The 1,153,433-nt window shown below is 43.9% G+C and overlaps 2 protein-coding genes and 1 pseudogene across 2 annotated transcripts; 2 read left to right on the top strand and 1 right to left on the bottom strand.

Annotated features, from left to right (window-relative positions):
• Positions 1-74,605: 74,605 nt before the first annotated feature.
• On the top strand, positions 74,606-754,720 carry PGM5 (phosphoglucomutase 5). The gene is made up of 11 exons (XM_085632981.1): positions 74,606-75,487; positions 226,704-226,866; positions 263,927-264,073; positions 291,544-291,669; positions 301,896-302,086; positions 307,662-307,816; positions 467,849-467,964; positions 517,304-517,439; positions 540,566-540,749; positions 670,922-671,056; positions 754,229-754,720. Exons 1-11 carry the CDS (start codon positions 75,230-75,232, stop codon positions 754,316-754,318), a joined length of 1,701 nt encoding a protein of 566 aa, XP_085489107.1. The 5' UTR covers positions 74,606-75,229; the 3' UTR covers positions 754,319-754,720.
• Positions 340,042-340,458, top strand: LOC146865994 (large ribosomal subunit protein eL34 pseudogene; annotated as a pseudogene).
• Positions 754,721-860,494: 105,774 nt separating the features above from the next.
• Positions 860,495-863,658, bottom strand: TMEM252 (transmembrane protein 252). Its single transcript, XM_085640790.1, has 2 exons — positions 863,348-863,658; positions 860,495-861,893 (listed from the first exon to the last, which is right to left on the bottom strand). Exons 1-2 carry the CDS (start codon positions 863,626-863,628, stop codon positions 861,611-861,613), a joined length of 564 nt encoding a protein of 187 aa, XP_085496916.1. The 5' UTR covers positions 863,629-863,658; the 3' UTR covers positions 860,495-861,610.
• Positions 863,659-1,153,433: the final 289,775 nt, after the last annotated feature.

A 1,153,433-nucleotide genomic window follows, 5' to 3' on the forward strand; every position in this document is an offset into this window, starting at 1 on the left:
GAACTTATTTAGAAATGGGGAATCTACGGCTCTTGCTGGAGTGCTAGTTCTCGTTTGTGTGTTAAAGACGTTAATTTGAAAACAGAAGAATATATCTGGAGTACGGGATGCGGTCAAGAGATATGGTAATTAAAAGCCATTAGAAATAATTCCAGGGAGGCAGATTGTCACATTTTCGCAAACATTTGAAGCACCAACGGATTGTATGACAAACGGTTACCTTTTCTTTTTGGATAATCACAACAGCGCGCGGCTGCTCTGTTTTCAAAGGGGAAGCTTTGACGTCTGACATCTCACGGACAATCGAAACGTAAGCGTGCCGACGTTGGAAGCGTGAAGACGTGACTGGTAGTAGCGTGTTGACGCAAACGTCGGCCATATTTGTGGATGTGCATTGTTACCAGGGGAACCACCTCTTCCGTAATGAAATAGACGATTCACTACGCGCTCATCGTACTTCCACATAGAGGAGAGATTGACATTCAGTAAGCGATATGGATTGAGTTAAGATACCGTTTTTTTTTTAGTTTTAAAAAAAAAAACTTTGTTAACTTCACAGCAAGGAACCATCAATCGTCGGAAAAAAAAAAGTAACATATTGGTGTTGGGATATTGGGTAATAGAGAGATAGAGAGAAAGGAAACATTAGAGGTATTACAACAAGTTATAGATATAGTAATACAAATTGTGGGCAACTCACTGTAACACTAAAATATGGAAAACGTTAACGTAATAGCACCACCCTTATTCCTTCAACAACCTGGTGATCCTCCCATAGAGTGGGAGGAATGGATAGAAATATTCGAAAATTATATTGAGGCATTAAATGGTAAGGACTTTAGTGCTTCAAGGAAAAAGGCCTTATTATTAAGTACGTTAGGAAAAGAGGGTCAACATGCATTTAAATTTTTACCTGTTGGTGTTGATGCGGAAGGAAGGGTGATATCAAATGTTTACTTAGAAGCAAAAGAAAGACTAAGAAAACAATATGCTAAAGAAAGAAACATAGTGATGTGTAGGCACAAATTTTATACGCAACCACAGAGGCATGATGAAACTATTGATCAATTTGTAACACGCCTACGTGAATTGTCTCTAGATTGTCAGTTTGGAGGCATGAGGGAAGAGATGATCAGGGACCAATTTATTGTGCAATGTTGCAACAAAAAAATGCAGGAAAGATTATGGGCTGCAAGGAATCCTACACTCACAAATGCTATTGATATAGCTAAAGTAGTGGAGCAATCAGATTTGTGTATGAAGGAAATGGAAAAGAAAGAGAATACCACAGCCGTAACATGCATAGGTAAAGATGAAGTAGCAGCATTGGGCTCTAGCAAGAGTACGGAAAGTAATGAAAGGAGGGGAGCATCTGGTAAAAAATATGGCAATAATCCTAGTATGAATCCAGAAAATAATAGGACACATGAAAGAATGTGTACTAGGTGCGGTAGTACATACCACACGGCTGACTATAAAAGATGTTATGTCATTGACAAAGAGTGCAAGAAATGTGGTCGCAAAGGTCATTTTTACAAGATGTGTAAAACGTACAAACCTAAGATATCAATAGTACAAAGTGAGGTAGGAAATATAACGTTGTTGTGTGAGGTTGAGGGTGTGAACACAATTTTGTGTGTAGATGATGAAAATATAACAGACCCAGTAGGAAGAAGAGTAAGACCCAAGGCTATGTTTTTAATACATGGAAAAGAAGTAGAATTAATCGTTGATTCGGGGTCGTTTTGGACAATCATTCCTCGTATATTGTTCAAACAGAATTGGCCGAATGAAAAGTTACTCCCTAGGGATATCAATCCGGGAGGGTACCAAGGGGAGAAAATAGATATCATTGGATATATGGTTGTGGACATTTCTTTCCATGATAGATGTGTAAAGGGTAAGGTATATGTGGCACATAGTGGTCCACCAATATTGGGATGGGCACACCAGTACGATCTACACATAATTATAAATCCAAGGGCTGTAAATCAGGTGATGGTGGTTGATAAAATCACAACAGACACAATTGTAGAGGGAATGAGCAATGTGTTTTCAGATGAAATTGGCGAACTCAAGGGTTACGTTCATAAGATTGTACTTAAACCTAATGCAATACCAATGCAGCATAAGGTCAGGAAAGTTCCCATTGTTGCTACAGAGGAGGTCAAACGAATTCTGTGTGAGATGGTGGAACAAGGTATAATAGAACAAATTGAGACTTCAAGTTGGATTTCACTTGTTGTTATCACGGGCAAACCTGATGGCAGTTACAGGTTCTGTGTGGACTTGCGCACACTCAACCAAAACATTGTGGTTGATAATTATCCATTACCAAATATAAACAAACTTATCTTATCCTTGAAAGGGGGAAAATATTTTTCAAAACTGGACCTACGCAGTGCGTATCATCAGATTAAGTTGCATACAGAGTCAAAGCCACTGACGGCATTCATTACTACTGAAGGCATATTTCAGTTCACTAGAATGCCGTTCGGTTTGGCGTCTGCTGCTGGAGTGTTTCAGCGAATGATGGGTGCAGTTTTGAAGAACATAAAGAATGTTGTTTATTTTCAGGATGATGTCTTAGTATTTGGGGACACGAAGGAATGCCATGATCTTGTTTTAAAAGAAGTGCTATGTAAAATGGATAATGCAGGTCTAACACTTAAAAAAGAGAAGTGTAAATTTGCTGTAGAAGAGATAGAGTATCTAGGTTATACCTTATCTAGTGAAGGCGTTAAACCAAAACGCAATCTTTTGGAGGCTATAAGGAAGGTTCCACCACCCTCAGATAAGGATCAACTTAGATCATTTTTAGGACTCATAGAGTACTATGCAAAATGTGTACATAACTTTGCAGAAAAAACAGAAAAGATTAAAATACTCCTCAGGAAGGGATTCAAATTTGTGTGGGACATAGAACAACACGAGACTTTTGAAAAGATTAAAAAGGAAATTTGTGAGGCAGGGATTTTGACTCCATTTGACACTAAATTAAGGTCGATTCTTACTGTAGATGCTAGTGCAGTAGGTATAGGAGCTGTATTAGCACAAGTTCACACATCTGGCCTTAAGACTGTAGCATTTGCTTCGAGGTCTCTTACCAATTCTGAGAGGAATTACTCAGTGATTGAAAGAGAAGCTTTGGCGGCAGCATGGGGAGCTGAGTATTTTCGCATGTACCTATGGGGCTTTCAGTTCACCTTACAGACGGATCACAAACCTCTGATTAAGATCTTATCCCCTGGTGGGGCAGGCAAAGGGTCAGCAAGATTGGCTAGACTGGCAGCTCGTTTACAAGAGTACTTGTACAAAGTTGAGTATATTGCGGGATGGAAGAATTGTCAAGCTGATGGTTTGTCTAGATTACCATTACCATGGGATGAGGTAGATAAAATGAGAGTGGAAGCATTTCAATGTGAAGGTGCAGTTGCAACAGTGGACGAGTTGGTGGAGCTGTGTGGTGGAGCAATAGATAGGGACCGGTGGAATGTGAATGTGTTAAAGGATGATGTTCTCCAAGCGGTTAAAGAGTTAATCGTTAAGGGGAGTAGAAGGGAGAGTACTCTTCCGATGAGTGTGAGACCTTTCCTGAAAGTTTTGGAGGAATTATCTATATTTGATAAAGAAGGAAATATTATTATGAAAGATGATAAATTCATACCTCCACAGGATTTGAGGTTTACTCTGTTTAAATTGGCTCATGAAGGTCATATGGGCCAAACTCTCACAAAGAAAAGGTTAAGGGAACACTTTTGGTGGCCTGCAATGGACCAACAGGTTTCTGATTGGGTTGAGAGATGCGTTGTATGTGTAGAGAGTGAAAAAAGATTAAAGGTAGGTAACCAATGTGACCTAGGCAAAATTGATGTTCCTGATTTACCTTGGCATACTGTATGCTTAGATTTTATTGGTCCGTTTGTTGGATTAAGTCAAGAATTGAGATTTGGAGTGGTCATAATTGATGTGATGTCTAAGTGGTTAATTGTTGAATTTGTAAAAGAGATCACCACAAAAAGTACTATCAAATTCTTATCTAGCATTTTTAAAGAAGAAGGATACCCGGTTAAGTTAATCACTGATAATGGTACACAGCTAACTTCTGCAGAGATGACATCATATTTAAAATCGTGTGGGATAGTACACACAAGAACATTTTTTTACAACCCACAATGCAATGGTGTCGTGGAGAGGACAAATCGCATGGTGAAGGGGGTCATTCAGGTGGCAATAATAAATAGGAGAGATGTGAAGGCTATGGTCAATAATTTGGTGTGGGCTTATCACACAACAGTTAACACTGTGTCTGGAAAGGTCCCGTTTGTTGTCATGAGAGGGCGTCCTGCCAGTACCAAATTAATTCCAGCATGGATGAAAGAGTGCATTGGTTTGGCCAGTTTAAACTATGACAAATTAGAGGATTGTAAATCATCTTCACTTGGTACATCTATAAGGCCCAATGATTGGGTTAAAGTCAAACCGGGACGTATTGGAGCTGGATTTACAAAATTTCGTGGCCCGTATAAGGTAAAAAATGTACATAGTAGGCATGTTACATTATATAATGGGGAGAATTGGAACTTAAGGAGGGTTGCTCTGTACAAAAGAAACATCAGTTTGGATAAGGATGTTGAATTTAAGCGAGTTAGTGATCTCAACCCTTATCTTCTTATCAGTGACAAAGAGATATGTGATAATCAACCCTCTGTTGTCACGGAAGATCGAGGTGATGCTATCAATAATAGAGCTTTATCACAGAGATCTAGATGCCCACCAAGGTATCTACAAGATTATGTATGTGGTGACAAGTAAATATGGGTTTTGTGAGTTATAATTATTAAGTCTACATTTTACTGTTATTGAAAGAAGAGAAAAAGGGAAGAGGATATGTTATGTTTGGTACTTGCTACAATATGTTATTTATGTTATGGTGCTTTAAATGCAGGATTCTACTTTGTGTTCTAGTGTTGCTATGGGACGCATCAGAGCTGTGTTCCTAGACTCTCAGTTGTATGCTGGCTATTATGGGGATACCAACGTTATTTCTGCGCTCTGAATAAAGTATCTACTTTGTGAAACATCAACCTTGTATTGAGATCAATATTGGATTACAACAGTGTCCTCATGGTCTAGAGTACAGAGGTATCTTTCCTCTTCGATCTTTCGAGTAACCTGGGCGAGGCTCAATCCCCACAAATTGGTTACATGAATTCTGGCACCCGAGTTCTCAAGGCTTGACACTCAGAATCTGAATTTCAGCCTGTAAAAGACGATCTGGCATGGTGGATGGAGTCAGAAAATCTGATGCCTGGAGTTCTTCTAGGTCCTCCAGCTCTGGTGATAATCATGCTGGATGCCAGCTTTTTAGGTTGGGGGACATAGTTGGAGTCACTACAGGTGCACGGGTTCTGGTCTCTCAGGGAAGCACAGAGGTCATCGAACTGGAGGGATTTTGAAGCAGTGAGACGAGATCTTCTGTTTTCGAATTCCAAGTGAAGAGGAAAGCTGTATTGAATCGGACAGACAACATGACTGCCAAAGTTTGGATAAACAGGCAAGGGGTGACAAGATCCAAGTAACTGAAGAAAATCGCTCACAATATTTTGTTCCCGGGCACAGGGCTCCCTGATATCTCTGACAGCAATTCATATACAGAGAGGTGCCAATATGGCATCAGATTCTCAGCAGGGAAATTCCATCCTTCCAATACTTTTCCATGAGCCCAGACATATTCAGTCTCTTGAATTGTTGCTGGGGTCTGGCAGTGCTGCAATTTTTTTCCCTCGGCACTCAACGCCAATGCTATGAGGTTTTATAAAAAGGAAAGGGACAATCAAGTTTGGGCATTAGATGCACTGTTGTGCCAGAAGCCAAAGTGTATGTTGTATGTTTTACCTCCATTTCCCCTCATCAGATCCTTTCTAGTGAGAAGAGAGTAAGCTCATGTGGTTTTGATTGCCCATCACTCACCCCTGTCCAATTGGTTCCCTCTCTTAATGATCATGAAAGTGTCTTCAAAATCGAAGCTTCCAATGATTCCGTCCACTCTGGACTTCCTAGTCTTAAGGATGGACAGCCTAAAGAAGCTCAACCTGACTGCTTGGAGGTTGAAATAGAGGGTTAAAAGTACAGGAAGTACCAGAAGTGCTAATAGTTACTTTGCAAGCTTCGAGGAACTTGTCAACTTTGAGATCGTACAATAGGCACTGGGGATCTTTTTTATGCTGGTGTGAGAGAAGGTACTTGGATCCTACCTCTGTCAGTTTAATTCCGATCATGGAGTTTTTGCATGAAGGGTCATGTTAGGAAATAACTGTGCCTACCCTTAGGGTGCAATGGGCAGCGATCCAGGCCTTCAGAGGTCCCTAGACGAATCTGACAGATGAGGACGGTTTTGTTTCTAGTCTCTTGAAAGGTTCATTGAATGCTTGCCCTGGACCCTTTAAGACCTACATGGGATTTGAATGTCATTTTGGAAGCGTTAACAAAAACACCTCTTGAACCTAACTTCTGTATTGACTGAGATTCAATTTCTTGCCCTCAAAATGTTCTTTCTGGTGGCAATCTTTCTGGCAAGGAGGTTAGGGGATTTAGAAGCATTGTCCTGTAAATTTCCATTTTGCAGAATCTTCCAGTTTTTGTTCCGGCGTGTTCCTTTGATTCAAAGATAAATCCTACCTTTCACAAGGACCAGGAGGTGTGTGGCTGCCAGATTTTTTTCATTTTTCCTTCTTAGTATGAGGAATGGAGGATGCATTCTTTAGATGTCAGGAGAGCTCTCCTCACCCACTTACAGACAGTTCAGAATTTAAGGAGGGTGGAGTCTGTAATTGTTAACTTTGGTCTGCAAAACGAAGATACCAGCAACTTCTACTTTATGCAGATGGATCAGATCCCTGATTGGAAAAGCATATGAGGTTGAAGGTCAAGTTCCTCCATTAGGAATTCAAGGGAGGTGGGACTCGTAGCTTGCATCTAATGTAGCGAGTTACAAGGGGCTTTAATATCTGAATTCACATTAATGAAGTCTTTGGTTACAGAGTTGAATCCTCTATGAGGGAATAGAGGAGGGTTGAGTTTCTGTTTCAGTAAAAGCCTGGATTTGTTATTCATACACCATCAGTTGTCCGGTGTTGTTGGCTTGCTAAATCTCATTTGTGATGAATTCAAGCAAGGGAAGGATTTATGGGTAATGCTCCAATTACTTACCGCTAATTGCATTACTCTGAGTCCTAGTCCCTCTCTTTAATTCATACCACTTCCCACCTTCCCATTGAGGAACAACTGACTATTGTGTGTTGGTTGTGAGCTTTGTTATGGACAGGAAGAGTTGCGAGGTAAGAGGCTTTTATAGTCGGAAATATAGTGTGATGGCTGCCTGAGGGAGGCTTTATTTGTGCTGAATTCAAGCGAAGGAATAGGACTCCATGTAATGCAATTTCTGGTAAGTAATTGGCGCATTCCTGGGCACTAGAATGATAAATGCTTGCCCCCGCCCCCATTCTTGGGGAGGCAGCTGTGCATGTTCGCACAAGTATAAGGAATATACAGGCACTAAACACTTGATCGTACACTAGATCTTGAGCAGGGTACATTACAGTATCAAACACCAAATCCTGAAAACGCCCTGACTGTCAATATCAGACATTCTCTGCAAGCAACTTCTTCAGTTGTATAATGAAACCAGCTCTGCCTAACAAACAGTTCCAATTGTAGTTTCAGTTTTACAAGTAACCCATTTAATATATGATGGATTGAAAAATAAAAACATACATGAGTGCTTGCCGTAGTCTGAAAACACAATGACTTCCTGAAAAATCCTGGTGCTGAAGTAAGATAAAACGAATCGCCCAAGACTCTTAAACTTGCCGCAATTTTTAATCTGCAGAAGGTTGTGTGTTCAATTATAGTTCAGCTCTAATGTATTTACTACAATGCTTAGAAATTGTTCATGTACTCCAAACTTTCAAATAGTGATGCCCACCATGCCACATCCTCAAACTGACCTACAATCATCACATTGCAACCCCTGTGTTTCATCATTCAGCATACATCGGCTGGATTCCCCAATTCAGCACTCTTAGCACATGCTTGCACAGGTAATGTTCACGCTCCCTGTCAGCCAATCAACAAGTAATCACAAAATTAACAGAGTCAATATATATATATATATATATATATATATATATATATATATATATATTTGAATGTTCTAATGAAGGAGTGATTGAATCTTTGTATGATAGTCCTGGTGCTTTCTCTGAGTCCAGTTAATAACCATACTCAATGTTTCCATCCAGAGCTGGATAAGCCCTAAAGTGAACTTAAGTTTCTCTGATAGCAACAACCAAGCTCTACCAATGCAGGGCATTAAGTCCATGTTTTAATCATTGTTACTTATATCAATATCAATATTTGACATTGATATGGCAGAATTCTGCTACTTATGTGGCTTCGTGACACCTAACTTTGCATGTTTTTATTGCAGGCTTGAAGATGTATGCACAGATGCAAGTGAGTATAGTGAGCTTATTAGGGGAGATGTTTGTTTAATGCGTAATGTTGTAAGTGGTGCTTCAATTCATAATTCATAATTATTGACAATACACTTAAGTTTACGAATTTTTGGAAAAACGTGAAATCTGTGTGATCATTCCGAGAATTATTACAGCCCCGCATGGCTTAACAAATAGATTTCAGTTCCAAAAGCAGTCTTTTAGGTCGAGCCTAGGTAGTTTATGCGCTGCTCTGTGAGGCAGGCTGTATCTACAATATGGGCTTGAAACCCCGCAATTGGTTCCTCTTTTTCTCCTTCGTAAATGATGGCTTTTGATTGGTTAAATAGCTTACTAGTCCCTCCGTATGGGCTTTTGTAGCCTCCCATAGGGATTGCCCCTGTTACATGTGCTCTTCTTTTTACAGTTATTTATGATTCTCTATGAGCAATATTTCTTTTTTGTGGCTTATCTTCTCTTGTTTGTTTTTGTGGCTTCTACTGTGTTTGCAGTCTCAGTTTGTTGCCAGTGCAGCACCTTCACCCGTCTCAGCAACCCACACCCACCAACCCATTGAGGTCACTGCTTACCAGCTGAAGATTAGAATAAAAAGGCATGTAAAGGGGAAAGCACAGGGCTAATATATAATATTCCATAGCACTGCACCAGCCACCATATAAAGCAAAGCCCTGGGGCAGTTGCATCCGAGCCCTGACTGTGCAGACACTGGTATCTCCAGATGTAATCACAGGGAGGGAGGACCCGGTGGCCTGTTGCTGCTGCCAGAATTCTCTGTAGCAGCAACTTCCCTCTTCCTCCTCCGTCTCTCTCTCTCTCTCCTGTCCTTCTCAGCCCTCCTCCTTCTTCCTGGCATCCAATGGGAATGTATTATTGTACAGCTCCTGCACTGGTATCCAATGAGAGTGTATGGTTGGACAGCTCAGCATTAGTCTGTCTCCACAAGCACGTATCGTTCTGGCTCAAGTCCATGTTCCACATCCATTCTATGTAAAACAGACAGAGTGCAGGCATATAAATTGAGTCCGCGCGCGCTCGCCGCTCCCTTGTACAGGGAGGTCCCTAGCTCATGCCATACTGAACAAGGAGCACTGAGGCAAAACGGAAGAATGCTATGCTGAGCTAAGTAGCTGTTAAAATACATATTGCAAAGAAAGAAAACTATTTCTTGTGCGTGGAAGTCCCCGGTAGTGGCAGACTCCAGCGAGTTGGGGAGACATTGAGAAAGGGACGAGCTCCACGTCTGGCTTCTCCCAGAAGGCTTTGCCACCGCCGCCAATCAATATTGGATATTTGGTCAAACCTCTCTACCATGATTTCTAATTACCTCACTGGGATTTTATCTCTTCTGCGTTGCTTAAGCTTGGAAGCAAGGGAGAGGTAATCGGATATTTGAGGTCTTTTGCCCGGGGCGGAAGGCAAGATTTGCTACCTTAAATATTTAATGGTGAAGCGGAAATTCATATGTTCCAGAATTGCTTCATGGACACTGCAGGGTTCAAGACATGATGAAATAATCTCGGAGCATGAAGTATCCTGTTTTTTCAGACAAGCCAAAACCGAAAACACATCTGAACAGAAAGGATCTACAGTGCTGCGTACAGTATCCTATGCACGACTGTGTCCTGAAGTTTCTAAACGGAGAAGCTGAGCTATACGTCTTTGTACTTTGTGACTGTGTCCGCATAAGGTTACCTGGTCTCTGGAGGAGGACACTCGGTTGTTGGGTGTCAGAAGTTCTTCATTGCGCTTCTTGCGAGGTGGCTGCTGCGATCTCTCGCGGCAGAGAGGTGGAAGACTACACCCCCCAGAAGCCCCTGCAGCGGCCCCGCCCCAAACAAGCACGCTTCCACGCCCGGAGGCGTTCTTAAGCGTCAGGCTCCCTCGGTGGAGCGGGAGTCTCATTTTTTGCAGTGACTGTGTCCGCATAAGGTTACCTGGTCTCTGGAGGAGGACACTCGGTTGTTGGATGTCAGAAGTTCTTCGTTGCGCTTCTTGCGAGGTGGCTGCTGCGATCTCTCGTGGCAGAGAGGTGGAAGACTACACCCCCCAGAAGCCCCTGCAGCGGCCCCGTCCCAAACAAGCACGCTTCCGCGCCCGGAGGCGCTCTTAAGCGTCAGGCTCCCTCGGTGGAGCGGGAGTCTTATTTTTTGCAGTGACTGTGTCCGCAGAGGGTACCTGGTCTCTGGAGGAGGACACTCGGTTGTTGGGTGTCAGAAGTTCTTCGTGGCCCTCAGAGGCTAGAAGAGACTGGGCTGGGCCAGAAATCCTGCTCCCACGAAGCTGCTAGCTGGAATACGGGCACACACAGTGAGATCTGAGACATTATATTGTATATGGGAGTTTGAATTTGGTTGTAATAGTTTTTAAATGTGCAATTTCACCAGTTGATGGTGTAATTATTAGTACAATTCTGTAGCTTTATTCTGGGTTGTTTTCTCCTACCAACATGTCGAAACAGAAGGCCCCTTCTGGGCCACGCACTATGGATAATTATTTGGTGCAGGTGGTGAGCAAAATAAATACTGAAAGGCGGCAGTCATTAGGGATAGGCAGCTCTCCACCGCCGGTAACCCTTACTCAGGGCCCGCCAGTTTCTATAGTATTGGATGAGAATAGTCGATTCAATATCACTAATGTAGATGTTTTAGCTGAGGGACTACCCGATCTTGAGCAGACTTCCCCCATTTCAGTGGATCTAGATAATTGCACTGATAAGGTAGTACAATGTTCCCCTACCCCAATAGCGCGGGTAGTTAGAACGTGTAGGAAAACTCAAAATAAAAAGGGGGGAACACGAATTACAAGGAAACGGGTAGCCTCACCATTAAAATATTCTGAAATAGACGTGGCTGCGAAGTCTAACGATGTTAGTTTAGACGGTGATGTGACAAAGCACATAGAGGATATTATTGATTTAAAGATCAGAGGCATTATACACCCACTTGTGTCAAAAATTGAAGCATTAACGGCAGAAGTTGCTAGATTGGGCGGACTTCTTAAAAAGGCCATGGAAGAACCAGGAAGAGTAATTACTGCCACAACTAATAGTAAATGTAATACTCAGGAAGTTCTCTCTATTAAGGCTACAGGCAGTAAAGAGAATGTTATAGTTAACCCCATAGTTAACCCCATATCCCCTGAAGTGCCAATTTGTAGTGGCAGTCAGGATGCAACTGTTAACAAAAACAATGAGGGTTGGGAAGAAATAAATAGAGGGCACGTTACTAACCTCCCACCCGGTAGTGTTAACAAATGTACCACCGCTAGAAAGCAGGGGACATCAAGAGACACATGACTCTTTAAAAAATAAATGTTTATCCTGGTTGAATAGACAATGTGGTTTTCCGCTAAATTTTTCTGACCAAGTCTTGACTACCAGGAGAGTTAAATGGATAGGGAGTTCCAGGAAAAGCTCAAAGGGGGATTGTGTGATTGTAAACTTTAAATATCCACAACATGTTGCCACTGTCCTCCTAAGAGCTGCATCTCTTCCAACCTTTGATGCCAATGTATGCGTTCGATCATTAGGTTTCTTTTATAGTCACCTTAATATTAATCAACGCGAGAATAGTGGAATTATTACCCACCCGGTTACCCATAGACCTCATTTTGGTATCCCAACTCAAAATAGATTTCATGCCCTTAGCTCCCTGGACTCTAATGACTGACTTATACAAGAGAGAGAGATGTACTCAGGGAGGACTAAAGGATTTGGTGTAGACGACCGTGCTGACAACATTATACTTACGGCCACACCATCCACGCCCCCTTTGACTAAAGTAGAGATTGTTGGTGAGGGTCTTGTGGATCAATGTAATCTGGGGCAATCTATTGGGGGGGACACTGTCACTGAACATGTTATTGGCCCTGTAACTAGGAATGCTACCAGAATAGGCACATGTGCCAGATTGGTTTGCTGGAACGTGGCCGGTTTAAAATGCAAGGGTAGAGATCCAGGCTGGGAAACTTTTATTAATAAGTATGACATCATATGTTTCCAAGAAACCTGGTGTAAAGGAGACGTTGATTATGAGGGATTTGTGTCATATAACCTACCAGCACGGGGAGAGGGTCCTGGCAGAGCCAAGGGGGGTTTACTTATACTTATATCGGTTCACCGCCGAATATCGGTGAAAAAGTATATACCGGTAGGTGATCTTGTTCAGATACTCTGGATCTCTGAAAGTAAAGGCCGTAATATCCTTCTGATCAATTATTACAATAATATCTTCGATAGCACCAGGGGTAAAATAGCAATAGATCTGGCCAACACCATTGATATTTTGAGTTCGGAATCTAACGCCGTATTCGATATTATTTGGTGTGGGGATTTTAACACTACGTTGTGTGAACTGCGACCCTTAAAGGTATGTGGGGTTACTAATAACACGGGATGGGACGTTCCGCACTTTGGCCATGACACTTATGGGGAAACCTTGAATAAATTAATGGGATGTCATGACCTGGAAATACTGGATTGCTGCAAGGATGGAAACGGCTTGCCCATCCCTACCTTTAAAAACTGGCGTTCTAATTCGGTGATTGACCATGTGATAGTATCTTCTAGTATTGTCGACTGTTTTGCCCCACTGGAAATTGAAATATCGGCCACAAGTGATCACAACTGTATTATCGTGACCACGACTTTGTGGGAGGACGATGATGTAGAGGTGGGGACAACAATTGATAACATAGAAGTTCACCGGGTTAACGGGGTAGGACTTAGGTGGGTAGGGGAAAAAGCTTCAGAATTGACCACATCTATAATAAAGGGGAATTTGGTAGACATTGTTTTTATTTTAGAAAATAGATTCGACCATGAGCGGGTCTTATCTTCTTTTAAAGATATCAATACTGCCATTGATGCTAAGTTTACCAGACGTAATAAGGGTTGCTTAAGAAATGGACCTGGCTGGTTTGACCACACCTGTTCGGCAGCTCTGACTAGCCTCAAGCTGGCTTTAGCAATGAAGCCCAGGGATAAAAACTTAGTAATAAATCTTAGGATAGACTACAAAAACGCTATTAAATTTAGAAAGGGGGTTCTACAGCAGCAAGCCTGGGATTCACTTAACCAAGCTGCAGAACTATCTAACTGCACATTATTTTGGACAACAGTTAACTCACCATTCCTTAAAGAGGCCAATGTACCCGAATTAACATCAAATGTGTCAAGTGAAGGATGGATTACCCACTTTTCGACAATTTTTGACTCTAGTAAAACTGTTGATGCTGGTTCATCTAGTTGGCCTATTTTGCCACTTGATATCACAGTGGAAGAGGTCGAAAGTGGGATTCGGGCGAGTAAGGGCGGGAAGGCTCAAGGCCCGGATGGGGTCCCGATCGACGTCTATAAAGCCGCGCTTCTGTTTGTGCTGTGCCCCCTGTAACCTGGGGGGAGTCTATTATTGTCCCAATTTATAAAAAAGGAAGCAGGTCTGATGCAAAGAATTACCGTCCTGTTTCCTTATTGGACTCCTCTATAAAGGTTATGAGTAGAGTTATGCTTGTGAGACTGGAAGAATGGGTGGAACAGGACGGTATTCTGGCAGACAGCCAGTATGGTTTTAGGAAAGGAAGGGGTACGCTTGATCAATGTGTCAATTTAGAACTGTTGATCGGGAAGTACAGTGATGCAAAACCGGGCCTTATGTACATGTGTTTCGCTGATTTAAGTAGCGCTTTCGACATGGTTGACCACTCAATTTTGTGGCCAACCTTGTTGAAACTGGGAGCTCCAGAGGGTATAATATTTTTTCTTGCCAGGTTGTATGAAAAATTAAAAACCTGTGTACGTTTTGGCAGGAAGGGAGAATGTACCCCAAACTTTAGTGTCAAACGTGGTATAAGGCAGGGTTGTGTTTTAGCTCCTCTTTTATTTATTTTATTTATTAATGGAATTGATGCTATTCTAAAGGAAGTTAACACAGATGCTCCTATAATCAATGGTGTTTCAGTGCCGGTGTTATTATACGCCGATGACGCTGTTTTTTTATCCAGAACGTCTGTAGGATTGCAGCGGTTGATGGACAGTTTTGCTTCCTTTATTAAGGATAGGAAACTAGTTATTAATAAAGGAAAAACGTACACCATGATTTGTGGTTCCAAGAATTTGAAACAGACTATGAAAGGGTATTTTATTGACAATGTAAAGGTGCAACAAGTGGATAAATTCTGTTATTTAGGTATTACTTTTTCTAATGATAAGAAGTGGACTTATGAATTTAATAATATACGCAACAAAATGGCTAGAAATGCCCACGGCATCTTTAGATTTGACACTAAAATTGGGGACCGGAGGACCGGGGACATGCTTAAAATTTACCAGGCCAGATGTGTAACAATTGCACTATATGGGGCAGGAATTTGGGGCTATTGTTGCGCCCATAGTTTGCAGCTGGAAGAAAACCTTTTTCTTAAAAAACTTCTATGCTTGCCCGCATCGGCCTCCAATGTTTTGAGTCACCAAGAATTATCTGTCTATTACTTACTTTGTCAATCAATCAATCAATCAAGAACCACTTTATTCGATTAGTTAAAATCATAAAAGTGTACAATTCAATAATCAACAATTTTAAAACATGTCATCATTTACATAATTAAAAAAGAAAATTAAATAATCCTGGTGATACAAATTTATAAAAATCAATTGGTTTCCTCCAAGGTGGCCAATCTAGACCTCCTTAGCCTAATAGAAGCAACTAGAAAACTGGCTACACAGAACATAGTTGTAGGCGATTCCATTAATTGTAAAAACATTAGAGCAGGTTTAACTTGGACAAAAGCTCCCTCTCTCAGAATAGGAAAGATAAACCTTTTCCTAGCTTCAAGGTACAAAGGGCAAAAAAACATAAAGTGCATTGTATCTTGGACAGAAAAATCGTCACAACTACATGGGACCCCATCTCAAGGCTTAAACTATTACTTACTTGACTTTTTATCCCTCAGGCCTTTGATGACCTGGCGGTCTATTTGGCTGAAGGATGAGAAGTCTTTTACAAGGTCTATTATCCAGGACTGCTTGCGATTAGATAAATGTGTAGCAATACCCCGGATTAAATATATTATTGTATGTTTTTCAGATATTTTTAACCTGAACATTGTAAATGATCCCAAAGCAGTTCTACTGATCTCCAAAGTTGAGTTAAAAAGGGTTTTTCTGGCCTTTGCTGAGAGAAAGAGGGCTGTTGCCGCTGGAACTCTGTCCACTGTCATGTTTTATAACAGATACTTATCTACGGATGGATTTCCTGTCTATTTAACTTTGGTCACAAGACCATCGCATAAATTTGTGTTAACAAGACTCAGATTCGGAATGGTGCACCATTTGGTGGCACATCCGACAATGAAAAAACATCCATCTGGGCCTTGTAGATGTGACAGGATTTCCACGCAAAGCACATTGCACTTTATGTTGTTTTGTAAATTGTATTCTAATTATCGTGTTGCCTTCTTGAAACCTATGTTTGTTAAATATGGAATACGTACAGTCGAGCATGCAATGAAATTGATATTTAATTTGCAATCTGCGGATATTTGTTTTTATACTGCAACTTTTTTAAACAAATGCATCAATTCCAGGAAAAGTATGTGTTTTTAACTAATTGGATAAATGCTCCTATTTTAAACAGTTTTAATTAATTTATCGTGATTTTAATGTATTGTCATGTCTACTATAATTTGCCCTTGTTTTCCCTTCTTACGTTTGTATATTGTGCTTTTATGGTCATTAATTTGTACCGAATAAAGCTTAATTGAATTGAATTGAGTCAATCTGGATCCAGTGCTGTAGCTGCTTCTCTGGTCTCATCTGTAATTTCACCATTGTAAGTCCTTCAGACAATGCTAAAAGTGCCTTCTCTGTTCCAGTCGGTAACTCGTTTCAAAGTTCTCTAGTCAGTGCTGTTAGTTGCTTCTCTGGTCTTGTTGGTAATTCCTCCATTCTAAGTGCTCTAGGTAGTGCTGCAGCTGCTTCTCTGGTTCCAGTGGTAGTTCCTCCTCCTTAGTCCTCTAGACAGTGCTGCTAGGTGCTTCTCTGGTCCCAGTGGTAATTCCTCATTCTCTGTCCTCTAGGCAGTGTTGCATCTGCTTCTCTGGTCCCAGTGGTAATTCCTCATTCTTAGTACTCTAAACAGTGCTGCTTACTGCTTCCCTGGTCCCAGTGGTAATTCCTCATTCTAAGTCCTCCAGACAGTGCTGCTAGCTGCTTCTCTGGTCCTGTCTGCAATTCTTCCATTCTAAGTCCTCTAGGCAGTGCTGCAGCTGTGTCTCTGTTCTCAGTGGTAGTTCCACATTCTCAATCCTCTAGACTGTGCTTCTAGCTGCTCTCTGGTAATTCCTTATTATTAGTCTTCTAGACAGTGCTGCAGCTGCCTGGTTTCAGTGGAAATTCCTCACTATAAGTCCTCTAGACAGTGCTGCTAGCTGCTACTCTGGTCCCATAGGTAATTAATCATTCTAAGTCCTCTAGGCAGTGCTGCAGCTGTGTCTCTGTTCACAGTGGTAATTCCTCATTCTTAGTCCTCTAAGCAGTGCTGCTAGCTGCTTCTCTGGTCCCGTTGGTAATTCCTCATTTTAAGTTCTCTAGACAGTGCTGCAGCTGTTACTCTGGTCCCGTCTGTAAATCTTTATTCTACGTCTGCTAGACAGTGTTGCTCGTTGTTTCTCTGGTCCTATAAATAATTCCTCATTCTATGTCCTCTAGGAAGTGCTGCTAGCTGCTTCTCTGGTCTCATCGGTAATTCCTCATTCTAATTCCTCGAGACAGTTTTGCAGCTGCTTCTCTGGTCCCATTGGTAATTCCCTTATTTTAATTCCTCTGTGCAGTGTTGCAGCTGTGCCTGTGTTCCCAGTGGTAATTCCTCATTCTTAGTCCTCTGGTCAGTGCTTCTAGCTGCTTCTCTGGTCCTGTATGTAATTCCTCATTCTTAGTCCTCTAGACAGAGCTGCTAGTTGCTTCTCTGGTCCCATAAGTAACTCCCCCATTCTAGATCCTCTAGGCAGTGCTGCAGATGTGCCTTTGATCACACTGGTAATTCCTCATTCTTAGTCCTCTAAGAAGTACTTCTAGCTGCTTCTCTGGTCCAGTCGGTAATTCCTCATTGTAAGTCTTCTAGACAGTGCTGCTAGCTGCTTCTCTGGTCTCATCAGTAACTTCTCATTGTCGGTCCTCTAGACAATACTGCAGCTGCTTCTCTGGTCCTGCCGGTAATGCCCATATTTTAAGTCCTCTAGGCAGGGCTGCAGCTGCTTCTTTGGTCCTGTCAGTAATTCCTCATTTTAAGTCCTCATTTTAAGTCTTTTAGGTACTGTTAGCTGCTTTTCTCTGTCGGTCTGTTGGTAATTCCTCATTTTAAGTCCTCCAGACAGTGCTACTACCTGCTTCTCTGGTCTCATCGGTAATTTCTCATTCTAAATCCTCTAGACATTGCTTCAGCTGCTTCTCCGGCCCAGTAGTAATTCCTCATTCTAAGTCCTCTAGACAGTGTTGCAGCTGTGCTTCTGTTCCCAGTGGCAATTCCGCATTCTTAGTCCTCTAGACAGTGCTGCTAGTTGCTTCTCTTTTCAGTAACTCCCCATTCTAAGTCCTCTAGGTAGGGCTGTAGCTGTGTCTCTGTTCACAGTGGTAATTCCTCATTCTAAGTCCTCCCAACAGTGCTGCTTGCTGCTTCTCTGGTCTCATCATTATTTCCCCCATTCTAAGTCTTCCAGACAGTACTAATAGCTGCTTGTTTGGTTCTGTGGTAATTCCTCATTCTGAGTCGTCCAGATAGTACTGCAGTTGTGCCTCTGCTCCCAGTGGTAATTCCTCATTTCCAGTCCTCTGGACAGTGTTGCTAGCTGCTTCTCTGGTCCCTTCAGTAACTTCACCATTCTAAGTCCTCTAGGCAGTGCTGCAGCTGTGTCTCTGTTCCCTGTGGTAATTCCTCATTCTTAGTCCCCTAGACAGTGCTGCTATCTGTTTATCTGGTCCCATCAGTAACTCCTCCATTCTAATTCCTCTGGGCAGTGCTGCATCTGTGTCTCTGTTCCCAGTGGTAATTCCTCATTCTTAGTCCTCTAGGCAGTTCTGCTAGCTGCTTCTCCGGTCCCATCAGTAACTCCCCCACTCTAGGCAGTGCTGCTGCTGTGTCTCTTGTTCCCAGTGGTAATTCCCCATTCGGAGTCCTCTAAACAGTGCTGCAAATGTGTCTCTGTTCATACATCCACTACACTCCAAAAAAAAACCACATAGGTAAAACACATTGTCATTTACAATGCCAGTAGCTCTAACTCTCACAAATGTGAGACCAATTGATATGCAAATTCTCGTTGTATGAGATATTTTAAAAATTCATGGTGTTGACACTGGATGGAGAACTTCAGGGCATATCATAATGGGCTACGTCAGTTCAGAGCAGAGCAGAGTACTTGTTTTTATATGCCTGCAGTGTCTAAAGTGAATCCACTTAATCTGATATTTCCCCAAGTTACCATATTATTTCAGACAGCGCATCTCTGAAACTGAAAGAATCAAACCCCCCTAACTGTTTGAAATCTATACTGTCTAAAACATAAGCTTTAACTTGGAGAAAAATCGGGCTAAATGAATTCACTCTGCACGCTTCAAGCGCACAAAAACAGAAATCCTCTTTGCACCTCGAGAATGTGTGCCTGTGTAGCATGCATGTAGCCCATGTGTGGCAGTAGACCTCTGTGTGCATATGAGACTGAGTACTAAAATAAGTGGAATCCATTTTGGAGACACCTGGTTTACCACGGCACAAGGTGGAGAAGTAGGAAAGCTTTGCCAGACAGTGGAAATATATTTCCAGCATTCCAATGGTTGGAGGGTAGAGGCGCTGGTGGTATAGTGATGAGAATAGAGAGGACTGCCTTTAGAAATTCCGTGTAGACGTTGTTAGCAAGGGTTACTATTTAGATTCTTCTGTGCACTGCCATTTGGTAGATGACAGGGGTAAAGTGTGGGCCTGCAATTTCTATTGTTCAAAGTAAGGAAGTTTCTAGGTCGGGCCTGTCCTTTTGTCTATTCCTGATTACTACTTCAGAGAGGCTGATGAAGCCAAGAGTAGAAACCTCACACTTCATTGTGTTGTGCACATGTTGTTGGTGGTCTAGAGACAGTCCCGGTGCTACCTGCTATGAGAAACATCACTTACCACAAAGGCTGCTTGAAGAGCAGCCTGATAAGGACATATGAAATTAATCAACTCCAAATTGGCTCTTACATTGGAGGCAGTTTGAAACTCTAAATATCCCAATTGGGTCTGGTTCCAAGCTCTTTGATCAAGGGAAGAGTGCTCCATAGAGTACTCGAAGGACTGCTGTGTGACCAGGGCCGGTGTCTGCCTGACAGCCAGACTCCTAGAGGTGAAAGGACATCACCTGAAGTCTATAATTTCTGCTGGAGGAGCTGAGGTTTGACCTAATTTCACCCAATGCTCAGACGTCTGCCTGCCTGCTAAGGGAGGAAAAGAGTGTGCCTGACTTTGCAAGGGGAGAGAGTGTCATGGTGGAGAAGCCCAGCATTATCTTAGCCCGAGGAACACCCAGAGAAAGTAATCTGACCAACAGAGCATATTCAGGAGTGAGCAGTGTTACATAGGGTCTCACAGTTTCTCAGCAATTCCAGGCAAGAACCACAAAAGTCTACATACAGCAGCACATCAGCTTAATGCAAGCTGCATCTACCTTGCAGTGTCTTGGCCCAGGTGGGGGCCAGATTTACCTTGTATTGTATATCAGGACCTATGTCTGAGCTGCATCTACCTTGCTGTGTGTCGGCCCAGGTCAAGGCTACTTCTCCCATGCCATTTGTACTGGCTCAGGTTGGGCTGCAAGTGCCTCAACATGTGCATTGACTCAAGTCGAGGCTGCAGTGTCAGTGACGAGCATCCACATCAGCCCAGAAATGGACTCTGACTGCCAAGAGATCCCGCACAATGATGTAAGGGTCTGCCAAGCGACACCAGACCATGCATGGTGACTGGGCTCAGGCAAGCCACTTCCGACTCCTTCATTGGGCGCCACGGAAAGTGCATGCAATCATGTGGGCCTCTGCCAGCAGCGAGACAGAGCTGCTGAGCTCTTGCTGAAGGAGGCATGAAGGCCTAAAGACTGATTTCCTATCCACTATGACACTAGGATAAGAACCTGAGTAAACAGTGACTGATTTTATATTAGACTTAAGGGGAAATGTAATCTTCCCCTGAAACTCATTCTTTCTTCTTCAAAAGTGTTGCTGGTGGACTGATCCAACTAGGGTTGCCTGGGTGGGAGAAAACATGAAGAAGGACCACTCTCTATGCTTTATTGAGAATTGCTGCTTAATTTTAAAGAACTACCTTTTTTCAAAAGACATGCACTGAAAGTAAATTGAGATTATAGTGTCAGTTGGTTGATTATTGAGTTCCGGGCCCATTCCCCACACACTTCTCTCCAGAAAAGCCTGTCACTGCTCACCCTCGCTACCCTGAGAGTGAAGTTCGGAAAGGATTGTACTTGTCCCAGTTTGCAGAGCCATAGTAAGATGGACCCCAGGACACCAGTGGTAGGTAAACAACATCAGACCCCTCAGTGGGCCCTATTGCCCCATATGACGAATACCCCCACCAAACAGGGTGTGACAGTGGGTCTGTAATGTGAAGGTAGGAGGATGTCCGTGCCGCAAGTGCAATGGAGCCCAAAATGTTATCTGGGACATGCTTTTTTCCTTAAAATGGATAATAGCCACATCCTCTGCTCACTAAATGTTGATTACCTAGTTATCATGGACTATACAGCTATTGGACTTTGGCGCAAACTAATTGGGCTTAGCAAATACTTTAACAAAAACAGCTTTACAATTAACGCAGATAATACTAAGACAGTGTGATCTTTTGCGTTAAGCCCATTCAGCTTGCCAATACCAAGATAGAGCAGGTGAATTCTTACCTGAAAATCTGTGCGGGGGTGGCCACTTTTCTTCCTTAAAAAATAAACTACAACCCAAAATTGAATGTGCTTCTGCAATTTGACTCTCACTTGGGGGCCTATCTCCCGAGCTGCTCTTAAATGCTTACAATGGAAGTAAATGAGATTCATTCACTTTTTGAAGGTCTGCAAAGAGCAAAACAGGATCTCTTAAATATATTGGGAGTATCTGATGAAGAAAAATAGTTTATTTGCCACCCAGGTAAAAATATTGAAAACCCTTCTTGCTGGTGGGCAGGCAAGCTTGTTCTTAATATGTCAATTGCATCCCTGAAGTCTGCCTTAAGAGAACATGTCACTGAAATCAACAGGACACAAGAATAAAATTACTTTAGTAAAAAAAAAGAATCAATTGCGAGCATTCTTCTCAGGCTTGGACATAATGAAGCATTCCTCTATATGTCTAAATTACTAGAAAGAGGGAAATGCGATCAACTATTTTGATTAATCGGCGTAGCAGTTTAAAGGGTTGATGGCAGTGATTAAGACGGTAGCAGTCTAGTTGTTGTTCCCAAAGACTGCCTCCATCGCCTGGAAGGGCATCCATACATTGTAACACTCTCTGGCCAGAGAGCTTAAATAAACGGGCGGAGGTTGCACGGGACTTCCAGCCCATACCACAGCCCATGAGTGTGTGTGTGTCCTTATTCCCCCGGGACCCACAGCTCAAGATAATTGCAGCCATAGCGAAACTACACACTGGTGACGAGGGTGGGCGCCCCTGTCCGTCGCATGCTGCCTGCCTACCTCTGTGAGCAGCCGACCGGCAACATCGTCAGGGCGCAGGTTCTCCAAGCTGAAGGCTGCCGTGGTCCCGCTGCATCCTGCAGCACAGTCGGAGCCACATGTGAGCGGTGAAGTGTGCCGGCCGCGTCTATCATCTGCAGCGCCACCTATGGTATCGCCCAGCTGCCTTTTGAAGCATCGCCCGCTAGTGTCCCCACAGCGCATCAACGCCCGTGCACAGCGCTAACTTGACATCGCGCAGACGCGCACATCGTCTTGCCCGGCACTCTGGCCCTCCCGCTCTACTCCACGGAGCGACGCCTCACCACCTGCTGGTGGCAGTGAGTTATTGCATGCTGTTGTCGCGCTGAGACAATTGCTTTAACGTTGTGTAAGGATTTAATGTGCACGTGTCCTGTAGCTTACGAACTGGGTTTCCTTGCCCACTGATCCCTGCCCAACACTTCCTGGTATCTGTGAAGGGGAAGTTTCCTGGATAGGAAAAGGTGCAGGGTCTCACCCTGACATATTTCCAGGCCTGTGAGGGGGAAGTGTCCTGGTTTGCTGCAGCACGCTGACGTCATCCAAACCTGAAAAGAGCAGAGGCCTCTGAGGAAGCCTGCGAAGCCCAACGTGCAACGCCTTTCAACTAGGGAGGACGTCATCTGTCCCTGCCAGAGGTTTTGCTGCATTAACACCACCGAGGCATCACCATGTCAGTCCCCGCTGTGGCAGCCAGGCCCGTGGCCCAACAAAACGCACCTCCTGCACAGCAAATGGCACAGCCCACATCACAACATGCGCAGATTACGGCGCTGCCCCGTTCAGCGAGCTCATTGATGCAGCAAAAGCATCACCGAGGTGGACAGTTTGGATTGGCAGGCTCAACAACTATTTAACCCCACTTGTGAGATGGACAGCGCAGTAAAAAGGTCGCTGTTGCTTCATTTTGGAGGGGAAGAAATATACAAACTGTGCACACCTCCCAGACACCGGTGCTCCTACCGATTATGACGCAGCAGTCAGGGCATTAAATGCCCATTTTGACCCACAACTTAACCCAGATTACGAGCGTTTCAAACTCTGTCAAGCGCGTCAGAGAGAGGGCGAGACCATGGACGCTTTCCACGCTCGGCTGCGAGAATTGGCCAGTACCTGCACAGACGACGACCAGAATAAGGAAGTAAGAGCCCAAGCAATCCAAGGGTGCCGCAACAAACATCTTCGGACCCTCATACTGCAACAACCAGTAATCACCCTGGAAGACATTCTTATCCTAGCAAGGTCGTACAAACTTTCTGATGCCAGAGCTACAGTCATGGACGCCGTGCTTTCCCAGCAAGCAGAAAAGCCAGTAACAATAAAGACTGAACGAACGGATGCAATACGAACCCCATCCAGAGGTGCCCGAGGACGATGGCCGACCAGAAACCCGTGAGGGTCACGCTGTGGCTACTGCAGTAATCAAGAGCATCCACCCGAGAAATGCCCTGCACAAGGTTGGACATGCTCTAAATGTGGCATCCCCAATCACTATGCAAGCGTCTGCAGAGGAGGGGCCCAAAGCAGAGGAGCTCGAGGAAGACGTCCGCCGTCCAAGACAGTATGACAGTTGTCGCTCGATGAAGCAGACAAGTCTAAAGGAGTGAAAACTCCAGCCAACCAGAGGCAGTACCTAGAAGACTCATCCACAGATGACGAGGCTGAAGCCTACATGATATCCTTTGCAAGTGATCTAAAAAGAAGACGGAGACCACAACCGACATGCGCCATCGAAATTGCAGGAACACTAGTGACGGCTCTAATTGACACAGGAGCGTCCGTAAATGTACTGGGCTGCCAGCAGTACAAACAACTAAAGCCGAAGCCTGTGTTAACCCTGTCGAACGTAAAGATCCTGACATACGGAAGCCAGAAGCCACTACCCCTCAAAGGGAAAATGATGGTGCAAGTTAAGTCGGACACTCATGAGGTCACCACGACGTTCCACGTCATAGACCGAGAAGCAGACATCTTAGTGAGCAGCCACATGGCAGAAGATCTGGGGCTGGTGACATTTGCCAACGTGGTCAAGACCCTACAGGCCGACGATATACTCGAGCTGTTCCCACAACTCTTCAAAGGCCTTGGATGAATGTGAAGAAACCCTGTGAAGTTACACATTGACAAGGCTGTGAAACCGGTTGCCCTACGACACCATTGCATACCTTTTCATCTCAGGCCACTCGTCGAGCAAGAGCTGCCTGCAGAACCTAGAGCAGCAGGGAGTGATCGAAAAGGTCACAGGACCGACGCCCTGGGTGTCGCCCATGGTCATAGCCGAGAAACCGAAACAGCCAGGGAAGATACGTCTCTGCATCGACATGCGCGTGCCGAATCAAGCAATAAAGCGGGAGAGACACCTTACCCCAACGGTCAACGACATACTAGCTGATCTAAACGGATCCCGATGGTTTTCCAAGCTCTACCTCAAGGCAGGGTACCACCAGCTGAAGCTGGCAGAGAAAAGCAGGTATATCACGACCTTCTCAACTCACCTGGGGCTACGCTGCTACAAAAGGCTAAATTTCGGCATATCTTCGGCAGCAGAAATCTTTCGAAATGCAGTCTGGGAAATGCTATCTGGGCTCCAGGGAGTCCTCAACGTCAGTGACGATATACTCATTCACTCAGCAACCCTTGAAGAGCACAATCATCATCTCAGAGCCACTTTGCAATGCTTAGTTGACCATGGTGTGACACTCCACGGGGATAAATGTCAATTCTTCCAAAAGTCCATTGAGTTCTTTGGCTACGTATTCAGCCAAGATGGAGTGCAGGTGGACCCCAGGAAGTAGCAAGCCATTCAGCAAGCATCAGCACCCAGCACAGCATCAGAAGTTCGGAGCTTTTTGGGCATGGCCACATACTGTGGACGGTTCATACCGAACCTGGCTATGGTGCCTGAACCTTTAAGAGCCCTCGCTAAGAAGGATGCAGCGTGGCAATGGGGAAAAGAAGAGGAAGAAGCATTCCAAAAGGTGAAGTCGACCCTGCGGAGCAAAACCATCATGACCTATTTTGACACTACATGACGTACGGAAGTAGTAGTGGACGCTAGACCCGTGGGATTAGGAGCACGCCTCGCCCAAGAAGTAGAGCCAGGGAAGTGGGTTCCCCTTGCCTTTGCAAGTAAAGCACTCACACCAACCGAAGCTCGTTACTCCCAAATTGAACGAGAGGCGCTAGCCATCAAGTGGGCTTGTAACCACTTTCATCTCTACATTTGCGGACACTCTTTCAAAGTTGTAACTGACCACCAGCCACTACTTCCGCTATTCAGAGGCACCGCTCCGCATCCACCTCCCAGGATCGAAAGGTGGGCAATACAGCTACAACATTACCAAATGGACATAGAGTACAGACCCGGAGCCAAGAACCCAGCTGACTTCCTGTCTAGGCACCCGTTAGACGTACTCCCAGGAAGTACCAGACAAGAACAACGTACCGAAGAATATGTATGCATGCTGTCTCAATGGGCCTGTCCACAAGCCCTCACAGTAGAAGAGATAAAGACGGAAACGGACAATGACGCGGTACTTCAAAAAGTACTAGAAGCCATATGCAGTGGGTCATGGGAAGGTTTCCTCGAAGGTATCACAGGATGGAACGAACCAGACCGAATCCGGCTGGGGAAGATGTGGCGAGTCCACGACGAACTGAGCACTTGTGATAGTGGCGTTGTATTACGACGGTCACGTATCGTCATCCCGGTAGGCCTCAGGAACGAGCAACAGTTCTAGCGCACAAAGGCCATCAAGGTACAGTGAGAATGAAGTCACGAATGCGAGAGAAGGTGTGGTTCCCTGGCTTAGAAGCAGCTGTGGACACCGTTGTGAGAAATCGGCGGGCCTGCCAGCTCACCAGCTACCCAGAAGTACCAGCACCGGTAATACCAGAAGATCCAGCACCCTCCCCGTGGTCGTGGGTGAGCCTAGATTTCGGGAGCTTCCCAGATGGAAGAGTCACCGCTGTCCTAGTCGACAGTTACACAAAGTATGCTATTGTAGAGGTCATACAGTCCACATCATTCAACCCTCTGCAGTCAGTGCTCGAGAAAGCGTTTGCTCTCTTCGGACTGCCTCAAGTCGTAAAAACTGACAATGGACCTCCGTTCCAAGGAGGAGAGTTTAAAGAGCTGCTAACGCAACTAGGAATCAAATATCACCGCATCACTCCACAATGGCCTCAAGTCAATGGTGAAGTGGAATGTTTTATGCGAACACTAAATAAAATCCTTCGTATATCGGTAGCCGAACAATCTGAGACTGAAATGGCGCTTCACAGATTCTTGCGAGAATATCGCAGTACCCCACACTGCACTACACAACGGTCGCTGTGGGCACAAATGCTAGCCGGTCCCCGGCGAGATACCATTCCAGTGGCCAATAACTGGAAACCTGAGCCATACAATCCAGTTGATACACAAATTCGACGAAGAGCCACTAACAACAAAGCAAGCAGCCGGAGAAGAGCACGGCCGAGAGTCATAGCGCCTGGATGCACCGTCCTAGTGCGTCACTGTCGCAGCGGAGGGAAATTCCGCACAGCATATGAGCCTGGACTGTGGACAGTACTAAACATCAACGGAACATCCCTCACCGCTAAGAAAGGAGGAGAGATCATCACCCGGAACATCTCCTGGTTTAAACAAGTACAACTGGACGATGCCGATCTGGAACACCCCGGCAGACTAGAGGATGAGGACCCTCCAAGCGGCAGTCTGCCACCGCGATCCGACAGCACTCAAGGCCCAGTTCCCGAAACTGTCACTCCAGCCACGGATAGTGGACAACTCAATGTCATGGAAACACCGCCAGCAGAATGATAAGTCATGAGATGCGCAATGCCGGTACACCCTAAGGCCAAACCCTAGGCCGAGCCAGAGACTGGCAGACTTTGTATGTTGTTTCGTCGTTGACATCTCCGTTGAACACTGATTTGGGATGGGATGTAGCAGTCTAGTTGTTGTTCCCAAAGACTGCCTCCATCGCCCGGAAAGGCATCCATACATTGTAACACTCTCTGGCCAGGCGTGGCCAGAGAGCTTAAATAAGCGGGCGGAGGTCGCACAGGACTTCCGACCCATACCACAGCCCATGAGTGTGTGTGTGTCCTTATTCCCCCGGACCCACAGGCCAAAATAATTGCAGCCATAGCGAAACTCCACAAAGACGAATGGCGGAACTTGTGTGTACACTCAGGATAAACTTTGATGCTAGGCATCTGGTTGTGGGTTGTATATTATTTTTAGCTCAGTGAAAACAAACATTGCACGGTCTTTTTTAAAAAGATGGGGTCGGAATGCTTTGATGGTAATATATGAAAAGCAATCTACAGATGTGGGGATAGCAGTAGCACTTTTTAAAAATTGTACAGAAAATTAAGCGTCTTTCCTGATTTTACTTAATTTTAAGGCTCGCATTGTGATTTTATTGATTGTGTATTTCGTGTTTCTGTAAGACCGTTTCTAAAACAATGGTTCTCGGTCTGAATACAGGGCTTTCTTTTGCAGGAAAAGGGAGAAAATTTTATTGGCAACCCCGATTTTAATCCAAGGAGCCAAGAATTATATTTGCCCGGAAACTAGGGGGCATATTATCAAGACAGGCGATAAAATTATCGCCGCTTTAGCAGCAGAAAACTGCCGCTAAAACGGCGATAATGGGCTTGATAATATGCTCCATGGAATTCCAATTGAAGCCCATGTTAGATGTGAAGGACATCTAACCTGAGCTTCAATTGGAATTCCATAGAGCATATTATCAAGCCCATTATCGCCGTTTTAGCAGCAGTTTTCTGCCACTAAAGCGGCGATAATTGTATCGCCGGTCTTGATAATATGCCCCTAGGGGTCGGGGAGGAGATTTTAAATCCAGAGTTATGTGCTCAAAGGGTCTCAAGGTGTACTGGGTTTAATGAAAAACGGCGTCTTTGTTCCACATGTTTATCCACCTTCATGGAGAATGTTTTAATCGGATTTTCTTTTTTACATTGATTAGTCAGTTTCCTTGAACCATTTTGAAGGAGTGTCTTTTTTCTCGAAATGACATTGTAATTAAATGTTTTTTAAATATTTCATAACGTTTTCCCCTAAATATTTTCAAATTGTGCCTGCTTAACGTCTCCTATCACTTGTTTAATACAATCACGGCCATTTCAATTATGAGATTGTGTGGCCGTAATGGCATTTTTCGCATAATAATAGATTTTCTTCAGGTGCCATTCAATCCATCATCTGATGTATAATCTTCACATATTAATCAAGCAAAAATAGTTTCCAGCTCAAATGTCTCAAAATTTACTAAAAAGGTAGCAATACGTGTTGCTGAGCAGTGGAAACCCCTTTGCAAACCTTGACTGGTCACCTTTCTATTGCTTATTGCTATATGTGAGTGTTAAACATGTAGTATTAAGGTGCAAGCAATGCCCATTCAGTGTTATCAAGTGTAAAGATTGCAAAATAATGAAGTAGTACTAACATAAAATGTGCAGCTTTGGGCCACATAATTTTCCTTTTCGTGCTGCATAATTTACTCAATTCTGCCACCTAATTCCAGTGACTCTAATTACAATGAAGTATTTAAATTAGTGATGAGAGTAACTTGCGCGTTTCATTGGAGCGCTATCATGTGGATTTAACTAAGAATTCCACGAGATTACACATAATTGTGTGAGAAGAGAAGTTCTGTGATTAGCTCGCGCTCGCAAAATGTGCTCTTGATGTAGGATTTTCACCCAAGTTATTCCCGGCATCTAGAGCTATTTTCTTGCAGTAAAATGCACCCTCATGTCCAAAATAGACATGAAGATGCATTTTGTGCTGTGAAAAGAGCTAAACGTGGCAAAACATAAATAGAGAGCGTGAGCAACTGCTCACGCTCGCTAAATGCGCTCTTGAAAATGGACGCAAGGATGCATTTTGCGCTAAGAAGAAGCGCTATGTGGAGCAGAACACGAATAGCGGGGCATATCAACAAGGGCTTTATCTCTGCTTTTTTGGCTTTAAAAGCCAAAAAAGCAGAGATAAAACTAGCACCCTATCAACAACAGGGTGCTAACACGCAAATTTGCATGTTAGCACCCTTTTACTCTACGCTTCCCCTTGCATCTCTAATGAGATGCAAAGGGGGCGTTCCAGAGTAAAATAATAGGAGAAATGTCGTTAAGCGACATTTCTCCTATTATCAAGAATGTCGCTAACCCTGTTAGAGACAAACAAAGCAGCGCTAACCGCGGTTAACGCTGCTTTTTAACGTCTGCTAATTTTCAGACATAGCCATGATATCCTATGGAAGGAGGATATCATGGCTAAGTTTGCCTGTCCCTATCAACAAGGTAACGTGTGATTATCCCTGGGTTTCCAGCGATAATCTCACGTTAGCCTGTTAGCGTGTAGATTTTTATCGCTATTGAGATAAGCGTTGCTAATAGCACGCTATCTCAGCGATAAAAATTCACGGTAGCCGGCGATAATTATCCAAGCGCTAAGTGCGCCTTGCGATAATTATCGCCGGTTGTTGTTGATATGCCCCAGCAAGCGCTATTCCGACCATGCATAATTTAAATGTGAGGTGGCTGAATCGAATGCTGAAATTTCGTCAGGTTAGCTGTCATTGCCCAAGAAAAGCAGCAGAGATGGCAGCACATCACAGAACTGCTGCTTTGAGAGCAGTAGTTTAACTGATCTCAAAACCATCTTCACGAAATCCACACAATAGTGTGGAACCACCATGAGCTGTGTACTGTGCTGGCACAGAAGAGGCTATGCTTCTTTTGGCATATTCAGCACATAGATTAACGTGAAAAATCTCAGAGTTAATGAACATATTAATAATTGGGGGGAGTTGGCCTGACGGCAAGGGTGGTGGACCTCAAATCTGGGGAACCGGGTTCAAGTCTCGGCAAAGACGCGCAAAATCCTGTGATTCTGCAAAAATCACGTAATCTCCTGTGCCTAACATAGTAATCATTTTGATGCCCCGCATCAGACAGAGCCACTACCAAGTATTACTTTTATTGTTATTATTATTCACTTCACAACCTAGAATGCACCCCTCCTCCTTCTTATGGTTACTGCGCATATTCAAGGTGATGTAATTGAACTTCATGTGGTAATGAAGATTACTGGAAAGTAGTAGGTTCATTGCTAAAACATCAATCCTCCTCATCACATTAATGACTTGTGAGAATATGCCAGAAATAAATATGCACCAAATTTCAATCATATGCTGCCATAATAAATAAAAAATTACATTTTTAAGAATTACTTAATTGCTGATTTTAATACAAAGCACCAACATTTTCACAATTGTTAGAAAATAAATGCAACTGATAATGAGAAAAACAAATACACAGGGGCTCATCTACAAGCCCCTTGCGCCACGATGAGTCACTTTCTGTGACGCACCACGGGCACAACCTCCTGCCCCATATTTACAAGGGCACGTAAAGCCACCCTGCGTGGCTTTTCTTGGTTTTGTAAATATGTACCCCTTCGCGTGCAACACTTTGCTCTAAAGGGGCATGACATGGATGTTGCTGTGGGTGTTCCCACACAACACCCATATATTCTGCAGCATTTCCAGGTTTACGAAAATTCGTAAACCTGGAAATGTGTGAGAATGCTACATCACCCCAGGGGTGGCATAGTGATGCGCAATGATGAGAAATGTTTATATTTCTCCTTGTTTTTTCCTCTTTCTAGGGGTGCTGAATTCTGCAGCACACATAAGAAGAGGAAAACACCTCTTTTTTTATTTTTTTTGTGCAGGAAGGTACCCCTTACTGCTTAGAAACAATCTCCCCAGCCTTGCATCATGGCGCAAGAGTGCCTGCGTGGTGCAAGGCAGCCGATTGTGCGCCAATGCAGGGGAATACACAGGGATGCGTCATATTGTTGTAAATATGACGCTTCCATGTGCTTTAAAAGTGCAGCAGTGTGGTGCAGCCAAAGAGCTTGCGGTGCCGCGCTGCAGCACTTTCTTGTTGATAAGGCCCCCAGTATCTTGCCCAGTGGTTCCTGACCCACCCTTCTCCTACTACTCTGCTGCGTTCTCCCTCCTCCCACATCTGCAGTCAATCCTAGAATCCACACTCTACCTCTCTCCTATGCTCACTCATACCCTCACTGATCTGCCGGCAACAAAATGGAGTTACCCTAAATGTTCCCCAGCCTCTCACCCCAGCATCGTCTACAAGCCCATATTTCCAATCCACTCTAATCCTTTCTTCCTGATCCCTCTACCTCCTCCTCATCTTTCAACCCTTCCTCTTTTGACCTAAAACTATCCCATCAACTTGACAGACCATCACATAATCCTATTCAACCTTTCCATCCTGTTGGCACTGAAAACTAGTGTTCCACAAAAGACTTATTAGGCATCCGACTATTCAAGAAATTGCAACTGTCTTCCATTTGCTCTCCATTATATTCCTCCTTAATCACAAACCTGACAAAAACAGCATAACAATTCTACCTCGGACAACTGTTCTAGACAACTTGTTTTCTCATTAAATCAATGGCAGCCACTGAGCCACTTAGGAAATACTGGTTGGTGCCTGACACCTGAAGGAATATAACAAGTGAAATAGAAGAATTCTTGGAAGACTCTTGGAGCAAAAAAGAAGCAATTGCACCCATGCAACATTCCGACATCTTTACAGCCATCATCAAGAAGGTGAAACGATTTCACTACTTAGGCCACATCTCAGAAGCCTCTTGCCTATAAAGAGAATGACTTCATATAGAGAAATTTGAAGCCTGCATGTATTTGCTGAAATATGAATTTCTTTCAGGAAGTATGGAGCTGTCTAGCTGTCCAATTTCTGAGTAAAGTAAAAGACGTCTAACTTACAAAAAAAAGTTAAGGTCGGCTCCTTTTCAATCTCTTAACCTCTGAAGACGTTATCAGTAACAGGAAAGCCGGTGTCTCAACTGAAACCCCCCTGGCCAATGCATGGCTTGTATTAGGACATTGTCTTCAAAAGCTTTGCTGCCATCCTGGCACAGCCGCTGTCAACCACTTCTTGGTTACTGGAGCTTTCACAAGTGAACTCAATGTGACATACATACGAATCATTCTAAAAGAAATGTGGCATTGATGCTGCAACTTCTTCCAACTATAGACCAGTATCTTATGGCCAGGTCATAGGTGAACTCATTGGAAGATCTGTTTTCAGTCAAGTATCTGTATTCAGTGAAGAAATATTCTATGTTTGGACTGTAAAACCGCATACCTCCCTGGCCATGTTACCGCAGCAACATTATTTGTAACATTGGATGTTATCAAAACTACATTTGATACAATTGAGAAGTAGTACTTCTCCTTCTTCAACTTGCAGTGACTTTGATATGGTTCATCACTGCAAGCTCCTACATAGACTTGATGACATAAGAGTAAATGGAATTTCCCTTAAATGACAGACCTCTCATCATTCAATTTCCTCTCTTCTCCTAGGCATTATTCAAACCCATATCCTGCACACCCCAGCACTCAAGCTTTTTTTCTACTCTTGTTCACTGTTTACCTTTGCTCTACCTCAGCTCCTCTTCTCATTTAACTTCATTTATGACAATGCCGGTGATAGGTAGATCATACTGAAGCTTAAAAGACCACCCCTTGAATCTAAGGACCTAAAACACTGAAATGTGAGTTTGCCACAAATGAGCTATCACCTTTTAACCACATGCTGCCAAGTGATAGGGCCTTCATCATTCTCCTCAGCCAAAAGTAGGGTTTATGGGTGATTATGGACTATCTTTTCTCAAAATAATCAAGCTACAGCGCCCTAAACACATTACTACCTTTACTAGGCCAATGGGCAAACCTTGAAGCACATCTACTAATGCTTACAAATTTAATGAGAACTGGGAATGCAGATGTCAGAAAGTCCCTCGTACTATTAATCCGGACTCTTACCTCACGAAGCATCATATCCTTACACTTGCAGCTTGAAATTAGAAACACTGTCTTCAAAGAAATGTGCTATGCTGGTCGAGCAATACACACGTGATTTGGCCATCCCTCCTTCAACAGAAACTCCAGGCCTATCAACAAACAAGACCATTGCATTCCAGGCAGCCCCCCATTTGTCCAAACCCTTCTGAAAGTCAGAAGCTGATTCTCTGTCTGAATGATCAACTTCTGGAATTTGATTCCAGTATGAATAAGAAGAATCAACAATCCCCTTGAATTCTGGGCAGAGCTACATCCTGGATCTTTACTTATACCAAACCAGAAGACACAGATGACCAACTAATTATGTTGGAATTTAGGTATGCACAAATGCATCTATTCTCTCACTGTCCGCAGTACCCATGCGTATGTGCACCGATGCACACCGCAGATACTTGAAGCATTTCTTTCAACCTCATGCTGGTCATCCAACACCTCTCAGATAGGACATACTGCAGCCGTCCAACCATACACCTCGAAATAGTGCTTATAAAAGTGATGCGATTTGAAGTACTTGACCTCAGCAGAGAGGATGAAATGCTTTCCAAATTCTGCAATTCAATGACTACTGCCTATGATCTTGTACTTTCCCTTTGTGTGCCAGGAAGCTTGCAGTGCTCTAGCTCATGCTGCACTTATTCTGAGTGGGGCAGATATAGTGTCATGAGATACGCCTGGTCTGCGTGTCATTTTCCGAGCGTGGTTTGGTGCTTCCCCGGCAGCGAGGAGAGGACGAGTGAGGGGAAGGAACGAAGGAGATGGCAGAGGGCATGTCTGTGTCTCAAGCCTGCTGCAATGTTCTTTACGTCATATCTGAGGATTCAATAAGGCATTTTCTATAGTGGAAGCCATAAGAAAAGCATAAAGAAATAAAAGCTTATGGATGGATGACATGTAAATCAGTGTCATCTTAAGGATTTTGGGAGCCCTTGGCAAGAAATGTTTGAGTGCCCCTGTTCAGAACAACTTTTAATTGTTTTACCGATTTTGTGCTAATTCAAGCCCCATAATGCCAAAAAATATTGAATTATATGTCAAAGGATGAGATATAGAAATAGACAGAAGCAAGGCAGAGTAAAAAATAATTTTCACTGGGCCCCTACAAAGGTGGGGGTCCTGGCAATTAGCCACTTTAATGAAACTGCAGTAATGGAATGCACACCGTCTGTTCTTTAAATTCCGTGTTTGTCAAAAACGTCCTCCAAGCGTGCGTGCGTAACTGATATAGTGCCTTGCCCTGGTGGCACTTAGAACATAGCAAACCAAACGGGGCGCCATTTACGCCCCAGACCAGTCGCACAGCAAGACCCCAATGCTTTAAATTGATCCTTATTTTACCAAATGTTCATCCATTTTAATTCAGCAATTCTTTTCCAGCTCAACTCCACTTCATCCACTCTTTGGAGAATCATGTAATTTTCCAAGTTTCTAATGTTTTTGATGAGACCATCCGGACTTCTTGTCAAAAACACGATAGACACATGTTTCATCCCAGGCGCGTTCTTTATTAAAAAACCCAATGCATTTCGGACTCCGCGAGTCCTTCGTCAGGGGTAACTATGAATAAAACATACTGTGAATTAATGATGTGCTTAATACATTTGTTAAATCAAAACCCTGCTAGCAACAATAAATGACATGTCCTCTGAAAATCATTTTACATAATAAACAAGCAAAGACATAAAAAAACCGAAAGCATCCCCCTTATAATCATCCCCTTATGAACACCCCCTTCTACTCGGTAAAGCTTCTTATCTAGCTACCAACTGGTTGTAAGAAAACCCCCTTCAGAAGTGACCAGTCAGCAAAAACCATTCAAAGAAATCGTTGAAACAGCCTCTATATAAAACGAACTGTTACTGCACCATCAGTTATTGAATTATCTGTTCATATTCTCCCCCCTCCTCCGTAAAGCGAAGCGCCCTTGAGATCCCTCCCGTACTTCGCATTCCTGAATTTACTCTGATCAAACAAACCGAAGCTAATGATCATACATAAGCGTGTTATTCTCGTACCTGCCTGGGGATATTGCCAATCTACCATCCATTTCTGGAACGAAAATATCAACCCTCCCGAGAAACGCTCGGTTTTTAAACCTCGCGCGCAAATGCAAGTCCCTCCCCGTTACGCACGTGTTCTCCTTCATTACCTGATCAGGACTGTTACCATAGGTGCTAATAACAAGAAAACTTCAGTTACCAGGGTGCTTTGTTGTAGGATACTCGCAATCACTGAATCCCCATTAACTGCTTGTTAATTAAAAAATCCTTCTCAATGCGTGCATAAACATTCTAAAATAGCTATTGTCGGGTATAACATTATCTTTGCATTGACACAACAATAAATAACGGACCCCCAATTTATAAGAACAAGATGTAGTAGCCTGTTAGTGGATAAAGCTTCCAAGTCCTTTTTATCTTGTCATACTTTCGCGTATCGGGTGCAGACCATAATTTAGGGCAAAAATACATGGTTAATGAAACTGCAGTAATGGAATGCACACCGTCTGTTCTTTAAATTCCGTGTTTGTCAAAAACGTCCTCCAAGCGTGCGTGCGTAACTGATATAGTGCCTTGCCCTGGTGGCACTTAGAACATAGCAAACCAAACGGGGCGCCATTTACGCCCCAGACCAGTCGCACAGCAAGACCCCAATGCTTTAAATTGATCCTTATTTTACCAAATGTTCATCCATTTTAATTCAGCAATTCTTTTCCAGCTCAACTCCACTTCATCCACTCTTTGGAGAATCATGTAATTTTCCAAGTTTCTAATGTTTTTGATGAGACCATCCGGACTTCTTGTCAAAAACACGATAGACACATGTTTCATCCCAGGCGCGTTCTTTATTAAAAAACCCAATGCATTTCGGACTCCGCGAGTCCTTCGTCAGGGGTAACTATGAATAAAACATACTGTGAATTAATGATGTGCTTAATACATTTGTTAAATCAAAACCCTGCTAGCAACAATAAATGACATGTCCTCTGAAAATCATTTTACATAATAAACAAGCAAAGACATAAAAAAACCGAAAGCATCCCCCTTATAATCATCCCCTTATGAACACCCCCTTCTACTCGGTAAAGCTTCTTATCTAGCTACCAACTGGTTGTAAGAAAACCCCCTTCAGAAGTGACCAATCAGCAAAAACCATTCAAAGAAATCGTTGAAACAGCCTCTATATAAAACGAACTGTTACTGCACCATCAGTTATTGAATTATCTGTTCATATTCTCCCCCCTCCTCCGTAAAGCGAAGCGCCCTTGAGATCCCTCCCGTACTTCGCATTCCTGAATTTACTCTGATCAAACAAACCGAAGCTAATGATCATACATAAGCGTGTTATTCTCGTACCTGCCTGGGGATATTGCCAATCTACCATCCATTTCTGGAACGAAAATATCAACCCTCCCGAGAAACGCTCGGTTTTTAAACCTCGCGCGCAAATGCAAGTCCCTCCCCGTTACGCACGTGTTCTCCTTCATTACCTGATCAGGACTGTTACCATAGGTGCTAATAACAAGAAAACTTCAGTTACCAGGGTGCTTTGTTGTAGGATACTCGCAATCACTGAATCCCCATTAACTGCTTGTTAATTAAAAAATCCTTCTCAATGCGTGCATAAACATTCTAAAATAGCTATTGTCGGGTATAACATTATCTTTGCATTGACACAACAATAAATAACGGACCCCCAATTTATAAGAACAAGATGTAGTAGCCTGTTAGTGGATAAAGCTTCCAAGTCCTTTTTATCTTGTCATACTTTCGCGTATCGGGTGCAGACCATAATTTAGGGCAAAAATACATGGTTAATGAAACTGCAGTAATGGAATGCACACCGTCTGTTCTTTAAATTCCGTGTTTGTCAAAAACGTCCTCCAAGCGTGCGTGCGTAACTGATATAGTGCCTTGCCCTGGTGGCACTTAGAACATAGCAAACCAAACGGGGCGCCATTTACGCCCCAGACCAGTCGCACAGCAAGACCCCAATGCTTTAAATTGATCCTTATTTTACCAAATGTTCATCCATTTTAATTCAGCAATTCTTTTCCAGCTCAACTCCACTTCATCCACTCTTTGGAGAATCATGTAATTTTCCAAGTTTCTAATGTTTTTGATGAGACCATCCGGACTTCTTGTCAAAAACACGATAGACACATGTTTCATCCCAGGCGCGTTCTTTATTAAAAAACCCAATGCATTTCGGACTCCGCGAGTCCTTCGTCAGGGGTAACTATGAATAAAACATACTGTGAATTAATGATGTGCTTAATACATTTGTTAAATCAAAACCCTGCTAGCAACAATAAATGACATGTCCTCTGAAAATCATTTTACATAATAAACAAGCAAAGACATAAAAAAACCGAAAGCATCCCCCTTATAATCATCCCCTTATGAACACCCCCTTCTACTCGGTAAAGCTTCTTATCTAGCTACCAACTGGTTGTAAGAAAACCCCCTTCAGAAGTGACCAATCAGCAAAAACCATTCAAAGAAATCGTTGAAACAGCCTCTATATAAAACGAACTGTTACTGCACCATCAGTTATTGAATTATCTGTTCATATTCTCCCCCCTCCTCCGTAAAGCGAAGCGCCCTTGAGATCCCTCCCGTACTTCGCATTCCTGAATTTACTCTGATCAAACAAACCGAAGCTAATGATCATACATAAGCGTGTTATTCTCGTACCTGCCTGGGGATATTGCCAATCTACCATCCATTTCTGGAACGAAAATATCAACCCTCCCGAGAAACGCTCGGTTTTTAAACCTCGCGCGCAAATGCAAGTCCCTCCCCGTTACGCACGTGTTCTCCTTCATTACCTGATCAGGACTGTTACCATAGGTGCTAATAACAAGAAAACTTCAGTTACCAGGGTGCTTTGTTGTAGGATACTCGCAATCACTGAATCCCCATTAACTGCTTGTTAATTAAAAAATCCTTCTCAATGCGTGCATAAACATTCTAAAATAGCTATTGTCGGGTATAACATTATCTTTGCATTGACACAACAATAAATAACGGACCCCCAATTTATAAGAACAAGATGTAGTAGCCTGTTAGTGGATAAAGCTTCCAAGTCCTTTTTATCTTGTCATACTTTCGCGTATCGGGTGCAGACCATAATTTAGGGCAAAAATACATGGTTAATGAAACTGCAGTAATGGAATGCACACCGTCTGTTCTTTAAATTCCGTGTTTGTCAAAAACGTCCTCCAAGCGTGCGTGCGTAACTGATATAGTGCCTTGCCCTGGTGGCACTTAGAACATGGCAAACCAAACGGGGCGCCATTTACGCCCCAGACCAGTCGCACAGCAAGACCCCAATGCTTTAAATTGATCCTTATTTTACCAAATGTTCATCCATTTTAATTCAGCAATTCTTTTCCAGCTCAACTCCACTTCATCCACTCTTTGGAGAATCATGTAATTTTCCAAGTTTCTAATGTTTTTGATGAGACCATCCGGACTTCTTGTCAAAAACACGATAGACACATGTTTCATCCCAGGCGCGTTCTTTATTAAAAAACCCAATGCATTTCGGACTCCGCGAGTCCTTCGTCAGGGGTAACTATGAATAAAACATACTGTGAATTAATGATGTGCTTAATACATTTGTTAAATCAAAACCCTGCTAGCAACAATAAATGACATGTCCTCTGAAAATCATTTTACATAATAAACAAGCAAAGACATAAAAAAACCGAAAGCATCCCCCTTATAATCATCCCCTTATGAACACCCCCTTCTACTCGGTAAAGCTTCTTATCTAGCTACCAACTGGTTGTAAGAAAACCCCCTTCAGAAGTGACCAATCAGCAAAAACCATTCAAAGAAATCGTTGAAACAGCCTCTATATAAAACGAACTGTTACTGCACCATCAGTTATTGAATTATCTGTTCATATTCTCCCCCCTCCTCCGTAAAGCGAAGCGCCCTTGAGATCCCTCCCGTACTTCGCATTCCTGAATTTACTCTGATCAAACAAACCGAAGCTAATGATCATACATAAGCGTGTTATTCTCGTACCCGCCTGATTATAAGGGGGATGCTTTCGGTTTTTTTATGTCTTTGCTTGTTTATTATGTAAAATGATTTTCAGAGGACATGTCATTTATTGTTGCTAGCAGGGTTTTGATTTAACAAATGTATTAAGCACATCATTAATTCACAGTATGTTTTATTCATAGTTACCCCTGACGAAGGACTCGCGGAGTCCGAAATGCATTGGGTTTTTTAATAAAGAACGCGCCTGGGATGAAACATGTGTCTATCGTGTTTTTGACAAGAAGTCCGGATGGTCTCATCAAAAACATTAGAAACTTGGAAAATTACATGATTCTCCAAAGAGTGGATGAAGTGGAGTTGAGCTGGAAAAGAATTGCTGAATTAAAATGGATGAACATTTGGTAAAATAAGGATCAATTTAAAGCATTGGGGTCTTGCTGTGCGACTGGTCTGGGGCGTAAATGGCGCCCCGTTTGGTTTGCTATGTTCTAAGTGCCACCAGGGCAAGGCACTATATCAGTTACGCACGCACGCTTGGAGGACGTTTTTGACAAACACGGAATTTAAAGAACAGACGGTGTGCATTCCATTACTGCAGTTTCATTAACCATGTATTTTTGCCCTAAATTATGGTCTGCACCCGATACGCGAAAGTATGACAAGATAAAAAGGACTTGGAAGCTTTATCCACTAACAGGCTACTACATCTTGTTCTTATAAATTGGGGGTCCGTTATTTATTGTTGTGTCAATGCAAAGATAATGTTATACCCGACAATAGCTATTTTAGAATGTTTATGCACGCATTGAGAAGGATTTTTTAATTAACAAGCAGTTAATGGGGATTCAGTGATTGCGAGTATCCTACAACAAAGCACCCTGGTAACTGAAGTTTTCTTGTTATTAGCACCTATGGTAACAGTCCTGATCAGGTAATGAAGGAGAACACGTGCGTAACGGGGAGGGACTTGCATTTGCGCGCGAGGTTTAAAAACCGAGCGTTTCTCGGGAGGGTTGATATTTTCGTTCCAGAAATGGATGGTAGATTGGCAATATCCCCAGGCAGGTACGAGAATAACACGCTTATGTATGATCATTAGCTTCGGTTTGTTTGATCAGAGTAAATTCAGGAATGCGAAGTACGGGAGGGATCTCAAGGGCGCTTCGCTTTACGGAGGAGGGGGGAGAATATGAACAGATAATTCAATAACTGATGGTGCAGTAACAGTTCGTTTTATATAGAGGCTGTTTCAACGATTTCTTTGAATGGTTTTTGCTGATTGGTCACTTCTGAAGGGGGTTTTCTTACAACCAGTTGGTAGCTAGATAAGAAGCTTTACCGAGTAGAAGGGGGTGTTCATAAGGGGATGATTATAAGGGGGATGCTTTCGGTTTTTTTATGTCTTTGCTTGTTTATTATGTAAAATGATTTTCAGAGGACATGTCATTTATTGTTGCTAGCAGGGTTTTGATTTAACAAATGTATTAAGCACATCATTAATTCACAGTATGTTTTATTCATAGTTACCCCTGACGAAGGACTCGCGGAGTCCGAAATGCATTGGGTTTTTTAATAAAGAACGCGCCTGGGATGAAACATGTGTCTATCGTGTTTTTGACAAGAAGTCCGGATGGTCTCATCAAAAACATTAGAAACTTGGAAAATTACATGATTCTCCAAAGAGTGGATGAAGTGGAGTTGAGCTGGAAAAGAATTGCTGAATTAAAATGGATGAACATTTGGTAAAATAAGGATCAATTTAAAGCATTGGGGTCTTGCTGTGCGACTGGTCTGGGGCGTAAATGGCGCCCCGTTTGGTTTGCTATGTTCTAAGTGCCACCAGGGCAAGGCACTATATCAGTTACGCACGCACGCTTGGAGGACGTTTTTGACAAACACGGAATTTAAAGAACAGACGGTGTGCATTCCATTACTGCAGTTTCATTAACCATGTATTTTTGCCCTAAATTATGGTCTGCACCCGATACGCGAAAGTATGACAAGATAAAAAGGACTTGGAAGCTTTATCCACTAACAGGCTACTACATCTTGTTCTTATAAATTGGGGGTCCGTTATTTATTGTTGTGTCAATGCAAAGATAATGTTATACCCGACAATAGCTATTTTAGAATGTTTATGCACGCATTGAGAAGGATTTTTTAATTAACAAGCAGTTAATGGGGATTCAGTGATTGCGAGTATCCTACAACAAAGCACCCTGGTAACTGAAGTTTTCTTGTTATTAGCACCTATGGTAACAGTCCTGATCAGGTAATGAAGGAGAACACGTGCGTAACGGGGAGGGACTTGCATTTGCGCGCGAGGTTTAAAAACCGAGCGTTTCTCGGGAGGGTTGATATTTTCGTTCCAGAAATGGATGGTAGATTGGCAATATCCCCAGGCAGGTACGAGAATAACACGCTTATGTATGATCATTAGCTTCGGTTTGTTTGATCAGAGTAAATTCAGGAATGCGAAGTACGGGAGGGATCTCAAGGGCGCTTCGCTTTACGGAGGAGGGGGGAGAATATGAACAGATAATTCAATAACTGATGGTGCAGTAACAGTTCGTTTTATATAGAGGCTGTTTCAACGATTTCTTTGAATGGTTTTTGCTGATTGGTCACTTCTGAAGGGGGTTTTCTTACAACCAGTTGGTAGCTAGATAAGAAGCTTTACCGAGTAGAAGGGGGTGTTCATAAGGGGATGATTATAAGGGGGATGCTTTCGGTTTTTTTATGTCTTTGCTTGTTTATTATGTAAAATGATTTTCAGAGGACATGTCATTTATTGTTGCTAGCAGGGTTTTGATTTAACAAATGTATTAAGCACATCATTAATTCACAGTATGTTTTATTCATAGTTACCCCTGACGAAGGACTCGCGGAGTCCGAAATGCATTGGGTTTTTTAATAAAGAACGCGCCTGGGATGAAACATGTGTCTATCGTGTTTTTGACAAGAAGTCCGGATGGTCTCATCAAAAACATTAGAAACTTGGAAAATTACATGATTCTCCAAAGAGTGGATGAAGTGGAGTTGAGCTGGAAAAGAATTGCTGAATTAAAATGGATGAACATTTGGTAAAATAAGGATCAATTTAAAGCATTGGGGTCTTGCTGTGCGACTGGTCTGGGGCGTAAATGGCGCCCCGTTTGGTTTGCTATGTTCTAAGTGCCACCAGGGCAAGGCACTATATCAGTTACGCACGCACGCTTGGAGGACGTTTTTGACAAACACGGAATTTAAAGAACAGACGGTGTGCATTCCATTACTGCAGTTTCATTAACCATGTATTTTTGCCCTAAATTATGGTCTGCACCCGATACGCGAAAGTATGACAAGATAAAAAGGACTTGGAAGCTTTATCCACTAACAGGCTACTACATCTTGTTCTTATAAATTGGGGGTCCGTTATTTATTGTTGTGTCAATGCAAAGATAATGTTATACCCGACAATAGCTATTTTAGAATGTTTATGCACGCATTGAGAAGGATTTTTTAATTAACAAGCAGTTAATGGGGATTCAGTGATTGCGAGTATCCTACAACAAAGCACCCTGGTAACTGAAGTTTTCTTGTTATTAGCACCTATGGTAACAGTCCTGATCAGGTAATGAAGGAGAACACGTGCGTAACGGGGAGGGACTTGCATTTGCGCGCGAGGTTTAAAAACCGAGCGTTTCTCGGGAGGGTTGATATTTTCGTTCCAGAAATGGATGGTAGATTGGCAATATCCCCAGGCAGGTACGAGAATAACACGCTTATGTATGATCATTAGCTTCGGTTTGTTTGATCAGAGTAAATTCAGGAATGCGAAGTACGGGAGGGATCTCAAGGGCGCTTCGCTTTACGGAGGAGGGGGGAGAATATGAACAGATAATTCAATAACTGATGGTGCAGTAACAGTTCGTTTTATATAGAGGCTGTTTCAACGATTTCTTTGAATGGTTTTTGCTGATTGGTCACTTCTGAAGGGGGTTTTCTTACAACCAGTTGGTAGCTAGATAAGAAGCTTTACCGAGTAGAAGGGGGTGTTCATAAGGGGATGATTATAAGGGGGATGCTTTCGGTTTTTTTATGTCTTTGCTTGTTTATTATGTAAAATGATTTTCAGAGGACATGTCATTTATTGTTGCTAGCAGGGTTTTGATTTAACAAATGTATTAAGCACATCATTAATTCACAGTATGTTTTATTCATAGTTACCCCTGACGAAGGACTCGCGGAGTCCGAAATGCATTGGGTTTTTTAATAAAGAACGCGCCTGGGATGAAACATGTGTCTATCGTGTTTTTGACAAGAAGTCCGGATGGTCTCATCAAAAACATTAGAAACTTGGAAAATTACATGATTCTCCAAAGAGTGGATGAAGTGGAGTTGAGCTGGAAAAGAATTGCTGAATTAAAATGGATGAACATTTGGTAAAATAAGGATCAATTTAAAGCATTGGGGTCTTGCTGTGCGACTGGTCTGGGGCGTAAATGGCGCCCCGTTTGGTTTGCTATTAGCCACTTTACCCATGCCTTAAAACATCTCGGATTCGAATGTTGATGTATGTGGAGTGGTCTTTAACTGTTTGGACCTCGCAATCCACCATCCTTCCAGAAGACATGAATTCATACTGAAAATCTGTTTTAGCATCATGTCGTCCTCTGATGAAGACAAGCCAGTTGCCAAGCTTGTAGCAAGTACCTATCACTTCTCTGATGTATATAACCTGCTGCCACTGCATCAATGTGGCTCCTCGGTCAATGTCTTTGAGTGCTACTGTTGCAGGGATTCTGCTCATGCACAGAACTATGCACAGGAAACCAGGACCTTAGTGAATTGCGGTGTACCAAAAACTCACCTCAGCACCCAGAACCCCTATACGACTAGCATCAGTGTCTCATTCGTTCTCTGTATCATCCCAAAGCTACCAATGATTAGACAACCCAGAACACGCGACTTAGAGTACTCTCAGGAATGGTGGGAATCAGAAACACCTTTTCGTTATTATTCTCATATCAGTCCACAACAAGAGTAATCAGAGACACAGTAAAGTTTAAAATGTTTATTTTTAACTATGTGCCCTAATGAGCAGTACTTTGGCTAACATAAGCAGACAAATGATTAAAAACAAAAGCATCAACATTGTTACAATACCATAGAAAATGAAGGGAGAAATCATAATACAAATGATAGTGGAAAACAACCACCTTCCCTTCAAAAGTAAGCTAGTATTATAAAACTAATAGTAGGTCTCTAGGTTTGAATGGGGAACCCCATACCGTAAATATCAGCTTAGGTGAATAACATCACAGGATCAGCTCTGCTCTGTGTCTGGAAAAGGTTTTCTCCAAGTGTCTGAATCATGCATGCAAATGCAATATTAAAGGCACCCGAGTTTCAGATATTTGCAGCTGTGTGCGTGTTATGGCTAGAGCATGGGCCGATCAACATGAATTCAAAAGCATACATTGTTATTTGACCTTGACGGCTTCTGCACACAGTGTTCAGACTAAGGTCGCGGTGCACGTCTAGGGATGTGAACAACAGACCGTTTTCATGTGAAGAAAAAAGCAAGCAAGCAGTTTTTCTTGTAATAACAGCTACCTGCAGTGTGCAAGAGCAGCAAAGGTGGCAAGATTGCGTTTTACATCTAAGCCGCTTATGCTAACATAGCAATGTGTGTACATGGAACTCCGTCTCCACTACACCCTCCGTTGAACGGACCACGAACAAAATAGGGAAGCAAAGTAGGAACGCAGAGTTCAAGTTCGATTGAGACAGAACCAAGGTCTTGCATTGCCAATCCATATAACTGATAGTGACAGTTCTAAAACGTGTTCGAAAAAGCAAAAAATCTTGCAGAGGCTTGACAGAGCGTAATGTGGAGTAAAAAAGAAAACATTTAAAAAACTTCGGTTTGGACTTGCGGAAGAAGGACAGCTTCCAATTTAATCCATCAACGTGTAGGCACAGTAAGTAGCAACTGCCTCCAAGAGGAAGTCATTATAATGTTCTGTAAAAGATTCTGCCATCCAGTCAAGTAAAGTAAATGAACATACATGTTCTTCGATAACTGGGGCCTCTAGCACAATCAGAGGACAACTTGCGTGTATTTCAAGATAACTTCTCGCCCAGAAGTCATAAGCTGCCGCATATATATCCCAATTCCCTAGAACTCCATGTGCTGCTCCACAGGCCATAATCCCGATGCCAGAACAGTCCAACTCATGAGCCACTAAGGGACTCATTAGTCGATCATAATCCGGGGCAGGAGACGCCGAGTTCGACAAGCACAAATCCAGAGCCCATTCTAATGGACAATCTAGGCAATGGAAAACAGGTTGCACGCAAGTAAAGTAGGAGAACCAGAAGAATAATCCATAGGCTACGCTTAAAGTGGCCAGTGGTAATGTTCCATAGTATTCTAGCATCCGGTTACGCAGTTGAAGCAGCCGGGGCAGGCTGTCGTGTGATACATATCGTGCAGCCATTGCGCAGCAAGCAGACCAACAGGAGCACACCAGCAGTGAGGGCAATAATCAACGGAAGCCCGCCGAAGACGCTGGAAAAAATAGAATGAAAAAAGGCCGGTATCACACCAAATATTGTTTAGAAGGAGGTCACGAGGCCGGAGCCCACAACTTTGAAACAAATGCACTAAGCCCGTTGTTGACGAGGCATTGAATATAGTATGAATCAGTGCACCGAAATGAAGGGGGAGATCTGTATTTAAAAGCGCATGCACCTCAGTGCGGGTGTTTGCTACGTGAAGGACAAATGCGACTTCTTTTTGAGACAATAGAGCCCTTATTCTGCTCATCTTGTTGAACTCTGCTTTCAAGGTTGGGATGGAAGGCCAGATGGATACATCCAGTCTCCCATGCGGGGGTAGGAAAAGGACATTTTTACAGCAGACTACGCGTTGTGAGACAGTTACAATGTATGGAATTCCCACTAGCATCCCGCAGCATGCCTCATTATTTAAAAGCAAATAACTACCGTTAGCTAATAATGTAAAAGTGGGCGTAATTGCTGGCACAGGATTTCCTTTCAGAATGCAAGCTAAATTCCGTGTCTGAACGTTGCAGGCGCCATGCAATTGGATGTGCCTACAGACTACTGAGTGATCAGGTGTGGAAGTGCATTCCTCGCCTTTTAAATAAACTTCTCTACCCTCTCTCATGCACCTGTATGTAAATGGGAGTGACCAAACTTCTTGCACGAAAGCAGTACCCAACAGTTCAAATATGTCTAGGGCATAATGTTTCATACATGAACTGAACTTAAACAATGGAAATGGCAAGGTGATTAAACCGTGGATAAGCCACACAGCTGAGTTCAATTCGGCCACAGAGAAAGGGAAAGGTTCCAACTTTTCAATTTGCAATAATGAGTATGTTGCATCTTTCATGGACATGAATTAGATTAAACGGCAGGAATAAAGATGATGTATTCATGTAGTCCCAGGGAACTTTCCCAGCTTTCAATGTTTGCAAAGTCCATGCAAACTGCATTATAGAACGCAATTGATTTTGACCATGGTATAAAACAGAGATATCATCCTGTACAATATCCACAACAGATGAAACAATATTATCTGACGTGTAAATTCTGGAAGAAAGGGTGTTAATGCTATTATCGATGACAGCTAGCACTTTTTCTAAATTGGCTTGATCAATAGCTCTTAATCTGGAAGCAGCCTCAATTTGAGACAATTTCCAAACCTCGTTATAAATAGCATACACCCATCTTTTGGACCTACCACCCACAGGACCCATTACACAATTATTCAAATCAGCTTTGTCATCTAATTTTGATAAATGAAGTTTAACAGATGTCAAGGTGGAATGTTGCAGCCAGTTCTGACATAACTTCCCTACAGAATAGGTAGTAACCAAATGGGAAGATTCAAATCGGGGGTCCACTCGAATCTGTGTATAGCCAGGGAATAGACCCAGGAAAAGATGTTGACAGGAATCTGAGCTCTTCTGCCATATCAACCATCCCTCAGGATCTAATTCGGAGATGTTGATGGAGGTATTAGTAATAACAGACTGCAAAGCATCAACGGACAGAGCTGTGTAATTATCCCATCTGGGATAAGCGCCCAGTTCAGGAATAGAGGGGGAATTCATCTTTTTAGAAGTAGCCAATCCAAAGCAGGTGGTTTGAAAAATGGTAGAATTAAAAAACAAAATGTGGTTTGGGATAAGGCAAGCACGATGCAGAGCTTCTGTACCTTGTACCTGCCATGCTTTTGAACCCCAAACAGATTTAAGTTCAATGGTATCCTTCCACAGCTCATAGCCCCCTATAGCCAATTCATCCCTAAAGGACTTGGAATACAATAATTTAGTGTGGGTCAGCCTAACTTTGGAAGCTGACTCAGCAGCCACTTTAAAATAAAAGGCTTCAGGTTCAGATACACTGAAATCAGTAAAATATGTAAATTTGTTCACAAGAGTTTTGGAGCTGCCTTCAATGGGTGTTGGGCTAATGTTCCCATTGTGTATAATTAACAACATTTCTATATGTGTTTGCGTTATGGAGGAAATGATTGCCATAGTGTTGGTAGCAAAACAACTCTCCATAATTAGCTGTGTCTAAATACAAATCTTCAGCATCAAAAGCAGCATAATATTTCAAATCAGAAAAAAGAGCCTCTACGGCTTGGACATCCCAATCATTAGAGTGGATGTTCTGTTTAACAACATCTCCCATTGAAACACGAAGTACATTGGGGACTTTAATCACCTCTGTGGGACAATGAATTTGAAATTTAACAGCATCCCATACAATTCCATCTAACACAGGCCAGGCAGTAATATTCACAAAAATCGGGTCCCTTTTCATGATGAGCGATGAGGAGTGGGGGGCCAAAGTTCCATCAATTGATCTAATTGTAGATCTTTCGGTGAGATAGTGTCCATTTACTAGACGAAAAAATACAACCACAAATCCAATGGACATAAACAAAAAAACAGTTATGAGCACCAGCCAAATGTAAGTCCAAGGGGGAATTAAAAAATGTCTTTTAAACCAAGCAGCAAAAATAGAAATTTTCGATGGGGCATTGGAAGTCATAGAGTTAGTGTCAAATAAAAAACGAGACTGGTCAACTGCACTTGACTGTAAACCAGGCAACGACACATCTGTGGGATAAGTATTCTCAGTATCTTCAACTGGACCACAAGCAGGTGGAGGCAACAAAGGATTAGTAACTGTATGCATCTCGATGGCAATGTCAGGCCTGTTGGTAGTTGCCGGAGCCAAAACAGAATTTCATAGCATTGCTGGACAAGAGACCGCTGGAGTCATACTAAGAAGAATCAGCCATTCGCTGTAGTTTGACATTGTCAATGGAGATGTACGTGTTATCCTTGCGACCAGGAAGTGGAGGTAAAATGGCTGTTCTCATACCCTGCACGCCAAGCACTGGAACCGGAGCACGATAAGAGGGGCTGAACTCCTTCTTGTTCTCCACCTTCTCACGGACCAGGTCACCAACTCGAGGTAGCCGTCCGACTACCGGAATCTGAAGCGCAGCATCAGTTGTGGAGGGCAAGTGTTCCTTTGCAAGACTGTCACTGGTCTCTTGTAGATTCTGTAATACAGCACAGTGATCATCTACGTCAAATTGTGCGGCTGACGCCGCCATGTCTAGACCATCAAGGTCCGGGACAAACATCTTTATGCCAAAGAGCATTTCGTATGGGGTTCGCCCACCCAGCGACCGTCTAGGGAGATTATTAAGTGCACGTTGAACGCTAGACAGATGGGCCAACAAGTTCCTAAAACTCTAGCTGTCAGGGATTGTTTTAAGTCACTGTTCATTCGCTCCACAACACTATTGGCTTCAGGCCGGTATGGAGACGAAAATTTGACTTGGACCCCCAAAGATCTCATGGCTTCTTTGTACGCCTTAGAGGCGAACGCATGACCTTGGTCAGAATGAAGGGTACCACATGTGAAAATTCCCACAAAGACACGCAAATCCCTGATGACAGTTCGAGCATCAGCACTCCGTTGTGGCCAGACCCAAAGAAAACGTGTGCACGAATCCACTGCAACTAAGATGTACTTATATGCAGTATCAGAGGAGAAAGGACCGCAGTGATCTAAATAAACGCACCCAAGTGGTTTATTAGATATGTACAACTAAGTTTGTGGTGGACGCGCAGCAGTCGAAGGCTTAATCTGCTGGCAGATGTCACAATTAAGAGCATAAGCTCGAGTCTGTTTATACAACCCGCGCCACCAGTAACGTTGTTGTAAGAGAGTAACAGTCGCTGAAACGCCGGCATGTGCAGAAGCCATACCTTCGTGAGCCGCTGTTATCAAGGAAAGTCTGCAGTCTGCGTTGGGAATCAAACTGTCACCAACGTCGTTAATTCTTACATAGGGAACTTTATCAGGACTTAAGTGATAAGAGAATTTGGAAGGGAGACCTCTAGGGTAAATACTTCCCTTCTCTGTTGCAGCAATAGCTGCCAAGATGTCATCATCAATCTTACTTTTGGATCTTGTAACTACTGCTACTAGATATGTTGTCACTGCTGTTTTCGCTGCTTCGTCAGCTAAGCTGTTTCCGACTGCGTGGACACCAACTCGCTGGTGCCCAAGAGTATGAATTACATTCACGAGAGGCAGATGCTGTTTAAGTTCTGCGACTCGAACACAGTAAAAAGAGTCACTCACTATAAGAGTAGTAACTCGAGGATCAGCAAATTCAAGTGCAAGCACCAGAGCACGTAGCTGTGCCAACTGGGCGGTGCGGGTACAATCACCTAATGACTGCGTGTGCACGACATCAGATTTGAATTCACCATTCCCGAAAGTACCAGCCACTATTGCGCAGGCTGCTGAATAAGCATGCTTAGATTCCGTCGCCGGTTGCGCCGAACTGTCAGTATAAATGACACAATGGTAATCCTCAAGCGGGCGCAAAGACAGAGGAGCTGGATGAACAAATTCATACTGCATGTACTCTTGAGTCTGCAATGAGGCATCAAAGATGTAGGTGACATCTGGCGATATCAAAGAAGTAGCCCATTGTATCCAACGTGGATGCAAAGCTTTGGAATTAGGTACACTGGCTTTCGTTACCGCCTCTAGGGCAGGATACAGTGTGACAACCAACAAGCGTTTCCCGTGTGACAGCGCTCTTTCCTTCAGAATCGGCATCTGCATTGCAGTCAAAACTTTTTCGACACTGGAAAAGCGCATTTCAGCCGAAGTGTACAAGTGTGATTTGTAAGCAATGGGGACTGTGTCGCCCTCATTGAACGTTAAGTACGTGAAACCCACTGCTCCAGGCACAATTCTTATTAACAGGTTAGTGTGGTTATCACGCGTCAGTAAGTATTTCAAAGCAAGAAGATCAGCCTGCAAAGACTGCAAGATAGCTGAGTGTTCCGGCAGCCAGCTCGATTTGGAAAAAGTTGGTTGTACCAAGGCATATAGCGGCTTGATACGCTGGGCATAATCGGGAATGTAAGTACGCCCGAAATTTAAAAAACCCAATAAAGATTGTAGTATCTTCAGAGTTGTCGGAGCACGCAAACATGCACACTTCTCCAGGAAGTGAGGTGCTAATCCTCTGCCTTTGTTGTTGAGTTCATAGCCCAAAAACAACACTGTCTACTCTGCAATGTGTGATTTTGCAAAGCTGAACTTGTAACCAAAGTACGCAAACATGACAATGATGTGGTCAACGTGACACAGATGCGGCCATAATTCTTCGTCTGTGAGATAGATATCATCAACATACGAGTACGCATCAGGGTCAATGCTCTCCAACAGAGAGACAACACGAGCGGCAAAGACGCCTGGACTGTTTTTGTAGGCCATGGCTAATCTTTTAAACTGTTTTTGTTTGCCGCCAGAAGTAGAGGCTGTCCATTGACTACTAATAGAGGACAGATTATGGCTATAAAATCCATTGGAGATGTCAAGTGTGGTCTTAAACCTTTTTCTCACGAGACTATCAACGAGGGCAGAACTGTGGGTATTCTGTACAGCACAGGTGCGACAATGAGAGTTCAAATGCCGGTAATCAAAAACTAGTCAGTACGACCCATCAGGTTTAGTTACAGTGAATAGAGGATTATTCATGGGTGACACATGAGCAGAATCCCTGCAACTTGGCACCCCACGTTGGGTGCCATGTTGTAGGGATTCTGCTCATGCACAGAACTATGCACAGGGAACCAGGACCTCAGTGAAGTGCGGTGTACCAAAAACTCACCTCAGTACCCAGAACCCCTATCCAACTAGCATCAGTGTCTCATTCGTTCTCCGTATCATCTCGAAGCTATCAATGATTAGACAACCCAGAACAAGCGACTTAGAGTACTCTCAGGAATGGTGGGAATCAGAAACACCTTTTCGTTATTATTCTCATATCAGTCCAAAACAAGAATAGTCAGAGACACGGTAAAGTTTAAAATGTTTATTTTTAACTACGTGCCCTAAGGAGCAGTACTTTGGCTAACATAAGCAGACACATGATTAAAAACAAAACCATCAGCATTGTTACAAAACTATAGAAAATGAAGGGAGAAATCAACCATCCTCCCTTCACAAGTAAGCTAGTATTATAAAACTAATAGAAGGTCTCTAGGTTTGAATGGGGAACCCCATGCCGTAAATATCAGCTTAGGTGAATCACATCACAGGACCAGCTCTGCTCTGTATCTGGAAAAGGTTTTCTCCAAGTGTCTGAATCATGCATGCAATGCAATATTAAAGGCACCCGAGTTTCAGATATTTGCAGCTGTGTGCGTGTTATGGCTAGAGCGTGGGCCGATCAACATGAATTCAAAAGCATACATTGTTATTTGACCTTGACGGCTTCTGCACACAGTGTTCAGACTAAGGTCGCGATGCACGTCTAGGGATGTGAACAACAGACCGTTCTCATGTGAAGAAAAAAGCAAGCAAGCAGTTTTTCTTGTAATAACAGCTACCTGCAGTGTCGTGTGCAAAAGCAGCAAAAGTGGCAAGATGGCGTTTTACATCTAAGCCGCTTATGCTAACATAGCAATGTGTGTACATGGAACTCCGTCTCCACAACACTACTTTGGCTTTCAGCCTGACAGATAGGTAAGAAAAGTCAAAGTCAACATTTATGTAGGTACACTGGGGGCTGAAAATGACTAAAGCCTCCTTGGTCTCCTTACTTATACACTAGGTGGGCCCTGACACCAGATGCATTACTATTCAATTTAATGAAAGTGAATTAGACTCCTATGCCAAGCTTGACAATAGCTTAACTTACTCTCTATAAAAAAGTAAAAAGTTTTGTCTCCTGTTCAGAAGCCTGGTAAACCATTGAGTCATCGGTCACTCATTTTAAATAGGTTTATCACCACTGCGATTTTCCTAACAACAATGTTGAGAAACCCATCATGTGGCAAACTGCTGCCGGACGTGAATCCCTGCTTTTTGTCTAAAACTACTGCAGACGTCACGTAAGCGAGATGATATAGTAATATTGGTGAGAACTTCACCACAGCAGAATTTCAGGCAGAGGTTGTGAACTAACATAAATCAGACACTGGTGTCGAAGAATCGTCCACATAAATGGTCTATGCTTAAGTAAGTGTGAATCTGAACGCCTATTTTCTGTTTTCTGCACTCCAGAACTTGCCCATCCTTGCAGCGCAAGTGTCAAAGCTGTGGTAATGGCGGCCATATTAAAATCTTTTGCGGGAGCTAAAAGAACCAGAGTCAATACAAAGCTTCATCCTCTCTAGTTCCCAAAAGAAGAACCATGGAAAAGTCTGAGTGCGCGCAGACATATATTCGAGAAGTGGTGACTCATATAAGTTCATCATCCAAATCTACATTGACAATACTCGTCAAGATCTGCCAAAGTATTTTTTCTTGATCAGAGAAAATGCTGTCACTGGCAATGATGATGTCATAGCAGGGCCTTCACATTGACATAAGTGGAACACGTTCCATTTCTGTTGACCCCGGGGTCACCAAGAGAGTCATGGTGGACACTGTATTTGCATATCTATGCAAAAAGCCTCCACTAGCATCAATACTTATGGCTCGAGAAAGCTGATCAAATGTATAGGCCAGGTCTGTACTAGACTCACACATAACTCTTGAAGGAGCCAGGTTCCACGTTCTATATCTACTCTGAAACCCCAGGCCGATGACTCTTTGTCAGTATGAAAGTGTGGAGGGGAGAAAAGTTGTTAGGAAATCAATTGTACAGTTCCAATGAACTATGACTCTGAAGAATCACAGACTTCCAATTAGATTTGGTTTGTTTATTACAAAGCCAAGAACAGTTGGACATACAAGCACCTCAAGATGAGGGTGTAGAAATACATTGGAACTAATATAAAGTTGGACCTACAGGTGAAGTTAAGGCGGTGCAGCATGCACAGGATAATCAGTTCGAGAATCAGAATACAAAAGATCACAGCACAAACGTCGGGATTCCCCTTCATTGGAGGTTCATAGTTAGAAAGCATTAGTCAGTCCCTACACTATCACTAGCATAATATCCCTACTTAGCTTTTCTCAAGGCAAGGTCCATAAAGGTGTCAGCGTGTGAAGTCTTCCTAAGAAGTCTCTTCACATTAGATGGGTCAAGTAGCATAAAGCTACAGATCTCCTTCTAAGATACTCTCTCTCTCAAGGCAAGGCTGAAGTCCCTGGACACTGTCCCTAACTTTGATACTTCACTTTCGCAGGTAGTATCCCAAGATGCATTGTGGCATCACACCATCCAGTCAAGCCACCTCCTCATAGGTAGTTTTCCACACGGCAGCAATGCTCCCATGCCTTGGCAAGATGACCTTGATTTCCAGGCTTACTTCGATGAGGAAGTACAACAGTTCTTTATTATAAGTATAGACGTTCAATGTATCCTCTACTCCCTAAGCCTAATTCCAAAAACAAAGGCATTGTTCTAGCTAACAAGGATGAATTTTCCACCTGCAACAGAAACGTGAGAAAGAACAAATCCAGCATTCACATGAAATTTACTAGTAAGTCTAATGCAAGAGCTTCCAGGGGAAAAATACAATTCAGGCCTACCGAAATTGGTCAACATAAGAAATTGCAGAAGGCCTCATGAAATTACACATATAAAATGAACATTATTACTGAGCACATCTAAATTAACACATTACAAAAGCAAATCAATTGTGTGAGTACTTGTCAGCGACATGTATGAATTCTGCACGTTAATGTTTTTGACTAACCATACGTAGTTTCAATGTTAATTTCTTCACATTTACATTGAAAATATACCTAGCACATCAACGTTCACGTTGTTACAGTTCACGTTCTTATGGCCTAAGTTAATACAATAAAGGATTATATGTAGGTGCGGACTACCCATAATTATAATGCACCCCTACAAATAAAAGAGCAAAATTTGCGCTCTAACACTGCTGAAAGCATTATTGTCAAGATAGAAGCGACTGTTGGCGTGGGATTACTGCCGAGTTTCAAATCAGCAGTAAAGATGGAGTTTCTCCAGGTTATGTACCAGCTTTTTATAGCAATGACAGAAGGACGAATCATTGATGTGGAGCAAATATTTCCAGGAACTGTTGCAAGGAATTTTCAAACTCAGAGGCAGACACATTAATCTCCAGACAGACTTTACAATTCTGCTGGTTGCCCAGCATCTTTATTAGACATAAAACAACAAATAGAAGAGAAACTCAACACCCTTCTGCAAGAGATTCTTGAGCCTGTTAAAGGGCTCAGGCCACGAGTATCCTTCATTGTTCCTGTAACAATCTTTATCTGTGAACTTGGCTATCCATCATGAAAGACCTATGGCACCTCTAAACCAGGACATTTTTAACCAATGCAACAGAGCAACATCTTCTCTAACGTGGACATAAATAAGGGCTATCCCAAATTGAACTGAAGATTCAAGGTATATCACGTGTGCAAAAACTGTGGTGTATGCAGAAAAGTCCCTTCTTTTTGTATTTCTTTGCGTGCCGTAGTTTTTCAGAAGAAAGCCTGTTGAGTCATACAAGGTATTCCAAACTGTTTAAGTACAGTGACAACATACTGGTATTTGGCAGTTCCAGAGAAGAAGACGGGGAAGTGTTCATCAAAGATCTCTCAACCACTACGAGCAGCTAATCTGACCATCAGCAAATACAAATGTTGCTTTGGGAAAACATTTTTGAAATTCTGTAGTCACGTCTTCTCATGCCAAAGTGTATGCTCTGATCCAGAAAAGTTTGCTGCTCTCACCTCTGGCCCTGGTTTTATCTGCTTCATGGTACTTTCAGAGGATGGCAAGCAACTGTGCTCGTTACATCCCTGAGTTAGCCCCAATCAGTGCACCCTTCAAAGAGCTCACAAGAAGGATACATGCTGCAAATGTGCACAGGACTCCTAATCTGAAGTTTAAACAATTTGAGCAATATCACATCTGAAGAGGCATAGCTTATTATGATCCATTTCTTCACACTGATGTTCTAGTAGAAGGACGTCCTGTGGGCCTGGGTGCATTCCCAGAACAGAAAGATGTGGATCTTGAAGCTGCTTATCAGATAATAGCATGTGCCAGTTTCAGGTTCAGCAAACCTGAACAGGCATACTCACAGATAGAGAAAAAGAGCCTAGCCGTTGTGTGGACATGTGAGCATTTTCATCTTTTCTTGTATTGTAAACAATTTGCATTCTTTACAGAGCATCAGGCCTCATGTGGAACTAAACCATCTGTCATAGAAGAATATCTGGGCCACATTGCAAGCAAACGCTGCCTTGTGTTCTAAGCAAAAGGGCTCTTATACAAGCATCATTCAATGACCCTACATTACAGGCGGTGGAAGACACATTAAAAGTCAAAGTTGTAGAGATTTAGAACACACTCAAAGTTTACACATTCACAGCTGCGTAAAATGTCATAAAATCTCTGAAACGCACACTAGTAAAACATAAAAATGTACTCATCTTGTTGTTCTCTGCTCTCTCCAAAACCAAGTAGCAAGAGTTGGCGCAACGAGGCCATTGAGGAATCATAGTTAACAAAGTGCCTTTTGCACCATAAGGTCTGGTTTCCCATTCTCGATGATCTTGTAGAGAAGATAGTTGGGAAATGGTCTATGTCAGGCAATATGTGGAGAAGTGGCTTGAAGTCACTGCAGATGGCATCATAACCTATGAGTGTTTGGGAGAAATTGACAATTTAATTTTTAGAGCTCTCCATATATGTCAACACCTACTCATAGTGATGGCTGAATGCTCAGATAATTCCTTGAATTAATTACTGTTCCCAACACAACAGTAGAGCCAACCATACTTGCATTTAACTTCTCAGATTTAAACATAAAAAATAATTCCTCTCTTTCCCCAATAAATGGCATAGTGGAAAGATTTATGACAACCTTAAATAGAGCTGCTCAAATGTACAATACCACAAAGGTCTCAAAGGCCTCACTCTCAGAGACACTCTGCCAAACCTGCATGACAACAGAGACAGATCTGAGAGGGTCAGGGATGTCTCACCTGCAGAGTTAATGTTTGGAAGAAAAATTAAGTCCTCATCTTCTTTAAAAAAAATACTTGTTATTGATGCAAGGGAGATAAACATCATTCATTAATAAATAACAATCATTATAACTTTACAAGTTAACACATAGGTGTTCATATTGTTGGTGTAATAACCCTTTTGAAAGACATAAAACATGTATCTGCCATCTGAATTGAGGATTATATACATATGAAAATTTCACAAAAAGTCACTCTAAACATGTCAATCTTTAATCATTAAATGTCAGAAAGCCTTAAACTTCAGCCATGACCCTACCCCTCTAGTTTTTGCCAAAGCTTTTTCTCTCTCTCGAAACTCTCCACCATAATAGCCCACCATTCAGCTGTACTACTAGGTTTTGGAGAAGTCCAGGCCCTTGAGATAGCAAGCCTTACAGTAACTAAGATAATAGCAATAAAATCCCTTCGTACCTGATTAAAATCTACCTTATACCCAAGCTTGATGTCTCTTATTGTAAATGCTATATCTAGATAAAGGCGAGTTTTACAAATATATTTAATTCCCTGCCAGAATATCAACAACAAAGTGCATGTAGCAAACATATGTATAATATTAGCAGTGTATTGTCCACATTTTGGACAGTTCACCTTATTTTTAAAATATTGTCCACCTTGCACTCCCCAACTAGCTATTTTTTCTGGGGTATAGTATAGCATACAGATAGTACTGAACTGCTGAAGTTTTAAATTAATTGAGCATACTGCCTCCTTAGTATTGTGAATGCATCAGTCACTGCTGTAGGGAGAATCTCCATTTCCAGCGCCCTACTACATTTTGAGGCTAATTGTATGCATGGGTCAGTTCTATCCTGAGATAGATATTGGTATGCTATACAAATTGTATGCCTCAGAGGTATCTTCATTAAACAAGTTAGTATATCATATGTCATTACAGATTTAACCCCCTGTGATCTCCAAAAATAGTCCCTAATTTGTAGGTATTTATAGTAATACTGGCGTGGGAGTTCGAACATTTTTTGTAAGTTTTGAAAGGTTCTAAAGCCATCACAATCATAAAGATGTCCCAGTTTTTCAACCCCCATTTCAGCCCACCCCTTTGAGACGCTGTCATCAAATATCCCAGGCAGCAGTAGATTATCCCAAAGGGGGAACCCATCATGATATACTGGGAGAGAATACCCAGCACAGATTTCTTGGCAAATATTAGCCAGGCCCCTAAGTGTCTTAAAACGGACCCGCTTAAAGTAATTCGGGTCATGTATCCGATAGAGAAACCTATGGCTATCATGCTCTAGTAATAACTGGTGGCTAAAGTCTTGACCCCCACTGGATAGTAAACTATGCAAGTGACCCATAAAGGCTACCCAATAATATAATTTAAAATCGGAAAGTTGGAGACCCCCTGACTATATGGGTATTTTATAAACGTAATAGCCCGGCGTGCTCGTTTATAGCCCCAAATAAAGCTGCCTATCACTCCTTCTAATTAGTTACTTTTCAAGGTATAGAACGGAATAGATATAACCATTTAGGGAGTATTGTCATTTTAATAATATTGCACCTCCCAATTATACTTATTCCAGATTCTTAACTTCTTGGTGACATCTTGTAGCAAATTATCATAATTCAGCCTTAATATGTGTTTGATCTGTGGTGTAACCCGGATTCCTAAGTAAGACGCCTCAAGACATCTCCCAGCTATAGATAGACATATCTGGTTCAAAGTTCAAGAGCACCTGGGTTTTATTGGAGTTCAACTTATACCCAGAAAAAGAACCAAAAGCTTCTGCTTCATGTGAAATTATTTCTAAAGAGGCTGCCGGGTCTGTTGTAAAAATGGCAATATTATCTGTTTAAGCAGTTACTTTAAATCCGTGAATTTCTTATCGGAAGGGTAGAATATCTTGGTTGGCAAGTAATATCCGTATAAAAGGTTCAATCTAAAGCGCAAATAAAAGAGGGGAAAGAGGACAACCCTGACGGGTGCCTCTATATATGCAGAAGAATGTAGATTGAATACCTGCGTTGCACAGCTTGGCCTGAGGCATACGATAAAGAGCTTATGTCCACATAAACAATCCGCCCATAATTCCAAATGAAATCAAAGTATGCCATAAACAGCTCCATGCTACCCGATCAAAAGCCTTTTCGCCGTTTAGAAGTATCATGGCTAAGTTACTGCCGGAATGTTTAGCATAATCAAATGCCATTATGGACGTATTAGTATGTTCCGTAGTACCTCGGCCTATATAAAACCATGTTGTTGATCCAATAACAAACCTGGCATTAGAGGGGCCAATTGAGTAGCCAATACTTTCGCATATATTTTCGCATCAGCGTTAATAAGAAAGATCGGGCGGTACAAACCACATCCTTCTGGTGGTTTACCTTTTTTTTGCAAAGAATACGACATTTATAGTATCCCAAGTTAATGGACTATCCCAGTACCGCCGATCTCCTGTATGAACTTGGTTCATTGTGGCACCATAACATATTTAAAAACTTTATAAAATTCACTGGGAATAGAACCTTCCTCTGATGCCTTGCCTGATGGAAGCGAAGTCAGAGCAGCGCAAATTTCCTCTGATGAAACTTCTTTAGACAACTGACTAATAGCATCATCTTGTAGCAGCGGAAGCACTGCCTTTTCTAAATAGTCATCCTGCTCCTCTATATGTATTGGATCGGATTGCGCATAGAGAGTTTCATAAAATACTTTAAATTGTTCAAGTATCATATAAGGTTCAGTGTGAAATGTATTATCCACACCCTTAACAACTTTTATTAAATTTTTGACTTTTTGATCAGCCACTTGGTATGCGAGTATCTTCCCCACCTGTTCACCATATTCATATTGAGCAGCCCGGTTCCTATTGTACCAGGCTGCAACCCTCTCTTGTAATATCCCCATATCGATGCACATGCTTCAATAATATCAGTATATAGCTGTATTTGTCTAGGGTCATTTTGTCTAATAGCTGTAGCGTGACATAATTCTAAATTAGCGAGCTTAAGGCATATAGTTTTAAGAGCTGTAGCTTTAGTTTTATTATCTTGTAATATATACTGCTGTGTGATGCCCCTAATATATGCCTTCATTGAATCCCATACAATAACAAAGGTGCTCATGTTTAAATTATTCTGAATAATCTCTGCTAGTAACTTCTCCATGTGCATAATATATTCATTGTTAGTTAGTAGATGAGTGAAAGAGAAAGAGAGTCTACATGTATTTACCAACTGTATTTCAAAACAAAACACGATCGGATTATGGTCTGTTATTTTTGGACATACCTCAATCATACCAAGATGGAGTATAGTATCACTAGCCCAAATCAAGTCTATCCTGGAGTATTGCCTATGGGGGCATGAGTAGTATGTATAGCCCGGGATATTTGGATGAAGAGTTCTCCATGCGTCTTTTATATCATGCAAACGAGCTAATTCTAAAATGGATGCCCATCTCTTCGGCATCCTGGTAAATGTTTGCCGACTAGTAGAGTCCATTGAGTAGTTCATGACACAATTCAAATCTCCCATAACTATTAAAGCCCCTTGCCATTCTAATAATGTTACCGTTAAAAAATCAAAAACCTCGGGGTCATCAGCATTTGGCCCATCAACTGCGACTAACATGATTTTCGTGCTGTGGATTTCCAGCTGGGCAATTGCCCATCTCCCCCTTTGATCTGCCAATACTCTATGTAGTTTAAATGTGAGTGTTTTGTTAACTAAAATAGCAGTTCTTCTAATCAAGACATTCTGAGAAGTGCATACTATTGTTTGATATCTTAACAGGTCAAGCAACCCCCTGTCCTTCTAGGCCAAATGGGTTTCAGTTAAGCACTTAAAATGAGTTTTATACATATCTATTTCCTCTCGGACCAATTGTTGCTTTCATCCATCATTTAATCCAGAGACATTCCAACATAAACATTTAAGAAAAACCATAATATCACCTTCTTTGACCATATACCATTGGTTGTTAGAGAAACTGATACTATCCACTAAATTATCCTAAAAAATATTATCTCTAGCTGTAATAAGAACTTCTATAAGCTGATTTCTGTTTACAGCTTTTTGCGTTTCTATTTTCTTATCCCCCTTGCTTTTCTCACCGTGGCCCCACCCCCAACCCTCCCATAACCCACCCAATATTGGTGCGCGGAGTCCTATAATCAACAAAAATGAAGTCAGCAGAAACAGGAGGATAGAAGGCAAAACGTCAGGGGAAAACCATGCCAGGGTTGTCAGCTCCAATATGGGTCCTCTCAGTCATGGGTGAACAATTGTTCCATGTGCCACATCCCATGTTGTGTTTCTGATTCGTTTTGGGGAAAGAACAACATGATGGGTATCTCATAATAATTCAACATTTGACAAAGATAATCAGTTTCTGCTTTGTAAAATGGAAACATTTTCTCAAGAGCCTCTAACCCACATGAACGGCTACATTATGGCGAGAAGCACAGACGTTTCTCTCATACACACACAAGAGGCACACCACAGGCAGAAAAGGAAATGTTTCTTTCTGCACACGGCAATTGTGTGGAACAGCAGTGCCTGCTTCCCTCACAGAAACGCCAAAGTACAGCAATCAGATGTGCTAGCTTCATTAGACATACAGAGGAGGACAATGCAGAATCTTGATTTGATGCACAGGCAATTGAAATCATAGCAGTATAGGCAGTGCTGGAAAGTAATGGGATCCCATAGGATAACATTGGGTTACCTTATTACATATAATAGGTGCTAACTGTCAATTGGGAGAAAGTAGGAATATCGAGTTTGGTGTCTAAAGAAATTCTATTTAAAACCCTGTTAATGGTAAATGCGGATTTTAAGTCACAGTTGTGAAATGCCACTATTTGAAAGTTGACATTTTCTTGCCCTAACCATTTGGAGCCTTCAACCTGTATCCTGGGTCACATGACTAGACGTAGCTGGCAGTTGATCTTTGTGTATTGCTTCCAGACAGTGAGATAAGGGAAGAATAGATGTTGGCAGAATGGGCCATTACTGACTTGATGAGGGGAAGTAGCTGTTAACTACCACACTTACACTCACAAAGTTTGACACTAGTCTTGTGTGACCCAGACAAGCTTGGGTCAGGGCAGGGAGGCATGAAATTCCAAGCAGTTCTCTGGGTGGAAGCAATCAGAACGTCCTCCTACTTCAAAGTTGGCACCATGCATAAATAATAGACCCTCAGACCCAACTCTTCAGTACAGCTATGGAGCTGTGGAACACTCAGCAGGACTGCTGTGCTGCTCTGCAACAAGGGCTGCTAATCTGTTGCCCTGCTGCCTGAGAAGGACTGGACCTGCATCTTGAACCCAGGACCACCAGAGTGACTCCAAGAGCTAGTTGGCTGGCCTCCTGATCGGAACCTAAGGGACAGAAAAGACTCCAACAACCTAGAAGTCAGCACCTAGACTGTCTGCATTGAGTCCTACCCCCCAAGTGGTGCCACCCCAGTCCTGGACCCTTGGAAGGGGGCCTGTTGGTGCTCTGCCCACCCTGTTGTGGTCCTGTGAGCCGGACCGATGCAGCGAGAAGCATCTCCTAGCAGCCTCATTGGAACCGTTGCTGCATGACACATCCCTGATGAAGGACTCCACATCGCAGCACCACAGCCTCCTCAGAGCCACCACTGCATGATGCATTCTCGATGCCAGCCTTCGCATCGCATGCAGGACACTGATAACAGCCCCACAGCTTCTTCAGAGCTGCTGCTGTGAGACGCATCCTCGACGCAGGCCTTCACATCGGAAGCCCCTTGTCGACAGCATCCTCGATGATGATGCAGGACTCCCCATCGCTGCCCGTTAGCTTCCTCGGAATTGCCGCTGCTTGACGCATCCTGACATGGGAACTCGCAACGCTCCAAAACCAGGATTTAAGGTACTTTGTTCAGCGGTTCTAACTTGGTCCCTATATCTGGCCTGTACTCCATTGCCATCGGACGGATATTGTTACTTTGTCCCAGTCCGGTGCGACCAGATAACCACATTTAGCACTTCGTGCTTTAAGACACTATTCTCACTTAATTCTTTGAAATTGCATATCTCCATTTCTACTGATTAGGTTTTTACCATTTTGGGTGCAAATAATTTATTTCATTTTACTCTATTTATCTACTCTCATGTAGGATTTTTAGTTTGTTGTGTTTTCACTTTATTACTGTTTCTTGTGCTGCATAAATACATTACACATTGCCTCTAAGGCCTGACTGCTTTGTGCCAAGCTACCAGAGGGTAAAGCACAGGTTAATTTGGGGTTTGCTTGTGTTCCACCCTGACAGGGATTGTGGTTGCTGCGGGGGAAGGGTTTCACTCCCTTTAACTAGTAACCTAATTTCCTACTACCCAGTATTAGACAAGCAAATAGTATGGGGATAGATATGTATTTGTGTGGAAACAAAGAACAATAAAATAATATTGGTGAAGGTTAAAGGTTAAGTGACAGTTGTACTGTCAAGCCAGGCCTAAAACTCCATGACTGCCCTCCTACCATCTGCGCTGCTGTCAGAGAAAAACAACACATATTATACAGTTATCTAAGATACCTTAATAGTATTTCAGTGTCATGTGTGTGCCCCCCAAAGTTTACGCTTAGGTAACAGGATAGATATACAAATTGATCACAGATGGAGGGCAAGCACTTTTTTGTGAAAAATACACAACTTCTGCCCAATCACAACATGTACTCCTGGCTCCCAACCGGATGCTCACATACTTGTCTGGCGCAGTCAAGCCAGATAATAAAAATAGTGGAGAGCAAATATTTCTGTTCTAGAAAATGAAGAGCTATTACCTTCTGATTCTGTCAGACAGATGTCTTTGTTCTGTGTAGCATGAAAACGGCATAGATGAGTTGAGGAAAGTAAGATCCCATTATTGCCGAGTGATTCACTAACCTCATTCAGGGCAAGGTATCGTGCCAGAAATTAATGGGCAAAAGTCATATACAAAGAGCTCCAGGCTTTTTATGACTGTAAACTAGAATGTTTCATTGACCTATACAAATGGGTGTTTATTCTTTATGAACAAAGACACTGGCACTGCATTATCTTCAGCAGTCACTTGAATTGTGTGTTGCAAACATGTGATGACATTGTACCAAGTAGAAGTAGGCCGCAATGTACTTGGCAGCACTGGCTGGGTTATATCACACAGTGGAATTCATTTCAACATCATCTTTAGCATTTCAGAATTTAATGTGCTAAGTGGCACATTCCTGGTAGTAAAAAAGCTCTGAGAGTTTGTTTGCAGGTTTTTTTGAATTGTAGTATTTGTATAGCCTTACTACCCCTATGTGGGGGCCCCGAAGTTCTTATCCATATGGATAGAAACATACTCTGTTTAGGGTATGTGGTTGGGAGGGTGTTCTTTTGTTTTGAACCTCTATGGAAAGTGTTGTCATGTGATGTATGATAACCACCCAGGTGTGGTTATCATGTTATGGGACGCAGCGCCTGGCCTTTTGATGGGTGAGGGTATGTGAGAGATGGACGCACAAATTATAATTATAACATGATCTAATCAGCTTACCTACAGGGGCAGTGGGATGCTATGTGCCAGTACGCCAGAAAGGGTGGTTATTAGTGATGGGCCAGTAATCCATATAGCAATATGCACTCGTCAGATGCTGCTAAATTAGTAAAACCATTTGAAAAGGGCAAGAATGCTAATTGGTGACAAAAGCAGTAGCTATGCACCATTTAATTTTGTGTATTTATTTTATACTGTCTACTGCTGAACAAATACACCCCATGAAGGAGGAGGAAGGATGCGGAAGAGTAATAAAGGCTGGCAACCTGAGCAGAAACTAGACAAACTTTAAAGGGCCCACATTGAACCTACAAATGCTAGGCCAAAAGAAGCCAACATTTGAATAAAGGTTCACTCACCAAGTCCCTCTTAGAAGTTCAAGGGAAAACGAGCCACAGTCGATTGAGTCCTAGTCAGGTCGTAGCTCAGACCCCAGCTAAGTGGGTTTAGCCTGCACATGTGCGGGTGCGACATGAAGCGCTTGGTAGGTTTCTGCCTTGAACACGTGAGAGTGAATTGGCTTGCCATTACCTTGCTGTTCTCATCTCTCCATGCTTGCCTAATACTTTTTGTGGATCCCAGAGACCTTTGAGAATTTCATCCCAGGACAACTCTCATTTTCATTATTAGTAGTGAATTACATTTTAGGGTAGAAAACAAACGATGAAGTGAAAGGTGACTTACCCCGATTCCATGATTTTGTCAAGGACAGTAGCATGGCACCGATTTGGAAGCTCTCAATTTGCTCAATCTTAGCCCATCTCTTCTCTCTCTAATATATTAAATAGTTTGCAGGAATGTTTTAGCATGGATAATAGTCTGTCTATATGAGCTGGTACATGTTGAAAAGATGAGCTAAAAGATGGACTGGGCAACCCGATTCCCAGAGGTTTCCACAGTTCCAACGGGCCTATTTGCAAAGGTAAATATACACATGTAGATTTGTTCATGTATTTGGTGCTATGCCTAGGTGTAAGTCTGAACTTTTCTGCTATTCAGAATTTCCAATTGAAGATATAAACCTAAGTGTAGACTTGCATCTCTCCACTCCCTCAATACAGGCAGTAAAGACATCTAAGACTCAATTTACAAGTGTTAAATTACAGCTAGTACCTTTTCACACATAGGTGGAGACATCCTTCACTGTAGCGGAGATCTCGCTATAGCAAAGCATGAAGAAAAGTAAAGAAGTTTTTTTTTAAGTGTTATAAATATTTTAATGTTAAATATATTTGTTAAATAATTTAAAATAATTTGTTTGAACCTTAAACGAATAAAATCAAATGCTACATCACATGAACTCTTGAAAATAAATGTTTACTAAATAATTAAACAATTAATTATATGAATTTATTTTATAAATACTAATTTCTAAACAAAAAATCCCATCCTCACTAGCATTTTTTTAATTAACATTTAGTACATTTAATACAAATGTAAGTGTTTAATTAATCTAAATTACTTATTAAAATGTAATAACAGTTTAAAATGTAATTACAATATTTTTTATTGTAAAGGGAACTATTCATTTTTGAAATAATAAGATATTTAATTATTCATTTGTATTATTGTTTAACACAATTTATATATAGGGTTCCAGGTAGGGTTGGATGCAGTGCTTAATTTGTAACCATTCACGTGCCAGGGCCCTTCTCAGAAAGCCACTGCAGCCTGCACCCATACTCTGCCAGTGCTGGCAATGGCAGTACCAACATAACACCTAACCATCGCACTCCTACAAGCGTGACAATTCAGACTATTTCAGGCCACACAAAGCTTTAATAGTGGCATGAGAGGCTGGTAGTGCTCATTTTCAAAGTATATTCACTTAATAAACACGGTTGTTGTGCGCATCTCCAAATTAAAAAGACAGCTCCACCATGTGGTGGTCTGTCACTAGAGCCTGTGCTGACAATTAAGTGCTGGTGCTGAGCACCAGAACCCACAGACAAAAATTAAGCACTGGCTGGAGGGTATCATTGTAGTCCACAGCTGTAATACTAGGGTGGTAAAAGAATTTTGTCATTTTTCAGTTTGGCGTGGATAGCACTGGCTAACCCAATGCTTCAAGACTTTGCTCCAAAAATAGCAAACGGCTTTGTTGCTTTTCCATCTTGGCATGGAGAGCACTGTCTTACTCCTATGCTTCAAAACTCTTCTAGAGAAACAGACATTTGAGGTGGGCAGATTTAGAGGTTTGATGGGGTTGTAGATGCGCTCCAGCAAGAACAGCTCTCCACCTAAACTTACTTTGTTTTGTGTTTTACAGCTGTGCAGCTATATATTCATATATATGTTTTGTTTTGCAACATTGTCGTCCTTCACGACCTGTGACATGGCGGCACAAAACTCCTCATACGCTGACCTCCATGAGTATTAATATTTTTATGATTTTCTAACTTTTTTGCATAATTCCAAAAGTAACTTCATTTAAAGTGCAAGATCCCCCAGCCGACGTGTTTCGACTTCCGCCTGCTACTGGGCCTCAAGTTACATCACTGTGAGACTTAGCAACCCTTTTTAAATGTCCGTTTGCTCTTTTCATGCCCAGTTGAGTGCTGGAACGTCAACTCTTCTGCCAGCGTGACTCGTTTTCTCCTCCATAACACATAATACCATTTTACTTACTTCACACCCCACTGTTTCATTTTTCCATTGAGCATATAGACATAATCATTGTGTTAACATTCCTGTTCATTATGAAAGCTCGCACAGTGTTGTTTAATGTAGGTACCCTGGTGTGAAACTTTTCAATGTGTGTTCCTTCTTTTTCTTAAAGTGACTTGTGCTTGACTAGTCCTAATTATTTTGCTTCTTCCAATCATTATGTTCTCTTTCCTATTAATCTTTCTGATTAATGTATTGCACATAATATGCTGGGGCAGAACCCAATAAGGTTATTTATGGTACAAAGGTGAAAAACTGGACTTATACACTTCACTAATAAGATATAATTTTTTATACTTCTTTATAAAGTGACATGTGCTACAGTACTCATCAATGTTTTCAGTAAAGTGCTACATGTTTTTACAGATCAAGGTATTACATATATAGTAGCAGCACCCAATGAGTTACTTGTACTTACAATGGGTAAGAGGGATGGCTTACTAAATTCATTGATGAAATATAATATTGCCCTATTCTCCATAAGTGTCATGGCCTACAGAACTTGTTTGAATGTATTCATTTTATATATTTATCAAGCTATTGCAGATGCTCTGGTATTATGGCCCTCTATAAAGTACAAGTGCCTACTTATGCTCTGATGGGTCCAATAAAGTGCCACTGCATACACTGGTCGGATCATTTTCCCCAAGTTACAGTCACTTCAAAAGTTGGAGGTCCCCCACATTAGTGAAATATCTTATCAATCTCTCCCCATAACCTAATATGATGATCCTCAATAAGGTGCTAGTGCCTATGCATGATGTAATAATTTAAATAAAGTGTTAGTGCATACACTGATCATAAAAATTCTCTCAATTATAATCATTTCAAATGTCCACATTACGAGTCCCACACTTCATAAAAAATCATCTTATAGGGGATATCATCTTTCCACACCATAATCTATGAGTAAAATATATACTTTTCATGATAATTAATGTGATCACAACAATATTTAATTTTCATATTTTATGCCCCCACTCCGAGTTCTCTCTAGGACTTCAGTCCCCAATTTCTATGTATAAACTTTTCTTTGCATAATGGGATTCATTATATGTCAAGAAGAGTAAATCCTCTTCAACCAAATTACTCTTGATTATGAAAGATGCATAGAGCTCAGCATCTGTGTTATGGCTTTTCTGGACCTCTGTGCCCATCGAGATGATCAATTTAGACTCCTCTCTTCTCAATTCCCTCTCTCTGTTCCCTCCTCTTACATGTTTTGGCATGCGTTTAATACCAAAATATTCAAATTTTTTCAGGGATCAATTATGTTCTCATTCAAAGTGTTTAAGCCATGGAGTTGCTCCTATCTCCATTTCTAGTGCCTCCCACACGTTGTAATAGTCGTAGTTTCAGTTTATTGATTGTACTACCCACAAAATATTTGTTGCAGCTGCATTTCAATGTGTATACTACAAACTCAGTTTCGCATGTAATTCTTCCCGGTATGGTCCTTTCTCCATCCAGTGTTGTGTACATTTTTCGATTGATTCCAAACTGACATGCTCTGCAAGAACCACATTTTCTAAAAACCCTTGTTGGCCAATTCCTATCTCCAATTGGTTCCAAATGACTTCTTGTTAGGATATCCTCCAAGGATTTGGTTTTCTCAGAGGTTATCCTAGGACTTTGGTTCACCTCATCTTTTATTAGATTCTCTTTCCGCAAAATGTGCCTGTTTTTCTGTAATGTTCTCCTTTTGGTGGACTGTCCTGAATTGTATTCCAAAAAGAGTCTTTTCATTTTGTCCTTCCTTGATTCCTTCTTTTTTTAATAGAGTGCCTGCACTCTAGTTTTCCTTCTAACTCTCTCTTCAGCATCTCACAGCAGTCTCATGGGAAACTCCCGTTGGACAAACCTCTCTGTCATCATTTTCATTTCATTTTCAAATTGTTCTTCCGTTGAGCAAATTATTTAAGCTCGCAGCATTTGGCTGTATGGAATACTCCGCTTCAAAGCCAATGGATGCCCACTGTTGGCATGTAAGATGGAGTTAGTGGCTGTTGCCTTTCTATGGATGGTGGAGACCAAACCCTGCTTTCCCACATCCACATTGACATCCAGGAATTCACCTAGTGTCTTGCTAATTGTTGTGGTGAATTTGATGTTAACATCATTGTTCTTTAGTATTTGGATAAAATCCTCCAGTAATGATATCTCTCCATCCCACAGGATGAATAAGTTGTCTATGAAACGACACCAGAGCATGACCATTTTCATATAGATGTTATTTTCCTCAATACATGCCACCTCCTTCTCCCACCACCCCACAAATAAATTTGCGTAGGTGGGGTGAAGGAGGTGCCCATTGCCGTGCCCTGTCATTGGAGGTAAAATTGTCCTTTAAAAAAGAACACATTGTGAGTAAGGCCATACTCCAACATATCAATCACCATTTGGGTGTGCTCCAAGAACTAAATGGGTCTGTCCCTCATTACGTATTTGCATGCCGAGATGCCGTCTTCATGACTGATAGATTTATAAATAGAGATTACATCAAGATTCAGCATAACATACTCTGTTTTTCATAGTATGCCATCCAGTTTTTGTAAAAAAATCAGTTGAGTCCTTTAGATATGAGGGTGACAATGTAACATAAGGTTGTAAGAATAAATCAATAAATGTGAGCAGTTTTCTAATAATGAGCCTATGGCGCTCACCATGGGGCTACCAGTGGAACTTCTATAGTGTAATGGACTTTCAGTGGGAAATAGAAAGTGGCTACTCTGGCATATTCTGTTTTCAAATATTTATACTTCTCCCATTCCAATAGAATTTTTCATGCCATGTTTGGAGTTTTACATGGAATTCTTTTTCCATTTCCTTCAGGGGATTGCATGAGAGACGTTGGCAATGGACAATGTTATTAAGTTGTCTCCTAGCCTCCCTCAAATATAGTTCTCGGTCCATTAAAACAATATTTCCTCCCTTATCGGATGGTTTTATGATAAGGTAGGGATCTTTCTTCAGTGCCATAATATCCTGCCAATATCTAAAAGAGTAGTTCCCCCGATCCTTTTGATTGCTCCATTTATGTCTCAATTTATTCAAATCATCAATGCTTGATTCATAAAACAAATCAATTTTATTGCCGGAAGTAACTGTGGGCAAAATTTTGATTTTGTTTTACATCCACTTGGGTCTGGTTCATCCGTGATGGAGCCCATCTGATTCAATTTTTCAGTGTTAGTCATAGTTCTCTCATAAGTGTTTTCCATGAGTCTTACTACTTCTCTGGTTTGTTCTTCCACTACCCTGTTTTTCTGCTGTGACATGATCTCTGATTTCAGAGCTGATCCATTCACCAGATTTCCAATAGATCCAATATATCACTTAATTTAAAGGAGGATGATTTCTGTTCCTGAGTTTTCCCAGTTGTATCTCTCTTTGGTCTCACTGAAAGTATGCATGTAATTTTAACTTTCTAGTGTATTTATACAACTCTATTTGTGTATCAGTAAAATCGGGAGCTGCTGTGGGGCAACAGGTGAGTGCTAGATTTAAAATCCTTTCCTGATTGGGGCTGAGCTGGGTTTTTCATAAGTTGATCATTGCATATTTCATGCTCAATAAATGATTCCTTTCAATTTTTAACCTCTCGAAGCTTGTTGTTAAGTTCTCCCTCTGCCCTTTCCTTTGCCTTTTGCACCTCCTTGTTCTGATGCGACTTGTTCTTTTGGTTTCATGTTCATTGGTTTCCTCCCACTTGTCGCATCGACATCCATAGTAATCGTAGTTACCAGAGACAATCCAATTGTTCTGCAGAAGCTTCATCCGCACTTGATCCCGCCTCCAAACTCATTTCACTTTTCTGGGTCTTTCACCACAGGGTCTTTCCACTTTCTCTTTCATTCTCAGATAATCAAACCTTTTCACGAAAGTGAATATTCGACCATGTTGGTAATCCAGCCTGTCTCTAGTGAATTTCCATGCTTTTCTTCCCGTGATCTCAGCCTCATAATTCTGTCCGTTCTTTTCCATCTTCATCGGCAGATTCTTAATTAGTGGATCCTTTATCTGCATTTCTAACTCCTTTATGAACCGATCAATAATGGCTGTCTGCTGTTCCATCTTTATCTTGGCATTTTTAATCAGGGTATGCATTAACTTAATGGAACATTCACCCGTATTTTCACACCATTCTAGAATTAGGTCTTTAAGTGTAGTGTCCAGCTCTGTTCACAAGATAGATGGGATTGTGGAAAAAACACAACCACTAATCTGAGTATGATTGGGGAACAACACACCCAATAATCACTGAAAAATTAATCTAAAGTGAATAATGTAGGCTTGCGCACAGGCACTCCACAAGTGAGAGTGATTAATCACGCAGTATGATACTGGCACATACAGTGACAGTCCAAAAACTGTTCTCTATTTTCAGGTTGGACACCAAAAAAGAAGATAAGAACCAGACTAAGGGTAAGTATATACCTGCCCGTTTTAGGTGCAGATTTCTGCACATCATCCTTAAAAATAGGTAGAACCTCAAAACACAAGGGAGGAATATTCATTCGCCCTGATGAAAGTCCAGGACCCAGTAGGACCAAATTCTAAGGGCTGAAACATGATGGCTTTAGGGTTATAGGACCATAATATCCTCATTACCCTATTTCCCCTTCTTTTTTAATATCCCCAGTAACTCCACGAATAAAGGGATACTTTGGAGTTAAAGAAGGATTTTTAAGCTTTAAGTACCCTGGTCTACTTTTTCTAAGTGCCCCCTGAAATATGTTTGAGCCCACCCTGACCATTAGGATTCAGGGTGAACCCGATGATGAAGCATGACACTACTAGAGTGCGTGAGGGTTATATAACAAAAAGGATTGTTTTCCTTTCCCACCCTTAACCGGACGGTGTACCACCTGAGGAGAGTAGTGCGCTATGTATCATACACGTACAAGGCGGGATACTTTATGTTTGACTAGTATTAAGTAGGGAGGACGTATCCCTCCAGCACCTCTTCCAGCCAGTGGAAGAACCTCTTCACCCTCCTTAATTGGGAGAGGGTTTTCCACCATTCTCCAGGTCAAAATGTGTCAACTTTAAGTGTAGTGACCTAAAATATAAGAAGACATATCTGTTGTGAGGGGTGCAAGCACCAACTCACACAGGCTGCAATGGCAGGCTTGTAGTCACAGTTTAAGTGGTATCTCATGGGTGGCACAATAAATGCTGCAGCCCATGGGAGACCCCTGGTGTACCTATGCCCTGGGTACCTTAGTAATATATACAAGGGACTGAAAAGGGTACACCAGTGTCCAATTGTGAATGTACAGAAGTACTCACAAGGAGAAGATGGACAGAGCGCTGAATCGTTTCAGACACTCACCCCCAGTCACAGATCTGGGTTGAATCCATCGTCATTCTTTAGCTTACTTCGCCACCTCAGTTCAGACCCAGCTATATGCAAATCAGTCTTGACCCAGTGCCTCATGGGAACAGTCCAGCCCGAACTGCCAAGCCAGGCCTTCCTTGAACCTGAAACAAGCATCCTGGGACCGGTTTCTGGGTAACACCCTTCATCAGCCAGGCTAGCTTGAATCCAGTGGCAAAGTGAGCTAGCTTGAATCCAGTGGCAAAGTGAGCAACGGTCCCACGTCTGGGCATACCCTGCCAACTTAGGGCGAATAAAACAAACACAAGGAAATGATGGACAGCGCGCTGAAGCTTTTCAGACACTCACCCCCAGTCACAGATCCGGGTTGAATCATCATCATTTAGCTCACCTCACCACCTCAGTTCAGACCTAGCTATATGCAAATCAGTCTTGACCCTGTACTTCATGGGAACAGTCCAGACCGAACTGCCAAGCCAAGTCTTCCCTGAACCAGAAACAAGCATCCTGGGATCGGTGTCTGGGTAACACCCTTCATCAGGCAGGCTAGCTTGAATCCAGTGGCAAAGTGAGCAAGGGTCCCACCACTGGGCATACCCTGCCAACTTAGGGCCAACAAAGCAAACACAAGGAGATGATGGACAGAGCGCTGAAACTTTTCAGACACTCACCCCCAGTCACAGATCTGGGTTGAATCCATCATCATTTTTTAGCTCACTTCGCCTCCTCAGTTCATACCCAGATATATGCAAATCAGTCTTGACCCTGTGCCTCATGGGAACAGCCCAGACCAAACTGCCAAGTCAGGTCTTCGCTGAACCAGAAACAAGCATCCTGGGACCGGTTTCTGGGTAACACCCTTCATCAGCCAGGCTAGCTTGAATCCAGTGTCAAAGTGAGCTAGCTTGAATCCAGTGGCAAAGTGAGCAAGGGTCCCATGTCTGGGCATACCCTGCCAACTTAGGGCGAATAAAACAAACACAAGGAAATGATGGACAGCGCGCTGAAGCTTTTCAGACACTCACCCCCAGTCACAGATCCAGGTTGAATCATCATCATTTAGCTCACCTCACCACCTAAGTTCAGACCTAGCTATATGCAAATCAGTCTTGACCCTGTACCTCATGGGAACAGTCCAGACCGAACTGCCAAGCCAAGTCTTCCCTGAACCAGAAACAAGCATCCTGGGATCGGTGTCTGGGTAACACCCTTCATCAGGCAGGCTAGCTTGAATCCAGTGGCAAAGTGAGCAAGGGTCCCACCACTGGGCATACCCTGCCAACTTAGGGCCAACAAAGCAAACACAAGGAGATGATGGACAGAGCGCTGAAACTTTTCAGACACTCACCCCCAGTCACAGATCTGGGTTGAATCCATCATCATTTTTTAGCTCACTTCGCCTCCTCAGTTCATACCCAGATATATGCAAATCAGTCTTGACCCTGTGCCTCATGGGAACAGCCCAGACCAAACTGCCAAGTCAGGTCTTTGCTGAACCAGAAACAAGCATCCTGGGACCGGTTTCTGGGTAACACCCTTCATCAGCCAGGCTAGCTTGAATCCAGTGGCAAAGTGAGCAAGGGTCCCACGTCTGGGCATACCCTGCCAATTTAGGGCGAACAAAGCAAAACCAGGGTCAATTTAGGGAGTGAGCACAGTGATTGGGGTCCTGATTAGTAGGATCCCTGTCAGACTAGTAAAAAACATAATGACACCAAGCAAATTATGGGGGTAACTGTAAAAGCAAATCCTCCTTTCCTACAGGAAGCATGCACTTTTAAGGGTCGAGCTCCAGGCGCTTTTGTTTTATTTGTGTTTAATGTGGAAGTCAACCATATCTTCCAGAACACAGGCAGGGGGTGTGGAGTCCGTAGAGAGGTAATGCCAGCTCGTAATAGCATAATGTAAAATAGTGTGCAAGTGGAAAGCAGTAGCCATACAAATTGGTTTCATTGGCAAGGAATGGAAAAACCTGGATTATCTAATTTCTCCAGGAGCCTTTGTTGCAGATGAGTAAATACATTCCTGCTATGTGACTAATAAACCGTACAACTCACCTTGGTGTACTTGGTAAAAGAGCAGGGCCTCATTCTTTTTTTAGTAAAGTAAAATTCACATTTTGAGAATGAGTTATTTGCAGTACTGCTCTGCTGTGTCAAAGGAGAACGACTGACAGCATTTGATATCAGAGAACAAGTGCTTAATGCACACAAAACAGCATCAGATTACACATCTCTGGCAGCGCAGGACAACAATTCACAGCCTCTCTTCGGCAGGGCTATTTTTGGGCCGCACCGCTGTCAGTGGCAGAGGGGGCCCGGCTCTGCGCCCGTTCTGGCAGCCTCCTGCCCCCTTGTTCGAAGGCTCGCATTTGTTTAGGAGCGAGGGCCCGCTGCCCGCTTACCGGGGAGGGGGCATGGCGGGGTGGTAACTCGGCAGGGAAGGCAGCCTGCACACAGGGAAACTCCCACAGCTGAGGGGAAGGGAGTGTCTAGAGGAGTTTGACAGTCCGGGGAGCTTCGGCAGCCTAGAGGACATGAAAACGCACTTCGCCTCAACATTACGATAACTTCCCCTCAGCGCCTGTTCAAAGAGCTTGGGTTGTTTCAGTTACTACACTCACTATTCGTAGGATAATATTTTACAACATTGCATTGGTGTGAGAGGGAAGACCTTCAGAGACTGTGTGGGGTCACTCGAGTGCCAGGGACAGAGGAACTATTAAAAACATTTTTCTGTGGCTTCGGGACATCAGAAGTGCCGCCGCCCTCAGAGGACTAAACTTGCTTAATCGCTGGGAGCCTTGCACAGGCTTGGGACGAGCCCGGCAGCGGCAAGACCGCTTTCCTCAGAGCAAAGAGGGGCAGCAGGGCAGCGCAAGTCGGCGAGCCCCCCGCAGGAGGCAGGCGCAGGAAGGCACCCGAGCCTCGCCATGGAAGGCACCCCCATCCCTGTGCTGACCGTGCCCACCGTGCCCTTCGAGGACCAGAAGCCGGGCGCCGGGGGGCTGCGGCAGCCGGTCGCCCTCTTCGAGGGCCGCAGGAACTACCTGCAGAACTACATCCAGTGCGTGCTGTCCTCCATCGACCTGCGCGACCGCCAGGGCTGCACCATGGTGGTCGGCGGAGACGGCAGGTATCTGGGCAGGGCGGCCACCGAGACCGTGGTGCAGATGGCGGCGGCCAACGGGGTGAGAACCTGGGAAGCGAGGCTAAGGTGGGGCGGGCAGGGGGTGTGACGTTTTGATAGTGTTTGTTGAAAAATTGGAGGGGGGGGGGGGGGAGAGAGAAAGTGGGACTGAGTTCGAGGGGAAGGGCTTGATGATAACACTGAAATAATAACCCGTTTTGTATTTGGCGCTGAATACCACACTTCTGTAGTTTCAAAGCGCTGTAGAACAGATGTAATTATTGCCCAGTTTATGTACTCAATTTACCAACCTCGGCAGGATGGAAGTCTGAGTCTGCTTTGCTGGGAGTCAAACTCATGTTGGTGAATGTTTAGATCCCTTCAGAAGTGAATGTAGTTGCTCTGTTTCGTGCTGTGCTATAGGTTTGCCAAGAGCTTTTTCCCATAGCAGTCAACAGATGTGATATGTTTTAGGGGTGTGCTGCAGATATGCTGGGGCGGTGATCCAATTGATATCCACAGTAGTGATCAATTTTTCTATCCATTGAAGTGAATGCTGGGGCTCTGTTTTGGGGTATGGTGTAATTCTGCTTTGCAGCGGAACCCCACTGAAGTCGGTAGAAGTGATGCCTATGGGGAGAATTAGACAGATTTGTTGGGAGGGTAATCCCACGGAAGTCAATGGATTTGATCCATTTTTGGGAGAGGGATAAAGGTTTCTCTAGAGGATAGCACCCATCTAAGCCAATTGAGGTGAGCCATTCTTAGGAATGTGCTAAAAGTTTGTTGCTACAGTTATGTCACCGTGATGAATTTAGGTGATCTGTTTTAGGGTGGGGGTGTGACTTTGCTGGGAAAGGGATCTCACTGAAGTGAACTTAAGTGATTTATGCCAGGAGAAGGATGCATCTTTGCTGGAGATAGAGATGATCCCGCTGAAGCTGATATTGATGTTTCATTTTTGGGAGTGGGGGTGATCTCATTGAAGTTAATACAGGTGATGCATTGTTTCAGTGTGTGATGTAGGCTTCCCAGGTAGGCGATCTCAGTGAATTTGATGAAGGTGATCTATCTTTAGAAGCATAATGCAGAGTTTCAGGCATCGCAAACCCATTGAAGTTGATAAAAGCGATCTATCGTTAGAGGTGTAGTGCAGGGTTTCGGGAGTAGTGATCCACTTGAAGTCCATTGAAATTATGCCTTTTGGGCCGTGTGATGCAGGTCTGCTGAGTCTTTAATCCCATTGAATTCTAGGTGGGTGTGCCTTGTTGTGTGAGGATCTTAGAGGGTTTCCTAGACCTTGTCCTAGGATTTAAATCCCATAGTTTCCTTCTATGAGCAGGAGTGACTTAGTCCTGAAAATTCGTGAGTTATTCAGAAGTCAAGAGTAAATCACACCCAGGCATAGAAAAATCTTAGTGAATCATGGCTCACTGAGGGCGAGTCCAGAACAATTTCTAGCAACACTCACAATTTCAGTATGACCATATATAATAAAACGCATCTACTAATTGTAGAGTAAGACTTGTGTTTTTGTAGGCAACATACATTTAAATATTTCTTAGCAAGTTTTTGTGAGCTGTTGAAGTATTCTCTGCTACAATGTCAGTCAATGTGTAAATACAGTTTAGCCTCTTGTTGCTCTAAAATCTCACTTGTGGACTTTTCCTAATGATGCTGTGTTGCATAACTATAATAGTGTTTGGATACTACACAGCCACCCTATTAGGAGTGCAAGAACAGATTTTGAGATGCAGAATTATCACTTTTTAGGTCTCGCTGAGCCAGCGCACGCGCTGCATTGTGATACATTTAGTTAGTGGCTTTTCAAAGTGCTACCACAATCGTTTCTTGGCCTCAAGCTTTCGTTCACGAGCGCGTGCACGCGCTCAGCCGCCATGTGGATTTCTTGGCTCATTAAGCCTTGCTCTCCCAAGTGCCTCGCTTTGCCCCTCCCCCACCCAGAGCGCGTCCCTGCCATCACTTTCGCTTTCTCTGTGTGAAAGTTTTTAAAGATAAGCAATGAAGAGAATTGTTGCTGATTGTAAAAAGGGGCTCCTATTACCAGATAAAGTTTCACATTTTAATTAACGCGAACACACCCGGGCGGCCTCAAGATCTGGGAGGTAAACAATGCTAGATCCACAAACGAAGGAGCCATTTTTACAGTAAGCAAACTAAGGATGGGGCCTGTGTAAACAGGCATTGTTTAGGGGGACAGATTAACATTTTGCATACAGTGTTAACTCCCTGAAAACACATTAAGGGATTAACACCTCTGATTTGTGAAATTGAAGGGTGTTAGGAGGAACAATAGACTGACAGCTTTGTGTAAACGGCAGCGATTCACAGCACAAAGGGCCTGTTAAACTGCTAAAAATGAAGAACTACATGGAACACTGGACTCTCAGACACTCTCTCACAGACTCTCAGACACTCTCTCACAGACACTCTCTCACAGACCCTCACAGACACTCTATCACAGACTCTCACAGACACTCTCTCACAGACTATCACAGGCACTCTCTCACAGACTCTCACAGACACTCTCTCACAGACACTCTCTCACAAACACTCTCTCACAGACTCTCACAGACTCTCACAGACACTCTCACAGACTCTCTCACAGACACTCTCTCACAGAAAGTCTCTCACAGACACTCTCTCACAGACACTCTCTCACAGACACTCTCTCACAGACACTCTCTGACAGACACTCTCTCACAGACTCTCACAGACACTCTCTCACAGACTCTGACACTCTCAGACTCACAGACACTCTCTCACAGACCCTCACAGACACTCTCTCACAGACTCTCACAGACACGCCCTCACAGACTCTTACAGACACTCTATCACAGACACTCTCACAGACACTCTCTCACAGACACTCTCTCACAGACTCTCACAGACATTCTCTCACAGACACTCTCTCACAGACTCTCACAGAAATTCTCTCAGATGCACAGAAACTTTCTCACAGACACTCTCTCACAGACTCTCATAGACACTCTTACAGACTCTCACATACACTCTCTCACAGACACTCTCTCACAGACACTCTCTCACAGACACTTTCTCACAGACACTCTCTCACAGACTCTCACAGACTCACTCACAGACTCTCACAGGCACTCTCTCACAGACTCTCACAGACAATCTCTCACAGAATCTCACAGACGCTCTCTCACAGGCTCTCAAAACACTCTCTCACAGACACTCTCTCACAGATGCTCTCTCACAGACTCTCACAGACACTCTCTCACAGACTCTCACAGACACTCTCACAGACTCTCTCACAGACACTCTCTCACAGACAGTCTCTCACAGACACTCTCTCACAGACTCTCACAGACACTCTCACAGACACTCTCACTGGCACTCTCTCTCAGACACACTCTCACACTCTCTCACAGACACTCACTCACAGACACTCTCTCACAGACTCTCACAGACACTGTCTCACAGACTCTCTCACAGACTCTCTCACAGACACTCTCTCACAGACACTCTCTCACAGACTCTCACAGACACTCTCACATACACTCTCTCACAGACTCTCACAGACACTCTCACAGACTCTCACAGACACTCTCTCACAGACTCTCACAGACACTCTCACAGACACTCTCTCACAGACTCTCACAGAAACTCTCTCACAGACACTCTCAGACTCTCACAGACACTCTCTCACAGTCTCTCACAGACACCCTCTCACAGACACTCTCTCAACTCACACTCTCTCACAGACACTCTCTTACAGACTCACAGACACTCTCCCACAGACTCTCAAAGACACTCTATCACAGACAATCTCTCACAGACACTCTCTCACAGACTCTCACAGACTCTCACAGACACTCTCTCACAGACATACTCACAGAGTCTCTCACAGACACACTCTCACAGAGCCTCTCTCACAGACACTCTGACACTCTCTCACAGACACTCACAGACACTCTCTCACAGACACTCACAGACTCTCACATACACTCTCTCACAGACACTCTCTCACAGACACTCTCCCAGACAGACTCTCACAGACTCTCACAGACACTCTCTCACAGACTCTCACACACACTCTCTCACAGACTCACACACACTCTCTCACAGACACTCTCTAACAGACTCTCACAGACACTCTCTCACAGACACTCACAGACTCTCACATACACTCTCTCACAGACACTCTCTCACAGACTCTCACAGACACTCTCTCACAGACTCTCACATACACTCTCTCACTCCCACTCACAGACTCCCTCTCACAGACTCCCTCTCCCGCTCTCTCTCTCACTGACTGACTCACTCTCACTGACTTACTCACTCTCTGTCTCTGACTGGATCTCTCTCTCTCTCACTGACTGACTCTCTCTCACTGACTGACTCTCTCTCACTGACTCTCTCTCACTGACTCAGCGCCACCACAGCATCACTCAGCAACACCACAGCATCACTCAGCAACACCACAGCATCACTCATGGCCAACACAGTATCACTCGCGGCCAACACAGCATCACTCAACACCAACACAGCATCACTCAGCACCACCACAGCATCACTCAGTACTACCACAGCATCACTCAGGGCGACAACAATATCACTCAGCGCCACTACAGCATCACTTTGCACCACCACAACATCACTCAACACAACATCAGTATCACTCAGCATCACCTTTGCAATAGTACACCACCACATCATCATCACTCAGCAAGACCTAAGTATCATTCAGCATCACCTCAGCATCGTCTCAGCACCAGTCACCACCGCCACTACCACCTCAACATCACTCAACACCACCTCAGCCTGCTCTCGGAATCTGCCATCTGTTGATTCTCCCCTTGCGTCTGGCCTCTGCTAGGGTTATAATACAGGTACTAGTTCACAACCTTCAACCTCCAATTATTTATGCCCCCTCAAAAAAAACTTTAACAAGCATTGCAAGAACAAAAGAAAAATGAGGAAATGTTTTATTGTACATACCTTTTTTAATATGGTCGTTCTGTTGGACATAATGCCTTCTTGGTCATATATAAGGTAACAAAAATGCTTCTGGCACTTTTTTATTACAACTTTTCAGCATGCTGCACAGCAGTCACACTTCTCTACAGCACAATTTGAACACATTGGCAAAGTCAATAGCTCTGCCTAAACACTTATGAGGCCCCAAAGGCGAGACCTATTGGCTATGCCAATGTTTGTTTAAATATATTGTTTATGTTAACTACTTTAGAAAGTGATTTTGCATGATGTATTCCACTGCAGATTGCCACTTTTTAGGTATTACTTACCAGACAGTAAAGCTGTTTGGATGGGGAATAACTATTGTGGGCTTACAGTGGGCTTACCACTGCTTGGCTTTATTGTTGCTCTCATTTGCCAGCTTCATATTTGATGGCATCAAAAACAAGGTGATGGATGGAATGCTTGAAATATTCTCAGACATTGACAGCCCCGTAAAGCTGCATCCCAAAGCAGTGTTTTTCACCCACTGTGCCACCTCAGTTTGGACCCAGCCTTATGCAAATCAGTCTTGACCCTGCTCCAGTAGGAACAATCCTGCCAGAACTGCCAGGCCATGTCCTTCCTTAACCGGAACACCAGCCATCCAGGACTGGGTTTGCCCTTATTAGGGCACATTACTCGGGTATAGCTTGGTTCCAGTGGCACAGTGAACATGAGACACATATATGGACATACCTGTTACACTTAAGGCATACAAATCAAAGTGATGGATGGAATGCTTCAATTAATGTCACACACTGGCAATTTCCCAGTATTGCATCCCAGTCCATTGTGATTTTGCACACCATGCCACATCAGTTTGGACCCAGCCACATGCAAATCATTTTGGACCCTGCACCAATGGGAACAGCCCAGCCTGAACTGCCAGGTCAGCTCTTTCCTGAACCGGGACACATTACAATCAATGACTGTTTTCACCCTTATTAGATTTCATAAGCCAGGCTTCTTATTCAGTGGCATTCCGTGTCCCATATTGGCCATCTTTTGTTTGTCCCACCCCTGGAGCATACCCTCATTACCACCCCCTCGCATTGTCTGACTTCTTTCATTCCATTGCTAACTTTTAGGGAACTTTTTTTTCTTTTTGGTTAAGCACTCCATAAGAATACATGTATTTTCCAAATGTCTCCCTACTGTGCTCCACTGTCTTCCAAACACCCAGATCCTCCACGTTCTGTGTTGCCCACTCTCATTCATGTTCTTCTCCTCTCTCCCATGCTCTGTGTTGCTCTATCCTTTATGCTCTTTTCCCTCCATCTCAAGTTGCTCTCATCTTCGGTTGCTTCTCCCCCACCCCCATGTTGTCCTTACTCTCTCTGCGCTTCTCCCCCGCCCACTTGTTGCTCTCTCCCCCGTGCACCGCTTTTTCCCTCCTCCCACACCTTCACCTTTCACTAGTTATTCCATTGCACCTTCAAACCACAGCCTTTTTTGTATTTAATTTGTGTTTTTGCACAAAAAGTATTCATTTTAATGTAGTGATCCAAGTGGTGTCTAGCGTCTTGAATCGATAAATTAAAAAAATCAAAGCAAATGATGCTCATGTCATTCTGCTTCCTTGCGTTTACAATGTGACCCATGCACATCCATGTGCTTTTTCATGCATGTGCACACTAGCGGAATGACTCAACCACAAGCAGTGGTTGCATAATTTGCATCATTGCACCTTGTTTTTTTTTCTTTGTTTGTTGATGCCCCATGATATAATAAAAATAATTTAGCTTTTTCCTCAACACTGTGTAGCAGGGGTCTTGGGAGGTACTGGTAGCTTTACGGTATTCTGGAAGTCGCTCCCTGAAGTGCAGCCCAGAACAGTACGTAATTAAGAGGGTCTATCCCTATTAAAGAAGGCAAAGTGGCACATCTCTGTATCCTTTGGAGTGGCCGCAGGACAAACTGATAGATAGGCCACAAACTTATACACAAACATTCAGTGTGAGAGCCTGCAGTTCTTGCAACATGACTATCAGTCTTCACTCTTAATTTAGCAAAGCCACATGGAGAATGGTTACTTTGGAAGCCACACTCTAGCAGTCCCACCATACATGTGAAAAGTGGGCAGTGGCGTAGCTAGATCATTGGCCGCCCGTGGTGGTCCCTGCGTTTGCTGTCCAGCGGCCGCATGGACGAGCGGGGGGATGGCAATTGCCGTCCCCCTGTATGCCACTGAAAGTGGGTCATAAAATAAGTGACAATAACAGCCAGAGTGGAGTCACTAAAATGTGTGACTGCTGGAGACATAGTTGAAGTGTGTGAGAACTGTGCATTAGCAGTCCTGTATGAAAAGAGAGCAGAGGCTGGATTGATACTGGAAACAGTTAACAATCTTGTTTGTTTCAGATGGTGGGAGGGGAGTGTGCCTGTATTTACTTGCATTAGTTTAAATGTTTTTGTGTACATATATGTGCAGTATCATGTATGTGTTGTCTTTTAGGCTGGCATCATGTCTCTCCTGTGAAGACTCTCGCCCTGGAAACAGTTCCTTGTGTCAGGGAACACCAAATGTACCCAGTGCCTCCACTATAAAGGTTTAATATCGGGCACAATTATAACTATTCCTGAAATAATGTTGGCACTGGCATAATAAGGGTAATTCTTGTCATGTATTAGGCATCCCTGGACCATATTAGCAGCTATCCATGCCATACTTTGAGAATGATTGGCCTAATGGTAGCCATGCACAAAAATAATCATGACCATCCTTCTATTATTAATATCCATAACTGAGAAAATTGTGGGCTAGACATAAAGGTGGGCACTCTTGGGATAATGTAGGAATCTTTGGCAATATGATGGGCATCCAGAGCATGTGATGGCAATACCTTAGTAGTTGGGGCAGAATCTGTCACTTTAATGCATTTGTAATAGAGAAATCACAACCTGACATGTGGGTACCATGCATGAAAACTTGTTTTTGAAGAAAACATTGAGTTTTTTTCCACAACAAGATTTACTATGAGTGTGTTAACTCACAATAGAAAGTGAGTATCTAAAGTGAGAGGTGGAAAGAGAGAGTGACTGAAGCAAGGAAACAAGTGGAAGGGAAAAAGAGTAAATGTCGATGCAGGGGAGACAGAGAAATAGGAAAAGATAGAGAGGGAGACAGCAGGAGAGATAGAAAAATAGAGATAGATAAAAAGGGAGAAGGTGAAATAGTGCAAGTCTGTGAGAAATTATGAATTTCTCTTTAACCATAAACTTAGATTATTAGCGTCATACTCCCAATTACTTTATGTTTCTGACCAGCTTTAATGATATTTATTACAGTTAGGGATGTATAGAGGACAAGTGGCAGTGGAAAAGTATATATGAGAAAATAGAAGAAGGCACATGAACTAGAAAAATGGATGTGTGAATAGAAGGATATTGTTACACGGTAAGAGGCTTCCACGTTGTTGAAAGGGGCAGCAAAAGGTGCTAAAGGTTTAAGATTGAGAATAGGAAAAAGTTGAATCAAGATAAAAGAGCTGGGACGATACCATCTGGGACGACATTATTATTGCAGCCAGAACAAAAGATTACTCTTCCTTTTGGAGAATAATAGCACATGGCCATAAAAAGGGTAGGACCGACACAGGCCACTATTTGGACCCCAACTCCTGGAAAAATCACTTCTCTGCTTTTTATGCAAAGACAGAAGAATCATGTGTAAATGCCATTTCATTTTATGTAATCTCTCCTCATGATCGACCAGAGGCTAGCCTTTAATCTAGTATTTAAGAGAGTATATTAGTAATAGACTCTATTAAATCAGAAAAGGCACCAGGACCAGACAAAACACCGGGGTATCTCCTCCAACATGACTTGGAAATATGGGTGCCAAATGTTAATCTTTTAAGCAACTCAGTAGCTTCAGGGGCCCCTATTCCTGAATCTTGAAAGGGTGCAGAAATCGTCCCTATCCACAAGAAGCAATAATAGGCTATAAGCTATAAGCTTAATAGATACCCTCCAAAAGGTTTACGCGAAACAGCCACTGAAGAAACGAAATGATTGGATAGTGGAGAAATATATCCTTTCACCATATCAGGCGGGCTTCTGGGCGAAGACGAGCACAGTCGACTACGTTTTTAGATTGTCATGTATAGCCTGGAAATACTCTAAAAACTTGGGGGCATATTATCAAGGACAGCGTTAAAATGATCTGGTTTGAACATGGGCTTCTATTGGAATTCTCTGCGGCATATTATCAAGCCCATTATCGCCGCTTTAGCAGCAGTTTCCTGCCGCTAAAGCGGCGAAACTTTTAACGCCGTCCTTGATAATATGCCCCTAAGTGCTGGACACTTGTACGTCGCATTTATCGATCTGTAGTTCGCATTTTGACTTGCTACCAAGAGATCTCCTCTGGGAATCCTTACAACAGCAGGGAGTACCATAGGAGATCCTGAAACAGATAGTCAGGCTCCATCAGGATAATTTTGCTAAAGTGCGATGGGGACTGGGGGGTGAACTGACAGAGGCTATCACAGTTAGGAGGAGAGAAAGACAGGGTTTTGTCTTAGCCCCCACCCTCTTCTTATTGTACTTGAATGATTTAATTCAACATTTACAAAATTGTATCTATGATTCACCTAGGTTAGGTGGGGATCATTAAGGGGACTGATGTTTGCAGACAACACGATCCTGCTGTCCCAGACCCCTAGAGGATTACAAATATTGCTAGACAGTTTTAGTTGTTATTGCAATAAATCCAAGCAAGATTAAATAGATGGCTATTAGACCACACACACGTTTTAAAAATCAAATAGTACTACAGCACACACCACTTGAGCATATAACCAATTTTAATTATTTGGGCATGACAATAGATGCAAAATTATCCTGGAAACCCCACATAAATAAGGCCAAGACAGTCCTGCTCCAAAATGCCTTGCCAATTGTCAACAAGCATTGGCAAAGCCAACAGGTCTCACTTTAACAAGAGTTAGAGCTATTTAAAAATAAAAAAAATTCATGGACTAGAGTGCCCATTTGAAAACATCTGTTCAGCATATATAATGATTTGTAAGCTAAATATGTTATATGTTTTAGCACTTGTTCCAATTTCAATTCCTCAAGGTTTTCCCCCGGTGCAAAAATATGCTAGCAATAAATACATTTGACACATTCCCTATTACACAAGCACAACTGTGATTTGCCATGTTTTGCACTAGTGCAAAGTTTCTGTAGTATGGGGGCCCACGGATTACGATTTATTCTTGCAGTTTGCAAAGCCTGCGACGAGTTCTGGTCAGACATTCGCTTGAAAGATTTCTATTGTATGTGCTTATTTTCGTTGGTATCTAAGTTTTAGTTTATGCTGCATCACCGGAAGTAACGAGAGGCACGGCTCACAAGCCTGGTTGAGAGCTCCTTGTGAGGCAAGTAAATAGTCTGTTGTGGCCGCACAAAGGGCTGAAAGGAGGAGAAAACAAAAGTGACCGGCTTGCCTTTTAACGGCAATACCTCCTTTTCTTTTCACGCCGACCTGTCGACAAGATTCGGGCTTTTCCAACTGCGATGTTATAGGACGTTGTTCATGTTAAAATGGCAGAAGAAGCCAGCCTGTAATCAAGCCGCCCAAAAGTCTCACGAACAGCACGAGCTGGCTTTGTTAGGAGCGATTTTCTAGAAATGCTGCAAGGGATTTCAGCAAAAAAATTAGATTAATTGCTATATGCTTCGGTGGGGCAGCCGCTGCATAAGAAGACTTTTCATAGGTTGTTTTTGTTTGCGGTACGCATATCACAGGAATGCTAAGAATGCTCTGCTGTAAAAAAACACATGTAAAACGAGTTTGTACTATTTTGCTGTTTGTATAATAGTGATTAGAGAATACCAATGAAACCCCAATACATGTTATCTAAGGGGTTAACACTACAACAAACGAGACTTGGATTTTGTGTATATACCGCCTTTTTAGGTCTCGCCTGAGACAGCGCTTTAGCGCTGTTCTGGCGAGACTTATAGTAGGCACTTTTGGAAGTGGAAACGAGTGCATTTCAGGCCGCCAACTACAGTGCATGTGCTCCTGGCGCGCGCACCATTTGGCAGACTGAAAGCATTCGTTTTCTTTCACTTTCGCGGCTGCACGGCCGCCCGCGAAAAGTGCTCACCATTTGCCAGCCTGCATTGCCTCTCTCCCCTACCCCCTCCCTTATCCTCTCTTTTATCACACTCTGTAGTGTTCCAAAGAATGTAAACAGGACCCCGCTTCCCGGAGCCTAATTGAAGTCATGCCGATTTTTAGAGCACTACTTCAAATAGCTGTTAGCAAAATATGTTAAAGCATGGCTTGCCGCAGTTACGGACCTCTTCATTCCCAAACTTAACTCCAACCCCTCCCTCTCTTACACTCGCTAACTCCCACACAGCTCAACATTACAACGTTGCCTGGTGATGGACTTATTTTCCATGGTTAATGTCCCCGAGCCCATGCTTTCAACATTCTCTGATGATGGATTTCCTTTCCAATGTTAATGTCTCCGAGCCCATGATGTGCGAGTCTCGCAACTCCACATTTCAACGTTCACCGAGCAGGCCCTTATCTCCCCACCCTGCCAGTCTGTGGCTGCACCCTGAAGCCCCGCGCCACAGAGTGATCCCCGAACGCGGATATTAATCATGCTAACGACCCCCTCTTTAATCTGAAAGGCGACCCGTCCCAGCCTCCACCTTCTATGTTTCTTCCCTCAGCCACTTCTGAGTTGCGCTCCTTGTTCGCTAATTACATTTCTTTCTTTGCTGATGACTTCTAATAGGCTCGGACGGGAATAATTATGCGGAGACATTTCATGGCCTGCCGGATCAGGAATTCCCAGTGAGTTAGTGACAGGCCTTTCAGTCGCCGGCAGCCTTCCCCCGGCACCGAACAAGGCCCGAGCAGCGGCCCCAGGGGAGCCCAGCCTGCTCCCACTGTCACTCACACCCCGGCCTCCTCCTCTGCAGCACCCCCACCCCTCCACTCCCCTTCGCTCCTTTTCTCTTCACACCCACCCACCCACTCACTCCCCTCCTCCGAATTCCGCCGCCACCCCCTCCTTCACGCAGCCGATTCTACCCCTTCCCGCCCCCTTCTCGCTGCTGGCAGTCGCTGCGGGGGACCTCCAGCCCTCCACACAGAATGAGCTTCTCTTGAAGGGCAGCTATCGACGCCCCTTGATCTCTGATCCCCAAACAAGTTACTTTTTTTTTTATTTTTACAACCGCAGTAGTTTGGTCTGGCCTGTTTTGACTGTATCCCCACTGTCTTTCACATTAGGTCGCCTCCGCATTTTATCCTTCCTGGCCCACCACTGACCGCACACCCACCAGGTTAGCCCCGCCCTTTCGTCCATGTGTGGTCTCGTGCGGCACTCTTTCATGTTAATGAAAGTTTTATCACACTCGGTGTGCATCTCAAGGGAGGCCAACGATTGTTTAAATTGTCATGTAAGCCCCTTTCATGTGAACCTGTAGCACTCCGAGTAGGGACAGCATCGGGGGCCAGGTTCCTGCCCAGACCAGCCCTCTCATCGGAGCAAGCTCATCCCCTGCAGCCCCACCCCCAGTGAAAACATCGGGTGTCTGCTCTATGTGAACACGTAGAATATAATAATTTCCTAGTGGTAAAGCAATAAGAGTCCTCTCCTGAAGTGTGGCATTTGCTTTCCAGGTACTTTAGATAGTAGTACCGTAGGAGTTTGATAACCACTCATTTCCCTGACCTGGTCCAGGTGCTGCAGTGGTATTGGTAGCTGGTTAATGGCCAGACTAACAGTGGCAGAAACGGGGAGAGGCCGTTATATTGACATGGAGAGAAAGGGAGAAAATTGAGGTAGGCAGACATAAACAAGCATTTGCAATGCAATAGGTCTCGCATTTATACGAGTTTGAGCTATTAGCATTGTAAATGACAGTGCCTTTTATTTATGTTTTTAAAAAAACAAACTTAAATAAAAAGCATTGTCATTTACAATGCCAATAGCTCAAGCTCGTATAAATGCGAGACCTATTGCATTGCAAATGCTTGTTTTTGCTTATAATTCATTTTACTGGTGTCGAGAGATTTAAAATATGATAGCTTGGCCTGTTAAGAAACCTTAACAAGCGCTGAAACACAAACGCTGCCCCACAGCCTCGAAAGTGAAACAGTACTGGGCTACTGAGCTAACAAGTGGGAGGGGTGGGGGAGTGCGAGAAAACACACAGCGATTCAGTTGCGGGAGCGAGCAAACATATGTTGCCATAGCTCGCTCCCGCAAGGGAATCGCCACACGTGCACACATTGCCATTGAAAGCAATGCAATGTGTGCACGTTTTTGGCTGAAAAGCCGAAGCGATTTCTATAGGTCTTTTTCCTATGCTGCGCATTCATGCTGCGCATTCGTGCTGCGCATTCGCGCTGCCTAGGCGAGACCTAAAAAGCAACAAGCCACTAATACCAAGGCAATTTCCCTGGCATTATAGGTATATAGATGCAGCGCTCAAACAGCATCTCTTTATGGGCCGAACTATGGGGTTGCGAGAATCACAGCCAAGTGGTTAACCGGTCTAGTAACCAGGAAAGAATCTAAATGCACTTTATGCTCGTAAGACGCTGAGGAAGATATTTCACACATTTTTTTTTTTTGTCCCGAATATTTTAATTCCAGAAGAAAATGGATAAAACCACTTTGTTTGTGTTCAGGGAGGAGGGAGTTTCACTGGGCCTTAAGAATATTAAAACAAGCATTGGCATAGCCAATAGGTCTCACCTTTGGGACCTTATAAGTGTTTAGCTATGCAACAGTTAATGTTGCACCAAGGATATTGTGCTGCATAATTAAATACTTTTTAAGTCCCAAAGGCGAGACCTATTGGCTATGCCAATGCTTGTTTAAGTGTTGCGGGGGATTCAGGATGTGCAGCAGCACCCAAGTACTGATTTAGAAAATTAAACGTATATCTCTTAGGTCATAGATTGCATGATAGGATACAAGACCTGGTGAGACTGTTTAGCTATTTTCAAGCATTCCTGGAACTTGAACTTGATATTGTTGAACTTGGGAGTTCAAGTATCCCAGGCGGTTGGTCCTATACATGTATTATGTGGCCTGAAGTGGTAAAAAAGACTAATATATGTATAATGCGTTTTTGAATACAAATGCTTCATTGACAACTGTGTGGATGAACAATGTAATAATACTTATTGATAGGGAATATATTTAAATGTGATTACTGAATCCATTGGTTTCAAGGGTGAATCTTGGTATGTGATTATGACATGGCATTTTAATGTGGTGACCCCTTGACAAAGCCAAGGATGTGAGTTGACTTAGGGTCGAGTAAATTAGTGTAGTTAAAGGTGGTTTCCAGGAAGGGTGCCATTAGGGAGGGCAGTAGAGTGAGCTGAGAGGGCTCCATGCAGCATAGAAAGGCTCTCATTCAAAGACATTGATCCTAAACAGGTAGATATTAATATTTACGATCAGAGGGGTACCATTATTATCACTAATGCCCCTGTAAGCAGCTGCAATTTATGGGCCCTTTGTCATCTAGCCCTTCCTTATAGGAATAAAGAGACTGGTGGATTATACGCAGAGGGTGCAGCCATTGCAGTAAGAGCCCTGCAAGGGGGTGATATCCTGAGTAAGACCTCGATGAAGAAGCATTGCCTGTGGGAGGCAAAGGGTTAGTGGGGAGGTGAATAACGCGCTGGGTCGAAATGCGGGTAAAGATGGGAAGCCAGGGCTCACTTCTAGAAGGCTGCCTCCTTTGTGGCTTTGAGACAGAGGAGAGTCTGCTTTCAGTTTCTGGCTTTGGGAAGGATGGGCTCCAATGTTGCTTTCTAGTTTCTGACCATCATCATTGTTGAGGGGAAGGTGGGGTTTCTTCCAATGCGAGCAGGCGAGTAAGTCCGAATCCTTTTTCACTTTTTGCAGTCAGGCACCCAAAATGAAAGCCTAGTGAAGATGTCATCCATTTTATGAGAGGAAACGGTTAACGTGGGCGAGAACCGGGCCAAGATGGAGGGGGACTGGGGATGTGCGAGGGTAGGCCAGGTAATGAGAACTATCAATCTACTTCATCACAAGTGGTTACCAAAAGTCATAACATGTCGTCCCAAGGGCTCCTCAAGATGAAATATCGCTCAGAGATCCGAGCGCTCAGGGGGACGGCCAGCCCAAGCAGGAGTTACGACAGCAGTGGGGAAGGGGGAGCACGTTTTCAACAAAGTAGGTGCAGTTGTTTGGGAGCAGCCCTCAGAGTGAGGTCATGGGGCACTACAGCCAAGGCACACAATAATCCAGGGAGATATAACTGACTGTTCAACAGTGCCGGAGAGAGCAAGTTTGTTCACAGTATTTCAAGGGGAGGGGAGTGCAGCTATGGTGGCTGCATTTGTATAGCACTGCAGCGCGGGCAGAGAAAGCTGGCGTCAGCTATGCAGGCAACGATACTGTCATGTTGCAGTATGGGCAGAAAGAGCAGCGAGTGCACAGAAATTAATTAAAATAAAAGCGTACCATGGGAGATGAGGTGTCAACATGCCAAGTCCGGGCGGAAGGCAGCTCCAAGCCGCTGCAGCGTCGGGGGAGCAGGAGGTGAGCCCGCGAGTGGTGCACACGCACTTTGGAGAGCAGTCTTCACTTTTCAAGCACTGCACTCATGCTTGTGGCATGCCGCTGCTCGCTCCCGCAAGGTGGATGCCGCCACAAACACGAGTGCAATGCTTGAAAAGTGAAGAGTGATGGCTAAAGATCCTCCTAGGGCAGCGCATGTGCACTGCCTAGGCGAGACCTAAACAGATAGTTCACAATTGATTGTATTTGGAGTTAGCCATTTTTTAAGTGCTGTGAACTATTCACGGATAAAGAAAGGCCTAAAATTTTAATTCCTATAAATGATAGCAGTCATTCAATTGACAATCACTTGAAGATTTAAAGGTAAAATATAGAATTTTGGCCTCTCATCAATGGATACAAACATCTTTTAACGACAAATGTTAATGATTTTTTAGGCTGGTTTTAATTTTAATAAAATTATCGTGATTGTTTCCCATCAAATATAGGTTTTAAAATATCCTATTTATTGATCGTATGAATGTGCTTCCTTTGAACCTATTTATTTCTAAGATTCGTATATATTTTTTTAAAGTTATAAATGTATCATAGAGAAATATTGTATTTTATTGTAACAATGTGCTTTTATGTTTCTTTTGTACCGAAATAAAGTTCTCTGATGAATCAAGATAAATACAGTGAGCTCGAAGGCTAGAGGTTTTGGGCTCACATGCAATAACTATAAACATGTCACAGAAAGACACTGTGATTCATTACAGAAGATGAAACTGAACATTTTAGTTGAAAGTTGAAGTCAAATGAGAATCCAATCTCCCAAAATGAGGGACTGCTGAAAAGTATAAAGTATAAAATCATGAGTGAACATAAAGGGTAGGTAGATGTTTACCAAGGGAAAAATAGGTCATTGGACGAGAGCTCTTATCAGTGGAAAGAAGGTCTCTGATGAAGGAAGAAGCAACATCACAGTTTAATGAGGGGCAAATCATGAGCATGAAGCTCTTCCAACACCGCTACCTACTGAATCATTCCCTAGTACCCATTACGCAATCACTGCCACTGAAGAGGCACACTTCAGAAGGGGCTGGTGTGGAACTAATCTGGGGTGATAGGACATTATGTGGAGTACTGCACTCACTCATCATCTGCTTTCATCAACAACCCAGGGTGCACATCCATGCACTGGATTTGTCTACATCCAGTCTCAGCTGTCCATTCGGGGCCAATACTGCCTACATGGCAGAAGTCAATATTTCCGGCCTCCCATTCATGTGAAGTAGCCGTAGCGTAGGTCACACACCTTCTCTTACGGAACTGCAACTTTGTATTGTAGTGCCCACTTTCTTCAGGATCTAAAACTGACTTTGACTGCAGTTTCCAGTGACTCATCTGTAGTAAATTATCCTATATCTTTTTAACTGTCATCTTTCTTATGTCATTTATGAAATAGTTTGGTTTCTTTACTAGACATGTAAATATATGCTTTTGAAATTATACAATCAGATTTCCATCATTCTTAAATTATTTTGATTTGAGACTCAAAAGCAATACAGAAAGACATTTTTACAAACAAGTTACTTAAAATCAATTTTGAAAAAAAAAATATTTATAAGGGCAAGGCTTCCTGGACTTCTGGTGTGGTATGTCTCAGAGGAACTCTAGTATGACCCCCATGCTGAAGCAAGTATGGATGGGGAAATAATTTTCAGGGCAGCATTTCTCACAACCCTAGTTGCCAAAACCAATGGAGCTCGGCCCACTTGGCCCGGCACCAGGGCTCATGGCTGTAAGGTGCCACAGTGTGCCGTTCACAGGCTACCAGTGCTTAATTTGTGCAGGTGCTTTCCGGTGCTCAGGACTGGCACTTAATTGCCAGCACCGGGGCTTATAACTGTCTGCCACATGGTAGCGGTGTCTGCCAATTTAGGTACGAGCACAACAACTTCTGCTTATTATTTCAATTTCAATTTCCAATAATTAGTATTTGCCTCCAAAGCCATTCTTATAGTTTTGGGGGCCTGTAATAGTATGAATTGTCACACTTTTAAGAGTGTGATGATTAATAGTGTGTTGGTGCTACCATTTGCAGTGCTGCTAGGGGCAACGGATGGTGCAAGGTTTAGTGTCCTTCTGTCGAGAGCCCCGGCACTACGTTTTTGACAAATTAAGCACTGCAGGCTACACTTAATTTAACAGGGTTGCTCAATTTGTAAGTAATAGGCTTTGGGTCAGCCCGTTGATTACCATTGGTTGGCTCTCTTGTCAATCTCATTTGAATGCATCTTATTCTAAGGCTTTCCTTCCTCGGCTTTCCGTCCTCTTTTTGTGCTAGTCCCTCCTCAGAGCATAGCTACTTTACCATCCTTCTGATTGGATGACTTGTATATTTCCCGGACTCACATCAGGGAGCTACTTTTTCTTTTGTTTTTAGCACTCTGTGGAAGTGTGTGCGTTTTCTTGCTCCATTTCTTTCTGTTTTAGCACTCAATAGAACCATGTGTGTTTTTTTTATCTTGCTTCTGTGATCAACTTTGCCCTAGCTTACCTCCCTGCTCTCCATGTTGCCCCTTCCCCAGAAGCTCTTTCATTACTTATCATCAGGCACTCCTCATTCCTGCTTGCAATTTTTATTTATTATTTCATGCAAACAACCCCACTACTCCCGCTAATTACTTCCTTTCGAACACCCAAATGTTACTCCACCCATCCGTTCCTTTTGCTTTTTTTCATGTTTTTTTTTCTTCTGGGGGCAGCTTGGCATGTGCAATTTGCCCGACTGCTCGAAAAATGTGCTTATGAGCACTTTTGAAATATTGTTCAATTCACTGCTACAAAATAGGTTTCCGCAATCTTGGAACGGTAAACTAAACTAAAATCAGAATAGCTCTACGTCTTGAGACAAGCATGTGCATTTGTGGTGAAGCATGCAAGCATGCATGATTACTCTGTTGCCACTTTCATAGCCACAAGAGTGAAAGAGTTGAATGATTATGTTAGATTTTTTTGGGGGGTTTATATTTTGTGCACTTATAATGGCAGTTAATATGCCGTTTTACAGTTAATTCTGCATATGTAGGCTCAATTAGTATGATTAAAGTTGAATCAATTTTTATAAAATAAGTTGAAGTGTGTTTATGAATGTGTTTTATTAGTACCACATCTTAGACAAGATGGATGCCGTCTCAGTCACTCACTCCTGCTTTATCTCTTGCATTCATCTTCTCTCCAAAGGCTCCACAGTGCACTTTAAGGTGACGTATAGTAGTTTATTTCCACTGTTATGAATACATAGCTTTCGATGAACTTTGCCTGTTCCCTATGACTTGAAACATTATCAGGGTCCTTTTCATGCCTTTCAGTGTGGATACTAGTCAATTCATTTGCTGAAAGTTTCATTGTGGAAATGGTTCTTTTTAGTTAGAATATCTCAAGATGATATTAGCATGAAGGGTGCTCAATAAATTTTTTAGAATGCTTATGTACTTATGTGTTACAGTAATTACTTGTAATTTTCTTGTGCTCTAATTTGCCAAAGAAGTGATACTTTTAATCAAACCATGATGATTTTACAGTTTGTCGATTTGTTATGAAAGAATTGTGTATAAGAACCTCTTGATTTTGGGGGGAGCCAGAAGACGTTTCTGTTCTACTTGGGATGCTGTACGACTTTCTTTTTATTTTGCTCCTCATTTTGGGACTTAGAAGCTTTCTGATTTTGCATACTCTGTTCAATGGTACACCTGAAAGCCTTTATGGCAATCTCTGTACTGCTTATTTGACAATTTTGTAATGAAACCCTTTAACTTTTTAATGAAGGTAGTACTCAGTTATTGAGTGCACCCCATTACTTATTTGAACTGTCTTTTCTCTACTGTTTGACTGGGGGGGGGGGGGTGCCTTAACGTGCAATTTAATCTGTGCAAGAACTAAATGAGGTAAAAATTTGTGGTGTCTAAACTTTGGGGTGCCCAAATTTTGGAGTACAGTTTTGCTCCCACATGTCCTGGTAGCAGAGGATGGTTGCACATTAGAGAGCACCTCCTTATGCCACGAGACCCCTTTTAGGTTTTCTTTTGGTCCTTTACCCCATCCCGAAAGACAGTCGATAATCCACGGAATGCCCTGTACTGAAATTTTGTTGACAAGTCTGATTTGCAGTGCTGTTACTGGATGATTTGGAGTGTAAGTAGAAATAGGCCCATATGTGTCTGTGAGTTGTGAGCCTTGTGCCCTGTTTGTGATGTGTTACTGAAGTACGAGTTTGTGAGATTAATTTTTTATGTTGCATGCAAAGTGTTTGTGTGTGCGATGCTGATACTGGGGCCGGTTGGTAGTTTGATCACTGTTTTGATGTTGCAGTATGATTATTTGTGAATTTCTTATATAAAGAATTTGTTTTATTATCGGTTGTTGGGTTATCAGATTTGTTGAAATCCAAGAACTCAAGATATTATGTTTTACTTGTCTGCATAAGGTAGTGTGTAGTACGAGGAGCCACATGCATACTTGTAGACTTTTCTGAATCAACAAGTTCTCCATCTCAGGGTTGTGTGTATAACTTGGGTTGGTCTACCGTGCTCCTTTGTGTACAGGAGTGAGAGCATAAACCAGGGTGGATTACCGTTGGATGCAAATCTCTCTGGTGTGAATTGTGTTTTAAAACTGTACCAGGAAGGATGGAGTTCTTTGTTCTTGCCTCCTATGATTGTGAGATTTGCTCTACCTTAATTTGCTGGTCTTCTTTTTAGGTTCAGCGGACAAAAAATGTTTTCTCTGTAAATCGATTTAGAAAGGTTGTACAGTTGTTTTCCTTGTTCACTGAGAAGTTACGCTGTGATTATCTGGTCAGCCTGGGAACTACTCTAGGATTGGTAAAACATCACCACAGATCTGGGCTGTTATTGTTTGGTTACTGACAGAGCCACACTGTGATAGGTTGACCTTTGACAGAGCCGCTCTGGCACTGGTTATTGTTGACTTGTTGTTTTGTGTTGTTTTTTAGATTGATTTGAGCTAAAATAATGGGTGCTGATGGAACTGATAACTTACATTGGTTTTTATACATGTAAATGGATTTCTGAATTACATTATTATATTGCTTCTGATAAAAACATATAGTTTCCTTTAGAAGACACCCTTAACATTAGAAAGCTAGATTTCCCGAGAGAAACAATGAATGAAAGAAAGTCGTTGCCTAGGCCCACATAGTTTGAGGCATTAAACAAATAGGATTGTATGGCCACCGAGGAGGAAAGAAAAAAAATGACAAAGCAAGTTAAGGGTTCATTTACACTGTGGTTGAACAGCAAATGGGATCAGCAGGAGATATGTTGGGGGCAGGATATGATGTAGGGTGTGAGGGTCTTCCTTCAATAATTAAAGAAACTGAGGACAAAAAGAAAAAAACTGAGGAAAAAGAGCATGATACCGATGACGAGGATAATATTGACCTTTTGAATTCTAGATCCCCACCATATACTAACAGTGCACGGAGAACTGGTCCACGTCCTAGACTGGCCTGGGTGGAGCTCGCAGAATTTCACTCCATGGAATTCCGCAGAGTTGCTGAAAAACTCCGCCAAATTCCAAGGAGTTCTAGGAGTGGGTGGTGTATTGCTCGGCCACCCTTAATGAAGTCCCCTTGTATGCTGAGAGTAGTTGGGGCCAAGAACCGCTATTGTTACCACAAGTAAGTCCCCCAAAGTGGGATGCTGACAATTCGTCGGAGGCCCTCCCTCTTTTTCAACCACTATGCAAAGAGGCCTCCTGGTGCACTACTGGTTGAGGGTCGTTGGGGGCCAAGAACCCCTGATGTTGCCACAAGTAAGTCCTCCATATTGGGATTGCTGAGATGTTGTCAAAGGCCCCACCCTCTTTCTTAACTACTCCAGAAAGGGGCCTCCTCGTGCAGTACTGATTGGGGAATTAAGTCATCTTTGCTGCTGAGGGCCGTTGGGGGCCAAAAACCCTATAGTTGCCATAGATAATCCCCTCACAGCGGGATTGCTGAGATGTTGGCGGAGGCCCTCTCCCCTTTCTCAACCACTCTGCAACACTACTGGTTGGGTGATGAAGTCCCTTTGGCTGCTGAGAGTCGCTGGGGGCCAAGAACCCCTTTGTTGCAACAAGTAAGACCTCCACAGCGGGTTTCCTGGAACCTTGTCGGAGGCCCGCCCCTTTTCTCAACCACTCCTGATGCACTACTAGTTAGGGGGATGAAGTCCCCTTGGCTGCTGAGGGTCATTGAGGGCCAAGCACCTCTATTGTTGCCACAAGTAAGTCCCCCACAGCAGGTTTGCTGAGATTAGAGGTGAGCGTGCGGGTAAACTCCACTCCGCCAGCCAGTTGGCAGAGTTTTTGACGAACTCCACGTTCCAAGCAGAGTACAGAGCGGTAAAACTCTGCAAACTCCACCAGCGGAGCGGAGTTTACTGCCAACCCCTAGTCCTAGTAGGGCTCCCAATATGAGTACAGAAGAAGACAGCACAGGTGTGCAGAGACAAAGAACAACCACAGATGTGGTTCTTGTTTCAATACAGAATTCCCCACCTAAAATTGCAGTTACAACGGTGCCGAGTACTAGCAGAGATACACTTGCTGCTTCCCAAACTCAAAGTGATCCAGTTGTTACTAAAGTCGTGGTAGAATAGACTTCCAAAGAGAGAACTATTAATGTTGGTCTTTTAAAAAAAGTTATTTGGGGAAATGTTACACGGGACAATTGATTTAAATAGACAGTTGATACACCATGTTGATGAAATGAGGTATTTGATCAAAGAAGCAGCCAGATGGGCAAATGAAGCACATGATGAATTAGAGGAATTGGACAATGAGTGTGAAGCTAATATCAGTAAGATGAAGAATGCGAGGAAAATATATAAAATGCATTTAACGCATGACGAAATCAAAGAATTGGGGTTGATGGCTTTGAGGGCTCAAATTGAGGATTCATTGAAAAGACAAGGGAAAGAATTGATTTGAAGAAATTCAATAAAAGGTGGAAGAGAGGGACAATGAGCAAAAAAGGTGAAAGAATCAGAAAGCAAGGCAATGAGATTGGCTTGTGATTTTGAAGTGGGAATGGGAACAATATTGGAGTTTCCATTAAGAGAAGTACATTACGGAACTCTAGTACATGTGCTGTGAAGAACCATAATTTTGATGCTTTTGCTGAGAAAATTAAAGCCCTCAATGGCGCATTTGCACCTAAACATGTCAGTGACATGCAATTCTTTGTAGGGATGGCAAGGTGCTGCTCTACATAAATCAAAGACTATGCCACCAGCAGCCACCTACTACAAGAACTCACAAAACAAGGACGCTCATTTGAGTGAATGCAAGAGTGAGAACAAACATTCCAAAGCTCGGCAATGCCATCAGTATGTCATACTTTGAATGTAAACTAGATTCAGAACTTACTGTTGACATCAGCCCAGTGGGACTAGGTACCATACTAACCCAACACAAGAAATTAGCAGAACTCAGACATGTCATAGCACAGGCCAGTCAGATCCTCAGAGACACAGAAAAAGCATATTCACAACTCAAAAAGGAAAGCTTGGCTGTTGTGTGGGCCTGTGATCACTATCACATCTTTGTTTACGGGAAGCACTTCACCATAAAGACAGGCTGCCGGACACTTGTAACAGTGTTAGGAAATCCTAAAGAAAAAGGCCTCCATGCATCAAGAGGTGGGGAATCTGCCTATAATAGTACACATACTCCATAATCCACAAACCTGTAAAGGAGAGAAAGCCAGTTGACTACATGTCCCAACACCCACGTTCAACTCAGCAAAACGAAACATCCATAGCCGAAGAACACATACATTTTATCACTGACCAAGCTACATCACCATCCGTACCGATTTAAGCGATAAGAGATCACATGCTCAATAGTCCGACATCAAAAGAAGTAAAAACGCAAACTGAATAGTACAGGTGGTGCACCTCAAGACATGCCACAGAAACCAACAGACAAGAACTAAACACATTTTGACATGTAAAAAATGAATTCTACATCACTGAGTGCAGCCTCCTACGCAGAGATGAACGCCTCACAACCACAAAAGAACTATGCCAAACAATGGTAGAGCTGGCACATAAAGGACACCATGGAATGTTAAGTGAATACTTCCATAATGTTTATGGTTGTCCAAAATTAGTGGACAAAACACTGCAAAACTGTGCTTCATACCAAGTAGTCAGTGGGAAGTCATCCACTCTCCCACTGCAAATGCCACTACTTCCTGTACGAGCTAGGCAGAACATTGCAGCTTCCACATTTGGCCCCCTAAAATCCAGCAAGCACATGATTGGCATGAGGGGTGAGTAATCATGCTTTCCAATAGCCAAATCACTGACGTCAACCAGCACATGAGCAGCCATCCTTGTGCCAGATGATATATTTGAAGCAAAGGGAATATTGAAACTATCCAAACTGACAATGCACCTGAATTTCAAACACTGCCAAACCACAGCCTTGTGGACACAAGCAAATTGAATTGTGGAGAGGTTCATGTCAACCATTAAGAAGGCACTTCAACGAACTGAATTAAACCATAGGCCTGTTCTGCAGACCCTCAATACTATCCTAAGAGCATAATGAAACACCTCACACAACTCCACCAGACAATTCCTGGCAACACTAATACTGGGATGAGAAATTTAGGAGGGTGATTGCGTACAAACCAAAACATGCAGGTCGTCATACAGTTCTACCCTGAGCCAATGCAAGACACAGCCCAGAAGGACTCAATAACAGCAATGAAAGCAAATATACCAAAAACAACCCAGAAGATCTCCCACTTCAAGACATGTTATGAAGTCTCTGATGAACAATCCCTGTAGAAGCCAGTGTGAAAAGCCCAAACCATTCCACTCCAGCGGACAGCACAGATCCGTCATGACGAACGCGGAGGGCCCTCAAGAAGCACACGAGACCCATTGAAGTGATGTAGGTCACAAGATAAAATTATTTTTGGGTTATACCTCCGTGCCTTACACCATCATAGGACAGCGACCACACTTATTTCTTTTCCAGTGCGAAGAAAGATGGAATGGAGTCAACCAAAGACACTGACTCTAATAGGTCAGCTCTCCAGCTGACCATGGGACACCCCAGCTTGGGACAGGAAATGCTGGGGACAAGTATTGAAGTGCAGTGGAGATGAGGGAACAAAAGGGGACAAGGGGAAGCAGCATTAATACCGGAACGACTGAGCTGCCTAATGCATATGTTCCTGAACTGCCAATAATGAAAAGAAGGCACACATACCTGACCTCACTGACATCGTCCTTACAGTGCTACGACACTATAGATTCCTTGGCTTATGCTTCGATGTCAGGACTCAGACACTCTTTCTCTACACTTTCTATGAAAAAATTGAATCACAGCGCTACTAGAAATATGCATGGGACATGTGTAAAGTGACCACCGGAGTATACATACTTCACTTGTGCCAAAAAGCTGGCTTGGTCACACAAATATGCATGTCATCTAAAATCCCTGCAACATGTAGCATTATAAATTGTATATTGAGTCTCCTGCCAAACCTTTCCCATAACCTGATTTCTTCTGTCATATTACAAACATAACTACACAGAGTTTGATCTTAAATTTGATAGTGGAAACTTACTTGAAAGCCATTATCTCCAGCATTTCCTTAGTACAAAAAAATCTAGTTATTTCATCACACTATTTAGACATTCAACTCAACTTGTGTATGTGTGTGTTTGTAGCACTAATATATCTATAGGAATATCAAATTGACTTTTCAATCCTTAGACTTTATACATTTGCAAAGAGCTACTGAATATGAGAAGTCCTAAGTAAAAGAAAGTAAAGTGGAAAAGGCTGCACGATTTGGATAGGAATGTTAAGAACGGCTTTGGAGAGTACTTTCCCTCCTTCCAACCAGTGCAGTGTGTGTGTATATATATATATATATATATATATATATATATATATATATATATATATATATATATATATATATATATATATATATATATATATATACATATATATATATTCACTGAAAAAACCATAGGTTTCACACATGTTATAGTTAGCGGAAATTTTACTGATAAAAAACCAATGAAATTGCCCCGTTATAGTTAGTGCTGGCAACTATAACTCACGCGACCGCAATCCTCTGCTGATGCTAATACTGTATTTAGACACTTATTTGCCCATGTCTTCTTCCATACATTTTTAGCTATACATATATTACAAATATTTTTTTTTATAAAGACACATATGTCATCAGCAGAAGATTGCGGTCGCGTGAGTTATAGTTGCCAGCACTAACTATAACGGGGCAATTTCATTGGTTTTTTATCAGTAAAATTTCTGCTAACTATAACATGTGTGAAACCTATGGTTTTTTCAGTGAATTTGCAAGGTTTTTTAAATGCTAATTCCTAACTATAACGTGTGTGAAACCTATGGTTTTTTCAGTGAATTTGTACGGTTTTTTAAATGCTAAGTTACTTTACGCCATTCGAGGCGTGCGCGCCCACTTAACGCAGTTCGTTCCGTGCACGGTTTTTATCAACTTTAATAAGCCCTGTACGTTTGGTGGCCTTCGGCCACCAAAAGCACAGGGGGTGGGGTCAATGTGGATATTTTTTTTTTTATTTCGATTTTATAATTTCATGTTGCCAAAATTTAGTTTTTTTTCTGATGTGATAAGCACTGTACATTTGGTGGCCTGCGGCCACCAAAAGCACAGGGGGTGGGGTAAGTGTGGATAGTGTTTTTTTTATTTCTATTTTTTAACCGTACGCGTACGGTAAGCGTACGGTAAGCGTACTCGGCGAAATTGCCGAAAAAAAAATAAAACCGTTTTTGCTCTTGGGGGATGTTTGGGGACTCCCTCAACATGACTATGTGGGAGGGAGTTGTCAAAACAGCCCCGTAACATGTTTTTTGGCATCATGTTTGATAAATAACACTCAGTGCGAGAGACAAAATGGCGGACGCCGCTTCCTGGTTTCGGCCGATTCGAATGTTTACTAAGATCTAAGAGCCAATCAGAATCGCGCTCGCGCACGCCACCGTACGCGTACGGTAAGCGTACGGTAAGCGTACCGTAAGCGGGCTCAGATATATATATTGATTTAAAGGCTATTTTCTCAGAATCTACTGAACAGATTTACACCAAACCTACAAAAGGCACTTCCTTGACCTAGGGACTACCTCTCTGCCAAATTTCTAGTAATTCTGTTCAGCCGTTCGGGCTGTAGCTCTGTCTAAAGGTCCTATGGAAAAATGCATGGGAAAAACGCGTTTTGGGACCCCCCTTTTATCTCAGCCCCCGCTTGACGAATCCCCCCGAGACTTTCAGGGTAGGAGCTGAGCGTAGCGCCCCACCTATTTTGAGAAATTCGCGAGGATTCATCAACCGGCGCCAAAGTTATTCAAAATAGAATGTTGCGGATTTCCTATGGAAAAGGGGTCCTAACTATAACTACCTACTGGCGACTGCCAGTAGGTAATATATATATATATATATATATATATATACATATATATATATATATATATATATATATATATATATATATATATATATATATATATATATATATATATATATATAAAGAACACCTACTCTCGAAAATAAACTTGGACTCCAGAGTTGCGTGCAGATTCTTTTAATATCCAAGTGCAAAAATGACGCGTTTCACCTTTATGGCTTGTTCACGCTCGAAGATGCAACACACCACCATGTTTAAATACATTAGTTCATTAAAAGACGGACTTTCATGTAACAGCAGGTTAGAAGTTACTGAAGCGGCCATCTTGTAAGGTTCTATCTGTGCAGTTGTTTCATTCAAATAATAACATGCTAATACAGTTTCAACTAAATACATGATCACACAATTGAAATAATTCATTATAATGGTATTTACAAAAAGTCATGTCAAATCATGTAAAGTAACGCCCAAGTGGGCGTAAACACACAGTAATTAACCATTCACTATCGGATAGCCTCTCATAGAGTAGGTAACTGCTCGTCATTGCTTACATATGATTGTGTAACCATTCAAAATTCAATATATGCCATGATAAAGCTAAAATGAGTGTATCTAAATTAACGTGAATTGCATTGTTGTCCAATCACCCAAGTGGGTTTTAACAGAACAGTCCCAGCTCACATCAAGCGTAAATACCAAATTCCCAATGGAACCCTTATGTGTTTTCTTCTATTGGGAAAACACGGTACTTCAATATGCGTTCTCGCCAGACTTATCAAGTATCCTAAGGCACGGCACCACCAATAAAATGCCTCCCTTTGTCAACGCAATAAAGTTACTCCTATAGTGCCCAAGTGGGCTTAAGGCAAAAATTGATCAAAAACAAAACATAATATTGAATCCAGATATGTGTAAGCAGATCCTAGACATTAGATACATGTAATCATTACATTAAAAGTGACTTCCTTCCTCAATGTTCATGTGACACCGTCTGAAATATAAACAAATATATAATTTAAAATTCTGAATTGGGTTTCAAAACAGCATAAGCTAAAACATCATTGTGCTTTTATTCATGCAGATGTACAGCTAATTCCTCGCTCATAAATCGGCAATTATTGGCAGAGTGCGCTGTTTGTTTCAAAACGCTGCGGCTTCCCTCAGATGAAGGTCAAAGATGACCGAAATGCATAAGGAAATGCCATGGAAATAAATGCTTCTAATTACCGGAAAGAGTGCGGCTCATTTCTTTCTTTAGTAGAGAGGCTTGGTTGATATATTCACGGCGTGGTCCAGCCGAGAGCAACGCACCGCCTTCAAAGAGCGCCAAATACTACTCGAAAACGGACCGTATTTGTGGATGTGGAAAACACAGAGAGTAGTTGGTGCCACCAAGGACTGGACTTTGGTTTGGACCCCAACATTGCCAAAAATAAATGAATGGGGATTCCGGTGCAGGTAAAGGCAAAATGAATTTCCTATAACATCGCCCGTTGCAGGGCAATAACTTTGGAAGCACACAGCGAACTACATGGTCCACCATGCCTGTAATCCCGCCTAATGTGGCGCCCACCAGGGGGCAATAACTTTATAAATCGGCAATTATTGGCAGAGTGCGCTGTTTGTTTCAAAACGCTACGGCTTCCCTCAGATGAAGGTCAAAGATGACCGAAATGCATAAGGAAATGCCATGGAAATAAATGCTTCTAATTACCGGAAAGAGTGCGGCTCATTTCTTTCTTTAGTAGAGAGGCTTGGTTGATATATTCACGGCGTGGTCCAGCCGAGAGCAACGCACCGCCTTCAAAGAGCGCCAAATACTACTCGAAAACGGACCGTATTTGTGGATGTGGAAAACACAGAGAGTAGTTGGTGCCACCAAGGACTGGACTTTGGTTTGGACCCCAACATTGCCAAAAATAAATGAATGGGGATTCCGGTGCAGGTAAAGGCAAAATGAATTTCCTATAACATCGCCCGTTGCAGGGCAATAACTTTGGAAGCACACAGCGAACTACATGGTCCAGCATGCCTGTAATCCCGCCTAATGTGGCGCCCACCAGGGGGCAATAACTTTATAAATCGGCAATTATTGGTGGTGCCGTGCCTTAGGATACTTGATAAGTCTGGCGAGAACGCATATTGAAGTACCGTGTTTTCCCAATAGAAGAAAACACATAAGGGTTCCATTGGGAATTTGGTATTTACGCTTGATGTGAGCTGGGACTGTTCTGTTAAAACCCACTTGGGTGATTGGACAACAATGCAATTCACGTTAATTTAGATACACTCATTTTAGCTTTATCATGGCATATATTGAATTTTGAATGGTTACACAATCATATGTAAGCAATGACGAGCAGTTACCTACTCTATGAGAGGCTATCCGATAGTGAATGGTTAATTACTGTGTGTTTACGCCCACTTGGGCGTTACTTTACATGATTTGACATGACTTTTTGTAAATACCATTATAATGAATTATTTCAATTGTGTGATCATGTATTTAGTTGAAACTGTATTAGCATGTTATTATTTGAATGAAACAACTGCACAGATACAACCTTACAAGATGGCCGCTTCAGTAACTTCTAACCTGCTGTTACGTGAAAGTCCGTCTTTTAATGAACTAATGTATTTAAACATGGTGGTGTGTTGCATCTTCGAGCGTGAACAAGCCGTAAAGGTGAAACGCGTCGTTTTTGCACTTGGATATTAAAAGAATCTGCACGCAACTCTGGAGTCCGAGTTTATTTTCGTTACGGCGAGAGTAGGTGTTCTTTAAATTATTAGGAAATCCGGTTTCCTGTCTCGGACCGCCCGCTGACTAATCGATCCCATTACCGGATCTTGTGGCTTGATATATATATATATATATATATATATATATATATATATATATATATATATATATATATATATATATATATATATATACACTTATGTGTATATATACACATATATATATATATGTATATATATATATAACCCCCTCCCTTGCCAGGCACAACAGCGCTCACAAGAGCGGATTTCTGACTCCACAAGCGGTACTTACCGGAACATTGAATCATGGTAGTTGCAGTCCCCAACACCAGACTGCAGCTGCATCCGATCAATTGGAGCCAGCAGACCTCCTACAAATGGGAGGGCCTTAGCATTTCAAGGGATGAGGCAAAATGGAATCTCTGACTGCAAGCGGCATCTGAGGAAGGCATACACAAGCCGAAATGCATCATGCCGAGCTTTTGTCATTAAAGGAACTTCCAAACGTATCCCCGCTGTGTCCTCTGGTTACTTGTAAGGAGTGATCGATTTTTGGATATATATATATATATATATATATATATATATATATATATATATATATATATATATATATATATATATATATATATATATATATATATATATATATATATATTATCTACTGGCGGTCGCCAGTAGATAGTTATAGTTAGGACCGTGTTTCCATAGGAAATCCGCAACATTCTATTTGGAATAACTTTTGCGTCGATTCCTCGCTAAATTTTCAAAATAGGTGGGGCGCTCCGCTCCGCTCCTTCCCTGAAAGTCTCGGGTGAATTCGTCAAGCGGGGGCTGAGAAAAAGGGGGGGTCCCAAAACGCGTTTTCCCCATGCATTTTCCCATAGGACCTTTAGTCCGTGCTACAGCCCGAACGGCTGAACAGAAAACCTTGAAATTTGGCAGAGAGGTAGTCCTCAGGTCAGGGATGTGCCTTTTGCAGGTCTGGTGTAAATCTGTTCAGTATTTTATGAGAAAATAGCATTTAAAATCATATATATATCTATAGGCGCGCACCGTGCGCGTACGGTAAGCGCACCCTGCCGTGCGCGAGCGCAATTCTGATTGGTTGTTAGATCTTAGTAAAAATTCGAATCGGTCAAAACCAGGAAGTGTCGGCCGCCATTTTGTCTCTCGCAGTCCGAGGGAGGTGAAAAATAAAGGTGGAGAATAGGCCTGGGCGGCAAATTCCGTTCCGCTCGCGGAATTTGCGGAATTTGGGTAATTTCGCGTTCCGCGGAGAACGCGAAATTGCCCAAAATTCTGCTTTCCGCGACTTCGCGAAATTTTTGCTTGTTGCGTTCTCAAAATGCGTGTTCGCGAGATATTTCTCCCCGAGCAAGCAAACAGCGATTGCGAACAGGAAAAAAGCATCGCGAACAAGCAATTCCGCGTGTTCGCAAAATTTCTGCGTGTTCACGGAGATTTTTTACCGTTTCGCGGAAATTTGCGTAACGCGATTATGCAAATTCCGCCCACCCCTAGTGGAGAACATGAAAAGGGGGCAGGGTGGACAGTTCTTGACTCCCTAGCCATTGTCAGGGGGTCCCCAAAGGACCCCCAAGGGCCATAAATGTTTTTAATATTTTTACGAAAAATCGTGGAGTGCGCTTACCGTGCGCGCACGGTAGAAACGGGAAAATTACGCGAACGGCGTAACGTGGGCGCACGGTGCGCGAAGTGCACCATGCGACCACAGAGCGCGCACGGTGCGCGAAGCACACCGTGCGCGCACGGTACACGCACGGTGAAAAACCTTAAATAAAATAAAAAATACATAACTTAGCATTTAAAAAACCGTACAAATTCACTGAAAAAACCATAGGTTTCACACATGTTATAGTTAGGAATTAGCATTTAAAAAACCTTGCAAATTCACTTAAAAAACCATAGGTTTCACACATGTTATAGTTAGCTGCACATTTCCCTCGTAAAAAAACAATGAAATTCCCCCCGTTATAGTTAGTAAAGGGAGCTATAACTCACGCGACCGCAATCCACTGATGATGACGTCAGATATTACATCACTGATGACATATGTGTCTTTCTGTAAAATAAATATTTATTAAATATGTAGAGCTAAAGGTTAAAGGAAATAAAAATAGGTAAATAAGTGAATAAATACAGTGATGTAATATCTGACGTCATCAGCAGTGGATTGCGGTCGCGTGAGTTATAGTTCCCTTTACTAACTATAACGGGGGAATTTCATTGTTTTTTTACGAGGGAAATGTGCAGCTAACTATAACATGTGTGAAACCTATGGTTTTTTAAGTGAATATATATATATATATTAAAAAGAACTCCTTCACACTCCAAAAGAGTCCTGTCATTTTTTCAATCTGGATTTTTGAAAGCGTGCCAGTAAGTATTAAAATTTTCAGTTCATTTCGGTAAAAATGAAAGCAGCACTCCACGATTTTCTTTTAACAAGCTGGCGTCATGGTAGACAACTTGATTTCCAGCCTGCTACGGGCGTGCTGTTTAATGTTGCAATAATGCAGCACACACACGCTGTCAGTTTGTTAGATCTTTCTTCAGCGCTTGAGTCCTCTGTTCTTGCCCACGTTGGTCACCACTCACGCTCGCCTTCACTGTTGATTGACAGTGCCCTGCTCTGAAGTCCTCCGCACATAGGGTACATACACAGAAATCCGGCTTCGGTGTGAGGAGCCTGTACATCTCGCGACGAGCACCTCCAGCCTCTCCCTTTAGGCATGCCGCAATGCTGGGTATGGGGGCTGAGAGTTTGCTTACTACACTTTTCACTTTTCTCACGGTCTGCCTCTCAACTCCTGAAAGCAGGTGGTGCACTTGCTGGCCCTACCGCTGAAGCTTTTTCACACAAAAAATACTCCAATAAACCAACAGAATGGTCAGGGATGATACTATATTGTTCGTGTTGACGAACAAAGAGCAAAAGAGGGAAACAAGGGTGGTGCCTCTCTAGTGAAAGGTTGTGCTAAGCAAAACCTTGTGTAAAGGAGAGAAAGTTTCTTGTTTTAGTTACCCTCACACACCCTAGTGGTGTCATGCTTCATCATCGGCTCACCCCGACCCCTGTAAGTCGGGGTGGGCTCGACCACAGTGTTGGGAGCTCTTTTGAGAGATGAAGACAGGGGGGGGGGTAAAGATAAAATACCTCAGGCAGACCCCCGGTTTCCCTTTATTATTGGGTCTGTCTGGGTCAGTAAAAAATCTAAAAACGGGTCTTAGTGGAGTATTATGGTCCTAAGACCCTAGTGCCGACATGTTTCAGTCCAGAGTGGCCAGTAAAGGTCCCGGACTTTCTTCAGGGCAGAATGTCAACCCCTATGTGAGGGCTCTAATGGAAAAAGGGGGGTTCCCTATACTTTCTGTGAGGCGAGGGCAGAGTAGCTACTCCTCGCGGTATGTTTGATGTATGTGTATCTGTAAAATGCCAGTCTCCATGAATTGCGGGAGGGCTGCGCGATTCACACAGGACCGGAGCGATAATGTGGGTAGTCTTCAATTGAAGATCATACCCAGCATGTCAACCTGTTGTGGTTCCAGTCCTGTCACTCAAGGGAGGGTGGGGCCAAGAACGTTAGCTTCTTTCAAAGCTGTTTACAACCAGAGACATGTTTCAACAATAAAAATACCTTTTTCAATCTGGATTTTTGAAAGCGTGCCAGTAAGTATTAAAATGTTCTGTTCATTTTGGTAAAAAAGAAAGCAGCACTCCACGAATTTCTTTTAGTAAGCTGGCGTCCTGGTAGACAACTTGAGATATATATATATGTGTGTGTGTGTATATATATATTCACTGAAAAAACCATAGGTTTCACACACGTTATAGTTAGGAATTAGCATTTAAAAAACCTTGCAAATTCACTTAAAAAACCATAGGTTTCACACATGTTATAGTTAGGTGGACATTTCACTCGTAAAAAACCAATGAAATTCCCCCGTTATAGTTAGTTCAGATAACTATAACTCGCGCGACCGCAATCCACTGCTGATGACGTCACATATTACATCACTCATGACATGGTCAGTGGCATCACTCATGACATCACTGATGACATCATCCTTTTGATAGAGTGGCGGTCGCGTGAGTTATAGTTATCTGAACTAACTATAACGGGGGAATTTCATTGGTTTTTTATGAGTGAAATGTCCACCTAACTATAACGTGTGAAACCTATGGTTTTTTAAGTGAATTTGCAAGGTTTTTTAAATGCTAATTCCTAACTATAACGTGTGTGAAACCTATGGTTCTTTCAGTGAATTTGTACGGTTTTTTAAATGCTAAGTTATGTATTTATTATTATATTTTTTATATATTTATTTTACAATAAACTACGTATTAAATTTTTTTTTTTTTTTTGGTTTTTCACCGTGCGCGCGATTTTTTTTAGAAAAATTATTTAAAAAATTCTGCCTTCGGGGTCTTTCAGGGACTCCCTGACAAAGGCTAGGGGGTCAGGAACTCTCTACCCTGCCCCCTTTTCACGTTCGCCACCTTCCTTTTTCACTCTTGCACTCAAAACAAACAAAATGGCAGCCGACACTTCCTGATTTCGACCGATTCGAACGTTGACTGACATGTAACCACCAATCAGAATTACGCTCGCGCACGTTAGGGTGCGCGCACGGTGCGCACATGGTGCGCGGCTATAGATATTTATGTACTTTAACTGCAATTTTCTCAGGAACTACTGAACAGATTGACTCCATATATGCAAAAGGCACATCCCTGACCTGAGGACTACCTCTTTGCCAAATTTCAAGTAATTCTGTTCCGCCGTCCGGGCTGGACCTTCGACTAAAGGTCCTATGGGAAAATGCATGGGGAAAATGCGTTTTGGGACCCCCCTTTTTTCTCAGCCCCCGCTTGACGAATCCCCCCGAGACTTTCAGGGTAGGAGCTGAGCGGAGCGCCCCATCAGTTTTTAAAATTTCGCGAGGATTCGTCAACCGGCGCCAAAGTTATTCAAAATAGAATTTTGAGATTTCCTATGGAAACACGGTCCTAACTATAACTAGAATGTTGCGGATTTCCTATGGAAACGTGGTCCTAACTATAACTACCTACTGGCGACCGCCAGTAGATAATATATATATATATATATATATCTATATATATATACATATATATATATATTACCTACTGGCGGTCGCCAGTAGGTAGTTATAGTTAGGACCACGTTTCCATAGGAAATCCGCAACATTCTATTTTGAATAACTTTGGCGCCGGTCGACGAATCCTCGCAAATTTTTCAAAATAGGTGGGGCGCTACGCTCCGCTCCTTCCCTGAAAGTCTCGGGGGGATTCGTCAAGCGGGGGCTGAGATAAAAGGGGGGTCCCAAAACGCGTTTTTCCCATGCATTTTTCCATAGGACCTTTAGACAGGGCTACAGCCCGAACGGCTGAACAGAATTACTAGAAATTTGGCAGAGAGGTAGTCCTCAGGTCAAGGAAGTGCCTTTTGTAGGTTTGGTGTAAATCTGTTCAGTAGATTCTGAGAAAATAGCCTTTAAATCAATATATATATCTGAGCCAGCTTACGGTGCGCTTACGGTACGCTTACCATACGCGTACGGTGGCGTGCGCGATTCTGATTGGCTCTTAGATCTTAGTAAACATTCGAATCTGCCGAAACCAGGAAGCGGCGGCCGCCATTTTCTCTCTCGCACTGAGAGTGATGTTTAAAATATAAAGCACAAAAACATGTAAAGGGGCTGTTTAGACAGCTCCCACACACATAGCAATGTTGAGGGAGTCCCCCAAGATCCCCCAAGGGCAAAAACGGAATTTTTATTTTATCGCTAATTTCGCCGATTACGCTTACCGTACGCGTACGGTAAAAAATTATAAAAAAAAAAAAATTATCCACACTCTCCCCACCCCGTGTGCAAATGGTGCCCGAAGGGCACCATTTGTGCATGGCTTATAACATATACGAAAAATTAAAATATTACCTTTCAAAACGAAGTGCATCATATGTCCTCCATGTGCGCACGGTGCGCGAAGCGCATCGTGCGTACATGGCCCATCTAGCGTAACGTGGGCACGCGGTGCGCGTAGCGCACCGCGTGGCCACCGTGCGTGCACGGCACTAACTGCGTAAAGTGGGCGCGCCGTGTGCGAAGCGCACCGCGCGCGCACGGAACGAACTGCGTTAAGTGGGCGCGCACGCCACGAATGGCGTAAAGTAACTTAGCATTTAAAAAACCGTACAAATTCACTGAAAAAACCATAGGTTTCACACACGTTATAGTTAGGAATTAGCATTTAAAAAACCTTGCAAATTCACTGAAAAAACCATAGGTTTCACACATGTTATAGTTAGCGGAAATTTTACTGATAAAAAACCAATGAAATTCCCCCGTTATAGTTAGTGCAGGCAACTATAACTCACGCGACCGCAATCTTCTGCTGATGACATATGTGTCTTTATGAAAAAAAAATATTTGTAATATATGTATAGCTAAAAATGTATGGAAGAAGACATGGGCAAATAGGTGTCTAAATACAGTATTAGCATCAGCAGAAGAATGCGGTCGCGTGAGTTATAGTTGCCTGCACTAACTATAACGGGGGATTTTCATTGGTTTTTTATCAGTAAAATTTCCGCTAACTATAACATGTGTGAAACCTATGGTTTTTTCAGTGAATTTGCAAGGTTTTTTAAATGCTAATTCCTAACTATAACGTGTGTGAAACCTATGGTTTTTTCAGTGAATATATATATATACATATATATATATATATTCACTGAAAAAACCATAGGTTTCACACATGTTATAGTTAGCGGAAATTTTACTGATAAAAAACCAATGAAATTCCCCCGTTATAGTTAGTGCAGCACCGCGCGCCCACTTTACGCAGTTAGTGCCGTGCACGCACGGTGGGCACGGGGTGCGCTACGCGCACCGTGCGCACATGGAGGACATATGATGCACTTCGTTTTGAAAGGTAATATTTTAATTTTTCGTATATGTTATAAGCCATGCACAAATGGTGCCCTTCGGGCACCATTTGCACACGGGGTGGAGAGAGTGTGGATAATTTTTTTTTTTATTATTATTTTTTTAAATATTTTAGTTTAACTCATCTTTAATAAGCCATGCACAATTGGTGCCCTTCGGGCACCAATTGCACACGGGGTGGGGAGAGTGTGGATAATTTTTTTTTTTTTTTAATTTTTTACCGTACGCGTACGGTAAGCGTAATCGGCGAAATTAGCGAAAAAATAAAAATTCCGTTTTTGCCCTTGGGGGATCTTGGGGGACTCCCTCAACATTGCTATGTGTGTGGGAGCTGTCTAAACAGCCCCTTTACATGTTTTTGTGCTTTATATTTTAAACATCACTCTCAGTGCGAGAGAGAAAATGGCGGCCGCCGCTTCCTGGTTTCGGCCGATTCGAATGTTTACTAAGATCTAAGAGCCAATCAGAATCGCGCTCGCGCACGCCACCGTACGCGTACGGTAAGCGTACCGTAAGCGCACCGTAAGCTGGCTCAGATATATATATTGATTTAAAGGCTATTTTCTCAGAATCTACTGAACAGATTTACACCAAACCTACAAAAGGCACTTCCTTGACCTGAGGACTACCTCTCTGCCAAATTTCTAGTAATTCTGTTCAGCCGTTCGGGCTGTAGCCCTGTCTAAAGGTCCTATGGAAAAATGCATGGGAAAAACGCGTTTTGGGACCCCCCTTTTATCTCAGCCCCCGCTTGACGAATCCCCCCGAGACTTTCAGGGAAGGAGCGGAGCGTAGCGCCCCACCTATTTTGAAAAATTTGCGAGGATTCGTCGACCGGCGCCAAAGTTATTCAAAATAGAATGTTGCGGATTTCCTATGGAAACGTGGTCCTAACTATAACTACCTACTGTTGACCGCCAGTAGGTAATATATATATATATATACATACATACATATATACATATATATATATATATATATATATATATATATATATATATATATATATATATATATATATTCACTGAAAAAACCATAGGTTTCACACATGTTATAGTTAGCGGAAATTTTACTGATAAAAAACCAATGAAATTGCCCCGTTATAGTTAGTGCTGGCAACTATAACTCACGCGACCGCAATCCTCTGCTGATGCTAATACTGTATTTAGACACTTATTTGCCCATGTCTTCTTCCATACATTTTTAGCTATACATATATTACAAATATTTTTTTTTATAAAGACACATATGTCATCAGCAGAAGATTGCGGTCGCGTGAGTTATAGTTGCCTGCACTAACTATAACGGAGGAATTTCATTGGTTTTTTATCAGTAAAATTTCCGCTAACTATAACGTGTGTGAAACCTATGGTTTTTTCAGTGAATTTGTACGGTTTTTTAAATGCTAAGTTACTTTACGCCATTCGTGGCGTGCGCGCCCACTTAACGCAGTTCGTTCCGTGCGCGCACGATGCGCTTCGTGCACCGTGCGCGCACAGTGAGCACGCGGTGCGCTTCGCGCACCGCGCGCCCACTTTACGCAGTTAGTGCCGTGCACGCACGGTGGGCACGGGGTGCGCTACGCGCACCGCGTGCCCACATTACGCTAGATGGGCCATGTACGCACGATGCGCTTCGCGCACCGTGCGCACATGGAGGACATCTGATGCACTTCGTTTTGAAAGGTAATATTTTAATTTTTCGTATATGTTGTAAGCCATGCACAAATGGTGCCCTTCGGGCACCATTTGCACACGGGGTGGAGAGAGTGTGGATAATTTTTTTTTTTATTATTATTTTTTTAAATATTTTAGTTTAACTCATCTTTAATAAGCAATGCACAATTGGTGCCCTTCGGGCACCAATTGCACACGGGGTGGGGAGAGTGTGGATAATTTTTTTTTTTTTTTAATTTTTTACCGTACGCGTACGGTAAGCGTAATCGGCGAAATTAGCGAAAAAATAAAAATTCCGTTTTTGCCCTTGGGGGATCTTGGGGGACTCCCTCAACATTGCTATGTGTGTGGGAGCTGTCTAAACAGCCCCTTTACATGTTTTTGTGCTTTATATTTTAAACATCACTCTCAGTGCGAGAGAGAAAATGGCGGCCGCCGCTTCCTGGTTTCGGCCGATTCGAATGTTTACTAAGATCTAAGAGCCAATCAGAATCGCGCTCACGCACGCCACCGTACGCGTACGGTAAGCGTACCGTAAGCGCACCGTAAGCTGGCTCAGATATATATATTGATTTAAAGGCTATTTTCTCAGAATCTACTGAACAGATTTACACCAAACCTACAAAAGGCACTTCCTTGACCTGAGGACTACCTCTCTGCCAAATTTCTAGTAATTCTGTTCAGCCGTTCGGGCTGTAGCCCTGTCTAAAGGTCCTATGGAAAAATGCATGGGAAAAACGCGTTTTGGGACCCCCCTTTTATCTCAGCCCCCGCTTGACGAATCCCCCCGAGACTTTCAGGGAAGGAGCGGAGCGTAGCGCCCCACCTATTTTGAAAAATTCGCAAGGATTCGTCGACCGGCGCCAAAGTTATTCAAAATAGAATGTTGCGGATTTCCTATGGAAACGTGGTCCTAACTATAACTACCTACTGGCGACCGCCATTTCATTGGTTTTTTATCAGTAAAATTTCTGCTAACTATAACATGTGTGAAACCTATGTTTTTTTCAGTGAATTTGCAAGGTTTTTTAAATGCTAATTCCTAACTATAACGTGTGTGAAACCTATGGTTTTTTCAGTGAATTTGTACGGTTTTTTAAATGCTAAGTTACTTTACGCCATTCGAGGCGTGCGCGCCCACTTAACGCAGTGCGTACCGTGCACGGTTTTTATCAACTTTAATAAGCCCTGTACATTTGGTGGCCTTCGGCCACCAAAAGCACAGGGGGTGGGGTCAATGTGGATAGTGTTTTTTTTATTTCGATTTTATAATTTCATGTTGCCAAAATATAGTTTTTTTACTGATGTAATAAGCCCTGTACATTTGGTGGCCTACGGCCACCAAATGCACAGGGGGTGGGGTAAGTGTGGATCGTGTTTTTTTTATTTCTAATTTTTTACCGTACGCTTACGGTAAGCGTACTGTAAGCGTACTCGGCAAAATTGCCGAAAAAAAAATAAAACCGTTTTTGCTCTTGGGGGATGTTTGGGGACTCCCTCAACATGACTATGTGGGAGGGAGTTGTCAAAACAGCCCCGTAACATGTTTTTGGGCATCATGTTTGATAAATAACACTCAGTGCGAGAGACAAAATGGCGGACGCCGCTTCCTGGTTTCGGCCGATTCGAATGTTTACTAAGATCTAAGAGCCAATCAGAATCGCGCTCGCGCACGCCACCGTACGCGTACGGTAAGCGTACGGTAAGCGTACCGTAAGCGGGCTCAGATATATATATTGATTTAAAGGCTATTTTCTCAGAATCTACTGAACAGATTTACACCAAACCTACAAAAGGCACTTCCTTGACATAGGGACTACCTCTCTGCCAAATTTCTAGTAATTCTGTTCAGCCGTTCGGGCTGTAGCTCTGTCTAAAGGTCCTATGGAAAAATGCATGGGAAAAACGCGTTTTGGGACCCCCCTTTTATCTCAGCCCCCGCTTGACGAATCCCCCCGAGACTTTCAGGGTAGGAGCTGAGCGTAGCGCCCCACCTATTTTGAGAAATTCGCGAGGATTCATCGACCGGCGCCAAAGTTATTCAAAATAGAATGTTGCGGATTTCCTATGGAAAAGGGGTCCTAACTATAACTACCTACTGGCGACCGCCAGTAGGTAATATATATATATATATCAATATAAAAAAGCAGGGGACCTCTGAGCCCAGAAGTCAATTGAAAACGCACTCTCTCGGAATCTGCTGATTTTAGGTTGCATTTATTCCATATTCACAAACAAAACAAAGCTATGCCCAACGCGTTTCGGTTCTCCACTCGAACCTTGACCATGGGTCAGCAAGAGCAATCAGGCAAGCCCACTAGGGCATTATTTTGGGATATTCTGTGTCTAATGAAATAATAATGTATTTATAGGAAATACAGCATACATTGCGTATTTGCGCAACGTAAAGCAATAGTATTAGGTGAATTACATCAATTTTAAAGACTCAAATTCCGCTTTGTCTGCTCTTGCATTAATTTTATGTTTTAAAAGAACTACGAGTCTGTTCTCCATTGCACTAAACTTTGTTGGTGAACAAGCCTGCTGGTTCAGGCGAAACGCGTCCGACATTGCCGAAGATTCAAATCTAATGTGGATTGTCAAGACGTGGCGTCGTCATTCCTTTTCTGAGTGAGGAGTGTGTTTACATATTTACGGACCCAGCTTGCGAGGTCTGCCTGATGACGCACCCGCTGATTAGGAGTGCGGCGGCTGTTTGCAAGCTTTGTGGCAGTATTGGTTTGCCGCCGCCCCCCCTTCATGTGAACAACTCTTTCTACGACCGAACGAGGCAATTAACCTGTGTGGGACAGTCCGGACGAGTCGGAGGACCCGCGGAAGCACCGTAACCCCAGGTGAGCGGTCCTAAAGATACTTGAAGGGAAGCGGGAAAGCTAGCGTATATAAATTGTATCCGCGTTTACAAAGATAAGCAGACGCTGGCGGTTCTTGACGGAAGTCAGATTTCAGATTTTATCATGTCGGCTGCAGAGATGAAAGAAAGAGAGGAAGCAGCCTTAACAATTTTTGATGATACCAAACAAGTCATGAAAAAAGGCACAAAGAATAAGGGTGGCTTGGTGGATAATGACAAAGTATCTGACGTGATGGCAAGACTCAAACGCTTAGAAAAGCTTAAACGTGGAGAATTATCAAAATGGTGGGAAGCAAAGTCCCTGCAAAGATATCTGGAAGTCAAAAGAATTCCAAGAGGGTTAAGAATCTTGGTGGCCCCAACTTACGAAGATCCAAACCCCAACATGCTAGCCGAGTGAGCAGAAAATAATCAAGAATCTTCACGCAGAATGCTTGCGATATTAATAAAATACGCAGATATAGACCGCATTAAAATAATGGAAGAAATTGGACAAATAATGGCAATGTTAGATAAAGAATTAGATCAAGAGTTAATAACGAAATATAAGAAAGACATGATGGAGCAGTTGCGTAAACTAGAGATAACGATTAAGGAACGGAAAGCTGAAAAATGTATGCGAGATAAAGGCGATTATGAAAAGGGACAAATTTACACGTTCGCCGAGAAATTCGAGAATGTCCGCAGGCAAAAATTTAATCCTGAATTTGGAATGACAGGTGATGTGCAATCGGGCCTTAGCAGTCTTCTAAGCTCAGAGGTGGAAACATCGGCAGATGAAGGGGCAAGCAGAAGTATGGGCAAAATTCCTTCCGTTATAGAGGAGTTTGGTTTTTTACAAGACGAACGGAGATTCAACCTCCGACCAAGAACCATGACAAACTACGGAGGATCAAGAAGGGGAAGAGGCAGAGGAAACAAAGACGGAAAGGGGCCAAACAACGCCAATGCAGATGGGAAGAGCAAGAAAAAGTAAATGAGGAAACACAAAGTGTGAATCAATCAGCAGTGATTAACTTAACGTCTATCCCCTTATCTGAAAAAGAACAAAAGATTTTACAATTGGGACTGTCTTTTTGCCCACCACAAGAATTCAATTATGTGTCAACGAGAATTGACACATTTAAATATACACGAATGTTAAAGTTAAAAAAACACTTTGCGTCAAACCCTGGGAGATACAAAGCAACAGGAGTGCATAACAATGTGGTTTTGCAAGAAGAACTAAGCAATTTACAGGTGCATGATATGGATTTGATGGTTGATTTGGAACAAATGGGATCGAGTAGCACCAACGATGAGAACACGACATCAGATGATGGACATATAACCCCAGAAGAGATTGCAATGGAACAAGGGATCAATATTGGTGAAAGTGAGACCACGAACTTTCGGCCACGCTCAAAGTTTATTCCCATGTCTGCAAGAGACTCAATAGATGTCTTCAATGAATTGGTAGTGAATGACTTAAAAAATTTGGAGAAATGTACTGGCACAAGATATAAAAAATGGTCACAACAGCAGAAAGAGTGTATGGATCTTATTAAAAACTGTTCACAAATGATGATTGTATTGTTCAAAATGCTGACAAAGGTGGCAATATAGTTCTGTGGGGTAGACAGAAATACCTGGATGAAGCATATAAACAACTGAATAATAGTGTAGTGAAGATCGTTATCTACATATGTACAATGCTAAGTTAGCACAACCGCGTTAGATGTTAGAAAGCCATCTTGCCGCTTTTGCTGCTTTTGCACACGACACTGTAGTCACATGTTATTAAATTGAGAAATGCTTACTCGACTTTGCTTCACATGAGTACTGTCTGTTGTTAACATCCCAAAGAGTGAGCAGCGACCTTGGTCTGTACACAGTGTAAAAGAAACAGTCTGGGTCGCTAGACGGTGCATATTGTTGAGTTCAGGTTGATCGGCCCACTAGTTTAGCCATAACACGCACGCAGCTGCAAATACCTGAAAGTCGAGTGCTTTTAATATTGCAGTGTTACATGTTTTCATTACATTGGGAAGAAGAGCGTTCCTAGGAGCAGAGCATAGCTGATCCTGTGATGTGAACTCTCTGAGCTGATCTTTACGGTATGGGGTTCCCCATTCAAGCCTAGAGACCTTTTATTAGTCTAATAATACTATTAGTGTGTTAGAGAATGGAAGGTGGCTTAGATCCACTGTCATTTTAGTATGATTGCTCCTTTCATTTTCTATGGTATTGTAACTATGCTGATGGTTTTGATTTTAATCGTTTGTCTGCTAATGTTAGCCAAACTGCTGCATCTTAGGACACAAGGTTTATAAAACAAACTCTTTGAACTTTTACCGTGTCTCTGTTTATTCTGTTGTGGACTGGTACGAGAATAATTACGAAAAGGTATTTCTGATTCCCACCATTCCTGAGAAATATACTAAGTCGCTTGTTCTGGGTTGTCTATACATTGGGACCTCCGAGCTAAACCTCGGATAACGAATGGGACACTGATGCTGGCCGGATAAGGGGTTCTGGGTTCTGAGGTGAGTTTTTGGTACACCGCAATTCACTGAGGGCCTGGGTTCCTGCGCATAGTTCTGCGCATAAGCAGAATCCCTGCAACAATAGAGTGAATTATGTCAGAGTTCCCTCCAATACCATGATAGCGAGGCATCAGCTTTACAATACACAATTACAACAATGGTATGAACAGAGTTTGTTAACGCGTGAGGAGTTTTTATATTTAAAGATCAACAACCCAATAGTACCAGTTTTTTACCTAATACCCAAGGTGCATAAGGATTTAAACAATCCGCCAGGTAGGCCAATTATTTCGGCAATCGGTAGTGCCTTGGAGAATACCTCCAAATTCATTGACTCCTTTCTATGCCGGATGGTAAAACTTTTACCCTCCTTTATACAAGATACGGGTGACTTTTTGAAAAACATTTATGACTTACCGTGGGAAAAAGATATGTTTCTAATGACTATTGATGTCACAACACTCTACACGAGCATTAGGCATGAAGATGGTCTGAATGCCATCAAAAATTTTTAGGCACACGTCCAATAACTTTATGGTCACATACACAAATGTTGATCACAATGATAGGTACCTGTTTAAAGAATAATTTTTTTCTTTTTAATGGGGAACTGTTTCATCAGCTGTGTGGTACTGCAATGGGCACCTGCTTCACCCCCAGCTATGTGAATTTGCATATGGGCTGGTGGGAGGAGCAGGTGATCCGGAATGAGTACCAGGAGGAATGGCATAATAACATCCCCCATTGGAGTCGGTATATAGACGACTTATTTGTTGTCTGGAAAGGTTCTGAATCAGCAGCCAGGCATTTTGTAAAACAATTGCAATCAAATAATCTGAATCTGAAGTTCACAAATACCATCAGTGATAAAGAAGTACATTTTCTTGACCTTACAGTGTATGTAAAAAATGCTAAGTTGCATACCAAAATCTATCGTAAACCGACGGCAGGAAACACGTTGCTTCACGCAACTAGTTTTCACCCTCACAATTTGATCAGAAGCATCCCCTATGGGGAATATTTGAGAACTGTGCGTTACTGCAGTGAGCCTGAAGTAAGGGAGACTGAATTGGTAAATCTACACTCCCGCTTCAAATCCCGAGGTTACAGGGAAGAATGTATTCAAACAGCTGTTCATAAGGTCAAGGACAAAACAAGGGAAGATATTTTATTCAAACAAGTTGGGTCCAGCAAGAAAGCCAAGAACAGGGAAGTGGGATCAAATGAGTGTAGAATGATAACAACTTACAATAAACAACATGGTCAAGTAAGAAATATTTTGGCGAGACACTGGCATTTGATCCGGAATGACCCTGTGTTAAGCAAGATAGTATCGGCTAGACCTTTAATAACCTTCCGAAGAGCAAGATCCTTCAAACAAATGCTTGTGAGCAATATGGCACCCAAACCCATAGCTGCACGTCCTAAATTGTCTTGGTTGCAATGAAAGAGTGGTTTTATCAAGTGTACTAAGTGCAAAGGGTGTCATCATGGCAAAAATACAACCAAGTATGTAACAGGTTGTTCTCAAATTGAAAAAAACATCAAAGGGCAATTTGATTGCAAAACGGATTTTGCTGTATATGTACTGAGCTGTCCGTGTAATTCATTATACGTGGGCAGCACAATTCTCCCAGTCCATAAAAGAATTTTGCGGCATCTTCGAGCCATTAAAAACGGGGACAAAGCATACCCTGTGGCTCGGCATTTTGCAAAATACCATGACAACACGGCATTAGGCTTCACATACTTTGTCATTGATGCGATTGCTCCAAATATCAGAGGGGGTGATAAGGAAAAAAACCTAAGAAAACTAGAGTCCCGCTATATTTTGGAACTTAACAGCAGAGCCCCGTCAGGCCTTAACATGGAAGAGGACCTGTTTACACATCTGTAAGCGACTAAGATAAGGTATCAATATAAACTAGTTGATTGTGAATAACTATTGATATGATTGCTGCTATTTCTTTATAATCTCTTTTTAATATATGATTGTTTAATTTAATTGTTTTTTTAGTTTTACACGGGTGTCACTCTTTTTATATTGAACGAGACAAGTTCATATTTGTTATAAGAGGTTGAAAAAATATTTGTAATGCATGCCCACTAGGGCTTAACGAGGTAAACGTCAGCAAGAGCAATCAGGCAAGCCCACTAGGGCATTATTTTGGGATATTCTGTGTCTAATGAAATAATAATGTATTTATAGGAAATACAGCATACATTGCGTATTTGCGCAACGTAAAGCAATAGTATTAGGTGAATTACATCAATTTTACTGACTCAAATTCCGCTTTGTCTGCTCTTGCATTAATTTTAAGTTTTAAAAGAACTACGAGTCTGTTCTCCATTGCACTAAATTTGTAGTTTATCATGTGACTTGTCATTTGCACAGCTTTAAAATTGTGTTTTTTTGACAAAACTTTGTTGGTGAACAAGCCTGCTGGTTCAGGCGAAACGCGTCCGACATTGCCGAGGATTAAAATCTAATGTGGATTGTCAAGACGTGGCGTCGTCATTCCTTTTCTGAGTGAGGAGTGTGTTTATATATATATATATTCACTGAAAAAACCATAGGTTTCACACAAGTTATAGTTAGCTGTACATTTCACTCGTAAAAAACCAATGAAATTCCCCCGTTATAGTTAGTGCAGGCAACTATAACTCACGCGACCGCAATCCTTTGCTGATGCTAATACTGTATTTAGACACTTATTTGCCCATGTCTTCTTCCATTAAATTTTAGCTATACATATATTACAAATATTTTTTTTTCATAAAGACACATATGTCATCAGCAGAGGATTTTTTTCAGTATATATACTGAAAAAAAGAAAGGTTACAGGGACGTTATAGTTAGGTTCAGATTTTACCCACACAAAACAATAGAATTTCAGCAGTTATAGTTACCTGAGCTGTCTATAACGTAACCCCCCCCCCCCCACGATGCAGTGCTTATGACCTTACAAATTCACTCACTCATGAAATGGTCAGTGATGTTACAGATGAAATCTCAAATAACATCACTAATGACATCATTTAGTTAGTGTGAGTGTTTCGCAAAAGCTTTTGACACTGAAAGAGGTATACTGAGCTACTGTATAATTTAAATTACTATTCTTTCTGCACTACTAATGAGTGTTAGTATTTCTAACATATATCATCTGAACTATAATCCTGTTTTAAAAGCGAGAGTAAAACATGCGAGTAAACTAGCCTTTACACTGACACATGTCACCTGCTCACCTGCTGATGTATGTGTATGGTTGTGCTTTGTGACAGTCTAAGCTGTTCATTAAGACTTTGCTCCATATTGATGGCCGAGTATAGTTGTGTTTTACGACATACTGACCACTTTGCTTAGACCTCTCTCCTTTGTGATGAATGAGTGTAATAGTAGTTTTCAAAAAATGCATCTGTTCACTAAGGCCTCTCTCTAGGGTGATGGCTCAGTGTGGTAATGGTTTGCAACAGACTGACCTCTCTTCTGACACCCTTCTCTAGGATGAAGAATAATTTCACTATTGGTTTGTGACACAGTGGCCTATCTGCTAGGACCGATCTACTGGGTGCGTTTTGTAGTGGTTTGTGTAAAACTGACGTCTGCACTGAAACCTCTTTAAAGGTTGACAAATGGTGTTGGTCTGGTTTGCTGTAGACTAGCCTGTATGATTAGATGTCTTACTTTGGTCATTAATGTTTAGAGTAGTGGTTTAGAAGAGACATAGCTATCTGCTGAGAACTATCTCCTGGGTAATAAGTGAGTATAATATTTAATAGGGTTACAGTGACCTCTTTGCTGTACGTCACTCACCTGTCTCCTTTTCTTATTGAAATGTTTTAAAAACATTTTATGAAGTACATTAAAGTTTACTTTGCTAGATGATGTCATCAGTAAAGTCATTTGAGATGTAATGAGTGATGTCACTGACCATGTCATGAGTGATGTAATAGGTGAGGTCATAAGTAAGGGATTGCGGGGGTCGTAAGTTATACTTAGTTCAGGGAACTATAACTACTGAATTTCTATGTTTTTGTGTATAAAATCTGAACCTAACTATAATGTCCCTGTAACCTTTGTGTTTTTTCAGTGAAGTTCTAAGTTTTTTTTAATTCTATTAAATTTTGGGGGGGGCGTTTAACTGTTTTTTTAAATATAAATTGTATTCCAATATGACCCATAAGTTCAATTTACTAATATACATATTTTACACGTTTATTAATACATTTTACTCACACATTCATTCTTATTATATATTTTAAAACAAAAAATCAAAAATTAAGGTAAGCTAATGTAAGTAGTCATTCTATAAATGCAAAGTGCCAAGTCTTTCTTTTATGAACATTAATTTTATGGATCTGCAGATCCGTCATGAATCGTCAGACAAAGAAGGGGTCTGCTGGTTATATTGCACACATTGAATAGTAAAACAATAACACATTTCATACAAACATATGCTATTGCATTTTCTATAAGTATATCAGTGCCTGTGAGTGGGTGTGTGAGTGGCTGTGTGAGTGATTGTATTGGTGTGTTAGTGGCTATATGGATGTGTGAGTGACGGTGTGGGTGTGTAAGTGGGTGTGGGAGTGGCTGTGTGGTTGTGTTATTGGCTGTGTGGGTTGTGAGTGGTTTTGTGGGTATGTGAGAGGGTTTTTGAGTGTGTGTGTCTGAGTGTCTGTGTGGGTCTATGAGTGGATCTCCTAGTAGTTTTGTAGGTCTGTGAGAGGGTGTGTAAGTGTTTGTATGGTGTGTGAGTGGGTGTGTGGGTGGTTGTGTGGGTGTGTAAGTGGGTGTGTGAGAGGGTGAGTAGGTGTGTGGATCTGGGAGTGAGTTTGGGTATTTTTTTAGTTGAGGAGCACACAGAGGATCACGCTGAGCACTGCAGTGAATACGTAGATCCTCGTGCACCAAAAGAAACAATTTTTGGATGATTTCTTGCCCATGAGGGGTCCTCACATACCCTTCCTTCAGTTCCATGGGATCAGGGTACCTCTACCCCTACTCCTTCTATCACTTTTAAATGTAATTTTTCCCTCTGGGAACTGAGTCTCGATGCACAAAATAGTGGCCACAAAATTCCTCTCAGGTTGCGGCCGGCCAATTACAGCATTGCTGGTGCATGTGGATCCACGGGTCCCCCCCATGTCCGGTGAGGGGGATCTGCATCTCTAGATATACATAAATCTTTTTACTCCAAAACTACTGAACAGATTTACACCAAATTACAAAAAGCACTCTTACCTGACCAAGATCTAGCTTTCTGACAAATTTGGTGTAATTACTTTTAGTGGTTCGGGCTGTAGTTGTCTAAAATCCCTAGGGGAAAATGCATTGGGAAAATGCATTTTGGGACGCCCCTTTATCTTAACCCCTGCTTGACAGATCACCCTGAAACTTTCCAGACAGCAGCTGAAGAGACTGGCAAACTATTTGTGAACATTTCGTAATGATTAGTCAAACAGCGCATAAGTTATTAAGAAGACAAAAACCGCTCTTCCTATGGAAACTATGTCATAACTATAACAATCTGCTGGCTACCGCCACTAGGTGATATATGCAGATATATATAGATTATACAACACTGAATAATCCACATCAGACAGAGTACAAATTCAAATAGAAGGTGGGCAAACATCATAGGGGACCAGATGTCAAGTAGCGCAACTCAGCAAGACAACTTGCTGTGCAGCGCTGCATTACGGAGAGAGCAGGAATGTACCATATCTACCGTGATGTGGTGCATTCCTGCTCTCTCCCTGTGCTGGCGCACTTAGTGCCGCCTAGCACCAATGCAGGCAACACTTACGCCATCGTGCAAGGAGGCATGCGTTATACATTTGATTGTTTTTGGGCAGGAAATGAAATCTTCCTGCACAAAAACCATCCTTAGAGGCAGTTTCCTCTTTCTACGTGTGCTGCAGAATGCAGCACACGTAGAAAGAGGAAATAACGAGGAGAAATGATCCTCTGCTGGGATGGCTTACAATTTTGACACAATCCCAGTTTAATTGCTCTTAGTAAGATTGCGTCACAAACCATGGGCGGATTCATGGGTACGCACATGCTGCACCGATGGAACGTCTTTCCGATGCAGAATAACGCAAGGCAGTGATTTGCGCAAACTTGCATTACTCTGGATTTACTAAGCCACATAGAGCCACGCAAGGTGGTTTTGAGTGGCTCAGTAAATCTAACTTAAGGGCTTGTGTTGCCTTGCGCCACTTTGAATTGATAGACACATCTCAAGTTGCATGGTGTCAAAGAGTTATTTTTTTCAGAGGTAAAGTAGTGGTTTTATCACTCTGTAAGAGTCCTTTTAAAGGCGGCTGAGACGAAGCTCGGGCCACGAGTGTTTTGCGAATGCCCAAAGTACAAGAGGGCTTGTGAAATACAGGATCACTGCAAAATTCACAGTGCCTGTTTGACACGCTGTCGAGCTGGTATGAAAAACCTTGGCTGACAACGGTCACAAATAGTTCATTGCAAGTGTGCTGATAAGGTGAATGGAGTCCTGTTGCCCTGAAGAAATTGCCGTAAGAATAAGGCAATGAAACATGTCGGCTTACTGGCTTTCTGTCTGTTAAAATACAGCACTTTTTATCTTTGAATTGACCCATGAGCTAAGAATAAAATGATGGTGGCCATGGCTCTCTATCAATTTTAATTCGGGACTATGGTGTGTGATGTTCACATATTTTCAACTTTTTGATTTTTTTCTGGTTGATTTACCCAGTTTTTCTTTTAGCAAGGTAGCAACCTATGATGAGAAACGTGGCAGTACTGGTGATGATCTAACCAGTGTCAGCCCGCTGTGGTGTTGCGCACGTGAGGTGCTATGCACATATTTTCTTACTGATATTCACGGTGTGGGTTGTACATCCCTGTGATTAAACTGCTTTTTTCACATATTGATTTTTTTTAACAGAGTGACTGCTACATTGGTTCAGGGTTCTTGCAATTCTTTTAAATCAGTACAGACTCTGGTAAATTGGGAATCCACCTCACAAGTCTAGATGGTGGGGGGTGGTTTTGAAGAAGTTAATTTGATACTTCTCAATTCCTTCTTTACACAGTGCATAAAGTAGTTCTGTACTAAATAGATTGGGTCTTTTTTGTTGGAAAACTGATTTGAGTGGGGGATGACCCAGTCTTGTACTTTTCCCCTTCAGCTCCTTTTTGTTATGTCCTTTTAATGGAAACCTGTTAAAAGGCGGTCTTTACTAGATACATTCTGATTGCGTAATACTAAAAATCTACTTTTTTAACGCGCTATAAACACATAAACTTTGAATCTGTTTAGACATTTAGCAGCAGCCTGTCAACTACTGTGTGTTTATCTTATAATGTACGTAATACATTTTTTTAAACTGTGGCTGCCAATCTTATACTGTGTGTAATATATTTTTAAATCTATTGTTTAGCTCATTCGCAGTGCTTTCTGTTAAAGGCTGATAGCATTGCACATATACTTGCAACTAGTGTTAGGATGTGCACTAACCAGTGAATGCCCTGGTAACACACAAAAACCTCTTAAGTTATCACATTACTCAACTGAGCTTTACTACCAGAACAATGCTTTTCTCTCAGATTAATTTAATTGGCATTTATTTTAAAACTAAGATGCGTACCATATATTTTATATGCAGTTTAGTGTTCCTTGCCAGATGCCACAAATATAATTTCCGAGGGGTGACCGAGGGCGGAGCCTCAGCCGGCAACTTGCAACCAGCTCTTTAAGGCTGTCTCTGGCAGGTTCAGATTGGCTCCGTGCTGCAGTGTCGTAGCACCTCCGTGTGGATCAGAGTGCACCGGGCAGGGAACCAACATCATACTGACTAGCTCCTGTGCAATTAGACTCTACTGCATAGGTGCAAACCAGTCCCATTGTGGCCAAAGTGACATCACCTGCACTGCACAATGAACTGAGAAGGGCGGCATATGCTGCTGGTGCATAGCGTACAGAAGACACAGCAACAGACTTATATTGAGGCCTGGCTGCTCTTCATTTCATAGAACCGGGGCATGCTGCATGTACATTGTGGGCTTCTGCCCACCCATAAGCTTGCCATTGGCTGATACCATTGTCGCTCCATTTACGTGCTCCCCATTTGTCAAGGGTATGCAAACATCATGTCTCTTTCATTGTTTAGCCCTCCTCGAGAACACAGGCCAACCACCACTAAACATAGGCAGCAGACATTACCCTGCTTGGACTACTTTTTCCTCCTCTCCCGAAACCGCCATTAACATTAGGTCGATACTGCTAGCTGGCAGCACAGTCTGCCCTACCCCTCGGCTAAGCAGTATCATAATCTGATTGACTGCTTGTCTCACACCGGCATCCAACACTCCCTCATCGACGGCAACCTAAACATTGTTTCCTTTTACATTAGGTTCTGTGAACATACATCGGTGCATGAAGTTACATTTAAACCTATGTTGACATGCACCATATTTTTCCTTCTGCCAACCAAAGAGCCCCGAGCCCCAGCCTCTTCCCAAAACCATGGCTAGAAAACATTATTTTATCTGCAGAACATAAACAGAAGATGCAATAGCAGAGAGTCAGGGGTGCCAGGTTACTCTGCCCCAGCGCCCTCTGAGCAGCGACGCCAGAAGACGTGCCATCTCAGGCTGCTGGGTCTATGCCACAACTGAGAACTTTGCACATGAACTTGCAGAGAACGCAGCACATGTTTCATCTTCTCTTCTGTGGCAGTCTACACAGACCACGAACGCAACCTGGGATTCATCCTGGACTCCTCCCTCTCCATGACCAGGCAAGTCAACAACGTCTCCTCGGCGTGCTTCAACATCCTACGCATGCTACGGAAGATCTTCTGGTGGATCCCCACCGAGACCAGGAGGACCGTCACCCAGGCCCTCGTCACTAGCCGACTGGACTACGGCAACGCCCTCTACGCCGGTACCACCGCCAAGCTCCAGAAGAGACTCCAGCGGATCCAGAACGCCTCGGCCAGACTCATCCTCGACATCCCACGAACCAGCCCCATCTCCGGACATCTGAGAGACCTACACTGGCTCCCCGTCAACAAAAGAATCACCTTCCGCCTCCTCACCCACGCACACAAAGCCCTACACGACCAAGGCCCGAGCTACCTCAACAACCGAATCAACTTCTACGCTCCCAAACGCCACCTCCGATCAGCCAACCACGCCCTCGCCGCCGTCCCCCGCATCCGAAGAGCGACTACAGGAGGAAGGTCCTTCTCCTACCTGGCCGCCAAGACCTGGAACTCCCTCCCGACCGACCTGCGCCTGACCCAAGACCACCTCTCCTTCAGGAAGAAGCTGAAGACCTGGCTGTTCGAGCAGTAGCGGCACCCCCCTCCCCCCAGCGCCTTGAGACCCTACGGGTGAGTAGTGCGCTCTATAAATGTCTTTGATTGATTGATTGATATGGTTGTAATAAAGGGTTAGGTGGCATTCTGAAAGCCCGGCAACGCACCAGTATCGGTAAGGTGGTATTCTGGCAGCCTGGCAAAGTACTGCATGTAACTACTCATAAGCAGCTGCATACTTTTGTACAAAGCGTCTATTTCATTCAATCACCTTGTGTAGCCTTGCACAGCTGGAAGAACAGGGAGGCATACAAATAGTGTGCAGTGTGGAGCAAGGTTGAGTTATGCCAATAAAGCCACAGTTAGTAACGCAAAAGCTGCTTTTTTCTGAGAAAATGTTGACATCCTCAAACTAGACTAAAGCCATCTTCTTTTCAGTCAAAGATAAACCCAGAACTGTAACTCTGCTCAGAATCTCAAGATTTCTAAGGAGAAGTGCAATGCCTTTGCAGATATTTTAATTGCGTACATTTCTGCCCTTTCATTGGCTGTCAAACATTGTTTGAGGCTGCCTTCCATAGCGCTTTTATTATAGTGCATAACTTTCCGAAGTGAAAGGCTAGGTCAATTGTGTCATTCCAGTTGGGCAACGGGGTTTCCAATGGAATGCCCCATGTTTCACCCTTCTTTCGTGGACCGGCATTGCCATGCCCCAGCCCGGCAGACTGGCACAAGATCACAAGAGCGCGCCCTGAACACGTTCAAGGGAGAGTAGCAGATGGTATCTGCCTAAACTTCAGTTCTGCCCATGTGAATTAGCAGCATCGTGCTTAAGTCCAGCACCAGGGAGACAAGCACTAGCCACGGCAAAGTGAAAGTGAGCACATAAGAACAACAGCGGCTGTGGTCAGGATGGGCACAATCATTGCTAGAAGGTGTCCTGGGCAAAAGAAGACTTTGTCCCCATGGTAGGGGGTGAAAACTACCAGCTCCAACTCTTTGCTAGTGTAATGTGCTCAAGTGAAACATGGCCAATCTTGTGCACCCCCCATCTCCACACTGCATTAATAATTTGCACGTCCTTTTCTTTGGAATAAACAGTGGGCTGTGACAAAGCTGCTGATTACTGCTGAAGCCCCCTCTGAGACTGATCAATTGCTGTATTTCACTCTCTGCCTTTCAGTCTTTTGCACTTTCATTGTCTCGTTCTTTTTTTTTTTTTTTTTTGAAACCGTTTATTGCAATCTCAAATATATACAGGTATGGGCCTACAACCTTCCGGCCGGCCGCTAAAGTGACGATAACAAATGACATACATACAATGAGGTACTTAGCTTTACATAGACACTAAGGCAGGAGGTATCCACAACGCGGGCCATATGGCTCTGAGCCCACAATACGGTTTCATTTTATACAACACAACAACATAAATAAACACACACCCGCAAGGCAACCCACGATCGAAAGTGGCAGCACGTGCTCCTCAAATGGGGGACCCCAAACCATCCACTGAAAACACCCGAGAGGGGAAGGGAAACAGGTCCGGGACTGGGAGAATACTGTGCTCGGAACTGAGGGAGGGAGTAAACTAGGGGGATGGAGCTGGTGAAGCGGGAGGCAACAACGGCGGCTCGCAGATATCCCCGCGGTAGGCGTTCCAGGGGCCCCATATCTTCACCCATGCCCCAGGCTTACCCCGCGCCACATACACCACCTTTTCTCGGAACATGCACCAATCCATGTGTTCTTTCCAGGCCGACACCGCCGGGGACCTCTGGGATCCCCACAGCTGTGCAACGTCTCGTTTAGCCACCATATAGCCCAGAGTCACCCATCGCGTCTGCGGAACCGAGTAATCGGTCGGTTCCCACACATTCAGCAAACATCTCCTCGCTTCAGGCAACAGCGCGACATGCGTAACCGCTCGCAGGACCTCATGCACACCACGCCAGAATCGCTCCACCCTCGGGCATTCCCACAAAATGTGCAAAAAAGTCGCTGACGCACCACACCCACGCTTACACAATCCGTCCTCGGCATAGCCCATACGCAGAAGCCTTGGCCCCGTCATGTACACCCGGTGGAGTATCTTAAGCTGGACGAAACGAAGGCGAGCCGGGATGGCCACCTCCTTCGGAGAGGCCACCGCGGAAATCCAGTCCTCGTCGTCCAACTCCAGCCCATCGGCAACCCAGGCCTCGCGGAGGCCAGTCAGTAAGCCCGAGCGATCATTTATCAGTTTCTTGTAAATGAGGGAGATCGTGCTGTCCGGAACATGGCCATCTAGCACTCGATCCTCCAGGGGGGAGGACTCCGGGATGGAGGCCACGTCTGGGAAGACGGAGCCCAGCGCGTGACGGACCTGCAGGTACCGAAAGTATTCACTGCCCCGCAGCTGAAACTCCGCCTGCAACGTCTCGAATGTTTTAAATCCTCCCCTCGTCCAGAGATCCCCCACTGTACTGATGCCTATAGTGTCCCACTGCTCAAAGCCCTTCGAGGTCCACAGAGAGCCCAACCTCTCAGACGCATACAGCGGTGACGCCCGGGTCAAACGGTCCTTCCAGCCCATAGCTGCATTAGCCGCGTGCCAAACTCGCACCATGACACGCGTGGGTCCCGTCAAGCGGGAATCGGGCACACTAGCGTAGAGCGCTCGGTTGTAGTCGCCACCGGGCAGGAGCATCTTGTCCATTTCAAATGCCGGGTTTAGGGCGGGCCCATAGAGGCCCTGATTAATTGCAGCTAACTGGGAGGCCCAGTAATACCGTTTAATATCCGGGAGGGCAATCCCTCCGTCGTACCACGGGAGCGTCAACTTTGCCAAGGCTATACGCGGCCTCCCATCCCAGAACAGGCGGCGCTGTAAACCTTCCACTTCACGGAAGTAGCGCGCTGCGACCAAGTCCATAGTGTTCTGGAGAGCGTACAGGAAGCGCGGCAGTGACATCATCTTGAACAACGCCGCCCGGCCGAGCGGCGAAAGTGGCAAGCGCCTCCAGCGCGCAACATCCTCTTTCAAGCGCTGGAGGGGGGGAAGCAAATTTCGCTCGTAGCGGGCCACCGGGTCCAGCGTAATGTAGACACCCAAGTATCGAAATCCCTCCGAGGCAATCTGGATCGGACAGCCCCGCGGGAGGAGAGGAGCCTCCCCGGAAAGCACATAGACACAGGATTTGGCCCAGTTGATGACAAGGCCTGAATTGCGGCCAAAAGCGTGCAGAACATCGACCAGGACAATCAGTGATTTGCGCGGGGAGGCTAAGTACAAAAGGATGTCGTCTGCATAGAGAGACACGCGGTCCTCATACTCAGGGGTCCAACGGAGACCTCGGATAGAAGGGTGCCACCGCAGCCACTCCGCCAGGGGTTCCAAGGCCAGTGCGAACAGGAGCGGCGACAGGGGGCAACCCTGTCGCGTGCCCCGTCCCAGCACGAATGGGGCCGAGACTCGACCATTCACCACCACCTGCGCAAGCGGGTCCGAGTACAACAATTTGACCCAGCTGATGAAACCCGGCCCAAAGCCAAATTTCGCCAGCATCGCCCAGATGTACGGCTACTCGAGTGTGTCGAACGCCATAGTGGCGTCCAAAGACGCCAAGATGGCCGGCTCCCGCACGAACGGAACACGCGCTAGCATGCCGTGCAGGCGTCGCAGATTAAGAGCCGTATTGCGATGGGGGATAAAGCCGGACTGGTCTTGGTGGACCAGGTCGCCCACCACGCCGACCAGCCGGTTGGCGAGCACCTTGGCGAGGATTTTAGGTTCCGCATTCAAAAGCGAGATAGGCCGATAGGATGTGACTCGATCTCGAGGTCTCCCCTCCTTGTGGATGACCACGATGGTAGCCAGACGCTGGTCCGGCAGGAGGGAGCCCCGCGAGTGGGCCGCAAGGAACATTGCGCGGAGGTGGGGTGCCAGTACATCCGGTCGCAACTTGTATAACTCGATAGGAATGCCGTTTGGGCCCATGGCCTTGCCAGAAGCGACCGAGCGGATGGCGAGGGCGATTTCGTCCGAGGTGGGGGCGGCATCCAGCAACTCCCTGTCCTCCACAGAAAGGGAGGGGAGCGCGATGTCACGCAGCAGGGCATGGGAATCCTCCTCCGAGCAGGGAGAAACCGGGGAATATACCTCGCGGAAATAATCCGCGAAGCAAGAAACAATGCCTTCCGGCTCAATGACACGCACGCCATCCGTCCTCTCAATCAGCGGGACCACACGACTCGCTCTCTCCTTCTTATCCAACCACGCAATCAACTTGCCCGCCTTATCACCCACATCATACAATCGCCCCTGTTGCTCTCTGCTGAGGCCCCTGGCCGCCTCCGTGACGAGGGCCCTATAGGCCGCCTGCTTAAGGTGCAGAACGTGGAGCGAAGCGTCAGTCACCCCACTCCCCAAATCACCCTCCAATTCAGTAATTTCGGCCTCCACCCGGGTCACCTCCTCCTGTGCGCGCCTCCGGGCATGGGAAATAAAGGAGAGGGCCTCCCCTCTCAGCACTGTCTTGAAAGCCTCCCACAGGGAGATAGCCGACAGGACTGACCCCACATTCTCCTCGAAATACCGTTGCAAGGATTTAATCAAGTCAGCGCGAATAGTGGGGTCGCACAGGTACCAAGCGTTGATTGGAGCTACCCTGCCCTCCCCCCTCGGGAAGACACCAAAGTGCAACAGGAGCGGGGAGTGATCTGAAATGCCCCTCGCCAAATGGCGCACCTCCCCCACCCTCCCGGCCTAGGCCGCAGGGACAAGGATATGATCAAGCCGCGAAAGGCTACCATGGGCACCCGAATGGAAGGTGTACTGCAGCTGAGTGGGATGCTTTAAACGCCAGCAGTCCACCAATCCCAGTGTGTCCAAAAGGCCCGACAGCCACGCCTGTGCCCGGGGGAGGTCCCTAGGGGGATAACGATCCATAGTCCCAGAAACCACCGCGTTGAAGTCCCCCCCAACCACCAGAAGCCCCCCCGGAAGGTCAAGAAGGAGGCGTCCCAGGTCAGCAAAGGTGGTGGACTGTAACCCCGGTGGGACGTACACTGAGACAAAGACGACTACTTTGCCCTCCATTCTCCCCACCAAAACAGTGTAGCGTCCCCTCTCATCATGGCGCACCTCGTCTATTTCTAGCGGGAGCGAGGTCTTGACCATAATGCCCACCCCTCGTGAGCCTGACGTAAAGCCCGAGTGGGCCACCAAACGATAACCACGTCGATTCATGGCACAAAAGGAGTTACCAATAAGGTGTGTCTCCTGCAGAAAGACCACATCAGGCGAAATCCGTTTCAGATACTGCAGGACCACACCCCGCTTAATCCTATCCCCCAGCCCGTTAACGTTCCAGGACAACAAAGTCAGGTCCCTACCCCCCATCACATACAGAAGCCATCATTTGTCCCCCCGAGAGCAACTCAAAAACACCAGTACAATAAAGGGTTTGCCTTGCGGTAGAAACGAACCACACCCCACCCCAACCCACCCATCCCAACAGAACTCCCCCCACCCTGCACCCCTGCATGAGCCCAAACAGCCCCCCCAAAGTGCAGTGTGCCTGTCGCCCCATAGAAAGAAAACTAACTAGTCCCCCAGAGGAGGAGGGAGATCCCCCAAGAGACCCCGCACGACCTCCACAGGAGGGGAACTTACCCTAACAGTCAATGGTGACAATAACACAGCCCGGAGCAAGGCCTACCATTAGTCCCTTAGTCCTGATCCGGCGGGCCCTCCCCACCAACCGCTCCCCCCCCCGCCCCCCCGGCCCCGATCTCCGGGCAAAGTGTCCAGCCAGTCCCCGGCCGCCTCGGGACGATCAAAAAAGTGCGTGCGGCCATCTACCTCCACCCTCAGCTTAGCTGGAAAAAGCATCGGATATTTGAGATTCAGGTCTCGTAGGCGACGTTTGACACCCAGAAAGCTCAGTCTCTGCTTTTGGACCGCCGGGGTAAAGTCAGGATAGAAATTGATATCCATGTTGTCAAGTCTGACTGGCCCTTGGAGCCTAGAAGTCTGCAGGATAGCGTCTCTGTCCCTAAAATTGAAGATCCGGGCGATGAGAGGCCTCGGAGGGGCGCCGATCTTAGGCCTACCCCCGGGGACCCTATGGGCCCGTTCCACTGCAAAGAATTTGCTCAGCCCCCGAGGCTGTAGGTGGGTGAGGACCAGGTCCTCCACGAACAGATCCGCTGCCTCCGCCTCTCGTCCCTCCGGCACCCCGATAATGCGGACGTTGTTTCTCCGGGCCCGACCCTCGGAATCCTCCAGTCGACGATTCATCAGGGCGCTCGCCTGGCCAAGCCTGCGCACCTCCTGTTGGAGGGCCGCCACGTCAGTTGTGAGGCCCGAGGTAGAGTGGGCCAAAGAATCGACCCGGTCATTTGTTTTAGACAGATCGGCTCTCACGAGGCCCACGTCCACGAGGACCGAGTCGATCTTCTGCGCCAGAGTGTCAAAGCGCTGGTCCACCGAGGCCTTCATCTCGGCGATGGCGCCCATGACGTCCCGGAGGGTCAGGTCCGTGGGCGGAACAGGAGCATCAGTCGGGTCCGTGGGGGACCTACGCAGCACCTCTGGAGATCCCTTCTGGAGGGTGTAGCGGTCCATGTTATTGGACTGTTGGGCCGTGCCACGACGGGTCGACTTCACCTTGGCCCGGTCGCCATCTTGTTTTGTGGCCATGGTCGCAATCCCCAAATCGAGCCAATCTCCTCAGAAAGGGGGCAGACAATCCCGTTCAAGGGCTCCGGGGGGGGCGACCTCCGCTCCTCAGGACGGATCGCAGCCGGCGGGCCGGCAGGGCAGCCCAACGAGGCCACAGCACCGCACCCCGCCCCGCAACCCAACCTCGCCTGGCAGCAAGGAGGGCGCAAAAGCGAAAGTGAAAGTGCGGGGCACGCGAGCCACCCAGCCTCGCCCGCCGCTGTTGTTCACTTTGTGTCCGGATCGCCCCACAACTCCAGTACGGGGGGCCGGCGTGGAGAAGGCCGCAAACCTCAATCGATGCTCCCGCCGGTGTCCGAGGTCCGATTTAAAAACGGAAAACGGGCGTCACCTCTGCTCGGGCTCACAAATACAGTCCCCTCATCTGGGACAGGATTCTGTCAGGATTTATGCAGGAGGTCGCGGAGGTCCTCGGGAGCCTCGCACCTACGCGGCCATCTTGGTTGCGCGCTAGGCTCCTCCTCCATTGTCTCGTTCTTACTGTTAGTGAATAGGTATATTCATTTACTCCCTGTCACTCTTTTTTTTTTACTCTCTTGCTCTAGAATTACTGGCCTGACTTTCCAGGCACTGTCTGCTGATTTTACTCGTTGCCTTTCACTTTTCTCTTTCTGTTCATCATCCTTTGCATCTCTGTCACCATCCCTCCGTCCCTGTATCTTTGTCTTTAGATGTTCCTGTCCTCTGCTGCACTATCATATCTTTTTTTTTCTACGAAGTCTGGCACCCTAGCTTCCCCCTGGAACATTTCTCCAAATCCACTCAGCTCAGTTTTTTGCTTGGAAACGCCCTCTTAGTAGCTGTACGCGCTATACAATTCACACACAAACTCATTCATTTATTTATTCATTCATTCATTCGGTTGTGTTCTCTGGGTCAGATCACATGTGTTGACACCATGGGCTCACCTCATTGGAAAGACAATGTTACGTTTTGCTTCTCTTTTCTCTGATCTCTCAGACAATAAAATCGCACATTTGAAAACTCAGGCAAAATAACTCTGAAATTCATCACATTCACTAATATTGAGAAACCACGGCCCAGTCTTATCATCAAAAGCAACTCCTTCGAGCTGGAAAGATGGCTCAGCGAGTTAATGTTCCCTGCAGACAAATGATCTGAGCTGCTGTTCAGGAACCCTCACACCACAAGCTTACTCTTATGAGGTTGGTAAATTGTGGGCAATCAGATTGGGTTAGATTAACACGTCATCTAAAGCGTTTACAAAAGACGCACATGTGGTATGGGGTGCTATGTAAAAATGTTGTTATTCACACATGGAATTCCCCAAAATTCACAAACCATGTGTTCTAACACTACTTCCTCATTCTTAGCTTTCTCAGTGAAAAATAAATATTTCACCTTGTTTTCTGGCCTGGTATACGCTGCGCTTCCTCTCTCTGACCAGGTATGTGGCCTGAGAGCCAGGTTTGGATTGAACACAGGTGGGGGTTGCATCAGGAAGGCTTACAGTTCTGGAATTTAGTGGTCACTAGAAACCGCGAACATCTCACCCATGGACAAGAAATATGTGGCTACCCACGTGTGTAGTTTAGTTCATTTTTCTGTAGGCATATCACCTTTCTCCATTCGGCAGATAGTGAAGACTGCGGAGTAGCCTTGGCAGATATTTTCTTTTCTTTTGGAATTAGCGTCCTGTGGCTTTGATTCAGTTGCACTGGCAAATGTTGGGCGCTAATCCATTTGTTTACTTATAGCTAGGTCAGACTGTCATTATTCCCTCTATGGTGGGATAGACGTGGATCCTTGTACGGTGTCATCTTACACAATAAAGGGCAGTGTCTACGCTGTAACATTTCTTTAAAAGGATCTCTCCTTCATTTACATTTTTAACAAGTAATGGGAAAGCCAATAGGTCTGGGGTTAGCAAACTGGTGCAATGGTTACTTTTTTTTTTATTGCACGCAGATGGCACTAGAATAAAATAGAAAACATACTGCCGCCTAAACGTGGTGCCAATATATTTGCAATAACAATGTTTTGTTTTTAAAAATTAACTAGTCCGATTTTATTTTAACACAACTTTTATTCATGCTTTCCAGTAGCCATGTGTACTTATAACACATATACATAATTTTTATTTTTAATGCACATAACAGGCAAATATGGTGGTTATTGCTGGAAAGAAAAGGTTTTGAATACTGTAATCTGAAGATATAGTTTTAACACATAAGGATAATTAAAATCAGAATAGAAATCACATAAATAAAAAATAGAAAGAAAAATAAAGCATTGGCAAAGTAATGTATTGGACCTCCATCCCCAGTGGTGAAGTGCATTTCTTTTTAGGCATTTGAACACATTGTGACGGGAACTTGGCAGCACTTGGGCATGGATCCTAAGCATGGTACTGCAACTGCAGAAGCAAGCATGGCATTACTCATAAAGCAAGGACAACATGGCTGCTGGAGGAGAGAATGTGACATGGTAAATGCTGAACAATGCTCCATGGGAGTATATCTGCTGCATGAAGAGTGTGTTACCCCATTCAACCTGTAGGAAGGAATGCAGACGCCTAGCCAATGCTGGAAAGAACCTGACAGTATGTTAGCTTCAGAAAAATTGGAGCAGCATGCCTGCTACAGGCAGTCAGAGCCCGGAGACAGTATGCACCAATGCAATGTAATTGTCCCTTTTTCAGGGACAAACACATAATTCCATCTTTTGTACATAATTCCATCTTTTGTAAACACGAATCCTTTACAAATCTGATTTACGGGATTCGTTGTCCCTGTGACCAATTGTACATAGGAAAAACGAGCTAAGAAATCAGAATAAGGGTCTCTCAACACAAATCGCGGATCAACAAAAATGTCCAATCTGCTCCATTGGTAAATCATTGGATAGCCCATAATCATTCAATAAAAGATCTAAAGTGGACAGTGATTTCGAAAGTGGAACAGGGCTTAAGAGGAGGAGATCTAGAGACCAAACTATCAAGAAGAGAATCTATGTTAATAGTAAAATTTAACACAGCTACTAATGGATTAAATGAGCTCTCAGAACTCTATAATTTGAGATAATTCCTGCCAGACTACAAATACCAGTTTCCCATTAGAGCAAATTTTGCATTTCTCACATCCATCCACTCAATTGAAGATTAGAATCTGTATTGTTTACATTTAGAGGGACGAAATTGAATAATAAAGTTTTTCAAATCCATTCAATATTTTTTGCATTGGGCGTTTGCCGTCCAATGCGAATTTAACCGTTTAGCTTCAAAAACGAATATTCATATGTTTGAGGGAAGCGATGTACAGATATGAACTGGAAAGGCAAAGAACTCGTATTGTTCCGCTTTTCATTCTTCATCTATTTTTGTGTGATGGACTGTTGCCCAAAACAAAAAGAACTACAATTCCCATGAGGTGATAACAACGAGATACCACGCAACGTTTAAAATGAACGTGAAGAGACGCGCACATAGCGGCGTACGACAATGAACGTGATGAGACGCGCACATAGCGGCGCCTGACACTTCGAATTACAACGAATAAAACAAATGATGACGAAATTATCAAGGTACGTTGAAATGTACAAGTCAAACTAGTCACAGTCCCAATTTCGACTAGAAAGCATTTGGCGTAAAACTGTGCCCGCTTTCATATCTTTTAAGTGGGCAATAATGTGTCGAATCAGCGGAAGCAAGTCGAAGTACAGCTCAAAGTGAGAAGAGCGTTGTCCATCGCCGAATCAACGAAGGTACACGTTTCATCCATAAGTTTTACTAAACATCGTAGAACTTAGCAAAAAAACCAAAGAAATGGATTTAAGCCTTTGTTTGTATTCCTCTTCTTCTTCTTTTATAGCTCCAGTTGGAAATAAGACCGCACCTTCCATTTAGAAAAACGGACCATACAAAGAAAACGATCTAATCTGTACGAATAACGATCGAAGTAAGTGATGGCATCATATTCCTTACAAAACTTTTTTAGAAGCAATTAATTTGGACGTATATAACAACAAGTTCTTTCTTTCCCTCTTCTTAGACAATAAAAATAATAAAAGACACGTTTTAGCCCTCATAAGAGACACATATAATGTAAGCATTTAACGTTAGCATTTGAGTGCTTGTGGGACTTTATTAGGATTTAAAATCTGACTTTGGTCTTTTCTTTGTCTTTGTGATTGTGTCCTTTCATTTCATTTTTTTTTTCATTTCATTTTTCAATCTTTATTTCGACCATTTGGTCATAAAAGATACACATACGTTAAAATCACAAAAATTCTGTCACATTTGATAAAACATCAGTGCGTGATTTAAAAATCCATTTCAAACATTATTAACAATGTTAAAAATAGAGCAATCTACAGACTACCCAGCATTTTTTAAAAGACGATTACGCGTATGCCATACATTTGTAAAAAATTTGGCAAGCGCAAAAACAATTGGGCCGGAAGCATCACATTTTAAAATCCTGTACATAGGTATATATTCCCTGCCACCCAAGTTCTTAATCAGAGGCAGCAGCCAGTACTTTCTGGCTGCCTTATATGCTGGGCAGAAAAAGATCACATGTAAGTCATTTTCCTCTTTGTCAGCGCAGAGGGGGCAATACTTAGTGGAAGGGACTTGCGACCAGGTGCTAGAAAAGGAGCGCAAATGCAATGTACCGTATCTCCACTGGAGAAATAACTTTCTAGTGAGTACGGGATATATGGGATCAAAAGCCTTTTCAAGTGCATAGAGATCCTTATTTTGCAGGAATTTAGAAGAAAGGGACCCCTCTGTCTGGGTAGCTAAAGCCCATACCCTTTTGTGTTCATGATACAGATTCGCCAAAAATCTCTTAGAGATTCTAGGTGCTGTATCTGCTGGTTTAGTCCACAGTTCGGGGAGCCCCAGATCTGTGCAGGTTGACTGGATATTTTGGACCCAGGGGATACTGAGCGCCTTGGGGTGTTTTAATAGTTCGACCAGTTCCGCCCTATTGTCGGCGAGATCGTCGCTGCTCCAAAGCCTGCGCCAGAAGGCAATGGGTCTTAGACTTATCTCGTCGGCGAGAGGCCGTAGCCCTAGATCAAGCCTCAAAGGGAGAAGTGGGGTGCTAGAAGGAAGTGCGGTAATTTGTCTTATGAATCTGTTTTCCGTGGATGACAGATTCCGACATGGGGTATGGCCCCACAGTTCAGCCCCATACAGGATCGCCCCCCTGGCCTGTGCTTTATATATCTGAATTAGGGCCCCCAATGGGCGATAGGTCGAACCGGTCATCATCCGGGAGATACCCCCGGTAATTTGTACTAGTTTAAGGTTAGCCCTGGTTTGATGAGTCCCCCAGGTCATATTTTCGTTGAGTGTCACGCCGAGATATTCAAACGTGGCTACTCTTTCCAGCCGTGCTGCTCCCAGCAGGGGATTCGGGCGCTGTTTGGGGCTTGGATTCAATACCATATATTTGGTTTTTGTGGCATTGATTTCCAGTCCTCTGTCCTGACAGAAGGCCACAAAGGCATCAAGTATCCTTTGGATGCCCATGGGAGTTTTAGATACCAACAGTGTGTCGTCCGCAAACATTATTGCGGGCACACTGTTGCCATTTAGTTTGGGGGCATCTGTGTAGTCGGTGGCGTTCAGATGAACGATTACCCCGTTGACGAAGAGGCAAAACAGGGTCGGCGCCAGCACACAGCCCTGTCTTACCCCTCTGCCCACGGGGAATCTATCAGTCAGCTCCCCCGACCTCCCACACCTCACCTGGGCATAGTTGTTATGGTGCAGCCTCTGCAAGGTCAATAAGATGTCTGGTGGTACGCCCATCCCTGCCAGAATGACCCAGAGTTTTCCCCTGGGCACGAGGTCGAAGGCGGCTCGTAGGTCCACGAAAATCGTGTACAAACTGCCACCCTCGAACCTCACTGTCTTCCAGTACACCAGGTTCAATCTAAAGACCTGGTCCACAGTCGATACCCCTTTCCTAAAACCTGCCTGGTATGGACTGAGGGCGCCTGCCTCCTCAATCCATTCCTGAAGCCTATTCAGGAGAACCCTGCCGAACAACTTCTGCGCTACATCTATCAGGCTGATCGGTCTGTAGTTGGCTGGGAGGAGGGGGGATCCCTTTTTGAAAATCGGGACCACCTCAGCCCCCAGCCAGGTACTAGGGATTTCCATCCCACCGAGGATACCATTAAAAAGAGCAGCGAGGTAGGGCGCCCAGACGGTGGGCTCCTGCTTGTACAGGTCTCCCGGTAGCCCATCCAGCCCAGGGGCCTTCCCCGAAGCCAGGCCTGAAATGGCAGCAGTGACCTCACTCAGTGTTATTTGGTCCACCTGAGAGCCCTGCCTTTCTGGTTCAATTGACACAGGAAGTTCTCCGGACTCAGCGCTGTATAAGGACTGGAAGTGGGCCTGCCACACTCCAGGAGCTATGTTAGGCTCCACTGCCGAATGTAAACTCCCTGATCCCCCGTTCACCATTCTCCAGAACAGGCGTTGATCTTGCACTGCTAGGGCCTTAGTGAGTTCTTCCCACTGGTTTTCCTCCCATTCTATTTTAGCCTGGGCGAGAAGTTTCTTATAGGCTTGCCTATATTGCTTAAGGCGTTTCCCTCCTTTATCCTCCTTTATTACTCCGAGGAGTTCTGTTTTGGCCCGTCTACAGGCCACATTGTACCATTGGGTTTTGCCTTGGCACCTCTCTCTTAGCTTTCGTACCTTACATGTGAAGTGGGGTGCCGCAACTTTTATAAGTTCCTTGTGGGCATCAGACAATTTGCTCCTTATGTCTATTTTTCTTGCTACACTATCAAGGTCCCCAACAATTTCCAGGATAGGGGTAATCTCTGCATAGAGCAGTGGGAGTTTGTCCTTTTTTGTGACCAGATGCTCCCACCTAATTCTTCTCCTACTGTTGTCTATAAGGAGCGTGGGGTGGTTCCCTTCTTCCTGGGTCACTAAGCCCTGAGGTGCTGGATGAACAAGATCTAACTCGAGGGCATTATGGTCACTATCCAACCTATCTATTACCCTAAAATCCTGTATAGTTGACCACCTCGCTAGTTGGACCAGAATGTAGTCCAAGTGTGACTCTCTTCCCCGGCGGTTGTAGGTATTTTTGCCTGGTGTGTCCGATTTAACTCTCCCATTACACGCTCTAAGTCCATACCTTAAGGTAAGAGCAGTGATTTGCAACGCTAATGGGGTCCAAGCTTTCGGAGATGGAACATCAACCCCTGGTACTGCCCACCTAGCTTCTTCATCTGATAAAAACCCTTCCTGAAGGCCGGGGAGTGGCTCAAAGTGAGAATTAAAATCCCCACCCACCACATAGTATGAATCAGTCGACAGTTCAGATAAAAAGTTCGAGAGTTCATTAAAAGTCGGTGATTCTTTTGCCTTTCCCATCGGCCTTGAATAGATGTTAACCAACAAGAGGTTTGCTTTGTTTGGCCATGTTAATGAGACCACCAGGATGTCATCAGAGTTACATGGGAGCCGTGATGCCACACAGCCCAGATGGACAGCAACCCATATCACAAGGCCCCCTGAAGGGCGGCCTTTGCCTTCCCACCTAGCTGGAATAAAGAATGATATGTAGCCTTGGTGTCCATGGTCCTCTCTAGCCCAGGTTTCCTGGAACATGCATATGTCGCCAGTTTCTATATACTTTTCCCAAGTCGGCTCTTCCAATTTGTTTGCTAATCCCGCGATGTTCCAGGAGATTATCCTCAGATGTTCAGAAGTGGGAGGTGTCAAAACGCAAGGGTTGGAAGAGGTAGGTCCTGGCTCCTCTTGTGTTGCAAAGCCTGGAGCGAGAGCAGCGTAAGTTTCATATGGCACCATGGCTCCCCTCTCCCCCTCACCAACAGGGAGGGGAACCAAAGTTATCCCCTCGGCAGCAACTACTCCATCAGTGGCTAGGTGAGAGAATTTGATTCTGCCATGATCTATGGCAGGTGGGTCATTCAATAGGCCAACACTTGGGCCGGAGGACAAAGTGAAATGCTCCAACGACCCACGAGAACCCAAAACCCCTGACGCTGTCTTACAGGCAGTAAGTCAATCAACCCCATCCAAGCCGTCCAGACAGTTGAAGCGATTGAAATCGCAAAAAGGTGTATCCGGTGGTTGAAAATACAGGGGTTGTACAGAGCCTTTGTGATTACGTCTATGTTCCACCCTTGTCCAGTCATCGTATATTGGGGCCTGACGCTTAGGAATCGGGGGAAAGAAAAAAGATACTGGGAGGGTCTGTATGGTGGAGTCCAGGGAACGGTTCATTCCTCTGCAAATATGTCGAACCGTGCCTGGATCCTTAAAGGTTACCATGATACAGTCCCCCACTATAGTTTTCCTGGTCTTCCCTAGCCATGGGACCCTTCTCACCATAATGATTTCGTTATTATACTGGGGAGGCAAAGGTCGGTTCCAATTGAGCCATTTGATTACCTTTTTCTTAAGTGACTGGTAATCCTCGTTTTCCCCTGATCTTAAGTGAGGGGCACCCGCTAGAACCACCATTAATCTGTTGGCCTCAGGTGGAAGGTCTGGCCTCCGGGGTCTGGGAGTTGGACAAACGGGCGTGAGTGGGGGAACATTGACCTGGCCTTGATGCATTCCAGAGGACTCTATTTGTGAGCTATGTGAGATTAAAGCCGCATGATGAGTAGGTCTGGGGCTTTGGTTGTTGTGCCGTGCCTGAATTTGAATGGCCATAGGGGGTTGCAGAGGGGGAGCAGATGGCATGCTTCTGGGGGGGGCTCTATTGGCATTAATTGCGGCATCTTCTTTGGAAGGTTCCTCAGCCGGGGGAGGGATTTCCACTAACTTTGTCTGCTTACTTACTAGAGTGCTCAGGGTGGTAAGAGAAGTTTCTAGTAAGGAGAGCCTAATCTCGACCTTTTTTAAGCTGTCGGTGATGGGCTGTAGAAGGGAGCGGAGTAGGAATTCAATGTTCCCCTTAGCAGAGAGTGGATTATTTGGATTTGGCGTAGTACCCTCTTGTGCTTTGGTGGTGGCAGTGGTTCCGGTGTTTGAGAGCTTAGAAGGAGGCACTATCTCCGTGTGCTTCCCCGGTAGAGCAATATTTGGCCGTTTCTTGCCAAAATCCAGATGGGATATTTTGGGTTTCCCCCGTCCCCCCGTTGATTTCCGAGCACGTTTACTGGGTGGGGGCCTATGTAACTCCACCACTACGTTTATTTTGGGCTTACTCTTATTGGCCAATTGGATAGGTGGAATTTGGGTTACCAGGTTGACGGGGGAATGAGAGGTCTCTGGGGGGACTGGCTCTATGTTTTGTACAAGCGCTATCCCTGGGGTGGGGGGGATTTCCCTTAATAGGACAGGGAAGTCCTCTAGTATCGAAATATTTAGACTGCTGGATAGCACGCCTCCCTCTTGAGTGGTGGGGAAGGGGCTGATGTCGATCAAGGGCCTGTTTTTTATAGATTCAATGGAGCGCCTGCGGTCCGCCCTGCGTTTCTCAAGTGAACCGTCCATGTCCGCCTCACCTTTATTGGGTTTGAAATAGTTATCCAAAGTCCCGGAGCTGGAGGCTCCATCCCTTGAGGGGGTTTCCCGGTGTGTAGGCGAGGGCATTTCCTTGGTTATGGCACGGGCAGGAATCAAGAGAGAGGGCCCAGCCCGGCCTCCTTCGGCCACTGACGGCCTAGGACGGTCCCGCCCTTGTCCCGGGCTTCTCCCGACGCCCTCCCGCGCGCTCCCGCACCGCGGGAGAACTGGCCTCCAGATATGGTAATCACTGACTAGGGGGGGGAGGGGTCGGGGAGAGCAGCCCAGGTGGTCACAATCAGGCAGGCGGGTGCTCCTGGGAAACAGAGTCCCAGCACCCGCGCTCGCAGCCCCGCCTCGCTCAGTCCACTCCGCCTTGCACGTCCCTCAGCAGTGGCCCCCGGTGTTGGTCAAACTCCCCTTGCGATGCGGGACCCGCGGAGCAGTACGTCCCGCTGGGCAATCCAGGCACAAAAGTTTATAAAGGCTCGAGGGCGGGGGGGAGGGGTCGGGGAGAGCAGCCCAGGTGGTCACAATCAGGCAGGCGGGTGCTCCTGGGAAACAGAGTCCCAGCACCCGCGCTCGCAGCCCCGCCTCGCTCAGTCCACTCCGCCTTGCACATCCCTCAGCAGTGGCCCCCGGTGTTGGTCAAACTCCCCTTGCGATGCGGGACCCGCGGAGCGGGTACCGCGAGGGGTGGAGGAGAAAGGTGATCAGCCAGAAAGGTAATCTGCAAGGTCCCAAATACAGCGTCCGTTCTGCAGTACGTCCTTTCAGACTTAGACAACTACTGGGTTTTAGATCGGCTGATCTATCCATCGCCTTACTGAGGTAAATAAATTTATGACTAATGGTTGTTGTTGCATTTAGAGAATTTGGGTATCTAGCAATACTGAAAAAGTTTTTTGTATTTTAGCTTACAGGTCCTGACGAGAGCCCCGCTATTGGAAGGGGCTTGAAACGCGTAGACCTTGGTTTTTGGCCATAAGAACTACAAACTAATTTGAAAGTATCAAAAACAGTGATAACTCTGTTTAGTACTTTTCTATGGCCGTTTTGTAATAATTTTTAGAATTGGTCAATTGTAGATTTTGAAAGATGAGAGCATGTTTGTGTTGGACTGTTTAGTTTGATGTGGGTAGTGAATAAGTGAAGATTTGAAATGAATGGTTAGAATGGATGGAGTTTGTTAAGAATGTGAATGCAATTCATACAAGTTCGCAGTCAAATTTTTGTATAGTTTTTGAGGTTTTGACAAATCACTAAATTGATGGTGTAAAAAAGAATTTTAAAAATGTATTGATTAAATAGACGGAAATAGTGGTCTAACGGTTCATGTTGTTTCTACTCAATATGTACCTTTGCAATTAGATGCGAACAGAAAGAAAAGTATCAGTATTGGTATTGTTGTTGTTATATCAGAATGGAGGCTTTTCCTTACTGATTAGAGCCCAAACCCAGTTTTGGTGTAGCCCTTTTTCAGTGGCACTATGATATTCTTATCTTTTTACATCAAATCAAGGTAATGTTTGATCTACTGCCCCCCGGTGCCTGGACTCCTGTTCACTTAATATCTCTTGGAGCAATTCATGGTCAGAATGTAGTGCCTGGCTGTTAGACCTGGCTTGTCCAGCGGGTTTATCCCCAGACTTTTTGACCTTCTGTTTCTGACCTGTTTTTGTTGGTTTTATGACTCTGGGCACTTTACCACTGCTGATCAGTGCTAAAGTGCATATGCTCTCCCTGTAAATTGTTATGAAGGATTGGTGATTCCATGATTGGCAAATTTGATTTACTGGTAAGTCCCTAGTACAGTGCAAGGTGTGTGCCCAGAGCCTGCAAATGCTGCTAGTGGACCTGCAGCACTGATTGTGCCACCCACATGAGCAGCCCGCAAATGCAACTCAGACCTGCCACCTCAGTGTCTGTGCGCAGTTTGGTACTGCCATGTCGACCTAGCAAGTACACCCACTTGCCTGGCCCTAACCTTCCCTTTTCTTGCATGTGAGTCACCCCTAAGGTAGGCCCAAGGTACCCCTGTGGGCAGGGTGCAGTGTATGTGAAAGGTAGGACATGCCCTGATGTGTGTGGCATGTCCTGATAGTGAACTACTGCCAATTTAGTTTTTTCACTATTGAAAGGCTATCTGTCCCATAGGATAGAATGGGAGTTTATTTATAAAATCTTATAGATACAACGTCCCATTGGGACAAGATAGAATGATGGAATTTAGTATGCCTGAACTCAGAATATAAAAATGCATCTTTTAGTATCCTGGCAATCTGATGCCATTTGTTGTCTGGAGGTGCATGTTGCTGCATCTCTGTGATTGTCACCATATTTGGGCCTGTGATCAGCTAACACAGAAGAGACTATTATTAATTAAGCAGCCTATTTATTAAAAAATCGCGCAGCTCAGCATGTACCCTTGCTGCACTGCGTGATAGGGAAAGGGCATGACAATGCTGTATTTAACATTATACAACACATTCCTGTGTTTTCCCTGTGCTGGCTCACAATGTGCTGCTTAGCGCCAACACAGGCACACTTGCACCATGGTGCAAGGGTGTCTGCGCTGTAAGCAGGATTGTTTTTGGCCAGGGAGGCACACCTTCCTGCACAAAAATAATACTACAATACTACAAAGTAATGTTTATGTTTATGTTTATGTTTTTGAAATTTTTATTGTGCGCAAATACCCTAGGGTGTCTCGGCGCATACAGAACTTCCTAAAGACAGAGGCATCTGAAGGGATCACTGGTTGAATAACCAAGTTTTCAAGAGCTTGCGGAAAATGGTAAGGGTAGGGGAAGTTTTTATGACCAATGGGAGGGAATTCCACAGCCTGGGAGTTGCTACCAGGAAGCGTCTGTCTCCCCATGTGGAGATTCTGGTACGTGGTATCGGGAGCATGTGCGTGGAGGCTGATCGTAAAGTTCTTATAGGGACATAGATTTGGAAAGCGTCCTTCAGGAACTTAGGTCCTGATTCATGAATGGCTTTATAGGCAATACATAAAGCCTTGAACTTTATACGGCTCTTTACTCTCAGCCAGTGCAGATGGTATATGGCAGAAGAAGTGGGATGACGAAATGGAACGTCGAGCAGTAATCTTGCTGCCGCGTTCTGTACAGATTGCAGCTTGGCTAAGACCTGCTCCTGAGCATTGAGAAAGAGACCGTTGCCATAGTCCATTTTTGAAAAAACAAGGGTGGTGATTAAGGTTTTTACTGCAGTCGAGGGGAGATATGGCAACAACTTCTTAATTTTTCTCAACATGAAGAAGGATGATGTCGCCACTGCATTGACGTGATGCTTAAAAGAAAGTTTGTTGTCGAACAGGATACCGAGATTCCTGACCTTGGTTACTGGAGTGGGGGGGGCCCATCTCACTGGGCCACCAGGTTGAAGACCACTCGGGAGAAAGCTTACCAAAGGTTAGCACCTCGGTCTTATCCGAGTTCAATTTTAAACTGTTATCTGCCATCCACGAGCTGATGGCCATCATTCCTTCCTGAAAATTATCAGCGACTGCGGGACCATCTTTGTGAACAGACAACACCAATTGGGTGTCGTCAGCATAGGTGGTTAACAGCAAGCTGTGAGCTTTTATAACCCTCGCCAAATCCGCCACATATATATTAAATAATGTGGGGCTTAGCGAGGATCCCTGAGGGACCCCGCAGGGGAGAGAGAAAGTGGGTGAGTAGAAATTACCCAGTTTCACTGCTTGAGTTCGGTTGGCCAGAAACGAAGCAATGAGATCTTTTGCACGATGAGTTACACCAATGGATGCGACACGGTCGACCAAGATGGAGTGGTCGACCGTGTCGAAGGCGGCGGACAGATCAAGGAGCACCAAAACCGCCGCCCCCCCCTGATCCATGATGGTCCTGATCTCATCAGAAGCCTTTATCAAGGCCGTTTCCGTGCCATGATATTTCCTGAACCCAAATTGAGTATCATCTAAAAGATTGTGATGGTCAATGAACTCGGAGACTTGCAAGTTCATAGCTGACTCGAAGATTTTGGCCGGGAATGGTAGACAGGCGATAGGCCTATAACTGGCTGAATCAGTAGGATCCAGAGACGGTTTTTTCAAAAGAGGTTTAATAACTGCCTCTTTCCAGACTTCTGGATAGACACCTGCTTGAAAGATGGAGTTACAGAGGTCCGTTAAGGGAGGTGCTATAACCTCAGTGAGAGTGTTCAATATCACGGAGGGGCAAGGGTCCAAAGGGGAGCCAGATTTAATAGAAGTGACCAACCTGCTAATGTGTTCAGTTGAAACCGGGAGAAAATTGGTGAACTTGGGCGAGTAAGGAGGGGGATCAGGAGCAACAGAGCAAGCGGGGAGGGAGAATGATGAGTAGATCTTGGCGACTTTAGTAAAAAAGAAGGTGGCCAACGCATTGCACAGAACTTGAGAAGGTTCCGTCAGAGGGCCTGTAGGAGGAGAAATGAAGATATTTCTCCTTGTTACGCCTCACCTGGGGAGGATAAGCATTTTGACACATTACCAGGTCTACCAGTAATGGTAAATCTGGGAATGCATCAAAATCCATGGGTGGATGTGTGGGAACACCCATGTTCACCTATGGAATGGCTTCCCAGGGCAGAGTAGTACAACTCAGCGATTTGCGCTGTGTTGCGTAGCTCTAGGAATATCAAGACACGCAAGGTGGCCTTGCGTGGCTTAATAAATTTAACATAAGATTTGTGTTGCTCTTGAGCCGGTTTGCATAGCACAAAGGCAACCCAACTCTTAAATAAATATGCCCCTAAGTGTCTTATGCCCGGCTTATATAGAAATGAATGTATAAAGTTTGCAATATGTGTGGTCAGTTTGTTTGTGAAATGTCCATTTGCCTGCAGGACAAAGGACCCCAAAGTCTCTTGTGCTTGCAGTCACAACCCCTCCATTTGTAAACCTCCTTCTCTGCTCTAGTACAATAGTCCATTCCTCTCTAGACCACTTCGGTATGGTGGGTGGAGAGACGGGGGATGCCTTTCTCCAGTACTTTGCAATGTCTCTCTTTGCTGCCAGGAAATCGACTCCATTCAGACTTTTCTGTGCACAAACGTCTATTCAGCCCTCTATTATACCCGGTAATGCTACTTTGGGATCCATAACTGTAGGAGTATGTGTAATGTTTGCTAGAGTACTTTGAATCTCTTGTCATTATTGCTCAAAGGTAGGGCATGTCTAGACCATATGAAAAAGGATCCATTATGGTCACCACATCTTGTGCACTCTGAATTTCATGCCCTTCCCATTATCCATGGTCTATCAGGGCTGTAGTTAATCCAATGGGAATAGTGGAATTGGACCACCCAAGCTTCCATCCTGGCCTCCTGCCACTCATCATCATCCATTTCACCAATATCCCTTTCCCATGCCTTTCGTGCCCTCTGTAGGGAGTCTGGGGCGTTTAGCAGGAGAGATCTGTATGAGCTCGATATTCCCTTCCTGCCTAGGGTTTCCATAGTGATTTTTACTTTGAGTGGTTTTTACTCTGGCGTCACTTTGAGAGCCAACTGCTATGTTTCTAAGGTGTGGCGTAGTTGAAGGTATTAAAAAACAATTAGGATTTATGTAGCTGGAACTCTACACCCTGTTGAAGGATGGATATAACATGATCACCTCCTAGTGGACCACTGTTGCTTTTTTCGTGTAGATCCCAGTCAGACCTGGGTTCTGACCTGGCCCCCTCTGTCCTCCCTGCGTCGATGCTCCACCTTGAGCAGGATTGGGAGCTCTTCTCCACCCACCCCCAGACCTTGTGCGAGTGAAAGAAGACTAGAGCTTTTTCCTTAGATTCAAACTTTAACTTAGCTGTTTACAGAAGCATCACAATGAGGTTTTGTTTAACTTCTTCAAAGGTTTTCCGCTGTCTCTGCACCATCCTAGTGTCATCGGGGAAAATTAGGATCTTGTGCGAGTCATACTTGGCTTCTCTGATTTCTCACATTGTGTGGAGGATAAGGTCTCTGCCCCTGTAATTTAAAAATCGGGCAGTGTTGGATCTGGGAAGAGCCCCAGGCAGGGGCTTCTGCTAATAAGCACGGAGTTCATGTCCAATCAAAAGGCAACAATCCTTGTCACCATTTCACCTGCAGAGATCTGCAATTTATGAAATGTTTGGCAAAGGGTTGTAACTGTGTCATTCAGAGTGTATATGCAGGTCTCCACCTTGGAAAATCTGCACCCTCCCCTACAGAATTTTGTTTCAAGGCCAGGCATGTGGATAAGATAACGTGAGGAAAAGTGTAAAACTATGATAGTCTGGTCAAAAATCAAAAAGTGTATATCATTAGCATGCAGAACCGTTTCACCTTAGTACAATATCAGTGTATTGAGAAGTATTTGTTTTAAAGTTATAGTTTTCAAACATGAATTTAGAAAGTTTCATTCTCTCCCTCCTCCCACCCCACCGACAACAAAGTAAGTAGTGAACTAAGGGGCAAGTCAATTCTCATGTGAACTCTTTGGGTGGCCTGGGTTTATATTTTACATGAACAACATTATGGTTTATTAAATTAAACACAAGACAAAGGTTTGTGCAGCACACATCCTGAAGTCATGTATTTCGAGACCGTCATATGTGATAATGAAAAAGGAGGGAGAGTGAAATACAACAATTTGTTTCGGATCACGCAATTTAGTTAAGTGGAGTCTGGATTACTCCCAAGTTTTTGGTTTCACATGGTGCAATTCAGATAGTAGTTGTATATGCCTTTCTTCCCATACACCCACCTTATTACTAATCCCCCAAGCCTCGACCGTCACCCTACTGGCATCAATGCGGCCCTCCATCAAATCACTGACCAAACTTTGTTGCCCCCTGGAAAATGTTTGCGAGTACCCATGTACTTTCATGAACTCCTTCACACTCTTTTCATGTCTCATGTTTCCATTTCTGCTATACTTTTAGGTCTAACGAGGAATAGCTTCAACTCTTCCCACAGTTCTTCATGCCTCTACCCCCTGTATAGTCATGCAAATAGATATGCTCAGACACCTATCCATTCATCTATCCTGGCACATGAAATGGTACATTGTCCTATACTCCTACACATTCATCCATCCAGCCATCACCCCAGTCATACCTTCATACCTTCACATGTGTGTGCATATGCATCTCTGAATGTGTACTTGAATACATGCACACACACACAAACACACACAGACACACAAAAGTGACTTTCAATTGATATAACAAAACAAATACACTCAAATGACCCGTATTAGCTGTAGTAATGTTTGTCATATATTCAGTCCCATAGAAAGCGAGGCCTAGTTCCTCCCCAAAAAGCAGCAAGAGAAAAACACCTAAAACCAAATTTCATGGCAAACTATATTGGCCTGTGTGTTATTGCCATGGGAGTGGTATTCACTACCCAGTGCTCTGTCTATTTACTACCCAATGCTCTGTCTATTTACTACCCAGTGCTCTGTCTATTTGGTCACCAATGACTCTGAAACTTCCAGTCTTCAGACCCCAGGGAGGCATCAAAACTGCATTAATGGACATTAGATATGAAGTTCTCACCACCAGGGACAGTGGTCAAAGATGCTCCTTGATTCTTCTAAGCCTGTCTCCTGCCTTCGTCATAAGTGACCAAAGCACTCACATTCCCCGACTGCAGACCACATTGAGGCTGAGAGATGTTGTACTCCAATGATTTAGAACATTTGTCTCAAACTGCATGTAGCATGTAAAACGCATTCCTTTCGTGTCAAAACTCCCATGTGACATGCCATGCACCTCCAGCGTTTTTTTCTCACTGGCTTGCCTCAAAAACTACATGGATCCCCATGCATCATTCTGCAACACCTACAATTGGCTATCATATTATTGGCTGTGGCTTCCAAATACATTAATATTCTGAAAGAATTAGAAAATAAAAGTGAAGGGAATGATTGCCTCGAACACGTGCAAAAATGGATGACAGATAATTGGCTTTGCATGAATGGTGCAAAACTTGACATACTGGAAATCCTGAAACTCTTGCTACTATCTGGCCTCTTTGCCCCGAATTCCCTCCAATTTAGTCTTCGCCTTTATGAGAGGTTGATGCTGGTGTACTGACAGACTTTTTATCCTTACCTATATTTTTTAATTAGCCTGTTAATGGCATTGCTTGTTACTACTGCGTTTGAAAGGACAAGTAATAGCACGTAATAAAAAGGTGTCTATGCCTACCCCTTCGTTGAACCCACTCTGAGCCTCATTACAGAGGGATCACCGGTGCACTCACTCAGATAGGCCTGGATACTGGGGCCATACAATACACAACACAGTAGAGTTTTCCTCTGTTCATTGAAGTGAAGACTTCACTTTTCTGAAGCTCGCGCAGGCTGATCTCTTCCAAGGCTGCCCGGGGGCCACACAGTGGCCCCTCAACAGGGCGGCCGCCTTAGTGCCACAGGAAGGGACTGGAGTCGGCCTCCTAGTTTCCCTGGGCGTGGGACCAGGGGGACTCCCGGCCGGCCACTTCCGGTAGTGGGAGGGGGGGGGACAGGGGTACATATACTGTCCCCCGCCCACTGAGCAGCCTCTTGTCCGCTGCAACCTGGCACTAACTTCTGACAGCTGGAGCCCAGCTCTGAGTCCCTGCCATAGATGGTCGTTTTTGCACACGGCTCATTATTTCACACGGGGAATAAAGCCTGGTGATGTATCAAGCGGGGGTCTGTGGCGTGTCAGGTTTCACTCACCTCTGTGCTGTGGAAGGACAGTGAACGCTAATGAGCTGTCTTGTGGAGTCAGCACGAGTGTGCGGCTGGACAGTGTGGGGGTTGTTCTGTGCACTGTATCCTCTCACTCCTGCTGCAGCTTGGCAGCTGGGGTTTATGTGACAGCAGCAGTGTTAGTATCCACTGGGGACTACAACTCTTTCCAAAACAGATGTATGTGCAGAAATGGATCCTTAAAAGGACATACCCTGGTGTGAATTGACATTTTTAGACATAATTATTTATGATTCATCAAAATGTAAGGAACATTCACTCCATCCAGAGTTACCTTGCACAAAGAGAACATGATGTATTATTTACAAAATAAAAGCGTTAATTACTTTGTGCCACTCAAGGTTCCTTTGCTGGAAAAAGGGCTCGTACTTGCTGGCAGCAAAGTATTCATAAAAACACAAATGATCAGTTAAGAGAGATGAGGTACTCGTTCGAAGAACAGCCAAGTCTTGGAACGTGAAAGTTATACTGCATTAGAGGAATAACATATCAGTGGATGAATATATTCATCAAGAGTAACATTCACCCTCCGCATAGTATGTGTGATGGGACCGAACGTAGACCCTTTTTAGGGGTGGGGGTGATCTTTGATGCTTCAGCACCACAATAAGGATGTTTGGAGCACCGGACAATACATATTTTGGACCCCCTGTTCAGAATTTAAATAAATTACCCATTTTAAACGTATTCAAGCCCTAGTGATGCCAAACATTCTCTTCTTGTGCTTGGATCTAGATTGTTTTGTCTTGCTATAGTAATATTTTACTGAGAATTCAGTGTCCAACAAGCCAGTTCCTTCTAGTGTAGGAAAGATACATTAAGAGTTATGTGGCCGATTTGTTTGTGGATTAGTGCAGAGTCAAAAAATATGAGGTGAGCAGAGCTCTTCAAATTCGAACTTTAATTGGTGGAGATTCGTAATCACAAATATATCACAGAGAGAAGAAAATTTAGAGCGAAATAGAGGAATGTCTGTACAACAAGAGGTGAGGTAAAGAGAAATGTAGGGCCTGGTTCACGGAGGTAAACTTACACTTTTTGCAAATTTACGATTGTTTTCGATTCACAAAGGTATTTTACTAGTATCTTTACCACTATGCAGTCTCCTCACTTACAAAGATAGGACAGTACTATGTTTTCATGTGTGGAGAGTTCTCAGTAATCAAGATACTACTAGTAAAATACTTTTGTGAATAAGAAACAATTGTAAACTTACTCAGAAGTGTAAGTTTACCTTTTTGAATCAGGCCCTAAATTTCTAAAGTAGAAAGAGAGAGGAGTTAAAGAGAAGTCGAGGCATAGAGAGGTGAGGTATAGAGATGCAAAGTACAGTGAGAGTAGCAAGGCAGAAAGAGAAGCAAAATACGATGAGGTATAGAAAGACCTGTCAGGTAAAAAGAGTAGTGAGGAAAACGGAGAGGTAGAAAGAGAGGGGTGAAGAGTAGAAAGGGTTGAGGAGTAGAGAGAAAAGAGTGGAAGTAGTTGACCCGCTCAAAGTAGAGAAAGAGAGGTGAAGTTAACGAAGAGCTGGTGGGACAGGATGAGAATGAGAGAGAAAGCTGTGAGGTAGAATGAGAGGCAGAAACAGAGGTGAGGTAGAGTTACAAAGAGATTGCTAGAGTGAGGTGAGATAGAAGCATGTGGAGAGTGATATGAGAGAGGGAGAGGAATTGGAAGTTATAAAGAAAAAGACTAGAGGTAGAGACAGAGAGGCAGGCCCAGATTTACTGCTGCTTTACACAGGGGTTGTGTCACTTTTGTGATGCAAACACAGCATAGAGTGTTAAGGTGGGATTTACTATCCAAAGCAAACCAAGATGTGGGTTGGATGGTAGCCCCAAGTAACTCAAAGTTGTGCTATGCACTATTTTGCTATACTTTGTGTCAAGGGGGCTTCTATGGGTGATGCATGGGCATTCCCATAAAACCACCCTTGGGTATTGATGCAAATCCCTATCTACTAACAATTGTAGCGTAGACAGGCATTTGTGTCAAAACCTTATGCCTCCTCGAGGAAGGCGTAATGAGGAGAAAGGTATTAATTTCATCTAATTTTTCAACTTTGCGTGCGCTCTGCATTGTAAGGAACACACACAAAGTGAAGAAAGTATTAAAGGACAGTTTATCTACTAGAAGGGTCACTTTCCTGTGCAAAGCCCATGCTTTAGAGAACTATACACCCTTGCACTATGGCACAAGAGTGTTTTTTGGTTGGCGCATAGCAGACAAAAGTGTGCCAGGTCTGGGTGAGAGAAAAACACCATATCTAGTAGAAATGACACATTTTGTCTCTCTTGCTTTGATGCTAGGCAGCGCAGCAACTTTGGTTGCTGTGCTGCCTTGTGTCAAATATTAGTAAATCTGTGCCTTAGTGAGTAAGTAGTAAGATGGTGAGGCAGAGGTAGAGCGAGGGGAGGTGAAGTAGTGAATGAATGGTGAGGTCGACTGATTGGTGCCATTGAGAGAAAAGTATGGTAGAGAGGCATGAGGCAGTAAGGGAAATATGATGATAGGTATATGTATTGAGAGATCACGTAGATGAGGTAGAGAAAGTTCGGAGAGAGAGAACAGCAGGTGCATAGAGATGTAGAGATACAGTGAGGCAAGTAGAGAAGGGTGAGATAGAAGAGGTGAGGTAATGAGAGAGAGAGAAGATGGAAAATCCTATTTTAATATAATTGCCACCAGCTGCCTGAGAGTGCAAGGGTTAACATTGGGAAGACCAGGCATGCCAGGCTATCAAATGAAAAATTATCATGTTTTCAATGGGCGCAAGGTCGCGGCCCTTGGCAATTGCCCACTTTTCACATGCTTAAAAGTTCTGAAATGTATATAGCTTCTCAAACAACACCTAGCCTTGTGATGATTGTTAACATGGAACGGATCTTACGGGAATTGGAAACATGGACTGAGAGGTCTCGTGTGCAATCAGAATAAGTGGCCAGTAGCACTATCCATTCGTAAACTGTACCTCCAACAAACTAGACAACATACATTGTACACTGATTTTATTCCATCGATGTTTGTGTCATCTTTTTCTGTGTTCCTGGTATCTTCAGTGGTTTACTCCAACTCAGAAGTTTGATGTGTTTTCACTGTGAATGCTAATTTTGAATTGATGATGCCAATAAGATTCACACTACGTCTTCAAACCACCACTAGGTTGGAATCAAAATCAGCTTCAGTGCAGTTTGGTATCTGCTTCGGCAACAGGGTGTATGCAGTGACCAAAAAAAAAAAGAATTAAAAACCAAGCCACCAGATTGCTTAAATCTTTAGACTAAAAATGACTGAATTAATCCAGTTCTGAAATCTCACCAATGGCTCCTTTTCTCCCGTATTCAAGGCTCTGTGTATTATAATCAAGGCCTATCAGAGTGTACGGCTGGATCACCTCCTCAAACTATGCCCATCTCGATTCCTCCCACTCACATGCAGCAACTCATGCCAATTTCAATCAAAAACAGCAACAAACTATAGTTCAGGCATTATTATTAACAACTCCTTGGACACACAACAATAAAGTTTTCTCTTTCTTGGACACCTTCATGAAGAACCTGCAAATGGTATTGTTGAGGAAATCCCTCCCCAAACAATAAGCTATTCAGAGAGCAACCCCCTCGTCTTGAGGGACTGGGACATCAACCAGAAAACCTTTTACCACAAAGGCTCTTTTCCGAACCCAGCTCTCCTTAGTTTGAGGATATCTTCCTGTGAAAACCTCGTTGACCAATGAAGTGGCAGGTACGGGAGAAGATGAAACTGTATAAAACACAGAATTATATTAAGTTCAATACAAATAAGCATGTACATGCCTGCAGTGATCTTATTACACATACTATTGCACGTTTTAAAAAAACTCCCTGCAGAGTGCTGATTACTTTACCTGATGTCAGTACATTAGATTATGATGGTTGTCATATTTAGATGCTATTGAAAGAAAGCTGCAGGGTGCCTAGTTTCTCGTTCTTCAGTACAAGGGATGGGGCCGACTGGCATGTGCTATGGATGCTGTGTTTGCATCTTGGTGTGATTCTGTGTGGGTGGGTGCCTTCTAATGTATATCGTGTTTGGTTAGTGATTGGATGAGCAGATGCCTATGGTTTGCTTGTGGTATGTAGTTGGTAGAGGTAAATGATATAACCTTGGACAACTAAACTTGTGGTGTGTTTTAGTTGTCGTAAAAGGTCAGATATTCCTTTCATTACATGTAAGTGTTAGTTTCCAGCCATGAATATGTTCAGCTGATAAATATGCCCAGGGGCAAGTTGGTCTTGTAGTTTATGCTCAATAGCATTAGTATGAGAGATGGTAATTATTCCTCTATGAAAGTGTGCACACACCTGCAGATGTGATCAGGTTGGCTATCACAGCCCAAATGCTCCAGAGTAGCACCCATTTTCAAGGTCACGATGCACCACAGGCATACTAGGAAATGTCTGTTGTCTCTGTGTGCCATGGGTTACAGCTGTCCTGGGATTAGAAACGTCATCTTAAGGGCCTCATGCAGCACGAATGTCCATGTACCAGCTCCTTCCCTTCATCTTTCATGACAAGTACAGCAGTGCATCTAGCCAACATTGTACTCAACGTTGCACGCATCTCCAACACAGAAGCCCTCAAGGATGTTCTTTCCTTCTCTGGTACCACTGGCTGCACTAGTAAAATTAAGCATGCACAGGTTCTCTTCCCTGGTCTCCACAAAACCAAACATCATTGAATCCTAAATATGTATGTAAGTGACGGCAACAGTATGTTAGGTTATAGGTTATTCATAGTGAAGGAGGATTACCCTGTGTTTGGAGTGACTACATTTCTAAAATTCAACCATGGGCTCTGTAACAGGAAAAGATAAGTCCACATTCTTCAAAATAAAAATGCTTTAGCTTTTTGAAACTTTGAATAGATGCAATTCTTACACTAGAGTTGAGTAAACCCCAAAGCCTATCTTGTGGAGCAGGGTGAACCTTCCCAACACTTGCTTTGTTTTTATACTCATGGCAAGCATCACATTTGCTGAACATTAGTTTTAACAAAATATAACCATCATATTTACAGTTTCAGAAATGTCTTCATTATTCAAGTAGGGTTTTGTCTCCCTTGCTTCCCTTCAGTCTTTATCCATCTAAGTTCAATATGCACTACAATAAATGTTTATATCGGGAATTTCCCATGATTTCATGTTTCACCCAGTTTTTTGCTGTGTTGGGACATAAGAGGCCTTATTACTGGTAAACACCCAAAATATCGATTCCAAAATATCGACTGCCCAGAATATCGAAGTTAAAATATAGAGTGGACAGAATATCGACTCATCAAAATATAGATAGGTCAGAATATCGAAATTGGGGTACAAAATATCGATTACCAAAATATAGACCTTAAAAATTTCGAATACCATAATATCGAATTTTAAAATCTAGATTACCATAATATCGAATTTTTTTTTGTGTTATGTATGGTAGTATATGTGTTAAAATGATGTATTATTTTTGTAATGTATGTTTAATTTATTTCAACAAATGAATGTTATGTAATTTAATTATTGCGTAATTTAATTCCGTAGCGGGTTGTGGGTTTATAGGGGAATAGGGTGGGAAGTAATTTAATTATGGTTAATTAAATGTTAATTATATTTATATGTTTTGATAATTAATTAATTGATAATTAATTATGAATTGGTAATTTATTTTTATTAATTGGTAATTAATTTATATTAATTGATTAATTGATAATTATGTTAATTGTATTTGTTATTAATAGGAGCGGGTTGTGGGTTTGTAGGGGAATTGGGCGGGAAGTAAATTAATTGTAATAAAGTAAATAATTAATTTTTTATTGATGTGTATTGATAATTAATTGATAATGAATTAATAATTGGTAATTAATTTGTATTAATGGGTAAATAATTTGTATGAATTGCTAAATAATTTTTATTATTTGCAAAATATTTTTATTAATTGATTAATTGATAATAATGTTAATTGTATTTTTTATTATTGGGAGTGGGTTGTGGGTTTATAGGGGAATTGGGTGGGAAGTAAATTAATTGTAATAAAGTAAATATAATTTTTTTTATTTATGTGTATTGATAATTGATAATTAATTTGTAATTGGTAATTAATTATTATTAATTGGTAATACATTTTTATCAATTGACAATTCATATTTTTAAATGGTAATTAATTGTTATTAATTGGTCATTATTTTTAATTAACTTTTTATCGGTATTGATAATTAATGTCATCTTATTTTTAATTTAAATTATTACTTTCCCTACTTTTGCACTCTCAGGAGTGGGAATAGTATTTTTTACCCTCTGCTATCCAACTCTTTCCCTACTGGTGCACTCATTGGAGTGGGAATAGTAATTTTTACCCTCCTGCTATCCAACGCTTTCCCTACTGTTGCACTCTTTGGAGTGGGAATAGCAATTTTTACCCTCCCGCTATCCAACGCTTTCCCTACTGTTGCACTCACTGGAGTGGGAATAGTAATTTTTACCCCTGCGCTATCCAACGTTTTCCCTAGTGTTGCACTCTCTGGAGTGGGAATAGTAATTGTTACCCTCCCGCTATCCAACGCTTTCCCTACTGTTGCACTCTCTGGAGTGGGAATAGTAATTTTTACCTCTACGCTATCCAACACTTTCCCTACTGTTGCACTCTCTGGAGTGGGAATAGTAATTTTTACCCCTACGCTATCCAACCCTTTCCCTGCTGTTGCACTCATTGGAGTGGGGATAGTAATTTTTACCCTCCTGCTATCCAACGCTTTCCCTACTGTTGCACTCTTTGGAGTGGGAATAGCAATTTTTACCCTCCCGCTATCCAACGCTTTCCCTACTGTTGCACTCACTGGAGTGGGAATAGTAATTTTTACCTCTACGCTATCCAACGCTTTTCCTACTGTTGCACTGTTTGGAGTTGGAATAGTAATTTTTACCCCTACGCTATCCAACACTTTCCCTACTGTTGCACTCTCTGGAGTGGGAATAGTAATTGTTACCCTCCCCCTATCCAACGCTTTCCCTACTGTTGCACTCACTGGAGTGGGAATAGTAATTTTTACCCCTGTGCTATCCAACGCTTTCCCTAGTGTTGCACTCTCTGGAGTGGGAATAGTAATTGTTACCCTCCCGCTATCCAACGCTTTCCCTACTGTTGCACTCTCTGGAGTGGGAATAGTAATTTTTACCTCTACGCTATCCAACGCTTTCCCTACTGTTGCACTGTTTGGAGTTGGAATAGTAATTTTTACCCCTACACTATCCAACGTTTTCCCTACTGTTGCACTCACTGGAGTGGGAATAGTCATTTTTACCCCTACGCTATCCAACGCTTTCCCTACTGTTGCACTCGCTGGAGTGGGAATAGTAATTTTTACGCTCTCAGTATCCAACAAAATCTCGACTTTTTTAAATTACTTATATTATGTTTACATTTTAAGCTTTTTTATATTATATTATGTATGTTTTATTTAATTGTTTTTAATATTTAATTAATTTTATATTATTTTTAATACATTTAAAAAATTCGATATTTTGGCTAACTATATTTTGACAGTCTATATTTTGGAATCGATATTTTAGTACTTACCTGTTTGTAGATAGGGAGTCGATATTCTGTCCCTCGATATTTTGGTGTCGATTTTTTGTATAGTCGATATTTTGTCCCTCGATATTTAGTCACTGAACCCATATTACTGACCCAATGCACTGCCCTGGTCTGTGCTGTGGTTTACCCTTAACTGGCTGTACTTGGCGCAGACTGGGCCAGCGTTCCCAGTTACAGAAAATGTGATGTACTCAGTGCAGACATAAACTTGTGCCTGTTGTAGGAAGTGCATATTAGTAAAAGGCGCTCAGGCAGTTTGAAGCTGCCGTTCCACTTTTCCTTGCATCCACGGATGTAGCCACATTATGAGGGAGAGATTTCCCAGAGGTGGGTGCATTGTGCAACTGAACCTACATACCGGAGGATTCCTGGGGGTGCTTTGGACCCCTATGCCCTCCTCCTATATGAGAACCTGGGGAGGGGAGAGTGCAGTGACTGTGTTACCTTATAAGTGGCTCACAATCACTGTACCTCGTGATAGCTTCCTTGCCTCTGCACACATATTCGTAATAAAGCTTGGGTGGAAGGGCAAGCACTACCCGATGTGCAAAGACCATGCCGCCATGCAAATAAATGAACCCTGTTGTGACTGCACTGGTGTATATGTGTGCCAGGGGAATCCGTATTACAGTTTGGGCAGCACAGGTGTCTGCCCCACGTCTGTAATATCAAAGTGCCCCAGGAGCACAAAACACTGATGCCAGTGACCAGAGCACTGTGTGTGATACAGCCCGAAAGATTCGTGATTTGTTTTCTGTGTGTCTCTGAGGCCTGCTGTAGAAGACTGACAGGCATGTCTACTTTTTATATTAAACACAAACGCCCTTGGTATGTGTTGTAATAAGGATGTCTCGTAGTCCATGTATATTAAGCAGGTAGATTTATTCAGGATAGATGTTATCATGTAGAGCCACCAGGAGCAGCCTTCGTGCTGCTCAGCCCATCCTCCAACTGACTCTCTTACTCACCAACATTCCACAGCCACCTTGCAACAAACTCAAATAAGCAAGAACGTATGAACTGCACAGCACAAAAACAAAAATTCTCCCAAAAAAACAGAAACTGAACATTATGACTGCAAATGGACAAGCGCCCAAACACCATGTACACAGAATAAGCACTAAGAAAACCCCTGCGAAACTTGCAAAGAGGAAAAAAAACTGGGTAAAAACAAAAAAAACAACAATCAAGGATTGAACCTCTGACAATACGATATCATTAAAATAATTATGACCAAAGGAGGGCAAAGCAAGACATTGAAAAATAAGGAGAAATAGCAACACTGAGAACGAACATATGAAACACTCCGGTGAGCGACCTCTCACCCGAGACCCTTCTTGAGTCCGCCGAACCACAACTAAACTAATAATAATGATTAAAAAAACTTTTTGCATAGTCATAGTCTTATAGTGTACTAGGACACTATCACTGTACTGCACTGTGGATCATATTGCTTCAAAAATTGCAGGCGGGAGGCAGTAAACAAAGTATACAGTACCTTTAGTCCCTATCAGTGTACTGCACTGTGGATCATGTTGCTTCAAAAAGTTGCAGGCGGGAGACAGTAAACAAAATAAACAGTACCTTTGGTCCCTCTGGAAAACCCCTCTGGAAACAAAACAATGTAGAAAAAGAGGAAAGAAACAGTGATTTCTGATGAAAATTGCATGGCTCAGGAACTACGGAGATCCGGAGCTTGAGATTTGCAGGTAATAGCAATATGGCGGCACGCAAATTGACGGAGATCCGGGTGGTTCGTGCAGAACAACGTGTAAGCTGCAGGACACTGCGCGAGCTGAAAGCAGGGCTCGCGCTAGAGACCACGGACGGCGGTTGAAGACAGGCGGGTCAATGGATTTGAAAGTATTTTTTTTTTCAAAACAGGCGGATGAAATAATAGTATAGTAAGGGGTAAGCAAATACCTGAGTAGCACAACCCGCACCAGTCCACACCACATGCTTAGTCGGGTGGAAAAACTCATCCTCCTCGCAAATTGCTCTTCCCACACGGACTCGGGAAAAATACTCTTCCAAGAATGCACCTTCAAAGTTGCTCTTCCCACAGAGTGAGGAAACTCCTGCAGCTTAACACCATTCATGACACAGACTCCGGGGAGTCCTCCCACTAGATGTTCCCCTTGACACGGACACCGGGGACTTTAGAGATTCCACCGATTTGTTGCTCATCATGACATGGACAGCAGGGACCCCCCCCCACGTGTTCTTCCTCGTGACAAGGACTCTGGAGGCTCCTCTTCCTAGTAGCACCCTGAACAAGGGCTCTGGGGACTCCTCTCACTAGTCGACACTCCCAGCACATGCTGTGGGCAGGGAGCACAGTGGACACAGCACAGTGGCCCGCATCTATACGCAGTGCTGGAGACACGATCCAAGTTGTAATGGAGACTAAGCAGGATGACCCAAATAGCGGCTGCAGCAGACCAGCAAAAGGTCAAAAGAGGGACAGCTTGAAACACTGCAGCTCCACTCCACAGACACAGACACAGCAGGAACTGGCACGCCTGGGTTGGGGCCAACCGATCTTAAGGTCACTGGTGGGCCTCAGGGTTGCCAGCTTGCTGTACAAGAGATGCTTCTTCAAGTTCTTCTTCTTTAATTTCCAGTTACTTTAGGCTTCATAGTTATGGTCCCTTCAGGTAGCACACGCAGGTTCTTTACAGTAAAATCGTCGCCAAAATTTGTTGTAATAAGGATGTCTCATAGTCCATGTATATTAAGCAGGACATCATGTAAAGCCCCACCAGGAGCAGCCTTCCTGCTGCTCAGCCCATCCTCCAACTGACTCTCTCACTCACCAACATTCCACAGCCACCTCTCACACCAACATTCCACACCACTGTCACACTGGCTGAGCAGCAGGTATAACAGTATGGCACACACATCCAACCCTTTTTAATAGGTTTCAGGGTCCACTTCATCTATATCAAAGATAGTGGTGTCTCTAGTGTACATCTAAAAAGACATCCCTGTGTGTGTGTGTACTATAAAAAAGAGAACAGAGAAAGGTCCGGTGCCGAGGGGCATATAGAGTGCAGCTATAAAACACCCTAAGAAGAAAACATAGGGAGTGCCTCATGTAAGCCACAACCAGGGAGTGATTGGTAGGTTCTCGACAATTTGCTCACTATATCATCATTGGCACCTCTCCTCTGTAGGGGAAGGAACCCACACCGAAACAAGTTTGGACGAATGTTGTGTGTGTGTTGTAATTTATCTACTTGTATTGTGTAAACAACACATCTCAACAACCCCCCCTGGGGTCCCCTAAGAGGGAGGAGAAGCTTCTTCCTCACAAGAAAAAGTTAAAAATGAGTTGTGAAGGCACTAAGCATTTGTCTTTATTACAATGCCCACACTCATGGTTAAAAACACAGTGCCATGCTTGGACAATATGAAGTAGAATGGCCGACATGTTTCATTGCCAATACATATTTCCTGGCAATTGCTTCAGGGCAGGAGGACCTCGTGTCACCCATACGTGCACCGGACCTGTATTTTTAGGGAAAATAAAAGGAGAACAGACCACATGAAGACAGACAGATTTCATACGTGGTACACAATGCCTGCACCCCATGGTTAGTCAGAATAGTTACCAGGTGGCCACCAGGTGAGTGCCTACCAGAAGAACATAGGAAAAGAACCTGGAATGTTTTCAAAGAGACTTTTTTGCAATACTGTCTGTTAAGCTTGCAACATAGAAGATATACATTCAGCTATGCTTCATCTCAGTCTCTACTTCAGAATATCAAGCCATCAGGTGATATCTATATCGTTCACACTCCGATACATATCACTGTGATCCAGAATGTTGAATATAGCACCCCTATTTTTGTTAATGGCTGTGGAGCGTCGCCCCACTGCTCAGCGCGAGTAAATGAAAATAAAATGATAATAAAACAATTTTATTATCATTTTATTTTTCATTCCCGACTGAGTAAGCTGATGCCGCGAGCGTAGGGCGGGGTGGACCATCCTCCATGGACAGCAGGATGAACGAGTGGCGGGCATTGTAAGTGCACATGTTGGTTTGGCCGGCTGTCGTAGGACTGTCAAACCGACATAAGCACTTAGATTTCTCCAACTCAGCTGTGTTGTACAGCCGGGTGGAGAAAATGCACAGACTCCCTGTGCCTGAGTGAGCATTAAACCAGCCCACTCAGGCCAATTCCGGTGTTGCTTTAATGCTGGGTAATAGCATGAGAGCAGTGTCTGGATTTGGTGGGGAGTCTAGGAGCCTGTGCTGTGTGTAGAGGTGAACCAAGACGGACGGTAGTGGAACTAGGAGCGGCAGCAGCAGGTAGTGTTTTTTATTTATTCATTATTTTCCCCCGCGCTGCCTCACCACTTTCTGTTGCCAGCAGCCGTCACTGCAGGCAGTCATAATGTGATTCTAAAAGATTTGTTCACTTTACCCTCTTATGCTAGTTTAATTTACGTTTATGTTAAGTGGTCCTAAAACTGTTGCTAGTGCATAGTCCTGTAGTATCAGTGGTAGGCCCTGTGTGATGCACCAACGGGTTTGAGACCCGTTTGCCCATGCTAAAAACCTGTGGCCAATGTACAAACACTATTTTGCGAGTCGCAAAAAAGTGTTTAGCGACTCGCTATTAGGAAGGGGTGTGCCCTAATAGCGACTGCAAAGCCATGTACCAATGTTTTGTGACCGCAATTGCGGTCGCAAAACACTCACAAATTACCACCCTCTTCAAAGGGGTGGTAATGGAGTCGCAAATGGGAAGGAATCCCCATGGTACCCCTTCCCCTTTGTGACTGGTTGTAAAAATATTTTTTAAGGGCAGGCAGTGGTCCACTACCTGCCCTTAAAAAATGAAACGAAAACATTTTTTTTTTTAATGCATTCCGTTTTCCTCTAAGGAAAACAGGCTGCATTTTTTTTAAACGTGCTTTATTGAAAAGCAGTCCCAGACATGGAGGTCTGCTGAGCCCAGCAGGCCACACTCACTGGGTGGGTCAGCCATTCCCAATGGTGTCACAAATTGCAAGTGGCTCATTAATTTTCATGAGCCTCGCATTTTGCGACCCAATGGGAATCGCTAACAGTGTCTCTGACACTGTTGTACATTCTAAATTGCGACTCGCAATCGAACACAACTTGCGAGTCCCAATTGAGGGTGGTCGTACATCTAGCCCTAAATGCGGAAAATGAATAGTTGAATTAGGATCAGGACTATAGTCCTCAAGCTCACGAGGCTGAACACGTGATATAGTCCATAACCAAAGAGCTCTGTAGTAAATAGTGTAGAAATTGAATATTGTGCAGCTCAGAAGTCATATGGAAAAATAACATAATGTACAGAAGTGTAACAGGAATCCATATAACTTGACCAGAAAGAGAGGGGTGAAGGACTACAGAGCTAGGCAAATATTATTTACCTACATTTATGTCTCCCATATTTCACTGAAGTTACTTTGATTTAAGAGGAGGTAGTTCAGACTTATTTTTTGTTCTTATCGAGTGGCAGAGTAGCAAAAATGTGAGTGACAGTGTGGGTAGGCCCATCACTTATATTACATGTTGATTTTGTGTGTATTCCACACAAATTAGTAAATATGATCATGATAAAACACAAGATACGATCCATAAGGCAATACCCTTAAGTGTAAAGAACTGCATTTTTGGTGATCAGCAGTGTGGTATCCTGGTTACCTGTTTCTAGGTAACTGGATGCTACATGCTCTAGAGTGTTGAGAGATAAGGTCAGTTACTGCTGGCCGAGCTGGAGTGCGGTTGTACCTGTCTGTTATCGTATAATAAACTCTTCTTATACTCATCCTGCATCTGTGGTTCCTACAATTTGGCGACGATTTGGGAACGAATCACACCACTCCTCCACTTAAGAACAGGCAGAGTAAGAAAATTAAAGGAGGAGTCAGCGCGCCTTCAACTCTGTACACCGAGGGAAAACAAGAAAGAAACGGACTTACCGGTGAGAGTTGCGGTCTCTTCTTTCACAGAATGTTCTGGTTCCTTATTACTTGATTTTGGAGAGTTCTTAAGGTACGGAGCGATTTGGGGGCTTATGCAATCGTTGGTGAGCGCGAGACAGTCGCACGAGTCGTGACTGTTGACTCAAGCGCTTGAGAAATCCAACGCGTGCAAATACTGATGTGTGCCAACAGAAGGATCACAGACCTAGCGACGTGACGTCAGCGCGTATTTACGTGACGTGCCGCCATTTTGAGTCTTTTTTTGTACATTTATTCAGTGCAAGAGATACGGTGACACGCACACCAGAGTGTTTATGTGCGTCAATTAGGAAGCATTCCAGAAGCAATTATTCAATCGTATGCATACCAGAAGCGTTATTACACGGTCAAGTGTCTTTAATAGCAGCATTATCTCCTGTAACAATTATTTGAACACTGTTATGCACTGAGAGTGTCATACATGGTGAGTGGCACACGCAGCTATTGCTGGATCAGTTAGTTACCACAGAAGAGCTTTTTATTGTTACATGGTGAGTCGCAGTACCACAGGAGAACTTTCATGAAATAAGCTTATAAATGGCTTCTTGTTCTGTTTCACTTTTAATAAGAAGTTATACAGCTGAAGGTTTTCTCCGCAAGTAGATACAATTTACAGTCTGGTGTGATTCAAAGATGAGTACATCAAACTTTGGACTCACAGCTCCTGTTCCATTCTTGACACACCCGGGAGAACCCATTTTAAAGTGGCCAGAATGGAAGGATTATTTTCTTAATTACATTTCTGCTGTAGAAGAAAATAAAGTGAGGATGAATATTCACCTTCCAGGAAAACAAAAATACTTTTACATAATTTGTGTCCTGAAGGCTTAAGTGTGTATTATCAGATGGAAAAAAAGGTTAGAGCTATTAGCACTAGGGGTGGGCGGAATTTGCGAAATCCACTTTCGCAAATTATCGCGAAAATGTAAAAAATGATCGCAAACACGCGGAAATATCGCGAAGATGCGGAAGTTTTTTTCCCGCATGTTCGCGAGATTTTCTGCATGGTTGTGGCTCGCCAACTTACCCATGTGGTTGCTCGCGGGCGCGGCCATCTTGTTTTCAGTTGTCTCGCGGTGCATGATCGCGAGAAGAAAGACGTGATCGCGCGACGCATGACGTCACTGCGGGCGCGATCTGTCGCGAGACAGCGCAAATGGCTAAAAACAATACAACATCTCATGGAGAACGCGACCGGATCAAGAAAACTTGTTGGCGAACGCAGGGATTCAGGTAAGGCAATCGCGCGCGCGCGAGAATGTATTATTTTACAGCGCGAGCAAGAACCAAATTATCGCTAAGCTGCGGAATGCGGAAATTTTGACATTTTCGCGCTTTCCGCGGAACGCGAAAATGTCAAATTATCGCAATTTCCGCGAACGGAACGAAATTTTCGCCCAGGCCTAATTAGCACTGATGTATTTTTAGAAGTTCTAGAAGACTTGGACCTACATTATCATCCAACTGTATGTGTTGGAATAGACAGATACACCTTTATCCAAAGGAAACAAGAAAGTGTAGAGAATTACGTTGCAGCTTTGAAAAAGTTAGCTATCACATGCAAATTTGGGAATTTGCATAATGATTTCATCAGAGATCAACTAGTCATGCATTCATCTAATTCTGGTATCCAAGATAAACTTTGGGTAGTTGGTGAGGCACCTTTATCAGAGGCTGCTTTGATAAAGAAAGCAGAGATGTCAAAAAGGTGCGCCGAAGCTGCTTTAAAAAAAGAAAGTGAAGTGGTAGGAAAAGTGTCCAATGTTCCAAAATGGGAGAATAAAAACCCTGATAAGTCTAATCTCAAAGATTCGAATAAACCTAAAGTAACACAGAATGACAAGAGTCAAGGAGATAGGGTACCCACTTGTTACAGATGCGGCAATAAAGGTCATTATGCGAAAGATAAGAATTGTCCTGCATGGAAATCTAAGTGCACATTTTGTGGATCCACTGCTCATTTTGCAAAAATGTGCAGAAGGAGATTAAATAGACTAGGTCACAAACAAGTTATGTGTGTATGGGATAACGGTAGTGAAGATATTGAAGCAGAAGATTCATTAAATGAGGATGGTGTGTTGTGTATTGATGGTGAAAAGTGTTTTGACAACATAGTTTTAGGAGTAGGGTCAGACTCTCAAAAGAAACCTCGTTGTGACATAATTATTGATAGTGTATAAATTCTAATTGTTGCAGACTCAGGCTCCCCGTACACCATCATTCAAAAAAATTTATGGGAAGAAAAATGTGTTAATACCCTTAATAAGGAGTTGCAACCTACTGATATTCACCCTGTAACATTTACCGGTGGAAAAATCTCTCTGGTTGGTTTTACTGTTGTAAACTTTAAATTCAAGGACAGATCTGCAATGGGAAAACTGTATGTAGCTGAGAAAGGTCCCTCAGTTTTGGGGTGGAGGGACCAAGGAGCCTTAGGAATCATACTTGACCCTAATAAGAGTGACCAAGTCTTATTACTGGAGGATAAAAAACAGGTTTTGATTGATTCTCTTAAGAAAATATTTCCAAATGTATTTTCGGGTAATGTTGGCAAACTGAACAACTTTGTACATAAAATCATTTTAAAAGAAGAGCCTAATCCAGTTTGTCATAACGCTAGGAATATTCCTTTAGCAGTAAGAGATGGTGTAATGGCTGAGCTTGACTCCTTGGAACAAAAAGGAATAATTGAGCCAGTGGAATGTGCTGAGTGGTTGGCCCTATTGGCCGTCGCAAGGAAATCTGATGGTCATCTTCGTCTATGCATTGACCTGGGAGACCTTAATAAAAACATCATTGTGGATATGTTTCCACTTCCAAGAATAGATGAATTATTAGCTCAGTCACAAGGTATAAAATGGTTTTCAACAATTGATTTGACCTCAGCCTATCACCAGGTTCTATTAAATCCTGAAAGTAGGAACCTGACTGCATTTATTACCCCATTTGGTTGCTATAGATTTGTACACATGCCTTTTGGGTTAGCGTCAGCCACTGCGGGTTTTCAGAGGCTGATGTATAAAATCTTTAAGGGCACCAAGGGAGTAACTTATTTTCAGGATGATATCCTGGTTATGGGTCGAGATAAAATGGAACACGACAAACAGTTAGAATTGGTGTTGAGCAAACTTTCTGAATGTGGGTTGACAGCTGAATTGAGAAAATGCTAATTTGCTATGAATTCTGTTACATATCTAGGTCATGAGGTTGGGGGAGAAGGTATTTCACCAAAAAATAATGTAATTAAAAACATAAAGGAAGCTCCATCCCCGACTTCAAAAGAGGATCTTAGATCCTTTTTAGGGTTAACAGAGTTTTATTCTAAATTTGTTAATAATTTTGCCTCAAACTCACAATTTCAGGGATTTACTGAAAGTCAAGCAAGAATTTAGATGGAATCCTGAATTACAAAAAGACTTTGATACTATTAAGAATGAGTTATGTTGTGCTCTTCCTTTGCAGGGATTCAATCCTCTCGCCCACAGCATCATAACCACGTATGCAAGTGGTAAAGGGTTAGGGGCTGTACTTACACAAATGAATGATTTAGGTGAGGAGTGTACAGTGGCTTTTGCATCCAGATCATTAACTTCTTCTGAAAACAATTTTTCTGTAATTGAAAAAGAGATGTTAGCCACTGTTTGGGCTACAGAAAAGTCAGACAATATATTTGGGGTGCAAGATTTACCATCCGCACGGATCATAAGCCATTACTGAAGGTTCTTACTACTGAAGGATTCATGAAAGCCACATCTAGAATTGCTAGGATGACCTTAAGTCTTTATATATGATGTGGTTTACTTACCTGGTAAGAAAAATCAAGTAGCGGATTTTTTGAGCAGAGATCCTTTATCTCATTCTGTCAGTAATGAGAATGAATGGGACAAGTTCAGTATAGCATGCATTTCTGATTCTAATTTTGCAGATTGGGATGAAGGTGGTGTAGCAATTATTCATGAAGCAGATCCTAACGCTATTTCTAAAGTTGAGTGGAGAGAGGAATATACTAAGGACACTGTTCTTCAGGTTATTAAGGAATTTATTATTAATGGTTTGCCTTGTAAGAAAGACATTTTATCTCACCACAGGAGTTTTGGGGATATTAGAGATTAACTTTCTGTTGATGATAATGATGTGATTTTGAGAGGAGATAGATCAGTAGTACCTGAAACATTAAGGAGAAAAATTCTTGATATTTGTAACAGTGGACATCTTGGCATTGTGAAACTTGAAAAAAGAGTAAAACTTTGGTACTGGTGGCCGAATATGGACAAAGATATTGAAGGTATCGTGAAATCATGTTGTGTTTGTTCGAACTCTGATATATCACAATTGTTATTCAGATCATCTTTAGGTGAGAGGAATATTCCAAATGGTCCTTGGGAAGAGTTCAGTGTGGATTTGTTAGGTTCTCTGTCTGATACAGATGGGAAACCGTGGTATCTGTTTGTTACTGTAGATCATTTTTCAAAATGGCCTGAAGTGGTTTTGATTGAAAACATTGAAAGCAGTACCATCATTGATTGTTTGGAGAGTTTGTTTTTAAGAGAAGGAATCCCCAAAGTCATTTTAAGTGACAATGTTACTCAATGTTGTGCAGGGAAGTTCAATTGTTTCTTGACTAGGAATGGTATTAAAGGAAAAAAGACACCCATTTATCATCCAGCCAGAAATGGGACCGTAGAATGATTCAATAGAGTGAGAATGGGTAGTATTCAAGCTTCAATTAGTGTTAGTAAGGATTGGAAGAAAGAATTGTTCAAAACCATTTGGGCATTCAGGATTACACCCACAGGAAGTGGTTACAGTCCATTCAGAATCTTTTACAAAAGATAACGTGGCTTGGAACAAAAAAGGATTTGTAGCAAGTGGTCACCTGCTGTTGTAATATCTAATTTGAAAAAACTACAGGAAAAGTGTAAAACCCAGTATGATCAGAAACACAATACGGAAGATGTGTTTCTTAAGAAAGGTGATTGGGTAAGAGTAAAATTTGCACATAAAATAAAGAAAGATAGTAGCAACGTTTCCAATCCTCTAAGAGTAATTGATGTGTATTCTAAATCAGACAAATTAAGTGATTGTAAAGTGTGGCATTTTGACAGGATATCAAGGTGCAACAAAGTTTTGAATTGGGGCAGTATTCATGAGAACAAAATCAGTCCTTCCACCAATTGGTTGTGGGATGAGGTTATTAACTCAAATACTGCAAGAAGTACTCAAGGTACTTCATCCTCAAATACTCAAAATGGAATATCTTTCACCTGCCGATATTGCAGATCGTCATGTTATTAATTCTGCTGCTTCTTCCTCAAGAAGTAGACAAATTGTTCTAACTAAGAAATTTAAAGATTTTGTAATGTAACTTGGTTTTGTTTCGTTTTGATCTGTGTAAAAGAGTGGGTGGTTAGATATTGTTTATTGCATAATGCATTGTTTATTATTGCTTGCATTGCTCATTATTAATGTTGCATTGCTTATTATTAATGTTGCATTGCTTATTATTAATGCATTTCTTTCTGTTAGTTTCATTTTCTCACTTATGTATTCTGTATTATGATTATTGTGTATCCCCTCTTTATAATTGTTATAACCTTATCATTTTTCTTCTGTTTATTATATTCTGTTAAAGAGGGAGGATGTGGTACTGCATTTTTGGTGATCAGCAGTGTGGTGTCCTGGTTACCTGTTTCTAGGTAACTGGATGCTACCTGTTCTAGAGTGTTGAGAGATAAGGTCAGTTACTGCTGGCCGAGCTGGAGTGTGGGTGTACCTGCCTGTTATCATATAATAAACTCTTCTTATACTCATCCTGCATCTCTGGTTCCTACAAGCAGTCATCACCCAAAAGTGCTGGATGAAAGAAATCCACATTTGAAGATAGAATGCACAATAATACAATATTAATTCATTTCCTGAAAGAATAAACATAAGGATAAGCTTTTGTGTTTTGGGGAAGCCAGTGCTGCAGCGAAGGGGCGTGTTCAGCAAATAGTTTGCAACCTATCATCTGGCAGCGGTATAAGGGATTAATCAGCAAATTTGGCTGGGATAAAAATGATTTACTTGGAACATAACACATACTTTTCTAGCAAGGTATGACACAGAAAGGCCACAGTCATTATCTCCATTTAAACTGGAAGCTAATGTAAAGAAGGTATTTGACTAGAGACTGAATCACCTTGAGAAAGGCCAAAAACCAGTTCTTTAATCTTGAATAAGTATCCCTAAACAACACCTCTCATTTTGAAATTCATGCTAATATTAGATTACCGCCAATAATCCAGGATTAGAAATAAAAGGGATCCTTTGTCAGCATGATTAGTGATATCAACACAGAATTTGAGACCGGTGGATTAACCTGAAATGCTCTAATTGTCTGGGGTGTTAAATACCAACTCTGGTACTCTTGGAAACTCTGAGAACAAGATCAAAAACGTCAAATCAACTAGTTGCAAGAGCTCAGTCAGGACAGGCTGGACACATAACACAGGCTGAAGAATTAAAACAGCAATCCAGTGTAGTAAATGGATACAGGAATTATATTCTTTATCCACAACAGAGAAATACGCATTTAAATGCCTAAGGGGTACTGTTTAGTAGTGTGTACTGTAGGCCTAGATAAGATTAAAGGGAGCCAATGGTCAATGGCCTCAACCACCCTTTCCTTTTGTAGTCTGTTAATCAGCCCAACCTGAAACTAATGTTTCCCATAACCCATTAGGGTGATTTAAGTTTGATCAAGGGCAGTACTTGGTGGGAGTTAACTGTTGATTGTGCATCTGTCTTTAAGGGCTACATGAATACAAATATATTTAAAAAAGAGTTTAAGTCGTGAGTATACACTATACCAACAACACGACCACCTAAGTAAACAAGAGGCAGATCATGGATCACTTTGCTGGCTAGCCTGCTCATGAATCTTCTTCTTCTCTAGGTTCAGCATGAAGATAGAGTTCCCATTAGGCAGTGCACTGCAGTTGTTCTCTGTTTTAGTTTGAACACTAAGAGAATGAAATATATTTGTTGAATGGGTTTAATTAAGGCATAGGTAAATCACAGGGAGTGGATAGCAATGGCTGGGTTGGGACACCAGTATATATCAGTAATCAAGATGATTGGACTGGAAGATGGTGGTTTGTTCATGGCCACCGAGTAGGTATAATAACATGTCAACAAGACTGGCACCCAGAAATAGAAAATACACCTCTTAAACCATACCTCTAATCACACAGAGCAGATGAAGCTGGCAAACCCAACCCTCTTGAGAAAACATTTCTTCACCATTTCACTATCCATCTGTCCATCCGTCCATCCATCCATCCTTTCACCCTTTCCAATAAACATCCATCCTTTCACCGATACACCCATCAGTATATGCATGAATCCATCCATCTGTCCTTTCACCCATCCAAACTTTTACTGTTCCCTATCAGTCCATTTTTCTGTCTTGATATCTATTCACCCTTTCATTTATCGACCCTTTCTCTCTATGACCCATTCTTCCAGCTTCTAATTATTCTTCCTTTCAAATTTCATCCTTTTACCCTCCCATCTATCTATCTATCTATCCGTTCATCCTTCCTTTGACTCCATCTATTATTTCACCCTTCCATTCTTTGATTTTTTTCACCCTTCCTTCCTTTCTCCTTTTCATCCTATATTTCACCTTTTCTTCAATTCATTTTATATTTCCTTCCCTCCACCCTTCCTTCCTCCTCTTATTTCTTTCTTCATTCCATCTACTTATCTTTTTCTCTAATTTATTCCTTTTTCTTTCTTATGTTTCTCTCTCATGTTCACTTACTTGTTTTGCCTCCCTGTGTTTTTGCTTACTGTTATTGTGTCTCATTCTTTGTTTCCTTCATTGTGCATGTTAGCTGACCACACTCCTCTTTCGTGGTATTCCATATCAGTGTTACTTATGAGCATTGTGTTTGCAGACCTACAAACACAATAAGCCCAAGTACCAATAAATAATGTTTTAGTGAGACCCAGATCACAATCCCATTGGTCTTGTGGTACCCCATGTTAAGAGCTATATTGTGGGGATTTCACTACATCGCTGAACTTTGAAAACTGTAACAAATACCATCAGTCACTCATAAAAAGTATTTTAGGATAGATTGAGTGATTATGCAGACACAAGAAATGGGATCCTCCTGCTCCCCAGTAACAATCCTTCGGAAAATAATATAACGTCCTTGCAAAAATACCAGTTAATGTATTTGCCACTACATATTCTTCTTATATCTCAGAAATGGACCAGTGAGTGAAGTAAAATCTTCCCTGTGGTTTTTAAAGTAGGACTGCAGGCAGAAGAGAGGGATACATGGCATGAAAACCTTTTTTCTGAGTACTTATGCACGAAAATTAAAGCACATGGACCACATTAGAAAACAGATTTAACCATACTTGTAGAAACACAGGTGGTCTTTTCTTTTCCTCATTTTTGTTAAGCTCACAGAAGAGAAATATTTTAAGTCCCAGGAGTCTAACCATTGTTGTACAAGAGTCGATTTTCTGAAAAATATGTTAAACATAGAGAAATCTCATTGAAACTGGACTATTTTCATTTGTGATCAAATAAGCAGCTGGTGGTATCAAAGCTACACTTAGGTGCCAATTACGATCCTGTAAAAACCGGGTACGAACCGTCGGACGGAGGCTTTTTTCCGTCCGACCCGTACCCGGTTGTAATACTTTACAAACATGAAAGTACGATTCGCACGGAAACACCATTTCCGTACGAGTCGTACAAAACACCGACCGAAGAAAAGATACATACAAATGTGATCCGGGGAAAGCGCCGACGTGACGTCGGGACGCTCTCAGGCAGCGTTTCACGAACCAGGAAGTACGATTCGAACCGACAGCGGTCCGGACGGCAATATTTTTACGGCACCCAAAAAGTGCCGGAAAAGCGAAGTACGCCGCGATGCGAGTGGAATTGGGGGCCCGGTACGCGCCGTACCCCCCCCAGCCCCCGTGAGTACGCCCCGACCCCCCCCAGCCCCCATGTATGTACGCGCCATGGACGTTGTGTTTTTGCCAGCTTTCAGGTGCTGGCCAAGTGACACGCCCTCTCGGTCTGGAGGAACGCGCCTGACCTGCAACTTTTGTGGTAGTATTCGATACAGCACGTACCCCCCCGGTGTGTGATTCCCATTTGGAGGCAACTGACACAAGGGGAGAGAGGAGGCAAATTGCGTTTGCCTGAGAAGAGGGACAAAGAACGGACTTACCTGCAATCCGGCTACTGCGGCGTGGGACTACCGTCCAGCAACGTTTGGAGGCATCACTTGCTGCTTTGGTAACCCTCTCACTGTAGAGGTTCCAACGGGGGGACTCAGTTGCCCAGCATGCATTGGTGTTGCAGGCAGCGCGAGGTGCCTTACACCTGTGAGGCAAAGGAGGGGCAAGTGACCACGTGAGTAGGAGTGGCCACAGTCTTCTACATCGACATAAGGGACCCCCAGGAACAGCGAGGCAGCTGAAACGGGCACTGATGAGGCCATCAAAGGCTGAAACGCGTCTGCCCAGCGTTTCAGGGACATTGCATTACCAGCGCAGAAAATCAATAAAGCCGCTGTTTTTCCCCCGGAGCTGTGTCACACTCTTTTTTGAGTTAAAGGGAGGCTGGACGTTATATATATATATATATATATATATATATATTTATTTATTTATTTATATATTAACAACAGGTTCCCAAAGGAAATTGGAACGCACACCACAGCAGCTGTTCAGAAGAACTTTATTTGGGGGATGACACAACTTGCGGGTACAGTACTTTCCACGCCGACCGGTTTCGAAGCCTTCTGCTCCTTCTTCACGGGCGTTTGCTGAAGCGCTGCAGTTTAAAGCGTCACGTGGCATACTTTTAAACCTTTGGCCTAATTAGGCATTTCCGTTAGGTATCATTTAACTCCCTCTAGTGGGTTGCATGCTGGTTTTTGTAGTGCGCTATATTTTTACCCTCTGGTGGGTTCTGCATCGTTCCGTGGTGTGCGTTCCAATTTCCTTTGGGAACCTGTTGTATCTGGTGGGCTAGTTGGTCATTCTGAGAAAGTATATTTTGTAATGTAATGTATAATGTAATGTATAATGTAATTAAAAAAATAAAATATCTAAAAATAAATAGTTTAAAAAATGTAGTAAATCAGTATCAAAAAAATCAGTATAACAATTAATACATTAAAAATTGTCATTTACAAAACCTTTGAAATTAACTGAAAAAACCAAAGGTTACAGGGGCGTTATAGTTAGGAATTGGCATTTAAAAAACCTTAGAAATTCACTGAAAAAACCATAGGTTTCAGGGGTGTTATAGTTAGCTGGACATTTCCCTTGTACAAAACCCTAGAAATTCCCCTGTTATAGTTAGTTCAGCTAACTATAACTCGCGCCCCCGCAATGCACTGCTGATGACGTCACATATTACATCACTCATGACATGGTCAGTGACATCACTCATGACATTTCACGGTGATTCGTCAAGCGGGGGCCAAGACAAAAGGGGGGTCCCAAAAAGCATTTTCCCCATGCATTTTTCCATAGGACCTGTTAACGCAGCTACAGCCCGAACTGCTAAACGGAATTACACCAAATTTGGCAAAGAGGTAGTCCTCAGTTCAGACTCATGCCTTTTGCTTAAATGGTGTAAATCCGTTCAGTAGTTCCTGAGAAAATTAGAGTTAAAAAGATAGATATATCTGGGCGGAGCCTAACCACACATCTCATCGTGAGATCTAATTGGCTTTCAGTACTTCATCCAAGAAGTGTTGGCAGCCATATTGGGACCAATATACATGATAGCACCTCATTAAAAAGCATTGCAGTTAATAGAAGGTTTTAAGACTTTAGTTACATTATAAATCATTTGTTGATGGTACCATACTCATTTTAGGAATTGTGGTGTGTTCTAAGGTGATTTTACCGTGTGAAAAAGCTTTCTGCTGTGATATCATGAATCATGTTTCAGAGAACACTATTTTCTCATGCTTTTCCCACAGAGGTTTGGAAGGTGATCTATAAGCTAAACTGAGAGCATATTTTCTGTAAATTCACATTATCTTTCTCAGTCATGTGAGAATGAAGTCTGACATTCTCAGTAAAACATGTACATCCAACAAGGGCAGAGACTGTCAGTTAATTCCTTTGTGTTCTACTGCAGCTTCCCAGAGTGTTCTAAAGAACAACTAGAGCGCTAACAGTCCTACTTCTGACAAACGTATTGCACACCTGAAGCCATCTTGATTGGAATAAAGTGGTAACTCTTAAAACATTTAATTTAAAAAGGAACAAAATGAGGGGGTTCATTTTGCCATAGAAAGTATGATTAGTGCTGCAGAAAGAAAAATTAGGGCACATTTTGACTTCTCAAATCCTCTTCTATTTCATAAAAAAATTCTGACATGCAGACTGAAACATGCACTTTGAATACCAGCAGCAGACTTCCCTGGTGAGCAGTTGCTTTACTACAGTGATCTAATGAGCAACTAGAGTGCTAACATTCAGAATGTATGGCAAATGTGTGACACATCTGAATGCCTTCTTGATGGAACCAAAGTAAAAAACTGAAAGTATTTCCTACTGAGGAGACTGCAGTAAATGAGGAAATTAGGAAACTTCATAACCAATAAATCTCCCAAGATGGCCACCAGAGACAAAAGAGCCCAAATGTAGCCCAAATATCACCCAGATGTAGCCCAAGTATAGCCCAATGACAGAATGTCCCAGAGTGTTCTTAAGAACAACTAGAGCGCTTACTACCCATGTTTGTATAAATAAACGACAAGGGTGTCTACTTGGAGAGTACCCACCGGCGGGGTTGCCGGGATTAGGCACGGTAGGGCGTCAGACACGTCAGAGCTTCACTAGCGGTGTAAATACATTCCACTTGGATTCATTGTATGCATAGTCGCCTTTTAATGAATATCACGCAAATCGTCATGGTGATAGGTACATACGGTTTGTCCAGCATGTCCTAGGTGTTTCTATAAATATATTTGTTAAAAAAATAATAAAAAACAAAGGCCGGCCCGGGGGATGGGGTCCCCGGGGCCATAAGTGGCCTGAGGAGGGGGGCAACGCAGCCCCTCTCCTAAAGAATAAAAAAAAAAAAAGGCCATGACCCGGGGGTTGGGGTCCCCGGGGCCGATTAAGGCCTTGGGAGGGCCAAATTTATTTTTTTCGACAAAACAAATTAGAGTGCAGGCCCTGGGGGATGGGGTCCCCAGGGCCAATAAATTAGAAAAAGAAGGGGGGCCACACAGCCCTCCTTCTTAAAAAAATAAAATAAAAAAAAGACCGGCATCATGCCGGAGGCCACGCCCCCTCCTTGCAGCACTCTGCAAACGCGCCCCCTGGCCAGTTGTAAGTTGGGGAATTACTCCCCTTCAATACTGAGGGTCCCTGAGGGCCAACTAGCCCAACAGGTATCTCCAGTATGCGCCAGGGAGCTGCGTTGTAGACAGGTGTTCTGAGGCGACGCCCCTTTTTACACCTCTATGCAACGCAGCTCTGTGGCGCTTACTGGAGGTACCTAGTGGGCTAGTTTGGCCCTAGGGACCCTTAGGATTCAAGGGGACTTAATCTCTCAACTTAGGACGGCCACAGAGTGCGTTTACACAGTGGTTAAGGGAGGGGACGGGGCCTGAGGTGACGTGTGCAAACACGCCCTGTGGCGCGTTTTAAGCTGGGGGAAAAATTCCCTTTCAATCCTGAGGGACCCTGGGGGCCAGCTAGCCCTCCAGGTGCTTCCAGTAAGCGCCACTGCTCTGCGTTGCAGAGAGGTGGTACAGGCCGTTCCCCTTTTTACACCTCTCTGCAATGACAATTACTGGACGCACCTAGTGGGCTATTTTGCCTCTAAGGACGCTCAGGATTCAAGGGGACTTAATCTCCCAACTTAAAAAACGGCCACAGGACGTGTTTACACAGTGGGGAAGGGAGGGGACGGGCCTGAGGTGACGTGTGCAAACACGCCCTATGGCGTGTTTTAAGTTGGGGAAATAATTCCCCTTCAATCCTGAGGGCCCCTGGGGGCTAACTAGCCCACCAAGTGCTTCCAGTAAGCGCCACTGAGCTGCGTTGCAGAGAGGTTGTCCAGGCCGTGCCACTTTTACACCTCTCTGCAACGCAGATCTGTGGCGCTTACTGGAGGTACCTAGTGGGCTAGTTGCACCCTAGGGACCCTCAGGATTCAAATGAACTTACTCTCCCAACTAAAAACGGCCACAGGGCGTGTTTACACAGTGGTGAAGGGAGGGGACGGGGCCTGAGTTAACGTGTGCAAACACGCCCTGTGGTGCGTTTAAAGTTGGGGAAATAATTCCCCTTCAATCCTGAGGGACCCTGGGGGCCAACTAGCCCACCAGGTGCTTCCAGTAAGTGCCACTGCTTTAATCCCCTGCCCTATTATATACTAGGGGCTTACAGAGGAGGTCATGCTAATCACAGGGGGACCCCAACGCATAGTGTTCCCTAGTGTATGTAGGTGTTTTCACTGTATTCTGAGTGTCTTTTAACATAGCACTGGCTCTAGGACTGGTTAGTCAGACTCAGTTACCACCAGTAACCGTCTGAAAAAGTTGAGGGTACAGGATGGTTTTGCAACAAGGCTTCTTTCTGCTCTTCTGTTTGTTCTTTCTGCACGTTAACCTTCTTCCTGCACTTTTCTTCGTCTTTGAGGACTTCTGTTGCTTCTTTCTGCATCTCTTTTATTTCTTTCTGTGCGTTTTTTCTTCTTTCTTCACATGTCCTATCTCTGTAGGCATAGTTAGAAATTAGCATTTAAAAAACCTTTGAAATTCACTGAAAAAACCATAGGTTTCAGGCATGTTATAGTTAGGAATTAGCATTTAAAAAACCTTAGAAATTCACTGAAAAAAACATAGGTTTCAGGGGCGTTATAGTTAGCTGGACCTTTCACTGGTACAAAACCATTGAAATTCCCCCGTTATAGTTAGTTCAGCTAACTATAACTTGCGCGCCCGCAATGCACTGCTGATGACGTCACATATCACATCACTCATGACATGGTCAGTGACATCACTCATGACATCACTCATGACATCTCAAATGACATCACTGATGACATCACTGATGACATCATCCTTGTGATAGAGTGGCAGACCTCCTCTCCCCCTAATATAACCTTTGATACACACATTCAAAAATAGAAACAAAAATTTTCAAAACAATGGACATACCAATACCAGTTACAACAACCTATTCAGTAATTCTAAGATCCACATACACTCATTCACCAACAGTCCTATACAGTCACTCATACATGTACTCACTCATCATATGTACTTATACAGCTATACATCCTGTTACACAACACCACTCATCCATAGAGTTACTCACACACATAGACACTCATGCTAATAAAGAATCAAACATCCATTTACTTGCATATACAGTTATACACACACCACCACACTTACTTCTACAGAAACTTACACATACTTAGTCTTTTAAACAATCACTTATAGAAACACATACTTATTCATATAGGAACTCTTTCAATCTCTCACTCTCACATATACTCACTTATATACACCAATAGTCGCATATACTAGTTTAAAACATATGTAGTTACTCATAAAGACACTATTGAGACAGTCATTCAATTACTAACACACCCATGCACACACTCACGCACCCATACAGTCCTGCACACATGCTGTCTTCAACACATACAAACAGTGAGTCACTCATTCATACACCTATGCACTACGTAATACCCCCCACCAAACCATACAGACACTCAGACACTCATACTGATACTCAAAAAACCAACTAATAACCTATATAGACACTCATGTAGCTACTCACCAACCCATGCAGCCACTTATACACAAAGTGAGAGACTGATACAGATATTTACATATTTAAACATTACTCACTAAGCCATGTATTCACTAAGATACACTTAATCAGTCAGTTATACAATCAATTTTTCAAAAACAAATCATCCATTTAGACACTTATACCCATTTATTCTTCCATCGACCTTGAGATATACATATATAAAACATATGCAATTTTCAGAAAAACACACATTCACTGGATGTTGTCATCAGTGATGTCATCAGTGATGTCATTTGAGATGTCATCCGTGATGTCATGAGTGATGTCACTGACCAGAAAAAAACACAGGTTTCAGGGACGGTATAGTTAGAAATGAGCATTTAAAAAACCTTAGAAATTCACTGAAAAAACCACAGGGTTCAGGGATGTTATAGTTAGTTGGACATTTCACTCGTACAAAACCAGAGGAATTTGGCCGTTATAGTTAGCTAACTATAACTCGCGCCCCCGCAATGCACTGCTGATGACGTCACATATTACATCACTCATGACATGGGCAGTGACATCACTGATGACATCATCCATGTGATAATCCGATGCACCTCCTCACACGCTGATATAACCTTTGATACACCCACTCTAAAATAAAGACTGCCATTTTCGAAACCATAGACACACCAATACCAGTTACTACATACCCACTCACTGATTCCTAGTTCTACACACACATCCACTCATTCACCCATACAGTCACTCATACATGCAGTCACTCATCAATATAGTACTATCATATGAACTCATACACCTATACAGATACTCACACACCACCACTCACCCATAGAGTTACTCACACACCTACTCAGTCATGCAAAGAATCAATCACACTCCCATTTACTCACACATACAGTTATACAGAATGTTAGGCCTACCAAATATAAAACAGCAATCCTAAGCATATCACTGTTGTAAGTCTGACCAAGTTTGTGAAGGTATGCATGCGTGTCTCTGCTTTTGCCTAGTGACATAAAAATAAATATACAAATACTTGAATACCTGTGTTTCAAACAGCATACGCTGTATATTTGTGTACAAAAAGGTAGAACCAAGAGAAGTACATTAAGAAGCAACAGATGTGTAGAAAGAGGCAAGAGGGGTGTAGAAAAAAGTAAGAGAGATGCAGAAAAAAGCAAGAGAAGTGCACAACGAACCAACTGAGGTGAAGAAAGAGACCAGAGGGGTGCAGAAAGAGGAAAGAGAAGTGCAGAAAGAGGCAGAGATGCATAAAGAGTGAAAAAGGGTGAAGAAAGAGGCTAGAGGGGTGCAGAAAGAGTCAAGTGGGTGCATAAAGAGGTAGCAGAGGTGTAGAAGGAGGCAGGAGAACTACACAAAGAGGCAAGAGAGTTGCAGAAACAGACAAAAGAGGTGCAGAAAGAGGGAACAGGTGTGCAGACAAAGGCAACAGAATTGCAGAAAGAGGGAAGAGGGGTGCAGAAAGAGAGGCCAGAGAGGTTCAGAAAAAAGCAAGAGCAGTGTAGGAAGAAGCAATAGAGGTGCAGAAAGAGGCAAGAGGGTGCAGAAAGAGGAGAGAGAAGTGCAGGAAGAAGCAAAAGAGGTGCAGAAAGAGGCAAGAGGGCTGCAGAAAGAGGCAAGAGCAGTGCAGAAAGAACCAAGAGATGTGCAGAAATAGGCAAGAGAAGTGCATAAAGACGCAAGAGATGTGCAGAAAACGGGAAGAAGGGTGCAGGAAAAAGCAAGAGAAGTGCAGAAAGAGGCAATTGAGGTGCAGACAGAGGCAAGACAACTGCAGAAATACATAAGAGCCCCCCTCCCAACATGTAAATAGCCCGTGGAGGTGCTGGTCCCCAGGGCCGGGGGGTCGCAACGGACCCCAGCACTTCATTCATCTATGCCCTGCAGAGGTGGTGATCCCTGGGGCAGTGTGGGGGGACTCGAGAGGTTTCCCTGCCTCACTGGTATGGACAGGGAAACCTGTGTTTGCGCTCATTTGGAGGGAGTAATTTCAAAACTCCACCAGGCGGAAGTAAACACCAAGTCTGCCTTCAGCAGACAGGAGCATGACAAATGCCCCCACCCGCTAGGAGTGGACTTTTAATCTGTTTCCCTGCCTGCAATGAAGTGGGCTGGGAAACAGATGAAAAGATTGCTCCCACCTGAAGGGAGCAGCATCTTTAGCTGTTCCCTGGGGGTGGGAGCATTGCCAGCTGGTGCCACAGGGATGTTTGGCCTCCCCCCTGGCCCCAAACATAGTGTAGCGGGAGCCGTGGGTGGGCACCAGGACACCCACCCTTTGTTGCATTACCCCCAGGGGATGGCAGGGGCATGAGTTATAGTTAGCTTCAGGCTAAAGTTATAGTTTCTTGACATAACTATAACTAAAACTGCTGAATTTCTACCATTTTATGTGTGCTAAATCTGAATCTAACTTAACATCTCTGTAACTATATATATATATATATATATATATATATATATATATATATATATATATATATTTATATATATATTTATATATATATATATGTATATATATATATATGCTCTTCAAATCAAGCTGCAAGTGTATGGTTTTGTCTTTGCAAGATTTTTGTTATGCCAGTGCCATATTTCCATTGTTTAAAACTGTGAAGCAAAGTAATACAAATCATTGCGTAGCAGTAAGTTAAGCCTCAATGATTGAGGATACTTTAAGAAAATATTATGCTATTACAAAATACATTGAGCAACCTTTGTCAAAATTGTAATTCAGTGTCCATATTATGCCCATTTGATACAGCTCTGAATAATAATGTCCATCTTATCTGTTCAATATAAGAAAATGATGTCCCTAAATGTTCCGTTATGTTTTTTTCTTGTAGAGGGCCACTGATTCTCCCAACTGAGTCTCTTTCACATCTGCAAACTATGAAACTATGAAGAATATTGTTATACGGTTTATAGGACTTATACCTACATTGTTAGTCCTGGACCAAAAGTATAGAATCTGTTTTCACCACCTGCACTTCAAATGCTGCATTTGCTACATTGTGGGCATTTAAAAAGCAACCTAGGTGGATGGCAAATAAACAGATCACTAAGTGACAGGATTTTACTGAACGGAATAAATGTTGCCCGGTTTAACATTCCACACAAGTCTACATTCTCAATGAATATGTATAGGTTTACAATAATTTGAACCTAGTCTGCTTCCGGCACTGTGTGGAATACTAATTCACATTACAGGTGCTGTCATTCAGTCCTATAGACTTCTGGCCTCTGATGTGTTGCTCATCTTCATTCAATAGCAGGTGCTGAGCACTGGAAACCACTGGTTCAAATTAAACACTGGTCACAGCATTTCCCCCACACAGAGTGAATAATGTCGCTACTTTTTATAAAATGGGTCAACCTGTTGTAAAGAAATCTACAGCATACAAAGCACATTGTTTCCTTCATATACTGACTGATCAATTCAGTGTTATAAAAACACAATCAACGTAGTTATAAAAGTAGAATCAAAAAATAATACACTTAACTACATCTGCTCTGCATGGAACACATGATGACAGCATTACATCATTTGCATACATGTGCTCATCATTGACACAAGCAGAGAAAATTATAGGCAAACATATTAATTCAACAAAGCGTCAGGTTGTAACTTATGTATAAGTAACATAACATACGTATTCATAGCTGTGTGAATCCATCAACAGAAAAATGCATTTGAACGCCCTGCAATCCAATGAAAGAGAACTTTCATTTGTACTTTCGATTTTGAAGTTAAGGTAAGGTAAGGTAAGCTAAATTGTATTGTTTAGTTAATTAAATCTATAACAATATTAAAAGTACAAACCAGATGCTGAAAACAAAGAACAAAAAAGCTTAATAGACACTTCATCAAATGTTAGTTTGTTATATCAAACTAATCCAATTAATATACTTAAACTAAAAACGAAACACAAAAACTTAAGATACGTTAAAGCATGATCAGGATATCATCTGAAGGCGAATTGAGTGTGCAAAATTAGCAAACAAAATCGACTACATCGTTCTTTGATAGAACCACATCTAGGTGATGGTACAGTGTGCAAAATGAGCAAGGTAATGCTCTAACTTCAATTCTTAAAAGTCATAAAATACATAATGCTCGATAGATGTATCAAACAAGCATCAGTCTTATGTTGAAATTTAAAATATAAAGATACTTAATATAAAAACTGTTTCAACTTGCAAAATGAGCAAGATAATTCCATACTTCGTAGTGCTGGCTTCTATCCTAAATTAATACCTAACAAGTGCTTCACCGCATGATTGATGCAATATACCAAATGAACAAAGATACTCATATATTGGTCATTAATGGCATAAAGTGCAATATGCTGTCCAGTGATTTCATGCCAGCTTTATTCTTATCTTAAAACATAAAACTTGATCTAAAAAACATTTTCAATGTGCAAAATTAAATATAATTGAGATAGTAGTTTAGAAATCTTTTTGCCCCAGGATAGCTTGTTCAGATAAGTTGAATTCCAGGCAAATTTGTGAAGATGGGGTGGGATCCGGCAGCTGAAATAGTCTTCTGTATCACACTGCGCCTTGTCAAGCCAGGGATTTTTAAGAACAAACTAACTCTCCTCTGCCATTTGTCTTATTCATGACTCATCATAAAAACCGTTTGACAAAGTACGTTTTACATAAGTCATTCGCCCTTACAAATTAGTACACCAGAAACCATATGGTATCTTCCAACAACACTATGATTGTGACTATTAGCTTGTTTATTGTCATTACATGGCAACAACGGAAGCCCTGTTAGCCATCTCCAAACCACAAGCAGGCACATGAAGCTCTCATACATACTAGACATGCAGATTCTCATTAAGACATTTATGGGTGATTGTTGAATGCCATTCGCAATTCAGAAAATGTGTTCTTAAGAAGGGCTTGTCATCATAAATGTGTTTGCCACACGTTGCACATGATGATTGGTTTATGCTATGTACGGCAAAGATGGCATGCTGTTCTTACTGGCCTTTGGAGCAAAGACGTATTGCAAAGGGCAAACCCGTGCAATAGGCCGCATTTTACAACATATAGCTGTGTTTTAGAAACGTTTTCACAACTGCTTTTCATTTTATTAACTACTTGTAACTGAAAATCCAAATATCTACCTTGATCACATCTCAGCCCAGAGCTGCTACTGTGCTTGTAGCAACTGGGGGCTCGTCCTCTCAAATTTTCTAAGGACTACAGTTCCCAGAAGGCTGTTTCCACACTTGGGTGCATCATTTTGAAAGGAGGCTGCAGAGCACAGAATTTGGGTGTCCTTTTGTATAGAAGTCCTCAGTGGGTTTCATCTGCTCATTTTTACTGTGATGCATATCAGACATTGCATGATTGGGGAAAATGTAATAAATAGCGTGTCCACAACCTGCTTTTCAAATAAAGTATGAATCCCACCAATTATTATGCAATGTTTCACAACTACCACTCAATTACCATGCAGAAAACAGTCTTCAGCAGATGTCCTTTCAAGATAGTATTTGGACAAAGGTCAACCCTTGTATGAAGAATAGCTGACAACATTTGAATATGTGACCAAATATGGCATCTAATTTCCTTTGATCTAAACTTAATATTCTTGCTAAGTACACATGATTTGTACTGTCCTTTTTCATGCATCTGCACTGTTCCCACATGTGAATAATTGTGTACTCTTTGCATTTCACATTTTACTTTTTTTTAAACGTTTGTTGCAGCTATAACCCACCACAGGATTTTGTGTTAAAAACACAATTTGCTAATAATTTGTCAAACATATTTGATTGTGTGAATAGTAACATAAAGTGCTAAAAAATATGTACACCATCTCTTGTTGATTTACAAACATTTTACTGTTTGCAATGCCAGAGAATGTATTTCCACTAGAGAACCTGCAGATGATACCCATGTAAACACTACATCTGCTAGTGTTTTCTTCACACATCTTTACTTGTTGTGCAGTTACAATGTCAGATTTAGCGATTTGTCTTACATCTTCATCTTAGTTTGGTTTAAGGTCATCTATCTTTTATAAGTGTTTCATTCAATCGGTCTAACAAATTGCTTGTCTTGTTGATAGGTACCAATCAGTTTGTAGTGCTTTTCTGTTTTTTGAGCTGTTGTGTTGTACTCCGAACTAGGTACAACTTAGTCTTCAATTTCAAGATGTAAGACATTGCAACTCACTGACTGTTTCACTAGTAATTTTTTCATTGAATTCTCATTTTTTGCTACTGGAAATTCACAAGTAGGTCTAAATTAGCACACACATATAACATTACCCCGTGCAAAACATCCAGTTATATAAGTTCCTCTAGCACTGCACAGATACTATGAAGTATAAAAATACAATGGCGTAATGTGCAAAAGCCACAAACGATCAAGTACATGTGTGCCACTTGTAGCCAATTTGCGTAACTTTCTTGGTTTTCAAGCTGCCTACAGGATATGTGAATACTGTTAATATATATATATTTATGACATATATTTATATATATTTTTGACAAATATTAATTATTAAATAGTCAAAATCAAAAAGTTAGACCTACAATAGAGGGAGTAAACATTAAAGATTAGGGGGAAATCGTCAAGGGGACAATTATGAAACAGCCTTTTCTATTTTACTTTGTGTAACACCTATTTTAGAAATTCAGCTTAATTCCTCCCATTAGTTTTCATGGTCCAGTTTCTCCATCATAGATAAGCTGGTGGGAATTTGGCCCATAGAAGTTTTAATTATGGGGTTACTTGCTTTGAACCCCGCATTCCATTGAGTAAAATATGAGATAACAAGAGAAATATTTATTAAGGTTTGTTGAAATGCAACAAGAGAAACTAACTTAATAAATAATCACTGAAGGGTGCGGATAAGAATTATTTTTCTAGTCACTGCTTCCTTTTACAGTCTAGTGGTGTTGAAAAGATGGGGTGCACTTCCTGGAGAGGTGAGGAAGCGAGCACAACCGCATGTCAGCTTGGAGGCAAAAGCCATATTTTAAAGACCATTCTGTGTCTCCTGAGGTGTCTTCTCCTTTAGCCAATGAATGCACTGGCTTTAGTTCTACTCTAATGAAATTTAACATGTGCCTGTGGACACCCTTCCAGACTGCTTGAACATAAAAGACTTATTCTAACAATTACCTGTGTTTGTGATCTCATATAGAGGCAACTAGCATTAGCAGCTCCTGCACATAGTTTGCCCTCTGGTACCCTTGGCACTTCCTCATGATCTCAGGGGTATGGAAGACAGTGGCAGAAAGAGAAAATGAACAGGATCCAAGAGGACTGTTACCAGCCCTCATCGACTATATGATGGAAGTCACCCAGCATGTGCCAGGATGATTCCCATCATTTGTAAAGTCTAGATCACATTCAGATGATCATCCTTCGTAGGATTGTCTTAAACAGAGGCGGCTGGCACAGCTTAGTGGTGGGGTGGTGGGGTGGGGGAGTCGACAGATGACGGGATAGGTAAAATTAAAATAAAAAAATAATAAAACCACTTACCTTGCACTCGCTGTTTTTGTACATCCTCTCCCAGGGGCAGAATGTGCCAAAGCCTTTTTAAGTAGGTGAATATCAGCAAACGTGCATGTTTCTGAATTGTCACAGCCATTTGAGAGGCTCATTTCTCTCCTGAATATGGTTGGAGAAACTCTTGTCAAGGACAGCAATAAGTCCCTATCTGGGGCAGTAATGAAAATAGCCACCTCCAAATTTGTTGGGAATTAAGAGGAGGGATTTTCTCCACACACGTTGATGGCACATTTATGAATGCTCAAATCTGTACTTTCTACAGCTGTACATGCAAACATTCTTTTTCATGTGTGTAACATGGAATGTACAAAGAACTACTTCTGGGAATCTGCAACAACTGCAGCTTCCACAGGTAAAAAAGATCATGAATTTACAACAAAAGCATGAGAGGCAATTTTTAATGCCCTCAAGAGTGATCTGTTTGTTGGGAACTTTACATTAGCTCCAAGAGAAGGGATTTAAAAAGAATGACTTCATGGCTGATTTAGAGTTTGGCAGACAGAGTTTACTCTATCAGGACGGCAGAGGACATTACATCCACCATCTGGAGGGACCTCTGCAAGCTAAACTTTGAGATATCCCCCGGCTCTACAGACATCTTTCTACATTGACAAGGACCAATGTCATGATGAGTCCTGTCAGTGTAGGAAAAGTTTAATTTACAGTACCATCAGCCAGTACAGCCTCCCACTTTTGGCGTTTGTTTTTGAAAAACAAAAAATAATGCCCCCACATCCTGGAGGTTTTCTCCCAGAGTGTGGGAATCATTTGTTTTTTTCCTGTTCCTCATTACCTGTTTTTTCTTGGTGGCGACGGGCAGGAAATGAGGCATTACTCGCTGTCATCAACGAGTGTCCGCCCTAAATAAGGTGGATGGTGTAATTCCCTTTTTCCAATGGCCCCTACTCTGTTGGGCTGTGGAAGGAAGTATTTGTTAGTGGAGCTGACGAGGGCTTCGACAATGGAGTACTTACAGTACGCCTGTCATTAAATGAGGTGGATGGACCGAAGTTTGGGGGCCTGGTGCTCCATCTGCCAAACGCTACCTCGGGCCCTAAATAGTTTCCAAAATCCCATGATTCTGCCTAAATTTTATAGACATCCAGTTAAATCTGTGAAAACTTAGTAGTTTATACATCGGCGTTATTGGGGATGAATATTAGTCTAAAATTAATTCACTTTCTCAGAAATTCTTGCTAAGGGTGATGGTAACCAATGCCATTTTCAAGGGTTCTGTTATTATGTATTACTGACCTAATTCTTCTTTATTCTTCCATTGACAGGGAATCTACAACAACATTTCCGAAATGTTTTAATAGAACTCTGCTAGAAAGCCATCTGTTTATGTAAGGTCAATTTTGTTTACCAGTTTTTAGTTGCCACTTGAACTCCTTTTTTAGGTCTCAGCTACAGGCAGCAGTTGGCTGGAGATCTGTTGTTTCCAATACATCGCATACAGTGAACCATTGCTGAGCCTTTTGCATTTGATTGGATAGTTTTTATATTTATTTCACTTACCGGCTCCTGATTCAATGGCTTTCATCACTATTCCTATGTTTATCCCACCCATGAGTCTTTCAATCTAGCAGTGTCTTGATTGGTTGATGTGTTCACCAACTTGTGATGTCAGACCTTGTATTGCAGTTGATATTAGGAACTATTTTGTTTCCCTGACCCCTCTTTCCCCTCTTTTTGTAACCAAGTGTCCTCTCTTTTAAACCTCCCTGCATTCCCCACATCCCACCCAGTGACCTCCACCCCCTCAATCCAATTATAATTGTCCGCTACCCATGGCTCTATCAGCGTGCAGGGGGCTTGAAATGTTGTGTTTTTACCATTCCAAGATGGCAGCCAATGCATGCGCATGTGCATGCATACTCGGTGGGCATCTTCAAATTAATGTTTTATCTTAACAGGTTCCTTTCATAGATGGCTTGTGCTAGGATCTACTGTGGCCTTCTTTGAACGGTGTTTCTTTGAATATCACAAAAAGGTTTTCAAAGACAGCCACTGTGTGTACACACACACATATGTGGTGTTCATCTTTGAATGCATTTTTCCTTCAACTTGCAAGTGTGTAGACAAGAGTGAGGAGTAAAAGATAGGACTGTCCTATCCTTTTATGTGTTGAGTTCTCCACCCCTAATACAGAGTTTCTACAGTCGTAAAATTATTGGTAATAAAACTAAACTCGTAGTTTGTGAATATCAAAAAAAATAGTTACCTTGCACAAAAACAGGTTTACCATTGCGACTCCAGTCGTCAGCATGCTTAAGGTATATTTTTACACTGCGGGGCCTTCATTACTCATAAATATGAGCATCAGATGCACCAAGGTACTAGATCTATTGACTTTTTATTCATTTAAAAAATGTTTATCACAAATGCATATCCCACCTGAAGAGGCTATGGGCTGTCCCTCTGGAAAATGGTAATTGGAAGGCATGGGTAGACAAAAGAGTAATGGTGACAGGTGCGGTGAGGGGTATGGTGAGAGAGGCAGCCTGTCTGAAGAGGCTAGAGGTACATTAGAGATAAGAGAGGAGAGATTGAGGGTTTAATGTACCTGTTTAATGCCATCAGCGATAATGTTCTGCTCTGTTAATTGAAGGCTGAATACACATCGCACTTCACTGAATTGATGCTGCTGATGTATGTCTTGAAGCGCTTTAAGTGAAATGTTACTGTTTTGTTTACAATGTTGAAAACAATAACATAGTTTTTAAAACATAATATTCTGATCAACATTGAATCTGCTTGTACAGTGCAAAAAGTATATGAGGGATAAAGTACCCACGCCATACATGACAAGTTTATTGCAAGTCACAGAGGAGTTCCATAAGCACATAGAGGAATGAGGCTGACTTTCAATTTTCTCAATCTGTGCGGCAGGGTATACTTTATCCCATATAATACATGGTCACACTATCTCCTTTCCCACAAAAAACTTGGTGTGTAGCTCTTTTGTATGAAAAAGAGAGTGTGTTTGCATATATGAAGACTAAAAACAGAACCTCTAGTGCAAAATTAAACACACCAAAAACCTGTTAGATATTTGTTTCAAAAAGATATTAGAAATAGTTCAATACAAGTCGTTTAAAAAAAAAAAAAAGCTGCGGTAGCTTTGAATGTTTAGAAACATGCAGAAAGATTTTAACTCTTCTATAATTATCTAAGGAGTGCAAAAAATATACATGTTCTGCTTTTCATTGTAAGCAGGAAAAATAGCCCTGAAGAAAAAAGCAACATTGTATTTTTGTTGCTTTGAACAGCCACTCCGTAACCTGACCTGCCTTTATTTCACATTCACAAAGGGACCTTTCCATTTTGAGAATGGGTTACCACCTCCTTTGTGGTGTCAGTAAAATATCAATGTTTTGCAACTGGAATTCAGTCACAGAATGTTGATATGTTATATACCAATTTGGTATTTGAAAGGGATGCCTACAATATGCCCCTTATTGGTATCTATTCAGAATCCTATTTTAGGAGTCAGAAAAACTTTTCTTACTCCTAAAATGGGATTAGCAGAAAGGGAAAAAGCATTTTAAGTGTTGCAAACATTGAATCAGAGTGTTTGCAACTTTTAAAATGCTTAGTACCTCTGGCCCTAAATGTTTTGTGTACTATTTTGGTAATCTATTCATAACCAGGGTTATTTTCTCTGCTGGGCAGTGACGGCATTGTGATACACAGTGAATGTGACACCAAAGGGCTTAGCATAGAGGATAAGTGAGGATATGATTGGTTTATATTTGTCTGTGGGTGAGCTCGACATTTCAGAAGGAGTTCCTGAATGCGTGCCTATGATTGCTTACACTGGATAATTCAGCTATGTGAGTCAGCATTTATTAAAGGTACTCCAAACCCCTCGAATGTTCTTCAGTCTCTCACTTAATTTAAGGAGAGGTATTATAATTCCATAGGACACCTCTGGAGATGAGCTAAATAAGTAGATGTTTTTCACCCTTGTTGTTTTAAATGAAAGTATTATTAGTCCATGCTCTGTGTTAGACCGGGCATCTTTGGCATGTTTTTCTCCTGTCTTTTTGATTTTTACCTCCTGTTTTTGACTGTGTGCTGCATTTCGTTTTTGCTGGTTTTAGAACTCTGGGCACTTTACCACTGTTGTTCAGTGCTAAAGTGCAAGTGATCCCTGTGTAAACTGTGATTATGATTGTTTCTCCATGATTGGCATATTTGATTTACTGGTAAGTCCCTAGTAAAGTGCACTGTGTGTGCCCAGGGCCTGTAAGTTAAATGCTACTAGTGGGCCTGCAGCACTGATTGTGCCACCCACATGAGTAGCCCTGCAAACGTCTCAGGCCTGCCACTGCAGTGTCTATAAATGCAGTTTTTAAACTGCCATGTCGACCTGACAAGGGCACCCAATCGCCAGTCCCAAACCTTCCCTTTTTCTACATGTAAGGCACCCCAAAGACAGGCCCAAAGTAGCCCAATGGGCAGGGTGCACTGTATTTAAAAGGAAATGTACTGTTATGTTTTACATGTCCTGATAGTGAAGCACAATTTCGTTTTTCATTATTGCAAGGATTGCCTCTCCCATAGGTTATCATTGGAGCGGCCTTGTAACCTCTTACAAGTGTAACTTTCATTTGGGAAGAGATTAAGATTTGGAGATTGGGGTCCCTGAACTTACAGACATCTTTTAGTGAAGTTGGTTTTTGGATTGCATGCTTGAAAAGGCCACTTTTAGAAAGTGGGCATTTTCTTGATGTACCATTCTGTGCCTCTGCCTGCCTGTGGAATACACGTATGGTTTATACTGATAATTGGACTGTTTGTGCATTCACTCTAGACAGTCACACAAAGGGAGCTGAGGTGTGCCCTCCATATCCCGATGGCCCATTATCAGGCTGATGGGTCTTCCTGAGCTAGAGTGGTGTGAGGAGTTGCCACTGACACCTGAATAGGGCTGTTCCTGTCCTCACACAAAGCTGTCTCTACCCCCCTGTAGTGTGTCTGGAGCCAGGTTGGGTAAAAGCAGGGTCTGGAGCTGTGACACCATAACTTCAAAACACTTCTGGACTAAGAGGAGATTCTGCCCAGAAGAACAGCTGGAGAAGGTGTAGGAGGGTAACTCCTACTCTGCTTGTTGCTGTGCTGGGCTACTGCTTGCTGCTTCTGTCTTGGAGAGTGAAAGGACTGGACTTTGTTGTCATCATCCTGCTTACCAAGGTTCTCCAGGGCTTATCTGTGCTTGTCTCCTGTTAAGAAGTCTCAGGGCCATCAAAGACTTAACCTGAAGCCCCGGACCTCCTCTGCTGGGAGTTCTGACCTGCCAAGTGGTGCCAGTTCCAGTTTTGGGCAATCGGAGGTGGCTTCTGCTGAAAGAAGAGAAGAAAATCCATGCACCGGTCTTCAGCGCCTGTTTTTTTCACCGCAAGCTTTCCGTGCGGTTGAAAAACCAACACATTGCCGCTGCGCGGCAAAAGAATCGACGCAGCTCCTGTCATGCGGCTCCAAGGTCGCAACAGCCCGAGTCCCGAGCACCATGTCTCCGGCGTCCGAGACTCCCACTCCAACTCCGACGGGGCCCTGCTGTGCAGCTGAAGATTAGATGCATCACCTGTGCACAGCTAGGAAAATCAATGCAGCACCTATTTCGCTGCCACGGTATCGACCCCTGCGCATCCGGATTTTCTACGCATCGCACCTGTGCGCCAAGTTCTTCATTGATGTTGCCCAGCAGTAAGGAACTGAGGCCGCTTGTCTGGACATCGACTCATCACCTCCCCTCACAGTAATGAACCATGCATCTCTTCCCCTGACAGTAAGGAACCAACGCATCATCTCCCATGTGCTGCAATAAGGAACCGATGCATCACCTCACCTGGGAGTAAGGAACTGATGCATCTCTTTGTTTTCCAGCACCTCACCTCCCCTGTGCCTGTTTTCTTCATTAACTTTCATTACATCACATACACTTTGTGCTAAAAGTGACGCATTCATAGTTTTCTATGACTGAACTATTTTAAACCTTTTAAAAGTGATACCTTTGCTGATGTATGTTGGATTTTTGTCGTTTTGGTCTTGTTTTACTTAGATAAATATTGGTTATTTATCTAAACTGGAGTGGTGTATTTTTGTGGTGTTTTCACTGTATTAATGTGCGTTTATGTACAAATGCTTTACACATTGCACCTGAGAAAAGTCTGACAGTTCGTGCCAAGCCACCCGGGGAGGGGTGGGGGGGGGGAGGAGGAGTTATCTTAGGTGTGCAACTCCCTTTCCCTTGACGAGAGAGAAGGGTCTCTACATGGACAGGGTGCAAGCCACTGCCAGCTAGAGACCCCCATTTCTAACACTCTGGGAGCAGACTGTTGCCTTCAGCCAACATACTGTTTGCTAGAACATTGTACTCCCTTGTGAAAGGCTAACTAGTAGTGTAAAACAGACCTTTCCTGGTACTCCTCCCCACAAATGTGGTGAGGTTCTGTAAAATGACTGCTATCCACAATTTAGCTGTTCACATTTCAGCATTGAGGCTTCTGTAAGGACAACCCAACATGCAGAAAGGCCACATGCCACCCTTAACCTTCTGAGTGATGGAATCCTCAGACAGCACCGATGCTCCAAGGAACTTACATATCATTCCAAAAAGATAACTAATATTTCATTTTGTGACCGGTCTGGTTCTTATCATTTTGTGGACATCAAATTTCTATTTTAACTTTTGAGTCAATTATGTTCACAAAATGAAGTGTTTCGGCATTATGGTAACCATGTGATTATTTGTGGTAGATGTAGAGGTCTATGCTGCTCTACATTTCCTTTCATTTTGACCTCACCAGGCCCCTACTTTTTGTCACAATTATTCATTAACTAAAAACATTGTAAAGCCAATTTTCACGATCATGCTGGTATTGACATGCTGCACACTGAAAAATGTCATGGAAAGAATACACTATATAATATTATAACATAATATAATGTATATATTACACGCAGCCACAGTTGCTGTGGAGCGCTTTATTTAACTGGGGTGATGTTACTTGAGTGCTCATATGGCGGTTTCACCCTTTTTATGGATCTCCAGGCACTTCTGGATTATACAGGAGGGGCAACAGATGCTCCCAGGGACCCCTTCTGTAGTACATATTGCACTGATGCACATTTGGCACCTGTGCAATTTCGACAGGTGTTGTCACATTTCATCAGAGGCAAAGCCACAAGCAAGTGAGCAAACACATTCGCCATTGTACCAACACCAAATCATGGATATGCATCCAGGTGCAACGAGGATCTTGAAAGACGCACTAAAGGTGCACTATCTAGAAGGTGGGCGCAGGTAGGATACACCTAAGTATACATTTTTAGGAGCAGGCTCAGCAGGTCCAAGCAAGGACGTCATTTCGGGGTCACCAGGGATTGCAGCTGTGACCCCTGACTTGCCCCTTGCTCCCCGGCACTGCTTTTGCAACCCCTGGACTCACGGGTGGCAAAATCAGGGCCTGGAACACACAGGGGCTGCACTTCATAATGGGCGCTGTTTGGAGCTCCACTTGCCTGGTTTCTGTTAATTTATGTACAAATAGTCAATAATATTATTCGCTATTGGTGTAATACAAATTGGAGTACATTAGCTGGAATATAACCCCATCTTATTTTATTTTGAAGGTTTTATATAGCGCGAACATGACCCTTGCGGGTATCAGAGCGCTTTACAGGGAAGATAGTTGAACAAAAGAACATGGTCAGTCATAATTATGTCCTACGATACAAACAACCGTTATGAGAGATACATACATTGCTCATGTGAATTTAGTCATTAGAAGAGATTTTACTTCTTTTTTGAAGGAGGCAGTAGAGGGATTCAGTCTGGTTTCTTGGGGCAATGCATTCCATATCCTTGGAGCAATTGCAGAGAAGGCACGGTTGTATGTTTGTTTTTTTGGCAAATGGTTGTGGTTTCAGAAGAAGGTTACTGGAGCTCCTGGATGACCTGTTGCCACATGCACAGGTTTTTGGGCCAGATAACTCGGAGTGTTGTGATGTAGGGCTTTGCGCATCATACAGGTGATTTTTAGTTGAATTCTAGCTTCAAAAGGTAGCCAGTTAAGAGCTCTAAGGTCAGGGGAAATGTGGCAGTTTCTTTTGGAGATTGTGATGAGTCTGGCTGCTGCGTTGATTGATGCTTTTAGAGGGGCCGTCGTAGATCTGGCGAGTCCTCAGAGAGTAGCACTCCCATATTCACGTCTTGGGATTGCTAGTGCTTGAACTGCCAGTTTGAAGTCGTTTGCGGGAAGGAAGGGTTTTAATTTTCTCAAGGTGTTCATCTGAAAGTTCGCTCCTTTTGTTGTGGCACTAATGTGTTTCTGCATGTTTAGATTTCTGTCAAGAGTTATCCCCAGCGATTTCGCTGAGTCGATAATAAGAGGTTGGCAGTTGAGTGCTGTTAGATGTTTAAGCCATTCTTGAATGATGGTAGATTGGTTGGGTGGAGCGATTAGGAGGAATTCAGTTTAGAGGGAGTTTAGTTTCAGGTGGTTTTCGGCCAGCCAAGTCTGAGATTTTTGTAGTGTTAAGTTGAGAGATTTGATGTCCTCCAGAGAATTGATCTTGAAATATAGTTGTGTATCTTCTGCGTACATGTGATAATGGATGTTTGAGAGATGAGAATTTTGGTGAGCGGTTCCATGATGAGGTTGAAAAGTGTAGGTGAGAGGGATGAGCCCTGCGGGACGCCTAACGTCACTGGGATGGCCATGGACAAAGATTGATTAACTTTGAATCTTTGGGTTATGTTTTGGAGGAAAGAGGTGAACCAATTTAGTACTGACCCTGATAAGCTCATTCTATGTTTCAGGAGGTCTAGCAAATTGCCATGTTTGACGGTGTCAATGGCCGAAGATAGGTCGAGCAGGATTAGCAAACAAGCTTCGTTTTGGTCAAGGGTTTTTAGTGAGTCATCTACTATGTGGGTCATGGCCGTTTCAGTACTGTGCCCTGCACGAAAGCCGGATTGGTATTGGTTGAGCAGGTTGAAATGGTCTATGTGGTTGACCAGCTGCTAGTGTACACATTTTCTAAGAGTTTAGCCAGAATTGGGATGTTGGAGATCGGCGGTAATTATTTATGTCCACAAGGTCAGCTGTTGGCTTCTTTAGGATGGGGGCTTCTTTAGGATGGGGGCCACCTGCCCAGATTTAAGGATTTATGGAATGATTCCTTGAAGTAAAGAGGTATTGATAATCTTAGTCCATAGTAGCAGTAGCAGCGGTATGAAGTCTTTTAGGTAATTTGTGTGAAGAGTGTCTGTGAAGTAGTTGGAGGGGTTAAAAGCCATGAGGGCCTTTAATATTGCATCTTCACTATATGTTTTGAAGGAGGACCATGCAGTGTTATTTTTGAGGGTGAACTTAGGTGTGCATCTGATTGGGGTTGCTGGAGGGGGAGATGAAGTGTCCATGTGAGTGTCAGTATGAGTTAGTAGGGCGTTAAGCAGGTCCATCTTTATGTTTTCTTATCTGGAATCTAAGGTAAGTAAAAAATGCTGTTAAATATATGTTGTATGCATGTTTGCAGGTGAGAGTGTGTCTATGTGCGTTAGAGTGTGTGAATGTGCTAGTATGTGTAAGCATGTGTGTGAGTGAGTCAAATAAAGGTCAAATGGCGTGCAATGTCACTTCCACTACCCCTGGCATTTTGGTGAATTGACTTCCAAGGGTCTTCGCATGCATCCCATACAGGGAGTGGGTACAGTTACACATTGCACCCGCTCGCAAGGGAGTCTTGCACCCCACTCCCATCCAAAGGCAGGTTTGGACCTCCACTAACGAAAGACAGACAGTCGGTGCCAGAACTGCTATTCAGAGAGCACATTTTTATGTAATCAGACCCATAGTTGCAGTATGTACTGGAGCAGTACCAGCTCTTGAATACCCTCTGAATTTCCCTAACTACACCCTGAACCCGGAGTCCCCGTCCCAGACCCCTTAAACCAGTGCTACAGAGTTATGTGACTGAAACTTCTTTGAAGAATGTATTTTTTCAGTGGGTAACTAAGTATTCAGTAGCTCAGTTGTCATTTGGTGTGAGTCGCCGTAAACGGTCTGCAAACAGATGCAGTAATTTGGGTGAATGGTGTTCCTTGGACAAAATAATGACTTTTATGTGGGTTCTCACCTTCTTGCAAGATAGACATCTGTTTTCATACTAACTCCCTTTAAACTGTACCCAGAGTTTACACTGTATGCGGTACTTGCTTGAATTAACAACAAACCTGTATGCCCAGTGTTGTATAGCCTGCGATGTGTGGAGGTGTGCTTCAAGCTTGTGAATGGCTATTACAAAAGTCGTGAACAGGAGAAACAATTTCACATTGTCTTTTTTTAATATCCTCCATTTTAATGTGCAGAAAGTGTAAAAATAATAACTTGTTTGGCCATGTCATATACAATAGAGCCACTGTCTCTTAAGGTGTGTGACTTGTGAATTGTTGCTGCTCTGCCTCTTCATGTTGTGACATGCAAGGGAGTAGCCAGAAAATGAAAATACACCCATTTCTAACCAAAGCAAATGCAATGAAGCAAGTTATCAAGACCCTCCTAAAAAGAGCTCTCTTGTCGCTTAAATCCAACCATCTATCCATTCATCCTTCCATCCACCTGCTGATATTCATAATTTCACCTTTACATTCTGTCATCCATTCTTTCTTTCTTCTATCATTTAGCCTTTCACCATTCCATCCGCCCATCTCTAGCTAAACCTATTCATCCATCTCTAATGCTATCCATCCATCGATTTAGCCATCCATCCACTTTTCCACTCATCGATCTCTTCATCCACCCTCTCACTCATCCAGCTATCCTTTCAGTCAGTCATTCATCCATCATCCATCCTTTCACTCCATCTATCCATCCACCGTTTCACTCCATTCACCCACCCTTTCACTCATCCTTGAACTCTTCCACCCATCCACTCATCCATCCATCGATTTTCCTTTCCACTCATCCATCCATTCATTTTCCCTTCCACTCATCCATCCATCAATGCTTTCACTCATCCCTCCTTTTTACTCACCCAGCCACTCTTTCACTCATAAATTCATCTTTTTACCCATCTTCCCTCCCTTTCACTCATCTATTCTTTCACTCATCCATCCATCTACCATTTCATCCATCTATCCAGCCACCCTCCCTTTCACTCATCCATCCATCCTTTCACTCATCTATTCATCCTTTCACTCATTCATCCATTCACTATTTCAGTCTATCCATCTTTTCACTCACCCATCCATTCACTCTCACTTTTACTCATCCCATTCATCCTTCCTTTCACTCATCCATCATCCATCCTCTCATCATCATTATCAACCCTCCCTTTAACTCAGCCAATCATCGTTTCATGCACTCACTCATCCATCCATCCTCTCATCATCCTTCCACTCTTTCCACTCATCCATCCATCCGTCAATTCACCCTCCCTTTCACTCATCCAACCATTTTTTCACTCATCCATCTATGTATCTATCTATCCCTCCACCATCCTTTTCACTCACTCAACCATCCATTCATTTACTTGGCCATCCCTACATCCCCCTTTCTCTCATCCATTCATCCTTTCACTCACACATCCACCATCAATCCTTTCGCTCACTCATTCACTTATGTCTGTCAAGTTGCAGACAGAAGAGGCCCATCAAGATTTCCACCCCCAGCTGTAGCTGCTAAAGTTGAGGGTTCATGACCCCCAGCTCCATTATTTCACTCACCCATTCATCCTTGCACTCATACATCTATCTATCCTTTCATCCATCCACCATCCCTTTCATCCATCCATCCATCCATCCAACCTGTCTTATCATCCATCCACCCTTTCACTCACTCATCCATCCATCCACCCTTTCATCCATCCTCCACCCTCCCTTTCACTAATACATCCATTCTTTCACTCATCCATCCTTACATTCATACTTTCACTCATTCATTCACCCATCTATCTACCCATTCACTGTTTCACTCACCTGTCCACCCTTTCACGTTATCTACGACTCTTTTTATGCCAAGTTACAAACAGAAGAGGCCCATCAATAATTCCATACCCTTTGTAGCTGCTACAGCGGGGAATTGACAAAGCATCAGGCATGGGTTAACCCCTTCCCCGCTCATGACGGAGCCGCTCCGTCATGAGCCACGGTTGCCGTGTGCTCATGACGGAACGGTTACGTCATGTCACGGCCGTTGGCGGCCGCTCCGCCTACGCGGCGCTGTTTCCCCGCCTGTGCGGGGGGACAACGCAAATGGGCGGAGTCATAACGGAACCGTTCCGTCATGAGCACAGCTCAACCGTGGCTCATGACGGAGCGGCTCCGTCATGAGCACAGCACCACCGCGCTGCCCCCCCGCACCCCCCAGCGCCGCGGCGGAATTCCCGCCGCGGCGAAAGGGTTAAATGCCTTAAATTAACTTCATAGCGTCATCTCTGTGGTTATTCGGTTCAATGACAGTCAGTTCTATGTTATGATGAGACTAAGAAGCCTGTAAAACTATTTTTGTTGATTTAGAATTATTCTCAATGTGTGTGCTGCCTGGAGGTCTCTGAGAATACAGTGAACTTACATCTATGATATTCCTAAAATCTCATGAGACATGCTTCTGACAGATCTCTAGACGGATGGTAATAAGTGAGCAATCCTTCATTGAAAGTTGCTACACTATGCAATTTATGATTTGAAAATATAAGCCCTGCCTCACCAAGCATTGTATTTGTTTCATTAACTACCTTCCATGGACATTTCTTGCCCAACAACCTTGCTTAAAAACATACTAAATACGAATTTCGTTGCGTGCACTGCATCGCATTTGGGGATGCAGTGCACGCAACAAAATGTGTTTTATTAATTTATATGTTAACTTACCTGTAAACCTCCGTAATCCATAGTTTACTACCCCCCACCATGCCCCTCCCCCTCCCCACATCACCGCCCTGCAGTTACTCTTACTACCGACCGCTGCTGGCAACGTAGTTTTTTTCCACTCGCAATCGCAAATGGTAAGTTCACAATCGCGAACGGTAAGTTCACAAGCGCGAGCTGCTGCTCGGGTAGAATTTCTACCCAAGCTGCAGGAATATCAGCACAAACTGCAGTTCGCACTGCACTGTGCCACTCGTGGAACTTTGCAGAGCTTTTTTTGTAACTTCGCGGAGTACCGCATAGCAAAATTCCATGAACTCCGCCCAGGCCTAGTCTGAGACACAGTTGCCTGACTCTTGGAATCTCGGAAAGCAGTCAAGGCCGCTAAGAAAAATGGGTTGGTAAGATCAAGAGCTTTCCGACATGAATCTGCTGTCTGAGCCAATCGACAGCAGTGGGATAGAGTTGCTCTTCAACCATGTCCATTCAGCAGGCATGATCATGAAGCAGTGGAGAACTATGCCACGGCTGATGGGTTTTCCAATCCAAGATTCTATCCCTTATAATCCTGGCAAGTGTGAGTTCCTTTTCTTTCACATGGGAAAGGCTACATTCTCCACATGCCTGAGGTCATTACTCAAAATAATTAAAACTGAATGAAATCGTCCTCTGTGACATTTCCCTCTGTTCCCACACTTGCTTTTCCCACACACATAAACAGGGCCCTCATAGCCACGTAGTCTGTCCATTTCTCATCGTGAAATCAGACTCTGTATGGTTTGCATCTTTTTGTGCATACTTTCCTACTGAAAGTGTAGCAATGGACAATATTTAATTAAATTCCTTAAAGGAACACTGTATGAAAAGTTTAAATCTCAGATCTTTTCAGAGACAATAACGTACTGTCATAGTTCTGTCTATCAGCAATGCCCACTAGCAATCTGGCAGCATTATTGCTATGACGCCCCGAGCAGCGTCTGGAAACAAAGGTCTTTGCGATCCAGGGGAAATATGGTGGCAAATTGATGGAAGGGTACCAACAGGAGTAGATCCTGTGGCCTAGTATCATTCCAGATGCAAAGCTCGCCAGGCCCGACAAAGACAGGTTTGACAGATTGATAGCTATTTCCTGATATGTGGGTGGTGGTGCATGGCCCAGTCTTAGTTGGTGTGGTGGTTAATTCTGATAAGGAATGACACTCCTCCAAATAGATAGACAACCCACAGCAGTCAATGTTTAACTTCTTAGCAGGACAATGGGTGTTATGCTACACAAGATTGAACAAACACAGGTCTAAGATGTTCCTAGGTGTCCAGGGCTGCACATGTGCTACACTGAATGGATCAGCATGTCTCTACCCTTTATTGACAGGCGTGGGTATCCAGATCACATGCTGTTCATGAAAGGGATTGTGGATTTAATTGTTTTCCATGAATGAGGTCTACCCACTATGTGCAGGTTGTAAACTCATGCTGATTAAGTTCCAATTTTTGTACATGCCTGTCACTACTGCTGGTTGGATTATTTTGTGAGGCCCTCAGGTTGGCCCAGCCAGGGTCAGCAATGTCCATGGCACAGCACCAAGAAGATGATTAAATATGACTGTCCAAAGGAAGTATGAGCCATAACAAGGTTTCTGGAAAGATCACTAATAGCGGAGTGGTCCGAACAATGGCACCAGAATCATTCTTGTGCACCCCAGCAGTCTTCGTGTGAGTCACTTTGAAAGCGGGGAGAAAATGAGGCTCCTTTCTACCTCTGGGGGGGGGGTGCTATCTGCCAGTATGGCTCGGGGCTTCCGCCTAGCGGGGGATGCTCAATGCGCACATGTCAAGCCCAAGCTCTTTCTGGCCATGGCAGGTGGCAGATGGCCAATTTACAGATGTGGTTGACCCTCTCTTATTACCAGGTACCACTACCTGGTTGCCTGGTCCGCAAGGCTGGGTTGAGGGTTTGAAGGTTTGTGCGGGCTTGCCCCTGTGTCCTGATGGCCTAACTGTGAAACTGCTTGCCTCCGCTGCCATGGGAGCTGCTCATCTGCCTGGTGCTGCAGGTGGGGCTCTTGGGCCGAGAGTCTGGAAATTCTTTGTTTTAATCCTGGAGGCCGACTCCCAGAGGGGATCAAATGAAAGCCTCTTTGACCAGCTGACGTTTTATTTTTTCAGATTACATTGTGCTTTCATCTATAAACACAACTTTCAAAGGTGTGTGATATTTCAATTTTCTTGAAGTAAAACTTCTACCCTGGAACTCCCTACGTCAGTAGAACAAAGCTACTAGGTGATCTTCCGGTCCATATCATAGATTGAAACCTGTATAGGCAGTTAAATGAAAGTAAATTCTCTGCTCTGTTGAGAACGCTTATTTAAGAGTCCCTTATTCAGGGTACAGCAAAGGAAGTAAAGTAAATAATCTTCAAAAACAAAAGTGTCTTGATCCTGTAACTGATGTGCATTTTTAAGCACCTACAGAACTGCAATGAAGGACATTCTAGCTGATTCTACTTGTATCTTAAATCTGGTCATTGATGTCTAACTGTGACATGAGTTTCTCCATGACACCAGACACTAGGGTCCCTCCCATCTTCAGAAGTATAACAACGGATGTGGTCCTATTCACCCCGACAGTGCTGCCTCTGATAGAACAATAAAATCATGGCATTCCCAAAATTCATACTTATTTTTTCTGCTACCTGTTCCACTTCTTTCATCATGTTGCCTAGGCCTATGCCTTTAAACATACTGAATTCATGCTTGCATGTATTTGAACATTTCGGGGCGCATGCATCAAAGGTTTTTGCGAGCGCAAATGGTGCGATTCACAAAAATTGGCCGTTTGCGCCCGCAAAAAGGCCTTTTGCGATGCATTAAAGTGTTAGGCACTCTTAATTTAAGAAATCCCAATTCTCAATTTAAGAAATCGCAATTTATTGCGATTTCTTAAATTGCGATTGCATTTAAGGAATCGCAATTTGCGATTCCTTAAATGCAATGCTAGAAACACTTAGAAATAGCGAATTCGCTATTTGGGGCCGCAAAATCCAGAGAAATTACTCTGGTCTGTATTTTGCAAAAACCTTGAAAAATGCACTAAAGTGCATTTTTCAAGGTTTCAGGTTACACACACACATGCCCTTGGGGCATGTGTGTGCGCAACATGGGTGAACATCACAATTTCAAGGGTGCAACAGGTGTCATTTTGAAACCTTTGCACCCTTGAAATTGCATGCGCTATTTGCGAGTGACTATTGGTACTCACAAATTGCGCATGCAATTTACCATTCATTCCTATCGGCCTGCAGGCCCATAAGAATGAATGGGATGCCATTCCTTAATTGCGAGTCGCAATTTACGAGTCGCAATTAAGGAATGTTTAGGAATCGCTATTTTAATACCGATTCCTACATGCATAGGCTTTTGAGAGTCCGTAATTCGCGATTCCTTAATAATAGCAATTAAGGACTCGCAAAAGCTTTTCTTGATGCATGTGCCTGTTCATGCTTAATGTGGAAACCAAGGTACAAAGCAAGGTTTGTATTCAGCTTTTCTTGCTTCTTTAGCTTAACTTCTCCGGTGTGGGTTCCTCTTTTAAGACAGCATATAAAACACAATGGATGAAGATGATTGAGGACTTATTGGTAAGTATGTGTGGACGAACGAAGATTAAAAGTAACATGGACTCTCTTACTTCATAGGGAGGACTGCCTTTTATAGCCTTATTCATAGTGTTGGTTCATGCTGCATCCAGAAATTCTGTGAGGCAGCCACACTTTTTCTTATGCTGCCCTGCTAACGAGCACAGAAGGCCAATATTTCTGCACTAACCTCTTCATTAGGCAAAGTCTATTTTACTTATTTGTTTTTGTTTATTTACTGAGGGGGTTTGAAAAGCACTTCTCACCACCCATAGGTGGCCTTAAGACTTCAGGGTGTAGGAACATGTGAACTTTAGCAGGTTGCAAGATAGTACCTTATACATCCTGGAGATGGGAAACATAGTCCATCTGCTAAAGATGAGTTATGTCAGTGATGTAAGCCAATGCACATGCCCCATAAAATGAAAAAGCTTTAGAATAGAGTATACCCAGGAGAGCATGGATGGAGAAGACATGCCAGCCTTAGGTATCTCAGAACCAGTTGAGAAGGAATGTCATAAAAACGAATTAGATGACCCACATGCCAAGGAGAATAGGTGAGTCTTCATGCATTGTCTTAATTTGTTAAAATAATTTTCCAATTTCCAATGTAGTGGTAAGTCATTTCACAAGGAGGATCTCTGAAAAAGAAAAATTCAGCCACTAAGGTCCAGATTTAATAATATTTAATATTTTGTAATATTTACAAAGCAACGCAAGGAGTGATTTGTGCCGCCTTGCGTGACTTGGTAAAGGAATGTAGCACAAAGTAGCAGCTTGCACTGCTCCGGGTTGCATTTCAGAGTGGTAGGCATTCCATGGGTTAGCAATTAGCATGGGCATTTCCAGGTATCCACCCATAGAATTTGGTACACTCCCAGATTTACTGAAATTAGTAAACCTGGGATTGTGGCAAAATGGTACGCCACACAGATCATGGTGTAATGAGGAGAAATATGTTTATTTCTCCTCGCTAATTCCTCTTTCCATGTGTTCGGCTTTTTTCAGCACACCTAGAAAGAGGAAATTGCCAGTTATGATTGTTTTGGTGCAGGAAGGTGTTGCTTCCTGCGCCAAAACAATCCTGGCCCAAATGCAAGCACCCTTGCATCACAGTGCTAGGGTGCTTGTGTTGGTGTTAGACAACATACAGTACGCCAGCCAGGAGGGAGCAGAAGTGTGCCATATTTTAGTAGCTATGGCGCATTTCTGCTCTGTTCATTTCTTGCAATGCAGTGTAGCAAGTTTGCTTGCTGCTTTGCGTTGCATGAAAGATTAGCAAATATAGACCTCCAACTCTTGGATCTAGTTAGTTAAGTTATTAAGAGACATCTGTTGATGCACTTGCAGCTTCGGGTCAGTAGGTCAGGCATGACATTTTCTGTTCGGTAGTTTGTCTTATGCACTAAACAGTGATTCCCAGATTTACTAAGGGATTGTGTCGCTGTTGCGTCATGCAAGGCGACCCAAGGCCTTAAATCAGATGTACTAGGCCACGCAGAGCCACCTTGTGTGGCTTTGCACGACATAGTAATTTGGAGTCACACAAGGTAGTGCAAGTCCAGTGCTTAATTTCTCAAAAAAACAAAAAAGTGCAAGGGCTCTCATCAGGAGGCCACAGCAGCTTGCACCACACATTGCCCCTGCCATGCTGCCAATGATAGTAACAACTACTAACCATCACACTCCTACAAATGTGGCAATTCAGAAAATTCCAGGCCCTCAAAGTTATAAGAATGGGCTGAGCGGCAGGTAAAAGTAATTTGTAAGTTCAAGAATAGGTTTATTTAAGAAAGTCAACAAGGCAATAATAACAATACTTCGCACAAATAATCATTCACCATTGCACAAGTATAAAGGATAAAAATCAAATAAAACAATGTATGCAATGCAACTGAGTAATAAAGAGAGCAGAGTAAGTAAAATGATACAATCAAAATACATTAACTTGGTTCAAGATAATCTTAAACTAGTACTACTTCTTGAGAAATATACAGTCGAGAACATGTTACTAAAGAATTATATTAAAACAGAATCATAGTCAAACTTTAGGAAGTCAAGGAGGCTTAGTAACTTCCTGTATTGAGGGTGAAGTTGAAGAAGAACTTCTCGCACTATCGTCTAAGAATTGTGTGATGGGACACCAGAGTTGTAAGAGCTTGTTAGCAAGAGATATGGGGTGTACAAGTGTTGTATCCAATCGATGATTATGGCAAACAGCATACCACCATGCTAGGTAGGACAATTTGGAGGCGTCTTTCCAATTTATTGTTACCTGCTGAAAGGCTGCCGCTAGTAATAAGTCAATAACTCGTAATTTGGATTGATCCCTCTCCCAGTCTGGTGTCAAATTACCTAAGAAGAGATTTATAAAGGAAAGGGGAGCTGTAGTGTTAAAAATTGTATTGATTTGAAGCAAGACCTGTTCCCAAAATTTAAAAACGTGTGGACATGTAAATAACATTTGTTTCAGATCGGCATTGCCTTGAGAGCATGTCCAGCAAGTACTAGGACTTGTGGTGTGCATCATGTGTAGGTGAGCAGGGGTGAAAAATAATCTGTTATATAAGAAAAAAAGAGTCTGTGTTGTGCTGGCTGCTCTAGATGATTTCCTGATTTTCCTCTAAATTTTGTTCCACAGGGATATAGGCCAATCCACCTCCAAATCCGTTTCCCAGGAGAGTTCCAATTTTGTTTTGTTCCGATTTGCATGGTCCATTAAACGAGAATAAATGGTAGAAGCTTTAGGGTTTATCCGCAAGAAAGTATGCCACAGAAGATGAGATTGGGAAGCGAGAGAGGGTGTATTTGAAAATGTAGTATATACGTCAAGCACTGCTTTTCTTAGAGCTGAAAATGTATGTTGAAATTAAGAAGGTAAATGATACAGGGACTGTAATTGTGTAAATTGAATAGGCAAACCTTGATCAAATAATTGATGAACCCAAAGTAAATCCTTACTTCTCCAGACTTTCCAGTATATAGGTTTTCTATTGATAAGGTTTTGTTTATTGTGCCAGATTGTGGATTTGAAAAGGGCATTCAAGTCATGCGCAGGTAAATGGGATTTGGTAGCTAATAACTTACAGGAATGTTTAATTACTGGGGTAGAAAGCATTTGTGGCTTATGAGTGAATGATAGATATTCTTGGAATTAAAAAGGGGCTATAAATGAAGACTCAAGGTCAAACCATAAAGGTTTGCCAGTTGGTTGATTGTTAACCCAATTCGATAGTTGTTTCAAATGAAAGGCTTTGTGATAATTAGAGAAATGAGGAAAGTTTACGCCGCCTTCTGTTTTTGGCCTTGTTAACTTCTGCAACGCCATTCTTTGTTTTTTAGCATTCCATAAAAAGGATAACAAAATGATGATGATCTTGTGAAAGAACTTAGCTGGGATGGGTATTGGTATATTGGATAAGATATATAAAATTATAGGAGTGAGCATCATCTTAATTGTGTCTAAATGACCCCACTAAGAAAGGTAAAGGGGGTGCCATTTTGCAGTCAAAGGTTTGAGTTTATCAGTACATGTGTCTATATTTAGAGAGATAGATGACTTTATAGAGGGAGAAAACCATATACCAACATATTTAATGTGCTTTGGGTTCCAAGTGAAATTAGAGGTTTTAAAGTTGTCCTTAACGATATATTTGGTAAAGGGTAGTATCTCATACTTTCCTCTATTCAGTTTGTAACCCCATACCAATCCATAGGCTTCGACTTCTCCCATAAATGCTGTGAGTAAAGACTGTGGCTGAGAGAGAAATACTAAAATATCATCAGCGTATGCTGATAATTTAATTTGCTGGGAGCTAGAAACAAACCCTGTTATATCCTGATTCTGTCAGATTCTAGACAGAAAAGATTCTAAAGCTAAATTAAAAAGAAAAGGGGATAAAGGGCAACCCTGGCATACTCCACGTTGAAGACTAAAGTAAGGAGAAATGAGGCCATTAGTAGATATGGCAGCTTTGGGTTCAGAATAAAGTAAAGCAATTAACAAAGTGATTTTCGGTCCAAAACCGAACCAATTGAGGGCGTGGAACATAAATGGCGAAGACACCCTGTTGAATGCTTTTTACGTATCCAAAGCAATTGCTGCTAATGAGTCTGGAAAATGTGACGATTTAGACAGGATGTCAAAGAATAAGCGTGTGTTGTCAGTAATATTGCGACCCGTGACAAAACCTGATTGGTCTTTGCCAAGTAGATGTGGAAGATGGGGTTCTAATCTTAGGGCTAAGGCTTTTGAAAACATTTTGTAATCCACATTTACTAGGGATATAGGCCTATAATTCTTACAAAAACGTAAGTCTTTATCATCTTTTGGTATCAAACATATCAGAGCTTCGGAAAAGGAGCCTGTGGAATGTATAAATGTGGCCGAAGTAATTTGGAAAAGTGTCAATAAAATTCCACTGTAAAGCCATCTGGACCTGGGGCCTTATCCTTTTTAAGAATGTGCAGAGCATTTAGCAATTCTTTTTGTATGATGTCATTTTCTAAAAGATCAAAATTCATTTGGGGGTTGGTTTGTTTTTGAATTGTAAAAAAATACTGGGATATATTCTCATTTGAAGAAGCGATTTCTGGAGCATAAAGAGATTTATAAAAGTTGACAAATTCTTGGAGTATTTCAGGGTCTTTGTAATGTGGTTGCTGGCTATCATCTATAATAGACTCAATATGAAGTTTATGTTGCGTAATCTTTAGATAATTAGGTAGTAGTATGCCTGACTTATTCTGGCCACCATAGTATTTCGCAGAGGATTTTAATAAATAGTGGGAGGCTTGTTCGGTGGAAGTTTCATTGAAGGCAATCTTAGCAATGATAAGCTCCTTAAGACATTATTTTGACTTGGAGGTATAAAAGTAATGCTCAAGTTTCTTCATTTTAGTGAGAAGAGCATTATTTAGCATATGTGATGTTTTGCGTTTATTTGACATAAATCGGATGATGAAATCACGAGCAGAAGCCTTGAAGGCGTCCCATACTGTATGAAAGGAAACATCATTTGTTTGGTTTATACGAAAATATTAATGGAAGAAGGAAGTAAAAGAGGTATTGAATTTAGGGTCAAGAAGTAGGGAGTTGTAAAAACGCCATCTCTGGGTGTGTGGATTTATGCAAAATATCTCATTGAATTGAAACGGGAGCATGGTCTGATATGAGAATAGGGCCAATATCAGCTGAGCATAGGGATTGGGATACATTGTGTGAGATGAAAATATGGTCTATTCTAGATTGTGTTTGATGTAGGGGTAGAAAAAAGAGTATTCTCGTGTAGACGGATTATACAATCCCCATGCATCCAATAAATTCCTTTGTTTGATAGCTCTCAAAAAAGCTTTGTGGGATGTGTTTGGAATGAAGGGGGATTTAGAGTTCCTATTGATTACAATCTCCTGCTAAAAGGAAATTTTCCAAAGGATATTTTAACAATAGTTGGGAGATGTGTGACCAAAACAGGGCATCACCATTGGTAGGCGCATAGATGTTAAGTAAGGACAAGGTTTTTTTTCCCAACATTAGGTTAGTGAAAATCCATCTGCCACTTGTGAATGATTTTTGAGAAATAAGTTTAGCATTCAACGCTTTGTGGCAAAGAGTTATCACACTATTCCTCTTACCGTCTCCGGGCGAGAAGAAGACTTCACCCACCCATTGTCTTTTGAGTTTTAGTGATTCGTTTTCTGTGAGATGTGATTCTTGTATTAACACAGTATCAGCATTAAGCTTAGAAAGGTGGGATAAAACTCTTTGTCTTTTGATGGAGGAATTTAAGCCTCTAACATTCCATGTGACAATTTTCAGAAACATATATACAATGAAATTACTGGAATATGAAGTGAACCATTACAATTCTGCAAATTGTGAAAGGTAACATTTGTAGAAAACACAACAATGAGAACTGTAAAAACCATACAAACAATCTTAAAAGTAAGTACGAAGATAAGAAACATAAAAACCGTTTGAGAGAAAATTAAGAAAGAGGGAGGATAAGGATAAGAGTATAAAAAAAGAGATAGATGAGGAGATGATACACAGGGAAAGGAGGGAGAGGTAATACAAGAAAGAAAGTAAGTACTATGAAAAACAGTAGAAATAAAGAGGTCATATCTAGATGAAACTCAAAAACAATGGGGGGGTGGGGGGATGAGGCCCCATGGAACGATGACGTGTCCAGACTACACGAGGTAAGGCAGGGGGACTTTTAGGATGGAAATAAAACAAATAGGATGTACATTTTGAACACATTGAGACGGAACCTGTGAAAAGAAAGAATGATTAGTACTGCCAAACGTAATACGAAAAAACGTATTATGAAGACATAGAATGCATATTAACAACCTGAAATTATAATGTTGGTTAAGACAAACAAACGAAGATGTTTCTTCAGAATGTAACCATTGTGTCTCCAAAAGAAATGATACAATAAATTACGTTAGGTAACATAAGGAAGTTCATTTAAAACGAGCATTGGAAGTGTCCATCTGATCTGGACATTTAGCGTTGAGGAAGCTTCTTAGCTTTGTTGGATCTTCGTATGGCATGATATTGTTATTGAAAGTAACCTTGAACAAACAAGGATGAAATAATCCAAACCTAGCTCCAATGGAGCGTAACCGGCCTCATGTTAAGGAATTCTCTGCGGCGATCCGCCGTTAGTTTAGCATAATCTTGTGAGAAAAAGAGTTGGCTGCCTCAGAATTAAATCCGTTTTATGAGCTTGGCTGCTTGTAAGACTTTGAGGAGATCTGTATATTCCAAAAAGTATAATATGAAACCTCTTGGTTTCCTTGTGCTTGAGGAGGCTGAATGCGCCGGGCCCAGTCGATGAGCACGTTGAATATTAAGAGTAGTACCTTCAGGCAAGTTGAGCACTGTTGGCAGGAAATTTTGGAAGAAAGAAATGTGGTCAGGCCCCTCTGAACCTTCTGCCAGACCATATATACGAAGGTTGTTTCTCCTGTTCCTATTTTCGAGATTTTCAACCTGCTTTTGTAGGGCCGTGGCTTGAGATTGAAGAGCTTCAGTTTTGACAAGAGATGAGTTCAGCGTCTCGACGCTATACTCGACGTTAGTTTTTCCCAACCATCTGTAAGGAATTGGATTTTAGAGTTTGTCTCTTCAACAAATGGTCGTAGGGCACGAATCTCCTCCAAAAGAAATTCCATAGACACTGACGAAGACTGCTTCGGTGGAGACGGTGGGTCTTTTTTCTGCCACTTGGTTGTTACTTTGGTAGCTGCCAAAGAAACATTAGCAAGAGACAAAGAAGCCATTTTGGTTGATGAATTCAAGGGAATTTCCATCTGGGCGGAGCAAGCTCGAAATTTTGAATGCACAAGAAACGTACGCTTTGAAGTAGCTTGCAAGGAAAATACTTTTTTCAGTCGACCCATATAAGTATGGTGAGTCAATGGCAATATTGATAATGAAGCAAAATATACCTGAGACACTTAGTAAGGAAATACTATGACATAGAATATGCAATTGGTATTCACAGGATCATATAAATATCTAGAACATAAGAAGAGTAACACTCATTCCTTTAGGATTTGAACAAAGAAGCACCAGCAGAATAACAAATCATCATATAGAGCAATTTAAACATTTAGAATAACATTGCCGGAGATCTGTGTTGGAAGCAGAGTGTGTTTAAGAAACACATGAGTTAAAGAGAGGTAGTACCATGCTGCCAAGGTTAGAAACACCAAAAAATGAACTTAACATGTGGTATATTTGAAAAAGAGCCGCCCCACGCAGCTACTCATGGCATAAGAGGAAAAATTAGAAGCAAGCTGTAAAAGTAGGTTACATGATAGTGACAATTTTTCTCAGGTCCTGAAATGACAATAAGAAAACGACCGCCAAACCAGTCACAGAGAGATTAGAAGATAGGTACTGAGGCACGGCCTGAAAATGATGAGAAGTATTGAGATTTGTCCTCTGTTGTGAAAAGGAGACTTGAGGTAAAATCCGTTCCCCTCAGGTCGCTTATGCCGTGAAATTTGCCATAGAGAAGTTAGAAAATACCAGATTAAGGTATGTCTTGAAATTGCTAAAAAATAATAAAATTTGCTTTTCCTTGCAGGAATGAAACTTGAGGCGGGCGCTGAAGTGAGCGCGCGGTGAAGGCAAATTCCATCAGGTTGCAGTCAGCATTAAGATGTCGGCCGTTGAGCCGGTTATAAAGAAATTAGGAAATATGAAGCTGAAGCGCGTCTCGAAAAAAGTTGAAACTCACATCACCTTATGGGGTGGAGGCTCCGACGTCCATGTATGGTAAATTAACCAGGTCAATCCGCAGAATGCATGAGGAATTCCTTTCGTCCTCCCGCCGTCCTCAGCCGAGTCACGAAAACGCCGCCATCTTCCTTGGGCGCTAACCACGCCCCCCCCCCCCCTTCCCCCCCCCCCCCCGGTAAAAGTCATTTTTAATGTGTAGTGAATTAATAATCAAGTGTTGTTGTGGCCATCTCTAAATTAGCCAGTGGCAGATTATTACAAGCACCAGTGTTGACAATAAAGTGCCAGTGCCGAGCACCGGAAACCACCGGCTCAAATTAAACACTGTGCAAGTTGCTGCCTTGCATTTCTCTAAGCTCGGAAGACAACCCATGGGTGGAGCATGTGTCCCTTATTGCACAAAAAAAACCCTGTCTGTAACAAAAGGCACACTTGCAGCATGGACAAGGATGCCTGTGTTTTCTCTCGGCTGTTTCTATTCAAACGTTTACACTGGATGCTCCTTAGTGGTTGCTAAGTCCGCTTCATAGCAGAGGGAAGACCACTGGCTGCAGCAAGTGAAGGGGCCCTTCCTCTCAGCGCACAGAAATGCCAAAACCTAAACTCAAATCATTATATTTTTTAAACCCTTTCTCACATTTAACATGTAAGAAGATGCATGTGTGATGCTGAGACTAAAAAATTACTTCTATAACTTTAAACTAACCTGTGTATAAAAGTTATGCGTCACTTTAAAAAACACTTAAACACACAAGAACAACTCTTTAAGACTGTTTTAAGCCGTGACAATGATTATCAACTGATGCAGTTATTTAGGAGAAAAAAATATAGAATTATTTATTTTAATTATTCATAGTAATGTGGAGGTGAAAAACTAAAATTGTTAATTAATCTGTTGTAAGAAAAGCCTGATCTTTCCTAAGAAAAATCTTGCCTGCAGAAAGCGGAATTTTTATAGTCAATTGTCTGTCTCCTACAGGCAAATAGTGTCAAAAATATGTAAGTTTGCTTCTTGACCATTTTTTACCTTCCTCTACTGCTGAGATGTGGATAAAATAAGAATGAGATCATCAGAGTTCTTCGTTGTAGCAATTGCTGCACGCACAACAAGCATTGCCAGAGCCTTAAGATCGAATTTTAATGTTCTACTGTCGGTTAGCATAGGCATGCACAAATCTGCGTGTGTGCATGTGTTAATGCCAGACCTTCGCCAATACTAATTATATATTATTATATCTTTCCATGTGTGAGGGCAGAGTTCGCCTCACTCCCCCGCCCACCCACAATATAAGTTATATTCAAAGCAGGAAACAAAATATAATATTGCACTGTAGAAATCAAGCTTTCTTTCGGTGAACTGGAGCAAGTTACAGTTTGACCACAATGTAATTTTTATATAAAAGAATTACAGTACAGATATACCACTAGCATAATGCATTGCAAAATAGCACTGTGATTTAGCATGCCTAAATTACGAGTAGTACCATGAAAAGTGATGCAACAAGGTCCCTCGTGCATTGCAAGAGGTGAAGCATACACCAACTGGTCCATAGCAGAAGGTGAAAGAGCAATACTCCCCTGGGGAAGGAACTGAAGACTACTCAATGTGTATATTAAAGTATCGGCAACAGTTGTTTCTGTTGGTCCTGCATCGCATCTCTGTTAGGGGTAAACACAGAGTTTGGTAAGATGGTGTTTGTGCATTCATACACAGCTGCACCAGGTTGGAACTGTTAGACCGGAAAAGTGCCACAAGGGGCTTGTAAATCTGCACCAGAAGTCTTTACTATGGGTCTATACAGAGTGGTGGGGTTACCTTGGTATTCCTGACTAATTTATGTGACATTGCGGGTGACAGTTCGTCCAACATCTGGATGACACCCACACCTCGTACGACAGGTCATCTGTTTGAATTATGAACATCTCAATAATCCGCGAGCACATTTTCCAAATAACAATGTGTTTTTAGTCTGTGTAGAAGTAGCAACATCATTATAATTAAGTATCACGATTCACTGGTACAAAATTCACAACTGTTTTTACAAATCAATAAAAACAATCACTATCAAACGAAAGAAGATGGAGTTGGAAAAGTAAAGGCTGCTCTTGGTGGGTGACTTAAAAATGACAATTTGGTTTATGCTCGGTAAAGGAAAGCAGTCCTAGAGAGGAATTACCATATGAACCCTATGGGAAAGTTCAGTAACATTAATGGAAAAAAAAAAGAGGAACCCCTTCAAACCAAAGGAATAGAGTACTACGCAGTAGTAAAGAACGGAATCCTTTGGGCAGTATTGTATTCTCTAGATTATTATTATTCTTTTAACTCTCTCATTCACCCCACAATCTTCTCATACCATTCCACACGGTAACATGCACAAGAAGTTTTAGCCATATATTTCCCACAGATAATCTCAACACCTATGGTACTAGGAAAATAGAAATCGATTTATTGATAAAAATATCTCATTAAAAACACAGTGTTAAAAAAGACAATTGGCATAATCCATAAACATTCTGTTACAAATTTCAATGAAAATACAAAAATCGGATTTGTTTGCAACATAATTGCAAAAAAGAGAGTACATAACCTAGACACACACACTATGGTGCCAATTACGATCCTGTAAAAACTGGGTACGAACCGTCGGACGGAGGCTTTTTTCCGTCCGACTCGTACCCGGTTGTAAAACTTTACAAACATGCAAGTACGATTCGCACGGAAACACCATTTCCGTACGAGTCGTACAAAACACCGACCGACGAAAAGATAAATACAAATGTGATCCGGGGAAAGCGCCGACGTGACGTCGGGACGCTCTCAGGCAGCGTTTCACGAACCAGGAAGTACGATTCGAACCGACAGCGGTCCGGACGGCAATATTTTTACGGCACCCAAAAAGTGCCGGAAAAGCGAAGTACGCCGCGATGCGTGTGGAATTGGGGGCCCGGTACGTGCCGTACCCCCCCCCCAGCCCCCGTGAGTATGCGCCGTACCCCCCCAGCCCCCGTGAGTATGCGCCATACCCCCCCAGCCCCCGTGAGTACGCGCCGACCCCCCCGTGTACGTACGGTGCGTACCCCCGTGTATGTACGGTGCGTACCCCCCGTGTACGTACGAGTCGTACCCACGTGTATGTACGGTGCGTACCCCCAGCGCTACACAGGGGCTGGGGGGGTACGGCGCGTATGCGGGCACATGTCTCCATGGTTGCAATGGGAGTTCGGTGCGGACGGTGTTTTTTCCATAGGGTTGTGACATCGGACGCACGGGATGGATCGTACTTGCGCGGTCGGACTTCACTTTTCACGTTTGTACGGTAAATCGTCCGGGGAGGTGTCGGACACATTTTCCGACCCGAGGACGTGTGGGGAATTATTCCCAATGCGACTCGTATGGGCTTTTTACCATGCGAATCGTGATTGCCAGTTTGTACAGCACTTGTACGATTCGTACGGTAAAAAGACCGGATACGAGTCGGACGGGCAATTTTTTTAACGGATCGTGATCGGCACCTATGTCATTAATAGTATACACATCCGTGATCGACCAAATTCATGGGCGTGGAGCCTGGTACTGTTGAATTTGTTTAGTGCTCGTTGGCTGCAGCCCTTGCACAGATTGTGTTGAAATCAAAGCATCGATGCGTTTCGATGGGTGTCCTATATCACCATCTTTCTCAAGACAAAGAATGCGACTCTCTTAAACATAAAAGATTATTTTTGACTCGAACAGTTAAAACCACCTGTGTCATAGAACACAAATATCAATAAGTAACCCTAAGCGGCATAGTGGTACAGACTATTAAATAACTACATACCTATAAATATTGTAAGTTAAAGCACTAATATTGGCAATGCCTTGATAACTCTCTATATAAATTCATACAAGTACATCATCTTATCCTAGAATGTATATACACCATATATAGTCTCAGCTACTGTATACTTCACATGTCTTAATGATATTCAAACTCGTCAGACAAAGGCTATCACATACAGAGAGCATAACTCCCACTACAATTATCTCTAGGTATATAAACTATACACTCACATCACTCTCGTTCAATTTCTCTTATAGACCATGCGTGTGCTGGTTAAGAAAATCACACAGATGATTTCTCTCACACCCCAGTTGCATAATATTACAACAGAGCTCTCACCTATCATAGGCGAGAAAAGCCATTCCAGATGTGATGGACAGGTCAGTCGCTAATGTAGGGGGTAGTTGCCTCCTATGTTCTATGTAGGCTTTTCTTAATATGTCTGTATATAATAGATAATATAGTTGTAGTAATACTAGAAGTTTTTAGCATAAAATTGTCCAAACAAAGGGCAGTTGAATCTCACCTTCAAATCACCGAGGTTTGCCCCCACAGATAAATTGGCACTGGGTGGGTGTCCCAAAGGCATCCAACACTCAAGGCCAGTTAGAGATTAAAATTCTGTTAGACACATATTGTATACACGTATTACCCGCCTATTAATTATGGCAGATTACTACATAGAATGACAGAGAAATAAGCTCACGATTTTACCTTATTGTACATACGGTATCAAATGTAAACTCCAGCCTTCTCAAAAACAAAGGTCTCCATGAACAAATGTGTAGCGTGTCAGAGTTCCCTTTTCTAATTAGGGTCTGAAAGATGATAAAAAATACATGGCGAGTTGAATTATTTGTTCATCTTTTCTCCTACTGAAGTTCAACGTATCCCTAATTCTAAGGACAAAGCTTCTATTTAGAGACTCCCCGACAGTAGAGCCAAGTACTCATTTTACATCTATATAAAAACTCTAGTTCATTTGATTATAACCACGACTACAAGATTCTCTCCTAATATTTATGCAACGCAGTCTATGGAACAGTTTATGGAGCAATCTCTCCGGTCACACGCTGTATATATACAGCCCAAAGATAGTGTTATAGAGGTAGGCATCCTTAAAGATATCCCACTCGTTCGGCAATTTGATTGTTCTAATATTCTTGCCTCCTGTTACTGTTGTAGAAACAGAGAACAAATATATCTACGCTAGCGCTTTCGAAGTCATTGTCCCTGATCACTTACTTCAATCGGTGCACGCTCCTGCGTGGTATCGTGTCAGCCTGTATTGGTAATAGAGTGATGAGAACGTGTCCCTACGAGTATCTATATATACGAGTCAATCGTGGGATAGCACCTGGATTTAATCAGTACGGCGGCTTCTGTCTCACACACGCCGTTCCTATTAGAGCAGTCGGATCAATCCTACAGGAAGAAGATCTTGGGGGTGGAAACATTGATTTTATAATGAGTTGTATCAGCATGGTACTGAAAAATAACCTCTTTCTATACAAGAAGGATCTGTACCAACAAATAAAGGGGACCAGCATGAGCGCGACTTGCGCCCCAAGTCTGGCCTGCCTCTACATCAGCAAATTTGAGCAAGTTCATGTGTTCAACGAGTTAGCCCCTTTCTTTGAGAATATAATTCACTGGTACCGCTTCATAGATGACGGTGCCAGTGACCAATTGGAAGAATTTATTTCCTGGTTAAACCTAGGAGATACTAACCTTAGATTTACCTCCCAATGGAGCAGTTCCCACATACATTTTTTTAGATATTTGTATTAAGAACGAGGACAACAGACTGGCAGTAGAATTGTATAGTAAACCAACAGACAAAAATACTCTGCTACAATATAAAAGCCACCACCCTAAAGCCCAGAAAGATAATATCCCCTTTGGGGAATTCCTGCGTCTTCGCAGGAATTGCACCACCATTAGTGACTTCTGTGCACACTCTGAGGGTCTTATAAAGAAACTTAGCGAAAGGGGCTACCCAAAAAAACTAATAAAAAACTCATTTAAACGAGCCAGATTCTGTGACCGAGAGTCTATGCTTGATTTTACCAAAAAGAAAGAAAAGAATAAAACCGCAGAGAAGATAGTGTTTGTAAGTACATTTTCACAAGTGAGTAACCAAATAAAGAATATAATAAATAGAAATTAGAAGATCATCAATGAATATAGAGAAGTACCACTGGAGAAACCTATGTTTGCCTTTAAGCGCAACAAAAATGTACGCAACTCATTGGTGCATACATACAAGGATGAGAATATTCAAACCACTATGTTCCAGACTAAAGCAATGGGCAACAGTAAATGTGGGTCCTGCTCAGTCTGTGAACAATGTACAGTAGCCAAGAAGATTGAACACAAAGGTCTAACCTTTGCATCAAGAGAACTTACTAATTGCAGAACTAAAAACGTAGTTTACTTCCTAGTTTGCCCATGTAGCTTAGGCTACGTGGGCGAAACAATTCGTGAACTACGTGCCAGATTAGTCGAACACAAGTCCGCTATACACAGCAATAAAGAGAATGCACCATTGACCGCACATTTCCTTCAGCAAAATCACAAATGTGAAGATTTCAAATGGTTCATATTGGAACGAATCAAGTATAACAGGCGAGGAGGAAACATAGAAAAAACAGAAAAATGAGGGAACAATGGTACATGTGCAAATTGGGTACCATCAACAAAGGTTTAAATTCGAGAGAAGACTGGATGTCCCTCATTGTATAGATAGATCCTTGTGAATATAGCGTGAATAGTTTGCAGTTGATGAATCTGCATTTAGTAGTATTTTAGCTCCTTTCATTTGTGATATATGCATCAATTCTAACTTGCCAAGTCCTAAATAAAGTTCCTGTTTATTTTGAGGGCTCTTTATTATGCCTTTAAAGTAATAATAGGAGGCCAATAGAGGTCCATAGGCCAACAGTTTAACCACGCCATATACAAGCCTCCCTTTTGAGTTGAATGGGTATTATCCCTCCTTCTCTGCTATCCAGTATTATGGATCAACCTAGGCCGAGAATTATTGGATCACATTACCTACAGAGTCCAATATAGCCGGCAGGGAGAGCCATCTTGGATGTTAATAGGAGACATGTCCTTGGGAACATATCCCCCTCTTCCTTTCTTTTTCCTAATTTAGGAATAACTAAGTGTGCTCCGATAGTATTGGGAGTTTGTTTATACCCACATTGATTTTTAGTAGTAATACTCTACCTATCAAGCCCTGCTTTTAGTGCTTACTAACAATGAGCTACGCTGTTTTCATTGATATAACATGTTCCAATATGGCGCATGCATTCTGCAGAAGGAAGGAAGGAATTCCACCTTCATTTCCTGTGTTTGTTGAATCCCGGAAGGTATTTCGATCCGGAAGCAATAGGAACGGCGTGTGTGAGTCAGAAGCCGCCTTTTTTTTTGTTGAAACATTTTTTTATTATTTTCCAAATCAACAATTACTATTCATTACACAACGAGGTTCCGAGTCCAAAAGGAGTACCGTCCCTCCTAACCCCAACTCGTTCCCACCTCTCCCCACCCCCGTGTCAGTGTGCCCCTGTCCCCTACCTCTCCCCGGATGTGCCCCCCTTTCCAAGGAAATCATGTACGGACGCTCAATCCCTCTCTGTGCAAGCAGATCGTCCCTCTTGTCCAGGCCTCTGGTAGGTGTCCCGGGACCTCCCTCGTTCCCATATCATCTCATTCCCCAGTCCCCCTCTCCTCTTGTCTATCCGCCGTGCTCCCTTCGTCCCCTACCTCAGATATTAACCCCTGGAGTTTCACCACCAACGCTTCCCATGCCCTGGCCGTCGCTAACGCTTTCTCATCATCTCTTCTAAGAGCCAACTGCACCCGGAGCGTACCCTCCACCCCCGCCCATCTCACTAACGCTGTCCTCCACCGCAAAAAGCTAGGCCCCCCCCCCGAGATTTCCAGTGCATGGTCAATTCTCTCTTGGCCAATATCAACCCCAGGTCATAGAACTTGCTAGTGACCTTCGTACGCCGGGTGTGTGGAAACCATAGCAACAAGCAAGCCCCCATCTCTGGGGTAATAGAGCGGTCTGTCACCTGATTCAAGCAGTCCACTACCTCAGCCCAATAGTCTCCCAGCTTCAAGCAGGCCCAAAACATGTGGCGAAAATCTGCCCTCTCTCCCCCACACCGCGGACATGGAGAGTGTGCCCCTCCGAAATATTGCAAGACCTTGGCCGGCGTCAGATACGCCCTATGCAGCGTGAAAAACTGAACCAACTGGAACCGTGCGTTCCGCGTTCCCTTCCAGGCCCTCCGCACTAGCGTGGACCATGTGGTCTCAGGAATCGCCTTCCGAGGTCCGCTTCCCACTTTTCCCTCAGAGCGGCCAGAGGCTGCAAGCCCTCCGGCGACAATCGTCGATATAGGCAAGTAATGGCCTTGGTCGTCCCCGCCGCCATCATGACATATTGGCAACCCGCTGCAGTCGGCGGTTCCGACAGCCCCATTTTCCAGTGCTTCTGGAGGCTCGCCACCAAGGCCGCATGAAGCAAAAAGTCTCCCTGCGGGAGCCCGTAAGCATTCTGCAGGTCCTGGAAGGACAATAACACTCCGTCCCGGAATAGGTCTCCTACCATCTGTACTCCCAGCTCCTCCCAAGTCGCTAGCCCGGACCAATCACCCCCATGCGGGAGCGCTGTGCACATCCCTAGGGGGATTTCCGGGGCGTACGGGCGGACTATGGCTGCCCGCCTCTGACACCTATTCCAACACTGCCAGAGGGTACGCTCCTCCAGGGTTAGCTGAGTTAAGTCCAGTCGCTGCTGGAGAACCGTAAAGGCCAGCACATGCCGTGGGATCAACCTGTCCTGCGGGCCCTCCGGGCCTCTATACTCTCGGGCCACCGCCTGCGTGAGCCACTGAAGCTGGGCCGCCAAATAGTACCATTCAAAATCAGGGGCTGCCAGGCCCCCCTCCGCTCGGGGCCGCCGCAATGTGGCCAGCGCCACCCGTCGCCTCCCCGAACCCCAAATGAAGCCTGTCAAAAGTGCCCGTAGTCGCGCGAAATACGACGCCGGGATCCATACAGGAAGTGTGCGGAAAAAATAGAGAAGGCGTGGCAGCACCACCATTTTCAGCAACGCCACCCTCCCGGCACACGAGAGCAGGAGTGTACTCCAAAACCCCATACTACCCCGCAGACCACGAAGTGCCCTGCCAACATTCCCCTTCAACAAATCTGCCTGGGTATGATAAATGTTAACCCCCAGGTAGCGCAAACAGCTGCCTTCCCACCGGATTCGTCCCCCCCGTCTGCGGTGTCCTGCCGCCCTGTGACAGCGGGAACAAACACGTCTTACCCCAATTGACCTTCAGTCCAGACATACGACCGAACTCCTTCAACAGGGCGACCGCTCCACTTAACGCCTCAGTCGCGTCCCTCAAAAACATCAGCAGGTCGTCTGCATACAGGGAGATATAGTGGGCGTCCCCCCTCAGAGCGACTCCGGAATAAGCACATCCCCGTCGGGCGTGTGCTGCCAGAGGTTCAACCGCCAGCGCAAACAACAAGGGGGATAGGGAACAGCCCTGCCTCGTTCCCCTCCACACTCGGTAGGAGGCCGAGATAGTAGCCCCCGTCTTCACCCGGGCCGTGGCACCGCTATATAGCAAGGTGGTCCAACGTACAAAGTCCTCCCCCAAGCCGAACTCCCGCAGCACTCGATACAGATATGGCCATTCCACACTATCAAAGGCCTTTTCTAAGTCGACCGACAGTGTGCAGGCCTCCGGGTATTCATCTCGGTCCAGTTCCATCACCCGCAGCAGGTCAGAAGCCGCCTTACTGATTAAATCCAGGTGCTATCCCACAATTGACTCATATATATATATACACTGGTAGGGACACGCTCTCATCACTCTAGTACCAATACAGGCTGAGACGATACCACGCAAGAGCATGTACCGATTGAAGTAAGTGATCACGGACAGTGACTTGGCAAGGGATAGCGTAGATATATTTGTTCTCTGTTTCTACAACTGTAACTGGAGGCAAGAATATTAGAACAATCAAATTGCCGAACGAGTGGGATATCTTTAAGGATGCCTACCTCTATAACGCTACCTTTGGGCTGTATATATACAGCGTGTGACCGGAGAGATTGCTCCATAAATTGTTCCATAGACTGACTTGCATAAATATTAGGAGAGAATCTTGTAATCGTGGTTATAATCAAATAAACTAGAGTTTTTATATAGATGTAAAATGAGTATTTGGTTCTACTGTCGGGGAGTCTCTGAATAGAAGCTATGTCCTTAGAATTAGGGATATGTTGAACTTCAGTAGGAGAAAAGACGAACAAATAATTCAACTCGCCATGTATTTTTTATCATCTTTCAGCCCTAATTAGAAAAGGGAACTCTGACATGCTACACGTTTGTTCATGGAGACCGTTATTACGGCTGTATTTTTTTTAGAAGACTGGAGTTTACATTTGATACCGCAGTAACGTACAATAAGGTAAAATTGTGAGCTTATTTCTCTGTCATTCTATGTAGTAACCTGCCATAATTAATAGGCGGGTAATACGTGTATATAATATGTGTCTTACAGAATTTTAATCTCTAACTGGGCTTGAGTGTTGGATGCCTTTGGGCCACCCACCCAGTGCCAATTTATATGTGGGGTCAAACCTCGGTGATTTGAAGGTGAGATTCAACTGCCCTCTACCCTTTGTTCGAACAATTTTATGCTAAAGATTTCTAGTATTACTACAACTAAATCATCCATTATTTACAGACATATTCAAGAAAAGCCTAAATAGAACATAGGAGGCAACTACCCCCTACATTAGCGACTGACCTGTCCAGCACATCTGGAATGGCTTTTCTCGCCTATGATAGGTGAGAGCTCTGTTGTAATATTATGCAACTGGGGTGTGAGAGAAATCATCTGTGCGATTTTCTTAACCAGCACACGCATGGTCTAAAAGAGAAATTGAACAAGACTGATGTGAGTGTATAGTTTGTAAGAAGAGTGCCATATATACCTAGAGATAATTGTAGTGGGAGTTATGCTCTCTGTATGTGATAGCCTTTGTCTGACAAGTTTGAATATCATTAAGACATGTGAAGTATACAGTAGCTGAGACTATATATGGTGCATATACATTCTAGTAAAAGATGATGTGCTTGTAGGAATTTCTATAGAGAGTTACCAAGGCATTGCCAACATTAGTGTTTTAACTTACAATATTTATAGGTATGTAGTTATTTATTAGTCTGTACTACTATGCCGCTTAGGGTTACTTATTGATAATTGTGTTCTATCACACAGGTGGTTTTAACTGTTTGAGCAAAAAAATCTTTTATGTTTAAGAGAGTCGCATTCTTTGTCTTGAGAAAGATGGTGATATAAGACTCCCATCGAAACGCGTCGACGCTTTGACTTCAACAGAAGCTCACACCAGCCCCTACCCGACCCCCTCTCACAGTGCCAGGAGAGTATGCACTGCTTTTCCCACAGCTTTAGAGCCTGCCCTGCTTCCCCCCCAAACATCCTCCTACCCCCAGACCATACACTGCGACTCACTGTGGCAACCTGCTCACATTTACCACCTCCTGGAACCAGGTGGTAAATTTAATGGAAAGGTCCATTGAATCTGGAAAACCCCAGGTTCGAAAGGCTGTCCCCCGTTTCCTCGAACTTTAACTCATGGTACCCAGTATTACAGATGAAGATATTGCTTGAATTCAGTGTCTCCAACACCAGTATCCCCAACCCGTCATTTCAGCCATCTTATAATTAGGGTTACTGTGTAGGCTCATTCCAGGACTAGGTCAGATTTTTAGAACTATGGCTTTGCTAAAGCTAAAAAAGCAGCAGCTACTCGCATTGTGAAGGGGCAAAGGGCTTTCATGGAGTAGTATTTAGTAGAAGACTGCATCCACCACATTGCAGCCACAGTTTCTCTTTAGAAGGCTTGGGAATTGATGACATATATACATGTGCAGCTATGTCTCTGATATACCTTTTATATTGTTTCCTGTATACTGAGCAGTTTTAACTTAGAGTGTTATGTGAATTAGATATAGTCCCCGCAGCTATTAGTATGTATGGTCTGTCTTGACAGAGCAGCTGTCACCAGACAATTATGCGAGTATCACCAAGAGAGGGGCTTTGGCTCCACCCACATGTTGGGAGCCAGGAATACCTGTTTTAAAGGGCAGAATATGTGTGCTTCTACAAAAAAGTGCCTGTCCTTCACACAGCTGTAATCATTATGTTTATTTACCCAGATAACTGGATAATTTATGGTGTTTCTCTCAGGCAGCAGCACAGATGGGAAGAGGGCAATCAAAGCACATGGATTTTTAAGAGTGGCTTGACAGTGCATTCATAAGCCAGACTATAGACATCTATTAGGGAGACCAATAGGGCAGTTGTTAAGAAGTTCAGACAACTCTGTGAGCATGTGATATTAATAGATTAAAGGAAACAGAGCCTAATCTATTTTGTTTACTAATTTAGATTGGCCGGCTGGTCATTGGCCAGAATGGAATCTTATCCACTCCTGCAGTTTCGTGTATCATCAGAAAAATCAAAGCTATTGGTGGAATTATTCTAACAGCAAGTCACCTTCCTGGAGGGCCAGGAGGCTATTTCGGAGTCAAATTTAATGTCGCCAGTGGAGGTAGGTGTACTTACAGTTATTTTGTTCGCAGAATTTTAAAAACAGTTATTTGGTTGAGCATGTAGATTACAAGAGTGGACCTTTAATAGATTGTCTTATAGATGTTCCATGAATTAGTTTAGTATGTATTCTACATCAAAAAGTCAGAAACACTGCTACCAATAGGGCCATTGATAAGAATGTTTCCACCATTGATCCTACAGCTGGTGGTTATAGAGGTAATTTGGCTCCACCTTATTAGGAACCTTCAGGTGATTTATATTACTTTCCTATGTCCCCTGCTGTGGGTACCACCACTCAATAAGACAGTGAAAGCAACAAGCATATTCATTGCATGCAAGGGCATGTCAGAGCCACAGAGCACTGCTGAGCCAGAGTCCTTGGGTCACTCAAACGAGAACATAGCGGTGAGTCTAGTTCCTGATGTTAGCTACTTGAATTTAGAACAGTGTTTTGCACCTGGAATAAAAATAGCCTGTGATTTTCATAGTCTCACTCACGATGTGCCTGCAATTTTCCAGGATTGAATCTTTACAGATCTATATAATTGAGCTGCTGCTGCTTTGATTGAATATTAAACATATGAGTGCTCTGTATTTCTTTCAATGCTTAGAACTACCACCTGTACTGCTGCAGGTTTTGCCATCATCTTTCACCCCTCTTATCACTCACCATGTAAGAGATAGACTGATTCTTCCTTGGTTGCTCACTTCAAGTCATATTTAAAGCACTGCTGTTCCACTGAGGACACTAAGGCGGTGTTTCCTAAACTGTGGGTCAGATTCCAAGCCGATTTTTGGTGGTTCAGAAGTCAGAGCAATAAACAAACATGCCTTTAAATTCTGTGTTTATCTAGTTTTGTTTGCCATGCTTCAAAGACTTCCTGGAGTACAGGGAGTGAGAAAGGAAAGTAGGGTGTTGGTTTTTGCAATGTACAACAAAATGTAAATATCTTTAAATGAACTGTTTTTTTATTGAGCAGTTAGGAAAGCAAATATGAAGCACGTTTTGTAATTCTCAAGTGTGCCTGAAAAAACGATTTTAATAGGATGAAAACAATCAAGACACTTTATTTGGTGATGCACAAATGATAAATACTCGCAGAAAGCCAAATTCCACACACTATCGTTTGAGTGCTTTATAGTTTCATCAGTAAAACTGTATTTCTATGCAAAGTTAGGGACCATTTCAATGGAAAATGTGCTGTCTGTAAATGACAATGCTTTACCACACGAGGATTTAGTTACATAAAAAATCTCCATTCCTCATTTCCATTAAATTTAGGTGGGTTGCAAAAAGTGTGGGTCTAAAAAACACACACTGCATTAAGAGATCAAATATGTTAGCAGCCCTGTCCGAGTCTACATAGAACTGGGAATTGTTACATGGAGAATCTGGATGTGGAGGTGTTTTAACTCGATCTCGATCACTGTTCTGTAGTGTAGTTCCTATTTCCCTAATAGGCTCTGCGCATTGGAATAATATACCCTATAGATTTGGCATAGTACTGAGGTCAGTATGCCCCTATCGAGTATATTAAACTTAAATAATTTGTACCAGCTAACTCAGAGGCCACTAGGAACTCCTTGTAAACAAGAAGGGAGTAGTTTCTGGCAACCGCATAAACATGACAACTTTGTTTCCCTTTAGAATCGTAACACTCTCAGAATCGTGGAAACAATAGATAACAATTTCACTCAGCTAATCGTGCATGCTTAGTTTCTTCAGAGTTTACACAGAAAGAATAGACGGGCGTTGCAATAAGACGATTTATTGACCAGTCTTGTTTCTCTTGTAAGAGATATGAGCTGTTATAATCACAAGACAGTATGCAAGATATATTATGTACAGCGTAAGCAGTAGAAAGAAATAATACTGCGCTAGCGTTATCTTTTAGCTATGACACATATATTCATATACATAAATAACATAAGCTAAAAATGCGAGTACTCATGAGATGCTTCTCTAACTAGTTCTACCGCAGTGTACCTAACCTAAGTGTAGTACTATGTAAGAAGTAGGTGCTGTATTCTATAGTATGGAGGGCTATAGTATGGTATGCTAAGTTTAGTATGCCAAGAGTCCCTCTAGGTTCTAGGCAGCTCCATACCTTGTGAATGAGAGAGGTGGGAATCCCTTTCCGGGTCTCGAACTCTAACACCCCGTAAAGGGAGTCAGAACACTGGAAGCTGGATTCTCTGCGAGCAGGGATGACAGCGTCTCTTGTCAGTGCGTTAGCCTGGGATACAGGCTCCTCTAAAGTCGAGGTCTCCTCTTACTTGCTTGGGCAAGGGAAGTTATATTTATACCTGGTAGGTGCATTGGAATGTTAGCATTGACGTAAAGTCGGGCAGAGGAAGACGTCAGGAATGAACCCTTAAGGAATAGCGGTTTATGCATAATAAATGAGTTCTTGGAGAAATCAATAATCCTGGGCTAGGGAAACTCCCAAGAGCTTAAGGGTCTGGTTTCTAAGAACTCGTTGTGACGTTGGGGTGGACGGATGTAGGTGACCATGCCTGTATTTGGATAGCATGGCTAATGCTTAAATAAGGACTGGCATCTTATGTCTATATAAGGGCAATGCAAATTGTGCCTATATAAGGACATATTTCATGAAAACCTATATACGGACACCTAAAACGGAATACAACACCCACTCCACTTTCGAATGAACGATAATACTAAATGCTAAACATAAAATGCTAAACATTAAACTGAGTACCACAAGTTGCTAAAAACATTTGTAAAAGCATACTAAAAGAAGTCTATTAAAAACATGGTACTAAATGAAATTGGGGTAAATAAGGTGACAATGTGTCCCTGAAAGTATTCAAAGAAGTCTGTTCTATATGAATAGTTCTACTGTCAGCAGATTGATTTGCCATGTATTTTCAAATTTAGAAAAAAATCAGTTTTAGGAAGAGTTCCAAGTTCTGTTCTGTTATGAAAATATGGAGGCCAAATTCATTGCTTTTCTGGTACACTGTGAGCCGAATCAAAGTCAGTGTATGGGTCTGGTGAAAACATGAAATCATCTACTCTTGTAGACAAAAGATCATCTACTGATGTCGGTGATAGTTGGAACACATTGTTTAGAAGGTTAACTGCACAGAGATGTGAAGCATCGCCTTCAGAATGGGATGCCGCAGCAATGTTCTTGTCCGTTACCTGTATGTCTGTTGATCCATCTCGTACCTCAGCAGCAGCAGGAAGCGTCTGTGAGATCTCAACGAATGCCATCATCAGGATTGGTAGCCTCTGGGGACAACACAGAGCATGGGCCGTTATCGGGTCCAGCAGAGTATCGATATCCGTTGGCATGACTGATGGGAGTGTTAGACATATGTCTAGCCCGCAATCTTCACCACAAAGCAGGCAGCGTAGAACAGGTAAGATGCAATCTTGCCAGATTGGTCAAAATGACAGAAACCATGTTGTATTAAGTTCCCGTAGACGAGGTATGCCCAAAAGTTGCACTATGCGCTCATGGAACTTCCGTTCTAGGAGAGCTTTCTCCAAGTTTCTGGGAGTGACGCCGGTGGATAGGCTTGCCATAGCGTAGCAGTAGGAATAAAAACAGGATTCCTGCAAAGAGTGCTAGAACTAATAGCAGACCACCAAACACACAATGTACGAAGTTCGGAATGATTCCGAGGACTGCCTGAAAAGGTGTTAGCAGTCCTGAACATATGTTCTTAAATACATGTACAACCCCGCTGGTATCAGACATGTTTAAGATACGTCCCATCATTTCTACGAAATGTATAGGGCAGTTTGTACGAATTAGAGCCTGTATCTCAGCCGAAGTCCTTGCAATTTGTAGATCATAGGTTTCTTTGGCCGAGGTCAAAGGCACGGTCTGTTGCAAAAGCATGGCTTTCATTCTGCTTAAAGTATCAAAACGTATAAAAGAAACATTCAATGAAGGCCATAGAGGCAACTCCCTGACTGTGTCTATTTGGGGGAACAATACCTGCATACAACAAGTAACCCTGGAGCTAACCGTTACCAGATATGGGATTCCTGGCAACATGCCACAGCAACCTTGATCATTCAACATGAGGTAACTCCAGTTAGAAAGTTGGCCAAATGTTGGATTAATCACAGCAGCTGGTGCACCCTGTAGGTGGCAGGACAAGTTTGCCTCAGAACCATTACAAGCCCTGTGTAAAGAAATGTCCTGACATATGAGAAATCCGCTCAGTGCATTTTCACAGTGTGTACCGCTTAGAAACACTTCACGATCCCCCCTCCAACATCTGGCATCGTAAGGTAAATCCCAGGATGTCTTAATGTATTCTTTACTCAACTTTTCATATTTGCCTGCTTGCATTTGTTTGAGGCAATACTGAAAATGAAAAGTAGTGACACTCAGAGTTATTTTGCCATGGATAAGCCATTCTGTATTTTTTGCTACCGTAAATGGTAATTTTTCCAGATTTTCAATGCTCAGCACTGTATACTTTGCTCCCCTTTGTGTCATTTCAATCTGTTTATCTGTGAGATTGTATTCTGAAAACAGAGACGATGTGTTGATAAAATGCCAAGGCACATAGCCTGCACGCAAGGATTGCAGCGTCCAGCCTAATAACATAATAGAACGTAACTGAGATTGGCCTTGTTGTAACATGGCTAAATCTTGTTCCAGTATGTCAATAGCAGAGGATACAATGTTGTCCAGTGAATATATTCTGGATGACAAAGTTGTTAACCCATTGTCGACCACAGTGAGCGATTTCTCTAAGTTAATACGTTCAAGCTCACGTATTCTTTCTGCGGCCTCTGCCTGTGAAACCTTCCATATTTCATAATAAGCAGCATAAATGCCGGCATATATGAAACGTTTTTGACGCAGTTTTCTCGGTCCTAGCAAGAAATCCCTAATGTCTGCGTCTTCTTTATGTAAAGATAAGTGTTATTTCACATCCTCGAGTGTAGATCACTGTAGCCAGTCGAGGCACAATTTTCCAGCACTGTATGTTGTTACTACCCCAGGATGCTGTCGTTGAACATAACGTAGGTCTGGCCTATGGATAGTAAAGCCCTGTATTCTATTCAGGAATCTTTCTTGACAGATATTTGTGTCTGTGGGCCAGAGCAACCATTTTTCCCAATCAGGATCTGATCTGTTGGTTTGTAGTATTGTGTCTACTGTGACCGCTCCCTGTGTAGTGTCATAACTTGCAGGTGTTGGTACAAAAGGTGTGTTCATGTCTTTGATCTTGGCTAATCCAAGGCAAGACGTTTGTTGCACAGTGTCATTCAAAAACATTATTTGCTGAGGGATGATATAGGCTCTAAACAAAGCTTCTATCCCCTGCACTTGCCAATCTTTTGAACCCCAGACAGATTTTGTGTCGATTGTGTCTTTCCAAAAGTCAAATCCTTGTCTAGGCAGTTGGGCAATAAAGGCTGCAGAATAAATATGTTTTGTATTAGTTAACATATTTTTCTGTCCTGTTGTGTTCACATTCTTATAGAAAAATGTTTCTGGATCAGATATATTGCACCCTGAAAAATATTGAAACTTATTTGTTAATGTTTTTTAACTACCCTTTGGTGGTGTAGGACAATGTTCCCATTCGTTAAACATAAATACATTTCTAGGTGTTGCAGATCTATGCAAGAAATGATGACCATAGTGGTTGTAACAAAAAAGCTGTTCGTAGTCTGATGAACCTTCTAAGTTTTCATTGTTAGAGAACGCAGCAGACATTTCTAGATCAGACATCATGTTATTAACAGTCTCAAAGTCCCAATCACCAGAATAGGTACAGGAGGTCATAAAGTCACTTAATGAAATTTTAAATAAATGTGGAATCTTCAGAAGTTCCGTTGGGCCGAGTATGTCAAAATCGTTTTTTTCACAAACTATACCATCCTGTATAGGAACTGCGGTGATGTTTACTGCTGACAGATCTCTTGCTTCATAATGGGAAGATTGGTGTGGTTTTAAAAGTAAGTTCACATTTTCACTTTCAGTATCCATATGAATATATCTGCCATTCATAAGCACGCTAAGAGTCATTACCAAAGCTAGCCAAGGCAGAAAGCAAAATATTCCAGAAATAATCCATAGTTCAATCCATGGTGAAACCAGATAAGTGTCTTTCAGAAAAGAAAAAAATTCTTGTACTTGTTGTTTGAAAGTTTTTAGGGCTGGCGTCGTTCCAGGCTCACTTGGATCTTCAGAAAACGTATCAAAGTTAATGAAGTAGCCAGAAGCATTTCGGTCAATTGTTGGAATTGCAACAGGATTCGTCAAAAATGCTGGAACCAGTTGATCACGTGTTACGTTTGTGTAGACAGGTGTATCTGGACGAACTGTTACTTGAGTTTCAAGAGGGATGCGTTCCATAGCATTGTTACTTAGTCCTTCATCTCTTACTGCTGAATTCTCGAAATGGTTATGAGTCTTTCAGTCTGAACCTCTTGGATAGTAGCGAGAGGAGGGCGTCTGCTACTAGGTCGGAGTCCATGAGGCCTACTATGTAGTATCGGACACATAGTGTGGTTTGATGAGGTCGATTGGCACAAATCTTTTCTCCTTTTTTCCAGCAAGGGGCAGCAGAAGTACTGTTCTTGTTCCGTGGATGGCTAAGACAGGTACTGGATGTCTGTAAGACGGTCCAAATTCCTTCTTGTCCGCAATCTTCTCTCTGACCAGATCTCCAACTTTTGGGATCCAGACAGGCCTTGCTGGGACTGCCGGTTTTTCCCCAGTGGTGGCTGGCTTCAGGAACACCTTGCTTTGTTTCGCTCTTAGTTCATCTAGATCCTGTAAAACAGCCAAACGATCTTTGAGATCAAAGGGTTTATTTTCCATCACTGTGCCTTTATATTCGAGATCAGGAACCCATATTCTTGTCCCAAATACGACCTCATATGGAGTGACCCCCCTAGAGAACTTCTTGGCAAATTATTTAATGAGCGTTGGACCCCATAAAGATGTTTGACCCACCCATCACCCGAACCTAATACTCTAGCTGTTATAGACTGCTTGAGGCCCGGTTTTTCCTTTTCACAACAGAATTTCCCTCAGGATGAAACTGAGAGGAGTACAGCAATGCTACGCCCAAACTGGTCATGTCTTCTTTGTAAGCCCGAGAGCTAAACACAGGGCCCTGGTCAGAATGTAGTGTGCCAATTGCGTATGTGCCGATAAAGACTCGCAAATCTTTTATAACAGTTCGAGCGTCAGCCGAGCGCTGAGTCCACATCCATAGGAACCTTGAGTTAGTGTTTGTGGAAATGCATTTGTCATAACGGACGCCTGCGCTTAGATAGTCTAATGCTGTCTAACAGTGGTATCTGTACTGGGCAGGCTACTTCGTATTCTGGTGTCCGATGGCGTTCTGGATTACGCTGTCTATTGTAGTCTCTGAAGTCGTTGATGAAGATGTGAATCAGTGTATTCATTCCAGGCCACCAGTACATCTCTTTTATTGTTAATATTGTTTTAGAGATCCCCTGATGTGACAGACCCTCCCCCAGATGTGCTTCATAAATAAAAGCTGCTCTACATTCCATGTTTGGAATTACCCTATCCCCCACTCCAGAGATTAGAGCAAAAGAAATGTTGTTCGCATCAATTACATAAGAGTACTTGAGTGGAAATTTCTTTGGTAATGCTGCACCACTGTCTTTGCTTGAAGCATTGACAGCCAACAATATCTCACTGTCTATTCTCGTTTTTGAATGAGTGATCGCAGCTAAGGAAGCTGTTTGTACAGCTCCCTTTGCGGCTTCATCAGCCAATGAATTCCTACAACGTGAACGCCATCACATTGATGACTCAGCGTGTGTATCACGTGAGCTTCTGGTAGTTCGTTTCTCAACTGAACTACTTGTTTCCAAAGCGTTTTATGCTTTATTGTGCCACCTTTTGCATCTTTGAATTCATTTTGAAGCCAATTCTGTAAATATTCATTATATGACTGGACACAGTAAAAGGAATCGCACACTATAAGTGTGGGGAATTCACGATCTCTATTTTCAAGTGCCAGTTTAAATGCTTGTAGTTCAGCTCGCTGAGCTGTACAATCTCCTAGAGATTGAGTTTTTGTGACCACTGGTCTGAAGATACCATAGCATGCGACCTTTAACGATTGTGCACGCTTCACTGTAAGCTTGCTTACTCCCTGTAGCAGGTTGTGCTGATCCGTCAGTATAAATTATAAATTCGTACTGATCGAGAGGCAGAATTTCAGTGGGCAGAGGACATTCATGTTCATATTGCAGGAACGCTTGTGTTTTTAAATCAGGATCAAAAACATATTCAACATCTGTTGCAGCAAGAGAATTAACCAATTGTATCCATCTAGGATGTAAAGCTTTTTCATTTGGAATGCTCACTTTTGTAACCGCCTCTAAGGCTGGTACTGGAGTCACGACAATAATGTGTTTCCCCTGAGCTAGAGCTCTTTCTATTGCTACAGCGGTTTGAACTGCTGTCAGGATCTTTTCTGTTGAAGTGAAGCGCATTTCTGCTTGTGTATACAAATGTGATTTGTATTCTATTGGTCTTTTTTCACCCTCATTAAATGTTAAATAGGTGAATCTGCATTGACCCAAAATTATTCGGATCACTAAATTGCTTTTATTTACGCTTGTTTGTAAATTATTTCTTGCTAACATGTTAGCTTGGAGTGAACGCAGGATGTCTGTGTGTTCCGGTGTCCAATGTTTTGTTGAAATTCAGGTTTGATTAATTCGTAGAGAGGTTTAACCCTTTCTGCATAATTTAGAATGTAAGTTCTTCCAAAATTTAAGAAACCCAAGATGGATTGTAAATTTTTCAGTGTTTTTTGGAGGTTGGAGCAGCGCACAATTTTCTAAAAAGCTAGCTGCCAGGCTCTTACCTTCACTTGAAAGCTGATATCCTAGAAAAAGGACATTGAGATGGGCAATTCTGGATTTTTTAAAGTTGAATTTATAGCCCTTAGAGGCGAAGCCCAGTATAATGGTATTCACCCTGTTCTAGTGCCTAGCTAGGTCATCGTCTGTCAGATAGATGTCATCGACATATGACAATGCCTCGTTATCATAAATTTGTAGTAACTCTGTTACCCTTGCTGAGAATAACCCCACGCTGTTTTTGAACCCTTGTGGGAGTCTACAAAATTGACGCTGGGTCCCCATTATTGAGAAAGCTGTTAAGTACCTTCTTTCAGGTGCTATATTTTGACAAAAGAAACCATTTGAAATGTCCAATGTGGTTTTATATTTTTTACGCACAATGTTATTCATTAATGCTGTACTATGTGCATTTTGCACTGCAAATGTTTTGGAACAAGTGTTCAAGTGTCTGTAATCCAAAACTAGACAATATGTATTGTCTGGTTTGGATACAGGAAACAAAGGATTGTTCATTGAGGAGGTGCATGTTTCAATCACCCCTTGGTATTCGAATTGATCTAAGATCTCCCTGACCTGTTTTTTAGCTTCTTGCTTTATTGGGTACTGCCTTTGTGCAGTAGTTTGATTTTTTAGCTGTATTTTGTGGTGAGTTGAGTCCTTATCCCATCCTACATGATTTTTGTATAATGCTAGGGCCTGGGCTACTGCCCATTTCCTGGCATAAGTATACTTCAGGTGAATTCGAATATGGTTGGAGAAAGGCTGGCATAATGATGTCCTCGCTATGTGGGCAATCCCTAACCAAATTTGGTGGCCTGTTCTGTTCTGCTAGAAGTATATCATAACCCCTTGAAAGTTTCTCCCAAAAGAGTGCTTTCACTTTTCTTGGTATGTCTCCCTCCATTCGGAGTGTTATCTCATATCACTTTTCTGGAGTACTAACCCTGGTGTCTACAGTCTCTACTGTGATGTACTCATTCAAGTCCACTATCTCCAGAAGTTCCTTCAGGTTCTGGTGAGCTATTGTTACTTCTGCTGCACTGTCCAGCATTGTCTGAGCCCATTTTCATTTCTTGAGCTGTGTTCTCAGTATTCTCGGAATGTCTGATCTTCAGACATGCTACCTTCTTTTTTGTAAATTGAGGTTTTGATTTATTTTTCTGAACGGGTTGATCGTCTTTGGACTTCACGCGTTCTTCTTTGTGATCTGACCATCCTCTTCTTTCTGATGTCTGTGACGATATTTGAAAGGTACTAGAGGAACGTGTATCAGTATCCTGATACCTGTCAGATTTTCTTAAAGTATCCATATTTCTGAGGTTATACCTCCTTTCAGAAGGCTCCTTTTGAGGAGGCCTTCCTCCGGATTGAGAACGTGTCTCTTTTGGATTTTGTTTATGAGTTTCCCACTTCTTTTTAGAAGATGTAGGATTTTGAATATTAGAGTCCTTCTCAGGACCTTCAGAAAGTTTTGGCTTCAAAGGTTTTCCACCCAAATTGTCTCTGCCTAATTCTGCATAAGATTTTTCTATTATTCTGGGTAGTACATGTTGATGTTCTGTTACATCAAATTCCCTTAAGCGTTGGCGGATCGCCACTGATGCTGCCTCCCCTCTAATATTAGATAATATTATTGTTGAGACCTGGTTGAAGTTTTTCAGTAATTTCATACCTAAATTCACAGCAGGCTCTGCACTGTGTTCGTTTTGAATTTGTTTCAAGACATCTGGTATTGCTGCAATTGACGGAACACCATGTGTTTTAGTATAGATGGCAGCAAAGACTGTGCCCCAAGTGGTGCAGGGTTCCAGTTGTGGTGTGATCCCCATTGGTAAACAGATTTTTAGAATTCTGTATTTCTCATAATGGCTAGTATTAGGAAATACTGCTTTGATTTAAGTAATTTTTTGAGCTATCCAGAATGGAATTTGTTCTAAGGGTGGACGTAGTGGGGCTACGTGAAGCAGCGCGTAGTGTGCCCAAATCTACGCACACTACGTGCTTCGCGTAGCCCCCACTACGCGCCACCCGCCTCCGGCCTGCCCTCCCGCCTCCCGCCTGCCCTCCTTTTAAATCAAACCTGCATTTTAAAATAAATACCAAGTAAAGAAACTTACCTGGAGCGCCGCGTCTCCAGGGCTCCCTCTTCATTATTTCCGACGTCTTCTAACAAATGCGCATGCGCGGACGCCCGCGCATGCGCATTTCTTTTGAGAAATGCGCATGCGCGGGCGTCCGCGCATGCGCATTTGTTAGAAGACGTCGGAAACAATGAAGAGGGAGCCCTGGAGACGCGGCGCTCCAGGTAAGTTTCTTTACTTGGTATTTATTTTAAAATGCAGGTTTGATTTAAAAGGCGGGAGGCGGGTGGCGGCGGCAGGCAGCTACGCTTCGCCCTGGGTGTGCGTAGCGCTAGCCTGCTTCGCCTACTTCGAAAACTGCGAAGCAGGCAGCGCTACGTACACTACGTGGGCGAAGCGTAGTGTCTCGCCCAGGGTTAATTTGTTCACGTTTTGTGGGCATTTTACCCATGACTGCGTGTAAAGTCTGTGGAGTAATTTTTAGTGTATACCCTTGTTGAGGGGTTTGATTTGGAATGGTTATTGGTGGTTGGACTGTGAAAGTCCGCATGACATATTGGACTAATTGTCTGTAACTTTTTTTTAACTCTTGTAGTTGAGTAAGTAATTCCTCGTCTGACATCACTTCGATATCAGGATGAGGTGTGTAGCCGCCTAAAATCGGCCATGTTGCTCCTGGTCTACCTAGTGGACCAAGCCTGGTAATATTTTAGTGATGTTTTAGGGCGCCTTTAAACCAGAGATTATGCTCCTGGTATGTGAGTGGAATTTCAATATCCTCGAAAGGAATATATTCCTCAGGTGGTTCATCTTCTTTAAAGAAGTGAAATACTTTTGTTACTGGATTTGATTCTGGGAATACAATCCATGAAAAGAATACCTCTGTCTGAAAGGATTTGTGTGCCTCTATCACGAAAACTGCTCTACCACCTCTTGGTGTTAGGCCATGTTTTATAAATTTTAGAGTGATGGCTCTCCTTAAGTTTGGAGGGATGTTTATAACACCCTCATCGGTTTCATTTAACCCTGTAAAATTAAAAGCTGTTACGACTGGATCAGTCTCAGCATTATCCCCGTTCCGGGACATTGTTTTTGAAAGAATGTAGAACAAGTTTCAACAAAACAAAGATACGGTGCACAATATTTTGGAACACTGTATCCTTCAACGTTGAACAAACCAAATAGCTAATATATAGGATTTTTGTCCTATTCAGCTTTGGCGGATACTTAACCCTACCCACTCCAGATGTCTTATGGAGTGTGTGAGTAGGGGTCTCTGAGAAAAGCACGACTGAGTTACTCAGTATCTAGAGTTAAATTAGTGCCTTACCAAACGTTGGGCGCCATGTAGTGTAGTTCCTATTTCCCTAATAGGCTCTGCGCATTGGAATAATATACCCTATAGATTTGGCATAGGACTGAGGTCAGTATGCCCCTATCGAGTATATTAAACTTAATTAATTTGTACCAGCTAACTTATAGGCCACTAAAAACTCCTTGTAAACAAGAAGGGAGTAGTTTCTGGCAACCGCATAAACATGACAACTTTGTATCCCTTTAGAATCGGAACACTCTCAAAATCGTGGAAACAATAGATAACAGTTTAACTCAGCTAATCGTGCATGCTTAGTTTCTTCAGAGTTTACACAGACAGAATAGACGGGCATTTCAATAAAAGGATTTATTGAACAGTCTTTTTTTTTGTGGAAGAGATATGAGCTGTTATAATCACAAGACAGTATGAGCGATATATTATGTACAGAGTAAGCAGTAGAAAGAAATAATACTGCGCTAGCATTATCTTTTAGCTATGACACATATATTCATATACATAAATAACATAGGCTAAAAATGTGAGTACTCATGAAATGCTTCTCTAACTAGTTCTACCCCAGTGTACCAAACCTAAGTGTAGTACTATGTAAGAAGTAGGTGCTGTATTCCATAGTATGGGAGGCTATAGTATGGTATGCTAAGTTTAGTATGCCAAGAGTCCCTCTAGGTTCTAGTCAGCTCCATACCTTGAGAATGAGAGAGGTGGGAATATCTTTCCAGGTCTTGAACTCTAACACCCCGTGAAGGGAGTCAGAACCCTGGAAGCTGGATTCTCTGCGAGCAGGGATGACAGCGTCTCTTGTCAGTGCGTCAGGCCGGGACACGGGCTCCTCTAAAGTCGAGCTCTCCTCTTACTTGCTTGGGCAAGGGAAGGTATATCTATACCTGGTAAGTGCCTTGGAATGTTAGCATTGACGTAAAGTCGGGCAGAGGAAGACGTCAGGAATGAACCCTTAAGGAATAGCGGTTCATGCATATTAAATGAATTATTGGAGAAATCAATAATCCTGGGCTAGGGAAACTCCCAAGAACCTCATGGTCTGGTTTCTAAGAACTCGTTGTGATGTTGGGGTGGATGGATGTAGGTGACCATGCCTGTATTTGGATAGCATGGCTCATGCCTAAATAAGGACTGGGATCTTATGCCTATATTAGGGCAATGCGAATTGTGCCTATATAAGGACATGTTTCATGAAAACCGATATACGGACACCTAAAGCTGAATACAACAGTTCTGTGGGTCTTCTTATGTATCAAGGGATGGAAGTGCAGGGTGTAGCACCCATAGTGGCACAGGTGTTTTTTTGTGGTGGTGATAACTGAGGTTTGGTGGAGTTGGTTCATGAGAATGCTGTTGATGTGCCCTGGGTGTGGCTCTTGCAGTGCAGAAAGATGTGAGGTTGAGGGGATAGCTTCTTGACCACCTACATCATTTGCTGTAAGGTGTTCATTAAGGTGATTATGACCTGCATCATAGGACATTCTCTTGCATCTGGGATCATAGGGGTGCTCGAATTCCCGTCCATAACCCTTTGATGGAGGACCTTACAGAGCACCATTTTCATAACCTTGCATGTAGTGGCAATGATCTTTGGTGTCTTTTCCTTGTGGTGGCCTCCCATAATCCTTTCCCTCAAACTGTGCATTGAACATCCAGCTAAGTAGGGTGATAACCCATATTCATGGCTTGATTGATGACATTCATCTCCAACTCTAAGTGCTGTATGTGGATTGTCAAATGAGTTGAGAACTTCAGTGGCATATGCGAATAAGAGATTGGAACCTTCGTTGAGGAAGGAAGGTAATGCTAGATGTCATCGACGGGCCACTGATGAAATTATAGACGGTATCACCATCAGTGTTGTATAAAGTGGTGCAGTGCTTTCATGGTTAACATGGTCGATGTGGTAGTGATCAAGGAGTTTCTTTGGAGTGGAGGAGTTGTCTTCCGGATCATTGTTGATGGGGCTTTCTTGATGAATATGGGAATGGCTGTCAGTGAGGTGGCTGAGGTCCTGGCAAGTAATGTAGCCACCAGCAATGAAATTGACATTGTCCTTTGTGGGGTTGCTAACAGTAGGCTTCCTGTCAAAGACAATTTAAGTGGGAGCACTGACTGCTCAGGTTATCTGTATTTTGCCTTGTGCACAGGTTCATCCTCAGACTTTCTCAAGGCATTCTCTGCAGAAGGTTTGGATTGCCCTTCTTAGAGAGGAAGGTGGGATATTTTCTGATGAACTTAATTCTGAGAACTAAACATGTTTCTTTTTTAAGCTGCTTTCATGGTAGTGCTTAGAGGAGCACTTTGCGTGGAATCATTCTCAGACGAGCTGTTGTCCTAATTAGAGGGGATAATCCTCTTTATTTTGAGGAGCTATAAAGCCGGCCTCCTTTTTCTGTCCTTCAGAGTTCTCGAAGAAAACGCCTTGCAGATGTCTCAACAAGACACTTATGGGACAGATATAGAAATGAAATACCTTGTAAGTGCATATCAATTCCATTGATATGACTCGGTCTGCAGGTTGAGCAAGATTTTAAGAGCGATCTCTTTCCTTTATCTGCCATGATCACAGCTGGAAATGTCTCCAAGGGATGAAACTATATCAAGGAAATTACCCTGAATCAACAAAAAGTTGGTTGAAACTGAAACTGGAACTGACTGTAGTCCAGGAAAAATCAGGTAGATGACAAAATGAAGAAAGAAATTACATTTAAGGTATCAAAGAGTCGAGGTGTTACAGGGAGTCCCTCGCAGATTACATGGTAGAAATCTGTGCAGTGGTGGCCTCTATGGGGAGTGGAGAGCCTGGCACTTCCCCTTTATTGACTGAAGTTTCATTGTTTGAAATGTGGATGTGCTAATAAACAAACACTGTTGTTGGGCCTAAAGCTATTTTAACCTCATCTACTGAAACTTTAAAATTCTTGGGATTCCCAGCCTGATGGTAGATAATGATTCAGGCATGTCAGCCTTTGAAGGTTATCAGATCATTGGGCACCTGGACACCTAGCTTGCCACTTGCCGCATGTCTCCAGTTCCTGATTGTTTCAACCTGATCCAGTTGCTACCTTTTGATGAAGTGACACTGCAGCTGCCTGGGTTTTTCTGCCCTTTTTTTTCCACCCACCATTCTTACCGCAAACAGAAGAAGTCCTGCCCACCCAAGGACCTACTTAATGCAGACTGCAGCACAACCTCATCAGTATGTACCTGGACACCAATATAGCCACTTGCCAGTAGGCTCCAGCTCCTGCTTGTTACAGCCTGATCCAGTTGCCACCTTTTGACCAAGTGACACCGCTGCTTGCCAGATTTTTCCCAATCACCATTCTTCCTGCTAACAGAAGCCCCGCCCACCCCAGGACCTACTTAATGTAGGCCACAGACTGACTGCACAGCAGACGCATGCAGCACACATGTGCAACAGGCGCGCTGCTGGTGTGCAAAGGCATGTCTGTCTGCACCCGTCCATGCCTGGAACACGCAAAGTGGCAGGAACCCTGGACCCATGACCAGCCAACACAACACTACAATCACAGCTGCCACCGAAGTCAACAAATGCTGCCGCTACTCCTCTGCCACCTCAACAATACACACTGGCAAACACACTGCTTCTACGCATCCCACAGTACCATAGTAGGACCTTTCCACTGCACACAGTGTGGTTTCACATGCAACACCTCAGACGCTGAAACCACCACCTCTACTGTCCGCCATGCTCTGTGGGAAACACTCCATCAAAATCTGGAACCTCCTCAACAGCAACACTCCCTACCTTCTCTCCCTGACCAAAGCATGGCTTGAACCGGCCTCTAACTCAGACATCACCACAGTCATCCCACCCGCCTACAAAATCATAAACCAGGACCGAACCCACAAACCAGGCGGAAGACTCATGATCATCTACAAAACACAATTAACTGCACCACCACCACTGACTCGGACACCAACCTCATGGAACACTTACACTTCAAAATACGAATGGACTTCAACGCCACCCTTAAGGATCCACCAGGCCCGAGCATAATTCTGGAACTACAGTCCAGACTTCCTCACACCCCTGTAAATCAGATCAACCAACTACATCCTCCCCAGGGACCTCAATTTCCACCTGGAAGACACCATAGACCTTAACTCCATGACCCTCCTTAACAGCCTTAGCAACATCAGACTCACCCAGCTCATCCAAGGACCATCCCATACAGCAGGGCACACCGATGACCCTATTTTCTCCTCCAACAACAGGATCACCACCACCCACACAACCCCCTCACATGGCCCGACCACTACATCATACATTTTAAGATACCCACGCATGAAGCCAACCCACCAGAAAAATCCTAAGCACCCTCAAGACACTGGGGCAACACCCACCCAGCCACAATGGGAATCTCAATGTCAACATCAAGCTCTTCAATAAATGGCTTTCCAACTGTGCCAACTACACTGCCCTCACGAGAAACAGTACCTACAGAAACAACAAATGACCCAGCTGGTACATCAACAACCTCAAGGAGTCTAAGCGCCACTGCAAACAACTTGAGAGAAAATGGAGACTCGACAAAAACACCACCGCAAGATCCACATACAAAGCCGCTCTCAACCTCTACCACCAACAACTACGAATAGCAAAGAAAAAGGCTCTAAGTTTCAGACTCAAAGCCAATTCCAAGAAAGGCAAAGAACTCTTCACCATTGTCAAGAAGTTCTCCAATCCCGAAGCTGCCAACAACGACATTATCCTCATCTCAAGGACTCTGCAACCTCTTTGAACAGAAGATTGCCAAGATCCAAAACACATTTGACCCAGAGCATACCGATACAAACTCCCCTGGCCAGCCGGACATCTCCTTCCTCGCCAAACAGCAGCTAAGCAACTGGAAGCCCCTCTCAAACGCACAAACCCCCACCCTGATGAATATCATCCATTCAGGAGCCCCCTAAGATCCACGCCCCCATTTCATATGCAACTTTGGAAGAACCATCATCTCCCCCGCGTTCACCGCTCTCATTAACACCTTCATAACCACTGCCGCCTTCCCGCCTTGCTGGAAAAATGCAGAATTCAATGCCCCATTGAAGAAACCAACAGCGGACCCCAGCACCCTTAGATGCTACAGGCCCATCTCGTTTTTTCCTTTTCCAGGTAAAGTAAGTGAGAAAGCCACCCATACCCAATTTGCAGATCTCTTAGAACTCCATCAACTCCTAGACAGTTCTCAATCAGGCTTTCACACAATCACGGCAGAGAGAGCCCTCATTGGGGCCACCGATGACATAAGAAACATCCTCGACCATGGAGAAATAGCTGCACTCATCCTCCTCTGCCTCTCAGAAGCTTTCAACACGGTCTGCCGCAAGTTACTCATCAGAAAGCTTCAGCATGTGGGTATCTGTAGACTGGTCCTCAAGTGGATATCCTCCTTCCTCACTGACAGAACTCAATGAGTTAGATTTCCCACCTACACTTCAGAACCCAAGAAACTCATCTGCAGAGTCCTTCAAAAATCATTGCTAAGCCCAACACTCTTCAACGTCTACATGACACCCCTCACAGACATCGTCAAAGCCCACAGCATCAACATAGTATCCTAAATCAATGACACACAACTCATCCTCTCCCTTGCTGACTCAACCAGCACTGCCAAAGCAAACTTCACTACCCTACTCAGTGCCTGGATACCCTCACGGATAATTAGCCGAACCCTACATATTCACAAAACATAACACAACATCATCACTGGTGGAGAATGATTCAAACATGTCAGCTTTTGAAGGTTATTAACACTGCAACTCTGGAGTTACAGGTAAATAGTAAGGGCCAGATGTAGAAATGCTGTCGCCAAAAACTGGTTCTCATTTGTGCACCGATTTTGACCAACTACATTGGTATTTTACATACTGACCTACAGATTAATAGGTCGGTTCAGGAAATACAGAATAATAGTGGGTCACACGTCAATCTACCTCCTCAACCTACTTCATGAATAATAATGAGGTAGGTCACAAATTAACACCTTCTGCTTTTCAGTATCACCACAGGGATGGCCGCCTCTGTCGGTCAGCATGCAACCCTGTCTGTGATTGCTTTTAAATAAAGAAATCTATGTTTTCAATGCAGCTAATTTTCCTTCCATTTGCGAATAGGTTACCACCTCTTTTGTGGTATCAATAAAATACTAATGTTTTGTAACCAAATTTTGGTTGTAAATATGAATACATATCATAAGGAATAGGGATGTCCTACACATGCTCCTTCAAATACCAATTTGGTATTGCTACCTACATCCACCTAATGATTTAGAAAACCTTTTCTAAATTGTTGAATGGATTTATTACATTTGAAAAGGTTTTTAGTGTCCACAAACCCTCTGATTTACTGAATCAGAAGTTTGCGAATGCTAAAACCCTTTGTACACCTTGCCCCAAATTATTTATCTTGATAAATGGAAATGGGTAAGATAAAGAAAGATAACTTTTGGAAATATGCATGTTGACCCACACTGTCAAACCATGAAAATATGCTCCAGATAAGTATTCCAGAGGAGAAATAGAAATACAAAATGATTTAACACATTTTTTGAAAGAAAATACCTTTAAAACCTGATATCAATTTTACTGCAATATACACATTACAATCTGCCTATGATTTCGGTATTTTAGCTAATGTTTTGGCATTCATGGAAGTGATAAGGGCTATGATGGAAAGCTCATGAAAATCACCGATATTTGAGCATAGGCCAAAACATATAGTACATATTTTTTGGTAGTGGAAATTCCACGGTTTACGATTATGGTTAAGGTGCAAAATAAAAGCAAAATACACTTTTTCTTTTTTTTCTCCAATACGAAAATAGTTTTCTATATAGAGAAACGTCAATACCTTCATACGTGAAATAAATGGGTGTGTTAAGGAATTGTTCATGCCCGAATGTTTCACGGCAATTGCTCAATTCTTATAATTGTGCTCCTACAAGGGGTAATTATGAAACTACCATGGATTTAGACAAAAATTAAGGATAAAATCAGGAAACTTTGCTTCTGCACGTTTTACACATTCATTGGTGTGAAATCAACTATGCCGAGAAGTGGTATTGCTGTATTTTATCATACGAGAATGCCAATTTTATGAAAAAAGTAAAACTGTGTTTAATATATGAAAAATCACTTTACGCGCATTTAGCACAATTTTTCTCATCTTGCGAACATCTCTAAATGAGGGACTAAGGGTAGGTGCCCAAATGATTTCCTCATAAAGTTTTGACTTTGAATGTGTTCACCACTTTCTCAAAGGCTTCCCTCTAACACTTCTCTGGGAATGTATAAGACTGCGAAAAATCCTTACTGTAAACAAGCTTTCTGCACCTCATAGGATCATCATTAATTCAATCCCCACCATGCTTGATGACTATAATAGCAACATCACAGACCTCACAGAAAGGTCTCTTGGTATTCATGGCCCGCATTCTAAGCATCCAATGGACAAACATATATGGCAGCCCTTGCAACGTTGTATGGGCTTTGTGATGTATGTCAACGGTGTGATCTATCAGATCATGGCTGTACCTTTTTGTCTAGACTCCATAGAACCTTTGCCGAGATTGACCACTTTTTGCCCCAATAGCTCATCTGAGCAGAGTGATGGACGCAAGCACATATGCCTGTTACTTGCCAGATCATGCCCCTCTGGTAGTCACAATATTATGCCTCTTTGCCTGGTGGTCGACATAAGAATAGTGTTGGAAAGCCTTAGGGGACGAGATTGAATAATACCTGCAAACAAATACAGCTTATGTTGACTCCCACTGTGGGAGACGTTTAAGGTCCTGGCGAAGGGTACAGGACTGGGATTTACATTCAAATGCAAATACGAAACACAGGATAAGCTCTCTAGTTCTGAAGAAGTCCTAGAGTCTGAAGTGATATACTACAAAGAAGAATCAGACGAGAACCTCAATTACCAGCAGTGCTTGATGGATGAACCCAAGCATGTGTGGCTTGCTTCCCAAAGCAGAATCTATAAGCAAGAAGAAAAAGCAAACTCACAAACTTCTACATTGGCTGAGCTGGAAAGGGGAAGAGAGCAGACACAGAGGTAGTATATTGGATGAGGAAATAAACTCACTGATAAGCTCCTGGGCTGTTGTGTGGGAGTATGCTTAGACCAGGCAACAACCCTATAGCCTAGAGCAGGGAGTATCTGAGGCGTTTATCTCCACATTCAGGCATTCCCCCCTCCTACCAGCCAAGCTCCTGCAGGCCGAACAAGACATCCTAGATAGCTAATGGAATTAACTATCGGAATCCATTGCCTTGTTCCCAACATGGAGCCCTGGGTCCTTATGGTCTGTCAGGTGAACTATATAAGTGTTATTCCAGTATTCTGACAAACCTCTTAGTAGAGACACTCATTACAAGAATAGAAAGGAAACTTTGCAAAGAGTGAGTCGAAGCATTTATAACCGCCCATTCTCATACTAGGCAAGCCTGCAATAAATTAGAGTCCTATTGGCAAATCTCACTGAGAAATGTTGAAATCAAGGTTTTGGCAAAAAGCACTTGCACTTAGTCTCTTAATGGTCACACAAGACCTAGGGCATTGAGACCAAAGTGGGTTTATGCCACTGTGATCCGCAGGCCACAATTTATTTATTTATTTATTTATTTATTTATTTATCTCACTTGTAAAGCGCTCTGTCACCTAGCAGGCATCCTGGCGCTGACATTCAGAGTGCACAATTTGTGGGTATACCCTGGGAGTTGACAACAAATCTAGACTTTGGGGAACAGCCAAGTTTTTAATCTCTTCCTAAAGGGGAGAAGATCCCTAACTTGTCTCAATTCCAGTGGAAGTTCATTCCATAATCTGGCAGCTGATACACCAAAGGCTCTGCCACCTGATTTTACTTTCTTGACTCTCTGTATTTTCACCAGTCTGGCTGAAGAGGAACGCAAGCTTCTCCCTGGTATATACCATTCAAACTTTCTCTGCATGGAAACAGGTCCAGTCCCATGCCGGGCCTTGAACACTAAGCAGCGAGATTTTAACTGGATTCTTTGTCTTATCGGGAGCCAATGCAGCTCTGCCAAAGCCGATGGGGAGAAGGAACCTCTAGTCCATCCTGAGGCTAGCTTGGCTGCTGTTGATGAATCCTCTGAATTCTATCTAAAAGATATTTCGGGGACTCAAGCAGCAGCGCGTTGCAGTAATTTACTCTGCTTAATATAGTACTTTGTACTACTAGCGATCGAGCATGGGAAGGCAGCAGGGGAAAAATCTTCCGCAGAGTTCGAATAATGGCAAAACAGCTTCCCACCATTTTGTTAACCTGAGCCTCCAACGTTAGTTTGTTATTAAACATAACGTCCAGGTTCCGAACCTTCTCCACCGGCCGCAGTGCAGTCGGTGTATCTAAGGGCCAGAAATTTCCAGGCAACACAGAAGGAACCTTCCCCACTGAGCAATAAAGGACCTCGGTCTTTCCAGCATTAAATTGCAATGAGTTTTCCCTCAACCAATGAGCCGTAGCCCGCAGGCAGCCATGAAACATTTCCAGAGATGTCGACTGATCTCCCTCTAAGGAGAGAATCAGTTGTGTGTCATCGGCATAATTTACGATGTTAATGTTATGCGCCTTTATGACCGCAATCAGGGATTTCATGTAAATATTAAATAAAATTGGGCTAATTGCAGAGCCCTGAGGCACGCCATGCGTGATGTTGGTAAAGGCAGATTGGTAAGGGGGAGGGCCACCACTTGTCTCCTTTCTGAAAGAAAGGATTGAAACCAGCTCAAAGCAAGGCCAGTCACCCCTACCTCCCTCAGCCTCCTCAGCAGGATGGCATGGTTGACCGTATCGAATGCGACAGACAGGTCAAGCAGAATAAGAACTGCTGCTTGACCTCTGTCTGCCCTCATCCGAAGCTCATCCATCACATTCACCAATGCCGTCTCAGTGCCATGAGCAGGCTGGAAGCCAAATTGTACATCCTCTAAGATTTAATTAATTTCCAGATGTTTTGAAAGATAGCTTCCAACCACTCTTTCTACAATTTTGGCAGGAAAAGGCAAAAGGGAAATGGGCCTATAGTTATTGGGGCTGGCAGGGTCCAGCGTGGACTTCTTTAAAAGGGGTGTCACCAGTGCCTGTTTCCAGTGGAACAGGACCACTCCACTAAGAAGAGACTAATTACAGATTAGCCGAAGTGTAGGGAACAACTCTGCTTCAAACTCTTTCTAAATATTCTGTGGCAGAGGGTCCAAAGGTGATCCAGAAGAAATACCTAGAGCCACCCTGCCAAAATCCTCTACTGACAGTGTCACAAACTCAGTTAGATTATTGATAGACTGACTCTCTGAGCCTCTGGTTGTGGCATAAGTACCACTCATAGAACTGCCACTGAGACCATTGATTTCTATAAGTTCTGACTCAGGTTGCCAAGGATCCCCACCAAGGTCATCAACGATAGTTTTAATTTTGTCATTGAAAAACCTTGCCAGACTATCACATAAGTCTTGGGAGGGAGGTATCTGATTCTTTGTGCAGTCGGACTGATTAAATTATTCAAAATATTAAAAATGCTTCTAGATCTATTAGGAGCATTCAGGATAGTCTTGGAAAAATAATATGCTTGGGCCATATTTATTTATTTCTTATAGCACACAATTCTCCTCCACCTGCTTATCTAGCGAAAAGCAGTCCTCCAAATGAAACACAGGGCCGACCCTCTCTTTCTTAAGAGGGCCTTCCAGTCCCTGCTAACAGTTGCTCACGATACTGGCTACCTGAATGTTGTAGCTAGGATTATCTACTAGAAATTTAATCAAAAAATGATCGGACCAGTCCATAGGCAAAATATCCACAATATTAAGGACTTGATCCCCTGAGAAAATTAAATCAAGTGTATGTCCTCCCTTATGTGTTTCCTTGGCCACCCGCTGGTATAGGCCAAGGCCTTCGCATGACTGGAGGACATTGTTGTAGCCAAAATCAATTCCATTCAACCAAAGATTAAAATCCCCCAAAATCACTAATCCAGTGTGAGTAGCAGCCATGTTAGTAATGGTCTCCATCAGGGATTGCTGCTTAATCAACACTGACAGAACCGATTAGGGAACAGATCCTCCTCATTCAGTTTCAGTGGGAATTCACTCTTGGTAGTGTCTATATGGTCAGCCTTCTTAAGATGAACTTTGGCCTGAACTTCATCTCTTTTGTCTGTTTAATAAAGAGCAGACCCAATGCTGCAGTTAGGATAAATGGTGTGCTGTTGGATCGTTTCTTCATATGGAGTGGCATACTGCATCCATGCCTGCTGTCACCGCTGCTTTGTGAACTGGCAATTGGGCAGTTAAGCTCTAAGAAGATCATTGACTTCTGTTGGTGTTTGAACTTGGAGGATAAGGTCTACAATATGCTGATGAACTCCTAATGTACGTCTGTCCTAGCTGTTTGACTGCATGTCCAGCAATTGCTAAATGAGTTTGATGCACACTCAAACCTTATAGTAAATTTGACAATTCAAATATATATTCTGTTCACCAGGCCACAGATGGTTATGTTTCGATGAAGAGTTCGTCCATTGGGTTGTCATCCTGTTGTTTTAGATACTTGGGTGTAAACATCGCTAGCAAGAAACATCACTGCTGTGATTGAAGGCGTGAAGGACAAGCTCCATTGGAACCCCCTGTCCTTATCCCTGAAGGGGAGGGAGGCACTTGCTAAAATTATGGTACTGCCTAAGGCTCTGTACATATTGAAACCCTTTCCATATAAGATTTCAGTCTCATCTCCATTCTGGTGACACTTTCATAGAATAACAGCACACGTACAGAGTCTATGGCAAAGTGCTATAAGTTAATGTTTGACGAGGTTTGGAAATGGCAGACTTTCTTTCTTACTTCCATGCCGCATACCTTATAGTCGTTAATAACTGGATTTATGCCTCAAGCTGAGACCCAGCTTTTAGCTTGAAACAGTGGGCCATTGGCAGTAACTCCTCAGTCCACTTGTTGAATAGTAGATGCTCACCCTAAGACCTTCTGCCAGCAACTAAAGTAGTACCCAAGGTATGGAGAGATGTGTTGCCTTACATGCATAGGATGTAATAATTGATTGAGGAGACCCTGTTGTAGGAGAGTGCTAGGCACTCTGAGGCTGCGTCTATACAGGGTTTTGATTGCTGGAACAGATTGGGCACCACAATCCTGGTTGAAATGGTGGTGCACAATGTCATGAAGTAATTTATCTACCACCAGGATGAGTTTACGCTCATCCAAACACAATTCTACTGAGACCTTCAGAATCGACATGTGCTTACCCCATACCTTTCCAAATTAGACAACCTGTCTGATCAGACCCCAGAGAAGGCACAACTCACGATGGCCACATTACCAGTGTAAAAGAAAATCTCTAGAGTATACAAGACATTAGCCATTAATACACTGACATGTTCCACAAATTTCCAGACAATCATGGGAAGGTGATATTGGTCCCCTGTAAAAAAGAAACAAGCATGGCGATCCACCCATATGGCTCCAAGGGAAATTGTGATTTCTTCTATATACCGGCTTATTCAATTCAAGTACCTGCACCGCATATACAATAATAGAAAAATATCCATGCAGTGTGGACCTGTACACAATCAATGGGTTTTGGATGGCAGTTGAGAGAGTGCCTCGAGATACCTTTCACCACCCACCACTCTAACCCCTTAGATGGCTCTTCTGAATATCATGGATGATGTTGAGGCAGCCTTTATGCGAAAGTGTTGCTTTGATTGGTTCTAGTGATAGCCATATGGGACATAGCACAGAACTGGAGACAATTGGAAGCATTGGACACTAGTAAGTAGGTAGCAAGTATACAAAACTATCCATATATGCTGCTTGCAGATGCCCCCAGACGTTTCAGAGAATTTAGGAACAGTGGGAACAGTAATTTGGGATTGGCAAAATGGACGAGGGTCATTACCCTTGATCTAGGGAGAGAAATTCCATTCTGAACACATAGTTAAATGCTTCCTCCTCAGTGCTTAATTTGAGCTGGTGGTTTCCAGTGCTCAGCACCAGCACTTAATTGTCAACACCAGCACTTATGACAGTCTGCCACATGGTGGCGATGTTTGTCTAATTTAGAGATGAGCACAACAATATTGTTTGGTATTAAAATATGCATTGAGAACGACTAATATCTGGCACCAAAGCCATTCTTATAGCTTTGGTGGCCTAGAACAGTCTGAATAGTCATACTTGAAAAAGTGTGATGGTTAGAAGTTGTGTAGGTAATGTCATAGGCAGTGCTGGCCGGGGCAACAGGTGGTGCACACTGCAGCGGCAGCCCGGCAAGAGCCCTGGCGCTTATTTATTTGCAAATTAAGTACTGCCTCCTATAAACTACTGTGTGCATCACTGTGTAACTAAAAGTTCTATTGTGTCGCTTTTTTATTTAACTGCTGTATGCTTTATGGAAAATGCCAATATAAATATTATATTATAAGAAAAAGTCTTAGAAAAATACAACATACTTTCAGGTTTTCTGTGTTTGTAAGTTTCATTTGGGGGAACATAAATATCCACATATCTTGATTCTCTGACTTAGGGTCTGTCATTTGCGCTAGTTTGCGGCATTTTTTTAAGAACCGAAGGGCAACATAGATATACTAAAACATTTTCTGACACTTTCTAGGATGTTAAATCATTTATATATTTAGGACCTCATTTACAAAAAAATCGGTGCAGGGCAGCGCTGCAAGTCTTTTTGCTGTGCTGCCCTAAGCCAATTTGAAAGGGTAGAAACCATATTTACGAGACACTGTGCATTCCTGTCCTTTCGCACTGCGCTGGTGCCATTTTGGCTGCCTTGATCCAACGCAGGCACCCTTGTACCATGGTGCAAAGGTGTTTGCGTTGTTGGCATGATTATTTTTGTGCAGGAAGTGCAGCCGCGGTCCGTGCAGGTAACATCTGTGGGGCGGTGGGGCCATGAAAGGGGGTATTCTGAGAGACGATGCCGAGGGAAAATTAATTATTTATTTAATTTTCCTTCTGCATCGTCCCTCGGAATACCCCCTTACACAGCCCCACCGCCCCACCGCTGTTCCCTGCACGGACCGCGTCCGAGGAAGGGACATCTTCCTGCACAAAAACAATCACAAGAGGTGTTTTCCTCGTTCTATGTGTGCTACAGAAAACAGCACACATGGAAAGAGGAAAAATGAGGATAAATAAAACATTTCTCCTCGTTTTGCCTGCTTTGAGGAGGCGTAACGTGTTGGTGCTGCCCCAGGTTTACATCCGTTTGTAAATCTGGGGCAGTGTCAAAACCCATGGATGTTTCGTGGGAACACCCACCGCAATGCCCATGGAACGCCTCCTTGACGCAGATGAAGGCAAAGCAGCGCTTTGCGCTGCCTTGCCTTACACAATATCTATGAGGCCATGCAGAGCCCCGCAGGGCAGCTTTGCGTTGTCTCATAGATATGATTGAGAGGCGTGCGCCACCAGAGAATCAAAAAAAGTGGCACTCCGGCGGCGCAGGCCTCTTGTAAAGGAGTTTCTCTGTGTATGGTTTGTCACTCTGTTAAGCAGAATATCCGAAATTTCCGTTTTATAAGTTATTACAGATAATTTTCTGTTCCTGTGCAGAAACCGCAGAAAAACTGAGGACAAAAGTTACTAGCTGAAAGCCACTCGTGTGGTCTTCGTAAGAAAGACCTTGTGTTAAAAGGTCCTCGTTGGTGTACTCCTGCGGGCGCAGTCTAGTTGTATGAAGAATAAGGGGGAGGGGCAGGGAAGGCGTTTCCTGTCCGTCTGCAGGAACTCACTGTACACTGGGGTGACAGGCAGACTGGACCCAGGGGTCACCGCTGTTACTGTAATCCACCTTCTGTTTGGCTGAAAGGCTAGGTTGCTATGGTGAAGTGTGTTTGTTTTTGCCGTGTCATGTATGCTCTGGCCGTTAGACCCACAGTAACTTGGCCAGTTATCAGGGAGCGTATTGGAGAGAAGTCTTAGAGTTCTGGAGTGAGGTCATTATTTACAAATGAGATATTAGGAAGATTTCCAAGGGGGTCATTGCTAAAATAGATAACACGGGGAAAGGAAGGCCTTGGCATTAACGGGAATGAAGTTACTGCACAAACCAAGGGAAACAACACCAGCAGCAATGCAATACAAGAGAGAGTAAAAAAGAAAAAAAAACAGTGTACGAACGACTAAAAACAGTACAGCAAAATCGTGCATCGAAATGCAACGCTGGTGACCAATTAAGAAATGTCCTAAGTATTGTATCACCGAACCTGGTACTGCATCAGGCAGTAGATGGCTCGATGCGTTTTTTTTTTATCTTTGCACATACACGTCTAGAACAGAACTATTTTACTTACTGTACATCGAAGGCCACCAGAATGTGTGTGTAAATTTATCAATAGTATGTTAGTGCGTCTGACCAGGTTTTAGGCTCTCTTAAGAGGGTTTAAACTACTGTTAATTTCCCTCACCTTAATCATGAGCCTAAGCTAACACCTGTCAGCAGGTCGGCAGTAAAGCTAGAACCAACCGCCCCCTGATGTCACCCAAAACAGAAAATAAATGCATACGGTGCCTCCGACTCACCAAGACTTTGCTGTGAGCTACTTTTGTAGTTCCGGATTGCTCCTGAATTCCAGGAGTAATCTACGACCCCTGGCTCACTACTGGAATTCAAGAGTAAACCAGCTGTATTACAAGAGTATGGGCCAGTACGACCATAGTAAATTGCGACTCGCAATTTGCGCTCGATTGCGAGTCGCAAATTGCGAGTCGCAATTTACTATGTATTACAGTGTAAGAGACACTGATTACGATTTCCAATGGGGTCGCAAAATGCGAGGCTCAATAATATTAAAGAGGAACTCGCATTTTGCGACCGTATTGGCAATGGCTGGCCCTCCCAGGGATGGTGGCCTTCTGGGCTCAGCAGGCCTCCATGTCTGGGACTGCTTTTAAATAAAGCAGTTTTTTTTTAATGCAGCCCATTTATCTTAAAGGAAAACAGGATGCATTTAAAAAAATAAAAATGAAACGTTTTCGTTTCATTTTTTAAGGGCAGGCAGTGGTCCCCGGGACCACTGCCTGCCCTTAAAAAATATTTTCACATGCATTCGCAAAGGGGAAGGCGTCCCCTGGGGCCCCCTTCCCATTTGCGATTGCATTACCACCTACTTGAAGTAGGTGGTAATTTGCGAGTGTTTTGCTACCGCAATTGCGGTCGCAAAACATTCATGCATGCCTCATGAGTCGCTATCAGGAAGGGAACGCCCCTTCCTAATAGCGAGTTGCAAAACCTATTTTGGGAGTCGCTAATTGATTAGCGACTCGCAAAATAGGTTTTGTACATGGGCCTAAGGTTTTTAGCGTGCGCAAACCGGTCTAAAACCCGTTTGCGCATGCTAAAAACCGTCGTACATCTGGCCCGAAGTCACATCCACCTCACAGAAAAATCTTTGTGAGTACTCACTGTCTCTTTCTGCGTCTGTGATTACCAGTAAGCTTACCATGTAGGCAAACAGTGGTAAGTTTCATCATTCTAAGCATTTTTCCTGGCTGAGCCCATGCCAGCATTTCTTAACTGGTGTCAGTATTATGTTGTGAACATTAAGTTAACTGAGATTACATTCTTCACAGATGCATTGTACAAATGTTTATTACTCGTCATGCATTTTATATAACATTCCATTTGCTTTCTATTTTGTAATATGAACTTCTGATAACGAGTACTAGGCATGGCTGGTATTTCAACAGAGCGGAGTAAGACCTCAAGGCGCCACCCATTGGCAGTGGGAAAATTATATATATATTATTTATAATTTTAAGATGAATGGTGAGTGCTCCAGTGGGGAAAATCTATTTTGTCTACAACGCTGCAAATGATTGCATTGTTTGAACAGCTAGATGTATTTAATTTACAATTGATGGATTATGTAACAATTACAACAGTGGAAAGGCCCAGTCGTGAATCCTATGCTCACTGTGCATCTGGAACTAAGCTATACCCCGCTGATGAGCCCTAACAAATGTGAAACCGGTCTTGGGGTGCTTGTGTTCTGGTTCAGCAAGGAGCAGGTCCGGCTGTTCAGGCTGGACTCTTCCTATTAGACTGATTTGTATATGGCTGGGTCTGAACTGAGGTGGCTAAGTGAACTAAAGAACGATGATGGATTCAACACATATCTGTGACTGTGGGTGAGTGTCTGAAAAGTTTCAATGCTCCATCCATCATCTCTTTGTGTCTGCTTTGTTCGCCCTAAGTTGGCAGGGTATGCAGAGACAGGGGTCCCTTGCTCACTTTGCCACTGGATTCAAGCTAGCCTGGCTGATGAGGTGTGTTACCCTGAAACAGGACCCAGGATGCTTGTTTCTGAGTTCGGGCTGGACTGTTCCCATGAGGAACAGGGTCAAGACTGATCTGCATATGGCGGGGTCTGAACTGGGGTGGCGAAGTGAGCTAAAGAACAATGATGGATGCAACCCAAATCTATGACTGGGGATGAGTGTCTGAAAAGTTTCAGTGCTCCGTCCAATCATCTCATTGTGTTTCCAATTAAAGCAGGGTCAAGACTGATTTCCATATGGCTGGGTCCAAACTAAGGTGGCATTGTGGCAAAGGAGAGACGGGTTGGAATGCTACCCCAATCGATTGCCAGTGGTTTGACAAATTGCAGCATACCTCCCATCACATTTTGTGTATTTGACAAATCCAACAAAACATGAATGCTGATAATGCATAATATGGACAATGCTAATTTGAAGAGGTATTTGTAGATGGTGCCCTTGGCACTCATTTTTGGGGACTGGCACTTATATTTAATCATCACACTTTAACCCAGCGAGATAAAAACACGAAAGGGGGAAAGAAGAAGGGAGAGAAACAACAGTGGAAAAGAAAAAAAACATGGAAGAAAAAGAACTGAGGGAGTGAGATAATGAGACAGGGAGGTCTGCTGGTGGATTAAAGAGCAAAATGTTGAATCTAGATTCCACAGCCTTGGTATTCAGTACCCTCAACTTTCAAGAGAACCAGCCACAGGCTCATGAGTAAAACTTTTGACCAGCAGCGACCTGTGCAGGTAACAGCGATGGGCCGGGTGGGGGGGTGGGGGGAAGGTGGATTTCAATGGACGATGACGAGTGAAAATTAATTATTTATTTAATTTTCGCTTGACATCGTCACTCGAAATCCCTCCCACACGGCCCAACCGCTGTTACCTGCACGGACCGCGGCTGCTTTTTACCCCCAACACTTATTCTTTTACAAAGTAGGCACTGAATATAGGAATATGAACATGTTAAACCATTTTTAAAAGTACCTGAAAGACTCTCATTACAGAAAAGGATCACCTTAAAACCAATATAGAAGCTGCATCCAAAATATATATACCTCAATACAATATATCTTATTTTGCTAACAACAGACACACAGAAATGCACTTAAATAATTCACATCTTTCACTAGTTGAAGCAAACCCAAAAGGTGGCTAACCTCCCTCCAGTCTATTTCCTTGCCATATTAGTCTTCCACATCCCACAAAGGGACACATTCTTACATTTCAATAGCATCTGCAAATATATAGCATGTATTATGTCACATCTTGATTGTTTTGCTTTATCTCTCGTGTTACAAGGTCTGGCCATGACGAATGTATATACATATGTATCTAGGCTTTCTTGGTGCACATCTGGTTCACACATATGTGCTTTTGTTCACTGTACAGTTTACTAACGGTTCGTCCGAACTGCCACAGGACTTATCCCTAGTCTTTATCATTACAGAAAAGAATTCTAGAGCATACCACCTTTTATAAATAGGCTAATTCTATTTTTTTCTAGTACACAACAACATTCAAATATCTGTAAATGAACTGTACTGCCGATCAAATCAATACATTGGGTGATGATATTTCCACACATTATTGTTTGTGCACTGTATACTTTCATCAGTAAACCTGTATGTGAGTTCAAATGTAATGGTCATTTCAGTTGACGATTTGTTGTCTGTAATGGCAGTACGTTACTATACCATGCATACTCCACGTTACCCCACTCCAGTCTACTCTGCACCACTCCACAATGTGTCACAGCACTCTTTTCTGCACCACTCCACTCTACTCTATGCTAATGCACTCTTCCCCACACTTCTCTATTATGCACCACTGTACTCTTCGCTACTACACTCTACACCACATGTGTCACTCCACTCTTTGCCACCCTACTCTGCAACACTGCACTCTATGCCACTGCACTCTATGTCAATGCACTCTACACCACTTTACTCAAAACCAATGCATTCTACGCCAATATACTCTGCACCAAATCTCTCTACGCCACTATAATCTACGCCACTGCACTCAACACCACTCTATTCTACTCTGAGTCACTGCACTTTATGCCACTCTATTCCACTCTGTGCCGTTGTACTCTACACCACTGCTCTCTATGCCACTCTACGCTGCGCCACTGCAATCTATGCCAGTATACTCTGCACCACTGCACTGTATGCCAATGTACTCCACACCACTCTACTATATACCACTGCACTCTATCATAGTATGCTCTGCAACACTACACTGTCTGCCACTCTACTTTATGTCACTCTAAGCCACTGAACTCTATGCCACTACACACTATGTCACTGCACTCGAAGCCGCTCTAATCTACTCTGCACCACTGCACTCTAGGACACTCTACTCTATACCACTCTATGCCGCTTCATTCTACTCTGAAACAATCTACTCTGCGACTGCAGTCTACTCCACTCTATTGTACTCTGTGCCTCTCCACACCATGACTGCACTCTACGCCTAAGCTAATGCACTCCACACCACTTTACTTAAAACCAATATATTCTACACCACTGCACTTTATGCCAGTCTACTCTGCACCACTGCACGCCACTATAGTCTGCACTATATCACTGCACTCTTCGTCACTCTCCTCCACACCATTGCACTCTACGTCACTTTACTCTGTACCACTGGATGCCACTGCACTCTACACCAATACACTCGATGCCACCGTACTCTACACCACTGCACTGTATGACACACTACTCTGCAGCACTGCACTTTCTGCTACTGAACTCTCTGCCACTGAACTCTCTGCCACTCTACACTGCACCACTCTACTCTGTGCCACTCTACTCTGCTCCATTCTACTCTGCATCACTGTACTCTGTACCACTGCACTCTTCTCGGTACTACTCTGCATCACTATTCTGCACTCTACACCAATGAACTCTACGCCACTCTGATATACTGTGCACCACTACACTCTGCGCCACTTCACTCTACACCTCTCTGCCTTACTGTGCACCCCTCTACTCTCTGACTGTGCACTCTAGCCTACTCTACTATACACCACTGCACTCTACACAACTCCATGCCACTCCACTCTGCAACACTCTATGTCACTACTCTATACAACTCCACTCTACCCTGCGCCACTCCACTCTACGCCACCTCACTCTATTCTGAAACAATCTGTCACTGCACTTTATGCCACTGTACTCTACACCACTCTACACCACTCTGCGCCACTCCACTCTACACCACTCCAATCATGCTGCTCTACTCTACTCGATGCCAATCTACTCTACACCACTGCAATCTACGCTCTACACCACTACACTATGAGTCTATGCCACTGCACTCTACATTGCACCACTGTACTCTATCCTCCACTCCACTTCCCTCTACTCTGAAACAATCTGCTCTACGCCTCAGCACTCTATGCCACTGCACTCTAAACCACTCTGCACCAACTCACTCTAAGCCACTGCGCTCTTGGCTGCACCACTCTACACCACTGCACTCTACGCTATGCCACTCTAACCTAAACTACTACAGGCTACGCCAATTTACTCTACACCTGGGTGCACTTGCCAGGTCTAAATGGCATTTTAAAACTACACTCACAGACACTGCAGTGGAAAGTCTGATACGTGTTTGCAGGGCTACTCATGTTGGTGGCACAATTAGTGCTGCAGGCCCACTAGTAGCATTTGATTTACAGGCCCTCGGCACACCTGGTGGACTATACTAGGATGTATTAGTAAATCAAATATACCAATCGTGGATAAAGCAATCACCAATACAATTTACGTAGGAAGTACTTGCACTCTAGCACTGGTCAGCAGTGTTAAAGTGCCCGGAGTCCTAAAATCCAGCAAAAACGAAATGCAGTACACAGTCAAATACAGAAGGTCAGAAGCAAAACGACAGGGAAAATCATGCCAAAGATGCCAGGTCTAACAAGAATATACAAGAATGATTTTCATATGAGTGGTCCCTAACTAACCTGGCCCAGTGAGCCAAAAAATGCAACACTGAATGCAGGCCCTCAGAATTTACCAGTGGCAGCGGTTATTTGGAGCATTCAACTCATCATCTTTCTGTTTTTCTCTGTGTTTACAGCTCTGTTCCCCATCATATTAGAAGTTTTAGAGGTAGCCTTTGTCACTTCTGTAGTTTCTGCTGTTGTGGCTGCTGTTATTGTTCCTTTTGACCCTGGGGTGGTAACAATTGTGATCAAAGACATTCTCTATCCCTCAGTGACAGCAGGTGTTCCTGTTATTTTCCCCGATACTGTGGCTATTGGGATCATTGCTGTGTTTCTGTACTGGTGGCTGTAATTGTAGCAACTGGGGTTGCTGTTGTTGTGACTGTTGTTGGTGCTACCATTTTCAATGCTGTGGTACAAGATGTGGTTGCTGCTGAGGTCCCTGCTCAAATTGCAGTTTTTGTTGCTGCTGTAGTCCATGATGTTGTGACAGCTGTTGGTGTTGCTCTGATCTCTGCTGTGGTGAAAGCTGTTGCTGCTTCCATGATTCCTGTTATGATGGCAATGGTGGTCCATGCTGTACTTTCAGCTGTGTTGGATAATGTTGTCTCTACTGTGGTCCCTGCGGTGCTTACAAGGTCCAACTATTCTACTGATACTGCAACAGTGGTGCGTGTGGGCCCTGCTGTGGTTAGAGCTGTGGCCATTGCTCTGGTCTATGCTGGCATGACTTCCGTGGACCCTGCTGCTATTACAGCTGTGGTCTCTGCTGTGGTACCTGCTGTCCTGACAGCTGTTTTTGCTGCTATGGCAACTGATGTTGCTGCTTTGGCCGCAGCTTCGAGTGTAGCTGTTGCTGATGCTATGGTTCCTGCTATTGTGGAAGCTGTGCTTCCAATTATGTCTACTGTGGTTACAGTTGTACTCACTGTTGATGGCCCTGCCTTACTTGTAGCTTCTGTTACTGCTGTTCTCCCAGCCATGGTAGCAGGCGTGGTCACTGCTGTAGGTCCTGGCTTGATTACAGAAGTGTTTGCTGCTATGTCCCTGCTGTGGTTACAGTTGTGGTTGCTACTCTAAGGCGCAGTTGAATCTATGCTTGGCCGGTCAGCAACAGATCAACAGGTATTATCTCTCCACAACTGACTATAGAGTGCAGATATCCTGGATTCCAGTCTGGTTCAATCACGAGTTTTATTTTGATTCAGTTGCTACTTTCATCTGTTCTGTGTGCTAGTGCTTGCTGACGTCCCTTTGTGCTGTTTCGTGTCGTCTTAGGCATTCTCTTTGGATTGTTACTGTCTCAAATGATGCATTTTTGTGTCTCTTCGTAGTTTTTGAGTGTTAAGAGCATGTTGTGTTGAAGTTTTGTCTGTTATAAGGATCAGCATTGTCTTGCTTTCCGAGGTTAGTTTAATCTTAAAAAGAGCTAATGTGGATCAGTGGTAATTCCTGTTCTTCTAATGAGCAGCGGAATTAATTAAACAATGTCTATATTTAGTGCCTTCTATTGCGCATCTCTGGCTATTATTATTGAGCATTTAAACAGATGTACACGGCACATTTGTTGTGTCTTCATGTATGAGATCATTTGGTGTTTTGTAATTCTTTGTCAAATGCAGTGTTTCTCACATGTCATATTGAAGTGTGTGTGTGGTGTGTGTGTGTGTGTGTGTCCGTGTGTAAACACACCAGACTAAAATGTATTTTACTTCTTAAAAGGAACCTCTCAGATATATAATTTTTTTGGGTGGACTCGCTTCTCTTTTCTGGTACATCCATTTGTGGGAGCACCCCAAGTCTAACTATTACTTGGAGATGGAAACTGACAGACCATACCAACGTAATCCCCCTGATCTAATTAGTGGCCCACATGAAATTTCTTTGAACTTGGTGTACAGAGGAGGTTTACACATAATTAGGGAACAAGCCTGACTCTAACTTTGATTGATTCATTTATTTATGTTGTAGAATGATGGTCGCATAGCTTGAATGAATTGATAAAAGACAATCAGCTTCCAAGTACTTGTCATCAATATAAATTGAATAACACACTTGGGAGTAGATTTTCAAACATTTTGCACTGGGTTAGCATCATGAAAGTGGTGCTAACCAGCACAATATGTTTTTTTACCAATTTTCTTTCCAGTGCAAAACTTGTTTAGTGTTGGAAAGTACCCTACAAGTAATGCAAGTCAGCGTGAAACTTTACTTTGCATTACTTAGCACCAAGGGGGGCGTTACGTGGGTGGTACATGGGCGTTCCCATGCAACCACCCATGCCTTTTGATGCAAAACCTTATCTATAAACAATTGTAGACAGGGTTTAGCACACATACAAAGTGGGAAAAGCTTTTAAACTTGTCTAGGCATGGTATTTTGTACAGGAAGGGTACTCTGCCTGTAGAAAACCTATTCTAGACTCACGCACACAGCCTAGTGCTATGGCACTAAGGTGTGTACCTGGTGCACGGCAGAGGAAATCAGCGCCGGTGCCAGGGAGAGGGGAGGAGAGAGCCATATCTCTGTACATAGCGCTCTCCTGCTCCCTCCCTGTCATGCAACGCAGTGCAGCCTCGCGGAGGGCTACACTACTTTACGTGATTTTTTTGAAAATCTGGCCCTATATTTTAGGGTTTCAGATATTCCAGTGGACATCTCCAAAGTCAAACGTTTCTTCCACAAGAGCTGTGACTTGTGCTGTTATTTCAAGACTCTTTGTTAGGACGGTAATTATAGATTTCATGATGAATGACAACTTTCATAAGTAGCTCCCCATTTTCAGTAGGGGGTTTCTTAGAAAACAGTATAAACTTCCCATATATTCCCTAATGCACACTCACATATCTGCATGTTTTGTGTTTAATAAGCACTCTAATTAATACGGTTACATAATTACTATTTTCTGCAAAGAGCATTCATATTAGTGTGAGATGAAATAATGACGCTACCTTCTAAGATGAAAAACCGTTTCACATCCAAAGCTGGCAGCTACTACTGCATGTACATTTGTGTTTTCCTGCAACATATATATTGTGTACTTTTAAACAGAATCACAATGTGACTTGAAAATGCACAAACTTAACTACAATATCTCCTGTCTTCATTCAATAGGGCTTTTTAGTTTAAGTTAAAAAAACAATTGGTCTGGATCAGCAGCGGCCTATACGTTGATAGACTACATTTGCACGTTGTATTACTCTGTATCAATTTGTGTACAATACGCCTGTCTGTAATCTATTGAGCAAAGCATCCTTTTCCTTCCGATGTTAACATATCAGTAATTAATATGCATTTGACAGCTCTTTTAATGCAAAATTATTTTTATTCTATATTTCTACACAAACATTGAAGAGAAGGCAAATTAATGTATTTTTACTTTAGATATTAATTAGCATGTCATTTACTTGTTTTACTTTAACTAATTGCCATGTACTATAAATGATTATTTTTTTTATCTTTCAGGCCCCGCCTCCGATGCAGTTGCTGATAAGATTTTTCAGATCAGCAAAACACTTGAAGAATATGCCATCTGTCCTGATCTCAGAATTGACCTGTCCCGGCTAGGACGACAAGACTTTGATTTGGAGAACAAATTCAAGCCCTTCCGAGGTGGGACATTCATTTTTCAGTGTATTATTGGAGGCACAGGGTTGAGACTGCCTTTGAAACAGCTGTAAAGTTTGGCACAAAATGCACATGCCAAATGAATAAAACCCAAACCCACCATAAGCATGTTTATGAAATGGACATAGAGGGGCCTCACAAAGACATTGCGGAGTATGTGAAGGTGTACTCCGGTAGTATTCTTTTATGTAGTGCTACATGTGACTTGGTCTCAAATCTCAAATCATCTAAAATGAGAATAAAATGGGAATTTTCCGAGTCTCTTCATTTACAGTTAGTTTAAATAGAAAGGACACTGCCCTCTGTGTTTTTCACCAATAGGTGATTGTTTTGGGGCCAATTAAAGATAGAATGTAAGAGTATGTAAAAACGTACCCCTGAATTGGTATTTTCCGTACTTATAAATGGTTTTGCAAATTGTCTCCATTCTGTTTGCTTCAGAGACCAATGGAAATCCAAATTCAAAATCAAAGGTCATTTTGCTGCATTTCAACTTCATTTGTAAAGTTGGAGCACATCAAAAGTAAAATGTAGGTCTCAGTCGAGTTTGCATACAAGAGTTTATACTTTTTATGAAAATCCACATTTACAGTTTAGTTTATTCACCGCCAGCAAGTTACAAGTATAGGTAGGTTCAAAGTAAGACACTCCATGGGACCTCCTGGAATTATTAGATAAGCCGTCATCTGAGACACTACAGTTGTCACTAGAGAGCCACCCCTGGGATAGACAACTCATGGTACATCCATTTCGAACGTTCCACAACAAGAGGTGAAGCATTTGTACATAACTCAGACATGTTGGGGACTCACAAACAGTATATTACTCCCATTTTTCACCAACCAACAGCAGACAAAGATGTACAATACTGTGCAATCCACAATCAGGAGAAACACAAAGCAAAAATCGCCAAGAATCAATAACACAGCATAAGAAGCTCAACTAACATAAGCCACCCTTTGCTTGTACTGTATTATGGCACTTGGAAGGATGAAAGCTCGAGTTGAGCCGGCAAGATTCAAACCTGTGACCATGATGTCCAATACAAATCCTCTGCATTTGATCCATTAGTCTAGATTCAACTACCATACAACACAACATACCCAATCAGTGACCACTATTGTCACTGACATCACTGTATCCTTCAATGCTATTTACTGCTGCAATTATCAAACAAATCACTCAACTCAGGTGTAGTCAATGGCTCATAACACTCCCACACTGGGCATGAGTGTAAAGTATGAAATGCTAAAACTTCCCTCTTACAATATAGGCTGAATATTTCAATGCCTTTCATGAAAATGATTGGCCTTTACTTCTTTTCAGAGCACTCCAAACAAAATCACACAGCAAGATGCACAGGAAAGGCACAGGAGCAGAAGGATATCAAACTCAGCGTTACTTTGTACAAATGTACAATTCTTGCTTTGGTCCAACACTATAAAATAAAACAAGTATTTATTTGTGAACACGTGTGTAATTGAAACTGTTTTCTGTCCTACTTCTTATAGCAGCACAGCGGATAAACACCGGCTCAGTCACTCCTCTATACATAACATTAGTGCCCTTCTCCTCACTCTGTGCATAAGAGCTCCTTCAGTCACTACATTAGTGCCCCAGGGGTAACCACTAACAGTATTTTCCTAATGAAAACGCATAAGATCTTTATCAAGAGTCCCCGTTAAAGTTAACAACATTGTTATTGCTTAGATGTCATTATCCCTGGTGTTATTGTTGGGCATCAGGAGACGCACCGAACAGCTGGTGCCATGAGATGGATCTGTTTAAATAAAAAGAACCCATAAGAAGCTGGTTACAGCCGGTGGACTGCTCCACACAGAAAAAATACCTTTGGTAGAATTGTAGATCCATGTGACATGTCCTCCTCTAGCGCTCAGCAGCAGTGTCTCTTTCTTCACATCCCTCTTAACAGGGCCGGCATTAGGGCAGTGTGACCGGTGTGGCTGCAATATTTTATGATAGGAGAGATATGGGACACTTTTGCAGGTAGTAGTGAGAGAATCCGAGGAGGTGGCCATGGGGGGCACCAAAAGTGATTTTCCCGCCAGGCGCCACCAGCGCTAAAGCTGGTCTTGCCTCTTAAGACAGGCAGTGTCCCACCCTACACATGCAGTTTTATTCACATCAGGGCACTTCTCCCCAGGCACCCTATTGACTCTATGCCCCTTATTGCCTGAAGAGATACAATGATATAGAGGTTTGCCCTAATAATCCCACTAACACCTGGGCTAAGGGTAAAGAAAACAAGTAACTGGTATATTGTGAGAACAAATAGTATCACAACTACGACCGTGAAAATATACATTGATCACTGGTACCATATATAACTTTACACAACGTCACTTATTTGGACTTAATTACAAGCAAAAACCAATCATCCTGGTTTATTATATCTGGTGAACACGACTCCTCATGCTACAGTGACCTCCAGTGACGAACGGCAATGCAATGCCAGGCCTGCTGTTCGCGCTACAGTGACGACCATCTGCATTGCTCTCCCTGTTCCTTGTTGTTACCTCCACTGATATCTGGATTCTTCGTGCCGGGCTTTGAGAAGGTAACTTTTTCAGTGGGACTAATCTGGTCCATGTATCCAGCCTACACTCCATCGTGGTCGGCCTGAACTTGTGACTTTGTCCCAGTCTAGCATAATCAGATGATCCCTAGTGGCATATCCTCAGACACATACCTTCTTTGTGCTTTTAGACGCTATACTTACCTAAAACTTAGAAAATCGCATATCTCCGGTTCTACTGATTGGATTTTTATTATTCTGGTATCATTTTATTCATTAACTTTTACTCAATATTTCTAAAAGGTTGTGGGATTTTGCTTGTTTTGTGTTGTCACATTATTACTGTTGGTGTGCTGCATAAATACTTTACACATTGCCTAAAATGTAAGCCTGGCTGCTGTTGGTCCAAGCTACCAGAAAGTTAAGCACTGGGTAATTTAGTGATTTTTGTGGTTCACCTTGACATGGATTGTAGTTGTTGATTAAGAAATGTGTCTACACCCCTCAACCAAAAATCGAATTTCTTACAATGACCCTCAGGACCCTATGCAAACACAAGGAGATGATGGATGGAGCGCTGAAACTTTTCAGACACTCACCACCAGTCACTGGTCTGGGTTCAATCCATCACCATTCTTTAGCTCACTTTGCCACCCCAGTTCAGACCCAGCCATATGCAAATCAGTTTTGACCCTGTGCCTCATGGGAACAGTCCAGACCGAACTGCCAAGCCAGATCTTCCCTGGACAGGAAAAAAGCATCCTGGGACCGGTTTTGGGGTAACACTCCTCATCAGCCAGGCTAGCTTGAATCCACTGGCAAAGTGAACAAGGGATCCACATCTGGGCATACCCTGCCAACTTAGGGTGAACAAAGCAAACACAACGAGATGATGGACGGAGCGCTGAAACTTTTCAGACACTCACCCCCAGTCACAGATATGGGTTTAATCCATCATCGTTCTTTAGCTCATTTCGCAATCCCAGTTCAGACCCAGCCATATGCAAATCAGTCTTGACCCTGTGCCTCATGGGAACAGTCCAGACCAAACTGCCAAGCCAGGTCTTCACTGGACTGGAAACAAGCATCCTGGGATCGGTTTCGGGGTAACACCCCTCATCAGCCAGGCTAGCTTGAATCCAGTGGCGAAGTGAGCAAGGGACCCACGTCTGGGCATACCCTGACAACATAGGGCAAACAAAGCGAACACAAGGTATGTTTGCATCCGGACACTATGCCCATAGCCTTGCTCTGGAGTGAACCCTATGCCACGCATCATTAGAAGGATGAATTAGCAAGAAACCGGCCCAAAATAACTAGGAACCCCTTGCTAAGGCCTCCCACCTAAAAAAGACCTCTTCTCCATTATTCAAATCATAACTTTACTGTTTTTTACTGACAGCAACTCATGCAACTTTAAAGGCTGAATCTGTATCAGAGATTATGTGTAGACTAATATCCACCCATTTTTTAGGAAAACAGCAACTCTGGCTTGTTTTCCACGTAGTGCTCTATCTTGTCTTGGAGGAGCTCTGAGCATGCAGTAGCACCTCGTAACATTGCTGTTCATCTGGCTTACTCTGGGAAGTCCATTATAAATAGTGCCTAAAGTGCACATATTGCATGAAAAGTAAAATGCTAAATGTGGGATGCAGTGTATATTTACACCACCCGCAGATATGAAAAAAATATGTCTGCCAGAAGCACCACTGTGCTCTGGTGGGGTTGTATCTTAAATGTACTGCAATAACTAACGGCAGGTAACAATGCAGGAAAAGTCTATTGGTATATATTTATAAGTCACCCCTAAAGTGTGCTTTGTAAGCCCACAGTACAGGGTACGTAGACAAAAATAGGGAACACTACATATTAGGTTTGGTGTGCCCTCACAGAGAAGTAAATTTAACTAGATCACTGTGTTGATCTAGTTAAATATTTCCCTAATAGAACTAGCTAGGATTAAAATCTTTATTTTCCAACACTTCTTAGGAAAGGGCTAAAATGATTCTAGCTTATTTCCTGCTTAATGGAGAAATCAGATTTTTGGCAACTTAAACATAAATGTAACTTGCTAAAAATGTACTTTAGACGGTTTTGGCCAGAACTGGCTTAAATCAAGTTCTGCCCCGCATCACACCTGCTGAGCTTGAATACGCATCCTTGGCTGGGAGAGTTAAATAACATGGCTCATAAAATAATGGACTGTCTCTAAGCCCAGGAAATGCCACTGGGTGTGACTGCTAACAATTTAGCAGGAATTAGCAATCTGGGATTGGGGAGGAACAATTGACAGATCAAAGGCAACTTTAGCACTACCTCTTTTGTCTTGAAGATGCCAGCGAATGTTTCTCCTATTCCTGTTTCAAATTCTGCCACCTATCGCACCACCAGAGCTAGAATACACATAATTGGCTGGGTACAGTTAATGGTTCTGGCTCAGAGGACAATGGCTTGCCTCTAGGCCAAGGAAAAGCCAATGAGTTTTAAATGCTGATCACTTAGCAGGTATTGGCTATTTGGACCAGATAGAAACAGTTGACAGAACAAAGGGCAGCTTTTGCACTATCTCTTTTAACTTGGAGATGCCAAGGAGGCCTTCTCGTATTCATCCCCAGGACACTCCTAGATAGTTAGGTTCCAGCCCCATTAAAGGGGAAAATCACTTTTGACCCGATCAGGTAGGGGATTGCCAAGAAGATGAAGACAGGCCTGGCAGGTGGCAGCAAGCAATGGAAATGTAAAGCAAAGAGAAAGTGCTGCGTAAGAAGTGGGAGAACTGGGAGAAATTAGTTAGGATTGGGTGGTAGATTTTCTCCAATCATCGACTATTTCTGTTAATAAATCTGGCACCTCAACCACCACCTCCTCAGAACTTTCTTGGCCTTGGAAAGACTCTATCTGAATAAAAAGGCCCTGGTGGGAGAAGACTGCTGACTTGTGACCCCTGAGTCCTCCTGGATTAATAGGACTCACAAAAGAACTCAATGACTCCTGAATCCTGCTGGCACCCAGTGCCTTATGGTGCCTCCAAGGGTCAAGTGATTGGCCTCCTTTTTTCTTGCTTCAAGCACATAAAAAGGATTTCTGATTCCAAGAGTGCCCAGATACCTAAAAGGACTAGACCTCTGACAGGAGAGAGACCTGTTCTGCAGACGCCTGCCCTGAGAAGCTAGCTGCTGCAGGACTGACCAGAATAAACTTTCCCAGCAGTTGGAGACTGTGTTTGAAGGTAAAATCTTTGACAGGGACAACCCACTTGGTGTATTCAACTTCTACTCCATTGTGATTGGTGTGAAATTGTGCTAGTTGTTTTTCTATAGTGCTTGACTTTGACTTTGTCTAGGTGCTTTTTGCCTTAAAACTTTAAAAAATCATAATTTTGGTTTCCCTTATCCCACTTTGATACCTTGGTGTTGCCGGTGCAGCCTAAACTTAGCAAGTACTTCTATGGGGGTTTGCCTGCTGCTTGTGCCATTGTTACCAGAGGCTGAGCCGAGATTCTTTCAGAACCGTGCTTTCATCAAATAAGAGTGGGTTTATCGAATTGCTAGGTGTAGCCCTTCCAAAGGTAATAACCCTATTTCTGACATATACCTTTTCATTTTTGATGATTTATTTCTAAATTGTTTAATATATCTCCTCAGGCCAAAAGAGCTGTTTTAGAGTGTTGCTTCCCTCAACATAATCAATCATGACCAGGGAGACTATTTAGAGGATGTGGGTGAGAGGGTATGATGTAAAGAAAAGGCAAATAGGCAAAGAAGATTGCAAGTTTTCATATGTGTGAGAGCAATAGTGACTGAGGAGGGTCATTTATAATTTGGTGGGCGGCCCACCAGCCAGCTTGATCATTGGAGGCCGTGACCTACATGCTTCTCTGGCAGAGAACTACCTGTCATATTTATATATCCTCACCAGCCTGGTTGGATCTCTTTTCTAAAAGTGTATCCACATGTGCAGCAGAAGCACCTTTGTCACTGTTAAGGTAGAGCAGGCAGTCATGCTTTTTCAGTTTGCTTTTCTTTTTTAGAAACAAACCCAAAGGTACATATATGTTGCTTGAAAATCTCAATGGACTTGTGCTTGGAAGTCTCTGGTTGTTTTTCCTCCCTGTGCATGCAATGCCTCCAATGGTGAACTCAGGCAAGTGAAGCCAGTGGTGACAGCCCCTCCCTAAAAAGCTATCTAAATGGGACGACACAACCATCACTATGACCAGGTGGGCCTCTGGTGGTGAGGCCAGCTGCTCAACAGTTGAAATTAACTGAAACACCTGAAGCTCCACTGGTGAAAATCCAGCAGCTGCCCCATCTCTAAATTTGAAGGGGAAACCACTCGGGTCTGTGACTGGACACCTGCTATTTCTTGCTGGAATCAAGCTAAACCCAACTGATAAGCTCTAAGAAGGGTGAAACTGGTCTTAGGTTGGTTGTGCTCTGGTTCAAGGAGGAAGTGGCATAGCAGTTGGGCTGGACAGTACCTAATGGAGTAGGGTCGAGACTAATTTGCATAGGACTGGTTCCAAACTAAGGTGTCATGGAGTGCAAAATAACGATGGACTAAGATTAGCCCGAGTGATTACCAGTGGCTGAGATTAATTTGAGAATTCCATCCATCACCTTTTTGCATACTTCAGTGCGATGCCCTAATAAGGGTGAAACCGGTCTCCGGTTGCTTGTGTTCTGGTTCAGAGATGACCCGGCCGGGCAGTTCGGGCTGGACTATTCATATAGCAGCAGGGTCAAGACTGATTTGCATATAGCTGGGTTCAAACTGAAGTTGTATGGTGTGCAAAATAACTGGGATGTAAACCATGTGATTGCCAGTGGCTGAGAATAATTTGAGAATTCCATCTGTCACATAATTATATACTTCAGTGACACTCTAGGTGGTATGGATATGCACACTGCACAAAGAAACCAAGCTATACCTGACTGATGACCTGTAGTTAGGCTGAAACTGGTCTATTGCTTGTTTTGTTCCAGTTCAGGGAGGACTGGGCCTGGCAGTTTTGTCTGGACTGTTTCTATTGGAGCAGGGGCAAGACTGATTTGAATATGTCTTGGTCCAAATTGGGGAAGAATGATGGGCAAAGTAAAAATGGGCTTGGATGCCGCCCTGAGAGATTACCAGTGGCTGAGATTAATTGAGTATTCCATCCATCACTTTTTTATATACTTCATTGAAACTAGAAACAAGGCCTCCTCTAGTAAGAGGCTAAAGATGAACGGATTAACAGTAGTAGATGTTTCTGCTAAATGGAGCACATTCCATATGGTGGTCACAATCAATTATGATTCTTCTTCTTTTGACTATTATAAAGCGCGAATAGCTACCTCAAACAGAGTTGTCCCGGTGCTATAGCAGTAGGCGGCATGCGAAAATGACAAGACAAACGCAGACCCCAAGAACACTAACCTAGGCTAAAGAGCCAAGTTTTTACAGATTTCCTGAATAATGGCTCTGATTCAATTTGGTGAATATTGTTTGGCAGAGAGTTCCACAGCTTAGTAGCCCCCACTGTGAAGGATCTACCTCCTAAGCGAGCTTTGGCAAATCGTGAAGTAGATAACAAGTTTTCAGAATTAGACCTCAATGAACGGTTCTGTTTATATGGACATAGCCGTAGTTTAAGGTAACTAGGACATTTACCATGAATTGTCTGAAATGCCAAGGTCAAAGCCTTAAACTCGATCCTTCTTGCTACCGGTAGCCAGTGGAGCTGTTTGATATGCAGAGAGATATGATGACAAAATGGTACACGTCTAATCAGTCTCACAGCCACAATCTGTACCATCTGCAATCTTCTGACTAGGTACACAGGCAGACCCAGGTAAAGGCTGTTTGCGTAGTCCAGCCTAGAAGTCACCGTGGCATGGACTATGACTCTGCGACCATCCTCCGGCAGCAAATGTAAACATTTTCTCCGATTTCTCAATTTGCTGAAACAAGAGGCTGTCACCTGCCAAATTTGAGCAAAAAAAGAAAGATCTGCTTCCCACTTCACTCCCAAGTTTTTTGCCATAGTTGCAGGGGTGGGAGGCGGGTCCATTTCAGCCGTCGGCCACCAAATATCAGCTGCTGGTGGCAAATCCTTGCCGAAGAACAACACTTCTGTTTTCTCAGCATTAAGTTTGAGTTTATTGTTATTCATCCAATGGGCGATGTCTTTCAGACATCCCTTAAAACTCTTGGAGTCTTCCGTCTAGTCTTTGAAGGAAAACACCAGCTGTGTATCGTTGGCGTATGATATCGCCTTCACTCCCCAGTAAGCTATGAGTGAGAACAGAGGGGCCAAATATAAATTAAAAAGAAGCGGTCTCAAAGCAGACCAGAGGTACTCCACACCAAAGAAGTTTGGGTTCTGATTGATAGGGTTGCTAAGTTACCTTCTGCATGCGGTTTTTAAGAAATGACTTCAGCTAGGTAAGTACCACTCTCCCGATTCCGACGGCCTGGAGTGTCTGTGCCAGAATTTGATGGTCCACTGTGTCGAATGCTGCGGATAAATCCAGGAGCACCAGCATCGCGGATGCTCCTGTATCCACCGACATTCTCACCGACTCTGCCACCTCTAATAGTGCCGTCTCTGTACTGAAGCCAGTCCGAAAGCCGTATTGAGTATCATGCAGAATTTCATGACTCTCAATAAAATTGGCCATTGTCACTGGACCATTTGTTCCAGCATTTTTGCTGGTGCTGGTAATAACGAAATTGGTTGGTACTTATTTAATTCCTCTGGATCCCATTAGGTTTTTTTCTGAGGGGGAGGGGTACGGCATGTTTCCATGTATCAGGGAAAATGCCAGAAGCCTGAGATGTAATCCATATATGATCCAGCACATGGATAAGCGAGTGAGCCAGCTCTTTTCACAATTTAGGAGGGCATGGGTTCTCTGGGGATCCTGACTTACATCTCTGGATCTCTGCCAGTGATTCCTGCCGAGAGATGGAAAGGAAATCCCAATTTATTTTACTTGTTTCTAAGGGGGTGGGCAGTGGCTAAGTAGTGTGGCTGGCCACAAACTTGAAGTCTTGTTCCGATGTCTTTCACTTTAGTAACTGAATGACATCCTCTCTAATGAACGTGAAATATTAATATTCCAAATATCTTCTATAAGAAATAGTTTTTCCATTTCGTTTTTATTTTTAATCTCTGTCACCATTTAAATAAAACAATTTCAGATGTTAAAACTAAAAGCACGTAATAGGGAGGTTCACAAAACAAACCTATTAGCGGAAATAAGTATAAAAGAATTGAGACAAAAGGCAAGTGTCTTCAGATAGTTGAAGCTAGAGCGGGCTTCTGTGTGACAGTATATCCCCCCACCATTGCAAAGACAACTATAAAACAAAACAATTGAACATAAATGTTTTTAACTAACTCACTTGCACTGAAATACAAGTCCTTCACAGTTAAGATCCAATTAACAAGATATTTTTCTCTTCTATGCATGCTGTATCTGTGCATGAGCACATATACAGGGAACTTTCTCATGCACATAACATGTTGCATGTGCACAAGCGGCTTTGCACTTACGCATTTCACACGGTTCCAAAGTTTATGACTCTGAGCTGTGCCTGGGTGTCACTGGGGCTGATCTGTACACATCAATCGTGTACAGATGGATTGAATATATTTGCAGGTAGCGCACTTCCCTCTACCAACGGCAGCTTTAACCTGTCCTACTTAGGGCTTTAAGTGGGTTGAAAAAACTGGGGGTCTCTCAAAGGGGTATGGGCGATGTAATTAGGGCGTGGCTTAAAACAAGTAAGCTAAAAACCTGGGCTTAGCATAGTGTGCCGCCCGACTGGTAAATTACTGCTTCTGTCATTGCACCCAGATATGTAATACAACAAGTTACATTGCACCTACAACAAACAAGGACTATTGGCTTTGCCAATGGTTGTTAGTTGCATGAGATAAATAAGCAACAACTATGGCTTCGTTATGTAGAATATTGAAAATGGCTCCGTTCTGAAATGATGAGACTTTGAAAGAACTTTAACGAGTCTCTTCGAAGTTACATCAAAGGCAGTGAAGGGTGGTACTGCTGCAGAGCTTTAAAAAAATCACGCTGACGGTGAGGGACAAAATGGAGAGCCTGATAGGGACCCGTCTCAGCACCTGCTTTTTAGAACTGCTGGTGCTGAGCACCGGCAGGACCCGGCCCACTTAAAGCCCTGGTCCTACTACACTTGAAGGAATGCACAGTGCATGCAGAGAATATCTTTGTCGCCTGTCTGCTTGCGTTGCAGGCTCTTGTACGCAACTGCTCTGGCTAGGTATAAGGCCTGGTGCGCAGGAGTTCATTTTGCTTCTAATTTAGGCGTAGAAAGGAAATAATTTACATTTCATTGGGTTACAAGGTCATTCCTGAGACTCGGGGCCTAGATCAGAGTGCTGGTACCTTCCAGTCTTCAGTAGGAGAGTACCACCCCAGACCACAACACTGCAGCAGGACAGTGGCGCTCCTGCGAGGCACGTGACACAGGCCCACCAGCCCCGCTCTCGGCCACAGCCAACTCATGACAGGAGGAGGGAAGCTACACCTGACCGCTCCTGCAAACCACCCACTGCTGTGATCTCCGATCGCAATGAGGAATGCCCCTTGATATCTGCCTCATGGTGCAATGACAAGATGTGGTGGTTTACATTTACTAATCTCCCAAATGAGCTAATCCTTATGTTGTGAAAGTTTTATAGGTTCATGATGTTTAAAATGATTGCAGAGCTGACATTGATGTACGAGGTAACATTGTTTACAGCATTGTGTTTCATTCCGCAATCATGTGCTAAGACCTGTATTCCGCTTTGAACGGTCGCACACTATTCTCTCATTAATTCAAATATTTATTTTCTAATTACGTCATGAACTTTATGCACATCTTCAGAAGTGACCCAGTATCGAACATTTCCCGTGTTTAGCTGTTAGCGAGGGAGGTCATTCCATGTCCGGGGACATTATGATGAACGGAGAGTGCCCAGCCCATGACCCTGGGGTATGTTCTCCACAAGGGCACACTCACCTCCGTTAGCAGCGGGAGTGGCTTCGTATATGGGACTGGATAAGATCCCAGAGAGCAGCAGAAAACATAATACAGCTTTCCCATACCCATACACAAATGTTAGGGGTTTTATTCCTGTTAGTATTTCTAATAATTTCCTGGACTAATGTTTTATTTTTATTTGCATACTTACCTGCCATAATTTATACTCTAGATCAGAGGTCTTCAAACTGGGGGGCGGGCCCCCCAGGGGGGCCTCAAGTGATCCCAGGGGGGGCGCCAGGCTCTGGCCAGAAGAAACATTGGGGCAGATTTATGAGCCCCTTGCGCCACTTTTGCGTCACTTTTAACATGGGAAAAGTGACGCAAAAGTGGCGCAAGGGGCTCATAAATCTGCCCCATTATGCTTTGTTTTCAGCCGAAAAAAATGAGCGGCAGTAAGCACGTCTGTAATGGGCCATCAGTACCATCCTTTGTCATTTAAATCCTGGCTGGGAGAAGGTGTCAAAAGGGAAAGGACTCCAAGTTTCCTCCAAAACCCCCACCACCATTTCAAATAATCACACTGTGGATACTTTTAAGGCCTGCCTCACCAGAATAGAATGTTTGGAAAACATGTATTGTTTGCATTTCTAAAACAGTGGCAGAACTTAGCTGCAGTGTTTAAATAAGTCTAGACATATTTAAACATTGCATGTTTAATAGCATAATTGTGAAAAATTTTGAGGGGGAGGGGGAGCCCGGCGATTTTTTTTTTCAACACTTGGGGTGGGGGGGCGCAGAATAAAAAAGTTTGAAGACCACTGCTCTAGATTAAGGTACTTGAAACATGTCTAATAATCATTGTCGCAGCATTCTGTGGCGAACCCAAGTGTATAAGTTACCCTGCCTTTACTGATCTGTTGTCGGCGATTTACCCCAAGGTATTTTAGTGAGACCCCTAACTGTTTAACTAAATCTATGGACCTGCAAGCAATCCACATGGCCCGAGGCTCATGGGAAATCTGATCTGGATGTGTGGCGGAAACACAAAATTCCTTTTATCTCACAAAACCACAAATTATGTCACAATTGCATGGCTTACACTAGAATGTTGAAAGATCCAACCCCTTCTATGGTGAACCTCCCACTGAGGACTCCTTGCTCCTCATGAAGAACCTCTGGTCCACTGCAGTGGATGAAGAGAGGGGCTCTTGCCATACACTGTGGAAGTCAAAGGGCTACTGGCTCTACCATGGACTGTAGAGTAAATCTATGTAGGTGTCGAAAACTGATGTGGGACGGCCTAGCTGCTCTGATCACATATTGCCTGTTTTATAAGTATTACTTATGCACTACCAGAGGCGCAACTAGAGCCAAATTTCGGTGGGGGCGGCTAAGAAAAAAGTTCGGGGGGGGCTGAATCTTTAAGCAATAGGCAGAGTGGAGCTGCAGGGGCACTTAGAAGGGGTGAAACAACAGCAAGGCCTCATTAACATGCAAATGGTCTTTTAAAGACCTGTGAAGTGCTCGGGTGCGGCTGTGTGTGTGCCCGGGAAGCTGTCTCATCCCGGGCTGCCACACACGATGGGGGGGGGGGCTGAAGCCCTTTGAGTCCAATGGTTGTTGCGCGCCAGTGCACTACACCGTCTGATTCATCAGCACCAATTAGGTGGACAATGATCTTTTAATAAATATCTGACTGTCATACATGTATTGAATGGATTAGCGAACTTTACCATGGTAATATATGGCCTTGACCAAAAAAAGGATAGCTGGTTGTTGGAAGGTAGAACACTCTTGCGGCATCGGTTGGCGGAAGTGACGAAGTGACGAAGCTCGTGAGCATGCACGAAGTTCTTGAGCAGGTTGGAGCAGCGGGCGGTGAGCGGCCCAGAGTAAAAATGAACAGGGTTGAAAATCAATGGGAAAGCCCCCTGAAAACCCCACAGCCACAAGAGTGTGGGGTTCTTGTCCCACATTGCGCCCATCCCGCTCTGTCCGAAACCTGGGAGACAGTGAGGTGCCAACAGGTAGGCAGTGGGACAGCGCCGGCCGCCTCCGCGAGGTCGGTTGGTGCCGCAGCTCTGGCCCCCGGTGCTAGCTGGTGCGGCTTGTGAGTTGGTGTGGTTGCGTTGGCTTGCCTTGTTTTGTCTTGCCCGGGAGCTGCACTCCTCGTGCTACCTGCAGTTATGCAATCCCCCATCCCGTGCTTTTCCGGCGTAGAATGTGGTGGGGTAGAGGCAGGGGAGAGGCCGAGCTGGACGACAAGAGCAGCAAAGAGCTGCAAGGAGCTTCTGAGTTCTGGAGCATACCTGGTGCTGCACACCCGATATGACTGAGTTCTACCCCATATATTACTTCCAAACTTACAGCAATTATTCTTTAACACAGTCCGGACTCCCCAGTTACCAGCCTGTAAAAAAAATATTTTAGAAGGAATACCGAAATCATCAGACACAGTAGCAGAAACAGTAGCAGCTTGGAGCTGCGGAGAGCGCTGTGGGATTGGAGTGTGTGGATTGAAGCAGCGGAGCGGCAGCAATAGTGGTAAGTGGTGTGGTGTATGCCCTATCCCCTGCTCTGCCGCCGCATGCGAGTCGGTGTGGGCTGCCCCAAACCATCTGTTTCTGCTTCTCCACCGGCCTCTCCCTTTGCTATTCCACCTGCAGTAGCTGCGTTTAGCAGTAATAAAGCAATCAAGTCTGCCATCTGCCACGCGTCATCACTATCCCTTTGCAGTAACCTGTGTGGACTGTCCCCAATCCCTCTGTTTCTGCTTCTCCACCAGTCTCTCCCTGTGCTATTCCACCTGCATCACTATCCCTTTGCAGTAACCTCACCAATCATCACTATTTCTTTGCAGCAACAACGCCTGCTATTACTATCACTCTGTTCGCCACCTCAATATTCATCTGGAAGTAACTGCATTTAGCAAGTACCAACCGTGCAACTACTATCTCTCTGCATGATCCACTTCTATCTCTCTGCATGTTAAGAGGCTAAGGCAGCAAGAGCAAGGGGCAGTAAGGAAGAAGTAACGGAGATTAGTCCATTCAAAGTAAGGGAATAAATAAATAAATAACAATGAGGTCGAGAAGAATTCGTAAACAAGTGACACATAAAGTGCAAAAAAAAGTTACCAGGAAGCCTAAGGAGGGTCTAGAAACATCGACATAAATAGTACAAGCATCAACAAGTACATTAATTTTGCCAATATATTTGTTATTTGGTAAAGTGTCACGAGTAAAACATTTACCTTACTAAAGGATCCAACCACAGTTATTTACTCAGAAACAGGTGATACAGAGGGTCTACCGAACCCATTGAGACCACAAAAGAGATCAACAACTAAAATCCAGGATTCCAACATCAAAAAAATACAAAATATCAGTCAAAATATGGAAAAGGACCCGACAATTAGCAGTCGGTTACTAATTCATGCGCAAGTACATGCGTCCGACTGTTCACACTCCACTCCAAAATTAGTATTAAAAGAGGGATCACTTAAAGCATTGTCAAAAGACTAAGATCCTCAACGCGATGCCTTTGACATTACCTAGGGCCCAATTGAGGAATCCAATAAATCATGGGAGGTGGTTACACCTTACTGTGACAGGAAACCTATTGTCCAGGCCTCCCCTGCCGGAGTTTCGGTCAGCAGCAGGAGGCCAGACCCATGTCTGTGGCTGCAGCATCCATTTTGTGATGCCAGGGCTCTTTTAAGCTGGTACCGGGTATACCGGTGCTGTCATGTGTCTCCTGCTAGAAGGGTGGGATCATACTTCCACACCAGTTACTGGTGTGGGGGTATGATTCCAAGGTGTTTGACACCTAACACGACATGTTTCCGTGCAGCCAGTCCAAAGTTAGCATTTACCGTTTGGGTATAATGCACTTAAGAGTATATGGTCAGGCTGCACCACTGACAACCCCGGAGGAAGGATTCTGAAGGCTGCAGATGGGCTCAGCTAACCCTCTCACATATAACCAAGCATCCTGCCTTCAGGATTGATAAGGCCTGCCATAGGGGTGGCTGATAGGTTTCTATGTGCAGTGATAGGTGAGATATAGTGAACCTATATCTCTGTAAGGGGTGCATGTACCACTTTACCCAGGCTGCAGTAGCAGACCTGTGGTGTCATTTTGGTGGGCTTCCCAGGGGTGGCATAATACATGCTTCAGCCCCTGGTAGGCCTCTGGGGTACCTATGCCCTGGGTACATAGTATACCATATACTAGGGACTTATAAGGGCACTCCAGAATCCAATATGTGGTGTAACTAAAGTACATGGAATCAATTTAGAGAGGAATGAACTAGGCTGGGGTCCTGAATAGCAGGGCCCCAGCCAGACTGAAGTTGAAAAACAGTGTTACAGCAGCAAAAAGTGGGGGTAACCATAAGAGGCAGATCCTACTCTCCTACACAACCCCCCCAAAGCAGGGACATTAAACTAACCTTGACCAGTTGAGTCTTCATGTTCTAAGTGGAAATATCTGGAGAGCCCATCTGCATTGGCATGGTTACTCCCAGGTCTATGTTCCACTGTATAGTCCATCCCCTGTAGGTAAATGTACCACCTTAAAAGTTTGAGGTTTTTACCCTTCATCTGTTTTAGCCTTAAGAGGGGCTTATGGTCTGTCTGAACAATGAAGTGAGTACCAAACAAGTATGGCCTCAACTTCTTCAGAGCCCAAACCACAGCAAAGGCCTCCCTCTCAATGGCTGACCAATGTTTCTCTCTGGGGGTCAGCCTTCTACTTATGAAAGCTACTGGCTGATCCTGACCTTCATCATTCAACTGTCAAAGTACAGCCCTTACCCCCAACTCAGATGCATCTGTTTGCACAATGAACTTTTTGGAGTAATCAGGACTTTGCAGAATGGGAGCAGTGCACATGGCCTGCTTCAGGTCATCAAATGCCTTTTGACAGCTAACTCTCCACTGAACCTTTTTGGGCACTTTCTTAGCGGTTAAGTCATTCAGGGGTGTCACTATTGATCCATACCCCTTGACAAATCTTCTGTAATACCGAGTCAGGCCTAAGAAGGCTCTCAGCTGAGTCTGGGTAGTGGGAGCAACCCAGTCCATTATGGTCTGGATTTTGCTCTGCAATGGTTGAACCTGGCCTCCACCTACAAGGTGGCCCAGGTACACAACCTGACTCTGCCCTATCTGGCACTTAGTAGCCTTGATAGTTAGGCCTGCTTTTTGCAGGGCCTCCAAAACATTCCTCAGGTGGACCAGGTGATCCTCCCAGGTGGAGCGCTAAAGACAGCAATATCATCAAGATATGCTACACTATAGTCTTCCAGGCCTGGAAGGACTTGATTCACCAACCTTTGGAAAGTGGCAGGTGCATTTTTCAAACCAAAGGGCTTTACCACAAATTGATAGTGCCCACTAGGGGTAGAAAATGCTGTCTTTGGCTTTGCAGCATCAGCTAGTCTGATCTGCCAGTAGCCAGCTGTCAAGTCAAATGTGCTTAGAAATCTGGTTGAGGCCAAAGTATCTATTAGCTCATCTGCCCTTGGGATGGGATGGGCATCAGTCCTAGTGACTGCATTGAGACCCCTGTAGTCCAAACAAAACCTCATCCCTCTCGTGCCATCTTTGGTGTGAGGTTTAGGCACAAGGACTACTTGATAATCCCAAGGGCTATCTGAGGGTTCAATGACTCTCAAATCCAACATCTTTTGGACTTCTGTCCTTATACAGTCCCTGACATGATCAGGTTGCCTGTAGATCTTATTCTTCACAGGCATACTGTCCCCAGTGTCCACTTCATGAGTGCACCAGGTGGTCTGACTTGGAGTCAGAAAAAACATATGTCTAAACTGGCTGAGAAGTTGTCTGCAGTTTGTTGCTGTACAGTGAGGCTGACTGCCAAGGCTACACCCTCTACTGATCAATCATCAGGGTTTTGAGAGAGCAGGTCAGGAAGTGGGTCACTTTCTTCCTCCTGTCCCTCATCAGTAGCCATAAGCAAGCCCATGTCTGCCCTGTCCACATATGGTTTTACTCTGTTGACATGAAGTACCCTATGGGAACTCCTAGGGGTTGAAAGGACTACCAAGTAGGTGACCTCCCCTCTCTGTTCAACAATTGTATGGGGGACACTCCATTTGTCCTGGAGGGCTGCTGGGGCCACAGGCTCCAACACCCACACTTTCTGCCCTGGCTGGTAAACAGTCAGCACAGCCTTTTGGTCATGCCAGGCCTTTTGCAATTCCTGGCTAGCCTCAAGGTTTTTAGTTGCCTTTGTCATATACTCAGCCATCCTGGAGCGGAGACCAAGTACATAGTCCACTATGTCCTGTTTAGGGGATTTGAGAGGTAACTCCCATCCCTCCTTCACCAGACACAAAGGACCCCTAACAGGATGGCCAAACAAAAGTTCAAAAGGGCTGTAACTAACCCCCTTTTGTGGCACCTCCCTGTAGGCTAACAAAAGGCAGGGCAAAAGGATGTCCCATCTGCGCCTAAGCTTTACTGGGAGACCTTTGATCATGCCCTTTAAGGTTTTGTTGAATCTTTCAACTAAACCATTGCATTGTGGGTGATAGGGTGTGGTGAATTTATAATTCACTCCACACTCATTCCACATTGCAGTCAAGTAACTTGACATGAAGTTTGCACCCCTGTCAGATACTACCTCCTTAGGAGAACCCACTCTTGAAAATACACCCAAGAGGGCTCCTGCCACCACAGGTGCTGTAGTGATCTTAAGTGGAGTGGCCTCTGGGTACCTAGTGGCATGGTCCACCACCACCAGGATAAATTTGTGCCCAGATGCTGTTTGAGGATCCATGGGACCAACAATGTCAATCCCTACCCTCTCAAAGGGAACCCCCATCACAGGTAGTGGTATCAGGGGGGCCTTTGTGTTTCCACCTGCCTTGCCACTGGCTTGGCAGGTCACACATGAGTGACACAACTCCTTAGTGTCTTCAGACATGTGGGGCCAGTGAAAGTGAGGGACAATTCTGTCCCAAGTCTTGTTCTGGCCCAGGTGCCCTGCTAAGGGAATATCATGGGCTAGTGTCAGTAAGAAGCCCCTAAACTTCAGAGGTATGACCAACCTCCTGGAAGCACCGGGCTTGGGGTCTCTACACTCTGAATAAAGGAGTCCATCATCCCAATAGATTTTATGGGTGCCACTATCATTCCCAGCAGCCTCATCAGCAGCTTGCTTTCTGAGGGGTTCAAGAGAGGAGCAGATTTTCTGCTCCTGGCTCAGATCTGCCCTGGAAGGGTCCCCTGTCCCCAAGAACTCAACCTGGTCAGGCTCAAGCTCCTTTGGGACAATTCCTTCTTCAGGTTCAAGATCATCTCCTGTGCCCGGACGCACCCTGACGGCAAGGATCCACAAATCTGTGGTTTTGGTGCATGTACCACACGGCTAAATAGCTGGGACAGACGTAGTGAATTGCACACCCTAGAATGGTTGTATGCAGTACATACTGAACAGCTAAATACGACTGGTTCAGTATTACACTTTTGATTTATTCACATGTTTTTTAACGTATTTGCACTTATTCCATGCAGTAGCTGAATACAACTGACCCTGAAGAAGGCTGCAACACTATCTAGGTCCCTTTGGCTGAAACATGTTGGTCTAGCGATCTACACATTTTGTCTCTAATGTTGGCAATTGTTTTGCCAGCTCCTCACTGCTTTTAATCCTGACACGGGTAGCCGAATAAAGTTAATATAGCTAACCCTGTATCCAGTTTTAACTCTCACATCACAGCACTGCACTCCTTTTACGCACACACTAAGCTCACATAGGGGTTTAGTACACCCCACCTGACTCAATAAAAAGATCCCTGAGCTCCTCCCTCATAGAGAAGGGGTTGTAGCCTACGCAAAGACTAGGTCTTTCGCGTGAGGAGGCACCCCTATGATGAAGCATGACACCTCTGGTGTGTGAGGGGAATCGTCCTGAAAAGGGAAACCCCTTGTCTGCCACAACAGATTATATCCAAACAGTTTATTAACCTCCTTTGAATCCGGACCCGTGGCTCTTTTCTTGTGTGATATCAAGATCATCTCCCTCAGGAGGCTGATCTGTATTCTGAGTCAGGGGGGAAGGCACTGCCTTAACCCTACTGCTCCTTCTCTTGGGAGGCACCTGGTCCATTCTTCCAGACTCCAGGGCCTGTCCAGTGTTGGACATTTTGGCCTGTGACCTAGTCACAACAAAGACATGAGCAGGGATCCCTAGCATTTCTGCATGTTTCCTGAGCTCCACTTCAGCCCAAGCTGAAGTTTCCAGATCATTGCCAAGCAAGCATTCAACAGGTAGGTCTGCACTTACCACAACCTTCTTAAGGCCAGTTACCCCTCCCCAGGAGAAGTTAACAACTGCCAGAGAATGGTCTGTTCTGACATTGCTAGCATTGGTCACTTAGTACAATTATAATCTGCCCAAGATCCACAAGATCTTCTATCACCATTGTGAGGCTTGCTCCTATGTCCCTGAATGCCAAAGCCTCTTTTCCATTAATCAAAGGCTGCTGTCTGTATTTGCCCAAGTGACTGGGACTCACAAAGGAGGACATATCCATGCCCCCATCACAGATCAGGACAGCCTGAGTTGGAACTCTGACTAGGCCAGAGTCCATCTCAGAACCCAGGGTTAACCCTACTACACCCTTATTCTGAATATTACCACCACCAATTGTAGCTGTACTAGGGGGAACAGTTGCCTTAGGGGCAATGGTGGATGGAGTTGAGTCTTTGGACTTGGTGCAATCACTTGTCCAGTGAGTCTTTTGCACCATGGTTTCTTTTGGCCTTTTCCTTTATTAGATTGGGATTCACCCCCTGAAGAAGATTTTTGGGGACCTTGTGAAGACTTCTGGTCTTTACCCTTCTCCCCACCCTTGTCCGAGTTCTTAGGATCTTGCTTCTTCTGGTCACCACCTTGGTTCTGAACCTTCTGCCTTCTGACCCATTTGTCTGCCTTTTTCCCAATTCTTGGGGAGAAGTCAGATCAGAGTCCACCAGGTACTGGTGCAACAGATGGTTTTGACAATTATTAAGGATCTGCTCCCTCATAATTAAATTGTACAATCCTTGAAAGTCATGCACCTTGCTGCCAAGTAACCAACCCTCCAGAGCCTTAGTAGCACAATCTACAAAGTCCACCCAGTCTTGATTTTGTGCCCTTTGGGTATCTCTGAACTTTAACCTATATTGTTCAGTGTTTAGGCCAAACCCTTCAATCAATGCACTTTTCAGACTGGTATAATCATCAGCATACTCTTCTCTAACAGTGAGGAGCTTATCTCTACCTTTGTCTGCAAAGGGGAGCCATAAGATTGCTTTGAACTTTACAGGCCCTTTGCAGTGCAGTGATCCATTTGCGGATGTCATACCCACTCTGGTAGAGAGGGACAGTCTTATTTAGGTTTCTATGGCTATGAGACCTCTCCCTATCACTAAGGATGTTGCTGCCGCCATGAGACTCTAGTCCCATCTTTTTTCTAGCTCCGTAGAGCTCTAGGGGCTCCCTTTCTAGGTCTATATGTTGCTTTTTGATTTTAAGCTGGGCTTCCTCATACTTCAGCTGTCTCTCTCTCCTCCCCTGGGAGGTTTCCCTCCTATGTCCCTATTGATGAACCAGAATAGTTAGACTCCACTGAGGGAGATCTAGACCTTCTAGGCCCACTCCCAACTCTTCCAGAAGGGACAAAGAGGGGACCATTTTGGCCCTCCCCCCTCATCTTCCAGGGGGGCTGGATTGTCCAGGTCATGATAATTATCATCTTCCTGGTAAGTATTAGAGGTCTGGTCATGGGGAATTGCACCCCTAGGCCCTTCCTCATCTGCTGCCCCACCCACTCTGCCTACCCTTTCAGACCCTATAGGTCTTCTGAGATCATCCAGCCTGAGTACTTCTATGAGGTGTTGGGTGGTTGGAGTTTTTCCTGTCTTCAGTCTCCTAGTACTGCATAATGCTCTCAATTCCAAGAATGGGAGGTTATCATACTTGGAGGGAAGAAGCCCATTGGCTTCTGGCAGGGACACACTGGTTCCTGGCCTTGAAGACATTACTAGTGAGGTGTGGTGTATTGTACTATTTACTCCGTTGTGGCCTACTAAAACTCTCTTGTGTTGTATAAAAGGTGTGCTAGGCCCTTAACACACAACTCTTAGTGGTTTTCAGTTAGTCACTCAATTGAGATTATCTGGTAAAACAATAGCAAGCTGGAATCCCATACGCTGCACACCATTGTGAGAAGTTGGCCTGGTGCATGCTGTCCACTAGTTATAGTGGACACCCTGCACCAGTCCAAACAACCTCTTATTGATGATAGGTTAAAGACAACCTTTATTGAAAGCTATCCTAGTGGTAGCTATGGAGAGCAGCCTTCAGGCTGAGTCTTGAAGGAATGTAAAGCAGCTTGTTTTACCAGTCTATAATCTCTTGAATGGCTAAATGAAAGGCAACCACACCGGGTATATATATAAAATATATGTATTTATTTCTAAACACACCCTACTAGTCTCTTTATGAGGCTAGAGGTTCAAGCACATAAGTTACACTTCAAATGTTACAGTAAAATAGCACAACTACATGTCAGGCCCTAGGGCCGAGCCAAACCATGTACTAAAATAGGGGTATAAGAACCACGACTTAACTAGACACAAGTCCTAGAGCCTGTAGAATCGCTGGGACCACAAGGAACCACCCAAGGTAGTGACACAGGGGTCCCACGGGGGCTGTGTGCAGTGTGAGAACACAGCCGCGAGCTCCCGTTAGCTTCTATGGGGAAAGTCGCGGTTAGATTTTTAAGGATTAGGAACACTAAGAGATGAGCTAGGACCAAACCCTTTTGGACTTAGGAAGTTCTAGGGTCAACACCCACGGGAGCACCGGAGTACTCAAGTTACCTCACCCAGGGAAACCGGGTGCATAGGTGTCAAATGGTGTTGGGTCGCGTCGTCGTTTTCAATGGAAGCTGGCAAAGAAGTGCTGCTGCCGGGAAGATGTGAAGTGTCCGAAAAGATCCAAGCCTAGATCGAGGATGAGAAGAACCTGAAAGCAGAGGGGACAGAGTCTGGGTCACTAGCTAGTGACCAGGGGCACGATAGACGAATGCCCACCAATGTCGGGTGGTTTCAGGTGAAGAAGGTGAAGCTTGACTCTTCAGCCACGAGGACCAGGAGGCATCGAGGATGACCAGGAGCTGGATTTGAGTTGTCCCACAAAGGATGTCAAGTGCTGCAGCATCGGTCCCCGGATAGGACACAACAAGCCTTGGCAACAGCAACCCACGCAGAAAGGAGAAAGATGCTTCGGTGCAGATCAGCAAAGTCTGAGGGACTCACCACGCGGTGGGGAGTCAGGGCACGTCTGGAGCAACCAGGGAAGCCCAAGGAAAATCAGAGTTGCCTTCACAGGGACCCATCAGTCAACAGACCAGGGATCACGAAGGAGCCTCAAGCTGAAATGCACGAAGCGGGCTCACGGAACACTCGTGGAGTGTAGGCCCACAATCTTCAGTGCAAAAGGTGCTCGGGCTTGGGCTACACGTAACCCAAAGCACAACTTCAAGAAACGTCGAGAAGCCAATGCACTTGCAAATGTGCACGGTGACCAGGAGTTCTGGGTCCACATTACTCACGAGTGCTGTGGGTCTCAGCATTGCTGGGGGCTCGTGTTGGCCTCTGAGAAGTTTAGAAATCCTCTTCCTGGGCTGCAGATACTTCAGAGTCCGTTGGGAGCTTCGGAGATGCAGACCGGCAATTGCTTCATTGGAGCCTGCCAAGCAGGGAAATCACTCCTTGACCCCAAGGGAGATTTCTTCCATCCTCTAATCTTGAGTAGAGCATTGAAGTTCCAGGATTCAGTAGTAGAGTTTTGTCCAGGGATATCTAAAGTCCTGTTGCCAGGGGTTCCTTACTTATACTTAAGAAAGGGGTTGGACTAACTCAGGGGACCCACCCATGGGAGGGTTTGGAAAGAGGGGTGGCTACACCCATTTCCTTTGTCCAGTTTTGTGCCAGAGCAGGGGCTGGTAGCCCCTGAACCGGTTTGAGCTGGACTATGCACAGGGACACCAAATGTGCCCCCAGTGCAGAACTTCAAAGCACTCTCAGAGTGCTCCCACCCAGCCCCAATACACATCAGCCTGTCTGGGAGGTGGTTACACCTTCCTGTGACAGGAAACCTATTGTCCAGGCCTCCCCTGCCGGAGTTTCGGTCAGCAGCAGGAGGCCAGACCTGTGTCTGTGGCTGCAGCATCCATTTTGTGATGCCAGGGCTCTTTTAAGTTGGTACCGGGTATACCGGTGCTGTCATGTCTCTCCCTCTCGAAGGGTGGAATCATACTCCCACATCAGTTAGGGGTACAATACCATACCAGTGGGGGTATGATTCCAAGGTATATGACACCAAACACGACATGTTTCCGTGCAATCAGTCCAAAGTTAGCATTTACAGTTTGGTTATAATGCACTTAAGAGTATATTGTCAGGCTGCACTACTGACAACCGTGGAGGATGGATTGTGAAGGCTGCAGAGGGGCTCAGCTCATGCCTGGGCACCCTCTCACATATAACCAAGCACCCAGCCTTCAGGATTGATAAGGCCTGCAGTGATCGGTGAGATATAGTGAACCTATATTTCTGTAAGGGGTGCATGCACCACCTTACCCAGGCTGCAGTAGCAGACCTGTGGTGTCATTTTGGAGGGCTTCCCAGGGGTGGCATAATACATGCTTCAGCCCCTGGTAGGCCTCTGGGGTACCTATGCCCTGGGTACATAGTATACCATATACTAGGGACTTATAAGGGCACCCCAGAATCCAATCTGTGGTGTACCTAAAGTACATGGAATCAATTTAGAGAGGGAGCAGCTAGGCTGGGGTCCTGAGTAGCAGGACCTCAGCCAGACTAAAGTCGAGAAACAGTGTTACAGCAGGAAAAAGTGGGGGTAACCATAAGAGGCTGATCCTACTCTCCTACTACACACTCCTTCTCCATTCCATATTTCTGCTACCCTTAGTCCTCACTAAGATCTGCTAGCACTTTGCTTCTGGTTTCTATCATTTTGGGCCTCAGGTGTCAGCAGTGCAATCATCTAGTTTTTATAGCAGCAGCACCCTTTTGCAAGCACCTTCATACATGACCTTTGTTCTATCCATTTGAGTTTAGGTCTTTATACATGACAGAATGCAGAACATGCTGAAAAAGTCAATTTCTCTGGCATCCAAAGGATGGGGGTGGGGGGTTAAAGTCATCACAAATTAACTTCGGTAGTTTATTTTTATTTATTTGAGGTATTTGTAGAGCGCAGCATTCATCCCAAGGGATATCAAGGCGCTTAATGAGAAAGGGCTGCTGAGGTTTGGACCGGGGGTTTATTATTTGGGGAAGAGATGAGTTTTGAGTTTTTGCCTGAATACAAGGAGGTTCGTGGTGTGTCTCAGATCCGCCGGTAGTTCATTCCAGCGTTTGGCCGCCAAATGCGAGAAGGCTCGTCCTCCTGTTCTTGTTTTGTAGATACGCCTGGGTTTTGCTAGGGCTGAATTAGTGGATCTTAAGTTTCGGTTTGGAATGTAAAATTCAATTTTCCCTTGCAGGATAGTAGGGCCTGTTTTATGGAGGGTTTTGTGCGCATGACAGAGTAGTTTGAATGTGGCGCGCTGGCGCATCGGCAGCCAGTGGAGTTGTTTTAAGCATGCCGATGCTGAGTCCCTTTTGCCTTTGTTACATACCAGCTTGGCAGCCTGGTTTTGCAGGACCTGGAGGCGAGAGAACAACTGCTCGTTCATTCCTTCGAATAGAGCATTGCCGTAATCCAGGCGGCTAACTAGGAGGGCCTGTGTGATTGTGCGACGACAGTCCAGTGGGATCCATTTGAAGATCTTGGCGAGGAGTTTCAGGATTGCAAATCCCTTACCCCAAAGTGTGCGTACGTGGTCCTTCATGGATAGTGCGTCATCCATCATGACACCCAGATTCCTGGCGTGTTGTTTCGGGGCGGGGGCTGTCCCTAGAGCCGGTGGCCACCAAGAATCATTCCATGATAGTTTAGCTCCTCCGAACAGTAGAATTTCGGATTTTCCGGCGTTGAGCTTAAGACAGTGATTACGCATCCAGTCGGCCATTTCGGAGAGGCAACTGTGGAGTTTATTTTTAGTTGTTTCTAATTTCTCCGATCTTTCATCCAAGGTCACCATCAGCTGCGTGTCGTCGGCATATGAGCAAATGCCGATGCCCCACTTTCTCCCGATGTCGGCCAGAGATGATAGTTGCTTCCACTCTCTTGAAATTCCTGGGCAAGAGCTGCACTAGAGATTGTGTTCCCAGTTCAATGTCCTGTTCCAGGAGCGGCCACTCGTATTGCAAAGTGGTGAGGCGGGGGAAGAGAAAAAACACACGCAAAAAAACCAGAAGTATAAATAAAGAAAATAATAATTACGTGCTTCAACAGCCACCGCTTTGCTCCCGATCCTCCCGTCCCGTCTAGGAACTGTTGCACACTGCGCAGGCTTCCAGCTCCCAATCCCAGTTGTGCTCACATGTTAGGAATAGAATTCCCAGCATGTGTGCAGCGCTGGGATTTGTCTGAGTGCCTTGGTTCGGCGCTGAGACATGGACTGAGAGCCTGTGTTGGTTTCTCCACCCAACAGTACAACACAGCTTGGGTGAAGAAAGGCTAAGTGCGCATGATGGATTGGCCGGCCCTAGAGGGCCGGCCAAACCGTCATGCACACTTGGCAGCGCCCACCGCTCCCCGTTCCTCCCTGGTGCTGCAGCTGCAGCATCAGTATGGAAGGCTACACCCCTCCCTCGGCTCACAGACTGCAGGGCTAAAAATAGAAAATGATAATAATAATGTTTTAGTATAATTTTATTTTTGTCCTTTGCCTCTGCTGGCTTTCAGCAGAGGGGGCGATGTTCCTCCGCCATAATGAAGGATCCGCCCCAGTCCTGGTCATGCCCAAAGTCATAATCTTTTAAAACATAATACATTCTTTGCTATTTTACAACAGGTTGGCAGCAGTATTTCTTGACTATAGGCTCTCACTTGTATATTTTATACATTTGAATCAACTGCATTTGTATTGCCTATTTGACCTATTCACTGAAAAATACAGTTACTGCTAGGAAATGATTGCTCAGTTTGGAAGAACCGGAAGCCAGAACTGCATATTGGAAGCTGTATAAGACATAATCCTCAGTGCTTCACAGTTTGGCCCTTTTCTATCTTGCTTGCATTCTGTCTCGAAATGGATGGGATAGACTCAAAGATGTATGCTTGTGAAACACAGAGAACATAAGTTTGAATTCCATATAAAGCCTTCATGACATGTCAATAGGTAAACAAGCACTTGCAGCATCTAGTCAACATTCACTTATTGCTTGTAGATCTGCTTTCGGTAGATCACGTAACGTAAACCAATCAATTTCTCTGAATGATTTGGGGAATGGGCTACTTGGTAACACGTATTCATAATTGGTTGCATTTCTCTACCATCACCATTTAACAGGCCGTTAACATGATATCGAGGTAAAGAAAACTAAGCAAATCATTTCCCATCACTTTTCAAAACCTTCCGCTTCAAAACTTTAGAAAGTGATTAGTTACAGGTAGTTAGTTCAAGGCAGTGAGTTTCATTTGCCATCAAAAACGTGGCCATTCTAGTTTACTATCAGCACTCTTCCTTGTAAAGCCTCGGGTGTGACATGTAGGATGGTACTTAACTTACAGTATTAATTTATCAAATGTTTAGAGCCCTTCCAATGAACGTAAGTATATATTTTTTAATAAACTGAAAGAAAAAGTGAAATGTCCAACTGTAAATCCATCCCTCTATAACACCAGTCCCATTTTTACACTAATTTACATCTCACTGCTGTTTGCTCCAGTGTGGGGTTTTGTGTAAACGACATTCACTTTCTTTTGACAGTGGAAATTGTGGACTCGGTAGAAGTGTATCTCAATCTGCTTCGAGGTCTGTTTGACTTCAGTGAAATCAAAGGACTTCTGGCGGGACCCGACCAGCTGAAAATCAAGATAGATGCCATGCATGGAGGTAAGACATTGGAGCCTCTATGAATCATTGATCACCATAGAAAGATGGGAAAATCCTATGAAAGCATGGCTTACAGGCACATGTATGATCGTATGTCTGGTTGGAATGGAGAAAACATGGCTTAGTCACACCGTATGTAACATTCCTGTTTATATCTTCAATGCAAGAAATTGGTTTGGATCAAAGAATGAAAGTAGATAGTTAAGATTTCAAGTCATGCACATTAGAGTGTCTTAGCGGTGTTTCTGTATATCAGGAGGATAGGGCATTCAAAGTGCTATCTTCTTTATATCTGTTTGGAAAATATTCTTAAGAGACTATGCTGTGAGTTCAGTGTAAGGGAAGAATGACTGCTAATATGCTTAAACTGCACTGGACGTGGAAAAACACTTTAATTGCTAGCTATGCCTGGACCTAACAATTGTGAGAGAATGCCAAAAGGAAGCAATATTTAGATTCTTCAAATACTTGCTCTACGTTGTATAAATGCGGCTTATTCAGCCAGGCACACACAAACATAACACATCAAAGACCGGGAATGCATACCCCTGGGTGTGTTCTGATGAATTCGTAAACTCTTTTAAAGTTCAGTCGTTTTATTAGATTTTGACAAAAGTGCAAACAATAAACACAGAGAGAACAGAAAAACATCCAAATTAGAAAAAAACTGAAACAATTAATCTAATTCAGAAAAAGTTTCAGGCATATGCAGTATTTACCAAATGATGTCAGATTAGTGTAATTTGAATCAGTATTGAGTTTCCCGGTCCGATATTGGAGTATAAGAGGAAAAATAACACAGTGGAAGGACAGTTAAGAAGATGATAAAGCAGCAATATGTCTAAAGAAGAAAGTAACGTAAAACATGTAAATTGTGATTTTCATAAAGCACCTATAATTGAAAGAGATTTATAACAGCATATGCTTAGATACAGCTGGTAGAGACAGTGGGCGGGGTGCATGTTCGTTTGTGTCAAGGTGCTTATATTTTCTGCCTGTTGCAAACCAATTAATCCCTAATGGCACTTGTGCTATATAACATTGTACAGTGTTGTACTGATATACTTTCCGTGCTCCTGGTGAAGCAGAACTATGCCCACCAGATATGCACTGAAATCTTATGTGCAGATTTCCAGTTACATAGGTTTGCCCTAAGACCTAAAGTTAACATGAGGTCAAGTAAATGGAAGCCAGAGGTAGGCATGTTCTCCATAGTAGCGGCTCCTTGACATATCATTATAAAACTGAGACATAGTTACATTTGAAAACTAGCTGCACAAAAGGAAGTAAAACATCTCCAGAATTCTTACAGAAGGGGCGATGAGTCTGTGTGATATATCACCTACTTATTTATTGCCATTCCAACTGAGATTAAAAGGGATACGGTGTAGTTTGTGTAGTGTGTCTCACCTTCAGTTTGTGCTAGTGCAGGGCTGACATTAACTTTCAATTCCAGTTCCAAAATCGAAGGCTCACTCTTTCAAGGCAAGTGCCACACCTTTTTTGTGCCCTTCCTCCTCCACTTCGCCGAAGTGGTGGACTTAAGTTTAAATATAGTTGGGCAAAGAAGTCTATACAACCTAGAGACAAAAGAGCAGATTTATCAAGGATTTACAACAGTGCAAATTCATGATAAGTGATGCAAACCTGTGCAAAGTCTTGATAAAGTTTTGCTATCTGGACCAAAACCTTTTTTTTTTGCACTGGAGACTAATGCAAACTAACACAAATAGCACTTTGCACAGTTTTGTGTTGCTCAGTGTCAAGGGAATGTCCCATCAATGTACAGAGCCGTTCCCACGGTACCACCCATTTTAGACGCAAAGCCCTATCGAATAAAATTGGTAGACAAGGTTATGTGCCCAAACAAAATGCCTCCTTAAGGAAGGTGTTAACAAGAAGAAATATTTCAATTTCTTCTAACTTTTCACACATTGCATATGTGTGGCACTATATTATGTGTGAAAGGTTTTACATTTAGTCTAAGCATAGTATTTTGGAAAGAAGGATGTCCTTCCAACACAAAACCTATATTAGACATCACAAACACACAAACCTTTGCACCATTTGTGTACCAGCACTGGTGGAGACAGCAGTAGTACCATGTCTTAGTAGATATGGCTATGTAATGCTTTCTCCCTCAACAAAACGCCGCTCAGCAACTTTCGTTGTTGTGTTGCATTGCTCTAAAATAATAATAAAGCTGCCTTCAAGCATCCTATCGTGGTTCACAAATCCTACATGCCAAGTTTGAGAATCGGGAAGTTGTAGAACTCAGCTCGATCAAGCTTAAATTTGTTTTGAAGAAAGTGGATGTGCACAGGTGCACAGGTCTTTCAACCAAATTATAACTCAATGTATACCCAGTGGAGCCATGTTTCTTCATTTCTATGTTTAGTTTTCCAGTTCTGTGCTGTAGTTTACAGGCAAAATGGGTCAGGTCCGTAGGCGTCCCCCATAAAGTGTTGAGCTTTGATTTTATGAGTTTAACAATACTTATGGGAGGTTTTCTAAAAGAAAGCATTCCACAGGGGTCGAAGTGATTATTTAGGAAGACACCTAAGGCCACCTTGCCTGTGCAGAAACACAATCTGGTATGGCATGAAACCTGCCAGGTTAACAAAGCTCCCTCACCAGTCAATCAATCAATCAGTCAGGGAATTGTAAGCGCGCTACTCACCCGTGAGGGTCTCAAGGCGCTGAGGGGGGAGGGGGTCTGCAGATCTGTTTAGCCGAAGAACCAGGTCTTGTGGGTCTTCCTGAAGGTGTTCAGTGAGGGGGTGCATCAGATGTCTGCCGGTAGCTCGTTCCAGGTCTTGGCTGCAATGTGAGAGAAGGATCTTCCGCCTGCTCTGGCTCTGTTAATGTGCGGTGTTTCGGCCAGTGCGAGGTTGGGCTGAGCAATATTTTGCTCAGGCAGAGTTTTGTCATAGAAATAAGGGGTTTCTTACCACTCTATGGAACCTTTGTATTTAACTCATCCAATTTCCTAAGTAAATCTAAGGAATATAGATTGGGAAGCATGCTAATAAGATTGTTGATGACTGTAGTGATCATCATCTTTTTCGTTTACACTGTTCATCGAAACGTTAAGAATTCCATGGTCAGCTATCAGTAGGTGTGATATTTTATTTAGGGTTGTTTGTTTGGTATATCTTGTTGTTATGTTTAAGTCATCATTGAACCAAATGTCTAGATATTTTATTAAATTGGGTTGACAGCACAAACCAGTATCTTAAATTTCCTCTGTTGCCCCAAAAACATTAAGGGGTCTAACTTGCGATTTGCCTTTGTTCAGCCTGGAGCCAAAAGCAGAGTACTGAGCAGTTGTTTTGATAAAAGCCGAGATATTAGTTCTAGATTCTCCAGAAAATACTAATATATCATCAGCACATGCTGCTGCCTCATGTGTCAAATTTTCCTCCAGTAATGTTGGGGTTTGCATCTGATCGATTGTTAGTGGTTCTATCGCTAGCAGATAGAACAATGGAGAGTGGGGAAACCCTGTCTCGTTCCTTGTTTTAGTGGAAAGTTTGAGGGATCGCACAACATGTTCTGACTTTGGCAACAGGCGAGGAATATAGCCCAATTGATGTATGGATAACGTTATCAATTAATTCAACATTTGCATAGAACTGATCATAGGAAAGTCCATGAGATTTTACTGAAGGCCTTTTCGGCACCTAAGGCTCTATCACCCAAGCACTCTTGGGAGATGTGGAATGTTTAGAATTCTCAAGAATGTGGCAAAACAGCCTTTGCGTTATCACTGGAGAATCTGTTCTACAGAACTCCTTTTAGGGATGTGTGTATAATTTTGGGGAGGATATTTTCCCATCTTTTTGCTAAGACCTTGGCATGTATTCTACAGACTAGGTTGAGTAGCAATGTCTTTCATAGTTTTTGGTCAGACCAATTTTTGCTTCCTTTAGGAATAACTACTACCAACATTTCCACTGTTGAACCTTGAAGCCCACCCAGATTTAGTGAACTGTGAGGAAAGTGTCTACACGGGGCAGTTTGGAGTCAGCCTCATATAAACTGGGGCTTGTAAATAACAAACGAAAAAAGAACAGAATTTTTTTTATAGTTCTGTTACTTTTAATAAATAGTGATAAGCCAGTCAAAAAGTAAATGGTGTAATTAGCAGATACATTTTCAAAACAAGCAGTCAATTTGTTGCTGCTCCTTTAGCATTCAATTCTGATCAATTCTTAAATCCGGATTACCCATTTCAGAAAATAATGATGGATTGGCCACTTTCTGACTCTTTTAGGCTAACACTGGTGCTTAATGTGTGTGGGTGGTTGCAGATGGTGGCCACAGACACTCTTTATTTTAGAACCAGGATTTACATTTTTCATTAACAGACCTACACACAGAACCTGAGAAGAAGCGCTGAAAATGGAGAGCAAAGAAGAAAGATAAAGATAGAAAAACTAAAGTCAGAAAATATGGAAAAAAAATAACCGTTGGGAGTGTCATAAAAAGACAGAAAATATAGGGTGGTGTGGTGGAAAAAAAGGCATGAGGTGGAATCATGTCTAGGCAGCCTTGCTGTTCAGCAACCCGGCATTTGCCAGAATCAGTGGCCAGCTCCTAAGGAAAATTTCTGGCACCTGCACAAATTGAGTACTGACTTACAGTATGAGAAACATATGTTTATCTTTCTTTTATCATGCATACTGCAGAAATCAATTGCTTCTAGGAGCTCAAGCATAGAGTCATTATACATGGCGAGACTAATCAATCAATCTATGATTTGCAGAGCATGAGTTATCACCCGGTTAGGTATCCTGGCACTTCCAGGTCCAGGTGGGCTTATTCGAACTCCCAGGTCTTGAGTGGCTTTTGGATGGGGTGGTGATTTATTATTTCTATTATATTTTTAACTTGATCGTTAAAAACTATCATTTTAAGTGACTGTCACGCATGCATAATCAATATTCCTGGACATTTGGTCGGATCCTGGTAATCCTTCCCATTGCAACGGTATGATCGCAATCTCCCTTTATTGGTATTAAAATACGAATGTATGATGAACCCTGCCAGTCAGAAAAAAATTAGACCGCTCCTACCACTTTAAGGCTGATTGCAATGTCTCATGCTAGCTTTGCCGGGTGCTTGATCCCATTCTGCTGACAATCGGCATTGCAGAGATGTCGCCCGCATTCTGCTACTATCAGCATGTGAAGTTGATTCATATTGAGCCCTGCCCACTAGTTCTCAACACACCTCTATTGTTTGCACAGAAATGTCTTGGTGGCAGGGATAGGGCTGGTTTAGTCATCTGGACTTTGCAACTCAAGTCGGCCCTGTAGGAGAGGATCCTTTTGCTCACTTGTAGTATTATATTGTATGATGCATTTGTAGGGGGCTTACTACCACTATGTGGGGTTTGAAAGCACTTAGCCACAAGAATAGCAATCTATACTATATAGGGAGTGTGGTTATAGGTGTGCTGTCTTTCATTTTAGCCTTTATGGGAAGTGCATGATCAGGGCCGAACTGGGAAACCCAAAGCAGCCCTGGCAATTTTGTCGGCCCAGACCCCGGGGAAGGAAGGGGAGGTGCAAGTGTGAAGCACTGCTGCTTTTGTTACTGGGGGAAGATATTGCAGCACCTCTGCAAAATCGTCCCCCAGTAACAAAAATGGCCCCCACCGCTGCAAAAGCGACCCCCACCCTTCCAGTCTCCCGGAGAAATGCCTGATACCCGCTACTGCCGGTCCGGCCCTGTGCATGGTGACCATCAAGGAGCAGTTATTGTGTTATGAGACGCAGTACCTGTTGCTGTGATGGGCGATAGTATGTAATTGATGTGTAAATTACTATTTTAATAAAGACTAGATATACAGGCAGCTACTCAGCACTAGTCTAGCCAGAGGAACAGCAGTATGCTGTGTGTACATATACAAGAAGCATTTGCAATGCAATATGTCTCGCATTTACGAGAGTTTAAGCTATTGTCATTTACAATGGCAATAGTTCAAACTCTTGTAAATGTGAGACTTATTTCATTTCAAAGAAGCAGCTGCCATTGTCCTGGGCTGCTTAAAAGTGAATGCACACATTGGGAGGAAAGCATGTTGTGCCTGCAGTAAGAGAAACTCATTAAAGAAAATAGAGCTTACAAACTAAATAAGATATGCTGTGTCGCAAAAGAAGCAAAAGGGCCAGTCGCCATGGGAGGTTACAAATGCAGACAAGGCGATACCAAGGAGGGACTAACAAGCCTAATAATGACTCGGAAGCCAGCGTTTACAAAGGACAATGACACAAGCTAATTACAAATCTGGGCGGAGAGTGGGTGGGGCTTCAAAGCCATACTCCACTACTGCATGCCTCACAGCAGCACATGAGCTGCCCAGACTTGACCTAAAAATGCTTAAAGGCTTAAAATGTAGGAATATTCAAAGGGGGAACTATTAAATTGTCAACTGATAGAGAAAGACAGAAACTGGAGTATGGTAGAAGGGAGAGAATTAGGAAGAGACAGTGGTTAGAGACTAGGAGAGAAAAAAGTGGAAGTAGGTGGAAAACTTGAAGAGCTATGGAGAGAAAAGAAGATGAAAATAATAGTGTTATTGCTGGAGGTTAAATAGACTCTGAACTATGATGGTGAGCAAATGAGAAGAATAAAGATGGAGGACAAAGGGAATCTAATGAGAAGTAAATTATGTCAAAGGTGCCGATGAAGGTTGAAGACAGCATGGGACAGAGATGAGAGTTCAAGATATGCAGGTTGCAAAAAACGGATGAGAATAATATATTTGAGGTGGATGGGAAACTAGGAAAGATAGCAGTGGATGACAAAGAGGCCTGACAAAATAAAAGTGGTAGAATTGGTGTTTAGAGGCAAATCTTAAGCGATAAGAAAACAAATTAATGATGTAGATGTACAGGCAAAAAACAGAAGAGACTAAGGAAAGAGTACAACTGGTGGCATAACAGGGCAAGAGTGGTAAGTTTGAAGATCAACATAAAACAGGAAGAAATCGATGTAACAGAGGACTGACGCGGAGGTAAAAGAGAAACTAGAGAGCAAGACAGGGCAATAAAGTAGAACTGGCAAAGTTAAAAGCAATTATGATAGTGGAAGATGTGGAGATGAGACGAAGAGTAAGAAATAAGGTAATGAGAAAACAGCAGCGAAAGTTGGAGGAAGACGGAGGCAGACATGTTGGTTCAAAAGTCAGTGGTACTGACAGTGAAAGAAGAAGAGATGGAATGAAAGGTAAAGTGGTGAAACAGTGAGAAGGAGAGATAGACATGAGAGGGGCACTGGATGGAAGCAAGAAATTTGAGTGATGTAGATGTACAGGCAAAAACATGAAAAGATTATGGAAAGACTGATGCTGCTGGGCACAAGAGACTGAGGGTGTTGCGAACAGCAAAAGAGACAACAATTGCCACAAATCGGATTATAGATGAACAGGAGTGACTTCAAAGTGGCAAAGAGCAGAGGAGCTGTCTCTTCTCACATATAACAGAAGCAAAAGCCCACAATACTACCTCCTTACCCGAGACTGCAGATCTGCAAGTGCGGGAGGAAGTGCTCTTTTCACAAGAGGGAGAGAATACTTCACAACTCATTCACAAAGAGGGCGCAGAACTGAAAATGTCAGAGGAGCTCTCTTTTGTCACAATCAGCAGGGACACTGTGGCACACATTCATTAACAAGACGCCGCAGAGCTTCAAACACCCAAAGAAATGCCTTTTACACACTAACTAGAGACAGCTAGGGCACAATTTAACTCATGCTCTAGAGACTGCAGAGCTTCAGACACCATGGTCTTTTGCACTCTCAGAAGAGACTGCTAGAGCACCATTTAACCCCTTCTTAAGAGACGGCATGCTTCAATCACCGAAGGAACTGCATTTTGCACACTAACTAGAGATGGCTAGGGAACCATTTAACCCATCCTATAGGGACTGCAGAGCTTCAGACACCATAGGAACTGTCCTTTACACAATCAGAAGAGACTGCTAGAGCACCATTTAACCCATTCTTAAGAGACAGCAGAACTTAAGCACCACAGGAACCTTGTTTTAAACAATTAGCAGAGACTGCCAGGACACCATTTACCCCATTCTCTAGAGACTGCAGAGCTTCAGACGCCATAGGAACTTTCTTTTACACAATCAGAAGAGACTAATAGGGCACCATTTACCCCATTCTCTAGGGACTGCAGAGCTTCAGACGCTATAGGAACTGTGTTTTACACAATCAGAAGAGACTGCTAGAGCACCACTTACCCCATTCTCTAGAGACTGCAGAGCTTCAGACACCATAGGAACTGTCTTTTATACAATCAGAAGAGACTGCTAGGGCACCATTTACCCCATTCTCTAGAGACTGCAGAGCTTCAGATGCCATAGGAACTGTGTTTTACATAATCAGGAGAGACTGCTAGGGCACCGTTTAACCCCTTCTTAAGAGACTTCAGAACGTAAGCACCACAGGATCTGGGTTTTAAACAATTAGCAGAGACTGCCAGGACACCCTTTACCCCATTCTCTAGAGACTGCAGAGCTTCAGACGCCATAGGAACTGTCTTTTACACAATCAGAAGAGACTGCTATGGCACCATTTACCCCATTCTTTAGAGACTACAGAGCTTCAGATGCCATAGGAACTGTGTTTTACACAATCAGAAGAGACTGCTAGGGCACCGTTTAACCCCTTCTTAAGAGACTTCAGAACGTAAGCACCACAGGAACTGTGTTTTACACAATCAGAAGAGACTGCTAGGGCACCATTTAACCCCTTCTTAAGAGACTGCAGAGCTTCAGGCACCAGGGTCTTTTGCACAATGAGAAGAGACTGCTAGGGCACCGTTTAACCCCTTCTTAAGAAACTGCAGAAGTTCAGACACCACTGGAACTGTGTTTTACACAATCAGCAGAGACTGCCTAGGGCACCATTTTACACACTCATCCACAAGACACTGCACGCCAAAGGAACTGTTCTGTCCCACAAGAAACACAGACTGCTGGGAAACTCACGCATTCACAAGAGACTCCGCAGCTTCGAACACCAGAATATCCAGCCCTTTCCTGGCATAGCAGAGACCTCTAGACTGCGCCTCACCATTGTAAGAGAGACTGCAACGCCTGGAGCTCAGCGCCTCAAATAGTGGCCGTCGGGGAAGCCGGTCCACACTGTGGAAGATGGATGTGACAAAGGCCCGATGTGGCGGTAAAAGAGAAACTGGAGAGCAAGACAGGCCGATAAAGTAAAACTTGTAAAGGTAAAAGTAGGATAGTAGAAAATGTGGAGATGATAGTAAGAGTAAGACCAGTGGTTTGCGCGCACCACAGAGGAGCGGGGGCGAGGGAGCGCGGCAGCGAGGCGAATGCGCGCTGCTGCGCGTAATAGACACCGATGGAAATGGGTGGAGCAAAGGCGGGACATGCGCCCGCCTTTACCCAATTGCGTGCCTTATTTTTTTTAAAAAAACACGCTAAAGACAATTGCAGCTGGCGACAGCAAAACCACACGCACTAGCGTGTGGTTAGCTTTCAGGACCCCCTACATGAGGTCTCGCGCTGTGCGAGCAGTGTTATGCACTGCAACGCTAGGCGTGAGACCTAAAAAAGGGGGTTAAGCGCAGAAGGCCCAGTAAGCAAGCATAGATGGTTTTTAGTGAATAAAACGATGCCAAAGGCAAGGAGCAAGAATGTGAATTGGTGACAAGAGCAGTTTTCACGAATCGTTTGTATTTTTTTAATACAAGGATACTGCCAACAATCTGAACATTTTTGGGATTTTTTAATTAAGAATTCAGACCTATCAGCAAAAAACTAGAACTGTCAAATGATTACAAATCAAAAGATCTTACAGCTTGCTAAAATATTTAGTTATTCATTTTTTGCTCCAGAGAACACACTGCTCCTACACCTTTGCTTTCTTGGTGTTCGAAAATATTTCACTTTGGTCAGCCTTTCAGATGAAGGTGACATGATATAAATGAATTCATGGAAATAATTCACAATAACTAAATAGTTAAGATTATGTCATAGGCCATTGAGAAGAGAAGTATTTTCACAAAGCTACATAATCTACCGGGGTCTGAGGGAAAGAGCTAGCTTCATGTCTAGTTGTGAGTGATCATGTGCTTTATTTGTACCCAAAGACCACCCTGCTGATGCATGAAATTCACAACAATTCCAAAAGCTAGGAAAGGCGTAAACCTTTGTAAATGACTATTTTTTTTCCTTAGTGATGGGGCCCTATGTACGGCGGGTCCTCTGCGATGAGCTAGGAGCCCCTGCCAATTCTGCCCTGAACTGTGTTCCACTGGAGGATTTTGGCGGGCAGCAACCCGATCCAAACTTGACATACGCCACAACGCTGCTGGACGCTATGAAAGGAGGAGAGTACGGGTTTGGAGCTGCTTTCGATGCTGACGGTGTAAGTCTTCTGTACATGTTTTTAATTCATTACATCACCAGTAGGTCACTTTTTCCCATATTAAAAATGACGCGCAGACGGCACAAGGGGCATGTAAATAAGCTCCATAAGTGTGCATAGCCTAATACCCATGTGTAACCTTTACTCCACTTTTCTTTTTTAGCCAGTGATTCAAAGAACAAGTATACACTATAGTTTGTGTGAGTTTCTACTCACATTTAAAAAACGAGTTTATTGTGAAGAGTTCTTTAATAAACACCTTTGTGGATGGTGTGCTTTAATGGCAATTTGCATTCTGAATTATTATCGCCAGTTCTTCCCTCATAAACCTATTGGGGCTAGATATTGCAGTGCAATGATCACATCGGGTGTGAAAATTACAGCCTCCACCATTCATAAGAATTGTGGAGGGATAAAAAAGAAATGTTGCTGTACGAAATTGGCATATTAGTGGCAGAGGAGGCAAAGGCACCTCAATTAATAGTCACAATCCTTGTCAACATGAATCATGAAAGTCACTAAATAAACCTATGCTCAACCCTCTGGCAGATATGGCATAGAACAGCCAGGCTAAATCTAGAGGCAATGTGTAAAGTATTTATGCGGTACTCAAACAGTAATAAAGTGAAACACCACAAAAAAGCCCAACCAATTTGAAACAATAGAGAATATTTTAATAAATACAATGACATCAAAACGTTAAAAATCCAATAAGTAGAAAAGAGTTATGAATTTTTACAGTTTGGGTTTAAAAATAGCGCCAAAAAGCCCTAAGCATTAAACGGCAGGCAACTGATTGCGTTGGATCGTCACAAAGGTAAGATTTAAGGTTGACCATGATGGAACGCGCCTGGGATTATAGGACCAGGTCACAAAGTTTGTCCTGGTCAAAAAGTTACCTTCTCACTCAGATACCTTTATGGAGCTAGAAAGGCTTCAGCAGGGACAGGCAGCTGAATGGATCCGAGGAAGGACTCGATGGGGAGCCCTGCACGAGGTCTCAAAGTCGATCAGAGGCTGCTTGGCAGCGGGCCCAGTGAAGCCATCGATAAAGGTGGTTAGGGTTGCTTGGATGCTGCTTGGTGTGAAGTCTGGGGTAGGCCTTGATCGAGTGCTGCTCAGTGTAAAGTCAGTAGAAGCTTTCAGTTAGGCAGGGAGGAGTGCACTCAGACCAAAGCAAAGGGTCCAGGACCTTGGGGACAGTACTTTTGGGGAGGACTCATTGCCACAGAGAGGCCAACAGAAGGACCCAGGTCAGGTCTGTTTGGGACTGGTCAGCTGGCAAACAGGAAAAGGCCTCTGGAAGCTTGTTGCAGCCCTTTAGTTTGAACAGGAGGCCAGCCAACAGAACCTTGCAGTCACTTCTTTGGGTCAAGGCAAGCAGGTGCAGTCTTCCTTCGGGTACTTCAGACATTAGGGCAGTCCTTCTTATTCTTTTCACGCCCTGGATTGTTCTGAGCAGGGTATTGGGGATGTCACATTTATGCCGGCCTGTGGGTGGGGCAACCATTGGCTACACCCTAGCCAGTGAGGGGAGAGTTCCCAGATTCGAACCTACCTACACACTTTATAGCACGCCCGGGACACACCCAGAGATGTGGCTATAATAATGGACAAACCCTCCCTTGTGGTAACTCCAAACCAGTTCTCAAGTAGCTCCCTCTCTCACTGGGTTTGGAGCAAAGTTGACTAGAGGGACAGAGGAAGGGGGCAGGCCTGGTGTCAAGTTCATCTGCTTGTGATGGTAGACCCTCTGGAAGTGCAATTAGTCCTGGGGCACATCACCTAGGCTATCCTGTCAAGGGAAGTGAAACACCTCCCCACACCCAAGCCCATTGTCCACTGTCTGGTATCAATCCACATCTCGCCACAGGAGAGCCATCAGCAGTCACTTGATGGTTGAATACTGGCAGAAAGACCTCCAGATATTTAGTAAGGGAAAGGTAACTTTTCTAAAAGTACCTTTTATAACATAGTTAGTCAAAATTCGATTTCACCATTCAATGGAGTTTTGAAAAACCTGCTTAATAGCTGTATGTCCATGTTCTTTGATGAGTTATTGAATTATACTTTTAGCTGCTTCCAACCCGAAAATATCATTATATGGTGTTCTAAAGCAATCCGGTGTTTCCTTATGGAGCAGCTAACCATGTCACAGTGAAAAAGCACTTTTGGCGCCTTTTTATCATCAGGACATGAATAACATTAATTTATACATGCCCTACTTTTAAATGCCGTGCACCCTGCCTTATCGAGCAACAAAGCACACCATAGGAATAACTTCCAAATATTTAAACGAGAGATTAAGGCCTAGCAAAAGGGTGATTTTTACAGGTCGAATTGGCAGTTAAAAAACTGCACAGTGACAGGCCTTGGAGACATGCTTTACAGTGCTACTGTATGCTATATCATGTAGATTTGTAGAGCGCACTATCACCTGGGAGGAGGCAAAGAAAACAAGAATAAGTAGGAATCAATACTTTTGGAGCAACAAAATATGCTAGATTCAATTTCGCAATCCCATTTTACGGGATATCTGAGTGACAAAACAGAAGTGATAGAAGACTGCTTATTTGCAATGGGAATATCTAGCTATTCAGTTGCTTTTTAAAGATGTTTACTTTTGCCTCTTTGAAATTATCTTTTTTTTATATATAATGTTTGATTTTCAAGTCTGGTGGCTGTCTGAAGTAATTACTTGTATCTGTGACCCAGGCCTTGTTCCAATCTCTTCCCCTTTGATCATCGGTCTTAGTATCTTAAAGTACCCTTGTACATGCAGAGTCCAGATCGCGGAAAAGAGACAGACATGGTGAGAGGGGAGAGGGCAGGAAATGTCTATAACATTGTAGAGCAGAGGTACGGATGCTGAAGCATGAGAACTGTTAGAAATGGGGGGTTCTAGTTGGCAATGGCTGGCGCCAATGACCAAATAGGGACCCTTGCTTCTAAGTCAGAGTAAGGGGGCTACACCCTTTGAATACTAAATCTAAACTAAAGACCGGGCTCTCTTTTAAGGTGATATGACACACTTCCTTGGCTTGGAGTGTGTCCTATGGCTGAAAATCTCCAAGAAGTTTCTGTGCTACAAACATTCAATATGGTGGCTGAGACATGGCTTCTATGAGCAGAGGCCCTTGGAGGCCATGAGTCCTTTCCTTCTCTTCTTACCCCTGCTCTCTGAAGAATAAATGAATTTTAAAGACTTTCTTCAAACTACCTCCCAACCCACATACATGCACATGCTGTCACAAAATCTAACTTGCTCCATGAGACTGAATCGAGCTGTCAGGAAAGCCTAATACCCAGGGCCCAATCCACAAAAAAAGTTGTGCTTCTGCACCTCCAGGGTAAACACCTTCACATGGGTACATAATTTTGCCTATTCCAATTCACAAAACTTTCTGGAAGTACACCTGGAAAGCTGCACTAGTCGAAGTTTTCTAGGCATCCTTCGGGAAAGCTTTTGTGAATTCCTGTTTTTGCTTGTGTGCTGGTGTGTCTGCAGTCAAATCTGTACAAAGGGTACAATTACACCCGCAGAAATATCAATGCTTTCATTCATGTTTTTACCACAAGGAAAATGTATTTCCTAATGGAGAAGCCCCTTACCCTACACTCACACAATCTTTGCGGTATTCCATTAACCCTTCTGTCCTTTGTCCGTGTCATGGTGGGAAAGAGTCATTTGGAAGTTTATAAATGGCCACAGACTCATATGTTTTGTGGGTTCACAAACTTTCAAGACCAAACATTCCTTGAAATGACCACTCCCAACAACTTGTGTGGAATTCATTCTCAGTTAGTATTATGCTGTTGTAAGGTAACATTATGCAAAAGGAACAGGATTTGTGGCTGCGAGGTCAACGTTTGTTAATTCCTTGCAGTCATAAATCCTGCCATTTGTGCTTGTAAAGCAGTTTTACTGGAGCAAATGGCTTTGTGAATCGAGCTCTCAGTGTTTACATGAGCGCACAACACTGACTGGCCTCACCCCCTCGGTCCTTGGCAGGACATTATGTTTAATGGGCCTTCCTAATTGAAGGCAAACATTTTGTTTAATCATTTCCTTTTATAATTAAACTCCCTTTTACCTACACAGCCATGTGAACTCCCCTGAAAGCAGCTGACTGAAAATAATTGAAGTAATGGTATTTCTCTCATACGGTCTGAGAAAGAAAAGAAAGCAAAAATGGAATTTTACATTTTGGACTGTAGAGGTAGAAACTGATTTTTGAACATGGACTGATTTCCAATAGCCACCACAACGACCACCACACCAGAAAGAATAATTCTGTGAAAAAACGATGCTACACTTTATGAGAGAAAGCTGCAGTATGGCTGCAAGCCTTGCCATTAAAAAGGTTAATTAAATTATGTTTTCCATGGCGGAGACAACCTCTTTAATTTCTCCACTTGGTGGCGGATCAATTAATAAAAACTTAAGTTAAATTGCAATATCTCATTTAGAAGTAAAGTTTACCTCTCAGTACCAGCCAACTCCCTTCTCAGAATATATACGGCCAGGGCCAGGCACAGAGCGGTGTTATCGAGCAAAAGTGTTAATATTGTAAACACAGTGCACATGGTTCTGGAGCTTTTTATCAGGCCTCAGAGACAATATACAGTTAAATTCACAAAGCCATGGATGCAACCTAGCTGTGCAAATTTAAAAAGTTTACTTGTTAATTAAGTGCTAGGTAAAATTACAGTGCTAAGGGATAATTTACTTGGGCCTAAATCTGCCCATAAAGCCAGGGAGTCGGTGGTCAAGGGTGGTAATACATTGCAAAGTTGGTGAGCACCCACAAACTTGTTGTTTTTCCACAAGCATTTTCCTGGCCTATTCCTGCCCTGGATACAGTGTGATGGAGAATGTGTTTGTCCACAGGGAAAACTATTTGCACCGTGGACAAAAAAAGTTACGATTTTTTTTTAAATCCACTTTTGTGAAGCATTTGCATATTCGGAAATGTGCTTTGTGTACATAAGAACGCATGTGAGTACTCCTGGAATGCTACAATAGTTGATTTTTCTTAATGAGGCCCATATATGATCAAGCTATTGACTAATGATGAATCATCCTCAACAGCCTGACTCACACTTAAAACTGTGCAAAATAAGCCCCTCCTAAAAATTAAGGGGCAGATTTATGAGCCCCTTGCGCCACTTTTGCGTCACTTTTAACATGGGAAAAGTGACACAAAAGTGGCGCAAGGGGCTCATAAATCTGCCCCTAAATGTTTACACTGCTGACTTTGCCAGGTGCTGTCGCCTCACTCATCCATCTTTCCATTGCAAGCTAAAACTAGTAGGCAGTTGTCAGATTTAATTTTTCAACATTGTATATGGTCATAGTCTAAAACTCTAAGGTAACACTCTACAGATTAATACCATTTTTGAGTTTTTTAGGTGTTTAAGATTGAGTACCGGAAAAATATTTATTAAAAAGAAGCAAGCTGCTTTTCCACCCCTTTGCTGGCTAAAATGTCAAGAAAATAAAAGTATCTTTCAAATGCAATGCCTTGACAAGGAAAATTAAGGTTTACACCTCTTTCTCTCTGCTCTTTTTCAGGATCGGTACATGATTGTGGGGCAGAATGGTTTCTTCGTGAACCCGTCGGATTCGTTGGCGATCATTGCTGCTAATATGCCCTGCGTGCCCTACTTCCGGCAGATGGCCGTCCGGGGCTTCGGCAGGAGTATGTGCACGAGCACAGCACTCGACAAGTACGTACCTTCCCGCCATGCTTTTGGCGGCCTCTGCCGCTTAACCATGAAAATATCATGCAGGGCACTCACATGACGTGAAGTACGTGACGTGTTATCAAAAAGTGGATGCACGTTAGTTTAGCACTGAGCTTTCACAATGCTTTGTGTTTGCGGCACGGGGTGAGCTATAACTAGTGCTGTGGCTGTGGTGATTGTGGAGCAGGTCTGTGGCAGGCTGGCTGGTAGCTTCAACAGTCTTGGAGGAGGATATAAATATATACAGTGATTGAATGGAAAGTATTTCTTCACGAAGAGTTTCTTGTGACGTGTAAGGAGCTCTGTTTCTGAAGAGCTGCATAAACCAAGTGTCAAATGAGTCGAAGATCGTTTGCAGTGCAAATGTGCAAATAAGGAATTTCTTGCTTGCAAGGGTATATAACCTGCTGCCTATATATCTATGGCTGTCCGTTAGTAATTTGTAATGTGGTGTGTGTGAGGGTCATCTGACCTAGGGTGTGCGCTGTAGCTAGCATGCAGGCCTAATTGCTATCAGGCCACGTGGTGGTGAGGGCAGCGCAAATAACATGACACCACAACCGATGTACAGGTCTGGGCCGGAAGTCCCGAGCGACCTCCGCCCGTTTATTTATAGTCTCTCTGGCCACGCCTGGCCAGAGAGTGTTACATTGTGTGTATGTGCTTCCTGGGGTCGTGTGATCTCTCAACGATTAGACCGTTACATCCCATTCCAAATCAGTTCTTTTCTTTCCGGCCCATCTGCGCACTCCACGCAAACTCGGTGAGCTGGCTGTTCGGCTGTGGATTGGGACGCAGGTAATATCTGTGTCGCACTGTCCCCATTCCCCTGGTCGGTCTGCCAGTTCCTGATTCACCTGTTGGCTCTGGCGTGTTGTTCTCCTCCGTTCCCCTCGGGGCTGGGAACTTGGTTGCAGATCTTCAGGGCAACAGATGCTTGAGTCATTGACAGCCATGTTGGTACTTGGGACTCTTTCTGACCTCAGGAGATCGTGTTATGTCTCCGGAACTTCTTTGAACCAGGAGATGTTTCTGGTTACTACTTCGCCGTTCCGTTCCACCGTCACTGCCGTGCCTCTGACATCCTGCACCAACCATGACCCTTCTTCATAGTGTGTTCGGAACTTTCCTCCTTGTCTTCGGTTTCTTATCAGAACTCTGCACCCTGGCCTCAGAGTCCGACTCTTCGCTCCTCTCCGTTGGCTAGCTCTGACGTTGGTCATGGTTCGTCGGCGCTGAGTCGCTGACACGTCATATGGCACTGGCTCCCACTTGTCAGACACCGGAAAACTGTCTCGCCGAGGTCCGGCCAACATTAGCGATCACGGGGTTCTCTGAGTTGTGCAGTGCGGCGTGCTGCGATACTCGCACAGGAACTTCTGCAGCTCGACGTCTGGGTCAGCTTGTTCCACTATGGCTATGCGCAGGATCATATTTGTTGTTCTCATAAACCTCTCCGCCTCACCGTTGGCTTGAGGCCATTGAGGGGTTATGCGGTGGTGTTTTATTCCAAGCCTCGCTAGGAACTCTTTGAACTCACTCCCCTGGAAGGAGGGTCCATTATCAGTTTTGATAGATTGGGGCAGTCCAAATAGTGCAAATACTTTCAGGAGAGCCGGGGCTAGATGATTGAATGCCGTGGATGGTAGTATTTCCACACATGGGTATTTCGAATAGCTATCTACAAGCACCACAGTGACCCTCCCGTCTGGGAAGCTCCCAAAGTCTAGACTCACTCTCGCCCAAGGGGCAGGTGCAGGGTCTTCTGTGATTATTGGGGCTGGTGCTTCGGCAGTTCCAGTCAATTGGCATGCTCGGCAGTTTATGACTATCCGGTCTACGGCCTCCTCTAGCCCGGGGAACCACAGCTTTTCCCGCAACCGGGATTTCATTCTACCGGCACCTTGGTGGCCTTCATGTGCCAGGATAGTGATTCTGTCTTGTAAGCTTTGTGGGATGACGATCTTCGATCCCCTCAGTAAGATGCCGCTCTCCGTTGTACTGAGCTCGTCTCGCACTCTCCATATTTTCCCGAGACGTGTCCTTTCTGTTTCGTTCCAGCCTTGGACATTCTGGAGAAAACCATCCCACGTTCCTGTCCTTATGGTGTCTACCGTCCGTTTGAGGACCATGTCTGAAGTCATGTGTGCACCAACTTCTTCACAGGAAACTGCCTGGGGACACGCCCACTGGGACACCATGTTCACAAAGTCTTCGGTTCTCCGTTCTTGTGTCGCATCCGCACCTTCCTGTTGACTTGGGTGGCGAGACAAGAAGTCCGCTGGGTTTTTGGCGCCTGGGCGGTAGGCCAGTTCCATTTGGTTCTGTTGAAGTTGTATCGCCCACCTTTCAATCCGCGGTGGGGGATGTGGGGCTGTTCCTCGGAACAGGGGTAGTAGTGGTTGGTGGTCTGTCACCACTCGAAACGGGTGTCCACTGATGTATAAGTGGAAATGGTTGCATGCCCACTTGATGGCGAGAGCTTCTCGCTCAATTTGTGAGTACCTGGCTTCAGTCGCAGTGAGTGCCTTGCTGGCGAATGCTAGCGGTACCCAGGTTCCTGGTTCTATCTCTTGTGTCAGCACCGCTCCCAGTCCCACCGGACTGGCATCCACGATCAATTCTGTCTGCCGATTGGTGTCGAAGTACGCCATCGTTGTGCTGGCCAGCAGAGCTGTCTTGATTTTCTGGAAGGCCTCCTCTTCTTTCCTGGACCATTGCCACCCGGCGTCTTTCTTCGTTAGCTGACGCAGAGGTTCAGCTATTGTTGCGAGATTCGGGATAAACCTCCCACAGTATGTGGCTATGCCCATAAAACTTCATACTTCGTAGGCAGTGTTTGGTGCTGGCGCTAGCTGGATTGCTTCCGACTTTTTCGGGTCTACCTTCACTCCCTCTGGACCAAACACGTAGCCGAAAAACTCAATGGACCGCTGAAAGAACTGGCACTTCTCTTTATGCAGTGTTACCCCATGTTCGGCCAACCGTTTCAATGTTGCCTTTAGTCGGCGGTGGTGTTCCTCCAGTGTGGCCGAGTGTATTAGAATGTCGTCACTCACATTCATGAATCCTTGCAGCACTGTTAGTACTTCCTTTACGGCGTTTTGGAATATTTCCGCGGCAGATGATATGCCAAAGTTCAATCTCCGGTATCTCTTCAGGCCCAAGTGTGTTGAGAATGTGGTGATATACCTGCTGTCCTTATCTAGTTTCAGCTGATGGTATCCAGCATTCAAGTCTAGTTTAGAAAACCATTGTGTGCCGTTCAAATCGACTAAGATATCATCGACTGTGGGTGTCAAATGTCGTTCTCTCTTAATAGCTTGATTGGGCATTCTCAAATCAATGCATATTCGGATCTTCCCTGGTTGGCGAAGTTTCTCTGCAATTACCATTGGTGACACCCACGGAATCGGATCTGACACCTTCTCTATTACCCCTTGTTGTTCAAGCTTGGCCAGTTCTTGCTCGACTAGTGGACGCAAATGGAAGGGTATTCTCCTGTGTCGTAGGGCTATTGGTTTTATAGGCGTGTCAATATGTAGCTTGACGGGAGGCCTTTTGATCGTGCCTAGTCCTTGAAACAGTTGTGAAAACTGTGTTAGGATGTCTTCCGTTTGTGTTGTCTTCACGGCGTTGGCGAACGTGACTAATGACAGGTCTTCTGCCGTGTGGCTCCCGAGCAAAATGTCTGCTTCTTTGTCTACCACATGGAATGTGGTAGTGACTTCTCGGCCTTCTGACTGCACAGTCACTGTTATTTTCCCCTTCAGCGGGAGCGGCACCTGGCTCCCATACATAAGGATTTTTACTTTGGACGGCGTTAGCTGTGGTTTCGACTTGAGTGCTCTGTAGTGTTGAGACCCCATGACACTCACGGATGCCCCTGTGTCTATTAGGGCGGTGACCTGTGTCCCTGCGATTGAGACTTCACATGTTGGATGAGGGCGACGTTGTCTTTTCAGGTCATTCACAAACGACACAAAATGGCACTCTTCGTCCTCGGACGAGGAGTTTTCCACGTACCGTGTATGCCCCGATCCAGCGCATTGGGATGCCGTCTGCGCCGGTTCATCTAGCGACAACTGCTTCACTTGCCTGTACGGCGCCTTCCTTCCTGCAGCGCCTCTCGGCCGTGATCCCCCTCTGCATACGCTTGCAAAATGGTTAGGAGTGCCGCATTTGGTGCATGTTCTCCCCCTCGCCGGACAGCTCTCTTGGGGGTGTTCTTCCTTTCCACAGTATCCACACTGTGATCTCCGAGATGTTCTGGTGGGCCACCTTCCTCAAGCCCCACGCGACATCGTGCGGAGTGCGTCGGCTCTCTCTGTCTTGACGGTAACTGTCGGTTCTGCGGCAGTGTGAAGGGCCGCCTCCATCGCAGACACGCGAACATCAGACAGCTCGTGGGACCTGGCTAGGATGAGTATGTCTTCTAATGCGATGCGAGGTTGGCGGAGTATGAGAGTCCGTAAGGTTTTATTTCGACACCCCTGGATTAACTGAGCCCGGGCTTCCTTCACGGGGTCATCCTCCGTACATGTGCTAGCCAACTCTAGAAGCCGGGCATGGAAAGTGTCCATCGACTCCCCTTCCCGCTGCCGTGCCTGTCGCAATTTGAACCTCTCATAATCAGGGTTTAGCTGAGGATCAAAGTGTGCGTTTAGCGCTCTGACCGCAGCGTCGTAGTCTGTTGCTGGCCCAGTGTTCGGTAAGTGTGCAAACAGTTTGTAAATTTCATCCCCTGCAAAGTGTAGTAGCAATGATCTTTTAACTTTATCATCGGTTTCCCGTGTCGCGATGAAGTAGTTGTCGAGGCGACCCAGCCATACCTTCCACCTCGGGGACGCCGTCGCAGGGTCGATCAACTCACTGAAAGGAGGCAGGGCGCTTACTTGGGAGTGCGTTGGTGTTATTACAGGCGCAGGGGCCACCGGTTGACTGCTCGTGCCTGCCGCCTGGTCCACCATTGTAGCTGCCCACCAGTACGTTCCTCTCGGCCCAGCGCCTTGAACAGACCTGCGGCCGCGCAGTAGGGCGCTCTTCGCCGTGGGAGAGGTAAGACCTGATGTGGGTGTCCAGCCACGTGGGCGCGCTGCTTAGAACTCGTGGGGGAAGTCACCAACCAATGTTGCCTCCCACGTGCCGAGGGCTCCTCATCTGGGGGTGCATCAGGAGTTGGGCAAAAGTAGGCACTCTGCTTGTGCCAATGCTTGTTGGGTTTGTCCCTCTTTCATGGGGAGGCGCTCCACCTCTCCAGAGACGGTGGGGCCACACGCGGGATACACGAGGCGAGGGGGGCGTCAGTCACAAGCTCTGACGTGGCGCGCATGAACGGTAGGTAATGCGCGTGCCAGCGTTGCTCCTCACCGTCTTACAGCTGCTGCCTCCATTCGCGCGTGACTTGCGCCGCCTGCTCCTGATGGAGCGCGAAGTCGCTCTCAGCAAGCGCAGCCGCGCTCTAGCTCCGCGCTGTCAGTCCACGGGCCCAAGGACAGCAACCCAGTTCAGCCGAGGACCGGCTCCTGCACCACCAGGGTAAGCGATCGCCGCTGTAGTCGACCTTCCTCCCCCGGGAGCCGCCTGCTCATGGGGACGCGTTGGAACGGGTGAGGCCCACCCTCGTTGCCAGTGTGAGGGTCATCTGACCTAGGGTGTGCGCTGTAGCTAGCATGCAGGCCTAATTGCTATCAGGCCACGTGGTGGTGAGGGCAGCGCAAATAACATGACACCACAACCGATGTACAGGTCTGGGCCGGAAGTCCCGAGCGACCTCCGCCCGTTTATTTATAGTCTCTCTGGCCACGCCTGGCCAGAGAGTGTTACATTGTGTGTATGTGCTTCCTGGGGTCGTGTGATCTCTCAACGACTAGACCGTTACATCCCATCCCAAATCAGTTCTTTTCTTTCCGGCCCATCTGCGCACTCCACGCAAACTCGGTGAGCTGGCTGTTCGGCTGTGGATTGGGACGCAGGTTATATCTGTGTCGCACTGTCCCCATTCCCCTGGTCGGTCTGCCAGTTCCTGATTCACCTGTTGGCTCTGGCGTGTTGTTCTCCTCCGTTCCCCTCGGGGCTGGGAACTTGGTTGCAGATCTTCAGGGCAACAGATGCTTGAGTCATTGACAGCCATGTCGGTACTTGGGGCTCTTTCTGACCTCAGGAGATCGTGTTCTGTCTCCGGAACTTCTTTGAACCAGGAGATGTTTCTGGTTACTACTTCGCCGTTCCGTTCCACCGTCACTGCCGTGCCTCTGACATCCTGCACCAACCATGACCCTTCTTCATAGTGTGTTCGGAACTTTCCTCCTTGTCTTCGGTTTCTTATCAGAACTCTGCACCCTGGCCTCAGAGTCCGACTCTTCGCTCCTCTCCGTTGGCTAGCTCTGACGTTGGTCATGGTTCGTCGGCGCTGAGTCGCTGACACGTCATATGGCACTGGCTCCCACTTGTCAGACACCGGAAAACTGTCTCGCCGAGGTCCGGCCAACATTAGCGATCACGGGGTTCTCTGAGTCGTGCAGTGCGGCGTGCTGCGATACTCGCGCAGGAACTTCTGCAGCTCGACGTCTGGGTCAGCTTGTTCCACTATGGCTATGCGCAGGATCATATTTGTTGTTCTCATAAACCTCTCCGCCTCACCGTTGGCTTGAGGCCATTGAGGGGTTATGCGGTGGTGTGTTATTCCAAGCCTCGCTAGGAACTCTTTGAACTCACTCCCCTGGAAGGGGGGTCCATTATCAGTTTTGATAGATTGGGGCAGTTCAAATAGTGCAAATACTTTCAGGAGAGCCGGGGCTAGATGATTGAACGCCGTGGATGGTAGTATTTCCACACATGGGTATTTCGAATAGCTATCTACAAGCACCGCAGTGACCCTCCCGTCTGGGAAGCTCCCAAAGTCTAGACTCACTCTCGCCCAAGGGGCAGGTGCAGGGTCTTCTGTGATTATTGGGGCTGGTGCTTCGGCAGTTCCAGTCAATTGGCATGCTCGGCAGTTTATGACTATCCGGTCTACGGCCTCCTCTAGCCCGGGGAACCACAGCTTTTCCCGCAACCGGGATTTCATTCTACCGGCACCTTGGTGGCCTTCATGTGCCAGGATAGTGATTCTGTCTTGTAAGCTTTGTGGGATGACGATCTTCGATCCCCTCAGTAAGATGCCGCTCTCCGTTGTACTGAGCTCGTCTCGCACTCTCCATATTTTCCCGAGACGTGTCCTTTCTGTTTCGTTCCAGCCTTGGACGTTCTGGAGAAAACCATCCCACGTTCCTGTCCTTATGGTGTCTACCGTCCGTTTGAGGACCATGTCTGAAGTCATGTGTGCACCAACTTCTTCACAGGAAACTGCCTGGGGACACGCCCACTGGGACACCATGTTCACAAAGTCTTCGGTTCTCCGTTCTTGTGTCGCATCCGCACCTTCCTGTTGACTTGGGTGGCGAGACAAGAAGTCCGCTGGGTTTTTGGCACCTGGGCGGTAGGCCAGTTCCATTTGGTTCTGTTGAAGTTGTATCGCCCACCTTTCAATCCGCGGTGGGGGATGTGGGGTTGTTCCTCGGAACAGGGGTAGTAGTGGTTGGTGGTCTGTCACCACTCGAAACGGGTGTCCACTGATGTATAAGTGGAAATGGTTGCATGCCCACTTGATGGCGAGAGCTTCTCGCTCAATTTGTGAGTACCTGGCTTCAGTCGCAGTGAGTGCCTTGCTGGCGAATGCTAGCGGTACCCAGGTTCCTGGTTCTATCTCTTGTGTCAGCACCGCTCCCAGTCCCACCGGACTGGCATCCACGATCAATTCTGTCTGCCGATTGGTGTCGAAGTACGCCATCGTTGTGCTGGCCAGCAGAGCTGTCTTGATTTTCTGGAAGGCCTCCTCTTCTTTCCTGGACCATTGCCACCCGGCGTCTTTCTTCGTTAGCTGACGCAGAGGTTCAGCTATTGTTGCGAGATTCGGGATAAACCCCCCACAGTATGTGGCTATGCCCATAAAACTTCATACTTCGTAGGCAGTGTTTGGTGCTGGCGCTAGCTGGATTGCTTCCGACTTTTTCGGGTCTACCTTCACTCCCTCTGGACCAAACACGTAGCCGAAAAACTCAATGGACCGCTGAAAGAACTGGCACTTCTCTTTATGCAGTGTTACCCCATGTTCGGCCAACCGTTTCAATGTTGCCTTTAGTCGGCGGTGGTGTTCCTCCAGTGTGGCCGAGTGTATTAGAATGTCGTCACTCACATTCATGAATCCTTGCAGCACTGTTAGTACTTCCTTTACGGCGTTTTGGAATATTTCCGCGGCAGATGATATGCCAAAGTTCAATCTCCGGTATCTCCTCAGGCCCAAGTGTGTTGAGAATGTGGTGATATACCTGCTGTCCTTATCTAGTTTCAGCTGATGGTATCCAGCATTCAAGTCTAGTTTAGAAAACCATTGTGTGCCGTTCAAATCGGCTAAGATATCATCGACTGTGGGTGTCAAATGTCGTTCTCTCTTAATAGCTTGATTGGGCATTCTCAAATCAATGCATATTCGGATCTTCCCTGGTTGGCGAAGTTTCTCTGCAATTACCATTGGTGACACCCACGGAATCGGACCTGACACCTTCTCTATTACCCCTTGTTGTTCAAGCTTGGCCAGTTCTTGCTCGACTAGTGGACGCAAATGGAAGGGTATTCTCCTGTGTCGTAGGGCTATTGGTTTTATAGGCGTGTCAATATGTAGCTTGACGGGAGGCCTTTTGATCGTGCCTAGTCCTTGAAACAGTTGTGAAAACTGTGTTAGGATGTCTTCCGTTTGTGTTGTCTTCACGGCGTTGGCGAACGTGACTAATGACAGGTCTTCTGCCGTGTGGCTCCCGAGCAAAATGTCTGCTTCTTTGTCTACCACATGGAATGTGGTAGTGACTTCTCGGCCTTCTGACTGCACAGTCACTGTTATTTTCCCCTTCAGCGGGAGCGGCACCTGGCTCCCATACATAAGGATTTTTACTTTGGACGGCGTTAGCTGTGGTTTCGACTTGAGTGCTCTGTAGTGTTGAGACCCCATGACACTCACGGATGCCCCTGTGTCTATTAGGGCGTTGACCTGTGTCCCTGCGATTGAGACTTCACATGTTGGATGAGGGCGACGTTGTCTTTTCAGGTCATTCACAAACGACACAAAATGGCACTCTTCGTCCTCGGACGAGGAGTTTTCCACGTACCGTGTATGCCCCGATCCAGCGCATTGGGATGCCGTCTGCGCCGGTTTATCTAGCGACAACTGCTTCACTTGCCTGTACGGCGCCTTCCTTCCTGCAGCGCCTCTCGGCCGTGATCCCCCTCTGCATACGCTTGCAAAATGGTTAGGAGTGCCGCATTTGGTGCATGTTCTCCCCCTCGCCGGACAGCTCTCTTGGGGGTGTTTTTCCTTTCCACAGTATCCACACTGTGATCTCCGAGATGTTCTGGTGGGCCACCTTCCTCAAGCCCCACGCGACATCGTGCGGAGTGCGTCGGCTCTCTCTGTCTTGACGGTAACTGTCGGTTCTGCGGCAGTGTGAAGGGCCGCCTCCATCGCAGACACGCGAACATCAGACAGCTCGTGGGACCTGGCTAGGATGAGTATGTCTTCTAATGCGATGCGAGGTTGGCGGAGTATGAGAGTCCGTAAGGTTTTATTTCGACACCCCTGGATTAACTGAGCCCGGGCTTCCTTCACGGGGTCATCCTCCGTACATGTGCTAGCCAACTCTAGAAGCCGGGCATGGAAAGTGTCCATCGACTCCCCTTCCCGCTGCCGTGCCTGTCGCAATTTGAACCTCTCATAATCAGGGTTTAGCTGAGGATCAAAGTGTGCGTTTAGCGCTCTGACCGCAGCGTCGTAGTCTGTTGCTGGCCCAGTGTTCGGTAAGTGTGCAAACAGTTTGTAAATTTCATCCCCTGCAAAGTGTAGTAGCAATGATCTTTTAACTTTATCATCGGTTTCCCTTGTCGCGATGAAGTAGTTGTCGAGGCGACCCAGCCATACCTTCCACCTCGGGGACGCCGTCGCAGGGTCGATCAACTCACTGAAAGGAGGCAGGGCGCTTACTTGGGAGTGCGTTGGTGTTATTACAGGCGCAGGGGCCACCGGTTGACTGCTCGTGCCTGCCGCCTGGTCCACCATTGTAGCTGCCCACCAGTACGTTCCTCTCGGCCCAGCGCCTTGAACAGACCTGCGGCCGCGCAGTAGGGCGCTCTTCGCCGTGGGAGAGGTAAGACCTGATGTGGGTGTCCAGCCACGTGGGCGCGCTGCTTAGAACTCGTGGGGGAAGTCACCAACCAATGTTGCCTCCCACGTGCCGAGGGCTCCTCATCTGGGGGTGCATCGGGAGTTGGGCAAAAGTAGGCACTCTGCTTGTGCCAATGCTTGTTGGGTTTGTCCAGAGATGGTGGGGCCACACGCGGGATACACGAGGCGAGGGGGGCGTTAGTCACAAGCTCTGACGTGGCGCGCATGAACGGGAGGTAATGCGCGTGCCAGCGTTGCTCCTCACCGTCTTACAGCTGCTGCCTCCATTCGCGCGTGACTTGCACCGCCTGCTCCTGATGGAGCGCGAAGTCGCTCTCAGCAAGCGCAGCCGCGCTCTAGCTCCGCGCTGTCAGTCCACGGGCCCAAGGACAGCAACCCAGTTCAGCCGAGGACCGGCTCCTGCACCACCAGGGTAAGCGATCGCCGCTGTAGTCGACCTTCCTCCCCCGGGAGCCGCCTGCTCATGGGGACGCGTTGGAACGGGTGAGGCCCACCCTCGTTGCCAGTGCGAGGGTCATCTGACCTAGGGTGTGCGCTGTAGCTAGCATGCAGGCCTAATTGCTATCAGGCCACGTGGTGGTGAGGGCAGCGCAAATAACATGACACCACAACCGATGTACAGGTCTGGGCCGAAAGTCCCGAGCGACCTCCGCCCGTTTATTTATAGTCTCTCTGGCCACGCCTGGCCAGAGAGTGTTACATTGTGTGTATGTGCTTCCTGGGGTCGTGTTATCTCTCAACGACTAGACCGTTACAGTGTGCATTTAAAAATTATTTTGTAAACGTGTGCTGCTCTGCTTCCTCAAAGACATTTTTTTGAGAGTTTGGGAGGCCTTTTTTTTCTCCTTATTGTGCTTTCTTTCTTTGAGGAATTAATGACCTGCATATTTGTCTACTGACCGTTTGGTTCTTTTTCTTTGTTCATATGACGCTTGGGCTACTTGGTTTGTCGGAGACATGATGGGAATTGAAGAGACAGTTGTTGCCACTAGCCTTACATTAACTGCAGTCTCAGATAATCTACAATAACAATCTAGTACTACCCGAGGATTCCCCTCTGGCCTCATCTGCTATGAGGGTGGTGTCCTTGTTTGTCTTTGTGTTTGTATTTACTGAGAGGACGGACGCTCCTCTTCCAGAAATGATTTACTTAGTGCCAGAGGTGACAGCTAACAATAGGTGTTGTTGGGGTTGTTACATAAAAGTAACTTTGAAATGATGAGTTGTAGGTGGTGGGGCACACTACAAAAAGATGCAAAACGTTTACAGCATCCTTACATAACGTGCATATTTACATACATGCACGTCAAAGGGGGAGAACATGAACTGAGGGAATGGGGGAGGGGCAATGGTGTTTTAGAGACTAGAAAAGGAGGGTTCTCCAGTGTGCATCTGAACTGAGAAAGTGGGCGTCTCAGTGCTGACTAGGGAGGGAGTTGCATAATAGGGGGTCTAACAGGAAACCATTCTGGAGCAGAGTGTGTAGCAGTGAATTCTTTGTTGCGTTATTCTAAAAAGTCCATTTGTAGGCAGAGACCCCGGTTTTACTGTCAGCCATTACATGTAGCTAAGTAGCTCAAAGGGAGGTCTTCATCTTTGGCAGCAACAGGAGACACTTTTTATCTGGCCTGCGTTTCCAGCCTGTAGAAAAAGTCACAAACCCTGTTGTTATATTTGACTTGTGTAAATCACATTTGTAGTCTAGATTATTGCAGTAGTTATGAACTGTTATTTCAGCTCGGGAAACTGACGCCTAGTCATCCACTGGTGTCATAAAAACATTGAGCACACTGCACAGTGGGCTTCTTTAAGCCCCCCTGTGCCAGCCAAAAGATCCAAAAAGCAACTGTCAGGGTAGTTATTGACCGTAAGAAAATGATTATGTCACTCAATCCTGCAGTGTATTGAATTTGCTGCCTGTCTCACTTTTTAATGCCTCAGCTATCTGGTGCTCTTATCTCTTTCCAGGGTTACATCCGTATCTTCCTTGGCATGACCAATCAAGCAGTTAGAAAGCTCTTTCATAAGTGCCCAAGTTCCACCTCAACTCTTGTTTTGAATGCACCCCCTGTATAAAGACCCTCACTCTGTTGAACTTCCATCTTTTGGACAGCAGGCCCTGTCCCTCACCGACCACCTTTAGACAAAAAGCTCAGACAATTCTATTAGGTTAGGCAGACTCAAGGACTGGTGGCAAGTGACCCATAAATGCTGCCAGTCAGTCAAGTGTCCCAAGCTGCAGCTAAGACCTGTTTGAATAGTGGAGATTGGATATGGGCCAGTACTTGCAGAGACCTTTATGGCTAATTGTTGGCTTCTCCTGAAGTGGGATGGTAATCTCTGGCTTCAAAGCAAGGGGAGCTGAAGTAAGGCATACATCTATCTCTTATATCAGAGTACAGCGTGGCCCTGCTGCCCATGATTAACGTTGCTCAGTCTACATCCAATGGGAAGTTCTTTCTGGGTATGGCTTGAAGAACATGAGGTTCTGATCATGGGATCAACACTGTGGTGTGAAAGGTCTTACAGATATTGCAGACTCATCTTTATTAGGGTGGTTGTTAGGGGCTGGTCCTTATCACAGCTCTCTTGCTATAAAAAATAGATTGTATATCTTAACAGTGCTTATGAGTAGCAGCGCTTGTTCATCGATGATGCTGCTTTATGTTATCATGGTAAATGTGATGAAGTAAAGTAATTCTCTAATTTAAAGTGCCACCTGAAATTGTTTTCAAATTATACTTGGGAAAGGGATATTTCTAAATAAGTCCGGGATAATGTCACATGCCCACAATTGCAGCGAGAGAGACCATAGAGAGCGACAGCAGTGCTGTTAGACCTTAGGGAAAATTGATATCTTGAAACCTATATGCTGATCTATCTGTTGTTTAGCCAGAATATTTCATAAGGGAATTTTTAAGATTGTGCACGAACAATGTATCTCATGAAAGGTTTAGGTTGTAAGGTCGACCGTATTTTTTGGGAATAATGTGTTTAAACAATACTTAGATGAGGTTATGTTTGAATGATAAAGCAGAGTTTGTGGCACAATAAATGTTGCTGATGTTTCCTTGGGTTCAATACAACTAAAAACCAAAGAATATTTTGATTGAAAAGGTGTGTGTTTCTCATCATCTTGCAGCAGAACTCAGTAAAAGACTCAGTGAAGATGGGTTAGTGTTGACTGTTCTCAATAATTCACTAATAAAGGTACTTAATGAGAACACTCTCCAGAATTTAGCAGATTGCCTGTGTGAGGAAAAAAGTTCATTCTTTGCAATATGTATGCTGGTATTTCCTCAACACATTACCAACATGTATGCCTTATTTGTCAGGGTGTAACACACTGTCCTACTCATTATAGCAATTTAGTGCATCATCTCTGATTCCTTGGTAATACTGTAATTTCCTAAAGGATGTGTAGTTATGTTTTTCCTGTATTCTGTGTGTTCCGCTGTCTCCTTCATTGTATATTTGATTTCCCTGTTTTCTCATTACCACAATATGCAGTGAATATTTGAACTGTTTTTGTGTGCCAGCCTACGTATGGCGCTCTGAGGCCTGCCAGATGTGATTCATGCTTTATGAAACAACCAGAATAAATAAATAAATACATGAATAAATAAACAAACATTCAATAAACATGCAAATAAATCCATAAACCCTCCTCCCCCAAAAGCTTATAATTTTGTACGGAATAAAACAAACGTTTGTCATCATCCAGTTCAGCATTTTTAGAAGAGGCTAATGCCGACTAATAGCCATCAAGAGATGGGAGTAGGCTCATTGGTTTGGGTTGTCAGACTGAGGTCATCATTTACAGTTTGGTGGAAATAGACAACTTCTTTAAACCCCCGCCTCATATAGAGGTTTCCAGCCACCAAGCCCCAACTGGCCTTACCTTTGGAAGCTGAGGACCCAGCTGGTCACCCAGCACAGGCCACTGGACCATTGTTTTGATATTCCTGCCCTCTCTAAGGAAGGGCATTCTAACGCATTATTTTCTGAAGGTGACCAACAAATAAGGCAGGAAATATGATGACTGGCGCCCATGCAGAGAGAGACATCTCCCCGTGCATTAGGCCCATTGATTGCTTTGTGTTCCACAAACAAACCACAACTTTAGAAGCTTGTGTGTGAAATACCACATGCGCTGGCTGGCTTTGCACTTTTGCTGAAAGGCTCCTGCTGCATGAGCGGAATCAAATTAATCAAAATGGCTGCCATCAAGCCTGCTGAGATCACTAAATGCAGCAGAGCAGGCGGTCCTCCTGTGGGAGTGCAGGAGCGGGGACTCCACTGCACCCGCAGCCTGGCGGGCCATCTGTGGAACTCACACAGAGGCCATGTAGGCATCTCCATTCTTAAATGAACACCTCACAAGTATTAACTCAGCAAATCATAGAATAACTGTCAAATTACTGATCAATAAAGATAAGAAGACGGCAAGACCACCCTCAACACATAGATCTGACAAAATAAAACCCCCTGTAAATGGATACTTGGATAGCGCACTACTCACCCGGGTCTCAAGGCGCTTGTACGAATACCGCTGTGGAACCCATCCTGGCTTTCCCTGTGAGGCGTCCACTCCTGGGCACCCCCAAGATGGAGGCCAGGCATCCTTAGCATTGTGGGGGCCGTTGTGGAGAATAAGCAAGCTATTGCCCAGAGTTGCAGAGTGGGACTCCATGATTGGAATGGCACCGAGGCGAGAATTATCAGGTCCGTGGAATTTTTGAGCCCAAGACCCGCCGAGGCGGGGAATTGAACCCTGGTCCCGGGCTAGACCTCTGCATCAGGGTCTGCCGCTCTAATCATTGAGCCACACTTCTCCCTGGACAGCAGCTTCACCAGTGACAGTAATAGTGTCACATTCCTTGAGTAGGGTACATTTTTATGTTTGCCCTAGTACAATGGTATAACCCATCAAACCTTTGCCGCTTGTCACACGGAATGGTTTAAGGTGAAGTTAATCATAGTAAGCTCTTAGGTTACCAGTACAAGCCACAGGCATGGCTCAAATTACGCATAGGATGGCAAATACCCTTGGATCAACCACGCAGAGACACTACAAGCATCTCTGTATCACACAGGATTCATATTCACATTTGCCTCAATGCACACTTTGTCCTTCTATGCAAAGGGTGCTCTAGTCACCCTTCATCTCTTTCCTGATGCATGAAGAAATCCTTTACTGGTCTCCATGGCACACCCAACTCCTCAGGTTTCATGATTCCTACTTACCCCCGAAGATGTCCCAAATTGTCATTTAATCAGGCCACCTGAGCTTCATCAGACTGTCACCATGTGCTTGACATTGACAGCTTCACAAATACCAGGAAGCAATTGAGCGAAGTACAAGCTGAGGAATTATGTTCTCTAATAAATAAACTTAATAAAGATATGTCTTACTGCGCCCGACATTGCTTGTTTCTTTTACTGTTTATGCTGATGTGGACTGCTCCTTCATCAAAGGGTCTTAGATTTTCATGCTTGAACCTGCTGTAGCCCAGGGACACTGGGGTGTCTGTATTAATGATTGTAAATCAATCTACAGCCACACTAAAGAAGTTCAGGATCAATAACGAGGCAGCAGTGCGTGTGCTGTTGGGTTATGGCTATTCCAGAGTTTGCCACACGCGGTACCCACAGTGATCAGCGAGAAGCATGTGTCAATACACTACACAGGAGCAATGAGAATTCCATTCATGGGAGCTGCCTTACATTCACAGAACAATAAGTAATGCTACTGCAAACATGACCACTGCCTGTTTCTTTTCACACCGGAAGAAACCATAAATGCAAAGACCTTACACAGCTGTGCTCCAGCAAATAAGGGAAAGGGCACAATGTGTCAGTCAGTCTTTAGAAAATAATCAGTGGGAAGTTCCTGACAAGTTCTCGATGGACAGAACAAGGAAAGAACGTGAACTGTGTGCTTACAGTTCTGGTTCAACGTTTATCCAAGTAGTTTAAACAACCTAAATGTTTACCTGCTCCCCCTCCACCCTGGCTGTTAGGAGCAGTAGGCCACGTTGCACAGATAACATCTTCTTGGTAGGAGGTGCAGCTCAAACATAAGGTGCTGACTCAGTGGCGGCTCCTCTGTTATAGCGGCGGAGCATCGCCCCTCTGCTGGAACTAGCAGACGAATGTAAAATAAAATGATAAAGCAGTTATAAACCTGCTTTATTAAAGCAGTTATAAAACTGCTTTATTATCATTTTATTTTACTCCCGCAGCTGAGTCTTGAGGGTGGGGGCATCAGGAGCAGGTGGCGTGGTGGGCTCGGCACACTGCCAGTGCGCATGTCAGTTTGGTCCCGCTGTCCACGGCCAGTCACACCGACATGCACACTTGGATATCTCCAGGCTATTTCTTGGAAATATCGGTAGGCTCAGGAGCACAGGTCAGTCCAATCCCCATGCTTCCCTCATTCTGGGTAATACCAGCATGAGAGGAGCGTCTGAATTGGGGCATGGGAGTCTGGGAGCCTGTGTGAGCATCGGAGCTGAAGAGTCGGCGAGGCAGCGGACGTCAGGCTGCAGGTAAATTTTGTTTGTTTTTATTTTTTATACCCAATCCCACGCTGCCCCACCAATGTCCCCTGCCTGCGGCCTCTACTGAGTGCTGTCAGTGCTGTAAGCAGAATGGAAAAGGTTGGAGGCCTGTAAAAGGGTACTGGCCTGAGGAGAACCTTTGACAAGAGGTATGACCTGTGTTCTCAAGGCGTGGCCTAGTTCAGGTGAACTTGAAACCTGTGCTTGACAATTTCATGAACAGAGCCCTCCTTCACACATGGCCCGGTTTGTGTCAATATATTCACCTTTATACAGCACCCTTATCCTAGGCCGTTAGCAATAATACTTTTGACAAGGTGCAAATCCAAACAGTGCGAAACATTCACATATTGGCATTTACAGTCTGGTTTCTTGATTGCAGCCCTAGGAGTGCAGGTGTGTTTACAGGTTCTTTTTCTGTGCTGCAGTATGCTGCTGTTGATCACTTGTGCCATTAATGAGACTTGAGAGAAATGACCAAGCGGCAGCATCTCTAGATTAGATGTATATGAATGATGTACATAAAAAAGTGTCACTGGGAAGTGATATCCAGGCGACAGCAGGCACTGTTGCAGTCATGGAATGTGCAGAAGGGCTAGTTCATATTAATTTGTTTCTATAATAGCATAAAAAGCATGTGCCAGTAATGGGAAAAGTACACAAGAAGTACTGTCAGTAAACCTGCACATCATCGCTACCCTAATGTACAATGTTCCGCCTTCCTTGAGGATTTGTGTCGTAAGAGGACCCCTGCTGTGTCACGTGTCGTTGAATCTCAGATTCTAAGTTTGTCAGGGTAGGCATGTCTGTTCTCTACTTCTTGTTCGTTATGCGTATAGTAGTTATTTTTCACATTGTATGCAGCTGTTTCTATGAAACCTTTTGTATGTTGCCAGTGCCACAAGGCTGCAGCACAGGCAGTCGGGCTTGCTTTACACGTCACTGTACCAGCAGGCTGGAAGTCAGTGTTCACAGCAGGTTTTCCATGGGGTATGACCGGAGGGACCCTGATTTCCTTCAGTCCAGACCCATTATCCGTCTGTTTTACATTTTCCCGACTCTGCAATATTTTCTGGTGTGCACAGTCTGTGGGGTTCCTGGTCGGACTGGGACAGAAAATGTACCCGGGTACCACATTGAAAGTGCCCCCCACTGGAAATTTAGGTAGCTAAGGAAGTTTCCCACATTTGTTTTAAACTTGTAAAGACGCTGAATATGTGCTTTGGAAGGTATGGGAGTGATGTACCGGCAGCGCAAGGGGTTTGTAAATAAGCCCCTGCATGCATTTGTGTTTGCTGCAGGCAATGTTTGTGGTAATATCTGGGAAATCAAGAGTAAAACCCGGCCACCAGACCATAAAACAGGCCCACAAACAGCCAAAAATCAACTCTTACACTGATCTGTGACATCAGCCCTGCGGGCACTGCAAGATGGCCATATAGGCCAGTCCGACCCTGGAGGGGTTCCCCTCTCTGGCTGCGTGGGACCTTTGGAAATTGTCGAACCAAAAGGGTGATTGAGTGTAGGTAGGGTTGGGGTTACTGTAGATATGTATATGTGGGTGGATGTGCACATTTGTGTCTTTGTGTATCTATCGGTGCATGCGTGGCTATGCACTCTTGTGTCTAAATCGGCAATTTACTGTGGAAGTGCGTTTGCGACTGCAGCTACGAGCGCAGATTCGATACTGTGAAACGAACAAATATGGGAAGGGTGCAGTGAAATTACATTGTATTGTCACCAGCTGTACAGTCTCCCTTTTCCTGTTACTCTGGGGCACGCCTAAAGCTCATCAGGGCGGACTGGGACAGGAAACGGGCCAAGAGATCACAATAAAAGTGGTCTGCATTAGTAAATTAGAATGCCTATGTTTGCAAACTTATAAAAGATGTGCTGTATAAGTATTTTGCAAGGTATGGAAGACTGCAGAGAAATGAGTTAGTTGCTGCAGACGATATTTGTTTTACTATCAGGAAAATCAAAATTAAAACCAGCCCAGCAAACCATAAAACAGGCCTACAAACAGCCAATAAACTGTCTACACACGGGCCTGTCGGTCCATTCCGTCCTGCACTGCCTGACTGCCCATGGGCCTCCCGACCCTGCTGCTCATCTCTGTACCCTTTGCTTTCGCTTCTGCCAACCCTCATCCCTTTCTTTCTACCCCTTCGTTCTTACAATTCCATTCTGTTCTCACCTATCACTGCCCCCTGCGCCCCTTTCTGCTTGTGATTCCATAGTGCCAATATCGCCTACTCACCCAACCCGCAAAACACAACAATCTCATCATAAAGAAACACACAAGACACAATAATTGTTGGAGAAAACATTGCTGCAGGTTTATTTCGTACAAGAAATATGCCAACATGGTGGGTCAAATTACGGGAGATCCAAGGGCAGGCAGACCCTACACTGCCCTGCCCACCTAGTGAGCCAAATTGCACCGTGGCCTAACCAATCGGTGCTAACCATTTTGCGGGGATTTCCCCCTTACATCCTGTGGACCACCCATCCACCCATTTGCTCACGCCCCTTGAGGGGGCGGAGCGTATCCAGGCAAGCCCCCGGTCGCTCAGGTTTACAACCGCCCAAAGGACTAACGGGGCGCCATTGTTCCTTCAGGGTCCTGCCGTAAGGACTTCCTGGGGTTGTTTGGCATTTGCACCCTTCTTGTGCTCCTGAAGCAGGTACCCCTATGTACCCTTCAGCCTCTGGATCGCCCTGTAACTCTGCCATAGTTCTGGGTGTAGCACCCGGTTGGTTTTAATTTCAGTCGTTTTATAATTGCTGCATGTTGTTCCTGCGATTTATTTCCCATATGTGTAATTTTCCTAACTGCTCTTCACACAGAATTATGCTGGGGGTACACGATTCAAAATGGGATCCACTTTACCTTGAGCCCCATGCTCAGATTTAAAATGGGCTCCTCTACCTTTAGCCAGCCCTGGCCTGATGCGTCATGTGGCAATGAGAACAAAGTTGAAGTGTAAACACAATAGCGGATGGTGAAGACCTTCAGGGGATTGTCCCTTCTTACCGACTTGTAGTTCATTATCTAATACCTTTACCCTTAAACTTCCAGGACTAGAAATCATACACATTCTGAGTGTAGCTTGCAAGAACGTAACCTGCGCTCAAATAAGTGTCTCGGGGACTACTTCAAAACTTCAAATTATAGGACGATTTGTTTAGTTCATTTAGAGGTGAGGCACTCAAAGTGCAGACTGACCCAATAGAGGTTTCAATAATTACGTGACCTGGAAGGGTGTCCCATTACAGTGGCCATACATTTTGATAATTCCAGGCTGAGATACTGAGGGCCTTATTAATGAGCCCCTGTATACACATTTATGCCTCCGTTGTGTCACTGTTTGTGATGCTGCGGCAGCGTAAATAATGCACCACGTTGCACCATATTTACAAAGTGACGCATCAAGGCAGATGCATCATTTTGTAAACCCCTGTGCTACATTATACCTACACCAGGTATAATGTATGCAGGGTGGGCATTCCCCCGCATCAAAGTCTCGTAGAAGTGGCACATTGAAATCTATAAGATTTTAGTGCGCCACTTGTAGGACACCATTGCTTCAAAACCTTACATCTGCCTCGTGGCAGGCAAAAGGGTGACGCAGGCCCTTTCACATGGGGTTTTTAGTAATGAGGAGGTAGACAATCTAAATCAAAGGAGACTAAAATTATTAAAAATCCTTTTTCTTTACACATCCATTTTTTAGAAATCCAACAGTGCAGCCAAATTCAAGAGCCCTGATGAGAGTCCCTTTATTGAATATTTGAGACTTGAAACGCGTCGGCTTATGGTGACAAAGGATAGAAACACTGAGGAATTAGGAATTAATTTTGTCTAGATATAGTGAAAAAGGTCTATGTACTAGATAGTAAATTACCCCATGTGTTCCTTGATATTTTCTTATCTGAAATTTTGATGCATATAACATTTTGAGATTGAAAACCATCATATATTGGATGTTCACTTGTTTAGTAATGTCTTTTTCACATTTATGTTTTTCCACATTGTGTATTTAATATGCATATTTGTTGTTTAAAGTTTATTAATGCAACACCACAAATGTACTTTTTGTATATAGACTAATTTGTCCCAATTTGATGTTTTGAGTATACATTTAAAACCCCCAAAAACTCAAATAAAAGGTATGCAATATAATAGCGGTGCAAGCGAAACTTAACGGTTTGTCCCAGCGTAAAGTAAAAGACACTTTATAGTAATAAAACAGGTTCAGGCTTTTCTTTTTGTTACACACTTTCTAAAAGTGTCATTTTCAAACACACAATTTAAAAACAAACTTTACTAAAATATGTGTTTTTAAATTCTGAGTTCAGGGAAACTAAACTCCAAATCAATTCCCAATTAAAAGTTACACTTGTATGGTGTTACAAGGTAGCTCCAATAATAACCTATGGGAGAGATAGCTTTTCAATAGTAAAAATCGAAATGCACAGTATTTCACTATTAGGACATGTAAAACACACAATTAGATGTCCTACCTTTCACATACACTGCACCCTGCCAATGCGCCTACCTTGGGCCTACCTTAGAGGCGACTTACATGTAAGAAAAGGGAAAATTAGGGTCTGGCAGGTGGGTGCACTTGCCAGGTCAACATGACAGTTAACAACTGCGCACGTAGACACTGCAGTGGCAGGTCTGAAACACATTTGAAAGGCTACTTATGTGGGTGGCACAGTCAGTGCTGCAGGCCCACCAGTAGCATATGATTTACAGGCCTTGGGCACACACAGTAAACTTTACTAGGGACTTACCAGTAACTCAAACATGCCAATCATGGAAAAACCTATCACCAATACACATTTATACAGAGAGCATATGCAGTTTAGCACTGATTAGCAGTGGCAAAGTGCCCAAAGTCCTAAAGTCAACAAAAAAGGGTCAGAAAAATAGGTGGCAAAAGGCAAAAAGTCTGGGGATAAACCTGCAAAAAGGGCCAGGTCCAACAAAAAGAAAATTAACGAGAAATATCAAGGGTATTTTTTCCCACTGGAATTTCAGCCATGCAACTGGTTTCAAAGGTGCAGGTGCAGGGTTTTCTCAACATTAACACATTGATCACACTCTCTTACTAACCTGTCTGACACCCTGTCCATACCTGGCCACCAAAAACACATTCTGATAAGCCTCTTCCTAGCCAACATGCCAATATATTCCTCACGAGCCAGACGCAAAATCACTTTTTGCATACCAACCAGAGGAACACACGTGCTTTCTCTGAATAATAATAATACACCTTCCACGTCCAATTCTCCTGCAACATTCCAAAATGGTAATAACTCTAGATAAATCATCTCCTTCCTAGGCCAACCTTCAATCACACAGTACCTTACGTGGTGCCATAACGTATCTCTCGTTTCACTCTCTGCCTACTTTTCCTCCATAATGGCATCAAAAGTCTCAGCAACTACATCTTTTATAGTACCTCTCCTGGTCATTTCACTCACACTTACATACATCATATCCTCCAACCGGGAAGGAAGCCTTGATAAGCAATCACTCAATATGTTGCACTTTCCAGGAACAAATTCAGCTTTAAAACAATGCTCTTATAGCCTGGAAGTTAATCTGGCAGTGGCGTTCCACCTCCCCCCCATCAGGTGATAAGATGTTCACCAGCGGTTTGTGATCCATCCATAATGTGAGTCAACTTCCCCACATGTGATTTCTGAGATGTTCAATACCCCACGCATACGCCAACAGCTCTTTTTCAATCATCATATACATCCTCTCAGTATCATTTAAGATCCTGGATGAAAAAGCTACATTCCACTCTTCTTTACCACACCTCTGGTATAAAACCAACACAATACATTCTGGTATCCACATTAATGAATCATTCATTGTTTAAACGGAAAGGCTTCAAAATAGGTGCGTCCACAATATCTTTCTTAACACACTGAACTGTCTGTTGTTGTTTTGCAGACCACACAAATTCCACATTTGTTCTTGTCAATCTCCTCAAAGGTTTCCTTTTGGTGGCACAATTCCTAATGGGTTTGCTATAATACTAACACAACCCTGTAAATAAGAGGAGTTGAACTTTATTTTTTGGTGATGATAGCATCTACAAAAGATTTCTTGGGCACTACTCGATTACTAGACAAAGAATGGCCTAAATAATCCACTGAATTGTGGAAGAATTTGCGTTTGGAGCTCTTGCAACTCAGACCATGTTTTGCCCGCCTTCTACATACAAATGCATCACAAAATTGCTCACAGTCTGAAAATATGGAACATCGTCCTTTGGAACACTGATGCCACAGAATCTAAATCAAATGGCATCCTTTGGAATTGATATAGTCCCTGTGGTCTAAGGAATGCAGTTAAATATTTCGAGTCTTCTGTAAGTTCAACCTGGTGGTAGGCAGATCTTAAATCTAATGTGAGAAATATTTTAGCACCTTCAAGCAGACACACGACTTCATTGATATCAGGTAAGGGGTGGCAATCTACTACAATATTAGCATTTAATGCTTTCAAATCCACACACAATCTTACTTTGTGATCCGTTTTGTGTGCCAAAACTATGGGACACACCCATTCAGATGACTCAATCTTCCCAATTATGCCTTAATCCACCATTTCATTCAACATATTCTTCTTATCTTACAATAATTGGTACCCCCTTAGCTTTTTTTAAAAGACACCACACCTTTCTTGATTTTAATTCTATGAGAAAAGTCAGTCAGCTTCTCTAAAGTGTAATTTAATACTTTTGGAAATGTCTTAATTACGTACGATTCTTCACTCACATCCGTAATAACTGACACTGGTTTTTTACTTCCGGGATTGAAAATTTTACTCAATTTCGAATGATCCATCCATCCTAATCCATTGACTCCTTTTCCAGCCACATACAATTTTATGTTACCACTCCTACCTATAAATTCAATCTTGACCCATTCAAAACCAATCATATGAATAGAGGTACCATCAAAACTTTCAGCAAGTATATCAGAACTTCGTAGTTTCTTAAGATCCAAAACATTTTCAAACTTCTCCATAAAGTAGTTCTTCGTGATGATGGTCCAGGGTGAGCCAGATTCAGCCATAAGCTCCAATTCAATGCCCAAGATCACAACTTTACATTTGGAGGCTTCCTGATTAGGAAAGTCTCTTCTCCAACACAGGACTCATTGACCGACAGTACAATATCGTCACTCTCTATTTCCCACATTCACATTCACACTTGGAATCCTCATTGCTAGCAATACTTGAAACGTTCCCTCTCTGTGGTGTAACATGTTTTTACATACTAACACTCACGGGCAAAATGACCCACACATCCAAACTTCTTACACTCCTTGCCTATTGCAAGACATCGTGCAAACAAAGCAATATGATTATTACTACAGCATCTGTAACATTTGCCAACCTTCTCCACTTTCTTCCCAGAGGTCCCATTATTGTAGCAAGCATTGTTCACACTACACACATCAGTTTTAATCACAGTACACACTTCTTCAGGACTGTTGACATTTACACTCTAATTATTTATCAAAGACATCCATTTTTGTGATTGATCTAATTCCTTAGCAGTGGCAATGTCATCCTGCAATTTGGGATCACCCAGGACCCATAAATGTTCCAGTATTTATGTTTTACTTTTGACATGTACAATTATATGATCCCTAATCATCTCATCTGTCATCGGACCAAAATTGCATGTCATATAAAGAGCCCTAAATGCAGTGAAAAATTCATTAAAAGATTCCCCTTCCATCTGTGCATGAGTATAACATTGAAATCTATTCAATGCAGCGCTCATAGTGGGTTTAAACCAACACTCCGTCCTCAATAGTGCCTCCTCATAAGCATCAATATCTCCTTGACCTTCCAATGTTATAACTATTGGTAAATTTCTGAATCCAACTTGACCCTCAGACCATAAACAATGGAGCCAAATATTCTTCCTTCCACCTTGTCCATGGAATGGGAGGGTCTCCCTTATTCTGTAAACATTTCAGAGGAGGCTCAAACTGCATGATGTATATTTAACTTCCCAAAGAAATAGAGGAAAAAATACCTTCAGAGTCCAGGCACACAGATAAATATGAGTCAAAGACAATCAGATGGAATAGCAATAGCCCAACAACAAGTGTAAAATGATGTCCAGTGGACATATTCCCCAGAAGAGCAATCCGTTTTTTTGTAAACAAGAAGCAGGAAATATTGTCCAGTGAACACGACAATAAGACCACTTTTGAATTTTTATTCCTCCTTCTCCTGACAACCAATAGAACAGTTTGTAGTTTCCACCAATCAGAGCGTGTGATACACTTGAGCTGGCCATCCAATGAAAATGCACACTGGCACGCTCCACACAGGATGTGTAATGCACGAGCTGGTCCCTCTGTGCTCCTGAGTGTGCTCCAGGTGACACTCTTAAAAACGCTCCCCTTGCCAATCAAAACTGTGTGATGAAGCCGGTAACTCCGTGCTCTCATGTGACCCCAAAACTCCCAAAGGTGGGAAAGAAAAGTAAGCCAGTCTGCAGAAGAAGAAGTAGTTCATAAACTGTTATCACCAAAAGGTTCCTTTGAAGCATAAACAGGCAACCATAGTCACACGTTGAAATTGAAAATGAGTCCATTAATACAGATAGTATCGTTCCAGTGCTGCTGTGATGACAGTTACACCTCTGCAACTCATCCCCAATTCGGCCAGGCATTCAAAAGAGAAATGAATCTAAACATTCTACCTTGTAATAGGGAACCGTTGAGACATTTCCTCAGTTGAACATAAACAATACACGGACCACATAACTAATTGTAGATAAACTCATTACAACACTATCCTTTCTCTTCCTGAATCACTGTTGCTCAACTTTACCTATCTACTTTGGGCCTCATTAAAAGGCCCTCTGTAGATCTGTTGGGGCTAGCCCCATTGGAATTATGAGTCCTTGGGGACCCCAATAGGGCTGTTGCATTTACGCAGAGAATCGGCCTGGTAAAAGCAGATGGGGGTCTTCAAGTGAAGTATCATGAGAAAATGAGGAACTTTGAGGAATTGGGATCATAATTATCAATTCCCTCGATAGTTCCTCATTGTCCGGAGGACTTTAACAGTGACACTGGTAATCACCCAGTAATCCTGCCACTCCCCAGAGGAACAGGTAGTCCAAGTATCAGTAACTCCGGGTTGCAAATGCCAGCCGCATTACTGTGGCACTCAGACCTTAGGACGCGTACTAGAAATGTTCTGTTCCTTTCACAGTACTATGCAGCCTCACATACCATTTTCTGGTTGGCCTTTCATACTGCATGGGGGTTCAGCATAACAAGATGGAAATAAAACACTGGAGGCAGCATCTGGTTTAATTGAGATGCTTGGATGAACTCCCAAAACAAAAGAGTGCAAAAGGACACTTTAATCATGTTTTGCAGGACGTTAATTGGGACAACGTGTTTGACTTTAAAGAAGAGAAATATACCAGTGTACTTATATCATTGAAATCCATCAAATGCTGCACATAGCGTGATCAGACTGTAAAAAACACTGAAACAAAAGCAAGACCAAAAGGTATCTGCCAGCTGTGATGTTATGTGGGAAATATGTACATTTAATTTGATAAATAATTCAATGATGATAGATTTGCAATCATAGTGATTAATATACAGGAGAAAAGACATAAAAATGAAACAAACAATACCTCGGTTTCAGAAACAAGCATTGACAAAGTGAATCATTTTGGTAAATGTATGTTGAAAAGTTCTTCTCAAACATCACTACCATTGGAGAACAGATACAGGGGAGTCAGCAGCAATGTATTATTCCCTTATACACAGGGCAGGTACAATAAGGAGAGCAACAATGCATGTGTTTTTTAAAGACAGAACAATGCTTAATACCGTTAGCAAGTGGGGACACTTCCGAAAAACACAGAGGGCAAGTTCAGCACAGAAAGCAGTCGGTGGACTGATCCACACACACCCAGAGGAGGCATACTACATCATAGGTAACAGAAGACCAATGTTCCCTCATGCAGAACAGTGTAAATCACAGGCTTCATCTCAGCATAAAGGCATGGCTAAGCATCCAATAGTATATGTTTTGGACATACATTCTTGCTTTAAACTCTTGGCATTGGTTTATAATTGTAACTCAAGTGGTGTGTTTTTGGTTGTTTACAATCAATATTTGTCATAATTCATATCCTAATGTGTTATGAAGTGTTATGGAAGTGTCTAAAGGTCTTGCTGAACCAATAGGCGGTGTCTGGTTTATTTTGGGCTGCCGCTGATGCCTGGCAGGTTATTTTGACTGAGTGCGTTAACTGAAAGTAGGAGCTGGGCTGAGGAGCCAGCCACAGGTCCCATTGGTCTGCATTAGCTGGATGCAAGGAGTTCTGTTTAACACATGAATTTTCAACATACATGTTGTTTATATCTGGGAAATAAATGTATGAAAAGCATAGACCACCTTCCTACTGGCATTGAGTAACCTCATGCTGAAGCGAAGCAGCTTACTTTTCCCAAGTCATAGCACCAGTGGGTATTGGTTTTGGATCTGGTTGATCAAGCTGCCGAGATTCGCAAGTGGAGTAAACACTTCACTGTGACCTTCTTCCCTTCAATCGACAGCCTCATGTCCGCTGATCCTTCTAGAATAACCACCATGTACCTATGAAGCAAATCTGCCCTCACATCATGGCTTTCCTCAGCTCCCATAGTTGAGCGGGCCCCTGTGGGCTCTATCTACTAATATGTACATTCAAACAACAGATCAGTCGCAAGGAGAAATAATGAGATGCTCAGAAAACTCCTCTTTATTCTGTCAGTTTTTAAAATATCTCCAGTTCTGATCTTTCCATTGCCTGACTGGTCATGTGGCTTTGGCACGGAGGATGTCTTTTGGTCATGTAATGGGTATGGTTGTGATACCGAATTTGAAAACATTTGGGCCACATGTATCAACATTTGTAATAGCGATTACTTAATTGCGATCTTCTGTGAATCGCTATTAGGTAAACACTATTACAAATGTATGAAACTCAGAGTTTCATTTAGCGATTCCTAGGGCGTCACAAATCGACCAACTTCATTAATAATAATGAGGTAGGTCGCTATTTGCGCCCCTCTAGGAATTGCTAAAATCAGGAGGATCGTGGCCTGCTGGGGTCAGCAGACCACCATGTCCGTGATTGCTTGTAAATAATGCAATAATTTTTTTTTAAAATGCAGACCGTTTTTCTTAAAGGAAAATGGGTTGTGTTTAAAAAACAAAAATGAAAAGTTTTCTTTTCATTTTTTATGAGCAAGCAGTGGTACATGGGGCCACTGCCTGCTCTTAAAAAACATTTATGCCACGTTCCCAATTGAGAATGGGTGACCACCAATTTGAAGTTGGTGGTAAAATGCAAATGTTTTGGGACCGCATTCATGGTCATAAAACATTCATACATACTGCTGCGATTCTCTTTTTGGAAGGGTCACCCTAAACACGCCCCTTCCAAATACCGAATAGCTAACCCATTTTGTGATTCAGTAACAGGTTACTGAATCGCAAAATCAACCCCTCATTATATTTGCCATAGAGAGATAGAACTGACCTATTTGAGTGAGCTTATTTGCACAAGACCTATGATGTTGTGGTTGTCTGTCTGGCAGTCAGAGGCACCGTCGCTCACAAAAGATATAATTGTCAATTCCTTGGCATGTGATAAAGGATTACTAATACACTGGTTAGCTTATGTTAAGAAAGCACTAGGGAGCATTGGTGGTGGTCATGCCTTTTCAGATTCCACCTCATGTTTAGATCTGGATAAGAAATGGGTGTGCTCTTTACTGTTGGCAGAGCTAGAGGAGGCCAGGATGAAGCTGAATCTTTAAAACCAATGTTTGCAAACTACATGAGGGTAAGTGATGAAGCCAGGACTATGAAAAATTATATGTGGAAGCCCAGGAGTAACTGAGATGGCTCTTTATTATTTTGCTGTAGTGCTGACACACCTAAAAACTTATTATGCTTCCCAGCTGGGTTTCAACACAACCGTGATCTAAGGACATGCCCGTGTAATGGTACCTCAAAACAAACTATGGTGCACTTTTTGTTTTTCTGCAACCTTTATGTGCTTTTTGCCAAACTGTTTTTAGTCACCTCGCTGAAGGCAAGACATTTTAGACATTGTAGCAGAGCCTATGATTTTCTTAAACAACTTGAGGATGAAAAGTCTTGTGTGTGTGTGTGTGTGTGTGGGTGTGTGTGTGTGTCTGGGTGTGTGTCTGTGTGTGTGTGTGTGTGTGTTTGGAGCTCTCAGGAATCAACTTGAGGATGAAAAGTCTTGTGTGTGTGTGTGTGTGTGTGTGTGGGTGTGTGTGTGTGTCTGTGTGTGTGGGTGTGCGTGTGTGTGTGTGTTTGGGGCTCTATGCTTTTTTTATAACTTGAGTGTCTTATTTAAGGTTATGCTTTGGATTGGAGATTTTATACTGTTGTATGTGGTTTTATCAGGTCAACTGCTTGTTTTGCACCAGAATTAAAAAAAAAATGATTATTGGATTTTACTGTATTATCCTGATCGATCGTTTTGCTGTCTATGTGCTTTCATGGCTGTTCGCAGTCAAATAAAGAAATAACTTTTTTCATTGACGGTGGTATTAATTACATTCTGAAGGCATATTCTGGTTGCCATTATACCTATTTTAGGAAGCAATACTTCATTAATGTTTCAGTGTATGCATCGTTTGTAACAATCATGAGATGCCCACAAAAAAATAAAATAATAATTGTTCCCCATATTCCTCCTGGCAAGTTCTTTGCCTACTATAGAAGATACAAAGTTGGACAGACAGTGAGCAATGGAGTAGATAGAATACTGACAAAATGGGTGGCAAGAGTACAGAGTGGAAGCAGTAGAACCTCATGCTAGTCTAGACTAATCTGATTTGTGATCCAGGTCAACTAATTTTTAGCCATGTGCCTGCAAACTACATCAGTACTTATGCAAACTTGCATTATACGCACATGTTTTTTCTGGCTGTATCATGCAACGCAGGGCAGCTTGCAATGGTGTTGTGCTGCAATTTGAGAACTTGAGAGAGCATAACTGTGTCATACCTTCAAAGAAATGGCACAGCTCTGGTTTCTTCATGCACTGGTACACTTTGTGCAATAGTGCCAGGGTGTATGCAGTGTGGTCTGCACAGTTTTTGTTCAGTCAGGAGGCCCCATTTCTGCCTGGAAACTAAGCTTTAGGCTATTACTTCTATGTTTGTGTGCAATGAGGGAAAAGGAGGAAAAGTAAAAGATTTTCCTCCTCATTCTGCCAGCCTCAGGTAGCCTCAGGATTTTGGTATAAATCCATGTGTACAAGTCTTTAATTATATGGATTTGCCTCAAAATCCATGGGTGGGTGCACAAGAAGGCCCATGCACCACACATGTAACACGTCACAGACGCAAAGTGATGCAAGGCAGCGCATTCTGCTCCGTTGCATTTCTTTTTGATACAAACCAATAGCGATCACCATTGGCATTGGTTTGTAAATGCCAAACAGGATTTTGTGCCGGGTCTGGGTTCTAAAAGTAACATAAATTCGACAAAAAACCTTTGTAAATCTGGGCCCCAATGCTTTATTAAATTGTGAACTAGAAGTAGCATTTTTCACACTCTGCTTCACTTTTACTAACACAGTGTCAAGCTTTGCAATGTGTGTAAATTATAAACTGCAAACAATTTCCCTAAAATGTATTTCCTTTAATTGCAAACGTGCTTTTTGGTCCTTTGGCAGCAAGGTTAAGAAAGAAGTGAATGCACTATAGATGGAGGCTGACCTATCTCTAACAACCATGCAGTATACGTCTGTAATATTACCCTGCAGCTAAAATAATCTGAAGTGCGTTTAAGGATTAAATTAGACGCGCCTTGTTCAGATGCTGCGCGGCTGCCAGGGTATTTCATGCTCATCAAGTGAGCGCTCTACCACTTCGTTAATGCCACGGTAAATCAGTCTTTAACTTCAGCATCCAGGGCAGTCATTGTAGGCCAGAGTACATTTACAGAACATCCTATACGTTTAGAAGGAATATTTTATTTTATGTTCCTAGTGTGCTACTTAGTAGGAGAGGGGATGCAGGAACACATTTTTCGCTAATGATAAGAACACACAGTGATGCTTCATAAAACTCTTGATGTGGACATTGCAAAAATAATAATTTCTTATAATTTTTTATTTCGTTTTTGTTTTGCTTTTAACATAGACAGAAACACATCAGAAACCTATGCCACCTATGTGAATTTAAATCAAATTAAACTAATTCCCCATACTATCTCAATATATATTTCCTCTCTTCTTGTCGTGGACACCATGGGCCGGATTCACAGAACTAACTTAAGACAAAATCCTAAACTTACTACCATTTTCGTATTCACAGAAGGCACTTATTAATTTTGGTATTCACAGAAGACACTTACTCACTTCGGTATTCACAGAAGTTAGGAGTCCTAACTTTAGGACTCCTAAATGCCTTCTGTGAATACCGAAAGTCTTAAAATTAGGATTTTTCTCAGTTTAGGAGTCCTAAAGGTAGGAGTCCTAACTATACTACTACTAAACTGAGAAAAATCCTAATTTTAAGGCTTTCGGTATTCACAGAAGGCATTTAGGAGTCCTAAAGTTAGGAGTCCTAACTTTACTACTACTAAATTGAGAAAAATCCTAATTTTAAGACTTTCTGTATTCACAGAAGGCATTTAGGAGCCCTAAAGTTAGGAGTCCTAACTATACTACTACTAAACTGAGAAAAATCCTAATTTTAAGACTTTCGGTATTCACAGAAGGCATTTAGGAGTCCTAAAGTTAGGAGTTCTAACTTTACTACTAATAAACTGAGAAAAATCCTAATTTTAAGACTTTCGGTATTCACAGAAGGCATTTAGGAGTCCTAAAGTTAGGACTCCTAACTTCTGTGAATACCGAAATGAGTAAGTGCCTTCTGTGAATACCAAAATGGTAGTAAGTTTAGGATTTTGTCTTATGTTAGTTCTGTGAATCGGGCCCACTGTCTCCAGTCATGTGCTTTTTTTTTCAAATCGTTGTTATCAAGTTATTAGTTCTACTAGGCAGGAGTAGCTCGTGTCAGGGAAAAGAGGTGGGCGGGGTGTGTGGGTGGTGGATGGGGGATGGCAGAGAAAATAAAAAGAACCTACCTGCTGCCCTCCAGCATAGTGCTCTTCTGCTCCTTTCCACTGAAGGCACAGGCTCCCAGACTGCCCTGCGGTCAATCATGAAGCTGCTCTCATGAATGGGAGCAGCTTCAGGATTGGCCTGAGCACCGTGAATTTGCACTCCCAGACAGACTGAGAGCCTGCACTTGCTCTTCCGGCTACGGCTGCTGCAGGTTGAAAAATGGTTCAACGTTTGACATACCGCCGTAGGCTGTCCCACAACACCACCTCAAACAAAACCAGACTATCCCGAACTCCAGGTAGCAGGATTGTCTATCTGTACACCAAGAAGGTTGGCAAAGTCCCAAAGTCGGCATGTGGTATATGCCCAGGTAGACTCCGTGGTATCCGTGCTGTTCGACCTAAAGTGCTAATGCGACTGTCCAAGACTAAGAAGCATGTCAGCAGAGTCTATGGCGGGTCCATGTGTGCAAAATGTGTACGCGACAGGATCAAACATGCTTTTATAATTGAAGAGCAGAAGATCGTTGTCAAGGTGTTGAAGGCACAAGCACAGTCCCAGAAAACCAAATAAACATTTATACGATCCAGATAAAGATAAATAACTTGCTCTTTCCAACCCGAAAATGGTTGAAAAGAGTTTACAATATGAACAAGGGGTAGTGGTGGCATAAGAAGTCGCAACTCAGAACAAGAATTATTTTTTGGTCTGGGTAACGTAATATTATTTTGGGTTCTATACAACACAAGTCTTGGTGCTAATCGAGGTAACAGGATACCCCACTACCCAGGGTGTTATTGAAAGAAAATCTAACCATATTCCCATGCTAAAGCTAAATTTAACAGTTGTACCTCTGCACTCTCATTATTTATCTTTTCATTTATACTCGTATTCTGAGCATACATTTCAGGCAACTCAAATCACAGGAGAAAACAAATTGTTGAATTAGAGATTGCATGAATTTAATGGTTCGGACCATTGCATATAAGTGCGTTCTTTGATTAAACATTTGTTGTAAACATTTATACATGAAGGAACAGCATAGCCTGGAGATGAAGTAAAAAACACATAATAGCCGAGAGGGCTTCAGTCCGCCTGACGAGTTGGCCGTCCTGAGACGACCGTCAAAACCGTCATGCGCACTGATAAGTGCCCACCACTCCCCCTCCAGTACTGTCACCCCCTGGCCCCACCCCCAAGACTCGGCACACAGTCACTTAGAAGTAAATAAAACAATAATAAAATGGGTTTTAAACCCGATTTATTATCATTTTATTTTTCACGTTTTTGAGGGTGCTGGCAGGGGTGTGACGCTAATCTGCCATCAGCAACAATGGATGCCTATCTTGGCAGTTCTAGGGACCTCCATCTAGCAGTAACCGTACCGTTTGTAAATAGGCTGTGTTTTTTGTGGTCTCATGGTGCTTGGAGATGAGTAGTTTGACTGTGAGTCAATGATGTGTGTCAGTTCGTGATGTTGACATCAAGAGGTATTGATCCTTCCTGAGATGTACAGTCAGCAGAAATAATCCGATTAGTGGAAACACACCAGGCAATGCCTACTTAAGCTTCCCTTGTTCACTGGCGTGAAGTTATAGAGTCACTGAATTTGTTTAAAAAACTCACAAGAGGAAATCCCCATGTGGTTACCTGACATGCAGTCCCCCACCATCCAGTAATTTTTACATTTTACCTGTGACAGCATGCATGCCCAGTCTGCAAAATCTTTTGTTAAAACAGGCCTAGAGCCTGCCCATTACTTACCAATACTTACCATTGGTTGGCTTTCGCGTCACTCTAGTTTCTTTGCTACCTATTGGTCACGTCTCCTGTTTCCTCCTGGCTGCTTGCATCCTCCTGTTTTCTCCCGGGGCTTGTGTCCTTGCCATGGAGTGTGACTTAGCACATCTTCCTGTTTGTGGCTAGTGTCTTTCCACTGGCTGCATGCTCCTTCAGGTACTTTTTCTAAACTTTTTGCCATGCACTCTTTAAACTCTTAAAGAGTTGCATGGCACTGTATGGTTGTCCCCCAACGTCCCCGCACTCTTCCCGCTGTCTGTTGTTACTTCTCACTCTTCCTCCCCTGCAGCTCCCTCGTGATGCTACCCCACATGCCCTCCTCTCGCTGTTCATTGTTGCTCCCTCCCTCCTCCAACTCACTTTCCTATGATCGCTTGCCCCCTAACCCACTGACCGGTGCTGCAGCACACATGGAAAGTGGAAAAAACGAGGAGAAATAAACATATTGCTCCTCGTTACGCCTGCGTATCTTTTTGGCGCACTCCCAGGTTTACAAGGTCTTGTAAATCTGGGAATGCATCAAAAACCATAGCAGTCGGGTGGGAACACCCACGCAACACCCATGAAATGTCTTATCAGGGCAGAGTAACACAATGCTGTGATTTGTGCTGTGTTGCATTACTCCATATTTTTAGAGCCAATCAAAGCCACACAAAGTGGCTTTGTGTGGCTTCAAAAATATGACTTAAGGTTTGCATCGCTCCTGCACCACAGTGTGTGGTGCAAGAGCAACACAACTCGAGTCATATGTATGGCTCTGGCTCTCTAGTCATCATACAAGTCTCTTCTGGAATGAGCAAATACAGGGGCAAGCAAAGGCCACTGGTCCAACCAACATAGATTGTATTTCATGTTTGGTGCTAAGGGACAGGGGCAAAATAACAGACCCAGATATTCATGACCATCGCATCAACCAGCTACAAATGTATTAAATACAATTATTGCACATAATTATTTAGCATAAATCACTTTTTTGAAATAATACTTGATGTGGAGAGCCCAAACGTTTTAGAAATTTGCCACATGAGTAGAAGAACAACAATATAAGCTTTCTAGAGGAAGGAATGTTAGGCGAACGTCTTCAAATCCAGTTTCTTAGGCACTCAACCAACAAGTGTTCACAAGCAGACATGAAAAGTTACCAGGGATTGCTTGTGCCTTGAGTGGGGTGTTGATGTGCAGCTGTTGGTAGCAGGTGGTCGGCATAACAGGAAGCACAAACATCAATGGTGTAAATCTCCTTGGCATTTTGGGTCAGAAAGTGACACAGTCTGCAGATGACTGCAGATGACATTTGCAATAAACACACATGAGCATATGTTTGTGCATATGTGAGGCAGCTTGTGTTTAACAGAAATGCAAATAGGGTCTGAGTTCTTATTTACTTAGCAACACAGGAAATACAAGCGGGTGGGTGTAGTTGGGGACTTTTAGTATTAGCGCAAGGGTGTTCTGTACTGAGTGTCAGCTGCTCTCAGGCCAGAGGGTGTTTGCTAAATTTTCAGATAGACAGCGCTAATGATGTACACGCTATGCATGCTTTCATGCCAGCATCGCCAACTTTCTTTTCTACACTCTCAAATGCTTTATAGCCAGAAAGGCACTTCTTTTTTTGTTGTCTTTTTAAAACAATTATTTAGTAGGGGTGTTTAAGATCTTTCGACCCGCCCACAGTTTTTACTTTAGTGAGCACGTGTTTGCCTCACCATGTCTTTGCACTGTAAGGATTTTATAAATATGTTTTTTGTAACCTTCTTTTTTTAGACAAGTAGGAAAAATTAATGGCCATGTCTGTTCAGCTCCCAATGCTCATGTCCAGCAGACAGGAGTATGGGAGAAAAGCAGAGGAGGAAATGATCTCATGGGTCACAGTGATCAGCCCTCTATTGAAGTGCAGGACCCTTGGCCATACAAATGCACTCCTTTCTAACCTGTTATCATGAAGTGTTTTAGTGATGAACTTCTAGCCACCTAATCTTGGAGTCTATTTTACTTGTTAACTACTGGATGCTTAGAATTTTGTTATATATATTTATTTATATTGGAGTTTATAGTGCATTCAAAAACAGACGCACTGTAACGTGGAAAGGGTAGACCACACGTGTGTTTTTGAATTTGTTTCTGGAGGATATGGACATACTGTTTCACGTGTGTTGGAAGTAGGAAAACAGTGCTTGTGTCCTCCATTCACAAGGCACCGGCCTCCTTTCATTAAAATCTGGGGAACTTTGATGTTGGTGTATTCAGTCACCAAGTTATGAACTGAATGTACTCGTTCAAGTGATTGTGGTGCATTAGACCGATGGCCTTGTCCCGATGAGACCTGTCAATCCACCAACGTCGACAGCCCACCCTTGGTTGAACTATGATTTTCTCTTACTGGAAAAACATGTGAAATTCATAATAGAATCCATTCTGTCTAAACTATATCAACCCTGGGTGCTCTTCAGTGTTTTACATGATTTTGTACATATGTGTTTGCGCTTTCCTAACCGCTGCATCATCTGCACTAATTTCACTTTATTGCACCAGAAAATTTGGCATCAAAAGACAATTCTGCAAACCAGACAAAAAGAGGCTTGGAACATTCTTTGAGTCAATCATTGTATGACTGTCATCACATTGACACTAATCTGTTGATTGTTTTCATTACCTTTCACCTACTACATATACTGTACGTCTCATGGTATCCTTAACACATTAGGTATCCTTACCTGCACAGAAAACATCATACTCTTGTAGATTATCAGAAAATGTTTATTTCTAATTGTTAAAAGCACTAGAACAGTCAGTAAAGTTAATACCCTTAGGGTTATATTTATGACCCGGTTTTGTCGCTCTCGCACCACGCAACGTGGTGCAAGAGCGAGGCAAACCTTAAGTCATGTTTTTTAAGCCACGCAATGCCACTTTGTGTGGCTTTGAATGGCTTAAAAAATATGGAGTAATACAACACACCGCAAATCGGAGTGTCACATTACTCTGCGCCAGGGAGTCGTTCCTTGGGGGTTGTGTGAGTGTTACCACACTACTCCCATAGTTTTTGAAGCAGTCCCAGATTTACCAAACCTGGTAAGCCGGTGAATGTGCCTGTAGGACTTGGCCCTTTTTGGCTAAAGTCCCTAAACTTTTTGCTTTCCCCCTAGACCTTTTTTCTGACATGGTGTTGCCAACTTAGATGCTTTGGACACTTTGCTACTGCTAAACAGTGTCAAAGTGTGGTGTTCCTTGTATAAAGTAATGGTAATTGATTGTCCATGATTGTTATGTTTGCTTTACTAGTAAAGTCCTTAGTACAGTGCACTATGTGTGCCAGGGCTGGTAATGCAAATGCTACTAGTGGGCCTGCAGCACTAATTGTGCCACTCACACAAGTAGCCTTAAAAAGGGAACTCAGGCCTGCCATGGCAGGGCCTACACGCAGTTTGTTAAACTGCCATGTTGTTCTGTCACTCACTTGCCAGACCTTACCTTTCCCTTTCTAGGCACAACAGACACCCTTATGGTAGGTCGAGGGTACTCCCTGGACAGGGTGCAGTGCATGTGAAAGGTAGGACATGTACTAAGGTGTGTGTCATGTCCTGAGAATGAAATAATCTCCATTTTCGTTTTTCACTGTTGAAAGGCCATCTTGCCCATAGGCCAGAATGGGAAGGCTGTGTAATTTGTTTTCCAGCCTATCTTCCCAAAGGCTTAAGATGGAAAGGTGATGTTTAGTATGCCTGAACTCACAATGTAATAACACATCTTTTTATGTAGGTGGTTTTTGCATTGTGTGTTCAGAAGCCACTCTTTTAGAAGTGGCTGAGTTTTTGTGCTCTGACATTTCTGTGTGTCTCTGCCTGGCTGTGGATTGACTGTCTGGATTTGAAAGCGATAGGATCTGGGAAATGTTTTGACCCAGGGGAGGAGGTGAGACAGCAACAGGCTGACCTGCATCTGGAGTGTAGGGGGAGGAGAAGCCCCTAGAGGTGAAGAGGCCTGGGTTGCTGCTATAAAGTAATTGGCTAGTCTCCTGCTGAGTGATTGAGAATCCAGGTCCCCAATAATCAAAGGAAGAAAGGTGTCACTGGCAGGGAGGCATCCAGAACTGATTTGAACAGGGGTCAGTGCCCCCTGAAACACAAAAACTTCAAAGCCATTAAGGGGTATAACTATGAGAGCTGAAGCCCCTGATCTTTGGAGAATGGCTTGATCAAGTGTGAACAAGACTGGAGCTACTTCGTGGTCAAGAGGACCTTTGCCAAGGAAGAAACAACTGAAGAGACTGAAGGATAAGACTGACCCTTGCTTTGTGATCTGGGGCTGGCCTGCAGTTTGCTGTTTCAACCAATGAAAGGCTAAAGGGACTTTGCTGTGTGCTGTGTCCCCATGCTTGAAGGACTTTGCTGTGTGCTGTGTCCTGAAGTAACGTATCCCCAAGGGCCTGAGGTGAGCTGACTCCCTGTTCGGAAACACTGGGACACAAACGTTTCCAGGAGAGTCTCAGCGGCGCTGTGTGAGCGTGCCTGTTGCAGTCTGAGACACTCGTAAGAACTGACCTGTGATCGTGGGCGCCTGAAGTCCAAGTGAGTCTCAGCGACGCTGTGTGCGTGTGCTTTGTGCAGCCTGAGACCTTCATGAGGATTGGCCTGTGATCGTGGGCACCTGGGGTCCAAGCAAGGATCAGCGACATGGTGTGCATGTGCTTTGTGCAGTCTGAACACCTTTGTGAGGATTGTCCAGTGATCGTGTGCACCGGAATCCAAGTGAGTCTCATCGCCGCTGTGGGCAGGTGCATTATGCACCGGGAGACCTTTGTGAGGATTTGCCTTGTTATCGTGTGCACCAGAATCCAAGTGAGCCTCATTGACGCTGTGTGCATATGTGTTGTGCACCGTGAGACCTTCGTGAGGATTTGCTTTGTTATCGTGTGCACCGGAATCCAAAGTGAGTCTCACCGCCGCTGTGTGCGGGTGCGTTGTGCACCAAGAGACCTTCATGAGGATTTGCCTTGTTATCGTGTGCACCGGAGTAAAGTGAGTCTCAGCGACGCTGTGCACGTGATCTTCGTGCAGCCTGCAACCTGTGTGTGGAGTGCCCAGTGATCATGCACCCGGAGGGAAGGAAGACTCAGCAACGCTGTGTGCGTGTGCTTTGTGGCAACCTGAGATCTTCGTAACTGAAGCAGCCCAGACCAGCAGTCCTGGAGGAGCTGAGTTGCCAGCCCGAGCCGCCGTTGCCATTTCACAAAGCTGCATTTTGAGGCCCAGCCGCTGGACGAGGAGAGGAGAGTGAGTTTGTGCCCCCCAGATAACGTGTGTCGACTCCTGGGGCAGGGCGCGGACTCGTAGGGAGACGCTCTCGGCCTCTCTCTCGTGTTGACAGTTTGAGCCTCTGCTTCGGCTCGTATCGCGGCCCGTATTGCCAAGGGAGTGGCGGTACAGGAGCCGGAGTGCGAAGCTGCACTTTGGGATTACATCGTACTGTGTTGGGGGCAACTGTGAGAGGTTGACTGAAAGTCAGAAGGAGAGGGAAAGAGACCGCCTAAGGCCCGGTGATCGGGCCTGAATGTACTACGTAGTATTCCATTTCTGCAGAACGGAGTACCTTACTGTCGTATTACACATTGCATTATTTCTGCATAACGGAGTACCTGATTAGAGCATTACACATTGCATTATTCCTGCATAATGAACTACCTGATTAGTGTATGACGCATGGCATTTTTATCTGCATAACAAACTACCTGATGTCGTATGACGCATTGCCTTGTTTCTGCATAACGAACTACCTGATTTAGCGTATAGCGCATTGCATTATTCCTGCATGACGAATTGCCTGATTAGTGTATACGCATTGCCTTATTTTTACAGAACGACATATCTGGTGGTTGTATTACGCATTGCATTATTTTACCTTACAAAGTGCCTGATTGTTGCATTACGCATTGCATTCTTTTCATTGCAGAGTGCCTGATTGCTACGTTACGCATTACAGTATTTTTACATTGCAAAAGTGCCTGATTCTAGCATTACAAACTTTATGACATGATATTAGGAGTACAGGAGAATGTTTAGAAGTGCTCATTGACATCGCCAGAACTTACAAGGGCTGGGTGGCCTAACAACCGGCCATGAGAAATATTACACAACCTCATATGTTGGTTTTATATTGTGTGGTCTTAATCGTATATCTTTTTACATAAGGTTTATACTCGTTTTATAAAACTTGTGTGGAGTCTATTTGTGGTGTCATCATTGGATTATTGTGAGCGTGGTTGCAAATACTTTACACATTTGTCTTGAAGATAAGCCTGGCTGCTCGTGCCAAGCTACCGAGGGGGTGAACGGGGCTATCTAAGAAGGTGACCTTCCTTTCCCTGACGTTGGAATGCGGGTCCCTACTTGGCCTAAGGGACCTACCTCAGCCAACCAGGGATCCCAGGTCTAACAGTGCCAAAAAGATACACCTCCCCAGAAGAGGCATAACGAGGAGAAATATTATTATTTCTCCTTGTTTTTTCCTCTTTCTATGTGTCCTGCATTCTGTAGCACACATAGAAAGAGGAAAAGCCTCTCAGGATTGTTTTTGTGCAAAAAAGATTCCCTTCTTACACAAAAGCAATCCTGCCTACAACACAGGCACCTTTGTATCATGTTTCAAGAGTGCCTGCTTTGGCGCTCGACTGCCAAAATGGCGCAAGGGAATGTGCCATATTGGATAAATACGGCAAGATGACTTGCTGCTCTGCCTTGCACCATAATTTTCCTAAATATGCCCTGGAGTGTACAAAACTTAGTTCGGCCGTTTCTTGTCTTTGTTACAGCATTTTTCTGCTGATGACATGTCTTGGTTTAGTGGAGTTCAAGCAGTCCATCGATCAAGGATCCGGCAAAACCACCTGTGCAGTTCACTTGCAAGTGTGCTATTGCTGACTTTGAAACTCATGATCTGGACAGAGTTTTTGCAGCTAGGGGTTCATGGCTAGCTCCTATTGCAGAGAGCCAAATGCAGCCTTGATCGTCTTTACGCTCTGTGTAACTCCTGGAGAACGTGTAGCAGCCAGTGTAAATCTCTGTATCAGACCCAGGAGAGCAACCATAGTTTTTGTGTATGCCAACTCGGACTACTCAGCCAAAACATCCCATAGCTCCAGAGAAACAGTTCTTGGCTTGTGAATGCACCCTTGCTGTGTGGTCTGCTTTGTTTGCCTTTGCAGCTGGACTATGCTTCCATGAGATAGTTGGAAAAACTGAGGAACCTTCTTAAATGAGATAGTTGGAAAAACTGAGGGACCTTCTTAAACTGTGCCCTTCGCCTCTTTTGGAAAAGGGAGCACTATGGACACTGCTGTGCATCTTAAATACTTCCTGAGCTAGATCCACTCATGCCAAGGTGACAAAATGTGAGTCCTCTGCAATCTCTTATGGGCACAGGGTTCTCTCTGTGGGAGAAGCCTCCAAAAAGCTCACACCCCAGTAAACAGTCAGGTCCTAAAGTGGAGGACTCCACCAATATCAACCAATATTGTCACCAAATTCACCACCGTCATCACCACAATCCTATATCAACCTCAGCCTACTCATGCTACCAATGACTGATTACCTCTTCCCAGAGCTAACTAGTCATCGGTAATCCCAGCACATCAATATGTTGAGGCTTTGTCTGTACCGCTCATTATGCTTCAACAATCTCTCACTATCATGGTTTCCATTTTCTCATCTCATCTCAGCTTTGTATGTAGTAGGATCAGTGGGTAGAGCTCTGAGCACAGATTGTCTCTAACAGTGGCTATTTTCCCCTCCACGTGTTTTGATATTCATTCAAAGTAGGTATGTATTTCAAATTCTTGTGAGCTTGGAGCTGCTGAGCAAAGATTCTTGTCTGTTTTGAGTGTCTTGTTGCCAGTGGATATAATTAACATTTACAAATGCTCATTGGTTGGTTATACTTGTGACAAATGTATGACGTTACAACGCATACATTTACAACGCATCCCTTTACAACACAGTTTTTACATCGCAACATCCTTTACAACGCACACATTTACATTGCATACCACTAGAGCGATTTTTTTAAACTACACTTACAAAGCATTCCATTATATCGCATTACAACTTTACAACGCATACCATTACGTTGCATTTAAGGTAAGTGTTGGATAGTGTAGTGGTAAAAATTACTATTCTAACTCCAGGGGGTGCAACAGTAGGGTAAGTGTTGGATAGTGTAGGGGTAAAAATTACTATTCTAACTCCATGGGGGTGCAACAGTAGGGTAAGTGTTGGATAGTGTAGGGGTAAAATGTACTATTCTAACTCCAGGGGGTGCAACAGTAGGGTAAGTGTTGGATAGTGTAGGGGTACTATGCGTTGTAATGGTATGCGTTGTAATGACATGAAATGTAATGCCTGCGTTGTAGTGACATGCGATGTAGTGTCATGCATTGTAGTGACATGCAATGTAATGGATGCATTGTCGTGACATGCGTTGTAAAGGATGTTGCGATGTAATGACTGCGTTGTAAATCTAGTCCGATGTTATGACTGCGTTGTAAAGGTTGTTTACCACTTGTGACAAAGGGATCATCCAGAATCATGGCAGTCATGTTTCCTGTGCTTGTCCAGATGCGTTCCACGTGAGGATAAGCACTCAAGACAGGTAATGACCTTCATTCAGGACCTCTGAGTTCTAAAATATTTACAACTACTTAGGAGTGACACATAGAAAGCTAATGCTGATGTGGGCACAATAGAATGGAATATGGAATTACTTCCTGTTCCCTCTCAAGTGAGTAAGTAAAGGACTGCATTCAGCAAGATGTTAGTATATCAAACCCTGTGCCATGTTACGATGGGTGTTGCCAGAGGTGATAGGAGTATGGCCAATCCAGACCATGGAACCACGCCTGAAGCTGGAATCAAAAACCACCATGTAGCAGAAAAAGAAAGTGATCCCAAAATATATAAAATGCAAAAAATACACTGATAGCAACAGCAATGCCATCACTTTTAACATCACACGGGGGACATTGTTCTTGCGTGTAAGAAATAAATCAGGAAAACTGACATTATGTAGTACACAATGTGCCAGAGGGTCACAAGAATCAGTGAAAGCATGGACATTGCTATATTAAACTCTTTTATCGTTATATGGAAGGTGATATAAGTAATAAACAAAAAAACTGACCATCAGTTTTCAACAGCCATCTTGTTTTCATGTCTGTATCTTTGTTGCGGAATGCCACAGGGGCAGCACCACTGCAAACTAGAGACACGTTTTTCGAAGTTGATTTTTGCAAATATGAGGAAAGTTATCTAGCGCTCAAAACATGAAAAACCAATTGATATAGTGCTGAACCTTCTATTTAAGCCTGTTTTTCACACCCGTACATGATATTGCCAACACGATACATTACTGTGATTTAGAGACATTTCTCTCATTTAGGTTTGATTGAGCATTTACAACGCATGTTTGTATCATTCTGTTCCTCCTGTTCCAACTGTCTCGCTTTTACTTCTCTTTTGCTCTTCTCTCTCCTCCTCCCCTTACATTAAACTCACCCCTTTCCTTGCTAGTCTCTTCTTCATCCTCTCTTTTTCATATGTCTCAGTTCTTTCCTTTATCTTTACTGCCCTTCAATCTCCCTCTCACTGCAAACCTTGTCTTCTACTCCTGGGGTAGAAAATTAATTTATATACAATCTAATATTGTGTGTGAGTTAAGACTTGCGTTTCCTTGAACTCTCATCTGTTAATCCTCGGAGCAGATTTTGCTACAACTGTTATTGCTATATGTCCTTCCATATTTCCACCTGCTGACTAATATCCCACACAGCACCTCAAAACCTTGCACCACGATTAATCCCACCATTTTAAAATGACTATTCTCCCTTGAGCCTGTGATGTAATAATTACTACCCCCTCCATGTGATCGGCTTCCCCATCTGTATTCTGAAGTTAATGCTTCAATATTCTTGTATACGAGTCTCAAAATGTTTACTGGTCTAACATGTCTGTGAACTCTCATGAACATCTACCTTAATTCCTGTTACTAATGTTTTCTCATTCCTAATCCTTGTAATGCGCTCTGATGTCCACGTCCACTTAGACTATATTTTACACTAAATAAAAACTGAAATAAATAAATTATGCTTGCGAGTGCAAGTAAGAGTATGTACCAAAAGAAATTAATTTAGGTATGTGTGTGCACCTATCTCTCATGAATCCGCATCATGCCCTATCCTAGTTCATTTTAATATGGAATGGGGTGACAACCCCATATAAATAATATATTTTTCCCATAAGTCACACTGCAAAACAAACTGAAGCATATAGCAAATCAAATAGGAAGCTAGAATGCAAACTGAGGTTTTTAATTTTAAAGCTGTAATTTAGCCTCCATACCACATTTTCACCATAAAAAATAACTAATGCCAATCCACAGCCTTTAACGTATAATGAAGTAGTTGAGGACCTATTGGAAATTCACACAATACAGGGTGTACTGGCTGAATCCACTCTTTTTGTAAGTGGCCAGTATTTCCATGTTGAGATTCAAGTTCTGTAAAACACATCACTTTAATTCCTTGATAGCAAATAAGGCTGTTTTCATGCCTGTGGTGTGTGTGCAGTGGGGTAAGAGGGTGGAAGGCATTTGCTGTTCCCCTTATGCTACCTTTAGGCTGTAGGTGGGAGTCAGTGCAATAGCCGTCTGCTGCCTGTGCCAAAGTCAGGGCTCAGTGTCTCTAAGACATGAATTATTGGGTCTAAACTTTGAGTGGATAATTCAGACACTTGAGGCATCAGAATTCTAAGACTGCCCCAGAGTTATATCCCCCAGTGGTAAGATATATTTCTTGCTAGTATATAGACAGAGTTCTTCTTTTTCTTTTGGAGGTTATCTGTCTATAACTTTTTTTTTAGGTTGGGCCTCTGAGACCTGTTGTATACACTTTGAGGGCTTACATCCTGCTCATTGCTTTTTATTTGTCACTTAGATTGTCCATCCAAAATGCTTGGTTGCTAGTGGTGAATCCTTCCTCTTTGTCCCTCCTTTTTAGTAGGGGTGGGCGGAATTTGCGAAATTAACTTTCCCACATTATCGCGAAAAAGTTTAAAATTATCGCAAACAAGCGGAAATATCGCGAAGATGCGGAAGTTTTTTTCCCGCATGTTCGCGAGATTTTCTGCATGGTTGCGGGTCGCCAACTTACCCATGTGGTTGCTTGCGGGCGCGGCCATCTTGTTTTGAGTTGTCTCGCGGTGCATGATCGCGAGAAGAAAGACGTGATCGCGCGACGCATGACGTCACTGCGGGCACGAACTGTCGCGAGACAGCGCAAATGGCTAAAAACAATACAACATCTCATGGAGAACGCGACCGGATCAAGAAAACTTGTCGGCGAACGCAGGGATTCAGGTAAGGCGATCGCGCACGCGCGAGAATGTATTATTTTACAGCGCCGCGAGCAAGAAACAAATTATCGCCAAGCTGCGGAAACCGGAAATTTTGACATTTTCGCGCTCTCCGCGGAACGCGAAAATGTCAAATTATCGCAATTTCCGCGAACGGAACAAAATTTTCGCCCAGGCCTACTTTTTAGGTAGAGCCTCCAAGACCTGTTGAATGCACCTTATGGGCATACATCCCACCCATTGCTTTTAATTTGTTACTTGCATTGTCCTTTCAAAATGCTTGCTTGCTAGTGGTGAATCCTTTCCCTTTGTCCCTGCTTTCTGTATTTTGTTTCCTCCCATGGAGCAGGGACCAAGTACTGTATCTTTACCAACTTGCAAATAGTAACCTTCAAGTGCTTATATTGAAGAGAGGCAAAAATGCTTTGACTTTAATCAACTTCTATAACGCCACATCTAGCCAAGGGGAGTGTAACATTTTATCATTGAAGGAAATGTTGAAAGAAGGAACAGACCTATTACCTTGCAAAATATTGATTGCAGGTGACTTTAACGCACATCCGTGCGGTAACCCAAGAGATACCCCAATGGGATCCCTTGGGTGTAACAACATGGATGGTTTTCACTTTGACCACACTAGACGCGGTTCCCTCCTCAATGATTTACTCAATGAATATAACTTGTTTGTAGCCATGTCTTTGGTGTCAGAATCCAAAGTCTTTGATGTTCCGACCTTTAAAGGGTCACGTTATGGGTCTTTTATTGACCATATATTATTATCTGCTGACCTTGCAAACCAGATCTCCTGCTTTACTATTCACATGAATATTTACAGTGATCATAACCCCATTTCTATCAATTTGAATGGTGGTATATTTGAATTACGTAAACAATGTAAAGACAGGGGAATTCTACAATGTATAAACGGTAAACGTCGTTTGAAATGGCATAGGGTAAATCAAGAAAACTTTTATAATGATATTAATAAGTTATGTGGTGAGGAATTAGCGACCTGTGCCTTAACTTCTATGTCTCCAAAGGAAACTTTAGTCACTTTTGAAGGTGTAGCGTTAATAGTAAGCTCTATGTTACTGGTTCCAGCAAATGGGCAAGTTGATAGTCACCCTAAATGGTTTGATCATGCATGTTCTGTCGCAAATAGAAATTTAAGGATGGCGTTAAAAAACGAACCTAGAGATCTAGGTGAAATTAGGATCCTCCGCTATATCTATAAAAAAGCATTAGAAAAGCGGAAAAAGGAAATTAAGGTCAGTACTTGGGAGTCCCTACTTGACCCAGCTGTCCTGGGAAATAGCAGCAAATTTTGGGAGATTGTCAACAAACCTTTGTTTGACAACCCAAATGACACTGCAATAGGCACAAATATCCCAGAGGCAGATTGGGTGTCTCATTTTAGTGCAATTTTTAAAAGTCATGATCAACTTTCAGATCATGAACTCTTAATTTTAGAGGAGAAGCCACCCTGTTTCTCAATTAACGAAGTAGAAAAGGCAATCCAAGGTTTAACTAGCAATAAGGCACCTGGTCCGGATGGCCTCCCTCCGGATCTTTTTAAATCTGGTATTCAGTTATGGGCTCCTATCCTCACAAATGTAATAAATGCAGCTGTAATATCTGGGTGCCCAAAATCCTGGGGACAATCAACTATTGTCCCCGTGTTTAAAAAGGGTGATCGTGGCAGCCCGACATGCTACAGACCAATATCCTTAATCAACTCCGTAGCAAAAGTGGTTGGGGGTGTACTTTTGAACAGACTTACAACATGGGCAAAAGAGAAAAATATTTTATCTTCAATACAATATGGTTTCAGACCAGGCCACTCAACAGTGACCCAGTGTCTGAACCTGTATTTAATTGTAAGTAAATACACTTTGGCCCGCCACGGAACCATACACATGGCCTTTATGGACCTATCGTCCGCATTTGACTGTGTGGATAGAGGTAAATTATGGGACATTATGTTGAAAATGGGCATTGATCAGAACTTAGTTTATGTTCTGATCGATTTGCACTCAGACACAAGAGCCAACGTCCGTTACTCACAAGACCTGAAGGTGACAGGGGACATTAGAATTAATAGGGGCGTCCGTCAAGGATGTATCTTAGCACCATTTCTCTTCAATTTGTACATAAATGAGTTGGAGGACTGTTTGTTGAGAACAGGTGCAGATTACCCCTACGTAGGTAAAAAAGGTATCCCAGTCTTACTCTATGCGGATGATGCTGTCCTTATTTCAAGGACCGCAATTGGTCTCCAGAAACTTCTAAATTCTTTTTATGAATTTATGGAGTCTAGAGGCTTAAGTATCAATAATTCAAAGTCCTACACTATGAAAATGGGCCAGGGGTCAGGTAAACACAATTCTTTTCATACTAACGGGGAAAGAATTCCAAACTCCAAAACCTTCTCATACCTCGGGGTCCTTCTCGACGACCAACTAGAGTGGGGCCCAGCTATTGCTAAAAAAAAGGGCGAAGTAATACGTGTCAATGCAGCAATACTTGGCTTTGCTAGAAAAATGGGCAATAGTCCGGTGGCCGCTTTGCTCAAACTATATCAAGCCAAAAGTGTTGCCATCGCCTGCTATGGCAGTGAGATATGGGGTTACTGCCAAACACGAGCCCTGGAGGTTACAGAAAACAATTTTTTAAAGAAGGTATTGAGGCTGCCAAGGGGCACCGGAAATTTCTCGGTACACGAGGAATTAGGCGTATCATTCCTAAGTGACAGAATAGCAGCAAATCCCCTGTTATGTTGGCTGAACTCCTGGCTAAATGATGATATACCTCTCACTCATGCTATACTAGAAGAAGCTCTAATTTGGGACGGTAGGTTTAAGGTTCCATGGCTAAGGTATATTAACGACCGCCTCACTGAAATGGGGCGACCGGATTTGTTCTCATCCCCAAATTCCATAACTAAAGCTGATATAATTTTTGTGAAAAAGACATTCATGTCCACTAGGTATCTCGCCCGGGAGGAGGGCGAGTTGACGAAAGATAGTGTAAGGAAACACGCCCTACTTAAGACATGTTTTCAAATGGAACCATATCTATCCTGGCCTATGTCAGGGTATGAACGTTATCTCTTGATAAGGTTCCGTTTTGATTTATTTCATCTCCTGTTGGCAGTACCAAAAGGAGCCCATCGAGGCCAAGTGTTACCTGCTTGCGGCTGCGACGGGAAGTCTCCGCAAGATTTGGCACACTTTTTATTTGTTTGTCCTTATTACCTAGTACCTCGGAGATTGTATTTGAAGCCTTGCTTAAAGGATTTACAATTTACCCAAATTAAACCAGCACTTTATTACCTCCAACTCCTGAATTGTGATTATACCTTGTTTATATGCAGTTTTCTGAAACTTGCTATCACCTTCAGGAAGAGCATGGAAGGTTAATTATGCTGCTACTATTGCTGTATTTTTATTCTTTTTTAACTCTGTATAATTATTTATATTTTTAACTTGTTGTATCATATGTGTTATCCTGGTTTTAGAATATCCTTGGGTATTATCTTGCGTTTTATTGATGAAATGGATGGTTTCTCTTTAAATGAAAGGAATATGTTATGTCTGTATGTTTTAAAATGTACTTTTATGGATGTATTGTATTACATTCGAATAAAGATATATACTACTATACTACTACTACTTTCCCTTTGTCCCTGCTTTCTGTATTTTGTTTCCTCCCATGGAGCAGGGACCAAGTACTGTATCTTTATGCTTTGATTGTTTATCTGCTCGTTTGGGGGTATTTTTTTTTCTTTGTTGCCTGTTTGTGTTGCTGTGTACCTCTGTTCAGCTTCGGCACCTGTAGCTGCTTGCGTTTGAATGCAGCATTCGTCCCTCCCACCTTCTCCCATGTTGCTGCATGCCTGCCACCACCTACCCCCACATCACTGTTTGTTTTTTTACATTATCTTTACAATGCTGTCCTACAGGTTTCCGTGGAGCGCATGAAGCATTGCAGACCCTCCCACTTCCCCTTGTGCCTGGTGCTCCTGTCTCCATCCCTCACCCCTCTTGCCATGTTACTTGTTTAGTTATAGGGAGTTCTAGCTGGTGCGGGGCACGGTGACATCACTATACAGCAATGCACTGATGCCACCACACTACACCCCCAGCAACCGGAGAGACTGAAATATGTGCCGCTTGCAGAGCATTCTAGTTGTTCTAAGGTGTGGAGCTGCCACCTTATTTTGATGCACCAATGCTTCTGTACCATGCACAGAACAACTGCATAGGGTGAAATACTGGCCACCAAACTCAGTTGGCTGTTCATCGGTGGCAGACAGGGCACTAATAATCTTCTTGAGGAAGTAAGTGGGATTACGGGAGCATTCAGCTACATGGGTTCAGGCACATTGAAATCCCAAAAGGATAATGCCAACTGACATACAGTATACTTGCTATTTCTGTGAGCACAGAAGGACATTTTCTTTTCTCTTAGAAGTGGCATCTATGTGAGGCATTTAAGGCTGTCTGAGTTAAATTCTGGTAGCCTTGTTTCCAAGTCTGCTGAGCTTGCGTCTCACCCAACCTCCGTCCGGAGCCCTACTGCAAAAACAATAAACTAAAGCACTGGAGCTGCCTGTAAAGTTTTTTAAATTTCCATTGCAAACCTGCTGTAACAAGGCACTGTGTCTTCCCTTCTTAGCACTGCAGGGAAAGCTGCATGCACGTTTGGCGCTCACATTTCTATTGTGCTTTTTTAAGGGGGCTGGTTCTGTTTCTCATAGTAATAGCGGTGTATTGCTTCTGGCTGCGGACAGGGCATGTTTACACAAGGGTTAATATCAGCGCTCCGGAGATGCATCTTAACTCTGCATGTAAACATCGCTGCCATCAGGTACAGAGAATTCAAACAGCTCCTCAAATGGGCTTCTATCCTGACCTGCCGCACACTTATTATCATACAGGGCCACGCATAACTCTAGCAATGTGCCTCAGTTCTGATTCCTGACAAGCCACACCCTCTGCTATTTCAGTACTAGGGTAGGCATAGCTCTGTCAATGTACCTCATTTCTGAGCCACCGCATCCTCTGCTATTTCAGTTCTGGGTCGAGCATAGCTCCAGAAATGTACCTCAATTCTTGACATGCCATACACTCTACTATTTTTATTTAAGGGGCGCACATGCCATCCCCTCCCATTTCAGTTCTGGGGCGCTCACAACTCTGTCAATGTACCTCAGTCCTGAACTGTTGCACGCTCTGCTTTTTTTGTACTGATCCACATGCAGCCCCACATCAATTGAGACCTGCCTCAGCCTCGGCTCCTATAGTACTGGAATACCACAGCTATACCAACGTGTCTCAATGCGGACTTGCCACACCCTCTGCTATACAATATGGGGAACACTTAGTTCAGCCGATGTATCGCAATCGGGACTAGCATACCATCTGTTGTTACAGTACCAGACATACGCCGCTGTGCCAAAGTACCTCAATACAGACCTAATACACCCTCTGCTATCACACTAAGGGTGCACACTCCGCTCTTCCAGTGTACACCAATCCTGACCTGCTGCACTGCAAACTACTACATAATTGGGGTATACTTAGCTCTGGAAATGCACCTCTATCCAAACTTGTCGTACCCCCAACTCTCACAAACACACATTCTCTCTCCCCTCCGTTCTGCCTTGTGGCTCTCCATTTAACTCAGGGTGACACACATACAGCTCCCCCATTGCACCTCAGTCATAAGTTGCAGCTGTTTCACTACTCACTCACATAGACACACCTCCTAATGTGTGCAGATCTTGACACATCTCCCCCGCTCAAATCATATTTGTCAAACACTGAACACCGAGAAAAAGGCAACACAGCACGCGCAAATCCAAACTCTGTTAACATCTGCAACACAATAAAATGCAGATCGTCAATACAAACACCGCAACAAAAGCATATATATAAGAGGCATCGCACTATAAAGGCGAGACCTATTGGCTTTGCGAATGCGTGTCTGGCATTCTCAGAGGATAACGTCTTGAAAACGAAGACAACTACTATTCAAAGAATTGAAATGCTAGAAAAAAAATCTGATGAATTGCTTGACTAAATTCTTACATGAATCGTTCGAATTGAATGCTGAGAAACTATTACTAATGCCAGGGCCCTATGAACGAGTTCCAAATGGCTATTATGCCTATGTTTGAAACTATTAAATGCAACTTCAGATGTCATAACGCGGCCTGCAGAAGAGATAGATCCAAATTTTAATATTTGTTTTGGACCTTAAGGCAACACATTCTGGATCGAGGTTTTCATAGGAATTGGATTGTTCTTCCTAATTTATTAAAAATGCTATTCCTGATAATATTAAAACAATATGATGCCATGCAGAGTCTCTGATCGGGCCAAAAGAAATTACATAAACTTGCAACACTAGAGAAATCTGTATTGCCATAGGAATGACTGTGTAAATATGACTCTACTGTGTGACCATGAAGCATTAAATGCAGGATTATATACTTATTATGACTGTATGCATGTTTATTATTTTTCTGAATGTACATCATGAAACAAACTTTCTAAACTCTCTTTTAGCATCTCCATCCTCTGTTTTCCCTATTCTGTTAGTGTTTTTCACTTCTCATTTTATAAACAAGCTCTTGCATAGCAAGTTGGTGAGATGGTTACATTGGCTTCACAGGCAGATGATAGCCTTTGAAAGTGGTGGGGCGAGCGAAGTCCCCCACAGCTTCCCTGAAAAACAAGCTAAACAAGCTAAACAACCCCTTCCTCCAAAAACCAAAAACAAACCAACCGCTCCCTCCAGAATCCCAAAATAAAACAAAACCACTAACATGCACAAACTTATATGCATTACACATTTCTAATAAATAAAATACAATAAAATTCTACTTTCCCATGGGATGCATGTCCTCATCAGTGTTCTTCTGTAGTCTGATGCACGAAGAGCTCACCTAACCAATCCAGACACTGCTCTCATGCTGTTAACCAGAATGAGAGAAGTGCAAGGATTAGATGGAGCAGGTTGGCTGAATACTCCTTCAGGCCCTGAAGGCCTGTGCTTGTTCTCTAACTAGCTGTCTAAGGCGACTAGGACATGTTACATTGCATACTAAATTACCCTTAGCACCCCAAAACCCATACCTACCCTGAACCCTAAAATTACCCATACACCCCAAAACCCAAATCCACCCTAAACCGTATACTTACCATATACTTACATGTATAACACATATGCCTTTACCATTCATGCCTTTACAACGGAAATCGTTGTAAAGGCATTCGTGGTAAGCGGATATGCGTTGTAATGCCATGTGTTGTAATGGCATTACGATGTAATTGTACTTGCATTGTGATGCATGCATTGTGAAAGCATGCATTGTAGTAAATGCGTTGTAATGGCTGTTTACCATCTACGACAGCTGAGTTGGAAAGCTGCAAAGTGCGGATGTTAGGCTGGCTGTCGTAAGACAGCCAGCCAAACTGACATGCACACTTTGGAGTGTCCTGCCAAGCCTCTGCTTCAGTCCTCTATGCTGCCAATTGACAGGAGAGGGCATGCCCCGTATTTCTCCCAGCTCACAGGCTGGCTGGCGGCTGCAACTCGCCTCAGTAAAAAATAAAATGGCAATGAAATCATTTCATTGACATTTTATTTTTTACACTTAGGCAGGGTAGGACTGGCTGTAGCGGGCACCAGGCATTTCCTGGGTGGGCCGCCAAGGTGGGGGCCGGTTTTGGGCCCCTGGAGGGCCGTTTTTGTTACTGGGGGCTGGCAATTTCGTCCCCCTGTGACAAAAGCAGCCGAAACCGGCCCCAGCAAACAGCTCGGCCGCACCCACCCTGCCCCCCAGGGGGGCCGGCCGAGCAGTTTGCCAGGGCATGTTTCGGTTCCCAGTCCGGCCCTGCACTTAGGGCCTAATTACAATGAAGTCTGCCCGAGATCGTTTTGGTACTGGGACCAACCGACCTCCTGTCGGCAGTCCCGACCGACCAATTAGGATGCGACCGAACACTGTTCGGTTGCACTCCTATTCTTTACAATGAGAGCATGCATTTCGACCAGAATACATGCTCTCATTGTAAAACGGCAAGGTGCAGTTCATCCCTGCACCCCGTGGCAGGCACGGGGTGCAGGGATCAACTCCTCGGCCTCAAACTGGAGGCCGTGCACCCATGGGGGCCCTGCTGGGGGCCCCCAAAGTCGACTTGCTACAGCCTTTCTGTGTCAGAAAGACCAGCGCAGAAAGGCTGTAGGAATCCGACATTGTTATCCCTCGGGCAGAAAGAGCGGCCTTTGGGATTACTGAAGTCATTCCGATTGGCGGACGGGCTCTCTGCGCCCGTCGGAAGCCAGTCTTAATGACCGGTAGGATACCTTTCCAACCCACACCATCCTAATGGGTCGGTCGGAAAGCAATCCGACCAGCTGATTATGATGCGGTAGGAATGGCTCCAACTGGCAGTTGGAGCCATATCCTACTGCATCGTAATCAGCCCCTTAGTGTAGCTCACAGCGGGCGGGGTACAATGCCACCCTCATTAAAAAAAACACCACTGATTGTTTTTTACTTTTCATTGAAACGATTTGCCACAAAAACAAGACGTAAACATAGAATACATGCCACCACCTATATGTGGTGGCCATTTGCTAGCACTAACAATTTTAAATAAAACATTATCATATGTAAGTTAAAATAGACCAGTGCCGGTGCTTCCCTTTATGTTTTACTTCATATAACAGGAAAAAATTATATTTATTGGTGTAAAGTCATGGCACTATTAACTGTGAATTACTGTAACCTGAAACATTGGATGACACAAAAGGAGAGAAAATCGATAAAGAATCTTAAAAAATTGACCAAGTGAAATATTTAACTCTGACAGTGTGGCCCTGTCAGGCTAAATTACGTCACTCAATGTGCAAGAAACCAAATGGCTGAAGTGGGCTGTCCCATTGCCCGATGCAGTCTGTTGTCGTGGGCAGTAGTAGAATATGAATGACAGTGGAACAGACAAGGTAAAGAATAATTAGGACCCAAATGCCCCTCTGCATACACATATATAGGCAGGGCTTTGAGTGGGATGAAAAAAATGGGGGATCTCTCAAAGAGGCGTGGTCAATGTAATTAAGGCCGTGGCTTAAAAACACATAAGCTAAAAATCTGTGTTTAGCACAGTGTGCCGCCCGACTTGTATTTTGCTGTTCCTGTCATTGCGTCCAGATATATGATACAACAAGTAACATCATACCTACAACAAGTCAGGACTATTGGCTTGGTCAATGGTTGCTAGTTGCATAAGATAAATAAACAGCAACTATGGCTATTATATAATATTTTAAAAGCTTCCACTTAGCCCTGGTGACACTACGACAATGTTGCTGCTACTGAGTTTCAAAAAGAGAAGGGAAATCCAGAGAGAAAATAACTCTCTTTGAAGGATTTCCCTTCCTCGACAACGCTCACATCAATGTGCCAGCGGTCACTGCAGTCCGGGGGAAAAAAAACTGACCGCCTGTGCCAGGGCACAAAACAGAGCCCGATAGAGACCCGTTTCAAGGCCCTCTTTAAAAAACTGCTGGTGCTCAGACCCGGTGAGCCCCGGCCCACTTAAAGCCCTGTGTATACCACCGATATTAAACAAAAGATAGCGGTTTGTATAATTCGAGAAGGAGAAGTCTTATGGTTAAGGTCTGTTTATGATTAATAGTATGGTCTATAGTGTAGGTGTAAGGCTATAGAGGGGTATGCATTTAAACCACCACTATCCTTCGTTATTTTAAGGTTCGTCCTTTACAGATAAAATAATGTAGAACTTCCTACTGCATACTGATGAAACATAGCGCCACTGAGGCATAACTAAACAGAAGAAGACAGAATGGGTAAAATCCGTATAGTGACATAAGATCTCAATGCTCAAAGTTCCAATCATAATGTTGAAACTGGCTCTAGGAAGAAGTCTAGAGCAAGCACCCTCTTTCTCAGCATGTAAATGTGAGGGAAGGTGGCACGTGGAGGCCCAAACAGCCTATCAGAGTGCTGCCAGCAGGGACAAGGGCAACATCTCTTCTGCTGCAAACTCGCACTGACAATATTTTCGAGTACCTAAGAATATTTTTTCATCGTATTGAAGCTCCGTATTTGAAAGGAAAGGGGGGCTGTAGAAACTGACACAAACGAAGACGGGAATGTAGAGAAAAAGAGCAAAGAGGAGAAACCCCGGAAGGAGAGAGAAAAGATCAAAAAAGTGCAGCAGAACTGGAAAATGAGAACAGAAATTAAAGAAATGGGAAAAAAAACAAGCATTGGCATAGCCAATAGGTCTCGCCTTTGGGACCTTATAAGTGTTTAGCCATGCAATAGTTTATGTTGTTGCACCAAGGATATTGGACTGCATAACTAAATACTTATAAGGTCCCAAAAGCATGACCTATTGGCGATGCTAATGGTTGTTTCGACTACCAAGGTTACTCAGCCCACGCCACCCGTGACTTTTCTCTGATTTGATGCAAAGGAGTTTATGGTGTGTGTATTAATAATGCGTGTTTTAATTGGACACCGGATGCTTATAATGTATAGTGGGGGTACTTTATCAATTATACCTTACAAAGAGAGAAGATAGCTTTGCTCCCTACGCATATCTGTATAAACCTCCAAGGGCAAAGGGGTTGAAATACCTGTAAAACTAGACTAGAATTGTATTAAGACATTGGAAGACAGTGTAAATGCAGTACAGCAGAAACCTTCCAAATGGGTAAATTCAAGACTGGGCTAGAGCGGTTCATCATGGGGAGAATGCTGCTGTTAAAAATATTATGTTACCAAGGCATAGATGTATTACATGCTGTACCCATGATAACTGCAGCCACGGTGTTAAAGAGTCTTGTTATCTACTCACTCATTTAATCTGGACCCTTAAGAAACTTAGAACCACACAACAAAACCAATGCATCATTTTGGAGATTTAGGAGACATCGCATTTAAAAAATATATATATTGGAGTACAGTTGAAACCAATTACATCCTGGTAGGTTAAAGTGTAATGAGATATGCATACCATGACGTTGAAGAAAAGTAGATGTATTTTACTCATACGTCATTTGATAAACATGTTGGTGTTTGAGTCACTTCCTGTGGCGGTTTGAACACTAAGGTCACTCTCGGCGTCCTGGGATAAGCAAGATGGAGCTCCCATCCTATTCCAAGCTGCTAACCTTGGTGCAACAGCCCTTCAAGACCCTTATGTGCATCCATAATAGACAGCATGGAATCAAATGAAAACTTTCACTTTCAGGGTTGGATGTAATTTCATAACAGTCTTTTCAACTCAGTATATTTTCTATTAAATCACCCAAATAAAAGCAACGTTACCACATTTTCTAGTCGGACTCCATCAACGTACCCAGGCATCCCATTTTGCTACAGTCGAAGGATATTACCTTTGTTTTATTTGTGTGTATTTCTATTTCCGGTGCATTCCTCCTATGGTAGTGCAGTAGCCTGCTAGAGCTCTGATTGTGCCAACTACTGCCTCGTCAAGGTGACCATGTCTTCTATATATTACAGTGCGATAATGTGTTAACACCCAACATTTGGGAAGAGGCAACTACCCCACATTTCTTAAGTAAGCATCAAAATCCGAGATGTATACGCTAACATGGAGGGGCGCAAATCACAGCCCCACATTACGTTTTAGCTCCATACAAAATCCTTTTACTGCCAGCTTTCAAAAGTACGGATTAAACTAGTCCAGGTTCTAAATCGTACCTGGAGCTCTGGCCATTAATAAACTATGTATATTTCCAACGGAGCTTTAAAAAGAGAAGGGCTTCAACAGCACTAGAGATGTGGTAACCGAGAGCTGATATTGTTGCTGTACATGATGTAGTTTGCAAACACGATGTCCATGCCCCTACTGCGAAAACGATTCTAAGTTGTTCGAGCGGCACTATTTGTTTTGCTTCATCGAACGTTCAAAATAGCTTCATTCCAAAGTTTTGCATTTAAAATATTTTCAGACCTGCTGCTGTAACGCTGACAGGTCTATACGACGCATTGATTCGGGTACTGGCATGAACACAGCTGTTTGTTGTAGTAGTGCGTTTTTACTGCGTGCAACCTAGACCGCAAACATTTCAATTACATGTTATGGTTTGCTCATAGTTATGTTATTTGGAATCTGGTAGTTCCGTGACTGTAATGCCCCATTTTGCGATGGAATACCTACCATGATTATTTTAGAGTTTGTACGTTTACATCTGGAGAGACAATTAAATCATTCATGTGGCTCTACAACACTTTCATAAAAAGGTGTAGCGAACCAAACACACTACTCTAGTAAGGTTATCAATTGGCCTTACCAGACAATGTAATATGGTTTTTAAACACCTCGAAATTATTTTTGAAAAGGTATTTAAAAAATGACATGTCGTGTACTTCCCCTGCCACCTAAAATGACATTTGTTCTTGCACACAACACAATGTTTTCCATTCTGAGTGTTGACTCTGAAAACGTTCTTGCGCCAAAATAAGTTAGTCATTTTTGAATAATCGCGTAACCCGTTATTACAGCCTCAACATAGTGCAGCCCAGTACCATAGGAAAGCCCTGGCATCCCCCTGGACCCTTGGCTGCGGTCTTTTAACGTAAGCCTCTAGGTGAGGGGTAATCTATTGACAGGTGTCTCCAGACTCCTCTCCGTGATGCACTACTGAAGGCAGCCAAGTCTCACAGACCCCTGTTAAGTTTTAGCCCTTTCGCGAGCCTTTGGCTCCATTTCCCTAGTGCAGCCTGATATATGGTGTTTGGTGTCAGCCTATGACAGGAGTCCTGGGCTCCACTATAGTAGTGCTACTGAGCGCAGGAAATGGATATCAACAAGTGTCTGAGCAGCTGCTAATGCCCGGCCCTCCTTCATGTGCCCCTCCTCTCTTTCATTCACCCACACCCCGTCGCTCACACAGGCCTCGGTGGGTGCTCCCGGGAGCACCGCTGTGCATCTGCATGGCACAGAAGCTTCCCCCCTAAAGAGAGATGTGGTGGTTAGGTTTTCCGCTGCTTCATTACTCGCTGCCTTGAAGCATGACGCTCTCCAGGCTCACGGTACTGTGTGTTGCACCCCCTGCGGCTTGTGATGCCCCTAATTAAGGCACACTTACTCTGCCAGACAATGTTCTTTAGTCCGCGGTCGGCCATCGCTTCCCCTGCCCCAGGAGCCATGTTTCCAACTGCAGCCACGCCTTCCGTGATGTCACACAGCTGCCAGCCAATCTCACATCCTAATGTCTAAACAGTCCTCTGTGACATCAGAGGGTCACCCCGGGGCTTCCCCAGGGTCAGAGTTGTGCAGCGCACAAAAGTTTGCAGATAATCTGCTTTATGAGTAAAAAGTGGTAAATCAGTAGCTTCAAAGAGAGAGTCAGTGCTGAATCAGGATCTTACAGCTGAGCCGGCAAAAACAAACAGCATGTAAATCATCCAACAAATGTCATGAAACAATATGATAAAGATTCTTTAAATCGCAAAAATAACATTTTTCAAAATTTCGGAGTTTCTAAAAAAACAAGCCCGTGAGTGGTGTGCGCGCGCGCTAAAAGAAAAACATGCTTTCAAAAGCCTCGGCAAAAGTGAAAGCGTTTTCATTGCGGGAGCGAGCGGCGCCAGGGGCGATAATTGACAACACATGGCGAAAAAGCTCACTCTCACAAGGGATGTGCCAGACGTGCATGCGTTGCCATTGGAAGCAATGCAACGCGTGCACGTTTTGCCCTCAAAGCTGTGCCAATTACTAAAGGTCTATTTCCTATGCAGCGCATGCGCGCTGCGTAGGCATGACCTAAAAAGCGCAAAAAGACAACTGAAAAAGGGAGGAAAATAACATGATGTCAAGGATTTTGTGAGGACAGTACTCATGTATAACAAAGGCTGAATATGCCCACAAGGGCCGGTTTCAGCACTGGTGGTGCCCGATACGAAGACCACATTTGCCGCCCCTACCCCCCATGCCCAATGACCGCCTCCTCGGGTTCTCTCACTACCACAGAGCACAAGTGCTTCTTATCTCTCCAATCATAAGATATTATAAATACAGCACCCCCCCGAGGTCAACGCCCCCCTCCACAGGTCAGAGCCCAAGGCGACCGCATATGCAAAAGAGAGGTATGAAGCATACCAGATCAGTGGAGCCCTCTATTGACCAGCACCTAAGCTGCTATCCCTTCTGTATTTATGTCCCTATGTAGTTGCTAGGGGTGAGTGTGCACACTGGATCGCACCCACTGATACAATGCAAGTCCAAACCGACCTAATAATTTCAAGCCAGAAGCACAGGTGCACCACACATTAAGAGAATGGGAAGGACAATAATATAATTTATTCCCCACGTCAAAGTTATTCAAAAAAGTTCATTTTTATTCAAAAAGTTTATACTAGTTATCTCATTTTAAAACACAGAATTGTGAATACAGTCTGTTCTTGACAACACAGCCGACGCGTTTCGTCCTTGAAGCGGACTTCTTCAGGGCTGTTTGAACACAAACACATAAATATCCATAAGCATATATATAAAAATACATATAAAAAAAACATATATATACAACCCAAACCTTTATGTGCTACAAACTACTTGAGTATCATTTTTTGTAAGTTTCTGTGAATTTTCTTACATGTGTGTCATCTTATTGCTGGTTACATAACTTGTTCCTAAAATCCTAAATATTTTCATTACATGTGATTCCTCTTGTCTGCTTACAACATATACAGCGCTATATTGTTGTTTTTAACAGTAATTTAATATCCAAGTTTTAAAACAAATCAAACGAAGAGAAATCATGTATACACTGAACAAAATGGGGGTAAGGAGAAAGAATCATGTTCAACATTACCCCGAGTAAAAGAAAGAGGATAGAGGCAGGAAAAATAGCAGCACTCGTTATACAGGAGAATCCCAATCACATATATAAGGTCTCAGGCGTTGCCATACCCAGGCTATGGATCATAAACAACTTCAAATCTAAATGATGGAAGAATGGAATAACTAATTCCTGAAAACTCATCTTTGTTTTAAAAAGAAACGTAAGCATTTAATGATACCCACCATGTAATAAGGTGCACGAGTTATTCAAATCTATTCTGCATGGAAAGGAGCAGTACCAAGCCAGAAATACCCGTTGCGAAATTCCCCGGTTTCTTATATATGCCGAAATTGTCTACAAATTAAGAGATGACAATGATAATCAGCATTTAGAAAGGCTAAATGTGGATGCTACCCTATATTATTTAAATAGCAGCCCTAAAGTCATATACTTACATATAAGCGTAATATTCTTATACGATCACCATAAAATTTAAAAAGGATGACCGTGTCACATCATTCCAAGTGCTTTCAAGTATATTCTTGTTGTGTGAAACTATAACAGTCTCAACAGTCTATGGCAAGAAATAAGTGGTTTGTAAAACAATCCTATGATAGTATAACACAAAAGTCTCATTGTACCGTTAAGTCACCACCTAATAATTCTATGTGTGAGCCAGCTCATAGAAACTAGTGCCCAAGCAAACCCAGTCTCCCCTAGGGCTTGGGTATCTGGCTCGTAGTTTACATATTAGACCCCCATAAAGGTAACAAAGCAGGAGAAACACAGGTACCGCTCTTCAACTATCATATAAGTAAACTCTCATGGCAGTTAAGAGCATACAGCGTGAACAAAGGAGTATATTCCATGTCACTAACAAATATACCCCTGATTTCTATGGGGCACTGGGATTCAGGGGTTGTACAGCTCCTAGTCCCTTTTGTATGGCTTACAGAATAGGAATATATAATCCAGCCTACAAACAGGTGTCATATCCATGTTTCTTAAAAACTACTCTATAATGCAAATACGAAAGAGTCAAGCAATGGGACAGCTTCCAAACCCTCTACTACTACACCTAAGAACTTAAGTTAAGTTTTAATTCCAAAACTACTTTCGTAGTGAAACCTACCAGAATGCGGCTGTGACGAACTCCCGACGATCCCGATAATAACGGCTGGCGGGCAGCAGGAAGTGTAGAGAACAAGTGAAAAGCCAAGTGGGATTCCTATGCCTTAAATATACGCGGTAATTGGCGACTATGGATAACACCTGAAATGAATCATGGCCAGCACCGTGAGCGTCCCCAAGTCTTTTATGAGAGACGTTTTCCAATAGAGCGGCCATTTTTGAGCGGTGTATTGACGCGGCAATACTATTGTAAATAATTTATCGATTGACCTGACTACAGCATCAAGGTATACAATATGAGCTAGAAGTAATTCATATTTCTATATTTAGCTTTCTGCTTAAGAAAGAAATGAAACTAAAAAACCGGTCGCTATCCCCGGGGGAGATGGCATATATGGCAGCCATCTTAGAACAGGCAGGACTGAACCAGAACGGTCGTTTTTTTCTAAATCAAGCCGATTTAGGCTGCTAGTCAATGCACGTCATATAACGCCAATAACTATACGTTACGGGCACTTTTACTCTTGAGGGCAATATATGAACATTAGAAAGTGTGTTATGTTAGTTTGTTTAAAAATATATAATCATATAACGCCAATGAATATAAGTGGCGGGCAATTTAACTCTAGAGGTAAAATAAGTAAACATTGTAAAGTGTGCTATATCTATATGTGTCAATTTATGTAGTCCTAGGTCCATAGCAAAAGAGTATGCCATATTTGTGCTGATGAGAAAATAATGGCAGGAATGATACCCTAAAGACCAATATTATTACTAATTGGGCATTTAAGGGTGCCATATTGGCATATATGCCCATGGTATGGCAAAGCATGTGACAAGATAATGCATATGAATCCAAGCCAGGGGATTAATTACAATAAAGTTCCCAGATAGGACCTGGTAAAAACAGAGAAAGAAAAGTAACAAAAGGGAAACCATAAGAGGAGAGGATGGGCAGGGGTTCCAATTTTTGTTACCCAGTGTATCCAAAGTAAGCAAGTATATACAATCCACATTGATCATTTTCAGCAAGGAACTTAGCAAAACATATACCAGTAATAAATGAATATGTACAGTCCACCTTAATCATTTTCAGCATAAACTTTTAGCAAAACATTTGCCAGTGATACATGAATTTATACTGTCCACATTATTCTTGTTCATCAAGAGCCTCAGTGAATCAATGTTCATAAACAATAGGTACAGGGATCACATTATCCTAGCTGAGACTAACACAATGGCTAAAGAAAGTAATGCATCTCGTCATCGCTGTTATGTCCCAGTTCTACACACTTGAGTCTACATATCCATGCAGCTTCATTTTTTCTAAGGGCCAATTCCCTGTCACCTCCCCTTGGGTGAATCGGGATATGGTCTATTCCTATGAACCAAAGATCCTCCATATTCCCATGATTTTCCTGCATATGGTATGTCAGAGGGTATCTAAGGTCTCCCTTACGAAGTGCCCGTAAGTGCTCCTGTATTCTTGTTTTTAGCGGCCTCTTGGTGCTGCCCACGTAGATCTTATTACATGGGCAGCCCAGAATGTAGGTCACAAATGTCGATTTGCAGTTAATCATGTGATTAATCTCATATGTTCGATTGGTGTTATGACAAAATGTCTTAGTCTTGTTTTTGCCTAACCTACATACATTGCACTCATTGCATGTATAGAAGCCCTTTGTCATGGAGGGTAGCCAAGTCTGAGGTTTAGGGGTCGTAACATAGCTTGGACACAGCTTGTTACGTAAGTTTTGCCCTCTTCTATAGGTCACTCTTGGTTTTTCAGGGATTATCCCTTGTAAACTCGGGATATCCTTCAATAAGTGCCAATTTTTGCGTAAAACATTATAGGTTCTGCTACTATTGTTGTTAAACTGTGTATTGAAGGAGATTCGGGGTTTATCCTCTTTTTTTGTTGGCTTTGATTTCAGCGTATCGGCCCTAGGTACCTTCATCACCCTTCTGTGTGCCTTATCCAGTATTGCCTTTGGATAGCCTCTACTGAGAAAACGTTGTTCTGTTTCACTGATGTTTTGGAGGAAGGTGCTTTCCAAACTACAGTTGCGCCGCATCCGGATCATTTCCCCATAGGGGATATTGTTTACAACATGATTCGGATGTGCGCTTAGAAAGTGTAATGTACTATTACATGCAGTCTTTTTCCTGTGAGTGCGACTCTGAATTTGATTGTCATGGACATAAAAAGTAACATCAAGGAAATTAATAGTTTCCCTGCTGTACTCAATCGTGAATTTTACGTTGAATGGATTGTCATTTAGGTAGACATAATATTCCAGAAGATCCGGGGCAGGTCCATCCCATAACATGATGATGTCATCGATGTACCTGCCCCAGAAAATGACATGCTCCATCCACTTCGCAGCATGGCATGCCCCCGCTAAAACCAGCCCATAAAGAGCCCGGCATAAGCGGGGGCAAATCTAAAGCCCATGGCCGTCCCCTGGATCTGATGGAACCACTCAGAGTCGTGCAAAAAAAGTTTTTTGATAGGATGATCTCCGTCATCTCCAGGAGAACCTCATTATGCAAGTAACGATCCGCTGTTCTTTGACCTAGAAAGTATTGTAGTGCCTGGATCCCAAATTCTTTTTTAATGCACGTATATAGGCTAGTCACATCAAGTGTGATGAACATAAGGCGACCGCACCAGTCGCACTACCCTAAAGCCGGCGCTGATGCCCATCTGTACATATCCAGGGTGCTTTGCAGTTCGATAAACTTATAAAGGTTCTCCACCTGTGGCTTTATAGTCTTGAGATAGAGACACCCTATTGCATACATTCTTAATGCAATCTCATAAAAAGGCCTTAATATGAGTGTCCTATAAAATAGGACTATTACTGCCTGGGGAATTACCATGAAAGTGAGGTTTGTTTTTCCTCAAGTGTGGATTTATTGCATCATTAAGTTTTTGGAGTCAGAATGAGATTTGTAGAAACCTGTTTCTACCTGTTGTTGGAACGATGACGCGGTGCAATGATGGAGGGATGGAATATAAAAAAGGTTGTTATTTAGATGAGGGGGGAGTCTGTTGGCTTGGGCCTTAGGAGCTAGAAGGTGCTCTGAGGAGGGATCCTGTTGTAACCCTGTTTTTTTTGCAGTTTTATATAGTGCAAACGCGACACAATGGAATTAGATCGCTTTACATGAGCATCAGTTACATTACAAAAGATCACTTTATTTATTTTTTTGCCACGGGGAGAATAAAGGCCTAATTTCCTAATCTTTCAAACGCAGTGCAGCAAGGCAACTTGTTGTGCTGTGTTGCATGAAAGGGAGAGAGTAGAAATCCTCCATGACACACTTCTGCTCTCGTCTAGCACTGGCGCACTGTGTGCTGCCTAGCACCAACGCAGGCAACTTGCACCACGGTGCAAGAGTGCCTGCATTACAAGAAAACTTGTTTTTGTACAGCAAAGGACACCTTCCTGCACAAAAATAATTCCTCGAGGAACTTTCCTCTTTCTAGGTGTGCTGCAGAATGCAGCACATATGAAAAGAGGAAATAATGAGGAACAAAAACTCTGAGCGGCGTAGGAATTTCATACAATCCCACATTTACATATCTTTGTAAATCTGGGATTGCATGAAACCCGTGAGTGATGCAGGGAAATTCCCATGCTCCACTCATGGAACGCCTCCCAGAATGAAATGTAATGCAATGCAGTGCAAGCCGCTGCGTTTCTTTACAAATCCATGCAAGGCTGCTTAAATCACCTCTGGCGCTGCTTTTTCGATGGTGGGAGCATGAAAGATCGCGTCCCACTAAACGTGTTTGAAGATACCCTACTATCTGGAATACTAACCTACTATTGTTCAACTTACCACAGTGAACATCCTTGCGTCGCTTTGGACTGGACGAGTGATACACATTAAGTGTATTTTAAACTTCATCAATTTGAGGCCGGCGGGTCTCTTCACCATCTGCGCAGTTAAGAAACCATACATCCAATCGCAGTACGGTTGTTTATTGCCCTGAGGAAGCCCTATTCAGGGTGAAACATGTAGGTTGCATCGGCACTTCGTTGTCTTGAATCGATCAACCATTAAAAAAACTTGATTGACGTCATTGAAGAGTCCGGAGCGATCTTGTCCTTTTGTAGCATTTATGCTGTTATACTTCTGTGTTGCCTCTCTGTTCTTTCTTTTTTGCATCATAGTTGATAAGTCTATAGGCAGTGGACCTTGGAGGTGGGCAACAAAAACTCTGCGTCTTATATAAAAAGAGTGTACAATAGGTTAGTGCAGCGTTAACTATCCCTTGCTGCCTTTTTTCTCCTTTTTAGTAAATATTTAATAGCATTTTGTGTTGTGGCTGCGCTACAAAAGTGGCGTAACCATGACAAAAAATGTTAGTAAAACTGGCTCTAAATGATTTTGCCAGAATTACAGGATGAAGAGCCGAAACTGAGAATCGAACCTGTTTCCCCAGTTCCAAAGTCGCCAGTTCTTGCCGTAAAGCGACATCCTCGCCCTGTTACAGTAATAATGTGATAAAACCACCAGTTTTCCTCTGTTCGAAACTGGAAAACTAGGAATATTGCATTTTCCCTGTATAAATGTCTCCTTGTGAAAATTGTTAAGAGGAAAATCGCCAGGTCAGTGTGTCTGGGCACCAACTCCTGTGCGCTCGAATCGGAGTTGCTGCAATTATGTAAGCTATGAAATACGTCGAGTAGACACAATGAGGGTCATTGTGTCTAATTACATACCAATGTATAAATATTACGTTCACACCTTTGGCCAAAACCCCATTCTAAATGTACTTGAAGGAAATTGCAATATTAACAGCAGGAAATCCAGCAATTTTTCTTGGTTTTTCACCTCTGACTGTCTCATTCTTGGCAGTCTAGAGTCTGCTGAATAGATGTTTTGTTTTTGCACCGTGTTTTCTCCATAATATATCTGGAGAAAATGCCCCAAGGCACTAATGCATATTCAGGCAGAGCAATGGTGATGTCTACAGCTAAAGCGTTTAGAAATAAGCATTGGCAAAATCAATAATGCTGGCAAACAACAAAAAATAGAAGAAAAAAAATGAGTGACCCACCAGCCAATTATCCTTCTTTACTGGTGTGATCACAGTCCAAAACACTGAATACTATCTTCTGTTTATTGAAGAAGGTTACGTAGTTGAAGACATTTTTCCTCTACAACCTAATGAGGATTTTTCTTAAACTTTGCAATGTTTGTGAACGTTCTGGATTTTAGAACAAACAGGCAGCAAGAGGAAACATCCATTAAATGTAGATTTTATGGGTGGCAGATACCACAAAGATCACTGACAGAATATTGGAGCCAAAAATATTGTGTGGACAGAGTATTGTGTCGAAAATATCGAGAAGATAAGTGCAAATAGGTAACTATAGATTTACTATTCTTAACTCCACATCTAGGTACCTTGAAGGTATATATGTTGTCAAGGTACATGTATGTGGATTTATATATAGTAAAACTTTACTTACTTATAGAAATTTACCTTCACAATATTTTGTCCTCGATATTCTTGACACAATATTTTGTCCCACTATATATTTTTGGTTCCGATATTCTGTCTAAACAACGTCACCTCAAAGTTCATGAAGGGTTTTCGTAATGTAGAGTAGCAGTAGTTAGTGAGAACTAAGTCATATGTCTATCTACTCCACACTCGAATGTACATGCCTTTTAAAATCAACATGAGATTTTTCTTAGGTTTGGCTTTGGTCAAGTCACTTTGATTTTACTAAACTTCTAGGTATAATATACTCATAGGGGCTTTCAGCCAGCCTGTTTTATCCATTGGTCTGTTATTGTGTCAGTCACATTTGTCTTCTGCCCATTACAGGATACAGCAGAGGGGAAAGGTTCAGCCCGCTGCAGTCCTTGGTTGCCTGTATTGTGAGTGACAGCATTCTGTTTGTTCACAAGGAGCACTTCCACACACAAAGGAGGTACATTCAGTTTCAGGGAATACTACGGCAAAAAATATTTTTGCCTTTAGCCAATGTTTTATAGAGGCGGGCCTGTCAGCTTTATCAACAATAAAGTTTTGCAAAAACCATGACAAAACAAAACAATCACTGATAAAGCCGAAACGCTGTCATTGAGTGCCAGACCTATTGGGTTTGCTGATGCTTGTTTCTTTTTCAGTTCACTTACTTGTATTCTATGTGTTGCTTTCGATTAACTTTCCCCCCAGGTCATTACCAGAAAGGGCCTGTTATCGCAATTGTTTTCTGTGACGTTTTCTGAGAAAAGGTTCTTTTTTTCCCTTCCTGTTTGAATTATTCTTGGCAAGCTGCAATTTGTTTCCTTTCTTGTGCTCAAGCTGAAAGAACAAAATAGGAAATATCAAGGAAAATGTGATAATCAGTGTAAGCAATTCCAATGGGGGACCACAGTTAGTTAGGCATGGAAAAAAATGTGTTTTTCCATTTTTCTTCAGTCATTTCACCTTTCATAACTGAGTCCGATTGTGGTCTAGCGAATAGACGGGTGAAGTGCAAGTTCACGAGGGCAACTCGCAGAAGATACAGAAGAGGAAACACATGGAACTGTTTTATACACTGGGCGTGTATTTGTGCAGTTAATTTTGAACAAGGAGCCAACGAGGAGGCGTGCAGCTCACTGTGTGGTAATACTGTAAAAGTTACAAAATAATGCATAGTCACTGCAGTAATAGGGTGAGTCCATCTTCCCCATGTGCCATTAGGGCCAATGGACTGGCTACACGGTGCAGGCCTCCAGTCCTACAGACTTCCAGCCCCGACAGATCTGTTGATGTTTGGGGACAGACGGGTGGTCTCTGGCTGCCAGAATCTATATACCATCCCGCTCCCGCAGTAATAACAAGCAGTGAAACCCAGTCTCTTAGGAAGGCACTTGGCTCCAACAAATTGTGCTTATGTCCATTAAAGGAGTTCCCTTGCCTGTACGAAGTGTTCTGGATTGTTCTGGTGATGTAAGGTTAGATTAAGAGAAAATTAGGGCTGATGTTTTTATTTATATATATATATATATATTTGTTTATTTCTTTGGGTGTTTGGAAAAGCACTCAGATGGCCCCATGGCCACCCCCTGTCACACCAAATGCTAGCAACAGAGGTGTGATCTTCCAATAAGGGTAGCCCGGGCTAGCAGCTGCTTCTTGTTTGATGCCCCAGACACCTACCTGCCTACTCCTTAAGGTAACAGCAGCAAGATAAAGTATATAGTTATAAATACCATGTGTAATTTCTGCCTATGCCCTTTTCTCTCAGCAGTTGAGGGGCTATGTGTGGGGAAACTAGTCAGTCCTTTGATTTCATTGGTCCCACTGAGAGTGCTTAACAATACTTCACTTTTGCTACCTCTGGCAGTTTGTTAAAATCACAGCTGATCCTTGGGGTTTGGCCTATTTTAAAAATCACTGGCCTCGCCAAAATGCCTTGGAATGAGGTCATCCACCAGTTATTGAATCCAAGAATGTGGTCCATGACAGACAGCCAAGCGTTAGATCTGGTATGAGTGCAGAACAAATGTAAATTATGACATTGGGCCTTATTTAGAGTTTGGCGAATGAAACACTCTTTTTTTTTTTTTTAAATGAAAATTCTTTATTGTTTCAGTTAATAAAAACCATACAATATCGAAAATACTTGTATCCTCTGTATCTTATTTTTTTTTAGCAAAAGATTTCATAAGAAAGGTAAAAAAGTGATTTAATGCGCAAGTATACAGTGTTGCTGACTTTCTGACTAAGAACAAAACATAAAATCCTTTTAAAACCTATCTAACCTATTAAAACCAAAATACATGGTCCAATTTATATTTGCCAAAAAAACGGGCTTCCATTGCTACTTATTTCAGTCCCAATATTGGAGTCAGTATTACAGTTCCTATTACCGCTTCATATTTGTTCTTGGCTGATGGACTTAACTTTTTTTTTTTTATACTTACAAAACACTACCCAATCATGGTGAGTTTGTTGTCCATTTTCATTATTATCTGTTCGTACCGTAACAAACATTTCATCACCTTACGGTTTAAATGGGGATCCGTTGCATCCAAACCCTTTATTTTTGAACCAATACTTGTTCAAAGCATGATAGATATCCTGTCAACTGTCTTACGAGTGTCTTACAAGTGCTGTAGGCAATAATGCACTTGTAATACGAAAGGAGGAACATTCACCATGTCTGTGATGGTATCTCATCTGTCAAATTCTATATAAGCCCATTATCTGCTTTCATCCCTCCATGTTGGACATTCAAAACTTTTGATCTAACTTGACATAAGGGCCTTTGACACAGTAGATCGCAAGACACTGCTGAACAACTTTGAAAAATGTTTGCACGAGACCTCTTCCTCAGATCATCTTCCCTTGTGGATTACAAGTCAAGTCAAGAAAAACTTTATTTCGGAGAATCTCCATAAAAGTACATAAAATGAATATAAAAAACATTTAAGAACAATAGATAAAAATGGTTAAAAGTTGGTGCAGCCGCACGGCTAGATACCTGGTAGTTACATAAAATCATGTGCCTTTTAACACAGTACAAAACGAATCATGGTGACATTTTTAAGTACCGCTTCCGTTTGTGCCATAAAGCCCCCAGAAATTTTGCCACAGCAAACACAATGTGTACAGCCATTTCGCTCTTAAGAATTCTAAAGGCTTCGTGGCATCTGGTAAAACCCAGATTCCTGCAAACGGGAATGATCCATTTTCTGCGCGCCTTAGTATAGCCCGTACAGAAGAATATAAGATGCAGCTCGGTTTCATCGCTTGCTCTACATGCCGGGCAAATACTGGGTGTCGACACAGACCAAAGGCTAGTGAGAGCACGAATTGGCAAGGACCCGTGCCTCCATTGCAAATAAAGCTTCCTGATTATTGCAGGGTAAACATTGTCAAGGGCTAGTTCAAAGCTATATGTAGTCTTCATGTGAAGGAATTGGTGTGTTAAAGACCCTAAAGATTTTGAAGGTCGAAGTGAAGGAGCCTTGGAATCATAATACAGTTTGGTAAGAGCTTTTTTTGGAAGCTTGGAACAAGCGTTCCAAGGGTCGTTCCAAAGTGCATCTAGACCTAGGCTCACCAAACTATTCCTTACAAACTTAAGCCAGGCAATGTTCCCCGAATTTGGGAAGCCAAGAACTTCCTGTAAACCCTGTCTATAATGAATCAGTTCAGGCACCGTCCATAATCTACGCCAATAGATCACGGGGCGAAGCGCCAACTCTTCCTCCAGGGGTCTAATGCCTAGGTCAAGTCTTAGAGGCACTAGGGGTGTACTCGGAGGAAGAGCTACTAGACACATAAGGAATCTGTTCTCCTCCTTTCCCAGGCTATCCAAGACTTTGTGACCCCATAGTTCGCTACCGTATGTGACTGCTCCTCTGGCTTGTACCCTATAAATATGAAGGGGTGGGCCTATAGGCTTAAGGGTCGACCTATTCTTCCCTATCATCCTTAGTATTCCACTGGTATGTTGCACTAATTTCATCCTGGCTTTCTCCTGGTGTGGACCCCACCCCAATTCCTCATTGAGGGTAACACCAAGATATTCAAAGGTGTTTACTCGTTCAAGTATGTTGTTCCCTATACGTGGGATGCGGTGGAACCTGGGTGGCGGATTGAAGGCCATAAATTTAGTCTTTAGAGTATTGATCTCCAATCCATGCTCCCTACAGAAGTCCCCAAATCCATCCAACACACGCTGGATTCCCATCGGTGACTTGGAGAGAAGGAGGGTGTCGTCCGCAAACATAATTGCCGGAACCCTCCTTCCCGCCAACTTCGGGACATCCGAATTGGGGACCCCGTTGAGGTGATCAATAACGCCGTTGACAAAGAGGCAGAACAGGGTTGGTGCGAGTACGCACCCCTGTCTTACCCCTCTGTCAACGGGAAACTTATTTGACAGTGCTCCATGTCTACCACACCTCACACGAGCATAGGTGTTTGTGTGGAGGCGGATGATCATGGTCAAAAGATCAGCTGGCACCCCAACATTCGCCAGCACTTCCCAGAGCTTACCGCGTGGAACCAGGTCAAAGGCTGCCCTTAAGTCCACAAATACAGTATAGAGACTGCCACCCTCCAGCTGTATTGTTTTCCAGTATAGAAGGGACAGCCTAAAGACCTGGTCTATGGTGGAGGTCTTCTGACGAAAACCAGCCTGAAAGGGGCTCAGGATGTCCCTCTCTTCGATCAAGTCCAAGAGTCGATCCAGCAGAAGCCTCGCGAAAAGCTTCTGTGGGACGTCTATCAGACTGATCGGTCTGTAATTAGCAGGGAGCAGAGGTGAGCCCCTTTTAAAAATGGGCACAATCTCCGCCCCGAGCCAAGTTGGAGGGACCGCCATCCCATGGATGATGGCATTAAACAATACCAAGAGGTATGGTGCCCAAATTTTTACCTCATGCTTTAAGAGGTCACCTGGGAGCTTGTCAAGGCCTGGCGCTTTTCCTGTGGAAAGGCGAGTGATTGCCATTTCCAATTCCTCCAAGTTAAAATCTTCCATCTCAGAGGAATTATCAATGATTAGGGCGACTGGGGTCCCGGCCTGGATTCCTATTTGGTCTAGCCCAGTCCTACTATAAAGCGATGTGAAGTGTTCCTCCCAAACTTCGGGCGCAATATTGCCCTCTATAGCCATGACAGGTTCGGCTGAGCCATGTTTGACTATATGCCAAAATTTCCTTGAGTCTCTGGTTTTAAGTGCAGTTGTAATTTCTGCCCAATTCTCCCAGTCCCAGTCGATTTTAGCGTTTTCAAGGAGGAGCTTGTAAGCAACCCTCTTTTCCCTAATTACCGAGGGGGCCTCCTTGTTTTTAAACGCTCGGAGGAGGTCTTTCTTAGCTCCCCTGCAACTGGCATTGAACCATGAGGCTCTTTCTCTCCTCACTTTCCTGTCCCGGACCACAGGGTTCAATACCTCGGCTAGGTTATCACAGAGGGTCTGGTGAATGTCCTCAAGGGGGAAACAACCATCTTGCGAGGGCAATTGAGAGAGGAGACTTTCCACTTTTTCAAGGGCTAATGCCACTTGCTCATATATGCTCCTTATGCAAGTCGGTTTCTCTAGCAGTTTGTCCCACCTTATTCTTCGCCTATTACTGGATAAGGTGAGACTGGGGACAGATAGTCTGTTTCCTAGAACAGCACCATTTAGAAAACCGTCAGCGGCTAGTGAAAGGATTAGGGGATTGTGGTCGCTGTCTGACCTAGGGACTATTTTAAAATCTAGAACCAGTTTCCAATCCTGGAGTTTGATCATTATATAATCTATCCGGGACTCCTGGCCTGGTCTGTTAAAAGTTGGTTGCGGCGGAATGTCCCCTTGGAACCTACCATTGCATGCTCTAAGTGAATTTGCCAGAGACAGTGTTAAAACTTGCAGTAGGAGAGGTGATGATGACCTAGCTGGTGGTCCTACAATGCTTGGGATTTCCCAGAGATCATCCTCCTCACTACTAATCCCATCTAGGTGAATCGGGAATGGTTCAAACTGGATGTTAAAGTCCCCTCCAACCAGTAGTGTTTCTGAACCAATGAGAGAATCAAGAAAAATCACTAAGTCCTCCATTGTCCTTGAGGTGGCCGCGATTCCGACCGGTCTAGAGTATATATTTACCAAGGTCAGGCCCATCCCAGTGGGCCAACGCAAGACCACACACAGGATGTCGGATGAGTTTGTTTCTACCATCTCAGCCATACAGCCTAGATGGCAAGCGATCCATATTGATAAACCTCCAGACGGGCGTCCCTTCCCACCCCATCTGGCTGGGACGTTGAAAGTTGCGAACCCAGGGTAACAATGGTTTTCTCTGGCCCACGTCTCTTGGAACATGCATATGTCATATTCTTTGATAAAGGTTTCCCAGTCACTATTATCCAACTTATTAGGTAACCCAGCCACGTTCCATGATAGTATTTCCAATGACCTCGTAGCCCTACGTGCGGTCGTTGCAGTCTCATACAGAGTGCTTTCTACCGGCCTTAAAAGGGCACAATCCCCCACATCATCTCGTACCTTAGGTAAGGAACCCTGTGTCAGATTGATCTGTCTTGACAAACAACCACCCTGCGCCTTTACCGCTGTTTCATCTGCGACTGCCGGAGCATATTCATGGGGCGCTATATGAGTCTCAGGTAGGGGCAGGGGTAGCCCAGGAGTGGTAGAATATTGTGGGCAAATAATCTGCAGCTTGGGAATCGGATCCGTGTCCTCAGCCTGGTATACCAGGGTGCTAAGCCCGTGGTCAAGAAAACTCCTATGTCAGTCGCAATCCTCGGCTCCTGATAAGGCCCCGAATCTGTTTGCGACTTCAAGGGGAGTGAATGGTGGCCCATGGTTCACCTTCCATGGGCCATATCTGTGACTCCCAGGGAGCATCGTAACCCATTCTGATGCGTTTCCGTAAGTCGCAGATGTGGATGCATAGATATTACAATTTTTAGCAGGGGGAACAGAGATTGCAGAAAATGTGTGGGGGTGTGTCGACATTTGTACTGGGGCCCTGGGATGCACATTGTAAGAGACTACAGGTCTTGGGTAAAAGTATGACAATTCACGGGGATTTATGGACCCACAGGTATTACCCAAAGGGTAGTCTAAGATGTAGTTGACTGCTCTGGGGTCTCTGAAGTTGATAATAATTACATCCCCCTCGAGATCCTTGGTTCTACGCCCTAACCAAGTGAGTCTCCGGACATGCAGTATCTCCCCATTGATGTTAAAAGGGAGGGGTCTGTTTGACCTAAGCCAGTGCATGGTTTTATTTTTGAGTTCGTAGAAGCCTTCAGTTTTGCCCTTTTCCAGAGGCGGGACTTCTGTAAGCACTACCACATATGGAACCGCCTCTGGGGGTAGATCGACTAGGTGGCCAGGTCGGTCTCTTGCCCTAGCTAAGTGCTGATTCCCACCCCTCTCATTTGGAATCGTATCTGTGATGGAGTTTGTTGCTTCCTTTATTTGTTCGCCCACATCGCTTTGTCCATGGTGTTGATGAGCTATGGTGTGAGAGGACTTGGTCCTGTGCTGGCAATTAGAGCTACCCATGTCGTTTTTCCTGGTGTAAGTAGGAGGTGGAGCTGATTCTACAGGAGGGGGCAAAACTGGGTGAACAGGATCTTTACGTGACCCCGAATGTTTTATAATTAAAGATTCTAGGTCCCCTAGGCGTTGCTCTATATTTTTTAATCGTTCGATGATGGGTAGAACAGATGACCTTATCAATTGCTCAATGCCCTCGAGGTATGGTGGCATCGGACCTAGATTGGGTAGGGGCAACGGAGGACAAGTCAGATCAGAAGGGGGGGATGCCAAAGAGGTAGAAGGTGTTATGGCCTTGGCGTGTGTTATTGGTAACGTGGGTGGAACCTTTGTCCGAGATGTTATACCTGGAATTTGGATGGGTCCTTTGCCAAAGTCAGTGTGATTAATCTTATCTTTTGGGATATCACCTAGCCTCTTTCTTCTTTTGGAGGGAGGGGGCCTTGGAGCTTTGGGCAACAGCACCCTCCCCACCTTCTTGCTAGAGGCCTTAGCCTTAGGTTGAGAGGGAATAGTGACAATGTCAGTTCCCTTAATAAAAATATTAGAACTGGAAGGGAGCAGATCAGTTGTACCAAGCGAACAAATAAGGTTGTCAAATGTAGGATCAATGGTTCTAAGCAACACAGGGACATTATCAATAGCTATTGCCTCCTGCGTAAGAGTAGGAGAACTATTGTGAGTCGGAGTTGTAGGAGACATATTATCCAATGGTATCCTATTTATAATACACTCTATAGAGCGACGTCGCTCAGCCCTTCGTTCAGCGAGCGTGGTCTCCTTGACCGAGGCCGCAGCAACCTTTTTGAAATAGTCGACCAGTGTACCTTTGGTTGGGGTACCATTTGTTATGGGTGCATTAATAGGTACAGTCTCGGCCATGGTAATGCTAACAATGTCAAACACACAACTCACGGTTGCTGGAAAGTGCAGGGGATTCCCCCGGTCCGGTCTCCTCGTGACTCTGAGGGCCTCAGAGGGCCCGCTCTTTGCCCGGTCTTCACTCCGGGATGAGCTCCGCGTGCGTACCGCTAGCGCGTTCAGGAATAGGCCACGTTATAATCCAATATGCTGGCAGGGAGGAGCCGGGAAGAGGATTCAGGTGTGGCGGGCGGCTCGACGCCGGGCTACCTGGTCCTCGCAGTCCCGGAAGGGTGCGCTGCTCCGATGCGTGCGATTGTCCCTCTGTAGCTGGGAAACGACCTCTCTGACGAAACACCAAGCAGGAGGTGAGTGACTGCACCAGTGGCGCCTGCGAGCGGCTCCCGCGAAGCGGGGGCCGCGAGGCGTGATGAACGCTGGCAGGGAGGAGCCAGGAAGAGGATTCAGGTGTGGCGGGCGGCTCGACGCCGGGCTACCTGGTCCTCGCAGTCCCGGAAGGGTGCGCTGCTCCGATGCGTGCGATTGTCCCTCTGTAGCTGGGAAACGACCTCTCTGACGAAACACCAAGCAGGAGGTGAGTGATGTAAACAGATGATTTTCAGATCCGCATCCTCGTGAGAGACCTTTCAAACTAGAACTATAATAACTTGTTTGGAAAAAATTCCTGGGCGCCGCAAGCCTTTTAGCTGCGTTGCCCTGCGTCAAAAGTACAGGGAAGGAATGTGCCGTGTATACAAGATATGGCACATTCCTGGCCTTTCTGCTAGCACGGGTGCATAAACTGCAGTCGAGTGCCAACACAGGCACCCTTGCACCATGGCGCAAAGAAATGTAAGTACAACAGATTTCTGTGTTGTTGTCAGGATTGTTTTTGTGCAGGAAGGGATACCTTTCTGCACAAAAACAATCAAAGGAGGGGCTTTTCTCATTCTATTTGTGCTGCAGAATTCAGCACACGTGGAAAGAGGAAAAAACTAGCAGAAATGCAAACTTTTCAACTTGTTACGCCTCCTTTGGGAAGGCATTCGTTTTATTTCTGTCCCAGATTTACGCTATTTTGTAAATCTGGGGCAGTGCCAAAAAGCTATGGGTGTTGCGTGGGAACAGCCACAGCAACACCCCTGGAATGCCCCTTCCATGCAAAGTAAGGCAGTGCCTTACACCATAATAACAAAGTAATGAAAAGCCTCCCAGGGTGGCTTTGCGTGGCCTTGTAAATATGGGCTGACACGCTGCACCTCTGGAGCATCACAAAAGTGGTGACGCTCTGGTGGCATAAAAGTGCCATGGGGCATTGTAACTATTCTCCCCCAGTATTAGTTGAATGAGCACTATCGTCATTGAATGGAACAAAAACTACAATTTGTATAACTGGCACTACCCTGATAAGCCTACCAGATCTCATCAGTCATCAAAGTTCTCAATCATCATTTGATGATGCTAAGAAGGTTCCTGCACCTTCTCCAGTTAAAACACCATATTAAACTTGCCTGGGCCCGAATTACCAATTAGGTGCACCGTCCTTATTTGTGCAGCAGCAAACCCTGAACTGCTTGCACACGGCCAGCCCAGGACAGTGCAACCGATTATACTAAAAAAAGATGCTGTCCTCAGCGCAGGTGCAAACTCAGACAGTTCGTGCCCATGCTGAGGAGGACTCTTTAGTGAAAGATTGGTCCATGGTTTGAAACAGAAGCCCCATCGTTCACTAGAGGCTGACCAGTCTCTTACTAAAGAGGGAGAAGGGCATCTCCCTGTAGGTGAGTGTGAGGAGTTACTGCACCTGCCTGCAGGATGATGATTGGAGGGTCCCTCTGACCCTTTTCCACCCTTGCGATAGGCACTCTCAGCCTGTGCCCTGACAGTATGCCACCTAATTTCTGGCACTCAGTTAGCGAGCCTCTAGACTTCATTGCCATTGTGCCCGCATCTCTATCATGCGATGACAAAGTGTTCCCTAATGTGTATAAGGCACCCCCCACCATATGTGTGCACCAGCACTATCCATATCATAAAAAGAGCTTTACAACCATCAGATCCTCCATGTATAATGCTATAGTGCTATAGTGTCCCAGGGGCATAACACATGATTGCAAATGCCCGTTGTGCCCCCAGGGCATTTCTATATATAGTGGTCTCTGGATGTTGCTTGACCGCTGCAACATAATTTACTCACACACACACAAGAAAGATATTCTCAAATTATAGATGTTGCAAATTCATTCTGGTAGACCGTGCATCAACTTGAAGAGTTCTGATCGCGTTACCTATCAATTGCCCCCTGAATGACATTCAAACACATTTACAAGACGTCCAGAACATAAAACTTTGGGTCATATCCAGTAGCAACAACGGATCAAAAAGACTAAATCTGATTACTCAAAGCATATTGGCTCAGAAAACATAGGAAAAATGAACAGTCGGAACCCTAAGAAACCAGCCATGGCATTCTCTTCACCTGGACTAGAAAAAGCCAATCAAATGTACCATAATTTTTAAGAAATATGAAAACAAACCTTTGAGAGAGGCCTTCTCTGCATTACTTATTGCTACAGGGACCACGCTTCCTTCTAATTAGAACCCAAGGTCTCATTAATGACAGTACTTTCTATGTGAAGCCCATCAAAGAGTACTCACCAGAGACCATCCTAGCCGGGCAGATGTTCGTGTAGTACAGACACATAAAACATGCGCTCAGCTCTGCTCTGAGCCAGCACACCTTTTCATAATAAGACCACAGGCTAAATTTGACCTTGGCATCACACAGCTCATCTATTTAAAAATGACATATATTAAGAAGATGCTGGTGGTTTTGTCACCAAAACATGAAGTGTGCTGTTCCTAGGCTTTTATAATGTTGGGAAGCTGAAGCAACAAGCTGCCTGTGGAATATTCGATTGTGAGCCAGGGGAAGTGAGGAACTGGTGCTCACAAACAGATTGCTACTACTCACTGTTTCTGAGCACTGTAATCTGCTGCACAAAACGTAACCTGGAGAAATCCCGAGTTCAGTGTATTCTCTTTAGACAGTGCAAGCGCATGAAAGGAGTTGCACAGCTGTGCCCTTCGAGAACGCCTGCATTTTTGATGCAGCACCACAGCTTGGAAACCGGAAGAGGAAACCCCTGCTTCCTGTTTCCTAGGCATGCTGTCAGTGGCTCGTGCGCTGGCTCTAAGAATTTCCAAGTGGTGCATACGGGCTTTAGATAGTGTGAAGACTTAGAAACAGGCACACAGCTGTGCTCTGAGGCAGTGCAGCTGGGCATGACATGGTCCCAGGTCTGTTACCCCAGGGGCAAAGCAGCGGGGAGCGCCCTTTCTAATTTTATCCCATTTATTGCAAGGACCCTGGGACATATCCTGGTTTGGAAACTATCACCCATGTCTATAAAACCCCAGTAAGGCACTCTCATAGGAGTAAGGATATAGACACAACAAATATACCATAACACAACTGTATCATTTGTTTATAACTTTGAAAGTATTAAATCTGTTTCAAAACATTGCTTGCTGCATCGCAGGCATACACTATCCTCTGATAATCACCTCAGCTGCAAATAAAGGAAGTGACCTGACAAGAGACATTTATAAATATATATCTCTCATTTTCTTTATTGCAGAAATATATTGTCATATATGTCAGTGAGACCTGAGTAGCACACTCAAGGCAATAGTTAACAAAAATATTCAAATTGCATTGTATAAATATGTTCACAAACATAGATATAAGCATTTACATTTTTAGGATAACCACATTTGATGTACTTACAAGATACGGGATAGAAGATAATTACACATGCATTTCTATCTTGAAAATCGTTCACTGGTCTGACCCTCCTGTGGCCATCTTGGACGTCCCTGCCCGGATTAGAGAGTTCTATTTTTTGTCCCGCCCACACGTTGTCGCCCTCCAAGGGCTCACGAGCCCACGCAGCCACGTTAATAGGCGGTTAGGCCGCATGAAAGTGATCCGGGAAGGGTACGGCGTTCAGTTGTTCATAGCTCACCGAGCCAAATAGCTCCAAGCAAGCTTTAAGCCCGCGCGTGCCAGAGAGCAGGATGTGACGTCATTCTTTTCAATGCGGCTTTGTCTGTGCCATCAGGCGGACTCATTGCTGATATAATACACGTGTGCGACAAAAATGTGCGGATCCCAGCCAAGAAACGTTAGGATCCAGGAAATGGTTAATATCATTCGGTGATGTGCCCTCCGACATGATATTTCGCTGTGCAAGAGTTTTTTTTTTAAATGTTGTGGTTCAGTTGTCTGCTGCAGCCCATTGGCAGATATTCTAAAGGAATTAGGTAAATACCGAAATAATTCGGGAGCATTGGTGCTCTCCTTGTGTGCGCTTCAAAACTTTAGGCCCAGTTAAAAAAAAGTCAGCATGAGTCTATGCTTTTTCCTAAAATTGTAGAAATTTTATTTTCGGGGACTTCATGGAGGAAGTTGTAGTTTCCTCAAAGTAGGTCTGGAGTTATTTTTTTAGTTTCAAGTGAAAAGTTATTTTTGTTATGTTAATGTAACATCTGTATGTTTTACGCAAGAATACACACTCCAAAATGGGGGAATTGCAGGTTAAAACTTCTTTTTTGCCTTTTCCGTGGGAAAAATATTATATTTATAGTGAAACCCTTTTCCCACCAATGTTGATAGTGTTCCTTACCCACTCCCATCCTGGATACAAATTTACTCCAGCCCATGACATGAGTAAATCTCCATTACGCACAGTGAGAATGTATCAAACAAACGTCGTTGAATTCCCACAATCTTGCAAGCTTGTAGGTGTTCACTTACTTTCCTGAACAATCCCGGTCTAGTGTACCCACTCCTCAACCCTTTAAATAGATTTGTGCACACACAAAATTATGTGTGAGTAAATTGCTTTGTGTATACTAATTGTGAGTTTTCAACATGAAACAATGCATGCGCGCATCTAAGTCCAACTTAAATGAGCAATTGGCTTAGTGAGTCGGACTCTGCAGTCGTTAAGTAACTATTAAATCGTTGATTGTGCATACCGAAAAAGAGTAAACATACACAAAAGTGTAAGTTAATCATTGCGACTCAGGCCCTTTGTTCCTGTCCTTCAGTTTGCATTTTAATTTTAGAATTCAGCTCATGTCACTTGTGAAAATGCCATTTTCACGAATGCACAAAGAAACCAATTTTATTGAGAAGGACTGGCGGAAGGAGGACACCTAATCCAGGTATTTACTCACTGTGATGCATCCCACCAACTGGTGTATCCTTAGCACCGGGGCAGGCGCACATGACTCAAATGTTCATAACACATGCAGGTCAGTATCGAAGGGCTTCAATGGTGCCTTGGCTAACATCTACTACTGATATACTAGCCTGCGGCTACAATCTGTACAACACTTGTTTTTTTGTCTGCAATACATTTGGGGGAATATTTACCATGGTGCTCTTTTAAGGTCACCATAACAATACTGGACTGCAAAGTAAAGGAAAGTAGATCTGCCCTTTCCATCTGGATTAGATCCCTGGTGTTCCAGATTGGCCTCTGTCCAATCCAATATGGCCTCTAGCATCCAATGAATATGAGGCAACCATGCACATGCCTGGTCCTTCTTATCAACTGTAGTTTCAGCCATGCAGGCGTGTACTGCTCAGGCCTTAACTAAGAAGTGTGTGGGCCCTGTTGTTAAATCTTGGACCAGGACATTCTCCCATTGTGCAAATGGACTGCTTTGTTTAGCCAGACGCTTGAAATCTGCTCTAAAGCTAAAACTAACATTTGTATCTTTTTTGAGTGCTCCCATATTTTGTTTTTATAATTGCAGTGCGTAACCTAAGGACCCTGCAGGAGATATGCATGGATATTAATACCAGGAAATAATTGCATTCGCCTTTTGGGCCCCACACATTGAGATGTGCGATGTGGAAATAAAATTCGAAATCATTTTTAATAAAACCTTTCAGTGCAGCGATAACCTGTGATTTAGCACTTGTGCTGGTAGCAACTTATTTTTCATGTCTCCAGCCTCCTGTAGCAAAAAAGAAAACATGGACAAAAATACTTACAAATATACACACATACAGATGCTTTGGGTTTACCCTCATCATTCATTAGTCTGTTCAGTTGTCACTCACACATTTTATTTCCTCCCACCACAGCATACAGCATTGGGCAGTGGACCAGCCTACTTCATCCATTGGCTCACGTTTGAACTCTGAGTGATGGCACTTTGCCTGTCACTGGAGCATATTATGCACCTAGGGATAATTGTACTTCAGTGCTGGGCCACGTGAGCCAATATTCTACCACTGATAGGTCTGTTTGACCAATACGTTATCAGTGGTATGGCTGGTGTGCCAATAGTTTACCAAAGCTTCTATCTTTTTATTCATTATCCCTTGTTTTCTGTTTTATTTCATCCTTCTTTGCTTAAACTGTGTTGTCAGGTTAAAGCAATTCAAGCCATTGCTATACATGTTCTTTGCACCAGAAAGAATTATATTTTCCTGTGATGCGCTTTAAAACTAAAAATGGTGTCTATACCTGTTCTTAGTACACCTGCTTCATGGAAGCCCCCAAATTATTCTATTAAATCTATTAATTATACAGAAGTTATTTAAAAGAATGAACATTATGATTGCAGTTGCGTGGCTGCCACATTAGGTGGGAGCATGGTTTCATGGTTTGTGACATATGCTGTCAGTAAAAACGTTGTAACCATTGCACCAGTTTATTAAGGCCAGAGTTTTAGATGCTGCCTCCAACTTTGTTATCCGTCTCCAAAACCATAGTCGTGAAAATTGCTGAATCCTACATCCTGCTAAGGCAGCTATCTGGCCCTAAGGCCTTTATATCAAACAGCACATTGCAGGCTCTGTTAGCATTCATGTCAAAGTACCACCCATAGCAGATGTCAAAATTCAGCCATAATTGAACATTCAGAAACGTAATGCACCTACTTAAGTTATCTTACTGCTCTGATGGATGATGTGGCCTTAAGACCAGTTGCCAACAATTCAGCTACTCTGGCAAAACTACCAGTATATCTTTAGCATTTCACCTTTCTTTGGCAGGACCCTGTTCTTTAAAGAGACAGTATCTAAAAGGACACACTTGAAAGTTTTTGAGGAGTATTCGAGAAATACTGCACTGTCAAGCTGCATATGTAAGCCCCTAGTAATGTCGTGGTTTGTTTGCAGTTTTTCTATTGGTCACATAAGTACATATTTCATCTTAAAAAACAAATATACTAACACCTAACTTGCTACCACAGCCTTGCAATGTTGCAGCACTGCATCTACCACATGCTTACTCCCTAACACACATAGGGCAAAACATGCGCATAAAGTGAAAGTGAAAAAACCCCAAACAGAAATGCAAGAAGCATTCATCACCACGTCTACTGATGTTGATCTTCTGAAACTTTAATACATAGGAAAAATATATATTTTCTGATCATTTCTTTTCAATAATATCTCTTTTCTTTCTCTTCCTATTTTACTGACCAGCCGCTGCTAAATATTTTCAATACAGAAGGTCATTTATTCTAATAACGTATCCCAATCAAAAATATTGCTATAACAATGAGTTTTGTGGAAAGCAGTCCCACACTATTGAGGTTGACAATAATCACATTGTTTCCACTGTGACTATTATTGAGAGAGACAATCCGCTTTCACCAGGTCTTTATTTGAAATAAATTGTCACTGCTGACTCTCATTGTGTAAAATATCAAACAATGGAAATAGGAGTTTATTCTCATTTCTTGTCATTGTTTTATTCTTTTTTTTCCGGAGGTTTATATAGCACGAACTTGACCCGAAAGTGTCACATCGCTTTACATGAGCACCAGTTACGTTACACAAGGATACATTCATTTTTTGTTAGGCACCGGGAGATTTAGGGGCACATGTATCAAGCTAATTAACGGTCACAAACAGGCCAATTCGCAGAATCGGCACCTTTGCGACCGGTAATTAGCCATTTGGGATGCATCAAGCCCAAAGCCATTCGCAAAATAGGTAATCGCAAATTTTGCGATTACCTATTTTGTGAATGGAGTTAGGGAATCGAAATATGCGATTCCCTAAATGCAATTCAATAAGCAATCTGAGATTGCGACTTTGCATTAAGGAATCGCAAATTACCATCAACTTCAAGTTGGTGGTAATTTGCGATTCCTTAGAAAAATGCAAAATATTGCATTTTTCTAAGTGCCATGTGGCACACACACATGCCCTCGGGGCATGTGCGTGCGCCACATGTACCCACATGCCAATTTGGGGGTGCATCAGGGTGGCCTTTTGGCCCCCTAGCACCCTTGAAATTGCATTCGCAATTTGCGATTACCTATTTGGTAAACGCAAATTGCGGGTGCTTTCCCATTCATTACCTGAATGGGAAAGTATTCCCTATGAGTGAATCGCAATTTGTGATTCGCTAATAGGAAATGTGTAGGAATCGCAATTTTTTTAGCGAAACCTACATGCACAGGCAATTACGATTTCTTAATAGTGATTCCTTAATAAACGCTATTAAGGAATCACAAATGCTTACCTTGATGCATGCGCCCATAAGTGATTCACAGGATGTTGAGTGTCATTGCCGAGACTCGAACCCGGTTCTCCAGATTTGAGATCGACCGCCCCAGCTTGTTAGGCCACTTCCTCTCCCCATCGAATTTATTCCCTTGACTAAAATTACTTAAAAGTTAGGAAACAGATTAATATCATCTTAATGTATTGGAAAATGTAGCAACTGTTCAGAGAATAATAGGCAAAGACATCAAAAGGAATAGTAATGGGAGGTACATGATGTGTTTTGGATGCCACAGGAGGGTATCCATGACACTTCAGCATAGCAAACGTGTGTCATTGCTCAGGGTTCCAAAAAATGTTTGACATTCTCTTTTCCTGCAGCTTTATTCTTACATTTGGTTAGCATATGAATTTGAGAAATTAGAAAGAATTCAGGTGCAGAAGGAGATTGAGTGTGTCTACTGGTTAAGTGGCAAGGAGACTCCGAGTAGCTGTTGTCTTGTTTTGATTTCTGGTTTTTATTATTCGGTTTTCTCCTTTGTGGTAGTCAGTTCCATTATACACATTTTCATCAGTATAATTTTACAGAAAAGTTCCATTCTGATATTTGTACATTGATAGTATGTTGGATACAGTCGACGTGTTTCGCCCCCTATGTGACTATGTAGTCTGGGGCTTTTTCAAGGCTTGTCAAATACACTTCAGTTCATGTAAGTCCTTTTCCTTTGGCATTCAAATAATCAAATTCATACAGGTCCTTACAGTTCTGACAAAATTCTCCATCATGGGTTGAATCCCTGCGTGTAATGCTTCCTTCAGTGTTCTAACAGGAAGAGAGTACTGGACCTTGACTCGCATTGAAACTCCTGGTAATCAGTGACGGTTCTGCAAATAAACGTCTTCCTCTGCAGCAACCTATATGTCAAATTATTTTGGGTATTGCTTCCCCATGTTGCAACTGCATTTTACTCATGTACTTAATTGTAGGAAATTTGTTAGCATTTGAGGGTGGGAACTACCTGCAAATGTGTAGTGAACAGCCACATCCTTGTGAGTTTGAGTGTGACCTCAAACCCACCTCCTGGAGTCCGCGTGTAAATCAGAGTACATCACAATCTTTTCAGGGATATAAATACTATGATACAATAAAAAAAAACATAGGAGCAGATTTACTCCCAAAGGAAATTCAACCATATTGGAAGAATTTACATGTTAGAAAATCCCATTTGCACTTACCAAAACACACTGTTCCTAACTGAGTAAATCAAGAATCAGGAATTCTGGAATTAAAATCTGTGGGTGTGATATTGAACTATAAGTAGACACTGAGGAGGGTCGCCCCACTGGCAGAGGCAGCAGCTAAAAAATAAAAATATATTTGAATATTGTATTATTTTTAAGCAGCTGGCTCAGTGAGCGTGTGCAGGGAGGGATGGGGCTGGGGTATGGGAGGGGGAAGGAGGAGTCATATGTGCACTCTCTGAGTGTGCATTTGTGTTTAGCCGGCCGTCTCAGGCACTCAGGTTTCTCTGGCTGAATTGAGCAGCCGGGCTGGAGAAACCCCACAGACTCCCTGACCTGAGCGGAGCGTCTTTTCAGCCCGCTCAGGCCAATCCCCGCACTGCAGCACGGGAATTGGACAGTGAGTCTGATGCAGCCCCAGTGCCTGCTGGGGCACGGAAGAGGAAACACCCAACGCGATGTGGGACACAGTTGGCAACTTAAAGTAAGTTTTTTCTTTTTTATTATACTTCCCTACTCCACGCTTGCCCTCCAATGTGCACCCCCTCCCCCGCCCAACTACCTTTTATATGTGGCGGCCACCACTGCAACCGTCACAAATGCAGATGGATGCAAATCATAGAAGAATACATACTTGACTAGTGCATAATTTGAGCCAGTGGCTGCTGGTGGGGCCCACGCACTAATTTTTTTAGGACCTTCACTTGTATCTCCTCATCAGACTTTGACCCAGAGCAAGAGAGAGAAAAAAAGCGAATGGAGTAAAGGAAGACAAAGAGAAACACAGAAAAATAGACACAAAGAGAGAAAGTATCGCTATGGAAAAAGCATGGTCGAGCGGACCTGAACCACTGAGGCTCCGGGCCGAGGACATGGGAAAAGTCACCTAACAGTACGAGTGGAGGAGAATCCCTGACATGAGCAATGCTTAGAGACGTTGGAGATAAAGGAGGTGGCAAGAACTCACCGGGGAGCTGGCGAAAAGGAACTGGAATACGGAAGCCCGGGGTGCAACGGGAAGGCCCCGAGGAGGGAAGCAGCCAGTGGAACACCACAGAGCCATGCTGAGAACTGGCCCTAGCAGTGGCGGCAGGACACCGGAGGCACCTGAAAATGGGCGAGCCTCCCCTCCAGGAGGACGGATGAGAGCTTCCAATCTGCATGAGAGGTGCAACAGATCGGGATCACTTCTGGCTCCTTGAGCCCTGAAGGCCCAGGCTGGAGAAATGGCAGCTGTTGCACTGAGGGGAACATTGAGGAACCCCCGGTCCTGGGGGAGCCTGCGGGGAAACACGTGGAGGCCGGTGCCTGTCTTCAAGATGGCGGCAGTGTGAGCTACGGTTAGCTTCGACATCTCGCAGGTACCGGCGGGGCTAACAGAGACTAAGAAGCTACCAGAGGGGCAAATGGTGGTTTAGCAAGAAGCTCACACAGGGCGATGATGGCATCTGGGGGCCCCGTGGGTGGGGGGATCCCTGCGCCTCTGGGTGCCTGACTTCAACATGGGTGCCCTCCTCTATCCACAAGATGGAGCCCAGCATGACCTCAAGATCAGCCCGGGGATCCAGCGTGCTGCTTCCCATACCACAATCCGGCCTTCTACCCCTATGGACATCTCCAACTCGGGGATCCCTCCAGACCCAAGACCACCACCCTTAAGTGCAACACCACCTGAACACCTGGCTGAACAATGGCAAGAATTTCCTGCTCTGTAAATATGTAATATATAATTGTCTAAGCTTAATCGCTGTTAAAATGTAATCCTGAGTGAATTTGCTATTTTTATATATATAAAACTCTAACCACTAGTATATGTAGTAGACCTTTGTACTTACTACCATTCTTATGTGATTTTAGAGTTAATCTGTTTGTATCTCTTCCTTGATATTTGCAATTTTTTTTCTGTTTGTATCTCTTATGTAAGTCATGTAATCCAAAGTCCTTATGTAACACAACTGGTTCTTTTGTAAAGCGCTCTGACACCTTCAGGTAATGTTCGCGCTGTATAATATCGCATTAAATAAAACAAATTTAAAAAAAGAACTCACAAGAGCGAAATAAATTGGAAGGGAGTGCTTGGTGGTGGAAGAAAGAGACATGTAGTGAAATCAAGCCTACACAGCCTTAGCGTCAAAACTGTTGAGGCGTCTGCTTGTTGTGGGAACTATGTTTTGTTTGGATGCACAAGGAAAAAGGAAAACTTATAAATGCAGTGCATCAAATTTGAAAAGTGCTCTAGGGAGTACTTAAAATGAAAATACTTTTGTGTGAAAAACAATACTAAAGTCAACACTGCCATGCTGGAACTGACTCCCCTCTGGTTTGCCAATAAAGAGTGCTGTCAGTGCTGATTCAAAGTGGAGCAGTTGGTATTGTTCAGCTGCAGCAAGTCTATTCTAAAAACAGGCTTTGTGCTTTATAGCAAGGCCTGCATAGTTTATGAGACAGATGTGTTCAGTGTTAAGTTGTAAACGGGTTTCCTCTTAGGGCAATTGGACAACATGTTCAAATGGAAAGTGTTCCTCGTAAGAACAACACCTGATGATTCTTGGACATCATGGAGCATATGAAAGATAATTAGACACAGTGGTTGCTTTGAAGAGCAAAAGCAACAGATTGATGCAAAGTTAATTAGATTAGCATGTGACCATATTATGAAGCAAACATATCCCACCAACATTTTTTTACATTTTTTACATCAACTCACAGAAAGTGCATAAAAATGCAGTGTAGACCTCAACAAAGTGTGTTGGCCTCAAGGAGAGAGTCTACAATTGTTACAATATCAACCTGATATAGAGTTTCTTGCACTAGATGGTAGCATCCTCGCTCTCTAGCTCACTATCAAGGCCACTGGAATTATGTTGCAAGGGTTAACTAAACTATTTGACATTGCTGACTAAATTTTGCAACAAGAACAGGAAATTTATGTGGCATAATGCGCCTCATTCTGCGGCAGTGGTATTTCTCTATTTTCTCATCTTAATACACATGAATACAATCTGCGCAAAATCCAACTTCATAACACTAATTTAACACATGAATACAGCAATCATCACCTGAAAGGTGACCAGTCAAATGCTTCAAAGGGTCTTCCACAGTGTGCTTTCGCAAATTGCACTTCTGATTAGTAACTTTTGATCCATTTGAACTGCAAACAAAATTATTTTTTGTTGAAGTCTCAAAATTATGTAGCACATTGTGAATTATGTAGCAAGAACAGTAAATCCATAATTATATTTAAAGCCTGGGGCTACAGAAAGAGAAACACAAAATTCCAATGTCCCTTCTTACTACATATTGTGAGAATGGCCAAAGTTTGCCAACACACAAAGCACAGAAATAAAAACACTGGGCCACAGAAATCGTGTATGCAGTCGTGGCCGTTATGACTCACGGACGAGAGGTCAGGAGGAGGTGCGGGGGGAGGGGGTCGCGCAGACGGAGGGTTACTTTAAAAAAAAAAAGTGAAGTTAACTCACCTTTGCCGGCCCGTCCTGCGTCCTCGGTCTGCGTCGTCCCCTGTAGAATAGGATGCAGCCGCAGGCAGCCTTCCTCTCCTCACCTAAGCCAATCACAACGCTGCATAGGCCTTACTGGGGGTACCAGGAGGGCATCTTGGCCCCCAAAGTCCCTCAGGAGTAAAGTGGACTTCATACCCCAACCCGTAGTGTGCCAGGAGGTGCATTTGCAGAGTGGTGGAGAATGGGATTGTGGCCTCCGAAGACCTCTTAGCAATCCCACTGTGTGGGACTTACTGGAGGTAACAGGAGAGGTAGTTCGCCCCCAAGAACAACCTTGGGGGCAAACTGTTCCTCCTATTACCTCCAGCAAGTCCCACACAGCAGTATTGGTAAGTTCTCATAGCAGGCCTCGCTCCCTTTGCCCACCAGTCTGCAAACACACTCCCTGGCGTGCTCTTGGATGGGGATTAAATTCCCCTTTGCTGCTGCGGGTCCTTAGGGGCCAACTAGCCTACCTGATACCTCCAGTAAGCCCCAGATAGTGGGATTGCTGAGAGGTGCACACAGGCCATGTCCCCTTTCTCCACCACTCTGCAAACACACCCCCTGGTGCGCTCTTGGTTGGCGGATGAAGTCCTCTTGCCTCCTGAGGGTCCCTGGGGAGCAACTAGCCCTCCTGTTATGTCTAGTAAGCCCCACACAGCTGGATTGCTGAGAGTGGTCCAAGGCCACGCCCTCTTTTTACAACACTCTGCAAGCGCACCTCTTGGGGCACTGCTGATCGGGAGATGAAGTCGACTTCAGTCCTGAGGTCCTCAGGACACAAGAGGATCTCATCACCCCACCAGCAGTGCGCCAAGAGGCGCATTTGCAGAGTGATGTAAAAAGGGGCGTGGCCTAGGACCACCTCTCAGCAATCCCCTGTGTGGGGCTTACTGGAGGTACCTAGTGGGCTAGTTGGCACCTAAGGACCCGTAGGATTCAAGCAGACTTAATCCCCCAACCCAGAATGTGCCAGGAGGGGCGTTTGCAGAGTGGTGCAGGGATGGGGCGAGATGTCGGCTTCTGTTTGTGGAAGGGGAGCTATGTGGCTCCCCTTCCCCTAATACTTTTTGGGCCCTGAGGACCCCATCCCCCAGGACCTGACCCTATTTTTAATTTAAATAAATGTTCAAAATATTTTATGGGAGGGGGCTGCGTGGCCCCCCTTTCCTGGGCCACTTTTGGCCCTGGGGACCCTATCCTCTGGGGCATGGACAGTCTTTTTTTTTTGTGGGAGGCCGCGTGGCCCCCCTCCTGAGGCCAATTATGGCTCCGGGGACCACATCCCCCGAGGCCAGCCTTACATTTAAAAAATAAATAAATAAAAAGGGAGAGGGCTGAGTGGCCCCCCTCCCAGGCCATTTTTGGCTCTATGTACCCCATCCCCTGGGACACGGCCTCACTGTTGGGGACCACAGGGGGAGCCCCAAGGCCCCCGCGGTCCCTGCCAGCTCCCTGCCTCCTGCGGGAGCTGGCATTGCTTTTGGGCAAAGGGAGCTGCTGACATGCAGCTTCCTTTTCCCAAAATCAATCTGCTTTGCTTCACTGAAGCAAGAGGAAGTTTCCGTCCCCAGGGCCAAGGAGGGCTCCACGAGGGGAGCCACACGGCCCCCTCTCCAACAGATTTAAAGCCCTGGGGAGGTGGTGGCCCCCAGGGCTGGGGGTCCACTACAGACCCCCGTATTTAATTTAGTCAATGCCCCGGTGAGGTAGCGGTCCCCAGGGCAGCATGGGGGTCAGGAGCCCCCCCATGCATTTTTTAAAATAAGCCCTGGAAGGTGGCGGTCCTTGGGGCTGCATGGGGGGGCTGCGTGCCCCCTGCACATTATTGATAAAGCCCCAGGGTGATGGCAGTCCCCAAGGCTGCGGGGGCCCCCGCATTCTAATTCAATATTGCCCCTGGGACCTGGCTTGCCCGGGGGCTTAAAAGAAACGAAGTGCGGGAGACTGGGCTTCGTTTTTTTTTTTTGGCAGGAATCGCGCACCCTACGCGAATCCCACGAAAATATTTTAAAAAATGCATTTTTTGGAAGGGACCCCCTGACCAGGCCTAGGGAGTCAGGGAGTTTTTACCCTGCCCCCTTTTCTTGTTTTTTTAATGTTTTTCTCACCTTTTTGCTTGTGACTCAGTTCAACCGAGTCTCAAGTTTCCATGTGTGCTGTACAAGGCAGCACACATGGAAACAGCAAAAACAAGAAGAAAAAAACATTTCTCCTCGTTTCGCCTGTTTAAGACCAGGTTTTCCCTGGCCTTAATTTTGGCACTGCCTCCTATTTACGCTGCCCTTAGAAATAGCGTGGGAGCAGCATCAAAATCAATGAGTGTTGCAGTGGAACGCCCACTACAACACCCATTGCCCTCCCCATTCATGTTAAACACAGCATGAAAGGGTGCCTTATTTACAAGGCAGAATTAAGCCACGTTAAATGGCTTAATGCTACCTTGTAAATAAGGCAAGGCCCCTATCGCCATTACAGCATCATTAAAATTGACATTGTGTTGGCAATAGGAGCTTGTAAATATGCCCCTAAGTGTTTTTCCCAGAATCACAGGATGTTTGAGTCTCACTCCAAACACGAACATGGTTCCCCAGCTTTAAAGTCGGCTGCTCTAGCTTTTAAGCCACTTCATCTCGTTTGGATTAGTTGGCGATTTAAAGGGGCTGGCAGTTTACAATACTAGACGAGCTGACTGGTACTAGCAGAAAAAACTTGGACCATCTTGGCTCTGCAGAAGTAGAATGCATTTCTAGCTTCAATTACCTTGGAGTCCGGTTTAGCGACTTTTGTAATCTTCGATATCACTTGGCCAGGCTTGAAAAAGAGGGTTTGTCACTAACATTAGCTTTCAGGTGATTTTGTGCAAAACTTTGCAGTCATCCATGGCTCAGGCGTTACAGGTTATTTCTTCCAAATTGTTACCATCAACAACTCTCAGAATTGAGAATTTCCCTGGAAAAATCGCAAAATGGTTCAACCTAATTGTACATTTGGGTCTTTGAGGAGTAATTTCGGTTTCGCGCAGAATAAATCGGAATCTGTTCTAAGGCAAGATCTAGGGTTTGACGGTCATTGCAGTAAGTTTGCATTCAAAGCAAAAGCAGCTCTGAGTGAATCTTTGAATAGTCTCCTTAGATCTTTCTTTTCAGAACAACTGGGGAGGGGTTCTTATCCATGACAGATCCATTAAGTGGTGCATAAACATCTCCTGTGGTTCGGTTCATTTTGGGAAGATTGTGTCACCTTTCCCTCAGGTAACACGATTGTTGATCTATAATGGTCACAGTTACGAAGCATCAGGCTGCTTAGTCTGCAATTTAAGGTAGGAGATGGTCTGTGATAATCAAAGGAGGCATTGATGTTTTCTTTTTTTTTTAAAAACCTACTTTATTGATTTTCTCAATGGACAACGCTTCGTACAATTCTTATTACTTAAGGTTGACAGTTAACCCTGCAGGGATAAAGCATAAGTGAGCGTCTCCGTGCATTTAAAAACAGTAAAATCCATGAGCTAATGTGACATTGTATATACTAGTACGCACTCAATGGAGTGTGTCATATTCAGGCAGATATGCTAAAAAATACATGAAAACCGCTGAACTACCCTTGGCCCTCCTACCCACCATCCCTCCTGGCACACCCCAAAATTGGCCTGAGTGGGCCCAGGTTACAGCGCTGTTGAAATGGTATCTTCATGCTAAGTCATTTGGAATGTGTGCGATTCCCCACGACGGCCGTGCCCATTGTAGGCATAAGGTCGCCAGCTACAATATCGATTTTAGGGTGGGTTAGCACCTTGTATGTGTTATAGTGTTAAGGAGTCTGTGACTTTAAGAGTTTCCAGCATTAAGTCCCACTCATGGAGATAGGTATTTTCAGTAGACCCCTGTACTCTTCCCTGTGATTAACTGCACTTTTTGCTCTTCATCTTATCAGCTCTTCATGTCAACTATGTACTGTTGGGGGTAAGGCCGACTTCCACCTCATATTTATGGAGCAATTCGCGATAAGTAAGGCTGAGTCTGCAAACCAGAGCTGTACTTTCTGTGTCTTAGAGCTACGGTGTAACCCCAATATGTATGGTTCTGCTGTGTCCCAGTTAGGGATCCCTGTCACTGTTTCTATTACGTTTGCAACCTTGGCCCAGAAGAAGGTCAGGCACGGGCAAGCCCACCTCATGTGTAGGAGGTCAGCGTCGTGTGTGTGACATTTTGGGCAGTGCGCCTGTGCCGTCGGGTGCATTTGGTTTAATCTGTGTGGCATGAGATAGGCCCTATGGATTATCATGTCCTGCATGAATTTAAATTTATCATTATGGGACACCCTCGTGGGATATTCCAGGAGAGAGACCCAATCCTTGTCTGATAGGTCCTTGCCAAGATCTCTAGCCCACTTTTCTCTATGCGCCAAGAGGGGGATCGCTGCATGCGAACTGACGCCTCTATAAAGCCATCTAATCAGGTGACGACCATCACCAATTAGGTATAAAGTATGAACCAGCTCATGAGGAGGAGGCTTCACCCCATTCGGGGCCCAGTGCTCCTTAACATACTTAGTTATAGTTGTGTGTAAGATGAAAAGGGATCATGCTCCCGAGCAAAATTCTCGTGATCTAACAGCATACCATCCATAAACAGCGAATCCTACTGTGGTCACACCTTCCCTTTCCCAGTTATGTATGCTCCGTCTGGTTACTAACCCTGTAGGCATGGGGATCCCTAGCAATGCGGTATTAGGAGCATATGCGAACCCCTGGCTTGTATATTGTAATGCTATTCTCCAGTAGGTTAGGGCTATTCGAAGTAGCAAGGGGGCTGCAGGTGGGATCCTGCCTTGGGGTAGTAGTAGGGCATGGAGAGTGATTCGGACCAAGGATTGTGGTGTACATCCCAGCTCATGTAGTTTACGTCCTGCCAGCCGGTACGCGAGCGATTGCAGCTGACTTACAAAACAGTATGTGTGGAAGTCCGACACCCCCATGCCCCCTCTGTCCATTCCGAGCTGCAGCTTTGTCAGTCTCACCCTTTTCCGGCCCTTCCCTTGAAAAAATACAGCAATCGTGGAAGCATAGCCATCTTAAAGATGGGGATTCTGCCCACCACTGAGATGGGCAGTGATGTCCAAAATGTTATTTGGGTGCCCTCAGAAGGTTGCCGTCTAGGAAGTCTTGTGGGGCCCTGTATATTTGAAAGTCCAAGTATTTAAAGGTAATTGTCGCGACCGGAAGAGTAAGACGCCCAAATCTAATAACTTCTGGGTGTACCTCGGGGTGGAAGAAGAACGCATAAGATTTGGTCTCATTTATGGTAAGGCCCGATATTTGTCCAAACTGCTTAAATATGCGCGGTATAGGCTCAAGGTTGTCTTTTAGATCACAGATATAAAGGATAAGATCGTCAGCGTATGCTGGTAATACATGTGTAGTGTTACCGAAGCAAATACCTCTTCCCGCTGTCTCTTTCTGGAGTTTTATTTCTGGGGGTTCAAGCGCCAGCACAAACAGGAGTGGCGATAGAGGACAGCCCTGTTGTGTGCCTCTGCATACTGGATAGGGTTGCGATATGTGCACATCTGTGCGGGCTCTTGCTCTAGGTGCCTTGTAGACAAGTTTAACCCATCTCACATATGCAGGGGGGATACCGAACTTGAGTACGAGCAGCATATATTCCCAACTAAGGATATCAACGGCCTGGCGCAAATCTAGGGCGATGCACCCGGCTCCTAAATGGTCCTCTGGGGTGGCCTCCAGGATGTGGTAGAGACGCCTGATATTCAGGGAGGTGCTTCAGGCTGGGACAAAGCCAAATTGATCCGTGTGTATAAGTTGTGGCAGGAAATGTAGTAGACGACGGGCTAAAATTTGACTTAGGATCTTGTTATCATTATTTAACAGTGACAACGGTCGGTATCCCAAAATGTCTGAGGGATCCCTGCCGGGCTTGGGAAGAGAAGTAACTAGGGCCTGCATTGTGGTAGGGGAGAGGTTACCAGATTCTAGGGCAGTGTAGTGTAGGCGCTCTAGGTGAGGAACATTAGTTCATAAAATTCTGCCAGTTGGCCATATAATTCTGGTGTTTTGTTGCGTGGAAAGTCCCTTATAGCTTCTTTAATCTCGTTTTTATAGATTGGGCCAGCTAAGTCTTTTTGGTCCACCTGGGATAACTGGGGACAGTAAAGATGACACAGGAAAGATTCTATTGTGTCCTCACGTACCCCCTCGGGAGCCTCATACAGTGCCTTGTAGTATTCGCAAAAGGCTAAGTATATTTCTATTTGTGTGTTCACTGTTGTACCACTGGGAGAGACTACTTTGTGTATAGGGGTGGAGGGTGGTGCATCGCATAGGAGTCATGCAAGGAGAGAGTCCGATTTGTCCACATCAGCATGCCTCAGCTGTGTGTAGGATTGATGATCTATTATACGTAGGCGCTCTTGTAGATCTGCGTGTGTTATACATGCTTCTTGCAGAGCTTCTGCTTTAGCGGAATCAGTGACAGTTTCCTGCTCTAACTTATTCACCTTGTTTTCTACTTCTACGTCTTTGTGAATCACTTGTCTGGCCCCTACAGTTGCACTGTTAGCTGTACCCCTCACTACAGTCTTAAATGCTTCCCATTCTATGAGTCGCGAGGACGCCGTATCAGTATTTTAGGCAAAATAGTTGGTGATGGATGTGGCCATAGTGTTACGAAAGACCGCATCTTTCAGCCTCATTGGTTGCAGCTACCAGGTAGGGACTGCTGTATGGACCCTACCCCATGACAGAGTTACCCCTAAGGGGTTGTGATCGGAAAAGGTCTTTCCAAGTACGTGGTGTGTGTGTAATGGGCCGTGAGGGTAAGGGAGCATAATACCCTATCTAGTCTCATGTGAAGCATGTGGGGCGGGGAGTAGAATGAGTATTCACGGCAGTTTGCGTTTTTGAGGCGCCAAACGTCCACCAGTGATCGACCCACAGCCCATCCACAGAGGGCATCCGCCTGCTTGATGGCAGTCGTTCCTTGTAGTGGGGGATTAGAGTGGTATAAGCGTATGTCAATGACTGCATTGTAGTCCCCCCTAATAGCCATGGATAATCCACACAGTCCGTTAGCACTACATTTAGGCTTTCTAAGAATTTATCCTGATCATAGTTCAGGGCATATATGCTACCTATAACTATGTGTGTGCCATCTAGTGTGCCATGGATCAAGACATATCTACCATTTACGTCTATGCGCTGCTCTGGGGCAACAAATGGGATTCAGTTTCTGACCCAGATAGCGGCCTCCCTCGCAAAAGCAGAATAAAATGTTGTATTGAACACCTGCCCTCTCCATTTTCTTCGTAGTGTGGTAGCCACAGAATCAGTGAGATGTGTCTCCTGCATGAAGGCAGACAGCACTTTTCTTCTATTGAATTGGGCATATATTCTCTGCCGTTTGCGCGCCGAGCCCATGCCCCTGACATTCCATGTGACTATCGTATACTTCCCCGATGTAGCCATAGGTATGTGTATATTGCTCTATGTGTTACCACCTTGTGTGGGTGGAGTCCTCCACGCATTATGATGGGGGTGAGCCAGGTAAACAACATCCCATGTTACAACATAATACTAGATCCAACCATTGAACAGTGCTGGACCAAACAAATAACCAACTCTGTGAACAGTTCAACTGGAATCGTCTTGCATTCGTATTGGGGGATGTGGTTACTATGCCTTGCCGATCTCTTGTGATTTTGGGTTGCAGTATGGGTGACCTGACCATGGCGGATTATGAAGTGTATGTAGTGTTGGGAGGCGGGTAGTTCGCCGAGGTCTGCGGCTCGTGTACAGCAACACAATGTAGAGACTATCTTGATTCCCAGGTTGGGGAGTTATCCCAAATATTAGTTCACTGTTTGTGGGGTGATGGAAGGGAATAAAGCAAGACTATTTTCTGAGTTTGATTGCATATTAGTGTCTTCCAAGGACTCTGCTAAAGAGAGAGGATCTTGGTCCCTAAACGCCGCCCCAGTGAGGAGTGCTGCCTTCCGGCTTTCCAGAACTTGTTCAGGGTATGGACTTTTGGCCGTGGATTTGCGATTTGGTTTGTTGTGGTGCGTTCACCCATTCAGTGCTGCTTGTGAACCGTGGTTTGTACTCTATGTTAACCTCTCTGACATGTGAGAAGGTAATGTCACTTCCAACCAGTCAGCAACCGCCTCTCGACTTTCAAAGAATTATGACGTTTGCTCATACATGAGTTTTAAGCGGGTGGGGGACAGTAAGAGGTATTTGAGGTTCAGGGTGCTAAGTTTTTTTCTTTACTTCTTGATATGAGACCCTCAGTCATTGAACCGTGATTGTTAAGTCCAGGTATAATGAAATTCGTTGGGTTTCATGCATGATGGGTAACTTATCTCTGGCATTATGGAGCAACGTGCCCCGGTCCTTATAATTAAGTATCCGGGCAATCATTGGGCGAGGTGGTGTTCCTGCAATTAGCTTTCTCGTGGGAATCCTGTGTGCTCTTTCAACACAGAAGAGTTCAGTCAGACCTTCTGAAGCCACCTTCTCTCTTAGCCATTGTTCTATGAATCGTGTTGAATTGGGCCCGTCACATCGTTCCGGCAGACCAACTATGCGCACATTATTTCTTTGTGACCGTCCCTCTGCATCTTCGACTCTGTCCTGTAGGCTGGACACCTGGCTTTGTAGTTGTGCTATTAGGCCTGATGAATACAAGCCCCAGCTAGGCCCGCAAGAGACAAGGGTTCGCTCTTCTGTAACGAAATCTATAAGGAAGTTGGCACGGAAACTGCAAAGTACAAAAACAACGTTTATTAACCCTTAAGGGTGGTCCTACAATCCACACAACACTCTTCAGTATTGCAAGGAGTAGCACAAAGAACTTGCATACACAGTCCCCTTTTATACACAGCAAAGGGGCTCATGAGTGGGTGGATACCACAGAGTTGAAGAACATTACCATTTAGGGTCATTCTCGATACCGAATCAATACATGGGCGGAGCTAACACACTCCTTGGGCCCGCGAAAACACATGGTCAAGCAAAGCTAATTATAACAGATGTGGTCAAGTCTGGGCATGCGCCAGACGGACAAGGGAGAGCTATTTATAACTGTTGCTAGGCAGATTACAAGAGCAACTAACACAGAGGTCGGACTCTCCTCGTGGTGAACACATGGCAGCATGTCAATACAAAATGGAGTCCGGACTTCGGCCAACATAATGGGGAAAACACGATAAAAGGGAAACACTAATGTTTTCAGTAAATGCTTAATCACATTCTGCCTTAATTTACAACAGACGACCCTTTCAGCATTTACTGAAGACATCTGGCCTCCAAGAATAATCATCGTATATGTCAATTATCATCATTCCTTTAACCTCTTCAGCTAGACCCTTCTGGCGGGCAACATTGGCAATAGCTTTCTTATCTGGAATGCAGAATGAAATGCATACGGAACAGCACAATGGTCCACATTGAATACACATACAGAGAAAGAACAGAATTGCTATAATAATGCAGAGACCAGTTAAGACCTTCCATCCCCAGGCAGTAACCAACGCCCAAAACCATCCAGAAAAGGACCAAGTGCCGTTTTCTGTGTGGATTTCAGCTGCTATTTTATGCAGCTTATTAATGGCGTTATAAACGGATGGCGTATGATCAGGAATGAACACACAGCAGCTACTTCCAATAATTTTACAGGCTCCTCCTCGATCAGCTAGCATTACATCCAATACCATACGGTTCTGCAATGCAACAATTCTGGTAATCTGTAATTCTTCCGTAAGATTCCCAAGAGCAGCAGCAGTCTGATTAGTCACAGCTTCTACCACTCTTGTCAATCTTCGGATCTTCCTACTATTTAAAGCGGCTCCAACAAAAAAGAACAATCCTAAGTTAAAATCAATATACTGTTGCAAACTGGTATCTGTCTGATCCACCTCATCAATTGATAGAGTACGTTTATATCTATTTACAGTCACATTATTCAACAGTTTTAAATCCTTATGATATGACGCGGGTGCTAAAAATACAGGAGGTAATAGGAATGATACATAGCATACCCCAGACCACCCAGCCGGCAAACGGTAATAACCTTTATTTCCACATACAAAGTAGGTATTATGGGATGCTAGGAAGGTGCTGTTATTTAACCCATCAATGTTTAACACAGTTATACAATCACTGACACCAACAGGGATAAAACCCACACTCTGGACACACAGGTCCGCTTGGGCTTGTGCTACTTGAATTACAAATTTATCCTTCCCCACAGTGTCTCTGGTGTTCGTGAAGATATAGGGGATGGATTCATTGTCCGGTCGGTACTCTTCCCATTCCCAAATTGTCCCATTCGCTTGTGGATATCCGTTCTTGTCCTGATGGCATTCTTTATTAAGTCTGAAAAGCAATCGTCCCACTGTCGGTTTTCGAGTGGCAAACAACAGAGTGTACCATGCTCTACAGGAGCCATTGTGAGAGAAAGGAAGTGGTATGAATGGCGTACCTCCTTTCTTCTGATGGGCTGGCATCATCCCACATATCCAACAGTTCGTAGCATTTGTAGCAACGTGGGTGTGATGCAGCATCTGAATGAAAGTGTTATTCGAATAGGATTGCCGATGCTTCAACTCTTGGTATGGCAATGTGTAAAAGTAGTGCTCCGCAGGCACTGGAGTCGTCAACACAAGCGTCTTTCGAGCAGGAGTTGCCTCCTCCACAAACCATGTGGTTATACCAACGATGGCTACTGTTAGCATGAACCCCAACGCACAAAGAATTTTCTTCTTCTCCATGTCAAAGGAAACAATACCCTAATATCTTCCTGAAACTAAAAGTCTGTCAGAACTCTTCCCCTTGGGCAGCGGTTGATTTCTTCACCAGCGGGCCAAGACGGGTGTCGCTACACTAATGCAGGGCTGATCCCCCCCCCTTGCCTCATTGGCTCTCCGTTTCACTAACCCAAGGGCCGTTCTGACAGTATGTCCCGGTACTAGAACCCTCACTTCCTTGGTCGCAGATGATATCGCCTTCCTCCAGAAGTCGTATGGTCCAGAAAAAGCTCCTCAGTGTCGTTTGGCTCTGCAGCACGGCCTGTCTCTGCTGCTAGGATGTCTCGTTGATCGGTCAGCACGGCAGACTCCACCAATCCAGGCGGTACCTTTCGACAGTGCAAGGAATGGATCCAATTCTTCCTGTTCGAGACTCGCACTGCCGTCCTCGTTGCAAGAAGGACTTGCTCAGGTCCGACCCATCTCGGCTCCAAACTGTTCGTTCTGTCGAAGACCTTCAGCATGACATGATCCCCAGGCCGGAGACCATGTCCTTCACCGGTAGACCGATCAGGGAGCGCCTCTCGGACCTGTTGATGAATGGAAACCAAGTTATCCGTTAACTGTGCCAGATAATCACTCATCATCACACAAGGTACATCATACACAGCCTTAGGCCTTGGTGGACCCCAAATATTCATTGGGCGTCCAAATACAATCTCATAGGGTGTAAGGCCGGTTCGAGAGTGTGGCACCGACCTAATTGACAATAACGCCAGTGGCAAGGCGTCTGGCCAAGTCAAAGATGTTGAAGCTTGAATTTTGGCAATCTTAAGCTTCAGTGTACCATTATACTTCTCGACTAGTCCTGCAGACTGAGGGTGGAACACGGCGTGGAACTTCTGGGTGATGCCTAGGCCCTTCAAGACATACTTTATAACATCTGCTACAAAGTGAGGGCCATTATCACTCCACAGAAGTCTACAGACGCCGTATCGGGGGAAAAACTCTTTCAGCAATAGCTTCGCTGTAGTCATTGCAGTATTGTCTTTCGCAGGGTACGCCTCAACCCATTTACTGAAGGCGCAAACCACTACTAGAACATACTTCAAATTGTTACAGCGCTCAAGCTGGATGTAATCCATCTGCAGAACCTCAAAGGGTGCAGTGGGTGTCGCAAATCCTCCTGCTGGAGTTCGCGTACCTTTCCCTGGGTTATACTTCAGACAGATCATACAGGTCTGCACCACCCTCTTTGCTGTGCTAGCAATCTCTGGATGCTCCCAGACTTGGGTAAGCAATTTCACAATTGCGGAAGCTCCAACATGTGCTAGCCCATGTGCCATCTGAACCATAGGTTGTACGAAAGCCGTGGGTAACTTCCATCTATCCATCTGCTTATTTCTCCAGCAACCCTCGTCATCCAGTTCTCCTTCGCTAACCCATTGTTCCCGCTCTTTGTCAGAAGCGGTCTTTTGTATTTCTCGCACTTGCTCCTTCGCATCATGCCATCTCTCCACCTGTGACTTCACTACATACATGGCAGTAGTATCGGGCTGCATCGCAGTCTCCCGTGCTACTCGATCCGCTAACGCATTTCCTTCTCCAACCTTATCAACCACTTTCCTATGGGCACTACACTTAACAATGGCAATTTTCTTTGGGTATGTCAATGCAGTTAAAAGGTTGTGAACTAACTCCCCATGCATTATCTGTACCCCATGTGACGTTAGAAACCCTCTCTCCTTCCAGAGTAGGCCGAAATCGTGCGCTACTCCGAAGGCATAGCGGCTGTCTGTGTAAACATTCACACACAATCCTGTACTGAGCTCACACGCTCGTGTTAACGCTATCAGTTCCGCTGCTTGAGCTGATTTCTGTGGTATGCGTGCTGTCTCCACTATCGTCTGTAACGTGGTAATTGCATACGCTGCTGAAGTCGTACCATCTGGTAGCTTCAGGCATGATCCATCCACCCACAACTCTCCATCTACATCTGAAAAGGGCGTATCCTGGAGATCAATACGACCCTTTGTTTGTTCCTCAGTCACAAGAATACAATCATGCGCTTTCTGTGCCTCAGGCTGGGTCTCGGGGTATGGCAACAATGTGGCCGGGTTTAATGTCACGCACCTTTTTAACGTAATGTGAGGAGCTAAAAGCGTCAACTCATATCCCGTTAAACGGGCACTGGTCAAATGCTGCGTCTTTGTTTGATTAAGCAGGGCATCAACAGCGTGGGGAACTAACACCAACAGTTTATGGGACAATACAATTCCTTCACTCTGACGTATTGACACAGCTGTCGCCGCAACCGAGCGAAAACACCCTGGTAATGCTCGGGCGACAGGATCAAGCACAGCCGAAAAGTATGCACAAGGGCGCTGCTTATCGCCGTGCATCTGCACTAAGACTGATAATGCACATCCATCTTTCTCATGCACATACAACGAAAAGGGTTTTGCATAATCAGGGGTCCCTAACACTGGTGCTGAACAAAGGGCCTGTCGTAGTTGCTGAAAAGCAGCATCACACTCATCTGACCAGGGGATCGGGATGGGCGTGTCTTTTGTCAAGAGCGCTAGTAATGGCTTAGCTATGTGTGAAAACCCCAATATCCACTGTCTACAAAAAGAAACAAGACCCAAAAATGCACGCACATCCTTCTGCGTGGATGGCCTTGGTGTGTCCAAAATTACTTGGATACGATCTGGTGTGAGTGCACGCCCCTCCTTAGACAAAAGGTGACCCAAATAAGTCACCTTTGGTCTACAGAATTGCAATTTCTTCCTAGAGACCTTATGATTGTGGGATGCTAAAAAGGAAAGTAAGGCTATCGTACTTTTCTCGCACAACTCCAGGGTGTCAGCCGCCAACAGGATGTCATCGACATATTGAATGAGGGCGACCCCCTCGAGCAAGGCAAAGGAATCCAACTGTCGCTTCAAAGCCTGACTATAAATACTAGGGCTTTCTGTATAGCCTTGGGGAATTCTACAAAAACGATAAGATCTATTGTTTAATGTGAACCCAAAAAGAAATCGGCTATCAGGGTGAATGGGAATAGAAAAGAAGGCATTTTTCAAATCAATCACTGAGAACACGGTCGCCGTAGGCGGGACCAAGGTAAGCAACGTCGTGATATCGGAAACCACCGGATACTGAGGTATCACGATCTTGTTCACCTCCCTCAAATCAATTATGAACCGATAGACCTTTGCATCCGTATCCTTTTTCAGAATAGGGAGAATCGGACTGTTACAGATATTATAGGGAACTTCTTCCACTACTCCTACTGCGATCAAATCTTGCACAATCTGTATGAGAGCCTCCTCGCCCTCCTGGGAAATACGATACTGTGGGAGGCGCGGTAGTACCGCCCCCTCCTGGACACTAATGTGGACCGGAGGAATCACCATTTGTCCGACATCTGTGTCCGATGTCGCCCATAAAGTTTGGGGGAGGGTAGCCAACAACGCATCCTCTGAGATCGTACACATCCGCCCAGATCGGGGGTAGTTGTCATTTAAAATCACCCGCACACCCTCAGGGGAACAGCGAATTGTAGCCCTAAAATGCTTTAACATATCAAGGCCCATAATGTTATCCGGTGTGTACGGAGCGAGCAGAAACGGACAAGGCGCAGAAAAACCATCAACTTTAAATGCAAGGGGCTGTGAAAGAGGGCTGCGGGAGAGTGTACCGTCAAACCCTACCGATGTAACTATTGAGCCGGATGGGGGAGCCCCCGGAACCAAGTACCTAGACAATGCACCACGTGTCGCTCCTGTATCCACTAGGAACTGATCAGTAGAACCTAAAACCTCAGCCGATACATAAGGACCCGTCTGATCGACCGGCACCTCAACTGATTCGGACCCCCATCCTACGCATTCCTATGCATGCTGAGAATCGTGATATCCCAATCGATCGCTGTCCGATACATGATACTGGTGCTGGCGATCGAAAACATTTGAGCTATCTCGGTGCTGTCCAGCAGTATCGAAACGGACATTATCGTTGGAATTCCCTCTAAAGTTCGAGAAGCCCCCTCTACCTCTCGGCCCACCCGGCGTGTGCCCCTGACGCGAAGCACGCAACGCTGGGCAATCCCTGGCCCAATGGCCCAACTGCTTGCAATACGCACACTGGTTCCTATTCAAATCAGATCGGCCCGAAGGGGGACCATAAGATCCACCCCTTCCTCTATTATTATTACCCCGGCGGGGCGGGCCATATACTTGTGCTAACATCACTTTGGTTTTAAGATCTTTCGATTTCTTCTCCTCCTGGCCCTTCGCCTCGTGCTCCTGACGCTCATAATACTGGGCAATGGTCAGAAGGGCCGTCGGTGTCGCGGAGGACCAAGAACTCTCACTCGCTTTTAACCGGGCCGCAACTGCCGGCAACAGATTAGCCACATATTTGTCCGCGAAAAGGTGGCGGCCCGTGTCGTCAGTAAGCGACTGGCCACTAAAATCATGGAACGTTTCCTCAAAACGCGTAAAGAAGTCCGCGACTGACTCGTCAACTTTCTGTTTACATGCAGCTAACATATTCCAGTCAATCTTTTTAGGGGGGATAATCGTCTTCAACTTAGTCACAATAGCCGCAGGGAGATCTAGAATATTCTGGGGTGGTTTCTGTGCGGGCTTCCGTTCCCTATCCTCATCCTCAAGGTCAGACCACCGACCCTTGAAGGCCACCACATCATCTACCTTCCGGACAGAGCGCCACGTATCCGGCGGTAGGATAAGGCCAAAGAACAGGTCTATATCCGCCAAGGTCATAATGCAAGAGTTCAAGGCCCCCTCGACTTCTTCATAGAAGGCCGCTGGATTCTTGCGGGGGTCAGGCAATGCATTCTTTAATGCCATAACATCGGCCCTATGCCATGGAGTATAAACCCAATTATATACAAAATATCCCCTTGCATCGGCGGAGTTAACATCCGAGCTAGTCCCCGCTCCCTTAGGAGGAACATACAAAGGCGCCGCCTCTCGCATTGGTTTAGCATGCACTATGTCATCCTTATCTGACTGGGAGGCGGATGGGTGGCCCCCTGCCGCAGACGAATCCGACCGCTTCTCCTCCTCCGCTCGTTGGCGGGCTGTCTCTCGAAGGGCCAGCACCTCGTCCCGCAAGGCGAACAGCCGCCGAGCCGCCTCAGGAGCCTTAGAGGGAGAAAAAACACCATTACGTATTGCTCTGGCATCCGAAGACACTTCGTCAGGCTCAAAAATATGAGAATATTTTCGGAAAGCATTAATCACTTCATCTGCGAAATGACCCAGAAAATACACTTTATCTCTCTCCTGCCATGGCCCCCAAGTTTGAAATAATTCCTCCATGGATACCTTGCCTTTAAGCGCACGGAAGGAAATTTGCCGAAGCTCAGCCATTTGCTCGGCCGGCAGCATGGACCGTGTGTCTACCTTACCCGAAGCCGGGTCAGAATCTTGCGGCCGCGGAGCGGATGCGCCAACATAAGGGGGCGGAGAGCGATCTAGCAAATAAAAATCGTCATCAGGATTATTAAGGACAGGATAAAGCGGCTGGCGAACAACATATTGACCCGAAACTTGTAGCCTACGCTCTTTCTCTTGTCTATCCGCCTGCTCTTTGTCCTCCCGACACTTTGCTTCTTGCGCTCGCACATGATCATTCTTTCGCTGCTCTTTATCAAACAGCGCTTTCTCACGTTTCTCTCGCTCACGCACTTCCTTCACCCATAATCGCACACACTCAAACATATCCTGACGAGCACGTCGCTTACACATACACTGCTCCACATACTCAATCTTACGTATATCAAACGATCCATACAAAGGCCATCGCAACTCAGGATCCTTCCTAGTATATTTCCTCCATAACGTGCTGTACATTATGGAAGAAAGACCATGCTTCACGTACATATCCCTATTAGGAGTCCCCTCTGGGGGAGCTGGAGCAGATTCCTCGAGGTTCAACCGGTTCCCAAGACAGCAGCACCACTTACGAAGTGCGCTAAAAGCAGGCATGCTAGGAATAATGCAAAATATGCAGTATTATCAAGAAAAATGGCACTTAATCGTTGCGCCGTTCAAAGTTTACACAGCTCCGGAGAAATTTCTCCACATTACCTGCCTATATGTGTTGCAACGCATATATTTTCACAAAGACAAATTCAAAATATGACTAGTCACCATCAATCAAACTCAAATAGCCAGACCAGGCTTCAAAACTCGGAGCAAGTACCGTACAACGGTTCTTACCAATCAAGAGTCCAGGTTCCAACTGCCAAGCTCCACAATCGCCCAAACGGCTCTCACGGCAGGACCGACAGAAGAGGTCTCAGTCGATGACCGGCGCCACCCAGATGGTCAGCTCGGAAGGGAAGGAAGAAAAACCTCGGGATGCCAAGGCTAAGACGCCGCTGGCAGTGATCACGTCCCTGGCCAAACTCCTCACCTTCGTCGCGACCAATCCTTCGAGCATCCGAGTCGCCGATGAGCCCCACGTGACGGGCGCCAATTGATGAATACAAGCCCCAGCTAGGCCCGCAAGAGACAAGGGTTCGCTCTTCTGTAACGAAATCTATAAGGAAGTTGGCACGGAAACTGCAAAGTACAAAAACAACGTTTATTAACCCTTAAGGGTGGTCCTACAATCCACACAACACTCTTCAGTATTGCAAGGAGTAGCACAAAGAACTTGCATACACAGTCCCCTTTTATACACAGCAAAGGGGCTCATGAGTGGGTGGATACCACAGAGTTGAAGAACATTACCATTTAGGGTCATTCTCGATACCGAATCAATACATGGGCGGAGCTAACACACTCCTTGGGCCCGCGAAAACACATGGTCAAGCAAAGCTAATTATAACAGATGTGGTCAAGTCTGGGCATGCGCCAGACGGACAAGGGAGAGCTATTTATAACTGTTGCTAGGCAGATTACAAGAGCAACTAACACAGAGGTCGGACTCTCCTCGTGGTGAACACATGGCAGCATGTCAATACAAAATGGAGTCCGGACTTCGGCCAACATAATGGGGAAAACACGATAAAAGGGAAACACTAATGTTTTCAGTAAATGCTTAATCACATTCTGCCTTAATTTACAACAGGCCTGCGTGGTCTTTGTGTTGTAGAAGCATTTCTATTATGAGTAATTTGCTACTTTTCACTGTGGTAGCCAACTTGTCATGGTCTGCTTTGAGTAGCGTAAAGCCAGTTGTTAGTGATCCTATTTGCTGCTCTATTGCTTTCCATGATTCCCGGACCTCCTGCAATATAAGGTCAAGTTTGTCCAGAGCAGCCTCCATATTTGTTGGTGGAATACTGCCTGTTATAGGTAGCGGGGTAGCATTTTTGTTTTCCTCTCAATGCGTAGTACCAGTAGAGACTAGCTCTGATTGTTTCCCCTTCGTGCACCCCATAGTGTGCTGCTCAACACATCTGGCACCCGTTGTAGTTAGTTGGAACAACGGGCCAGTGGGGCTCCCTCAGGGGAGTACCTCTGTGTGAGGCCTTTATTGTTTTCCAGCGACTTCTTGGGCAAGACAGTGCAGAGCCAAGCACAGTGCCGGCCCGAGGAAGCTTAAATCTTCACGTCTCACCTGTAATATCATGTTGTGAGGCACTATCATACGGCATATCAATGGAGGGTCGCACAAACTGGGACAGGTGGAAAAGAGAGCCCGGGGTCGCCCCAGTTTTTGGCGTGTCTTCTTGCGCAGCTCGGAGGCAGGTCGCAGGTCACTCCTGCCCTGGGGCCAAGGGAGGACCACCTCCTCGGCCCAGTTGCACTGGACTGATGAGAAGGGAGGCTGTGCCACAGCCAGTTCCAACAGAGCAGGCCCAACCACGATTCAGGTATGGTGCTGTACCGATCAGTACGTACGGCCCGCGTCGCACCCCCGAGGGGTTGAGCTGCAGATACAGCACAGGCAGATCTATTGACTTGTGTGTATGGAAGGAAGGGGGTGCCAGCTAGGCCGCATCCCCGTCACGGCCCATGATGTAGGACACATGCGCCAGCCCCGGATCTCCCCAGCACACCAAGCACCAGGCAGTGCACAGGCCAGCAAGCGGCAGAGCCCGCAGCGGAGCACACCGATGCAGCCGCAATGCTCTCACTTCCATGCAGCTGCGCAGTGTGTCGACACTGTTGTGTGCCCTGCCGTGCCTGCAGGTCGTCTCTGGGCTCCCCGGGTCGCAGGCCCATGGGCCCACGGGACCTCGGGCCACCTCAGCAATTCTAGCCCGCCAGGTGCCATGCGCTCACAGCGTGGTCGCAGTCAGCCGCCCTCACTGCATGTAGCACATCATTTTATGGAGCCTGGCGAAGTGCCTACACCGCAGACAGCCTCCTGCATTGTGCCTCTAGGTTGTAGGACAGAGTGATGCTGCGAATGTTCCCACCACACCGCCGATTACTTCAGGATTATCTGGTCCGGTCCTGGTGCTCTGCTACAGCGCGTCCGCCATGTTCAGCGGTTAGCCACATCCCCCCAAATGAGGCGTTGATGCTTATTTTATGCCTTCGTTGAGCCTTGAATGTAGCAAGAAAATACTGATGGCACACCCTCTTTATTCAGGTGGGATCTGCACTTGCAAAGAAATAGATATATTCAGTTTGAAGAGTATTTATCTACAAGCTTAAGAACTGTAGTTCATTTTTGGATATTGTGGTAATGAGGTTAACTGCAATAACACTTGTCTTTCTCTTATTGTTTCAATGCATGATAGCTTTAGTCTCGAAGGGTTTGATGAAGAGTACCTACAGTACCTAGAGGCAGTGCTTAATTTGTGCTGGTGGTTGCAAGTGGGTTGAACACACACATTTTTGCGGTGGCAAGACTTCTTTTTAATAGGATAGGATAGGATGAATTTTATAAAGCGCACTAAAACCAAAAGGTGTCAAGGCGCTGAGTGAAACAGAAGAAAGACTAGCAACAACCAGCTAAGAGGCATAGAGCCAGGTCTTCAGAAGCTTCCTGAAGGCCTGGAGAGAGTCACCCATGGTGATAGAAGGGGGCAAAGTATTCCAGAGTTTAGCGGCCGCCACTGAGAATGAGCGGCCACCCCATTTGGACCTACGGAATCTGGGAGAGACAAGTTTTTTATGAGTAGAGGATCACAAGGCTCTGCCTGGAATGTACCATTGGAACAAGGTTTTGAGATGTGGTGAGCCTTTGCTATGCATAGCTTTGTACACCATGTTCAGAGCCTTGAAGGAGATGCGCTTCCTGATCGGAAGCCAGTGCAAGGCACAAATTCCTTCCCTGGCGGACTGGTGTTTCGGGATGTTAAGAGTAAGTCTTGCTGCAGCGTTTTGCACCACCTGAAGCTTGTTCAGCGAACCTATGCTGGCATTGAGGTATAATGCATTGCAGTAGTCTAACTGGGAGGTAACTAGTGCAATGATGGTGGGCCGATGTAGCTCCGAGGGAAGGTACAGCAGCACTTTCTTCAAAGTTTTAAGAATATAAAAGCAAGTACTAACTGTGCGGTTCACCTGAGCGTCAAAAGACAGGCCCTCATCAAAGAGGACTGCCAGTCTTTTAGCCATTTTTACTGGAACAGGAAGGGGACCGCAGATTGCGGGCCACCAGGCTGCAGACCAAATAGAGGTTTGAGGGCCGAAGACCAAAACTTTGGTTTTGTCCGTATTGATTTTAAGAGAGTTGTCCTTCATCCAGCGTATTATACTGGACATACAATGATTTAATTTTAGGGCAACCAGCTGCAAATCATTGGAGATGGAAATTATGATTTGCGTGTCATTCTCAGACTTTGACGCATAGCTAAAGAGAGAACAGCAGAAGAGGGAAGAAGAAGGAGGAAGAGAAAGACATGAAAAGAGTGACAAAGAGAAAAGGCATGGATGAAAAAATTTGAATGCGTGAGATGGAGATATGAAGTGGGTGGCGGACGAAAGAGGCATAAAGTGGAATTAAGAGTAGACTGCATTTGTAAGCGACAGCCCCAGCATTCAGCAGCATTGATGGTGGGCTCCTGGGAGAAATGTTGGCCCACTGAACGTAGTATTTTACCAAGAGAGATCAACCATCAGGAGAGTCACAAACTGTAAATAAGATTGAAAATAACCTTCAGAAACTGGAGTTTACCTTGTAAAATAAGCTACAAGTGTCTTCGACTGAGTTTAACGCCTTCATGGGTCCTGATTTTACCTGTGAGTTTTCTTGTTGCACATATCCGTCCTCATTAAATCTGCCAGAACAACAATACCCACCAGCTACAGCCAGGGCACAAGTCCTAAAAAACATAAGTTAGGAAACTAACCAAGTTAGGCAATATACAACTAACATCATGGCATGTGACTTCACAGCTCATGACATAATGATGCATGAAATCGACCTTGATATCACAGGAAGTGACTTCACAGGAAGTGGCACCAAAATCCATGACCTCATGGAAGTGACATCACAGGAAATGGCATCAGATCTTAAGACCTCACACATATGCTTTGCAGGTCTATCATGAGTACATTGCGTTGGGGTTTTGCCAAAAGAGTGATGCAACCCAAACACAAATTTATACATTTGTTTTTTTGGAACTCTGCCTCAAAGAAATTGGCAACAAGGAGAAATGTGGCAGTAAATCTGCTCTGCTTAATCCATTGCACAATCTTCATTTTAAAATATTTTATGGGGTTAAGGCACCTGCTGCAGAGATCTTTGTGTGCCCAGTGAATCTCAGAGAATAACATTAATGGCAAGATAACTCTTGAGGTTAAAGCATTTGCTAGAGAGATCTGTGCTTTGTCTAGTTACAGTTTTGAATAAAAATAGCATTTAGGGTTAATGTATCTCCTGCATAGCACGTCATGTAAAATGTAGATGACAGATTTTTATTTTAAAAAGTTAGGTAAGTGGGTTATTGATTTAAACATGGAGATCCTTTGGTACTTGTAGTTCATCAATTGTAATCTTAATATAGCACAGTGAGCTATGAAAGACGTGACTCCTGCATCTTGTCACCCTTACTGTCTTATGTAACACATCCCGTACATTGATTTACACATGTTATGTGTTATTGGCTATTTCTAAAGCGCACATTCACGGGGGAGGACTCTTGGCGCTAGGTACTGATATATCGTAAAGCCCTTGTTACTGATAAGCCTGATTAAATAGCCAGGCCTTCAGGAGTTGCCTAAATTTAGTGTAGTGGGATGACTGCCTAATTTCCAAGGGGAGTGTGTTCCATGCTCGAGGGGCCATGACAGAGAATCTACAACCTCCAATCCTGTGTTTGGTATAGGTGGGAGTGATCAGGTAGTAGAGGGAGCTGGATCTCAGTTCTCTTGTCGGACTGTATTTTACAATCTGTTCTTTCACAAAACCCGGGCAGCTCATATGTAATGCCATGAACGCCATGCAGCATACCTTGAACCTGGATCTTTGCGCAATAGGCAGCCAGTAAAGGTCCTTAGTCACCCACGAGATGGAGCCCCCTCTGGGTAGGTGAACTATCAGCCTGGTGGCCTGGTTCTGAGTTAGCTGAAGCTTACGCTAGAGGGATTTCGGGATAGTCCAGATAGAGAGAATTTGCGTAATCAATTCTGGACATAACCAAGGCCATGATAACTTGGACCAGGGCTTCCCTCGTGGGGAACTTTCTGATCTTTTTTTTATCCGACTCAGTTGCAGAAAAAATGGCAGAAGTCACTGCACTGACCTGTTGTTTATATGAGAGATCCTCTTCGATGATCACCCCCAAGCTTTTTACTGCTTTTTTAGGTCTCGCCTGAGCTATCACGTAAGCGATACTCTGCGAGACATTTAGTAAGGGGCTTTTGAAAGTGCTCCCAAAGGCTGCAGGCGGATCAGGTACAGGGCATGTGTGCCGGGCACGCGCACCATTTGTCAGCCTGCGTGATCACTTTCACAGCCGCTTTGATGATCTCAGTGAGCCACGCGGCCACTGAGAACATCAATGCGGCTGCAAAAGTGCACACCATTTGCCAGCCTGCGTGCCTCTCTCCGCCTTAGTGCGTGCGACGTGCCCTACCCCCTCCCTTATCCCACTTCCTGCGTGTTTTGAGTGGAGACTCCTGCTTTTTAAGCTAATATTTCTCTAAATTCCCCTACTAGGTGTTGTCAGATGTTGTCAGATGTTGGCACGTATGCCACTCATCCCTCCCCCTTTCTTAATTCTTCTGCCGGCCTCACGTGACCGGTGGTGCCCTTTTTCTCACATACCATTATTGTGCTGCCCCCCCACTCTACTCTGGTATCCGTCCTTCCAACGGGTTCGGGGGATTCCCCTCCTCTAGCGGGACCAGGGGGCGTGGCTCTTATCACGCAGTCGATGACGATAGTGCTACCAACTGGTGCCTTCCCGCTGATGCAGCGCTGCGTTCAGCCGCTTCGGGCGCTAGAAGCAACGAGGACATCTGCGCTCCTTACAAGACCGACCCCTTGCTGGGACACAGGTCAGCGACTTAGCCGTACAATTAAATGCATTGAAGGCAAAAAGCTTAAACCTTTAAACCTCGACGCTTTTGCTTTCTGGCAGTTAGAAGAGCTGTCTCGTCTCATTATTTATTTTGGGGTTTGAACTAGACACACCACCCATGTTTATTAAGAGGATTGTGAGAGACACATGATTGGTTTTCTGTCAAAACGTTTTTTAATACACACAACCACACACACAACCACACAACCACAACCACACACACAACCACACACACAACCACACGCACACACACAACCACACAACCACACACACACACAACCACAAGCACACACACAAGCACACACACAAGCACACACAACACACACAAACACAACACACACAAACACAACACACACAACCACACACACAACCACAATCACACACCCAACCGCACACAGCCACACACACAACCACACACAACTACACCCACAAACACACACAACCACACACACACACAACCACACACACAACCACACATACAACCACGCATACAACCACACACATACAACCACACACACACAACCACACACAACCACACACACAACCACACACACATAAATACACATAACCACACACACAACCACACACACACAACCACACACAACCACACACAACCGCAATTACACACACAACCACACACACACACACAACCACACACACACAACCACACACAACCACACACACAACCATACACACAACCACACACAACCAGACACACAACCACAAACACAACACACACAAAAACAACACACACAACCCCACACGCAACCACACACACAACCACACACACACAACCACACACACACAACCAAACACACAACCACACACACCACCACACACACACAACCACACACACAACCACACAGCCACACACACAACCACACACACACAACCACACACACAACCACAACCACACAAACAACCACAACCACACACACACACAACCACACACACACACACGCACACACACAACCACAAACAGTTTTTTGGGCTGTCAGCATAAATACGCTCTCACCAAACACGATGAACACCTCGGGAAAGTTTGGGAAGACACCCCCAACTTTGAAACCACTTGCTGTTGCAGAGTGTGTGCTGTACACATGGCAATACCTTGACACAGCGGACTGTTGCAAGGAATGCTTTGAGCCTCGGAGGCTGACAGACCTCAGTCTGTGCATTAGTTCACCCCGTCTTGGCGGTGCATGAAAACAGGGTGCCCACTGTCCAGCATGAAGTGAGACATTGTGATTGGGGCTGGAGATGCTATTTAGCAATCTGCTTAGAACATTGTGTTTCATTTATGGCATTAAACATAAAGGAGCACTGGCAACGCTGATAAAATGGATTTCATAGTAGTGACTAAAACTTTAAAAAAGCCTGCATTACTGAAACAAGCATTTGCAATCAATAGGTCTCACATTTGCAAAAGTTTAAACTATTGGCATTGTTCATGACAATGCCTTTTTTTTAATCTATTTTATAAAACAAACACATAAATAAATGCCATTATCATTTACAATGCCAATAGCTAGTGTTGCATTATTATTAGCAATTCCAACTGCTCACACTTTTATAATGCGAGACCTATTGCATTGCAAATGCTTGTTTGGAGTGGAGTGATGGGAGCTCATCTCGCTTGGCCACCAGTTCTATTGTTGGTGAGGACTATCTTGGTTTTATCCGAGTTTAGTTTCAGATGATTCTCGTTCATCCAACCCCGGATGAACCGCGTGGAGTTTTGAAAATGCTGCCTGGCTAGGACACATGCCATGTAAAGCGATGTAAAGCGCTGTAAAGCGCTTTACATTGCTTGTAAAGTGATATAAAGCGCTCTGACACAAGCATTGGGATGAGTAGCGCTATAAAAGAAATAAAACAAAATAGTGGTATTTCAGTTGTTATTTGTGTAAACGGTCCGGACAGGCCAACACATCTTATATTCTCACAGTGCATGTATATACAGGGGCTGAACAAAGAGAAACTCAAGCCTTTCTTAAGTACTTGTTAAGTAACACCAAGCTGTGTGCCTTTGTTTTCCCTACATTGCATTTGAACTTTGGTGTTATGCTCCAGATAGCTCCCAGCGAACATAAACTCGAACAATAGGAGGCCTAATGGCCCCTTTACTTCATCCTTTGGTTTGTGCCCAGCTGGAATTTAAAATAACAAAGCCCCCTCGTCGGACATTGCTGCTGAATGTGTCCTGGTGTCTGAAAATTACACCGGGGCGAGTGCAGCATATTTTAGTGCGGCGCAACTTCTTGACAAGGTAGACTGCGTCCACCCTTTGAAAAGAGTGGGCGGACGCCGTCTACCCACGTGTACCCTCTGACTTGTGCCCTGGCTACAGCTGACTGCTGTCAATGGCGCCCTGCACACTCCTTTTGGCCAGGCCTGGCAGCTACATCTAGCTGTCTCGTTCTTTGGTTAAACAGTAGAAAAGCCGCGATAGCAGACAAATGTCGTGTGCTGTCTAATGACAGTGGGCCTGAAGAGGCATACACTGGGGCCGTCATCTCACGCAGAGCCTCGGGTCGCATACCGCGGGAGCAGCTCCAAATACCGGGCTCTGTTTCCGACTCTTCCCAGCGCGCGCATCTTATCTAGCACACGCTAATGTCCTGGTTATCTGTGCCCCGTCAGGCTTCGAATTCCATTGCTTCCCACTCCATAAATACAGGGAAAGCAGCGCTCGTGCAACACTTGCCCATATAAGGGCCAGCCTTTGTTTGCTTCTGCTCTGATTTCTATGTGTACACACGAGACCTTTTAAGGGCAAGCAGTGCTGGCTGAGTGAGGGTTTCCAAGTGAGAGCATCCCTTGCTGCAGCTGCAGACTTCTTAGAGTGTCAGGGTTGCGAACCTAAATTAAAAAAAAAACGCACCACACAGTACAAAGATCCCATGGTGTAACTGGCTTCTCCAAGGGCTCATATTTTCCAATGTAGAAAAAAATATATATATCTACTTTCCCGTTTTTGTGTGTGTGTTTTTTTTGCGATGAGCAAGCTAAACCCATAATTCATTGAATAAGAACGATGTTTTAAATCCTGTGTAATACTATTATGCGGTACTTATGTTAACTGCAATCTTCACAAGCAGGTTTTTCATTGATTTATGCATTTGCCCACAAGAAAGTGTAATATTAAAACTTACAAGAACTATTATGCATTTATGAGATGAGTCGGCGCTAATAGCGTTTTCTAGGTCTACGCATACACTGTTGCTTGCGAGACATTTTGTTTACTTAAAGTCTGCCCATTCCTTACCATTGGTTGGCTTCATCATCACTCTCATTCCTTGCTCCTCTTTGGTCAGCGCATTCCAGCTTCACTGCCCCTTTCTGTGTTTATCCATTTCTTGGAACATGGTCCAAATACTGCTTCCTTTCCCAATATCTTTTCACTACTCTAAGGTGACCAGATTTGATAAAAAACAAAAACTGGGACATGCTGCAAAAATAGAAGAAGGACTGCAATTTTATATCAACCACGCACCACAGAATGACAGCACTCATCAGCATAGAAACACAGAATGGGTGCTAAGAAAATACATTAAATGCTATTTTTAAACACAGTATTATTATACCTGTTAATTAAAATGCTTTCTTATAACATCTGCTAACTAACCCTACTTTGGAACACAATAAAATGTGCCTCACACTGTTTTCAGTCGTCTCTCTCTAAATACCTGGACCCAAGACAAATTTGACAAACTCTGGTGGTACAGTTGGTGAAAACCCAGGACTGTGCGACCAAATCCAGGAGGTCTGGCCACCCTAAACTAGTTGCACTTTCAAAGTGACTTTTTTTTAATTTTAGTTGCAACACTCCATAACAGTGCTTGTGCTTTCTCAAGTTGTTGCTCCCCTAACCCTGCCTGTGTTGTTTTGCTTTGCCCCATCCTCCCTTACCACCATTCATGTTGCTTTGCTTTCACCCTCCCTTACCGCCACCTATGTTACTTTGCCTCCATCTTCCCTGCCCGCTGTATGTGTTGCTTTGCTCCCACGCACTCTTCCTGCCATCGTTGTTGCTTTGCCCTACCCTCCTTTCCTGCCATATGTGTCCTTTGGCTCCACTCTCCCTCCCTGCCATCCGTGTTACTTGGAACCCACCCTCCCTGCCCCCAGGACCCGGCATAAAAAAGCATTAAGATGTGAGCCCCTCTGGCTGTGTTATTGTTTTTTGTCACCTCTCGCACCCACCCTCCGTGTTGCCTTCTTCCCCTCTCTGTGAGTTGACTGCTGACCTGCCCTCCCTCTCGCCAGCAAAAAACCTGCAATCTTATCAACCTTTCAATGGAACAGTGTGTCTCTGCACTCTCTGTGAAGACAGGATTGAGTGTTGTGCTTCAGTCCGTCGGACAGTGGGAATCTGAGAAAGTGTACACTCTTCAGAGGAGACTGCACACTCCTGCACCTATCTCAGCATAGACCTGAAAATTGTTGCCAAGATGGAAATCTCAATTGACAAGTTGATGCACCAAATTAAGTTGCAATCAGTGAAGGTGGTCACTTTTGAGACAATAAGTAAAGTTAAAACGAGATCTATACCTGTGGACATTTAACAATGCGTCAGAAGTAGGGGTGGGCGGAATTTGCGTAATCGCGTTACGCAAATCTCCGCGAAACAGTAAAAAATCTCCGCGAACACGCAGAAATTCCGCGAACACGCGGAATTGCTTGCTCGCGATACTTTTTTCCTGTTCGCGATCGCTGTTTGCGTGCTCGGGGTGAAATATCTCGCGAACACGCATATTGAGAACGCGAACAAGCAAAAAATTTCGCGAAGTCGCGGAACGCAGATTTTTGGGCAATTTCGCGTTCTCCGCGGAACGCGAAATTACCCAAATTCCGCAAATTCCGCGAACGGAACGGAATTTACCGCCCAGGCCTAGTCAGAAGTTCATTCTAAGCCTAGTGTTAACCCAAACTTGTTAAACAACTAGTCTTTAGGAAGAAAGCTGGCTTTTCTATTGCTGTAGGTTAATTTTTAATCCTTCATAACATCCATCAAGCAGATGGGTTCAATGCATGGCCACCCCTTGATGGTTTGGAAGTTGCCTTATTGACATCATGCCACTCTTTCCAGCTTTAGGTCCTGGCTGCCCAGTCGCACCGGCCCTGACCGTCACCTGTGGTCTGAGGCTCCTCTGAACTCTGAGCAGTTCATCGAGCAGATGGGTGGTAAGAGGAAGAAATCGTAAAGGAAGAGCCATGTACTCAGCTTGCAGTAACAGGCAGCAGGAGATGAATACCAAAGAGCTCAGCTTTATAGCTGGGCCGGGCTGTACGGGGTATAGCCTCTGCAAGAGATTCCAGGGAGTGCGCTGGGCTAGCAACACCATATTTCCTGGTGACGTACCCAATTCTCTTACCACACAATACATCCACACACTGATTGGCTGATGGGCTAGGTTTAAACACGCGTTGGCAAAAGCAATAGGTCTTGTTTATGTAAGAGCTATTGGCTTTGTCAATGTGCTTTTTTTAATAATGTTATACAGAAGCACAGCTGCTGTGCATCTTAGCTGAAACTAAAACAAAACAAAAACATGTATCTTTGCCAATAATTGTTTGTGATGGAATGTGGTATTACCGCATTTTGATAAAGCAGTACCTCTGCATTCCACTTAATAAGCAGAATTTCCAGTTATGAGAATATTGCACATTTACTTCTTCAAATACCGCAAAGGAGGATCTTAACAGACTGACAGAGTCTTCTGGCTGGAAGATGCATTATTTTGTTTTTTTTCCTTTATGGGAGCTTTTCATCCTTGGCTAATTTGAATGAGGGGTAGAGGAATGAACCTGGTTTTTGAACACACTGTTTAAATATGGTTGAAGCTTATAAGGCTAGAAAAGATCTAATCTGAGGGATGTGGACATAATTGTTATTGTATCCACAACCTATTGGTGATTGGTGAATAGTGATTTAGATTGGTAATTAGAAAATGTGCCTCACAGGGGCCATTGGTGATTGCTGATTGGTGGTTAGAAAATGTGGCTTATAGAGGTTCTGGGATAACAGAATAATCACTCTCTTGATTCTACCAAGATTAGATGCTCGATGCTGTGTAGCCGCTTTGGTTCTGACAGGATTTTAATCCTCCTAAATCCCATCCACTTGCACTCCCAGAACACTTCTTTTGCTATTGGTGGAACACAGTTTTGCCAAGGTTTTATAACTGAGTCAGAGGAGATTGCATTATGATCCAATCCATTAAATACAACCAGACTCCTCATTGGCATTCTCTGTCCTTTTGCCATAGATTTCTCTGGTGCTGCACACTCATCTCCGCTTAAAGACTCAAGATCTTCAAAACGGTTTAAAGGAGATGTTAGCCAGGCAACAAGGCCATCACGTGACAACTTCTGGACTTAACTATGCCCAAGCAATGTTATTTATTTACAAATTATTCAAAGAACCTTTTGCTTAGCACCTCAAACTATTTCACTAACAAGTCATAAGCTTCCGCCAGCTCATCTGGTGATTCATTTCTGAGGCATGAATCCCTTACAGCCTCATGCAACTGGAAGACATCCAATTGCACTCCTTGCCATCTTCTCACTAGGTTTCTCAGTCCCACAGAGCCAATAATTCCATTTGTGATATTTGGTCACAGACACCTAAAAAAGTATAGTCAGAGGCTGCTGTGATTCTGATAAAGCTGCAGTCCCTGAGTCTGTGAGAGGTGCCACACAGGACCCTCAAAATCCAGCTGAGCACATACCAGGTCTCCTGAAGCTGCAGAAACATGATTCAGTTTTTGCCTGCTCCAAATCCAGATTCATCTTAGACTTTAGGTGGGGAAGGGAAAAATCCTTTATCCCGCATGCGTTGCTCCGCGTGCCATTACCCTGCATTTTTCACACCTCAAAATCTTTTAAAACGCAGGGCTTTACACCACAAACTATTACAATGCATTCCCTAACTGGTGGAGTTAGAATAGAAAATTGTGTTGTAATGGGGAATACGTTGGAATGGGGAATGCGTTGTCAGGCCCTGCGTTGTAAAAGATTTTGCGGTGTAAAATCTGCGGGTTAATGGCACACGGAGTAAAAATGTGCGGGGTAAAGTGTCCTATTCGGTGGAAAATTACAGTTGCATAACTCTATTGGCTGTTAGGTAGTGCCATTTTTGCCCTTTACCTCATAGGCCTTGAACGTCTATTCACTAGCAAAGAGGATCTTTCCCCAACTTCTGCTGATGGTGGCTAGGCTAAAATCTCAAATTCTGGTGTGATGGTGTTTGCTGATCTGCTGTTTCGATGAATATGTTTAAAAGTGAGTGGCAACTTCTTCATCCATGGATTGTGTATCAAAGCAAGTGGTTTTGACTATGTGGCTTGTCTTTAAATGTGCAGATTTGTTTTATTCACAGCTCATGGGAGTAATAAACTGGGCCATTCGTTGCAGGCAAGACATCTTTTTGTAAAAAAAAGTGCAATGATAAATTCATATTGGGTGGTTTAATTGGTTGAGGGCGGTTTACCATAAATGAAACGAAAAGGTTGCATAATTTAAAAAGCAGTAATTTGTTATAATTGTCCTGTTTTTACATTATCCAAAAGATACTGTTTTGAATTAACAAAACTGATGAGGCTGAAATATCAATAAAAGAAGATTGCTCACGGTGCTGTAGTACAACAGCAACTTGTCTTATTACTGCTGGTTGAGACTTTGGAGATGAAGCGGTATATACTAATCCAGTATACCACTTCTGAATACGAACTTCTTAAACTTTCTACTTCTTCTAATCTTAAATCCCTGTAGTCGTTTTCTGGAAACTACTAGCCCATCGGATCAGAATTCCTTCCCATTGCTTAGAAAGGAGAGCATGTCAGCTTTTGGGGTGGCATTCCCAAGTAGCTCTTGGGATTATCCGTGAATGCAGTCGCTTCAGTTTACCAACAATTGATGCGTGAGAAAAATGCTGCAGATCACAAGAGGACTTTACATTTAGTAAGTGACTGGATGTTTGAATAAACTGCGGTGAACACCATTTCTCACTATGGATGCTAAAGATGGCTTTAACACTAAAAGTAAAACTTACAAATAGTTATGGTGAGTTACTGTACTGGAAAAACCTAAATAGTTGACTCATGATAGAGAGTTATTTCAGAAGTGCCATGGGTCTGCTTCTGGTTACTGGGAAGGAGCTGCCACACTTCAGCCATGAAGACAAAATGCAGCTACAAACAATAAATCAACATCCAGTCAAATACTTGCATCTATATGAAAAAGAAGTATTTTATTTCTAACTACACATGAAAAGGAATAATGATGCTCATATGCAATTACACACTCCCCTGGAGGTTGGGCTCTAGTAGTTGTCAGGCAGATAAATCCCTGTCCCACCTTCTATGAGTGTTCAGGGTTATTCTCCATTCACTGGTGGCCGCATCCCTGTAATGCGTATTAATAGGCTATACTCAAGAGTTCCCCTCGGCCTCTTTAGTTATTAGCAAAAATGCCTATGGTGCTGCAGCACCGTTAGTAGCGAGTCCATCGAGGCCCCATAGGCCCAGTTCCGGTCTTATATGTAGCAGGAATGTGGAAGTGTTCAGTGGTGCAGTGAGTGGCCTCTCTTCGGGCACTCCTGAGTCCAGATCCTGTTCGGTGAAGATGGTCCAAGGTCAGCTCACATGGCAGCACCCAGCTGGCGCAGGCTCTCTACTCCAGGCAGTGCTGCTGCTTGTTTAGCGCTCAAAGCGGCTCTCGCTCGGCCAACATAAGTTAAGTTACTCTTTCCCTAATGGAGGGGTGTGGGAGGGATTCTCTGGCTGCCGAATGGCGCTCCGACGAGGGTGTGCTATCTTCGACAGTGTCTTGCTATCCTTGTGAAGCGGTCAGTGGTGGTTGGAGGGCTTGACCAGCAATGCACAGCAGTAAAATCCTTGCCTGGGCCATGACCCGAACACTTGCCACAAGAGTACCAGCAGCTCCTCCTGGCTTTCGGGGTTGCAACGTTGCTCACAATTGAGCAAAGACCCTTCAGGTGCAATCACTCTCACTACAGCCGGCCTTCCTGGCATACAGGGTAGGCGATCTTTGCAAACACAAGTCTCACACTCCTTGCCCAAATAAGTTCAACAGCTGCCCCTCTGGCATGTAGGGTACCTGCAGCATGGTGATGCAGGCCTGGCGCTTCCTGCACATTGCTCATCACATGGCTGAAATCACAGTGGTCCTCTCTTGGTAAACAGGGGTCGCCGAACTGTTCCTGCACACAGGCAATGACCCGAGTGGTGCTCAGCCGTTCTCGTCACACGTCGCTCAGGTAGTCCTCTTCATAAGGAGCCCAACCGTACCTTGTTCCCTCTAACACTCTCCTCTTCCTCACAGAGCACACTGGTCTAGGCTATCAAGCAGGCGCTGGTGCTGCAGGCTCCCGGGCAGGTGATCTTGTTTTTTCATTGGGTAATGTGCCCTCACTCAGCAGGGAGTCTGGCAGGACTTTTCCCCCAGTCCTGGTCACAGGCAGAAGTCTTGCAGAACTTCCTCTTTTCACACAGCCCATCTGACTACTAGGCAGATGACAAAGTTTTGGGTCTCAACGTTCCCTTCTTGTAGGCCATTCCAAGCCACCAAAATGTAATTTAGAGCCTTTGACGGTTTGTGTAGGGGTTCTACTTCTTTTGAAGTGGAAACTTCTCGCTTTCTTTCTTCCTGATGAAAGACTGTCTGTAACAGCAGGGAAGACTCTGAAAGCAGTGCTTAATTTGAGCCGGTGGTTTCCGGTACTCGTCACCGGAACTCACTTGCCAGCACCAGTGCTTATGACAGTCTGCCACATGGTGGTGCTGTCTGCCTAATTTAGGTATGAGCACAGCAACAGCTGTTAATTGATTCAATTTACATTTACAATGACTAATACCTGCCTCCCAAGCCATTCCTATAACGTTTGGGACCTGGAACAGTATGAATTGTCAAACTTGTAACAGTAGTTGTGTTCGCACTTTCATTAGCAGAGCTGGCAGGTGCACCAGATGGTACAAGCTGTAGTGTCCTCCTGACAAGGGCCCTGGCACTAATGTTGTTTTACAAAGTAAGCACTGCTCTGAAGCAGATTGTCCCGCAATAGAATTGATTGGAGTGACCAGAGTTCACACCTGGATGTCAGCCACAATGATATGTTAATTAAATTGTTAGACCCTGATTCCCAGTCCTACTCTTTATGTTTCCCGTATCAGCCCCATCTCCTATCCTGAGATGTGTCCAGGCTCTTTCCTTTTGATCTATCACTGAATCAAAGTGCAGCCTTTTGAAGTGTGAAGGTAGTCTCTTCCTCCTTTCCTCCAATGTGTGTCCCACCCAACTCACAGTAATGCAGCAATGCACAAATCTATCTGGGGGATTCCTCCCTTCCTCTTTGTTAAAACCGGCGGTCTCGTTGGCAGAGGTATACACTTCTGACAAATAGGGACCCACCTTCTCTAGTCAGGGCAAGGGGATTACACACTCAGATAACCCCTGCTCACCCCCTTGGTAGCTTGGCAGAGCAGACAGGCTTATCTCAGAGGCAGTGTGTTAAGCAGTTATGACCACATACAGTAATAAAGTGAATACACTACAAATGGACACAACACAGGAGTTCTTATAAAAATAGTATTTTTATATAAGGCTTAGCACAAGACCAAATACCGACAAAAATATACCACAATCTTAATAAATACTCTTTGGAAGGAAAAATAATAGTTCAGGTAAAGTTTCTTCTTAGGAAATAGTTCTTTAGCAACAAAAGTAAGTATTCTTCTGAAAACACAGTTCTTGGCAACAATGTGACCCCCACAGGAGTCACACGACGTCGAATTTACGATATTCCCAAGGTTCGGCGTCGACCGCGAGGAGCGCTACGTCGAGCCTGGAGTTGCAACAGACCCCACAAACATAGTACCTTTGGAAATGAAGAAAACGATGATCCACGGCGTCGAGATGTCGGCGTCGAGGTCGGCGTCGATCGTGCCTCGGATTCGGGTTGATCCGCAGCTGCGTCGAGAGGTGTCGGGCCGGAGCAGCGCTCACGGCGTCGAGAAGGGCGTCGCGTCGATGCGATCAGCAGCGGCGTCGAGACGGGGCCGCTTTGAGCTGGAGCCGAACTCACTACTCACTGGCATCGCTACTGGCGTCGATCGGGCCCGGCGTCCGGCGTCGAAGGCTCGGAACACTGGAGCTGTTACTCACTATGTCGAGCTGGATTCGGCGGCATCGGCGACGTCGAGACTGCAGATTTCCCCTGTGCACTGGAAATAACACTTTCCAGCAACCAGCAATTCAGTAGAGGGTGAAGTCCTTTGGTCCTGTGACTTCAACAGGAGGCTGGCACTCTTCCAGCCCTTGGAGATTTTCTAGCAAGCTTTTGAGAGTACACACCAAGTTCCTCTCTCCTTGTTCCTTGGCAAAAATAAAGAAGCAGCTTCAGGTTCCCCCCAGCAAACAGCACACTGGCAGAAGGGGGAGGCAAGTCCTTGGATCAGCAGGCTTCTTGCCCTTGGTAGAGGTTTCCTTGTCAGAAGTGATCTAAGTTCTTTGGTTCAAGGGTCCTTCTTTTATACCCCTTTTCTGCTTTGTTCCCTTTGTCCAAGCAGGGAAATTCCCCCCATCCTAGGTTTGTTGTGGGTGTTGCCAGGCCAAGGCACCTGGCCTATTCACTGAGCAGGGCAGGGTCATCAGCCGCCCAGCAGGAGGTGGAGCCAGTATTGTCACTGGCAGGGGCAGGGCTATCAGTCGCCCGGCAGGAGGTGGAGCCAGCATTGTGTCAGGCAGGGCAGGCTATCAGGGACTACTCTTCCCCCACTCTAAGTGTAGATGCCATATTCACCCCACACTGACTCATTCAGACCTCTGGAGCCACCCAGCCCCTGACACACACACCAAACCAGCAGAGACCGGTGGATAGTTGGACAAGAAAATAGCCACTTTCTAAAAGGGCTATTTTCAAACACAGAATTTAAAAACCATCCATCCTAAAGGGTGTGTTATTAAATTCTGAGTTCAGGGATACTAAACTCGACCTGCTACCATGCTCCCTGAGTCAGATAGATTATAATGGAGTTAATAATCAGTCTGCTCATTCTGGCCTAAGGGAGGCAGGTAGCCCTTAAATAGTGAAAAACGAAAATGGCTGTAATTCACTATTAGGTCATGCCACACACATCAGGGCATGACCTACCTTTTACCCACAATGCACCCAGCCCTAGGGCCTGCCATATAGGTGTCTTAAATGTGGCAAAGTGAAGGTTTTAGAGACTGGCAAGTAGGTTTCCTTGCCAAGTCGACATGGCAGTCAGGGACTGCACGCAGGCTCTGCGGTGGCAGGCCTGGGACACATTTTAGAAGCTGCTTCTGTGGGTGGCACAACCAGTGCTGCAAGCCCACCAGCAGCAGTTAACTTACATGCCCTTGGCACACGCGGTGCACTAGACTAGGGTCTGAACAGTAAGCCAACCAAGCCAATCATGGTAACACCAATCAATGTATCAATTTAACATAGGGAGCACTTGCACTGATCAGCAGTGGCACAGTGCCCAAAGCAATATTCCAGCAAAAACATCGTAAACAGTGGAGGCCAACAGAAAAAAATGGAGGAGAGACTCATGCCAATGATGCCAGGTCTAACACTCGTGTCTTCACCAGCAAGGCCTGGGCTTTTAAAATGGAACCCAGGGTCCTCCAGGTAATGTGCCATTGCAGGCACACTTAGTGAGTGTACATTCAAAGCACACTTACCGTGCAGCACTGTTACCTCCATGCATTTTACCATTACAAGTACACATGCATTCAGCGCACACATTCAGTCTGCGTGCACTGTTCAGAACTGAAGCTTTTGTATACTGTACCAGGGTGTGCTATCGGCAAACACTCATTGCAAGCACACACATTCACCATCGGCGCGTCGCAGACACTTCACCCTTCATGTATTGAACTTCACGCAAGCACACATACACCCAGCACATGTTTTCATTGTGCACACACTGCACATCATTACATCTTTCTTGTCGTTTTCCTCGCAGGCATAAATACACTCAGCAAATGCACTGATCCTACATGTAATGCACAGTACTGCTCTCCTCCGCGTGTTCCCCCTCCCGTGCTCCCCCACCCGCCCCACTATCTCTTAATTGTGTCGGCTGCCATGTCTCTCCTCTCCTCCTTCTATGTTGATACTTAATGCAGAGATACAGAGGGTTCCACTTTGTTGATAATGTTTTAAAGACAGAGTGGGAGAATCCGGTCCAAGTGGAGTACCCAGTGCAATGCTGTTTTTCTAAATCTAAATAGAGACTTTCATTCATTCAGTTAAGTTATTTTAGCAACCTCGACAGCAGGAAAATTACATTTAAACTCAAAATGTTTGAACTTTTGATGCAGAGTATGAAATTGCCCTTAGGCGGATGGCTTCAATCCAAGGTTATATATATTTGGAAAGCAGTCTAGTATTCAGCCATTTCTAGGATGATAATTCAGCCCTGATGTTACTTTTGTTTGCATCCTGATAAAGCACATTAAAAAAAAATGCTTTTAAAAACATAAAAAGCAGAGCGCGTTATCCTTAAGTTGTTTAAGTTGTTAACAGAAATTGTTAAAATTATGAATTAGTCTGTTGTGGTTTATTTTACTGAAGATATCACATTACAGGTTGTTCCCGAGATGGGACTGCAGTGAGGCAAACACCATGATTCTATATTGGCAGCTAATGAAGATAACAAGGCATTTAAGCAAACACAAAAACTTTTCTTATTCTTAGTTTGGACCGGTTTGAACTAGTTTCAATTTAACAGAGAGAGAACTGATCCACAGCTCCACAGTCACCTCTTTCTATTAATGACGATAGCAAAACTATAGACCTTGTGCTGCTCATACAACACTTACTGTAAGCTCTTCAGCACACAGCAAATACTAAAAGTAGCCCATCTCTCATTGGCCAACAGCCATGCCCAGTAACCAATGATATTTTAGCCATGTTTTTGTAGTGGTATTTATATAGCACAAATCTAGCTTGGAAGCAACTGAACTCAGTACTTTACTTGGGGAAGTGAGAGATGATCTACAAGATCATTTACATCAAGTGGGGATTGCACAAATAGAATTCACTCATTACATTTTTCTAGTTGAAACAAGAGCCGAGGGCAGGATTCCCACCTGGGTCCTAAGGTTTCATAGTTGGCAGTTCGAGCCATAAGTACTCCTTACTTATAGACTCATGTAGAGTTTTGCCGGTGGAATATCTGGGGCATATTTACAAGGGGATAATGCCACCGGAACATCATGTTTTGTGATGTTCTGGTGACGCTATGCCCTGCACCACATTTACAAAGTGGTATAAGCCACTTTTTGTGGCTTAGCACCGCTTTGTAAATATGATACCCTTTCACACAGGTATCTGTCTAAAAGGGGGTTGCAATGGGCGTTACTGTGGGCATTCCACCGCAACACCCATTGCTTTTTGATGCTTCCCCAGATTTACAAGGAGGTGTAAAGCTGAGGTAGCGTGAAAAACGAATGCCATGCAATAGCAGGCATTAAAATGGCACAACAAAGAGAAATACTTTCATTTCTCCTAGTTTTTGCTTTTTCAATGTGGGCTGTATTTTGCAGCACACATGGAAAGAGCAAAATGCCTTTAATGATTATTTATGTGCAGGAAGGTGTCCCTTCTTGCAAATAAACAATCATTAAATAATGGCAATTTGCTGCTTCCATGCGTAGACGTAACAAATCACCTTTATTGATTGTTTATGTGCAGGAAGGGACATCTTTCTGCACATTAACAATCATTACCTGCAACACATGTACCCTTGCACTATGGTGGAAGGGTGGCTTCGTTTGTATTAGGCAACTAGTTTTAACACCAGCACTCGGGAAAACACAGGGGTGCTCCGTATTGTTGTAAATACCTGCATTTTGGAAATGTCGAAGCGCAGCGCTACCAATTTTGGTGCCGCTCTGCATTCCGACATTTTCTTGTACGTATGCCCCACTATCTGTCGGTTTGGTGATGGTATATCCTCTACCCTACTGGTGGTGGAAATTCTGCCACGTTTTGTGTTCCTTTCCATGGCAGTAGAAGTTTCACTCTGAAAGTTACTGTACTCTATGTGAGGAGCAAGTTTGGGTGGCAAAAGTCTGGCAGAATTTTCCACCAATTCATATACTGGGTGGTGGAATATTCACCAACAATGTGGGTACTTGAAACATACCTCCAAAGTAAGGGCACATTGAGAGTGGCCACAAACCTTGTTTCCCTCAAATGCTGATGTTGTTTCCCAGCAGATAAGAGGCACAATATTTGCCTTCCTGTGAAAGTCCATTGCTGTCTTATGTAGTGAGAACTCTGCTAAACAGAAGTTAAGCCTGCTGGTAGGCTGCTCCATCGTTGTGATGAGCATTGCTATTTTATGTTTTTAAACTTGATTTGCGCCTCAACCAGTACTATTTTATTTGCACTAACTTTACCTTACTGCTGTTGGTTCCTTCCCTGGTCTGCCGCGGCACCTTAAGCCTATTCAGTGGAGGGAAGCTGAGCTTCTCCTGCTAACCCACTTCCTGTTGGTTAGCGGGCTTGTGTTGCGGGGCGGCCAGAAATTCCTGCTGGGTGAACAAACTCACAGCGGATAGCCTGCTAGTAGGCTGGTCAATCCATGTGAGGAGCATTGATATTTTATGTTCATTAAATGTGATTTGCACCACAACACTACTGTTTTATTTTTCAATAACTTTACCTTACTGCTGTTGGCTCCTTCCCTGGTCCGCCGCAGAGGCCTTTAACCAATTGAGCGGAAGGCAGTTGACCTTTCCCTGCTGGCCCACTTCTGGTCAGTTAGCGGGCTAGTGTTGCAGTGGGGGAACAGCTATAAATACCTGATGGATAAACAGACGTGCAGCAGTTCGCCTGCTGGTAGGATGCTCCCTTCGTGTGATGAGCAGTGCTATTTTGTGTTTTTAAACTTGATTTGCACCGCACCCAGTAGTGTTTTATTTGCACTAACTGTACCTTACTGCTGTTTGCTCCTTTCCTGGTCCACCGTGGCGCCTTTAGATGATTGAGCGAAGGGAAGTTGAGATTCTCCTGCTGACACACTTCCTGTCAGTTAGTGGGATAGTAGTGTTGCGGGAAGGAATGGCCATAAATTCCTGATGTGTGAACGGACATGCAGTTGATGCAAGCAACGGGTGCACTGAAGGCGCGCCAAAGGCAAGCCCAGCTGTGCCTGCACTCCGCCATGTGCCTGAACCCCTGCCATTGTTACTGGGGAGAAGGCCTCCAAACTCACTTACTTCAGAGAAAAGCATTTAAGTATACGAAATCATGGCAAATCTATCCGGTTGCCACTCCACCATTGCTTTTAGTGAGCTTCACTACATTAGTATTAGCAATTGCCCTTTGTGTAACTTTCAGGTTACCTCCTTGATGCCGACCAGAAGTATAGCCCACAAATCTCTCACGATCCCTCTTCGCAAAAAATTGAGAGCTCTTCAAATTACCAGTCATCTGGGGTTTCTTATTAATGCCAGATCTCTGGTCAAAAATAAAGTAGAGGCTGCAGAGTATATTGTCCCATTGGCCGGACTGGTTCTTTGTGACAGAGACCTGAGCAAAGGAGTCATTTGGTCTTGACTTGGCAGATGACATCTCTCCAAGGTACACCGTTACTCCACTTGACAGAACTAGTCGAGCAGGGGGAGGGCTGTCAGTTATGCACAAAATTACATATACATGCTTCATGGAACCTTTCCACAACTCGACCCACTGTGAAGCATTATACTTCTCTTTAAAACTACGGCCTACTCAATCATTTACAGGGATCCTAGTTTACAGGCCTCCTGGCTCTAGGTCTGCGTTTATTTCTGAGTTTTCTCACCTAATAGGACCCTATTTAGGCAAACACAACATTACTCTTCTGGGGGACTTCAATTTCCATTTGGAAAATTAGATATGCAAGAACTCTCTGGCCTTCAAAGACACGATGACATGCTGCAGTTTTCAGTAATAAGTAATGAGACCTACTCATGAAGCAGGCCATGGGTGGCATCTTCTCCAATGACCTTCATCTTAGGGCCGATCAGCCTCTTCCCCTCACCTGGTCTGATCATTATGCTGTTCCCTTTTCTTTCACCTGGCCCATCACATAGGATTCTGTTCTGGGTGGAAATAATAGGATGCTTAACAGAAATTTGAAAGGGCTTAATGAAGAATCTTTATCCTAGGCCTTGAACAACTGTAAGTGGACAGACTGTGATGACACAGAATTAGCAGCCATGGAAATCTCCTCTTGACTTCAGCCATTAATTCTGTGGCCCCATTGAAGGAAACCTATATCAGGAGGAAGACACCTACTTCTCTGTGGTTTTCCGAGAGACTTTTATTGTTTAGGCAGCCTGTCGTCATCAAGAACGAGCTTGGCAGAAGTGCTACGACTCTCATTAAAAGGGGCAGCTATAAGGCAATGTTTGCAGAATATAAAGTGTCCGTTAAGCAAGAGAAATCTCTTTGATGTAACATCAAGCTTGCATCACCTATATGTATAAAATAAAAGCCAACACAGCCCCGAGGTACCTTTGCTCACTGGTAAACACATATATTCCATCCAGGAACCTCAGATCAGCCACCCAGGGCCGTTTCAGAATTCCAAAATTTAAACGCACTCGCATGGGAGGCAAATCCTTTGCTTACTTAGGCCCGTCTCACTGGAATTCTCTCCCTATTTCATTGAGAAATGAGCCTAACTATTTCAGTTTTCGAAAGCTGTTAAAAACCTGGTTATTCGATAAATAAAAATAATACCTTCTCTCTCCACCTGCAACAGCTAAATGTGCCGGGAAACCCTTTTGGGTAGCCGATGCGCAGTACAAATGCAAAAAATAAATAAAATAAATAAATAAAATAAACATCAGCTAAATCATCAAGAGATCTCTTTACGTTAATTAATCTTTCATTTGCACCCTCAGCTTCCTCCAGTGTAGAGGGTTCCCAGGCCTTTTGCAATCACATGGCAAACGTTTTGCACGGTAGAAATTTTGACATTTAGAAAGATCTTGACAGTCTGAATTCTGAGACATCCACTCCCGCCCAACTGGACAGTTATGCTGAGTCAGGTCTATCAGAGACTATGATTACCAGAGAGAACCCTGTTGCTCTCCTGTTCAGTTTTACTCCTTTTACTTACGCACTGACAGAGTCAGATCTCCTCAGCATGAAATCAGGTTCCTCACTTGAACCTTGCTCACCCAAAGTTATGCAGCTGGGAGCTAATGTTGGGTATTTTTCCCCATTATACAAGAATTCTGAATAAGGCTATTTCTTCTGTCTTCTACCCCCAATTCTGGAAAAAAGCTGTTGTGAAACCTCTTCTCAAAAAGCCCAATCTGGACCGTCCTGATTTGAAAAACTATCGGCGATATCCTTGCTGCCTTGACTCACCAGAAATGTGGCGAATTTGAGACCAGCTGATGACTCACATGGAACAACATCAATTGCTGGATGTCTCAGTTCGGATTCAGGAGAAACCGTGGGACTGAGACTTCATTGGTATTAGCGGTCAATAATATCCATTTCTTGGTGGATGCAGGGCAGGCTGCCGAACTGATCCTTTTGGATCGATACACAGCCTTTGATACCATCTCTCCTGATCTGCTTGTTGCTCAGCTGAAGGAAATGGGGTCACAGATTTAGCACTGAAGCTCGTAGCATCCTTTCTGAGTGATAGGCCTCAGACAGTTATTGTAGATCAGTTTTGGTAAGAGTCCGAAACTCTGCCATGTGGGTTCCTCAGGGCTCCTCCCTTAGCCCTACATTATGTAACTTATTATATGTCTCCTCACTGGTGAAACTTATAAGGTCTTTTGGGCTTCAGGTTTTGTGCTATGCTAACAACACACAAATAATTGTGTATGTCACTAAGGAAACAGAGACAAAAGCTACCAATTTGAAAAACTGCATGCATGCAGGGGCCATATGGATGGGAAAAACTACCTTAAACTTAACAGAGACAAGACTGAGGTCTTGATCTTTGGTAGCCAACCATCCATATGGAACCATTTGTGGTGGCCGGATATGCTGGGTAAATTACCCATCCCTAAAGACTCTGCAAAGAACCTTGGAGTTCTGGTTGACAACAATCTATCCTTCGATCTTCAGGTTAACCGGATGGTTTCAACCTCTTTTTGGGCAATCAAGACTCTTAGGAAAGTGTTTCTATGTATTTTCTTCCCAGCATGTAAGCAAGTGACTTTGGCATTGGTTACATCCAGGTTGGATTATTGTAATGTACTGTATCTGGATATTAATAAGACTGTCATATCCAAACGGCAGCTTGTCTAAAATGCGGCTGAAAGATTGATTCTTGATGTTCCCAAATTTCAATCAGCATCTGCAGGGATTTGGAAACTGCATTGTCTGCCAGTAAATAAATGAATCATCTTTATGACTCTATGCATTGGACATTAAGCACTTCATTATACGGGCCTGATGCCATTAAAAGTTTGTTCCAACCAGAAAATTGCGATCTGCAGGGAAAAATGTCTTGATTATTCCTTAGTACCGAAAGGCTAGTTGGGGAGGCAGAGCCTTTTCCATGCCCGCATCTAAGCTTTGCAATTCCCTTCCTTATTCCATCCCCAGTTTGCAAGCTCACGTTCCTTTTTGTAAGGCCTTAAAAGCATGGCCTTTTACTGTCTAGCTGATTTCCGGTGCCGGAGTTTGTGTAATTCTTCCTCCTTTCTCCTTCCTAAGACTAACCGCTATCAGCACCTTGACGCCTTTGGGCATTTGGTGCATTTTACAAATTGATTTTCATTTCTCCTTTAATTTCAAACATGGCACCAGATCCAGCACTGCTGATGGGGTGGCAGACCCACTGCTGCCTTTGGTGGAGTTGGTACCTCAACATGGCAGACTAAAAAGGAGCGCTAGAGCACTCTCCACCAGCTGGCTGTCCACATCTCAGCCAACTTCCAAATAGGTAGGATCCGCTGCCTGAGTCGTGGACAGGAGAGCCATCATTTTTGGTCCATCCTCCATTACAGCCCCTCTCTAAAACACTCTGTTCATTCTTGGAATGAAGCAGTCAGGGGCTGCTTCTCCGTTTGAGTGGAGGAGCGTCGCCCCACAAAGAAAAACCCCAGGCCAGAGATGAAAAATAAAATGGTAATACATTTTATTTATGACCATTTCAATTTTCAGCAACCAACCCGCCCCGCACTGGGTGACAGGACGGGGCTGGGCCAGTGCTGCCGAGTGGCAGCAGGGAGCTGTGCTCTTTCAAATGCGCATGTATCTTTGGCCTGCCATCTTGCGACGGCCAGTCAGCCATACGCAATTTAAACTTCTCTAACCTAGCTGTCTTAGACAGCTGGGTTAGATAAAGCACAGCCTCCAGTGCTCTTGAGAGCAATGAGTGAGGCCGCTCCCTCTAATCCTGGTGCTGCTCTCATGCTAATGAGAGCAGCGCCAGGATTGGTTAGGGAAGTTGGCTGGGTACCGTGTAGGAGCCTGTCTTCAGAGAAGACCGAAGGAGGAGGACAGTGCGCAGGAAGTTAAGTGTATTATTTTTTTGTGTGTCCCCCTGCCACGCCACCCTCGATACATGCCAGCCACCACTGGGAACACATGGCTAGGTGACATGGCAGTCTGCCATTGTAAACACTGAGCTCACAGAGGTCCTCATTACGTCTGGTGCAGGGAGTGTTAATTCTGCACCTCCAGAGTTAAGGATACTGGGGATCCCATTAACTCAGAGGGTGCAGAATTAAAATGGTTTACAGATTGAACTCTGAGAATCCCCTGAGTAATGAGGAATTCGCTAAGTCTGACTTCAATTCTCTCAATAATTCCTCATATTCCCCCTTGGAGATCGCTGTGATGTTTCCATGGACCTCTACTTTTCTAAGGAGTCAGTAACTCTGTTATTGGCCCCATCAAGATTTGGGGCAGCCTGTGATGAGATGCAGAATGTCGCGCTTCTGAGTCTGCGGCACATAATACAAAAACATAAACTTGTTTGTCCTTTTTTTTCACAGGCTCGGAAATGCAAGGACAGGCTGGATATTTTGCACTTACAATTGTAATTGTTGTATAGAAAATATCTTATTATTGGTAGACGAGTTTTCCTGGCAGAGGGACTCAGATTTCGGAATATTAATGTGTACATTGTGTTCTGCATGTAACAGACGATTACAATGATTTACGCTAATGCACCATTGGGTAAGAGACTGGTTTTAAGTAACTCACTTCACTCACTGCATACACAGAGGCAGGTGCACTTCCGCTCAGATTTTGTGATTATGAAAAAAAAGAACGCCGTTGTGCATCATTATATGGTCTCAGTGTTTCTTGGACTAAATGATCGTTGAACATTTTTTAACTTTTAAGGAATGACACGCAGCACAAGCAAAAGGATTGTCACACTTGTATCATGTAACAGTAGTCACCAGGTGATGTTACACTTAAGAATATGTGTTTGACATTACCACGTAACATATCCCCCAAATGAACCTACATTTCTGTCACCCACAGTCTCTGACCAGCAACTAAATAAAAACAAAATATACAGTCTCAAACTCTGTTGTCGTAAGTATATGTGATCTCATGGGCTTTTGCACGACCTTCTGTTTGCTGTCACCAGCAACGGATTGAGTCATAGCAGATTAATTAACGCTGCAGTATTTGCCACATGTTGACAGCCTGGGGCATCACACCTGAGCTAAGCCTTCGCAGGATAAATAGATTTCCAGCAGACACTCTGGCTCACTAGCAGCTGATTAGCGTCTCCAGCCCCTGACCACTCAGCACCAATAAGGAAGATAAAACACCATGTCAGACTCTCTCCCTCCTCACACAAAAAAAGTTGCAGCCATCACAATAGCCAGGAAAGGATCAGGGTCCCACGCTCTTACGAGCCCTCCTTCCCCTCACAGCAGAGCCCACTTCTGTATAACTGAAAATATGAAAAAATGTCCCATTATTTTAAAAACTTAGGGCCATGTATATCATGAATTTTACTGTTCGTAAACGGCCCAATTCGCAGAGTCGGGCCGTTTCTGACCGGTAAAATGCATTTTGGTATGTATGAGTTCCAATTTGTGATTCTGTAACATGTTTCCGAATCGCAGTTTGGAATTGCGAATACATACCGATTTGATATTAGGAAGGAGCATGTTTAGGGTGTACATTCCTAATACCAAATCGCAGCGGTAAGTAGAAATGGGTTGCTACCAAAATGCGGTCGCCAAGCATTCACATTTTACCACCTACTTCAAGTAGGTGGTAACCCATTCGCAAATGGTAAAGGGTCCCAAGGAACTCCTACTCCTTGTTTATATGTTCGTAAAAAATGTTTTTTAAGAGCAGGCAGTGGCCCCACAGACCACTGCCTACTCTTGAAAAATAAAATTAAAACTTACTGGCTGCTGTTGAAAAATGAACGGAAAGCTTTTTCTTTTTTAAACGCAACCCGTTTTGCTTTAAGGAAAACGGGCTGCATTCAAAACCAATTATTGCTTTATTTGAAAGCAATCACAGAAGTGGTGGTCTTCTGACCCCAGCATGTCAGCATCCCTGTGATTTTAGCGTTTCTTAATGGGTCGCAAACTGCGACCTGCCTCATTAATATTAATGAGGTAGGTCGATTTGCAACCCAGTTGGAAACGCTAAATGAAACTCATGGAGTTTCATACATTCAAAAAGGGATTAACTAGTGGTGATTTGCTGAGAGTCGCAATTAGGTCATCGCTATTTGAAATAATGATACATGTGGCCCTTACCGGTGTTGGTTTTTTCATCTTCTTTACATCTTAGAATCTGAATGATAGTGATGAGTGTGGAATAGTAAAAGCACTCAAATTCGTTCACAGGCTGATTGATCCTATCAAGTGGTTGTCAGGGACCTTTCCAAAAAACGAAGGAATTTCTGGAAGAAGTGAGCTGCCAAGATATCACTCAGTCAGAGGAGGAAAAGAACACAATAGGGAAGCAGAGCACAAGGTGGCGAAATAAGTCTTCACTCAAAGGACATTCACTTGAAAGGCCATTCGGCTTATGGAATGACTGATGTGCCAGATAAACTCTTTGCAAATATGGCGCTGGCTATGAGTCGCCTTGAGCAGTATCCACTGGAAGGAACCATTCTGGGAAACAAATAATGTTCTGGTGCCTCAGGGGCCGAAATGATTGGGTCCTCAAACTCCAGATCTGATCAGCCCAGGCCCATAGACACCAGACCTGGAGATTTCAGAGCAGCTGATGTGCCCGTCCCCGCCCAGGCGCCAACGTCACTTGGGGGAGCAGAAAACGCTCCCCACAGCTGGGGCAGTAGGAGGACGATAACCATTTAGTTGGGGAAAGCTTTCTCTTCTTCCCCCAACTGAATGAGAAGGAAATCTATCCCCCCCCCCCCAGCCCACCACCCCCACAGCTGAGAAAAAAAAGCCCCTGCAGCATTTGCTACCTGTTCCGCACAGGTAGTAATGGCTTTCAGAGTTGGGCCCATTAACCCCCCCACCCCCCCCTCCCGAAGGAGGAAGAACTTGCAGTATAGCAAAATTAGGCACAGGCATCTCCCCTTGGTGGTAATATGAAAGGCATAATGAGTGCAACAGGGAGATGTGGGGCACAGCACTCTGGAGCTTGACAAAGTGAAAGTGAACCTGCATTACAGATCTTGAATTACAATTTTCATAAACGTCCTTGCAAAGGGAGGGTCTGCGTGGATTGTAACTTCTGGTACGTTATAAAACTAAAAATAATACTAGCCCTAGACAAGAAGCCTGGACAAGAAGCCAGGTTGAGATCTGTGCCACAAATTCTGGCTATGGCCTGGGAGCTGGTAAGTTGGAAACAGCAAGGACAGACAACTTAATAGTTTTGTTAAACAAGGAGCAAAAGAGGAATATCACTTAGAAGGAAAAAAGGGAACATAGACAACAATAATCAGAAAGAAAACAAATACAGCGCATTGGAAAACTAGTAACAAAGGCAGCTGGAATAAGAAGATGTCACAGTAGGAAACTGTGAACTAAAGAAGCAAGGCTAGTAAAGCAATGGCTGGAAAAATGGAATCCACTGGAAGCAGTGGAAGCTTAAGGAAAAAGAGTGAACTGAAAAACAGCACTAACTCCGGAAAGAAAGTATGCTAAAGAGTACCTGTTCAGGATAAAGGATTGCAGTAGCACGAGTGCTGACAAAAAGGGTAGCTTTCAGTACAAAATCAACCCATGACAGAAGGCACACACACACTTGCACTATGGTGGAAGAGTTTTTAATTTGGAGCTCGTCCTCTCTCTATCTTTGACGCAACGCAGCAACTTTGGTTGCTGTGCTACTTTGCACCAAAGTTCCCAAATCTACACCTCTGATTCCAGAATTTGTTTAGGCCAGACTGGCTTAATGTCCCAGGTTTTTATACTATTTCAATAATTTGCTGCACTGTATGCTTACATTCATTAGTTAGAGAGCACCAGTGCTACCCCAGCCAGTGCTTAATTTAAGCTGGTGGTTTCCGGTCCACTGAATTTTTAACACCGGCGCTTGTGACATTCTGCCACATGATGGCATTGATGGGAACATTTAGAGATGAGCACAACAACAGTTGCTTATTAGTTCAATATGCATTAAAATAATGAATACCTGCCGGCCAAGCCATTCTATTAGCTTTGGGGGCCTGTTTTAGTTAGAATTGTGATACTTATAGGAGTGTGATATAGTGAGTAGTTGTGTTGTTGCAGTTAAGGGCAGCGCTGACAGGGGCAGTAGGTGTTGCAAGCTACAGTTGCCTTCTGACGAAGACCCTGGCACTTACCTTTTTAATTTTGTTACAAATTAAGCACTGGCCCCAAGCCCGATCACCGTGAATACTGAAGGCTTACCCTCTGTGTGTGTAGGGGCCGTGGTGCTGTCTCCAACCTCACTACAAGCACTACTGGTTCCCTAGATAACCACCGGACGATGTGCCGTTGTTGTAGCTGGAGATGGATTGTGTCGCCTCTTGGTTGTTGCTCCTTCTCGGTGTAAACCCTCCTTCTTCTCAGTGTAAACCCATGCACTGTCTGACAACCCAAATACCAACTTTCTGCTGGTGTGGCCCGTGCAGGTAAGAGCGGTGAGGCGCGGGGTTGGGGTGGGGAGGAGTCGACAAACAACGATGAGGGAAACTTAAATTAAAAATAAATAAAACCACTTACCTTGCGCTCGCCGCATCGCCGACTCAGCGATGCAGCGAGCGCAAGGTAAGTGGTTTTCTTTTTTTAAATATAAGTTTCCCTCATCATCGTCTGTCAACTCCCCACTCACCCTGCCCCACCGCCCCATTGCTCTTACTTGCCCGGGCCGCACCTGGTTTGCTGTCCAGTGTACTGATCCAGATGTGCACAATACTGGAAACAAAGGTAACGGCTTAAGGAGGCTGACCAATCCCTGTTTTCTGTATGTGCTATGTGGGCTGAACCAACATGTGACTGACACTCCAACTGAGAATGGCCTAAGACAACTGCACCTAAGCCCCTCCATGAATATGCATTAAAATGGGTTTAGGTGTTATATTTTGTGATTACAAATGCCTGATAAAAAGCTAATGTTGTCAGGCCAGACCTAAAAATAGCTTGACCTGCTGCCAAAGGTTAGAAGCAGATTTAGCTTTGGACTCCAGGATAGTCTGCATCTTATAGATATGTTAGCCCGGTGGCCCATTGAGGTTTCAGTCAACATGTTCCACTCAAGGATACCTACACTTGAAGTCTGTTCCATGATGTCTGTTTAGACTAGACCCATAGCACTGTTCTGCTGTGCTGCTTCTTTGGTGTTTAGTTTGCTTGGACAGATACTGTAAACCTAGATGAATCCATGGCTGGTGCTGTGCTGAGGAATGTATATATTTATCATGGCAATTCGTACTCTCTCATCGCAGATCATATGGAACAGAATTAGTTAAAAGGCATTCATTATCTTGGAGCAGCCAGCACATTGTCTTTGCCTTGCAAGGTATTTGATGTCTATGTGGAGGCTAAGACAGAAAAAGGTGTCCTCGTACTGCTGTTGTCCATTGAAAGATTTACCATATTTTATTCTGGTTTTTATTATAATATATTCAGTCAGACTTTTCCTATGTGCATGTATTTCTATCTTCTTTTTAATGTATTTCTGCTTTTATGTATTTATGTTACTTTTTATGGCCTTTGCGGCCGAAATAAAGATAATGATTGATTGTTTGGAGTAGAAGCATTTTCCTTCAAGTTAGCTCAGAAACACTGATGGTAGACTCCTGAGAATCTCATGGGTTGTACAATACTGTATGCATGCACGCAGATTGGTTATTTGTGATGCAAAGTAGACCTCGCAAAGCCAATAAACACACAAGAGCACACGTGCGTGCATACCCACATCACACGCACACCCACATCACGTACAGTTGGCCTGTGGCTGCGTCTACAGCATCTGGAGTATGTTATAATCCCTAACTGATCTATGAATGTGCAAGAGGTTCTCAGTGAGGGTTGCTCCCGACATCTTGTCCTCCTCGCTAGTCGTTGATCACGTCCAGTCCAGTGCATTATTATGCAAAACTCGGCAGGATTCACCATCATCCCCTAGCTGTGCTCATCAGCATCTACAGCCTCTTCTTGCACCTGCAGACACATGCAACTCATCTTAAGCAATGCAGAATCACCCCCACCCAGAGTCATCCACTTGATGCAACCTGGGGTGGTTACATGGCAGCAAGCACACCCAGTTTACCTTTCTCTTGTCTCCTTCCCTTGTTGTTTAAGGTGTGCAATGGCAGTCCAGGTGAGGCTGCTCTTGTCTTTCTCTGATTCTACACTCCCATTGGTTAAGACTGCCTGATTCACAATGGCTTGATGACATTAGGCAGTGCATAGAGGAAGAAGGCATGATTTCTATCAGTAACCACATTAGGACAAAAACATGATTTCAGTTTTCAGGGAAACTGTTTCAAGGAAACACTTGATTTTGACACTAAAGTCCTAATTTAGTCAGGCATCCAGTACAGCTAAGACAGCAGCATACTTCCCTCCTCACCTGCTCCTGTGCCCTCTACGTCTTTGGCAGAACACTCTCTGTGTCTGTACATCTAGCTCAGCTTCCTTTTTACTAAACAGTTCGCTCATTTATAATACCTAAAGGAAGGAAAGCACAAAGGTCCACTGTTGTCTGAATCAGATTTCCCATTCTGTGGTATTTTTACATTCTTGTTTATCTCCGCGCCTTCAAATTCCTCGAACTGTTGTAAGGGACCACAGAGACGATGGCTCTAGTGCTCCCCCAGAAGTGCCATTGGCTGTTCCAGTGTTAACCCCACTTGAGTTCGTGGTGGGACACCGCTGTAAATGAGGAAACTACTGGATGGAGGAAGTGGTTATAGAGTTTAAGGGTACGGCAAGACTGAATCCTAGGCGCGATGCCCCAATGTAATGCTATAGTCCCGCATAAATTAGAAACTCCTAAGTGTCTGCTTGAAGAGAATCTGTCCTGGGACCAACTAGTCGCTTATCTGTCTGAGGGCTGTCCAGATGAAGACCTGTGCGATATCCAAACGTGTCGACAGAGCTCTCCAATTAATATCTAACCAGTAAAGGAGAAGGTCTGATGAGTGACTGCAGCTTGAGCAGGCTACACAGTGTTTATCAGCCTGCTAAGTACACTTCATTGCACCAACCAGGGTTGCTTTAAAACAAAGCCACTCCTTTCTTCATTGCCAGAATTTTCTGGTCCACCTGACATGGAGTAAACATGTGGCATGCCACCTGCCTGGCCTTGCTCCTGGGAGTTGTGCCACACTTGAGGTCTTCCCAGACTACGCCCCATCGATCAGTGGTCCAGCAAGTGGACACATTGTGTGGCAGATACGGAGCTCAATGATAGGCCCGTGAGTTTCATTTGTCACTATTTGATCCACACAGGCATATTGGAAGGGTCTCCTTTCTGTGTATTGAAAGGAGTTTCCAAACTCGACGTTTCATATCTTGAAACCTTTTAGCACTTATTTACTGTCCAGCGGTGGGTGTGCAGACACAGCATTAACTTTATCTGTGACAAATTGCCCACACTTAGAAGTTTCGGAAGTCTAGGACAACAAATACCCCAATAGCCATGGCCCCACTTCCAGCACATACTCCACAGAAAAATTGGACTTTGGCCTTACTAAATTTGTACTTTGTGATTCGATCAGGAGCGGTGCCAGATAATAGAATCAGAAAAGTAAATCGATACCTCTTTAAATAAGTGGATTAGAATGGATTTAAAGTCTCCAAAATGGCTGCCAGATGGTAAAAGTTTTAATAAATTGCCTGTCTTTAATAAAGAGCTCTTTCTAACCTAGGTAAACACCCTCTTCAGCACTGCAAATATGATGGAAAGCAATAAATGGCATACTTCCTGTTTTTGTATGTCATTTCCTGTTTCCTCACAGTTCACATGCAATTTTACCGGGCAGTAAAATCACACATGGCAAAAATGCAATGCAGTAAAATCACTTGTGGTAAACATCATTGCAGCGGGATCTGAAAAAGTATCATAATCCAGTAATTTAATTGGGCCTGCAGATGAGTTCAGCCTCAAGTAACAGTACAATCGGGTGCAATTTTACCACACCCGTTTTAGTGCCGATTTGTTTATCAGCGTCTACTGTTAGGAGTCTCTAGCCCAAAGAGTGACAGTCAGACAACACTGCAGAAAAATGTTACTGAAGTATGTCAACCATGGCCATCAGTTCAAATGCTTTTTTTTTGGTTTTGGGTCCCTCTACCAATTCAATCCCAGTGTGGCACTGGAATTTATCAATCTCTACTGATGAAGACCGACATGTTGGTCCAGCAGTCTACAGCATCTACCAAAAGTAAGGTTCAAGGAAACCCTATCACCCTAGGGGGGGCTAAATTATATTCACTGGTTCCTGTAGAATTTGAAATAAATGTATGTTTATTAGAGTTTAATATTGAATTATTGAACACTGACGTGGTTCTCAAATCAACCCAATTAAGCCTCCCTATGGACCATAGGGGGTTTAAGAAGACTTAAACCACGTGTATGATCAGATTTGGTTACCTGTAATTGTAACCTGAACTTCTTTCTTCAAAACTTTCAGCACTCTAGATAGATCCTAATACTGCATCTGGCTCAATCTTCGCCACTTTCCATGAACGTGGCTCTGACTGCTTTACCAAGCTATCAAGGAGACAAAAATGCTTTAGAGTCCCACCTCACTTCTTAGACTAGCGTCACAGCATTCTATTACATCAAGAACTCACACACTACCACCTTTGATACTGTCCTAGGCTTCCTAAAACATTAGAATCCGTGAAAAGGTCTGACAAGTATCACTCTTTAAAATTATAGTGGGTCTTTTGTAGAGTATTACCTCATACTTATTTATGGACTCCGAAAGGTTCTCCAATCTATAGGAGGTGGTAATAGCTTCCAAAACTAAAGACTCTCTAATGTCAGGACAAACATTGTTGCCACAGTGTGATTCTCGATAATTTCAATTGTGACATCATCTTTAAGCAACTAAGAGATACCTCCTGGGATACGATAAAATTCTTATAATCACATAGATACACAAAGGTAAACACAAATTAAAAGTATGGCACTAGGGGATAAAACAATGACATGTTCGCAGAACGAGAAAAGCTTGAAATAGCTTGCTAGGTCAAACCCTACTCCATTCTTTGTTCCTAATGTAGTTTGCATGTGTCAATGGCTGTTGAAAGGTGGGAGGGACTCTCACTGTGGCTTGGCCACTGACACAAGGAAGGAGAGGGCACTCAATGTTTATGAGACAATATGGCTTTTGCATTTCAAAGCAATGTATGCCGGCCTCCATTACCTCACTAATGTTGCCCAATGGCTCTGGACCAAGAGGCATTTTCGGATTTACCCCATTCCTTTCACCTATTAGATGAACAAGAATTACTTGTACATCAACCTAAAACTCACGAAACCTACACAGACATAATTATGATCATTATTGTGATTAATATTGCACCTTCCAAATCCACAACTGTAAAACTAATGTTGTTGTCTTCTAACAGTTGTTCATTATGAATATTTATGACATAAGCAAAGTGCTTATTAAAGTTCTGCTCTACACTTGCTGCATTGGAAGTGATGACAGAAGTCAAGAACAGTACCAAGCTTGTCTCCTTAGTTATTTCTTATCTTTCATGATAGAGGGGTGACTGCAACTTTGTAATATGCATAGATTATATGAAAAATGAATGCAGGCAAATCATCTCCCATATTCATTTTATTCTTTGTCACTCCAAGAAGGTAGGCTCATGCACTCTTCTGATGCTGCACATATTTCAACTTCTCAGGAATTTGCTGTTAGACCAGTGGTACTGGCAGTCAGGGATGCTTCAATTCTTGTCAATTTGACTTCATAATAGTTCCTCATTTTAATGCCATTAACCCCCTTTTCTCTCTCATTATCATCTCTGGTTATAACAGATGTTGTTTTTTTGTTTTTTTCCCTAGTCTATACTACTCTCATTCACCTTTTTTCTTTACTTCTTGCCTCAAACCTTCAGCCCCCATGATATTGCCCGGTTTTCCTGCCTTGGGGGTCCCTAGGCTTACAGGCCTGGGAAGATGTCTTTAACCTTTTCTGAACTTAAACATAGTTCTAGGTTAGGTATAATCATGAGATCTTACGTTTTACGTTTCCAACACATTTCACTCCAACCATGTAACCAAAGGCTCCAAATTTGTGATCCTCTTAAAGACCTCAGGTAGGTGTCCATTTTCAAAATATATGCTACCGAATTCAACCACTCAGCAGTGGTAGGAGCGACCTTTAATACCCCTTTCCTGCAGGTCTCCTTCCTTGCCAGCAGAATCAAATAGAACACAATTTAGTATCCATTTATTAAGCTTCACAGGTAGGTCTGCTTTGCCAAAAAGTATGAATCCATAGCTTATCTTAATTTCTACTCTGATTTTCTGATTGATGATTCTGCGTAGTTCCTCCCAGAACTGCTGAATCTCTGGACACTCCATTAAGAGATGAATGTCATTGGCATTTTCTAGGCCACACTTTGAACAGGTTAGTGGATTAATTTGCCCCACATTGGAACGTTTATTTGTGGACCGAAAAGCTCTATATAGAGAAAAAAGATGATTCCTTCTCAGGTATGCAGGTTTTACTGTAAAGTAATCGCATAGATATTTGCCATATGTCTTGCGTCTGTAGCTGGGGCAAGCTTCTTTCCCATAGGTCCTCTGGAAGTACGAAGTCTCCATCCACACTGTCCAAAATCATCCAATACCAGCAGGAAAATTCTCTCTTTCTCTTTTTTTCCTTCTGTAACTTTTCTTCAAGCTCATTTGGGTACCCCTCCTTCCCTCTCCCTCAACCTTTTAGCTGCCAGATCTTGAAGACTGTGATTTTACCCTGGGTTGCCCTTTGTATGTCTTCATCTGGGATAAACTCCCCATCCTGCAATAACTGCCCCCATCGGTATATCCTCTCTGATAGCGGTTACCAACGTGTCCCCCAGGCATTCAAGTGTTCCAGGGTGCTTTGTTGCCCTCCGTATCTGTGCTCATAAACAAGCCATTGCTCGTAGCACTTTCTGCCTTCCTTTTTTTGTACACTTTTACATCCCCATACTTGCACAGGAAATGAGATTCACCCCCTCTAGCGTCCTTTAACTTAGCCTTAAACGGTCTACCTCTTGCCACAGTTTCTTTGAGTAGAAATTTACATTTCTTCAGCTGAAAAGCCATGGGGTACACCTGGAAATTGTGCAACACAATCCTTCCCTTCTTTTGCCTCCTTTGGAGTTTCTTCCAGGAAATACGCAGACCCTTTGATGCCCAGATGAATGAATCAATCATGTCCTGGAGCCTCCATAGCCACTCTTCTTTACATGCAGAAGGATTGAGTTAAAGAGGAGGGTGAATTTTGGCAACATGGTAATTTTTTATCAAATTGACCCTGCCAGAGATCATTTAAGACAAGTGGGGCCAGCTAGACAAGAGAAAATGTACCTCCTTTATCACATTTTTGAAGTTAAGCTCAGGTATTCTATCCACATCCTGTGTAATTTTAATACCAAGATATTTAATCTGTTTCTTGACTCCCGAGTACCCCCCCCCCCAGGTCTTGACCATAATCTCTGTCTTGGAGGCATTTGCTGCACATCCCAATACCACCCCAAAGTCCCGGACCAACTGTTCTATTACTGGCAATGATGATTGTAGGTCTGCTGTAAATACCATCAGATGATCAGCATATAGGGAGATCTTTTTTCCATGTGTCGTACTTAAATGGAATTATCTTTTCCTCACTACGTTTCCTTGCCAGTGGTTCAATATACAGCTCGAAGACCAGGTGGAAATGGGATACTCTGCCTCGTCCCTCTTATGACTTAGAACTCCAATGTTGGACCTCCATTTATAGGAATTTTGGCTGAGGGGGTGGAGTATATTCGCTGGATCACCTTTCAAAAGTTTTCTCCTATATTTTTACATTTTATGACTACATTCAGGCAGGACCAGTTTAAACTATCGAACGCCTTAGTAGCATCTAGTGTAACAACGGTTAAAGGGATCACAAAAGTAGTGGTGAGATTGATAACGCAAATTAGCTCATGGGTCAATTCTTTGAGGAATCTGCCCTTCATAAAGCCCTTCTGATCCCTATGCACCAGTATCCCCGCCATCAGACTCAACCAGTTGGCCAGGACGTTATTGAATACTTTATAGTCAATGTTTAAAAGTGATTGGGGCCTATGTGACTCACAAAGCGTGGGTTTTTTCCCCAGTTTTAAAATTAGGGAGACCACAGCCTCTCCACATGATTGTGGGAGTGGAGCACCATTTCATATTATTCCACCAGTTTTGTCAAGAAGGGGATTATTGCCTCACCTAAGGCCCTATAGAACTCGTTTGAGAAGCTGTTTGACCCGCTGTTTTCCCTCTCTTACTCAGATTAACTGTCTACCTAACCTCTTCCAGTCTTATCTTTTAGTCCAGCTAGGCTCTATGGTGTTCCGTCAATTTATTGAGTGTGTCACCCGCGAGTCACTCACCCACCATTTCCTCTGCCACTGTTAAGGTTTCTGAGTGCAGCTCTGTGAAAAAGTTAAGAAAAGCTTTTTCAATATCTTGGGTGCATGAGGAAGTTAATCCTGTCGCCTCATCCCTTATTTCATGCACTACAATCCTGGCCTGATCGGTTCTTCTTTTCCAAGCAAGCAATTTTCCTGCACTCTCACCGTACTCAAAATGGGCCTACTTGCTTGCCTCCCACCATGCCTTAACCCGGGCCTTCAATATTAACCAGAGTTGTTCTCTCTTTGCTAACATTTCTTTCTCCAGTGACCTTTTTTCTTCAGGTGTGTCCTGCTGGGCTAAGTGCTGGCTTTCTACCTGACCCAGATACTCCTCCAGTGCCTTGACTTGTCTTCTGTATTCCTTATTTTTCTGGGCTAAGATGCTAATCAGCCTCCCCCTTATAAACGCCTCTAGGTAGAGGGGCTGAACCAACATTTAAGGTCAATAATTCATTGGTTTCGACTCATAATTGTTCTATAACTTCGGGGTCTACTAACAGGGACCTAGCAAATGTCCACCTTTTAGGTTTCTGCTGTGTGGTAAATTCCATTTCTAAGAGGACTATTTCATGGTCAGAGAGGTTGTCATTTACATGGTTGACCCTTCTAACGTACTCACAGATGGCCCGATCTAATAGTATAGAATTTATCCTTATTTTTTATAATGGAAAGTGTATCCTCGATTTCTCCCTGATCTCAACCTCCATATGTCCTACAGTCTCAGATGGCTCATCATATGATTTGAATATACCTGCATGTTAGGGTACATTCTAGCCTTACTATTATTAGATCTATCCAAAATGTTGTCCATAATTGTACTAAAGTCTCCAGCCATGATGATTGGGTCAGAGAAGGACATTTTAATTTCTGGGAGACTGCATTTAAGGAGCCTATATTCTCCACATTAGGCCCATAGTATCCCACCAATGTGTATCTTTTGCCATATAATTGTAAATTGGCAATAGACCATCTGCCCAACCTATCCGTCTTGCTCTCTATTATGGTTGGCTCGAGTTTCTGTTTTAGCAGAATTGCTACCCCTCTCACATTGCAATTCTGGTCTGTGCATACAATATCTTAAACCCATTTTTGTTTGTCAAATAGCTATAAGCACTCCTTCCTGGGTAAGGTGGGTCTCTTGCAATATCATAATATGGGCCTCTGAGGCTTTTAAGTGTTGCAACAATGTATTATGTCGCCTACCCATCGTAAACTTATTGACGTTCCATGAAAGAATTTGGAACGTTACTAATATATTCTCAGTGCTGGGATTTGCCTATCCTCGTTCCATAAAAACGCCGGGCTGCATCTCAAAAGGTATCTTAAAAGGTTTCTGAGGACATTTCTTTATTTCTCCTTAAGCTCCCCACCCAGTGCTCAACCTTTCTCCTACGCCACACCCTCCTTGGATAACCCTCCTTTGCTTCTTTATGGCTTGTTCCAGCCGTTTTTGGGTGCTTGTGATGGGACTCCTCAAAATAGAGCGGAATCATCAAACTACACAATAATTGAAAAGTGTCTGCAGAACACCTTTGGTTCTTGTCTCTACGTGTGCTAGTCTTCCTATGTCGTGTTTCCCCCCTTCATTGCCTCAATCAGCCTGTCTGCTTCATGTGGTCCCTCAAGTTGTGCATTTTATTTTTGTGCATTACTTTCAAAGTAGCAGTTGAGCTGTGGCGCCTAAGGTCCTGAAATCCTCTATTCGTTTCCCTAGATCCGATTGTTTTTTAAGGTGGTGCGTGAAATGCCTGACCTGATCTCGAAGGTGAACCCGCAACATTTTAAAGATTTCTGATTCAATGCGCCGGCCATGATCTGCTCTTTTGTCGTGTATGTCAGGAAATTCACCAAGAACTTCCTTGGCTTGGTCCTACCAGGGTGTCTCCTGAATGGGTCTCTGTGTATTCATTGAATGGCCCTTGCAAGAGTGAACTCTGGGATCTCTGACAGACGTACTGATTTAATTAAGGATAAAAGACGATGGGCTGCGGAAGGTACATTTTTCCACGTGCTCTGGGAATGCCCATACATTCAGTCCTACTGGGGAGTAATCTTCTCCACACTCACAAAGGTGTGCGGGAAAAACATAGCCAGCTCCCCACGACTTTGCTTGCTCAATGTTTAGGAGGCCACCGATTTGACCTAGACCGAGCGCACGTGGGCCTCACTGATATTTGCCCTGGCCAAGAGAAATATAGCCCAGATATGGGGGACTGGGGTTTGCCCACCTATCGGAAATGGTCCAATGACATGGACAATGCGATGATTGCAGAGAAAGACGTATTTAAACACAGTGATTGCCCTAAGAAATGGGACCACAAATGGGCTAAATGGAATGTGTCATGTGGCGGTCTCTGTGTATCCCCAACCGAGGAACTACGTAGGGCTGGGATGGACACCGATTTTGAAACGATTTAAAGTTGTATGGGGATTGTATATGATCTGTGCTCAATGATTACTTGATATGTCACCACTGTATTTTGCTATCGTGTGGCCTCACTGCCTTCCACTGTAACATCACAACTGTTAAATAAAAAATAACAATAAAAAAAAAAAAAAGATGCCACAAAGAACACAAAGAAGCTGACTCAGTGCAGAAAACACCATCATGATACAGCCCCAGGAGCACGGATCTTCCCTACTCCAGCCTCTGCTCTCAAGGGTTGTGACTGTTAAACAAACACTCCAAGTGACACAGCAACATTCTGTGTGGCAATATTCCCATCCTCGAGCAGGGATGCAGAACAGGGGGAGAGTAACAACTAACACCATGTTATCTCATCAGTCACTTTATAAGATGTGGAATCCTACAATGCAAACCTGTCACTTTCATGTGTGCTGCTTTATGCAGCACACATGAAAGTGTCAGAATTGCATTTTTTTTAAAGGTTTGTTTATGTACAGGAAGGGACACCTTCCTGTACATAAATAAATCATGGCATTTTGCTTTTTCCATGTGTGCTGCACAAGGCAGCACACATGAAAAAAGCAAAAACAAGGAGAAATTATGCATTTCTCCTCGTTTCGCCAACTTAAGACAAGGGTTTTCTTGGTCTTAATTTTGGTGCTGCCTCCTATGTACGCCACCCTTGTACATAGGGGGCAGCATCCAATACAATGGGTGTTGCCGTGGAACGCCCACCACAACACCCACTGCACGCCCCTTTCACGCTAACCATAGCATGAAAGGGTGCCTTATGTACAAGGCAGTGTTAAGCCACGTTAAGTGGCTTAACATTGCCTTGTACATAAGGCAAGGCCCCTATCGCCACCCGTGGCGATAGGGGCTTGTACATATGCCCCATATTTTCATGAATAAATGATGTTGATGAATTATAATTTTTATAAGGAATCCAATATGCAAATAATGAATTAAAATTATGTTCGAAACAAGTTCAAAATAATGAACAGAGGTGTGTTTTATATCATATTTTAGTTATGCCTCATTTTGTGGAGAGCTCGATTTTGGATAACATGGATGCTGTTCTGATTCTGCATTGCTTTTTTCACTCCTCCACTTCCCCCTCTCATCTCTTCCACCTGCACTTCTTCTTTCCTCATAGTCTCCTCAGAGCAAAGACTAACCGATGTCCTAGTATTCATTTATTGTGAATGAACTTCTTTGTGTTCCCAATGCTACTTTCTCTCAAGGTCCTTCTATTGTAGTTGTTTTGCTGGACCTAGCACGTTTCATTTGATGTCTATTTCTTTGTGTAAATGTTTCATATTATGTTGAACTTCCTGTGACAATGTGATACAGAAGATGCTTGATTTTTTCTTAAATATGGCATAGTGTTAAAAACCTACATGTGATGTGTTAAACACTGATTTGCTCAGAAAGAAACTGCAGTTTTCTCTCATTTGTTATGCAAGACTTGTGAATAAGAACTCCTTATTTTGTGAATGAGCAAGAGAGTTTTCCTCTACTTCCTACAGTATGGGATGCTGTCTGATTTCTTAATGATTTCGCTGTTCATTTGGAACTTAGGGGCTAATTACGAGTCTTGCGGTCCATAGACCGCCAGACTCGCGGACCTTGGCGGTCTTCCAACTGCCCTATTACAACCAGGGTGGTCTGGCCACCTAGGGACCTCCGCTACGCTAGGGCTCTGAGATCCCTGGCGGTGGCGGTCTTGAGGCTGCAATATTCTTGGCAGGCCCACCATGGTCTCGCCAAGCATATTTCCCCCCATTTCAGTTTTCATGTCAGTTTGTGGTGGAGAGGAAACAAAGCGGCCCTACAGGGACCCTTGTTGCCTCAGGGCTTGGGGATGCATACAGTGGGGCTCATGTTGTGCCCCCCCATGTACATGCGCCCCAGTACCAAGCTTCTGCCTGGCCTAGCCTCAAAGAAGCTGAGGTAAATCTTTCTCAAGACAGCATTTCACTAGATTTGCTCTGAATAATTATGCTGCACAGAAATAAATGGCTTAAAACTGCAGTAAAAATTAGGCTCCGGATTTGTCTTGGTGACTGTGCTGGTCAACCTCATATGTTTGTTAGACTGAAGGGAATCCATTTTAGGGCTGTTGGTTATGTTTATTTGTATTAGGGCCACAGAAAGAAGGTTAGCCATCTTTGTTGAAAACTAAAGCTCTAGCTTATCCAAGGAAAGGGACAGAATCACTCCAGCTGAATTATTGTGGTCGATTTGCCCAATTCACAGATTTGCACATAGTCACAATATCAAGTCTAGATTTTCTATACCTAACTCCATACATGAACCTTGGTGGTACATGTATCTTAATGATCCATAGTTATTTGGACTTGTAAATATCTAGAGACAGAAATATCGGTAAAAACATTGTGAAACAAAAATATTGTGATGCAGAAATATTGTCTAGAATATCTGTTTTTCAGGTCATTAAAATCGTTGTTAAGAATATTGTTTTTGTTAATATCGTTTTCAATAATATAGTTGCGAATAATATAAATGTTGTGCTTTTGTTCATATATTAATTTTATCTTACTATTTTTTGTAAAATTCTTACAAACTTTTTAAACATAGTTTGTAATTTTAAGTGATTTAGGGCCTGATTATGAGTGTGGTGGTCCATCAGACCGCCAAACTCGCGGAGGCATGGCAGGAACCATGGCACTGGTGGCTCACCGCCGCATTACGGTTGCGGCAGTCCCACCGCTGCAGGACCATCGCAACCACCAGGGATCCATGATCCCTTGGCAGTGGTGTGGAGGTCTAGTCCAGCAATATGCTGCAGCACCACCGAGCATATTATGAGTTTCCTCACAGGCACAGTTTTCATGGCGACGAGCCCGCCGTGAAAACTGTGGCGATAAGGAAACTAAGGGGGACCTATAGGGCCCCCTGTTGCCTCAGTGCCAGGTGCCTGTCTGCATGCACCTCCAGTTCCTGCACGGCATGGACTTCACTGTCCATGACGTGCAGGAACGTGCTTTGGCGCTCCCATTGCAGTGTCTTTCTAATAGGCACCGCTATGGGACCACCAAAGCACCGCCTTCCAGACCACAAACTAACTCGTAATCTGGTGATCGGTGTGCAGATGGGTTTTGCAGTGTGGGAGCTGGGCGGTTGCATGGCGGCCTGCTACCACACCGCCAAACTCGTAATCAGGCCGTTAGAATTTTTTCTTTTTTGCTAATAGTAATTTATAGTGTTGTTGTGGGTTATTCGATTGGTAGAGGGATATGGTGGGAAGTTCATTAAGTAATAATGAACTATTCATTCTCATTAGGTAATAATTAACTATTGTTTTTTAATTGAAAAGTAATTATTACACTGTTTATGATTTTGTAATTTGGTTAATTTTTGTTCAATTTTCCTAATATAAATGTGTATAATATTGTATGTTAGGTAATAATGTTTATATTTAAAGTTTTATATTTTTTTCTAAATTAATAGGGTTATTGAAATATGTAATGTGTTTGAAGTGAAATAGTTTCCCTACTGTTGCTTATACTGGAGTGGGAATAGTAAAGGAAACTCCTTTGCATCCCAATGCTTTCCCTAATACAACACAGATTGGAGTGGGAATAGTAAATCTTACCCGTCCAAAGTCCAACGTTTTCCCTACTGTTGCACAGACTGGAATGGGAATAGTAAATCTTACCCCTCTGAAGTCTGATGCTTTTCTCACTGTTGAACAGACTGAAGTGGGAATAGCAAATGTACTCCTCCATAGTCCAATGCTTTCCCTATTGTTTCACAGACTGGAGTTTGATTGGTAAATTTAACTCCTCTGAAGTCCAACGACTCCAACACTTTCCCTACTGTTGCTGAGACCGGAGTAGGAATAGTAAATTTAACCCCTCCAGTCCAATGATTTCCATACTGTTGCACAGACTGGAGTGAGAATAGTAAATCTTACCCACCCGAAGTTCAATGCTTTCCCTTTTGTTGCACAGACTGGAATGGGAATAGTAAATCTTACCCCTCGGAAGTCTGATGCCTTTCTCACTGTTGAACAGACTGAAGTGGGAATAGCAAATTTACTCCTCCATAGTCCAATGCTTTCCCTATTGTTGCACAGGCTGGAGTTTGATTGGTAAATTTAACTCCTCTGAAGTCCAACGCTTTCCCTACTGTTGCACAAAATAGACTGAGGATAGTCAATTTAACCTCTCCGAACTCCAACACTTTCCCTACTGTTGCTGAGACTGGAGTAGGAATAGTAAATTTAACCCCTCCAGTCCAACGATTTCCATACTGTTGCACAGACTGGAGTGAGAATAGTAAATCTTACCCACCCGAAGTTCAATGCTTTCCCTTCTGTTGCACATACTGGAGTGGGACTAGTAAATGTAACCCCTCCGAAGTACAACACTTTCCCTACTGTTGCACAGACTAGAATGGGATTAGTAAATTTAACCTCTCTGGAGTCCAACGTTTTTCCTACTGTTTGTAGTGGGAATAATATATTTAACTCCTTTGAAGTCCTACACTTTTTCCACTGTTGCATAAACGTAAGTGGGAATAGTATATCTATTATTCCCAGTCTCTAATACATTTCCTAATGTTGGTTAAATATATTTTTTATTAATATTTGTTTATAATTTATAGTATTTATTTATATTTGTATTTGTTTTTAAATGTTGATCATATTTGTTGTCCATGTCTTGTTCTGTTTTTAATTTTTATTTTATTTTATTTGTTTGATAATTTAATCATTGTTTTGGAATTGTATTGTTAATATTTCTTCTGCTTCATGTAAATGTAAATACATATATATATATATATATATATATATATATATATATATATATATTTATACATTTATGTAGATATAATGTGACTTTTATAGTAGTAAATTTAAAGAATTAAACAAAGATATAATGTAAAATATATATTTTTAATAATTGTGTTACATTATATATATGTGCGTATATATATTGTTTGAGATTGTTGTACTTACCATTATAAGGATAGGGAAACAATATTTTTGAAAATTATATTTTAGTCAAAATATTTGTGTTACATGATATTGTTGGTTCCTATATTGTGTCAGTGATCCAGTACGTTGATGTGGAGTTAGGAATTGTAAATCTACCCTTCCCTATATGTACTTACCTTTCGATATTTTGTCCCTCGATATTCTGTGATCAATATTCTTGTACCATAATATTGTTGGTGTACATAATCAGTAGTATAACCGGTGCTGTCACTCTTTGGTCATGGTTGAGCTGCAATTTTCCACAAAGGAGGTGAAGGTTATTGTTATTCCATGAGAAAATATACACCTAAAACAAATAAAGTCCGTACAAAAATACCTAAAACATTTCAACCTGTTAAAATGCTGAATCCAGCCAAGCTAATTTCCCCAAGATTGCACTACATTACATTACTGTTCTATCTGCAGTACCGGCATGTATGGAGTCACGCACTTGCTAGATGGACTAAAAGAAAGTCCATATTTTTGTTGATAGATTTATTTGGATGGTTGCTATTTTTTACCGTCTATGGGGCATATTTATAAAGGTATTTTGGATCTAAACTTACAAAAATGTTAAAAATGCCTCCATTTACGCCTATGAGTAAATCGCAACAAAAATAAAAAACTGTGGTTTTGCACTGTGCGCTCCATTCTCCTGGTGCCTCATTCTATGCTATGTAGATGGACGCACGCAGAGAATAGGAGCATATGATGTTCCAAGGAGTATGCCGCTGTTAATCTATGTGATCTGCAAAAAGTAATCAATGTTCTTGAGTGTACTTTTATGAGTAGAGGTATACTACTTTTTGGTGGAATTGGCGCATATATTTCTTTAGAATATAAATAAATAAATCTTTCCAAAAAAATAATATGTTTAAATATGTATTCAATATATTGCCACAAACCTCTCCCTTGTCTAAGGAGACAAGATCATAAATCAGCAAAACTATGGTGCTTCACTTATGAGTGATGATCAGAACTTTTTTTATAGGTCTGATCCACAAATACTTTTAAATCCTCAACTATACAGGTTCTCCTATGCACATGTAGATTTATGAGTTATTGAGAATTCAGAAACATTCCCTGTAGTGTGCCTGGAAAGCTGCATGGGTCGCAAATTTCCAAATTTTCTACTGGGAATGCCATGTAATCTTTGCTATCTTTCCACTGCGGAACTGTGTGTTTTTTTTCACAGAGTAAATTATTACCAGTGGAGGCATCCTATCCTCTACATTCCCTTGAAGTCCCTCCAACTTCATGGGTGTCCCGTTCCCTTTACCAGAATTGAGGACAAGTAAGTTGAGCCCTTTTCTGGAATAAATCTCCAACCCATTTCAGTCTTGGAAAAGATTTCAGAGGAGTTTGTGAAAGTAAACAAACTTGCGAGTTTGTGACATTTAAATGCTCTCAAGACAATCTATGCATTGATTCGCCATTTTCCCACACCTTTGGTGGGATTTTATGTATAGTGTGTAGTGGTAGCATATATTTGTAAAATAATAAAATCATTTACACCTGCCAGGTATCCTTTTGTGGCTATGTTACAATTGTAAATTTAGAGACATGAACAGCAGCCATGATGCAGAACAACATGTCTAGAAAAAAATCCAATAGCTCTCTTGCAAACGAGAACTATTGGCTTTGTCAGTGCTTGTTAGTACTTATAAGTCACCACTAAGATGTGTCCTAAATGCCCAAAGGGCAGAGTGCATGGTATTTAAAAAGTAGGACATATATATTTAAGGTAATATTTACTTGTCCTGACAATGGAAAACCTCCAACGTCGTTTTTCACCATGGCAAGGCTGGCTCTCACAAAGGTTAACACTGGTTCTCAAGTCAGAGATCTGCCATTAGGCCAGCTGCTCCCAAAGATCCTTTATTCTTTGATGGGAGTCACTTTGCACCTTTTAATGGAGCTGGTAAAATCTAATTACTGTCACGAAATTAGAGAATCCTGGAAGAAGCAGTTTGAGGACTGTCCAAGCTTCAGGAACACATGAAGAACTTTTTAAAGAAATATCTTTGGGAAATATTTTCTAAAAATCAATTGAAAAGATTTTTGACAAACATGCAAATATGATTTCTGTATCCCTTTATTTAGTCATATTATGAAGGTAGACAGCAGACCACATAGAAATGCTGCTCCAGCATATTCTGTAAAATTGGTCTTTTGAATCATGTTACTTTAGAAACATGCTAATTCCATATTCAGCATACCCCAGTTGTATACATTATGCACCCACATATTGTGGGTTCCAAAGCACCCCTTATTTTTGACTTAGTTAATGTTAAACCGGATTACCAACAAGTCAAAAAGGTTTGTGTTGACATGTACTGGCTGCAGTTTTTAGGCAAAGCAGTTCAGGGCTGCCACTGCAGACCTGAAGCCATAATGTATATTCATAAGGTATATCCTCTACCTCCACTCTCTGACTCATCCCAAACACCATTCTTCTACTGTAAACCCCAAAATAAGCCTCTCTAGACTCTTTCCTCTTCTACCCCTCATTGAATCATCTCAAACCTCTTTTACTATTGAGATCTCCCAAACAAGCCTTTCTAAACCCTTCTCTCTGACTCTTCCCCCTCCACGTTCCCTTTACTCATCTCACACCTCCTGTTGATTTCCAAATAAACACTTTCAAGACCATCCCCTCTTCTATCTATCCACTATACTTTTCAATCCAACTAAAAGACTCACATGTCCACCACTCAAATTGATTTCATATTTCCCTATACTTATCCTTTTTTGGTTCCGGAGTAGTGTAATACTCGCCAAAAAGCACTTCAACACCTCATCAGGGGTTGCAAGCGCTATATAAATTCAAACTCTTCCCTCCTCTATTCTTTTTCAATGCAAATATCAAACTTAAATGTCCCCCGCTCAAATTAATTTCATACTTCCCTATACTAATTCACCACTCACTCCTTGTGGGTTCCTGAGTAGCGTGCTACTCGCCAAAAAGCACTTCAATGCCTCGTCAGCACTATATGAATGCAATTACAATTACAATTGCAAAAAACAAAGACTTACTGATGTAAATTGCTTTGTGAAGAAGACCCTAGGTATTTAAGGATGTTTGGGGCGTTCAGAGGGCCACTTAATAAGTACAACCCTTAGCAGAATGTTGGGTTGCTGGCACACTCGGATATAAAAAAATACTTTCCATGCTTTGGCAGCTTTTAGGTTGCTTTCAGCAAAGTGAACATTTAATGTTATGCCATTAACTACCCTGCTCACTTTTGATGGTACACATATGCCAATAAACCTCTTGTACACATTTTACCTTGGTCACCCGCAGCCAAACATAGAGAGAGGCGCCTACTGTCTACACTACTGCTTTATTTAAAAACAAAGATGAAACTAGGAAAATCAGGGAACAAGCTGGTCCAACCTAAGGCTGTTTTCAAAACATGGCTTTATATGTACAGTTCACAAAGGGATGCTTTCTTGCTCTATTCTCTTAATAGCACCATATTAAGCTTAGGGATCTTGAAGAGACGTCTCAGGTACTGAAAGGTTAGGGATCCAATTAGCAAGGATAATGTTTTGGGGTGCCCTCCCCAGCTCAGGTATATTTGAAAGGTTGCTAAAAACACTATTTTTGTAAGGTTTTCTGCTGCGGACCTCTGTACTGTAGATTTTATGGCGCACCATTTTTCTTTCTTTAGCTGGTGGGCTTTATCTTTGATTACGAGTTTGGTGGTGTTGCTGCAGGCTGCCACACCAGCACCCCACTGCCACACTACCAAACTCGTCTGCACACCACCTGCCAAATTACAAGTTCATTCGTGGTCTGGCGGGCAATACTTTGGTGGTCCCACAGCCGTGCCTTTCAAAGGCTAATATCAGAGCCTTAGAAAGGCACCACAGTGGAAGTGCCAAAGCACTTTCCTTCATGGCATGGACTGCATGCCGTCCATGTCATGCAGGAACCGAGAGTGCATACTGACAGCGGGGCACAACATGTGCCCCCTCTGCATGCACCCCAGGCCCTGAGGCAACAGAGGGCTCTGTAGGGCCCTATTATTTCCCTAACCGCCACACTCTTCATGAAAACTGTGGCGATGATGGAAACTCGTAATATACTTGGTGGTGTCGCTATGGCACCACCTGCATATTGCGGCCTTAGACAGCTGAACAACTGCCACAGGATCAAGGATCCCCAGCGGTTGCAGCGGTCCTATGGACCGTCATAGTCATAATAAGGCCCAAAGTAGGTCTACTGTTGATTGCTGGATGAGTCCTAGAACTATGCAATATGTTGGGTATCTGAATCTTGGACCTTAAATATTTTGGAAATGAGCTGACTAATTCTACTTGTTGTCCAGTGTATTCCTCTTGATTTATCGCTCTGTCCTCCATTACCACCCAAAATAAATTAATAGCCGAGATTCCTAGTTGGAATTATCGTAAAGCTCGAAACACCCGCACCTCCAACACTCGCCCCGTATGAAGCACTCTATGAATCAACATTGTGCCATTCATGGACTAAGAATGAAGCAGCCGCTTCATTGTTCAGCCAAACGTGCTGCGGGAACCCATCAGGGATATGAGACACTATTCAAATGCTACACTACATTACTATGTGATACAATGATGCTACAAACACAGTGGACACTGAAGAGTAAAGACTTTCAGAGCATATATTCTAATGTTGTAAAGCGATAATGGAGCAAGTCTGTTGCGTTTGACTTGGCTTAAAACCAGGCTAGTGAGCAAAACCAGCTTAGTAATCAGCCGGTACACGTCATTCCAACTGCAGCTTGTTCAAGGGAGGCTCACCTCCCATGACCCTGAGGAAAGACTGCTAATCTTATCCTGAATGCCGCTACCAGGCACATGAAGCAGTATTAATGCTATGGTGAGCATGCTCCGCGTTCTATTTTCATTTTTCCATTTATTTTATTCTGTATCTTCCTTGCATCCAGAATTAGTTTATTTTTATGCACTCTGATAAGGGTCAACAAAAAGGATATTAGAACAATTACAAGGCTGAAAGATCTTGGAGCAAGAGAGACAAATGCTAGAGGACAGCCATTCTTTGTGAATTCAATTGTATATTGATAGTGAGATCCTAGTGAAAAATGAGATGTGAAGTTCGAGTCGGAGCAAGGATCAAGAGCATGTTTCTAAGAAATCCCTAGTAACTTAGGTTGCTGTTCTGTGTTGCTTGAATGAATAGTCAATTTGCCCCTTTGTCTCTACTGTAACGGATTGCATTGAACAGCATTTACTCTGCATCGCACTACGCAGTGCATGCAGTAGAACAGCGGCATAAGTGCTGCCTCCTCTTTGTGTGAAGCTGCTATACTCTGCAAAGAATCAGTGCTGCTATGGGCAGTATTGAAATGCCCCAGGAGAGCCCATAATCGATTCTATGTCAGGACCGGGGGCGAGGATTACCCTGTTCTCTTATCACTTTATTTAATAGCTGCCACATAAAACAACACATCAAACTTCTTTTTTCTTGAACCATAAGGAAAAGGAAAAAGAACTACAACAATCCATGTCCATAATAGAATTGAAACTTTCCTTCATGTTAGCTTTGAAATTATATATTCAACACCAATGTGCGGCCCCATGGCCAAAGAAGTGCTTAGATGAATACATACCGTTTTCATTTATATAGCGCTTTGAATGAAGCACTGTGCATCATTGCTATGGTACAATAAAAATGTAAGCTTCAAAGATAGTTATACATTTATTTTGAGGAAGATGCATATGGTGATACCTTTTAAGCTTATTTAGAAATATTATATGATCCTGTATGAAAGGGAAACTCTTTTCAAGGCATATGGATACAACACATGAATTCATCGCTTATCTTTTATTTTAAGATGCTGGCTAGCATCCACATTCTATTTTAAGATTTTAGTATGCTTTGCTCTTCCCACAATTTAGCATTTATGATACCAAATGCTTTACAAAAGGCGCCTGCAGGTCTATCAAACCCTTCGCAAGATCTATCATAGCAAACAATATGGCAATCAACACTTATTGCTAAGCAAGTAAATCAATGTAATATCGCATATCACTCCAATTTATATAAATATAGAGAATTTAAGAAAACTTTCTCGGTGCACCTAACATTATATTTATCACAATCCTGGCCCGTGAATAGGGCAATATCCATGATGAAACTTCAAAGAACATATATGTATCTAAGCCTTGCATTAATCAAATTTATTTGGATCTTTTCCTGAATTTACTTTCTATTTTCCCATATTCAGCTCATACCCAATAATCAAAATTACAATAATTGTTCAAAGCAAAAATGCGTGTTTCATATTGCATATGGAAGTATCATGTAATGTTGGCGGTTTCATATCTGGTAACTCAGTGTACATTTCTCTGTTTCCATAGTCTGTTGTGTATGTCTTAGTAGTTCTCAGCACCATTTGTAACATCACCAGTCAATCTGACCATTAAGCAGCATCTTTGGGTTGAGCATTTACAATCATTTTATCCAAAATGCCTAACACTATGACAGCATTTTTCTCACGTTTCCCCATGTTCAAATAATTGACTGCATCCAAGAATTTGAAATCAAATTATATTAATGGCCTGATACAACAAATTAACATGCACTGCCACCTGTGCTTTGGGATTCTTCACCATAATCGCGAGCAGCATTGGTGAAAAAGGGAGGACAACAAGGACTGAAAAAACCCAAGAGTCAGTACACAATAGTGTGGAGGGACTAAAAAGTCCCAAATAACTAGTGGCACTACATTTCCAGAGTACAGATCATAGCATTAATCAAAATTGCACCTACTGCTGTGTGAAATGCCTGTTCCCAACCTAATTGCTACACTGTGAGGAATGTTTGTCATGGCTTATGATTAGAAATATGCTCTTTCCTTATAACTTAATGTGTTTATTTTCTCTGGACACTTACGTGTTATGATTATGTGCAAACACAATAAATACACGATTATGCAAAATAATATGTTCCTGAGATCTGATGACGATCCTATTGTTTCACTGAGCATGAGCAACATAATACATGTGCCATCCAATATGTTTTTCAAAATTACAGTGAAGGCTATATCTCCTTGAGATGTAATGAATATTCTTTTACCTAGATTTCCGAACCAGTGAATATGCCAGTTGTTCTGTGTGTAATGCCAACGACTATCCTCATTGTTACTATCCATGTGAATATGGCAGTCATTGGACTTCCTGTTATTCTGTATGTGCCCAAAACTAGGTCCATCATTTGCATCGTCATGCAAATATATTCATGCTTCATTAGATCAACTATGGCCAGAGAAAATCAGCGCCCTATGGCCTCCTGTTGAAGTCCTCAAAGCTACATATCCCATGACTTTGAGCAATGTCGTTCATGCATGTGTAGAGTGAACAGACGACACATAGCCAAGGAGGGGATACTTAGGTTGGTACATCCCACACATTTGCTTCCCATATGGGACAAAGAGAAAGTCTGCTATGCTAGCAGGTGCCACAGAGTTTGTGACTGATTAGAACCATACACTGGAGCTATGCAGTCCGTCTATGCATCTTCTCAGACTACCTGTGACCTAAGGCATTCAACTTAACAAGGGCTAGAAAATCACTGTTCATACAGTCAACTGGCCTTCCATGGCTCACCGTTTGCACAATAAATTCTGGGAGTGGTGAAGTCAGCAACCCCGACAATGTGTTGATAGAGCTCCCAGGTATGCTCGTACGAGCACCCTTATGCAACAGTTAAATATTTATGTCATAATGCTGATTAGTGGTTTGGTCTTGAATGTTCAATTATGCATCAATAAAACAATATCTTAATGATTCAAACTTCCCTGCCTAGAGCTCTATGTAATATCTTACCTTTTTGCTGGTTTCAGATTTTGCACCCGCAGCAGTAAGTCATGCTTCTCTTGATTTCATTTTCAGGGTAGCAAAGTCAATGAAAATCCCCGTCTATGAAACCCCAGCTGGATGGAGGTTCATTGCAAACCTCATGGACTCTGGGAGATGTTCCCTTTGTGGTGAAGAGAGCTTTGGAGCAGGTAATACAATATGTCACAATATAGACCATTCATGATATCAGTTCCTTGAAATGAGAAAGCGCTCATTGCATGGACTTGCGACAGGATGTCATTTATCGCAGAAGGCACCAATGAGACACAGGGAGGAGGAGCCTTGTTCCCGCTAGGCTTGCTCCTAGGTCCTAAAGCCTTCAGGTTCAAAACTGTGTGAAAAATACTTGCGTCAGTGAAAATATGGCTGTTTACCACACTTGTCAGATAGATCTGTTTTTTAAGTGTACATTTTATTCTTCACATCTAGGCTTGTTTTCTTCTGCTCTTTTTAATATTTGTGGTATAACACTGAATTTCTTGCTAAGTTCTGCCATGTCGTCGTGAAGTTCGTGATTTGTCAGTGGACAATTTGCTCTCTGTGCCCTAAACACCAGTCATTTCACGATTGTCTCAGCCGTCATGAGTCTATGAAGTTGAACTAGAGTGTACATATTTTGCTCTTTTCCGATTCCATCAAAAATGTTTAATATATAGTAGGTGTAACGTATTTCATTCTCCCATAAACATTACATGGCATCGCAATCTCTTTTTCTTAAGAATTAAAGTGCTTGTTGTTAATTGACTCTATATTTTTATTGCAATAAAAAGTTCACTACGTTTCAATTTATGTAAACTTTTAGACAGTCGTACAATTTTTAATCCTTCGTTTGTCTTCCCTCTTACACCCTCTGAATACAAAACAGTATTGTAGGATATGGTCAAAAAATGCTTTTGTGGCCTGCCGAGTAAGACAGACTTAATTGAATATACTGAATATGAAAAATAACTGTGACATTACAATCTTGAGTTTTTAGGTGGGTTTGTTGCAAGTCTGGTCTATGTGCGGCGAACCACTTTGTAATATGTAGACAGATTTTTCAGCACCTCCTCTTTCTTTGTCTTTGCTTGCTATTATTCTCTCACAACAAATCAAAGAAAAAACATACTAGTCAGCGAGACCATCATTCAACTATAACATTACTTTAGCAATTGTTTTTTTTTCTCAATATATATATATATAAAGACTCAAAAAGCTAAGGCTTTTCCATTAAACTCTTAGGGGCATATTCTCAAGAACGTGTGATAACTATCGCAAAAGTAACTTAACGCAACGTACAACATCGCAGTCAAATTTACGCTGTGTTAACCAAGTATTCACAACACGGCGGTACCATGCGATAGTCACCAGATAACGCGCCAAATGGCCGCATTAAAATCAATGCCATGCCGCAAAAATAAAAAACATTAACGCCTAAAAAGCTGAGATGAGGCCAAGCACGATACAAAAGCTGCGAAAACCAGCGGCAGGCCTGCAAATCCCACACGCCTGGCGGGAAAATGCACCATAAAAGCAGAACAAGAAAAACACACCAGGAACAATCCAAAGTGCGCAGCAACATGGATGCACCCTGACCGAGCGCAGAGGCCAACGCGAGCCCCACAAGCCCCACAGACCACCAGCAAGGTACAACAGGTCGGGGAAGGCTAGGGAGAAGAGGGAGAGGAAGACGGGGTGCAGTCCACAGGAAAACAAGACCAGCGTCAAGGAGGTGACAGAACAATACCATCAGCTGACCCACAATCAGATTACCTGGAATGCAAAGCAAAAACCAAAGGAAATGATGGACGGAGTGTTGAACATTGCAAGCACTCACCCCCAGTCAACTGATCTGGGTTTAATCCATCACCGTTCTTTAGCCCACTCTACCACCCCAGTTCAGACATGGCCATATGCAAATCAGTCTGACCCTGTGCCTCATGGGAACAGCCCAGCCCGAACTGCCAAGCCATGTCTTCCCTGGACCGGAAACAAGCTTCCTAGGACCGGTTTCTGGCATTTAAGCCGTCTTCAGCCAGGCTTGCTTGAATCCAGTGGCAAAGTGAGCAAGGGACTCACGTCTGAGCATACCCTGCCAACTTATGGCAAACAAAGCAAAAACCAAAGGAAATGATGGACGGAGTGTTGAACATTACAAGCACTCACCCCCAGGGAGTGCTTGCAATGTTCAACACTCCGTCCATCATTTCCTTTGGGGGGTGAGTGCTTGCAATGTTCAACACTCCGTCCATCATTTCCTTTGGTTTTTGCTTTGTTTGCCATAAGTTGGCAGGGTATGCTCAGACGTGAGTCCCTTGCTCACTTTGCCACTGGATTCAAGCAAGCCTGGCTGAAGACGGCTGAAATGCCAGAAACCGGTCCTAGGAAGCTTGTTTCCGGTCCAGGGAAGACATGGCTTGGCAGTTCGGGCTGGACTGTTCCCATGAGGCACAGGGTCAGACTGATTTGCATATGGCCATGTCTGAACTGGGGTGGCAGAGTGGGCTAAAGAACGGTGATGGATTAAACCCAGATCAGTTGACTGGGGGTGAGTGCTTGCAATGTTCAACACTCCGTCCATCATTTCCTTTGGTTTTGCTTTGTTCGCCATAAGTTGGCAGGGTATGCTCAGACGTGAGTCCCTTGCTCACTTTGCCACTGGATTCAAGCAAGCCTGGCTGAAGACGGCTGAAATGCCAGAAACCGGTCCTAGGAAGCTTGTTTCCGGTCCAGGGAAGACATGGCTTGGCAGTTCGGGCTGGACTGTTCCCATGAGGCACAGGGTCAGACTGATTTGCATATGGCCATGTCTGAACTGGGGTGGCAGAGTGGGCTAAAGAACGGTGATGGATTAAACCCAGATCAGTTGACTGGGGGTGAGTGCTTGCAATGTTCAACACTCCGTCCATCATTTCCTTTGGTTTTGCTTTGTTCGCCATAAGTTGGCAGGGTATGCTCAGACGTGAGTCCCTTGCTCACTTTGCCACTGGATTCAAGCAAGCCTGGCTGAAGACGGCTGAAATGCCAGAAACCGGTCCTAGGAAGCTTGTTTCCGGTCCAGGGAAGACATGGCTTGGCAGTTCGGGCTGGACTGTTCCCATGAGGCACAAGGTCAGACTGATTTGCATATGGCCATGTCTGAACTGGGGTGGCAGAGTGGGCTAAAGAACGGTGATGGATTAAACCCAGATCAGTTGACTGGGGGTGAGTGCTTGCAATGTTCAACACTCCGTCCATCATTTCCTTTGGTTTTGCTTTGTTCGCCATAAGTTGCCAGGGTATGCTCAGACGTGAGTCCCTTGCTCACTTTGCCACTGGATTCAAGCAAGCCTGGCTGAAGACGGCTGAAATGCCAGAAACCGGTCCTAGGAAGCTTGTTTCCGGTCCAGGGAAGACATGGCTTGGCAGTTCGGGCTGGACTGTTCCCATGAGGCACAGGGTCAGACTGATTTGCATATGGCCATGTCTGAACTGGGGTGGCAGAGTGGGCTAAAGAACGGTGATGGATTAAACCCAGATCAGTTGACTGGGGGTGAGTGCTTGCAATGTTCAACACTCCGTCCATCATTTCCTTTGGTTTTGCTTTGTTCGCCATAAGTTGGCAGGGTATGCTCAGACGTGAGTCCCTTGCTCACTTTGCCACTGGATTCAAGCAAGCCTGGCTGAAGACGGCTGAAATGCCAGAAACCGGTCCTAGGAAGCTTGTTTCCGGTCCAGGGAAGACATGGCTTGGCAGTTCGGGCTGGACTGTTCCCATGAGGCACAGGGTCAGACTGATTTGCATATGGCCATGTCTGAACTGGGGTGGCAGAGTGGGCTAAAGAACGGTGATGGATTAAACCCAGATCAGTTGACTGGGGGTGAGTGCTTGCAATGTTCAACACTCCGTCCATCATTTCCTTTGGTTTTGCTTTGTTCGCCATAAGTTGGCAGGGTATGCTCAGACGTGAGTCCCTTGCTCACTTTGCCACTGGATTCAAGCAAGCCTGGCTGAAGACGGCTGAAATGCCAGAAACCGGTCCTAGGAAGCTTGTTTCCGGTCCAGGGAAGACATGGCTTGGCAGTTCGGGCTGGACTGTTCCCATGAGGCACAGGGTCAGACTGATTTGCATATGGCCATGTCTGAACTGGGGTGGCAGAGTGGGCTAAAGAACGGTGATGGATTAAACCCAGATCAGTTGACTGGGGGTGAGTGCTTGCAATGTTCAACACTCCGTCCATCATTTCCTTTGGTTTTGCTTTGTTCGCCATAAGTTGGCAGGGTATGCTCAGACGTGAGTCCCTTGCTCACTTTGCCACTGGATTCAAGCAAGCCTGGCTGAAGACGGCTGAAATGCCAGAAACCGGTCCTAGGAAGCTTGTTTCCGGTCCAGGGAAGACATGGCTTGGCAGTTCGGGCTGGACTGTTCCCATGAGGCACAGGGTCAGACTGATTTGCATATGGCCATGTCTGAACTGGGGTGGCAGAGTGGGCTAAAGAACGGTGATGGATTAAACCCAGATCAGTTGACTGGGGGTGAGTGCTTGCAATGTTCAACACTCCGTCCATCATTTCCTTTGGTTTTCCTTACCTGGAATGCAGCCAGAGTGTCGAGGAGGCCAATGGAGGAGGCCAAGAGGTGCTGGCATGACGTGAAAACCTAAACCAGGCACCAAGACGCTGCCAACAGGAAGGCAGCAACAGCGATAAAAGGTGTGAGTTCTGCGCCACAGGAGGAGCCGGAGGAAATGGTGCAGGGAGGTGAGAGTACAGATACAGCTCCAGAGGACCTGACACAACAACAACAGGGTGAGTAACGACCAGGGACTGGGAGATGGGGGGGAGATGGGCACAATGGCACACATGCACAAGTGAGTTGAGCACACTGCACACCCACAATGACCCAAGGTCATCTCCCCCATCCCCGTGGAACACTGCAGTACACACACATAGCAATCACAGCACATCCCATGACAATGTGGCACAAAGTGCAACACCGACACTGCAGAACAGGGGAAACAACAGGGTCCACCCATGCGCAGAAACAGGCCAATCACATTGGACAGAGCAGGGATCTGTGAGATGCATATTTGCGGGTACAACCTCACATCAGTCATGTAGTCCAAATGTACACTGTCCCAACTCAAATTGCCAGCACCGCCCAAACAGTCACAAGGTACATTGTCACACAGTCTGCATGCTCATAAGAACAATTCGCCAACATAAATGTCAACACAATGTCAACATGCAACACCCCTTCACATTACTGAGGAGCAAACAACACTTCCAGCAGGTCAGACCAGACAACCCATCAGTGATGCCAGAGACGACCACCACACCTTCGACCCCAACGCCCTACAACAGCCCCTGGACATCCCACGCAACCCACCACCAGGACCAGGGCAGACAAGCTACTTAGAGGAGAACCCAGCCCCTGCACAGACCACACAGCAGGAAGCACCCACCAGCACAGCAGGCTCACAACACTTCACCGACCTACACATGGCACCCCAATGCCTGGTGTAATAACGCCAAAAGGAGGTGGCCCAACAGGTGCGGGTGTGGTCCGAACCCTTGGACGGTGAACTAGAACACATACGTGGGTGTCCAATACCCTTCAGGGACCACCCACACCCCACAAAGGAGACCCACACTGTCATAGAGACACATGCAAATACACATTCCCAGTACAGAACCACGCCCAGGGGCATGCACATATCAGTCACACACCCACGTTGGCACTGCATACGACGGTCCAGTCCACTCCCCTTACGAATTGAGTGGGTGACGACAAAGCTACATGTTCAAGCTCCAACCCACTGCCTGCGGTGACATGTCTGCGTCCGATGTACACAGCACAATGTAATGTCCTAGGGCCCATGGCCCTCATGCATACAACAAGACCACAGGGACACACGTAGATATTATGTTGAACTGGCTACGGGCATGTGCGTCCGACACCTTTATTGGTAGGGCCACATGTACAGTGACGCCTCTGCTGGTTGTGTGTGGGGTGAGTGCAAGCCAGCCAAAGGGAGTTGTTGGTGCTGGCAACACATACAACAGTGAACACAATGAATACTGAAACAGACAACACAAGCATTACAGGGAAAACTGCGGAGCATCATGGAGGTAGCCAGAGCAAGTCCAGAGGTCACACAATGAGCATACAGAAGTGTCCATGAGTTGCAGTGCGCTGAGTTTGGGGCACCAGAGCAGACCGTGCCCATGTGAAGAAAATGCCAAGGATTGGGTCCCTTCGGGACAGTCTTGATGCAGCTGCAGTGGGGGGGTGTCGCACCTGCATCATCTTCCTCATCGTCGTCCCAGGTCTCCCACACTGCCTGAGGTAACATTGCTGCGTGAACTGTCCACAGCAAATACCAAAAACAGTAATGGACGATGATTCATGGTGCACAGAGCCAGTGGCACCTGGAGTGCAGAACAGGGGATCAGGCAGAAGATGGCATCCATGACAGGTGTGATCAACTCTGATAGTTTGGCAGTAAGACACTTCTGACTCTGGCACCTGTTGTTTGGAGTTGGTCCTGGCGGTGGTGGCGTGTGCCTCCTGCGGTGATGTGACATCAGGGCCGGTGAGGACTCAATTTGATGTGTGAGCCATGGTGTGCCGCATTTTAGGCCGGAGGCAGCGGACAGTGCAGGGCCATAGACACATGGCGTCGATGATCCCAAGGCCATCGCCTCAGAGGCCATCCAACATCTCAGAAGAAGGGGTCCCTGACCAGCACAGAGTTAGGGGCCCCGGATGCACTGCGGCCGGCACAGGCACACCACCACGGGACGGTGACTTGTGATGCAGTGAGATAGTGGCACATGAAGTGCTTAGCGGGTCCTCGTCGATGTTCAAGGTGGACCTGGAAGAGGCTTGCAGGGGACAGTGGAAGGTGTCCTCCAGGGCATGATGCAGAGGGTGGAAGCTGTACGGAAGCAGCAAATGAAGGAGTGGAATGCCACGGCATTGTTTGAGCCACAAAGTCAGTATCATCATCATGATGGTGACGACAACCCCAAGGCCATGGACTCAGTCGCCACCAAAGTCCAACCAGGAAGTGTCTATGGGTCTCGGGGAACAGACTTATTGGCCCTGGGGCTGAAAGGGGATGCCGTCTGCGTTGAGGCCTGTCCAATAACATCAAGTCTGCCATAAATTAATCAAGGCTGAATTCAAATTGTGTGCAGCAAACTCCACCGCAGTGAAGGCCTGAGGCAGCGGTCAGAGCGGGCCAGACACGGTTCAGCGCACTCCTCCTGGAACTCTAACACACAACGTTGACATTACGTTTGGGGGTGACTTGTGGTTGACGGAGGCCAAAGCACCAGATCCAGTGTTCAGTCAGCGACAATGACGTCTCCTGCCTGGTACGGACTGGATCGGCCGACGGCATAGTCATCAAGGGCCCACAGACATGTGTGGTTGGGAGACCAGGCACAAACTTGGTGTCATCACATCGAAGGGAGTACAGTGAAGTGAACTCTTCATAAACGTGCGTACTCGGACAATGTATGATCAAGACTCAGTTCCAAATGTATGACCTACTTGACAGTAGTGAAGGCCAGAGGCGCTAGTAGAGTATGTCAACGAGAAAGGACTAAAGCATGCCTGTGTCGTGGAGGCCGTGATGGTCTGAGGAGGCTGCCAGGGTCGAGGGCTTTGGGCTTGGATCTTGCACCGGCACGTGGTGGGCCCTTCTTGACACACACCGGTGTCAGAAGGTGATCAGTGTGGGTGGGATGTGTGGGGGCAGGTCTGACGGGTTCGGGGTCCAGCGGCCCGGGGTATAGCAGGCGCACAGGATCGCAGGCAACTCCGCTCACGAGGACGGCGTCGGCCTCATGGTGGAGTGAGAAGCGCTGCCCTTGCAGAGACGTTGGGCATTCTGGAAGAGGACCACGTCCAGGGCTACGTGCTTTTTATTCACACCCCTACGCTGGCCTGGCGTACTCTGGGCCATCCCACTCCGCTCATGCTTACGGAGGGGACGTAACTGGCAACATTTCTGCGAACTAGCCCACTGGCTGGGGTGACATGGTTGCGTCCACTGTCCACTGCATGCCATACACCAGAGGTGTGTGTCGCCATGGATATGGCTGTGTTCTGCATACTGCGGTCTGTCCAGCACATCTCCGTCACTCTTGGCATTGTGTACTTTCCCAATCATGGTTCTCCTGCCTCCTTCACACATGCCAGGTTCCCACCTCTCCCCACATTCAACTTTTGTGTGGCTGAGGTCCCATGCCGTTGATGGCTCATGTGCACGGCTTGCCCAGGTTACCATTGAAAGTTGTTCTGTTGTGTCTGGTGGGTGGGAATGTTGTTTTGCATGTTGGTTTTGATTTTGTGACGTGTGCATTGCCAGAGTTGTGAGTTGCATGGTTGTGGAGTTGAGGTGTGTGGGGAATTCATTTGGAACTTGCCAAGGGGCTGTGCATTTCCCTTGGTGCCATCCTGGTAGCGCTGGTTGCTGATGGACTGTCGGAGGATGAAGGAATCATGCACACTGGCTGGGTATTTGGCGACGACGTAGGTGGAGATTCCACGGTGTTCGGATGTTGTCTGCACATTGATGTAAGAAGTGTGCTTTCTGTTGGGGTGATTGTGTGCTGTGTCACCAGGGGGCACAGGTAGGACATGTGTGCTGTGGATTGCCCCCAACATGTTTGTGCTTCCGGCTATGGCGTATGGTCCTTGCCTGGTCTCCAGCTGTTCCTGCGCATGGTGGTGGACGTATAGGTACTGGTCATACCAGGCTGATGGTGGCATCCAGGACAGGTGTGAGGGACTTGGATATGGCTGGCTGTGTGACTCCTCCGACTCTGGCGGGTGTTGGTGGGGGGGTACCATAGGCCAAAAGGTGCATGGCAGTCAGCAGCTTTGTGTGGGGTGGGATGTTGGTTGTCTGCTGTGTTGTTGCCGTCAGCCTGTTGGGCGATGATGGTCAGGATGCGTCGGATGGTTGTCCTTTTAAACCTGTAGTGGGCAATGGCATCCTCTGATGTTGAGTCTGTGAGGCTGATGCGTTTCCTGTGGGTCTGTCTTTGTCCGTGCTGCCTCTCTGGTGGTCCGGGGGAGGGGAGTTCGGGGGGGGTTGTGGTCCTGGGTGTAGTGGCGGTGTGTGTTGTTGCCCTTTTGGGGCTCTGGGCTGCATGTTCAGTTGCTCGGGGGCATCTGTTGTTCTTCATGTTTGGCTTTGAACTGTGCTCCCTTGGCTGCTGCCGGTTGTCATCCGACTTTACACCAGGTCAGAGCAGGTGTAAGTTTCCTGCTGCTAACGCGCCTTATCGCATGTTTTATGATCTTATCGCCAATGTGGCTGGTCATTGAGAATGTTGCGTAGTGGTGTTGTCGAAGCTTTTTGCATGGGAATGCCTACTCTGTATCTCATTAACGATAGTTGCCGGGGTCATCTGTGGCGATGTTTTTTGTGGATGCTATCGCCGGAAAACTGGTGCTATGAGCTGGTAGCACCAGCTTGTGAATGGGGTGATGAATTTATCGTGACTTTGGCTGCGCTAATGTGGCGTTAACTCGGAGATAGCTCCTTGAGAATATGGCCCTTAAGTTAAAGGTAGTATTGTAGTGTTGTGTTCGCTAGGCCCACATGCTACTAAAATAAGTCACAAAAACACATGAAGTCTACTTGGTTAACTGGCCACGAGCACATGCACTTGGGCCTTTTTACTGTCAGGCTCATGTCACTCGTGACGCCTGTGTGGAATGGGTGTGGGTTGTAAGTGTGTCCAGCCATTAAGGGAGTCACTGGTAGAACAAGTGCCTGCTGAGACACTAGAATGTATCCAGCAGGACACTACATTCCTCCCAAACTTTATTGAAAAACAAAATAAACACCAGTCCAACCTGTGGGGTTCAAAAGCAATCAAATAAACACCACAGGGTCCATCAGCCTCTAGAATCATGCAGCACGAAGTCAGCAGACATAGGTCTGATGACTCGGACTGCAGCAGGACAGCTTCGCTTGCATGCATAATTTAACCTGAGTGGTTCAGGACACAATGGCAGGCTAGGAGACGTCAGCCGCACTCCAGCAGCATACCAGTGGAAACCTGTCCTTTGGTCTGAAGTTGCTTCGCTTCACTGACATTGAGGATGATCTGTGGTGGGTACTTTCAGTTCATAATACAGGGTGCGTCATGAGCATGGTTGGAGTCCATGTGGAAGGTTCACAAAGGTGTTACTTGATCGACTGAAGTCTCTGTTTGACGACCTTGCCGTATCCTGTAGTCCGTTGGTGGGGCAATATCAAGTCCAACTCTCCCGCCTGGGGGAGGCCCCTTGTCTGGGTTGCCACCAGACTGCTTGTGGGCCGCAGTGGGGCTGCGTGTGTGCCTACGTGAGGACAGCTGCAAGACCACTGAGGAGCCAGTGGTTAGTCACTCGCACAAACCTCAGGGATGGATGGGTCTTGGTCAAGACATGCTCTGGCTACTGGAATTCGGATGTAAGCCAGGTTAGCGGGTAGTCTGGTACTTCTTGTCAGCTGGTACGGCAATGGCATAGGACTCCAGTCCACATGTTCAGTAGTCTAGGGATGGTAGTGTTTGACGCACTTGACAAGGACTGGTGTGATGTCATTGCCAGCCATGTGGTGGATCTGGACAACATTTGGTGACGACTTGCCGTGTTGGTTGCAGGCCTTCGTTCTTGAGTCAATCATGGGAAGTGGGGGTTGCTTGGCGCTTCCATTTCCTTTGGGGAGGTATATGCATCCTTGTGCTTGGATTTCTTGGGTTACCGAGCCATCGGTGACAGTGACGTGATAGACATGCTGAGAAGCGTGAAGCAGAGACTCTGTTCACACATGCTTGCAGCTTACTCTCGGTCTCCGGCTGGGCGGTCGCCACTTAGTTCTCGTGTTGTGTCACCTAGTTAGTTTTCTGTTTGCATGTCTGGATGCACTCCTTCAGTAGCTCTATTTTTCTTCAGCTTAAGGTCTGGCCTCCCACAACTTTCCCTCCTGAACTTCATCGGTTGTCAGATTGCTAGTGTAGACCAGCCGGTCACACTTCCATATCTTCTGCTGGGTGCGTGGTCATGCACATGGCAATGATGATGTGGTTGCCATTATACCTGGACGACAAGTAGTAATGATTCACTTTGAGTAAGGATGATTAGGGTGATATCGCAGCCACGTGTTTTTTGCTGGTGCCGCTCTTCTCCCATGGCATCTGTGGTTGCGAGCAGGGATGCCATCTTACTCAAACAGCCGCTTCTCAGGAACTGACGGTCACACTGAGAAACGTAGGGGTAGAGACGCGGGTTGCACTTGCTGGCGGATTACATGTGGCTCTCCCATTGAGCTGTCTCCATGGACGTCGCTCTGCCTTGGTGGCTGTCTTGTGTCTGCGGGTGTACACTTGGCTGGTAGTGGTACGAGTCCTCGTATGTCTCCCCTTGTTATTCTCTCCAGTGCACCTATGTTCGTCCTGTTCTTAATAGTGATGAGATTGTTACTCTTCTTTTCAGTTCTTCCTTTACGTGCAACTGGTCAACAGGGCCTATCAACATTCAATGGTTTCTGGACCATGCAGGCGAGACTTCCGTCGCTCTTCTCTTTTCTCCCTCCTGTGTGCTGGGTGGCATCCAGCCACTTGTCTTTTGTGTTTCCTCATCAGGGAACTTCGTGAATCTCCTACTGTGGGTGTTCCCTCTTCTGGGATTGGCATCCATGGGCAGTAGGGAGCTGTGGTGTTAGCTTGTCACTTGGAGTGTGGGACTCTCCTCTTGTCTGTATTGATGTGGCTTTCTGCCACCTTCTCTTCTCCTTGCTGTGGTGGGGGCTTTCCACTTGGAGTGTGCGACACTGCTCCTGCCTGTATTGGGACTCTGGCAACATCATCTTGAGGCAGTGTGGGGGAGGACACTCTTCTCTTCTTTCATGATGTGGCATCATGCCATATTCTCTTACCCGTGTTGATGCGGTGGCAGCTTGCCACTTGGTGATGTGAGGCTCTCCTGCTTGTAATGGGCCGATGAGCGATGTAGTCTTACGGCAGTGTTGAGGCACTCTGTTGATTGTCTCAGGCCCACTGCGGGGCGGTGTTGGTGCAGTGGAGATGTAGAGTCTCCCCTCCTGCATTTGGACCATGCTAGTCCTTTACTCCCCTCTCTACTCAAGGGGAATGCTGGATGCCTGGCAGGCAACCAGGCTCTCTGTAAACGACCTAGTCTCTTGGATGGTGCTGTAGCCTTGCTTCCTGTATGCTTGCCTTGCTTTCCTTGTGAAGGTGGCAGATAGCTGCTAGGTGCATGCATGACACTCTTCACTCGAGGCATGTACAACAACACTCTTCTCACCCTCCTTAAACTTTCCTCACACCGCTGGGGAACCTCATTCAGCACAGCAGGTACCTGGGTCTAGTGGTGCAGAATGGCGCAGCTCATTGTGGAGGCATTGCTGGCTCTCCCTTTATGATGGGCAGCAAGTCTCTTTTTGAAGTCCTAGCCCCGTCGGGGATGCTTCAGCAGGCCACTGAAGCAGGGTATGGTTTGCATATAGCATCTTCTGCGAACTGGGGCACGATGCTCTAAAATAACCACCAGGTGGTGCCACATGCACTTCAGCACGGCAGCTTTGCTGACTTTGCAGGCCCATGCTACTCCCTACAGGAGCTGCAATCTCTTTCATTATTCTTTAGGTATGCAGCTCACTTGGGTGTGTAGGGCACTGTGGATCCTCTCTGCCAGTCTCTTGCTGTCAATGCCTGGGGCGCAGGAGTGGGGCACTGTACACATTTATGAATGCAGGACAACTTTAAATGTTAATTATTGCACTGGGGCCCCTTCCTTGTGTGTCATTTATTTTCTGCTGGGCATGGGATACGGTGCAGTGCAATGGGCTGGCAGTAGGTGGCGCTGCAGTCACCTGTAGGTTCAGGCTAGGCCAGTATTGGCAACAGGAAAACACCTGGGATGAAGGCAGGAAGCACATGGCCTATGTTCTACGATTTGGTGTCCGCTGGGGCCTCCCACATGGTGTGTGTTTGTGCTGTACTGCATAGAGAGGGATCGCTGGATTATTACCGACCCTCCTCTGTGCCAGGTGGCAGGGTGCAAGCCTTTCTCTTCATCTGGCCTGTGATGCAATGCTGCAAGCCAACGGTAGGGGTGCTGCAGCTACCTCATACGTGCCATGGCAGTGTTTGGCAAGCTCTCTCTTATGCAGCGAGTACTGCGGACGGCTACTGGCAGGAAGGCCGTGCACCAGAGTGCTTCTCGCCAAGCCAGGCCTCCGTGTTACTCTTGTTCACCGCAGGTGAGGGTGCAGAGGTGAGTGCTGACTGTTGCGCTGCTCCTCTGTTGCGTGCAGTCAGGGTTGCCTCTGCTGCGGCTCTTTCTTCATTGGCTCCTTCCCCCCATGTGGCGGGCTCCACGGGACCCTGGAGATGCAGGATGCAGGAAGCGCTCCTTGCAGGGCCACAACACTTCTGTGTTCCGGCACTGGCAGCCCCTTCTCCTGAACCGAGTGAGTGACAATGGGGCAGTGGAACGTTCCAGCAATGCGGCTGCTCTGCATTCTCTTCACGCTCTGGTCCCTCACGCTTGGGGCACCGCTTAGGCCGTCATCCTTCTGGTCAAATGTGCCGCTTCCCCTCACGGCACTTCCCCGCCGGGCCAAGAGGTGACAGGTGGCGTCAGCAGTCACCTCTGCAGGCAGCAGTCATACCTTACTAGCGCACCGGCTTTCAGGAGGTGTCAGTGTGCAGTCGCCTCACCCTCCTTTTCCTCCTGGGGCAGATGGCAGCTGGCGGAGTCAATGACGGGTGCTTCTGCAGGTACGGGGCACTACGAGTACCAGAAATGTCTCTGGCAGTGTGAGCGACTCTTACTTGTTACATGCACTCGCTCTGCTCACTTCGTCTGCTTCAGTGTTGGTGCAGTTTTCTTTCTGCCCAGATGGGCACTGTTGGAGCGGGGAAGGCTTCTCGCCTCTTGCAGGAGGGTTGGCAGTGAGAAAGTTCCTCAAGCGCAGTGGTAGCTGAAACTCTTTCCCCCTTTGAATTGTTCCTTGAACGTATGCTGCAGGGCTGGTTTGCATTATGGCTACAGGGGCATTAACATGTTGGTGGCTGCAGGGGCTTCACCGGAGGGCGCTGGTATATGCACTGGGTGGCCCTCTTCTCACTCATCGTCAGTCGATAACACACTGGCAGTAGGAGCGGGAGCAAGCCTTTCTGCTCAGACCCGCTCCTCGCTACTGTAGTGTTGTGGGCCCAAGGCCCACATGCTACTAAAATAAGTCACACAGACACATGAAGTCTACTTGGTTAACTGGCCATGAGCACGTGCACTTGGGTCTTTTTATTGTCAGGCTCACTTCACTCGTGATGCCTGTGTGGCATGGATGTGGGGTGTAAGTGTGTCCAGCCCTTGAAGGAGTGGCTGGTAAAACAAGTGCCTGCTGAGACACTAGAACGTGTTCCACGGGACACTACAGTATTGATACATCAGATTGGTCGCACACTGCTACACCTACCAGGTACTAGACCGCATACTTGCACGCACTCTTGAGCATAGGTGTATCCGCCGACGCTGACCTTCAGGGACCATTTTCATTGGGGGAACACGACTGGTAGGTGTAGCAGTGTGCGACCAATCTGATGTAACTTTATATTCAGGCTCCCTTGAGCCGGTGGAGTCGACGGACTCATGGTTACGCACCTGCGCGCTAAGAGAGGTACTAGACCTGATTATGTTTTTAGCAGCTTACACAGCAACCCCACTCTCATTTTCCTACTCCCTGCTGACGAGAGGCAACTACCTCGAAACACGTGTCCAGGGATGGCACACGCCACGCATACTTGCACGCACTCTTGAGCATAGGTGTATCCGCCGACGCTGACCTTCAGGGACCATTTTCATTGGGGGAACACGACTGGTAGGTGTAGCAGTGTGCGACCAATCTGATGTAACTACAGTATTGATACCTGAAGAATTTCAAGTACACACTATTCAGCCAGTCGTCAGGAGACCTATTTTCCTTGTTTTGACTAGGGCGGAAGACGGCCTGGCTATACAACTGCTTGGTATGCAACTATGTTCATCCGAGGTGGAAGTAATGTGGCATGGAGCACATAAAAGAGCTATTAAATAAATATATGAAATACCAACTGATTTACAAAGGTAATCTTTCACTTTTGTGTAAGTTTACTCTTTTTTGGCTTTCACAAACTACGAGATTAATTTTACTTATAAAGACTCTAAAGTCGTAAAATTACTATTAGTAAAATGTATCTCGTAGTTGAGAGTGCCAAAAATGTTACCTTTGTGAATTAGGCCCTGAGTGTCTTCATTTTGTCTCAGCATTCATCTTACAAACAGCAGCAAAAGTGTGGCAGGGCAACATAATTAAATACTAAACAAACTAAATATTAATTAGATGATGTAACAACGGACAACGAAGACGTCAGTGACATCAAGATGCGCGGTAAAACCATCTCCAGTTGGCCACGATCAAGCGTCTCAGCTGTTTTGTTATTTCTTCAAATGATCACATTTTATATGATTTTGCAGCTGTGTTATGATGAGCAGAGGACACAGCGGCTCTTTAGCATTTCAAAGGCACATTTGCACTGTCCGCTAATGTAAACCGGCTGTGGGGCCTTTCACTAGCGTGCAGCTCTCTTTCATAGCAGGCGTGTTTCGTGGCGCACGCTCTTAAATAAAGCTCTCCTTTTGCTTTATAAGGGCAGAAGGCTTCGAGACGCTCTCGCACGCTCGGCTCCTCAGATTTGCTTTTCTGGCAATCATTTCACAGAGCTGAACAGCTGCTTTAAAGCGTTTGTAGGGAGAGAAACGTTTTTGGCATTACCTTCTTTAGTTTGCTGTCTTAAACCTTAACGCTTAAAAACATGATTTTCCATTCCACCATTCAGAAGACAGCGGCAAGATCATGAGTGGATGAATGCTTTAGGCGCACGTGGCTGATGGCGGAATTTCCCATGGTCCCACATATTTTAATTAATTAAAAAATAATTCAAATATGGTGCAGCAAGAAAGAAAAGAGCAAAACGAAAAGCAAAACTGTGTTGGTTATAACATTCAAACAAATCTCCCGTCAGTCTTGATATTTGGCTTTTTTCCCAGCTGAGAAGCCTGAAGGCCGACAATCAGAACCCTGGGCCCCATTCACAGAACTAACTTAAGACAAAATCCTAAACTTACTACCATTTTGGAATTCACAGAAGGCACTTACTCATTTTGGTATTCACAGAAGGCACTTACTCATTTCGGTATTCTCAGAAGTTAGGAGTCCTAACTTTAGGACTCCTAAATGCCTTCTGTGAATACCGAAAGTCTTAAAATTAGGATTTTTCTCAATTTAGTGGTAGTAAAGTTAGGACTCCTAACTTTAGGACTCCTAAATGCCTTCTGTGACCACCGAAAGCCTTAAAATTAGGATTTTTCTCAGTTTAGTTGTAGTAAAGTTAGGAGTCCTAACTTTACTACCACTAAATTGAGAATAATCCTAATTTTAAGACTTTCGGTATTCACAGAAGGCATTTAGGAGTCCTAAAGTTAGGAGTCCTAACTTTACTACCACTAAATTGAGAAGAATCCTAATTTTAAGACTTTCGGTATTCACAGAAGGCATTTAGGAGTCCTAAAGTTAGGACTACTAACTTCTGTGAATACCGAAATGAGTAAGTGTCTTCTGTGAATACGGAAATGGTAGTAAGTTTAGGATTTTGTCTTAAATTAGTTCTGTGAATCGGGCCCCCTGTATTCTAGATGGCTCCTCGCCATTCAACATGTGCTGCTAGGACGCTGGATGTCATACATGGTTTTGCTGTGCAATTGCATGATTGTTTTTGGGGGAGCAGGAAAGTCACTTATGTCCTATGCTTGCCAAATGGTGTCAGTATAACCAGAGGAAGGTCCCCCCAAGGTAAGCTTCAACCTCTCTCAGCCCAAGAGGATGAAGGCTACTCAAACTGCACCTGCATGTTTGTGTTTATGATGCTGAGATGCTTGTGTTCATATTCTCAACCCAGTATGAACACCATACATCTGGGCATGATGAGCTGTCTCTTTAATGTTGTCCCAGGTCTAGTTGGTTTCTACTTCTTGGCATGTTGATCTAAAGGGACCACCACACTTGGGTTGTTTGCTCTGCTGGTATTTGAACTTTTGCTTTATTCGTGACTGAATATCTACCATCTCTGCTTATGGCTATATTCTATGCCTCTTCTATTCTAACTCCTTTGTGTATGAATCTAGGCTCAATTATTATCCTGACTCTACATAGGAACTTGTTGGGTTGGAGAAAAGCCTTCTCCGTTTCTCTGGAGAACGCGTGCCCTGCCTTCAGTTCATCCTTGCAAGTTTTGCAGATTTGTGACCCTCAACAGAGCACGCATGACAACAATGTGAGTGGGCTGAAGGCTTTTCAGTGACAGACTGCAACCCAGAGCAGGCCTCTGTGGTCTGGAAGGGCTCAGCATGTGCACCCTTCTTATTTAGCTTGACTATCACCTCTCACCGAACGGCGAAGGACTGATAGTGGTGGCATCCCGAAGACTGAAGTGGCAGGACAGACCCTTTACCTTTTTACTTGACTGGCCATCCTGTACTTTGAAATCAATCTGTTCTGGGCAATTGATTTCTTTAACCATCCACGAGGGACTAGGATGTTTCAAGTGTATACCTTACTGCTGTCTATGGAGGATGTATGTGGAGTATGTGTGACCTATGTGGCCATACCCATAATGGAATCCATCATTTTTATCATACATCCAAATGGTACCTAATATGAAAGATTGGAGAGAGCCATCCAGGACATTCCAGGGTTCCTTTTCAGTGATTTAGACTTTTAGATGTGGAGGAGATAGCAGCCCCCCTTGAAGCTGGCACATTATTCACTGAAAGTGGGGGCAACCCCCACAGGTTAACAAGTAGTTAAGTGGGGGAGACTACCTCTCTTTTGTACCCTTGCTTTCTGCCTCCCATGGAGGTAGCACCCTGCACCCCACCTTTCTGCTAGCACCTGACAATAAAGACAATGGCTTTACCAGCCTTTGTGGAATAAGCAAAACACAGGAAGTGCCTAGAACCGGTCTCAGAGCTGACATTTGAAATATTGCTATGCTGTATGAAACTTTAATATGAAGATGGAACAGAAACTTCCAGATAGTGTACCAAGATTTATTTTCCAGGAAGAGGGGGTCTTCACACCAGTGGTGACCAAGAAACTTTCTAGCTTCCAAGCCAACTCCCCTTGCGAGGCCAGTGATCTGAGCCAGTGCACCCAGGTCCAGTAGTTGCAGGCCGCAGCAGTGTTGGCAATGCCAGGACAAGGACAGTGAGTGCCATCCTTATTCGGTGGTCCATGCTTGGTGCACACCACGCCAAGCAGCTACTGACCTGTGGCGGATAACACCAGTGTACCCGGCTCTGCCTAAGTTAAAACAGATAAGGTACAGTGTCACCAGGGACTCTATCGTACAAAGGGGAGGAGAGAGGAAAGAAAAAACATTCAACAAGGGATAGAAAAGGTGAAAGCATTGGCTCAGGTCAGAATGGCCTTCCCATGGACAATCAGTGTTCTTCACTCCCAAGGGAAGAACCCCAGAAACCGTTCAGGACTTTTTGGACTAAAATTGTCCCACTCAAATAGCCTAGGTTGTATCTCCCACCAGGGTCAATCATATTACAGAAGCATAATTTAATGATTGCTGAACTCTGCTATATATGAACAGTATTGAGGTGTAAGAGACTAATAAAGCATTTTTTTTTTTAAAGAGAAGCATTGCCTGGCCTCATTCGGCACTATTGAGGAACGTGAATTACACTTGTGAGTACATCTACGTATGTAATTTGCTCTTACACTTTTGAGTAACTTTACTACTTTCAGCTAGTCAAAAAATCTGAGTGTAAAGGAACACAAAAAGTGTAACTTAGATGTCTCCCCCATGAAAAGGGGGGTGGAGACTAAAAACGCTTACCTGCACCGGTCGCCACTGTCTAGCACCACACACGGCCAACCCCTTGGTATGGCAACGCCCTTCCATATAAAATAATGGAGATAAGAACTCAAACTATAGGAAGTAATGTTAAAATAAATTAAAAAAGTTAAAATAGTTAAAAATATAAATAGATATATTTCAATACTGAAAATTATTTGAAAAAATAGTATATCCTTTTAATGAAGTTATAACATATTTCAACAACTTTTTTGTATTTAAATACTATGGTAAAAATACATTTCATTAAAATGTAATTGAACTTCTTTTAATACATTCTATACATCACTTGTAATAATTATTAATATGTTTTGTCTTTAGGTGGGAATTTATTGTTTAGTTTAAACTTCTGAAAAACAATTTTAATTTAATTTATTATATTTAGATTAGTTTAATATCAAATTCAAAATTAAGCTAATAGTGCTATATTATAAAATAGTTCTATATTTAAAATAAATATATAAAATAAATGTACAATAATATTTATCATAGCATACTTACAATTCTTTTTATTCGAGATTAATAAATGTTTTAATTGTTCCTATACTTTCCCATGCAGAGATCTCCAGCTCAAATTCAGTCTCCCTATGGCATGGTTCATATTATTTATATAGTGTATGTATCAGAGTAGCCCTAAAGGCAAATACAGAGGAGAATTAATAATACAACATAATTTTGCAGAGTCTGGATTTCACCGATTTCTTTAACTGTTTGAGTCTCAGAAGTAGTTCACGTCAAGTGGTAACAAGTTCCAAGGGTTGGATTCCTTGACACTAAACTTACGATCTCCAAGTTTGCACTTATGTTTTTAGGAATGGACATAGTATCTTATTTGCTGAGCTTATTTCTCTATTTCATCAATGATGTTTTATCCTTGACTGTGTGTATTTATTTTTGGTCCTCAGTTCCAGATCCTATTCTGCTGCTGCTACAATAAGAATCATTCTTTGTTTGCTACAAATGGACTACTTCCATATAAGAACTTTGGAAGGCTGAGAGCTCCATTGAAGACAATGCATGGCTCCGGACTAATATAGACCTTCTCTCTTTTTAGTTTAACAATTTCTACCCTCAGTGGGTGGAATGTTTAATAGCCTTATAGCCCTTGTGCCTCAAGCTAAACCAGTTGTGAAAAGGTCCTCCCCTCTTAATGACCATCACCTGTGGTTCAGGCCCGTAGCTTTTTTTCAGGACATTTAACAACCAGTGTATCCCTCTGCAGTGGGATACAAGGCTATATTATAAATAGAGCTTCCAGTTTTATGGTATTTATTTTTTTGACATTTCGGTCTGTATTTATCCATATTTTTAGTTTTTGCTGATTTTATCCGTATCTATCCATATTTATTTAGGGTTTTGTGAAAGAATTAAGCTGGATCTAGTATATTTCCACATTTAATCAATAAACTCATTTTAATCACCGACAGGTTTCAATGATGTGAACATCCACAGATGAAAAATCAATGCACTTACATGAAAACATGCACATTTTAGTATCAACATTGTGCACATCTTCTGCTTCTTATGCCTCATTACTAAAATTTCTTTCTGTTTTAACCCTATTACCTATCAATCCGCTCAGGTATTGGCCTGGTAATCATGACTAACAGCATTTAGAATAACTCAAAAACAACCTAATTTCTGCTTTTATGCACATTTAAAAATAAATCGTTTTCTGTCTGTATTTATCTGTAAAATTCAGAAATAACGGAAAACAGGAAGCCTTAATTATAAATATAATTTTCTACCTTCACTTAAACCAGACCATACATCCTTCACAAAAAATGTCAGGCAGTTTGAAAATATCTTTTTGTGCTTACACCTTCGCTTTCAAGCTCATAGTTGAAATACCACACAAACGTTCAGAGTACAGCTTTGATATACACATTCTACCATTTCCCTATGCACCGCAACAAGTGCAGGCAGTCAGAGCCATCTGCACTATTTTGGATATATTGATTCCAGGGGATGTCCCATAAACCTTCTTTCTATACTGTGATAGTAACCTTCTTTTATAGGGCTCGCCTACTAGACATCACAAGTTGTCTGGTGCAAAAGACGTACTGTTACCTTGCAGTCGACTTACAGCCCACCCATTTCTCACAATGGTTGGCTATATTGTCACTTTTATTCATTTACCTCTTATTCAGTGGCTAGTATTTGTCCCTCCCCTGGAGCAGTGCCACTTTATGATCCTTTTTGATTGGCTGACTTGTAACCTTCCACTCTACACATTCAAAGGAACTATGTTTTTCCTTTTTCATTCAGCACTCCATGAGAGTGCATGTGTTTTCTACCTCTCATCTTCATGTGCTACACCCTACCCTCCTCAAATGGATTTCAGAGTTCTTTTTGTTTTATCTCTAAGACACTTTATATAAAAGTACAAGCTATGACACAGAAAGGCTTTTATGGCTTTTAAGGAAGGGCCATCTGCTGCACTGACTGAGCTGGCATCTGAGGCAGAAGATGTACTTCGATTTACTCTTCTCCTGGAGAACCATAAATCTCCTGCCTGGGCTGTTATAGAGGTCAAATGGTCGAATCCCATGCGAAGTAAACATTTTCACTTACATTCTGACATTCCCTTGTTCTTTTGAACTCTTGTTCAGAGTCTCCTAAGTAAAAATTATTTGAAATATAAACCATGCCATATAAAGAGAGAAAATATTGAATTCAATGTACAGTTTTGCTATACCTTATGTTATGTGTTTTCTTTTCCACCAGTATTTTGAAATATTTTTTCTTTGACCTTTATTAAACAATACTTTACAGACAAACATTGACAAAGCCAACACTGCACTCGCATTAGAAATGTGAGACCTATTGGCTTTGCCAATACCTGTTTTAAATATTGAGCTATCATTCAAAGTTTTTACACTTGACTTTCAGCCAGACACCCAGTTGTATATGTATTACATATAAAAAGAAGTTCCTCCACCATCATCTGGTATATCATTTCCATTATTTATTTTACTCTTACAATTTTACATAAATGAGGATATGTAATGAATAATAACTGAGATGAAATAAATAAAGAAACTGACTGCTTAAAACATCACGAACGTTTCTTGTATCAAAAACATGTTATTACTAGGGGTGGGTGGTTAACTCCGCTCCGCTGGCGGAGTTTGCAGAGATTTGCCACCTCCGCTCTTGGAGCGTGGAGTTTGGCATAAACTCCGTCCACCGCTGGCAGAGAGGAGTTTACCAGCGCGCTCAGCGCTCAAAGCATGTAACGTGCGTTGAATTCAAATCATGTGTTGTGATTTGAACTTTGTTTGAAGCCAGTCGCTGTCTGTGTGGGGGTCAGGATTTTTTTTTGAGAGGTGAGGGACATTCTCTGTACCTTGGTCTTGGAGGCTGTAATGACTGGAGGGGTGAGGTTTTGCAGAGCGTGCACTGAGGGGAAGGAAGGAAAACGATACAGGATCAGGTCACACATGCCCCCCTTCGGGGACCGGAAGCTGCCCTACTCCCAGCTGTTTTCCATTATCCCTGAAGATCGAAGTCCTAAAGGACGAACCCAGCACCTTACACAACTTAAAGTATAGTGATACTGTCAGCAGTGAGACCCCAACCCGCGAAGAGTAGCCTGGGGCCCGGACCCACATCAGTAGGCAGGAATAGTGAGGAGCCTGCAGGTAGGGGTATTGATAGAGGTTTTGCGGGAAGGGGAGGTGGTTTACAAACTGTCTAATACCGGTATGTGCACCACATAGACATGACGCGCTTGGCTCGAGTGCAGTCAGGGATACGTTAATTTGCCTTTTCTTGATGCATAATTCAGTCAACCCTACCTCATAATTTGGTCCAACTCCTGTTGCGTAAATTCACTTGCCTTAGCATTACGCTGTAGGATGAATTGACGAATGAGGGAGGAAGCATGTGCTTTTACCTGGACCAGAAAACCTTAGAACAGCTGATGAAAGGGTTGATGTCACACATTGCCCTGGAGCTCTCGTCACTCTCCTTCGAGGTTTCCATGTGGTATGCATAGACAGAGAGCACAATGCCCACGACTCCTAACAGAAGCCTGAGCTTGAGGTGCATAGTGTGCCTTCCCGGGGACGATGACGTGCTGCTGTCTCGGATGCGGATTGTGTGCCAGTGTAAGAGTGTGTGGCTTGCTTCCTGCTCAACTCATTTGCCTGCTCCTCACTCAAGCCTCCTTACTCAATGTCAGATACGCCATCATAAGCCTAAATACGTGTTGGCAATGTCATATACGGGGGGCATGTCCTGAGTGTGGACTTTACAAAGTGTTGAACGGGCCTGCTTGAGAGGGGCCAAGTATGGCATGAGCTGAGTTCCAGTACACATTCAGTGCACAATACACATTTAATTTACTGCGAACGGCACTCCTGTTCATTAAACACAAGTGCTGCTCTTCCTACGGTCCACCCTAAACACTTCTCACCTTGGACCGGGCGGCATTCCGCCAAAGGCGGATCTCCACGGAATCTCACAGAGTATTTTCATAACTCAATGGAATTCCGTGGACTAGAACTCTGTGAGTTCCTCCCACCCTAGTTATTAGATTTCTATCCCCCAAAAAATGACGCTGGCTCCCAAGTAATTTTGCCAAAGAGAGCTTTGTTTTTGAGTACTAAAACTGATCTGTAAAGTATAAAAAACACAAAATAAAGAACAAGGACAATCTTTCATATTTTGACCTTGCAACCCTCATCCATTCACGTTCTAGGATCTTCCTAGCAATAATTATTGCAATAAATTTTAGCCTTAGAATTAAGATGGAACTTTCAAATCTACTTCCAGCACATTTAAACGGCTGCATTTATAAAGTCATGCTTAATTGTCTTTTTCAGACATAAACAATTTGGGACAAGAATTTTTCCAGTGTACATTAGGTTGCAAACATGTGGCTATGATCAACTGCTTGTACCCCTACAAAAATGGCAAGCCAACAAGGTTTTTAAGCTCCAGTTGAAAAGTCCCTTTAGAATGTAAGAGAAATTAAGGATATTTTGGTAATGTTGTAATATCAAATCAGCTGCCAAAACAACTCTGTGCATCATTTAGAAAGGCATATCAAAATATAAGTGCAGATTGTACCAGACAAAATGGCTAAGTGAGTTAAATGCTGCTTTGATATTGAGGTTACAGGACTGGATCCTGCCAAGGACACCTCAGCCTTCTATACTTCGTAGGTTGGTGAACTGAATACTATTACATTGCATATAAGTAACTGCACAAAAACAACGAGAGAGGAAGGGAACACAACACGACTACTCCCCTCAAGGGAAAATCTCAAAAAACAACAAAGTCCGTGTGGTTTAGGCACAACCTCTTAGGGTCACAGGAGCACGAGTCTGCTGACTCAGAACAACAGAGTGAACAGAGTGAATCTGGTCTTCTAATTTTTGACCCTCACTCTTTGTTTTAATCTTTCCAATTAGCAAAACAAATAAAACTGCTTTTTTGACTCAATTGGAAATTTTTAAATTCACTGTCACCTCACACAAACCCCGCTCCGCAGTAACCTGGCGTTGCAGCACACTGGGATGGCATTCGGCCATACCCGGTGGAGCCCGATGATGAAGCATGTCACCAGCCAGGTTGGTGAGTGAGGGCTTTATACGAAACCTATTTTGGTTTAGTTCTCCTTAAACAACATAAAGTGTTGTTCTAAGTCAGCAGACTCGTGCTCCTGTGACCCTAAGAGGTTGTGCCTAAACCACACGGACTTTGTTGTTTTTTGATATAAGTAACTGCAACATGTTATTTTGCAGTGCTTATAAATGGCAAAAGTGTGTTATGAAGCACCACATAAAAGAAATGTATTATTATTGTTTTTATTACCTTAAAACTTCTCGATTTGTCAGAGATCCAGTTGAGATTTTTCAGCACTTGTGACATGAAGTTTAAACATTACAGTGAATCTGGATTTTGTGCATGCATTGAGAGCAAGAAATACAAAATGTGGTTGACAGTTCTATGAATTGTAGAAACCTGTTGCCTGATGGATTGTATATACTTTCCAAAAGGCTTTCTTTGAAATGCTTTACAGGCCTGAGAATGATACTAGCCGGTCCACTCTCAACACCACTGTGAAAGATATCTAGAAAATACATGCTATTCTATTGAAGTGTACATTGGAACTATCCCAAAAAATGTAACCCCTCAATAACATTTGGCCAGACTCTAATCAAAATGGCAGCAGTATTCAACTTAAGGGTTAGAAATGTTTAAATATAGCCAATTTAGGCCCTAGCAGTAATGCCCAAGCTCCGGATTTCAAAGGCAGTCATAGTAGAAACAAACTGGATAAACACCCACTTTTTTGCAGACCTATGTGTAGTAGTCCCCCTAGATTCTAGGTAGGTTCTTAACCGGATATAGTTTGATGTGCTCGTGCTACATATTTCCCTTGTCATTTCAAAATGTTATGTTGTTGTAACTAAATAAAGCAATAAAAAAATAGTTTTGCAGAAAGGCTTAGGAGGGGATTACTTCATATATTCTCAATTACAGGTGAATTAATATTTCAGACAATCCCAATTATAGATGAAAGAAGCAACATAGAAAACCTATGTGCGATGTAAACTGACATGAATAGTCAGATTGAAAAGGTTAATTCTACATAGCAGAGAAAGAGAGAGGTGCCATTTTTTAAAAAAAATAGACAAAGTACATTGTCATTGACCAGGGGAGGAGGTAAATGACTGGGGACTGGTTTTGGTTGGATCCTGCCTGAACGCTATTTGTTTTATCTGTTTTTTTTGGATTACACTGGATTACATTTGGTGTTTTTATGGGCGGTTTCCTTGCCCATTTGCCATCAATACTGACATTACCCCTTAGTTTTTGGTTGGGGTGAGACTCAATTCCCCAGCAAGATGCACACCCACTAGAAGTACTAGCGCACACACACTAGAAACACTAGAAGTGCTAACAGCAGGTAGCAGGATGCCCTGGTCCGTCATACCCCGGGCTCCCCCCTTGATTCCATTAGTCCAAAAGGATAGGGAGAAAGAAAGCATTAGAAGGGGAAGCTGCCCATCAATCAGCACTCTCTAAGAGGAAGCCATCCTTGAGCGCAACCCCTACCAACCAGCCACCCCAGCCATTGTTGACAGACAAAGCAACAACAAGCACTGACTCCAGCCATTCTCTTGGCTCTGCTCTTATATCCACCACCCCCCCTAGTACTTCACCCACAATTAATAGCCCCTCCGTTAATCAAAAACGAAATTCTAAGTGGACAACTCGTTCGACGTCAACCATAAAAACAGTTGCCAAACCTACACTAGCCACTCAACATAATCTCTCTCATGAGAGGTCTGTCTAGTGTGATGTTGTGCCCAATTTCTCCTTCCTACCAGAAAAATAAGTGTTTTCCTCTTCTCACAGTTCTGACAGCATGGTTAGCACTATGAATTCTGCCTGCAAAAATGAGGGCATATTTTAAAAGCTGAACTTGCTCCCTTCCTTTGCCGACTGGATTTGATTGAGAAAAAATTAGAGGGCGTTATCAAAAATCAGTTGCCATCCATGGTGGGTAGCTTGTCACCTTCAGCTTTAGATGTAGTGCAATCAAAAGACTCAGTGCCTCAGCTAAGTGATTCCACTCTGCTTCATCACCAATCATGTTGTACTCCAGAAGTTGCTCATGACCAAGCAAAAATGACCAGTCAGGATGTGCAAATCCATGGTCGCATAGTAAGGTTAACCCAGTAAGCCAAACTGGAAGGTCGATCAATCGTTATCCACAGCTTTCCCCGGAATGTACGCCCTACTTAATCGTTTTAAAAGACATCCCACTTCTACCACCACAGTCCAGTGAAGATTCACTGACCTTAAAAAACAAATCAACCCATTGGCTTAATATAAATTCAGGATGGGCAAAGGATCTATCACAGGAAGTGTTGTATTTAAGGAGGGCTCCATGGATAGACATACATTCTAAGGACCAGAGATCAGTGAGTTACCGTTAAAGCACTTACACAAGATACTCTCCCCATCGAATGGTATTAAAGCCCTTCCTTCAGGTTACTTTTATAGACCAGGACATTTTTTTAATGGCCCCATGACCTCGAATTTGACAGTGGCTCGAAACAATTATTTTAAACAGCGGCAGGACAATGTTCCCACTCAGAATTCTTTTGAAATGCATTTCCACCTGGATGGACAAGATTGACTGACTGAATATGAACGTAATGAGTGGTGCTCCAGAAAAGCTATCAAGAGCAAGGTTAAATTGCCCAAGCCAGTTGAGGCACCAGTGGCAATAGCTTCTGTGTCTCCCTATAATGTGCAAAGTGCTTTTCTGAATGCCTTGCCTCAGCAGTCGACTTTGCAAGATATCCAGCCAGAATCAGTCATTGATTGCCCCCTGGGAGGTCAATCGCAAGTCAGCAGTCCTTACTGTTTCACTAAGGGCCCTATTCTGAGTTTGGCGGTATCTACCTAGTCAGTTGGTTCAAACTCTATACGTTCATCCCACATTGAGACAGAGATCATAAGGTAGTGAATCCTGGATCTAGTTGGCCCTCTCCTGAATGTTGGCCAACCATCTTTGTCAGAAATGGACCTACTGTTGCATACACGAGTCCATTTGATGTGACATAGAGTGCTAATTGGAAGGCTGCTGTTGAACATGAAACAAACAAATCAGTACTAAGGGATGGAATACCCCAACTCTCGTCTCCTTCTACTGTGACCAAATCAAGACCATATAAGAGCTCAATAGAGACATTCATGTCTTCCCCGATAATAATCATACATTTCCACTTGATTGAGCTGATAAAGCACCACAGCGTAGATAAAGTTTCTGATTCTGAATTTCTAGGTCTAGGTCTTAAATACACATTAAATCAATCCAGACTAATTCCATCCAACATTTAAATTTTTAATCCAACTATATTCGGTGTATTTAAACCCCATATTATTACTATTCTTTTTCAAAATATTTCCTTTCTCTTAATTTTATTGATCCAGCATTTTAGCTTGTTTGTTACTGTTTTTAATCTTGCTATATGCATACAAATTTTTAGATCCTTAGTTCCACATTAGGCATTGACTGGACTGCACTGCAACCGTAAGAACTATGATACGGTCTACACATCTACTATTGGTCCTACAAGACACCAGCTGTACTCAGTGAACTTGTCTTGTATTTAATGTTTATATTGTATTGTATTATATCCATTGTTGTTTTTTGGAATAAAATTTCTGAAATAAATATTTTAAACTGAACGAATACAGCATAGGTCATAATCATGCATCACTCTTAACAATATGTCAGTATGTTAGGGTGCAGATAATAGAATATGGCAATAGAGGCCTTCCTTACACCCAAGTAACATGCATTGTTGTACATGGACCTCTTGCAGAGCAAAGGGAAAAGATGTGAGAAGGAAATGTGGTTCTTAAACAAACCAAATTGCAAAAGCAAGGACTAGCCGTTGCAGCACAAGAATACAGATATGAAGATAGTATTCTGTGGTAGCGGGCAACTAATATGAAGATCTCACTACGGATGTTACTAATATTCGTGGGAGGAATTGTGCCAGCCGCTGTGTGAGAAACTTGTTGTGGTGATAATCGTTCAGACCTTGGTCAGGTTATGTCTGAACCGCACAAAACCTAGACCATCATCCCTCTTTGGGACTTGATGGAACACCTGTAGCCGAAAGCACAGGAACCTCAGGCAGTGGACAGCATTCACCACTTTGTCACCCAGAATTCAAACAGTAAGAGATGCAAAACAACACCACACAGCATAGGGACAACATGGTGAGAGCCCCACAAACTAGAGGAAACTGTGTATAGTGACAATGTTAGAGACCAAAGTACTTAGTTGTAAAATCATCATGATTACAACAAAGATATTATTTACTTTCTGCAGTAACCAATTTTACTTGCATTAGGTAGTGATACTTTTTTTTATATTCATTTATAATCTGCAAAAAAATAAGAAATCATAATGCAAAACTCTACAGGCAAAGATTTGACAATTTACATAAGTCAGAATGTCACAATGACAAGAAAACGTATTTCCTGTGATTTCCTATTCTAAGCAGTGTCCTGCCTTTCTTTTACTCTGTATTTTTAGCTGGGACTGCAGTTAACTGATTCTTCACTATTTTTAGGTCTCGCTGAGCCCAGCACTTGCGCTGGCTCGAAGAGACATTTTGTATGTGGGAATTTCAAAGTGCTGCTGGCTGGCCTAACCCTTGCGTTCACGCGATCGTGCACGCGCGCAGCCGGCCGCCAGCAGCACTTTGAAAACTCGTGTGTCATCGCGATCACTTTCGCTTTCAGAGCGATCGCGATCACGATGATGCACGCGCACACACAACTCCCGCTTCTCCCCCACCACATATTGCGTCTCCAGCCGCTCGCGCGCGGCCAACGCTTGTTTTTCTTGATTTAAGTTTACCAGCTGTAGCCTGTAGTACGCCTTGACCTGCCCGGAGGCGTTAGCCATATTCTAATGCGGTCACTTGGAGATGCACGCGCAGGTGGGCCTAGAATTAGTGCCCGTTTCTCACCGTGTCACTTTCAGTGACCTGCACTCGGATCGGTCAGATTAGCTGTTCACCACAGCTCCCCCGAAAGGCCACTTTCTCACAGTTGGCGACTCGTGATTTAAGTGGAGAAAAGCCATTTTTTATCCCCAGATGCAGACGCCTTCTTCAGCACTGCGGACCCCCAGCAACCTTCCGCTCCGCAGCGGATCAATGCGGGCAGCGCTCTTTGATGGACTTTCGGCCCTGTGATCTCCCGGCCCTGGGGGTTTAAGGATGAGCATATCAATTCAGGCCCACTGAACTGCATTTCCATTGCGGAGGGTCACCTCCCCTTCCTTTGTCTGCACAAATCCAGCCCGCCCCTTTTTGTCACCCTTCTTTCATGCTTTGTTGGGCAAACACAAAGCAGGCTTTGTCTGCCGCTCAGCTTTTTCTAAAGCTGGGCATAAAACAGTTTAAAGTGCTGTAAAAGTGGTTGTACCTGAGAGCACCTATGGGGTCAGCGCCAATTGAGAACAGATTAACCTATTTTCTATCATTTGTGGAGAACACGTGCAGAAATGTGAGCTGCCGTGTGTTCCTACTGTTGCACTTGTTCGTTTATGGAGCCTTTTTGGGAGTGATAGGAGCTGCCCAGACCCCAGCCAGCATATAACCGGTAAACCCATACTGGAAGCACGTTTATACCGTTGCTGGCAGTGTCATGGCCCGCTGAGTTCAATCTTATAAAGCAAGAGAAGTTTGCAGACCAGTGCCTGGAGTCATCGATTGGACCCGCGTGCTGACACTGGTTGACTCCTGCGGAAGTGACATGTTTGCTGTCAGAGAGATTGGACGTATCAAGTTTATCTTGTGCAAGGGGATGAATATCTAATGAACAACTAACGATATTGTGTATATTACTATGTTTACAACATTCAACATATGAGTGCTCAGTGCTGTTTCACAAAAACACCGGGTTACTTAAACATGAATTACAAAATTACAACTTTGGGTATCGGGTATGTTTTTTGTGATCTGCGACTAACGAGTAGAGTATCTGATCATACGTGTGCACATATGTGTAATATGAATAGTGACCTATGTCCATTTCCCTAGCCCTATATGTATACATATTGTGTGAACTGTTGTGTCATGCTCACATGCAATCTTTGCACTTTTGTGAATCTTGCTTAATGTACCTTGGTCCAATTCACAAAAGTACCACAGGAAAACCACAATTTTACTCATGTGTGCTTACATCATGCCTTTCACAAATTCGATAACTATTTGTGTAGTAGCAGTGGGAGGCTGAGACTGGTACAAAGTTCCTGTATGGTGCATATTTATTTGTGAACACTGACATGCATGGCGTGCGTTTGTGCGAGCAGAATGTGAAGCTAAATTGCATTTGCAATGTAGAATGTTTTTATTTCTGGACAGGGACACTAATTTTCCCAGTGGAGAGGTCCAGTCTGTACCGCCATCCAATCTAAAGCACCCACTCCTACCCAGAAAACGGACAGAAATAACTGCATGACGTGTTCATGGTGAAACCCCTCCTCAAAATGTTTGTGATTGCTCAAAAACTTGCAAGCTGGGCAGTCTTCAACAACTAATGCCCCCTTTTAAGACATTACTAGCGCACCTAGGTGTCATTGATTGCACTCAGATATCTTTGTGAGTCAGGCCTCTAGAAATAAACCTTCCTCCACAAACTCACCTCACTGGCTCCTTCTGATTATGAAATCCTCATGCACCCCTTTCCACATTTCCTAAACTCAAATTGCCAAATCTTGGTGACCTCCGCCACCCTATCTTCGTTCTTTTAATAATGTTTCATTTGTTTAACATTAATGTTTATTCTTGTTTGATTAAAATCATACAGGTGTGTTACAAAAAGAATAAAAATACGTGCATAGTTTGTAATAAATTAGTATGCTTGAAAGCGGCGCCCTAGCTCTGTATATAAATCCGTAGTGTAACTGGGTACTCGGGGCCTGCATTACAGTCAATATTTAAATGAGGTGTTTCCAAGTTCTAACTACTGATGCTCTCTCCCTGTCTGTCGATGCCCACTGAAGGTCTCGCATTTGCGAGAGTTTGAGCTGTTGGCATTGTAAGTGACAATGCCTTTTATTTACGTGTAGGTTTTTAAAACATAAATAAAAGGCATTGGCATTTACAATGCCAATAGCTTAAACTCTCGCAAATGCGAGACCTATTGCATTGCAAATGCTTGTTATACTTGCAAATGTATCCTACCCCATAAACCTTTTCATGCCGGGGACTATAGTAAAGAAAATTATATCATTGAAATCTTATGTTCGGAGTAAAAAGCAAGATGAACGTGTTTTATCGTAACACTTGCACATTTTGGTTTGGGAAAATGCAGCAAACTTTGAATAGGATCTTCTGGAAGTCTAGACTGTAAAATAAATAGCATTAGACTCTAGGAAAAACGACATAGCACTCCAAATTGGAACCTACATTTAAACCTTCTGTTGTTGACAGAAAACACAATGTGACCAATTCACAAAGAAATGTGAAAATCCACTCTTGTACGTTTACAAGAGTGAGCCTGGGTAGCTGAGACAGTCACAGGCTCCCAGGAGTACTCCTGGAAAACCTTTGCAAATTGCCTTTATCGCTGGTTTGAAGGTATGTTTTGCATACATAACTAAACAATGGAGTGCAGTTCAACATGTTAAAATGTTTTGCACTTACAGCTTTTTTTCTACAGGGGAAAAACAATTCCCCTACAGTCCTCCGATTCTGGGGGTATTCATTCTAGATTCCCAACATAGAAACTGTTTTGCCCATTTCCAGGGTGGGAATGAGCAAAGAAAAATGTGGCAATATCCACAAATTCACAGGTTTGGTGGTAGCCACAAAGTTTAGAGGACATTCCAATCCTGGAACACCCACTTCCACATAGTATCATAGCATTCAGAAGTATTGTTGCATGTCAGTTTAGAAATCAACGTTTCTTAAAATATAAAACAAGAATGTATATGTGCCAGTCATGGTATTTGCATGTGTAAGCTTAGCTTGCACAGGTAAAAGGGCACAGTGTTTCACTTTAATAGAAGAAAAGTGACAGGGGAAAACTATAAATGCATTTCTATTTAAACTAATTTGCCTTTACAATGACAGATATAATAGTCTTTTTGTTGACATGAATGTAGAATTTGGCCAACACGTAGGCTTTGATCCCGAGAGTTCCATAAAGTGTACATGGAAGTGATGGACAAACCAGTAAAATTGTATTGAGAACTCTGTGTAATAGCAGCATCAATTTATGAAAGTTATACTTTAGTTCTAAGTTAGACTTATGGTCTAAACTTAGACAAAAACTCTAACTTTAGTAGTAGTAAATTTAGACTTTAGGTCTGAGTTAGACTTTTGGTCTAAACTTAGACCAAAAGTCAAACTTTAGTAGTAGTAGAGCTAGACTTTCTTTTGGTCTAAGCTTAGACCAAAAGTCTAACTTTAGTAGCAGTAAAGTTAGACTTTAGGTCTAAACTTCGACTTCAGGTCTAAACTTCGACTTTTGGTCTAAGTTTACCTTTGTGAATCAGGCCCCTTGTGTACAGCCAATACGTGTCAACCACTGTTTATTTACTGTAGGGCGCAGACATTCAGGGCCCGATTCACAGAATTAACTTAAGACAAAATCCTAAACTTACTACTTTTGGTGTTCACAGAATGCACTTACTACTTTTGGTATTCACAGAATGCACTGACTACTTTTGGTATTCACAGAATGGATTTACGACTACTAACTTTACGTCCGCACTCGGGCCGGAAATTCTGGCCAGTGGCGGAGATTTAGCCACTGCCAAAATCTCCATCTCCGGGCCGGAAGCCCCGCCTCCGGGCCGGAAGCTCCGCCTCCAGGCCGGAATTTCCGGCCGGAGTGCGGACGTAAAGTTAGTAGTCGTAAATCCATTTTGTGAATACCAAAAGTAGTAAGTGCATTCTGTGAATACCAAAAGTAGTAAGTTTAGGATTTTGTCTTAAGTTAATTCTGTGAATCGGGCCCTCAGCTCAGACGAAGTCACCAACAACCACACCTAACACCACTTTATCTTTGGTGCTCACTGTGCATCAACCCAGGTTTGGGTAGAAATATTATGCACATACCTTCTCATCCACAGCAGTTTAAGCTGTTGTCACGCAACTATCATTATAAATGTAAATGCAATGGGTTTAGTTCACACAGGTTTACAAAACATGCGAACATGTTTGCTGTAGGGTTACTCTGATGTTTGGAGCCAATTTGCTACTTTTTCGGTAAATCCTAGAGTAGTCAAAGAAAGCTATGACAGCTGTAGAGGTCTGCATATGAAACTGTAACTGGTGTAATTTGAAATATATAAATTAAATGCAAATCTGCATTTGCAGTTCTAACTTTTATTTTCTTTCTTCATGAGGTACTTACTTTACCTCATTTATACCACCTTCTCATACATGCCCTCCAGTTTTTAGGGTGTTCCCTCCCAATTCCCACCCCGAAAGAACAGTTAGTGCTGTGCTTGCCAAGAGGAAAGCTTTGTGGAGTTCCAGCAAGAGAGCTGCCTACAAATCATTGGCTAGCTTTCATAGCCATATCATTCTCACTGGAGAAATAGATTACATTTCTTTATAAGCAAAACCTAATCTGAACCCCAACTAACATCTGTTCCATCCAGTGCAGCTTTAGATTCTGTTGACCAGCAGTGGTATCCAGTTTGAAATCATTTTTTGTTGATTGTCCTGTGTTCGATCTAAGAAAATTTGGACAAGAGGTAAGTATTTACAATTACAACTATATTTGTGGCTCCTTATTTCTCTGTACTATCACTTTTTTAAGGACATCTATTTAACCTTTTGGTCATTTACATTGGTAGGCTGCATAGGCACTGAGATAGATTAATCAAAAGAGATGCATGTCCCATCCTCCAGGCTCTCTGTCTTCCTGACACATTTAGAGATGGGGGACTTCTCTGTTTCTGAATATGGAGTCTTAACCTCCTTTGGAATCAAAAATACCTCTTAGCAGCCTACCTGCTGGAGACCCACTGGTTACATGGCCTCAACCACCCCAAACCTATTTTGGGTGGGGGCCTAACACTGTATTTCTTCTGTCTAGGACCCAGTCAGTGCCATAGATGGGAATGAAAAATGTTAGGGACACTGATTGAACAATGACCTGCTTTGGTTGTTTGTCTACAAACAACAAAAATTGATGGCCTGTTAAGTAGCGGCTGCTCTCACGGCAGAGTGGAGGGCGGGGGAGGGGTGTGAGGTGGGAGCATGGACGGACCCCAAAAATAAATTTAAAAAAAGACCTTCTCTTCTCCTCGCCAATAGCCACTCTTCTCCTTTCTGTTGAGGCTCCCAGACTCCCCTGCAGCCAATCTCAGCACTTCTCTCATGCTGGTAACAACATAGGAGAAACACTGGGATTGGTCTGACTGGGCTTGTTTTCTGCTCCAAAGGTGACCAGGAGCCTACTCCTGCTATTTATTCTCTCTACCCGGCAATGCAGCTCGCGTTGGGAAGAGGACAGTGCGTGTGGCGGTTTGGCAGTCCTGAGACAAACCATGCAGTGCCACCCCTCCTCCTGTGAATGCCCCCCACACCCCCGGCAATGGCCCGCCCACTAGACGCAGCAGAATAGGAAAAATAAAACGATAATAACTATGTTTTATTATCGTTTTATTTTCCACATTTTGAGGCCGCTGGCAGGGGGAGCAATGCTGCTCTACCATGGAGGAAGAGCCGCCACTGGGCCAGTTTGCCATGTGAGAATGGCATTGTGGGCTCGTGACGCATTGAGAAATTTTGCAGAAAATGAGTCTCCTAATATAGTTTAGTCCCAAAAGTGACTTTTGATGTCAGTCACAACCTTCTTTCATTAGCTCTAGGACTCAAGGGTGGACAATATCAAATATTATTTTTGTGATTTTGTAATATTGGCCCCTGTGCGAGCCAATGACCACTGAAGCCAGCAAGGATACAATTTTATGGCTATTTATTTTTGAATGAACTCAAGATAGTCAAGTTCGATCATAACAGGATTCTCTTTTCCATATTTGAATATCCAGCGCTGATCCATGTATATAGAGTCCTGTTATTCTACTTGTTTCCCAGTCACCAAATCCCCCAGTCCATTTGCATCATCTTAACCCACAAGTATCTTCACTTATGCTCCCTCTGCAAAAGAGACAAAGAGCAATCTCTTCAGGACAGGGTGTATCATTATTAGAACCATTACCAACGCCTACACCTTCTGTGATTCTGCTGCAAGGATCTCCAGTGCTCATTCTCCCTTCACCCCATCGTTTGTGCTAATGTCCATTTACTTCATGACTTTCACTCCATTCCATACATGCTCTCTGGAGTATTTAAATCACATCCCAATGTGCCTTAGGTTCCTCCTCCCTTCCCCTGTCACTTGCCTGTGTTAGCGGCTCCTAATGGAGCCCAGAACTCAGCGTCTTCATTCCTGGGCCACCTAAGCTGTTGTGTGGTCCCAGTCTAGCTTCCCAGGGCTCTAGTCTATACTGTTTCCTTCAGTGATGCTGGCAGGCTGCCTCTTGATCCATCCCCCTGACTTATGAATCCCAACTCTGCTCATTGGTCCATCTCCTCCAGTTCCCGAATCTCAAGTTTCACTCTTGGCCTCTTATTGTCTTCTTCACCTCAGTTGTGCTTCTGCATCATCCTCTTCTCCTTCACCCCGCACCATGCTGACTCCTCCTTTTCACCTGACTACCTGGAATTAGTTTTTTTGTTGTTTCCAGCATCATCCTTGTTTGCCTCCTTTGTCTCCTTCCATAGTCCTATTTCTCTCTCACTGTCCTCCACACTGCCAGAGCCTAAACATATTTGTACTTGCTAGTGCACCTTTGCCACTGTACAGTGGGACAATTCTCCTATCTTTTCAGATACTTAGATAGCTTCACTTCCATCTTCTGGAGTTGAACCTGCTCATAATCCTGCCTTTCACCTTCTCTAGTGCCAAAGGTACTTAATCAGGTGTGAAGGGGCCATCCTATGAATATTGCACTGATGCCACTGTAAATGTCCATTGATGCTTCAGCCAACCGATGTACGAAAAATATGTTTTTGGACTGGTAGTCAGGACATATCTCATTTTGCATTTGTCAAGCAATGCAATTGTTAGTGCAAAATGACACCAGCATCAGTGTCATCTACGTAATACAGAAATGGAAGTGCATCATTTATTGCCACAAGCTATTAAGGGGCATATGCATCAACATTAGCATTTGCGATTCCTTATTAGCGAAAAATAAGGAATCGCTAATAAGGAATAGCAAAAGGCTATGCATGTAGGAATCGCTATTCAAATAGCGATTCCTTAACATTCCTTATTACCGAATCGGTAATACCGAATCGGTAATAAGGAATACCTACCCATTCATTCCTATGGGCTTGGAGGCCCATAGGAATGAATGTAAAGCCATTCTGTATTAGCGATTCGGTATTACCGAATCGCTAATAGCTGGAGCACTTTCAAGGGTGCCAGGGTGTCAAAAGGACACCCTGTTGCACCCCTGAAAATGATATGTGCACATATGTTGCACACACACATGCTCTAAGGGCATGTGTGTGCGCAACATGACACTTTGAAAAATGCACAAAAGTGCATTTTTCAAAGTTTTTGCAAATTACCATGCAGTTCATCTTCATGGTAATTTGCTCCCCTTATTAGCGAAATCGCTAATTTTTTAACTTTGATGCATTGCATTTAAGGAATCTCACTTTGGGATTCCTTAAATGCAATCGCTATTTAAGGAATCGGTATTTAAGGAATCCCTATTTAAAGAATCGCTATTTAAGGATTCCTTAAATACCGATTTCTGCTTTTGGGTTGATGCATTGGGATTGGGTATTTTTTACTTAATACCGGGAGCTAATAAGGAATCGGTATTCACCGACTGGATTTTGGCTTGATGCATAAGGGTGATAATCTTTTGCTGGAGAGAGAAATGGGTGTATCCGCCTTCTGCATGTTTTAGAACATGAACCAGCTATCCCTGGTCCCTTTCTTTAGAATTACCCCATGAAATATGGGTGCACATTTGCATCACTGAAGCGTTTTCCAATTTTTTTTATTTGAATAAATCTTTTACTTGATCTGCAGTATGTGAATGATTAGCAGCACGTACTGGCAAAAGGGGTTCTAGATCTCAATTAATGTCCATTTCCTCAACTTAGATAACTGGCTGTGAGAAGGTGGGGGTTACAGTTTTTTGTTCTGGAGTTTGGCAGTGCACAAGGCATCCTTGGAGAGGGAGAAAGCACAAGATAAACTTGAGCTACATAAATGGCTTCATACAAAAAGCTAGTGAGCAGTCACTGTTTAGTAAGGTAATTTGTCATGTCTGTTGTTTTTTCCTGGTGGGAGCTGAGTGGCAACAGGCATTACAACTTATGTTATTTCTGATGCATATGAATTATATGTTTGTGCACATATGTTTCTCAATTTACACTTAATTTTTCCAGTTTGGGAGTTTTTCTGTTTTATTTATATGCTAGGTACTGCCTTTTTGAGCCTGGCATTACTTAGTTGGTTAATGTGAACTATGGAAGTACACATCTGTGCGGACTGTGCCGTATTAAGAAGTCACTGATTTTGTGTTACTATCCATTTACTTGTGGTAATGTTTACTTCCTCTCTTGATGGGCGTTCTTGCTTTACAGGAGTCGCTCTACTGCTGTGCCTCACTGAAGAGATCATAGTGCTTAAGACGTCATCAGGGCCTTCATGAAAGACAAATGCAAAATGAGTTTTAAGGCTAGCAGCCACTGTATTGAAAGTCTAAACGAGACTTGTTGCCCATACTGTAACTGTGGACACTCTCTGTTGTCCTTCGGCTACTGTTAAGTCAGACAGGGAGTACAGTGCTGCTGGCTGCATAGTACAGGGGAAGAGAAAATGCTTGTCAAGGGCAATGTTGAGAGGCTGACATATCTTAACATTAGCTAGCACCTGACACCCAAGCCCGTTGCACTTCTGCCCCACCCTGAGACACATGAATGAAAAGTGTGAGAACTGTGTATACCCTATGCTTCAAGAATTAGTCTGGCTCAATACATGTGAGGATTAAAATGCCCAAAATCTTGACTTAGGTTATGAGGAGAGAATAATAAAACTGCATTTAATTCTATTACACAACAATACTTGGCTCCAGTGTGTGTTGATTTACAAAGACTAGTGAAGGACAGAAGACTCTATAATGAACAGTGCAAATGAGTACAACAATATTAGCACTACAATAAAAAAAGCCAATGTTCAGACAGAACTTGAGCACACATACTTAAATTATAACTCCAGAAGTAACTGAAAAAATATTTACAGTACAAATGCTAATGTTTAATTAGAAAATATTTACAGTGCAAAAACTTTACACAGAAAGTACACACCGCGCTACAAAATGACCAGCGATCGGCACAGCTTGCAATGTGTGCAGCAGCAACAGGAACCTAAGTTCTTCATTTTGTCATTTCTATTCCGTTTCACCTCACAAGTTCTGACAATGATAAACCAACTGCATTTTGAATTTTTATTTTTATTCAGCAGCTGAGGTGAATGAGGGACCTACTTGTTTGCCAGCAGTGGGTGCAGTTGCAGTTCCTCCAATCACAAACTTAGGATGCAAAGAAGAGAGAGAAATAGAGAGCAAGGGAGACATTAACTTCCATCCCAGCACTGCGTCTTCTTCTTGCACACTGCTCGCTAGTCTCCAAACTCAGTTGTTCACTTCAAACCCCAGCCTCTTCTGTCTCATCCGGCCACACACCTTGGAAACAAGATGGAGAGTGAGAGCTGGGAAGCTACTCTGATGTTCAGGTGGAGCCTCAACACCTCCCCTTGGTCCATTCTGTCCTCCTCCGCCACCAATGCTCTGTTCATCCATCATGGAACAGAAGACAACAGAGTGAAAAAGAAAAGAAAGGAAATGTTTCACCTGGAGGTCACTGCACCAATTGTGTGATGATTGCACTGCAAAGCAGTTAATCAACCACCATTAGCACATAATAATACAGGGTATGCCCAGCTAACAACGGGTATTGAAAGCTTTTATAAAAGGTGGAAACTTGTTATTCATGTTACCCTTCTTTGCCTGCCATCTACACAGCTAGCATGTGCCTTAAGGCAAGACCATTGCCATTGATCTAGCCGGCCATGAAGCACTGTCAGGGCTAGGATACCACGGTTGGTTCTGTTGCTGGTGATACTGTTGCTGCTTGTGGAGGTGTTGCTGCCTCTGCTAATGCTTCATGTGTAACTGCTGGTGCTGTGCCTACTGATAAAGCTGCTGCAACTGCTGATGTCATGTGTTCCCTAGAGGGCTTATTGTAGTTTTCACTATATTAGCCTAACTGTGTACGACAAAGGCCGCATTAGCTTTGCACATGTTTCTATATAATCATGTCTGCTTTGTGCCACATAATATTTTCTCACAAAACCTTCAGTTGTTTTTCTGTTCTGTTCTTTCCTGGGATTTAATCTGAACAGCAGACAAGGTCAAGCAACAATGCCCCTTGTTATTATGTTCTGGTCAGGCGCTTGCACCTAGACATAAGACAGAAAAGCACTGTTGTTTATGAACACGTGAAGCTTGCCATATAGGTATGCACATCATTGTAACACAGAGAGAGAGATCAATTTTTCCTGAGGGAGGATCACAGCTGTTTCTGAGATGTAATACATTCATCTGTGTATGCTAAGGTACAGGGTCTGCTGTTAAACCTAGAGATATTTGCTGTATAATCAGTTTTGTTTCTGTAGAAGGGGAGGGAGTTACGGTATTCTGTTTTATAATATGACAGGACTTTTTATAATCTACGGTTTAGTGACAATGCTGATGGTATTTTTGCCACGCTGTTGTTTTCTTATTGTGGCACATATACTGCATTTCAGAGCACGATAGTTTAAATAAACATTTCAAACTTCCTTCGTGTCTCTTTCATATCTTATTGTGGACGAGAACGAGTAAGTGAGCGAAAGGGAGTGTCCTGTCACTGGTATCCCTGAGACGGGTTGGGAGTGTCAATTCACTTGTTCCTCCGGTTATGAGTAGGAGGAAAAATAAGACACTATAGCTGGGCTTATGGTACCGAAGTGGTATGGTTACTCAGTCCCTAACAACTAATGTTTTATGGTCCAAAGCATAGTTCTGTTCCTTAGCAGAATCCAGCAACACTCCTTCTGATGCTGCTGGTTCCGCTGCTGCTGATGCAGACGATTTGAGTGCCACCGCTGTTGCTGATTAGCCCTGTTTGTGGAGTTGTTTCATGACTCAGTGAAGCAGATGGTCTGCTGGTGACAGCCTCTTCAGCTTCCTCAACAGAGGCCGGTATGCCCCCATCTCCTCTGTGCTTGAAATTACATTTATTTTTGAGGAAATGATGACTGGGAACAAATACTTCTTTGGTGTTGCAGCAACCAGTCATTGGGCTGGCAAGTCAAACAGAACAAACAGTGGTGTTGATGGAGTGTCCTCCTCTTCTAACAGCAGGTGCCACTGCCACTGGACCATGGCTTCCTTCCACTCTGTCATTATTTCTTTTGTCTTCTCCTACTCGGGTGGTGATGCTTCTTCTTTGTGACCTTGAAAAGGCACATAATCCTCCATGAGGGGTATCAGGAAGCTCGTTGTTAAAGCCAGGGCAACCGGGACAGAAGGTGTTGGCAGTATCTTGTTAAGTACATCCCATGATGGCAGTGGCAGCCATAGGGGTTGTGATGGTGACAGTCATCATTGCTTTTACCACTTTAGCTTTGATAATGGTGGCTATGGTAGTGACCATGGTGGCATCTTTTCGCAGCGGAAACAAAATGTTATCTTCTGTAGGTGTGCTATGCCCGCTGCTTCCGCCAGATGGCTCCGTGTCCATATAAGTAACTGAAAATAAAATTTTAAAAAATAATTGAGGACTAAACAGGAATGGCGACCGGTCTGTGACGTAGAATGGATATAATAATAAAAGAAAAAGAAAAGGGCACACCTCAATGCAAACATGAAAGACACACCCATCAAATGATACTAAATTGTGTATAATTGATGCAGTTCAAACTGATGCAGGCCACCATCATTCACACCAGAAACAAGACATGCTTGTATAAATGAAGATGTGATCTGGAAGATGTCAGTATCAGTGCACCAAATGCTCATAATAGCTTAAGAGGGTTAGCTTTATGCCATGTCAAACATTTTACATATAAAAAAATACTGTTTCCACCTGCTCAATTCCTAGATACAAAATGGCTAAAATTTACAAAACTGTCTATTTTATGCATTCGCATATCATGAAAATTAAAAAGAGATTTCCTCTGAGCCCTAATAGAGGATGATTTAAACACAACGTGAGCTGTTGCTAGAACCGTCTGTAATATAGCCTTATAGCCCATCGTAGCGGGCTATACCGGCTATTACAGGCCCACTGCATCGTTAAAGGCCCGAGCCAAAGGCGAGGGACTTTAACAAGGCAGCGGGACTTTAATTGCCGGTATAGCACTGCTACGAATGGCTATAAGGCTATTAGAACATTCTGCCACTAAAGGGCAGAATGTTCTAACAAATAAAATAAAAGCTTCAAGGAGCCTGAGGGGATTGAAATCCCCTCAGGCTCCCTGGAGCCTTTGTTCACAGCCAGAGCTGTGAACAAAGAAGCATTTGAACGTTGGAGCTCCGGGCTTATACCAGCCATTATAAGCTCGGAGCTACTCCATTGTTTTCAATGGAGCTTCCAACATTCCAGGGTTCTAATTCAACATATTGTAAAAACTCACACCTGACTATTTAATATTTTCAGGGTAGAAATATATTTTCTACTATCTAGTCAAGTTCTCAATCCTTTTAACAATCCTATTTCGGTCGACCAAGCATATTTTCGGAATGTGTTCTTTACGGTTTCCACACAGGACAATAAGGTTTGAAATAGTGCTTCATTGGTCGAAACATGTAGGCTGCATATTTCTCTGAAAACTGAACTTCATGAAAAAAAATGAATTAACATTTGAAGGAGAACTAACTCCTTAGCACTATAATATTTACAGGTGTACATTGTACAAACTTAAATAATTTGGGCAGTGCTTCTGGTCAGATTTTCATATCTTCTGGTAACAGGGTGTTGAACGTTCACATCTGCAGTGGAAAGATCACATAAAACATATAGTGCAATTATACCTGTAGAGAAAATGAACAAGAGCACTGTTGCCACCATTTGCCTTCTAATAAATGGAAGTGTTTTTTGGGAATATTCAGACAAAAGAAAGAGTGCAGAAGATGTGGACCTCGAATTAAATAAATTATCCAGATAAAGAGCAACGAAAAGCAACAGAACAGGCTTTCTCCATCTCTGCACACAGGATCTGGAAAAACATTCCCAATATCCATGAGGACTGCCCCAACCCTGCTCTAATCTAGGAAATAGCTGAAGACACATCACGTTACAGAACTGTACATCACGATCCAGCTGCCTTCTGCTCCCAGAACCCAGCTACCTCTTCACACTCACTCGCTGCATCTTTGCCTTTGATACTGTGCAGCGCTGCGCTGCCTTTTGGCTCGGTTGGCGCTATTCAAGTACCACATACACTCACACATACAATTTATGTGTCCTGGCTTTTCACAGCACTTATTTTAATCTGAACATTTCATCTTTTAAATGGTCACAGTGAAAAATAATTGTTTCAAATTTTTGTAAATGAAAATGTTCCATGCACACATCGGTAGGATTTCCCTATCTGCTATTATAGACATTTTTTTTTCTTTAAGTATTTATTTTTCCATTGGCAAGTTTCACACAGTACAACGCATAGTGTAATAACAATAATAGCAAATAAGTGCAGGCAAACTGTTATTGAAAAAGACTAACATATATATTTTTGTAACTTATGTCCCTCTGTTCAGTGTGAGATTATTTTCTGGAGTTATTTCCTCGGTGCCCAGTGTAGCTTGACAGATGTTAGAGGTGAAAGCATCTATAGAAATTATTGGAAAGGTCTAGTAGCCAAACATATGGAATTAACCACCCCAATAATTTTAGGGGCAACTTCAGAACTAGAGAAAAAGAGTATTCCTCATAGCCAACAAAAATACAATGGTTATAAATGTGAAACTTTAATCATCTACTGATAGGTATCCGGTTAGCTGCATGGCTATACAATATTTGCATTTATAGCCAGAAATTAAATCAGAATTTGTCATAAAAAAAATTGCAATAATTATAGTCCCAGTTTACTTCTTGCAAATTGGAAACCAGGAGATGACCCAAAATATCTATATAGCCTCTAGGTAGCAAGATATCCCGGGACCAGTTGCATAGTCCCCATCAATCATAAACCAGGACATTCCTATGCCTCTCTAGTTACAGTACAAACCTGAACTCTGTAACAGTGTCTATATCCTTTGCAGGAAACAGGTACATTGTAACTTTTTTGCTTGTGTTTGTTGTTGTGCTGCTTAGATGTTTGCAACACTCAAGGGTCTTAACCCTTAGATGTTACTGTCTGCAACAAAGTAATCATTTTTGGGTGGTGACATTGTTTCACCCCTTTGTTACAGTTTCCTGCCTGCACAAACATTGTCTGTTTCTAAACGGTGCCTTGCAGCATTGTTGGTGGTTGGGGTGTGAGGGGATTGTACAGATCTGGGATTAAACATAAATGAGATTCCTCCTACGTCAGTGTTTACTCGGATTATAGAAACTGGCAATGTGCGTTAACGGACATTATGAAAACCAGCAGGGTGCATTACATCACTGAGCATTAAAAGCTGCGGACATTGCCCCAGACCAACCTGCATGGATCAGTATGAGATATTTCCGTTTTCAAAGTAATTGTTGCTGCAGTCTCAATTCACTAACAGTTTTTTCAACTGTTTGTACCAGACTGAAGTGATGTAAACTGATTATTGCGATAATGCTATGCCACCCAGAAAATATAGCAATATCTATCACTGTTATATATGTTGAACATTCAGTTTTTTCTGCAGCCCAAATGGGCATCGACTGTATTCCCAATCCCTACCCTCACAGTATCTTGTAGTTTGGTTGTCCTAACAAACTAAAATGGGTAGTCAAGGAGGACTGTTACAAGGGGTCCCTTTAGAAAGGTGATACTCAAAGTACGGCAAGGGGTCCGCATGCGGCCCTCCTGACCTTTAGATGCGGCCCGCTGCTCGACAGCATCACTGGGCTACTGTTAACTTGAATCAGCCCTAGCATTAAAAGTTGTTAAATGAACTGGCAAGCATTTGTTTTCAGGTTAATTGAAGTTATAGAAAGGAAGTAACATATGGGGTCATTAGGATAGCAGGTGGACTTGAGTCCGCCCGCCATCGTAGCGGTAATGAGACCGCCTGCCTGTAAGACGGTGGTCCCGCACTCCAAATCAGGATGCGACCGCCACCGTGGCGGCTGCATTCAGCTTTTTAACATTGCGGATGGTGCTGCTGACTGCATCTCCGCCGCGGTGTTGAAAAATGCATGTTGTGCATTTCCATGCACTACGTGGCAAACACCACTCGGTGCCTGCCACCTTGTGCATGGAAATGTAGGGGGATACCATGGATAACCTCCAGTGCAGCAGCACCCCCCAACAAGGGGGGCCCGCAACGGGCCCCCAAACCCAATCCCCACCAGCCTTTCCATGGCTGCATCGCCGCCATGGAAAGGCGCCTGGCCACACACATCCTAATATGGCGGATGGTGCCTGCTAGGCACCGCCACCATATTAGTGGCCCTGTTCCGCCCTCCAGGCAATCGGCGCGATTGCCACCGTCAGAAAAGTGGCAGACGGACCTATTGCATCAAACCTATGAAAATATGACAAAGTTGCTTCAAAATTCAAAAAGTGTATATCATTAACATGCAGGACCGTTTGAAACATCGGATTATTTCATTGCATTGAGAAGTGATTTTGTTTTTTTAAAGAGAAAAGTTTCTAAAATGAAATTAAGAAACATTCATGCTCCCTTCAACCCACACTGACAATAATCACAATAGTGAACCAAGAGGCAAGCTACTTGTTATGTGCGCTCTTTGGGGTGGGGGTAGGCAGTGGCGTTGCAAGGTCAGGTGGTACCCGGTGCGGAAAATTTCTTGTCACACCCAGCTTGACAAAATGGCAAAAATATGTGTTTAAAACACATATTTTTGCCATTTTGTCACCCTCCTAAGTGATGACCCTTGTCACCCCCAGCTTGACAAAATGGCAAAAATATGTGTTTAAAATACATATTTGTGCCATTTTGCCACCGTCCTCAGTGATGACACCCGGTGCGGCCCGCACCCACCACACCCCTCTTCCTACGCCACTGGGGGTAGGTTGCTATTATGCAAGGACTACATTATAGTTTAAAAGATCACACACAGAAGTTTGTTTCGTACAGCACACATCCTGAACCAATGTATTTCGTGGTCATTGTATATGTAATCATGATGGAAAGTGAAATAAAACAATTGCTCAGAATTACACAATTTGGTCAAGTGGGGTAGCTAGGATTGATCACAGGTTTTCTGGTTTCGCATTGTGTAATTCATCCTTAGATGTACATGCTTCACTTCCCCTACACCCACCTTACAGTCCCCGTCCAGTATCCCCAACCCCCACCTACCACCACCCTGCAGGCATCAATGCGGTCCTCAGTTACACCACAAATGAAACTTTTTGGCTCTTGGGAAAGTTTTTAAGAGTACCCAAGCTTTAGGTCATCTGATGGAGCAAGTTGGGCAGGCTTCTAACCTCCTGATAGTGTATTGCTGGGCCATTTTAAAGACCCTTGTTTGAGTCTGAGGCACTGTGATCTTGAGGCTCAGGCGCTGAAGGTAGAATATATGAAACCTAAAATGCAAATGGTTATTTTTCCTCTTTCTAAAACCATGTCTGCAGACAGGGCATTTCCTGGAGTTCCTGAGACTAGAGAAAATAAAACTCCAAACTGAAAGTCATTTGAACACACATGAACGATAAAAAGGACCCCTAGTTTGGAAAAAGAAGAGCCCTGTCTTGCTGGTGAAGAAGGCTTGAATTCTCATTCATCCTCAGGCCCGCATACATTAGCAGCTTTGACAAAGCCAATAGACTTGGTGTTTTACTAATGAAAATCGTGGTAACTAATTGTGCCTGTATGGGATTGCTTAAATAGTCAAGTCACTGAATGTGGTGTTTATATGAATGAGTTAGTGACTGAAAGCATGGACAGACGAACTGGTGAGTGCATGTGTAAATGAACTGCAGCAGGGAGTAGAGAATAGCTCCCATCCACCAAAATGAACGCACCCATTATGCACTTACTGATAGTCGTACCCGTCCATCCATATATTTCCTCACCCATTTATCCATCTACATACTCACCGCTTGAATTAGCCACCTGTCTGTGTATTCAAGCATCCACTCACCCATTCATAAACTTATTGATCTGAGCATTCACTCATCCATTCATCCATACATCTTTACTCCTGTGCACTCATCCATCCGTTCATCTACATTTTACTTTAAATTTTCATTCATCCACTAAGACGACAAAAGGCTGGCTAGAGTCTCCTGTGGGAAAACAGTGGGATAGCAACTATCACAGAACAGCCAGCAGAAGAGCTGAAACAAGGGAGCAGACATCCAGAACAGGTGCTAAAGAGCTGCCAGCAGGAGAGCTGAAACAAGTGAGCAGACAGCCAGAACAGGTACTAGAGAGCTGCCAGCAGGAGAGCTAAAACAAGTGAGCAGACAGCCAGAACAGGTGCTAGAGAGCTGCCAGCAGGAGAGCTAAAACAAGTGAGCAGACAGCCAGAACAGGTACTAGAGAGCTGCCAGCAGGAGAGCAAAAACAAGTGAGCAGACAGCCAGAACAGGTGCTAGAGAGCTGCCAGCAGGAGAGCTAAAACAAGTGAGCAGACAGCCAGAACAGGTGCTAGAGAGCTGCCAGTAGGAGAGCTGAAATAAGGGAGAAGACAGCCAAACAGGCGCTAGAGAGCTGCCAACAGGAGCGCTGAAACAAGGGAGTAGACATCCAGAACAGTTGCTAAAGAGCTGCCAGCAGGAGAGCTGAAACAAGGGAGCAGACATCCAGAACAGGTGCTAAAGAGCTGCCAGCAAGAGAGCTGAAACAAGGGACCAGACAACCAGAACTGGAGCTACAGAGCTGGCAGCAGCGGCAGAGCTGAAACAAGGGAGCAGACAGCCAGAAGAGGTGTTAGAGGGCTGCCAGCAGGAGACCTGAAACAAGGGAGCAGACAGCCAGAACAGGTGCTACAGAGATGGCAGCAGGAGAGCTGAAACAAGTGAGCTGACAGCCAGAACAGGTGCTAAAGAGCTGGCAGCGGGAGAACTGAAACAAGGGAGCAGACAGCCAGAAGAGGTGCTGGAGAGCTGCCAGCAGGAGAGCTGAAACAAGGGAGCAGACAGCCAGAAGAGGTACTAGAATGCTGTCAGCAGGGGAGCTGAAACAAGGGAGCAGACAGCCAGAAGAGGTGCTGGAGAGCTGCCAGCAGGAGAACTGAAACAAGGGAGCAGACAGCCAGAAGAGGTTTTAGAGAGCTGCCAGCAGGAGAGGTGAAACAAGGGAGCAGACAGCCAGAGGAGGTGCTGGAGAGCTGCCAGCAGGAGAGCTGAAACAAGGGAGCAGACAGCCAGAAGAGGTTTTAGAGAGCTGCCAGCAGGAGAGGTGAAACAAGGGAGCAGACAGCCAGAGGAGGTGCTGGAGAGCTGCCAGCAGGAGAGCTGAAACAAGGGAGCAGACAGCCAGAAGAGGTACTAGAGAGCTGCCAGCAGGAGAGCTGAAACAAGGGAGCAGACAACCAGAAGAGGTACTAGAGAGCTGTCAGCAGGGGAGCTGAAACAAGGGAGCAGACAGCCAGAAGAGGTGCTGGAGAGCTGCCAGCAGGAGAACTGAAACAAGGGAGCACACAGCCAGAAGAGGTTTTAGAGAGCTGCCAGCAGGAGAGTTGAAACAAGGGAGCAGACAGCCAGAAGAGGTACTAGAGAGCTGCCAGCAGGAGAGCTGAAATAAGGGAGCAGACAGCCAGAAGAGGTACTAGAGAGCTGCCAGCAGGAGAGCTGAAACAAGGGAGCAGACTGCCAGAAGAGATGCTAGAGAGCTGTCAGCAGGGGAGTGGAGTGAGAAAAGAAAGGATAGCAGAGAGCAGTGAGCAGTGATAGTGTAGGAGGCAGAAAGGAGGTGGGAAACAAGGAGAATGCTGCAAGAAACAAGTTGCAAACAGCATCCGCTAGGGAAGCATGAAGCAGGCACTATTTGGAGTAAACAGCAACAAGCAGATTTTGCTACATTTCCAGCTCTTCAGATGAGGCTGTTTTGGCAGAAGCAACGAAGAGACTCAGAAGTTTCTTTGACTACTTCACCCACTTCTGGAGTGAATTAAAAGATGAAACACGTTTTGCATCCCCTCAATATCCACAGCCAGTGCAGGCCACAGTAGACCATTAGTCGAGGTAGAAAAGTCCTAGTGAAAGTGCACAGCAGATACATAGCTGGGACCTCTATAGTGTTTGGTAGAAAGGTCTGAGGAACAGTCAAATGCATGGAAGTAATTTACACCTACTGTAAGGGCAACTGCATCAGAGCTGCACTTTCTGGCGCAAGCAGCCCTGTATCCATATGTATGGAGTCATAAACACATCAGAGACAGGCTGTCTTCTGTAAGTACAGATTTAGCCCTTCAGCAATGTGAGTGTCATGCAAGAGGCTGGGCCGGAACTGCTAGCTTTGGCAGAGAACCAGTGGGCACCAGTGAGCACTGCAGTACAGGGTGAAGCCTCTGAGCAATCCTGCGAGGACCTGCCGGCACCGCAGGGTCTAAAATTGCCCCCTGTATATTTTCAGGTCACATTGAAAGTAAGGTGTTCACCTATGAATTTTTTTGGGTCAAAATTAGAAAAGCTTGCCTGAGCCTAAATGGGGACCAAACGAAAAAACAAAAGTTGTACAGTGAAGGAATGTCTTTTATAGAACACTATGGAGCTCACTGATGCTTACTGGCTTGGGTAAATGTGCCACATTCTTGTCACCACAGGTTCTGACCACCTCAGAGAGAAGGATGGACTCTGGGCAGTACTGGTTTGGCTTTCGATCCTAGCATCAAGAAAACAGAGTGTGGAAGAGATTGTGAAAGACCACTGGGCAAAGTTTGGACGGCACTACTTCTGCAGGTAATGTTGCAGTCCCTTTAAATTTACAATTTTCAATGGATGCTAATGAAAAACAACAACATGAAAGTTTGTTTGGTAATGCAGCCCCCATCCCTCAATCCCTGCACCCTCCCATTAAATGGGTAGGTAACTGTGGAACCGAGGTGCTTAAGCAGAAAAACCAAGGAGTTCAATAAATGAAACCCGTAAAGAAGGTACTCTCCAGTGACACCTTTCCAATATCAGTTGAGGTTAGATTGCCTTTTTCACACCTTTCAAGTGGTGTGCTTTAAAACGGTGGTCAGTGTCCACTGAGTTTACAGCCAACTGTGTTTTACCTACCGAGCAGCCAGCGCTAAGAATTTGAGGAGACCTTCTCAAAGCAATAGCAACCTCTTTGGCCAAGCTGGTGCTCCTCAAATGATGGGGTACAATTTCACAAATGTTCCCTTCCTTCCTTACTTGCTTGTGTGCCTATAAGTTGTTTTCTGCCGACTGCATAATCTTTATCTCAATTTTTCACTCATAAATCATAGACAATCTATTTATTTTCTGCCATGCTATTGCAAACAATGGATGCGTTGGCAATTAGCACCCATTGCAGAAAGACCCAATCCCAGTATTGTTGTATATGATATGTAGCTGAACATATTTCAAGGAGGTAATACAATGTAATGTTACAGCTGTTAATGTCTGGCCTGAGTTATTGTGGAGGACTGCATGCTGCACATTAGCCACCTTGATGCACTGAAGGAGCATGGATACAACTGAGAATGACAACAGCCAATGCACAGTCTGGCAGTCTAGCAGGTTCTGTCGTGCCAATGTCTGAGTGGTAATGTGAGGCTGTAATCCTGGTTTTCCTACTTGGGCCTGTAGTTATTGACAGAAAAGCCTTCAATGTGACAACTGAAATGTTAAGAGCTGGTCATATGTGCTAGACCAGCAGATTGTAGAGGGTTTGGAGAACATGCAAATTATGGTGGAGTATATTATGCTACTTTTATGATGTTTTAGTGTGTGCCTAGTAAAATAGGTTTTTTTCAGGCCTCTCCAACACATTAGACAATTTTCTTACAGTGTACAGAAGATATGTCTGTCTATGTGGTGGAGGGACTGGTCACTATAAATTGTAAGACTGAAAATGAGATTGGTGAATAGCTTTATAGTAGGTGATAAACGGTTTATTCTCTGGATCATACAATTGCAGGACTCTAGTTGGGTAACATCGGGTGTGGCTTTGATTAGAATTTTGAATCATGCAAAGAGAGTCGAGGTGACATTTCGCCTTGACCAGGAGCCAATGTCGCGACCTCTAACTATAGTTGATAAGAGTGCTTAGTTCAAATATGTAGGAATTTTCACAGGGTCCTCCTAGTAAGCCATATTTGGAAATTGTGACAGTAGTGCTGATGAGATGTTGCTACAGTAAAGGGCAGTTCAAGGTTTTAGGGAGAAGGAGGATAGGATTGGTGTCTTCAGATGGTCCACAGTTGGGATGGGCATTGGGACTGCCCCACAAAGACCAAGTCGATGAAAGGCACAGAACTACAGTACATTGTGGTGCCCACCGGCAATATATCTCTGTCTTCTGGCTTTTTAGTCAGAACATTTCATCTGCAGCACCTGTTGATTTACTTATCACAGCTTCCTCATGATGTGTACAATATCATTCTTTCGATAAGTGGTATATCTGCGTGTAATCATGTAATAACCAATGTTTTGGGCATCCAAGATTTAAGATATCAGGCCCAGGAGCAATGAAAAGATCTGCCAATGAGACTAAACTTTGAGGGACTCCGCAGGTAGTATGTGTAATGATGGAATCAAGTTTAGTTTTGCGTGGTTTGAGTGAGAACGCCACAGTGAAATGTGTGAAGGAGAGACTATTTGCTCGAACATACAAACTTTCAAGCAAAACTGTATTGTTGATGGTGGCAAAAGCTGCTTATAGGTCCAGTTCTATCAAGGAACACTCTCTCCCTTTGTCACAATTTGTAAGTATCTCTTCTCGGATGCTCACTGTCTTGATCTCAGTCCTGCAGCAGGCATGGACAACAGAGTGGAAGTATTTAAACTGATTGGTCTTTTCGTGTCTCAGATAAGTGTGATCACAACTGTCTCCATTATCTTTGTGATGCATATTTCGTATTTAGCCCAGAATGACTCTGTCATTAGAAAATATCTCTGGTTTGTCATTTGGTTTGTGAAAGAGGTAATGGTGCCATGTTTCGGCTTGCAAGGAACTATGTCAGATGTCTGAGATTTATTTTTAAGGTGGGTGATGATCAAATCTGGGGCTGTGTGGCTCAGATTGACAACTGTGCTTTGCACATCATACATCGAGGAAGAATAATTTACTAAAAAACATTATGATTTCAGATTTTTGTGTACCACCTAATTGAAGTGTGGTGGAGAAAGGGTTTCACTATTCCGTGAATTCCCGTGGTGGTCAGATGATCAAAACATATCATGTTCTCCTCCATCAGTTTTGTTGCTGAAGAATGTCACATGATTGTCACATAGACCTCTAAAACATGTTGGCACCTGCACTGAAATGTTTGGAGCACCAGTTCTCGTATAACTTGATTACTTTCAATTTGTGATGACATTTTCTGTTTCTAGGATCCGAGCTTGATAGTGATAATTCTTTGCCCAGGTTCAGTCTGCCTGGTAGCTAATAGGGTATATATGGTAAGTCATATTATCCATTATTAGTTGGGATACCTTCAAAGTGGTGTAATTTTTGACGGTGTTTAGGGAAACGTTTCTCACCTTCCCTGAGGATTAGAAAGCCTTTGATGTAAGACCTATGCAGTTCCTACAGTATGCCAAGCTAGCAGGAATTACCCGGGAGATCTCGACAGAATTCCTACAAATTCCTGAGTCATCTAAGACACTAGAGGGATTGTTGACTATAGGGTATGTCTGTACGCAGGCCTCATTAATTAAGAAATCATTAAAATTGGATAGAAAAACGATTGCCCTTAAAAGCAAGATGATATCTGAGTCCAATCATGGGTTCTGGATAGGCAAAGGGCTTGCTCGCAGGTGTGGGCGATATTGGGCAATAAATACTTAATTTCAATACTGTTGGACTTGGCCCTCTCTGCAGGGTAACCTCCAAAATGTTGCCTTCACCCTCCTGTGCTCTGAACCCATTTTTGTTGACTTTCAGAGTAAAGTGCTTTTGCTCACTACCTTAAACATGGTAGAATTGGCTTACAACCAATTGGCACATGTAATTTATTTGTAAAGTGGTACAACATGTATCTAGGGCCAGTAAATTAAATGCCGCTTGTGGGTCTGCAGCACTTATAGTGCCACCCACTTAAGTAGCCTCTTTAAACATGTCTCAGGTCTGCCATTGCAGCCTGTGGTGGAGTTTTAAACTGTCACTTCAACCTAGTAAGATAAACCTTTTCCTAAGCCAAAACCTTCCTTTTTATTACATCTAAGTCATCCCTAGGGTGAGACCTAAGCAGTCCATTGGGCAATGTACAGTGTATTTAAAATGTTGAACATATACTTTTGAGTTTTACATTCCCTGACAGTAAAAAACTCTTACATTTGTGTTCTACTACTGCAAGGCCTACCTCTCCAATAGGATAACATTGTGTTACCTTATTACATTTAATAGTGATAACTTTCAATAGGGAGTAGATAAAATGTCAAGTTTAGTTTCTAAAGAATTGTAATTTAAAACCCTCTTTAATGGTATAGGTGCATTTTAAGTTACAATTCTGAAAATGCCACTTTTAGAAAGTTGGCATTTTCATGTCCCAACCTTTTGGTGCACGAAGACTGTATCCTAGATCACATGACTAGGTGTAGGTGGCATTTGATCTTTGTGTATTACTTCCAGAAAGTGAGACAAAGGGGGATTGTTGATGGCAGGATGCACCATTTCTGACTTGATAGAGGGGCGGAAATGTCACCTACTACATTTGCACATCACAAAAACTCTGCCTCAGCACACTCACAAAGGTTTCACACTAGTCCTTTGTGCCCCCAGACAAACAGGGAGGGAGGAAGTTGCAGCCACCTCAGGGGGTGGAAGCCTGCAGTAATGTCTCCCACTTTAAACCTATCACAAAGGATAAATAGTGGTCCTCAGACCCAACTCTTCAAATCGCCTCTGGATCTTTGGACTCTGCCAGGAAGAAGGACTACCCAGCTGTGAAGTCTGCCCTGCTGGCCTGCTTGCTGACCAAAGACTGCTTTACTGCACAAGGCCTGCTGTTAATGCACCATGACTGTCCTGCTGCTGTGAGCTGCCCAGCTGAATGCAGCCCGCCTGTGTGGACCCAAAACTCCAGTATATCGCCATGGGTTATGTTGGACTTGGCCCTTTTTGGCTAAAGTTCCCTAAACTTTTTACCTTCCCCCTTGACCTTTTTCTGACATGGTGTTGCCAACTTTGATGCTTTGGACACTTTGCCACTACTGATCTGTGTCAAAGTGCAAGTGCTCCCTGTATAAAGTGTAATGGTAATTGGTTGTCCATAATTGGCATGTTTGTCTTACTAGTAAAGTCCCTAGTAAAGTGCACTAGGTGTGCCAGGGATGGTAATACAAATGCTACTAGTGGGCCTGCAGCACTAATTGTGCCACCCACATAAGTAGCCCTGAAAAGAGATCTCAGGCCTGCCACTGTAGTGCCTGCGCACAGGTAGTTAAACTGCTTTTTTGTTCTGACAAGTGCACCCACTTGCCAGGCCTTACCCTTCCCTTTTTATGCACATCAGACACCCCTATGGTAGGCCCAATGTACCCCCCTGGGCAGGGTGCAGTGTATGTGAAAGGTAGGACATGTACTAAGGTGTGTACCATGTCCTGAATTGACTGTTTGGATTTGAATGTGATAGGATCTGGAGAATGTCTTGACCCAGGGGAGGAGTAGGTGAGACAGCCACGGCTGACCTGCATCTGGAGTATGGGGGGAGGAGTAGCCCCTGGAGGTGAAGAGGCCTGGGCTGCTGCCGTAAAACAATGGCTCGATCTCCTGCTGAGTGATTGAGGACCTATACCCCCACTATCAAAGGAAGAAGGTGTCACTGGCAGGGAGACACCCAGAACTGGTTTGGACAGGGGTCGGTGCCCCCTGAACACAAAGACTTCAAAGACATTTAGGGGTATAGCTATGAGAGCTGAAACCCCTGAACTTTGGACAGATCAAGACTGAAAAGGAATGAAACTACTTTGCGGACAAGAGAAACCTCTGCCAAGGAAGAACAGCTGAAGAGACTGAAGAGAAGGACAGACCCTTGCTGTGTGCTCTGGGGCTGGCCTGCAGTTTGCTGATTTCACTAAGGAGAGGCTAAGGGTCTTTGCAGTGGGCTGTGTCCCCCTGCTTGAAAGGACTTTGCTGTGTGCTGTGTCCTGAAGTAACGTGTCTCCAAGGGCCCGAGGAGAGCTGGCTCCCTGTTGTGGAAAATCAGGAACACAAAAGCTTAGGAGTGTGTCTCAGCGACGCTGTGTACATGTGCTTCGTGCAGCCTGAGACCTTCATAAGAACTGCCCCGTGATCGTGTGCACCTGGAGTCCAAGTGAGTCTCAGTGACGCTGTGTGCGAGTGCTTCGTGCAGCCTGAGACCTTCGTAAGAACTGCCCCGTGATCGTGTGCACCCAGAGTCCAAGTAAGTCTCAGCAACGCTGTGTGCATGTGCTTCGTGCAGCCTGAAACCTTCGTAAAGGATTGCCCTGTGATCGTGTGCACCCGTAGTCCAAGTGAATCTCAGTGATGCTGTGTGCGTGTGCTTCGTGCAGCCTGAGACTTTCGTGAGGATTGCCGTGTGATCGTATGCACCCGGAGTCCAAGTGTGTCTCAGCGACGCTGTGTGCATGTGCTTCGTGCAGCCTTAGACCTTCGTAAGAACTGCCCCCTGATCGTGGGCACCCGAAGTCCAAGTAAGTCTCAGCGACACTGTGTGTGTGTGCTTCGTGCAGCCTGAGACCTTCGTAAGAAGCGTCCCGTGATCGTGTGCACCCGGAGTCCAAGTGAGTCTAAGCGACGCTGTGTGTGTGTGCTTCGTGCAGCCTGAGCCCTTCGTGAGGATTGCCCTGTGATCATTCATCCGGAGTCCAAGTGTGTCTCAGTGACTCTGTGTGTGTGTGCTTTGTGCAGCCTGAGACCTTCGTAAGAACTACCTCGTGATCATGTGCACCCGGAGTCCACGTGAGTCTCAGCAACGCTGTGTGCGTGTGCTTCATGCAGCCTGATACCTTCGTAAGAACTGCCCAGTGATCGTGTGCACCCGGAGTCCAAGTGAGTCTCAGCGACATTGTGTGTGTGATCTTTGAGCAGCCTGAGACCTTCGTGAGGATTGCCCTGTGATCGTGTACACCTGGAGCTCAAGTGAGTCTCAGCGACGCTGTGTGCATTTGCCCTGTTGCAGCCTGAGACCTTCGTGAGAATTGCCCCATGACTGTGTGTCCCGGAGCAGTCTTGTTCTCTGCTTTGATCGACAGCGTGACCAGAAGTGCTGCGATCGTCGTTACCATTGGCCCGGACCGGCATCACCAGAGGAGCTGTGAGAAGTCACAGCCGCCGGCCCGAGACTGCCTTTGCTAAGGAGAGACCTCAAACCATCACCGTCGGGGGTCCGAGTTCCACTGCCCAAGATCAACGAAGTCACACCGGAGAGGAGAGTGAGATCGCAACCCCAGGTAACGCTCAACAAGCGTGCGTGTGTCGCTGCCTGGAGCGGAGTGCGGGCTACGAGAGAAACGCTCTCTGCCTTTCCCATCTTTGCAACGTGAGTCTCTGCTCAAGTCTGTATCGCGGCCTGTACATGCCAAGGAGTGGCAGTACCGGGTCAGAGTGCGGAACTGCACTTTGTTTTCCATCATAACAGTGTTGGGGGCATGTTTTGGCAGTAGCTGACCGCGAGTCAGTAAGAGTGGCATAGAGACCGTCCAAAGCACTGCGATCGGTGCTGAAGTACATTATTTTTGCATTACAAACTGCCTGATTGTTGCATTACGAAGTGCCTTATTTTTGCATTACGAACTGAATGGTTGTTGCATTACGAAGTGCATTATTTTTGCATTACAAACTGCCTGATTGTTGCATTACGAATTGCATTATTTTTGCATTACGGACTGCCTGATTGATGCATTACAAATTGCATTATTTTTACATTACGAACTGCCTGATTGGTGCATTGCGAATTGCCTGATTCTTGCATTACGAACTGCATAGCATTGCATTAGAACTACATTAGCTCATCGAGAATGGCTCATTAATACTGCAAGAACCTATAAGTGCTTGCTGGCCTAATAACCGGCAAGGTGAAATATTAGAAATACACATATGTTAGATTTTTATCGCTTGGTCTCATCGTATCTTTTCTTTATAAACATATAATTGTTTTTATGAGACTCGTGGGGTGTCTATTTGTGGTGTTATCACTGTGTTACTGAGAGCGTGGTTGCAAATACTTTACACATTTGCCTTGGAGATAAGCCTGGCTGCTCGTGCCAAGCTACCGAGGGGGTGAGCAGGGGCTATCTGAGAAGGTGTCCTTCCTGTCCGTGACTTAGAAGCAAAGGTCCCTATTTGGACTAAGGTACCAACCTCAGCCAACTAGAGACCCCCAGTTCTAACTGGTTAGTTTTGTGGCCCCCTGTTCAAAGCCACAGAGACATAACCGGCTTCTTCAACACTGATGCATCTCCACGAAGCCCGCCATATGACTCTGGCCTAGCGTGATGTAGCTTGTCCTCAATGCATCTCAGCACAAGCCCTCGCAAGCACCAGCGGCTTTTTCAACACCGAAACAGCTCAACGCTGACACCGGCCCAGTGCAAGACATCTTGTCCCCTGCGACAACCCATCATGTCTCCGCAAGCCTGGCTTCCTCGACAACGACGCAGGAACTCGCAGTGCTGACCTTCATCAATGGGCATTAACTCTGCTGCTGCATGACGCATCTCGATGCCAGACCTTCCATTGCAGCTCGTCATTGATGGCTCCTCAATGCTGCCCTGCACATCTCGATGCAAGCACTTCGCATCTTGATGGCCAGGCCCATAAAGTGCTTTCTCAGCAGACTGAATTCAGTCTTTTACCCGGCCTGCAACCCATTGGCCTGAACTTGTGACTTGGACCCAGTCTACTGCGACCCGATAACTGTAGTTGGGACTTTTTGCTTCTTAGCAAGTGGTTTTTTGTTGTTTTGGTCTAATATGTAGTACATTTTACTCTGTTTTCTTTTTTTTAATTGGTGTGGGATTTTTCTTGTGGTGTGTTTTCACTATATTACTGTTTGAAGTGCAGTATAAATATTACACACATTGCCTCAAGTTAAGCCTGCCTGCTTTTGTGCCAACCTACCATAGGACTGAGCACAGGTTAATTTGGGGTTGCTTGTGTTTCACCCTGACAATAATTGTGGTAGATACTTGAGCAGGATTCCTTGAACATCCCGTATTAATGATAGTTTCAGACAGAAATTATTTATGGCCCTATTCATAAAGGTAAATTTGATTCTAAGCATATATAAAAATAATGTACCCCTTTTTCACAAAGGGATTCCTAACAGTTGTAAATCAATTTTAACTGTGCTGATTTCTCTGCCACTAGTGTGAAGAAATCCTCAGTAGTAAATCCCACTCAAGAGGTGGGAAGTGGGCATTCCAACATGTGGGTTGCCTTGGAAGTGTGTGAATGTCCTCAAAGGTACATTCCCTAACTCCTCTCTGACCTCTTCTCACCCGCGAAAGGGATGGAGATTTACTCCAGCCAAGGGCTGTATAATTCCCCTCCCAGGATGGGATAGGGAACTTATCAGGCACAGATTTGTGTGGCTGCAAGGGAGACTTTTTCACAAGATTTCAACATGAAGAACTCCATATTGAGAGAAGAGGAGCCTCCACTAGAAGTACATCTCAAATCTGCTTACCAGTTGCATGCTTGAGATAGTTTGTAGATGTGTAAGAAAGGAAAAATATTCATGCCGACAGTGATATAAATCTTCACCCATACGTTTTTTTTTGTTTTTTTTTACAATACCCTATGTTTGATTTTTTTTTGTGATGAATTCAATCAACACTTTGTTCAAGACAACCTTGACACACTGGGAAAAGCAGTATGTTGGATAATATTTTTACAAAGATCTTCTTCATGTCAAATCTCACTTGTACCTTCCATCTTGGAAGTGTCAATGTGACTGGACTGGTGCAACAATCCATATTTGGCTGGACACATAAATCAGTTAGATGGTTTCTTTGGTTCAGTATTACAATATATTGCCTACAGTGTGACACATTCTATGTGTAAGTCTGACCTTAGGGAACGTTCAGATTTTATTGAGGACCTACCGAGATGCAAGGTGTTTTCCACAATTTCAGTATTAATTAATTCTCTGACCAAATTAGGACAGTTTGTTCCATGTAAAGGAATATGCAGTGACATGACTTTAGTATATTTATTTCTGGGTTATTCCTGGAGAGGTGCAGCTCCATGGGATGCCCTGAGTGCTAGAGTCAGCCCAGAGCAACCAGTTCCCTATGTATTTGTCTAGTCAGTGCTAACGATTAATCACTGGGATATTCCCTTAGCAATCCTCCTCAAAAAGATTATGACTGAACATTTTAATCAGAACGTAGATCAATGCCTGCATTGTTACATTTCTGAGGGCTACTCAAATTGTGTGGAGTTACTATAGGAGAATCAGTTTACCCATAACAAACGTTTTTCAAATTTCACTCAACTCACTCATTCCTTCTGCCTTAATAATCAAGTTAATAATAATAGTTTGTTCTGTGTCATCTCTTCAGAATACAGCATTAAAAGAGAGTGAGGAAATGTTTTAGCTACAGAATATAGGATGTCTGTAGCTTTGTCACTAGGCTTCAGTACTGAGTAGAGTTTCAAAATCGGTGGAACTAGATGGGCGAATGAAATCTACCAACCACCATTCAATATCTGAAGTTACATTTCCAAATACAAGTGATGGATAGTCCCTCTTGTAAATTCTAGCAAGAACTTTTTTCCATTTATAGTATATTAGTTTGATGAGTGTATTTGATTTGAAAAAAAGTGTTTCAGAAAGAAATAGGAAACAAGCTCAATTTTACTGTGGGTGGTAGTCTAACGTAAATATTTCGTGATATTGCTACTCCAAGGAATAGTTACTATTATGCTCTTCAAACTACCACCTCCCATTAGCTGAGTCATCAAAGGTATGAAATGATCAAGGCTTATAAAAACATTTAAGTCATCAGAAGTTTGAAACAATGAAGGTTGATAAAGCTATGGCCCACTCCAACCCATTCAGCACAACAAGAGGATTGTTACTGCATTTCCCAATGATTGATTGTTCACTAAGCTGTCAACATTGTGTACCACTGTCTGTTCTCTGATATATGCTCTTCCTGAGCCTTATTTCTTGCACATCATGTTCTGCTGAATTACTCTGAAACTAGAATCTTTGCACAGCACTTTGATTTTATGTCAAGGTTAATCAAGCAAAACAGATTGAAAGTGCTGCACATTTATTTACGTAAAGTATTGGAGTTTATCAGAGCATTATATCAGCTGGTTCCGCAGTTAAGGGAGCAGAACCATGCAAAGGTAGACTCTTATTGAGAGTATATCTTGTAAGATTCAGCAATCAATGAATCTTTGCATTTTGATAGTCATCTGTCACATGCACAGAAATCTAAGTTGGTTTCTTCATGGAGCATGGCTTCTATACATTGTGAAAGTCTACATGTAATATCAGGATATATTTTGAATTATGGAACTAAGCAGGTTGGCAGTGATAATGAAAAATATTCCTTCACTAAAAATCCCTTTGAAGTCTTTTAAGACTAAGGCCCCCATTATACGTCGCTACTATGAGTGGTTTGGTGTTTCCACACCTGAAACTACTGGGTCCAGAAACACTGGAAGCCGGTTTACCAGGAGTGTAAAGGTAAAATCTCAGATGGAGAGTGCAGGAGGCCACGGCACAACATGCCTGCCCATTCCTTTACTACAGTGAAGCAAACAATGCTCCTCCAGAGAGGCCACAGCCTCCCCAGTTCCCCAAGGCTCTTTCGCCCCTCCCTAACATCACAAACCACACCTTCTTGCCCCCAGATATTACAACTTGCCCAGAGCAGGTGGTAAACATCAGCTTTAAACTCCCTAGAATCAGGAAAACCCTGTGTCAAAGCACATGGTAACTCCCAGTGCAGCAGGTCATTCTTTATTCCTCGTGATACTAGTTAACTCAGAACTATCCCTTGACATTTATTATCTGGAAATAATATGACCTGCTCCATACAAGCCAAGCCCACCTCCTTTTCACAGTAGTTTTATTGGTTGCATTGATTGAAATGAAGGGGACTTTATGGTTCAACCGGACTTCTGGGTAGTTCCTGAAGCTGACATAAACCACTGACAAGGGATCAGGGGTTTGAGAAAATGTTTCATTATCTAGAAGTAGACACATGGTTTAAGATTCTTAATAGTCACATTTTATCTGATTCCTCAGGAAATATGAACTTTTAATGGGCCAAAAATAAAGCCTTATAGACTTTATCATGATCAGTATTGAAGCATAGATAACAGGGTTGTATATGTGGATATCATTTTGACCTGATAGTGAACGCAATCCACTTATGGCACTTTCTACTGTTTAAAATTTAAAATTAGGTATCCATGATACGGCTAATAAACAATATTCTCCCTAATTGAATCTATCAGACCCTAGAAGGGCAATTAAGCAGTGTATGGAAAACAGGAACATATTTTCATTGCCCCTAGATTGAGAGAATACAGTCTGACTTAGAAAATCTATTATTGGAAAGTAGAAGAATTGCTGAATTGGTGTAAAAATCCTGTGCAAGCTGGTAACCTTGATTGAGAATGTTGGAGCAAGAAGAGGGATTTATCCCAAACTCAAGCACAGCTCCATGAGTCTTTGGAAACAGATGCAATCTTTGTAGAACTAAGACAGAATTATTGATAAATATAAAAAAGTGTGTCAAACAGCAAACCATCTGGGAGAATTTAAACATGCCTCACTTGAGAAGAATTCTAGAAAACGTAGGCACTTGTATCCTGAGAGCTTAATATCCCTTGAAATTTTCCGGATTTGTGCATTGAGGCACAAGAACGGGTAATGCACTTTACAATTCTCAATGCCCCTAGTGCATTTAAGCCTAAACTCCAAGAAAGCCCAAATATGATAATAAAAAATTCTCTTGGATTTGTTAGCTTGAATATAGTTGATGCAGAGGTGGAGTATGTTATTATGACCCAAAAATAAAATAGAGCTCCTGGCCCAAACTTTTCTCAAACTGATCTTTCTAAGGCTGCGCCAGCTCTTTGGGTCCAAGTAATCGCTAAAGTGTTTAACTCCATCTTGAAGACTGGCATAACTCCTAGTTCATGGCACACTGCAACAATTGTACCAATAAATGAGAAGGGTTTTCACTATAATCCTTCACATTGCCACATTTCAATGTTGAATGGTGCAGGAAAGATTTATGGACCATTTCTTCTCAATCATATCCAAGAATGAGCCTAAAATATACTGGCTGATAATCAGGTGGGTTTCTGACAAGGTATCGGAACAGCTGACCAAGCTATACATTTGTTTTCAATCTGCACAAAATATGTACAATTCAGGGAAGCTCCATTTTCTTTAACATTTATTGAATTAAATCCAGTTTTTGACTCTAGAGACCAATTATGGCTTGCATTGGAATGGAAGGGTCTAAATCACTCCTTGTTAAGATCTTTTCAGAGTCTCCTTAGGGATACAATAGCTTGAGTGTGCTTTGTTAAAAATGGGGAGTGCACTAAGAGCTTTTCGGTACCTGCAGGTGTGCGCCTCATGTGCGCTGTAGTCCCTTTACATTTCTCTCTATTTTTGAATGATGTTGGTTCATACATGGAGGAACTGAATCCTGATAATCCCAAACCCTGCAACATGAGAATTCCTATACTAGTGTTCACAGATGTAGTAGTTCTCATTTCTTTGACAGCGCTCTCTATACATAGGCTCATTGAAGGTTTTGCTCAATATTGACTGTAAAAACAGCCGATAATAAATATAGCTAAAGCCAAAGTCATGATTATGAAATTAAATGTTGCTTTGAAGCATTACTTTTTTGTCAACAATGAGCTCTTTGAATGGGTAGACAAGTTTAATTATTTGCATATGCGTTTTGATATGAGGCTTATCTTGGGTCAGTGTAGAGACGAAGCAGCTTCGACCCTAAAGCAAGTCATAGTCACTATTATCAGATGCAAACAAAATATTGGCATTTAGTCATTAAGTACTTGTTAGACCTGTCAGCCTTGGGGTGGTCTTCAGCAAATATTTTGCATTCTTCCCTCCTATTTTGCTGAACTCATTTTTGTTCGCCTAAGGATTCTGTGCACTTTACCACTTTATCTGTGCTAAAGTGCTAAAACATGATAACAATGGCTTACACCTGATTGGCATAAGTCATTTACCTATAAGTACCAAGTAAACTGGTATACTGTTTATTCAGGGATGGTAAGTTAAATACAACTTGTCTGCCTGCATCACCTATTGCTACCCACTCAAGTAGCCCGTAAAACATGTCCCAGGTCTGCCGTTGCAGCCTGTTGGCAGTTTTAAAAATAACAATTCAACTTGGCAAAACCCCCTACTTACCAAATCCTTAACTCCCTTTTTATCACATATGTCACCCCTAATTTAGGCCCAAGACAACTCGTAGGACAGGGTGCATTGTATATGAAAGGTTGGACATGTGTGTTTCAGATTTACATGTTCTGGTAGGGAAAAACTCACAAATTCAATTTTCTTTCTTTCGATAACTTTATTTCGGTCACAACGGACCATAAAAGTACAGGGTAAAATACGCACAAACACTATGTTACAGAAAATAAATAACATGCACCTAATCAGAAACAGTCACAATCATATATACACACCTATTAAAACCGACGTATATTAAAATCAAATTAAACCATTGAAAGTAGTTATCGGAGGTATACATTAAATTTCCTATTAATATGTAAGTCAACAATTTATATCATTAAAAAATTCCTGCGCTTATTCCACATCCCATTTAAAAAGCACGAGACGGCGAAAACGATAGGAGGGTGTGTATCATATTTTAATACTCTCAAGGCCTTATAACATTCTCTGAAGCCAAGGTTCCTACAAATAGGTTTCACCCAACGATTGCGTACAGTCTGATATTTGGGACAAAAAAACAAGATGTGGATCTCATTTTCAAGATGGTATTTGCACGCTGGGCACTCAGTATTTTTATTTAAGTCCCATTTACTAGTCAATATCATGAGCGGCAGACTACCCATCCCAAATTGCATGTACAGTTTCCTTGCCGAAGCTGGATTAATCAGGTCAAGGAACTCCTCCTTTTTGTAATCCTCTTTTACTTGGAGGAACTGAGATGTCAGTCTACCAACTGTAGAGCTCGCGTGAAGAGACAATAAATTGTGGTGCCTGTAGTGATATACCAAATCGGCCCTAGATATTGCCGGGCACACTACTTCTGGTGTGCCCCATAACTCAGGTAAGCCAATCCTATTACAGAGTTCCTTAATATGAATTAACCACGGGATTTTCTTGGTTCTAATTTCAGCCCACACATCCCTAAACTCATTTCTAAAGGGAGCTAATTCAGGAACTGATCATATTCTTCTCCAATACATAAGTGGCCTTAGGGCCACTTCCTCCTCAATAGGGAGAAGCCCTAGGTCCAGCCGAAGAGGTACTAACAGGGTGCTAACTGGCAATCCCAACAAATTCCTCATAAATGAGTGCTCCACCCTCGTAAGGCTTGTGGGCCTAAAATGCCCCCAAAGCGCCGCCCCGTACATAGAAGCCGCTCTAGCCTGTACTTTATACATTTCTATAACTGGAGATGCAGGCTTGTACACAGATACTCTGTGCATTTTCGAAATCCCACCCACCATTTGTGTCAATTTTAAAGCAGCCTTTGCTACTTGGGCATCCCATTCCAGATGTTCCGCAAGGATGATGCCCAAATATTCGAAGATTTTTACTCGTTCCAAAGGTATGCCGTCCAATACTGGATTTGGGCTGGTCTGCCTGGGTCGGTTAAAAATCATAAATTTAGTTTTAGATAGATTTATCTCCAGACCTCTTGATGCACAGAAATCGGTGAAGCCATCCAAGGTACGTTGGATACCCATTGATGTCTTGGACAACAACAAGGTGTCGTCCGCGAACATCAATGCGGGTACCCGGCCTGTAACTAACCTTGGAGCATCAATATCCTTTGTACCTAATAAATGGTCTATAAGGCCATTTATATATAAACTAAAAAGGGTAGGGGCCAGGACGCACCCCTGGCGCACCCCCTTTTTTACCGGGAAGCGAGCAGACAATTCTCCATGCTTCCCGCATCTGACTTGGGCATAGGTTTCTGTGTGGAGCCTTATTAAAACATCCAGGAGGTATATTGGGATGCCAAGATCCAAAAGTACACTCCACAATTTTCCCCTAGGGACCAGATCAAATGCAGACCTCAGGTCCACAAAAATGAGGTAGTGGCTGCCACCCTCCACACTCACTGTTTTCCAATACAGGACCTGGAGTCTGAAGAGCTGGTCAATAGTTGACGTGCTCGTCCTAAAGCCGGCCTGAAGAGTACTCAGGATCTTATTTTCCTCAACCCAGGCCTGGACTCTTTCCAGGATTATTCGTCCCATCAACTTCTGGGTGATATCTATCAGGCTAATGGGCCTGTACTTGGACGGTTCAATTTTCACTACTGTGATTCCTACCTTTTCCGTAGGATTTACCTTCTTACATTTAAGAAAGGATAACTTTTGATTGTGGGCAGTTAGGAAAGGCATGTTTGGTGTCTGAGGAATTGTAATTTAAAACCCTCTTTAATGGTAACATCAGATTTTGAGTCACAATTCTGAAAATGATACTTTTAGAAAGTTTATTGGCCATTTCATGCCCTAACCATTTGGTGCCTGCAACCTGCTCCTAAGTCACATGGCTGGGTGTAGTTGGCAGTTAAACTTTGTCTATTCCTCCCAGACAGTCACTCAATAGAGGGACTAGGTGTGCCTGGATGGGCCATCTCAGGCAGGATGGGTGACTCAGCTCCTAACATCTCCATGCCAACATCGGCCCAGCTTGACGTATCTTGATGCAGAACCGCACCTCGCAGCTTTTGTTCAGCAGCTTCACAAGTGGCAACCCTGCATAATGCATGTCAACACCAATAACCGGCACAGCTGGACCCATCTTGACTCTGGCACCAAAGCATCCAGACGACAGAATCCTTCCAGTACCAGCAGGCTCACCGACTTTGAAGCAGAGCTGTCTCACATTGCAGCACCTGTTTGGCATTTACCCCAGCACTGACACAGCACAACGAATCTTGGTGCCGTGCCGTGCAGCTCAGCTCCAATCGATGGCTCCTGGATGTCACTGCATTGCAGGCCGATGCAGGACTTTGCATTTTCATGCCCAGGGTACAAGGTACTTTGTCAGCAGACTGAACTCAGTCCTTTATCCAGCCCTTTCTCCATCGTGGTCAGTCTGAACTTGTGACTTTCAGACTTTCACCTGGTCTCAACCAACCGCGAAGTAGTGCTTTGTGCATTTATGTGCTAAACGTTCCTTAAATATATGAAATTGCATATCTATGATTCTACTGATTGTATTTTTTACATTTTTGTCTCATAATTTATTAAAACATACTCACTTTTTCTAAATTGGTGCGGAATTTGTCTTGTGTTGTGTTTTCACTTTATTACTCTTTGAGTGCTGCATAAATACTTTACACATTGCCTCTAAGTTAAGCCTGACTGCTTTTGTGCCAAGCTACCAGAGGGTTAAGCACAGGGCAATTGAGTGACTTTTTGTGGTTCACCTTGACAAGGAGTATGGCTGTTGCTTGTGTAGGGTTTCACCCGCTCAAACAACAATCACATTTCTCATGGTATTTATTACATGTACATAGTTGGTAAGCAGTAACTGCAGCCATGTATGGGGCAGAGCTTTGAGGTTACATGGATACTACTACCCTACCAAAGACTATGAACCATTGTTTGGGGTCACTAGTGCACTTGGGCCAATGGACTCCCTTGATTGCTCTTCATTTGGAATTAGGCCTCCCATCCATCTGAGATATTCTTATTCTTATCTCAATTCTATGTGGGGTCCACTTGCTTAAGAACCATCAAGTGGGTACTAGTTTGACATCTTTGATGGAGTTGCTGTTCTGTGCTGGTGAAAATGGTACAATGGTGAAGTCATGTTTGAAACACCATAAAGTTGCTTGATCTTGAAACCATCTATGATGATCCTTCGACTGTGAATTCTGGTACACACTTGAGAACCAATGAAGCATACTGGCAGTATAAAATAAAGGATATTAGCAGTAATGTTAGGAATGATTCCCTGGCAAATAGATTTGTTCTATTTAAAAGGCCAGTCTTTAAGACTTATCTAGATAAAGTTTACCCTGAAGCACTAAACACTTTATATGATAAATTTAGACTTTGCATGCTATCTCTGAAGACATGTACACTTAAATGCCAAAAGGAAAACGTTGGTGGTTATTGTTGCAATGATATAAGGGGGTATAGTGAAACTATCAAACATTCCATGGTGTTTCACCCTAAGGGGAGAACTGTATGAAATGGCTTTAACCATGTATTAAACTTATATGGGCTTACTTTTTATTTGCGCCACTGCTGCATCACTTTTTCCCATACTAAAAGTGACGCACCGGCGCACAATGGGCTTCCAAATAAGCCCCATAGTGTATTCGATTTTCCTAATGATTTAGCTATGTGCTACAGAAATAATCAATCTGCAATTTACCAAGTAGTCACTTCTTATATTTGGACTGCTTGGACCATGACTGGTAGACTCATGAACAATCGCATGCTCTATTCATCAATCATTTCTTATTAATGCTCACTTGAGAAGCTTGATTTTCTGTCCACCCCATAATGAATATGGGTACTAAGCAGCTCACTATAGAAAATGCCCAACAGATTTACAATTTTAATACTGCACAAATACTAGTTAAATAAGAAATTATGTGATATTTATCTAGATACGTAATGGTTGCTCAATTGAAGTTGTTTTCTTCTTTTGATACATTGATTTTATGGTTGCAACGGTTTTAAGTAATCATGCAATAAAGGTTATTATCATTATCTAGATACATTTTTATTATAATTGTACTAACTAATGACTTTAAATTGAAATAATGCATTGGCTATTTTTTTACTGCATTTTTATGACACACCCTCGACCCCATCTTCACAGAAGGGACAAGCATCTAGTTCAGCCATACCTCACAGCCCCCCTGGACGGACCACCACTGCGTACACTTCACCTTCAACACTTCCACCGGACTCAAACCCCCCAATGCCCTCCTCATAGGAACTGGAGCAAGATCACAGAGGAGCACTTCAACACCACCCTCCTCCTAGACCCACCCTGCGCAATGACCAACGCCAACTCCGCAGCCAAGGAATTTCACCGCTGGATCGCCAGCTGTGCCGACAAGCTCCCCTCTGCCACCCCGGCAAACAACGACCCCTGAAAGCCGCCTGCTTCACCACCGAACTCCAAATAGCCAGGCGCTCCTGCAGACAACTCGAGAAAACCTTGCGAAACCGGAAAACCACGGAAGACCTGAACAGCTACCAGGACACCCTGAAGGAATACCACCAGCGCCTGAGAGACACCAAGCAGACTTTCATCAAGAACAAGATCCACACCAACGCGACAAACACTAAAGAACTCTTCAACGTCATACAGCAACTCACCAAACCACCCAGCGAAGCCATGGACATCACACCATCCCAGGAACTCTGCAACCAGCTCAGCTCCTACTTCCATCTGAAGATTAAGGCCCTCTACGACAACTTCAGCGAACAGCCCGCGGACACCCCCCTCGCCACCACCACCAACACAGAGCTGATCATCGCAACCTGGAATCCGGCCAACGTCGAACACACCACTGTGACCATGAAGAACAACCACTCAGGAGCCCCCACGGACCCCTGCCCACTCCACATCTACCACAGGGCCACCGCCGCCATCGCACCCGAACTAGGACGCACCATCAGTGCCTCTTTTGAATCCCGCATCTTCCCAGGTGACTGGAAGCGTGCAGAGGTCAAACCCCTCCTCAAGAAGCCCAAGGCCGACCCAACAGACCTAAAATACTACCGGCCCATCTCTCTCCTTCCCTTCGCTGCCAAAGTCACAAAGAGACTCGTAAATACCCAGCTGACAGCCTTCATTGAAGAGAACTCCATCCTAGACGCCTCCCAGTCCAGATTCCGCAGCAACCACAGCACCGAGACGCCCATTCTCGCTGCCACCGACGACATCCGCATGCTACTAGACCAGGGACACACCACAGCCCTCATCTTACTAGACCTCTCCGCAGCCTTCAACACCGTCTAACATCGCACTCTCGCAGCCAGACTCCACGACACTGAGATACGAGGAACTGCCCTCTCCTGGATCCAATCCTTTCTCTTTGGCAGAACCCAGAGGATCAGACTCCCTCCATTCGTCTCCAAACCCACACAGATCAACCTCAAGGATCACTGCTCAGTCCCACGCTCTTCAACATTTACATGGCCCCCCTCGCTGCCATCGTCAGCATAGTATCATATGCCGACGACACCCAGCTCATCCTCTCCCTCAAAAAGAACCCCGAAGACACCAGACACTGCTTCCCGGAAGGAATGAGGGACTTAGCTGCCTGGATGAAAAGCAGCTGCCTGAAGCTCAACTCGGAGAAGACCGAGGTCCTCATTCTCGGACCCTCCACCTCCACCTGGGACAACACCTGGTGGCCCTCCACCCTCTGGAGCCCACCCACCCCGACAGACCATGCACGGAACCTGGGCATTATCCTTGACTCTTCCCTTACCATGACACACCAGATCAACTCCATCGCCTCCACCAGCTTCAACTGCCTTCGAATCCTCTGCAAGACCTTCAAATGGATACCCCCAGAATGCAGAAAAACCATCACCCACGCTCTCATAACCAGCAGACTGGACTACGGCAACGCCCTCTGCGCCGGAATCAACAAGACCCTTCTCCACAAGCTCCAAACCATCCAGAGCGCCGCAGCCAGACTCGTCCTCGGAACACCACAGCACGAACACATGACCCAACACCTACATGACCTCCAGTGGCTCCCCGTCGGGAAGAGAGTTAACTTCAAACTGCTCACCCACGCCTACAAATCACTCCACAACATCGGACCCAAATACCTCAACGAGAGAGTATACTTCCACGTACCCAAGAGGAACCTTCGTTCTGCAGACCTCACCCTCGCAGAAACCCCCCGGATCTGCAGAACCAAATCAGGCGGAAGAGCTTTTTTCTACGTCGCAGCCAAAGCCTGGAATGAGCAACCTGTCAACATCAGACGCTCCCCCAACCATCACACCTTCAGTAAGAACCTTAAGACCTGGCTCTTCGACTGAACCAGAGCTGCACCCGGCCCCCCCAGCGCCTTGAGACCCTCACGGGTGAGTTGCGCGCTTTATAAATCTCCTGATTGATTGATTGTTAATGCTTTTGTTTGTTACTGTTGTACATGGGATCGGTGGAAGAAAACCTGGTCAGAAATATTGTGTCTTTAATGGCATTTAGCAATCTGGAAACCTTTGGGTGTGAAGAGGATGATGTTCCATTATTCGGTGATTAAGCTGAACATACTATACTGTACAGTTTCACACCTTGTAATGCACACTGTGAATTTCAAAATAGAAGAACAGCAGAACGTAATGTACTAATCTCGAAGAAATAAATTGCTTTTAGGAAGGTGGAACTTCTCAGTAGAAGTTGGGCATGAATTTTCTTGTCAGTTAAGGCATTTAAGGTGGTTGCAGCATACAGAAAGTAACCCTTTTTGGGTGAATCCATTCTATGAGTGAAAATAAGATCTTTACTCTAAAAAAGGAAAGAAAATCAAAATGTACTCAAGTACAATTTTTACACTTCAATTTCAGAGTGAATGAAGCTGGATGAGTGCTATCCTCCACTATTTCCCACAGAGGCACAGTTCATATTAATTTTTCTTGAAATATAATTCCTCGCCCACGGCGAAAGAAAAAATGATTGATTGCGGGGAGAGCTTGCCAATGCTGCTTAAGGGAGAACTCATGTTTTTGGGAGTGTAAAGAGTTTGAGCTCAGGGATATTTGGCATGGTTTATGGTTGCTCTGAATTGGTGAAGAGCTTGTTCTTATTTTGGACAATTTGGAGGGAGAAAGAAGTCTGAGGACCTTGACCCTTGCTCAGAAGCTGACCCTTAAGCATACAGCAAGTTGGAAAAGCTTCAGATTTTAATTGAATTGTGTAAATACAGAAGATGCTAGCCAGTAGGCAGACAAGTGGATTTTCAGGTTGTCTATGACTCATGAATGGGAGTCTCCCGTGGGATAAAGAAACAAGCATTTGCAATGCAATAGGTCTTGCATTGACACGAGTTTGAGCTATTGGCATTGTAAATGACAATGCCTTTTATTTATGTTTTGTTTTTAAAATATAAATAACAGGCATTGTCATTTACAATGCCAGTAGGCTAAGCTCTCGTAAATGGGAGACCTATTGCATTGCAGATGCTTGTTTAAAAGTGTGTGTGTGTGAAGGGGGGGGGCAAACAGAAGGTAGCAGAAGGAACACAGACGGGGAAGGTGTTGGAGAAGCAAAACTGAGGGTGCAGATGTGGGGAATCAAAAATGGTGGCAGGGTGGGCAAAGGAGCATGGAGGGCATAAATAGACAGAGCAATGTGGCGGGCAGGAAAGAAAAAAGTCTGAAGTGTTGTCTTCTGAAGCAGCATCTGCTTTTCTTAGGACACAAGGCAGTATTAATTTTTTTAGTTAGCCAGCCTCCATATTTTCTTTTTCCCGCCACCCCAAGAGCTAACGTGCGGGGGAGAGGAGCGAAGAGAGGGAAGATGAAACAACGCCTTGGCTTCTGAAGGGGGCGGGCGGAGAGCGAACAGGAGTAGCCTGCTGGTAACTCCCAGGCGGTGACTTAGATTTAATTAAATTTTATTAACTATGCTCGAAGCTCACCCTCCATGAAGTGTGTGCTGCAGAGATGTAAAAGTGAAAGTGTGGTGCTCATGGATGCCATGCTGTGCCACGAAAACACTGCACTGTGAAAGGTGGGAGGGGGGATGAAAAATTACCTTAGGCCATGTTGACAGTTCGGAAGCGGTGATGTGCACAGTGCCCCTCGCCTTACATGCCGCCTGCTCTAAACGCCCCACGGCTGAGCGGTTATGCTTCAAAATTGCTGCCCCCACTCTGGGCTGGGCTGTGCTGCATTTCCGTCGCAATGCACATAAAAGTGCATTGCTGAGTGGACGGCAGAGATGTATGCATGTATTTACTATTCGGTGCCACCCTCACTATAGGCTCACGTGCAGCTTGGTCTACCATCCACAGTGCTCACAACAAGTGCGACCATTGTGGGATAGGGAACGATCTACAGGCGATGAGACAGAGTTAACTAAATTTTGGTAGCTGCGCTTCACGTCCAACATCCATGAAGCGTGTGCTGCAGAGATGTAGCACTGGCAAATGAATCGGCCGGGAACCCTTCAGCCTGCAGCAAGTAAAGAAAGCATGTATGAGCAGAGGTGGTCACAACTGCGCACGAGAGACCCTGCTGTAGTAGGAGAGGCTCATTAAAGAATATAGTGCTTACAGACAAAAGAAGACGTGCTGTGTAACAACTGAAGTAAAAGGGCCAGTCCCCGTGGAAGGTTACAAATGAAGACAAGGCTGTACTATGGAGGGTCTAACTAGTCTATAAATGAATCAGAAGCCAACATTTACGAAGGACAATGACACAAGCCAATGACAAATATGAGGGGAGAGTGGGCTGGGCTTCAAAACCATACTCCAGCATGCCTCGCTGCAGCGCATGCGCTGCTCAGGCTCGACTTAAAAAATGAGCTATGTCTTTCATTGGTACATTAATGAGCAGCCATGTTGATGGGCAGCCAAGCTTGATGATCCTTATCTGCTCTTATTTTGCATGTAATTACATATATGAGGAAAGCAAACAATAGATATCAATTTTGGCAGCTGGCAAGAAACCTACAATTACATTTTGTGTTAAAATCTTTTCACATCAGATTTGATTATGAGGCTTTGGAACCCAGAAGTGCCTTTTTCATCATGAGAGACGTGGAGGCCTTGATCACAGAGAAGTCATTCCGAAGTCAGCAGTTTGCTGTTGGTAACAATGTCTACACCGTGGAGAAGGCTGACAGCTTTGAATATGTTGATCCTGTTGATGGAACCGTGTCCAAAAAGCAGGTACGGGCATCACTGATTCAGTCATTGTAAATATGTCAAGTAGAGGAGAAAGGCACTTGGATTGTACTATAATAACCATGTCATCACTGTTTTATGGTAAGCTTTCATTATTCAAGAATTTGTAGAATACTGAATAGTGCACATTTCTGGACAGTGTCAAGTGGTGACAGTAATATCCTTAATTTAACTATAATTCATCTGCGTAACTGAAACTTCAACAACATCACTCTGGTCACTCTGCTATCTCTCAGTCTGCTCTTTCTCAATTTCCTCATCTATCTGGTAGTGTTGGAAATATGTATCACTCACCAGGGATTCCAGTCACTGACCTGCCTGATCTTCCTGCTTTCTTTTCCTTTACATTTTACTTCCTTTCCTTGTTAGAGTTTTGTTTACTTGCTCTGAAGGTTATATATCTCTTTCTTTAACATCTCTCATCATTTGAGGTGACATAATTGTGCACTAAACCTTTTGCTTCCTTGTACACTATTATCGCGTACTATGGGGCATATTATCAAGGACGGCGTTAAAATTATCGCCGCTTTAGCGGCAGAAAACTGCTGCTAATGCGGCAATAATGGGCTTGATAATATGCCGCAGAGAATTCCAATAGAAGCCCATGTTAACACCAGAACACGGACTTCTATTGGAATTCTCAAGGGCATATTATCAAGACAATTATCGCCGCTTTAGCAGCAGTTTTCTGCCGATAAACCGGCGATCATTTTTAACACCGTCCTTGATAATATGCCCCACCGTTTTTCCCTTATGACCTCTGACACATGGTCTAGATCCCAACCTTTAGAATATATTTCATTGTTTTGCATAATTCCATATCATATGTTATAATGCTATGCATATGTCTTATGCTGTGATTTTACAATAGTGCGCCTTGGTTTCGTGCATGCACTATATAAGTATGGATTTGTTGTGAACTAATATTATAGTGCTGCTTTCCTTACATAAGGTGTATAAAACAAATACAAGAAATCAGTAAGTCCTATTATTGAATACTACAACAAATGATCATGCTGTTGTTCTCACATTTATGATGAGGCTGACAACGCCTTCTAGTGCAAGCTGACCTTTCTGTGAGAATCGATACAAACCCAGCACAATACTCTGACTACAGCGAGAGAGGATTGATTTTTCCAGTGAGTCCCATCTCCATGGCCATATGGCTTCTTATCCAGGTACTTCTCAGCACAATGGCTGGGCTCTGCGAGCCTAATCCTTACTCAGCCTTTGAGCAGGTATGCCACTTTAATTCTCAATATGGCAGATAATGTAGGGCATATTTACGAATAAATATACTGCTTGGTTTTTTTATATTTTGTGTATTTTTCTTTATGTTTCATATTGTACTTATATCAGTGATTCTTGCAACTGTTTTGTTACATGTATTCTGTACAAAGCTGTCATATAATAAAGTCCAGTCCCTGTGATACCCTGGTGTGGGCTAAGGGTGGGTGACCAGAAACCTGCAGAGTTTCCAGCAGGACAGATTGTCCATCTGAATATTTGCCCTTACTCTGGCATAGACTAAGCATAGGGTCATGGGGTACCTTATTTGCTCCCCACAGCTCATATGCATAACTACATGGTCTGGGGGCCAAGACGAGTTCTAGTAGGTCTGATTAAAATAATTGACATGCAACAGTATTACATCTTTGTTTCTCCTTGCCAATCCTAACCTTGATCTCTATTCTAATCATACCACCTCTCCTTCTGAACTCACATAAGCACATTCATATAACTACCCCATGCCTCATGTCTCTTGCTCTTGTCTTGACATAGTCATCTTCTCCAGTTACACTGGTGGTCCTGTCCCATTTGGTGCTTTAGCTGTATTCCTTCGTTTCTTTTTCTTCTTCTCTGACCCCTCTCCTTTGTCCCCTACTCAACCACCTCTACTGTCACTCAAAATAATCTCAATTCAGTCAACATTCAAATCTTGATTTCATTCCCATTTAATGATGTCCCCACCTATGATATCTATTTTCGTTCCTAAGAGGTGTTTTCCATTCATGACTCTTATCATTCACAAACCAACTTAGTCATACATTACTCCTACTTTTAAACTACTCCCAAAATGGTTATCAAGAAAGTTAACAGATGGAAAGTCTATCAGCCCACTGTGATCTTGCTGTACTCTAAAGCATCGATCCCTCTTTACCCCCTCTACTATAGACCAAAATCTCATCACTTCCATCTCTACTTATCCACACTGACTTCTTACACTATTCAACCAGCTTCTCACCCTCTGTGCTACTGATCCATCTTCTCTCATCCCACTTTCAGCATCCCACAGTGTTACCTATTCTAACTTAAAAAATTGTCAAACGTCCATCGATGTTTTTCCAATCGCAACCCACTTCTTCGCCCAGACTACTTTATTTCTCGTCTTAGTCTGTATCTAATTCCATCACTGCTCCAACTGACTATGCTTCTTCTATCCTTTATCAAGCCTGTAGGGGACCTTGCTTAGGCACCTACAGGCTTACCATTTTCCTGTGTAAGAGAAAACACAATACTCAGAGTAATGTGTAAAAGTCTAATCAGGATTTGATGCTAAAATTGCCAGCAAGCATTAAAAATAAGAAAGGCAATTTCCGTATCAACAGGCTAGAGCTACGCCTTTGATCCATTGGAGCCTTTAATGCTAAAATCCATACATTTTGGTGCTACATTCTTACACTTTTTCTCAATGCATGTGAACAGAAGTGAGCACACGTGATAGAAATGAAACTTAGTGACAGGCACTGATGAGCAGATGCCAGTATCTCCTCATGGGAAGAATGCGACACAACTTTGGCAAACAGTTACAACTAAAAAGAGCTGACTCTACTATTTTTGAAACTCCTTGCTATGTTGTGCCAACTAAAGAACAAGACTAAGCTTTGCTAGAATGGTTCAGCAGAAATATGCAGCATAAAATAAGGAATAACAAAACGAGCATTAAATTGAAATGCATGTAAATGTTCAATTAGTCTAAGGCTTATGTGGTCTTGAAACAGGTAAAAAAAAAATAGAAATCACAAATATTTAATAAAATGTACCGTTCACATTAAGGCACAAAAGGTCATTTGCATTTTCATAGTAAACATATGAGATTAAGGGATATATGCAGGTGAATCAACTTTCACCTGATGCCTCCAAAAACTGTACTGGTCTAACTAAAGAAAAACAACCTTAGCTCATTTCCGTCTGCTATTTCCCACGCAGGGTGGCCCTATGTCCAGAAAATAGGCAGGACCATCATTACAGCAATCTTTGTTAACATGTCCGTTAGAAATGGAAGAATATGGGATTGTGCTATTATTGTATTCTTTACTTCTTACCTCACTTAGGGGTTGTTTCCTCTGTCATCTAGTGGTCTAGTAGTATTATTAATATTATGTGATGCATTAAAGAAGCCGCTGATCTGTTCGCATGCACTTGTGCAAATAGAAAGCACATTTCTGGGGAGTCGGTCAAGTAGTGTAGGCGTTCTCTTCACCTTCAGCTAGAATTAATTTGCTTTATAGAAAACTTCAACAGCAGCACTCCAGTTGCTGTATCTATCTCAGAGTCTACTCTTTCTCATTCTCTTCATCTTGCTGGTATCAGTTCTACCATTTAATTATGTATTATTCTCAATGGAATTGAGCCACATCCCATCCTCATCTTCCCACTTTCTCTTCTTTTAAATTCCACTGCCTCTCCCTGTCCAAGTTTATTTTGCTTAGTTATATAATTACACTACTAGACCTCTTACTGGAGTGACCTGTTGCTCTACTAGATCCTTTCTTCCATGTTAGGGCAACTTTATTCCTTGTTGCCTATCTTTCTAGTCTGCAGCTCTACCTCTCCATTTCCTCTCCTTCCCTACTCACACCAGCTAACTCACATGAATGTGCGATTCCTCTTCTCTCTTGGGCAGGTGTTGCTTAGTTCCTACCTATCCAATGGACCTGCACATTTGTTGGACAACATAAACTTTGGGTGAGGTTCCTAGACTGACTCAGGGCACCCCCGGATATGTTGGCCCAGAGACCAGCTAGCTCACTGCCACCATAACCAGACCAGTGAGCGAATAGTTTCTGGCAACCACTGAACATGAGAACTCTGACCCCTCAGGGATTGTGGAAAGAGATCAGAACCTTTCGCTCAGTCACTCATGCTTTCTTGTGCTCAGAGAAATATTCAGACTACACAGTGGGACATTTTCAATAGTTTTATTGAACCAACGTTATTCTGTTATGGAATATATGTTCTGCAATAATCAGTAGACAGAAGTAGATGAAAGTGATTACAAGCACCAAAAGCGTAAATAGTAGATACAGTTCTACCATGGTTCTAAAACAGTGTATATGCAGGCATAGAAACAATGCAGTAATCAGGTGTACTCCTACTATGCAAACCCTACTCTGAGTGTACCTAGAGTGTTGGTAGGTGTGAAGCCATGAATCCCCCCAGGGGACAATCCAACCCCATTACCTGCCGGGAGAGAATATAAGACCCCATCTTGGTCACGAACTGGGCACCAACTGGGCACCCCTCATGGAGATGTCAGACCGCTGCGGGGTGAAGTCTCAGCATGCAAGGGCCCTCGGTGTCAGCTGCAGTGCCTCCTCTGTTAATGTATCGGGATGCTCATTATTTATAATAGAAAGCAGCCTTGCAATGTACGCGTACATTAGCGATGTTATAGATATGTAGATAGCCCTGTTTCCCCGTGGATGAAGATAGGATGACATCTGTACATAGTGCGTAAATAGGCCTAGTACATGATGTTCCAGGCATTGTAATAATGTTGTGCGAAGCTAGATGTGTAACCAAAGTAGTTTCAGAGAAACTAATCCAACATTGTCATGCATGCAGATGTGTGTAAAAGTTCACAGCCGAAATTTTATTGTGAGGACAATGTAAGAAATAAGCTGCTTCGCTACATGGGTCTTACCCAGGAATATAACACAGGTATTATTTTGGCATAGTATCATTCCCTGTGTGGCCATCCTTTCTGTTGTCTCATCCCCCCTCCCCCCCAAGTCTGTTTTCAACTCCTTCAATCAACTCCTCTTTTACCTTCGGTGTGCTGCGCCCTTTACCTTTCTGTCTTGCACCAATATCTACACACCAAAAGTTCTGCTGCTTGATCCCACTTTTGGACTATCAAACCAACTGCATGACCAATTTGAGAGAAACAAGGATCTGAAATTAATTCAATGAAATATTTACATGCAACCCCTATTTTCAACAATTGCACAAAGTTACAGAAATACCCCAGGGTTACAAAAGATGGAAACTACCTAACCCAAATGAGAAGACAATCCCATGAGTGGCAGCATGGTATACCGAATTGCAGTCAATAAGCACAGTTCTTGGTTTTTATAAAATCTATGATGCAATAAGCGGCACTGTGAAGATATAGGACCTCTTTAGGGCCCAAGAACTGAAGAAGCATATGACTCTTTGATATGGGAACAGGGCCTTTTTCCAACAGACTGGAGTTCAGCATCTGACCGACTATCCATGTTAGAGGATGGACCTCTGCACTAGTGCAGCTGCAGAATAATGTGCAAGAATTCTTTTACATGTGGGACAGTTTCAAGGATGTAGATTCTAGGACAGAAAAGAAAGGAATTTAGACATTTGACTGTGTGCCAAAAGGCTCATCTTCCCACCCTTGGCTGACCGATGCGGGTCCTTGAGGACATGAACTCTTGTAGTCTACACAGAAGAAGTTAATCAGAGCAGGCTTGTCTGCATTAAGATATCTACTTGGACTCAATGTAGTATTTGTTAAATGCAGATATAATGTTTAAAGTGACACCAGATTGTTAATGCTTGGAATCACTAATTGCCTCATGCATAAAACCTGAGCACACGGTCCCATGCTCCATGATGACTCCCTTTACATCTGTTCTAAAAACATGCTGTTGTTCTCTATTTTCCACAGTATATCTTCATTTAAGCATCTTAGACATCCTCCTAACCCATTTACCCATCCCTCGTTTTCCACTGAATGTGTGTTACTCGAATACCAATGTCAGAGTCGTGCTTGACATAAATAGTGTGCTCTAATTAAAATTTACAAAAATATCCCTTTATCGGAGTTATTAATAAACAATCTACACCCAGTAGGACCATATTTTTGTATGAGATTTTAAAGACATGTTAATTCTGGCAGACGATATTTCTGTAAACAATATTCTGACATACAACCAAATGCTTTACTGCAATCCAGTTAGGTTCATGCTATATAATTGTCACGGACATAGAAAAAATACATGCACCTAAATGAAGCACTGCCTATGCCAAAGCTGCCTTCAAATTAAATCAGATTTTACTTGTTAGAATCATTATTATAGTCACGTGGCTACATGCACGAACTGTAAATGTTGACCTAATGAAAAAAGAAAAGACCTCCCTGCAGGATAAACTAAGGTGACCGTTATTTGATGCCAGAGTTCTGTGTTTCTTATCACCCATCATCATCAGCATGGAGTAAAATTCACACAAGAATGTCCAACATTCACTGCATAAGGAGCATCCAAAGGGATTTCTATGTCTTTTCCTTCTCAGGTATGGTCACTGCATGATTAAACATAGAACATCAACACCCCAGCCATCAGCTCAGTTCCACCTCAAGTACCAGTCCCTGGTATAAAGAACATACAATCACATAAAATCAGATTTGCGGGGTTAGAGTGGTGCAACAATCATGCACATACCCCTCTAGCTGTCAAGATTTTCAGAAAATTTTGTCTTACAACAATTCGGAGGGAAAGGTGGCGCCTGAGATGTTTCGCTCAGCTCATGCTTCTGCCCCAGTCCACAAGGAGGCCGGGCTGAGCCAGAGCGGGCAGCAACCCTTGTTCAGGCTCAAGACTTGCTTGGCTTACCCACCTCTCTGGCCTGTTCAAGCCACCAATACAAAATTCCAGTAAAAGGGGCTACTTGATTGGATTTAACAGCAATAAGGCTACCAGCTGTGTTTTGAAATCTGAAAATGCTTAAACTGTTGATCTCGCAGACAAAAACCTACATTGCCATGATTTCCTTTACGTGAAAAAGGGGGGACAGAATAAAAGAGTTAATGCTCTAAAAGAAGGTGTTACCACAGTCATCACTCCAAGAATTCATGCTTATGGAGCATTCAGGTGTTCAACCATTCTTATGATGGGGCCGGTGGGCTCACAAAGAGCTAGGCCTAAATTAACAAAAAGTTAGGCCAAAATTAACATCTGAATATTTTTTCCAGAGATGATTTGGACCGCAGGATCTCATGCTGGTTGCCATTTACCTTCAGGCTGGTTTCATTGCTCCAAATCTCGAGACTGCAAATACCCCTTTGAATCCTGCCCACATACACAGGATGACTAACTAGTGATGTTACATGTGAAAGTCAAGAAGATGATCTGAGTCAAGAATAGCTGGCCCTTTGTTGACATTTATGGCAGCCCTTCAACATTGTTCTAGCTTGCCCTTTGTCCTCAGCTACCAAATTGGCATCACTGAACTAACAATACACCTGCTGGGCAACCAGGAAGCAGATAAACATCAGAGCACCTACATGCCTTTGGTAGGGATGCAAAGTGCATGAAGTGGCTACTTAGTGTTTTACTTTTTGTATCTATGGGCCTCATCGCGGTTTCATTTCCGACCGCCTAATTACAATTTAGGCGGTCAGAACTGAAACCGGCTGGAATCCAAGTGGACAGCATTTCCGCAGTTGGGATTATGATGCTTGGTTTCTGATAGGCTTTCCATGCTGGGATTTCCAGTTGGGGTCGAGGAGGGCACCTATTGTGCCCCCTGTTAATACCTGCACCCTGTGCCAGGCACTTTGATTTGCATGCCATGCGGTGCAGGGATTAACACAATCTCCCATTTCTCTATGGGAGCTTGTGCTAGGGCCGTTTTACGGCCGCAGCGCAAGCTCCCATAGAAGAATGGTAGCATGCGACCGCACCATGTATGGTTGCATTGTAATTGCGGTGTCGGACCGGAAGCCGGTCGGTCCCCAGACCGCGACGGTGTCGGTTGGAGGCAACTCCGACCTACATCGTTATCGAGCCCAAAGTGTTTCAGGACTTGTACGAAGTATGGAAAGCATTGCTTATAGACCAATAGAATACAATACAATATTTTATGCAGCATCACCGTCTCCCCGAGATGCATAGCTGTTAACAGTTAATAAGTAGTTGTAACTCCATTTGAATTTTAACAAATCATTTCTACTGGACACAACTGTTGATTAATGGATTTTTTGCTGTCTAATTAACTCTAATGGCAAACAGGCTTCTAATATTTTTTGTTTTGGTTGTTTATTTTCTTTAATGAGTACATTTTCACATTTACCCCTGTATTTCCCCTTTTATTTTCCTGTGAACATGTACAGCTCATCGTCCAAACCCTTACACCATAACTGGAGCTACTAGAAATGTACTTGCCATCCTTAACAACTTAGGCAGTAGGCACTGGCGTAACGAAAGTTGAGGGGGCCCCTGTAAAGTACATGGAGGGGCCCACTCTGGAATGAATTCGGAGCTCTCAGGCCCGACTACTGTGCTGAGGGAGCCCCCTGAAGCTCTGCGCCCACCCCCACACCACGGGGGTTGCAGGGGCCTGTGTTACGCCCCTGGCAGTAGGCTAACAACCTCCCTGCTCTGGCTCAGCTAAGAATCAGTCATGGCCACCAAAAAGCTCTTCTGTTTGGCAATGATGAGGCCCTCAAGTAGAAGATGTAATTGAGCTCCCATCACAGAAGAGCAGGCCTGCGCGCTTGGTGTTCATTCTGTGGCCTGGCCCTGAGCTCAACACCGATTGTTAGACATGACCCTTGATGTCCTAACCCTTAATATGGGGATTTACCGTGCCTCGCTAGATGAAGCCTTATTTTCTTACTTTGCGGACCAATTAACTGAGTCGGCAAAATTGTGACGTACTACTGACCCTGAAGAAGTTCCTTCACAATGAAACCTCTTGACTTCTTGGCTGCTTTTAAGAGATGAAATAATAAATAAATATGTTTTGTTTAAATGTTTGAGTAACACTGGGCCTGTATCTTTAGCAACACAGTGCCTACCAGTTCAGAACAATAGTGCTGATGCCTGCGAACACTATGCTTGAGTGAGGAAGGGTGAATCTGGAGACTATGTGCAGTCTGAGAGTAATAAGAAAGTTGGAAATGGGTTGACATGATGGCCCCAGATTGAGGTAGCAATAGTATTGGCAAAACCTTTGGTAAAGCTGCAGGTCACATATGGTCTATCAGCAAAGGCAGCATTAGATAGCTAGAATGCTGCCAAGTTTTGAAGCTGTGCAAATAGAGATCTCAATTAGTTTAGTATATCACCCTGCTCTGGTGCCCTTCGTATCAACGACCACACAGTCATTACCTGTGATCTGATCTATGTCACATCAATTGATTTTTTTTAATTGTTTGCAAATACATCAAGATCATGAAGGACCAGCTATATGTAGCCTTCCTCGACCTGAGAGCCTCTTTTGTTCTGGTTTCCAGAGAGTTTCTCTGGGACTCACTCAGATCAATGGGGCTCCTCCCTACCTGGTAGAGATTCTAATGAGGCTCCACAAAGACAACTTTGCCCAGGTATGGTAGGGTAAGAATGGAGAGTTAACAGAGAGAAACAAAGTGACAGAAGGGGTGTGGCAGGGTTGCGTCGTTGTTACACCAACGCTTTTTCTTTGTTTATTAATGCCACATTTAACCATCTTCTTGACTGCACCCATGATGCACCCAATCTCGATGGTGTCCCCATACCGGCCTGTTGTTTGCAGATGACACGCTCCTGATTACAAGAAGACCCTTTGATCTCCAGAAGTTGTAAAATAGATCCCATGATTTTTGTTATTCTAGAGGGCTAGAATTTAATGCAAAAAAACCAAAATTCATGATCTTTAGTCCTCACAAAATTCTACTGGAGGAATCTGTTACTATGGGCTAAAATCCTTGAAGAGGTGAAATCATTCGATTGCCTGGGCATTAGAATTAGTAGTTCCCTATTATGGTCTGCCTACATTGAGAAATGTAAGGCAATTATCCTGAACAAAGCAGCTGCAATCAGGAGGATGCATAGGGCCTCTACTCAGAAGGCAGTTACCCCGACAACAGAAATCTATGAGGTCGCTATCCAGTCGTCTGCCTTATACAGGGCTGAGGTTTGGGGGATAACACCGTTGGATTCCCTATCAATCAGGGAAAATCACTTTCTACTCTTCTTTCTGAAAGTCATGCCACCTGTCCCTGTATATTTTGACTTAGCTTTGATTAGGCAAGGTGACCTGGTAGCTTTGACACCTTTGGTCTACAGGGTTAGGATTTGGTCAATTCCAGAATTGAGTTCTTATAGACAAAGCTGCTGTGAGTTCTTTCGTTTAGACAAGAATGTGTCAATTTTCTGGCTGGCACACTTTAAGAAATGGATGTTCAAATTGGGGTCGGAAGATCTGTGGTTTAACCCCTCTGCTATCAATTTATACTCAAAAGCTCACTTCAAGAAATACTTTTGGGGGTTCATAAATACAAACTACCTACAGAATGCTGATAGCAATAGCCTTACTGGTAGGTTCTGTCCATGAAACCCTCTCCGAGGTTTGAACTGTATCTTGACGAGATCACGCCACTGTGGGCCAAAACACATTTTATTAACCCTTTCAGTGCTCATGACGGAATGGTTCCGTTGCCAGGGATTTATGGGGGGCAAATTTGAATTAGAGTGGGGCAGCCCAAAACAGGCATGCCCATGCCCACACCCCCTTCCCCACAAAAATTACAGCCTTCCTGCCCCCCGGGCGGGCAGATGGGGCAGTAGTCCTCAATCTGCCCCCCGGGGGGGGGCAAGCTGCTCACTAGACACCAGGAATTTTTGGGGGCAAATTTTTATTAGGGTGGGGGCATTGGCATGCCCGTTTTTGGCAACCCTCACCCTAATTAAAATTTGCTCAAAAAATCCCTGGCATCTAGTAGGCTTTCTGCCCACCCTGGGGGGCAGATGGGTGCATTAGCCCTCAATCTGCACCCCTCGGGGGGCAAAAAGCCCACTAGTCGCCAGGTATTATTTTTAGGCAAATATGAATTAGGGTGAGGGCTGCCCAAAACAGGCATGCCCAGGCCCCCACCCCCTCCCCTGCAAACATTACAGCCTTCCTGCCCCCCGGGGGGCAGATGGGGGCATTAGCCCCCATTCTGCCCCCCAGGGGGGCAAAAAGGCCAGTAGACGCCAGGGATTTTTTGGGCAAATTTTAGTTAGAGTGGGGGCATTGGCATGCCCCTTTTGGGCAGCCCCCACCCTAATTAAAATTTACCCAAAAAACTCCATGGTGTCTAGTGGACTTTCAGCCCCCCCTGGGGGGCAGATGGGGGCTTTAGCCCCCAATCTGCCCCGCCAGAGGGAGGCAAAAAGCTCTCTAGATGCCAGGGTTTTTTGGGGGCAAATATGGATTAGAGTGGGGCAGCCCAAAACGGGCATGTCCATGCCCCCACCCCTGCAAAAATTGCAGCCTTCCTGCCCACCCTGGACAGCAGATGGGGCAGTAGCCCACAATCTGCCTCCCGGGGGGGCAAAAAGCCAACTAGATGCCAGGGATTTCTTGGGGAACATTTTTATTAGGGGGCAAATTTGAATTAGAGTGGGGCTGCCCAAAACGTGCATGCTCATGCCCCCACCCCCTCCCCACAAACATTACAGCCTTCCTACCCCCCTGGGGGGCAGATGGGGCAATAGCCCCCAATCTGCCCCCCCAGGGGGGCTAAAAGCCTACTAGACACCAGGGATTTTTTGGGGCAAATTTTAATTTGGGTGGGGGCTGCCCAAAACGGGTATGACATTGCCCCCACCCCCACCCACAACAATTACAGCCTTTCTGCCCCACCTGGGAGGAAGATGGGGCAGTAGCCCCCAATCTGCCCCCCCGGGGTGCAAAAAGCTCACTAGACGCCAACGATTACCCTGGCAAAGTGCCTACCTGTCGTTTTTGAGCCCTAGCTCTGCTGGCACCTAGGGAAACCTATCAAACCCACACATTTCTGAAAACTAGACACCCAGGGGATTCCCGGGAGGTATGGCTTGCGTGGATCCACCAACGTTTCCTTACCCAGAATCCCCTGCAAACCTCAATTTAGCTGAAAAAATCACTTTTTTTCACACATTTTTGTGTGGGAAAGTTGTGGCATCACCGGGCTGACACAAATTTTCTACCACCCAGCATTCCCCCTGGTCTCCCAATAAAAATGGTGCCTCACTTGTGTGGGAGGCTCAAGTACCCGCAACAGGCAGGGGCCCAAAACATATTGAGGCAACATCAAAATTGCCTATCACCAAACAACCTGGTTTTGCAAGGGCGGTCGCCTGGGTTTTCGGCCCCGTGCTCGGCGGCCATCTAAAGAAACCTACCAAACCCATGCATTTCTGAAAACTAGACACCTGAGGGATTCCAGGGAGGTATGGCTTGCGTGGATCCCCTAACGTTTCCTTACCCAGGATCCCCTGCAAACCTCAAATTTAGCTGAAAAAATCACTTTTTTCACATGTTTTTGTGTGGGAAAGTTGTGGCATCACTGGGCTGACACAAATTTCCTACCACCCAGCGTTTCCCCTGGTCTCCCCAAAAAAATGGTGCCTCGCTCATGTGGGAGGCCCAAGTACCCGCAACAGGCAGGGGCCCAAAACGTATTGAGGCGAAATCAAAATTGCCTATCACCAAACAATCTGGTTTTGCAAGGGCGGTTGCTTGGGTTTTTGGCCCCGTACTCGGTGGCCAACTAGGGGATCCTACCAAACCCATTCATTTCTGAAAACTAGACACCTGGGGGATTCCAGGGAGGTATGGCTTGCGTGGATCCCCCAACATTTCTTTACCCAGAATCCCCTGCAAACCGCAATTTTAGCTGAAGAAATCACTTTTTTCACACATTTTTATGTGGGAAAGTTGTGGCATCACCGGGCTGACACAAATTTCCTACCACCCAGTGTTCCCCCTGGTCTCCTGATAAAAATGGTGCCTCACTCGTGTGGGAGGCCCAAGTACCCGGGACAGGCAGGGGCCCAAAACGTATTGAGGTGAAATCAAAATTGCCTATCACCAAACAATCTGGTTTTGCAAGGGCGGTTGCCTGGGTTTTTGGCCCCGTACTCGGTGGCCAACTAGGGGATCCTACCAAACCCATTCATTTCTGAAAACTAGACACCCAGGGGATTCCAGGAAGGTAGGGCTTGTGTGGATCCCCCAACGTTTCCTTACCCAGAATCCCCTGCAAACCTCAATTTTAGTTGAAAGAAATCACTTTTTTCCCACATTTTTGTGTGGGAAAGTTGTGGCATCACTGGGCTGACACAAATTTCCTACCACCCAGCGTTCCCCTGGTTCTCCCGATAAAAATGGTGACTCACTCCTGTAGGAGGCCCAAGTACCCGCGGCACGCAGGGCCCCAAAACATATTGAGGCGACATCAAAATTGCCTATCACCAAACATCCTGGTTTTGCAAGGGGGGGTCACCTGGGTTTTTGGCCCCGTGCTCGGCGGCCATCTAGGGAAACCTACCAAACCCACACATTTCTGAAAACTAGACACCTGGGGGATTCCAGGGAGGTATGGCTTGCGTGGATCCCCCAACGTTTCCTTACCCAGAATCCCCTGCAAACCTCAATTTTAGTTGAAAGAAATCACTTTTTTCCCACATTTTTGTGTGGGAAAGTTGTGGCATCACCGGGCTGACACAAATTTCCTACCACCCAGCGTTCCCCTGGGTCTCCCGATAAAAATGGTGCCTTACTCGTGTGGGAGGCCCCAGTGCCCACGACAGGCAAGGGCCCAAAACATTTTGTGATTGGCAATTTTGATGTTGCCTTAATACGTTTTGGGCCCTTGCCTGTCGCGGGTACTTGGGCCTCCCACATGAGTGAGGCACTGTTTTTATCGTGAGACCCGGGGGAACGCTGGGTGGTAGGATATTTGTGTCAGCCCAGTGATGCCACAACTTTCCCACACAAAAATGTGTGAAAAAAGTGATTTTTTCAGCTAAAATTGAGGTTTGCAGGGAATTCTGGGTAAGGAAACGTTGGGGGATCCACACAAGCCATACTTCCCTGAAAGCCCCCAGGTGTCTAGTTTTCAGAAATGTGTGGGTTTGGTAGGTTTCCCTAGATGGCCGCCGAGCACGGGCCAAAAACCCAGGTGACCCCCCTTGCAAAACCAGGTGGTTTTGAGATAGGCAATTTTGATGTCGCCTCACTACGTTTTGTGCCCTTGCCTCGCGGGTAGTTGGGCCTCGCACACGGGTAGGGCACCATTTTTATTGGGGGACCCGGGGGAACGCTGGGTTTTAGGAAATTTGTGTCAGGCCTGTGATGCCACATCTTTCCCACACACAAACGTGTGAAAAAAGTGATTTGTTCAGCTAAAATTGAGGTTTGCAGGTGATTCTGGGTACGGAAACATTGGGGAATCCACGCAAGTCATACCTCCCTGGAATCCCTTGGGGGTCTAGTTTTCAGAAATGTGTGGGTTTGGTAGGTTTCCCTAGGTACCGGCAGAGCTCGCGTTTAAAAACTACAGCTAGGCACTTTGCCAAAAAGGGTCATTTTTCACTGCAAAATTGAGGTGTGTCCCCATTGCGTTTTGCGCTGTTTCTTGTGGCGGGCACTAGGTCGACCCACACAAGTGAGGTACCATTTTTCTCTGAAGACTTTGGGGAATGCGGGGTGGGTGGAAATTTGTGGATCCACGCAGATTCCAGAACTTTCGTCCACAGAAATGTGCGGAAAATTTGTTTTATTTGACAATTGTTTAGGTTTGCAAGGGATTCTGGGTAACAGAACCTGGTGGGAGACAGTCAAGTCACCCCATCCTAGATTCCCCTGGGTATCTAGTTTTCAAAAATGTAAAGGTTTGCTAGGTTTCCCTAGGTGCTGGCAGAGCTATGGTTAAAAAACTACAGCTAGGCACTTTGCCAAAAAAGGGTCATTTTTCACTGTGAAATTGAGGTGTGTCCACGTTGCCTTTTGCGCCGTTTCCTGTCGCGGGCACTAGGTTGACCCACACAAGTGAGGTACCATTTTTCTCGGAAGACTTTAGGGAACGCGGGGTGGGTGGAAATTTGTGGATCCACGCAGATTCCAGAACTTTCCACCACAGAAATGTGGGGAAATGTGGTTTTTCTTTACAATTTTTTAGGTTTGCAAGGGATTCTGGGTAACAGAACCTGGTGGGAGGCAGTCAAGTCACCCCATCCTGGATTCCCCTCGGTGTCTAGTTTTAAAAAATGTATAGGTTTTCTAGGTTTCCCTAGGTGCCGGCATGGTTAGGGCTAGTTAGGCACTTTGCAAAAAAAGGGTATTTTTCATTGTGAAAATGTGTTGTTCTCATGTTAGGTTTTGAGCCATTTACTGTCATGGGCACTATGCCTACCCACACAAGTGAGGTACCAATTGTATCGAGTGACTTAGGGTAATTCATATTTGTAAAGCAACTGGTATTACCTATTGACTTTTGATGCATTTCTGCTTTCCAAATGAAAGACATGGTGTAAAAAAGAAGTCATTTTGAAAAATGACCGATTATTCTGAAGCTAGTATGAGTATTCCCAATTTCGAAAATGTGCAAATATCTACTGTTTCTAAACCCTATAATTTGTTCCCATTTCAGAAATACATAGGTGTCTTTCATACCGATTTTTCCATGTATACATTTTCCCACAATAATTGCTATATACCCGGTACATAATAAAAAGCCATTAAAAATTGCTGCTCAGTTTTTGACTCTGGGTTCGTTGGGTTCTTTGTGAACCTTCAATTCCTATATATCCCCACAACCAGTAAGGTCCAGCGGATGTAACGGTATATTGCTTTCAAAGAGCTGTCATAATTAAAAGAAGTTACAGGTGAAAATGTTGACACAAAAGGCTGTTTTTTTCAACTAATTTTCAATGTTTCCTATATTTAACTGTTAGTTTCTATAAAGAAACCTTGAAGGATCTACACAAATGACCCCTTGCTAAATTCAGAATTGTGTCTGCTTTTCTAAAATGTATAGCTTTCCAGGATCCATTATTGCTTTCATACCCATTTCTACCATTAACTGGAAGGAGGTTGAAAGCACAAAAAATAGCAGAAATAGGCTATGTCCCAGAAAAATGCCAAAACGGTGTAAAAAATGTTGGTTTTCTGACAAAAGTCTGTCATTCCCTAGAAGCTGGGAAAATGGTGATTTCAGCCCCACAAACCCTTTTTTGATACTATTTGCAGGGAAATACCCAGACGCTCTCATTGCAGTCCTTTTTTCCCATTTTTCCCAAAAACCCCAAAATGTAGCTGTATTTTGGCTAATTTCTGGGACCCCTCCAGGGGAATCCAAAAACCCTGGGTACTTTAGAATCCCCATGATGTTGAAAGAAAAGGACGCAAATTTGGCGTGGATACCTTATGTGGTCAAAAAGTTACAGGGGCCTAAGCGCAAATAGCCAAAAAAAAGGCTTAGCACAAGGGGGGAAAAGGCCTAGCAGCGAAGGGGTTAAGTTTAAGCATGACATGTTAGCACTAAATAATTTTTCTCAAAAGTGGACTGTGGAGAGTGCAGTTCTAATGCCAATCAAGTGTGCCTAAAATGCTTTGGACATGTGGAAAGCATAGAACATATTTTGTTCAGTTGCCTGTTGCATTCGTGGGCCAGAGCAAAATGGCTCAATCCCTGTTGCCGAAATTTGGGGTTACAGCACTATTTGCTCGCTCTCTGAATTATGAAATCAGGCACGAGCAGACTAACTGTATTCTGTTTGAGTAATTTTTGCTGGCAGTGGGTGTAATCAGGAGGCTAATGGGCCTTGTGATGCAGTGAAAGTATGTGATGTGTCAAGCTACTAGAAATGTGAACTTGGGTTGTTTATCATTTTATGCACATCATAGTCATCTGCAGTGCCCACTTGGTTAGTTTTAAATGGTGTTAAAATATAATTGAAATGGGGTACTGTAGGTATTTTTATTTTAGTATGGCAGATAATTCATTTTATGTATACTGTATTTGCTTGCAGTGCCCAAAAGTTAAATAAATTGACACCCTATATTTGACTACAGGAGTCAACCCCATTTGCTTTAGCGTGGATTGCATTTGCACTTTATAAGTTTAGGTTGACTTGAGAGACGGTATGGGATGCGTATGCACTTAGGCACATGGAAATATTCTACTTGACAGACTGACCCATTGAGGGAGTGCTTTTCTATGCATCGTAAAGTTTATGCACTGAGGGCTTTGAATTGTAAATGTAACAAGTTCTGTTGGCCTTAAGAATTTAATGACAATGCAATGAGTGCCCTCTATATTTGTGCTCACTTTTGCCCACCAATGATCTGTAATTGAGGGAGGGCATACCATCATCCCATGGATGGTGAGTTTTTCAATTAGGAACATAATGAGCGTACTGGCTTTAGGAATACTATAACAACATAACGAGGGGTTATCGCTCCTTAGATACTTGTACTTATCCACTGTGTTTCCAATAACTCGTTGCATATGGATAATGTTGCACTAACTAATGGAAATTTTAAATGAGCAACTGTAGATGTTTGTTTTAGCGTGGGTTGCACCTTTTATTTTTTACAAATTACGTTGTTTTACGGCACCAATTGGGACGGCCATGGGATGTTAGTTTACATTCATTTTTGAGTTTTATATAGGGCTAGCTAGACCCGAGGGTATCAGATCCCTTTACGTGATATGTGAAAAATGTACTCAAATACATGCTAGGATTAGTGTGGGTCATAATAGTCAACAAAAGAGAATCAAGCAATACAGCATTTAGGTAGTCAGAACAGCCACAAAGGTGTATAAGAATACAGCATTAATGTAGCAATGTTTGTAGCAGATTAGGGACTGAGAGAGTCGTGTGAACTGCATCAAAGGGTCTAATCGATGGGGATTAGACCTTAGGGAAACATAGTTCATCTTTGGAGCGTGTTGAAGTAGTTCTTAAGCAGTAGAGATCCAGGGTCTCGTTTGAGGCAAGAGAAGGAGGGATTAGTAGCGAGTTCCAAATCGCTTGAGCATTACCTGAGAAAGAGTACACCTGGGAGGATTTTTTCTTCAGCTTTGGAGGTATAAGTAAAAGTGAGGTGTAGCTTCTCATGGCCCGGCCTCTTCCTGCTCTTTTATAGTTTAATTTCAAAGTATTTTGGGTTTTCTGTGTGAAGGGCTTTGTGAGTGATACAAGCTGTCTTGAAGATGCATCTTCCTTCCATGGGAAGCCAATTGAGGCTTTTGAGGGCAGGTGGGATGCGATCGAACCGTTTGATTCCTGTAAGGAGTCTGGCAGCCGCATTGAGGTTTGTTCTTAAGGGAACAAGGTGACTTTTCAGAGCTCCTGTGATGATATAACTGTCATAGTCGATTTTCGAAGGGACTAGTGATGGTACTACTGTCTTCAGGTCGTCAGAGGGAATGAACGGTTTCATTTTCTTGAGGTGTTTTAGTGTGTAGAGTGCTCCTTTGGCTGGGTTGTATGATCTTTTTTTATTGTGTTACTTGCTTTTATGATCTTTGATGGAAATAAAGAACTTATACAATAAAATGTGTTGTAATTTCCTGTGCTGCCATTGTCAAGTTAAAGGTCATGTGATGTCATTTTCTATGATGTCAACATAATGCCAATTACCATGTTTGAAACCTGAAAACCCCTTCCTCTTTCTCCTCATATTATGTTTGCATGTAAAGTAGAAACCAACTGGTCAAATGGTGTTTTCTGAAAACTATCACTCCCTTGTTTAGCATTACTGCAGTGCTCTACATTTCGATCCCTTGGTCCAGGGCCCCCAGTGTTGTCGGAGTAACATTGGCTGTAAAATCCGCATTAGAGTTCGTGGAGATAATCACGGCAGTTATCCTCGAAGGATTTACTCAACAAACTGCCCTTTTCCGATGTCTTTCATGTCACTTGCAAGATGAGAGAGCACAGTAATGGAAAGAGACTCCTATGACCTTACTCTACCCTACAAGGAATTCAATTAATTGCAGCCATATGTTGTTTTCATTACTTAGCTTCGCTGGTTACTGGTGTGTAACAAAATATGTTTTACATTGTAAATCTAAGGAGAGAAGCTAAACTCTCCTGAACAGCATTGACATCATGTTTTCTAAGGAAAGAAAAATCTGAACTGTTCTGAACAGAGCCCTGTGCACTTCCAATAAACCTATTCGTAGAAAAGAGCAAAAAAGCTGCACTCTAATTGCTCGATTTCATGCACACGTTTCAAGACAAACCAGGACAGCCTTTCTCCCCTCTTGTCTTTAGCAGTGTCACTAGAGGAAACGAAGGGGAGAAGTTATGGGTGCCGGCGTCATCATGCTGTCACCTTTGCAAATGGTTTCCCCGTGGCACGCGCGCCTGTTTTTAGCCCGGGAGCCCGGAGGGGTCTTGTAGTGGCGGCTCTGCCGCGTGCTCAGCTGTGGTCTGGCGCTTCACGAATGTCCGCCTCCCGGAGATATGTCAGCTGCCGGGGCCCTCTGGTGCCGCTGCATGTGTGTGTGTGGCCGGTGGCTGGGCAGCTGTCAGCGGGAGCTGGCATCCGAAGGCGGAATAAGATGCGAAGCAGAAGGCTGAGGGGCTGCAGCAGCGCAGCCTTGCCCTTTGATAAGGTATCTGCAGCATTAGACACAGCGGCTTTGGGTGAGCAGGCGGTTCCAGCATGGCGGAGCAGGTCTCCGGACAGGCTGTGGATGCGGTTAGGGTCCGAAGTGGCATATCATTCACGGATCATGAGTTCATGTTTCGCAGCTGGGTGGGAATGAGCTTCAAGGCCTCCCCTCATCAAAGAAAACGTGCACTGGGGAGCAGTTGTTCTGAGAGGAAAATGCAATGCACTGAAGGCAGACAAATCAGTCTTGGGAAACGATAGTTTTCTTCTTTTTTAACCAAATGCATTAAACACAAACGTTTCTCATGCGCACCCCCTTCAAACAGCTCAAAAAGGACGGGTGAAGGGCACAAGCTCCGCTGGGCAGGCAAGAATCCTCCACTTCGCTGTAGCAGATTTCTTTTTGTTTACTGGCTTCAATCTGCTATCCTCCTGACGATCGAAACACTGAGTACCATCAAATCGAAATTCGCACTCGCCTGTCTTACATTTACCTCACGCATCCATGGATCACAATCACATTTAAGGGATGCCGGTGGTATGATGCTGGATGTCACTAAATGTCAGAAATGCCCACCCTATGACAGGATGCCCCTTAAAACAATGCCTTGCCACCATGTGCCATGAATAGGACAATACCCAGCAATACAACACCCACAATATGCCAATGAGTGCTGCTTTATGCCATCACAATGATTATTTCTGGCCTCCTCAGGGTCAAGAATGCCATGGTATCCAGTAATAACCACCTCCACAATGTCTGTGATGCCAATGGTTAGCTAAAAAGGGGCACCTTATGACAGGGGAACATAATTGAGAGATGGTGGTCACCAGATGGCAGTGGGTGGCTGCCCCACGAGTCAGACCTGTACACCTTCTGCTGCAGATGTTGAAAAATCTCCGTCCCACCTACTCTTGGTCCTATACATCACGATGCATCACACAATGTCCACATACTACCAACAGTTCATCTCACATTCGAGTGTCACCAGGTCATAAAATCCAAATAACAAGAGAGAGAGACCCTTCACAACACAAAGGGAACTGGGTTAAGACAAATATCAGTAAGATTTTCCTGTGGTCTTCAGTCTATTAGGCTACAATACACACACCACTCATACGTGCCCCTATATATAAACCAGATGCCTTGTTGGTAGTACAAAAATATCTCCTCCTTTATTAAAAAGATTTTTTCACAAGATTTCATACACCATTAAAAATTTCAGAAATACAATTTCAAGTTCATTAAAAACACCTGTAATTTTATGATAGGAAGAAGCAAACTCTGATACCCCTATTTCTTTCACATATTTATGTCTACAGCTTATATGACACAATATGTAACACATTTCCTTATACGCCAAGTCATTACTGTTGCATCATAACAATTAATAAACATTTATCAGTTAAAATATATAATTCTAATTAACACAAAAATACACAGTATAAAAGCGATACTCAAAGAAATAAGTTGTCGACGGGGCGTTTCGGTGGGATGAAATTGGATAACACCGCCTTCTTCAGGACAACTCATAGGGTAAATAATGCATGTGTAAATATTCAATTGCAGGAGGTATTTTAACTAGTTACAAACAAGGCGGCAATATTTGTGTGACCCAGTTCTTTGTTATACAAAAGAGGGAAATTTATAATTCCAAAAAACGACCCTGGCATGCGAAAAGGGATCCCATTTGATGTAGCCAGGAATAAGTCACATACCTAAATATTATTATTGATGTAATTCAATTTTTCTCTTGGCGCTCCGGTTACACCTCCTGTTAACTGACATATTATGTACATTTTCAATTTTAAGACAGGGGCATGTATATTACCCTCCGGCTCTTCTCAACAATTAACTAACCATGAATTTTGCTTACCATAGGACTAATAAAGGAATAAGCACATCCTATAGTTACTCAATGTCTGAATGCTTTAAACTTTCGTAGTGAGATTTATCAATTTCTCAACATCGATATCCAAGTTTACTTCTTACCTCCTTATTCAGTCCCAATGTTATTTCAATCCATGAGGGAAAAAAGGCAGAAAGACTTTCTATGTTATCATTTAATATATTCAGGCTTCTCTCAAGGTTAAATCTCTAAACAGAAAGGGATTTATGCTCACCTTTCAGATATATATTGTTTTATTTCTTTATTTCTTTAATGCATTTTTATATAGCGTGGACTTTATATGAAGGTGTCAGAGCGCAGTACAATAGAACCTTACATGAGAGAACTGTGATAAAATAGAACGTTACTAAAATAAACAGGAGACTAGAAGAGGTAGGGTAATACCATAGAAGGCAAGAACACAATATCAAACACAGCAAGTAAGGGTGAGGAATGTACAAGAAAATATTACAAATTTACAATGATGAACAAACTTCCTAAAGGGGTCTGGGAATTTAGTTCTGAAAGTGTCTTTGGAAGAGAAGAGATTTGAGGTCAGCTTTGAAGATCCGGGTAGAGGTGGTGTCACGAAGCAATGGAGGAAGCGAGTTCCAGATTCTCACCACATTACCTGAGAACGATTGAGCCATCGATCTTTCCCTTTTGAAAGAGGGGGCTCACGCAGAAACTTTTCCACATTTCGAGAAGGTCTCGAGCCCCCAGACAATTTCAGTTTATTCGCCAGGTAACGAGGGGAGGAAGTGTGCAAGACTTTGTCAGTGATGCAGGCAGTTTTGTAAATAGATCTTGCCTCGATGGGAAGCCATCGAAGAGAAGACAGGATAGGAGTGATGTGGTCACTTCGTTTGGACCCCGAAATAAAGCGTGCTACTGAATAGAGGACGGATTTGAGAGGTGAGATTTGGCTAGGCCAGTGAGAAGAGAATTACAGTAATCCAGTCTAGAGAGAACCAGCGATTGGACCAAGGGTTTTAGGTCTTTCTCCGGGAATAACCGACGAATCCTCCACAGAAGGCACAGCTGGTAACGTGCGTTCTTAGCAATGGAGTTGATGTGGGAGATTAGGTTGAGTCTTTGTCAAGTATGACACCTAGGGATTTAGCGCTGTTGATGGGTTTTAGTTGAGTAAATTCAGCTCATCTATCCAGGATTGAACAGGAGAGGGGAGAGAGAGGTAGATAGGAATTCAGTTTTGGAGGGATTGAAAATGAGTTGATGAACTAACTTCCAGTTGTGAATAGAGTTGAGAGTAGAGTTGAGTAGTGAGAGATCGTATGCGGAAGACACCTTGAGGTAAATTTGAGTGTCATCCGCATAGAGATGCTAGTGAATCCCAGATTTACTTAGGAGGTTCCCTAATGGTTCCAAATAGAGATTAAACAAAATGGGTGCAAGGATGGAACCTTGAGGGACTCCTTGACCTACCGCCAATGGAGATGAAAGACTGTTCGCTATCTTGATCATTTGGGATTTGTCCGAGAGGAATGAGACAAACCATTTAAGCACTGTGCCTTCCACGCCCATTCTCTGTTGAAGAGTGTTGAGGAGGGTGTTGTGATTAACAGTCAAAGGCTGCAGAGAGGTCAAGAAAAATAAGAAGGCACAATTCCCCAGAATCGAGTATATGCAGCACATCATCAATCACTTGCAGCAGGGCTGGTTCAGTGCTGCAATTTTGAATGAAGCCAGACTGGAACACGTCAAGGAGATTATTGTCCATAATATGTAGGGAAAGTTGTTTAGCAACACATTTTTCTGTGATTTTCAAAAGAAAAGGGAGGTTGGTGATGGGGTGGTTTTGTTGAGGTTATTCGCATCTTTGGAGGTTTTTTTTAGAAGAGGGGTAACCTGTCCTGTTTTGAGAGCAGCAGGGAGGGAGCCTTGACTGAGGAAGAGATTAACTAGCCTGGTCCAGTAAGAGAGAGTATGGGTGTAGAAATCAATGGCGGTGACATTAGGGATGGGGTCAGAAGAATGGTTGGAGGGTTTGATTTCGAGGATGCATTTGAGGAGGTCACCTTCAGAGATGGCGGCAAAGTTCTGCCAAGTGACTAAGGATTTTCACTCCTCAATGGAGGTGGGTGACCTGATCCACCAGTGATTTGACCTTTTCATCAAAGAATATAGTGAATTCTGCTGCTTTCTTTGAAGAATCCTCAGGCTTGATGATTTGGGAAGAGCAGTTTGGGTTTTTGATGAGGTCAAAAAGTTTTTGGGGTCTGTTTTTGGCTAAGTCGAGGAGGGATCTGAAATGTGATGCTTTTTCATGGAAGATGTGCTTGTGGTATTTGGATCTTGCTGAACGTAAATGAGAGAGATTGAAGGTAGATGGAGATTGTATCCACTGTTTCTCCAAGATTCTAAGGTTCTTTCTTTCATCATAGAGAGCTTTATTGAACCAAGGTGCTGAGGAGTGGGTCTTTTCCTTTTTCTTTGGACGGATCGACATTATCGATTCGGCTGCTAGGACTGAGAGACAATGGGAGGTGAGATCATTGACATCCATGTTAGGGTCTAGTCTAGGAAGTGAACGCATAGCAGAATCACAAAGAGTGTCAGGATCAATGTGTTTAGTGTTGCGAAACCAGGTAGAAGCCCTTTTAGGTTGGCCAAGAGTTATAACATGCGATAGGTGAAAACGGAAGGGAATGAGGAAGTGGTCTGACCTTTCTACATGGATAGGGGGAGCAATAGTAAGCAGGTCTGCTTTAGATATAGCAAGGTCCAGAGTTGAGCCATTAGAGTGTGTAATTTCCGAGCAGTGCTGGAAAAGATCGTGGCTTGAGAGAAAGGTGGCAAGCTTGTTGGCAGCCGAGTCTTCCAAAGAGCCCCAGTGGAGATTGAAGTCACCCAGGAAGATCTGTCTGTCACTTTGAGAATATTGGTCACTGATGAAGTCGGTGAGTTCCTCCAAAAAGAAAGAGCAGTTACCGGGCGGGTGGTAGATGGCATTGAACCTGAAGGGTGAGCCGTGATGTACTTGAAGTTCCAGGGATAGGCATTCGAATGTACGGAAGAAGATGGTAGGAGAGGCCTTAATTTGAAGGGAGTTTCTGAAGATGATAGCGACACCTCCCCCAATTTTGTCTGTTCTGTCGTTTCTGAGGATAGAGTAGTCGGTTGGTATCAGAAGATCAAACAAAGTATGAGAGGAGTCATTGAACCAGGTCTCAGTGAAGAAGAGCATGTCAAGATTGTAGTTTGATTGCAGATCTGCAGTTGTGGAGCAAACAGTGCAGCTCTGACACAACTGTTTTGGTGGTGATAGGGGTGTTTGGGCTGTTAAGGGAGATAGGGATAAGATTCTTGTATGAGGGTGCCAGGGAAGAAGAAGAAGGTTAGTTAGTTCTGACAGAAGAGATGGTCTGAATAATGAATTGAGTAGAGTTATTAGGAGAGGAAAGTGGAGGGGGATTGACGTTGGTAGTCTTGTAGCTAGCCAGTAAGTTGCCAATGTCTGCGGAGGACAGACTGTGGTTGGCTTTATTGGGGCGCGGGAGCAAGGAACTCCTCGGGAGGTTATTAGGGAAGGGGGATATCTTGGCACTTAAAAGTGAGATGGACACTTCAAGCTGGGGAATGGGACAGATGAGAGAATCAAGTTTATTTTCCAGGGAGAGGAGGGCTGAGCACGGAGTGTTGGGTGGCTCGATGGTTAAGGGAGGGAGTGCAGTAGGCGAGGGAGGACAGGGAGAGGTGGGGGAACGGGGGTATTGGGGTGCAAGGGTAGAAGGTGGGGAAACATGGTGGTAGAAAGGAGTGGATGGTGTTACAGTGATATTTTTACTGGTGTTGAGCAGATGGAATGAGTATAGATCATAAGTAGGAGGAGACAGTTAAGGAGTAGAGAGGGAGGGTGGGAGATGGAGGTGGAATGAGGGGGGTCAAAGGAAGGCCAGAGGTACGGGAAGATGAGAGAAGAAGGGGCTGTACAGGGAAAGGAAAGAGGGGGGTCAAAGGAAGGCCAGAGGTATGGGGAGAAGAGAGGAGAAGGTGCTGGACAGGTGCCGTAGGCTATGAAAGGTGAATGTAGGGGGACAGGAACCAGACAGAGTGGGGGGATTGGGCTAGATGGTAATTGGGGGAGGAGTATGGGACTGTAAGGTCAGAGGGAGGGAAAAGTATGGAATTACCGAGAGGGGAGACAGGGTTGTGAAGCATAGGAGGAGAAAGGGGAGGTTGAAGAGAGATGGGAGGTGTAAGAGAAGAATTTAGGGTACGCGGGAAAGGGAAGAGCGGATAGGGATGAGGGGAAGGGGGGAGTAAAGGGGGATGGTAAGGAAAGTTGATCGGTAGACCAGGTTGTAAGAAAGGTGGATTAAGTAGGGGGAGATGGGTAGGATTAGGGGGATTAGGGGGCGGGAGATGGCATTAGAATATTGCAAAGATGCAGGGAGGGGAGGGGGAGTGGAAGCCGAAGGTAAGGCAGACAAGATAGGGGGAAGATCAAATTGGGAAGAGGGAAGAATGGGAGTGGAGGGAGCAAGAGAAGGGGAGGACAAAGGGTAGACCTGTGTCTCCCAGGAGAGTGGCCTGAAGGAATATAGAGGAGTCAGGGGGGCCAGGGGGGGAGAAAGGAGAGGAGGTAGAAGAAGAAGAATCGAGGGAGATCGTAGTCGCATGGGTGGGACATAGGCAGTGGAAGAGGTGGTCAAAGAGAGAGAGACAGGAGTCTGTAGCTTGGATTATGACAATGCCATTGTTATAAAGTGTAATGGTGAGAGAACCATCAAAGCAAACGGAGGGGGACATTTTAAGCCGTTTTATCCTCTAATAACACTGAAGACCTCACTTGATCTCGCAGTGATAATAAGATATACTTCTGTAATGTTATTTTTTCTTTTCAGTGTTCCCCATAAAAAAGCCCAAAAAATTAATAATACTTAGTGGCGAAAGTAAAAAATGGAATACAGAAAAAATTATACTTAATAAATTCTAGTTGTCTTAGAAGTTCTAATATGCTTTTAATCCTAACAGGCGGTCTAATACATAAATACCCGGCCAGGAGAAGGCAAGCTATTTTCTTAGGCTTCCTCGTTGTGGCAGGTCACAGAGTTTTACATTCTGGTTAAATGGAGGGTTCCATACAGTGAATAAAGAAACTCCCTCCCTTTCTTGTTGCTTATTCTAGCCTACCAAGCCCTCAATTGCCTATGCTTACTACTAAAAAGCATCTAGGGTGTGTCACTCACCGGGAATAACGTGTATGACTCAATCGGGACGTTCTCCAGAGTTTTCTTTAAATACTTGCAACGCCAGAGCTCTCATATATAGTGTGGATCACCCTAGATCTTCCCGCATTTTGAGTGATTAAGCCTAAATAACTTCCGGGGTCGGGTTGTAGAAATGTGTAATATTTTTCTTAGCATAAGCTACAGCCATTTTGGCTGTGGTGTCCATTTTGTTTCCTTCGTAATTCTCCCGTCCTCTGCTGTTCATTTTTTCACTGTGCTTGTATTGTCTATTTTAGTTGACTTCCTGACTCAGCTAAAGCAATGTATGTGCTTGTAGCTGCCAGTGCACCTGGTCATAGATGTTAACTGTCAATAATTTACTGCTGCCATAAGCATTTCTGCTCCCCCTCCCACTTTGCTGACCATGTAGTTATTCATCTGCCCTTGTTTGCTGATAACTATTTCTAAAACTTGTTCTTCCTATTTCTGTTCACATGCTTACAGTGCAGAAAACCTGTATAAAAGACATGTGTTCTGTGACTTCAGTGTACTACCGCCTTGCAACACTTGAGAGTGTTGTGTGGATGTGGTCCCACTTATGAGTGATTAATGAACTTGTTATTTATTCCAACTCCAGTGCTGATCTCTATTTTGTTGGTCTCTGGACCCGTGGACAAAAGGGTGATCCTGCACCAGTGTACCCCTAAAAAAGGTACATTTCCACAGTTGGCGCCCGACTCGTGGCGCCCCATTGGAGATGCGGCCGTCCGAAGGAGTGGTCATGACGGAAGATCAAAATCTTTCTAAGGAAGCACACTGCACGAGGATACCTTCGTCTTTGCAGGCCGACGTGACTTTTCCGGTTTTCCCGATTTGACTCTCCAGGTGGTAGCCGGTCTCAACTGGGGTTTTCTTTGGCGCAAATCTGTAGTGGCCATTAGGTCGACCACAGATTGGCAGGTGGGAGTTGGAGTCTTCTGTTTTGTAAGGTCGCTAAAGCAGCACTCTTGATTTGCTAAGCCTGGGCTTTTTGTTTGAATTTGTTATTCAGCCTTTGCAAAGACAGGTAATGTTGAGATTTTTCTCCTTTTTGAATATTTGCTTGGAGTAGTAATAGTTTACACATAATTTGGTAAAACATGCCTGTTCTCAGCACACTCTGTAGGTGGTGTTGCTGCTCTGATGGTACCAATGTATGCTTGAAAAAAAAAAAAAAGTCAGCCGGCTCCCCCAGAGGGGATACCTAATAGAGACATATATGTCAAATATGGTATTTCTTCCATAATGTACGGTCCACTGTGGAACAAATACACAAATGCAATAGCCAGTGAATGGGTCATTCGATTTTAAAAAGGTTCAATATGTAGAGCAGTGTTTATTTAAAAGAAAAAGTAGACAGGCTATGTTTGATTGTATGCATATGTGGGAGAAAGAAGTATGATAGAGAGCGAAGGGAGCAGAAGCTAAAGCAGAAAAAGAAAAACGATATGTCAAAAAGCTTACTTAATAAACCTCAGGATGACTGCATCCTATTAGAACACCCCCCACCCCAGTATAAATTTCCCACTCCAAGTGCCCCTTGATGAGGCTTCTGACGATGAACATTTGTCTTCAGGTGACAAAGAACAAGATAAACAAAATGGGCAGCAGACTCGCTCTACTTTGACTAAAGCAGAAAAAGATAAATTAAAAAGTACTGCTAGGGAGGAGGCTTGTCGGCCTCACGCTGCATTGCTCATTGTAACTATGTTTCAACAGTGGAAAAATACAGAGCAATTTTATTTTGTAGAAAAATTTGTTTGGGAGGTAATTGATTATAGACAAATTTCTCAGGAACTAGAGCCAGCTGATATAAATACTGATTATAAATGATTACCAGATGGGACTTTCCCTTTTTCGGCCTTTCCCTTTTTCGGCCTTATCTGATATGATTAGACGAGTGGTTAAAATACGAGATGCAACATTGTGTTTACGAAAGGAGCAAGAATTAGCTAGAAAACAGAAATGTGTAGAAACAGTTCAATCCCCAGCACAAAAAGTTGATGCTCCGGTGGATGAGGTTGTTCCTGTTAGTAGAACAGTTGCTATAAAACCTATGCGTGAAGCTTCACCCCTCTATGTTCCTCCTAAGGGTCAGGGAACCAATGATGATAAAACTTTTCATGATGCAAAGGGATATTTTATATATAATTGGGTTTATACTCCTTGGAGTAGAGCTGACGTGATGGCTCTTAAAGCTTCTTTGCCCGACCCCCGGGAAAATCCCACCTCCTTCTATGAGGAGGTGGAAGGAGCCATTAGCTCTTGCACTATGACCTTGCCAGATATTGATATGTTCTTTGGACTTATTTTGCCCTCTGATATGTGAAGAACAATACGTAAAATAGATGACAATGTAGCGTATGGTGATACCTGGAAATATTTAGAACAAATAGATGCAGAAAGGGAGCCTTTTCAGAAACCTCAGAAGGAGATATTAGATCTTCCTAAAGCTATTGTGACTAAGTTAAAGACTCTCATACCCCCTAAGAAAATAGATTGGACTACATTAGCGTCCTGTAAACAGAAAAAGGATGAGTTAATTTCTGATTTCTTTTCAAGATTTGAAGAGACATTCCATGATTTTAGTGGTTAGTCATTGGCCGATGATACGGGTAAGCATTTGATTGTTGACAAATTTGCCGCTAATATGTTACCAGAAATGGCTAGTCGCTTAAAGGCCAGCAAGAGTTCTTGGACCATGTCTTTCCCAGTTTCCCTTTTGACTATGGCCCAATATTATGAATGACAGGAACCGGAAGCGAAAAGCAGAGAGGATAAGAAGGTTAAAGAATTAAAGATGAAAGTTATGTTGGCTCAAGTATATGGTCCACCATTTAGGGGAGGTGACGTGCAATGTATAAACCTGGGGTTGAAGAACCAGAACCTTTTGGGCCTGGCGGCGCAGGGTATGCCCAAAGTCTCCGGAGTTCACCTGCTTCGCTACACAGAGACACGGGACACTCTGTCGGCGTTAGAAGATCAGATTTATTTAGCTGCAGCTAGTACAGTTATCCTAGAAGTACACAAAGTAGGTTCTCAGGAGACTGCCACTTCACTCTGTAGCGCATCAGGTTTTATACCATACAATGTTACAATTATTAATAAAATACACTCCCAGAGCATACAAGAAAGAGCCAATAAGGAAAGTTGGAAAACAAGGTGGAACCAATAAGAAAGGTTTGAAAACAGAAATATCAGATGACTCGAAGAGACCTCTCCTCCAACTGTGTTTGTCACCTCACCCTCAAACTAATTTATTAACAGAGTCATAACTAACTTGCAGGTGGCGAGATACGTTTGTGTGTGTTGGAGGACAGTCGTGAAACGAGAGAATGCTAGCAGGAGACAGTGAAGGCCAGTCGATAAGATAAGGTCAGGAAAGAATAGTGTGAGCCAACAGATAGTTGAGACAGGGATTAGGAAAGCCAGACAGGGATTAGTGTACTCGGCTAGTTCTAACACAAGCTTTGCAAATAGAGGCCGAAGGCGTATTTCGACACCTGGCTACAGAAAAAGCAGAATAGACTTTGTTCGCCGTGCTGCCTGAGTGATGGCAACACAAAATGGCGGCGGGCCACAAAATGGCGGGTCGATTCGATCGTGATCGAAAATCGAAGTTCCTCAGACCCTCCTTTTGCCAGAACTCAGGCAAGATAGACTCATGTTAATCTGAGTCCACATCAAAGGCCATGAGGTCATTGAACTGTTGCTGTAACATCCTTCTTATGTTTTCTGTTACTTGTGGTTTGGGTTTTGGGATGCACATTGTAGCACAAAGGTCACAGATAGCGGGACCACAGTGCATGCAAAGGCAACAGGAGAAAATAATGGTCAAAATTATACCAAGAAATGTCAATGCTTTCCAACCCCATTTAGACAGTAGTCCCCAAAACCATTCCGTTAAAGACCAATCTCCTTCGTCCTGATGGATAGACTCAGAGATTATGTTCAACTTGGAGATAGCTTGGTATACTGTCGGAGCGTCATTAGGAATGAAAATACAGCAACTTGACCCGATCAATTTGCACACTCCACCACGATTAGCAAGAACAAAGTCTAAGGCAACTCGATTTTGTAAGGTCATAAGACGATCCTCCTGTAGTTCTGCCGTGATGTTACTTAAGGCTCCTACAGTGATGTCTATTGTAGTCTCTACAACACGGACCAATTGCCTTATATTTCTGCTGTTAGCCATGGGACCCCAGAAGGGAAGAAAACCTTTAAGGAAATCTCCTCCTTCTTGTCCTGCTGTGTCCTTTGAATCAATAATCCCTCTGCCGTATCGGGTTCGGTGATGATTTGCGGAAGCAGTGTAGGTAGGGGGAAGAAGAAAGGCTATATAACAAGTACCGGAGAAACCCGTTGGTAACCAAGTATAAGCTCTATCATAGCAGATGAAATAGGTGCCTTGAGACGGCACTAGAGGAGGTGAGTTCTGAGAGGAATAAACGTACGTGTAGGAGCAGTTATTCCTTTGTGTATTGTCAGAAGGGCGATCATTTATCTGTAAGCAGAAGTTACCCTGATGTGGTATAGTCCAAATTGGCGAGGACTTTCCTTTTCCAACTTTACTACTAAGACTAGACATATATTGGGTGACGTTCCAATTAGTGTATGCTTTTCTTTCGTCAATGGAGATTTTGCTATTTTCCATGATTGTAGCCATAACTACCATACCTTTAATCAAAGAACTATGACTAAAATCTGGATAATTAATATGTGAACTAATAGGTCATCTGAATTTGCTCTGATAAGCATTAGAGAAGATGACGAAGTAAGCCCAAGCAGAACCTTCATAAGAAAAAGGAATGACTAGATTTGGCATTCCTTTCTCTGTGGTATGTGGCATAAGACCACACACCCAACAATCAGTTGTATTAACCACTAATTGGTGCTGATGTAATAGCTGGATACAGGGATTGTTATAATACTCAGTTCTTCTGACGAGTTCATGTGAAGGAAGAGTATAAAAGAGGTGTGGAGAGATAGTAGAAGAAGGCAAAGAGGAAGAAGGGGAGGCATTTCTTGGCTGCAAAGCATAAATTATCCAACTAATAATCGCCAAAACAATACATAATGATATAAAAACACATAAAGTTATACTAAAACGACTGTACATTATTTTACAGGATGCTTTCTTCATTTCATCTCTTCTTTCTTTATTACTTAGTCTTACTAATGGATGCTCACGGCAATCTTCCTCAATCACTGAAGTCACGATGCTCTACCGTCCTATGACACTGAAGATCCTGCAGGCCTATTGCCACTACTCAGGTCGTGACCTAGACTCCTACCGTGACCCTGCAACCGGGACAGAATACTACACAAGGGAGAAGAGAGTCTTAAATGTTCTTCGGTCTAGGTCTCAAATTATAGTGTTCTTTCCCCGGAACATTCTGGTTTTGGAACAATGTTCGTGGTTCAGTCGTATCCAAGCGACGATGTGTGGAATTGCTTCCTGTAAAATGTCATCGTCCTCTTTCTCAGACAGTGTCCCATTCAGGTGTGCATCGCTGAAGGGTACGAATCGTGGAGTCTTTTCGCTTTCACAGTCACCAACACCTCTACGAACCCACTGATCAAAAGGCAAAGGCAAAGGCACTTTCTTGCAATCCACACTGTGAATCCAATTTTTCTTTCCTTCGACTTTAGCTGCTGTCCTCGTTGTAAGAAGGACCATTCGCGGCTCCCGCCATCTGGACTCCAAATTGCTGGACCTCTGAAAGTTCTTCACGCATACCCAGTCACCTGGTCGGATGGAGTGACCTGGGTCTGTGGAAGCCTCCGGCAGAGCACTCTGAACCTGTTGATGAAGAACACGCAATTTAGTCGTAAGGTCATGCAGAAAATCAATCAACATTGGATATGGCAAGTCTGAGAATTTCTTAGGGCGAGGTATTCCCCATACGTTGGCCGGACGGCCAAATACCACTTCGTATGGGCTAAGTCTCAAACGAGAGTGTACTGCAGTTCTGGTGGATAGCAGAGCTAACGGCAAAGCATCAGGCCAATTGAGTCCTGTACTTGCTTGAACCTTTGCTAACTTTAACTTCAAGGTTCCATTGTAACATTCTACTAAACCCGCTGATTGTGGGGGATTTGCCGCGTGGAACTTTTGCTTGATACCAAGTCCTGCACATACTTTTTGCATGACTTGGCCAACAAATTCGCTCCCATTGTCACTCCAGACAATGTGCGGCAAACCAAACCTGGGGAAGAACTCTTTTAGAAGGATTTTGGCTGTGGATAGGGCTGTGTTATCCTTTAGAGGGTATGCTTCTATCCACCTTGAAAAGGCGCATACTACCACCAGAACATATTTGAGGTTGTTGCATCGCTCCATGTGAATGTAATCGATTTGCAACACCTCAAATGGATATGTCGGAGGAGCAAAGTGACCTGCTGGAGTTGGGGTTCTCTTTCCCGGGTTGTACATTACACAAACAATACAGTGCTTTACTACATTGTCTGCACATTTTGGGATATTTTCATTCTGCCACACTGGAGCCAGAAGTTTACAAATGCCTTTTGCACTTAAGTGGGCTGGACCATGTGCCATAGTAACCACTGGGAGAACATAAGCATCTGGTAACAGCCAACGTTGATGTTCAGATAATTCCACCCAACATACCATCTCAACTAACATTCCCGTACTTTCTTTCCACTTGCTCATCTCCCTTTCTGAAACTTCTTTCTGAATCGCTTTTACACTTTCCACTGTATTCTCATACATTCCTCTCTCTCTGACCCAATTCGCAGGTCCTGCCACATACATTCGACTCGTTGAATCTCTCGCTGTTTTCTTCGCTATTTCGTCTGCAAATGCATTTCCTCGACCAACATCATCCGTAATCTTCTTGTGCGCACTACATTTCACTATCACTATTTGGGTGGGTAAGGCAAGTGATTCGAGGAGATCAGTCACTAACTGACCATGTTGTATTTTGGTGCCATGTGAAGTGAGGAAACCCCTCTCCTTCCAGAGATGCCCAAAATTGAACGCTACACCAAAAGCGTATTGGCTGTCAGTGTATATGTTCACTCTTATCCCTTTCGATAATACACAAGCTCTTGTTAATGCTATCAATTCTGCTGCTTGCGCTGAATTGTGTCTAATGCGTGCAGTTTCCACAACCGTATGTAAAGTAGTTACAGCATAGGCTGAAACTGTATCTTCATTAGGCATTTTAAAACAAGAACCGTCTACCCATAGAGTTCCATCCGGATTCTCTAGCGGTGTGTCTCTCAGATCAATTCTTCCTTTTGTCTCTTCCTCAGTACGGAAGAAACAATCATGCTGATCCTCAACACTTTCCTCATTTGGAAGGGGCAACAGAGTAGCTGGATTTAGGGTATTACATCGCTTGATGTGTATGTGACTAGCCAAAAGTGTCAGCTCATATCCAGTTAGACGAGCGCTCGTAAGATGCTGTGTTTTTGTTCTGTTTAGCAAAGTATCCACTGCATGTGGTACCATGACAATGAGAGTGTTATCCAACACCACTCCAGCAGACTGTCGGATAGAAATTGCTGCTGCTGCTGTCGCTTTGAGACAACTGGGCAATGCTTTAGCTACAGGATCTAACGTAGCCGAAAAATAGGCACATGACCGCTGTTTGTCTCCAAATTGCTGTGCTAAAACTGACAATGCACAACCTTCTCTCTCATGAACATAGAGCGTAAAAGGCTTAGTGTAATCCGGGGTGCCTAGTACAGGAGCAGAACAGAGAGCGGTACGTAAGTCAGTGAAACTCTTTTGGCACTCATCAGTCCATGGAAGGGGCTGAGGCGTATTTTTTAAGGTGAGTGCCAACAAAGGTTTGGCAACTAGAGAGAAGTTAGGGATCCACTGTCTACAATAAGAAGTAATACCCAGAAAGGCACGTACTTCCCTTTGTGTGGATGGTACAGACATTCGCGCAATCGCCTGAATTCGTTTCGGTGTCAATCGTCGTCCCTCCTTTGATAGGAGATGACCCAAGTAGGTAACCTCTCGACAAACATATTGTAGTTTGGAAGGTGAAACCTTGTGATTCAGTTTAAACAAGTGGCGTAACAATGCAACAGTGACATCTTTACAGATATCTTCTGAATCAGCAGCGATTAATAAGTCATCCATATATTGGATAAGAGCAGCACCAGATGGCAAGTGAAAAGTATCAAGATGACATTTTAAAGCTTGGCTGTAAATGGAGGGACTTTCACAATAACCTTGGGGTGCGCGCTTAAACCGGAAGCTTCGGCCTCCAAGAGAGAAACCAAAAATTTCCCTACTCTCTTCTGCAATGGGAATACTAAAGAAGGCATTCTTTAGATCGATAACAGAGAACCAAGTCGCTGTGGAAGGTATCATTGTCAACAAAGCAGTGATATCTGGAACAACAGGAAATTGTGGGATCACAATTTTGTTTACTTCTCGCAGATCAATTACGAAACGGTACACAGGAGGCTGAGAAGGATCAGTGCGTTTAAGAACAGGGAGAATAGGACTATTGCATGTGTTACCTCTTGTTTCTTCAACCACACCCTTCTGAATCAAGTCATGATTGATTCCCAAAAGCGCTTTCTCACCTTCAGCAGAAATTCTATACTGTGGGATGCGCGGTAATTCAACATTGGGCTTGAGAGTGACAACATAAGGTGGAATCTCAAGACAACCCACATCGTTCGGACCCGTGGCCCAAAGTGCTGTTGGAAGAGAAAGTAATTCAGGTGGAAACTGATCTTTGGATAAATACATTGGGGAGACCAATTTCCGTCCTAAAGTAAGATGTACGCCAGAAGGAGAACAATATATTGTAGCATGCATTCTTTTCAATAGGTCTAGACCCAACAGATTCTCACCGCAACCATTCGTTAGCAGAAGTGGAGCTTCCAAATCATAAGGACCAACTGAAATAGGCAAAGGGCAAGAAATCGGATTTCGAACAGGGGCGCCAGAGAATCCTACGGAAACATTCGTTAAGCCAGACATAGGTGCCCCAGGGAGTTTAGAATGAATGATAGAACTTCTCATTGCTCCAGTATCCAAAAGAAATGGCTCTGAAACACCCATTGTAGTGACGTTAACATAAGGTCCATTTTGATCTACTGAGATTGGCACAACTCCCTTACTTTGTCCATGGCTGTCCTAGTTAGCATGAAGACTCTCATTCTCGCCTTCAACATAATGGTCTTCATTGTTATACTGAGTAGACCTCACAGTTTGCTGATCAAAGTAGTTCACGGAATTGGGAGAAGGTAGGGCACGCTGTTCTTGAGTCAACATACCCCGACCTCTACCTCTGTTTGCTGTCTGGAGGCTAGCACGACCTCGTGGAGCAGATAACGCTCCATTGCGCTGCAATAAAACCGGACAAATATTCTTAAAATGACCTTCCTCTCTACAATAGGCACATTGATTAGGACCTAACAAAGGTCGCGGATTGTATGGCTCAGGTTTTTGATACAACCTCTGAAACTGCGGAGGCTGCTGAATTTGAGGCTGAGCATAACGTGGCGGATAGGCTTGTTGCAAGAGAACCTTCGTTTTTCATTCTTTCGTCTTTTTCTCTTGCTTTTCTTTTTCTTCCTTATCTCTGTTCTCGTAATATTGTGCAGTAGCCAATATCTGGGCAGAAGAAGAAACAGCCCATGTACTTTCTGAATCTTTTAATGTGTGTGACAGCTCGGGAAGCAAATTGAATACAAATTTGTCCACGAATAGTCGCTGTCCACCCTCTGTAGCCATGTCTTGACCACTGTGTTCGATAAATGTCTCCTCGAAACGAGTAAAGAAGTCAGAGACACTTTCATCTTTCTTTTGTTTACATGCTGCTAGTTTATCCCAGTTAACTCTCAATGCAGGCATCATAGTTTTCATTAACGTAATGATTCTACCAGGGAGTTCCGAAATCAGAGCGTCAGGCTTTGCGCCACCCACTTGGTCTTTATCTGTATTAGTTATAACATCCCAAGTAGCACCTAGTTCCTGTGCGTGATCCTCTCTACGAATTTTAGCCCATATTGTCTGTGGGACTACATTACCCATTAGCATGTCGATATCTGCTAGATTCATCATGCAAGCATCAATTGTCTGCGATAATTCTTTGTAATAACCTGCAGGGTTCTTACGAGGATCTGGTAGAGTCTGCTTGAGGGCCAAAACTTCAGATCTCTTCCAAGTGACATGTACCCATATACGTTGGAAATGAGCAGGAATAGGTGCATTAGCACCTACAGCCGCAACTGCCTCCTTCATACTGGAGGAACCTCTCTCATAGGGTAGTTTTTCGACGTCAGTCTAACCGACGGATCGGAATCAAGAAAAATCCGAGAAAACAATAAGGATCTATAAGAGATAAGCATCCTTACAGCTTCCTCAACTTTAGAACCTATAATAAGTCCATTTTCAAAATCAGTCTGAACATTTAACAGATCTTGTGGGATCGGATTCGAACTCACATCTTCCCATTCTTTAATGAGAATGTCGCATAATACATTAAAAACATATCTTTGCGTAGGCGCATTCCATTGCAAAAAGGTAGGAATAATATCAAGCACACTATATTGTGGACCCTTCTTGATCCATCTTCGTGCAAGAGAGTCTAGCTTCTCTCGTTCCTCAAAATCTGGGAACTGACTACGAGATTGTCTTCGAACAAAAGCCGGAGACACATTTAAAGCTCCGAAGAAAGGAGATAGAATACTAGTGACAGAGTCTGTGAGACGCTTACGCACAGACGGTGAATTAGACATAAGAATTAGAGACAGAGTATTAGGAGAACTGACAGGAGAAGAACTGGTAATTGCAGGAGGAGCAGAAGGCAAAGGAGGTCTGAGATCAGGAGATGAAGGCAAAGAAGTTGAGACTAACGGTAAAACCAGCAAGGGCGGTAATACTGGAGGAGGCAAATGCTGAAGAGCCGGAACCGGCGGAGGTACCACTGGCAGCTGAGCAGGCTGTAACAGCTGAGGTACATTGGCATTTTGCGCATAGGGCGGAGGCAACCTTAATAAATGGGACATTAGGGGATCTTCTTCTATATCTTTCTTATTATCAGAAGGAGATTCAGGCAACACCGGATAGCATTTATCTATCGCCATACGATGTTGTCTTTCTGAAATTTCAGTCGCATTATCAATTTCATTGTCTTTGAACTGTTGGGCAGCCTGTATAATTGTCATACTCTGTGCTTTCCTATCTCGTTTTGCTTGTTTAATTTCTTTCTGTTTGGCTTCCTTACGCCAAAGGCGGAAAGAGTCAAACATTGCCGGCCGGGCTTTTCTTTTGAATAAAACTGCTTCCAAATTATCTAGCACATCAGGATCAAAACTACCATTTTCTGGCCATTTGAGAACACCATCTTTCTTCGTGTATCGAGTCCATGTCTCGTTAAAGGCAATGGGGCCGATACCATATTTTGAATAGAGCTCATATGTGGGAGTTCCAACCGAAGGAATCGGACAAGAGTCCTCAAGTCGGGAGTCCCTATTGCAACCAAGACAACAAATTCTTCCAAACTTAGTCAGACCAGGCATCTCGAGATGTCTCCGGACTGTTCACAAACTTCAAGGGAGTAAAACTCAGTTTACGCAGCACAAATGCACTTACCCTCGGCTTTATCTATTGCAATGGATAAATCTAAGAAACCTTAGAAATCAATCAAAGAACCAAAATTGTGGGCGCGACCCACGAAAATACTTAACTAAGGACGTCTTCTTCCACCAACATAGGCCCGTCTATCGTCTCGCCTTACCATACATCATCAAAGGAAGGGCCAAAGCAGGGCGGCAGTCAGGGCAACGGTCATCAGCAGCCGTCAGGAAAGAGTAACCGCGCTGCAAAAGACCTTCGGACCACTTTCGACATACAGGGGTCGCTTAGTGTGGCTCGCGAACCCTCTGGAATTTTCTTGCGGGGATCCTCACGACCTTCGAGCAGAACCGGTACCACTGAAGCCGCCCAACGTTGGGTGCCAGTTGAAGAACCAGAACCTTTTGGGCCTGGCGGCGCAGGGTACGCCCAAAGTCTCCGGAGTTCACCTGCTTCGCTACACAGAGACACGGAACACTCTGTTGGCGTTAGAAGATCAGATTTATTTAGCTGCAGCTAGTACAGTTATCCTAGAAGTACACAAAGTAGGTTCTCAGGAGACTGCCACTTCACTCTGTGGCGCATCAGGTTTTATACCATACAATGTTACAATTATTAATAAAGTACACTCCCAGAGCATACAAGAAAGAGCCAATAAGGAAAGTTGGAAAACAAGGTGGAACCAATAAGAAAGGTTTGAAAACAGAAATATCAGATGACTCGAAGAGACCTCTCCTCCAACTGTGTTTGTCACCCCACCCTCAAACTAATTTATTAACAGATTCATAACTAACTTGCAGGTGGCGAGATACGTTTGTGTGTGTTGGAGGACAGTCGTGAAACGAGAGAATGCTAGCAGGAGACAGTGAAGGCCAGTCGATAAGATAAGGTCAGGAAAGAATAGTGTGAGCCAACAGATAGTTGAGACAGCGATTAGGAAAGCCAGACAGGGATTAGTGTACTCGGCTAGTTCTAACACCAGCTTTGCAAATAGAGGCCGAAGGCGTATTTCGACACCAGGCTACAGAAAAAGCAGAATAGACTTTGTTCGCCGTGCTGCCTGAGTGATGGCAACACAAAATGGCGGCGGGCCACAAAATGGCGGGTCGATTCGATCGTGATCGAAAATCGAAGTTCCTCAGGGTGCCCTCTCTCCCTTGAGAAAATTTGTCCCCTGATCAGTGTGCTTATTGTAAAGAGACTGGGCATTGTCGTTCTGAGTGCCCTCTTTTGCAAGGTCAGCAGTATCAGCGGGGAAGGGGAAGTATGAGAAGACAACCAGGGAATTCAGGAAACAGAGGAGATACAGGAGCTCGCCCCAGATTTGAAGCAGTTGAACAAGGACCAAATTACTCTGATACTTTTGATAGACAAAATCAATATCAAATGTCTGATTAGTCTGCCGAGGTCCTTGCAGATTCTGATTACGCATGGGGATACCTAGGACGGGGTAAGGAACCGGTTGAGGTGCCAGTAGATCAAATGGGTCTTTATGTTGACGCAAATGTCTTGGGATCTACTTATTGGTTTCTGGTTGATACAGGGGCTACCTGTAGTGCTCTGTCTAAAAAAATGGTTCATAGGGCTCCCCTGTCCGGCAAAATGATAACATCGATAGAATTTGATGGGACACTTATACCTAGCCAGCTTTCACAGCCACTTGAATTCGAACTTGACAAATTCACTGCAGCATGTCTATTTTTGCTTTCCCCTAACACGACAACATTGTGGGTATCGATATGCTTAAATATTTTCGTGCTACAGAACGTTGTTCTCCGGAAGCTGTGCATGTTATTTTAAATAACAATTATTCAATGGTTGAGAGATCCTGTCTTATCAATGAGGATGCCACTCTGGCGTCCTTACCTAGTGTGAAGAAGGAACACTGTTATTGTTATCATTTCTTGCCTACCATAATCACAAAGTCTCGCGAAAGAAATTGCAATTTTGTAGACAGCAGGTTACCTATTTAGGTCACCTCCTGTCTAAGGAGGGACGTGCACTTACATCAGATCACATTCAGAACATTTTAGATACTCCTGTACCCCGCACTCAGAAGGATGTTCGTGCACTGATTGGTCTCACTTCTTTTTGTAGGCAGTTTTTCACACATTATTAAACCTTTGTTGGCCCTTTTGACTAAAGACACTCCGATGCCCCTCCCATGGACTGCTGAGTGCCAGAGTGCCTTCCAACAGTTACGCCAAGCCCTTTGTTCTGCACCAGTATTAGGTACCCCTGACATGTTGATGAGTGACTATTTGTCCCAGTTAACTGACAGCTTGTCTTCTATTTATCAGCAGGTGCAGGAAGCTCTTCCTTCGTGAGCCCTGCTGTGCTGACAGACCATCGCAACATTTTGGTCACCGAAAAATGATGAGCTGTGTGACCTGAAAGACCTGAGGAAGTCTTCCTGGACCACACGATCGCTGGTACATCTAGATATCTGCTTCGATCTAGGAAAAAAGACATTTCATCGCAGAAAGAGACTGTTTGAGCCACTGTCCTGGGTGGTTAAAGATTCACTACAAAGGGGGGTAGCCTTTTAGTTACTACTCGTCTCAACGTTAGTGAAGAAACCAACACCTACCCAGGACCTTAGGGCATCATCTATTTTGTTGTTTGCCGATGAAAATGAGCTCGCCTAAGAAGAAAGAGATCACTGCGACAACGTGCAATGGCTGTACAATCTGCAGCCTTGGTCTGACTTTGACTTCTGCCATCATCACTACTGTAAGGTGGGTAGTGGAGGAAGTAATGCCTGGAGCCTCTTTTCCTAACATCACTGTTACATCACTTGCTGTAAAAGAGCACCATCATTTTGATTTGCCACAACATTAACAGGGATACCAGCAAAATCTGAGAAACAATTAATTTCGTCAAATGTTGCATTATAGTCATAATGTTACTAACTGTTGGGTTTGTGGCAAGTTTCCTCCTCATTAGAACATAAAAGGAATCCCATTGTCACTGCTGCCATTCTCTCACAATGGTTCGTGCCCAGCTTGGTTCAAACTTCTACATGCCTCTAATGAACAAAGTCTGTTACCCCAACGAAGATGGGGACCCACAAGCAAAAGGGACTGCTTTAGAAATGTAAGAGTATGGTAAAGGAGGTGCAGCAACAAACTATGTGTATCCAAATTCTAAGTCGGCTAAAGGAAATGGACCCTTTGTTATCTTTGTTGCCATGACCACTGGCCCCCATTTTGTACAAAGTACAGGCGATGTGCCAGTGGGCTACAGTTACTTCCACTACAGTGTTGCAGATGTCAACGAGAGGCCGAAGCAGCTTACTTGCATCACGTCACACTTATTTTGTTTGTGGAACTAAGGCATACTACTTCGTATGTCCAGGCTGGTCTGGTACCTGTTACATAGCCTTCCTTCTACCACCTGTCTTTTTAGCTCCCCCAACCTACCATCAAGATTTGCAATTGTTCGATCACCATGCTGGTAGTAGGGGAAAACGTGCAATCGATGTCTCTGTAGTTGACCAAGTGTAAACAACTAGAGAGTGAGGAAATTGAAGGGGGCCATGTCAATTTTCCCCGAAATTATGCAATAAACAACATTGACAAGTCCCTAGTGGGTCATAGTCAACGTTAGTGACCCATACCCTTTTAGGGGGGAGCACAGACAACCAGTGGTTGTTTTAGAAGACCCCTCACCCACCTACCTAGTAGGTGGCATGCTTCATCATCGGGGTCCCAGCTGGATTGCTGAATGAAATCCAGCTGTGCTTCAACGCCTGATTTACAGTTGAGCAGGTTTTTTATGATAATGTGAAGTGCTATGTGAGATGTGATTAAATGATAAAAATGTCTCTAAGAAATGCCCTTATAATATGTTTTAGTGGAAGGGTCTTAGGACATGATTAAAAACATGGGCAGGATATTTTAGAGGTGAAAAGTTCTATTCACATGTTTACAGTGCAGAAAACCTGTATAAAAGACCTGTGTTCTGTGACTTCAGTGTACTACCTCCTTGCAGCACTTGAGAGTGCTGTGTGGACGTGGTCCCACTCATGAGTGATTAATAAACTTGTTATTTATTCCAACTCTAGTGCTGATCTCTATTTTGTTGGTCTCTGGACTCGTGGATAAAAGGGTGACCCTGCATCAGTGTACCCCAAAAAAGGTACATTTCCACAGGGTGATCCGACAGGAAACGCGTTACTAAGATGTCTAACATGGCGGCCATCTTTTATTAATTTATTTTTTGTCTTATACATAAAGAGTGCCGAGAACACCGTAGACGTTCATAGTAATCAGGTTTAATCCCATCATTTTCTGCATATATTATACAGTGAAATTGCCATGAACGTCAAAGGCGTTAGTAGCAATCGAACTGTACAATATATATGATCATACTTACCAGCGACTCACGCGTTGCGGTGGTATCAATGTAGTGGCCATCTTTTGTTAGCTTATTGCATATATTACACAGAAAGCTAGCCTAGGGCGACGGGACCGCTCATAGAGATCAGACTTGTTATAATTCCTTTTCTGGATTATTTTATAAATAAACAAGTGGCATCTATAATGTGCCTTCTTGATTTTACTAAGCTCATATCAATCCCGTATTTATAAATTCGCACTCGTTTTATTTTGCCAATGAGTTATTAAGCAGGAAGTTTCGCCTTTCGGTGGGGGGGCAGGGTTAAAATGCTTTTACCTATTTTGTTATTGTGTAAGAGAATCATTTCTTCATGTTTGTTCATTAACTCTCATATATTTAGTTCTAGGGCAAAACTGCACACACTCAATCCTAGCTATGCACCCTACTCTGACGATTATGACTTCTCTTCATTCTTCAAGGGGGCCCTCTTTCAACGGGCATTATTATCCTATCACTAATAATGATGATGTTTTTTAGTGACACAAAAATAACTGCATGTTAGCATGTCCTGACAATGGTGATGTCTTGTAGTCTCCAAAAATGTGGCTATATATTAGCATGGCCTCTCAAATCTGAATATAGGATCTATAATCTGTACTATTACTATGGTGCTCAGACCTTAATATGACCCTCTTTAGAATTATACCATAGAGATTTCTTTAATATCACAGTAGTTATCTGTAGATTCTTTCCCACTCCTCCCTATTATTTAGTCTGTAAATATATGTTTTAATTTGAGAAACTGACATGTTTTTTCTGGCCTCGTGGTTGATGTGGATACCAGTTCCTATTCTGATAACCCACCTGTATAGGTTTTTCATAATAATCTTTTTGGAGGTAGGGATATTCTCTCTCTGGATTATATCGATTTATATCCTTTCTAAGTTTATTCATTTTTTTGTTGATTAAACATTCTTTGTATCCTCCTCTATCTTCCTGGATTAACTCCAATTATCGCTTTGCTTCCTCGAGGGCTGTGCTTTCCTTCAACTGGGATTCTAATTGATCTATTTTCTTTTTCTCAACTATAATCACATTCTGGGCTGATTCAATGATTAACAGCATCCAGTCCCTACTGCAGCGATTAGCAATCAGAGTCCAATGTTCAATAAATTTCTAATTTTTTTACAAATAGGCCAGGCTCTTTTTTAACCTGTAGCCCGATGGGTATTATGCCCTTTTTACAGTAGTTTGTAAATTGTGATGAAGCAACAGTAAAGACTTGGCATATAAGGAAATGTGTTACATATTTCATCCCACTGAAACGCCCCGTCGACAACTTATTTCTTTGAGTATTGCTTTTATACTGTGTATTTTTGTGTTTTTTAGAATTATATATTTTATCTGATAAATGTTTATAAATTGTTATGAAGCAACAGTAATGACTTGGCATATAAGGAAATGTGTTACATATTGTGTCATATAAGCTGTAGTCATACATTTGTGAAAGAAATAGGGGTATCAAAGTTTGCTTCTTCCTATCATAAAATTACAGGCATTTTTAATGAACTTGAAATTGTATTTCTGAAATTTTTAATGGTGTAAGAAATCTAGTGAAAAAATCTTTTTAATAAAAGAGGAGATATTCTTGTACTACCAACAAGGCATCTTGTTTATATATAGGGGCACGTATGAGTGGGTGTGTATGTAAGAGGACAGCCTAAAAGACTGACGTCCACTGGGAACTTCTTACTGTTACCAAGTCATAAAATGTCTCCTCTGCCCAACCTATGTTACAAACAGTCAGTCCTAGCTCAGTCTACTGATCTAATCTCCCCATTCTCACCCAAAAGCACAGTTCTCCTTTCCTCCTCCACCATCTCCACCACTCACTTACCCATCCACTTTGTCCTCCTTTAACGCTTCCAATTAAATGATTTTCCACCCACCAAAGAGCGAACTATGCAGAACAACCTTTGACCTATTTGCCTTTATAAGCAAAGACAGCCTTGCCCTCTTCAGGAACTCCCTCACCTAACCCAGTTCCCCACTCACATCTGATTAGCACTTACCCTCATTTGCTTTAAGAGAGCTGTAGTAATCCTCTAGCATAGGTAACTTTGATGTCACCATGCTCTCTCCAACTACATATCACTGTTGCTGCCTTCCCTCTTTTCAAATTTCTTTGAATGATTACTTTTCAACCCACATATTCTTTATCTCTACACCCCCAACCTTCAATGTGCTACTCCCTGCAGTCAGAATTTCAGTGTATCTAGTAAATGGAGAACAGGCTCACACAGCTCAACATCTTCCTCACTACAACATGTGGGAGCCGAACCCCAATTATCCTCTGAGTCCCCATATGTTATGCATCACGATTTTTACCTTAGGCAGTTCGGTTCCAGGATCTCTCATTGATATAGTTGTAAGAGACTACGCTCTCCATCAATAAAACGTTAATTTAAAGTAAAAGATTAGCATTTGAGACCATTTAATAACTTATTTATAAATCAAAAATAACATTAAAATATTTGTTACAGATTTGTTAATTCAAACTATTCAGAAGAATGCATAAATTAGCCATTAAGCCTGAGAATACGGAAACACAAATAATAGTAAAATCCCTCTTTGGGCAATGAAATCTCTCTAGATTCTAAGGACCTGATTTAAAACACGGCAAAATCTTAATACCATAGTTTAAAATGGGATTTCGATGTTTGCAGATGGAATATCTATCACCGTTGTAGGGAGAGATGACTTTCTGCAGGTCACTGACTGGGCGGTGGAATGACAGGAGCAACACGAGCTGAACACCAGAAACTGCATCCATTTCAAAATAATAGTGTGTTGCACGAAAATGTGGCATAACTATACTATATTATTAATCATACTTCTATATAAAATAATGAAGTAGTTTCAAGTGCAGCATCATTAATTCATCGGTTATGACTGTACGCTTCCTCAAAATTATTATTTTGCACTAGTAATTTGTCACCCAAAATTTCACTTCAGAAAAAACTTCTACAACCTTCCCCTCTGATTTGTTTTTGATAAACACTAAAACACCATTGATAAAATTATTAAAAAGCCATTAGTTCATTGAAACTTTCCTCTTCTTAGATAACCGAACATTCTCCCCATTTGCTTTAATTGTCGAAAAAAATCGATCTCTATTGTCGTCCATTTGATATCCATTGATCTTTTCCAGTTTCTCTATTTATTGCTTTTCTTAATTATACTATTATATCTATTAACTGTACATTCTAAGAATTTAATACAGGAAATATAGTAATTGCACAAATCATAATAATTATCATAGGTGTTAAAATAGATTGAAGAATACCAATATTTCCTAATCATTCACCTACTTTACCAAAGGTACATCCTATCTCTCTGTTTCCATTCACTGCTGGTCCTTTAACTCCTTTCTGATTCTATGTCCTTGTCCACCTCCTCCTTTCGGTTACAAAGCGTACCTTGACAACATTGTAACTTTTATAGATGACGCACAAATATTCTTCTCTGCCCGACCTTCATCCACCCACTTTCAGGATAAAATTGCAGACCGCTTCAAAAGTAGCTGTCACTGGTGAGACCTCTGCTCTCTTACGCTCAAATTTGCTAAAATGGAAATAGCCTATATACTCACCACAGCTTTGCCTCTCTTCATCACCCGTATCCCCTTGCCATCATATAGGGGCCATTGAGTCTATTTTGACAGCGCCTGAGTCTGTCCTCTTTAGCCATCTCCAATGTAACATTTGCTGGAGCTGACCATACCTCAATATGTATTTTTCCAAGACCTTAATCAGCACCCCTGCAGTGAGAAAACCTATCTACCATAATAGTCACATTCTCTACCTAAATCCACAAAGTATTCTGTCACTCTTTTACAAAGTCTTCAACTTCAACACATGCATCCTTTTTTTTCTATTCCTATTTCAGTAATAGCTCTTACTACCATCATCTGCCTGGCTGTCTCGCAACCAAAAACAGAGCCATACTTGAACTTTTCATCCTGCTGTGCAATGCAGTCCTTTACCTGTTGTACTTTACCTCTCCTGCAATATCTTCACATGCACTTTTACCTCCAACACTGCAGCTTATGGTTACCACAAACTATGCTCTACATCGACTTTCTCCAACTTTAATTTCAAAGCTGCCTTGCATTGAATTGTACCACAACTGGAACTGTAAGCAGTTGCTTTCCTCTTTTTCAAGAAAGCCTTGAAGGCCCGCTTTATGGAATCCCCCTGAAAAAAGATCTGAATGCCCTTCTACTGTAAGGCCATTTGAAGTAGCATTATGGTCTCTAATATCGAACGTCTGAGTAACATAGGCGCTTTAATGACAATTAGTGTATATTTATCCATGTATGCATTGTTTTACTACACCACAAACTAATCTGGTGGTATGTGCTGCCTTTGAGAACTAATGTACGGTATTTCATGCCAGCATATTACTATTAGTGAATAAAGGTAAATACAATAAAAAGTAGAATCTAGAAGAATTTAAGGTAGGAAGGAGAGGACTGAAAGAGGTTTTAGCTGTGAGGGGCAAGTTGAGAGTGGGGAGAAAATACTGTGAGTAGCAGGTGTGGAAATAGAGGGTACAGTAGATACAAGAAGACGGCTATAGCAACGCTTAAGACAAATATCAATTGGCTAAGGAAAATAATTGTTCTAAGTATCAGCTGCCCCGGTAGGTGGAAAGAGGTGAAACCTGTGGGCAGTGTTGGGGATCATTACACATGTAGGGCAAGTAAAAATGTAGAATGGACATATTGGCTAAGTCAGTGGGTGTGGGTGACTATCCACTTTGAGCATAAAGAGTCTGAGAATGAGGGTGTGCACAGGGCGTTTTTAATGACTATGAATGATCCCTCAGTTTTGAAATTATATTGTGATACAACCTTGAGGAGTGATTCTGTCCTTAGGTGTGGCTGATGGATTGTTTTATGGCAGCACAGTGCACTGCTTTCATGGTTAAATTTGCCTAGTCCATTCACCAGTGATAGCACAATGGAAACACGCAGCCATTCATATTTATTTTCTCAGGAATATTAAACATATAACTAGGTGTAGGAAATCTGCCTTCACCCAGAATCACTGTGCCACTAGAATCAAGCTATCCTGGCTGAAGAGGGGTGAAACCTCGAAACGGGTCTAGGATGCTTGTTTACGGTCCAGGGAGGACCTGGCTAGCAGTTTGGGCTGGACTGTTCCCATGAGGCACAGGCTCAAGACTGATTTGCCTATGGCCAGGTCTAAACTGGGGTGGCATGGTGAGCAAAAGAATGATGAATTTAACCCAGATCTCTTGACTGGGGGTGAATGTTTTGATTTGTTCTGCATTCCGTCCATCAATTGTGTGTCTTTTGCTTTCTCGCCCTAAATGCGCCAGGTATGCCCAGATGTGGGTCCTGGGCTCACTGTGCCACTGGAATCAAGCTATCCTGGCTGAAGAGGGGTGAAACCCCGAAACCTGTCCTAGGATGCTTGTTTCCGGTCCAGGGAGGACATGGCTAGCAGTTCTGGCTGGACTGTTCACATGAGGCACAGGGTCAAGACTGATTTGCATATGGCCAGGTCTAAACTGGGGTGGCATGGTGAGCAAAAGAATGATGGATTTAACCGAGATCTCTTGACTGGGGGTGAATGTTTTGATTTGTTCTGCATTCCGTCCATCAATTGTGTGTCTTTTGCTTTCACGCCCTAAGTGCGCCAGGTATGCCCAGACGTAGGTCCTGGGCTCACTGTGCCACTGGAATCAAGCTATCCTGGCTGAAGAGGGGTGAAACCCCGAAACCGGTCCTAGGATGCTTGTTTCCGGTCCAGGGAGGACCTGGCTTGCAGTTCGGGCTGGACTGTTCCCATGAGGCACAGGGTCAAGACTGATTTGCATATGGCCAGGTCTAAACTGGGGTGGCATGGTGAGCAAAAGAATGATGGATTTAAGTTTAACCCAGATCTCTTGACTGGGGGTGAATGTTTTGATTTGTTCTGCATTCCGTCCATCAATTGTGTGTCTTTTGCTTTCTCGCCCTAAGTGCGCCAGGTATGCCCAGACGTAGGTCCTGGGCTCACTGTGCCACTGGAATCAAGCTATCCTGGCTGAAGAGGGGTGAAACCCCGAAACCGGTCCTAGGATGCTTGTTTCCGGTCCAGGGAGGACCTGGCTTGCAGTTCGGGCTGGACTGTTCCCATGAGGCACAGGGTCAAGACTGATTTGCATATGTCCAGGTCTAAACTGGGGTGGCATGGTGAGCAAAAGAATGATGGATTTAACCCAGATCTCTTGACTGGGGGTGAATGTTTTGATTTGTTCTGCATTCCGTCCATCAATTGTGTGTCTTTTGCTTTCACCCAGAATGTTGCACCTTTTGTTGGACCCTATATTTTTGCCGATTTTAGAACACTTGCACTTTAGTGCTGCTAACCCGTAGTAAAGTGCCTGCGCTACGCCTTTAAACATGGTTGGATTGGAATACTCTTAATTAGCATTTAAGTTAGCAATATGTCCCTAATATATGGTACAAAGTACACACATGTCTTGGAGGTTAAATGCCTCTAATGGACTGCAGCGCCAATTATGCTATCCACTACAGTGGCAGTGCAACATGGCTTCAGGCCTGCCTTAGCAGCCTCACTGTAACAGGGTAAAAACTACAATTTTACCTGTCAAAATAAACCCTTTGTCAAAACCTACCATTTAAATATTTATATGTACCCCCATGTAGTCCTTGCAGCCTTCAAGGCAGAATGAGTGGTATGTAAAAGTAGGACATGTACAAAGTTAATGTTTATATGGAGGTATAGTGACTTGCGCCCAAAATCTAATTTCACGGTGGCAGGCGTAGCTGTCTTATATAAAAAACAAGAGTACAGATTAAAATGCTGATACTGAATCTTGGAAATGGGACCAGTTAGGAAAATAATCAAATAACTATTTTAAATAGTTATTGAAATCTAATTAAATGCGGAGGTTGGAATTTTATTAAATATTTAAGAAAAACAATTTTTAGAAAGTTACCTTTTCCCTGCTGGAAGTTCAGGACCGCTAATTTGCATGGCTCTCGAGCTTCTCCCAGATGGTAATTAGCCTTGGATACGTGTGGAAAAGGTGTAAAATTCCTCTCAGGAACAAACAATAGGTTGACCTGGATGGGTAGGGATGACTCCTCTGAGTTCAACAGAATATTCAGGGCGTGGGCATCTTTTTAATACCCCAATGTCAAATATGGCTTCACAGGTCTGTTGAGCCACACATAACACTTGGAGCACACTTGAAAGGGAGAGAACAGGATGACAAGACAATCCTTGTGTAGTGCTTGTCTGGTTGCTGAAGAACCCTGCTTTTGTCCTACCTGTCTTATGTCTCTTGGTTTGTTATGGGTACAGTGCCGGCTCCAAAATTTTAGATGTGGGAGGACACTAGGATTACCATAGTACACTCCCCAGTCACACCCCCAGCCTCAGAGCCCAAGTTTAGTGTGCTCAAAGAATTTTGCTAGCTTGAATTTGCCCTAAAACATTTGATTTTGGGCCTGTTTGCCAGAAGGCAAAAATGAAGTATTGACAACGTAGGTAGGACAGGGCCTAGGAATGTTTGCCCCATTGGTTCGCGGGGGGCCAAGAGCCACCTCCACTAACTAGCTAGTGCAAGTCATAAATGTGGCACCTCCAGGGACCCACTTCAGAACACTTTCAGGACTTGCAGAAGATCAGAAAAGGGCTGGCCCTCTTTTCTGTGACATGAGAGGAGACCTGAAGCACTGGTCTAGCTCCCTAATATACCCAGGACAAAGTAATGGACTCTAAGGGTCAGTTGGCTGACCTCATGATTGGCTAAAGGGAGACAACAAGCAGCAGGAGGTCTTTTCTTGGAAGAATCAGCTGGCCAGTGACAACTTGACCTGGACTGGACAATGCTGTTGGATACTGCGGGACATCCTGTGAGTCTCTAAGAGCCTCCTCTGAGGTACTAGGGGCCTTACAAATGTACTACTGTGATTGGTTGGAACTTAAATGATAAACTCAGAAGGTAAAATCTGTGACCAGGATGAACCTAGTTGGTGTATTTGACCCATGCTCGGATGCGGTTGGTCTCAAAGCGCGCCTAGGTCCCAGTCTACCGTGACCAATGACCGTGATTGCCACGTTTTGCTTTTACGCACTATATGTACTTAAAACTTTAAAAATTCATCTCACTGTTAGCCCTTATTGAATGTATGTAATCCTGGTGTCATGTTGTTTATTACATTATACTCAATTTTTCTAATTCAGTTTAACATTTTTATTGTTTTACATTTTGGCTTAATTACTGTTTAGGTACTGCATTAGTACTTTACCCATTTCCCGAAGTTTAGTCTGTGCAGTAGCTACTAGGATGTTGACCTCAGGTTAATTTATTGACTTTGCGGGTTAGCCCTGACAAGTCTATGATTATTCCTTAAGGTGGGTAGTCACCCACCCCAATTAATAATTCAGTTTCTTACACTAGGCATAGCCCATATGTGGTTTATAATAACACGTAGGTTCTTTGGTAGTTTAACCTCCAAAGTCAATTTCTGAGCATGCAGGGTCCGTAGACACGGTTATTTTCACCCTATGGTCTGGATACCCTCAACCTGGGAAATGAGCCAGGAGGAATCCCAGCCGTTCTTTTATATCTTGGATTGTCCTTGGACAATGGGTACGGTTATCCTCTTCCCTGGGAGCCTTCTTGGTAAAACCTTTCCCTTTGGTAGAGAGGATTCCACTAACTTTGAGCAGCTTTTAATGCCAATGCCAACTCACAGCAGGTTCTGCACACCACACTGATATAATTAAATGAAATTAAAATAAATGAAATAAAATGTATATAGCGCACTAAACCAACAGGTTTGAAGGCCCTCGTCCACCAAGCAAAGCGTCAAAGAGAAACAAGTCTGTATCGCAACTTATGGCAGTGCTTCTGGGGTTGCTATAGTTGAAGGTGCCGATAGAGGTACCTTGGACATGCTAATTCTCGACATTCGCAGGCCAACAGGTTGAGGAATGGTTGCCAAAGGTCTTCGAATGTGGAACCCTTCCCAGCTAGTGTGAGGATCATCTTTTCCATCCCTAGGCCCTGCTACAAGCGCTGCAACCAACACGTGAAAGTGGGGTTACGGGTGGTCCACCAGTGAAGCAGAATATTTTGTGTAGCTGAACCTAATGCTATCCCAATCTGGCGGCCCGTCTAGATTTAAGCGGGTATGTCAGAGGATTTGGGAGGCCTAAGAGGACATAGGCAGGGAACCTTGGGAGTTGAGTATCAAGTTGTTTGTCAATTTCGACAAGGATCTGGGTCCAGTAGGGGTGTAGTTGGTCACAGTCCCATAAAAGGTGTACTAATGTGCCACGTTCCCCACAGCCCCGCCAACAGTCCGTGCTTTGTTGGGGGTCCATCATGTGGAGGCGGTCGGGCGAATAGTACCAGTATGTGGTCACTTTTGTCAGAGTCTCGATTAACCCCCTATTTTGCGCTGAGTGCGGACCCTGTAGTACACCCCCTCCCACTTCTTGTGGCTGATGGCCCAATCTAAATCTTGCTCCCACCGTGCCTGACCAGAATTGTATGTGTGTGTCCGTCTAGCTAACAGCATCTTATAAAGATCTGAGTTAAACTTTTTACCTGAGGTACGCGTTAGTAACCATTTTTCATAAGTTTTGAGAAAGCGCTGTGTTTGCGATTTGACAAGAGGGTGAAGAGCCCAGTGGTGCAGCTGTAAGTATCGGAGGCTTTCGGACTCAGGAATCCCATATTCCACGCGCAGTTGAGGGAAAGGAATAATCCCTTCCAAGTCAAATAAATGCCCCAGAGAGCGACATTCCGTTGGGCGCCAGCGGGCATTTAGTTTGTTTTAAGGAAAATACAGGCCTCACTATTAGCAACTATGTTCAATGTAAATGTGACAAATCCATTTGCAAAGGTACATTCCCAATTCATAGAATCAAGAATAGTAAAATGTTCCAAAATAGAATTCGTGAATGCATAATTGTGGTCAGAATGGTGGAATTTCTGTAGTTACAATTGTAACGTTTGGTTGATTTGTGGGTCATCTTACGTGGATTTACTTGCAAAAGTAGGTGCCCACCCACAAAGTGTATTTTTGTGGTTATTCATACACCCCTGCTGGTAGTTCTCCACAATGGCATTGCTTGCAAATATAATCCTGTCATATGCAGGAGTAGGTATGTTTACAGGTCAAGAAAAGTAAACAAACACCCCCAGTCGCCCAATGGGGCAAAAAGACTTACTTCATACAGAAACTGCACACTGCCACCACATTTATGTCTTGTCAGCTTTCAAACATTTGGAGATACTGCAGGCATACATGTTAAGCATTAGAGTACCCAAAGGAATCTACAACTGTATTCTTAAGTACACTTGTGAGCCTTGTCAACATCATCTTCATAAAAGTCTGAAATGTGCTCCAAAAGAATGATATATCCTTTTGTAGAACATTTCCAACTTTTTGAGCTGGCCTCTGGTGAATTGGGCCCTTGGTATTCATTGTTTGTATCTTCATGTTGCCAGTTTAGATTATAAACAGAATAGATGCTTCATGTAGAGCATCAAGCTGGCCGGCATAAATCACAGCAGCAGAAGTCCCATAAATTGTAGTCTGTCGTATGTGCTTACAAGAGAATGCATAAAGATACTTTCACAGCAACAGAAGTTATTCCCTGAATGAGGACAACAAATCAAGATAAGGCCAAAACAATGAAGACTGTTTCTTTGGAAGAAAGGCGATTAAGAGTAGGCCCAAGTGAAATTTAAATGTATACCAGAGTCATTTTCATAATTTAGAAAATGTAGCATTATGTGAAATTCCCAAAACAATGCCATCACACCATATTGCATGAATGCGCTGCTGTTCGTGGCACAATTCTAGTGCAGGAGTGTGAGAATAACGCAAACAACCAAAATGTGAACTACTGTTGTTCATAGCTATAGTGTTATTCGTGGCAGTATTTTTTTAAACGAAATCCACCCTTGCATCAATAACGGACAGAAGGACACATTTTGATTGAAATGACAGATCTGTATTTTGTGTATTTACTCTTCATTTCATGTAATCCTCCCAAAGTTTCATTTAATTAAGCAAAAGAAAATTATGTGAATTTCACACAGTTCTAATTAGGAGTTATCTATCTGCAGTTGAAGAGCATATGCAATTGAAACAAGTGGTTGGAGGAGCAAGTATTATCAATTCCAATGCTATTCCTCTTCAGCAGAATATAATCCGGGTCACCAGAATTATGCAATTCTACCTCCAGGGTATTTCCAAAGAATTATGAATTTACAGCACTTGCCACATAACCCACCATCTGCTGCATAATTTACACATTTGAAAAAAATAAATATTTCTAGCTTAAGTGGGTTAAAAGTTAGTTTAAAAAATGCACCCAACATGAAAATGTGAAGAGGCAAACTATTTGCAACAGTATAACCGACACCTTAGCTGCAGTACTTTACCCCCAGAACTTCGGGAGCATTACTTTTTCGCCCCTGAACCAGACATAGAGAGCCTTGCCGAGGAAGTACGAAAATCTGACGGCCGTGGCGGCACCCTGAGCAAAGCCTGGATGGAGAGTCTGGCTGGGCCATATCCACCTTCAACCCATGCCGCCCAGGGCACCAAGTGAGAAGATAAGGAGAAATGACCAACAAAGTTTGTGACCCAGCAAGTCTCCACATGGGAAGTTATACTCAAACAAACTCTCACAAATGCAGGCCCAGATGACCAAAAACGGCGGCCCATGAGATGAATCGGAGCCCTCACAAAGTCCGTAAAACACAGTAATCTGGGCGTGCAGGTAACTGCGCACTCTGGGGGCATTCTCTACCAGAAACAGGTGCCATTTTGATAATTTAGCATTATGTGAGATTCCCAAAATGATGCCATTACACCATATTGCATGATTACTCTGCTGTTCGAGGCAAAAATATAGTGGAGGAGTGTGGGAATAACTCAAACAACCAAAATGTGAGTGTAGTGATGACACCGGACACAGGATCTTGACAAAAGCGGTTTATTTCCCCAAACAAGGTGGATCTTCAATACAGCAAGAAAGACGTGTTACTTCACACCAGCCTAACACCAACTGTCGCTCCTAGAACCCCGCGACATGAACGTTCTAAACTATGGAACGCAGGGACTGGATGCAGCCGAGTCCAAAAAGGAGAAGTCACATCACAACACACCCCCCTCCCTTCACCTGAAAGGACAGAAGAACAAAGACGGAGATGAAGATAAAGAAAAGGAGAGGAAGGAGAATGCACATAAAGAAAGAATAAAATAAATCGTGTAAGTACAAAGTCAGCCAAATAACAAGGTGGTCTCCGGTCACAGCCGGGACGTGAGGACTCATCCCCCGAAGGGAGGGAAGAGGTACTGGGAAGGGTGTTTAGTGCCCCCCCTGTGGCGAGCCCAGAATGACCGTCACCACCCTCAACACTGTTGTTAGCACTGTTGTCAACATAACTCAAAAGCCAGAAGTCATCATAAATGTTCTTAGAATCAATAATGTCTTCACTGTCTGTTTTACACCACTTTCCTCCACCTTTACAAAACAATGCAACCTTGTGTTTGTTCCACTATTGAGCACAACGTAATTTGTAAACACTTGCTTTATCCTGAATGGACCCCAAACCTTGGACAGACACAGATCATAGATGCATTAGAGCTGGATACAACCTCCTTCACATTAATAGCAGTGGGTGCAACAAGCCAGGCAGGTATGAGTTTAGTGTAGGGCTTCCTCCAATGCATTTTCTCAAATGGAGAAGACTCAGATACTCTGTGCACAGAAGTTTGATGCGCCCACACCGTCTCATCCACCATCACTCTCACATACTTCCCACTCTGGATGGCCATGGAAATAGTACCCTTGACCAGACGGTTAGCCCGTTCAACCATGCCATTAGTTTGAGGGTTGTACAAAGCTGTACGATGATGAGTGATCCCACACTTGTCCAGGAAATCTCTCATTTCTTTTGAGACAAATTGGGTCCCGTTATCAGTGACCAGGACATGTGGTAGACCCTCCTCTTTGAAAACAGCTTTAAGTTGCTCAATGGTGCTACGAGTAGTGACTTCAGGCATGAAATGCACAATGAGCCACCTGGAATTGACATCTACCATGACCAACGCATTTTTGAGTTCCTCACCAACGCAATGCATGGGTCCAATGAAGTCTAAGCAGACCGTACTCCAGGATAATTCTGGATCCTCAATGTGCCCAATGGCAGACTTAGGACAAGTCTTGAGTCTTTTCTCGCTCTGCAAGCACACCTCACAATCAACCACCCACGCGTTAATTTCCTCATCCATACTAGGCCACTAAACGTTTTCTCTCACGTGTTTCTTTGTCAAGGTTTGGCCAAGATGGCCCTTATGTGCAAGTGCGATTATCTTACGTCTCAACCCACTTGGTGGTTCAAATTTGTCACCTCTCATTAACACCTTAGCCTCGCTCATGCTCAACTCATCCAATATTTTTATGTATGGTCTAACAGTGGGCACAACAGTACTTTCTCTTCTTCCGGCTGGGATCAACATATGTTCTACCTCTCTAAGGGTGAAGTCAAGATCCATGTTCGACCTCCATTCCTCTTCCGAAAACGCACCTCTCCCACACTCAGCCACATCGCCTAAGGAGGCAATAGCACCTTCTTGCCCCCACAAAGAGCTTCCATTCACTACAACCTTATTATTCGATGACAGCCATGACAGACAGTCTGCCTGTGCGTTTCTCCAACCCGGAATGTGTGTGACCTGGTCCCTGTACTCCTGCAGCCGAGATGCAAGTCTGGCTAATCTAGCTGACCGCTTACCTACACCCCCAGGGCTCAACACTATCTCCAGGGGCTTGTCGTCCTACTGTTGTTCATAGCTTTCATGTTTGGCGCACCCCGGGGGCATTCTCTACCAGAAACAGCTGCCATTCTTACCATACTGAAACTTTATTGCAACCACTAATGGCAAATTCATGCACGCTGATCGCAAGGGGGCACGAGCACTGTACCTGACCTGAAAATGGTGGATGCAACTCGCCGCGATGCGTAAAACCACAAATACCGCTACTTGCAATTGCCAAGGGCAATAGATCTGTGTAACAATCATTAGATCTACCTTGATCTTCACCACTGATTGTGGTCTGTGCCATTTCACTGATTCCCCCTTCACCGTGGATGACTTGATTTATGTTGAGATTGGACAGCTTCCTTCTGAACCTTCTGTTCATATGCCTCCCCTCCACACCTTCATCTTCCACTGCCCTAACTTCTTCCAACACCAGATACCAACAACCCACATCTCCACCAATCATAACCGATGAACATAACTGCCTTTCTGCTCAACAATCTCCTTTCCCCATTCTCGCACCACTTTCGAAGAATCAACATACTCTCATCTGCTCTTTACCTTCAAAGCATCTATCTATCCTCCTGTTGCTGACCTTCCTTCACCCCCATGGACACTCCACCTCACACCCTCCTACATATCGAGAGACAGCGTCTACACAGACCCAAATAGACACAATCTCCCATAGACATATCAGAACTATCTAGAAAGTTATGCAGCTTCAGGTTCCACCACCGCCCACACCCCGTTCCCACAGTGGGTTACCCAATCTCCACCATTTTCCGACCGTAGTCAAACTAATACATACCATACCGGTCTACATTAACCCCCTCTTAACTTGATACAAATCTCAACTTCCCTTCCTGACCAGCCTAGCCAGAAAGTCAACAGCTTCTCCCTCAACTGCATGCTACACAATTGTTGGTCTGCTGTCAAACACTGTCTTGAGATATCGGCCTCAATCCTGGACCATGATCTTGATATTCCGATTTTCACTGAAACATGGCTCAACGACTCATCTAACCACACTCTGGATCTTCTACTACCTCCCCAATAACTCCATTTTACGTAAAGACTGGGAAGATAGACTAGGCGGAGGTCTCACACTTATCACAGAAACACTCTGAGATGCAGGGTCCTCCAAACGACTCAGTATCAGTCTTTCAAATGTATGTCGGTGGAAATGCACACATCCACTAACTTCAACATCAGACTGAATGTGATTTACCATCCACCAGGTGATAACAATTCCTTCATTGAATAATTTATGGATCTCTTCACCTCTCAACTGATCAGCTCAGAAAACACAATCTTCCTTGGAGACTTCAACATCCACTGGGGAATCGAGGGTAACAGTCTGATGGATACCTTTATAGCCTTTCTCAAAGACAATGATCTCCAAGAACACTGCCTTAAACCCACACACCATAAAGACGCCATCCGTGACCTAATAATCTCTAATTCCCCATTCTACAGCCATACAACCCCATTCCATTCGACTGGTCTGACCATATGCAGATCCTATTCTCCTTCTCCTGCTCGTATACCAAAAATTCTGGGCAACCCAAGACAGAGAAAATCTGGTTCAGGGACACATCCAACCTTGATACAGACGCCATGGCCATCATGGCCTGTTGTACCCTAATCTTGATTATACCTCACCTGGATATTAATGAGGCCACTGAAAAATACAACTTCTGCATGGAGTCCCTTATCTACAAATTTGCACTCCTGAAATGTAAATTATCTACACCAAAACACTCCAATTCTTGGTTCTCAAATGAACTTTACAAAGAAAGAAAACTTATCAGAGAGTTTGAGAATGAATGGAGGTTGGTACCTTCCCACCTGAGTATGAATAAACTATGCATAGCGCGAAAACAGTACAAAACTGAATCCTTAGAGCCAAATCCTCTCACTTCAGAGCACTCGTGAATTCTTCAAAAAACAGACAAAAGCACCTGTTCGAGGTTCTCACACAAACCACAGGCCCTTCCACCACTTCAGCTCTCGAGCCATCAGTGGCCTTCTGCAACAACTTTGAAGATTTCTTTGAAAGAAAAGTCAGAGACATCCATATCTCGCTACACACCAGCAAACCTCCAGAAACTGAGATTATACCATACAAGATGCTTAATTGGTGGTCCTTTTTCTCCCCCATTCCCAAACGAGGCCTACAGCGAACAATCTCCAAAGTGAAATCCACAAACCACCTTCAGGACGTCAAATCTCTTGCCACAAACCTACTCCCCCTGTGATCCAACATGGTAAACTCATCTCTATTCAAATGTGCCTATTTCCAGAACAACTAAAAGTGGGTCAAGTCTCTTCTCTCTTGAAAAAACATGAACAACTACTGCCCTGCCTCCACAATTCCGTTTTTAGGCAAAGTCATTGAAAGTTACGTTGCTTCCCAGGTCACTTCACATATTCGAACAAGAACCTCCTAGACTCTCTCCAATTAGGTTTCCACTAGGCCACTGCGATCCTACAAATAGTTGACAACGCCCGTAGATTCCTCGACTCTGGGAACTCATGCCTCCTGTTTCTCCTGGACTTTTCCACTGCATTCGACACTGTCAACCATCTGGACTTCCTTCGCACTCTTGAACAATGCATGGGCTGTGGAGGTACAGTCCTCAATTAGTTCTCCTTATACATGACCAACCGCTTGCAAATTGTGAAAATGGGCCACTCATTCTCGAGACCAGTCAATGTACATCAAGGGGTACCTCAAGGCTCGATTCTCTCCCCAACCCTCTTTAACCTGTACCTAGAATAACTATGCGTGATTCTCAGAAATGCTGGGATTCTCTTCCAACTCTATGCTGACGACACTCAAATATACTATTCATGAAAATGTCTTCCCCTGAAGACATTGCCCTCTGTTCAATGACACTCCTAAAGATTCAAAACTGGATGTCTAACCATCATCTAAAACTCAAACCAACTAAAACAGAATTTCTTTTGATCTCACCTCTGAAATCAAAAACCCTGGTACAGGAATGGATGGCCAACCTTCTCACCCTGGGTGACTGCCCCGTCATTGTCCAGAGTGCTAGATCCCTCTGTATCACCCCTGACAGTCATCTAAACCGCCACAGCCACATCACAGCAAAGGCCAAAAACACACAACACCAACTCAGACAGCTGTGGGGTGTCAGACAACTGATCCAGGAACGAGACCTCAAAACAGTGGTGCAGTCTCTCATCCTCTCCAGACTAGATAACAGAATTGCCCTTCTCTCAGGTATTTTCAAAGTTCATTTAGGTCCACTGAGAGCAACTCTATATGCAGCAGCGCACTTCGTGTTAGGTCTCAAGATATGTGACCACATAACCCTGCTAACCCTCCAATGACTTCCCATTGAAGCTTAGGCCCAATTCAAAACTGCCTGCATTACCCACAATGCTGCACTCCTCTTCATCCTCCTATCTAAATGAGAAACTGAAAATCTCTAGAGCAAATAGGGATTCCAGAAATGCCCAATCCCTGCTTCTGGAACCCCACACCTTCAGTCGAGTACGGTACATGAGCCAATCATTCTCTTGAAGTGTTATAAGAATCTGGACCTCCTTGCCTCCCTCCCTTTGCCTAACAACCTGCATAGCCACCTTCACAAAGGACCTCACGCTCCTCCTATTTGACAGACACCTGGGTTAATTACCTTCAATCATACCTAAGTACTCTATCCAGGAGACGTACTACCTTCATTGTGTGTCCCCACGATCTTAATCAATGCTTGAACTGTGTATGTCACTTGTCCAAAGGCTGCACTTGTCCTGGCCACAGCTACTGATGCAATATGTCTGAATGTAATTATTGTAATTGTAACTTGCTGCACCCTTGTGTCCTGCTACTGCTGTAAAGCGCTCTGATGCCTTCGGGCCATGTCCGCGCTACATTCAGTTGCAGATTGCTGCATTCTTATGCTAGTATGGTGAAACATTTGTTCAAACAATATTAATGATTTTAAATAATAAAAAGAGTTAAATAATACTGCTACAGAATGTGCTTCATCATTTTGAATAATTTGTTACTACTTAATTTAGCCAACCCTGCAGTACATTGTTGTCCTCCATTGCCACATAATTACAGGGACCAACAACACACTTATTCTTCGAAACTTGCACGTATATTTCATGAATGATAATAATATATCGCACAAAAACGAAGAAAAGTGCCGAGAAACGCAATTATCGGTGGATTTGCAAGCTTTGTTTGAGTTACTGAAACCTACAAAATTAAATAAACATTCCTGGCAGGATGTTAAGGTGTGTATTTAACTATATTTGTTCATGTTGTTGGCTATAATGATTAAACACTGATTCACACTAATGAAGTTAGAGCAGTAATGCTGAGTAGTTCTTTGTTGCAGTACAAAGTGAAAGGAGGCCCAGTCATCTCTGTAAAAGGACAAGTAAGGCTTCTGAGATAAAAATATCAAATATAAAAATCATTAACATAGTTATTTATGACCGTCTGCTCTGTTTTCAGAAGTACTTTGCCAGCAGATATTCGGTGTTGGAGGTCTTGAAATAATGTCTTTGCTTGAGGTCAGATCTCTGTTTTTGTGTTGGAAAATCCCCTACCATAAATTGTCACCCCTTCAATCTTCATTTCCCGGCTTCTCATCAGTAATTCCATCCCCTCCTCCCCCCACCAGGGCTACGGTTGCCAAGAATTTTCTGTTTTCCATAACTGTGCTTCATTTGCAAATAATTTGTGTAGCTCTAAAACAATGCATATATTAATCTTAGGGCATTTATGTAACAGTGGGCATCAATGGAAAAGCGCCAGGGGACACACTGTCCATGGCCAGGTTCATGAGTGCAGAAAGTTCTACTCTCAGCTGGAAGGTAGTTACAATGTATTCTCCAACTTTGCAATTTACTTTGACTTAAAACTTTAGCTTCCAGAAATGTATTCCCTTTCTGTTGCCAGAGCTCTTGTGTGTTACCCTTACCGTTGCCAAAATGTGGTCTCTAGATGAAAGTAACATTGTAGTCACTTTTCTCATAATTATGCCTCTATTACAATACACAGGACTGTGTGCCAATCAGAAACGAGCCACAACACGTTCATGGTCTGCGAGATTCCCGCAGACTCGACCATTCTCATTCTCGACTGAAAGCGATCCAAATCATTCAGACCCACACTAGGATGACCACTTGCAACATTCCACGTGTTTGATGGAGAGCCCTCACTGGAAGGCGCTTACTGATTATTTATGAGGATTTTTTCCCCTGGATAGAAACCAGGTTGTGTGCCACGCTTTTCTACAGGCCAAAAGTCAATCCTCAAATTAAATGCAGAATCTCACGGGAAGGTCAAGGCGAATGTGCAGCCTAGATGTGTGGCTCTGTCGAGTGTGTAGTAATCAAATGGCAAATCCGTCTGCAGACTCCAATAAATGGTCTCAGGGGCGGCTCTAGGCTCATGGTGGCCCTGTGCAGGGAGCGCAGGTAGGGGGCCCCGGAAGAGGGGGTCCGGGCGGGGCAGAGCTCAGGAAGGTGTTTTAATAAAACGTCCAGAAAAGGCGTTAGATGACCAGTAACATGGTAACAGAAAAACAACGTTTACTTTTTGAGTGCTCATCACTTGGATACTTTGTTTTAGAATCTGGGTCTCTGGAGGGACCCCTTTCAACAAGAAAAACACGTTGCGCGTCCGTAAGAGAGTTCGTGCAACAAAGTAGGATTCCTCCAATCACATAAATCATATTCAGAACACGGGTCTGTAACATGGTCTTGCTCTTTGGCTTCCTTTTCAATACCAGCATCATCCGTCTGTAAACTCTGAACCTCCTTCAGAATGCCAGATGTTGATGGACCGATGAATGATGTTTCAGTTTCTCTGTCTGAGGGTCTTTTGTAATAATCCTCATCCTGAGTTGGTAATTGCTGCATGTTTGTATCAATTTCAGAGTCACCTTGTTCATTTTCATTGGTCTGCTCATGAGTATCATTCTGCTCATGGATATCATCATTTTTTTGTTCTTCTTTATGGTCGTCAGCGCCTGTTTTACAGTGAGTGCTAAGGCTATGAAAAGGCACTAGAGGTTCACTGAAGCAAAATTAATGTGCAAGGAACATCCAGTCAGGAGACAACTTTCAAGCAGACGTACGAATCACTAGCACAGCGTACCAACGACCCCATGGGCCGTGGCATAAGCAAGGAAAATGGCCCCTTTGGCTGCTGCTCAGGAAGTAAAATATAGCAATTATCAGGGTTCAATAGGCCCTTGAGGGTTTTGGGTCTCAGTACCACTGTACTTGCTGAACCAATGGTAACTATGCCCCTAGTATGGACAGAGAAGGCTGCTTCACCAATTGCAAACTGAGGACTAGTTAAACTAGTTTTCTCTGCTAGTCACATGACAAGCACTGGAATGTAATTAAAGAAATGATCAAGAAGCCAGTCTCCTACCAAGGTCTCTGCAAAAGGGCATTAGATTGAGTTAACATGGGTAGGCACTGCCATCCTATTCCAGGCGTCCATCCATAGGTGCTTGCATTTCATGTCTGCCTCAACACCATATAAACAGACATAACCAAATGCCAAGTACATTCGAACACTCGATGTTTTAAAAGATTTGTGCAGGCAGATCCACTCATTAGATCACAAGTATCAGCTTCATACTCTGTTTTCATGATTGTTGATAAGTAATTGTAATCATTTTAATGAATCCTTAACATTACGTCTAACACCTCGTACCCTGCTCTCCTCTTCCCCCCAATACGACCGTGCCTCCCAAGTTACACCTCCAAAAGTCACCATGCCTCCCCTCAGCCACAAGTAAACACCGCCCCTGCACTCCTGACTCACTCTTCCCTCAACATACAGCGCCGATCTGTACCACTCCCTACCCCTGGCGCACGGTGACCCCCTCTCCGACCCGCTCCCTCTCAGAGATGAATCGTGAGAGAGAGGCTCTCTCTCACGATTCATCATGCCCTCCCTTCCCATGACCACCAGAATACCTCCAGCTCGCCACCTCACATGGCTTACCTCCACCCAGACCCAAAGCACACACCGTCTACAATAACATCCTCACCCAACCTTCCCCACGCCCCTGGCTCCTCACCCCCACGAGCTGGGATACATTCCTACGCCTGATCTGCCCTCCTCCCCAGGGCTCCCCAGGGCTCCCCACACCCTCGTCCAATGGCTCACCTTCCCTCGGGTTCACTCTGCAGTGGCACACGCTGACTTACTCCCCCTCCCCATGCCCTGACCCTCGGGCTGCTCACCTCGCAGCTGGCACCAAAGGTTGCACACTGGCATGCTATCCTCTGCAAGGCGGCCTTTCTTGCCCAGGGTCTCTAGGCGCGCCGGTGCATGGCCTCGGCCGGTCTCGGTGCTGCTCGCTGCACGCCAGGCACGGGTGCTGCCACCCCTCCTGCCGCCAGTGATGCGTGGTGCTTCTGTAACCCCTTCGCTGCAGGACTCGCGGGCACTGCGCATGCGCGTGCATGCGAGCATCCGGAGGTGCGAGATCTGGACTATTAAAACAAGCTCGATTCTCCTGGAAAAAAAGTTCTAAACAAGCACAAGACCTACCAGAAGAGCCCGAAACAAGGCCGACCCCACACAAAGACGAGACTGGGTTAGAAAGGAAAAGAGTATAAGAAGAACCATTCAGCGTACATCACATTGGATTTAGCACGCCTCAGTCGTTCATGCGCCAAATCCCTGCCAGGGGCCGCCACGAATATGTATTGTATCCGATTCCTCGTGGTGGCCCCTGGGGTTTGGTGGCCCTGTGCAGGTGCACAGCTTGCACATGCCTAAGGCCGCCCCTGTGGTCTAATTCAGTCATTGACTGTGAGCCAAACTCCATTGTCAGCGGTCCAGTCCTTCCTCTGACTTTTACATCATCACCTTGGTCCTGTGATATTAACTTTGCACTGTATGTCTTCACCTCTACCATGTCGTATTAACTTTGCACCGCCAATTAACAACACTTAGACAGGAATTCAATCAAGGCAAAGGCTTTGAACTTTGACTTTGATTGCTAGTCTGCAATAAAATGTGTTTTGCTTTCTGTGCCACTTGTGTCCTTCCGTTTGCATTGATCAACATAGTTACTACAAGTAAAGGTAAATCTCATGTGGGAAGTATTTCATGTTGTACTGCTCCAGGCATACTTCAAAATAGCTTGATCTTATGCAGTTCTTAAATATTGTGTTAGTCTCCTTCTCCCATAGAGTTCATAGGACTTCATTTCAGAGTTTGTATGGTGCACCTACTTGATTTGGTCTTTATGACTTTTAAAAGTGGCCTTTCAGACAGCTTTAGCTGCCTCCTCAGACCCTTGTTTTTGCAACAAATCAGTCCCTTTCTCCTCAGTTGCAAAGATGGTTTAATGTATGCTTTTAAAATTGTATATTGTAGAGTTTGGCAGATGTGTTACTCAATCTCAGCGTCATGGCTTTCCTGTGTATCTAATTACAAGTGCATTATATGGTAATCACTGGTAATATTGCGGATGGGCTATCCGTCATATCTGCAACAGAATACCTGTCTGCCAAACTCTAAATCCGGCCAAACATATTTAAGTGACATTGTAACATTGTAGCTGCCTGTAATTTGAGTAATTGGTTAGGTGGTGACTAGTTCTTTTCTCCATCATAAATAATAATATTTAAATGCGTGGCACAACTGAAAGTGATATATGAAGTTAAACACGCTATATGTGTTCTATGGAATGCTCTGTGGAGCCAATTTACAAACCATAACATCAATTCTCTCGAAAGTGGGCACCAGTGCAGGCTGATCAACTCTAGGGCAATATTTCACCATTTTTAACTTAAAAATGTCTTTGACAGTAATGTTCTAAATCAATTAGAATGGCTTTAATGCAGGGATCTACCTGTCATCAATTTTGTGATGGCACAGTAGTCAGTGGCTCTATATGGTATCTCAAAGTATTCTTCCTTGAACTTTGAGAACAGCATTTGAATTAAAGACAACAAAACGTTATTAACCAATGCATACTAATTTCTACACGACAAATATATTGAGTGTAGTTTACACTGCGCATGCTGTGACGCTGCAGACAACACACGAAGTGTTAAAACCACTGATAGGTGAAAGTAGGAAATGCCTACTGCTAATGAATGAGAACAAAAAATCATTCAATGTCAAATGTTGGCTGCAGTGCATGGTTGACAAATTGAACCTTGCTTGTACTTTATCCTCCTTGTACGTATTAGCTAACTATCAAGCAGGATTTCTTTTATCTGTGACTACTACTGCAACACAGTCTTTTCTAATTTGTTGACGTCCTTATATTTTTAATTGCATTTAGGTTTATGTTTGATAAGACTTAAAGAATATTTGGAATGTTGGCAGTTACTTTTAGGAATTGTCATGCTCACTATACATATAGGGCCCGATTCACAGAACTAACTTAAGACAAAATCCTAAACTTACTACCATTTTCGTATTCACAGAAGGCACTTACTCATTTTGGTATTCACAGAAGACACTTACTCACTTCGGTATTCACAGAAGTTAGGAGTCCTAACTTTAGGACTCCTAAATGCCTTCTGTGAATACCGAAAGTCTTAAAATTAGGATTTTTCTCACTTTAGGAGTCCTAAAGTTAGGAGTCCTAACTTTACTACTACTAAACTGAGAAAAATCCTAATTTTAAGGCTTTCGGTATTCACAGAAGGCATTTAGGAGTCCTAAAGTTAGGAGTCCTAACTTTACTACTACTAAATTGAGAAAAATCCTAATTTTAAGACTTTCAGTATTCACAGACGGCATTTAGGAGTCCTAAAGTTAGGAGTCCTAACTATACTACTACTAAACTGAGAAAAAGCCTAATTTTAAGACTTTCGGTATTCACAAAAGGCATTTAGGAGTCCTAAAGTTAGGACTCCTAACTTCTGTGAATACCGAAATGAGTAAGTGCTTTCTGTGAATACCAAAATGAGTAAGTGCCTTCTGTGAATACCAAAATGGTAGTAAGTTTATGATTTTGTCTTAAGTTAGTTCTGTGAATCGGGCCCTTAGACTCTGCATAATTTAACACTTTTGTTTACAATCCTCTACATGTCATGATAGGTATGCTAACTGCAAAAACAATAATGTGATGTATGGAATGCTCAACAACTTGCAATTGTTTTGGGGATGAATCCTAGTCCATAATTTTTTACCCACCATGCCACCTGGGCTTGGACCCAGCGATATGCAAATCAGTCTTGACCCTGCTCCCCAGGGGAACAGTCCAGACCGAACTGCCAGGCCAGATCCTCCCAGAACCGGAACACAAGCAACCTATAACCGGTGTCCCCATAGTTATGGCTCTTCAGCCAGGTATAGCTTGTTTCAGGTTCAGGGAGGACCTTGCTTGGCAGTTCGGGATGGACTGTTCCCTTGGGGCAGGGTCAAGACTGGTTTGCATATAGCGAGTCCAAATTTCTGGTGGCATGGTGTGGGCCGAGTGATTACTAGTAGCTGAGGTTAATGCAAGCATTCCATACATAACTTTTTGTATACTTTAATATGTCACCATAAGTGGGATAGGTATGCCCAGACGTGGGTCCCGAGCACACTGTGTCACTCAAACCAAGCTAAATCTGGCTGCTGAGCCCATAACAAGTGCGAAACCAGTCCTGGGTTGCTTGTGTTGCAGTTCCGGGACTAGGAGGACTTGGCTTGGCAGTTCGGGCTGGACAGTTCCCATTGAGCAGGGTCAAGACTGATTTGCATATAGCTGGGTCCAAACTGAGGTGGCATGGTGTGCAAAATAACAATGAAATGGGATGCAGCCATTGACTGCTTTTTGCTTGATATAACTAGATCCTCTGATTCATCTGGAAATAGAGGGCCTCATTGACTATATTTAGACGCTGGCACACAAACAGCAGCCCTGCGCCAACGCAGACACCCTTGTGCGATGGTGCAAACATGCCTGCTTTGCAGGGTTGATTGTTGTTGTGCAGGAAGGGGCTCCGTCCTGCACAAAAACAATAATTAATGGGTTTATGCTGGCCCTGTGTGTGCTACAGAATGCAGCACAGTTAGAACTAGCAAAAAACGAGGAGAAATAAAAGTATTTCTCCTTGTTGCGCCACTCCTATGCCTCCCCTTGGGAGGAGTAGGATTCTGACGTATTCCCAGGTTTACTACACTTTGTAAATTTGGTAATGTATCAGGTTCCATGGATGTTGCGAGAGAACACCCACAGCAACACCCATGGAATGCCCCTTTCAAGCAGAGTAATGTGTGAAAGGGGCCCATATTTACAAGGCCATTAAAAGTCATGCAGGGTGACTTTACGTGGTCTTGTAAATATGGGAAGGCACACTGCGTCATCGGTGCGTCTAAAAAAGTGATGCACCAGCAGCGCAATGGGCTTGAAAATAAGCCCCAAACTGGTTTAGATCGGGTAGTCCCTGATCATCATACGATTCTAGACAATGATTTCTTCTATTTCCCTTATATGTTAAGAAAATATATGAGCCGCTTTTCTCATTGGAACACTTGTTATGATAAACACCTTGGACCTGAATGACAAAACTATTGGCATGTTTAAGTTTAGCTTACACTTGCAAATAGACTTTTTTTATTTACCTATTAAATTCCGATCATTTTCACTAACCTAATTTGGCCTTTTCAAGTTCTTTATTTATTATCCGAATTCTTATTGTAGTTAGTTATCTCACATCTACCATGTCCATATCTCTGAGGAAAACATTGTTTTTTGAGCCAAAATACCATGTGTGAATGAAGGATTTCTCAGAGAACCTTATGTAATAGTATTTCATCATGAATACTGACAAGGCTTTTTATCATGTTATCACTAGTAGTCTCTGAGGCCTGAACATAAAATTGCTCCAACCTGGTTTCTGGGTTTGGATGCTTTAAAATGTGACGAAATCGAGCAATGGTATCACTGTGTGAGACAGTAAGCTTTGTCTAGCTCTACTGTCTATCAATTGATCAATCAATCAGCATTTATAGAGTGCAGCACTGTCACCCCTAGGGGTTTCTGGGGGCTGAGGGTGCCATGTCTCCGTCAAAAAGCCAGGTCTTGAGTTTCTTTCTTAAGTCCGCCTGGGAGGGTGATGTTTGGAGGTGGAGGGGCAGATCGCTCCAGGTCTTGGTGGCGATGTAGGAGAAGGAAAAGCTCCTGCAGTGGGGTGATGGATGTAGGGTGTTTGTGCAAGGGAGAGAGAGGAGGAGTGCAGGTGTCTTACGGGCAGATGGAAGCTGAGTCGATGCTTGATGTAGGAATATAGGACGGTCCTTGATCATGTTGAGCTTTGTAGGTGTGCGTGAGGAACTTGAACTGCCATCTCTTCCAGATGAGGAGCCAGTGGAGATTTCTGAGGTGGGGGTTATGTGGGTCCATTTGGGGAGGTCCAGGATGAGTCTGGCAGCAGTATTTTGTATGGCCTGGAATCTTCTGAGGAGTTGGGAGGAAATTCTGGCGTAGAGAGCGTTGTCGTAGTCGAGGCGACTGGTAACAAGGGCCTGGGTGATGGTCTTTCTGGTGTTGATTGGGACCCACCTGAAGATTCTGCGGAGCAGGCGTAGGGTGTGGAAGCAGGAGGAGGTGACTGCGTTTATCTGTCATTTCATGGTCAGTTGGCTGTCAAGGATGATGTCAAGGTTGCTTGCGTGGTCTGTTGGTGTGAATGTTGGGCTGAGTTCTGCTGGCCACCAGCTGTGGTCCTATACGGAGGTGTTCTTCCCAAAGATCAGTGCTTCTGTTTTGTCGGAGTTGAGTTTGAGGCAGATGTCTCTCATCCATTCGGCTGTGTTGGTCATAGCATTGAAGAAGTTGGTTTTGGCATAGAAGGGGTCCTCAGTGAGTGAAAGGATTAGTTGAGTGTTGTCTGCGTAAGAGATTATGTTGAGTGTGTGGGATATGACAACATCAGAGGGGGGTCATGTTGCCATTAAAAAGGGTGGGGCTGAGGGATAATCCTTGAGGTACACTGCATATGATGTCCTTGGGCGCGGAGGTGAAAGAGGCAGTCGGGTGCTTTGTTTGTGTCTTGTAAGAAATGAAGCGATCCACTTGAGGGCATTTTGCTGTATAACAATGTTGTGGAGTCTGTCGATGAGGGTGTGGTGGGAGACGGTGTCAAACGCAGCAGAGAGGGCGAGGAGAATAAGGGCCACCGTTTCTCCATGGTTGAGGAGAGTTCTGATGTCATCTGTGGCAGCAATCAGTGAGGTTTCAGTGCTGTGGTTGCCACAGAATCCTGATTGTGAGTCATTGAGTAGGTGGTTTTGTTCCAGGTGTTTGGTGAGTTGTTGGTTGAAGGCTTTCTCAAGTACTTTGACTGGGCAGTGGAGCATGGAGATATGTTGTTACTTTTGAGAGTGCTAGGGTTGACCAAGGTTTTTTTAGGAGGGGTCTGATCTCTGTGTTTTTCCATCTGTCCAGGAAGGTGCTGAGGATAAAGCTGTCTATGGCCTGTGATTGTGCGGTTTCTATATATTTAGCCTTTTCCACCCTCCTCTTCCAGTTAGATTCTCAGTCATATATTCTGTTCCTGATTCTGTGTTGTGATAATTTTGCAGTATGTTCTTTTCTGTTGTAATAATAGGCCAGATGTACAAAGCATTTTTCCAGTCGCAAATGGCCCGATTTGCAGAATCAGCCCATTTGCGACCAGAAAAATGATTTTTCTAATTTACAAAATGGAATTCAGTAACTTGTTACCAAATCGTAATTTACATTTGTGATTCAGTATTCGGAAGGGGCGTGCTTTGGGCGTCCCTTCCAAATACCAAATCGGTATGGTATGTATTGCTGTTTTGGGACCAAATTCTGGTTGCAAAAGAGTAACACTTTACTACCATTTTAAGAGTGGTGGTAACCCATTCGAAAATGGGAAGGGGTCCCCTGGGGACCTCTACCCCTTTGAGAATGTTGGAAAAATATTTTTTTAAGTAGGCATTGGTCCCATGGACCATTGCCTACCCTTAAAAATGAAACTTTAAAGTTTTCTTTTTTTCTTTTTAAATGCATCCCATTTTCCTTTAAGGAAAACAGGTTCCATTTTGAACAAAAAAAGGTTACTTTGGTTTCTTAAAAAGCAATCACAGACATGGTGGTCTACTGACCTGAGCATGCCCCATCCCTGTGATGGCTGTGATTCATAATGGGGCACAAAATGTGACCTACCTTATTAATATTCATGAGGTAGGTCTATTTGCGACCCACTAGGAATCACTAATGAAACTCAAAAAGAGTTTCATACATTAGGCGATTTCCAAATTGTGATTCACAGGAAATCGAAATTAGGAAATCGCTATTCCTATGTTCATTGATCTGGCCCATTGTGTTTTGCATTGCTCTTCTTTGGCTTGCAAGATTACACAATTCTACCTTTCAGTGATGGATGACAAGAGTGTAGAAAAGTGTTTTATAAATGGGAGAGAATATATATGGATATGTAATGTATATGGTACAATATATTGCAATAGGTGACAGAAATTTTGCTAAAGTTATCGCAAACTATGGGCCTCATCTACAAGAGAATGATGCAGCGCGACGCCGCAGGTCATTTAGCTGCACTATGCTACGTCATTTTCAAAGCACAGGGATGTGTCGTATTCACAACAATGTGACGCATCCCTGTGCTATCCCCTGTGCTGGCACACAATTGGCTTCCATGCGCCAGTGCAGGCACCTTTGCGTCATTTTGCAAGGGTGGCTGCGCTGCAGGGATAATTGTTTTTGTGCAGGAAGGGATACCTTCCTGCACAAAAACAATAATTAATGTAATTTCTTTCTTTCTATGCATGCTGCAGAATGCAACCCACATTAAAAGGTGGAAAAAATGAGGAAAAATAACAGTATTTGTCCTCGTTGAGTGCGTAGCATTCCTACGCATTCCCAGGTTTACAACACTTTGTAAATCTCAAAATGCGTTAAGTTCCGTGGATGTTGCGTGGGAATACCCACAGCAACACACATGGAACACCCCTTTCACTCAGAGTAATGGCAGAAAGTGGCCCTTATTTATAAGACTATGAAAAGTCAAGCAGGGTGTCTTTACGTGGCCTTGTAAATATGTGCAAGCCCATTGTGCAGCTGGTGCGTCCAAAAAAGTGGTGCAATGGGTTTGTAAATAAGCCCCTATGTATTATAGTGTCTGTCCAAGTCTGGTCAGGTTCTGTAGAGGCAATAATCATGGTAGCAACTTGCTTAAAGTTATTGGAACATGTCTTAACTACTTTGGATGAAGTATGTGTAAGCCTTTGCTCTTTTCATACTCCCTGGCAACCTCTCTGAATTGTAATGTCTACTTTTATTGATCTATCCATTTGCAGACAAGTGTACTGATGATACATGAAGGGTTTTATTTTTAGCATGCAACATACATCTAACCTGCTACAAAAGGCAATGTGTTCCTTGGATCTGTATGGATTATTTGTGTTCTATCATTGTCAACATATATTAATATATATGTGTCTGGTCTGATTTACAAGATGCTTCAATGTGTCTTTCATGCTGTATTGCACAATCAGCCTAGATGTGACTCAACAGCCCTCAGCTCTTCATCGCCTGAATTGTATTCCTCAGGAGGCAAGTTTGCCTTCCCAGCAGCACAAAATAAACAAAGTCAGGGACGACTCATCTGAAACATCTTGACAATCCCCATACATTCATAAAGATGTCCCCATAAGCATAATGTAAAATTTCACTCTCTCAATTTAGTACATCTTATCCAGTGATCTGCCCAGCTTTTGAACAGGGAATCTAATAGAGCAATCAGAAAATTATGTTTTATACACTCTCTAGATTTACAGTACTATGATTTCTAAAGGGTGGATGCCACCTTAGAGAGGCACTGTACTGCATTAGTTCAAACGTGTTTATTGTGTTTGTTAGACCAAGACTCCTTTTTTTCTTGTATATCTTTTTTGAGATGTACTGAAGTGACTGTATGGCTTGCACCTTAAACAGAAAACGTATTATGTTCCTCCACTGTAACCTTTTAATCGTGATAGACCCATCTCTTCAAGATAACTTTATTTAGCTGCAATATTAATGGGCTATGTTGAGCCTTGTCCTAGACCACCTACTAGAGTGAAACTGCTTCCCAGCACCTTCCTTTTACAGCCCTAGAAGCCCTCTATGCTGAATCTGTTTACGGCCCTTGAAGCCCTTTATGCTGAATCTGTTTACGGCCCTTGAAGCCCTCTATGCTGAATCCTTTTACAGCCCTAGAAGCCCTCTATGCTGACTCCTTTTAAAGCCCTTGAAGCCCTCTATGCTGAATCCTTTTACGGCCCTAAAAGCCCTCTATGTTGAAATCTTTTATGGCCCTAAAAGCCCTCTATGCTGAATCCTTTTACTGCCCTAGAAGCCCTCTGTGCTGTATCCTTATACGGCCATAGAAGCCCTCTATGCTGAATCCTGTTACAGCCCTAGAAGCCCTCTATGCCTAATCCTTTTACTGCCCTTGAAGCCCTCTATGCTGAATCCTTTTACGGCCCTAAAAGCCCTCTATGTTGAAATCTTTTATGGCCCTAAAAGCCCTCTATGCTGAATCCTTTTACTGCCCTAGAAGCCCTCTGTGCTGTATCCTTATATGGCCATAGAAGCCCTCTATGCTGAATCCTGTTACAGCCCTAGAAGCCCTCTATGCCTAATCCTTTTACTGCCCTTGAAGCCCTCTATGCTGAATCCTTTTACGGCCCTAAAAGCCATCTCTGCTGAATCCTTTTATGGCCCTAGAAGCCCTATATGCTGAATCCTTTTACAGCTCTAGAAGCCCTCTATGCTGCATATTTTTACAGCCCTTGACACCCTCTATGCTGAATCCTTTTACAGCCCTTGAAGCCCTCTATGCTGAATCCTTTTACAGCCCTTGAAGCCCTCAATGCTGAGTCCTTTTACAGCCCTACAAGCCCTCTATGCTGACCCTTTTACAGCCCCACAAGCCCTGTAGACTGAATCCTTTCACAGCCCTAGAAGGATTCTATGCTGAATCCTTTTCCAGCCTTTGAAGCCCTCTATGCTGAATCCTTTTACAGCCCTAGAAGCCCTCTATGCTGAATCCTTTTACAGCCCTAGGAGTCCTGAATCCTTTTACAGCCCTAGAAGGCCTCTATGCTGAATCCCTCCTCCCTCTTTTGTTTGGTGCATTGTGATTTAGAGATGATTGCTGACGGATTGGCTGGTTTTCCCATTCCTGCGTTTTCTCGTGCATTTATATAAATGGGTGCATTGTCCAGATCAGACTATTGACTCCAGTAGACACATCTGTGCCTCCTGTACCTAATATTTAAAGCACCAATTTCTAAACTCATCTACGGATTGTGTTCTATATCTTGCTAATGTTGCTCTTCCACACTGCACCATTCTTTATCGACCTGTGAACAAACTGACGGATTGTCTCATGTTTGAAATTGTGATACCCGCCTTGTGGATGTCCAGCTGTTATTTTTATTTTGACTATATAATTGTTGATCCCCAGTGGCGTAGCTGGGAGGCGGTGGGGAGCATCCTCCCTGGGCAGCACTTTATTAGGGGCGGCAGCTTTTCGCATACGGTGAGCAATTTTGACAAGCCCAAGGTAAATGGTTTTCTTTTATAAATTGTCTTTTCCTTCGTCGTCATCTGTCGACTCCCCCCCCCCCACTCTTACCTGCATGGGCCGTCACTGGGTGGCAAACTCAGGGGCCGCCTTGGGCAGCAAAAGCTCTAGCTATGCCACTTTTGCGCCCTTAATGATCAAGTGTCAACATGGTCAATAGGTTTGATGTTTGGATGGCACATGGAGCGCATGTACAAAAGAAGAAGCAAAAACATGCACTGGCAAACCATATGGGTGTGGCGGATGACAGCTATTCGCTTTGCCAATGCTTAATTAAAAACTGACAGTGCTGAGCAGTTGCAAGAACCACCCCACATAAAACCCTGGCCTTATTTTGTTTTGGGAGTGGTGGTCATGAACATGCATGCTGATGGCTGCTTGCAATGATTTGATTTGATTTATATATTTGTAAAGCACGCGATTGCCCGGAGGCTTCTTGGCGCTAATGTTCGATGCGCTTCGGATTACTGATGAAGTGAAATTCTGACTTAGCAGAGAAAGAGCCACGTTTTTACTGCTTTTCTAAAAGACAGAAGCGAAGGGCTGCTTTTTCTTGTGATAGGGAAGAGGTTCCACGTTTTGGCAGTCCGCAACAGAAAGCTTCTCCCTCCCCACCTAACCTGCTTGAACTTAGGTACTTGTAGAAGTTTTGCGTGAGCAGATCTCAGGCTTCTTGCTGGTACATACCATTTCAGGTGTGTTCTCAAGAACTGTGGTCCTGAACCATGAAGGGCCTTATAGGCCAGACGCAAAGTCTTGCACATATTCCTTTTTTCCACCGGTAACTAGTGGAGGGCCCTTAGTCTGTGAGAGTTTGGCTCAGATCTGGGAATATCCAGCATTAACCTTGCTGCTGCATTCTGCGGACGCTGGAGTTTTGTTAGGTGTGAGGCTTGAATCCCTGCATACAGAGCATTGCCGTAATCCAGTCTGGACAGGGCCAATGCCGTAACTACTGTTTTACGTGAGTCATGGGGAATGAAAGGGTGTATTCTTCTGATCATTTTTTAAATGTACCAGATTGTTGAAGACAGATTATTTAGCTGGGCATTAAAAGTCAGTTTCTCATCAAATATGACTCCCAGATTTTTAACTTTGCCCACTGGGATTGGGCAGTCACCCAGACAGGCAGGCCACCATTTGGGAGACCAGAAATCTGCATCTGAATCTAGTAGCATTACTTCGGTTTTTAATTTTATCACAGTTCAGTTTCAGGCAGTTAAGCTGCATCCACTGATTAACCGTTACAACAAACAAATGATGGACGGAATGCTGACAATGCAGACATTCTCCCCCAGTCAAGAGATCTGGGTTAAATCCATCGTTCTTTTGCCCACTACACCACCCCAGTTCAGACATGGCCATATGCAAATCAGTCTTGACCCTGTGCCTCATGGGAACAGTCCACCCCGAACTGCCAAGCCAAGTCTTCCCTGGACCAGAATCAAGCATCCTAGGACCGGTTTCTGGCTATCAGCCGTCATCAGCCAGGATAGCTTGACTCCAGTGGCGTAGTGAGCACGGGACCCATGTCTGGGCATACCCATCCCACTTAGGGCGAAAAGCGTTACAACAAACAAATGATGGACCAGCATCATGCAGTCATTAAAGCGGTCGGCTGTTTCCTCCATCTTGCTAGAAACTCACACCACTATTTGGGTGTCATCGGCATACGAAACCGGCAAAAACCCACACTGCCTGATGATCGAGGCCAAGGGAGCAACATAAATACTCAAAAGAGTGGGGCTCAAGGAGGAGCCCTGAGGCACTCCGCAAGGCGACCTGAAGGATTTGGATGCAAAAGCTCCCAATTTAACTAAAAATGTTCTGTCCCTTAAAAAAGATGACATCAACGTGAGTGCAGAGTCTTGGACCCCCGATTCTTCTAGGCAGGCGTCAAGTATCTTGTGATTCACGTTGTCGAAGGTCGCTGATAGATCCAATAGGATCAGGGCAGCCTTCCCTTCTGCATCTAGTATGCTCCTGAGTCCCTCTGCTGCCATGACCAGAGCTGTCTCTGTTCATGCGCTTCCCTGAACCCATACTGTGATTGGTCCAAAAGGTTTCTGGAAGCTATGAAATCTGTCAGTTGTTTATTAAGCAGTTTTTTCAACACCTTAGCTGGAAAAGGAATTCTCGAAATTGGACGATAACTGCTGGGTTCTTTTGGGTCCAAATTAGATTTTTTTTAAAGTGGGAGGACTGATGCTGTTTTCCAAGCATCTGGAAAGAGGCATGACTGGATTATCTCTGTGAATGCAAGGTTTAATTGTTCACTTAGAGTTTCAGGAAACATGTGCATTACCTTAGGTGGGCATGGGTCCGTTGGGTCCCCGGACTTAATGGTCTTTACTGCCTGGCTAATCTGTTCTACTTAAGGGGGCGTGAAACAAAAACCAGTTTTGGGGTTTGAGGTATCCATGTCCTGTTTAGGGTGCTTAGTTAAGGCCTTGATGTTAAGTAGAGAGACCACACATTTGAAAGCAATGTAGAGAGGCAACACATTTAAGAAAAGCATGTGTGCATAGGGCAGGGGTGGAGACACAGGAAGTTGTGTTTCCTGAACAGAGTACTGTTTGTATTCATCACCTTGCTGAGCAGTGTCACTTTGACATCCCATGTACGACAGCACAGTAGGAGAAATGGAAGAAGAGTACCTGATGTATTTGTTTATTTATTTTATCATGTTTGTGCTAAAATCTGCAGTTAGGCATCTTCGAAGCAGGGCTAGTAGAATCATTGAAGCTTTGCTATGGATCTGTGATGCAGATTTGGACACACCTGCTCATTTAGGCCTAATGTACCCAGGGTTGCCTGGGATTTCACATCATGCTATGAAATTATGCTCTGGGCAGGACTGGGAACACAAACCAGCCCTGGCAATTCTGCTGGACCAGCCCGAGGGGGTGGGGGTGTGAGACGCAGCTCAGCTGCCGCTTTTGTTACAGGGCGGGGGGGAATATTGCAGCCCTGCTGCAAAACCGGACCCCATTAAACAAAACTGGCCCTCACCATTCTTGCCCACCGGGAAAATACCCAGTGCCCGATATGGCTAGTCTGACCCTCTCTGCAGGCTATTATAATGTTAGGCAAATTAGTGCACTGCTTTGCATCGCTGTGCACCACATGAGTGCCTGCACATTAGTAAACAATCCCCTTGCATGTATAATTGTAGCTCTGGGTTGCACGAAGGACAACAAATAGTGCAGCACTAGATTTAGCAAGAGTTGCCCCTTGGTGCTGTTATGAGGGCGCTTTTATGATAAATGGCTGTTCTGCATGATGCTCAGCCTTGCACTCCGATTCCAAGGCACACCAGCAGTGTCTAGCTTAGGATTTATACTTTGGGTACACCCTCCAAACTCAAAATCCTAGGTGTAGACCACCACACTGGGGTCAGACATATATGCTGTGTGCTTTAATGTAAAGCAAAGAATTTACATGCTGGTATAGCAGGAGATATAGGGGCATATCAACAACAACCGGCGATAATTATCTCTAAGCGCACTTAGCGCTAGGATAATTATCGACGGCTAGCGTGAATTTTTATCGCTGAGATAGCGTGCTATTAGCAACACTTATCTCAATAACGATGAAAATCCTCACGCTAACAGGCTAACGTGAGATTATCGCTGGAAACCCAGCGATAATCTCACGTTACCTTGTTGATAGGGACAGGCAAACTTAGCCATGATATCCTCCTTCCATAGGATATCATGGCTAAGTCTGAAAAATACCAGACGTAAAAAAGCAGCGTTAACCGCGGTTAGCGCTGCTTTTTTTGTCTCTAACAGGGTTAGCGACATTCTTGATAATAGGATAAATGTCGCTTAGCGACATTTCTCCTATTATTTTACTCTGGAACGCCCCCTTTGCATCTCATTAGAGATGCAAGGGGAAGCGTAGAGTAAAAGGGTGCTAACATGCAAATTTGCATGTTAGCACCCTGTTGTTGATAGGGCGCTAGTTTTATCTCTCCTTTTTTGGCTTTTAAAGCCAAAAAAGCAGAGATAAAGCCCTTGTTGATATGCCCCTTTGTGCTTCACCCTTTACTTGGTTTCCCTTGGTTTTAAGATTTGGTGCAAAGCCAAATCAGGCTACTATGGAAGATATGGATTTTCACCGAAACCACTAGTTTCTCTACTCAGCTCATACAAGCCCCCTTCCCATAAAATAAAAGGGAGTTGGCAGAAAGCCATTTTGGCTTTACACGAGAGTCAATTTTTGGTACAAAAGCTTTTGTGTCAATTAAGATTAATGTAAAGCCCTCCTGCCTGCAGACAACATTTCAAGGGATTGTGAGCAACCACTCCAAAGTCACATCTCTTATGTGATAGAAAGTAAGTGTTCATGTGTTTCCAGTGAGTTTCAGACACAGGGCCTAGTCTACATAATGTGCTGCATTCTTTTCAAAGCATAGGAATGCGCCATATTAACAATACAACGCATCCCTGTGCTTTCCCCTGCGCTGGCGCTGCCATACGCCAGCGCAGGCATCCTTGCGTCATTTTGCACGGGTGCCTGCGCTGCGGGATGATTGTTTTGGACAGGAATGGACACCTTCCTGTACAAAAACAATCATTAATGGCATGTTCCTATGTCTATGCATGCTGCAGAATGCAGTACACATAGAAAGATTAAAAAACTAGGAGAAATAAAAGTATTTCTCCTTGTTGCACCATTCCTACGCCTCCACTGGTGAGATGTAGAATTCTGACGCATTCCCAGTTTTACAAAATGTTGTAAATCTGGGAGTGTGACGTTCCACAAATGTTGCGTGGGCACACCCATAGCAACACCCATCGAACACCCCTTTCATGCAGAGTAATGCATGAGAGGGGCCCATACTTACAAGGCCATGAAAAGTCAAACAGGGTGACTTTACGTGGCTTTATAAATATGGGCAAGTCCATTGCTCTAAAAAAATGTGACGCACCGACAGCGCAATAGGCTTGAAGATAAGCCCCACAGAGCTCAAACGATCCCAACTCGGAGTTACGATGAATCATGTTATTCAGTTTGTTTCCAGAAAGAAGTGGATATTATTTGGACAAAGACTGACATCTAGTGGACTAGTCTAATGTTTCAATTTAACAACGTATTTAAACTCCAAAATTCTACATAAAGACTCAAACCATTCTGAATATTGTTTTTAACACGGATGCGTCAATGTCTACATAGATTGTTGCAAAATTCCACGAGCATACTATTTTTTGTGTATTCATATATTCTGGGGGAAGTGCGGTGGGAATACCCCAAATAAAGCGTTAACGAAATAATGAAAAAATATATAAAAGAGTACTTACATGCTGCTTTCTGCTGCCGCCTTCCTCCTCTGCTCCTGTCTCGATTCCCCACTGCAGTCCACGAGCATTGTGCAGGCTCCCAGATGCCAATCCAGACACTGCTGTCATGCTGGGAATACTATTACCCAGCATGAGAGAAGCACCGGGATTGGTCTGAGCAGCCTGGATTGGTGATCAGACATGGCCTGGGAGCCTGTGTCTGTTCTCCACCCGACTGTGCACACAGCTCAAGTTGGAAAATGTGAGTGCGCATGTCAGTTTGCCCATACTAAGCCAGTTGACTAAACCCTCATTCGCACTTCTGGTGCCCACCACTCCTCCTCCCTTCTGCTGTCCATCAGGATGATCCGCCTAAACACTCAGCTGGCTCTGGCTCAGTGAAAAGTAGAAAGATAATACCATTGTTTAATTCTTATTTTATTTTTCACATTTGCCTCTGCTGGCTATCAGCAGTGGGACGACACTCCTTACCCATAACGTAGGAGCCACCGCTGTCATTAAGGTGCATTAGAATCTCAGACAGGCATTTATCTGGGCCTCTCTAAATCTACCTTACAGCTCTTTCTTTTTTGTTTGTTTTCAGGTCACTCATTGTAATTCACTTCCCTCCACATCGTACTTTTTATTAGTGGTGAGTAAGCCACTGAAAGCTCGAGCCAGGCTCGCTCCTGAAGCCTGGCTTTGGCCCTGCTCGAGGTCCTGTTGGAACCTCAAACCCATAACAAACTTAGCTTTCAAGTGGCTTCTGCCTTCCACTCTTCTTCTACATAGGATGTGGAGACACGGTCAGAGCTGCATGCTTTGGAACTGGAGAACCAGGTTCAAGTCTAGGCGTAGGCTCAACATTCTTTGACTTTGGGCAAATCACTTAATTTCCTAGTACATATAAAGGATAAATGTTACCTTGTGAAATGTAGCAGGTGTTCATGTAAAGCGATACCTTTGTGTTGACATTGTGCTATATATAAACTGCAGATAAATTTACAAAGATATAAAAACACACCCTAAACATAAGGATAGACCAATCTATACCTATTTACTGGCTGTTTTGTAGAAAGTGAATTCAGAAAACCTGGAGAAATCACAGATTCCCTTCTTAAATTATGTACTTTTAGGCAAATATTTAATTCATCAAAACTCTTTGGGGCATATTAACAATCACCAATTGCCACTACAGCGTCACTTTTTTGACGTTGTGGTGGCGATAGTGGCTTCATATTATTTACAAGGCAGCTTCTAGCCACTTAACGTGGCTTAACTCTGCATTGTAAATAAAGCTCCTTTTCACTCTATACTTCGCATGAAAGGGGAGGGCAATGGGTGTTGTGGTGGGCGTTCCACCGCATCAACCATTGATTTTGGCGCGGCCCTATATTTAGGAGGGTGGCGTAAATATGGGGTAGCTGCAAAATTAAGACCATGGAAATGTTTATTTTCTCCTTATTTTTCCTGTTTCCATGTGTGCTGGAATGTGCAGCAGACATGGAAACAGCAAAACACCATTGATTGTTTATGTGCAGGAAGGTGTCCCTGTTTTGCAACGTCTATGTGTGCTGCATTAATCAGCACACATAGAAGTTACAAAACGCCATTTAGAGATTGTTTATGGGCAGAAAGGCACCCTTTCCTGCATATAAACAATCTTCACCTGCAACGCAGATACGCTTGCACTATGGTGCAAGGGTGCCTGCGTCGGCGCTAGGCAGCTAAATTTAGTGCCAGCACAGGTGGAAACGCAGGGCTGCACCATATTGTTGTAAATATAGTGCAGCTCTGCATTTCAGAAGTGGTGAAGCACGGCGTTAAGCCAAGAAGGCTAATGCCGCACTCTGCCACTTCTTCATAAATATGCCCCTTTTTAGGGCTCGCTGAGTCAGCGCGCATGCGCTGCTCAGAAAGACTTTAGTAGGTGAGTTTTCAAAGTGCTGCTGGCTGGCGACAAGCTTGCGTTCACGCATGTGTGCGCGATCCGCCAGCCTTCAGCAGCACTTTGAAAACTCACCTACTAAAGACTCTCCGAGCAGCGCTTGCGCGCTGACTCAGCGAGACCTGAAAAACCATGGGCCACGTAAGCTTGAGGCAAGCTCGCTCATTATATTGGCACACTTGCAACAGGCAAGTTCATTGAAACGTTTGCGGCCGCATGTTTCCACATACATATACATTTCTTTTTGTTATGACTTTAAGATTTGTTTATTGGATATGTGGGGAAGTCGGACATTGTTGGTAGGTGTGAGGCTTTCTTTTCTCCCGGGGCAGCGAGATCCCTGTGTTTATTTATTTATTATTGCTTGATCGTAATTTACATATACTTAACAAATGTTGAGCCATGCTGAGGCTCGAACACTGACCCCCAGGTCTCAAGTCTGAAGCTGTAACCGCTAAACCACCGCCTCTCCATCTAGGGATAGCAAATTGGAAATGGGACAACTGATTACATGCTGTATTTTTCTTCCCTGTTTACTTACTTTTGTTACAATGGGTCACCCGTGCGGGTGCCGCCATTACAACAAAAGTAAATAAATAAAAGGAAAAAAACGTCTGGCCGCCATTTTTACCCCTATTCGTTTACTTTGGTTTCAATTGCTGTACCAGTGCTTTAGCTTGAAACATCTGAAGCTAAAGCACGAGTGCCGGGATTACTTCAAAAGTAAAGAAAGAAAAAATTCACATTTTTTTTTTCCTTACTTTTGAAGCAATCCCGGCGTGCCGCTATCAGCATTAGGATAGTGGGGTGCAGCGTGATGCTTGTTTTGTCTTTCTTTTCTCCCGGGGGCGGTGAGATCCCTGTTTATTTATTTGTAATTGCAAAATCGTAATTTGCAAATAATTAATAAATGTTGAGCTGATGCCGAGGCTCGAAAACTGGCCCCCAGGTCTAAAGTCGGCAGTTCTAACCTTCAGAAATGCGTCCACAAACCCTCACAATGCTTGCACTAACTGTGAAATTGCCATGACAGCAGCATAAAGAAAACTTTACAACAACATGAAATTTTCTTTATGCCAGTTTGAAATCGCTGCACATTCGGCTGAAAAAGGACCACCACGGATCTTCAGACTTCCCTCTCATCTGTCATGTTCTTGCATCTACAATAAGCTCCGAAGTTCACGCTGGCTAGTATAATTGGCTCACTTTCGATTACAACTGCCCACATGTGCATTAAATTGTTTTTATCTACATGATATCACCCACACTAGGACTCATGAAAGTTTTTCCACTGAGACATGAGACCGGCCTGACATGTAACTCTTTTCAGGTCTTATTTCCTCATACAATATGGCGTGTAAATCGTTTTTGGAAACTGATTCCATGAGCGAAGAAGGTTCTATACATTGAAATTGGTAGTAAAAACATCGACTTTACATATTCATTTTTATTATGTTTTCACTATGTTGAGAAACTTCTTTAATTTTTTGGGGAGGGGCAACAGGGCGGAATCAGGTGGGATTAGTAGAGAGCATTAGACCTGCAGAACACTCACTAGAAAGGCAACTATTTTCTTTGTTTGACCCCTATTTCTTTTTTTTTTTTAACTATTATTTTCAAAAATAGATACAGAGAGAATAAACGGGTCAGATTTTGCATATGTCTATACATCATTGGAATTCTTTCAGAGCTCAGCAGTTCACGTATGACAGTAGGTGCCAAAAAAAAAGACATGGATTTCACATTGGGGCAGGACAATAGAGAAATGAAAACAAGCATTGGCATAGCCAATAGGTCTCGCTTTTGGGACCTTATAAGTATTTACTTATGCAGCCCAACATCCTTGATGCAACAACATCAACTGTTGCATGGCTAAACACTTATAAGATCCCAAAGGCGAGACCTATTGGCTATGCCAATGCTTGTTTCTTTATTATTGTGTATGAAAACACTTTCAAATAAGTGAGCTCAGAATATAATTTGCATGCCTGCCAAGTATCACGCAACAGGTGTGACGCTCACGCATTTCAGTGTGGTGTTCCGCATCACCGCACTGAAATGCATTTATGCCACTCGCCAGCGCGCGCCACCAGCGGCGTCGAGATGTGCTGGAAGTAGGAAGTCAGAGGCTGAAGCGGCGGGGGACTCAATCTGAGTCGACGAGTGCTCGCCGGGTGCACTGCTGACCAGACTGTCTGCGGTGCGCAGCGCCCCAATAAAACCCCCGGTGCCGCGTTCACGTTGCTAGAGAGACCGGCGGGGAGCCGAGAGGACCAGAGTGATTAATTTGTACTAACGTGTCACTCAGTGCAGCTACTGCACTGCTCTGTTGTTTAATTATAATGTACATCTTATCATCTGCCAGGAGGCGGTTCCGGTCGCGCCGGCCGGCCAGGCTGGCTCAGCTGAGCACTCACCAGGGCAGCATTTCAACATTGTACATTTCCCGCCCGAGACAGAAAATTAAGACATTAAATAGGCGGTGCGAGCGGGCGGAAGTTATGTTTGTTACTTTCGTTTTAGCAATTGAAGCCCCCACTGCACGCACCGCCGCCTGTGCCTCTCATGCCCTGCTGCGTCTCACCCGGGACAAGGCTGCTTGGAGGATCCTTGTCATGGCTGTGGGTCTCTCTGTCACTCTGGAGACCGAGGGTTGCGTGCCCTTGAACCCGCCTCAGCCAGTGTTGCTATCCTGCTGCAAAGGAAATAAAACTAACGGTGTTCAGCCTCAGGACACACACGCACAGCGCTGGTAAAATAAGAAGGGACAGCAGCTACGCTTGCCAGAGAGTCAGCCACCCTTCAAAGGGGTGTACTCAGAGCAGGATGCCTACCACATCCATGTGGAATAGCTGGCACAGGAACCTGACCCCGGAAGACTCCGTCCATCAAGGTGGTGAGAGCCTCAATAATCTTAGATGTAACGATATCATTTTATCTATAGTGTGAACGCATGAGCCAAGCAGTGTTCACGTCTGGTTTGTATCAACAACCTTGTGGCCTGTTCTATTGTCTCGTGATTGCTAAGTACTTCCAAGTCTGTCCATGAACGCACTTCAGCAATCACGAGACAATAGAACAGGCCACTAGGTTGTTGATGCAAACCAGCAGGAGGCGTGAAGTGCTTAGCTCATGTGACCGGCGCAGCAGGCACAGTCTCGTGCTGACAGCAGAGCACTAGATGCTGACACTGCTGGAGGTGCATTCAGTCAGCGCTGCTGGCGCTGCATTTAATCAGGACACTCATGAGCTTTTCCTCGAAAGTAGAGGCTTCAATGTGCAGAATATTCTAGTGCCCTCCAGAACACCAGGCAGCTGCAGATTGAAACCAAGACTGACTAATTGTGATAATTTATTAACAGGCAACTGAGATCATGCGCACTGGGGCCTCTCACATCCTGTTTGGGTCAGTCTCGCAGTCCCCTTCCATTCCTGGGGATTTTTTGAAGCAGTTTTAAGATGATCTTATAGTTTCTCATTGCTCAAATAGTTGTAATTTCTGATATTTATATGTTTGATTTTGCTCGCAAGAAAGTGTCACTCATAATCATTGAATGTCACTCATAATTACATTGAAATTATGAAAATGTCACACATAAGCAATCTGAAACCTTGGCAGCTATGCACTTCAACAAAAACCTATTGTGTTTGACTAAGTAGACTATAGTGTTGCCCTATAATATTTTGGGCCTCGTACGGTGTTTACATGATAAATGCCTTGCCACTTAGTTCACTAATTGTTAATGGTTAAAAACTCTTACTTTTAATAAGTTCTGCTCAGTGCAGTGCTACAACATGACCTATCATTGCCAAAGCTTCCACATGTTAAAGATATACGCCTCTTTGAGTTTTGAAGAGGTTTTATATAATTTTATGTGATGTGTGTGCAGTGGCGGCTGCTATCTAACGCCGGTGGCAGGTGAGTCCTGGGGGTAACTGGGGGAGGACAATGAAAAAATAAACTAAATACCTACCTTTATGCTGGTACCGCCACCTCTCAGTCCTCTTCACCTGCTTCCAGGGCAGGTACAGGAAGCACCTGGGCTCCCCATAGCCAATCACAACGCTGCAATGCAACATTGTGATTGGTCTGAGGGCCGTTGTTTGACTCTCAGACAGGCGGTGGGAGCCTGGGCATGTTCTCCACCCAGGCTGTAATTCAGCCTGGTTGGAGAACATGCAAAGTGCATATGACGGTTTGGCCGCCCGAGACGGCCGGCCAAAGCGTCATGTGCACTTGGAGTGGGCAAACCACTCCTCCCCTGCCCTGCTCTGTGAGCAGAGCAGCCCCGCCCCTACCCAGCTGAGCAAGGATGGAAAAATAACATTATAATAAGAATGATTTATCATTTTATTTTTTCCTTTTTGACCTGCTCAGTGAGGCGACGCTCCTCCACATTAGTGGAGGAGCCACCCCTGTGTTTGTGATTAGTATTGCAAACATTTTCAGAGCTTGTTTCGTGCATGGGCTCTACGAGCCAAGCCAGACCCTTGACTCGACTTTGGCTCAGTCCTCCCTGTTAATTTGTTGGCTCGCCTACCTCCAGTGCTTAAAATGGAAAAAATAAATGTGCAGGTAATCTGTAGCAGAGTACCTGCTTGTTTCTGAGAAGTGCCGGTACTCTAATATTAAAGGTATTGCATTTCTCTTGAGAAGTGCCGGTACTCTCCTCCTCAAAATAAAGAAGTGCCGGTACTCCGTACCGGACAGTACCGGCCCATTTAAAGCACTGCCTACCTCTGCTTTCTGTTTAATCTCTCATGGGGCTGTTCGCCCTTGGAAATATCTTGCTACACTGTGGTCTGGGGATAGGCAAATGCTCACACCATAGTTTATGTGTCTCTACTGATGCCCTGCAGCGCTGGTGAGATTCACCAGATGTAACTTTATGGATTTGTTGGCCCAGGGCAAGACATATTCTGAGGTCCGATATTAGGGACAACTTTAACTGTATTACTATTGTCAAGCGAATTGAAGAAATCTTGATGCCGAACAATATTGGATTATACCGGTAACTTTCAGAAACCGGAAAAAAGCAAAAACAATTGAATGCTCAAGTGCCCATCATCCTCCAGGAAAACAGTGCTACTAGATTAAAACAATACTTTTCGTCCTTGGATCTAGATCATTTTTTAACTTGCACAAATCATATTTTTGTGGAATTCACTCTCTAACCTGCTTACTCCTCTCGTTGTTTGAAAGACACTTTATAAGTGAAATTGGCGAATCGTTAGTGGACTAGTGGATAATATTAAAATAAGACATTTACATTTGGAATTGCAGCTTTAATTTCCAGATGCTCTCATTCAAAAATAAATTAAAATAAATGCTTCTTCACAATTAATATTTTTGACTAAACATGGAACGTCAATGCGTTTGCTCAATCATTTTTCGTCATTCCAATGGATGAAATATGATAATGTTCTTATTAATTCTTTTCCTCACCATGCCCCTCATCTCCTCTTGCTATGTATACACTTTTCTCGCTAGGCAGTCACCTCTAGCCCTGCTGTGCAAGACAAATGGGAGGGGGTGGAAGAGGAGACAGAGATATTGAGAATAGCATAGCAAGAGAGGTAATGTAAAGGTAGAAGTCAGGTAGAGATAGTGATTAAGTAGGGCAGGGTTCTCCAAAGTCAGTCCTGGAGGGCCGGATCCATGGCAGGTTTTTAAGAAAACTACATTTATCAAAATGTGGATATGCTAAAAATCTGGCATGGATCCGGTCCGTCAGGTACGACTTCTGAGAACCATAGAGTACGGCAATATGTGTAATATGGAGAGAAGTAAGGTAAGGAGTTAAAGGTGAAGTAGCCAGAAGGAAAGATATGGAAAGAAGACAAATGGGTTAACGAGAGGAACGGAAATAGGCAAAAAATGTAATGAGTTATTGAGAGCTAGAAATAGGGAAAAGCGTATGGCTATCAAGGGACAGGCATGTGAGGGACTCTGGAGAATGATGTAAAGTGTGAGGTAAGATAGTAAGATAATTTAGTTAGAGGTAGAGAGAGGTGCATGTAGAGAGGTAGAGAGATTCGTGCAGGGAAAGGCAAAGTAGAGAATGAGTAGTGAGGTCGAGAGAGGGGCAAAATGAGCAGTGAGTTATACAAAGAAAAGCCAGGCAATGAGAGAAGTGAGAAAGAAAGGTAAAGAGAGGATGTGAAGAGAAGAAAGACAAATGAGGTGTCGACAGAAAAGAGGTGAAGGAGAAAGACAGGTGAGGTGGAGAAAGAGAGGTGAAGTGTATACAGTGGCAGAGATGGAGAAGGCAGGGAGCAGGAGAGGTGAGTTAGAGAGATGCATACAAAGGAAGAAAGGTAAAGAAAGAGGATGAGCTGAAATAAAGAACAAGCTGCAGAAAGACATGGGAGAAAAAGGATGTAATGGAAAAGGTAAAGGTGGAGAAAGCACAATTATGAAAAAGGAGTATAGTAAGTAGTTAGAGAGGTCAGGTAGAGGGAACAGGTAGAACAAGAGAGACAGCTGATTGAAAGACAAGGAAACAGAGGAATGGTGAGGTAGATTGAGAAGTTAAGCATTGAGTAAGAGGCAGAAGAAGAGGTTGGTTAGCAGGAAGGAGGAAGTGAGAAAAATATGAGGTGGAGGAAACGAGCTAGTGATGATGTAGAGCGTGGCGATATAAAGAGCGGGATGAGGGAGGTAGAAAGCTTTGACATAAAGAGAGATGTAGAGAAATAAAGAAGTGAAGTAAATTGAGATGAGACTGAGACTGAGGTGATTCAGATGTGAGAATTATTACACTGGTAGCAGTGTAAGTATTTGGAAATATATAACTTAAATTATGTCAAAAATCTGTTTAGAGATACAATAATGAGGGCTTTACCAAATTAAACATCCTGCTATCCGGGGGTATTAAATGAATGATTGGCCAAGGTTGTCAGTCAAGAAAGGATTGGGAGCACATTGATACTGTAACATAAGACAGTTCTTAAAGAAAAGTCCATAAGAAACAATTGTAGAACTTTTTAAGTTGCTATGATTTTGTCTTGATTCCAATAGGTCAAGATTGAAATGTGTTAGTTATGTTGGACAGCAGTCATTGGAGAGTTTCCATCATTTCAGTAAACAGTGATGAGAGAGAAAAGAGTCACAGCTGACAGGTTTCATCCCAATAAGAAACTTTCTCAAAGCTGTCATAATAGTATTGTAGTAGTTTGTTCCTTTTGCTTTTGTCGCCCTAACTGGGAAGGGTATGCCCAGACATGGGTCCCGTGCTCACTGCACCACTGGATTCAAGCTAGCCTGGCTGATGAAGGACGATGCCAAGAATCCGGTACCAAGATGCTTATTTCCAGTCCAGGGAGGACCTGGCTTGGCAGTTCGGGCTGGACTGTTCCCATGAGGAACAGGGTCAAGACTTATTTCCATATGGCTGGATCCAAACTAGGGTGGCATGGTGAGCAAAAGAACAGTTGATTAAAACTAGATATTTGTGACTTGGTGTTGGACTTGGCCCTTTTTGCAGGGTCATCCCAGAACCTTTTGCCTTCCTCCTGTATTTTTCTGACCTGTTGTTGGTGGTTTTATGACTCTGGGCACTTTATCACTGCTGATCAGTGATAAAGTGCATGTGCTTTCTCTTGTAAACTTGGTAAGATGGGTCTACATCTGTTTGGCATATTTAATTTACTTATTAGTCCCTTGTACAGTGGTATCCCATATACCCAGGGTGAGTAAATTAAATGCTACTGGTGGGCTTGCAGCGCTGCTTGCCCCACCCATCTAAGTAGCCTTTCAAACCTGTCTCAGGCCTTTGCCACCGCAGGGCCTTCACGCGCAGTTTACTGCTGCTGTGACGTGGAATATAAAGTGGTTGCCACATCTGCAACTCCCCTTTTACTACATATCAGTCACCCCTAAGGTAGGCCCTAGCTAGCCCTATGGGCAGGGTGAGGTATCTGTAAAAGGTAGGACATGTGCCTTAACTGTATGGCATGTCCTTTTAGTGACAAACAGCCTATTTGGTTTCCCACTTCTGTGAAGCTGCCCTCTCATAGGTTTGCATTGGGGATTCCCTGATATGTGCTTCAGTGGTAATTCCTGACATGAGAGGGGTGGCGTGACCATGTTTGGTATGTTTGGAATAGTAGTTATAAATCCCGGTTAATGGTGAAAGCAGATTTATTATTACTATTTTAGAAATACCACTTTTATAAGTTGGCATTTCTATGTGCTATGTGTCTTTGTGCCCTGCCTGGATATGTATTGACCATCTGGTTCTGACTAACAGGGAAGAGGGGATATACATTCACTCCAGCCAGTCCCTGGGGGGGTTGAGGTGTGTTCTGCCCTGCCTGGGTAACTCAGCGCTAGACTGAATAGGCCTGGTCTAAATTTAGAGTGGTGGGAGGAGTTGCACCTGCATCTGAATAGGTCTGTGCCTGCCTTCCTCAATGCTGGCTCCGCCCCCCTATACTGTGTCTGTGGCCAGGGCTTATACAGTGAATGGGGGGGTACTGTGCACTTGTAAATATGTTTTAAAGCGTCCCAGAACAAAGACACTAGAACTATAAGTAAAGGGGCTATGACCCCATGTGGGGGAAAGACACTGCGTGGGACGGGAAGAGAGCTGTGCTGGCAGGGAACCCTCACTGGGACTTTGCCTTTGGAGCTGATCTGCTGAAGGGACTGCCCTTATGCCCAGGGACCATGTGTTTTGGCCTGCTGCCCGTTTTCCTAACCTGAGTGTCCCATTGCTCTCATGGAGTCCAGCACGAAAGGAGAGCTGTGGACTGTTCCTGGAAGCTGCGCTGGGCTTGAGAGGACGTAGCACGTCTTGAGCACTAGACAGGGTCTGGGGATCGCTTTTGGCCCTGAACCTGGGCTTGGGGCGCACTGGAGTGTATTTGCCTGATCCCTAGGTGTGGGCTCATACTGCTGTGGAGCGCTTCATTGTTCTGCACTCAGAGGGGCTGCACCTAAACAATAAAGGCAGGTGGTGGGGGCTGAATTTGTTTCCGGAGCCTGAGACGCAGGTCTCACCCTCTAAAAATGCGTCAGGAGATGCTGCAGATCCAAAGTCAGGGTGGGATCCTACCCCACGTTCTTGTGCTAGAAGCAGGGCTGCTCTAAACCCTCAACGGATGTGAGAAGGAGTCACAGCTCGTTGCCGTCTAGCAGGAAGCCCCACAGCCACCGGAAGCCAGATAGAAGTAACCAGCTGAGTGGCTGAGCCTGGTTTTGGCCGGGCGAAGTGGGACTGCTCTCCCGACCGCAAATGGAGGAAAGAATGATGGAGATGGCGCCCAGTCTCTATCCAGTCCTGAAGGGCATCGCCATTGGCCACCTCCCACCTGAAGCACCGGAGCACTGGTCATCAGTTGCAGCGGACTGCTGCAACCTAACTCGCTCAGCCCCCAGGGAGTGGTGAGTGGGGCTGAACTTCTTTGTGGTGGGGTTCTTGTGTTGGACTGTGTGCTCATGGGGCCAGTCCTTAGGGTGAAGGGAGGTCCCTGGCCAATGTGGACAGAGCGGGTGCCTCCCCTACCTTTGGTGATCACTTACCTTGGGGGGTACATAAGATGAGAGAGCAGGACGTGGTGGCAACCCTCGATGGAGGTCCCGTTCCTGCAATTACCGTGCAGCCCATACGGTAAGCACTGTGGCTGCAGATTTGAAATAGAGGTGCAGGTCCTTCGGTGACCTACATGCGGGGATGCATTGTGCTAACCTTGTTGACTACTGAGTTTATGTTATGCTATGCCCTGATGTGAATATAAGTGGTGTTTATGTACAGTTTACCTACTGATCTTGCTATGATGTGTGCACTCTATAAGTATCTACTATAGTGCACTACTGATAATGTGTATGTATAAGGCGTTATGCTCAGTACAGTCCTACCAGAAGTTACTGGTTATCACCAACTGTAATGTTTATGACAGTGGCCCGATTGGCCAAGTGATTTGTGTAATCCTTGTGAAGTCATGACAAGTGCCTAGTGGCACTGTAATATATGTGATTGTGATCGAATGTGTTTTATGGATTTTTTTTTTTTTTAACAAACTTTATTGATGACTTTAGCAAATTTGAAATGTATCAGTCATTCTACAGAGACAGTCTTTCACTTTTGTATGGAGAACATTACACACATAGCTTATAATGGCTATGTGCGGCATTTCGTAAACGATAAAAGCTAAGACAATGATCTCCAATAACATCGTTGACATCAAAGTAAGCGATCTGACAATATAAATCGACAATAGGAGACATTTACATTCCAAGCAGCAAGCGAACTTCATTAAACCATCCCCTCCCTCCCTAGCCCGCCCTCTCCCCACTCCTGGGCAATCGAGTTTCGGTTTCACCAACTATCACTCTGTGGCGGTACAATAAAGGCCACAAAGAATAGCATTATCCTCGGGTTTAGCAGAGCTGTGTGTCTGAGTCCCGAAATCTATCATGAAAAGATCATATAGGACTCCTGCGTGCTACGGGGTTGGGATATTCTGCGGGGGTAGTAGATCGAGCAACTCCAGCTTAAGCAGCAGAGCCTCCCAGTCCATCGAGATGGGTTGTTTCCTGAGCCCCCTATCCTCTTCTCTGCGAAGAGCTGCACCCTCCGCCTTCCCCCACTGCACCATGTCGCCCTGCCACGTGTACACCGCTGGGCTCCTAGGAGATTTCCATCACATGGTAAGGGCTCTCACTGCCACGATAAGGGCTAGGTCTACGAACCGCAACTGTGCTTTCTGCACTTTAGTGCGTCTGCGGAGGCCTGCGAGGCAATACAATGCGTCTTCCGGGACAGGAAGTCCAGTGACTGCTCTCAAAGCATCCCGAATCCCCACCCAGTAGTCCCTAAGACAGGGACAGGGACAGGACCATAACATATGTAGGAAGTCTGCCTCTTCCCCTCTGCAGCGGGGGCAATGATGTGGGGATTCTGGAAATATACGATGAATCCTCTCAGGGGTAAGGTATGCTCTGTGGAGGATCATAGTCTGTATAAAGTTCAGTCTTGCATTACGCAACACTTTTTTGGGGTGTTCGACCATACATTCCCATGCTTTGTCCGTAAGTGCACTACCGGAGTCCTCGGACCAGCGTGCTCTAAGGGCCATGAGTGGGATTGCTGCATGTGTTCGGATCCCAGTGTACAGCCATCTGACCAGGTGTCCCCCCTTCCCCATATAATACAGAAGATGTACCAAAGAGTGTTGTGGGGGTTCGGTCCTCTGTGGGGCCCAGGCGTGTTTAATATAGCGGGACACAGCAGCGTGCAGCAAATATAAACGTGGTGGGGCACCGGTATATTGTCGGAAGAGATCGTGGTACAGCAAAGTACCATCTCCAAAGAAAGCCCCAACGTTGTCCACTCCTGCATCAGCCCAATCCCGCAATCTGGGTTTTGTAAGTCTACCTTGTGTCGTGGGAATCCCCAAGAGGGGAATATTCGGTGCATAAGGGGCGGTCGGTGAGGTGTACGACAGTGCCTTTCTCTAGCATTGTAGAGCTGTCGTCAGCAGGGGGGGGCCATCCGCAGGGATTTTTGCCACAGGCAGCAGTAAGGAGTGAAGCTCCCCCCGGTCTAATCTATGGGGTGTAAATCCTATCTCATGTAGGTTTTTCCCCGCAGTCCAGTACGATAACCACTGAAGTTGACTGGCGTAATAGTAGGCCCTGAAGTCAGGGACTCCCAGACCCCCACCGCGCGTGCTCAGCTGTAGCTTCCGCAAGCTCATTCACCTGCGGCCTGCGCCCCAGATGAGATTAAGCAGCATAGTATTAAGTGTGTTAAAAGTGGACAGTGGGAGGACGACAGGCAAATTTACAAAATAATATAGTATACGGGGTAAGATAACCACCTTCGAGATGGCGACTCTCCCCATCACCGATAAAGGTAGCGATGACCAGAAGTTCACACTGGCACGCAATGCCGTCACCGCTCGCCCAATATTACCGTCGATTTGGTCCGCCTGTGTTCTGTACACATGTATGCCCAGATATTTAAAGGTGGTGGGGGCCACCAACAGCGTGTAGTCGCCAAACTGCACAGTACTGTGGTATGGTGTTTCCCGGAAGAAATAAGCAGTAGATTTCTCCGGGTTTATGGCCAGACCCGAAAGGCGTTCAAAGGTGGCAACATCTCCGGGAGTGTCTCCTTCATGGAGACATTCTTAAAATTATAGAGTCTGGCTCAGCAAATAAGGAATATTGCAAAAGATACGTCTGACTTCATAGAGCAATCAGTTGCAGTTAGTTATCAATTATGACATCCGCAGTCTGGGGTGTCATCGTGGGGAAAGGAGTTATGCTATGTTCGGAGTCTGAATGCAGAGTGCTATCGTCCGAGTCCGTGGGGGTCCTGTGTGGGTCCGTGTGGAGTGCCCCTGCAGCGGCCAGAGCTCCCTCCTGATCGCGGCGCTGCTGATCCCGTGATGGGCCAGTGCCACTCCTACCTGAGCCCCGAGGGCGACGGGAGTCCCGCTTCGCAGGCGTGTCCGGGCTCCGTGAGGAGCGGGCAGAGTGGCTAAGCTGGCTAGAGCCAATACCCACAACTTCCAGCCATTCCTCAGCGTCCGTCGGGCTCTCGAAAAAATGAGTCTTTTTATCGTGGATAACTTTCAGCCGGGCAGGATACAGGAGTGCGTATTTGAGTTGTGTTTTCTACAGTTTTTTCTTCACCAGTTGAAAGGACGATCTCTGCCTCTGTACTAAGATGGTGTAGTCCGGGTACAGAGATATACGGTGATTCTCGAATCGAATTGTGGCTTTGTCTCTCGCCTTCTGTAGCAGGACATCGCGGTCTCTATAGTTTAGGATTTTTACTATCAGAGGGCGGGGTGGTGTGCCAGGTCTAGGCAAGCCAGTTGGGATTCTGTGGGCCCGTTCAACGCAGAAGTATGGAGAGAGTCCCTCGGGCGCCACGTGCTCCCTAAACCAGGTTTCCATAAATTCTGCCGCCTTGACCCCCTAGCTGCGTTCTGGCAGGCCAATAACGCGTATATTATTGCGCCTGTTCCTTCCCTCCGCGTCTTCCACCCGATCCAGAAGGCTTGTCACCTGTTTTTGCATTTGTTGCAAGGCGGACGTGTTTGCTGCCACTCGAGGATCTAGGTCCGATAGGGATCGTCCATGTTCCTTTACCGTGTCTGCCAGTTTGCCATGGTCCGCCCTGAGCAACGTCAAGCTCGTGGCGAGTGTGCCCATCTGTAGCTCGAGTGCCGCCCTGGTATCTCGGATCTCCGTGAGTATGAGGTCCAGTTTGTCCGGGGGTCCAGCAGCAGGCCCAGGAAGCGCATCTTGGGGCAGGGAAGAGCGGCCATCGCGCTCAGGCATAGCGGGCGGTCGGCTAGGCCCCCGCTGTTCCCCCAGCGTCCTCCCTCGAACTCTGCCCATGTTATGGGCCTTCCACCAGTCCGGGCGTGGATATGGCGCCGTAGGCGAACCATCGAGTGCGAAGTTCCAGTCCCCTCCACGCGCCAGGCGCGGCGCAGCCCCGGCGGGCGACGAAGGAGTCTGCTCACTGCCCAGAGGGGGGCCCGGTGTCTGGGCGGAGCGGGGGGAAGGAGAGTCACCGCCCCGGGCGGTCGGGGCAGTAGGGAATCCCTGTGGCACCCAGCAGGGTAATCAGCCCCCCGATGCAGGCGTTCCAGTGTAAAAACAGGAAGGCCCCGCCGGTCCAGCTTCGATAGCTGCGGCAAGCGGACTCCGCCGCCAGTCAGGCCCCCTCGGTCCTCTTCGCGCTACGTCGCACAGCAGACCCCTCCTAGTGGTCCCTGTGTAGGGATCTTCGCACTGTAACCACGTCTATTAGTAGGCGACGCTCACCCCCATGCCATCACACAGCGGCCATCTCAGTAGGATCCACCAGGGGGGGAGGTCCGCCAGGCCCATCCGCCTAGCACTGCGGCGAGCAAGTTGTTACCGGGGGGGGGGGGCCAAGGCGCGCACCCCCGGTGTCCCCGCTCCAAGTATCCTGCAGTTCGATGGGGGGGGGGAGACCTCCGCCGGGCGCCGCCGCCCTCCGTCACCCCCGGGGGGGGGGGGTTCACGGGTGTTTGTCCGTCGGCACTCACCGCACCAGCACACAATGGGCCCCTCCAGTCCTCCGCCGACCTGCACCCCTCAAGTGTCCATCCACGTAGTTGCGCCCAGGCGGCCCGTCGGGATCACCCCTCCGCTTCGCCGATACTCCCGGACCGTCCAGAAGGGGCGTCGTCGATTGTGCGCGCTCCATCGCCCTCGGGTCCGTAGCAGGTTTCACGTGCCGTCTGCTTTGAGCGCGGCCCGCGCCTCACCTCAGGTCCCGGCGTCACAGGGGACGCTCCGGCAGTGGGCCTCAATCCGGGGCTCCGGCCCAGCACGGCCCCCGGTGACTCCGATCGAGTCCAGCGGCGCCCGGGGCTCTCCTGTCTCAGTGGCTGTGCCGTGGGCCGGGTAGGGCCCGGTATCGTTGGGTCAGGGTGAGTTAATCCCCCTGAGGGTCCGGAGCTCTACCAGGACCCGACCGCCATTGAAGGCTGCCAGCCACGCCCCCCTCGAATGTGTTTTATGGATAATACAAAGGATATTTTTATATAAGCTTATGTGGAGTCTCTTTTGTGGGATGCCTAGTGTGTCACTGCTGTTTGAGTGTGCTGCACAAACGCTTTACACGTTGCCTCTGGGATAAGACTGACTGCTCTGTCAAGCTACCAAGGGGGTGAGCAAGGGTTATCTTCGGGTGTAACTCCCTTGCCCTGACTAGAGTGTTGGTTTCTACCTGGCTTAAGTACAGTACTTAATTTGCAAAAAAACATAAGTACTGGGGCTCACAGTTTCATCTCAGAACCTCGTTACCAGTGCTGCCGAATGTGGGGTTGACATTTTTTTCATCTACCACCAGACACTCTTTCCCCTTTTATCTCAGTTTTATCATGTACTTTTCACCCCTACCTTTTCCCCTTTGTCTCTATTTTCCAGTTGTTCCCTTCTTTCATCTTTACCCATTTTTACCTTTCTCTCTTGTTCTGTCCCAGTCCCTAAAAATAAGTGCTGCTGGCCACCACCTGCGATCACCAGCTCAAATTATGCACTGGAAATAGGATTTGTGATGGTGGTATGGGCCTAGACTTTGGCTCTCCAGGCCTTACCTGACTCTTTAAAGTAAGCAGCCCTCGATTGTGAAATAAAAACACAAACATATTTGTTACCGGAGCTAAGTTGACAATAATAAGTTATTGAAAGGCTTCTCTCTTTCTGTGTAGCCGAGCATGTTCAACAGGGCCCGGTACCGGAGGAGGCAGAAAGATGCATTCACTGGCAGATTCACAGTGAAGTCCATCCCAGCAGTCCCATCCAGCTCAGCTCCGGCAACAAAGTGCCTAAGAGGCTGTCCCAGGAAGCAAGATGCTGCAGATGCATGCAAAGTCAGGTCATCACTGCACACGATGGGTGAAGGAAGCAAGAAGTCCAAAGATAAATCATTATTCATAATTGAAAAAAGATGGCACATTGACATTTATTCGCCCACCTACCCTCACCCACTACTTACATTTCTGTAGCACTCATGACACAGGCAGTGTCTGAGAGGTGAGAAGAACTATGAGCTCCGCCCTACTGCTGGCTTAGTTGGGGAGACACAGTTGTAGGCCTCTGTGAAATATTTTATTGCTAAGCACACAGGCTAGCGTAATGTACGCATTTTTGTTTGCTCGTCACGTTCCTTCGTTGTCCTGGGCCTGAGTTTTCAAGCTTGTCTCACCCAAGCTGAGACATGAGCTAGCCCCTAGCAATAATTATCCAATTAGAGGCTCAGGCAGGGTGAAGGCCTTTTGACGAAATGGGTAAAAGTGAAAGCAGCTTGGAAGATGATTTGGGAAAAATGCAGCAACCCTGCTGCGTGCACTCCTCTTTGATAAATTATCTGCACCACAGCTGCTCGCATAAAAGATAGCTATAGTGCCGGCCCTGAAAAATAAGTGCCAGTGCTGAGCACCCGAAAGCACCGGCACAAATTAAGCACTGCTTAGGTACATACCCTAGCCAACCAGAAACCCCATTTCTAACACTGGGGGTGAATGTTTGCATTGTTCAGCATTCTGTCCATCATTTGTTCCTTTTGATTTTGTCATCCTAAGTGGGAATGATATGCCCAGAGGTGGGTCCTGTGGTGACTTCACCACTGGATTCAAGCTAGCCTGGCTAATGAGGGGTGATGCCCAGAAACAGGTCCCAGGATACCTAGTTTCCAGTCGAGGGAGGACCTGGCTTGGCAGTTTGGTTGGACTGTTCCCATGAGGAACAGGGACAAGACTGATTTGCATGTGGCTGGGTCCAAACTGGGGTGGCGTGGTGAGCAAAAGAACGATGGATTAAACCCAGATCTTCGCGACTTGAGATGAATATTTGCTTTGTTCAGCATTCTGTCCATCATTTGTTCCTTTTACTTTTGTCGTCCTAAGTGAGAGGGGTATGCTCAGACGTGGGTCCCGTGCTCACTGCGCAACTGGTTTCAAGCTAGCCTTGCTTTTGAGGGATGATGCCGCGAAACCGGTCCCAGGATGTTTGTTTCTGGTCAAGGGAGGACCTGGTTTGGCAGTTCAGGCTGGACTGTTCCTATGACAAACAGGGTCACAACTGGTTTGCATATGGCTGGGTCCAAACTGGGCTAGCGTGATGAGCAAAAGAACGATTGATTAAACACAGATCTTTGTGACTGGGGGTGAAAGTTTGCATTGTTTAGCATTCCGTCCATCATTTGTTCCTTTAGCTTTGGTCACCCTAAGTGGGAAGGGTTTGCCCATACGTGGGTACATTGCTCACTACACCACTGTATTCAAGCTAGCCTGGCTGATGAGAGGTGATGCACTGAAACGTGTCCCAGGATGCTTGTTTCTGGTCCAGGGAGGACCTGGCTTGGCAGTTCAAGCTGGAATGTTCCAATGAAGAACAGGGTCATTATTGTCAAGGAAAACCATAAGGTGGACATGGCCCCATTCTCAGAAGTGTTTCGTGCAAAAAGCGAGTGATCATGAACGTGAGAAGCGAAGAAGCCAATATTCTTCTCCCAATTTTAAATAATTATTTTTGTTGACCCATAAGTGAAAAGAGGAGCAAATAACATAGACATACCACCTAGATGAGTTCAGGAGTTGGAAGTTGGATCATGATTTGAAGTAACCTTCAAAATAATAAGCTCATCAGCATCCTTAAGTTTCCAAATTAATGGATTGAAAATAAATGATCAAAATCAAAAATGCTTACTGAAAAGTGAAATTCTAGATTGGTCAATGATAACCATATGTGAGTGATGGTAAAATGGGCAGGCTCTGCAGTATCACCCTGGAGAAATAAGTGTTAAAGAATGAGGAATTAGAAAACAAGGGGATGTATGCAGATATATACGAGGTACTAAGTAAGGTCAAGAAAATAGTTAACTAACCAATGGGTGTGAAGGCGTACTTGTCACAATGTGTAGTGAATGCAACATCCAGCCCTTCATTTAGTAAACTGAAGAGTAGGCGGTTACCTCATTTTAAATCCAACAAGAGATTGGCTTGACTGTGTTTCTTTTGTGCAATCTGGTAATTTACTGGTTGATAATCTGCATTGCATTAGGTAGAAGCATTGGCTTCCCACTAATTAGCACTGTGATTTCATCTTTATTGAGTTTAGAAGTTCCTTTTTACCCGACAGCCTGAAAATATGGAATACAGATCTACTGGTGGATCATGCTCTGTAATATAAATCTCACAGGAGCTTAACAAGCAAGTGCCTGGTTAGTAATAGCTGTTGGAACTAAAGGCAATCGGCTCCTTAAGCTTGTGTGTTAATTGAAAAAACATGGCAGTGTATTGATTACTTTTCCTATCCCAAGTTCTGTGGGCTATATCATGATTATTGGAATGCCTATTAGCGTGCCTTTTGACACACTGACATTTAGGGAAGATGAAGGAAAACTGGAGTATTAGTTAAGGGGGTTGAGAAACCACATCAAATAATTATCACAATCCTTGTCATGGTGAACCACTAAAGTAATTAAATACACCTGTGCTTTACCCTCTGGTAGCCTGGCCCAGAGCACTCAGGATTAACTTAGAGGCAATGTGTAAAATATTTATACAGCACTCAAACAGTTATAATGTGAAAACATAACAAGAGAAATCCCAAACAAATTTAGAATATTTTAATAGATAAAATGACATAAAAAAACTAAAATCCTACATGTAGAACTGGCGATATACATGTTTAAAGTATGAACTAAGAATAGCACAAAAAACACAAAGCACTAACCAAGAGTATCTGGTCGGGCTAGAATGGGTCAAAGTCAAAGGTTAAGGCTGACTGCCATGGAGTGCAGGTTGCATACCTGGAACAGGTTCACCTGGTGGAATGTTTACCCTCTGACTTAAACACTTTTGGGGAAAAAGTGATCATTAACGAGTCATCGGCACAGGTCAAGCTGCAAGCTGGATTTAGAGCAGGCCGCGACAACAGCGGGTTGCTGAAGAGAGGGGGTCCCAGTGCGGTCATCAATGAACGTCACTGATGAAGCCCTCTACATTCGGACTTGGAAACTTTTCTTGAATTCGGATCTCCTTCAGAGGGGCAAACCAGCAAATTGAGGTTAGATAGCGATTACAGAAGGAGTACACTATAACACCAGCCATGGGCCCAGGACCTGGGGAAACACTACTTAAGGGCTAGGAGTCACTCCAGCAGAGTCTATGGCAGGTCCAGTTTGAACTGGTTAGCTGGGCAATTGCAGGGAGAGAGACCTCTGGAAGCTTCTTGTGTCCCTGTAACAGAGAACCAGCCAACTGAACTTTGGAGTGTGGCACTTCTGGTGTCCTTGATTCAAGGCAAAGGCCCAGTCTTCCTACATGTTTTTTCAGAGAGCAGGGCAGTCATTCTTCTGATTTTTCACAGGTCTAGGAATGTTCTGGGGAGAGGTCTGTAGGGTTAAAGTTTATGCCCAGTGCCAGCCTGTGAATGGAGGGAAAGCATGAGGCAGGTTACATGGCATCTGAAAAGAAGGACATGTACATTTAGGTGTCGATTAGGATCCTGGAAAAACCGGGTACGAACCGTCGGTCGGAGCGTTTTCTCCGTCCGACTCGTACCCGGGACAAAAACATTACAAACATGGAAGTACGATTCGCACGGAAACACCATTTCCGTACGAGTCGTACAAAACACCGACCGACGAAAATATACATACGAATGTGATCCGGGAATGCTCCGACGTGACGTCGGGAGGCTTTCAGGCAGCGTTTCACGACCCAGGAAGTACGAATCGAACCGACAGCAGTCTGGACGGCAATATTTTTACGGCCGGAAAAGCGAAGTACGCCGTGAAACGACCAGCCCCCGTGAGTACGCGTCGAACCCCCGTGTATGTACACCCGTGTACGTACGAGTCGAACCCCCACCCGTGTATGTACACCCGTGTACATACGAGTCGAACCCCCACCCGTGTACACGGGTGGGGGTTCGACTCGTACGTACACGGGTGTACATACACGGGGGGGTTCGACTCGTACGTACACGGGTGTACATACACGGGTGGGGGTTCGACTCGTGTACATACAAGGGGGGGTTCGACTCGTACGTACATGGATGTACATACACGGGGGTTCGGCGCGTACATACGGGGGCTGGGGGGGTGTTCGGCGCGTATGTGGGCACATGTCTCCATGGTTGCTATGGGAGTTCGGTGCGGACGGTGTTTTTTCCATACGGTTGTGACATCGGACGCACGGGATGGATCGTACTTGCGCGGTTGGACTTCACTTTTCACGTTTGTACGGTAAATCGTCTAGGGACGTGTCAGACACATTTTCCGACCAGAGGAAGTGTGGGGAATTATTCCCAATGCGATTCGTATGGAGTTTTTCCCATGCGAATCGTACTTGGCAGTTTGTACGGCACTTGTACGATTCGTACGGTAAAAAGACCGGATACGAGTCGTACGGGGAAAATTTTTCCAGGATCCTAATCGGCACCTTAATGTTTTACATGTCGTTACAGTGAGAAGCCTCCAACTTATTTTTCACTGTGGTAATGCCTGCTCTCCCATAAGTTAACAGTGGTTTACACTATTACATTTAATAAGTCCAAATCCAGTTTGGGACTTGCTAGAAAAATTAGTCAATGACGCATTCTAAAGTAGTTTAAAATCCAAATTAATGATCAAGTTGGATTTTACAATTTTTTGAAATTTATTTTATAAATGACACTTTTAGAAGGTTGTAATTCTTACTGCCTAAAACCAAAAGGCTTTCCTGCCAGTTTCCAGGTCTCATGTAGAGAGTTGTGTATTCCTTCCAGACAGTGGGTAAAGGGATCTGTTTTTGAAGAAGAGGATTCCTGATTTGGCAGGATGGTCTGTCACGATCGCTTCTTGAAACAGGCCAGTCATGAAATTCTAATGACATACAACTAAGATACAACCGAAAGACTTTGCCCACTCCCTAAATCAGTTCTGGTATGTTCCTCCCCTTCCTTTTGGTTTGGAGCCAGCCTGATTTGAGAGGCAAATGGGAGGCATGCCTAGGTGTGGGCTTCATCAGCCATTGACAAGGAAGGCATCTTTTGAAGCTCAGTAAGGGACTGGGCACAACCCACAGTCCATCCTGCCAATCAAGGAATTCTCTTCCTCACAACCAGATGAAGTGGCGTGATGGCCCGACTAAGTATCTGGGCATTGTACTGCACAGCAAGAAAGAGCAGGTAATTCATCTGAACTATGGTCCAGCCATAGACCAATTGACCACTCAAGTGTAGAGATGACTTTGGCTTCCACTTTCGATGGTCGGTCGTATTGTTATCATTAAAATGGTTGTAACACACCACTTTTTGTATCTCTTCCTGAATATTCACAATCCTGTCACCAATAACTTTTTTACTACCCTGAGGAGCCTCTTGGTGTACCATATTTTCAACTCTGGTCACACAGAGTTAATTTGCATACTGTTGGTATCAGGTTGTCACCCGTCTCTCCTATGCTAAACCCGAAAGGGATCAGGCGGGGTCAGTGCTGCTGCACTCTATTCTCCTGAAAAGCATCCAGCTGGATGCTACAGGCGTCCAAATGCTCTCACCCACTAGCTGGGCATGGAGTAAGTACTGCTGGTTACTCAGGTGGTCCCCTCTATTTGCCCACCCTATCTTTGGTGGACAATCAATGGCTCCCTCCCATGCAAGATACATTGATCCAACATAATTTATTACAACACAATCTACACATGTTTGGAGACCTCTTTCCGGATGGCCACGTACTTCGTACTCTCTAATGCGAACGACTCTCGGTTCACGAATGCCACACATGGACCATTTTGTGTTATGACAGCTACATAGCACGCTGCATGCACTGGTTCCCCCTTATCCGTTGGCTCAGGGGGTGTTTCCTCCTTTAACATTAGTGTTAACCGATGCTGAGTGGGGGAGGTTGGTCTCTAAACTTGTCCTCGATGTTAATGTTGTCTGTATGCATCCATGCATCTATTCATATTGTATGTATGGCTGCAAAATATCCCGTAATGGCAAAACAAAAACAAAAAAAACTGCTACGCCTCGTGAGAGCTTTGTTGAATTGAACATTTTGAACAGGATTGTTGCACTTTATCATGTTTCTGACTAAGTAATTTGTGTTTGTCCAGATATTTTGCTGCAATTTTTCCTGTTGTTATGACGAGTTTTGGTGTAGGGCTGAATCCTCTATCGCATTTTTCCCACTCTTCTTTGTGCAATGTACTGTCTGTAACGCCAATGCACTGATGATATATTCTCATATACCAGGCAAATGTGTCTATACTTCTATGGTATTTTAATCAAACTGAATAAAGTTTTAAATGAATGAATGTATAAATCTCTAAATTTTACCATACCTGCTTGGATATGTTGCGACGCAGGATGGGAGGTCAGAGAAACCTGGGAGTGTGAACTGGGACATCCACTGACTGATAAAATATGGTATTATTGCTGCAAAAAACCCAACTAGTCTCTCCCAATTACAGACACAAGCTCATTCACTACAAAGTTTTTGCATAGGGTATACATTACACCAAGCTTGCTGTCTAAAATAGAGCCCACAAGAGCTTCTCGCTGTCCCAAATGCAATGCGTATGGAACAGACTTTGCACACTTAATGTGGACGTGCCACCATATAGGAGGTTTCTGGCACAGTGTTATCACTCAGCTGTCTTTGATGATGGGAACAGAGCTTGCACCAGACCCACTTCTGGCTTTACTGGAGAGTGCATTGTACTGGGGTAACAAACATTGCCCAACTCTTGCTGCTTGGTTGAAAAGCCTGACACTTTGTGATGCTACAAGTGAAATATATGCTATGCTACAGCCCCCCATGGCTCCCCTTGAAAACATTTGGCAACCACTTCGGGATTATCTGATGACTCTGCAGCCCATTGACCCAGAGTGATTTATTGTGTTCTGTCTCTTTGTGAATGTTGCACAAAATAGCTTGCCCTCTCCACGGATGGTTCATGCCAATCGTGTCTCTCTTTCATCCTGCTACTAGTTACCTTTTCTTTTTGTGAACATTGTATTTTATTACACTTGCGTACATCTTGACTTCTGTTGACCCTTTCAGAATTTTCAATTTCTGCTTAAACTAATTAAATGTTGTCACGTGATCATCTCAGATTGACTTGTACTAATAGAAAATGATATATTTACTGTTAGAAATAGCCCTTTTCTAGGGTGCTTTCCCTCAAGTTTTTGCTTTTGTCCCTCCTGGTTTTCCATGGATCTATGTGCTAGCCTTAGGACTTTGAGCGCTTTGATACTGCCATTCAATTTCAGAGCACTGTACTTGTTATATACATTCTGGTGATTGGTGTATACATGATTGACTGATTTTAGTTAGCTGTAAGTCCCTTGTCTAGGCGTAAGACAAATACCTAGGGCATGTAACTTAAATGCTCCTCCTTAGGTCTGCAGCACTGGTTGTTCCACCCGTGGAGGTAGCTCTTCATACAGTGGAGAAGTGTGGCTCAATGATTAGAGCGGCAGACCCTGATGCAGAGGTCTAGCCCGGGACCAGGGTTCAATTACCCGCCTCGGCGGGTCTTGGGCTCAAAAATTCCACGGACCTGATAATTCTCGCCTCGGTGCCTATTCCATTCATGGAGTCCCGCTCTGCAACTCTGGGCAATAGCTTGCTTAATCTCCACAACGGCCCCCACAACGCTAAGGATGCCTGGCCTCCACCTTGGGGGTGCCCAGGAGTGGATGCCTCACAGGGAAAGCCAGGATGGGTTCCACAGCGGTATTCGTACAAGTGCCTTGAGACCCTTGCGTGTGAGTAGTGCGCTATACAAGTATCAAATTTATTTATTTATTTATTTATACATGGAACAGGTTTGCCCTGGCGGGTCTGTGTGTGCAGGTTAATGTTTCTCAGCTTGGCATGTAAAACACCACTTGCCAAGGTTCTGCATGTCTTTCACTACATTGGAGTACTTCCTGGGGGCAAGGTGTGGTGTCGGTAAGAGGCAAGGCATGTGCTCACTGGTAGTGAATGGCAACAGATGGTGTATTCAGTACGGTGGGGCCTGCTTCTTGCATTGGTTAACATGCGGGACCAGTGGAAAGGCTATTGGGTATTATTTCCTACATGCAGAAGAGTAGCAGTATAGCGTTTGATATCGTTGAATTAGTAATGGCAAATCCTCTCCAGTCGTGCCAGTGGATTTGACATTAATAATGTGGAAATGCCACTTTGGGAAAGTGGGCATTTCTGTGCTAATGGCTTTGTGTGCCTGTCAGCCTGTTTCCAATCCACATCTAGGTGCTAGGGAGACAGTTCCATCTGTGCATTCCTGAGAGAAGGCATAAACTAGGGGCTCAAGGGAAACTGCAGACCTCTGACTCTGGAGGGCCTTCCTGAGACAGATATGAGGATGTGGAATTAGCACCTGCATTCCAAGGGGCAGGGTCTTGGCCCTACTAAAGATATTGATCAATCCTCCCAGGGTAGAATGGCAGACAGGACAACATTTGGGGAGGGCCTGTGCATTTCAAAGGTGGATTTTTGTTTATAGGCCATTGTGGGTATAACTACTGGGACTCTGCCCTCAGGAGTTAGAGACACCTTTAGGATTGGAGCGATACTACACTGGTTTGTCGCTGGTACATCGACAAGAGGAACCATTGGGGCAGGAGAAACTGCAACTGGATTATCTGCCGACTGGTGGTGGTTGTAGGACTTGTCGTGCTCCAGGGAGGGGACTGTCACTTGGTGGATTTTGCCTGGATGTTGCTGACCTGCAGTTAATTGCCCGCTGTTGTGACCCGGGTTCCTATGCACTCTTCAAGTGCTGGTTGGCTGACCTCCTGTCCACGAGATCCCAGGGACAAAAAGGATCCACCAGTTTTAACGATATCACAAGGACTGCGCAGGGTGCGGAGGAAACGTGTGGAAGTAATCATCGGTTGTGACAAGGACTGCCTTGATGTACGCCATATTCACACTGTGTAGAGGAGTGTGTTCGTAAAGGTCAGCAGCCCACCTGGGCTGCCAGGACAAGAGGAGTTTGAGGAGTGCTGGGTAAGTTTGCAGAGTCTGCGGGACCCGTGCTTGCAACCGAAAACATGTGCTAGCTCGCACTCCGTTGCGTGTGGTGTGCAAGGGGCGTTGGGCGATGTCTGCTGAGTCTGCTGGACCCAAGCTGGTGGCTTAGACTGTCTCCGGCCTCCAGATCAGGAGGACAACAGTGCCTGACATCGCAGCCTCCGTCCGAGGTCATCGGCTCCCTCTCCCCGAAACCACGCCTCAAGGTACTCGGTTGTTAAGAATATCGTGACTGGACCCGAGGGGTCTCGTTGTGCCTTGTGTGTACCGACGGCTGGCTTCCTGGAGCACTGCAGCTCACATCTCTGCCTGAGGGAAAACATTTCTCCAATTTGGAAGTGCTCCTGCTTGCAGTGTCATAGTCCTCTGCCTCCGGGGGGGATAGTGATCCTGCACTCTTCAAGGTGCCGCTGGGTGCTTGATGACCTATTCTGGAGGCACAAAACCAAGTAACTGTTTCCTTCCACTTTAGGTGGTCCTGACAATCTAATCTAACTGTCCGCAGTGTGTACAATGTGTATCATTGGCTGATGTGGTTTGAGTGGCTGAGGGGGTTGGGTCACAAGGCATGGTCAAAACCTTTGATTTCTTGACCATTACAACTGTACGAGGTATGTGATATTCAGAATATCGCGTTTTATGCTAATGTTTAAGCGGGAAAGTCAAATACCTCTGAACAGCCTGTATATATGTTTCTGTCGCTTTTGATGTGGGAGGGATTGCTTGGATCAGGTTGTATGATGGAATAACGCATAACTAAACACGCGGTTTTATCACCAACCGTGTCTTTACCACGCATGCCTTTACCAAGCAATTTCGTGGTAAAGACATGATTGGTAAAGGGACATGTGTGCTAAATATCATACCCCAGCCTTGAAATCTTTCCCTTTTCCCAACCCCACCCTGAGCCCTAAAAATTAAACCACACCCTAAAAACGACCCAGACCTCAGCCACCCACCCTGAGCCCTAGAAACTGACCGCTACCCCTGTAAACTACCCCGACCCAGCCCCCTCGCCCTGAGGCCTAAAACTGCCCACAGCCCTGAAAACTGTCCCTTACCCCCCACCCTGTGCCCTACAAACTCGCCCCATGCCCTAAAAACTACCTTGATCCCAGCTCCCTGTCCCTGCACCCTAAAAACTGTCCTCTACAACTGTGAATTACCCGACAAGCCCCCCTGCCCTGAGCCCTAAAATTGCTCCCTGCCCTATAAACAACCCGACCCCTCCAGGCCTAAAAACTACCCCCACCCCAAAAACTACCCCATCCCCCAAGACCCAGCCCCCACCCTACTTACCTCACCACGTCCTCTCCCGATTCTTCCTCTTCCTGTCTTCCTGTGCCCACCCAGCCCCTCTGCATCTAGACTGGTTATAGCCTTAACCATGCATATGCATAGTTAAGGCATATGCATGGTTAAGGCAAGCTTGGTTCGGCTTGCGAGTATAAGGCATGTGTGGATGAGCCCGCGTTGTTAAGGCTGTTTCCCTTTGGATCGTAGACACCAAGAGGAAGTACACACATGGGTTTACGTTGCTTACGAGGCTGATGGGATACCAGGGCAGGTGAATACCTATGACTAGTACATATATGTTCATGCTGTTCTGCTGCTAATGGGAGATTCGGCAATTGCATATAACTGTAAAGCATATATCCAATGTGTATGTCGCTTTGATTTCAATGTGTTTGTATATAAAGACCTGTGTTTTATACATAGGGTGTAGAGTCTTTTTGTAGAGTATTCAGTGTGTTGCAAGGGCGGTGTTGTGCCAATACTTCCCACTTTGACCCTGAGGATAAGCCTGACTGCTCTGTGCCAAGCTACCCTAAGGTGAGCACGGGTTATCCTACTCATTCTATCTAGGATTGTGGATTCTGTCTGGCTTCAATGCGTCCCAGCCAGCCAGAAACCGCTGGGTCGAACATATACTGTATCAAAATTTGCATGTTGCTGTCTGATGCTTCAACTGACAATTTTTCTAGAATGTGCCCAGTCAGCTGAAATGACAATTGTCTTTGTTATTTTTTGCTTTCCTTCCAGCTATTTTGCATTAAAAGCTGTTTGAACTTGGGCTTCCGTTCGAGCTGCGTTTCATTTTTCTCTGTTATTCTAAGTAAAATTCCCTAGTACAAGCATATTGCCATAAGTTCTTCTAGTGCATAAAAAGGCATGAATGAAATTCTAGAAATTATCAAAAAATAGATTTGATTAATTCAAGAGGCAAGATATTTGGAAAGCTTCTTCCAAGTAGAGTTCTGCCCTGGTTGGATGAGAACAACATATTGTACACATTGGGATTCTACATGAATGATTTGGTGCTTTTTCAGGCTATTTTTTGGTGAGTTATTCATTTGATTCATTTTGGGCATATTGTTTACTGATAGTATCACGCCCGCTTGTTGTGGGTAGACCCGCACTTTTTTAATAGTGCATGAGGTCGTAGAAGAGAAGCGGTGCTCACAGTGCTGTGTATTCATTTTCCTTTGTTGCAGTGACCCCTGATAAAGGGTCTTATGACCCGAAATGCATTGGGTCTAAGAGAAGAAGGGATGATATAACTGGATTTCATTGAAGTATATTACCATCCTGTGGAGACAAAACATGTTACCGTTATGTCAACAGTGAAGAATGACATGAGAGGAAATCATGATTAAAAGAAAATGAACAGTCATTAACTGGCTGCATATCATTTTTGGAACGCTTATTTAAAATTGATGAACCTACGAGTCTTAGAGTAGTGTGTCCTGGGACTGGAGAGTGGTGTCACTTCCAGCAATAGGTGTTATTTAGAAGGTGTGCACACTGGGACAGAGCACACACCAGGACAGCATATGACACGAATAATAAACTTGTGAAGTACTAGTTAAACATCTGGCAACAAAAAGTTTGAGTGCACTGAAGGAACATTATTCTATATTAACAAAATATTGTCCCAGCAAAGAACACTGCAAATAATCCATAAAGGTTACAATCCAATCATACACATACATTATAAAGAGAATTCATATATATTGGGAAAACGTTTACAAAAACATCACATTTTCTAAACGTTATCCATCAGCTGTTTATTTCTCCAAGTACAACTATGTTAAATACTGGATTAAACATGGGTAACTCTTGATTCTCTTCAATTTGAGACTTTGATTGAAAAGCTGTGAAAATGAGTTACATGAGAAAAACACTGAATCCCTGAACTGAAGAAAAGAGAAATGCTTAACATGGTTAACCATTATCAATTAATGTCAACAAGGGTAACACTAGTAAAACAATATTTGTTTTTGCCAAAGCACCCGCAAGAGGTAACCAAAGGGGTGTATATTCACCACAAACACTTGAGATACAACTCATGAAACCGAATGAGTAACATCCAGGATATGCTGGATAAAAATACTAAAGTGCTTCAAGTAAATCATTTTGTGGGTTTTTGTTTAAGTCTGGAAATATGAACAACCTCTAGCGAAATCGATGGAAAGTTTGACTTTCTGGGTCAATTTCCTTTTTAGCTTTCAAAATCCAGAGATACATTTTTTAATGGAAGGGATGTTGGAAGAAAACAGTCAACAAATTTTGCCTTGTCAGACTGAAGGTCAGTCAAGTTTTCCCACATAATTACTGTTATATATACTGTTAATACGACATTAAAGCCTACAATCCCTGTATAAATACCAGTCTGTAATTTCTGTATTACAAGTGACATGTAAGGTCCCTAGTCGCCTGTAATAAAGAAACAATGATAATTTATTACAGTTGACTTCTGACGCCACAGTGTCTGCTCTGCTTACTGAGGCAGCAGCAAAGAGAAAAGGCAAGACACAGAACATAATTAAAGCTTCACTTTATGAACCAAAAATCAAACCTGGCTTTGCCATCTTCTCTGTTTTTGTAGATCAATAGTTCTTAACCTTTTGACTTTTGTGGACCCCAAATCAATTACTACTGAAAGCCATTAACCCCTGCCTAAGCAATTTCTACGATTTGAAATTCAAAACAATACACAACAATACAGAAACAAGTATACATTAAGCAAATACACAAAGTATTAAATATTTTATTAAATACACAAACATAAATTATACATAAGTGAACATTTAAATTTTAATGGGAACGTTGGAGCTTCTCAAAATGTGGTTCTCTTTCTAAAAGACACAGCAATATATATACTAGACTCCAGCATATTACTTTTGCTCGAAATGAATGGTTTTTTTTGTCAGCACATACCAATGTTTCATTTGAGGCCACCAATCATTCACACTCAATTGTCTTTGCTGTACTCACAAATCAAGCTAAGGATACCAACTTAATTTCAAATTCCTTCACATTTACAAAGCATTTCAACATTTCCAGTTTTACATGATGCTTTTTTTCTTTATATATATTTTAATAATTTGCTAATATCATTTGATTGTTTAAGGAGTCATGGAGCCCCTAAGTAGGCGCTGGGGACTCCCTGGGTTCCACAGACCCCAGGATAAGAACTGATAAACAGAAAGGAGTCATTATAGCTACATGTTTCTTTTTTTCATGCTTTAGGTAATTATCATAAAGAAAGACTCTGCATGTTTCTATGGATTCTGAGATGCAGAATTTTTAATTCTGGCTTGTACTAAACTGAGTATAATTATTTTTTGCAACAAATAACTAGCTGCGTTTTGGTGTGTTTAATTTTGTACTAGAGATACAAATTCTATTTTTCATGTTTATCAACATCCTGTCTCTTTCATATGAGAAAGCACCACTGCAAGGATATGTGGTTTATGGTGTGACAATCTATTATATGGGATAAAGTACCCTTGGCATACATTTTAAGAATATTGCAAGTCACCTCAGAGTTTTTGACCTTATAAAGAAACTTGGTTTTGGCCTCATTCCCCTATATAGTTATGTAAGTGATTTGCACAGAATTGCAGGATGTTGAGCCCACGCCAGGACTCAAACCTGGTTCCCCAGTTACAAAGTCAGCAGCTATGACCATAGCACCACATCGTCTCCCTCTGTGGAGGTGGTAAATTTGGTGATGTTTTAGAGGGTAACTTAAAGTCAATAATCACACATGATCAGATAGAACACCTAGATTAGTAACTGAAACCATGACCCTAGCTCCACATTTCAGACGTTTAAAACTCCAATGTTCGGTAAGCTTCTATGCATCTCAGCAGTGGTATGATAACCAGCAGCTTGTGGGGTCCTCTGCTTTTCTGCTGCTGGTTATCATGCCACTGCTGAGATTTTACATTGTACAGAAGCTTACCGAACATTGGAGTTTTAAACATCTGAATTGTACAGTCATTCAATGAACACACTTTAAGCCATACTGTGAAGCCCTGAAGAAGTCTCTTTGTGAGACAAAACGCGTTGGCTATGGCTATGATCATTTGTTCCTGGGAAATAAATAAAAATCCTTTAAGAAAAATAAAGAGAAAGTACTACAAGAAACACGCATCTTGGATTCGGACGTCTTTTTGTGTGCTAACTGTTTTTGAACTTTGATGTGGCACATTTATATTACATTGTATAGTGCTGAACCCTTTTGCATTTAATACTATAAAAGTGTGAGTTGCATAGCTCCACCACCAGAGTAAAACAGCTGGCTTACTCTTGTATGGCTGGGGGGCATCCCTTCCTAAACCTCTCTTACTCCTCCCTAATCTAATTTCCTTTTGGACTAAGTCTACCCCTTTTCCCGCCTTCTCCTCTGTGTCTCTCCCATATTTACTATTGAAACCTATACTTACGTGTGCAGAGACTCCACAGTCAAAGCATTTTGTAGTGTGTTTTATATTTTGTAGCACCACAGAATGTACCACAAAGTGCAGTTCGTGATTCAGGCCCTGTCCCCAAAGTCTTATAATACTAAAGGATGTAGAACTACATACTGTAGACATGTAGAAAGGAATAAAATAATTTAACTGCCCAGCCCCGCAGCAGGCACCAGATCACACCAGCCACAGGCAGCCTATCTCAGAGCTACAGGCTCTGCTGACAGTGATGCTCCGGCTCAGTGCTGAAAGTAAAGTAGTTGCTGTGGGACCCGGGCAGGCCGGCATATTGCTGAAGGGAAATATAAGGGTTCCAGCTGCTTCTGACAGCTCTCTGTGGCCATAAGAACTGCTTCTGTGACTGCAGGTTGGCAGATCTATGCTCCTACATGTGCAGCATTCTTGCCTGCGTGGATGCCTCAGTGCTGAGAAGTGCTGCCTACTTGCTTCTGAAAGACATTAGAGTTTGTGGGACAACCTCATCCAGTATATAGATAAGCGATACCATAATCTAGTTAGAGACAAGAGAAAACGGAGATCCAATGACAGACATAAGTACGGTGACCAGATAACCCAGTGTTACCAAGGACACATTGCTCCTGTTGTAGGTTTCCATCCAACAACAAATCTACTGCATTCTAGAAATTGCAGTGCTAGCTCGCTTAATTTAAACTAACAGAAAATCCCAGGACTAGAGCATTGTGGCCCTACTTACATGGAGTTATCTATTTGCCTTTGGCATCAGAAGCAACAGGAACATTCTGTTACCCAGTAAAGACCGTAAGACCCACCAAGGCCCACCAGATGCAGCAGGCCTGGTGTGTGGCAGCGTGGAAGAAAGTGGTTTATCATCACACAATGTTCTTTTAGGGAGAAAAGCAGCTATCACAACCCTAGCAAAAGAAGGGTTGAGTGCAGGCGAATCTGCTCCCATACAAACACAGCTGCAGTGGTGTTTGTACTGCATGTCTCTTGTTATGGGCAATTTTAATTGAGTCTCTTGGTGCTGTTTAGGAACGCAGTATTTACATGAGTCAAGAATCACTGAAAGCAGCATTAGTGTGAGCAAACTACAGAGACTGGTGCACCTCACTTAGTCCATGATATGCTTACAATATTTCTGTGCTCATCACAGTTTACGTATGCTGTGCATATTACAGATTAGAACATCTTTTAACATACTTCTTTGGATTGTACAATTTAAGAGAACTAATCAACAGGAATGTGGAATTCCTATAGCCCATGGTCAAGGGCAACATGTTTTCATGTGTGTTTTGTCCTTGGGACAAGTAGGCCCAACCCCCTACATCATAAACCCTTTGACTGCCAGTTTACAGTACCACATTATGGATCAGGGAAAGGCATTGCCTGCAGTTAAGGTAATATTTGTGTCCATGTGTTAATGCTTTTCAAACTTGTATTTATGGTTCATTAATGCAAAACCTTTATTATTAGGGTCAAAGTACACGTTGTTAGCTCAGACTGTACTACTGTCAGTGGTTCCAGTATAAAAATGTGTACACACGTTTTCAATGTTTAGCAATATGAGGCTATGTATACTGCTCCCAGAATGCTCTCTGATTAGATGCAGAAGCTTGAAAGCAAGATTGATGATTCTTTGCTTTCAAAATAAAATGTTCACAAGAATTTGCAAAAACATTTTGCTAAACTACGGTAACATTTTAGGTACCTTTTTTTGCAGTATCAGTTAGTAAAATATGTTGATGTATGCTAGTATTTCCAAAAAATGTTCATAATGATAAGTCAGTGTAACCAGTTTCAATAAGATTATGGAACATAAAAATAAACAAGCATTGGTAAAGCCAACAGGTCAGAAATTGATGGTCAGCCTTTTGATTTTGTCAATGCGCGACTTGGCATAGGTTTTGTAAAACCTTATTGGTGTGGGAGCTGCCGGGCCCTCATCATTATAACAAACATTGGTAAAAGCAAAAATTGTTTTGGTCTCAAAAAGCACACACATTGCCACAGCAGTTCCTGGCACTGAACAAAACAACTGTGTTGATTATGCTCCTTGTGAAAGAACAGAATGCTGTCACTCACAATGAAGCTAGACAATAGACAGAATTTTAATAAACACAAAAGATCATGGTTAACGCCAGACCTAATTAGGGGCCCAATTATTTAATAAAGTCTCAAAAGTGCACTCATGTCCCTGCATTAAGTGCAGATATACAACATTCGTGAATTCACAAGACATTACAGAAGTAGGCCAAAAATAGTACTCCTAGAAAATATTTGTTAGCAGCATTTTAGCATGAGCAAATATGCAGGTGTAGATTTGCTCGTGAGAAAATCTGAGTGTTTGCAAGTTCACTTTCCCTCCAACCACTTTTTTCGCAACCCTGGAAGAAGTTTTATATCTGCCATTGTCAGGAGTAAATTTCCAACCTTTCTCAGCATGGGAAAATATTAGAGACGAGTTGGTGAAAACCCTTAACACATGCAAGTTAGTAGGTTTGCACAGACTCAAAAGGGCATTCCAGCCCTGGAACTGTTGCTTACCTTTAATTTCAGTGCCGGTATGTAGATCTGCGGAAACATGGCAGATTGCTAATATTCAAACCCTACTATGGAAGGAGCCCTGGCATAATCAGAGAGGCTATTTCGGAGCTCTTATATAATGAGATTGCTGCCATAATTTGTCACAGCATTACATGCAACAAAAGGGACAAGTGGATTTTGTTACAGGACAAGTAGATTTATGAAGCAACCTGCCCCATGGACAAGTAGATATTTTATTAAATTCCACACCCCTGAATCAAGTGTGGACATATCACAGTAATGTAGAATACCGCAGAGTGGTGCTTGTGATATGCAATGAAAATCTGTCTGCATATCACAGAAAAAGAGAATAATGTAACAAAGTTCATTTCAATAAAACCCAAACCAGGACAGTCATTCATTTTTCTTGCAACACAGAGATGTAATTCCTACCAATAGCAGACTCTACGGTAAGGTACACCTCCTGGTAGGAATTAACGGTCTTGGCAAGCTGAGCAAAGACTTGGTGTCAGACCCTCTTCTTGATTTTTCGGTAGAATAAGTCATGAACTGCACAGAGTCCAGCAGCAGACATGCCGCCTCCATGCTAGTTGGGATGAAAGTAACTGGCGCAAGCTCTATCACATGTGGTCTGCGCAGACTACGATGTGTGGTAAATATTTAATTACCTGTACTATTTTTTATGCGGTAAAGTCTAGTAAGAATAACTCAGTAAAAATAAGAGGCAGAATCCGTGGTATTAGAGGTTCTGAAAGGCTTTATTCCTTACAAGGAATTATGGTTCGAACCATAGGCATCAAATTCCATCACCACGAGGGTTCAGGAAGGGAAAGGCATACATTATTGACAAGTAAAGATATTTATATGAGAAGCATTACATTAAGACAGATGCAGGAGGCGTAACAGCTGATAATACAGATAATAATACACATACGTAATGAAAAAGGCGTAAACATAGGCGTAGACTAGAAACGTCATTTAAACATGATGTCACAAGTGGGTAGATCCATAAGAGAATCCTGCAGTGTCAGCAGAAATACTTGGCAGAGATGCGTGCGCAGCCGCATGACGTGTGATTGACGTGCAACTAGAGGGTGAAGGGGACTTGACATTTAGCTCTACATGTGGAGACAGAAGTCTGGGGGGTCATGTCAACCTAATCCCAAATCATATCTAATATCTTATGTTTAAAGAACTGCATTATCCAAAAGGAAAGGTCTCTCGGACGGAATCTATTCTATACTGACTGTTAGTGCGTGTACAAGCGTCTGAGTGTCTACATGAGATGCGAGGGGGCAGGAATCTTCCATGGTAACAGGGGCTATGAATTACTTGCATGAGGACAGTGAGGCCTGGCCCTTTGCTCGGTAGCTGGAAGAATGTTTACCTAAACTACTAGACAGGAATGCATCGGATGAGGAGCGGAGCAGATAATCTTGAAGGTGAAATACAGTTTTTGGCAGGCAACAGGCCGGATCAGGCACCGTTAGCCGCGCAGGGAGTAGGACAAAGTTCATGGATACAGATGCGGGCTCAGACTGGAGCTTTCAGAGGCAGAAGGCAGGAAAAGGCTTGATGGCAGAATTCAGGGCCTACTCGCCTGAACTGTAAAACGTGGAAAGTGAACCACATAAAGTCGGTGGCCTTTCATACTTAGGAATGGAATATCCGACCCATTCATGGCGGATCTGAAAGAGGACATGTTGACGGTGGACGCACATGTATTTGCGTCTTCATAACTGGAACGGGAGAGAACATACATGTACTTGTAGCATGCACATGGAGCCGTTGGGGTCTAAGATAGGGGACATAACTGATCATAAAAATTCATATTTCCTCATTCCCTCCTTGTCCCCTACGGACCCTTAGGAGATATCGATCTTCATCAATCCATCAATCTGTTCATATAGCATCATTTGTTCTTCTTTCTTCTTCCGGGATCTTGAACGAAAACTTGGATGCGGAATACACGATGTGGCACACAAACCACAAATCGCTGGCCCACATTGTAGACATAAGCAGCAACTGAATAGTATGAGAAAGCCAATACCTAGGAAGGATAGAATCCTCCATCCCCAGGCTGACAACACGCTCCAGAACCAACCGGACCAAGTCCAGGTGCCTGGACTCTGGTGTATCTGGCTTATAATCTTATGAAGGCGAGTTATGGCTTTATATTCTGACGGCGAGTTTTCTGGTATGAAAACAGAGCAACTTGATCCGATGACCCTACAAGCTCCGCCCCTATCGGCCAGGATGACGTCAAGGACAAGACGATTTTGAAGCACAACAATCCGCATCGCAGACTGCTCCTCTGTTAAGTTGCCTAGGGCGGAAGTAGTCTCATTCACTACTGCTTCAAGGGTTCTAGTTAATCTACGTATCAGCTTACTATTAGTGACTGTACCTATATAGGGAAAGAAACCTTTATTGAAATCTGTGTATTGCTCCCATGCCGTTTCAGTATAATCGACAATCGGGAGATCTCTCTGCTGTCTATTGTGTACTAAATGAGTATTTCTGTGATAATCAGGAGGGGCTAGGAAAACAGGTGGCAGAAGGAATGCTATGTAACAGGTACCATCCCAATCTAGAGGTAAACGTATATATGCAGTCTGGCCACATATGAAGTAGGAATGACGAGAAGCTCTAAATGTAGACTTGCCTTGATCACTGAATTCTATTACAGTGGTACATTTACTATGGCCCATGTGTATTGAACCATTCTTACTTACACATAATTCACCTTTAACTGGAAATACTGACATAGCGGGCAAGATTGGTGTAGCTTCGGATTCAACATTCAGAATCATGAGGTTAAGTGTAAAATTACCTAATCCATATACTTCATTTTCTAGATCAGTTCCTGTTCTTTTGGGAAGTCCCTCCTTGTTAGGGTAGCAGACTTTAAGCAAAACTAGGTTCAGATTTCCCCATACCCAGTTGTCTTGATAAACTACTGAATTTGAATCTAGGGAATTAATCAAACTAAACCATGCTCCACAGGAGCCATTGTGTGTGAACGGATACGGAAAGAGAGGCAAAACTCCCTTATAGTTCTGATAGGGAGGGAGTCGGCCACATATCCAGCAATTGGTAGCATTGTTGGTCTGATGGGAATGATGTAACATACTAATAAAAGTGTTGTTACGCAGCGCAAATCTATAAGACAACTCATGCGGAGGTAGTTCGCTAAAAGAATGTTCAGCAGTAGCATTGTAAGCACGCTTAGAAATAGGGTAATACATATGTAGCAATACACTAGAAATGATGATCAGAAGACTTAGAAGAAACAAAATTAATAATGTCACTATGCAGTGACTACGAAGCGATTTACAGTACGCATGTTTTTTAAGCTGTATCTGTCTATTTCTCTCTCTATTTCGGTCTAGAGGATACATGTCAGAGACAAATTCAACCGATTCACCTTGGAGAGGACTTAAACAATCAAATTGTCTGACTTGCTAGACCTTAGTTTCAGTTTATAGAGTTCATTCTCCGTCTTTTCAACCAAGGGGAGCTTTGAGTCTGTCTGTGAGGGAATGCAGGGCTGAGTGTTCACATCGGACGGTAGTCCATAAAATTTTTTGATATGGCTCGAGTGCAACCACCCTTTACGTCCCTCAATCTTCACGGCTGTCCTTGTGGTCAGCAAGACGAGCTTGGGCGACTGCCACCTAGGCTCCAGCTGGGTCTTCCGGTCGAAATTCCTCACAAGAACCAGGTCACCTGGAACCACGTCATGGGGCTTCACCTCAGTGTTATCGGGAAAAGCTGCAGCTACCTGTGAACGACAAGATTGTAGTGCAGACATCAAGGAAGCCAGGTAATCTGTCAGCATATTACAGTCAACATCAGTGATTTTACGAGGTATAGGCGTCCCCCACATATTTGGTGGTCTACCGAAGATCACCTCATACGGGGATAGCCCTGTTCGAGAATGTGCTACCATTCTCATGTAAAAGAGCGCAACTGGTAAGGCTACTATCCAATCGACACCTTTTTCTCTACATACTTTGGACAATCTAATTTTCAGAGTTTGATTATGGCGTTCCACGAGACCTGCTGCCTCGGGATGTCGGACACAGTGGAATTTCCATTGATAACCTAACAGAAGTGAAACGTGTTTCATTAGTTCGGATGAGAATGGCTGGCCGTTATCTGAGTACACGACACGAGGCAAACCGTACCGTGGGAAGAATTCTCGAACTAGCTGTTTGGCAGTAGTCGGGGCAGTGTAATCTGAAACCGGGTAGGCTTCTGTCCAACGGGAAAGAGCACAGACAACTACGAGAACATATTTGAATCCTCGACATCGTTCCATCTGGATATAATCCATCTGGAGGACTTCAAAAGGGTGATCGGGAGGTTGAAATCCACCCTGCTCTACGGGAATGCTTTTACCGGGATTGAACTGACAACATATCATACAGGTACGTACTTTCTGTTTGGCTGCTGCTCGCAAGTGTTTGTTGAACCAAATGTGTTGAATGCTGTCTAGCATAGCTTTTTCTCCTAGGTGCGCTGGACTATGTATTGTGTTAATGATGACTTGAACCATGGAGTCGGGAAGAAACCATATAGATTTTCCCTTCGTCATCCATCCTTGATCCGTTTGGATCCCTCCTAATTCAGTCCATTTCTTTATTTCTTCTGGTGTAGCATGTGTCTGTATGTCAATTACATCAAGGGCGGGATCCTTAACTATCATGCAATGTGTTGGTGTCGGAACTATTGTCTTTGTCATGTCAGTTGTATGAGTCTGATTCTGAGCAGTCTGTTTAGCTGTTCTGTCAGCTAGGTCGTTACCCTGAGAAATGATGTCGGTAACTTTTGTATGGGCTTTGCATTTCATAATCGATATTGCAGTAGGTAGATGAATTGCGTCTAATAAAGCTTGAATGAGGGGTCCGTGTTGGATGTGGGCACCGTGAGAAGTTAAATAACCTCTCTCTCGCCAAAGCACGCCGAAGTCATGGACGACTCCGAATGCATAACGTGAATCTGTGTATATGTTGACTTTCTTATTTTTGGCTTGAATACAGGCTTGTGTCAGAGCGATGAGCTCTGCTGCTTGAGCTGACAAAGTGTTAATACAATTTGTTTCAATGACTTCAGTGTCTGTTGTGACTGCGTAAGCGGCCACTAACTCTCCTGTACTTGTTCTCATACATGAACCATCTACATACAATGTCAGGTCTGGATCTGATAATGGGATATCCGTCAAGTCTTGTCTGGGTTTCGTCGTGATAGCAATGAGTTCAATACAATCATGTGCTAATGGATCTGTTCCATTTACTGGCAAAAGTGTGGCAGGATTTAATGTATTACAACGTCTGATTTCTATGTGTGGCTGGAACAATGTTAATTCATAACCGGTGAGTCTTGCTATAGTCAAGTGTTGTGTTTGCGTTCGGTTCAAGAGAACCTCTACTGCGTGTGGTACTTGTACTGTCAATTGATGTCCTAACACTATGGCATCGCTTTGTCTGATTGCTAAAGCTGTTGCTGCCACTGATTTCAGGCACGCAGGGAGAGCCTGAGCTACGGGATCTAATGTACTAGAAAAATAAGCACATGGTTTGTGTGATCCTGCTTGTTCCTGTGTGAGTACTGACAAGGCAGTACCTTCGCGTTCTGTAACAAAGAGTGTAAAATGTTTACTGTAACATGGTGTTGCTAAAACAGGTGCTTGGCATAAGGCTTTCTTTAAGCTTTCAAAGGTTTGCGTATGTTCTTGAGTCCAAGGGAGGACAGTCGATATGGCTGCCTCCTGTGTTGTCAACTGAATGAGTGGTTTTGCTAGAAATGCATATTGAGGGATCCACTGCCTACAGTATGAAGTGAGGCCTATAAAAGCCCGCACCTCCTTTTGTGTCTTGGGTGGTGGCATGTTAACAATTAACTGGATGCGGTCGGGTGTAAGCTGTCTTCCCTCCTTGGACAGCAAGTGCCCAAGGTAAACAACTTGCTGGACACAGAATTGCAGCTTAGAAGGGGCCACCTTGTGCCCCTTGTCGGCCAGAAATTGTAAAACCGTCAGTGACGCTTCTTCACATTCACGTTCGCTTCGGGCGGTGATCAATAGATCATCGACATATTGAAGCAGGGCAGTGTTAACTGGCATGTGGATACTGTCAAGTTCTCGTTTCAGTGCTTGGCTATAGATGCTGGGGCTTTCTGTGAATCCTTGAGGTGCGCGTGTGAATTTAAAACTTCGTCCATTTAAACTGAATCCGAACAAATATTGACTTTCCGGATCTATTGGGACGCTAAAGAAGGCATTCTTGAGATCAATTACAGTAAAGAACGTTGCTTCTGAATCAATAGCTGTTAATAATGAAGAGATATCTGGGACCACAGGGTATTGTGGTACAATACATTTATTTAATTCGCGCAGATCAATAACTAATCGATATACTGGTGGTGCTTTTGGATCCGTTCTTTTAAGAATCGGAATTATCGGGGAATTACATACATTGGAGTCGGTTTCCACAACCACTCCTTGTGCAATGAGCTCGTCAATGATTTGCAGCAAAGCCACAACAGCATCTGGTGGTAACTTGTATTGTCGCATTCGTGGTAGTACCACTCCTGTTTTTAGTGTGACTCGATATGGTGTAATGTTCATGCAACCAACATCAGTAGGGCCTTGTGCCCATAGATGTGTAGGTAAATTCTGCAGCCGGTGATCCATGTCTCTGGACACGTAGTGACCTTTGAAGTCACGTAAAAATAATCGTACTCCTTCCGGAGAACAACATATTATAGCTCCTAGAGCTTTCAATGTTTTTATACCTAACAAGTTTTCTGGACATGATTTAGTAAGCAATAAATCTGTAGTTCGTGTCAATGGACCAACCGTAAGTGGAAGGGGTTGCGATACTTCATTAATGATAGGCTTTCCTGAGAATCCAAGGGAAATATTCTGTGAGCCTGAGAGGGGTGCCCCTGGAACTTCGCTGCGACTTATAGTTGTTCTGCTTGCCCCTGTATCGAGTAAAAACTTTCTGTCTTTCCCTAATACTTCACTATGTACATAAGGTCCCTCTTGATCCACAGGAACCTCAATAAGGGGTAAGCCACATTCCTTCTCTAGGCTGTTTCATGTGTAGCGCTGATAATCGGGATAGTCAGTTTGTGCATACTGGTACATCTGTTGTGTCGTTGCTTGTGTGGCAGCAATAGGCTGCTGCTGTGATGTTGCTACGGTCTGTTGTGGAGCTGCCTGTTGCGGAGCTGGCCTAGATTGTGTATGCTGAGGGATTTGTTGTTGGTTCTGATCCTGTCTAGGTGGACGTGGTCTCTCCTGGGTTTTACCCGTGGAGATATTATGTTTCAGAACTGCACAATCGTGTATATAATGACCTGGCTGTTTACAATAGTTGCATGTCCCTTTTACAGGACCTACTGGATCACTGGACTGTGTCGTACCCTTTCTATGACTGTCAGCTGGAACTGACTGGGCAACAAGCATTTTCATTTTCGTGTCTTTCATACGTCTTTGTTCATGTTCTTGTTCTTCTCTAATTCTATTGTGGTGATATTGTAACATCTGTAACATCTGTGATGGGGTGTTACCTTGCCAGGTACTCTCGAATTTCAATACTCTATTCTTAACTTGCGGTAGGGAATTTTCAACTAATTTTGTCACAAACAGATGTGGATATGACTCGCTACTTGCTTTTATGCCACTATTAATACCAAAACATTTTTCAAATCGGGAATAGAAATCACTAGTGTCTTCATCTTGCTTTTGTTTACAGGCTGAGATTGCACCCCAGTCCTCCTTTTTCGTAGTTAATAAACGTGGCAGTACCTGCACTAGTAATCCTGGTAGTGCTGTAGTCTTTTCCCCAAGCCCTGATCCTGCAGCTCGGGCCTTTTCTTCGTTTTCTAATGCTGTCCAATCTATCTTTTGGTCTCCCACCTCCCATTCCTTTTCTTTGAGTTTCTCGTAAATACCGGCAGGCATTAATACTTTTAATATTTTCATAATGTCGGGGTAGGTATACTCTCCCATGAGTAACATGTCTTTTATCTCACGGTGGAAACCTGCTGGATCCTTGTCATGGCTGGGTACTACTTTCTTCATTTCTAATAATTCAATTTTAGTTATGGGCGTGTACACAAACACGCGTTTAAAATTATTGTCGTCACCTTTTATTGGGTGCACTTCGCGTAACGGATTCTGTCTATCTATGTGATACATTTTTCTTCCCATAGTGGGAACTGGAACATGTTCTGGGCATACGAAAACTATATACTGGTTTCGAAATTCTAGAATTTCTTTAATTAAATCAGTACCTGAACCTCTCCATTTATTCGTGAGTAATTCTGTCAATATGTCAGGTAGGGGTCCAGGATCGGAGTGTTCGCTTTTATATAATATAAGGAGGTGTTGAATCATGTATATACCAGCTAATCGTTGTTCGTCTGGGTTAAGATTCAGAAACGTGTGTGCTAGTGCATCATCACTGTATTTGCCGGGACTGTCAGCCCATTGCACTGCTGACCTGGCTAATTCTTGTTCATCCATGGAATCGAGCATATGGTACCCCCTTCGGTCTCGGAGTAATTTATCAGCAGCTTGGAATAGGTGTTCAGGAGACCTTGTATTTAACATAGGGGCTTGAAAATTTCTGTTACATTCTGGACGTATCGGACGTATTGGATCATTAAAGCATCTGGTATTATTAAAAGATCTTCCTTTACCTACATAAGCCATCGTTTCTAATTGTCCTGTAGGCATTTCTGATTCTTCCTCCTCCTCTCCTTCTGATTCAGTTTTGTCTGCCTCTAATCTTTCTTTATGTATTCGTTCTACTTCTTTGCGGATCTTTCGGCACATAACTACTATACATGTCTGTCTATCATGTTTCCCTTCTGATATATTCTGACCCCATCTGGTAAGTACTTGCATTTCCTTCTGCTCTACCTCAGGCCTGTCTTGGTTTCTGATCACACAGTTTATGAAGAAGCGTAACAGTTGTCTCTGTACATCCACTTTCTGGTATTCCATGGCTTCGTCAATACTTTCAGGGCCTCGCCCTGATTGGACAAAGTGATATATATTGTCTAAATGTGCCATCATTCCTGGTAGCGTCGCTAAATACCTTGAAGCTCGTCGTATACTTAGTGATGACAGCAGCATACCGTCCCGTCTACCGGGCACAGGATCATATCTACAATCCACTAGATGCTCTTTAAACATGTCGGAAGTTGCTAGTTGGGGTGTACGTTCGTATGCTAAATCTCTAAGGGATAATTTATTTCCTCGAGGTGGCGTGGCAAAAATTTCTGTCGTACCTCCTGTCGCACCGTCTGAGGTGCTAGGCACGAAAGGATTTGTTGGATATAAGATAGAAACTGTAGATGTAGGAAAAGCGGTAGAAACAGATGGACCTGTGGGAATGTGCGTAGGAGTTTGTTGTTGCGGGGATACAGACGGATGATCTTGGCGTTGAGCACCATCGGTAGGCGGTGTGTGTGGCGGAACATTAGCATATTCAGGAGCTACATCATCTAAATAGGAAGAAAGGAAAACATCTTTTGCTGTTTTGGGATGTGCTTTTATCGGGAGTAATGGAGGTGTCAAGTCTTTCGGTATTTCCGGGGTGGCCTTGGGTAACCCTTCGGCCAGAAGAGGATACATACCATTCATAAGGGTGCTTCTTTGTCTGTCTACTTGTTCTGCTTTTACTCGGGTACCTTCCTCAATTAATATAATTTCTCGAGCTTTATTTGAATTCTCCCTACTTTTCTCTTCCTGTCTGAGCGCTTTTTCTGTACGTCTATATGATTCTTTACGCCATAATTCAATGGCATCTTTCTGTGACTGTCTGGCTTTCTTTTTCCATAATTCTTCTTCTACTCTCATGATGCAATCTGCATCCCAGGTCCCGGCTGCGGGCCACCTCTGACTTTCTGGTAAATCCTTGGTGTAGTCCACCCATAAATCAAGAAATAATACGGCATCTAGGCCATGCTTATGATACATAAAGTACCCTGGAGTGTCCCTAGGTGGAATGGGAACAGCTTCTTCGAGTACCCCTTTTCTGGTTTTGATCTGTCTTAATTTTGAAAAGAGCGGCATTTTTAGACCTTATTACTTAATCTTGAACACACTTAATACAATAAACACAATAATGAACAATCATTCACACCACAATATGTAGAACGTATTAAAACATTTAACATTTAACAGTCAACGAACGATGATAACTAATAGAAAACTAGTTACTGACATAATACTAACACTAGATAATACTGAATTATATGCAAGACATACTAGATATACTGCTAAACAGTACAGATACACTGCTGAAACAGTGCAGACCGGATTTGTGTACCCAAACCCGTCTTGACCGGCACAAACTATGTGCACGTCTAAATGCCTCCCCGGCAACGGTACTCACCGGGTAGCACGGAACGGAAGGCCTCGGAACTGAACTGGACTGGACCGGACTGGACTCGACTCGACTCGGAACTTCGGAACCTGGTGGGCCTCTGTATACCTCGGATCTTGCTCTCTCAGCTAGGCTCTGGTCGGGATACTTCGCACTTCTCACCGCCTCGTCTGGGTGTTGATCGCAGCCTCAGTCACCCCCGCTTGGCCGGAGGGAGATACAGGAAATCCTGCAGGTACGCGTTGTTGTCCGTCCAGCTGTGGCAGGAGACCGGGCCTGCAACGCACCTCCGGCGCGTGAGATGAGAAAGTGTCCCTGTTCGGGCGCCAATTTATGTGGTAAATATTTAATTACCTGTACTATTTTTTATGCGGTAAAGTCTAGTAAGAATAACTCAGTAAAAATAAGAGGCAGAATCCGTGGTATTAGAGGTTCTGAAAGGCTTTATTCCTTACAAGGAATTATGGTTCGAACCATAGGCATCAAATTCCATCACCACGAGGGTTCAGGAAGGGAAAGGCATACATTATTGACAAGTAAAGATATTTATATGAGAAGCATTACATTAAGACAGATGCAGGAGGCGTAACAGCTGATAATACAGATAATAATACACATACGTAATGAAAAAGGCATAAACATAGGCGTAGACTAGAAACGTCATTTAAACATGATGTCACAAGTGGGTAGATCCATAAGAGAATCCTGCAGTGTCAGCAGAAATACTTGGCAGAGATGCGTGCGCAGCCGCATGACGTGTGATTGACGTGCAACTAGAGGGTGAAGGGGACTTGACATTTAGCTCTACATGTGGAGACAGAAGTCTGGGGGGTCATGTCAACCTAATCCCAAATCATATCTAATATCTTATGTTTAAAGAACTGCATTATCCAAAAGGAAAGGTCTCTCGGACGGAATCTATTCTATACTGACTGTTAGTGCGTGTACAAGCGTCTGAGTGTCTACATGAGATGCGAGGGGGCAGGAATCTTCCATGGTAACAGGGGCTATGAATTACTTGCATGAGGACAGTGAGGCCTGGCCCTTTGCTCGGTAGCTGGAAGAATGTTTACCTAAACTACTAGACAGGAATGCATCGGATGAGGAGCGGAGCAGATAATCTTGAAGGTGAAATACAGTTTTTGGCAGGCAACAGGCCGGATCAGGCACCGTTAGCCGCGCAGGGAGTAGGACAAAGTTCATGGATACAGATGCGGGCTCAGACTGGAGCTTTCAGAGGCAGAAGGCAGGAAAAGGCTTGATGGCAGAATTCAGGGCCTACTCGCCTGAACTGTAAAACGTGGAAAGTGAACCACATAAAGTCGGTGGCCTTTCATACTTAGGAATGGAATATCCGACCCATTCATGGCGGATCTGAAAGAGGACATGTTGACGGTGGACGCACATGTATTTGCGTCTTCATAACTGGAACGGGAGAGAACATACATGTACTTGTAGCATGCACATGGAGCCGTTGGGGTCTAAGATAGGGGACATAACTGATCATAAAAATTCATATTTCCTCAGATGGTAGGCTTCAGTGTATAAACTGAATTGATAGTTTGCCAGACTGACGACCCTCAAGTACTGCATCATGACAATCTGATGACTTCCAAAGAGGCAGAAAGGAGGAGAGGGCTACAGCCACTGGATTACCCGACAAACAGGAGACCTCTTTGATCCAGGGTATGATAGACGGCAGCTTAGGTCCAGTACAGCACAGTCACCATCAGCAATGTTTGAAGATCCAGATGGCCTCTGGAATTGTGTGCACTGTAAAAGCAGTGAATTGTGTGACCTGTTTGACAAATTTAATGAATTGTAGTGTGACTGATACAGATGATCTCATGATCTCATGATCTGGATCACTCCAGGTGAGCGTGTCGCTGCACCGTCCCGAGCGCAGCCTGAGCAGTCAGTCAGCAGAGCTGTACAGGCTCAGAGTCAGCAATGACATGACGCTCTAAAGTAATTAAATATATTAGGATAAAGTACCCCAGACTAGTGACAGTCTGGCAGAGATACTGAGCCATGGTACGGGCCACCCTCATGAGTTTCTGCAGGCACCAAACTCACTCTGGCAGCCCGGTCGGGACTCGAGCGGCATCTCTTGCTGAGAGTCTGCAGGCCCCAAATGGCGGCACAAGAAATAGAGGTACGAGCAGCAGTGACAGGCTCCAGATACACTTTAAGACATATGTCATAACTGCCGCCCAGTCTCGCGCCCCAGGCAACCTGTCGTAGTCCTGTCTCAGCTCGGGCATTGGGCAAATCATGGGACACTTTGTTGCCTCTTTGATGCCGTCATGTCTTGAGAATCATATGCCGTGATGATTGGAGCCAGCGAGCGCAGCGGAGCCACCCCCCTCCCCCAGGCCTGCAGTAGTCAGAAGCTGTCAAAAATCAAACACTCTGTGGCAGCCGGAGCAGCGCAGACCATGTACAACTTTGCTGAATGCTAATAACAGCTCTCCGGCTTCACAGCTTCAGGAGGCGCTATAAATGCGTGACTTTGCATTTCAGTGCTGTAATGCGGACAACAGCACTGAAATGCATTAGTCTAACTCCTAATGCGTGGTCCCTGGCTAGGCTGAAGAAAGCAGAGAAGGAATAGCAAAAATTGTGAATAGTGAATCAAATGAAAAGCAGTGAAAGCTCATGAAAAGGGTTTGCCGAAAAAGAGTGACTATCAGGAAATGAAAGCACTGCCAGACAGTGCTGAACTGACAGGACTGTGCTTGCAGGACTAATTTTCAAGAGTGAACATACAGCACTTGCTAGTTCGGAAAATACGGGTCTGCTACTAGTGATGGCTTAAGAAAAAGTACAGTGTTCCTGCTGGCCCAATAAACATGGAATTATGACAGCAGTGGCGGCTGGTGCAGGTAAGCGCAGTGAGGCGATGGAGCAGGGCGGACCGGACAGCAGGGGGGGGTGTAGTCGACAGATGACGGAATAGGGAAAATAAATAAATAAATCCTATTCTGTCTTCTGTTGCCTTCCCCCATGCCCCGCTCACCCTGCTTACCTGCACAGGCCGCCACTGTATGACAGTCAAAAAGCGAATTTTGATTCCTCTCTGCAGCTCCTGGTTCGTACGGTGTAAGTATAGCATGATTCCGAGAAACTCTGTGAAACTGGACTGCGATCAAACTTATTATGGTGCATTTGGGAAAGAGAGTTGAAAGTGAGTGATGGCAAGCTAAGCATTGCCACAAGAAAAAGATCAAAGGATTTGGAACATTTAGATACATTTAAAGAATTATCAGGAAGTGGCTTAATAATGGGGGATCTTAATGGGTTAATGGATAAATAATTGTAGCTTAATTATGTAATTTGATTTGTATAAATAATGGTATAGTAAAATGATGATCTAATTGTAATTTTGTATGCTTGTTATTAAACTTTTGTATTACTACATTATCTATGTTAGAAAGACTGTGATGTTCCAATTATTTAGTGCCCTTCATTATCTCTAATTCTAGCATTCCTCAACATAGCACTTAAAATCCTCTCTCCCTTCTTATCTTTGGATCGGCCATTTGAAAAGGAATACAGCTTTGGTAGTCAACACAGAAAGTAGGGTAAACAAAGGATTTCTCATATGCAACTCCTGTTTTGATCGAAATAAAAAAAATATGGATTTTGCATGAAACATAAACACGACATTTCTCTGCAAAATGACTTTATTAGACTCTCACACATCACCCACATTAAAAATAAAGGAAATACAGTATTTAAAACAATTTGTTTAAGAATTATTTAACCCCTTCCCCGCTCATGACGGAACCGTTCCGTCATGAGCCACGGTTGCGCTGTGCTCATGACGGAACGGTTCCGTCATGACAATCCTGTTGGCGGCCGCTCCGCCTGCGCGGCGCTGTTTCCCCGCCTGTGCGGGGGGACAACGCAACTGGGCGGAGTCATGACGGAACCGTTCCGTCATGAGCACAGCTCAACTGTGGCTCATGACGGAGCGGCTCCGTCATGAGCACAGGCCCACCGCGCTGCCCCCCTGCCCCCCCCAGCGCTGCAGCGGAATGTCCCCAGCAGCGAAGGGGTTAAGGTCATCAGGGCAAGACTGCAGAACAGAGCTGGCCCTATCAGGGGGCCCACTGAAAGGCTAGGAACCTCTGCCAGTGGCCATTTTTTCAATGCCCTAAAACGTACCCGCTGCAAGAGTGTCTGTGTTGTGGTCAGCATAGTTTTTGTGCAGCAAGGCATTCCTTCCTGCACAAAATTGTGCTTTAAGGCAGTTTCCTCTTTGTATGTGTGCAGTAGAATGCAGCACGCATGCAAGGAGAAAACACAAGGAGAAATGAAAACATTTCTCCTCATTATGCCTGCCTCAGGAAGACACAGGATTTTGGTACAAATCCTTGTCTACAATTCTAAATCCCACTGCTACACGTTGGCATAGATTTTCAAAAAGGTCACAGAATGCAGCGCAGCACCCAGAGATGCAGCGCTGTGTTGCATGACAGGGAGAGAGCAGAAAAGCAATATATCCACTTAGATATGGCCCTTTACTGATCTCTTCCTTAGCACTGATGAACAATTCGACCCCCACGTGCCACACACACACATTTGCGCCACAATTGCAGTGGTGTCTGAGTCATGGCTAGCATAGGTTTAGTACTGGAAGGTTTCCCTTCCAGTACAAAATACTATGGCTAGACTAACTTTACAACTTTTGCCGACATTGGATGTAGACTGTACAGTGCAGCCCACAAGTAAAGTGGAAAAAAGTTAGGAAAAAGAAAAGCATTTCTCCTTTTTAACACCTGCTTTCAAGTGACGTTATTTTTTTATGCAAACCCTGTATACTATAGTTAGTAAATAGGGTTATGTATCAAAAACCATGGGTGGTTGCCTGGGAACGCACATGTACCAGCCATGGAACGCCCCATTAACAAAGAATAATGCAAGCAGCACTTTGCTCTGATTTGCATTACTTTCAGGCAAATTTACAGCAGAAAGTAAATGATAAAAGCAATTTACACAAGTTAAGTGATGCAAACACAGCTCATCATTTTTGTAAATTTGGCCCTTTGAGTCAGGTCTGCATTAAATAAGTAACGCACACCCGACGTAAAGTTTGTGTAATTCTGAGCTGGAGTACTTAAAGACTTAAGAAATCAGGAGTCATAACGTGCTAACATACAATGTCAGTCTTTTTTTACTACAGTGCATCTTGTCTATGGTTGTCAAAGCTATGCCAGATGTTGACACGTGACCTCAAGATATGTTGGAAAGTTTTTCCAGCCACAGCATGCAATTGAATGTGAATCTAAAATGTCAATTATTTTAAGTGAATCTAATATAAACAGAATTTCTGAATTGTCCTTAATAACATTTATCATCTATTGGGCCATGGTTGTCATGGCCCGACATGTACTCGTTGAGAAGCCGGAGAATAGTCAGCTTCCTTGTGACACACCAACGGTGTTATACATAAGTCGACCTTTTGTGCATGAATGCAGGTGCACGAACAGTAACTCAAAGCGGATCACAGTAGCCATCTAACTCATTCTTCTGTGTCACTCTTTCAGGGACTCCGCATCTTTTTCAAGGACAGCTCCAGGATTATCTTCAGGCTCAGTTCATCTGCAAGTTTGGGCGCCACCTTCAGGATCTACGCAGAAAGTTATGAAAAGGATCCGAGCACACACGACAGGGAGCCACAGGTAAGACACCGGCAACAAGAGGCGCCGCTCAAGATATCCACGGATTCTTTTTCAGTGTCTAGAAGTGTGTTTTTCCGTATTTCTTGTTGTATTGAATTCTTATTGTAAAATCTAGCGATAGGCAGCAACTTTTGTCATGAACATGACGAAAATGAGCTTGAGCAAGTGCGTGTTTGAAGTGTCTATGACATTTTTTTTAGCCCACAGCATTATTGCGGAGGTTCATATTTTGAAATGGTAAAGTAGTCCGTCTCCCAGTTAACAGCTCCTCTTCGCAGCTGATCCCTCAATAAAGTGTCTGCTGCCACATTGTTAGTGTGGGAGCTATACTGTTCGATGAAGGCCGTGCTGAATGTTCCCAGGAGCACAAGCTGAGAGCAGCTCTTAGGGTGAGCTGAGAAGCAGATGCACAGTGCCTCCGAGGTTTCTGCTGGCATGGCAGCCATGATTGTCGCCAGCAGGGCTGTTTGTACCAGAAGTAGCTCCGACAACTAGAATATAGCAGCAGACCCTCTATCTGCACATTTGGCTGCCACACCTGCTGCCCCCAAATCCATCACACCTGTTCAGTATCTCAAACCTCTCGCAATGCCACGTGGGCCACACACCTCTCTCGCTTCATGGGAATTCAAGAAAACATGATACTCTGATACAATTGCACTCACACCTTTATGCTCCCATCTTCGGCAGTAGGACGCAAGCCCTATGTGTGAGCCACTGCATCTCGGGCCTTACATGCTTCGGGCACCACAAAGGCCCATTTCATCCCACACCAGAGAACACAAAGCCCTCATGCACCCACAGACAGTGCACTCCAGGAAGGGCCTAGCAAGCACACACATCATCTAAACGCCAGGTAACACAGAACTCAACACACACACACTCAACACACACACACACTGCATTTCGATACTTTTAGAAGTTAGTTAAAAGAAGACTGAGCTCTAAAGTATCCTACTCCGTGAATTGGGGATGGAATACGTTTTAAAATGGGGGTTCTGGCTTTTGGTATCAGCTGACTAAACCCACCAGAGGTTTGAAAAGAAGCTCTGGTATGGAAAGAATGGTAGTGAGTCAAAATCCCAACCTTGCAGAGGGTGTGGGAGGAAAGCCCAAGTGAGATTTGAAACAATGGGCTCCAGCAGTGAATTATGAAGCACACAAGTAAAATATGGTGTAAGTGCGGTGCAATAAGGTCCAGTCTCATAGCAGACAAATCCCCTATCACAATGGCATCTCATATGAGTAGGAATATTTCAGAAGTTGCCACCCTTGGACAAATGCCTCAGAGGTGTCCTGGGACAGAGGAGAGGTTCTTTTTTGCTTCTCACAAATTAAGATGCATAATTTTAAGACATATTTGAGGCTCAGCTGAAATGACCATTCTCTACATGGTTTTATTGCTACTCTTTTAGGATGTTTTCTACAATCTCCTTGGATATAGAGTAGCCAGACATACTCACTCAGAGTTCTGCTGCTAGCAGCCAGCAAATCACACAGCTCTGCTCTGACAACCAGAGCCCCTTAGCCAATGGTGGGAGGTGAGAGCAAGGGGAGCAGCACTTGCCATTTTTAAACCCACACGCCTGTCCTGATTGGTCACTACTGTGGCGTTGCATTATAGCGAATTCTTATCAGATTGCCAGCATCTCCGTCATACTTATTAAAGGTGTGACTGCTCCATCATTTCTCCATCATCATGTGTATTTTTGTAGCTACTAAATGCTGCAACTGCCTGAGGTTTCACTTGCTGTGATTGCTTGAGTCAGCTCCACACTGTGCCTGTTTACATTCTTAGATGATTGTGTGACTGCTTCATTATAGAAAAGAGTGTTACTTCCCCACAGGGTGCCTTTCTGTCACGTTTCACTGGAATACAGGCGCCTCTTGTCCTTCTCATGCCAGTTTGTGACTGCTATGATATACACCCACATGTAGCTCTTTCGATTTGTCTGGGTGTCTGCCCCACAGTGTGCTTGTGGCACTGAACCTTGATATTTCACGGGCCACAGCACTTTAACATGTTGTCTGTGTGTCACTGCACCTTAACGTGCCACGGGTCAATGCTCTTTAACATGTTGTGAATGGCTACCCCTCAACATAGGTGAGTGTCACTGCTTCATGATGTGCCTGGTGTTCCTGTGAGTGAATCATGTGTGCCCATTTGTGATGCTCCTGGATGGTATATTTCATATGTGTAATCGTTCCATGACAATACTAACTTGATTTTATAAGTGCTATATACTGTAGCCTTACTGATTACATTAACAATATTTAATATTAACCATTTTTATTCAATTTATCAAATGAAGGAGGAGTGAGGCTTGATCTGTATTTGCCGGTGTTCAGTGTCGTGACCCAGCGGGTGTGCATGAGTTAAGGGTTTGCCTGATCCAAAGACATGCATGTGTGTCATGGCTCCTCGGTGTGCCCGACCCTCATGTTCCTGTGAGTGACTGATCCATTGTGTTCTGAACGCAGCTGGACTCTGGAGTGTCCTAGTCTGCCTTGCATGAATATAGTCGGATATGTCCATGTATGTCCGAACCCTGGTGCACCTATTAGACTGCTCCTGCATATGCAAGTGTGCTCTATGACGTACCTTTGCGAGACTTCACCATAATGTAGTGTCTGTCGCTGCTGCCTGGTATGACTGTGCGACTGATTCAAGATGTGCATGCTCACGTGTGTGCTCGTCTGTGAATGCTTGGCCATGTATCAGTGTGTCTGCTCCTTGGTTTTCTGATTTTTCAGTATATTTGTGGTTCCTGTGATGACTGTCACTCGGACCTGGAGCTATCTCCCCGAGCTTATGCTCTTTCATGGCACTTCCAATGGCAGATGAGAAGGGACTTGGGCTTGGAAGCGCTAGTTCAACAGGTTCAAGACCCGGTCCTTCGTACTAAGTACCCAGTGGTGTAACACAGGCTCCCGCAGGCCCCCACGGGGGAGGAGGGGTGGGCAGGCGGCCCCCTCAACACAGTACTCTGGCCAGGGGGCTCCCATTGAGTCGGGGGGGGGGGTGGGCTCAAGTTTCTTTCCGCCAGTGTAAGTACCCACGGTGACATGGACTCTCAGAGATTGAATCTTTATTTCACACAATACTCCAGTGGTCTGGGCCTCACTGTGGTAACTATGTGTGTTGTAAGACTGTATTTGTGGGCAGTTTGGAAAGGAGAAAGCTAAGTGGGGTGTTTTACTACAGTGCCAGTGGTGCCTGTTAGAGACATCACACAGATACTTTTTCTGAATTAATATTCCAGAACATAGCCCGGAAATAGACTTTCTATACCCCAAGGCACTAATATACTTTTTTACTGTACCAACCCGAGACATAAAATCAGTTGGACTGCAACCACTCCACAATACACTGAGCAGTATCTGAGTGAGAGACCTTTCAGCTAACTATCAATCACAGGACTAATACTGCAATTTAAATCATTTTTTGCTTACGGAGAGACACTCTCAGAACCCATGAACGCCAATTCACTAAAATGCTGAACAGCTGAATGGTTGCTTTGCAGTTTGGTTAAAATGAATTTCAAAAAGCACTATGACACAGCCATGGCTAATGCACTCTTTTGTTTTTTCAAGTGCATTTTCACTGGATGTATCATAATCATTTTCTTAGCTGTGCTGCACAGCAGCCAGGCTGCTATACAAATCATTGTCATAGTCGGCAATGCCCATGGTATACAGCATGAACAAAAGGCAATGGCAGAGCCAATAGTCTCAAAGGCGAGACAAATCGGCTTTGTCAATGTTTGTTTTTTTGTTGTGTGCTAGGAAAACAAAACATCCTACAACCTTTCCTCTTACCTGGGTATTCAGCAGGATTTTCACATAAATTCTCTCACTTTGAAGCCAGAGAAAGAAAAATAAACACCAAACTCTCTGGAACTCTGGAAGAGAGGGCTGACATTTGACCTCTGTCTTTGAATGTACAGCAAATGTGACAAGATAAGAACAAGATTTAAAGGCCTGTTTACAGAAAGCGAGTTTGCAGAAGAACACAGTAAACAGGGTTTGGACAAAGGGAAGGACGAACTCATGCTGGACAGCCCAAAGCAAATAAAGCCAGCAAATAGAAAGCCAGAAAATGTGAGTTACAAAACACGAAGCGAATGGTAAGAAATGGGCGAAATGCATTCCTAGGTCAACTTTCTGAATGTCCCCAAGATGTCTTTAGCAAACCAGAAAGATGCGCTGACTTGTAGGCTGCGACCTAAAAAGCAACACAGTAATAAGACCAAAAGAAGTGGAGAACAATTTTGCCTAAGAAAACAAAAATAGCAAAAATGTTACGACATGTTTATTTTATGTACATAGTGCTTTGAAGACTTTCATAACCCAATCATGAAATGGTGAATTCTGGCATCAAATTCTATCCTAATTAGTGCAGATGATGTATGTGTATACAGTTGAATTTGTGTGCTAGTTTTGTGCCAACAGCAGTCTTCAAAGCACTTCGCGCATAAAATAAACTTCTAACATTTTTGTAATCTTTTAGTTTTTTGGGGTCCGAATCCCAGAATGGGCATTTTAACCATTTGCTCCTGAGACTGATAAAATAGATATCTCGGAGTTCATGAAAATTTGCTATTTTAGCACTAAAAAATGAAAGATTTGCCACGGCAATTGATTCATAAAATATTTGTTATATAAAAATGATGAAAGTGAAGGTTACAGCAAAGAGACCACAACATCAACAGATATGGTAGCCCAGATGGCTAATGTATCCACTCTAGGGATCTGTGTTTCATGCCACAGTCATCCTGGATGAACAGCTCAGCCTTTCATCCTTCTTAGGTTGACAAAATGAGTACCATTGACCTTAAAAACAATTAACATCTGTTGTTTCTCAGTAATACTAGCAGACGGACACCCCACAAATATGCTTGCCATGTCTATGTTAACAATTAAAAAAGTCTTTCCAGTACTTAAAGAGAAGCTTCTGCCACAAATAGGTGCTATGTCCCTCTGCAAAGTATTTACTCTCTGTTCTAATATTGCCACCAATGGGTGGACACTATTGATCTACATGTGATTTTTTCTTTGTACAAAAGTTGATAATTACAGCACGTGCAATGGTCTCTGTTCTCAAGCTCTCCGCTACACCTCATGCTTATGGCATTTGCCACACCTTGCTTCACCTCGTTCAAACCTCTCTTAACATATTCATTATAGTCCAAACTTCATAAAAATATCTTTTTGGCTCTAGCACAACCTAAACGGTTGGTGGAAAAGCAAGCATTACGAAGCACAAGCGCAATGTCCAGCGCCACAGCTACTCAACTAGGAAAGCCTTGATTGATTGAAGTTTATTCCAAAGCTTATTTATACTGAGAACCTGAAGAAGAGAATGCTGTGAGAGTCTCAGAGCTCTTTGTGGATATAAGTGCTTTAGAAGGTTGTCATAGTCAGATGGGGTGTTCTTGTAGTAGATTTTATGGATAAGACAGAGGGTCTTAAACTGATTCTGTAGTCCAAGGTCAGTCAGTGAAGCTTATGCATCCATCAAATGATCATGCGTTTTTAGTTTACAGACCAGTCTGATTTAATAATCCTGAATATTCTGGACCCTAGCAGTTTGAGCTGGCTGCTGGTAAGCCAAAAGTTAGGGAATTAAATTATCCAACTTCGGTACAATGCAAGAGCATACTACCATAGAGCCGGAATCACTTGGAAGGAATAGTATATTTTTCCTATGTGACTTCAGTAACCCAAAGCAGGGGATAACAATGGGGACAATTTGATGGATGAAGGACATATTCTCAGGAAGAACCACACTCAATGTATGGTTCTTTGCCAAGGGGATTGATGGGTCACCCATGGATGAAGGCAGTAAACAGTTGCTCCAGGAAACTTTCTCTAAAATAAAGTAAGAGCGCTGGCTTGTCAATGTTAAGGGTTAGGAAGTTGGGCCCCATCAGTTTCTGGACAGTGTCCAGGCAATCATTCAAATTATCCTGGCTGAAGAGGGGTGAAACCCCGAAACCGGTTCTAGGATGCTTGATTCCAGTCCAGGGAAGACATGGCTTGGCAGTTCGGGCTGGACTGTTCCCATGAGGCACAGGGTCAAGACTGATTTGCATATGGCCATGTCTGAACTGGGGTGGCGTGGTGAGCAAAATAACGATGGATTAAACCCAGATCTGTGACTGGGGGTGAATGTTTTGCCAATGTGCAACATTCCGTCCATCATCTTGTGTGTTTTAATCATTCAAATTAGCTCAGAGGTCCAGTACTTTTTGGTTCAGCTGGACCAGGATCTGTCTGTCATTCATATATGAAAATACTTAGTATGCAGATGAGTGGATAAGGCACAGCAGAGGTTGAACACAGATTAAATTGCATCATGGCCAATATTTGATGATAACTGGCACTTAGAATTACCATGTAGTACTAAGGTGTACACTTTATGCATTCAGTGTGTTTGAGAGCGTGGACATTACCTTCTTAAGAAAGCAAGATATTTTTTTTAATTCAGTTTTATATAGTGCAAATTGGAAGGTATTTGAGCACTTTACACGAGAAGTCACACAAGTTCAATTTTTTTTTAAGGTACAGGGAAATTAAGTCATTTACCCAGAACCACAGCATGTTGAGCCAAAGCCGAGACTTGAACCTGGTTCCTCAGTTCCAAAGCTGACAACTCTGGCAGTAACGCCACATCCTCTCCCCAGTTACCTTGTGTACTAACATCACATCCTACAAATATTGTAAATGTATTGATGCTGATGGTGTATAAATATAAAATAATTAAAAAAATAACCATAAACTACAGCACCGGCCAATCATTGTCAAAAACATCTGGGAAGGGTGGCGTAGGGGGGCGACTTATCTCAAATATCTTGAGCTATCGGCTTACAAACATATAAAGCAGCAGGCCATTATAATCTGATTTATGTCCATTAAAAGCCCTCTGTGTGTATGCAGTGGGGCTGCAGTGTGCTGATAGTTTATAGAACAGCTGTTCATAGTGAAGAGAAATATACACAAAAATACAAAAACAAGATGTGCGTCTGTTTCTTAATCTCACAGCTGCTTTGTTATCCACAGCAAAGCCTGATCTCCCACTATGAGCACTGTCACACTATGACCTAACATGGCCCACGACCAGCTACCCAGACCCAAAGCATCAACACCTGGATACATTGAAATATTTCTGGTGGAAGAAGAACTGCATGTTCTGTCCCTCGTGAGGCAAGAGGGAGCCCTCCAACTCCCAATGCTGTGAGATGCAGTGCTTCCAACTCAAATTGGCCCGATTTATGGAGACTCTGTAATCCTCGACGCGTATGTATTTATGGTGCACCTAATACCTAAAAATAATGTGAGGTAGTAAATCACACTTATGCCAACAAAATGTTGGCATATGGTCATTGTATGTGAATTCTGTATAGAGAATCCAATGTTACAGCCCTTAGGTGACACATATGGGCAGAAACAATTTGGGAACCAGATCCTTTCCCCCCGCAAGTTCGTGTTTTTATGTCATACATGAAACCTTTTTCTTTTCCCGCAAGAACTTTTTGTGAGATGATCATATCACCGCTAACAATCAAAGTCAACAATCCGTTTGCAGGAAGTTCAAGCCAAGCTCTAGCAAAGTCCGCTTAGCTTAAATAAACAGCAGTTTTGAGGTTGCAGCGCTACCCCAAAAGAAGACAAGCTCCGCAACAACAAAGCACCCCACAATGGCAATGACTATGGGATTAGTTTACCATAGCATTTATTTATTTTATTTATTTAAAGAGCTCATGGCTATCCCAACAGGGTTTCCCATTGCTGGCAGAGAAGGGAAAAACTGGGACCCAAATGCTAAAAAATGTCAGGTGTTAAGCATCTTCCTGAATGTCCCATAAGGGTTGCAGAGGCGAATTTGGAAGAGCAGAGAGTTCCATAGCGTAGATCCGAGAAACCTAAAAGACCATCTGCCTTGTTTAGTAAATTTAACTTTAGGGATAGGGGCGAGATTTAGTTCACTTGACCGAAGCATCCGCTTAGGGATATAAGGGCAGATCAGTGAGCGAATGCATGGTGACCTGGCTTGGTGCCGGGCTTTGTAAACATAGCGAAGATATTTAAATTTCATGTGCTTAGTTATAGGGAGCAAGTGCACACGATGTAGATATTGCAAAACTGAAGAACGGTGAGGAATATGGTAGAGAAACCATGTGCAGCATTTTAAACAGTTTGCAATCACCTTATACAGATCTTTGTAGACCCCCCAAGTAAGCCACATTGCTATAGTCCAATCTTGAGATTATTAGGGCCTGTATGATAGTTGTTTGGGACTTGGAGGTTAAGAGCCTCAGTGTCTTTCTCAAACATCTTAACAGGCCAGAACAGTACACAACAACCTTAGTGGTCTGCTGCTCCATGTTCAACTTACCGTCCAACTAAAATCCCAAGTTTATAACTTCCTGCTTGGGGTGAGAGAATTGCTTAATTCCTCAGGTCAACAATAAGGGTCCCTTAGCAAGGGTTGATTGCCAGAAACCAGCACGTCTGTCTTGCTTCCGCTGAGTTTCAAACAAATAAGCCTCCTGCAATCTGTTATATTCTTCAAACAGTTTACCAAATTAGAGGCAGTGCCAGAACCTGGTGAAGAAAAAAATATGACAATTAGCGCGTAATCAGCGTAGGAATGAATTGACAGTCCATAGTTCGCCACTATGTCTGCCGGAGGGTGCACATAGATACTAAACAATATTGAGCTCAACGAGGAGCTTTGAGGGACTCCATGTAGTAAGCTATGAACCAAAGATTTGCAGGATTGAGAGAAAACCTGAAAGCAATGATTTTACTGAAAGAGTTGGAGCCAGGCAAGAGCAGTGCCTTGAATGCTAACCTCTGCTAGTTACCTAAGAAGTACCTGATGAGAACCAGTGTCAAATGCAGCACTTAAGTCAAGAAGAACAAGGGCTGCGGTACCTCTTCTGTCTAGCTCCTGACTCAGGTGTTCCGTTACTCCTAGCAGAGCAGACTTGGTACAATGTTCCAGTGTAGATCCAAACTGAGAGGGGTGCAGCACATTATGAGCTTCCAGATGTGCGGACAGCTGGATGTTAATGTGCTTCATGGTGATGTTTGTGAGGAGAGGTAGTAAAGAAATTGGGCAAATGTTTGCCCAATTGTATGCCTCTAAATTAGTTTTTTTACTAGTAGCAAAATCAAGGCATGCGTCTATGCTCTGAGAACCACGACCCATGACAATGAAGTGTCCAGAAGATCAATTAGGATGGGAGCCAGGACGTCACTTACAGAATTTACCTGTACCGGAGGTTGAGGATCTGAAGGGACATCTGACTTAATAACTTTTCATAAAGCTGAAATCTAAACACATTTTAAATCCTGCATGTTTCAAACAGTATATGCAACAGTATGATATCCTGAATATGACCCAGTGCCCCATCTCATGTGACCTGTGTGAGGTGTCAAAGTAATACTTCACCTAAGCATGGACAATTGTGCAGTATAAAACCTACTGTATGTGGACCGTATTAGCCTGTGGTTCTCGCTGCTCTTCTGCATTGTTCTTAGGGCTCTATGTGAATTTAAGAAAAAACTAAACTGGCAAATTTGATTCTGACAACCCGTATCTATCAAACCGATTGGGTCATAATTTTAGTTGTGAGCAGAGTTCATAAGGCAGAAGAAACCTAGCCTGGTGCAAGCCCTTTTGGATAACAATTACTGTGTGGCAGGTATGTTTCGCTCTCTTTTATTTTTGGCCCTTTTTTGACTGCGACAGCGCATGTGCTGCATGCACTCTCCCTTGCAAGAGTAATTGTATACAGCAAAGGAGTTGCAGCCCTACCATTGTTAACCATTAGTTGACTCAATTGTCACTCTTATTTGCTGCCTTCTAATAGGCCAGGGAATGCTGGCTTCACTTCCTCTTCTTTCAGGTGGAGCATGGACCAAGTATTGATTGCTTTAGCTTGATTGCTGTCTTTCCGCAATTCGCGCTGTAATTGAGGTACTACTTTTTATTTTTTCTTCATCCCTGTTGTCCTTGTTGAACCTCTTGCCATTTGCAGCTACGTATTACCAAGCCACACACACTACAAAGAAGCTCTTTTCTTCTTTGAAATTAATGTGTATTGTGACAACAGATGTTATCTGCTTCAGAATGCATTATCACTAAGACATGGGCGCAATTGTTTTCTTTATGTCATAGTGTGCTTTTTCTTTTTCACACATGGGGAGAGGAATTGAATTGCTCAGAATCACAGGGGTATTGTGCTGAGACCTAACAAGCACTGGAAAAGCCAATAGGTCTTACCTTGGAGCCAATTAGCTCTGCCATTACATGTTGTTCATACTATGCACAACAGGCATTGCCAACATTGGCAATGATTTGTAGTCATTCTGTAGAGCAGTATGGCTGCTGTGCAGAATGGCTAAAAATAAGAATTAAGAAGCATTTGCAAAGTCAATAAGTCTACCTGATGAGCAAGCTATTGGTTTTGGCAGTCAGGCGGGGATGGCTAACGGGGGGAAGGGGATAAAGGGATGATTTTAAAAAGCCCAATAAAGTGGCCAACGCTGGCTCCTTCATAGCACTTTTTAAGTCGAGATTGCAGACTCTGGGGCTGGTGGCAAGATGCATGAGAAGAACCAGAGATGGGATAAGAAGAACTAGGGAAGAGGTGGGCATAGGTTCAAAAATATATGGGGCAGATTAGAGGGGGGAGAAGAAACAGGGATGGTAGGGAGGGGAGAAGAAACAGGGAGAGGTAGGAATACATTTAAAAAGGGTTTTAAAAAAGAGATATTATGCGTCTAGCATTGATGATGTCAAAGCTCAGAAATAGTAAATATAATTATATAGTACTTACTAACCCAACTGAGGCATTGAAGCACTTTGCAGCGAGTAGCACGCGACTCTGGAACCCAAGGTTAATCTAGTGGGTATTGTGATCAGTCGTTTGCTCGAAAGAAACGTTTGCATGCACTTACTCCAGTTTCTTTGTGATAGATTATAAAATACCAGTTAGGAGTGCTCATTAATGGGGGCTACGTGTACATTAAGAACCCAGCCCATGCTGACTCCACAAGATCAGGCAGCCAGGTGAATGGTTATGCGTGTCTCCTCCGACAACTCCCTAGTCTCCCCATCCCGAACAGAGCATGTGCACAACTTTTCAGTGCATGAAACAGTATGGACCCCTACAACCACGCCAACCCTGTGTTGAACACACCACTTAACATTACATGTGGAAATAAAAGAATAATTATTAAAAAAAATAAAAGAGAAAATTGTGAATATAAAAACTGCGGTGAGCAGATGTATGGGCCATTTCACTCTAAAGACTCCAGCTCGCCCTCCCTTCGTAATCTCACTCCTGCCTTCACAACAGTCTTGCCACTGAGCTCATGTAATTGTGTTCCATGCTCTGATGTCATGACTGCCCTACGCATAAGCTGCAAGAAAACCCCTGTGATGACATCACCGACCACCCATTTGTGCTTAAAAATAGGTACAAAGAGATTAAAATAGTGTTCCGGAGCTACCTCGATGATCCCTGACCTATAATTAAAGTAAAGAGAAACGCCATGTTAAAAATAGATACAGGAGGTTTTCCATAAAGTTCTATTTACGTATCAATGTCGGGCCTTTGCAGAATCTAAAAATGTATCAAATGGCCGGTATTTCTCTCTGGGAAAGATGGCAACGCTGTCATGAACTGTCTTTCGGAGATCATGGTTAACCATCGAGAAGAATTAGAATGGCCTCTACGTGGGGCATGGCCAGGCATCATGGCCAATCGGACATGACTCCGTTCGGCTCCGTCCCAAGCCCCGTAGATCTGATGGCCTGAGGTACTTTGCAGGGGCCCCCGACAGCCTCCCATGCACCCAAATGTGGGGGAAACAATGGACAGCAGATTGAGGGTTCCAGCCGAGTTCACCGCTCCAGCGACGGACAGATAATGGCCTAAGACGGCCCCGGAGAGAATTCCTCAACATGGCGGCCGTTCCCGTCGGAAGAGCCGTGGTGCTGCGCAAATGAGGACTGAGGCACAGAAGGAGGCGGCTACCCCACTAAGAGCCCTGCGGATGTATGTCTGAGCACTCCTGCTTGAAGCGGAGGACAAAAGAAACAGCGTGCAGCCAACGGGAGGCCCCTGCGGCCCAGCAGGACTCCGCGCTGAAAGATAATGGTGGACGGATTGCACTGCGCCCCATCGGAGGTGAGGCGCCAACGAGCGGGGAAGTAGTGCCATTCTTTCGACCGCGGCCGGGGCGGAGACACTCTGAGGTGGGCCATGGAGGCTCTGGGGGCGACCCAGGTGCCCAATTGAATCTGCTAATGGTGTAAATTGGCGGGAGACCCACCAGCGGACCGAAGGGCTGCAGCGAGACACCAGAGGCTGAAGCGGGCTTTGTGCACGCGGCTGGAATCCCCGCGGAGGCACCCACCTTCTTTAGCCTGAGAGAGCGCGCATCAGCTGGAGGGCCCCCCAAGCAAATTTGAATCGCCGGATCAGCGGGGGCAAAGAGGAGAACTATGCAAGGCCCACCTGACACACTAGACCACGAGGTGCCTGTCCCTGCAATGGCTGCCAAAAAGTGAGTACTAAGTGGCGCTGCCCCCAATAGCAGGGGAACAAGAGGACGTTGGCCCATTCTTCCCAGCAAGGCACTGTGAGTACCTGGCATACACGGAGGGGGGGCAAAGGGGCCACTACTTACGCAAGGCTGAAGGCATTGTCTGCCTGACCCTAACATGCCCGCCAGCAACTTAAGACTTTGAGTGGGGTGTTCAGGCATTACCAACAGCGCAAGCTAGCGCTCGCAGTGGGCATAGACGGAGGTGGGAGTCCTTCTACAATGCTTCTCCAGTGAAACCACTTGCTGCCCTCACCAAGGTGACTCAATGGCCCGGCCTCTGTAGTCCAGGCATTCGGCCCCAGGGATATATTGGCACGGACTAGGAACGCAAAACGAAAGCCTTTGGGGGACTGAGGAACACAAGACCAGGCCCTGAGTGATAACTGGCGGCGGCTAGGAGCCGGCCCAGAGCAGCTTCCATCTATGCCACTGAAAAAGAACCCCAATAACAAAGTCTCCAACTACTTTTCTGCAGCAGGAGCGGGGCCGCCCAGCGAACATGCGGCACAGTACACAGGCGCAATGGCACTCTCCAAGGAATACCTGCTGTTCACTCTCCGAGAATTTAAAAAGGAGCTCCGAGCAGACATAAAATCCGACTTGGACGCCTCCTTTGATGCATTTCGGGCGGAAATGAGGGCGAGGATGACGTCCCTGCAGGCAGACGTAGACTCTGTGGGCACCAGAACGATGGAGCTGGAGGCGAAAGAGCAGGAACCGCGTGCACGCCACATTGCTCAAATGCGAGGACTTAGAGAGCAGGTCCCGTCGGGATAACATCCGGGTCCGTGGCCTGGAGGAAAACAGCGAGGGACCGGATCTGGAGGCTTTCATGGTGGGCGTCTTGTCCTCGGTGGTGGGAGAAGGTGGCCCGGACATCCAGCTGGAAAGAATACATCGTGTGGGACCGCGGCTCCCTGGCGAGAGTAGAAGACCGCGAGATGTTCTGGCAAAACTTCTTTAAAACCAGGAACTGGTCCTACAAAAAGCTAGAAACATGGACAAAATATCTTTCCAGAATGCCACGTGTCTGCTCTACCAAGATGTGGCTCAGGCCACGCTTTCCCGCCGTCAGCAGTTCCGCCCGATCACCGACTGCCTGAGAGAGAAGAAGGTCAATTACAGATGGATTTACCCATTTGGGATTGCTTTCCACTAGGAAAACAAACAGGTGCACTGCACTGAGTTTGCAGAAGCGGCGGACACCCTGGGGATTGATGCTCCGCTACCTGCGGGCGCGTCAACTTCGGGAGCCACCGAGGGAGAAAAACAGCGAGAATGAGGGAGGGGTGGACAGTGGAGAAGAGTAGGCTGCAAGACCAACACAACTCCAGACTAAGCTTTGTGATCTGTGGACCTTGGGGTCAAGCTTTCCCCTCTGAACAGGTTGCTCCAACCCTCCCCCCCCCACCCAGCGGATGCGACCAGATTTTTTAAGTCAGAGAGCTGGATGGAGCGGAGGACTTGCATCTTACACGTCTGTGGGACAGCTATAGCATTGGACATTAGAGGAGGCACCCATGGTGCGGGCTGTCCCCCGGAGTCGCCGCGGCACGCTCTGAGTGCTGAAAATGGACTGCGAGGTGACTCACCTCTGAGGGGGTAAGGAAAAGAAGATGGGAGGGTGGCTGGAGTGGGAGACTTGCGTGTTTCTGGACTCACGTGATGCAGTTGGGACTCACACTCTTGAACAGCCCATCCCGGGGTGGTTAGACAAAGGTCATTCACTAGAGGGCTGTTTAGTCTAGCAAATCATATGCTTCACTAGATACTGTTTTGGGGGCTGGTTGAACGGAAATGGTTACGTTCCACGTGTTCGACCTGGTTGTTTGTTCAAGTTTGTTAATTTAGTTAGAAGTCATGGTGCCAGTTTTTTATTGTTTGTGGGAAGAGGGGGGAGCGGGAAGAGAAAGCAGAGGCCTACTCCGTGCAGAAGCCCTAACGAAAGGGGTTGGGTCCCATCCAGGTACCGATGGCTGTCAGGTCTATAACCTGGAATGCCCGGGGGTTAAATTCCCCTAACAAGCGTCAGCGTCTTTGGAAATTTTTGCTAGTGTCGGCCCTTCAGGAGACGCACCTCAAGAAATCAGAAGAACTCCGTTTGCACCACAAACAGTATCCTCTTATATATAGATCCTCTCATGTTTCCAAACAAAATGGGGTGGCGCTACTTTTCCATGCGGGGGTCCCATTTCAGGCACAGGACCCAAAGGCTGACAAAGCGGGGAGATACATAATGGTTCGGGGGGAACTAAGGGGCCGGCCATGTACATTTGCAGTTCTTTATACACCACAGAAGGGACAACAGGACTTTATTCTTGCCTTCCTTATGGTCTTCGAGGCCTTTGCGCAAGGGGACATACTGCTTTTTGGAGATTTCAACCTCGTCTGTGATCAGGGCCTAGACACGACTCACACACACAGGGCATCGGGAGGGGTCTTTGGCAAGGCACTCAAGTGGCAACTCCAGCGCATGGGATTGACGGACACGTGGAGGGACAATAATCTTAATGTGCAGGATTACTCCTTCTTCTCCCACTCCCACAGATCATACTCTCGCATCGATCACATATTCCTATGTCAGGCTTTGCTCCCCTCAATGCTGCAAACACACTTTCACCCGATATGTCTGTCGGACCATGCTTCTCTAGAGATGACACTCACCTGGCTGAATCCATGGCCAAAACATGCGCGCTGATATTTCCCCAACTTCGTCTGCAGGGAAGGCTATTACGTAACGACCCCAGAAATCTATTAAAGACTTCTTTGAGCAGAATGACCCGGAAACTACTTCTTATGCCAATACCTGGAACACACTCAAAGCGGTAGTCCAGGGTAAATGCATTGAGCTAGCCACGACCTTGAGAACACAGCAGCGTGATGAGCGCCTCATACCAGAATGAGCATTACAGTCGGCAGAGCAGGCACATAAGACTAGCCCCTCCGCGCAGGTATTGAGAAAAGTTACGGCCCTTAAGGGGAAACTACAGGCAATATATACTTATAGGGTGGAAAAAAACATCTTCACCTACATTCCAAGGGGTACGAGAGTGGAAACAAAGTGGGATCCCTGCTAGCGTGTCAACTCAGGGCCAAGCAGGAAAGGGAGTACATAAAAATTATAGTAGATGATGCGGGCGTCTCACATAAAACAGAAGAGGGAAAGGCACAGGCCTTTGAGAAGTTCTACCACACTCTGTATACTTCCGAACTCCCAAGGGAGCAGGATCAGCGGGAATATTTGGATCCCCTGGACCTCCCCCAGGTCCCGGCTAACACCAATGCAGAATTGTCGAAGCCTATAACCTCGGAGGAAGTACAGAAAGCAATTGACGCGCTCAAGCTTCAGAAAGCACCAGGGCCAGATGGCTTTTCGGCACACTTCTATCGTACCTTCGCTCAGGAGCGGGTCCCTTTTTTAACTTCTCTATTTAACATCATTGCCTCAATGCAGCAGGTCACTCCTTCCATGGGAGAAGCGATTGTGGCAGTGATCCCCAAGCCTGGAAAGGACCCCACAGCATGTTCCTCTTATCGCCCAATTGCCCTCCTTAACCTGGATGCCAAGATCTACTCCAAGAGCCTGACCACTCGCCTCAAATCTGTGCTCCCTGGCCTTATTGACCCACACCAATCAGGCTTTATTAAGGGGCGACAGACTCATGATAATCTGTGGTGCATCATCCACATAATAGAGAAGGCCTGGAAGAAAAACATCCCAGCGGCTCTTCTCTCGCTAGACGCCGAAAAAGCGTTTGACCGTGTTGAGTGGTCCTTTTTATTTCAAGTGCTCCGGAGCTTTGGTTTTAATGAGATTTTTATTGGGATGATTTGCACCAATTATCACTCTCCTCGCTCACAGGTCCTGGTCAATGGCTCTGCTTCCCCCCTTTCAGTTTAGCACGTGGAACGTGACAGGGCTGTCCTTTATCCCCCCCTCTTTTCGCTTTGAGTCCAGAACCCCTAAGTTAGGGGAAACACGGACATTCGGGGGATACGGTTTGGTACAGATGACCATAAGATAACACTCTTTGCCGACGATGTGCTTCTCCCGGTCACAGAGCCGCTGACCTCTCTCCCGGCTATTCAAGAAGAGCTTGGGCTGTTTAAGATTAACCTGGCCAAGTCCTCCTTACTTAATCTGTCCCTATCCAAAGAAGAATGGCGACGAGTGGAGGGAATGTCACCATTTAGTTGCACGACTAAGGAGATTACCTATCTGGGAGTGAAGCTAACCCCTCATATCTCAGATCTCTACAAGGCCAACTTCCCTTCCTTTTTACGCCAGCTAAAAATGGATTCAGGTAAATGGAGCGCTGCTTACATTTCCTGGCTAGGCAGGTTTAATGCTATAAAGATTAATGCACTTCCCCGCTTGCTCTACCTCTTTCAGGGGTTGCCGATTCCCGTGGAAGAAGGGCTCTTCTGAGAACGGCAACAAATGCTTACTAAATTTATATGGTTGGGGAAGAGAGCTCGCCTGCCTCATAGCCTGCTCACGTGCCCACGTACGGAGGGGGGCCTGGCACTACCAGATTTTAAAGGTTAATATAGAGCGGCGCAACTACACGTAATTACAGAATGGCCACTGAGGGTTTCCGAGAAGCACTGGCTCCATATGGACAGACAGATAGTTGGTCGAACAATTTGGGACCTGTTATGGAAGCCTAAACATGACAGACCGCCTAACGCTTACATCAGCACTCCCACTGCAACCACACTTCAGGTATGGGATACTCTTACTAAGAGACTGTAGTTCACCACCTCCCCCTCCCCCTACACGCCCATACACTTTAATGCTGCGTTCCCCCTGCACTCGAGGCCTGGAGGGAGGGAGGCTGTAGTGTGATTTCCCATTTATATGACAAAGGCGAGCTTCTCACCTTTCAAGAATGCAAGAAACAATTTGGGCTGACTGCCAAAGAGGAGTGCTATTATCTACAGCTTAAACATTGGATACAGCAATCCCTGGTGCGGCTGGCCGCCACCAGGGACTTGCTCCCCATAGAGAAGTTTGCCCAATCTGGGTCCACCTCTAAGGGCTGCATCTCCTTCCTATATGCTCTCATACAGGCACTGAGCCCCAGGTCGACTCCGCGTCACAAATGCTTTTGGGATGCACTTATGGACATCCCTTTAGCGGAAAAGCAATGAGAGCACTTAAGTAGAGGTACAGTGAAATGTAACCACTCAATGCACCTTAGGGAGGCACACTATAAGCTTATATACGATTGGTACCTCTATCTTCAGAAACTACATAGGATCTTTCCCAATACTTCAGATAGGTGCTGGAGGGGTTGCGGACTGCTGGGCGACTTCTGCCACATTTGGTGAGTTTGTCTGTCCATACAGGCACCATCTTTGACGCAATGGCATGCAAGGCTATGGAGGGCACTGGCGCTGGAACGCATGGCTGACATAGTGGACAATACCGGAAAGGACTTTGAGTATATATGGTCTCCGCTGGTGAGCTACCTATCGGAGGGGCTGCCACTGACAGCTTGTGCCCCAAGACTGCGGGCCCTCAATCTGTTCCATATCTAACCCCACAGCAGCGCAACAGGCAATTTTCGTTATGAGTTGCACCATGACATCACAGTTTTGTTAGGATATTCTATTTGTTTTTTTTAGGTATGATAAGTTTCCTTTTTCAAGTTACTCCCTCCGAAGCGGGGGGGCTGATAGACAGATGCGGGACACTTTATGCAACAAAACATGATTGTGTCAATTGTAAGTCTTTTAAGCCAAGGACCTTGTGACCAAGATGAAACCTACATGTGAAATCTGTAACTCTGGGCTTATTCTGATAATGGTTGCATATGTATTGTATCCCTGTATTATTTGCTAAGAAAAAGCCAAATAAACAGAATTTGACATAGAACGGCCTCTACTACACAAAAACATATAAAAAGCACAAAATTAACAGATGAGCAATTTGGTGTGATTTTCAATATGCTCTATATATAGCAAGATAGCCTAGTCAGTTAAAGAAACTTCTAGAGAGACAGAACGGTGCATGTACATGTGGGAGTTTTTGTGCACATATTTGTGTGTGATAATGCCTAGTGTGGGCTCCCTCCCCGGCAGACTGGGATTCTCCCTGTTGACAATCCTGGTTAACCCAATAATTTACTAAAAATCAATGTGTTTTAAGGGGGAAATGCAGTGGTAGCTCCTCATTTTGGGTATTGGCATATGCCCTCCTTTCTGTCCTTTTTTATGATACCAGTAGTGATGAATACAATATATATTAGAGATAATTCTTGGCGTAAGGGCAAGATGTTGCAGCGCATTTGTGCAGCTTGAATGGGGATCAAACTTGGTTCCTTCGTGTTTGTTCTACATTGCAGCGCAATTGGGCGGAGCACGGAGCAAGCGAGCACGCCTACAGAGTGTTGAAGTTATGGAGTACATTAAATATGAATACATTCAAATTGGAGTACATTAGTGTGCATCTCACCACCATTGATTTGCAAGATATTGGACCACGCATACTGCACACAATTCGTTATATAAGGCACACCCATTGAAATATTATGGTGCTAGCACACAAGAAGTAATTCTTGGCATATGGGACACCCATGACAAAATGCTGACACTAACACATTGGTAATATTTCTTGCTATCAGGAAGGACAACTAAGGTATGTGGATGTGGCGGACAACAATGACAAAATGCTGGCCTTGACACACTGGAGCTAAATTTTCAAGTGTGGGTCACCCATGTTATATGAATGTAGTCAGTGGCAAACCTGTGGCAGTGGCATATGGCATGTAATTCTTGGTGTAAGGGGCACCCATGGTATATAGGGAGTATTCATGACAAATGCTGGCCCTGACACACTAAACGTAATTTTTTACATATGGGTCACCTATAAACCAGCAGCAAAATTCTGACACTGGCTTACGTTACGTAATTCTTGGAATACGCTGACATCTGTGCCATATTGGGGCATCTATGATAAAATGCTGGTCCTGACTCAATGGAAGTAATTATTGACATACCGGGGGCAGCCACTGCCCATTTTGGAAAAAAATTGGTCAACTTCTGAGGAGCGTTAGGCTTCATTGGATTAGCTCACCATGAAAGTACTTTAATGAGTGACCTTTCAGAGTCTGTGGTTTTTGTGAAAATTGTGTCTTAAAATACACTATTTGGCCCAATTTGTTTAGGGAGACAGCTCCCCACGAGCAACACTACAAAAGGTTGGGCTTGCTTACATTGGTCGCTTACTCAAATGAATGGAAAGTATTACATTCCACCACTTTCAAAGATCACTAACCATTCCTGACAAAAATAAAAATAAAAATTTAAAATGAAAAATAATTCTTTGTGCTAAATTGTGAATGTGTTCTTTTCCAAAAATAAAAAGTACGTATTTGATAGGAAAGTGTGTATATTTCCAGAAACGAATAATCTGACATTTGGAGACAAGATGGGTGCACGTCTAAAATATATTTAAAGCTGATAATCAAATGGTAACTCAAGCACCGTCGTTGATGTTATTTCCTTGGTTCCAGAGGAAAATTGTGTTTATTGCTTTTAGGTATTTACTTACATTGTGGTATTTCAGATAGTTGACCTTTTTATGACCTTACTCGTGGCAACCCTGCCTAATTCTCAGGAGAGGTCATGAATGCTATCCCTGCATAGGGGGACCACTGATGTAATCTTTTCTGATGTGAAATAATGTAATAATGATAATATTTGGGTTGGGATGATTTTCACTGATCAGAAGTATACTTTCTGAGACAAAAGGTTGGTTACCCCTGAGTTAATCCAATGTCGTTATATCTACTACTTCTACTTATTTTTAAATTTTAGGCCATCGACTTTTGCATTTTTTAATCCCTGTTCCCTTTGTCCCCTTAACTTAGTATGCTCTGCCACACTTTTTAAACTCCAAACCCTAATCTTTGTTTTGCTTTTTTAGTTACCTTTTCCTTTTTTTGGCTATCCCATTGACGGTTAATCCTTCTCTTCTGGGTCGCAGTAAGGCTACCTTGACCAATGATTCCTTTTATATTTTTGCCCCATGTCCTACATTGTTTTACTGCTTCTAAATGTTTACGAACTGTGAGAAGGTTTTGTTGGAAATATTTCTTTATTAGAATTGCTGCACCATGGAGAGTAAACATCCTAGTGTCATCAGGCTGGTGTTCTGATTTTGTAATTCCATTAATGCAAGGTAATACTGGTTTGAGACTGTGGTAGAGGTGGGCAAGCACAGCACGTCTCGAGCCTGGCTCATTCTGAATGCCTCGCTGTGGCTCTGTACCATGGGGACTAGCGAGACACAATAGAGCCTTATGGACGCAGGTGATGACCACAGTCTGGGGAGGTCTGCAGTGCCATCACCCTCCAGCCTAAACCTACTACCATCCGGACCACTTCACCAACAGTCCTGGCCAAGACAGCACCACTCATGGTCTCTGTGCAGACTCATGGTTTGTGGAGCAGACCTTCAGGTTGCCTGCAGCTTTGATTGACATGGTCTTATTAAATCCATGGCAACGTTTTTCCACAGCATATTTCCACTCAGTGGCCACGTCTGCTCCACAACAGCGTTATTCAAGGTGTAGGGGAAACAGTAACCAGCCCTGGCAGATTGCTGTCGACCGGCCCTGGCAGCGGGGACGGGGGGAGGGGGGGGGAGAGATTACTGTGCTAGCAAAAAGCACTGTTCCCGCTTTTGTTACGAGGCTGACATTGCAGCACAACTGCAAAACCGGCCCCCAGTGACAAAACTGGCCCCACAGGCACGAAACCAGCCCCCACCCCTCCGGCCCACCTGGAAAATGCCCTGTGCCCGCTACGGCCAGTCTGGCCCTGCTCAAACCTTCCACTGACAGCAGCCATAGTCAGATTGCTTCCTGGTTCTTGTGCCCAGCACGAGGTGTAGATAATCAACTACAAAATGTTTTTTTCCGGATATTTAGGGGGCTCATTTACAGTGAAGCCACCATTTCAGCAGCCTCAAGGCTCAAGGCCTCCATTTTCCTCATGCAGATAAGTATCTGGAGGATTTCAGTCCTCTTTGTTCTTCTTCTGCTAATCTGTATAATTTCTTTCATTAAGATGCTGACCCTATTTACTGGATGTGAACCTTGGGTAAGGCATGATTATTAACATTAACAAGCATTGGCAACACCAATTGGTCTCATCCTTGTGTCCTATTTGCTAGGCTTTGCTAATAGTTTTATGGATTTAGCAATGCTGCACAGCACACCTGATGCTGTACAGCATGGACAATAAACAGGAAAACAAGCTTACACAGTCGGCTGCATCATTTTATAGGCATGTGCCCTAAGCATGAGTATACTTGAATTTTTTTATTTCTTTTTCTTTGCTGACCTGAATTGAATCAGAAAAAAAGTAATAAGAGCGGCTGAGGGAAAGAACATGGGTTGGAGAAAAACCACAAGTGAGAAAAAGCAGTTCACAGGGCGGAATCACCACGAGGATTTGAAGCGACAGGCGGGCAGGGGCAAGCAACATGGAGGGCAAGCGGACTCAACATGGTGCGGAGGGGATAGTAACGCAGAGGGTGACGGTGGAGGAAAGCATCACAGAGGGTGTTAGAAGGGAATCAAATGGAGAGAGAGCAATATGGAGGGGGTTGGAAGTAAACAAACAAGAGAGAGCACAACGTAAAGTTAAAGTGCACGGGAGAGTTACTTGAAGGACGAAGCTGTATAGAAGAAAGTGTACGTAAGAGTGGCTCAAATGAAAAATATAACTTTTAAAATATTATGATAGGAAATGTGCTTAGAGAAGCGGGTAAACATGCTGAATAGTAAAAACACATGCACTTTCACAAAATGCTTAAAAGAAATGTACTAGGAGAAGTGGGAAAAGAGAAAATGGGGGAGGCATATGCACTCTCATGGAGTGCTCTTAGAAAAATAAAAAAATATATTCCCGAAAAGCAGACACTTGTGGAAGGATAAATGGAGGCAGCTAAAGAGCTGGTAATTGGGCTACAGCCCACGGGAGGGACAAACACTAGGTGCATGGGCTAAAACAAATAAAATCATTGAATTTAGAAATTAAAAAGAGTGACAAAACAAAAATCCAATGGAAAGTAAGGGGCAGAGTTTCTTTCCATGTCAGCTATCAATATGTCCCCAAATAGTGTCCTTCCTTCCCATATGCTTATGTTTCTACTTTTTTCAAGAAAGACAGTGAACTCATATGTGATAATTAACGTTTATTGAAAATAATGTGCTAATGTAGTCTACGAAACAATACAAAACATTACCCGTTAGTGGCTTTGCTTGACTTCATAGATATGGAGTAAGACAAAGTAGTGTAAGTCGCTGCCTTGCCTTACTCTGCGTCAAGGAGGCATTACATGGGCATTGCAGTGGGTTTTTTCATGCAGCACCCATGAATTAAGATGCTGCCCCAGATTTACGTAATCTTGGAAACCTGGGACAGCGCCAAACCCTTGCACCTCCCCAGAGCAGGCGTAACAAGGAGAAATATTTTTATTTCTCTTCATTTTTTTCTCTTTCCATGAGTGCTGCACACATGGATGGAGGAAAAGCTTTCAGGATTGTTTTTGTGCACAAAAACAATCCTGCCTGCAACGGAGTCGCCCTTGCATCATGGTGCAAGGGTGCCTACGTTGGTGCTAGGCAGCAAATTGTGCACCAGCACAGGGGGAAAGGACAGGAATGCACCTTATTTTATAAATAAGGTGCATTCCTGCCCTTTCACACTGGCGTAGGGCAGTGCCGCAAGAAGACTTGTGGTGCTGCCCTACGCCATTTCCTCATAAATGAGGTCCTTAGAGCAGAGCCACACCCTTGGCTGCGCTGTGGCTTGTTGTTGTCTATGAAGTTACTGTCTCGCCCACCTCTACGCTGAGGGGGATATTCTCAAGAACGTGTGATAACTATCGCAAAATTTGCTTAACGCAACTTTGGACATCGCAGTCTATCGCGGGACAACAACGCCGTGTTAACGTTGTATTCTCAACCCGGCGGCACCCTGCGATAGTCTCACGGTAACGCGCCAAATGACCGCGTTAAAACGTAAACGCGAAAAAAGCTGCAATGTGGCCAATCGCGTTACAAATATCAGTGATAACCAGCGACAGGCCTGCAATTCCCACGCGTAATGTGGGAAAATGCACTATAAAAGCAGTGTATAACAAATACAAATACTGTGTAGCACCATGGATGCACCTGGACCAAGTGCAGAGAACAACGCGAAACCCACAAGCCCCACAGACGACCAGCAAGGAACCCCGGGGTTGGGGAAGGCCAAGGAGAAGAGGAAGAGGAAGACGGGGTTCAGTCCGCAGGAAAACTGGATTATCGTCACGGAGGTGATCGAACACTACCAACAACTGTATGTCACATCCAACACAGTGGAAACAAAGTCGCAAATATGGCAGACTATCTTGGACCATGTGAATGCAGTTGCAGCATTGAGGAGGACAATGGAAGACGTCAAGAGGCGCTGGAAGGATGTGAAGGCCAAAACCAAGAAGAAACCCGATGCCAACATGAAAGCAGCAATGCAGATTGGAGGTGGGGGTCCAGCGGCACACCAGGAGCTGGATGACATGGAGAAAATGGTGGCCACAGTCAGCAGTCGGGATATGGTGCCAGAAGTCGTGGCACAGGACACTGCTCAACATGACCTGACAGAACATCAACAGGGTGAGTACCGACTAGGGACTGGGGGGGCGGGGGAGACAGGCACAATGGCACACATGCACAACTAAGCAGAGCATACTGCACACCCACAATGACTCTGGAGCATGTCCCTGACACCCGTGGCACACTGCAGCACACATACAAACACCAAGTAGGCCCCCGTCAACAACTTGCCCAAAGGGGTCCCACTCCACACATCACCAATATCACAACCAACACATGCACACATGCAAAACCCAGCAAGAATCGTATCTGTGAGCCACACCAACAATGCAAGTGACACTACATGACGATTAGCATGACTGCAGTCCAATCATCATGACATTGTGCACGCCACGACACTGAGGTGGCTGAGTGTGGACTACATCCAGAAAGGAGCAGGTCACCCTCTGACACATCCATGTGCACAAACAACCCCTGACGTCAACAACACATCTGCGGACAAACCATGCCCAAGACTCACAACTCGACCAAGAGCCCAATACACCCAAGTCCGAAACATCCCAGCACTGTCGAAGCACAGAGGTCAAAGGCACACCGCCTGAAAGGGATAAGGGGCAGCCAAATCTGAGCAGCAGGGGTGATTCACCCACAATGCAGCACACACACATAGAAATAACAGCACATCTACATTGACGACTATGTGGTACAAAGTGCAACACTCGCACGACAGAACAGAGGACACAACAGGTTCCGCCTGTGCGTGGAAACTGGCCAATCACATCTGGCATAGCAGGAAACTGTGAGATGAAAATGTACGTGTACAACCTCACATCCGTCATGTAGTTCAAATGTCGACTATCCCGCATCAAATAGTCAGCTCCTCCTAAACATTCGCAATGTACATTGTCATGCAGTCCCGAGGTAAACAGGAACAATGCGTCAACATACATTTCAACACAATGTGAAAATGCATCTCTCCTTCACATAGCAGAGGGACAATCAACACCTCCTGCAGAGCAGACCAGACAACTCATCAGTGATGATGAAGAGGACCTCCACACCCTCGACACCGACGCCCTACAACAGCTCATGGACATCTTAGGCAACCCACCTCCAGGAGCAGGGCAGCCCAGCTGCATCCAGGAGATCCCCACCCCCTGCACAGACCACACAGCAGGAAGCACACACCACCACGGATGGCTCCCAGCACCTCACAGAAGCACACATCGCATTCCACAGTCAGGTGTCAGACTGCCAGAAAGAGGTGGCTGGACAGGTGCGGGTGGGGTTCGAACTCATGGCAGCCGAACTTGATTACATACGTGGGTGTCTAATTCCCATCAGGGACCACTTACACTCACCAACAGACACACACACTGTGACATAGTCACACGCATTTGCACATTTCCAGTACTGAACCATGCTCAGAGCCCCGGGACAGTCCTTCACACCCCTACGCTGGACTTGCGTACGCCGGCCCAGTCCACTCCTCTTATGTATGAAGGGGAGGGACAGAGCTACATGTACAAGGTCTTACCCACTGCCTGCGGTGACAAAATTGCGCCCGCTGTACAACACACAATGTAATGTGGTAGGGCCCAGGGCCACCATGCATCCGTAATGAGCACACAGACACACTTTGATAGTTAGTTGAACTGGCCACGGGCAAGTGCACCCGGCCACTCTTTATTACCAGGGTCACCTGACCAGTGATGCCTTTGCTGGATGGGTGTGGGGTGAGTGTGAGCCAGCCCTCAGGGAGTGGTTGGTGCTGGCAACAACTTGAACATTGTTCACCATTAAAGCGGAATCAGAAAACACCAACATAACACAAACAACTGCGAAGCATCATGGTGGTAGCCAGAGCAAGTACAGAGGTCCTCCAATATCCAATTAGAAGGGTAGGCGAGTCACAGTGCACTGAGGTAGGGGCACCAGAGCTGATCGTGCTCATGTGAAGAAATTGTCCAAGATTGGGTCCCTTTAGGATATTCCTGCTGCAGCTGCAGTAGGATGTTTTATGCCTGCCACATGTTCCTCATCGTTGTCCCAGGTCTTCCCCACTGCCTGAGGTGACATAGTTACGTCCGCAGTCCACAGCACGTACCTCATCCAAAGCTCCTGGTTTGTAGCTGGACGACCACCTCCAGTCTGCGTTGCTGCCTTCTGGTTCTTGCCTCCTGCCCTCTCATTATCCGTACCTTCACCCCTCCGCACACCGGCCACATCTTCCCCATCATCGTCCCAGGTCTTCCCCACTGCCTGAGGTAACATTGTTGCGTGAGCTGTCCACATCAAAAAAGATCTATTGGAAAGGGTCCATGAGTTGTGGTGCACTGAGTTGGTGGCACCTGAAGAGCTGAGCAGTGGACCAAGCGGATGATGGCCTCCAAGACATGTGTGAGCAACTCGGATAGTCTGTCTGTAAGACTCTTACGATTCTGGCAGTTGTTGGTTGGAGGTGGTCCTGGCGGTGGTGGCGTGTGCATCCTGCGGTGATGCGTCGTCCGGACAGGTCAGGACTCGATTTGATGTCTGAGCCTTGGTGGACCGCAGTTGAGGCCGGAGGCAGCGGACAGTGCAAGGCCACTAACACATGGTGTTGATGAGCTCCAGGCCATCGACACAGAGGCGATCCAATAGTCAATCAGACAGGGTCCATTACTTGAGTTGCACAGAGTTAATGGCCCGGGGTGCAGTGCGGCCGGCACAGGCACACTGCCACGGGACGATGACTTGTGGTGCACTGCGGTGGGGCCGCGCGAGCTGAGCGGGTCCTCGCTGATGTCCAAGAAGAATGTTGCAGAGTTTATCGGGGACAGTGGAAGGTGTCCTTCCAGGGCATGATGCAGAGGGCAGAAGCAAGCCGAAACAGGCAAATGGAGGAGTGGAATGCTACAGACTCCTTTTTACCACCAAGTCAGTATCAGCTACAGCTACAGACGCCACCAAAGTTCAACCAGAGGATGTCAATGAATTTTGGGGCACAGAGTCAGTGGCACCAGGGCTAAAAGGGGATGCAGTCTGCGATGAGGCCAGTATAATGATATAAACTCAGCCATAAATAAATCAACGCTCAGATCCAAATGTTTGACCTACTTGACCACAGTGTAGGCCGGAGGCAGCAGTCAGCATGGGCCCACAGCCACGTGTTGTTGGCTTGCGATGCACAGAGTTAGTGGCACCAGAGCAGTTGATGGTAGTGTTCGATCACCTCCGTAACGAGGATCCTTTTTGCCTCCGGATTGAACCACGTCTTCCTCTTACCCCTCTCCTTGCATACAATGATATAAACTTTGCCATACACAAATCAAGACTCAGTTCCAAGTGTGTGACCTACTCGACCGCAGTGTAGGCCGAAGGCAGAAGTTAGCAAGGGACCACAGACAGGTGTCGTTCGGATCCTAGGCACAGAGTTGGTGGCACCACATTGAAGGGAGTACAGTGACATAAAATCTACCATAAAGTGTGTACTCTGCCATTGCATAATCAAGACTCAGTTCCACATGTGTGACCTACTTGAACGCTGTGTAGGCCGGAGGCAGCGGTCAGCGCGGGCCAACCGTTGTTCAGCAAGCTCCTCCTGGAACTCTAAAACACAACATTAAAATTACTTGTGGTTGACAGAGGTAGAAGCACCAGAGCTGAGCGGGTGTTTAGCCAGCGACGACGCCGTGTCCTGCCTGGTACGGACTGGATTGGATTGGTGTGAGGCCTGCTGGACCGCAGTGTAGGCCGAAGGCGTAGTCAGCAAGGGCCCACAGACATGTGTGGTTGTAATGCTATGCACAGAGTTGGTGGCACCACATCGAAGGGAGTATAGTGATTTGAACTCTGCATTAACATGTGTACTCGGCCATCAGTGGCGGCTGGTGACATTTGAAAGTGGTAAGGCGTAAACTTTCTGTTGGAGTGCACCGTGGCAAGCGAGAGTAGCGAGCGAGCATGAACATCTTAAGGAGAGTTCAGGGGTATCCCCCTCCCGAGAAAGTTTTAAAAAAGAGTGTGTAAATGGTGCATTTTCAAGCAAATTTGAGAAGCACAGAGACTAGAGCTGCAAACACACATAGATCCTGCTGCAGCACTGTGACTAGGACTGGTGCCACACACAGAGCCAGCTGCAGCACAGAGGCTAGATCAGTAGATAAGTGGGAGAACTAGAAACAAATCCAGTTGAGCGCAATGGGCAATTGAAAATCAAAATAAAGGGCACACGGAGTATACACATGGAAACAGAAATACCCGAAATATACCACACACACACACGCTCAGCAGCAAGCAGAACGTGGACATCAAATACAAACAAAAGGCAGGCCCAAATACAGAAATCGTCACAGACATTCCAAAATGCTAAATGTCACATACATATTAAATGGCATGAAGGACAACGGGCAGAAACATACACACACATACAGTCTGGAATATAAAGATAAGCAGCAAACACAATAAATGCTATACGTACAAACGAAACGGAACACATCCACCCAAATGACAACACCCAAGCACCAAAAACTCAAACGTACATAATAGCAAAGAGGAGACAGAAACTAGTAAACAGATATGCAAATAAATTAAATAAACTTCAAATAGCGCAAAAGAAGTAAAATACATACAAACCAAAAGGCACACAAGCGACATCATGAGCAAATGGACCTACTAACAGAGATTCGGTAAAAGTCGCCTAAATGCACATTACATGTACATATCAAATGCTACTGGAATGCAGCTAAAATGCCCACCCCGATCATTAATCTGTGAATGAAGCACAAATGATGAAACACACAGGGGCTGGATAAGTATCTTCCCACCAGCGCTTATCAACCGAATACAAATACTGCTCTGAAACAATTACTTCTTTCCAGGCAGAAGGATTATTCAGTTTTCAATGTGAAACAAGACCCCAATTCTATTCCTCTTAGAAAAGCGCAGAAAAAGTATCACAATGCCAGCCAATGAACAGAATAGAACAAGTGGCCAGCTCTGTCACATTACAAAGCAAAAATCTGTTTCTCATTGGAACACAAATGCAAGTAAAATTCCTGATGTCGAGAATATTTTCCAACTTGGCTGGACCTGCCCACTTCCCTCCCACACCATTTCACACTTCTGTTTCTGCGAAGAACTTGATAAATCCTCTTTCCCATTGGTGATGGAAAAAGTAACACCCCAAAATACTAATTTAAACATGCAAACGTTTGAAATGTGCTGCTGTGCAGCAAAAACAAAACTAGACAAGACAGTGGAGCCAAAGTGGCAAAAAAAAAACATGTCTGCAAGAGCGAAACATACCCATGGGCTGCTTGAAGTCACATTAATATGTCAGTCACATCATAGCGCTGCACTGAGAAGTCCTTAGTAAAAGTAATAGTTTTGAAACAAACGATCAGTGAGTGCACTAAGAGGCAAGAGAAGTCAAAGCTTCAGGTCAGGGCAGGTCTGGCCCCCCGTGTAAATGTTCACTTAACTGCATAATGCGTGACGTATTACATTTGGTTCATCTGCTTGAACATGATTAATAAGACTACAGACACCGTCTGCTGCATTAACAATCCTGTTTCCATTTTAGAACCGTGTATACATCACATCAGTCAATTCTGTTATAACTTTAACAGGCCGCATTCAACAATGCACACGTTTTCCTCGTTATTTAGGATAAATTGTACCTTTCAACATGATTATGTTTCCCATCTGGGTTTTTTCTGCTCCCTCGTCTCCTCTTCCCTCATGAACAGCAAGATTAATTACGCTGCCTCAAAAGTCTGATAAAAGTGGAAATAAACACACGGAATCTGTGTAAACAGGCTGCATCTGGGTATGGAGTCTTAGCAGTGCAGTCACCATGTGTTTTTTCCTAGAAAGAATGAAAGATGAAAGCTATCACTAGCGTTATATAGCAGCACGGGGCCAGGGTTTATTTCTAAAATAATGCGGTAGTCAGGGGCGGGCTCCAAATTTCGTGTTCCAGATGATTGATTGAGGGCCCGATGCGTCCAGACCGGGAGTACTGAGTACACAGTATCTAGTATCCCGGAATAGAACCACGCCCAGAGCAATGGGCTTTTTATTCTCACCCCTATGCTGGCCTGGCGTGTGCCGGGCCAGCCCACTCTGCTCACAATTACAGGGGGGGGATGTAATGAGCTACTTTATGTGCTCTTCCTCACTGCCTGGGGTAACATAGCTGCCTCCACTGTTCACTACACCCCAAACACCAGCAGTATATGTCGACATGGGCATGTCTGTGGTCTGCATACTGCAGTCTGGCCAGCACATGAACGCCACACTTGGCATTGTGTACATTCTCATTCATGGGTCACTTCTCTCCTTTGCACATGCATGGTTCCCACCTCTCCCCACATTCTGCTATTGTGTGGCTGAGGTGCCATGCCGTTGATGGCTCGTGTACATGGCTTGCCCAGGTCACCACAGTAAGTTGTGCTGTCGTGTCTGGTAGGTGGGCATGTTTGGCATGTTGTGTGTGTTTGTAACGTGTGCATTCCCAGAGTTGTGAGTTGCATGATTGTGGAGATGAGGTGTGTGGTGGGTCCATTTGCTACTTACCAACAAGCAATGCATTCCCATAGGTGGCAGCCTCAAAGCGCTGGTTGATGATGGACTGTCGGAAGATGAAGGAATAATGCGCACTGCCTGGGTAGTTGGCCAAGACATTGTTGAAGAGTCCCCGGTGGTCCACTATTGCCTGCACATTGATGGAATGCGTGTGCTTCCTGTTGCGGTAATTGTGTGCAGTGGCGGCAGGGGGTACGAGGAGTACATGTGTGCAGTCAATTGCCCCCAACACGTCCGGGAAGGCAGCTATGGCGTAGAAGCCTTGCTTGGTTTCCAGCTGTTCCGGCGCAGTGTATGCGAATTGAAGGTACTGGGGTACCAAGCTGATGGTGGCATCCAAGACAGGTGTGAGGAACTTTGATGGGGCTGGCTGTGAGACTCCTCCGACTCTGGCAGTTGTTGGTTGGAAGGTCCCAGAGGCCAACATGTGCAGCACAGTCAGCAACTTTGTCTGCGGAGGGATGTTGGTTGTCCGCTGTGTTGGTACCGTCAGCCTGTGGGCAATGATGGTCAGGATGCGTAGGATGATTGTCCTTTTAAGCCAGTAGTGGGCAATGACATCCTCAGGTGTTAAGTCTGTGAGGCTGGTGCGTTTTCTGAAGGTCCGCTGTCTTTGTCTGCGCTGCCTTTGTGGTGGTCCGGGGGGAGGAGATTCAGGGGGGAGATGGTAGGCCTTAGGCCTGGGGGTGGTAGTGGTGGGTGTTGTGGCCCTCTTGGGAGTCCGAGCTGTATGATGAGTGGCTCCATGGCGTCTGTTGTTCTTCAGGTGTGGCTCTGGGCTGAGCTCCCTTTCATGGTGCAGGTTGTCGTCCAACTTAACACCAGGTTGGAGCAGGTGTTAAATCCCTGCTGCTAACGCGTCTTATCGCATGTTTTGTGAACTTTTCGCTGATCTGGCTGTTTGTTGAGAATGTTGCGAAGTGGTGTTGCCGCTGCTTTTTGCAGGAAAAGTGGTGATATGGGCTGTTAGCATCGGCTTGTGAATAGTGCGATGAATTTATCGCCACTTTGGCGGCGATAAAGTGCCTCTAACTCGGCGATAGGTCCTTGAGAATATGCCCCAACATCTTTTGAACTGGGAGCTAGATAAGTCCTAGTTTACGGTCTATTCATGTAAATTACTGTAGCAGGACTAAATGAATTGTAAATGTTCCAGAGCTTGCCTCCGGGTTTTATGTTGTCTGTGACCTCTGATTTACTGTTTCTGAAGGGAAAAAAGTACTGTTAAATTTTTTTAAATAGCACTAGATTTTAATAAGTTCATTTCAATTGTTGGTTCTGCATGGGTGTAGTGCTGGCCATTTCCTCTGCTTTGTGTTCTCTTCTTGTGTTCTCAACTGTTAAAAGCATTTCAGGAAATGGTAGAGTTTGTACTGTTTTTACTAATAGAACTTCCAGAGTGCACCATTTTCCGCACATGTGCGTGTAGATGCTTGCTTTCGTGCATTCGTTTCTCCAGTCTAAACAGAAAGAAGAAAATAGAAACAAGCATTGTCAACACTAACAGGGTGCGTATTTGAGACCTATTGGCTTTACCAATGCCTTTTAGCGATGCTGTAAAAGCACAAAATAAAGTCTTGGCGCTACCTAAATGGCTTCATCATATTGCAGATGCATGCATGTGCAATGACGTGTATGCTTGCATGCATCATTACACATGCACACCAACAAATTGACGTGGGCAACACAAAAGTGTTTTTTTTCTAGGCACTGGGGCTGGCAGCAATTTTCAGCCGGGTGCCTCCCTCCAAAAAATGTAATCATTATAGAAAAGGAGAGTGGGCATGGGAGGGAAGGGGGTAGCAGGTGGGAGGAGCGATGAATGGGCATGGAAAGGGAAGGAAGTGCCGCACATGAAGGAGAGCATTGTGGTGCAAGAAAAGAAGCACAGGAGTGAGAAAGCACCACACAGCTCAGGGGAGGCAGGGGGTTTGCTAAAGGGGGTGGGGGGCACACAAGAGAGAGCTTGCAAAACAAGAAGCGGGGGGGAGGGTTTTGGCTGGACTGGGGAGGAGCCCAAAAAGAGAGAGCTTGAGAATACATGCACTTTCATGCAGTGCTTAAACAAGTAACTCCCTAAATGTGAGCAGTGAAAGGAGACAAGCTAGTGAGTCAGAGAAATGGTAAAGAGGCTCAGCTTCAAAGAAGGGAAAAATACAAGCTAGGAAAACTGGCTCGAGGACACTAGGAAATCTATTAAACAAGAAGCACTCAAAAAGAGTGACAATAAAACCAACAAATGGAAAGCAATGGAATGAATGTAAGGCTCTGTTAGAACGTGGTAAGCCCACAATAGGCCTTCTGCAACCAGACAGCTTGTGCTCTCTGGTAAGCTCGACCCAAAAAGGTGATTTCTTCTTTAAACAAATGTCTGCTCGCTTTGCACTTTCTTACTCAAATATTTTCTGCAGCATCTGCAGCCACAGAGGCACCTGCTGGCTTTAAACTGCAGAATGTGTTTCCCCTGTGAGAGTGCAATTTGCCTTCCTACACCTCACCCCACCTCCTTACCCCTGAGAAAAGAGCTTTCTTGATATTTCCTGTTATAGTAATATCAGTATCTTTTTTTCCTAGAAAAATCCCCTTCCTGTTGGTCTTTTTGATAGTGCCAGGCCATAGAAATATTAATTTCTCATCCACGAGGTGGCAGCACGTGTGTTTCTTAATAGAAATCACACATCGAAAGCAGCAGACTCAAGAGCCAAAAGTGACATCAGGGTTTCAAGTGGGGCTGATCCAGCTGAACTCGGCAGAACTCAAAAACTGACATTAAAATTGGTCCCTACTGGGCTCTGTATTCTTTTCCGTAACTGTAAAGGCAAAACACGAATCCATTTCTCAGCAATGACTGTAAAAAAGCCCTTGATTTAATTCATGTCAGCAATGCATCCCCTTTTTACAGTTCACATATTTTACTTTACCTTGAACTCTTTAAGAGTATTTGCTTTTCCCAAATGTGTTTCTGTAGTTTAGTTTAATGCAACATATGTCTCTTGTATAGAACATACTGTGAACTAGGTTTCCTCTAGGTGCCTGAGTGAGTTCAGCTTCTGAGTGCCTACGCATGACAGGGCACAATGCGATCAACCTTAAGCCAGTGGGAGTGTCCGTGGGACATCAAGGTGTACATCTATTTCTTGGCCTCTATGCAAAGGGCACACAGGAATGGTCACATATGTGAACATTGTAATTGTAATTCTGTGAGAAAATACATGAGCACAGCTATTGAAATACTGACAGTCCCAAAGGAAACGAAAATGTTGTGCTTGCAGGTGAGTGTGTGGGTTGTGTGTATAGGGAGAAGATGAAAGGAGGTACGTGCAGAACGAAAAATTCAAGAAGGCAGAGCTGAAGGAAAAAGAGGAGTGTGATATATGCAGAGTGAGTGTTTCAGAATAATGTGGTGGGGAAGAAGCATAAGGGTCTAACAGAGTGAGAGACTGCAGAGGAAAATGATGTGGAAGGGTAGAAGGGAGTCAGTGAGACACTCCGAAGACCACTGCCCATTCCTGAGTCAATAATGTTTAATTTACAGTCTCTCATTTTCGAAATTGAAACATTGTCAACATATTAACAAGAATTCGCAAAGCCAAGAGATCTGGCTTGTTTTTTTTATTGTACTGGATTTCCAGAGCCTCATTACTATGACTGGAGAAGCTCAGGAGCCGAATCAAAAATATTCGGACTGCATTTCCTTGCATCCCAAACTAAAGCAGCAGTGTCTGTCCTACAGTAGCAAAATGAGAAGGATTCATAAACCCAACCTATGTTGGGTTGTGACAATATTCTTCAACTCCACCAAACCAAAGGACTGCTATTCACCAACATGAACACATTCAAACCTCCACTTTCATCCAATTCCACAGCACTTGGATTCAACCTGGACTTTAACCTAATGAGAACATTACCAGGAGCACCAAGATGCTCTAGCGCCAGCTCCACTCTGCTAAAGCAAGTGAATTCATTCCTCCCATAAAGGTGACTTGAGAACTGCTGTTCAATTCCTTGTATTCTTCCATCTGCATCGCAGAAACGCCCTGCTTATGGTTTTCCCAGATTTCACACTGTCCCCCCACTTTTAAGGCTATCCTACACACTGCAGCATGCCTCATCAAGTGCCTGAAGAAATACGACCACATCACCCCCCACTCTAATGGAACCCCAGTAACTCCCCTTGCCAGACTTCACATCTTCAAAACCAGTTGTATCATCCGCAAATCCATTATGACCCTCGGCCATGCCTGTCTGGCCGACAACCTCACCAACTCCAGTGTCTCTCTTTACAGCTGCAATTAAAAAACCATCAGTCTGAATAAGAAGTTCAAACAAGGAAAGAAAATAAGGCAACATGCATTCTCTATCTATGCACCCAGGATCTGGAACAACATCCCGGTACCAATCAGAACTGTCCAACTTGTCTAGTTGAGGAAAAAGCAAGAGAACGTGTCTTTAAAGAACACTACATCAAGATACAGCAACAGCAGACACCCACTATTGGAATTCAGCAACCAAAGGGATCACTCATTGGCCAAAGGGATCACTCATTTGACCCTATACAGTGCTCTTAATGATGTTCCAACTCAGTTAATATTAACCTTTTCGTTACGCCTGTCGGCCAACGGCCGTCGCGAGCACTACCTCGGTAGTGCTGCGCACGTCCGTTGCCGACGCGGCTCCGCCCACTCAATGGAACACCCCGCGGCAGTAAACGGGTTAAGGAGGGTTCATCTGCAGCAAAGGGAGAATGTGGTTCTCTAATAGTCAGCCACAACCGTTCAAGAAAAATGTGCACAAATAGGTTTCACCAATTCTCCGTTTTGCAGATGTATCCAAATATGAAAGTTATCATTACAGAAAGCAAAAGTTAATCATAATCAGGGACTTAGCATAAGTAAATCATAATTTGTCCTAAATGGTACATGTGTGATGAACCGTCTCTGCTTCAAATGATCATTAGTTTTCCCTGTTCTGGACATAGCTAGCAGAATAGGATAATAATGAGAGCAATGCCTCTCTAAAATAAAATAAAACACTTCTAAATGTGGAATGGTGCAATGCAAAAAGTGAAAAAAATCAAAGGTCAGAATGTCTATGGCAAAATATCTCAAGCAAAAATCTAAATACTAATGGCATAATGTGTGCAAATCCTTTGTAATGTTTTAGACAAGGACAGCACAAAGTTTCATGACAAGCCATTATGTAGAGAAGTGGTTGTAAAATGTTACTTGCACAGCAAACGAATCAAACTGTTAATTTCTAAACCACTGAACTTGCAAATGATTTTCATGGGACAGAAACATGAGAAATGAATGGTTCTGCAGGTTCATAACGAGGAGCATTGAACGAAGGTTTGGACATTAACCTTCAAAGCGTTTCAAATCAAATACATCTCAGCGAAGGAAGTTAAAAATTATACTTTTGCACAAAGAGGGACAGAAGCTGCTGAATATCCAGGATTTTCCGAAAAGCAAATGAAACAATTGCTTGTGCAAATTATTTAACACAAGCACTTTTAGAAATGCGGCTTAGTCATGCTAACTAAACCAAACCTGTTTTAAGCATTGTTTTGTAATGAAAAAAACATTTTTCACAGTCCCACCTTCCGCTGTCTTTCAACTCAGTTAACATTAGAAAAATACTACCTAAGTACATACATAACGTTTTGTATGTGTGTTTTATGCCTGCACTTAACTGAAACATTTGCAGATCAGTGGGTGGCAGCACAGTGAATCATAGTATACTATCTGTTGTAATTCATTTTTTCTCTACACTTTAGAAAGCATATAAATATTAATATTATCAAGCATCCCCTTTTTTTCTATAAATTGTTGCTTTTCGGGATTTGTTACATTTGAGTGAAGCATCTTGTCTAGATCTTACTAAAGATTGCATGTGTTCAAGAACCTTAGGAGTGTAGCGTGCTGCAGGCCTGTTTGCTCTTGAAACATTGCCCCCAGTGAACGCTGAGGACACGCATCCCCAGGCCGCTATGGTGTCTCTCTGCTCATGGTCACCCATGCAGGAGTTCCACAAGTCTCAGGGGGGCCAGTGCATGAAAGACACCAATGGGGTCCTGGAATCCAGCGAGGAACCGGGGATGTTGAACTTAAGGTTCTTCTTCATTCTCCTAAAAAATCATCACGACTTTCTTAAAAGGGACGTGGGCAAACGTGATAACCAACCCTTCTCAGGATGGTGGTTTGACTATAGAGAGTAATTTGCAATCTTCAATCCAAGGTAGAATTTTGGGGGTATATTATCAAGACAGGCGATAAAATTATCGCCGCTTTAGCGGCAGAAAAAACGGCGATAATAGGCTTGAATATGCTCTATGGAATTCCAATTGAAGCCCATGTTAGATGTGAAGGACATCTAACCTGAGCTTCAATTGAAATTCCATAAAGCATATTATCAAGCCTATTATCGCCGTTTTAGCGGCAGTTTTCTGCCGCTAAAGCGGCGATAATTTTATCGCCTGTCTTGATAATATGCCCCTTAGTCTTTTCCAGTGATGTTAGATCCAGTTTAACCATATATAAAAGAGACAGTAACAGTAGGAGGATACATTGCAACATATTTCTTCCATTGTGTTCCTCACCCCTTTGCTACTTATTCGCTCAGTTTTTCCTTTCAGTAGATTGATCGTCTTCTGGATTTCTTCGCCTGGATCCTTCCTGATATCAGGAGAGTGTGATGCCTTGTTGATTTCTTCAATTCTAATTTTAATCTTCAATCAAGAGCTAGGAGATTGTCAGGGAAGCTTTTCCCTTTTTAATACATTTTCCTCCCTTTTGGGACCCACTTAAGGACATACCTGACACTTTTCATGTATACTGCTCTGTGCAGGTTGGCACCATGGATACTGGGACATTGTCCTATCTTTCATTGATCAAGAAGAAGATTCAACACACCTTCTCAGCGACCAGTACTTGACAGACTTCTGCATCACCCCTCAACAGGAAGATCATTGGGGAAGGTTGTGACAGATTATAGGAAGGGCATTAATTTCTTTTTTTCATTTTTGTGTTTTATTCAAAATTAACATTTCAAATTAGTGACAGAAGTTGAAGAGTTAACATGTTACAGCCAACCTTGAAGTCCACCTCATTTATAACCTTCCAGAATTGGAGTGGTTTAATTGAAAGAACAACATTGTGTCTCATAAATTCTTCCTGCCAGTGTGGGGAACTCATGACACAGTTCCCTTATTAATTAACAGGAATTCAAATGATTCTGTAATTTCACTTGGTGGAAAATATGTTATTTGCACATGCCATTGAATCAAAAGCAGTAAAATGAAAAGATTACCCTATAGTTACTCTTAAATTACAAGTTTCCAAGGTATGAGTAAAATTGGCGGGACTCACTGGAGCAAGTTGAAGGGGTTACTGGCCCCCTCTGACCTCCCTTGAACCAGATGACTTCATCCTCCATCATTCCTTGCGCAAGGAGGCGCGTTTGCTGACACAGGCTCAGGAGATGGTGGGTCTATCTATGACTAAAATCCACTCTGCCGTTCCTCAGGGTGGGACTCAATGGAGCCAGTTGAAGGGGTGACTGGTCGTCATGGACCTCCCTTGAACAAGGGGACTTTAAACCCCATTATTCCTCACACCAGGAGGTGCGTTGGCTGACATGGGCCCAGGAGGGGGTGGGGCCTCTCTCCCGCTAAAAACCTCTGCAAACCCACAGTGTGGGACTCACTGGAGTCAGATGAAGGGGTGACTGGCCCCCATGGCTCTCCTTTGAACCAAGGGACTTCACTCACGCTAAGAGGCGAATTTGCTGACACAGGCCTGGGAGGGGATGGGCCTATCTCCGACTAAAGAACAGTCTGCAATCCTGCAGTGTGGGATGCATGTAGGCCTCAGCGGGGCAAAGCCTGGGCCAAGGGCGGGCCCATTCTGCACCCGCCATCACCAGGAAAAGTCAGGCGTTTCTCCTGCAGTGGATATGGGCAAAAGGAAGGTCCAAAATAATGCCAGTGGGCCAGGGCCAGGTGGGAAATGCACAAAAAGACACACAGACACCAACTGCACATTGGACGCAATTGACGACCCAATAGAGGAGGTGGAGGGCATGTTGAATAAGGGTAAGAATCAGTCCGGGTATCCCCCTTCTGAACCTAAAATCATGCACTATTTTAAGGGCAAAACTAAAGAAAATCTTTAACCGAAGCGACCACATGCCCACCAACCACAGACGTTGTCACCCAAAAGAAATGGAACCAAGTGCTTCAGTCGCTCCTAATCCTGTCCTGAGCTCCCAAACAATAATAATTGAAGCAGGACCGAGTCATTTATGTACAAATCGTTATACCCAGCTTTTGAACACAGTAAAGGAACCTTCTGGGACATGTATTGAAAGCATTGCCATAAAGGAGTCGGGCCTTGAAATTGTACATCAAAAGAGGGCACTTAGGAGGAGCCTAGCGCGCAACCAAAATGGCCGCGTAGGTGCGAGGCTCCCGAGGACCTCCGCCACCTCCTACATATATCCTGACAATATCCTGTCCTAGATGAGGGGACTGTGTTGGTGAGCCAGAGCTGAGGTGGCACCTGCTTTCCGCTTCCAAATTGGACCTCGGACTCCGGCGGTAGCGCCGTTTGAGATTTCCGGCCTTCTCCACGCCGGACCCCGGATTGGAGTTGTGGGGTGATCCGGAGGCAAAGTCAACAACAGCGGCGGGCTGGGCGCGGCGGCTCGCGTACCCCGCACTTTCACTTTCGCTTTTGCACCCTCCTTGCTGTTTCGGCGAGGTTGGGTTGCGGGGCACTGTGAGGTAGTGTGGTCCCGTTGGGGTGCCCTGCCGGCCCGCCGGCTGTGACTTGCCCCGTGGCCCTGTGGTGACCCCCCCCCCCGGATCCCGTGAACCGGCTTGCCCGCCCTTTACGACGTGCCTGGCACGGCCGTGGGACTGGAACCATGTCTACAAAGCAAGATGGAGATCGGGCAAAGGTGAAATCGACCCGACGTGGCGCAGTCCCCCAGTCTAACAGCATGGACCGCTACACCCTCCAGAAGGGATCTCCCGAGGTGCCGCGTAGGTCCCCTGAGGGCCCGACTGATGCTCCTGCTCTGCCCGCGGACCTGACCCTTCGAGACGTGATGGGCGCCATCGCTGAGATGAAGGCCTCGGTGGACCAGCGCTTTGATACACTGGCGCAGAAAATCGACTCGGTCCTTGTGGATGTTGGCCTGGTAAGGGCCGATTTATCCAAGACTAATGACCGGGTTGATTCGTTGGCCCACACCACATCGGGCCTCACGACGGATGTGGCAGCCCTCCAAAAGGAGGTGCGCCGGCTTGGCCAGGCGAGCGCGCTGATTGATCGTCGCCTGGAGGATTCTGAGGGTCGGGCCCGGAGGAACAATGTCCGTATTCTCGGGGTGCCTGAGGGACGGGAGGAGGCGGCGGCGGACCTATTCGTGGAGGACTTGATTCTTACCCACCTCCAGCCCCGGGGACTGAGTAAATTCTTCGCGGTGGAGCGGGCCTACAGGGTTCCCGGGGGAAGGCCTAAGCCCGGAGCCCCCCCGAGGCCTCTCATCGCCCGGATCTTCAACTTCCGAGACAGAGACGCTATCCTGCAATCCTCCAGACTACAGGGGCCGGTCAGACTCGACAATATGGATATACATTTTTATCCTGACTTCACCCCAGCGGTCCAAAAGCAGAGACTAAGCTTTCTCGGAGTCAAACGTCGTCTACGGGACCTAAATCTCAAGTACGCTATGCTTTTCCCGGCTAGGCTGCGGGTGGAGTTGGATGGCCGTACGCACTTCTTTGATCGTCCCGAAGCAGCCGGGGACTGGTTAGATACTTTGCCTGGGGATCGGGATCGGGGGGGTGGGGGGGGGAGCGGTGGGGGGAGAGGGCCCGCCGGATCAGGACTGAGGGCCTAATATTATGCCTCGCTCTGGACAAAATTGATGTCACTTTAGACTGTTCACCTGTGTGAGTAAGTCTCCTCCTGTGGAGGTCGTGTGGGGTCTCTTGGGGGTTCTCCCTCCTCCTCTGGGGGTTTAGTTAGTTTCACCATCTATGGGGCGACAGGCACACTGCACTTTGGGGGGGCTGTTTGGGCTCATGCAGGGGTGCAGGGAGGGGGGAGTTCTGTTGGGGGGGGGAGTTGGGGTGGGGTGTTGTTGTTCGTTTTTACCACAAGGCAAACCCTTTTCTGTATTGTTTTTAAGGTGCTCTCCGGGGGACGATTGATGGCTCCTATGTGTTATGGGGGGGTAGGGAGTTGACTTTGTTGTCTTGGAACGTTAATGGACTGGGGGATAGGATCAAGCGAGGCGTGGTCCTGCAGTATTTGAAACGAATCTCACCCGATGTAGTCTTCCTGCAGGAGACACACCTTATTGGAAACTCTTTCTGTGCCATGAATCGGCGTGGCTATCGTTTGGTGGCCCACTCGGGCTTCACGTCGGGCTCACGGGGTGTGGGCATTATGGTGAAGAACTCGCTCCCGTTGGAAATTGATGAGGTGCGCCATGATGATAGGGGGCGCTATGCTGTTTTAGTGGGGAGAATGGAAGGCAAAGTGGTGGTTTTTGTATCGGTATACGTCCCACCGGGGTTGCAGGCGACCACTTTTGCAGACCTGGGGCGCCTCCTCCTGGGCCTTCCGGGGGGACTCCTGGTGGTTGGGGGGGACTTCAATGCGGTGGTTTCTGGGACTCTGGATCGTCACCCCCCTAGGGACCTCCCCCGGGCCCAGGCGTGGCTACCTGGCCTCTTGGATACACTGGGATTGGTGGACTGCTGGCGCTTAAAACATCCCACGCAGCAGCAGTACACTTTCCACTCGGGGGCACATGGTAGCCTCTCACGGCTTGATCATGTCCTTGTCCCGGCGGCCTATGCTGGGAGTGTGGGGGAGGTGCGCCATCTGGCGCGGGGTATTTCAGATCACTCCCCGCTCCTGTTCCATTTTGATGTCCTTCCGAGGGGTAAGGGCAGGGTAGTTCCCATCAATGCCTGGTACCTGCGCGACCCCACTATTCGCGCTGCTGTGATTAAATCCCTGCAGCGATACTTTGATGAGAATGTGGGGTCCATCCCTTCGGCTATCTCCTTGTGGGAAGCCTTCAAGACAGTTCTCAGAGGAGAGGCCCTGTCCCTCATTTCCCATGCCCGGAGGCGCGAGCGGGAGGAGGTTACCCGGGTGGAGGCCGAAATTGCTGAATTGGAGGGTGATTTAGAGGGCGGAGTGACGGATGCTGCACTGCATGTCCTACAACTTAAGCAGGCGGCCTACAGGGCCCTCGTTACGGAGGCGGCCAGGGGCCTCAGTAGGGAGCAGCAGGGGCGACTGTATGATGTGGGTGATAAGGCGGGCAAACTGATAGCGTGGTTGGATAAAAAGGAGAGAGTGAATCGTGTGGTCCCGCTGATTGAGAGGACGGATGGTGTGAGTGTCACCGAGCCAGAAGAAATTGTCTCCTGTTTCGCGGATTATTTCCGCGAGGTGTATTCTCCGGTCTCTCCTTGCTCGGAGGAGGACTCCCATTCCCTGCTTAGGGATATCGCGCTGCCTTCCCTCTCGGAGGAGGACAGGGTGTCGCTGGATGCCGCTCCTACATCCGACGAAATTGCCCTCGCCATACGTTCGGTTGCCTCTGGCAAGGCCATGGGCCCAAATGGTATCCCTATCGAGTTATATAAGTTGCGACCAGATGTACTGGTGCCCCACCTCCGCGCGATGTTCCTGGCGGCCCACTCGCTGGGCTCCCTCCCGCCGGACCAGCGTCTGGCTACTATCGTGGTGATCCACAAGGAGGGGAGGCCTCGGGACCGGGTCACATCCTATCGGCCTATCTCGCTTTTGAATGCGGAGCCCAAAATTCTCGCCAAGGTGCTGGCCAATCGGCTGGTCGGCGTGGTGGGCGACCTGGTCCACCAAGACCAGTCCGGCTTTATCCCCCATCGCAACACAGCCCTTAATCTGCGGCGCTTGCACGGGGTGCTCGCACGTGTCCCATTCGTGCGGGAGCCGGCCATTTTGGCGTCCTTAGACGCCACTATGGCGTTTGACACGCTTGAGTGGCCATACATTTGGGCGATGCTGGCGAAGTTTGGATTCGGCCCGGGCTTCATCAGTTGGGTCAAACTGTTGTATTCGGGCCCATTGGCGCAGGTGGTGGTGAATGGAAGAGTTTCGGCCCCATTCGAGCTGGGCCGGGGCACGCGACAGGGCTGCCCCTTGTCGCCGCTCCTGTTTGCGCTGGCCTTGGAGCCCCTGGCGGAGTGGCTGCGGTGGCACCCCTCCATCCGTGGTCTCCGTTGGACCCCCGAGTATGAGGACCGTGTGTCCCTATACGCTGACGACATCCTTTTGTACCTAGCCTCCCCACGTAAGTCACTCATAGTCCTGGTTGATGTTTTACGTTCATTCGGCCGGAACTCAGGCCTTGTCATCAACTGGGCTAAATCATGCGTGTATGTGCTCTCTGGGGAGGCTCCTGTCCTTCCGCGGGGTTGTCCGATTCAGATTGCCTCTCAGGGGTTTCGATACCTGGGTGTCTATATTACTCTGGACCCAGAGGCTCGCTACGAGCGGAACTTGCTTCCCCCTCTCCAGCGCTTGAAGGAGGACGTCGTGCGCTGGCGGCGCCTGCCGCTTTCGCCGCTCGGCCGGGCGGCGTTGTTTAAGATGATGTCGTTGCCACGTTTCTTATACGCTCTCCAGAACACTATGGATCCAGTCCCGGCGCGCTACTTCCGTGAGGTGGAGAGTTTACAGCGCCGCCTGTTCTGGGACGGGAGGCCGCGCATTGCCCTGGCGAAATTGACGCTCCCATGGTATGACGGGGGGATTGCCCTCCCGGACATTAAACGGTATTACTGGGCCTCCCAGCTAGCTGCAATTAACCATGGCCTCTATGGGCCCGCCTTGAACCCGGCGTTTGAGATGGACAAGATGCTACTGCCCGGTGGCGACTACAATCGAGCGCTCTACTCTGGCGCGCCCGATGCTCGCTTGACGGGACCTACGCGTGTCATGATCAGAGTATGGCATGCGGCTAATGCAGCTATGGGGTGGAAGGACCGTTTGACCCGGGCGTCACCGCTGTATGCGTCTGAGAAGCTGGGCTCTCTCTGGACCTCGAAGGGCTTCGCGAAATGGGACATGATAGGCATCAGTAAAGTGGGGGATCTCTGGTCGAGGGGAGGATTTAAAACATTCGAGATGCTGCAGACGGAGTTTCAGTTGCAGGGTAGTGAATACTTTCGATACCTGCAGATCCGTCATGCACTGGGCTCCGTCTTCCCAGACGTCGCCTCCATCCCGGAGTCTTCCCCCCTGGAGGATAGAGTGCTAGATGGCCACATTCCAGATAGTACGATCTCCCTTATTTATAAAAAACTGATTAATGATCGATCGGGCTTGCTGATTGGCCTTCGCGAGGCTTGGGTTGCTGACGGTCTGGAATTGGACGATGAGGACTGGATCTCCGCGGTGGCCTCTCCGAAGGAGGTGGCTATACCGGCTCGCCTTCGCTTCGTCCAGCTCAAGATACTCCACCGGGTCTACATGACGGGGCCAAGGCTTCTGCGCATGGGCTACACTGTGGATGGATTGTGTAAGCGTGGTTGTGGTGCCGTGGCGACCTTCCTGCATATTTTATGGGAATGCCCGAGGGTGGAGCGATTCTGGCGCGGTGTGCACGAGGTCCTGAGAGTGGTTACGCGTGTTGCGCTGCTGCCGGAAGCGAGGAGATGCCTGTTGAATGTGTGGGAACCAACTGACTAATCGGCTCCGCAAACGTGGTGGGTGACTCTGGGATATATGATTGCTAAGCGTGACATTGCGCAACTGTGGGGATCCCAGAACCCCCCGACGGTGTCGGCCTGGAAAGAGCACATGGATTGGTGCATGTTTCGAGAAAAAGTGGTGTATGTGGCGAGGGGTAAGCCTGCGACATGGGTGAAAGTGTGGGGCCCCTGGAACGCCTACCGTGGGAGTATTTGCGCGCCACCATTGCTGCCTGCTGCCTCACCAGCCCCGTCCCCTTAGCTGACCCCTTCCCCTAGCCCCGGGCACAGGTTCCCCCAGTCCTCGCTCTGTTTCCCTTCCCCTCTTTGGACTCCTTTAATAGTTGGGGTTCCCCTTGGGGGAGCACGTGCTGTTACTTTCGACTGTAGGGTAGCCTTGTGGGTGTTGTTTTTTTTTTTTTTGTTGTTTGTATAAAATGAAACCGCACTGTGACGTATTATGGCTGTGGCCCATGATGTTGATGACTCCTGCTTATGCTCCTTTGTAATGCCAAGGGTTCTATGAACGTATGCCATATGTTTCTGCCATTCCTAGCGGCCGGCCGGAAGGTTGTGGGCCCATAATTGTATATTATTGAGATTTGTAATAAACGGTTTCAAAAAAAAAAAAAAAAAAAAGAGGGCACTTGACACCATGAAAAAGTTTGTCCAGTCCTTAAATTTAAGAGTTCAAGAGCTTACTGAGACAAATAAATCCTTAGCCAACAAACTAGAGGTGCATTTGGTCAAATGCTGGGCAGGTAGAGCAAATTGGCAAAAACACCAATCAGCCCCTGGCAGTAACAACAAACGGAATAAAATGTACACAGAATTTACCATTAACTCTGAAAGTAATCCCTCGTCCACAAGTAGCTGTCTCATTGAGGCTAGGGACGCAAGTAATTTACAACTGGACATGCAGAGGATTCTGAAAAATGCTCAAGACCCCAGTGCGCCAAGCAATTTCACCTATTTGCCTCCTTCCTAAGCAATGCAAAATTAAGATGCTCACCGAGAACTTATCCGATATACTTGGTCTTTCCATTATGAAAGATAATGCTTATTGCGGTCAATGTATACAACAGGCCAGTGAGCATTAATAAAGAGTCAGCTACAATAAATTCTCTTGAACTCGCTATAGCGGCACTACCGGCAGATGCCCTCTTGATAATTGTGTGCGACGTGAAGTTCGAATCGCTATATAGCTTTTCCCAAGATATAACCGAGGAAGAGGACGCCTTATGGCACATCCAAAGCTAGGTATTCTGAAGATTAAAAGAAGCTCGACCCCAGCCAATCAACTCCAGGCATGATGTTGAGGCTAGTGCTCAGAGCTTGTAATGGTAGATCTCAATCAGATCAAGAGGGTACCCATACTTTTAAGAGGTTAAACCAGACATCCTGCATAGATTACATACTTTTATCCTTCAAGACATGTCCCCATCTGAAGGAAATGACAACCTTAGGGAGAGAGGACAGTGACCACAACGCACTAAAACTAGAGCTGAAGGGCCTTTTGCCCTCTGGACATGGTGGGGGGGTTGTATCTAGCCCTCTGTGAGACATAATTGTGTCCAAAAACAAAAAGGCACTGGAATGGGAGTATGTGGTGGGCCATTCCGATCTATTATGACAGGTTTACTCCAAGGTGGTTCGAACCCTGGACGCAATGAGTGCCCTGATGCACCAAGCAATTAGCCCGAATTCGATCATGGCTTCCTATGACAAATTGTCACTGAAAGAGCTGCTTTCGAGAGAGCATTTAAAACAAAACCACAAATCCTCCCTCACACCCCAGGAACAATAAACAGTGTAGAAAAGCAAAAAGCTCCCTACTTAACTCTCTAAAAACAAAAGATCAGCATGATATCTCCCAAGCACGAAGGAATTATAAAGAAGCCCTGGCCCTAGCCAAAGCTAGCTGGGAGGAAGTGGTGTGGAATAACTTGGTCAGAGCAGCTAATGGAAGAGACTCAAAGGTCTTTTGCGGCATCATAGCGCACAGCAGTCGCCATGCCATCTTGCTTGTGAAGTTTCATGTCCAGCCCCATACTTGGGTGGACCACTTTTAGAAGCTCTATTCAGGCATCGGAGCAGGGCATAGTGATATTCCAAGACTGGGCCTTCCAGACTGCATAAACAACAGGGACCGCTTGCAGAACAAGAAATCATAATCCAGGCTGGAAGCTCTTGACACAGTGTCCAAGATGAGACCTCCAGAACCAGATGGCACTCCTGATTAGGCCTCCAATTTGAGGCAAAGTATGCCAGAGGTAACCTCTGAAGTTCACAGCATTGCTCCAGGTGAGAACTTGAGATCTTGATGCAGTGTTCCTGATGAGACTTCAGAGCTGTAAATGTTGGACCAAAGGAGGCATTGCTGGCTATGTTTGTACTGTAGAGGCATAACAAAGCTTTCCTTTTCTTGCTCACCTTAATATTCCTTTTGCTCTTTCTATGACCTTGTCATATTGTTTATCCACTTTGATAGTATGCAACACATATGGGAAGTGAAAGGTGCTAAAGGACAATGGAAGCTTGCACTTCTGCTGCTCTCCTGTAATCGTTTTGTATGTGGATGTAAGAGAAGCTTGAACTGCTGCTGCTATCCTGTAACCCTTGTGTGTGTGTGTGTATGGAAGTTTGCACCCTGGAACCCTTAAGTGTGCGAGTGTAAGGGAAGCTTGCACTGCTGCTGCTCTCCTGGAGCCCATATGTGTGCGAGTGTAAGGGAGGTTTGCACAGCTGCTGCTCTCCTGGTACTCTTCTATGTGCCAGTGTAAGGAAAACTTGCTCTGCTGATGCTCTCATGTAACGGTTCTGTATACAAGTGAGAGGGAAGCTTGCACTGTTGCTGCTCTCCTGAGGCCCGTATGTGTGCAAGTGTAAGGGAAGGTTGCACGTCTGCTGCGGGTGCAGTGGCTTTTTTAAAAATGCAGAGGAGATTTTCGCTGATGTTATCCCATGACCATTTAGGTTACGTTTTCGCTGCTCTCACCCTTCCTTTGTTTCAGGGAGTTTATTCGAGCATGAACTGTTAATGGGCTTTGAGCTCTTGGAAAAATAAGTATAAGGTTCTGCAATATTTAAATGGGGTTTACCCTTATATCTTGTGTGTGTGTGTGTGTGTGTGTGTGTGACATGCATTTGTGAATGTGCCAACACGGAATCTCTGATAAAAACTGGCTGATGCAGCAGTGAGAGGGGCTTTGATATTTCTTAGTAGGTGATCAGGGTGTAGGGTCGTGTAGTCACAGATTGACACCAATGGCAGATAGCTGCAATCGCAGTCGGAGACAACTATCTTCAATAGGTCAATTACTAATAAAGTTGCCTCATTACCGTACACTTCTCAAGGTTCAAGGTTTTTATGAGAGATTCAGATCTTACAGTGAGATCTACAATATATAAAATACACCAAATACATTAATTAATTAATATAGCTAAAAAAAGAGCGAAAATATGTAAAAATATTACCGCACATTAATTCATTGACTGGACAGTTTATCATCTCCATGGCAGTTTTAGCAGTTGTAATTCAATACTTTAAAAAAAAAGGTTTTAAAAATCTCTGTTGGTAGACCCTTAAAAACGGACATATAAATATAACATGTTTTAAAGTCTGAACACCATTATAACAGGAAGTGCAAATTCTTTCCTCCCAAACTACATCCTGCCATGCATTCGTCACAGTTTTTAATGGTAAACATTTGAACCTGCACAGCATTATACACCTTCGCACACTGTGTTCCGGGTTCCAACTCGACTATAGATAGAATAAGGGGATTCTGAATTTGCCTTTATGATAGGTTTGGTTGCCTTGGTCGCCTTATTACTTACAGACAGGCAAAACCAAAATGACATGAATGTTTGGCAATGTGAATATGAGTGAGCTTAATATGTGTGTGTGTGCGTGTGCGTGCATGCGCCTGTGTGTGTGTGTGCAGTTATAGGTAGGCCTGGGCTAAAATTCCATTCCGCTCGCGGAAATTGCGATAATTTGACATTCCGCGTAGAGTGTGAAAACGTCAAAATTTCCGCAATCCGCATCTTACCGGAAATTTTTTTCTTGCTCGCGCTGTAAAAAATTACCTGAATCCCCGCGTTCGCCGACAAGTTTTCCCGATCCGGTCGCGTTCTCCACGAGATGTTAGATTGTTGGTAGCCATTTGTGCTGTCTCGCGACAGTTCGCGCCCGCATTAACGTCATTTGTCACGCGATCACGTCATTCGTCGCGCGATCACGTCTTTCTTCTCACGCTCATGCACCGCGAGAGTATGAGATGATTGAGATCTCGCGCCCGTGAGCAACCGCATGGGTAAGTTGGCGGGCTGTGATCACGCAGAAAATACCGCAAACGGGCGGGAAAAAAACGTCCGCGTCTTCGCGATATTTCCGCGTGTTTGCGGAGATTTTTAACATTTTCGCGATAGTTTGCGAAAGTGAATTTCACAAATTCCACCCACCCCTAGTTATAGGCAGAAGTTATAAAAATATGTATATTTTTTTAGATGTGTTTACGTAAAAGTGAAGTCGAAAAACGTTCAAATGCTACTTTTCGCTTTGATTCCCTCTCTCCTCTCCTAGTTCTCGAGATCTGCCTCTGCTAGCCTTGTAACCGTGTTCTCTCTGCTCTGTCGGTGTTCGGTGGAAAAGAGAGAGCCTGGCTCTTGCACGGTTTCGTTATCCTTCGGTTTGGTCTGACGTTGCACTCCTAAGGATGTGCCTTATTCGCTATCAACCTTTTGGTGTTATTTTCACCACGAAGTACAATTCATTTAATGCTGCGGGTGTAAATATGATTATAATTTTCGGAAACAATCTTTGGCTCAGGGTTGTGTATGAAGCCTCCTTGTGCTTCCTGCCTGACTGCACATTAACAGCAATATTGTCTACTTAAGTAGCCCGGGTCACTGATGTTTGCAGAGTTAAAGTTACTGGAAGCGAAATCACTATTTGAGGTGAGTTCAAACTTGTCTTGCAAGGGAGGCTGACGTTGTAATTATGCAACCAAGTTATTTTTAGCTTGCACTATGGACTTCTTTTTCAAAACATTAATTTTTGCTCTATGTGTCTTGTAATCTATTATGCTGAATGAGTGGAAAATGACGCACTTGCTGAATACATTTTTGGGTGGAATCAATCTACTAATAACAGTTCACACTTGAGTGGATCGTCAGGTATATACAGTTTGCCAGGGCCCTACTTACAAATACTGTTCCTAATCCCCCCCCCCACAGTGCTGTACCAGCAAAACCCTTGTAGTCCTAACCTGGTTGCTGTTGTACGATGTAATGTAATATATGAAATGAGATGTCCTTTTAGTCACCCTCTTCCTTTTCATGAAGATTGTGTGTTTTTCAAGCTACACTCTTGTCAGTGCCTTCCGAATGAATGTGTTCTCCAAAGTTAGGGGTCGATAATTCTTTGGGCCGCTGAAAAACCCCTGAGTGCGCCTCAGACCTTGGAAGTGACTATATGCAGAGTTTGGGTAATTTAATTTGAGTTGTGCATGGCGAATGGCGTACCTCTTCCTAATCCTTCAAAAGTAAATATATTTCGTATTCAGCTTGCGCCTCACGTCTAAACACCATAACCAAATATACCATACCACAACTGGGAGCATTGCGTGTGTGGGTGTGAGAGAGAGAGGCCGGATTGGTCCTCATACCATGGGTAAAACCTGACAGATCAAAACAAAGCCTATATTTGTGAGGACCGGTGTGTTACCAGGACCAGTCCCCATAGTGTGTTTAGGTACTTTCAAGCGAGTGAATCAAAAAACTAACAGTGCAGTTATATTTTCCTCGGTCCGCTTTATGACCTACCCCCAGTATCAAAGCATGTGTGGGGTTAGAATAGAGAATACACACTTCATTGTGGTCAGTGTTCTTTATGATAGGTATGAAATGGTTGTGTGAGTGTGCCTGCACGTGCGCGTGTGCACACCTGTGCGCATGAAGATTTCCCATCCCTCCCAGAATTGGAATATTAATCATGGAGGAATTGAACTAACAAGATAAAGGTGTGTGTGTATAAATTTTGACAGTAGCATTATCAAATCCAGGAGGCCCTTTTCTATTTTCGAGAGACTTTTTCGGTTGATTCACTCCTTCTAGTTTGACAACGGAGACAGCCATTGCCTCTGACGTTGTTGTCTCCTTTGTTAACGTTTACATGTGGATTCGGACATCTCTCAAAATAGTCCATTCGAGAGCTGCTTTTGCTCTTATTGAAAAATGCAGCCCTATATGGCCAGTTTGGGGTCACATAGGAGCCAAGGAGCTCATGATGGTAGAAAATAAGTTCCTTAGAGCACTAGTTAATCTACCTCAAAGTACACCCTGGCTTCAACTTTTGTTGGATTTGAACCTTGCTTCAATTTCTTTTACTGTCCAACTAGGACCCTTTCTGTGCTGGCATCGCCTTTGGTCCATTGCGGAACTGGAACCCTATGGACATCTCTCAGGGAACTTTTAAGCACAAGGGGCCACTTAAGGATTGATTGGCTGGGTTATATCAAGAACCTACTTTATACCCTAAACCTTCAGACACTCTGGGATAACCCAGACGAAGCTGCTGACACTTCAACGCAACTGATCAAGGATTTAGTTAGAGACCACTTCTGGAGCAAGGAGCTCAAGCGGTGTAGTCAGATAGTCTGACGACAGATCCCTTGACCACAAAACAGGTCCAGCCTATAAGAAGTCCTTTGATATGATATTGGGTCCTCTAACGAAGCAGCTGTACCTAAAGTTCAGATGTGGCTCTTTACCCATCCACAGTTAGACTGCCACCTGGGAACTTAAGCCGGGCTTGTCTAGTCTCTCTCCATCCTATAGGCTTGCCCAGGAGAACATGCACCATTTTCTCTCTTTTTTTGAAGGATGTAAAAGCTGAACCGAAGAAAGTGGATACAACCACTGTGTAGATTACTAGGGATCAGGCAGCCCGAAGTGGCTCTAAGAATTTTGAAGTCAGATACCAGGGAAGTAGTAGAAATTGAGGTCACCAAATATCTGCATTCTGCATGGCTCATACGGAAAAGATATTTGGAGTTAGCAGCCTGCTTGAGGAATACCACAAGAAGCCAGTTGATAGCTCTGAAGAACATTTTTACTGTACTTAAGTGTGTTGGCCTTTTTTTCTATACCCAAATGCTATATCATCACGATGAAACAGTGCTCCATGTTGATCTAAAGGCCTACTTGTATTTGCCATCTTTGCACACAAATAACTGATGCTAGAGAGAGTTTTGAACTGTGAAATTGTACTCTAAACATGATTGGCCTTTTCTCTTCCTTGATTTATAGTCTAAGATGTATCACTATGAAGCACTCGAGATGCACTTTTCTGGAATGGACAGTTTGTCTTTTAAATCTTTTGTGTATCAGCGCTTTGTGTACTCTATGGGGCTTATTTACAAGCCTCTTGCGCAACGGTTACGTCACTTTTCCCCGTATTAAAAGTGACGCATTCGCGGCACAAGTGGCTAGTAAATAAGCCCGTATGTGTTTATTTCATATTCACCTTCCCTCCTGACAAGGGGACAGTGTTGGCCCCCTTAGTTGGAACTACATCACAATAACCTTATTCAGAGCAAGGTGCAGAGAACAGACAAGAAACGTTGCAATCAAATAATTTGCCCTCTAGTTTGGTAGCACAGACTGCTCAGTTTTCCAGATCTAAGAAATAATTGATGGTACACAGTGGTTGAAGTGTATTAAAAAAAAAGTGTGGGAACTGTGATGCTGATCACAATGGGGGTGAGCGTGGTGGCATGGTCAAAGGCGTGACTAAAAAAACAAAATATTTTGTACATTTGTGGGGGGTTTCACCTTTAGGTAACTGCATATAAAATAACACACATCTTAAATGAAAATTGATTATGTTAATCAGTGGGAAATGCTCTCTCATACATTATGAAACCTCTTTTAGTTAATGCACTTCACCAGAGAGCCCCAGAATTGAATCCTGGTTGGTGTAGTGGAGAATAGTGACTTGTGTATGGTTAGTGCTACAAGGTCCCAGTCTGTGGCAGAAAGCACTGTGAACGTGTAAGTCATTATTTTAAACATGCATTGCATACAGTATATGATAGGCTGCTTAAAAATGTGGAAAAAGATTTAAGATAAAAAAGTGTTTCCAAAATATAGATTTTACTAATACCCAGACTGTACATAGTGCAAATTTGTTTAATAATTTTCTTTTAAAAGCACATACTTCACAGCTTACCTGGTGACTCCCTTACAATACTTCTCAAACAGAATAAATGTGATTCCATCAATTAAAGCCAATGCCGGCTTCCAAGCACCCTTTACATTTGCGGATTGACCAGTTAATCACATTTCTCTCAGGAAAGCAGGCACCCTGGCAATACGGTTAATTTAGCTGTCTGCCCCTCCCTCGGTTTCGCACTGCAGGAGGCTCAGTGCCTTACTCTGCAGCTCAAGCATTTCAGCTCTTGGAATTAACCATCCGGGGACAGTTGTCTTTTCACAAAAAGTAGGGGAATTGTTTATCTAAAATGAAAAGTATGGGCATGTTTTTTACCTCAGATTCCCCCAACTTCGACCACTGATTGTAAATGAATACAGTAAGCTAGCTACTGCTTGCAAAGGGAAAGACAAAACATGCTGTTGGGCTCATCAGAAATTGCATCACAGGGTTTGAATGCTGCAACAGAATGTCCTCTCCCGCGAGATTTACTTGACAGACACGCCCCAGTTGCTAGACTGACGCAGTTCCTTCTAACCTACACAGCAAAATGAGAGCACACTCAGAAAAGGGGAACATCCTGTTCCCTCACAACAACACATCGTCATTCCCACAACACGTTGGGAATGACGGCACAGCATCTTGTTTTTTCAATGTTCTTTCTTGTTAGTAAATATATAATATGAGTAACATATATGAGAACACCCTCCATAGAAAGCCAATGACCTTTAGTAGGAATACCTTGGCTGCGGTTAATAGGTAAGAGAAATTGCTGCCAGCAGGTACGTCACTGAGGATGTTGCTGGTGTCCAATTCCAGAGCTTAAGAGCCACCACTCCCCTTCTATATGAATACTTCCTTCCTTATTCCAGTGACATAGCAACCTGTTAGTAAATCAGTGACATGCGTCAACGCTACTGCGTCTGAGAGGGCCCAGCACACACAGAACACTCATATGAAGATTGGGAACACTGGACATGTAGCGGGTTTGTTCAATCATGCAATACCACCATTAGGCCTTGTAAGGTGACTTAGCATCAGCCAGAAGCCCGACTGCCCTAAGAACCCTAAATCAGTGATTACTTTGCACCTGTGTTCTGCCCTGGCACTCATTTTTGGGGGGACTGTGATTTATGTTTCATCATCAGACTTTGACCCAGAGCACGAGAGCGAGAAAACCAGAAAAGGGAGAAAAAGATGAGAAACCCATGGCAAAAGGAGAAAGCAGAGACGATAAAGACTCTACAGAAATGAGATAAAGAGAAAGGAAGTGTAGGGTGGGTGATGAAAGAAGATGAGGTAAAATCAGAACTAGGCAGCTGTGCTATTTGCCAACCCCAACATCCAGCACCACTGGCAGGGACTCCTATGAAAAGCTTTGGGGCACCGCCATTATATTTGTGCAGTTTAAGCACAGTCTGAGACTACAGCACATGTTCAAGGATTGTCTTGCAATGGGATGCCACAGCACAGCCCTCCATCAGCAGACAATAATCTGCCAGTTGGTGCCATTGGGGGCCCTTGACAAGAGTTGGGAACCGTTTCCTTTCCATTCGGCTCAGCATTCATTGTTTTGTCTCAAGCTTATCTCTCCCTCTCCACCTTCTACTGATTCCCAGGCTTGTGTTTCTGTACATTTTTGTGTGTGCTTGGTGCTGTACAGTGAGGCGTACAACAATATTACTTTAAACTATGTTTAAAACTAGGTTTTGTTTTTCCATGGCCCGGTAATGTGGAAGACAAATTACTACATGACTGACAGTGCTGGCGTGTGAGGGTTGCATTGCCTTATTTTCTAGAACTTATACATTCATGCTTTCAGGTATTAGAGGTCTTGGGGTGCAGCGTGTCATGGATGGATAGTGATTTGGACATGCATCCATGGGCAATGAGATACGAAATACCTATAGGCAGGTCTCTCTCAAAATGGATTTCTCACTTCACTCTATAATTTTGGGGCTGGCTTGAATACACACTTTTCCTCTTGATGTAGAACAAGAGGTTTCAGGTGTGCACTGTGCTTGAAGTGTTAATTTGCCATTTATTCACTAATCGTTCAATATTCAAAAAACATGCACCATCTACTCATGATTTGTGAGGCCTTTCCTCTTGGTAGGAGTGCGATTAGGGCTTAGTTGGCATTATGTAAAGTGGCTGCTATTAATATCAGCGGTGCACAGGGGCCTCAGATTGTATTGTACCCCTACAGCTGGATATCCAAGATACCCCCTTTGGGCAGTTCGTTCTCTAAGGGTTTCTAAGTTGAGCAGTCAAGAATTACTTCAAGAGATAGTAGTTGTAAGTTTTTTAAGTTTTAAAGAGTAAGTTTATTATAAGAAATGTGCTATAACCAAAAAATACTTAAGAAGTAATACATTAGAATAAAAAAGCAACTGAGAAATGGGGAACAGGAAAGAAAGGAAAAAAGGGGAAGTACGTGCACAATTCAAATGAACTATTGTTTGATTATAAGCATGATATAAATACTGAAATATATAACAAAAGGTACATAGTAGAAAAATAATATAGTCAGGAGTGGGAAGTCAGGGAGGTTGAAGAACTTCTTGCGTGCTGGGTGGAGGTGCAAATAACGAGTTTGCAGAGTTATCAAGGAACTGTGTAACTGGTGTCCAAAGGTCCTTATCGTATTACAACAAGGGATAAAGGGTGCATATAAGCAGTATCCAATCGATGATGATGACAGACTGCATACCAACACGCTTTAGATGATAATTGTGTAACATCTTTCCAATTTTGAGTAATTTGCTGAAAGGCAATTGCTAATAATAGGTCCAATATTTTCACATTTAATGAAGCACTTACCCATACATCAGATAAACTTCCTAAAAATACATTAGGAACAGAGTCAGGTATATTGGAATGAAAAATAGAGTTAATCTGGTCCCAAACTTGTTTCCAAAAATCAAAAATGGAAGGACATGTGCATAGTAAGTGCTTCAAATCAACTTGTTGCACTGAACAATTCCAGCAGGTATCCAACATATCTGGGTTAATGTTATGTTATAATTTCGGTGTCATAAAAAGTCTATTGCAAATGAAAAAAAGTGTTTGTGTTGTGTTTGCCACCCTAGAGGATTTCCTAATTTTAAGTAGAAGCAATTTTGAACATAGCATGATACAGCATCCACAAAAAATGTATTCTAAATGTCGAGTCACAGCTATATCTTTTGAAAATAAGAGACCTTTATTTACAGAAATGAATTGTACTCCAATGCAAAATGGAATAATAAAGAAAATTAGAAGATTATACCACCTTCAGGGGCTTATATAGAGTCCCTGTTTTATGAGATCATGTAATTCATATAAATTATGCGTCTCTGGATGGTGTTATCTTATGTAGATAGGTTGGGAGTTGTTGACAGTCGCCGTAAACCTCAAGGTATCAATAAATATACTATACTTTGGTTACATTCCCCTGTTCAGTCGAACATGGTCCCAAACAAAATGCTACAATGCATAAATTATACTGTGCTCTTTGTTCAAGTCTCTCGTCAGTCCTTTGTGCAAGAGGAAAGCAATTCATTAGGCTTGAGCCCAGGAAGTTGTTAATCTGTCACAAATTGCGTGAAGGTCTACAGTGTTTTGAACCCACAATATACTCTGCCTAAAGTGGAAAAAAGTATCTATATAGAAAAAAAGTACGCTTTTATGGTGGCAATAATTGGGGTGAAAATCATACTACCAGTGTCAATAGAGCTACCGATGGTCAGTGGCGATGGGGACACTGGACACAACTCAATTCAGTTGGTGCTGTAAAGAGGCTGGCATTCACAATGGGTGGTCTTGTGGTCTCCTACTTTAAGAGCCTGAATCCTAGAAAAGCTTAGTCACAGTTAAAACCTTTCAGGTGGTGGGGGCATACGCTGTATGTACCTGGACCTCCCATGGGACCAGAAGGTTTCCAGCTGGAACCAGAAAGCCAGAACGTCAACCAAAATGCCAGGATAGAAAGTACAGTTGTCCATGCACCCTTCATTTAGCGTTCGCCATTGATTTTTAACCATTCGTTGAAGTCACCATCGAAAACCTGCCTCTGCCTTTGAGAACTAGGTGTAGACAAGCCACGAGTACCAGATGCAGTAGAAAATGGTGGCCTTCACATCGGGACACAGTATAGCAGAATTGACTTCTTATGGTGGGATCCATTCATCAGAAGAGGCACCAAGAACAAGAAATCATAATCCAGGCTGGAAGCTCTTGACACAGTGTCCAAGATGAGACCTCCAGAACCAGATGGCACTCTTGATTAGGCCTCCAATTTGAGGCAAAATATGCCAGAGGTAACCTCTGAAGTTCACAGCATTGGTCCAGGTGAGAACTTGAGATCTTGATGCAGTGTTCTTGATGAGACTTCAGAGCTGTAAATGTTGGACCAAAGGAGGCATTGCAGGCTATGTTTGTACTGTAGAGGCATAACAAAGCTTTCCTTTTCTTGTTCACCTTAACATTCCTTTTGCTCTTTCTATGACCGTGTCATATTGTTTATCCACTTTGATAGTATGCAACACATATGGGAAGTGAAAGGTGCTAAAGAACAATGGAAGCTTGCACTTCTGCTGCTCTCCTGTAATCGTTCTGTATGTGGATGTAAGAGAAGCTTGCACTGCTGCTGCTATCCTGTAACCCTTGTGCTTGTGTGTGTGTGTGTTTGTGTGTGTGTACGGGAAGATTGCACCCTGGAACCCTTGAGTGTGCGAGTGTAAGGGAAGCTTGCACTGCTGCTGCTCTCCTGAAGCCCATATGTGTGCAAGTGTAAGGGAAGCTTGCACTGCTGCTGCTCTCCTGAAGCCCATATGTGTGCAAGTGTAAGGGAGGTTTGCACAGCTGCTGCTCTCCTGGTACTCTTCTATGTGCCAGCGTAAGGAAAACTTGTTCTGCTGATGCTCTCATGTAACTGTTCTGTATACAAATGAGAGGGAAGCTTGCACTGTTGCTGCTCTCCTGAGGCCCGTATGTGTGCAAGTGTAAGGGAAGCTTGCACGTCTGCTGCGGGTGCAGTTGCTTTTTTAAAAATGCAAAAGAGATTTTCCCTGATGTTGTGCCATGAGCATTTAGGTTAAGTTTTCACTGCTCTCACCCTTCCTTTGTTTCAGGGTGTTTATTCGAGCATGAACTGTTAATGGGCTTTGAGCTCTTAGAAAAATAAGTATAAGGTTCTGCAATATTCAAATGGGATTTACCCTTATATCCTGTGTGTGTGACATGCATTTTTGAATGTGCCAACACGGAATCTCTGATAAAAATTGGCTGATGCAGCAGTGAGAGGGGCTTTGATATTTCTTAGTAGGTGATCAGGGTGTAGGGTCGTGCAGTCACAGATTGACACCAATGGCAGATAGCTGCAATCTCATTCGGAGACAACTATCTTCAATAGGTCAGTTACTAATAAAGTTGCCCCATTACCGCACACTACTCAAGGATCAAGGTTTTTATTAGAGATTCAGATCTTACAGTGAGATCTACAATATATAAAATACACCAAATACATTAATGAATTAATATAGCTAAAAAAGAGCGAAAATATGTAAAAATATTACCGCACATTAATTCATTGACTGGACAGTGCATCATCTCCATGGCAGTTTTAGCAGTTGTAATTCAATACTTTAAAAAAATGGTTTTAAAAATCTCTGTTGGTAGACCCTTAAAAAGGGACAGATAAATATAACATGTTTTAAAGTCTGAACACCATTATAACAGAAAGTGCAAATTCTTATCTCCCAAACTACATCCTGCCATGCATCCGTCACAGTTTGTAACTGTAAACATTTGAACTTGCAAAGCATTATACACCTTCGCACACTGTGTTCAAGGTTCCAACTCGACTATTGATGGAATAAGGGGGTTCTGAATTTGCCTTTATGATACGTTTGGTTGCATTGGTCGCCCTATTACTTACAGACAGGCAAAACCAAAATAACACGAGTGTTTTGTAATGTGAATATGAGTGAGCTTAATATGTCTGTGTGCGTGCACGCGCCTGTGTCTGTGTGCAGTTATAGGCAGAAGTTATAAAAAATATGTATGATTTTTTAGATGTGTTGATGTAAAAGTGGAGTCTAAAAACGTTCAAATGCTACTTTTCGCTTTGATTCCCTCTCTCCTCTCCTAGTTCTCGAGATCTGCCTCTTCTAGCCTTGTAACCATTTTCTCTCTGCGCTGTCGGTGTTCGGTGGAAAAGAGAGAGCCTGGCTCTTGCACGGTTTCCTTATCCTTCGGTTTGGTCTGACGTTGCACTCCTAAGGATGTGCCTTATTCGCTATCAACCTTTTGGTGTTATTTTCACCACGAAGTACGATTCATTTAATGCTGCGGGTGTAAATATGGTTATAATTTTCGGAAACAATCTTTGGCTCAGGGTTGTGTATGAAACCCCCTTGTGCTTCCTGTCTGACTGCACATTAACAGCAATATTGTCTACTTAAGTAGCCCGGGTCACTGATGTTTGCAGAGTTAAAGTTGCTGGAAGCGAAATCACTATTTGAGGTGAGTTCAAACTTGTCTTGCAAGGGAGGCTGACTTTGTAATTAAGCAACCAAGTTATTTTTAGCTTGCACTATGGACTTCCTTTTCAAAACATTAATTTTTGCTCTGTGTGTCTTGTAATCTATTATGCTGAATGAGTGGAAAATGACGCACTTGCCGAATACATTTTTGGGTGGAATCTACTAATAACTGTCCACACTTGAGTGGATCGTCAGTTATATAAAGTTTCCTTGTAGTCCTAAACTGGTTGCTATTGTACGATGTAATGTAATTTATGAAATGAGATGTCCTTTTAGTCACTCTCTTCCTTTTCATGAAGATTGTGTGACAAGCTACACTCTTGTCAGTGCCTTCTGAATGTATATGTGTTCTCCAAAGTTAGGGGTCGATAATTCGTTGGGCCCCTGAAAAACCCCTGAGTTCGCCGCAGACCTTGAAAGTGACTATATGCAGAATTGAGCTAAATTAATTTGAGGTGTGCATGGTGTATGGCGTACCTCTTCTTAATCCCTCAAAACAAAATATATTCCGCATTCAGCTTGCTCCTCACGTCAACACACCAAAACCAAATATACCATACCACAACTGGGGGGGGGGTTGATTGTGCGTGAGCCTGTGTGGGTGTGAGAGAGTCCAGATTGGTCCTCATACCATGGGTAAAACCTGACAGATCAAAACAAAGCCTATATTTGTGAGGACCGGTGTGTTACCAGGTCCAGTCCGCATAGCGTGTTTAGGTACTTTCAAGCGAGCGTTTCAAAAAACTAAAAGTGCAGTTATTTTTTCCTCGGTCCGCTTTATGACCAACCCCAGTATCAAAGCGTGTGTGGCGTTAGAATAGAGAATACACACTTCACTGTGGTCAGTGACCGGTCTTTTAACCCCTTCCCTGCGGGGGTAATTCCCCCACGGTGCGGGGGGGGGGGGACACGGCGCCATTGTGCTCCTGACGAGCTCAGCTCATCATGACTCACAGTGGAGCTGTGCTCATGACGAGCTGAGCTCGTCACAACCCCGCCCACTGATTAATTCTCCTGCACAGGCAGGGAATTTATTGCGCGTGGGCGGGCCGCGGCTGTTATGACGAGCTCAGCTCGTTATGAGCACAGCTCCACTGAGACTCATGACAAGCTGAGCCCGTCATAAGCATGGAAGGGGTTAAGATAGGTATGAAATGGTTGCATGTGTGTGTGTGTGCAAGCGCGCGTGTGCACACCCGTGCGCATGAAGTCTTTCCATGCCTCCCAGAATTGGAATATTAATCATGGAGTGTTGGAAACCCACTCCCACACTAGAAGGGGTGGTGGTGGTCTTCCGAACACACTGTGGTAGCTTGGCTCGAGTGGTCAGGAAACAGGCACCGTGCTAAGCATACAACATACCCAAACAATAACCATGCGTGCATCCGTTCCAAAAACGACTCTACACCGTAAAAATTATGAAAATATTCTTCTTTATCTTTTTCTCTTAGTTGCTGATTGGAAAAATAAATAAGACAATCACAATATACAAATTTTAAATAGTGCAGGTCAAATAAATACTGTCTGGAGATTCAATAAATAGGGGTGATCATAAATATAAAGGACATAAATATAAGTGCAGGTAATACAGGCAATTAAATATTCTGAGGCAATAAATACTGAACCAATAAATATTGTACACCAACAAGTCCTGTAGACCAATAAATATAGTGAAGCAATAAATAGGTTAACACAATAAATACAGTGCCCCCAATAAATAATTAAAAGTATACAGCAACACTCATGTAATCAGATCACTTTTCAATTCCTAAGGGCTGATTTGGCCCAGGCACAGCTTGTAGGGTTGTGGAAGGCTTGAGGGGTTCTACTCCCTGGCTGGGACAAGGCTGAGGCCTAAACTGAGGTAGATCAAGGGGGGAATACCAGTGCCCTGGCTTTCTCTCTCCACACAACCTCTCTAGATTAGTCCCAATTCACCCCTGGCACAGTCAGGTTGGTTCCAGCACCTCCCTAGCCCCTTAGAGCAGTCTCTCAGGTCTCCACAGGGCCTTAGGCGCCCTCTACTCCACTTACTGCCCTTTTTCTGATGTTCCGACGCCGCTGGAGTCGTGTCGATGCCGTGAGGCGGTTCCGGTTCGGTCTCGGCGGCCTCGGCACAATGTCAGTTCTAGACGACGCCGGTAGGCGGTTCCGGTCCGATGTCGGCGGCCTCGGTTCGATCTCGACCTCCGATTCGACGGCGTCGGGCAGTCTCTACTCGATGTCGACTTCGGGCGGCTCCGGTCCGATGGCGCTCTCGGCTTCGATGACGTCGGCCGGCCTGGCCTCGATGTCGACTTCCGGCGACTCCGGGGTGCGATCCTCACCCCCGACCTCCGGTGCTCCTCCTCTCAGGTTCCGGGCGACTCCGGAGTGCGATCCTCACTCCCGACCTCCGGTACACTTCACCTCGGTCTCCGACGACTCCGGAGGGCGGACTTCACTCCTCCGATGACGCCGCTCACTCGACCTCGGTTAACTTCCTCCTCGACCTTTGGTATTCCTCACGACCTCCGTCGGCGCCCTCTTACGACCTCAGGCGGCTCCGGGTACGACGTCTGCTTCTTCAGTCAGCGCCGCTTCTCCACCTCGGGCTCCAGGTCTTAGGCTACTCGACGCCGGACTCCAGGGAAACCAGTTTCCAGGTCAGGATCTTGCTGCTTTCTGCTTCTAAGGCCTGTTCCTGCTGTCCAGGTCCTTAGGATAAGTTTTTCTGGCTTCTTCCCACACAGGGCTACAGGCTGGGATCCATCAGTAGGGACAAGTATCAAGGGTGGGTTTATGGACCCCACTCCAGGCACAAGTTTCCACCCCTGCTGCTTCACTCCTTCCTCCTTCACTGTTGTGCTCCTCTCTCTTCACCAGTCAGGTGCCAACTGCCAGCTCCAACTGCCAACTCTCTCTCTTAACTCCCCAACATTCCAAACCGCCTCCAACTGTCACAGGGTTCTGGAATGTTCTGGAAGGTGCTGGTAGGTTCCAGTGGATGCTGGTGATGTCACAGGTGGCCACCATTTTGTGCTCCAGGCCCTCAGACAGAAGTTTCAGGGGTAGGTAAAATGGCTCCCTGAATCTGCCTCAACACTAAAAACGAAAACAAATGAGGGAAAAAGGGCCAAGTCCTACATAACCCCCTTCCAGCCAAAAGCCAGGGTAGACCGATCATTGCCTTGATGGTCTTCCCTGCTTGGGGCGAAAAAAGGTGGACGCCGGCCCGCAACGGCAGGAGCACCCGCAAGTTCTCCTCCGCTCTGGAACCCAATGGTTCCCTAACGAACCTCCCTGGACCAACAAAACCACCCCACTGGGGCTCCCTAGCTAGTTGTGGCCAGGACCGGCCCCTGGGCCATCCAGATGTCTCTGGCCCGGGTGATCTCGCGGAGTGGGGGGTAGTAGCCCCAGGCCTGTAGTGCCCGTTGACCACTCCGGTCCTCCTCCTTGCAGTCCTAAACTGCCTCTGGTCCTTCCTCCTGGGGTTCACACCCTTAGGCTGACCAGCCTTCAGGGGCGAGGCTCTCCTCCCCCTAACTCTCCTTCTGGGGTTCCTCACTCTACCCTGCGAGGCACCCTCAGACCAACACTTCCTCCTCAGTCTAGGGCCTTGACCCCTCAACTGATCCTTCAACCTAGGGTCTAAACCCTTAGGCTGAGTCGGTGCCCGAGGCGAGACCTTCCTCCCTCTGCACCCCCTTCCAGATTTCAGCACCCTCCTAACGGGAAAAGTACCCCTGGAAGTCAATTTCGGGGGGACCCGGTTAACAGAGGCCCCACCCGCCAGGTCAGGCAACCCCTGAGCCTGGCATCCCAGCCCAGGACCTAAACCCTGAAACTGGGCCAACCCCAGAACCTCAGGCGCGCTGGTTACAGTCGCCCTGGGTCCTCCTGACACTAGGGGCTCCCCTGCACTGGAGGGCACATCGGGACAGCCTAGGCTCCCAACCTGGGGCTCCCTTGCGGAACTCTCCAGGCCCTGAGACTCCGGTTGGGGCACCTCGGGACACCTCCCCGTCTCACGCCTTCCTACAGTTAGGTCGTGAGGCCCTACAACCCTCTCTCCCTGGGACCTAGCTGGGCTATCTGCCACTTCTCCCACCTCGCTGGGTTGGGAGATCCCTGCACTACCCCCTTCAGGTTCACACCCCAATGCCTCCTCAGACACCCTAGTGATGTCATCCTGGGGTAAATAAACTTCTAGCTCCTGTGGAGCTTCCGGTATGCTGCCACCAGTGTCCTCGCTGGACACACTCATCTGGAGGGCACGCAGCTCCAACTCCCTCATCTGAAGCTCGTGCGCCATCCTTCTCTCCTCCATCTCTTTCTCCAGCCTTGCTAAGTCCCATGTGAGCTGTCTTTTCTCCCTCCGGTCTGTTAACTCCACTTTAGACAAGCCACCGCTAGAGGCACTGCTGCCCTTCCTAGAAATGGTTCTGGGCCCTGCTGACAGGTTCCCCACCTCAGGTTGGTACATCTCAGCCCCCTTGGGGTCAGGCTCTCCATCCCTGTCTTCCTCCTCAGCCTTGCTTTCCCTGCGTGCCTCCCCCCAAGCCCTTAAGCTGGTTTGGAGTGCACCCTTCTTTGCTCCTGGGGGACAGTACACCCCCTCCCGCTGGCAAAACTCCCTGAGTTGGGCCACAGTGTACGTTTCTAGATTTTCTAGTACAAACTCCATCTTGCCCACTCAGGTTAGAGGACAGGTTTTTGTGCAGTAACTATGCAGGGGGGTACCTTTAATAATACCTCCTCCCACCACCAGAGTAAATTTGGAAAAAACAAAAACCCACAATTAGGAAGGCCGCTCTTGAGAAAACTCCCGGTGTAGGCCTATGGACTACCCACAGTTATTGTTGAGTATGCGTAGGCACAGCTCTATCCCACCGCTGAACACCAATTTATGTTGGAAACCCACTCCCACACTAGAAGGGGTGGTGGTGGTCTTCCGAACACACTGTGGTAGCTTGGCTCGAGTGGTCAGGAAACAGGCACCGTGCTAAGCATACAACATACCCAAACAATAACCATGCGTGCATCCGTTCCAAAAACGACTCTACACCGTAAAAATTATGAAAATATTCTTCTTTATCTTTTTCTCTTAGTTGCTGATTGGAAAAATAAATAAGACAATCACAATATACAAATTTTAAATAGTGCAGGTCAAATAAATACTGTCTGGAGATTCAATAAATAGGGGTGATCATAAATATAAAGGACATAAATATAAGTGCAGGTAATACAGGCAATTAAATATTCTGAGGCAATAAATACTGAACCAATAAATATTGTACACCAACAAGTCCTGTAGACCAATAAATATAGTGAAGCAATAAATAGGTTAACACAATAAATACAGTGCCCCCAATAAATAATTAAAAGTATACAGCAACACTCATGTAATCAGATCACTTTTCAATTCCTAAGGGCTGATTTGGCCCAGGCACAGCTTGTAGGGTTGTGGAAGGCTTGAGGGGTTCTACTCCCTGGCTGGGACAAGGCTGAGGCCTAAACTGAGGTAGATCAAGGGGGGAATACCAGTGCCCTGGCTTTCTCTCTCCACACAACCTCTCTAGATTAGTCCCAATTCACCCCTGGCACAGTCAGGTTGGTTCCAGCACCTCCCTAGCCCCTTAGAGCAGTCTCTCAGGTCTCCACAGGGCCTTAGGCGCCCTCTACTCCACTTACTGCCCTTTTTCTGATGTTCCGACGCCGCTGGAGTCGTGTCGATGCCGTGAGGCGGTTCCGGTTCGGTCTCGGCGGCCTCGGCACAATGTCAGTTCTAGACGACGCCGGTAGGCGGTTCCGGTCCGATGTCGGCGGCCTCGGTTCGATCTCGACCTCCGATTCGACGGCGTCGGGCAGTCTCTACTCGATGTCGACTTCGGGCGGCTCCGGTCCGATGGCGCTCTCGGCTTCGATGACGTCGGCCGGCCTGGCCTCGATGTCGACTTCCGGCGACTCCGGGGTGCGATCCTCACCCCCGACCTCCGGTGCTCCTCCTCTCAGGTTCCGGGCGACTCCGGAGTGCGATCCTCACTCCCGACCTCCGGTACACTTCACCTCAGTCTCCGACGACTCCGGAGGGCGGACTTCACTCCTCCGATGACGCCGCTCACTCGACCTCGGTTAACTTCCTCCTCGACCTTTGGTATTCCTCACGACCTCCGTCGGCGCCCTCTTACGACCTCAGGCGGCTCCGGGTACGACGTCTGCTTCTTCAGTCAGCGCCGCTTCTCCACCTCGGGCTCCAGGTCTTAGGCTACTCGACGCCGGACTCCAAGGAAACCAGTTTCCAGGTCAGGATCTTGCTGCTTTCTGCTTCTAAGGCCTGTTCCTGCTGTCCAGGTCCTTAGGATAAGTTTTTCTGGCTTCTTCCCACACAGGGCTACAGGCTGGGATCCATCAGTAGGGACAAGTATCAAGGGTGGGTTTATGGACCCCACTCCAGGCACAAGTTTCCACCCCTGCTGCTTCACTCCTTCCTCCTTCACTGTTGTGCTCCTCTCTCTTCACCAGTCAGGTGCCAACTGCCAGCTCCAACTGCCAACTCTCTCTCTTAACTCCCCAACATTCCAAACCGCCTCCAACTGTCACAGGGTTCTGGAATGTTCTGGAAGGTGCTGGTAGGTTCCAGTGGATGCTGGTGATGTCACAGGTGGCCACCATTTTGTGCTCCAGGCCCTCAGACAGAAGTTTCAGGGGTAGGTAAAATGGCTCCCTGAATCTGCCTCAACACTAAAAACGAAAACAAATGAGGGAAAAAGGGCCAAGTCCTACATGGAGGAATTGAACCAACGAGATAAAGGTGTGTGTGTCTATACATTTTGGCAGTAACATTATCAAATCCAGGAGGCCTTTTTGGGTTTTCGAGAGACTTTTTCGGTTGATTCATTCTTTCTAGTTTGACAACAGAGACAGCCATTGCCTCTGACATGGTTGTCTCCTTTGATAACGTTGACGTGTGGATTGGGACATTTCTCAAAATAGTCCATTCGAGAGCTGCTTTTGCTCTGTGTTCCAAGGCTTATAATGCACATGCACACTACAATCTAAATCACAAGGTCTGCAATTGTTGTTGGTGTGTTTGGGGAAAAAACACTGATTGTGAATGTTTATTGATTTGATTAATAAACATCTGAGTTTGTCTTAGGCCGTCTCAAACATGGGAAGAAGAAACATTATACCCTAGGCTCGAACATTCCATGGGTTCGCTCTTCTTAAAAAAAATGTGTTTATATATTTCTAACTGAAATCAATCCTGCCGTCTTTTTTAATAATCCGTCAGCTTATGTGGCCACAAAAGTAAATGGCTATAAATGCCATGTTTTTTCTTTCCCTAGAGTACAATTTTGTTGTCACGTAGTGACAGTTGTGTATACTGCACCTGGCTAAAACAGAAGAAACATCAACATTGCCTCATGTTCTTCTGTTAACTTTGGTTTGCTTCGGATGTTTATTTCGAGGTAAATCAGGGCATTGAGACATAGGCATCAGGGTTACACTCTCTCACTGTGGCTACAAAGACACCAACGTGGCACCATGCCTGCCACAATGACGCTCCGTACGTAGGATAGTTAATGAAACAAGTTGCTGAAGACAGTTCCCTTTCACAAAGCCTCCAGCTGCTTTCTGGCATCTTTCTAATAAATTCCAAAGCACAGGTCAGTTTCCCAGACACAGGTTTTCTTCCAGAGAAATCAGCAATAAAAGAGGCTGACTATTGTCAGATCTGGGTGGGAAAGCGAAAGGGGTCTTTGCGATTCGTCAGTCACGACTGTAAGTCCTTTGCAGTTCCCTCCGAGATCTGGACCATGTGGGAGAGATTTCCCTGATGCTGTGCCCACTGGAACTTCAGATCCCACTGCAGAGCCTGCATATACCAACGCCTGCATATACCAACGGGCATGTGTTACCAGCAGAATGCAGGAGGCCATGAGGTCCAACAGCCTCAGAGTCAGTCTCACCAACATCCAGGATAAAGGCTGAAACATCAGAATAATAACTTGAATATCCTGGACTCGCTGTTCAGGAGGGTAGGCCTGAAACTGCACTGTGTCCAGAACAGCTCAGAGCAAAGGGAGCATCTGAGAGGTAATCAGGTGTGACTTTGGCATGTTGCTAGTGAATGCCAGCGAGTGTAGGAGGTCCGTCGTAGTCTAAAGGTAGGAGACGACTGCCTGGGGCAAGCCCGTCTTCAACAGCCAATCATCAAGATAGGGCAAGACTGAGACCCCTGACTTCTGCATATGTGCTGCTACCTCCACCATCATCTTGTGGAACACCCAATGGGCGCTCGTAAGGCCAAAGGGGAGTATAGCAAACTGCTAATGGTCGTGGCCCAGTGTGAACTGCAGGTAAAGCCTGTGGGTAGACAGTACAGTGATGTGGAAATTGGTGTCCTGCAGGTGCAGTGCTACTAACCAGTCTCCCGGATCGAGGGCAGACAGGACCTGAGCTAATGTGGGCATCTTGAACTTTTCTTTGTACAGGAAGAAGTTAAGAAGGCACAGGTCTAAGATGAGACAGAGACCTCTATCCTTTTGGGGAACCAGAAAGTAGTGGGAATAGCAACCTATGTATTTTATTGTATTGTATTGTAATTGCATTTATATGGCACAATTATATAGCACCATGACCTACTTCTGAATCCAGCATCCTTTCAATGGCCCCTTTGGCCAAAGGAGCCAGAAGCTTCCCGATGGAGCAAGGAGTGATGGTCCTCCATCAACTGATTTTGAGCAGGTTCTTGGGTACAGGGTTTCCAGTGAGGGAATGGAGTAGCCCCTCTGGACGATCTGTAGGACCCACTTGCCCGATGTTATGGATTGCCAGTGGGGCTGCTGATGGTGAATCCTGCCCCCACGAGGTGCCTGTGTTGGTATGAGGACAAACTAAAGGGGATTAGAGGTGGCGGCTGCTGGGTAAACAGTGGAATGAGATGACGTTTTTCTGGTTGTCCCATGTTGTTTGTGGAAACGCAACTGTGGCCACAAAAAGGCTGGGAAGCCTGCTGGCCATGGTGACTGGGTGAGAAAGGACGCAGTTGGCATACCCTACTGTAGCCACAGAAGGGGTAAAAGACATACTGGGGTTGGCAAGGACCCAAATATCTGGCCGTGGCCCTGCTGTCATTAAAGCACTCGAGCGCTGAGTCTGCGTTTTTGTCAAAAAGACGAAAGCCATCAAAGGGCTTGTCCATGAAGGAAGATTTGACATCCCCTGAAAAGCCATTGGTTCTCAACCAGGCATGGCATCTGAGTGCCACTGGTGTCGCAATCGATCTGCCCAGTGAGTCAGTCATGGGCAGCCTACATCTTATGGTGAACTTTGCTGCATCTCGCCCGTCAGCAATAGCTTGGTAGAGTATGGTTTGGGCCACCTCTGAGACACTAGGCAACCGAATCCCACACAGTGGGGGTTTATCAGCCAAAAGGCACGTAGTGTTCACCGATCCCAGTGCTAGTGGAAGAGAACATCCTCTTGCCAAAGGTGTCCAGACTTTTGGATTCCTTTCTGGTGGAGTGGTAGGGAATGCACCACTGTTGATTTGGGAGGTGGAGGCTTTGACCACCCAGCCCTCTTGGGTGGGGTGCTGGGTAAGGAACTGGGATCCCTAGGAGTGGGGCAATGGTGGCGAGCAATTGTCCTGTGCACAGGAGCCTCGCTGCAGGGTTCATATCAGGCCCTGAGTAGGACATATGTAAGGGCTTCATTGAAAGTAAAGGTTTGGAGGCAGAAACTCCCAGCTGAAGCACGTCTGTCAAGACATTCGTCTTGACTGCCACTGAGGGCAACTTAGGTCCAAGACCTCAACAACCCTCCACACCACCACTGAAAATTAGACTCCCTCCTCTGCAGCCACGGGGGGAGCGGCCTAGCCAATGTCCTATGAAGTATCTAACTCACTAGCATCTGCCAGTTCTTCATAGCAGTTGTCCTGTGGTTCATCTAAGGGATGATGGAAAGCATAAGGGTCCTCAGTCCTCTCCCAATCATCTCCCTCTCCAGGCCTATCAAAAGAAGAAGGCACTGGCTCTGTATCAGAGAGAATGGTACCTGTTGGCACTAGAGTGGACGTCGGAGGATGTCGATCCTACTCCATATTGGAATCGGGAATTACAATGGGGTCAGCGCCGCCTAGGGGAGTCGGTAGCATTGGGTTCAACTGCACTAGAGGAGGCTGCATGGAAAGTCACTGTCTCATGGGTGGAGTCACTCTGAATCCAAAGCCAGATCTATGGAGCCAAACTGGTGGCAGGAATCCAACAGGGGCCTCTCTTAAAACCCTGGGGCCCGAAGGTACTCCAGAAGGGTTGGGTCACCCAAATGAGGTGCATGGCCTTAGAGAACTCTTAGGGTCTTAGGCTGGTGGGGGTAACTATGGCTCTGGGAAAACTCTGGGAGGTGCGGAGCGGACCCAGGCACAGGCTCCGTGGAGCGGTGATGCCTCGATTTGTGCCCACGTTCCCGTGCCTCATCTGAGGACTTGGTCTGGCACAGAGATGTTAAAGAGCACTCCTTCTTTGACATATTTTGCTTGTGGGACTTACCCAATGATTTTGATGGATGTGGCGAGCATGGCTTCACAAACATTCCCGGGACGTTCCATGCAACTGAGAGCGTTGTTGGGGGGAGGGCGTCATGTGCATGATCCTATAGCAAGTTTATGTGCTTTTGTACCAGTTTTATGCTTTGCCACTTGTTGAACAAACAGAGCTATCTGCAGCAGTTGCCTTTATCTTCTGTGCTCTCTTAAAATACATTAACTATAGAAACCATTTAAGTAACTCTGAATTTCTCTACTATTACATTTTTGCTTCTTGTCAACGTCATTGGGGGCAGAGTGCCATATTGTGAGAAACAATGCATATGTACTGGCAGGTTATATACTGTCTGCTATTAATATCATGATCCCTAACCTCATCACTCCTCCGTCCATGGCCCTGTCTCCATACACTCACAATTGTGGATAATTTTTAACCATTCTTAACCCTAACAATAAGGTCAATGGAAATGGATGAAATGTGTGGTGAAGCATCACATCTGCCCGATACCCAATAAGCACTACCTAAATCAGGGAATCATAGTGTGCCAAAAAGATATACCGAGAGTCTAGGTCTCACTGTGAATGTCCTAACACTATGCACAGATGCCTCTGCTTAGGGGGCAGGGAGCAGAGCATAGTAAAAGACTGTAACCTGCACACTACAGTCCTTATTTATGAAAAGTGTTACATCGCTGGGGAAAAACATTGATGCAACACTTCTCATAGCACCATCCTTGCTAGGTTTAGGTTTAGGGATCTGTAGAGCGCGGCTACCCGCAGGCATCCCAGTGCTGGTATGAAACAGGACAGGAAGATATCTTGCTTGCTGGATTTAGGGGAACAGCCATGTTTTAATTCTCTTTTTAAAGGACAGTTCATTTCCAATCAGTCGGAGCTCTGGGTCCATACTGTTCCACAGTTTGAGTGCAAGGTGTGTGAACGATCTTCCACCCCACCTAGATCTCTTTATTCTGGTGGTGTTCATCAGAAAGTTTGATCCTGATCTGAGATGGCGACGGGGTGAGTAGTGGGAAATCAGAGTTCGTAACAAATTGGGGCCTCTCCCATACATGGCTCTTTGGGCCAAGCAGAGGGACTTGAATTTAATCCTGGCTTGAACCGGAAGCCAGTGTAGCTCCCTAAGGGATGTTCATACTGACTGGTGTCTGGGTATCTTCAGAAGCAGTCGGGCTGCTGCATTCTGTACTACTTGTAGTCTGTCCGTGACATATTTGGGTGAGCCCAAGTATAGAGAGTTGCCGTAGTCAAGCCTCGACACCACCAAGGCTTGAACCACCGTCTTCCTTGAGTTTTTTGGGAGCAAGCTCATTATCTATCTGATCATTCGAAGTATCCCAAAACAGGTACTCAAGAGTGTTTTAGCTTGGATCTCCATCATTAAATTCTGGTCCAGCCACATCCCCAAGTTTTTTATAGAAGTTTTAGGGGGGGCAGACCCCATTTAGCTGGCCAGGTGATCTCTGAGCGTGGGCTGGAGTTGCTGCCCAGGATCATAAGCTCTGTTTTATCCCCATTCAGCTTAAGGCTACAGTCAGCCATCCATGATCCAATTTTTTCCAGGCAAGGGGCTAGTTGCCTATGGTCAGAGTTGAGGGAATCTGAAATTGAGACCACTAGTTGTGTGTCATCGGCATATGACACAATGGAGAGTCTGAACTCCTGTACAATGTGAGCTAGAGGGCTCAGTTAGATATTAAAGAGGGTCGGGCTCAGGAAAGATCCTTGAGGGACTCCCCAAGGGGTTGAAAAGGAGTCTGACAGGATTCCGTCCTTCATACATTGAAAAGATCTACCACTCAGGAATGAGGCCACCCATAGGTTAGCTGTAACTCTGATTCCGATATCTTTGAGCCTGTTGACCAATACAGCGTGGTCTACCATGTTGAAGGCCGCAATTAGATATAGTAATACGACTGCAGCGGCTCTTCCCTGGTCTTAAATGCTTTTTAGTTTTTCGGTGACAACAAGTAATGCTGACTCCGTGCTGTGTTTTGGTCGGAATCCCATCTGGGTCTGGTGTATGATACCATTGTCTTCCAGAAAGTGTGAGATAGTGCTATTCACGTGTTTCTCCGCAATCTTTCCCAGGATGGGCAACAGTGAGATCGGGCGGTAGTTTGCCAGAGAGGCAGGGTCCAGTTGGGGTTTTTTTCAGTAGAGGTTTTACGATGGCATGCTTCCACTCTTTGGACACTGTGCCACTTTCGAGGGATAGGGAGATGAGGTGACAGAGTTGAGTTAGGACACATTTCACCCCTTGGGCTAGAATATGGGGTGGCGCCGGGTCTAGAGGGGACCCTGATTTAATGTTCTATAACAGGGAGCCAGCCTGTTCCTCACTTAGTTTGGGGAAGGTGAATAGGGCGGGGGGAAGGGCACTGACTGTTCTGCACTCTTGGGAGATTCAGGAGAGCTGCTGGAGGCTTCGATGGCTACTGATGTCTCACTTGTGTTAGGGTGGAGGGAATTATAAATATTTTCCACCTTGCTCTTGAAAAATTTAGCTAACCCATTACATCTCTCTTTTGAGCATTGGGAGACGTTAGTACCTGAGTCAATTATAGTGAGGGACTTTACGATTTTGAACAGCTCCTTTGAGGAGTTAGAGGACTTCTTTATTTTTTCTTCGAAGAAGGCTGCTTGCGCTTTCCTAATGTTCTTATGGTATTGCTGGATGGCTAGTTTGTACGCTATTTTAAGCTCAGGGTCATACGTTTTCCTCCAGTTTCGTTCTAGCTTTTTGCAGCTTTTCTTTTGAGCGACCAGCTCTGGGCTGAACCAGGACGATCTGTTGGATTTTTTTTACTTTATTGGACCTGGCTTCCAGAAGTTCCGATCTATGGATCCGTTTATCCAGGTTAGCAAATTTATATGGGCTTCATCTAAATCTTTAATTTCTAGTGGGGCGAACGACTCAAGGTCTGTGATCCAGGCTTAGGGAGCCCACCATGGATGTGCCGTATTTACTGTATGGCGCACCATGTCACAAGGATTTACAAATACGCCAGTATTCCTGAGGTATCTGTAGGCGCAAAATTGGCGCAATGCTGGACTGTGTCAGACAACAGATGCAACTCCAGCAATGTGTCTTTTCACATGGGGCAAGCCCCATGTAAAAAGCCCTGCGTCACTCCTTATGCCTGCTTCAAGTAGGCGTAAGGATTTGAAGTAGTGCTGCCCTAGAAGTGTCCCAGTGAAAACTCATAGATTTCACTGCTTCACTTCTACGTGACTTTCCTCCGTCGGAATGCCCACCATGGAAACATTATATTTGTCGTATGTATAACATAGCGCAGGGATTTACAAAGTGAGGCATCTGCCTAGATATGTCACTTTGTATATGTGTCACAGCGTGGCGCATATTTACGCTGCGGCAGCGTCACAAAAAGTGACGCAACAGCTGTGTTAAGGGCTCATAAATGAGGCCCTACATTTCGTTTGGACTGGGGAGCAGATAGACAGGGCATTCCTGCATCCATTACCCACTGTGCACAGCCGTGGACCTTATGCAAAGACCTCTATGATACAACACCTGAGGCAGGGTGAGCATAAAACCACACACTGCATTCAGTCCTCACTGCGACCTGTTGAATGTTATGTGCAATTGGTTTTTGAAGCACTGGGACAAGATATATAATTTAATAAACCTTACATTTTACTGAAAAACCCTTTTAAGGATCAGTTAAACTTGTTTTAGCTGCACTTGGACACAGTTATCAAAGTAGTCACATTTCAGTGTCTACTCCACAAATCCTAAAAAGTCATTGAAATTCCCCAGATAAGGTAGCAATGCAATTTTAACACCCACCTATCCTTGCACTGCTCATGACCTCACAAATGACATCAATTACAAATCACATCTTCATCACATGGCATATCACATCAGCATTGAAGTAATCGCTGAGGCCACATTTGTAGCCCTTTGCACATCTGTGGTTTGGGAAGAGCAGATATGATCTATCAATATGCATCTTTCGGAAGGGCATCAAGATGTTGAATCAAAGACTTTGCTGGGAGGTCTATTTCAGGCAGTCATCCTATATTGGGCCTGCTAGACGACTTTCAAAGTAGTTATATTTATTATGGGAATGTGCCCTCATCTCCTTGTGTATTATTTCACTTTGAGCTTTCTTTCTTCACTTCAGAGAGCTGAACATAGCTTATATTCCTTTGCCAAAAGGAACCTAACTTTATGGATGTTCATAGATGTCACAAGTGGCCTCCCGAATGGAGACCACTGAGATTTATGAAAATAAAAGTGCAGTTTATGTTATTTTTTTTTACTTGAACCTGATTTCAACTCATCAATACGTCAACATAGCTTACTTTGGGTATTATACACCTACACAGTTAGTAGTACACTCCAACCCAGTGCTTAATTTTTAAAACATTAAGTGCTAGGGCTCTCGTCAAGAGGCTACTGCAGCTTGCACCACACATTGCCCCTGCCATGCTGCAGATGATAGTAACAACTCAAGTATTAACCATCACACTCCTTCGACTGTGACAACTCGGACTATTTCAGGCCCCTAAAGCAATAAGAATGGCTTGGGCGGCAGGTAATGGTCATTTTTAATGTATGTTGAATGAATAATTAACTGTTGTGGTCTTCTCTAAATTAGCAAGACAGCCCCACCTTGTGGCAGACTGTCACAAGCACCGGTGTTGACAATTAAGTGCCGGGGCCAAGCACCGGAAAACAGCGGCTCAAATTAAGCACTGCTACAACCCATAAAGATCTACATACAAAAATGCTCAAAAGCATACAGTACATTTCATAATCACTGTAAAGCAGCATTTCCCAAACTATGGGTCGCTACCCACTGGGGCATCACCAGCTGATTTCTGGTGGGTCGTGAAAGAGCAATAAATAACAATGCCTTTACATTTTGTTTTTGCCTTGTCATACTTGCGGTGTGCTACAAAGAAAGAAGTCAAACGTCAGGCTATGTCTTATGGCAAAGTGCTGCTTATTCCTTTATCATGGTGTTTGATATTTACTTTTCTTTCTCTGTCTGCCACGTGGCCCCCCTCCCTGGTCCGATTTTGGCCCTGGGGACCCCCTCCCCCAGGGCCCGGCGTCTATGATGGGAACTGTGGGGGAGCCTGAATGCCCCTGCGGTCCCTGCTGTTTGCCCGCCTCCTTCCAGAGTTGGCATTGCTTTGAAACACAGGGAGCTGCTAAACATGCAGCTCCCTGTGTGTCAAAGCAAATGCTCCGCTTCCAGCAAACACGAGCATTTCTCCACTCTCGCTTGCTGAAAGCGGAGCGTTTACTGCGGCCTGGAGGAAAAGATCCTGCCAAGCCACAGCAAATAAATATATATCTATATGGGGCTTCATTTACCTGATATATACTTACATTTTCGTTGTGAAGGCATCTGTGGTAAAGCCATATGTGTGGTAAAGGCATCCGTTATAAAAGCAATTCATGGTAAAGGCATGCATTGTAAATACATACGGGGTTCTGCCATACAACCAATATAAAGAGGTAGGAAGTGTTTGGTTGTGAATGAAAGATGCTTGAGGTGGAATAAGGACTATGCCGCATTGGTATTGAGCACCCCTGATCTTCGTGGGCCGGCAGCAGGCTTCTTAATAAACATTGGGCACCTGCACTTACTATTTTACAACATAAGCACTGGACGGCAGAACCCCCATTCTGCAAATTTTTCCAGCACCACTGTCTCAAAGATGAGTTTAAAAATGCCAACTGCACCAACATTATAAATGTGGTTGTGAGCATTAGGGCTTGGGGAGCTCCCATATCGAAAGAATGGACAAAATGATTCCAGGTGTCAGCACCACTGTGCCAAGCAAGCCTTCAATGTGTCAAGAATGAGCACTAATGGCCCAAGAATCATTTCTATAATGGGCATGATGCCTAAAATATGCCAATAATTACCAGCCTCTCCCATGTGTGATCTGCTTTAAGATGCAGGTGATGTTTATGATATTCCTCATAAAGCAAGGGGTGGGGGGGCTCCCTCATGCCAAAGCTGGAGACAATATGCCAATTTTGACCATTGTGATGCTATATACAGAAATATATACATGTTTTGATTGGGGCAATACGTTGTTACAGATGGCACTAAAAACATGAGTGTCAAAAACCATTATCATATTTAAAAAATAAGTCTACATATGTTGTTGTTGACGTTTCGACTCCCCTTGACACAATTATTTAGGTTGGTGTGATCATCAGGACAGAATAAAGTTAGGAGACACCTAAAAGTAAAAAAAAACATGCATCAGATTCTTGAATTGTGGAATCATTCGAGTTACCAAGCCCATGTCTGCCAGCATTATGGCAGACATGGGCTTGGTAACTCGAATGATGTATGCCATTCATGCCTAACATTATGTCAGGCATGGGTATCAAAATGCAGCGTATTCCCACTATATGCCAGGAATGGCATCCATTATACTACTATGGGCAGCAGTCTGCCTGTAATAGGATCTATTCTTCCAAGTTTGTTTCTACTATTCCAAAGAGGGCTAGATGATGCCTAAAGTGGGGACACTCATGACATAGAATCCCAGTACATGCCAAGAATGACCACCATTGTGCCAAGGCCAGCTTACATTAGCAATCAGCTTCCTAATGCCAAGCATCCCCTTCATATACCAGTGATGGTCAGCATCGTGCCAGGGATGGTCGCTACCATGCCAAAGACACCAACAGTACACCAAGGATTACTATCTACATGCCACACCAAGCATTATGGTTGGGGGCGCCATCATGGTAAAGATTTTTGCAAGAAAGGGGGGTTGGTCCCTGAACTGCACCCAGACTAGGCCTCTTTTATAGTTACAAACAACAAAGTGTCTGGGTGTACTTTCAAATTAAAGACGTTTGTACAGAATTCACCACGACTATTGGAATGGTTTTGTGTTTTTATTACACTATCATGAATTATTCATATTATGACATTAACATTCAACTTTTGAATAATGTCAACACTAAGAAAAACAATACATTTGAAACAGTACACTTAACATGAATAACAATGACACAATTGACATTGAGACGACTACAAGTGCAAAATATGCAGAACAATAAAACACAAAAGTACAAAACATACAATAAAAATAAGGTGACCAGTCCTTCAGTTATACAGAGAAGTGTGGCGGTATAGACAATTTTCACTTTCAAAGGCTGTAACCTGCCTTTGAAAGTGAAAATTGTCTATACCGCCACACTTCTCTGTATAACTGAAGGACTGGTCACCTTATTATTATTTTTTTATTGTATGTTTTGTAATTTTGTGTTTTATTGTTCTGCATATTTTGTACTTACAGTCGTCTCAATATCAATTGTGTCATTGTTATTCATGTTAAGTGTACTGTTTCAAATGTTTTGTTTTTCTTGGTGTTGACATCATTCAAAAGTTGAATGTTAATGTCATAATATGAATAATTCATGATAGTGTAATAAAATACCAATACTCCAATAGTCATGGTGGCTCCTGTACAAAGTCTTTAATTTGAAAGTACACCCAGACACTTTGTTGTTTGTAATCATGGTAAAGATGCCACAACATGTCAAAAATGAACACCATAAGACATCATGCAAAAGATAGTTACGGACCATTGTATGTTATGAGTGGATCCTATTTTTCCAGAGATGGCCCTCATAGGCTTAACGCGAGCAGCAGATGCTTTGGGAGGCCTGGGAAATTCGGGATTAGGTAGCCACAAGGGAGAAGCAATGCCAGGTCAGAGGACACCACAGACACAGCAAGTGTACTCATATACTCCCATGCAAACCCATGCAGTCAGACAGACAGACGCACACATACACACACGCCCACATTTTGTTCGGCACACTTCGGTATAGGGTTCCATTATTCCACCTAGTGCAGCATAGAACTTAAGGCTAATGACCAGAGTCACACTGGACCGTTCACCTTCATGTTGTCCGGGTACAGGAACTTTAAGCCTCCATTGGGGTTAACACACTTATTAAAAGTTTACTCTGCTCCTAAGGTGCAGCATTTGCCAAGAGCGATAAGGGAACCTTTGCTCTCAAGCACTGACTCCATTATTTTGCTTCATTAGGGGTCAATGGTCTACTAATTTATGGGAGTCTATTATTTAAACTCTAAAACATGATAAGGGAATCTCACCCAGTGGGAACTAAATTAATTCAGATTATGTCCTGTAGCTGAGCCATTGGGAACAAGGAAGAAGTTTCTGATATTGACGGACAATTACGCAATTTCTGCTTCCTTGATCGATTATTAATGTCATAAATGTGACCTAATTGATTTTGTTGTTGTTCTAAGTAAGTTAAACTTTGCCAGTGTATGCATTATTTTCAAATATCCTAATGCCAAGGTTTCAAAGTGCATGTGATTTGCTTTGAAACCATGCACTGTTATATCTCAAGATAGCAGCATAGCCACTGGCAATTGTTCTTGGGAATTTAGGGGGTGGAGGGGCATGTCGTGAGTGTTTGTTTCCTTGTTGGTACTTGCTTCCTTCCACTATGTGTTTGGCTGGCATCTTCAGAGTTTTTCTTAGAAAGCCTCAAGTTAAATTCCTACTTAATTTTGTAAGGGTCGACATCAACTGTTTGTGAAACAGGCGTTTTGTTAGGCGCAGCCGCTACAGGTAAGAGCAGGTGGCAGTGGGCTGGGGTGGGGGGGAGGCGACATACAATGTGTTAGGGAAAATAAAATAAATAAAACCACTTACCTTGCGCTCGCAGCATCGCCGAGTCGCGATGCGGCGAGTGCATGGTAAGTGTTTTTTATTTATTTATTTTATTTTCCCTATCCCGTAGTATGTCGACTTCCCCTCCCCCTGCCCCAATCCCCGCCCACCGCTCTTACCTGTACTGGTCACACCTGAGTTTTGTTTCAAAGTGTCCCAGGAAGCAGCGACGGCCCGTCTGCGATGCAGCGTGCGCAACAAAATTCGTTTTCTTTATTTTTTTCGTAACTTACCTGCAATCGGCCGTATGCTGCATTTTGCAACCCCCCCACCCTGCCCCTCCTCTCCCCCAGGTCACCGCTCCGGTAACACGCCCTATACGGGCCGTCGCTGCATGAGGGGGAGCAAGCAGTGGTCCGCAGGACAATGGCGTACATCCCGAGGCCTTCTGGCAAGGTTCCCTACATAATTGATTGGAAGCTTTCCCTTTGAGAAGGAGTTACCACCTCCTGTAAGGTGTTTGTAAGGTTTCAATTGTTTGCAACCACAACTGTAGTCCCAGACCATTGGTATATTTCATTGTAAATTAAACGAAAAGCCCCTTTTGTATGACGTCCTAATCGGGATTCAGAATGAGTCGCAAAACACATTTTGCAATTCAGAAATGATTCCCCGAATCACAATAGATGTGTCTTATATTGGAAAAAACAAGTTGTTGCAAATCATGTGATTTTGCGAAATGCAGGGTTTGTGACTATCAAATAGTTTTGTACTTCTGGTCCAGTGTCAGCAATAACCCTATCATTGTACACTGTGGCTCTTCTCCCTAACACAGATGTGTAGGAATGTGTGCAGATGCAAACCCCGAGAAGTACATTGGGGCTTGGTGATAAATCTTCTGCAAGGCTTATTTTTTGTTGTTTTTGAAATGTCATAATTTGCTCTTGGCGAGCATTATTTAGGTGTCTCTTGAAGAAGTGTCATCTTCTTGTCCCTAGTACTTTGACCAAGCAGTGTCCTCACCCTGAGGCACTCCCCTAAAACAGATTAATCTTTAAAGGGACCTTACCCGTTTAATCACCGTGGCTTCGTCTGTCTGCCCCAGAGACAGGTTTCCTAGTAAGTTTTGTGGAGGCTTTGCATTCGCCTAAGGACCTAACTGGAAAAAGTCATGTTCCAGAGTCTCTAAAAATGGGTGGTAAGTGTAGGTGGGTCTGTCTGGAGACGTGTGCGTGGGAACTCCAAGGGTTTGTGCTTGTAACAGCAGATGGGCTTTTTCTGAGTCTTAGTTGGAGGCCTTTCTAAGGTTGAGTCTGGTATATCGGTGGCCACTTGAGTCTCAGCTTGCAGGTTAAATTATCCAATTTGATCGGAGGCTTTGACAATCTTATTAAGAGCAAAGCTTTTATAAAGGTAAGAGGGAATCGGAAATGTCATTAAGCATAGCAGTCCTGTCATCAACTTGGAGCAGTATTGTGGGCCCTCTGGAGTGCAGGAGTTGCCAGTTGGTGTAAGGCTGGATTTTGCAAAGGTATCTCATGATGCCACCATATATATGTACAATGTGTCTTCTAGAGTGCCTGGTTTGTTCTTTGTTCACAGTGTAGGGTATTTGAACCTTTTCAACAACACCTGTGCCTATCACATTTGTATATAACATATCTAGTATGCGTATGTCTCGCTTTAAAATTTAAGATGTGCTACATTAAGTAGACTTGCTGTTTGAAACTCTTAGCTAACCTCCTAAACTACCTGCTGAGTTGAAACCACATAATGTAAACCTGAATTGTGATTCTAGGGCCCATGGTCGTAATTATAAATTGGACATTGAGAAACACGGTACTGCACAAGCTTTTGCTGAGCTCCAAATGACACTGCCAGTCACTGAATGAAGCATCCTAAAATATTCTGAGGGTATCTATAAAGCTGATGCTCCAAATAAGTAAAATATTTTGTGAGCCACTATGGCTCATTATGTAAAGTAGTACTACTCACATACTACCAAATGCAATTCGTAAACCTGCAGCCGGAGACCTCCGGTTCCACCTCTCCTATCTTTCTGTGAAGAGATCTCCACCTTTGCACATGTAGGTATATGTTGTAGTAGTAAATGTAGTTTGGTTCTCTATCAAGTGTCATTTTCAGGAGTTCTGCATTGCAAAGTAATTGTTCTCACAGCAGGTAGCAAGAGGGCTGGATCCACGTCCACATACAGCCAAAATTAAGTGTGAGTTCTCTGCACCTGGCTTCCATCACCTTCCTGATGCAGTAATCAGAGGCAAAGGGCAGGCCCTGCCTAGAAACCTACTCATCTACAACACCAGAAAGTGTGGTCCCTCCCCTCTCAGCTACTCTCTACCTGATAGAAGTGTCAGCGGTTTTACTAACAAGTCTGTAATTGAAAGGTTGGCCTGTCTTCATAGTCCTCACTTCAGCGTCTGGGTCTCCACCCTACAGCCATAGGAATGCAGGCACTACACTTCCACTGTAGGGGAGGCTATTTTCACCTTCCAGTTAGTGTCATGCTAAACCAGGAGCATCCAAATTTGATCCCACTGGCCCCAGTACTCAGACTCGCACAACACACTGAGTCCTACTACCATGCATGTCCTACAAACACGCTGCACATACACACACAGTCGACATACCATGGTATGTAAGCCCATGTTTCTATGTTTGCAGTCTTGCAGAAGACTGCAAGAGATGGGTCAGTACATCTGCTTTAGCTGACACAAGAGAAAATGGTCTGATCACAATACAAATTCAGAAGACAAAATGTATTGCCACCAACCCCTTTGAGTGATGTTCCCAAGACAAGGACTGTAGTCCATGGCATAGTATGAAAGCTTCTTTAGTTCACTCCTCTAGGTAACAGGTGCTGGATCTCACATGTTCAGGGACAGATCTAATCCTTTATGCCCAGGCTAGGTGCACATGAAATCAGGGCCAAAAGTCAGCACACCAGTTTCTTGTGCGGTTGGGCACTCACTGCAGGGGCACGTGCCCATTTATCATGCAAGGGGTATTTCCATCCCAACACAGATCCTCATCCAGTTTGCAAAATATGTGGGGCATTTCAAAATTATTGGGCCATGTACATTACTCGTTGCCAGAGGTGCTGAAATCAAGATCCTGATAATGGGAAAGGTCAGGAAAATCAACCTCTCTTTCTTTTTTCCCTTGGACCTCAAGCTGTGCAATGTAAATAGGGCCGGAATGCTGTATAGATTCTCAATAGATCCAGCCTCTTTCCATTCTTACAAATTAAGCAGCATCATTCCATCTCTGTGAACAGGGACAGTGAAAGTGTGACCTCAGATCATTATAAGCAAGGGGAAGTGGTTGGCCGTATGAGCACAGCAGGTGTCCTGGTGAGAAAAAAATAATAAATCCTTTGATAGTGATATCCGAAGACCCACTCTTAAGTAGGAAAATGGGGGCATAAAGTCACTACATTTTTCATTTGCTCTACGACAGACGCAACAAGCGATCTATTCATTGAAGAAGGAGTTTTGACATCCAACAGCGAATTGTCACTTGCCCACTTGAGACATTGAGATTGTTCTAAAGGTAAATCTGGGAATGGGAGCAGTTGTGTGAAACCATGGTTAATAATTATGAGTGCATGGAAGGACTGCGACTGTCAACTAATACATTCATTCTCCATCAAATTGTGAGGGAAATAATCCCAAAAACAAAACCCATGCAAATGGACGTTTTATAGTCTCTGGCTACCTGGTTCTTATATTGAATTTCATAATGAGGCATATTTGTATTTTTTATTTATTTATATATCATTTATTTATTTAGCAACAATAGCATCTCAATAAGAAACATTTTACAAGAGGAGCACTGACTATACATAGGGCAGTGAGGGCCACGTGGTTAGCCTAACACTGCTACATCAACAGGAAAGTTTTGTTTGACTGGGTCTGTTATGTGGTAATCACAAGATGAATGAAGTAGAATTGTCTTTGATCAGGAGGAGAGTAAGGATAAGTAGGGAACTGTCAATTTGCTATGTAAATTTTACCGTACAAATTACACCAAGAACTCGACTGGCGCCTCTGACAGTGGCCTGGAAAATCACGCCCTAACAGGAAGGCAGCAATGGCTGTTTAGGAGCCTGATTGAGGGCTGGCAGGTACTGCAAACTCCTCCCTTTGTGGAGGAAGAGTTGGAGCCAGAGGAGATTCAATGGAGACATTTCCTCCACCAAAGGGATAATATGATGAGGGAAATTCTGCCAAGGAATTAACTAGATTTAGTAATACATCCTCAAATATAGGATTTTTTAATCGAACCTAACTCTAGAGTGGGATGAGAGCATTGCGTCAGTGTAATAATCTCCCTTAAAAAACAGAGCTAGAAATGTGTATTTTTCGCCTAGTAACTTTCTGCATATGTTATCAAACGAAATATAATTGATGCCTCTAGTTCCGCATGTAGAACATTGTAAATTACTTTGATGTCAATCTGGTTTTGATCATGTTAAATACAATCTAGTGATGAATATATATTGTGTATCATTTAAAAATCTGTCTATAGGCACAGATGTACGGGTGTTTAATGAAGGCTTTAATTTTGTATGAAGTTTCTCAAGGTTTACCGCTTGATATCCTCTTTTTTCCCAACAGGCGGTGCTGGGTCCCCTGATAGCTATTGCACTGAAACTGTCTCAGATCCACGAGAGAACCGGGCGCAAGGGCCCCACTGTCATCACCTGAAGCCATGCTGGAGCACGCAACGAGGGCCAAAAGCAAGAGAGAGAGAGAGAAATTTTCTTTGACCTTGCCATTGCTTCTATGTTATCTGTTTATGACTGGTGCCTTATGTTAAGTTTACAACTGTGTCCATTTTAAACTAGCCGGCCACATGTGTTATCGACCATACTAAGCGGCGGGTGCCCGCTGAGGCACTGTCATGGCCGATACAGCATGTTATGGCTGATCCTATGATATTGACTGAATTGCCATCTGAAGGCAACAGTATGTATTTTCTGTTTTATTTTGTCTGTTTTTGATTGAAAATAGGAGTCAGAAACAATAGGACACAAACACAAAAACAATAAAAATGAAACTCCTTTCATACTGCTAACCGCAATAGTGTGGTGGGATATGAAGACTTGAGCCATGCTTTGTTTGCTTAGCACTACCTGGACGTGTGAGGAGGGTTTCCAGTTTAAGGGGCAGACTTCAGAGGGTTATAAGCTGCACTACAGCTATAGTAGAGAAATATATTTTGTGTCATGGCAAGCATTATTGCATACTTGGCCCTAACAGAGGTAGAATTTGACTTCTAGGCAGAAATTAGTCATCAAGCACATCTGGTCATCCAGGATAAAGTTGAACTTAGGCCATCCTTAACAGTTTGGCGGAGGATCCATTCCACCAAAATCATGGTGCCCTGGGTTCAATGAGAGTTGAGGGACTGCTAGGTTTCAGACAGCTGAGCTTCAGCTCGCTCCGCCATCTGGAACCTTTGACCAGCACTTACAATCTATACATATTTGCCTGTTGATATTAAGGTCCTCCAATCCACCACTGTACTTCAGAAAACCTGCCCTAGTTACAGCAGTTCTTCCGCCATACCTGTTTTCTGTTCACAGCCACTATTAAAATCCTACTCATACCCAATAGAAACAAACCAAAACAAAAAAAGACGAGCAACACTGGGAGAGAACTCCCAGCATGTAAAGGCCATTAATATTTGATTGTGGTTCGGAAATATTGATTATAGAATATCGATTAACCCAATGAACAAAAAACAAAAATAGGTCTGGTTTCTGCATATAAGCAAGTTTAGATCAACTATTCTTAACTACAAGTCTGCCTTCACTGAAGAAATATACATTGTCAAGGTACATATCTGTGGAGTTAGGTATAGAAAATCTATACATACTTACCTGCCAATATTTTGATTTTCGATATTTTGGTCACAGTATTTGGTCATACTGCGGTCGCTTTCTTTTCTAGTGTATGCAATGCTGAATCTACAGCTAATAATCAGATTTTTAGAAACAGCCCTTACTTTAGGGACTTGTTTCTGAACATCAAGGTAACTGCAGACTGAGTCTCAAAAACATGGCAGACGACCCACCGTTCAGTTTTGCTGAAAGTGTTTATGATGCACAGGAGGAAGCACTTTCAGCAGAATGATCTCTCGATGTTGCGTGGATCTCAAATTGTGTCGATGGTCCTTTGTCGGGTGGGTGGAAGAGAGAGCATCTGCCATGTCGGTTGCCTTGCAGCCAGGTATTGACCCATTGAATTTAAAATGAGTCTCTTCATCTTCATAAAATGATGTTAGTTTATATATACATTTATATATATATATATGCTGCAACTCGCCTTCACTCCTCCTTTCTTGAGAACAAACGAGCGTGGACCCTGAGATTCTTGTGCAAATTTTATTTAGCCAACTCCGCCATTACGCGTTTCGGCCGATCCCGCCCTTGATCAAATGACACATGCACAACTACAACTACACCGAATTACAACATGAATATGAGGATGAATCATTACAGTGTGACCTAAAATTCACATCCACTCAAAACATAACATTTAACCATTATTGTTTTCCATTTTGCTAACATCATTTTGCAAGCAGCACCAAATTAAATGTTTTCGACATGAACAGAAACATCTCATTTCACACAGTATGATACTTGCTTAGACTGAAGGACCAGAGACATTTGCTACCTGAGTAATACCTTACTTTAGCATACTAACGTTATTGCATGATCAAGATTTGAACACTGAAAAAGAAAGTTTGTATCTACCAACTCGGTTTTTGTCTGTCGCTAAGAATGATTGATAGGGAACAGTTCTCCAGCCAGTAGTTTTATTAAGGATCCCATGGGTAGTGCTGGAAAGTTGGGGTATCGCACCAGATCCTCGTTTTAGCTGGTATTTCTGGGCCGGATCTGGGATGCAGCCAACCCAGTGAAATATTCTCAATTGGTCCTGGTGTTATTTTTGGACACCTGGACTCAACTCAGCAGCAGCCACACATTGTCTGCATTTCGTTTAGTGCAGAAACCTGCAGGCAGCGAGGGGGCTTTTTTATTTTTACTTCCAGCCGAACACAAAGTCCTGATTTAAAGGGCCATCAGCCCTTCCTTTGTTCACGTATCATCCTAGCTAGGAGTCATCTGGAGCCTAACACCTAGATGCCAACACAATGAAAGGAAACAAAGAAATATAGCTTAACACTTCACAAGTACTTTAGAGAAACTGTGACTTGGCTGCAGGTTTTTTACTTTATTCAACCACCCTATGTAAGAGATGTGCTTGCACTGTAAGAATGCAAGATGTATCTGTGTGTATGACTAATTACACTAATAGTGATTTAAGAGGCACCTACACATTTATTTTTATTCACTTCTTTTATAGCATTACTCATCCCAGTGTAGGGTGACAGAGTGCCTAACATGAAACACAGAGGCACAATAAATCATACATGTGTGTACATCATTGTACTGGAAATGTTACTTAAAACAATGAGGAATATAAGGTGTAGGGATTACATATACATGATCCATACTTGCAGACATTAAATGTTGAGAATGGACGGTCAGGAGGAACACAAAGTTGGGATATAAAACTTAAAGCAGTGATTGGGATTGCCTATACTAACATGGCTCTATTGATTCCTAGAGGAAGCCTTATTTGCACTCTTAGAATAACAACAGATTGAGGAAAAAAATAAGGATCTAAACTCGTGACATACAGTTTACATGCAGATCCTAGATGCTGGTAAATAGATCACTGTGCTATTTAGAAGGATTGCTGGAAGTAACAAGATGATCTCAGTGTCAAAAGTAGTAGCCCGTTTACCATTCTACGTAAAATACAAATCTGAGTTCTGTATGTTGCAAAATGTGCTTTGCAGCAGGCACAATAACCGTCACTGCTACTTTAAGAGTCAAACCTGTGATTGGACAGAACACAGAACTCTCCCAGAACTGCATTAACCACAGTTATTTTACCACTATTATCATAATCTCCTCACAATTGCTGAGCACACAAAGAGCTCTGCAGCAGGCGGCTTAACCCTGTAAGATGTTTTAAAAAGCAGCCTTTCTGTGACCAATTAAGCCAGAACAGGTTTGCTGTCATATTTGTTGCCAATATCTTTGCAGCAGCTCTTTTATAAATAAATATTTACATTGACTGTCGTTCTCTGCTTTTCAAGCTTCGCCCTTTGGGACTCCCCCTCCCCGTTCCTCTGCCACACCTAGACCCCCAATTTATGGGTTCCCAGAGTCAATTTTTTCTAATTTCAGCACTGCCCCAGGGTAATTGATTGTAATCACCAGTGCATATACCAGTGGTGGCTGCTACTTAATGGCGGCCAGGGAGTGGATTGCGGGGGAGGGAGGGAATAAAAAAAGAATCCCTTACCTGCTTGCCAGTCGCTGCCTCTCGGTCCTCTTTGCCTGCTTTCTTGACTCCAGCGGCAGTAAGCAGGAACAGGAAGCACCCAGGCTTCCAGACTCCCCCAGCCACTCACGATGCTGCGTTGTGATTGGTCTGAGCACTGTGGTTTGGCGCTCAGATGAGGACTGGGAGCCTGGGCATGTTCTCCACCCAGGCTGTACAATACAGCTGGTGGAGAACATGCAAAGTGCACATGACTGTTTGGCCGGTAAAAGACATCCAGCCAAAGGGTCATGCACACTTACAGAGTGCCCACCGCTCCTCCTCCTGCTCCTAAGACACAGCCCAGTCCGCCCCTAACCAGTTGAGCAATGACGGAATAATAAAATCATAATAGCAATAATTATAATTTCCTTTTTTACCTGCTCACAGAGCAGTGGGACGACGCTGCTCCACCTTGGAAGGAGCCACCTCTGGCATACACCATCTTTTCATGTGGTGATCCTAGTGGCAGATTGTTTTAGGTTCGATTAATAGTCCTGCATTGAAAATTATGGTCAGGAAGCCCTACTTCTCTCTTTTGCTTGTTGCGACAGACAGACATTCTGCTTGTCCGCATGTGCAGGACATTAAGGTATTGGCATTTTTTTTTACCTCAGCATTCATTTATTTGATTTATAAGGAATCCTGAAGGGATATCTCCACGCTGAGGGTGGAATGGCAGAATGGCACAGTCAGAGAAGATTAATTTGAAAGTTTTAAGGAGTTTCCTAAAAGGAAGACAATCTGGGCATGTGAGAAGGTGGAGAGGGAGCTGATTCCAAAAGTGGGGAGCGAGGTAGAAATAGGCTTTACCGCCAGTACGAGCTTTCCTAATGCGGGGAATAACAAGCAAGGCTTCACTTTTGCACACATAATTAGAAGGCAGTTGCACAAACAATAATGTGTGAGTTTAAATGCCTTAATCCTGATTGTCCGATTCGGGATCAGCGGCTATTAGCAATCACAGACAGACTGTCAGGAGCTGAAAATGGGGCTTTACACAGACGTAGGTACATAAAATGCATGGCTCACCCCAAACTCTCAGTAGGTACGTGCATCCATTTTGCATTACCCTTTCTACTCAAAAAGACACGTAAAACTACTCAACTAAAAGCCGGGTCTGGTGGCTCAGTGGACTAATGCATCTACTGCAGGGGCCTGTGTTTGACCTTATGGTCGCAGGTTCAAATCCCGGCAGGTCCACTCAGCCTTTCATCTATCTGAGGTCAATAAAATCAGTACCATTGAGTTGGGTAACAACAAACATCTGTTATTCAGCTCCAAGATACCCGTAGTGGTGAACATGTGCTTTACAAATACACGTTATGTTAAAAGGCGGCATATTCGTGTTTCATGGTGGATTAGGTGTAGGGATTATGACACGAGGAAAAATAATTTCCTTGTTGAGAAATAAGTAAAACTATTTAAAAAATGAGATAATACACTGTTGCACTTATGTGGGTTCTCCTCCGATTCAGGGGAACATGCATCAAACGAGAGGAGTGTCCATAAAAACCTGCAATTTACATGGGGTTCCTGACATGCTTTGAGGAATATTATTGAATCCCAAAAAGTTGAAAATGGATGATTGAGCCACAGCTGAATCAGGCCACTTAGATCTGCTTGTCGAGTTAAAGTCCGAGTTGCTGACAACAGTTCTTTGGTGCACTGAAGACACTAACACAAACATTATATAAAGACAGCCTCGTGATTGTAAGCTTCATTTGTTTTTTTACATCTCAGGTTGATGACCACATACACTAGTGTACACTTTGTCAGTTGCTTGCAGTGCTTAGATGTTTTGCTGTGCTGGTTGCAAGATGTCTTGCTGATTCTAAAATTCTAAAACTCCACAAGCTTGTTTTTTTTTATAACCATGTGCAATTTAAAGTGTTTTTAAAAAGCTCCTTAAAGTCTGTGGCACCACCACACTTAGCAAATAGGACGTCCTACTTGACAGAAAGGGCGGTTGTATAAGCCAGCAATGATCCACGCCTTGAGTCAAGGCGCTGTGAGAAGATTGGCGATTTCAGCACCACAATGGCATGGGAGGGTGTCTGTCATCAGACTGTGTCTTTTTATAACATTTGATTTGAGAAGGAGTTTCCACCCATTCCTTTGGTGTTAATGCATGCACACTGCCAATAGCTATCACAGCCTTCACGCGAGTAAAGAGATGTTTATTTTTTTTTTATCCGCATGATACTGGAAAAATAATCCAGTTAGGGAAGGCATTGTGAAAAAGGAAGAGCCAGAAGTTTAGATAAGGCTTGTAGTTCCAGAATTAAGCAATATTTCCTGGAAGATAAACTCTTCATTATGTTACAGAATAGTGTTTCACGGGTACATAGTGTGCTTTTTATGCTCCTTGCCAAATAGGTCAAACGACTTGGACATGTCAGCTTACATCAAAAACAACAAACGAAACTCAGCGACAGTGCTTCGACGATTATTTTTTGACGTGTCTGTACATTAGAGTTCATGAAGCAGATGCCGCAGTGCCACCCTTATGCTCCTGTTCTATAACCACTTGCTAAATGACAAATCAAACAAAAATACATGATTTCGTAAGATGCAAGAACAAATGTGGAAGGGAGGTGTTACGCAGCAGGGTATCGCATTTCTAAATTCTGCAAAATAAGTCTTTGCTCAGGTATTGCCTTGTCATTCATTACTACACTCTAGTACTTAGGTCAATATTTAACGTTGGGTTTATGAACTGAGTTGCACGCGGCTCCTCCACTAGGACGGAGGAGCGTCGCCCCACTGCTTTCTCGCAGTGTGAGAAGCAGAAACATAAAATGTTAATAACTTTCCGTTATTACCATTCTCCGTTTAGTTGTGGGAGGGCCGGTGGGCAGGGCTGCTCTGCAAGCAGGGGAGGAGTGGTGTGCCCACTCCTGAGGGTGCATTGACTGTTTGGTCGGCCCTCTGGGGCCACCCACATCAGTCATGCTCACTCGGCCCTTTCTCCATGGAGAACATGGCCTCCCCGTAAAGCCCCTGGCTGGGCGGCGTCCCCACCATTCACTACGCTGCCATTGCAGCGTTATGATTGGCTTAGGGGAGGGGAGGGAGGCTGCCTGCTTCCTGTTCCTGCTGGAGGCAAGAGAGCAGGAGCAGAGAACACGCGTGACCCGGCCGCGGACAGGTACGTTTTTTATTTATTATTATCATCAGCTAGACTTTGGAAAGGATTGACAAAATTACAATTATGAATCTGTGCGTTGGCAAGCTCTTCAGGCCAAGAAAATAACTGTGAGCCCTACACAATCAGGGTGTCTTTAAATACTGGAAGCTGAGCACGCACTTTTTCCCAAAATGATTGATACATTAGGCATAAACCTTTTTGTCTGACGCCCTGGCCATTCCAAACCAACAAAATGTAAAGATTTGCACAACAACTCGTGTCAAAGTTAATTCACTTTTACATAGTTGATCACTGGTTTTGATTGATGAGAAAAGAAACAAAAGTAAACTAAATGCAGGATCCAGCATGTGGTGTTTAGTTCAGAAGTGGAAAGACACTGTGAAAAAAGTGCAGTGAAAAACATTTTATCCAAGTCAAAGTTAAGGAAGCTGAAACCCCTTTTTGTTTTCAGCTTCAAAGAAGCCAAGAGAACCTAGGACCTTTGCTAGCCCTTCAAGATCTCACTGAAACTATAGACACTGCCATTGGATCTTCATTTAGTGCCAGTAGTAGGAACATATGAAAATATATAAAGTGACCTAGGCACAGCAAACTTTTTAAGTCCATTGACTTTCTCCAGTGGCATAACAAAGGACCCCAGTGCGGGGGGGGGGGATCAGTAAGTACCCTGACCTGAGAGCTCCTAAGTGAGTCTGGAGGGGGGCCCGTACATGCACTTTGCAGGGGGGGCGGGCTCAAGTTTTGTTATGCCACTGACTTTCTCACCAAGGGCTTAGTATGCACTAACCATCCTTACATGGTGATCCTAAATTAATTTGAAAGATAACTTCAATAAAACTGATTCAGGTGATTTCCCCATATCTTTAGCACTTTAAATACCTAGCTGGGCATGTCACCTGAATTCATTCCCAATTTGTCACATAGTTCTTTAAAAAGGACTATGGATTTTTTTTATAATTTTAACATATATCCTGAGTTTGCCATCATTTTCTTTCAACTATACTGCAAAGCACATTGACCTTCCTGAATTGGAAATGAGTATAGTGGTGTTATCGATAAATGAAATTATCTTTCAATCCTGATTATTTGTTACACTAGAATTGTTATCATTTTAGAGGTAGAAACAGGTTTTAAAGCAACATTATATTGTATGGGTTAGAGAGAGAAACCATGGAAAGTTTTCTGATGCAGATTTTACTCCGCAGTAATCAATCCGTTTATTAAAAGCTTTCAACATATGAATGAAGTTTACAGAAAGTTGCAGGGAACATCACACTTTTTCTTAAAACTTCTTTTCCAAAGAAAGCCCAGTTGACCTCGGTAAGAGACTTTCCTCATCCTACTAAAACAGGGTTCCCCAAAGTGGGTTAGGAGGGCTGGCTCCATACCTGATTTTAAGCATATCCCCATTTAGATAAAGGTAGTTGTCTTAAAATTCTGGCATAAATCCAGCCCTCCAGTACCAACTTTGGAGAATACTGATCTACAGGGACATCAATGGTACTAGATTAGATGTATCGAGTACTTTAAGCCAAGAAAAGTTTCATGTTAGTAAGACCTTAACAGTCATGACTGAGTGTAACTTATACTGTTGGAGAGAACTATTTCATATCTAGCTGCATATATTATACCTACAAACGTCAAGCCTATGTTTAGGAGAGAGATCAAATAAAAAAAATAGAGTACTTGCTTAAATACTTGCCTAGGAGAGTAAGACTCCGTTTACTTACAGTTAGTCATCAGTCCTCCTAGTCTTGCTGTTTCTTGTCACAATCCTTCCTTATGAAGTGGTTCCACCTACAAAACAGAAAATGTCAATCAAAACTCCTAAAAAGGCACACCATCACAGCACAAAATGGTACCATGAGAAGGAAGTCATCCAAGAGGGGAGTAAGCCCAGGAAGAAGACTAGCCAGGCTATGAAAACTGGACATCACCCTGCACAGTAGAGGCCCCAAGGAAACCCAGTCAATTAATTACCCAGAGGCTGGTCCCATAAGAACGCTGTTCGGCATAATCAATCACCCTTGCCCTCAAAACCTAGAGACTATGGGCGTGCCGACATCAAAATAGAGCAACAGACAGAGAGAAGAGGAGCATGTCTCAGACCCTCCACAGGGAAGAGCCTCCAAAAACATCTGTGCCCCATCACTACTGTAACACAGACAAAGCAGGCCAAAACAACATGCAGCCAAGAAAGCACAGGAGCACTCAAGGTCACTGGTAGGTTTAACGCCACTCACTGTTTGAACAGAAACTGTCAATGCACACAGCAGAGAAGAACATAAGAAGGAGTGAAGAGGAAAAATCAGGATGCCTAATGAAACACAAGGTCCAAAAAAGCAGAGATCAGGAACTGCTTTGAGAACCTGCACAGGACGAGCCCCTCCACTGCCTCCCCACACCAGGGCGACTACCAGACACTGCATGTAGCCATCCATACAGAAACACACAGCCTGTCAGAGTGCACTGAGACTGAAAACAGCAACCGGCTGAAGAGGCAGAGCGCATCATGGCAGAGCTATCCAGGAAATATCCCTGGAATGCAACAGAACCGCAAACACTGCTGTCAGAACTAGCTAATGTCAATGCAGTTCCCACATGACAAGCAGTAAGTTAAGACATTGCAGGCCAATCAGAAATAAGGGAAGGACAAAGCCATTACAAGAAACCTATGGATGCCAAGGGACACCTTCAGCCTAGGAGGAACTCATAGAAGATGATCCCCAATAGCTAACCACTTTGACACCTTGACGGAGCCCCAGCCTAAAACCTACTAGAACAGGCTTCCTCAAGACATGGTAAGTTAAAGACAGAACATGCAACTACGTTGCTGTAAAAACTATGTGTCTCCAGCAGAGATTGGTAAATTAAAGATATTACCAGAACGCCCAGAGGGACTGACCAGATCAGCAGGTACTGAACCAAAAAGGGATCAGAGCTGACACCCAGTCCGAGGGATTGAATCTGGGCAAAAGGCAACTACAGAATGGGAATGCAACGAGCCTGGGCAACCATAAAAGAGGAGATTGCACAATGCAGACAGGGATAAAGAAAGGTAGCACAAACATATCACCAACTATAGGGATACCCACAGAGACAGCCAGGAGACTGTTGAAGAAACCTCCTAGTTGATAAAGCCAGACCACATAGAACAAATCTCCCCTTACCGTGCAGTGCAACCATTAGCCCAGGTGGGTTACCCTCGTTCCTGGATCACTTGTCACAGGCAACTACCATACAAGCTGCCATCCAGAATTATAGAAGGTCAGCAGAGACATTGGAAGCTGCTACAGAGATCCAGGACATACTCCAGACCATCACAGTAGAACACAGCAGCTGAACACAGAGGAGCATGGAGCAGGTCACCAGGAAGAACCACCCCAGAAATACAGAGTGCCATCAGGGAAGATGTCCAAGGGATCAATCAAGCAGTGGACAAGAAACGGAGAAGACTGGAAAAGCTTGGGCTATACACAGGCCAACAAAGGGCACACCAAGAGAACCAGAGCCCCCAGGACCATGACACCTTTATTGAATAATGCCTCTACATACCTGGACTAGGGACTACAACTGGTGCACAAACAGTGGCAGCCAAATCTGCCCACTGACACTGTATTCAGGCCCAGTGACCTGCACTCCCAAACAGGACAGGCCAATGCACAGTGATGCAAACAAAAGGGCAGGTGGAAAGACAAACATTGCCCTAGGAATGAAGACCTGCCCGAATCCCCAGGACAGCAACATTTGGCATGCAGGGGCACCCAAATGGACATCAATTTGCCAACAGCTCCATTATGACCATAACACAAACAAGCTCTAGGCCTTTAATTTGGTGTTGGACCTGGTTTTTTTGCAGCATTGGCCCCAAAGGTTTTGCCTTCTTCCTCCCAATTTTTCTGACCAGTTTTTGCTGGTTTTAGTACTCTGGGCACTTTACCACTGCTGACCAGTGCTAAAGTGTTCTCTGTCTACCCTGTATTGATGATTAGTTTATCCATTATTGGCATATCTCATTTACTAGTGAGTCCCTAGCAAAGTGCACCAGGCGTGTCTGGGGCCTTCTAAATCAATTGCTACTAGTGGGCTACCCACATGAGTAGCCCTGCAAACATGTCCCAGACCTGCCACTGTAATGTCTGTGAGTTTAGTTTTAAACAGCCATTTCGACCTGGCAAGTGCACCCTCTTGCCAGGCCCAACCCTTCCCTTTTACTACATGTAAGTCATCCCTAAGGGAGGAGCTTTTGGGCAGGGTGTGGTGAATTTAAAAGGTAGGACATGTACTGGTGTATTTTACATGTCCGAATACTGAAATAATGCTAATTTCATTTTTTACTACTGCAAGGACCATCACTCTTATAGGGTAATGTGGGGATTGTTTTGAAATATGTTTTAAGTGTAGTTTCCCATTGGGAGCAGATAGAGATTTGGAGTTTGGGGTCTCTGAACTCACAATTTAAAAAAAATATATTTTGGCGACGGTTTTTAAATTGCGTGTTGAAAGTATCACTTTTAGAAAGTGGGTATTTTCTTGCTTAGTCATTCTGTGCCTCTGCCTGTCTGTAGGATACACATTTGGGTTGGCTGACAGTTGGGCTCTTGTGCATTCACTCTAGACAGTCACACAGAGAGCTGAGGAGTGCCTTGCATATTGTGATGGCCCATCACCAGGTTGATGGGACTTCCTGGGCTAAAGTGGCTGGAGGGGTTGTCACTGACACCTGAATAGGGCTGTACCTGTCCTCATACAAAGCTGTCTCCTACCCCATGTAGTGTGCCTGGAGCCAGGTCAGGGAAAGGCTGAATCTTGTGCACCACAAAGACTTTCATTTGAATCTTGCCTACTTCTAAGGCAGAAAGGCATATGAATATTGGACCTAAGAACCACTTCTGGGCTGAGGGCATTCTGCCAGGAAGAAGAGCTGGTTGCTGTAGGAGGAACTGCCACTCTGCCTGTTGCTTCATTGGGCCGGCCTTCTGCTTTCTGCTTCTGTCCTGGAAGTGAACAACTGGACTTTGCTTTCTACATCCTGCTTCCAAAGTTCACTAAGGTTTTGTGTGTGCTTACCTTCTGTGAAACCTCAGGGCCATCAAAGACTTCCCGTGTCAGTGCCTGGGCTCTTCTGCTGAGAGTCCTGACTTGCCAAGTGTTGCCACATCCAGTTCCTGGGCCCTTGGCAGTATAATCGGGTAATCATAAAGAGAAAATCCACGCATCCACTAACAGCACCTGTTTTCTCGATGCCTCACTGCAAAAGATCAACGCATCGCTTCTGACTACACCGAAGCGTGGTTCCCTTTGGAAACATCGACAACAGATTTCACTGCAGGCACCAGTTCACTATTTCACCATGTCAGAAAAATCACAGCAGCGTGTGTCCCGAGCACTGTGTCACCAACTTCCATGGCATCCACTCCTACTCCGGCGCATCACCTGCTCGCGACTGAAGAATCAATGCATCACCTGCCTTGCGGCTGCAAAATCGACACATCACCTGCATTGCTGCTGCCTGTACTAATGCAGCGCACCTGGATTCTTGACGCATCGTTCCTAAACACCGACTCTTCATCGACACCTCATCACAGTAAGGAACCGAGGCCGCGAGTCCGTAAACTGACGCATCAACTCCCCTGCCAGTAAGGAACCGAGGCATCACCTTCCCTGTCAGTAAGGAACCAACGCATCTCTTACCCCGCCTACCAGTAAGTAACCAACGCATGACCTCCCCTTCCAGTAAGGAACCGACGTATCACCTCCCCATTGTAGTAAGGAACCAACGCATCGCTCTGCTTTTCTGGGGCCTCACCTGCCCTGCGCCTTGCAACATCTTTGATTTTTGACAGATCCAAGGTACTTTGTGCTTAAACGAACACATCCATTGATTTCTGTGGACTAAACTTGCTTAATCTTTTAAAAGTGATATTTTGACTTCTGTATGTTGGATTTTTGTCGTTTTATTCAGAAATATATTGGCTATTTTTCTAAACCGGTTTGGACTCCTTATATAGTGTTTTCACTGCGTTAATGTGTGTGTAGGTACAAATGGCTTACACATAGCCTCTGAGATAAGCCTGACTGCTCCTGTCAAGCCACCACCAAGGGGGTGAGCAGGGGTTATCTTAGCTGAGTGGCATTCCTATCCTTACTAGAGTGAGGGTCCCTACTTGGAGTGGGTACAAACCACTGCAACTAGAGACCCCATTTCTAACACTTGGAACTGCAAGCTGTCAAGACACTCCACCACACCAGCAATGTGATGGAAAACCACATGAATAGTATAAAATACACCAACCAGAGAAAGGTGGCATACTAAGTCGACCAGTAATGCTCAACCTGGTGACCTCACTAAGCAGCAACTATCCATATTCAATAAATGCAGAATTGCACATATTCATCTGGATTGTGGTAAAAATATCAGAAACACAAAAAGTGCCAGACATAAGTGAAGCACCAGGATTAGCAAGGAAACTGGTATTGAAGCAATCCACAAGCCTCAGCAATGGACAGGAGAAGGCTAAAAGTCCATCAAGACTACACATCAGACACCTGACATACTTTACAATCAGACAATCGCTATGAACACATCAAACTCCACACAGCTTTAACATGCCAGTGCATTCCCAATCCCACAGACTAAGCTAGAATGCAAGAAAGTGCCCTTGTGACTCACCAATCACCACTTTATACACAGGAGGCAAAAGCAATGTTTAATTTGAGCCTGTGGTTTCTGGTGCTCGGCACCGACACTTTATTGTCAACACTGGCTCTTATAACAGCCTGCCACATGGTGGTACTGTTTATCTGATTTTGTGAGGAGAACAACAACAGTTGTTTAATAATTAAATATACATTAATGTCCCTAATACCTAACACCCAAAGCTATTAGAACAGCTTGGGAGGAATGAGTCATTTATAATGTATATTTAAAGCCTGAATTGTGACACTGTATGAGCGTGTTGGTTAGTTGATACGGTACTGTCATTGGCAGCGCTAGTGAGGGCAATGGGTGGTGCAAGTTGCAGTGGCCTTTTGACAAGGGCCCTGTCACTTTTGTTTTTACAAATTAAGTACTGCAGAAAAGAAAACTAACTTAGCCAAGACATGTTATGCCTTACCTCCACTGCTCCCAGAAGCAAAAGGCATTTTCAATAAAAACTCCTGCAAAAGCAGGCTGGACATCGCTTTAGGGGTAGCAAAGGTCTATATCCTTATGCACTGGAAAACGTCTAGACTCCCTATACTCCACGTTTGGTTACATGATATGCACAACATGGCGACTTTTGAAAAGCTAATATATACGATTCATTAAAGACTCCCTCAATTTGAAGATGTGTGGGGATGATTCTTAAGGGGAAGGACACACGAGCCGGAAACTTGATCAACCAATGCTGTAAAATGGTCCCAGGACTGAGAATCCTGGGGCAGAGTGGCTACTGAGGGTGAATGCCACATTGGGGACTCTGAATGGTCAGTTCCCCCTCTCTCTTTTTGTTCTCTGCCCTATCACTGACCTCTGAGGTGATGGATACATACCCAAAGGTCCTGGCCACGGGCGACATCTTGTCCTCTCTTCCCTCTTTTGAGGCTGGGACACACACTCTGCAGACCATGTTTTGGTTGTCTTTCTTTTCTTTTGTTTCTTTTTGTTGTCTACTTTAGTTATAAGGCTATTGCTTGCTTGTTTCGTTCACAGAGGGTGCCTCCAGCCCATGAGGATGGGGTCCTACAAAGCATCAGTCTATACAGTCTCTGACTGAGGCCGGCTACCGCACATGGCACTGATTATTGCTAGACATAGGCACACCATGCCCTAGGTATATCCATGCCTTGTATCAACTTTGATTTGTGTATGATGTAATATACTGTGTCATTAACTGTGATACTGTTATTTTGATGCCTAAAAATATATTAAAGAATTATGAGGCAAAAAAACACAGTACAAATCTAAAAGTACGCTCAGGAGCAGACCTCGCTGACTCCATGGCATTCTGCTGAAGCTCCCCATGAAAAAAGAAGAATCACTACCACTTCAAAGAACCCATCAGCTTTGGAAAAAAACATGTCTGGAATGATATCCGAGGAAGGGGCATCAAACCTCCCTGGTTGATCCTGCCAGTAGCATATGCTTGTCTTAAACATTACGCCATGCACATGTAAGTGCACATAGCAGGTACAGTGAAACAGTGAATGGCTCATTCATTCAGTTATGGGTCCTTTGATCACTCTGACACTCTTTTATTGAAGGACCTGGAGACTGGGCCCAAAGCCTAAACGTGATACCATTTAATGAAACTGGCTAACAAGCCATGGCAAGTACCACCGACAATCTTGCTGCACTATCTATGGTGATTCAACAGACAATTCAAAAGAGAAGGCTTCTGGATTCTTTCTTTCTGGACTTCAGCAAAGGCTTTGGTCATGAAAACAGAAATCTGCTGTGGAAAAGCTGGGGATGTGGCACATATTGTCAAATCTACTTTGAGCAATCCAGTTAATATATACAGACACGTGGGTGCAGGTAAAGCTAGGAGTCAATCAGTTCATCTCAGCAAACTTCACACCCATAACGGCCTCAACCAAGGTTATATCCTTGTTCCATTACTTGTAATTGATATGTTGCTGATCTAAAGACTCAGCTTGATGCAGTTCACCCCCATCCTCCCAGAATTGGCTTTTGGCACATTATTTCAGTACAATATGCAGACGTCGTCACTCTTCTCAATCTTACCGGGCTCAGCCTCCAGAATCTTTAAAAAGATGATCAACAAGTATTATCAAGAAAACCAAATGAAAGTAAATCTTGGAAAAACAGAAATAGTCCTCTTAGAAGAAAAGTCAGCAAGACAGGCTCATTGCATCTTGGTGAAAGTCGACTTGGAAAAAATCTCCAAATACTGATATCTAGGATATGGTTAGAAGAATTTGTGGGGCACCAACAACACCTGAACTCTCTCAAATTGAAGGTATTCTCGCTCTCCTTTGCCTTCCATGCTCTGTTGCACAAAACCAGACCCCGTCACTATATCCTATTCCTAAAGTGGCAAAACCAAAACTTATTTCTACCTTGTCCTATGATACAGAGGCATTTCCTGGCGAATTAGGGGGTGCATCAGCAACAACCGGCGATAACAACAACACTTAGCGCTAGGATAATTATCGCCGGCTAGCGTGGATTTTTATCGCTGAGATAGCGTGCTATTAGCAACGCTTATCTCAAAAGCGATAAAAATCCTAGCATTAACTGCCAAACGTGGGATTATCGCTGGAAACCCAGCGATAATCCCACGAAGTTTGGCGATTGCTTGCTGATAGGGCCTTACATACTAAGCCATGATATCCACCTTCCATAGGATATCATGGCTAAGTCAGTTTCAAAGCAGGCGTAAGGAAAGTAGCGATAACAGAGGTTATTGCTACTTTTCTTGTCACTATGCTGCTTTGCGTGAGGCTTGATAATAGGCGAAATGTCGCTTAGCAACATTTCTCCCGTTATCCTGGGGAGGAACGCCCACTATGGATCTCATTAGAGATGCAAAGATGGGCGTTCGGAATTCAGGCGCTAAGGCAAAGTTTCACGCGATAGCGTGACCTTGCTGATATAGCGATAAAATTATCGACGCTTTTCGGCCGAAAACGGCCGCAAAAGCAGCGATAATTTTTTATCGCCGCCTTGTAGATATGCCTCAGGTTCTCTTTTAAACATGTCTCAATGCAAAATTTGCAGACTGCTGTTAAAATTATTGCAAAATTCATCAAAAGCGCAGGCTAGAACTAGGCCTGATGGACCAACATGTGGCTCTGAAAACATTTTTTAAATACACATAAAAACCGATGTAAGCCCAGAACTTTACCTTGAAATATTATATCTGGGAAGAAATTAATTCAGGACCTACCAGCACAAAGTTCCCATAGTCGATTTATCTGAACACAGCTTTAATTTCGATGTGGGACAAAGGCCTGTGGGAATCTGGTCTCCCATTCACTTCTTTTAAGATTCTTTAACATAAACTGGTAATGCAAATATCTTTGGCAGCAGATAAGTCGAACTTTAGAAAAAGAATGCATGCATGGTCAGTAATCAACTCTTAGAAAACATCTCAACCACCGACATACTTAGCTGAAACCTTCCAAGTGTTTTAAAAAATAAGGCTAATGCAATTACGCTTCAGACTTCTGCCGTGTTTTCACTTTTTTCCGAAATAAGCGAAGCCCCCACTGTCGCATGAATGCAGCATGGAACAGGAAACTCGCATCTGCCCTGCTCCACTCAACGAGCATAGACTATGGTTAAGACTGTTTTCTACCAGTTTGGCATTGGCACTTACCGTCATGCAGGCCGGACTGGGAACGCAAACCAGCCCTGGCAATTGCGTCGGGCCGGCCGCAGGGAGAAGTGTGGAGGTGGGGGCGCACTGCAGCTGCTTTTGTTACAGGGGGGCAATATTGTAGATATGCTGCAAAATCAGACCCCGGTAACATAAACGGCCCCCATGGGGTCCAAAACCGGCCCCCACCCTGGCGGCCCACCAGGGAAATTCCCGGTGCCCGCTGCGGCCAGTCGCCATGTCATCCTTAAGCAAAACGCAACGAGGAGAAATACATTCATTTCTCCTCGTTTTTCCTTTTTCTATGTGTGCTGCATTCAGCAACAACATAGAAAGAGTAAAACACCTCTTGTGATTGTGTTTGTTCAGGAAAGCCTACCTTCCTGCACAAAAAAAATCACCCATACTACACAGACACCCTTGCATCATGGAGCAAGGGTGTCTGCGTTGACTCCTGGCAGTCCATTGTGCACCAACACAGGGGAAAAGGACAGGAATGCGGCGTATCTTGTAGATACTTCGTGTTCCTGCCCCTTTCTTTTGACGCACAGCAGCGCAGCAGGGAGGTTTGCTGAACTGCTGTGCATCAAAATATCGTAAATGAGGCTTTCAATTTGTAAGGCTCCAGTTCACTTATGATGAACTTGGCACTCAAAGCACTTTTTTCTGTAGACAATGCACAATATTGTTCTTTTGCACTTAGTTTGCACTTCAATGGCAATAAAATCTGGGAGGTATATTTCCTGTTTGTTTTGTATTAAATATTTTTTAATTAACTGAAATAAATTATCTATCAGTCAATATCAAAACTCCATATTCCCCAAAGAACGGAAACAGGAATACACGATAGTATGTGTACAACGGGAGAAAGGATTTCCATTGACTTGGTATACTACGCAATATACTGTTTTCAGTGTCTTATCATTCTGAAAAATGATTACAGACGTTTTAAAATGAATATGCAAAAGATCAGAGCAAACACCATAACTATCAAGCAGTGAATAGAGACAATCCAACAACAAAGTCCCAAAGAGTAACCAAGAAGTCTATTGGGCTGCCTCGTACGGGGGTTCCCATCCAATATCCATTACCCAATTCAATATCGCCCGGAAAGACACACCATGCCCCTCCAAAACCAGCCTGGACAGGTATAGAGTGGAACTGCAATGGAGCAGAGACAGAAGCCAGACCCCAGCAGTGGCTTCAACCAAAGGGCCATGAACCACCAGGTGACAGGAAATACAGGTGGATGCTGGGACTTCAGGTCCTAGATATGGCACCTGGTCCTAGGTGCCAGGGGCCCTCATTGTCAGCAGTTTGACTGAAGTTTCTGTCCGGGAAGTGGAGCCACCTCAAAAGTAAGGACTGTGCTAGAAAGAGACATAGAAATATTGGCAGTTTTCAGAATAACCTTGCAACCAACGTTTGAAAAATAAATGGCAAAATTCAGGAAATTCACAAAAATGAGGATTTTTGAAAAATTTATGTCCATGACGTTTGTGAAAGTCTTCTTAACCACTTTGCACTTCCCTGTTGTTAAGCTTCTATACACACTTGTTCTACTTAGCATCTCCATTAGGGGAGTCGATCTGCCTTATGAAGATTCAAGAGTGACATTAAAGTCACGGGCAAAGTACTGTCAACAAAGACAAACTTGCTTATTTAAGATCTCGCCAGGCTGAAAAGGGCATCCTAGTTACACTTGGTCACATAGATATTGAAATCTAGATACATGCAGCTTTCTTTCTATGCCTTTAAAATCACGAACAGACCCTCATCATATTTACCTCCTCCTTCACTAAATTTTTGAAGCACTTACTAAATAAAATGGACATTACTCTCTTAGAACCATACATGCAAGAGTACCACTTATCATGCTTTCTCTTGAAAACACAGAGTTAAAAATAATGTTGAGCCTTATTCTGCAAAGGAGTCTCCTTCAGAATAAACATCAATCCTAACGAATACTTTGGCATGTCAGATGGGAAGCTGAGGTCTTTCGCCTTCCAAGAAAAGAGCGATACACTGTATATGATCAGCATGGAAGTTGAACGTCCATCTGCTCACAAAGTAACATGTTTGTCGCAAGACACAAGTTAAAGGCTGCCTTTTGTGCCACTGGTTGCCATGGATGCCTGAGGCAGGTGGAACGGACAGCTGTGTAACCCAAGCAGTCTTGATTGTTTCCACCATGGGCAGATGCTTCTTGTATAGATTTGGCGTCAAGATCACCATCCCGCCTCTCACTGGGCAAAAACAAGTGTGCCTGTGGTGGGTTGTGAGTCGCATGCCCACATGGCAGACATGTACATGTGCAAATAGTGGCCCGCAGCAGCAAGCTTTGCGCACACACGCCCCGTGCACAGGTACCATGCTTGAGAGCATACAGCAGCTTCTCTGTGACCTGCACAACCCACATGCATCCCCAGCATGAAAGATGCTCAGAAATTGAGCAATGGTTAGTTATGAAATGGAAATCCTCACTCTGTGTCTTGGAAAAAGAATATCCACACGTGGCCTAGCATGGCTTGTACAATAGCAACTAATAACATGGTTTGGGCAGATGAATCAAAGTAGGTGAAACCAGAAAATACTTCAAACCCCACCACAACACAATATATTACAGAGAGCAATAAAGAAAAAGTCAACCAATCACAAAACATGCTATACAAAATATGTAGTGAATAAAGTGAATTCCTAATCCAATGGTCACTATTTCAAGGTAATGAGAATGAGACATCTATTAAAGTCCAAGCACATTTGACAACCATGACGTTTGGAAGGTAACTACTCCATGGGGTTAGTGTGTAAGAAATTGATCAGTGATGCTCTACAAAGCAATATCACAGCTCACCAACTTTGGATGTTAAGGTGGCACTGTTACACAAAACTTACAGCAGATCCTCTCCTTCTTCAACAATGTCTCTGCTGAGCTAATTCCTACCATGGTGCAGAGATAACCAATCGCGGACCGTGCAGGTAAGAGCATTGGGGCAGTGGGGCCGGGTTGGGGCGGGGTGGGGGGTTGTTTCGACAGACAACCTCGAGGGAAATCAATTATTGATTTAATTTTCCTTCGTGGTCATTTGTCGAATCCTCCCCTCTCCCACCCAACCCGGACCACCGCTCTTTCCGGCACGGGCCGTGACTGGAGATAACATCTCTACATGGCATTGGATTTTTCACGTGCATACTTAGGTGTGTCTCACACGAAATCTGTGAAACGTGCCACTTATGGGACAGAATCCTGCATGTGTTGCCCTCTACCAAAGCAAAACATTAGGGAAGGTAAACAGCGTAGGAAACCCCAATATTCTTAGATTCTTCCTACAAGGGTAATTTTTCTGCTGCAACGACTGGCTTTAGCAAGCAGATCTGAAAGTGGCTTTATATGCTCCCTCCATAAGAAGGCATCTGGCTTACACTGTCGCTGTTCAACCTCTAACAAACAAACCTCATATTCCGCTATTGGACCTTCTAGGGCTTGCATGCTTTAGATGTTAGGAAGATTCAAGACCCTACAACCCCTACATACCGCCCTTTTCTGGGAGGCATGTGATTATTAGCATCACATATTGCAAGGACTTCTTATATGTTGCTTGTTGACCAGTCAAACTTGTAAGCCAAACCCTAACCTTATGGCCATGAATTAATGAAATATCAAGTCAGAAGTAGGCAGGTGGTCAATGCAGCCCAGCTCTCATCTCCTTTCACTGTTTAAACATTTAAACAACAATACGTGATAGTTTGTGTTACAAACTTGCACTATGTTGTACCAACATTTTGAAGTTGAAAATGCATTTTCATTTACCAAAAAAATTTTCCAGATTTTTTGACAGTCGAACAATATCATTTGCAAATGGTGACTTTTTTCTGCAGTTAGTTGCCTAGTGAAGTAGCAACCATTCCAAGAATCAGCGTGACGTCTGTCTCTGGAAAGATACTGCAGCTCTGCTTCTTGCTGTGTTGAACTAGAACCCCTCACACGTCTACATTTTTTTATGTATGTTTGCTTTATTTGAGGAAAGAGTGCCACCCGCTTTCATATCAAGAGCCAAGATGGCTTTGTGCAATTGGGCTGTTTGTGAGTGTGTTACTATGTATTGAATTTGTCAAGTTTTAAGTGCAAATTAGATAGTAAATGTTGCCCGAAAGAAACCAGTTGGATTTCTTTCGTCACTTTCTGTTGAAAATAGCTCTGAAATTGTATCTAATAAAGTGGAATGCTATACTTGGTGGTCTTTATTGAAGTGTTTTGTCTAATTCAAGAGTCGCTAAGGTTGTTTCAAGCATTCTAATTACAATCGAGTGGCATGACACCACAATGCACATTGCTTTCATGGGCCTTAATCGTGTTGGTTTTTGTTTTGTTTTTGCAAATAACTATTAGAATTAGTAATTGCTAAAATAAGTCTCATCAATGGTCTCAAACTGAAAACAATGAAGAATGAAGACCGAAAAATGCTGAAAACGTGTATTTGCTCCATTTTTGGATCAGTTTTAATGGAATAATTAGAGGTGTCTCACATACAGGCGGGAGGGCCTGATCCATGCCACATTTTTAGAATAACCACTGACAATTAGATTTATTAGATGCAAATTTTTCTCATCTGCCTGTCATACATTTAATGGGAGAGTACTGGCACTTCTCAGGAGCAAGCAGGTACTCTGGATAGTGAGTACCAGCACTTCTGTATGTCCAATAAAAGCACTGTTTAGCCAGCGGCGGTACCTCCTTTAGGGAAGAGAAGCGTTGCACTGCCGGCTGTGTTCGCAGCAGTAAACCAACTCAAATTAAATAAATTGCCATTACCATTTGATGGGTGCCACTGGCGACAGTGAGGGTGGAGACTACTGCTGATTGATTGGCGACAGAGATTACATGAACAGTGCTGAGCGGCATGTCAGATTGGCCGGCTGTCTTGCGACGGCCAGTCCGACATGCGCACTTCTGCTGCACCTATCCAGCAGCTGTGTAAACAACAGCCAGGGGATAGTGCAGCCCCCCAGTATGAGAAGGAGCATTGGGTTAGCCTGCTTCATCCAATCCTGCAACCACTATCATGCTGAGAGCAGCTGCAGGATTGGTTAGGTGTGTGTTGGCGTGTGTGGAAGTTCCATCTGACCTCGAGTCCTCGACCTGGCAGCAGGCAGCAGCCTGAGAGCCGCCCTAAGCAGATCCGGCCGCCATTGCTGCATACCCAGAACCCTCGAAAGGAAGCACCCCTGCAGCCAGCTGCACAGCAAGGAAATCTTAAGGTGAGTAGGACAGGCGACCCAGAGCCAAAGAGTGTGGCACCCTGCCCTGCACTCAACGTCTGTAAGAGCGTGAGTGAGACTATATGCACTAGTGTGTCCAAGAGCACGTGTGCGCCCTGAGCCATTGGGATCTGTATAACCCAGGAATCTTCCAACTATGCCATGACTGTCGACTCTGGCAGAAGCTGCTGCTGCTACATTAAAATAGGAAGAGGCATCTTGAGCTTCAGAAACCTTTTGAAGAATAAGTTCTTGCCGATGGGTGTCCTTTTGATACTGACGCACCTCCAGATTTCTTTGCATGTCCACTTTCTTTTCACTCCTTGTCCCCTCTATTACTCTGTATGTCCAGTCCCTTTTCAAGCTCTATGCTTACTTACCACGACAGATAGAAGTAAAACCTTAGGCGTTGTCCATCTTGGTTCAGAAACAGCTCAGACACTTGGTCAAAAGCAGCGCAAGATTCAAAACATCTCACAACTTTGACACACAGGGATAGCTCTGTCTCAGGCGTGAATGGGTTAAATGCAATGTGTATAATTTTATAGATAGCTCTGCTGTATGAGGTGTGAGTTAGCAAGCTCTGTATAGCGTTAGGGATAGTTGTGCTCAATATGCTGTCTCGAGGAGTGAGTCAGTGTGATCTGTGTAACTCAAACCCTCCAGCTGCTTCCCTGCGCCATTGTTTTATGAGATGACGGAAAGCGCGGCTTAAAGAAGTAGAAGCTATAACCAAATTAAGATCGCACAGTAAGTGCCCCACCTAGAACGGCACATACACTTAGCTTTGAATTCTCTCATATTATTAAGTCAGATAGATCGTTACCGGATTTTGTTTCTCTCTGTAATGTAAAGCCAAGACAACATTAAAATGTCTCGGATTACACTTGACCTCTCTCCACGAGGTCATCGCAGTTCTTCCAGCATTAGTCACTTGCTACTATTCCCTAATAAACAGCTCAAACAAAGGGGCATATGTGCAAGGAGTTAACAGCGCCGTAGCATAAATGTTTTGACGTTACAACGGCTTTATTTTAATTGCCTTATTTACAAGTTGCCACTAACCTCAGTTAGAGGGCAGTTTTCTGGCAAAAACGTGCATTTTTAAGATCGCCACTTCTGTTAGTTGGAGTTAACGAAAATGAGATGCAAGGTAGGCGTTCACGTGCAAAAACTGCCGCTGACCCCACTTCGCAATATTTACAAAGAATTCCTTGTATGGTGCAAAACCCAAAAAACTGTCTCTAACTGCAGTTAGAGGCAGTTTTTTAAGACCAGAAAATAGCTGGTCTTAAAAATGGTGCAAATACTTGGGGCCTTATTTCAGAAGGATTTGGTGCTGGACAACGCTGCAAGGAATGCTGCTGCGCTGCCCTGCGACAAAACTACAGGACAGGAATGCGCACCATCAATAAGATAGGGCACATTCCTGGGCGTCATTCATGAAAAGTGTTGCATTGCTGTGACAAAACAGCGTTGCAACACTTTTCACTGCACCCTTCTTGCAAAACACCATGGATGCATTGTATTCACTGTACGGTGCTCCATGTTGCAATTAATGACATATACGTCTGGAATCCTGATGTATTTGTCAGCACTAAAGTCACGCACTGCTGCAGTTGTGTCTCAAGCATGATGCAACTCCAGCAATGCATGGGGCCAGCCTATCCCTGTGGCACTGCGTCACCCTTACGCCTTCCATGAGGCTGGCGTATGCTACTGACGCAGTGGCATCCTACAATTGTTGCAGTGAAGTGTGATGATTTCACTGTGCCACTCCTATGAGGCTTTGTTGCGTGAGAATGCCCACCCTGCATACATCATACCTGATGCTGGTATAATGTGGCACAGGGCCTCAGAAGGTCACGCATATGTCTAGATGCGTCACTTTGCTAATACCGCGCAACGTGGTGCAAAAGTCACACTGCAAGTACGTCAAGAAAATGACACACTGGCGGGGTGAAACTGTCAGAAGGGGCTCATGAACAAGCCCCCCTGTCTTTTTCACCTACGCTGGTGCACAATGGCTGCCATGCGCGAATGCAGGCACCCTTCCCCATGGTGCAAGGGTGACTGTGTTGCGGAGTTGATTGATGTTGTGGCTCCATCACTTCTCAAGATGTCTGCAGGTGCGTCTGGACTAGTGGAGGGCGGGAGTGAACCAGTTGGCCTTCTTGGAGTGTTGTTTGCCTGGTCTTTTCTTGAGGGGTGCCAGGGTGTTGGCCCAGTTGGAGATCCCTAGGTGGAGGTTGCGCGCTGCGGTGTTGTCGTCTGTAAGCTTTGGCAGTCTGGTGGTGCTGAGGGAGTTGACGAGAAGTTCTTTGGTGGCCTTGGTCCAGCTGCGAGGGGGGGGCGATGATGGCAGTGGTGTACGGTGGGCATGATGAAGACGTGATGTATACAATGATGGTCGGTCCAGGAGAGACCGGTGGTGTGGCTGTAGTTGAAGTTCCCGCTGGTGGAGAAGACGTGCTTGAGCGTGTGTCCTGCTATGTGGGTTGGTGCAGTAACTAGCTGCTTGAGTACAATGTTAGCGAGGTTTCCCGAGGAAAGGTGTTCTGGTCACTGGGGTTGTCCAGGTGGAACTTGTGATCTCGGAGTAGGATGTAGTCGGTGGATGGGAGAGCCTGTGGTGTAATAAGGTCTACAATGACATCAGTGAATGGGGGTCCATGGCCCGGGGGGCCTGTAGATGAGGGTGCCGCAGAGGATGGTGTTGAGGTTGGTCCCGTTTTGGAAGTGGAGGTGTTCCATGGTCACCGTTGGGTCATTAGAGTGCATGGTGAGTCGGAGTGTGCCTTCGTAGACTATGGCAATGCCTCCTCCTGGACGGTCGGGGTGGTCCTTGCAGATTAATTAGTAGCCGACAGACATGGCGGTGTCCGGTCCGGAGCAGAGGTGGTCCAGGTTTCCATGAAGAAGGCGATGTCTGAAGAGGTGGCGTTGAGGAGGTCCCAGATGTCTGTGGCGTATTTGTGAAGGGACCGCACATTGAGGAGGATGGAGTTGAGCCGGTCGGGTGCGCTGTTGATCGGCTGGGCCCAAGAGGCGCTGGTGTGCTGATGTGGCAGAAGGTGCGTTTGCAGTTGCGACAGGCGTAGGGTGCAAGGGTATTCTTCGGTGATGCTAGATGGCAGGCGGCGTGGCATCAAGGGTTGAGGCTGAGGAGGGTGCTGGCGTCGTAGGGGTGGAGTGTCCAAGAGGCAGGGTCCCTGGTGCTGGGCATGGTACAGGGCCAGATGGACACAGACGGGCTTGCCTTTGGCTTCCCTTTGGCGCACCAGTGGCATGCCCCCTGAGCATGGCCTCACAGCGTCTGCCATTAAGTAGTGCTGCAGGGGGGCTGGACAGCTGTGAGGCGGGAAACGTGGGAAAGGACACCGGAGGGGCAGGGAGCGGGTGATCGCAGCAGCAACAACGGAGAGGATAGGGAAAAAGGAACTGCAAAAAAGCACAGGAAAAACAAAGCCAAACAAACCAAAGATAAAAAAAAATATAGAAAAAGGTAGGAAAGCAACGGAGAAGAGCAGAAAGATTAACAGGAATAGCAGACAAGAGGGACAGAAGGGCAGTCAAGCTGCAGAGTAGTGACGCTCTACCACTGGACTACCAGGGATGAGGTGCAGGCAGGAGCCTGTGGGTGAAGGAGAGACTTGAACACCTGACCTCTGTATCAGAGGAACCAGCAGCAGCAGATGGGGACAGCAGCAGCAGCAACCAGACGGCGCAGCGCTGTTGAGAGAGGAAGTCCACTGAGGGTTAGTTCCCTGTACACCCAAAAGCAAACTAACAGGGGGCAAGGAAAGGCAGCACCACCCGGTTGCCTCTTCCGATCTGACAGTGACGACCAGATTCCGTGTTCCCCAGTTTCCCAGCGAGTAACAGCAGATTAAGCTGCACACCCAAGGGCCTGAGCCAGAACCGGCCCCGGTGCCCCTGGCACCCACTGCCACAAATGGCCGTCCTCAGGGAATTGAGCGAGTTATTGAAGTCCCCCACTAGTCTTGTGCGGTTCCCTCGGTGATGTAGATCAGCCGCCGTGCAGGGATTGCTCAGGGCATGGTGTGCGTCACCCACAGGCGCTAAGCATGGGCCGACTCGCCCCCAGGCCTCCTCTGCTACGATTCCCACCTTCTCCTCACCTGGACACTGACACCGGGGCTCAATGCACTGCAGTCTCTCCAAATCTGTGACGCAGCCAGCAGGAGCGTCAAGCCAGGTGGGATTTTAGAAACCTGGGTACAGCAGTCGCCGCCAAGTCCCCTGGGGAACCTCCCGATGCAGGTGTGGCAACAGGGCCCCCTTAAGCGAAACGTTGCAGCGCTCCTGCCACACCAGTTTGGTACAGCTCAGGGGCCTCACCCTCCACAGCGTCCGGCCAGCGCAACATCCTACAGCCTGTGATGCAGAGAGGCATGGCACACCAATAATAATCTCCTTAATGCACCATGGGGTTGTGGTGGATCATAGAATGCGATGCAGACATCCCTTTGTTGGTGCGCAGGAGCACCTCTACTGTTCACAGCACCTTTGCATCTCACTCCGGGTCCCAGATGCAGCCCCAGCGAGGTCTCCGGGCCCCGGGGACTGTCCGCACTTTCAAGGTTTTGAAGGCCATGATGTTGCAGGCCAACCCCCAAAGACACAGCACAGGGGTAGTCTCCTCCTTCAGCTTACTGGTTCTTCTCCTCAGCAAAGGTTTGTCTTGATTCCCAGAAGTGATCTAAAGTTCTTGGGTCTGGGTCCCAATATTTATACTCCTTTTCCCTTTGTTCTCTGAAGGCAGAGAATCCTTTGCCTAGTCCAAACCAGTTCTGGTCAGTCCTGGAGCACTTTGTTGACATGTCTCCTTCTTTCCTTTCAGAGTGCAGGGCAGAGACATCAGTCGCACCACAGGAGGTGGAGCCAGCATTGTGGAGGGAAGGCACAGCCCTATTTAGGTCCCAGGTGCAACGCCTCATTCCCATCTAGATGCAGATCGCTCAATTCACCACTGGGCTGACTCACCATGTCTCCTGGAATTCCTCAGCCCTGTCATTCAAACTCCAGATAAGGAATACACAACCTAGCCGAGGCAGGTTTGGATGGTTAGGCAAGAAAATGCCTACTTTCTAAAAGTGGCATTTTCAAACACAGAATGTTAAAACCAACTTCACTAAAAGGTGTATTTGATCATTCTGAGTTCAGGCATACTAAACTTGAATTTCTACCATGTTCCCTGAGTAAGTTAGGATTATAAAATGTAATAACCAAACTGCCCATTCTGGCCTATGGAGAACAGGTAGCCTTGCAATAGTGAAAATCGAAAACGGCTGTAATTCACTATTAGGACATGCCACACACACCAGGGCATGTCCTACCTTTTACCTACAATGCACCCTGCCCTTGGGACTACCATAGGGGTGACTAATATGTATAAAAGGGAAGGTTTAGGGAAGGGTAAGTGGGTGCACTTGCCCAGGCAGCATGGCAGTACCAGACTGCACACAGGCTCTGCAATGGCAGACCTGAGACACACTTTACAAGCTGCTCCGGTGGGTGGCACAATCAGTGCTGCAAGCCCACCAGCAGCATTGGCTACAAGCCCTGGGAAAACGCAGTGCACTGTACTAGGGTCTGACAAGTAAACCAATCAAACCAATCATGGAGTCACTAATCCATACATCAATTTACCATAGGAAGCACTTGCACTGTGGCACTGAACAGAAGTGGCACAGTGCCCAAAGCATCTATAACCAGCAAAAACACATGAGGCAACAGCAAAAAATGGAAGGGAGACCCACGCCAATGGTGCCAGGTCTAACAGCCGCTAATGGGACTTTCGTCAGTTTTCGCCTGCAAACGTCAGAATTTGTATTGCCTTCACGCTAGTGTTACCGGAAGTTTTCACTGCAGCTACCTGACACTATCGCCATGTAGCGACGTATTGTAAATACATCTTTAACAGGGCGATAGTCTTTGGTGATAGGCCGCATTAAGAAAACTGCCATTAACTAGTGTTACAGTTAATTAGCTGCAGTTCTTGTACATATGCCCCAAAATGCAGCCCATCAAATTAAATAAACCCATTGGATTTGGGAAGCTACCACAACACGTTTAGTGATGCCCCCAAAGAAACACATTCAGTTGAACCCTTTGTAGTAAGAAACATCATAACAGCTAACTTTACTGCATCTGCACCTCTCAGGGTATTATTTCGCAGGAGCTCGTACGGTCATGCTCCCAAGGGAAGGTGCATTTGTGTGTGTGAATGGATCAGAACAGAGAAAAATTATGATAGTGTCATAGGATCCCTATGGGGCAAAGTTTTACATTACGTATAATACATCAGGTCTGCTCAGGGGCGGCTGTGCACAGATTCCACTAGGTGCACCTGATTTAAGCGCAGCATTTTTCATGTGCATTACCATGGCACCTGCAGGACAAACAGCACACTTACATGACTCACCACCCATTTGCCCACCCCACCATTCTCAGTAGTTGCCAGCCACCCCTGTGTTTAGCAGTATACATATTCAAACATATGTATTTATACTCTGACCTGGTCTAGCCTGAAAGTCCCTGCTGCAACCTCAAAAAAGACTGCTGGCATTACCGACAAACTGTTAGGATTGTTTGACAGTAATGAAAAATTGAAAGTTTAACTAGATATCACAAGCGGAACAAACGAGGAGAGCTCAGTTTTCTATAATTTCAAGCTTTTAATCATTTTGGCCAAATCTCATGTTTCTTCTCCATCTGTAAACACGTTGGGTGCTTTCTAATACATTTTTGCGCTCCCAAGTCTCACTGTTAATTATGCCTTTTGCCCTTACACTTCTATCCACTTAATCATATGTACTAGAAGCTGACTAATCTCAGCAGAGTATTTTCAAACAATGTGCCAAACTGTCCAAAGTGTGCTGTACTGCAGCCAGTGTGTCATGGACCATAGTGCAAGGAAGGAAATGGACCCGCTGGCTGCTATTTGAATGATAAAATCCAACAATGGTCAGGGTTCAGTGTGCCTCTCAGGCCTCTGGTCCTCGGTGCCATTGCACCTACTGCACTAATGGAAACTACGCCCCTGAAAGTGTGATAAATCCGAGACTGCTGTATGCCAAAAGTCCTACAGTTCCCCATATTAAGGTATATTAAGTTGTCACTTGATAAACATAATAAGAGAAGCTTTGTTGGGATTAAACAACCTGAAATATGGAAGTGGTGTTGTTCCTAACTAATGGTCCATCTTGTTAGAAATCAAAAAGACTCAATATTTGTTATTAGCTGTAGTGAATGGAGCACAAAAGTATGAAAACACATTGCTCCACCCACAAGCCCTGAAAGATTAGCAACATTTTAAAATGGGATCTGCGAGGATCATTTAGAAGGTTCAGGTAATGCTTTAGATAGGGTGAGGTGTTCCCTAATTTCCTCACCAAAAGGTTTTGCTCTCAGGAGCATTACAAACAAACATTACAAATATTTCTAGTAGTTACTGGGAGGTTCCGTGATTCTACCGCACACCTACAATAGATGTTCAGAAATGCCTTTGGTGTCTCCAACCAGCTACAGGCAATTGCAAGTCACCAAAGAGTTCCATTATCACACAAAGCACAGGGCTTTAAGTTGGCCTGGTCCTACTGGGCCTCAGTCCAAGCAGTATTTAAAACTTGACCTTGCCCGGGCCCCTATTTCTCTAGCTTTAAGGGAAAGAACACTGTTTGATTTTCCTGGTGGATTGTACCCAGACCCTTCCTGAGCTTCAGAAGATTCAGAAGAAGGACTGCCCTGCTGCCTGAAGAATAAAGATTGGGCCAGGTTGTCTTGAACTTAGGACCCTAGAGGGTCAGTTTGCCGACCTCCTGTTTGATCTACAGGGACATAACAAGCTTCCAGAGGGTCTTCCTGCTTTACAGCTGGCCAGACCCAACTGGACCTGTCTTAGTCCTTTCTCCTGGCCTCTGTGGGAGTGAGTTGTGACTCCCAAGTGCTGACCTCAAGTTTCTGGACCACGAGACCTGTGAAGATTAGAATAGGGGAGCACAGAAGCCCCATATGACGCAGGAAAACTAATACCAAGCTGCTGAGCCATTTCTTTGAGAAAGATCACAACCCAGAGAATATAAGTTGGACAATCATAGCATCCAATCCCAAATGGACCAATAGCACGCTGTTCAGGCAGGAACAACGATGGGTCCACAGATTCAAATACGACACAGAGGGGTTGAATGATGAGATACCCTGGGCTGAATTGGGGATTTAGGGGCATGACCATTCTTACACTGAGAATCTTACATCACTTCTATCCAAGGTATCCAGCACAAAGTGTGCTATCCCCTTAACATTAAATATACAAACACATCACTTGGCAGAACAGACTGACTTAGATTCTAGTCATACGGAGGAGTCTCCTCACAACCACATCCCATCTACCCAGTAACCACTGTCTAACCTAAGTCACTCTGAGTCATTGTAAGAGCACTGCACAACATATGTCTCTTACCTGTGCCACCACTGAGATGATGTCAACCCTCTCTCTCTACAACACATACCAAATTATTTACAACGACAGTTTGATTTGCTAATGAGGCATTTACTAAACTAATGAGAGCGTGAACACTCCACTCATCATTTTTCATAAAAACCTTTTTTCCTGTTTTTTCTTTCCCTTTGTATACCTTTGTGTGACATTCGATATGCAACATGAATGTCTAGGCTATGATTAGAACTTTGAGCACATCCTTGTTATTAGGATGGTAGTCTATACCATTCCTTTCCAATATGGCCGCAGCTTTAACTCTCGTTTTCGGCAGTCAGCACTCAGTATTGCAACACTCCCCTATCAGGCCCCGCGTCATACGCACACACGCCCCACCTACCCACTCAACACTTCCGCCCGGTGCACAGCCTGGGAGGTATATGTTGGCAACCTGTTATCCAATAGTGTTTCCCGGCGACTCTCAGACGGACGGGTAGGTTTCCGAACGTCTTAAGGGGCGAGCTACTGTAAGTGTCTCCTGAGTTTCCGATCCAAGGAAACGTGGTTTCTAAACTAATGAGTGAAGCTCCGACTATGGGGAGGTAACTATGCATGTCATGCTCTTTTTATCCACAGATACTCAGCCTCTTTACCTTAGTGAGCGCCAACGTGGCCCACCATCTGGAATTTGGGGGTAGGCGTGATACTTAGCACTTCTTAATGATTTACGTGGTTTCTTTACGTGCTGTATGTGATAGACCGTGCATTATCAACTCTTCAAGTTATGTGTTTACATTCATGATAATGAGCACAGTCAGCGTCCGGCATGTCTTGGAACCTACCCTCACAACTGTAGCGCATGTATATTTTAACGAAGCACCATACTGCCGTTGACTTCATTTTAGCCACACTGCAGCCTCAGGCAGATGACATTCTGATCGTATATAATGCGGGCATTTATGACCTTTGAGCCCCACAGTAACTGTTATGATGTGAGTTTGGTTTTCCACTCACCATCGTTGTCCACACTTCCTTTATTTGCGATCTCTACCGCCCCCACAGGGCTGACCACACACCAGTGATATAATGTGCCTACCCATCACGCCATTTACGCCACCTCACCCCACCGAGAAAGACACTAGATATGTGTCTATCATCCACACAGGTGCCGGTGGCGCCTTGAGTTTGGTTCTGATCTAAACCACACTATATGTAGATTGAGGCATATTTCTTCGAGCATGCACACGTGATTGCATGGATGTGGAATGTCAGATCATGATCATATCAAAGTACAAGTGTAGTTCACTGTTTACATGTGTTGTATATAATTTTATATGTCTGTACGTCTTTCTCTTTTTATCTCACCAGGTTGGGTTTAGGAACCTGCACCACACGTTCCTTCCAGCGCGAAGACACATTCATACCTGACTAGGAGTACTACAGTTATACAGGGCCTCCTCTCCCCTGATTCCTTAAACAGTTTGCCTTTGTTTGCACTCTTTACGGTCCTGACGAAGCGCCCTTGGATCCCTTATGGACCGACAAGAAGCGCGAAACATGTTGACCATTTTTTCTTGAATACAAACACACACAGATTCTGAGAGCAGTGGGAAGACATTCATTCTCCCTCCTTATTTGTTTCACAGAGGCAGCTCCAGTCTCTAACCCATTTTTTAACCTTGCCACACGGACCCCCGAATAATATTGGATTCTGGGAATCATTTGGTAATTTTAACTCACTTACTCACTTACCACCTTAGGCCCACATACCCACATGCACAACTGCGGCGTCTCCTTAAAAGATCTCTGATAAAGGGCCCGTGGAGGACAGCAGTGCCCCCCTCATGAGGAGCAACGCCCGATGATGAAGCATGACACTCGCAAGAGTGTGTGAGGGCACTATATCCAAAAAGGAGGGATCCCCCATCACTTGAAATAACCCAACTATATTAAGAGTGACCTCTTACATACTACGTGCCAACCACAATTGGTGGTGACTCTTCTCTATCCTAAGGAACAGCTACCCCCTAGTGAATACCTCAAGTTTCTGGACCCTTGGCTGGAGTCATAGTGTACTTCTCCCTGCTTAACTGGAGGTTTCACTGGATCTGACATGGCGCAGAGCCTTGCATCGCTGCACCATGCTGGTCCTGAATGGCAGCTTCACCAGACCAGATGCAAAGCAATGCAGAGCATTTCATCACAACTTCACTTGTTCTGTAAGATACCACTCTGGAGTAACCCTACAAGGTGTGCTCTCCCTCCTATGGGTGACACAGGTGAACTTGGTTCAATGCACCACCGATGAATGTGAAAGAGGTTATTGTAGGCCGTGCAGAACACTGTTCAATTTGTTATTGACATAGAAGTATTGCTTTTGGATCACCAACAATCCCATAAAGGGATCAGGAGCACAGTGGTAAGAGTAACCAACCTATTTCATTAGTCACAATATCACACACACACTGCACTAAGAAGAATGAACACTTTTAAGTTCAAGGATTTATTACTACAAGAACAATCTGTTCCTCAGTACATCTAAAACATCTACACAGAACATTATAAAAACAACAAAAAAAGAATGTTATAAATAACGAGAATAAAATGATAATTTCTAAAATTGTTAAAATGTCATCTAGAGCCCAACAACCTAACGTCTACTTCTATGCGCTACCCTAAGAGAGTTTGGATGGCAGAGCAACATGCAGACTACAGTTACTCAGGGAGAAGAGATGCACTGCATACCTTGTTGACACCATAGGCTGTCTTTATCAGTGGAGGCATGAAGAAAGTGTTGCCCATGAAGGGCAAACACAATCTGTGGTACCATTCGGTCAGTCTTCCTCCAGGATTAGCAGCTTCAGGCGAGATGTAACATCTGCGAAATTCAAAGTGTGCTGGCAGTAGGTGAGACCATCTCTGGCAGAATCTCAGGAGATAATCTGGGCGGAAGACCTCTCCCGATAATTGGTCAAGTGGTAGTCCTTATATATTAAATCTTTTCAGAATTTGGAATTTCTAACATAAGTTTATGAATGTCTGACATAGATTATGTGCATTAAGTTCTGCATCCCAGATGACGTCAATTCAGACTACACTATTTTGGTTAAATGCCTGTATGTGCTCTTATTCAACCTTGACATGGTAAGGAGTAGACATTTCACCCAGACGAATGTTGCATCAAGTGTTGTATCTATGTCATTAATTGAAGGATTTGATACTTTCACAGTACTAAGAAAGATAAGGTCTGGCGACCTCTGTGTCTAAGGGCAGAAATGACAATGATTCTGCATAAATCAGGAAAGATGGTGACTTCCATTGTTTAAGATAGGAAAGATGGCAAACTCCATTAACTAACATGGAGTCGGGGCGGGAAACATCCTTTACCACGCAACCATTACAACGCGGTATGGTTACATCGTGGTTTTAACAACGTAAGTCGTTACACCGACTTGCACTGGAGGGCGCTGTAGGATAAGGAATAGTGTGAATTACTTTCCAACACCTTCCCTACTGTACGTAGACTGGAGTTGGAATAGTAATTCACACTATTCCTATGTCCATCGCCCTCCAACGCAAGTCGATGTAACGACTTGCGTTGTTAAAACCGCGATGTAACATACCGCGTTGTAATGGTACGCGTTGTTACATCATACATCCCTCGCATTACAGCACCATGCTGCTCCTGATCAGTGGCTTCAACGGACCCGAAGCAGAGTGACAGAGAGCCTCACATTGCAGTACTGCACAGCCCCTGCACCAAAGACAGAAGATACAACTCCCGGTGTACCAAACCTGGTCCAAACTCGTCCACGCTCCATTGTGCTCAGACTTAACGTGTGACTTTGTCCCGGTCCTACGCAACCAAATACCCCTAGTTGGTGCATCACACGTCTTAGCACTATGTTTACCTAAAAACTCATAGCTCCGGTTCTACTGATTTGATTTTTGTCAATTTGGTGTCTTTTCAATTATTAAAATAATTTCAATTTCTTTAAATTTCTTGTGTTTCACTTTATTACTGTTTCAGTGCTGCATAAATTCTATATTAATTGCCTCTAAGTTAAGCCTGACTGCTTTACTGGAGGGTTAAGCACAGGTTTATTTAGTGACCTTTGGGCTTCACTCTGACAAGGATTGTGAATATTATTTGAAGGGGTTCCCACATCTTCAATAAAGATCCAGTTTCGAACACTGCACCTAACCCATTCACTCTGTCACTCCCTTTCCCATTACATTTTTTCATTAATCCTGCTACATTTCTAACCACTATTAACTACTCACTTGGAATTCTTTTCTTGGTCTCGCGCTCATGGTTTCCATTTAACTCCTGTCCATCTACCTTTCTCTTACTCAGCCTATCTTATCTGCTCTTCTTTTTCCATTTCCCTTCTGCTTTCTCTTTCTTACTTACTTTCAGACTATATATTTCCTATCATTTGTTTCATATTGATCTTTATCATTAACCCCTTTATATTTCTCTCTTTATGCTTTCTTCTTCACTCCTTTTCATTTCTTCTCTCGTTTCTTTCTGCTTTGTGTAAGAGACTGGGGTATTAGTTGAGGAGGGTGAGAACCTACATCAAATAATAATCAGAATCCTTGTCAGGGTGAACCACAAAAGTCACCTAATACACCTGTGCTTAAGTTTCTGGTAGCTTGGCGCAAAGCAATCAGGCTTAGCTTAGAGGCAATGTGTGAAGTAGTCATGCAGTACTAAAACAGTACTAAAGTCAAAATGCAATACAATATAAATTCCAAAATGAAGTAGAGAAATACAGTAAAATTTAATAAATAAAATGACACAAAAATGACTAAACTCCAATAAGAAGAACCAAAGTTATGAATTTTTAAAGGTTTAAGTAAAAATAGCACCAAGAAGTGTAAAGCACTAATAATAGTCAATGGATGAGGTAGATCTTATGAAGAAGGAACCTCCAGACGCAGGTAAGTAGGAGTGTTTATTCATGGTCTCCACAGTTCCACCAACATATAGCTTCAGGTAACTACAAACTCAACGTTCTCTCCCTCGCTCCTCCTGAGGCTGTGCCAATATTCAAAGGCAGCCTTACGGTCAACTAGAGGGCAGTACCAAGGAAGGAAAGGAAGTAGGGGGGAATAGGGAAAGCAGGGACACAGGCAAATAGGCGTAATATATATATAACAAAATATATTAAGGAAGCAGTAATGTAGAAAAACATTAGTCGGCAAAGAAATATAACACATATTCCTCCCCCAAAAACTTGAGGAAGAAAATACTAGGTTAGTTTTATAACAAAGTCTTCGTGCCATGTAGGTGTTACAACCAGTCTCTTAGTTGCACCTCGTTGGTTGATCGGGGAATCTTGTGGAACACTCGTAGGGGAGGAGCTTCCAGATGGGTCGTCGTTGGGACACAGAGAACTCAGTAGTCTGTCCATGCTCCAGTTTTGACCATTCTCAAGTGTCACCGTATTATATTTGATTTTCATGATCTTCTTGGGATCATAGAACTTGGATTCATTTTCCCTACGGTGTGTGGGTCTTATGGATACCCAGTCTCCTATGGCCCATTTCAGAGATTTGGCCCCATGCTTGCAATCATAGTAACGCTTCTACCTGGCTTGATGCTAAGTAATCATGACTCTTGCCGCTCTAACGTCATGCTCCACCACTCCCCCCCCACCAATTCAGTTAGGGAAGAATTTGTAGGTGGGTTTCCATCCTTTGAGAGACAAGAATGGGGAGATGCCTGTGACTTGGTTGGGTGTCGTATGGTATGCCCACAACATGTCCTGTAGAGCCCGTTCTACTGGTAAGTGGTTGATGCAAGCAAGTTGGGTGTACTCTTTGATCATCCTGTTCACTCTTTCAACTAGGCTGTTGGCCCAAGGACAGTAAAGGGCAGTTTTGAGATGAGTAATGGCTAATTTGGATAAGAAGGTTGTCATAGCCAAAGAAGCGAACTGCACTCCATTGTCGGTAACAATGCTTGATGTTATGCCTTCGAGTCAAACGTGTCCCGTAGGAAATTAATAAGAGTCTCAATAGTGGTTTGGTTTACCATCCTAACAACCACCCAGTGGGAGAGATAATCGGTTAGTAGAAAGGCAAATCTTTTAGTGACACCCTTTCTGTTGATTGGGTCAATAATATCTAAAGCTAGTTTATCCCATGGTTTGTCAGGGATGGAAACTGGAGATAACGGAGCCTTCTGGGTGTGTTTAGATTTATCGCTATTGGCACACAAGTAGCAGTTCTTCACTCTAGCTTCTATCAATTAGTCCATGTTAGGAAACCAAATATGCTCCCTGAGTCTAGATTTGGTCAAACGGCTTCCTAGATGACCCTCATGAACAAGATCCATGATTTGTCTCTCAACCCTGCCAGAGGTATTATTTTGCTGCTCCTCCAAATGTGGTCATGCTGTAGGTCGATTTCATGTCGGACTTCCCAAAATGGACTTATTTCCTGACTGACTTCGTTTCGTGCTTTGGGACAACCTTGTAAGTTTTGAGTTGAGCCAGGATCGTATCTTGAGACAAGCTTTTAGCCCATTCTGTAGAGCTAATGGTTTAAGAGTGGATTTCCATAATGGAGTATTCATGAGTTTCGTAATACTCCTCAATGACTAAAGGTGCTCTGGAAAGGAAGTCCACAGCTGAATTGAGATCACCAACAACATACTCTAGTTTGAAGCAAAAACCTTCAAACCCCAATACCCATCTGGCCACCCTGGGCATGCTATTGAGGGTACCCTTGGGATTGAACATGAAAACGAGAGGCTTGTGGTCAGTACGCACAGTAAATTTGATCCCCCATGGCTATAACTTAAAGTGCTTGATCGCCCAGAAGCACGCTAGTGCTTCTTTCTCCACCACTTACTAATTTTTTTCTGAGTTACTAAGAGTGCGTGAGGCAATGGCTACAATGCTTTCTTTACCACCAATCACTTGAGACAGGGTAGCACTGAGTCCCTTGTTGCTGGCATCTGTGGTGAGGATAGGTTTTCTGAATGGGTCGAAATTGCATAAGTAAGGCGCACAAAGAATGGCACTCTTGACTTTCTCAAAAGACAATTGGTGCTTATCTTGCCAATTGTTTGGTGCGTGGTTTTTTATAACTTCCCTGATATTATTAGTTAAGTTGGTAAAGTTCTTCACATAATTCGCCATGTATTCTGTGAGACCAAAGAAGGACAGGAGTTACTATTTCGAGGTTGGCACAGGAGCTTTGTCTACTGCATCAAGTAGGCTCATCTTGGGTTTGAAGCCGTCTTTAGAGATGGTGTGATCAAGATAATCCAATACTCCCACCCCAACTTTGCATTTTTTTCTTTTATTGTCAGGCCCGCCTCTTTGAATTTCGAAACAACTTGTTTTAGGGAGGCATTGTGCTCATCAGTGGAGGCACCACATATTAAAACATTGTCTTGGAAGCATAATGTCTTCGGTATGCTGTTTAAAACGTGCTGCATACTTTTTTTTAAATACTGCATCCGCCGGGGCTATCCCGAAAGGCATTCTACGGAACATGAATGATCCCAGGGGTGTAGTGAAGGCAGTCAGCTCCCTGGAGTCAGGGTGTAATTCCACCTGGTGGTACGCCATCGAAAGGTCAGGACACTGAAGCACGTTACCTGACCCATGGTGCTCAAGATCTCGTGAATGCAAGGCAATGGGTATCTCTCAATGAGGATAGTGTCATTAAGATCTCTAATATGCATAGTCTAATGTTTTTGCCATGAGCTTTCTTCGCAATAACAACCGGGGCGACCCATTCAGAGCAATCAGTGGGTTGGATGATGCCTAAATTTTGCAATCTGGATAACTCTTGTTTGAGAGGGTCCCACAAGAGGCGTGGTATGGGTCTTATTTTGTGCGCTACAGGTCTGGAATTGGGTTTTAGGTTTATCCTGTGCTGGAAGTTTTTTAGAAGGCCTAATTTGAGCGTGAACACTTCAGGAAATTTATTGTAAATCTCTTCGCCTGCAATGGAGTGGTCTATGGTGAGCACCTGTTTTGGGTTATTTGGGTCAAGTTTAATTCCCAACTCATTCTGATGCTGCCAGCCAAGGAGGTTTGACCCTTCTTCATCTACATAGACCTTACACTGGGTGGATCGGTCCTTGAATGTGATACAGGTTTTGACCATGCCTCTTAAAGGAATAGAATCCTTGATATAACTACTAGGGGAAATGTCAGAATGAATCAGAGTACATTTTAACTAGTTTGCCATCCAGACTAATTTCACATTGAGGGAGATATTCTCAACAACGTGTGATAACTACCACAAAAGTAGCTTAATGCAATTACTCACATCGCAGTCTATTGCGGGAAAAAAACACCTTGTCAACGTGGTATTCCCAACACTGCGGCACCATGCGATAGGCCCACGTTAACGCTTCAAATGTCCGTGATAAAGTCAACACGATGCCGCAAAAACGCTAAACACCAACGCCCAAAAAGTTGTGATGATACCAATCGCGACACTAAAACCAACGAAAACCAGCCACAGGCCTGCAATTCCCACGCGTCATGTGGGAAAATACACTATAAAAGCCATGGAAATAAAAGGGAGATAAAAAGCAACTGCGTAGCACCATGGATGCACCCGGACCGAGTGCAGAGGCCAACGTGAACCCCAAAAGCCCCACAAGCCACCGGCAAGGAACAACGGGGTTGGGGAAGGCCAAGGAGAAGAGTGAGAGGAAGACGGGATGCAGTCCGCAGGAAAAGCAGATCAGCATCACGGAGGTGACAGAACACTACCTTCAACTGACACACAATTATACCACCGTGAATGCAGTCGGAGTGTCGAGGAGGTCAATGGAGGAGGACAAGAGGCGCAGGCATGATGTGAAAACCCAAACCAAGCACAAACCCGCTGCCAACAGGAAGGCAGCAATGGCAACATGAGGTGGGATTCCTGCGCCACAAGAGGAGCTGGAGGAAACTGAGGCCACAGACATCAGTGTGGAGACGCTGCAAGGAGGTGGGAGTCAGGACACAGCCCGAGAGGACCTGACACAACATCAACAGGGTGAGTAAAGACCAGGGACTGGGGAGACTGGGGAGATGGGCACAATGGCACACATGCACAACATTGTGTAGCACACTGGCACACCCACAATGTCCCTGGAACATGTCCCTCCTCCCCGTGGCACACAGCAGCACACACACATAGCAATAACAGCAAATCCACTTTGACGACAATGTGGCACAAAGTGCAACACCGACACTGCAGAACAGAGGACCAAACTGGCTGCGCTCATACACTGAAACAGGCCAACCACATCTAACAGAGCAGGAAACGGTGAGAAGGAAATGTACGCGTAAAAACCCACATCCGTCATGTAGTCCAAATGTCCACTGTCCCGCATCAAAATCCCGCACCTCCCAAACAGTCACAATGTACATAGTCATACAGTCTGCATGTAAACAAGGACAATGCGCCAACATACATGTCAACACAATGTTAACATGCATCTCCCCTTCGCATTGCAGAGGGACAAACAACACCTCCAGCAGAGCAGACCAGACTACCCATCAGTGATGCTGGAGAGGACCACCCCACCATCGGCACCGACGCCCTACAACAGCCCTTGGATTTCTTAGGTAACCCACCCCCAGGAGCAGGGCAGCCAAGCCACACAGAGGAGACCCCAGCCCCTGCACAGACCACAGACCACACAGCAGGAGGCACCCGCCACCACGGCTGACTCCCAACACGTCACCGAGGCACACATCGCATTCCAATGCCAGGTGTCAGAATGACAAAAGGAGGTGACCGAACAGCTGTGGGTGGGGCCTAAACCCATGGAACATGAACTAGACCACATGCGTGGTTGTCTAATTCCCCTCAGGGAGCACCTACACCACACCAAGGAGACCCCCACTGCGACAGAAACACATGCATGTGCACATTTACAGTACTGAACCACGCCGAGAGGCACGCAATTATCATTCACACACCCACGCTGGACCAGTGTATGACGGCCCAGTACACTCCTCTAATGTATTGAGTGGGTGACGATAAAGCTACATGTCCAAGGTCTAACACGCTGCCTGCGGTGACATGTTGGCATCCGCTGTACACAACACAATGTAATGTTGTCGGGCGCGGGCCCTCATGCATACATTATGAACACAAGGACACACGCAGATTGTTCGTGGAACTGGCCACGGGCACCAGCGCCCGGCCCCTTTATTTGCAGAGCCACATGTACAGTGACGCCTGTGCTGGATGTGTGTATGGTGAGTGTAAGCCAGCCCGCAACGAGTTGTTGGTGCTGGCAAAAACTTGAACAGTGAAAAGCAGTAAAACAAAAACAGAAAACACCAGCATAACAGAGACAGCAGTGGAGCATCATGGAGGTAGCCCGAACAAGTACAGAGGTCACCCAATATGCAAACAGAAGTGTTCGTGAGTTGCAGTGCACTGAGTTTGCGGCACCTGGAGTGCCAAGCAGGGTATCAGGCAGATGATGGCATCCACCACAGGTGTGAGCAACTCAGTTAGTCTGCCAGTATGACTGTTTTGACTCTTGCAGTTGGCGGTTGGAGGTAGACCTGGCGTTGGTGGCGTGTGCCTCCTGCGGTGATGCGTCGTCCGGGCCGCTCAGGACTCGATTTGATGTGTGAGCCCTGGTGTAACGCAGTTGAGGCCGGAGGCAGGGGACAGCGCAGGGCCACAGACACATGGTGTTGATGATCCCAAGGCCATCGTCTCAGAGGCCATCCAATATCTCAGAAGACAGGGTCCCTGACTTGAGCTGCACAGAGTGAGTGGCCCCGGATGCACTGTAGCCGGCACAGGCACCCCGCCACGGGACAGTGACTTGCGGTGCAGTGAGATGGGCCACGCGAGCTGAGCGGGTCCTCATCGATGTCTGAGGTGAATGTGGCGGAGGGTTGTGGGGGACAATGGAAGGTGTCCTCCAGGGCATGATGCAGAGGGTGGAAGCTGTCAGGAAGCTGCAAATGGAGGAGTGAAATGCCACGGATCGTTTTTGCCACAAAGTCAGTATCACCGACATGATGGTGATGACAACCCCAAGTCCATGGACTCAGTCGCCACCAAAGTTCAGCTAGAAAGTGTCCATGGGTCTCGGGGAACAGACTTAGTGACATCAAGTCAGCAATACATAATCAAGACTGAGTTTGAAATGTGTGACCGACCCGACCGCAGTGTAGGCCCGAGGCAGCGGTCAGCACAGGCTAAGCGCGGTTCAGCGAACTCCTCCTGGAACTCTAACACACAACGTTGACATGGCATTTGGTGGTGACTTGTGGTTGACGGAGGCAAAATTACCAGAGCCGAGGGGGTGTTCAGACAGCGACGATGACGTGTCCTGCCTGGTATGGACTGGATTGGATTGGCGTGAGGCCTGCTGGACCGCAGTGTAGGCCGAAGGCATAGTCATCAAGGGCCCACAGACACGTGTGGTTGGGATGCCAGGCACAGACTTGGTGTCACCACATGGAAGGGAGTATAGTGAGATAAAATCATCCATAATTGATGTTCTCTGCCATAGTGTAATCAAGACTCAGTTCCAAATGTGTGACCTACTTGTCCGCTGTACATGCAGGTGGAGTACGTCAACGAGAAGGGAGTACTGCGGGCCTGTGTCCCGGAGGCCGTGATGGTCCGAGGAGGCTGCCATGTTTGCGGCACTCGGGCTTGGAGCTTGCACCGGCACGTGGTGGGCCCTCTTCGACACACGCCAGTGTCGGCAGGTGTGCATTGAGGCGTGGCTGCGCAGGGCCTGGCAGGACTGGTACGGGGATCTGCGGCCCGGGGTGCAGCAGGCACACAGGAACGCAGGCAACGCCGCTCACGGCGACGACGACGGCCTCCTGGCGGTGTGAGGGGTGCCGCCCTGGAAGAGACGTTGGGCATTCCAGAAGAGGAACACGCCCAGAGCTATGTGCTTTTTATTCACGCCCCTACAGCGGCCTGGCATACGCCGGGCCAGTCCACTCCGCTCACGCTTACAGGGGGGGACGTAACAAGCTAGATTTCCGGGATCTTCCCCACTGGCTGGGCTGACATGGTTGCGTCCACTGTCCACTGCACTCCATACACCGGCGGTGTATGTCGACATGGATATGTGTGTGGTCTGCATACTGCAGTCTGGCCAATGCTTCCACGCCATACTTGGCATTGTGTACATTCTCATTCATCGGTCACTTGCCTCCTTCGCACATGCCTGGTCCCTACCTCTTCCCACAATCTGCTATCGTGTGGTTGAGGTGCCATGCAGTTGATGGCTTATGTGCATGGCTGGCCCAGGTTGCCAGAGTAAGTTGTGCTGTTGTGTCTGGTGGGTGGGCATCTTGTTTGGCATGTTGTATGTGAGTTTGTGACGTGTCCATTCTCAGTGAGTTGCATGATTGTGGAGTTGAGGTGTGTGGTGTGTTCATTTGGTACTTGCCAACGAGCAGTGCATTTCCGTAGGTTCCAGCCAGGAAGCTTCGGGTGATGATGGACTGTCGGAAGATGTAGGATTCATGCAGTAGGAATGGGTGGTTGGCGACGACGTTGGTGGAGATTCCCAGGTGGTCCACTATTGCCTGCACAGTGTGCTTTCGGTAGCAGATATTGTGTGCAGTGTCACCAGGGGGCACAAGTAGGACATGTGTGCATTCAATTGCCCCCTTACACATGAGGGAAGCCAGCTATGGCGTTGACACCTTGCTTGGTCTCCAGCTGTTCCTGCACAGTGTGGGTGAAGGATAGGTAGTGTGGTACCAAGCTGATGATGGCATCCAAGACAGTTGTGGGGGGCTTGGATTGGGCTGGCTGTGAGACTCCTCCGACTCTGACGGTTGTTGGTTGGCAGGTCCCAGAGACCAACAGGTGCAGCACAGCCAGCAGCTTTGTCTGCGGAGGGATGTTGGTTGTCCGCTGTGTTGGTACAGTTGGCCTGTGGGCAATGGTGGTCAGGATGCGTAGGATGGTTGTCCTTTTGAGCCTGTGGTGGGCAATGACATTTCCTGGTGTTGGGTCTGTGAGGTTGGTGTGTTTTCAGCAGGTCGATGTCTTTGTCAGCGCTGCCTCAGTGTTGGTCCGGGCGGGGGGCAGGGGGGGGGTCTGATGGGGGTCCTGGGGGTGGTGGCAGTGGGTGTTTTTGCCCTATTGGGGCTCTGGGCTGCATGTTCAGTTGCCCGGGGGCATCTGTTGTTCTTCATGTTTGGCTATCGGCTGTGCTCCTTTGTCTGGTGCAGGTTGTTGTCAGACTTTGCACCAGGTCAGAGCAGGTGTTAATTTCCTGCTGCTAATGAGCCTTATGTTTTGTGATCTTATCGCCAATCTGGCTGGTCGTTGAGAATGTTGTGGCGTGGTGTTGTCGCGGCTTTCTGCACGGCAACACCTACTCTGCATCTCATTAGCGATAGTTGCCAGTGTCATCTGTGGCGATGTTTTGTGAGGATGCTATCGCCGGAAAACTGGTTATATGGGCTTGTGAATGGGGCGGTAACTTTATCGCGAGTTTGGCTGGGATAAAGTGCCGTTAACTCGGCGATAGCTCCTTGAGAATATACCCCTGAGGGTACTTAACTTGGTTCACATCATTAGACTCCTATACTTGGAAAATAAGTTTAACATATTGGAATCTTGCATCTGTGGCATAATTAACATTCTTTCATTTTCTAGAGGGACTCTGACGAACTCTGGCTAAGTGCCATTTTTTGTTACACTTTCTGCAAGTAGAGGTCCTAGCTTGACAATTAGGGTGGCTGGCCAAATGGTTACTACTACCACAGCGGTAACACTTGAGCTTGCTGGCTTCTGTATCGCGAACGTGGCCGGCATTCTTTTCCAGTTTTACTTTGCATACAGTATCATCAACCGAAAGGCTGCCAATTTCTGATACCTGCTCAGAGTCAGTATTGACAGGGGATCTAATTTTTTTAATGCACATACCGGTATGTTCAATGGATTTGGCCAATTCGATAGCGTCGTGAAGATTAGGTTGTCTTTGTAACAGTTTGTCTTGTATTTTGGAATTGTTGGTGCACCTTACAAGCTGGTCTTTTATAAGGGAGTCTTTGAGTTCCCCGAATTCACAGAGTTCACTAACCCCCTTAAAACAGCTAAGTAAGTGGTAATACTTTCTTGTTTTCTGTGGACCCTGCTGAAAAACTTGTGGCGTTCCAGGACAATGTTAACCTTGCCTCCAAAGTGTATTTTTAATTTAAGTAGTGAGATCTCATATATATCATCCTCATCATCATTAGCATTGTGACCTTGTACAGGGTCTGGTGAGGTGTCAAATAATTTTCTGCCATGGGTACCCAGGTTGTGGAGCAAAATATGTTGTTTCCTTGTAGGGCTAAACCCCCCCCACACCTCCCCACAATAGCTATTAAATAAGATTTAAAAAATGTCACCCACTCTTGCCAGGGGTTGCCAGGCTCCTCAAATTAATTTAGGAACGGTGATTGTTGAGCCATTATAGCAGCCATGTTGATAACAAGAAATACAGGAACGAAGAAAAGGAAGAGGAAAAGAGAATGTAAAAAAGAGTGAAAAGAGAAGTGTACTGAAAAAGGCAGATAAAGAAGAGGGGCAGCACAGAGAAAACTTCTTAGATGGTGGATAATAACAAATTAGCATAAGCAGTGAAACATTGCTAAAATAATATGGAAGGTATAAAGCTGGGTATAACCCAATGACACAGATGGTAAAATGATTCTTGGTACTGGTGTGCGTGTCCCCATGAAATGTTTGCACGCTAGGAGTCAAAATAATAGAACAGAAGTGTGCATATCATTGTGAAGAATTGTGACACGCGCAATGGTGTGCGCATCACCGTGTAAAAGTTACACACCAGGATCCAATTATATAAGATGTTCCCTTTCCGTTACCCAGGTGTGAGTGGTACCAAACTAATGGCTGCACTCTTTCCCAATAAAGGAGACCTTGAAAGAGGATTAGCCCATAGTGTGTGTATCACTGCAAATGCTCATGACACGCTGAAGGGTGTGTGTGTCACTTTCAAAGTAAAGCGAAGAAATGTGGCGATATGAGCAGTTCCTTCACACTGCCAGGAGGTGGCAAAACTATGGCAGTAAGCAAAGGCATTTCAGCAGGCTTGCAGGAACGCCTCAAACAGGGATGCCGACCGCTGGGAGGGAACGCCTCCTAATCTGGGAGCATCCGTGGGCTGAACGGAAATGCACGATGAGCGTGCGCACCAGGCTGCAGCAACCAGAATAGCAGTGGTGGCAGGACCGCTGGGGATGCCGAGGTGAATGGCAACAGCGGGGACACCTGCAGCAGAGCTCCAGATGTGGCTCAGGAGGCCTGGTGACAACAAAGGCAGAGGCAGAGGAGGCATCTCCCTAGGGAACGGATGTACTGAGGCAAAAACAGACGGACCGGTGAAGAGGAGTAGCCCCTTGATGTGCTGAGGGTCCTCTAAACTCTTATAGGAACACTCTGAAAGTCTTGGGATGTGTTGTATCTTCCATAAGAATTTCACCACAAAACATGAAAGAGCTACCAGGATGGGAGACTCCAGGGGAATAGTGGAGCAGTACAGGAGAGAGTACCTTAACCTTGTGGGCCACAAGCTTAATCCAAGGAAATGAAGACAAAACTGACGTGGTGGATGCATCCAGAAGGGAAGGAGATCTGTCCTGATCCCTTATGCAGACCAGTCGTCACCAGTGTTCTGAAGAAGGAATCTCCAGATGCAGGTAAGTTTAAGTGTTTATTCACAGTCTCCACAGTTCCACCAACATACAGCTTCAGATAATTACAAAATCAACATTCTCTCTCTTGCTCCTCCTGGAGCTGTGCCAACATTCTAAGGCAGCCTCAGGGTCAACTGAAGGGCAGTACCAAGGAAGGAAAGGAGCTGGGGGGAAAAAGGGGAAAGCAGGGACACAGGCACATAGGCATACTATATAGATAACAAAATATGTTAAGGAAGCAGTAAACTATAACAACATTATTCGGCAAGGGAATATAACAGTAGAACAGCACCTAGATGCAATTTGACGCTAGGCCGGGGGGAGCACAGGTCAGATACACCAACCAAATTTGTCCTGGTCAAAATTTATACCTGCTGACGTTAGTCCTTTACGTCCCAAACCACCACAGGAGTACACTTCTAAAGCCTCCCAGGACCTCACGGGAGACACTTAGGAGTTCATTTATGAGCTTGTGATACAGTGCAGGTCAGCAAAATCACCTTGCTGTGCTGCACTGCTTGACAGGGAAACTGCAGGAATGTCTGTATTTAAGGCAATACAGAGCATTCCTGTAATTTCCTTTGCACTGGCACTCCTTTGGTAGCTTAGCGCCAACACATGCACCCTGGGTCCATGGTGCAATGGTCCTTGTGTTGCATGCAGGGTTGTTTTGTGCATTAAGGAACATCTACCTGCACAAAAACGTGGTAGGCATATTCCCATTTCTATGTTTTAAACTGCACTACAGGCTGCAGTTGCAGGTCTGATACATATTTTACAGTGCTATTGTAGTGGGGGTACAAGTAATGCTGCAGCTCACTTGTGCATTGAATGCATGTAGTACCATTAACTATGGCCTAGAAAGTAGATTAAAAATGACAATTAGGTGTATGCAAATTTACCTATGTTTAGAAGGGAGACTGCACGCACTTTACCTTTGGTTGGCAGGGGTAAAGTTCACAGAGTCCTAGGGCCACCGAACATGAGTGCAGAAAAACGTAGGTAAAACTTTGGGGTGACCCTTCAAAAAGGACAAATCTACAATACTTTAAAATTGCATTTAATGTTTTGATACAACTTTCTGTTACTTTCTACTGCTAGCTATTTGACTTCCATTTCATCTTATATCCCTATTTACTTTACTGCATTCCTTTCTCTTTTATCTCAATTTTCTCTCCCTTTTATTCTTTCTGTTCCTACGATTCCTTGTTGTAATCCAATCTCTTTGCCACCCTCCCTTCTTCTTCTATTTGTTTTTCTTTGTAACCATATCAAGTCCTTTGCCCCTTCAAGCCTAATCCTTGGGGTCCAGTTGAAAATCATATTGGTGGCCAGGGCACCTAAAGTACTTCAAAACTTGTCACAGGAGACAAGGACTGCGATATAGATCAGGTATCCTACAAACAGCAGCAATACAATTTCAATTGCAAAACAACAGGTACCATACATGTGCAATAAGGCAAGCTTCATATCTAACGAAAATAGATATAGCCAAGGCAGGACTGCATTATTCACTTACACATGGAAAGGATTTACCACACCAGCAGTGCAAGCTTCACTCACAAACAGTAGGGATTTATGCAAGGGCAGCAGCAGTGAACATTTTCACAACGAAATAGCACAGAACATGGAGCAGCAGTCCAAGCTTCAATGGCATAAAATCGGCAAAGCTTCCCTCACGCATAAAACATGGGCAGCTGTAGTCCAATCTCTCCTACCATAAATAAGGCATTATATGGGCAGCAGCTATTAAAAAAAAACTACTTTGAAACAAAACATTTACTGCACAGGAAGCAGCAGAGAAGATCTGCTTCATAAAAAAGGTATTCAACAGGTGTAGCAGTACATAGGTTGCAAAACAGGTAATGGGTACAGCACGAAGAGCAGTTGAACTGTACAACAAAACAGGAGCTGTTTGAGAAGGAGAAGGCACTGATGCAGAGCAAAAGTGCCCACCCTTTATACGTCACTCATACATCACTAATACTTAACAGATGTATGACATAAACGTGCACTTAGCATTTGTTTCTAGTGTGGTTTTATGATTAATTTAAGTGTTGCACTTGAAATTATTTTTAGAGTGCATTTATTGTAGGACTAGTGAACTTATACTATGTGTTTCAATTGAATCAAATGAGAAATTAATAAACCATCCTTACTTAGTAGAGAATGTACTTACTATATAGATGAAATTTGTCTTTAATAAAGTATGCTTTAATACACTGAATACATGTTAAGCTTGCTGATATTGTGTATATCAGTCCCGGGATGCAACCACCACATTGTTGGATGAAAAAATCATAGTAAGTCAAAAAGTAATCAGTTTTAATCCACTTTCATCATTTTCCTTATAGGTTTTATTGTCCATTTGATTGAATAGGTGAAACATGATAATTCCAATGTGCAAAATGCATGTATAATGCCACAGCCTTTAACACAGCATGTCGGATTCTCACGTTTCAAGTTTATGTTTGACCCAATCCATTTTCGGCCGTTCGGCCTTCGTCAGGGGTAACTCTGAAGTAAAGAAAAACATTGTATCGTGAATAGTTTCTCAAAACTTAAATACTTTCCTAATAAACTTAACGTGTGAACTTAAAAACACTCTCCAATAAATAATCCCCTGTTTCTTATGAATAAGTAAAATCCGCTTTTTGTTCAAAACCCATAACGTTAAAAAAACAACCGCATTAGAATCTAAATCATCATTTGTTGTTAAACCCTTATGTTACTCAACACGTGCGCTACATTGTATCACAATCCTACCTTCAACGTATAACGATCAAGTTCAAACCCATTCACAATATGCTCCCGCTAACACGGATTGCAAAAAGTTCTGACGTAGCTGTAACCCAACTAAGGCTTATATCCCCAATACCACGCCTTCCATTACCACGTGTTTCTCCACTGTGTGTGTTCATCGACATAAACAAAATACTTGAAAAGGAAAATCAACCTTTATTGCCTCTATACATTTTAACGATACTTATCCGTGAAATAACATGCTTAATTAAACGTGACAAAAAACACAAAACAGTTCAGGATGACAATCATTTTCTTCAATAAATTAATATCAATGAAAATTATAATCAAGTTCATTTAATCCTCGGGTGCTGGGTCGGTTAGGACATCATGTACACAAAACGATAATAGATACGTCTTTACTCCCATTTCTTCAAAGTTCATCGAGTGTAGTCATTTTGCGGTGCTATCCTGGTAAGTGCTATGTCCTGAAGCACTGTGAAAATGCATGTTAAGCTTGCTGATATTGTGTATATCAGTCCCGGAATGCAATCACCACATTGTTGGATGAAAAAATCATCGTAAGTCAAAAAGTAATCAGTTTTAATCCACTTTCATCATTTTCCTTGTAGGTTTTATTGTCCATTTGATTGAATAGGTGAAACATGATAATTCCAATTTGCAAATGCATGTATAATGCCACAGCCTTTAATACAGCATGTCGGATTCTCACGTTTCAAGTTTATATTTGACCCAATGCATTTCGGCCGTTCGGCCTTCGTCAGGGGTAACTCTGAAGTAAAGAAAAACATTGTATCGTGAATAGTTTCTCAAAACTTAAATACTTTCCTAATAAACTTAACGTGTGAACTTAAAAACACTCTCCAATAAATGATCCCCTGTTTCTTATGAATAAGTAAAATCCGCTATTTGTTCAAAACCCATAACATTAAAAAAAACAACGCATTAGAATCAAAATCATCATTTGTTGTTAAACCCTTATGTTACTCAACACGTGCGCTACATTGTATCACAATCCTACCTTCAACGTACAACGATCAAGTTCAAACCCATTCACAATATGCTCCCGCTAACACGGTTTGCAAAAAGTTCTGACGTAGCTGTAACCCAACTAAGGCTTATATCCCCAATACCACGCCTTCCATTACCACGTGTTTCTCCACTGTGTGTGTTCATCGACATAAACAAAATACTTGAAAACGAAAATCAACCTTTATTGCCTCTATACATTTTAACGATACTTATCCGTGAAATAACATGCTTAACTAAACGTGACAAAAAACACAAAACAGTTCAGGATGACAATCATTTTATTCAATAAATTAATATCAATGAAAATTATAATCAAGTTCATTTAATCCTCGGGTGCTGGGTCGGTTAGGACATCATGTACACAAAACGATAATAGATACGTCGCGCACTCCCATTTCTTTAAAGTTCATCGAGTGTAGTCATTTTGCGGTGCTATACTGGTAAGTGCTATGTCCTGTAGCACTGTGAAAATGCATGTTAAGCTTGCTGATATTGTGTATATCAGTCCCGGGATGCTACCACCACATTGTTGGATGAAAAAATCATCGTAAGTCAAAAAGTAATCAGTTTTAATCCACTTTCATCATTTTCCTTATAGGTTTTATTGTCCATTTGATTGAATAGGTGAAACATGATAATTCCAATGTGCAAATGCATGTATAATGCCACAGCCTTTAATATAGCATGTCGGATTCTCACGTTTCAAGTTTATATTTGACCCAATGCATTTCGGCCGTTCGGCCTTCGTCAGGGGTAACTTTGAAGTAAAGAAAAACATTGTATCGTGAATAGTTTCTCAAAACTTAAATACTTTCCTAATAAACTTAACGTGTGAACTTAAAAACACTCTCCAATAAATGATCCCCTGTTTCTTATGAATAAGTAAAATCCGCTATTTGTTCAAAACCCATAACGTTAAAAAAACAAACGCATTAGAATCAAAATCATCATTTGTTGTTAAACCCTTATGTTACTCAACACGTGCGCTACATTGTATCACAATCCTACCTTTAACGTACAGCGATCAAGTTCAAACCCATTCACAATATGCTCCCGCGAACACGGATTGCAAAAAGTTCTGACGTAGCTGTAACCCAACTAAGGCTTATATCCCCAATACCACGCCTTCCATTACCACGTGTTTCTCCACTGTGTGTGTTCATCGACATAAACAAAATACTTGAAAACGAAAATCAACCGTTATTGCCTCTATACATTTTAACGATACTTATCCGTGAAATAACATGATTAATTAAACGTGACAAAAAACACAAAACAGTTCAGGATGACAATCATTTTCTTCAATAAATTAATATCAATGAAAATTATAATCAAGTTCATTTAATCCTCAGGTGCTGGGTCGGTTAGGACATCGTGTACACAAAACGATAATAGATACGTCCCGTGGTAATGGAAGGCGTGGTATTGGGGATATAAGCCTTAGTTGGGTTACAGCTACGTCAGAACTTTTTACAATCCGTGTTCGCGGGAGCATATTGTGAATGGGTTTGAACTTGATCGTTGTACGTTGAAGGTAGGATTTTGATACAATGTAGCACACGTGTTGAGTAACATAAGGGTTTAACAACAAATGATGATTTTGATTCTAATGCAGTTGTTTTTTTAACGTTATGGGTTTTGAACATATAGCGGATTTTACTTATTCATAAGAAACGGGGGATTATTTATTGGAGAGTGTTTTTAAGTTCACATGTTAAGTTTATTAGGAAAGTATTTAAGTTTTGAGAAACTATTCACGATACAATATTTTTCTTTACTTCAGAGTTAGCCCTAACGAAGGCCGAATGGCCGAAATGCATTGGGTCAAATATAAACTTGAAACGTGAGAATCCGACATGCTGTATTAAAGGCTGTGGCATTATACATGCATTTGCACATTGGAATTATCATGTTTCACCTATTCAATCAAATGGACAATAAAACCTATAAGGAAAATGAGGAAAGTGGATTAAAGCTGATTACTTTTTGACTTACGATGATTTTTTCATCCAACAATGTGGTGGTTGCATCCCGGGACTGATATACACAATATCAGCAAGCTTAACATGTATTTTCACAGTGCTTCAGGACATAGCACTTCCCAGGATAGCACCCCAAAATGAGTACACTCGATGAACTTTGAAGAAATGGGAGTGCGGGACGTATCTATTATCGTTTTGTGTACACGATGTCCTAACCGACCCAGCACCCGAGGATTAAATGAACTTGATTATAATTTTCATTGATATTAATTTATTGAAGAAAATGATTGTCATCCTGAACTGTTTTGTGTTTTTTTTTACGTTTAATTAAGCATGTTATTTCACGGATAAGTATCGTTAAAATGTATAGAGGCAATAACGGTTGATTTTCGTTTTCAAGTATTTTGTTTATGTCGATGAACACACACAGTGGAGAAACACGTGGTAATGGAAGGCGTGGTATTGGGGATATAAGCCTTAGTTGGGTTACAGCTACGTCAGAACTTTTTGCAATCCGTGTTCGCGGGAGCATATTGTGAATGGGTTTGAACTTGATCGTTGTACGTTGAAAGTAGGATTGTGATACAATGTAGTGCACGTGTTGAGTAACATAAGGGTTTAACAACAAATGATGATTTTCATTCTAATGTGGTTGTTTTTTTAACGTTATGGGTTTTGAACAAATAGCGGAGTTTACCTATTCATAAGAAACGGGGGATTATTTATTGGAGAGTGTTTTTAAGTTCACACGTTAAGTTTATTAGGAAAGTATTTAAATTTTGAGAAACTATTCACGATACAATGTTTTTCTTTACTTCAGAGTTACCCCTGACGAAGGCCGAAAGGCCGAAATGCATTGGGTCAAATATAAACTTGAAACGTGAGAATCCGACATGCTGTATTAAAGGCTGTGGCATTATACATGCATTTGCACATTGGAATTATCATGTTTCACCTATTCAATCAAATGGACAATAAAACCTATAAGGAAAATGACGAAAGTGGATTAAAGCTGATTATTTTTTGACTTACGATGATTTTTTCATCCAACAATGTGGTGGTTGCATCCCGGGACTGAAATACACAATATCAGCAAGCTTAACATGTATTTTCACAGTGCTTCAGGACATAGCACTTACCAGGATAGCACCCCAAAATGACTACACTCGATGAACTTTGAAGAAATGGGAGTGCGGGACGTATCTATTATCGTTTTGTGTACACGATGTCCTAACCGACCCAGCACCCGAGGATTAAATGAACTTGATTATAATTTTCATTGATATTAATTTATTGAAGAAAATGATTGTCATCCTGAACTGTTTTGTGTTTTTTGTCACGTTTAATTAAGCATGTTATTTCACGGATAAGTATTGTTAAAATGTATAGAGGCAATAACGGTTGATTTTCGTTTTCAAGTATTTTGTTTATGTCGATGAACACACACAGTGGAGAAACACGTGGTAATGGAAGGCGTGGTATTGGGGATATAAGCCTTAGTTGGGTTACAGCTACGTCAGAACTTTTTGCAATCCGTGTTCGCGGGAGCATATTGTGCATGGGTTTGAACTTGATCGTTGTACGTTGAAGGTAGGATTGTGATACAATTTAGTGCACGTGTTGAGTAACATAATGGTTTAACAACAAATGATGATTTTGATTCTAATGCGGTTGTTTTTTTAACGTTATGGGTTTTGAACAAATAGCGGATTTTACTTATTCATAAGAAACGGGGGATTATTTATTGGAGAGTGTTTTTAAGTTCACACGTTAAGTTTATTAGGAAAGTATTTAAATTTTGAGAAACTATTCACGATACAATGTTTTTCTTTATTTCAGAGTTACCCCTGACGAAGGCCGAAAGGCCGAAATACATTGTGTCAAATATAAACTTGAAACGTGAGAATCCGACATGCTGTATTAAAGGCTGTGGCATTATACATGCATTTGCACATTGAAATTATCATGTTTCACCTATTCAATCAAATGGACAATAAAACCTATAAGGAATATGGTGAAAGTGGATTAAAACTGATTACTTTTTGACTTACGTTGATTTTTTCGTCCAACAATGTGGTGGTTGCATCCCGGGACTAATATACACAATATCAGCAAGCTTAACATGTATTTTCACAGTGCTTCAGGACATAGCACTTACCAGGATAGCACCCCAAAATGACTACACTCGATGAACTTTGAAGAAATGGGAGTGCGGGACGTATCTATTATCGTTTTGTGTACACGATGTCCTAACCGACCCAGCACCCGAGGGTTAAATGAACTTAATTATAATTTTCATTGATATTAATTTATTGAAGAAAATGATTGTCATCCTGAACTGTTTTGTGTTTTTTGTCACGTTTAATTAAGCATGTTATTTCACGGATAAGTATCGTTAAAATGTATAGAGGTAATAACGGTTGATTTTCGTTTTCAAGTATTTTGTTTATGTCGATGAACACACACAGTGGAGAAACATGTGGTAATGGAAGGCGCGGTATTGGGAATATAAGCCTTAGTTGGGTTACAGCTACATCATAACTTTTTGCAATCTGTGTTAGCGGGAGCATATTGTGAATGGGTTTGAACTTGATCGTTGTACATTGAAGGTAGGATTGTGATACAATGTAGCGCACGTGTTGAGAAACATAAGGGTTTAACAACAAATGATGATTTTGATTCTAATGCGGTTGTGTTTTTTAACGTTATGGGTTTTGAACAAATAGCGGATTTGACTTATTTAGAAAAAACAGGGGATTATTTATTGGAGAGTGTTTTTAAGTTCACACGTTAAGTTTATTAGGAAAGTATTTAAGTTTTGAGAAACTATTCACGATACAATGTTTTTCTTTACTTCAGAGTTACCCCTGACGAAGGCCGAACGGCCGAAATGCATTGGGTCAAATATAAACTTGAAACGCGAGAATCCGACATGCTGTATTAAAGGCTGTGACATTATACATGCATTTGCACATTGGAATTATCATGTTTCACCTATTCAATCAAATGGACAATAAAACCTATAAGGAAAATGATGAAACTGGATTAAAGCTGATTATTTTTTGACTTACGATGATTTTTTCATCCAACAATGTGGTGGTTGCATCCCGGGATTGATATACACAATATCAGCAAGCTTAACATGTATTTTCACAGTGCTTCAGGACATAGCACTTACCAGGATAGCACCCCAAAATGACAACACTCGATGAACTTTGAAGAAATGGGAGTGCGGGACGTATCTATTATCGTTTTAATACCCTGAATGACATTTATTGATTAGCAAACAACATAAAAAACATTCTCATATTTGCAGAATGTGATTTCACTTAAAACGATGAAAGAGTAATATAATGTCTGCAATAATATTTCACATATTTTATTTAAATATGGTTCTTAGCCATACTTAAACATGATTATTTTAAAGTTTTACTGAATGTTACATGTAATGAGAATCTAATGCACTAGAGACTTGTATTGATTTATGTTTGAATGTGTAAACGCATATTAAATGTGCACATTCTAGTTAATGCTTTAAACTTGTCCTGACTAGGCCTGTATTTCACCATGCTGCATAAATGCTATTTTCCATTTCTGCTAATGTGACATTTCTTGCAGTTATTCACATGCACAGTTAATTTGAGAATAGATGCATTACTGTACTAGCGATAGAGGAGAGAGCATGAGAAGAAGACCTTGACGGAAGAACATGAGGAGCCTGAGCGTTAACTGAAAGACCAATTCATCAATAATGCGATCTAACCTGTGGGTGAGAAGATGTCTTTCCCAAGACCAGTGTGAGACTTTCCGCAGTCTGCAACATGAGAAATGGACAAAAATAATGGACACCTGATGATGCGTACAAAAGGGGTGTTAGGTAGAGTACCTTGGGGAATATTTACTAGAAAATGTCAGAGAGAGGAGCAACACAAAGTTTGACAGTGCCACGCTCTAACATTTTCAAAACTCAGGGATGAGCTGTATTTGCTACAATACGGTGCACCCCTGTGTTTTCTCTAGCGCTGGCACTAAAATTAGCTGCCTAGCGCAATGCAGGCATACTTGCACCATAGTGCAAGGGTCCATGCGCTGCAGGGAATGATTGTTTATGTGCAGGAAGGTCTCCCTGCAGCACACACTGAAAAGCCAAAACGAGGAGAAATAAAAGCATTTCTCCTTATGCGCCATTCTAACACCTGCCCCTGCATTGAGTAGGTTTTTGGAGCTGCCACAGATTGACACCTCCTTGTAAATCAGGGGCAGCATCAAAAAGCAATGGGTGTTGCGGTAGAATGCCCACAGCAACACCCATTGCATGCCCCTGTGCCACAGAGGACTGCGGTGGCAAGGGGCATATTTGCAAGGTGTTGTTAAGCCATGCTAAGTGGCTTAGCGCCACCTTGTAAATATTGAAAATGGCATTATGCCACCGGAGTGTAAAAAAAAGTGATACTTTGGTGGTAATATGGGCCTATAAATATGCCCCCTTGTATGTTATAATTTAGTGTTCACACCATTGGAGATTCAGATGCTTTCCAGATTCCTTTCAGACGTCCCTTTCACTCTTGGCAGATGCCCTTTAGAGCTTTGCAGATGATTTCCTGATCCCTTCAAGTTCCCTTACTGCAGCTTACCTTTGGACTCTGAGAGGGTTAGGCCTCTGTGCTTTCCTTGATTCTTTACTGAGTGTGGCTTAGGCTAACACTTAATCTCTGGCACATAGAAGACTCTTGACCGAGCTTCTGAAATGCTAAAACCATCCCTACTTATTTTCCCTTGCTTGGTTCTTATTTCCTTCAAGGAAGTTCCAGATTTTTTAGATTCTTCAGGTTCACAGAACCATACTCTTAGCTCGGACGTTCACTTAAGTGACTCTAAATGTACCTAAGCATTGACAACAAAACCTGAGACTTTTCTCTGAGCATCATATACTTCTACTAATCTTTTGTATTGCTATGAATGAATTTCTTGCTAACTTAATACTGGTACGCCTATACTTCTTTAGGAGGTTGGGTTTCCTAGTTGTTATTCTGTATCTTTATAGCATGGTTTGAAGAGTCGTGTACATTAACTTGATTTTAAATTTGTAGTGAACCTTCTTAAACCCTAGCTACCGATTCCTGGTCCTCATTGTGTGGCCAAATGTGTTACACTGGTAATTGAAATTGATTGAGGTCTTTGTTACCTCCCATCACCTCTCAGTCAGACAAAAAGGACCATTGGAGGACCAATGGTAGGTAAGTGGGCCCAGAAAACACTGGATGAAATCCAAATATGAAATAACTGAGTAGCAGATGTGCAAGACTTTCAGGAAGAAAAGCATCAGTGCAAGCAAAATAGATTCAGCATGGGTAGCAGGTGATTCAGTCTGCCTCCTTCCTGAAGCAATTTCAGTATGGAAATGAAGAAAAACCATCTACCTCATAAAACAGGGGCCGCACAGGAGCTAAGCGGCAATGCAAGCTTTCCTCACAAATCAGGTACTGCATGGGAAGCAGTTTTGCAATCTTCAGTCACACAAAACAGGGCCTCATTATAGCTGGTCTGCAAATCATGCTTCAAGGACAAACTTTAGTTTTTGGCCAAATAATGATTATATCTCTTGTGTACATGCCAACATTTTAAAAGAGGAAAATGGAAGATTTAACTTTTTTTTAAAGAATCGGGAGAATGTATTTCCTCTATTGACTTCTATTGAATCTAAGGCAATTCCAGGCTGCTGAAATTAAGACATTTTTGCTTCACAAACCGAGTATCTCCCACCTGAATCGATCTATTGGCATGCATGCTTTTGGCCAAGTAGCTCCTAACACATTTTTCCACTCCCGATTTGCACGAGGTAAAACTGGGGCAAATCGTGTGCAGGTGCATATCATGTGAGCAAATTGCATAAACTACTAGTGCTCACCGGAATGGGGTAAATGCCATGTTCTTTGAGTGTTATCCCCGATTTCTTGGCCCGAAACCTGGAATGGTGCAGTAATGTTGCACCCAAAAAATACTGCAATGGAATTATTGGTGCACACTTGCAAACCGGGAATGTGGGCCACATAGAATAAGGCCTTTGCAGTGTGACAACGGTAGAGCAAGTCTTCATAACAGGAGGGCTCACTGGTTCTGAGGATCGGCAGTTTTTTAAAGGAGGCCTCAAAACGGGTCCATATCGGGTTCTGTTTTGTGCCCTGGCACATCGATGTACACGTGCTCACACTTGCTCACTTCTCACTAGTGCCGAAGTTACGGCATGACGTCATGCCAGGTGAGCATTGTAAGGGAAGGGAAATCCTTTAAAGAGAGTCATTTTCTCTCTGGATTTCCCTTCTCTTTTTGAAACTCAGGAGCAGCAACATTGTTGTGGGGTCACCAGGGCTTTAAGTCAAAGCTTTTTCAATATTAGATACAAGCCATAGTTGCTGCTTATTTATCTTATGCAACTAACAACCATTGGCAAAGCCAATAGTCCTGACTTGCTGTAGGTATGATGTTACTTGTTGTATCATATACTTGGATGCAATGACAGAAACAGCAAAATACGTCGGGTGGCACACTATGCTAAGCACAGATTTTTATTTTAGGAGTGTTTAAGCCACGATCTTAATTACATTGGCCACGCCTTCTGAGAGACCCCCCGTTTCATCCATCTTAAAGCCCTGCGTAACAGTATAAAAGCACAGAAAGAAAGCAACAGTGCAATCCTCCCTGAAGAATGATATACAGTCTAGGCCACAGCTACGAAACCTACCTCACAGCACAGACATTGTAGGCGACATTGTAGAGCTTGGCATGCACAGCTAGCAAGCCAACCCATGTCATATGTGTCACATGCAGCCAGCCCATGCTCTTTATCCTACAGCATTTTTGCAAAAGAAAATTACATGCCCAATAATGCACGTTTCCTAAAAAAGTGCAGCTACCATAAGCTATCACATATAACAGCCCAAATAGAAGCTACACATGTGCACATGCGACATTTGAGCAAGGGGTCCGTGAAGCTGCAGAGGGAGTGATATCTGCTGTAGAGGGAGTGGCATCAGCTGCAGAGGGAGTGGCATCAGCTGCAGAGGGAGTGGCATCAGCTGCAGAGGGAGTGGTATCTGCTGCAGAGGGAGTGGCATCTGCTGCAGAGGGAGTGGCATCAGCTGCAGAGGGAGTGGCATCTCCTGCAGAGGGAGTGGTATCTGCTGCAGAGGGAGTGGCATCTGCTGCAGAGGGAGTGGCATCAGCTGCAGAGGGAGTGGCATCAGCTGCAGAGGGAGTGGTATCTGCTGCAGAGGGAGTGGCATCTGCTGCAGAGGGAGTGGCATCAGCTGCAGAGGGAGTGGCATCAGCTGCAGAGGGAGTAGTATCTGCTGCAGAGGGAGTGGCATCTGCTGCAGAGGGAGTGGCATCAGCTGCAGAGTAGTGGCATCTGCTGCAAAGGGAGTGGCATCTGCTGCAGAGTAGTGGCATCAGCTGCAGAGGGAGTGGCATCTGCTGGTGGCATCTGCTGCAGTGGGAGTGGCATCAGCTGCAGAGAGAGTGGCATCAGCTGCAGAGGGAGTGGCATCAGCTGCAGAGGGAGTGGTATCTGCTGCAGAGGGAGTGGCATCTGCTGCAGAGGGAATGGCATCAGCTGTAGAGGGAGTGACATCTGCTGCAGAGGGAGTGGCATCAGCTGCAGAGTTGTGGCATCTGCTGCAGAGGGAGTGGCATCTGCTGCTGAGGGAGTGGCATCAGCTGCAGAGGGAGCAGCATCTGCTGGTGGCATCTACTGCAGAGGGAGTGGCATCAGCTGCAGAGGGAGTGGCATCTGCTGCAGAGGGAGTGGCATCAGCTGCAGAGGGAGTGGCATTTGCTGCAGAGGGAGTGGCATCAGTTGCAGAAGGAGTGGCATCTGCTGCAGAGGGAGTGGCATCTGCTGCAGAGTGAGTGGCATCTGCTGCAGAGGGAGTGGCATCTGCTGCAGAGGGAGTGGCATCTGCTGCACAGGGAGTGGCATCAGCTGCAGAGGGAGTGGCATCTGCTGCAGAGGGAGTGGCATCTGCTGCAGAGGGAGTGGCATCAGCTGCAGAGGGAGTGGCATCTGCTGGTGGCATCTGCTGCAGAGCGAGTGGCATCAGCTGCATAGGGAGTGGCATCTGCTGCAGAAGGAGTGGCATCTGCTGCAGAGGGAGTGGCATCTGCTGCAGAGGGAGTGGCATCAGCTGCAGAAGAAGTGGCATCTGCTGCAGAGGGAGTGACATCTGCTGCAGAGGGAGTGGCATCAGCTGCAGAGGGAGTGGCATCTGCTGCAGAGGGAGTGGCATCAGCTGCAGAGGGAGTGGCATCTGCTGCAGAGGGAGTGGCATCTGCTGCAGAGGGAGTGGCATCTGCTGCAGAGGGAGTGCCATCAGCTGCAGAGGGAGTGGCATCTGCTGCAGAGGGAGTGGCATCTGCTGCAGAGGGAGTGGCATCAGCTGCAGAGGGAGTGGCATCTGCTACAGAGGGAGTGGCATCAGCTGCAGAGCAGTGGCATCTGCTGCAGAGGGAGTGGCATCTGCTGCAGAGTAGTGGCATCAGCTGCAGAGGGAGCGGCATCTACTGGTGGCATCTGCTGCAGAGGGATTGGCATCAGCTGCAGAGGGAGTGCCATCAGCTGCAGAGGGAGTGGCATCTGCTGCAGAGGGAGTGGCATATGCTGCAGAGGGAGTGGCATCAGCTGCAGAGGGAGTGGCATCTGCTACAGAGGGAGTGGCATCAGCTGCAGAGCAGTGGCATCTGCTGCAGAGGGAGTGGCATCTGCTGCAGAGTAGTGGCATCAGCTGCAGAGGGAGCAGCATCTGCTGGTGGCATCTACTGCAGAGGGAGTGGCATCAGCTGCAGAGGGAGTGGCATCTGCTGCAGAGGGAGTGGCATCAGCTGCAGAGGGAGTGGCATCTGCTGCAGAGGGAGTGGTATCAGTTGCAGAAGGAGTGGCATCTGCTGCAGAGGGAGTGGCATCTGCTGCAGAGGGAGTGGCATCTGCTGCAGAGGGAGTGGCATCTGCTGCAGAGGGAGTGGCATCTGCTGCACAGGGAGTGGCATCAGCTGCAGAGGGAGTGGCGTCTGCTGCAGAGGGAGTGGCATCTGCTGCAGAGGGAGTGGCATCAGCTGCAGAGGGAGTGGCATCTGCTGGTGGCATCTGCTGCAGAGCGAGTGGCATCAGCTGCATAGGGAGTGGCATCTGCTGCAGAAGGAGTGGCATCTGCTGCAGAGGGAGTGGCAGCTGCTGCAGAGGGAGTGGCATCAGCTGCAGAAGAAGTGGCATCTGCTGCAGAGGGAGTGACATCTGCTGCAGAGGGAGTGGCATCAGCTGCAGAGGGAGTGGCATCTGCTGCAGAGGGAGTGGCATCAGCTGCAGAGGGAGTGGCATCTGCTGCAGAGGGAGTGGCATCTGCTGCAGAGGGAGTGGCATCTGCTGCAGAGGGAGTGCCATCAGCTGCAGAGGGAGTGGCATCTGCTGCAGAGGGAGTGGCATCTGCTGCAGAGGGAGTGGCATCAGCTGCAGAGGGAGTGGCATCTGCTACAGAGGGAGTGGCATCAGCTGCAGAGCAGTGGCATCTGCTGCAGAGGGAGTGGCATCTGCTGCAGAGTAGTGGCATCAGCTGCAGAGGGAGCGGCATCTACTGGTGGCATCTGCTGCAGAGGGATTGGCATCAGCTGCAGAGGGAGTGGCACCTGCTGCAGAGGGAGTGGCATCAGCTGCAGAGGGAGTGGCATCTGCTGCAGAGGGAGTGGCATCTGCTGCAGAGGGAGTGGCATCAGCTGCAGAGGGAGTGGCATCTGCTGCAGAGGGAGTGGCATCAGCTGCAGAGTAGTGGCATCTGCTGCAGAGGGAGTGGCATCTGCTGCAGAGGGAGTGGCATCAGCTGCAGAGGGAGCGGCATCTGCTGGTGGCATCTGCTGCAGAGGGAGTGGCATCAGCTGCAGAGGGAGTGGCATATGCTGCAGAGGGAGTGGCATCAGCTGCAGAGGGAGTGGCATCTGCTGCAGAGGGAGTGGCATCAGTTGCAGAAGGAGTGGCATCTGCTGCAGAGGGAGTGGCATCTGCTGCAGAGGGAGTGGCATCTGCTGGTGGCATCTGCTGCAGAGGGAGTGGCATCAGCTGCATAGGGAGAGGCATCTGCTGCAGAAGGAGTGGCATCTGCTGCAGAGGGAGTGGCATCTGCTGCAGAGGTAGTGGCATCAGCTGCAAAAGGTGTGGCATCTGCTGCAGAGGGAGTGACATCTGCTGCAGAGGGAGTGGCATCAGCTGCAGAGGGAGTGGCATCTGCTGCAGAGGGAGTGGCATCAGCTGCAGAGGGAGTGGCATCTGCTGCAGAGGGAGTGGCATCTGCTGCAGAGGGAGTGGCATCTGCTGCAGAGGGAGTGCCATCAGCTGCAGAGGGAGTGGCATCAGCTGCAGAGGGAGTGGCATCTGCTGCAGAGGGAGTGGCATCAGCTGCAGAGGGAGTGGCATCTGCTACAGAGGGAGTGGCATCAGCTGCAGAGCAGTGGCATCTGCTGCAGAGGGAGTGGCATCTGCTGCAGAGTAGTGGCATCAGCTGCAGAGGGAGCGGCATCTACTGGTGGCATCTGCTGCAGAGGGATTGGCATCAGCTGCAGAGGGAGTGCCATCAGCTGCAGAGGGAGTGGCATCTGCTGCAGAGGGAGTGGCATATGCTGCAGAGGGAGTGGCATCAGCTGCAGAGGGAGTGGCATCTGCTACAGAGGGAGTGGCATCAGCTGCAGAGCAGTGGCATCTGCTGCAGAGGGAGTGGCATCTGCTGCAGAGTAGTGGCATCAGCTGCAGAGGGAGCAGCATCTGCTGGTGGCATCTACTGCAGAGGGAGTGGCATCAGCTGCAGAGGGAGTGGCATCTGCTGCAGAGGGAGTGGCATCAGCTGCAGAGGGAGTGGCATCTGCTGCAGAGGGAGTGGTATCAGTTGCAGAAGGAGTGGCATCTGCTGCAGAGGGAGTGGCATCTGCTGCAGAGGGAGTGGCATCTGCTGCAGAGGGAGTGGCATCTGCTGCAGAGGGAGTGGCATCTGCTGCACAGGGAGTGGCATCAGCTGCAGAGGGAGTGGCGTCTGCTGCAGAGGGAGTGGCATCTGCTGCAGAGGGAGTGGCATCAGCTGCAGAGGGAGTGGCATCTGCTGGTGGCATCTGCTGCAGAGCGAGTGGCATCAGCTGCATAGGGAGTGGCATCTGCTGCAGAAGGAGTGGCATCTGCTGCAGAGGGAGTGGCAGCTGCTGCAGAGGGAGTGGCATCAGCTGCAGAAGAAGTGGCATCTGCTGCAGAGGGAGTGACATCTGCTGCAGAGGGAGTGGCATCAGCTGCAGAGGGAGTGGCATCTGCTGCAGAGGGAGTGGCATCAGCTGCAGAGGGAGTGGCATCTGCTGCAGAGGGAGTGGCATCTGCTGCAGAGGGAGTGGCATCTGCTGCAGAGGGAGTGCCATCAGCTGCAGAGGGAGTGGCATCTGCTGCAGAGGGAGTGGCATCTGCTGCAGAGGGAGTGGCATCAGCTGCAGAGGGAGTGGCATCTGCTACAGAGGGAGTGGCATCAGCTGCAGAGCAGTGGCATCTGCTGCAGAGGGAGTGGCATCTGCTGCAGAGTAGTGGCATCAGCTGCAGAGGGAGCGGCATCTACTGGTGGCATCTGCTGCAGAGGGATTGGCATCAGCTGCAGAGGGAGTGGCACCTGCTGCAGAGGGAGTGGCATCAGCTGCAGAGGGAGTGGCATCTGCTGCAGAGGGAGTGGCATCTGCTGCAGAGGGAGTGGCATCAGCTGCAGAGGGAGTGGCATCTGCTGCAGAGGGAGTGGCATCAGCTGCAGAGTAGTGGCATCTGCTGCAGAGGGAGTGGCATCTGCTGCAGAGGGAGTGGCATCAGCTGCAGAGGGAGCGGCATCTGCTGGTGGCATCTGCTGCAGAGGGAGTGGCATCAGCTGCAGAGGGAGTGGCATATGCTGCAGAGGGAGTGGCATCAGCTGCAGAGGGAGTGGCATCTGCTGCAGAGGGAGTGGCATCAGTTGCAGAAGGAGTGGCATCTGCTGCAGAGGGAGTGGCATCTGCTGCAGAGGGAGTGGCATCTGCTGGTGGCATCTGCTGCAGAGGTAGTGGCATCAGCTGCAAAAGGTGTGGCATCTGCTGCAGAGGGAGTGGCATCAGCTGCAGAGGGTGTGGCATCAGCTGCAGAGGGAGTGGCCTCTGCTGCAGAGGGAGTGGCATCAGCTGCAGAGGGAGTGGCATCTGCTGCAGAGGGAGTGGCATCAGCTGCAGAGGGAGTGGCATCTGCTGCAGAGGGAGTGGCATCTGCTGCAGAGGGAGTGCCATCAGCTGCAGAGGGAGTGGCATCTGCTGCAGAGGCAGTGGCATCAGCTGCAGAAGGAGTGGCATCTGCTGCAGAAGGATTGGCATCTGCTGCAGAGGGAGTGGCATCAGCTGCAGAGGGAGTGGCATCTGCTGCAGAGGGAGTGGCATCTGCTGCAGTTCAATTATGATCTTCACAGTGCACATAATTTTGAGCATGGCAGCGTAGCGCTGTAGTGTACACATACTTTTTACTTTGTATCAGTTCTTTTTGATTTTCCTTATCAATACTTTTGAAAATAAAAACCGTTTGAACAAAAAAATATATATGCAAACTGCACGTCTTTTAGACTACATATATGTATTTCAAAGACTACCGTTTTTGAATGTATCGCAATCCAAAAAATCCAGCCACCAGATATATAACAAATGTTGAGTTATAAGAATGAAATTAAATACAGTTAGAAGTCAGTGTGGTTTAGGGCGAGAGGTCAGCTAAAGCCTTCATCATGCAAGGGGCTTGGCAGCAGGACCTGGATTCAGTAGGGCTCTGCGATAGCCCCACCCTTGTCTCAGAAAAGCCACACACTCCGGGCCCGATTCACAGAACTAACTTAAGACAAAATCCTAAACTTACTACCATTTCCATATTCACAGAAGGCACTTACTCATTTTGGTAACTATACTACAACTAAACTGAGAAAAATCCTAATTTTAAGGCTTTCGGTAGTCACAGAAGGCATTTAGGAGTCCTAAAGTTAGGACTCCTAACTTCTGTGAATACCGAAATGAGTAAGTGCCTTCTGTGAATACCAAAATGAGTAAGTGCCTTCTGTGAATACCAAAATGGTAGTAAGTTTAGGATTTTATCTTAAGTTAGTTCCGTGAATCGGGCCCTCCTTGTCCTGGCAGTGAGAGAGGCCCTGCAGTTTCAGCAGTCACTGAAAGTGAAACTAAGTACAAACAAAGTACAGCCCTGAAATGAGAGAGGTGGGATGGGGAGTGCAAAGTCCAGGAAGGAAAGTGACAGTTTCATTCATTTTAGTGCGTGCATCCCACGCATTTCAGAATGCATCAATTTCAATTTGTTAAATAAAAACATTCCGAAGTACCCTGAATATTGGAATAGATTAAAATGATGTGAACAGCGGTACTCGCCCACCCTGCCTCCCACAGTCTCCCTCTGTACTACAACCCCGTTCACATGAAGTGAACCAGCTTGGCACACTGTCTGCAGGTGGCGCCAGCTATCATTGCATCTCGCTGTGACGGGGGTTAAACTCTGCTTGCACACACAGTGTTGCCTATCCTGCTCTGCCGCCAATGTTTCTCTCATAACAACAAGAAAGGCTGTGAGAAGGCCAATAGAGAAGAAAGGGTAGCCGCCCTTAGCCCCTTAAGCGCAAACGGAGTGACAGCCCTTATGTCACAACTAGGAGTGGGCGGTAAACTCCACTCCGCTGGCGGAGTTCGGGGTGTTTGCCACTCCATGCTCCGCTTGGAGCATGGAGTTCTGCATAAACTCTGCCAACCGCCGGCAGAGCAGAGTTACCGGCGTGCTCACTAAGAGCTAATAAGTAGACATGGAAAGACTACATTTTCCAGACTGCTGGAGGCAGATTTACCGACTAGAGCGAGACCGGCAATACCATATTCCCTGGTGTGAGGGTAGATGCTGTTGGATGAGGAGATCCCTAACTGAAAGCGGGCGCTCATCGAGAGAGAGAGATACCTGTTCACCGTGCTCAGTCTCCATGTCCTCGTTTGTCGCTGCCTGCCGGGGTTGACTTGCCGCTGGCATGTCCAGCTTGGGCAGCGGTGACGAGGTTGCCTCTGCCACTGGGAAGTCCCCAATGCACTTGGAGAACTGCGAGGACCTGTTCAAGGTGCTGGTGATCGGGGAGCAGGGTATGGGCAAGACCAACATCATCAAGCACTATTTGCACCGCTCTTCACGCTGCACAACCGCCCCACCATTGGTGTCGACTTCACCCTGAAGGTGATCAGCCATTTGGGATAGCAGGACCATGGTGCGCCTGCAGCCATGGGACATTGCAGGTGAGGCCCCAACTTCATAAGTGCGCAAAGGTTGCTGTTATCCAACCTTTCAAGCAGCATGTTGAAATGTGGGATTTGTAGTTTTCATGTTACCATTGGAAAGATGGTCTAGAATCACCAAGCAAAGAGATGACTTTCGTTTTTACTTCCGAGAGGATTGAGTGGTCCCTTGATACATGCTGGGTGGCTAGCGAGAGGCCACCTGCTCTTGCCTTTAAAGGAACCATTGGGCCTCTCAAAACTTTATAGGAGTTCGATGAAGGCTTTGGAGTTCAAGTAACCCAGGACAGCGGATCTCTTTCTGCCTCAGTTCAGTGTCTTTTGGGGGTCAAGATTACAGACTGGAACCCACAGGATGAGTGACCTTTCACATGCCTCAGACTTACAAAAATTTGTAGGACTTGAAAGCAATGACTATTTGTATAGTAATAGTGGCCACGAACGGCACCATGGGCCCCAGTGCAAGCAAGGATATTAACAGACTGCCAGAATGAGGGTACAGTGCGCCGCCTTACACCCCGGGCACACTGCTGCACCTACTGCACTATTGATAGCTGTGCTTATAATTTACATCACATCCAAAAGTATCCCTATTGTGGATTAGTGTAGCATGGCCCAGTTTTGGACGCCAAGAGGCTTTGAGCTCCTTATAGGAAAATCAAAAGATTTCCCAGAATCCCAGCATATCTAGGCTTCTTCTGGGCTTGGGTCAGGGTCAGTCAGGCAAGCACCAAAGCCTTTCACGCAACTGTGGCCACCCTGGCAGGGTCTTTGTTCATTTCATGGCAAAAGACCTATAATGCCTGTTGCTTGCCGCTTGCTGTTGTTCTGCTGTCCATTCCCAATCCATGTGAGAGGAACCTCTGCCTCACATGTGAGTGAATCCCCACGTAAATCTCCGCTTTGATTTTGCGCCAATGGCTCTCTCTCATCATCGTCACTCCTAATACAGCTTCACAGGTAGACCTGCTGCCTGCACTCCCTCATCCTGGCTGGGGTCGTCCCTTCTAGGATTCTACACAGGCAGAATCTTGTGCTCTGTGGCCGACAGTTCTTAGTTAGTACCTGTTTGAAGTCCAGTGTTGTGTAGTGAGTAATGAAGAGCTCTCCTCTCTGATGTATATGGCAGTAAGCCTGTATATAGTGCAAACCTGCCTGTAAAGCAACAAGGTGGTTCTCTTGCAATATTTGTACATAGTGTTAGCTGCCAATTGCTCACCCTTTATTCAGGGTGTGGTCCACTTACTGCCTACCTTCCAGATTAAGTAAAAACTCATTGGAAGCTGTTGCGTGAGGAGCGGGTGTGCTTGGTGGGGTAACGGTTAATGGTGAAGATAGTACTCCACCCACTCGCAGAACACAGTGGAATTTGGCAGAGTTTTTTGGTAACACCGCGGAATTCCACGGAGTGAAACTCCATGTGCTCCGCCCACGCCTAGTCACAACTCGCATGTAATAAATTATTATATTCGAGCAGTAATATCTTTTTCTTATTTTGGAATGAAGTTCCCCAACTGTACATTACAAGAATACTGGAAGCCATGGAGCCTCCAGGCTGTGTGCCATTACCAAGTTCATGGAACTAAGAGGTGGCTTGCAACCTGTGCTTCATTCCTATGAGAAGGAGTGACAGTGCCCAAAGTTCTGCTCAGAAGCCTGGTGCTATTATATGTTAGCTCAAATACTAAGGCTGCACAGTCTGGAATCCACCTCATGCCTCTTTAATCAGCTACCAGGCACATCCTGCTCATTTGTCTTACTCCTGCAGATTCCTGCTGTCTCCCTTTGTGACAGTTTTTCCTACTTTCTCTTCCTCCTTTTTTCCCATTTGTGTATTGTTCCCTCTTTTACTCTCAGGAAATGTCTAATCAGAAAAATTAAGTGCCACTACCAAAAAATAACTGTCAGTTGGCCCCACTGGAAAACACCAGCTCAAATTAAGCACTGCTTGCAACACACTTTTTATATACAGTTTATGTTCACTCAGAAGTTGATCCGCTTATGCATTTTGAGCAGGTTGGCATCTCCAGGCTCCCTGACTGAATCTTTCTGCTTAAGTGGACCTAGATGAAGTATTAGTTCAGGAGGGAGAAATGAAACTGGTATTGCATCCTTCAAAGGCACCACCAGTGGCAAGGTTTCATGGTCATAATAAATGTATGAGTCGATAGTTATATAACCTTATACAATAGCAATGGCATAATAGTTACTCATCCTTGATACCCTGCAGGCATTCTTGACCAATGTATGTGTATTTACAGTATAATGGTGGAACTCACACAGTGATGTCCATCCTTCAAATATTGTGGCCATTCTTGCATAATTTTGGCTGTCTCTGGTACAGGGATGATGAAACTTTCGAGCATATGATGGGCAGTGATGAAAAAAGCATGAAAGGTAGAATCTGACCAAGTGTACCTGTAGAACAAGTGATTGTGTCATGAAAATGAGAATTCCATGTTTGGAGACCAGTATCAGTCCATTTCCACCCTTGGAATGTGGATTCAAGGAATGCCCTAAATTTGTGCACTTCAAAAATACTACCTCAAGTGCTCGCCTACGGGTTGATGAATCAGAGACGGTGTTAAACCCAATTTCATGAGGCAATGTGTCCCGGAGATAAGGCACCCCACAACATATCAAAATACAGTTTATCAAATAACGGCCCATTCTATAATTGAATTCTAGATCAGGAATAAAATGTAAAAGATTTATTACAAACTTTAGAAGTGCTGTACAGAGATCATAAATGTAAAAACATAAAGTCAATGCCATGAAGGCTCTAGGAATAGGGCATCACAGAATAATGTGCAAATCAGAAAACTTTTACTCCCAAGTGAGCAACAAAATCAATAGAGAAATGGCTGGCATTCCTAGCAGCATCGAAAAGCTCTTCTTGCTCACTACCAAAATCAGGAGTTTATACAGGAAATCTTCTCATAGACTAATATTAATTGTGCAGAATCATTGTCACGTGAGCAAAAATCTTACATCCAAAGCAAATTAGAGCACAATTTTATGAAATGCCATTTTGCCTCAGCACCTAAGCACTATCCCAATACATGAATATTGATTCTGCCCACTCTATGGTAATGTGGAAAAAAGCGCCCTCCAGCCGGGAAAGAACGAACTCAATTAACACTCCAGGCGACCTAATATCGCTTCATGAATTTTCAACCATTTAAATGATTATTCAACCATGTTTTTAGCGATGGTCATTGAACATCGCTGAAAACATACATGGCAGCGTTACGGAATTAGAGCAGGAATTACGCCCTGATGAAGGGCAATGTCCGAAATGCATTGGTGGACCTGCATAATGCAATAACCGACATAACAGATATATCCATATGAGAGGAATCATATGAATTATGCATTTGATGAAATAATGAATAAATAGAACATTCATGAAGAATTTAACATTACGTCGCCTGGAGTGCTAATTGAGTTTGCTCTCTCCCTGCTGGAGGGTGCTTTTTTCCACATTGACTTAACACCTCATGGATCAGGAGGTGATACTTATCAGCACCCAAGAGGATTAAATAAGAACTATCCACGAATATCATACGAAGATAGGGTGTGCGACCGCAATCCATATAATCTTTGCACTCTATGGTAATGCCATCTGAAGATGGCAGAACAAACTAGTTGTGTGAACAACAGTGAACTGTTATGAATCTATAGGGTACAGTGAGCGTATGGAAGGTTCTTGATTGATTGTGTACTGAGGAAATAATGAACAGTGAAATGTGCAGAGAAAGGTATCCTTTTTAGTTAAGATGGCGTTTAAGCCTAAATTGAGGACTAGTTAACAATAGTCAGGGAAACACACAGCCTTTGCCTGATGTCCCAACATTCTACATGTTTTGACCCAATGTGACTTTAATTTTCTCCTACACAACACTAGCTACACTGATTTATGCAACCTTCTTGAAGAACACAAAACTATTGGTCTAATCCAACTTGTTATTAGACTGACACATATGTTAGGACACATGTTAGACCTTATTCTTTCCTACAGTTGTAAAATCAAAACAGCCCTACCCACCCATGACTTGGACAGAGCACGACAATTTGATCTTCATAGAGCAAATCATGGAGGTCATTAGCTCATGTTCGGTTCAACTATACCATATCTTCCTTGGAGACTTTAACCTCCATTGGAATTACACCAATGATCTCTAGTCAGCTCCTTTAAGTCTTTCCTCTCCGATCTCAACTTTTCTCAGTTATGTAAGGGACCTACACACAACAAAGGTTCCACCCTTGACCTCATTATTGCTAGAGACTTTTTCATTCAAATGAATGACATCCTGCCTTGCGACTGGTCGGGTCATCAACAAATTGCCTTCCACATACTGGAAAAGACCACCAGCAGAAAGGGACAACGTCTTAAATCAAACCAATTGTCTCGCAACATGAGAGACGTCAACATCAATGCTCTTACTTCCATCACTATGAATAGACTTCAGCCTCCCCCTAGCATAGCTAACCTGTATGATCTCTCTGATCATTACATAAGCACTGTGGCTAATATCTTTGACACTATTGCTCCGAAACAACTTAAAAGGATTCCTCTCAAACAATCAAAATCTTGGTTTAATGGTTCCCTAAATGATGAACACCGTAAACTCAGGCTTTCAGAGAGGACCTGGAGAAATGAGCCTTCCACCACCAGCCTATATCAGCTAAGGAAAATGAGAAGCGCTTACAATAAAAAAAATCTGCATTGCTAAAACTGACCATTTCAGGGAACAGCTGGACAGCGCTAAAAACAAACCCAAGATGCTATTTGAAATCATCAAACAGCAAGCAAACCAGCCCAAACCTGTCTTCCGTGACTCCGCTTCCTAGCGTGGAGGACTTCACAGTGCACTTCTCTGAAAAACTAGGAACATTGAACTGGAGCTGCAACCTGTCACTACCATGGTGCCGTCCCTAATCCTCACCACATCTCCAGAGGAGCTTGTGGTTCCTTCGGCAGTCTCCTCTTTTCTCGGTTGTTCTCCCAAAAATGACGCCTCTTGGAATTCCTTTATCCTGCCAGATAGCACAGAACTACTCCACGATATGGCAACTCTAAAACCGGCCAATCACTTCAATGATCTATTGCCTGCTAACTTTTTTAAAGGCCTCAACTTGGCCATTCTACCTCTTTGTTCGCGGATTATTCATGAATCTTTCCTGCAGAGGAGCATCCCTGATTGCCTCAAAATTGGGCAAGTCACTCCGATCCCTAAGAAGCCCAACCCGGGTCTATCTGATCCTAACAACTTCAGACCTATCACCAACATCATGACGTTAGCCAAACTGTTCAAGAAGTGCGTCCACAAGCAGCTCTGCAACCATATAGAGAAATTTCAACCACTGGACCTACATCAATCCGGTTTCAGAGCTAGGCATAGTACTGAAACTGCTCTAACGCACATTGTGGATGACGGCCTGAAATCCCTTGATCAAAATGTCCCATGTCTTCTGATCCTTCTAGACCTGTCTTCTGCATTCAACACCATCAAACATGAAACCTTGATTAATCTTCTTCAACGTAGGGTGGGTCTAGTGGGACCGGTCCTAAAGTGGTTTATCTCTTTCCTAAATAACTACACACAAAGGATTAAACTCAACCAGTCCCTTGCTTCTAGTAACCAGGTCATGATTTGAGTTCCGCAAGGTTCCGCACTCTCGCCCACGCTCTTTAACCTTTTTATGGAACCTCTCACTGTCATTCTGAACTAATCAAACATTCATTACCACATGTATGCGGATGACACAAATCTTTACTTGAAGATCTCCTCTCTAGATGACATTAAAACTTTAAATGAGGCTCTTTCGCAAACTCAACAATGGTTAGCCCAGAACCATCTTTTATTGAATACCCTCAAAACTGATTTCCCTGCTGATTGCCCCCCACAATCACTGTGCACCTACCCTGGACTGGCTAAAGCTACTCACAGACCTTAACTGCACCCCTCACATGGTTGATTCCGCTAAATCATTAGGCATTACCTTGGACAAATACCTTAATATGCAAGCTCACATCAGTGCCACTCTTAGGGGTGCCAACTTTCATCTTAACACCCTCAGGAAAATCAAACCTTTCCTTCCAACCGAAGACATACAGCCTGCAGTACAATCCCTGGTGATCTCACGTCTGAATATGGTCTGGTGACCCTTGAGGGGCTTCCTAAAGCGAGCTTGGCCCCTCTCCGAGCCACTCTCAACGCATCAGCCAGGCTCATCACAGGCTCCAAAAAACACGATCACATTACACCTGACCTTTTGCAGCTTAACTGGCTGTCCATTGAAGCGAAGATTCGTTTTATAGCTTGCCTCACGTTTAAAGCCTTGCATTACAAGACTCCGGTCTATCTGGCGAACAAGCTTGTTCTTTCTGGCTTGGGTCGGAACTTAAGAAATATGTCCACACTACTCTTGAAACCTCCCAAATTCAAAAAGAAAAGTACGTACAAACGTGCTTTCTCTGGCCTTGAGCCTAGAATTTGGAACGCTCTTCCTACTGAGATTAGAGCCAATCCTTCCACTGCCTACTTCATGAAACAGGCCAAATTGATTTTCCTGAGTGATCATTAACTGCATCATCGTGTTCTCTTTTACATGTCCCCATGTTGACAGACTTTACATTTATCCCCACATATCGTTCTCCATTTATTTTATGTTTGGTTGATAATTGTTATTTTAAATTGTAATTTTACCCTAGGGATCTCACCCTACAGTTTTGTCACTTATTTTATTATGTTGTGTCGAGTTCCCTTTTGATTGTTTTGCTGAATGTTACAGGAAATGTTTTGCACTCCAGGAGAAATTGATCTTGTGTGGCCCTCTATCAGGTCCCTGATCCTGATTGTGTACTCCTTGTTGTTTCACAGTGTTGACCTCTATTGTACAGAATGTATTCATGCTTTCGCCTTGTGTACAGTGCTCTGATACCCGCAAGGGTCCTGTTCGCGCTTTATAAAACTTTACAAATTAAATAAATGATAAAGTATGTTTAGAATCCCCTCTGCAGGTTGGCACACAGATGACCTAGGAGAGATAAAATTTAACAGCAAACACCTCGAGTAGATCGGGAGACATTCCTTCTCCGAGTCAGACAGGAGCTCTTACAGAGCACTCTGGAAATCAATCACAGAAACATTTTCCAGTCTAGACGTACTTTCTCACCATTCAAGATATCCAATGTCATTGCCGCCATTCTCAACCAAAGTTCTGGAAAAGCTAGTGAATGGAAAGATCTCTAACTTTTTGGAAACCAGTCACTTGCTAGATTCCTCTCAATCAGACTTCAGCGCTACTTATAGCACTGGAAAGAGCTCTTCTAGTAGCCACTAAGTATGTATGACACATTCTGGATCAGAGAGCTTTTGCAACATTAATCCTTCTCAACCTGTTGGCAGCACTTCATAAAGTCTTGCATTCCATCTTGCTCATGGGCCTGAACAACCATAGTATTTGCCTCGAAACTCTGAAGTGGATAAAATCTTTACAATGAAATTGCCCACAGTCCGATTTGTTTTTAACTTTCCAATCAGACACTTTCCAGACAATTTGTGGAGTACCTCCTGGTTCCTCCTTTAATGTATGTCTCTTCAACCAATAAATGGCCTTTTTTGCCAAAATAACCAGATCCTTTGGATTTGGTATTGTATCTTACACGGATGACACCCACATCATTATTTCAATATCAGATAACATCCTTAGAATTCAGCTCAACTTTAGCTCTTGCATGTTGCAGGTTGCCAACTGAATAAAAAAGCACTGCTTTTAGCTAAATGTTGATAAAATGAATGTCATCTTGTTTTGCAAATTTACCACATATTGGTAATATAATTGGTGAGCTGGATTCCACCACCCAATCCATCAAATGAGCAAGACACTTGGGGATAATTTACTACAAACAGTGATAGTGGTGTCGGCATCATGTTCTGGGATTCTCAAAGGCTCTGGAAAATATTTACCTTTCCACCCATCCAGAGACAAACATCAGTAACTCAAGACTTTATTTCGAGCAAAATGGACTGTGGTAATGCTCTCTGTGTGGGTATCTAGGAATACTCAATAAAAAGACTGCATGTGGTGCAAAATGTTGTGGTCCGCCTTGTACCGAACCCTCCAGCTTACCTATTGGCTTCTGCTCATCTCAGGGCTCTTCACTGGCTACCTGTGCAGAAGCATGCCCTTTCAAGCTTCTATACCCAGTGCACTAGGCCTTTCATTTCACCAGTCCTCACTATATAAACAGGATCATCACCTCCCTTAGCCCTCTTGTGCCATACACACATCCTTGCTTCCTCTGACTGCCACGCTGCTCGTTTTTCATTGTAGATCAGGATGACATACTTTCTCATATCTAGCCACAAACAGCTGGAATCAACTTCCCCTCTTTTTACAGACACTGAACAAATTCTTAATCTTTAAAATGAAATTAAAACCTAGCTCTTTTAAATCTGTTAGTTCAAGCCATTCCCACTGCTGCAGTAGTTCTCTAGTGCCAGAATCCCTTACAGGGTGATGTGAGTGCTCTACAAATCCACTTAATATAAAATAATAGAGAGGCACATGTACCTCCTTGTGTGGTGTGGAATCAGTCAACTCATCTCTGAAGAGCAAAGACCCATTTGTAATTTGTAATTTCTTTTGTGATGTTGTTAATAATTTATGTATAAAATGCTCATACACTGAAGGTTATTGGTGCTAAGAAAGTAACAATCAACTTTGTACAGTGTGGACATCATAAAAAACATTAGTTCAGGACTTGAGTGGCGTTGAGGAGAGTGAAGTAGTGTAGATTGGTGCACGGTAGAGTGACATATAGTATAGTGGCATAGAGTAAAGTAGAGTACAGTGGTGTACAGTAGAGTAGAGTGGCATAGAGTGGAATGGAGGGGCATAGAGTAGTGTGGCATACAGTTGAGGGGCATAGAGTAGAATGGCATAGAACCGAGTGGCATAGAGTTGTGTGGCATAGAGCATAGTGGCATAAAGTGGCGTTGAGTAGAGTGGCATAGAGTGGAATGGTGTAAAGTGGCTTAGAGCAGAGTGGTGCAGAGTTAAGTTGCCATAGAGTCGAGTGGTGTAAAGTGCCATAGAGTGGCTTTGTGTGGAGTGGCAAGGAGTGATGAGTAGAGTGAATGGTAGAAAGTAGAGTACGGTAACGTGGAGTGGAGTGGCATAGAGTGGTATAGATTATAGTGGCATAGAGTGGCATTATGTGGATTGGAGTGCCAATCAATCAGGGATTTGTAAAGCACACTACTCACCCGTGAGGGTCTCAAGGTGCTGGAGGGGAGGATGTTCAAGCAGCCCCGTCTCATTCGAAGAGCCAGGTCTTGAGGATCTTCCTGAATGCTTGCAGTGTGGGGGTTTGTCTGATGCCAAGGGGGAGTTAGTTCCAGGTCTTGGCCGAGATGTAGGAGAATGCTCTTCCTCGTCCTGGCTCTGCAGATGTGTGGGATTTCGACCAGGGCAAGGTCGGCGGAGCAGAGGTTTCTCTTGGGTGCATAGAAGAAGATTCTTTTGTTGAGGTATTGGAGTCTGGTGTTGTGGAGGGATTTGCAGGCTCACACTCTTTTCAACGGGGAGCCAGTGGAGGTCTCCATGTGCTGGATGGTGTGGTCTTGTCGTGGATGCTGAGGATGAGTCTGGCTGCGGTGTTCTGAATGGTCTAGAGTTTTAGGAGTAGAGACTTGTTGATCCTGGCAAAGAGGGTGTTCCCGTAGTCCAGTCTGCTGGTTATGAGTGCGTGGGTGACGGACTTTCTGGATTCGGGGGGATCCATTTGAAGGTCTTACGGAGAATGCGGAGTGTATTGAAGCACATGGAAGAAACGGCGTTGATCTGCTGGTTCATGGTGATGGAGGACTCAAGTTTGATGCCGAGGTAGCGGGCGTGGTCCGTGGGTATGGGAGGGTTGCATGGGGCGGTGGGCCACCAGGTGTTGTCCCATGCGGAGCAGGTGGATCCGAGAATGAGGACTTCCGTTTTCTCTGAGTTGAGCTTCAGGCAGCTGCTGCTCATCCAGGATGCAACGTCTTTCATTCCTTCCTGGAAACTGTCTCTGGTGATGTTGTGTTCCAAGGTGATGGAGAGGATGAGCTGGGTGTCATTGACGTAGGATACTATGCTGAATCTGTGCTTTCTCACAATGGTAGTGGGGGGGACATATAGATGTTGAAGAGCGTGGGGCAAAGCATGGGGCTGATCGAGGATCCTTGGGTTACTCTGCAACTGATCTCTGGGGGCTTAGAGAGGAAGGGCAGGAGTCTGATTCTTTGGGTTCGGCAGGTGAGGATGGAGCGGATCCAGTCTATGGCAGTTCCCTGTATGCCAGTGTTGTGGAGTCTGAGCGATAGTGTGCGGTGGGAGAGGGTGTCGAAGGCTGCTGAGAGGTCTAGTAGGATGAGGGCTGCCGTGTGACCTTGGTCGTTAAGAGTGCGGATGTCGTCTGTGTCGGCTAGGAGGGCGGTCTCTGTGCTGTGGTTGCTACGGAATCCGGATTGGGAGGTGTTGAGGATTGAGTTGGATTCTATGAAGTTTGTGAGCTGGTTGTTGTTGATCTTCTTGGTGACTTTGGCTGCGAAGGGGAGGAGAGAGATGGGACTGTAGCTCTTGAGGTCCTTTTGGTCTGCGGAGAGCTTCTTGCGGAGGGGCTTGACTTCTGTGCATTTTCAGTTATCGAGAACGTGTCTGTTTCAAAGGTGAAGTTGATAGTATGTTGTAGTTCGGGTGCTATGGCGGAGGCGGCTCTGTGGAAGATGTGCGGGAAGCAGGGGTCGGTGGGGGCTCCTGAGTGTATGCTCCTTATGGTCTTGGCGGTGCCTTCTGTGATGACAGGGGCCCAGGCGGTGATGGTAGGCTGGGTGGCGTTGCCAGTGGTAGGTGTAGTGTCAGTGTCTTGGTTCCGTTCATTGAAGTTGTCATAGAGAGTCCTGATCTTGTGATGGAAGTAGGAGCCGAGTTTGTTGCAGAGGTCCTGGGAGGGAGGGGCGTCTGATGTTTCGCTGAGGGGTTTGGTGAATTCTTGTATGATGCTGAAGAGTTCCTTAGAGTTGCGGGAGTTGGAGAGGATTCTGTCCTGGATGAAGTTCCTCTTCGTGGATCTGATGAGTTAGTGGTTTTGTAGGTGGTGCGTTCTTCTGAGGTTTTGATGTTCCTCCATGCTTTTTCGAGTCATAAGCATGTGCATTTGGATTCTCAGAGGTCGGTGGTCAACCAGGTGGCTTTCGTGGGGCGTTGTCTGTCGGATTTCTGGAGGAGGGTGAGCGTGTTTGCTCATTCGGAGATCCATCTGTGGAGTTCGTTGGCTGCAGAGTTGGCGTTGATCGTGGTGGGTGGAGGTGCACGCTTGAGGGCAGAGTTGAGGTGCTCCTCGGTGACCTTGCTCCATATCCTGCGCGGGGCGTGATGTAGGCTTGTCTGCGTGGGTTTCGAAAAGGAGAAATGGATGCAGTGGCGGTCCGTCCAGGGGGGTTGCGTGGTATGGCTGAAGCAAATGTTGTTTCCTCCTGCGAAGATGGGGTCAAGGGTGTGTCCTGCCTTGTGGGTGGGGGTGCTGACGAGCTGTTTCAGTCTGATGTTGGTGAGGTTGTCCAGGAGGGCGGTGGAGTTGAGTGGAGTGATGTAGAGTAGGGTGGCATGGAGTGGAGTTCAGTGGAGTGGTGTAGAGTGGAGTGGCACAGAGTGGAGAGGAGTGGAGTGCCATAGAGTAGAGTTGAGTAGCATTGAGTATATTGGAGTGGTGTAGAGTAGAATGGAGTGGCATATAGTTGAGTGGAGTGGTGTAGAGTGGAGTGGCATAGAGTAGAATGGCGTACAGTGGAGTGGCATAGAGTGGAGTAGCTTAGAGTAGAGAGGCATAGAGTAGTACAGTTGTGGGTGTAAGTAACTAAAGCATCAATAGAAGTGGCAGATATGGTGGAGTGGTGGAAGCAAGATAGGGTGGGAGCAACATAAATAAGAAGCCATATGCCTGTGTTAAAAATAGGAAAGCACATTGCATGTCCAAGAATAATACTGAAACACTTATAAAATTTAAAAAAATGTGTTACAAAAAGATGAAGAAGAACAAAGAAGACAAAGAACACATGTTCTTGGTACATGCTCCAGACAGGAGCTAACAAAGGAAAAGAAGAGAAATCTACGGGAGCTAAGCAATCGAAAGACTGAAAATCAGGGTGACAATGAAAACAACTAATAGTATGCTGTGTGTGGGTTGTAAGCTTACTGAATTTTAAAAAATGTGTCTCACACGAGACCTAAAAAGCACTGTTCCCATGTTTTACTGTTGTGGACTTGGATACTTTCTGCTGGGCCTGTGAGTGCAGTGGAGAGACCCTACTTGGATGTACCTTTCGAATTTCAGTCACATTTGATAAGTGGACCTAGGAGTGATTGCAATTGTCGTATAAATCACTCTGGAAGAAATGTCAGCCAATCCAGTGATTAAAGGATTGGGACAGGACTGTCTCTGCATGAACAGGTCGTTCGAACAGGTCGTTCATGCATTGACAGTCCTGTAATTAAATGTGTGGAACAGAATTTTGCATGAAAATAAGGAGGTAAAGAGGTGGTGTAGACATTATCCAATTCAGCAGCATTTAAACATTAATTTTTAGAAATGATTTAACAATTTTTGATTTCCAGGCCATTGTATTATCAATTCTGCGGGAAGTTCTTTCTAATCCTGGCAGGACAAAGATCGCTAAACTGGAAATTGAACCAAACTTTTCTATGAGAACAATTGGCCAATTTGATACATACAAAGGGGAGGCTATGAGCTAAGATATGTTCATTTTCAATGTATCCACAAATTGTTTAAATCATTAGTTCTACACGAAAGGCAGATCATTCCTCACATAACTGGATGATTGGAGAGAAAGTGGATTGAACAAAAAACACTGGTTCATTATTCTGATATTACCATGTACAACTCTTTGGAAAAGTTGTAGGCTTATCTTCTAAACCACGCAGAATAGCAGATATTTTTAGCTGTTCTGATTTGGTTTTAAGAAGTGTATGTGTTTGTATATGCATTTAGCTTTTCTTGAGAGATTTCTCTCAATTTACGAACTTCTAGGTGAAGTTTCGCTAGCTAAGGTGAGAACAGCGATTTAGTTTCGGGACACATCCCATTACTTTCTATTGCTTTTGAGCTGGCTAAAATGGTATTTAATGTGTAAACAATTTCTGCATTAAAAATGTTTGAGACTGATACTTGGGTTATAGTTACATTATAGGGCCAACAAGTCAATGAAGTCAGCACTGCTGGACTGGGACATCTTGACATAGTGGTTTGGACAGGAACACCAAATGGTCTTTCCAGATCCAGTATAAAGAGAATTCGGTCTTTCAGCAACATTTGGCCACTGGAATAAATTAGATCATGAGGATGCCTGCTCAGAGGATGGCTAATACTCAAGAGCTTCACAGTAAAGACCACCAGTTCCTTCTTGAAATATGAGATGGGGATGGTCGACATCTCTGCTACAGATATAGATTACTCAACAGAATGGAATTTTCTCCAATTAAAGAGAAAAAAATGTATTTCCTCAATCAATTTCAATAGGTTATACAAAATGCACAGTGGGGAAGGTGATATAATGGAAGGAAAATAAAATGTGTGTGATACCAAATGCTCTTGAAAATGCAAGACATTCAATATACATCTGTAAATAACTGTTGGAATCAGAGATGTTTTAAGGCCTGGGAAAAGTGAACAATTGCCCACGGGGGACCCTTGAAAATGAGTGAGAAAGTCAGAAGTCTTTCCATGTACAGTGCTCTCCTGCACACTGTGGTACCTTGCGCACAGCTGTGAGCTCAGAGTCCTTTTTATCTGGAAATGTATACCAAATGTGCCAACTTTCAAGGTATGTACAAATCCGAATCTAAAACAATTTACATTTTAGAAAATTGTCAACAGTTCCACATAAGACTAACATACACAACTTAGCTGATAGGTACAGTTTGTGTATCTTGTGTTAGTTTACTAATTTTCTGCAGAGATGTATGTCTAGGATTTTACCAACTCATTGTGATAGCATCCCAGTGAAGAGTTATCCTACTCAAAATTCAGTGAGACAAATAAAATGTACCAATGAATGAAATAGAACATGGCAGTCATATATAGAACTGTTGAAAAAGTAACTCTTTAGATTTTGTTTTTCACAGATCGTGAAAGTGGCACTTTTAATATAAATTTGCAAAATAAGAAAATCATGATAACATCTGATCAATAGATTGCTACCAAGAAAAGTGATTCAAAATGGGTTATGAACCCTTTGAGCTCATGGAGGTGCTCAGGTTAGCACAGTACACAAGAACGAACTGTACATGGATGGACTGTTTACAAAATAACCTTTTCTCCAGTATGCAAAATGGTTTGTCCCTATAGCACACAGACCAATGTAACCAAGGGCACAATTATTATAAACTCACAGGTACCGAGACAAACTAATAGAGTTTTCTCATAAGAGGGAGCATCACATAAGATAGCAAAGTCATCAAAAATCCTGCTTGAATATTGGTGTGCGAAATACCCAGATTAATTTTTAATTTGATAACTGAACTTCCCCAACAGAAACCGAGGGGCAGATTTATGTTTCCTGGCGCATCCCTGCAAATCAGCAGGGATGCGCCAGGAAAGATGCATCACGCAAGTTTACCCTTGCGCAACCACAGATGCGCCGCATTTACAATGCAGCGCATCGTGGCGCAAGGGTAAACAGATGCGTGACGCATCTGATGGCGTAAGGGCGGCGCATTGCTGGAGTCGTGTCGCAAGCACGACGCAACTCCAGCAATGTTTAGGGGCTGCCCATACCTTACATGCTGCGTCATGCCTTACGCCTGCTTCAAGCAGGCGCAAGGTTTTGACACAGCAGCGTCGGAAAAGATAGATGCGTCATGATGTAAGTAGGGCGCAACGTGGCGCAGGGTTTACGCCGCCGCTGCATCACAAAAGTGACGCAACGGCGGCGTAAAAGTGGCGCAAGTCTAACATAAATCTGCCCCTTAGTGTGCAATACTGGCCAGCCTAATTCTAACCCTCACAGTCTCAGGAAATTCAATTTAAGGCAGTCAAATCAAAAAATGAATCTTTGAGTTTCACGTGTCTCTCATAACTAAACATCACCTCTACTACCTCACCCTTCTCTCTTTACCTCACTTTACCTCTCTCTCGATGAACTCTCTCTTTCCCTACCTTTATATTGCTCCCTCTCTACCCCGTCTCTTTTCCTCCACTTTCTCTCTAATGCACTGTTAACTCTACCTCATTGCTTTACTTTCCATCTCACCTCCCACAGCCTCCCCTCTGTCTTTACCTTACTGCACTGTTTCTCTTCATATCTCTATAATGTAACCACTCTCTACCTCTCTCAGCCATCTCTTTACTCCACTTCTCTTTCCCTCACCTCTCTATCTTATTTCTCTCTCAACCTCATGCCTCTTTCACTTTCTGATCTCTCTCCACCCCACCACTCTCTCTCACTACCACTCAATTTACATCTCCAGTCATTTGCTGCCTTACCTGTGCAACTCACCTGTCTCTTTCTCTCTTTCTACCTCTTTTCATTTCTTTCTACCCTTCATTGCTTACTCTGCCTCACTGCTCACTTTACCTAATCTGGGCTATATTATACATTGTGCTCCGTGGGTGCAACTGAAACGGACATGTGCGCCCTCTTTGTGCGCTCCCCGGGCACAATGATATTACAGAAGGGGCTGCAGACAATTGTGCATCCCCTTCTGTAATACCGATAGCACTGGACACATGTAGTGGTAGCGCCATCATGAGAGTGCGTGCCCTAATTTGTCTCTGCGCCGCATTGTATTACCGATGTACGCGCAGGGGCAAACATGCCTTTAGGAGGTGCACTGAAAGTGCACCACAAAAAGGTGGCACACTTTCAGTGTGCCACTTAAAGGCAACCCTCCTAGGGAGAGAAAGGGGATTCCATGGATGCCCCAGACATCCCCCTGCAGGTGGGTGCAGTCACCCACTGCACCCGCCTGCCAGGGGACCTCTCTCCCCTCTTGTAAGTGCAGGCGTAAATATATTGAGAGGATTGTTGTGGTGCAAACAGGGAAAGTGTGCCATATATATAATATGGCCCCTATTGTTTTACATCTCTAACATTTTTCCTCTTGTTCAACCTCACAGCTCTCTGTCTCTCTCTACTTTTCTTCTCTCTATGTATCATTTAGCACCTCTAGTCTTTCTATTTCTCTCTGCCTTTACTTCTATGTAACTAAACTCTTTTTCTGCTTTTCCTCTCTTCACTTCATTCCTCATTGAACCCCAGTCCTCTACATGTCTTTCTCCCTATTTTTAGCTCACTTTACCACTCTAAGACTTTAGGTATGTTTATTGCTCTCTTTCTGTACCTTCTGCTTCATCCTTGTACATTTCTGTATCTGTTACCTGGTGTCTCTCTCTCCCTCACTTGTCACTTTACCTCACCTCTGTCTCTACCTTCTTTCTACCTCTACTTCACCTCTCTTGCTATACTTTTCCCTTTATCGCTCTGTCCTTTTCCTGTTGCCTGCACCCTTCAATGTCTCTTAATCAGCAGTCTCTGGAGTAATAGGACAAAGACGAGCATACATAGAAATTCAAGAAGTGAGACAAAGAACTGTCAAGTCTCTCCAATGGAGAATTTCTGTTTGCAAATCGTGGACGAGAAGATCTTAAATGCCACCGACACTTTGAGCACCTAAGCTGATTGTACCTTCTAGAAGAAGCCCCAAGGTAGGAAATAGCCTGAAGGGTAAAAAAGGTCAAACAAACTCAGCAAGGCTCCAAGATAAGAAGGCAGAGAAGAGGCGTCCAGTACAAGAACAGGACATAAGCACACATGGAGGCAAGGAAGAGGCAAAGTTCTGCCAATAGGAGTGAATAAACACTCCATAGGAATGAGGAATCCCAACAGGAGTGAGGAATTTCAACAGGAGGAATTGTAACAGGAGAGCAGGAATCCCAGCAGGTGCAAGGAATCCCAAAAGGAAAGAGGAATCCCAGCAGGAGTGAGGAATCCCAACAGCAGCAAGAAATCCCAACAGAAGTGAGGAAACACACCAACTGAAGTGAATAATTGTGCCAACGCAAGGAGGAACAGAATTTTACCTCTTATATACTCCAGAGACAGGAAGTTACCTCAAGAAATGGTGCTGCCATCTTGGACTGGGAAGCCTCCAAGAACACAAATGGAATGGATGCCATTTTGGATAGATTAGAAGAAAACCCCATGAACCCTTTCCAAGGATTCTGGGAAGGAGAAGGGTAGAGCTATGGTGTCCTCCAGTGTGGCCCCCATGGAGAGGATCACCTGATGCTTCTCCGGCGGGCCAGCTGGCTTGCGAAAGAAACTCCTATGGGGAAATGAGGCAGCATCCGGCTTCATTACTTCCCTGCGGGTGTATGCTAAGCATGTACTGCTGTACACAGCGGGACGCAGGGGAAGCTGTCAAGTGGGGCATGGGCTGCAAAGAGGCCTACGGTATAATAGGCACTTGAAGAGAAATAACTATGCAACTATCAGGTTTCACTTGATTTCATGGCAAACATCAACAATGCAGAACTTTAATTTCATTTTTGTAGCAAGAACAGCAGTAGCGAAGGGGGTGTATTTGTGATTACGAATATTCTCCAACTAAAGCTATTCTTTCAATTTCACGCTGTTGGGATCCTCCGTCCGAATCGTCAGAATCATGCTGATGCTCAAAGGGGGCCCACCTCTGAACTACCCCAGGTCTAGATTACAGATGAGCACACAAACTGTTGAGGTAATTGAGCGGAGGAAGGAAAGGGAAGGAACTGCAGGGAGGGAGATCTGTGAAGGAGATAAGAAAATATCGTGAGACCTCTTTTGTCTACACTCCCTCTCAAGTACCTTATCTCTACACAGCCTTCTCCTCTGAACTACAACCCCTACCTGTAACAAAGAAAAGTGAAGCGATGACATCAGAAGAGAGCAGAGCGTGACGACACATTTCAGAACACCTTCTATATATGAAATATAAAATGAGAGAGAACACAGTTTAGTAAAGGCTTCTTGTCCCCTTCTAAGCCCTCGTTGTGCTTTCTTTGTAATGGATGAAGAACCACCTACCAAGACCTTATGTCCCTTGCACTGTGTGATGTCAAGTCAAGCCCCCTGTAACCGACCTCTCTCCTGAAGGAACTAAAAAGAAAGAAAGAACAACCAAATGGCACAAGTCAGAGGGTTTTCTCTGGACTCTGGATTAATCACAGCTTGACTTCTTTTACCATTAGTGAAAAGCGCCCAGGGAAGTAAAAAGTCACATGGATCCCAAACTCTTTACCAGCCTTTTAGGATTAATAAGGAAGTTCAAGCAATAGGAAAAACACGGCGTGAAATATGCTCCTATAATGTCTCGGCGCTTCCCAATAAGCCGTGAGCATAAACAAGATTATAAACAATCCAGCGATATTTCACTCATACCTCAGTCTAAAAACCCGAACAGAGATAGTTCGCTCTTTGGCAGCCAGCCTTTTGGCTTTGTCAATGCATGTTTGGGTTTGTCATAGGTTTTTTAAAACATTATTGTTGGGGAAGTTGCCAGACCCTTGTCCTTCCAAAAAAAGAAGGGTGACTAAAAGCAAAAAAGATTTTGGTTTCAAAAGCACTCATTGAAATAGTAGCCCTTGGCACTGAAGGAAACTACTTTGAGTGTGGATGCGCTCCTTGTGAAACTGAATAATGCTGTCACTCACACATAAGTTAGTCAGTGGCTGAAGAGGGCTGACCCTTTGCCCAGTGACGGCCCGTATAGGGCGTGTTACCGGGGCGGTGACGTGGGGCAGAGGAGGGGCAGGGTGGGGGGTTGCAAAATGCGGCATACGGCTGATTGCAGGTAAGTTACGTAAAAAACAAAACAAAACGTATTTCGTTGCGCGCGCAGCATCGCCAAATGCGATGCAGCGGGCGTAACAAAATTCATTTTTTTTTTTTTTCGTAACTTACCTGCAATCGGCCGTATGCCGCATTTTGCAACCCTGCGCCTCCTCTGCCCCACGTCACTGCCCCGGTAACATGCCCTATACGGGCCGTCGTTGCCTTTGCCCACTGCTGTATGCTGTAGTGGGCAGGAAAAATGTGAATGACACAGTAACAGAGAGACAAAAAGATCTGTCTAAAAGCACCTATAAGTATGTTACACAAATAATACTTGTAAATTCAAAAGGTCTTGGCTAATTCCAGACCTACAAATACTAGATCCAGTTGCAAAAAGAAATGGCTTAATCTGTTCTCATTCATTCCTTCTTTTGGAAACATTTGGACGGCGGATACCAGGCCTTTTGAGCTTTCGGCCCTGGATTCTGAAAGTTTAATGTTTAATTCAATAGTTTTGGTATCACTAAGGCTTGCATTAGAAAGATATGGGCGATACATTCAAATATGTTCCAAACAGTGCCCAGGGCCCCCAAATTCTTAAGACGTCACTGGCTGGATGATTATCATTGCTTCCCGTCTAACCTGCTGGGATAGTCTTTCAAATAGTTTTGATAAGTTTCAGGAACCAGAACACTCTACAAGTGTCTACACTACTGTTTGAGAAGACACCAATTACGTGCAGAACGTAGATGCGCAATTAGATGTCTTTTTTCACCCCTGATCTTACCTTACACAGCAGTCCCTTAATCATGACGATATCTCTACACAAAGCATGAAAAGAAGGAGTAACATTAATTTGCCTTCTTTATTCCTGAAATGGCATCAGATGAAAGTGCTAATTTGGGGGAGAGCAGGAACAAAAAAGCGAAAGCTGCACAGGAGTACCTGACGGGAGCATTTCCTAAAATCTGCAGAGTAGGTTCTCTGGACTTGAGCAGAATGGCTGGCAGCTGGCAACGAACCAGCACAGATGGGTTAAGACTCCAGTGGTGGGTCTGCTGTGTGTGGCCGTGCAGCTCCAGACCTATATGGCAGTCTGCTGGCAGATGCACCACTCCTGAAGTTGGCATAGGGGCATGGATCTCTATTAATGTCACTTGGTATAATGACTCTAGTCTTGGCCTGCACTTACGTCCTTGCATTGGTCTTGCACAGAGGTGCAGTATTCCAAACTGCCTGAACATATGCGCCTTCAGAAACAGGAGAGTCTGGCAATACGCATGGAATGTGGGAGCCACTTTGAATGGACACATGAGTGAAGCCATAAAAGACTGATTCCCCCATGGAGCCACGGGATTCTCACAAGACTGGTGGCAGCCATCTTGAATGCTTAGGGGCAGATTTACTACTTCTGGCGCATCTCTGCTAATCAGCAGGGATGCGCCAGAAGAGTTGCGACGCATCTGCTCATCCGTGCACCACCACTGATGGGCCGCATTTACAATGCGGCGCACCGTGGCACACGGATGGGCAGATGCGTGTCGCATCCCCCGGCGGAAAGGCGGCGCATTGCTGGAGCCGCATCTCAAGCGACGCAGCTCCAGCAAGGCTCGGGGTGCCCCTATTCCCAACATACTGCATCAATCCTTACGCCTGCTTCAAGCAGACGCAGGGTTTTGACGCCGCATGGCCGTAAAAGTGACTGAGTAAAATCTTGTAGATTTCACTCGGCCACTTTTAGGAGGTGTTCCTGCACCGGAACGCCCCCCCTCCCCCTTGCTGGAACGCCCACATGTGGCGCAGGGCTTTACAACGTGACGCATCTCCCTAGATGCTTCACGTTGTAAATACCCCGCAGCATGGCGCTGGCTTTGCGCCGCCGCTGCGTCACAAAAGTGACGCAACGGCTGCGCAAATGTGTCGTACGGGGCTTGTAAATCTGCTCCTCGGAGTATAAGTTCCTAGGCAGCTAGGTAATCGAGGCACATGGTTGCTGCAGCCAGGATCTTGTCTAAATTTTAAAACAGATTTTTGTGCCTTGAAATTCGATGAAAGACTGAACTGGATACAGAGAAATATTCTTGGACAATATTCGTGATTAAGGATTTTGTCTTTTCAACTAAACACTGTTTTCAGGCGTCATCCTTTGAGCATTATGAACTCTGACATTTGCACTTGTTGTTTCCACAAGAGGAGTGAAAGGCATCCTCATCTTGCACAAACTTAGATAGCCATTCTTTTGAAGCACATATAGCATTCATATATTGACTTAGGTGAGGAAGCCGTTGCTTGTTAGGTTAACTAAATAATACTAATGTGTATTTATTATGTTGAAGTTGTAGCATTACATATAATTTGATTCGCTGAGTGTAATTTTAGAACACTGAAGGTGGCTACCTACAGTATGAAACGCATAATAGTTCACAGTACACTTTGTATATCTTATAAAGATCATGGCTGTGTTAAAGCTTTGAGTAGACAGTTTCACTATACCATAGGGTGTTAGAAAAATAGAGATTGTTTAAACGTGTATCACATACCATGTCAGGAATTAGGTGTTGGAGCCAGAATAATAAAATCCTTCAAAGCTTCTTCATGTCTTTAGATATCAATGTTCCTAAGGTGAAGACAATGGGCCCGATTCACAAAAGTAATCTAGGACAAAATCGTAACTTTACGACTTTTGGTATTCACAAAAGGCATTTAGTAGTAGTAAAGTTAGGATTCCTAACTTTACTACTACTAAACTGAGACAAAATCCTAACTTTACGACTTTCGGTATTCACAAAAGGCATTTAGTAGTAGTAAAGTTAGACTTTACTACTACTAAATGCCTTTTGTGAATACCGATGTCGAGAAGTGTACTCTCTTGGGGTGGGAGGGGGCGCTCTCCCACCCCAGCTCATCTGTTGCTTTCCTCAACTCTGCCCCATTCTGTTAATTGCTTTTAAACTTCGTCTCCTCCGTCGCTCCTCCATTCCTCCCAGTTACATTTTTTTTTAAACTGTACAACTTTTAAGGAGTGTCCTGTAGCTGAAATTTGCAGCTGAACCTCTCCTTTTTGTAAATGCATTTTTGCAGACTTTTTTAAATGTAGCACCTTATGCTGGGTGTCTGCCGTGTTGGCGCGGTAAATTTAAGAAAAGCCAAAATGACACTCATGTGGTGATCCATGAACATGTATACGTCATGATAATGGTGCTATAGATGCTATAGTGCCATGACACGAATATGTCTCATTACAACGAATGCGTTTTTCACGCATTCCATTACAACCGGTTGTTACAACGACCGCGTTGTTTCAATGCGAACCATCATATCGCAAGTCGTTACAATGACCTGCTGTAGGGGGCGCGCTGGACTTAGGAGTAGTATTATTTACTATTCTTCCTCCAGTTTGTGCAACAGCAGGGAAGGTGTTGGATTGTAGATCCAACACCAGTGCGCCTCCTACAGCAAGTCGTTGAAACGACTTGCGGTGTAATGGTTCGAGTTGTAGCAATGCTGTTGTTGTATCGACCGTGTTGTAATGTAATGTGTTGTAGCACATTCGATGTAAAGGCTTTTTTCCCATGACACATACATGCACATGTGTAATGACGCATTTGCTCTCAGACATCACTGTGCTGGGGCTTTTTTTGATTCTGCTCTTCCATATCCGTGCTTTTTCCAATGCCGAAATACATCAGCAAAGAGCATTGGCAAAGTCTAAAGCAAGACATATTTTCTTTGCCAATGCTTGCTTATCTTTATGCTAATATTTATTTTTACTTAGTGTTTCCCCCATTTTGTGAAGAGCCCTCAACACCTGAAATAGGAAGTAACATCAAAGGATGAGAGGCGATGATGTCCGCATATCTATCATAGACGCAAATGTGAAAAGTATAAAATGGTAAAGTGAGTGACACCAGAATGGTGACCCTTATGCCCCACTAGATCAGGTGGAAAATACCCTGAACTGCATAGTCACCAGCGGAATTCACAATCCCGCCAACTCAACTGTGAAGTGTGCTACAAGGACTAATGGTGTGGAGAGGGTGAGTAGCCCCCAGCCCCCACCCTTCTTTCACGGATCTGGCAGCAGATATTTGAAATCTGATTCACCACAATGCCTCTCCATTCATCTCCTTTGACTTAGAGTATCAAGATGGTTGGGGAGGAGATCTGTTGATGGAAAGGGCCTAAATTGGCTGAGCAGAGCAGGGCAGTCAAGTCCTGCACATAAACAATCATTAAATAATGACAATTTGCTACTGTAACAAATAGCCATTGTGGATTGTTTATGAGCAGGAAGAGACACCTTCCTGCACATAAAGAATCATTCCCTGAAACGCAGGCACCCTTGCACTATGGAGCAAGGGTACATGCGTTGGAGCTAGGCAGCTAATTTTAGCACCAGCACTAGGGAAAACATGGGTACGCCGTATTGTAGTAAATACGGCACATCCCTGTGTATTGAAAATGTCAGAGTGCGGCACTGTTAAATTTGGTGCAGCTCTGCTCTCTGACATTTTGTTGTGCATATGCCCCACGGTTTATTGAGCTGATACTGACACGAGAGAACACATTTGTAAACCTTGTAGTTCTGCTTTGAGGCAGGCCCCAGAGGGAGTTGATGAAGGTAGGACGCAGGGTGACAGGATTGAGAGAGGGATTTTATAAAAAGATAGACAAAGCTGTGATGTGCAGTTCGCTGAGTTTTACAGGGCTTGCACAGTAGGCTTCAGTAGGTTGCGAACAATGTAAATGTGTGTGTTTCTGTGTGCGCCCCTTTTACAGCCGCACACTTTGTGTACCCATGGAACACTGGTCGGGCGAGTTGATGTTTTTTGCACCTAATCTAATACATGTTTCCTTTTGTTATATCCCCCAGGTCCAGCTGCTACATTTGGGGAACAATTGACACATTTTCTTACTCAATATGCTATCACAAGTGGGGATGGTCTCCTATTAAGAGACTTCAATCCAGAACTATTAACTCGCTTGGGGTTATTATCTTTAATTGGCTCTTTGTCTCTCTGACAGTGGTAAGTTGTCCTCCAGGTCCATCACGTGGCAGGGAATTCTTTAGATCAAATTAAATCCCTTTTGACAGGAAGAGTCCAGGCCAGTCTCTTGGGGAATGCCTCGGGCTGTGCCTTAAGCCCCAATATTTTGTTGCCTTTGTTATTCCACAAGCTAATCTAATTAGGACATAGGGCTATTCTTTTTCTGCCTATGCTGATGGCGTCTTCGCTTACCAGGCACCAAAGTAGATAAAGCCACCACTTTTCGATCCTGAACAGTGGCAGTAGCTTCATGGATGGCAGCCAAAACCTTTAAACTTTCCTCAGATAAGATTGAGGTTCTAGTGTTTGGCCTTGTGGCCGACCCACCTCGGTGCTCTTACCACTCAAAGAAAATCCATAATTTGGGTGTCTGATTTGCTCCCACTCTGTCTGTTGTTCCTCAATTAACTGACTTACCACTACCTGCTTTCTTATTCAAAAAATACTCAGGTAAACTCGGACTCTCCTTGACTTTACAGGTTGCAGACTGGTAATCCAGGTGGTAATATCATCAGATCTGAATTACAGAAACACTTTATATTTTGGCTGTCCTACATACATTATATCTTGCCTTGCATGCAGATAATTCAGAATTATGTGACCCACCGTCTTTCACAGCTCTTAAAACTGAATGCAAGGCCAGTAAATTTGTCTCTTTTTATTGGCTATCTATGGCCACACGAATTCCTTTTAAAGCTGCGTGCATGGCCAACAGATCTGTACCTCCAGATGATCCCGAACATCTTTGCAGCAAACTTTCTTTGCATAGTCCTCCTAGACCACTTAGGACCGCTGCCCTTGAGAGGCTTGTCATCCCTCATTTTAAACCACCGCCTCTGGGTGGCCACTCTTTTTCGTGTGTGGCAGTTATGCACTGGAATAAGCTTCCACTTAAAATATGGTCAATCTTTAACCATTTTAGCTTCCATTAGATTTTCAAACTTGTCTTTGCTCCTACATTGAGGGCTATGCTTCCTCGCTTTCTGTAGTCTGAGTCAGCACCAAGAGTAAGCCGTGTCCGCTGCAGGTAAGAGCGGTGTGGCAGTGGGGCCAGGTGAGGGGGTATTTCGAGAGATGACCACGAGGGAAAATTAATTATTTATTGCAACATGTTTTTGACAGAGTGGGGCTGATGGAGTCGACAAGGTGCTGGTTTATGACTGAAAGTTATAGAAAGGGTTTAGCAACCATAGACCACATCAATCCTTTAACACACATTTGCAATGCAATAGGTCTCGCATTTACTCAAGTTTAAGCTATTGGCATTGTAAATGACAATGCCTTTTATTTATGTTTTGGTTTTTAAAACATAAATAAAAGGCATTGTCATTTACAATGCCAATAGCTTAAACTTGCGTAACTGCGAGACCTATTTCATTGGAAATGCTTGTTCTTTTTTGTAGCCACTAGGCCACCAGGAATTTTTTTGGGGGGTTGTTGGGGAGCGGCCCCTTGGGCAAGGGTCACTCCCCAATAATTTTGATGATTATTTTGGCCATTTCTGTCCTCCTTGGGGGCAGCTCGGCCTTATGTTTTAGGCCCATCTGCCCCCAAGGGGGAAGAAGCCATTAGACACCAGGGATTTATTTTTCATATTAATTTTGGTAATGTTGGGGAGCAGCCCCTTGATGAAGAGTTGCTCTCCTTTAGTTGGGTAATTATTGTGTCTGTTTCTGCCCCCCTTGGGGGCAGAACGGCTTTATGTCTTTAGACCAATCTTTCCCCAAGGGGGGCAGAATCCACTAGACACAAGGATTTATTTTTAGATCAATATTGGCAATGTTGGGGAGCGGCCCCTTGGGGAAGGGTCACTTCCCTTTATTGGGGTGATTTTTAGGACAGTTCCAGCCCCTCTTGGGGGCAGAGCGGCCTTATGTTTTTAGGCACATCTTCCCCTAAGGGGGGCAAAAGCCACTAGACACCAGGGATTTCTTTATAGATCAATTTTGGCGATGTTGTTTGCCCTTGGGCAAGGGTTGCTCCCATTTATGGGGTGATTGTTTTGGCTGTTTCTGCCCTCATCAGGGGCAGATCTGCCTTATGATTTTAGGCCTATCTGCCCCAAAGGGGGGGGGCAGAAGCCACTAGACACCAGGGATGGCTGAATGTTGTTGGAGAGCGGCCCCTTGGGCAAAGTTCACTCACCTTTTAGGGGGTGATTATTTTTGCTGTTTCTGCCCCCCTTGGGGGCAAATCGGCCTTAGACTTTTAGACCCACTTGTCCCCAAGACGGGCAGAAGCCACCAGACATCAGGGACATTGGTTTCACTAAGTTGTTGTTTTTGGGGAGAGGCCCGTTTTGAGATTGCATGTTTTGGCATTATTTTTAGGCCCATCTGCTCCCCACATTGGCTGGTAGATTGTGTGTGGACTGGTGCATATGTGGTTGTAATGTTTTATTTCTCCTTTTTATTCTAGTGCAAAGCTTTTGATTTCTGTTTGTGGTTTCGTCAGTGGTTGATCTGCAGTCTGCATAGTTGCAGGTGTTTGATAAGAAAAACATTTTTGTTGTGTTTACTCCCAATGAGTATTATTGTCATGCATGAGTCAATTTTTTGTAAGTGGTGTCATAATAGCAGCAGATTTAGCTTATGTTTTGAGTGTGAAATTGTTTTTGGATTTGTGCACAATGTGTATTGCCTTGTCTCATGTGTAATTTTCTTTTTCTTTTTTAGTGGGATATTGTTGTTCCTTGCTTGTGCAGAGTAGGTGGTGGTGAGTCTAGCTGTTTCTGGCAAGTGATTGGTATCGTTTTGGAGTACACAGGTCTTTGTGATAAGCCACATTTTGTTTATTACTTATTTTATAAAAGTGTTTGTTGTTGTTGACCTGTTTGTCAACTTATTTTTATTAGTAAGATTATGGCTAGCCACAGGATTACTGCTCAGCAGGTAGTTGGTATGCTTTTTTATTCTTCCTCTGACCATGATTATGAGACTGACAGTGCATCTGAGGCAGAGGAGGAAGTGCAAGATTCTGGCAGTGATTTTTCTGGCCAAGAGGAATTATCTGATGATGAAGCTACTCTTAGTGCGGATGAAGTGCCTGTTTTAGAGGAGGACACTGATGTTTCAATGGTGCAGCAAGAGGCATCTGGATTGCACCCTGGGGCTGCAAGGCTTCCTACTGGAAGTGCTGGACTCTGGGTTGATCCAAATATGGTGCAGCCAGTAGAGTGAATTGTGAAATCTTTTTGTCTATACAGTTTTTTCAGTTGTTTATGGATGATGAATTTTTGGCTGAGACTGTTGAGCAGACTAATTTGTATGCTGAACAGTACTTGAGGGACAACAGTGCCAGACTTAGGCCCCACTCTAGAGCTACCCGGAGGACTCCCACAAATCTCGATGCGATGAAGAAGTTTTTGGGTTTAACTTTTTTGATGGGCTTGATAAGGAAGTGGCCCCTATCTTCATATTGGTCTACCAGTCCCTTGATGGCAACAACCATATATCCTGCAATTATGAGTCGTGATCGGTATTTACTTTTGCTTCGGATGCTGCATTTTGTTAATAATGCTTCAGCGTTGGCACAAAATCACCCTGGCTGTTACCGTCTTTTTAAGAATCGGCCTGTCCTTGATCACTTTGTAGATCGGTTTTCAGAGACCTATACTCCTGGGGAAAGAAATAGCTGTTGATGCATCTTTGGTCCTGTTCAATGGCTGTTTGGTTTTTAGGCAGTATATTCCTAATAAGAGGGCATGTTATGGAATTAAGATGTTTATGTTCTCTGAGAGTAGGACAGTATATGTCTATTATTTCCAGGTGTACACTGGTAGGGATTCCACTATTGACCCCCCCTGGTTGTCCGTACACTTTAGGAGTTTCAGAGAAAATCGTGTGGGATCTTGGTAGAGGACTTTTCAACAAAGGTCACCATGTGTAACTAGATAACTTCTACATGCTGACTACCATCCATGATGAAAGTACTTCACCTGTGACTGTTTGGGGTCAGGTTGCTGAAGTGTGTAGACGACAATAAGCACATGGGTAGTGTAGATAGAGTAGATCAGAGGTTGGAACCTTACACTGCTGTTCATAAGGCTTACATTTGGTATTAGAAGTTGGCCATCCATGTCTTCAACTCAGCAACTTTTAATGCTTTTGTTGTGTTCAAGGAGTGTTCTCCAGCGTCAAGGATGACTTTTTGTTCAGTTTCTGGATTCTGTAATAGGCAGCTTTGTTGTAGTGGAACAGGCAAGTGTTCCTAGAGTTGGAGTGGTGGAGGATGTGGATTTAATTTCTCCCATGCCCAAAAAACCAATCCCTGTAAGAGATGTAGAGTCTGTTTGTGAAGAGGTATGCGGAAGGAGAGTCGTATGCACTGTGCTCATTGTCCTTCTAATCCTGGGCTGTGTGCACCCACATGTTTCAGATTGTATCACACTTCAAAGAGTTTTTGGGCGCAACCGTGAGTCTAATAGAGAACTGCCTGGTCTGTATTGTTTTATATTCGTAGTTCTGTTTCACGGTTGGCATTACAATTATTTATTTAGTTACTACTGTTGTGTTTGTAGTTATAGTTTTGTGTCTATTTCCATTGGGTTTGTGTTTTGGTTGACGTTTGGCATGGCGGTGAGCATGGACTGGCACACACGGACTGGCGCTTGGCTGGCGGTGTACATGGATAGGCACTTGGCTGGTGGTTTGAGTGTACTGAAGCTTGGCTGACAGTGTGCGCGGACTGGTGTTTGGCTGGCTGCGTGCCTGGACTGGGACTTGGCTGGTGGTGTGCATTGACTGGCATTTGGCTGGTGGTGTGTGTGGACTGGGGCTTGGCTGGCAGTGTGCGTGGACTGGATCTTGGCTGGCAGTGTGCGTGGAATAGCGTTTGGCTGGCAGTGTGAGAGTAGTGACTTGCTGCTGGTCATTACACACACTGCTAGCCAAGTGCAACTGCACACACTGCGTCAACCGCCAGTCAGTGTGTTTGCTGTGTTAGTCATGTGGGCATCTGAAAATGAGGGGGCCTTGAATGGCACTGTCTGTTGATGTGAATGTGTGTAAAGTGCTGGGCCCGCGGCTGGCGGTGTGAATGGTATTGTGTGTGTCACGTGTGAAAGGTGTGTGAATGGCCTGTATAGAGGTTGGTGCCTTGCCGTGGCTTTACAGCTTGCGAGCTGTGAGTCATTGGTTCAGGCTTTTTAACCTTTTAGTTATTAACAGTGCATTTCCTTTTTGTGAAATCTCTTGTTAATAACATTTTATGCTCTGAACTTTCACTCACCCTAATGCCAAATCCAACCAGTATGTGTGTGTACTTGAGGAACAGATGGATAGGCAGTAATATTTGTCTTGTCTGTCATTCTGTGCCAAGGTGTAGTTTGTCTCAGGGAAAATCTCCCAACTTTAGATATTTTTGAAAACTGAAAAAAATTGGGAGTACTGGGTGATGTGCCTCTCATGGATACCAACAACTTTTTCTACTCACAATGCCATGCAAACCTCAAAATGTGACTATAGTCACACATTTTCCCTGCATTACTGTGTCATAATTTTCTGGTATCAGAAGAACCACAATTTTCCTACCACCCAGCATTCCCCCAGGTCTCCTGATAAAAATGGTACCTCACTTGTGTGGGTGGGCCAAGTACCCGCGACAGGAAAGGGCCCAAAACGTATTGTGGAGACATCAAAATTGCCTATCACAAAACGACCTGGTTTTGCAAGGGGGGGTCACCTGGGTTTTTGACCACGGGCTCAGCGGACATCTAGGGAAACCTACCAAACCCAGACATTTCTGAAAATTAGACACCCAGGGTACCTTTAGAATCCTCAGGGTGTTGGAAAAAAGGACGCAAATTTGACGTGGATACCTTAATTAGACAAAAAGTTACAGGGCCTAAGCACAAACTACCGTAAATAGCCAAAAAAGGGCTTAGCACAGGGAGGAAAAGTGCTAGCAGGGAAGGGGTTAGACTTACTATATCTTTACACTATTTGTGTATTCATTATTTTGGTACTGAATATTGTAACTGTCTAAAGTTGATTTTATCGTTCATATTTTGGCAAGGATAATGTTCAACCACAATATTTTTGAGGTCATTCCTATGACATGAAACCCACCTAGTTCCAGGAGAGGTAGGCCATGGTCCAGAACCCGCTTAGATCCTTTGTGCATACTATCAGTGAAATAAACTAATTGCTGTCACAGCACCATGACTAACAAAACTGTGAATCCTTGCGGGCGATTTTCCTGCATAGTTTGTAGATTTTTTGTTACTAGCATGTAAGCTCGTCCATGTAAGTCATCCAAAAATATTTTTTATTTGCTTGATTGACCCACAGACAGAGCATCAAATAGGAGGGGGCGATTTGTAAGAAAATATTCTAGAAGGCATACAGGCGGGCCCGAATCAGTTACAAAATAACAAATCTGCACTTGCAGGTGTATGACGTCGCATGCATGCAGAGCTTTCATGGATCCACAACACTTTATAGGGTACACCTAGAGAGATGGGGCAGTTAAAAGTTGTGGGCCACGCCTTCCGACCTCAGTTTTCAAACAGTTTTCATTTCATTGCTTTTCACTGCACCTTTTTCTACGCCAAATGTAAGTGTTCAGATACCTTTTTGTACTAGCAATATTTATTAATGGCTTGTTTTGATTTCTTAATTCTGTTGCAACATTTGATAATACTAAGGTCCAGGTCTACTGTCACTCATGCAAGGGAGTGCTGCCCTAAAAATTGAAGCCCTGCATTGTACGAAATACAGAAAATAGCGCAGCACGAGATTTAGTGATAGTCACCTGCCAATGGTGTCACTGGCTGTGTGTGCACTAAATCTGGTTGTTCTGCATGACAGAGCCCTGTGGTGTGCCACGAAGGTGAGTTTTCAAAATCTCCCGTAGGCTTTAAACGCAGTGGAGGCTCCTCCACAATGGCGGAGGAGTGTCGCCCGCTGCCTGGCGCAGAGCCAGCAAATGTAAAATAAAACAATTCTCTTGCATCGTTTTATTGTACATTTGCCGGGTCTTAACCAGTGGTGTTGAGAGGGGCGGAGCTTAGGCATGGGAGGGGGGAGGTGGAGTGCTACGTGCACTCCACTCCCTAAGTGCGCATATGTGTTTTGGGCGGCCATTTCAGGCCGACCAAAACACACATGCGCACGTAGGTTTTTTCCAGCCCAGCTGCATTGAGCAGCCGGGCTGGAGAAACCCCATAGACTCCCTGGTCTGAGCAGAGCATCTTTCTTGCCTGCTCAGACCAATCCCCGCACTGCTATGCAACACAGTGATTGGATGGGAGTCTTGGTCCCAGGGGCTGCTGGGACCCAGAAGTGGAGAGGTGGCGAACGTGATGATGGAGACGGCTGGCCACAGCAGCAAAAAGATACTTTTTTTAAAAAATATTGTAATCCCCCCACTGCGCGAGGCCTCCCATGCAACCCCAACAGCCCCAACCCCCTTTGTTTATGGCTGCGGACGCTTTTTAAATGGCAGGTGCATCCTTCAGTACAAATTCCCATGTGTATGTTTTTGGGCACAGTGCCTGGGTTAACATTCAGTGCAATACTGTTTTTTCGCATGAAAGTTCATTCAGTGTTGCTGTTTGCACCACTTTGCAACGTTTTATGTTGATTAGCATTTTTATTTTTTTTGCAGAGTTTTATATAGCGCGAACTTGACCCGAATCCAATCAGGTATCAGAGCGCTTTCCATAGCACCAGTTACGTTACATGAGGACACACATTCATATTTTGTTAGGCACAGGGAGATTAAGTGATTTGCCCAGAATCACAGGATGTTTAGCGTCATTACCGAGACTCGAACCCAGTTCCCCAGGTCCGAGGTCGTGCGCCCAAGCCGTTAGGCCAACTCCTCTCCCCATTGCACTTGCAATTGCACCAGTTCAAACCCTTAGTAAATACGGCCTACGTTTTGTCTGTGACAGGTTTTTCTAATCTGTCTCTTAATTTCGCCTGGTTTTGCTCGTGTCTTTGCATCAACCACACACTTTGTTCCACGTTCCCAGACATGTACACTGGCACTACAGGTGGATTACATATAACTGGATATGGAAGCTTCCCAAGAAGAAACTATACACAATCTTCATGAACCCTCCAGAAATGAAAGTACCTGCTCAAAATGAATTACAGATCAAAAGCAGGTACAGAATGAGAAGTCAAACAGAAGAAAATTTTGAAAGCGTGTGTTAAATTAGGGCAACTCGGTTTAAGGCCAAGTAAAGAGGTACATTTGTGTTAGTAATGGGGGTCTTTAGTTGGCAATGGTATACACCTTTGTCCAAATAGGGACCCTTGCTTCTAGTCAGGGAAAGGGGGATACACTTCTGAATAACCCCTGCTCACCCCCTTGGTAGCTTGGCACGAGCAGACAGGCTTATATCAGAGGCAGTGTGTAAAGCATTTGTGAACACATACAGTAATACAGTGAAAACACTACAAATGGACAACACACCAGTTTAGAAAAATAAGTAATCTTTGCTAGACTTAACACAAGACCAAACGACAAAAATCCACAATACTGTAATAAAAATATGACTTTAAAATGGTAGAAATAGCGTAGTTCAATGTAGATGGTAAATGTGACACTTTAATCTCAAAGTACCTTGGATGCGTCACACAAAACAAACAAAAGGGTTGCAGGGAAGGTGATGCGTCGGTTCCTTGCTTCGGGGGAGGTGATGCGTCAGTTCCTTACTGCAGCGCAGGAGAGGTGATGCGTCGGTTCCTTACCGGAGAGGAGGTGACGCATCGGTTTCTTACTGTGATCCGGTGCGATGCGACAAGATGGCGCCTCGATGCGATGATCCGGTGCGATGAGACAAAATGGCATCTTGGATGAGATGCGAAAACGTGAATGCGATGCTTGCACGCCCGACGGCCGTGCGGCAAAATCGATGATCTTTGGAGCCGCAACAGGCTCTGTGACATGATTCTCCGGTGGTGCGATGGCGACCTCTGCGGAGGCGGCATGCTTCTCCAGTGATGCGACACGCTTTGTCTGCGATGCAACGCGAACAGCTGCGGCGGCGGCACGCTTCTTCTTGTTGCGTTGCGCTTCCAGCTCCCAGCGACAAACAGTCTCTAGAGGTCCTAGACAGATGCAGGCACCTCTCTTTAGGTTAGAATTCCCAGCAAGGAAAATCAGGGGGAGCTGGTGGTGAAGTCTTTGTGTCCCTGAGACTTCAGACAGGAGGCAAGCTCAGTTCAAGTCCTTGGAGATCTTCCTCAAGATGACAAAGCAAACAGCAAAGTCCTTTTCTCCTTTCCATGGCAACAAGTAACCACTGCAGGCCAACCCCAGACAGCAAACAGCACAGGGGCAGTAATCCTCCTTCAGCTTCTCCGGTTTCTTCTCCTTGGCAAATGTTCATCTTGATTTCCCAGAAGTGATCTAAAGTTCTGGGGTCTGAGTCCCCCTTTCTATACACACACATCCTTTGTCTCTGAAGGCAGAGAGTGTCTGCACCTAGTCCAAACCAGTTCTGGGTGCATTTTGCCAGTGCACAACTTCTTCCTTTGTCACTGTGGGCCAGGGTGATCGGCTGCACCACAGGAGGTGGAGCCAGCATTGTGGAAGGCAGGCCCAGCCGTATTCAGGCCCAGGTGCTACTCCTTCCACCACTCCCAATGCAGCTAGGTCTGTTTAGCCTAGTGCTGACTCACCCTGTCTCCTGGAGCCACCCCAGCCCCTGTCACTCACAAACCAGACATGCAATACACAACCTAGCAGAGGCAGGCTGGATGGTTAGGCAAGAAAATACCTACTTTCTAAAAGTGGTATTTTCAACCACAGAATGTTAAAACCAACTTCACCAAAAGTTGTATTTTATAATTCTGAGTTCAGGCTTACTAAACTCGAATTTCTACCTAGTTCCCTGAGTCAGTTAGGATTATAAGATGTTATAATCAAACTGCCCATTCTGGCCTATGGGAACAGGTAGCCATGCAATAGTGGAAAACAAAATTGGCTGTAATTCACTATCAGGACATGCCACACACATCAGGGCATGTCCTACCTTTCACATATTATGCACCCTGCCCTAGGGCCTATCTTAGGGGTGGCTAACATGTAGAAAATGGAAGGTTTAGGGACTGGTAAGTGGGTGCACTTACCAAGTTAACATGGCAGTCCCAGACTGCACACAGGCTCTGCAATGGCAGGCCTGAGCCACACTTTACAAGCTGCTTCTGTGGGTGGCACAATCAGTGCTGCAAGCCCACCAGCAGCATTTGATTTACAGGCCCTGGGCACCCACGGTGCACGGTACTAGGGTCTGACAAATAAATAAAATAGCCAATCGTGGAGTCACTAATCCATTACAGCAATTTACAATAGAGAGCATATACACTTTAGCACTGATCAGCAGTGAAAAAGTGCCCAGAGTCAGAAAACAACCAACAACAGGTCAGAAAAAATACAGGAGGAAGGCAAAAAGTTCAGGGATGACCCTGCAAAAATGGCCAAGTCCAACAATTTGTTTTTAATCTGGAGCTCAAGAACATGCCAAAAAACATAAATATCAAAACCAATATGACTCTATCTGTCTTTAAATAAACTTGCCTTGTGTTTTTTTAAAAAATAGCTGTCTTAATGCAAACTGTTAATGTTGCATACCTTTTCAAAATGTATTCCTGATTGATCTGCCAATGTCAACATACTGCAAATCAAAATTTAAATTAAATAAGAATGACTCATGGAGGTTCAAGACATATAGCATAGCTGTCTTCTGACTGTATACCCTTAGAGTGACTTTTCCTTTTTCTTTTAGTGATGTGGCAAGAGATACATGATTTCATAAATATTGCAGACATGATTAAAGGCTAAACATTAATATAATAGTGCACACCAAGCCAAGCATTACATATGTCCCAAAAAGAAAAACAGAAGAAAGGAAATGAAATCAAAACTAAAAAAAGCCAAATCATTCTTCCCAGCATTTCCAAATTTTCGAAAATCTACTTAAGGATCCAATTTTCAGTGCCTAGAGGTTCAGTATAATTTTACCCTCCACGTATTTTGCAAACCATTGGCTAAGAGTAGGGACTTCCTTGGATTTCCAATCAGTGATTGTGCTAAGTGGTGAAAACGAAAATAAATTGATACTGCTCTATCGAGATCATAGGCTGCTGTGTCACATTGTCAAAAAGACCACCGTAGGCATTGAGAACTAACTTCAGACTCAATTTGTCACTAGTCACAGATAAGATCTCCTTCCAAACTTAGCCAATAAAGTGGAAGTGAACACCATATGAAGCCAGTCCCAGGGCCAGACTGGGAACCGAAACTGACCCTGGCAAACAGTTTGCCCCCCCCCCCCCCGGGAGGGGTGCGGGGTGTGCTAGTTGGAAGCACCACCGCCATCTCACCACTGTTGCTTTTTTTACAGGGGTCGATATTGCAGCTATACTGCAAAAACTGCCGCCGGTAACAAAAACTTCCCTCCAGGGGTCCAAAACCGGCCCCTACCCTGGCAGCCCACCGGGGAAACGGCCAGTGCCCGCTACAACCAGTCCGGCACTAGCCAGTCCCTGTTTTCATTTTTGCCCCTAAAACAAGCGGGCGCAACATGTGGATGCATTTTATGAACTAGTGCCGGAGTGTATACAGCATCCATGTACTGAAAAAGGACATTCTCTTATAAATAGCTGCTCTAATAACCTTGCAACTCAGCTGGTTTTGAAATCTCCATTGGGGTGCCCCAATCCCGCACCCAGTTGAGGATGTGATTTTATTTAAAAAGGCAGGTACCACCTCCCCATAGATCTTTTGATGTAATACCCAATACCGGTTCCCTGTGCACTTTAGGCTTGAAACGTAAAATGCTTTACGCTACCGCCTTCTCTCCCATTTTATAACCTCTACAAAAGTGTCTATTTTGAAGAAAGCTAAATAGAAAGTTATGTCTTATATGGGGGTGAGTACTGACCACCAGTTGACATTGAATAAATACATTATTTTTAAAGAAATCTTTCAACATACAAATCCCTAGGCTAACCCACTGATTGCTTAAATGAGCGCTTAAAGGAAGACCTAAAGGGATGCAGTAAACTAACTTTAAGTATGGATGAAATCTGGGCACATGGAACTCTTGCCAAATCCTATTAAATCGATCCATAATGACAAATGGCCTTTAAATCTGGATCTCGTCTGAAGTCTAGGAAGTTTTAGAAATTCAAAAAGTTTAGATCCTGCTTCACTTATTATTCTACTCAGGTAAAAGTTGCTGTCACTCATAGTGAAGTTAGTGGATCAAGATAGCCAATCCATAAGAGCTGCCCAATATTGCGTTTTTCTTCTGGGTAGCGTCAGCCCTCCTTCCTGATCTACCTTCATTGCTTGGCGCTTACCTTGGTTTCTTACCCTTCCAGAACGAATGTCATAGTTCTGATTCAATTGCATCAAAGAACAATTGCTGAACCATAATCCTAACATTTGAAAAAAGAAATAAAAACAAGGCAAGAATGTTAATTTTTACCAATGCAACCTGGCCGATAATCATTATTGATAAATTCTGCCACTGATCATCATTGGTAAATTCTGCCATTGATCATCATTTGTAAATTCTGCCACTGATCATCATCAGTAAATTCTACCACTGATCATAAATCCTGCCAGTGGTCCAAGTAGCTTCCACCGTGGAACAATTCAAAATTAGGGTCAAGCAATAGAATCTCATGTACAGGGTCAGAAATTAGTATACAACTACCAAAGAAAGGAACATAAGTACCAAAGGAAAGAACTATAACTACCAACGGAAGGAAAATAACTGCCAAAGGAAGGAAAATAACTACCAAGGGAAGGAACATAAGGGGACAGTTTGTAGACACAAACAGCACACCACCATGAAAGAAGACAGTAATAAAGACATTTCATCCCAGCCTAATATTTTTTTCTTAAATGGAGCAAATTCACTTTGAGGAGCTTCGCAGGAATTGCTTTAACTTCAAGCCTTTCACTTTGAGACTTCAGTAAGTCAAATGACATTATTTAAAAGCCCTGGTATTGCTTCCAGGCATGAAGTTTTGGTTGCCTGAGTCTCTGCCTCAGTTAGCTCATCCGCCACATCAACAATAAATAGGTGAGCACTACAAAGACTAAGGATTTGAAATGCAGTTTCTACTAGCCAAAGGCCAATAACAAAGCAACAGTTCCAAAGGTGATTACCCGACCCCGTAGACCAGCGGGTCTTAACCTTTTGACTACTGTGGACCTCCAGTGAGTCATTACTGGAACCCAGGAACCGCCACTGAGTCACTATTGGAAGCCAGAGACCCCTGACCTAAGCAATTTCTATGATTTGAACCTCAAAACAATACACAAAAGTACGAAAACAAGTAAAAACCAAACACATGTTCAAATATTGAAATATTTTGTTTAATTCACAATCATTTCTAGAAATGTTTTCATATTTTCAACTTTACTTTTTCATATGTATATACTTTATTAATTTTAATTTATTAATTTCGATATTATTTTTTTTTTTTAAACATCCGCGGACCCCCTGAATGAGGCCTCGCAGACCTCCAGGGGTCTCCAGACCACAGGTGAAGAACCACTGATGTAGACTATTCCCTTTGTTCAATTTTCACAAAAATATTGTTGGAGTATTAGCGCTACCTCGTAGCAAGTCTGATTCTCACACCAGCTTAAATGATTCATGTTACAAACACTTATTTGGTGAATGAATCAAAAATAAAGTGCCCTATTTAAAAACATTTAAAATCAGTTAATTTACCTTTCAAAGTAGGAAACTCTACTGTTTTTCAAAAGCTGTCTGCTTCTTAACCACCAGTCGCCAACAAAGTGTAATGTTGGTCATATGATTAGCACCTAGCTTCAGGAGACAAGTCAATTTCTGTTACTCTGAGCCTCTTTTGGCAACTCATCAAGTTGTTTCCCTTTCTTCAAAGACCTTTTTTTTTTTAACTTGCCCCTTCCAGAACTACGCCTTCAGCCCTCATAGGCTGTGTCGCAGATTACACGACTACCACTGACTATCGTATTACTCTTGCTTGTGCTAACTAAGAGCAGCACTTTTGGTAGCAGAAATAAACAAGGGACTACATGTCTCAAGAGGCGTGGCCGGCATCATGGTCTGCCAATTACAAAAGAGATCTGCATCCAGCCATCAATGCTTTGACAGTTTAAGCATCGCTGCAGGTGCTGCGGTCTCTCCAGATTGAACTCCTCATTCAGAGAAGCCTGGCTAGAGCGGTAGATCTTTCTTCTAGGCATGAGGCCCACCTGTGGTTGCCAATACAAACACTTGTGCTGATCCTCACTTTTAATGCTGTGCACATGCACTTTTGCCCATGCCTTTGAACAATGACGTAACGTAACTTGAAGGACCCCCCCTGCAAAGTACATAGAGTGGCCCACCAGGCTCCCGACCCAGTCAGGAGCTCTCAGCCGCTGCCCTTGCACAGTGCTGGAAGAGGCCCCCTGGAGCTCAGCCCCCCCCACACCTCAGGGGCTGAGGGGGCTATTGTTACACCACTGCCTTTGAACTGTTGTACTTGGCGTACTTCATTGGCACATGACTATGGACCACGGGTGTTAGCAACACTTAATTGCACACAAATATATTCCCATTGTAACATTCTGTAATACTGAACAAACTGCAGATATTGAACTACTTCAGTGTTAATAATCCGGACATATGCAAATCTAATTTTAAATTAAATAAGAATGCCTCATGGAGGTTTAAGGCATACAGCACAGCTGTCACTTGACCATATGCCCGTAGAGTGACTTTTCAACCAGTCAAACTATTTTCAGAAACTTTAGCACATAGGACGTGCTATTCATAGTGCTGACCGCAGGCTTCTGTGCAAAACCTTTGGCCTGGCACTTATTGTTTTACAAATTAAGAATTGGGAAAGTAAACTGAAAGTCCCAGCATCCATAGTGCCTATGGGCCAGATGTACTATTTACTGCTTGTGAAATACCAGTTGCAAGTTGCGACCAATATTTTTGTGGCCAATAAATAATGCTCCGACCCAACCTATATACAAATAGGTCTCTTTGGAAAATGTATATTCGCAGTGGGTCACAATCTGACAAACCTCATTAATATTCATGCGGTAGATCATAAGATGTGATTCACTGCAATTGGAGGTCATCCCAGGTACTGATTAACTGGAAGCCAAAGGTGATTAGTGCTGGACCTGATCTGCAGCTGGTTTAGACTGTGAACAGAAGTATGGGATAAATGGCCCCTTCATAGGGTCAATGCACATACCCTCGGCAAATGGTATTTCCCTTTAACCTTTGCCCACTCGCCACAAAAACCTATTAAAAAATATTTTTGGGTGTGTTTCAGCCCTCGGTCATGCCCGGTGCCTGAGGTGTTTGCATGGGTTGCCTGTTGGGTCGGCGCAGTGCTGTATCTGTCACCGTTTCCCATCAGTCAGTGCTCAACAGCCTTGCCCCACATGCTCAGTTATGCAAATATTTTCACACGCAGGCCTCGTCACTCTGTGCAACATATGCAGCGCGCAACCATTTTTCTTCATACTGGAAAGTTCAGCAATATACTGATATGCCACACAGCTATGTCAAACACAAGCAAAGAGGTATTTTTTTAAGAAAACATCTTTATTGGAAAAAAGACAATAGAATCAGCTTAAACACTGACCAGACACATAAAGCAATCCACATCCAGGAGAACTCTTAAACAAGTCCCGAGGAGATACACATCTGGCACCTGATGAATGAACAGCACCTGCGCTGATCACACTCCCAGAGAACAAAGCACGGAGACCTGACAATCAAAGGGGGCGGGGTCTCCTGTGCTGCAGAGCCAACAGGAAACCCATTGCTGCGACCATGACTCAGCAATGACAAACGGATACATTTAATTTTGCTGACTCGCTGAATCCTGATGCATTACCATTTCCTAAATGGAAAAATACAGTAGAAGGGGCTTATACGACAAATGGCCAGTGACCCTGAGCCCTCACACCCTCCCCTCTCCATGCGGTTTTACGCAGGAGACATGCCTTTGCTTTGCTTCTGTGTGGGGAAATAATTTATTTTAATGAATGGTACAAACTAAAACATGACTTTTCTGTGAACAAATGTAGGTGAATCCATTCACGCGGGTCCAGCTCAGCTTTAGTAAAAAAAAAAGGCACATTACAGGATAAATAAACTAATAGAGCATTCCAAAACGGCCACACAGTTACATTCCAACGCAAGTGGTCTGAAATCAGCTGGCTCGTTGCCCATCGTATATACATATATGTATTTCAACCTTTTTTGTTCTCTTAAGTGTCTCATCCAGAAGTTATCAGGCCTAGAAATTACAGTTTTTGTAAACACTGAAAAACAGTAAAATATTAATTTATGTAAACGGCTTGCTCCGCCATTAAACACTTGCAGCAAGCTTCCACAATAATACTTTAGGTAGTCATAAGAAAGTAGTCACATGTTTATGTACAAGAATCCACAAAAGTTCATATCTGAGCCTGAAAGCTCTGATACACAAGGGCACTGCCCCTGTTCAAATATAAAATAGTGCGTACGTCGCCTTCTGCAACTCCATTTTAAGTAGCACGTGCTTCTGGGTGTGGGAGAGCCGCCCCACCCTGCGTCCACTTCCGCGGCACTTTATTCCAGTTCCTTCCCACTGGGTGTCACTTGCACCTGTCAGTACAGGTCTGGCTCTGAAGTCTGTGAGAGTGCTTGGATTCTCAGCTGTTCTCTGAAATGGTGGCAGTGTCAGAGAGTGCCACGGAGCACCCGGTGCCTGTAGCTGGGCTCACCCCTGACGGCTGCTGCAGCGATGCTTCATACGACGGTGGTAGTTCTAAACTCCCGTCTGTTTCCTGTATGACCTCCAGGCTGCTCTCGGTGTACAATGGCGGAGGAATATTGTAACTCTGGTCCTCCTGTGTGACGTGGTCGCTGCGTGCGTCACGATGCTGACTTTCCAGGTCCTGGCTCTCCTGATAAGATGGAGGGTAGAAGTCCGGCCTGAAGGAATAAAGAAAACAGGGTTAATCACTCAGTATGAAAACAAACTTACAACTTCTGTTTTAGAAGGGCAGAGGTACACACCACCAACCGCAACACAACACCACTGTAAAAAAATCCAGTTGACCAGTTAGAAATGTTTGAACAGGATTTATATGCAGCAGTGTGCTCCCTGGATATTAAAACCACAATATCGGTAAGACACACAATCGAAGACAGAATATCGAAGAAAAAAAACTGACAAGTACGTTTAGCTTTTCAGTTCCTAACTACACATATATGTATGTACCGACGTGGTACATTTATCTTCAAGGTATGCAGATGTGGAGTTAGAAATAGTAATTCTGTGCTTCGGCATATGCCCTCGCCTTTCGATATTTTGTGCCTCACTATTCTGTGCTCGATATCCTCGGACCACGATATAGTTGGTGCAGATATGCAGTAGGACAAGCCTTTTGCACCATACATAACTTTTTAATATTAAACAAACCTTGGCCTCTAACAGAATTAAAGGAAGCTTTGCTGATTAAATACACATACTAAGTGAATCCAATAGATATTATTAGGCATCAATAAAACCCAATGCTTTAGAAACCGGTTCCAGGAGGCCCCTGCACTCAACTGGGCTCTCCTCTAGCTGCATGACCATGTAAACTTCAGTGGGATTGGTTTTCGTATTCACCACACCACTAAATAGAATGCTGTGCCAAAAATAAGCACTTCTTTAACTTCATGTCAGATTACACTGCAACGTGACGTAAAAGGCTGCCTAGGCCAATTCTGGGTTCTACTCATTCATTTTTATAACAATTGAAATCAGTCTGGCATATAATCCTAAACAAATGTATTCTTACTTTACTGTCTCCTTCTTTGGAGACTGCATAGCCTGCCATCTACTATTAATTATTCATGCAGCCCATGTATGTATACAACTTTATCTGCAAACTATATAGGTGGGTGTGACATAGGCATTCTAGTCCCAGATCAAATGACCAAGGAGCTCTCTATTTCTATTGGATCGGTAGAAAGGGTCAATTTAAAGGCATGTTAAGAAAAATGGCGATTATATCCTAATGACTTCAAGAGAATCGTGAAAAGCAATTTCGTTTTAGAAGTTAGGTTTGATGACTTTTTCACTATGTGCATTTAAATTATCAGAGTAACTCTGCTGCCCTAAAATGACAACCTCGTCGCTTTTTATAGGCAATTTAATAATCTCTGCCGTCCCTCCCTCTGCGTTACTGCTCCGGCTTTGTAATGTTTGGCTGGCACTTCCTACAATATTTATTTCCAAAGCTATTCTAGGGGCTTGTTCCAAGGTAAGGCACTACTACACGCCACCAGCAGGAGTCGCCAGAGTTTACACCGTAATAACGAATACCGATACAGCGCTAGTCACCTTACTGCGCAATGTGACGTAGGCGTAATAAGGCACGCTTGCAGCGCCGACATACCTGTCTACTGTTTCTATGCGCACCTCCCGTGGGCGCGGGAACTGCCTGACCACGGAGTGGAAGAAGCTCTTCTGGTTCGCCTCGTGGTACGTTGTCCAGAAGATGCCGCCCAGCAGCAGGACGAAGCCCAAAGGGAGCAGCGCGTAGGCCAGCGCCATCTCGCTGCCACAGTTGCAGGAATAGCCAGAGGACACGTAGAAGGCTCCCAGGCACACCAGGGAGAAGCCGATGATGAGGAGGGAGAAGCGGAAGACAGCTAGGATGCTTTTACGGAACTCCATCGCTAGAGCGGGGCGGTGCGCGTCTCGAGACTCTGTTTCGTGAGCATCGCTGCAGGGCTATATATGGTCCAAGCCAGCGTGGCCTTTGGACAAAGAGAAAGTGATGCGGCCTATTACGGGCCACTCATTAACCGTTAAATGGCACCTCTCTCGTCTAATATCCTCTGAGATTAACTTTCAGTCATAAAAGTACTGAACGCGCAAAACAAAAACTTCCTGTCAAGCCCTTTCGCAGGAAGCGGCCTGTCAAGCATGACAATGACGTTGGCACTGACAGAAGGGCATGAACTTGAAGCTAGAAGCCTGCACTTCAAGCAGCATGGCCTGCCCTCAAGGCGCATCTGGATGAGCTGGAGCACAGTTCTGAGCACAGGATTGCTGACGATGTTCTGCAGCTCAAAACTGTCGACACCCTTTTTGATCCATGCTCCCTTTCAGTGGTTACTGTACAGGGTGTAAATAAGCGGATTGCACAAGAGGAAATCGGTGCAAAGTTATTTTGAATTTATCTGACCCATTGGCTTCTGAGAAGCGGTGTGATGTGACTAATCCGTGAAATTTAACACTATGAGCCACATCTGCAAACATGTAGCAAATTTTCTCGGTATGTGAACTGAGCAGATTTCTGATTCATATGTGCAAATGTGATTCTACACGTCGCCACTATCAAATTGGTAAATTGATGGAAGAAAATCTAAATTCATTCCAACCTCTACAAGTGCAAATTAATGAATTTGCATGTTTGAGAATAAACACAGTTCTGCATATGTTAAAATGTGCAAATTAGCAAGTAGGGGAAACCTTTACATGTACCGGGTGGGGATGAGGGGAAACAACAATCCCTTTTCTCCTTCTTTTGACCTCTGTGTGTGATTGTGAAGCTCATGCTGCCATTGCTAACTGAGACCCTGCACAGCTCCTCTGCAACCCAGGGCAAGTTCTCTGCAGATAGTCCTCTTCACTTGATGGGCCACTAGGCCATCAGCAGCCTTCGTTTGACAACAGCGGCACCTAGGGTTGTGGAAAGGAGGTGCAATATTGCTACCCTCGACAACACCAAGAAGTCGAGCAAGAAGGGGAGAACACCCCGCGAGTCAAACTTGAGCTGCAAGCTCTGATCTAATCCAATAAACTGGCGAAAAACCTCACACTAAATTAATTGGCCTTCAGAATCTTTGAAAGAACTGCTTGCAAAGGAAAATAATTTAATAGTTCACTGATCGCTCAACACAAGATACATAATTGTACAAGTCAATGGTTGCTCAAAAGAGAGCCAATGATGACCAGGGCCACTGAAATTTGAGGTAGATGAAGGCCAAATTACGCATCCGGGTTGAGGAAATTACGTGGCAAGTAAAGGCAAAGTATGCAGTGTAATGCAGCACAATTTGTGATAGTATTACTGCATCATTTTGTCATTTTTCCACTTGTTAACACTGTCTGGACATTGGGTGCACCTCATTGATACAAGTTTAGCACCCATATATAGCAATAAGCAACAGAAAAGTGACCAATCAACCTCTGCAAAGGGCCTTCCACTGCGCTGCAACACATGTAGCTGTGTTTTAGTACCTTCGGAACCCTGTGAGCTAGGAACCATTTTTTTGTTAAAATCCGCAGATGATGGACTATGTGGCAAATGCGGCAAATAAGTATGTTAAAAAGGCTGCACAATCGCATAATTCCAGGGGCCCTGGTAATAACTGGTGCAAAGACACTTGGCTCCTGTCCGTCTTTGGCACAATAGTGGCGCCAAGAGACTTTATTCCAAGACCTTCCTTCTATTAGCACTTTTCATTGAACGACTTCAGGGAAGTCTGTTATAGTCATTGACAAGGTTTCAGTGCTCACAAGAAGCACTCCCCTGGGACCGTATTGTGAACAATGCAACCTATGGTTTGCAGACCTCCGGCTCTGTGAACTGTGTACTTACTCACCAGCCCTAGTGCCCACATTCAGAATATGCTTTTCACCAGATAGTGTATGTTTTATGAAGTTATTCTGAACTGAGAGTACAGAAAAAACAGAACATGTTTTTATCCTATTCTCATTCATAACGAAATGCGTGAAAGGTGATTTGCTGATGAAAAATGTAATATGAGCAGCTGCGCTAATCACAATAGAGGACATGAGCACAAACTGATGACTAAGCACTGAAATCACCGAATCACGGCTGTAAGTGCAGACCGAGGTGCGTCCAACGATTTTTGCACAGGTGCACACTGTTTATACGTGCCCATGTTTCCCCAAGGGCGAGTGATAACTCCGTGGTAGCAGTGTGATCCTCCACAGCATGTCCCATAAGCCCAAAAGCCGTATGTGGCTTAGTAGTGACATCACAAGCTTGATGTAGCACCCCCTTCTCAAAATCAACCAACCACACTTTGTGCCCTCTAGGCTAGGCAGAAAGAAGACACTACAGTCTGTTTGCGGAAAGTGTGATAGGATTTAGTTTATTAAAGCTTTGAGGTTCTTAAAGGCAATTACTTCATAATTAGTGCCAACATTAATCTGATGATCGCTTATGCGCTAAAAATTTGAAATCAATTCCGGAAGAATTTGCTATGCACTTTTCAACATCATTCATTTAAATACTTTTGGGTGAAAGGTTTCATTTCAAAGCCATATTTGTTTGCGTTTTCATCTCACATTGCCTCTGGATATTTTCTTTTGAGTCAGTTTGCTTCCACAGCCCAGTACCAGTCCAGCTCTTCATCTAATCTATGAATCCCACTTTCTTCTTTGGATTTAAGCGTCCTTCCAGTGATCCTTCTGTGTTGGCATTAGTGTAGCCATGGGGGTGCAGACTTGTTATTTTAGGAATGCTCTTTAACTCAGGCTGTACCAGTCTCAGAAACATAAGATAATATAATACAAATGACAATAGGATAAGTAGTTCATGGGTGCGGATGGATTCGAGGGGCAATAAAGGTTTAATTATTGGGAAGCAGATGTGAAGTGCCTGTCAAGTAGGACCCCTATCCAATTTCTTCACAAAGGGAAGTGTCACAGTTTCTTGCTTACCCTTCTGCAGTGGCATACCATTAGAAAAGGGATGACTTGTGGGCCAAAATAAATTGGCGGGTCCCCAAGGCTCCCCCTGTGGTACACTACTAAACTGGTTGTTAATAGGTTCATCTCTGTTTTCTGGGAAACTTCCCTGAAATTTTCTGACTTCTTTGCATTGTTCAGGGTTACACTGCAGTTGTGATCAAAGGCACATATTGCCATATGCAGGGAAATCATGTAGTCCCATTTTGTAGCGGTTCACAGGAATGTGGGTACCCAGGGGGTAGCAAGGTCACAACCGGTCTCCCCTGGGTGGCTTTGTGCAAGTGGCACCAGCCACTTTACTTGGGGATCTTAGATAGGTTAAGCTAGCTAAGGAGCGGGGCTTACAGATGGGTTAAATTAGCAGTGGGGGCAGGGAGTCGTGACCTCTTGCTGACTCCATTTCAAAGGGTTAGGGAAGGGAGCTTAGTTTTTCAGGAGATGTGTGGTAATTTTATGGCAAGACCAGAGACTTCTATTATGCTTTTCTTAACTTGCTTTATTCCGATGGCAGCAGTCACGATAACACAATAAACTGAAAAAGTCATGAGGCTAAGCTGCAGATTAGCAAATGGGAAGAAAAAACATAATGTAAACACTGTCCAATAGCAACGTATGCCCATATATAATACCTAACTTGGGTGCAAACAGTCCTCTTTTCCGGCTGCTTGCAGTCAAGATAAGTATTATACTTCATCATTACTTTTCTATTGCGGTTCATGTATATCCATTAATTGATATTTTGGGTCTTGTTTACTTATATATACACATTACTGTGTCGTCATATTTGCCTTCCCAGTCCACGAGTTGCCGCATTTCCACAAGCTTCTCGAGTGCCACTTCCCTCGTGCTTGGCACATCTTGAACTGCGTTCACCATTTTGTTGGTGCGACTTGGTCGAAGTCATGTTCAGAGCTTCTTGCCTGTCAATGCTCAGTTGGGTGTTAGATGCTTCTCTCACCTGCAGCCGTTGCAGTAGTTCCATACTGCTCTGGTGAGGTAATCTGTGGCCTTCCCCATCTGGCAGTTTCTTGGCCGGTGTTTCTCCACGCAGAGGTGGAGCCTTTTATCGGACTGGTTTGTTCTTCCCTGTCAAACTTGTTTCTTCACAGGGCATGGACTGCTCTGTCTTAAACCCTAGTAGAAAAGAGTATAGATTACATGCGCACTCCCTTTTAGTAAAACAAAGTTTTCTTCTTGTTAATTAGTATTTCTCTTTTCTTGGGTGCCTGTGGGTATCACCTCCTGATCCTGAGGTGTAAAGAGGTCACTAGGTATAGAACGTTCTCCAACCAGGAAAAAACTGACCCACTTGGCACTCCTTTAGTCAATATTTTTGATAGTGAAAACAATGCATCCAGATGTGAATAAATTTCCTTTTTAATTCATTCTTTTTTTCTTCTTTCTTTTTAAACTTCACAGAGGTAATGTTATCTTCACATTACAATTCGAAATGGCTTCTTCACATATTTATAGAAACCCGATGCATTTCAGGCGGAGTCCTTCATCAGGGGATGATTCCCAAAAGGAGGAATATCACTCATTTATTAACCAAGTCCTGACTGCCACCTTAAATGATGCTAATGCCTAGGTCACCATTGATCTAAATCGTGAAATATGAAACAAAACGGCGGTGTGATTCAACTGAAAAAAAGAGACCAAAACGAAAGAGTGCATAATTAGTTTTCTGCGCTGAACTAGAAACGATGTAAAAACCAATAGTGCCAAAGAAACCGTTTAGTATTGAAGTGATGCGCGCAAGAGATTATGTACATCCTAGGTGAGAGACAATCTATATGAATGATCACCAAAAACATAGAGATATGTGCCAGAGTTTTAAAACACGTGAAAAGTAGTGAGTGCCGGGTGAGAAGGCCATTTCTATTAACAATTACAATACTATATCTAAAGTTGGTTTTCCAAACTCTTAGTTTTTGTTTAAAGACGCGTACCTGTTTGTCCGTATGTGGTTTGCCCATACTCCTTGTCCGAGTAAGTTGTGCTGCGTAAAGCAGTGTGTCGTTTACAAGTAAAAAAGTGAACGAACTGTGAATGCCGGAAGTAAATAAACGTTCTGGACATGAACATAAAAAGAAGACTTAAAGCCTCGTCCACCAGTCTTTCTATGAAGGTAGAAATCTCGGTGAACCCGGAAATAAAACTATGTGTACAAATGCGAAAGAAACTGTGATAATAAATCAAGGATAAATGTTTACATTACCACTAGTCAAAAATAAAAATGAAAATAAAACCCGGGTATAAGTGGATTAGCTTCAATGTAAATACAATACATATAAGAATAATACATCAACCTCATACTGGTAACGTGAATATTATAAGAAGCAACTCAAATCCATGCATTCATTCAGTCCTTTTGGGTTTATGGAATTTAGTCGTTTCATCTAATAAATTTCTCGTTGGAGCAAATATTTGTTATGGTCTCTTCCTTCTTTTATGGGTCTGTGTTCCAGAACCAAAAATCTGAGTTGATTGATATTGTGATTGAAATTGTTAAAGTGCTCAGAAATAGTCGATTTTTGGTTTTTAGTCCTTATATTGCTTTTGTGCTCTGTCAATCGTGTTTTAACTTTCCACTCAGTTTTTTCCACATATGGTAGACAACAGGGACATTTGAATAAATAGATGACATTGCTTGTGTCACAGGTTGCCGTGATTCTTAGCTTGATTGGTGTACCCTGGGTAGGGTGCATAATAGTAGTGCCTTTTATTATGTTGTTGCAGTCTTAACAATTTAGACAAAGTGGTGTCCCTCTATATGCACAGTCACTCTGATCTGTTACTCTGTTAAGTAATTGTTTGAGATTGTGAGTTCTTTGGTATGCAAAGATGGGTTGATGTTGAAATATGCCCCTGAATTCGGTTTCTGTTTGCAGTATAGGCCCGCATTTTCGAACAATGGTTTTAACTTTTTGTTGAAAATTTAGATACGTACACTGATCTTTCTTCTTGTGCATTTTTAGTTTCCCTCGGTTTTAATAGGTGTTAATGATCTTTAGTCTCAACTCTGTTAACCACATCGTGTATGAATGTTGGAGGATACGCTCTTTCTTTAAACCTATTCATCATCTTATCTCAACTCTTTTTGCACAATTCTTCATTGGAGGAAATTCTTTTTAACCTCAAAAGGTGAGTATAGTAGCTGTTTCTTTAATGACATTTGATGGAAGCTTGAAAAATGCAATAGATTATTGCGATCAGTGGGTTTGGTGAACACAGTAGTGATTATTTGTTTATTTTGCAAAATGACTTCTACATCCAAAAATGTGATTCTTTTAGTGCTCATATGGTGAGTAAATTCAATTCTTTCATCAATGGAGTTTATCTGTGTAATACCCTCCATTAAATCGGATTGTTCTCCCTTCCAGATTATGAAAATGTCATCAATGTATCTGTAGAACACAATCAAATTTTCGGACCAGTTATTTCTGGATAGTATGTGATCTAATTCAAAACGATGCATGAAGAGATTAGCATACGCTGGGGCGGCACAATTTCCCATGGAAGTGCCGGATAATTGGAAATAATATTCATCATTCTGTTTGAAATAACTGTGGTACAGCAAGAAGTGTAATAACTCCAGTAAAAAAACTTTCAAACCATCTTCCATTTCTGTGTGAACTAGACAGAATTTGATAGACTGTAATCCCAAATCACGAGGAATGGAGGTTGTTGTATTCTGCTCCTCCCTGCTCTTCTCTCTTTCTTGTCCTTTCTTAGTTTCTTATACTCTGCTGCTCAGCCTGTCTCTGTGATGTCATCTGGAGTTCTATCTGTGTATGTTTAAGTGTACTTTTCAGTCTCCTTGGAGGCTGAGCAGCAGGGCAGCTGCTCCCGGTGGGGCCTTTACTGTTGCCTTTACCTTAACCTTTACTGGAATTTATACTGGAGTCTACTTACATGATTATATGCTGTGTCTATTTATCTTATGACTTCATATCAACAATAAATCTACACCTGTAACACAGCAACCAAAGTATCCATCTTTATTTTATTGGATGTCACACTGGCGACGATTGGAGAAACAGAACTACGCATGACAAGACTAAAAAAATAAAAAAGAGACCACTTAAGAAACTAAGAGGCATTGAATTGCGCTTATTGCCAATGTTTTCAAAGCCCCACCGGTGTCTATAACATCAGACAGCCTACAGAAGTAAGTTGAGCATTGGGATGTTAAGCATAGGTGTGTTGCTTGTGACATGTCAAAAGTCTGCCTTCACATTGGATCTTTATTGAACTTCATATGATCTGATACTTGATACCTGCAGTTTGAATTTTTTTTTGAGATCCAGTATTACAATCTTGAAGTTCTGCTGAAGAGTGTGTAGTACTTTTATTTGACTGACAATGAGATTGTTATTCTGTTGGAAGATGCTGCCATCAGGGATTTGCCTCGTACCAGTTTCTTTTTAAATGACTGAAAGTGAGATCAGTTTGGAAGCTGATGCCATTAGACCTATGCAACTGTAACTTTTAGGAATTCATTTTGGGAGTGCAGCTGAGGGGAGCCTGCCTATATTCATAAAAATGCCTCCTGCTAATGAAGTTTACATGTATTGCAGAGTATCCTCTACTTTCACTATTTTGAATGCAAGTACATTTTTGTTCTGTTAAATTTGGCCTTGTATTATTGCTGCGCCATCAGTGACAGTTCATCAGTATTTTTAAAATGCTGGCACGAGCTCCCCACAGTGCGCCGATTTTTACCAGCATTGTCGTCTTCCAGTCCTCTCACGTCCCGAATGCCGCTCTGGATGCCTGCTTCTATACGCTGCTCACACAGACGTGCCGTGAGCCATCCGGCCGGACGTCAAAAACGTGCAGCCATTTTGTGATTGGCATATGAGACATGTCTTCCGCTCCACCAACCACATTTCCTGTTAATCTTGTTCTTGAGGGATATTGCAGTCATTTCAAGATGAGGCACTCCGTTTTAGGACTTTTACCATCTTCAGTCTAATTTCATGAACTTTCAGTAGAACGTTGTTGGATTCGAGACATCTGGGAATTGGAATTTTCTGCACCACCGTGTTAGAGTTGATGACTGCCTGTATAACTAATATATTACCGGTGTTTTCATTCATACTTCATTCTACAAGTCAGGGAGAGAACTGTTTTCCGGAAAAAAGACAACGGTGACTACATTTATTATTTTAATTTGCTATTTCTGTAATATTGTCACCTCCACCTTGCATTTCAACTTATTTACGAACTGTGCTGCTGGTCTTACAGTTTATTGTGATAAGTCCCTGTTATGCGATACTTTATATGAGCCACTTCATGCAATTCTGCTTACTATACTTCCTTTAAAGCTCAGGATGGCTCACAGCTGGGTATTCTAACCTTTTTGTGGGAGTTTTTGTTTATGCTCAATTTATATTGAGGTGCTCATTTATATTTATTCTTGCCATGATTTATAGAGGTGTTCAATTCTGTTAGGTGATGGAGCCATTTATTTGCTCAACTTTGTTGAGGTGCTCAGTTTGGGTTATACTTATTAGTGATGGGCCTCAGAGGGCTCAGTGTTTGTGATGAGCCAAAGGGGTGCTCAGTGTTATTTATGCTTGCTTGAGGGGTTGTATAGCTTCACAGTTTTATTGGTGAGGAGCCGTAGAGGAGCTCAGTTTTTTTTAGTCATTAATTGTTTTGAACCACTTAGGTGCTCTACTTTGATAGAGGTGTTCAATACTTATTAAGATGCTCAGTTCTGTTTATGCTTACATGTGAACCACTTATGTGCTCTACTTTGATAGAGGTGTTCAATACTTATTGAGGTGCTCAGTTATATTTATGCTTACATGATTTGAACCACTTAGGTGCTCTACTTTGCTAGAGGTGTTCTATTTGTATTGAGATTCTCAGTTCTATTTATTTTTACTGGTGCTGAGCCTAGGGCTCAATTCTGTTTGTGCTTATGTATTCTGAACCACTTCGGTGCTCTATTTTTTTTTTTAGAGGTGTTCAGATTTTATTTATGGTTGACGGTACTGAACCTTTATTGCTCAAATTTTCATTGAGGTCTTCAGTTCCATTTTTCCAGGGAAGAAGGGTTTTCCTCCAATTTTCATTCTAATGTTGAATTTGTCAAGTGGTTTACCATTACCACTTTTATACTTGTTAGCTCATGGTGTTGGTACAATCTTGGTACCCTCGCCCTTACCTCTTCTCTCTACCCTTCTTAAGAGGGTGTTTATTTTTGTGCGTTTTGTGTTCTTGTATTCTACTCTTCTGCTCTCTGTTTTAACTTCTTCTATTTTTCGTTTAAAGGGGGAAGGTGTGTTGTATTCTGCTTCTCCCTGCTCTCTTTCTTGTCCTTTCTTAGTCTCTTGTACTCTGCTGCTCAGCCTGTCTCTGTGATGTCACCTGGAGTTCTATCTGTGTATGTTTAAGTGTACTTTTCAGTTACCTTGGAGGCTGAGCAGCAGGGCAGCTGCTCCCGGTGGGGCCTTTACCGTTGCCTTTACCTTTACCTTTACTGGAATTTATACTGGATTCTACTTACATGATTATATGCTGGGTCTATTTATCTTATGACTTCATATCAACAATAAATCTACACCTGTAACACAGCAACCAAAGGATCACTCTTTATTTTATTGGATGTTACAGAGATGTAAAGAGATTTTACATCAATCGTGCACAGTGTCGGTTGAATTTGATCACCTATCACAACTATTCTAAGTTTAATTTAAAAATTCAGTGGTGTCCTTTAAATATATAGACATTCCTTGAACTAAAGGTTGCAAATGTCGATCTATGTACCTTCCAGTTGGTTCATGGATAGAATTACAAGTTGAAACAATAGGTCTGAATGGAGGTTTTTCTTGACATTTGTGGATCTTTGGTATCATATACAGATAAGGAATGTTTACTTGTATATACACATTACTGTGTCGTCATATTTTTTTTTTTGACAATTAAAATGCTATTTTATTTTTCATCCATTTTTTTTTTAAAACTGTTTTTATTATTTTCATGTTCAAGGCATAGATATTTCTGACATACTGAAGCATATACATATAATCAGTACCTTTGCAGTAATGAAAATTGTGACACTTGGTTTTATAAAATCGTAAACATTTCCTTAGACTGGTAACTGTCTTCACATTACATTTCTAACTCTCCTCTGTTTTCATTATCTGAGTCCTCCTCTGCTTCGAGGTCGGGGGGTTCACAAATGTATCCTCTATATTTATTCCATGCCCCCCATATCTTGTTCCATTTCCCTGGACAGCCCCGACTTACAAACACCGCTTTCTCTGCCACCATAGCCAAATCGAGATCTCCACACCAGGCGGCAAGTGACGGTGTCTCTTTCGATCCCCACTTTTGTGCGATGTTGCGCTTTGCCACCATTATCCCCATTGTTACCCATTCCTGTGCTGGGCGTGTGAGGTCATTTGGTTCCCATACATTTAAAATGCATCTTCTAGGCTCGGGCACCAGCAATATTTCCACCACTTGCGATATGGTCCTCATCACTTTTACCCAGTATTCCACTATCTTGGGACATTCCCACAAGGTATGGAGGAAAGTGCCCTCTTCCCCACAGCGTCTCAGGCAGTACGGATGTGATGCCGACCCTATTGTGTATAGGATACATCTAGTGTAGTAAGTTCTATGTAGGATTTTTAGTTGCACAAGTTTTAGTCTGGACGGTATCCCCACCTCACGCGGTGAGGCTAGTGCCTCTCGCCATTCATAGTCGTCGAAATCGCCCACATCTCGCGACCATTTTCCCCTGAGCGCCCCATGAGGGTCCGGGAGGTTGTTCACTAACTTTCTATATGTGAAAGAAATGGCTCGTTTATACATACAATCTGTCAAAAGTCTATCCTCCAAGGGGGTGGCCTCAGGGACCTCCGTGCCGGGTGGTATGGCCGCCTGCAGCGCATGTCTAATTTGAAGGTATCTAAAGTGCTCAGAGGGCGCCAGGTCATATTGCGCCCTGAGATGCTCCAACGTGGCGATCCCTCCCTTATGCCACATATCACCCACTGTTGATATCCCAATTGCATCCCACTTGTCAAAGCCCTTGCAATGCCCCAAGCTGCCCAGCCGCTGTGTTAGTTTTCCTGCCCATCCCATTTTTCCGTGTGCTTCATGCCAGATGTCAATCATCTGCCTAGTGGGTCCGAGTAGCAGCGGTGTACGCTTTCTGTTATAAAGTGCGGACATCATGCCTTCAGCTCCAAGCCCACATCTATCTGCCTTATAGGCGGGAATCGCCTGTGGAGCATGCACCCATTGATTAATGACTTTCAAATGCGCCGCCCAATAATATAGCTGGATGTCTGGTAGCGCAATGCCCCCATCAAACCACCCTTTGTTGAGCTTGCGTTGTGCGATGCGTGCCGGTTTGTTCCCCCACATCAGCCCCGTGACTTGAGCCGCAATGTGTTTAAAGTAGGTGGACGGTACTGAGTATGGCGCATTTTCGAGGGCATACAGGAATCGTGGCAGTGCCATCATCTTAAAAAGTGCTGCCTTCCCCAGCAGCGTTAGGGGGAGAGTCCCCCAATGGGTGGCATCTCTTTTGAGATGCTCCAGGGGGGGCATGAGATTTTGCTTAAAAAATTCATCGGGATCCGCTGTGATGTAGATTCCCAAATACCGGAATCCCGCCACCGAGATCTGCAGCGGGCAATCCTCTGGGAGCTGCGGCGGCGGGCCCCGGAGTACAAAAAGTATTGATTTGGACCAATTGATAGTGTTGCCTGATGCCCGACCAAATTCTTCAAATAAATTGAGAAGTACCAGGATGGAGCGTCTGGGTGAGGCCAGGTAAAGCAGAACGTCATCCGCATAAAGTGATATGCGATCTTCCCAGTCTGCTGTCCATCTCAGTCCGCGTATCTGCGGCTCCCACCTGATCCATGCCGCCAGTGGTTCCAGCACTAGTGCAAACAATACCGGTGACAGCGGACAACCCTGATGCGTGCCTCGGGACAGTGGGAAGTCCTCGGATATGTGTCCATTAGCTGCTACGTGGGCCACTGGCTTTGTGTAGAGTAGGCGCACCCACGCACAAAACCGTGGGCCAAACCCCAAGTGTGTCAACACCGCAAATAGGAAGGGCCATTCCACCATATCGAATGCCATACGGGCATCCAATGATAGGATAACTGCTGGTTCCTGAAGATAAGGCACACGGGCCATCACTCCATGCAGTCGCCTCAGATTTAATGCCGTATTCCTATTAGGCATAAACCCCGATTGATACGGGTGAACCAGGGTCGTGAGATGCGGAGTAAGCTGCAACGCAAGGACCTTCGCTAATATTTTAGCCTCCCCATTAATTAGGGAAATGGGGCGGTAGGATGTACATCTTCTGGGGGCTTCCCTGGCTTCGGGATCGCCACTATTGTGGCCACACGTTGATCCCGCGGGAGTTCTCCCTTCGTCAAACTATCACAGTACATGTTAAGTAGGTGTGGGGCCATTGCCCCGCCAGCTTTTTATGGAGCTCTACGGGGATTCCATTCGGTCCTAACGCCTTTCCCGTCTGTAAGGAGCCAATTGCCACCTGGAGTTCCTCAGTCGTCAGATCCGCCTCCAATGTGAGGGCTGTCTCTGGGGCGAGCTTGGGCATCGCAATATCCCTGATATAGGTTAGTGCCTCTTCCATTGTTATCGTTGATTGTGACGTGTATACCTGCTGAAAGTGTTGCGCTAGCCTGTGGACTATGGCTCGTGGGTCAGCGTTCATTGCATTATCTGTCATTCTAAGCTGTGCTATCCATTTCCTATCTCTCTCCCTTTTCTCGAGCCATGCCAACAGCTTCCCTGCCTTATCACCAGCCTCATATATTTTATGTCTTGTTGCTGACAGTCTAAGTATAGTCACCCCCATCAGATGTTCCCTATGCAATTGTTGTTGGTGGCGTAAGGCGCGGGCCGTATCGGGAGTCGGGTCCTGTGAATGTTGTGTGTCCGCCTTTTGGAGCTCTGATTCCAAGGCAGTGAGTTCTCGCCGCTGTTCTTGCTTATAGCCTGATATAGCGGAGATAGCTTGCCCTCGGAGCACAGTTTTATAGGCCTCCCAGAGGGTGGATGGGGAGTCGACCGACCCGGCATTTTCCCTGAAGTATTGTTGTGTGGATTTGCTTATGGATTTCATAATCTTGGGAACTTTCAAGTAGCCCGGAAATATGGGAAATATTCGCCGCCGTCCCCCTTGATGATACGTGTACGTTAAGACCACTGGCGAGTGATCTGATATACCTCTGGGCTGAATGTCCACTAAGTCTACGTGTCTACGTGTCTGAGGCTTTCCGAGGAGGCCACAAAGTGGTCTATTCTTGACAAGCAATTATGCACCGCAGAGTGGAAAGTGAACTGACGTGCCGCGGGGTGCCGATGTCGCCAGGCGTCCACCAGCCCCATTGCCTCCAGAAACCCCCCGAGCCGCGTACCCCACCGCCCGCTCCCTCACAGGGTGCCGATCCATATCTCCGTCCACCACGTCGTTAAAGTCCCCTCCAATCAGCAGTTTCCCCTCCGGGATATCAAGGAGGAAGTCACTCAGGGCCGGAAGCACAACTGTCTGTAGCGCCGGGGGGATGTACACCGCCACTATGTTGATAGAGTGTCCCTCCCATTGTCCCACCAGCACCGCAAAGCGGCCATTCGTGTCCGTCTTTGTTTTATGTATTATAAGCGGCGATTGTTTACGTATCAAGATACCCACCCCTCTGGATCCCGACGTGAACTCTTAGTGTACCACCATCCTGAAGCCCCATCTATCTAACGCCTTACATGCACTACCCGTGAGATGCGTCTCTTGCAGCAGGACAACAGCTGGGGAGCTTCGCTTAATACACTGCAGCACAAGACCCCTCTTGATTTTATCCCCCAGGCCACGTACATTCCACGTCATTAGTGTTAGGGAACTGGCCTTTTTGTCCGCCCATTGCCCTTGCTCAGTTGACTGCGAGTGTGACATTGTCATAATCATCACGAAGTATAGTCAATGGGCCGGATATTTATGTAAGGAGTGTCTGCCATTCTCATGTGAGGACATATCATTTTCAAGTGCCTGCTTACAATACGTGAAAACATAAAACCAAACCACAACACTAAAACCCAACCCTCCACCCCCCACCCTGCCTCCCTGCTAGACGGACTTACAACTACCCGCCACCCCAACTTTGCAGAGCGCTTTATAACCGTTCCCAGTAACAGTACTTGCGTGTCGGGGTGAGAAGTCCGGTGTTCACCACAGTCTATCCCCTTCCTTAGGGCCAGTGTTCTTCGCGATCGTTCTGAGGCCGCCATGTGTACCCTGCACCGGCTGGTCCTCGTCCACCCATTTAACATGTATAGAAGATCGCATGAGACCCCCATCGACCAGCAACTCGGGCAGCATTACACTACCATCATATTCTGTCTCTGCGTGTGCAGTTATGTTAGAACCCTGGTGTCTCTTCTCATTTCTCCGTCTCTACCTCCCGCGCCGCGCCTCCTTCTCGTGTCTGTTCATGATCCTCGGGGCTCTCCTCCACTCGTCGCCGCTGCTGATGTTTGTCTGGTCGCTGACGTCCTTCCACCTGTCGCCACCCCTCAAGCCACTCTCGGGCCTCCTCCGGGCGAACAAAGAACCACGTTTTTCCATCAGCTACTACTCGCAATTTTGCCGGAAATAGCATTGAATATGCAAGGCCCTTACGTTGGAGATCCTTTTTTATCTCAAGGAAGCTTCTGCGGCGCTTAGTGACTGCATCTGTGAAGTCCGGGAAAAAGGAGATGAGCGAGTTGTGCACACGAATTGGCGGGGCCACTCTTGCAGTTTGTAAAATGGCATCCCGGTCACGGAAGTTAAAGATGCGCGCCAACACCGGCCTTGGGGGTGCCCCCGGTTTAGGCCGACCACCCGGCACCTTATGCGCCCGTTCAACCGAGAAGAAGGTGGATAATCCTCTCGGCTGGAGTTGTGTCTTGATGAGGTCTTCAACGTACAAATCCATGGCCTGACCTCCTTCACTCTCGGGAAGGCCCGTAATTCGGACGTTATTGCGGAGGGAGCGCCCCTCCTAATCATCGAGCTTCGCCGCCATAGTTTTGTTCTCAGCCTCAAGGTGTGTCACCCTCCGAAGAAGCGCTGTGGTATCCCCAACCAGGGATTTCGTTGTTTGCTCCACCTCCGTGACTCGTGCTGCCATCTTTTGAAAGTCGGCTCTCAAAAAAGACACATCGGTTGATATGGTGCCCATCGTAGACTGGACCTGAGAAAGCGCGGCCATAATATCTTTAAGCGTCACCTTACTCGCCTCCCCTTGGTCCGCTGCTTTTTCCTGCATCTCTTTGCTAGACACGGAAGCCGGCGTTTCCTTCGCGTAGGCGTACTTCTCCAGTTTGCCCTGGGTGTTCGTGCGTGGGCCCCTGCCTCCCATTTTTCCGCGATAAGCTCTGTCGCAGTCGGTAATCGCCGCTGCCTGCCACGGGGCTGTCGTCCCACGTGCTGCCTGTCGGTTTTCACGCTGCGCCAGCACCTGGAAGGCTCCGAGGCCGTGGGCCCCCAAACAGTCACAGTTTACCTCCCTCCTGCTTGGATCTAACCTGCAATGGCTGGAAGAGGTTTCAGTGCTCCATAGGCGGGGCTGGTCTTGTTATTCAGCTGTCCAGTGACCCGCCCCGTGGCCTCGCTGCCGATTCCTCTTCCAGTGGACCGACTTTCTTCTTCTGTTAGTAGAGCTTCTTTTTAGTCACTCATTGCCATGCTGGCCTATGTATGGGGCCCCCAGGGTCTGTCAGCTGTGCCTGACGCTTTGTTTTGGGGGAGGTCTGGTGCTGCCGGGGCGCCATCTCTGCACCCCTACCCTTCCGCTTCTTTTATGGCCGCACCGCCGATTCGGCTATCAGGCACTGCAGCTGTGGGGCGCTTTGACGACCTTGCAGCCGATATTGGTCCTCACGGGCCACCTATGCCAAGCTGCCAAGGGCAGTACGCGTGAGCCACCCACCACGGTGCCCTTCTTAATACGCGGCCCCAGCTCCCACCCTTTCACGGCTGCCGCTCTGTTTTGAGGCAATCAGCCCCCCACGCTGCTGCACCGCCCCGCGGCATCCGCTCCGATCCTGCAGTCTCTCAGGACTGTAATCGCGCTCGACCTCAGTGCTGGTGGTGTCCCGGGCAGCCACAATCTCGTTTCTCTTTGTTCCTGCTTCGCGTGTCCCCACTCCGCCCAGGGTCCTCGCGGGATCAGGAAATCTCGCCTCCCTCATGGGCGGGTACTCAGGTCACTTGAGGTCCCGGTTCCGCTTCCAGGACCAGGCCTCGGATCCTCCCCCAGGTCTCCGGCGGCTCCGGTTGCGATTCTTTCGTCAAAACTTCGGTTGCGGCCACTTATGTCACTACTGTGCTCCCGTCGTCGTTCCTCAATGACGCCGATGCCGGATAAGTGCCAGGATTGCCGGGGAATGCTAGGTGGTCACCGGAGCTCTCTTAGGCTGCGGCCATCTTTGCCGATCGCTAGCCACACCCTCTGTGTCGTCATATTTGACTTCCCAGTCAAATAAGAAAATGCTCCAACATTCCTTATCTGTATATGATACCAAAGATCCACAAATGTCAAGAAAAACCTCCATTCAGACCTATTGTTACAACTTGTAATTCTATCCATGAACCAACTGGAAGGTACATAGATCGACATTTGCAACCTTTAGTTCAAGGAATGTCTACTTATTTAAAGGACATCACTGATTTTTTAATTAAACTCAGCAAAGTTGTAATAGAGGATCATATTCAACTGACACTGGGTTTGGTGAACACAGTAGTGATTATTTTTTTATTTTGCAAAATTACTTCTACATCCGAAATATAATTCTTTCAGTGCTCATATGGTGAGTAAATTCAATTCTTTCATCAATGGAGTTTATCTGCTTGATACCCTCAATTAAATTGCATTGTTCTCCCTTCCAGAGTATGAAAATGTCATCAATGTATCTATGGTCTACCATATGTGGGAAAAACTGGGCGGAAAGTTAAAACACGAATGACAGAGCACAAAAGCATTATAATGACTAAAAAACAAAAATCAACAGTTTCTGTGCACTTTCACAATTTCAATCACAATATCAATCAACTCAGATTTTTGATTCTGGAACACATACCTATAAAAGAAGGTAGAGACAATAACAAATATTTGCACCAACAAGAAATTTATTGGATGAAATGACTAAATTCCATAAACCCAAAAGCACTGAATGAACGCATGGATTTGAGTTGCTTCTTATAATATTCACGTTACCAGTATGAGGTTGTTGTATTATTCTTATATGAATTGTTATTTAAATTGAAGCTGATCTACTCATACCCGGGTTTTATTTTCATTTTGACTAGTAGTAATGTATACATTTACCCTTGATTTATTATCACAGTTTCTTTCGTATTGGTACACATGGTTTTATTTCTGGGTTCACCGAGATTTCTACCTTCATAGAATGACTGGTGGATAAGGCTTTAAGTATTCTTTTTATGTTCATGTCCGGAATGTTTATTTACTTCCGGCATTCACCGTTCGTTCACTGTTTCACTTGTAAACGACATGCTCCTTTACGCGGCACAACTTTCGCGGGCAATGAGAATGGGCAAACCGCATATGGACAAACAGGTACGCGTCTTTAAACAGACACTAAGATTTTGGAAAACTAAATTTAGATTTAGTATTGTACTTGTTAATAGAAACTGTCTTTTCACCCAAACTCACTACTTTTCACGTGTTTTAAAACTCGGGCACATATCTCTATGTTTTCGGTGATCATTCATATGGATTGTCTCTCACCTAGGATGTACATAATCTCTTGTGCTTAGCACTTCGATACTAAACGGTTTCTTTGGCACTATGGTTTTTTACATAGTTTCTAGTTCAGGGCGGGAAACTAATTATGCACTCTTTCAATTTGGTCTAATTTTTTCAGTTGAATCACACTGCCGTTTTGTTTCATATTTCACAATTTAGATCATTGGTGACCTAGGCATTAGCATCATTTAAGGTGGCAGTCAGACCTTGGTTATTAAACAAGTGATATTCCTTCTTTTAGGAATCATCCCCTGATGAAGGGCTCCGAACGAAATGCATCGGGTTTCTATAAATATGTGAAGAAGCCATTTCGAATTGTAATGTGAAGATAACGATACCTCTGTGAAGTTTAAAAAGAAAGAAGAAAAAAAGAATGAATTAAAATGAATTATAAAGAAAATTGATTCACATGGGGATGCATTGTTTTCACTGTATCAAAAATAATGACTAAAGGAGTGTCAAGTAAGTCCGTTTTTTTCTGGTTGGAGAACATTCTATACCTGTCTTAAACCCTCCCATTCGGCTCACCCATCACAGGGAACTTGGTTTCTCTGTGGTTTTACCCCTTTTTTGTGGTTGGCAGGCACATTTGCTTTGATCATGCAAAGAAATAGCTCTTCTTCATTACACATGGAGTATGAGAAGCAAACCATTTTAAATGACACCTTGAGTGGCTTTATACATTCTTCTGTGGATAAAGCTGTTGCAGCCTCAATGGTTCTGACTCCGTTTGGATAAGCAAACCAGAGTCAAGCTCAAATTAGAATGTCCAAGACCCTCTCCTCTCCAGAATTTCACTTACTCCTATAGAACCATCTATGCTCACCTTTATCTCAAAGTTCGGAAAAGACCCACGCAAAGGTGTGGGCAAAGAATGGTCAACTTGTCAGGACAAATTGTTAGACATTGTGGGTACCCAATCTCGGATTTTTGATTTGGCTGAGTCGGCCAGATTAGACAATTCTCCAATAGATCCAGAAGTCCTCCCCCTTTGTATTTGAAGGGCCCTTTGCAGTTAGGCAATGCCAATTCGGGAACAACTCATAAGAGGTGAAAAGGTTTGTTGCTAAAATTGGATTCAATACTGGTTAACCTTGCAGCCACACACCCCGGTACCAGAGCAGAAGGCCTACTTTTTGATGAGTCCTTCATCAAGGAACTGAGTAAATATGTATCTACATTTGCATCCCTGAGCAAGGCCCAACAGTCTCTCAAAATTATTTTCTCACATGTGGCAGGAGGCGCTTTACCTGGTGATCCTATCAGCAACAAGGATCCAGAGGCTCCTATAACATCAGTCCCCAAAAATACAAGCCTTAATTTTACCCACAAAGAGGCCGAAGTTTCCATAGCCGAGGCCAGAAAAGCTCTAGATACAACTCTCAAACAAGTAAGTCTTCATCCTGGCATCACATCTGTAGGAAGCTGTCTTAGTTTGTTCCTTCCAAAGTGGCAGTCCATAACGTTGGACCCCTGGGTCTTAAACGCAGTGCAAAGGTACGCTAGAGAACTTTGCTTCTAACAGTGTTTCCTCCTCTGTCAACATTTTCCATGAAAAAGTCCAACCTCATTTCTGTGAAAATAGAATCTCTTCTAATTAAACAGGCAATTCAAGCCACTCCTCCAGACCCATCAGGATTTTTAAGTTCCCTTTTTTGGTTCAAAAGAAGAACAAAAAATTGAGACCTGTGATCAACCTCAAACATTTTAAACAATTTGTTGTTTGCCATCACTTCAAGATAGAAACTACTGTCCATCTCAGGGATTATCTACTACAGCAAATTTGGATGGTCTGGCTAGACCTTCAGTATGTTTGTCTATCCATGCCCATTCTTCCAGATCACAGAAATTTTCTTCGATTCCAATGGCAGGGACAAATCTATAATTTTTCCTCTCTACCTTTCGGTCTCCCGTCAGCCCCATGGTGTTTACCAAACAAATGAAACCGATGATAGCTTTACTCAGAGCTCAAGGCATCAGGTTCATAAGATACCTAGACAAAATCCTCCTAATGGGTCAATGCATTCATGATTTACAGTCACAAACTCAAATGACGTGTTCCCTTCTTTCATATCCTTGTCAACGCTGAAAAGTCTACGTATCCCATCAAAACAAAGAGAATTTTGGGGTTTTCTAACACATTGTTCTTCCTCCACTCTTCATCTTCCTTCTGCAAAAATAAAAACCGTAAAATCAGAAATTACTCAAACTCTGCAAGTCTGTCATCTCTCTTAGAACTCTAGCAAGAATAGTGGGGCTTCTTTCTTCTTCCATTCAGTCAATAATTCCAGGCCCGCTGCATTATCGTTCCCTCCAAAGACTAAAGATCCGACACTTAGGCAGAAACCTAGCATATTCAGAGTCCAGATGTGTAGTCCCAACTAGAAATTCAATGGTGGATCGCCCATTTAAATGCCTGGAATGGCAGTACAGTCTTTGTATCAGCCCCAAATCGTGTATTAGAATCACATGCAAGCATTATTGGTTGGGGCTCCCATTGTGGACAAATCTCAACTGGAGGTACATGATCAAATTTCGTTTCATTTTCAGATTGCATATCAATTGTTTAGAGATGCTTGCAGGCCCCTTAGCGATCAAAAGCCTTGCAGAAAAAGGCTTCTTGCTCCAGCCTTCGAATGGCCAACATATCCACAGTCAGGTACATCAATCATTTAGGATGTACAAAATCCAAACCTTTGGCTGAACTAACAAAAAGTCTCTTGGAATTTTGCATTGTCAACAAAATGTTGTTACACTCAGAATATGTACCAGGAGTCCAAAATTCAGTGGCAGACTGGCACTCGCATTACCTTCGAGATTCAAGCGACTGCAAGCTTCATCCCACAGTCTTTAAGTCCTTACTTCGCAAGTGGGGCCCGTTCCACATGGACCTCTTTGCCTCCAGATTCAATAATCAACTTCCTCTAATCAGTTGGTGCCCAGATCACTTAGCATTGGGCTCAGATGCCTTTTTAAAGGACTGGTCCCAGTTAGCAAATTACGCCTTTCCCCCTTTCATCATGATAAACAGAATATTGGCTCAGGCAAGATGCCAGAAAGCAACACTTGTCCTAATGGCTTCTTTTGGCAGTGTCAAATTTGGTTTCCTTCTCTTCTAGAATTTACCATATATTTCCCAATCCTACTTGTAGACTCTTTAGGTAATCCACACAATCTAGTTCTAGACAATTCCCTCATTCTGTCAGCATGGAAGATATCAGGTCATCAACACCTCCACCTTTCATTTCGCCAGAGGCATTGCAATATATTGACAAATTCTGGGCTCCAGGAACAACCAAGGCTTATAAATCAGCCTGCCTCATTGGTCAAGCTGGTGTTTGGGACAACACATCAATTCCCTTTCAGAAGATAAATTGTTAATTTACTCGTTGCCGAGGCTAGCAATGGGAAAACATACCTTACCATAAATCTCTACAGATCAGCCATCCCTATGTTAATGGAAAACCAGTGGGAGAACATATGCTTGTGTGTTGTCTGTTAAAGGGAGCAAAGTTTTGTAATCCTTCTATTCCAAAATATAGTGCTTAATGGAATGTCAATGTTGTTTTAAATTTGTTTCTGTCATGGCCCAATAATGATGCACTATCTCTCAAAATGTTGTCTGCAAAACTTACCATGTTATTGTGTATTATTTTCATTAAATATCTGTCAGATCTTAGAGCATTGGACATTACCTCTAGGCAGTTTACTCCTACAGGTGTTCTCTTTACCATTTTTAAATTAACCATAACAAATGTACAAAGACTAACTTAATCTCTGTCTTTTATCTATGTTTACCAGGTCAGCCCAACCTTCATGTTGCACAATGTCTCAAAGTATATGAACATCATACAGTTGATTTCAGAACCTCCTCTGATACTCAGCTTCTCATTTCCTTCAAGAAACCCCACAAACCTGTTTCTTCCCCTACTCCAGCTCGCTGGGTTAAGTGGGTTATGTCCTTTGCGGGTCGTGATACATTCCTATTTGGTGCCCACTCGGCCAAAGGAGCCATGGCCACCAAAGCTTTTTGGGCTGGAGGATATTCTAAAATCAGTTGATTGGTCTAATGTTTCTTTTTTTTGCACTTTTTATTGTAAACCTGTTCATACTGCTTCTTCAGTAGTGATTAATATGCTTTAAAGAAGCATAATAGGTGCCTCCGGTCTTGCCATAAAAAATACATTTTCCTAGTAATTTATGAAGGAAAGGCTTAATTTTAGGCAAGAATGATTCCACCTGTTAGACCTGGCAGCCTTAGCGTGGGTTTCCCCTGCATTTTGTTTTGCCTCCTGTATTGGATGGATTTTGTTTTGCTGGTCCAGATGCTTTGGGCACTTTGCCACTGCTGATAAGTGCCAAAGTGCAAGAGCTCCCTTAGTAAATTGTTATTATGGATTTGTATTTCCATGATTGGTTTATTTGGTTTACTATGAAGTCCCTAGTACAGTGCATCATGTGTGCCCAGGGCTTGTAAACCGAATGCTGCTAGTGGGCTTGCAGCACTGATTGTGCCACCCACACAAGCAGCCTTGCAACAAGTTATCAGGCCTGCCATTGCAGTGTTTACGTACAGTCTAGTACTGCCATGTCGACTAGTGGCAATGTTGCCATTGTATTGTTATGATGCATTTGAAGTATGAATGTTCAGTTCGGGAATGGTGTGATTGTTCTATGGTGCTTTAAGAGTATCTGACAAATTACGGTAGAACACAGTGAGGTATTTTTGGATAAACGGTATTTGAGAATATGAATGAGAGGACCAAAATGGATCAAGTTGGGAGAGGTAAATGCATATGGTTAAGAAAGAGTGGCGAGGAGATAATCTGCACAGTGAAAGAATGGTTGAGAATGTTGGAATGGCCAGGGAAGAGGCGTAAAGTAATATTTTGTCACGAAGGTGGGTCCAGGATTACAGCTTCAAATGTGGTGTCAGTATTGCATTTAGACTTAGCTCAGCTAGGTTTTGACAAAGAGAAGTACAGTACACATTCCTCTGGAATAGGGTGGTAAGGGAATTTTTAGTGTTTAGGGGTGGGTAGGGGTATAGGGTTTGGGGTGGTAAGGGTAGATGAAAAAAGGAAGGCTGACGGATTCCACCAATGAAGATATATATATATATATTCACTGAAAAAACCATAGGTTTCAGACATGTTATAGTTAGCGGAAATTTTACTGATAAAAAACCAATGAAATTCCCCCGTTATAGTTAGTGCAGGCAACTATAACTCACGCGACCGCAATCTTCTGCTGATGCTAATACTGTATTTAGACACTTATTTGCCCATGTCTTCTTCCATAAATTTTTAGCTATACATATATTAGAAATATTTTTTTTTCATAAAGACACATATGTCATCAGCAGAAGATTGCGGTCGCGTGAGTTATAGTTGCCTGCACTAACTATAACGGGGGAATTTCATTGGTTTTTTATCAGTAAAATTTCCGCTAACTATAACATGTCTGAAACCTATGGTTTTTTCAGTGAATTTGCAAGGTTTTTTAAATGCTAATTCCTAACTATAACGTGTGTGAAACCTATGGTTTTTTCAGTGAATTTGTACGTTTTTTTAAATGCTAAGTTACTTTACGCCATTCGTGGCGTGCACGCCCACTTAACGCAGTTCGTTCCGTGCGCGCACGGTGCGCTTCGCGCACCGTGCGCGCACGGTGAGCATGCGGTGCGCTTCGCGCACCGCGCGCCCACTTTACGCAGTTAGTGCCGTACACGCAAGGTGGGCACGCAGTGCGCTACGCGCACCGCGTGCCCACGTTACGCACCGTGCGCACATGGAGGACATATTATGCGCTTCCTTGTGATAGGTAATCTGTTAAATTTAATTTGTAAGTGATGACAATAATATGCCATGCACAGAGAGTGTTTTTTTTTTTTTATTAAAATTTTTAGCGTAAGCGCACCGTACGCGTACGGTAAGCGTAATCGGCGAAATTTTCAAAAAATAAAAATTTACCGTTTTTGGCCTTTGAGGACTCAACTAACATGGCTATGTGCATGGGCGCTGTCTAAACAGCCCCTTTATATGTTTTTTGCCTTTATTTACAGCCCCCCCTCAGAGTGCGAGAGAGAAAATGGCGGCCGCCGCTTCCTGGTTTCGACCGATTCGAATGTTTACTTAGATGTAACAGCCAATCAGAATCGCGCTCGCGCACGCCACCGTACGCGTACGGTAAGCTTACGGTAAGCGTACCGTAAGCTGGCTCAGATATATATATTGATTTAAAGGCTATTTTCTCAGAATCTACTGAACAGATTTACACCAAACCTACAAAAGGCACTTCCTTGACCTGAGGACTACCTCTCTGCCAAATTTCTAGTAATTCTGTTCAGCCGTTCGGGCTGTAGCCCTGTCTAAAGGTCCTATGGAAAAATGCATGGGAAAAACGCGTTTTGGGACCCCCCTTTTATCTCAGCCCCCGCTTGACGAATCCCCCTGAGACTTTCAGGGTAGGAGCGGAGCGTAGCGCCCCACCTATTTTGAGAAATTCGCGAGGATTCGTCGACCGGCGCCAAAGTTATTCAAAATAGAATGTTGCGGATTTCCTATGGAAAAGGGGTCCTAACTATAACTACCTACTGGCGACCGCCAGTAGGTAATATATATATATATATATATATATATATATATATATATATATATATATATATATATATATACATATATATATATATCTCAAAGAACACTCTACTGTTCTTCCGTCTGTCGCCTCGAAAACACCAGAGCATGGACCACAGTTTGGTGCAGAATCAGCATTTATTGCTCTTCTCATGCACAGTCATGACTCGTTTCGACCCCTGAGGACCTTGATCACATGATGCGCATCACGGAGACAGGTAGGTTTTTATAGATTTATATATATTTGAGAGGTCATGAGTGCAGTAATATGTGAAGTCATAAGCAGTGCATTGCGGGGCGTAAGTTATAGTTAAGTCAGGTAACTATAACTGCTGAATTTCTATGGTTTTGTACAAGTGAATTAGTGATGATATATCAAATGATTTCACTGAAGATCCACAGAACCACTCACACACCGACTCACATCCCCAAACAGCCTCTCATACACCCACTGACAAACCCACACAACCAGTCACATACCCATTCGCAGGCCCATATCAACACTCATACACCCACTCAATTACTCATACAGCCACTCACACAACAATTCACTCACCCATACAGCCACTCATACAACCAGTCACTCACCCATGCAGCCACTCACAGAGCCACCACTTACCCATACACCTACTCATACATGCACTTATTTACCTACACAGTCACTCACTCACACATACAGCCTCTCAACACAGCCACTCTCACCCATACAAGCACTCACACACTCACACAATCAACTACATACTCATTCACACATCCATTCCATACAAGCACTCACATACCCTCACTCACCCCATACAGCCATTCACACAATCACTCTCCAATATAGCCACACACACCGACTCACTTAACCAAACACCCACTCAAACTGCTACTCACTCACCCATACAGCTACTTACACACCCAGTCACTCACCCATATAGTCAGACAACCACTCACTCACCCATACAGTCACTGCACACCCAGTTACCCACCCATAGAGCCAATCACATGGCCACTCACCTATACAGCCACTGACACACCCACTGACCAATGCAACCACTCAAACACCATTTCACTCACCCACATAGCTACTCACACACCCACTTATACACCCATACAGCAGCTCACACACCCATACATTCAAGGATACATACAGTCACACAGCCACTCACATAATATATGGTAGAAGTACTATCACTCAGTAGTAGTGCACCTTGGATATTAATTTAACTTTTGTAGTAGGTTGGTATATATGTTAAACACCCATAGACTCTTAAAATCACTTACGGTCACTTGAGTGATGTAATATGTGAGGTCATAAGCAGTGCATTGCGGGGGCATAAGTCATAGTTAGCTGTGGTAACTATAACTGCTAAATTTCACTAGTTTTGTACAAGTGAAATCTGAGCCTAACTATAACGTCCATGTAATCTTAGTTTTTATATTTAAAAAAAAATATATATATATACACATAGATATATATATGAACACCAACTCCAGTTAACCATCCAATTCCTGGACACCAACACAGGGACTCCAATCGTATTTAAAAGAGATTCTCTTTTTATTTAGATTTTCAGGTAACGCGTTTAGCCTGTATCGACAGGCTTGCTCACACCAAAGATGCTGTCGCCATTTGCATATTTATAACAAGACTCCCGATCACGTGGGTCTCTGTCTCCATAGCCATGGAAGACAGACTGCAATTTCCATGGATCTTAATACATATTTAAAAACTCACATTTAAAACTCATTTGCCGCTTAAAACCACTTTAAATACAACAGTTCATGCATTGTATATTTAACAAAATATTCCTGATGTTTACTAAAATTCTAAACATTTTCATGACAATCTCAAATGCGGAGAATTTTTCTTTTTTCTTTTTTCTCTTTCTTTTTTTTCCCATTAGTTCAATAGTTATTAGACCGACCGATTATAGGCAAGTGCCTGTATCATCCTAAGTCATGCTAACAAACTCCATGATTTATAAAATTTGTGCAAATCTCCGCATAAATAATTAATTCCTCACCTACATTTTTTAAAACAACACCATATTAGAATGCATAGGTATTTTTTAAATATATATATATATATATTTACACTCCTAAAATTCCTCTAAAAATCAATTCTTTCTAGAGAGATTCCATATGTGTTTCAGCATTCTATTCAATCTGGATTGAATCATAGTATTCCATGCACTATGCCTTTTTGGCTTTCTTGTTTCCCATATATTATTTCCGAGCTATGAAAAACCATTGATCTATCGCATTCGATATCCGGCTTTAAGATCCTATAAAAGTGCCTGTGCATCGTGCAATACTTGGAGTGCAAATATGCAATGTGCAAAATACAACGTACAAATGCAAACCATAAAGTACATGAAATATTTATGCAGTGCCGGTTTTTGATTAAGTGCAAGTGCTTTGGAGTTAATAGCTTCAAGATATCTTGGTTTCTCATTGTTTTAAACTATAACTCTCTAGATCAAGTGCAAGTGCATGTTTAATATTAAAACCCTAGAATTCCATATGCTGAATTTTGTTATGTCAGTATTATTGTTTTCTGGACTCTAAACTTCAGGTAATGTGTTTTTGGTTTCTTCATTTCTTTCTTTTACATTTTTTGTTTTGGACAATGGCAAATTAATCAATCTAGAATCTGAACTTAAAAACAAACCATCTTGTCTGGATACTACTAATGGCTAAGTTATACATGTAAATCCTCGTCTCTATTCATACCAGATGGGATTCTAGTGTTGAATAGCATTATATAGACTCAAGTTGCTGCAGATTTTGTCCTCATCTTTGGCACCTTGTCTATTGCATAGTAAGTTAATTCTTCCAATCTGCCGTTATGGAAATCATTGTTATGGCATGCCACCGGAAAAGTTTTGTCGTTATTTTTTACTGCACGCATATGTTGTAAAATACGAACATGGACCATGTGGATAGTGCTTCCCATATATAGCTTGGGGCAAGAGCATTTTAAAATATAAACCACATGGTCACTTCGACAATTTAAAAAACATCTAATTCTTCAAGGGTTAACCATTAGTGGGGACAGTATTTGTTTCGTATTCTGGGCTATTGTACAGGCTTTACATTCTTGGCAATTGTAAAAGCCCGGGTTCGCCTTTAGCCAATTAGCCTTTAGCCAATTTTCCGATTGGATTAATTCTGGGCTACTGTCCACCAACTCCTGCTTCATGTACTTTCCTCTTTTAAAAGTGACCTGGGGCCTCCATTTTGCTGCTGCTCCCAAAATTGGATCACTCCTTGTTAGATGCCAGTGTCTACTCACACAATCTCTCACTTTTGTGTGGTAGACACTGTATCCGGTGATAAGTCTCATTTCTTCTTTGTCCTGCTTTCTAATGTCTTCCTTGCCCTCTTTTGGTTCTAACAAGACCTCTCTTCTGATACTGCTGACTTTTTTAAGTGCTTGACTCAGGACTTGTTCTTTATATCCCCTTTTGTTAAATCTCTTAGTTAAGCTGTTTTGTGCATCAACTAATGCCTGTCCTTCACTGCAGTTTCTCTTCATCCTAAGATCCTCGGCATAGGGGATGCTCATTTTCAGCTTAGTGGGGTGGAAACTGTCCGCATGCAGGATCGAGTTTCCTGCTGTAGTTTTTCTGAATGTGCGTGTGTGTAATAGATTTCCTCTCACATAGATCTCTAGGTCTAGAAATGTTACTGACTCTCTACTTATTGTGTCTGTGAATCTTAAATTAAGTGTGTTATCATTCAATTGCCTTACAAAATCCATTTCAGAATCCATTGGGCCTTCCCAGACCACAAAGAGGTCGTCTATAAACCTTTTCCAGATCACCACATTCTCATTCCATTCTTTTGGATGCTTGACTTTGAGCACCTGCTCCTCCCAGCAGCCTATATGCAGATTGGCATAGGTGGGGGCGAAGCAGGTGCCCATTGCCATACCCCGAACTTGTTTATACGTGTCACTTCCAAATAGGAAACAATTGTTCTCTAGGCATATTCTACCCATCTCTAAAAGCATTCTCGAATGTTATTGATAGGAGATGTGCCGTGTGTCCAAGAAGTGACGCATTGCATTCAGTCCCGCCTCATGTTCAATACTTGTATACAGTGAGGTCACGTCAAGCGCAATCAACAGATAGGTATCTTTCCATGTCAAATCTCTATTTTCTTCAAAAAGTCACGAGTATCCTGTATATACGCTGGGAGTTTTTTAATAAATTCTTGCAGAAAATGATCTAAAAATGTCGAGGTTGTTTCAAACAAGATCCCGATCGCGGAAATGATTGGTCTACCTGGTGGCTTCTCTTTATTTTTATGGACTTTGGGGATCAGGTACAGGATTGGTGTCACCGGATTGTCTATCTTCAAATACAAATATTCAGCTTGTGACAATAGACCTAATCCTCTCCAACATGCCAACTCCTTGTGTAGTCTGTTGTGTAGTGTATATATATATATTTTTTATAAAAAGTATGTCATTATCTGAAACATAGCTAAGTTTGTTTACAGCTTTTATTAGGTCATGTGATTTGGTGCATGGCAGTAATTACGGGAAAAATAGCGCTTCACTATCAGCGAACAAGAATACTAGTCAGCCAAAACATGTAGATGTGAGGTCGACGATAAAAATAATCTCACCCAAGCGTTTTCAGTTTTGAAGGCTTTCAAAGGTGATTATGCAAAACTTACAGATTGTGCTGGATCTGTTTCTGACGTCGTGCCCCTTGAACTGGAGCATGGTGGCAGCCACCAAAATGCGGAAAAAAAGGAGTTCAAGCCGCTGAGGAGGTATCCTAATAAAATATGCTGATATTGATAGAGGGAAAACACTGGAATTGAGCGACCAAGAAGCAGTGAAAAAATTCCTATCTGGCATGAAAGAAAGACTTGTGAAATTGGAGGAATCCATTAAAAGTAGGAAAACTCAGAAATTCTTGCGTGATAAAATAGATTATGAGAAAGGTCAAATCCATACCTTTTCAAGAAATTTTAACAACCTAAGAAGGCTTTCGGAGACTGGCAGATTGAGACAAGAAACCCACTCTGCACACAGCAGTATAGTTAGTTCGGAAGTGGATACCGATATTGAAGAAGGAATATCTCAGCAAAAATGAGTTCAATTCCATCAGTAATAGATGTGTTAGGTGTTTTACAACAAGACAGGCGGCTCAAGCTTCACCCATGACAATACCAGCAATATCCAAAGAGGAAGAGAAAAATGTGCAAAAGGCGGAGGAGAATCAGGAAAATCCAATCCAACCAAGCCAAGGAAAAAGCTATGAAGCTGTGCAAGAAGTAGGAGATTCTACACAAGAAACTGAACTTCTTAACAGACATTGAATTATCAGCTAAGGAAACTGACAATATAAAATTGGGACTCTCATTCTGCCGAAGCCAGAACATAAACTGTGCACAAATCTATATAGATTTTTTGAAGCTAATAAGATCTATCAAATTAAAGTAATTTTTCCAGATCCAGCCAAGTAAAAACAAGCCTATAGCAGAGTGAAGACTAATGGATAACCAAAGTGCTCTCCAAGTAGAGGATATGATTTTAATGTTAGAACTGTGGGATTTAGAGAATGCAAGCATTGGAATCCAGGCTCCAATGAGTGAGGAGGTATTGACAAATGAACAGGAACTTGATGTCTATGGAGATGTACCAACACATTTTGAGACAAAGTCTAAATGCATGCCAGCAATGGCCCATAATGCCATAGGCATTTTTAGTGACCTTGTCAACACATTAAAAACTCTTTACAGTAATAGTAATAAAATATGTGCGTACAATGAAAGAGAGAAAAACTACCATGATTTGATTAATAAATGACAGCTAAAAACAGAATGTGTCATGAAGGACTCCAACAAAGAGGGAAACATTGTGCTGTGTTCCATAGATTATTATGTGGCTGAGACCTACAATCAATTTAATAATAAGAATTGTTATTGAAAAGTCACCAAACAAGCAATGGTGGCCGTTGTAGCTGAACTTCAATCTGAATTAAATCTCTGGAGGGAATGAGGCCTATTAAGCCATGAAGAGTGTCCGTTTTTTAAAATAGATCATCCAATTATACCGGCACTATACCGATACCTAAAATCCACAAAAATAGGCATAACCTCCCACGACGCCCCATAATTTTAGTCATTGGTAGTGTCTTTGAAAGAGCATCAAAATATGTTGCCCCACTTCCTGGGGGACTTTGTAAGGAGTCTCCTGTCCTAAATACAGGATACAGGTGATTTCCTGCAGAGGATATATGATTTCCCATGGGAAGAGGATTGCATGTTAGTTACAGTAGATTTAACCACTCTATACACTAGCATCAAGATGGGCTGAGAGCAGTGAGCGATTTCTTGGGAGCAAGATTGCTCAGTCTGTGTGAGCATACCAACATGCTGTTATCAATGATAGAGAGATGCCTCCACAACAACTTTTTTATGTTTGATGGGGCGCCGGTTCAACAGATGAATGGTACAGCAATGGGCACCTGGTTCGCCCCAGCTATACAAATTTGCATGTGGCTGGTGGGATGAGTAGGTGGTATGTGCTATTTACCACGAAGAGTGGGAAGAACATGTCATTCATTGGAGTCGATTTACCAATGATTCATTTATTTTGTGGGAGGTCACAAAGGAGACTGTCCGAATGTTTCTGCACTTGCACTTTACAAGTATGTTGTGTAAGAATGAGGTAAATTTCTTAGACTTCACGATATACATTAAAGGAAATATGCTTGAAAGCAAATTGCACAGAAAGCCGACACTGGGCAAAACGGTGTTTCTTTCATTGAGTTTCCACCTCCATAATCGAATCAGAAGCATCCCATTTGGGGAATGCCTAAGAAACAGGCGTAACTGCAGTGAGGAAACAGAGGAAGAAAAGGCAGTTAATAACATTAATACTATATTCAGAGCGAGGGGATATATGAGTGAATGTATTGAAAATGCTGTTCTTAAAGCAAACTCCAAGCCTAGGGAGCAGACACTATTTAAGAGGGGAAACAAACAGAAACACAAATCAATCGATCCACCCTTCAGGCTCATTACCACTTATAACAAACAAGAACAAGCAAAAAGTACTGCCATTGATTAGGAACAACCCTATAAAAGGAAAAGTAGCTCCATGTAGGCCATTCATCACTTTCAGATGATCCTGAGCTATGAGACAGGACCTAGTGAATAGCAGTCCTGAAAGTAGAAAAGTGATCAAACAAACATGGTGGTGTAAAGCTTGCCAACATGGCAAAAACACAACACAATACACCTCACCACTGACATCCCATATAAAACACATCAAGAAGCAGTATAATTGTAAAACTGAGAATGCCATCTATATGTTCAAGTGCACATGCCATCTAGCTTATATAGGGAGTACCATCTTAGCAGTACACAAAATAATTTTAAGGTACTTCAGAGGTATCAGGAATCATGATGGGACATATCCGGTAGCCCAACACTTCACGGAATATCACAATGGCGAAGTAGCAGGGCTGACCTACTGTGTATTGGATGCTGTACCGATAAACATGAGGGGTGGTAATAGGAAAGAAAACTAAGACAATTGGAGTAGAGATACATCATTGAAATGAACACCAAACCCCAGGAGGTCTTAACATAGAAGAAGTACTAAACGAACACCTGTAAGTAGCATTAGTATATTGAGTTCATGGACCATAAACCCTCCCCCTGAAAAGTTTAAAAGTAAAACATTCATTAGGTTTTAAAGCACAAAAGCTTTTTATTGTCACATTAGGTTAGACAAAACATGTAGAGTCACGAAAAAAAACAGGGATGATACAGACTGGAATGTAGTACATACAGTGAGTAGATGAGAGTGATTAACATACAGTAAGCAGTTAAATAAATAACCTTTGCCCACTTGGGCTTAAATCTAATATTTCAATACCTCCATATGTTCATATAGTTAACCAACAAATTGATCAAGTGATAAGAGCTAATGGCAGTTTCTAGATATTTGTGTTGATGTTTGTGTTAGAGATCGTTTTAGAATTGTAAATAACCTTAAAGGAATTGTTGAAAATGTAGATGTTTTCATACAAGGAATTTTTTACAATTTCTGATCATTTTTACCATCCCTACACATTTTATATACACACACACACACACAGATTCACATATATATGTATATATATTCCAACTTTTATATTGTTACAGAATCCCGAGCCTTCAATTCATGGTGAGCATGATCAGCACAGTGGGGAGGCAAGCCCTTAAACATAACCACATAAATGTGTCTGTCGTCCGGTTTTGTAGTACTTGCCAAAACCCAAAATAAATACACTTTGCGGCGCCAATGTTTTCAAGCGTGCTTTATTTCATATCGTACAGCAACGTTTCCCAACGCGTTTTGGAGCGTCCTGCTCCTTGATATATATATATATGATTCCAAAGGTGCCCTGAGTTGAGGCCGCAACTCCATGAAAGATGGTTCAACTGAATTTTTATTACCAAACGGGCGCTTGCCTCTCCAATTAATTTAAATCCCTGACGCGTTTCAGAGCTGCTGCTCCTTAATCATAGAGGAGATATGCTGGCAAAAGAGGTTCGCTATCCGAACGTGTTTCTGCTAACCAGTTTGGAAGTTGAGAAAAGAAAGCATGTAATTATCTGAAACAAAGCCCAGCCTGTGTACAGCTTTTTATTAGGTCATGTGATTTGGTGCACGGTTGTAAATACCAGGAAAAAGTGTGTCTCACTATTGGTGAACAAGGCTGCTAGTTAGCCGAAATATGTAGATGCGAGGTTGACAATAAAAATAATTTTGATTTTCACCTGAGCGTCATCATCTTTGAAGGCTTTCAAATAGGCCTGGGCAAAAATTTCGTTCCGTTCGCGGAAATTGCGATAATTTGACATTTTTGCGTTCCGCGGAGAGCGCGAAAATGTCAAAAATTCCGGTTTCCGCAGCTTGGCGATAATTTGTTTCTTGCTCGCGCTGTAAAATGATACATTCTCGCGCGCGCGCGATCGCCTTACCTAAATCCCTGCGTTCGCCGACAAGTTTTCTTGATCCGGTCGCGTTCTCCATGAGATGTTGTATTGTTTTTAGCCATTTGCGCTGTCTCGCGACAGTTCGCGCCCGCAGTGACGTCATGCGTCGCGCGATCACGTCTTTCTTCTCGCGATCATGCACCGCGAGAACAACTCAAAACAAGATGGCCGCGCCCGCAAGCAACCACATGGGTAAGTTGGCGACCCGCAACCATGCAGAAAATCTCGCGAACATGCCGGAAAAAAACTTCCGCATCTTCGCGATATTTCTGCTTGTTTGCGATAATTTTAAACATTCTCGCGATAATTTGCGAAGGTTAATTCCGCAAATTCCGCCCACCCCTACTTTCAAAGGGGATTGTACTATATACACACATATATCAATCAACATCCTGTTCCTCCATAAAACAGGACTTGACACGCTTGGGTTTTCTTCAGCAATTTATTGCAGCAGCTGGTAATACTTTTCGGCCCTCAAAGTGGTCTTGTTCACAACAATGAAATATCGCCATTTTGTGCTTTAAATACCATTCCCACCAAAACTAAGAACATTAAAGTTTTCTATTGAAACACTCTTGATGCTTATTCCGATGTCTTAAGCTATTTTCCTTTAAATTTTTAAGCCCTTTTATTTTTTACCCTTTACTATTCATTGGTCATTTCAAACTAAGAAAAAATAAATAAATTGTCACCCATTATGTTGAACTCATCGTACCGTCCCGTTCGAACACAGGACGCAGCAAGCTTACAGCCGATATTCCAAGTGTACCTATTAGTGACTAACCACTCATCTCTACCACAGTGTGTATTTTGGGCATGCACGATCATTAAATTTAACAATATAATAGCAATGAACATTCACAGGGCTATTTATTATGCCTTGATCCATTGCAATGACCACCCACGTTATGTATTGGCAGCTCGCTCTTCACTAAAATAGTGATTATAAATAACCAGGGCATAAAGTGCCAAATGCATAGTGTCATGTTAAAATTACACCAAGTGGTATAAACCTCTGTGCAAAGCCACTGTGTACAATCCTATATGTACATTCAAATTCATATCTGTAGGAATATAAAAGAATAAAGTGTAAAATTGCCAGGTATTCCGTTCCACACTCTCATATTATTAAAGTGCTACGTGTCAGATTGTCTAGCTCAGAGTCTGTATACAACACATTTACCTACACTTCATCTCCCATACAGGGCTAGTGCCCCTAAAATACCGACCAATAGATAGCAAAGTGTCACATGCTTAATTGTTTCGTTTATCCAATAATATTAAAGAGCCATATGCTCGACATTAATCATTGCTGTGTATAGGGCAAGTGCCCTAGAGGTGCAATGTGTATACATGACATGTCCCATCTTCACTGATTTGATCTACAAATATAGTTTAAATTGCTCTGTATTCACAATAAAACCCTAATCCAAAATATTCTTAAACTTTACAGAAATCAGACTGGCGCTAAAATCAACAATTGCAAGTACTTATACAATTTCACGGTCCATTACAGGTGCCCATGCAGGTCTTCTTCAATATTGAGTCCCGGGGGGCCTTTGTATTGAATCTTAGAATATGTTTAGATTCTAATTGTCTTAAATACCATTCCCTATTTCCTCCCCTGATGCGGACTGGTACCTGATCGATAGAAAAATACTGCAAATCCTTCACATCGTTATTATGTATTTGGTTGAAGTGTCTAGCCACTTGGTATGTTGGATCCTTGTTCACAATTGCCCTTATGTGCTAGAGAATCCTCAAATGAACACTCAGAATGTTGATGCCTATGTACAACTTCTGGCATGTGCCTTTGAGGACATACACTACATGGCTACTTTTACAGTGGAGGGAGTGTCGAATTGACCATTGTTTATCTGTGCCTGGTATTTCAATCGCTCTAATATTAGTTCCATACCTGCACACCTTGCACTTACCACCTCTGCGTTCCAGCCATGTGCCCCCCACCGTCATTTCCGGGCTACTGACTACCATATCGTCTCTCATCGATCTGGCCCTGCGAAACTTCATCATGGGGTTTCTACTGATTGTTTGGCCTATGACAGGATCATTGTTTAATAGGTGCCAGTTCTTCTGCAAGATCTGTCTCACCTCCTTGTGTCTGGTGTTAAAAACCTTTGATCAACCTTATGTCCTGTCTAGAACCTTTCTGTTTCTTCTCTGAAAACAGTAGTTTGTCCCTCTCTTTGCATTTGGCCTTCTCTCTGGCTTCCCTAAATTTATCCTGGTTATACCCTCTTACTGACAAACGTTGTCCCAGTTCCTGTTGAGCTGAATCCAATTCTTCACCTTCACTATAGTTTCTGCACATCCTCAGCTTCTCTGCAGAAGGGATACTGTGTTTAAAATTAGTGGGGTGAAAATAAAAAAATATATATACACATGCGTTTACGTGTTTCGGCTCTTGCTAAGCCTTGTTCATGATGCTGTGCAATCGTAACAGCAGCCATTTTCACAAACGTACAATCAATGACATAGAGAATGGTCATTGCTTAAAAATTCAGCAAACATTGACATGGTGGCCATCTTTAAGTGTCCAATATTGACTTCTAGTGTATGGCAATAATAACAAAAAATATTATATAATGTGATAATATTCTACTGCAAAAAACTATTTGAAAGCAAATATGCACCACATGTGACTTAGTGTAGTCCATCATGGCCGCTCTTTAACATAGATGAATATTACATACTATTGCACTATTTTGCCCCATTGGGCCTTAACTCATCACTCATACAGAATGACAACCTAGCTAAAAGTAGCATAACAAAACATAACTAATCATGCCCAAACGGGTACAAAAGTTAAAAAAATATATTTTCTCTCTTTTGCGTTCTCAGAAAGGCATCTTCTGTTACCCAAATGTAAATGAACGAAAGTCAATTCTCAATTAAACTCTGTATGAGTAGAAAAGGGAAGCTGTACAAGTTAAAAGCAATACAGATAAAAATCAATCAGTAGTTATAAAGAAAAAGACATCACTTAAGATGAAGCAGAGAAAAGGAGCATATAGTATAAAAGCCATCTTCTATATTATTTTACATAATAACTTTTTTCACAAAAAGGTAAACATTTCCTCATCCACATTCCATACCATTGGTCCATTTGTACCCATTTTTAAAATGTACCTACATTCAAGTCTTCTCAATGCTTTCTCCTGGTCACCCCCTCAGGCAGATTTCTGCACTTGATCAAGAATACTATATGTCAAAACCCTGGGATTGCTATTGTGAAAATCCTTATAATGCCTAGCCGCAGGGTAAGTTTCATCTGCATTCCTCACTGCACGTATATGTTGTAAAATACATTTGTGTGCTTGTAGTTTAGTACTTCCTATGTATTTCTAAGGGCATGGGCATTGCAGCAAATAAACTATAAAATCTGACTTGCAGTTTAGTGGTTTATTGATCACTATCTGTTCCCCAAGGCCCGTTCTGCATTCAGTAATGTTTTTACCATACTGACATACTTTTCATTTACTAAATTTTTTACAACCATTACATGGTTTTAACCAGTTGCTGACAGGATTTAACTCAGTTTTGACAAGGGAAATTCTCATAGAATGTGGTTTTCTATAAGTTATTGAAGGTCCAGATTGGATTCCTGCCCCTATTACTGGATCCCGTTTAATCAAATACCAGTGTTTGTGCAAGGCCTGCCTCAGCTTTATATAATGTTTATTGTAGGTGGTGCTGAATCAACACTCATTACTTTGTTGAAAGGGGTTAGACTTTTTCTTGAATAGTAGTTCTGTCCTATCTGTGCTAGCAACCTTCCTTCTGGCTTCTCTTAAAGCTCTTTCATTATATCCCCTCTTTTTGAGCCTAACGCTCATTTCAGCTTCTGCTTCTTCAAAAGTGGACTGTGAATTGCTTATTCTTTTTGCTCTAAGCATTTCCCCAAAGGGTATGCTATTTTTCGAAGGAATTGGGTGTGAACTACTCGCATGAAGGGTAGTATTGCCTGCAGTTAGTTTCCTATATACTGAAGATGTAATTTCAGAGCCTCTTACTTCAAGTCAGACATCAAGAAATTTAATAATGGTGTTACTAATACGGCTTGTAAAGGACAAATTCAAATCATTGTCGTTGATTCTATCTACAAACCTTTCTACAGATTTCATATCACCTTTACATATCAAAAACAGATTGTCAATGTATCTAAGCCACATTATGATGTGTGGGGACCATTCTTCCATTTCAGGACTTCGCAGCATCTGCTCCTCCCACCAGCCCATTTGCAAATTTGCATAGCTGGGGGTGAAGCAGGTTCCCATCACCGTTCCCTTTATCTGTCTGTATAAATCATTGTTAAACAAATAATATTGCATTTTAGGCACCAAGCAATCATGCTCAATAACATTTCATTATGCTTGTAATACTAAATAGGTCTGGAGTTCAAAAAATTGTGTACTGCTTTTAGACCATCATCATGTCTAATTCAAGTATACAAAGAATTAACATCTAAACAGACCATTAAGTAATAGTTTTCCCAATGCACATCAAAGATCCTCTTAAGGAAATCTGTTTTATCCTTAATAAAGGATGGTAGGTCTTTTTTGCACTATGAGGAGTGCCGTCTCTGTGTGGAAGCGAGCGCGGAGATTGATGTTCTATATTCAATTAAGCTTTTTCTGATTTCTTTAAAGAAAATCATAAAAGAACATAATATCACACATCATTATAATCAGAACAACTTTAAGAACATTTTAAAAATACAATCTAAAATGTGATTGTAAAATGCTCGACTGTATCTTCCTATATACATGATCAAGATATTACATATTACATATTATAAAAATTCATAATAAAATAGTTGTCCTACTTTTTATTAAAAAAAATTAAAAATACAAATTGTGACCTTGTAAAATGGTCATTCTCTAGATATTGCAATGCTGAAAATGCAAGGCGACATGGTCTAAGACCTAGTGACTTTAAGATTGGTAAAATCCACCTCTTTCTTTGTATGGAATACAATTTATAAAATAAAAGAACATGCAGTGTTGATTGTTGAGACACATCATCACATGGGCACCTGCTCATATCTCTGGAGCAATCATTCATAATAGGGAAACTTGTTAATCTGTGAAAGATCCCTAATCTAAAGTGGATCAGTAGGAATCTATCATGTCCACTGTGAGTGGTTTTGATATACGGCTGGATACTATAGGTGGTTATTATCAGTTGGTTTGCCAGTCCCATTGGCTTCACTATTTCTGCGGAAAATCTGATTGTGTCAAAAAGGGTCAACCAACTTCCTTTAAGATCTTTTCTAGAGACAACAATCATGGTACTGGGGTCATCATAATATTCAGGATGCCCAAGGTCATTCATAATTTTTTTTAGGTATTTTAGACATGGAATGGTAGAGACCTGCTCTAGCTTAAGACTATCATTTAAAAAATCACGGTTAAAAGTGTTTTTTATAGTGGTCCAAATCCTGTTCCACAGTAAAATGTGTTCTAGTTTTATAAGGTGAGATATAAGTGGCATCCCTAGCTCAGAGTGGCATATATAAGAAGACTAACAGCGTCACGGTTAGCGCGTTTACGAAGACTCATCTAGTGCGATTTGACTCCCCTAGAGGCTGCACAAGACCACGTTTCTGGCAGTGTACTCTCTCAACTTTTAGCTCGAAAACATTTGGCTACAGACACTTTTTTACAACTTGGAAATCTTCCCTTGTCGCCTTGACTCTATTGAGCCCACTTCCTTCAAAGAAATTGTAGAAGGATACATTTTGGCTTTACAATCACCTTCACGTCCTGAAGATGGTCTGACGGTCTATTTCCTCTACCATTTTTTGATTTAGAGGAACCGTTTTCTGATTTGGCAGACCGTTTACCTCTCTGAATTTCTGGAATAGATGTTTGATTATGTGTTCTGTAGGTCGAGTTATAATACCTTTAACATTATGCTTGGTTGATTCCCAATTTTCCCTTGTTTCATTTTTGTACATATTAAATATTTTTTTTTCTGAAGAAAAGATTGCCCCGTTGTCATACAATTTATATTTATATCAAAATTGGTTTATTTGCAAGAAAAACAATTGTCCTTCTTCTGTGTTTAAATCACAAGTTCATCACTGACCAGGATGAACAAAAATTGATTGTGTTATAAACAACTATTTAATTACGATTGTGAACAAAATCCCTTGTAGGCACTTCTCTACTTACTTTTGATATATAAGAAGATGCACTGCTTGGAAATTAAAAAAGGTATTCTCAACTACCTGTAGGGGCTGTGAATCAGCATAGCCCCAGACGCCTGCACCGTACATAGCAGTGGAGATACATTTTGTCTGATATATGTGTAATAACTGTACGAGAGGTTGTCTACCTAGCTTTCTAGAGAAATTGGCTAGCGCAGCAGTGGTTTCATGATTAGTAATTTCCTAGCTTGGACCACCTGGGAACAGGTCACCTTCTGATCAAAAAGAATACCTAAGTACAGAAATCATTTAGTGAATTCGACCTTTTTGTTGTCAATATATATATATATTTAAATATATATATACATATATATATATATATATATATATATATATATATATATATATATATATATATTACCTACTGGCGGTCGCCAGTAGGTAGTTATAGTTAGGACCACGTTTCCATAGGAAATCCGCAACATTCTATTTTGAATAACTTTGGCGCCGGTCGACGAATCCTCGCGAATTTTTCAAAATAGGTGGGGCGCTACGCTCCGCTCCTACCCTGAAAGTCTCGGGGGGATTCGTCAAGCGGGGGCTGAGATAAAAGGGGGGTCCCAAAACGCGTTTTTCCCATGCATTTTTCCATAGGACCTTTAGACAGGGCTACAGCCCGAACGGCTGAACAGAATTTAATGAAATTTGGCAGAGAGGTAGTCCCCAGGTCAAGGAAGTGCCTTTTGTAGGTTTGGTGTAAATCTGTTCAGTAGATTCTGAGAAAATAGCCTTTAAATCAATATATATATCTGTGGCAGCTTACGGTGCGCTTACCGTGCGCTTACCGTACGCGTACGGTGGCGTGCGCGAGCGCGATTCTGATTGGCTCTTAGATCTTAGTAAACATTCGAGTCGGTCGAAACCAGGAAGCGGCGGCCGCCATTTTCTCTCTCGCTTCCTGAGTTGGGCAGCAAAAACGTACCCCAAATATATGTAAAGAGGCAGTTTCATGAGATCCTAACCACCCAGCATTGATACAGGGGTCCCCAAACCACCCCCAAGCCCAAAAAAAAAACATTTTTTTTTTCGGAAAATCGCCGATTACGCTTACCGTACGCGCACGGTAAAAAGTTATATAAAAAAAAAAACTATCCTCATTCTCCCCACCCCGTGTGCAAATGGTGCCCGAAGAATACATTTCACAAAGATGCGCAAAATATGTCCCCCATGTGCGCACGGTGCGCGAAGCGCATCGTGCGTACATGGCCCATCCCGCTTAACGTGGGCACGCGGTGCGCTCAGCGCACCGCGTGACCACTGTGCGTGCACGGCACTAACTGCGTAAAGTGGGCGCGCGGTGCGCAAAGCGCACCGCGTGCTCACTGTGCGCGCACGGTGCGCGAAGCGCACAGTGCGCGCACGGAACGAACTGCGTTAACTGGGCGCGCACGCCACGAATGGCGTAAAGTAACTTAGCATTTAAAAAACCTTGCAAATTCACTGAAAAAACCATAGGTTTCACACATGTTATAGTTAGCTGGACATTTTACTGATAAAAAACCAATGAAATTCCCCCGTTATAGTTACTGCAGGCAACTATAACTCACGCGACCGCAATCTTCTGCTGATGACATATGTGTCTTTATGAAAAAAAAATATTTGTAATATATGTAAAGCTAAAATTTAATGGAAGAAGACATGGGCAAATAAGTGTCTAAATACAGTATTAGCATCAGCAGAGGATTGCGGTCGCGTGAGTTATAGTTGCCTGCAGTAACTATAACGGGGGAATTTCATTGGTTTTTTATCAGTAAAATGTCCAGCTAACTATAACATGTGTGAAACCTATGGTTTTTTCAGTGAATATATATATATACATACATACATTTTGTACTACCTCCCCCCATTTCATGATAAAAGTTTTTGAAGTGTTCACTCTGAGACCCAGATTGTACATATATGTGGAAAAGCTAGTCACCACCCCTTGGAGCCCCACTTGCGTTTGTGACATCAATACGGCATCATCGGCATACAGTAGGGCAGGTATGGGATGTTTATTAGTTTGTGGCAGATCCAGACACTGGTTCGCCAAGACTTGACCTAGTTCGTTAATATAAAGTGTAAATAAAAAGGGAGCCAACCTTGTCTTACCCCTCTCTGTATTTTAAACATGGCCGTGCACTCCCCACTAGCCCTGTAACAAACACTTGCCTTTACGTCACTATACAGTTGCCTTAAAAAATGTATAGGTGAGGCTTCCACACCGAGGTCTTCCATAAGTTATCATGTATAACACAGTCAAAGACTGCCGTGAAATCTACAAATGCTGTGTATAGCCTGTCCTGATAGCCAGTGTGTACTTCCCCAGAAGGATGTTTAAGTTTAGACCCTGCACGACTGTGCCTAGGCCTGTCGGAAGCCAAATTGTAGTGCTGATATAATACTATCGTCTTCTGCCCAGTCCTGAAATCTGCAAGTATGATGCGCCCCACCACTTTGACCATGGAGTCTAACAACGATATAGGCCGATAGCATGTGGAGTTCTGGTGTTTGCCTTTTTTCAAAATCGGTACCAGTATTGATTTGGACCAGGTTGTTATAAAACGAGAAGAGCAGTATGCTGTTATTACTTGGGTTAAAAGAGGACCCCATAACAGAAGATGGATTTATAAAGATCTATGGGGACTCCGTCAGGCCCAGGGGCTTTCCCACCCATACTTGCCATAATAGTGCGGTTAACCTGTTCTAGTGTAAAATGGACGTCCATTGGGCAGTTAATGGATGACAGTATTTTGTGTTGTAACTATGGGATTTCCATGGGTTTCTCGTGCATGGTACAGTTGTACATGTTAGAGTAATGTTCCACCCATTGATCATCAGCAATGGCTATCTCAATAGTGGGTGCTTCTCAAGTAGCCAAAAAAGGGGTATTAACTGCCTTCCAAAAGGCTGTGTTGTCCCTAGTTAAAGTGGCTTCATGCAAAGCTGACCATGCTTCTTCTCTCATGGTGCCTTTGGGCTCTTTAAGTGTGCATTTATATTCCCCACTAGCCTTTTGAATATCTTGGCTATATCTGATTGGCTTGTGTAAGGCTTGATTTAATTTAGTATATGCTTTGGTGTATTTAGCATCAAACCAGCCTTGATTCCTAATACTCAAATGTTTATTCTCCACAAATGGGGCCTTTTTAATATATCCGGTTATCTGTGAAAATAATTTTAAAATACCTGCATGGGGGTTGTCTCATCGAGGCAAGCTAGGAGGGCGGGTTCACTGTTGGTCACTACTTTCTTTGTGAATTCCATAAGATCCACCATGGCCCAGCGTACAAATTAAAGCAAACACAAGGCGCTGAAACTTTTCAGACACTCACCCCAGTCACAGATCTGGGTTGAATCCATCATTGTTCTTTAGCTCACTTCGCCACCTCAGTTCAGACCCAGCCATGTGCAAATCAGTCTTGACCCTGTGCCTTATGGGAACAGTCCAGCCAAAACTGCCAAGCCAGGTCTTCCTTTAACCGGAAACAAGCATCCTGGGACCGGTTTCAGGGTAACACCCTTCATCAACCAGGCTGGTTTGAATCCAGTGGCAAAGTGAACAAGGGTCGCCGTCTGGGCATACCCTGCCAACTTGGGGCGAACAAAGCAAACACAAGGAGATGATTGACAGAGCGCTGAAACTTTTCGGACACTCACCCCCACTCACAAATCTGGGCTGAATGCATCATCATTCTTTAGCTCACTTCGCCACCTCAGTTCAGACCCAGCCATATGCAAATCAGTCTTTACCCTGTGCCTCACGGGAACAGTCTAGCCCAAACTGCCAAGCCAGGTCTTCCCTGAACCGGAAACAAGTATCTTGGGACCGGTTTCGGGGTAACACCCCTCATCAGCCAGGCTAGCTTGAATCCAGTGGCAAAGTGAGCAAGGGACCCACGTCTGGGCATACCCTGCCAACTTAGGGCGAACAAAGCAAACACAAGGAGATGATGGACGGAGCGCTGAAACTTTTCAGTCACTCCCCCCCAGTCACAGATCTGGGTTGAATCCATCAATGTTCTTTAGCTCACTTCGCCACCTCAGTTCAGACCCAGACATATGCAAATCAGTCTTGACCCTGTGCCTCATGGAAACAGTCCAGCCCAACCCAGATCTGTGACTGGGGGTGAGAGTCTGAAAAGTTTCCGCGCTCCGTCCATTTTCACCTTGTGTTTGCTTTCCAGCATAGAGATTAGCCATTAGTTTTGTTCAGGGCTATATTCTGAACAGTATTGGCAGATTTACCCTTGATATTTAATGCCTTATTTGAAAATAAAAAGGTCACGCTTATTGGGAAATGATCATTCAGGGCATGTTTATTATGGGTGGTAAAAGTTTTGAGTCTGGCTTAGTGTCTATTTGACTTTGGTATATAAGCTATGGTCGAGTAACTCCTTTCCCATTAAATGTAAAACTGAGGGTGACTGGTGGGGATGTTTTACATATATATATCTATATATATCTATATATCTATATATCTATATATCTATCTCTCTCTCACTCTATATATATATATATATATATATATATATATATATATATATATATATATATCCAGCTCCTTACTTCTTACAGTAAATTAGGGAGCAGCGATATATATTTATATATATATATATATATATTATCTACTGGCGGTCGGCAGTGGATAGTTATAGTTAGGACCGAGTTTCCATAGGAAATCTGAAAATTCTATTTTGAATAACTTTGGCGCCGGTTGACGAATCCTCGCGAAATTTTCAAAACTAATAGGGCGCTCCGTTCAGCTCCTACCCTGAAAGTCTCGGGGTGATTCGTCAAGTGGGAACCGAGAAAAAAGGGGGGTCCCAAAATGCGTTTTCCCCATGCATTTTTCCATAGGACCTTTAGTCGAATGTACAGCCCGAACGGCTGAACAGAATTACTTGAAATTCAGGTCAGGGAAGTGCCTTATGAAGGTCTGGTGTCAATCTGTTCAGTAGTTCCTGAGAAAATAGCATTTAAAAGCATATAAATATCTATAAGCGCGCACCGTGCGCGCACCGTGCGCGCACCGTGTGAGCACCCTAACGTGCGCGAGCGTAATTCTGATTGGTGGTTACATGTTAGTCAACGTTCGAATCGGTCGAAATCAGGAAGTGTCGGACGCCATTTTGTTTGTTTTCAGTGCGAGAGTGAAATAGGAAGGTGGCGAACATGAAAAGGGGGCAGGGTAGAGAGTTCCTGACCCCTTAGCCTTTGTCAGGGGGTCCCTGAAGGACCCCAAAGGCAGAAAAAAATTATTATTATTTTTTTTTTCAAATCGCGGGGGTGCGCGCACTGTGCGCTCGCGTTGAAAAACCAAAAAAAAAATTAAAAAAATGTTTAATACGTAGTTTATTGTAAAATAAATACATAAAAAAATAATAATACATAAATAAATTAGCATTTAAAAAACTGTACAAATTCACTGAAAAAACCATAGGTTTCACACACGTTATAGTTAGGAATTAGCATTTAAAAAACCTTGCAAATTCACTTAAAAAAACCATAGGTTTCACACATGTTATAGTTAGGTGGATATTTCACTCGTAAAAAACCAATGAAATTCCCCCGTTATAGTTAGTTCAGATAACTATAACTCGCGCGACCGCCACTCTATCACAAGGATGATGTCATCAGTGATGTCATGAGTGATGCCACTGACCATGTCATGAGTGATGTAATATGTGACGTCATGAGCAGTGGATTGCGGGCGCGCGAGTTATAGTTATCTGAACTAACTATAACGGGGGAATTTCATTGGTTTTTTACGAGTGAAATATCCACCTAACTATAACATGTTTGAAACCTATGGTTTTTTAAGTGAATATATATATATATATATATATATATATGTATATTCACTGAAAAAACCATAGGTTTCACACATGTTATAGTTAGCGGAAATTTTACTGATAAAAAACCAATGAAATTCCCCCGTTATAGTTAGTGCAGGCAACTATAAGTCACGCGACCGCAATCCTCTGCTGATGCTAATACTGTTTTTAGACACTTATTTGCCCATGTCGTCTTCCATAAATTTTTAGCTATACATATATTACAAATATTTTTTTTTCATAAAGACACATATGTCATCAGCAGAAGATTGCGGTCCCGTGAGTTATAGTTGCCTGCACTAACTATAACGGGGGAATTTCATTGGTTTTTTATCAGTAAAATTTCCGCTAACTATAACATGTGTGAAACCTATGGTTTTTTCAGTGAATTTGCAAGGTTTTTTAAATGCTAATTCCTAACTATAACGTGTGTGAAACCTATGGTTTTTTAAGTGAATTTGTACGTTTTTTTAAATGCTAAGTTACTTTACGCCATTCGTGGCGTGCGCGCCCACTTAACGCAGTTCGTTCCGTGTGCGCACGGTGCGCTTCGCGCACCGTGCGCGCACAGTGAGCACGCGGTGCGCTTCGCGCACCGCGCGCCCACTTTACGCAGTTAGTGCCGTGCACGCACGGTGGGCACGCGGCGCGCTACGCGCACCGCGTGCCCACGTTACGCTAGATGGGCCATTTACGCACGATGCGCTTCGCGCACCGTGCGCACATGGAGGACATATGATGCACTTCGTTTTGAAAGGTAATATTTTACATTTTCTTATCTGTTATAAGCCATGCAGAAATGGTGCCCTTCGGGCACCATTTGCACACGGGGGAAGGAGAGTGTAGATAATTTTTTTTTTTTTCTATTTTTTTAACGTACACGTACGGTAAGCGTAATCGGCGAAATTAGCGAAAAAATAAAAATTCCGTTTTTGGCCTTGGGGGATCTTTGGGGACTCCCTCAACATGGCTAGGTGTTTTGGAGCATCCAAAACAGCCCCTTTACATGTTTTTGGCCTTTGTGTTTTATTCCACACTCTCAGTGCGAGAGAGAAAATGGCGGCCGCCGCTTCCTGGTTTCGGCCGATTCGAATGTTTACTAAGATCTAAGAGCCAATCAGAATCGCGCTCGCGCACGCCACCGTACGCGTACGGTAAGCGTACCGTAAGCGCACCGTAAGCTGGCTCAGATATATATATTGATTTAAAGGCTATTTTCTCAGAATCTACTGAACAGATTTACACCAAACCTACAAAAGGCACTTCCTTGACCTGGGGACTACCTCTCAGCCAAATTTCATTAAATTCTGTTCAGCCGTTCGGGCTGTAGCCCTGTCTAAAGGTCCTAGGGAAAAATGCATGGGAAAAACGCGTTTTGGGACCCCCCTTTTATCTCAGCCCCCGCTTGACGAATCCCCCCGAGACTTTCAGGGTAGGAGCGGAGCGTAGCGCCCCACCTATTTTGAAAAATTTGCGAGGATTCGTCGACCGGCGCCAAAGTTATTCAAAATAGAATGTTGCGGATTTCCTATGGAAACGTGGTCCTAACTATAACTACCTACTGGCGACCGCCAGTAGGTAATATATATATATATATATATATATATATATATATATATATATATATATATATATATATATATATATATATATATATATATATATATATATATATATATATATATATACTTGAAGATGAAGGATCACAAGAAAACAACAGCCAGCCAGGGCAAAAATCTGGATCCCAAAGGATACAATGAGTCACAAAGAAATAAAATATCCAAGAAAGAAGTGACTCAAACAGATAGATTCACCAAAGAACAAAAATATATTTCCACTACAACGTTTCAGCTTCCGTCTTCCTCAGGTAGTACAAGATGGTTTGCTCTGTGGCTGCACAGATGACAGCTGAATTTTCAAAAAGCATCATGAGTGAAGATTCCATTTAGAATGTGGAATCAATGCAGTCCTGAGAGCTCTTGAGATATGCAGTAATCAGGTTGTGTTGTCAGTAATGTTCAGTCCATCTGGATGCAGTGATTTTAAACTGTACATCCAGAAGTTTTCCTTGGAGTCCAGTAGTTCTTCCTTTGAAACATGTTCTACGGGGAAAATCTTCAAATCTGATAGTGAATGATCCACAAGGTTGAAATGATTGGCTACAGGCTGGTCAATTTTCATATTAATTATTGCAGATTTGTGGTTCCTGAATCGTGTACGGAGGTCATTCACTGTTTGGCCTACATATTGTGTTTTTACAGCTTTGCCGTTGGCACTGAATCACATAAATAATGCATGTTGAGCGACATGTAAGATGCTGCCTTATTGCATAGGTCCTTCTCGTAACAGAACTAGTTACAGATGATGTTTGTAAAAGATATTCACACGTGATGCACCTTTTAGAGTGACAGCAATAAACCCCTGCATTTGTTACAGCTTGCTTGAGTTCAGCTCTCACAATAAGAGATCGTAAATTTGGAGCTCTGCGGTAAGCAATGACTGGTGGTTTTGGAAAAACCTTTTGCAATTTTTCACAAGTGGACAGTAAGGGAAATGTTTTTTGCATTATATTTCTGTAATTAGGAGCTGATGGATGAAAGTCAACTAACTACAAATGGAGTTCTGTCACTTTTGTTTCTGCCGTTGGTATTCCAAATAAGTGCTTCTCTGGGTAACTGCAAAGACTTGTCAATTTGTTGCTGTATGACACGCAGAAGATAGCCTCGCCTTTTAAATAATGTAGCAAGCTCCTGTAGATGGTCTTTACGGGTTTCCTCATTGCTGCAGATGCGTCTTATTCTGAGTGCTTGGCTGTAGATGATGCTCAGTTTAGTGTGGTGTGGGTGACATGAAGTCCAGTTTAGATACAAATGAGCATCTGTAGGCTTGTGGTACAGATCAGTTGTAATTTTGTGTTCATGAATGGTGAGTAGCACATCCAGAAAAGGGAGATGAGGCTTCTGTTTAGTATTGCTGCTGGTAAATTTGATGGTAGGATGGATATTGTTGATATAAGCTGTAAATTGTTCCAATGTTCTACTTCCTGCATTCCATATTATAAATATGTCATCAATGTATCGTAGCCATACCAGTGGTTTGATGCTAGAAGTAGCAAGTATACAGTTCTCTAGTTTGCCCATGAAGATATTTGCATAGGATGGAGCCATCCGAGTGCCCATGGAAGTCCCTTGTATCTGCAGATAGTGTTTACCATTGAATGTAAAATTGTTGGATTTAAGGATAACTCTTGCAAAGTTGGTAAGCACATTTGTTGATGGCTTTTTCACAGTTCTTTTATCAAGAGCTTCAGATAATGCCATAAGCCCATCCTCATGTGGTATATTGGTGTATAATGATGTAACATCAAATGTAGCCAGAAGAGTACCATCTTCAAATGTGTAGGTTTGGTTTAATTTTTCAATAATCTGAAGGAAGTGACTTGTACCTTTAACAAATGATGGACGTTCCTGTACAATGGGCTGGAGGTGCAGGTCGACAAATAAAGATAGTCTCTCAGTGGCTGTGTCATTGCCAGAGATGATGGGACGGCCAGGATTGTTCATTTTGTGAATTTTGGGAAGCATATAAAATCTCCCAGGTCTTGGTTTGGGATGAACAAGTATATCTGCTGTTGTTTCCTAAATAAGGTTTAAGCTCCTGTATCTTACAACTAGGGGTGGGCGGAATTTGCAGAAGTGCCTTTCGCAAAATATCGCGAAATGGCACAAAATCTCTGCGATCTCGCTATATTTCGCATGATCGCGGAGATTAGTGCTTCCGGTTGGGGTTTGTGACAGGAGCATCGTGCCAGAATGAATCCTGCCCTGCATATTTACCCGAGAAGATGCCACCGTTTTGTGCAATACCTCTACTCAACTGGAGTACTTTCTCCTGGCTAATCAGTAAGTGCTACCTCGTTGGGTAAATGTATAGTACTTTTCCTACACTACAGCTGCGTATAGGGCCAGAAGGTTTGTCTACAGTGACTATGTGTGTCTGTAACGTTGCCACGGCGCCGACGGCTCCGGGGTCCCTCGAGTCAGCTGTCCATCATAGTGGGGGAAATGGCGGAAAGACGTTGCCCACCGCTGGTGTGTGGGGCGGGGCCAAACGGACGGGGCTTCCAGCAGTTCACATGCCTCTTGTTTATAAAGGGTCAGAGCAGTGTCTCTGAGGCAGACAAGGAGAAGGAACCACCTTGGCACAGGAACTACTCGAGGATTGCGCTCGAGAAAATGAAGGATGCATGACCACCATCAAGGATTACAGCTATTATTTCAGGGTGGAAATGGGGAGAAGGCACATCTGCTTAACCACGCTCACGAATTATACACGAGGATTGCGCTCGAGAAAATGAAGGATGCAAACACCACCATCAAGTATATCAGCTAACATTTCAGGGTGGAAATGGGGAGAAGGCACATCTGCTTAACCACGCTCACGAATTCTACACGAGGATTGCGCTCGAGAAAATGAAGGATGCAAGGACCACCATCAAGTATTACAGCTAACATTTCAGGGTGGAAATGGGGAGAAGGCACATCTGCTAAGCCACCTCCACGCTCACTAATTTTTGGGCTGATTAATGCCTTACTGAATTTGAGCTTCAACTCGGGCACCTGCTTTATTTATATCTGTAAGTGCTTTTTGTTGAGGTTTAATTTTTGTGACAGGAGCATCGTTCCAGAATGAATCCTGCCCTGCATATTCACCCAAGAAGATGCCACCGTTTTGTGCAATACCTCTACTCAACTGGAGTACTTTCTACTGGCTAATCAGTAAGTGCTACCTCGTTGGGTAAATGTATAGTACTTTTCCTACACTACAGCTGCGTAGAGGGCCAGAAGAGTTGTTTACAGTGACCATGTGTGTCTGTAACGTTGCCACGGAGCCGACGGCCCCGGGGTCCCTCGAGTCAGCTGTCCATCATAGTGGGGGAAATGGCGGGAAGACGTTGCCCACCGCTGGTGTGTGGGGCGGGCCCAAACGGACGGGGCTTCCAGCAGTTCACATGCCTCTTGTTTATAAAGGGTCAGAGCAGTGTCTCTGAGGCAGACAAGGAGAAGGAACCGCCTTGGCACAGGAACTACTCGAGGATTGCGCTCGAGAAAATGAAGGATGCACGACCACCATCAAGGATTACAGTTATTATTTCAGGGTGGAAATGGGGAGAAGGCACATCTGCTTAACCACGCTCACGAATTATACACAAGGATTGCGCTCGAGAAAATGACGGATGCAAACACCACCGTCACGTATATCAGCTAACATTTCAGGGTGGAAATGGGGAGAAGGCACATCTGCTAAGCCACCTCCACGCTCACAAATTTTTTGGCTGATTAATGCGTTACTGAATTTGAGCTTCAACTCGGGCCCTGCTTTATTTAATTTCCGTTCCCTCGCGGATCGCGGAAATTTTGACATGTTCGCGTTCTGCGCGGAACACGAAAATGTCGAATTGTCGCAATTTCCGCGAGCGGAACGGAAATTGTCGCCCACCCCTAATTACAACCATGTTCTTAATTTCTTTGTTCAAGTCTTCTGTGGGATCAGTTTCTAAAGGTTTGTAAGTGTTAATATCCATTAGTTGTCTCATTCCTTCCTCAATTTAATCACTTACTTTCATGGCAACCACTGCACCACCTTTGTCTGCCGGTTTTATAATGACATTCATTCTCTGTTGAAGGAGGTGGAGAGCTTTTCTTTCTTCTCGGGTGATGTTATCAAAAATCCTTTTAGGTGTTGATTCCTTGATGAGTTTCTTGATGGATAAAATGTATGTATCAAGGACAGGATTTCTACCACATTGTGGAGTCCATGATTTGGGATGGCGGAACTTCTTAAATGGATCTGGAAGGTAGCTTGGCAGATCAACATTAGAATTATTGTAAAAGTATTCTGCAAGTCTGCATCTTCTCTCGAAGGTTTTTAGGTCTCTCATCATGTTGGCAGTATTATGGTCCTTCGGTACAGGACAGAAATAGAGGCCTTTGCTCAAGAGGTTCAATTCGCCTGGTGATAGGAGCCCTCCAGTCAAGTCAATAACTGGGTCGGATGTCTGGAAGGGTTGTAGCTGACTGATGCTATGCAGCCTTTTTTGTCTTATAAATCTTCTATTCTTTTTATGCTGTTTACTCACAGGGTTTTCACTGACCAGAAAATCTCCAAAAACAGAATGATTTATGAAGTGGTGAGTTGGAAGAGGAGGTATATGAAATCTTAACATATCTCTTTTTAGTTTTGCAGATTTAATTTCAATAGCTTTCCTGGCAGTCATCTTTTTTACTACTGCAATCCTCTGTAGTATGTGTGCCACTTCAGAGTCACTTTTTGTGTTCTTTAAAAGTTCCAGTTCTTTTTGTAGCTTGGCTTTAAGCATCTGCATTTTTTGAATGGTTACTTTAATAGATACCAATAGTAGGGCCATTGATGAGTTATGCAGTAAAATATTCCATGTAGGGGACCATTCACAACTAGTTAGTTTAAAAGGTGGCTTAGACTTAACCTCCAACCTCATAGGATAGATGTTAAGATTTTTATAGATTTGTAAATGTGCTGTTGTAAATTGGCACTTACTGATTTTCTCCTGGATGAACAGCGCATATCTAGGATGTAGATTTGTTCTTGACATGGCGGTTGCTTCTGGCTTGAGTATCGGATCCAGGGAGGATACAGGTTTGTAATCCCAAAAACAGTATACTTGAAGATGAAGGGTCACAAGAAAACAACAGCCAGCCAGGGCAAAAATCTGGATCCCAAAGGATACAATGAGTCACAAAGAAATAAAATATCCAAGAAAGAAGTGACTCAAACAGATAGAATCACCAAAGAACAAAAATATATTTCCACTACAACGTTTCAGCTTCCGCCTTCCTCAGGTAGTACAAGATGGTTTGCTCTGTGGCTGCACAGATGACAGCTGAATTTTCAAAAAGCATCATGAGTGAAGATTCCATTTAGAATGTGGAATCAATGCAGTCCTGAGAGCTCTTGAGATATGCAGTAATCAGGTTGTGTTGTCAGTAATGTTCAGTCCATCTGGATGCAGTGATTTTAAACGGTACATCCAGAAGTTTTCCTTGGAGTCCAGTAGTTCTTCCTTTGAAACATTTTCCACAGGGAAAATCTTCAAATCTGATAGTGAATGATCCACAAGGTTGAAATGATTGGCTACAGGCTGGTCAATTTTCTTATTAATTATTGCAGATTTGTGGTTCCTGAATCGTGTACGGAGGTCATTCACTGTTTGGCCTACATATTGTTTTTTACAGCTTTGCCGTTGGCACTGAATCACATAAATAATGCATGTTGAGCGACATGTAAGATGCTGCCTTATTGCATAGGTCCTTCTCGTAACAGAACTAGTTACAGATGATGTTCGTAAAAGATATTCACACGTGATGCACCTTTTAGAGTCACAGCAATAAACCCCTGCATTTGTTACAGCTTGCTTGAGTTCAGCTCTCACAATAAGAGATCGTAAATTTGGAGCTCTGCGGTAAGCAATGACTGGTGGTTTTGGAAAAACCTTTTGCAATTTTTCACAAGTGGACAGTAAGGGAAATGTTTTTTGCATTATATTTGTGTAGTTAGGAGCTGATGGATGAAAGTCAACTACAAATGGAGTTCTGTCACTTTTGTTTCTGCCGTTGGTATTCCAAATAAGTGCTTCTCTGGGTAACTGCAAAGACTTGTCAATTTGTTGCTGTATGACATGCAGAGGATAGTCTCGCCTTTTAAATAATGTAGCAAGCTCCTTTATATGGTCTTTACAGGTTTCCTCATTGCTGCAGATGCATCTTATTCTGAGTGCTTGGCTGTAGATGATGCTCAGTTTAGTGTGGTGTGGGTGACATGAAGTCCAGTTTAGATACAAATGAGCATCTGTAGGCTTGTGGTACAGATCAGTTGTAATTTTGTGTTCATGAATGGTGAGTAGCACATCCAGAAAAGGGAAATGAGGCTTCTGTTTAGTATTGCTGCTGGTAAATTTGATGGTAGGATGGATATTGTTGATATAAGCTGTAAATTGTTCCAATGTTCTACTTCCTGCATTCCATATTATAAATATGTCATCAATGTATCGTAGCCATACCAGTGGTTTGATGCTAGAAGTAGCAAGTATACAGTTCTCTAGTTTGCCCATGAAGATATTTGCATAGGATGGAGCCATCCGAGTGCCCATGGAAGTCCCTTGTATCTGCAGATAGTGTTTACCATTGAATGTAAAATTGTCGGATTTAAGGATTGAAATTTGGCAGAGAGGTAGTCCTCAGGTCAGGGAAGTGCCTTTTGCAGGTCTGGTGTCAATCTGTTCAGTATTTCCTGAGAAAATAGCATTTAAAAGCATATAAATATCTATAAGCACGCACCGTGCGCGCAGCGTCCGCGCACCCTAACGTGCGCGAGCGTGATTCTGATTGGTGGTTACATGTTAGTCAACGTTCGAATCGGTCGAAATCAGGAAGTGTCGGCCGCCATTTTGTTTGTTTTCAGTGCGAGAGTAAAAAAGGAAGGTGGCGAACGTGAAAAGGGGGCAGGGTAGAGAGTTCCTGACCCCCTAGCCTTTGTCACGGGGTCCCTGAAGGACCCCAAAGGCAGAAATTATTATATTGAAACCCCCCCCCAAAAAAACATTATTATTTTTTTTTTAAATCGTGGGGGTGCGCGCACCATGCACGAACGGTAAACCCCCCCCCAAAAAAACCATTATTATTATTTTTTTTTAAATCATGGGGGTGCGCGCACCATGCGCGCACGGTGAAAACCCCCAAAAAAATAAAATAATTTTTTATACGTAGTTTATTGTGCAATAAATATATAGAAAAAAAGAATAATACATAAATAAATTAGCATTTAAAAAACCCTACAAATTCACTGAAAAAACCATAGGTTTCACACACGTTATAGTTAGGAATTAGCATTTAAAAAACCTTGCAAATTCACTTAAAAAACCATAGGTTTCACACATGTTATAGTTAGGTGGATATTTCACTCGTAAAAAACCAATGAAATTCCCCCGTTATAGTTAGTTCAGATAACTATAACTCGCGCGACCGCCACTCTATCACAAGGATGATGTCATCAGTGATGTCATGAGTGATGCCACTGACCATGTCATGAGTGATGTAATATGTGACGTCATGAGCAGTGGATTGCGGGCGCGCGAGTTATCCACTGCTCATGACGTCACATATTACATCACTCATGACATGGTCAGTGGCATCACTCATGACATCACTGATGACATCATCCTTGTGATAGAGTGGCGGTCGCGCGAGTTATAGTTATCTGAACTAACTATAACGGGGGAATTTCATTGGTTTTTTATGAGAGAAATATCCACCTAACTATAACCTGTGTGAAACCTATGGTTTTTTAAGTGAATTTGCAAGGTTTTTTAAATGCTAATTCCTAACTATAACGTCAGTGAAACCTATGGTTTTTTAAGTGAATATATATTATCTACTGGCGGTCGCCAGTAGATAGTTATAGTTAGGACCGAGTTTCCATAGGAAATCTCAAAATTCTATTTTGAATAACTTTGGCGCCGATTGACGAATCTTCGCGAAATTTTCAAAACTAATGGGTTGCTCCGCTCCGCTCCTACCCTGAAAGTCTCGGGGTGATTCGTCAAGCGGGGGCCAAGAAAAAGGGGGGGGTCCCAAAACACGTTTTCCCCATGGATTTTTCCATAGGGACTTTAGTCGCAGCTACAGCCCGAACGGCTGAACAGAATTACGTGAAATTTGGCAGAGAGGTAGCCATAAGGTCCGTTTGGTGCCTTTTGCAGGTTTGGTGTAAATCTGTTCAGTATTTTCTGAGAAAATAGCATTTAAAGCAATATATATATCTATACGCGTGCAGCGTGCGCGCAGGGTGCGCACACTCGGCCGCCCGCGAGCGTACTTCTGATTGGTTGTTACATCTTAGTAAACATTCGAATCGGTTGAAACCAGGAAGTGTCGGCCGCCATTTTGTCTCTCACACTGAGAGGGGGGGTGAAACACAAAGGAGAAAAACATGTAAAGGGGGCACGCTGGACAGTTCCTGACCCCCTAGCAGTGGTCAAGGGGTCCCAGGAGGTCCCCCATGGGCAATTAAAAAAATTTAATTTTTTTCGGTAAATCGCCGAGTGCGCGAAGCGTGTGCGCACTATAGGAATGAAATAAATTCCGCGTGGTTCGCGCAGCGTGCGCGCACGATGTAATTGTTTTTTCAAAAAATTCAAATGTCAGTCCCCCCGTGTGCGCACGCTGCGCGCAGCGCATTGTGCGTGCATGGCTTATCATATTCGAACAGTTTATGCCTAAACCCTTAACTACAAAGCGTATCATGTGTAAATGCTTTTTAAAAAAATTCAAATGTCAGTCCCCCCGTGTGCGCACGCTGCGCGGACCGCAGTGTGCATGCACGGCTTATTAGTAATGAACAGTTTATGCCTAAACCCTTAACTACAAAGCGTATCATGTGTCCTCCTTGTGTGGACGGTGCGCGAAGCGCACCGTGCGTAAATGGCCCATTAAGCGTAACGTGGGCGCGCGGTGCGCGTAGCGCACTGCGTGCCCACCGTGCGTGCACGGTGCGCAAAGTGCACCGTGCGTGCACGGCACTAACTGCGTAAAGTGGGCGCGCAGTGCGCAAAGTGCACCGCGTGCTCACCGTGCGCGCACGGAACGAACTGCGTGAAGTGGGCGCGCGGTGCGCAAAGCGCACCGTGTGCGAAGCGCACCGTGCGCGCACGGCACGAACGGCGTAAAGTAACTTAGCATTTAAAAAAACGTACAAATTCACTGAAAAAACCATAGGTTTCACACACGTTATAGTTAGGAATTAGCATTTAAAAAACCTTACAAATTCACTTAAAAAACCATAGGTTTCACACATGTTATAGTTAGCTGGGCATTTTCCTCGTGAAAAACCAATGAAATTCCCCCGTTATAGTTAGTGCAGGCAACTATAACTCACGCGACCGTAATCCGCTGCTGATGACGTCAGATATCATATTACATCACTGATGACATATGTGTCTTTCTGAAAAAAAAAAAAAATATATATGTATAGCTAAAAAAAAAGGAAGAAGACATGGGTATATAAATGTGTAAATACAGTGATGTAATATCTGACGTCATCAGCAGCGGATTACGGTCGCGTGAGTTATAGTTGCCTGCACTAACTATAACGGGGGAATTTCATTGGTTTTTCACGAGGAAAATGCCCAGCTAACTATAACATGTGTGAAACCTATGGTTTTTTAAGTGAATATATATATATATATATATATATATATATATATATATATATATATATATATATATATATATATATATATAAATATCAAGCTCCTTACAAACGTAAATTAGGGCCAGCACTCTCGTTAGGTTCAATCCACTTTAGGGTTTATTGCGAATTATAAATCAACAACAAACGCGTTTCAGCTTCAGCCTTCGTCAATGTCGACGGGCGCCGTTACCGTGGCAACTTTATAACACATGTCAGTTTCATTGCAACGGACAAAGGACTGTTACATTACTACGAGCGCCATCTTTAAGCATGTTTCAGTCCGCATTTCGATCTATTTACATTCCATAGGCAGTCCATTAAACTCTGTATATCTTTAAGGTTAATGCACCTTACTAATCTGTATGTTAAAAACATAAATTTCATTTAGGGCAAACATTGAGTCATTCCTTCAAGCGAGTTAATTAGAGATCTACTTTTCATCGCTGACAATTATCTTGCATCATGGTCATTCCCACAAATGTTACACTCTATGTGAGTTTAATCACTACAATATCTGACCTTCAATAGGTGATCTAACAAATGTCACTCTTCGATAAATATCCTGTTCGTTCTATTTATGATTGATACTCATGATCATAATATATATATATATATATCATAAATGCCATTTACTGAGAATCAAAGCACAAAAGAAAGAAATTACTTTTCTTTGAATATTTCTTTGATGTTCTTTTATTATTTCTTTAAATACTTTCTCAAAACAGCACTCAGCCTCCAAAGTTGTGAATAGCTGGAAATAGCCAACACGTGTTTCGCGCTAAATTGCGCTTCTTCAGGGCTGTTCTATATGACTACATATTCAAATTGTTAAAAATAAAGTTTTACACAGTTAACACAACCTTAGTGCAATCTAAATCTATCTCACTAATAGACAAATTCCTATTTAACAACACATTGGAATAACAGAAAAGTGCATAGATCGTATTGTGGGTACAGAAAATAAATTTGAAAAATTATTTACTTCAATACATTCTATTACGAAGAAAGAGCGGGACTTAGTGAACAGTTCCTATCAATAAAACTCAAGTTTTAGATCACCCCTTTAAGTTTGTGGCTGAACCTGTAACACAGGGTTGCCCCCTTATTTAGCCTTACGAGATTTGCCTTCATAGACCCACACTTAGTATTACCAGAAAAGATAAATATTAAGTTACCTCTTGAATAAGGTATTCTCGATCTTTCGTGACTGATATTTTCTCATGTAGTGTCTCAATGTACTTTTATTCCATTTATTAATCTGTAGCAGTACAAAAAACAAAAAAAGGTACAAGAACAGAGTTATGTTCAGGTTCCCTAAGTTTTCCTGCAAAGTCTCAATAAGGGTGAACCCTATTCAGGCTCCTTCTCTTATCAAGTTAGTAAGGTTCTTACCTCCAGAATTTTATTTTGATCTCTCTCTCTCTCTTGTTTTTACCAATGTCAATTTAATCATCAAAATTCTTCCATATTTCTTCAATGATTCTTACCCCTTGATAAGGGTCTGGAGAAAGATAAAACGTAATGTTTATTCAATCCTCCCTCTTTAAGTTGTGCCAAAATACAGGAGTCCCAAGTTCTGTGCAACCTTATTTAATCTCTATCAGCCCTACTGTCTTTACCACACCTAGTTCGTGTAGATTGGTTACATGTATGCCTCATGATACATTGCTCATATATTAGCAGGCGATCACACCACTATGTGTAATCACCAACAACAAATTATATCTCTTGTGTTGAATAACTGGAGATAGAATTTAAACATTCGCCATTGTAGCCGTCTCTTTATTGCCATTTGCTTCGAGTTTACAAAGCACAATTCAAAAGTAATCCCTTATACATACTCTCGCACTCATATATTTTTTTTTTTTTACTTGAGATCATAATCCCAGCCTTCCCTCTAGCAGCAGATCTCCTTACCCTGTAGCTTCCTTCAGCCTGCGTGGTTCCTTACTAAAGCGATTTGTGTGCTCCCTGTGACCATTTCCTACTTCCTTTTTATACTCCCTTGTGAACTTAATTGATTGCACCCGGAGGCGCGCGAACCGGGAGCCCTTCATTGTTCGCATTTGTTTTTTTATAAAACTACATATTGGTCTCTATTTATTGGTAAAGAAGTATACTGATGTTAATCACGTCTCTATACAAATTTCCATTTTTAGAAAATAAGTCTTTATTTAGTACCAAAGTATTGGTTTAGGACCGCAGTCTCCAACTCTTAACCTCTACACTTGCTGCCACCTTCACACTTTGCTTGTTCTATTGAGGATGTAGCTTATATTTTCTTTTTAGTAAAACATATATTAGCACTGTTAAGCTGCAAGCCACATATACAGAGCGTTTTTTCTCTATTTATTCGTAAAACAGTTACTAATGTGAGGCATGTGCCAATGCAGTTTTCAAAGAATCACAAACTTAATTTAAATTGCAAAAACTATTATAATAAATTCAACAGCCATAGGTTCAGCACTGCAGTCTCGAACTCCTATCCACTTCATTAATTGGTGCCTTAAGATCTCCCTTATGCAAGCCAAGATTGCGATATGTAGCTTTTGTATTTTAGCCTTAACCCATATTTACATCGTTAAGTTACAAACCACATAGAATAAGGGCATTCTATACAGTTGTTTTTACTAATTACATTTTCTGTTCGAAAAAATACCTGTTGCTGTCACAATTGCCATACTTTCGTATCATCCAAATTTTATTATAAAAATCACGGGGAAAGCACAATCTGAATATTGAAATACAAAAATACAAAAGGGGCATGATTGATGCACCTCGAACCTTTCAACTTACTGCAGCATACCTGGTGTTACCAGGGTAATTAATACCGGACATGCATATTATGAATCTTTCAGTTTTAATGGTCTGAAGCCATTTTAATTTTAATTAATTCCTATGTATATTTTACAGCGACTGCACGACTGTTAATTAAACATTATTTGAACTTTATTTAAATATATTATCCTATATTAGAGAAAGCAAAGAAATATTCAATATTCAGTAATGAATTATTCCATAATTCTATTGCTTTAGACATGAGAAATTCGAAGGAGACTTTGAATTTCATTCTATTCCTTGGTCCTTATTGAGTGTGAGTGACTTAATTCTTAGATCACCGTATACAGTTCTCTATCTACATTTAATCCCAGTTCCAATGTCTGCAATTTATTGATCCCAAAAATTTCTCTTATGCAAATCTTTTTCTCCAAGTCACCACCCCTGTCTAGTGTGACATGTTCTATCCCCATACAAGAAATACATCCTACTTCCGTCAGATTGTGGTTATCTTGAAAGTGTATGGCTATTGGATATTTCATGTCACAGTTTTTTATTGTTAGTAAATGTTCCACCCACTTGATCCTAAGTTTACGCACTGTAGACCCTACATATATTTTTCCACAGATGCAGTTCATAGTATAAATGCAACTATCCGTGTTGCAATTCATAAAGGCACTGACCCTGTATCTCTTATGATGTCTACCGTCTTTCGATTTGTCATTGACATGTTTGCAACAGATGCAGTTATTGCATCTAAAAAACCCTACTAGTAGTGTATTTTCACTCAGAGGTATAGTTTTCCAACTTTTATTTGGTATTTCATATCTCATTGTGTCACTAGGACTCAATAAATTCCTTAGGGTTGGTGCTCTCTTATAAACCATAGTTGGTTTAGTCAGTATTATTTTGTTAAAGTCTTTGTCTAGGGTTGGTACATCCCAATGTTTGCGTAATGTATTGTATACCCTATTATTTCCCTCACTGTATGTTGTGATGTACCTCACCGTTTTGTCATCTCCAGATTTGTCCTTTATCTTAACCTTAAGTAGTTCCTCCCTTTTTACACTCTGTGCCCTTCTCTTTGCTTTTAGTATGACATCTGGGCCATACCCCCTTCTTCCAAATTTAAGTGTAATCTCTTTCCCCATTTTCATATATTCCATAGAATCACTCACTTTTCTATCTGTCTTCTCAAATGTCCTGATTCAGCATGCAAAATAGAGTTTGCTGCAGTGGATTTTCTGTGTAGCCTGGACTCTAAATGTCTCTCGTTAACATATAGTTCTAAGTCCAAAAAATAAATGCTTTCTTTGCTGTATTCCAATTGTAATGTGATGTTATAATTGTTCTTATTGAGGTATGTGTGGAAAGATTTCAGTGTTTCTTCACCTCCTTTCCAAATAACAAAAATATTGTCAATGTACCTGCCCTAATAAATCAAGTTATCCTCATATATCTCCCTCATTTTCCACACATGTTTCCTCTCATAGTGCCCCATGAATACGTTCGCTTAGGAGGGGGCAAACATGGATCCCATGGCTGTCCCCCTCACTTGGTAAAAAAGATCCTTTCTGTACAGGAAGAAATTGATCGTGAGAACCAACTCAACCAATTCTAGAATCATGTTTGATTGTTGTAGGTAACTGGCTGATTTAGTGTAGAGAAAATATCTCACTGCTTCTAGCCCTTTGTTATGCTCTATACTAGTATAAAGGCTATTGACATCCATGGTAAATAGATACATGTCTTCTTCCCAATGTATTAGGGGTGGGCGGAATTTGCGGAAGTGCCTTTCGCAAAATATCGCGAAATGGCACAAAATCTCCGCGATCTCGCGATATTTCACGTGATCGCGGAGATTAGTGCTTCCGATTGGGGTTTGTGACAGGAGCATAGTGCCAGAATGAATCCTGCCCTGCATATTTACCCGAGAAGATGCCACCATTTTGTGCAATACCTCTACTCAACTGGAGTACTTTCTCCTGGCTAATCAGTAAGTGCTACCTCGTTGGGTAAATGTATAGTACTTTTCCTACACTACAGCTGCGTATAGGGCCAGAAGGTTTGTCTACAGTGACCATGTGTGTCTGTAACATTGCCACGGCGCCGACGGCCCCGGGGTCCCTTGAGTCAGCTGTCCATCATAGTGGGGGAAATGGCGGGAAGACGTTGCCCACCGCTGGTGTGTGGGGCGGGGCCAAACAGACGGGGCTTCCAGCAGTTCACATGCCTCTTGTTTATAAAGGGTCAGAGCAGTGTCTCTGAGGCAGACAAGGAGAAGGAACCGCCTTGGCACAGGAACTACTCGAGGATTGCGCTCGAGAAAATGAAGGATGCACGACCACCATCAAGGATTACAGCTATTATTTCAGGGTGGAAATGGGGAGAAGGCACATCTGCTTAACCACGCTCACGAATTATACACGAGGATTGCGCTCGAGAAAATGAAGGATGCAAACACCACCATCAAGTATATCAGCAAACATTTCAGGGTGGAAATGGGGAGAAGGCACATCTGCTTAACCACGCTCACGAATTCTACATGAGGATTGCGCTCGAGAAAATGAAGGATGCAAGGACCACCATCAAGTATTACAGCTAACATTTCAGGGTGGAAACGGGGAGAAGGCACATCTGCTTAACCACGCTCACGAATTCTACACGAGGATTGCGCTCGAGAAAATGAAGGATGCAAACATCACCGTCAAGTATATCAGCTAACATTTCAGGGTGGAAATGAGGAGAAGGCACATCTGCTAAGCCACCTCCACGCTCACTAATTTTTGGGCTGATTAATGCCTTACTGAATTTGAGCTTCAACTCGGGCACCTGCTTTATTTATATCTGTAAGTGCTTCCTGTTGAGGTTTAATTTTTGTGACAGGAGCATCATGCCAGAATGAATCCTGCCCTGCATATTCACCCAAGAAGATGCCACCGTTTTGTGCAATACCTCTACTCAATTGGAGTACTTTCTACTGGCTAATCAGTAAGTGCTACCTCGTTGGGTAAATGTATAGTACTTTTCCTACACTACAGCTGCGTAAAGGGCCAGAAGAGTTGTTTACAGTGACCATGTGTGTCTGTAACGTTGCCACGGTGCCGACGGCCCCGGGGTCCCTCGAGTCAGCTGTCCATCATAGTGGGGGAAATGGCGGGAAGACGTTGCCCACCGCTGGTGTGTGGGGCGGGGCCAAACGGACGGGGCTTCCAGCAGTTCACATGCCTCTTGTTTATAAAGGGTCAGAGCAGTGTCTCTGAGGCAGACAAGGAGAAGGAACCGCCTTGGCACAGGAACTACTCGAGGATTGCGCTCGAGAAAATGAAGGATGCACGACCACCATCAAGGATTACAGCTATTATTTCAGGGTGGAAATGGGGAGAAGGCACATCTGCTTAACCACGCTCACGAATTATACACGAGGATTGCGCTCGAGAAAATGAAGGATGCAAACACCACCATCAAGTATATCAGCTAACATTGCAGGGTGGAAATGGGGAGAAGGCACATCTGCTAAGCCACCTCCACGCTCACGAATTTTTTGGCTGATTAATGTGTTACTGAATTTGAGCTTCAACTCGGGCCCTGCTTTATTTAATTTCCGTTCCCTAGCGGATCGCGGAAATTTCTACATTTTCGCGTTCCGCGCGGAATGCGAAAATGTCGAATTGTCGCAATTTCCGCGAGCGGAACGGAAATTGTCGCCCACCCCTACAATGTATGTCCCATATTTGTTAAAAAAAATGTTGGTGTCTTTTATATATGACGGTAATGTTCTTACAAAAGGTGCTTGGTACATACCAATATATTCTAATATGCTCAGTAATACTACCAATTCCTGCAATTATCGGTCTTCCTTGAGGTATCCTGCCTCCCTTATGTATTTTAGGCAGGTTCCGGCTCTTTCTTTTGGATTATGAAGCCCAAACCTCTGGATTGGAATTACACCAAATTTGGCTGAACTGTAGCTCTTGGTCCAGAAAAAACCCTTTTTGTAATTTGGTGTAAATTTGATCAGTAGTATATGACTTGTTAAAAGAAATCCAAATTCGCATATAGAGGGATGAGGTCCCGACAGTTCCCGTGCTGAAATCTGATTTGCTGCCAACGCTTCATCCAGCAAGTGTTGGCAGCCCTCTTGGGACTCGACTTCAGCTGCCACCAAGCAAAAGCAAACACTCTGGTCCACTGGACGGGTGTGGTCAAAGTGCTCCCACCCGCTGGAAGCAAAGGTTTCATCTCTTTCCCTGCCCGCAGACATGTCACTGACCATGTCATGAGTGATGTGTAATATGTGAGGTCATAAGCAATGGATTGCGGGGGCCGCAAATTATAGTCAGCCCAGCTAACTATAACTGTTGAAGTTCTCTGGTTTTGTATGAGTGAAATGCCAGCCTAATTATAACGTCCCTGTTACCCTTGTTTTTTTTCAGTGGATATATGTATTTTGGCTTAGAATTTGATGTTACTATATTTTCCTCAGCTGCTATGTTCGTTCAGGATTAGATTGTATCTTGCTGGACCTCACATTGTGAAGCCCCAGCATAACACCATTTAAGGCACTTTATAATACAGCACTTTTTAGATGTTGTACTTAAAGCACTTAAGCACTTTAACAAGGAATACTATTACTGTACTGTAAGAGGGATTATGTGCAATACGAACCCTATAATTAACTTTTGGTCGATATGTTTGAACACCAGCAGTTAAGCAATGATACCGAGGTGAAACATTATGTATATGTATATATGATCTATAGTATAATTTTTTGTATTTTACCTTGATCCATGCATTTTTATCCGTAACTGTACCAAAAATCTAAAAATCAGGGATGATTATTCATTGTCACTAATCTTTAGTTGGAACCGTTTTGCACATGTTTTTGATGATTTGTTATATTTTGAATCATCGTATATGTATTCATGCAGTTATTTATATTGCCCTAAAAAAATATGAGTATGGTATTAGTGATTGGCATTTTTCATATGAGCATTAAGTTACAGTCTGTTTTCCATGACTATTAGTGTCGTCACTAGTCACATGGTATGATTTTCACCATTTAATGAACTTATAAACGTAGCGTGGTCATGTGATCAAGGCCACAGGACGTGGCCGAAATGCTTCATGGGCAGCACAAGAAAAATAAACTTCTAAACTTCAAGCACAGCTTAATATTGGAGTCCGTATCTGTTTTGTGCGCAATATGCACTTGGACTGGTGTTTTGGATATATATATATATATACATATATATATATATATATATATATATACACACACACACACATATATGTATATATATATATATATATATATATATATATATATATATATATATATATTCACTGAAAAAACCATGGGTTTCACACACGTTATAGTTAGGAATTAGCATTTAAAAAACCTTAGAAATTCAATGAAAAAACCAAAGGTTTCACACATGTTATAGTTAGCTGGACATTTGACTCGTAAAAAACCATTGAAATTCCCCCGTTATAGTTAGTTCAGCTAACTATAACTCGCGCGCCCGCAATGCACTGCTGATGACGTCACATATTACATCACTCATGACATGGTCAGTGACATCACTCATGACATCACTGATGACATCTCAAATGACATCACTGATGACATCACTGATGACATCATCCAGTGAATGTGTGCTTTTCTGAAAATTAAATATGTTTTATATATGTATATCTCAAGGTCGATGGAAGAATAAATGGGTATATAAGTGTCTAAATGGATGATTTGTTTTTGAAAAATTGATTGTGTAACTGACTGATTAAGTGTATCATAGTGAATACATGGCTTAGTGAGTAATGTTTAAATATGTAAATATCTGTATCAGTCTCTCACTTTGTGTATAAGTGGCTGCATGGGTTGGTGAGTAGCTACATGGGTGTCTATATAGGTTATTAGTTGGTTTTTTGAGTATCAGTCTGAGTGTCTGCATGGTTCGGTGGGGGGTATTACGTAGTGCATAGGTGCATGAATGAGTGACTCACTGTTTGTATGTGTTGAACACAGCATGTGTGCAGGACTGTATGGGTGGATGAGTGTGTGTATGGGTGTGTTAGTGAGTGAATGACTGTCTCAATAGTGTCTTTATGAGTAACTACATATGTTTTAAACTAGTATATGTGACTATTGGTGTATATATGTGAGTATATGTGAGAGTGAGAGATTGAAAGAGTTCCTGTATGAATAAGTATGTGTTTCTATAAGTGATTGTTTAAAAGACTAAGTATGTGTAAGTTTCCGTAGAAGTAAGTGTGGTGGTGTGTGTATAACTGTATATGCAAGTAAATGTATGTTTGATTCTTTATTAGCATGAGTGACTATGTGTGTGAGTAACTCTATGGATGAGTGGCATTGTGTAACAGGATGTATAGGTGCATGAGTACATATGATGAGTGAGTACATGTATGAGTGACTGTATAGGACTGTTGGTGAATGAGTGGATGTGTATGTGGATCTTAGAATTACTGAAGAGGTTGTTGTAACTGGTATTGGTATGTCCATTGTTTTGAAAATTTTAGTCTCTATTTTTGAATGTGTGTATCAAAGGTTATATTAGGGTGAGAGGAGGTCTGCCACTCTATCACAAGGATGATGTCATCAGTGATGTCATCAGTGATGTCATTTGAGATGTCATGAGTGATGTCATGAGTGATGTCACTGACCATGTCATGAGTGATGTAATATGTGACGTCATCAGCAGTGCATTGCGGGCGCGCGAGTTATAGTTAGCTGAACTAACTATAACGGGGGAATTTCAATGGTTTTTTACGAGTCAAATGTCCAGCTAACTATAACATGTGTGAAACCTTTGGTTTTTTCATTGAATTTCTAAGGTTTTTTAAATGCTAATTCCTAACTATAACGTGTGTGAAACCCATGGTTTTTTCAGTGAATTTGCAAGGTTTTTTAAATGCTAATTTCTAACTATGCCTACAGAGATACGACATGTGAAGAAAGAAGAAAAAATGCACAGAAAGAAACAAAAGAAGTGCAGAAAGAAGCAACAGAAGTCCTCAACTACGAAGATAAGTGCAGGAAGAAGGATAACGTGCAGAAAGAACAAAAAGAAGAGCAGAAAGAAGCCTTGTTGCAAAATCATCCTGTACCCTCAACTTTTTCAGACGGATACTGGTGGTAACTGAGTCTGACTAGCCAGTCCTAGAGCCAGTGCTATGTTAAAAGACACTTAGAATACAGTGAAAACACCTACATACACTAGGGAACATTATGCGTTGGGGTCCCCCTGTGATTAGCATGACCTCCTCTGTAAGCCCCTAGTACATAATAGGGCATGGGGATTAAAACTACCTCTTAAAACAGGCCACAGGGCGTTTTTGCACACGTTAACTCAGGCCCCGTCCCCTCCCTTCACCACTGTGTAAACACGCCCTGTGTCCATTTTTAGTTGGGAGATTAAGTTCATTTGAATCCTGAGGGTCCCTAGGGTCCAACTAGCCCACTAGGTACCTCCAGTAAATGCCACAGAGCCGTGTTGCAGAGAGGTGTAAAAAGTGTCACGGCCTGGACCACCTCCTTGCAATGCAGCTCAGTGGCGCTTACTGGAAGCACTTGGTGGGCTAGTTAGCCCCCAGGGGCCCTCAGTATTGAAGGGAAATTATATCCCCAATTTAAAACGTGCCATAGTGCGTGTTTGCACATGTCACCTCAGGCCCCGTCCCCTCCCTTCACCACTGTGTAAACGCGCCCTGTGGCTGTTCTAAGTTGAGAGATTAAGTCCCCTTGAATCCTAAGGGTCCCTAGGGTCAAACTAGACCACTAGGTACCTCCAGTAAGCGCCACAGAGCTGCGTTGCAGAGAGGTGTAAAAAGGGGCTTGGCCTCAGAACACCTGTCTGCAGCGCAGCTCCCTGGCGCATACTGGAGATGCCTGTTGGGGGCGCGTTTGCAGAGTGCTGCACGGAGGGGGCATGGCCTCCGGCACGATGCCAGTCTTTTATTTATTTTAATTTTTTAAGAAGGGGGGCTGTGTGGTTCCCCTTCTTATTCTAATTTATTGGCCCTGATGACCCCATCCCCCAGGGCCTGTCTCCTAATTATATTTTTTTGACCCCAATCCCTAGGGCCGGCCACTGTTTTTTATTATTTTAAAAAAATATTTATTTATAGACACACCTAGGACATGCTGGACAAACCGTACGTACCTATCACCATGACGATTTGCGGGATATTCATTAAAAGGCGACTATGCATGCAATGAATCCACGTGGAATGTATTTACACTACTAGTGAAGCTCTGACATGTCTGATGCCCTACCGTGCCTAATCCCGGTAGACACCCTTGTCGTTTATTTATACAAACATGGGTAGCTATTGACGGGCACATTTATTACACATGCACACCAAGCCATTCAAAGGGGATTCGACAAAAATTCGACCAAAACTATGCAAGAAACCCCCCTCACGGTTAATAAAACACACATCCACTGCCGGATGTGTAATACTTTTTATTTTACTCTCTGGAAAGGGGATGAACATCACTTGAGAGTCACAGCGCGCTCCTGATATAGCCCAATGCTGTGTTACACCCACCATTGCCTGCCGAGTGCCACACACCTCTGTGTTGTATTCCACTAGCTAGTGCATATGCTATGACACTCTCTAGCCCATGTGCACTGTAACACCACCCCGTGAATATGTCATGCCACACTTGTCTTCGCACGGGTTATATTGCCCCATCTAACGTGCCTTCCTCGATGCCTATGTTATAACGCACAGTGCTATGCCATACATATTACAATCTGCGATCCATATCTGTGTCACAGTGCATATGCAACGTTACACTCCCCAGCACATATTTTATATTACAACTTTAGAGACTAGTTAGGTTACACAACACTGCCCTGTGCATATTACACTCCAAGGCGCATATCGCATAGCACGAGCTAGTGCCTGTGCTATCTCGCGCTCTCCAATGAATCTGTCATTGCGCACAATGTATTGCATATTATATTTCACGCCCGGTTCATCTTATATCACACTTTTTGGTGCATAGTTTATACCATACACTATATCTAGTTTTCATTTTCAATCGTGCTCTCAGGACTATGTTCTATATAACACTGTGTTCACCTACCCTTTTCACGGGCATTACATTTTGCGATAGGGGGTGGAGGGTCAGGGGGTGTTTCTGCCAAGTGAGCCCGGAGTCACAGTCACAAACGTCCTCTTCTTCCTGAATAAAAGTGAGATTATGCTGCATACTTGTTCATATTTTAAGTAGTTCGCACAGACTCAATGTTTTAAAAACAATAAAGTTCCTAATACCCGCCTTCTCTGAACAGTTAGCTTGCTGCCCCATCCCCCTCCTCCCTATCCTCTGTTGTGTGAATCCATGGAATAGCCTCCTCCCTCCTGCCATGCATGGTCTGATGTGCTGCCACTGCCCTCAATTTAGTATGATGTACCAGTCCACTCCTCCTGCCCTCCATTGCCCAATTCTATGCCCCATCATTGACCTCCTGCTTAAACTCTGTGCTTAGCTTGCTGCCCCTATTCTCCTTCCCCCTGCCCTCCGATGTCTTTGTGCATGCCCCTGCTCCATCCTTTTTGCCCACCATGTCCCATGGACCTGCCACTCCTATCTACTCTGAGTGTTCTGTTGAGCTGCCACTCCCCTCCCACCTGCCTAGCATTGTCAGATGACTGTAACCTGTCCCTGCCACCTCCACCCTGCCTGTCCACATGCCATGCCCCTATCCTCTTCCTCCTGTCCTACATGGTCCATTGTACTGCCACACCCTTCTGCCCTCCCTGGTCTGTTGTGCTGCAACTGCTCCTCCTGCGTGCCCCGTGTGGTCTGTTGTGAGGTCCCTTCCCCTGAACTTTCTTGTCTGTGCACAGGTCCTGACCCTCCCTTCTATCCTCCATCGTCCTTTGTGCATGCCCCTGCACCCTCCTTCTTGCCCATCATAGCCATTGGTCTTCTGTGCTGCCATGGCCCCTCCCACCTTCCCTGTGTGGTCAGTTAGCTGCCCCTGACCCCCTCCCACCTTCCCTCCATGGTCTGTGTGTATGCCATCACAGTCTCACTGTTGCTCTTCATGGTGTGTCTTGCTTCTAGTGCCCATCCTGCCTGACCTCCATGGCTATCTTGCTGCTCCTGCCCTGCCCCCTTGCCCCCAGCCCTCTGTTTACATGTGAAGACCCCTACTCCCTCCCTCCTGGCTTGTCTGTTCCATTGTAATGCCCCTGATCCGTCCCTACTGCCCTTTATGGTCTGTAATGCTGCAGCTTTCTCTCCTGTCTGTCCATTATGGTCAGCTAGCTACCATTGCCTCTTGCCCCTCTGTTCTCTGTTGTCCATGTGCATGGTCCTGTCCCCTCCCTCTTGCTTTCTATGGATTGTTGTGCTGCACTCCCGTCCTGCATGCCCTGTGTGGTGTATTGTGCTGCTGCAAACCCTGATACCTGCCCTGCAGGGTCAGTTTGGTGCACCTCTCCATGCCCCTCTTGTCCTCTGTTATCCAAGTCCATGTCCCTATCCCATTTCCTTCCATGATCCAATGTACCATACTTGCGAACATTTTGAACTTGGTAAGAGGGAGATTTTGAAAAAAAACTGGGGTATTGATTTTCCCCTTTGAGTTACATTGAAAAAGAGGATATTGTAGACAGGAGACAGATCAAATAAAGCCCATTTGAGCTTAAAAACATTGGACGTTTCCTGGCTGAATCGGGTCTGTTGGCATGTATGGTTGTACTACCATTGCCTCTTCCTTCTGCCCACAATGGTCTATTACATTGCCACAGCCTTGAAGGAGGGTAGATTTTGTATCACAGGGGGCCCCTGGCCCGTTCTGTCCACACCTGAAGTATGAGACCCTTGTCCTTGCCCTGCCAGCCGCATTTGTAGACCGTATTAAATTGACCAGCGGGTCCTGTGTTGCTATATAATTATCCTGAGACATCCTTACCACTCAGCCAGCATAAAACCCCTGTGTAGGCCCTTCTGTTCAATATGTAGGCCTCTTTGTTAAATTGACCATAGCTCTGCAATTTTAGTGTATAGCAGTCTGAAGGCAGGTCTGCGAGGCCTTCTGCTCCAAACTAGTAGCCCCCACCCTACCCGAGTGCTCCGTGCTCGGTATCAAAGATCAACATCCCACTGAAGCTGTCGACATACAGTAGGCTGCATCCTGGACTGGTACTTGCTTCCTGGGCAGGTTTCCCGCTTTTAAGGAAGTGGCAACCGCAGAGCGTCAAGTTAGGAGAACTGAGGAGATTTTGTACATGAATATATTGAATTCCCGTACAATACCCATTATTTTCTGCTTGCTCTATGGAACTTACGATAAGCGATTGGCCTGAGAGACTGACCTTTTCACCCAGTCCATTGTCAGCATTAAGTGGGTAAATGACGAAATGTCTGGTAAAATCTGCAGACGAAGCTTTTGGGTAGCATACGTAGGTAGATGTAGCATGCAAAGGAGCCCACAAAATGATATAAAAAGGGAGCACCCACAGATATCGACGGACTACCTCGCCGTCTGTATGTAGGTTAACAGGCTGTGCAGGTTTTCCCCAAGAGCTGGGAGCTCTTGTCTTCCTTTGCTTAAAATGTCTTGCTCTGCTTTGCTTGAAGTATCTTATTCTATTTTACCTATATGAAATGTCGTGTTATGTTTAACCATTGTTCTCTTTACTTTTGCATTTAAAAGATTTTGTATTGTAATTGCAGGAATGCTTGCTCTAAGAGTAAACGTGAGTGTTCCTAGGTAACATTTTCCTTGGTGTAACTTGTTTCTCATGATGCATTTATAGATGTGTTTTCTCTCTCTCTCTGTCAGTACATTAATTAAGATACAGAGAATATCATGACAGCTGTATGATTATCTGGATTCTGTATTTTGTACTTTATGTCTCTATTCTGCGGTTTCTTTGAAGTTGTATCTTCTCATTAAACTGCCATTGTATTCTGCCACCAATTCCATGTCTCATATGTCTGTTTTCTTCATTTTTGGAGCAAGCGTTCCTAGGCACCCCGGCTCAAATTAAGGTGCCCCTTTTGTCCCTGACTCACTCTCCTGCTCAGTTCTGTGGTGGCTCCCGGGGCTCTGGGGACCGCCTCTAGCTTCCTTGACCCGTAATAGATCTTCCCTCCAACAGCCTCTCTTGCAAGTCCTGTATTGTTGGTTTGTTGCCCCTGCCCCCCTTTCCACTGCCCTCCATAGTCTGTTGTGCTTCCACGGCCCTTCCTGCCTGCTCAGTGTGGTTAAATTGTTTCCTTTGCACTCTCCTACCTGCCTTCAATTTTCAGAGTCCGTGCCCCTGGCCTTTGCCTCTCAACAGTATCCCAATGAACAACTAGATTGCTAACATTCTATATTTATTACAAAAGTGTGGAACGCCTGACATCATCTTGATGTAATCAAAACTGTAATACCTAGAGCATTTCCTTTAGAAATTACATATATGAGAGGGTCTTATTGGCATCAAAATTATGGTTAGTGCTCTAAAAGACTAAAATAAGGACATTTTGTCTGAGTTTTCAAATAGCGACAAAGCACTTTTAAATTATTTGTTATCTTTATGTTTTTTTTATCCAGTTGACCACTTGATTAAATGTTGCACTTAGGGGAGAGGATGTGGTGTTACTGCCAGAACTGCAGACTTTGCAACTGGGGAACCAGGTTGAAGTTTCTGCTTCAGCTCGACATTCTGTGATTCTGGTCAAATCACTTAGTCTCCCCATGTCTACAACCAAAATGAATTTGTGCTTGTGTGATGTAACCAATGCTCATGTAAAGCACTCCAATACCTGACAAGTCTGCACTATATAACACTGCAAAATCACTAAATAATAAGTGTTTTGCACACTTCTGTCATTGGGCTATATTTGGGCTACATCTGGGTGATTTTGGGCTACATTTGGGCTCTTTTGTCTCCGGTGGCCATCTTGGGAGATTTATTTGTTATGAAGTTTCCTAATTTCCTCATGTACTGCAGTCTCCTCAGTAGGAAATGCTTTCAGTTTTTTACGTTGATTCCATCATGAAGGTATTCAGATATGTCACACATTTGCCATAAATTCTGAATGTTAGCACTCTAGTTGCTCATTAGATCACTGTAGTAAAACTACTGTTCACCATGGAAGTCTGCTCCTGGTATTAAAAGCGCATGTTTCAGTCTGCATGTCAGAATTTTTTAATGAAATAGAAGAGGATTTGAGAAGTCACTCAAAATGTGCCCTCATTTTCTTTCTTCAGCATTAATGATAATTTCTATGGCAAAATGAACCCCCTCATTGTGTTCCTTTTTAAATTAAATGTTTTAAGTGTTACCAGTTTATTCCAATCAAGATGGCTTCAGGTGTGCCATACTTTTGTCATAATGAAGACAGTAAGCGCTCTAGTTGTTTTTAAGAACATTCTGGGACATTCTGTCATTGGGCTATACTTGGGCTACATCTGGCTGATATTTGGGCTACATTTGGGCTCTTTTGTCTCTGGTGGCCATCTTGGGAGACTTATTTGTTATGAAGTTTCCTAATTTCCTCATTTACTGCAGTCTCCTCAGTAGGAAATACTTTCAGTTTTTTACTTTGATTCCATCAAGAAGGCATTCAGATGTGTCACACATTTGCCATCAATTCAGAATGTTAGCACTCTTTTTGCTCATTAGATCACTGTAGTAAAGCTACTGCTCACCAGGGAAAACTGCTGCTGGTATTGAAAGTGCATGTTTCAGTCTGCATGTCAGAATTTTTTAATGAAATAGAAGAGGATTTAAGAAGTCACTCAAAATGTGCCCTAATTTTTCTTTCTGCAGCACTAATCATACTTTTTATGGAAAAATGAACCCCCTCATTTTGTTCCTTTTGAAATTAAATGTTTTAAGAGTTACCACTTTATTCCAAGCAAGATGGCTTCAGGTGTGCCATACGTTTATCATAGGTAGGACTGTTAGCGCTCTAGTAGTTCTTTGGAACACTCTGGGAAGCTGCAGTAGAACACAAAGGAATCAACTGACAGTCTCTGCCCTTGTTGGATGTACATGTTTTACTGAGAATGTCAGACTTCATTCTCACATGACTGAGAAAGATAATGTGAATTTACAGAAAATAAGCTCTCAGTTTAGTTTATAGATCACCTTCCAAACCTCTGTGGTAAAAGCATGAGAAAATATTTTTCTCTCAATCATGATATCCCAGCAGAAGGCTTTTTCACATGGTGAAATCACCTTAGAACATACCACAATTCCTAAAATGAGTATGGTACCATCAACAAATGATTTATAATGTAACTAAAGTCTTAAAACCTTCTATTAACTGCAATGCTTTTTAATGAGGTGCTATCATGTATATTGGTCCCAAGATGGCTGCCAACACTTCTTGGATGAAGTGCTGACAGCCAATCAGATCTCAGGATGAGATGTGTGGTTAGGCTCCGCCCACATATATATATGCTTTTAAATGCTATTTTCTCAGGAAATACTGAACAGATTTACACCAGACCTGCAAAAGGCACTTCCTTGACCTTATGGCTACCTCTCTGCCAAATTTCAAGTAATTCTGTTCAGCCGTTCGGGCTGTAGCTGTGTCTAAAGGTCCTATGGAAAAATGCATGGGAAAAACGCGTTTTGGGACCCCCCTTTTATCTCAGCCCCCGCTTGATGAATCCCCCCGAGACTTTCAGGGTAGGAGCGGAGCGTAGCGCCCCACCTATTTTGAAAAATTCGCGAGGATTCGTCGACCGGCGCCAAAGTTATTCAAAATAGAATGTTGCGGATTTCCTATGGAAACGTGGTCCTAACTATAACTACCTACTGGCGACCGCCAGTAGGTAATATATATATATATATATATATATATATACTTGAGATTCCTTCAACCACCTTCCCAGTTCCTGGAGCTTGGGCGAAGGATCACAGCACCACAACCGGCAGGTAACTCCAAAAGTGTTTTATTTAAACCAAAGTGACATGAATGTTAGAGGACGGTCTACGCGTTTCGGCTCCCAGCCTTCTACTGGACCATTGAGTCCTGGAGCCTAGAGTGTCTTTTTTAAAGTGCTAATGCGATTACCCATATTGAAAGTGAAGACAGACTAGACAAAAAGGTATCAATCCAATTAAAAACATATTCCCTATAAATACATTAATCCATTGCTTTTGATTTGAGGCAACTTGATACATTTAATACACTGATTGTAAAGTGCAAGTGAATTTTAGAAATAGTGAATTTTGATTAGTGGGAGGTTTTTAAATTGTATATTCTCCCATATATCTCAGTATATGTAATACAGTCTACACATCAGTGATAACTGTTTCGCATGAATAAACATATATAGGTGATATGTTTTTGACAGTCATTCTCCATTTTGTGAACCTTTTCTCTATAAAGTACATTTAAATTTTTGATTTTAAAATCCAACAGTTATATATATATATTTCATTATTTTCATTATGTTGGTAAAGTGACTAGTGCATTAATAACCTAAGTCTAATTCAAAAGATGATTCAAAGGATGATTAACTGTAAAGTACATAATTTTTCTCCTGATCCTTCAATAACAGTTGGATAAAACAATCACGACTAGGTTCCAAAATGTATCAGTCATGCCGCTTAAGGGGATACATTTGTTATAGTCCTCAACTATAAAAGCATTTAAGAAAATAATAGTTTGGTCCATATAGAATATACTGAAAAAACTATTTTCTTAATATTCTTTCTCCCATCTATTCCATGTATATCAGAAAGCAGCTTTTAGCAGCAATGATGATATCTTGTTATCCCTGGATTCCCATGTCTCCTCAATTATTTAATTTCTTGCCATAAACTTCATCAGTCAGTTCTTAACTTCCTTCTTTCTTTATCACAAATGAACATGTAGTTCAGCATCTACGTTAGGTCCTGGTGGCTTCTCCGTACCAATGGCTAAAATTGTTCTAGACTCAGTTCTACGTAGATCGAGAGTCCTGTTGCCTCCTCTTTCTTTTTGTGTTACCATGTTGATTCCTGAGTATTTCAGTTGTTTGCAATCACTAGAATGAGATTCGTGGAAGTGTTTAGCCATTGGATACATGAAGTCTTTGTTTTTTATGGCTCGTAGGTGTTGTAAAATTCGTAACTTTAATTTGTTGATGGTGCTCCCTACGTACAATTTTTTGCACGGGCACTCCAGAAGATATACAACAAATTTTGATTCACATGTGATGTGATCCACAATTTTCTCAATTTGACCAATTTGGAGCTGGTATGTGGTCATATTTTTACCGTGATCACAAGCTCTGCACTTGGAGCATTTCCAGAATCCTGGAGTGTTGAGCCATGATGATATGATGTCTTTTTTGGACTCAAAGTGACTCTGTGTGAGTATGTCTCCCAAAGATGCTGTTTTTCTGTATGTAATATTGGGTTGGGGAGACAATACCATTTGATAGTTTTGTCTAACATTAAAATGCTCCAGTGCCTCTGAATGATCCTTTTCTATTCATTGCTTTGATTGTTAAAGTCAATGATTAATCTGGTCATGGTCTCATTTCTTTTTTTGCATCTCTACGGATTCTCTTTATTTGTTTGTAATAGATATGCTCTTGTTGCTGCGGTGACTCTGTTTCTAGTGGTGGTTATTACCTCCAGGGGATATCCTCGTTGTAAAAAGCGCTCACTTATTTCTTTTAATTGTAGGTTCAGGTCAGATATTTTAGAACAGTTCCTTTTTGCTCGCAGCATTTCCCCGTAGGGAATGCTCCATTTAGGATTTTGTGGGTGCCCACTGTTCGCATGCAAGATGCTGTTGCAGGCGGTGGGCTTCCAGTGCATTGTTATGCATATCCTTTGAGCTTGAATAAAAACTTCTACATCCAAGAAAATAATGTTCGTTGAACTTTCTGTGAATGTAAAGGGTAGATTGTACTTGTTGGTGTTGAGAGAGTTTAGGAAGTTCTGGGGGTTGTTACAATTACCTTCCCAAATAATGAAAAGCTTGTCTATGAATCTCGACCAGAATTTAATGTTCCCTGATTTTTCATTCATCAATACTTCTGTCTCCCATATAGCCATCAGTAAGTTAGCATAAGTTGGCGCTAAAGATGTCCCCATAGCAGTTCCTTGCTTTTGGAGAAAAAGGTCACCTTTGAATAAAAAACTATTGTGCGTTAAACAATCTGTGAGCATTTCTATTAACATATCCGAGTGCTCGAGATGGCTTCTGGACCTTGTTTGTAAAAATTGCTTCACCGCTGCTATTCCATCAGAGTGAAGGATGGAAGTGTAAAGTGACGAGACATCAATTGAGGCCATGATATAGTCATTTTTCCAAGAAATGTTCTCGATTGTTTTCAAAATGTCCATCGTATCCCTTAGATAGGACGGAAGTGCCGTAACATAGTTCATGAGGAAGATGTCAATGAATTGAGATGTTGATTCTAGCTATGTCCAAAGTAAAATCCCAAGGTTTAGCCACGCTGGAGGAACACATGGGCACAGACTCTGATTAGATGAATAAAGTGTTTATTTCAACATAACAGGGTCCAAATGACGTGTTTCGGCTGCCGGACTGTGGCTTTGATCACATTATATATATATTTTTATATTTTCACAGAAAAAAATAAAGGTTACAGGGACGTTTTAGTTAGCATCAGATTTCACTTGTACGAAACCAAGGAAATTTAGCCGATATAGTTGAGCTAACTATAACTTAGGCCCCTGCACCAATTTTACCTGAACACCGACTTAACTTTTCCCCAGAGTCAGACGGCTTAGTATGCCCTAAAACCAAGATTAATAGTAAACAAAACCATGGCAACGACAAACATTAACCCCTTGTGTGCCCTTGACGGAACCACGCCGTCATGAGCCATGGGCGGCGTGTGCTCATGACGGCGTGGTTCCGTCATGGAGCGGCCGCTCCTCCCACGCGGCTCGAATTCCCCGCCTGTGCGGGCGAATTAGAGAGTGGGCGGAGTCGTGACGGAACCACGCCGTCATGAGCACAGCTCGCCCGTGACTCATGACGGCGCGGTTCCGTCATGAGCACCGCGCCACCGTGCTGCCCCCAAACCCCCCAGCGCTGCGGCGGAATTCGCGCCGCAGCGAAGGGGTTAATAAAACAAATCATAACGTTACTCACAAGTAAGATCATGAAAGACAGAATCTGACCACCGAACAACAGCAAAATGTCTGCCTCCCCAGTTAGGAAAGACAGAGAACACTGAAAACACTTTAGTGAATCCCCATCTAGGATTATTATGTGACTCAACCTATAAACTGTACACCCACTGAATCCCTATCTTCCCATGTAATACTGATATAAAAATGCATGCCACCCAAACAAATCCGCCTAATGTTGGTCAATTTGAAAGCAATAGTGTTTGAACAATAATAAACTTCCCAATTAGTCTGATGACAAAGACATATCCCAAATCTACGACATCAACAATTGAGACTGACCGAGGCAACCACCATGTAAGTATGAGACGATCCCATGGATGATCTTCTAGATATAACTAATAGGGGGGCTTTTAACAGACACCACCAACTGGACCATCAAACAGTGATCGATGCAGACCCAAGAAACCACTTCAAGAAGATTCAAGCCCAATTCTGATGAATCAACTGTCGAACACAGTTGTGCCAGCTCCAAGAATTACATTGTACGAAAGAAAATTATTTTCATCCCACTGTATGAATCAAAAGTAGCCCACGATACCCAGAAGTGGAGATATAACCAGATAATAATACAGTTCCTTCCAAATCTGAAGCAAATAATCTCAGAAGGATTATAGTCCAACACATTTCTCAAAAGGAGATCAAACTACTGTAGCAATCCCACAGAGACTCCATGGTCAAACCATTCCCAAATGCCAACAATCCTGTCTAATGAAGATATTCTTGCCAATTGGGGCAAAACGCTAAACTGAAAGAATAGAGGAGCAATATCCTAGAATTCTGGAAATAACAGAAAATACAAGCACACAGTCTGGCTGCCATAGTGTTAAAGTGGCCTTTACATCCATAAGCAGTCTCTCCCCTTAAATAATTGACAATAACGTGGACATAATGAAAGTTGTTCTTCACCATCAAAGCAAAGAGAAGGAAGTCATGTTAATGCCTGGTAACATTCATTGATCAGGTAATGCCACGCTGAAAAGTAGCGACTGGAGCTTGCTAGCCTCAGCCTTATCAACTCAGAAAACCACCCACCAATATGTTTAAGCTTCAGTCAGGACCTTCTCGAAAACATATACGATAATAAGCAGGAGCATTGCCGGGCTAAAACAGAATCCAGAGGAGAATGAGAAGGTAGCCTTTCTGAAAATTTTGAGATTTGCTTCTTCCAAGAAACCTGGTTACTAAAAGAATTGTCAATGGTTGGGTTAATCTACTATTGTCTCCCCGCTTAAAAGCCAACCAAGGGAAGACCAAGCAATGGCTTGATCACTCACTTTCAAGGTTGAATCTAACATAATTCTCGATAACGACATACAACACCTTACATTGAGAAGTAACTCCATGATCATAGACCTTTTAAAAAAATATCTGACTCCTAATTGAAACAACGGAAAACACCAGATGCAAATAACTTTAGTATCTGCCATTTACTTTCAATAATAATTTTTAAAAAACTTGAATAGATTAACCAAAGTAATGTAGTGACTTCAAAATCAAACCACATGAATCATTATTGGACACAGGCATCACAGATGACGAACATGCTTGGGACATCCTAGCTTTTACGCCAAAATGCTTTAGAGCCTCCAAGGAGGGCCTACCTTTTACCTCAGTCAAGGAATCCTGTGCACTTCATTCACTAAATGGAAGGACCATGTCCGACACTCCAAAGAGAGAAGCCTACAGAGTTAATATAGATTAGTCTCATTGACTATATCCTAATCAGTATTGAAGCATTGCACCTGATAGCAGCTATGAAAGTGAATAGTTGACTGGAAAGCAATCATTATCCACTAATCACAACTCTTATTGTGCATGACTTGAAATAGAACTAGCACAAAACTGAGCACCAGCTGTTGATCTATATTTGACACCTATACCCTGAACAGGCAGAATTTACCAGGAACTAACTTTGCCATATAATAAGAATGCCAACCTAAATGAAGCTCTTGATGTAAGAATGAAATCGATCGCCAAGCTGCACAAAAGCCCGGGGACAACCACAGAAATTGTCCTAAGCTTCCAATCCCTGATGCATCTGGCCTCACAATCACAATTGAGACAAAATAACATCAATAGACATGAAGCAAACATCTTGCAATAGTTCAATGATAAGTGCCTATAGAAAAACAAGTATTAAGAGAGTAGTTGAAAGCAAGGTACTAAAGTCCACCAGGAGAAAAAATAATGTAGGATCCTCAGAAGAGGCTGCACACGTTGGATAATTCACAATAAGAAAACTGTGACAAAAAGTCTAGGGCTTGGTTAAATCAACTTTAAAAATGAAAAATACTGGAAATTGTGGGACTGGATAAATTGGGACTGTGAGGGACTGGCATTGAACTTGGATGCAGTATTTGGTCCCAACAACAAGTGGTTGGAACATTACCCATCCATCTACTCAGCTGCTAGAAAAGACAAAGAAAAAACCCCAAATTGAAACATCTCCTCCCCGTCCACCATCAATCTGGATATTTAATTTACAGATGGTGAATTAACAGGGGAAATTCTCCTTCTTAAAAGCCCACAAAGCACCAGGACGAAACAGAATCCCACTGACACATTTAGATCAAATGTCAAGCTTTGGGCTCCAAAAGAAAATGTCTGCAATGCTGTCCTGAAATCAGGGAAGGTCTCCAGCTCCTGGAAATCAGCAATACTCATTTCCGTGTTAAAAAATGGGTCACAAGCTGGTCCTATGAATTATTGACTATCTCACTACTAGATAGCGCTGGAAAAATGTATGAAAAATGTATTTTGAGCCACGTGTGAGACTGGGTGGATAGCAATTCTAACCTCTAGGCCTGTTTCAGTCAAGGAATCTATATTTTAGACCAGGCAATGAGACTTTATTTTACTTTCATCAAGTATCCAAAATAGAAGAAACCGCCCCATTTGCTGGTGTTTGGAGACTTACAAATGGCATTCGTCTCAATAGAGAGAAATCTGCAATGGAGTTCACTGAATAATTAACTGATACCCAACAAATTGCTGTGCACCCTACAATGTCTGCATCAATATACTACAGAAAGAGTAAAATATGGGGCAAAAGATGAATGTGTACAACAGATTTCCTGCTACAAATGTGCCAAGTCTGCATTGTAGCACCAACTTTATCAAACCTACATATAAATGTTGTGGGAAAGTTACATGAAGACTTACCTCAAGATGTCCCGTCGACTGGAGGTGAAAATGTTCATGTCCTCCTATTCATTGATGATGCAGTACGGATGGTACAAACAGAAATAGCAATGTATTGTATATTGCAGGGCTTCGGGTGCTCCTGTACCACCAAAAAACTAACCCTGGGCGGTGAACTCCGCTCGCGGAGTTTGCAGAGTTTCCCTCACTCTGCGTTACGCGGAGATCGCAGAGTTCCTAAAAACTCTGCTTCGCGCAGCGGAGCCAAGTTTTTTTTCTTGTTCGCGTTCACCAACGTCCAGTTAGCGAGCACGAGCGAGGAAAATCCAGCTCCCGGCGAGATTTTTCCTCATTCACGATCGCCAAGATCAAGTTGGCGAGCGCGGAAAATAAACCTCCTGGCGAGATTTCTCAATGCGGGGGTCAGGTTTCTCATTGCGAGTGGACGCGTATGCTCGCGACCGCTTGCGTTGAGAAACTACCCATTTGCGTTGAGAAACCTACCGGTCCAGTAAAAATCTACTCGAGAGGCAGAAAAGGTAAACTTGCGCCGTGCATGGTGCTGTTCGCAAGAATTGCACAGTGCGGGCAAGCATCCGGCACTGTGCAATCACCGCGATCGGCATTTTTCTACCGTACTCCACTGCTTGCGGAACTCCACGTAGTGCGACTGAGTTTTTTTTGCATTTCGCGTAGCTCCACGTAGTGCAGCTCTGCGAACTCCGCCCAGGGTTACAAAAAACTCACTATCAATATGGAGAAAACAACTTTTCTGGTCCTCAATCCAAAAATCTCAATAAGAGCATTACATGTCAGGGGAAAACTTGTCTATGCTGGAGGCATGGTTTGGACGCTGGCGGGAGAGGTCGCTCGTCTGTGAGCGCCGAGGCAGCGCGGGAGGCTGTGACCTTTTTCTGCGAAAAGAACTTCCATGAGCGGTTCAGAAAGAAACTGCTGCGAGGATGAAGCTAGTGGCAACAGTTTTCACAACTTTATAAGGTAAGCGGGAGACTATATTTTGCAATTCTTTGAGCCGAGGCGAGCTCCTCAGGACTCGCATCTGCCATTTTGATTTGACTGCGAGGTTGCTTTCTCCACAAAATAAACACAGCATGTCTTCATTACCACGAGACATCAATGTTTTGTTGCCTTTCTGGATGTTTTAATGGAGAACTGCTCTGATATTCGTTACTTTTATGCCTCCTACATCGTTTTGAGGTATTTCTATTATCCTCTGGCACCTCTGGCTTTTACTTGATGTTTAAGTATAAGGTGAAAGCTGTATTACGGCGCTCCTCACCAGTCCTTCTGTTGTCTGCTATTTTGTGATACTTACGTATGGGAGAACAAAACCTGCTCACCATTTCATGACAACTTCCTTTCCATCTGTGGTTGACTTCAATCCTTTCAGCGTTATCCAAGATAAGATGGCAGAATCAGAACAAGAGGTAATAACAAGTCCAACAATAACAAATATTTTGTTACCTACCTCCAAAGTCACCTCTAAGTTATCTGGCACGTCGACGCTTTCATCTGGGAAAAAAGTGAAGAAAGACCCTCCTTCACCAACTATATCTCTACCCCCAAATTCAATGGAACTAATTCTTGAGGAAATTTGGGCTCTTAAGCCATACATGGAAGAGACTAATATTCGTCTTCAACAGCTGGACAATAAATGGTAGCACATGGACAGTAGGGTTGTTCAATTGGAGAATAGAGTGGAATCTTTTCATTCTGTCGTCGTTCAGGTTCCCTCTATGCAATCTCAGATTTCACATCTTCAAAAGCAGGTTGAAAACCTTGAAAATCGCAGCAAACGCAATAATTTGCGCATCTATCGTTTAATATAAGGACTTGAAGGCCCTAATCCTCTCCTTTTTTCAATCCTTTCTTCCAAAATGTTTGGATATTCACTAATCCCCACCATTGAACATTCAGCGGGCTCATGGTTTTGGCCATGTTCCACAATCGACGTCCTCATCGAGTAAACCAAGAGAAGTAATATTGTATTTTTTAGAATACACAAACTTGTTGAAAGTTTTACAAACAGTTAACGTCATAGGTAGGATCTCCTGGCAAGGCTCTACTATTTCTTTTCTCAAGATTATGCCAAAGCGACAGAGGATAGAAGAAAGAAATTTTTGTATATGAAGCCTGCGCTACGGAATATCAATGCCAGATTTGGTCTTATTCATCCTTGCCTTTTTAAGACTACATTCTATGAAGATCCTTGTCTTCTTCAATGATTTTTGGACAATTGCAGACTGAAGGGTATGGAAATTACTTGATCCACTGTTTAACTTTTTTATTAATTCTTAGTAATCTATTATATTGTCCTGGTTATATGTTTTTATATTATTTCTGTTAATATTTGTCTAACTTGTTTTCTTTTTCTTTTCATTAGGTAAAGTCTTTTTCATAACCATACATGTGACATTCCGTCCGTCTATGGTATTCCATCTTCCTCCTGTACCTGTTCCAAGAGCTCCGGTCGATGTACCATTTCCTTTTGTGGCTCCACCACCCTCGAATTTTGTGTGTTTTCTGGTATGTAATTTTTGTATCTTATATATGGTTTGTGTCTTTTTCTTCCTTTTTTACTGTATCCCTTCTGTGTTTCCCCCTTCTATTTACTCTTCTTAGATGTTATTTATCAAAATCTCCTCTTTCTCTTTTCATTCTTTTCCCTCTTCTTTTGTTTTGCTGTTCTATTTCTACCTGCTACTCTCTTCTCCTCTCTCTCTTTCTTTTTAGCTTTAATATTTACTTAATTTGCAATCTAATTTGTTATAGTATTACACTTTCATGGTTATAGTTTATCATAATCGTATTGTTTTCATGGAGCACCAGTTACTATTACTTATTTTAATACTTCTGATGTATTATTGCGTTGTAGATGGTTTTAAGAATCATTTCATGGAAGGGTTTTGTCTCATATCTCCAATTTAAAGGGTGATATTGTTTTGCTACAAGAAATACATATCCCAGACAAAGAAGTCTGTATGCTTAAAAGACAATAGGTTGGTCATGTTTTTGCTTCTCTGGGCTCAGGAAAACGCAACAGGGTAGCGATTTTATGTCATAAACGTCTTAACATACAAACCCTTGCCCAAGATGTTGACTGTGAAGGCAGATGGGTCTCAGTTTCCTTACTTGTCGATAAAATTCCTGTAACTATTGTTAACTTTTATGAACCTACTAATCCTAATAAGTCCTTTTGTCTGGGAGTAATATCTAAATTGATGGCTTATAATGATGAATATTTGATTGTTGGTGGTGATTGTAACATGGTTTTTGATCCTATTTTAGACAGACGCTCCAAAACTAGATTCATAGCTTCACAAATGCATTCTCAATTCAAAGCGACTCTATCCCAACGATCTCTTGTTGATGCATGGAGAGTGTGTAATTCAATGCTTCAAGAGTACACTTTCTTTTCCCCTGCCCATTTTTCTCAGTCTCGGATAGATTATATTATTATTTCCAATGCTCTTGCTCAACGGGTTATCAACTCGGATATAGGATCCATACTGATTTCTGATCACGCACCTGTAACTCTGGACTTGGAACTCCTTCCATCTTTTTATGGAACTCAACGGTGGAGGTTTATTAACTCTCTTCTGTCAAATTTGTAGTTTACACTCACTTTTGAACAATTTGCTCACACATTCTTTGAAGAAAATGAATCTCCTGAACTATCTCGGCGGGTGGTTTGGGATGCTTTCAAAGCCGCCGCTAGAGACTTTAATATGAAATTTGTTTCTGAGAAACGGAAATCAACTGCCAATAAGTTAAAGACACTTAACTCACGTATCAAACAACTAGAACATTCCTTTTACAATTCCCACTCCAAACACATTTTGAATGATCTAATGACTGCTAAATTTGAATTTAATACTCTCTCTACAGAAAATGGCAACTCTTATTTACTCAAGTCCAGTGCAAAATATTATGGAGGGCAAAATAGAGTGGGAAACTTCTTGCCAATTATCTGTAAATAAAGAAAAGAACGCACTAAAATTGATTCTATTTTGACTTCCTCTAATCAGAATTTACATGAAAATGAGGATATACTTTTGGAATTTACAAAGTTTTATCAGACCCTTTATTCCCTGGAATCTCAATCTGGTTGCCAAGCACCTTATCATTATTTATCATCCATTCCCTCGCCTACACACCCTGATATTGACTTTTGTATTTATAAACATATTCTAATACAGGATATTTCTAATGCTATTTGCTTTATTAAACATGGCAAAGCTCTGGGACCATATGGTTTCACTATTGAATTCTATTCATATTTTTCTTCACTTCTTATACCTAAACTACACCAGCGGTATCCTTATTTCATATCCTTTGAGGCATCACGTGGCTCTTTTCAAGAGGCATTGATATGTCTTCTTCCCAAAGATAATAAAGACCATAGACTATGTAAGAATTATTGCCCAATTTCTTTAATTAATTTAGATAATAAAATGTTTGCAACATTTTTAGCTCTCTGTCTGGATAAACTATTACCCCAATTAATTGGGAGAGAACAGTGTGGGTTATTAAGGGTAGGTTCCTTTCAGATAATATTTTTGAATTTTTTTATGTAATCAGTAAATCCAAATCTTATAATTCTTCTTTGGCAGCTGTATCTTTAGACATGGAAAAGGCATTTGATAGAGTTAACTAGTCTTTTATTTTTGCTACACTTTCCTGGTTTGGGTTTGGTCCTCAGTTTATGAAATATGTGTCTTTGTTATATTCTTCTCCCAAGTCCTCTATTTTAGTTAATGGCCTTATGTCTCCATCATTTCCTCTTCATAGAGGCATACAACAAGGTTGTCCACTCTCTCCTCTATTATTTATACTCGCCATAGAACCCTTTTTAATAAAGATTAGCCTCGCGGAACCGGCTGGCGCGGGTCCTGCTTCACTTCCAAACTCACCAGGACTGTTGCTGTCACCTGCTGTGTTGTCGCCCTAGGAGGGGCTCTGCTTGTCGTCTGTTGCCGGGTGTGGACATCACAACGAGGGGAGAAGGCACTTCACGGGACTCAGGTTTCCAGGAGTCCGTGCGGTGCAGCACCTGTGCTTCCTCCCGCCCACTCGCCACAGAGAGTTGAAAACGCTTCGCGGAACCCGCTGGCACGGGTCCCGCTTCGCTTGCCTTTGACCTCGTTCCTCGCGAGCAACTTTGGAGGGTCCTAGAAAAGCTTGGGCTTTCCTTGGAACTCTTGACCTTAATCAGGTGGCTCCATGAGCCTAATTTCGCAAAAATACAGTGGGGAGGCCCGGGGGATACAACCCCCGAGTTTCCGGTCGAGCGAGGGGTGCGCCAAGGCTGTGCCATGGCACCCACGCTCTTCTCCCTGTACATCAATGGAGTAGTAGATTACATGCTCCGAGTCAACACCGACGCTCCTAAGTTGGCCGGAGTGACTACTCCAATATTGATGTTTGCTGACGATACTCTTATAGTATCCAAAACCCCGAGCGGCATGCAAAGGGCCCTGACAGTTTTTGAAGATTTCTGTAACAATCATGGCCTAGAGGTCAATGTGACCAAGACTAAACTTATGGCCTTTAACCCGCATCCAAGTTATAGAGCAGGAAAACTCATAATGAATGGGCAAATACTTGAGGAGGTTAAAAACTTTGTCTATTTGGGCATGCACGTGACACAAGATAATAAGTGGAATAGACATTTGGAAATGTCTACACTGAAATTCACGCAGATAACGGGAACCCTGATTAGTGAGCATAAAAAATCCTACACTAAGCCTGTTAAACCCGTGCTCCAAGTATACGAGGCAAAGGCCCTAAGCTCAGTGTTGTACGGGGCCGAGCTCTGGGGTTTCGACGTATTGTCATCTTTAACAGTTACTGAAAATAAATTTTATCGCAGTATAGTTGGTCTCCCACAGAGCACGCCTATGGTACCACTACGTTACGATCTAGGTAGGAAGGCCATTAAGGATTTAGCCAAACTCCGCCCGGTCCTTTACTGGAGGAGACTCTGGACCACCCCGGAGCTCCAGCCTTATGCAATGGGCCTCATGGACGTAATGCAGGCCGATACGTTCCACAAGATTGGGTGGCTTAGGAACCTCCGGGAAACTCTGAAAGACCTGGGTTTGGAGGGGCTATGGAGTGACCCAGTTGCTGCCGGGTTTCCCACAAAGAGGCTTTTGAAAATGCTGTATTGGGAGTGGGTAAACCATAGGGTTTGGAGTGATTCTATCTCCTCCACGATGACTAGCCGATTTTTAGAGGCGAAGGTAACTCCAGTTTTCGAACCTTATTGGGATCTGATTACTCAACCCAGAGATAGGAAACTATATTTCCAATTCAGAGCAGGTTCTCTCCCACTTAGGGCCTTAACTCTCGGGTGGTTTGGTGCAAGTGTAGGACCTTGTCCCGTTTGTGGTGCTCAAAAGGAATCAATTGCCCATTTCCTGTTTGTTTGCCCAACATATGCCAACCCTAGACGAACTTGGCTGTCTCCTTTGTGCAAAACATTGGCCACAAGGAGTTCCGCTGTTGCTTTAAGAGTTCTAAGCACAAGCACTTTACCAGCCCATTCAATTGCCCTAGCTAAATACCTGGGCTGGGCATGGGTCTTAAGGCACAAGGCTCTCAGGGAAACTGTGGGAGTTCTCCCATAGGGCCTCACCCTTCGGGGACATTGGTTAAAAATTTTCCAGTTCCAAATGTAGTCTTATTTTTTCAGTCTGCTGATATGTTTAATTCCTCTTTTAACCCCAAATTTTAGGTATTTAATGGATGATTTTATACATTTTATAGAGAATGTGATCAGTAATAATTTTGTGTTTTTGTATATGTTTGTGTCTTGTATGAATTATTTTAAATTCGAATAAAGACTATATGATAAAGATTAGCTCTAATCCACAAATTACAGGCTTGTCCTATGGAATTACTCACCTTAAATTTTCTGTTTATGCTGATAAAATCTTGTTGTTTAGCTCTCATCACCAGACATCTTTACCAGCGTTTTAATTAGAAGTTGATAACTTTGCATCTGTCTCAGGCTACAAATTAAATGCGCATAAATGTGAAATCCTTCCATTAAATAATTGATGCTTTCATGCTGATTTTAGTGCGTCTTCTTTTAATTGGAATCCAGATAAAATTAAATATCTTGGTTTGTGTTTCTCGGACACTGTTAAGAACTCTATCGCCCTAAACTTGGAATATTATACACAGTCTTACTTGAACTTACATCTCATTGAAAACCTTTATTTTTATCTTGGTGTGGTTGTCTTGATACTATAAAAATGATGCGTGTTCCTGGTATATTATTATATATTTCAAATATACCTGTTAATATCCCTCAATCTCGCTACAAAAAGGCATCTTCCATTTTATCAAAATTTTTATGGCATGGCAAAAAGTCTAGGATGTCTCTTTGTAAGCTTAAAAGACCAAAGCATATGGGGGGAGTCAATTTTCTGGACTTTTATAAATATCATTTATCCTTTTGTCTTAAACAAACGTCTTTTTTACTACAAGTCAATGATTCTGTGCTCTCCCCCTTATGGACAGATCTTGAGAAATCCTTTTTGTATGCTTTTTCCCTGATGGAGTGATTGTCTTTAACTTCTAGACCTACATCCTTATCTCTTCCAATTTTTAAGAACTCATGCAATATACTTTCCCCCATATTTATTTCTTATAAAACTACTCTGAAACTCATCAATTTGATACAACGCTTCGATTAAAATAAATAATAGAATACTTTTTGGGAAGGATTGGTATTCTAAATGTTTCAAATGGGTTCTTCAGTTTTGCCACAATGGTACTTGTCTGCCCTTTTTGGTAGTACAGTCACTCTTCTCCTTCCCAGACTCGTATAAGGACAAATATAGACTACTTGTCTCGGCAACTCAAACAGCTTATCACAAATTCTCTCCTGAACAGATGTCTTCTTCCCCCCTCCTATTTACACGTTACTAGATGCATTAGCTTCCACATTTCAAGTATATAAACATTTAACACTTATCCCTGAAGAAAGAGATAAAACAGAGGTAGAACATCTTTGGGAACTTGACTTTCAAACCTCTTTCCCCACTTCTCTTTGGAATAAATTTTGGACCAAAATAAGAAAGTCTTCTAGAGTGGCTAATACAACTCAAACCTTGTTTTTTATCTATAATCGGCTTTTGATTACACCTGTTAAATTACACAAATTAGATTTTGCCATCCCTTTCAATTGCTGGTCTTGTTCGCAGCCTTCAGCAGATCTTAAACACATGTTATTTGAATGTCCCCTTATATATGATTTCTGGCTGAAGGTTTGGCAACAGATAAACTTTATTTTAAAACACAAATCCCTTTTAACTTTATTAATCTTTTCCTGGGTAGTACATCCGACCACTGGTCATCTCAATCCAAAGATTTTTATATAGTAAATTTACTTCTTGCGGCTGCCTTTCAAACAATTATTAAATCTTGGAAAGATACGTCTCAAGTATCTTTTCAAGAATGGTGGTATGGAGTGTGTTACCACCACAGACTCGATAGAGCATATGTGTATCCTGTCACATTAGCTATTAAAAGAGACTGTTTATGGCTACCAGTTACCTCTTTTTTAGACAAGTCGGCTCGTAATACACAAATACACAAGCCCTAAATTGAAGAAGTGCCTAAGCCTCCGTGACTTGTTCTTTATTAATAAAAATTGATCTATTTGTTTTATGCCCTTAACTCTTTTTATAGAATGTTCTATTATGGTTACATAATGACTATTATTTCTTCCTGATGGTTTTATGTTTTTGAAACCTGTGATTGTATTCTCAATAAATATGTTGTTTCTTTTTGTATTATAATTGCAACTTTAGCTCAATAAAACTTTATTTTCAAACTTAAGAATATGTCTATGCCATTGACTAACTAGGCATTTACTCTGATAACAAACTGTCATGGGTAAAGCAGGTGGAGAAGAAAGTCACAAAAATGTTTCAGAAAACTGAAGCAATTTTGCACTGCAAGATCAAATTTGGTGGTGAATCAATACATTTCTTACTCTTAAGTGTACAACAAGGGAGTGGCAGCCGCTGCGCAATATAGAGCCAAATTGTGGGGCTATAGGTGAGTACCAGACTTGGTAAAAACTGAGAATCATTTTCTGTGACAGATGTGCATGGACCTAGGGACCCCGATGGATGCATTAAGGTTAGAACTTGGTACAATTAGCATCAAAGGCGTAGCTCATCATAAACCTGTTCACTTCTGTGCTAGAGTTTGGACCAACCCTGCTGCCCAAATCTATGTAAACACTCTCATTGATATTCTGAACTGCAAGAACCAAGTGAAAATGGATTGGCTGAGACACTCAAAAAAATCCTAGAAATTATAGTCTTTCCAACTGCCTGGAATAACCGAGGCTCAATGTTTAAACCTAGTATGACGCTAATCAAAAACAGCTACAGCAAAGTCACTCACCAAAACCAACTTACATCAATCAGCAAAGAAAAGAGGATGTTGACATATCTGAATGTAAAAGCCGAAACTAACTTTGAATCTTACCTAGAAAACCTCACACCTGAATTGAAGAGAAGTCTGAATATAAAATTCCTACTAGAGATTTTTCAGTTCCTACCTTTACAAAAAAACGGTCCTCTCTTGAGAGCACTTCAGACCTTGTGCCTGAGGAGCGACTCTTAAAAAGTATTTTTACAAGCTGCTTCTTACAACCTAGCAGCGTGGACGCTAACAAGATAACCTGTGATAACTTCAGTGAACAAATGCAAATAAATATCTTTTTAATAACTGTTTAATTGAAGCCATTATTTTATAAATTATATTTTATTTTTTTGTATGACTGAAACAAGAATAAATACTTTTAAAAATTACATTTACGATAATGTAGATGCAAAAATATGAGGGCCTGAGTGGCAGTCCTGAAGTTGCCTTCTACAGCAAATGGTTTTGCTTTCTTCAGTAGAAAGAGCTGACACCAGGCCACCTTATTTTTCTCGGTCAGTGAGATTGATGAAGTCAGGGCCCAGGATTAAAACCAAATGACTTGGCAATGGATGAAAGTTGGTTGTCTTATGACTACAGGTCCATATCTTTGAGCCCCATGTGGACTAGTTGCTTCTGCTTGTTCTTAACCTATAGAAAGAATTCACTTTTGGCAGAATTGAGTTTCAGGTAAGTAATAGACAGTTAGATCTGGATGAGGTGTATGAACTATTTGTGGCTTTGACTGTATAGGTTGGGGAAATCTGGTGCGTAAAGTTGTATGTTGTCATCATATTGATGAATTCTGATGCTGTTATCATTGAGATGTGTCTCAAAGGTCTTTATGTAGAGGTTGAAGATGACGGGGACAAAATGGAACCCTTAGGTACTTCACAGGTTATAGACATCCGCTGTGACCTGGATGGGCCAAGGTAAATAAACCAATGTCAGTTTAACATGTAGGATGATAACTAGTGAAGGGCATTTCACATGAAACCCATTTGAGACTTCAACAAGAGTGAGTTTTGAAGGTTCAAAAGTGTCAAAGATGAATGAAAAATCTAGAAATATCAGGAAGCAGGGTTGTTTTTATCTGCAGTCAGGAAGGCATTGTCGATGATTTAGCTTCATCAGTGCAGCACTGACGGAGCTACCATAGTTATGTAGTTATGTAGAAGATGGTTGGCAAAGATGTGATCTTGGAGTTGTCTGTAGGCTGCATTTTCAAAGATGCGATAACGAGTAGGAGAGTGATGGGCCATAGTTGGTGAGGTGAGCTGAGTCTGGTTTGGGTTTCTTCAGAAGTGGGAGTATCTGACTTGTCTTGAGAGCTTCTGAAAAAATGGCAGAGTGAGCAAAGTATTAGCGATGGTAAGTTTGAATTTGATGAGCCCAAAACATAGTAATAGGCAATGGCTTTGAGGGAGTCAAAGATGTTGGTGTAGCCGGCAATGGTTTGAAGGAAGACTGTTGTGGGATGCAGCACGGAGAAGTGGGTGACAGCGGGCAAGAAGGCTTGGTGTTGTTGATGCATTTTTTTATTTCTAACTACATAACTTTGGGTACATCTACACCTTATTCTGCTGTCTAACCATAGGTCTTGGGTATTGGGCCTTGTTTTCCATCACAGCCCCACCCAGAACTGTAGAAAATGCTATTGTTGCTCCATCTCTACTGTTGGCAAAATACTTCAGTCACTTGTAGCACACACAGTTCATGTCTCATGTGGCACTACAGCAGATCAGTCAACTTATGTTCCCTCATTTGCATGAGGGTGTAGCTCAAAGCCAATAAGGGAATCCCCTTTGTCCAGGTACATGATTATATTATGAATGCATGTGCTCAAGCAAAGACCTCCCAAGTGATGCATTGAATGTTTCCTGTTTGAGGAATTCTGTAGGTTTACCAAGGCTCTTCAGAAGTCCCCTTTGGTGGGGCAGGTAGCATTACGAGGGCCTTACTGTGAGCCCAGTGGAGGGAATAATTCCAGGAAATACACCCCGTCTGGAGTGGTAACTGGACTCTTTCAAAAGGTAGATGGCGGACACATACACTGTCAGTACGCAGGGGTTGTGGTAACACGATATATGCAAACACCACACTTGTCAATCATGGTGACCCTGATGTCTACCACAATGATGTGTGTATTCTATTAAATTCTATCCCTTCTGAAAACCATCACACTCCCTAATACTTGCCTGAGGGCCCAGGTGCAAACTCAAAGAGCTGTGGGCTAATCTGTTATTCGCCAGTTACATGAACCTATTGTTCACATGCCTGCCAAATGGAATCACGGGAGCTGTACGCCACCTTCTCCACAGCACAAAACAAACCTGAGCCAGAAAGAGGTGAGGCTGAGCCTCAATTAAAAGAGACCATGCCTAAAAGGATTTTACACCTTAATGTATCGTGCAGGGAATTTCTTGGCGTGCTTTTGCCCTTGCGTGTACTAGCTACGTGTCCCAAGTCACTTCCGCACATTACTCTGTTTACCAGTGTCAGGACTTTGATACTGTTGGCCGTGCCACATCTTACAGCACAGCCCCATCCAGAGGAGTGGATATTGCTACTGTTGCTCCATTCACCTCGCAGCTGATAAAATGGGGTCACTTTATTTTGCAGCACACTCTGCTCACGTCACATGTGCCAGCAGAGCAAATCCTTTGTCTAGGAAATTCTTTTAATGGTCATACTTTTAGTGGTGTTTAATAAGCAGTTTCGACCTCTGACAAAGTAAACAAATATGTTTTCTTGCGTTTCTGCCCTTTTTAGATACTTTGAAGAAATCATAGCCAATAAGTAACTAAATTAGGATAATGCCCTATCAATAATTTTTTCGGGGTAAGTTAATTTTGCCTACATTGCAGTTAGTTCACATTTTGGTACTAAGAAAATCACCTATCTTGCATAATTCCCTTTAACTACCATACCAAACGGAATGCCAGCACATGTCTAACTTACAACAGTTTGCAAAATCATTCTGAATATGTTCAATGCTTAGATCAACATGTAACATTTAGTGAACATCCATGAAGACATGAGCTTGGGCATGGCAACTTCTTTTTTTTTATAAAGCTAAATACAGTTTGAGAAATTAAAATACTGACATATGTAGCTTATGTATTGGAAGATAATTTATCTCTGAAGTTATAAACGAAGAACCGTTCTTATCAAAAGAAATACAACGGATGACATGTATAATTAAGTCTTTGTGAGGAATTTGGGTTGAATTCAAAAGTATATTTTGAAATGAATATACCTATTCCTTACTCTATGTCATGAACAAGAACTGTGAGCCTAAAAATCTTGAAAGTGGTGACATGGACAGATTGGTGATATGCTGAAATTGCAAGAGTTAAGAGAATGTGATATGCAAAGGAGGAGCAAGAAAGAAAGACTAAACATTTGCGATTGTTGAAAGAGAGCAAAGAATAGGAAGAATATAGTGCCTGGAAACAAACAGAAGCACAAATGGCATAATGGGAAGACAATTACAGATAGCAAGATCCACAATAATTTACTCATGCACCACCATATTGAAAAGTACCAAAAGGAAATTTAACACTTAGAAAAATACTTGACATTAGCTGTAGCAAATAAATATCACAGCCTTAAGAAATTAAAAACTAAAGTAGACCTCTTATGTTACATTGGAAATGCTATGGTATTGATAAAAAAAACCTGGAGCCACATGAATGAAACAGATGCAGCGTAGCACAAAACACCAACATCATTAAAAATCCATTAAATGCCTATTCAAATGCACTATTATGATTGAGACAAAACAGACATTTTAAATAATTCCAAGCTATAGTCAAAAACATGGCACATACAAAAATAGAAATGAGAACCTGTCATGCTGTCGACACCACCCTGCAAAACAGCCAAAGATAAAGCGCATGACGTTTTCTATTAATTAATTAATTATTATAGCACAAAGTACATTGTATGTAAGGACATTCAACAAATTAGATTTCTTTTTCATTAGAAAACCATTAATAAGAAACCATGCATTTTTTGAAATCGTAGTAAAATCACGTATGCTTTGCATTTTTTTAAAACTTTCGTCATGGTGGATGGATTACAGGAAATGACTGACCACTCTCAGAGGTGATGGAGGCGCTATTGGTGGTCGCTAAGTGTTCTTCATATTTAATTGGGATGGGAGAACCACAAATGGGGCTCTGCAAAGAGGTAAGTGTTTAGCTTTTTCCTGAACTGGACATTAAGGGCAATAGTTAATAGAGTTAGTGGCCCAGAAATACAGAATTAAGTTGCTGCACAGAAGCAAGAATGTGCCATAGTTTTCTGTCAAAGAAATGTTGCCGTTTTTTAAACCTAAAATTGATTGTGATAATCTCACTATTTCTCAAAGATCTTCTGTTTGTCAGGAAAACATTGAGAGTGGTTCATGTAGACTACCTCTTAATCTAAGCAACTAATTTTAAGAGACAACTGTCCCTGAGAAGAAGGCAGTTTGACACAATTAATGCAACTCCTTTAGAATATCCTATACAAAGATAGATATGCAATTATGATTAGAGCAGACCCACCCTTCTGAACGCAAAAGGCATACAAATGATGGATGGACGGAATGCAGAGAAAATCAAACCTTCACCCCCAGTCAAGAGATCTGGGTTAAATCCATTGTTCTTTTTCTCACTATGCCACCCCAGTTTAGACCCTGCCATACGCAAATCAGTCATGACCCTCTTCCTCCTGGGAAAAGTCCAGCCTATAACTGCCAAGCCAGGTCCTCCCTGGACCAGAAACAAGGATTTGCATTTGTCACCTCGAGTGGGCAAGTATGCCCAGACATGGGTCCCGTGCTCTCCATGCCACTAGAGTCAAGCTAGACTGGCTGATGAGGGGTGAAACCCCGAAACCGGTCCCAGGATGCTTGTTTCCAGTCTAGGGAGGACCTGGTTTGGAAGTTAGGGCTGGACTGTTCCCATGGGGAACAGGGTCAAGACTGATTTGCATATGGCTGGGTCTAAACTGGAATGTCATGGGGAGTACAAAATTGATGGATTTAGGCCCAGATCTGTGGACGGGGTTGAATGTATGACATTGTTCAGCATTCTGTCCATTAATTGTTCTTTTTGCATTTGTCGCCCTCTCTGAAAGCAACCCATAAATAAGTTGGCATAAGAGAAAGCAAACCTCATCTTCATCACCATACCCTGTAGTTGTATGTAAACCTCCTTATGAAACTTGAATATGATATTTAGACATTTCTCATACTCAAGACTGTATGCAAATAAAAATACAAGATTGCAGATCATGAATTAAGGTACGTTTTTATGGAGGTACAAACTTTTCTGATGCCTCTAGCAACCAGAATATTGTTTGAGGTCAACCAAATCTGATCTAATCTGTTTAGGACATCCATGTACTCTATAATGTAAGAAGATAGTGCAATGATTAATAAGGTAAGAGTTAAGTTAGTACATTCTGAGATCAAATAAAAAAGCATTTTAGTTCAGAAAGTCATTGTGAAAATATTTATTAAGTTGCTGTCTGCTGATATTATGTTGCCATTATCATTTTAATAAGACAAATTACAGAACCCTGGCAATATAACCACATTAGGGGTCTTTTATTGCCATTTCAATGTGTCATTATCAAGTTTGGAAATGTGGTTATAAAAGCAATTTGGCTTCATATTTGTCTGAATACTCAATAAACCATTCTGTATTGGTGCAAAGACTTTAATATGTCATTTATTATTGGTTACAATAGTAGCAGCTAGTAAAACACCACCAAATTTGCTATTTGTTGCTGAACAAACACTCAATTAATAAACATGACTGCTCGAAAGGAAATTAACATTTGCATGACTGAATGAATGAATGAATGAATGAATGAATGAAATGAAATTTATAAACGCGCAACTAAGCCCGAAGGCATCAAGGCGCCTAACCAAAGAAAATCATAAAAGGCAAATCCAGAACTAAGGGTAGGCTTTAGCAAATAGCCACGTCTTGAGAGCCCTCCTAAAGGCTTGCTTTGAGGGAAGGGATTTGATCTCAGCCGGCAGAATATTCCACAGCTTTGGAGCCAAAGTTGAAAAAGCTCTGCCACCCCACTTGGCTCTACGAACACGGGGGACTGATAACAAGGATTTATTGGCGGAGCGCAGAGTTCTGGAAGGTGTATAAGGGGCCAACAGGTCCCTTAGGCCTCCAGATCTGTTAGTAGCCAAAGCCCCATAGATCAAACATAGGGACTTAAAAGAAATCCTGGCCTCAATTGGAAGCCAGTGCAGTGTCTTTCTAGCAGCCGAAGCAGAAGCCCGCTTAGGTAGATCCAGTACAAACTTTGCGGCGGCATTCTGCACCATTTTAAGTCGCATTAACAGACCCTTGTTAATGCCTAAATATAAGGCATTACAGTAGTCAAGTCTTGAGCCTATTAATGCAATTACAATTTGCTTTCTGGCTTGAAGGGACAGGTAATGTTTGATCTTCCGCAAGATGTTTAGTAAGCCCCAACATGTGGAGATAGTCCTCTTTACTTGCTGACCCATCCCCAGGGTAGGGTCAATCATGACTCCTAAGTTCCTGGCCAGGGTAGTGGGTGTCGGACACACGCCCAACGATGTAGGCCACCATTAGTATTTTAAATAGCTCAACAAAGATGTACTTGCACCAATAGAACCATTGCCAAAAGTTAAAACTAAATCCAATTTTTCTCCTTTATTAACATTGTCCTCCGTGCAAATTTTGCCATACACATTAATACATGCGATACAGCATGGAGACAAACAATCTCTATTAAGGTGTATCCAAAAAATAACTATTTTTCAGACATCCAGATCATTTTTCTTTGTCAAGTGGACTATCATCATGTTAAACCTCCTTTTTGTGGTTTATACTTTGATGAGCACATCTTTTGTTTGATCTCACCCACACAGGTTATATGCCTCATATATCCTGCTTGTTTGCTTTCGCATTCAATTGTGTTGTTTCCCAACTTCATAAAACGTATCATTATTTTTAAGAACGTGTTTATTTATAATCCCATATCTGACTTTGTCACCCCTCTGGCTCACAGCACCCTACTTCTCAGTGTACCCTTTCCACTTGTATGGTTTCACTTTAACAATCTTGTCTCTACTGGAACATCTATTATGGAAACATTTACTCCCTTCTATCTGCTCCTGCAACATTTTGTCTGGCTCCAAGACACAAATTATTTTTCAATGTGTGTGGCTGACGTACATCTGGATATAGGGGATAGCGACATGTATAATTTACAACCGATTTTCAAACAAGTGCATGCAACAAACACCCAAGTTCTCAGTTTGCACGTGCATGGCCAAGATGGATATGTCAGCCTACCTTACACCTGTGGGTTCTTCCAGGGGTGTGTTCGAAGAGTAGTCTGACACCCTATGCAATTTATTTTACACATACTGATTATGAATTTCATGATGAACCATATTTATTTACACAATGGCTACTCTGTGTGGCATGCGATGCAGGTTCTGAAACGTCCAACGTCTTGTTAGGAAAACTACCAAGAGGGCTCTGTACTTTCTATTAGCACTCAATTCGTAGGAATGCTCCATTAATATTCCCATTTTAGACTCATTTTAGATGCTTTCGCCCCAATTAACAAAGTCATGTAAAAGTATAAACCAAAATATTTTTGTGCACACTCCAATTACTTTTGTAAATAGGCCCTACTGTATATTGCTGGGACTCCACCATCCTGCACAACCTAGCAAGTTTAGCCTCCCTGTGGCACACAACTCATGTCCCCCAAGACTGCAGATCCACTATCTTGACATGGGCCCACAATCTAGCTTAACCTGTACACCAGGATGGGAACTTTCTGATGCTGTTCTCTCACAACTAACGTGTTACGCTAGGGGTAACATAGCATTAGCCTGCACCCTAGCCTCTAATGAAGATGCGTGCCTGGGTGCCCCGCAACATTCCAGACAAGAAGCCACTTCAAAGAGCATGGCATGCAGGGGCGCAACTAGACTCAAACTTCAGGGGGGCTAACACATGGTTTAGTGGAGACAGAGACATCATAAGAGCGGAATCAAAATTACTTGCGGGATGCTCCCTTCGCTATTCGGATGTAGTGTGTAAAACCCAGACTCATTCTTTGAGACTACATATGGCAAATAGTGCATTTTAAAGCACACAGGGTCAGTAACATTATTCTCAGCATAACATGATTTTGGGTCTCTCAAGGAATTTTAGCACAGTGAATGACAAATGTTCTATTTTAATACACATTAGGCAAGTAAACCTGGTGCAATGTGGAAACACCAGATTCTATTTTATATCACAATCTCTGGCAAATCGTACACTCCAAACACTCTGGGCCAATTGTGTCAACGTAACTAGTCTTAAAAAATCTCATACAAGATATTTCACCATCCTTCCACCTAAGGAACGTTTTGAAAATTGGAAACAAATAATACAGTTTAAGCACATTTATTTAGTTACTGATCTGTTCATGCTTCATTTACCTGCACACAATACTTGTGTGTTATGATGTTAGTATAGTAAACAGCTTTGGGGCTGTTTGGGGGAAGCTGCCACATATCCAAGCTCTACAGTTCAAATAATGTTGAATATATATTATTTGGGACTTTGTGACAACTCCCACCAAATATTTTTGAATTTGAAATGCTTGGGTAGTCATTTAGCAAGAAACACAACCCATGTTTGATAAGAACTGCTCTAATAGCAGATATTAAGGATATAAATGGAGCACACAAGTTTGATTATAGATGATACCCCCACATCACTGATGGGTGTCAATATGGGATTACCAAGGGTAAAAGAAGTTGTCTTAGTTTTCCATTTGGCGCTCATCGCACTGCACTCAGCGCCCCTTAACTAGGTGAAAGGATCAGAAAATAAACAGAGCTTTTGAAGTCTTAAGTATTTTTTACATTCCTGTCTCTCTACCGAGCCACTAGGCAGCAAATACGTAGCTGTTGTGGAGCTAAGCATGGGTAAAGGGATCATCCTTTGATGCCACTACAGCTATTGCTGCCATTTTAGTGAATAAATGCCATGGCTGCTCAGGGCTGTCATTTAAACCTGCAACATACCCCTGAATACAAATGGGAGCAGATTATTAAATAGCAATGACATTTGTGAAAATACTTTGCAACAGTACTCGAAGAATGAGAATATATTTACTGATAACAATGTTTGCAGATTTCTATTGAATTCTTGTGTGAAGCAAATGACATATGAAATAAGACTTCTTGAGGTGGAAGCTTAGTAGCAGTATGACGAAGTAATCCCAAAAAGAAATTTGTATGCATGAGTCTGTCGTCTAATAAGAATGATGGGGTTAAATTAGTAATCATAGTGTGAGAAAAAGACTGGACTGCAGACAAACTAGTCTCTGCTTTGTTGTGACAGGCAGGACATTAGGCACAACCACTAGGCCCCGGAAACCTAATCCCAACCTCATTTGAGTTAACATATTGGCTCATCTGAGCAAGAAGCAATGACTGCAGAGAAAGAAAATGCCTTCTCAAAGTATTCAGAACCTAGGCCACATTTAGGGTGCGGATGACAACTGTCTTGCCTCTTAGTGGCTTATTTATGGGATTTTGGCTTAGGGCAGTGCAACAAGACACCTTGCCGTGCTGCCCTATGCCACAGTGAAAGGGCAGGAATGCATCATATTTTTGCAATACGGTGCATGCCTGTCCTTTCACTCTGCGCTGGTGCCATTTCTGCAGTCTAGCGCCAATGCAGGTACCCTTGCACCATGGTGCAAAGGTGCCTCTGTTGCATGCAGGATTGTTTTTGTGCAGGAAGGGGCAGGGTTGCACGAGGTGGGGGAGACGGGCGAGTGGTCACGAGGGAAGGGGTGCGCATGGGAGGGGGGTTTAAATAATAATTTTAAAAAAAGTACCTTTCCCGGGTCCCGTGTTTTCTCAGCTCCAACTCCGGCTCCTGCTTTCCTGCCTCCGCAGGGACAGGAAGCAGACAGCCTCTCTCCCCTTCCCTAAGCCAATTACAACACTGCAATGGCAGAGTTGTGATTGGTTGGGAGGCCGACCACACAGGCGTCCATGGGGAGGCCATTTTCTCCAAATAGGCTGCATGCAGCCCACATGGAGAAAAGGGAGAGTGCGCATGACTGGTTTGTCAGGGCCCGCAGCATTGGGCAAGTCACTCCTCCCCTGCCTTCGAGCAGACCCGCCCCCTACTAAACCCTTTTTGGTTTCTCCCAGTGCGAGAAGCAGAAACATAAAATGGTATTAATAATACCATTTTATGTTTCTGCTTCTCGCACTGCAAGAAAGCAGTGGGGCGACGCTCCTCCGCCCACATGGAGGAGCCACCTCTGCATGGCACCCTACAAGGAATTCGTTTCTGCTTTTTGGCAGGCAGAAGGAGCATTTTAAGCCCGAGTTCCACACTTGCTGCCTGAGGTCATGTGTCTGTTTCGGACGGTGAATTGAGTCAATCGGGGGTGTGGCATGCATTCATTATTTCATTCATTATTCAGTCTTTCACCATTCATTCTGGTCTTCCATCTGTTTGCCCATCCATATCCAAACCCTATGCAACCATTTCCAAACCTATCCATCCTCTATCATTCCATCCATCATTTCACTCATCCATCTCTCCATCCACCCTTTCACTCATTCATCCATCATCCTTCCAATCTTTCACCTATCCATCCATTCACTCATCCATCCAACCATTTACTCTCTCACCCATCCAGCCATCCTTTCACTTACACATCCATCCATCCATTGACCCAGTAACTCATCCGTCCAATTGTCCATCCAGTCACCATTTCACTCACCCATCCATCCTTTCTTCCAGCTCATCACCTTCCCTTTCACTCATCTATGCATTTTTTCACTAATCCATCCTTACATCTTTCTTTTTCACTCATGTATCCACCCATTCACCCATCCATATTGTCAATCATCCATCCATACTTTCACTCATCCACGCACCCTCCCTTTCTCTCTCCATCCCCCTTGCACTCACCCATCCACCCAACCAACAATCCATCCACTCATCCACTCATGAATCCATCCATTGACCCTATCACCATCCACCCAACAATCCATTCACTTATCCACTCATGAATCCATCCATTGACCCTATCACTCATCCATCCATCCTTTCTCTCATCCATCCACCCTCTCACACATCCATCCATCCATTCACCCTTTCATTTATCAATTCATCAATCCATCCATCATTTCACTCATCCATCCGCCCAGTCACTCCCCCATCATCCATCCTTTCACTCATTTATCCACCCTTTTACCCATCCATCCACCCTTTTACCCATCCATTCACCCTTTTGTCCAGGCATCTACACTTTTACCTATACATACCCGATTCCACCCATACATCCACCATTCCACCCATACATCTATGTATTTACCATTTCTCTCATGCATCCTTCCACTCACTCACTCATCCTTCCATCCTTTCTTCGCTATCCATCCATTCACCCTTTCACTTATCAATTCATCCCTTCACTAATCCATCCAGCCATTTACCCATTCATTCACTTACTTACTCACTGACCTTTTCACATTCATTATGAGCTGAGCCTTTGTCTGCATTGTTGCAGACAGAAGAGGCCTATCAAGAACTTCACCCTGCTGTATTTCCTATTGCAAGGGGTTAAGTAGGGAGAGGGTTCACAATGCCCCTGCACATAGGCAACTGAAAACTTGGAAGTCATGAGTCATTCATGATGCCCAGTGCCGGGACCTGAGGTGACTGTGACATGGTGTTGGTTCCAGGGCTTTAAATGGGTTGAAAAACTTGGGGGTCTCTCCAAAGCGCATGTGCAATGTAATTAGGAGAGTGGCTCAAAACACAATAGCTAAAAATATGTGCTTAGCATAGTGTGCTGCTCGACTGGTATTCTGCTACTTCTGTTATTGCATCCAGATCTATAGTACACTACACCTACAAACAGCCAGGACTATTGGCTTTGTCAGTGGTTGTTAGTTGCATAAAATAAAAAAGCAGCAACTATGGCTTTGTTGTATATAATATTGAAAATGCTTCAGTTCTAAAATGATTAGACTGTGAAAGGACTACAGCCCTTTCTTTTTAACTTCTTTCGCATGCTTCTTTTCATGAACTGCATTCTGTACATTTCTTTCATTTTGCGAGGTGCAACATTTTTCATTTTGTTCCATTAAAACAAAATGCCCTGCCCTAGACCGAGGCAGGAGGAGGCCCACCACATGCTTTAACAGCCCATACTGGCCCATTGTCATTCTGTATTGGGCAGCCGGGAGACAGAATGACGATGGGCAGGGTGGGGCTGCTCTTGTGCTCAGAGGAAGAGAGTGAGGCGGCCCCATCAGGGAGTTCATGCTTCTCGCAGGGGAACAGTGCTTTTCCTAATGTCCAAAATACCGGAAAAAAGGCGTTCGTAAAAGGGATCATCACGGACAACGGACAAGAGATCCGAATCAGGGACAGTTACTGAAATTTACAGACGGAAGGTCAGGCTGGCAGGCACCAACTCCAGCCTGGGCAGCCCAGCTGACGGGGGGGGGGGCTGAAGCCTGTTTTTCCCAATGGGTGTTGCGCACCTGTTGGCTTGTCTTTCTGTAAGACGTCATTACCCCGAATGGTTCTCTGCAGGGCGACGAGCACCAACCTGTATCTGATTGCCTTGGCCTCTCAATTTTCTGAACCAACTAATAACGTTCCCTAGATACACAGATGAGAAATAGTCACAAGGCTGGACTGGCCATAGCGGGCATCAGGCATTTCCCTGGTAGGCTGGAAGGGTGGGGGCTGGTTTTATTACTGGTGGCAGGTTTTGCAGCAATGCAGCAAAATCAGACCCCAGTAACAAAAGCAGCAGTGCTTCACACTTGCAAAGGTCCCCTTCCCCCCCCCCCCTTCCCCACGGGGGCTGGTCCTGCCAAAATTCAGGGTAGCTTTGGGTTCCCAGTCTGGCCCTTGTCACACGCTTCTTAAAAACTTGTGTGGACTCTGGGATGCAGACAACATACAACACTTGCCTGCATTGGAAAACCAAGACCCCTTCATTCACCTGGAAAACAAAGACCTACACTATGGAATTATCGTACTTCATAATCAGGTCGAAAATTATTTTTATATAGACCACTGACCTCCTGGTCAGAGAACTCTGCTCTATCCTTGTGCAGCCCCATCATTGCGCCACTGCCCCCTGCACCTCCCTGTCCTGAGAGGTGTTCTAGGCCCTGCTGGTCTGCCTGGTTGTACTGATTTGGGCCTGTATTGTCTTTGTTAATGTTAATTGTGCCTGTTGTTTTCCTCTATTCGTTTTTATTTCTTTTTCTTCTTTTTATCCTTCTTCCTTATATTCTGATTATTATTCTGTGTGTATTTGTATTTCTTTCGTCTTCCTTATTTTTCTCTTTGTGTCCTTTTGCCCTGTGTTCATTTTCATGCTGTTTTTTCCCATCACTGCTGCCCCCCAGCCCCTCGCCCCCCTGCCGGTTCCTGCTCCCCCCTCCGAGCTGCGATCTCTCCCCTTTCCCCTACTTAATGGCAGCCGCTGCGTGAGCAGTGGAGCAAGACCTCTGACCTCCTGGTCAGAGAATTCTGCTCTCCACTCATGCAGTCCCATAGTTGCGCCGCTTCCCCCTGCACCTCTCTGTCCTGGGAGGTGTTCGAGGCCCTGCTGGTCTGCCTGGTTGTGCTATTTCTGCCTGAATTGTCTTTTTTACTGTTAATTGTGCCTGTTGTTTTCCTCTCTTCATTTTGTTTCTTTTTATTCTTTTTATCCTTCTTCCTTATATTCTGATTGATATTCTGTGTGTATTTGTATTTCTTTCGTCTTCCTTATTTTTCTTTTTGTGTCCTTTTGCCCTGTGTCCTTTTTTGTGCCGCTTTGTCCCGCCGCTGCTGCCTCCACAGCCCCTCCCTCCCCCTGCTGGTCCTGCCTCCCGCCTCCCAGCTGCGATCCCTCTCCCGTCCCCTACTTAATGGCGGCCACTGCGTGTTCGCACAGCAAAAGCATGCAGCGAGCTGGCCGCTGGCACGCCAAAGTCGTGCCAAGGGCAAGCCTGTCTGTGCCCGTCCATGACCCGACCATGACCAGCGCCAGGGACCCTGGCTCTCTGACTTCCCACCGCTACGACTCACCCACCCTCGACACACTCAACCCCGGAAGAAACAACAACTGCTAGCTGTCGACGCCAGACACCACCCACGGCTAATTTTCCTTCTGACACTGCCACTGAAACTTCTCCAACCTTCGCAACCCCTCAGCCACAGCCCACCCTCCAGACACCAGCGCACCCGAACCCCTGAGGTGCATCCTCCTCGAAGTTCACTCCCTGCACAAACACGTAGCAGAGATATGAGACCTCCTTGACACCCTTTCTCCAGACGTTGCCTTCCTCACGGAAACCTGGACCAACTTCACCTCCGCCCCGACATTGCCACTGCCATCCCTGACAGGTACAAGATCCAGAGGAAGGACCGCCCCAGCCAGCCAGGAGGAGGACTCACCATTGCACACAAGAACTCCCTCCTACTCACCACATCCAGCATGAACGACTCCTCGTCCCCCACGGGACACCTCCATTTCCTGATCCAGACCAGCCCAGAACGACCCTAAGCAGCACCCTCGCATACAGATCCCCAGACCACGAACTGCGTTCACCAAAACCATCACCAACCTCATCACACCACATGCCATAGCCTCCATGGACTAGATACTTCTCGGATACCTTAACTTACCTCAGTGACCCCAACTCCACCGCCCTCCTGGAAAACCTCACCAACATCGGACTGAAACAGCTCATCACCACCCCCACCCACAAGGCAGGACACACACTGGACCCCATCTTCGCAGGAGAGAACAACATCCGCTTCAGTCACACCACGCAGCCCCTCTGGACAGACCACCACTGTGTACACTTCTTCTTCTTAAAAAAAACGCCGCACACAAACCTACACCACGTCACCCGTGAAGGAATTGGGACAAGGTGACTGAGAAGCACCTCAACTCCACCCTCAACCTCGACCCACCACCACCATTGTCAACTCTGCAGCCAACAAACTCCACAGGTGGATCACCAACTGCGCAGACAAGCTCGCCCCCCTCCAGAACTCTGACAGCCACGCCCCTTGAAAGCCACCTGGTTCACCACTGACCACCGTGAATCCAGATGCACCTGCAGACATCTCAAGAAATCATGGAGAAACACAAAAAACCCCAGAAGCCCGGACCACCTACAAGAACGCCATGGCAGAATACCCCCAAAAGCATCAGATCCACCAAAAAGACCTTCATCCAGGACAAAAACCTCGCCAACTCCAGCAACTCGAAGGAACTCTTGCGCATCATCCAGGAATTCACCAAACCCCCAAGCAAAGCCTCGGACATCACCCCTTCCCAGGACCTCTGCAACAAACTCGGATCCTACTACCATCTCATGTATCGAAGAATACATAATCTTCCATATCTGCAATAAAGAAAACTATTGTTCAACACAAGTCCTTACAGTTTGGACCTGTACTATTTCCTAATACTGATTGAGTGCTATGGTTTCATTCTTTAGAAAATGAGAGATAAGTAAATCAGCCAGCATTCTTACTCAACAGTTTTCATACTCCAAACGCATAAATAAATAACCAGAAACATCAAAGCCTCACACTCTTCCTCTTAAGCAGCACTGTGTTTTTAAGGAACATACATAACAGAAGTTTAGACTTTTGATGAGAAACACACCGTGAAGGAGGCAGACATTCTGTTTTCCTATGTAAGTAGATTGTTAGACCTGGCATCCTTGGCATAGCTTCCCCTGACTTTTTGCCTTCTGACGTCCTGTTTTGCTGACTTAATTTTTGCTGGCATTAGGATTCTGGGCACTTCACCACTGCTAACCAGTGCAAAGTACTCTGTACTTAAAACATGGTAACATTGGCTTATCTAAAGTTGGCCTTTTTTAAATTTACTTATACGTCCCTAGTAGAGTGCACTATATGTGCCGAGGACCTGTAAATAAAAATCTACTAGTGGGTGTGCAGCACTGATTGTTTCAGGCCTGTGGGTGCAGTTTAAACTGCCATTTCGACCTAGCAAGTTAACCTTCTTGCCAGGCCTGAACCTTATCTTTTATTATATACATATGTCACACCTAATGTAGGTACTTGGCATGCCTATGGGCAAGGTGCAGTGTTTTAAAAGGACATTTACATTTCTAGTTTTACATGTCGTGAAAAAACACTAATTTCGTTTTTCACTACTGCAAGGCCTATCTCTCTCATAGGTTAACATTGGAATTGCCTTAAAACATCTTTTAAGTGTAATTTTCTACTTCAGAGTTTGATGTATCAAGACTCACAATTTAAAAATACAACTTATGGTGAAATCAGAATTTAAATTGTAAGCCTTATAATGCCACTTTTAGAAAGTTGGCATTTTCTTACTTTAACCATTCTGTGCCTCTGCCTGTCTCTGAATACATGTCTGGGTTGGGTGACAGCTAGACCTACCGCATTCCATCTAGACCGTCACGGAAGGGGAGCATCAACAGGCCGATGGGCCTTTTTGAGGTAGATTGGAGGGAGGAGCTGACACTTGCACCTGAATAGGGCCGTGCTTGTCCACACACAAAGAACTAAATACCCCCTGTAGTGAGTCTAGACCAAGGGCAGAAAAGGCAAGAACCTTATGATCTTCAAAAGCCTCTTTGAAGTTTCCCCCACTTCAAAGGCACATTTGGGTATAAGTACTAGACCTTTGACACCACCGAATCAGGACTTTGCTAGAACCAAGGACATTCTGCCTGGAAGAAGAGCTGCTGTGCTGTAGGAGGGACTGCCACTTTCCTACCTGCATTGCTGTGTTGGCCTGCTGCCTGGTGATTGCTCTGCTGTAGGAGGGACTACCACTTTGCTACCTGCTCTGCTGTGTTGGCCTGCTGCGTCTTGCCTGGGAGTGAGAAGGACTGGAGCTGGTCTCTACATACTTGCACCCAAGTTTTTCCAAGGGCTTGCTGGCTTTCTTCCTGTTCTCAAAAAGTCTCAGTGTCACATAAGACATCTTGCAGCTCTGCTGTGGTGCTGGACTCTGCCATCTTTAAGCCCTACCCTTGCCTAAGATGCCACCTCCAGTCTTGGGCCTTAGAAGTGTGTTCTGTTGCTGTTCTCTGTAAAAATCGATGCAGTGACCCCTCTGCGCCGATCGTAACCAACTCAGTGCCCTCCGATCCCGCACAGTGCCGATCCAGAGACGATACCGGTCTTGACTGGGAGTCTCGATGACGACGCAGCACCGATCCGGAGATTATTCTGCGAGGTTTGACTTTAAGGAAGAGCCAATCCTTCGACATCGACTGCGAGGCTCGACTCCGAGGCATCGACCCAACTGCTTGAATCAGAACCATCGACGCTTGCTCCATACAAAGGTACTTTTTCAGCGGGCCCTGAATGGATAAGGTAGCCGGTCTGCCCTCCATCATGGTCGGCCTGAACTTTGGATTTACCCCAGACTAGTGCAACCTTTTAGCGCTATTGACTTCTAAGCACTGTTTTTGGATTTTATTGTTTAAAAATCCATATCTCGTCTTCTACTTATTGGAGTTTTGTCATCTTGGTCTTGTTATACTCAGATAAATATTCTCTAGTTCTCTAAACTGGTGTGGAATGTTTTTGTGGTGTTTGCAGTGTGTTGCTGTAATTAAAGTTTGCACAAATACTTTACACATTTGGGCAGATTTACAAGAAACTGACGCATCTGTATAGATGCGTCAGTTTCACTGTGCCTGCGTGAAAACCCCTTGCATCGCCATAGATGTGCCATATTTACAACACGGCACACTATGGCGCAAGGAGTGACAGATGTGTCAGAAATTCTGACGCATCTGTTGGTGGAAAAGTCACGCATTGCTGGAGTCGTGTCGCAAGCATGACACAACTCCAGCAATGCGTGTTGCGGCATATACCCAATGCACTGCATCACTCCTTATGCCTGCTTGAAGCAGGTTTTGACACAGTGGTGTACTAAAAGTCACGCAGTGATATCTTGTAGATTTCACTGCGTCACTTTTACGAGGCTTTCTTGCCTCATATTGGTAATTTATTTAAATAATATTTTTGTTTTAGGTTTTCCATTGGTTCAAATTCATAAACATGATTGCAGCAGGTGGTAGCAGAGGGTCTTTACCTCCTGACAGTGTTGCTAAGTACAAAATCTGAGGACTCCTTCAACAAATAAAAATATGTCATATGCCAAATTAATCCAAATAAAAGCTAACATCAACTGTGGCTAGACAGAAGAGAGTTCAAGATGCTGCAGAAATACGGCAAGATGAAGTTCACAAAAAATGTAAACTGATGGGTAAAGAGGATCAAAAGAAAAGCCTGGAAAAAACTTGTCGCTAGATAGCAGTAACCAGTGAATCACAACAAGAATCTGAGTCTTCTGAGAAAGCGACGACAACCAAACCCCATTGTGCATCCACCTAGAAGATTGTTGGTTTCCCCTCGTCCACCTCCAACAACTGATCGGAAAGCAGAGAATATTGAATGTGTTATTTGTGGTGTAGCCAGAACAAGAGCCAAAGGGATTGATGAAAGAGCAAAGTACAAAGTATGTGAGTCTAAAAGGGCAAATATGTTTTTATCTGCAGCTAGTTTCTGCCAAGATTAATTTTTCAGCAAAGTAGCGGATCTAAAGAGCGAGGTGAATGTATTTGCAGATGATATGATTGCCCACCCGAACTGCATGCATGCATACATTCGAAAATATGAATGTACAATGAGCTCCCAGCAGCATTGGAACTGCCTGCCTTCAGTTAAGTTTGTACTCTTTGAAAAAGCAAATGAAGTTTTAAACCCACTCTTGAGTGCTGGCTTCGGGTTCACACTCAGTGAGATCAGAGAAATAATCTTCAACACTGATAAAACTGTATTTATCCATAATAAAGAAATAAAGATTTTTCTAGTGAGAATGTACAATGACAGAATCGTTTTTGTCAGTCTAACAAAAAGAATGAGCCACTTATGGTGTTTTCGGGTGATTTGACTCCTGAAGTTCTTGCTTCCAAGATAAGATCACAGCATGCAGAACAAATCAGCAGGAACCATTTTGAGAATTGTCCTGATTAGATTTTGGATTTAATGACAATGTCATGATGCCCCATAGCTTTGCAAATCACGGGAGTCATCAAGAGTGCCTGTTTGTTGTCTTAACATTTTTTACATCATTGTTTAATATCAGCACAGCAAAACTGTTACAAACCAAAGTTCTTGAGTTCAGAACAGAAGCCGACAACATTTATGATGTCTTTGATGATATAAGCGAAAAAAGTGGAAGACAATCCCATGAACCGAAGGGCTTATGCTGTTGGTACTCTGATGCATTTCTACATGCCCTCTAGAGCACTTCTCTCTGCTGATTTAAGTTTGGCATATGTCCCCCACTACAATAGAACCAGAATGGGTAACTGTTCTTTTTGTGTCTTAGTGCCGACCCTATGGAACTCTAAGCCACTTAACTTTAGGAAAATTCAGGATCACTTACGATTCTAGAAACAGCTGCAATCCTGGCTGTTTTCCAACTAGGCTACTGTTCTTTGTCTTCTGCTACCGTATCTAATTTGTGACTTGTGCCAACAGGCCCTTTCAGGGTGTACATGCATTTTCAAAATCTTTATAACTTAACATGCTGTGCAAATGTACTGTCTTTTCCAAATCATGTTTTATGAAGTACATCACAGGAAAAAGAAAACTCCGCTACATATGATGACTGCCCACACAATCTATGACAAGTGCAAAAGTAGAGAGCCAATCACGTCAATGACTAGGATTGGTGTATCAACAAGTTATAATGACATACTATGGAGCAGGAACTTGTTAGCAGCTCATGCTGTAAAATCCAACAGCACACCACTTCCAAGTCACTATAACAGAAAAGGATTTACAGTTGCTGCTTTTGATAATTTTGAGTTTGAAGACATCTCTTTATTTTCTGGAGCCTCCAGCAATCATGAGACAGCCATGTGGCATTTTCAAGACTGAACCAATGAAGTATCTGCTGGAAAACAAGCTATGTCAGTTGTAGTTGTAAACAAATGAAGCTGCAAACTTATAACCCAACTGCCTTTCTAACATGTGTAAAATCACTACAAGGCATCAACACGTCCCAGTCTACCAGAAAGTTTCAAAGTGGGTGGCTGAGGACAAGGATCTTTTTCTATCTGATGCTGCGGTACGCATAGCTGATTTAACTGAATTTATCATAACGCTTATTCAGTGCGGACTGAAGGATGAAGAAAAGTCAGTTCCCCCGTGTGCAGGAATTGGTGCTCTGATCTCCCAGAATACCGTCCCACTGAAGAAGGTTGGGTTTTTACCCATAATACCATCCCCAGTCACAAACTAAGCAACAGTATACACAGCTCTAAAAAAATTCCAAAATGTGCGTGCCCAGCTTGAAGATCAGCCTAATCCTGCCAGTTTTCTACAATGAAGGTGTTTTCCATATTGTAGGTGACATTTCTGTGAGCAATCCAGTAGAATTTGATGATCTTTATCCAGTGATGGGCATTTTCCACAAGTTGCATTGTGTTGTGCAGGAAGAATTACAGTGGATGTGGCATAGATGATATACGTATTGAGAGTAATCTTTGGAAGCAAAACTGTCAAGTCAGTATTGCACGTAACTAATTATGTTTGCTTGTTACAAGGTATGCTTATCATATCTGAGGCTATAGGAACATTGCGTTCTGGAACAAGAATGACATATTAGGTTTTGCATATCTGATCTCAGACGTGAACAAGGCACAGGGTGCACTTAATTTCAAAAGACATAATGCAAAGTCGGGCAATGTTCAATAAACTCAGTTCAAAATCACACAACCTGAAAAACAAGTTCGTAGTGTTTGTCAAAGAATGTGAAGATAAATTCAAACTTTACAAGTACTGTTGAAACGTTTTACACATGATAGCTCTAGTGAAAAACTTGGTCCATGCTGATAGGGAATGTGATTTGGAGAGGCACATGTAGACTGTGGAGTCACTAATTACTGTGTTTGGCAAATTCAATTGCATAAACAACCTGAGATATGGGTCCTGGTATTTGGAAAGAGTGAAGAAGCTAGAGGTGGAAAAACCATACCTGTACAGAAAATTCATCCAAAGACATTTTGTGGCTCCAGAAATGAAACTGAAACAGACGATCCAGAGATCACAGAACAGCTCCAAGGGAATTATTGGTCAGACACGTAAAAGTGACTATGTTGCTCAATGGCAGCCATTTTACCATGAAGTCCTTTCTATTTGCAATGTTTTCAGAGAGATAACGAATTCTAAATTAATGGACCATCGTGAAACTTTTCCTCCCACGAACTTGTGAGAAAGAGAGGGGAACGTTTTTATAAACATATTGACAGCCGTCTTCATTTAATGCAGCAGCAAGGAAACCCCTTTGAAATGAATAAGCGTGTGCGACTACACAACTTCATGACCAAACAATATGTGAATATCGAAAAAAAGACATGTCTACTAGATGTCCTGCAACATAGATCGAAACTATATGCAGAAATGAAGCAGGAGAGATTTGTATTGAAAGAGAAAAAACAGTTCAACACAATCACTGAAGCTAAACTTTCACACTTTAAATACAAAAGTAAGAGTTTTAACCAACCAGCCACTATACAAAAAGAGTACAAAAAAACGAATTTCCCAAGCACAGAGAGATTTGGAAGTAGCAGAAGAAAAGGGTGAATTTATCAAGGACATTCTATTGCATGATTTGATGGAGATGCTGCAGCCAAACCAGTGAAGCACAAACTCGTACAAGAGCTCAGATAAAACATTTTCACCTGAAGAATTTCAATTCAAAATGGTGTTCTCATTGAGAATTGCTGTTGTTGTTGAATTTATGTCACAATTCTGAATGGACAAGATTTCCTCCATGCAAATCTTTGAATGAAGTGGTTCAGACTGTTCTATAGATATCAAAGTCAATGTGCACCTTGCAAGAACTTCACATTGTCTTTGACAGTTATCTTGAACTATCTGTTAAAGAATGTGAGAGAATCAGACGAATGTCTACAAGTGGAACAATTGACCTTGCCTGTATGAAAAATTTGCCACCTATACCTGTGCAACTTGATAAATTATGGTCATCAACATCGAACAAGATGAACTTGGAGATGTTAACTCGCCAAAACATTGCTGATGCTTCAGTGAACAAGGAAGTTCTAATTATTGCAAGTGGAATGATTGTCAATGAGGGGTTGGTTGCCTGCAGAGATATATTCAAAAGGTACGGGACATATTATCTAAGAATTTTATTGCAAATTGGAGGAATCTGAAATTCATGTTGTGCCACATGTTGAGTGGGCTGTTTGAAATGGTTCCAATTGAGTCATTGTACTGTCTAATGTCTAATGACAATGATCAAATATTTTATTATTGTAACAACAAGTGCTACAAGTTGTATACAATGGAAAAAAAGCGTGAAAAAACTTGTCAATAGATAGCAGAAACCAGTGAATCACAACAAGAATCCGAGTCTCCTGAGAAAGCGACGACAATCAAACCCCATTGCCCATCCACATAGAAGATCGATGGCTTCCCCTCGTCCACCTCCAACAACTGATCAAAAAGCAGAGGATCTTGAATGTGGTATTTGTGGTGTAGCCAGAACAAGAGCCAACATGATTGATGAAAGAACAAAGTACAGAGTATGTGAGTCTCAAAGGGCAAACATGTTTTTATCTGCAGATAGTTTCTTCCAAGATTAAGTTTTCAGCTGAGTAGCTCATCTAAAGATCTAGGTAAATGTACTTGCAGTGGATTTTTATGCCCACCCGAACTGTATGCGTGCATACATTCGAAAATATGAATGTACAATGAGCTCCCATCCGCATTGTAACTGCCAGCCTTCAGTTAAGTTTGTACTCTTTGAAAAAGCAAATTAAGTTTTAAAGCCACTCTTGAGTGTGGGCTACTGGTTCACACCCAGTGAGATCGGAGGAATAATGGTCAACACTCATGAAACTGTTTCCATCCATAATAAAGAAATTAAGATTTTTCTGGTGAGAATGTACAATGACAGAATTTGTTTTTGTCAGTCTAACAAAAAGAATGAGCCACTTATGGTGTTCTCAGGTGATTTGACTCCTGAAGTTCTTGCTGCCACAATAAAATCACAGCATGCAGTAAAATCAGCAAGAACCATTTTAAGAAATGTCCTGGAAGATTTCGATTTTGGATTTAATGACAAAATTTATGATGCCCCATAGCTCTGCAAATCATGGGAGTCATCAAGAATGTCTGATGTTGTCTTAATATTTTTTACACCATTGTTTAATATCAGCAAAGCAAAGCTGTTACAAACTAAAGTTCTTGAGTTCAGAACAGAAGCCGACAACATTAATTATGTCTTTGGAAGATATAAGCGAAAAAAGTGGAAGACAATCCCATGAGCCGAAGGGTTTATGCTGTTGGTACTCTGATGCATTTCTACATGCCCTCTAGAGCACTTCTCTCTGCTGACTTAAGCTTGGCCTATGTCCCCCACTACAGTAGAACCAGAAAGGTGACTGTTCTTTTCGTGTCTTAGTCCCGACCCTATGGAACTCTATACCACTTAACTTTAGGAAAATTCAGGATCACTTACAATTCCGGAAACAGCTGAAATGCTGGCTGCTTTCCAACTAAGCTACTGTTCTTTGTCTTCTGCTACCATATCTTACCTGTGACTAGCACCGGATGCCCCTTCGGGGTGTCTATGCACTTTCAAAATCTTTATACCATACCATGCTGTGTGAATGGACTGTCTTTTCCATGCAGTGCGAATGGTCTGTCTTTTCCAAATCATGTTTTATGAAGTACATCACAGCAACAAGAAAACTCCGCTACACATGATGACTGCCTAGCAATCTATGACAAGTGCAAAAGTAGAGAGCTGATCACTTCAATGACTAGGATTGGTGTATCAACAAGATATAATGACATAGTAGGGAGCAGGAACTTGTTAGCAGCTCATGCTGTAAAATCCAACAGCACACCACTTCCAAGTCACTATAACAGAAAAGGATTTACAGTTGCTGCTTTTGATAATTTTGAGTTTGAAGACATGGAACATATTCAAGACTGAACCAATGAAGTAGCTGCTGGAAAACAAGCTGGGTCAGTTGTAGGTGTAAACAAATGAAGCTGCAAACTTAGAACCCAACTGTCTAGCTAACATGTGCAAAATCACTACAAGGCATCAACACGTCCCAGTCTACCAGAAAATCTCAAAGTGGCTGGCTGGGGACAAGGATCTTTTTCTAGCTGATGCTGCGGTTCGCAAAACTGATTTAACTGAATTTATCTTATCACTTATTCAGTGCAGACTGAAGGATGAAGAAAAGTCAGTTCCTGCCTGTATGAAAATTTGCACCTATACCTCTGCACCATCATAAAATATGGTCATCAACATCGAACAAGATGAACATGGAGATGTTAACTCGCCAAAACATTGCTGATGCTTCACTGAACACTGAATTTCCAATTATTGCAATTGTAATAATTGTCAATGAGGAGTTGGTGCCTGCAGAGATATATTCAAAAGGTACTGGCCATATTGTCCAAGAACTTAACAGCAAATAGGAGGAAGCTGACCTTCATGTTGTGGCACATGCTGAGTGGGCTGTTCAAAATGGTTCCAATCAAATCATTGTACAGCGCAATGGCACTGATGTTATTACTGTGCTACTTAGAGATATGTTGCAATGTTCATAAGTCAAGGAAGGTCAGAGTTATGGATACATTATTGAACAGGTGAGAAAAGACACTTAATCCTGCTACATATTCTGCACAAGAAACTTGACCCAGAGATGCTCAGTGTTCTTATTAATGCATATATTCTCATGGGTGATAACACTATGAGTAAAATTGGAACATATGTCATAGTTTTAACAGCTGAATCTGTGAAGTTTCTAAAAGGATTTGCTGAGACAGAAGAAGAATGTGACTTTAAAGACGTAGAATTAAACCTTGTGCATGTGTAGAAAATGAGTTCTGACTGTCACACATTTGACGATCTTCGGTACAATGAGTTGAAGAGATCAGTCCGGCTAAGTGACCTTCTGCCAACGTCATATTCTGTGCGTGAACTCATTAAAAGAGCATTTTACTTGATATGATGTGTAAATGTTTTAGATCATGCATATGTAGAGAAAGATCTTTGTGAATTTGACTGGGAAGATATTGATAGTGTACTAAAACCTACACATTTTCTAAAGCCTCTACACACAGAACTTACACCTACATACACTTGCAAAAAGTGTGCTACAAAAAGATGTCCCTGTCGAAATGCTCTTTTCAAATGTTTAACATTCTGCCAATGTACCATGAGTGATTGCCAAAACAAATAAGCAAAGTGAACTATGTTAATGTATTTAAACCTGGAGTGATAATCATTATTTCTTTCTCATATTCAGATCATACACATTGTTTGGTGTATACATAAAAGGATTAGAAACCATTATTTGTTTTATTTTTATATGTGTCTCTCCTTCCTCTATTATAGCGCCATTTTGGAAAATGGCAGAAAGGTTTCTCTGAGGAGTTACGTTCTGTCTCTATGAGACTACTTGACCCCCAGAACCTATGTTTTGACACCAAAAGGAAGTATATAGGTCTCATGGTCCCTGAAATATTACATCATCACTGCAATACATCCGCCATTTTTTAAAATGTCGTCCAGACAAATTAGTCCCAGATCAGCATTGTCTACCCAAGCTAAATTACTTCTCTAATGATCAAAATCACAAATCAAAAATGCAAATCTCTGGACAACAATTTTTTTACGGAGGTATAGAAGAGGGCCGGGATTATAAAATGGCTACAAGCCCTCAATGGCCCAGAATGCAGCGCACTCATGCACACACTTTAGCGCAACAAAATTACGGAATGGCTCTTTGCAGATGGGCAACCAGTAGTTGGGCTGCCCAGAATCTACAGGTTTGCGAAGGCCTCTTGAACTCACTACCTGTGTGCTAGGGGCTCCCTACACCTATACTCAGTGTTATTCCCAATATGGGCTGCACAAAGACATTGGCACAACTTTTGATACCAGTTCATGGCTGCAGGCTGGCATCACAAGAGTAGGAGACCTATACATTTGGGGTAATCTGTGAACTATCGCACAGCTGTTTGACAACTTTGGGATGGAGCAGGTCAGTTCATGGTGCACAGAGCATTGATGTACGCGGTGACCACCATCTGGGGTGAGTCAGAGCCACTGGATAATGCAGTGCTATGATGCCTTTTGGCACATGTGTGCAGGTATTAAGTCATAAGAGTGTTGTATATCGCTTTGCAGAACAGATGGCAAGGCCATCCAATGACATAAGGACAAAATGGGCTCAGTGCCTCCGATTTGAGATATCGGACAAACAATTGGTAGCCTCGAAAGAATACATAAAGCAGGTTTCTCATAACTCCAGATTTAAGCTACTGCAGTTCAACAACCTACATGAAACGTATTTCTCCCCAAGAACCCTCAGCCGAATGATTTGGGTTCATCAGCAGAATGCCCTAGGTGTGGTGCAGTGAGGCTAACTTTTACAACATGGTGTGAGAGGGCATGAGCATTGGAAATGCCTGGATAGGAATACTGTCACATGTCTCAGAGCTGGTGGGTAGGAAATGTACCTCTCACCCAGGCCTCCTGGGGTTTATGTCCAGGAACAGAAAGAAAAAACTGGAATGTCGTATGAAAGACCTGGTGCTGATTTTAAAAATACACAGGGTATCATTGGGATTGGAAGGTCTCTGAACCCCCGTCAATATCGCACTGGCTCACAGACTTGTGGAAGTGGGCATTAGCAGAGCAGACAGCCATACACACTGCACGTCGACAGGCAGGACAGGTGTTGGGAGTAACAGTCTGGGAGGCATATGTCATTACATTGGAGGACAAGTTGGATGACATACCACCCTGAGTCCTGTACTTAGGACGCCAAACAGGGCACTGTGCCCTGCTCTGTCCCCAGCTTAACTGTGGCATTGGTAGGGCGTGTCGTCAATGATGGCAGGTGCAGTCCTCTGGTGTGAAAGTGGACTGGGGTGTGGGTGAGTCAGATATAGGGTCACACAAACAATCATTCCCCAAAACGCAGGCACCGGGTGCAAAGGTGCCTGCATTGGCACTAGGCAGCTCAAATTCTCGTTAGGACAGGGGGAAATGCAGACCTGCACCATATTGTTGTATATACGGTGCATCCCTGCATTTCAGAAGTGGCGGAGTGCGGCGTTAAGCCAACAAGGCTAACGCCGCGCTCCTTCACTTCTTTGTAAATATGCCCCAAAGTCTGGAAATACGGTACATCATTTCAATAATTGTGAAATCCTACAATTTGACAAGGGCTGGATGAATTGTAAAAGCGTTAAGACAAACATTAACAACAGTGCAACCCATATTAAGCCCACACCCCACTAGGCAGAATATCTATGTTCATGGGGGCATTGTTCATATTGTAGAATTTATATAGTGTTTCATACCCCTGATGAGGTCACAAAGCTCTCCAATTTGTACCAGGTTCTTAGGCACTATTTCAGAGTACATGGTTCGAAGGATGTAGTATGTCGTATGTGGGAGGTGATGGTTGATGCCCTTCAGGTTCAAACACGTGCCTCAACATTGTGAAGAATACAATGCTGCAAATATGTATAAGGTGTTGCAGAGATCTTGAGCATAAATGCAATTGCACCTACCCGCGTTCTAGTTAGTCATATGAATCGTGTGACTATGTGGGTGAAAACCCTTAAGTTTTTAGTGTTCTCTGAACTTCAAGTTGATTGTTGATGTTTTTAATTTATGCAGATCTCGAGTTCTGGAGCTTGCCAATCTAGACTGAAAATGCGTTTTCTCCATGTCATGGCTATTTGAACAGTGGGATGCTTAAAAGAGGGACCATCCTGAATACAATGGCCTGTTTGTCGGTAGTTGCACAGTTTCTGTTTAAGGAAGAGTGTTCCAGTCACATGGAATGCTTGAGGAGTGATGCACACTGCTTGCAAAACGAGGCTGCTTACTATAGGCAACCAGGCAGCTAGTGTGATGTCACTCCAGATCAGTAGGTTGAAAAGCTGTCAGGTAGCTGGATCCGTGAAGTTATAAGACCAGATTTACAAAGGTTTTGCGTTGGGTTTGCGTTACTTTTTTAACGCAGCCCGACGCAAAATCCTTTTTTGGGGGATTTGCAAACCATTGCAACTTTTTATTTGCATTGGCTTATAAGACAAAGGAACACATAGTGCTGCTTTGCTTTACTCTGCGTCAAGGGGCTGTTCCATAGGTGGTATACGGAAGTTCCCTGGCAACCACCTATGGTTTTTGATGGAAAGCCCTATCTACTAACAATAGTAGACAGGGTTTTGTACCAAAAATTAACGCCAGCAGGTGTTAAAAAGGAGAAATGCTTTTATTCATACTAACTTTTCCCACTTTACACAATTTGCATGTGTGCTAACTGTACAGCACACATTCAAAGTCGGAAATGTGTTAAAATGAATCTAAGCAAAGTATTTTGTTCTGAAGAGTCCTCCTACCAATACAAAATCTATGCTAGACTGATGCAGACATTTTGCACTATGGTGTGGCACTCTGCAGCCTGATTGTGCACTTGCACTAGGGAAAGAGCAGCATAGTGCAATGTCTCTGTAGATATAGTGCTTTCCTGCTCTCTCCCCGTCACAACACTTTCGGTGCTGCACTGCGTTGTGTGACAGGTTTCTAAATCTGTTCCAAAGTGTTCTAGTCTTCATTATGAGTTTTTAAATATGACACAATCTTTCAACAACTGTCTCAAGGAAACTAAATGGCGCAAAGGCATGTGACTTTATACTGGTGCTGAGGAAATGCACCCCTCGAATATATAAGGAATGGATAAAATATTTTTTTATAATCTTTCATGAATCTAAATGTTGTGTTTATTTCGGCCTTTTTGGCATTATCTAATTAAATTCAGCTCCTGGTTCTTGCAATGTCCTTGTTCAATCTCTTGCTATATCCAGGTTGCCACCGAAGGGTCCTCCAAACAGCTCTGCTGTGGCATGTGGCACAATCCATCATCAATTATGCTGCAAAACGAAAGCCATTATACTGTGTAATGTGGCACAATGACTGAATATTGCCTGGCACAAATATCATAAACCGCCGCACAATGATTGACACATTGGTCATGTTCTGCAGCACAACTGCTGCCAATACACTCTGAATAAAGTGTTTCTTATGAGCCATCAGTCTATAAGGGTCCCAAAACTGGAGACATCCTTGAAGGTGACCTTTTGTGATGTATAAAGTGGGGTTATACAAGATACGACAGGTAAGAGAAATTGCCTCGATGGCCTGATGTCTGAGAAGGCGGGGATTAGATGAGCTATTGCCAGGCTAAAGTTGTTAGTGATTGCCATGATCTACTCACTTCCCTTCAAATCTTATTGTCCATCTGGTGATTAACAAAAATATTTAAAGATGAAGCAAAAATCTTTTTTATTTTCTTATAATACATGGGATTCTGCAAATCCTGCATGAACAACTGTATCTAATTTCTTTATAATACATGGGATCCCTGTATAAACTTCAGTATCTAATTTCTTCATTATCGGCGACTTGTGACGCACCCAGTCGCAGATTATAAAGAAAAGACATCATAACTCAACTATTATAAGTTATTACAGTCCAGTTCTGATGTACAATTGCCTGCTGCCAGAGCCAACAGTCAAGGTGTAAGGCAGGTCATGTCACGGATGATAAATGAACAGCTGTTTAAAGAAACGAAAATGGAACATTGCTTTTCTTTCTTCTGCTCGTATTAGGTCCAGCCTATAGAGGCAGCGCGCATGCGCTGCTCGCTTTGCGAGGCATGCCGTAATGGAGTATGGAGTGGAAGCTCAGTGAAGCTCCGCCCACTCTCCACCCATGTTTTTAATTGGCTTGTGTCATTGTCTTTCATAAATACTGCAGTCTGATTGATTATGAGGCTTGTTGGCCCCTCCTTGTTATGGCCACCTCATCATTTGTACCCACCCATGGCTACTGGCCCCTTTGCTTTGAGTGTTACACAGTATGGTAGGTGTTAGTACTACTTTGTCCCTGCCTTCTCGCCCCCTTTTTCCCTGTCCGCACTCCTTTTGTCCATGCCCCCCCCCCTCCCATTGTCCCAGATGCAATGCAATAAGTCTTGCATAAATGTGAGTCCTATTGCATTGCAAATGCTTGTCTCGGACAGTGCTGGGAACAAATTTAGACTCAGTCCAGAAGTCACATTTTCCTTCTCTTTAAGATTTCATGTTTTTTTCTCCCTTTGGGCCTAGACGGGGGTGAATGGGCGGAGCTGGCAGTGAGGTCCGGGGGTCCAATAGAATGGCGGCAGTGGTGAACTGCACTGGGCTGTATTCAGCAGCACACAGGCCGATCTATTGATCAGTACTAAGGTGCATTGGGTGAAGCCTTTGGGGGTCTCAGTTCTGGAATGGGGATGCTGCAGACCAGAATTGTGGTGCTTCAGCAGAGCTTATCTTGCCACATGGATCGCTGGTGAGCCCCCTCTCCTTTGGCGTACAGCTCCCAGCCCCCGCTGCTCCTTTGGTTAGGCTCAATCAATCAGGCGCGGGTTGGAAAAGTGCAACTACTCAGCCGTGAGGGTCTCAAGGCACTGGACGGAGGTGGGGAGCAGGTCCGTTTAAGTGCTGGGGCTATAGAGCTGATGGTATGTTGTAGCCCCCTTCCCCAATTTAAGAATTTACAATAAACAGACCACCCAGGTGAGTTTTGCCCTCTTAACCCTTTCTTCCTCCCTCCACCTATCCTTGTTCCAGACACAACGAAACGTTTTACATTGTTAGCCCAAACTCCTGCAGTCAGCATGGGAAGTTGGCTGAAGGCTCAGTAGAAACCAGGAAACCCAATACAAGACCTGCAATGTGAATTATTTATAACCACCAGCTAATTACAGGTATAATATGTGCGCCCGCCTCTCATACCTTCTCCATAAACTGTGAGGCGCTGAACCCCAAGATAAAAGCACCACTCTGGTCATGCGCGACATAAAAATAATTTTTAACAGTAGATCAGAGCAGATACAACACTTTGCCAACCATGCACTTCCCGGCGGTTTAGCATCCACCAATGTATAATGTGCTTCAGCGCCCCGCAACGCTGCATGAAGCGCTACATGAATGCACTTATTCGAGGGTTTAGGTAGCGTCTTCAGCGCCCGCAAAGAGTCATGAAGCTCCATATGAATGCACTTATTTGAGGGTTTAAGTAGCGTAGCAGAGGCTGCTGGAAGTCACTAATGAGGTGCTCTGGAAGGCCTTTCTGTGTGCCTCAGAACTTTAAGCATGGGTGGCCTTCAGGTAAGAAGTGAGGTGCATCGGCGGAGCAGTGTGTGGGTCCCAGGATTACTTGGTATAAAAGGGGGGTGCATGCATGCCAGGACACTAGTACATTAGCAGAACTCAGGTGTGTACTTGATTCTTGTCACTATACGTTCATTCTAGCCTCCAGAGAGAGACACTGAAGGTGGTTTAGAATGGCGCTGAGATGTCTGGCTTCTCTGTGCCAGTAAGAAATTTTCCTGCTGCTTTCACATTGGCTTTGAGAAGAGCAGTAGCAGTTTTCGTGAGTCCCACTAGCATTCTGTTGGTGTTATTGAGGTGTTGGTATTGCAGTCCTGCACAGACGATGTCTGAAGGAAGGGTTGAGCCCTGCAGTTTTCTGAGTGAATTATTTGCAAGCCCCTCTTAAACCCCCCCCTCCATACCCATCTTCCTCATTGGTGCATGGAATTATGTTTTGAATTGAGTGCTGTATTTTACTGCTGGTTGTGTCCTAACTGAGCCTTTAGGCATGTTAAAATGGGCATTGTAAATAAATAAAACACCAAACTCACTTTTATGCTTGAGTTGGCCGACCCTGGCTTATGGTTGGTCCACTGTGTTAACGTTCTTAGGTCTATCTTCTGACTCTGACAAGGCTGGAAATTTGTACCTGGTCAGTGGTACAGCATCCTAGTAGCTGCATGGCATGTGTGATGCCCTCAGCTAGGCCTTGCTTTTTCTCGGCAGCTCTTATTCTGGACCACGATGTCCATCAGTCCAATAGGAGGATACGAATGTTAAGGACTGAGATAGAAGTAATAAGAAAGCCCCTGCCTTGGGCCCTCCTGGAGAAGAGTGTAAACTCAACCGAGAGGACAGAAGTCAGATGCTGCGCCCCACAAAGCCCAGATCTCCTGCCCATGGCCACCTGGCCTGCCTTGCTCAGATGATCGCAGGTAATGATCACCCACTAGATAATCTAGGGCAGGGTCTCCAACCTTTACTGTAGTGAGAGCTACTTCTGCTTAAGGAAAGTCTTCCCGAGCTTCTAGAAAATGTTATAACTGTAAAATAGTGACTACACTATGACCACCCAAAGCAAGACTTTCAGTAGCTACCACCCAAGTATACCAAGTGCGGTTACCAGCAGAAATGCTGGGAAAAAGTTCTTCAATATTAAATGCCTCCCCTTGACTTATGAAGTAACATTCAAATCTTGACATGCCCAGTGGCACAAAGGACATAAGCACAGCAGTACGTCTCCACAGCTCAGCTTGAATTATCATTCACCAGTTTCGGAAAATGCACATTTTTCTATCTAATACTACTTTCCACTGTGGGAAAACAAACTCAATTTTCCAGAAGAAAACCCATTTTTGAAAACTAAAACTACCTTTAAAATATCAGTTTTCAGTTTTTGAGAAATGCACAGTCTCAAAACATCAGCTTGTCATTATCATCATGTACTCCCAAGTACAAATGCCTCATATGGACAGACTATTTTTAATTCCCATGTATTACAGTCATATGCCATGGATGCTCACCATTGGTATAGGAAACAATGGTCCTAGACTTCTTTAAAGCTACAATTCAGTTATGAAAAACATTAATTAGTCAAAGGGCATCCTGTACATATAGAATTAGCATTGTATCATTAATGTACCACCATTTTCAATGCAAACAAGTATATCTTCAAAAGACACAAAGGCACAAAATATCCCTCCAATAGTGACTGTTTATTATTTAGTTACTTTTAACCTCTTCGCTGCGGCGCAAATTCTGCCACAGCGCTCCCGCGGTGCTGACATTCCAATCGCGGGCGTGGTCATGACGTCTCCCGGCCGTCGTCCGCACACGCCCATCGTGACTCATGACGGCCGGGAGACGTCACGAGCACGGAAGAGGTTATAACAGATCACCATATTCAATGCTTCAAATAGAGAAAGAGGTTGCTCCAAGGGGAGTGTGAAAAAGGAAAGTGCTTGTGAGGTAGGACAGATATAAAGGAGAGGAATCCAAAAGGCAAATTCAATAACTAATCAATTACACATTCTGGCATCCTTAGTAAAACTGGTCGTGGTTCATAGTGGCACCAGTTTTACAGATAGGCCTGTCCCTTATGGATTGACAAATATTCATTTCATGATTTTCTGATGACGCACAGAGAACATTCATCTGTGAAAACGCAGGGCTGGGATGATATCAGGTACAGGCCCACTGGGGGAGAGTGTCGACGTTTCGACCCTGGTGCAATGATGGTAATTTATATCCTCTGTAGGCGGGTCTTCCTCAGGACGGGGGGAGGGGAGGCAACCTAGGGTGGGGTACAGTCGGTATACAGCCCCTGAGGAAGACCCATCTGCAGAGGATATAAATTACCCTCATTGCACCAGGGTCGAAACGTCAACACTCTCCCCCAGTGGGCCTGTACCTGATATCATCCCAGCCTACCTTTTCACAGATGAATGTTCTCTGTGCATCATCAGAAAATCATGAAATTAATATTTGTAAATCCATAAGGGACTGGCCTATCTGTAAAACTGGTGCCACTGTGAACCATGACCAATTTTACTAAGGATACCTGAATGTGTAATCGATTGGTTATTGAATTTGCCTTTTGGATTCCCCTCCTTTATATCTGTCCTACTTCACGAGCACTTTCCTTTTTCACACTCCACTTTGAGCAACCTCTTTCTCTATTTGGAGCATTGAATATGATGATCTGTTTTAAAAGTAACTAAATAATAAACAGTCACTTTTGGAGCGATATTTTGTGCCTTTGTGTCTTTTGAGGATATACTTGTTTGCATTGTAAAGAAAATGGTGGTACATTAATGATACAATGCTAATTCTATATGTACCGGATGCCCTTTGACTAATGAATGTTTTTCATAACTGAATTGTATCTTTAAAGAAGTCTAGGACCGTTGTTTCCTATACCAATCGTTACCCAGGTCCGTGGACAATTGTGGGTTACCCCATTATATCATAATGGATGCTCACCATTGCACTACGGATGCCTTGATTATGCCAGTAATGCCCTCCATTATACTAGGGTCACAGTTTGCCAAGGCTGGAACCCAGAAGGATCAGGGATAAGACCACATATCAGTCATGACCATTAATATGCCAGGAATAGGTACATATAGCCAGTCATGCTCAGAGTAGGTCTATGATGGCTGCCAGCATACCACAGCTAGACCAAAAATTATAAGATAGTCAAGGATGACCATAATTATGCCATTGGCACTATTATGTCAGGAATGGATACAATTATGCCACATATAACACTCTTATGATGGGGCTAGCATATATATTTGGAGGTTCTTAGCACCAGGCATAGTTTTAGGAAGCAATAGTGTTTATTATAGGCACACACATAAATGTTGATGAATCTCTTAATTTTCTCGGGTCTGGATCATACCCTGTTCTCCTCAGGTCTTGAGCTGATCATGCATCTAACTGACACATTTTGACTCCTGCAGTCCCGCACTTTGGTGGGTCAGCACTGATTACAGCTCAGGCTACTGCTGCCATACTTTTTTGATGGTGCACTGTTCACACACATGTTGTGACTGATAAAGGAGGGACTGCAACATGGTCAATCTCCTTGTGGCTTAATTATATTGAGATTGGATACAGACTGTCATGTAGCAGGTCCTATAAGCTGGCACAGTGTCTGTTTGAGTGTTAGTATGAATTACTGTGATAAGTTTGGCTGGCTGTCACTCTTAGGGTCTTGAGATGATCAGTGCTGCCTTCTTTAATAGACACCTTCTCTGAAATTGATACTGGGCTTGACTTCACCTCAGAGAGTTACTTTGAAGGTACTGGCGAGATACCAGTAGCTCCCGAGCTACTCGTTGGAGACTCCTGATCTAGGGCCATCAGTGCTATTGGAAGATCGCGTGTCCCTGCATCGGATATCTGCCTGTGCTTCACGAAGGTAGAGCGGGTGCTTAATAAAGGAGAATGTGGTCCCTAACCAAGGAAGCTAGGGTGCATCGCGAGGTAAGCTAGGACACTTTATGAAGGAAGCTAGGGTGCTTAGCAAAGTAAGCTAGGGCACTTTGTGAAGGAAGCTAGGGTGCTTAGTGAAGTAAGGTAGGGTGCTTAATAAAGGGTGCTAGGGTGTTTAATAAAGGGTGCTAGGGTGCTTAATAAAGTGTTTAATAAAGGGTAGTAGGGTGTTTAATAAAGGGTGCTATGGTGCTTAATAAAGGGTGCTTTCCGAAGGAAACGAGGGTGCTTAATGAAGGAAGCGAGGGTGATTACCGAAGGAAGCGAGGGTGCTTACCAAAGGAAGCAAGGGTGCTTACTGAAGGAAGCAAGGGTGTTTAATGAAGGAAGCAAGGGTGCTTAGCGGAAGCAAGCTAGTGCGCTTTACGAAGGAAGCCTGGGTGCTTAATAAAGGAAGCCTGAGCAAATTAGGAAGGACGTCTGGGCACTTATCGAAGGAAGCTAGGGCGGTTAGTGAAGGAAGCTAGGGCACTCGGCGAAGGAAGTTAGGGCGCTTTGCGAAGGAAGCTAGGGCGCTTGGCAAAGGAAGCTAGGGTGGTTAGTGAAGGAAGCTAGGGCGGTTAGTGAAGGAAGCTAGGGCACTTTGCGAAGGAAGCTAGGGCGCTTTGAGAAGGAAGCTAGGGCACTTTGCGAAGGAAGCTAGTGCGCTTTGCGAAGGAAGTTGGGGTGCTTTGAGAAGGAAGTTAGGGCGGTTAGTGAAGGAAGCTAGGGTACTTATCGAAAGAAGCTAGGGTGCCTTGCGAAGGAAGGTAGGGTGCTTTGCAAAGGAAGCTAGGGGCAGTGACGTGAGCCGGGAGAGTGTGGCTTCCAGGCACTGGCATAATGAATTTTGAGTAGGCCCCCCTGCAAGGTACGTGGAGAGGCCCACACCGGACTCACTCTGGAGCTGTCCGGCCAGAGTACTGTGCTGAGGGAGGCTTCCACTAAAGAGCCTGGGGGGGGCAGTGACCCGAGCTGGGAGAGTGCGGCCACAACCACCTGTGGCAGGTCAAACTCCTACACTTTACGGAGGCGAAGCGGGATTGGGCTCGAGTCTCTTTCTGCGGCTGGACAAACCCAAGTGCAGGATGATGCTCTGCAGCAAACACAGCGGCTCTACCCCACCAACTGCCCTTTGAAAGTGGGCAGCAAAAAACACATAAAAATTGTGCGGCTATTTGCCTTCGTCACAAGGAGAGCTTTGTGTCTCTCTTAGGTTCATTCGCAGCTGAGAGGCCTTCTCTGGCGCCTAATAAAACAGCCGCAACCGCCAAAAGGTGACATACAGTGTTTTACAACTTCTAGTCTCAGACAGGTGCCAACAGCAGGAACATGGCACGGTGCCCACCCACAGCTATGCCGTCACACCATTATCTTTATGAGTTACTGTGCACGTGCAAGCAAATAGTTGGCATCAACAGTAGGTTTTTCTTTGGGGGAGGGGGTTGTTGAGAGCAGGGATTGCTATACCACTCAGTAAACACACTCCAAGAGTACCTGGGTGCAGGTAGGTGCGCCCTAGAAGGGGTGAGGGTTACCATGTCACTTTGGTGTGGGGTCAGAGCTGTCGAGGCTGCGTCTGTGATTTTTGTGCTATCACTTTGCTGTCCCGCCCACCCTCAAGCACTTCCTCCTTCGTGTGGCACTTTGTACATGATGCCGGGCAGCTCAGTGCAAAAAAGAAATGACAGGGTGAGGGGAGTGCACAATGGTTACCAGTTTATGCACACTTCAGAAGGCCTCTGTTGGTTATAGTGTCATGCCAGTGACTAAGGGTATAGGCCTTGTTATTTCACTGTGAACAGTTGTGTCATTCCTTAGGTGTGATCTGTTCATAAGGAAAAGTTATGACAAAGCAAGTTAGCATGTCTTACTTGTTGTGGAAAGCATGTGTTAAAAGCAGCAAACGTTTATGGGCGGATTGTTATTACACTGTGATAAAGCCTGTACGCAGCTATTGTGTGACACGGAATCTCGCATATTACTGTAGTAGCCAAGGGATTTGGTGTTTGGGACCCACCCGAGCAAAACATGGGAATAAAAGATTTTCACTTTACCACTCCTTATTGGGCACTGTTAGAACGGATTTTGCATTATTTAAATACATCTTATTTTGTATAAATGTGTAATTTTATTTGGTATATGACGACAAGCCAGTGATAAAGGTTATAGGCCTATTTTTTCATGAAACGTTACGATAAAGGCAGTAGGCCTGGCATATTGATTGTGAAAAGCAGTTAATAAAGCCCATAGGATTTAAGGGTGTATTGTTATCACTCTGTATACAGGTGGGTATTTTGGTACATGGAATGGGAGAAAGGACTGTGGTAGGCAAGGGAATTTGGTGCTGGTGTTCCCCTCTGAAAACCTGTGGGCATAGGAGAATGCTTATTAGAACCTCTTAAGAGATAGGACTTCGCTTTTCTCACTGTAATTGCGCATACTTCAGTAATAACTGTGTGCCTTGTAGTTGCCTTGTGGGAAAGCGTAAGCTGACTACAGAAGGCCGGAGTTGGTTATGGCGACAAGCCAATGATAACAGCTATAGGTCTGATTGCTTGAATAGCAAAATGTACTTCAAATGCAGTACGGTCTGACCTACTTATTATGAAAGGTTATGACAAAGGCAGTAGGCCTGATTTATTCAATATGTATCCAATATGTTAGAGACAATAAGCCTTTAAGAATGGATTTATTTCCCACCATATTAAAGCCTGTAGTCCGGTATTTTGTTACATGTAATCTCACAGATTACCTCTGTAGGGACAGATTTGGGGATTGGTTAATGCCCTTGGATAAAACTTCATGATAGAAGAGCTACACTGTAATAATTATTGCTAGAACCTCTCCGAAAGGCCTGACAGGCTTAGATGTCTTTCAGAATCTTGTATAAAAAATATGAAATAATACTTATATAAATACATATGAATATATATCCATATAGATCAGGAGTCTCCAACGAGTAGCTCGAGAGCTACTGGTAGCTCGCCAGTACCTTCAAAGTAACTCTCTGAGGTGAAGTCAAGCCCAGTATCAATTTCAGAGAAGGTGTCTATTAAAGAAGGCAGCACTGATCATCTCAAGACCCTAAGAGTGACAGCCAGCCAAACTTATCACAGTAACTCATACTAACACTCAAACACACACTGTGCCAGCTTATAGGACCTGCTACATGACAGTCTGTATCCAATCTCAATATAATTAAGCCACAAGGAGATTGACCATGTTGCAGTCCCTCCTTTATCAGTCACAACATGTGTGTGAACAATGCACCATCAAAAAAGTATGGCAGCAGTAGCCTGAGCTGTAATCAGTGCTGACCCACCAAAGTGCGCACGGAACGAACTGCGTTAAGTGGGCACGCACGCCACGAATGGCGTAAAGTAACTTAGCATTTAAAAAACCGTACAAATTCACTGAAAAAACCATAGGTTTCACACACGTTATAGTTAGGAATTAGCATTTAAAAAACCTTGCAAATTCACTGAAAAAACCATAGGTTTCACACATGTTATAGTTAGCGGAAATTTTACTGATAAAAAACCAATGAAATTCCCCCGTTATAGTTAGTGCAGGCAACTATAACTCACGCGACCGCAATCTTCTGCTGATGACATATGTGTCTTTATGAAAAAAAAATATTTGTAATATATGTATAGCTAAAAATGTATGGAAGAAGACATGGGCAAATAAGTGTCTAAATACAGTATTAGCATCAGCAGAGGATTGCGGTCGTGTGAGTTATAGTTGCCTGCACTAACTATAACGGGGGAATTTCATTGGTTTTTTATCAGTAAAATTTCCGCTAACTATAACATGTGTGAAACCTATGGTTTTTTCAGTGAATATATATATATATATATATATATATATATATATATATATATATATATATATCAAAGCTCCTGTCTTAAGTAAAGACACTGCACTCGCGGAGTTTGTTGAAAAACTTTATTGCGAGGATGCGTTTCGGCGTGTCTGCCTTCTTCTAGCTCGCACTTTACAAAGAAGCAGCCATGTGTGTAAGTCCTTTAAATACACAAATAAGTCCTCATTGGATGCGCGGGCCAAAGGAAAGAGGGGATTGGCCAATTTTATTTCACAGTCATTTGCCTCCTTGTTCTTTGCTCCGGGATTTCTCAAAAACCATTCAACAGTCTGAATGCCACGATATAAGTATTTACATATTGTACCACAACATGGGCCATCCCGAAGGGACACAAAGTTATAAACACTCTTCGCTTTCGCTGCTGCCATTAAGTTCACAGTACCTTTGCACGCTATGAAAATAGCCACTTCAAAACCCTCCTCGGCTCCCCAATTGGTTCCATGGTGGCACAGCGCAGGGGTTGGCAAATATCTGAGTCTCCACCAGTCTGTATGACTGGCGACTTAGTCGACGCTGGTACCCAGAGTTCCAGAATGGTGGTGTATCGCGCCTGTATTATATACACAGCTCAAATTCCACCAGTATGGCGCTGTTTGCACTCATTCGTACCGGGTGCAGGAAAGAAATGGCAGTGGGTCCATTTGAAATATCAAAGCTCCTGTCTTAAGTAAAGACACTGCACTCGCGGAGTTCGTTGAAAAACTTTATTGCGAGGATGCGTTTCGCCGTGTCTGCCGAGCGCATCCAATGAGAACCTATTTGTGTATTTAAAGGACTTACACGCATGGCTGCTTCTTTGTAAAGTGCGAGCTAGAAGAAGGCAGAAACGGCAAAACACGTCCTCGCAATAAAGTTTTTCAACGAACTCCGCGAGTGCAGTGTCTTTACTTAAGACAGGAGCTTTGATATTTCAAATGGACCCACCGCCATTTCTTTCCTGCACCTGGCACGAATTAGTGCAAACAGCGCCATACTGGTGGAATTTGAGATATATATATTCACTTAAAAAAACCATAGGTTTCAGGGGCGTTATAGTTAGCTGGACATTTCCCTTGTACAAAACCCTAGAAATTCCCCTGTTATAGTTAGTTCAGCTAACTATATCTCGCGCCCCCGCAATGCACTGCTGATGACGTCACATATTACATCACTCATGACATGGTCAGTGACATCACTCATGACATCAATGATGACATCTTAAATGACATCATTGATGACATCACTGATGACATCATCCAGTGACTGTGTGTTTCTGTAAAGTTTAAATATGTTTAATATATATAGTGAAAGGCGTATTGAAGAATGAGTGGGTGTATACGTGTCTGAATAGATGATTTAGTAGGTGCGTTACTGACTCTATAAGTGAGTCATTAACTGTATCTTACTGCAGACTAGTGACTAAACTGTGTGAATGTCTGTATCTGTCTGTCTGTTGGTGTATAAGCGGCTGCATGATTTTGTGAATAGCTATATGAGTGTCTCTATGGGTTATTTTTTTTTTTTTTTTTTTTTTTATAAAGTTTATTGAAACAATAAATCAGTTACAAGCATGGGCCTACAACCACCAGGGCCGGCCGCTAGATTCAGAAAGGATCGCACATTAGTCAAGGCAGTAGGCGACACCTGGGGCCCAGCCCCATAAATGGCTCAGGATAGCTCGAGAAAGGCAGGAGACATACAATTAACATAAATAACAACAAAAAACAAAAGGCGAGGCATATGAGCAGAAAACGTGGGTCAGGCTACATCCGGGGGACTTTTACTCCAAGACTTCAATTAGCTATCAACAGGAGGGAGTACTGAGGGATCGGGGGGGGGGTAACGGGAAAGGAACATCTATATTCGATTATCACAATCAGTTGCGAGGAACCATCAAGGGTCAGGGGGACAAAGCAATATCGGTGTCCACTAGGGGGGGCGTACAGATACCCCCACGATACACGTTCCATTGCCCCCAAATTCTACCCCATGCCCCGGGTTTACCGCGGGCCACATATACAGTCTTCTCCCTGAACATACACCAGTCCATGTTTTCCTTCCATACTGACACGGTGGGTGGCCGCTGGGAGCCCCAAAGCTGCGCTATATCCCTTTTGGCAATCATGTAGCCCAGGGCCGCCCACCGAGTCTGCGCCGCGTTATAATCATTGGGCTCCCACACATTCAAGACACAGCGACGCACCTCCGGCAGCAGCGCCACCCCGGTGACTTGTCCCATGACCCCATGAACCCGACGCCAGTATTCCGCCACCTCCCGGCACTCCCAAAGGATATGGAGGAAGGTGGGACTGAGCCCACACCCCCGCTTGCAGAGCCCATCTTCCGAGAATCCCATAGAGACCAGACGGGGGCCCGTCACATACACCCGGTGGAGAATCTTTAACTGGACCAGGCGGAGACGGGCTGGAATGGCAACTTCCTTGGGGGACGATAGTGCGGACTGCCAGTCCTCGTCGTCTAATTCCACCCCGTCCCCCGTCCACGTCTCCCGAAGGCGCACCAATAGGTCAGCCCGATTATTAATGAGTTTTTTATAGATTAAGGAGATAGTACTGTCGGGAACATGACCATCAAGTATGCGGTCCTCGAGGGGCGAAGAGGCCGGGATCTTGGTCCCCTCCCCAAAGACCGAGAGCAGGGCATGCCGAACCTGGGCGTATCGGAAGAACTCCTTTTCCGTGAGTTCGTATTCGCTCTGGAGCGCCGCGAAGGTCTTAACCGCGCCCTTCATCCATAAGTCTCCCACTCTACTGATGCCAATCGTGTCCCAACGGTCAAACCCCTTCGTTGTCCAGAGGCTTCCCAGTCGGTCGGAGGCAAATAAAGGAGTAGCGCATGTCAGTCGCTCACTCCAGCCCATGGCTACGTTGGCCGCCTTCCAAATCCGTACCGCGATCTTAGTGGGGCCCGTCAGGGTCCGTCCAGCCGAGCGGGAGTAAAGCGCCCTGTTATAGTTACCGCCGGGAAGCAGGAATTTATCCATCTCATACGCCGGGTTCAAGCCAGGCGCATACGTGGCGTGGTTAATGGCTGATAGCTGTGCGGCCCAGTAATACCTGCGAATGTCAGGAAGCGCGATGCCCCCGTCGTACCAGGGGAGAGTGAGTTTGGCCAGGGCGATACGCGCCCGTCCGCCCCACACCAATCTCCTCTGCAGGCTCTCTACTTCCCGAAAGTAGGCCACGGGAATGATGTCGAAGGAGTTCTGAAGTGCATAGAGGAACCTGGGAAGGGACATCATTTTAAACAATGCGGCCCGACCCAGTGGGGACAGGGGCAGCCTACACCACCGAGCCGTGTCTTCCCTCAAACGTCGAAGTGGAAGCAGGAGATTGTGCTCATAGCGAGCTACCGGGTCCAACGAGATGTGTATCCCCAGGTATTTAAAGCCGGACAGAGATATTTGGATCGGAAGCCGAGGCGGCAGGAGAGGGGGGCCACCGGAGATAGGATAGACACAGGATTTAGACCAGTTAATCGTGAGACCCGAATTTCTCCCGTAGGAAGTCAGAACATCGAAGAGAACGTTAAGCGACTGCCGCGGCGAGGTAAGATACAGGAGGATATCATCAGCATATAGCGAGACCCGATCCTCAAAGCCCGGGGCCCACCGGATCCCCCTGATCGAGGGCTCCCAGCGGAGCCAAGCGGCGAGTGGCTCCAGGGCGAGAGCAAAGAGCAGAGGGGACAACGGGCACCCCTGCCTCGTACCCCGACCAAGAGCGAAGGGCCGAGAGACCCGCCCATTAACCACCACCTGAGCCATGGGTCCCGTGTAGAGAAGCTTCACCCAGCCAAGAAATCCCTCCCCAAAGCCGAATTTGGTCAAAACAGCCCAGAGGAATGGCCACTCGATGGTGTCGAAGGCCATCGTGGCATCTAAAGAAACCAGAACGGCCGGTTCGGAGAGGTACTCTGCCCTGGCCAGGGCGCCATGGAGACGCCGCAAGTTGAGGGCGGTGTTGCGATGTGGGATAAAGCCGCATTGATCAGGATGAATCAGATCGCAGATGACGCTCAACAAGCGATTGGCAAGGACTTTAGCCAGGATTTTAGGCTCTGCATTTAGCAGTGAGATAGGCCTGTAAGAGGCACAGCGGTCCCGTGGCTTACCGTCCTTGGGGATCACAACTATCGTGGCCAGTCGCTGGTCGACCGGAAGGGAGCCGGCCTCGAGGGACTCCTGAAACATACGACGGAGGAAGGGCGCTAGTTTATCCGGGCGCAACTTATATAATTCGATAGGTAGACCGTTGGGACCCATGGCCTTGCCCGAGCGAAGGGACCGAATCGCAGTCGCGATTTCATCTACCGACAAGGGAGCGTCCAGCTGCTCACGGTCCTCAGCAGAAAGGCCAGGCAAAGCAATGTCCCTAAGGAGAAGGCGAGAATCTTCCTCATCCCTATCAGTCACCGGGGAGTACACAGTCCGGAGGTGGTCGGCAAAACATTCCACAATCTCACCAGGCTCAGTCACACACACTCCATCCGAGACACGCAACTCCGGGACCACACGATTCACTCTCTCCTTCTTATCCAGCCACGCAATCAGCTTTCCCGCCTTGTCCCCGGCATCATACAACCGACCCTGCTGCTCCCTATACATAGTTTTGGCCGCGTCAGTGACAAGAGATCTGTATTCAAACTGTTTCAGGTTAAGGGCATGGAGCCCGTCCGGAGTGACACCCGCCTCCAAGGCCAACTCCAGCCCCGAGATGTCAGTCTCCAGCTTCACCACCGCCTCACTCCTGAGCTTCTTAGCCACCACTATCTGGGAGAGGGCGTGTCCGCGGATTACGGTTTTAAAGGCTTCCCACAGGGACATTGCAGACAACACAGACCCCTCGTTTTCAAGAAAGTATTGGTCCATAGCCTTAACCAGACTCTCGCGGGTAGTAGGGTCCCGCAGGTACCACGGGTTAATGGGAGCTATCCGCCCTGCGGACCGCGACTCGGTGTCAAAGAGAAGCCACAGCGGGGAATGATCGGAGATACCCCTCGCCAGGTGCCTGACCTCTCGAATTCGACCCGTCTGCGCCGCGGGCATAAGGAAATAGTCTAACCTAGAAAGACTCCCATGAGCCCCAGAGTGAAAGGTGTACTGACATTGGGTCGGATGCATTAATCGCCAACTATCCACCAGGCCGAAGGTCTCCAACAGGCCACCTAGCCAAGCCTGGGCAGCGGGGAGGGCCCTGGGTGGGTGACGATCCAGGTCACCCGAGACCACCGAATTAAAATCCCCGCCCATAAGCAAAAGGCCATCCGGTAGTTCAAGCAGCATTCGACCCAAGTCCGCGAAGGTGGAGTTCTGGAGGCCCGGTGGGACGTAAATTGAGACCAGGGCAAGGGGATGCCCCTCCCACCTCCCAGTCAGACAAACATAACGCCCTCTGTCGTCTGAGACCACCCTCGTGATCTCCAACGGAAGTGAGGATCGCAGGAGAATGCCCACCCCCCTGGAGCCAGTTGTGTAACCAGAGTGAGCCACGAGGCGGTATCCCCCCCTGTTCATTGCATGGCAGACATTACCAACCAAATGCGTCTCTTGGAGAAACACCACATCAGGAGTCAGACGACGCAAATACTGCAGAACTACACCCCGTTTGATACGGTCCCCCAACCCATTGACGTTCCATGACATCAGCTTCAACCCGTCCCCCCCCATCCCCTCCAATAGATCAGAGGTCCCCCCGCGAGTAGCACAAGTCCCAAAAGTGGAAGAAAATCAATACCTCGCCCTGCAAACAAAACCCACACTACAAAACAACCCCTCCTTCCCCCCCACCCCCCCCCAACACCCAACTCCCCCCACCCTGCACCCCTGCGGGCCAAAAAACCCCCCAAAATTGCAGTGTGCCTGTCGCCCAACTAACCCCAGTCTACAAAAAGACCCCGGAGGAGGAAAGGGACCCGTCCCCGCCCGCCCCCCATACAGGTACTAGCAAAACACACTGAACCAAAGAAGTACAACCCAGCTGAGCAGTGCAAATTGGCAAAATCAAGGACCAAAAGTCACTCCAAAGGGGACCCGTCACCGTTGGCACCCGCAGAGGGCCCGGGGCGGCTACCTCTGTCCGGCAGCGAGTCCAACCAGTCACTCACGGCCACAGGAGAGTCAAAGAAGGCAGTCCGATCCTCATGTTCCACTCGGAGTTTGGCAGGGTAGAGCATAGAGTACTTTAGGCCCAGCTCACGAAGACGACGTTTCACCCCCTGGAATCCCATCCGCTGCTTCTGGACAAGTTGAGTAAAGTCCGGATAAAAGTTAATGGATGAGTTCTCATGTCGAACCGGGCCGTGGACCCGCGAGGCCTGCAGAATCGCATCCCGGTCTCTGTAGTAAAACAGTTTGGCCACGATAGGCCTCGGGGGGGCCCCCGGCCGTGGCCGCCCGCCCGGAACTCGATGAGCCCGTTCAACGGCAAAAAATTTACTCAAGCCCGCAGGGGTCAGCTGTTGGAGGATGAGTTCCTCGACCAGGAGGTCAACCGGGCGGTCGTCGGAGGACTCCGGTACGCCGATGACACGGATGTTGTTGCGTCGGGCCCGTCCCTCGAAGTCCTCCAGCCGCCGGGCCATCTGCTCATTGACCACCTTGATGTCGCCAAGCGCGGCCTGCAGGTCCGACACATCCGCGCCCAGGGTGGAGGTCCGCGCATCGAGAGTTTGAACCCTCTCGTTTGTTTTGGAGAGGTCCGCCCGTATTAAGGTGACATCAATCGCCACCGTATCGATCTTGCGGGCCAGGGCCTCGTATTGCGTGGCGATGGTCTCCCTGATGCCGTCAATGGCGCCCATGATGTCCTGTAGGGAAAGTTCCGAAGAGACGGATGTGCCACCACCGGCGACGTCTGAGGGGGGGCCGGCCGTTCCAGGAGAGCCTCTGCCCTGAGTGTAGCGGTCCATGTTGTTGGTCTGGACCGATCCTCCACGGAGGGAGGATTTAGTCTTACGCCCCTCAGGGCCCCCCTTGCCCCCCATGCGGCCACGGACTCGGAGGGGGACCGCCGATCAAAAGTAGTTGGGGTACCGGCCCTGGAAACCAGCGCCTCACCCGAGGCCACAATATGACGGTGCAGGGGGACCCAAGGCGAGAGGCACTCTAGTGGCAGGTGGAGACAAAGCTTCGTGCAGAGCTTAGGGAAACACCCCGCCACCTCAATCGCTTCACCGGCCAGCCCCCTGAGGTCTGAAAGTGAAACCAAAAGTGGCCAAGCGGCCCCTGGCACCGCGCCACAGCCGTTGTTGTTCAACTGCGACACGGCCCCACGGCTCACCTTCGCCCCGGGCACCTCCGACGGGTGGGTCCCAAAAGTTCAAACAACGATATTTCAGGATTCCCGGGTCCGATTAAATTCCTGAAAAGAGATACGTGCTCAGCCGGTCGTCATCTCCCAGATTCCATAAACCAAATCAGGATATTGTCAGGATAAATTCCGGGGAGCAGCGAGGGTCCGGGGAGCCCTGTGCTCACGCGACCATCTTGGATGCGCGCTAGGCTCCTCCTCCTCTCTATGGGTTATTGATTGGTTGTCTGAGTATCTGTATGGGTGCCTGAGTGTTTGTGTGGGTGGGGTGTGTGTGACTCTGTGCATACATGTGTAAGTGGGTGATTCTATGGTGCATGGTTTTAAGAGTGCATCTGTGATGGACTGTATGGTTGGGTGAGTGTATGTATGGGTGTGTTAGTGATTGAATGTATATCTCAGTGGTACATGTGTGAGTAACTACTTATGTGAAAGGCAGTATATATGTGTGTAAGAGTATATAAGTGGGTATATGTGAGAGTGTGTGATTGTGAGAGTGGCTGTATGGATGAGTGTGTGCTTGTATCAGTGATTGTATAAGAGCGTAAGAATGTGGTACTATTTTTATGAGTAAGTGAACTTGTGTGTGTATAACTGCATAGGTGAGTAAATGGGAGTGTGATTAATTATTTGCATGACTGACTAGGTGTGAGAGTACCTCTATGGATGATTGGTGGTGTGTGAGTGTCTATGTAGGTGTATAAATGCATATGATAGTCCTGTACTGAGTGACTGTAAGTATGGGTGACTGTACAGGTGAGTGAGTGGATGTGTGTGTAGATCTAAGAGTCAATGAGTGGCTATGTAGTTATTGGTATTGGAGTATCTATGGTTTTGAGAATGGACGTCTGAAATTTTGATTGAGTTTATCAAAGGGTGTGAGAAGATGCACTAATTTATCACATGAATGACGTCATCAGTGATGTCATCAGTGATGTAATTTCAGATGTCATCAGTGATGTCATTTCAGATGTCATCAGTGATGTCATCAGTGATGTCACTGACCATGTCATGAGTGATGTAATATGTGACGTCATCAGCAGTGCATTGTGGGGGCACGAGTTATAGTTAGCTGAACTAACTATAACAGGGGAATTTCTAGGGTTTTGTACGAGGGAAATGTCCAGCTAACTATAACGCCCCTGAAACCTTTGGTTTTTTCAGTGAATTTCAAAGGTTTTTTAAATGCTAATTCCTAACTATATCAGGCCTGAAACTTATGGGGTCGATTCACAGAACTAACTTAAGACAAAATCCTAAACTTACTACTTTTGGTATTCACAGAAGTTAGGATTTTGTCTTAAGTTTGTCTTAAGACAAACTTAAGACAGACTTAAGACAGACTTAAGACAGTCTTAAGACAGACTTAAGACAAACTTAAGACAAAATCCTAACTTAAGTCTGTCTTAAGTCTGTCTTAAGTTTGTCTTAAGTCTGTCTTAAGACTGTCTTAAGTCTGTCTTAAGTCTGTCTTAAGTCTGTCCTAAGTTTGTCTTAAGACAAACTAAAGACAAAATCCTAACTTCTGTGAATACCAAAAGTTGTAAGTTTAGGATTTTGTCTTAAGTTAATTCTGTGAATCGGGCCCTATGTTTTTTCAGTGAATTTCAAAGGTTTTGTAAATGACAATTTTTAATGTATTAATTGTTATACTGATTTTTTTTATACTGATTTACTACATTTTTTAAACTATTTATTTTTAGATATTTTTTTATTACATTATAATTACATTATACATTACAATACAAAATATACTTTCTCAGAATTAATTACTTTAGTTTAACTACTTGGCAAATAGGCAACAGACTTTTAAGTACAGTAGTTACAGTTGTTGCAATGGGCAACACAATTTCAAACACAAAGCAACATTGAGCTCAATGTGAATTTCTAGTTAAATGCAATTAGTTACTTTATGGATTACTTTTCTAACCACAGGACTGGATCCTAGATTCAGTCCTTGGACATCTCCTGTAAACCGCTGAGTAAAAGCGCTTTGGTTACAGTAGTAATTTTTAAGGAATATTATTGTATTTTAAAACTTGACACTTAGAAACTTTTTCCCATAGGATAACCAATGTTATCATATGGCAGAAAATTCACTTAGCAGGTAAGTAGCGTTATCGTTACTTTTTCTTACTCAGTGGTGGATCCTGGATCCAGCACTGGCCAACCTCCTGTAAACAGTTGAAAGAATGTGTTTAAGTCATACAGACGATTTTTTAGGAATATTTTTAGTTTGTGAAAATAGACACTTAGAACCTTTTCTGGTGAAAACCACACAATGGATTCCTATGGAAGGAAATACAAGTTACTGGTAAGTACGCTTAGAATTACTTTTCAGGGTCAGTGCTGGGCTAAAAGATGCAGCCCTGGGTTCTCTCCTGATAACAGGTGAGCAAATTGGAATTCGTAGTTCGGCTGATTTTAGAGGAATATTTGTACGTTTCCAAAATGGACACAGAATATTTTCTGGTGAAAACTAGGCCTGGGCCAAAATTCCGTTCCGTTCGCGGAAATTGCGATATTTTGGCATTTTCGCGTTCCGCGGAAAGCGCGAAAATGTCAAAAGTTCTGCATTCCGCAGCTTAGCGATAATTTTTTTCTTGCTCGCGCTGTAAAACAATACATTCTTGCGCGCGCGCGATCGCCTTACCTGAATCCCTGCGTTCTCCAACAAGTTTTCTTGACCCGGTCGCGTTCTCCACGAGGTGTTGGATTTTGGTAGCCATTTTGCGCTGTCTCGCGAGAGTTCGCGGCCGCATTAAAGTCATTTTTCATGCGATCACGTCATTTGTCGCGCGATCACGTCTTCTCGCGATCATGCACCGCGCGAGTATGAGAAGATTGAGATCTCGAACATGTCATTCTACATCGCGAGCCAGAGGATGAGGACGCGGGCACGTGAAATCGAACGCGAACAGGAGAAAGAGACCGCGAACACGTCATATCCAACGCGACAGGGACAAAGAAGAGAACGCGATCATATCGTTTTCGACACGCCGGCGGAAGTAATGAGAAGCTCGAGAACTCAACAACGTAAAATTTACAATTTGGAGAGGAATATCGGCTCTAGCAGCATGAAACCATCTGCAAATACTGATTTTGGATGAAAAGAACTCCTTACATTCACATTTGGCTTTCCTTTTTTGTGCAAGGAGTCATTTTTTTACAAGGTGGAGAGAGGGAGGAAGTGACACAGAATCTCCAACTTCCTGTTCCTGTCCAGCAGGCTCCTCCCAGTGCTTTGTCCATCTCCTGCTCATTCTGCCTTTGGATTTGGAGCTGGAAAGATCACTCTTTTTGTCTGCTGCATCATTGCATTTGGATTTCAGGATTTTTGGAATAGGATATTTTACAAGTAAGTGGTTGTTGTGTTTGATTGTGGGCATTGCAGTTGTTGTGTAACTACAATTTATTTTTGATAATTAATTAATTATCATCATTCCTTTTTTTTAAATTTTTTTTAAATTTTGTGGGTTGTAGTAGTAGGCCCGAGCTAGCCATGGGCATGGCCTCATGGGTGTGTGTGTGCATGATGAAGCAACTGTTCCTTTTGTTTTTTGAATATATTTCATTTTCAAGCACATTTAGGGCATGGATGGCATTGGATTGAGTTGGGGAAGTGTGTTTTTTGGGGTGGCCTTGCTGATGTTGTTGGGCCTGGCCATGTGGCTGGTGGCCATTTTGAGGCCTAGGCCTGCAAGCTTGCCTGGCCTTGTCTGCCAACAGGCCTGCTTTCATCCACTGCTACCAGAGCAGGTAGCCACAGCTTTAGTAATCTACTGTTTTCTGTGTGCTCTGTTGAATTTAGACATCATTTAGGGCATGGATGGCATTGGATTGAGTTGGGGAAGTGTGTTTTTTGGGGTGGCCTTGCTGATGTTGTTGGGCCTGGCCATGTGGCTGGTGGCCATTTTGAGGCCTAGGCCTGCAAGCTTGCCTGGCCTTGTCTGCCAACAGGTCTGCTTTCATCCACTGCTACCAGAGCAGGTAGCCACAGCTTTAGTAATCTACTGTTTTCTGTTTGCTCTGTTGAATTTAGACATCATTTAGGGCATGGATGGCATTGGATTGAGTTGGGGAAGTGTGTTTTTTGGGGTGGCCTTGCTGATGTTGTTGGGCCTGGCCATGTGGCTGGTGGCCATTTTGAGGCCTAGGCCTGCAAGCTTGCCTGGCCTTGTCTGCCAACAGGCCTGCTTTCATCCACTGCTACCAGAGCAGGTAGCCACAGCTTTAATAATCTACTGTTTTCTGTGTGCTCTGTTGAATTTAGACATCATTTAGGGCATGGATGGCATTGGATTGAGTTGGGGAAGTGTGTTTTTTGGGGTGGCCTTGCTGATGTTGTTGGGCCTGGCCATGTGGCTGGTGGCCATTTTGAGGCCTAGGCCTGCAAGCTTGCCTGGCCTTGTCTGCCAACAGGCCTGCTTTCATCCACTGCTACCAGAGCAGGTAGCCACAGCTTTAGTAATCTACTGTTTTCTGTGTGCTCTGGTGAATTTAGACATCATTTAGGGCATGGATGGCATTGGATTGAGTTGGGGAAGTGTGTTTTTTGGGGTGGCCTTGCTGATGTTGTTGGGCCTGGCCATGTGGCTGGTGGCCATTTTGAGGCCTAGGCCTGCAAGCTTGCCTGGCCTTGTCTGCCAACAGGCCTGCTTTCATCCACTGCTACCAGAGCAGGTAGCCACAGCTTTAGTAATCTACTGTTTTCTGTTTGCTCTGTTGAATTTAGACATCATTTAGGGCATGGATGGCATTGGATTGAGTTGGGGAAGTGTGTTTTTTGGGGTGGCCTTGCTGATGTTGTTGGGCCTGGCCATGTGGCTGGTGGCCATTTTGAGGCCTAGGCCTACAAGCTTGCCTGGCCTTGTCTGCCAACAGGCCTGCTTTTTCATCCCCTAGGATCAGAGCAGGTAGCCACAGCTTTATTGATCAAGTGTTTTCTATGTGATCTGTTGAATTTTTAGACATCACCTTCCTGAGAGTGTAGTGTGTGGCTGTACACAGTACTAGTAGTATAACATAGCTCTAGTTAAAAAAAAGTCATAAATGGCTAGACTATCTTTTGTTTGCACTAGTACAGTACTAAGTAACTGAACCACAAAAACAAATGCAACATTTCACTGATGTTCTTCTCCTGTCTTCTTTGCTTTTAGGTGCACAAAAGACAGAGTAGGAGGTGTCATCGGCATCACCTGGCTACCCGTTGTACTGCCAGCCAGACAGAAGTCCTGCTGCGCATCACGCCCACGTGTGACCAGAACTTGTTGTGCATCTGCCTCCTGCCTGACATCGGAAGAAGATGGCCCCAAAGAAAGGTACCAGGTCCAGTACCAAGAAAGTTGCTGGTGAGAAGAAGGAACAGAAAAAGGAAGTGCCATTAACCACGACTGGTGGTGTGCCGGCCAAGGTTTTTTTTGGCACCAAAGCGTTGTCCGGGAACCAAGCTGGGAGCAGCACAGCGGTCCAGCAACCCCACCAACCTAGGCCCAAGGGCTTTACTGTCGCAGAGGTAGCCAGTCTACTAACGGGCAGCGATGTTGAAGAAATGTCAATACCGCAAAGTAGTACACAATCAAGTTCAACGCAGGCGCAAACTCAGCAGATCAGTGTCAAGCCGCCACAACCAGAACAGCAGCAGCCGCCGCAACCAGAACAGCAGCAGCCGCCGCAACCAGAACAGCAGCAGCCGCCGCAACCAGAACAGCAGCAGCCGCCGCAACCAGAACAGCAGCAGCCGCCGCAACAGCCCACCATAGTAGTTGTTGCTCCTGACGTAGGGGCATTTCAGGAAATCGAGCTTCCTGCAGACAAAGTGGAGCGAAGTCAAACCACTGTTTCAGAAGATCAATTGTCTTCCAGACCACCAGCAAGGAAAAGGAGGCTTAGTCCATCATCTTCTTCTTCAAGCCCCGCTTCTGATGATCGTGATGACACTTGGGTCTCACCAGCTCGGTCTGAGAGTGAAGTACGCCACAAGACATTGCTTCTGAAAAGGAAGGTCCCAGAAAAACTTAGAGTTATGGAGGTAGATGTAGAAGAGGGGGGTGATGATGTTGATGAAGACGAGCCAGTCATCACGCACATTACTCCCGCCCCAAAGGGATTGGAGACCGACATTCTCACCCTATCCAGAAAGGCTGCTACTGAGCGGGATGTAGCACGGAACTCACCAACACAGGTTACACCACCACTACCTCCAGCTGCCATATTTTGCAAGGCCCGTCAGGGACCTACATCCAGCTCAACCATCTCAGTAGGAAGTGGTAGTAAAAGTCACAGTGTAGGTGGACAGGGTCACATATTTTCAAGCACCCCCTCAAGTTCATCTGGTGTTGAAAGTGGCACATCCAGCAGTGCCAGAAAGTTCTCCTCCACAGTTTGGGACTTCTTTTTTGTTAGCGCCAAGGAGGAGAACGTTGCTATATGCGCAATTTGTCGGCAAGGTGTTCGGCGTGGTAAGCTTGGTACAAACTATGGTACCGGAGGACAAGCAAGTCATCTAAAAATACACCACAATATCGTGTGGGAGGATCACCTACGTAAGTTAAAAGAAAGTAGGAAAACTAAACCCTTTGAAGTTGGTCAGGAATTAGGGAGCGATATTATTGTGGTGGCAGGTGAAGAACAGGGAGGCATTTCTAGCCCTGTCTCCAGTAGTGCAGTCACTGCAGTGGTAACGCCCACATCCTCCTCAGTAACATCAGAGTGGCACCGCAGTAAGAGCCATACTCAGAGTGTGGGTGAGACACCAAGGTGACCGGCGAGTACCTCAATGAGACAATCTGTGTCGTTGAGCCTTAGTGGGTTAATGAAAACAGCACCACTAAGGAAAGTAAGCCAGCCTACCATTGACAGCATGTTTAGGTTGGAGGGGCAGTTCCAACACAACCACCCAACGGCACGATTGTACAATGCGAAGCTGGCTAAAATGTTAGCGCTGGACCTTCTTCCTTTTTCATTTGTGGAAGGGGTGGGTTTCCTTGAATTTGTGTCTGCCATCTGCCCGAAATGGAAAGTTCCCAGCCGGTCCTATTTCGCAAGAATTGCTGTTCCGGCACTACATCATGATGTGCTGGAATTGGTTGGTCACGGTTTGCAGCAGAGTGCTGTGCACAATATCCACCTGACAACAGACATGTGGACCAGTTGCCAAGCCACAGATTACATGTGCATCACTGCACACTGGATCTCTTTTGTGGGGGTTAGAGATCAACTATCTGCACGAGGTGTTGTTGACACAGCTGCGATTTTTGAAGGTACTCGGAAACATGCAACTGTAGCCATGTTCGCCATGGAGAAATCTCATACGGCTGAAAACATTTTAGAAGAGTTTCGCACCAAGGTTTTGGAATGGCTGCGGCCCAGAGGGCTTGGTATTGGTTTTGTTGCCACAGACAATGGCAGTAATGTACTTAAGGCCATGGAACTTGGTTCCTATTTCAGGGTTCCGTGTTTGGCACACTGCATAAACATTATAGTGCAAGACTTTCTGAAAAAAGAACCCATAGTAAGCAATTTACTGGCCATCTGCCGAAGAATATGCACTCATTTCAGCCATTCTTTTAAAGCTCGGAAGCAGCTGAGGATCATCCAACGTGACCGTAGGATGCCAGTCAAGGCACTCATCCAGGAGGTGGCAACACGTTGGAACTCAACGTATTACATGCTTGATCGTCTGTACGAACAGCACAGGTCACTCAATGATTATGTCTGGTACAGAAGCAGTGATGCTAGTGTTAAAGGCATGACCCTTCAGAGGGAGCAATGGACCCTAATTCAATGCCTGACTGAGATGCTGTCTCCTTTTGAGGTCTTCACACGTGAAGTCAGCAAGGAGGACTGTACAATGGGCCAAGCTATCCCATTGTTGCAAATGCTAGAGCATGAGCTGAATAATGTGTCTGAATACTACAAAGGTGTAGAGGACAGAAGGCAAGCCCATGACTTGGTGGAGAGCTTATCCAGGCGCTTATCAGAAAATGTAAGGATACAAAATAAAATTTTGTCACAAGAACATTACATTTGTGCCACAATTCTGGATCCACGTGCAAAATTAGGACTATTCCTTTCTTTTTCCGACAATGATGTTGCCCGCTACAAAAGTTGTATAGCTGAAGCAGCCATCAAGTTTGAAAACGAAGGGCTGCTAATTAAAAGCCCGCCACATCAACCCACAACAAGTACTGATACTGAAGCAGGCCATGCAGAATCAAGTGCAACTTCGTCGGCTGAGGGCAGTGCGGTTGGCTCACAATCGCAACACTCACCATCACCATCAACTACAAAAACAATAACTGGATCATTCGGCCGAGTACAATCATTATCAGATTGGTATGTAAAGATGGGCCTTAAGCACAGTGCTGAAGCACAGAAAAAACAGCACAAAAGCTTACCAGCAGCAACCCTGAACATTGAGCGGATGGTCCAGGCCTATCTGGACGACCCAACAGAGGTGTACGTTGATCAAAACCCAGTGCAGTATTGGTATAGGAAAAGGTCTGAATGGCCACAGCTCAGCAGGCTGGCGATAAGCTATCTGGCTTGCCCTGTCGCAAGTGTCTCTTCCGAACGTGTTTTCAGTGCTGCTGGTTCCATTGTAACCTTGAGAAGGACCAGTCTATCTCCCAAAAACGTGGAGAGGTTAACAATGATCAAAATGAATCAGCACTTCATACCACCGAATTACACAATGCATGAATCAACAGAGGAAGATGAGGACAGCGGCTCAGGTGACGGAAGTATTGTGTCAGATGATTACCTACTACTGGAAGATCCCCCAGAGTTTGAGGACGAGCTATTCTTCCCTGACAATTAGGCTCGCACTTACTGTCTTCCTCCCTTTTTTCCCCCTTTGTTTGTGTCTGTCGTTCCGGTTATGAACTTGTGAATCGCAACAAATGCATTATCACCGTCTTCTACTCTTCTAATTTAAGATACAAGTTTCAGGTGTCTGCCATTGGACACTACAGTCCTCAGAATCCAGCTCCTCCGCTCGATCATACTGCATCTCCTGCTCAATTCCATTTCCCTCATGAATGATGATTGGATGATGGTAACAACAAATTCAAACTTTCCTCGTCCTTCCAAAACAAGTGGACCATGAATCTGATGACTTCTATAGCTATCCTCCTTCAGAGCCGAGAGAGACTGGCCATTAACTGAAAATAAGATGCAACAGGTAATGATTGATGCCATGCATTGGCCGCAGAATAGCAGACTGAATGATGTAGATTTTGTTGTGTGTGTTGCGCATGAATGAATTGATGTAATTGTGCACTGCCACTAATCAACATTCCACAGAACACACTAATTTTCCCCTTCTTGCAAACAAGAAATGTGTACTTCTCCTGCATCTTGGTGATACATTGCTTTTAATTCAATACAGGAAGGGGACTCACTCAATCTGCGCAATGCAAATGACTGTGACTTAACAGCACCGTCCATCATGATGATGGCGAAAGAGACGGCCTGCAGCGTTAACGAGATGAGATGCAACAGGTAATGATTGATGCCTTGCATTGGCCGCAGAATGGCAGACTGAATGATGTAGATTTTGTGGTGTGTGTTGCGCATGAATTGATGTAATTGTGCACTGCCACTAATCAACTTTCTACAGAACACACTAGTAATTACTAATTTTCCCCTTCTGGCAAACAAGAAATGTGTACTTCTCCTGCATCTTGGTGATACATTGCTTTTAATTCAATACAGGAAGGGGACTCACTCAATCTGCGCAATGCAAATGACTGTGACTTAACAGCACCGTCCATCATGATGATGGCGAAAGAGACGGCCTGCAGCGTTAACGAGATGAGATGCAACAGGTAATGATTGATGCCATGCATTGGCCGCAGAATGGCAGACTGAATGATGTAGATTTTGTGGTGTGTGTTGCGCATGAATTGATGTAATTGTGCACTGCCACTAATCAACTTTCTGCAGAACACACTAGTAATTACTAATTTTCCCCTTCTGGCAAACAAGAAATGTGTACTTCTCCTGCATCTTGGTGATACATTGCTTTTAATTCAATACAGGAAGGGGACTCACTCAATCTGCGCAATGCAAATGACTGTGACTTAACAGCACCATCCATCATGATGATGGCGAAAGAGACGGCCTGCAGCGTTAACGAGATGAGATGCAACAGGTAATGATTGATGCCATGCATTGGCCGCAGAATGGCAGACTGAATGATGTAGATTTTGTGGTGTGTGTTGCGCATGAATTGATGTAATTGTGCACTGCCACTAATCAACTTTCTACAGAACACACTAGTAATTACAAATTTTCCCCTTCTGGCAAACAAGAAATGTGTACTTCTCCTGCATCTTGGTGATACATTGCTTTTAATTCAATACAGGAAGGGGACTCACTCAATCTGCGCAATGCAAATGACTGTGACTTAACAGCACCGTCCATCATGATGATGGCGAAAGAGACGGCCTGCAGCGTTAACGAGATGAGATGCAACAGGTAATGATTGATGCCATGCATTGGCCGCAGAATGGCAGACTGAATGATGTAGATTTTGTGGTGTGTGTTGCGCATGAATTGATGTAATTGTGCACTGCCACTAATCAACTTTCTACAGAACACACTAGTAATTACTAATTTTCCCCTTCTGGCAAACAAGAAATGTGTACTTCTCCTGCATCTTGGTGATACATTGCTTTTAATTCAATACAGGAAGGGGACTCACTCAATCTGCGCAATGCAAATGACTGTGACTTAACAGCACCGTCCATCATGATGATGGCGAAAGAGACGGCCCGTTAACTTGAGATGAGAAGGAACAGGTAATGAATGATGACAATTAATGGCATGCATTGGACACCTGACTCTGAGCTATTGGTCTTTGTGTTTGCGTTGTTTGTTGTGCACAAAGTGATGTCAAAGTGTACTAGTGGTAATCTATCTTTCTGTACACAATAAAGAATGACTAAAGTCAGTAATATTTATATTTCTACTCTTGTTGTGTTATAAAAATTACACTTGTACTGCAGGCCGATCTCCAGTCAGTCAGTAGAAGTATCAGAGCTGATGATGAAGTCAGGAGGATGTTTCATGAGTGGCATAAAACGGAAAAGCCTAAAGGTAAACACGTCAACAACAACCACAGCACACCCAAATGTCTGTGTAGAAGTTGAATAGAGTGTAGCGGTGGGATGACTGCAGTGCATTGATTTTACTAACTTTAACTGTAAAATGCTATGTTTGGAATGGATAATGTGCTTTGCGTTTGTCCAACTCTTTGAGAGAAAAAAAAGGACTCTAAAGTGTTAACGTAGGATGTGCTAATGGTAAGCACTGTGGGCCTGATCTCTCCTGTTACTGTTGAAGGTCTATGCTGGAAACAGACTACAGTAGAGATGATGCATATGCATACATGCCACCTCGGAAAGTGTTCTTGTTGCACTACACCATCACTTGTGCATTTGTTTTCACTTTCTTTCTGAATATCCCCTTTGGTTTTCAATCTAAAATTACAGGCCGGGCCTTGTCCAAAACTTTGTAAAACATTACATTGCATATTAATTACCTTACCAATCAATCACCTTTTTATTCCAGCCTGGCAGTGGCGAGTGGCGAGGCGACACACCCAAGATTGATGGACGAGAGGAGCAAGAGGAATGCCGAGATGCAAAAAACCAGTCCACATTTTTGACCAGGATAAGACAGTAACAGTATCCACTTTTCACTTCTTTTAAATAATTTGATTAATATCTTGTATACATTCTTTACAACAGTGTGTTCTTGGAGTTGTTATTATCAATCATCATTACGTTTGCTCTGTGTTTACGATTCTTCACTACCAATATTTAAAATTTCTATTTGCTATCTGTTAAAGTATTAAGGCCGGAACAGAACAAGAAATAGAAGTGTATGTAATCCGGGTCTCATCATCATGCATGCATTGCCTTTTTCTCCCTTAACATATGGAATGGATATGGTATGGTAGTCTTCAATGATTGTCGTTTGTTTGTAACCCTCTTCCCCCGGGCTGTGTGACTTATTGTCGAGGTGTAACTAAATTAAATGTACACCAATACTTAATCACACACTTGCTGGGGCGGATGTGGTGAAAGCAACACTACTTCAATTTCAATGCAGAGCGATGATCTTCTTCTGCTTGCCCACCCATGAGTAGGATATTTCAGAGGTTATTTTATTTACCAAAGGAACATATACCTCAGCATGAATTGCCGGCATTGATTGGATTTGTTTGTTGTCATTCCTCATATACAGCACTAACTGTTAGACTGTAGGCATAGTCAAGTCGACAAAACTATAGTTTGTAACTCTGTCTAGTAGGCTATCCGCATAATAACCAGCATTCAGTTTTTTTGTCAAATATTTGAGCATATAATTGTTGCTCGGTAAATTCTGTGATGTACTTCATTCAACTACTCCTCTAACAGTCTCTCAAAGGCGATTGACTATCTCCTTTTCTTTTTTTGGAAATGCTGCCACCCTGCCAGTGTATACTACTACTACTATACTACCACCACCACCACCCCAATCATGGCATGTATGAAAAAGGAAACCATCTTCACCATGCAGCCAGTGCTGTGCCACAGTTGGACATAAACATCAAGCACCGGTAAGAGAGAAGTTTGGGGGAGGCAGAATTAATAATGGACATGTTGTCAATGATTTCAGTTTCAAACACCACTCCAAAGAATGCATAGTAGGACCAGTCAATGAGTGAGGTGTGTCGCATCTATCTGTTTGTGTCTTATACAGTCAGCAAATTATTGAAATCAAACACACGCTATGGGCGGCCATGCACCAGCAAGGAAACAGTGTGATGTAAAACAGTTACCCCACCTACAAAACATTAACAACATTGCATGTAACATAGAAAAATATATTTAATTGACCCTAACAAATAAACTAAACCCACAAAAGCTGACCCACCCACCTCCCTAACCCCAACGACTGTCCATAGAAGTAGAGAACGCCCAAACGAGTGAAGAACGAACAGGAATTAAAAAAGGGGCAGTGACAGGGACTAACTGGTGGGGCGGGACTGGAGGAGGACACGCATCTGGTCCTCTAAATGGGCGACGCGGCGTCTAAGGCCGCGGCAGTTGCAGCCACAGTGGGGGGGGGGCACCGGAGATGACACGGTGGCGGCGGGCAGCCGCCAGGCGGTGGCGCCGTACCGCTGGAGGGCGATGGCTGGGGCCCGGGGCACTGGAGGAGGGTTCAATAGCTGCAGCAGTCTCCTCCTCCTCCTCGGCTAGGACCACAAGCCGCCGGTATTCCTGCTGGATTGCCTCCAGCTTCCGGCGCCGTGCCTTGGCGGCCAACTCCTTACGGTTGAGTTTCGGAGTTGCTGTGTATCAAAAAGAAAAAAACAAGACAATTGTAAAATATAGTCTTAATAAAACAGTAGGACAAGGTAATTATTTATACACATAGTGGCATGGTAGAGTAGCACTATAAAATAAAGCACAGTAGTACATAACATTTTAAATGTCGCCCGTCCTTCTTCCTTCCACCTGTCTTACACTTTTTAGTTGAACAGTGCACCAGGTGCTTTTCTCCATAAAACTTTCAAAGCGGAGTTGAAATCAGATAGATGAGGACATTGGTTACTCAATACTCCGGCTCCTAGTCCTATACCAATTAAAGGGAATTCTAGTCTTCTAGTTCACTCTTCAAACGTCCCCAAGAACTCATACTTACTTACGACATCGGATAGCGGGCGGCATCCGACTGCTAAAAAGGGTGGGGGTCCCGTGGGGACAATTAATTAGGATGATGCGCCCGGCACAGTGGCGGGCGCACCCTGTTTTTTAAAATTTAAATTCTGGTTGGCTTTGCCTAAAGCAATGCTAAAATGTTGTGCTGCTTTTCCAAGCACAACATGACGGGCCTCGCACGGAGCCTGTCACGTTTTGCTTTGAAAGTCGGGGGGGGTACCATAGCATCGGTAGGTACCCTCCATGGGGGCCCCCAAGCATACTCTGCAATGTGTGCATGCCTTTCCGTGGCGGACGGCAATGCCGCCACGCAAAGGCATTCCAAAATGCAGATTATATGGCTGCCGGTGTGGTGAGAGAGACACCACCGCCATATTGAACCCTTTTCCGCGTGGACATGTCTGAATATTTTCTACAGGGATGGCGGGAGGTTTGCCCCTGCGGTGACGGCAGTGAATTCCAGCCGGCCCGGCGGGGGCAATACGCCCACCATCCTAATGGGGCCCTAATTCACAACTGTACAGTATACATATACATACAGTACACCTTTGCAGTGAGTGTGCTGTCAAGTTCAACAATAGTTAAAGATTATGAATCTAACTTACCACCGCCTGCCACTGGTGCTGCCACTCCCCCTCCGTTGCTATCTGCAACTGCCGCATCCTCGCCCTCGGCGTCGCCTTCGCTGGCCCCAGCAATGGTGGTCGGTAGTGCGCCTAGAAAACATTACACATTTATTAGGCGACATATACACCTCCCCCCTATTGATCAGTAGCAAGGTTGAAAAATGAGTTAATACTAACATACATCACTAGTACAAATCAGGTAGTAGTAGAGTAGACACTAAGTTATATGATCATTGTAGCATTTGCTTGATTAGCCCTAGCCATGCACATGTGACGTTACCTTTACCTTGCAGCTTCTTAAGACACCTTTGAGCCCACATGACCTGCCTCACACTGCTACTGTCTAGTCTACGCGCTGCGTACAAGCGGTCAACAAACATTAACAAGCCACTTTTTTAGGAAGAACTGGTGTACTACTGTTACTGTTAGTCCATATTGCTTATCCATAGATGCTACACTTTTTGGCACGGCTGAGAAATGCTTGCAAGTTGCAATATACTAACGCACACCATTTCTTTTTTCGCATTACAGACGCAAGATTCCCTTCTACGAACCAGAGCTTCTGAACGATGCACCAACTACCAGTACTAGGTTCTTCTGAGGTGAGGGGTCCCTTCACTCACATCTTCATTTATAAATGTATATAAACTAAATTGCTATGGGATGGTGGTGCTGCCTTCCACCACTGTTCAGTTATCATGATTTAATTCCCAACTGTATAAGTGTAACAATGTATATTGTTTTAATGTTATTGATTTGCCGGTTGGTGCTGCTAAGAAAACAGTGTACAGACCTTCTCAAATTGAAATACACATTTTAAACTTACATAGACTTCGTGGTATTTGGTGTGGAGTGGACTAACTTACACGAGTGAGCAAATTAAAGTAAGGGTGTGCATGTGAATTGCTTCCACGACAGAGGTTGGGTGTGTTATGTTCTGGGTTGTCTACTTGTTGGTTATCTTGGGGGGAGGGTTCCGAGACCTAATAGGTATGACAAGACAGTACTATAGTCAAGCAGTGGAATTGTGGTGGGTGCGGAATTTCTGATTGAGGTGTGCAAGGAAGGTCCAACCTACCATCACCAACATCCTATTTTCTGGTGCAAATGTATGTGCAAGATCCCTACAACAGTGGTGTGTCCTATAGGGTATCATATCAAAATATTAAGAAATCTGGTAGGGCTGTTGTTGCTGTGAATTTTCAAAGCCTCAACATCAATAAGAGTAAAAGTAGTACAAGACAACGACCCAACGGATTGTACGAGCTACTGGTGAATATGAGTTTTATATTACAACCTTTCACAAAGAGTGGCACTGGCCAACTGGGCAAGACTAGCTACTACAGTACAGACAGACTGATAGTATATAGTTGTACTCAGTCATCATAGCGGAGGCAGGGATAAGCTTTTTGAAACCGTACAGATCGAAGGATAATTGGTGGTAAAAAAATAGCATTTGGAAACACACTATAGTTCGGGAGAAATGGGGCAGTAAAAGTTATGGAATAAGAAATATTATTAAAAACAAGAAGACTTACTGGGGCCAGCAGAGGAGCCCTCAGCGGTGTCCTCCTGGTGGTGTTCCTGTCCCGCCGACTGTCCAGTCCCTGTCGGTCTGCCCCTGGGTGCTGATGGACAGGAGAGATATAAGAATTAAGAAAGAGACAAACATTGATGGATGGTGTCAAACAAATACAATATTTTTCAACAACGGTCAAAAAACACTTATGTAAACAACAATTGCAATAACTACATTGACCGATCTCATCTGGTCAACATGTAATATCGTGGGATTCGCAGTTCGACTACTTAAGTTACTATTTATCAACAGTAATCCATTCTTCCATTCTGATTCCAGAAAACTAAGTTACAAGTAAGCCTAAGTATTAGTACAACGTACCACCCAACCTAGCCCACCTATTCCAGGCATGCCAATTGTACATTAAGTATGCATTTCCACTGTATTCCTCAACAATGTGTATGATCCAATCATGGAGGACACATGAACATGACTACATTTTTTGTATACTCCAAATTTTGGTTTGATTGATGCTGATCTGCTACTGCTAAGTAACTGAAAGCCTACCTCCACTCATTGAACAAACTAGAAAAGGTTCTAAAGACTGCCGTACTAGCAGCACGTCACGTAACTGAGTGAGGGGGGGGCATCACGCATACCACTAACCAATTAGAAGCTCATACAAAGTACCTAAACCTAAGTATCAATCCGCCCCTATCTATTAGTGACAGGACAAAGTAAGGAGTGGACGTGAGTCACTGTAGCATTACGTAACTTAATTTCTCTAAAATAAACTCGTAAAGAATCACGCTAAGCAAGCGCAAACGCAAAGCTGCAAACAAGTAAGATTAGTAGTAGCGCAGAAGAGCACCTGTGTCATAATCACAGAAGACTTTTAAACGTTATTAACCTGGAATGTATTGTAAGCAGCAACATTCTAGCTGGTTGGAAGGAAAAAAAGATATTCGCAATATATAACATAGAGCAGAAGAACAGACACAAAGTTGTAATAATTAAATAGGTACTCACCAAGCCCCGGGACCTCCACTCCTAGCAGGTCCAGCAGGTCCTGCTCACGGTCCAGGATGTCGGACCACCGGTGCGTCAGCTGTGCCTGGGTGCGCCGGACCCCAGAGATGCGCGACACTGCCCGGCGCACCTTCCTCCACCGCTGCCGACGCTCCCGGAGGCCGTACCCGGACCCAGGCCTGCCACCTGCTGCCAGGGTTGAGGGGAGGTGGCGCTGCACAAAGAAAATTAGTGCAGCCAACTCCGCCTCCCCAAATAAGGCCCATGCCTGCACCCCTTGTGGGCGCCGCCTTCCGCAAGGAAGGCGGTCGCGGCTCTGGCTGCGCCGGCGAACAGCCCTGCCCTTGGACATGGTTCTGGGGACGGGGCAGTTAAGAAAAGGTAAAATAAATAAAGGAGTAAAGGAAATAAATAGCGGGCAATACAAAGAGAAAAAGTAGCTAAAAAACAAAAAAAAAGTAGACAAAAACCAAAAATATAGAAGCACGAAAATAGTTAGAGAAATAATAAGTAATAAAGATCCAAAAAAAGTGGCTATAAACAAAGGATTGAAAAGATTTAGGGAGGATTGAAAATCAGGCCCCAGAACCATGCAATAGAGTGGAAAACAAGATGGCCGCGCCCATTGCGACCACGTGCGCAAGTTCGCGCGATATTTTCTCCCCGAGCAAGCAAAAAGCAACGCGATCAAGTAAAAGCGGTCGCGAACAGGAAATATCGACCGCGAACATGCATTGCGCGACTCGGAACAGGAAGTAAACATCGCGAGAGGGCGGGACAAGTGAAAACAAGATGGCCGCGCCCGTGAGCAACCGCATGGGTAAGTTGGCGACCCGCGATCACGCAAAAAATACCGCGAACAGGCGGCAAAAAACTTCCGCGTCTTCGCGATATTTCCGGCGTGTTTGCGGAGATTTTCTGCATTTTCGCGATAATTTGCGGAAGTTAATTCCGCAAATTCCGCCCACCCCTAGTGAAAACCACACAATGGATTCCTATGGAAGGAAATACAAGTTACTGGTAAGTACGCTTAGAATTACTTTTCAGGGTCAGTGCTGGGCTAAAAGATGCAGCACTGGGTTCTCTCCTGATTACAGGTGAGTAAATCGGAATTTGTAGTTCGGCTGATTTTAGAGGAATATTTGTACAATGGTGAAGGAAGGGGGAGGGGCCTGAGGTGATGTGTGCAAACACGCCCTGTGGCACGTTTTAAGTTGGGGAATTAATTCCTCTTCAATCCTGAGGTCCCCTGGGGGCCAACTAGCCCACCAGGTACCTCCAGTATGCGCCAGGGAGCTGCATTGCAGAGAGGTATTCAGAGGCCACGCCCCTTTTTACAACACTCTGCAACACAGCTCCGTGGCGCTTACTGGAGGTACCTGGTGGGCTAGTTGGTACCCAGGGACTCTCAGGATTGAAGAGGAATTAATTAATAAAAAACAAAGGTTAAAGTTATGTTATAGTATAGAAAACTGAAAAATTCATCCTTTTATAGCATCACTCATGACATGTTCTATGACGTCATTTATGACATCGCTGATGACATGACAAATGACATCACTGATGACATTATCTAATGAGTGTGTAAGTTTGTTTCATAGTTTACATAATGGCAGGTAATTACCATATTACTTTTCTATCTAATTTGTACAGCCTGTCTCCAGCAAATGGATGTAAGTGTTTTCAAAATGAATGTGCTTCTAATGCATCATAGGTGTGTAGAGGTATTGAACATGTTACAAATCTTTGTATTGAAGAGTAACTGTGTGTAGGTGACAGTTGACTTGTGTTTATTATGTTTTACACAAGCTTTTTAGTACTGCAGAAAAAGTTTCCAGCAGGGCATAGATTCTATGTACTACATACTAAGTATTGTAAGCTGCATTGAGTTATTAGACGGAATCGTCTTAGCATGACAATCTCTACCTAACATAGAAGACTGAGCACCAGGTACATGTGCTTGTTTTATTTCAGAAAATGCGCTATCTGTAAATTTTTCACCACAATATGAAGGCCTCATTTAGTAGGATCTTTAGCACCGTCAGACCTTGGTTTGTCATGAAAGTTTCACTGTCTGCTAACAGTCTGGTGCAGAATAAACTCTCTCCAGAGAGTTAATACTAACCCTGGGCGTTACACTACGCTTCGCCCACGTAGTGTACGTAGCGCTGCCTGCTTCGCAGTTTTCGAAGTAGGCGAAGCAGGCAGCGCAACGCACACGCCCGGGCGAAGCGTAGCTGCATGCCGCCCGCCGCCCGCCTCCCGCCCACCCTCCTTTTAAATTAATACCCTGCATGTTAAATAATTAAAAGTAAAGAGACTTACCTGAAGCGCAGCGTCTCCGGGGCTCCCTCTTCCTCATTTTCAACTTCTTGTGACATATGCGCATGCGCGGACGCCCGCGTATGTGCGGGCGTCCGCGCATGCGCATTTGTCACAAGAAGTTGAAACAAGGAAGAGGGAGCCCTGGAGACGCCGCGCTTCAGGTAAGTCTCTTTACTTTTAATTATTTAACATGCAGGGTATTAATTTAAAAGGAGGGTGGGCGGGAGGCGGGAGGCGGGCGGCGCGTAGTGGGGCTACGCGGAGCGCGCAAGTGTGTGTAGATTTGGGCACACTACGCGCTGCTTCACGTAGCCCCACTAGGCCCACTACGCCCACCCTTGGTTAATACTGTATAGAGTATTCACATCTCTACTTGATTCATTTCACATTGTTGGTTCAGTGACTGTCAGGAATTTATACAGATAAAAGCTGTCCGTAATAGGGAGTTGTTTTTGGAAGAGACTTTTTTTAGGAACTTGGCTTGCTCTGAACAAGAGTTTACAGACTGAGCACCGTATCCAATGAGGGTTTCCCAAATATCTGTGGTTGATTGTTAATGCGAACTATCCTACCCGTGAAGTGTATGGTATAGGATCAATGTGGCACACAGCCAATAATTTCTGCAGCTGAGGGAGTTGTTTCTGTGATGTCATTTATCATGGCTCATATTCTTCTGCGTTATTTTGTACTTACATTTAGAGCAGTAAAGCTGTACCCGTTTATACAGCAATGTGTACAAAAAAGCTTAGATGATGTCATCAGTGATGTCAGCAGTGATATCATTTGAGATGTCATGAGTGATGTCATATGTCAGGTCATAAGCAGTGCATGGCGCGGGCCCAAGTTATAGTTGGTGCTGCTAACAATAACTGGTGAATAACTGGCAAATTCACCTAACTATAACTTTAATTTAACCTTTTATTTTTCTGTGTATTTCTAAGGTAAAAAAAAACCTTTATCACACATAACTATAACGTTACTTTAACCTTTGGTTTTTGAGTGAATTTGAATTTTTTCAAAATAGAAATATATTACAAATTCATAGAAACTAACTATTCCTACAGTGTTTACGCTGAAAATGTTCATCTTCTTAGTTTTTGTAACTCACATATTGAGAAATGTTTCCAACTTTGTATCTATTTTTACATAAACTTCATATTTATATTTCAAAAAGACACTGATCAGTTTTTACTATACTGTACACTGTGTGTTTTCACTTTTTACATTCATTTTTAAGGTCTGTGATCGCACCTGTGGGAAGCTCGCAAGGGGCTTGCAAAAAACTTGCAAGATCGTAGAGTTATAAATTTAGTTCGCCAGATGCCAGACATGCTGATGGTTCCAATTCAGAGGCGCCAAGCTATACCAGGGAGTTTTTGTTATCCATTGGCTAGCGGCCAAACCCCTGTGGCTTGCACCTAGGGACCGCGGTGGAAGGGCCTTTCTGCTGCTATAAGTGTGGCTACAATTCCTACCCTTCACTACCCACACCATCCTCTGCCCCATCAAAAATCCCTTTAAAATTTTACACCTGAATGTGCGCACTTTGGTCAAACACAATATGGAGATCTATGACCTTATTGAAGATGAATCTCCTGATGTGTTCTTTATTATTGAAACTTGGCTTACTGATGATACAATGGCCGAACCAGGCCTTGCACTCCCCGTGGGGTTCAGCATTCAGACTCTTAACAGAGGTACTAAAGGCAGGGGATTAGCTGTTATTTTTAAATCCCACTTCCACTGCACTTTTGTTAAGGAAGACGTAGTAGCGTGCGAATGCGCCAGTTTTGTCATCTACTTTAGCTCACACTCCTCTTTCTCTGGCCTTTTAGTTTACCGCCCCCCTGGATCCATCTCAGAATTTAAAACAGCCTTTATTGAGGCTGTTCACTCCCTTGCATTGAGAACCACGAATTTTAGCCTCATTGGTGATCTAAACATCCATTTCGATCGTCCTGCCGATTCGGAAATTGGCAGCCTGCTTGCGGATTTCGCTGCTTGTCAACTAAGACAGCTGGTAGTGGGACCCACCCACACTGCTGGGCATTTACTTGACCCAGTTTTTTCCAACATCCCCTGTCTTACTGTCAAGACCGCTAGCCCAGTGTGCTGGTCTGATCATCACCTTACTTCCATCGCCCTCCCCTTTTTTGAGGGAGTGACCAGAGCTGACCGGAGGGCTAGTTTCAAACGCTGCTGGCATAAACTCAAGTTGAAGGACCTTCTTGCCTGTTTGGCTTCTTGCCCTCCTACCCTTGACACTAACCCGGAGCAATCGTATAAAGCAATCTGTGAGTGGATACTTCAGGCATTAGACACTCTTATTCCAGACAAATGGTCCAAAGGCCGCTGCTCTAGCTCCAATCCCTGGTACAATGATTCTCTAGCCACTCTGTGTACCACAAGTAAACAGCTTAAACAGGCCTGGAGAAAGGACTATGACCTTACAGATAAAAAGCGGTATCAGGACGCGATTAAACGCTACCATAAAGCCATACATTTGGCTCGAGCAGCCTACCTCACCAACGAGATTAAATCGAGCAAAAACCCTATGAAAAGCATTTTTAACATACTTAACGATTTTAAAAGGAGGAAGGATGCCCTTACCTCGACGATTACGTCTGGACAGCAATGCGAGGATCTGGCCACCTTTTTTGTCCAGAAGGTAGAAGCTATGTATAAATCCTTCCCTATTTGCACCACGGACCTGGTGACCCCTTCAGCACTCAAGCCTACAGCCATTTTGGCAGTAATACCCTCCATCTCCCAGGACGAGCTTCTCACATTGAGCACTAAGGTCAAATCGGGTTCCCCTCAGGACCCTATGAGGCCGGCCCAATTTAGAGACTGTCTACCTATATTTCTTACGCCCTTATGGCAGACGATTAATTCCTCTTTCAGCATGGCAGTGGTTCCTTCAGCATGGAAACAGGCAAAGGTGCTCCCCCTTCTGAAAAAACCCTTGCTGGACCCCACCAAGCCGGAAAATTATCGACCTATCTCTCTTCTGCCTTGGGCTGCAAAAATCGCGGAGGCCCACGCCAATAGAGTCCTCTCGGACCTTCTGAACAACAGCAGGATCCTAGACCACTCACAGAATGGTTTCCGCTGCGGTCATAGTACCGAGACAGCGCTATTAGCTGTGAGTGAACATCTACGGACCATTTTGGATGAGGGTCAAACGGCGGCCCTGATATTGCTTGACCTGAGTGCCGCGTTTGAAACGGTCTCCCATCGGATCCTCCTGTGCCGTTTAGAGGAAGCAGGGGTAGTCGGCTTGGTACTGGAATAGTTCCGGTCCTTTTTGTCCGACAGATCTTTTCAGGTCTCTGCCCCTCCCTTCCTCTCTTATGTCCATTCCATCAAGCAGGGGGTACTCCAGGGCTCGGCGTTAAACCCGGTTCTATTTAATCTCTATGTCCAACCCCTGGCACAAGTCGCGCGGGACCATGGTTTGACCATGGTCTCCTATGCTGATGACATTCAAGAGGTGGCCCTCTCTGATGACCAGTCTTGGGATGCCATTCAGTTCCGGAATGGTCTAGAGGCGGTTGCATGCTGGATGACCACAAACTGCCTCCAGCTTAACGCTAATAAATCTGAAGTGTTGTTGGTGGGGAAGGATAAGGGGCTTTGGAGTACGTAGTGGTGGCCAGTATCCTTGGGCTGTGCCCCAACCCCTAAGTTGGTGGTGAAGAATCTAGGGATCTGGCTTGACTCCACTCTTGGATTCCAATATCATACTAAAAAGATCGCTGGCACCTGCTTAGGACTCCTACGGGATCTGAGGCCTATATTAGGGTTCTTTGACCCAGCCACACGTCAGCTGATAGTCCAGGCGAGTATTTTGTCGAGACTTGACTATGCCAACTCCTTATTGTTAGGTGCCAATAAGGCGGAAGTCAACCGCCTTCAACGAGTCCAGAACGCAGCCGCCCGAGTTCTGCTCAGACTCCCCAGAACATGTTCTGCGTCGGGCGCTCTACGCCGCCTTCCCTGGCTTCCCATCTCCAAGAGGATCGAATTTAAGACACTGTGTCTAACCTTCAACATTTTAAAACTTCCACCCCTGAGATCCTATCCAATTTGCTGGTCCTCTATGTCCCCTCCCGCCACCTATGCACTGCTGAGCAAATCCTGGCTACTGTTCCCCGAGTGAAACGCACCAGGGCGGGGGGCAGGTCCTTCTGTTATCTGGCCGCTAAGTTATGGAACTCCCTCCCTGTTCAGATTTGTCGTTTAGACAGCCTGTCATCCTTCCGCAAAACCATCAAAACCATCAAAACCCACTTGTTTCCTACAGTCTAGCCTTGGCTCTCTTCGGACACTGCTATCAGCACCGGGACGCCCCTTCGCTGGGGCAGCTGCGTGCTATACAAGAGGTTATAACATCTATTGTATAGAGTTTTTTTTCGTGTGGTGAATTATTGAATGCTAATATTTAATAATTGAGTCATTACAGTATTTATATTGTATTCATTATTTTGTTTACAACCTTGCGGCTCTCACAAGATGAGCGCTGGCGTCAAACACAGTCCTTTGCTTGGACTACAAAGGAGTTGTACTTCCTGTCCGGTTCTCACGATCTGCTTGCGAGTTCATACTTTTGGAATTAAGTTCATAACAATGTATTTTGTACTTTTGAAGAAAATAAGACATACGAAGTGTTGTTTAAGGTAGAAAAACAGTTTTTTACAATCTCGCAAGCCTCTCGTGAGACACCCGCAAAATGCCTGAGAGACGAAAAACATCCGAAGAAAGCACAAGATCAAACAAACCCATCAAAAAATAACCACCTACTCATCACAGAGGTTTTATTTTTATTTTTCATGTTTGCAAACATTCTTGACTTTTCATATGAAAGAGCTACACACCAATGTTTTGAGTGGTTTGTGTTAAAGGTGTTTGTAAGACCATGTATTACGAGGGATAAAGTACTCTCTGGCGTACATCATAAGGGTATTACAAGTCTCCTCGGAGTTTCATGACCTTATAATGGAACTTGGCCTTTGGCATCGTTCCTCTATATGGTTATGGAACTCCACGGTGACTTGCAATATACTGATAATGTACGACAGGGACTTTGGGCCTCATGTAGGTGGGCTTGCATTTACCACTTCATAAATACCGAATCATACCGAATCGGTATTTATGAAGTGGTAAATGCTATGTAGGTAATGAGTCGGTAATTATTACCGATTCGCTAAAATTCGGTAATTACCGAATCGGTATTTACCGATTCGGTAATGAGGCATACCTTCCCATTGATGGGAAGGTATGCCTCATTACCGAATCGGTAAATACCGATTCGGTAATGGGGGGAACACATGCAAGGGTGGCAGGGTGTCACATTGACACCCTGTTGCACCCCTGAATCGGCCATGTGTGCACATGTGTCACACATACATGCCCTAAGGGCATGTATGTCTGCCACATTGCACACTTGTAGGCGCTATGAAATGCATTTCCACATCCATTCATTATTTACCACCAACTATTAGTTGGTGGTAAATACCGACTCATAACAACACCCACACACTCCCCCTACATCTCATTTCTGTATTCGGAATTTACCGAATCGGTAAAATTACCGATTCGGTAATTATTACCGATTCGGTAAATTCCGAATACAGAAATTGTCTCCCTACATACCAAAAGCCTAAATACCGGTCGGTAACGGTATAATTACCGAAAATCGGCCGTTACCGACCGGTATTTGGCTACCTACATGAGGCCCCATATCCCTTATATAATCCGTGAATTGCACCCAGCCACCTATTATAAAGAAATGACATCAGAACTCAACTGTAATAAGTTATTGCAGTTGAGTTCTGATGTCGTAGTGCCTGCTGCCAGAGCCAGCAACCCAGGTGATATGCAGGTCAGGAGCAGCTGTTTAAAGCAATGAAAATTAAAAATTGCTTTTCTTTCTTCTGCTCTATTTTTTTTAGCTTACAGTGACTAGCAAATAAAGTAAGATTATTTTTGGTGTTCCTTAGATAATTATAGAAAAATTAGAACCTTTCTGCATGTTTCTACACATTCTGAGATACTGCAGCTTTCTTTTTAAAACTGACTTGTATTGAACTGTTTTTAATAACTTTTTGCAACAAATATCTAACAGGTGTTTGATTTGTTTAATTTTGCACTGGAGGTTCTATTTGTAATCACCATGTTTGCAAACATGCTCTCTCTTTCATTTGAAAGAGCTATGCACCAAGGTTTTAAGAGGTTTGAGGGAAAGGTGATGGTGGCACTATTTGTTGTAGGGGCTAAAACACCCACTGCAATACATGATAAGGATATTGCAAGTTTTCTTGGAGTTACATGACCTTATAAAGGAACTCTGCCTTTGGCCTTATGGTATGGAACTCCTTGGTGACTTGCAATATCCTTATAAAGGACTACAGGGGGTACCTTATCCCTCATATAATAAGCTATAAATTGGTCAAAATAACCAACTAGCTGTAATGCAATGAGGTTTGGGTGCTTTGGTGGAGCTGTTTCAGACCAGAATGGAGCAGGAGTAGGATGCCTATACTCTTTGACAAAATTGACCATCTACTGGGATTTTTTGAAGTAAGAGACGTGCCTCCTACTGCCACGGATATAATCAGACCCATTATGGTGCCCTTACCAAAAGAAAGACCACTAGTTGTTCTGAATCTCACCTTTTCCCACCACTTTTAACAAAATTATTGTAAACAACTCATCTTCAAGTTCAAAAACATATTCACTACATGATACACCTTTGTTTTTTGTTTCAATTTGCCCGCAAAGCACACAGTTTCCCCTGTGATGGTGACTTTGAAAAAATACCCATTTTTGCAACACAGCAGGTGACTATACAATAAGGAGGTAAGGAGGACTAGGGTATGTGTTAACCTCTTTATCCATTTTACCATAGTGATGGAATGGGGAAATTATTATATTGGGTTTACAAGAAAATTGTCCTTAGGTCAGAAGAAGCGTCACATATCCATGCACTGTCAAGGTATATGCTTTATGGACTATACACTGGTGTAAATATGTTATAGTTATTCTTAAAATACTCATACACTGAAGTGTCTTGGCACTAGAATAATCTATAAATGCTGCAGAGTTATGATGGAAACAGGAAAGTTTGCAGTTGCTGTTTAAAGTGCATCACAGAAGATTTTCTGATCGGATAGGAAGAGTTAGTGAATTCCACCTTTTTGCAGCAGCAACAGAGAAAGCACGGTCACTTAAAGAAGAAGATATTCTCATTCCAGAAATATTCAGTATAAATAGCTTATTGGATCCTAGATTTCAAGAGGCTATGTGTCATTCAAAATTTTAAGCTATGAAATCAGGAGATTGTTGGTGAATTGCTCACTGGGCAATCGTCCTGGCTTTGAAAGAGACACTTTGTCATTCAGGAAGCCAGGGAAGTTGTCTCAAAATGGGGGAAATATGTTGGTGATTAGAGATGATGCATATTAGACATACTGCTGAGTTTTGAATACAGCCATATAGCCTGCCGTAGCGGGCTATACCAACCATTAAAGGCCTGCTCCAGCGTTAAAGACCCGAGCTGAAGGCGGTGGCCTTTAACAAGGGAGGGGGACTTTAATGCCGGTATAGCCCAGCTACGGAGGGCTATAAGGCTATTATAACATTATGCCACTAAAGGGCAGAATGTTCTAACAAATAAACCAAAGGCCTTACAGAGCTGAGGGGGTTGAAATCCCCCCGGGCTCCGTGAGGCCTTTGTTCACAGCAACAGCTGTGAAGTACAACATTGGAATGTTGATGCTCTGGGTTTCTACCAGCCATTTGACGGTCAGAGCACTCCATTGTTTTAAATGTATCCCCAATATTCCATTGTTGTAATAAGCTGGAGCTGGGGTATAGTTTGGAGCTGGGCTGCCAAGACAATGGCTTTACCATAGTCTTAACGTGATTGGATGATGTCACGTACCACTACTACATGATGACATTTGCCGACAAGTTGCAGATTGTCTTACAGTAAAGAAGTACTTGCATGCAGGCAAAATGTTTGTTTAGGCTCCAGATGACTGCCCAGATTGTGAACTGGAGTGGCAACGGGTGGGCACAGATTAATTACTGTAGGCTACTACAGAGCATTGGATGTAACTTCTCTGTAGAGTGAAATCAAAATTTCAGTCTTGGATGAGTTCTACTTAAGAAGGCTCTGAGACATCCTCCAAAGTTCCAAGTGTGAGGAGTTTGGTATGGAAGGACTAGGTGGAGTATCTTGTTTAAACCCAAAGATCAGCTGTGTGTTGGCCACATACATATAAACTTTGACTTCCAGCTTAGTAAAGAGTTTGACAAGTGAGCGCATGTAACAAAAAGGGGGACATATAGATTCCTGGGGCTTTGGGTTTAGATTCATAAGAAGGTAGAGTAACCTCTGGCTAAACTCCAGTTAAGTAAGGGGACAGCCATTCCAAGACATTAACATAGATCCCAAGTTGCTGAAGTCGTGTGATGAATATGAGGTGGTTTATGGCATTGACCGAGGTTTCTATTATGAAAACAACCAAGACCACAACCTCACTGTGGACTTCCAACCATGTAAATCATTGTCCACTGAAAGGACCACCAGTTCAATACTCCTGCAAGCTCAGAAGCCATCTTGCAAGGGATCCAAGAGGCCATATAGTTTGACAAACTTCTGTAACTGTTTAAAGACCACTTTCTTTAGCAGTTTTGACACTAGGGTAGGAGAGATATTGGTTTGCAGTTGAATTGTTTAAGTCCGAAGAGTCCAAGTTTGGTTTTTAGTTATGGCTGAGGTTAATGACAAGGAGAGCAGAGCTGCCAATTACCTTTCTAAAATTAAGCTGAAGTCTCGGGGCCATCTTGGAGACCAAGACATAAAGCATAGCCTGACGGACGACTATGTTTAACTATTGTGGCCAGGTTGTCTTTAGTTGTAGGGATGAAAGTGGTTAAAATGGAACCAGTCAAGCCAATCATCTTGATAGAAATTACAGAATTGGGTGGCAAAATAGATTCCGACAGAACAGAGTGTTTAATATTTAAAATTTTGTGGTAAGGAAAGTTGACAATATTTTGCTAAGAGAAGCTGAACACAGAATGGTATTGGTCTTGGCTGCAGGTGTTTGGAGCTCCTTAATTGCATGATATTTCTACTTTTGCCCACTGTTTCTACAGCACCACCTTCAAAGAAACATCTCCACAGTGAGGTCCTTATCAAACTCTCTCGGCAGTACTGTCCTTAAACTTAGAACTAACCAGTGGGACATAGCACCTCGGTTTATAACTCCCCTCAGCTGGCTACTTGTACTTGCCAAGTCTTGTCCACCCCACTCACTGGGCTCCTCCTACATAGCAACTTATGCAGACCCTACCTACAGGTGGATTTGAGGGTTGGTGGCCCCAAACTCGTCCTCCATCATTACAGAGTCATCTTCAATCTCAAAAACAGACCTGCCTCTGCCAGAAATAATTCCCAACTGCCACCAGAGTTGAGTTGCATTTTCACACAGATCCTTAACAACTCGTTGGTAGAAGGTGACAGAGCACTGAATTGAATAACCAAATTTCCCTGCAAATAACCTTTTTAGATGCCTGAGAAATAAAGAGGCGTTACCAACATTCAAAAGTTTTACAGCTCAGTCCATTTGGCTACACAGTGAGGACCATAGGAGGATACATTGGATCAAATGTAGGTTTATTACAAATTGAAAGCCAAAGTGAATTATAAAAATCTCTTAAAATACACTGTAAAAATGCAGACTCTCTACTGATATTCCAAATTGTCTAACAAAGTTTAACCTCAATAGCATGAAGCATACAAGGTATTCAGAAATAGCAATACATAAAATAAAGAATACATCTGATGATAAGTATACAATTTCTGGTCCTCTTGCCTATACATGAGTAAATCTAGATTTCCTAAACTAAACCTAAATTAAGTGTTATTAGTTGAGGAAAACCCAAATTAGATCCAGTGAAGCAGGAAGGTGTCAGAATTGTAGAGACTTCTGTAAAAGTTCTACAAAATCTGTAGTATTTTATAGCATAAAGCCACACAACAGAAAATATAACAATGACGTCTGTACTCCCTTAAGTCTAAAGGGAATCTGCCTAAAGCTAAAGTGTGAACATTAACTAAAACTTCACAGAACATTCAAAGATCCCACATCATGTGTCTCATTACTTTTCCACCTTCTCATAGTAAAACTTGGCTGTTTCATTCGATACTCCCATCTCTTGGTCTGAACATCAGAACGTCCTTGGATTTCTCCAGTCTTCAGATATTCACATGAATCGGGGTCCTCACTTTGTTCATTAGTGCCGCTCATATTTGCCAAGAGTTCTCCTACCAAGCCTCAATCAATCAATCAATCAATCAGAAACATTTATAGAGCGCGCTACTTACCCGTGAGGGTCTCAAGGCGCTGAAGGGAGGGGGGTGCTGCTACTGCTCAAATAGCCAGGTCTTGAGGTGTTTCCTGAAGGCAAGATGGTCCTGGGTCATTCGTAGGTGTGCGGGGAGGGAGTTCCATGTCTTGGCTGCCAGGTAGGAGAACGATCTTCCTCTGGAGGTGGTCCTGCGAATCCGTGGGATGGTGGCGAGGGCGAGGCTGGCGGAGCGAAGTTGGCGGATGGGGGTGTAGAATGAGATGTGGCTGTTGAGGTATTCGGGGCCCATGTTGTGGAGCGCTTTGTGTGCGTGGGTGAGGAGCCTGAACGTGATCCTCTTGCTGACAGGGAGCCAGTGCAGGTTTCTCGGGTGGGCGGATATGTGGCTGTGGCAAGGGATGTCGAGGATGAGTCGTGCAGAGGTGTTCTGTATGCGTTGTAGTCGTTTCTGAAGTTTGGCAGTGGTTCCTGCGTATAGGGCGTTTCCGTAGTCCAGTCGGCTGGTGACAAGGGCCTGGGTGACGGTCCTTCTGGTTTTGGTAGGGATCCACTTGAAGATCTTTCGGAGCATGCGCAGGGTGTTGAAGCAGGAGGACGAGACGGCGTTGACTTGCTTGGTCATCATGAGAGAGGAGTCCAGGATGAATCCCAGGTTGCGTGCGTGGTCTGAGGGTGTCGGTGCGGCGCCCAGCGCTGTGGGCCACCAGGAGTCGTCCCAGGCGGATGGGGATTGTCTGAGGATGAGGACCTCCGTCTTGTCTGAGTTCAGCTTCAGGCGACTGAGCTTCATCCATTCTGCGGCGTCTTTCATTCCTTCCTGGAGGTTGGTTTTGGCGGTGGCTGGGTCTTTGGTGAGAGATAGTATCAGCTGGGTGTCGTCGGCGTAGGAGATGATGTTGATGTTGTGTTTGCGTGCGATGGTGGCGAGGGGGCTCATGTAGATATTGAAGAGGGCAGGGCTGAGCGAGGAGCCCTGGGGTACGCCGCAGATGATCTCGGTGGCTGCCGAGCAGAAGGGAGGGAGGCAGACTCTCTGGGTTCTGTTGGAGAGGAACGAGGTGATCCAGTCCAGGGCCTTTCCTTAGATCCCAGTGTTGAAAAGGCGGGTTATTAGGCGGGGTATTAGCATACGGTAACAAAAGCTGCCAAGAGGTCCAGGAGGATGAGAGCGGTCATTTCTCCGTTGTCCATCAGGGTCCTGATGTCGTCGGTGACTGCGATGAGGGCGGTCTCGGTGCTGTGGTTGGCACGGAATCCGGACTGGGACGGGTCGAGCGAGTTGTTTGCCTCGAGGAATGCAGTCAGCTGTTTATTGACGGTCTTCTCAATGACTGTAGCCGGGAAGGGAAGAAGAGAGATGGGGTGGAAGTTTTTGAGGTCTTTGGGGTCCGCTGTGGGTTTCTTCAGAAGGGCGTTGATTTCTGCGTGCTTCCAGCTCTCAGGGAAGGTGGCTGACGTGAAGGAGTTGTTTATGACGTTTCGGAGGTGGGGTGCGATGATGGTGTCGGCTTTGTTGAAGATATGATGGGGGCAAGGGTCCGAGGGGGAGTGGTGTCTTCAGTGCTGATGGGGGTCCTGGCGCTGAGGGTGGTGGTGGGGGTCGTTGGGTCGGTGACTGGAGGCGGAGCCTGGGGTCCGAAGCTGTTGTGTATGTCTGCGATCTTGCAGTGGAAGTACGTGGCGAGGGAGTTGCAGAGGTCTTGCGATGGTGTGATGTCGTTGTTGCTGGCGTTGGGGTTGGAGAGCTCTTTGACGATGTTGAAGAGTTCCTTGCTGTTGTGGGTGTTGCTGTCTAGCCGCTCTTTGAATGATGACCTTTTGGTGGTGCGGATCAGCTGGTGGTGTTCGCGAGTAGCGTTCTTGAGGGCTGTCATGTTTTCTGTTGGTCGTACGTGGTGCCAGGTTTTTTCGAGGGTTCGGCAGGATTTCTTTGATTCTTTGAGGGCTTCTGTGAACCATGGGGTTTTCCTGTTGCCGGACTTGCCTGGGGGGTTCTTCAGCGGGGCGAGGTCGTCGGTGCAGTTGGTGATCCACTGTGCGAGGTTGTGGGCTGCGACGTTGGTGTCAGCTGGCGGGTTCTGGCTCAGTGATGAGAGGAGCTGGTCTGTGGTGATTTTGCTCCAGCATCTGCGGGGGATTTGTTGCGTGTGGTAGTGGGAAGTATTCTTTTTGAAGGTGAAGTGGATGCATCTGTGGTCGGTCCAGTGTAGTCCGGTGGAGTGGCTGAAGGAGACGTGGTTGCTGGCGGAGAAGATGGGGTCGAGCGTGTGGCCAGCGAGGTGGGTGGGGGTGCTCACCAGTTGCTTGAGTCCGAGGTTGGCGAGGCTGTCGAGCAGGGTGGTAGTGTTGTTGTCGTTGTTTTTCTCTAGGTGGAAGTTTAGGTCCCCTAGGAGGATGTATTCTGGTGAGGCTAGGGCGTGCGGGCTGATGAAGTCAGCGATGGTTTCGTTGAATTGTGTGCGCGGGCCAGGGGGTCTGGAGATGAGCATTCCTCTAAGGGTGGTTTTAGGGTTGGTGTGAATCTGGAAGTGTAGGTGTTCGGCGGTGGAGAGTGTGTCTTCGGCATTGGTCGTGACGCTGATGGTGTTCCTGTAGATGATGGCGACTCCTCCTCCGGTTTGGTTGACGCGATCCTTCCGGGTGATCTTGTAGCCGTCCGGGATGGCTATAGCGATGTCGGGGGCCGAGGAAGCGTTCATCCAGGTTTCCGTGAGGAAGGCGACGTCTGGTGCTGTTGTGTCGAGGAGGTCCCAGAGTTCGATGGCGTGCTTGTGGACGGAGCGGGTGTTGAGGAGGATGCATTTGAAGTGGTTGTTGTTGTTGCTTGGTCCGGCGGGCGGGGGGCAGGTTCGGAGGCAGGTGAATTTGCAGGTTTTACAGGTGAAGGGTCCGTGGGTGCGCTTCGGGGTGGCTCGGTGGCAGGCGTGTGGTTGTCCGGTGTTGAGTGCATTGAGGGCTGCGGAGTCGTATCTCAGTCGAGGTTTCTGGCCAGGGGTTCTGGCACTGGGCGCAGTCCAGGCACGGCAGGCGCGGCCTCCATATGAGGGGCAGGGGGAGGGAGGAGCAGCTAGGAGGCGGGAGCGGGGCGGTGAATGGGAGACAAGGGGGCGGGGCCGCAGGGACGCCGCGGCGGGAAACGGAGGCAGGGGACACGAAGGAAGGGGGGCACAGAGGAGAAAAAACGGGCAATGGAGGTAGCAAAAAACTAAAGGAACACAGGGGCAAAGAGCAACGACAGCAACTGCACCAACAGAAGGGTAAACAGGGGTACAGAAAGCAAAATGGACAGGAGGCAAAGGACGACAAAAGCAATATTACCAGAGACGCAGGCGATGCGGGCAGAGCCCAGGCGGCAGAAGCAGTGAGCACCGGTCACACAGGGGGCTGCGTGGCGGTGAGGGGAGCGACCTGCCTGGAGACAGGGTCAAAGGTCGCTCTCTCTACCGCTGCGCGGCCTCCATATGAGGGGCAGAGGGAGGGAGGAGCAGCTGGGAGGCGGGAGCGGGGCGGCGAATGGGAGACAAGGGGGCAGGGCCGCAGGGACGCAGCGGCGGGAAACGGAGGCAGGGGACACGAAGGAAGGGGGGCAGAGAGGAGAAAAAACAGGCAACAGAGGTAGCGAAAAACTAAAGGAACACAGGGACAAAGAGCAACGACAGCAAGAGCACCAACAGAAGGGAAAACAGGGGTACAGAAAGCAAAATGGACAGGAGGCAAAGGACAACAAAAGCAATATTACCAGAGACGCAGGCGATGCGGGCAGAGCCCGGGCGGAAGAAGCAGCGAGCACCGGTAACACAGGGGGCTACGTGGCAGTGAGAGGAGTGACCTGCCTGGAGACAGGGTCAAAGGTCGCCTCACTATCTCTCATAAACAATGTGCCTTTCACTAACTATGAGATCATGTGAATGCACCTGCAAAGAAGAAGAAAACATTGCAACAGAACAAACTTTCATGTTGAAGGATAAACATTAGAGTCCAAATGCTTATGGCCTTTGGTCAAATTAACATAGCAAAAAAATGCAATACACATTTTAAATGCATGGATATGGATACATATATAGTTATAAATGAAATGCAGGGTACTTTTAAATGAATACATGAGTATATATGAAAACTGCAATTTGGTATCAGCGTAAGAAAAGCATTAGTATGCACACTCATGTAAATGTTTGCATTATACGGCAAATGCGCATTCACTATTTCGGTCAAGGGTAGTACTTCACGTTAAGGATTTTAAAGTACACAAATATATGGTACTACATGCATGTATATACATAGGGTGGAGCTAAAACTAACTGCTCCAGTCCCCCCTCCGATGGTGAACCAAGCTATCACAATCTAAAACCTTGTGGTTTTTAAAAATTTCCTCCTTGATTCTTTCAGACGTTTCATGTCATTATAGCATTACCTATCACTCTCCTCTAGCTCTACATTCAATCTTTTCCTTTTCACTCCCCGTTTGACTTTCATGCACTTATATCTTTTAAAAATCACAATCAGGAATATTACTAAAAAAGGCAATTATCCAAGGGGTTTCAAGATTGCCCCCGAGATTCCACTTCCCATGTTTCCAATTGATTTGCCTATAGCATCAAATTCATTTCCAATCGCTTCTCGAGCACCGGTTGCTTCCAACTACTTCAAATCTTTCTTTAGATCAGTAATATTCTTAATGTATTTCTGTAAGTCCTTACTGTTGTCAGGAATGTATGTGCAACATGGTTGAGCTTTTAACATCTAACAGACTCCGCCCTCCTTGGCAAGAAGTCCATCTAATGCATGTCTATTCTACTAAATTTATGGACCTAATAGCTACCATTTCAGTATCTATAAGTAACAAAACTCCAGCAGTGCTAGTCGACAACTTATCAACTACAGTAGACAACTTCCTAATCTTCATACATTCAGTATCACTCCTGCAGGTGGAATCATCGCACCCACAATATCTCCCACAATTTCACCACCACTAACTCCTCGTTTGGATCATGACTTTTGCTCTCAAAAAGGATTATCAAAATGTTCCATATGATAAATCTTTGGAAAAATCACACCTAAATAGCATGCACCATACCATTTCTTAAGCAACTTGAACTAGGCATTCGCTCTACAAATAAAGTAAATTCCAGCAATCATAGGATTGATTCCATCAAAAAATAAATTCCTGCTTTCCTCCAACCTCAAATGTATGATCACATCCACTCTTTCCCAGAGATAGTGTGTCAAGTTCATTCCTATTATTCTGCACACACAACTTCCTTTTATGTTGCCAGTCTAAAACCAATGATCCTTGATTTCATTCTTCTCTATGATCAATTTCTTCTTCAGTCCACTTAGGTGAGGTTTGATACTTTAACCCTTACCTCCCTCCTCCTATCTTCCACTAGTTTAGGAACTACTTCTCAACATCTTTCAATATGCAAGCTAAATTATGTATATGAGCATAGGCTTTATCTAGTCTCATGATAGGTGTAAAATACATTTTAGCTGTGTCAGTGATCCAGGCATAAGAATGTCTATTCAGATGTTTAAACAAAGGAACTTCTGAAAAGGACCAAGTCATAATTTGAAAAATAATATTAGAAATGACCCTGTCCATAGAATAGACTCAGCAGAAAAGTACAAGTAACACCATACATCAAATGTATGCAGTGATAGGTAATACCTTCTGCAACTGATGCGGGTAACTGCATAAAAGCATAACAGTCCCTCACATTCATAATGCCAACATACTCATAAAGCAATTTAGTATAAGCATTTAAGGAGTAATCTCCTTGGGATAAATCTACACGTAGCTCCTTGCCATTTAGCAGGTACAGGCTGTTATCAGCAAAGCTTGAGGATTTGGTGTTAGCATTGGGCTTATTCTCCACTGAACTAGATCTGGGTGGATGCAATCCTACAAGCAAAATAATTAGCACTACAACTATGATTACTAGTATATCAGCTATTATGTACCTACTATGGGCATTAGTATTTGTTTTCAATAGTTCCCTAAGATCAGACCATTGGGCAGAACGTAGAAGCAGCAGAGTCTTCTCTGCCGATTTCCACCTGTGCAAATTGCAAAAACAAAGTTCAAGGCAAATGATATGCAGTAGAATTATGTACAAAGCCCTCTGTGAGTCTTCCTTAGCTCTACTCTTTGTTCTTCTAAAAGACACCCATACACCCCTTCAACTGCCTCTGGCCTTGGTACTCTTATTTCTTCTCCCACCAATGTATGCAAATGTCTCTAATAAATGCATAGTTTAAAGTAACTGATAGTCATGTTTAGATTAAAATTTCTATGTCATCATCATCATCAGTATACTTTATTCGGTCGTAAGACCATAAAAGTGCAGAATTCATAAGTACAGCCCAATAAAAATAAAACAATTCTTATAAAAGCATCCTTATACATAAATTTAGAAGAAATACTGTTGACAACACAAACCTTCTAAAGGGGCTAAAAATGTACAGCATTTGGCTTAAAAGGAAAAAAAATAGTTCTCGGCTGGTCAATTCATGGGACCTAGTATAGAGATGTGCTAAAAAATGTTCAGGCTATAACACTAAAATAATGTACATGAGACTATTGCAATGGTGCTTCTTCTGGTGCAAGGACAATAAATAAGTACTCAATTGGCAGCACTCCCTACTGGTCAGACTATGTTCCCCCACCAGCAGAATGTGACAGGGATGTGCCATGCTGTAGGCCTATTAACGTAGGTGGTAGGGTCGATCTCTTGGCCTTTCTTCTTATTGCCTACATGTGCCCCAGGAACTTTGCAGTTGCACACACAAATAGCGATCTCGTATTTGATTTTAGTATGTGCAGCACTGTCCCATACTTGCGGGTTCCAAGCTGTTTACAAATGGGGGCTAGTCATTTTTTCCTAGGATCTGGACAGCCAAAGAAGACATGACCAATTGATTCAGTAGGGGCAGGGCAGCAAGGGCAGCCTTTAGTCGCGGCGGCTTTGCCTGCCCAAGAGCTTGTAAATATGTCAGAGACATTTCTATGTCTCTTTAATGACAATCCTAGTTCAAACACAATGTTCAATTCAAGGAGGTTCAATTGAGTCTGATGTGTTCTCCCAGTATTTCCAGAACTCTCTCACCCTGTCACTTTTGACAAAGTAAGTCCATTCAGAGGATGATTACCTCCAACAAGGTACTCTAAGCTCATTTTGATCTTCTGAGAGCAATCCCTTCACCTACTTGGTCCCTCAAATCAGAATCCTCAGTGTTCTTTGGAATAGTCTGGAGCCCATCTACTCCTTGTGGATTCAGTCTCCCTCTCTCATGTCCCCTTGGCCAACAATCTGAGACGTGCCACTCGCAGTTCTACAGCACTAGGCCCTTCGTCAGGGTCTGATTCAGTCATCACTGCGGAACAAGACTCTCTTGCTTCTACTCCAGCTATCAACTCCACAAGACCCCCCCTCAGGCTGAACACGTGCTGCCTCAGGCTTTTGCTGGTCCCCCACAGCTTGAATAACCTGCTCCCATGGTCTCTCGACCACCACTGGCACTTCTGGGAGAGGGGCTGTTACATCTCCAAGGGGACACGTAACTCGGTGAGTGTAGACAGCATGCAACCAGTTGGGGAGACCTCCGTACTTCCCAGCAGTTGTTGTTACCAGAATCACCTGGAAAGGGCCATGCCAGCGGGGCTCCAAACAACTCTTTCGTACATGCTTCTTCACCAAAGACCGAGTCACCAGGACAAAGGTCATGGCACTGATCCTGATGAGGTGCGGCTGTGGCAGCTTCAACCTGATGCCAACAAAATGAACCACATCAGCAAGTTATTTGCAGTAATCAAGTAGCATGTCATTGGTAATGTTCATTAGCACGTTTGCATGTACAGTTAGCAATTTCATAGTTCTTCCCATGACGATCTCATGGGGGACAATCCTGTCCTCCAATCAGGTTTGCTGCGAAGACTCCTCAACACAAGAGGCAAAGCATCAAGCCATTCCAAAGACATAGAAGCACACACTTTTGAAATCCTGGATTTCAACGTTCCATTGATCTGTTTCACTAGACCTGAAGCCTCAGGTCTATAGCTACAATGCAGTCTCTGATCAACGTATAAAGCTGCACACAACGTTCTCAAGATTTCATTGTGGAAATGCATTCCACCATCTGATTCTGGAGAAGTTTGAAAGCCAAACCTAGCTATTATATCCCTCAAAAGCAACTTTGCTACTGTGAGACTGTCATTCCTCCTGGTCAGGTAAACCTCAACACATAATGAAAAGATGGATGAAATAACCAAAACATATCTCAAATCATTGCAGATGGGCATTTCAATGAAATCCAGCTGCACCCTGTTGAAGGGACCCCTTGAACGTCCTGTGTGGCTCATTGTTACTGTAGTTCTTTTCCCTACATTGCTCTGTTGGCATACAGCACATCTGTGTCACAATGATTCAGCCATCAACCTAACCCTAGGATTAAACCAGGTGTGTCAAAACAATCTGACCATGGCATCTCTCCATATATGAGTCAGACAGTGATAATGCCTGGACATCGGTGGCAATAGACTAATGGGCAACACAGGTCTCCCATCTCTTGAAACCCAAACATCATCTGCATCCTAGTTGGTCTCATCTGTTACTTCATTTGTGTAATCACTGCGAAAGGTGCATGCATTATGAGGACAATATTTTGCCTCCTCGTCAGCATATCTGTTGCCAACAGTCACATAATCATCCCCCTTACAATGAGCAGCACATTTTACGACCGCAACATGAGCAGGTAGTTGCAATGCTTCAAGAAGCTTTTGTACTGTTCTCTTTTTCGGATGGGAGACCCTGAAGGCAAATAAACCCCCTGTGGGACCATAACTGTCCGAAATTGTGAACAACACCTAAAGCATACTGACGTTCAGTAAAAATTGTCACTCTCTGCTGGCCTGAGACACAGCATGGTCTTGTAAGAGCAATCAATTCAGTCACTTGTGCCAAAAATACTCCTTGGAGGCATGAAGCTTTAACCACTCCTAAAAGTGTAAAGACTGCATAGGCAGCTTTTAAATTCCTTCCATGGTTTTGCAAACACAAGCTATCCACGAACAATGCAAAATCAGATTCAGACAATAGCTCATCTTGTATATCTGTGTCGCCGATAGTAAAGACTTAATATCCAATAAATGCCCAGAGTGTTTAGTGTGTTCTCTGTGTTTAATTTTCAAGAGACAAAAAAATAGAGATATGTGATATGAAGAAAAAAAAGAGTCCCAAATTTGAGATTAACTATGTCTTCTTTCTTGCAGGGCCTTCAGTGTCCCTGTCTGCTGGTACTCTCGACAGAAGAAGAGACGCAGGTAACAATCTATCCTCCTATGTTTTGTTTATTTTGCGATTGATTAGTGGGGTGTTCTCTTTTTTTATTCTCTGTGGGGGGAAGGTGATTATTAATAGGAAAGGGGGAAGGGAAAGAAGCAGAGAGAAAGTGGAAAAATATTTTTTCTTCCTCCTTTTTAAGAAGTTGTACACCTTAAGGGAGAAACAGTGAATACCCCAGAGGAAAAGAGAAAGAAAGAAAAAGAAAGAAGTACAAAGGAAAAAGAGCCATTCAGTAAACAATATCCAATTGTGCCTTTTCCAGCTTTTAATTTCTTCTTTCCCCACTTTATTTATGGTACACTTCAACTTGAAAAGGTTGAAGGGAAAGAAACCACCTAGGAACCCTGGGATTGTGTCCCTTATTTCTGCTTAACCAGGTTAAGGGTGCATGATCTGTAAATAGGACAAAAGATTTACCCTCAAAATAATAAAAACGTTTTTGAATCGCCCACTTGATGCCAAAACATTTTTTTTCGATAGTGGAATAAGCAGTCTCAAGGGGAAATAACTTCCTGCTAATATACAGAATAGGTTTCTCAACACCTTTGTTGTCCTTTTGTGCGAGGACAGCTCCTATGCCCATGTCAGAAGCATCTGTTTGTAGGATAAAGACTTTCTCAAAGTCTGGGGAGGTGAGAATTCGGGCAGAAGTAAAAATGTCTTTTAGGGTCCGGAACGTTTTTATTGCTTTTTCCGATGGGTTATGAAAACTGGCAGCAGGAGCTCCTTTCCTTAAAAGATTAGCCAGGGGTGCAGCTATAATGGAGTATCTAGGAATAAACCTGCGATAATAGCCTACCAACCCTAAAAAGGACCTGACTGCTTTTTTGTTGGTTGGAAAGGGGACCTCAGTGATTGCTCTGTTCTTTTTGGTTTGAGGCTCAATTAGTCAATTTCCTAACAAATACCCCAGGTATTCTACACTGTGAAAGCCCATGTTTTGCATTTATATGGAGGTTGGCTCTGGATTAGTCATTGAGGACTGTACTCAAATGTTTCAAATGATCATCCCAAGTATGGCTGAATACAATGATATTATCTAGATAAGCAGAAGAGTATTCATGATGGCTTTTAAGAACTAAATTTATAAGTCTTTGAAAAGTGGCAGGGGCCCCATGTAGCCTGAAAGGGAGCACTGTGAACTGAAACAGGCCAAAAGGAGTGGAAAAAGCTGTCTTCTCTTTATCTTCTTCTTTTAGGGGAACCTGCCAGTAACCCTTTGTGAGATCTATTGTGGTAATATACTTAGCGTCTCTTATTCTCTCAATTAATTCATCAACCCTGGGAAGAGGCTATGCGTCTAATTTAGAGATTTTGTTAACTGCTCAGAAGTTTTTACAAAATCTTATACACCCATCAGGTTTAGGGACCAGTACGATAGGAGAGGACCAATTGTTTTGTGAAGGTTCTATGACGTTCATCTTCAGCATATGTTCTATTTCCTTAAACACAGCCTGCCTTCTTGCTGCTGGGATTCGATATGGTTTTTGTCTTATCACCCTCCCTTCCGGAGTAGGAATAGAGTGATGGGTTAGATGTATTTTCCCTGGGATATCGGAAAAAAACAGAAGCGAAGGGTTGTAGTGTTTTCCTCAACTCTTCCTTTTGCTCTGCAGTCAGTTCCTCATTTATGTGTAGTTATTCTAAGGTGGTGTGGGTACTATTTTCTACATGTTTTATAAGTACAGCTTTGGGTAAGGGCCCTAGCAACTTTTTAAAAAGATTCACATGAAAGACCTGCTCCCTATGAGCCCCCATTCTCAATTTTTTCTATAATTTTAAAGGACCTCTCCATTTGGATCTCATTTTATGAGAACTTGGTAGTAGGCCCAAAACCCAATCACCTGGTAGTTTTTTCCCTTTATCATATATTCGCTTTTGTTTAGTTGGGCATTTTTCTAAATTCTAGGTTGCCAATTCTCTGAGTTTTCCGATACGGATTTTTAACTGTTGGGTATACTCTAAAAGGTTGTCTGCTTCTGGTTTCATGTCTTTCTCCCATGCCTCTCAAGTTATCTCTAGGAGTATTTGGGGTTTACGCCCATAGAGTGACTCAAACGAAGAACACCCTAAACTACTCTGCACCTGACATTTTAGCACAAAGAGGGCCAGGGGAAGCATTTGGTCCCAATTACTTCCCTCTCCTGATAGCATTTTTTTAAAAAGGAGTTTGAGCGGGCTGTTGTATCTCTCAACTAATCCATCCATCTGCGGATGATATACTGAGGTTTTAATGTGTTTGATATTTAGCTCTTTACATATCTGAGCCATAACAAAGAGGGTACCCTGATCCGTAATGATTTCTTTGGGAAACTCAACTCGAGAAAAAAATTCTATAAGATTCCATGCAATAGTCTTAGTGTTAGGGCAATGAAGAGAAAAGGCTTCTGGGTATCGGGTGGTGTAATCGACTATATCAAGGGCATATTGGCTTCCTTTCGTGGATGTCGGTAAAGGACCTATCAAGTCCATCCCTATCCTCTCGAACGGGGTGCCTATTATAGGCAAAGGCTGGAGGGGTGCTTTAGGGGGTAAGTAGGGGTTATTTTTCTGGCACACTTCACACTCTGGCAGCCAATCAGATCGCTCGCACCCGCAAGGGTCAGACTTCCGCAAGATAGCCCAAGGGAAAAAAAGATCCTTGGGCTAATCAGAATGCTCTATTTTTGAATTGGTGCTCAAAGCAAGACTCGCGCTAGACTATGGCAGATCCAACCATCCAGATATACAACATTTTTTGTGCCTTTATTTTTATAACCTTATGAATGGATTTATGCTAAATCACAAAAAGCACAATCTACAAACCAAGTTCTAGCTTTGTGCCAAATTTAGTGTACTTCGGTTCAGCAGTTTTTGTGGTAGTACTTCTTAAAGAAGTCCATGGAAAATGCATGGGGGTTTTGCGTTTTGGGACTCCCCCTATTTCTTACCCCCCGGTTGATAGATAACCCCAAAACTTTCCATGCACAAACTAGGCAAAAAAGAGCACTATTTTGGAAAGTTTTGAGAAGACTCTCACGGACCCAGCCATCCAGATATTCAAGTATTTTATTACCTTTATATTTCAAAAACTACTGAACAGATTTACACCAAATTACAAAAAGCACAATCTGGCATCCAAGATCTAGCTTTCTGCACTTTTTTGGAAAGTTTTGTTAAGCTTTGTCAAATGGTGCCAAATTTATTTGCAGCACAAAAAAATGCACTTCCTATGGAAACGCTAACATAACTATAACTAATATATATTTACTGAAGAAAACAAACTTGGACCTGCTGAACCCTTACAACTACAGGCCCATTACAAATGGACTTTTCCTGGTCAAACTTATAGAAAGAGCAGCGTTCGCCCAGATGTCACAATTCATTGAAGAGAATGACATACTTTCAGACTTCCAAACAGGATTCTGTCCTGGAAGAGACACTGAATCTGCCCTCCTTGCCATCTGGGATGACCTGAAGAATACAGTAGACTGCAACAGAGTTGCTGCTCTACTCCTCTTGGACCTCTCGGCTGCCTTTGACACGGTTGACCATGCTACTCTGAAACAAAGAATATATGAAGCCGGCATAGAGGGAACTGCTCTAGACTGGATCGCGTCCTACCTTCGAAACAGAACTAATGTCATCCATACCCCACCTTTCTCGTCCAAACCGTACTCCACAAAAGCAGGGGTCCTTCAAGGCTCTATCCTCTCGCCCATGCTTTTCAACAACTACATGAAGTAATTACCGGTACTGATCAATCAATTTCACCTCACCTACTATAACTATGCAGATGACACGCAAATAGTCCTTCAACTGGAATACCCCAAAGACATTGGAAAATCCCCAATTTTCAGTTGTCTCAGAGCGGTGGATCAGTGGATGTCTTGGAGCCATCTCAAATTGAAGGCTTCCAAAACGGAAATACTCATGTGTGGCAATTGGAAACATTATGACCCGCTTGCCACCTGGCCTGATGAACTAGGATCACCTCCTAAAGTATCGAAGGAAGTAAGAAACCTCGTAATGACCAAGGACTCCAAGCTATCGATGAATGTCCAAGTGGACAAACTAGCAAGATCAAGCTTTGTCACTATAAAAACGCTGCAACAAATTTTCACTCATTTGGATTTCCGCAAGAGGTCCAAGCTACCATCTCCCTTGTTCTGTCCAAACTCAATTACGCCAATAGCCTCAACCACGGATCACTTTAACAACGATGAAAGACTACAATGGATTCAGAACTCTGCTGCCAGACTACTCTTGCACATCAAACCGCGAGACCACATATCACCTCCATTGAAAGCCCTGCATTGGTTACCGGTTGCCAGAAGATCCACGTTCAAGCTGCTTTGTATAACCCACAAAGCAATACATGGAATGGGACCGCTCTTCAACAGGAATAAAATCACCAAGCACATTCAACAAAGGAACCTCCATTCTAAAGGGGCACCTCGCCTCAAAATCCCAAGATACAAGAAATAAAACATGGGTGGCACATCCTTCTCTGTTCAAGCAGCCAAACTATGGAACTCTTTACCCCCCAACATAAGATCCACCGACAGTCACCTTATCTTCAGAAAACTACTCAAAAATTGGCTCTTCCCCACATAATCACCATACGCAAACAGAAATTTACAATATATCCCTCTGTATATACACATTTATTTTCACTATCGATATGTACCTATCTTTGTGTATAGCTTTGTATAAACATGTAGAATAATTATGTTGTTAAAAAAAGAATGTACAATAACACTTGAAAACTGGAGTTCATCTAGTGCATCTTTGGTCTACATGCATTTGCTTCCATTGTGCATCTATGTACCTTCCATGTACTTGGATCTGTGTGTTTGTTACTTTTCTCCTGAAAAAGCATATCCAATGCACTACCCTATTTCTCATCTTGTACCTCTATCAATATCTTTAATCTACATATATTTAGCTCCTTCATGCATCTATATACTTTCAATGTACTTATGGATCTATATATTTATCACTTTCTTCTAATTTACCATTTCCAGTGCACTACCCTATTTCTCAGCCTATACTTCTCTCAATATATCTTCTAGCCCAATTTTCTGACTCATCTCAAACTTCTTTCTACTACTCTTTCCAAATCACTACCCTATTTCTCACCCTATACATCTATCAATATATCCTCTACATCTACTCGCTCACTGATCCCAAACCCATACCACTAATATGAGCGCCCAAAATAACCCTTTCTAGACTCTCCCCTACTCTACCCCTCCTTGCATCACCTGACACCTCTCTGTACCGATCCCCCAAAACAAACCTTTCTAAATTCTTCCCTCTGACTCTCCCCCTCCAAAACCCCTTTTTACTCATCCAAAAGCCTCCTCCTACTGCAATGACTCCAAAACAAACAAAAAAAAATCCAAATCCTTCACTCTTCTATCCCTCCACTATCCTTTTCAATCAAAATATAAGACTAACATGTCCACTTCTCAAATTCCATATGCCACTATACTTATTCACCACTAATCCTTTATGTGTTCCAGAGTAGCGTGCTACTCGCCAATAAAGCGTTTCAACACCCCATCAGGGTTACAAGCGCTATATAAATGCAAACCTTTTTCCCTTTTCTACCCCTCCCCAACCCTTCTCAATACAAATAACTGACTAACATATCCACCACTTAAATTACTTTCATGTTTCATCATATAAATTCTACACTAATCCTTATGGGTTCCAGAGTAGTGTGCTACTTGCCAAAAATGCACTTCAAAACCTCATCAGGGGTAGCAAGCGCTATATAAATACAAACCTCTTTCCCTCTTCTATCCCGCAGCCTACCCCTCTCCATCCAAATAACTGAATAACATATCCACCTCTCAAATGACTTCATATTTCACTATGCTAATTTTCAACACTAATCTTTTATGGGTTCCGGAGTAGCGTGCTACTCGCCAGAAATACTTCAACACCCATCAGGGGTAACAGGTGCTATATGAATGCAAACCTTTCTTCCCCTTCTATCCCTTCGCTACCCTTTTCCAGCCAAATAACTGACTAACATATCCACCACTCAAATTACTTTCATATTTCACCATACTAATTCACCACTAATCCTTTATGGGTTTCCGGAGTGGCGTGATACTCTCCAAAAAAAAGCACTTCAACACCCATCAGGGGTAACAAGCGCTATATAAATACAAATCTTTTTTCTTCTTCTATCCTTCTGTTATCCTTCCGAATCGAAATAACTGACTAACCTATCCACCAATTAAATTACTTTCATATTTCACTATACTAATTCAACACTAATCCTCTATGGGTCCCAGAGTAGTGTGCTTCTCACCGCAAAAGTGCTTTGACGCCTCGTCAGGGGTAGTAAGCGCTATATAAATGCAATTACAATATATAACTTGAGGCCCAGTAGAAGGTGGAAGCTGAAATGCATCGGCCTGGGAGATAATTGATTCTGTCTATTTTGCACTTGTAAGGAAGTTACTTTTGAAATTGAAAAAAAAAGATTAAAAAGGATTATACTCATGGAGGACGGCGTCTGAGGAGTTTTTTGTGCTGCCGTGTCACAGGTTGTGAAGGTCGATAATGTTGTATATGTATATATATATATATATATATTCACTGAAAAAACCATAGGTTTCACACATGTTATAGTTAGCTGGACATTTCACTCGAGAAAAACCAATGAAATTCCCCCGTTATAGTTAGTTCAGCTAACTATAACTCGCGCCCCCGCAATGCACTGCTGATGACGTCACATATTACATCACTCATGACATGGTCAGTGACATCACTCATGACATCACTGATGACATCTCAAATGACATCACTGATGACATCACTGATGACATCATCCAGTGAATGTGTGTTTCTGAAAATCAAATATGTTTTATATATGTATATCTCAAGGTCGATGGAAGAATAAATGGGTATATAAGTGTCTAAATGGATGATTTGTTTTTGAAAAATTGATTGTGTGACTGATTAAGTGTATCATAGTGAATACATGGCTTAGTGAGTAATGTTTAAATATGTAAATATCTGTATCAGTCTCTCACTTTGTGTATAAGTGGCTGCATGGGTTGGTGAGTAGCTACATGGGTGTCTATATAGGTTATTAGTTGGTTTTTTGAGTATCAGTCTGAGTGTCTGCATGGTTTGGTGGGGGGTATTACGTAGTGCATAGGTGCATGAATGAGCGACTCACTGTTTGTATGTGTTGAACACAGCATGTGTGCAGGACTGTATGGGTGGATGAGTGTGTGTATGGGTGTGTTAGTGAGTGAATGACTGTCTCAATAGTGTCTCTATGAGTAACTTCATATGTTTTAAACTAGTATATGTGACTATTGGTGTATATAAGTGAGTATATGTGAGAGTGAGAGATTGAAAGAGTTCATGTATGAATAAGTATGTGTTTCTATAAGTGATTGTTTAAAAGACTAAGTATGTGTAAGTTTCCGTAGAAGTAAGTGTGGTGGTGTGTGTATAACTGTATATGCAAGTAAATGGATGTTTGATTCTTTATTAGCATGAGTGACTATGTGTGTGAGTAACTCTATGGATGAGTGGCATTGTGTAACAGGATGTATAGGTGTATGAGTACATATGATGAGTGAGTACATGTATGAGTGACTGTATAGGACTGTTGGTGAATGAGTGGATGTGTATGTGGATCTTAGAATTACTGAAGAGGTTGTTGTAACTGGTATTGGTATGTCCATTGTTTTGAAAATTTTAGTCTCTATTTTTGAATGTGTGTATCAAAGGTTATATTAGGGTGAGAGGAGGTCTGCCACTCTATCACAAGGATGATGTCATCAGTGATGTAATCAGTGATGTCATTTGAGATGTAAGCAGTGATGTCATGAGTGATGTCACTGACCATGTCATGAGTGATGTAATATGTGACGTCATCAGCAGTGCATTGCGGGGGCGCGAGTTATAGTTAGCTGAACTAACTATAACGGGGGAATTTCATTGGTTTTTCTCGAGTGAAATGTCCAGCTAACTATAACATGTGTGAAACCTATGGTTTTTTCAGTGAATTTGCAAGGTTTTTTAAATGCTAATTCCTAACTATAACGTGTGTGAAACCTTTGGTTTTTTCAGTGAATTTGTACGGTTTTTTAAATGCTAATTTTTGTATTATTTAATTAAAAAAAAAAATTTTTAATTAAAAATAAAATTCCTATGTATTCATTTATATATTATCTGTATCTTTTTTTTTTTTTTTTTTTTTAAATTTCAATTAGGATAAAGTTGAACAGTTTTTTAATTTTTGCAATTAATTTTTCTCCACTTTTTTTTTATATATAAATTCTTGAGGTGCGCGCTCTGAGCGCGCTACCAGTACAATTTCGTACGTTTTTTATGAATACCGTCGTACGTTATTTACGTACGCAAATATACGTCATAGTGCGCGCTGGGAGCGCGCACCCAGTACGTATGCGTACGTACGTACGCATGCGTGCGTGCGTCCTACGCGCTCCACGCGGTTTACTTCTGCATACGCTAAAATTACGCGCAATAACGGACGCGTATACGCGTGTTCAACGTATGCGCGCTAGGTACGCGCATATGACGTATGCACATGCGCTCCTACGCGTTTGCGCATACGTAATCACGAGGTGCGCGCTCGGAGCTTGCGCAGTGCGCGCACCTCGGGTTTATGCATAATAAAACAGCACTTCTTATTGGTTATCATTACTTTCAGTTTCTAATTGTTTCAACACCACACCCAATCCCCTCATGGCAAGTCATGTGATCAAGAATCATCACTTTTGATTGGTTTGAAGTACTTTCAGTTCCAGATTCTTCCCAAACCACACCTACTCCCCTTATTATTAGTTCTGATTCCTTTGGAGAAGGAGCTATTCTGTTGTTGAGAGACAATGGCTGAACAGCAACCATCTTCAGACAGTGACCAGGACACTCTTGAGAGGCAGAGGAACAGGAAGCAGAAAGACAGCTTTATATGGCAGTTTTTCACTTTTCCAGAGGGACAAAAAAAGGTAAATGCACCTAAAGTTACATGTGTACTTTGTGATAAAGTCTTATCACATGGGAATCCTAACAAGAAATATTATTTTAGCATTCACACTATGTTGAGACATGTTAACAAAATGCATCCAGTAACTTTTCGTCGAGCTTCTGGAGCAAACCCTCCACCTGCTCTACCGACGACATCTGCAGCAGCTCAGCCGAGCACATCTTCGGCAGCTCAGCCGAGCACTTCTTCTGCAGTGGTGCCTTTGCCTTCTTCCACACCTCGTTTTGGACCACCTTGTTTTGCTAGGTTGTCCACACGTTGCACTGATTGTGGTAAACTTATTTCTGTGTGTGAGACCAGTCTTGATCTCATTCAGAGAAAATTTGATGCCCATGAGTGCAGTAAGCCATAGACGTTTTTTCTTTTTTTTCGTTTTTCTCTTCCTGTTTCCCTCCATTAACTCAAGGGCTCTTTTAAGAGCCACTTATAAACTTAACCCCAAGAATTTTTTTTGAGGGATTTTTTTTTTTTTTTTTTTTTTGAGGTGCGCGCACCCTGCGCGCACCCAAGGTTTTTAAATTTTTTTTTTTTTTTTTAAATTTAATGTACAAAAAGAGGTGAAGAAATGGAAGCATGAAAAGGGAGGATTGAGTAATACTAATATTTTTCACTTATTTTTTAAAAAAAATAAAAATTTTCAAAAAAATCTTTTTTAAAGTATTTTGCAAGGGAACAGATTTTTTTTGGGATTTTTTCTTTCCAGTTCTGCAAAAAAAGAAAATAAGTATTAATATTCAATCATACATTACAAAAAGCATTACATGTTTTTACATATTTTACAAAGCAATTTTTTGCCCTTTTTTTGCTGTTTTCCGAATTTTTAATTTTTCACTTAAAATAGTGAAAACAATTGTATTCATCATTTAACAGCGGGCAAAAAAAGCCAATCTAAAAGATTCCTTAAAAAAAAGCCCTTAAACTTTCCTCACTAAAATATACCTTGTTAGAAATATTACATATATATTACAACTACTTCTCTAGATGAATAAAAATTTTCTAGACAAACCGTCTTTAAACCTTGTCGCAAAAGCACACATGCCAAAATAATTTCTGTCAAAGGAGTCCACAATTGTTTTTATTACTTTTCCTTTAGGCCAAATAGTAATTTCAAAATCCTTTTTAAGTGATATCTTCAATTATAATCCTTTAAAATTACAAAAAATGCTTCCTTCAGATGCAGTTTTTAGTTTTCAAAATTTAGGTTTCAGAAAAATTAAGTAAGAATTGGGTAAATCATAAGGCAAACGTTGCTTGAAAATCAATTGGGAATCATTACACAGTGTCCAGCCTTTTTCACATTTAAGATAAACTGTGTAATGTCCAGAAGTTACAGTAGGTCCTTCATGAAAAATTATTGCAACTGTAACAAAAGTTTTTCAAGAAATTGATAATTGCTGTCCTGTAAACTTCTTTATTAAAGTATCCAATTTTGAACCATCAGCTCTACAACGTTGCATCATTAAAATTACATACTGACCATATTTCTGTAAAAATAACGTGGAAAACATGTCAGATTTACATTCAGAACATTACTGTTACAGCCTGATACATTTCCCTTATCATTTACAGAAGCAGAAAACAGCACATGTCCTAACAGCTCCTTAAGACAATGACCATGTGTTACAGGGTGAGTGATTAGACTACATCAATTTAAATGAGGCCTTGCTGACGTTGAATGTGTTTGCATTACACAGTGCTATCTGAAACAGCACACAGAGCTGAGTACTACACATGAGAGTGTTGGAGAAGCTGCTGCGTGTGTCCCAAGAGTGTGTTTCTGAACACTGTGTATTGTCTGGTGCAAGACAGATGAGCAAAGAGACTTCCAGAACTGTATGAAGACTGCAGGGATGTATGTAACAGTGCATGTGTGCAAAGGGATAATTTGTGTAAACACAACAGGCTGCCCCTTTCCAGGGACTGCATTTCTTACTGAACAACATCTTCACAAATTAAATCTCTGCCCACAATTCCTGTGTGCACACAGACTCATGCCATCTTTTTACACACATAACACAGGCTGCCCCTTTCCTGGGACTGCATTTCTTACTGAACAACATCTTCACAAATTAAATCTCTGCCCACAATTCCTGTGCGCACACAGACTCATGCTATGTTTTTTGGAACAAAACAGTGTCCCTGAATAGTACCAAATTACTGTTACAGCCTGATACAGTTCCCTTATCATTTACAGAAGCAGAAAACAGCACCTGTCCTAACAGCTCCTTAAGACTATGTCCATGTGTTACAGGGTGAGTAATTAGACTAGATCAATTTAAATGAGGCCTTGCTGACGTTGAATGTGTTTGCATTACACAGTGCTATCTGAAACAGCACACAGAGCTGAGTACTACACATGAGAGTGTTGGAGAAGCTGCTGCGTGTGTGCCAAGAGTGTGTTTCTGAACACTGTGTATTGTCTGGTGCAAGACAGATGAGCAAAGAGACTTCCAGAACTGCATGAAGACTGCAGGGATGTATGTAACAGTGCATGTGTGCTAAGGGATAATTTTTGTAAACACAACAGGCTGCCCCTTTCCAGGGACTGCATTTCTTACTAAACAACATCTTCACAAATTAAATCTCTGCCCACAATTCCTGTGTGCACACAGACTCATGCCATCTTTTTACGCACATAACACAGGCTGCCCCTTTCCTGGGACTGCATTTCTTACTGAACAACATCTTCACAAATTAACTCTCTGCCCACAATTCCTGTGTGCACACAGACTCATGTCATCATTTTAAGCACATAACACAGGCTGCCCCTTTCCTAGGACTGCATTTCTTACTGAACAACAACTTCACAAATTAAATCTCAGACAACAATTCCTATATACACACAGACTCATGCTGCGTTGGTAGGCACAAAGCACAGGATGCCCCTTTCCTGAGTTATCAATTCTTACAGAACTAATGCTTTTTTCAAATGTGCTGCCATTTTCCTCTCTTTTCTTTCAAAGTGATTTCTGCTAAATGCTAACCATCACAATTAAAAAGAAGCTGTCCTTTTCTTTCAACTGCAAGTCTTACTTTTCAACAGCAACACAAATTAAATCTCTGTCAACAATTCTTCTCTGCACACAGACTCATGGTTTGATGGTAGGCACAAAACAGTATTCCTCATTGTTACCAGTACACATTAACTTATGGTGAAAACATACTCCATAATATTTTACATATTCAAAACAGTTAAATATCTCGCAAAACGGGGGGAGGAGCCTAGCGCTTGACCAAGATGGCCGCGTGAGCTTTGAGCTCCCGGGACCCACGCGCCCTCCGTCGATTATCCTGTCTTAAATACTGTTTTACATGCACGGCATCCTACAGATGACTCGTTGCTGAGGCGATTGATGCTGCCCGGGTTCGGATCGCCCACCGGGAACCGGAGTTGTGCACGGCGGAAGACTGAGGCCTATCTCCGAGGGATGCCAGGGGCTGGAGTTGGCAGGATGCCCGGCCACTAATTGAACAACAGCGGCTTGGCGAGGTGTGAACTGGCGGACGGAGAACGCCGTACTTTCACTTTCACTTTCTCGCCCTTTGTTTGCCTAGGCCCGGGAGTGCCTTCTGACGCTCTACTATCCTCTGGACGCCTTGCGCCCTACTCTGACTGGTTATTGCAGATCCGGCTTCTCCTGTTCCCTCTGACTGAGAGAGGGTCGTCTCTCTGCACCGGGTTGCTCGGTGCCAGACATGTCGGGTAAAGCAGAGGTGGATAGGCTGAAACCCAAGGCTACCAGGCGGGGAGCCTATATCCAATCCAACAATATGGATCGCTATGCCCAGCAGAAGGGATCGCCTGGTGGATCGGGCCAGTCGCTGGACGTACAGAAGGCTGCCTCATCCCCGACCTCGGAGCTCTCGTTGCAGGATGTCATGGGTGCGCTCGAGGGGATGCAGGCCTCGATTGGGAGACAGTTTGATGCCCTGGCGCATAAAGTGGATACTATCTTGGTGGATGTCAACCTGATCCGCGCGGATTTGGGCAAAACCAATGAGCGGGTTAAGTCCCTTGATCTCAAGACCACAGGCCTCGCTGATGATGTCTCAGAACTTCAGACCGAAGTTCGTAAGCTGCGGGCCGAGAACGACCTCACCGCCTGCCGGCTGGAGGACTTTGAGGGCCGGGCCAGGCGCAACAACGTGCGCATTATTGGGGTCCCGGAATCCTCGGACGAGAGCTCCGTAGATCTGCTCGTGGAGGACTTGGTGCTTAAACATCTGAAGCCTAAGGGCCTTGGGAAGTTCTTTGCAGTCGAGCGGGCTCACAGAGTTCCTGGCGGGAGGCCCAGGGCGGGAGCCCCTCCGAGACCGATTGTCGCCCGGCTCTTTCACTTCCGAGATCGGGACGCTATCCTGCAAGCATCGCGGGTGACGGGCCCGGTCCCTTTTCAGAACGCATCAGTGAGTTTCTATCCTGACTTCACCCAGTTGGTGCAAAAGCAAAGGCAGAGTTTCCTGGGGGTGAAGAGACGTCTTCGGGAGAGGGACCTGAAGTATGCTATCCTTTTCCCTGCCAGATTACGTGTGGTGTATGAGGACCGGACTTTCTTCTTCGAGTCGCCTGCTATGGCCGGAGACTGGTTGGACGCTTTACCCCGACGACGGACTGGCGGGGATGCTGCCACAGACGTGGAGGGTGACCGGGATGGGCAGGGTTGATGCCTTTGGGGCCAGTCTGACTTGCTTTGGTTCCGGACAATGACTTGAGCTGATTGCAGTAATACGGAGGGTTGCGGGAGGAAGATGGGAGCTCTTTCCTCCCTCAGGGTACTTTTTGTAGTTTTGTGTTATGGTAGGGCGACAGGCACACTGCAAGTTGGGGGGGCTTTGTAAGCTGCAGCAGGGGTGCAGGGTGGGGGGTGGAGTTGGGATTTTGGGGTTGTTGTTGGGGGGTTTGTTTTTGCAAGGCGTAGTAATGGTTGTCAGGGTTGTTCACTGGTGGCACTTCGGGTGTGGGGTGGGCCTCTTTGTGTGTGGGGATGGGGGGTAGGGGCTTAAATATTATTAACTGGAATGTTAATGGCTTGGGAGATCGTATTAAGCGGGGGATAGTCTTGCAGTTCTTGAAACGGTCTTTGCCGGATGTGGCCCTACTGCAGGAGACACACCTTATAGGTAATACTTGCTATGCTCTTAATAGAAAAGGTTACAAATTCATCGCTCACTCGGGATTCTCCTCAGGCTCCAGGGGTGTGGGCATCCTAGTTAGAGCTTCACTACCTTTCGAGGTGGACTCCACCATTGTTGATGATAGGGGAGGTTTGTGGCGGTGGCGGGGAGGTGGGAGGGAAGAACGTTGGTGTTGGTTTCGGTTTATGTCCCTCCTGCCCTGCAGGCCTCCACGTTTGCAGATCTGGGCAGGGCCTTGTTGGACCTCCCGGAGGGTATGCTAGTGGTGGGGGGAGACTTTAATGCTGTCGGCTCTGGGTTGCTGGATAGGTACCCGCCCAGGGACACCGGGGGGGCTCAGAAGTGGCTTCCAGACTTTATAGATACACTCGGCTTGGTAGACTGCTGGAGGCTCCGGCACCCCACACAGAGCCAATATACCTTCCACTCCGGGGCGCATGGTAGTCTCTCTCGGATTGATTATCTGCTCACTCTGGCTGCGCACGCCTCATTGGTATCTGAGGCTAGGCATATGGCGCGGGGCATATCTGATCATTCGCCAGTGTGGGTCCGGCTGGATGTCGGCCGCGAGGGAGGGGGCAGGGTTGCTCCTATTAACCCCTGGTACTTCCGTGATCCCAAGATGCGCAGTGCGCTGCTGAAGACAGTTGATCACTATTTTAAGGACAATCAGGGTTCCGTTGACTCGGCTGTGTCGTTGTGGGAAGCATTTAAGACCGTGTTGAGGGGGGAGGCCCTCTCCTTGGTAGTGGCCGCCAAGCGACGGAGAGATGGCGAGGTTATACAGGTTGAGGATGAGATCGCGGCTTTAGAGGTGGCCCTGGAGGGGGAGGTTACAGCGGCCTCACTGCATGATCTGAGCTTGAAGCAAGCGGAATATAGGGACCTGGTGACGAATGCCGCCAAGACCCTCAGTAGGGAACAGCAGGGTCGCTTGTACGATGTTGGCGATAAGGCCGGGAAACTCTTAGCGTGGCTGGACAAAAAAGAACGTGTTAATAGAGTGGTGCCGGAGCTGACGAGAGAGGGGGGAGAGGTGGTTGTTGATCCCGAGGGTATAGTACAGTGTTTTTCGGATTATTTCCGTATGGTTTACACCTCGGTTTCGGATAGGCCAACTGAGGATTCGCGTGACCTCCTGCGTGACATCGCTCTGCCCTGCCTTTCTGACGTAGATAGAGATGACCTCGATGGAGATATAACGGTTGATGAGGTGGCGGGTGCTATCCGCGCGCTGCACTCGGGCAAGGCCTCAGGCCCAAATGGTTTGCCGATTGACTTGTATAAGCTGTTTCCGGATAGGGTCGCTCCTCACCTGCGCGCCATGTTTGTGGAGGCGCGGGGGAGTGGGTCCCTTCCGTTGGACCAGCGACTGGCGACGATTGTTGTGATCCATAAGGATGGTAAACCCCGGGATAAGTGTGCCTCCTATCGGCCAATATCACTCCTTAATGCTGAGCCGAAAATTCTGGCTAAGATCCTGGCGGGCCGATTGGTCAGGGTACTTGGAGACCTGATCCACCCGGATCAATCGGGTTTTATCCCACACCGTAACACTGCGTTAAACCTTAGGCGTCTTCATGGAGTGATTGCCAGGGCGAGCACGCTGCGTGAACCAGCTATTGTGGCGTCTCTTGATGCCACGATGGCGTTTGATACGGTGGAATGGGCATACCTGTGGGCTGTGCTTGCCAAGTTCGGCTTTGGCCCTGGTTTTGTGAGCTGGGTGAGGTTGCTTTATGAGGGTCCTCTTGCGAGTGTTGTGGTAAATGGGCGGGCGTCGACTCCGTTCCAGCTTGGGAGGGGCACCCGGCAGGGTTGCCCCCTGTCGCCTTTGTTGTTCGCCCTTGCCCTTGCCCTCGAGCCGCTGGCGGCGTGGATACGCTGGCACCCGGATATACGTGGACTTAGATGGTCGCCCGATCACGAGGACCGTATTTCGCTCTACGCCGATGACATCCTGTTATATCTCGCCTCGCCCAAGAACTCGCTTATAGTGGTTTGTGACGTTCTGACATCTTTTGGTAAGAACTCTGGTCTCGTCATCAATTGGAGTAAATCATATCTGTATGTTCTGAGCGGCGACGTTCCACCTGTCCCGCGAACTTGTTCGATCCAGATCGCCCAGCAGGGCTTCGTGTACCTGGGGATTTTTATCTCCACTGACTCCACTTTGCGGTATGAGAGGAACCTGCTCCCTCCCCTGGCGCGTTTGCGGCGGGATGTTGCGGGCTGGCGGAGGTTGCCGAACTCCCTCCTCGGACGCGCCGCTTTGTTCAAAATGATGTCTCTTCCCCGGTTCCTCTACGCCTTGCAGAATACTCTTGACTGGGTACCGGCCAGTTACTTTCGGGAGGTTGAGAGCCTCCAACGATCGTTGTTGTGGGATGGGTGGCCGCGCATTGCGATTGCTAAGTTGACGCTTCCGTGGTACGACGGGGGTATTGCGCTTCCGGACATTCGACGCTATTACTGGGCCACCCAGTTGAGCGCGATTAATCATGGTTTCTATGGTCCGGCTCTAAGCCCCGGCTACGCCATGGACCGATGGTTGTTGCGCGGCGGTAATTATCACCGAGCGTTGTACTCGAGATCGCTGGACTCGTCCCTCACAGGGCCCACGGGGGTGGCGGTGCGGGTGTGGAAGTTGGCGACTGACTCGCTGGGCTGGAAGGATAGGCTCACCCTTGCTACCCCGTTGTTTGAGTCTGACAAATTGGGGAAGCTTTGGCATACAAAAGGTTTTGAGAAATGGGACTTGATCGGTATCTCCAGGGTTGGAGATTTGCTGATCAAGGGGAGGGTGAAGTCCTTTGAAGAGCTGCAGAAGGAGTATGAGTTGGGGAAATCTGAGTTTTTCCGCTATGTTCAGGTGCGTCATGCCCTGCGGTCAGTTCTCGTAGAAGGTGAGAAGGTGCCTGAGTCCTCTCCATTGGAGGACCGGATCCTCGATGGCCATATGCCGGAGAGTACGATCTCTCTTATCTATAAGAAATTGATTAATGTTCGGGCTGACCTGCTATTGGGGCTGCGGGATCAATGGATTAGGGACGGACTTGAGCTGGATGACGAGGACTGGCAGTCTGCGGTTTCCTCTCCTAAGGAGGTCGCGATCCCGTCGCGTCTGCGGCTGGTGCAGCTCAAAATACTCCACAGAGTCTATGTTACGGGGCCAAGGCTGGTTCATATGGGATTTTCTGAGGAGGGCTTATGTAGGAGGGGCTGTGGTATGGTGGGTACCTTCCTGCATATCATTTGGGAATGTTGCGTCATCATGGAATTTTGGAGGAGAGTCCATGCGGTAATGGGGGAGGTGACGGGCATTGTTATGCAGCCGGAGGCGCGGTGTTGTCTCCTGAACGTTTGGGGGCCTGCTGATCACGATGAGGCACAGACCCAGTGGGTGACTCTGGGTAACATGGTGGCTAAGCGAGACATCGCGCGCCTGTGGGGCTCCGCGGGACCCCCCACATTGGCTGCGTGGAAGGAAAACATGGACTGGAATATGTTCAGGGAAAAGACAGTATATTGCGCTAGAGGGCGCCCTCGGAAGTGGCATGCCATTTGGGGGCGGTGGAACCAATATAGGGGGGGCATATGTCTTGCCCCTGATCTGGATCCCCCCGAGGAGCAGCTCTCTCCTTAGCATTCTTTCCAGCTCTGTACATATGTTTTGATTGTTAATTGACTTCTTGGGCCTCTGCTTTTACCCCTTTTTCCTCTTATCACAGCGCTGTGACTGATAGACGAGGGGGGTCCGGTCTCCCCTGAGGGGCAATCACCAGGTGTATTCAGTGTACTTCGCCTTGCTTGGGTTTGGTTTGTGTTTGTGTTTGTGTTTATTTAAAATAGAACCTTTTTGCTTCTCCTTTCTATGCACTGTGGACGCTTCTTTGTATTGCTCTCTTGAAGCTGCCGAACCTCCGGGTTGTCGGCTGAATAGCTGTGTCCTTATTTTTGATGAATAAAGGTTTTTTATATAAAAAAAAAATATATCTCGCAAAACAGAAAATGTAAATCACAACTTTAAACAAATAATCATAATTCTTTTTTTTACATCAAAATTAACCACAAACACCCCCTCTCAAACTCATAACTCACCTTTAAAATTAGTTAGTTGTGAAAGAAATGTGGCAGTCACACAGCAGTTTATCAGACCAGAATCTCTGAGCTGAACACCTCTCTCCTCTCAGCAGAACCAGTTAATGGCACAGTTTCCCTCTCTTTTTTCACAGATATACATGTTAATTTCAAATCTCAGTGCTTCCCACATTTTTTCAAATGAAATCACACATTTCTATTGGTTGAAAACTTCAACCCCTTTCCAAATGTACCTTTCCCCCAACTTGACTTCTGCCTGCTACCATAGCAACAGGTCATGGAACACAGGTGTGAGCAGAGAGGTCAGAAGTTCAACAGACAATGTTTCATTTCCAAAGAGCAAGAGTGCTTGACTTTTCAAACCTAACAGCAAATCCAAACTAATGTTCTTTGTTCACACATTTTTCTGAACCAATACAATACATGCTTTTTAAAATTTAAACATAGTCTAGTTTTTAGTGTAGAATGGTTTGAAACAGCCAATGAGTTCTTTTTATAAAAAAAGTATGTGTGCCCCCATTTTTCAACTGTCTTTCATTTCTTTTTGCCTTTTTTACTGAAAGACACCTCCTGAGTGCATCCAGATCTCCTTTGAAGATGTTCACAGTGTGGATTGTAGGTCACAGCTATGTCTTCTGGAGTGAAAAATTTGCAGAAAAAAGAGGTATGGTGAGAGACCTTGCTTTGCCAAATGTAGACATCAAATGGATTGGTCAGAGAGGGTTAAAGTGGCACCAATTAATGCCTTTGGTGAAAACCTTTCTACATCTCCCACAGCCTAACCTTATTATTGTGCACTGTGGTGGAAATGACCTAGGCACTTTAACTGGGGTAGGTCTGGAAATGCTTATTAAGGACAGCTTTGTGCAATTGATGTCGCTTTTTCCACAAACTGCCTTTGTATATTCTAACATATGCCAAAGGCAAAAGTGGAACTGGTCCAACCAATTTTGTCCGCAGATTGACAAAGCAAGGAAGCACATCAACAAATCTATTTCTGCTTTCCTCAGAGACTATGGTATGGGTTCTATATACCACAACAACTTGCGTTACAACATGCAAGACCTTTATAGAGGAGATGGTGTACACTTCACTGATGAAGGCAACAGAGTCTTCCTCTTGAACTTTAGACTCTGCATCGGTACTTATTTGTAGGTACCAAAAAACACACAATAAACACAAGGGCTCTTTTTAAAGCCACCTTATATCTTTTTACTTAATTGCGAATTTTTTTTCCTTTTTTTGTTTTTAAAAAATTTTCGGGTGCGCGCTGGTTGCGCGCACTCGGCGATATTTTTTTTCAAAATATAAATCTTTTTTTTTGCCCTACAAGGTCCTACTGTGACCCCCTTACAATGCCTAGTGGGTCAATATCTCCCCACTCTGCCCCCTTTTCAAGTTCTCCCCCTTTGTTTATCACCCCCTCTTTATGCGAGAGACAAAATGGCAGCCGCCGCTTCCTGATTTCCACCGATTCGAATGTTTACTGACATCTAACAACCAATCAGAAGTGCGCTCGCGCACGGCAAGGTGCGCGCACAGTACTTGCTCAGTGCGCGCACGCTGCGCGCTTACAGATATATATATTGATTTAAATGCTAATTTCTCAGGAAATACTGAACAGATTTACACCAAACCTGCAAAAGGCACTTCATGGACCTTATGGCTACCTCTCTGCCAAATTTCACATAATTCTGTTCAGCCGTTCGGGCTGTAGCTGCGACTAAAGTCCCTATGGAAAAATACATGGGGAAAACGCGTTTTGGGACCCCCCTTTTTTCTCAGCCCCTGCTTGACGAATCACACTGAGACTTTCAGGGTAGGAGCTGAGCGGAGCGCCCCATTAGTTTTGAAAATTTCGCGAGGATTCGTCAACCGGCGCCAAAGTTATTCAAAATAGAATTTTGAGATTTCCTATGGAAATACGGTCCTAACTATAACTACCTACTGGCGACCGCCAGTAGGTAATATATATATATATATATATATATATATATATATATTATCTACTGGCGGTCGCCAGTAGATAGTTATAGTTAGGACCGTGTTTCCATAGGAAATCCGCAACAATCAATTTGGAATAACTTTGGCGCCGGTTGACGAATCCTCGCGAAATTTTCAAAATAGGTGGGGTGCTTCGCTCCGCTTCTTCCCTGAAAGTCTCGGGGGGATTCGTCAAGCGGGGGCTGAGAAAAAGGGGGGGTCCCAAACGCGTTTTCCCCATGCATTTTCCCATAGGATCTTTAGTCCAAGCTACAGCCCGAATGGCTGAACAGAATTACTTGAAATTTGGCAGAGAGGTAGTCCTCAGGTCAGGGATGTGCCTTTTGCAGGTCTGGTGTAAATCTGTTCAGTAGTTCCTGAGAAAATAGCATTTAAATGCATATATATATCTGTAAGCGCGCTCCGAGCGCTTACGGTAAGCTTACAGTACGCGTACGCTGCTGTGCGCGAGCTCAATTCTGATTGGTGGTTACATGACTGTAAACATTCGAATCGGTCGAAATCAGGAAGTGTCGGCCGCCATTTTGTGTGTCTCACACTGATAAACAAAGGTGGAGAACGTGAAAAGGGGGCAACGAAGAGAGTTGCAGACCCCCTAGCATTTGTCAGGGGGTCCAAGAAGGACCCAAAAGTATGAAAAATACATTTTATATTTTTTTTTAAAAAATCGTGGAGTGCGCGTACGGTAAGCTTACCGTACGCGCACGGCAAAAAAAAACATTAAAAAAAAAAAAATCACATTTAATATATATATCGAAGGACCCCCAAGGGAGAAAAAAACAATTTTTATTTTTTGAAAAATGGCGAGGTGCGAACAGCGCAACGTGGGCGCACCGAGTGGCCACAGGGCGCGCGCGGTGCGCGCAGGGTTTGTGCACGGTGAAAAACCAGAAAAAAAATAAATACATAACTTAGCATTTCAAAAACCGTACAAATTCACTGAAAAAACCATAGGTTTCACACACGTTATAGTTAGGAATTAGCATTTAAAAAACCTTGCAAATTCACTTAAAAAACCATAGGTTTCACACATGTTATAGTTAGCTGGACATTTCACTTGTAAAAAACCAATGAAATTCCACGTTATAGTTAGTTTAGGTAACTATAACTCGCGCGACCGCAATCCACAATGTGTGATTTCAGATGTCATCATTGATGTCATCAGTGATGTAACTGAGCATGTCATGAGTGATGTAATATGTGATGTCATCAGCAGTGCATTGTGGGCGCGCGAGTTATAGTTACCTAAACTAACGATAACGTGGAATTTCATTGGTTTTTTACGAGTGAAATGTCCAGCTAACTATAACATGTGTGAAACCTATGGTTTTTTAAGTGAATTTGCAAGGTTTTTTAAATGCTAATTCCTAACTATAACGTGTGTGAAACCTATGGTTTTTTCAGTGAATATATATATATATATATATATATATATATATATATATATATATTCACTGAAAAAACTATGGGTTTCACACACGTTATAGTTAGGAATTAGCATTTAAAAAACCTTAGAAATTCAATGAAAAAACCAAAGGTTTCACACATGTTATAGTTAGCTGGACATTTCACTCGTAAAAAACCATTGAAATTCCCCCGTTATAGTTAGTTCAGCTAACTATAACTCGCGCGCCCGCAATGCACTACTGATGACGTCACATATTACATCACTCATGACATGGTCAGTGACATCACTCATGACATCACTGATGACATCTCAAATGACATCACTGATGACATCATCCAGTGAATGTGTGTTTTTCTGAAAATTAAATATGTTTTATATATGTATATCTCAAGGTCGATGGAAGAATAAATGAGTATATAAGTGTCTAAATTGATGATTTGTTTTTGAAAAATTGATTGTATTACTGACTGATTAAGTGTATCTTTATGAATACATGGCTAAGTGAGTAATGTTTAAATGTGTAAATACCTGTATCAGTCTCTCACTTTGTATATAAGTGGCTGCATGGGTTGGTGAGTAGCTACATGAGTGTCTATATAGGTTATTAGTTGGTTTTTTGAGTATCAGTATGAGTGTCTGAGTGTCTTCATGGTTCGGTGGGGGTTATTACGTAGTGCATAGGTGCATGAATGAGTGACTCACTGTTTGTATGTGTTGAAGACAGCATGTGTGCAGGACCATATGGGTGGATGAGTGTGTGTATGGGTGTGTTAGTGAGTGAATGACTGTCTCAATAGTGTCTTTATGAGTAACTACATATGTTTTAAACTAGTATATGTGAGTATTGGTGTTTATAAGTGAGTATATGTGAGAGTGAGAGATTGGTAGACTTCCTGTATGAATAAGTATGTGTTTCTATAAGTGATTGTTTAAAAGACTAAGTATGTGTAAGTTTCTGTAAAAGTAAGTGTGGTGGTGTGTGTATAACTGTATATGCAAGTAAATGGATGTTTGATTCTTTATTAGCATGAGTGACTATGTGTGAGTAACTCTATGAATGAGTGGCATTGTGTTACAGGATGTTTAGGTGTATGAGTACATATGATGTGTGAGTACATGTATGAGTGACTGTATAGGATTGTTGGTGGATGAGTGGATGTGTATGTGGATCTTAGAATTACTGAATAGGTTGTTGTAACTGTTATTGGTATGTCCATTGTTTTGAAAATTTCAGTCTCTATTTTTAAATGTGTGTATCAAAGGTTATATTAGGGTGAGAGGAGGTCTACCACTCTGTCACAAGGATAATGTCATCAGTGATGTCATTTGAGATGTCATCAGTGATGTCATGAGTGATGTCACTGACCATGTCATGAGTGATGTAATATGTGACGTCATCAGTAGTGCATTGCGGGCGCGCGAGTTATAGTTAGCTGAACTAACTATAACGGGGGAATTTCAATGGTTTTTTACGAGTGAAATGTCCAGCTAACTATAACATGTGTGAAACCTTTGGTTTTTTCATTGAATTTCTAAGGTTTTTTAAATGCTAATTCCGAACTATAACGTGTGTGAAACCCATGGTTTTTTCAGTGAATTTGCAAGGTTTTTTAAATGCTAATTCCTAACTATACCGTGAGTGAAACCCATGTTTTTTTCAGTGAATTTGCAAGGTTTTTTAAATGCTAATTTTTTTTTTTTTCTTCTTTTTTTTTTTACATATTTTTATTTTAATTGTCTATCCTTTTTTAAAGACTATGGTTAAATTTTAAAAATTCTACAATATGTTTTTATTTTACAATTTTTTTAAAATAAACAGGTAAAATTTATTAGCAATACATTTTTTTTTTTTTACCGTGCGCGTACGGTAAGCGCACGCCTCGCTGTAATTACGTTAGATTTCTACGCTGTTTGCGTTCATTTACGCAATTTGCGTAGATGCACGTCACGCGCGCATAGCGCATAACGCGTACGCTGCACGCGCACGTTACGCGGAAGTGAAGGGGCGTGCCTGTTTTGCGCATGCGCGTGTCTTTTATACGCGCATGCGTACTTTTGCCGTAAGCGCACCGTAAGCGTACCGTAAGCGTACGGTAGGTCATGTGATCATGAAACACAACTTTTGATTGGTTGAAACTACTTTCAGTTCTAGAACTCTCCTACACCACACCCATTCCCCTCATTTCTGCTTGTGATCCCTTAGGAGAAGGAGCTGGGTTGTCTTTGTGATACGATGGCAGAACAGCAGAGCTCTTCTGAGAGTGAGGCTAGCAGCACTACCTTGAGGCAGAGAGCGAGGAAACAAAAGACCTCTTACATATGGGAGTATTTTTCTTTTCCAGAAGGCCAGCAAAAGGTAAATGCACCCTTAGTGACTTGTAAGCTGTGTAAGCGTGTACTTTCAAGAGGGAATCCCGACAGGAAGTATTCCTTCGGGAATAACACCATGATGAGACACCTTAAGGATGTACACAGAAGGACACATGCTCGACTTACTGAAGGTAACCCTTCAGTAAATCAACCAAGCACATCCACAGCAGCTCAGCCTGGACCATCATCTGCAGTGTTGAGTCCTTCTTCTGCAGGTCAGGTGAGCCCTTCATCTGTGGTGGGACCATCTCCTTTTTCTGGTCCTCTGGAAATTAACCCTCGGTTTGCGAGGGTTGAAGTACGGTGCGCCACTTGTCATGATCTAATTAGTTATAGGGAGACCAGTATTTCCCTAGTGAACAATAAAATAGATCAGCACACTTGTCGTACCATCTAATATTCACAATCTTTCTTTCCTCTGTCCCTGCATGAACACAACGGCTCTTTTAAGAGCCAACCTTACCTTTCATCTTTTTTTTTATATATGTTTTTAAAAACTTTTTTTATTTTTTTTTTACCCTACGCGTACGGTACGCGTAATTTTTTTTTTTTTTTTTTAAAAACACTAAAAATCAATTATCACATTACAAGGTCCTTGAGAGACTACAATTAAAAATTGAAAATGTGATTGTAGAGAAGTGGAAAAAAGGGACCATGATATTATTGACTTACCATACCCACTCAAAAAAATATTTATTCATTTAAAAAAATTTTTAATTGCTTTAAAAATGGTTCTAGTTTTCGAAAATTTTCTATCTCAATCTGAAAAAAAAGAAAAAAGTATTAATATTTAATAAAACATTTTATAATACAGTACACAGATTTACATATTTTTCAAAAAATATTTTTGCCTTTTTTTTGCTGTTTTCAGAATATATTGCATTTCACTATAAATTGTGAAAGCAATTGCATTCATCATTTAACAGCGGGCAAAAAAAAAATTAACAATCTCAAAGATTGTTTTAAAAAAGCCCACAATCTCTTTTTGCATAAACATAACTTTATAGAAATGCATAATATTCTTAAAAAATATCATCTAATATCAATACTTATTTCTTTAAAATACCGTCTGATATTTTTGTTTCATAAGTATAATCACAATAATATATCTCAAATAACTCCACAATACATCTGGTTCCATTTCCTTTAGGCCAAATAGTAATTTTAAAATTCTTTTTTGGTTAAATTTCCAATGGTAATCCAATAAAAATCTAAAGTTTAAATTGTACAGATCTCACCGATTCTCTGTAACATTTTGGTTACCGAAAGATTTATTAATAATTAAATAAGTCCACAATAGAATTGTTTACCTTTCCGCATGGCCAAATAGTAATTTTAAAAATCTTTTTTGAAAAAATTTTCAATGGCAATCCAATAACATTCCAAAATTTACATTGTGCAGATGTTACCGATTTTTTCTAAATTTTTGGTTTTCCAAAGTTTCCTTAAAAAATTGAAAAATTCCACATTACAATTGGTTACCTTTCCATTAGGCCAAATGATAATTTGTTAAATCTTTTTATTTGTAAATTCCAAATGGTAATCCAATAAAATGGTAAAATTGTTTTGTCCAGATGTTGCCAAATCTCTCTAAAATTTAGGTTTCAGGAAGATTAGATAGGAATTTGCTAAATCAAAAGGCAAACGTTGCTTAAAAATCAATTGGGAATCATTACACAGTGTCCAGCCTTTTTCACATTTAAGATAAACTGTGTAATGACCAGAAGTTACAGTAGGTCCATCATGGAAAATTATTGCAACTGTTACAAAAGTTTTTCCTGAAATTGATAATTGCTGTCCTGTAAACTTCTTTATTAAAGTATCCAATTTTGAACCATCAGCTCTACATCGTTGCATCATTAAAATTACATACTGTCCGTATTCCTTTAAAATTAACGTTGAAAACATGTCAGATTTACACTCACCGCATTGCATGCTATGATTAGCATCTTTAACTAATTTAGCAAAAGTGACTGTTTTACTCTCTGGCAATGTTAAATAAATAAACCTTTCATTATCAACATTAGAGCCACATATATTATAACAGTTTTCACAACTATGTTCCCATTTATAAGAGAGACCAAATAAATTTTCAATGGGAACCCCTTCTTCTTCCAGTACCTGAAGAAAATACATCAAGAATTCCTGTGCGTCTTGCTGTACATTTTGAGAAAACTGTGTTCGTCCTGAACATACATCTAAAACTTTTCTAATTTCAGTAGCACTTTCTATTTGAGTTTTATCATTACTCAGCTTTTCAAAAAGGAGACTCAGCACAGAACAGAATCTTTTTCCCTGATTTACTATTATCTGCTCTTGCAAACTTTCCAGATAAAATGCAACATTCAGCACTACATTAGCGTAGCAGTTGACACCAGAGCTATTTTCAAAATGACATCCTACAACCTGTTCTTCATTTTCCTTATTCTTTTTGCTTGCAATTACATCACTCCTCTTTTTTTTCCTCCTCTCTACATCTTCATTACAGATATTCTCATTTCTCCTTTTACGAGAAACTACACGTTTCTCCAACACAGGATACTGACCTAAATGAGGAGCATAGCTTCTTCTTAATCTATTATACTCCTTTACACAATTTGTATCAGCACTAACTTTTGAATCATCAAAGTCTATCATGAATAAACCTGATAATGTTTTCACTCGTGACAAAGCAACATATGCCATACCTTCTTTGAACACAGTTGAACCAATGTTCACAAATGCACAATCTACAGTCAATCCTTGAGACTTGTGAATAGTTACAGCATATGCTAGCGAAAACGGAAACTGCTTCCTACGTACATATAAGTCTTTCACAAGCATGAAACGAACTGAACAACGACAAATGTCTTTAACTTCTTCTATCTGATCAAATTTTATTTTTAAACATTCAATTCAGTCTTTTTTCTGATAATTAATAAAACCCACAACTCTTCCCATAGCTCCATTAACTAAACCTTTTTCAACATCCAAATTTCTCCTTAAAAATACTCTACAGTTCATGCAAACATATAGATTTTTTTCTAATCCAGCTGTTTTGGAAATGTTCTTCTCTAGTGAATCCAATTTATTTTTCAGTGTGCCTGTTAATGTGACAGTAATTCTTCCATCCTCAATTTTGTCCACTGCTTCCAATTTCCTGATATCTTCCTTTTCCAATTTCAAAAGCTCCTCATTGAATATTGAGCATTCACGTAGAGTTGGCATTAAGCAGATGACACTTTTCTTTTCTGCAATGTTCTTGTATATCTTCTCTGCAACTATTTCTTCCTTTGGAAATAAATTATGTAGCAGCCGACTCTGTAATGCTTTTTTGCCATCTTCAGTGAGTAGTCCAATTCTGATATCTTTCAGAATACTTCCATATTCTTCATCGTTTGCTTGCCTCATATTAGTAGTAAGTTCCTTGTACTCAAAGAAGGACCAAATATTTGTATTACCGATGCTTCCCAATGACTTCTTCATGTCTTCATGTGTCACAGTATTAAACACTGGTTGTCCTTTAACTGGAGTAAGTTGCAAAAGATCTCCAAAAACTATGACGTGTTTTCCTCCAAATAACATGTCATAGTCTGTCTTCAGAATTTGCTGCATTCTTAAATGCACAAAGGCAAGCATTAAGTTTGATACCATGCTCACCTCATCAATAATGAGAACTTGCATCTTCTTCAATACTCTTGAAACTTCCAAGCATGCTTCTCCAGTTAGCTTGTTGTATTGTATTTTGTTCTCATGCTCCACTGGTAACATTAGCAAACGATGTAAAGTGATTCCTTTTATGTTATATGCTGCTAACCCAGTTGGAGCAGTAACCACACAAGACAAAGTAGAATCTGTTTTTTGCTGTAGGTAGCTTCTGATGACTTTTATTAGGAAACTTTTTCCAGTTCCAGCTTGTCCGCTTACATACATCCTGATTGGATGAAATGATGTGCATGAGCACTCTTTTTTTCATGTAGAAATCCGTGATCAATTTTGTTTCTGATCTCTTCATAAATTTGTTGCTGCTCTTCGTTCAGTTGTCTTTCCAAATTTTGTAAGTCTATAAATTCTTCTTGAGCTTGATTCATAGCCGTTTCCACTTCATTCATGGCTATTGATGCTTCATTTTCAACGATTGGTTGTCCTAGGGGATCTTGACTGAGTGTTCCTGAACTTTGGCTGTCCTGAGAACTGTCTCTAGCTATTTCTGCTGCAATTGTAGTTTCCTGTTCAATTTCTTCATTTAACATTTGCAGATAACTTGAGAATGTACTGCATTGTATGCTGTCTTTGCAAGCATTAAAAGAATCTTCATAGCTTTGAAATTCTCCCAGTAGTTCATCCTCTGTACGCCATGGTTTAAACAGCTGTAAAAGAGCCAAGTAGTAAAATTCCTTTTTGTCAGTAGTGTCGCAACTCAGCTTCCTGTGATTTATCAAACTTCCTTTTGTTTGCTTCACCAAACATCCTTCTTCACCAATGACTTTATATTTTCCATTGTTGATGTCTTCTGTGGCTTTCCGTGAATAAATGTAGTTCTGCAGCACTTCATAGAGACACATGTTCTCCAGATGATGACTTCTCTTGGGATAATATGTGTCCAACATGTTTGATTTCAAAATATCTGTACTTTCTGGGTCATTCTCGGCCAAATATTCAATTTCTCCAACAGATTTCAGTACCCGATTTCTCATTGCTGCAAGGCCTAAACTTGCCCAAATTATTCTTCTTGATTTCGAGTAGAGACTTGCAGAAGATAACCTATCTGAACATTCGTAGGATCCAATTTCTCGATGCGATAACATCTTCAAACTGAAACTGTACAGCTTCTTACTGACAGTTTTCTCGTGAGAAATCTCTTCCCACATTTCCTTCAATTCTGTTGTTTCTGATTTCGTAATGTAAGACGTTACATATCGAGCAACAGCAATGGAATTGTCAGCTACATACTGTATATCCATGTTAGCGTTCCACATGGATAAAATCACTGGGTTGTAGTCATTTATATTTTTGGATTCTTCTTTTCTTTTAAGGTTGTAGGTATTCTTAGGTGATTTTCTTGTGATAGTATGTCTCACAGATGACATAAAACTGTTAACTCTTCCATTTGAAAGAACAGGTCTAGGAAATCCAAATCGACATTTAGTGTAGTATTTATCTTTGCTCTTGTATTTCTGTCGACAGTATTTTCCACACCGATGACTTTGGAAACGTAAAACTTGCTCCTTTAACTTTTTCTCTTCTGTGCTTTTTGGTATAGCACATGTTGCATATTCTTCAATGTAAGATAACACTGCTTCATCAGTATCTGTTCCAAACTTTGGGGCATCCTTGATCCACAACAGCATATGAATATGAGGAGCACCTCTTGCCTGGTACTCTTTTCTCCAAAAGAAATCCACTACTTCTCCTAGAGGTGGATTTTTTTTATTGCAGATGAACGACATCATAGCCTCAAATCTATGATTGAAATATCTGCAAACATTAACCGGATCCAATGAGCACAGTTCTCCTGCTGTCTTGTATTCGATGTTTTTAATGTTTGAATTTGCCTCGCGTAGAAAATCCAGTAAATCATCCCAAGCGTACTCAGCACAGCTTAGGGTAACGAACCATGTTGGTGTTCCTAAATTCTGTAACATGCATGTTAATTCACCATGGCGTCGGTACCAATATTCATTTGTCCCACGCTGACAAGCCATCAGATTGATCAGTTGTGTTTCCAAATGATCATCTCGGTGCTGCACTTTCTCCATAAAATCCTTAGCAGACACATTTTGTAAATGTACTCCACTTTTTAAAATGTGATTTACTGCATAAGACAATGCAGACAAGTCGCTTTCAAATAAAAGATGGAACAAATAAGGAATACTTTGTCGAAATCTGGGATCTTCAGCATATAGTCTTGTAGTCCGATACTCAGAAGCTGGAATCTGTTCCGGACGTTCATCGTATCGTCCTCCTTTTCCTTTAGGAAACAGCTGGGGAAAACATCGAGCTTCCAAGCTCTCCTCCCATACACTCACGGGAGTTCCTTTTGCTTTCTTCATCTGAAATAGATCAATATTGTCTCCCATAGCTTCTTTTGAATGAAGAGGATGTATGCTAAAATGTTCATAAATTTCTTCTTCCTTTGACTTGTCCACTTTTTCAATTTGTCCAGTTGGTGTTTCTGTGTCTTCTTGTAAATCTTCTTCTTCTTCTTCTTCTTCTATATAAATTGATTCATACCATTTGTTATTCCTTTTCAAATACAAATTTGCTCTTTGTACTTTCCGTACATCTACCAGCTCCTGCCAAATCTTCTTATTCATTGTAGGTACACCATTAACCAGAATAATTAATGGTTCAGTTTCCAAAGTATCCGCATCAATAGTTTCCATATTTTTTTTCAAATCCAAGGGCAAATACACCACTCTACCTTTTAAACCTCTCAGTAAATCTGAAGGAGGTAATTTACCAGTTTTGGGCTCCATACGTACTATGGTCTGGAACGGATGAACACATTGAATGAGTATAGACTCATATGTATTTAATTCAGAAAGTTCAGCAGGAATAGCATCCAATTCTAAATTATTATGTACAGCTCTGGTCGGCATTCTATTTTCCTCTAACTTGTTGTAACAGTATTTACAAATACGCTGATCTTCACCCAATTCAAAACAATTTTCAAGAAATATATATGTGGCAAAATCCTTCCACTTATAACTATCTTCATTTTCACTTTTTCTGTAGAGATCAACATTCCTAGTTTGTTTTCTATAATGAGTTCTGCGGCAACAAATACAAGTAATATTTGGTCTTTCATTAGAGATTATTGCAAATTTTGTTATGTGATCATTAAATGTCTTACTTACAGAGGGTTCTACATTCTCTTCCACTTCTTCCTCATTTACTGTGTCCTTTTCTGCACTGTTTTGTTCAGGACCAAAGTAACAAAACTGAATTTCATCAACAACCTTCTCTACATCTGATACCGTTCCACGGAACAGAGCCCTATTCAATTCATCTAACTTTATTGCTGGACTTTTAGCAAAATACAACCGTCTCACAAACTTTCTCATTTCAGTATGATGAACAGCCAGCATCCTAAAATGATGGAAAACACTATTACACACTTTTCTAGATAGACAAGCCAGAGAATGACCCTGCAAACCAGTATTCTCTCTCACTCTGCATGGATCCAGACTTTGAAGCACCTTAATCTTCTGTTTTACACTTTTTTTACTATATTCTCTTAGAAACTCACGAAATTTATCAATAGATTCCTGACGCACAGTGCAAATACTACTACAATTCCAAGTGTACACTGGGGCTTTAGGACGTCTCCCCATAGCCTCATCCGCCATCACTTGTACCTCATCTCTTGGAACCATTATCTCCTTCTCCATTATGCAACCATTTTTCACTTCGTAAGCACGACCTCTGGTGTCAACTGCATGCAGCAAACTATTACTTTGAAAATAGCTCTCTTCATTAAAAAAAGGTTCACTACTTGAACTATGCATCCATTTTCCTAAAAACACTTTACAAAAGTTTGTTCTGTTCACTACTCTTTTCCTTTTGCTTTGTGATTTCAGTACATTAACCATTTTATCTAATGTACGCATCCTATTCAAAATTAAAATGAATAGTTTCCTTTTTAATTCTAATGCCTTTGCTGCAATGGCTTCAATTTCTTTTTTTCTCTTATAAAACTTAGCCTTTTGCTTATATTTCTTCACATCCTTTATCAAATTGGACATAACTCTTCTCTGAAACATTTTTCTACGTATCTCTTTAAACGCTGTTTTTCTGTTTAAGTTTATCTTTTTAGTTGCAGAAGGTATATTTGCATTAACTAAATGCTCAATTTTTTCCTCTCCTTTTCTATTGAAAACATTTTTTCCAGTACAGACATTTTGTACATTTTTCCTTTTTTTGAATATGTTCTTTAAAAAATCTTTTGTTTGCTTACCAGAAGATTTTTTCTTTTTCCCAACATGAGCATCTCCAACTAACTTAGGTCCTCCAGTTGTCTTCAAATATAGGTTTTTTTTGTGGTCTTTCTTTACTCTGGATTTTGTAGGCATCTTAAATTTTGTTCACTGCTCTTCAGCAATACCTGAAAAAAACTAAAAAAAAATTCCTTTATTTTATTTAAATATATTACTACATTTTTTATGTTCTTTAGAAATCTTAAAATACTATAAACCCCTTTCCTATAAATGAAAATCACAATAACACCTTCACAAATTAAATTTCTAAAAATAATTCCTGTGTGCACACAAAGTCATGCTTTGAAATTAGGCAGAAAACTGCTTTTTCAGACCAGCACCATGTGTAACCTGGGTGACTGCCTACACTCCAGCAAGGGCAACCAGCCTTAGTGATGCTGTATGTATTTGCATTACTGACTGAAACCTCAAACCCCACTCGCTTGTGAATACTGTGCATGATTCCACAGGGTAAGCAGCTGGGTGTGTGCTAAGAGTCTGCTTCTGCACCAAAAAATGTCTCCCCCTTTCCATCTAATGCAACTGTGAAATCACCAGAGCAATACGCAATAAATCTCTGCCTGTAATTCCTATTTGCACACAGAGTCATGTTTTCACATTAGTCACAAAACGAAATTTCTTTGCCAATTTGAAAGCACACTTACTACTCTTTTTTTTGGCAAGTGATAATCACTTTCACAGACTGACACATTATGAATCCACTTTTCAGATTCTTAAAAAAGCACATGTCCAAACTGCTTTTTCAGACCAGCACCATTTGTAACCTGGGTGACTGCCTACACTCCAGCAAGGGCAACCAGCCTTAGTGATGCTGAATGTATTTGCATTACTGACTGAAACCTCAAACCCCACTCGCTTCTGAATACTGTGCATGATTCCACATGGTAAGCAGCTGGGTGTGTGCTAAGAGTCTGCTTCTGCACCAAAAAATGGCTCCCCCTTTCCATCTAATGCAACTGTGAAATCACCAGAGCAATACGCAATAAATCTCTGCCAGTAATTCCTATTTACACACAGAGTCATGTTTTCACATTAGTCACAAAACGAAATTTCTTTGCCAATTTGAAAGCACACTTACTACTCTTTTTTTTGGCAAGTGATAAACACTTTTACAGACTGACACATTATGAATCAACTTTTCAGATTCTTAAAAAAGCACATGTCCAAACTGCTTTTTCAGACCAGCACCATTTGTAACCTGGGTGACTGCCTACACTCCAGCAAGGGCAACCAGCCTTAGTGATGCTGAATGTATTTGCATTACTGACTGAAACCTCAAACCCCACTTGCTTCTGAATACTGTGCATGATTCCACATGGTAAGCAGCTGGGTGTGTGCTAAGAGTCTGCTTCTGCACCAAAAAATGGCTCCCCCTTTCCATCTAATGCAACTGTGAAATCACCAGAGCAATACGCAATAAATCTCTGCCTGTAATTCCTATTTGCACACAGAGTCATGTTTTCACATTAGTCACAAAACGAAATTTCTTTGCCAATTTGAAAGCACACTTACTACTCTTTTTTTTGGCAAGTGATAATCACTTTTACAGACTGACACATTATGAATCCACTTTTCAGATTTTTTAAAAAGCACATGTCCAAACTGCTTTTTCAGACCAGCACCATTTGTAACCTGGGTGACTGCCTACACTCCAGCAAGGGCAACCAGCCTTAGTGATGCTGAATGTATTTGCATTACTGACTGAAACCTCAAACCCCACTCGCTTGTGAATACTGTGCATGATTCCACATGGTAAGCAGCTGGGTGTGTGCTAAGAGTCTGCTTCTGCACCAAAAAATGGCTCCCCCTTTCCATCTAATGCAACTGTGAAATCACCAGAGCAATACGCAATAAATCTCTGCCTGTAATTCCTATTTGCACACAGAGTCATGTTTTCATATTAGTCACAAAACGAAATTTCTTTGCCAATTTGAAAGCACACTTACTACTCTTTTTTTTGGCAAGTGATAAACACTTTTACAGACTGACACATTTTGAATCCACTTTTCAGATTCTTAAAAAAGCACATGTCCAAACTGCTTTTTCAGACCAGCACCATTTGTAACCTGGGTGACTGCCTACACTCCAGCAAGGGCAACCAGCCTTAGTGATGCTGAATGTATTTGCATTACTGACTGAAACCTCAAACCCCACTCGCTTGTGAATACTGTGCATGATTCCACATGGTAAGCAGCTGGGTGTGTGCTAAGAGTCTGCTTCTGCACCAAAAAATGGCTCCCCCTTTCCATCTAATGCAACTGTGAAATCACCAGAGCAATACGCAATAAATCTCTGCCTGTAATTCCTATTTGCACACAGAGTCATGTTTTCACATTAGTCACAAAACGAAATTTCTTTGCCAATTTGAAAGCACACTTACTACTCTTTTTTTTGGCAAGTGATAATCACTTTTACAGACTGACACATTATTAATCCACTTTTCAGATTTTTTAAAAAGCACATGTCCAAACTGCTTTTTCAGACCAGCACCATTTGTAACCTGGGTGACTGCCTACACTCCAGCAAGGGCAACCAGCCTTAGTGATGCTGAATGTATTTGCATTACTGACTGAAACCTCAAACCCCACTTGCTTCTGAATACTGTGCATGATTCCACATGGTAAGCAGCTGGGTGTGTGCTAAGAGTCTGCTTCTGCACCAAAAAATGGCTCCCCCTTTCCATCTAATGCAACTGTGAAATCACCAGAGCAATACACAATAAATCTCTGCCTGTAATTCCTATTTGCACACAGAGTCATGTTTTCACATTAGTCACAAAACGAAATTTCTTTGCCAATTTGAAAGCACACTTACTACTCTTTTTTTTGGCAAGTGATAATCACTTTTACAGACTGACACATTATGAATCCACTTTTCAGATTCTTAAAAAAGCACATGTCCAAACTGCTTTTTCAGACCAGCACCATTTGTAACCTGGGTGACTGCCTACACTCCAGCAAGGGCAACCAGCCTGAGTGATGCTGAATGTATTTGCATTACTGACTGAAACCTCAAACCCCACTCGCTTGTAAATACTGTACATGATTCCACATGGTAAGCAGCTGGGTGTGTGCTAAGAGTCTGCTTCTGCACCAAAAAATGGCTCCCCCTTTCCATCTAATGCAACTGTGAAATCACCAGAGCAATACGCAATAAATCTCTGCCTGTAATTCCTATATGCACACAGAGTCATGTTTTCACATTAGTCACAAAACGAAATTTCTTTGCCATTTTGAAAGCACACTTACTACTCTTTTTTTTGGCAAGTGATAAACACTTTTACAGACTGACACATTATGAATCCACTTTTCAGATTCTTAAAAAAGCACATGTCCAAACTGCTTTTTCAGACCAGCACCATTTGTAACCTGGGTGACTGCCTACACTCCAGCAAGGGCAACCAGCCTTAGTGATGCTGTATGTATTTGCATTACTGAGTCCAACCTCAAACCCTTAAACTATTCTTTTTTTATACCAGTACACCTTAATTTATCGTGAAAACATAGTCCATATTATTTTACATGTTCCTCACATTTAAATTTCTCCCAAAACAGAAAACAATAAACACAAATTCAACAAAAGGAATCCCATTTCTATTATTCATTTCTTAATTTACCATATACATCCCCTCTCAAACTCTAAACTCACCTTTAAAATTAGTTAGTTGTGAAAGAAATGTGGCACTCAAACAGCAGATTATCAGAGCCAGGATCTCTGTTCTTTACACCTCTCTCCTCTCAGCAGAACCAGATAATGGCAAACTTTCCCTCTCTTTTTCCACACATATACATGTTAGTTTCAAATCTCAGTGCTTGCCCCTTTTTTTCAAATGTAATCACACATTTCTATTGGTTGAAAACCAACCCTTTTCCAAAAGTACCCTTCCCCCAACTTGACTTCTGCCTAGTACCCTTCCCCCAACTTGACTTCTGCCTGCTACCATAGCAACAGCTCATGTAACACTGCTGTGTGGAGTTAGGTCAGAAGTTCACCAAACAATGTTTCAATTCCACAGAGCAAGAGTGCTTGACTTTTCAAACCTAACAGCAAATCCATAGTACTGTTCTTTGGTAACACATTTTTCTGTACCAATACAAAACATGCTTCTATTAATTTACACATACAGCCTAGTTTTTATTCTAGAATGGTATGAAAGAGCCAATCAGTTCTTTTTTTTAAAAAAAAAATATGTATGCATCCATTTCCAAACTGTCTTTCTTTTCATATTGCCATTCTACTGAAAGACACCTCCTGAGTGCATCCAGTTCTCCTTTGAAGATGTTCACAGTGTGGATTGTAGGGCACAGCTATGTCTTCTGGAGTGAAAAGTATGCAGAGAAAACAGATATGGTGAGAGACCTTGCTTTGCCAAATGTAGACATTAAATGGATTGGTCAGAGAGGGTTAAAGTGGCACCAATTGATGCCATTGGTGAAATCCTTCATGCACATCCAACACCCTGACCTCATAATAGTGCACTGTGGTGGCAATGACCTAGGCACTTTGACTGGGGTAGGTCTGCAAATGCTTATGAAGGACACCTTTGCACAACTGTTTTCACTTTTCCCTAAAACTGCCTTTGTGTTTTCTAACATATGCCAAAGGCAAAAATGGAACTGGTCCAATCATTTCTGTCCGCAGATTGACAAAGCAAGAAAGCACGTCAACAAATCTGTTTCTGCTTTCCTCCGTGACTATGGTATGGGTTCCATTTACCACAACAACTTGCGTTACGACATGCAAGACATTTATAGAGGAGATGGTGTGCACTTCAATGATGAAGGGAACAGAGTCTTCCTCTTGAACCTTAGACTCTGCATCGGTACTTACTTGTAGGTACCACTAAAAAATCACTTCATAAACACAACGGCTCTTTTTAGAGCCCCCTAATATCTAAACACTTAAATCTGCATTTCATTTCTTTTTTTATTTTATTTTTTTACCGTACGCTTACCGTACGCGTACCCCGTGATTTTTTTTAAAATCAATAAATGTTTTCTTTGTACTTTTCTGTCCTTCTTTGACCCCCTTACAAATGTTAGGGGGTCTGTAACTCTCCTCCTTGCCCCCTTTTCTTGTTATCACTCTTTTTTTTCTGAGTGAAACACACGAAATGGCGGCCGCCGCTTCCTGGTTTCGACCGATTCGAATGTTTACTAAGATCTAAGAGCCAATCAGAATCGCGCTCGCGCACGCCACCGTACGCGTACGGTAAGCGTACCGTAAGCGCACCGTAAGCTGGCTCAGATATATATATTGATTTAAAGGCTATTTTCTCAGAATCTACTGAACAGATTTACACCAAACCTACAAAAGGCACTTCCTTGACCTGAGGACTACCTCTCTGCCAAATTTCTAGTAATTCTGTTCAGCCGTTCGGGCTGTAGCCCTGTCTAAAGCTCCTATTGAAAAATGCATGGGAAAAATGCGTTTTGGGACCCCCCTTTTATCTCAGCCCCCGCTTGACGAATCCCCCCGAGAGTTTCAGGGAAGGAGCGGAGCGTAGCGCCCCACCTATTTTGAAAAATTCGCTAGGATTCGTCGACCGGCGCCAAAGTTATTCAAAATAGAATGTTGCGGATTTCCTATGGAAACGTGGTCCTAACTATAACTACCTACTGGCGACCGCCAGTAGGTAATATATATATATATATATATATATATATATATATATATATATTCCTTAGCATAGAAATCCAAACGGAAAAGAATTCCAGGCAAGCCCACAAGCAGATTCAGCAGGTAAATTTATTTTTGGCAGAAAAGACGACGCGTTTCGACCACGTCCGTGGTCTTGGTCACATGACCTCTGTCTCCACAATACATTCTTTTTAAAGGCATAGCAAGGGTCTTTTTCATAGACATAGTAGAAAGCAAAGAAAATTAAACATGTTCCTTCACATTTTAAACAAATGAAAAAGTGCATAAATGTGATCAAGTGCACATATCAGGTACAGTGCTTGGATTTTGTACAAAAGTTGTCTCAATGGTTATTGGTTTGTGAAGTAAAAAGTATATTCATTGTATGAACTGCAATCATTATTGTGTATAATGGTTCTCTCTGTTTGCTGTGTTTGATCATTGTGCGGCCATATATAGTGACTGATCATATGCTCTAGTGCCCATAGGTATTATCTAGGTGTGCTATCCTGATTCGTCAGAAAGAGAATAACTTGTACAATGAAGGTAAAGTACCAAAATGTATAAAGGTTTAAGAAGTGGCTCGGAGTTCAGGGCAGCCGCCGTAGACTCCAGTGCTCATATCTTTACTATTTAGACATGATTTTTCAGGATTTGTTGTGCACCATCTTCCTGTGGACAAAAATATATAAAGTGTTAGTACTTGCAGCCATACATAACATACCATCTAACACAGTAAAATTATATTCTTAATCATATTGAGACAAAAAAATTCACAATTGCAATTTATAGTCCTGATCCTGTAGAAAATTTTAGTGATGGGTGCTTAGTGAAAGGAGAGGGAAGAGGAAAGTGAGTATATCGGCAAGGCATGTTTCCATGTAATTACATAGATTCTTTCTTTATACGTGGCTATACATTTCTTCATCCTGGTTAAGGCCATATGGAAATTTTGTACCTGCCATAAGAATGAAGCGAGATTCCCGTTTCCGGAGTGAGGCAATACGATTGCCTCCTCTTGGATTGGGGTAGATTGTATTCAGTCCAAAGAATTTGGCTTTGGTCCAATCTGCCCCATGTTGTTTCTCAAAATGCCTGGCTGTGCTATAACTTTGATCTTTATTGGTAATAGCACGCCAGTGCTCCAAGATATGTTTCTTTACTGCAAAAGTGGTAGATCCTATATACTATAGGTTACATGGGCAAACAATCGCATATACCACAAAATCTGTATTGCAGTTGATCAAGTGTGGTATTTTCCATTTCATTCTGGTCCTTTCAAGTGTAACTTCAGTGACATTATTGCTATGTTTGCAAGCTTTGCAGTTTCCGCATCTTCTGAACCCTTTTGTTTGTTGCAACCAATTCTTCTTCCTTGAATAGAAATGGCTCGATACCAACATGTCTCTGAGTGATGTATTCCTTTCATATGTGATAGTTGGGGTTAATTCTACCAGATTCCGTAGGATAGGATCTTTTCTTAGGATATCCCACCTATTTTTGAGAATTTGACGGATCTGATTTGACTGATTACAGAATTTGGTGATAAATCTGGTGGGTTGTTTGTTTGTTGTCAATTGTCTTTCATCCTTAGTTCTCCTTGTTTCTAGAATTTCCTCTCTACTTTTCTTTTCGACTCGAATCTCTGCTTGTTGTAGGACTCTTTTAGAGTACCCCCTGTCTTTAAACCTTTGTTTCATTTCTTGTTTCGTCTGTGTATGTGATTCTTCAGAGCTACAATTACGTTTTGCTCTTAAGAAATCACTGTAAGGAATTCCCCATCTGAAACTAGGTGGCTGCGCACTTGTAGAGTGGAGGATAGAGTTCCCTGCTGTATCTTTGCGGAACAGATTGGTATTTATCCTACCTTCTTGTATAGTGAGTCTCAAATCTAAAAAGTCTACTGATGTTTGACTATAATGTCTGGTAAATTTGAGGTTTACATCATTACAATTCAGACAGTTGACAAAAGTGTTGAGGTCATTTTCAGATCATTTCCATACAAAAAAGATGTCATCAATGTATCTTAGCCACTTTGAGGCATTTTGAAACCGCTTCTCAGTTTGTTCATTCCAGAGCACCTGCTTCTCCCACCAGCCCACCTTGAGATTGGCGTAGCTGGGGGCGAAGCAAGTGCCCATGGAAGTACCTTGTAGTTGTTTGTAGTGCACATTTTCAAACATAAATACATTTTCTCTAAGACACATAGAAATCATATTTAGTAACATTTTCGTATGTTGTAAATACTCGATTTTGCGATTCCTGAGGAAAAATTGACATGCTCTTAGTCCATCTGTGTGCAGTATACTGGTGTAGAGGGCCTCTACATCTAAAACCACTAACCAGTTTTCTCCACTTATTGTGATATCCTTGAATTTCTGTAAAAAATTAGTTGTATCACGTAAATATGATTTCAGATTTTTTACATATGGAAACAGGAAGTGGTCAACGTATATACTTGTGTGTTCCACCAAACTGTCCTCGAGGAAACTATAGGTCGCCCCGGTGGATTTGTGTTGTTTTTATGAATCTTCGGAAGAAGATATAAGGTTGGTGTAGTGGGTGTATCATTCTTTCGAAATTGCCTCTCATACCAATTTAAGAGACCTTGTTCCTGCCATACATTTAATTTTTCATGATACTCATTTTTGAGGGTGGTAAAATAATTCCTGTCAACCCTCTCATAACAGGATTTGTCATTAAGCTGACGATAAGCTTCATTGAGGTACATTTCTCGTGTTAGTATTACATTATTTTCCCCTTTGTCTGAAGGCTTGATAATTATATTCTGATCTTTTTGTAAGTTGGTAACTGCTTTCCACTCTTCACTTGTTAAATTCTGTCTACATTTATTTTTCATAGAAAGTGTAAGTAGATCTATATATAATTTAACTCCTGTAATCACTTCTGTCATCCCACAAGGGATCAGGCACAGATACCAGTAAGTTTCATATGCTGTTTATTCTTCCATGACAAGCTAGTATACATATATATATATATTTATATATATTCACTGAAAAAACCATAGGTTTCAGGCACGTTATAGTTAGGAATTAGCATTTAAAAAACATTAGAAATTCACTGAAAAAACCATAGGTTTCAGGGGCGTTATAGTTAGCTGGACTTTTCACTCGTACAAAACCATTGAAATTCCCCCGTTATAGTTAGTTCAGCTAACTATAACTCGCGCGCCCGCAATGCACTGCTGATGACGTCACATATTACATCACTCATGACATGGTCAGTGACATCACTCATAACATCACTGATGACATCTCAGATGACATCACTGATGACATCATCCAGTGAATGTGTGTTTTTCTGAAAATTACATATGTTTTATATATGTATATCTCAAGGTCGATGGAAGAATAAATGGGTAAAAAAGTGTCTAAATGGATGATTTGTTTTTGAAAAATTGGTTGTATAACTGACTGATTAAGTGTATCTTAGTGAATACATGGCTTAGTGAGTAATGTTTGATTGTGTAAATATCTGTATCAGTCTCTCACTTTGTGTATAAGTGGCTGCATGGGTTGGTGAGTAGCTACATGAGTGTCTATATAGGTTATTAGTTGGTTTTTTGAATATCAGTATGAGTGTCTGAGTGTCTGTATGGTTCGGTGGGGGGTATTACGTAGTGGATAGGTGCATGAATGAGTGACTCACTGTTTGTATGTGTTGAAGACAGCATGTGTACAGGACTGTATGGGTGGATGAGTGTGTGCATGGGTGTGTTAGTGAGTGATAGGCTGTCTCAATAGTGTCTTTATGAGTAACTACATATGTTTTAAACTAGTATATGTGACTATTGGTGTATATAAGTGAGTATATGTGAGAGTGAGAGATTGAAAGAGTTCCTGTATGAATAAGTATGTGTTTCTATAAGTGATTGTTTAAAAGACTAAGTATGTGTAAGTTTCTGTAGAAGTAAGTGTGGTGGTGTGTGTATAACTGTATATGCAAGTAAATTGATGTTTGATTCTTTATTAGCATGAGTGACTATGTGTGTGAGTAACTCTATGGATGAGTGGCGTTGTGTAACAGGATGTATAGGTGTGTGAGTACATATGATGAGTGAGTACATGTATGAGTGACTGTATAGGACTGTTGGTGAATGAGTGGATGTGTATGTGGATCTTAGAATTACTGAATAGGTTGTTGTAACTGGTATTGGTATGTCCATTGTTTTGAACATTGTAGTTTCTATTTTTGAATGTGTGTATCAAAGGTTATGTTAGGGGAAGAGGAGGTCTGCAAGTCTATCACAAGGATGATGTCATCAGTGATGTCATTAGTGATGTCATTTGAGATGTCATGAGTGATGTCATGAGTGATGTCACTGAGCATGTCATGAGTGATGTAATATGTGACATCATCAGCAGTGCATTGCGGGCGCGTGAGTTATAGTTAGCTGAACTAACTATAACAGGGGAATTTCAATGGTTTTGTACGAGTGAAAAGTCCAGCTAACTAAAACGCTCCTGAAACCTATGGTTTTTTCAGTGAATTTCTAAGGTTTTTTAAATGCTAAATCCTAACTATAACGTGCCTGAAATCTATGGTTTTTTCAGTGAATTTCAAAGGTTTTTTAAATGCTAATTTCTAACTATGCCTACAGAGATAGGACATGTGAAGAAAGAAGAAAAAACGCACAGAAAGAAAAAAAAGAAATGCAGAAAGAAGCAACAGAAGTCCTCAAAGACGAAGAAAAGTGCAGGAAGAAGGATAACGTGCAGAAACAACAACCAGAAGAGCAGAAAGATGCCTTGTTGCAAAATCATCCTGTACCCTCAACTTTTTCAGACGGATACTGGTGGTAACTGAGTCTGACTAACCAGTCCTAGAGCCAGTGCTATGTTAAAAGACACTCAGAATACAGTGAAAACACCTACATACACTAGGGAACACTATGCGTTGGGGTCCCCCTGTGATCAGCATGACCTCCTCTGTAAGCCCCTAGTATATAATAGGGCAGGGGATTAAAACTACTTCTTAAAACGCGCCACAGGGCGTGTTTGCACACGTCACCTCAGGCCCCGTCCCCTCACTTCCCCACTGTGTAAACACGCCCTGTGGCCGTTTTAAGTTGGGAGATTAAGTCCCCTTGAATCCTGAGGGTCCCTAGGGTCCAACTAGGCCACTAGGTACCTCCAGTAAGCGCCACAGAGCTGCGTTGCAGAGAGATGTAAAAAGGGGCATGGCCTAGACCACCTCTCTGCAACGCAGCGGAGTGGTGCTTACTGGAAGCACCTGGTGGGCTAGTTGGCCCCCAGGGTCCCTCAGGATTGAAGGGGAATTATTTCCCCAACTTAAAACGCGCCACAGGGCTTGTTTGCACACGTTAACTCACGCCCCATCCCCTCCCTTCACCACTGTGTAAACACGCCCAGTGGGCGTTTTTAGTTGGGAGACTAAGTTCATTTGAATCCTGAGGGTCCCTAGGGTCCAACTAGCCCACTAGGTACCTCCAGTATGCGCCACAGAGCTGCGTTGCAGAGAGGTGTAAAAAGTGGCACGGCCTGGACCACCTCTCTGCAACGCAGCTCAGTGGCGCTTACTGGAAGCACCTGGTGGGCTAGTTAGCCCCCAGGGGCCCTCAGGATTGAAGGGGAATTATTTCCCCAACTTAAAACGCGCCACAGGACTTGTTTTCACACGTTAACTCAGGCCCCGTCCCCTCCCTTCACCACTGTGTAAACAAGCCCTGTGGCCGTTTTTAGTTGGGAGATTAAGTTAATTTGAATAGTGAGGGTCCCTAGGGTCCAACTAGCCCACTAGGTACCTCCAGTATGCGCCACAGAGCTGCGTTGCTGAGAGGTGTAAAAAGTGGCACGGCCTGGACCACCACTCTGCAACGCAGCTCAGTGGCACTTACTGGAAGCACCTGGTGGGCTAGTTAGCCCCCAGGGGCCCTCAGGATTGAAGGGGAATTATTTCCCCAACTTAAAACGCGCCATAGGGCGTGTTTGCACACGTCACCTCAGGCCCCGTCCCCTTCCTTCCCCACTGTGTAAACATGCCCTGTGGCCGTTTTTTAAGTTGGGAGATTAAGTCCCCTTGAATCCTGAGGATCCCTAGGGGCAAAATAGCCCACTAGGTACGTCCAGTAAGCGCCATTGCAGAGAGGTGTAAAAAGGGGCACGGCCTGCACCACCTCTCTGCAACGCAGAGCAGTGGCACTTACTGGAAGCACCTGGTGGGCTAGTTGGCCCCCAGGGTCCCTCAGGATTGAAAGGGAATTATTTCCCCAACTTAAAACGTGCCACAGGGCGTGTTTGCACACGTCACCTCAGGCCCCGTCCCCTCCCTTCACCACTGTGTAAACGCGCCCTGTGGCCATTCTAAGTTGAGAGATTAAGTCCCCTTGAATCCTAAGGGTCCCTAGGGTCAAACTAGCCCACTAGGTACCTCCAGTAAGCGCCACAGAGCTGCGTGGCATAGAGGTGTAGAAAGGGGCGTGGCCTCAGAACACCTGTCTGCAACGCAGCTCCCTGGCGCACACTGGAGATACCTGTTGGGCTAGTTGGCCCTCAGGGACCCTCAGTATTGAAGGGAAATTAATTCTCCAACTTACAACTCCCCAGGGGGCGCGTTTGCAGAGTGCTGCAAGGAGGGGGTGTGGCCTCCAGCGCGATGCCGGTCTTTTATTTATTTTATTTTTTTAAGAAGGAGGGCTGTGTGGCCCCCCTTCTTTTTCTAATTTACTGGCCCTGGGGAACCCATCCCCCAGGGCCTGCACCCTAATTTATTTTGTTGAAAAATATAAATTTGGCCCTCCCAAGGCCTTAATCGGCCCCGGTGACCCCAACCCCCGGGTCATGGCCTTTTTTTATTTAAATTCTTTAGGAGGGGGCTGCGTTGCCCCCCTCCTCAGGCCACTTATGGCTCCGGGGACCCCATCCCCCGGGGCCGGCCTTTGTTTTTTATTATTTTAAAAATATATATATTTATAGAAACACCTAGGACATGCTGGACAAACCGTATGTACCTATCACCATGACGATTTGCGTGATATTCATTAAAAGGCGACTATGCATAGAATGAATCCACATGGAATGTATTTACACCGCTAGTGAAGCACTGACGTGTCTGACGCCCTACCGTGCCTAATCCCGGCGCCCCCGCCGGTGGGTACTCTCCAAGTAGACACCCTTGTTGTTTATTTATACAAACATGGGTAGCTATTGACGGGCACATTTAATATACAAGCACACCAAGCCATTCAAAGGGGATTCGACAAAAATTCGACCAAACTATGCAAGAAACCCCCCTCACGGTTAATAAAAAACACATCCACTGCCGGATGTGTAATACTTTTTATTTTACTCTCTGGAAAGGACTCGAACCTCACTTGAGAGTCACAGCGTGCTCCTGGCTGAGCCCAATGCTGTGTTACACCCACCAGTGCCCGCCGATTGTCTCACACCTCTGTGTTGTATTCCACCAGCTAGTGCGTATGCTATGACACTCTCTAGCCCATGTGCACTGTAACACCACCCCGTGAATATGTCATGCCACACTTGCCTTTGCACGGGTTATATTGCCCCATCTAACGTGCCTTCCTCGATGTGTATGTTATAACGCACAGCGCAATGCCATACATATTACAATCTGGGATCCATATCTTTGTCACAGTGCATATGCAACGTTACACTCCCCAGCACATATTTTATATTACAACTTTAGAGACTAGTTATGTTACACAACACTGCCCTGTGCATATTACACTCCAAGGCGCATTTCGCATAGCACGCGCTAGTGCCTGTGCTATCTGGCGCTCTCCAATGAATCTGTCATTGCGCACAATGCATTGCATATTATATTTCACGCCCCGGTTCATCTTATATCACACTTTTTGGTGCATAGTTTATACCATATACTACATCTAGTTTTCATTTTCAATCGTGCTCTCAGGACTATGTTCTATATAACACTGCGTCCACCTACCCTTTTCACGGGCATTACATTTTGCGATGACGGGTGGAGGGTCAGGGGGTGTTTCTGCCAAGTGAGCCCGGAGTCACAGTCACAAACGTCCTCTTCTTCCTGAATAAAAGTGAGATTAAGCTGAATACTTGTTCATATTTTAAGTAGTTCGCACAGACACATATTTTAAAAACAATAAAGTTCCTAATACCCACCTTCTCTGAACAGTTAGCTTGCTGCCCCATCCACCTCCTCCCTATCCTCTGTTGTCTGAATCCATGGACTAGCCTCCTCCCTGCTGCCATGCCCTCCGATGTCTTTGTGCATGCCCCTGCTCCATCCTTTTTGCCCACTATGTTCCATGGACCTGCCACTCCTATCTACTCTGAGTGTTCTGTTGAGCTGCCACTCCCCTCCCACCTGCCTAGAATTGTCAGATGACTGTAACCTGTCCCTGCCACCTCCACCCTGCCTGTCCACATGCCATGCCCCTATCCCCTTCCTCCTGTCCTCCATGGTCCATTTTACTGCCACACCCTTCTGCCCTCCCTGATCTGTTGTGCTGCAACTGCTCCTCCTGCCTGCCCCGCGCGGTCTGTTGTGAGGCCCCTTTCCCTGAACTCTCTTGTCTGTGCCCAGGTCCTGACCCTCCCTTCTATCCTCCATGGTCCTTTGTGCATGCCCCTGCACCCTCCTTCTTGCCCATCATAGCCATTGTGCTGCCACTAACCCTCCCGCTTGCCATGCATGGTCTTCTGTGCTGCCATGGCCCCTCCCACCTTCCCTGTGTGGTCAGCTAGCTGCCCCTGACCCCCTCCCACCTTTCCTCCATGGTCTGTGTGTATGCCACCATAGTCTCATTGTTGCTCTCCACGGTGTGTCTTTTTTCTAGTGCCCATCCTGCCTGACTTCCATGGTCATCTTGGTGCTCCTGCCCTGCCACTTTGTCCCCAGCCCTCTGTTTCCATGTGCAGACCCCCTATTCCCTCCCTCCTGGCTTGTCTGTTCCATTGTAATGCCCCTGATCCGTCCCTCCTGCCCTTTATGGTCTGTTATGCTGCAGCTTTCTCTCCTGTCTTTCCATTATGGTCAGCTAGCTACCATTGCCTCTTTCCCATCTGTTCTCTGTTGTCCATGTGCATGGTCCTGTCCCCTGCCTATTGCTTTCTATGGATTGTTGTGCTGCACTCCCGTCCCGCATGCGCTGTGTGGTGTATTGTGCTGCTGCAAACCCTGATGCCTGCCCTGTAGGGTCAGTTTGGTGCACCTCTCCATGTCCCTCCTGTCCTCTGTTATCCGAGTCCATGTCCCTGCCCCAATTCCTCCTGCCTACCATGATTCAATGTACCATACTTGCGAACATTTTGAACTTGGTAAGAGGGAGATTTTGAAAATAAACTGGGGTATTGATTTTCCCCTTTGAGTTACATTGAAAAAGAGGAGATTGTAGACAGGAGACAGATCAAATAAAGCCCATTTGAGCTTAAAAACATTGGACGTTTCCTGGCTGAAACGGGTCTGTTGGCATGTATGGTTGTACTACCACTGCCTCTTCCTTCTGCCCACAATGGTCTATTATATTGCCACAGCCTCTCTTGCCAGTCCTGTATTGTTGGTTTGTTGCCCCTGCCCCCTTTCCACTGCCATCCATAGTCTGTTATGCTGCCACTGCCCTTCCTGCCTGCTCAGTGTGGTCAAATCGTGGCCTCTGCACTCTCCTACCTGCCTTCAATTTTCAGAGTCCGTGCCCCTGGCCTCTGCCTCTCAACAGTATCCCAATGAACAACTAGATTGCTAACAATCTATATTTATTACAAAAGTGTGGAACACCTGAAGTCATCTTGATGTAATCAAAACTGTAATACCTAGAGTATTTCCTTTAGAAATTACATATATGAGAGGGTCTTATTTGCATCAAAATTATGGTTAGTGCTCTAAAAAACTAAAATGAGGACATATTTTCTGAGTTTTCAAATAGCGACACAGAACTTTTAAATTATTTGTAATCTTTATGTTTTATTATCCAGTTGACCACTTGATTAAATGTTGCACCCTGGCGAGAGGATGTGGTGTTACTTCCAGAGCTGCAGACTTTGCAACTGGGGAACCAGGTTGGAGTTTCTGCTTCAGCTCAACATTCTGTGATTGTGGTCAAATTACTTAATCTCCCCATGTCTACAACCAAAATGAATTTGATCTTGTGTGATGTAACCAATGCTCATGTAAAGCATTCCAATACCTGACAAGTCTGCACTAAATAAAACTGCAAACACAAAAAAAATAAGTGTTTTGCACACTTCTGTCATTGGGCTACATGTGGGCTACATCTGGGTATTATTTGTGCTGCATTTAGGCTCTTTTGTGTCTGGTGGCCATCTTGGGAGATTTATTTGTTATGAAGTTTCCTAATTTCCTCATTTACTGCAGTCTCCTCAGTAGGAAATGCTTTCAGTTTTTTACTTTGATTCCATCAAGAAGGTATTCAGATATGTCACACATTTGCCATAAATTCTGAATGTTAGCACTCTAGTTGCTCATTAGATCACTGTAGTAAAGCTACTGCTCACCACGTAAGTCTGCTGCTGGTATTAAAAGTGCACGTTTCAGTCTGCATATCAGAATTTTTTAATGAAATAGAAGAGGATTTGAGAAGTCACTCAAAATATGCCCTAATTTTTCTTTCTTCAGCACTAATCATAATTTCTATGGCAAAATAAACCCCCTCATTGTGTTCCTTTTTAAATGAAATGTTTTAAGTGTTACCAGTTTATTCCAATCAAGATGGCTTCAGGTGTGCCATACTTTTGTCATAAGTAAGACAGTAAGCGCTCTAGTTGTTCTTAAGAACACTCTGGGACATTCTGTCATTAGGCTATACTTGGGCTACATCTGGGTGATATTTGGGCTACATTTGGGCTCTTTTGTCTCTGGTGGCCATCTTGGGTGATTTATTTGTTATGAAGTTTCCTAATTTCCTCATTTACTGCAGTCTCCTAAGTGGGAATACTTTCAGTTTTTTATTTTGGTTCCATCAAGAAGGCATTCAGATGTGTCACACATTTGCCATAAATTCTGAATGTTAGCACTCTAGTTGCTCATTAGATCACTGTAGTAAAACTACTGCTCACCAGGGAAGTCTGCTGCTGGTATTCAAAGTGCATGTTTCAGTCTGCATGTCAGAATTTGTCTATGAAATAGAAGAGGATTTGAGAAGTCAAAATGTGCCCTAATTTTTCTTTCTGCAGAACTAATCATAATTTCTATGGCAAAATGAACCCCCTCATTTTGTTCCTTTGTAAATTAAATGTTTTAAGTGTTACCACTTTATTCCAATCAAGATGGCTTCAGGTGTGCCATACTTTTGTCATAAGTAAGACTGTTAGCGCTCTAGTTGTTCGTTAGAACACTCTGGGACATTCTGTCATTGGGCTATACTTGGGCTACATCTGGGTGATATTTGGGCTACATTTGGGCTCTTGTGTCTCTGGTGGCCATCTTGGGAGATTTATTTGTTATGAAGTTTCCTAATTTCCTCATTTACTGCAGTCTCCTCAGTAGGAAATACTTTCAGTTTTTTACTTGGTTCCATCAAGAAGGCATTCAGATGTGTCACACATTTGCCATAAATTCTGAATGTTAGCACTCTAGTTGCTCATTAGATCACTGTAGTAAAGCTACTGCTCACCAGGGAAGTCTGCTGCTGGTATTCAAAGTGCATGTTTCAGTCTGCATGTCAGAATTTTTTTATGACATAGAAGAGTATTTGAGAAGTCAAAATGAGCCCTAATTTTTCTTTCTGCAGCACTAATCATAATTTCTATGGCAAAATGAATCCCCTCATTGTGTTCCTTTGTAAATTAAATGTTTTAAGTGTTACCACTTTATTCCATTCAAGATGGCTTCAGGTGTACCATACTTTTGTCATAAGTGAGACTGTTAGCGCTCTAGTTGTTCGTTAGAACACTCTGGGACATTCTGTCATTGGGCTATACTTGGGCTACATCTGGGTGATATTTGGGCTACATTTGGGCTCTTTTGTCTCTGGTGGCCATTTTGGGAGACTTATTTGTTATGATGTTTCCTAATTTCCTCATTTACTACAGTCTCCTCAGTAGGAAATACTTTCAGTTTTTTACTTTGATTCCATCAAGAAGGCTTTCAGATCTGTCACAAATTTGCCATAAATTCAGAATGTTATCACTCTAGTTGCTTATTAGATCACTGTAGTAAAGCTACTGCTCACCAGGGAAGTCTGCTGCTGGTATTGAAAGTGCATGTTTCAGTCTGCATGTCAGAATTTTTTAATGAAATAGAAGAGGATTTGAGAAGTCACTCAAAATGTGCCCTAATTTTTCTTTCTGCAGCACTAATCATACTTTCTATGGCAAAATGAACCCCCTCATTTTGTTCCTTTTTAAATTAAATGTTTTAAGAATTACCACTTTATTCCAACCAAGATGGCTTTAGGTGTGCCATACGTTTGTCATAAGTAGGACTGTTAGCGCTCTAGTTGTTCTTTAGAACACTCTGGGAAGCTGCCCTTGGTGGATGTACATGTTTTACTGAGAATGTCAGACTTCATTCTCACATGACTGAGAAAGATAATGTGAATTTACAGAAAATATGCTCTCAGTTAGCTTATAGATCACCTTCCAAACCTCTGTGGGACAAGCATGAGAAAATAGTTTTCTCTCAAACATGATTCATGATATCACAGCAGAAGGCTTTTTCACATGGTAAAATCACCTTAGAACACACCACAATTCCTAAAATGAGTATGGTACCATCAACAAATGATTTATAATGTAACTAAAGTCTTAAAACCTTCTATTAACTGCAATGCTTTTTAATGAGGTGCTATCATGTATATTGGTCCCAAGATGGCTGCCAACACTTCTTGGATGAAGTGCTGACAGCCAATGAGATCTCACGATGAGATGTGTGGTTAGGCTCCGCCCAGATATATATGTGATTTTACTTTCGATTTTCTCAGGAACTACTGAACGGATTTACACCATTTAAGCAAAAGGCACATGCCTGACTTGAGGACTACCTCTTTGCCAAATTTCAAGTAATTCTGTTCAGCCGTTCGGGCTGTACCTTCGACTAAAGGTCCTATGGGAAAATGCATGAGGAAAACGCATTTTGGGACCCCCTTTTTTCTCAGCCTCCGCTTGACAAATCACCCCGAGACTTTCAGGGTAGGAGCTGAGCGGAGCACCCCATTAGTTTTGAAAATTTCACGAAGATAAGTCAACCGGCTCCAAAGTTATTCAAAATAGAATTTTCAGATTTCCTATGGGAACTTGGTCCTAACTATAACTATCTACTGGCGACCGCCAGTAGATAATATATATATATATATATATATATATATATATATATATATATATTCACCTAAAAAACCATAGGTTTCACACATGTTATAGTTAGCTGGACATTTCCCTCGTAAAAAACCAATGAAATTCCCCCGTTATAGTTAGTGCAGGCAACTATAACTCACGCGACCGCAATCCTCTGCTGATGACGTCAGATATTACATCACTGATTACATATGTGTCTTTCTGAAGAATAAATATTTGTAATATATGTATAGCTAAAGATTAATGGAAGAAGACATGGGTAAATAGGTGTCTAAATACAGTGATGTAATATCTGACGTTATCAGCAGAGGATTGCGGTCGCGTGAGTTATAGTTGCCTGCACTAACTATAACGGGGGAATTTCATTGGTTTTTTACGAGGGAAATGTCCAGCTAACTATAACATGTGTGAAACCTATGGTTTTTTAAGTGAATTTGCAAGGTTTTTTAAATGCTAATTCCTAAATTTCAAGTAATTCTGTTCAGCCGGTCGGGCTGTACCTTGGACTAAAGGTCCCTATGGAAAAATGCATGGGGAAAATGCGTTTTGGGACCCCCCTTTTTTCTCGGCCCCCGCTTGATGAATCACCCAGAGACTTTCAGGGTAGGAGCTGAACGGAGCGCCCCATTTGTTTTGAAAATTTCGCGAGAATTCGTCAACCGGCGCCAAAGGTATTCAAAATAGAATTTTGAGATCTCCTATGGAAACTAGGTTGTAACTATAACTATCTACTGGCGACAGCATCATCCTAACACGTTTCAAGGCCTCCTGGCCTCTTCGTCAGAGGATACAGTGCTGGAAAACAGAAAAAGCTGCTGTTACAGTACTTAAGCGCATGCGCAAATTTTTCCACAGGTGTGTGTCTTTAAAGGCATGCTGGTAGCTGTAGTTTCGGTTATAATAAGCAGCACAGTATTTACCCCAGTGAGCACTGTTATTCCAACACTACTTCACAGTCCATAAAATACCCCAGTGGGCCTTGGGCAGGAGAAACAGGCAATTTTCCATATGAGTCCCGCTGTGCCAATTTTCAACGTGAAAAAAACACTTTCCTTCATCGATGGCCCCATGAAATCATCCATGGTGGCAAGTTCTCTGCGGCCAGGCTGCCGCAATTACATCCATCACACAAGTTGCCCTGCTACGAGAACTCGCAGTTAGTGGGACATGAATTTCTGACACCATGTTTGCTCCCTCCCAAGTAACTTTATTCACAGCATCATCCTAACGCGTTTCAAGGCCTCCTGGCCTCTTCGTCAGAGGATACAGTGCTGGAAAACAGAAAAAGCTGCTGTTACAGTACTTAAGCGCATGCGCACATTTTTCCACAGGTGTGTGTCTTTAAAGGCATGCTGGTAGCTGTAGTTTCGATTATAATAAGCAGCACAGTATTTACCCCAGTGAACACTGTTAATCCAACACTACTTCACAGTCCATAAAATACCCCAGTGGGCCTTGGGCAGGAGAAACAGGCAATTTTCCATATGAGTCCCGCTGTGCCAATTTTCAACCTGAAAACACTTTCCTTCGTCGATGGCCCCATGAAATCATCCATGGTGGCAAGTCCTCTGCGGCCAGGCTGCCGCAATTACATCCATCACACAAGTTGCCCTGCTACGAGAACTCGCCGTTAGTGGGACATGAATTTCTGACACCATGTTTGCTCCGTCCCAAGTAACTTTATTCACAGCATCATCCTAACACGTTTCAAGGCCTCCTGGCCTCTTCGTCAGAAGATACGGTGCTGGAAAACAGAAAAAGCTGCTGTTACAGTACTTAAGCGCATGCGCAAATTTTTCCACAGGTGTGTGTCTTTAAAGGCATGCTGGTAGCTGTAGTTTCGGTTATAATAAGCAGCACAGTATTTACCCCAGTGAGCACTGTTAATCCAACACTACTTCACAGTCCATAAAATACCCCAGTGGGCCTCGGGCAGGAGAAACAGGCAATTTTCCATATAAGTCCCGCTGTGCCAATTTTCAACGTGAAAACACTTTCCTTCGTCGATGGCCCCATGAAATATCTATATATATAGCGCTAATCTTTCAAACATACAAAGTGTTATTTGACTTCAGCGTTGTCACAAAAAACCTGTTTCGGCTTGTTCCCCAGCCTTTCTCAAACTGGCAATATGTCACCATGGTAGCCTATAAATACATGCAACGTGTTCAGTGCTATTTGTAGACGGGGAAGAAATATTCCTCCACCCTGTTGCAGGTTCTGTCCTCTTTACAAATAAAGTGTGGTTTCAACAAATACATACATAATAAATAAATCCATATTTAAAACATGTATATCACACAGATTTCTTAAAAGGTTGTCATAAAATGTCACTAAAAAAATCAGAAGAATTTCAAAATGACATACCTTTTACATGACAATGATTTTTCTCAAATAAAAGAGGTCACTTCATAATAATTTCATTAAGAGTTTTATAAACAATTAAAGTGCATAGTGCTTAGATTGTTAAGAAGCTGTGTGTAAATCAATCAAATTTCACCCCTTGAACCAGATCTAATATACATTTCATTTAAACTGAGAACCTGTCAATTGTATATCATATATCATCCACAGATTGCCTCATGGGATTATGCCCAAGTGGGCTAACAACAAACCATATTGCTATCACACTCTGCATAATAAATACATGCTTCTGTTCTGGGGGTTTAATCTAAATAATATTAAAATAATTTGAAACTCCCAAAATTATGCTATTACATCTCACAATGTCTAAAAACCAAAATCTTTTTATTCTATAATCTTGAAACCACTGTACATCCCACTCCTCCATTTGTGCCCAGCAAGTGCACCTCCATCCTGTTGTGACTAAAACATTCTTTACTGTAACATACTGAACACGATTGCTTCTCTTCACATTTCACTGAACATTTTGAGAACGGAGAGGAGGATGCCTTCCAATATCACACATTCACTGATGTACATAAAGTTCTTCCTCAGTATTTAATCTTGTGGGTATCGTATTGTTCATATTTAATATATATCTTGAATCTAATCTTCTAAGTTGCTGTTCCCTATTTCCACCTCCATTGTTAGGGGATACCGAGACAATCACAAAATATCTCAACCTAGACTCATCTCTGTTATGTACTTCCTTGAAGTGACGGGCTACAGGGCAACTTTGATCCCTATTCTTGACTGCCCTAATATGTCGTAAGATTATTAAGTGCACCTTCAAAATTGAGCTACCAATTTATAGCACAAATAAGATTGTTTTGATTATTTTTTAACAAATTTCTATGTCGGTTAATTTGTTCTTTGTTAATATGTAGTATAAATGTCACAAGGTGAACACAGAAAATAGTAGTGGGGCTGGTACACTTGACTCACACATACAGAAGTATCGTCACAGCGTGGGACAGTGGTAGCAGCAATCACTTTCTGAACTCCTTTCGATTTATGGTCCCTGTCTCTACTGTAGATTTGTTAGAATGCTAAGCAGGGTTTTCCCATACTAGATACATAATACCGGGTCCAAGTACCTAGATTCTTCTTCATATATTGTGCACAGGAAGCAAAGATGACACTATGTCACACAGATATGGACATGTTTCCATAAGTATCAACACAGGCTGTTGAGGATCGCACTACGCGAATACATGAGAGCGTATGACAATTCAACCTGGTCATTTCGCCACTTGGCACAGACACTAGGGAACTCTACACTACACCATTAGAAGCAGACACAAGTATTAACAAGCTTAATTAGTTGAGCTTTTAATCCTCTGCTTTAGGGAAAGGAAGTCTATTAACATTGCAGAGTGGTATTCCTGTACCCACACAGAATAAGTTGTAGACACTACGTCATGAACTTTGAGATGAAGGAGAGAGACTACTTCACTATAGGATGTATTGAGACTGTGAAGAATGGCCGCCGATGTCACAAATAACATGAGTTTGGGACATAGATATGATGTTTAAAATAAATATGAATGCCACTTGAGCAGAATATTGTTTGAACATCAGCTTGTGCAACTTCGCTAAGGATAACTGTTTGGAGGTCACAGTTTAGAGTGCCTACCTGTACTAGAAAGTAGGTAACTTATGCCTATGGAAATAGAACACATTACAAAATTGATGCTACAGTTATGATGAAATAAGGTATTCCAATATGAAATTTCCGTTTTCTGCGCCAACTACTCTGTATGTAACTGTGTGTTTCCGAAAATCCAGTGTGTGAGCAAGACTGCATGGCAGTCGAAATGCATTTCTGGTATTAATATCTTGGGCTAAAGAAACAATCCTCTGAGTGTGTGCCTACTTGGATTTCGATTATATATATATATATATATATATATATAGATATATATATATATATATACATATATTACCTACTGGCGGTCGCCAGTAGGTAGTTATAGTTAGGACCCTGTTTCCATAGGAAATCCGCAACATTCTATTTGGAATAACTTTGGTGCCGGTCGACGAATCCTCGCGAAATTTTCAAAATAGGTGGGGCGCTACGCTCCGCTCCTACCCTGAAAGTCTCGGGGGGATTCGTCAAGCGGGGGCTGAGAAAAAAGGGGGGTCCCAAAACGCGTTTTTCCCATGCATTTTTCCATAGGACCTTTAGACACAGCTACAGCCCGAACGGCTGAACAGAGTTACTTGAAATTTGGCAGAGAGGTAGTCCTCAGGTCAAGGAAGTGCCTTTTGTAGGTCTGGTGTAAATCTGTTCAGTAGTTCCTGAGAAAATAGCATTTAAATCAATATATATATCTGTGGCAGCTTACGGTGCGCTTACCGTGCGCTTACGGTAAGCTTACCGTACGCGTACGGTGACGTGCGCGAGCGCGATTCTGATTGGCTGTTAGATCTTAGTAAACATTCGAATCGGCCGAAACCAGGAAGCGGCGGCCGCCATTTTCTCTCTCGCACTCTGAGGGGGGGGAGGAAAAACAAAGGCAAAAAACATGTAAAGGGGCTGTTTAGACAGCTCCTAACCACCTAGCCTTGATGAAGGTGTCCCTAAAGAACCCCCAAGGCCAAAAAGTCAATTTTTTTTTTTTTCGAAAAATCGCCGTTTACGCTTACCGTACGCGTACGGTAAAAAATATTTTAAAAAACAAAATTAACCATACTCTCCACACCCCGTGTGTAAATTGTGCTTGAAAAGCACCATTTGGGCATGGCATATTTAATCAATGAAAATGTAAATGTTTTAAAAAAAAAGAATTAACCATACTCTCCCCACCCCGTGTGCAAATTGTGCCCGAAGGCCACCATTTGTGCATGGCATATATATGCAATGAAAATGTAAAAGTTTACCTTGCACAACGAAGCGCATAATATGCCCTCCATGTGCGCACGGTGCGCGAAGTGCATCGTGCGTACATGGCCCATCCAGCGTAACGTGGGCACGCGGTGCGCGTAGCGCACCGCGTGCCCACCGTGCGTGCACAGCACTAACTGCGTAAAGTGGGCGCGCACGGTGCACGAAGCGCACCGTGCGCGCACGGAACGAACTGCGTTAAGTGGGCGCGCACGCCACGAATGGCGTAAAGTAACTTAGCATTTAAAAAAACGTACAAATTCACTGAAAAAACCATAGGTTTCACACAGCTTATAGTTAGGAATTAGCATTTAAAAAAACTTGCAAATTCACTGAAAAAAACATAGGTTTCACACATGTTATAGTTAGCTGGACATTTTACTGATAAAAAACCTATGAAATTCCCCCGTTATAGTTAGTGCAGGCAACTATAACTCACGCGACCGCAATCCTCTGCTGATGACATATGTGTCTTTATGAAAAAAAAATATTTGTAATATATGTATAGCTAAAATTTAATGGAAGAAGACATGGGCAAATAAGTGTCTAAATACAGTATTAGCATCAGCAGAGGATTGCGGTCGCGTGAGTTATAGTTGCCTGCACTAACTATAACGGGGGAATTTCATAGGTTTTTTATCAGTAAAATGTCCAGCTAACTATAACATGTGTGAAACCTATGGTTTTTTCAGTGAATATATATATATATACATACACATATATATATATATATATACATAATACCCTCGGTCATAGAAGAATTTGGTTTTTTACAAGACGAACGGAGGTTCAACCTCCGACCAAGAACCACGACGAATTACGGAGGCCAAGAAGGGGAAGAGGTAGAGGAAACAGAGGCGGAAAGGGGCCAAACAATGCCAGTTTAGACGGGAAGAACAAGAGAAAATAAACGATGAATCTCAAAGCATGAACCATACAGCAGTCATTAACTTAACGTCTATCCCCCTATCCGAAAAAGAAAAGAAGATCCTACAATTGGGATTGTCCTTTTGCCCACCACAGGAATTTGATTATGTGTCAACAAGAATCGACACATTCAAATACACACGAATGTTAAAGTTGAAAAAACATTTTGCGTTAGACCCTGGAAAATATAAAACAACAAGTATCCATAGAAGAGTGGCTACACAAGGTGAACTGTGCAATCTACAAGTACAGGATATGGATCTAATGTGTGATCTGGAACAAATGGGATCCAGGAATACTAACGATGAAATTTGCCATCAGATGAAAGACATTGTAATCCAGAAGAAATTGCCAACGAACAGGGGATTGAAATTGGTGCAAGTGAGACCACACATTTCCGGCCACGGTCACAATTCATTCCCATGTCTGCGAGAGACTCGATAGACGTTTTCAATGAATTGGTAGTAAATGATTTAAAAAATTTGGAAAAATGCACTGGCGCAAAATATAAAAAATGGTCACAACAGCAGAAAGAGTGTATGGATTTGATTAAGAAACTGTCCACGAATACCAATTGTGTTGTACAAAATGCTGACAAAGGGGGGAATATAGTCTTGTGGGGTAGACAACAATACCTGGACGAAGCATACAAGCAATTGAATAACAAAGCTAATTATGCTAGAGTTCCCTCTAATATCATGTCAACGCAACATCAGTTGTACAATACCCAATTGCAACAATGGTTGGAACAAAATCTGTTAACACGTGAAGAGTTTTTATATCTAAAAATCAATAATCCAGTAGTACCCGTTTTTTATTTAATACCCAAGGTACACAAAGATCTTGTTAATCCGCCGGGTAGGCCTATTATTTCAGCCATTGGAAGTGCCTTTGAAAATACTTCCAAATTCATTGATTCGTTCCTATGCCCAATGGTTAAACTTTTGCCCTCTTTTATACAAGATACGGGCGACTTTCTGAAAAGCATTTATGATCTACCATGGGAAGAAGATATGCTTTTATTCACTATCGATGTCATAACATTATACACAAGCATCAGACATTCAGATGGCCTGAATGCCATCAAACATTTTCTAGGCACACGGCATATTTCATTATGGGCACACACGCAAATGTTGACCTCTATGATAGGTACCTGTTTAAAGAATAATTTTTTTCTTTTTAATGGTGAATTATTTCACCAGTTATGTGGGACAGCGATGGGCACCTGCTTCGCCCCAGCTATGCGAATTTACATATGGGCTGGTGGGAGGAGCAGGTGGTCCGACAAGAACATCAGGAGGTATGGCATAACAACATATTACATTCGAGTCGATATATAGACGACTTGTTTGTCATCTGGAAAGGTCCTGAGTCATCAGCTAGGCAATTTGTGAAACAGCTGCAAACCAATAATCTCAATTTGAAATTCACTAGCACTATCAGTGATGTAGAAGTCAATTTCCTTGATCTTACAGTATATGTAAAAGATGCCAAGCTTCACACTAAAATGTATCGGAAACCGACGGCAGGCAACACGTTGCTTCATGCAACAAGTTTTAATCCACACAATTTGATCAGAAGCATTCCCTATGGGGAATGCTTGAGAACTAAACGTAACTGTAGTGAACATGAAGTCAGGGAGATTGAACTGACAAACCTACATTCCCGTTTTAAGTCTTGCGTTTATGGGGATGAATGTATTGAGGCAGCTGTGCATAAAGTGAAGGATAAAACGAGGGAAGATATTCTTTTTAAAACAACAAGGCCGAGCAAGAAAGCTAAGAATGGGGAAAACGCATCAAATGAGTGTAGAATGATAACAACCTACAATAAACAACATGGCCAAGTAAGAAACATTTTGTCAAGACATTGGCACCTGATCCGGAATGACCCCATTCTGAATAAAATAGTATCTGCTAGACCTTTAATAACTTTCCGAAGAACGAGATCCTTTAAACAAATGTCAGTTAGCAATATGGCTCCTAAACCCATTGTGACACACTCCAAAGCTACATGGTTGCAACGCAAAAATGGTTTTATCAAATGCACTAAATGTAAAGCGTGTCATCATGGTAAAAACACCGCAAAATATGTAACAGGTTGCTTGAAAATTGAAAAAAACATCAAAGGGCAATTTGATTGCAAAACTGATTTTGCCGTGTATGTACTCAACTGCCCATGCAATCTATCTTACGTGGGCAGTACCATCTTGCCGGTACATAAAAGAATTTTGCAGCATCTTCGAGCTATTAAAAATGGGTACAAGGCGTACCCTGTGGCTCGACATTTCGCAAAATACCATGAAAATAATGTTCTAGGTCTTACTTACTTTGTCATTGACGCGATTGCTCCCAATATCAGAGGGGGCAACAGGGAAAAAGATCTAAGAAAATTGGAATCCCGCTATATTTTAGAATTAAATAGCAGAGTCCCGACAGGCCTCAATATGGAAGAGGACCTGTTTACACATCTATAAGGACGGGGGATTTAAGTCACCAGTACATGCCATTGTTGTTTCCCTTCTGTAATCTCTTTTTTTGTAAATGGTTTTATATAAGTTTGTGTAATTGTATGTTTTGTTAGTTTTACACCAGGTAGCACTTTATTAGATATAACAAGAGAAGTCCAGATTGGCTTTTAAAAGGTAGTAAAATCATATATAGTGCATGCCCACTTGGGCTTAATTGGTTAGAAGGCAGCAAGAACCTATCATGTATACCCACTAGGGTTATATTTAAGGCTTGGCATATGGAAATTAAATAATAAGATGTACAGTATTGAGTGCGTATTCACGCAGAAAGAGCTGTGGTACCAGTGGAATGACAATTGAGATTAATTCCGCAATGCCTGCTCTTGATTTGATGATGAATCTAAATGAACTACGAGTCTGTCTTTCTATGCACTTTGTTTGTAGTTTATCATGTGACTGATCATGTGCACAGCTTTAAAATGGTGTTTTTTTTGACAAAACTTTGTTGGTGAACAAGCCTGCTGGTTCAGGCGAAACGCATCCGACATTGCCGTTGATTAAAATCTGATACAGATTGTCAAGACATGGCGTCGTCATTCCTGGTTTATGAGGAGTATTTGTTATATATATATATATATATATATATATATATATATATATATATATATATATATATATATATGTATATATATATATATAAACTGCCATATTTATGTCAATTTCATTGGTATCCCAACACGGGAATTGACAGTGTTAAAGGACTCAAATTCACATAAAGTCCAGCGCCATCTTGTAACATGCAACAATTCATTAATGAAGTACATACTGGCATTTCAAACTGTATCAGCCTTCTTATTAGTCGGCATAGGTATTTAAACGTGATCATTTCCATATTCACGATCTCTTCAAAAATATATAATGTAAATACATTCATACATTTTAATTCTCGATTTCGCCCTTGGGTGGGCATATACCTACAATCCAATTACATTTCTTGAGCTGCATTCACAGTTAATGAAATAAAGAAAACACCATATTTCAATGACACAATTCAAAACTGTTCAAACATAAATTAAATTAAATCACTATCAATAAAGAAAATTAATTCTAAGGATACGGTCATGTTATATCTTAAAAACACATATTGCTATCTTAGTTCAGAAAGAAAGAATAACCAATCTGTGGCAGTACATTCTTGGTTCAACCCAATACACAGAATCAAATATAATTCAGAGTATACACCCATTTTTCAAAGAGACTACTCGCCCAAATGTATAGCCAACTCTTCAGTACTGTTCAAGCCTTGTGGGGTTTTTGTTTGGAGATCGATTATATATCTCGATTCCAATCTTCCTAGACTAGTCACCCTGTCTCCCCCCCTTGGATGTAATGGAACATGATCCAGGGCAAAAAATGTTAAAAGATTCCTATTGCTGTTATGTTTTTCCATGGAGTGCCTCGCTACTGGGTATGATACATCATGGTTCTTTATTTCCCACATGTGCTCCAAGATACATATCTTGGTTTGATGGATAGTACTGCCTACGTACTTAAGTCCACAAGGACAAATTAAGCAGTACATGGTATATGGCGTACTGTATGTAATGAACCTTTTGATGGATCTAGGCTTTCTTACCCCTGGCACCTCCTATTATAACACCCGTTTGCTTCAAGCACAGGCTTTGCATCCTCCACATAGGAAGGAACCATGTAGTTCCTTGCCAAATGGATCAGCCTGCTTCGGGGATAACTTCATCATATGACTACTTGTAAGGGAATCTCTAAGGGCCCTGGCTTTCCTGAAGGTTAGCATAGGATGAGCTGGAATATCCTCCCCAATGACTGGATCTACCTTTAAGAGACTCCAATTCTTTTTTAGGATGTGTCTTAGTTCTTCAGCTTCTTCCGAAAATGTAGTTATCATTCTAAATTTACCGTCATTAGATTGTTTAGTGGCCTTAGCTTGCAATAAATATTTCCTAGGAATAGAATTTACTTTCTGCAAGGCTTTCATAAGGACTTGTTTCCCATAGCCCCGGGCTCGAAATCTTCTAAGACAGTGCTCAGCACATATTTAAAAGTCCACATCCCTAGTGTTGTTTCTTTTTATTCTTAAAAGCACCCCATAGGGGATGCTACTTATCAGTTTAGGTGGATGGTGGCCGGAAGTGTGCAGTATTGAATTGCCCGCCGTGGGCTTTCAATATAACTTCGTGCATATTTTTTGATCAATCACACAAACCTCTAATCTAGAAAATGTACTATTATCGGGCTAATGTCTGCATAAAATTTTAAATTAATGCTGTTCTGATTTAACATCTTTACATACAAAAGTGCTGTTTCTTTCGATCCCCTCCAAATCAGGAAGAGGTCGTCGATATACCTGTACCAGGCCACCACCTTATCGGTCCAAATGCGATTAGCATTTGTCCAAGCCACCTGCTCCTGCCACCAGCCCATGAACAACTTCGCATAGCTGTGGGCTAAGCAGGTGCCCATCGCTGTTCCTGATACCTGTCGGTAGTGTTGGTCCTGGTACAGGAAGATGTTATTGTTGAGACAAATTTCTAAAAGTTCAAACAACATGTTGTTATGCTCATTAAATTTCAGTGGTCGGTTCCCCAGAAAATATTGTACCGCCACCAGACCCTCCTTATGTGCGATGCACGTATATAGACTAGTGATGTCCATCACTATCATGTTGTCCCCTTCCTGCCACTGTATTTTCTCTACATGTTGGAGAAAGCCCTTGGTGTCTTTGATATATAACCTCCGAGACATCACAAATCCAGATAGATAATAATCAATTATAGGTATTTGCCCATCCAAGGGCGAAATTGAGAATTAAAATGTATAAATATATTTACATTATATATTTTTGAAGATATCGTGAAAATGGAAATGATCACGTTTAAATACCTCTGCCGACTAATAAGAAGGCTGATACAGTTTGAAATGCCGATATGTACTTCAGTAATGAATTGTTGCATGTTACAATATAGCGCTGGACTTTATGTGAATTTGAGTCCTTTAACACTGTCAATTCCCGTGTTGGGATACCAATGAAATTGACATAAATATGGCAGTTTCTGGCGCTCCTGGTTACCGTTACCATCGAGAAGGCATCTGCCGAAACGCGTCTGGTTGCGTTTGTGAGTCCGTGAATAAATTAATTTTGGACTCGCCCCGTGAGTGCTTTTCCTTTGTACTAAAGAGTGCGAGGTTGGAAGCGGTCATTATAGCGGGTGCACCTCCCGCTGAAAAGCACCTGTTCCTGAGTGCACAAAGCTGGTGCAAAAGTTTGGAGCTATTAGATATATATATATATATACACAAACTACAATGCCCACAGCGCTTGCTAACTGATAGCGGAACACGGACACCAGTTTCGTGCTGAAATTTCTTTTATTGCCTTCTCATTAGGGGTGGGCAGAATTTGCGAAAGTGACTTTTGCAAATTATCGCGAAAATGTTTAAAATCTCCGCAAACACGCGGAAATATCGCGAAGATGAGGACGTTTTTTTCCCGTCCGTTCGCGGTATTTTCTGAGTGGTCGCGGGTCGCCAACTTAACCATGCGGTTGCTCGCGGGCGCGGCCATCTTGTTTTCACTCTTCTCACGGTGCATGATCGCGAGAAGAAAGACGTGATCGCGCGACCAAAACTGTCGCGAGACAGCGCAAATGGCTACCAACAATCCAACATCTCATGGAGAACGCGACCGGATCGGGAAAACTTGTCGGCGAACGCGGGGATTCAGGTAAGGCGATCGCGCGCGCGCGCGAGAATGTATTATTTTACAGGGCGAGCAAGAATCAAATTGTCGCTAAGCTGCGGAATGCGGAAATTTTGAAATTTTCGCGCTCTCCGTGGAACGTGAAAATGTCAAATTATCGCAATTTCCGCGAGCGGAACGGAAATTTAGCCCAGGCCTACTTCTCATGGCAGGATGATGTGTTTCGCCCACCTCACTGGGCTTGATCACATTATAGATATATATATATTGAATGTTTTCACGTGCCGGCCAGTAGCGCGTGCAAGAGGGGTGTTTAGGGTGTGCTATACAGGGAGTGTGAAGCGAAGTATTTAGTCCTACCGGTGCGAAAGTGCTGTTTTGCCGAGAGTGAGAGGGTGCTGAGGTGAGGTGCCGGTACACTCGGGGATGAAAGCGTGCACCTAAACCGTGAGCTGAGTGGTGTAAACTGATGTGGTCTGGGCGCTGTAGCATACTGGCCGCTGTAGGATAGCTGTGCAGGTGGTGTTGGTATGCATTTAGAGTATAGCGGGAGTGGGAAGCAAACTACTCACTGGTACTGGTCTGAAGACTCAGGGATGAAACCATGAGCGTAAGCCCTGAGCTGATTGCTGTAAGGTGATGTGTGTGGGCGCTGTAGGATACTGGCCGCTTTAGCATATCATTTTAAGTAGTGTTAGTATGCGTTTATACGATACAGGGAGTGGGAAGCAAACTACTCACCTCTACTTTCTGAAGACTCAAATGCAGTGTTTTAGGAAGCAGGAATAAAGAAATAATCATGAAAAATATAATGCAGAATGTTGCAATGCCACAGAAGAGCAATGGTGAAATCAGGTGTGTCTAAGGAAGTGGGTGTGTGTAATAGGAAGGAGGAATAAAGAAATAATAATGAAGAATATAATGCAGAATGTTGCAATGCCACAGAAGAGAAATGGTGAAATCAGGTGTGTCTAAGAAAGTGGCTGTGTGTAATAAAGCGATGGAGTCTCAAAATGTTATATAAAGAGTGTCTTTATTTAAGTGCCATAAATGGAGCCACTGGTGCAAGAGGTAAGGCATTCAGTTAAGGCAAATTCCAACCGCTTCTGCTGTATTCAAATGTAAGCTCCTGCATCAGTGAATTCTACATTACATGTTACAGTTCCATGTGACATAAACAATACCTATTACACTTTAATGACTCGAAATTCTATAATGAAAATAAAGGTAGGATACGATTAGCACATGTATCCTTTAAGAAAAGAAACAAAAAAATCATTTGCAAAGTGTAATCATCAAACTTCTTCGGTACCCTGGTACTCCTTTGTTGCAACACAAAATTATCAACAGTAGAACAGTCAGCAATCTCTTGTACGGTAGATTCAACCTGGTGCGTGTCAGAATTGGTAATAGTTCTAGTCACATCGGAAATTTGAGGAGGAACTAAAAATTGTGTTTCTGGAAGCACATTACGTACCCTTCTCATCAAACCATACATTATTGTCTTCAGCTCTTTCAAAAAAAATTATTGTGCAAAGAGCTAAGGCACCGCGCTGAGGCAAACTCCAACCGATTCTGTTATATTCAAATCTGAAGCTGCTGCATTAGTGAATTCCACATTACATGTAACAGTTCCATGTGACATAGACAATAGCTATTAGACATGAATGACTCAATTCTATAATGAAAATAAAGGTAGGATACGAGTAGCACACTGTGCCAACCAGTTCCTAAACAATGTTGTGTTTTTTGATGTTGATCGCCATCTTGTGAGTAGAGGCTGAGGATGAGTAAATTTGTGTGAAAGGCTTCGTAGATAACAGACAGGCAGAGAGACGTGTGCACAAAGAATAGAGATGGTTTCAAAATGGATGTCGGGTTTAGGCTAATTTAGGAAGTAAATAGCGTATTTGGATAGGCCATACATCACCCATCCCTGCTTAGACTGGAGACGTAAGGGGCAATACTGAAAACAGAGTTCAAATGCCTGAGCATACTTAGAAAGTTATTATATGAAAATAGTTCAATTGAAGTGTATTAAAAAAATTGAAAGGAAAAAGTCAAAAAAGTTGATAAAAATCAATTCAAGAAGAACGTGAATTTCTTACAAGTCTTAGAGATTGCAGTCCGGAAGTTCTTCAGCGGCTTGAGATGCGTAATGTTCCAAGAGGTCATTGTTGTCATCGTGTGAGAAAAGGGAAGCGATCCAATTCATATCTTCGAAGGGACAGTAATGTTCCTCGAATGTTGGAGCGGCAATTTGAATTGGCAGGCAATCTGCGATGTTGTCAAAGGTCGTACTTTGCAGTAGATCTTTTGCGGCTGCGCAGAAATTCCATTCCGCCACGAAACCTTTTTGCGTTGCATCCGTTGCTCTACTGCCTGAACAATCGAGTTCATGGCTTTCAAAATACTCCATTACCTGCTGGATATCGGGAGCGATTGTTGGGATGTTGGCAAGGCATACATCCATTCGCCAGTCGAATGGGCAAGTTTTGCAATAGAAAGATGCCTGGACGCACATTGGATATGTGTAAATAAATGTCATGTTGTAGCTGGCTCCGATAATAGATAGAGGCAGGCAGCCGAAAAGTAGTTCCATTTTTTCACGGTATTGATATAGCTTCGCGTAGAGGCGTATTCTGTCGGAGATGCTTGTTACCACAGGGAGCGCAGTCATTTTTTACAAGCAAAAATAGTAGTAGGATGGCCGCAAAGAGAGGGAGAATTTTGGGCACTGTTCGTGTTATTCCAGAGATGATCGAATGAATGAAGTGTGGTATTATACCAAAAACAGTTTGAAAGGCTGTAAGAAGGCCGGAGGAGACCGTTTTAAACAAGTGTGCCAGACCTTGAGTGTGAGATGTGTTGAAAATTGGGTAACAATTCACAAAGTGTAATGGGAGGTTCGAATTTAAAAGGGACTGTATTTTACTGGAAGTTTGTGCTATCTGCAGGCAATACATTTCTTTGCAGAAGTGAGGGACACTTCTGTTCTGAAGAAAAGTACTTTAGTTTGGTTAGTTTAATGAAATCTGTTTGCAAAGTAGGGATTCAAGGCCAAGTTGAAGTTTGGGAGTTAGTTTGTGTGGGTGAGAATAGACATTGCTACAGAAAGTTACTCGGTTAGAAACAGTAAGGACATACGGTATGCCACCTCACATTCCGTAGGAGTGCATGTAATTGAGAAGCAGATAACTGCCGCTAGAAAGCTGTGTGAATGTTGGTGTGATTGTGGGAGTTGGCGTGCTTTCAAGAAAGCAGGCAAGATTGGGGACTGTAAGCTTAGAAGTGTTGTGCAGTTGGAAATTCTTGCATAGTAATGAATGACTGCCATTGTGGTCACAATTTGCACCTGTGAGAAAAACTTCTGTATGCTCTTTAAGACAGCGATATGTAAATGGGAGAAACCACTGCTCCTGAATAAACGCTCTACCTTATATAATCGCATACAACATGACAAACAACATGTACACCTATCAGACACAACAACACTACGTACTGTGGGAACCTTGGCTAGCCATGTACACAAAGCAAATATGGATCAGTACCTCTGTTACACAATGCAGAATGCGGGGAGAGATGGGAGGAAAGTATGTGCGAAGGTGGCAAGTGATTCTCGATTATAAAAGTATACAATGGAAAGTGTTGATGGGATGTTGCGAACACACTTGAGTATGCAGACCACACACATGTACATGTGAACATACACTGATGGTCTATTGAGTGAAGTAGATAGTGGACGGAACCATAATAGTACAGTCAGTAAGGAGGATTTTGAAAACATAGCGCGTATGTGCCCTTCCCCCCCCCAAATCTTTAGCATAGTGGGCTGGCTCAGCGTACACAAGGCTAGCGTAGGGGTATGAATAAAAGGGACGTTTCTCTGGGTGTGGTTCTCTTGCGGAATGGCAAACGAGTCTGTCAGGTCTGCGCAGCTTACACCGCCACAAGGTTGACCTCGTGAGTGAAGGTGGCTGCGTGAATGATGCTCTCAGCCTGCTGGTACTCAGAAACCGTTGTGGGCGCTGCGATGCACAAATGCCCCACAGTTCATCTTCCGCTACCGCATTATGTGAAAGAGGGCCCACCGCGTGCCAGTGGAAGCTCCTGGGGCAAGGCCTGTGAGGTCGGAAGGTTCCTCAGATCAATGCTGGCTACCGCGACACAGGCACACAGCTTTCAGTTTGAGGCCCAGCAGCGTGGAGTGCTCTGTATACTACTAACACAGTAGTTGAACAAGTACCAATAGTGGAACGGTGTCTTGATCCCACGATGTTAGAACTGCATCTGAGAGTGGAGATGAAGGTACTCTCTTGGAGCAGGTGCAACCAACTCTAGGTCACAATAGTAGAACAGTGTATTGATTCCAGAATGAACGATGTCCGATATTACTTGCTGGTGGGTTTTCACAGAACTCCTTCTGTTCACGTGCATCAGACTCTGTGCTTCCATAGGTAATTGCTGCACATGATTATTGGGCTTGGCTGACTGCAGTGGCTGGAGTACACCGCGCTATAGCAGGTCCGAACAGTGAAACGGGGTCTTGATCCCACAATGGACGATGTTAGAACTGCATCTGAGAGTGGAGATAAAGGTACTCCCTTCCACCAGGTGCAACCAACTTATGGTCCCAACAGTGGAACGGTGTCTTGATCCCACATTGGACGATGTTAGAACTGCATCTGAGAGTGGAGATAAAGGTTCTCCCTTTGACCAGGTGCTACCAACTCTAGGTCCCAACAGTGGAACGGTGTCTTGATCCCACAATGGACTGTGTTAGAACTGCATCTCAGAGTGCAGATGAAGGTACTCCCTTCCACCAGGTGCAACCAACTCTAGGTCCCAACAGTGGAACGGTGTCTTGATCCCACATTGGACGATGTAAAAACTCCATCTGAGAGTGGAGATAAAGGTTCTCCCTTTGACCAGGTGCTACCAACTCTAGGTCCCAACAGTGGAACGGTGTCTTAATCCCACAATGGACGGTGCCCGATATTATCTGCCGCTTGCTTTTCACAGAACTGTTTCCGTTGAGGTGCATCAGTGTCTGTGCTTCCATAGTTAACTGCTGCACATGATTATTGGGCTTGGTTGACTGTAGTCGGAGGATTGCACCGCGGTACAGAAGGTCCGAACAGTGAAACGGGGTCTTGATTATATGATTGAGGATGTCAGAAGTTAAAGTCTGTGATGATTTCTGTGTACCCCCTCCGACTAGGTGCAACCAACTCCGTGCATCCGAATCCAACGGCACGTGGCTGTGAGGTGTTAATGACTACTGCTTCTGGCCTACACTGCGGTCAGCAGGGCTCACAATTCAGATCGAGTGGTGTTTGTTTAATTACAGAATTCAGTAGGCAACTAACTACAAAGTCTTGAAATATACAGAATATTCTTTTAGTATATTTGCTTGAAGAATTTTTTTTAGATGAGTTATATGTTTAGTACAATGGTGAAATTCATCTTGCAAGTTCAAAGAAACACTGAATAGTCTACACTGTGGACAGTAGAAATCGCAATTCGAATTGTTTTGATTTATTTATTGCACAGTTTTCTGTAATTTATGTTGTATTTTGGGAAGAGGAAGTGAGAAAAGGTATTAATGGATGTCTGTGTGACTAATGCCTTCAATTTACACTGCAGACCGCAGTGTTCACAATTCAGATCAAGTCGGTATTGTAGATGACGCAGTCCTGTAGGAAAAGACATTGCAGCAAGGCGCTCTGTCGGCACCATGCATACGCGTCATCGCAGGCTCCGCACACGCTTTTTCTAGCTTTGTGTATGACAAACTGTATAGCTGAAGTCCACCTTACGTAGCTGTGGGTCCTTGCTGACCGCTCTCCATGGCCTACACTGCAGACAGCAGTGTTCACAATTGAGATTGAGTCGCTATTGCAGATGATGAAGTGTTGATGGCAACAGACATTGCTGCTAGTACGGCCCGCTCGCAGCACGCTTCATCGCTGGCTGTGCACATGCTGAATGCTTTTGATGTGGCTATCTGAGTGCACTAGAACTGCTGGACCATTTATGATACAATCTTTTTGTGTATTATTTCAGATCTATTGCCTGTGTCTGAATATAGCACAAGTTGTGGTTCTTTTTTTACGATAGCATTTTTTCTGTATTATTTTACATCTACTGTCCCTACCTTACTGCAGCACAAACTATTGACTCTTTTATTATTGAATCTCTGTGTGTGATCCAATGATTACTGTTGTAGTTAATGCTAGCAGCAACCATTCTCTGAGGGCTAGTTTACACTCACCCCACACGTATCCAGCACAGACGTCACTGGATATGTGACCCTGGTAATAAAAAGGAGTTGAGCGCACATGCCCGTACCCAGTTCCACTATCTATCTGTGTCCGTGTCTTCATTATCTATAGATGATAATGCCTCTGGGCCGTACCACATTACATTGTGCTGTGGATAGCGTACGCAAGCATGTTACCTCTGGCAGTGGGGAAAACTTCGGTAATGTAAGTTTTAGGTGTGTGCCTATCACAGGTGGAAGGCTACTTTACAGACCATTAATATTGATGAAGGTGATGGTTATGTTGTGTGTAGTGTAAGATATGTGTACATAGCAAAACGTTTTCAAAAAATCTCTCTAAGCAGAAGAGGTGTGTCTCATCAAATGCTGTAGAGAGAATGACTAAAATGGGTGGCGTTTTCCAACTGGTAGGATGGGAAATGTTATGAACCAATCAAATGCTTTTTTATAAGGTTACATGGCAATCGCGCACTCAGCGTGCAAGGAGACCGCACCCAACGCGATTTTGAGTTTATTACAGTTAGAAATATACAAATGTTTAAAACATTTTAGATTATCGCTTGCTCTCACATACACTTTAAAGTTATGTAGATATAGTTTTGAGACATACAAAAAAAATGAGGGAATGGCATACCCGGCGCGGCACCATACATCTATGATGTAACACAGGGTCTGGCAGCGTGCAGTCGTCGCATACGCAACATGACGTAACGCAGGGCTTGGTATTGCGTACCAGTCGCATACCAAAGTAGCAGCTGGTGCGACCTCACACGTATATGTTCTTACGCGGCACATGGTGCCACGAACTCGTCGGATACGAAATGCGCATCATTTCAATATGTCGGAGAGGATTCGCATGCTGATGGAGCTTGGTAGACTACCGGTACGGGACTCTAGTTTCCTCAGAAAAAAAAATTATATAGATTCTTTTTTTTGAAGATATAAAACGTTACATAATTTTTAAAGTTAAAAAAAGGTTTATAGAGTTCCAAAATATTATTTAAAAAAATAGAAAAAATGTAGGTTTTATAAATATTAAAATAACATTTAAAAAACCTTTGAAATTCACTGAAAACACCATAGGTTTTACAGACGTTATAGTTAGGAATTAGCATTTAAAAATCTTATAAATTCACTGAAAAAAACATAGGTTTCAGGGACGTTATAGTTATTTGGACATTTCACTCATTGAAAACCATAGAAATTCCCCTGTTATAGTTAGTTGAGCTAACTATAACTCGCGCCCCCGCAATGCACTGCTGATGACATCACATATTACATCATTCATGACATGGTCAGTGACATCACTGATGACATCTCAAATGACATCACTGATGACATCACTGATGACATGATCCAGTGACTATGTGTTTCTATAAAATGTAAATATGTTTTATATATATATGCCAAGGTATATTGAAGAATGAATGGGTGTATAAGAGTCAGGATGGATGATTAGGCAGGTGTGTAACTGACTGTGTAAGTGAGTGATTAATTGTGTCTTAATGCATGTGTTAGCGACTGATACAGACATTCACACAGTTTAGGTTGTCAGTTGGTGTGTAAGCGATTGCATGTGTTGGTTAGCAGTTAAATGAGGATCTATATGGGTATTGATTGGTTGTCTGAGTATCTGTGTGGGTGCCTGAGTGTCTGTGTGGATGGGTGGGGGGTGTGACTCTGTGCATAGATGTGTGAGTGGGTAATTCACTGGGTATATGCGTTCAAGTCTATATCTGTGAAGGGCTGTATGGCTCGGTGAGTGTGTGTATGAGTGTATTGGTGAGTGAATGGATCCCTCAGTGGTACATGTGCAAGTAACTGCATATGTGAAAGGCAGCATATATCAGTGTTGGAGTGTATAAATGACTATATGTGAGACTGAGTGATTGTGAGAGTGTCTGTATGGATCAGTGTGTGCTTGTATTAGTTATTGTATTAGAGTGGAAGCATGTGTTAGTATATATTTAAATAAGTGAGGTGGTATATGCGTAACTGCACAGGTGAGTGAATAAAACTGTGATTGATTATTTCCATTACTGACTACATGTGTGAATAACTCTGTCATTGAGAGGCGATGTGTGAGTGTCTGTATAGATATGTGACTGGATATGATAATGCTGTATTGATGGCTGACTGTATGTATGAGTGACTGTATGGGTGAATGAATGGATGTGTGTGTACACCTAGGAATTAGTGAGTGGATAAGTACTAACTGGTATTGGTGTGTTCATGGTTTTGAAAATTATAGTCTCTATTTTAGAGTGGGTGTATCAACTATTATATTAGGGTCTGATGAGGTGCATCAGATTTTCATGTGGATTATGTCATCAGTGAAGTCATCAGTGATGTCATCTGAGATGTCCCTGGCCATGTTATGAATGATGTAATATGTGATGTCATCAGCAGTGCATTGCGGGGGCGTGAGTTATAGTTAGCTCAACTAACTGTAACAGGGGAATTTCTATGTTTTTCTATGAGTGAAATGTCCAACTAACTATAACGTCCCTGAAACCTATGTTTTTTTCAGTGAATATATAAATATGTATTCCATTGGAAACAGACTCCAGCACACTTGGGTTCACAATACGTCATTTATTGTGGCAACTTGAAGCTCAGGTATCGTGTTTCGGCCGTTCAGCGCAATTCTCACAACAAAGAACAGTCGCCATTTTGCTCCTTTTGTATACCAATTTTTTCAAGCAATTCTTAAAGTGACATGTGTAACTGAAATTCACTAAAATCTCCAAAAGACTCACTGAAATCAATGCGCATAGTGCTGTGTGCAATTCATGGCTATGTGCAATGCAGCTTTGTGCAATCATGCTATGTAAACACAAGAGGAAGTGTACAAAATTGATATATGCAAACAAAGTCTAGGTTAAACTCCTACAGCTCTCTGTTTCAATACTTCATCCGTCTTTAAAATTAAATTGGAACCGGATTAAAGACCAAGTGCACACCAAGAACAGGACCTGCTCTCAGCAGTGAACTAATGTCCTGGAATTGTGCCCAAGTGAGCCAAAACCTGAAACCACACAGTGAGCACACACCCACTGTGACATGAAACATAGCCCCATCATCACAGCTCCATATTGGGCCCCAGTGGGCTTGCTACACCACCTCACACACAGCAGGAACAAGTTAGTAAGAGTATTCCCCACAATAAAATGGAGGAGGAAGGCCTTGTCCATAGAAGTGATGTATTACTCAAATTATAAATATAACTGAACACAAATTCTAAGTACTAAAGTGACTCCTGTGAAAGATAAAAACTACAATCTGCCCATCAATGCATTCACAATTAATTAGATGCATAGGCGTGATTGCACAAACACCATCTAGATATAAATACTTGTGGAATATGGCTGAGAATAGTACTTAATTTGAGCCGGTGCTCAGCATCGGCACCTAATCCTCAGCACTGGTGCTTATAGCACCAATTGAGGACACACTCCTATTCAAAGCACATGATTTTCCCCGGAATCACAGGATGTTGAGTTTTATCCAGATTCGAACCCACTTCCCCAGCTCTGAAATCGGCAGCTCTAGCCATTAGGCCAAGTCCTCTCCGGAAAAATAAGTCCCGGGGCTCTAGTCAGGAGGCACTTTGCACCAGCAGATTCCTCCCATTAGTGCTGCCTCGCGAGGAGAGCCCCGGCACTTTTTATTTTATTTTACAAATCAACAACTGGCTGAGATACTTTCAACACGCCATAATTCTGAATTTTTGTATTCACCATAAGGATGTACCTTGATTCAAGTTGTCTTAAACAACGTTCCCTATTCCCACCCCTAACTCTACTGGAGACCATATCCAGGACAAAGTAACTGAGATCCTCTTCCCTACTCCTATGAACCTCTTCAAAATGGCAGACTATAGTGTATGTTTGATGCTTATTCCTGATAGCTCTAATGTGTTGCAATATTCGTAGATGAACTTTGAGAATAGTGCTGCCAATACATAACTTTGAGCATGTACACTTCAAAGCATAAACATCATATTCACTCTTACAATGCAACGGTTTACTAATCTTGATAGGTTTATCAGAAAAATGTGAGGATAGCTGGAAAGTATTGACACCATGCCTACAAGGCTTGCATCTGCGGCATTTCTTAAAGCCCGCACTGCTGCTAAGTCAACTTTCATGGTTTTGTACTTCAGGGCTGCTAACTACCAGCTGTTCGCGCATGGATTTAGCGCTGCAAAATGCAATTGGGGCCTGTGTTGTATGCTAGGTCCTATACTCCTATCACAGGACCACTTTGAGGTAGATGCAATTTATTCTTCAGAATCTGTCTGATTTCTCAATGTTTGCTGCTGAAACTCAAAATCACACGGAACACTTGATTACCTTGTACTGGACTACTCTTTTCAGAGAATAGCAGTCGTTCCCTAGTCTTATGGTTCGCTCTTACTCTCTCCCCCTCAACCACCACGTCGCTGTATCCCCGAAGCCGGGTAGCTCATCTTGGGCTTGATTCAATTGGTCATTACTACAGTTTCAGCGCATGTGTAAATTACACGCATTTGGAATACTACATTTCAATTTTTTCGGATGGAAACTACGGGCATGCAGAACTGTATTGCCTGCAGATGGCTTTCTGAAAGTTTGAGTATATAGCGTACCCTGCTCTATGTAGATGGTTACATCCAAAAACTGTACTTCCTATTGGCTAATACTAGATGTAAAATCTAAATTCAGGTTATTGGTGTTCAACCTATTCATGAACACGCTTGCTGCAGCTTCATAGATAGATAGATAGATAGATAGATAGATAGATAGATAGATAGATAGATAGATAGATAGATAGATAGATAGATAGATAGATAGATAGATAGATAGATAGATAGATAGATAGATAGATAGATAGATAGATAGATAGATAGATAGATATGCAGAAATTAATTTTGAGGTATACCTTTTTAAATGAGTACATTTTAAGGTGATTCTAACATTATTTACTGTGCAATTTTGCATTGATCATTGAGGACACCCTAATCATGCAGGACACCATTTTGCTGCATAGGGAAGATAAAACCGAGATAAAAACAAGAATCAGCGCAGATAATGTGTCTAGTTTTTTGGCCAAAAGAACAAATCCCACCTTTGTATGATTTATTGTGCCTGCTGGACTCCAGTTCGCTCTGTATTTTGCTCTAAGAAGAAACCAGAAGTATGACTTTTGTAATATAGCACATCGCAATGCACTGTTTCTAGGTGCTGAAGATAAGCTGTTCCCACTGCTCATTTCAATGGTTCTTATTTTACTGAGGGCAGTGAAGGTCACTTGAACTATGTGGCAGGGTAGGTCCAAATTATTCAGCAGGTTTGACATGTGGCAAGAAAAGCCAAATTAAGGGACATATTATCAAGCCAGGCGATAAAATTATATCTATAGAATTCCAATTGAAGCTCAGGTTAGATGTCCTTCACATCTAACATGGGCTTCAATTGGAATTCCATAGAGCATATTATCAAGCCCATTATCGCCGTTTTAGCGGCAGTTTTCTGCCGCTAAAGCGGCGATCATTTTATCGCCTGGGTTGATAATATGCCCCTATGTGGCTTAATGTTTCACATTTTGTGATAGTATTACATCATTATGTCATTTTATATCTAAAAACACTGTCTGGGTAAATATTGTACTTCATTAGCACCAGATTTAACAAACAAATTCAACAATAACCAAATGAAAGAAGACAAATCCACCTTTGTAAAGTGCCTTCCACTTCGCAGGAACACATGTTGCCAAATTTTTTGTAACTTTTGATCAGTTTGAACAAGAAACAATTTTTTGTTTGTTGAAATCTGCGATTTATGCAGCAGATGGTGGCTTAAGTGGCAAATCCATAGCTATACTGAAAATGCAGTAGGCGCAGAATTATATAATTCCAGTGGCCCTGCGGTAGGGTCACCCAATTGTCCTGGGTGAAGAAGACACATAGGTGGATGAGATATCAGCAGTTATGCACTAGGCAGAGACGTTTTAAGCATTGGGCACAGTGGGCCATGGCCCAGGGCCCCAGCCTTTCAGGGGTCTCCCTCATAGAGCTAGTACAGAGTACTGATGAACTTGAATAATTATTAAACAGATTGTTTTTAATACGTTTTCCTTTAATTTATTTATGAAGTGGGTGATGTGAGAGTCCATTACAGACACTTTGCAGAGAAATGTTGTGTTTATTTTTCATGGAACATCCATTAAAAAAAATCTTTCAGACTACAATAGGACCAAACATATGAGAAATGAGAGGGTGTGACAGATATTATTTGCAGTAATATTAGTGAACTGTTTCTGTGTTACAATACTGAGAACGCACATCACTATCCATGAATAGTAGATGTGAACACATTTAGAATTTGGCCTTTCAGTGACCTGGCCAAAGATGCATGAAACAGCGTAAATGGAACCCTAAATTCAAACCTGTTCTGAACAGGGGCCCGCAAAATAGGTTTGGCCCAGGGCCCTCAAATTCCTTAAGATGTCCCTGGCCCTGCCTACAGGTAACTGCTGCGACCACGGGTCCTTTAACTAACATTTGCAGGCCTTTTAGATGTTCGAGGTGGAACAGCACCCTTGTTCTAAGCATGAGAAGGAAAAGCAGATTATTGCTGCAAGGGTGTCTGGCAATATAAACCGCAAGCTGGCACAAAGGCCCTGATATTTCACAGGATTTTAACAATTCTGTGTCTGTATGAAAATGTATTATTACATAAGAGCCAAAGTCCGAACCGAGAGGCCAGCCCGTATGAGTCTTTGAAGTAATGAGTGTCAGGCATTTCAATGCATAAGTGTAAGAAATTATTCAAAGGATGCCATCCGAACTGAACTTACACAGTATTTCCTGCCTAACAAAATTATTTCACATAGATGTCTGTGTACAATGAAAGGCGAATCTAAAATAAATATGCATATCGCCTGTGGTCTAGCAGCGGTGTCCGCCTATGTGTTTAACAGCCAGGGTCTCAGAGACCCTGAACAGACTCTACCAGGCAGGCTCTCCTGCCTGTTTGCTGCCTGCAAGGATGGAGAGGTGGTGGCAAAGTCAGCATTTCTCATAGTGCATGTTTCAAAGGAAGGGCTGTGCCTTCGTTCATCCAAACTTTGTTAGGGGATTCATACGAGATATCTCTTGTTTGTTAGATTATACGCAATGTTTTACTGTTAGGACGGGAAGTTGGGAATGGGACTGTCTTTTTTATTTTATTAGGTCTGGTGTTAGTAAAGACCTTTTGATTTTGGTAAAATTATGTATTTGTAATATACTTAGAGGGTTTTCAACCAGCCTTCGTCTTCCATTGGCCTTGTGCTGTGTCATTCACATTTTCCTTCTGCCTACTACAGCATGCAGCTTGGGGCAATGGGTCAGCCCACTGCAGCCATTGGCTGACTTCCCTGTGAGTGATGGTATTCTGCTCTTTCACAAAAACATATCCACACAAAGTAGTGTGCAAGGGACTACTATTGCAATGTGTGATAGTTTTAGGCCAAAATAATATTTTGCTTTTAGCCAATATTTTTTTTATTTTGTTCAGTACCCAGCCGTTGCACTGACAATAACGTTTTACAAAAATAATGACACATCAAAAAAAAAGCATTGGCAAAAGACAAAAGGCTGGCAGCCAGTGCCAGGCTAATTGGCTTTGTCAATGCTTGTTTAATAACGGCTGTATTGCGGAAAATAGCTCCGGATGTAGAAAATCAATTTTATTTACCCAGCGAAGTGCCTTTTGCAAGTTCTGGGAGCCTGCCAGTCGTCATTACCACTCTAACTCACTGGCTCACCCACAACTACGTCCAGTGAATGCCAAGGAAAGTGACCTCTTGTTACCTGTCCCAGTCATGACTTGAAATTAGAGTAAATCAGTGGCATGAGGTGAAATGTACTCACCTCAGAAGTCTGGCAGCTTGTCGCTATTGCTGGGCTTTAAAACCTTGGTCTAAAGAAACTGAATGCCAACAAATAACGTTTAACCCGGAACCAGTTATGGCTCCAAATAAAAACACATTGCTACTGGCAGTGAAGTAGTGATGGATAAGGCCCTCTGACCTATCGTAGTCCCTTATGGTTTCTCTCTCTATAAAAACAAAACCCGGGTAAGGGTGACAAACTCCACCAACACAGGCCTCAGGCTGGCTTGGCCTCAGTCTGCACTGTACTCTGTGGGACCTACAAGAACAAGAGGGCGAAAGTTGAGAGTCCAATGCACTGTGAATCCCGGTCCGATTGGAACCAAAAATATGTCAGAGCAGGGAAAAATGACCCATGTGCACAGGCTGTTACCTTTTTATACCAAGGGGCGTACCTTAGTAAGATTCTTGTGGTGTGAGCCTTAAATTTTCCAACCAAAAATAGCGGGCGGCAGGGTGGAGGGGTGAGATGACCAAGGTTTGGGATGGGCTGTTTCCATTAGAAACAGGATCAGTACTGATTTGCATTAGGTTGGCCTCTCTCTAGAATGGCACAGTGGGTGAAAAACAATGGATTGGAATGCTACCCTGAGTGAGTGACACTGGTTAGATTATTTGCAGGCACTTATCCCATCACCTTTTCGGTGTTTGATTGCCAGTAGTACGCCTGCAACATTCAGACTGGCGTAGCTTTCGAAGCCTACAACTACCAATGTTTTTGAGTTCCAAAATGTAGTATATTTGCATCCATTCAATGAGTACTTCTATAGGTAAATGAACTACTTTTTTACATAAAAGGTCACTACTTTGACTTTCTTTCTTTGCTAAGGATGAGAAAAACCGACACAGAGATAGCAGACTACCAAGTCAATAAGGCATTTATCTGGAGAGAACCATTCCTCAAACACCCCCATCCGAAGCTACCCCCCTGTTTGAACCCTCATTTGAAACATACAGGAACTGGAGCTTAATTGGAGATTTAAAGCCACCTATGTATAAGGACAATCAATGTATTAGATCACTTAGCCTATATAGACTTTATCTATCCAAGGATCAGACTTATAGTTGACGGAACAGTCTTTTGGGGTTGCATCAATTTCTCTCAGTATTTTAACCATATCAATTTCTCTGACACTGTTTTGCAGCTTTCAGGATATAGCAGCAGATTTCCTTTCCCTGTTGACTCATCTGGCAAATTTTGGCATCAGATATCTGGTTGAATGTTTCCTCAGAAGTACCTTTCCCTTAGCAAACTAGGTCACATGGCCGGTTGAACATCTGGTCTCCATGTGCACCAATGATAAAATATAAATTCCCTCTTTTTTGGAATAATATTCAAGTTCAATGAAGCATTATCGTGTCCCGAAGGAATATCCTCACTTCCCCACACTGCTCTTACTTGAGGTTTGAAATTTATCAAGAAGATTTAGGAGTGTAACGTTGCTTGGACCTTCTTCAAGAGTTGTTTTTCCAGTAAGCAAGCATGATTGCAAATCGATGCATTTAGAAAGTTAATTAACTGAACTATTGGTGGTGAATTAGCCCCTAGAGCACATTTATAACCAAGGGTGTGGTCTATAATCTTGCTAAGGACTATGCATTTGCAACCCAAGTGCAATATGGGGGTGTGGCCAAGCTCAATGTTTATAACAAGGGTCAATATGAGTTCAAGGATGTCATGAATAAACAAATCCCACCATCTCCTTCCTAGCACTGTAAACAAAATAAAGCAGAACTGCAATAGTAGAATCTTGCATCTTAATTACTTTAATATCTGATTAGTCAATTTTGAATGGGTAGTAACAACTGTACAATAGTTCTATACAAAGTGCTTTGGATATAAGCACTTCCAACATAACAGATTATTATTATCATATCAGTCTGATAGTTCTCCCACGTTGGTTGGTGGATTCCAAGTGCAGGACTGTCACACACCCCAGCTTGCCTTCTAGCTAAGCTTTGCTCTTAGTGCCTTCAGCTACACCTCCTGCCCCCCCCTTTTACGTCCCCATCTATCTCTGAGTTCATGAAGACCCTCAAACGTTTTACTATTGACACAATGCAATGTCATCTCCTCAGCTATCCATCACCTCTTCGCCCAGTGGTGCTGCCACTGCATTTCTTCTGCCTTTTCTCTTGTTCCTCAGTGATTTCCAGCACCACGGGGTGGCAGAGGCCCAATAGCACCTGGTCCTTTGCTTAGATATCCTGAGTACTGAAGAGTACTTAAGAGTTATATTATCCTGAGTGACCTCTTGAAAAACAAATGGTGTCCCCATTCCAAAGGAGAGGAACACATTTCCCATCCTGGTGGAGGTATGTTCTATTTACTCTCAATGGTATTTTTCTGGATATTACTGAGAAAGTACATTGTCTAAACCAGAGTTTGTGAGGGACCTATGTGTCCTACTGAACTCTTTGTGACCATACTTTACTTACTCTATATTCATAATGAGATCTTTCTTCTTCTTCCTGAATATTTCTCTCTTATAACTACTTAATAATAATTAATGATTGTAGATTCTCTTCAGGTAATTATTTTGGGTTTGAGAAGTAGGGGGGCAAGATGGCGTCTGAGTAGCCGCCGCTGCTGCAGCTCCGCCTGTCCTATCCTCAAATGAGGTCTAAAGCCCCGATCTAGCATTACAAATTCGTCAAGATACTTCTCAAACCCAGTATGATACATGGAGCAGTTTCAGTTCCTGCATCTCGTGGTGGTGATTGCTGGGCAGCAAGAGCGAATTACGATACACGCAACACTAATTCACTCTCCTTGGACATCGGCGGTCTCAACTCGCTCCGCTCCTGCATCCTCGACCTTCGCCGCCCTGCAGCGGAATTCCCCTGTGACGCGCCCTCTGGAGATCCTTTTGGCAATCTACAGAATCCTGCCGATCGTGAGGGAAGCAACATCGACCCGTAGGAGCCGCGGCGTTCTCCGGACGGTATCCAGGGTACGGAGGATACATTGTAGACAACACACAGAGGCTAAACAAGTAAGCATGACAGGGTGGGGCGAAATCGATTAAAAACAAAAGTGTGCAACTGACAGTCCTTGCGGGTAATGAACTATCGCAGCCTAACCCCACAATAGCTGAAAAACGCCAGAAAAGCCCTGATACACGCGGAGCAAAAAATAGGGAGCAGATTGGGGAAAAAACTGATTCTACAGAAAAAAATGAACGGACGGCTAAACAGAAAAAAATACAAACAAAGAACACCAAAGGTGATACCTTCCAGTCTATCCAGAACACCCACGTTGGCCAACCTCTTATCTCCAATATATTCACTCCGGTTGATGGGAAAATGCATAATATACTGGCAGGAGAAGTGGCTGAAACAGAGGGTCTGATTGATCAGACTGGTTCTATCGAGGCTGTGGCTCCTTTTGAAAATGCACTAGAGATTAATACACCTATCTTTCAATCAAGTCCAGCACCAACCTTGGGATGGCTCAGGAAGAGATTAGGCATAAACTTCCGATTTCTTGTTCCATAGACGGTTCACAAAATCTTAATGATATTGATGCCGAGAAAGTTGGTATAATAAACAAGGATATAGCGACTCTTAGTGAAAATGACAAGGAAAAAACCCTTGCATCCCCACCAAAAACGCCAGATAACATGGATACATTTTATTCACTAATGGATGAATCAGAAATTTCAGACGGAAGTGTATCCATCGCTAGCAAAGGAGGGAGTCAGAATTGGGACTGCAGCACAGACTCTGAGCTACCCATGAAACCCTCTGCACGAAAAAAAATCCTGAGGAGGAAATTCTGCCGACATAAGAAGTGTGAGACCCCCGACCAGGGTAGCACGATGGATCTCAGATGGGATTACTCTGCCTCACAACTATCAGCTCTGACAGATCCAATGGTGTGCTCAAGGGAGAACCATACACCCTCAGGAAGCATTGTTGATGGAGTAGCTGATTCCAAAAGTGAACCTACCTTGGCAGTAGTGCTACAATCTATTAAGAGCTTCCAAGAGGAGGTCAAGCTAGATAGCTGAAGATCGCGCCTCGCCACGCAGAAGCTTCAAGGCACCATAAGGAAAGTGGGCAAGACTTGTGTTGAAATTGCGGACAGAATGGCATCAGTCGAAGTACGTAACGGAAATCTCGAGAAAGACATTGCTACTTTGAAAACGCAAGGAGATAAACATGATGGCATAGTTAAAGATATTATGCTCACCGTCGAGGAGCAAAAGAACAGACTACGACGTAATAATCTATGCGTACTTGGTATCCCGGAGGGAGTGGAGTGGAACGATCCCAAGACCTTTATGATCACACTTTTCAATGGAGCTTTCCCGGATCTACACTCCTGGGATTGGTACAAGGAGATACAACGAGTTCATTGCTTCCCACTAACACCATCCAAACGACCTACCTCCTCCTCGCAATACCCACGAGCTATTTTACTTTACTTTGGTAACTTTCTCCTGCGACAGCTGCTTTACTATCTTGCAAGGCCAGCAAACAAGAAAGAATTTAATGGCATTACCTTTTTCACCCGGCCTTATTTTGCTCATGCCACTGTGGAGCGCAGATGGAGAATGAGACAACTTTTTGCACCATTTCAACAACTTGGTGCAACAGTTTATCTCCAGAATCCTGCCCACCTAAAGGTTATTTTCAAGGGGTCCACACGTAGTTTTGCATCTGAAATCCAGGCCCAAGCGTACTTGCAAGCGATTACAGACCGCAAATAAGATAAAGCTAACGACTTAAGACGTAAGAACAATCTTTTTTTTTTTTTTTTTTTTTTTTTTTTTAAAGACCTTTATTGTGCTAAAGAATGGTCACACCGCGTCACGCCAACAACCCGGAGGCAGGCCGCAATATCAACAAGTGTTTACAATTAAGGTGTACCAGATTAGGAGACGTAAACAATGTAATATCCTAACATTCATGGCGATACACACCCTCAACCCTGGTGAGGAGTACCAAGGTGTAACCAGTGCAGAGTGGATTGGTCTTACATTTTTGGGTTCGTGGACTGGAAACGAATCCTAGGCTCACGGTCTCATCCAGACACTCCGGCGAGTACTAGGACCGCAGCACATGAAAGAGATACTGTATAGGTAAATCGTCCACTACCACCTTTACACCCAACCCCCCCGCAACAATCGGAAGGAAACAGCAAACTTCGGTGCAGAGCTATTACAAAAAGAAAAAAAAAAAGAACCAACAGACATCTCATCTCGCATACGCAGGGGCTCACGTACAAGGACCCGTCCGTCATTGAGGGACAACTACAAGCAGTATTGGTGGCTGCAGGAGGAACGCAAGGCAGCGGCCATGGGGCGGGGGCGGGGGCGGGGGAGGGGGGGGGTGAGAACGCGGCAGGACAAAACAGCAGGGCGCCTGGACGGGAAGGGGGGCAATACGTCCACCCGATAGGATGCAACAGGCATGGGATCCGGCAAGAGCAACACATTCCACAGCCCTCAAACACATCAACAAAGCATATATCCATCCATCCCAACACAATGCACACAGGGCACAAAGGTTCACCCCATGTCATCCGAAACACCCGTCCCAGGGGAGTCCACAGAGGCATCCGAACCCGCCCGCTCTCTAGTCCACTGCAGGAATGGTTCCCAGATGTCATTGGGCCTAGACGCGGTGGGCATCGTCTCCCAGTAGTTCGTGAGTTGTGTCTGACCATATGTAACGTCTCGAACCCATGCGGCGAACGTGGGCAAGGCTCCACGGCCCCAGTGTATCGCCACCTGGTGTTTAGCGTAAAGCAGCAGCATCGCGTGCAGTTTCCTGTCAACGGGTTCGGTGTCTTTAACGTATCCCAGGAGCCCCAAAAGCGGAGTGAGTTCATCTGACCTGTGTAAAATGTGATTGATGGCCTCAAAGATGCTCGACCAGTACTCATCTAGCTTTGGGCAGCTCCACGCCACATGGAGAAAGGACGCGTCAGCTCCACCACACTTCCAGCATGAAGCGTCAGTGCGGATTCCCATGCGGTGTAGCAGCACTGGTGTGCGATAGTACCGGTGCAAGAATTTGAAGTGGACCAGTCGTAGCCTATAGTTCGGTGACAGCGCCGTGAGCTGCTTACAGCAGTATTCCCACACGTCATCTGACAGGGCCCCGTCCAGGTCTGCGGTCCAAGCCAGTTTGGCCACAGGCACAGTGAGCGGGGCCTGCTCCTGCATGCAGTTGTACAGTCTGGATACCAGTTTCGCCGGGGAGGGTTGTGACAGCAAGTTCTGCAGGGCATCCAGTTGTGGAGGTGCCTCAGGGAATTGAGGCCACATCTTCTTGCAGGACTCCCGAAGGGAGTGATACAGAAGCGCGTCCGAGAACGAGGTAGGCTGACCGTCCTCACGGACACCCAACGCTCCAAACGTCCCATCAGGGTAGATGTCTGCGAAAGTGGCCACCCGTTTCCCCTGGAGCGTGATGGTATCTCCCCTAGCGCAAAGGCAGGGCAGCATCGGGTTGCTTCGCAGCGGAATGGCCGGCGCATAGAGCAAGGGAAGGCCCGCCCTCCGGCGCAACTCCTTCCATGACCAGCGGATCATTTCAACGGTGTCCACCTCCTTCGAGGGGCGGGAAACCCTGCCATACAACGCCACCCGAAGTGGCAGCGGGGCAACCGCAGCCAATTCCACCGCTACATGCGGCTGGTAGGGGGTGGGGAATACCCAGAAGTGCAAAAATTGAGCCTGAGTGCACAGCGAGTAGAGCTTGAGGTCAGGCGCCCCGAGGCCCCCCTGCCGCAGCGGGAGTGTGAGCAAAGCCCAAGAGGTCCTTGCCTGCCGCCCAGCCCACACCAGAGATACAAGTAAGGAGCGGACTCGTGCATGGAAGCATGCAGTCATGGGCAACGGAAGATTAACGAACAGATATAGGAATTTCGGGAGAACTACCATTTTCGCCAGTGCAACCCTCGCAACCAGGGACAGGGGAAGTTTGTTCCAGACCTCCACCCTCCGCTCCAGCCAGTCGACCGCTCTGCCGAAGTTAAGTGACCATAGTTCCTGCGTGTCCCGACTAATCCAAATACCTAAGTATTTGACCGCGTCGGTCTCCCAACGTAGGGGGTAGTCCGAAGGAGGTTGAGCTGTCTCGCTAGTCAGAGGGAACGCAACGGACTTGGACCAATTTATAGACACGCCCGCCAGACCCTCGAAACGTACAAATTCTCGGAGCAGTGGATTCAAATTCTCTGCGGGGCTGGAGACATACAGAGTGACGTCGTCCGCATAAAGAGAGATCAGCAGACTACGAGAGCTGAAGCTTATCCCTCTCGCCGTGTGGTGTTGGCGTATTCTGGCCGCCAGTGGCTCCATCGCAATAGCAAAGAGTAGGGGCGACAGTGGGCACCCCTGTCTAGTCCCCCTGGAGATGGGAAAGGGCTCGGACACCAGGCCATTTACTCGCACCCGAGCTCGAGGTCTGTCATATAGCAATTGGATGAGCGTAATAAAGTTGCGACTGAAGCCCATCCTGCTCAAGACACGAAACAGGTACGGCCACTCCAACGAATCGAAGGCCTTAGTCGCGTCCAAAAACACGACTGCGGCCTGGACAGAGGGGTGGAAATAATGTAGGATGGAGAAAAGTGTTCTGAGGTTGTGCGAGGTGGCACGGCCAGGAATGAAGCCTGACTGGTCCGGGAGAGCGATGATCGGCAACAGCGGCTGCAATTTGTCTGCAATGACCTTGGCGAAAATTTTGGCGTCCACATTTATGAGAGAAAGGGGACGATAGGAGTCCAAGTGTAATTCGTCCTTGTCGGGTTTTAATAGGGTGACAATAAGTGCCTCGCGCATGGAGTCTGGGAGGGCACCCAGCTCTAGCGCCTCCACGAATACAGAGTGCAGTTTCGGGGCCAGTTCTTCAGCGTATGTCTTGTAAAACATTGTGGTTAGGCCATCTGGGCCGGGAGCTTTATTAGCTGGCATGCTCTTGATAACCTGAGCTATGTCTTGGGCCGAGACAGGCAGGTCCATGTATTGTCTATGGTTGTCATTGAACCAGACAAGGGCGATAGAATCAAGAAAACCGTCCAGGGGAGGCGGAGCAGCAGAGTGCTTGGACGTGTAAAGGGAAGCATAAAAATCGGCAAAAGCCTTCAGCACCGCCTCTTGGCCCATGACCTGTGTCCCCGCACTATTCCTGATAGTGTGTATGTAATGCGCCTGAGCCTGGGGAGCGATCAGTCTAGCTAGTGTCCTGCTCGGTCTATCACCTTCCCCATATCTGCGGGCTTCGGCCTGTTTCCCTAAAAACTTCACCTCCCTCTGTGCCTCCTCGTTGAAGTCCAACAGTTTTGCTTTAATACTACCTGCAATAGCCAACGTCGGGTCTCGGCAGAAGGCCAAGTCCAGTCCCTTGAGTTCTTGCTCTAGCTTAGCCAGTGTCCGACGTATGGTATGTAGCACCCCTGCCTGCCGAGCTATGCACTGGCCCCGTATCACCGCCTTAAAAGCGTCCCACACCACGGCCTCAGAGGAGGCCGAACCCTCGTTCTCGGCAAAGTACTTGACAATGTCATCTCTGATTTCTTCCATGAACACCTGATCCGTAAGGGCGTGGGGCGGCAGCCGCCATGAAAACGCCCTAGGGGCCACGTTGGGTATCCGCAGCTCTAGCATGCAGGGGGCGTGGTCCGAGAGCGACCTGGCCTGAATGTCCACCTCCCCCACCCATGTAGCCACCTCAGGAGACAGCAGCCAAAAGTCTAGGCGGGACCAAGCGTCGTGATGACACGTAATACAGGTCCCCATTCTCTCCCCAGGGTGACGAAGTCTCCACACATCAGTCAGCCTCCCCTCCTCCATCACATCTAGCAACGCCTGTCTCGCCTTCGCATGCGTAGGTCTACTAGCACCCCTTCTGTCCCAATCATCGTCCAGCACTACATTGAAATCCCCCCCCACCACTATCAAGTTACAATCGAGCAACACAATTTGCGCCCAAACATTGCGAAAAAAATCAGGGTCGTCTACATTTGGACCATATATAGCGGCCAGAACCAGCGGCCTACCCTGCAACGAGCCATGCACCAGTACATAACGACCCTCCTTATCCAGTACACAATGATGCTCTCTCCAATCCAACCCTTTCCGTATGAGGACAGCCACCCCCCTGGCATAGTTAGAGTAGATAGCTGAATATACATGCGACCACCTGTGGTGTTTCAGCCTGGGCGATGGGGTCGAGTTGATGTGAGATTCCTGCAGCAAGCAAATGTCAACATTGTGTCTGGTCAACATGTTATGCATCAATCTGGCTTTTTTATAGTCCCCGAGGCCACGAATGTTCCAAGTCCACAGTTTAACTCCCCCCATGTCTATAGCACATCCAGGGCGACCAGGCCGCCACCCCGCTCCCCCCCCCCCACACCGACAGGCCCAGGCCGCCGCACACCCCCGCGCAGCACAGTCATGAGAAGATAGATTGCCACTCGCTCCACCAGCACCGGTAACCAAACATTCAACATCCCCCCCCAACCCCCACCCACGCCAACCCCCCAATCAGGTTGCGCTAGAATCCCATACGTGCTCTGAATCGCACTTGAGTCAACCCAGAACAAAAACAACGGGAGATTCCCCATGGGGCGAGGTGCACCTAGCTGACACCCCTGAATATACAGGGTGGCTGCACACTGAAGGTTATACGCGACACCCGAGGGGTGCCCAGCAGCATGGAACAAACAGTACTTTAGTTTTTCGCCGTCCAGTACGCCTCGGACCCGTGACACAGTCAACAACCAGGACCCTCCCAAAATGAATAGGTCAGCTCCAGCAGTTCCAGTAGTGCCCTCCATTTCACCTCTCGAGGGAACCAAACAAGCCAGCAAATGTCAGCTTTAGTTGAAAGGGGCAACACAGACCCCATTGCCCTCAGTCCCTCAATCATTGACACTTGTGCGGGCCGCTTCCTCCTCCAACCTCGGCGATTTGCGTCTGGCGCCAGGGCCACTGATATGTTTAGCAAACTTCAAGGCTGACTTAGCGTCGGTGAAGAAGTGGGCAGTTTGTTCATGGAAGACTTTCAATTTGGCTGGGTATAACAAGGAGTATTGGACTCCGGCCTGCATCAAGAGTTTCTTCGCAGGTATGAACTCCTTTCTGGCAGCCTGGACGAGGGGGGTGAAATCAGGGTAAAATGAGATATGATTCCCTTTATGGATGATCTTGCCTTTTTACGGGCCAACTGCAGGATGCGGTCCCTGTCCTGAAAATTGAGCAGCTTGGCCAATATAGGGCGTGGGGTGGCTCCTGGTGGCGGTCTCTTGCCCAGTGTCCTGTGCGCCCTCTCCACCGTGAATACCTGGGACAGGTCCGGGTCAAACAGCTCGTGTAGTAGATCAGTCACAAAGACCTCCATCTTTCCGGTGTTGTCCGACTCCGGAATGCCCGTGATTCTGACGTTGGACCTCCGGGAGCGCGCTTCTAGATCGTCCGCCTTGGCCCGCATGGACTCCAGTTCGCGCTCAATATTGGTGATGTGATTTTTCGCCTGCTGCCGAAACTCGGCACATTCGGTATGCCTGTTTTCTAGGCAGTCTAGCCTCGTTTCATGTACGTCCACTTTGGACTTGACCGCCTCTAGCTGTGTGGCCATAGCATCCAACTTTGCGTCGATACTCTTCAGGCTAGATCTAACCTCCATCATTAAAGCGCCAAAGTCAATCTCAGCTGCAGGGCTTTTGGGAGGAGACGACGCGGCTCCCGTGTCCGCTGTATGTTGCTTGGCCTTCTGCTTATGGTCAAAAGTCAGTTTGGGCTGCTTTGCATCCTTCGTGCCCCCCATCTCCGACACGCGTGGAGCACGGGGTGCAGGCTGTGGTGGGAAGCACTCCCCGGCGCACCGCGTAGGCTTTTAGGGCCGACAGGCGCAGTGCGAGTCGTCGCAGGAGGGAACTGGGGGTCAGCAGCCCCAATCCACGGTGGGCTGCCCAGTGTCCCTCTGCGACCCCACCAAGTTCCCCCCACGAGCTCCGGCTGGAGGTCAAAGCACGGGAAGGGCTCCGGCAGGATCAGGCTGAGGTTGCTAATACGTTGCTGTGCCCGGGAGCGGAGCCCCTGGTATCAGGGCAAGATCGACACCTGTACACCAAACGGCGATCTGCAGGGGTTCAGGGGCACGCCAAGCAGGGGGCTCTCGCAGTGTGGGCTGCAGCGCGCCACGGGTCCGCAGCCTCTCCTCTATCGACCCGGCCGCACCGCAAAATGGCGGCGTCTCGCTTCAGCCCAAGCCCCGACCTTCCCCCGAGCTGTTACCTCCGTCCAATGGCCGCTCCGCTCCCTGCCTCCGGTCACAATGGTCTCCGCGTAGTGGCCGCCGGCAGCTTCCAGCCCCGCGCTAAGAGCGCCAGAGTGGTCTCCTCCCCGCCGATCTCCATAGGCCCAGTAATCCCCGAGGCTCGGCCAGGTGTCACAGCCGCCTCGGGCTCCTCAGCAGCAGGCGGGCTTTGGTATGCGGGCCGGCGTCACCCGCGGCCGCCAGATCTCGGCGCGCAGTCACCCGCGAGCGGCAAGGATTCAGTTGATCGTGCCTCCGGACTGCCGCATCAGTTACCCACGGAAGCCGGGCCCCTCGGTAGCGCTGTGTAGGATATTAAAGGATTAATTCATGTGCAGCCGGCGGAGCTCACTCAAAGAGCGGCCATCTCGCTGCTCGGTTAGCCACGCCCCCGACGTAAGAACAATCTTTAATTGTATTAATGTAGAGTTTGATACTGTCTATAGCTCCTGGCTCTGCTATCTTATTTCCTTTCTTCTCTCAAAAGGTATATACCAAAATTGTTTTGGAAAAAAAAACTTCTTGACTAACTGAGAGAGGGATGGTTTATGTGGTGGAATATAAACAATAGTAATGATCACTACATAGAAACTGCGAACTAGTCAGGGCTGTATTATAGTGGGAGAGTGAAGGTTGAGGGATTGGACCGGGGAGGGGCGCGTGGTCATGACTGCTCAGATGCCATCATCCTGGCTCAACTTGCGCCAGGTAACCTCAGTGGTAGGTGGTGGGAGGGGGGTGGATGTTGAGGGCGGGCGGTTTAGGGTTAAGGGGGAAGGGGTTGGCACTTTGGTGGTTTGTTTTAAGATGTCTGGCTTTTCTTATTTTGGGTGAAATTGCCATCACTAATGAGTAAACTGCGTATAGCAACAATTAATATTTGTGGCTTTAATGATCTTAAAAAACGGCGGAATACTGCGGTGGTGTTACGACTACTAAAAGCCGATGTTATCTGTATGCAGGAAACACATATAGAAAAACACAGATACATTGGCTGGAAACACTTGGATATACATTGGTAGGGGCCTCGACTTAAAATTCAAAGACACGGGGGGTAGCAATTATGACAGCTAATCGATCTATTCAATTTACTCGAACAGTAGCTGATCAGAATGGAAGGTGGGTAATTACAGAATGTTGTAGGGATAATGGGGATCTAATTACAATTTTTACTATTTATGGAAGCACCTTAGATGATCCAGCTGTATTCGATTATATTAATAATGAATTAGCTACCTGGCCGCTACCCATAATTATTTGCGGGGATTTTAATATAAATTTGCCTGCCAATCTAAATCTAACCCCTGACAATGACTGGATCTATAGTGGTCGGAAACCCAAGGTTTTTAGAGCTTTAAGGACATTGTGTCGCGAGCAAGCACTCTCAGATATCTGGAACCAGCAGAACCCCATGGACCCGGGCCTCAAATTTTTTGCTTTTCCACACAATAAGCATGTAAGATTAGACTTTATATTAGCATCGCATACTATTCTTCATGCCTGCTCAATCGAGAAAGCGCCGCGTATATTGGCTGACCACAATCCTTTAATAGTAGAACTTAAGGGGATAATGCCTAGAAATATGGTTAAGACCAATTGGAGATTTGAACAATCGTTACTTCTTAATGAGGAATACTGTGAATGTATGAGGAAGTGGATCCCCAAATTTTTTAAGGAGAACATAGGGAGTGCTGGGGTGGACATAGTTTGGAACATGCTAAAAGCAGGAATACGGGGAGAGACACTTAGCTTTTTGCTAGCTATGAATAAGGAAAAGCGATGTTTGCATAACGATATGCAGGGTAGCTTGGCTGCCACAGAAGAAGATTTGATTGTAGTGCTCCAGAATGGGGGAGATGCCTCGGAAGCACATATGAAAGTGATGGTTGCCAAGTCGGTAATTCTTGAGACAATAGCAAAGAGAGCTGCAGATAGATTAGTTGTGTAGAGGGAGAAGGCATATGAGTGTAGTGAGCAGGTCGGGCATCACCTCGCAACCAGAGCTAGAAAAAAAACAACACAGAACATAATAGCTGAAATCAATGATCCTATGAGAGGGAGAACTATAGACCCACAGGGAATTCGTAAGGTGTTCTATTCATATTATCAAACTTTATATCATGAGGGTATTCCTGGCCACTCGGAAGATGTTATTTCATATCTTAATCAAGTTCCAGAGGTACAATTTTCTCAAGCGGATTAACAACAACTTGAGGAACTCCCCCAATGGGTGGATATTTTGCTATGTATTAACAGTCTCCCGAGTGGTAACGCCACTGGCTTAGACAACATACCCTTAGAGTTTTATTGGAAATTTGCGCCTCAGCTGAAAGATTGTATGCTGCAATTATTTCTACATGTATTTAAAGGGGGAAGACCACCGCAATCTTGGACACAAGCCAAAATTATAGTTTTTCTCAAAAAACATAAAACACAACTGGAACCTGGCTCCTATCGCCCTATTACCTTGATTAATGCCGATAGTAAGATTTATTCCAAAATCCTTGCCACTTGGTTAGCTGCTGTCATTCACAAGGTTGTCTCACCCTGACAACATGGTTTCATACCAGGACGTGGCACGATTGATCATATCAGAAGAGTCATTTCATTATTTGATGCCGCTAACATCTCCGGAGATCCAACAGCACTTATATTGCTGGATGCTGAAAAGGCCTTTGACAGGATCTCCTGTTATTTTTATGGGAGACCCTGGCAAGGGTCGGAAAAAGCAAAGGACTTATACAGGCCTTTAATTTGCTAAAACTTTGGCGTACGCGGACGATGTTGCGATTGTAACCCCTGATCCTGAAAAAGTTATTGTTGAGATTGAGGCGGAAGCGGCGAGATTTGGGCAGCTCTCGGGGTATTCCCTCAATAGCACTAAACCCAAATTGTTTGCAATATTATCAGCATGGCTAACGACACTAGACAGGTAGAAAAGGCAACATATCTTGGAGTTGATATTATGGCTAATGTCGATAAAATTGTTGATGGTAATATTGATCCTTTGTTCATTAAAACTAAAATTGAACTAACGAGATTACATAATTTACACCTGTCGATTATTGGTAGATGTAATATAATTAAAATGCTTTTTTTCCCTCAATTTTTGTATTTTAGAAGGACAATCCCGCTGGAATTTACCACACGCTGTTTGAAAAAAATTGAAGATTTATTTTCTCGTTTTATTTGGGCATATGAAAAGCCCAGAAGAGCATAAAAATTCTTATCCTTGCCAAGAGAAAGGGGAGGCTTGGCATTACCAAATATAAGACTTTATTATTGGGCCACTACCTTATTATTTAATTTAACCCATATATGTGAAAAACCAAGAGATAGCATAGTGGATGAAATACCAACACCTATAGAATTTATAATGGGTAAAGATGCATGGGGGTGGGTCTGGAGATTTTTGAATGACAGCCATTATAAGAAGGTCCATTTTAAATCATTATTAGGCGGGCATAGGATTATGAGACTAGTTCGGCAATTGTTAGGTCTGGGCCGCCTGAATCATTATACACCGATTGGTAATAATCCCAATTTACCAGAAATTTTTAAAGATCCAATTATTAAAAGATGGTGTGATGCAGGCTTGACCAAGCTTGGTGGTTTCTATTCTCTAACCGATATAGCCAGCTTTGATAACCTGAAGGAGATATATAATTTAGATCGGAGGGATTTTTACAAATATCTTCAAATTTGAATTTTCGAAGTAAAAAAGGTGGTGGCCCAATTGGCTTTGCCAATAATCATATTATAGATAGGTTAAGAAAAAATAGACCACTTTCTATTGGGGCCGTCTACAACGCATTAATGCCGGATGATATAGAGGCACGAGCAATAAAATGGAAAGTAGAGATAGGAATCCAGGAAAATTAATTTTTTTACTCAGCCGAGTTAGCACAGAAAAATAAAAATTGTCATAGTTCCCATACTTTTTCCTTTTTTTCTATATTTTTGTCTGCTCTTTTGTTTAGCTATCAACTAATTGTAATAATTGTTTATATGATTGTCAAATTATGCACTAATAAAAAAAAAGGTTTATTATTTTGTCCTTTTCATCAATTTCCTCAACTCAGATCTCAGTATTTGTAAATCTGAGGTGAACTAACTATGCTGCATTCTAACATTTTTAACTCAGCCTTCTTCCACATAGGTAGCTTTATTCTAATTTATTTTTGCTTCTGTCGGTTTGCTTGCGGCTTCTAGGGGGTTTAATTCAAAGTATGGCCTCAGCCTATTTGGTTTAAAAAATGTGAGGGTTGTTTTCCTTTACTGGAGCAGCTAAAGTTTTGTAAGGTCAAGCGATCATGATAAACAATAGGGCCCTGTGATTGGTCCACTCCATAATAATGGTAACCACATATTTTACCTAGTGGATTATTAATTAGTATCCAGTCAAGGATATGACCTTTGGTATAAATAGGTTACCTAACGATTTAGTCAAAACCTAGGGCCAGATTTACAAAGTCATTTTGTGGTTGTAAACCCTGTGATTTACAAAAATAGATGGTTGCAAGCACAAAATGGTTTTTTGGTATTCTCTAAACTATTTTACTAATCAGTAAATGCTTGTCAAACCGCAAAATGAGTTTAGAAAATTATACCAAATCACAATTTGGTAGGGGTGTGTTTAGGGCATCCATTCCAAGTTGTCATTTGGTAATAGACATATCAATGGTTTGTGACAGCAATTCCAGTTGCAAAACATTGAAATGTTACTTACACCTCAAAGGATGTGGTAACTCATTCACAAAAGGAAAGGGGTCCCTTTGGAACTCTGTCACCTTAGTGAGGAATAGGCAGTGTCAACTCTCAAACAAATCTTTTAAAAAAAGTAAACTTTTCTTTTTAAACACAATCTCATTTCCTTTAAGGAAAATGGTCTGCATTTTTTTAAAAAGTGTACCGCATTTAAAGGTGACCATTGACACGCTGGTCTGCAGACCCTCTCAGGCCACTATCCCTGTAATGGCCTTCAATCGGAGTGAATCACAATTTGCAATATACCTAATTAATATTCATGATGTACGTAAGCTTGAGGACCACTCCAAATGGAAAGTTTATGAACTGACTGTTTAGTACATAGGTTAGTTCACAAAATCAGAATTGATTTGCAAAACGTTGTCGCCCAATGTGCGACCACTTTTTGCAACTCAGTTCTTAGTACATCATGTCTCTAATTGCTGAAGGGTATTTCAAAACTCTATAGCTGATTTATCCTCTTGCCGGATAATCATCACTTAAGGTTCCCAGGATGACCAATCAAGAGTTGGAAGACAAAAGGGAGAGTGAGCTTTCAAGAAGTACAGTAGCAAAAATGTCAGAGGGGCCTATTCACAAAGGTAGCTTACATTTGTGAGTAATTTCATGTGCCATTAGCTCTTTCATTCTTGAGTAACTTTACCACTTTTGACTCTTCATAAAATCTGTGTGTAAAGTTACCCAAAAGTATAGACTTACATATCTACATTCCCTCAGTTTAGGAGTGGAGTCAGAAAAAATTGACGACCATATAGTTATTACATGTAACTTACAACCGTATTTTACATCCCTGCACTCAGGCTACAGAGACTACGCATGGTGCTGAGTAGGAGACCACTGCACATGGGATAGAATCTCTGCACACAGGGCGGAGACCGCCACCTGGCAGTAAATAGAAGACCTCTGCATGGCAGTGAATTGGGAAATGATATACACCTGTAAGAATTCAGACGCTCCTGACTTACATTCCATTTCAAGCACATAAATAGTGCCCACACCATAGGATCTATTTTTACCTCTTCAGTTTTCGGGTCCTGCACCTATCACTGTGTCATTCTGCCTGAAAGGTTAACATTTGTGGTTAAATACTACAAGCAATTACATGGGTTGCTTCCATTCTTCGTCAGTGGAACCTAGAAGGCAGAGTTATGGTAAGAGGTAACTGACTCTGTGAATGCATTGGGTAGGAGGTCTCCACCATGAAGTATATAATAAAAATGGCAAGGTGGGAAGAGGTGAGTGAAGAAGATCTCCAGGATTCAGATGGCTGAAGTTCTTCCCAGAGTGCCAACTAAAGCCCATCTCCCTACCACTGCCCTCGAAAAAGGTGTTCTCTCTACAGTGCACCCCTCCTGCTATATGGGCTTCCATATCATGATAACACTAATGTGGTGAGAGGTTTAGATTATAAACCCCCTCCCACCCACTTTCTGATGGACTCTTATGCTAAAATGCATTCAGTAAAAGTGGTTGAAATTTTCAGACCAACTTTTACCAAACACATTTGTATTTTGCCAACCAACCTATGTAATAATAGGTCAGGTCACATAATAAATATTGCTGAGGTAGGTCACAAATTGTTAAACAGTACGATTGGGTAAGATCCTAAGTTGGTGGCCTTCTGGGGTCAGCAGACCACCAGGTCCATGATTGCTTTTCAATAAAGCAATCTTTTTTATAAAAAAAACAAATCCAGCCATGTTTCCTAAAAATAAAAATGAAATGTTTTACAAACATGTTTTATTACTCTGTAGTGGTACTATGAACCACTGCCTACTCTTGATTTTTTTTTTAATTTGCAAAGGAGAAGGGGTCCATTAGGATCCCTTTCCCATTTGGAAATGGGTTACCACCTCCTTTAAGATGGTGGTAAAATATTTCAGTCTCAAAACATTACTACATACCATAAGAAATCATTCTTTGAAAAGGACTGCCATAACATGCCAAATACTGACTTTTAATGATTTCCTTAACCCATTTAACTATTCGGGAAGCCTTTTCCAAGTTGTTAAATGGGCTTTGTACATTTTAAGGAGGGTTTTAGCATTCACAAATGCTCTGATTTGCCAAAGCAGAGAGTTTGTGAATGATAAAAACTGTTAATACTTGAGACCCTCTATCTCTCTAAAACCAACCCTACACTCACTCATCCATATCAGTTCTTCATTCGTTCCTGCATTGTTAGTCACACATAACATATATATTCCCTCAGGGTCATGGCCAACAGCATGTCGGACTAGACATGTGCGATGGGAGCTCCGACGGCCTTGCAAATATCCTGTCCTATATCCTGCCGTTCGAGCTCCATCAACCCACAAACGGATGATGGCGAAAGGGGAAACGGCACTTAAGAGACCGAAATACCGGGCTGAAGTCCCACAAGGGGAGAGCAGCGTGTTGTGGCGAGATTGAACCCAAGGCTGTGACTTCCAATGTCGGCAGCGTGTGGGGCACACCCTCCGTGCTAGAGAGGTGAGCCCGGGCAATGACCACATGGGCGACAGCACAGGTGCCCGGTAGAGCCTATAGAGGGGGAAAGACTGCTATACCCGAGTGCTGGACCACTGGATGGGTCCCGCCCGATATGCCCCCATAGTCAAAACACTGCTGCAAAACATGGCAGTGACATCAGGTGGGCGGAGGGCCGGGGACGTGCGACCCAAGATGATCTGCTGGGCGGTCGGGTCTCTCGGGCACCGCCTCAGGTGTACCTCCACCGGGGGCCGATAAGTGAATCAGGCTGGGAGAGGAACCGGGGGTGGAGGCCCGCATCTCAGCGCCGGATCGAGGGAGTGCGGACCCAGCACACTGCAGGTGGCCAAGTAGATGCCATATAGCCAGAGCACAGTCCTGACCCTGGGGGATCCCATGGCATCAATCCCTGATCTTCCAAATCAAACAGGGAGACCAGAGGAGTTAAAAGCCCATCCACAGAACAGCAGGACACTGGCCAAGCATATGCAGGTGACCCATATTTCAACAAGAAAACATCTCAGAGGCTAGCCAAAAGACTCTGGACGGTGAAAGACAACACATGAACAGAACTTGCACTACATTTGTTCCCCCTAGAACTCATTGCAGATCAGGGTGTAAGAGGGCATCGTGACCGCACCACAGCTGACTGCCAAGGTTGGGACTCCCGGCAGGAGACACCCAAAAGAGTGTCGGGGACAAGATTTTCCCCATGAATGGAGAGACCCACAAGGGGAACTGAGAACCTAATAGGGGTGGCAGCAGTGTGGCGAAAATAGTGGCAGTGTGTTGGTGGACAACACAGGAATCAAGCAGCTCCCCAAAACTGACATCACTGGAGAGAGCTCAGACCCTGTCCCAACACCACCCCTTGACAGGAATAAAGCGCCTGTTTTCTTAGTGTGAGAGGGAAAAAGGCCCAAGATCTGGGTTGAAAGAGATGCCCACACAAAAGACACAGTGACCCACCCCGAGACTGAGAGCCCTGAGAAAATAACACTGAGACACCACAGAGGATAAATAGGTGAAAGTCACAACTCCGCCGAAGAAAGGCCCAACAGTACCCGCCCCAAACAGGGAGAGAGAGCCCAAACATAGATGTGTGTAAAGACCACTCCAAGAGACGAAAATGCAGACAGAAACCTGAGACTGCACTTAGAAACCAGCCTGACACGATAAAGCACCTGACAAGGCCAAGAAACGGCCACAAGAGATGCAGAAGAAGCCGGACTAGATACACACATACACTTGATGACAAGTGCATCTGTCGACAGATCAGGAAGAAACTGTCTATCGATATGGCCCTGAGGCAGGACGAAACCAGGGCCAGTGGTCCACAATCGAGCAATAGCCTGACCATAAATCTCCCTAATGGCCAGAGACAAGGAGCCAAAAACACAGTGACAAGGGAAAGTGGAGAAATTTGCAAAAGTTGTGGCCTCCAATTTGGAAAAGTCCGATATACAGGGGTGGTGCTGCCAGACAATGCAACAATCCTCCAGGCGATACAATCCTCCAGAGAAGCACTGGAAAATAAAATAGAGGAAGTCCGCACAGATGTTACCCTACTCCAACAGGATCTACACAACATAGCAGAAAAAGTAACACTAGCAGAACAGCGAATATCAGAAGTAGAGGAAGCAACTCACACCCTGCGCAAGGAGGTTACTAATCTCTCTGCATCCATGAGGGAGATAGCCTGGAAGGTGGACCATGTGGAAAATCGTGCATTCATAAACAACCTAGCTTTATAGGCTTCCCGGAGGTAATTGAGGGAACGAATGTGGAAACCTTTCTACATAAATGACTTAAGGACACTCTCCCAAAAGCACAGTTCTCACCCTGCTTCAGAGTGGAACGTGCCCACAGACTACCCAACATGAAGCCACCAGCGGGGGCGCCCCCACAGCCACTAATTGCTCACTTTTTGAATTATTGAGATCGGGACTTGATACTCTGCGAAGTGAGGCGTGCAGGTGAGATCCGCCTCATAAAAACTACAATAATGGTGTTCCCAGATTATTCTCGAGAAGTTCAGAAACAAAGGAGAACATTTGACTCCATCAAAGAAAAGCTACGGAATCTCCACATCCAATATATGCTCCTCTTTCCAGCAAAAGTAAAGATAATTTTCCAGGGCAAAGCTTTCTTATTCCAAACACAAGAGGAAGCCTGGAACTGGAAAGAAGAACACCCTCTTATACAAAAACTGAGTGAATCAACAGGAACTCCTCTAGTGGGCTGAATTCTCGACACACTGCCTCGACCACAAAGACCAAAACTAAAGTGTGGTTCTAGACTAATGGGCAAGTTGAGCCAGGACACTCCTCGGAGATCAAAGAGGGCCACAGAGGAAAAGACATATAAGTCAGACTCAGAAGAAGGCCAATCACGACTCAATACAGGGAATAAACTCTCTAAAGGCCGCCCGAGAAGACAAGCCACCCCTGACCCATCCGAGCTGGAACACTCGATGGGAACAGACAGTGACCACCCACTGCTGCAAACGTTTACCCACCTAGAGGAGCTGGAACCTGACACAGCAACAAGAGAAAATCCCCGGCATGAGACACACAAAGAGAGTGAGGAAGGATGACACACATGGGTCAGTCGGAAGCCGAAAAGGACAGTAAGGCGGCACTTTGTGCCTTTTGAGACTCTTACATTACAACTGAGAAGGATCTGGGTACCTAGTAGTTCGACACACACCTAGTTGAGTTGTTGGTTCTGTTGGTTTTTTACTTTTACTAAGGTAGAAGGGTGGGGGTGGGGCTACAGACTTCTCAAGCTTAATCTACAACACAGTTGTCATGTTGGCATTTCAGTATAAGTGCGTGGGCAGTGGGGAGGGTGGGAAGGGGCTAAGGGCAAGACAGGGGGGCAGTTTTGGATAGGTTATAGAACAAATTCACACATTCAGCATCATACATACAAGAACCATAATGGAACTGACACAGCACTTAGGAAATGAGGAAGGGTACTCAGTAATGATGTGGAATGTCAACGGCCTAGGCCATAAAATCAAGACGGGACTAATGGCCAACCTTCTTAAGAGGCTGAAACCAGATATAGTCCTCCTCCAAGAAACACACCTCAGGGGCACCCACTGCACCTTTCTCAGGAGGGGATTATATACAACGCTCGCACATGCAGAATTCTCATTGGGATCCAGGGGGGTTGCCCTTCTAATAATGAAAACAACACCCTTCCGTACACAAAAAACCTGGGTAGACCCAAATGCCACATTCATTGCAGTACAGGGCAACTGGGGATGACGGGAACTTACACTGATCAGTGTATACGCACCCCCAAGGCTGCAACAGCAGACCCTGGATAAGGTGGTGGAGATCCTACTGGATTCTGACTCCGCAGTCCATATAGTTGGGGGAGATTTAAATGACGTAGAAGATCCTTGCATGGACCGTACGAGCATAAGAACCAATCAGCGGGAGACCACACCAATAGCCAGATTCATACAGACTTTGGGCCTGACGGACCTCTGGTGTCAACACCACCACTACATCTACTCATACCTCTCAGGAGCTCACAAAGCGCTCTCCAGGTTAGAGTAACTTTTGGCCCCAGCCGGGGAGATAGGAACGGTGATGAAAGCTACCTAGCCAGGGGCCTGTCCAACCACTCCCCTCTGTGGCTCGAGGTCAGAGGACGACCCCGGAAAACAGGCAATAGTTGGAGGCTAAATGCCTGGGATATCCGAGACACCAAAATCGGAACTATAATGCCACGAAAACGAGGACTCAGTATCCTCTGTAGTGGTCCTATGGGAGGCTTTCTTACCCGTACTTAGAGACAGGGCACAAAATACAATTGCCTATAAGAGACAGAAAGAGGTTCAAGAGGTTGAAGCCCTGGAAAGTTGGCTCTTAGAGCTGAAAGAGACTAGGGCCCAGACACGGACCAACACCGCCTACAACAGATAGCAGTCCCACACAGAGAGTATCAGTCACTGGCTCACTGAGAAGCAAAATCACTTATCCAATCCACACAGCACCGCCACTACGAGACCGGGGATAGGGCTGGGAGACTGCTGGCGTGGCTTGGCAGGAAAGGGAAAGAAACTAGGTGGGTGACCGCCATACATAAAGGGGACACAAGGCTAACGATAATGCAAGAGATAGCAGACGCATTTGAGAGCTACTATATGGAGCTATATAGAACCAGAACGTTGGCAGCGGACCCCAAAATTTTGCTCTTTCTTAGCATGATTAAGCTCCCCACCTTGTCCCCGGAGGACCGAGAAGGCCTTGAAAAAGAACTGACTCTCGAAGAGGTGGTGGCAGCAGTGGGTAGACAAAAATCTGGGAAGACCCCGGGGCCCAATGGGCTGCCAGCGGAATTATTCACAATGGACTCTAGCCTACTAAGACCACACCTACTGCAAATGTTCCTGGAAGCACAAACGGAAGATATACTGCCATTAGATCTTGAGAGAGCCACAGTAGCAGTCATCCATAAAGCAGGGAAATCTGCTATGGACCCTTACTCCTACCGGCCGATATCGCTTCTAAACATAGAAACTAAAATATTGGCCACTATCTTAGCGACAAGATTGTTGCCGGTAATTATCACCCTAATTCACGCAGATAAGTCGAGATTCATGCCCAGGAGATTGATAAGATCCAACTTGCGTCGGCTAGCAAACTGGCTAGATGAGGTCCAAAATAGAAAAGACTCCCACGCTTTCCTAGCCCCAGATGCTGAAAAGGCTTTTGACGCCATACAATGGCTGTTTATGAGACTTGCGCTGTAGAGGTTTGGACTCGGTCCAAGGTTTCTGGCATGGATAGAGTTACTGTATACCGCACCCCTGGAGAGAGTTAGGGTCAACGGGGCTATGTCCATGGAGTTCCCAGGAGAAAGGGACACCAGACAGGGCTGCCCGCTGTCACCCCTGATATTTGCTCTAATATTAGAGCCTCTGGCATGCATAGTGAGGGCTCCCCCAAACAAAAAGGGATTTAAGGCAAACAATGACACAAGTCGCAATGAACGGATATCATTATATGCGGATGACATCCTGCTATATGTCACCAATCCTCTGTGACACTCCCAATCATACTACACATCTTTGAACAATACGGTTGGCACGCAGGGTATAAAATTAACTGGGATAAATCCTAACATGGGGACCCACAGACACACAAGAACTCCGCAGCCAACTGCAGGTTGAACATGAGAGATTTAAATATTCAAGCATCTATATCACTACCAAAACCTCGTTGAGCTTGGCGCATAATATCCGGATGCTAACAATGGAATTCCAAGAGGATGTTGAACGATGGAGACAACTCCCCCTGACATTACTAGACAGAGCGACGATGTTCAAAATGATCCTACTCCCGAAACTATCATACATCCTTCAAAAGACATATAGTAAGATACCAGAAGAAATATTTAAGACTATAGACGCGAGAGTGTGCACACTATTATGGGACGAAGGGCAACCGAGAGTCGCACTCCAGACACTTCAATGCAACCAATACAATGGTGGGATAGCGCTTCCAGACGTATAATCATATTATCGTGCTGCACATTTGATAACTATCAAAGAATGAGGTCACATCCCGGGGGACCACCCGAGATATGCCCTAGAGAGAAGCCAATTCCAATCACACTCCTACCTTCATTACATATATGGGGGTAAGGGACTCAGAAATCTCCTGCCGGCCACCCAGAGAGTGATAGAGGCATGGAAAGGGGCGGAGAGACATATGAAATGGGACAAGATACTTAAAAAAAAAAAAACATTTGGGAAGGCACACGCTTACCCGAAATAGGGAAACTAAGGGGCTTTAGGGCATGGGATACAATTGGAATGTCCAAATTAGGAGACCTGTTTGAAGAAGGGTCTCTAGTGGCCTTCAACTCCCTGCAATAGGAATACCAACTTGGTGACATCCAACGATAGATGTACTTGCAACTACAGCACACATGGAGGGCTGAGAGAATTGACACAACTAATATACTCGAATATGCACCAGTAGAAGGGAGACTCCTAATGGGGTACATACTGGAGAAGGCAGTCTCAGGGACATATAAAACTCTAATAAATAACATCCCCGATAATTTAAAATACCTTAGGTCAAAATGGGAAACTACCCTAGGAGACCTGGAAGACGTAGACTGGGACTGGGTGGCAGCCCTTATGCATCCAAGAGAGGACGCTATCAAATTACGACTCCGTCTGATACAATTTAAAATCCTCCATATGGCCTACTGCAATAGACAGCACCTCCACAAAATAGGAAGGGCGGAATCCCCAGAACGTCTGAGCTGGGGTAGGGACATAGGGACGAATATTCATACCTAGATATTTGGGGAACTAAGTAAGATTATAGGGAAGCAACTACTGAGGGATGCCAAATACGCCCAATCGGGTATATCCTCAGATGTAGACATACCCTTACGTTATATCACCTAGGATTGGTGGTAGCCAAAAGATACATAGCAAAACACTGTGGTGCCCTAACCACTCCAAAAATGGCCGAATGGAGAACAGGGATGGACTTTTACACGGGGGCAGAAAGGGTGACGTATAAAACAAGAAGATGCCCAAAGAAATTCTCCAAGATCTGTGGCCCCTGGCTACGATATTATGGATTAGAAATAGAAGAGGAGTCGGGTGAGCTGCAAACACAACTAACAGTGTAATCAAAGGGGAAAAGGAGCACCCACCTACCTGAGGCTAAGGTTAAGACATATGCAATAAAATGGAACCGTTCAATGTGGGCTATGCAAATATTGGCCTGTAATTGTATTGCTTGTGGACTGCTTCTGTGTACTGATCACTCAATGATGTCTTTAGTTGGCACTGCAAATTAATGTACTTGTACTCCCTATGCATGGATTCAGTTTCATCAATAGACCTTTCAGATTTGGCCTTTCTCTCTTTGTATTTCACCATCTTGGGGTCAACACGTCCCTTTTCTCGTCTCCTTTCACATAACCTATGGTCTACTACTTGAGCCAGTTAATCCTTCAATTCATTCAATAGCCCTTTGTAAAAAAGAGCGCTTCGTTTTGCCTCAGGCCACCCAGCCTCTGCCACTAATCTATTTGAACTAGAAACAGAAGTTATAAGGTCCTTGGACCCTTGCTTTAAATTCAGGAGTTCTGTATCAATGGATTGCATGAAGGAGTGTCTTTGACACAACCTACGCAGTTCATCTTTGAGAGATGCGTGGTTATACAGTAAAGGGTTGTTACGTTCTACCAACGGAGTGGACCTGGTAGCAGCTGTTAAGCCCATATATGACAGAACAAAAGCCACCTTGGCCTGCTCCATAGGAAAACATGATCCCTTGCACATAAAATGCAATTGACTCTGATTAATAAAAGTCGTGAATTTAGAAGGGTCTCCGTTAAATCTCTCAGGAGGAGACAAAGGAACGGCAGAAGGAGTGGTTACTTAAAATACCGGCTTACCTATCCCCAAAGGGGAAGGACTAGCAGGAAATAAATTCCATGATGGACAGGTACTGATTCCTGCTGCAGAGTCAGAAGCTGAGCTTTGCTGTAATGCGTCCACTCTAAGCGTAAGGGCTTGTGTTTCGTTTTGTAAATTGTATACACAAAAGAAGCTACCCTGATTATAAATGTATAAATGACCGAGGCTTAGAAGGTATTAAGTAGAGTGTCTTGTATCTCACAAAAAGTGAAAGACTGTCCTCACACACCACCAGGTGTCATACTTCATCATTGACAGTCCTCGCTCTGTAAAAACTTAGTTTGATAGAGAGCGGGCCTACACCTGGAGACAGGGTGGCACCTCTAAAACTAAGTGTTGGCTCGTGACAGTGTGATAATTTAAAAATCAGTATATTTGCCAAAATATATTTATGCTAATAGGCAAATACTTGATATTAAAATTAAAAAACAGTGATGAAGAGGAGTTAGTACCGCATCACTGTGGTGATTAAAGTTGTCAACATGTTTCTGTCCTTATGGCCAAAAGGTCCGCGGTATTCATCAGGACTGAAAAAGAAAGTAATGTGGGCTCCTATCTTACCAGAGTGTTGGTACAGAATTGCCACTGGGTAGGTTGACCTGTGTCACACTCTACCTGAGAGAGCTTCCTGAAACCTGTAAACATAAAGAAAGTGAGATTGCCATCAAGACATATTACTCTGAGAGTTATTCAGTCAAAGCAAGGAGAAAATTACAGTGAAAATTACCCCACATGCATCACTATACATATAGTGGCTATTGTGTGAAACACGTGTCACTGCAAGCGTGAGACACACACAGTTGGTATTTGCACATAAGTGTGAGACCAGCTCACATCCTTACCCGAATTAAGGTTCCTACACACCCTATGGGAGGAGGGTGAAGGAGAGACCCCTGTAGTCACACTCTGGAAGAGAAATTAAAAAACACACTTAAAGGAAGTTTTGAGAACTAAGGGTTTCCTTTTGGGAATGGTAAAGTTTTGTATCCACACCACCACTCATGCACACCCCATGGGGGAAGTGTGAAGAACAGGCCCCTGTAGTCACACTCTGGAAGAGAAATTAAAAAACACACTTAAAGGCATTTTGGGAACTAAGGGTTTCCTTTGCGGAATGGTAAAGTTTCGTATCCACACCACCACTCATACTCTTACTACATCAAGGTGCACCTCTCTCTGTGATCCTAGTTGTGTTCGCTTCTCTTCCCTGTTGCGGAATGAAGAGCGCAGTATTCTGGCTTTAAGTAGTACCCTTAATTAGTAAATTGAGTAAATTGGTAGTACATGTGATCGTAACTTTTTTCTAAATAGGTTTGCGGTGTCTGGAAAACCTTCTGTATGTTAGCGATCATGTGCCTGATCTCCGCATCAGGAGCGGCGATGAGGAAATGAGGAAATGCTGCGGGAAGCCCTAATTGCAGCCTGTCGATGGAACACCTGTGATTCCTCGGTGTCCCATCGGAGGCTGCCAGGGCCCGCCTGGACCTCGCGTCAGCTGTATACATGGATCGGCGCTGTTTGCATGTGCACGTGCAAGCCCAGCAGTCCCAAGTGGGGTTGCCTGTGCTCCACGTATTGTCAGACGTGCAGCGTACGTTGTGAAGCACACATTTCTAAAAAGGAAAAGGTCCTCAAAAATCCAGATTGCAAGTTCTTACTAGTTACGTGTAACCAAATTTACTGTTGTATGGTTACAGGATGGGCCATAATTTGGGAATTATTTCTTATTAGTGGAAATAAAAATAAATATAAAACCAGGTACAGCGGGAATGCATTTTGAGTAAAATTGAAGTGGCAATCTTTACACACCTTTGAAAAATTAGCAACAAAGAGTAGACGCTATACTTGTAAATTACGGGTGCCATGAGGCATAGGTGCAATTTGAGGTGTGCAAATGGAAATTTTATAAATGTAAATATTTAACAGTGCATCGGAAATAAATGTCATTTGTTAAAGATGTTATGTAACCATTTGATCTTGAATGCTCATATACGCTGGGTATAGGCACCTCTAGGACTGCAATCTAAGGGGTCCGGTGGACTGTGTTCCCTGTATGTGCACCACATCCTAGCTATGTTAAGTGTGCCTATTTGTGCATGTTTCCCATTCCATGATTTCCGCAATATGTAACCATGGGATATCATCATTCAGTCCAGTGTTCAATGCCCGAGACGATATACCCATCGTTGCTCTCTGGTGTGCAGTATTCTCTGGATGTCCGAACTCGTCCTCTTAATGACCTCAAGCCCTACCCACGTCAGATCTACATCTCTATTGTTGTTTTCCAGGTAATGTTGCATCAGTTTGGTATTCTTCTTTCTGCATCTGATGGTGCTCCTGTGTTCCTTAATGCGTATCTTAATCTTTCTAGTGGCCATACCCACATACATCAAGTTGCAGGGGCATGTGATCAAATAAACAACATTTTCACTATTGCAGTTACTGAAGTTCTTCAGTACACATGGTCTGTTGGTTTTTATGTCCACCTCCTTGTTTACACTGGTGTAGTTACATGCCACACAGCTGCCATGGGGTAGTGGCCTACTGGTCTTTGGTTCCCCCATAGTGTGGGTTGATTTTAATTTTGTGGTGGCCGTGTTTTGGCGTGGTCCAGCTTGTCCCGTATGCTTGTGTTCCCCTTAAACGCAAAAAGTGGTGGTGGCCAGTGTTTCGTTGCCCCATTGAGGATGTGCCAATGCTTCCGTACGATGTTCTGTACTTTATTAGATATTGGGATGTATGTGGTGACACACACTACACTTTCATTCTCCTTCTTCTCTTGGATCTCAAGTGGTGCCTCTCGATTGTTATTCATGGCTCTTTTTCTAGCCTTTTTGATCATTTTCCTGGGGTAGTGACGAGTTGCCAACTTGTTCTCCAGTGTCTCAGCTTGTTTGTCGTAGGTTTCAATTGAGGAGCAGTTCCTTCGGATCTTAAGAAACTGGCCTACCGGGAGGTTTTATCGGAGTGACTTTGGATGGAAGCTTTCAAAAAGGAGGAGGCTATTTCTATCTGTACTTTTGCTGTGAACCTTAGTTGTGATCCCCCCTTGGGTCAAGGTTATTACCAGATCCAGAAAAAATACCTCTTCTTTGCTGATTGAGTGCATGAATTTTAGATGTTCGTCTCTGCTCTTAATCCATCATACAAAGTCCTCGGCTTCCTCTTGACTGCTGTGCCAAATAATGATGACGTCGTCAATGTACCATCGCCAGATTTTCAGTTGCGTCACATAGGGGTTGTCCTGATGGAAGATGTGATATGCTTCGAATTGATGTACGTAGAGGCACGCCATGCTGGGAGCGAATGTGCTCCCCATGGAAGTACCTCTGATCTGGTGGTGTATTGTATCCTCATATTTGAAGAAGTTCTCCGTAAGTGACAATTCTGCCCCCTCCAGAATGAAATGTCATGGGGTCATATAATCCCAATCTCTCTCAAGTAGGATGTGCTCCACCACGCTTAAGGTATGTCTCTGGGGCATACTTGTGTACAGGGCCTCGATATCCATTGTGATAACCAGGCCCCCACGGGGTCGATCTCCGGGTCTCTAAGGAGGCAGAGGACATCCTTTGTGTCTCTCAGATAGGAGGTGGATGTTTGTACAAATAGTCTCAAGAACCAGTCGCAGAAATGTGACAGGGGCTCAAGGACTGAGTCTATGTCTGACACTATGGGTCTTCCTGGCGGGGGCATTCTGTTCTTATGAATCTTGGGGAGAGTATAAAACCACCTAGGGGTGCGGGGGTTTTCACACACAACATGCTTCATTTTTCGTAATCCAATTGTTCATAAGATCTTCATCCACCATGCTTTTAATTCTGTCTATTAGCCTTGGGGTTGGGTCAGTCTGGTACACTTCGTAGCTGTCTTCATCAGATAACAGTCTGATACATTCTTCATGGTACATTTCTTTATCCATGATGACGATAGCCCCACCGTTGTCTGCTGGTTTTATGACAAGTTTAGTGTTCTCTTTAAGGTCCATGAGTGCTTTTCTTTCGCCCTTCTTAAACCGTTGTTGTTCTGGCAGTCGATTGTGTCTATCTCTTTTAGTATCACCTGTTCTAAGGCCAACACATGGCATGGAATGGACTGCGTGGGTGGTAGAAATGTGGATTTCTTTCTCAGTCCTGTGTTAGGTATCTCCTGTGGCTGGGGTTCTAAGTCTTCAAAGAAGCTTTTCAGTTTGATCTTTCTCAAGAACTGGGCAAGTTCAATGCAAAGAGCGAAGAAATAATTTCTAGGTGTTTGCACAAACCCTAATCCTTTGGAAAGGACAGAGTCTTCATCTGGGGATAGTGTGTGGCCACTCAGATTGACTATATTGGTAGATCCCTGCTCGTGGTCGGTCCCTGGTCTTTCCCGTTGCTCCGTGTGAGCACTATGTTGGGTGCCTGGTCTTCCCAATGTACTCTTGCATGTTGTCTTGATTGCTTTTGTCTTCCTCTTCCCCTGTTTAAAAAAGGCAGGGGACCTTGTTGGAATGGAAATCCTGGCTGATAATAGGGTTGTTGCCCATAACCGTATGGGTGCATTGGTGGATGCATAGGTGGCTGTTGATAGTTCGGAAAATGTTGTCCCTGGGGGCGTCCTGTGCCTTCGTCACTGCTGCTGTCACTGCTACACCTTTCTTCTATGTAACTAAAGGCCCAGTTCTGTGGGGTGGGTCTGTATCTCTGTTGCCTTCTCCCAGTGATTTGTGGTATGGTTTTTCATAGTACTCGTCTATGATGTATGGATAGGTTAATTCGAGGCTGAATTTTTGGATGTCCTTTTTGAGTTTGGTGAGTTTTGATTGTGTGAGCTATCCCTTACATTGGGAATGGCCATTGTTAATTTCCTCAAGTTTCTTCTTGAAGACGGAAATATACACGGTCGTCTTCTGTTTGCTCTCACTCAGGGGCATAACACAGGCCCCCGCATCACCCGCGGTGTGGGGTGGCCCCCAACTGCAGGGGGCCCCCTCAGCACAGTACTTAGGTCAGAGCGCTCCAGATAAAATCCAGAGCGGGGGCCACTCTGTGTACATTGCAGGGGGGCCCCTTAAACTTTCGCTACACCACTGCCCCCAGTATTTCCACGAGTAATGCATCAGCTAGTTTTCTGGCTGTGTTAATAATTAACACCAACCAATCTTTAGTGCATTTCCACGCGATGCACTACCAACTTTTTGGGGAACTCTTTGTTGTTCAAAAAAAGTCTAGGTTCATTAGTGACTATTAGACCTTGGGGTGCCGTGTTCTTCCGGAGGTGTTCAGTCATGAATGTACAATGTAGGGCAGTGCAAATTTGTTCTTTCTTTTTCGCAGTAAGAGCATCCCATTCATCCGAGTTTTTTACCGTCTGGGCTTCCACTGTTTCTGCCACCAGAGAGAGTGCTGTCAGTATTTCCACTATTGTTGCTTCGTCAAATGCGTGTTCGTTATTCATTTCCATTGTTGGTTACGGGGATAGGTAACGTGTCTCACCGGGTTGAGGCGGACCTTAAAATTCTGCGGGTTATTATTCCTTATATTCATGGTGCCCTAGTGTTTGGCGACAAAACCTCCCGGTAGGCCAGTTTCTTAGGATCTTAAGGAACTGCTCCTCAATTGAAACCTGCGACGAACAAGCTGAGACATTGGAGAACAAGCTGGCAACATGTCATTACCCCAGGAAATGATCAAAAAGGCTCGAAAAAGAGTCAGGGATATCACCAGCGAGAGGCTCTACTTGAGAGCCAAGAGAAGAAGGAGAATGAAAGAGAAGTGTGTGTCACCACATTCAGCCTGATATCTAATAAAGTACAGAACATCGTACGGAAGCATTGGCACGTCCTCAATGGGGCAACCAAACCCTGTCCACCGCCACTTTTTGCATTTAAGCGGAACACAAGCATAGAGGACGAGCTGGTACATGCCAAAACACGGCCACCACAAAATCAGAATCAAACCATACTATGGGGGAACCAAAGACCAGTAGGCCACTACCCCTGTGGCGGCTGTGTGGCATGTAACTACACCAGTGTAACCAAGGAGGTGGACATAAAAACCAACAGACCATGGGTGCTGAAGAACTTCAGTAACTGCAATAGAGCAAATGTTATTTATTTGATCATATGCCCCTGCAACTTGATGTATGTGGGAATGACCACTAGAAAGATTAAGATACCCATCAACGAACACAGGAGCACCATCAGGTGCAGAAAGAAAAATATCAAGCTGATGCGACATTACCTGGAAAACAACAATAGAGATGTAGATCTGAGGTGGGTAGTGCTTGAGGTCATTAAGAGGACGAGTCTGGATATCCAGAGAATACTCCACACCAGAGATCAACAATGGGTATATCGTCTCCAGACATGGGACACTGGACTGAATGATGATATCCCATGGTTACATATTGGGAAATAATGGAATGGCAAACATGCCTGCATAGGCACACTTAACATAGCTAGGATGTGGCGCACATACAGGGATCACGGTCCACCGGACCACTTAGATTGCAGTCCTAGAGGGACCTATACCTAGCGTATATGATCATTCAAAATAAAATGGTTACATAACACCTTTAACAAATGACATTTATTTCCAGTGCACTGTTAAATATTTCCATTTATAACATTTTCATTTACATACCTCAAATTGCGCCTAGGCACCCGTAATTTACGAGTGTAGCGTCTACTCTTTGTTGCTAACTGTTCAAATGTGTGTAAAGATTGCCCCTTCAATATAACTCAAAACGCATTCCCGATGCACCTGGTTTTATATTTATTTTTAATTCCACTAGTCACAAATAATTCCCAAATTATGGCCCATCTCATAACCATACAACTGTAAATCTGGTTACACGTAACTAGTAATAACTTGCAATTGGGATGTTTGAGGACCTTTTCCCTTTTAGAAATACGTGCATCACAATGCACACTTCGCGTCCGACAATACGCTGAGCACAGGCAACCCCCCTTGGGACTGCTGGGCTCGCGCGTGCACAGATGAGCAGCGCAGATCCATGTATACAGCTGACGCGAGGTCCGGGCGGGTCCAGGCAGCCTCCGATGGGACACCGGGGAATCACCAGTGTTCTATCGACAGGCTGCAAGTAGGGCTTCCCGCGGCATTTCCTCATCGTCGCTCCTGACACGGGGATCAGGCACATGATCACTAACATAGAGGAGCTTTTCCAGACACCGGAAACCTCTTTAGAAAAAAGTTACAATCACATGTGCTACCAATTTACTCAATTTACCAATCAAGGATACCACTTAAAGCCAGAATTCCGTGCTCTTCATTCCGCAACGGGGAAGAGGAGCGAACACAACTAGGATCATGGAGAGAGGCTCACCTTGATGTAGTAAAAGTATGAGTGGTGGTGTGGATACAAAACTTTACCATTCCCAAAAGGAAACCCTTAGTTCTCAAAACTTCCTTTAAGTGTGTTTTTAAATTTCTCTTCCAGAGTTTGACTACAGGGCTCTCTCCTTCACCCTCCTCCCATAGGGTGTGTAGGAACCTTAATTAGGGTAAGGCTGTGAGCTGGTTTCACATTTATGTGCAAAAACCAACTGTGTGTGTCTCACGTTTGCAGTGACACGTGTACTAACTCCCCCTTATCACCGTTTTAGAAGTGCCTCCCTGTCAAACCAAGTTTTTGAGAGCGAGGACTGCCAATGATGAAGCATGACATCTGGTGGTGTGTGAGGACAGTCCTTGACTTTTCGTGAGATGCCAGACACTCTTCTTAGTACCTTCTAAGCCTTGGTCATTTATACTCAGTGTAGCTTCTTTTGTGTGTACATGTTACTATGGAGGCCAGCTCACCCTGAAAACCTGTGTTCTAGTTCCCTCCCTTGGGACTCCCCAGGGTTATTGTGTTGTATCCTTTTGTAAATTCCCTATCATATGGGCCACATCTGCCAATGTTATTTGACTAGTCTCCATCTCGCCCAGGCAGAAAGTAAACATGGGCTTGCATTCTGTAACTCTCACCTTGGGTGTTTCCGCAGGGACAAGACAGAAACCAGTAGCAAGGTCCTAACTCCCCTCAATCACACAGAGGCCCAACAAGGTCAAAGTCCACAATGGTGACACAGGGAAGAGGGGAAAGCAAAGGAAACAAAAGAGACACACGTCCAAGATATTCAGAGCTGCCTAGGAATCTTCAGAATCATAGAAATGCCTGTAACAAGACAAGAGGTATTCGTATAACTGCAAAAAACGAATACATAGCATCAATCCCAACCGTTCTCCAGAAAAGCAGTGTTTTCATTATTATGTCGTAGCTACCTGTGAATTTCCCCTCTTCCATTTTTAATATAAATATCAGAGACTGAGAAGCACCTTTCTTCCTATGTAAAAGAAGATGCATGTTAGGTGATGTCAATGTAATAGGGAATTAATGTTTGAATGAATCATCAATGTACTAACTTTGTTAAGAAATGTAACTTCAAAAAAGGTAGCCCCAAAATAAAATAACAATCTCATTGGAAAAAAAGAAAAAACATATTTCCCAATAGCATAGAAGGAACCAATGCCTAACCAGTGCCTAACAAAAAAAATGAATGTGGCCTCATGTAACGCAACTGGTGCTCTATGATACCCGATACCTTCGGGTCAAGTTCGCGCTATATAAAACTCTGTAAAAAAAAAAAAAAAAATGGAAATCAGAAAAAACAACAAAATATGTCAAAAAAACATAGGCTGGGCTAAATACTATTCAAAGCTAATTCCTTATCTTCAGGTAAAGCTTAGTAGTAATGAATATTAATTTCTATTACAGCTAGCAGTCGTGTACAAAGAAAACGGAATCTCCAAGACCTTGGAGATACTTCAGATAAGTATACAATGAGCCAAGATTAGCTTCACATAATAGCTGTTAGAATTGCAGCTTTATATTTGTCATCTTTCTGTTCTTTATGTTGGTTTCAGGTTAGAATGAGGACTCGAAGGAAAAGAGAGGCCAGCTACAATGTGGAACTCCTCTGGGAGGAAGACAACGTGACGAGGAGCAACCCGACGCTGAACTGGCTACAAAGGAGGCTGAACTGGTCTATAGGTTTGTACATCAAAGTTTCACACATTATTCATTAATTGTGTGAACTTTCAAGGTAAAACATGATAAACATATGGTGGCTAGGAAGTAAAGTAAAGATACACAATATCCATTGGCAACTCCTCCACTAAGGCGGAGGAGCGTCGCCTCACTGGTTGTTAACAGTGAAGTTAAAGAAAAATAAAATGATAATAATTTGTGTTATTATCATTTTATTGTGTCCTGATGTCCGGCAGCTTTGCGGGATGGGGCTGCTCTTACGACAGGGGCAGGGGGAGTGGTGAGCACACTGTTGAAGTGCGCATGAATGTTTGGCCACCGTCTCCGGCAGTCCAAACATTAATGCGCACTTTGCAGGTTCTACATGCAGGCTGCATTACAGCAGAGAACATGGCCAGGCTTTCCGTCAGCGTCTGAGCGCCGAACCACGTTGCTCAGACCAATCACAATGCTACATTGTAGCGTTGTGATTGGATGACTGGGAGCCTGACTGGGTGCGCTTCCTGTTCGGGGGGAGCGAGGGACTACGGAGAAGAGACGCGGCGAGAAGGTAAGTTGTTTCCTTTTTCTTTTTTTTGGACACCTTTTACACCCACTTCCCAGGCATCCCCCTCGCCCTTAACCCCACCCCCAATCCGTGCCGGCAGCCACTGACAATATCACACATATTTAAATTGGCAAAATGTAAATGTTACAAATTTGTAATCTATAATTTGTGGGTTTAACTCGTATTTTGTTAGAAAATCTGAGCATTTTAAAAGCATTTCCATAATGTTATGATCAGATGAGTATTCACTCCAAAGAAAACAAATGGTAAACATGCATGTTAGTAAAGTTGAACTTTCTAACCTTTCTTACTACAAACATGCATGTGACATAGAACATGCAAGGTTATGACAATGTTTTCAGAGCTCACGACAGGACATCACTTTGAAAACACACATCAACCTAAGCTCCAAATAGTAATACACTCTTATGTACCATCTCTCTGCTGCTCAATCTCTTCGAGCTGAGCTTTAAGGGTTGGCCAGGAAGCATTTAGGACCCTCCGGTACAGTGCTGTTATGCCAGGGTGATGTGTATGTGCCAGGAAGGACAAGCACATTATGGTCTGGGCCTTAATCCTGGCCCGCCAACAAATGTTATCCCAGCGCTTGAGATATAGCTTTCCCCACCAAGTGTGAACATCCACTGCACTATAGCATATTGAGATGCATCACTAGATTTGGAGATTTGGGCCTGGGTTGCAGTGCTCACCTGTGTGTCTGGATCCCCATAGAGCTGAGGATACTTGTTGATGATGTTTAATTCCCTCTCAGATAATGTGAGGGCCTTCTTGTCACATCCTTCAGCCATGTTAG

The sequence above is a fragment of the Triturus cristatus genome, chromosome 2_1 (assembly GCF_964204655.1).
Source record: "Triturus cristatus chromosome 2_1, aTriCri1.1, whole genome shotgun sequence".
NCBI classification, from domain to species: Eukaryota; Metazoa; Chordata; class Amphibia; order Caudata; family Salamandridae; genus Triturus; species Triturus cristatus.

Excerpts from the sequence above, each read along its gene's own strand:
- PGM5 (XM_085632981.1), top strand. The coding sequence starts at position 75,230 with ATGGAAGGCACCCCCATCCCTGTGCTGACCGTGCCCACCGTGCCCTTC. Across the intron at positions 307,817-467,848 it reads ACGAGCACAGCACTCGACAA|GGTAGCAAAGTCAATGAAAA; the intron begins GTACGTACCTTC and ends TTTCATTTTCAG. Across the intron at positions 671,057-754,228 it reads CACACGACAGGGAGCCACAG|GCGGTGCTGGGTCCCCTGAT; the intron begins GTAAGACACCGG and ends TTTTCCCAACAG.
- TMEM252 (XM_085640790.1), bottom strand. The coding sequence starts at position 863,628 with ATGGAGTTCCGTAAAAGCATCCTAGCTGTCTTCCGCTTCTCCCTCCTC. Across the intron at positions 861,894-863,347 it reads CGCATAGAAACAGTAGACAG|GCCGGACTTCTACCCTCCAT; the intron begins GTATGTCGGCGC and ends TTATTCCTTCAG.